Raw genomic sequence first — 1,153,433 nt, 5'->3', positions numbered from 1 at the left:
GCCCTTCATAGTCTTTTGTGCTACCTCTGCCCATCCCGCCTACCCAGCATGGTCACCTTGTTGCCTCTGCACCCTTCTCCTTGCCCTCAATTAACTGAGTCCGTGCCCCGACATCTACCGCCACACAGTATTCTAAGAAACAACCAGACTGCTAACATTCTAAACACAAAAATGAACAAAAACAAAAATGAGGACATATTGTCTGAGTTCTCAAATAGTGACAAATCACTTTTAAATAATTTGCTATGTTTTTTTTTTTTATCCAGTTGATCACATGATTATATGTTTCACTCAGGGGAGAGGATGTGGCGTTATGTCCAGAGCTGCAGACCTTGCAACTGGGGAACCAGGTTTGAATTTCGATGTCAGCTTGACATCCTGTGATTCTGGGCAAATCACTTAGGCCCTCATTACAACCCTAGCGGTCGGTGATAAAGCGGCGGTAATACAGCTAACAGGCCGGCGGTAACAAAAAGGGAATCATGACCACAGCAGAAACCGGTCAAACAGCTACTTGAACATACTGACCGCCATGGCGGTAGCAACAAGCACTGTGGCGGTTACCGCCAACAGCCAGGCGGAAGACAATGTACCGCCCACACTATTACAACAGGCCTATCCGCCACCTTTTCCGGGGCGGTACCAACAACATCAAAAGCACGGCGGAAACAGTACACAGAAGGCAAAGGACTCATGCCTGGAGACACAGGGAAGAACCACGCCGCCATGGAGCCCGAGCTGCAGGTGTTCCCCATGCTCGTCTATCTTCTTCTTTACTATGAACATCAACGCCTGCGAGGATGACCACGGTGAGTACAGCCGCCTAGCACACAAGGGAGGGAGGGAGGAAAAAGAGAGTGACACACACACGCTATACCCCCACCACCACACACCCAAACAGATGCAGTAAGAAAACATATTTACCCCCGTGCCCCTCAGGAATAATGCAAGAACAAAAGGAATTGATTAAAGTGAGTGTAATAAGATAAAATTCTAGAATTTTGCACTTCAAAGTCAAAACAGTATCTACATATATACAAATGGAGGGACACAGCCCAGTACACAATGTCAGTGGGTCACAAGGCCACATCACATAGGCCAAGGCCCCACTTGGCTCCTGCAACAACATGGAGAGAACACCTCAGGGGCATCAGGTCGAAAATACACAGGCACCTCAGGGGGACGGGGAACAGGGGGGCACCTCAGCCGGAAGATGATACAAAGCCACTGGTCCTGGAGGGGGCTACATGCCCATCACTCTGTACTGGGAAGTGCAAGGCCACAGTCTCTCAAGTGGGTGGTTTGCCCACTACTTGGTCCTGCGTTCTGTAGGGAGCCTTGTGCCCAGTGTGCTTCATCCTGGCAAGGAGGGGGTAAGTGGATAGTGTGCATCATCCGTGCACGGAGGGGGTGAGTGGATAGCTTCTTCCACTGGTTATGGAGGGGGGCCTTGTGCCCAGTGTGCTTCATCCTGGCAAGGAGGGGGTGAGTGGATAGCTTCTTCCACTGGTTCTAGAGGGGGCCTTGTGCCCAGAGTGCTTCATCCTGGCAAGGAGGGGGTGACTGGATGGCTTCTTCCATTGTTCTGGAGGGGGCTTTGTGCCCAGTGATGCTGATCTTGGGGAGTGCAAGGTCACAGTCTCTCACCTGGGTATCACACCCTCAGGATTTGCATCGTCCAGGACGCACTACATTCCATGGAGGCAGGACCACACACTGCCCACCGGCGGTGACAGCTTCTCAGTGGTGGCAGTAGCGGAGCTGTTGTCGGGCCGGGCAGTGGTGAGGTGAGGCTCCTGCCCATCACCTGCAGCCTCGGATGGCTGCCCACTGGGGCTGCTGCTGCCGGTGGCAGTGCTGGTGGCGGTGCTGTTATTGGGCCTGGCAGTGGTGGGGGGAGGCTCCTGCCCATCCCCTGCAGCCTCGGATGGCTGCCCATTGGGGCTGCTGGCGGTGCTGGCACTGGTGGGGGGAGGCTCCTGCCCTTCCCCTGCAGCCTCGGATGGCTGCCCACTGGGGCTGCTGCTGCCGGTGGCAGTGCTGGTGGTGGGTTTGTTGTCGGGAATGCCAGTGTTGGGGGGAGGGTCCAGCCCTTCCCCTGCAGCCTCAGACGGCTGAACCGCCATGTTTGGTGGTGGGGGCTCAGAATCAGTCCCAGAACCAGGCCTCCTGTCCTTCCTGCCTGCAGGGGCAGGCCCCTTGCCAGCTGGTGGTGCCTCCTTACCCTTCACTTTGGCAGCCGGTGGTGCCTCCTTGCCCTTGGTAGCTGGTGGTGCTTCCTTGCCCTTCTCTTGGCAGCCGGTGGTGCCTCCTTGCCCGTGCCCTTGGCAGCTGGTGGTGCCTCCTTGCCCTTCACCTTGGCAGCCAGTGGTGCCTCCTTGCCAGCTGGTGCAGGCACACTGTCCGTGCTGATGGCTGATGCCCTGGAGACTCTCCCACCTGCAGTAGCTGCCAACACTACTGTGGCCGTGGACTAGGTGGCTGAGGTGCTCGCCTGGGTTCTGACCTCCCTGGCCCAACGTGAACGCCGGGGGGAGGGGTAGGGAAGAGGTCAATGGCGGAGAGGAAAAGCTTCTTAGGGATACTGGGGCGAGAAGAGGGTGAAGGTCTGGGAGTGGAGGAAGATGGAGTGGTAGTAGGAGGTGTCAGTCTGCTGTGTTTGGATGCAGGAGCATGGGCTGGATGCTGTTGTGAGGTGGATGGCTGTTGGGTGTCTGGGTGCCTGCCTGCGTTTGGGTACTTTGGGAGGAGGGGGCACAGACACAGTGGGAGAGGACACAGGGGACGTGTGCATGGATGTGGGGGTGGTGACTGCCAGTGAGGGGTGTGTAGTGATAGGCATGCTGCTGATGGAGGTAGTGGATGAGGATGTAGTGCATGCAGGTGTAAGTGGAGACGCTACTGGGAGGGTGGTGGATGACGAGGAGGAGGGGGACACAGTGGAGGCAGTGGATGTTGGTATGTCTGCATCTGGATGGTGTTTGTGTGAATGCCTGTGGGATGATGTGTGGTGCTTGTGTTTGCCTGAGCCACTCTTGTATGTTGTCGTGGGTGCTCATCTGCCTGTGTGCTTGGGATAGGTTGGGCTGAGGGGAATGGTGCTGGGTAGAGGAAGTTGGAGGGTGGAGGCTAGAAACAGGGACAATGGCTGCCATCATTGAGGAGGCCATAGCCTGGATTGATCTCTGTTGAGCCGCCATGCCAGAGTGAATGCCCGCCAGGAATGCATTTGTTTGTTGCAAATGGGCTGCCAGCACCTGGATGGCATTCACTATGGTTGACTGGCCAACAGAGACGGATCGCAGGAGGTCAATAGCCTCCTCACTCAGGGCAGCAGAGCTAAGTGGGGCAGGGCCTGAGGTACCTGGGGCGAAGGAGATACCCACCCTCCTGGGTGAGCGGGCACGGGAAACTCACTGAGGGGCTGTTGGGAGGGCGGTGCTGGTACGGGGGTGGCGGCTGTACCTGTAGTTGGGATGGCCACACAGGTGCCTGCCACCACCAGGGAGCTTCCATCGGAGGAGGAATCACTCTCAGAACTGTCCCCTCCAGTCTCCGCTGTGTTGCTCCCCTCGCCTTCCATCCCACTGGTTCCCTCACCATCGGTGGATTCGGCTTCCTGGGCCATGTGGGATGCAGCTCCCTCCATTGCTGGTACCTCTGCTCCTCCAACAGATGATGCTAATGCACAGAAGGACAGGGTGACAAAACAAAAAGGGGGGGAGAGATGAAGGATACACTTGGTCAATGGCTGCACCAACACCACCGTTTGCGTACACAGCACCCTCACACAGGGAACAGGCCTACGCACTATGCAATGCTCTACCAGTCACAATGCTAGTCACCAGCTCAAGGACAGGAATACCTAACTCCAATAGCAGCATACCTCACACCAAAAGACCCTTGACCAGTAGTGGATGCCTACTAGCTTTGTAGGAGGTGGGGTCAATCAGGCCCTGCTCAACATGGGACCTACCCTGAAATGTCCAGCCTGGCCTAGGGGCTCCCACAGTCCCACATCCCCCACCGGAGACCACTCCACCACGTGCAAGTAGTATATTAGGAAACTGTACTCACCCCCTTGTGGCTGCTATGATGCCCTCAAGCGCCCATCCAGCTCCGGATAGGCCACCGCCAGTATGCAAACTTCAGGGGGGTCAGGGTTCGACTGGCACCCCTTCCTCGTTGGGAGGCCATCCCCAGCTGGGCCTTCGCCATCTTCCTTGCTCAGCATCTCAAGTCCTCCCACCGTTTGCACAGTGGGTGCTCCACCTGCCGTAAACCCCCAGGGCCCGCACGTCCTTGGCGATGGCACGCCGTATACTCTTTTTCTGATGGGCGCTGACCGGAGACAAAAAATAAAGAAAAAGGTATCAGTCATACAGTTCGGCCTGTTACACTCAAGGCCCACCATATCCCTCACATCCCCTTATGCACAGACATTGGCCACCATACATGCAGAACACTACACAGGACCCTTCCACCCCCCCCTTACACGAGGCGCTCACACACACCACTGCATGCATTCATTCCCATGCTTCATGCTCACAGTGTACTCACCTATTGGTCTGGAGGCCCATACAGCATCCACTAGTCTCTGCAACTCTGCAGTGGTGAAGGCAGGGGCCCTTTCCCTAGTGACTCGAGCCATGGTCGAGTCCAAACACAGGTCACAGCAGCACATGCAATGTAGGTCCTCTCCTGTTGAAGGTCAGAGAGCAAGTGAGAGAAGAGATAGAAAATGGCAGTCATGTCCGCAGCGGTGTGTACCGTCACCGCCGGCGTACATCACCATTAGCCACTGTAATCCATAGGGCCCAATACCAACCAATGAGGAGTTGCACAGCTGTACTCGCCCACCTCCCGCAGTGGCACACAACGTCAGCAGAATTACCTCATTTCCACTTGTCCCTCCATTCAGGACAGGAAGACACAATTTCGGGGGGGGGGGGCAGGCCATGGCACCTAACTGCGTCACAGTACACATAGGCACCATGTGGGCCTATCCAACAGCATACTGCTTCAGTCACAACATGCAATGCAGTGTACAGTTTGGAAATGTGAAATACTGACCAGCCGCTCCCAGTTTTGCCCCCTAGATTACAACAGCTGAAGATGAATAGGAGATGGAGACATGCCCCTGTGTCCAGACCCCTGGTGGACTTGGCAACAATGGAGAACAGGAACATTATCCTCACCTAAAGGCTTGACAGCGCCACAATCACGGAGCTGTGTGTCCAATTGGAGCCAGACCTGATATCTGCTATCCGTCACCCCACTGGGATCCCCCCCTTGTGCAAGTCCTATCTGTGCTCCATTTCTTGGCAACTGGTTCTTTCCAAGTGACAGTAGCCTTGGCAGCACGAATCTCACAGCCAATGTTCTTAATAGTGCTGACCAGAGTGTTGTCTGCCCTGATTCAACACATGTGCAGCTACATTGTTTTCCCCCAGGTTAAGGATTTGGCCACAGTGAAAGCTGACTTCTATGCGATAAGACATATCCCCAACATTATTGGGCTATTGATGGTACACATATTGCATTTGCCGCCCCCCCATCCCCATGGAGAAATGAACAGGTGTTCAGAAATCGAAAGAGCTTTAACTCGATGAATGTGCAGATAGTGTGCCTGGTGGACCAGTACATCTCCCATGTCAATGCTAAGTATCCTGGTACTGTTCATGATGCCTTTATCCTGAGGAATAGCAGCATCCTATATGTGATGGCTCAACTCCAGAGGCACCGTGTGTGGCTAATAGGTGAGCCCATGGCTTCCACCCAGTATATGTTGGTGTATGGGTATGGTGTGGGCCCTAAGGGTTAGTGTTTGGATAACAGGTATCCCTTGATATTTGCAGGTGACTCTGGTTACCCCAACCTCTCATGGCTACTGACCCCTGTGAGGAATCCCAGGACAAGGGCAGAGGAATGTTACAACGAGGCACATGGGCGAACAAGAAGAATAATCAAGAGGACATTCGGCCTCCTGAAGGCCAGGTTTCGGTGCCTCCATCTAACAGGTGGTTCCCTGTGCTACTCACCCAAGAAGGTCTGCCAGATCATCGTGGCATGCTGTATGTTGCATAACCTTGCCTTGAGACGCCAGGTGCCTTTTTTGCAGGAGGATGAAGCTGGAGATGGGCGTGTGGCAGCAGTGGACCCTGCGGACAGTGAAGAAGAGGAGGCAGAGGATGAGGATAAGGACAACAGAACAGCAATCATTCGACAGTACTTCCAGTGACACACAGGTAGGACACTGTAACTTCACCTTCCATTGACAGTTTTGTGTTGGACATTGTACATGGCAGGCTATTTTTCACACTACTATGGCCACTTACTGCACCCTTTGGCATCCCTATTTGCAGATATCTGTGCCCCACTCTGGCTCCTGGTGTGTTGATTGCAGCCAACTACAGGTCATACCTATGTATACATTACTGTATGGTTGAATTGCAATGTTTACAACTTGTTACACGAATACATACTTCAATAAATTGACAGAATCCATACTTGTAGTTTTACCAAGGGTGTTTATTTAGGTGCCAATACGTGGAAGGGGATGTGCAATGGGCTGGGTTGCTGATGGAGTAAAGTCCAGGGTAGAGTCTAGTCTATATGTTTCACAGGTGCATTGTCCAAGGGGGTGAAGGAAGTGGAGCAATGGCAGTTAAAGGTGGACAGGGTGACAAAGTGGGACACAAGGGTGACATTCAGGAGAGTCTTATTTCCTGGCGGGGTCTTGGCAATGTTCTCTGGCTTCTGCCTGGATTGTAGGGACCGCTTGCGGGGTGGTTCTCCTTCTGCAGGGGGAGGGATGTTGGTGGCCTATTGTTCCTGTGGCGGGGCCTCCTGTCCACTAGCGGCAGCGGAGGTGGAGGGCTGTTCATCGGTGTGGCTAGTGTCAAGGGCCCATTGGTGTACCACTGCCTCCCTCATTGTGTTAGCATTGTCTGCCAGCACCCCTGCAATAGTGACCAGGGTGGTGTGGTTGTCCCTCAGCTCCTCCCTGATCCCCAGGTACTGTCCTTCCTGCAGCCGCTGGGTCTCCTGCAACGTGGCAAGTATTTGGCCCATCATCTCCTGGGAATGGTGGTATGCTCCCAGGATGTTGGTGAGTACCTCGTGGAGAGTCAGTTCCCTGGGCCTGTCCTCCCCTGTCGAACAGCAGTCCTCCCAGCTTCCCTGTTGTCCTGTGCCTCTGTCCCCTGAACCGTGTGCCCACTGCCACTAACCCCAGGTCCCCGAGCGTCCTGTGTTTGTGGGGTGTCCTGGGGTCCCTGTAGTGGTGGACACACTGCTGATTGACATGTCCTGGGGACAGAGGGATGGGCCCGCTGGGTGGGTGCTGTGGTAGTATTTCCTGAGGGGGAGGCTCTGTGGTGGTATGGGACTGTGCCTGGGTAACCGACTGTCCGGAGGTCCCTGATGGGCCAGGTTGGTCATCCAGATCCAGGTGTCCAGAGCTGTCTCTCACTGTGGGCCTCTTCTGGGGGAGACTGGATGTTGCTGGCACCTCCTCTCCGGTGACGTTTGATGGGGGACATGTGGGGATGTAATAGCAGTGTTATAGTTTCTGCGCGTGATATCTTGTGCATGGGTGTGTTGCCCTGTATGGGTGTTAATGCCCTGGCAGCTTTGCCTTGTGTGCGTAGTGATTTGGTGGGGTAGGTGATGGTCTCTAGTGTGCATGCTATAGTGATAGTTGTACATGGAGGTCTGTGATGGGTGTCCGTGAATTGGTGTTGAATGCAGGGCTTGGTTTTGGGAGGGGTGGCTTGTGATGGTGGGGTGTGTGTGAGGTGGTGAATTGATAGGAGTGAGGGTAAGGTGGGGGTATGTGATGGCATGCAGGGAGGGGGGTGATAGTAAAGATTTGACTTAGCAGGGTCCAGTCCTCCTGCTACTCCTGCAAGACCCCCAGGATGCAGTATTGCCAAGACTTGCTCTTCCCAGGTTTTTAGTTGTGGGGGAGGAGGTAGGGGTCCACCGCCAGTCCTCTGTACGGTTATCTTGTGTCTTTCTACCACGGAACGCACCTTCCCCTGTAGGTAGTTCCACCTCTTCCTGATGTCGTCCCTTGTTCTGGGGTGCTGTCCCACAGCATTGACCCTGTCCATGATTCTCCGCCATAGCTCCATCTTCCTAGCGATGGATGTCTGCTGCACCTGTGATCAGAATAGCTGTGGCTCTACCCGGATGATTTCCTCCACCATGAGGCTTAGCTCCTGTTCTGAGAACCTGGGGTCTTTGTGGTGCCATGGGTGTAGTGTGAGTGGTGTGTGTGAGGGTGTGTGGGGTGATGTGCTGTAAGGTGTGTGGATGGAGTATGAGTGATGGTGTTATGTGGCACTGGTTCTGTGGGTGCTCTTGGTCTGTCTCTCTCAGGTGTCAATATTTTTTGGTTGTAAGGGGTTGTGGGTAGTGTGGGTGTGTGTTTTATAGTCTTGTGGGTGTGGTGTGTGTATGTGTGTCAGGTGTGTGTAGTTTGAATTGTCCAGTTTGGTGGTGGTATGTGTGTGTGTATTTTGAGCGCAGTGGTATGTACCACCAATGGTTTACTGTGGTTGAATGTCCACCACAGTGATTCATAATGCTGTGGGTGTAGTTCTCTTGGCGTAACAGTGTGGGTTTTGGTACCGCCAGTTTATCACTGTCCTTTGGGCTGGCGGACTTGTGTGTGTGTCTGTATAATGACGGATTGCTATGTGTGGGTCATAATATGGGTGGTGGTAATCCGCTGTGCCGGTGGTATGTTGGCGGCGGTTGGCATGGCGGTAAGCTGGACTTACCGCCAATATCATAATGAGGGCCTTAATCTTCCCATGCCTAAAACAAAAATGAATGTGTCCTTGTGTAATGTAACTTATGCTCATGTAAAGCATTCCAATACCTTTGGGTCAAGTTAGTGTTATATAAGACTGCAAGAAAAACAAAGAAATCAAGGCCCTCATTACGACCTCAGTCGGCCGGCAAGGTCTGACCGCCGGGCGGCCGCCAATGCAGCCGCACTCCCGCCGCGACCATCAGAAGATGCCCGCTGGGCCGGATGGCGGAAACCTGGTTTCCGCCCGGCGGCCCAGCGGGGATCTCGCCCGCAACCCAGGAGCCGGCTCCAAATGGAGCCGACGGTGTTGCGGCCGTGCGAGTGGTGCAGTTGCACCCGTCACGCTTTTCACTGTCTGCATAGCAGACATTGAAAAGCTGCATGGGGCCATGGCAGGGGGCCCGCGACTCCCCTTTCCTCCAGCCTTTTTATTGCGGTGCAAACCGCCATGAAAAGGCTGGCGAGAGGGGACTCGTAATCCCCTGGGCAGCGCTGCCCTGGAGGATTACTCCCGCGGGGACTAAAGTGGTGGAAAATTGCCGGTCCCGGCGGTGCGACCGCGGCATTTCCGCTGCGGTCGTAATAGCAGGGATTTCACCGCCAGCCTGCTGGTGGTGAAATCCGCCAAAACAACCCTGGAGGTCTTTGACCGCCAGGGTTGTAATGACCCCCCAAGTGTTTTGCACACCTGTGCTATTAGGCTATGTTTGGGCTACATTTGGATGATATTTGGGCTACATTTGGGCTCTTTTTTCTCTGGTGGCCATCTTGGGAGACTTAGTTGTTTTGAAGCTACCTAATTTCCTCATTTACTGCAGTATCCTCAGTAGAAAATGTTTTCTGTTTTTGACTTCGATTCCATCAAGATGGCGTTCAGATATGTCACACTTTTGGCATAAATTGTGAATGTTAGCACTCTAGTTGCTCATTAGAACATTGTAGTAAAGCCGCTGATGACCAGGAAGTTAACTGGCAGTCTGGTGCTGGTGTTCAAAGTGCATGTTTCAGTCTGCATGTCCAAATAGAAGAGGAATATCTTTGAGAACTCATTTAAAACATGTCCTAATTTTTCCTTCAACAGTGCTAACCATGATTTCTCTGACTTAATGACCCCCCCCCATTTAATACCTTTCTAAATGAAATGTTTTAAGTTTTACCAGTTTGATTCAGTCAAGATGGGCTTCAGGTGTGCCACACTTTTGTCACAAGTAAGACTGTTAGCACTCTAGTTGTTCTTTGGAACACTCTAGGAGGCTGCAGTAGAACACAAGGGAATCAATTGACAGACTCCTCCTCTTGGAAGTTAATGTTTTACCGAGAATGACATACTTCTTTCTCATATGGCCGAGAAGGATAGTGTGAATTTACAGAAAATGTGCTCTCATTTTAGGTTGTGGTGTACCTTCCACAACCTCTATGGAAAAATCATGAGAAAATAGTTTCTCTCAAACATGATTAATGAAATCCCAGCAGGGTAAAATCACGTTAGAAGACACCACAATTCCTAAAATAAGTATGGTACCATCAACAAATGATCTATATTGTAATTTAAATTTGCTATCATCCTTTAGGCTTTCTCCTTTTTGTGACCCTCAAAATCTGCTGTTCGCTACAATGCATTTCAATGGGGTGCTATCATGTATATTGGTCCCAAGATAGCTGCCAGCACTTCCTGGTTGAGGTGCTGACACCCAATCAGATCTCACCATGAGATCTGTGCTTATGCTCTGCCCAGATATACAAATGTGTCTTCCTTTATTATCTCAAAAACTACTGGATGGATTTACAACAGAGGAAACAAAATAGGTATTTTCTGGACCAAGAGCTACCTTTCTGCCAAATTTGGTGTAATACCGTCCAGCTGTTCAGGCTGTAGTTGTGTCTAAAATCTCTATGGGAAGTAGTATGGGAAACACAGTTTTTTGACCCCCCACCCTTTTCTTGGTCACCGATTGACCGATAACCCCGAAACTTTCCATGCACTCTAAAGACCCAAGAAGGCACTATTTTGGAAAATATTATGAAGATTCGTCAAACAGTGCCAAAGATATAGGCAAGTAAAAAAACGCTTTTCCTATTGAAACTAGGTCCTAGCTATAGCTACGTTTACTTACAGGGATGTTATAGTTAGGAAATGGAATAAAAAAAAAAAAAAACATAGAAATTCAGTTAAAAAAAAACAAAGGTTACAGGGGCGTTATAGTTAGGCTCTCATTTTAAACACAAAAAAACATATAAATTCACCAGTTATAGACAGAGTTACTGCAACTAACTATAACTAGTGTCCTAAGGTAACTATACCCTGTGCCCTCACCATGCATAGTTTTTTGCATCAAATATTTTACTACAAATATTACATTGATATTATCAGTTATGTTATCAAAGATGTCATGTGTGCCGTAATTTGTGGGCCAATTAGCAGTGCATTGCGAGGGTGCGAGTTTTAGTTAACCTAAGGCACGAGTGATAGTTAGTTGAGGTAACTCTAACCATAACTTGGTAACTTCTGTGGTTTTGTACTTTTAAAATGTGAGCCTAACTATAACGTCCCTGTAACCTTTGTTTTTTTTAAGTGACTTTCTATGTTTTTTTAAATTCTATTTACTAACTATAACGTCCCTGTAACCTTTGTTTTTTCAGTGAATTTCTATGTTTTTTTTAAATGTATAGTAATTTTCATTACTATACGTGAATCCAACCACTGCCAACAGGGCCAGGCTTGAGGCCAACCCCGTATAAGCACCCAGCTTTGCACAGCCTTACCCATATGCAGCAAAGGTTGCCTGCAAGACCTGGCCTGCAGCCAGACCCTGCGTCCAAACCCCGTAACCACCCAACACCATGCTGTGCATGGTCTTTTGAATGTGTGCAGTGGGAGTTGGCCACAGCCTCTCTGGGTTTGAGAATAGGTATCAGAGGGTGTCTCTGGGGATGAGAGTGGCTGTGAAAGTGTCTGGGTGTGAGAGTGCTTACATCAGTGTTTTAGTTGGTGCGTCACTGTGTACGGGGACCTGTGAGTGGCTGCATGAGGCTGTCAATGGGTCTGTGAGTGGGTGTATGAGATTCTGAGTGGGTGTGTGAGTGGACCACAGGGCCTCCCCCACATATCAAAACCATTTTTGCTCCAGAGCGGTGGTGGTCCCGGGGCAGCAGGGGCAGGCTCACAGCCCTGCATATTATTCATAAGCCCCGGGCAGGTGGAGGTCTCCGGGGCAGCATTATTCTAAAAATGCCCCCGGGATTTGGCCCACCCAGGGACTTTATAATAAAGTGCAGGAGACAGCGATTCGTTTTTATTTTTCATTTTACGGTGGATCCACTGCGACTCTGGCCATAAAATAATACAAAATTGCTTTTTAGTACTGGAGGTCTCTTTGGGACCCCAGCACCAGAGCTAAGGAGTCAGGATGTTCATACCCTGGCCCCTTTTGTATTTTTTATAATTTTTTTCTGAGACTCTGCTCAAGCCGAGTCCCAAGATGGCTGCCAAAACTTCCTGGTTTAAAGTGTTGGCAGGCAATCAGATCTCAGCACAAGATCGGGAGGGGTCGCTAATCCTTTGCATTCCTATATATGCAAATTTGGATTTCCTTAAATTTCTCAAAGACTACTGAGCGGATTTACACCAAATAAAAAAAATGGCTCTATCTGGACTAAGAGCTACCCTTCTGCCAAATTTGGTGTAATTCAGTCCAGTGGTTTTCACGATTGCTGTTAAATTCTTCGAATGGGAATTAACATTGGAAACTCTAAGGGGGTCATTCCAACCCTGGCGGTCGGTGTTAAAGCGGCGGCTAACCCGCCAACAGGCTGGCGGTAAAAAAAATGTAATTCCGACCCTGGCGGAAACCGCCAACAGAGACCGCCACTTTAACACACCGACTGCCACGGCGGGACAAACAAGCAGCGCGGCGGTCACCACCAACAGACAGGCGGGAGTCAATGTACCGCCCACCCTATCACAATCCACCAATCTGCCACCTTTTCCGGGGCGGTAGCCCCGCCGATAAAAACACGGCGGAAACAGCCATTTCGAACGGAAAACACTCACCTCCATACACCCCACGAGGAATCTGGACAGCATGGAACCCGAACTCCACATACCGCCAGCGATTGTATTCCTGCTCCTCTACCAGGAGCACGAACGCCGGCGCAGAAGACAACGGTGAGTACTGCACCTACGACACAGGGGAGGGGGGAGGAGAAAAGATTACGGGCACACACATACGCGACACACCCACCCTCACCCACTACAACACACAAATCAATGCATAGCAACAACTCAGAGTGACACCCCCAAACCCCCCGGAAGAATGCAAATACCAATATAAGGATTGTGAAATTTGAAATATATTGTACGGCTGAGTAAAAAAATATATCAAACATCTATAACTATATACAAATATAAAATGTCCTGTTCGAATTGTGTATCAGCCATTGTTCGTAGGCCACTGGGCCAAAACACATGGGCAAAGCCCACACAGGATACTTGACTCCAACGGAGAGAACACTGCAGGGGCATCAGATAGGAAAACTACAGGCACCTCAGGGGGAAGGGAAGGGGGGGCACCTCAGCCAGATGAGTCCACGACGCCAGATCCACGAGGGGCCTCCATGGCCACTGTTCAATCCTGGGGAGTGCAAAGCCACAGTCTCTCAAGTCTCTACAGTGGGTGGGTTGCCCACTGTGCCATCCTGGGGAGTGCAAAGCCACAGTCTCTCAAGTCTCTACAGTGGGTGGGTTGCCCACTGTGCCATCCTGGGGAGTGCAAAGCCACAGTCTCTCAAGTCTATACAGTGGGTGGGTTGCCCACTGTTTTATCCTGGGGAGTGCAAAGCCACAGTCTCTCAAGTCTCTACAGTGGGTGGGTTGCCCACTGTTTTATCCTGGGGAGTGCAAAGCCACAGTCTCTCAAGTCTCTACAGTGGGTGGGTTGCCCACTGTGCCATCCTGGGGAGTGCAAAGCCACAGTCTCTCAAGTCTATACAGTGGGTGGGTTGCCCACTGTTTTATCCTGGGGAGTGCAAAGCCACAGTCTCTCAAGTCTCTACAGTGGGTGGGTTGCCCTCAGCCATATCCTGGGGAGTGCAAAGCCACAGTCTCTCAAGTGGATTACAAACTCCACTGGTTCTGGAGGAGGCATGGTGCCCAGAGTGCTTCGTGCAGCCCTGCCCGACACAGATGCAGGGCTGCCCCTTCTGCCAATGGGCCAGCGGTGCTTGAGACAGTGGTGCCCAGCGGAGCGGTGCTTGAGATGAAGGGCCCAGCGGAGCGGTGCATGAGACGGCGGTGCCCAGCGGAGCGGTGCTTGAGACGGCGGTGCCCAGCGGAGCGGTGCTTTAGATGAAGGGCCCAGCGGAGCGGTGCTTGAGACGGCGGTGACCAGCGGAGCGGTGCTTGAGATGAAGGGCCCAGCAGAGTGGTGCATGAGACGGCGGTGCCCAGCGGAGCGGTGCTTGAGATGAAGGGCCCAGCGGAGCGGTGCTTGAGATGAAGGGCCCAGCGGAGCGGTGCTTGAGATGAAGGGCCCAGCAGAGCGGTTCTTGACCTGAAGGGCCCTGTTCAGCGGTTCTTGACTTGAAGGGCCCTGTTCAGCGGTTCTTGACTTGAAGGGCCCTGTTCAGCGGTTCTTGACTTGAAGGGCCCTGTTCAGCGGTTCTTGACTTAAAGGGCCCTGTTGAGCGGTTCTTGACTTAAAGGGCCCTGTTGAGCGGTTCTTGACTTGAAGGGCCCTGTTCAGCGGTGCTTGACTTGAAGGGCCCTGTTCAGCGGTTCTTGACTTGAAGGGCCCTGTTCAGCGGTTCTTGACTTGAAGGGCCCTGTTCAGCGGTGCTTGACTTGAAGGGCCCTGTTCAACGGTTCTTGACTTGAAGGGCCCTGTTCAGCGGTTCTTGAGACGGCGGTGCCCTGTTCAGCAGTGCTTGACTTGAAGGGCCCTGTTCAGCGGTGCTTGACTTGAAGGGCCCTGTTCAGCGGTTCTTGAGACGGCGGTGCCCTGTTCAGCGGTGCTTGACTTGAAGGGCCCTGTTCAGCGGTTCTTGACTTGAAGGGCCCTGTTCACCGGTTCTTGACTTGAAGGGCCCTGTTCAGCGGTGCTTGACTTGAAGGGCCCTGTTCAGCGGTTCTTGACTTAAAGGGCCCTGTTGAGCGGTTCTTGACTTAAAGGGCCCTGTTGAGCGGTTCTTGACTTGAAGGGCCCTGTTCAGCGGTGCTTGACTTGAAGGGCCCTGTTCAGCGGGTCTTGAGACGGCGGTGCCCTGTTCAGCGGTGCTTGACTTGAAGGGCCCTGTTCAGTGGTGCTTGACTTGAAGGGCCCTGTTCAGCGGTTCTTGAGACGGCGGTGCCCTGTTCAGCGGTGCTTGACTTGAAGGGCCCTGTTCAGCGGGTCTTGAGACGGCGGTGCCCTGTTCAGCGGTGCTTGACTTGAAGGGCCCTGTTCAGTGGTGCTTGACTTGAAGGGCCCTGTTCAGCGGTTCTTGAGACGGCGGTGCCCTGTTCAGCGGTGCTTGACTTGAAGGGCCCTGTTCAGCGGTTCTTGACTTGAAGGGCCCTGTTCAGCGGTTCTTGTCTTGAAGGGCCCTTTTCAGCGGTGCTTGACTTGAAGGGCCCTGTTCAGCGGTTCTTGACTTGAAGGGCCCTGTTCAGCGGTTCTTGACTTGAAGGGCCCTGTTCAGCGGTGCTTGACTTGAGGGGGCCTGTTCAGCGGTTCTTGACTTGAAGGGCCCTGTTCAGCGGTTCTTGACTTGAAGGGCCCTGTTCAGCGGTGCTTGACTTGAAGGGCCCTGTTCAACGGTTCTTGACTTGAAGGGCCCTGTTCAGCGGTTCTTGACTTGAAGGGCCCTGTTCAGCGGTTCTTGACTTGAAGGGCCCTGTTCAGCGGTTCTTGAGACGGCGGTGCCCTGTTCAGCGGTGCTTGACTTGAAGGGCCCTGTTCAGCGGTTCTTGACTTGAAGGGCCCTGTTCAGCGGTTCTTGACTTGAAGGGCCCTGTTCAGCGGTTCTTGAGACGGCGGTGCCCTGTTCAGCGGTGCTTGACTTGAAGGGCCCTGTTCAGCGGTGCTTGACTTGAAGGGCCCTGTTCAGCGGTTCTTGAGACGGCGGTGCCCTGTTCAGCGGTGCTTGACTTGAAGGGCACTGTTCAGCGGTTCTTGACTTGAAGGGCCCTGTTCAGCGGTTCTTGACTTGAAGGGCCCTGTTCAGCGGTGCTTGACTTGAAGAGCCCTGTTCAGCGGTTCTTGAGACGGCGGTGCCCTGTTCAGCGGTGCTTGACTTGAAGGGCCCTGTTCAGCGGTTCTTGAGACGGCGGTGCCCTGTTCAGCGGTGCTTGACTTGAAGGGCCCTGTTCAGCGTTTCTTGAGACGGCGGTGCCCTGTTCAGCGGTGCTTGACTTGAAGGGCCCTGTTCAGCGGTTCTTGACTTGAAAGGCCCTGTTCAGCGGTTCTTGACTTGAAGGGCCCTGTTCAGCGGTTCTTGACTTGAAGGGCCCTGTTCAGCTGTGCTTGACTTGAAGGGCCCTGTTCAGCGGTGCTTGACTTGAAGGGCCCTGTTCAGCGGTTCTTGACTTGAAGGGCCCTGTTCAGCGGTTCTTGACTTGAAGGGCCCTGTTCAGCGGTTCTTGAGATGAGTGTCCAGGTCAGCAGATCCGGCCATGGCATGGATTTCACTCGCCACCTGACATGTGGCTGCCGGGCCCTTCCTGCTCATCTGTCTTGTCGCTTGCTGGGCCCTCCTGTGCTGCCGTACCGGGCCTGTGGGTGTCCTCCTGCACACCTGGAATGGGGCTGGTGGGGCCCTCCTGGCCAGCTGGCCTGCTGCCGGACTTGTCGGGCGTGCTGCCCATCCCACCCTTCCCTGCTCGTCTGTGGCCCTTTCCTCCCTTTGGCGGTGTGCCAGGTGGCACCCCACTTCCTGATGGAGCCAGGGTAGGGATTTTGGAGCCTGCTGTCCTTGGACTCTCGCGCCGGGCACTGGCTTTCTTTGCTTTTTTTTCAGGGGGTGGGCTTGGCCGTGTCTGTGCTTCTAGCCGAACTAGCTGGCCTTGAAGGTGGGGGACTCCAATGTCCTTGGACTACTGTCCTTGTAGGTCTGGTTTTTGTAGTGGCTGAGGTGCTGATTGCAGTCTTATGAGATGGACGGGGTGGGTGAGTTGTTGGAAAGAGGTCAAGTTTGGAAAGGAAAAGCAATTTAGAAAGAGAGGGACGGGTTGGTGTAGTGGGTATGGGAGTAGAAGAAGAGGATGTGGTTGTAGGAGTGTGAAGTCTGGTGTCTTTGGGTGCAGGTGCAGGTGCTGGAGGCTGTCGTGAGGTGGATGGCTGTTGGGTGGGTGGCTGCCTGCGTTTGTGTGGTTTGGAAGAGGGGGTGAAAGACACACTGGGAGAGGACTCAGGGGACGTGTAAATGGTAGTGGGGGTGGTGACTGCACATGTGCAGAGTGTTCTGGTGGGTGTGCTGGTGATGGACGTAGTGGCTGATGATGTTGTGCATGCAAGTGTGAGTGGAGACGTCACAGGGAGGGAGAAGGGAGACAAGGAGGAGGGGGACACAGAGGAGGCAGTGGCTGTTGGTATGTCTGCATGTGGATGTTGTTTGGGTGAATGCTTGTGTGATGTGTGGTGCTTATGTCTGGATGAGCTTCCCTTGGGTGTTGAGGTGTGTGCAGGCTGGTCTGATGGTGTGTGTGGGATAGGCAGAGGAACAGGGGTCTGGGTCTGGGTGGAGGAAGTTGGAGGGGGGAGGCAGGAGACAGGGACAATGGCTGCCGTCAGTGCTGAGGCCAGAGCGTTGAACGATCGCTGATGGGCAGCCTGACCCGAATGAATGCCCTCCAGGTATGCATTACTCCGGTGCACCTCCCTTTCTACACCCTGGATGGCATTCAAAAGGGTAGACTGCCCAACAATGAGCGTCCTGAGGAGGTCAATGTCCTCCTCACTGAGGGCAGCAGGGGTGACTGGGGCAGGGTCTGAGGTGCCTGGGGCGAAGGAGATGCCCACCTTCCTGGGTGAGCGGGCACGGGACGAACGCTGAGGGGCTGCTGGGAGGGCGGCGCTGGTGCGCTGGGTGGCGGCTATACCTGTTGTAGCGGTGGGCACGGATGTTGCCGCCACCACAAGGGAGCTCCCTTCCGAGGACGAGTCTGTGTCGCTGGTGTCACCACATGTCCCCGCTGTGGAGCTCCCCTCGCCCTCCGTCCCACTGGTGTACTCTGAGTCCGTTGCATGGCCCTCCAGGGCCATGTGGGATGCAGCTCCCTCGTGCTCCGATGCCACTTCTCCTCTGCCTGATGATGCTAATGCACAAATGAACAGGAAGACCACAAAAAAGGGGGGGGGGAGAAATAAAGACATGTTGAGTGCATGCATTGGCAACACCGTTGGCGGAGAGGACAGACACAGAAGCCCCCTGCACTACGCCGCACACTTGGGGTACACTACTCAATCAGTGGGACATGGCCTACAAGCCTATGGATGACAACTCCACACATAGGTGACACAGGGCCATGATTAGCTGTACTAGGCAACCTACAGAGGTGGGGAGCGGGGGCACAGGGCCATGCCTTTCGGAGGGGCCTAGCCTACAGAAATCGCCCTGGCCTAGGGATACCCACAGCCCTCCTCCCCCACCCAGACACCTCCACTGCGCGCAAAGATAGCAGAATGTGCTTGTACTCACCCCCTTGTGTCTGCTGTGATGTCCTCACGTGCCCATCCAAATCGGGGTAGGCCACCGCCAGGATCCGGGACATCAGGGGGGTCAAAGTACGACTGGCACCCCTCCTACGTTGGGAGGCCATCCCCAGCTGAGCCTCCGCCGTCTTCCTGCTCCAGCGTCGGATGTCCTCCCACCTCTTGCGGCAGTGGGTGCCCCGTCTGTTGTGGACCCCCAGGGTCCAGACCTCCTTGGCGATGGCCCGCCAAATGTCGATTTTCTGATGGGCGCTGACCTATGTGACATGTACAGGGGGAGAAACAAATCATCACCTTGTGCATGCTCGATGTGAGTGGCCCCCATCCCCACCCTTGCCATGTGGCACATGCTCTCATCTGTCGTTTGATGCATGCCTCAATCGCTCCCCTCCCCACCATCTTTCATCCACCCCACTCCACACAGGCATTGGCCACAAAACATGGTCCCAGTGTACTTACCTGTTGGTCTGGAGGACCGTAGAGTAGCGCATACTGGGTGAGGACCCCATCCACGAGTTTCTCCAATTCTTCAGAAGTGAAGGCAGGGGCCCTTTCCCCAGTCGCAGCAGCCATTGTCTCTTCCAGACCGAGGTCACAGCAGCACTTGCAGTAAAGGTCCTCTCCTGTGGATGATCAGGTATCGAGTGATTAAGTAGATAGAAAATGACGGTTACGCCCGTGGCGGTGCGTACCGCGGCAGTGCGTACCGCGACCGCCGGCGCACATCGTCATTGGCTCCTGAAACCCATAGGGTTCTATGTTAACCAATGCGGCTTTGCGCCGCGGTCTTCGACCGCCTACCACCACGGTGTGCCACACCAGCGCATTGACCTCACATCCCAGTGTCGCACTTCACAGGTCAGGCAGCCGCCATTTCAAGGGCCCACATGGCTTAATTTCTACTGCGTCACACATACCTAGGCCTTGCATCCACACTCATACAAGCCATTCAATGCATTGAGAATCGTGTTCTGTGCAAGCTGTGGGAACGTACCTGTGGGTTGATTGACTCTGTGCTCGCTGTTTTCCTTTCTAGGCACCGTCCGCTGGGACATGCGAGGAGATGGAGGAATCTTCCTGTGTACAGACCGCTGGTGGACCTGTCGACAATGGAGGAACGACATGTCATACTGACATACAGGCTTGACCAAGCCACAATCCAGGAACTGTGTGCCCAGTTGGAGCCCGACCTGATGTCACCCATCCACCAACCCACAGGGATCCCCCTCTAGTGCAGGTGCTGTCAGTACTCCATTTCTTTGCAAGTGGGTCATTTCAAACAACAGTGGCCATAGCATCAGGGATGTCCCAGCCCATGTTTTCCAAGGTGTTGTCCAGAGTGTTGTCTGCCCTGCTGAAACACATGCGGAGCTACATAGTTTTCCCTGAGGTGGGGGATTTGCCTGCCGTGAAGGGTGATTTCTATGCCCTTGGACATATCCCCAACATCATAGGTGCCATTGATGGGACACATGTTGCTTTGGTCCCCCCCAGCAGGAGTGAACAGGTGTACAGGAACAGGAAGAGTTATTATTCCATGAATATCCAGGTGGTCTGTTTGGCAGACCAGTACATCTCCCATGTGAATCCCAAGTTCCCTGGCTCTGTGCATGACGCCTACATCCTGCGGAATAGCAGCATCCCTTACGTGATGGGTCAACTCCAGAGGCACCGGGTGTGGCTATTAGGGGACTCTGGTTACCCCAACCTTTCCTGGCTATTGACCCCAGTGAGGAATCCCAGGGCAGAGGAACGGTACAATGAGGCCCATGGGAGAACTAGGAGGGTGATCGAGCGAACCTTTGGCCTCCTGAAGGCCAGGTTCAGGTGCCTCCATATGACAGGTGGATCCCTAATGTACTCACCAAAGAAGGTGTGTCAGATCATTGTGGCCTGCTGTATGCTTCACAACCTGGCTTTGCGATGCCAGGTGCCTTTTCTGCAGGAGGATGGTCCAGATGGTGGTGTTGTAGCAGCTGTGGAGAGTGAAGAGGAGGAAGCCGAAGAGGACGACACAGAGAACAGGAACACAGTAATACAGCAGTATTTTCAGTGACCCACAGGTAAGAGTACAACCCGTCATTTTACATATACTTCAACACTCCTACCTCTCTACTGTCTGACTTTTTCCCCCAGTGTATGGTAACTGTGTTGTGACTTTCCCTTCCGTTTTCAGAGATCTGGGCCCCACTGCGTGACATCTGAATTGTTTCCCCATGGACTACAGCTGTGTGACAGCGGTTTGTTGGCATCACAATGCGATAGTACATTTTTGTTCGGTCATGTCTAATACATTTGTTAAAATCACAGCCAGACTCCAGATTGTTTATGTGCAATAAGTGTGTTTATTCAAGTGCTCTAAATTGGATGGGTGGTTGCAAATCGGTGAGGGGTGATGGTGGAGGATTGTCCATGGCAGAGTCCAGACTATCAGTATCACAGGTGCATTGTCCAAATGCCTGTGGAAAGTGGAGCAGGGGCAGTTTAAAGTTGGACAGGGTGACAATGTGGGACAGTGGGATGACAATCAGGGCGGTATCCTTTGCTGGCGGGGGTCTTGACATCTTACTCTGTCTTCTTCCTGGATCTCAGGGGCCGCTTGCTGGGTGGTTCTCCTTCTGCAGGGGGTGGGGTTCTGGTGGCCTGTTGATCTTGTGTTGGGGCCTCCTGTCCACTAGCGCCGGCGGAGGTGGTAGGCATTTCTTGGTCCATGCTAGTGTCAGGGGCCCTTTGTGGTGCCACAGTGTCCCGCAATGTGGTGACTACCTGATTCAGGGCCACTACGATGGTACCCATTGCGGAACATATGTTTCTTAGTTCCTCCCTGAACCCCATATACTGTTCCTCCTGCAGAAGTTGGATCTCCTGAAACCTGGCCAGGACCGTCGCCATCGTCTCCTGGGAGTGGTGGTAGGCTCCCATGATGGAGGAGAGGGCCTCGTGGAGAGTGGGTTCCCTGGGCCTGTCCCACCCCTGTCGCACAGCAGCCCTCCTAGTACCCCTGTTTCCCTGTGCCTCCATCCCCTGGACCGTGTGCCCACTGCCACTGCCCCCAGGTCCCTGTTGTTGTTGGGGTGGTGGGTTAGCCTGGGTTCCCTGTAGTGGTGGACACACAGCTGATTGACGTGTCCTGGGGACAGAGGTATGGGCCCGCTGGGTGGGTGCTGTGCTGGTGTTCCCAGAGGGGGGAAGGTCTGCTGTGGTCTGTGACTGCCTGAGGGGAACCGACTGTCCCGAGGCCCCTGATGGACCGGGCTGGTCATCTAGATCCAGGTCGACAGAGCTGCTGTCCTCACTGTGGGCCTCTTCTGGGGGTGGAGTGGACATTTGTGGACCCTCCTGCGCGGTGACGTTGCGTTCGGGTCCTGCAGGGGTACAAAAGTATGATTATTGCTTCTGTGTCTGCCATAGTGTGCAATGGGTGGGGGCCTGTGTACCCCAGGGCTGGCTTTCCTTTGTGGGGGCTGTTGTGACGGTGCTTTGGGGGGGTGTATGGGTATGTGCAGTGGGCATGCTTTTGTGATGGGTGTCCATGGTTTGTGGTCGGATGCAGTGCCAGGTTATGGGATGGGTGGGTTGTGATGGTGAGATATTTGCAAGGAGTAGGTGTGATGGGGTGGGGGTGAGGGTGGGGGTATGATTTGGAATGCAGTGGGGTGGGGGGGATATAGTAGTTAATGGTTATACTTACCAGAGTCCATTCCTCCATCTACTCCTGCGAGGCCCTCAGGATGCAGGATGTTCAAGACTTGCCCCTCCCATGCTATAAATTCTGAGGGAGGAGGTGGGGGTCTGCCGCCAGTCTTCTGCACCGCAATGTTGTGCCTGGATACCATGGAACGCACCTTCCCCCGTAGGTCGTTCCACCTCTTCCTGATGTCATCCCGATTTTTTGGGTGTTGTCCCACTGCGTTCACCCTGTCCACTATTCTTTGCCATAGCTCCATCTTCCTGGCAATGGTGGTGTGCTGCACCTGTGTCCCGAACAGCTGGGGCTCTACCCGTACAATTTCCTCCAAAATGACCCTGAGGTCATCATCTGAGAACCTGGGATGTCTTTGAGGTGCCATGGGGTGGTGTGTGTTTTGATGAGTGTGGTGATATGTAGTGGTGTGTGGTGTTTTGTGCGTGGGAGTTGTGTGGGTGATGGTGTTGTGTGCCTGTGGCTGCTAGTTTGTAGATGGTGGTGTCTCTCTCTGGCCTTCTGTCGCATTTGCAGTCGTAGGGGTTTGTGGGTGATGTGGGTGTGTGTTTTATATTGTATTGGGTGTGTGAGAGTGGTGTGTGTATGTGTATCAGGTGTGTGTATTTTGAATTGTCCAATGTGATAGTGTTTTGTACAGGTATGTGTATTTTGAGCGCGGCGGTGTGTACCGCCAATGAAATACCGCGGTTGAAAGACCGCCGCGTGGATTCGTGTGTCGTGATAGTGTTGGCGTATTTCTGTTGGCGTGACGGTGGAGGTTTGGTCATCGCCACTTTCTCGCTGGCCTTTGGTGTGGCGGACTTTTGTGGATGTCGGGATTTTGGCGGTTTGCCTGTTGTGGGTCAGAATAACCGTGGCGGTTTACCGCGACCGCGGCGGTGTTATGGCGGTCTTCTGTCTGGCGGTAAGCGCCTTTTACCGCCGTGGTTGGAATGACCCCCTAAATTTTACCCCCCCTTTATACATTAGTCCAACCACCTCCATGCACGACGTGTGGCCAGGCCCTGCAGCCATCCCCTATAACCACCCAGCACCTATAACCACCCAACCTCGCACTGCTCACAGTCTGTGAGTGGGTGTGCAAGAGTCTGAGTGGGTCTGTGGGTGTCTGAGTGAGTTTGTGAGTGTGTGCATTAGTGTGTGAAATAATTGTTTTAAAGTTTTTTCAAAAGGGTTCGTGTCCTCCGTGGCGTTACAAAGGGCGGGCACACTGAGCATTACAATGGAGTTGCAACTCTACACAAGGGAAAAAATAAGGTTTCACACATTTTAAATATCGCAAGGGGTTCCTCTGAGACCTCTGAAATGTCTTCCGGGATAAGGGTACTGCTACCCTGACCCCTTCTATAGTTTTTTAGCCTTTATTTCCATCCCCCAGAACCATGTCCCAGTTTATAAAATGGCAGCTGCAACTTTCTGCACCGGTTCCTGCCAGCCAGTCACAGCACTGCTCCTGGAACATGGGTTTTCGACGTTCCACCCAGGGGTTGCAAAGGATCCACGTCCCTATATATATACAATTTTGGATTTCATTTAATAACTAGAAAACTACTGACGGTATTTAAGCAGTAATACACAACTGCACCATGGAATTAATATTGTGATAGCATGTATGGGTGCATTATGGGAGTTGAAGTACTGACAAAGTCATGTAACAATGTATGGATTTAAAGCACCTCACCATAATTCAGCTGCTCTCCTGTGAACACGGCATTGTCGCTGAAACGCGTCAGGATTATGATCAAGCAGCCACTTTTCATGAAATAAATGTGTAGTGTTTAATCTGTCTTGGGGTTCAGTATTTTGTGCTTTTGTGGCTAAATATATATATGTATATTATAGTTTTAATAGGGATGGTCCTGATAACCATAATATAGTGACAGTCTGACTGTGCAGCATGTTTTATGAGATTTATTGATTTATATGCTATTATAATATCAACTGTTTTCTCCTACTAAGATGGCACCTATATTGTCAATGAACACTATATAATTTACTGGTCCTTCGTTTATGTTTGTTTATGTACATGTTTAGATAGATTCAAATAGGTTTGAATAACACAGCCACCCCGTGCGAGAACAAGGCTTAGTGCCGAAATGCGTTGCAGGGGCTGGATTCATTGAAATAAAGCAGTATTTTACACTCTCAGAGCACATGGATTTGTCTTCCTGGACTTTGGTGATATATATATATATATATATATATATATATATATATATATATATATATATATATATATATATATATATATATATATATATATTTTTTTTTTCACTGAAAAAAACAAAGGTTATAGGGAAGTTATAGTTAGGTTGGTGTTTGACTCACACAAAACCATAGAATTTCAGCAGTTATAGTTATACTTATTGTTATAATAATGTTGAGAAACTATAACTCATTGCTTAAAGACACTTTCCGGTACGATTTATAGTTTCCTCAGATAAGTATAACTTTAAGTATAGATATAAGTGCTGAATTTCTATGGTTTTGTATAGGTCAAATGTCAGCCTAACTATAATGTCCCTGTAACATTTGATTTTTTTCAGTGAATTACATTTTTTTTTTAACACACACGTAAATATGTGTGTCAGGTTGTGGCAAGCCATTCAGGGCCTTGCTTTTCCCCAGGATCTGAGGAGAATCCGAGGAGGATCCTCGAATCTGCAGATCGGCCAAAAAAGAGGGCAATTTTTTGCCCATCAGGGGGTCCCTAAGGGACCCCTCTGTGTCCTATGGGGTCAGTATACCTGTATCCTGACCCCTTTCATGTCTTTACACTGTTTTTTACCCACATCCCCAAGCAATGCAAGAAACAAAATGGTGGAGGCAACTTTTCTGTCAGGTTGTGGCCACCAATCACGGCCTTACTTTACATCTGAATCTGCAGAGGATCTGAGGAGGATCCAAGGAAGATCCCCTTCCCTATTTATACAAATTTGTTTTTCATTTAATAACTAGAAAACTACTGAATGGATTTACACCAAAGGTCTCTTTCTGGACCAAGAGCTACCCCTCTGCCAGATTTGATGTTATTCTGTCCAGTGGTTCCAGTGCTATCGCTGTTCAAAATCCCTATGGAAAAATGAATGGGGAAAATATGGTTTGGGACCCCTGCACCTTTTTTCAGCCCCCCCCCCCCCACTTGACTGATCACCCCAAAACTATCCAGACAGCAGCTGAAGTGACCACCATTGTTTTTTGACAAAACAGGGCTGATTGAAGAAGCCCCCTAACTTTTTGCCCCCATTTTTCACTTTTTGCTCATGTTTTCTTGACTCTGATGGTGCCCTGGGTACTGCTAACCAGTCCCAGGGCCTGTGCGCTGTATAAAATAAGTATGCAAATTAGGCTAATTATAATTGACTATGACAACCTACCTATAAGTCCCTAGTATATGGTAGGGCATGTAGGTTTGCGGACCCCAGAATAGGTAGTCCACCCATAGGTGCACTGCTGAGGTGCCCAGGGTAATTTTAAAGGCAGGCCTGCCTTGCTGGCTGCTTGTAAATTAAAGTTAAATGCAAATTCAACATTGGAATTAAAAGTACTTCCAAAGTCTTAAACTACCTTATTTTTACATATTTCACCCCTAAGGTGTGCCCTATGTGCCCCTAGGGCTGGGTGCCATGTAACTATAAGAAGGAGCCTTAAAATCATTTTATAAGCCCTGGTGAGGTAAAATAGCCAAATTCGGTTTTCCCTCAATGTAGTGAATTGCCTCCATTGGCTAAAATCAGGAGACTTTATTTTAATTAATGAAATCCCCTTAAGTGTCAGATACCTTGAGTTTGGTATCAAATGAATTGTTATAATAAATCCCATAACTTACAATTGTTGAATTTAATATAACTAGTTCAGGTAAAGAGTTTTAGAACTCTTCCTAACAGTTACCAGTTTCAGCTCTGTAGTGCCCTTCTCTGATTGGCCAGCCTCTGGCAGACCTGCCAGTCTGCCTTGAGGTGTGAAGTGGCCTCAGCTGAACACAAAGGATGTGCCTGGGGGAGGAGAACCACCTCAGCAGATGGGGAAACAGGAAGGGGTGAGGGCTGCCAAACTGGTTTTCAAAGGCAAGGAAGGCCTTTTGGAGCAACCCAGCACCTCCCTCACATCCTGCAACCCCAGACAATTAGGTGCCCTCTTTATTAGATTAGGAGAGGGGTGGGGGGTTTAGGATTTTTAGCCACACCAGTAGGTGGGCTCAGCCAAATGTAACCTCCAAAAAACAGTTTCAGCCATGATGGATTTTTGAAGAATGTCGCTCTCTAGGATTGATTTTTGCCACACTTCCCAGGAAGTGGTCATCACAGGGGGAAGGGCCTGCATCTGATTGGATCAATCAATCAATCATGGATTTGTAAAGCGCACTACTCACCCGGAAGGTCTGAAGGCGCTGGGGGAGGGTGGAGCTACTGGTCGAAAAGCCAGGTCTTAAGGTGTTTCCTGAAAGATAGAAGGTCATCGGTCAGGCGGAGGTGGAGTGGTAGGGAGTTCCAGGTCTTTGCGGCAAGGTAGGAGAATGATCTTCCTCCGGTGGTCGTGCGGCAGATGCGAGGAGCGTAGGCGAGGGCGTGGTTGGCGGAGCGAAGGTTGCAGGTGGGGGTGTGAAAGGTGAGTCTGTCGTTGAGGTAGGTCGGACCCGTGTTGTGGAGGGCCTTGTGTGCGTGGATGAGGATTTTGAAAGTGATCCTCTTCAATACTGGTAGCCAGTGTAGATCTCTGAGATGGGGTGAGATGGGGTCGCAGCGTGGAATGTCCAGAATGAGGCGTGCGGATGCGTTCTGGATTGGAGAACCAGGACTCCCTGTTTTTCACACAGGAGCAAGGATAAAAATGGCAGAGCTGCACCCACACCTCAGATCCCTACCAGATCCCTATAAGGAGGAACCTCAAAAGAAGAAGGACTGCCCTGCTGGACCCCTGACCTGCACCCGGACACTGCAGTCTGAAGGACTGCACCAGCTGCACACTTGGGCTTCAGCACAAGAAGGTCTTTGCCTGGCTTCAATTGGTTCAAGGAGGGACTCCCTATTTGCTACAGGTGAAAAACAGCTAACCAGAGTCCCCTGCATCAAATCCTGAAGAAACTGACCAGCTGACCACTGTCCAGTGGCTGTTTTGGAGTTTGAGCCAGGTGCATTCTGGAAGTTGTAGTCTGCACCCTCAAGGAGCAACTCAGAGCTTCTGGAACCCTGGGGTGAGCTGTGGACTCCAAAAGAACCTTAAAAGACCTTCTGGAAGAGGTTTGGAGAAGATTGGAGAACTTTTCGGAAAAAGCTCCATAAAGGGACCGACCTGCTACGGCAACTCTAGCCGGCTTGCCTCAACCGCGACCCGGCCTGACTTGCAGGTTTGTCCCACTGAAGGAAATCTCTGAAAAAGTGGCTAAGTCCGAACGTAGAAAGTTGACCAGGACCTCCCGAGCAGTGTATCAGAAGAGAGCTCTAGGGACGTCGGATCAAGATTCAGGTTCATCCCGGTCGAAGGATTTTCATCTCGAAAAATCGTTTAAGTCCAAACGTAGAAATCTTCACGAGGGCTCCAATGACGCTTATCCAAGGACGAGCTCCAGGGAGGTCGATTGGCCTGATGACTTTGTCCTGCTGAAGAAAATCATCAAGAAAATGACTAAGTCCGAAGGTAAACTTTTGACCGAGGTCACCTGCTTGCTGTAGCCGAGCAGGGCTCCATCATGGTCGACCTTAAACTTTGACTTTGCCCCAGTCAAGGTGCGACCAGATGACCAGCGTTTCTATTCACTAAAAAACACTAATTCTTAAAAATTCATATCTCCGGTTCCCCTTATCTGATTTTGTTAGTTCTGGTGTCATTTTAAAGATACAAATAAATCTAGTTTTATAAATTTGTTATAAATTTGTGTTGGATTTTTATTGTGTTTTGTGCTTTACTTATTTACTGTTTTGTGATTTGCACTGGGTTTAATTTATTGAGACTTAACTGGACCTAAGTGGAGGTTAGTGGCCTATTGCTAAGGGTAGGTACTTACCTTCCCTTACCAATAATCCACTTTCTAACAATAGGTATGGTGGCAAGCCCAGTGCCCCAGGGACCACCCCCTCCCTGGGACAAATCATTATAAATGAATTGGGGCAGGCCTGCATGCTGCACCCTCCAGCCTGGGGGAGTGCCACCTCACCAGGACTAAACATGCAATTAATGTGGGGGGCCCCTGCAACCCCTGCATTTATTTACAATAATTTTCCCTGGGAGGTGGCGGTGGACCTGAAATGTGAGCCTAACTATAACGCCCCTGTAGCCTTTGTTTTTTTGTGATTTTATATATAAATATAAATAAATTTAAGGACTACCACAATACTGACCTGGGAGTACTATAGTACCAAAAATAAATTAAAAAATAAATATATTAAAACATTTTAAATACACTCTAATACCCTATATTTTACAAAAACGGTGTACTACAGTATTTTGTTTCCATTTTTAACATGTTTAAATCTTCACTAAAATGTTTATGCTGAACTGTGGTAATACCTAAATATTACCCTGTTCAATTAAAAAAAAAAAAAAAAATGCACAGTTCTCCCTAAACTAAGCATAAAAATACATAGACAATTATAAATACATTTCACTGCGTACTAACACTTTTAAAAAGTGGTAATAGTTAGGGAACAACATTAAAACCTACTACGTACCTAGATCAAAGACTCTAACCAAGAATGCAGAGAAATACTGAATGAATACAAAATGTCCTGAATATGACATGGCTGCCTTTTGCCTTTGGTAAACACAGCCATTAACCAATCACATACTGCCTTATCATGCACATGTACTGCAGTATGCTGCCAACTTACTGCGGCACAATATATATCCAAGTATTTTCAATATTATAACTTTACACTTTTCATTAGATTTTTTTAGTTTAAATTTGTTGTACAGTTAGTTAAACCTTTACAAAACATTTCTCATTGAAATCAATTCAGCATAATACTTGTTAATATCATGAAGTGATTCACTGAAATAAATGGTAGAATATAAAATGGTTATTAATGTCACTTTTCACTATTCACACATACTACAAAATGTATCATTTACACCAAATGATTTAATTTTCTGCCACATTACATCTACATCTATACAGTATCTGTTAACACACTTTCACACTACATCTGTTTCAATTACCACACTCCACTGTACGGCACTATACTATATGCCACTCCACTCTACGCTATTACACTCTACGCCATTCTTCTTGACGTTGCTGCAGCAGGGGTTAATTTTTTTAGACCTAACTGGACCTAGTGAGGGTTAGTTGCCTATTGCTAAGTGCAGGTACTTACCTGCCCTTACTAATAATCCACTTTTCACCATTATTCCACTTATACGCCACCCCTCTGTACACCACTAGACTCTACACTATTCAACTGTATGCCACTTCACTCTAGAACACTCCACTCTATCCCCCTCCATAGTTTGTTATTACACTGTATTCCACTACAGTCTACCCTACTACACTCTACCCTGCTCCACTCTACAACACTCCATTCTACGGTATTCCATTCTACAACACTCCACTCTATGCACTACACAGTGCACCACTCCGCTGCACACCATTCTACTCTCCGATACTCCACTGTACGCCACTCCGCTCTACGCTATTCCTCTTTATGCCTCTCCACTGCTACATTCTACCCCACTCCAATGGGTGCTATTCTGCTGCACAAAGCCATAGGAATTCAGCCAGTACACTGTACCTTAGTAAACTCTTCAATACACCACTGCACCCCGCTCCAGTCTATGACACTCCGCTGTCGCCATTCTACTCAATGCTATTCCACTGTACGCCACTACACTCCAGTCTATACCACTGCACTGTACGCCACTCCACTGTATACTGTTTAACTGTATGCTGCTCAACTCTATGACACTCTGGTGTATGGCATTCCACTGTACACTACTTCTCTATATGCAAATACACTGTAGACTATTCTACTCCAGGCATCTCGACCGAATGACACTCCAGTCTATGCTATTCCACTCTGTGCAACTCCACTCTATGCCACTCCACTGTATGACACTCTAATATATGCTATTCCACTGTACGCCAATCCACTCTGCCAGTCCACTCTATGCCACTCCAATCTACATCACTTCACTGTACACCACTCCAGTATCCGCTACTCCACTCCACAGCAATCCACTGTATGCTATTATTCTCTACATCCCTCCATTGTATGCCACTCCACATCACTCCACTCTATGCCAATCTACTGTACTCCACCACTCTCTACCCTATTCCACTGTGCCACACTCCAGTCGAAGCCACTCTAGTGGGCGCTATTTCACTAGACAACACTCCACTGTACGTCACTACACTGTACGCCAGTGGCACCTAATGTTATTCCACTCTACACCACTCCACTGTATGCTACATCACTGTGTGCCACTCCACTCTACGCTATTCCACAGTACGCCCCTCCACAACACTCCCCTCTGTGCTTCACCACAGTATGCTATTACACTGTATGCCACTACAGTCTACCCTACTACACTCTACCCCATTCCACTTCACAACAGTCCACTCTACGGTATTTCACTGTACAACACTCCCCTCTAGGCCACTCCAGTGTACACTATTCCACCCTACTCTACTCCACTTTATGCTGTTCCACTGTACACCACTATACTGTACCTCGCACTCTCTGGCAGGCAACCTTCGAACACTCCATTGTACTCCTCTCCACTCTATGCCACTCCACTGTATTCCACTCTATGCCACTCCATTCTAACACACTCCACTGTATGACACTGCACTGTACACCACTACACTGTACACTAATCCACTCTACACTAATCCAATATATGCAACTCCACTGTTTGGCACTCCACTGTACGCCACTCTAATGCATGCTACTCTACTGTATGCCACTGCACACTATACCACTCTACTCTACCTCACTCTGTACCACTCCACTCTACCGCACTCTACTCTATGACACTTTAGTCTACACCCCTGCACTGTACGCTAGTTCCCTTGATGCTACTCCACTCTACACTATTCCACTGTACGCAACTCCACTCTCACCAGTACACTCTATGCTAATTTACTGAACCCCACTCTACGCCACTCCACTACACACTATTCCACTTTATGCCACTACACTCTACAGCACTTTACCGTACAGCACTCCACTATATTCTATTTCACTTTATGCCACTACACTCTACGCTGTTGTACTGTATGCCACTACACTGTACCTCACTCCACTGTAGACCACTCAGTTCTACTGCACTGAACTCTCTAATACTCCACTGTCTGCTATTACACTCTACCACACTACCCTTTATGCCACTCCACTCATTGCCATTCCACTGTACACTATTCTACTGTATTCTACTCCAATCTACAATTGCAAAGTTATTTTCTTATTGAAAATAAATAAATCATTGAAATTCAGTGAAAAAAACAAAGGTTAAATGTTATAGTCAGACCCTCCAGCTTTTCACGATTTTGCGAATCACAATTTTAGCGTAAAATTTGAGGAGGCACCTGATGGCCGCAATTTTTCACTTTTTTGCCTCGATGAAACATGTATACCATGTAAAATAATAGTATTTACAAGAACAGTTATGACATCACAAATCAAATCTTTAGTGAGAACACAGTGCATGGTAAAGTCGTGTGTTATAGTTAATGTAGTGTGGCTACCAAATTGAATACATTCTGTACGGAGGTGAGTGAGTTACAATAATTTGAAGGTGTTGCATAAATTATAAATTAAAGGTATAATTAAAAGTTTAGAAAATAACATTTTTGTGTACTTTAACTTTTGTAAGTGGCTAAAGAATAAAGTTATTTTCCTTAAAAGGTGGTGCATACATTTATAAATTTAAGGTATGGCTTAAACAGAAGAATTTCTAATCTTTATATGTTTAATTTGGCTGTATTAATGGTAAAAGACTTTAGACCTCATTTAGATCTTGACGGGAGTACCGTTGTCCCACCAAGCCGGCGGCCCAAGTACTCCGTCAACTAAGTTCTGACCACCATATTTATATCTGTGGCAGATGAATCTCCATCCGCGTTGACAGAGTATAGTCTACCGCTGTCCATGCGGCGGACTCCAATGTTGGCTAACACTAGTCTGTCAGGGTGGCAGGATTGCACCAAGCATATTTAGGTTTCACAGCCATTCTGGTATTGTTCTAATGGCGGATTCCTGATGGCAGGAGTCCCTCATGGTGTCCGCTCAACATTGTACAATAGCTGTGGCTATTGGATGGATGCTAGCAGCACACACCTGATATATATTGGCCAATTCTGAATACCTGCAGACCACACTATAATACACACTCCATTTCAGACCATGATCCTTCGCCATTCCACTGCTTAACACCATTTTGCTGCTGAATTTGCCACTCAGGAGTCAGGATGTTTTTTTTTTTTTCTCCAGCTGTTCATTTTCCACTTGTTTAATTGTAAAAGCTGTTTGTCAACTTATGGGCCACTACTTTGTTTATTTTTAGTTTCTCATTTTTGTAGGGAGGAGGAGGAATCCACAATTTGCAGAGGGAGGGTTGTCAGTTACGGTGGATGAAATCTTCAAAGCAGAGCAACAAATGTTTGGAGCCCAAGTACAAAATACCACCATATCTCAGAAAAGGCAAATGTGGGCCGGAACAGTTGACAGAGTGAATGCTGTAGCAAACAAACTGCGCATACAGGAGGAAATTAAGAAGCGGTAGAAAGACCTGCGGGGAAGAGTGTGATCCCTGCCCTCTGTGGGTCACCTGGAGGCCCAATAGGACTGGTGGTGGTTCTCCTATACCCCTCTTACAACTTTTCTGTAGGAGGAGAAAGTCTTGAAGATCTTACATCCTAAAAGCTTGACTGGAATGCCTGGTAGAGCGGAGACTGGTAAGTTACATTTATGAATGTATCACTAATCAGAAATGTAGTTTTGCTCTTAGGTTAGCTGTTGATAATGATTTAGATCCTCATTAAATATATAAATACAGTTTTAAAGTATGAGAATGTGTTATCAACTAATTAGTAGTATTATGGTTATATTTCTCTTTTTAACAGTCATTACTATGTGTTGCAATAATGTGTGTTGTTATCCATGGATCATCCCTTGCATTTGCCTAGTTCGTTGATTTGTTCCAATGTATTGTGATGTAATCAAGAAAACAGGTTCCAAATGCCATCTAATTCCACATGAAGGAATAGTGCACCTAAATGTCCTTTTCACCTATTTACATCATTCACATAGTTGTCTACATATTGTAAATGTGTGTACATTTTCACTGCAGATATTTTACTAGGTATGTTTAACTCACATTTTTACAAGTGTTGTTAACAGTGAATAGAAATGACTACAACTACCACCATGCCCTGTTTTTGTCTCTGAAAACAATATTACAATGTGATATTGGCCTTTCTCCCTTTTCATCCATACATGCACATATGTCAAAGTGTCATGCATTTGACCCTCACCATTTTATTCTATCAATGAAAATATAATTTTTTAAGTATATCTAGTATGTTGCCACCTTCTTGTAATTTGATTGAATTGGTGTAATCAGTTTTACAAATCATAGTATGTTGACTTACAAATGTCAATCATGTCATGTTGTATGTTGAATAGAAGTAGTCCTGGTAAACAATTTACTTTGCAATGTTCATATGATGACTAATGTCATTAATTCTCCTAAGTTGTATAATAGTCTTGTTTTTAGCTTGCTAGGCCTTGGAATGGTTTAGTTCTCAATTCTCCTCTCTACTTCGTTGGGTTGGATGTTTGGTACATGTATTGTACACTTTCTAAATAACCTTTTTTCTTTTCAGGACATCTCCTCACCAGTATGTCTGAAGTGTGCATGTGTGTAAATTAATCTGTATGTGCCATTCACAAAATGTCACAGAAAGGTCCAATCATTCCATTAATCATTTGCTAACGGTTAGGTTAGTAATCACTGCACGCCTCATGAAGAGACTCCAGACAATACCGAACTCATCAGCAAGACTCATACTCGACCTCCCCAGAAGGACCCATATCACACCACATCGTAAGAAACTACACTGGCTCCTGATTCAGAAGAGATGTCAGTTCAAGATGCTGACCCATGGCTAAAAGATCCTGCACAAAGAAGGACCAGCATACATCAACAAAAACCTGACCCTCCGCTAACTGACCAAACACCTTCAATCAGCTTCCCTCTCCCTTGCAGACACCCCACAGATCCATTGAGCCAACAGCGGAGGGTGCTCCTTCTCACACCTGGCAGCTCAGTCCTGCCTAGGACCACACCATCGCTACAGCAATTCAGAAGAGAATTAAAGACCTAGATGTTTGAATGATCAAACCCCCATGCAGAAGCAAAGAGCTTCAGCGCCTTGAGACACTCTTGGGTGATTTGCCACACTGTGTAATTGTCTGATTGATTGATTAGGTTGCTTCTTTGTAGCTAAAGACACGTGTTGTACAATCCAAACTTTTAATTTCTGATTGTTTGTAATCCATACTAGGTCCGACATCCAGAGTCAGTGGACCACTGTCTTCCTTCCACTGAGGACACTTTCACTCCAGACGAGGATCAGGCCTTCACTGAGGATTCCATTCCTGCTAGACCAGATAATGATGAGCTGCCTGGTCCATCTGGTCTGTCTGGGCAGACAGGTCCAGTGAGTCACACTAGGCCCACGACTACACGTCCTACCCCAGCTACAACTCCTCAGCCTCAGGATACCTCCAATTCATGTGTTTAAAGGAATATGACACTCATCTTGTGCCCCCGAACCTGGCTGCTTTTCAGCCAACACCACCAGCACCTCCAGTTCAGCCTTGAACCAGTGGGATAGAGCACACTGCCTCAAATGCACAGGGTAGGGGTTGTAGAAGGGAATATGTGAGCCAGAAAGGTAAGACAACTGGGTATACTGTCACCCCATAAGCAAAGTAAGGTTACTAGGTATTCTATCACCCAGACGACATTCGACAAAGTCTTGGGAGCCCTACATCAGTCCCAAGACATGATGGGCCAGGTCATAACAGAGCTCTGGAACATTAAGCAGGTGCAGAGGGAGCACAATGTAAAGATGCAGAATCTCAACTCAAATTTGTGCTTCCTGACTGGGGTGATATATGACAATTATCACCATATGTGTAGGGCTTTTCCTGTACCATCTTTCCCTGTCTGTGGTCCTTCAACCTTTGAACAAAATATATCAGTCTCAGCCACAGACAGGGAGGCCCTGCCACAACAGCAAACAGCTCCACCTTCCCCAGTCCCGGCATATGTGGATCCTCCCCTCTCACCCTGGAGGGGATGTTCAGCTGGACCACCAGAAGAGGATGGCAAGACCTCCACCACCACCACCAGCAAGAGTCGCAGAACCTAATTTCCTGCAGTGTGTAACCGCCATTCACTCTGTGGACTATTTTATGGACATGTGTACCATTGTTGAGGACAGTTGCATTTTGTACATTGGACTTCAAACAATTTAGCCTCTACAAAAATAGTTTCATCTGCCATGATTGACTGTTTTGTTTAGTTTTTTCATGTTTCCTTTATTTTTCAACATGTTAAAGCTTATTTTTATTTCTGTTTGATTAATGCATTAAAAGAACACAAAGTCAAAGACTGGTGTTGTATTTCTTGTGGTATTTCCTCTCTTAATTTCTCCCTCCCATCATTATGTAAAAAAGTTAAGAATCAATCATTTGAATTTTTTTTTACAACTATGCAATGTGTATCCCCTTTCCAAAAAAGGAAAAAAATATCAAACACAAATCTCAATGTATTGATTACATACTTCTGTAAGACATAAATTTTTGTAAAAAATCACAACCCAAATAGTCTGTGTCAGTTATATTTTTACTGTTCCAAACCTTTACACCATGAAAGAGCGAGATATAATCCAAATTAATAGATTCAGTAGGCAAACTGTTATTGATTCATGTCATCAGCTGGACCCAGACATCCTACTTCTCAACAGGAAACCCACAACAATAACACCAATAGTGAAAACCATGGGGTTACTACATTTTGCGGCCATGGGCTCATTTCAGTACACAGTGGCAGTATCTGGTGGAATGTCACAAACAACTTTAAGTGGTGTGCTACAAAAAGCTATTTCTACTATGATGAGACACATCAACAGCTTAGTACACTTAGGTGGTCATTCTGACCCTCGCGGTTTTGGACCGCCAGGGTCGAGAATGACGGAAGCACCGCCAATAGGCTGGCGGTGCTTCCAAAGCCATTCTGACTGCGGCGGTAAAGCCGCGGTCGTCCCGCCGGGGCCGGCGGTTTCCCGCCGTTTTTGCCCCGGCTGGGAGAATCCTCCAGGGCAGCGCTGCAAGCAGCCCTGCCCTGGGGATTCTGACCCCCGTACCACTAGCCTGTTTCTGGCGGTTTTCACCGCCAGGAAGAGGCTGGCGGTAAAGGGTGTCCTGGGGCCCCCTAACAGGGCCCCATGAAGCTTTTCACTGTCTGCCTAGCAGACAGTTAAAAGCGCGACGGGTGCAACTGCACCCGTCGCACCGCCGCAACACCGCCGGCTCCATTCGGAGCCGGCTCCTGTGTTGCGGCCCTCATTCCTGCTGGGCCGGCGGGCGCTAACATGGTTAGCGCCCGCCGGCCCAGCGGGAATGTTGGAATGGGGGCAGCGCTATTTTGGCCATGTGGCGGACAAATGGCGGTTCCCGCCTGACGAGGATTTTGTCAGTGTGAAGGGAGATTGGTATTTTTTGGGTCGACTAACGTGGTTAGAGCAAGTTAAGCAGCACATATTGCCTCTGTGGCAACACTGAACAGAAAACAGGTTTAATGCAATCTCAGTTACATTTATTCAATCACTGTGCACGTTGTCTTAGTACAAGATATGTACATCCAAAGTGTGTGTCTTCCTTAGGATCAACCGATGCTCCTTTTGTACTTTGCAACAGCAGCATATTACTGCAAATGTCACAACTTTGAAATGTCCAAATGAAGATGATGTGTTAAAGGAGCTTAAAAAAGAAAAACAAGATGAATATATTTAGTTAACGTAACAAAATAGACTCAAATGACAAGTTATGAGGGCATATTCAGTTAGAACAATCAGAGATAATCTGTGTCAGTGAACACATCAGTCAGTCTTTGCCCCGGAATTTCCTGAATTAACCATTCCTAAAAAATCTCCAACACTGACTGACATGCTCATTATGTCACAAGTTGTTTTGATATTTAATTTAGCATTATGTAAAGGTAAATTTACACTCGTGAGGAAGTTGTCAATAACATCTTGATGTATGTCAGTTCCTTCCTCTTCACCACTTTCATCTTAATTTGCCATTTCAGCATCCCCACCCAGTGGCTCTTCATGGTCTCCATCCTCTGCGATGTATGGGATGTTCCGTCACAGGGCTGTGTTGTGCATCATGCAGCAGGCCATGGTGATTTGGCACACCTTATCCGGTGAGTACAGGAGTGCTCCACCGGTCTTATCCAGGCAGCAAAATCTGGCCTTCCGTGTTTTTCCATGAGCCTCATTGAAGCAGACTCCCCCTGCTGTTGTTGGATTCCTCAGTGGTGCTTACAACCATGGTTGGTTAGGATAAGCTGAGTTTCCTATATGAAAGTAAAAAATATACTCAGCAAAAATATCTCAGCCCATTGTACATTTCTAAACTATAAATAAAGCAAATGATCCTATTCTCATATTCTGCTTATCAACAAACCAGGCCCTCTCAGGTCCAACTTGTAACATTAGCAGGGGTATGCTGCCGTTCAGGAATACAAAGGAATCATGTGTTGAAACTGGGAAATGGGCACACATGCTTGAGGTGTATACATCAGGTAAGCAGACAACTTGCATGTTCATTGAATGGAAGTTCTTCTGATTGCAGCAGACCTGTTACTGGTGTGTGGTGTGATGTGTCTCATCATTGAAGAAAGGACTTCCTGTAGCACACCACTGAAAGGTGGCTATGACTGTCTACCAGATACTGCCACAGTATACTGAAAGGATCCTGAAGCCATAAAATGTTGTACTGACCTACTTTTCACTGTATGTGTTATTGCTGTGGGATTCCTATTGTGAGGCAGAACTCTGCCTCCAACTGATGACATAAAACCAGAATAGTTTGCTTATTCAACCTGAATTGTTTTAATAATATCCCTTTCTTTTATGATGGCAAGGTCTGAACACTTGAGGCTGTCATCTTCTACCTCTCCCTGGGTTTATATGTCTGCAATGAAGAAAACTAAAATATCAATTAAAATGCGCAAACAATACTTTGATAATCAACACACATCTCATGTCTTTGTAAAATGTTATATGTTTTTGTGACGTATATGTACTAATTATTTCCTATTGATGTTGCAACTTAGAATGATCTTTCGTTTTACATCTGATTTTTTTTTTAAATGATGAGTAAATAATAGATTTGACATGTAATATTGACACATTATTTTTATATATTTTTTTCTAAAATTCTGTCAACGGAAGTATAAAATACACCTCATTACTGCTTATTTTACACACAGTAGCACATTACACTCTACTGATCCAAAATTATCAAAAACAGTGTTGTAAGTAGTTTACATTGGTAAACAAACTAGCCACCATTTTGCGTGGTGGTGATGTACTTAACATTTAAAAATACACTGGTTCACTTCCTAGAATGGCGGCTGCCAGACCTTGATGTCAGGACATTTGGCAAACCGATGGCCTTCGGTAGAAGTTGATTGTGTGGTAGGTGTAACACTCCGCAATGGACACACAGCCATAGGCTTACCTGTGTGACAGCAACACACGGAAGCCAATGGCTGTCTCCATCGAGGACTGCGTACATCGTGTACATGTACTTGCCTCCTAACACTGCAGCCAACAACACCTCCTTCACTTTTGCTGCTGTTATCGACCTCAAGGAGCCACGATGCCAGACGATGCAGGTGTCAGAGCCCCTAACTTCTCCACTGAGGCATTGGAATTGCTCACCACGGAGGTCCTGTCCCTGTATAGCCAGCTGTATGGGAATCCACAGCAACAGGTACATGTTTGAACAGAAAATGTATTTCTAAGTAACTTGTTTCTTTTTAATTCCCAGGGTAATTTGTCCCTTTTTAATTCCCAAGGTAATTTGTCCCTTTTAGTTCCTGAGTGAAGTGCGGTGATTGGAATGTAGTCAACTCAATAATTTGGCGGGGAACATAATGACGTATAACAATGTTTGAAATGTCTGTAAATTTAAAAGAAAAGTCATCTGTATGAATAAAGTGACTGTTCATTTCAGTTTACTCACAAATCAAGATTTCAATTTACAAACTGCATGCCCCTAATTCAAGTGGCCAGGAGGCACTGTACCTTAAGTATAAGTAAAAAAATTCAGCCATTTGTTGAAATGAGAGAAATCTAAAGTTCAATAAAAAAACTTACACTTTATGCACTGGTCTGGTTTTTTCACTTTAAATGTATCCCAATTTATGATAAATGAGTATTTGTTTTTATTTTATATTGGAAGAGTTTGCAAACTTAGAATTACAGTATTTAATTAATGATTTGTTAATACTTAATACCCCACCAGTCATTCATTCATCTGCGAAGGTACAAAGACTAGGATGAAACACAAAATGAAAATACATTCCTATGGTAATTAAATTCCTACTTTAAAGTATTACTCAATCGAAACTTTACTCTATGCCTTTCCAATGCATTGAGAATTTCTTATATGAACTAGTCTGCAGCATGTATACCCACTCTAGACCCTTCACTCTTAAACATTTAATGAGCCACTGCTCAAATATGGGTGTGGTCTTAGTTGACCAATTCTGAAGAATGATCAATCTCGCTACTAGCATCATAATATATATTTTTTTCCTATGGTCTGATTTGGCAGCAACCTTGGGTGATAAACCCATTAAGACCAAGAGCGCATCATTCGGAAGCTCTATTTTCATCATGAGCCTACATTACTCCTGTATGGAAGACCAGAAAGGTGCAAGTGTGAGGCACTGTCAAATCATGTGGGCCCAATTTGCCACAGTCTGAGTCTCACACCTGAAAGAGTAGGGCGACACCTGGGGGTTGACTGTAAGTAAAAGGGCAAGTGTTCTATAAATCAACCATTTGGCATAGAATCACATATGACGATAGTTTGCCCCTTTGAATACCGGATAATTGAACCTGTTGATCCTAGGACAGGTTTATTTATCTATCTGGAGCCCCTCCCTGAGGTGCTACCTCAGTCGCATTTCATTGAAGGCCTGAGACTCTCTACAGTTTTCTAATTTTGCCTTCCACTATTTCACAGATCTGGGGGTAGGAATCAGTATCACTTCTACTGCTAACTTAAAGCTTGATTTGACTGCAATAGAGTATATTTGCCTAAGGGCTTGTGAAATGTATATATAAGACCATTGCAATGATTCTTCAGCCCGAGTTATACCGAGTTCTATTTCAACCTACATTTTCCAATGATCAGTGATTAAAAAATCCACAGTAATGAAATATCCATTAAACTCCCACATGAGAACCATTTTTAAAAACATGTACCTTTGGGAGAGGTCCAGAAAATAAATAGTCTATCCTGGAGGCAGCATTAATAGCTGGAATGGCATAAAATTGAAAGAACTGCTCTTTTCTTCTCGACCACCATTGAAAAGACTAATAATGAATTTTTTTTAGGAGTTTTCCTTAGTCATAGGAAATCTGTAATCCTATACTCTTGGAAAATTAAGTTAAAAAAAAATTATCAATGTGCCACTCGGCACCCGTAGAGTCAAAAAAATCGATATGACGAATGACCAAAGCAGCCAAAATATTATTCACTTAAGTTTGGGAGTCCCAAACCACCCTGTGCTACTGGCTCATAAAGGATGTTTATTGCTAATCTGGGCACTTTATTAGCCTAAATAAAAGTAGTGAACATTCCCTCAATTTCTCTAAAAAATAAATTGCATCTGTAAAGTGCAAGGCAAAGCTTTGAATAAAAAGTTAAAAAGCGGCAAAATTGACATGTGTATTAAAACAACCATACTAATACAGATATGGGAAGAACCATCCATTTAGAAAGGAGCGTTTTACCTTCTAGACTACAGGAACATTATTTAATGTAAGCAGGTTGTCAGTATCCTAGTGATTGGATACTAGAGTCAGACTTTATAGCGATGGCTTGATAAATAATGCAAATAGAATGGGGTAAAGCAGACACCCCTGCCTTGAACCCCTATTTATCTTGCATGCACTGATATCAGTGGCATTTACTATCACCCGGACAGATACCCCCTGGTACATTTTTCGAACCACCTGAATAAATTCACATGGACAGCCAAATGTGTCTAAGATGCAAAAATGCCTTTTCAATGAGACCAAATTGAAAGCCTTCTTTCTTTTTGAACCATTTTTATTGAAATTATAGTACTGCAACACTTTACAAAATACAATGCAGGAGCATTAATCCTTGTGACGTGTAAATCCCATCATGTACAAAACAGGATGTGTGAGAAGAATTTCAGGAGTAAGCGGTTCATTTCTTATCCAACATAAACAGTATAAGAACAAGTGGACCAGCATGTGATAAGATTTTTACCTTTGTTGCAGAGTCCTAGTTACACAACCTCCTAGACTGAATCTCAGGCTAGCCCGATATCTTGTGCTAACCCCAATCTGTGGTGGTGTGTAGAGTGGGGTGACCTTCACTCCCATCATCAGGGACTCTAGGTGGCCTGACTGGTTGAAAGGAGGATCTTTAGGTATCATTCAGGGTGGCATTAGGTGTCGAGGGGTGAGTACAAAGTTCAAGAAGCAATGTTTCCCAGTCTGCAGCTGTGAGATATTTCTGAAATCCTCTGTTGTCTTCTCGTCTCAAGGCTACTGTTTCCGCTCTGCCCCACTTAAGTGACGCTGCTCATCAGTGGGCTGAACTAGGTAGCACTTGGGATTTCCAATGCATAGGTATAGGTCTATGGGCCACTAATAGGGCCAGATTGATAAATCTATTATTGGCCTTGATGACTGGCGAGCAGTGACCCCTCCGGCGAGCACAAGTCAGAGCGCCCTGTAACCCTTTCTAATTCATTGTTTATTTGGACTCGGTAACCTACTACTTCTGAACAGTCCCAGAACATATGTTTCATGCCAGCTCAAGGTTGCTCACATCATGGAAATGCTGACGAGGAGCCATACATGCGGAAAAAAATGTCCGTTGTGAGGAACGCTCTATGCAGAATGTTATACTGGATATATTGAAATTTTGCATTTCGCAATACTCGCCTGGGGTATTCTAGAACTGTCTCCCATTCCTTAATAGTGAATTCTTTACCCAGGTCCCTCTCCCATTCTCTATGAATTGCAGCTAAGGGGTCCTGTGCAGCATGTACAAACACTCGGGCCAGCCATGTAATCAATTTGTGCCCTTTACCCATCATAAGCAACAATTGCACTGGTTCTCTGTCAGTGATGCCCCATAGACGGAGCGCCTCCGCAAGCAGATGAGCATGTGCCAGGAAGTGTCCAGCAGGCAACCCAGATGCCTCTTGCAAATGCTCATATGTTAAGAATGTGCTCTCCTGAAACAGAGCACCCATTGTTTCCACGCCTACCTCTTCCCACGTGGTCAGCCCCGATTCTCCCAGCATCTCACGAAAGATAAATATTAACTGCAGTGGTAAGTCTGGTGAAAAAAGAAGTATATTTGGTATAAGTGTAAGGCTATGGCAAAAGCTTTCGAACGTGATCTTCAGTAAACTATTTGCCATTGTCGGAAGGCACACCTGAGGCATAAAGAGATGTTACATCTCTTCTTGCACCTGTGCAGGGGCGAGGGGACCATCCTCATCCATGTATTGCCCTGCCAACCAATATCTGGGCCATTGTAACTGTGCCACCATGTAATAATGTTCAGAATTCAGGGCCCCTAAGCCGCCTTTTATTATGGGAAGTTGTAGTTTTCAAAGTGCTAATTCGCGTCTGCCCTTGTTTCAAATTAAGGACCCTAATGTGGAATGCAAAGCATGGAAGGTAGATCGGGGTATATTGAGTGGTAGATTCTGAAAGAAATATAACAACTGGGCTAACATCACCATTTTTGCCAACAACACCCTACCCTGAATGGTAAGGGGCAGTGCGGTCCAAAACGCCATCTGAGGCCTCATTGCTGCCACTACTTTCATAAAATTACTCTCTAATATGTCTTGTTTGTTGTAGTAAATGTTAATGCCCAAGTATCTGAACATGTGGGATTCCCATTGGAGTCAGTGTCCCTCTATTTGAAAGTCCTCTGGAGGGCAGTACGGATGCAAATGAAATAGGAAAGACTTTGCCCAATGCACTCACAACCTAGATGCCATGTAGAATTCTCATAATAGGGTCAGGTTTGGGGCAAAGCCGTTACGGATTTCTCGGATATAAATCAGGACATCATACAATGAGACTGTATGAATTTCCCCAGTTAGTGGAATACCCCACCCATCTCCTAATTGGCATAGTTTCTGTACAAGGCAGTCCATAGCCAGTGTGAATAGTAGAGGGGACAGCTGGCAATCTTGTTGTTGTCCCTTGTTTAATCTGCAGCCCTAGATGGGGAGATGCATTGCCCTATTCGGACTCTTACCATAGAGTCTGTATATAACAGTCTATCAATGCTTGGATCCTCCCTGTGATCCCAAATTTTGTCAGAGTGGAGAAGAGGTATCCCTAATCTACAGTATCAAATGCCTTCTCCATGTCTAGGACCAGACATGCAGCAAAGGGTCAGTGTGGAGGGGCCTGTTCCAGCACTCTGTACATTCTGAATATTTAGCATAGTGGATCTCCCAGGGATGAACCCATTTTGGTCTCTATGTACCAGCCTCTCTATTAATCCCTGTATGCGGCCTACCAATATTTTGCTCATTATTTTGTTCTCAGATCCTAACATTGATAATGGGCGATAGGAAGCCAGGTCTTCTGGGTCTTTACCTGTTTTTGGAAGGGAGACCAATAACGATTACAGCATACTCCGTGGTAGGCGATCCTCATCCAGGGCTGTTGTGTATAGTTCAAGTAACCTAGAGGCAAGTTGTTGTTTGTATGTTTTGTAAAATTTGATAGGGAGCCTGGTGTTTTGTTGGTGGGTGCTCCCCGGATCGACCCTCTAATCTCCTGCAATGTAAAAGGAGTGTTGAGGTCCCGACTCTCCAATGGGGTTACGCTGGGGAGATCGACCTCCTCCAAGACTCTGCATATGTTGTCCTGCCTGGCAATTCGAGGAAGGTCATATAGTGTGTTATAATATGTTGTGAATGCCTCATGAATCTGTCTGTTAAAGTGAAAATGTTGTTGGAAAGGTGCGGATCCGCACTACGGGCATAGGGGGATATGCGCTATGAGGTGACCAGCTTTTTCACCTTCAGTATGCATTTTAGCTTGGTATGACCGAAAATCAACCCTGCATAGCTGTTTCACTAAGCGTGTGAGCTTGGCTAGTGCTGCATCTAAGTAGGTTTGTGCTACAGGGTCAGCTCTTGCTCTATTTTCCAGGGTTTTCAAGGATGCCTCTCTTTGTGTCAGGCTCCTGTGTATTGTCGCCCTCACTCCGACCACTGTGCCAATAAAATTGCAGCGTAACACTACTTTCATTGCTTCCCAATCTGTTAGTTTGAAACAGAATGTATCCCAGTTTTCTTCAAAGTAATGTGTTAGTGTGTCATTTGTCTCGTCCCAAAGTCCCTGATCTTCTAACAAGGTTGGTTGTAACCTCCATGTGGAAACCATCGGTCGGGCTGCTCCCCATCCCAATTGCAACTGCAGTGGACTGTCATCAGATATATTGCCCTTGTTGCTAGTAGCCAGGTAGCGGGGTCACTTAGGATTCTGTTTAATCTGACATGCAGGTCATGCACAGCCAAGTAGTATGAATAATCAATCCTATTTGGATACAGGAACCTCCAGCAGTCTAAGAGCAGCCAATGTTGAAGCCACTGGGAAAATAACGTAGCTGTTGACACAACTAGGGAACTTGGGAGTGGGGGGTGTGAGAGGTCCAATTGTGTAAGTATGCAATTAAAGTCACCCCCTAGTATCCAAGGGATGTGGGTCCTGCATGTTAAAACTGCTGAAAGTTTAGAGAAGAAGGCAGGCTGTACCATATTAGGGATGTGTATGCAACCTAATAGTACTGTCTTGCCATCCAGGAGACCCTCTACCAATACATATCTACTCTCCTGGTCAATGTCTGCTGGGATTAGGTGGAAGGGGACCCCCAGATGAATCCAGACTAAAGCTCCTTGTGCCAAGCCAGAATATGTGGTGCTATAGCACTGACCCCTCCACCACTTCTGTAAGCATACTTCCTCCCCTCCTGCCACACGCGTCTCCTGCAGAAAGGCTATTTGTACACCCCTTCTTCTTAAGTATTGTTGCACGGAGTGTCTCTTTCTTGTAGTGCCTATTCGTCGGACGTTCAACGTTATTAGTTTAAGATGTAAAACCCATGGGAAATCAAAAAGAAGAAGGGTCCTTATCACATCACATCTTTTAAACTGTTCGAATAACCTGCACTGCCAACCCAGGGCATCTCCAGAATGGGGAGTCACCAAAGCCAGTAAAATTGTAACCCATAGATGGGGTGCTCCCATGCTAGTCTCCATATGGATGGCTGCGCCTAGGAGTCCAACGGTGTGGGGGGGTGACGAGGCCCAACGAGGACGTGTAGCACTGCAACGGGTATGGGCTACAGCCAGTTTATGAACCATGGACCTAGGGACCCATGTTAGCAAAGTGACCATCGGTTCTTTGTGTGTATAGTGCCCCGCCTTGCTCCCGCCACACATTGTAATAATACAGTATAAGCACAATAGTCTCTACAGACTAAGGATCATAGGATCTCATCTGCCATTTGGGGTGTCACATTTGGCAGTAGTTGCAAAGTCATGCTAGCCTGTGATTTAATGGAGGCAGATTCTGCAGCATCATTATCTAGAGAAGCCTCTGGAGGTGATCGTCTATCCATTCACAGAGTGCCAGCAGCACTCAATGCCTGGGATTGTTCTATCTTGGCTTGCTCCAACTTTTGTTGTTTCCGGGATCAGGGCTCTCGGACGTGAGCCCGACACCTGTCTTTTGTTGTTTGAGTCATTACCTTCAACTTTGCTGGGAAGAGAAGTGAATAGCGGAGGCCTGCCTGTTGCAGTTTGCGTTTCACTCCAAGAAAGGAGGCTCTGCGATGCTGTACCGACAACGTTTAATCTGGGAAGAGGTACACTCTGATATTGTATTGGTGGAGTGGGATCGCCGTCCGAGCTGCCCGCAGTAGGGTTTCTTTGTCTCTATAGTTCAGTATGCATGCAACCACAGGTCTTGGGTGACCCCGGCGACGAACGCCGCGCAGGCACTATGTGGCCACATTTCACTAGAATATTTGCGGATAATTGGGCCGGTGCCACCTTTTGTGCTAGCCATTGTCCAGAAAAGGAAGTAGGGTCGGTACCTTTGGCACCTTCTGGAAATCCCAAGATGCAGAGGTTGTTCCAGCAGGATCTCCCTTCGGAGTCTTTGGCTCTAGTCTCTAGTTCCTGAACTTTGGCTGTTAGTTAGCACATTTGCTCTGCCAGTCCTATGACTACTGGGCTGAGTTCTGCGATGTGTTCCACGTAGGTGATTCTGCCTGCCAATTTCTGCTGGTCGGCTTGTAGGAGTCCAAGTCCTATGGCTACTGCATCCCCCTTTGTGCTTAGCCCCCAGTATTTGATCCAGCTTTGCCTTTGTGGTGGATGCCATCTCTGGCGCAGAGAGATGGAGATCCATCACTCCAGGGTTTGGACACCCGCACTCCCAGCCCTCTGTGGTGGGGGCTCCAGTCCTCCCCTGCAGCCCATTTTCGGTGTTGCAGTTGGTAGACAGTGCTTCTTCTTGACAGGCAGATCCTTAACCCCAACGACATACAGTGGCAGGGAGTTGCTGAGCTGTTTCCGTGCATTGTGTATCTCAAGCAACACTGTAGTAGGTTGAATCTGACACAGGGCCCTCTGCTTCCCACCATCAGGCCCGTCAGCAGAACCCTCACCATCTGTGGTGTGACCAGCTTTGGGGCCCCAGCAGGGTCAGCATGATGCACAGGCCTCCGACTCTACTGTGCTGGGGGAGCAGAGGAAGAGAGAAGTCACCCCTGTGAGGACACATCGCCGGGCAGCACTATAGATTATTTTTGCAGGACTGCAGAAGTGGCCTATTGGAGGTCATATTCTAGGCCTGCATCCCTATCCTTTTCACTATATTTCTTGATGTTATGACAGCATGCAGAAGCTTTAAAAGCATCCCAAACCATTTCAATAGGGGCAATATCACTGTTAATTTTAAAATAACTCTCAGTAGTCATCCTCAGCTCTTGAACCCAAGAATATTTTTCCTATTTGACCCGATTAAATGACCATCTGTAAGTGGAACAATGTCTTCCGATGCCCAGCACTGAGATGGCTACCAATGAAAGATCCGAGAAAACATTCGGAATATGCCGATAATCATTAATAGATAGATCTGATGTTTTTACAATCTAGCAGCAGACTTAAACCTCTCCGAGTTACATGTGGATATGCGTGAGAGTGGATTGGCCTGTCTCCATGGATCAATAAGATTCATCGCCCTCATATATTTAGAGATAGTTTTAGCTGTTCGAGGTTTATTTTGCCTACAGGTGTCAGAGGAAGAATCCAGCCCAGGGTTTTGCAAAAAATTAAAGTCTCCGCCAAGGGTTAATTTACCCAGAATTGTCATGAGCGATTGAAAAAGTTTGATCAACGTTGCTGGTTCATCAGCTTTAGGAGCGTAGATCATAGCTAATGCTATACAGGCCCTGTTAAATCGAACATTAACCCAGGCCCACCTACCATTCTTATCGGTAAAGGAGGTACTGATTTCACACCTACGATTCTTATGGATGTATATTGCTATGACCCTATGGGCTGCCCTAGTCATTGAGCTGCATTTGTAACCAGCCTATTTTCAAACATTTAAGGCTGCCATTTTGTACCTTCCTTAAAATTAATCTCTTGAATCATAACAATGTCAGGAGAGTAAGATTTAATCAAGTCTTCAATTGCTCTGGCTTTATGCTTATTTCTTAGGCCATTGCCATTAAATGAGACAACTTCCAGCTTAATTTCTTGTCTCCCCTTCATGCGCAACTAATTCTTTTGAAAGTCATCACTAGAGAAAAAGACACCCTGATATTCCAAATAAATGATAAATCGAATATAAAAGTGCCTATGTGTCTGAGAGTCAAAGTGCCAAGACTATAAAGTGACTAGGTTCATGTGCAAATACATTGCTATCCCTAAAGGATCAATGGTTATCAAATAAATACCAAGAAAAATCCATAAAATGCCATATTAGCTTAGTAGTGCCCTGCCTCACTCAGGGGGTTATATAGGGTTGTTGAACAAAAGTGACTTGTAAAAGAGATTGCAGCAGTAAAGTGCTTAAATAAATGTAATAAACTGACCTTCAATATGTTCCACAGTCATTGAGATCCTTTAGGAAAAAACTTTCCCAAGGCAAACCTTTTTTTAACTCTGCTGTGCCCCGCTCCAATTCCATACTCCATCGATACTTCCCCCCCTTCCCTTCCATCTGCTGGAACCCCCACCTGCGTGTCCCCAGCGATACCCCTCAGCTGCCATTGTGGCACCATAGAATTGTGCTTGTTCTCCATGCCTCCTGCCCTACCAAAATGCCCCTGCCCCCTGCACACCCTCACATTAATATAGGCTAAACAGAGTCTCCCGGAACTTGTCCCAGTTCTCTCAAGTATGTGTTCACCTTCTCCTGAGTTGCAAAGAAGTGGAAGCGGCCCTTATGTATTACTTTAAGCTTTGCCTGTTGCATGAGCACTGCCTGTGTTCCAACTTGTTGAAAGAGAGGGATCAGCACACAGAGTCAATAGTCATATAAGAGAATCATTTGATCAAAAACTCTTGGCTGATTTCAAACGTCTTATGTCGAATGGCGTTGCTCAGAATCGTCTCCTCGATTTGATAATCAGCAAAATTCACTAATAATGTACAGAGGAATTTTGTCTTCGCAGGGAAATAAGACTGTAGTTGGTGAGACGAAAAATAGTCAGATCCTGAATGTGTTCAGGGAGGACATATTTGCAGATTAGTTCATTCACATAATTCATGGCTCCTGTCTCACCTATTTGTCCTCCGGTATTCCGGTAATCCTCAGATTAGACCGATGAGAGTGATTTTCTAAATCTTCTTGCCAACTCTCTAAGATCAACAGCTGCTTTTCCATTTGTGTCACTACCCTTGATTTCTGGAGAAGTGAGTCCTCACAATTTGAGAGACGTTCCGTTTCATCTATTTTTCCAGTGCCTGTGATAACTTATCTTCCAGGCTAAATAAGTGTTCAACCATTAATTTAGTGGCTTCCTGCTGGGTTTTCTTGATCTCCTGAATCTCGCACAATATCTCCTGTAAAATGGGTTGCAGTAGCAACAAGGGCTCGGAATCAGATGGATCTACAATTCTCCAGATTTGAAACTCTCCTGGGTTATGCATAGCCATTAATGCTGACAAGGGGACAGGTGACTCGCTACATAAGGATTGTTCCTCCCAATGGAGTTGTTCTCTACTGATGCCCCAGAATCTACTGGCTGGGTCCAGTTGTCCCAGGCATTTTCTGAGCCTAGAGCATCCTCAGAGCTTACAGTGGTGTGTGTGTATGGCTGGAGAAGCGAGGAAAAACCTTCAGAGTCTTATCAATCTTACTAATCTTGACAGTCTTGGATACCGCCGTAGACTCAGGTCTTCTATCCTCTGGCCTATCACCCAACTGTAGTGGCCCCTACGTTGTACCCCTGCTGCACCCTGGAGAAGTACACTTTATCCTAGGCAAGACGGTGAGGGCAGAAGGAGATTTGAAAGGGACTTCCATGATGTTAGCCTTCAAATTGCCATGGCAGCACCGCTCTCCCTCTTTTGAAGTATCTTTTGGACTGCTCCTGGAAAGGTGAACATGTTTACACAGTGAGCTACCTTTTCTCAGGCGGGCCTTTCCTCAAAGTGAATTTTCAGACATCTTAAATATAGTTCATCTCACTGAGCGGAGCATTGATTTTAGTTAAAGAGCCCCATGCCACCCAGTGATTCAATAGTCCATATACTAGTGTCAGCTTGCTGTTTTTTTATTTTCTGGTGGCCGTAGGGTTGAACACCTGCCAGGATCTTGAACGTCAACAGTGCCAGAGCCCAACCACACTCCAAAGGCTTTCCAGGAGGGAGAAAAAAAGAGAGAAGAAAAAGGATGAACAATCAATATAGCACTAGATCACACTGTGGTTACCAATGCTGAGCGGTCGCTTATACAATCAAGTGTATAGAGTGGCCTGGGGAAGGCCAAATAAATTCCCTCACAGTCATTGTTGGGTTCCACTTCCCTGCAGGCCAGGCAAGACGCACTGCTGAATCTTGAAGCTGCTGCAGTAGGCAGCGGGCGTTCTCATCAGTGTCGGCCCTGCTGTGTTTCTTGTGCGGCGGCCACCATGTGAGGGAGGAGGCAGGGCAGGGTGGGGGGAGCCGTATGGGATGCACTACTTATTGCGTCTACACAGCATCTTCTGGTGAATGATTATCTTTATGTTTTACCCATGTTATGGTGCCTCATATGGAGAAAGGTATATCCTGTGCTGCACACAGGAACTCAATCACCCATAAATGTATGTCTCACTCCTCCACACACACTTGTTCATACATCACCAAACAACACGCTCTCACTGACACGTGGCATAATTCCCTTAGGCATTGTATGTGTTTCAAACCATGGTATGTGGCTTTTAAAACATTAGGAATTAAGTCAATGTAGCTCTGAGTGGGTGTGTGTGTTAATAATGTACAAATTGTTTAGCCTTTAGTAGCTTGCAATGATTTGTACTGCTTGGAATTAGCTGTCACTACAAGAAATGTTTCGGACCCCTGGCCTAGATGATGTTTGTGGCCTGGATGTGTAACATGAGGACACTGAAAGTGTTGTGGGCACTCAACAAGTCACTCACTACTTTTCCTTGGAAAAATAAAATGTTGATAAATAATCTGTGCTAATAATTTTTAGAAATGCTTGTGGGAGATGTTACAAAATTCAGTCACAGCCATACAGAAAAACAAACCTCAGAAATCAAATTTTTCTTTTTTTTAATTATCCATATAGGTCAATGCCCATCAGAAGAAGGCAATATGAAGGCCTTTGCCAAGAAGGTGTGGACCCTGGGAGCCTATAAGCGGCGCTAAACTTGGGAAGACCTATGATACCGGACCTGCGAGTCATCCGAAGTCCAGCTCGGGCAGTCCTCCCAATGTGAGAAGCATGTGCGCCGCACACTGACCCCCATAATGGCATACTTGCGGTGGCCCATCCATACACTAATGGGCAGATGAGAGCCCAAAAGCAGCATCAAGTGAGGTAAGTTATTTTTTGAGTTCTTATTGTTAGTTAACTATTTTTCTTACAGCAATGATTTGTGGTGTCAACATAAAAGGTGGCTCACATCCAACGAACAAGAGGATTTCTGGAAGGTGTAAGTTTTGCAAAAGGTGTATGATGATGTGTGTTGTGTATTGATTTGTGCTAAAGGTTGCCACTAGATTCATTCTCACAACCCAAGGACTGTTTTGAGCAGGCACATGCCTGCATAAGAAAAAATAGGTACCTGTTTTTTGTCCATGTTTTGAGGGACAATCCTACGCAGACGACACTCAGCTCATCCTCTCTCTCACAAAGGACCCCGCCACCGCTAAAACCAACCTCCACAAGGGACTTTAGCCATCGCCAACTGGATGGAGGCAAGCCGCCTCAAGCTGAACACGGAGACGACAGAGATCATCATCTTCGGCTCCAACAGAGCAGCATGGGACGACTCCTGGTGGCCTTCCACCCTGGGGTCTGCCCCAATACCCACGCATGCAACGTCGGCTTCATACTGGACTTTTCACTCTCTATGACCCAGCAAGTCAACGCCATCTCATCCTCCTGCTTTAACACCCTTTGCACGCTCCGCAAGACCTTCAGATGGATCCCCGTGGAAACCAGAAGAACGGTCATCCACGCCCTTGTCAGCAGCAGACTGGACTACAGCAACTCCCTCTACGTGGGAACAACGGCCAAGCTCCAGAAGAAACTCCAGTGCATCCAGAATGCCTCAGCACGTCTCATCCTCAACCTCCCTCGCCATGAACACATCTCAGCCCACCTCAGAAACCTCCACTGGCTCCCAGTCAACAAAAGGATCGTCTTCAAACTCCTGATCCACGCTCACAAAGCTCTCCACGACGCCGGACCTGCCTACCTCAATGAGCGGCTTAACTTCCACATCCCTACACACCAGCTCCGCTCCGCCAACCTCGCCCTTTCCACCGTCCCCCGCATCATGCGGACCACAATTGGAGGCAGATCGTTCTCCCACCTTGCTGCCAAAACCTGGAATTCCCTCCCCGTCAACCTACGTCTAACTCAGGACCTCCCGACCTTCAGGAAGTGCCTCAAGACCTGGCTCTTGGAGCAGTAGCACCCCCCCCCCCCAGTGCCTTGAGACCCTTCTTGTGAGTAGCGCACTTAACAAATTACTGATTGATAGATTGATTAAAAAGGCTATTGACCTCTTAATACAGCATCTCTGTAAGTCAGACAGCGAATGTGAATGTCATTCTGGGGCTTAGTTCCCAAATGCAAAAGATGGTTTCATTCCTGGATGCCATTCATAGTTCACTGTCTGGCATGCAGAGATCACTTGCAAAGACAGCTACTATACTGACCACAGCCCCTCAACCGGACCAACCTGGAGTTCCTAGTCCTGCCCCTTCTGCATCCCAAATCCCACCTTCCACCCCAATCCCAAGCACACTCACCTCCTTGCATGTACCCACTCCAAAAGATAAAAGGAGCACATCCACACATAAACACTAACACACCAAGGAACACAGGCATACACCCATCCAATAGACACACACTACTGACACTATACCAACAGGTACCACTACAACCTCCGCAACCACCACACTCACCATCACATCCACCACCACAAGTATGTGTACCACCACCACAGCCACAACTCACACCACCACAGACATATGCACCTCCACTACATCCACCTGTAGGAGGCTGGCCTGGCTTATAGTGGGTACCTTGTGGTACTTACACTTTGTGCCAGGTATAGTTATCCCTTATTAGTAGATTAGTAGTGTTCTAGCAGCTTAGGCTGATAGAGGTAGCTACAGCAGAGCAGCTTAGGCTGAACTAGGAGACATGCAAAGCTCCTACTATACCACTTATATCATAAAGCACTATATCATAAGAAAACACAATACTCAGAGTTACTAAAAAATAAAGGTACTTTATTTTAGTGACAATATGCCAAAAGTATCTCAGAGGATATACTCCCTTAGGAGGTAAGTAAAATACACAAAATATACACATAAACCAAAATCAGGTAAGTAAAACACTTAGAAAAGTAGTGCAAACACTGTAGAACACAATAGAATGCAATAGGAGAAAATAGGCCTAGGGGCAACACAAACCATATACTCCAAAAGTGGGATGCGAACCACGAATGGACCCCAGGCCTAGTGTAGTGTGTAGAGGGTCGCTGGGAGTGTAAGAAAACACTTCGGGTGTCCAAGATACCCCACCACAAGACCCTGAAAAGTAGGAGTAAAGTTACCCTACTACCCCAGAATGTCAGTACAGTCGAGATAGGGGATTCTGCAAAGACAACAACTGACTGCAAAGCACTGAAGATGGATTTCTAGACCTGAGGACCTGCAAGGGAAGGGGACGAAGTCCAAGAGTCACGCAAGTGTCCAGGGGTGGGCAGGAGCCCACTAAACCCCGGATGAAGGTGCAAAAGGGCCTCCTCCGGGTGGAAGAAGCTGAAGATTCTGCAACAACGGAAGGTGCCAGGACTTTCTCCTTTGGTCAGAAGATGTCCTACGGCGTGCTGGAGGATGCAGAGTTGCTTCCATGCAGAAAGACCACAAACAAGCCTTGCTAGCTGCAAGAGTCCCGGTTGAAGGTTTTGGGTGCTGCCAGGGTCCAGGAAGGACCAGGAGGTCGCCCCTTGGAGGAAGAGAGAGAGGGGGCACTCAGCAACAGAGAGAGCTCACACAGAAGCAGGCAGCACCTGCAGAAGTACCTGAACAGGCGTTCAAGAAATCTGAGCACAGCGGTTGTCTCAGCACAACAAAAGAAGGCCCCACGAAGTCGGAGGTCAACTCAGCGAGTTGGGCAATGCAGGACGGATTGATGGAGACTTGGGCTGTGCTGTGCATGAAGGAAGTCTTGTAAAAGTGCACAGAAGTACTAGCAGCTGCAGATCACACAGTACACAGGATTACTGTCTGGCGTGGGGAGGCAAGGACTTACCTCCACCAAATTTGGACAGAAGGATCACTGGACTGTCGGAATCACTTGGATCCAGCTCGTGTGTTACAGGGACCATGCTCGTCAAGATGAGAGGGGACCCAGAGGACCGGTGATGCAGAAGTTTGGTGCCTGCGGTAGCAGGGGGAAGATTCTGTCGACCCACGGGAGATTTCTTCTTGGCTTCCAGTGCAGGGTGAAGGCAGACAGCCCTCAGAGCATGCACCACCAGGAAACAGTCGAGAAAGCTGTCAGGATTAGGCGCTACAATGTTGCAGGTAGTCTTCCTGCTACTTTGTTGCAGCTTTGCAGGTGTCCTGGAGCAGTCAGCGGTTGATCCTTGGCAGAAGTCAAAGAGAGAAGTGCAGAGGAACTCTGGTGAGCTCTGTATTCGTTATCTGACGAGAAACCCACAGGAAAGACCCTAAGTATCCCTCAGAGAAGGATTGGCTACCTAACCAGGTAAGAGCCTATCAGGAAGGGTCTTTGACGTCACCTGCTGGCACTGGCCACTCAGAGGTCTCCATTGTGCCCTCACACCTCTGCATTCAAGATGGCAGAGGTCTGGGACACACTGGAGGAGCTCTGGGCACCATCTCTGGGGTGGTGATGGACAGGGGAGTGGTCACTCCCCTTTCCTTTGTCCAGTTTTGCACCAGAGCAGGGGCTGGGGGATCCCTGAAATGGTGTAGACTTGTTTATGCAAGGAGGGCACCACCTGTGCCCTTCAAAGCATTTCCAGAGGCCAGGACAGGCTACTCCTCTCAGGCCCTTAACACCTATTTCCAAAGGGAGAGGGTGTAACACCCTCTCTCAGAGGAAATCCTTTGTTCTGCCTTCCTGGGACTGGGTTGCCCAGGCCCCAGGGGGGCAGAAACCTGTCTGAGGGTTGGCAGCAGCAGTAGCTGCAGAGAAAACCCCAGAGAGCTAATTTGGCAGTACCCGGGGTCCATGCTGGAGCCCCGGGTATGCATGGGATTGGCACCCCAATACCAGATTTGGCTTGGGGGGACAATTCCATGATCTTAGACATGTTACATGACCATGTTCGGAGTTACCATTGTGAAGCTACACATAGGTATTTACCTATATGTAGTTTACACGTGTAAAGGTGTCCCCGCACTCACTAAGTCTGGGGAAATTGCCCTGAACAATGTGGGGGCACCTTGGTTAGTGCCAGGGTGCCCTCACACTTAGTAACTTTGCACCTAACCTTCACTAAGTGAGGGTTAGACATATAGGTGACTTATAAGTTACTTAAGTGCAGTGTAAAATGGCTGTGAAATAACGTGGACGTTATTTCACTCAGGCTACAGTGGCAGTCCTGTGTAAGAATTGTCTGAGCTCCCTATGGGTGGCAAAAGAAATGCTGCAGCCCATAGGGATCTCCTGGAACCCTAATACCCTGGGTACCTAGGTACCATATTCTAGGGAATTATAAGGGTGTTCCAGTGTGCCAATCAGAATTGGTCAAATTAGTCACTAGCCTGCAGGGACAATTTTAAAAGCAGAGAGAGCATAAACACTGAGGTTCTGGTTAGCAGAGCCTTAGTGATACTGTTAGGCACCACACAGGGGACACATACAGGGCATACATTATGAGCACTGGGGTCCTGGCTGACAGGATCCCAGTGACACAGGCAAAAACAAACATACATACAAGTAAAAAAATGGGGGTAACATGCCAGGCAAGATGGTACTTTCCTACACCACCACACCCTCAACCACAACACCCATTACACAGACACATGCACCACAACTACAACCAAACCACACCCACCAGTGCACCAACAAGCACCACAACCACAGCATCACACTCATCCAAACACACAGTCACACACACAAACCTACATGTAAAACAACACCCACCAGATGCACCCACCCACAATTATCTAAATCCAAAACACCTTTACCAGGACACTCATCCAAACACACACTGTCACACACGCAAAACAACATGCACCAGATGCACAAGCCCGCAATCACCTGAATCCAAAACACTTACAACAGCAGACTCATCCAAACAGACACACTCACAGAAAAGCACACACACACCCACACCCACCAGACGCTAACACACACACTCACCCGAACACCACACGTTCGGAGAACCATACACCCAAACATGCAATATGTACACCAGACCCACATGCATCTGCACAACAGACAGACACACACACAAAACCCTCTCCAGTTCCTTGTACCTCCCAAACCCCATGCTCCCCCACCCCTTCTGTCCTTTCTCCTCTACCTGCTTTTACTGCCTACCTCTCCCAGACCTAGAATAAACTGAAACCTACCCGTCTAAAATAAGATCTTTGAGGTGCCTGCTCTGCCCACTAGATGCCCCTTACTGAGGAGGTTGTACCTGGCACTGCAATTAGGAGACACGTTCTGGCCCTGAAACCCACACTTGCAATACAACACTCTATGGACATAAATATTATATTTTTTGTTTCATAATGAGAGATTTATCTCACTCTTTAAATACATTTTCATTTATTTTCAAAAAGTTTGTGTAATAATCTCAAGTGTTTCTGGCTCGTGAAATGGAAGCGCTTGACTTTTATTAGTCCGCGTTTCTGTCTCGCGAACCGATATGGGTGAAAACACCCTAGAGGAATGCGCGAGGTGAATGGATGGCAAGGAGGGAGATGTTCATGGAGGAGCTTCATCTGTTACAAGTTTTGTCAGGGTGGTTCACCAGGAGTTTCCAGGAACATTAGTGATGGGGACACAGACTGCATACTTACTCACAGAATTATGTTGAGACAAAATAGCTTTTTTTGTGTTGGTACTGTGTTTAAGAATTATAAGTTTAATTGATGACTGTATTGTGAAGTTCCAAAGACTAAAATAAGTTTATTCAAAAACAGAGTACAATTTACTATTCTCTGCAACCTTTCATTGGAAAAATAAAATGGCGTTTAAATTGGATAAACACTGGACCAGTTTTTATGGTGCGCGTTCTAGTTATTTAAAGGCTTATGAATGAGGCGGGGCCTCCTCCCTCTGTTCACCAAAATAGATTTAGCTCAGATGAATGTGTCCAGTGCTCTCATGTAGGAAAGTACCATCTTGCCTGGCATGTTACCCCCATATTTCACTGTATATATGTTGTTTTAGTGTATGTGGCACTGGGACCCTGCCAGCCAGGGCCCCAGTGCTCATCAGCGTGCCCTGTATGTGTTCCCTGTGTGATGACTAACTGTCTCACTGAGGCTCTGCTAACCAGAACCTCAGTGGTTATGCTCTCTCTGCTTTCCAAATTGTCACTAACAGGCTAGTGACCAATTTCACCAATTCACATTGGCATACTGGAACACCCTTATAATTCCCTAGTATATGGTACTGAGGTACCCAGGGTATTGGGGTTCCAGGAGATCCCTATGGGCTGCAGCATTTCTTTTGCCACCAATAGGGAGCTCTGACAAGTCTTACACAGGCCTGCCACTGCAGCCTGAATGAAATAACGTCCACGTTATTTCACAGCCATTTACCACTGCACTTAAGTAACTTATAAGTCACCTATATGTCTAACCTTTACCTGGTAAAGGTTGGGTGCTAAGTTACTTAGTGTGTGGGCACCCTGGCACTAGCCAAGGTGCCCCCACATCGTTCAGGGCAAATTCCCCGGACTTTGTGAGTGCGGGGACACCATTACACGCGTGCACTGGACATAGGTCACTACCTATGTACAGCGTCACAATGGTAACTCCGAACATGGCCATGTAACATGTCTAAGATCATGGAATTGTCACCCCAATGCCATTATGGCATTGGGGAGACAATTCCATGATCCCCCGAGTCTCTAGCACAGACCTCGGTACTGCCAAACTACCTTTCCCGGGGTTTCACTGCAGCTGCTGCTGCTGCCAACCCCTCAGACAGGTTTCTGCCCTCCTGGGGTCCAGCCAGGCCTGGCCCAGGAAGGCAGAACAAAGGACTTCCTCAGAGAGAGGGTGTAACACCCTCTCCCTTTGGAAAAAGGTGTCAGGGCTGTGGAGGAGTAGCCTCCCCCAGCCTCTGGAAATGCTTTGATGGGCACAGATGGTGCCCATCTCTTCATAAGCCAGTCTACACCGGTTCAGGGATCCCCCAGCCCTTCTCTGGCGTGAAACTGGACAAAGGAAAGGGGAGTGACCACTCCCCTGACCTGCACCTCCCAGGGGAGGTGCCCAGAGCTCCTCCAATGTGCTCCAGACCTCTGCCATCTTGGAAACAGAGGTGCTGCTGGCACACTGGACTGCTCTGAGTGGCCAGTGCCAGCAGGTGACGTCAGAGACTCCTCCTGATAGGCTCTTACCTGTGTTGCTAGCCTATCCTCCTTCCTAGGTAGCCAAACCTCCTTTTCTGGCTATTTAGGGTCTCTGCTTTGGGGAATTCTTTAGATAACAAATGCAAGAGCTCATCAGAGTTCCTCTGCATCTCTCTCTTCACCTTCTGCCAAAGGATCGACCGCTGACTGCTCAGGACGCCTGCAAAACCGCAACAAAGTAGCAAAGACGACTACTGCAACCTTGTATCACTGATCTTGCCGCCTTCTCAACTGTTTCCTGGTGGTGCATACACTGGGGGTAGCCTGCCTCCTCTCTGCACCAGGAGCTCTGAAGAAATCCCCCGTGGGTCGACGGAATCTTCCCCCTGCAACCGCAGGCAACAAAAGACTGCATCACCAGTCCTCTGGGTCCCCTCTCAGCCGGACGAGCGTGGTCCCTGGAACTCAGCAACTCTGTCCAAGTGACTCCCACAGTCCAGTGACTCTTCAGTCCAAGTTTGGTGGAGGTAAGTCCTTGCCTCACCACGCTATACTGCATTGCTGGGTACCGCGTGATTTGCAGCTGCTCCGGCTCCTTTGCACTCTTCAAGGATTTCCTTCGTGCACAGCCAAGCCTGGGTCCCCGACACTCTAACCTGCAGTGCACAACCTCCTGAGTTGTCCTCCGGCGTCGTGGGACTCCCTTTTGTGTCTTCGGGTGAGCTCCGGTTCACTAGTTCACTTCGTAGTGCCTGTTCCGGCACTTCTGCGGGTGCTGCCTGCTTCTGTGAGGGCTCCCTGACTTGCTGGGCGCCCCCTCTGTCTCCTCATCCAAGTGGCGACATCCTGGTCCCTCCTGGGCCACAGCAGCATCCAAAAACCCTAACCGCGACCCTTGCAGCTAGCAAGGCTTGCTTGCGATCTTTCTGCGTGGGAACACCTCTGCAAGCTTTTTCACGATGTGGGACATCCATCCTCCAAAGGGGAAGTTTCTAGCCCTCTTCGTTCTTGCAGAATCCACAGCTTCTACCATCCGGTGGCAGCTCCTTTGCACCCTCAGATGGCATTTCCTGGGCATCTGCCCACTCTTGACTTTGTTGCGACTCTTGGACTTGGTCCCCTTATTCCACAGGTACTCTTGTCCGGAAACCCACTTTAGTTGCATTGCTGGTGTTGGTCTTCCTTGCAGAATTCCCCTATCACGACTTCTGTGCTCTCTGGGGAATATAGGTGCACTTTACACCTACTTTTCAGGGTCTTGGGGTGGGCTATTTTTCTAACCCTCACTGTTTTCTTACAGTCCCAGCGACCCTCTACAAGTTCACATAGGTTTGGGGTCCATTCGTGGTTCGCATTCCACTTTTGGAGTATATGGTTTGTGTTGCCCCTATACCTATGTGCTCCTATTGCAATCTACTGTAACTTTACATTGCTTGCATTACTTCCTTTTGCTATTACTGCATATTTTTGGTATTGTGTACATATATCTTGTGTATATTTGGCATCCTCATACTGAGGGTACTCACTGAGATACTTTTGGCATATTCTCATAAAAATAAAGTACCTTTATTTTTAGTATATCTGTGTATTGTGTTTTCTTATGATATTGTGCATATGACTCCAGTGGTATAGTAGGAGCTTTGCATGTCTCCTAGTTCAGCCTAAGCTGCTCTGCTATAGCTACCTTCTATCAGCCTAAACTGCTAGAAACACCTCTTCTACACTAATAAGGGATAACTGGACCTGGTACAGAGTGTAAGTACCCCTTGGTACCCACTACAAGCCAGGCCAGCCTCTTACATTGGTCGTGCAGCGGTGGGATAAGTACTTGCAACTACTTCCCACTTTGTCATTGTGTACTTTTCATAAGAGAATAATATACAAAACAAGTTCAGTGTATGTACACCTAACCAAAAAGGTTTGCTTTTCTTCTCTTACTCTATTTGCTAAGTGCTGAAAAGTACTTCTAAACTTTCTAAAAGTTTCTAAAAAGTTGAAAAAGTTTTTTTCTGTTTCCTTAAAAAGTCCTGAAACTTTTTCTTACTTTTTTCTGTCCCTAAACTCTTTTCTATCATGTCTGACACAGGTCCTACTCTTGATCTGGTCAGCTCAGCTTATGACCACCTTAGCTGGAAAGGTTTGAGGAGTCTCTGCATTGATAGAGGTTTAGGGGTAGGGAAGAATCCTCTAGAGAATTGTTATCTAACACGCTTATTGAGAATGATAAGGCCTTAGCTGGCACATCCGTTGAGAAGTTAGGACATGGTTCACACTCTGACTCTGTGGCACCCCCAGTAAGAGTGTTAGATGGTAACCTTCCCAATCTGCCCCTTAGCAGACCACCTAGCATAGCTGGTACTAATGTGAGCTCTCATCACAGTAGGGATGTTATTCCTGCAGGCCAGGTTGTTAGAGTTCCGACTGTTAGGGACAGTTCACCCTCTGCTCATTCACATCATTCTTCTATGTCAACGCATGCCCAACCCACCCACCCTGATGACAGAATGTTAGAAAGGGAGCTCAATAGATTGAGAGTGGAAGAGTCCAGGCTGAAGCTTAAACAGCAATAGCTGGCTCTAGACAGGGAATCTTTAGACTTAGAAAAAGAAAGACAGGTTGGGGTTTGGACCCCATGGTGGCAGCAGCAGTATTCCAGATAGTAATCCTGTGAGAGAGCATGATTCTAGGAATCTGCATAAGATAGTTTCCCCTTACAAGGAGGGGGATGACATTAGCAAGTGGTTTGCTGCACTTGAGAGGGCCTGTGTTGTACAGGGGGTCCCTCAAAGGCAGTGGGCTGCTATCCTATGGCTATCTTTCAGTGGAAAGGGTAGGGATAGGCTCCTTACTGTGAAGGAAAGTGATGCCAATAATTTTACAGTTTTGAAGAATGCACTCTTGGATGGATTTGGCTTAACCACTGAACAATACAGGATTAAGTTCAGAGAAAACAGAAAAGAGTCCTCACAAGACTGGGTAGACTTTGTTGACTATTCAGTGAAGGCCTTGGAGGGGTGGTTACATGGCAGTAAAGTTTCTGACTATGAAAGCCTGTATAATCTGATCCTGAGAGAGCATATTCTGAATAACTGTGTGTCTGATTTGTTAACCTCTCCCAAGAATTGGGAAAGAAGGCAGACAAATGGGTCAGAACAAGAGTGAACAGAAAAGTTCATACAGGGGGTGACAAGGATGGCAAGAAGAAGGATGATAAGTCTTCAGACAAGGGTGGGGATAAATCTAAAAATGAGGCTTCATCAGGCCCACAAAAACACTCTTGTGGGGGTGGTGGGTCCAAATCCTCTTCTAATCAAGTAAAGAAACCATGGTGCTATTTATGTAAAGTAAAAGGCCATTGGACAACTGATGCCAGTTGCCCAAAGAAAAGCACCAAGCCTCCCACTACCACAACCCCTACTGCTACACCTAGTGCCCCTAGTAATAGCAGTGGTGGTGGGAGCAAACCTACTAACAGCCAAACCAAGGAAGTAGCTGGGCTCACTATTGGTAATTTAGGTGGGGTTGGTCTTGTTAGGGAGACCACAGAGGCTGTGCTAGTCTCTGAAGGTGCCATTGATTTGGCCACCTTGGTTGCTTGTCCCCTTAATATGGATAAGTACAAGCAACTTCCCCTAATAAATGGTGTTGAGGTTCAGGCCTACAGGGACACAGGTGCCAGTGTTACCATGGTAATAGAGAAACTGGTACACCCTGAACAACACCTACTTGGTCACTAGTACCAAGTGACAGACGCCCATAACAACACTCTTAGCCACCCCATGGCTGTTGTGAATCTCAACTGGGGGGGTTACTGGTCCAAAGAAAGTTGTGGTTGCCTCAGATTTACCTGTAGACTGTCTACTAGGGAATGATTTAGAGACATCAGTTTGGGCAGAAGTGGAGTTGGAGGCTCATGCAGCAATGCTGGGCATTCCTGGGCATATTTTTGCTTTAACCAGGGCTCAGGCCAAAAAGCAAAAAGGACAGGGTGACTTGGATCCTGGAACAATGGACCAAGTGCTCCCTAAAGCTAGGGTTAGTAAGGGTAAATCCCTACCCACTATCTCTCCCTCTACAGATGATTCTACTTCTGAGGAAGAAGAATTTCCCCCCTGTGCAGAACCTTCACTAGAGGAGCTGGAAGCAGACACTGCTGAGCTTTTGGGTGGAGTGGGGCCTGCCAGGGAGGAGCTGAGTGTGGCACAGCAGACCTGTCCCACACTAGAGGGTCTCAGACAGCAAGCTGTCAAACAGCAAAATGGGGATGTCAGTGACGACTCACATAGAGTTTACTGGGAGGACAACCTCTTGTATACAGAGGCAAGGGACCCAAAACCTGGAGCAGCCAGGAGATTTGTCATTCCCCTGCAATACAGAGAGTTCCTCCTAACTCTAGCCCACGACATTCCCTTGGCTGGACATCTAGGGCAAATTAAAACATGGGAAAGGCTTGTCCCCCCCTTTCATTGGCCTAGGATGTCAGAGGACACAAACGATTTTTGTAAGTCCTGTGTCACCTGCCAAGCCAGTGGCAAGACTGGTGGCACCCCAAAGGCTCCCCTTATTCCACTGCCTGTGGTTGGGGTTCCCTTTGAAAGGGTGGGGGTTGACATAGTTAGCCCCCTGGACCCTCCTACTGCTTCAGGCAATAGGTTTATCTTAGTGGTAGTGGACCATGCCACAAGATATCCTGAAGCAATTCCTCTTAGGACCACTACAGCACCTGCAGTGGCAAAGGCCCTCCTGGGAATCTTTTCCAGTGTTGGTTTCCCAAAAGAGGTGGTATCAGAGAGGGGTAGAAACTTTATGTCTGCATACTTGAAGGCCATGTGGAAGAAATGTGGTGTAACATACAAATTCACCACACCTTATCATCCACAAACAAATGGACTGGTAGAGAGGTTTGATAAAACTCTCAAAGGAATGATAACAGGACTCCCTGAAAAACTCAGGAGGAGATGGAGGTCCTGTTACCTTGCCTCCTTTTTGCTTACAGGGGGGTACCCCAGAAAGGAGTGGGCTTCAGCCCCTTTGAACTCCTATTTGGACACCCTGTAAGAGGTCCCCTAACACTTGTAAAGGAGGGTTGGGAACAATCTTTAAAAGCTCCTAAGCAAGACATAGTGGACTATGTACTCGGCCTAAGATCCAGAATGGCTGAGTACATGAAAAAGGCCAGTAAAAACCTTCAGGCCAGCCAAGAGCTCCAAAAGCAATGGCATGACCAGAAGGCTGTTCTGATTCAGTACCAACCAGGACAGAAGGTGTGGATCTTGGAGCCTGTGGCCCCAAGAGCACTCCGAGACAAATGGAGTGGACCCCACATCATTGTTGAAAAGAAGGGAGAATGGAGCATCCTAAGGGGACTCCTGGCAGTGCCTAAGTCAACCAAATAGGTTGACTTGGGCACTGCCAGGAGTCCCCTTAGGATGCTCCATGTCAATCGCCTAAAACCCTACTATGACAGGGCTGATCTCACCCTGCTCATGGCAACAGATGAAGGACAGGAAGAAGATAGTGACCCTCTCCCTGATCTCTTCTCTTCCACAGAACAAGATGCTCTAGTGGAAGGTGTAGTTTTGGCAGACTGTCTTACTGCTGAGCAGAAAGACCACTGCATAAATCTCCTGGGTCAGTTTTCTGAACTCTTTTCTACTGTGCCAGGCACCACTTCTTGGTGTGAGCACACTATAGATACTGGAGACAGCATGCCTGTCAAAAGTAAGATCTATAGGCAGCCTGACCATGTCAGAGACTGCATAAAAAAAGAGGTTCATAAAATGCTTGAACTGGGAGGGGTTGAACACTCTGAAAGCCCATGGGCCTCTCCTGTGGTGCTTGTACCTAAACCTCACTCAAAAGATGGGAACAGAGAGATGAGGTTTTGTGTAGATTACTGAGGTCTCAACCAGGTAACAAAAACTGATGCTCACCCTATACCCAGGGCAGATGAGCTCATAGATATACTGGCATCTGCCAAGTATCTAAGCACCTTTGATTTGACTGCAGGGTATTGGCAGATCAAGTTATCAGAGGATGCTAAAGCAAAAACTGAATTTTCGACTATTGGAGGGCACTACCAATTCACAGTAATGTCCTTTGGTTTGAAAAATGCACCTGCCACTTTTCAGAGGTTGGTGAATACAGTCCTGCAAGGGTTGGAGGCTTTTAGAGCAGCATATCTAGATGATATAGCTGTCTTTAGCTCCACCTGGGATGATCACCTGGTCCACCTGTGGAAAGTTGTGGAGGCCCTGCAAAAGGCAGGCCTCACTATCAAGGCTTCAAAGTGCGAGATAAAGCAGGGGAAAGTGGTTTATCTGGGACACCTTGTAGGTGGAGAACAGATTGCACCACTTCAGGGGAAAATCCAAACTATCATAGATTGGGTTCCCCCTACAACTCAGACCCAGGTGAGAGCCTTCTTAGGCCTCACTGGGTATTACAGGAGGTTCATAAAGAACTATGGCTCCATAGCAGCCCCTCTTAATGACCTCACTTCTAAGAAGATGCCTAAAAAGGTATTGTGGACAGCTAGCTGTCAGAAAGCTTTTGAGGAGCTGAAACAGGCCATGTGCACTGCACCTGTCCTAAAAAGCCCATGTTACTCCAAGAAATTCATTGTTCAAACTGATGCATCTGAATTAGGGGTAGGGGCAGTCTTATCACAACTCAATTCTGAGGGCCAGGATCAACCTGTTGCTTTTATCAGCAGGAGGTTGACCCCTAGAGAAAAGCGTTGGTCTGCCATAGAGAGGGAGGCCTTTGCTGTGGTCTGGGCACTGAAGAAGTTGAGGCCATACCTGTTTGGCACTCACTTCATTGTTCAGACAGACCACAAACCTCTACTTTGGCTAAAACAAATGAAAGGTGAAAACCCTAAATTGTTGAGGTGGTCCATATCCCTACAGGGAATGGACTATACAGTGGAACATAGACCTGGGAGTACCCACTCCAATGCAGATGGACTCTCCAGATATTTCCACTTAGACAATGAAGACTCATCAGGTCATGTCTAGTCTTATTGTCATTCGTTTGGGGGGGGGGGTTGTGTAGGAAAGTACCATCTTGCCTGGCATGTTACCCCCATATTTCACTGTATATATGTTGTTTTAGTGTATGTGTCACTGGGACACTGCCAGCCAGGGCCCCAGTGCTCATAAGTGTGCCCTGTATGTGTTCCCTGTGTGTTGACTCACTGTCTCACTGAGGCTCTGCTAACCAGAACCTCAGTGGTTATGCTCTCTCTGCTTTCCAAATTGTCACTAACAGGCTAGTGACCAATTTCACCAATTCACATTGGCATACTGGAACACCCTTATAATTCCCTAGTATATGGTACTGAGGTTCCCAGGGTATTGGGGTTCCAGGAGATCCCTATGGGCTGCAGCATTTCTTTTGCCACCCATAGGGAGCTCTGACAATTCTTACACAGGCCTGCCACTGCAGCCTGAGGGAAATAACGTCCACATTATTTCACAGCCATTTACCACTGCACTTAAGTAACTTATAAGTCACCTATATGGCTAACCTTTACCTGGTAAAGGTTGGGTGCTAAGTTACTTAGTGTGTGGGCACCCTGGCACTAGCCAAGGTGCCCCCACATCGTTCAGGGCAAATTCCCCGGACTTTGTGAGTGCGGGGACACCATTACACGCATGCACTGGACATAGGTCACTACCTATGTACAGCGTCACAATGGTAACTCCGAACATGGCCATGTAACATGTCTAAGATCATGGAATTGTCACGTTGGGGAGACAATTCCATGATCCCCCGAGTCTCTAGCACAGACCCGGGTACTGCCAAACTACCTTTCCCCGGGTTTCACTACAGCTGCTGCTGCTGCCAACCCCTCAGACAGGTTTCTGCCCTCCTGGTGTCCAGCCAGGCCTGGCCCAGGAAGGCAGAACAAAGGACTTCCTCAGAGAGAGGGTGTTACACCCTCTCCCTTTGGAAAAAGGTGTCAGGGCTGGGGAGGAGTAGCCTCCCCCAGCCTCTGGAAATGCTTTGATGGACACAGATGGTGCCCATCTCTGCATAAGCCAGTCTACACCAGTTCAGGGATCCCCCAGCCCTGCTCTGGCACGAAACTGGTCAAAGGAAAGGGGAGTGACCACTCCCCTGACCTGCACCTCCCAGGGGAGGTTCCCAGAGCTCCTCCAGTGTGCTCCAGACCTATGCCATCTTGGAAACAGAGGTGCTGCTGGCACACTGGACTGCTCTGAGTGGCCAGTGCCAGCAGGTGACGTCAGAGTCTCCTCCTAATAGGCTCTTACCTGTGTTGCTAGCCTATCCTCCTTCCTAGGTAGCCAAACCTCCTTTTCTGGCTATTTAGGGTCTCTGCTTTGGGGAATTATTTAGATAACGAATGCAAGAGCTCATCAGAGTTCCTCTGCATCTATCTCTTCACCTTCTGCCAAAAGATTGACCGCTGACTGCTCAGGACGCCTGCAAAACCGCAACAAAGTAGCAAAGACGACTACTGCAACCTTGTATCGCTGATCCTGCCGCCTTCTCGACTGTTTCCTGGTGGTGAATGCTCTGGGGGTAGCCTGCCTCCTCTCTGCACCAGGAGCTCTAAAGAAATCTCCAGTGGGTCGACGGAATCTTCCCCCTGCAACCGCAGGCAACAAAAGACTGCATCACCGGTCCTCTGGGTCCCCGCTCAGCACGAAGAGCGTGGTCCCTGGAACTCAGCAACTCTGTCCAAGTGACTCCCACAGTCCAGTGACTCTTCAGTCCAAGTTTGGTGGAGGTAAGTCCTTGCCTCCCCACTAGACTGCATTGCTGGGTACTGCATGATTTGCAGCTGCTCCGGCTCCTTTCCACTCTTCCAGGATTTCCTTCGTGCACATCCAAGCCTGGGTCCCCGACACTCTAACCTGCAGTGCACAACCTCCTGAGTTGTCCTCCGGCGTCGTGGGACTCCCTTTTGTGTCTTCGGGTGAGCTCTGGTTCACTCCTCTTCGTAGTGCCTGTTCCGGCACTTCTGCGGGTGCTGCCTGCTTCTGTGAGGGCTCCCTGACTTGCTGGGCGCCCCCTCTGTCTCCTCATCCAAGTGGCGACATCCTGGTCCCTCCTGGGCCACAGCAGCATCCAAAAACCCTAACTGCGACCCTTGCAGCTAGCAAGGCTTGTTTGCGGTCTTTCTGCGTGGGAACACCTCTGCCAGCTTCTTCACGACGTGGGACATCCATCCTCCAAAGGGGACGTTTCTAGCCCTCTTTGTTCTTGCAGAATCCACAGCTTCTACCATCCGGTGGCAGCTTCTTTGCACCCTCAGCTGGGATTTCGTGGGCATCTGCCCACTCTCGACTTTGTCGCGACTCTTGGACTTGGTCCCCTTGTTCCACAGGTAATCTCGTCCTTGTTCCTTGGTACCCACTACAAGCCAGGCCAGCCTCCTACATCTCACCTCTTTTTTTCCCTTTTTGGTGTGACGTTGATGCGATTATATGCATGGATTTGTCGAATGGGTGTTTTCTCACAACGTAAGTCCAAGGTACACACTCAGAGACAGGTCAGCTTCAGAACTTGAAATTTATTGTAGGTAAAAAAACACCCTGACAAAGCATTGCGTTTCTAGAACTAGATGATGCAGGTCCGTTTTCTGCTGCAAACAGTGATCAAGTTTTGAGTTCTGTTTCCAAGTTTATCAATGAGGGGTGGCCCAAGGAGAAATCACTGGAACCTTGTATTCAACCTTTCTACAAAATAAATGAGGAATTATTGTTGGAGTGTGGGTTAGTTATGAGAACTGACAAACTGATACCCCTGAAATCTTCAAACAACTAATCATAAAAAAAGCCCATGAGGGTCACTTACATTTGACATTCACTAAACGTAGAGTGAGATCCTCTTTCTGGTGGCCCCAGGTGGGTAGAGAAGTGGATGATGTGGTCAAGGGATGTGTTACATGCTCTACTAGCGATAAAGTCCATAAAACATGTGAACCGCCTTTATTTCTTATTGAACTCCCTAGGCACCCTGGGTAAAAGTTAGTATCGATTTGATAGTTCCTTTTCATACTCTACAATCAAATTCAGAATATGCTTTAGTTCTTTTGGATTATTAATCTAAATGGCCAGAAGTTAAATTCATTAATGAACCCAATTCAGAGGCAGTAGTGAAATTCATCAGAGAAATATGCATGAGGGAAGGGTTTCCTGAGTGTATCATTTCTGATAATGGGGTGCAATTAGTTTTTTCTAATGAGGTTGAACATGTCCTCAAGAGTAGTGGTATAAAGCACATAAAAAGTTATTTGTTTCACCCCCAAATGAATGGTCTTGTACAATGCTTTAACTGTGTAGTGGATGATTGTATAAAGTGGGCCATACAGAACAAAGTTGAGATTTACTCAGCTACTCACTCAATGTTGTGGTTCTATAGGACTACGCCCCAATTGACCACTCTGGTTTCTCCATTCAAATTATTATGTGGAAGGAAACCTGCCACTGAGTTTAGACCTGCAAAGATGTTCAAGTTGTTGAAACAAGAGGTGTGTGTTCAAAGCTTGGATCATTTTGTAAGAGAAAATGTAGCTAAAGCACAAACCTCACAAAACGTTACTATACTGAAAGGAGAAAGGTGTCTGAGATGTCTGTAAGTGCTGGTGATTTTGTGAAAATCAGGCTTGGGGGTTTCATCAGGAAAGGTGACTACGTTTTCTTCTCCTTTCTTGGTTAATAAAGTATGTGGAAATGCTGTCAGGGTAGAGGGTGGTCATTACTGGAATGGGTCTAAAGTTGTGAAGGTTCGCTCACCATCTAATGCAAGCTATTTATGTAGCAAATTGGGTAGTCTTAATGACTGTAAGAAAGATACTCAAAATTATGTTTACAAAGAATGAGATTTTGCCAGCGAGAGCATTGACGATTTCTCGATTGTATGCAGAAGTACTCGTGTAAGACGCAAACTTTACAGTTTTAGATGATTCTATTTTTTATTGTATTACATATTTTCTTTATTCAGTTGTAATCTGTTTCTCTAAAGCTTTATTTTGTTATTATGTTGTTTATGTTATTTGTTAGGTTTACTTTCATCATTTTTGTGTAAAATGATCTGTTAGTATTTAAACAGTGTTGAATATGAAGTTTATAGTTGATTTCAATGCTATTTCTTAAGTTGTGTTAATATATAGCATTACATAATTATTTGCTTATTTATTCTCTTCCTTTTGTTTTTGGAAGCAGAAAATCTATGTAATAATCTCAAATGTTTCTGGCTCGCAAAATCGGCGCACTTGACTTTTATTAGTCCGTGTGCCTGTCTCACAAACCTCTATGGGTGAATACATTCTAGAGTAATGCGTGAGGCGACTGGACGGCAAGGAGGGAGACGTTGTTCATGGAGGAGCTTAATCTGTTGCAAGTTTTGTCGGGGTGATTTTTTTACCTACAATAAATTTCAAGTTCTAAAGCTTACCTGCCTGTGAGTGTGTCACTTGGTCTTACAGTTTGTCCCAGAATTATTTTTAAATTGTTAGTAAATAATTTTTGACAATGTTAATAATGCAAATGTTTAAGTTTTTTTAACCTAATTACTTTTCTAATAGTGACAAATGTGTTTTATTTTTGACATATTTATATAGAGCATACATTAGTGCTGAACATTTGTGATGGACATGTTAACGTTTGTCCAAGCATTCAACATGATAATGGAAACTTACATCAAAATTAAACATGTTCATATTTTTGTAACTTGTGAATGCAGGTGTGTTTCTTTAAGTTTCTTAAACTACCACATTACACACATATGCATTGCCCATCATTGTACGATTGCTTGCAAATAATTTTTTAAACATGCACAAGTCCAGAGCTAATGTACACAGACCACTCCGATGGTAACAGATAAAACAGTCACCTACCTTCGGTTCTGACGACGATAGGGTTGGTTTGCATCATGGTCCAGTATCAGCAGCAATGGCAGGACTTGTGCGATCAGGTCCATGGCAGCAACGGAGGTGAAAATAGAGTAAAGGATATGTTTTTTGCTTTTATCCTTTCCAATCCTCCAACTCAGGTGTGGAGGTTTAGCTGCCACAGTTATGTCGGCGGGAAGACACATCTTGATTGGCATGGTGGTAAATCTGGCTGTGGTCCTGCCACAGCCACTTTTGCCTATGGCTCCGTTGACGTGGGTGGAAAATTATGGTGGTGACAGCAGCTTACCGAAGGACTTTCTTCTATTGGCCCGCCAGCATCTAAATAGAGCGTGCAGATGGATTATCCAACGGAAAACCGATGGTGGGACCGATTCAGACAAAATCTAAATCAGGTCCTTTGCCACTTTTAAACTCAGTGTGGTGGCACTGTGCTAATTCTATGTTTAAAAACTTTGCTAGCAAAACAGACATTTGAAGTGAGCAGATTTCGAGCGTTGCTGGTGCTGAAGGGTGCTCTGTGTAGGAGCTACTCTCACCTAAACTTGTGAACTTCCCTGCATAATTTATACAGCACTATAAGCCTGAAAGGGCATTGTTTTGGTGTGTGTGTGCTTTTTTGTATATTGCCCAGTGGCGGTCATCACTGGGTAGTTATAATTAGGTCAGCTGTTCCATAGGGAACGCGTTGTTGTGTTGCTAATAACTGTGGCACCTTTTGACAAATCCCCACGAAACTTTCCAAAAAGGTGCTACTTTTGCATGGCAAATTTTAGGGTGATTCATTAAGCAGGGCCCAAAATGAAAAATCCCCACGCATTTTCTATAGACTTCTTTATGAAGGGCTACAGCAAAAACACCAAACTTGGCAGGAAGCTAGATTTTGGTCCATAGATTATGCTTTTTGTGACTGTAACTCCGTTCAGTAGCTTTTGAGAAATTAAGTGTCAAAAACTATAGCTATCTGGAGGGTTGGGTCCATGAGCCTTGAGAGACTCTAGCAGGAGTGCCAATTTAAAAATAGAGCATTCTCATTGGCCCAGGGAATGTTTCCCATTTGCCATCTTGCACCCATGGGAGTCAGACTCTTGTGGGAGCAAATGCTCTGATTGGCTGCCAGCAACATAAGATATACGTTGCTGGCAGCAATTACAGGACTCAGGGAATTAGCCTCTGTCCTGAACATGTCATAGAAAACATGTGGGGTAGTTTGCCGCAGGGCCTGGCCAATCCCCTGCCATGCACAGAGAAAGGCCGTCCACGATGTGGGAGTTGCCTTTACATGTGGTAATGAAATGTTACTTTACATTAAAAATAACTCTAGAAATTCACTGGAAAAAAAAACCCTAAAGGTTAAAGTAACGGTTTAGTTAAGTGTGATAAAACAACTCTTATTTTGTTTTTTTAAAAACCTTGGAAATTCACTGAAAAAAAACAAAGGTTAAAGTAACGTTATAGTTAGATGAATATGTCAGTGACAACATTAACGTTTTGAATTTTAAAAAATGCAGAAAGTCTCCAGTTATAGTTAACTTAGCTAACTATAACTTGTGCCCCTGCCATACACTACTTATGACCATGTAATGAGTGATGTAATATGTGAAGTCATAAGCAGTGCATTGTGGGGGCGTAAGTTATAGTTAGCTCAGATAACTGCTGAATTTCTGTGGTTTTGTGTGTGTAAAATCTGAGCCTAACTATAACGTCCCCGTTATTTCTAAGTTTTTTAAAAGTCTATTTCCCAAATTAATGTCCCTGTAAGCTTTTTTTTTTTTCAGTGAATTTTGAAGGCTTTTTTAATTCTATTTCCTAATATAATGTCCCTGTAAGCTTTGTGTTTTTTGTAAATTTCACTGTTTTCTTTAATATAAATTGTACTACAGTATCACCCATATGTTCAATTTAATAATCTTCATTTTCAATGGGTTTATAAATACATTTTCACACAGTTATTTTAATTATACATTTCAAAAGTAACAATTAACAAATCAACATAAGGTAACCTGTGTAAACTTTCTATAAATACAATACAGCTAGTCTTTGTCTTTTTTGCATTCATTTTATGGAGCCACAGAGCTGCTGTGATACCGCCACAAATCTGTTGCAATTCCAGGAACAAACCCACAACTCAACTTCCTATTGGATACACTAAGGCCCTCATTATGACATTGGCTGTAAATCCCACTTACCGCCATGCTGACGGCCACCAACTTACCACTGCCGTGGCAGATATCCGTTCAGCATATTATGACACACACCAATCCATCTGTATTCAGCCACAGACACAAATCCGCCAGCCCAAAGGTCAGTGATAAACTGGCTGTATCAAAACCCACACTGTTACGCCAACAGAACTACGCCCACCACATTATGACCCACGAATCACCACAGAGGACATTCAACAGCGGTAAACCATTGGCGGTACATACCGCCGCGCTCACAATGGACACCCATATACAAAATAACTCCACATTGGACAATTCAAACTACACATACCTTACACCTATACACACACCACACCCACACACCCACGCCACTATAAAACACACACACATTACACACAACCCTTTACAAACAACAATTACTGCTAGGAGACTGACACCAAAACCACTGACACAACACGAGCCACACACTATTCATACCTATACACCTCTCACGCACTACACATCACACACCCCCACACGTCACCCAACTCACCCTCACCAACACACCTCACATAACACCCATGGCACCACAAAGACACCCCCGTTTCACAGAGTAGGAGCTAAGAGTCATGGTGGAGGAAATTATCAGGGTAGAGCCACAGCTGTTTGAAGCACAGGTGCAGCAGACATCTATAGCTAGGAAGATGGAGCTATGGCGGAGAATCGTGGACAGGGTCAACACCATGGGACAGCACCCAAGAACTAGGGATGACATCAGAAAGAGGTGGAACGAGCTACGGTGGAAGGTACGTTCCATAGCAGCAAGACACCAGCTTGCGATCCATAGGACTGGTGGTGGACCCCTACAACTCACAGCATGGGAGGAGCAAATCTTGGCAATACTGCATCCTGAGGGCCTGGCCGGAGTCGGAGGAGGACTGGACTCTGGTAAGTCAACTCTCTACTCCTATCACCCCCTACCTGCATGCCATCACATACCCTCACCCTTACTCCCATCACTCCACTACTTCCCATACACCCCACCATCACATCTCACTCATCCCAATGCCAAGCCCTGCATGCTGTACCAATGCATGGACTCCCGTCACAGCCCTGTGTGGACACTCATCACTAAAGCATGCACAGCATAGAGAACTAACAATCCCACCATACACTAATATACACAAGTGAAAGCTGACAGGGCAAATCCAACTAAAGAGGGGAAGCCACGGATAAACAATATGGCAGACACAGAAACCATAACACATCATTCACATCCCCACAGGTGCCCCAGCCAATGTCAGCGGACAGGAGGTGCCAGCAATATCCAGTCCCCCAACTGAAGAGGCCTACAGTGATGACAGCAACTCTGGTCTTCAGGATCTTGATGACCTACCTGGCCCATCAGGGACCACTGGACAGCCGGTCACCCAGGCCAAGTCACACACCACCACAGAGCCTCCCCCATCAGGGAACACCACCATAGCACCCACCCAGCATACCCATACCTCTGTCCCCAGTACATGTCAATCAGCAGTGTGTCCAACTCTACAGGGACCCAAGGGCACACCTCGCCCCCAAGACAGTCAGGGACCTGGGGTCAGTTGCAGTGGGCACACGGTTCAGGGGACAGAGGCACAGGCCAACAGGGACACTGGGAGGACTGCTGTGCACCAGGGGGAGGACAGGACCAGGGAATTGACTCGCCAGGAGGCTCTCGCAGAGATCCTGGAAGCCTATCAACATTCCCAGGACACGATGGGCTAGATCCTGGACAATGTGCAGGAGAACAGGCGGCTAGAGGAGGGACAGTACCAGGGGAATCAGGGAGGACTTACAGGCCATTAACAACACCCTGATTTCCCTAGCAGGGGTGCTGGTAGACATGGACAACATTATGAGGGAGGCAGTCTCACACCAGTGGGCCCCTGCCACTAGCCAGACATCTGAACAGCCTTCCACTTCCGCTGCTGCTAGTGGCCAGGAGGCCCCGCCACAGGACTCACAGGCCACCAGCACCCCTCCCCCTGCAGAAGGTGAACCACCTTGCTAACTTTCCCTGAGATGCAGACAGAAGCCAGAGACACTTGCCAAGACCCTCGCCAGGAAATGAGACTCTCCTGATTGTCATTCTTGTGTCCCACTCTGTCACCTTTTCCACCTTGAACTGCCATTGCTCACCTTCCTATGTCCCCATGGATAATGCACCTGTGCCTCAAACAGACTGGAATAATACCCTGGAATTTCCTCCATCGTCACCCCATCCTATTGCACTTGCCCCTGTGATTGTGGCTCTGTCCAATCTATAGGTGAGTATTATGTGCCTGTCCTCCAGTATTGCCAAGTCTACCAGGGGTCTATACACGGGGTTATGTCTCCATCTCCTATTCATCCGCAGCGGTAGGAATCTAAGGAACAAAAGAGTGAGGAGCCGGTCACAAACTGAACAATGGAACTAGAACAGAACTTTGCATCCTGTAAACATGAAATGGTCATTGTGATTTGTCCAGTGTGTGCTAATATCTCCTGTGATGCAGCATTATTCCAGGGCCTGCCCCCCCCCACTCTGAAATGCCGTCCGCCTGTCCTGTGTAGAAGGACAGGTGGAAGTGAGGTAATTCCGCTGACACTGTGCGCCATTGCGGGAGGTGGTGGTGAACAGCTGTGCAACTCCTCATTGGCTAACATTGGGCCCTATTGGTTACAGGGGCCAATGGTGATCTACGCCGGTGGTGACAGTATGCACAGCCACGGACGTGACTGCCATTTTCTATCTGATTCCTCACTTGTTACCTGACCTTCCATAGGAGAGGACCTACAATGCATGTAATGCTGTGACCTGTGTCTGGAACCTACCATGGCCCGTGTGACTGGGGAAAGGACCCCAGCCTTCACTTTGGAGGAGTGGAGAGACTGTTGGATGGGGTCCTTCCCCAGTACGGACAGCTGTATGGGCCTCCAGACCAACAGGTGAGTACACTGTGAGCACGATGCATGTGGCATGAATGCATGGAGTTTTGTTTGTGAAGGCCTTGTGTAAGGGGGGTGGGTGGGTGTCCGCTTGGCAGCATACAGGTTGTGTGTTGGGTCATTTGTGTGTAAATGGTGATGTGATGGTCTGGTGGGCCAAATGTGTAACAGGCAGGACTGTTTGTCTAAATCTATTGTCCTGTGTGTATTGCCTCTGCAGGTCAGCGCCCATCAAAGGAAGGGTATGTGGCGTGCTATCGCCAAAGAGATGCAGACCCTGGGGGTCTATGGCAGGCGGAGTACCCACTGTTGCAAATGGTGGGAGGACCTGAGAGGCTGGGCACGGAAGACGGCAGAGGTCCATCTGGGGATGGCCTCCCAACGAGGAAGGGGTTGCCCGTCAAACCCTGACCCCCCCGATGGCCCGCATACTGGCGATGGCCCGCATACTGGCGATGGACTATCCAGAGCTGGATGGGTGCTTGAGTGCATCACAGCAGCCTCAAGGGGGTGAGTACAGTGCCCATCATTAAAACTTACGCATGGTAGGGTGGTATCCGGGTGGGGGATGTGTGTCAGTGGGTGCCCTTAGGCCAGGCCTGACATTGCAGCATAGGTCCCCTGGTGGCTAGGGTTCAGAAGGGAACATTTTTCTACCTAGCTCATAGGCATCCACTACTGGTCAGGGCTGCGTGGGTCCCAGGTGTGTTACATTTGGCGGTATGTGCCCTTCCCCAAGCCTTGGTGGCTAACTATTTCTCTGGTAGTGCAATGCATATTGCGTAGGCCTGTTCCCTGTGCGGGAGTGTGTTGTGTACACCAATGGTGGTGTTGGTTCATCCATTGACCCAGTGTATCCTTTGTCTCTTAACCCCCTTTCTTGTTTTGTCATCCTGTCCTTATGTTCATTAGCATCATCTGGCGGAGGAGCAGAGGCACAGGCCATGGAGGGAACTGCATCCCACTGGACCCAGGAGGCAGAGCCCACTGAGGGTGAGGGCACCAGTGGGACGGAGGCCGAAGGGAGCACCATGCCGGAGACTGGAGGGGACAGTCACAGCCAAACACAAGCACCACACTTCATCCCACAGGCACTCACACAAACACCATCCAGTTGCAGACACACCAACATCCACTATTTCTACTGTCTCCCCCTCCTCCCCCTCCCTCCCAGCCACGTCTGCACTCACACCTGCATGCACTTCATCATCATCCACTACCAGCATCATCACCACACCAAGCAGAACACACACCTCACTGGCAGACACCTCCACAATAGCCATGCACACGTCCCTGTGTCCACTCCCACTGTGTCTGTCCCTCCTCCTAAGTTACACAAACGCAAGCACTCAGACACCCAACAGCCATCCAACTCCCAACAGCATACAGCCCATGCACCTGCACCCAAAAGCAGCAGACAGATGCCTCCAACAACCACTCCCTCATCCTCCACTCACATTCCTTCTCCCTCTTCCTGCCCTAATGTCCTGAAAAAACTATTCCTATCCACCATTGACCTCTTCCCTGCCCCTCCCCCGTCCTGCACGTATGGGCAGGGTATCATGAACCCAGGCAGGCACCTCAGCCCATAGGCCCAGTCCTAACCGCACCCCCTCGTGGTGGAAAGGGATCCAGGCCACATGTACTGAAGGGGAAGGAGCCTGCACCAACCAGCCTAAAGGGGAGGGAGACTGCCTCAGCTGGCAAGAAGGGCAAGGAGCCTGCACCTGCCACACGAAAGGCCAAGGAGTGTGCCCCAGCAGGCAAGAAGAGCAAAGAGCCTGCACCAGCAGGCAGGAAGAGCAAGGAGCGTACACCAGCAGGCAGGAAGCACAAGGAGCCTGCACCAGCAGGCAGGAAGAGCAAGGAGCCTGCACCAGCAGGCAGGACGGGCAAGGAGCCTGGACCAGGAACTGTGACAGAACCTCCACCACCAACCATGGTTGTGCAGCCATCCGAGGTTGCAGGGGATGGGCAGGAGCCCCCCACCCCACCAGCAGCACCACCACTGTGCAACCATCCGAGGTTGCAGGGAAAGGGCAGGAGCCTCCCCCCACCAGCAGCAGCACCACCACTGTGCAGCCGTCCGAGGTTGCAGGGAATGGGCAGGAGCCTCGCCCCAGCAGCAGCACCACCACTGTGCAGCTGTCCGAGGTTGCAGGAGATGGGCAGGAGCCTCCCCCCACCAGCGACACCACCACTGTGCAGCCGTCACCGCAGGCCATGGGCAGCTGTGCGGCCTGTCCGCTCCAGAACCAGTGGCTATGACACCCACCTGAAAGGCTATGGCCCATCACTCCCCAGGAGCAAGCACAGGGCACCTTGCCCCCTCCAGAACCAGTGGTCTTGTTACATCTCCCGGCTGAGGTGCCCCCCGTCACCCGTCCCCCTGAGGTGCCTGCCTATTAACAAACTGATGCCCCTATAGTGTTCCCTCCGTGTTGAGGCAGGTGACATGTGTGGCCTTGGACTTTGGCCTTTGGCCATGTGGCCCACGGAAATTGAGGACTGGGCTGTGTCCCTTTTTCTGTACAAATGTATATATCTTATTATTTCTACTGTGTTGATCTTATTACAAACACTTAGGCGAAATCGTTTTGTCCTTGCATTATTCAGCCATGTTACGGGGTAAAATAGTTTTTTTTTATCCTCATTTATCTTCCAAATCTCCCTCATGTAACCGATGGGGGGGGGGGAGGAGGGGCAGCGAAGGCTCTCACCCAACTGCTCACCACGCATCCCTGGCCTCGTCACCCCTGTCTGGGACAGACTTTCCACCCAAACTCTAGTGCGGAAAGTAGAGGGAAGGATATAATCATAGGATCATATCTTACCTATTTCTACCTCCCCGCTTCCCAACCATTGCTCCAGCGGATTCCAAAATCTGATCCTCTTACAAACTTTGTGACAGTCAAACTTATGATAGTAAATTAGAGAATTTTTCCATTCGACAAAAGTAGGGGGAACAGGGCAGATCCATTTCCTACTAATCTCCCTTCTTGCCACAAGCATCATATAAAACAACAGTTTAGCTCCATCTCTATTCATCTTCTGTGTCTCATATGAACAGCCAAACATCACTGTCAAAGGTCTTACCTTTGGGCTTGAGGGAATAATCTCATTAATTGCATCACCCACCTCTTGCCAAAACTTACGAAGTAAAGGACAGTCCATAAACATATGTAGATCGTCAGCTGATGCAAAACCACACTTCTTACACCTCACCAGATTATCTTGTTTCAGCCTGGACAGTTTTTTGGGAGTCCAGAAGGCTCTGTGGATAGAAAATAGATGATTTCTCCTTAATGCAGCAGGTTTAACAGTGTTATACAGAAGTGTAGTAGATACTTGCCAAAGGTCTTTAAGCTGCGGCTCTGGCAAGCACTCCCTCCAGATTTCTTCTGGGAGGTTAAATTCCCCATCCACAATATCCATCATCAGCCAATACCATCTTGCCACTTCTTTCTTCATCGGAATGTCCAGCTGCATCTGGTCCACCAGTCCATTAGTACTTCCCACTTCCTCTGTCACATTCCCAACCCAGGACTTCATCTGAAAGTATTCAAACTTAGACAGGCCTCCTCCCACCTCAATATTAAGGTTATCAAAGCCCCTAAGTTCACCATTATAACAAAGATGTTTCCATTGCAAAAAAAACTGCCTCTTTCATGGGGAATAGCCAGGGCATCTTTAGTCCACTCCGGGGAGCCAGGAGAGTCCCAAATCACCACATACTCACTGCAATATGACAACTTCGTGATCTTCCTCACCTCAAACCACAGTACTGCCCAATCATATAATATCTTAAATTGAATTTTTTTAAAAGAACTTCGGATCCCCGAACTTATACAAAAAACTTATCTGGACCTCCTGACCTTCCATCAGAGCAGTTAACACCTTCCCCAGCTCAGAACAGTGTAATGCATAAAAACTCTGCCTTACATTTTTTAACAGATATGCCCATGCATAGTACTGTGTATCAGGGGCCACCAGACCATCTTTTTCTTTCTTTCTCCTAAGCTTTTTCCATGATATACAAACACCTTTTGATGCCCAAATAAAACTGCTAATTTTCCCCTGCAATTTCTGTAAAGCAACCTTGTTAAACATTAATGGCAGTGCATTGAAAATAAAAGTTAATTTAGGGACAATCACCATTTTTACCACGTTAATCCGACCTATTATAGTTAGTGGAAGATTTAGCCATTTTCTCAGTAAAAGATCCACCTTCTTCATAACCCGAGCAAGATTTGTTTCCGCCATTTTACTTATATCATGTGTTACTGTGATCCCCAAATATTTAACCTCTTTTTTTGCATTCACTACATCGTCATTTAGTTCCATATTCCATGCCATAATTTCGGTCTTTTGATTGTTAACTGCTTAACCAGAAATCCCCCCAAAATCCTCCGTTAATTCTTGTAGAACTGGTTTAGCCTGGCTTAGGTTTGCTGTATAGATCATTAGATCATCCGCATATAGAGAGACCTTCCTAACCAGGTCTCCACACCGGAAAGGCGGTATTCTCTTATCTTCAAATAATCGAAGGGATAATGGGCACCGCTGTCTCGTCCCTCTTTCTATTTTTACCAGAGGGGTGAGAATACCATTAACCAAGATTCTTGCCCTTGGGTCCTGATAGATTTTTTTCAATATTCTAATAAATTGTTCTCCAATTTTATATGATTCACATACCGCCATCAAATAACTCCAATTAACCATGTCAAATCCTTTTGTTGCATCCACCATTACCACCGCCAGAGGCATATGCAATGAGGTAGCTAAACCAATTGACCCTACCAATCCCTGTGTCAATTCATGCATATGCCTCCCTTTCAGAAACCCTTTCTGATCTGTATGTATGAGTTTCCCCATTACCATCGCTAGTCTATCAGCCAGGAGTTTGGCAAAGATTTTATAATCACAATTTAACAGTGATATTGGGCGGTATGAATCACACTTCCTAGGGTCTTTACCGGGTTTTAGAATTAACTTAATAGTCGCCTCATTCCAAGAAGGAGGCAGATTCTTGTCCCCTCCATGATATTGTCACACAATTGCTTCAAAACTTTTAGAATGCTACTACAGAGAGCTCGATAAACCTCCATCGGTAACCCATCTGGTCCCGATGCCTTCCCCAGTTTACCTGGTGAAATGACCCTTTCTGCCTCACTCAGCTGAAACTGTTCATTAACTGCCCTTTTCTCCTCTTCATTCAGAGTTGGTAACTCTAATTCCCCAAGCCACTCCTTCAATATCTCCGAAGGCGGCTTCAAATCTTCAGAGGATAAGTCCTTAAAGAAACTGAAAAAGCCTTCCTCCACCTGACCAGCACCTTTACTAATCTGCCCGAGTCCACATCTCGAATTTCTGTCACCCGATTCCTGACCCTGTCTGATTTTATCTTCCAAGCCAACAATTTACTGCTGTTCTCACTGTACTTGAAATGCATCACCCTATTAGCTTCACATCTCAAACTAACCCTACGATCAAAGAGAGCTGCCAACTCCAGACTAGCTGTCTGATGTTGCTTATATAAGTTGTCCAATTCTTCACCCTGCTCCTTACTTAGCATTCCCTGCTCACACTGTCGTATTTGACTCTCCAGCCTACTTATTTCTTAATTATATAATTTCCTCCTATATGCAGCTATCCTAATCAGACATCCCCTCAGAAAGGCCTTAACTGTGTCCCAAACTATCACTAAGGGAGCTGAACCCAAATTTATCCTAAAGAATTCCTCTGAATCTGCCCGCAATTCCGCAACCACCTCATCTTCCAGAAGCAAAGTTCTGTGTAGAGTCCACCTTTTTTCCCTCCTTTTCGTTGGTAACCTAAGAACTAAACTAACCGCCGAGTGATCTGATAAATGGGCCCCAATATGTACTACTGACTCAACAAAGTCCCTCAAACCTGTATCCAACAGGAAATAGCCAATCCTGGACTGATGCGGATACTTCTTATTATTATAAGAGTAACCTCTCTCTGACCCCCTTTTATCCCTCCAAACATCATATAGCCCCCATTGGGACATCATTCCCCGAATCTGACCCTGCATTTTCTCGTTTACTTTGGACCTACTACCCGCTGATCTATCTAATTCGTAGTTCAGTACAACATTAAAATCACCTGCCCATATTACAGGATCTAAATATTGTAAGAGACAATCCGAGAGTTCCCTTAATGGGCCTAAATCATCTCTATTAGGACCATAATATCCTACAAAAGTAAAGACATATTCAAAAGCAGACAGCTTCCCCACCACCCACCTCCCTAAGTTATCTATGGGGCCTTCCAGAAAAGTAATACTGGCATGTTTCTTAATTAAAACAGCCACTCGTTTACTACCACTCAAGCAATTTGAGCTAGCTTTCTGCTGAACCCACCTGCATGCCTTAAAAACTTTAAAACATTCCTCTCCGGAAAGATGAGTCTCTTGTAAGATCAAGACATCAAAACAGGATATCCCTCAAATATTCCACCAACCTTTTCTGCCTACTCTTTACCTGAGACCATTTACGTTCCAAGACAGGAGTCTCAAGTTCTTAATCACCATTTTCCGACATCCAAACCACCTACCTTCTTCACCCCCCCAACCATCCCTCCCCTACACCCCAGGTCCTCCTGCCACAATGAGGATCTTTTTTTCCCCCTAATATGCTCCCCACCCAGTGCTCACCATCACTTCCCTTACTCCTGCTCCCCCCAAACTACTTACACCAAAGATAATCTTTTTTTCCCCCTTATTATACTCCCCACCCAGTGCTCCCCTCCACCTTTATCCTGCACCACGCCCAATCCCCCTCCTCCCCTGGGAACCCACCCAAACATTGACTTAACCAAGGTCAGAGGAGGGTCACCACTCCTAAGTTAGGGCGTTGCCCACAAAACCTCCTCACCGGGGGAACAATCCAATCTTAAGTTAAACCTGCCTCATTTCTATCCTCTTTCTCAGTTTTCATAATCAACTCAACCACCTCCTTTCAGTCCGTAAAATTATACATCTTGTTATTTACCATAACTTTCAGAGAAGCAGGAAATCTCAGCTGAGCTGTTGCCCCAAGTTTTTTCAAAATATCTATTCTTTTACCCAGCTCCCACTGTTTATTCAAAGTCACAGATGCAAGGTCCGACCTGATTTCAAAAAGGGATCCGTTTACCATCAACAACTTCTTTTTTAGGGCCAGGGCGAGAATATGTTCCTTCAAAGAGTATGTCTGAAAATAAACAAGGATTGTCCTTGGTCTGTCCCTATTGGGAGGCATTTTTGCCGGAACCCGGTGCACCCTTTGAATATCTTTAACAATGTCTTCCTCTGATATTTCCACATTCACCTCGTGCTTTATCAGTCGAGCCATAAAACCTTTTAAGTCACCTTCTTCCAGCCCTTCCGGGACCCTTAGAAACCTCAAGTTATTCCTCCTCAAATTATTTTCCAGGGATTCCATTTTAGCCATCACCCCTGTTTCCGCTTCTTTTAAATATCTTATCTGCTCCTTATTTTCTTCAACCGTCACTATTAACTCCCTCACCTCCCCCTTTAAAGCGGCAGTACGACCTGTTAAATCATCAATTTTCTTTCCTAAATCTTTCCAGAGACCCCTAATCTCCATCTGATTGGCATTAGAAGTCTCAAAGCCGCTCTTCAGTTCCACAGATAATGCTTTTAACATATTTGCAATTGATTTCCCCTGATCCTCTCCGACAGGTTGGGAAACCTGCACTGCATTCGCTTCTGCTTGCCTCTCTATGGAGCTCACAGGGAGAGAGTGCTGTAACACATTTCCCCCGTCCACCCGGAGGTCTAAACTGCTACCCTCTGAACTAGCGGCCACCTCTATTCTGTCCATTTTGTCCAGCTCTTGCATATTCGTACCCCCGGCTAACATTCTGGGAGAGCCAGGCAATAGTCAAAAATAAGTCGTAACTGAAGGGGTGACACGTGCTTTCCTGTAACTCAATCCACCAAAACTCTTCGCATCCAGTTTCTTTATAACAGAGCTATTATCTTGTCCCGCCTTACTTCTCACTGTAGAAGATTTTGGGGGGGAGGGGATCAGACTTTCAATTTCAACTCTTTTCTTACGTTTCTTAGCACTACAGAGGGAATACGCTACTTGACCAAGACTATTTTTATATGCCACCTTCCCCCCTTCTTTCCCGAACCCCACCTTCCCCTTTACCCTGTCCACCATAAGGTCTAAATAAGTTTCTAAAACACTTATACTAAAGATAACATAATCCTGAAGCCAAAAACCTTCCAATCTTGGTACTTTCCTACCAGACTCAAAAGACCCCAGGTCCTCGGCATGCTGGTAAATCCTGAAGTACCTGTTATTCCTTCCACCGGATTCTGCTCTTGTGCTGACTCTGCCTTGATTTCCTCAGAGGGAAACACGAGCCGTCACCTCCCTGACCTGGCTGAGCTTCGATGAAGCACTCCGCAACGGAGCAGCTCCGTGCTCCAAAGAACGCTGTATTCTCGCCAACTCCCTTGTCCGTCATACCGCCACTTGATCCCCAAAAAAAGAAATGGGGAAAACGGACCTCTTTCATCAACTTGTCAAGCCCCACGATCCCCCGGTAAGGCTTGTTACTATCTCCGCATATTCTTTCAGGAGCGGCGCCCTCCGCGACCGGCTCCTTAGTAAGCCGCCATGTTCCCAGCCACGCCCACGGGGTCAAATTGTTTTTGTAATGCATCTGGTTGTGTGTATGGTGTGTGTGTTGTGCATGTGTGTGTCACTCTCTTTTTCCTCCCCTTCTCCCTTGTGTGCTAGATGGCTGTACTCACCATCGTCGTCTTCGCCGGCGTTGGTGTTCGTGGTGGAGCAACATGTAGAATATCATAGGAAAAACATGCAGTTCTGGTTCCATGGCGGCATGGTTCTCCCCTGTGTCTCCAAAGGTGAGTCCTTTCACTTCTGAGCTCAGTTTCCGCCAGGCTTTTGATGTTGTTGGTACCGCCTCAGAAAAGGTGGCGGATTGTGTTGTTGTGATATGGTGGGCGGAACATTAACTTCCGCCTGGCTGTAGGCGGCTACCACGTTGGTGCCTGTTGTTTCCGCCGTGGCGGTCGGTATGGTACATTGGCTGTCTTTCGTAGATCTTTCCGCCATGGTCCTAAGTTGGCGGTAATTACCGCCAGCCTCGCCACTTTATCACCAACCACTAGGGTCGTAATGAGGGCCTAGTTTCCACATTGCAAAGCACACCCTGAATCAGTTATTGATGGGAAGAGAGAGGCAAGGTGGTCCATCATTATTAGCAGCTAGACCATCTGTGGGACCCTTACTGCCTGACCAGATGATTAGCATCCCCGCTGTTTCATCAAAACTGGAAGACATGGTCACTCATTGTAGCAAATGCCATATGCCAATTGCACCAAAAATGTCATCTGTCGCCCACTTTATGGATGATGTCAACAAGCATAATTGTAATTTTTTTTTTACCTCAGCATTCCATCTTCCATTCCTCTTTAAACACAAGTAGATATATGAAAAACAAATAAATAATACATTTAACTTTACATTACATACTATTAGTTTGCTTACTATAAGCGAGTAGCTACATAAGTGGTTATGTCAGTGTTAAAGACTGTGTAAGTGTCTGAGTTTATAATATGAATGGTGGTACATGTAGGTGACTGGGTGTGTGAGTAGTTGGGTGGGTGTGTGAGTAGTTGAGTGGATATGTGAGTGAGTGTATCAGTGCCTCTCTAGGTGTGTCATTGCAGGTGTAAATAGCTGTGTGGGTGTATGGCTGGGTGTGTTAGTGACTGTATTGGTGTCTAAATGGCTGTGTAAGTGCCTGAATGGCTTGGTAGCTGGCTCTGGGTGTGTAATAGTGTGTGCAAGTGGCTCTGTTAGTGGTGGCTACATAAGTGGTGTGTGAGTGGATATGTATGGCCCCAGTTGGTGTCTGACTGGGTGTGTGAGTGGCTGTATGGTTTTGTAAATAGGTATGTGAGTGGTTGTATGGGTGGGTAACTTGGTCTATAACTGGGTGTACAAGTGTATAAGTGTGTGTGTAAATGACTGAGTGTATGGGTACATAAATGGCTGTATAGGTGTGAGTGGGTATGACAGTGCCTGCATGGGTGTGTGAATGACTATGTAAGTGGATATATAGTTGATGATTGGGTATGTGAATGATTTTATGTTTTTTTTTTTAACTGATTCTATCGGTGACTGTGTGTATGACTAATGGGTACATCAGTGCTTTTGTATGAGTGCGTGTCTGTCTGAGTGTGTCAGTGGATGCAACTCACATACTATTAAATTACATGTGATAAGCAAGCAGCCATATCTAATTTCAAACACATTGATTCTTACTGGCTTAATAAAATAGCTATATTTTCCACATAGCAATTCCTCTTTCTCCTTTACTGTTCATTATATTTATACTTAACGTTCTCATCTAACCTCTCTTCTATTTTACCTTTTACTATAGTGTCTAGAAGCTACACATTTTCTTTCAGCTTATACACACTTATAGGTTTTTTTAAATGTATTTTTTATGGTACAACCTAGTTACCATACCTGTAACATCTCTTTGCTGTTATACAACTTTTATTTTACTATCTGTTAACATCTGTTTTCACTGCAAATCTCAAGTAAGAAGTATGGCAATCCTGCGCCCCTCAGTAGTAAAGTACCCATAATGGCGCCCCTTCACACTGTGCTCTCACTCTTAATGTTGCAGTTAGCAAATCACAGATTCACTTCCATCTTTTATTTTTGTTAACTAACTTTCTGATGGTCACTATTTTCTAACCCTTTCCATGTATCCTGTAAAGTAGCCCAATTTCCTATGTTTTTACAGATCCACAGTGGACTTAATGATGCCCCATCCCCCCAAGTGTGGTCTGTGGTAAATCCGTGGAGCCATGCAACAGACATTAGAAGCATTCAACAATCTGCTGTCAATACTTACATATTTTATTTTGTAAAATGTTGTCAATTACAAGACATACACTCCCTACTGAGAAATTTGTGTACACCAGTCTGCTTTTCAGTTTTACAATGCAGCTTATTTTGTTCCCTTCCTTCCACACTCTTTTAGCTCTGTTTCTATAGTAAACATATTTTGAATAGTCTCTGCCTACCAGTAGGTCAGACGTTTACAGGACTTTCTCTCAGCAGCATACTAGCTTAAAAACTACTGTAGCAGGTGTGGTTGACTGTTTGCAATTCCAAGCATATCCAAAACAATATAATTTATTTTTTATTTTTCCTAAGCCAATCACAAAGTTTGTTGCTTCTTTCCTTTCTGTCACTACCTAATTTTAGTTCCCATGACATTTCAACCATCCAATCAAATATGTTCTTTGATATTTTACTTGCCTTACTTCCCCAGAACTGCCTCATTTTGTTGCAGTTTTTTCCTTTGTGTTACTCCTGCTTGTTTCCCAAATGGTCAGAGTCTGGCTTGCTGGCCTTAGTTTTGTGTTTTGGGACTACGAGAATTCTAGAAAGAGTGGCTTTGACGGGCACTTAGGTTTACCTAATTTAGTCATTACTTGGATTTGCCAAATAGGGTTAAAGTGGGATCAACTGCTGCCTTTGGTTGAAAGCATTATGGATTGCCAACGTCCAGACTTCACCATTGTGCACTGTGGTGGCAATGACCTAGGCACAGTTACTGGGGTAAGACTGGAAATCCTAATGAAGGTTACCTTTGGTAAATTAATGTTGCTTTTCCCACACACTGCCTTGATATTCTCCAACATTTGCCAAGGACAGAAATGGCAGTGGTCAAATGAATTTTGTCCACAGTAGACAAATCCAGGAAACATGTCAATAAAGCTGTTTCTGCATTTTTCCAAGACCGCAACATAGGCTCTATACTGTAACAATTTATGTTTTGATATGGACAGAATATATTAAAAAGATGGAGTCCCTTTCACAGACAGCCAAAAGGGTGTTCCTCAACATTTAAAAGACTGCATCCTAGCTATGTGTAATTATCATCTACACACCAGAAATACAAAAGCTCTTTTTAGAGTCAGGCTTTCCCAAACACTGCTTCATTTTGTTTTCAAATCCTTTTTTCCTAATTTCTTAATCAGATCTGTGGATTTTCCTTGGATTCCAGGCCAAATAAGGGGGCTAAAAGTTATATTGCAGGCAGGTCCGCTGATCAGTTTCCAACTAAAAGCACATATTCAATACAAAGTAACAACACATTTATTACAAACATATCCTATTGCATTTTATGTAAATGTATCACTGCCTGTGTGTGGGTGTGTGAGTAGCTCTGTAAGTAACTGTGTGGGTGTGTGTAGCTGCCTAGTGCCTGTATGGGTGTGCACGTGGTGTTCTGGATCTGTGAGTGGTGTGTAAGTGGCTGTATAGGTGTGTGAGTGGCTCTATGGATCTATGACTGGATTTGTGAGTGGCTGCATGGATGTGTCAATGGTTGTGTTGTGGTTTTCTTGGTCTCTGACTAGGTTTGTGAGTGATTGGGTATGTAAGGGGGCATTTGAGTGTAAGTAAACACATTTATTTGCATAGTTAATTAAAAGTATTTCAATAAAATTACTCAGTACAATGAAATTCATCAGATACAGCAATAAAAATAATATTTCATAACATTTGTCCATTTCTGGTTGAAACTTCCATTAGCAACTACAGATAGGAGTTTGAGAATTATCGAGTAAATGGCCCAAATCACTGCACACACCAGTCTGATTGTCCGCCTGGAGCTTGATTGTGGAGGGGGGTAAGTGAAGGGTGACTACTATATATATACAAATGTGGTCTTTGACATAATCACAAAAACAGCTGACATTGTCTACCAATAAAAAGACATACTGTGCAATGTCTACTAATAAAAAAGACATACTGTGCTAAAAGCTTTATATAAAGTACTGTTGTGCCAATCTGCTGAAAGAGTTTTCATTTGTATGCCTTATATTCTATCCATCTCCTAGCTGCTGAGATATCAATTAGCAATCACAGTGCCAGGGTGCTGATGTGCCTTAAGGCCCTGCATATCACTCCGATAGCTGTAACAATAATGTTCCCTCTGAAGACCTCACCCTTACTCATTGGTTCTCACTACTTCTTGTTCGTTCTTCACCCGGGACTTTTTTCTCCACTATCCTTAGGAATTTTACCAGTGCATAATTTGGTCTTAGATCGATATAATAAAACATGAAACAACTGCCTCGCTGCAGAATCTTATCTTTTTCTTAACAAATTATTTGCTTAAGATGTTCTGGTGCTCTTTCAGGATGGCTTTACAAAGACACAGCACATGATATCCCCCGGTGTTTGTTCGTAGAGCTTGCAGAGTTCCCCACTATCTTTCTTCACCAAGACGAATGATATATTGACGGTATCTCCAATCTGTATTTTAAAAATTGCTCCTTGTTATAGTTCCTATAAGATGTCGCTAAACACCCCTGAGGAGATACTTTCATATATGTATTGAAGGTTAACCATTCGTGGCTCCTCCTTGCAAGTGACTGCTTGTCTTCCAGGAGAGACAATACTTTAATGTTTAGTTTTGTTTTTCTTTTCAATTTGCTGGGGCTCAAATTAGAGGCCCATATTGAGGAAAGGCCCAGGGAGATAAGTGACTTTTGTGAAAATTCTCTCAAATTTGAGTGATACCTCCCATGTTTTTCCAACCAAAGGTGGTGGCCCAAGGAGCCCTCCTTTGCAAGTATGAAGGTTTGTCAACAGTTAATAAAAGCCACCTTCCTGCCCGGAGATTATTTTACCAGGTCAAACTTCAGCCTGATTTGTGCTGGGGACATATGTGGTGGCAGATGGAAAATGGTTTTGAAGATTTTTATGACTTTGTTTTCTAATACTGTGCATTCCCGACCCCTCAGAGCCTCACTCCTATAAGACAGTATTGGGGGGATCTTAGCTTTTGCCACCTCCCGAATTGGACAAAGCAAGAAGCTGTTCATCTTCCTATGGAGCAGCGTGAGTCAAACTGCGAGAGCTTTGCCTTTCTTCTTAATTTTCTCAATTTGTGCAGCAAACCTTCTGCTAGAGTTGAATAAAGCCCCATTTATTTATATAGATTCACTGATTCCCAAATGCCATTTATAGTTGTTCAGTTTTTTCCCTTGGAATGTTAAAGTATGTTTTTTTTATATTCATGGTCAGCCCATTTTTTTTTTAAATATTCAAAGGTCGTGTCAACAAGACGTTGCAAACTCACTTTTGTCCTGCTGACCAGAACTAAGTTGCCTGCATGTTTGATAGTAAGATTCCTCCCGTTTTTGGTGCATGACTATTGATTTTATTTAGTAATGTTGGAAGATCAACAAGGAACATATTAAAAAGAGTTGGGCCAGAACATAGCCCTTTTGTTGGTATCATCTTGGACAGTCAGTAGCCATTCCCCAGTTTGACCCTGATCCACATATTTGAATTTACCATTTGTAGTGCCCTTAGAAGCCCCCTGGCACCTTCCAAGCTGCAGGTTTTGCCCATAGTTTGCTCCAGATTACCCTATTGAATGCATATTTGTAGTCAATAAAGCATAGATGAATAGTTGTTTATAAGACATTGCAAAATCACTCAGCAATGATAGGGCCATGATGTTGGTTATTGGCTCATTCTTTTTGGTGAAACCAGTCTGATTTTGTGGAATTATATGGTTTTCTTCAGCCCAGGTGTGTAATTCTTCCAGTGTGGTTCCAAAAAGTATTTTGCTTCATAGTCTATCAGGATCACGAGGCTGTAGTTCTCAGGTTTACCCTTGTTACCTCCTTTATATATAGGTGAAATCACTGAGCCATTCCATGAGGTGGGGACCTGGCTGTCCTCTAGGACAAAATTATAGAGTGGTTCTAGCTTCTGTGGTACTGAAAATTCTGGACCCGTGTTATAAACATCGTCGTATCACAACGATTTTGGTATCAGCAGACCGAGAATGATTAGAATAGTATGCACAAGCATTGTATTCATATTTGGGTGACGAAATCACCCGAATATCAGAGTTTCCGTCCTGAACCCTCGGGTTCCATTTAAACGACAGCCATTTTGTGATTGCCCTCACATAGGCCAATGACTAATGCCGAAAACGAGTCTGAAGGACACGTACATCTTTGCTGACTCCTCTGTGACCTGGGCAAGCTGACTCCACTGCCTGAAGCCAAACCTGTTCGGCCAGTTTCTTTCCCAGTGGCCGAATGAGATTAGTATCAAGGCACAACACATCATAAAACCTTTCATCACACACAAACCATGCCTAATCTTACACGCATCTGTCCCTGTTTCTTTCTTTATGACTTGCTTTACAAGGAGGAGGTGCCTGTTTATATTGGGGGTCCGTCGATATCTGATGAAAGTACTGAGCCTTGCCGGGTAATTGATTGAGGGCTGGACAAACTGAAATATGGGCTTGTTATCATAACCCTGCTATTTCTTTGTAGTGAAAATATGTGAATGGTCAACTGTAAAATAAGGAATGTTTGCCTAAAGCATAATATTTTGTATAAAAGAGAAGGTTAGCTTTGCAAGGGGAGCAGTCTCCTGAGAATATACACTGTGTTGTACTTCTAGGATACCTGTTACTGGCTGCAGCCAATAAACAAGATCTTTGACTTCACCAAGAAGACTCTGTGTTTCTGTAGTCTGAAACAGGAAGGACTCGAAGTCTTAGGGTGTGTTCCCTGGCACCACTGGGTTCTGAAAAACCCAGTACTACAGTTGGCGCCCAACGTGGGGCGATTTCAGCGGTACCAGTCCAAGCCAGAGGTTCGTGAGGAGCTTTGTGTGAAAATTCTGGAGGGAGGCCGCCACTTCATCAACCCCTGTATGTCGACGTGGTCCGAAAGTCTTTGCTGCGAGGTTCCCCGCTTCCCGACGGCTACGAAGGACTGCTGCCCTGACTATCGCCCTGTTTTGGACCCTTGATGGTTTGGTAGAGCGAAACGATAAACGAGTCTTCTGGTGACGTCATCGATACCTCAGTTAAGTATAAGTGGAGCGTCTCCCAGTCCTTAGTTTGGTTCTTAGTTTGGTATCCCCTTGGGATCTTTGATTTGGAACTTGCAAGTGCCAAAGCCGAGGGATTCGTGTATTCACGAGACTATCGTATTCGATAATCCTTTGAAGTTTGACGCTAGACTGGAGGGCGAAGATGCCTGGTCTTAGCAGACATGGAAATTTGTTTTGTCTTGGTTATAATAGGGATTCCCGATTGGAGGACTCGTGTCCGGTTCCTCCGATTGGAACTCCAACCTATGAACTATATGTGAAACATGGCATAGGCCCCCTCACATATAATGAAGTATGGATCCGATACACCAGGAAAGATGGTGTTTTAAAATGGCCCCAATATGGTAGTTTTGACACAGAGATTCTGGATAATCTGGAGGTTAAACTTTTTAAGAAGAAAGCCCGGCCAGCGATGTTTGACTCTTTCTGCCTATGGCGTAAGGAAGCCAAACAGAAGGAAATTAAATTAGCAAAGAGAAATAAGAGGGAAGAGGGTATCTCGATAATGCAAGCTGCCATGCAGTTTAAAGATGATGAAGAAGAACAGATGAATGAGCAGTTGCATAGGCAACGTAAAATGGTGACCGATAAATGTTATCTAGTTTTTCCTCTTCTTCAGCAAGATGCAGCAAAAGAACTTGAGAAAGATCCTTTAATGTCACACTTGTTGAGTTCGTCACCCCCTTATGCGCAGAATGCTACAGCACCCCCGCAACCTTTAGCTGTGCAACCTCCGGTTATTGTGCCTCAGGTTCTTCCACAGCCGCCAGCTCCTCTTCAGTTGGCTCCTACTACTATGGCGCAGCCCCTTCAAGGGCCGCCGACTTCGCTACCTGCTCCATCTGTACCTCCTACGACTTTATGTACTCCATCGACTGCCTCTTCTGGTGTTCTTCCTGATACTGCCTCTGCGTCTGCTTCTGTGTCTGCCTTGCCTCCCTCTGTTTTTCCTCCTGTTCTTTCATCAACTTCTCCTTCTGTCCGACAGAGAATGACAGATACTGTTGCCAGCCTTATATTTCCTCTCTTTGGGTCATCTGGTGTGACCCCAGATTCGGAGCATAAGCAGTCGCGTAGTCAACTGCCTAATTCTCGAGAGAGAGAAATGTTTGACCGTATGGCGCATAAATGGGTTGTTTACCCTTTAAGATACGATGTAGAGTCTGTTATGGATGTCTTCCGTCAATGGGAAGCACCGAAACAAAGATACGTTTTTGAGAAAATGTGTGCTTTCCTTTGTGAGGAATTGGAGGATAATGATTTGGAAACAAATACGCCTGATTTGTGCCGTGTACGGTTTGAGTTTGAAAAGGGCACGATTGTGGGTTCCGATGTTGAGAAAGCAGTTGCGACGTTGCTGTCGTTTAGGAATAAGGATCCTTCTCAGTCATTGTTCGAACATGACTCCTCTGTTAAAAAAAAGGTGCGACAGTACCCAATGAGAGAAGTCCCTCCGGTATGGAAGGACGCCGTTGCGGCTGATGTTGCTAATCAAATTGATGCTGTCCAAGCTAATTTTCAGCGTGTTTGGGTACATGTTCCGTGGAAGCAAGCTGAAGTTTTAGCCCTTAAGCAGACTTTGCCTGATCCCCGTAAAAACCCTGCAGGGTATTATAAGGAATTATCACAGACTGCAGACTCATGCATTATGAATTTAGCCGACATAGACATGTTATTTGGGAATGTTGTTCCACAGCCTTTGTGGGGATTGATTCGCCATACAGATCATGCGCAAGAGTTAGGTGACTCATGGGCTAATATTAGTGCTGCAAATGATAGACAAGTTGGTGGTGCCAAGCCTGAACCTTTGGTAGCAGAACTGCCTGCTAGGATCATTACTTACATGAAGACTTTAATGCCTGCGATGCGTGTGAATTGGGATAAATTGTCTGCGTGTAAGCAGAAGAAAGATGAAACAGTGTCTGATTTCTTCACCAGGTTTGAGGAAACGTTTATCGACCACAGTGGTCAAGGTATGAGTACAGAAGGTGGTCAGCGGTTGTTCGTCGACAAGTTTGTGCACAATTTGCTTGCCGAGCTGTGTAAGAAATTGAAGGATTCAGAGAGTTCTTGGGCCGTTTCCTCTTCAGCACAAATATTGGCTACTGCACAGTACTACGAAAATAGGGATAAAGATGAGAAGGATAGAGCAGACAAGAAAACTAAAGAATTAAAGACAAAGGTTCTTTTACAACAGGCGTATCCTCCACGTGGTGGTCAGAGTAACTATCAGCAACCTCAACAGTTCCAGAGAAACTCGCAAAGGTTCGAGTTTTCTCAACCACGTGTTCATGTAGGTCCCAATCAGTGTTCATATTGTAAAGAAGAGGGTCATTTCAAGTATAGTTGTCCTATTTTGTTACAGCGTACGAATGGTGCTTCTGGCACAAGAGGTCGAGGTGTTCAACAAGCTCCTAGAGGTAGAGGACGTGGAAGTTTCCCCCAGAACACACGTTCCTTTCCGTCTCAAAACTCAATGAATAGTTTTGACCAGCAACATAACGCGTCTGGTGGGACGGCTCAGTACTATGCTGACGACTACTATGCAGAAGATGAGAATCTGGAAGGTAATAATTGCTAGGACAGCCATAGACGAAGAGAGGGAGTTTTTTTAGTTCCAGTAGATCAGAATGGACCTTATGTTAAGGTAATTACATCAGGTGTGTCGGAGCCTTTTCTGTTGGATACTGGTTCTACAAAGAGTTCTATTATGCACTCAAAACTCCCTGGCGCACCTTTGTCTGGCGAGATGAATGTTTCAGTAGGTTTTTCTGGCGCCCCGGTTAGGAACCCGATTTCTAGTCCTATGTCCCTTTCTGTTGGACCTTGTGAATTGGAAGCACCCCTTATTCTGACGACAGGTTGTGGTGAAAACTTGTTAGGATTGGATTTGTTGAAAAGATTGTATGCAACATTATATTGTTCTCCTTCGGGAGTACAACTTACACTGGGTAGGAAAATGGTCTCTCCAATGTATTTGTCGAAGGATAAACTTCCAACCGAATTGTCGTTTCTTCCTGATACCATTTGGGCTACTGGTCCTAATGATGTGGGTCTGTTGGAAATACCGCCTTATGTTGTGACATTGAAAGCCAATGTTAAATTACCACGCATTCAACAATACAAGATCTCTAGTGAAGGTGAAAAGGCGTTGCTAGCGATCATTTATGATTTAATTGAAAAAGATGTAATTGAAGAGACAAGAGGCAACGTTTGTAATAGTCCTGTTCTGCCTCTTTTGAAACGTACTGACCCCTCTAAGCCACCTGTTTACAGGCTCGTGATTGATCTTAGAGAGGTAAATAAAATAGTTGTGCCACAGTTTCCAGTTGTTTCTAATATCACTGCCCTATTGACTATGATTCCAGCTTCCGCCACCTGGTTCTCGGTGATTGACTTAAAGAATGCTTTCTTCAGCATCCCGATTGCAGAGGAGAGCAGGGATATTTTTGGCTTCAGTTTAGGAGGCCGAAGTTTCCGCTTCAAACGCGCTCCACAAGGCTACTGTGAAAGTCCATCAATATATAGTCAGGCTTTAAAAACACAGCTTGATGCAATTGTTTTACCTGACGGCGCTACCCTTATTCAGTACGTCGATGATTTGCTCGTCGCTACAGATACTGAAGAGATTTGTAAAGAAGCCACCTTGTCGTTGTTGAGTCATTTATCTGATTTACATCACAAAGTGTCCCTTTCAAAACTGCAATATTGTCGACAAGAAGTGACCTACTTAGGTCATCTCTTATCGAAGGAGGGAAGGAAACTGACCTCAGGAAGAATTCAGGCAATTGCAAAATTGAGTGTGCCAAGGACACAGAGAGAAGTACGTGCTTTCTTGGGCATTACATCATACTGCAGACAATGGATACCGAATTTTTCTTTGCTGGCCAAACCTTTGGTAGCATTGACCTATAAAGATACACTGAACCCCGTTCCGTGGTCTGAAGATTGTCAGAAAAGTTTTTCCGAATTGCGTAATGCATTGTGTTCGGCTCCTGTGTTGGGTACCCCCGACTACAGTAAGCCCTTTACACTGTATGTCCATGAGAAAGAGGGTTGTGCATTGTCAGTGCTGACACAGTCTTTTGGAGACAAGCAGCGCCCATGCGCATATTTTTCGTCGACTTTTTGATCCGGTAGCTAAAGCATTGCCGAGTTGCTTGAGAGCCACAGCGTCAGCAGCTGTTTCTATTCGACAGTCTGCTGGGTTAGTGATGAATAATATGTTGATTGTGATGGTTCCACATGCAGTGGACACGTTGTTAAACAGGACCAAGACACAGCATTTAACTAGTGCTCGATTGTCAGGTTACGAGTTGACACTGTTAGCGAGTCATGTGCACATAAAGAGGTGCAATACGTTGAATCCAGCCACGTTATTGCCGATTTCAGTAGAGACAGATGATGTTGAACAACATGATTGTTTTCTTAGGACAGAAGAAGAAACAAAAGGGAGAGTAGATCTTAAAGATACTCCTCTTGTAAAGTGTGATGGTACCTTATGGGTGGATGGTTCATGCTTCAAGCTTCCGAATGGTGATACGACTGCAGCATATGCTGTCACAACTTTGCATACGATTGTTGAAGCTGCACGTATACCACATAATTCAGCTCAAGCAGCAGAGCTGATTGCACTTACGAGAGTGTGTGTGTTATCGAAAGGAATGAAAGTGACCATATATACCGACAGCCAGTATGCGTTTGGTGTGGCCCATAGTTTTGGACGATTGTGGAAAGAACGTGGGTTCCTGACTTCGCATGGAGCTAAAATTCAGCATGGTCAGTTGGTGAATGAGCTTCTTGAGTCACTGACCTTGCCATTACAAGTTGCGATTGTGAAATGCAGTGCAGACAAGAAGGTTACTGATGATGTCGGTCGTGGCAATGCATTTGCTGACGAAATCGCAAAAGAAACAGCAAAAAATGTGATGAATCGAATGTATGTTGCAGGCCCGCAAGATGGGTTGGTGACGTTGGAATGTGTGAAGATATGATAGAGGGTGTGAAGTCTCTTCAAGCTGAAGCTTCAGAGAAAGAGTTGAAGGTGTGGAAAGAAAGTACGGGTAAATTGGATGAAAATGGTTGTTGGGTTGACTTGTCAGAACATCAGCGATGGTTGTTACCCGATGCGTATGTGCTTGCAGTGGTGACAATGGCTCATGGAATGGCCCATATCAGTGTGAAAGGGATTTGTAAGTTGTTGGCTCCAGTATGGCAAAATGCTGGAATTCCTAAATGTGCAGAGAATGTGGTCAAGAATTGCATGGTGTGTCTGAAATACAATCCTGGTAGGGGAACCCCAACTCCAGCTGGTCATTTTGTGCCTCCAACGTATCCGTTCGAGGTTTTGCAGCTAGATTTCATACACATGGAAAGGTGCAACAATCTGAAATACGTACTCGTTGTTGTTTGTGCTTTTTCAAGATGGGTAGAAGCATATCCCTTAAAAGACAACACTGCCTTATCCACAGCTAAAGCCCTTGCCAAAGAATTCTTCCCTATGTTTGGAATGCCGAGAATGGTCTGGAGTGATAATGGGAGTGAATTTGTGGGTCGAGTGATGAAAAAAGTATGTGAGGGGCTAGGTATCCAGCAAAAATTCCACGCTGCAAATCACCCCCAATCAGCTGGACTAGTAGAGTGCTATAATGGCACGCTAAAACTGAAGTTGGCAAAGATACAAGCGAGCTCTGGTCTTAAATGGCCTGACGCTCTGCCTTTAGCACTCCTATCAACAAGAATGACTGTGCATTCGCGAGTGGGACTTAGTCCCTATGAAATTGTGTTCGGCCGCCCGGCCAACATATGGGGAGTGCCAAGACCAACAAAATTTAGTAAGATCGAACACCCTGTACGTACTGCTTGATTATTTGTATGAATTGACGGCTAAATTGCGTGTTCTACACCAACAGGTTCACAATACTCTGCCTCAGGTCTCTGAAGCTCCAGGACATCTTATCGATCTTGGATCATGGGTGCTGGTCAAGAACTTCCAGCAGACAAAGAATGACCGACCCCCACCTCGTCCTTCTCTCAACAAGATCAGCTGTTCGAGTGGAAGGGAAAAAGAACTGGATCCACGGCGTACACTGCAAGAGGGTCCCTTTTCTTCTACCGTATGACCGGTGGGTCCAGGAGGGGATCGCTGACTCTGAGACTGAGACTGTGCCTCGTTTTTTGCCATTTAGTGATGCACGTGTAAAAGGAACAATTTCTGAACGAGAAAGTGACAATAATTTGCAAGAAGCTGTGCCACCGTCAATTCGATTGAACACTACAGAGCCTGAACTCTTGTTCCAGAACCAGACAGTACCTGGAAAAAGCCGTTATAATTTGAGACCAAGAACTAAGGACAAAAAATGTTTTTCCCGTTCCTTTGCTATTTTTTTTTAAAGTGCGGCTCTCTCATCTGAGAAACTTTCTTATTTTTGTTTTTTTTCTTTTCGAACCGCCATCCGGGTTCAGCTGTAGGGTCGTGGTTGCCTAAGTCTTTGGAGTGCAGCTGAAGACGTTAGGTCGACAGTTCTGGTCGGTCTAAGGGAGTTGCCCTGGACTGACAGAAGCATTCCCTAGCATAGAACACCCTACCACCGCGAGCAGCAATTAGAGAGGATGGAGTTTTTCAAGAATGAGAGACCTGCCAGACAGATGGACTTTAAAGCCAGAATGTGTATAATAATGACAAAGAAACAATTTTTGATATTATGTATTTTCATGTTGCTTAGTGTAATGACGTTTTTAATAGGATATGTTTTATTCTCTTTTCAAGTGACATTTGCACCCATTACACAGCCCATACCTCCTTCTACTGTTTCCTCGCATTCTTTTCACCCTCTGCCTGAACACGAGTCTGCCAGAAGATTAGAATTTGTCAACAATTCATTCATTCAGCTTCTACACCAACACCAATTAGTAGTGAACACAACTAACTGTTGGGTGTGTGGTCTTATGCCTCATACTACTGATAAAGGTATCCCTTATCTGGTCCTGGCTTTCAGCCATAATGGTTCTGTATGGGCATATAGAACGGTGTTCATATACGCGTATGAAGCCAACCCCCTACGTTCTGTGAAAGATAATCCTAAGAATAGTGCTCTAGCTAAGGGTATAGTAGATATGATTAGGGAAGATATTTCCTATGAGACTATCCGAGAGATGAGACACTAGCATATATTGGATGGAACATAACAGGATATGGAGTTACTCTGAGTGGGAACCAGCAAGCAAAGAGATCCTCCCCGATTTGGATTGTACCCCATCAGGGTCACCTATGTCTGCAAGGTAATGGCAAGAATCCCAGAGCTCAGTTAGGGAAAAGTATCTGCACTGAAACATATGTTTTTGCATCTCAGACTTCTCCTTCGTTCTTAGCAGCTAAGGGTACCTATTTCATCTGCCATAATAGAGCCTATACATGGTTGCCCCCTGACTTCTCAGGCACATGTTTTGTTTCGTTCCTGTTACCTCCCACCTACACGGCCGCGGCAGATTACCATAAGACAAGGATAGTTAGAGGTGTCATAAGTAAAGAAGACACTGCAGGACAAGAATTTGGAGATTTCGTAAAGGGTATTCTGCCGTTTTGGGGTCCTATGGTTAACAGCAGGAACATAAGGCAATTGACAAAGGTGGTTGAATCCACGGTAGTTGAAACCGCCGGTGCCCTTGGTAATTTGACTGCTGAGCTCCAGTCGGATCGCCTAATGACTCTTCAGAACAGGGTCGCATTAGACGTCATACTTGCAGACCGAGGTGGGGTATGTAAAGTGATCCAATCAAGTTGCTGTGTTTTCATCCCAGATAACGCTCCGACAGTCTACCAGGCCATTTCCAAACTGCATAAGATCTCCGAATCTATTCACGTGGATAAAGGAGATTGGTCATTGATGGGGTGGTTCTGGGAGCTGATATCCGCCTGGGGATGGAAGACTCTGGTAGTCATTGGGATGATCTTAGCCATTCTTTTCCTGTCCTGTCTGTGTGTACAGTGTGCTCCTGCAATATGTGGCCTCTGTGCTACATCGTGTGTAAGGAAACCTGTATCAAGGGACGAGCTAGGTAATAGGATGATGCTACAGCAACATCTCAACGACTTTATGAATATAGACCTGGACTCAGATTAGCGTGAGTATAGGTTATTGCCTATGTAAGGGCAAAAGGAGGGTCTGTGGTACTGAAAATTCTGGACCTGTGTTATAAACATCGTCGTATCACAACGATTTTGGTATCAGCAGACCGAGAATGATTAGAATAGTATGCACAAGCATTGTATTCATATTCGGGTGACGAAATCACCTGAATATCAGAGTTTCCGTCCTGAACCCTCGGGTTCCATTTAAACGACAGCTATTTTGTGATTGCCCTCACATAGGCCAATGACTAATGCCGAAAACGAGTCTGAAGGACACGTACATCTTTGCTGACTCCTCTGTGACCTGGGCAAGCTGACTCCACTGCCTGAAGCCAAACCTGTTCGGCCAGTTTCTTTCCCAGTGGCCGAATGAGATTAGTATCAAGGCACAACACATCATAAAACCTTTCATCACACACAAACCATGCCTAATCTTACACGCATCTGTCCCTGTTTCTTTCTTTATGACTTGCTTTACAAGGAGGAGGTGCCTGTTTATATTGGGGGTCCGTCGATATCTGATGAAAGTACTGAGCCTTGCCGGGTAATTGATTGAGGGCTGGACAAACTGAAATATGGGCTTGTCATCATAACCCTGCTATTTCTTTGTAGTGAAAATATGTGAATGGTCAACTGTAAAATAAGGAATGTTTGCCTAAAGCATAATATTTTGTATAAAAGAGAAGGTTAGCTTTGCAAGGGGAGCAGTCTCCTGAGAATATACACCGTGTTGTACTTCTAGGATACCTGTTACTGGCTGCAGCCAATAAACAAGATCTTTGACTTCACCAAGAAGACTCTGTGTTTCTGTAGTCTGAAACAGGAAGGACTCGAAGTCTTAGGGTGTGTTCCCTGGCACCACTGGGTTCTGAAAAACCCAGTACTTCACTTCTTAGCCCAAAGAGATGGATTTTCCTTGAAGATTGCTGGTGTAATCCCATTTGGCCCTGGGGCCCTTTCTCTGCGCACTTTGAAGATGTGCTTTTCGATGTTTTATGCACAGATTAGTTTATTGGATGTGGTCTGGCTCTTAGGGCTATGAGGAGATGTAAATCTTGGTTCAGTAATTGCTGACTTTGTCGATGTAATTATATTTGTGCCTGCTGCACAATTTGACCATGAGTGTTGCTTCTCATCCCAGTATGGCCATTCACAATCTTTGTTCCCAACCCCCAGGCATGCGTGGGACACAGACTGTGAGTCTTGGAGCGATTTTTCTGCTGGTGTTTGTAAAATTGTCTGCAAGGGTTTAATTGAATGTGCTCCACCCATTGATTTAAAATGTGCAGCCAGAAAGTAGGCCTAGGTGTCTTTGAATATGATTTCGCCTTACTTAGATCATTCTATAGGACCAGATCACTCAGCGCCCTTTGCAAGGCCCTCCTTGTTATCTCCCTGATGCAGTGGTTTCTTTTCAGAGTACTAAGACCCATGAGCCCTTGATCTTTTCTTCCTATGCTTGGCACTGTTACGTAGAGACCAGCAAATTCAATTGTAAAGTGTTCCCAGCTCATTAGGGGATTCTCCAAAGTACTATCCGTATCACGAATTTCCTTAGCGCCTTGAATGAGGAGTGGCAGAGAGGCAGGCATGCATTTGATCATCTTATTACTGATTGTATTGGAAGTTATATCATGCTCAACTGCTGGATCGGGTGCTCCTAATGCGAACGATAGAACTTTCTCCTGTGGGTGGTGGTTACTATAAATATTTTCACCAAGGTCAAAGGAGATTACTGGCTGTTTTAGAGGTATACACATCTCATATACTCTATCAGGGAGGCTCCTGTTTTGGAGTGGTATGACATCCCTGGTGTTTTGTCGCTGGCAAAGTGACTATTCAGGACCTGAAGCCCAAGATGCTCTAAGTTCCCTAATAACAATTGGCCTTTCTTATCATTTTTATGCCTTGCTAAGCTCGCTTGAAGTTTTATGCCCCACTATTGCTCTTGGGCAATGAAGATTTCATTTGGTTGAGCAGCGCCAATCAGGCACATGTTGAAGTCACCTGTGACTAAGAGAGGCATATTGCCTCACTCACCTTGTAGCTTCATAAGCTTGTCCGTCAGGGCTGCTGAGAACTCCAGTCTAGCATTTCTACTAGGATGAATGTAGACATTTACTATTACCACTGTGACTGGGAAACCAGCAGATGTTTTTAGAGTCAGTTCCACAAACTGCAGCCCCTCTTCAACGCCTTCCAGTTCTTTACCCTTCATTTTAGCAGTTATTGAAAAGTAGATTGCAAGACCCCCTTTTCAATGTCTCTGTTTTATGGCTTTGGTTGCTGGAATAGAAAAGTTTGTGAAGCCCTCCAGTGGCACAGAGTCCAGCGCCCAGGTCTCCTGTATTGATATCACTTGAAAAGAATCTAAATACTGCATGGTCTGCAGATCATGCAATTTACTGCTGGGACTATTAACCCCTTAGTTGCTGGGCCTTCCATCCCCCCCACCCAGTGCTGAACTCTTTTTGGGCTATTTGGTGTAGTTTGCGCTTAGGCCCCCATAACTTTTGTTCACATAAAGTATCCACGCCAAATTTGTGACCTTTTTTCCAACATTCAGGTGATTGTAAAGGTACCCAGAGTTTGTGGGTTCCCCATGAGAAGACTAAGAAATTAGCCAAAACACAGCTAAAATGTGTTATTGTTTTTGGAAAAAGTACTGCAGGAGAAATCATCTGTTTTTGTCCCTGCAAATGGGTTTGTGGTGCTAAAATCACCATCTTTCCAGCTTTCAGGAACAGGTGCACTTGAATCAGAAAACCACAGTTTTGGCATTTTACTGGGACATACCCAATGTTTACTATTTTTCCAGTTAGTGACAGAAATGGGTATGAAACCAACGTTGGATCCCGAACAGCTAAACATTTCTGAAAAGTAGACAAAATTCTGAATTTATCAAGGGGTTGCTTGTTTAGATCCTTCAATATTTTCCTACAGAAAGTATCAGTTGAAATTAAAAAATATTGAAATTGAACTGAAAACAAATCAATTTCTGTCTACATTTTTTAAAAGCAATACACCATCATATCTGCTGGAGCCTTCTGGCTGTGGGGACGTATAGGTTTTGTAGGTTCATCAAGAATCCAAGGTACCTACAGTCAATATATGAGATGCACCTTGCAATGGGTTTTCATTGTATACAGCAATTCATTTGGTAAAATATAAAGAGCGAAAAATAGGTATCAAGAAAACCTATGTATTTCTGAAATGGTCACAAGATAAGGAGTTTAGAAGCAGGGGTTATTTGCACATCTCTGAATTCGGGGGTCCCCATACTAGCATGTGAATTGCAGGGCATTTCTCAAAATTACTTCTTTCTTACACACTGTTTTACATTTAGAAGGCAAAAATGTAGAGAAAGACAGTTAGCAATAACACTTGTTCTTCTATTCTGTGTTACCCCAAGTCTCCTGATAAGAAATAGTATCTTGTGTAGATAGGCCGAGTGACCCGGACAGGAAATGCTCTAAAACACAACATGGACATGTCACATTTTTTCATTGAAAACTGACGCGTTTTTTGCAAAGTGCCTAGCTGTGGATTTTGGGCTGTAGCTCAGCCGGAACCTAGGGAAACCTACCAAACCTGTACATTTTTGCAAAGTAGACACCTAAGGGGAATCCAGGATGACTTGTGGGGATCTCACTTGGTTCGGTCACCCAGAATCCTCTGCAAAGCTCAACATTGGGCTAAAAAAAACACTTTTCCTCCAATTTCAGTGCTGCAAAGTTCTGGAATGTGAGGGGAGCCGCAAACTTCCTTCCACCCAGCATTCCCCCAAGCCTCCCCTTAAAAATGGTACCTCACCTGTGTGGGTAGGCCTGGTGCCCGCAACAGGAAATGCCCCAAAACACAATGTGGACACAGCCCATTTTCACAATGAAAATGGATGCATTTTTTGCAAAGTGCCTAGCTGTGGATTTTGGCCTCTAGCTCAACCGGCACATAGGGAACCATACCAAAAGTGTAATTTTTTTGGAAAATAGATACCTAGGGAAATCCAGAATGGGCTCTCAGGGCTCCAGAACTTGTGGGGCTCTCACTGGGTTCTGTCACCCAGAATCCTTTGCAAACCACAAAACTGGACTAAAAACACTCTTCCTCACATTTTGGTGCTGCAAAGTTCTGGAATCTGAGGGGAGCCACAAACATCCTTCCATCCAGCATTCCCTCAAGCCTCCCGATAAAAATGGTAGCTCACTTGTGTGGTTAGGCCTAGTGCCTACGACAGGAAATGCCCCAAAACACTAAATAGACACATCACATTTTTCCAATGAAAGCGGATGTGTTTTTTGCAAAGTGCCTAGCTGTGGATTTTGCGCTGTAGCTTAGCCAGCACCTAGGGAAACCTACCAAACCTGTTCATTTTTTTAAAGTAGACACCTATTGGAATCCAGGATTGGGTGACTTGTGGGGCTCTCCTTGGGTTCTGTCACCTAGAATCCTTTGCTGACACGGGTCGGAGGGGCGCAGGACTCCAGCCCCCAGGAACCTTTGCGGCAGGAAGCCGCTGCTGCTCTCGCGCCTGGAGGCGCATAATTTCGGACTCGTCCCCCCATGCAGGACACGCTGACACGGGTCGGAGGGGCTCAGGACTCCACCCCCAGGAACCTTTGCGGCAGGAAGCCGCTGCTGCTCTAGCGGGACTCATCAGCTTTACTCACCTTGTCAGATCAAAAAGGAAGGCCAAATCACGCTCAGAACCCTGCCTTAAAGCCTCTGAGCCCTGCAACCACAGAATATCCTACAAACATGCCATATAAGCCGGGGGCAGACAAGCAGGAGGATCTCAAGGCTTTGGATCAGGCCTTACCTTCAGTGCCTTCAAGAGTCCAAACACCCCACCCGAGGATTCCTCTGGCATGTGCCCCATATATTTTAATTTTAGAGAATGTTCCTACATTAGGTAAACCGCACTCTGAGTCCCATACATCACTGTTAATTAGAGTCTTACATTGGGTTGGACAGTACTCGGGGTGGAGGGCAGACCTTTCCAGTGATATTCTAACTGTAAGGAGGGTCCCTTGGGTTGGTACATCGGTTAAGTCCTCACAAGGGGATTGTATAATCATAAACTTTAGGAACCCGTGGTTAGTTAATACTTTGTACCATCATTTTTTAACTCCAACGAAACCCAAAGGGGCTATCAGAGTACAACATCTAACAGAGTTTACTAGCACCTTTTCCCAGGCCTATCCACCCAGTCTAAATGATTTAGGTAAACACCACCTCAGTTACTCTCCTGTGTCTAAGTCTCACGATACCCCTCTGATGCTTTTTAATAGTTTTGAGCCTTTGAACTCTTTGGAGCAACTGGATTGACCACTAGTAACTGGATGCCCTTTAGAAGAAAACTTAAAGGCAAATATATTACACCCGCCCAATTCGCAGTCTAGCCGAGCGTCTAATATATCTGATGTGATAGCCCAGGGATTATTTCCTGGAATGTGGCAGGATTAAAATCTAAAATGGGGAATCCAGATTGGTTAAGAATAGTGACAGAAAACCCTTATATTTGCTGCCAAGAGACCTGGCTCACAGAGCCTCCTCATATTAATGGTTATACTACATATAGCGTTCCTGGAATTAAGTCCCCTGTGGGCAGGGCTAAGGGTGGCCTGGACACTTTTGTATCAGTAATGGCAAAGGGGGTGGTCATGCATGTCTTGGGCACATCTCCACACTATTTAGTCCTCTCCTTGAAACTAAATGAGTTATTTGACGTATTGTTGATCAATTATAATAACATCTTCGACTCCTCAGATACTTGCGTGATTGACAATCTTGAGATCATGATACATAAGGGAATGAACATGAGTAAGAATAATATGGGTTGGTGATTTAATTGCTCATCTTTGTGACCCAGAGTTTTTAGACTGTTGTGGGTTTCTTGATGAATACGATTGCCCTTTGCAGCATTTTAAAATTCCCCTTATGGAAATGCACTCAATCGTGTGATGGCGGCCAATTCTTTGCTCTTCCCAACACCAGGGGGTAGGGAAAAAAGAGTGACACACACACGCAACACCCCCACCCCACCCTCACCCATGACAACACACACACAAGTACATGTTGATACATTACATTAACAACCGCCAGCCCCCCCCGGAAGAATGCAAGGACAAAAGGAAATGAGTTGAATGTTTGTAATCTATTCAAAAACTGTAATCAAAAATATATACAGTGATATACATATATTTACACTAGAAACAAATATATACACCAAGAGTTCAAGTCCAAGGTATTCCACCATCATAGTCCGTGGACCATTGGGCCCAAAATGCATGGGCGAGGCCCACACTTAATACCCAATCAAAATGGAGAGAACACTGCTGGGGCATCAGATAGAAATACAACAGGCACCTTAGGGGGAAGGGAAGGGGGGGCACCTCAGCCGGATGAGTGCACGACGCCAGATCCACGAGGGGGCTCCATGCACATTGATGTATCCTGGGGAGTGCAAAGCCACAGTCTCTCAAGTCTTTTCAGTGGGTGGTTTGCCAACTGCTGCATCCTGGGGAGTGCAAAGCCACAGTCTCTAGAGTCTTTTCAGTGGGTGGTTTGCCCACTGCTGCATCCTGGGGAGTGCAAAGCCACAGTCTCTCAAGTGGATGTCTTTCTCCACTGGTTCTGGAGGGGGCTTTGTGCCCAGAGTGCTTCATCCTGCCAAGGACAGAGGTAGTGGATGTAAATCTCCACTGGTTCTTGAGGGGGCTTTGTGCCCAGGGTGCTTCATCCTGCCAAGGACAGAGATAGTGGATGTCTTTCTTTTCCGCATGGACTAGAGCTGTGTGTCATAGGTATGTTGACATTACATTGGATATAGCATTTTGCCACACTTATTGCTAATCCACATTTTTGAAAGCACAGACTGACTCCAGTTTGTTTAGTGATTTAAGGGTGTTTATTTAAGTGCTAAATAGTGGAGGGGGTTGTAAAATGGTCAGGGATGATGGTGGAGGAATGTCCATGGCAGAGTCCAGTGGTGCTTATGTTTACCTGAGCTTCCCTTGTGTGTTGACGTGTGTGCATGCTGGTCTGATGGTGTGCTTGGGATAGGCTGAAGTACAGGGATTTGGGTCTGGGTGGAGGAAGTTGGAGGGGGGAGGCTAGAGACAGGGACAATGGCTGCCTTCAGTGCTGAGGCCAGAGTCTGAAAAGCTTGTTGATGGGCTGCCTGACCAGAATGAATTCCCTCCAGATATGCATTGGTCTGTTGCAACTGTCTCTCTACACCCTGGATGGCATTCAAAATGGTAGACTGCCCAACAGTGAGGGACCTGAGGAGGTCAATGGCTTCCTCACTTAGGGCAGCAGGGCTGACTGGGGCAGGGCCTGAGGTGCCTGGGGCGAAGGAGATGTCCACCCTCCTGGGTGAGCGGCCATGGGGCAAACGCTGAGGGGCCGCTGGGAGGGCGGTTCTGGTAGGGGGGGTTGCGGCTGTACCTGTAGATGCAGGGGGCACAGAGGGGCCCGCCACCGCAAGGGAGCTTCCATCAGAGGAGGAGCTGGTCTCCGCTCCTGTCCCCGCCGTGGAGCTCCCCTCGACCTCCGTCCCACTGGTGGCTTCTGACTCTGTTGTGTCGCCCTCCCGGGCCATGTGGGATGCATCTCCCTCCTGCTCCGGGGCCACTGCTCCTCCGCCTGATGATGATAATGCACACAAGCACATGGAGACCACAAAAAGGGGGGGGGAGACAGAAGAAAGACATGTTGAGTGCATCCAATACCGCTACCGTTGGCGGACACTACAGACACAGAAGCCCCCTGCACTATGCCGTGCACTTGGAGTTCCCCAATAAATCACAGGGACATGGGTTACAAGGCTAGGCCCGATTGCTGCACAAATGGAAGTCAAAGGAGCCTGACTAGGTGTAGTTGCCTCTGTACACAGGTGGGGTGGGGTGCCACAGGGCCTGCCTTAAGAAGGGACCTTGCTTACTAAACTTGCCCTGGCCTAGGGGAACCCACAGCCCACCTCCCCCACCCAGACCCATACAATGCGCGCTGAATCAGCTGAATGAGAGTGTACTCACCCCCTTGTGGCTGCTGTGATGCCCTCAAGCGCCCATCCACCCCCAGATACGCCACCGCCAGGATCTGGAACATCAGGGGGGTCATGGTGCGACGGGCACCACTCCCAAGTTGGGAGGCCATCCCCAGCTGGGTGTCCGCCGTCTTCTTGCTCCAGCGGCGAATGTCCTCCCATCTTTTACGGCAGTGGGTGCTCCGTTGGTGGTGGACCCCCAGGGTCCGGACTTCTTTGGCGATGGCACTACAGGAATAGTACAGGGGAAAAGGAGAAGATATAACCGTCCGCACCGTCAGTCATTGGCCCGCATCCCTACCCTTGCCATGACGCACATGCACTCACTGTCGTTTCATGCACGCCTCATTCTCCCCCCCTATATTTCATCCACACCACTCCAAACAGCCATTGCCTATACAGCATGTTCACAGTGTACTCACCTGTTTGTCTGGAGGACCGTAGAGTAGCATGTACTGGGGGAGGACCCCATCCACTAGTTTCTCCAACTCCTCCATACTGAAGGCAGTGGCTCTTTCCCCAGACACACGAGCCATTGTCTCTTCCAGACTGAGGTCACAGCAGCACTTGCAGTGTAGGTCCTGTCCTGTCGAAGATCAGGTATCAAGTGATTGAACAGAGAGAAAATGGTGGTGACGTCCGCGGCGGTGCGTACCGTCACCGCCGGCTACATCGTCATTGGCTCCTGGGACCCATAGGGCCCAATGTTAACCAATGCAGGCTTGCGCCGCGGTCTTCGACCGCCTACCGCGACAGTGTACAATGCCAGCGCAGTTACCTCATATCCCCTTGTCCCACATTGCAGGTCAGGCAGCCGCCATTTCAGGGGGCCACATGGCATTATTTTTGACTGCGTCACACATATCTAGGCCTTGCTTAAACACTAATCCAGCCATGTGTCGATTTTCAAACATTTTCCGATTAAGTTGTGTTTACGTACCTCAGTGTTGGTTGACTCTCTGCTCGCTGTTCTCCTCCATAGAGCACGTCCCCTGGGCAGGTGAGGAGATGGCAGCATCCTCCGGTGTACAGACCGCTGGTGGACCCGTCGACAATGGAGGAGCGACATGTTATCATCACCTACAGACTTGATCGTACCACAATCCTGGAACTGTGTGCAAAGTTGGAGCCCGACCTGCTATCCGCCATCCCACAGGAATCCCCCCTCTAGTGCAGGTCCTGTCAGTACTCCATTTCCTAGCAAGTGGGTCTTTTCAAACAACAGTGTCCATAGCATCAGGGATGTCCCAGCCTATGTTCTCCAACGTGTTGTCCAGAGTATTGTCTGCCCTGCTGAAACACATGCGCAGCTACACCGTTTTCCCTCAGGTGGAGGATTTGCCCACAGTGAAAGGTGACTTCTATGCCCTGGGACATATCCCCAACATCATAGGTGCCATTGATGGGACACATGTGGCCTTGGTCCCCCCCCGCAGGAGTGAACAGGTGTACGAAACCGGAAGAGTTACCATTTGATGAATGTGCAGGTGGTGTGTTTGGCCGACCAGTACATCTCCCATGTGAACGCCAAGTTTCCTGGCTCAGTGCGTGACGCTTACATTCTGAGGAATAGCAGCATCCCTTATGTGATGGGGCAACTACAGAGGCACTGTGTGTGGCTAATAGGTGAGGACATGGAGCCTATACAGTGTGACTAGGTGTCTGGGGATGTCCCTAAGAGTTAGTGTGTGTCTAACAGTTGTCCCTCGACATTTGCAGGTGACTCTGGTTACCCCAACCTTTCCTGGCTACTGACCCCAGTGAGGAATCCCAGGACAAAGGCAGAGGAATGCTACAATGAGGCCCATGGGAGAACTAGGAGGGTTATAGAGAGGACCTTCGGCCTCCTGAAGGCCAGGTTCTGGTGCCTCCATACAGGTGGTTCCCTATTTTACTCACCAAAGAAGGTGTGCCAGATCATCGTGGCCTGCTGTATGCTTCACAACTTGGCTTTGCAACAACAGGTGCCTTTTCTGCAGGAGGATGGTCCAGACGGAGGTGTTGTGGCAGCTGTGGACAGTGAAGACGAGGAAGCAGAAGAAGAGGACATAGACAACAGGAACATGGTGATCCAGCAATATTTCCAGTGAGACACAAGTAAGAAGACAACACTGCCTGCTACATCTGATTTAATTCTTCTACCTCTCATCTGTCTGTCATTTTCACCCAGTGTGTGGACACTGAGTTGTCACTTTCCCTTTCGAATTCACAGATGTGTGTCCCACTGTGTGACCTTTGCTTTGTTTCCGCATGGACTAGAGCTGTGTGACCTAGGTATGTTGACATTACATTGGATATAGCATTTTGCCACACTTATTGCTAATCCACATTTTTGAAAGCACAGACTGACTCCAGTTTGTTTAGTGATTTAAGGGTGTTTATTTAAGTGCTAAATAGTGGAGAGGGTTGTAAAATGGTCAGGGGTGATGGTGGAGGAATGTCCATGGCAGAGTCCAGTCTATTAGTCTCACAGGTGCATTGTCCAAAGGGGCATAGGGAGTGGATCTGGGGAAGTTTGAGGATGGACAGGGTGACAAAGTGGGACAGACAGATGACATTCAGGGTGGTCTGATTTCTTGGCAGGGGTCTTGGCATTGTTCTCTGTCTTTGTCCTGGATCTCAGGGACCGCTTGCAGGGTGGTTCTCCATCTGCAGGGGGTGGGGTGCTGGTGTTGTGGTCCTGTGGCGGTGTCTCCTGTCCACTAGCGCCGGCGGAGGTGGTGGGCAGTTCATCGTCCAGGCTAGTGTCAGGGGCCCCTTGTTGTGCCACAGTGTCCCTCCTGGTGTTGACGAGTTCCTTCAGCACCCCTACAATGATGCCCATGGTGGAATTGATGGATCTGAGTTCCTCCCTGAACCCCAAATACTGTTCCTCCTGCAGCCGCTGGGTCTCCTGAAACTTGGCTAGTACCGTTGCCATCGTCTCCTGGGAATGGTGGTAGCCTCCCATGATGTTGGAGAGGGCCTCATGGAGAGTAGGTTCCCTGGGCCTGTCCTCCCCCTGTCGGACAGCAGCCCTCCCAGTTCCCCTGTTTCCCTGTGCTTCTGTCCCCTGAACTGTGTGCCCACTGCCCCCAAGTCCCTGGTGTTGTTGGGGTGGCGGGTTAGCCTGGGTTCCCTGTAGTGGTGGACACACTGCTGCTTGACGTGTCCTGGGGACAGAGGTATGGGCCCGCGGGGGTGCTGTGCTGGTGTTTCCAGAGGGGAGAAGCTCTGTAGTGGCTGTGCCAGTGTGTGGGGAACCGACTGTCCCGAGGTCCCAGATGCCGCGGGCTGGTCATCTAGATCCACTTGGACAGAGCTGCTGTCACCACTGTGGGCCTCCTCTGAGGGGGGGGGGTAGACATGTCTGGACCCTCCTGTCCGGTGACGTTGGGTAGGGGTCCTGCAGGGGTGTAAAGGCATGATTATTGCATCTGTGTGTGGCATGGTGTGCAATGGGTGGGTGACCCTGTACCCCAGTGCTTGCATTCTTGTGTGGGACCTTGCGTGATAATGGTTTAGGGGGGGGGTCTATGGGTATGTGCAGTGGACATGCTTTGGTGATGGGTGTCCATGCTTTGGTGTTACATGCAGGGCTTGGTGTTGGGATTTGTGGTTTGTGATAGTGGGGCATGTGTGAGGAGTTGGTGTGATGGGGTGAGGGCGAGGGTATGTGATAGCATGCAGGTAGGGTGGGGGATGAAGTAGTTAAAGGTTTGACTTACCAGAGTCCATTCCTCCAGCTACTCCTGCGAGGCCCTCAGGATGCAGTATAGCCAAGACCTGCTCCTGCCATGTTGCTAGTTCTGGGGGAGGAGGTGGGGGTCCGCCGCCAGTCCTGTGAACCGCAATCTGGTGTCTTGAGATCACGGAACGCACCTTCCCCCGTAGGTCGTTTCACCTCTTCCTGATGTCATCCTGTGTTCTCTGATGCTGTCCCACTGCGTTTACCCTGTCCACGATTCTTCGCCCTAGCTCCATCTTCCTAGCTATGGTGGTGTGCTGCACCTGTGATCCGAATAGCTGTGGCTCTACCCGGATGATTTCCTCCACCATGACCCTGAGCTCCTCCTCAGAAAACCTGGGGTGTCTTTGCTGTGCCATGGGGTGGTGTGGGTGATGTGTGGGGTGGTGTGTGTTGTGATGTGTGGGGTGATATTTAGAGGTTTGTTGTGTGAGGTGCGTGGATGTTGTGTGAGTGATGGTGTTGAGTGCCTGTGGATGCTATTGTTCTTTCTGGTGGTGTCTCTCTCTGGCCTTCTGTCACAATTGTTGTTGTAGGGGTTTGTGGGTGATGTGGGTGTGTGTTTTATATTGTATTGGGTGTGTGGGAGTGGTGTATGTATGTGTATCAGGTGTGTGTATTTGGAATTGTCCAATGTGGTAGTGTTTTGTAAATGTGTGTGTATTTTGAGCACGTCGGTGTGTACCACCAATGGAATACCACGGTTGAAAGACCGCTGCGTGGATTCGTGGGTCATGATAGTGTGGGCATATTCCTGTTGGCATGACGGTGGAGGTTTTGTTATCGCCAGTTTATCACTGACCTTTGGTGTGGCGGACTTGTGAGGGTGTCTAGATTTTGGCAGATTCCGAGCTGTGGGTCATAATAGCCGTGGCGGACATCCGCGGCGGTGTGTTGGCGGTCTTCTGCAAGGCGGTAGGCGGCTTTTACCACCAATGTTGTAATGACCCTCTTAATTTTGAATAAAGGGATAGAGGTCATGACTGCCTGGGTGAAGACATGCCCCCCTCATGAAATTGTCAAGGCTTTTTCATCCCTGACAAAGTACATGGCTGAAAAACTGCAACACTCTAGTACCAGCAAAGAAAGAGGACCTCAATGGTTTAATCATGCATGTACCTCTTCCCTCAAAAATTTAAAGAAAACAATCAATCTCTTCCCTCAAAACCGACATGCCATTAAAGTGGCAAGAAGGACATATAAGGATGCGCTTGCTGCTAGAAAGACTGAACTGAGGGAGATTGCCTGGGATGAGCTGATTGAAGCGAGCAAAAAAAGAGACACAATGGCTTTCTGGCAAGTGGCCAATTTCCCTTTATTAAATGATAAGGCTAAAGTGACTATAGACACTGTTATCCCAGCCCAACCCTGGGTGGACCATTTCTCAGAAACTTTTATTATAGAGAACCTTTGTTTCCCAGGATGACATGAACTGTTTTATGGCAATAAGAAATATTTCGATAAGTGAAGCTTTCTGCAACACAATAGATGTAGTTGATGTAAAACAGGCCATTCAATATTTCCCCTCTGATAAAGCTCCTGGCTCAGACAGAGTCCCAGCCGACCTAAATAAAGCACTTCCAGATTTTTGGGGACCACTGCTTACTAATGTCTTGAGATCTGTTATGATAGGCCTTTTAGTAGACACTTGGAGAGACGCGATTATTGTGCTGATTTTTAAGAAGGGGGACAGGGCAGACCCACTATGCTATCACCCAATCTCCCTCTTAGACAGCTCAGTTAAGATATTAGGCCGAAAGATCTTAAATGAGCTGGAAAACTGGGAAAAGGAGACTAATTGTCTGTCAAAGGTGCAGTATGGGTTTCGCCCAGGGCTGGGCACAGTGGAACAAACACTTAATCTGACTTTGATAGTCCAAAAATATACGAAGGCAAAAAAGGGCTGAGTACATTTAGCCTTTATGGACCTGTCCTGTGCATTTGACACAGTTGACTGAGTGAAACTGTGGACGGTTATGTTAAATATGGGGGTGGACAAAGATATAATTGTTCTACTTAGTAGACTCCTTGCTTGCACCTAGGCATGAGTCCGTTACTCCCAGCAGTGTGATTTAACGGATACATTTTCTTCACTAAAAGGGGTTAGACAGGGCTGTTGCTGGTCCCTTTTCTCCTCCTCTATATAAATGGTCTGGAAAAGTTTCTTTGTGTAATGGGGAAGGATTTGCCACTCTTTAATAACTCCCCAAATCCCAGTACTCCTGTACACGGATGATGCGGTACTTATTTCAAGGACAGCAAATGGTATCCAAATTTTATTAAATGCTTTTAATACATTTACGGAAAACCTCGGTCTTAAAATTAACAGAACAAAGTCATTTGTGATGAAGAGTGGCCCAAAACTAGCAAAAACTAAAAGAAATCATCTTGGAAGGGGTAGAAATACTTAAGGTTCCAAATTTTACCTATCTGGGGGTTCCCATTGATGTAGATTTTAACTGGAATTTGTTTGTAAATGCATGTGTAACACAATTTCAAAGAGCCATAGATGCTCTGTTTAGATTTTTGAAACAGCTGGGGCACAAACATCTTAAAGAGATGCTGACTGCCTTTATAAGTAAATGTCTCTCTATTGCGACATTTGGAGCAGGAGTCTGGGGCCATGCTGACTGTTCGAGTCTCCAGGTAGGTGAAAATAAGTTTTTAAGGAGGCTACTAGCAGTCCCACAATCAACCTCAGTAATGTTTTGTCATGAAGAAGTGGGCTTGAGGGGCATATCTGACTACATAAAGCTTCAACCTGTATTGTTATGGTTAAAAATTTGGCTAAACCCCGAAGCCCACTTGTGTAGAACGGTGATCCAGGACTGTCTTTCATTATCACGATCAATAGACATACCCTGGCTCAGATACGTTCATTTCATTTTTCTCTCTCTTGGGGTAGGGGAGTTTTTCCTCAAGCCGGACCTTTTGTTGAGACAGGACATCAAAAGGGTAAAGGAGATATACTGGCACCTAATTTATGATTCAAAACTAAATATAGCTATAGACAGAAATCAGGAGAGGATGCAGTTACAGCAACCACATCCAATGCTATATTTGGTTACTATTAGTTCTGAGCGGCACAGGTTTTTACTTACCAGGCTACGTTTGAATATACTACACTATTTAGTAGCATTCCCTACCCGTGGTACCTGGTTTAAGAATCTCCCGCCATGTTGCTCTGATGGAAAAACACCTCAAAGCACTTTGCACTTTGTTCTTTTTTTCTCCTTTTTATGCTGCTCCAAGAAAAAGGTTTTTACGTCCTATCTTTTTAGCCAAAGGCATTAGATCTAGCCATATTGCCTTCTCTTATTTACATAATCTGGGAGATGTAGAGACGATACAGGATGTGTTAAATTATATATATGCTGCTTTTGGCATTCAATTTTTTTTTTAATAATGTTATTTATTAAATGTCCGAGAAACTTGTAAGTATGTACATATTTGATGACTTTTATGGTTTACAGGGACTGAATAAAGTATTGGATGATGAAAATTTCAAAATTCGGCTAAAAAACACTGTTTCTTCAAATTTCGATGCTGCAAAGTTCTGGAATCTGAGGGGAGCCACAGACTTCCTTCCATCCAGCATTCCCCCACGTCTCCCAATACAAAATGGAAAATCACTTGTGTGGATAGGCCTAGTGCCCGCAAGAGGAAATGCTCAAAACGTACTGTGGCAATAATGATAACTGAGGTGAGTGTACTAATTAGTCCTGGGATCTGGAACCATTTCGCGAAACCTACCAAACTCAGACTTTTCCACAGAGGTGTGGCTTGTGTGAATTCCCCAAAGTTTTTTTAACCAGAATACTCTGCAAAGGTGAAACATTGAATAAACACAGTATTGCATTTACGTGAGGTAAACTACAGGAATATCCATTCCCCAACTAGTCCAAATGAAAACGCTACCCCACTGGTGTGCCTGGGCCTAGTGCCCGTGACAGGAATAAATCACACAAGTGTCATTGGTAGTCCTTGCATGAGGGCTACTGTTGACCCTGGAGTGATCCTTTCCTGACGCGGGCACTAGGCACAGCCACACAAGTGGGGTTGTGTTTTTATCAGGACAAGCGGGAAAACACTGGGTGGTAGGAACCTTGTCGATCCCTGCACATTGCTTTAGTTTACCTAACGAAAAAGCAAGGAGAAATAGTATTTTTAATCACCATTTCACCTTTGCAGGGTATTCTGGGTAAGAAAACTTTGTGGAATCCACACACACACCACACTTCTGTGGTCTTTCCTGAGTTTCTAGTTTCAGAAATGTCTGTGTTTGGGAGATTTACCTATATATCCACCGAGCCCAAGACCAAATACACAGGTGATTGTCTTACAAAACCTGGACGTTTTGTGGTAGGTAATTTTGATGTCTCCGCAATCCGTTTGGCCACTTCCCCGTCTTGATCACTTGCCCACCCACACAGGTGAGGCAGCGCTTTTCTCTGGAGACTTAGTCGAACGCTAGGTGGTAGAAAATTTGTGGATGCCTGCAGGTTCCCGGACTTTCCCTCACTGAAATGCAAAGCATTTGTGTTTTTTAAGCAAAGTATGTGATTTCTAAGGGAATCTGGGCGAAGGAAAACCGATGAGAGCCACGCAAGTTATGCACCCTTTGACTCCTGTGGTACTAGTATGTTAATGTTAGTATGTTAATCCACCACTCACACTTGTTGGTTTTAGCACCTCCAGAAATGATGGTTTCAAAGCATGAATACTTATCAAAGTATCTGAATATTGGAAACCGAGCCTTCATACAGTGAACCATGAAGCCACTTCAAGGCACGCTTTATGGTCCATTCACAAGCCATTTATGCACAACACTCAACACTTTCATACCACCAGCCATGGCCCCAATCCAACCAATCACTGCACTCACATCAACTTACCATTGCCAGACACGGGCCCATCACATTCATATACCACAGGATAGAATGGGTTTGACTACATTTTACCACCTGTCAAGTAACCACCTCCTTCTTCCTGAACATTACCGAAGGCATGCCTAAGGAACCTTAACTAATGGCTGCCATAACTGCCACATGAGGCTCAGAAAGACATGGTTTTCATGTGCCCTTGGCACACTCACTGTGCTAAATCTAACTCCTTCCAGTTTGTGAATGCAAGTTGGGGGTGTCTGAGTATGCCTTGGGAGGCCTATTCCTCAAACTGAGCGAGCATATCTAACATTGAAACTGGACTCATTCACCAACACTTCTATTTTTGCTTTGAAGGTGAAGCTACAAATTGAGTTTGCACACTTCCTACCAAGTTGAGATGTTGGTGAATATATCCCATAGGATACTAGCTCGACTTTTTACACTTACTCTGGTTCTCATTGGCAGTCATGGTGGTCCTTGTGTAGCATATATAAGTTCCCTAACAAGCACTTCAAAATCCAGTCACGCCTTTAACATTTTGCCACATAGGTGACAATGTGGATTATATCCTTTCCAGTAGTGTGTGCAGTGTGGGGACTGTAATGCACGTTAATCAAACAGAATACCTACCACGTTCTGACGGTGGATAATGGTATTGAGCAGGCCATACGGAAGTCCATGATTTCCTGAAGTAGATGAAGTAAAATTCTGTGGCTGCTTGCCTAAAGAAGCAGTGGCCCATGGGTGTTTGGTATTCATGTACAACCACTGAAAGGTTTACCCAAAGGAAGCTCCACCTCGGTCAATTTCCCAGAACTTTGCTTTAGTATGATACAACGTAAAGTAAGTAGGGACACAGAGGCCTTGCTGAGATGGGCAGTGGGGACAGTAATAATGATTCTCCTGCTGCTTTCCATGCTTCTAGCATACTTTTCAGCGACAACATGAACAATCCTTTTTGGGTGTTTTAGGAATGCAATCAGCAAAGTGTCGCTATGAAGTAGAGGTTGCTGCTTCTCTAACAGCAGTGAGGCTTTCAATTGCAGACAACTGGAAGTCAAGGAAAGTCATGAGTCTTCCTGTGGCTGTCCTACAATAAACAACATATGCATTGTATGTTGCCATCTGGATCAGGTGTGTACAGTAAACAGTTTCTTGTACCAAGTGCATGTTTATGACACACATTGTATAGTTGAAAAACCTTGTTGTTCTTGTCCACTCCGCCCATGAACTTATTGTAATCAAGTAAACAGGTGGGCTTGTGGACTTCGGCCATCTGACTCCGAACCATGATGGGGTAAGTGCTCTCATCATGAATTGTAGTGAGCACGTATACATCACGCCTATCTGAGAACTTGACTGCAAGCAGTTCATTGGAACGCAACGCAGTACTTTGGGATTTCTGGAGCTTCTTCCAAACAAGCTCCTGTGAGAATCCTTTGCGGTTACAACGAACTGCACCACAGGCTACAGTGCCAGCTTTGTAAAGCTCACTTTACCGATCTACTCCTGTATAGATATTGTCTACATAAAGGTTATAATCTTGGTGAAGGAGTGGCTGGACAAGCTCTCAAACAAACTTCCCTGTGACCCCCTAACATGGTAAGGCAACTTACAGGGTTTGGGGTGGAGTTCTTCCCTATATACACTCTCAAGCTGTACACAGAGCCAGAAGAGCTCTCACACAGCATGTACATCTTGATGCCATAGTGAGCTCTTTTGCTCGCAATGTACTGTCTGAATGGCAGCTGCCCTATGTACAGGATCTAGGACTCATCGACTACTATATTCTTTCCAGGAGTATAGATCTCTGGAAACCTGGCAGACATATGTTCCACGAAAGGGCAAATTTTGAACAACGTGTTATGGTCTGGATGGTCCCAGGGCAGCACAATTGTCATTGAAATCCACCATGCGCTGCAGTAGCAAAAAATGATCTCAGCTCATGTACAGTGCGAAGACGGGGGTTACCCAAACCGTGCGAGTCAACCAGTAGGAGTGCAAGGTGGGTTTCTACACTAACCCCATTTTGAGCGTAAGGCCCAAAAATATCTTCAACTCCGCCAGCGAAGTGGGAGTCCACTGATGTGCCCTAGAACGGGGCCCTACAGTGCCTCCATGCTCCCTCAGAAATTGTTCTGCACACAAATTTGTTTGCTGCACAATTTGCTGAAGGAAGGCAACATCCAAAAAGAGTTGGACGTAGTCGACTGGCAAAAAGTTGGCTGTATCGACTTTATATCCAGCATCACTAGCAAAAGGTGGAATTTGTAGCTGAATTAAATCAGGTGGCTGCCAGAAAAGCAGTCTCTCTTTTCTTGCCACCGCACGCACCTGCTGTTTGGGTTGGGCTAACCCGCTGTTGTCCCACTGCACAGACTGTGCTTGTGAAGGGACAGCATGACTGTTTTCATCGTCTCCCTCGGAATCACTAGAAGAGGTGTCGTTGGATGGGACTCCGCCGACCTAAAAATCACTCCAAGATTCTGCACCATTGTCCTCTCCCTCAGATGCTGTCTCAGTAGCTGCTGTGTCAGTCCCTGATCCTGCCTCAGAACAGTCCACCATAACCCGAGTTACGGCTTCAGCAGCAGTCTTTCAATGAGACGCCATCTCTGCTACTGGCTAAACTGTCCCTCTAAAGCACTAGCCTACGTAGAAGGCAGATAGGGTCACAGAATTTCTGGTGTGTGTGTGTGTGTGTGTGTGTGTGTGTGTGTGTCGTGTGCGACAGTAAATGTCAGTCACCTTACAATCGCTTCTTATCTCAATCAGCAGATTCTCTGAAGATACTGAAAAAAATGAAAATGACACACTATGACTTCATTGTGCCACATACCCATTGTCATAGCCTTTAGTACTGGTGGCGCCCAGTTCGACAATCATTTTTGGCGCTCTCGTCCCATGACTTCCTCCTTGTATTCTCTTGATACCACCCACCAAAAGTGCCCTTCATCTCTCCATAGCCCCTTCACACATACATTTCATTTGTTTTAAAGTGCAGGTAACGGCTGGCTTTACTAATCCACTTAACTACTCTTATATAACACAGATCTGGTATTTGCAGGAGCATTTAAACCTTCTGCACTACTTTGTGACATTAAGCTGCCACTAGACAAAAGTTTGACCTTTCTCTAGCTGGAACATAATCACAAGAATTTTCTGGACATTTTTATTGTTGCCTGAAAGCTATCTATGTATGCCTGGCAGATATACATCCATATATAAATTTGTATATATAACCGTAGGAAAGTACCATCTTGCCTGGCATGTCACCCCCATATTTCACTGTATATATGTTGTTTTAGTCGATGTGTCACTTGGACCCTGCCAGGCAGGGCCCCAGTGCTCATAAATGTGCCCTGTATGTGTTCCCTGTGTGATGACTAGCTGTCTCACTGAGGCTCTGCTAACCAGAACCTCAGTGGTTATGCTCTCACTGCTTTCCAAATTGTCACTAACAGGCTAGTGACCAATTTTCACATTGGCATACTGGAACACCCTTATAATTCCCTAGTATATGGTACTGAGGTACCCAGGGTATTGGGGTTCCAGGAGATCCCTATGGGTTGCAGCATTTCTTTTGCCACCCATAGGGAGATCTGACAATTCTTACACAGGCCTGCCAGTGCAGCCTGAGTGAAATAACGTTCACGTTATTTCACAGCCATTTACCACTGCACTTAAGTAACTTATAAGTCACCTATATGTCTAACCTTCACCTGGTGAAGGTTGGGTGCAAAGTTACTTAGTGTGTGGGCACCCTTGCACTAGCCAAGGTTCCCCCACATCGTTCAGGGCAAATTCCCCGGACTTTGTGAGTGCGGGACACCATTACACATGTGCACTATACATAGGTCACTACCTATGTATAGCGTCACAATGGTAACTCTGAACATGGCCATGTAACATGTCTAAGATCATGGTATTGTCAACCCAATGCCATTCTGCCATTGGGGAGACAATTCCATGATCCCCCGGGTCTCTAGCACAGAACCCGGGTACTGCCAAACTGCCTTTCCGGGGTCTCCACTGCAGCTGCTGCCAACCCCTCAGACAGGTTTCTGCCCTCCTGGAGTCCAGGCAGCCCTGGCCCAGGAAGGCAGAACAAAGGATTTCCTCTGAGAGAGGGTGTGACACCCTCTCCCTTTGGAAATAGGTGTGATGGCTGGTGAGGAGTAGTCTCCCCCAGCATCTGGAACTGCTTTGATGGGCACAGATGCTGCCCATCTCTGCATAAGCCAGTCTACACCGGTTCAGGGATCCCCCAGCCCTGCTCTGGCGCGAAACTGGACAAAGGAAAGGAAAGGGAAGTGACCACTCCCCTGACCTGCACCTCCCAGGGGATGTGCCCAGAGCTCCTCCAGTGTGCTCCAGACCTCTGCCATCTTGGAAACAGGAGTGTTGCTGGCACACTGGACTGCTTTTAGTGGCCAGTGCCAGCAGGTGACGTCAGAGACTCCTTCTGATAGGCTCTTACCTCTCTTAGTAGCCAATTCTCCTTCCTAGGTAGCCAAACCTCCTTTTCTGGCTATTTAGAGTCTCTGCTTTGGGGAATTCTTCAGATACCAAATGCAAGAGCTCACCAGAGTTCCTCTGCATCTCCCTCTTCACATTCTGCCTAAGGATCGACCGCTGACTGCTCAGGACGCCTGCAAAACCGCAACAAACTAGCAAAGACGACTACTGCAACCTTGTATCGCTTCATCCTGCCGGCTTTCTCGCCTGTTTCCTGGTGGTGCATGCTCTGGGGGTAGCCTGCCTCCTTCTTGCACCAGGAGCTCTGAAGAAATCTCCCGTGGGTCGATGGAATCTTCCCCCTGGAACCGCAGGCAACAAAAGACTGCATCACCGGTCCTCTGGGTCCCCTCTCAGCCGGACGAGCGTGGTCCCTGGAACTCAGCAACTCTGTCCAAGAGACTCCCACAGTCCAGTGACTCTTCAGTCCAAGTTTGGTGGAGGTAAGTCCTTGCCTCCCCACGCTAGACTGCATTGCTGGGTACCACGTGATTTGCAGCTGCTCCGGCTCCTGTGCACTCTTCCAGGATTTCCTTCGTGCACAGCCAAGCCTGGTTCCCCAACACTCTAACCTGCAGTGCACAACCTTCTGAGTTGTCCTCCGGCGTCGTGGGACTCCCTTTTGTGACTTCGGGTGGACTCTGGTTCACTCCTCTTCTAAGTACCTGATCCGGTACTTCTGCGGGTGCTGCCTGCTTCTGTGAGGGCTCCCTGACTTGCTGGGTGCCCCCTCTGACTCCTCATCCAAGTGGCGACATCCTGGTCCCTCCTGGGCCACAGCAGCATCCAAAAACCTTAACCGCAACCCTTGCAGCTAGCAAGGCTTGTTTGCGGTCTTTCTGCATGGGAACGCCTCTGCAAGCTTCTTCACGATGTGGGACATCCATCCTCCAAAGGGGAAGTTCCTAGTCCTCTTCGTTCTTGCAAAAACTAAGTTTCTTCCATCCGGTGGCAGCTTCCTTGCAGCCTCAGCTGGCATTTCCTGGGCTCCTGCCCACTCTCGACACTGTCGCGACTCTTGGACTTGGTACCCTTGTCTTACAGGTACTCAGGTCTGGAAATCCACTGTTGTTGCAGTGCTGGTGTTGGTTTTCCTTGCAGAATCCCCCTATCACGACTTCTGTGCTCTCTGCGGGTTGTAGGTGCACTTTACACCTACCATACAGGGTCTTGGGGTGGGCTATTTTTCTAACCCTCACTGTTTTCTTACAGTCCCAGCGACCCTCTACAAGCTCACATAGGTTGGGGGTCCATTCGTGGTTCGCATTCCACTTTTGGAGTATTATGGTTTGTGTTGCCACTATACCAATGTGCTCCTATTGCAATCTATTGTGACTTTACACTGCTTGCATTACTTCCTTTTGCTATTACTGCATATTTTTGGTATTGTGTACTTTTATCTTTGGCATCCTCATACTGAGGGTACTCACTGAGATACTTTTGGCATATTGTCATAAAAATAAAGTACCTTTATTTTTTGTATATCCGTGTATTGTGTTTTCTTATGATATTGTGCATATAACACCAGTGGTATAGTAGGAGCTTTGTATGTCTCCTAGTTCAGCCTAAGCTGCTCTGCTATAGCTACCTTCTATCAGCCTAAGCTGCTAGAAACACCTCTTCTACACTAATAAGGGATAACTGGACCTGGCACAAGGTGTAAGTACCTCTGGTACCCACTACAAGCCAGGCCAGCCTTCTACAATAACTCTCATAAAAATACTCCTCCCTTTTATATAGAGGTTGTGACTGGCAAAAATGTGCCCAGAAGGACGAAGAAAATAGCAAAGTTTTATTTTTTAAAGCAAACTGTCTTTTATTTTGCCAAGTCGTCTTTTCTCAGTTTCCACTCATGTTTTCTTTTGTTTTTGCTCATGGGCAGTGTTGTCAAAAGAGTACAATAACTTGTTTGAAATATGCAAGCCCTATTGCATTGTAAATGCTTCTTTTATATATGAGTGGTTACCCTTTGGGCCAATTGCTGCCCCCAGGAAAACAACACATTTATAAAACAAACTGATTTTTAAAACCCCTCCCTGGCACTGATCGTGGCCCGCACCAGGAAAGGTGTGGGGATGTTAGCCATTGGCCGACACACACACCAATGGGATTAATATTGCAAGAGCAGCTTCGTAATTAGCTGTCACCCTTGAGATTTTTATGTTCCCTTTGTCATCAGAACTTCCTGGTTGTTTTTAATGCTCCAGCTAACCAGCCCCATTCTGCTTCAGTGCTCTTTTGTTGAAGGGGTTTTAAGATTTTCTCTCATGCCAGTTTTTTGATCTTTCCTCAAGATTTGCTTAGGGTGTTCCTGAAGACCGAGTAAACGTTTCGCTCAATTTAACTCGGGTTCCTGGCTATTCAAGCGTTCAAGGGGGTAAGGATACCTGATAGACTTGGGGACAAATATCAAGATACCACAATTTTAGAAGCACCCTTTGTGCCAGTTCTTCTGAATCCCATGTAGCTCTGGTATATTCCCTGAGATTTGCTAGCCCAGGATTTAGGAACGAAATTGAGCTGACATCTTTTGATGTAGAGTTCCCCCGGGATGGAATAGGCAAATGAGCCTCAAAATGTTGCCTCTGTTTAAAATATCAAAGAGACATTTTGAAATGTAGTCTGAGTAGAAAAGTAAGCTTGCCCCCTCACTATTTTCTGTGGCCTGTCCCTCTTAAAGTGTGCTGACCTGGAGTGTTGCTGAATAAATACTTCCAGGTCAATGATGTTCCCAGCTTATCATTTGGACTGCATTATCATTTACACCCATGATTAATGCATAACCAGTTTTAGCCTCATTTATAACTTTGCAGGAACCCCGCTGTGACTCAATGCAAATTTTAGCCCTTGCTGGGTCATCATCATGTGCATTTAACAGCTGCTTTCCAGAAGACAGGGTAGCAAAGTAGCCACTGTTATACACTACATCATTCCCTAAGATGGCACCAATAGGTCTTGAATTTTGAGTTAAAACAGCTTCATCACTATCGGACAGGTTGCTTCCAGATCGATGAATTTTGTGTTTCCAGTTGCGGCCGGGGGCCATTTGAGTCTGCTGTCTTGTTCCTTAGTTGTTGTGCTGGGTACTCTCTCAGGCCTTGAACTGGCAATCTCCATAGCCAGAACTTTGTTGGATTCTTTTGGCAACTATTCTCTGGGTCTTGATTTGCTACAGCCTCTGCTGGTTTTTGGGCTGTCTACAAACATAAATGTTACTAATTTTGGGACTTTTGTCCTTCTTTCACTTTTGTCATCTTTGAGTTGTTTGTGAAGGTCTACATTGTTGCTCTGTCCATCTAGTATAGATGGCACGTTGTGCCTTATGCTGTCTTTTATTATGCTGTTGTCCTCTGCTGATCATAGAACTGGGAATAGATGACTTTGAGGGAAACTTCCTAGTGGTCTTGTCAAAGATGGGGTAAACTAATAGCCGGTTTGCTGTACAAGATTTTTTTATTATGTCCCTTTCTTCTCTTGGCTCTTTTGTTTCTTTCCTTTGGTTATTGTGTATTGGGCTCATATTCTATAATTGCATTTTCTACTGCAGGTACATAAGTTGTTAGAAGACCAAGGACTCTGTCCCACAGGGCGTCTTGACCTATGATGATATTAAGCATGGTGCTGCTGCTTGTGCCACTTCGGTGGCAATCGTTACTATCTCTGAAGCTCCTTGGTGCATGCCAACCCCCTCAGAGTTGGTGGTTCTCATTTCACGGTCAATCTGGCCACCTGGGGCTTTGAATTCCCTCAGAGCCAGATTTTCTATTAGCTCGCCAAGGAGCTGAGTCATTGTTCTTCTCATTAGAGCTCCTTGCACTCTTTTATGCCTGGGCACTTCCCAGAGGGCTTTCTTGCTCCTTTCACTCATTTTGCTGCCGGCATACTCAGTGGTGCCCACCTGTACCCAAACTCCTGCAATATTTAACAAGTCTGGCTTGTCTCACCTGCAGCGCTCAACCAGTCTGGCCTGTCTCAATCTCCTGGGGACAAGAATAAAAAATCAGCCTTGTACTCAATATTTACCTTAAAAGGCAAAAAGGTAGATGACTACCTTGAGCAACAAACAACCCTAAACAACATGTTCATATGATATCATATGTGTGAGTGGGTGGTCGGTGGTTGTATCAGTAGGTGAGCTAGTGGCTGATTCTGTCTTTGTATGGGTGTGTTAGTGGGTGTGTCAGTGGTCTTGCCATATGGGTATGGAAGAGCTGTGTGTGTCTGCGAGTGGGTGTGTAAATGGCTGTATGGGTGTGTGCATGGCTGTGTGAGTGGGTGTGTGAGTACCTGTGTGGGTCTTGGGTGGGTGTCCGAGTGTCTGTAAGGATCTGTAGTATGCAGTGTAAGATGCAGTAGTAGTTTTGTGGGTCTGTCAGTGGGTATGTAAGTGTGTGTGTGAGTGGGTGTGTTGGTGTGTGAGTGGCTGTGTGGGTCTGTGAATGAGTATGATGGTTTTGTGGGTCTATGAGCGGGTGTGTGTGTGAGAATGGGTGTATGAGTGGCTGTGTGGTAGTGATTTTGTGGGTCTGTGAGTGCAGCCCACCACCTGCCATGCAGCGTTGGGTTGGCTATCATGTGAGGGCTATGCTGTGGCAGTTGCATTAACATATGGTGAATAAATATTACTTTATGTTAAAAAAAACTAGAAATTCACTGAAAAAAAACAAAGGTTACAGGGACGTTATAGTTAGGAAATAGAATTTTTAAAAACATATAAATTCACAAAAAAAACAAAGGTTATAGGGAATTTATAGCTAGGTACAGATTTTACACACACAAAACCTTATAAATCCAGCAGGTATAGTTATACTTAGCTCAAGAAGCTCAAGAAACTATAACTTGTGCCCTATGGTAACAATAACTTGTGAGCTTGACATGCACTGCTAATTACCCCATATTTTACATTGGTCATGACGTCTTCCTTGACATCATTGATATTATCACTGCAACATTTGAAATAAAATTGTTGATGACAAAATTGTGCATGGCAGTCTCGCGATGTATAGTTATCATAGAGCACAAGTTATAGTTTCTTGAGGTAAGTAGAATTGCTGAATTTCTATTTTTTTGTGTGTGCAAAATATGAACCTAACTATAATATAACTATAACTGTAACCTTCGTTTTTTTAGTGAATATATTTTTATATATATGTTTATATATATTACCTTCTGGTGGTCGCCATTAGGTAGTTATAGTCAGGACCTATTTTCAATAGATTAAGGCCCTCATTATGACATTGGCGGTAAGTCCTGCTTACCGCCATTCTGACTTCCGCCAAAATACCGTGACCGCAACGGTATACCGCTACTCGTATTATGACCCACACATAGAAATCCACCACTTTACAGACACACACACAAGTCGGCCACACCAAAGGTCAGTGATAAACTGCCGGTACCAAAACCCACACCATTACGCCAACAGAAATACGCCCACAGCATTATGACACATGAATCACCCCGGAGGACATTCAACCGCGGTAAACCATTGGTGGTACATACCACCGCGCTCAAAATATACACACTCAAACAAAACACCACCACATTGGACAATTCAAACAACACACACCAAGCACCCATACACACACCAGGCACCCCATACACACACCACACCCACACCACTATAAAACACACACCCACATTACCCACAACCCTTTACCACAACTAACAATTTACAACAGAGAGAGACACGCCAGGAGCATCCACAGAACCAGAGCCACAGAACACCATCACCCATACACCATTCACACACCTCACAGCACACACCCCAACACATCACCCCCACACACCCTCATACACACCACACACACTAGACCCATGGCACCACAAAGACACCCCAGGTTCACAGAGGAGGAGCTAAGGGTCATGGTGGAGGAAATCATTCGGGTAGAGCCACAGCTATTCGGATCACAGGTACAGCAGACATCCATTGCAAGGAAGATGGAACTATGGCGGACAGTCGTGGACAGGGTCAACACCATAGGACAGCACCCAAGAACCAGGGATGACATCAGGAAGAGGTGGAACGACCTAAGGGGGAAGGTGGGTTACGTGGTTGCAAGATACCAGATAGCTGTACAGAGGACTGGCGGTGGACCCCCACCTCCTCCTCCACAACTAACATGGGAAGGAGCAAGTCTTGGCGATCATGCATCCTGAGGGCCTGGCAGGAGTAGCAGGAGGACTGGACTCTGGTAAGTCAAATCTTTACAACTTTATCCCCCCCACCTGCATGCCATCAGAAACCCCCACCCTCACCCCCACTCCCATCACTTCACCACCTCCCACATACCCCACCATCACAACCCACTCATCCCAATGCCAAGCCCTGCATGTAACACCAATGCATGGACACCCATCACAGACCTGCATGGACACACATCACTAAAGCATGCACACTAGAGCCAATCACCTAGCCAACCAACTCACACAAGCCAAAGCTGCCTTGGTAATAACAACCATAGAGGGAAACACACCCATGCACCATATGTCACACGCAGAAACAATAACACTGCATTTACATGCCCACAGGACCCCACTCAACGTCACCGGAGAGGAGGTGCCAGCAACATCCAGTCCACCCCCAGAAGAAGCCCACAGTGATGACAGCAGCTCTGCACGCCTGGATCAGGATGTCCAACTTGGCCCATCAGGGATACCTGGACAGTCGGTTACACAGCCACAGCCCCATACCACCACAGAGCCTCCCCCCTCAGGAAACACCAGCACAGCATCCACCCAGAGAGCCCATCCCTGTGTCCCTAGGACAATTCAATTAGCAGCGTGTCCACCAATACAGGGATCCCATGCAAACCCCACAAACATAGGACGATCAGGGACCTGGGGTGAGTGGCAATGAGCACACGGTTCAGGGAACAGAGGCACAGGACAACAGGGAAGCTGGGAGGACTGCTTTGCGACAGGGGGCGGACAGGCCAAGGGAATCGACTCTCCACTGGGCACTTGAGGGATCCTGGGAGCATACCACCATTCCCAGGAGACGATGGGCCAGATACTGCCCATGTTACAGGAGACCCAGCGGCTGCAGGAGGGACAGTACCTGGGGATCAGGGAGGACCTGAAGGATATCCACACCACCATGGTCACCATTGCAGGGGTGCTGGCAGACATGGCCAACACCATGAGGGAGGAAGTGGCACACCAACGAGTCCCTGACACTAGCCATACCGATGAACAGCCCTCCACCTTTGCCAACGCTAGTGGATAGGAGGCCCTGCCACAGGAACAATAGGCCACCAGCACCCCACCCCCTGCAGAAGGAGAACCACCATGCAAACAGTCCCTGCGATCCAGGCAGAAGACAGAGACTATTGCCAAGACCCCCGTCAGGAAATAAGACTCCCCTGAATGTCACCCTTCTGTTCCACACTGTCACCCTTGAACTGCCATTGCTCCACTTCCTATGCCCCCTTGGACAATGCACCTGTGATACCAATAAACTGTACTCCATCATGGACTCTCCTCCACCATCACCCAAGCCCATTGTACATCCCCATTTACTTCTCAGCACTGAAATAAACACACTTGGAATAAACAAGTATGGAGTATGTCAAATGATTTAAGGATGTAGTTGTTTAAAAATCTGTAGACATTGCAAATACACTGTACAGTGATGTAAACATAGTTATGACCTGTAATGTGCTGCAGTCATTATACCAGGAGCCACTGGAGGGCACAAATATCTGCAAATAGACATTTTAAAGGGTACAATAAGTGGGCTGTGTAGTGGGAACAGCAGCCAGGCAGAACAAATTCACTTTACAAAACAGCAGTGGAAGGTGAGATTACAGTGTCTTACCTGTTTGTCACTGGAAGTATTGTTGTGTTATAGTCATTCTGTTGTCCCTATCCTCTTCCTCTGCCTCCTCTTCATCACTGTCTACAGGCTCCACCGCTGCCAAACGACCATCTCCAGCCTCATCCTCCTGCAGAAAAGGCACCTGGCGTCTCAAGGCCAGGTTGTGCCACATGCAGCAGGCAATGATGATCTGGTAGACCTTCTTGGGTGAGTAGCAAAGGGATCCACCTATCAGATGGAGGCACCTGAACCTGGCCTTCAGAAGGCCAAAGGTTCACTCAATGATTCTCCATGTCCGCTCATGTGCCTAATTGTAATGTTCCTCTTCCCTTGTCCTGGCTTTCCTCACTGGGGTAAGTAGCCATGAGAGGTTGGGGTAACCAGAGTCACCTGCAAATACCGAGGGATACCATTAAGCCAGACACTTAGGGCCAACCACACACCCATATACAAACATACACTAGGTGGGGGACCATGGGCTTACCTATTAGCCACACCCGGTGCCTCTGGAGTTGAGCCATCACATATGGGATGCTGCTATCCCTCAGGACAAAGGCATCATGCACAGACCCAGGATACTTTGCATTGACATGGGAGATGTACTGGTCAGCCAGGCACACTATCTGCACATTCATAGATTGAAAGCTTTTTCGATTTCTGAATGCCTGTTCATTTCTCCGGGGGGGGGGGAGACAAAGGCAATATGTGTACCATCAATAGCACCAATGACATTGGGGATATGTCCCAGTGCATAGAAGTCAGCCTTCACTGTGGCCAAATCCTCCACCTGGGGGAAATCTATGGAGCTGCGCATGTGTTTCATCAGGGCAGACAACACTCTGGTCAGCACTTTTGAGAACATAGGCTGTGACATCCCTGCTGCCATGGCCACTGTCGCTTGGAAGGAGCCACTTGCCAATAAATGGAGCACTGATAGGACTTACACAAAAGGAGGTAGCCCAGTGGGGTGACGGATAGCTGAGATCAGGTCTAGCTCCAATTGGGCACACAGCTCTTGGATTGTGGCCCTCTCAAGTCTGTAGGTGAGGATAATGTGTCTGTCCTCTATTGTTGCCAGGTCCACCAGGGGTCTGTACACGGGGGATGTCTCCATCTCCTATTCATCCTCAGTGGTTGAACTCTAGGGTGAAAAACGGTAAGCAGATGGTCATATTAAAACATATCCTCAAAGTAAAATGCCTTGCGTGTTGTGACAGAAACTATATGTGAACGTGTAGTTCTGTTAATGTGCCTATGTCTGCTGTGACGCAGTTAGGTGCCATGGCCTGTTCACCCCTGAAATGGCGGCCGCCTGACCTGTGTGGAGGGACAAGTAGAAATTAGGTAATTCCGATGGCGTTGTGCGCCGTTGCGGGAGGCGGTCGAGAACCGCCGTGCAACTCGTCATTGGTTTTCATTGGATCCTATGGGTTCCAGTAGCCAATGGTGATGTGCGCCGGAGGTGACGGTACGCACCGCCGCGAACATGACCGCCATTTTCTATCTGTTCACTCACTTGCTACCTGACCTTCAACAGGAGAGGACCTACAATGCAAGTGCTGCTGTGACATGTGTCATGAAGTGACCATGGCTCGAGTGTCTGGGGAAAGGGCCCCTGCCTTCACTTCGGAGGACTTGGAGAGACTGGTGGATGGGGTTCTACCCCAGTACTGTTTACTTTATGGTCCTCCAGACCAACAGGTGAGTACACTGTGAGCACGATGCATGGGGTATGAATGCACGGAGTGCTGTGTGTGTAAGCCTCGTGTAAAGGGGGGTGGTTGAGGGGTCCTGGGCAGAGTGCTGCATGTCAGGTGGTCAATGTCACTGTGTAAGGGGATGGGAGGGATATGGTGGGCCATGAGTGTAACAGGCCGGACGGTATGACTAATACCTTTTTCTATGCATCTTGTTCTGCAGGTCAGCGCCCATCAGAAAATAGGTATTTGGCGTGCCATCGCCAAGGAGGTGCGGACCCTGGGGGTCTTTGACAGGCAGATTACCCACTGTCGTAAACGGTGGGAGGACCTGCGCCGCTGGGCAAGGAAGACCGCAGAGGCCTAGCTGGGGATGGCCTCCCAACAAGGAAGGGGTGCCTGTCATACCCTGACCCCCCTGATGTTCCGCATCCTGGCGGTGGCCTATCCGGAGTTGGATGGGCACTTGAAGGCATAACAGCAGCCACAAGGGGGTGAGTACAGTTTCAGATTCAGCAAATTGCGCATGTTGAGGTGTTACCTTGGTGGGGGATGTGAGTCTGTGGATGCCCCTAGGCCAGGACGAACATGGCAGGGTAGGTTCCATGATGGGCAGGGTCTGATGTACTCCAACCCCAAATATGCTAGTGGGCATCTCCTACTGGGCAGGGTCCTGTGTGTTTCAGGTGTGCTGCTATTGGCTTTAGGCATTGTTCTCCATGGCCTGGGGACTAGCATTGTAACTGGTAGTGCATGGCCTAGGGCATAGGGCTGTTCCCTGTGTGTTTTGTATGCCAACAGTGGTGTTGTTTATGGCATTGCCCAAGTGTATCCCCTGTCTCTCCCCCCCCCTTTTTGTTTTGGCATCCTGTCCTTGTGTTCATTAGCATCATCTGGCGGAGGAGCAGAGGCACAGGCAACCGAGGCAGCTGCATCCCACATGGTCCATGAGGCCGAATCCACTGACGGTGAGGGCACCAGTGGATAGTGGGTGAGGGGAGCACCACGGCGGAGACAGGAGGGGACAGTTCAGACAGCGACACTTCCTCCGATAGAAGCTCCCTGGCGGTGACAGACACCTCTGTAGCCACCCCAACTACAGGTACAGCCGCCACCCCTGTACCAGCACCGGCCTCCCAGCAGCCCCTCAGCATGTTTCCCGTGCCCTCTCACCCAGGAGGGGGGGCATCTCCTTCGCCCCAGGCACCTCAGGCCCTGCCCCAGTCAGTCCTGCTGCCCTCAGTGGGGCTATTGACCTCCTGCGATCCATCTCTGTTGGGCAGTCAACCATACTGAATGCCATCCAGGGGCTGGCAGGGCATTGGCAATAAACAAATGAATTCCTGGACGGCATTCACTCTGGTGTGGCGGCCCAACAGAGATCATTCCAGGCTCTGGTCAACTCCCTGAAGGCACCCATTGTCCCTGTCTCTAGCCTCCCCCCTCCAACTTCCTCTACCCAGTCCCATTCCCCTCAACCCCAGCCGATCCCAAGCACACCTTCAGACAGCATGTACCCAAATCAACACACAGAAGTGGCTCAGACAAACACAAGCACCACACTTCATCCCACAGGCACTCACACAAGCACCATCCAGATGCAGACACACCAACATCCACTGCCTCCACTGTGTCCCCCTCCTCCTCCTCGTCCGCCTCCCTCCCAGTTTCATCTCCACTCACACCTGCATGCACTACATCCACACCCACTGCCTCCATCACCATAACGCCTATCAGTACACACCCCTCACTGGCAGTCACCCCCCCACATCCATGCACATGTCCCCTCTGTCCTTTCCCACTGTGTCTGTGCCCAACGCAAGCACTCAGACACCCAACAGCCATCCACCTCATGACAGCATTCAGCCCATGCACCCAAACACAGCAGACAGACACCTCCTACCACCACTCCTGAAACTTCACCCTCATCCAGCCCTAGAGTCCCTAAAAAGCTTTTCCTCTCCACCCTTGACTTATTCCCTGCCCCTACCCCGTCCAGGGTGGTCAGGACCCAGGTGTCGAGACGGGACCATTCACCTGAAAAGCAGGATGTCTGCAGGGGCGATGGTATGCCCCGACTTCCTGGAATACCTCTCAGCACTTCCTGGTGGACACAGAAACCCTGGCAGGTGTCCCTAAAGGAAAGGGGGAGTGGGAGAGAAAGAGACAAAACACTTCCACGTCTTGCCGGTCCAGCCAGGCACTCTGTATCTTCACGGGGCAGGTCGTTGTTGACAGAGTGATAGTAGAGTTAGTGCACTCAACTTCCTTGAAACTGAATCTCTCTTCCTGATATGGGCACGGGAGAGGTAGAAGAACACCGGGATGCTCCAGCACTTTTCTTGGATAATAATAACTGTTGGCACAATTACTAACACTGTATTACCAAAAATCCAAACTGACTACCATAACAATAAGTACTGCGACACTAGGGCTGGCTTCACAGAGATTCACAGTTGCACACTACAATTAGAACTGTGGTTGCACTTATCATGCACAAGAAAGACAAACAAGGGCACTAATTATATCACGTATAACTTTCCTGCGTGCAAAGGGTTAAACTAAAAGGAACAAAAACAATCCAAGAAATACAAATGTCCACTCTGGGTTTAAACAGTTAGGGTGGCACAGTTTGGTTTGGTTTCACTGTGTGTGTGAAAAACCCTTTAAAAGCAAATTCCTCAAACCTGAAACACAGGCTTGAATGACACAATTTAAATCCAAGTGTTATGCTATTACAGAAAGAAAAGTCAGGTAAAGGCTCTTTTAAAATTGCACTGTCACTTTTTGTAGTACTTGAGCTTAAGCAGATATCCTGAAGCACATTTAGGCAAGTAACTACAAATATAATGTAGAATGTTCAGAAATGCATTTGTCTCTTCAAGATAAGCACTCTGCCAAAATACGAGGTCTGATATAAACCAGCTGTTCTAGGAAAGCGTGGCGCTCCAAGAAGAAACTCCCTGGAGGATACTAGTCACTTGGAGTGCTGGAGGAATGCCTGGTGTAGGAGGCTGGCCTGGCTTATAGTGGATACCTGATGGTACTTACACCTTGTGCCAGGTCCAGTTATCCCTTATTAGTAGATTTGTAGTGTTCTAGCATCTTAGGCTGATAGAGGTAGCTATTGCAGAGCAGCTTAGGCTGAACTAGGAGACATGCAAAGCTCCTACTCTACCATTTATATCATATAGCACTATATCATAAGAATCACAATACTCAGGGTTACTAAAAATAAAGGTACTTTATTTTAGTGACAATGTGCCAAAAATATCTCAGAGGATATACTCCCTTAGGAGGTAAGTAAAAATACACAAAATATACACACAAACCAAAATCAGGTAAATAAACAGTTAGAAAAGTAGTGCAAACACTGTGGAATACAATAGGCTGCAATAGGCCTAGGGGCAACACAAACCATATACTCTAAAAGTGGAATGCGAACCACGAATGGACCCTAGGCCTAGTGTAGTATGTAGAGGGTCACTGGGAGTGTAAGAAAACACTAAGGGTTTCCAAGATACCCCAGCCCAAGACACTGGAAAGTAGGAGTAAAGTACCCTACTACCCCAGAAACACACTAAAGTCGTGGCAGGAGATTCTGCAAAGGCAACAACTGACTGCAAAGCACTGAAGATGGATTCCTGGACCTAAGGATCTGGGAAGGAAGGGGACCAAGTCCATGAGTCACGCAAGTGTCCAGGGGGGCAGTAGCCCACTAAACCCCAGATGAAGGTGCAAAATGGCTGCCTCTGGGTGGAAGAAGCTGAAGATTCTGCAACAATGGAAGATGCCAGGAACTTCTCCTTTGCACAGAAGATGTCCCACGGCGTGCTGGAGGATGCTGAGTTGTATCCACGCACAAAGACCGCAAACAAGCCTTGCTAGCTGCAAGAGTCACGGTTGAAGAGAATGGGTGCTGCCCGAGCCCAGGAAGGACCAAGAGGTCACCCCGTGGAGGAGGAGACAGAGGGGGTGCTCAGCAGCACAGAGAGCCCACGCAGAAGAAGGCAGCACCCGTAGAAGCACTTGAACAGGCATTCAAGAAATCTAAGCACAGCGGTCATCTCAACACTACAAAGGAGGGTCCCACAAAGTCGGTGGTCAACTCAGCGAGTTGAGCAATGCAGGATGGAGTGCTGGGGACCTGGGCTATGCTGTGCACAAAGGATTCCTTGCAAAACTGCACAGAAGCCCTAGCAGCTGCAGTTCACACAGTACACAGGATTACTGTCTGGCGTAGGGAGGCAAGGACTTACCTCCACCAAATTTGGACAGAAGGACCTCTGGACTGTCGGGGTCACTTGGATCCAGCTCCTGTGTTCCAGGGACCACACTTATGAAAATGAAAGGGGACCCAGAGGACCGGTGATCCAGATGTTTGGTGCCTGCGTTAGCAGGGGGAAGATTCCATCGACCCACAGGAGATTTCTTCTTGGCTTCCAGTGCAGGGTGAAGGCAGACAGCCCCCAGAGAATGCACCACCAGGAAACAGTTGAGAAAGCGGGCAGGATTAGGCGCTACAATGTTGCTGGTAGTCGTCTTGCTATTTTGTTACGGTTTTGCAGGCGTCCTGGAGCAGTCAGCGTCGATCCTTGGCAGAAGTCGAAGAGGGAGATGCAGATGAACTCTGGTGAGCTCTTGCATTCATTATCTGAAGAGAAACCCACAGGAGAGACCCTAAATAGTCCTCAGAGGAGGATTGGCCACCTAACCAAGTAAGCACCTATCAGGAGGAGTCTCTGACGTCACCTGCTGGCACTGGCCACTCAGAGGCCTCCATTGTGCCCTCACACCTCTGCATTCAAGATGGCAGAGGTCTGGGACACACTGGAGGAGCTCTGGGCACCACCCCTGGGGTGGTGATGGACAGGGGAATGGTTACTCCCCTTTCCTTTGTCCAGTTTCGCACCAGAGCAGGGGCTGGGGGATCCCTGAACCGGTGTAGACTGGTGTATGGAAGGAGGGCACCATCTGTGCCCTTCAGAGCATTCCCAGAGGCCAGGAGAGGCTACTCCTCTCAGGCCCTTAACACCTATTTCCAAAGAGAGAGGGTGTAACACCCTCTCTCAGAGGAAATCCTTTATTCTGCCTTCCTGGGACTGGGCTGCCCAGACCCCAGGAGGGCAGAAGCCTGTCTGTGGGTTGGCAGCAGCGGTAGCTGCAGTGAAAACCCCAGAGAGCTAGTTTGGCAGTACCCGGGGTCCATGCTGGAGCCCCGGGGATGCATGGGATTGGCACCCCAATACCAGATTTGGCATGGGGGGACAATTCCATGATCTTAGGCATGTTACATGGCCATGTTGGGAGTTACCACTGTGAAGCTACATATAGGTATTGACCTATATGTAGTGCACACGTGTAATGGTGTCCCCGCACTGACAAAGTCTGGGGAATTTGCCCTGAACAATGTGGGGGCACCTTGGCTAGTGCCAGGGTGCCCACACACTAAGTAACTTGCCACCTAACCTTCACCAATTGAGGGTTAGACATATAGGTGACTTATAAGTTACTTATGTGCAGTGAAAAATGGCTGTGAAATAACATGGAAGTTATTTCACTCAGGCTGCTGTGGCAGTACTGTGTAAGAACTGTCTGAGCTCCCTATGGGTGGCAAAAGAAATGCTGCAGCCCATAGGGATCTCCTGGAACCCCAATACCCTGGGTACCTAGGTACCATATACTAGGGAATTATGAGGGAGTTCCAGTGTGCCAATAAGAATTGGTAAAATTAGTCACTAGCCTGCAGTGACAATTTTAAAATCAGAGAGAGCATAAACATTAAGGGCCTGGTTAGCAGAGCCCCAGTGATACAGTAAGGTACCACACAGGGAACACATATACACCACAAACTATGAGCATAGGGGTCCTGGCTAGCAGGATCCCAGTGACACAGGCAAAAACAAACTGACACACAAGTAAAAATGGGGGTTACATGCCAGGCAAGATGGTACTTTCCTACACCACCCCCCCCCCCAAAAAAAAAATTAGGGATCCCAGTGACACAAAGGCAAAAACAAACATATATACAGTGAAAATGGGGTAACATGCCAGGCACAATGGTACTTTCCTACACAACCCCCCCCCCCCAAACGAAGGACAATAAGACTAGCCTTGTCCAGATGAGTCTTCCTTGTCTAAGTGGAAATATCTGGAGAGTCCATCTGCATTGGAGTGGGTACTCCCAGGTCTATGTTCCACTGTATAGTCCATTCCCTGTAGGGATATGGACCACCTCAACAATTTAGGGTTTTCACATTTCATTTGTTTAAGCCATAATAGAGGTTTGTGGTCTGTCTGAACAATAAAGTGAGTACCAAATAGGCATGGTCTCAACTTTTTCAGTGCCCAGACCACAGCAAAGGTCTCCTTCTATATGGCAGACCAACGCTTTTCTCTAGGGGTGAACCTCCTGCTGATAAAAGCAACATGTTGATCCTGGCCCTCAGTGTTAAGCTGTGATAGCACTGCCCCAACCCCCAAGTCAGAAGCATCAGTCTGGACTATGAACGTTTTGGAGTAGCAAGGACTTTTTAGGACAGGTTCAGAGCACATGACCTGTTTGAGCTCATCAAAAGCTTTTTGAAAGCTAGCTGTCCATAATACCTTTTTAGGTATCTTCTTACTAGTGAGGTCATTAAGAGGAGCTGCAATGGAGCCATAATTATTGATGAACCTCCTATAGTACCCTGTGAGGCCTAGAAAGGCTCTCACCTGTGTTTGAGTTGTAGGTGGTGCCCATTCCATAATGGTCTGGATCTTCCCCTGCAGTGGTGCAATCTGTTCTCGACCTACCAGGTGGCCCAGATAACCCACTTTCCCCTGCCCTAGCTGGCACTTTGAAGCCGTGATAGTGAGGCCTGCCTTTGGCAGGGCCTCCAAAACTTTCCACAGGTGGACGAGGTGCTCGTAGCCGGTGGAGCTAAAGACAGCTATATCATCTAGATATGTTGTAGTAAAAGCTTCCAAACCTTGCAGGATTGTGTTCATCAGCCTTTAAAAAGTGGCAGGTGCATTCTTCAAGCCAAAGGGCATCACAGTGAACTGATAGTGTTCTCCAATGGTGGAAAATGCAGTTTTAGGTTTAGCATCTTCTGATAATTTAATCTGCCAATACCCTGCAGTTAAATCAAAAGTGCTTAGATACTTGGCAGAAGCCAGTGTATCTATTAGCTCATCTGCCCTGGGTATAGGGTGAGCATCTGTCTTGGTTTCTTGATTGAGACTTCTATAGTCAACACAAAACCTCATTTCTCTTTTACCATCCTTACTGTAAGGTTTTGGGACAAGCACCATGGGCTAGCCCATAGGCTTTCTGAAGCTCAATCACTCGTAAGTCAAACATCTTCTGCACCTCTTGTTTTATGCAATCCCTGACAAGTTCAGGTTGCCTATAAATCTTACTCTTGACAGGTAAACTGTCTCCAGTATTGATTGTGTGCTCACACCCGGCAGTCGTACCTGGAATCAGTGAGAAGAGGTCAGAAAATTATCCTGGGAGAATAATGCAGTTGTCCTTCTGCTCAGCAGTAAGGCAATCTGCTAGCAGTGCTCCCTCCCTTAAGCCATCATCTTCAGTGGTGGAGAAGAGATCAGGGAGAGGGTCCCTCATCAGTTGCCATGTGTAGGAGGCTGGCCTGGCTTATAGTGGTTACCTTGTGGTACTTACACCCTGTGCCAGGTCCAGTTATCCCTTATTAGTAGAATAGAGGTGTTTCTAGCAGCTTAGGCTGGTAGAAAGTATCTATGGCAAAGCAGCTTAGGCTGAACTAGGAGACATGCAAAGCTCCTACTATACCACTTATATCATATAGCACAATATCATAAGAAAACACAGAACTCAGAGTTACTAAAAATAAAGGTACTTTATTTTAGTGACAATATGCCAAAAATATCTCAGAGAATACCCTCACTTAGGAGGTAAGTAATATACACGAGTTATATGTACACAAACCCAAATCAGTAGGAAAAGTGGTGCAAACAATGTAGAATCACAATAGGATGCAATAGGTAGACATAGGTCTAGGGGCAACACAAACCATATACTCCAAAAGTGGAATGCGAATCACAAATGGACCCCAGACCTATGGGAGATAGTAGAGGGTCACTGGGACTGTAAGAAAACAGTAAGGGTGTCCAAAATACCCCACCCCAAGACCCTAGAAAGTAGTAGTAAAGTTACCCTACTACCCCAGAAAGACACAATAGTCATGATAAGGGATTCTGCAAGAACCACAAGCACCAGCAAAACACTGAAGACGGATTCCTGGACCTCAGGACCTGCAAAGCAAGGGGACCAAGTCCAAGAGTCACAGGTGGGGCAGGAGCCCAGAAAATCCCGGATGAAGGTGCAAAAGGGCTGCCTCCGGGTGGAAGAAGCCAAAGATTCTGCAACAACTAAAAGGGCTAGGAACTTCTCCTTTGGATTGAAAATGTCCCATGGCGTGCTGGATGTTGCAGAAGTGTTTCCACGCAGAACTCCCACAAGCAAGCCTTGCTAGCTGCAAGAGTCGCAGCAGAGGTTTTTGGGTGCTGCTGGGGACCAGGAAGGACCAGGATGTCGCCCCTTGGATGAGGAGACAGAGGGGACGCTCAGCAACTCAGAGAGCCCCCACAGAAGCAGGCATCACACGGAGAAGTACCGGAGCAGGCACTTAGAAGACCTGTGAACTAAGAGTCACAAAAGGAGGGTCTCATGACGTTGGAGTCCAACTCAGCGGGTTGAGCACTGCAGGATGGAGTGCTGGGGACCCAGGCTAGGCTGTGCACAAAGGAATCCTTGGAGAAGTGCACAGAAGCCGGAGCAGCTGCAAATCACACAGTACACAGGTTTGCTGTCTGGCGTGGGGAGGCAAGGACTTACCTCCTCCAAATTTGGACAGAAGGGCCACTGGAATGTGGGAGACACTTGGACCCAGCTCCTGTGTTCCAGGGACCACGCTCGTCAGGATGAGAGGGGACCCAGAGGACCGGTGATGTAGTCTTTTGGTGCCTGCGTTACCAGGGGGAAGATTCTGTTGACCCACAGGAGATTTCTTCTTGGCTTCCAGTGCAGGGTGAAGGCAGACAGCCCTCAGCATGCACCACCAGGAAACAGTCGAGAAAGCCAGCAGGATGAGGCGCTACAATGTTGCTGGTAGTCGTCTTGCTACTTTGTTGCGGTTTTGCAGGCGTCCTTGAGTAGTCAGCGGTCGATCCTTGGCAGAAGTCGAAGAGGGAAGTGCAAAGAGCTCTTGCATTCATTATCTGAGGAATAGGCCAGAGGAGAGACCCTAAATAGCCAAAAAAGGAGGTTTGGCTGCTAAGAAAGGAGGCTTGGCTACTGAAAGAGGTGAGCACTTAACAGGAGGGGTCTCTGACGTTACCTGATGGCACAGGCCACTCAGAGCTGTCCATTATGCCCCAAAACCTCTGAATCCAAGATGGCAGAGGTCTGGGACACACTGGAGGAGCTCTGGGCACCTCCCCTGGGAGGTACTGGTCAGGGGAGTGGTCACTCCCCTTTCCTTTGTCCGGTTTCGTGCCAGAGCAGCGTTGGGGGATCCCTGAACTGGTGTAGACTGGCTTATGCATAGATGGGCACCATCTGTGGCCATCAAAGCATTTCCAGAGGCTGGGGGAGGCTACTCCTCCCCAGCCCTTCACACCTATTTCCAAAGGGAGAGGGTGTAACACCCTTTCTCAGAGGAAATCCTTTGTTCTGCCTTCCTGGGACTGGGCTGCCCAGATCCCAGGGGGGCAGAAACCTGTCTGAGGGGTTGGCAGCAGCAGCTGCTGCAGTGGAAACCCGGGAAAGGCAGTTTGGCAGTACCCAGGTTCTGTGCTAGAGACCCGGGGATGCATGGAATTGTCCCCCCAATAACAGAATGGTATTGGGGTGACAATTCCATGATCCTAGACATGTTACATGGCCATGTTCGAAGTTACCATTGTGACGCTACATATAGGTAGTGACCTATATGTAGTACACTCGTGTAATGGTGTCCTCGCACTCACAAAGTCCGGGGAATTTGCCCTGAACAATGTGGGGGCACCTTGGCTATTGCCAGGGTGCCCACACACTAAGTAACTTGGCACCTAACCTTCACTAAGTGAGGGTTAGACATATAGGTGACTTATAAGTTACTTATGTGCAGTGAAAATGGCTGTGAAATAACGTGGGCGTTATTTCACTCAGGCTGCAGTGGCAGTCCTGTGTAAGAATTGTCTGAGCTCCCTATGGGTGGCAAAAGAAATGCTGCAGCCCATAGGGATCTCCTGGAACCCCAATACCCTGGGTACCAAGGTACCATCTACACGGGAATTATAAGGGTGTTCCAGTGTGCCAATGAGAATTGGTCAAATTAGTCACTAGCCTGCAGTGACAATTTTAAAGGCAGAGAGAGCATAAACACTGACGTTCTGGTTAGCAGAGCCTCAGTGATACAGTTAGGCACCACACAGGTAACACATATAGGACACAAACTTGTGAGCACTGGGGTCCTGGCTAGCAGGATCCCAGTGACACATATCAAACATACTGACAACATAGCGTTTTCACTATGAGCACTGGGCCCTGACTAGCAGGATCCCAGCGAGACAGTAAAAACACCCTGACATATACTCACAAACAGGCCAAAAGTGGGGGTAACAAGGCTATAAAAAGGCTACCTTCCTACACAACCCCCTCCCCCCCAAACAAAGGAAAATAAGGCTAACCTTGGCCAGTTGAGTCTTTATTGTCTAAGTGGTGATAAGTGGAGAGTAGCTCTGCAATAGATTAGTTACTCCCTTTATCATCCACTATATGGTTAATTCCCTGTGGGAATGTAAACCACCCTGTTTGAAGTTTTTTACCTAGCCAACAATGTGAAGTTATATTCTCAGAGTTCCTATTAGTAGGTTTAAGTTTAAGTGGGAATTGTCCACTGGGCCTATATCAAGTGATGAGGATGTCAGACAGTGATGCTGTCTCAATAAAGCCATAGCTGGGCAAAAACTTTGTCTATATGGCTGTAAGAGAGAACAGGGTTGCTGTTTCTCTTTAGTTGGAGCAGGGCAGGGATGCTGTCCTATGAGCTCCACAGTAGGGCAGGGCTGCTGTCCTAGGTGTTGTGAGGCAGTGCAGGGTTGCTGCACTAAGGTTTCTCTGGGAGGGTTGGAGGGATGCTCCATGTTAACTAAAATGGTGCCCTTTTTCTCACCAATATTAGTTATCCAACAGAGAGGTACTTCTACCTCAGGGAGTACAGCTGTGCCAGCTGATGGTTCCCTTGGTACAGGTGCCACCCCAGGAGAGGTTTCTCCCACCACAGGAATGGTATCCTGAATGGCAGGGTGGATAGGGGATACTTTGATGCCCTTTTCAGCTGTTGTTGGAGAAGGATCCTGAGTTTTCAGGCATTTTTCTCTCCTTTGCTTTTTTATTTCATCTGAAATGAGAGGAAGCAATTCCTCAGGGATACCCAGCATGGCTGCATGGGTATTAAACTCTACCTCAGCCCAACCTGAGGCCTCTAGGTCATTACCTAAGAGACAGCCTACAGGTAAGCTAGGTTATACTACCACCTGCTTAGGGCCAGTAACTCCACCCCAACTAAACTGAATTATAGCTAAGGGAAGAAACTTAGTGGAGTTATGGACATCAATAATCTTGTACTGTTGTCCAATGATGTGTTGTTCAGGAGACACTAGGTTTTCAGTCACCAAAGTGATACTGGCACCTGTGTCCCTGTAGGCCTGAGCCTCAACACAATTTATTGAAACTGTCTGCCTGTACTTATCCATTGTAAGGGGACAAGTAGCCAGTGTGGCAAGGCCAATGCCACTAGGTGTGACAGAAACTGTCTTGGGACTGACTACCCCAGTTTCTATGATGGACCCATAAGTGAACCCAACTACACCCTTATTTTGACTGTTGCCAGCAGTCCCACCACTATTACCACTACTGCTAGGGGCACTAGAGTTTGATGTATTAGTGGTGGTAGGCTCAGGGGGTTTACCTGGGTAGGACTTATCCTCTGGCTTTTATGGCCTTTATTTTTACACAAAGCACCAAGGCTTTTTAAGGTGTGTGGGTTGTGAAGAAGAGGAAGAAGATCCTCACCCCCTGAAGAGTGTTTAGGATTTGAAGAAGGATCCTTAGTTGTACCGTTATCCCCATGCTTATCCTGAGGTTTCTCACCATCTTTCTTCTTGCCATCCTTGTCACCTCTTGTATGAACTTTTCTGTTCACTCTTGTTCTGACCCATTTGTCTGCCTTATTTCCCAATTCTTGGGGAAAGGTCAGATCTGAGTCTACCAAGTACTGGTGCAACAAATCAGACACACAATTGTTAAGAATATGCTCTATCACGATCAGATTATGTAGGCTTCCATAGTCAGATACTTTACTGCCATGCAAACAACACCCAAGGCCTTCACTGCACAGTCAACAAAATCTGTCCAGTCTTGAGAGGACTCTTTTCTGGTGTCTCTGAACTTAATCCTGTATTGTTCAGTGGTTAAGCCAATCCATCCAAGAGCGCATCCTTCAAAACTTTGTAGTTATTGGCATCACTTTCATTGACAGTAAGAAGCCTATCCCTACCCTTTCCAGTAAAAGATAGCCACAAGATAGCAGCCCACTGCCTTTGATGGACCAACTGTACCATACAGGCCCTCTCAAGTGCAGCATACCACTTATTAATGTCATCCCCCTCCTTGTAAGGGGGGACTATCTTATGCAGATTCCTGGAATCTTGCTCTCTAACAGGATTGCTATCAGAAATACTGCTGCTGCCACCATGGGGAACTAACCTCAATCTCTGTCTTTCCCTCTCTATGTCTAGGGATTCCCTGTCTAAGGCCAGCTGCTGCTGTTTAAGTTTCAGTCTGGTCTCTTCCAACCTCAGTTTCTGAGTTCCCTTTCCATTAGGTTATCCTCAGGGTGGGAGGTTTGGGAATGTTTGGACACAGAGGAGATTTGGGAATTTGCAGAGAGAGACCTGTCCCTAACTGGCTGGACCCTAGTAACATGGCCCTTTGGAGTGAAAGATGCCCTACTGATGTGTGACCCTCTAACACTAGCTGTGTCACTAGGTGCCCTGCTAGGGGCAGGACTTTGTAAGAACCCTCCCCAGCTTCTTCAGGGAACTTCTCTGAGTCTGACTGGGAAGCTTTCCCTTTTTCTACCTTTTCCTGAGATGGGCCAGACTGGTTCTGGTCATCCTCTATGAGCAGGTTAAAGAGAAGCTCTTTTGTTCGATTCTTACCTATACTTAAACCTCTTTCCAGGCAGAGACCCCTCAAACTTTTATAGTTTCAATTCTCATATGTTGCATTAACAGTTTTGGGAGTGGGCTCTACTGAAGACATGATAGAAAAGGTTTAAGGATAGTGAGAGAAAAAGTTTTAGAACTTTAGTTAGCACAGAGAAAAAACTTGTTCAAACTTTTAGAAAACTTTTAGAAGTTTTCAAAACTTTTCAGAAACTTTGTTAAAAGTTTTAGAGTAGAAAAGTAAACTGTTTTGGTTAAGTGTACATATCTGGAACTACTTGGTATAAGATTTTCTTATGAAAAAGCACCAAATGACAAAGTGGTAAAGCAGTGACAAGTACTTATCCCACTGCTGCACCACCAATGTAGGAGGCTGGCCTGGCTTATAGTGGGTACCTTGTGATACTTACACCCTGTGCCAGGTCCAGTTATCCCTTATTAGTAGAATAGAGGTGTTTCTAGCAGCTTAGGCTGATAGAAGGTAGCTATGGCAAAGCAGCTTAGGCTGAACTAGAAGACATGCAAAGCTCCTACTATACCACTTATATCATATAGCACAATATCATAAGAAAACACAATACTCAGAGTTATTAAAAAATAAAGGTACTTTATTTTAGTGACAATATGCCAAAAGTATCTCAGAGAATACCCTCACTTAGGAGGTAAGTAATATATACGAGTTATATGTACACAAACCCAAATCAGTAGGAAAAGTAGTGCAAACAATGTAGAATCACAATAGGATGCAATAGGTAGACATAGGTCTAGGGGCAACACAAACCATATACTTCAAAAGTGGAATGCGAATCACGAATGGACCCCAGACCTATGGGAGATTGTAGAGGGTCGCTGGGACTGTAAGAAAACAGTAAGGGTGTCCAAAATATCCCACCCCAAGACCCTAGAAAGTAGGAGTAAAGTTACCCTACTACCCCAGAAAGACACAATAGTCGTGATAGGGGATTCTGCAAGAACCACAAGCATCAGCAAAGCACTGAAGACGGATTCCTGGGCCTGAGGACCTGCAAAGCAAGGGGACCAAGCCCAAGAGTCACAATAGTGTCCAGGGGGGCAGGAGCCCAGAAAACCCCAGGTGAAGGTGCAAAAGGGCTGCCTCCTGGTGGAAGAAGACAAAGATTCTGCAACAACGAAAAGGGCTAGGAACTTCTCCTTTGGATTAAAGATGTCCCATGGCGTGCTGGATGTTGCAGAAGTGTTTCCACGCAGAACTACAGCAAACAAGCCTTGCTAGCTGCAAAAGTCGCTGTAGAGGTTTTTGGGTGCTGCTGGGGACCAGGAAGGACAAGGATGTCGCCCGTTGGAGGAAGACATAGAGGGGGCGCTCAGCAACTCAGAGAGCCCCAGAAGAAGCAGGCAGCACCTGCAGAAGTACTGTAACAGGCACTTAGAAGATCTGTGAACTCAGAGTCTCAAAAGGAGGGTCCCACAACGTCAGAGTCCAACTCAGCGGGTTGAGCACTACAGGACAGAGTGCTGGGGACCCAGGCTAGGCTGTGCACAAAGGAATCCTTGGAGAAGTGGACAGAAGCCGGAGCAGCTGCAAATCACGCAGTACACAGGTTTGCTGTCTGGCGTGGGGAGGCAAGCACTTACCTCCACCAGTTTGGACAGAAGGGCCACTGGACTGTGGGAGACACTTGGACCCAGCTCCTGTGTTCCAGGGACCACGCTAGTCAGGATGAGAGGGGAGCCAGAGGACTGGCGATGCAGTCTTTTGGTGCCTGCGTTAGCAGGGGGAAGATTCCGTCGACCCACGGAAGATTTCTTCTTGGCTTCCAGTGCAGTGTGAAGGCAGACAGCCCTCAGAGCATGCACCACCAGGAAACAGTCGAGAAAGCTGGCAGGATGAGGCGCTACAATGTTGCTGGTAGTCGTCTTGCTACTTTGTTGCAGTTTTGCAGGCGTCCTGGAGCAGTCAGCGTTCGATCCTTGGTAGAAATCAAAGAGGGAATTGCAGAGGAACTCTGGTGAGCTCTTGCATTCGTTATCTGAGGAATAACCCAGAGGAGAGACCCTAAACAGCCAAAAAAGGAGGTTTGGCTACTAAGAAAGGAGGCTTGGCTACTGAAAGAGGTAAGCACCTATCAGGAGGGGTCTCTGACGTCACCTGCTGGCCATTGTGCCCCAACACCTCTGAATCCAAGATGGCAGAGGTCTCGGACACACTGGAGGAGCTCTGGGCACCTCCCCTGGGAGGTACTGGTCGGGGGAGTGGTCACTCCCCTTTTCTTTGTCCAGTTTTGCGCCAGAGCAGGGCTGGGGGATCCCTGAACTGGCGTAGACTGGCTTATGCAGAGATGGGCACCATCTGTGCCCATCAAAGCATTTCCAGAGGCTGGGGGAGGCTACTCCTCCTCAGACCTTCACACCTATTTCCAAAGGGAGAGGGTGTAACACCCTCTCTCAGAGGAAATCCTTTGTTCTGCCTTCCTGGGACTGCGCTGCCCAGACCCCAGGGGGGCAGAAACCTGTCTGAGAGGTTGGCAGCAGCTGCAGTGGAAACCCTGGTAAGGCAGTTTGGCAGGACCCGGGTTCTGTGCTAGAGACCCGGGGATGCATGGAATTGTCCCCCCAATACCAGAATGGTATTAGTGTGACAATTCCATGATCCTAGACATGTTTTTTTTTTATTTATTTTATTCAATTTCAGCTTTATTTCGGTAAAACAATACCATAAAAGCATGCCGACACAATTCATACATTTCTAAAAGAAAACAAAGGTAATTTGGTAAAAACAGTAAAACCAGACCCATCATAAGATTAAAAAAAATAAAATCCAGGACTCCCCCAAGGCCATACAGTACAGTTAGATAAAAAAAAAAGAGTAAGCAATTGATCGATTAAAACACTATAGAAATACACAGTACACATCACTTTACAAATCACCATAAGAATATTATAGAATAACCATGAATACAATCTATGTGCACAAAACAAATGGGATTGATATCTGACTGTTAATAGCAACGGCTGTGTACTGGCAAGAAAGTTCACTTGGTCTCTAGAACTATAAGTAAGCACAAATAATGACCATTGTGAAAATAGAATTTTGTGCTTCTTTTGTAAGACATTAGTCCCTAGCATACCAAAGTGCCTCTAAGAATCTTGGCAATGTGCCTACCACCATCACATGTGGTCTTGTTTTGCTAGTTTTTAAGAGCTGAGTGAGAATCCCTAATGCCCAACGATTTCTTTTTCCCATACATGCCTATATTCGGCTGAAAGCCATAAAAGGCAAACGATCAAGTATTACAAAAGACACATTATTCCAACAACAATTAATATTCATTTAGCTAATAAAAACCGACTGTCTGGATAAAAGCGAATATTAATCTTAAAAGCTATAAATAGGAATCAATTACAGTATTACATTTTTATAAAGCCCTTAGAATTTGCCTCCAGTGCCATCAGGCACTTATTTTGCTTTGGTAAGGGAGGACTATTTAAAATAAAATTAATAAATAACTGAATCCTAGAGCCTTAGGCCCACCTTGTCTCTAATAAATGAAATTGCTAGTAAAAACCGGCTTAAACCAAAAACAACATATGGTATCGTACTAGATCTCAAGAATCTTGCTGCTTCATTATAGTTCCTGATTCCAACGTTCCTGCAAATAGGTCGAAGCCATTTCCTCCTTGGTTTATCATAGGCATTGCAGTTTAAAAGGACATGGTCCGTCGTTTCAGGAGTCTCCATATTACACAGCCCACAAATCACCTCTTGTCTTCTCCCATTGAAGGGGCCCCATTTAGAAGTAAAAGCCTTAACCTGGAGAGTCCCATATCGAAGCTTCATAAATAAAACTTTTGCTCGTCTAGGTTGGATAGTATCTATCCATTCCTCAGCATACGGTAATGGTTTAATATCCAGGAAACTTAAAGTAAGTCTACCTAGATCCTTGCTGTAAAGAGGGCTGTTTAGGGTAAAGTCCCAAAATACTTGTTTTAGTTGATTCTTAGATTGTTTTGTTAGTGTATGTGGTTCTTCCCAGTAAAATTTCAGGCCAAGAGTGTAAAAGCATTGTCTTATATAATGGAGCCACGGGAGGGAAATTGCCTTGTCCAAGTCTATAATCTCAATTAGCGCTTGCCTATAATGGATTAATTCAGGGGTAGACCAGAGTCTACACCAGTAAAGCAAGGGCCTCAAGGCTGCCAATTTACCTATTTGTTTCATGTTAATATCATAGGTTAAAGGAATCAGTGGAGTAGATGGAGGGAGACCCAGTACCCCCCTCATAAAATTATTTTCCTGGGTAACCAATGGAGTTAGATTTATGAATCCCCAGAGTTCAGCACCATATAGGGCAGCAACCTGTGCTTTGCACCTATAAATCTCAAATACTGGTGAAACAATACTAGACCTTGAGCATTTGTAATTTTTGCCAATTGCCATGGAGCTATGCGCTAAGGAAATAGCAGCTTTGTTAACATGCGGTGCCCATGACAATTTGGCATCAAGGAGTATCCCTAGATAGTTGAAATTTGTTACTCGTTCCAATGCCTGCCCTCTAATCCGAATGTTTCTCTTGAGTGCTTTATGAGGGTTAACAGTCAGGTATTTGGTCTTGTTTGTATTAATTTCTAATCCCTTCAGGCTGCAATACTCGCTAAATTTATCTAATATAGTTTGCAAGCCCATGGGAGTTTGGGATAATAGGATGGTATCATCTGCAAAGAGGAGGGCGGGGACAGGATCACCGTTCAATCTTGGTGAGTCATGGTTGCTTTGTTTCAGATAATGAACCAGATCATTAATGTATAGTTAGAAGAGGGTTGGGGCAAGCACACAACCCTGTCTCACCCCCCTCTTAATAGGTATTGGGTCTGTCAACTCACCCTTTGGCCCCCACCGAACCTTTGCAAATGTATTTTCATGTAGTCTCTCTAGCTGGCTCAAGAGGTTCCCTGGCATACCCTGTTTCCCTAGTGCAGCCCATAAGGAGTCTCTTGGCACTAGATCAAAAGCTGCGCGCAGATCCACAAATGCGATATAGAGATGGCCTTTCGTTAGTCTAGTATATTTCCACATTATCGTCAATAGCCTAAAGGCCTGATCGACTGTGCTCGTCTGCTGTCTAAAGCCAGCTTGGTATATAGTCAGTATGCTGTTTCCATCTATCCAGCTGTTAATCCTATTCAGCAGCTGTCTAGCATATACTTTTTGCGTGACATCTAAGAGGCTAATTGGTCTATAGTTCCCTAGTTCATCCCTGGAACCTTCTTTGAAGACTGGGATTATTTCTGCCCCTTTCCATGTCTCGGGGACAAGACCTCCCCTTGCTATAGCGTTACTTAAAAGATTTAGATAAGGTGCCCAAATTTCTAAACTATGTTTGAACAGGTCCCCCGGGATCTTGTCCAAACCGGGGGCTTTCCCCAGCTTGATTGCTTCAATGGCGTTCACCGTCTCCTCCAGGCTAAATTGTAACTCGGGTAAGATGCCCTGAGTAGCTAAGGTTTTATGTCTTGAGGGATAGAAATCAAGGCTGGGGGGATCAGAATAAAGGTGTGTAAAATAGTTAACCCATGTATTGGGATCTATATGATGATCAGTAGAAATTATCCCCTCTTTGCTACCATGGGAAACTATTTTCCAGAAGATCCTAGCGTCACTGGTTTTTGCTGCTTCCAGGAGATCTTGCCATTTTTGATCCTCCCAGTTACTTTGGGCAGTTGCCAGTGTTTTCTTGTAACTGGCCCTTGCCTGTTGTATGGCCAATTGGTTCTTTTGCTTTAGAGCCTCTATCAGCTCTCTTTTCCTCTCCCTACATTTGATAGTGTACCATGGGCTGCTTGGGGTGATCTGCACCTTCTCCTTTTTGGGCTTGTACCGTGGCTGTTTGGTCAGGAAGGGTCTTAGTGCAATACTCATTGATTGGTGGATGGCCGAGATGGGGATATCAGTAAGTTCATTTTCAACATAAGGCTCTAGGAGATTAGAATATGTATGGTAAATATTTGTCATAGTCTCCAGATTGCCTATTATTGCAGGCCATTTTATATCCCGTCTGTTGTTACTGAGGAAGGGTTGTAACTCCACCTTATTATGTTCTACATATTCCAAATCCAAATCTAGGAGGTGGGCGCTAAGTTCAATTATTAACGGGAAGTGGTCGCTTTCCCTTCTTTTATCTATTTTAAAAGTCACTAATCTTCCCCATGTACTTATACTATGTAAAATATAATCTATTTTCGAGGTAGAGTTGCCTCTCTGAAAGGTATCCAAATTAAGGCCTCCTTCACCCACTCTACCATTACATGCCCTCAGTCCATGTTTTAATGTAAGGCCCATAAGTTGCAATGCAGCCACTGTGCCTGGAACAGTTTTTTCTATTGTTAAATAAGGAATTGCTCTGGCTCGATCTTCTTCTTCTGCTAAATGTTCAAATCCAGTTATGGGTTCATAATTACAATTAAGGTCACCCCCTATCATAATTGTCTCTCCTCCTGGGATCTTTTTAAGCAGGTCGTCTAATAGAGTTATTTCAGGCGACTCCAAGTTTGTCCTTCTAGGTCTTATGTATACATTGAACAAGTGGGATATTATCTTATTTTTTCCCCCCATTACCAACCATAAAATGTCATCTGACTCTGTGGCTTGCATACGTATCTCAACATTTAGTGAGATTTTCACCCAAACAGCCAGTCCCCCCGACGGTCTCCCTCTGGCAGCTGAAATTGCACTAATAAAGTAGGTTTTATATCCTAGCTTATACGGCGGGTCTTTAAGCCAAGTCTCTTGAAAGAGACAGACATGGTATTGATCAATATAGTCCTGCCATTCCGGGTCTGTAAGCTTATTTTTTAAGCCTGCTACATTCCAGGAGATCATAGTGATAGGACCCCTCCTGTTTGGGGTTGTAACATTAGAAGTAGGGCTCAAATATGCTGTCGAGTCTTTCCTACGGGGCAAAGACTCCACTACATTCCCTGCCCCTGTAACATGAGGATCAAACCCTATGTGGGGCTCACCTACTGTTGGGTCCCCAATTGGTCCCACTTGTGCCTGATCAATCTGGAGTAGTCAATCTACTCTTTCAAGATTGGAATCACAGTTTCTCTTTTGCAATCCCTCCATGTCATTATACTTAGGCCTCGGGACTAGGGGTTTGGTAATGAAAGGATCCGAACTGAACCTCATGGCATTGATCGTGGGGGCGGGGGTTCTCTGTTCCATGTCAATCAGGCCTCTGGATAAGCTTCCATCCTTAAATGTTAATGCAATAACATCATGTTGCCCCATCCCTCCTGAGATTCTTTCTGCCCTCTTAATATCTGAATGAATTATGGATAGACAGTGTCTTTTGGTCCTAATCCAGTGTGTAAGCTTATTCTTTAGGGAATCTTCGTCTTCACTACTATCTATGGCCAATTTTGGGACATTTAACAGATAAACGACATTGGTCCTAATGGGAAACCTATCCCCCACAGAATGTCAATTCCATGTAGTATAATGGTTACGGTCATGAGACACTTGGGGATGGGGGATCTGAGTAAGCTCCACATTCCCTTTTTGGGGCCCTTTTACCAAGCGGGATTCTCTTCGTGGATTCCCTATTTTTTGGCATAAATCACTAGCATTACTTCTAGGGTAGTTGCGTGGACCAGTATTTTCCCCGTTTACCCCTCTCGTATATCCCTGCGGTTGCTGTAAAATCTTGGCTATAGCTGGGGTAGGATTGGGGTTAGTATTCGAATTTTGAGAACGTGTGGATCTACCTTGTGGCTGAAATGATATAAGGGGGGGTCTCCTTTTCGCACTGAGCTTTGTGGGTACTCCTACCCCCCTCCTTTTCCACAATATCTGATAGGGTTCTTACTTCAAGTTTCAGGTCCTTAACTTCCTGTATTAATCCAGAGAGTAGGTCATAGAGGTCTGCTATAGTTCTTGTTTTATGTTTTGGAGGATTCACTGGTTCTAAGTTGCATGGAGAGATCCTCTCTCTAGGTAACTGTACAATTGGAATAGTTGGGTATGACTCATCCAGCAATTCCCCCTCTTGTGTATTCTGTACTTTATTACTATCAAGTTCTGCCAAGACTGCATATTTATTGAAACATACAACTTCACACTCCTGCATGTGGCCCTTCTTCCTAGTACTATCTATGGTGCATGGATGTCTGGATCGAGTTGTAGCATCCTTAGGGCTACCAGTCCTAATATCGGGTAATACCTCCCCCTCTTGCTGACTAATAGTCTCTATCACTTTATCTTCCTCTAGTTCAACTTTCTTCGTGTAGTAAGAGGTAATCTTTTTATCAGGTCCCTTCCGGACTGTGGCCCTACTACATAATAATGACTCTACCTCCTCAATAAGATCATCAATTTCGTCTATAGTGCAGTTCTCGCCCGCATTCCTGAGTTTTTTGGTAGATTTCTCTTTCCCCCTTGGGGGTTCTGATGCCTTACGTTTTCCCATGCTTTGAGCCACCTATATGATACTTCGGCTCTAATGGAACCAGAGGACAAATATGTATTTATGGACAAGAATAGAAGTAGGTCTAGTGGGGGTAAGCCTAAATGATAAATACTGACAATGAATATGACAAGTATTTAAGTAAAGATTTTACACTCAAAATTACAGGTAAACTTCTTGCAATAAATGACATGTTAAATGGCCATGTTCGGAGTTACCATTGTGATGCTACATATAGGTAGTGACCTATATGTAGTGCACACGTGTAATGGTGTCCCCGCACTCACAAAGTCCAGGAAATTTGCCCTGAACAATGTGGGGGCACCTTGGCTAATGCCAGGGTGCCCATACACTAAGTAACTTGGCACCTAACCGTCATTAAGTGAGGGTTAGACATATAGGTGTCTTATAAGTTACTTATGTGCAGTGGAAATGGCTGTGAAATAACGTGGACGTTATTTCACTCAGGCTGCAGTGGCAGTCCTGTCTAAGAACTGTCTGAGCTCCCTATGGGTGGCAAAAGAAATGCTGCAGCCCATAGGGATCTCCTGGAACCCCAATACCCTGGGTACCTAGGTACCATATACACGGGAATTATAAGGGTGTTCCAGTGTGCCAATGAGAATTGGTAAAATGAGTCACTAGCCTGCAGTGACAAATTTAAAGGCAGAGAGAGCATAAACACTGAGGTTCTGGTTAGCAGAGCCTCAGTGTTACAGTTAGGCACCACACAGGGAACACATATAGGCGGTCATTCTGACCCTGGCGGTCAAAGACCGCCAGGGCGGAGGACCGCGGGAGCACCGCCGACAGGCCGGCGGTGCTCCAATGGGGATTCCGACCGCGGCGGTAAAGCCGCGGTCGGACCGGCACCACTGGCGGGCTCCCGCCAGTGTACCGCCGCCCCATTGAATCCTCCAAGGCGGCGCAGCTTGCTGCGCCGCCGAGGGGATTCCGACCCCCCCTACCGCCATCCAGATCCCGGCGGTCCGACCGCCGGGATCCGGATGGCGGTAGGGGGGGTCGCGGGGCCCCTGGGGGCCCCTGCAGTGCCCATGCCACTGGCATGGGCATTGCAGGGGCCCCCGTAAGAGGGCCCCTAAATGTATTTCACTGTCTGCTGCGCAGACAGTGAAATACGCGACGGGTGCAACTGCACCCGTCGCACAGCTTCCACTCCGCCGGCTCGATTCCGAGCCGGCTTCATCGTGGAAGCCTCTTTCCCGCTGGGCTGGCGGGTGGCCTGAAGGCGACCGCCCGCCAGCCCAGCGGGAAAGTCAGAATTACCGCCGCGGTCTTTCGACCGCGGAACGGTAACCTGACGGCGGGACTTTGGCGGGCGGCCTCCGCCGCCCGCCAAGGTCAGAATGAGGGCCATAGTCTGCAAACTTATGAGCACTGGGGTCCTGGCTAGCAGGATCCCAGTGACACATATCAACAATACTGACAATATAGGGTTTTCTCTATGAGCATTGGGCCCTGACAAGCAGGATCCCAGTGAGACAGTAAAACACCCTGACATATACTCACAAACAGGCCAACAGTGGGGGTAACAAGCCTAGAAAGAGGCTACCTTCCTACACCTCTCTGCATAAGCCAGTCTACACCGGTTCAGGGATCCCCCAGCCCTGCTCTGGCGCGAAACTGGACAAAGGAAAGGGGGGTGACCACTCCCCTGACCTGCACCTCCCAGGGGAGGTGCCCAGAGCTCCTCCAGTGTGCTCCAGACCTCTGCCATCTTGGAAACAGAGGTGTTGCTGGCACACTGGACTGCTCTGAGTGGCGAGTGCCATCAGGTGACGACAGAGACTCCTTCTAATAGGCTCTTACCTGTGTTACTAGCCTATCCTCCTTCCTAGGTAGCCAAACCTCCTTTTCTGGCTATTTAGGGTCTCTGCTTTTGGGGAATTCTTGAGATACCGAATGCAAGAGCTCACCAGAGTTCCTCTGCATCTCTCTCTTCACCTTCTGCCAAAGGATTGACTGCTGACTGCTCAGGACGCCTGCAAAACCACAACAAAGTAGCAAAGACGACTACTGCAACCTTGTATCGCTTATTCTGCTGCCTTCTCGACTGTTTCCTGGTGGTGCATGCTCTGGGGGTAGCCTACCTCCTTTCTGCACCTGGAGCTCTGAAGAAATCTCCTGTGGGACGACGGAATCTTCCACCTGCAACCGCAGGCAACAAAAGACTGCATCACCGGTCCTCTGGGTCCCCTCTCAGCACGACAAGCGTGGTCCCTGGAACTCAGCAACTCTGTCCAAGTGACTCCCACAGTCCAGTGACTCTTCAGTCCAAGTTTGGTGGAGGTAAGTCCTTGCCTCCCCACGCTAGACTGCATTGCTGGGTACCGTGTGATTTGCAGCTGCTCCGGCTCCTGTGCACTCTTCCAGGATTTCCTTGGTGCACAGCCAAGCCTGGGTCCCCGACACTCTAACCTGCAGTGCACAACCTTCTGAGTTGTCCTCCGGCGTCGTGGGACTCCCTTTTGTGACTTCGGGTGGACTCCAGTTCACTCCTCTTCCAAGTGCCTGTTCCGGTACTTCTGCGGGTGCTGCCTGCTTCTGTGAGGGCTCCCTGACTTGCTGGTCGCCCCCTCTGTCTCTTCATCCAAGTGGCCACTTCCTGGTCCCTCCTGGGCCACAGCAGCATCCAAAAACCCTAACCGCGACCCTTGCAGCTAGCAAGGCTTGTTTGCGGTCTTTCTGCGTGGGAACACCTCTGCAAGCTTCTTCACGACGTGGGACATCCATCCTCCAAGGGAGAAGTTCCTAGTCCTCTTCGTTCTTGCAGAAACCAAAGCTTCTTCCATCCGGTGGCAGCTTCTTTGCACCCTCAGCTGGCATTTCCTGGGCATCTGTCCACTCTCAACATTGTCGCGACTCTTGGACTTGGTCCCCTTGTTTCACAGGTACTCAGGTCCGGAAATCCACTGTTGTTGCTTTGCTGGTGTTGGTCTTCCTTGCAGAAACCCCCTATCACAACTTCTGTGCTCTCTGGGGGTTATAGGTGTACTTTACACCTACTTTTCAGGATCTTGGGGTGGGCTATTTTTCTAACCCTCACTGTTTTCTTACAGTCCCAGCGACCCTCTACAAGCTCACATAGGTTTGGGGTCCATTCCTGGTTCGCATTCCACTTTTGGAGTATATGGTTTGTGTTGCCCCTATACCTATGTGCTCCTATTGCAATCTACTGTAACTTTACATTGCTTGCATTACTTCCTTTTGCTATTACTGCATATTTTTGGTATTGTGTACATATATCTTGTGTATATTTGGCATCCTCATACTCAGGGTACTCACTGAGATACTTTTGGCATATTGTCATAAAAATAAAGTACCTTTATTTTTAGTATATCTGTGTATTGTGTTTTCTTATGATATTGTGCATATGACACCAGTGGTATAGTAGGAGCTTTGCATGTCTCCTAGGTCAGCCTAAGCTGCTCTGCTATAGCTACCTTCTATCAGCCTAAGCTGCTAGAAACACCTCTTCTACACTAATAAGGGATAACTGGACCTGGTACAGAGTGTAAGTACCCCGTAGTACCCACTACAAGCCAGGCCAGCCTCCTACATTGGTTGTGCAGCAGTGGGATAAGTACTTGCAACTACTTACCATTTTGTCATTGTGTACTTTTGAGAATAATATACAAAACAAGTTCAGTGTATGTACACCTAACCAAAAGGTTTTGCTTTTCTTCTCTTACACTATCTGCTAAGTGCTGAAAAGTACTCCTAAACTTTCAAAAAGTTTCAAAAAGTTGAAACAGTTTTTTTTCTTGTTCCTTAAAAAGTCCTGAAACTTTTTCTATCCTTTATCTGTCTCTAAACCTTTTTCTATCATGTCTGGTGTAGGAACTCCTCTTAATTTGGTCAGTACAACTTATGACAATCTTCACTTTAAGAGCCTAAGGAGTCTCTGCATTGATAGAGGTTTAGTGGTAGGTAAGAACCCTTCTAGAGAGTTACTGTCTAATATGCTTATTGAGAATGATAAGGCCCAGGGTGGCACCTCATCTGAAAGGTTGATAGATAGCTCACATTCTGACTCAGGGGAGCCCCTTGAGAGAGTGTTACAGGGTTCCTGTCTTAATCTGCCCCTTAGCAGACCACCTAGCAATGCTGGTAGTAATAGAAGCTCCAATCAGAGTAGGGATGTTTTGTTCCTGGAGGCCAGGTTATTAGGGTGCCAACTGTTAGGGACAGTTCTCCCTCTGCTCATTCAAATCTTTCTTCTGTATCAAAACATTCCCAACCCACCCACCCTGATGACAAGATGTTAGAAAGGGAACTCAATAAGTTGAGAGTGGAAGAGACCAGGCTGAAGCTTAAACAGCAACAGCTGGCTCTAGACAGGGAATCCCTAGACTTAGAAAAAGAGAGACAGAGGTTGGGGTTTGGACCCCATGGTGGCAGCAGCAGTATTCCTGATAGCAATCCTGTGAAAGAGCATGATTCTAGGAATCTGCACAAGATAGTTCCCCCTTACAAGGAGGGGGATGACATTAACAAGTGGTTTGCTACACTTGACAGGGCCTGTATGGTACAGGGGGTTCCTCAAAGGCAGTGGGCTGCTATCCTATGGCTATCTTTCAGTGGAAAGGGTAGGGATAGTCTCCTTACTGTGAAGGAAAGTGATGCCAATAATTTTACAATTTTGAAGAATGCACTCTTGGATGGATTTGGCTTAACCACTGAACAATACAGGATTAAGTTCAGAGAAACCAGAAAAGAGTCCTCACAAGACTGGGTAGACTCTGTTGACTATTCAGTGAAGGCCTTGGAGGGGTGGTTACATGGCAGTAAAGTGTCTGACTATGAAAGCCTGTACAATCTAATCCTGAGAGAGCATATTCTGAATAACTGTGTGTCTGATTTGTTACACCAATATCTAGTGGACTCAGATCTGACCTCTCCCCAAGAATTGGGAAAGAAGGCAGACAAATGGGTCAGAAGAAGAGTGAACGGAAAAGTTCATATAGGGGGTGACAAGGATGGCAAGAAGAAGGATGGTAAGTCTTCAGACAAGGGTGGGGACAAATCTAAAAATGAGTCTTCATCAGGCCCACAAAAACACTCTGGTGGGGGTGGTGGGTCCAAATCTTCTTCTAATCAAGTAAAGAAACCATGGTGCTATTTATGTAAAGTAAAAGGCCATTGGACAACTGATGCCAGTTGTCCAAAGAAAAGCACCAAGCCTCCCACTACCACAACCCCTACTGCAACCTCTAGTGCCCCTAGTAATAGCAGTGGTGGTAGGAGCAAACCTACTAATAGCCAATCCAAGGGAGTAGCTGGGCTCACTTCTGGTAATTTAGTTGGGGTTGGTCTTGTTAGGGAGACCACAGAGGCTGTGCTAGTCTCTGAAGGTGGCATTGATTTGGCCACCTTGGTTGCTTGTCCCCTTAATATGGATAAGTACAAGCAACTTCCCCTAATCAATGGTGTTGAGGTTCAGGCCTACAGGGACACAGGTGCCAGTGTTACCATGGTAATAGAGAAACTGGTACACCCTGAACAAAACCTACTTGGTCACCAGTAGCAAGTGAGAGACGCTCACAACAACACTCTTAGCCACCCCATGGCTGTTGTGAATCTCAACTGGGGGGGTTACTGGTCCAAAGAAGGTTGTGGTTGCTTCAGATTTACCTGTAGACTGTCTACTAGGAAATGATTTAGAGACATCAGCTTGGGCAGAAGTGGAGTTGGAGGCTCATGCAGCAATGCTGGGCATTCCTGGGCATATTTTTGCTTTGACAAGGGCTCAGGCCAAAAAGCAAAAAGGACAGGTTGACTTGGATCCTGGAACAATGGACCAAGTGCTCCCTAAAGCTAGGGTTAGTAAGGGTAAATCCCTACCCACTATCCCTCCCTCTACAGATGATTCAACTTCTGAGGAAGAATAATTTCCCCCCTGTGCAGAACCTTCACCAGAGGAGCTGGCAGCAGACACTGCTGAGACTTTGGGTGGAGGGGGGCCTGCCAGGGAGGAGCTGAGTGTGGCACAGCAAACCTGTCCCACATTAGAAGGTCTAAGACAGCAAGCTGTCAAACAGCAAAATGGTGATGTCAGTGACTCACATAGAGTTTACTGGGAGGACAACCTCTTGTACACAGAGGCAAGGGACCCAAAACCTGGAGCAGCCAGGAGATTGGTCATTCCCCTGCAGTACAGAGAGCTCCTCCTAACTCTGGCACATGACATTCCTTTGGCTGGACATTTGGGTCAGATTAAAACATGGGAAAGGCTTGTCCCCCTGTTTCACTGGCCTAGGATGTCAGAGGACACAAAAGACTTTTGTAAGCCCTGTGTGACCTGCCAAACCAGTGGCAAGACTGGTGGCACTCCAAAGGCTCCCCTTATTCCACTGCCTGTGGTTGGGGTTCCCTTTGAAAGGGTAGGGGTTGACATAGTTGGCCCCCTTGACCCTCCTACTGCTTCAGGCAATAGGTTTATCTTGGTGGTAGTGGACCATGCCACAAGATATTCTGAAGCTATTCCTCTAAGGACCACTGCAGCTCCTGCAGTGGCAAAAGCCCTCCTGGGAATCTTTTCCAGGGTGGGTTTCCCAAAAGAGGTGGTATCAGACAGGGGTAGCAACATTATGTCTGCATACTTGAAGTCCATGTGGAAGGAATGTGGTGTAACATACAAATTCACCACACCTTATCATCCACAAACAAATGGACTGGTAGAGAGGTTTAATACAACTCTCAAAGGAATGATAATGGGACTCCCTGAAAAACTCAGGAGGAGGTGGGATGTCCTGTTACCTTTTTGCTTACAGGGAGGTACCCCAGAAAGGAGTGGGCTTCAGCCCCTTTGAACTCCTATTTGGACACCCTGTAAGAGGTCCCCTAACACTTGTGAAGGAGGGTTGGGAACAACCTTTAAAAGCTCCCAAGCAAGACATAGGGGGTTATTCTAACTTTGGAGGAGTGTTAATCCGTCCCAAAAGTGACGGTAAAGTGACGGATATACCACCAGCCGTATTACGAGTTCCATAGGATATAATGGACTCGTAATACGGCTGGTGGTAAATCCGTCACTTTTCCGTCACTTTTGGGACGGATTAACACCTCCTCCAAAGTTAGAATAACCCCCATAGTGTACTATGTACTCGGCCTAAGATCCAGAATGGCTGAGTACATGAAAAAGGCCAGTAAAAACCTTCAGGCCAGCCAAGAGCTCCAAAAGCAATGCCATGACCAGAAGGCTGTTCTGATTCAGTACCAACCAGGACAGAAGGTGTGGGTATTGGAGCCTGTGGCCCCAAGAGCACTTCAGGACAAATGGAGTGGACCCCATCTCATTGCTGAAAAGAAGGGAGAGGTCACCTATTTGGTTGCTCTGGGCACTGTCAGGAGTCCCCTTAGGTTGCTCCATGTCAATCGCCTAAAACCCTACTATGACAGGGCTGATCTCACCCTGCTCATGGCAACAGATGAAGGACAGGAAGAAGAGAGTGACCCTCTCACTAATCTCTTCTCTTCCACAGAACAGGATGCTCTAGTGGAAGGTGTAGTTTTGGCAGACTGTCTTACTACTGAGCAGAAAGACAACTGCATAAATCTCCTAGGTCAGTTTTCTGAACTCTTTTCTACTGTGCCAGGCACCACTTCTTGGTGTCAGCACACTATAGATACTGGAGACAGCATGCCTGTCAAAAGTAAGATCTATAGGCAGCCTGACCATGTCAGGGACTGCATAAAACAAGAAGTTCAGAAAATGCTTGAACTAGGAGTGGTTGAACATTCTGAAAGCCCATGGGCCTCTCTTGTGGTGCTTGTACCAAAGCCTCATTCAAAAGATGGGAAAAGAGAGATGAGTTTTTGTGTAGATTACACAGGTCTCAACCAGGTAACAAAAACTGATGCTCACCCTATACCCAGGGCAGATGAGCTCATAGATACACTGGCATCTGCCAAGTATCTAAGCACCTTTGATTTGACTGCAGGGTATTGGCAGATCAAGTTATCAGAGGATGCTAAAGCAAAAACTAAATTTTCAACTATTGGAGGGCACTACCAATTCACATTAATGTCCTTTGGTTTGAGAAATGCACCTGCCACTTTTCAGAGGTTGGTGAATACAGTCCTGCAAGGGTTGGAGGCTTTTAGTGCAGCATATCTGGACGATATAGCTTTCTTTAGCTCCACCTGGGATGATCACCTGGTCCACCTGTGGAAAGTTTTAGAGGCCCTGCAGAAGGCAGGCCTCTCTATCAAGGCTTCAAAGTGCCAGATAGGGCAAGGGAAAGTGGTTTATCTGGGACACCTGGTAGGTGGAGAACAGATTGCACCACTTCAGGGGAAAATCCAGACAATCATGGATTGGGTTCCCCCTACAACTCAGACCCAGGTGAGAGTCTTCTTAGGCCTCACTGGGTATTACAGAAGGTTCATTAAGAACGATGGCTCCATTGCAGCCCCACTTAATGATCTCACTTCCAAGAAGATGCCTAAAAAGTTATTGTGGACAGCTAGCTGTCAGAAAGCTTTTGAGGAGCTGAAACAGGCCATGTGCACTCCACCTGTCCTAAAAAGCCCATGTTACTCCAAGAAATTCATTGTTCAAACTGATGCATCTGAATTAGGGGTAGGGGCAGTCTTATCATAACTCAATTCTGAGGGCCAGGATCAACCTGTTGCTTTTATCAGCAGGAGGTTGACCCCTAGAGAAAAGCGTTGGTCTGCCATAGAGAGGGAGGCCTTTGCTGTGGTCTGGGCACTGAAGAAGTTGAGGCCATACCTGTTTGGCACTCACTTCATTGTTCAGACAGACCACAAACCTCTACTTTGGCTAAAACAAATGAAAGGTGAAAACCCTAAATTGTTGAGGTGGTCCATATCCCTACAGGGAATGGACTATACAGTGGAACATAGACCTGGGAGTACCCACTCCAATGCAGATGGACTCTCCAGATATTTCCACTTAGACAAAGAAGACTCATCAGGTCATGTCTAGTCTTATTGTCATTCGTTTGGGGGGGTGTGTGTAGGAAAGTACCATCTTGCCTGGCATGTTACCCCCATTTTTCACTGTATATATGTTGTTTTAGTGTATGTGTCACTGGGACCCTGCCAGCCAGGGCCCCAGTGCTCATAAGTATGCCCTGTATGTGTTCCCTGTGTGATGACTAACTGTCTCACTGAGACTCTGCTAACCAGAACCTCAGTGGTTATGCTCTCTCTGCTTTCTAAATTGTCACTAACAGGCTAGTGACCAATTTCACCCATTCACATTGGCATACTGGAACACCATTATAATTCCCCAGTATATGGTACTGAGGTACCCAGGGTATTGGGGCTCCAGGAGATCCCTATGGGCTGCAGCATTTCTTTTTCCACCCATAGGGAGCTCTGACAATTCTTACACAGGCCTGCCACTGCAGCCTGAGTGAAATAACGTCCACGTTATTTCACAGCCATTTACCACTGCACTTAAGTAACTTATAAGTCACCTATGTGTCTAACCTTCACCTGGTGAAGGTTGGGTGCTAAGTTACTTAGGGGGTCATTCTGACCTCGGCGGTAAAAGGCCCTTACCGCCGGTCAGAAGACCGCCATAACACCGCCGCGGCCGCGGTTAACCGCCACGGTCATTCTGACCCACAACGGCCAAACCTCCAAAATTCCGTCCTCCACTGCAGCCCGCCACATCAGCGGGCAGCGAGAAACTGGAGATGACCAAACCTCCACCGTCACGCCAACAGAAATAAGCCCATGCCATTACGACCCACGAATCCACACGGCGGTCATTCAAACGCGGTATTCCATTGGCGCTACACACCGCCGCGGTCAGAATACACACACAGCACCAAAACACAGCCACATTGGACAATTTGAAATACACACACCTGATACACATACACACACCACTCCCACACAATCAACCAACTATAAAACACACACCCACATCACCCACAAACCCCTGCGTCCATAATTACTGAGAGAAGGAGAGAGAGACACAGCAGACAATCCAAAGCAAGACACACTGAGGCACACTACACCATCACACACACCACATAGTAGCACAAAGCACCACTCACCAACATACTTATCATCACATACACCACCCCACACCTCACCCACACCACCCCATGGCACCCCAAAGGCACCCACGCTTTTTGGACCAAGAACTCCGGGTCATGGTGGAGGAAATCCTAAGAGTGGAACCCCAGCTCTTCGGCTCGCAGGTGCAGCACACCAGTATAGCTAGGAAGGCGGAGCTATGGCAGCGGATCGTGGACAGGGTCAACGCGGTGGGACAGCATCCCAGGAATAGGGAGGACATACGCAAAAGATGGAACGACCTACGGGGGAAGGTCCGATCGATGGTCTCCAGGCACAACATCGCGGTCCAGAAGACTGGCGGCGGACCCCCACCCACCCCTCCCGAATTCACATCGTGGGAGCAAGACGTCTTGAACATCCTGCATCCTCAGGGCCTCGCAGGAGTAGCCGGAGGAATGGACTCTGGTAAGTCCAATCTCAACTACTATATCCCCCCATCCCACCAGCATGCCAACCCACACCCCCACCCTCACCCCCAACCCCCCAGCACACATCCTCCCTGACAATGTCTCACCAGCCCAACCCACCCATCCCAACACCAACTCCTGCATGCCAACACAAATCATGGGCACCCATCACCTAAGCATGACCACTGCACTAACCCCCCCCCCCCACTAACTACCCTCACAACACCTCCCTCAAGGGAATGCCTGCACTGGGGGACAAGGGCACCCATAACACGCACGCTATTGCACACACAGAAACAATAACCAAACTCTCTTACCCCATGCAGGACCCGAACGACAACACACCAGCCAGGAGGGTCCAGAAGTGTCCATCCCACCACCGGAACAGGCCCACACTGAGGATAGCAGCTCTGTCGACAGTGAACCTGATGACCAGCCCGGACCATCGGGGACCTCTGGGCAGTCGGTTCCCCTCAGGCAGCCACAGGCCACACCAGACCCGACCCCCTCTGCCAACACCAGCACAGCTCCCACCCAGCGGGCCCATGCCTCTGGCTCTAGGACAGCTCAATCAGCGGTGTGTCTGCCACTACAGGGCACCCAGGCTAACCCAACACCCCAACACCAACAGGGACCTGGGGGCAGTGGTAGCGGGCACACCGTCCAGGGGACAGAGGCCGGGGGAAACCGGGCAGCTCGGAGGGCTGCTGTGCGACAGGGGGGGGAGGAGAGGCCCAGGGAACCCACTCTCCAAGAGGCCCTCACCACCCTCATGGGGGCATACCACCACTCCCAAGAAACGATGGCGACGGTACTGGCCAGGTTCACTGAGATCCAGGCACAGCAGGAGGAACGCTACATGGGGTTCAGGGAGGAGCTGAGAATCATCGGGACCGCAATGGGGACCATCGTCCTGGCCCTCCACAGGATAGAGGACGCGTTGCGGGACCATGGTGCACCACACAGGGCCCCTGTCACTAGCCCGGACCAGGAACAGCCTACCACCTCCGCCGGCGCTAGTGGACAGGAGGTCCCAACACCTCGACAGCCCCCCAGAACCCCACCTCCTGCTGAAGAACAACCACCCCGTAAGAGGAGCCTGAGACCAAAAAAAAAGACAGAGTAGGATGTCAAGACCCCCGCCAGCAGGACATACCCCCTCAAGTCTTCCCACTGTCCCACATTGCCACCCTGTCCAACCATGAACTGCCTATGCTCCATCCTTCCACAGGCAAAAGGACAATGCACCTGTGAGACTGAGAACTGGACTCTGCCATGGATATTCCTCCACCCCCACCCATCACCCTTAGAATCACATGTACCGATATCTAGCACTGTAAATAAATCACATTTTGCACACAAATCTGTTTTGAGTCATGCTGTATTATTAACAAATGTATTACATATTACTGTTCAATTTCTGTTCTGTCAATTAGTCATGACAACATACCAATGTCAATACGCTGTATTTCATGGGCGAACCAAGCAGAAGTCAGGTACTGAGTCAGACAGCACTGAGAAGGGAAGGGAAAGGCAAAAATTTATGAAAAACATCTGTGGGGAACTACAGAAAGTACAGATGCAGGAGGCTATAAGCAATTGTGAAATGGCGTGGGTGATTCTTACCTGTGTGTTACTGGAAATACTGTTGTATCACTCTGTCCCTATTGTCTGTGTCGTCCTCAGAGTCTTCCTCCTCTTCACTCTCCACAGGCTCCACGGCTTCTACAACACCACCATCTGGACCATCCTCCTGCAGGAAAGGCACCTGGCGTCGCAAAGCCAGGTTGTGGAGCATACAGCACGCCACGATGATATGGCACACCTTCTTTGGTGAGTACATTAGGGATCCACCTGTCATATGCAGGCACCTAAACCTGGCCTTCAGGAGCCCAAAGGTTCGCTCAATCACCCTCCTAGTACGCCCATGGGCCTCATTGTACCGTTCCTCTGCCCTGGTCCTGGGATTCCTCACTGGGGTCAATAGCCACGGCAGGTTGGGGTAACCAGAGTCACCTATTAGCCACACACGCTGTCTCTGTAGCTGTTCCATCACATAGGGAATGCTGCTATTTCGCATAACATACGCGTCATGCACTGACCCTGGGAACTTGGCATTTACATGGGAGATGTACTGGTCAGCCAAACAGACCACCTGGATATTCATTGAATGGTAATTCTTCCTGTTCCTGTACACCTGTTCATCGTCATTTGGGGGGACTAAAGCCACATGGGTCCCATCAATTGCACCAATGATGTTGGGGATGTGTCCAAGGGCATAGAAATCAGCTTTCACTGTAGGCAAATCACCCTCCTCTGGGAAAATGATGTAGCTCCGCATGAGTTTCATCAGGGCAGACAACACTCTGGATAAGATCTTGGAAAACATAGGCTGAGACATCCCAGATGACATGGCCACTGTTGTCTGGAATGAGCCAGTTGCAAAGAAATGGAGGACAGACAGAACCTGCACTAGAGGGGGAATTCCTGTGGGTTGGCGGATGGGGGACATCAGGGCTGGCTCCAGCTGGGCACACAGTTCATGGATGGAGGCACGGTCAAGTCGGTATCGTAGTATTATATGGCGTTCTTCCATTGTCGACAGGTCCACCAGCGGCCGGTACACGCGAGGATTCCTCCTTCTCATCGCTAGTCCCAGGGGACGGTGCCTAGGAAGGAGAATATGGAGTACAGAGTCAATCCACTCACAGGTACGTACAACACAGCTTGCACAGTACAGGTAAATGTATGGTTTGATATGTTTGTATGTGTGCCATTGCAAGGCCTAGGCCTTTGTGACGCATTAGAAATTAAGCCATGTGGGCCCTTGAAATGGCCGATGCCTGACCTGTGAAGTGGGACAATGGGATGTGAGGTCACTGCGCTGGCGGGGCGGTCGAAGACCGCTGTGCGAAGACGCATTGGTTAACATTGAAGCCTATGGGTTTCAGGAGCCAATGACGATGTGCGCCGGCGGTCGCGGGACGCACCGCCACGGTACGCACCGCCGCGGGCGTGACCGCCATTTTCTATCTGCTCAATCATTCGAGACCTGATCATCCACAGGAGAGGACCTATACTGCAAGTGCTGCTGTGAACTCGGTCTGGAAGTGACAATGGCTGCTGCTACTGGTGAAAGGGCCCCCGCCTTCAGTTCAGAAGAGTTGGAGAAGCTCGTGGACGGGGTCCTCCCCCCGTATGCGCGACTCTACGGTCCTCCAGACCAACAGGTGAGTACACTCAGTGCACATTGAATGGGTTATGCCTGTGTGGAGGGGGGGGGATGTAAGTTGGTGGGGTGTGGAGGGAATGGGGAGTGCAACGCACAACAGATGAGAGAATGGGAACCATGACAAGGTTGGGGAGGGGGGGGCATGTACTCCAAACATGCAGATATGTGACGGTTTCTCTTTCCCACCCTGTACATGTCAAACAGGTGAGCGCCCACCAGAAAATCGATATTTGGCGTGCCATCGCCGAGGAAGTCCGGAACTTGGGTGTCCACAACAGACGGGGCACCCACTGCCGCAAGAGGTGGGAGGACATCTGCCGCGGAACGAGGAAGACCGCAGAAACACTGCTGGGGATGGCCTCCCGACCTAGGAGGGGTGCCAGTCGCACCATGACCCCCCTGATGTCCCGGATCCTGGCGGTGGCCTACCCTAATTTGGATGGGCGCTTGAGGACAGCACAGCAGACACAAGGGGGTGAGTATCCGCACATTCTCCTATCTGTATGCGCATTGGAGGCGTCTGGGTGGGGAGGAGGGCTGTGGGTGACATTAGGCCCGGGCGCTCTCTGTAGTGTAGTCCGCTCCCTTAGGCATGGCCCTGTGCCCCCGCCCCCCACCTCTGTAGGGTGCCAAGTGCAGCTACCCATACTCCAGCATCACACATGTGCGCGTGTGTTGTCCCTAGACCTGTTTGCCTAGTCAGAAGTACTGAGTAGTGTACCCCAAGTTCGCGACTTAGTGCACGAGGCACCTGTGTCTGTCCTCTCCGCAAAGGGTATTGCTAAGGCATGCACTCAACTTTGTTTAATTTCTCCCCCCACCCTAAATCTTTGTCTTCTTGTGTTTTAGCATCATCAGGCAGAGGAGATTTGGCGTCGGAGCAGGAGGGAGCTGCAGGTCACCAGGCCCCGGTGGGCACTGACACAGACACCGAGGGCACCAGTGATCCGGAGGGCGAGGGGAGCACCACAACGGGGGCCGGTGGAGACACCAGCGACACGGACACGTCCTCGTTTGGGAGCTCCCTAGCGGGGGCGGCACCATCTGTGCCCCCCGCAACAACAGGTACAGCCGCCACCCAGCGCACCAGCACCGCCCTCCCAGCAGCCCCTCAGTCTTCGCTCCGTGGCCGCTCGGCCAGGAAGGCGCGCGTCTCCTTCGCCCCAGGCACCTCAGCCCCTGCCTCTGTTACCCCTGCTGCCCTCAGTGCGGAGCTCATTGACCTGGTGAGGACGGTCATTGTTGGGCAGACTACCCTTCTGAATGCCATCCAGGGGGTGGAAAGGGAGGTGCATCGGAGCAATGCCTACCTGGAGGGCATTCATTCGGGTCAGGAGCCCATCAACGAGCGTTCACTGCTCTGGCCTCAGCACTGACGGCAGCCATTGTCCCTGTCTCCAGTCTCCCTCTTCTATCTGCCTCCACCCTTTCTCTGTCTCCTGTACCTCAACCTATCCCATCCACACCATCAGACCAGCCTGCACACACCTCAACACCCAAGGCCAGCTCATCCAAACATAAGCACCACAGAAAACACAAGCATTCACCCAAGCAACACACAGATGCAGACATATCAACAGTCACTACCACCTCTGTGTCCACGTCCTCCTCGTCTCCCTCCTCCCTCCCTGTGACGTCTACACTCACACCTGCATGCACCCCAACATCAGCCAATTCTTCCACCACCAGCAAACCCTCCACTACAGTCCGCACACCTGCAGTCACCACCCCCACTGGCATTTACACGTCCCCTGTGTCCTCTCCCACTGTGTCTGTCACCCCCTCTTCCAAGACACATAAACGCAGGCAGACACCCAAACAACAGCCAACCACCTCACCACAGCCTACGTCCCAGTCACCTGCACCCAAGGACAGCACACCTGGCTCTCATACAACCACATCCTCTTCCTCCACTTCTCTCACCACTACTCCTACCCCTTACCTTGGTCCCAAGAAAAATTACCTCGCCACTTTTGACCTCTTTCCCTCCCCCGACCCACCCCCTCCAACTGGGAAAAGTCCCAAGGGCACCTCAGCCACCACCAGCCCAACTACTACAGTGCAAGTGGTGCATGGCATGTGGAGTCCACCCTTTGGCGGCAGTGACACTTCGGTGAGCAACAAGGGGACAGCCAGCCCCCCCCCAGGCAAGAGGACCCAGAAATTGAAGGGCCGCCGTGAGCGGACAGAGACGGCAGCCCCCAAGGAGGTGACTCCGGCCACTTCACCGGCTACAGCAGCCAGGGGAGGCAAGGGCCCGAGAGCCCCATCTAAGGAGCGGAAGGACAGCAGGGCGGAGAGGACAACCACCAGGAGCGCGGAGCAGGAGGGCCCCACAAGCCCCATCCCGGCTGCAAGGGACGACACCAAAGGGCACAGGACTCACTCCCCGAAGGGGCCTGACACAGCACGGTCGGAGGGCGACTGAGCAGGGTGTCCAGGCCAGGTATGACTCCCTTGACATACTGCAAGAGCACCGCTGAACAGGGCCCCGCCGTGAAGACAGGTACCGCTGAACAGGGCCCCGCCGTGCAGAAGAGCACCGCTGAACAGGGCCCCGCCGTGAAGACAGGTACTGCTGAACAGGGCCCCGCCGTGAAGACAGGTACCGCTGAACAGGGCCCGCCGTGCAGAAGAGCACCGCTGAACAGGGCCCCGCCGTGAAGACAGGTACCGCTGAACAGGGTCCGCCGTGAAGACAGGTACCGCTGAACAGGGCCCCGCTGTGAAGACAGGTACCGCTGAACAGGGCCCCTCCGTGCAGAAGAGCACCGCTGAACAGGGCCCCGCCGTGCAGAAGAGCACCGCTGAACAGGGCCCCGCCGTGAAGACAGGTACCGCTGAGCAGGGCCCCGCCGTGAAGACAGGTACCGCTGAACAGGGCCCCGCCGTGAAGACAGGTACTGCTGAACAGGGCCCCGCCGTGCAGAAGAGCACCGCTGAACAGGGCCCCGCCGTGAAGACAGGTACCGCTGAACAGGGCCCCGCCGTGAAGACAGGTACCGCTGAACAGGGCCCCGCCGTGCAGAAGAGCACCGCTGAACAGGGCCCCGCCGTGAAGACAGGTACCGCTGAACAGGGCCCCGCCGTGAAGACAGGTACCGCTGAACAGGGCCCCGCCGTGCAGAAGAGCACCGCTGAACAGGGCCCCGCCGTGCAGAAGAGCACCGCTGAACAGGGCCCCGCCGTGAAGACAGGTACCGCTGAACAGGGCCCCGCCATGAAGACAGGTACCGCTGAACAGGGCCCCGCCGTGCAGAAGAGCACCGCTGAACAGGGCCCCGCCGTGCAGAAGAGCACCGCTGAACAGGGCCCCGCCGTGAAGACAGGTACCGCTGAACAGGGCCCCGCCGTGAAGACAGGTACCGCTGAACAGGGCCCCGCCGTGCAGAAGAGCACCGCTGAACAGGGCTCCGCCGTGCAGAAGAGCACCGCTGAACAGGGCCCCGCCGTGAAGACAGGTACCGCTGAGCAGGGCCCAGCCGTGAAGACAGGTACCGCTGAACAGGGCCCCGCCGTGCAGAAGAGCACCGCTGAACAGGGCCCCGCCGTGCAGAAGAGCACCGCTGAACAGGGCCCCGCCGTGAAGACAGGTACCGCTGAACAGGGCCCCGCCGTGAAGACAGGTACCGCTGAACAGGGCCCCGCCGTGAAGACAGGTACCGCTGAACAGGGCCCCACCGTGAAGACAGGTACCGCTGAACAGGGCCCCGCCGTGCAGAAGAGCACCGCTGAACAGGGCCCCGCCGTGCAGAAGAGCACCGCTGAGCAGGGCCCCGCCGTGAAGACAGGTACCGCTGAACAGGGCCCCGCCGTCTCAAGCACCGCTCCGCTGGGCCCTTCCTGTCAAGCACCGCTCCGCTGGGCCCTTCCTGTCAAGCACCGCTCCGCTGGGCCCTTCCTGTCAAGCACCGCTCCGCTGGACCCTTCCTGTCAAGCACCGCTCCGCTGGACATCGCCATGTCATGCACCGCTGCGCTGGGTCCCGCCGTCTCAGGCACTGTTTATGGTTCACTGTGCCCACCATGCCTCCTCCTTGACCAGTGGACTCTGTAATCCACCTGAGAGACTGTGGCTTTGCACTCCCCAGGATGGCACAGTGGGCAACCCACCCACTGTAGAGACATTGAGAGACTGTGGCTTTGCACTCCCCAGGATGGTCCAGTGGGCAACCCACCCACTGCAGAGACTTGAGAGACTGTGGCTTTGCACTCCCCAGGATGGTACAGTGGGCAACCCACCCACTGTAGAGACATTGAGAGACTGTGGCTTTGCACTCCCCAGGATGGTCCAGTGGGCAACCCACCCACTGCAGAGACTTGAGAGACTGTGGCTTTGCACTCCCCAGGATGGTACAGTGGGCAACCCACCCACTGTAGAGACATTGAGAGACTGTGGCTTTGCACTCCCCAGGATGGTCCAGTGGGCAACCCACCCACTGCAGAGACTTGAGAGACTGTGGCTTTGCACTCCCCAGGATGGTACAGTGGGCATGGTGGCTCCTCGTGGATCTGGCGTCGTGGACTCATGTGGCTGTGGTGGCCCCCCCTTCCCTTCCCCCTGAGGTGCCTGTAGTTTTGACATCGGATGCCCCTGCAGTGTTCTCTCCAAAGGACTCAGGTCTTGTGTGTGGGCTTTGCCCTTGTTTCGCAGAACCTTGGCCCACGGACATGTTAGATTCGTAGGATGTGCAGGACTTGTTACTTCAGTGATACACTGATGTGTATATCTTTTTGGTTTTTGTAAATATTTTTCACGGTTGTTCAATTATTTCCAGGTGCTTTTTTTGTACATGAAAATTTATTCCAAATTTGGTTGTGTCATTGTATTTTTAAAGGGTGTTTGTGTGGTGTCACTGTGACTTCCTGCTCTGCATTGGTGTGTACATATTGGGGGGGTGGAGGGGTCGCATATGTGTATGCCCATAACCTTTCTTCCTCCCCCCTCCCGTGTGTCGTAGGTGCAGTACTCACCGTTGACGTCTGCGCCGGAGTTCGTACTCGTGGTAGATGAGCAGGTAGACGAGAGCAGGTATGATGTTCAATTCGGGTTCCATGCTGTCCGGATTCCGCGTGGAGTGTCTCGAGGTGAGCGTTTTCCATTGGAAATGTCTGTTTCCGCCGTGTTTTTATCGGCGGGGCTCCCGCCCCGGAAAAGGTGGCGGATTGGTGGGTCGTGATAGTGTGGGCGGTACATTGTCTGCCGCCTGGCTGTTGGCGGTGACCGCTGCGCTGTTTGTTTGTTCCGCCGTGGCGGTCGGAGTGTTAATGCGGCGGGCTGTGTTGGCGGTTCCCGCCAGGGTCAGAATTGCATTTTTTTGACCGCCGGCCTGTTGGCGGGTTGGCCGCCGCTTTATCACCGACCGCCAGGGTCAGAATGACCCCCTTAGTGTGTGGGCACCCTGGCACTAGCCAAGGTGCCCCCACATCGTTCAGGGCAAATACCCTGGACTTTGTGAGTGCCGGGACACCATTTCACGTGTGCACTATACATAGGTCACTTCCTATGTATAGCGTCACAATGGTAACTCCGAACATGGCCATGTAACATGTCTAAGATCATGGAATTGTCACCCCAATGCCATGGCATTGGGGAGACAATTCCATGATCCCCGAATCTTTAGCATAGACCCGGGTATTGCCAAACTGCCTTTCCAGCGGCTTCACTGCAGATGCTGCTGCTGCCAACCCCTCAGACAGGTTTCTGCCCTCATGGGGTCCAGCCAGGCCTGGCCCAGGAAGGCAGAACAAAGGACTTCCTCAGAGAGAGGGTGTTACACCCTCTCCCTCTGGAAAAAGGTGTCAGGGCTGGGGAGGAGTAGCCTCTGGAAATGCTTTGATGGGCACAGATGGTGCCCATCTCTGCATAAGCCAGTCTATACCGGTTTAGGGATCCCCCAGCCCTGCTCTGGCTCGAAACTGGACAAAGGAAAGGGGAGTGACCACTCCCCTGACCTGCACCTCCCGGGGGAGGTGCCCAGAGCTCCTCCAGTGTGCTCCAGACCTCTGCTATCTTGGAAACAGAGGTGTTGCTGGCACACTGGACTGCTCTGAGTGGCCAGTGCCATCAGGTGATGTAAGAGACTCCTTCTGATAGGCTCTTACCTGTGTTACTAGCCTATCCTCCTTCATAGGTAGCCAACCCTCCTTTTCTGGCTATTTAGGGTCTCTGCTTTGGGGAATTCTTGAGATACCGAATGCAAGAGCTCACCAGAGTTCCTCTGCATCCCTCTCTTCACCTTCTGCCAAAGGATCGACCGCTGACTGCTTAGGACGCCTGCAAAACCACAACAAAGTAGCAAAGACGACTACTGCAACCTTGTATCGCTTATCCTGCCGCCTTCTCTACTGTTTCCTGGTGGTGCATGCTCTGGGGGTAGCCTGCCTCCTCTCTGCACCAGGAGGTATGAAGAAATCTCCTGTGGGACGACGGAATCTTCCCCCTGCAACCGCAGGCAACAAAAGACTGCATCACCGGTCCTCTGGGTCCCCTCTCAGCACGACGAGCGTGGTCCCTGGAACTCAGCAACTCTGCCCAAGTGACTCCCACAGTCCAGTGACTCTTCAGTCCAAGTTTGGTGGAGGTAAGTCCTTCCCTCCCCACGCTAGACTGCATTGCTGGGTACCGCGTGATTTGCAGCAGCTCCGGCTCCTGTGCACACTTCCAGGATTTCCTTCGTGCACAGCCAAGCCTGGGTCCCCAACACTCTAACCTGCAGTGCACAACCTTCTGAGTTTTCCTCCGGCGTCGTGGGACTCCCTTTTGTGACTTCGGGTGGACTCCGGTTCACTCCTCTTCCAAGTGCCTGTTCCGGTACTTCTGCGGGTGCTGCCTGCTTCTGTAAGGGCTCCCTGACTTGCTGGGCGCCCCCTCTGTCTCCTCATCCAAGTGGCGACATCCTGGTCCCTCCTGGGACACAGCAGCATCCAAAAACCCTAACCGCGACCCTTGCAGCTAGCAAGGCTTGTTTGCGGTCTTTCTGCGTGGGAACACATCTGCAAGCTTCTTCACGACGTGGGACATCCATCCTCCAAAGGGGAAGTTCCTAGTCCTCTTCGTTCTTGCAGAAACCAAAGCTTCTTCCATCCAGTGGAAGCTTCTTTGCACCCTCAGCTGGCATTTCTTGGGCATCTGCCCACTCTCGACATTGTTGCGACTCTTGGACTTGGTCCCCTTGTTTCACAGGTACGCAGGTCCGGAAATCCACTGTTGTTGCTTTGCTGGTGTTGGTCTTCCTTGCAAACCCCCTATCACGACTTCTGTGCTCTCTGGGGGTTATAGGTGCACTTTACACCTACTTTTCAGGGTCTTGGGGTGGGCTATTTTTCTAACCCTCACTGTTTTCTTACAGTCCCAGCGACCCTCTACAAGCTCACATAGGTTTGGGGTCCATTCGAGGTTCGCATTCCACTTTTAGAGTATATGGTTTGTATTGCCCTTATACCTATGTGCTCCTATTGCAATCTACTGTAACTTTACATTGCTTGCATTACTTCCTTTTGCTATTACTGCATATTTTTGGTATTGTGTACATATATCTTGTGTATATTTGGCATCCTCATACTCAGGGTACTCACTGAGATACTTTTGGCATATTGTCATAAAAATAAAGTACCTTTATTTTTAGTATATCTGTGTATTGTGTTTTCTTATGATATTGTGCATATGGCACCAGTGATATAGTAGGAGCTTTGCATGTCTCCTACTTCAGCCTAAGCCGCTCTGCTATAGCTACCTTCTATCAGCCTAAGCTGCTAGAAACACCTTTTATACACTAATAAGGGATAACTGGACCTGGTACAGAGTGTAAGTACCCCTTGGTTCCCACTACAAGCCAGGCCAGCCTCCTACAGTATGCAAACATGCAGTTACTACCTCTGTCTGACACCACTTCCTTAGGGAAGCCCACTCTGGAAAAGTTTCCCAGGAGGGCCTTTGCCACTGCAAGAGCTGTAGTGCTCCTTAAGGGGATTGCTTCAGGATACCTAGTGGCATGGTCCACTACCACAAGGATGAATCTATTGCCTGAAGCTGTTGGAGGGTCCAGGGGCCAACTATGTCAACCCCTAACCTTTCAAAGGGCACCCCAACCACAGGAAGTGGAATTAAGGGGGCCTTTGGTGTGCCACCAGTCTTGCCACTGGCTTGGCAGGTCAGACAAGAGCAACAAACTCTTCAGTGTCCTCTGACATATGAGGCCAGTGAAACAATGGAACAAGCCTGTCCCAAGTTTTACTCTGGCCCAAATGCCCAGCCAAAGGAATGTCATGTGCCAAGGTAAGAAGAAACTCCCTGTACTGCAAAGGGATGACCAATCTCCTGGCAGCTCCAGGTTTAGGGTCCCTTGGCTCAGTATACAGGAGGTTGTCTTCCCAATACACCTTATGGTTATCACTGACATCCCCATTTTGCTGTTTGACAGCTTGCTGTCTCAAACCCTCTAGTGTGGGACAGGTCTGCTGTGCCACATTCAGCTCTTCCCTAGCAGGCCCCCCTGCACCCAAAAGCTCAGCAGTGTCTGCTGCCAGCTCATCTGGTTTAGGCTCTGCACAGAGAGAGGATTCCTCTTCCTCAAAAGGGGAATCTTCTGTAGAGGGAGGGATAGTGGGCAAGGATTTACCATTACTACCCCTAGCTTTTGGGGGCACTTGGTCCATTGTTCCAGGATCCAGGTTTCCCTGTCCTTTTTGCTTTTTGGCCTGAGCCCTGGTCAAAGCAAAAATATGCCCAGGAATGCCCAGCATTGCTGCATGAGCCTCCAACTCCACTGCTACCCAAGCCGATGTCTCCAAATCATTTCCTAGTAAGCAATCTACAGGTAATTCAGTGGCTACCACAACTTTCTTTGGACCAGTAACCCACCCCCCCAGTTGAGATTCACAACAGCCATGGGGTGGCTAAGTGTGTTATTGTGAGTATCAGTCACTTGGTACTGCTGACCAAGTAGGTGTTGATCAGGGTGAACCAGTTTCTCTATCACCATAGTTACACTGGCTCCTGTGTCCCTGTAGGCCTCAACCTCAACACCATTTATTAGGGGAAGTTGCTTGTACTTACCCATATTAACCCCTTCTGTGCCCAGGACGTAATGGTTACGTTCTGAGGCACAGTGCTGCTGTGCCCAGGACGTAACCATTACGTCCTGTGCAAAGAGCCCAGAGGGAGCGCTAGCGCTCCCTCTGTGGGGTTCCCCCCCTCCTCCCCAAATCAGGGATGGAAGGGGAAGCCCTTCCCGTCCCCACCCACCCCCAACCCCCCCCCCCCCCTGTGAAGTCAGCGCACTGATTAGTCACAGGGTCTCCCCATCGCGCTGGAAGCAGAGCTTCCAGCGCGATTGAAAGAGAAATGCTTTGCATTTCTCTTTCAATCCCATGGGGGAGGCCCTGAGAGGCTTCAAAGGGAAGGAAATGTATTTCCTTCCCTTTGAAGTCTCTCACAGGGTTTCAAACGCCGGATTGCTTGCAATCCGGCTTTTGAAACCCCACTAGACACCAGGGATTTTTTTTTTCTCTCTGAAACTGTCAAAAGGGAGCGACCCCTTGGGCAAGGGTCGCTCCCAGGGGGGGCATTTTTTTGGGAAGGCCTTTTCTGCCCCCCCTGGGGGCAGATCGGCCTATTATTAGGCCGATATGCCCCCAGGGGGGCAGAAACCACTAGGCACCAGGGATCATTTCTTTTTTTTTTCTTTTTGTTATGTTTTATTATTTTTTTAGGTGGGGAGCGACCCCTTAGGCAAGGGTCGCTCCCCTAGGGGGCAAATTATATTTAGGCCATTTCTGCCCCCCTTGGGGGCAGATTGGCCTATTTTGATGAGGCCAATCTGCCCCCCAGGGGGGCAGAAACCATTAGACACCAGGGATTTTTTTTTTTTGCGTGAATTTCACGCAAGGGGAGTGACCCCTTAGGCAAGGGTCGCTCCCTGGAGGGGGTGGAATTATTTTAGGCCATTTCTGCCCCCCTGGGGGATAGATCAGCCTATTTTGATTCGGCTGATCTGCCCCCAAGGGGGGCAGAAACCACTAGGCACCAGGGATTTTTAGTTTTTTTTGTTTTACATATGGGGAGGGACCCCTTTGGCAAGGGTCGCTCCCCTGGAGGGGCAAATTGTATTTAGGCCATTTCTGCCCGCTTTGGGGGCAGATCGCCGATTTTAGGTCAATCTGCCCCTAAGGGGGGCAGAAACCACTAGGCACCAGGGATCTTTTTTTTGCGCCGTCACGCAAGGGGAGCGACCTTGTAGGCAAGGGTCGCTCCCCGGGGGAGGGGGTTTGGGGTGGCAAAATTATTTTAGGCCATCTCTGCCCCCCCTGTGGGCAGATCGGCCTATTGGTATTAGGCCGATCTGCCACCAGGGGGGGTAGAAACCTCTAGGCGCCAGGGCAAATTTTGTTTTGGTGTTTTTTTTTTTTGTTTGTTTGGTTTTTTTTAGAGATGGGGAGCGACCCATCAGGCAAGGGTCGCTCCCCTGTGGGGCAAATTGTATTTAGACCATTTCTGCCCCCCTTGATTTTAGGTCAATCTGCCCCACTAGGCACCGGGGATTTGTTTTTTGGGGCCAATGTCACGCAGGGGGAGCGATCCCGTAGGCAAGGGTCGCTCAGGGGAGGGGGGGGCCGTTGCGGGTTGGGGGGGCTAATTTATTTTAGGCCATTTCTGTCCCCCCTGAGCCTATTATTAGGCCAATCTGCCCCTGGGGGGGCAGAAACCTCTAGGCGCCAGGGCACATTTTGTTTTTGTGTTTTTTTTTTGTTTGTTTGTTTTTTTAGAGATGCGGACCGACCCATCAGGCAAGGGTCGCTTCCCTGGGGGGCAAATTGTATTTAGACCATTTCTGCCCCCCTTGGGGGCAGATTGGTCGATTTTAGGTCAATCTGCCCCCAAGGGGGCAGAAACCACTAGGCACCGGGGATTTGTTTTTTGGCGCCAATGTCACGCAGGGGGACCGACCCCGTAGGCAAGGGTCGCTCCCGGGGCGGGGTGCGGGTTGGGGGGCAAATTTATTTTAGGCCATTTCTGCCCCCCCTGGGGCCAGATCGGCCTATTATTAGGCCGATCTGCCACCAGGGGGGGCAGAAACCTCTAGGCGCCAGGGCAAATTTTTTTTGTGTGTTTTTTTTTTTTTTGTTTGCTTTTTTAGAGATGCGGAGCGACCCATCAGACAAGGGTTGCTCCCCTGGGGGGGCAAACTGTATTTAGACCATTTCTGCCCCCCTTGGGGGCAGATTGGTCGATTTTAGGTCAATCTGCCCCACTAGGCACCGGGGATTTGTTTTTTGGCGCCAATGTCACGCAGGGGGAGCGACCCCGTAGGCAAGGTTCGGTCCTGGTGGGGGGGTGGGGGTTGGGGATGCAAATTTATTTTAGGCCATTTCTGCCCCCCCTGGGGGCAGATCGGCCTATTATTAGGCAGATCTGCCACCAGGGGGGGGGCAGAAACCTCTAGGCGCCAGGGCAAATTTTTCATGTGTGTTTTTTGTTTTTGTTTGTTTGTTTTTTTAGAGATGGGGAGCGACCCATCAGGCAAGGGTCGCTCCCCTGGGGGGCAAACTGTATTTAGACCATTTCTGCCCCCCTTGGGGGCAGATTGGTTGATTTTAGGTCAATCTGCCCCAAGGGGGAAGAAACCACTAGGCACCGGGGATTTGTTTTTTGGCGCCAATGTCACGCAGGGGGAGCGACCCCGTAGGCAAGGGTCGCTCCTGGGCAGGGGGGTTTGGGGGGGTCAAATTTATTTTAGGGCATTTTCCCCCCCCTGGGTGAGCTAGAGGCCAAAATCTACAGGTAGGCACTTTGCAAAAAACACCTCTGTTTTCTTTCAAAAATTTGGATGTGTCCACGTTGCGCTTTGGGGCGTTTCCTGTCGCGGGCGCTAGGCCTACCCACACAAGTGAGGTATCATTTTTATCGGGAGACGTGGGGGAACGCTGGGTGGAAGGAAATTTGTGGCTCCTCTCAGATTCCAGAACTTTCTGCCACAGAAATGTGAGGAACATGTGTTTTTTTAGCCAAATTTTGAGGTTTGCAAAGGATTCTGGGTAACAGAACCTGGTCCGAGCCACACAAGTCACCCCATCTTGGATTCCCCTAGGTCTCTAGTTTTCAGAAATGCACAGGTTTGGTAGGTTTCCCTAGGTGGCGGCTGAGCTACAGGCCAAAATCTACAGGTAGGCACTTAGCAAAAAACACCTCTGTTTTCCTTCAAAAATTTGGATGTGTCCACGTTGCGCTTTGGGGCGTTTCCTGTCGCAGGCGCTAGGCCTACCCACACAAGTGAGGTATCATTTTTATCGGGAGACGTGGGGGAACGCTGGGTGGAAGGAAATTTGTGGCTCCTCTCAGATTCCAGCACTTTCTGCCATAGAAATGTGAGGAACATGTGTTTTTTTAGCCAAATTTTGAGGTTTGCAAAGGATTCTGGGTAACAGAACCTGGTCCGAGCCACACAAGTCACCCCATCTTGGATTCTCCTAGGTCTCTAGTTTTCAGAAATGCACAGGTTTGGTAGGTTTCCCTAGGTGCCGGCTGAGCTACAGGCCAAAATCTACAGGTAGGCACTTTGCAAAAAACACCTCTGTTTTCTTTCAAAAATTTGGATGTGTTCACGTTGCGCTTTGGGGCGTTTCCTGTCGCGGGCCCTAGGCCTACCCACACAAGTGAGGTATCATTTTTATCGGGAGACTTGGGGGAACATAGAATAGCAAAACAAGTGTTATTGCCCCTTGTCTTTCTCTACATTTTTCCCTTCCAAATGTAAGACAGTGTGTAAAAAAGACGTCTATTTGAGAAATGCCCTGTAATTCACATGCTAGTATGGGCACCCCGGAATTCAGACATGTGCAAATAACCACTGCTTCTCAACACCTTATCTTGTGCCCATTTTGGAAATACAAAGGTTTTCTTGATAGCTATTTTTTACTCTTTATATTTCAGCAAATGAATTGCTGTATACCCGGCATCGAATGAAAACCCACTGCAGGGTGCAGGTCATTTATTGGCTCTGGGTACCTAGAGTTCTTGATGAACCTACAAGCCCTATATATCCCCGCAACCAGAAGAGTCCAGCAGACGTAACAGTATATTGCTTTCGAAAATCTGACATTGCAGGAAAAAGTTACAGAGTAAAACAAAGAGAAAAATTGATGTTTTTTTCACCTCAATTTCAATATTTTTCTTATTCAGTTGTTATTTTCTGTAGGAAACCCTTGTAGGATCTACACAAATTACCCCTTGCTGAATTCAGAATTCTGTCTACTTTTCAGAAATGTTGCGGTTTCTGGGATCCAGCATTGGTTTCATGCCCATTTCTGTCACTGACTGGAAGGAGGCTGAAAGCACAAAAAATCGTAAAAATGGGGTATGTCCCAGTAAAATCAAGTCTGCCTGTTCCTGAAAGCTGGAAAGATGGTGATTTTAGCACCGCAAACCCTTTGTTGATGCCCTTTTCAGGGAAAAAACCACAAGCCGCCTTCTGCAGCCCATTTTCCCATTTTTTTGAAAAAAACGAAATTTTCACTGTTTTTTGGCTAATTTCTTGGCCTCCTTCTGGGGAACCCACAAAGTCTGGGTACCTCTAGAATCCCTAGGATGTTGGAAAAAAAGGACGCAAATTTGGCGTGGGTAGCTTATGTGAACAAAAAGTTATGAGGGCCTAAGCGCGAACTGCTCCAAATAGCCAAAAAAAGGCTCGGCACAGGAGGGGGAAAAGGCCTGGCAGCGCAGGGGTTAAGGGGACAAGCAACTGAGGTGGCAAAGTCAATACCACCATCAGAGACTAAAACAGCCTCTGTGGTCTCCCTAACAAAACCAACCCCAACTACACTACCAATGGTGAGCCCAGCTACACCCTTAGATTGGCTATTTGTAGTAGACTTCCCACCACCACTGCTATTACTAGGGGCACTAGAGGTTGCAGTTGGGGTTGTGGTAGTGGGAGCCTTGGTGTATTTCTTTGGACAAGTGGAATCACTTGCCCAGTGGCCTTTTAGTTTACATAAATAACACCATGGCTTCTATTGATTGTGGGAAGAAGATTTGGACCCACCACCCCCAGAGGATTTTTGTGGGCCTGATGAAGACTCAGGATGTTTTTTTATCTTTGTCCCCACCCTTGTCAGAAGACTTACCATCCTTCTTCTTGCCATCCTTGTCACCCCCTTTATGAACTTTTTCTATTCACTCTTGTTCTGACCCATTTGTCTGCCTTCTTTGCCAATTCTTGGGGAGAGGTCAGAACTGAGTCTACCAAGTACTGGTGCAACAAATCAGACACTCAATTGTTCAAAATATGCTCTCTCAGGATTAGATTATACAGGCTTTCATAGTCAGTCACCTTACTGCCATGTAACCACCCCTCCAAGGCCTTCACTGAACAGTCTACAAAGTCTGTCCAGCCTTGAGAGGACTCTTTTCTGGTGTCTCTGAACTTAATCCTGTATTGTTCAGTGGTTAAGCCCAATCCATCCAAGAGTGCATCTTTCAAAACGTTGTAATTATTAGCATCACTTTCTCTGACAGTAAGGAGCCTATCCCTACCCTTACCTGTAGGAGGCTGGCATGGCTTATAGTGGGTACTTGGGGTACTTACACCTTGTGCCAGGTCCAGTTATCCCTTATTAGTATATTAGAGGTGTTCTAGCAGCTTAGGCTGATAGAGGTAGCTGTAGCAGAGCAGCTTAGGCTGAACTAGGAGACATGCAAAGCTCCTACTATACCACTTATATCACTGAGCACTATATCATAAGAAAACACAGTACTCAGCGTTACTAAAAATAAAGGTACTTTATTTTAGTGACAATATGCCAAAAGTATCTCAGAGGAAGAAGAATGGATGGTAAGTCTTCTGACATGGGTGGGGACACAAGTAAACATTCTGAGCCTTCATCAAGCCCACAAAAATCCTCTGGGGTGGTGGGTCCAAATCCTCCTCTAATAATCATCAGAAAAAGCCTTGGTGTTATTTGTGTAACGCCAAAGGCCATTGGGCAAGTGATTCCACTTGTACAAAGAAAAACACCAAACCTCCCACCACCACAACCCCTGCTGCAAATGCTAGTGCCCCTAGTAATAGCAGTGGTGGTGGGAAATCTACTACTAATAGCCAAACCAAGGGTGTAGCTGGGCTCACTATTGGCAATTTAGTTGGGGTTGGTCTTGTTAGGAAGACCACAGAGGCTGTTTTAGTCTCTGATGGTGACATTGATTTTGCCACCTTGGTTGCTTGTCCCCTTAATATGGGTAAGTACAAGCAACTTCCCCTAATCAATGGTGTTGAGGTTGAGGCCTACAGGGACACAAGAGCCAGTGTAACTATGGTGATAGAAAAACTGGTCCACCCTGATCAACACCTACTTGGTCAGCAGTACCAAGTGACAGACGCTCATAACAACACTCTTAGCCAACCCTTGGCTGTTGTGTATCTCAACTAGGGGGTGTTACTGGTCCAAAGAAAGTTGTGGTAGCCACTGATTTACCTGTAGACTGTCTACTAGGAAACAATTTGGAGACATCAGCTTGGGCAGAAGTGGAGTTGGAGGCTCATGCAGCAATGGTGGGCATTTCTGGGCATATTTTTGCTTTGACAAGGGCTCAGGCCAAGAAGCAAAAAGGACAGGGTAACTTGGATTCTGGAACAATGGACCAAGTGCTCCCTAAAGCTAGGGGTAGAAAGGGTAAATCCCTACCCATTATCCCTCTCTCTACAGATGCTTCCCCTTTTGAGGAAGAGGAATTTCCTCCCTGTGCAGAACCTACACCAGAGGAGCTGGCAGCAGACACTGCTGAGCTTTTGGGTGCAGGGGGGCCTGCCAGGGAAGAGCTGAGTGTGGCACAGCAAACCTGTCTGTCAGAGACACCAGATCCGCGGGGTCTGTGCACGTTCCCAACACTTCCACCACAAGACAGCTCCAATACTCTGATTAGATTTGTCACAGAGTCTAAGAGAGTCCAAGTGGGGAAAAGGGGATTAGGAAGGGAACAGCTGGGAAGAAGACCTGTAGGAGGCAAAAGGTTAAAACACACATCATCAAAATTACATCTCAAGAAATCAGTACTCGGCTATGACTCTAAGCATTGTCATTCTGAAAACATGAACAACCTAAGAATAGGCTTAAAATGACTAGGCTTCAAGATGACTGAATACCTGTAAAGGAATCAAGAGAGGTTAAATGAAACTTTCAAATTCAAGTCCTTCCTTTAGCATGAGTATCAGGAAACAATCTGAATAAGTTCTGAACCATCATATAATTCTTATTTTAAGAATACATGTCAGGAATACACAACAATTCATCTAGATCTCAGGCCTTTTTTTGTCCTCTCAAAATGTTGAAACACGAATTGCGCACATTGCTGAATTTTCACTTAGGTATTAAAACCCCATAGATGGATTGTGCACCATGAATAACACAACATAGATTCAAGGAATAAATCATGCGACTTGTCAACTCGAATACTTCCAAGTAAATGCCATAGAATGGTAGCGCACAATGAATAACATGAATTAAAGACGAGGAAAGAATTGCGCGTCTTGCCGATTTGAATGCCACCATTTAACTGTCAAGGAATGTTAGCGCACAATGAATAACATGAATTAAACACGAGGAAAGAATCGCGCGTCTTGCCGATACGAGTGCCACCATGAAACTGCCAAGGAACGGTAGCGTACAATGAATATCAAAGGTTAAATCACCAGTAAGCGAATCGCGCGACTTGCCGATTCGAAGGCCACCATGTAACTGCCAAGGAATGGTAGCGTACAATAAATATCCAAGGGTTAATTCACCAGGAAGTGAATTGCGCGTCTTGCCAATTTGAAGAACAGCATGCAAATGCCATGAAAAGTCCAAACGCACATTCACACGCGCAAGAGCAAATTGTTTATCATAAAGAACAATGCCCAAGAATTTGAGCGTCCTCGATAACGGGGTCGGGGGCCCAGCCCAACCTCCGTCTTACCGCGCTGAATAAGGATCACCAATATAGTATGAAGGGCAGAGGCCTGGAAGATCACAGTATGCCACCGGAACAGGAGCTCAGGAAGCTGCTGCTGCTGCTCTGCACAGGGACCTCTGAATAGTGAGCACATGGAGCTGGGCTGGCTCCCTTTTATAGAGTCTTGGCCCAGCCCACAATCACACCCAGGCATGCTGCAGGGAAAACCTCTAGAAGGCCCTGGATAGGCACCACACCCTGACACACTCTGAAAACCTGCAGCAATACATTGCAAATGAACAGTATTTATAAGCACCTTAAATATAAGTTTTCAGGATTGAACTCTGCAATGCAAAAGGTTAAACAACAACATATCAGCACAATGCATAAATTACGTTATCTTGAGAGTGCTGGGTTTTTGCATTCTAGTCACCCGTAGAGCGCGCACTGCCCTGGTGTTGACACTGTCCCACATTAGAGGGTCTCAGACAGCAAGCTGTCAAACAGCAAAATGGGGATGTCAGTGACAGTCACAGGGTGTACTGGGAAGACAACCTCTTGTACACAGAGTCAAGGGAGCCAAAACCTGCAGCTGCCAGGAGATTGTTCATTCCCCTGCAGTACAGAGAGTTTCTTCTCACCCTAGCACATGACATTCCTTTGGCTGGGCATTTGGACCAGATGAAAACTTGGGAAAGACGTGTCCCCTTGTTTCACTGGCCTCGTATGTCAGAGGACACAAAAGACTTTTGTAAATCTTGTGTGACCTGCCAAGCCAGTGGCAAAACTGGTGACACTCCAAAGGTCCCTCTAATTCCACTACCAGTGGTTGGGGTTTACATAGTTGCCCCCCTTGACCCTCCAACTGCTTCAGGCAATATATCTATCTTGGTGGTAGTGGACCATGCCACAAGATGTCCTGAAGCCATGCCTTTAAGGATCACTACAGCTCCTGCAGTGGCAAAGGCCCTCCTGGGAATCTTTTCCAGGGTGGGTTTTCCTAAAGAGGTGGTGTCAGACAGAGGTAGTAACTTCATGTCTGCATACCTAAAAGCAATGTGGAAGGAGTGTGGTGTTACCTACAAGTTTACCACCCCTTACCATCCACAAACAAATGGTCTGGTTGAGAGGTTTAATAAAACTCTCAAAGGTATGATAATGGGACTCCCTGAAAAACTCAGGAGGAGATGGGATGTCCTGTTACCTTGTCTCCTTTTTGGTTACAGGGAGGTACCCCAGAAAGGAGTAGGCTTCAGCCCCTTTGAACTCCTCTTTGGGCACCCTGTAAGAGGTCCACTTGCTCTTGTGAAGGAGGGTTGGGAACCACCTTTAAAAGCTCCTAAACAGGACATAGTGGACTATGCACTTTGCCTAAGATCCAGAATGGCTGAGTACATGAAAAAGGCCAGTAAAAACCTTCAGGCCAGCCAGGAGCTGCAAAAGCAATGGCATGACCAGAAGGCTGTCCTGACTCAGTACCAACCAGGGCAGAAAGTGTGGGTATTGAAGCCTGTGGCCCCAAGAGCACTCCAGGGCAAATGAAGTGGAGCCCATCTAATTGTTGAGAAGAAGGGTGAGGTTACCTATTTGGTAGACCTGGGCACTGTTAGGAGTCCTCTTAGGGTGATTCATGTCAACTGCCTAAAACCCTACTATGACAGGGCTGATCTCACCCTCCTCATGGCAACAGATGGGGGACAGGAAGAAGAGAGTGACCCTCTCCCTGATCTCTTTTCCACCACTGAAGCAGATGCCTTAGTGGAGGGAGTAGTTTTAGCAGATTGTCTGACTGCAGAACAGAAAGACAACTGCATCAATCTACTAAGCCAATTTTCAGACCTCTTTTCACTTGTACCAGGTACAACATCCTGGTGTGAACATACAATTGACACTGGAGACAGCCTGCCTGTCAACAGTAACATTTATAGGCAGCCGGACCATGTCAGAGACTGCATTAAACAAGAGGTGCAGAAAATGCTGGATTTAGGGGTGATTGAAACTTCTGAAAGCCCCTGGGCTAGCCCAGCTGTGCTTGTACCAAAAAACCTCACACCAAAGATAGAAAGAGGGAGATGAGGTTTTGTGTAGACTACAGAGGGCTCAATCAGGGAATCAAAACTGATGCTCACCCTATCCCCAGGGCAGATGAGCTCATTGATACACTGGCTTCTGCCAAGTATCTTAGCACTTTTGATCTAACTGCAGGGTATTGGCAGATTAGATTGGCAGAAGATGCTGAACCCAAGACTGCATTTTCTACCATTGGAGGGCACTACCAATTCACAGTAATGCCCTTTGGTTTGAAAAATGCACCTGACACTTTTCAGAAGTTGGTGAACACAGTCCTGCAACGGTTGGAGGCTTTCAGTGCAGCATATCTAGATGATATTGCTGTCTTTAGCTCAACCTGGGATGATCACCTGGTCCACCTATGAAAAGTTTTGGAGGCCCTGAAAAAGGCAGGCCTCACTATCAAGGCCTCAAAGTGCCAGATAGGGCAGAGGAAAGTGGTTTATCTGGGCCACCTGGTTGGTGGTTAACAGATTGCACCACTACTGGGGAAAATCAAAACTATCATGGATTGGGTTCCCCCTACAACTCAGACCCAGGTGATAGCCTTTTTAGGCATCACAGGGTACTATAGGAGATTCATCAACAATTATGGCTCCATAGCAGCCCTTCTTAATGATCTCACTAGCAAGAAAATGCCTAAGAAGGTATTATGGACAGCCAGCTTTCAGAAAGCTTTTGAGGAGCTCAAACAGGCCATGTGCTCTGCACCTGTCCTAAAAAGCCCATGTTACTCCAAGAAATTCATTGTTCAAACTGATGCATCTGAATTAGTGGTATGGGCAGTACTATCACAACTGAATTCTGAGGGCCAGGATCAACCAGTTGTTTTTATCAGCAGAAGGTTGACACCTAGAGAAAGGCGTTGGTCTGCCATAGAGAGGGAGGCCTTTGCTGTGGTCTGAGCACTGAAAAGGTTGAGACCATACCTGTTTGGTACTCACTTTATTGTCCAGACAGACCACAAACCTCTACTATGGCTAAAACAAATGAAAGGTGAAAACCCTAAATTGTTCAGGTGTTCCACATCTCTACAGGGAATGGACTATACAGTGGAACATAGACCTGGGAGTGCCCACTCCAATGCAGATGGACTCTCCAGATATTTCCACTTAGACAAGGAAGACTCATCTGGACAAGGCTAGTCTTAATGTCCTTCATTTGGGGGGGGGGTTGTACCATTGTGCCTGGCATGTTACCCCCATTTTCACTGTATATATGTTTGTTTTTGCCCTTGTGTCACTGGGATCCTGCTAGGCAGGACCCCAGTGCTCATAGTGTGTGCCCTGTATGTGTTCCCTGTGTGGTGCCTAACTGTATCACTGAGGCTCTGCTAACCAGAACCTCAGTGTTTATGCTCTCTCTGCTTTCTAAATTTGTCACTGCAGGCTAGTGACTAAATTTACCAATTCTCATTGGCACACTGGAACACCCTTATAATCCCCTTGTATATGGTACTTAGGTACTCAGGGTATTGGGGTTCCAGGAGATCCCTATGGGCTGCAGTATTTCTTTTCCCACCCATAGGGAGCTCAGGCAATTCTTACACAAGCCTGCCACTGTAGCCTGAGTGAAATAACGTCCACGTTATTTCACAGCCATTTTTCACTACACATAAGTAACATATAAGTCACCTATATGTCTAACCCTCACTTGGTGAAGGTTCGGTGTCAAGTTACTTAGTGGGTGGGCACCCTGGCACTAGCCACGGTGACCCCACATCGTTCAGGGCAAATTCCCCGGACTTTGTGAGTGCGGGGACACCATTACACGCGTGCACTATACATAGGCCACTACCTATGTATAGCGTCAGAATGGTAAATCCGAACATGGCCATGTAACACGTCTAACATCATGGAATTGTCACCCCAATACCATCCTGGTATTGGGGTGACAATTCTATGATCCCCCGGGTCTCTAGCACAGAACCCGGGTACTGCCAAACTGCCTTTCCGGGGTTTCCAATGAACCTCTGGAAATGCTTTGATGGGCACCGATGGTGTCCATCTCTGCATAAGCCGGTCTACACCGGTTCAGGGATCCCCCAGCCCTGCTCTGGTGCGAAACTGGACAAAGGAAAGGGGAGTGACCACTCCCCTGACCAGTACCTCCCAGAGGAGGTACCCAGAGCTCCTCCAGTGTGTCCCAGACCTCTGCTATCTGGGAAACATAGGTGTTGGGGGCACACTGGAGTGCCAGCAGGTGACGTCAGAGACCCCCTCTGATAGGCTCTTACCTCTCCTGGTAGCCAGTCCTCCTTTCTTGGTAGCCAAACCTCCTTTTCTGGCTATTTAGAGTGTCTCCTCTGGGGTATTCTTCAGATAACGAATGCAAGAGCTCACCAGAGTTCCTCTGCACTTCCCTCTTCGACTTCTGCCAAGGATCGACCGCTGACTGCTCCAGGACACCTGCAAAACCGCAACAAAGTAGCAAGACAACTACCAGCAACATTGTAGCGTCTAATCCTGTCGGCTTTCTTGATTGCTTCCTGGTGGTGCATGCTCTGAGGGCTGTCTGCCTTCACCCTGCACTGGAAATCCCGAAGAAATCTCCTGTGGGTTGACAGAGTCTTCCCCCTGCTGACGCAGGCACCAAACTTCTGCATCACCAGTCCTCTGGGTCCCCTCTCATCCCTGGAACACAGGGGTCCTTCAGTCCAAGTTTGGTGGAGGTAAGTCCTTGCTTTCCCACACCAGGCAGCAAACCTGTGTACTGCATGATTTGCAGCTGCTCCGGCTTCTGTGCACTTTTCCAGGACTTCCTTTGTGCACAGCCTAGCCTGTGTCCCCAGCACTCTGTCCTGCATTGCCCAACTCTCTGAGTTGGACTCCGACGTCGTGGGACCCTCCTTTGTGATTCTGAGTCGACCGATGTCCTCAGATCTTCCAAGTGCCTGCTCTGGTACTTCTGCGGGTGCTGCCTGCTTCTGTAGGGGCTCTCTGTGTTGCTGAGCGCCCCTTCTGTCTCCTCCTCCAAGGGCTGACATTCTGGCCCTTCCTGGTCCCCAGCAGCACCCAAAAACCTCTACTGCGACCCTTGCAGCTAGCAAGGCTTGTTTGCGGTATTTCTGCGTGGAAACACTTCTGCAACACCCAGCACGCCGTGGGACATCTTCCATCCAAAGGAGAAGTTCCTAGCCTTTTTCGTTGTTGCAGAATCTTTGGCTTCTTCCTCCCTGAGGCAGCCCTTTTGCACCTTCATCTGGGGTTTCCTGGGCTCCTGCCTCACTGGACACTATCGCGACTCTTGGACTTGGTCCTCTTACCTTGCAGGTCCTCAGGTCCAGGAATCCATCTTCAGTGCCTTGCTGGTGCTTGTGGTTCTTGCAGAATCCCCCTATCACGACTGTTGTGTCTTTCTGGGGTAGTAGGATAACTTTACTCCTACTTTTCAGGGTCTTGGGGTGGGGTATTTTGGACAACCTTACTGTTTTCTCACAGTCCAAGCAACCCTCTTCAAGCTCCCATAGGTCTGGGGTCCATTCGTGATTCGCATTCCACTTTTGGAGTATATGGTTTGTGTTGCCCCTAGACCTATGTTCACCTATTGCATCTTATTGTGATTCTACATTGTTTGCACTACTTTTCTTACTATTACTTACCTGTTTTGGGTTTGTGTACATATAACTTGTGTATAATACTTACCTTCTAACTGAGGGTACTCACTGAGATACTTTTGGCATATTGTCATACAAATAAAGTACCTTTATTTTTAGTAACTCTGAGTATTGTGTTTTCTTATGATATTGTGCTATATGATATAAGTGGTATAGTAGGAGCTTTGCATGTCTCCTAGTTCAGCCTAAGCTGCTTTGCCATAGCTACCTTCTATCAGCCTAAGCTGCTAGAAACACCTCTATTCTACTACTAAGGGATAACTGGACCTGGCACAGGGTGTAAGTATCACAAGTTACCCACTATAAGCCAGACCAGCCTCCTACACTCTCCACCATGGACCCCAAGTACTGGCAAACCAGCTCTCTGAGGCTTGCACTGCAGCTACAGCTGCTGCCACCTCACAGACAGGTTTCTGCCCTCCAGTGGTCTGAGCGGCTCATTCCCAGGAAGGCAAAACAAAGCATTTCCTTTGGGAGGAGGGTGTTATACCCTTTCCCTTTGGAAATAGGTGTTACTGGCTTGAGAGGGGTAGCCTCCCAGAGCCTCTGGAAATGCTTTGCATATGCCAGTCTACACCGGTTCAGGGACCCCCAGTCCCTGATCTGACGTGAAACTGGACAAATGAAAGGGGAGTGAACACTCTCCTGCCCCTTACCACCCCAGGGGTGGTGCTCAGAGCTCCTCCAATGTGTCCCTGGCGTTAGCCATCTTGTTATCCAAGGTGTGGGGACACTCTGGACATCTCTGAGTGGTCAGTGCCAGCAGGTGACGTCAGAGACCCCTCCTGATAGGGGCATATCTGGGTAGGTAGCCAATCCCCCTCGCAGGGCTATTTAGGGTCTCTCCTGTGGGTTCCTCTTCAGATTCAGTTTGCAAGATTCTCCAGGACTGCTCTGCATCCTCTGCTTCAGCTTCTGACCGTTAGATCAACCGCAGACTGCTCCAGGAACCGATGTAACTGCAACAAAGTATCCAGAACGACTCCTGTGACCTGCAACTTCAGCTCCAGCCAGCATTTGCAACAGTTTCCAAGGTGTGCATCTCTGAGGATTCCCTGTCTTCATCCTGCACCAGAAGAACCGAAGGAATCTCCTGTGGAGTGACGGAGTCACCTCCCTGCTCCTGCAGGCACCTTCCTAGACAATGACTGGTTCTCTGGGACTCCTCTCCTGACGACGAGCGTGCTCCCTGGAACACAGGTGGTGGACCCATCTGACCCAGACTGCCCTAAGGTCCAGCTGTCCACATTTGGAGGAGGTAAGAGTTTGCCTTCCTGGTCTGCGACAGTACCCCTGTACACCACGTCATCTCTAGCTCCTTGATCTTCTGTGCACCAAGAATCGGTCATGCACAGTGTAGCCCAGGTCCCCAGCACTCCATCCTGCGATGCACAACTCTGTGAGTTGTTGTCCAGCGGCGTGGGACCCTCTTTTGTTGTGCTGCATCAACTGCAATTTGCACCTTCTTTATCCCCGTGTCCTGGGACTTCCCTCCTGTGGGTGCTGCCTGGTCATCTGTGGGTCTTTCCAGTGGTGGGAGCCCCCTCTGACTCCTCAGTCTGAGCTGAGGCCCCGGGTCCCTTCTGGGTCCAGGCAGTGCCATTTTTATGCAAACCACGACCTTGCTTGAACCAAGGCTTGTTGGACGAATCCAGCGACACAAGCAGCCTGCATTCACCTTTACGACGTGGGACATCTCCTGCACCACGCTTGAACCCCCAGCCATCTTCTTTGGTGCTCTTCTGTCGACTTTTTCTAACTGGAGAATCCTCTTTTGCACTATCTTCTAGGTTGGCAGAGGCTCCTGTTCTTCCTGGAATCTTCTGCGACTTCTGGACTTCGTCTCCTCTCTTCACAGGTCTTCAGGACCAGGTATCCACCATTTGTTGCTTGCAGTCTTGCTTGGTTCTTGCAATAACTCTTACCATGACTTGTAGTGTATCCTGAGCAAACTTGCCGTACGTTCTCCTACTTTCCTGGGCTCTGCGGTGGGGTATTTTACTTACCTTTTGTGTTCTCTTCACTGCCATCGACCCTGTACACACTACACTTGCCTAGGGGGGAATTCATGATTCACATTCCACTTTTCTTAGTATATTGTTTGTTTTGCCCCTAGCCTATTGCATTCTATTGTATTTTCTACTGTTTGCACTAGTCTATGACTATTCACTTACCTGATTTTGGTTTCTAGTGTATATATTGTGTATAATACTTACCTCCAGAAGTAGTATTGCCTCTAAGATATTTTTGGCCTTGTGTCACTAAACTAAAGTGCCTTTATTTCTGGTAACACTGAGTATTGTCTTTTATATTAGTTATATATATATCTTTTAATAATATGCCTACAGTGTCACGACCCACGAATCAACGCGGCGGTCTTTCATCCGCGTTTAACCATTGGCAGTACACACTGCCACGCTCAAAATACACAAACATTTACAAAACAACTCCACATTGGACAATTCAAAATACACACATCTGACACACATACACACACCACACCCACACACTCACACCACTATTAAACACCCACCCACAATACCCACAACCCCTTACAACCAAAAAAGAGACCAAGCACAGAGAGACAAGCAAAAAGCAAACACCCAATCAGAGGCACAGAACTCCATCACTCATACACCACCCACACACATCACAGTATACATCACAACACATCACCCCACACATTACACTCACAGGACATCCATGGCACCTCTAAGACACCCCAGGTTTTCTGAGGAGGAGCTAAGGGTCATGGTGGAGGAATTCATCCGGGTAGAGCCACAGCTATTCTGATCACAGGTGCAGCAGACGTCCATTGCAAGGAAGATGGAGCTATGGCGGAGAATCGTCGACAGGGTCAACGCTGTGGGACAGCATCCAAGAACCAGGGATGACAACAGGAAGAGGTGGAACGACCTACGGGGGAAGGTGCGTTCCGTGGTTTCAAGACACTAGATTGCTGTACAGAGGACTGGCGGTGGATCCCCACCTCCTCCCCCACAACTTACAGCATGGGAGGAGCAAGTCTTGGCGATCATGCATCCTGAGGGCCTCGCAGGAGTAGCAGGAGGATTGGACTCTGGTAAGGCAAGTTTTTTTTACTACTTTATCCCCCCATCTGCATGCCATCACAAACCCCCATCCGTACCCTCACTCCCATCACTCCATCACCTCACATCTACCCCACCATCACAACCCACACATCCCAATACCAAGCCCTGCATGCAACCACAATGCATGGACACCCATCACCACAGCATGCCCAGTAGAGAGACTCACCCAGCCCACACAATCAGCAATCACACAAGGCCAATGCAACAGGGAAACCACAATTATATAAGGGAAACACACCCATTTGCACAAGATGGCACACACAGAAACAATAATAATGCATTTACATCCCAGCAGGACCCCTACCCAACGTCACCAGAGAGGAGGTGCCAGCTACATCCAGTCCCCCCACAGAAGAGGCCCACATTGATGACAGCAGCTCTGCATGCCTGGATCACAATGACCAACCTGGCCCATCAGGGACCTCTGGACAGTCGGTTACCCTGCCACAGTTCCAACCCACCACAGAGCCTCCCCCTCAGGAAACACCACCACAGCACCCACCCAGTTTGCCCATGCCACTGTCCCCAGGACACGTCAATCAGCAGTGTGTCCACCACTACAGGGAACACAGGCAACCCCACAAACCCAGGATGATCAGGGACCTCGGGTCAGTGGCAGTGGGCACACGGTTTAGGGGACAGAGGCACAGGACAACAGGGAAGCTTGGAGGACTGCTGTGCGACAGGAGGAGGACAGGCCAAGGGAACCGACCCTCAACGAGGCACTCTCAAACATCATGGGAGCCTACCACCATTCCCAGGAGACCATGGGCATGGTACTGGCCAAGTTGCAGGAGACCCAGTGTCTGCAGGACGGACTGTACCTGGGGATCAGAGAGGACCTTACAAAAATCTACACCATGCTGGTCACCATAGCAGGGGTGCTGGCTGACATGGGCAAGACCATGAGGGAGGCAGTGGCACAACAAAGGGCCCCTGACACTAGCCAAACCGATGAACAGCCTTCCACCTCCGCCGGCGCTAGTGGACAGGAGGCCCCACCACAGGACCAACAGGCCACCAGCACCCCACCCCCTGCAGAAGGAGAATCACCCCGCAAACGGTCCCTGCGATCCAGGCAGAAGACAGAGAACATTGCCAAGATCCCCGCCAGGAAATAGGATTCTCCTGATTGTCACCCTTCGGTCCCACTCTGTCACCTTGTCCACCTTGAACTGCCATTACTCCCCTTCCTATGCCACATTGGACAATGCACCTGTTATACCAAGAGACTGGACTCTACCATGGACCTTCCTCCACCATCACCCCAGCCCCTTGCACATACCCCCATACTATTTACCACAAAAAATAAACACCATTGAAATATATACCATACTGGAGTCAGTGTAATGATTCGAAAGATGTATTCTTACTACATACCCAAAGCATTGCAATGTCTATGTTCATTGAATTATACCAATGTATAGCTGTTGGTGGGCAGCAGTACACATAGCAGAAGCCAGAATGGGGTACACAGATCTGAAAAAAGGAAACCCAAACGGAACAGTCAGTGGCCATACACAGAGGGTAAAACTGTAAAACTTTGCACTTGTATAGCGCACTACTCACCCGTTAGGGTCTCAAGGCGCTGTACTAATACCGCTATGGAACCCCTCCTGGCTTTTCCTTGTGAGGTGCCCACTCCTGGGCACCCCCAGGGTGAAGCCAGGCATCCAAGCGCTGTTGGGGCCGTTGTGGAGATTAAGCAAGCTATTGCCCAGAGTTGCAGAGTGGGACTCATTAGTTAGATTAGGCACCGAGGCGAGAATTATCTGGTCCAAGGGAATTGAGCCCAAGACCTGCCGAAGTGGGACTTGAACCCTGGTCTTGAGCCAGATCTCTGCTTCAGGGTCTGCCGCTCTAACCATTGTGCCACACTTCTCCAGTAGGAGAGTGCCATGTACAATGTCCTAAAGTATACTGAAATGTGAAGAGGAGTTACAGTCTCTTACCTGTGTGTCACTGGAAGTACAGCTGTATAATGTTTGTTCTGTTGTTCACATCTTCTTCATCTGCCTCCTCTTTCTCACTGTCCACAGGCTCCACCACTGCCACAAGACCATCACCAGGCTCATCCTCCAGCAGGAAAGGCACCTGGTGTCTCAATGCCAGGTTGTGCAACATACAGCATGCCACGAAGATCTGGCACACCTTCTTGGGTGAGTAGTACAGGGATCCACCAGTCAGATGGAGGGACCGGAACCTGGCCTTCAGGAGGCCAAAGGTCCTCTCAATTTTTGTTTTTTCCGGAATCTTTTTATTACCTTTTCAATTATACCATAACAATTCAAGTCTATTGTAATAGTGGCGCAATAGATAATCACAGTTGCTGTACATTTCACTAATTCATGGGTCTTTCCAACAGTGGCTAATATATATGTACCAATTACAGAAAGGATGTTGAGTTAGTTACCCAAATTTGTGCATCACAATTTCCAATCAACAACATTTATCAATGCTTTAGTATAAGCATTTCGTATATAGAATAGATGAACCACTGGGTCTAAACACAGGATACCCACCATCGTATCGCTCTTCTGCCTTTCCGTTTGACTGTGAACACAACTGCATATTTGTATATCAATGCTAATCCTGGAATAATAATGAATAAAAACAATAACATTCTTAAACAATGGAGTGTCTTGCCTCTTTAATATATTCGATGATGGTATTACTATGCCTTTGTGTGTGCGGACTACCCTCGATAATGTGGAGGTACATCAATGTGTTTAATCCATGTGTTAAATCTAGGTACTCAGTGCCTTTTCTATTCCAATGTAATTATCTAGCATTAGGGTATAATAAGTGTCAAGCGTGTTGATGACCCGCTCATGGTATGCCCAGTGTCTAATGGTCACTGGACTATCCTAGATACTAGGCTATCTCCGCTGAGTCGGAATCAATATCTGGAGTTTGTAAAAGTGACAACATCTCTTCCCAGTCATCTGAGAGGGGGTACTTGCGCAGACCAAGTGCATCCTCCCGCCTCAGCGCTACTCCCTCAGTTCTCGCCCAGGTAAAAAATGATTGCTTCCAGGTCAGTATGTTTGGCGTCTCGGCAGCCTTCCATCTGCGGTTATCAGCCTTTTGGCTGTTATAAATCCCAGATCCAAGAATCTGGCAGTAGCCTTGTGGCGCGGACAGGATATTTGCAATGGGGACAGGCTGCGTCGCAGCAAAGGAAGTATCTATTAATGCGTGCTGGCGTAAGGTATGCCCTCTGAATAATGTATAATTGTATGAGTCGAAATCTGGAGTTGCGGGGAATAGTAGTGTGGCTGGACAGAACAGACCTCCACTGCAGGTCCGTGAAGGGCACTCCTGTGTCCCTCTCCCAGTCGGCACGCAGTGTACCATGGTCCTGCACCAGGTGAGTTTGGAGTGCTTCCGTAAACCACCTGATCAGATGTCTGCCCCGTCCCATAACCTGTATATATTGCATTAGCAGATGGGTTGGGGGAGAAGTCGTTAGGTCTCCCCACCTGCTTGATAAAGATCTCAGCGGTGAGTTATATAACAGAAACTGTCCCACCGGGAGAACCGCATCAGCGACCAGTGTGGTGGAGAACGGAATCAACTTGCTGTCACTGTATAGGTCACCCAGTGTGTGCAGATCCACAGGGTGCCACGCCCAGAGCTCAGCCCCAGATGTGGCCCAAGAGCCGTGAGGTGTGCCCAATAGTGCTACAGCCGGGGCGAACGGGACAGCTTCCCCGGTGAGCCGCAGGGATCTGCGGTAACAGCGGTGAGCCACTTTGAGGAGAAGTTCCTCCAGTGGCGCCGAGTGCGTGAGTGGGTGGAACAGATGCGCCAAGCACATAAGAGACCACAGCTCTGCGGTATTTGCTGTGTCGGAAAGATGAAGTCCCACCAACCATCTGGACACCCATTGGAGCTGGGAGGCCAAATAATAATGCTTTAGGCTGGGTGCTGAGAGACCGCCCTGTTCCAAAGGCAAATAGAGTTTCTTAAGCGCAACTCTGCAGCGCCCTTTATTCCAAATAAATTTGCGCAATTTGGGTTCCAGTTCCCTGAAGAAACTAACCGGAATGTAGTATGGGAGGTTAGAAAAGTAGTATAGTAATCATGGCAACACAATCATTTTCAAGAGAGCAATTCTACCTGCAACAGAGAGTGGCAACGTTTGCCAAAAAATCATCTGGCATCTAATGGATGCCACCGACTTACCAAGATTCCCGTCAAATAAATCCTCTTTTCGGTGATAGATGTGAATGCCTCAATATCTAAATTTGTGTGGCTGCCAGGGAACAGCAACACCAGAGATGTGTAACCGTGGGTTCAGAAGGTCAGGGTCAAAGGGGAAGAGGCATGGCTTAGCCCAATTGACCCGTAAACCGGAAAGCGCAGCAAACTGTTGTAGTATTGTCCCGACCGTTGAGGGGACCTGCGTAATATCCCTGAGATACAGCAGGAGGTCATCTGCATACAATGATATATGTGGTCATTCCAAACCCTGGCGGTCGGTGTTAAAGCGGCGGCCAACCCGCCAACAGGCAGGAGGTTAAAAAATTGGAATTCTGACCCTGGCGGGAACCGCCAACAGAGACCGCCACATTAACACTCCGACTGCCACGACGGGACAAACAAACAGCGCGGCGGTCACCGCCAACAGGCAGGTGGCAGACAATGTACCGCCCACCCTATCACAACTCACCAATCCGCCACCTTTTCCGGGGCGGGAGCCCCGCCGATAAAAACACGGCGGAAACAGACTACGAACGGGAAAACGCTCACCTCTACATACTCCACGAGGAATCTGGACAGCATGGAACCCAAATTAAATCCTACCAGCTATTGTCTACCTGCTCCTCTACCAGGAGCACGAACGCCGGCGCAGACGACAACGGTGAGTACTGCACCTACGACACAGGGGAGGGGGGAGGAGAAAAGGTTACGGGCACACACATACGCGACACACAACAAGTCAGAGTGACCCCCCCCCCCAAACCCCACGGAAGAATGCAAAGACAAAATAAAATGATCATTAAAATTGAAGTATATTATAGCATATTTGAAGTTAAGTGAAATATGAAATATATAAGTAAAATATATTACAACATGAACAATATATACATAGCTCAAAAGTCCGGCCCATATTGGCTATCATCCATTGTTCGTGGGCCAATGGGCCTAAACACATGGGCCAAGCCCACACATGAGACCCGATTCCATTGGAGAGAACACTGCAGGGGCATCAGATAGTCAAACTACAGGCACCTCAGGGGGAAGGGAAGGGGGGGCACCTCAGCCACATGAGTCCACAACGCCAGATCCACGAGGGGCCTCCATGGCCACTGTACCATCCTGGGGAGTGCAAAGTCACAGTCTCTCAAGTCTCTACAGTGGGTGGGTTGCCACTGGACCATCATGGGGAGTGCAAAGCCACAGTCTCACAAGTCTCTACAGTGGGTGGATTGCCCACTGAACCATCCTGGGGAGTGCAAAGCCACAGTCTCTCAAGTGGATTACAGACTCCACTGGTTCTGGAGGAGGCATGGTGCCCAGAGTGCCTCGTGAAGCCCTGCCCGACACAGATCCGGCCCTGCCAATGGGCCAGCGGTGCTTGAGATGAAGGGCCCAGCGGAGCAGTTCAGTGACGGCGGTGCCCAGCGGAGCGGTGCTTGACAGGTAGGGCCCAGTGGAGCAGTTCAGAGACGGCTGTGCCCAGCGGAGCGGTGCTTGAGATGAAGAGCACAGCGGAGCGGTGCTTGACAGGAAGGGCCCAGTGGAGCAGTTCAGAGACGGCGGTGCCCAGCGGAGCGGTGCTTGACAGGAAGGGCCCAGCGGAGCAGTTCAGAGACGGCGGTGCCCAGCGGAGCAGTGCTTGAGATGAAGAGCCCAGCGGAGCGGTGCTTGACAGGAAGGGCCCAGTGGAGCAGTTCAGAGACGGCGGTGCCCAGCGGAGCGGTGCTTGAGATGAAGAGCCCAGCGGAGCGGTGCTTGAGATGAAGGGCCCAGCGGAGCAGTTCAGAGACGGCGGTGCCCAGTGGAGCGGTGCTTGACAGGAAGGGCCCAGCGGAGCAGTTCAGAGACGGCGGTGCCCAGCGGAGCGGTGCTTGACAGGAAGGGCCCAGCGGAGCAGTTCAGAGACGGCGGTGCCCAGCGGAGCGGTGCTTGACAGGAAGGGCCCAGCGGAGCAGTTCAGAGACGGCGGTGCCCAGCGGAGCGGTGCTTGACAGGAAGGGCCCAGCGGAGCAGTACAGAGACGGCGGTGCCCAGCGGAGCGGTGCTTGACAGGAAGGGCCCAGCGGAGCGGTGCTTGAGATGAAGGGCAGCGGAGCGGTGCTTGAGATGAAGGGCCCAGCGGAGCGGTGCTTGAGATGAAGGGCCCAGCGGAGCAGTTCAGAGACGGCGGTGCCCAGCGGAGCGGTGCTTGACAGGAAGGGCCCAGCGGAGCGGTGCTTGACAGGAAGGGCCCAGCGGAGCGGTGCTTGACAGGAAGGGCCCAGCGGAGCGGTGCTTGAGATGAAGGGCCCAGCGGAGCGGTGCTTGTCACGGCGGGGCCCTGTTCAGCGGTGCTTGTCTTGAAGGACCCTGTTCAGCGGTGCTTGTCTTGAAGGGCCCAGTTCAGCGGTGCTTGTCACGGCGGGGCCCAGTTCAGCGGTGCTTGTCTTGAAGGGCCCTGTTCAGCGGTGCTTGTCACGGCGGGGCCCAGTTCAGCGCTGCTTGTCCTGAAGGGCCCAGTTCAGCGGTGCTTGGCACGGCGGGGCCCTGTTCAGCGGTGCTTGTCACGGCGGGCCCTGTTCAGCGGTGCTTGTCATGGCGGGGCCCTGTTCAGTGGTGCTTGTCACGGTGGGGCCCAGTTCAGCGGTGCTTGTCTTGAAGGGCCCTGTTCAGCGGTGCTTGTCACGGCGGGGCCCAGTTCAGCGGTGCGTGTCACGGCAGGGCCCAGTTCAGCGGTGCTTGTCACGGCGGGGCCCAGTTCAGCGGTGCTTGTCTTGAAGGGCCCTGTTCAGCGGTGCTTGTCACGGCGGGGCCCTGTTCAGCGGTGCTTGTCACAGTGGGGCCCAGTTCAGCGGTGCTTGTCTTGAAGGGCCCTGTTCAGCGGTGCTTGTCACGGCGGGGCCCTGTTCAGCGGTGCTTGTCACGGCGGGGCCCTGTTCAGTGGTGCTTGTCACGGCGGGGCCCTGTTCAGCGGTGCTTGTCACAGCGGGGCCCAGTTCAACGGTGCTTGTCATGGCGGGCCCAGTTCAGCGGTGCTTGTCTTTAAGGGCCCTGTTCAGCGGTGCTTGTCACGGCGGGGCCCAGTTCAGCGGTGCTTGTCTTGAAGGGCCCTGTTCAGCGGTGCTTGTCACGGCAGGGCCCTGTTCAGCGGTGCTTGTCACGGCGGGGCCCTGTTCAGCGGTGCTTGTCACTGCGGGGCCCTGTTCAGCGGTGCTTGTCACGGCGGGTCCCTGTTCAGCGGTGCTTGACGTGTTCCCAGGGAACCAGATCGGGCCAATATTTCCCGCTCAGTCGCCATCCGACCTTTCGCTTGCGGGGCCCTCCTGTGCTGGAGTCCTGGGCCCCTGGGTGTCCTCCTTCACACCCGAAATGGGGCTGGTGGGGCCCTCCTGGGCAGCTCGCCTGCTGCCGGACTTGTCCGCCCTGCTGCCCTTGCCCTCCTTCGCCGATTCTCTGGGGCCCTTGCCTCCCTTTGTGGATGTGGCAGGTGACGGTGCCAGGGTAGTGTCTTTGGGGGCTGCCGTCTCAGGCCTCTCGCGCCGTCCCTTCCCTTTTTTAGTTCTTTTCCCAGGGGGTGGGCTGGCTGTCCCCTTGCTGCTGATCGATGTTGCTGCCCTAGGAGCTGGTGGACTCCAATAGCCCTGGACTATGCTCCTTGTAGGTGCAGGGCTTGTGGTGGCTGAGGTGCTGTTTGGACTCTTACCAGATGGAGGGGGTGGGTCAGGTGATACAAAGAGGTTAATTTTGGAGAGGAAAAACATTTTAGGAGCAGTGGGAAGGGTAGGTGGAGTGGGTATGGGAGTGGAGGAAGAGGATGTGGTTGTAGGAGAGTTAAGTGTGCTGTCTTTGGGTGCAGGTGCTTGTGACGGAGGCTGTTGTGAGGTGGATGGCTGTTGGGTGGGTGGCTGCCTGCGTTTGTGTGGTTTGGAAGAGGGGGTGACAGACACAGTGGGAGAGGACACAGGGGACGTGTAAATGGCAGTGGGGGTGGTGACTGCACGTGTGCGGTGTGTTCTGGTGGGTGTGCTGGTGATGGACGTACTGGCTGATGGTGGTGTGCATGCAGGTGTGAGTGGAGATGTCACAGGGAGGGAGGAGGGAGACGAGGAGGAGGGGGACACAGAGGAGGCAGTGGCTTTTGGCATGTCTGCATGTGGATGTTGCTTGTGTGAATGCTTGTGGGATGTGTGGTGCTTATGTCTGGATTAGCTGCCCTTGGGTGTTGATGTGTGTGCAGGCTGGTCTGTAGGTGTGGCTGGGATAGGCAGAGGAACAGGGGAGTGGGACTGGGATGAGGAAATTGGAGGGGGGAGGCAGGAGATGGGGACAATGGCTGCCATCAGTGCTGAGGACAGAGCGTTGAACGATCGCTGATGGGCAGCCTGACCCGAATGAATGCCCTCCAGGTATGCATTGCTCCGGTGCACCTCCCTTTCTACACCCTGGATGGCATTCAAAAGGGTAGACTGCCCAACAATGAGCGTCTGGAGGAGGTCAATGATCTCCTCACTGAGGGCAGCAGGGGTAACTGGGGCAGGGCCTGAGGTGCCTGGGGCGAAGGAGATGCCCGCCTTCCTGGCTGAGCGGGCACGGGGCGAACGCTGAGGGGCTGCTTGGAGGGCGGAGCTGGTGCGCTGGGTGGCGGCTGTACCTGTTGTAGCGGTGGGCACGGATGTTGCCGCCACCACAAGGGAGCTCCCTTCCGAGGACGTGTCTGTGTCGCTGACGTCTCCATGGGTCCCCGTTGTGGAGCTCCCCTCACCCTCCGTCTCACTGGTGGACTCAGAGTCGGTTGCATGGCCCTCCGGGGCCATGTGAGATGCAGCTCCCTCGAGCTCCGATGCCACTTCAACTCCGCCTGATGATGCTAATGCACACATGAACAGGAAGACCAACAAAAGGGGGGGGGAGAAAGAAAGACATGTTGAGTGCATGCATTGGCGACACCGTTGGCGGAGAGGACAGACACAGAAGCCCCCTGCACTACGCCACGCACTCGGTGTACACTACTCAATTATTGTGACTTGGCCTACAAGTCTATGGACGACAAAAGCACACATAGGTGACCCAGGGCCATGGATAGCTGTACTTAGCACCCAACAGAGGTGGGGGGCGGGGGCACAGGGCCATGCCGTACGGAGGGGCCTAGCCTACAGAAAACGCCCTGGCCTAGAGATAGCCACAGCCCTCCTCCCCCACCCAGACACCTCCACTGTGCGCTAATATAGCAGAATTTGCTGGTACCCACCCCCTTGTGTCTGCTGTGATGTCCTCACGCGCCCATCCAAATCGGGGTAGGCCACCGCCAGGATCCGGGACATCAGGGGGGTCAACTGCCATGTGGCACCCCTCCTAGGTTGGGACGCCATCCCCAGCAGAGCCTCCGCGGTCTTTCTGCTCCCGCGGCGGATGTCCTCCCACCTCTTGCGGCAGTGGGTGCCCCGTCTGTTGTGGACCCCCAGGGCCCGGACGTCCTTGGCGATGGCACGACAAATGTCGATCTTCTGATGGGCGCTGACCTATGTGACATGTACAGGGTGGGAAAATAAATATCATCACTTTTCTGCATGGTCGATGTGAGTCGCCCCCCCTCCCCAACCTTGCCATATGGCACATGCTCTCATCTGTCGTGCGATGCATGCCTCATTCGCTCCCCTCCCCACCATCGTTCATTCACCCCACTCAACCCAGGCATTGGCCACAAAACATGGTCCAAGTGTACTTACCTGTTGGTCTGGAGGACCGTAGAGTAGCGTATACTGGGGGAAGACCCCATCCACGAGTGTCTCCAACTCTTCAGAAGTGAAGGCAGGGGCCCTTTCCCCAGTCGCAGCAGCCATTGTCTCTTCCAGACTGAGGTCACAGCAGCACTTGCAGTATAGGTCTCCTGTGGATGAACAGGTCTCGAGTGATTTAGCAGATAGAAAATGGCGGTCACGGCCGTGGCGGTGCGTACCGCGACCGCCGGCGCACTTCCTCATTGGCTCCTGAAACCCATAGGGTTCAATGTTAACCAATGCGGCTTAGCACCGCGGTCTTCGACCGCCTACCGCCACGGTGTGCCACGCCAGCGCATTGACCTCACATCCCATTGTCACACTTCACAGGTCAGGAAGCTGCCATTTCAAGGGCCCACATGGCTTAATTTCTACTGCGTCACACAGGCCTAGGCCTTGCTTTGCCACTCATACAAGCCATTCAATGTATAGAGAATCGTGTACTGTGCAAGCTGTGTGAACTTACCTGTGGGTTGCTTGACTCTGTGCTCCATGTTGTCCTTCCTAGGCACCGTCCGCTGGGACTTGCGAGGAGATGGAGGACTGTTCCCGTGTACAGACCGCTGGTGGACCTGTCGACAATGGAAGAACGACATGTCATACTCACATACAGACTTGACAGAGCCACTATTAATGAACTGTGTGCCCAGCTGGAGCCAGACCTGATATCACCCATCCGCCAACCCACAGGGATTCCCCCTCTAGTGCAGGTTCTGTCAGTACTCCACTTTTTGGCAAGTGGATCATTCCAAACAACAGTGGCCATTTCATCTGGGATGTCTCAGCCTATGTTTTCTAAGGTGTTTTCCAGAGTGTTGTCTGCCCTGATGAAATACATGCAGAGCTACATTGTTTTCCCTGAGGTGGGCGATTTGGCTACAGTGAAGGGTGATTTCTATGCCCTTGGACATATTCCCAACATCATTGGTGCCATTGATGGGACCCATGTGGCTTTGGTTCCCCCCAGAGGAAGTGAACAGGTGTACAGGAACAGAAAAAGTTATCATTCGATGAATGTCCAGGTGGTCTGTTTGGCAGACCAGTACATCTCCCATGTAAATACCAAGTACCCGGGGTCAGTGCATGACGCGTACATCATGCGAAATAGCAGCATCCCTTACGTGATGGAACTACTTCAGAGACACCGTGTGTGGCTAATAGGTGACTCTGGTTACCCCAACCTTTCCTGGCTATTGACCCCAGTAAGGAATCCCCGGACCAGGGCAGAGGAACGGTACAATGAGGCCCATGGGCGTACTAGGAGGGTGATCGAGCGGACCTTCGGCCTCTTGAAGGCCAGGTTTAGGTGCCTGCACATGACAGGTGGATCCCTAATGTACTCACCAAAGAAGGTGTGTCATATCATCGTGGCCTGCTGTATGCTTCACAACCTGGCTTTGCGACGCCAGGTGCCTTTCCTGCAGGAGGGTGGTCCAGATGGTGGTGTTGTGGCAGCGGTGGAACCTGTGGAGAGTGAAGAGGAGGAAGACGACGGGGACGACACAGACAACAGGGACAGAGTGATACTACAGTATTTTCAATAACACACAGGTAAAATTCAACACCGGCATTTTACAATTACTTATACTCTCCTGCCTCTCTACTGTCTGTCCTATTCCACCAGTGTATGTTAACTGAGTTGTGACTTTCCCTTCAAATTTCAGAGATGTGGCCCCCACTGCGTGACCTCTGCTTTGTTTCCCCATGGACTACAGCTGTGTGACAGTGGTATGTTCTCATCATTCTGTAACTGGACTTTTTGGCAGCATTATGTTTAATACATTTGTTCACAATACAGGTAGACTCCAGAAGTGTTTTTATTAAAGTGTTGAAAATCGGTGATGGGTGATGGTGGAGGAATCTCCATGGCAGAGTCCAGCTTTTCAGTCTCACAGGTGCATTGTCCATATGCCTGTGGAAGGATGGAGCAGGGGCAGTTTAAGGTTGGACAGGGTGACAATGTGGGACAGTGAGAAGACATCTGGGGGTATCCTTTGCTGGCAGAGGTTTTGACATCCTACTCTGTCTTCTTACGAGATCTCAGGCCCCGCTTGCTGGGTGGTTCTTCTTCTGCAGGAGGTGGGGTTCTGGTGGCCTGTTGTTGTGTGGGGGCCTCCTGGCCACTAGCGCCAGCGGAGGTGGTTGCCTGTTCTTGGTCCATGCTAGTGACAGGGGCCCTTTGTGGTGCCACATGGTCCCGCAATGTGGTGACAATCTGGTTGAGTGCCCCTACGATGGTGCCCATTGCGGAACTGATGGTTCGAAGTTCTTCCCTGAACCCCATGTACTGTTGCTCCTGCATGACCTGGATCTCTTGGAACCTGGCCAGTACCGTCGCCATCGTCTCCTGGGAGTGGTGGTATGCTCCCATGATGGAGGTGAGGGCCTCGTGGAGAGTGGGTTCCCTGGGCCTGTCCCCCCCCGTCGCACAGCAGCCCTCCCAGTTCCCCTATTTCCCTGGGCCTCCGTCCCCTGGACCGTGTGCCCACTACCACTGCCCCCAGGTCCCTGTTGTTGTTGGGGTGGTGGGTTAACCTGGGTGCCCTGTAGTGGTGGACACACCGCTGATTGACGTGTCCTGGAGACAGAGGCATGGGCCCGCTGGGTGGGAGCTGTGCTGGTGTTCCCAAAGGGGGTTGGGTCTGCTGTGGCCTGTGGCTGTGTGAGGGGAACCGACTGTCCCGAGGTGCCCAATGGTCTGGGCTGGTCATCTGGGTCCAGGGAGACAGAGCTGCTGTCATCACTGGTGGCCTCTTCTGGGGGTGGGATGGACATTTCTGGACCCTCCTGGGCGGTGTGGTGGCGTTCGGGTCCTGCAGGGGTATAGAGGTATGGTTATTGCTTCAGTGTGTGCCATATCGGTCAATGGGTGGGTTCCCGTGTACCCCAGGGCTGGCATTCCTGTGTGGGGGCTTTTGTGAGGGTGGCTTGTGGGGGAGATGTGTGTGTGCAGTGGGCATGCTTTGGTGATGGGTGTCCATGCTTTGTGGACGCATGCAGGGCTAGGTGTTGGGATGGGTGGGTTGTGATGGTGAGACATTTGCAGGGAGTAGGTGTGATGGGGGTGGGGGTGAGGGTGGGGGTATGATTTGGGATGCAGGTGGGGTGGGGGGGATGAAGTATTGAAGATTTGACTTACCAGGGTCCATTCCTCCGCCTACTCCTGCGAGGCCTTCAGGATGCAGGATGTGCAAGACTTCCTCCTCCCATGCTGTAAATTCTGGGGGAGTAGGTGGGGGTCCGCCGCCAGTCTTCTGCACCGCGATGTTGTGCCTTGATACCATGGAACGCACCTTCCCCCGTAGGTCGTTCCACCGCTTTCTGATGTCGTCCCTATTTCTGGAATGCTGTCCCACAGCGTTGACCCTGGCGACTATCCTTTGCCATAGCTCCATCTTCCTGGCAAAGCTGGTGTGCTGCACCTGTGTCCCGAAGAGCTGGGGCTCTACCCGAACTATTTCCTCCACCATGACCCGGAGTTCGGCGTCTGAGAACCCGGGGTGTCTTTGGGGTGCCATAGGTTGGTGTGGATGATGTGTGGGGTGGTGTATGTGTTGTAGAGTGTGGTGAGTGTGGTGATGTGTGGTGTTTTGTGCGTGAATATTGTGTGGGTAATGGTGTGGTTTGCCTCTGTGTGATGGTGTTATCTAAGCAGTGCTGTCTGTCTCTGGCTTTCTGTCGGTTTTTTTGGTCGTAGGGGTTTGTGGGTGTGTGTTTTATATTGTATTGGGTGTGTGGGAGTGTTGTTTGTATGTGTATCAGGTGTGTGTATTTCGAATTGTCCAATGTGGTTGTGTTTTGTAGAAGTGTGTGTATTTCGACCGCGGCGGTGTGTACCGCCAATGGAATACTGCGGTTGAAAGACCGCCGCGTGGATTCGTGGGTCGGAATGGCATGGGCGTATTTCTGTTGGCGTGACGGTGGAGGTTTGGTCATCGCCACTTTCCCGCTGGCCGTTGGTGTGGCAGACTTTTGTTGATGTCGGGTTTTTGGCGGTTTGCCAGTTGCGGGTCAGAACGACCATGGCGGTTTACCGCGGCGGTGTTATGGCGGTCTTCTGACCGGCGGTAAGTGCATTTTACCGCTGAGGTCAGAATGACCCCCATAGTGTGCAGGCCACTGCCCAGCGCAACACTCCAACAGGGGCCCCGGTCGCGTAGCACCGCACCCAGTGGCTCCATGGCAAGGGAGAACAGCAACGGAGAGAGGGGGCATCCTTGTCTTGTGCCCCTGCGCACCTCAACCGGTTCCGAGATACTCCCACCAGTCTTAACCCGGATTTTGGGGTTAGTGTATAGCAGTTTAACCATACGGAGGAAGCGAGGTCCCATGCCGAACTGCCACAAGATTTTAAAAAGATATGGCCATTCCAACGAATCAAAGGCCTTCTCCAGGTCGAGGACCAGACATCCTGCCAACGGCCAGTCCTGTTTCGAATAGCGCATGACACGGAACAGCCGTCTAATATTATAAGAAGTGTCACGTACAGGCACAATTCCATTCTGGTCAGTATGTACAAGGTCCGGCACCATGGGCGCCAAACGTGTCACCAGCGTCTTGGCCAATATTTTATAATCTGTGTTGAGCATTGCTAATGGTCGATAGGAGCCAAGCTCCAGTGCCTGCTTTGGAGAGTGACACCAACAGCGCCTCATCTTGTGATGTCGACAGGGATCTACTTTGCACAGATTCCTCATATAGGCAGAGGGGATGGGGTGCAAGAATAGAGGAGAAGGTCTTATAGAAATCAGCCGGAAGACCATCTGGGCCAGGGGTTCTACCTGTAGATAGTTTGTGTATACTAGCCTGGATTTCGGAGAGCTCCAAGAGTTCCTCCAGCGTATCCCGCTGAGCCTCTGTCAGATGGGGCAGTGCAATTGATGAGAGGAATTCTGTACAGGCCTGCCGATTCGGCGATGTAGTCGAGCTATAGAGGGCCCTGTAATATTCTGTGAACTCGGAGTGTATCTCTGAGGGTGTATGGAGCACAGCTCCAGACAGCAAGCGGATCTCTACCACTGGGCCATGATCCTGTATGGGTCTGGTCAACCAGGCTAAGAGTCTGCCCGACTTATCAGCAGAGGCATGAGCGGGTGCCAAATGTGCGGCATAATTTAAACAACGTAGCCACTCTAAAAGAGACAGATGTTCAGCCCGGGCTGATGACAGTTGTGCTATTCCCGTGAGGCTTTGGGTGATTTCGTGCTCGGGTCGCAGTAAGGTTCGCTCCAGCCGAGTGAGCTCATCTTCTATAGAGCGTTGCAGGTTCCACTGCGTTCCCAGGCAGTGGCCTCTAATAAAGACCTTAAAGGCATCCCACCCACCAGACCGGATGATGCAGTACCCCTGTTGTGTGCGAAGTATTCAGGAATTGCCCCATTTAATGATGCTTTAAATGCTGTATCCTCTAGAAGCTCAGGCCTGAGCCTCCAGACAGGACAGGTGGGGGAGAGGTATCCCAGCCTAGGTGTACAGCTGCAGGTTGTGATCTGAGTGAGTGCGGCCAAGATAATCAGTGTCCAATACTGCAGAGTATAGATTATGTGTGCACAATATTCTGTTGAGTCGCACATGCAGGGAGTGAGGGGCGGAATAGTATGAGTAGATTCTGTCAGTGGCATTACTGTGGCGCCATATGTCTAGCAGGTGCCAGTTTTGAATCCAAGTGTTTAGCGCACGCGGCAGTCACGGTGGGTGCCGTGGGCAGTGGGGGGAAGGATCGATCCAAATCGGGGTCCAGCACACTATTAAAGTCTCCCCCCAGGAGCCAGGGGTAGTCACTCCACCCTGACAGCTGACTGGAAAGGGAGCGGAGGAAGGAGGCCTGGGCCAGATTCGGGGCATACATGGAGCCCAATACCAGGGCCTGGCCCGCAAGTCGCCCCCGCACCAACGCATAGCGCCCCTGATCGTCAAGTATTTGATCTTCTCCTACAAAGGGGATACCCGACCTAATCCAAACCAGGGCACCCCTAGCGGACGTGGAGTGGCCTGTCGCATGTAACTGTCCCCTCCATAGTCGCTGCAAACGAGATACCTCTGGATGTGCCAAATGGGTTTCTTGTAGGAAGGCTATGTGTATTGAGTGTCTTTTAAGGTAGGAGTATAAGAATACCGTCGCTTTGGCGTATGTATGCTGCGCACATTCCATGTGAGAGCCGTATAGGTGTTCATGGTGGATTTTTGTAGAGATGGCAGCTATCTGGCTGTAGGGCCCATGAAGGGGGGGCCATATGTGAGGTAGTGGGGTTCCGACACTCCGTCAGGCTAATAAGGTGTAGGCTCCATTTCAACACTAACAAACAAAATACCATCACAGCAGAGGGACAACCGGTATCTGCCCAAACCAAATAACTCATAAGGTCAACAAAACGGTTATGAATAGTAAGTCTCCACTAGTAGGAGAGTGGGGTAGGCTGAATGACTTGAAAGCGGGCATGCAGTGGATTGGGTACCCCGGTATATGTGTATGATTGAGTGTGGGGCCAATGGAAGTTGGCGCCTGTGGACAGCGGAAGCATGAGGGTAGATGCCTTGTTGTGCCCCCAGACAATCCGTTGGCACATGACGCCTGTACAACACATTCAGTGCCTGCTAAAAGAGTATGGGACCATGAAATATCCATGTGTAATGGCGCTGGTAGGTCAAGATAAGTGCAGGAGGGTGCTAGAAAAGTTTGTCTGCTGTACGAGGGGTCACCTCCAGGTGCGTCGGCGAGCCCATCTCAGAGAAGTGATCTGGTGTAGCAAGTCCCTCACTATTGGGCTGTGAAATTTCAGTTTCTGCTTCTGAAGCGGTCCTGAGGGTGTTGATGGCCACTGCCGACTGCAAAGCACCGTGGCGCTCCTGGATAATTTGCTCCAAATCAGGAACGTGTTTTGCCCTCTCCGGGACCACGCCACGAGCCCTGTGGCCGCGTCTCGTGCGGGATCACTGACTCTGCGCCACTGGTGGATTCCCCTCCGGGTCTCGACCACTAATACGGACTGTAGACTCCAGCCATTCCCACGCCGATTCTGGCGTAGTGAAAAAGTAGGATTTGTTCTCGGCTATGATGCAGAGCTTGGCAAGAAATAATAGAGAATACTCAAGGTCCAAAGTCCGGAGCTTACGTTTTAAGGGCAAATAGGAGGCACGGTCTCTCTGCACAGCCAACGTGTAGTCAGGGACCAGCATGACCTGGGCGTTGTCCACTCGAGGCGGGGAGGACGACCTGACTGTCCGAAGAACAATGTCTCTGTCCGCGTAATGGAGCAAACGAAGTATGAAAGGACGGGGGCCGCTCCCCGGTGGTCGTGGTCTAGCAGGTATCCTATGTGCACGCTCCACTGAGAAGAAGGGTGTCAGGGAGCCCTCCGGTACCAGCCCCCAGAGCCAGGCCTCGGAGTAGGCGACTGCGTCACTGCCCTCCACACCTTCTGGAAGGCCAATGACCCGTATATTATTTCTTCGGGTGCGGCCTTCTGCATCCTCAACACGATGCTCCAGCTCGCTTATGCAGGCCAGTGCATCTCCGATTGTAGTCTACAGTCGAGTTGTCATGGGGGCCAGTTCGTCGATTCGCGCCTCCAGCATACCTGTCTTTTCCGCTAACTTGCGGTGATCCGCATGTAGCAAGGCGAGGTCACTGGCCACCTTGTCGATTTTGCCCTCCAGGGATGTGCGAGTCCGCTCCAGTGAGTCGCCTACGCGCCCCACCGCCGACAGCACGGCATCCAGTTTGTGGCTATCATGGGCTACGGCCTCCTGCATGTTTTTAGCACCAGTTCCAGAACGGAGGTGGCCAGCTCCCGCCATATCAGCAGTGTGTGGGGGGTATCAGCGATACTGTAGATTGTTACCCCGCTCACGGGCTAGGTCCCAAGAGGTTCTGACCAAAAAGATCCCTCCTCAAGCACACCACTCAGGTCAAGCGGATTCGGTAGCACTAGTAGCTCCAGTCTGCCTCACATCCGTACAGTGGGGCGAGCCTGTTTAGATGCATATCTGTCTCAGTCCAGTAAAATGGACAGAATGTCTCATCCTTCCCCTTGTATTATTTAAGGGGGTCGTGTTGTCCGCTCCCTGATCCACGAGACTATGGCAAGCGGCCTGATGGTCAGTGTTGAGTCCTCCTCAAGGGCCCCACACCAGGAGGGCACAGCGCTGTTTCGGCGATGGAGGTGCGGCCGGGCCCACTTGTGTGTACATCAAGGATATTGCCGCGCAGCCCAACCAGGTGAGTCAATGCCGTCTCTCCAGGCGCCTAGTCCCCAGGGCCACCAGAGGGGCTCCACAGTCGTGCGCACCGGCAGCCATGGAGTGCCCAGGGCCCACAGGGGCAGGCCCACTTCGCCCCACGGCGTCTGCGGTGCTGCGGCCCAGGTCCGCACCCCCACAGCTGCCTGGCTCCCAAGCACAGCAACGGGCACATGACTCACTATGTTGTGGGCCCCGCTCCACCCCAAGCGTCGTCCCGAGCGCTGTCACCGCCACAGGCCAAACGCGGTAGCCGCGCTCTCATCGGGCGTGGCTCGTCCTCCACGCTTCTCACGCCCGGGCTACCGCCAGCACCCGTGTGAGCTCCACCACGGTTTTCCGCTTCAGCCGTGGTGCCGCAGCACCGCAATCGGGGCCGCCGGCACCCCGGGGAGTTCAGCGCAGTGGAGCACCCGCCGCTGGATGTTCACTGGCCTCGCATAAGCGTTTTAATGTCGGATAAACCAGGGTTGCGACGCGGAGCACGATCAGCTCGCGTCCGCCATCTTGGACGGCTAGCCACACCCCCGCCGAAGGTCCTCTCATTAATCCTACTTGTTCGCCCATGTGCCTCATTGTAACGTTCCTCTGCCCTTGTCCTGGGATTCCTCACTGGGGTCAGTAGTCATGGCAGGTTGTGGTAACCAGAGTCACCTGTAAATATCGAGGGACAATTGTGAGACACACACTAACCCTGAGGGACAACCCCATACCCAGATACCTACATATACTGTGTGGGGACCTTGGGCTCACCTATTAGCCACACCCTGTGCCTCTGGAGTTGGCCCATAACATAAGGGATGCTGCTATTTCTCAAGATATAGGTGTCATGCAGAGAGGCAGGATATTTGGCATTCACATGGGAGATGTACTGGTCCGCCAAACACACCATTTGCACATTCATCGAATGATAGCTTTTTCTATTCCTGTAGACCTGTTCATTTCTGCGGGGGGGGGCACAAATGCCACATGTGTACCATCAATGGCACCAATGATGTTGGGGATATGTCCCAGGGCATAGAAGTCATATTTCACTGTGGCCAAATCCTCCACCTGGGAGAACACGAAATAGCTGCGCATGTGTTTTAGCAGAGCAGAGCAGAGAACGCTCTGGTCAACATCTTGGAGGACATTGGCTGAGACATCCCTGATGCCATGGCCACTGTAGTTTGAAAGGAGCCACTTGCCAGGAAATGGAGCACTGACAGGACCTGCACAAGAGGGGGGATTCCTGTGGGCTGGCGGAGAGCGGATATCAGGTCTGGCTCCAATTGGGCACACAGTTCTTGGACTGTGGCACGATCAAGTCTGTATGTGATTATAATGTGTCTGTCCTCCATTGTCGACAGGTCCACCAGGGGTCTGTACACCGGAGGATGCCGCCTTCTCATATGCTGCCTCACCAGTTGTAGCCTATGGAGGAGAACAGTGAGCAGAAGGTCATTTACCACATAGATAGCAAAACTGTGTTTGTATTAATGGCACAGAAGCAGTGTGTGTAATCGAAAGTCAGTATATGTGCCAATATGTGCTGTGACGCAGATAGGTGCCATGCTGTGTGCCCCCCTGAAATGGCATCTGCCTGACCTGTGGGGAGGGACAAAAGGAAATGAGGTAACTGCGCTGGTGTTGTGCAGCGTTGTGGTAGGCGGTCGAAGACCGCAGCGCAACTCTGCATTGGTTATCATGGGGCCCTATGGGTTCCAGGAGCCAATTGTGATGTACGCCGGTGGTGACGGTACGCACCGCCGCAGACGTCACCGCCATTTTCTACCTATTCACTCACTTGCTACCTTACCCTCAACAGGAGATGACCCACACTGCAAGTGCTGCTGTGACCTGAGTCTGGAAGCGACAATGGCTAGAGTGTCTGGGGAAAGGGGCCCTGCCTTCACTGCGGAGGAGTTGGAGAAAGGGGTGGATGGGGTCCTCCCCAGTACACGTTATACTATGGTCCTCCAGACAAACAGGTGAGTACACTGTGAGCATGATGTGTGGGCAATGCCTGTTTGGAGTGGTGTGGATGTAAGCCACATGTTGGGGGGTGCTAAGGCGTCCTGGCCTGAATGCTGCATGAGAGGTGGTCAGTGTATGTGCATCAGGGCATGGGTGGGAACTGGTGGGCAATGAGTATGAATGTCCAGATGGGTGAATAATTATATTTTCCGCTGTCTTTTCCCTCTAGGTCAGCGCTCTCCATAGGAAGGGTATTTGGCATGCCATAGCCAAGGAGGTCTGGACCCTGGGGGTATATATCAGACGGAGCACCCACTGCTGCAAGAGATGGGAGGACCTGAGCCGCTGGACCAAGAAGACGGCGGAGGCCCAGCAGGGGCTGGCCTCCCAACGTGGAATGGGTGCCCGTTACACCATGACCCCCCTGATGTTCCACATCCTGGCAGTGGCCTATCCGGAGTTGGATGGGCGCTTGAGGGCATTACAGCGGCCACAAGGGGTGAGTACAGTTTCAGAACGCTGACTTTGCGTGCTATTGGAACTAGCTGGGTGGGGGATGTGGGCTGTGGGTGCCCCTAGGCCAGGGCTATCATGCCATGGTAGGTCCCTTGTTTGCAGGCTCTGAAGCACCCCTACCCCAATGGTACAAGTGGCCAACTACTACTGTGCAGGGTCCAGTGGGTGTCAGGTGTGCAGGTGCTGGCCTTTAGGCATTGTACCCCATGGGCTGGTGACTACCTTAGTGAGTGGTTGGGCGTGGCCTAGTGCATAGGGCAGCTCAGTGTGTGTTGTGTACGCCAATGGTTGTGGTGTTGCTGGCATTGACCATGTGTATCCTCTGTCTATCCCCCCCCATTCTTGGCCGACTCTCCTATCACGTCTTTAGTGTGTTTCTGGGGAAGTAGCGTAACTTTACTCCTACTTTTCAGGGTCTTGGGGTGGGGTATCTTAGACACCCATAGTGTTTTCATACACTCCCAGCGACCATCTACACACTACACTAGGACTGGGGTCCCTAAGTGGTTCGCATTCCACTTTCGTAGTATATGGTTTGTGTTGCCCCTAGGCCTACTTACCTGATTTTGGTTTGTGTGTATATTTTGTGTATTTTACTTACCTCCTAAGGGAGTATATCCTCTGAGATACTTTTGGCACATTGTCACTAAAATAAAGTACCTTTATTTTTAGTAACTCTGAGTATTGTGTTTTCTTGTGATATAGTGCTATATGATATCAGTGGTATAGTAGGAGCTTTGCATGTCTCCTAGTTCAGCCTAAGCTGCTCTGCTATAGCTACCTCTGTCAGCCTAAGCTGCTAGGACACTACTAATCTACTAATATGGGATAACTGGACCTGGCACAAGGTGAAAGTACCATCAGGTACCCACTATAAGCTAGGCCAGCCTCCTACATCGGTGGTGCAACGGTGGGATAAGTACTTGTAACTGCTTTACCACTTTGTCATTGGTGCTTTTCATAAGAAATACATATACCAAATACTTCAGAATATACACAGTAACCTAAACAGTTTAACTTTCCTTCTCTAAAACTTTCTAAAACGTTTCTGAAAACTTTTAAAAGTTTTCTAAAGTTTGAAAAAGTTTTTTTCTGTTCTTTAAAAAGTTCCAAAAACGTTTTTCTCTCTCTGTCCTAAACCTTTTCTGTCCTGTCTGCAGTAGAGCCTACTCCCACAGGTGTCCAGGCAACATATGGGAATCTAAACTTTAAAAGTTTGAGGGATCTCTGCATTGAAAGAGGTTTAGCAATTGGTAAGAATCCTACAAAAGATCTTCTCCTTAGCCGTCTCGTAGAAAGTGACCAGAACCAGTCTGACCCATCCCAGGATCAGGAGGTAGAGGAGGGGGGTACCCAGCCAGACTCAGAGGAGTCCGCTGAGGATGCTGGAGAGGGTTCTTCCAAGGACCTGTCAGCTAACAGCCCATCTAGTGACACTGGTAGTGGGAGGGGGTCACACACTAGTAGGGCACCTTTCACTCCAGGTTACTATAGTCCAGCCAGTTAAGGACAGGTCTCTCTCTGTCAATTCCCACATTTCTTATGTGTCTCACAATTGCCAACCCTCCCACCCTGAGGATAACTTAATGGAAAGGGAACTCAGATAGCTGAGGTTCGAAGAGGCCAGGCTGAAGCTTAAACAGCAGCAGCTGGCCTTAGACAGGGAATCTCTGGATGTGGAAAGGGAAAGGCAGAGGTTGGGGTTAGTTCCCCATGGTGGCAGCAGCAGTGTTTTTCATAGCAATCCTGTTAGAGAGTAAGATTCCAGAAACCTGCATAAGATAGTCCCCCCTTACAAGGAGCGGGATGACATTAACAAGTGGTTTGCTGCACTTGAGAGGGCCTGTATGGTACAGTTGGTCGCTCAAAGGCAGTGGGCAGCTATCTTGTGGCTATCTTTCACTGGTAAGGGTAGGAATAGGCTCCTTATCGTCAGAGAAAGTGATGCTAATACCAACAAAGTTTTGAAGGATGCACTTTTGGATGGATTTGGCTTAACCACTGAACAATACAGGATTAAGTTCAGAGACACCAGAAAAGAGTTCTCTCAAGACTGGACAGACTTTGTAGACTGTTCAGTGAAGGTCCTGGAGGGTTGGTTACATGGCAGTAAGGTGACTGACTATGAAAGCCTGTATAATCTAATCCTGAGAGAGCATATTTTGAATAAGTGTGTCTGACTTATTGCACCAGTACTTGGCAGACTCAGATCTGACCTCTCCCCAAGAACTGGGAAAGAAAGCAAACAAATGGGTCAGAACAAGAGTGAGCAGAAAAGCTCATACAGGGGGTGACAAGGATGGCAAGAAGAAAGATGGTGAGAAATCTCAGGATAAGCATGGGGATAAAGGTAAAACCAAAGATCCTTCTTCACGTCCTAAACACTCTTCAGGTGGTGGGGAAAAAAAATCTTCTTCCTCTTCTTCCCAACCCGCACACACTAAAAAGCCTTGGTGCTATGTGTGTAAAAATAAAGGCCATTGGGCAGGGGATAAGTCCTGCCCAGGTACACCCCCTCAGCCTACCACCACTAAGACATCAAACCCTAGTGCCCCTAGCAGTTGTGGTAATAGTGGTGGGACTGCTGGCAACAGTCAAAGTAAGGGTGTAGTTGGGTTCACTTTTAGGTCCATCATTGAAACTGGGGTAGTCAGTCCCAAGACAATTTCTGTCACACCTGGTGGCATTGGCCTATATATTCTAATCCTGAGAGAGCATATTTTGAACAATTGTGTGTCTTATTTGTTGCACCAGTACTTGGTAGACTCAGGTCTGACCTCTCCCCAAGAATTTAGGAAAGAAGGCAGACAAATGGGTCAGAACAAGAGTGAACAGAAAAGTTCATACAGGGGGTGACAAGGATAGCAAGAAGTAGGATGGTAAGTCTTCTTACAAGGGTGGGGACAAAGATAAAAAACATTCTGTGTCTTCGTCAGGCCCACAAAAATCCTCTGGGGGTGGTGGGTCCAAATCCTCTTCTCACAATCAGAAAAAGCCATGGTGTTATTTATGTAAAGTAAAAGGCCATTGGGCAAGTGATGCCACTTGTCCAAAGAAAAACACTAAGGCTTCCACAACCGCAACTGCAAACTCTAGTGCCCCTAGTAATAGCAGTGGTGGTGGGAAGTCTACTATAAATAGCCAATCCAAGGGTGTAGCTGGGCTCACTATTGGCAGTGTAGTTGGGATTGTTTTTGTTAGGGAGACCACAGAGGCTGTTTTAGTCTCTGATGGTGGCATTGACTTTGCCAACTTGGTTGCTTGCCCCCTTAATATGGGTAAGAGCAAGCAACTACCCCTAATTAATGATGTTGAGGTTGAGGCCTACAGGGACACAGGAGCCAGTGTAACTATGGTTATAGAGAAACTGGTTCACCCTGATCAACACCTACTTGGTCAGCAGTACCAAGTTGTAGGAAGGTAGCCTCTTTCTAGCCTTGTTACCCCCACTTTTGGCCTGTTTATGAGTATATGTCACGGTGTTTTTACTGTCTCACTGGGGTCCTGCTAGCCAGGACCCAGTGCTCATAGTGGAAAGCCTATGTTGTCAGTGTGTTTGATATGTTTCACTGGGATCCTGCTAGCCAGGACCCCAGTGCTCATACGTTTGTGGCCTATATGTGTTCCCTGTGTGGTGCCTAACTGTATCACTGAGGCTCTGCTAAACAGAACCTCAGTGTTTATGCTCTCTCTGCTTTTAAAATTGTCACTGCAGGCTAGTGACTAATTTTACCAATTCTTATTGGCACACTGGAACTCCCTTATAATTCCCTAGTATATGGTACCTAGGTACCCAGGGCATTGGGGTTCCAGGAGATCCCTATGGGCTGCAGCATTTCTTTTGCCACCCATAGGGAGCTCAGACAATTCTCACACAGGACTGCCACTGCAGCCTGAGTGAAATAACGTCCACGTTATTTCACAGCCATTTTACACTGCACTTAAGTAACTTATAAGTCACCTATATGTCTAACCCTCACTTGGTGAAGGTTAGGTGCCAAGTTACTTAGTGTGAGGGCACCCTGGCACTAGCCAAGGTGTCCCCACATTGTTCAGGGCAATTTCCCCGGACTTTGTGAGTGCGGGGACACCATTACACGTGTGCACTACATAGAGGTCAATACCTATGTGTAGCGTCACCATGGTAACTCCGAACATGGCCATGTAACATGTCTAGGATCATGGAATTGTCACCGCAATCCATGCATCCCCCGGTCTTCAGCATAGAGCCCGGGTACTGCCAAACTAACTTTCCGGGGTTTTCACAACCGCTACCACTGCTGCCAACCCTCAGACAGGTTTCTGCCCCCACTGGGGCCTGGGCAGCCAAGTCCCAGGAAGGCAGAACAAAGGATTTCCTCTGAGAGAGGGTGTTACACCCTCTCCCTTTGGAAATAGGTGTGAAGTGCCTGGGAGGAGAAGCCTCTCCTGGCCTCTGGAAATCCTTTGAAGGGCACAGATGGTGCCCTCCTTGCATAAGCCAGTCTACACCGGTTCAGGGATCTCCCCCTGCTCTGGTGCGAAACTGGACAAAGGAAAGGGGAGTGACCACTCCCCAGCCCTACACCTCCCAGGGGAGGTGCCCAGAGCTCCTCCAGTGTGTCCCACACCTCTGCCATCTTGGATGCAGAGGTATGAGGGCACAATGGACAGCTCTGAGTGGCCAGTGCCAGCAGGTGACGTCAGAGACCCCTCCTGATAGGTGCTTACCTTTCTCTGTAGCCACTCCTCCTCTGTGGGCTATTTAGGGTCTCTCCTGTGGGCATTTCATCAGATAACAAATGCAAGAGCTCACCAGAGCTCCTCTGCACTTCCCTCTTCGACTTCTGCCAAAGATCGACCGCTGACTGCTCCAGGACGCCTGCATAACCGCAACAAAGTAGCAAGAAGACTACCAGCAACATTGTAGCGCCTCATCCTGCCGGCTTTTGCAACTGTTTTCTGGTGGTGCATGCTCTGAGGGCTGTCTGCCATCACCCTGCACTGGAAGCCAAGAAGAAATCTCCTGTGGGTCGACGGAATCTTCCCCCTGCTAACGCAGGCATCAAACTTCTGCATCACCGGTCCTCTGGCTCCCCTCTCATCCTGACGAACGTGGTCCCTGGAACACAGGAGCTGGGTCCAAGTGTCTTCCACAGTCCAGTGGCCCTTCTGTCCTATTTTGGTGGAGGTAAGTCCTTGCCTCCCCACGCTAGACAGTAATCCTGTGTACTGCGTGAACTGCAGCTGCTCGGGGTTCTGTGTACTTTTGCAAGACTTCCTTCATGAACACCCTAGCCCAGGTCCCCAGCACTCCGTCCTGCATTGCCCAACCCGCTGAGTTGGACTCCGACGTCGTGGGACCCTCTTTTGTGACTTTGAGTCGACTGCTGTCCTCAGATCTTCTAAGTGCCTGTTCAGGTACTTCTGCAGGTGCTGCCTGCTTCTGTGTGAGCTCTCTGTGTTGCTGAGTGCCCCCTCTGTCTCCTCCTCCAAGGGGTGACCTCCTGGTCCTTCCAGGGCCCTGGCAGCACCCAAAATCCTCAACCCCAACTCTTGCAGCTAGCAAGGCTTGTTTGCAGTCTTTCTGCGTGGAAACAACTCTGCATCCTCCAGCACACCGTAGGACATCTTCTGACCAAAGGAGAAGTTCCTGGCACCTTCCGTTGTTGCAGAATCATCAGCTTCTTCCACCCGGAGGCAGCCCTTTTGCACCTTCATCTGGGGTTTAGTGGGCTCCTGCCCCCCACTGGACACTTGCGTGACTCTTGGACTTGTTCCCCTTCCTTTGCCGGTCCTCAGGTCCAGGAATCCGTCTTCAGTGCTTTGCAGTCAGTTGTTATCTTTGCAGAATCCCCTAACTCAACTTCACTGTCTTTCTGGGGTAGTAGGGTAACTTTACTCCTACTTTTCAGGGTCTTGGGGTGGGGTATCTTGGACACCCTTAGGGGCATATTTATACTCTGTTTGCGCTGAATTTGCGTAGTTTTTTTCGACGCAAATTCGACGCAAAACTAACTCCATATTTATACTTTGCCGTTAGACGCGTCTAGCGCCAAAGTTCATGGAGTTAGCGCCATTTTTTTGCGTGAACACCTTCCTTGCGTTAATGATATGCAAGGTAGGCGTTCCCGTCTTAAAAAATGACTCCGATGCATATGCGTTGTATTTATACTCCCGGGCAAAAATGACGCCCGGGAGTGGGCGGGTCTAAAAAACCCGCATTAGTGCCAGATTTTAACGCCTGGGTCAGGGCAGGCGTTAAGGGACCTGTGGGCTCAGAATGAGCCCAGAGGTGCCCTCCCCTGCCCCCAGGGACACCCCCTGCCACCCTTGCCCACCCCAGGAGGACACCCAAGGATGGAGGGACCCACCCCAGGGACATTAAGGTAAGTTCAGGTAAGTATTTTTTTGTTTTTGTTTTTGTGGCATAGGGTGGCCTGATTTGCGCCCCCCTACATGCCACTATGCCCAATGGCCATCCCCAGGGGACATAAGTCCCCTGGGCATGGCCATTGGGCAAGGGGGCATGACTCCTGTCTTTGCTAAGACAGGAGTCATTTCAATGGGGGTTGGGCGTCGTAAAAAAATTGCGCAAAACGGGTTGAGGCGATTTTTTTGCCTCAGCCTGACTTGCACCATTTTTGGCCGCCCATACTCCATTTTCCCCCTACGCCGGCGCTGCCTGGTGTACGTCGTTTTTTTCCACGCACACCAGGCAGCGCCGGCGGCAAACGCCAGCTAACGTCATTGAATAAATACGGCGCCCGCATGGCGCTTCAGAATGGCGTTAGCCGGCGCTAATTTCTTTGACGCAAAACTGCGTTAGCGCAGTTTTGCGTCAAAAAGTATAAATATGGCCCTTAGTGTTTTCTTACACTCCCAGCAACCCTCTACACACTACACTAGACCTGTGGTCCATTCGTGGTTCGCATTCCACTTTTAGAGTATATGGTTTGTGTTGCCCCTAGGCCTATTTTCTCCAATTGCATTCTATTGTGTTCTACAGTGTTTGCACTACTTTTCTAAGTGTTTTACTTACCTGATTTTGGTTTGTGTGTATATTTTGTGTATATTACTTACCCCCTAAGGGAGTATGGCCCTCATTACAACATTGGCGGTAAAAGATGCTTACCGCCGTGCAGAAGACCGCCAACACACCGCTGCGGCCGAGGAATTCCGCCACAGCTATTATGACCCACATTTCGGAATCCGCCAAAATTCAGACACCCACACAAGTCCGCCACACCAAAGGTCAGTGATAAACTGGTGAAAACAAAACCTCCACAATCACGGCAACAGAAAAAGCCCACACTATCACGACACACAAATCCATGCGGCGGTCTTTCAACCGCGGTATTCCATTGGCGGTACACACCACTGCGCTCAAAATACACACACTTTAACAAAACACACACACTTTAACAAAACACAGCCACATTGGACAATTTGAAATACACACAACTGATACACATACACACACCACTCCCACACACCCATTACAATATAAAACACACACCCACATCACCCACAAACCCCTACTACCAAAAATTCCGAAAGAAGGCCAGAGAGAGACAGCACCAGCAAGAACAACTGCATCCACAGGCACACAACACCATCACCCACAGAACTTCCACGCACCTCACACAACACCCCACTACATATCAGCACACTTATCACCCCACACTCCACCCCACACATCACCTACACCACCCCATGGCACGGCAAAGACACCCCAGGTTCTCGGAGGAGGAGCTTAGGGTCATGGTGGAGGAAATCGTCTGGGTAGAGCCAGAGCTATTCGGATCACAGGTGCAGCACACCTCAATTGCAAGGAAGATGGAGCTATGGCGAAGAATAGTGGACAGGGTCAACGCAGTGGGGCAGCACCCAAGAAATCGGGAGGACATCAGGAAGAGGGGGAACGACGTACGGGGGAATGTGCGTTCCATGGTCTCGGTTCAGCGGACTGGCGGCGGACCCCCACCTCCTCACCCACAACTAACAACATGGGAGGAGCAGGTCTTGGCGATTCTGCATCCTGAGGGCCTCGCAGGAGTAGGTGGAGGAATGGACTCTGGTAAGACAAATCTTAACTATAACATCTACCACCCTACCTGCATGCCATCACATACCCCCACCCTCACGCCCAGCACCCCAACTCCTCACATATGTCCCAACATCACAAACCACCCATCCCAACACCAAGCCCTGCATGCAACATCAAAGCATGGACACCCATCACTAAAGCATGCCCACTGCACATACCCATAAACCATCATCACACAAGGTCCCACACGGGGGTACACGGTCACCCACCCATTGCACACCATGGCACACACAGATGTAATATCCATCCTTTTATACCCCTGCAGGACGCCTACCCAACGTCACCGGACAGGAGGGTCCACACATGACCAACAGAAGAGGGCCACAGTGATGACAGCAGCTCTGTCCAACTGGATCTAGATGACCAGCCCGGCCCATCGGGGACCTCGGGACAGTCGGTTCCCCTCACCCAGTCACAGGCCACCACAGACCTTCCCCCCTCTGGAAACAACAGCACCCACCCAGCGGTCCCATACCTCCGCCCCCAGGACACGTCAATCAGCTGTGTGTCCACCACTACAGGGAACCCAGCCTAACCCACCACCCCAACAACAACAGGGACCTGGGGGCAGTGACAGTGGGCACACGGTCCAGGGGACGGAGGCCCAGGAACACAGGGGAACTGGGAGGGCTGCTATGCGACAGGGGGCGGACAGTCCAAGGGAACCCACTCTCCACGAAGCCCTCTCCTCCATCATGGGAGCCTACCATCACTCCCAGGAGACAATGGCAATGGTACTGGCCAAGTTTCAGTAGACCCAGCGGCTGCAGGAGGAACAGTATATGGGCTTCAGGGAGGAACTCAGAACCATCAGCTCCACCCTGGGCACCATCGTAGGGGTGCTGAATGAACTTGTGAACACCAGGAGGGACACTGTGGTACTACAAGGGGCCCCTGACACTAGCATGGACGATGAAACTGCCCACCACCTCCCCCGGCGCTAGTGGACAGGACGCCCCGCCACAGGACACCACACCAGCACCCCACCCCTGCAGAGGGAGAACCACCCCACAAACAGTCCCTAAGATCCAGGAACAAGACAGAGCACAATGCCAAGACCCCCGCCAAGAAATGAGTCCACCCTGATTGTCATCCTACTGTCCCACTTTGTCACCCTGTCCATACTTAAACTGCCCCAGCTCCACTTCCTATGCCCATATGGGATATGCACCTGTCGGACTAATAGACTGGACTCTGCCATGGACATTCCTCCGCCATCATCCCTCACCATTTCACTACCCCCTCCAATATTGAGCACTTAAATAAACACACTTAAAGCACAAAACAATCTGGAGTCTGTCAGTGATTTCGAAATAGTGTAGTAACAATTACAGTGACAAAATGCTCTTTCAATTGTAATGTCAATATACCTATGTCACACAGCTCTAGTCCATGAGGAATCTAAGCAGATGTCACACAGTGGGACCCACATCTGTGAAATCGTAAGGGAAAGTGACAACTCAGTAGCCATACACTGGGTGAAAACAACAGACAGTAGAGAGGTAGTAGTGTTAAAGTACATGTAGTAGGCAGGTCTGTACTCTTACCTGTGTCTCACTGGAAATATTGCTGGATCACTGAGTCCCTGTTGTTCATGACTTCTTCCTCGTCTTCACTGTCCACAGGCTCCACAGCTGCCACAACACCGGCATCTGGACCATCCTCCTGCAGAAAAGGCACCTGTCGTCGCAAAGCCAAGCAGGCCACCATGATCTGGCACACCTTCTCGGTGAGTAGAACAGGGATCCACCTGTCATATGGAGGCACCGGAACCTGGCCTTCAGGAGGCCAAAGGTCCGCTCGATCACCCTCCTAGTTTGCCCAAGGGCCTCATTGTAGCGTTCCTCTGCCCTTGTCCTGGGATTCCTCACTGGGGTCAGTAGCCATGACAGGTTGGGGTGACCAGAGTCACCTGCAAATGGCGAGGGACAACTGTTAGACACACACTAACCTGGAGGGATATCCCCAGACCCAGACAACCATTCCCACTATCTTGCTTCCAGGTGCTCACCTAATAGCCACACACGGTGCCTCTGGAGTTGACCCATCACATAAGGGATGCTGCTATTCCGCCATAAGAAGTGGAGGTGTCTGGGTGGGGGAGGTGGGCTGTGGGTTTCCCTAGGCCAGGGCGAGTTCCGTAGACAAGGCCCCTCCGTAAGTTAGGCCATGTTGCACCCCACCCCACCTCTGTAGAGTGACAACTACACCTAGTCATGCCCCTGTGTCATCTATGTGTGCAGATGTCATCCACAGCCTTGTAGGCCATTTCCCAGGAATTGAACAGTGGAGCCCAAGAGCGTGGCGTAGTACAGGGGGCTTCTGTGTCTGTCGTGTCCGCCAACGGTAGCGGTGATGCATGCACTCAACATGTCTTTCTTCTGTCGCCCCCCCTTTTTGTGGTCTCCCTGTTCTTGTGTGCATTAGCGTCATCGGGCGGAGGAGCAGTGGCACCACAGCACCAGGGGGCTGCATCCCACATAGCCATGGACGGCCACACTATGGACTTGGACCTCACCAGTGGGACCGAGGGGAGCTCCACGGCGGGGACAGGAGCTGACACCAGTGACACGGACTCTTCCTCTGATGGGAGCTCCCTTGTGGTGGCGGCAACATCTGTGCCCCCCCCATCTACAGGTACAGCCGCCACCCTCCCTTCCAGCACCGCCCTCCCAGCAGCCCCTCAGCCTTCGCCCCGTGCCCGCTCACCCGGGAGGGTGGGCATCACATTCACCCCAGGCACCTCAGGCCCTGCCCCAGTCACCCCTACTGCCCTCAGTGAGGAGGCCATTGACCGCCTCAGGTCCCTCACTGTTGGGCAGTCTACCATTTTGAATGCCATCCAGGGTGTAGAAAGGCAGTTGCAACAAACAAATGCATTCCTGGAGGGCATTCATTCTGGTCAGGCGGCCCTTCAGCGAGCTTTTCAGACTCTGGCCTCAGCACTGATGGCAGCCATTCTCCCTGTGTCTAGCCTCCCCCCTCCAACTTCCTCCACCCGACCCAATCCCCTGTACCTCAGCCTATCCCAAGCACACCTACAGACCAGCATGCACACATGTCAACACACAAGGGAAGCTCAGGCAAACATAAGCACCACACATCCCACAGGCACTCATGCAAGCATCACACACATGCAGAAACACCAACATCCACTGCCTCCACTATGTCCCCCTCCTCCTCATCTCCATCGTCCCTCCCAGTCTCGTTTACACTCACACCTGCATGCACTACCTCTACAGCCACTACGTCCCTCTCCAGCACACCCACCACCACAGCCCGCTCACGTGCAGTCACCACCCCTACTACCATTCACACGTCCTCTGTGTCCTCTCCCAGTGTGTCTGTGACGCCCCCTCCCAAGATACATAAACGCAGGCACACACCCACCCAACAGCCATCCACCTCACGACAGCCTCCAGCCCATGCACCTTCACCCAAAGTCAGCAAACGTACACCTCTTACAACCACCACCTCTTCCTCCACTCCTAAACCCCCTCCAGCTACCCGTCCCAGTGTGTCCAAAAAACTTTTCCTGTCCAACCTGGACCTCTTTCCCACACCTCCCCCACCCTGTCCGTCTTCTAGGTCCCGATCTAGCACCTCAGCCACAGCATCTCTAGTCACCGGAATCTGGAGTGCACCGGCCACCAGGGCAGCCAGTGTGGCATGGAGCCACAGCACAGACAGTCCCCCACCTGTGAAGCATCAGACGTTGGCCAGTGCCCGGCGGGAGAGGGGGAAGACTCCAGCCACCAAACCTGCTCCAAGGGGTCCCGGTGGGAGTGTGGAGTCAGCTGTGACACCTTCCAAGGTGGGGAAGGGCCACAAGAAACCCGGCAAGTCTGGGAAGAGCAGCACGGCGGAGAAGACCGCCATCATCCCCGCTGCCCAGGAGCCCACCTCCAGCACAAGCCCAGGTGCCCAGGACAGGCCCGCCAGCACAAGCTCAGCTGCCCAGGACAGGTCCGCCAGCACAAGCCCACCTGCCAAGGAGGCCACCGCAAGCACAAGCCAAGGTGCCCAGGACAGGCCCGCCAGCACAAGCCCAGCTGCCCAGGACAGGTCCGCCAGCACAAGCCCACCTGCCATGAAGGACTGCCAGCAAAAGCCCCGCTGGGCCATGAAGGACCGCTAGCAAAAGCCCCGCTGGGCCATGAAGGACCGCTAGCAAAAGCCCCGCTGGGCCATGAAGACCGCCAGCAGCTGAGTCCCTGCAATGGAGACTGCCGCCTCAAGCACCGCTGAATAGGGCACCGCCATCTCAAGCACCGCTGCACAGGGCACCGCCGTCTCAAGCACCGCTGAACAGGGCACCGCCGTCTCAAGCACCGCTGAACAGGGCACCGCCATCTCAAACACAGCTGAACAGGGCACCGCCATCTCAAGCACCGCTGAACAGGGCAACGCTGTCTCAAGCACCGCTGCACAGGGCACCGCCATCTCAAGCACCGCTGAACAGGGCACCGCCATCTCAAACACCGCTGTACAGGGCACCGCCATCTCAAGCACCGCTGAACAGGGCACCGCCGAACAGGGCACTGGCGTCTCAAGCACCGCTGAACAGGGAACTGCCATCTCAAACACCCCTGAACAGGGCACCTCTGTCTCAAGCACCGCTGGCCCATGAGCGGCAAGGGCACTGACGCAACTGAGTCCGTCACGGGGTGAATGATGCACTCTGAGCACAAAGCCCCCTCCAGAACGAGTGGAGACTGTCATCCACTACCTCTGTCCTTAGCAGGATGAAGCACTCTGGGCACCATGCCCCCTCCAGAACCAGTGGAGAGATCCATCCACTACCTCTGTCCTTGGCAGGATGAAGCACTCTGGGCACCATGCCCCCTCCAGAACCAGTGGAGACTGTCATCCACTACCTCTGTCCTTAGCAGGATGAAGCACTCTGGCACCATGCCCCCTCCAGAACCAGTGGAGAGATCCATCCACCACCTCTGTCCTTGGCAGGATGAAGCACTCTGGGCACCATGCCCCCTCCAGAACCAGTGGAGAGATCCATCCACTACCTCTGTCCTTAGCAGGATGAAGCACTCTGGGCACCATGCCCCCTCCAGAATCAGTGGAGACTGTTATCGACTTGAGAGACTTTGGCTTTGCACTCCCCAGGATTGAACAGTGGGCAACCCACCCACTGTAGAGACTTGTGAGACTGTGGCTTTGCACTCCCCAGGATTGAACAGTGGGCAAACCACCCACTGTAGAGACTTGTGAGACTGTGGCTTTGCACTCCCCAGGATTGAACAGTGGGCAAACCACCCACTGTAGAGACTTCAGAGACTGTGGCTTTGCACTCCCCAGGATGGAACAGTGGTATGTGGCCCCCTCGTGGATTTGGCGTCGTGCACTCAAGCGGCTGAGGTGCCCCCCCTTTCCCTCCCCCTGAGGTGCCTGTTTAGTTGCTCTCTGATGCCCCTCCAGTGTTCTCTCCGTCATGGTCGGGGATCTTGTGTGGGCCTCGCCCATACCGTGTGGTCCCAGTGTTCCACGGACTTTCTTAGAGCACTACCTGGACTACTATGCTTGGTATATATTTTGTACATGGTGTATATATATATTTCTGCCTACTTGCTTTTAATATATTACAATGGTTACACTCATGTTCTATTGTCTTTGCATCCTTCCGGGAGGTTTGGGGGGTGTAACTGTGATGTATTGATATGCATTAGTGTGTGTGTTGTAGTGGGTGAGGGTGGGGGTGTTGCATGTGTATGTCCCTGTTTTTTCCCTCCCCCCTCCCCTGTGTCGTAGGTGCAGTACTCACTGGCTGGCGTTCGTGCTCCTGGTAGAGGAGCAGGAAGACTATTGCAGGTAGAATTTGGAGTTCTGGATCGATGGCGTCCTCGTTCCTCGTGGGGTGTGTAGAGGTGAGCGTTTTTCCTTCGGGATTCCTGTTTCCGCCGTGTTTTTATCCGCGTTGAATCCGCCCCGGAAAAGGTGGCGGATTGGCCTGTCATAATAGTGTGGGTGGTACATTGGCTCCCGCCTGTCTGTTGGTGGTGACCGCCGCGCTGTTTGTACCTCCGTGGCAGTCGGAGTGTTAAAGTGGCTGTCTTTGTTGGTGGTTTCCGCCACGGTCGTAATTGCAATTTTTTTACCGCCAGACTGTTGGCGGTCTTACCGTCGCTTTAACACCGACCGCCAGGGTTGTAATGACCACCTATATCCTCTGAGATACTTTTGGCACATTGTCACTAAAATAAAGTACCTTTATTTTTAGTAACTCTGAGTATTGTGTTTTCTTGTGATATAGTGCTATATGATATAAGTGGTATAGTAGGAGCTTTGCATGTCTCCTAATTCAGCCTAAGCTGCTCAGCTATAGCTACCTCTATCAGCCTAAGCTGCTAGAACACTACTAATCTACTAATAAGGGATAACTGGAACTGGCACAAGGTGTAAGTACCATCAGGTACCCACTATAAGCCAGGCCAGCCTCCTACAAGAATGCAATGGGAGAAAATAGGTCTAGGGGCAACACAAACCATAAACTAAGAAAGTAGAATGTGAATCACAAATTCCCCCCAGACAAGTGTAGTGTGTGCAGAATCGCTGGGAGAGAAAGAATACAGTAAAGGTAAGTAAATTACCCCATCCCAGAGCCCAGAAAAGCAGGAGTAAAGTACTGCAAGTTTCCTTAGGACACACTACACCTCATGATTGGAATTACTGCAAGAACCAACCAAGTCTGCAAACAACAAATGGTGGATTTCTGGACCTGAAGACCTGCAAAGGAAGGAGACCAAGTCCAGAAGTCGAAAGAAGTTCCAGGAGGGATGGGAGTCCCTGCCAACCGAGAAGAGGGTGCAAAAGAAGAGTCCCCGGTTGGACGAAGAGTGCAGAAATGCACTCTAGGAAGATGCCAGCGGGTTCCTGCATGATGCAAAGGATGTCCCACATCATGAAGTTAGATGCAGGTGAGTTTTGGCACTGGATTCCTCCAACAAGCCTTGGTTCAGGCAAAGTCACGTTTTGCGTCAAGTAGCAGCTATATGGACCCAGGAGGGACCTTGGGGCCTCAACTCTGTGTGAGGAGGAAGAGGGGGCTCTCAGCACTTCAGAGAGCCCTTAGAGCACCAGATAGCATTAATGGGAATCCCAGGAGATGGGGAAAACGGAGGTGCAAAATGCAGTTTGTGTAGCACTACAAAGGAAGGTCCCATGCCGCTGGAGATCAACTCAGCGAGTTGAGCATCGCAGGATAGCGTGCTGGGGACCTGGGTCAGCCTGTGCACAAAGGAATTTTGCAAATAGTGCACAGAGGCTGCAGGAGGTGAAGAAGACGTGGTGCACAGGGGGACTGTCGTTCTGGGGGAAGTCAAGGTCTTACCTCCTCCAAATTGGGACGGCTGGGTCACAGGACAGTCTGGGTCGATGGGGTCCACCCTCTGTGTTCCAAGGAGCATGCTTGTTGCCAGGAGAGGAGTCAAAGAGAACCAGTTGTTGATTTAGAAGGTGCCTGCTTCAGCAGGGGAGTGACTCCATCACCCCACGGGAGATTTCTTCGGTCCTTCTTGTACAAGGTGAAGACAGGGAGTCCTCAGAGCGTACACACCGTGGAAACTGTTGCAGTTGCTGGCTGGAGCTAAAGTTGCAGAGGAAAAGTATCCCTTGTGGATACTTTGTTGCTGTTACAGCGGTTCCTGGAGCAGGCTGCAGTTGATCCGAGGTCAGAGGATGAAGTAGTAGTTGCAGAGGATTCCTGCTGGAATCTTGCAAGTAGAATATGAAGAGAACCCACAGGAGAGACCCTAAATAGCCCTGAGAGGAGGATTGGCTACCTTATCAGGTATGGACCTATCAGGAGGGGTCTCTGACGTCACCTGTTGGCACTGGCCACTCAGAGCCCTCCAGAGTGCCCCCACCCCTTGTAAAGCAAGATGGCTGAAGTCTGGGACACACTGGAGGAGCTCTGGGCACCTCTCCTGGGAGGTACTGGTCAGGGGAGAGGTCACTCCCCTTTCCTTTGACCAGTTTCAAACCAGAGCAGGGGACAAGGGGTCCCTGAACCAGTGTAGACTTGCTTTTGCAAGGAGGGCACCATCTGTGCCCTTCAAAGCATTTCCAGAGTCTGGGGGAGGCTATCCCTCCCCAGCCTGTAACACCTATTTCCAAGGGGAGAGGGTGTAACACCCTGCTTCCAAAGGAAATGCTTTGTTCTGCCTTCGTGGGACTGAGCTGCTCAGACCCCAGGAGGGCATAACCCTGTCTGTGAGGTGGCAGCAGCTGTAGCTGCATTGCAAGCCTCAGAGAGCTGGTTTGGCAGTACCGGGGGTCCATGGTCGAGCCCCCAGGATGCATGGAATTGGCTTCCCAATCCCCAATTTTGAATGGGGGGGACAATTCCATGATCGTAGACACCTTACATGGCTATATTAGGGGTTACCATTGTGAAGCTACATATAGGTATTGTTCTATATGTAGTGCACACGTGTAATGGTGTCCCCGCACTCACAAAGTTCAGAGAAATGGCCCTGAACTATGTGGGGGCACCTTTGCTAGTGCAAGGATGCCCTCACACTTAGTGACTTTGCACCTAGCCTTCATTAAATGAAGGTTAGACATATAGGTGACTTATAAGTTACTTAATTTCAGTGAAAATGGCTGTGAAATAATGTGTGCACTATTTCACCCAGGCTGCAGTGGCAGTCCTGTGAAAGGTTTGTCTGAGCTCCTTATGGGTGGCAAAAGAAATGCTTCAGCCCATAAGGATCTCCTAGGTAGAATATACTAGGGATAAATAGGGGGGGAGGGCAATTGAAATTGGTAAATGAAGTCACTAGCCTAAAGTGACAAATGTAAAAGCAGAGAGAGCATAAGCACTGAGGTTATGATTAGCAGTGCCTCAGTGACACAGTTAAGCACTATACAGACACACACATTAGGCCATAACATATAAGTACTGGGGTCCTGACCAGCAGGATCCCAGTGAGACAGGCAAAAACATACTAACATACATGTAAAATTGGGGGTAACATGCCAGGAAAGATGGTACTTTCCTACACAACCCCGCCCCCCAAAACGAGGGACAATAAGGCTACCCTGCCCAGATGAGTCTTCATTGTCTAAGTGGAAATATCTGGAGAGTCCATCTGCATTGCAGTGGTTAGTCCCACGTCTGTGTTCCACTGTATAGTCCATTCCCTGTAGGGATATGGACCACCTCAACAACTTAGGGGTTTCACCTTTCATTTGTTTAAGCCATAATGGAGGTTTGTGGTCTGTTTGAACAATAAATTGAGTACCAGAGAAGTATGGTCTCTACTTTGTCAAGGCCCAGACCACAGCAAAGGCCATTCCATAGTGGTTTGGATCTTCCCCTGCAATAGTGCAATTTGTTCCCCACCTACGAGGTGGCCCAGATAACCCGCTTTCCCCTGCCCTATCTGGCACTTTGAGGCCTTGATAGCGAGGACAGCCTTCTGCAGGACCTCCAAAACTTTCCACAGGTGGACCAGGTGATCATCCCAGGTGGAGCTAAAGACAGCTATATCGTCTAGATATGCTGCACTAAAGGCTTCCAATCCTTGGAGGACTGTATTCATCAACCTCTGAAAAGTGGCAGGTGCATTTTTCAATCCAAAGGGCATAACTGTGAACTGATAATGCCCCCCAATGGTTGAAAATGCTGTCTGTGGTTTTGCATCTTCTGATAACTTAATCTGCCAAAACCCTGCAGTTAAATCAAAAGTGCTTAGATACTTGGCAGAAGCAAGTGTATCCATCAGCTCATCTGCCATGGGTATAGGGTGAGCATCAGTTTTTGTTACTTGATTGAGACCCCTCTAATCCACACAAAACCACATTTCCTTTTTTTCTTCTTTACTATGAGGTTTGGGGATAAGCACCACTGGGCTGGCCCAGGGGTTTCAGAGGGTTCAATCACTCAAAGGTCTAACATTTTCTGTACCTCTTGTTTGATACTGTCTCTGACATGGTCAGGCTGTCTATCAATTTTACTTTTGACAGATAAACTGTCTCCATTATCAATTGTGTGCTCACACCAGATAGTTGTGCCTAGAACTAGTGAGAAGAGATCAGAGAATTGTCCAAGGAGATTTATGCAGTTGTCCTTCTGCTCAACAGTAAGGAAATCTGCTAGTACAACTCCCTCCACTAAGCCATCAGCTTCAGTGGTGGAGAAGAAGTCAGGGAGAGGGTCACTGCCTAGCCTTGTTACCCCGACTTTTGGCCTGTTTGTGAGTATATGTCAGGGTGTTTTTACTGTCTCACTCGGATCCTGCTAGCCAGGACCCCAGTGCTCATAGTGAAAACCCTATTTGTCAATGTGTTTTATATGTCTCACTGGGATCCTGCTAGCCAGGACCCCAGTGCTCATAGTTTGTGGCCTGAATGTGTTCCCTGTGTGGTGCCTAACTGTATCACTGAGGCTCTGCTAACCAGAACCTCAGTGCTTATGCTCTCTTTGTCTGTAAAATTGTTACTGCAGGCTAGTGATCATTTTTACCAATTCTGATTGGCACACTGGAACACCCTTATAATTCCCTAGTATATGGTACCTAGGTACCCAGGGTATTGGGGTTCCAGGAGATCCCTATGGGCTGCAGCATTTCTTTTGCCACCATAGGGAGCTCAGACAAACCCTTGCACAGGCCTGCCATTGCAGCCTGCGTGAAATAACGCACACAATATTTCACAGCCATTTTCACTGCACTTAAGTAACTTATAAGTCACCTATATGTCTAAGGTTACTAAGTGTGAGGGCACCCTTGCACTAGCAAAGGTTCCCCCACATAGTTCAGAGCCATTTCCCAGGACTTTGTGAGTGCGGGGATGCCATAACATGCGTGCACTACATATAGGTCAATACCTATATGTAGCTTCACAATGGTATCTCCGAATATGGCCATGTAAAATTTCTAAGATCATGGAATTGTCCCCCCATACCAAATCTGGTATTGAGGTGCCAATCCCATGCATCCCCAGGGGTCCAGCATGGACCCCGGGAACTGCCAAACCAGCTCTCTGGGGTTTTCACCGCAGCTACCGTTGCTGCTAACCCACAGACAGGCTTCTGCCCTCCTGGGGTCTGGGCAGCCCAGTCCCAGGAAGGCAGAACAAAGGATTTCCTAAGAGAGAGGGTGTTACACCCTCTCCCTTTGGAAATAAGTGAAAAGGGTCTGAGAGGAGTAGCCTCTCCTGGCCTCTGGGAATGCTTAGAAGGGCACAGATGGTCCCCTCCTTGCATAAACCAGTCTACACCGGATCAGGGATCCCCCAGCCCCTGCTCTGGCATGAAACTGGACAAAGGAAAGGGGAGTGACCACTCCCATGTCCATCACCATCCCAGGGGTGATGCCCAGAGTTCATCCAGTGTGTCCCAGACCTCTGCCATCTTGAATGCAGAGGTGTGAGGGCACAATGGAGGCCTCTGAGTGGCCAGTGCCAGCAGGTGATGTCAGAGACCCCTCTTGATAGGTGCTTACCTGACTAGGTCCCCAATCCTCCTCTGAGGGCTATTTAGGTTCTCTCCTGTGGGTTTCTCGTCAGATAATGAATGCAAGAGCTCACCAGAGTTCCTCTGCATCTCCCTCTTTGACTTCTGCCAAGGATCGACCTCTTACTGCTCCAAGACGCCTGCAAAACCGCAACAAAGTAGCAAGAAGACTACCAGCAACATTGTAGCGCCTAATCCTGCCGGCTTACTCAACTGTTTCCTGGTGGTGCATGTTCTGAGGGCTGTCTGCCTTCACCCTGCACTGGAAGCCAAGAAGAAATCTCCCGTTGGTCGACGGAATCTTCCCCCTGCTAACGCAGGCACCAAACTTCTGCTTCACCAGTTCTCTGGGTCCCTCTCATCTTGATGAGTGTGGTCCCTGGAACACAGGAGCTGGATCCAAGTGACCCCGACAGTCCAGTGGTCTATCTGTCCAAATCTGGTGGAGGTAAGTCCTTGCCTCCCCACGCCAGACATTAATCCTGTGTACTGCATGAACTGCAGCTTCTAGGGCTTCTGTGCACTTTTGCAAGGAATCCTTCGTGCACAGCATAGCCCATGTCCCCAGCACTCCATCTTGCATTGCTCAACTCGCTGAGTTTACCACCAACTTCGTGGGACTCTCCTTTGTAGTTTTGAGACGACCGCCATGTTCAGTTTTCTTGAACCCCTGTTCAAGTGCTTCTGCGGGTGCTGCCTGCTTCTGCGTGGGCTCTCTGTAATGCTGAGCGCCACCTCTGTCTCCTCCTCCAAGTGGCGACCTCCTGGTCCTTCCTGGGCCCGGACAGCACCCATTTTCTTAAACCGCGACCTTTGCAGCTAGCAAGGCTTGTTTGCGGTCTCTCTGTGTTGGAAACAACTCTGCATCCTCCAGCATGCCATGGGACATCTTCTGTGCAAAGAAGAAGTTCCTGGCATCTTCCGTTGTTGCAGAATCTTCAGCTTCTTCCACCCGGAGGCAGCCATTTTGCACCTTCATCCAGGGTTTAGTGGGCTCCTGCCCCCCCCTGGACACTTTCGTGACTCTTGGACTTGGTCCCCTTCCTTTGCAGGTCCTCAGGTCCAGGAATCCGTCTTCAGTGCTTTGCAGTCTGTTGTGGTCTTTGCAGAATCTCCTATCACGACTTTAGTGTGTTTCTGGGGAAGTAGGGTAACCTTACTCCTACTTTTCAGGGTCTTGGGGTGGGGTATCTTGGGCACCCTTAGTATTTTCTTACACTCCTAGCGGCCCTCTACACACTACACTAGGCCTGGGGTTCCTAAGTGGTTTGCATTCCACTTCCTTAGTATATGGTTTGTGTTGCCCCTAGGCCTATTGCATCCTATTGTATTCTACAGTGTTTGCACTACTTTTCTAACTGTTTACTTACCTGATTTTGGTTTGTGTGTATATTTTGTGTATTTTACTTACCTCCTAAGGGATTATATCCTCTGAGATATTTTTGGCACATTGTCACTAAAATAAAGTACCTTTATTTTTAGTAACACTGAGTATTGTGATTATTATGATATAGTGCTATATGATATAAGTGGTATAGTAGGAGCTTTGCATGTCTCCTAGTTTGGCCTAAGCTGCTCTGCTGTAGCTACCTCTATCAGCCTATGCTGCTAGAACACTACTAATCTACTATTAAGGGATAACTGGACCTGGCACAAGGTGTAAGTAGCATCAGGTACCCACTATAAGACCAGGCCAGCCTCCTACATTGGTGGTGCAACAGTGGGATAAGTACTTGTAACTGCTTTACCACTTTGTCATCGGTGCTTTTCATAAGAAAAACATATACCAAATACTTAAAAATATACATAGTTAACCTAAACAGTTTAATTTTCTTTCTATAAACTTTCTTAAAAGTTTCTGAAAAGTTTTCAAAAGTTTAAAATGTTTTTCTCCAAACGTTTCTAAAAACATTTTTCTCTCTGTCCTAAACCCTTTCTAACAATCATGTCTGCAGTAGAACTTACTCCCACAGTTGCCCAGGCAACCTATGGTAGTTTAAACTTTAAACGTTTGAGGGGTCTCTGCATAGAAAAAGGTTTAAGGATTGGTAAGAATCCTACCAAAGATCTTCTCCTTAGCCTTCTCCTAGAAAGTGACCAGAACCAGTCTGGCCCATCCCAGGATCAGGAGGTAGAGGAGGGGGGTACCTGGCAAGAATCAGAGGAGTCCCCAGAGGATGCTGGGGAGGGTTCATCTAAAGGCATGCCAGCTGACAAGCCTCCTAGTGACACTGGTAGTGGTAGTGGGTCACCCACTAGTAGGGCACCTTTCACTCCAAAAGGCCAGGTTACTAGAGTCCAGCCAATTAGAGACAGGTCCACTTCTGGCAATTCCCACATCTCCTCTGTGTGTCAGAATTCCCAAGCCTCCCACCCTGAGGATAACACTATGGAAAGGGAACTCAGAAAGCTGAGGTTTGAAGAGGCCAGACTGAAGCTAAGACAGCAACAGTTGGCCTTAGACAGGGAATCTCTAGATGTAGAGAGGGAAAGGCAGAGGTTGGGTTTGGTTCCCCATGGTGGGAGCAGCAGTGTTTTTTATAGTAATCCTGTAAGAGAACAAGATTCCAGAAACCTGCATACGATAGTACCCCCTTACAAGGAGGGGGCTGACATTAACAAGTGGTGTGCTGCCCTTGAGAGGTCTTGTATGGTACAGTTGGTCCCTCAAAGGCAGTGGGCTGCAATCTTGTGGCTATCTTTCACTGGTAAGGGTAGGGATAGGATCCTTACTGTCAGAGAAAGTAATGCTAATAATTACAAAGTTTTGAAGGATGCACTCTTAGATGGATTTGGCTTAACCACTGAACAATACAGGATAAAGTTCAGAGATACCAGAAAAGAGTCCTCACAAGACTGGACAGACTTTGTAGACTGTTCAGTGAAGCCTTGAAGGGATGGTTACATGGCAGTAAGGTGACTGACTATGAAAGCCTGTATAATCTAATCCTGAGAGAGCATATTTTGAATAAGTGTGTCTGACTTATTGCACCAGTACTTGGCAGACTCAGATCTGACCTCTCCCCAAGAACTGGGAAAGAAAGCAAACAAATGGGTCAGAACAAGAGTGAGCAAAAAAGCTCATACAGTGGGTGACAAGGATGGCAAGAAGAAAGATGGTGAGAAATCTCAGGATAAGCATGGGGATAAAGGTAAAACCAAAGATCCTTCTTCACGTCCTAAACACTCTTCAGGTGGTGGGGAAAAAAAATCTTCTTCCTCTTCTTCACAACCCACACACACTAAAAAGCCTTGGTGCTATGTGTGTAAAAATAAAGGCCATTAGGCAGGGGATAAGTCCTGCCCAGGTACACCCCCTCAGCCTACCACCACTAATACATCAAACTCTAGTGCCCCTAGCAGTTGTGGTAATAGTGGTGGGACTGCTGGCAACAGTCAAAGTAAGGGTGTAGTTGGGTTCACTTTTAGGTCCATCATAGAAACTGGGGTAGTCAGTCCCAAGACAATTTCTGTCACACCTGGTGGCATTGGCCTTGCCACACTGGCTGCTTGTCCCCTTACAATGGATAAGTACAGGCAGTCATTTTCAATAAATGGTGTTGAGGCACAGGCCTACAGGAACAACTGGTGCAAATATTACTTTGGTGACTGAAAACTTAGTGTCTCCTGCACAACACCTCATTGGACAACGGTACAAGATTATTGATGCCCACAACGCCACTCAGTTCCTCCCCTTAGCTATACTTCAGTTTAGTTGGGGTGGAGTTACTGGCCCTAAGCAGGTGGTAGTATCACCTAGCATACCTGTAGACTTTATCTTAGGTAATGACCTAGAGACCTCAGGTTGGGCTGAGGTAGAGTTTAATACCCATGCATCCATGCTGGGTATCCCTGAGGAATTGCTTCCTCTCATTTCAGCTGAAATGAAAAAGCAAAGGAGAGAAAAGGCCTGAAATCTCAGGATCCTTCTCCAACAACAGGTAAAAAGGGCATCAAAGTATCCCCTACCCATCCTGCCATTAAGGATACCATTCCTGTGGTGGGAGAAACCTCTCCTGGGGTGGAACCTGTACCAAGGAAACCATCAGCTACCACAGCTGTACTCCCTGAGGTGAATGTACCTATCTGTGGGATGACTAATAATGGTGAGAAAACATGCACCATTTTAGTTAACATGGAACATCCCTCCAAACCTCCCAGAGAAACTCTAGTGCAGCAGCCCTGCACTTCCTCACAACACTTAGGACAGAAACCCTGCCCTACTGTGGAGCTTATAGGACAGCAGTCCTGCCCTGCTCCAACTCAAGAGAAACAACAACCCTGTTCTCTCTTACAGCCATATGGACAAACTTTTTACCGAGCTATGGCTTTATTGAGACAGCATCCCTGTCTGGCATTCTCATCACTTGATATAGACCCATTGGATCAATCCCACTTCTCTACATTAAAACATATTAATAGAAACTCTGAGAATAAAACTTCACATGGTTGGCTAACTAAACAACTCCAAACAGGGTGGTTCACATCCCCACAGGGATGTAACCATACAGTGGATGATAAAGGGAGTAACCAATCTATTGCAGAGCTACTCTCCACGTATTACCACTTAGACAATAAAGACTCAAATGGCCAAGGTTAGCCTTATTGTCCTTTGTATGGGGGGGGGGGGTTGTGTAGGAAAGTAGCCTCTTTTGAGCCTTGTTACCCCTACTTTTGGCCTGTTTGTGAGTATATGTCTGGGTGTTTTTACTGTCTCACTGGGATCCTGCAAGCCAGGACCCCAGTGCTCCTAGTGAAAACTGTATTTGTCAGTGTGTTTTATATGTCTCACTGGGATCCTGCTAGCCAGGACTCCAGTGCTCATAGTTTGTGGCCTGAATGTGTTCCCTGTGTGGTGCCTGTGTCATTGAGGCTCTGCTAACCAGAACTCAGTGCTTATGCTCTCTCTGTCTGTAAAATTGTCACTGCGGGCTAGTGACCATTTTTACCAATTCTGATTGGCACACTCAAACACCCTTATAATTCCCTAGTATATGGTACCTAGGTACCCAGGGTATTGGGTTTTCATGAGATCCCTATGGGTTGTAGCATTTCTTTTGCTACCCATAGGGAGCTCAGACCATTCTTACACAGGACTTCCATTGCAGCCTGAGTGACATAACGTACACGTTATTTCACACCCATTTTACACTGCACTTAAGTAACTTTTAAGTCACGTATATGTGTAACCTTCACTTGGTGAAGGTTAGTTGCAAAGTTACTAAGTGTGAGGGCACCCTGGCACTAGCCAAGGTACACCCACATAGTTCAGGGCAATTTTCCCAGACTTTGTGATTGCGGGGACACCATTACACGCATGCAATACATATAGGTGAATTCCTATATGTAGCTTCACAATGGTAACTCCGAATATGGCCATGTAACATGTCTTAGATCATGGAATTATCCCTCCATGCCAAATCTGGTATTGAGGTGTCAATTCCATGCATCCCGGGGCTCCAGCATGGACCCCAGGTACTGCCAAACTAGCTCTCTGGGGTTTTCACTGCAGCTACCGCTGCTGCCAACCGACACAGACAGGCTTCTGCCCTCATGGCCACAGATGAGGGGCAGGAGGAAGAGAGTGACTGTAGGAGGCTGGCCTGGCTTATAGTGGGAACCAATGGTACTTAGACCTTATGCCAGGTCCAGTTATCCCTTATTAGTAGAGTGCAGTAGTGTTCTAGCAGCTTAGGCTGATAGAGGTAGGCATAGCAGAGCAGCCAAGGCTGAACTAGGAGACATGCAAAGCTCATGCAATACCACTTATATTATATAGCACTATAGCATAAAAATCACAATACCCAAAGTTACTGAAAATAAGGGTACTTTATCTTAGTGACAATGTGCCAAAAATATCTCAGGGGATATACTCCCTTAGGAGGTAAGTAACATACACAAAATATACACAACTAACCAAATCAGGTAAACAAAACAGTCAGATAGTAGTGCAAACTCTGTAAAACACAGTAGGATGCAATAGACCTGGGGCAACACAAACCATATACTAAGAAGGTGGAATGCGAACCACGAATGGACTCCTAGGCAAGTGTATTGTGTAGAGGTTCACTGGGAGTGTAAGAAAACACTAAGGGTGTAAAGGAGACCCCACCCCAAGACCCTGGAAAGTAGGAATAAAGTACTGCTATTTCCCTAGAAACACACTAAAGTCGTGATAAAGGATTTTGCAAGGACCACAACAGACTGCAAAGCACTGAAGATGGAATCCTGGACCTATAGACCTGTAAAGGAACAGGACCAAGTCCAAGAGTCGCTAAAGTGTCCGGGGGGGGCAGTGTTAGGGTTTGTGCACCGCAAAGAGCATGTCCCCTCTCACTGCACTAGTGGGTTCTGTAATAGCTCACTTTTAAACTTACTATTGAAAGCCTTTCTTGTTATCTCACCTCCCCCCCCCCCCCAGGCTTCTGTGTATGTTGTTTAATGTGCTGTTTTGTTTACACATTGGGCCTTGCTTTTACCAAGGCTTCTTTAAAACACTCCTCCCTAGGCCATGTGTTAATTCAACTCATTTGCATAATAACTGAAACTCTGCACACCTTTCAAGAACATGTGCAGCATGTGAGGACCACACCCAGCTCTTCAAACCACACCCAGCTCTGCTCACCTTTCAAGAACATGTGCAGCATGTGAGGACCACACCCAGCCCTTCAAACCACACCCAGCTCTTCGAACCACACCCAGCCCTGTCTATAAAAGGCAGCCCCCGAGCCTCACCCAGTGCTTGTGCTCGTCTACCTCCCGCTTACCTGAGAACAGATCCCTCGGCGCTGGCACTCCTGCTCTCTACAGACTTTCATTGGCTTCAATGGGCGCAGCTGCTGGCTCTTCCTTCTGCCGGTTTCCGGTTCCTCCTTGCCTCAGCCTCTCTTCTACAAGCAACCTGCAAAAGAGAAAGAAGACAAGGTTAGACTGATCAGTATCTCTTGCCAGCAACAAGTAAGTGCAAAACGTTTTATTACCTGAAAGAACTTTGACAACAATTTCTGGATTCGTGTATAGACAATTTGAAACAAGATACCTTCCACGAACATTGTGATTCAAACTCTTTGTTACAAGAATACTTTGCGGAACTTTTAAGAACCATTAACAGCAAGGCAAACAGTAAATCAAGGACTTGCACAAATTACATGCTGTATTTTGATGTAAAAGTACAGTATTTGTTTTATAAAAGATTCTGGAAATATGGGAAAAGTGAGTCTGCTATTGGGAATTTAGGCTTTAGTTATATTAAGATGAATGTTTGATATTGGTAATTCTGATAACGGTATTTGTTTAATGTTTTAGAAGCTTTACAGTAATAGAAAGCACATTCCAGAGCAGTAACACATTCCAAACCTGGAAACTAGAGACCAGGATCCAAGAGGTACTTTTAGAAGAGAATTTCTAATAAATAAAGGGATAGTCAGGAACCCATTTAGGAATAGGTTGCATTTATCTGTTCTTTGTTTATGTTTCATTAGCACCAGTTTCTACAGAAGTCAGAAAGGGCCGCAGATTTGTGCAGCACTTCAACAGTGGAAACGCAAGAACGGTGTTGTCTCTCTATTTTTATTTTATCCACTTCCCCCCTTCCCTTGAGCTTCTGTTCTTAGTGCACTGTGTTTAAAAACTAGTGTGCTGGAACAAGCAGTTTCAGGGTGGGGTCGGATTGTCTTCAACCTCCATCAGAACTGAACAAGAACTCAGGTGAGCTGGGCTTTGACAGGCTGGAGCCCATTAAACCACGGATGAAGGTGCAAAATGGCTGCCTCCGGTTGGAAGAAGCTGCAGGTTCTGCAACAACGAAAGGAGTTAGGAAGTTCTCCTTCATTCAGAAGATGTCCGACGGCATGCTGGAGGATGCAGAGTTGTTTCCTTAGAAAATACCACAAACAAGCCTTGCTACCTGCAAGAGTTGCAGTTAGAGAAAAAAGGTGCTCCTCGGGCCCAGAAAGGACCAGGATGTCGCCACTTGGAAGAGGAGACAGAGGGTGCCATCAGCAATGTAGAAAGCCCTCGGACAGGAAGGAAGCACCCGCAGAAGTCCTTGAACACGGGTTCAAGAAGTCTGAACACGGTGGTCATCTCAACACTACAAAGAGAGGTCTCACGACACCTGAGATCAACTCAGGGAGCTGAGCATCGCAGGACAGAGTGCTGGGGACCTAGGCTTGGCTGTGCATGAAGGATTTCTTGGAAATGTGCACAGAAGCCCTTGTAGCTGCAGATTACGCAATGCACAGGATTACTGTCTGGGGAGGGAAGGCAAGGACTTACCTCCTCCAAATTTGGACAGTTGGACCCCTGGACAGTCTGGGTCACTTGGGTCCACCACCTGTGTTCCAGGGGCCACACTCATCAGGATGAGAGGGGCCCAGAGTACCGGTGACGCTGAAGTTTGGTTTCTGCTGGAGCAGGGGGAAGATTCCATCACCCCACAGGAGATTTCTTCATGTCTTCCAGTGCAGGGTGAAGGCAGACAGCCCCCAGAGCATGCACCACCAGTAAACAGTTGAGAAAGCTGGCAGGATTAGGTGCTACAATGGTGCTGGTAGTCTTCTGGCCACTTTGTTGCAGTTTTGCAGGCGTCCTGGAGCTGTCAGTGGTCGATCCTTGGCAGGAAAGAGAGAAAGAGAGAAGTGCAGAGGAACCCTGATGAATTCTTGCAAGCCGTAATCTGAGGAAAAGCACATGGAGAGACCTTAAATAGCCCCTAGAGGAGGATTGGCCACCTAGTCAGGTATGCACCTATCAGGAGAGGTCTCTGACGTCACCTGCTGGCACTGGCCACTCAGAGGCCTTCAGAGTGCCCCCACACCTCTGGAAACAAGATGGCAGAGGTCTGAGACACACTGGAGGAGCTCTGGGCACCACCCCTGGGGTGGCGATGGACAGGGGAGTGGTCACTCCCCTTTCCTTTGCCCAGTTTCATGCCAGAGCAGGGACTGGGGGTTCCCTAAACCGGTGTAGACTGGCTTATGCAAGGATGGCACCATCTGTGCTCTTCAAAGCATTTCCAGAGGATGGGAGAGGCTACCCCTCCCCAGCGTTTAACACATATTTCCACAGGGAGAGGGTATAACACCCTCTCTCAGAGGAAATTCTTTGTTCTGCCTTCCTGGGACTGGGCTGCCCAGACCCTCGGAGGGCAGAACCCTGTCTGTGGTGTGGCAGCAGCTGTAGTTGCTGAGAAAACCCCAGAGAGCTGGTTTGGCAGTACTAGGGGTCTATAGTGGAGGCCCCAGGATGCATGGAATTGGCTCCCCAATACCAAATTTGGAATGGGGGGATAATTCCATGATCTTGGACATGTTACATGGCCATATTCGGAGTTACCATTGTGAAGCTACATATAGGTATTGTCCTATATATAGTGCACGCGTGTAATGGTGTCCCCGCACTCACAAAGTCCAGGTAAATGGCCCTGAACTATGTGGGGACACCTTTGCTAGTGCAAGGGTACCCTCACACTTAGTAACTTTGCACCTAACCTTCAGCAAGTGAAGCTTAGAGATGTAGGTGACTTAAAAGTAACTTAAGTGCAGTGAAAATGGCTGTGAAATAACGTGTGCGTTATTTCACTCAGGCTGCAATGGCAGTCCTGTGTAAAGGTTTGTCTGAGCTCCCTATGGGTGGCAAAAGAAATGCTGCAGCCCATATGGATCTCCTGGAACCCCAATACCCTGGGTACCTAGGTACCATATACAAGGGTGTTATAAGCGTGTTCCAGTATGCCAATTGAAATTGAAAGCCTATAGTGACAAATTTAAAGGCAGAGAGAACATGAGCACTGAGGTTCTGATTAGCAGAGCCTCAGTGGCACAGTTGAGCACTACACAGGCATACACATTTAGGCCACAAACTATAAGCACTGGGGTCAGGCAGAAACATATTGGCATACATGTAAAACTGGGGGTAACATGCCAAGAAAGATGGTCCTTTCCTACAAGGGGTACTAGTGGTTGCAGCTGGGGTTTTGGTGGTGGGAGTTTTGGTGTTTCTTTTTGGACAAACGGCGTCACTTTCCCAAAGGCCTTTGGCTTTACACAAATAACACCAAGGTTTCTTATCTTTGTGAGAAGAGGATTTGGACCCACCACCCCCAGAGGAGTTTTGTGGGCCTGAGGAAGACTCTGATGATTTTTTATCTTTGCCTCCACCCTTGTCATGTGACTTACCATCCTTCCTCTTGCTGTCCTTGTCACCCCCTGTATGAACTTTTCTGTTCACCCTTGTTCTGGCCCATTTGTCTGCCTTCTTTCCCAATTGTTGGGGAGAGGTCAGATCTGAGTCCACAAGATAATTATGCAACAAGTCAGACACACAATTATTCAATATATGCTCTCTCAGAATTAAGTTATACAGGCTTTCATAGTCAGTCAATTTACTGCCATTTAACCAACCTTCTAGGGCCTTCACTAAACAGTCTACAAAGTCTGTCCAATCCTGTGATGACTCCTTTCTGGTCTCTCTGAACTTTATGCTGTATTGCTCAGTGGTTAAGCCCAGACCATCTAAGAGTGCACTTTTAAGAATTTGGTCATTATCTGCATCATTACCTCTAACAATAAGAAGTCTGTCTCTCCCCTTGCCAGAGAAGGATAGCCACAGGAAAGCAGCCCACTGAACATGGGGGACCCTCTGAACTTTACAGGCCCTCTCAAGTGCAGCAATCCACTTATATATGTCATCTCCATCCTTGTAAGGAGAGACAACTTTATGCAGATTCCTAGAGTCAAATGAAGGTTCACTAACATTTGAATTTCTGAAACAGCTGCTGCCACCATGGGGAACGAACCCCAAACCCTGCCTTTCCCTTTCCACAGCCAGGGATTCCGAGTCTAAGGCTAACTGTTGCTGCTGTAGCCTCAGTCTGGCCTCCTCTAACCTCAGCTTTCTGAGTTCCCTATCTAGGGACTGGTCCTCAGGGTTAGATGTGTGGGATGCCTCTGAAACAGAGGTAACATGGGAATATGCAGAGGCTGATCTATCCCTAACTGGAGCCACCCTAGTGACCTGGCCTCTAGGTGTGAAGGGAGCCCTTCCCACTCCCAGTTGTACTAAGGGGTTTGTTAACAGATAGATCAGTGGACCGTCCCCAGGATTGTCAGTTTGCTCCTCTGAGCCTTCCTGGTTGGAATTATCCTCTGCCCCTCCCCCAACACACACGTCTGATCTGGACCAGTGCTGAGTCCCTGGTCATCTTGGAGGAGAAGATTTAAGAGGAACTCCATTTCGGGGATCTTCTCAACTTCTTTCAATACAGAGACCCCTCAAACCTTTAAATTTAAGATTCTCATATGTTGTTTTCACAACTCTAGGGGTAGCTTCTACAGATGACATTGAAAGAGAAAAAATTTAGAAAAGTGAGTAAAAAGTAAGTAGAATAACAGAGCTAACTTTTTTAGAGAAAAGAAGAAAACTTTTCAGAACTTTGTAAGAACTTTTGCAAAGTTTGAAGAACTTCTTAGAAAGTTAGAAAATTACTTCTAGGTATCTAGTATGTATGCTCTAAGTATTGGAGCAAGCTTTTCTTGTGAAAAGCACCAGTAACAAAAGTGGTAAAGCAATTGTATGCACTTATCCATCTGCTGCCACCAATATAGGAGGCTGGTTGGTTTGTAGTGGGTCCCTTACACCTTACACCAGGTCCGGTTATCCCTTATTAGTGAAATGTAGTAGTGTTCTAGCAGCTTAGGCTGATAGAAGTAGCTATAGCAGAGCAGCTCAGGCTGAACTAGGAGACATGCAAAGCTCCTGCAATACCACTTATAGTCACACAGTACTTATACACAAGTAAAGACATACTCAGTGTTACCAAAAATAAGGTCGTTTATTTGGGTGACACAGTACCACAAATATCTTAGAGGCAATACTCCTTCTGGAGGTACATAGTATATACAATATATAGACTAGACACCAAAATAAGGCAAGTAATTAGACATAGGATAGTGCAAACAATAGGAAATGCTGTAGAATGCAATGGGAGAAAATAGGTCTAGGGGTAATATAAACCATATACTAAGGAAGTGGAATGGGAATCACAAATTCCCCCCTAGACAAATGTAGTGTGTGCAGAATCACTGGGAGAGTAAGAATACAGTAAAGCTAAGTAAATTACCCCACCCCAGAGCCCAGAAAAGCAGGATTAAAGTACTGCAAGTTTCCTTAGGACACACCGCACCTCGTGATTGTAATTACTGCAATAACCAACCAAGTCTGCAAACAACAAATGGTGTATTTCTGGACCTGATGACCTGCAAAGGAAATGAGAGGCGTCCAAGAGAACCGGTCGTCGACTTAGAAGGTGCCTGCGTCAGCAGGGGAGTGACTCTGTCACCCCACGGGAGATTTCTTCGGTCCTTCTGGTGCAGGGTGAAGACAGGGAGTCCTCAGAGCGTGCACACCGTGGAAACTGTTGCAGTTGCTGGCTGGAGCTGAAGTTGCAGAGGAAACATATCCCTTGTGGATACATTGTTGCTGTTACAGTGGTTCCTGGGGCAGGCTGCGGTTGATCCAAGGTCAGAGGATGAAGTAGTAGTTGCAGAGGACTCCTGCTGGAAACTTGCAAGTAGAATCTGAAGAGAAACCACAGGAGGGAACCTAAATAGCCCTGAGAGGGGGACTGTCTACTTCATCAGGTATGGACCTATCAGGAGGGGTCTCTGACGTCACCTGCTGGCACTGGCCACTCAGAGCCCTCCAGAGTGTCCCCACACTTTGCAAAGCAAGATGGCTGAAGTCTGGGACACACTGAAGGAGCTCTGGGCACCACCCCTGGGGTGGTGATGGCCAGTGGAGTGGTCATTCCCCTTTCCTTAGTCCAGTTTTCCGCCAGAGCAGAGGACAAGGGGTCCCTGAACCGGTGTAGACTGGCTTATGCAAGGAGGGCACCATCTGTGCCCTTCAAAGTATTTCCAGTGGCTGGGGGGAGGCTACCCCCCAAGCCTGTAACACCTATTTCCAAGGGGAGAGGGTGTAGCAACCTGCTCCCAATGGAAATGCTTTGTTCTGCCTTCCTGGGACTGAGCTGCACAGACCCCAGGAGGGCAGAACCCTGTCTGTGAGGTGGCAGCAGCTGTAGCTGCATTGCAAGCCTCAGAGAGCTGGTTTGGCAGTACTGGGGGTCCATGGTGGAGCCCCCAGGATGCATGGAATTGGCTCCCCAATAGCAGATTTGGAATGGGGGCATAGTTCCACGATCTTAGACACCTTACATGACCATATTCGGGGTTACCATTGTGAAGCTACATTTAGGTATTGACCTATATGTAGTGCATGCGTGGAATGGCGTCCCCGCAGTCACAAAGTTCTGGGAATTGGCCCTGAACAATGTGGGGTACCTTTGCTAGTGCAAGGGTGCCCTCACACTTAGTAACTTTGCACTCAGCCTTCATTAAATGAAGGTTTGACATATATGTGACTTATAAGTTACTTAAGTTCAGTGAAAATGGCTGTGAAAGAATGTGTGCACTATTTTACCCAGGCTGCAGTGGCAGTCCTGTGAAAGGGTTTGTCTGAGCTCCTTATGGGTGGCAAAAGAAATGCTGCAGCCCATAAGGAACGCCAATGCCCTAGGTACCATATACTAGGAACTTATAAGGGGTGTCCAGTGTGCCAATTGAAATTGGTAAATGAAGTCACTAGCCTATAGTGACAAATTTAAAAGCAGAGAGAGCATAAGCACTGAGGTTCTGATTAGCAGAGCCTCAGTGACACAGTTAAGCACTATACAGACACACACATTAGGCCATAACCTATGAGCACTGGGGTCCTGACAAGCAGGATCCCAGTGAGACAGGCAAAAAGATACTGACATACAGGCAAAAATGGGGATAATATGTCAAGAAAGATGGTACTTTCCTACAGGTGGCACAACCAGTGCTGCAGGCCCACTAGTAGCATTTGATTTACAGGCCATGGGCACCTCTAGTGCACTTGAATCGGAGCATACTAGGGAATCACATATGCCAATCATGAATAAACCAATCAACAATACACTTTACACAGAGACCATAAGCACTTTAGCACTCGCAAGCAGTGGTAAAGTGCCCAGTGTCCTAAAGCCAATAAAAACTGGTCCGAAAAAAAGGAGGAAGGAGGCAAAAAGATTGGGGATGACCCTGTAAAAAGCGCCAGGTCCTGCACCAGACTATTAGATTTGACATAGCACCAAGACGGCTGAATGCATTTACATGAAGGTTGGCAGGATTATACATTTTGGTGCAGCGATGATGCTTTTTGGGTACTGCGGTTCAGTAGAGTAAGTATTTTTTATGCTGTAACGCATTTAAACTTATTGATACCTGCCACTGTCGTGCTTTAGCTGAATTTCACAAACTTTTGTGAAACTATCACAGTACATGGCCATAAACATATTAAAACATATATAAAGAAATGCCCCTACCTATCACCACCTAACTAAAGTGGTAATAGGTAGGAATCTACCTGTATCTAAGACACTAACACTGAACACAGACAAGGTGTAGGAAAAACAATATGACTTGTTTTTTGTTCTCTAAAAATAACCATTACCCAATTATATACTGGTTTGTCATCACCATCTACCACGGTATATTGCAAAGGTATCACTGTATACCACGGCTCAAAATATAACTAAGGCCTAGCTGTATTATTAGATTGTGGTAACCTCGCGTCACTCATGGTGTCCCGCATGGGTAATGCAATACTTAAGTCAGATTTGCAAAGGAAAGCAAGGCCAAGATTCGTGGCTCTGTATTGATTGGTAAATCTGGAGAAATTCAGGGAAGCAAAGTTCACGGTACTCTGCACACCATAATCTACATTCCTGCTAAATTTCACATACATCCTTAGGCCTCGCCACTGTAGCCACTCTACTGTATGCTATTCCACTCTATGCCTGTCGACCCTGTCCCTCTCTACTCTGTGCCTCTACACTGTATGCCATTCCACTCTATACTATTACACTGTATGCAACAGCACTGTAGTCCACTCTAGTTTACAGTGCTCTGGTATATGCTGCTCCACTATAAGCTATTCCACTCTATGCCATTCTTGTTAGGGTTTGTGCACAGCAAAGAGCATGTCCCCTCTCACTGCACTAGTGGGTTCTGTAATAGCTCCCTTTTAAACTTACTATTGAAAGCCTTTCTTGTTATCTCACCTTCCCCCCCCCCTAGGCTTCTGTGTATATTGTTTAATGTGCTGTTTTGTTTACACATTGGGCCTTGCTTTTACCAAGGCTTCTTTAAAACACTCCTCTCTAGGCCATGTGTTAATTTAACTCATTTGCATAATAACTGAAACTCTGCACACCTTTCAAGAACATGTGCAGCATGTGAGGACCACACCCAGCTCTTCAAACCACACCCAGCTCTGCACACCTTTCAAGAACATGTGCAGCATGTGAGGACCACACCCAGCCCTGTCTATAAAAGGCAGCCCCCGAGCTTCACCCAGTGCTTGTGCTCGTCTACCTCCCACTTACCTGAGGACAGATCCCTCGGCGCTGGCACTCCTGCTCTCTACAGACTTTCATTGGCTTCAATGGGCGCAGCTGCTGGCTCTTCCTTCTTCCGGTTTCCGGTTCCTCCTTGCCTCAGCCTCTCTCCTACAAGCAACCTGCAAAAGAGAAAGAAGACAAGGTTAGACTGATCAGTATCTCTTGCCAGCAACAAGTAAGTGCAAAACTTTTATTACCTGAAAGAACTTTGACAACAATTTCTGGATTCGTGTATAGACAATTTGAAACAAGATACCTTCCACGAACATTGTGATTCAAACTCTTTGTTACAAGAATACTTTGCGGAACTTTGTGAAGCAAACATTTTTTTTTTATGAAACTTTTAAGAATCGAACCGTGGAAACCATTAACAACAAGGCAAACAGTAAATCAAGGACTTGCACAAATTACATGCTGTATTTTGACGTAAAAGTACAGTATTTGTTTTATAAAAGATTCTGGAAATATGGGAAAAGTGAGTCTGCTATTGGGAATTTAGGCATTAGTTATATTAAGATGAATGTTTGATATTGGTAATTCTGATAACGGTATTTGTTTAATGTTTTAGAAGCTTTAGAGTAATAGAAAGCACATCCCAGAGCAGTAACACATTCCAAACCTGGAAACTTGAGACCAGGATCCAAGAGGTACTTTTAGAAGAACATTTCTAATAAATAAAGGGATAGTCAGGAACCCAGTTAGGAATAGGTTGTACTTATCTGTTCTTTGTTTATGTTTCATTAGGCACCAGTTTCTACAGAAGTCAGAGAGGGCCGCAGATTTGTGCAGCACTTCAACAGTGGAAACGCAAGAACGGTGTTGTCTCTTTATTTTATTTTATCCACTTCCCCCCTTCCCTTGAGCTTCTGTTCTTAGTGCACTGTTTTAAAAACTAGTGTGCTGGAACAAGCAGTTTCAGGGTGGGGCCGGATTGTCTTCAACCTCCATCAGAACTGAACAAGGACTCAGGTGAGCTGGGCTTTGACAGAAGCACAAGCCTTAAAAAACAAAATATTTTAAAAAAAATTCAGTTCTTGTGGACGATGAATATCGGGGAAGAAATAGAGGGCATTGACGTCACGGATATGGCGCAGGCCCTAAATGAGGACTTGGCTCATAATGAATCAGTGTCTGGCATCTTGCAACATATGCAAGAGGAAATAGAGAGATTAAAGATGGAGAATACCTCTTTAAAACAGGATTTAAGCAGGTATAAATTTAGGGTATTTCAGTGGAACACAGCTTTTACGCCTTTGTTTAAAACCTCCTCAGAGACAGGGGCGCCATCAAAACATACAACTTTGCCTCCCCCAGTTGAGGTCACTGTTAATGTTCCTAATGCTGTGCCCTTAGCAGCACCTGAACGTTTTCATGGAGATAGTAACAAATTCCATGTTTTTATCAATCAATGTCAATTACACTTCGTTTGTAAGCCTCAACAGTTCCCTAATGATGCTACGAAAGTGGCATTCGTCTTGTCTTATTTGGGTGGCACAGCAGCCAATTGGTCAATTCCTTTCGTGGAGAGAGATGATCCAATCCTCCATAATTGGAATCAATTTAAACGTACCATGACCATCCTTTTTGCAAAACACACTTTCATGCAGGCAAGTGATAATGAGCTTTTACATCTTAAACAAGGTAACAAGGATTTATTGACCTATCTCACTAGTTTTAATCGTTTACTCACCGAGACATAGTGGCCAGAAGAAAAGCGTGTCTCCCTTTTCTATAAAGGTTTGAGAGACCAGTTAAAAGACGCGCTGGCTCATATCGTTGATTTGCCAGAAGACTATTCGGACTTTGTAGATTTAGTTGTGCAATTAGAACATAGACTAGGAGAAAGAAAGGGAGATAAATACAAACTGGAATCACGGTTAACTTTTATTAGACACGAGAAGAAAGACCCAGATAATAAACTCCCTGAACCTGAGCCTATGCAAATAGGGACACTCAGAGGTCCACTCACATCAGAGGAAAAAGAAAGAAGGAGAAAACTTCAATTATGTTTATATTGTGGAAGGGCAGGTCACTTTGCCAGAGAATGTCCAGTAAAGCCTAAAAATCCACGAAAGGGTGCTGTTTCCTCCACCTCCTCAACTGAATCGGGAAACGATTAAGCTCGACAAGGGGAGAGGTTACTTGTTCGAGAAAACATCTTAATCAAACCTCTAATGCTGCAGCCTTCATGGTACCGCACATACCTAGACATTTCATAATTCAGGTCGTTTTAATTGTTACTACCCAAGTGAGGCATTCTCTCCCTGTCCTACTGGACTCAGGCGCGACAGGAAATTTTGTGGATAATAAGTTAGCTGAAAACTTAGGACTTCCTATGTGCCTAAAGCCTTGTCCAGAAGCAGTATGTGCAGTGGATGGGTCAGAATTGACCTCTGGATTAATCACAAAACAAACAAGTCCACTTGTTATGGTTTGTCAGAACGGGCACACAGAGGTGATTAGCTTTGATCTGATAGATACTCCTAATTTTGGTTTGATTCTCGGGGTAGCCTGGTTAACAACTCATAACCCAAAAATTGATTGGGTGAATAGAACTGTTACTTTGGATTCCTCTTTCTGTAGAACCAATTGCTATCAAGAAGCAGGTACAGAACAGAGCACAGTATTACACTGTGCTAGTGTTACACAAGATGAACCAAGTCTCCCTCCTGAATATTCTGACTTTAAAGACGTCTTTGATCCAGTAAAAGCTAGTGTGCTGCCCCCACATAGGTCTTATGACTGTCGTATAGATCTTATCCCAGGGGCCCCTTTACCTAATAACAGAGTATATGCTTTGACTGACGAAGAAACCAAATACTTAAGAACCTACCTAGATGACCTACTACAGTCTGGGTTCATCCGTCATTCCACATCTCCGGTGTCATCTCCACTCTTTTTTATCCCGAAGCCGGATAAATCCCTGCGCGCGTGTATCGATTATAGAGGACTAAATAAGGCTACAATAAAGAATAAATATCCTCTTCCTCTAATACCTGTGTTGTTGGATCAATTAAGACATTCTACTGTATACACTAAACTAGATCTGCGGGGAGCTTACCACCTGGTCCGAGTAAAAGAGGGGGATGAGTGGAAGACAGCTTTCAAGACAAAGTTTGGTTTATTTGAGTACACAGTAATGCCCTTTGGGTTATGTAATGCCCCTGCAGCCTTTCAGTTCTTTATAAATGAGGTCCTACACGAATTCCTGGACGTTTGTGTCATAGTATACATAGACGACATCCTCATTTACTCTAAGAACTCAGAAGAACATACCCAACATGTTCGTGCAGCATTATCAAAGTTAAAAGAAAATCATCTTTTTGCTAAGTTAGAAAAGTGTACTTTTAATGTCAGCAAGGTGGACTTTTTAGGATACTGCCTGTCACCTCAAGGAATAACTATGGATGTAAAGAAAATCAGTGCTATTGCTGATTGGCCAGAACCATCCTCTGTAAAAGATATTCAGAAATTTCTGGGTTTCGCCAATTTTTATAGGAGGTTTATTGCACATTTTGCAGACATTGCGGCCCCAATAACTACCTTGTTGCGGAAAGGGCAACGATTTCTTTGGACTGATGAGGCGGCACACGCCTTTCAACTCCTAAAACAAAAGTTCACTTCAGCCCCAATTCTGAAACATCCTGATCCTGACTTGCCTTTTTTTGTTGAAGCGGATGCTTCACAAGTAGCTTTAGGAGGAGTTCTCTCTCAACGAGATGCAGTAGATGGCCAGTTACATCCTATAGCCTTCTATTCCAAAAAGTTATTACCAGCTGAACAAAATTACACTGTGGCTGAAAGGGAACTACTAGCTATCAAAGTAGCCTTTTCAGAATGGAGGCACCATTTAATGGGAGCCAAGTACCCAGTTACAATCTTTTCTGACCATAGGAACCTACAGTTTTTTGGATCACTTAAAGCACTAACACCACGTCAGATGCGCTGGTTAAATTTTTTGTGCACATTTGACTTTGTAATAACCTATAGACCAGGTGCACAACAAATTCAATCTGATGTGTTATCTAGATACGGACATACTTCAGACATGAAACAAGATAAAATAGGAGAACCCATTATTCCTCCCCAAAAGTTTTTGGCACCAGTACAACAGAAGGATTTCATTACAGATCTATATAATGCACACATGCAAATAGCACCTCAGGATTGGTTAAAGGATTCCCATAACACAATACAACGAGGTTTATTGTATCACGACAACATGCTGTTAGTGCCCACCTCTGAATTACAAACACAGGTGATAATTTGGCATCACGCCTCACCGTTGGCAGGTCATCCTGGTTGGGTAAAAACCCTGGAAAATGTGCAAAAACACTTTTGGTGGGACACTATAAGAAAGGACATTAAGCAATTTGTCACTACCTGTCCAATTTGTGCAAGACATAAATCTTCTCATAAGGCCCCTGACGGCTTGTTAATACCAATGCCAACACCCAAACAACCTTGGCACACTGTGAGCGTAGACTTTATTGTAGGTTTACCACCTGTAAAATCTTTCACAACAGTGTTGGTTATAGTGGATTTTTTATCTAAAATGGCACATTTTGTACCATTACGGAAATTACCCACGGCGGCAGAATTTGCCGATATTTTTATAAGGGAAATTGTGCGTTTACATGGTTTGCCAAGCAAAGTGGTGTCAGACCGAGGAAGCCAGTTCAACTCAAAATTTTGGAAAAAATTATGTAAAAAAATGAAAATAGATGTGGCATTATCCACTGCTTTCCACCCAGAGACAGATGGACAGACTGAACGACTGAACCAAACCTTACTTCAAACGCTACGTTGTTTATTGGCTGATTATTCTAGTGAATGGTTGGAAGCTCTCCCTGTAGCGGAGTTTGTTTATAATAATACTGAGCATTCAGCTCTACTTTGCTCACCATTCTATTTCTTGCAGGGGTATCATCCAAGAGCTATACCCATTTTGTTAGAAGATTCTCTGTTACCTACAGTAACGGATAGACTAACGAGGTTAGGTGACATACAAGACAAAGCCAGGAAAATGTATTAAAGTACAAGGAAAGCATGAAAAGACAAGCAGACAAACACAGATCTGAGGCCCCAATGTATAAAATCGGTGACAAGGTATGGCTCTCCACAAAGAACCTAAACATAGAGGGATCCCGAAAGCTGCAACCACGTTTCATTGGACCCTTTAGTATAACTGCCATAGTAAACCCGGTAACAGTAAAATTAGATTTACCAAAAGAATATCCAGTACATACTACATTCCATGTGTCCTTGCTTAAGCCGTACAATCCAAAAACCCGACCTGAACCACCACCTCCACCCATACCAATTAGTGGAAATCTAGAATATGAAGTGAAAAGCATAAAAGACTCAAAAAGAATTAGTGGACGTCTGTTTTATTTAGTAGAATGGAAAGGATATGATGAATCTGAGAATTCATGGGAACCAGCATCATATGTACATGCCCCACAGCTGATCAGACGGTTTTATTTAAAAAATCCAAGAAAACCCCGTCCTGTAGGAGGGCCTTTGAGGGGGGCAACTGTTAGGGTTTGTGCACAGCAAAGAGCATGTCCCCTCTCACTGCACTAGTGGGTTCTGTAATAGCTCCCTTTTAAACTTACTATTGAAAGCCTTTCTTGTTATCTCACCTTCCCCCCCCCCCCTAGGCTTCTGTGTATGTTGTTTAATGTGCTGTTTTGTTTACACATTGGGCCTTGCTTTTACCAAGGCTTCTTTAAAACACTCCTCTCTAGGCCATGTGTTAATTTAACTCATTTGCATAATATCTGAAACTCTGCACACCTTTCAAGAACATGTGCAGCATGTGAGGACCACACCCAGCTCTTCAAACCACACCCAGCTCTGCACACCTTTCAAGAACATGTGCAGCATGTGAGGACCACACCCAGCCCTGTCTATAAAAGGCAGCCCCCGAGCTTCACCCAGTGCTTGTGCTCGTCTACCTCCCGCTTACCTGAGGACAGATCCCTCGGTGCTGGCACTCCTGCTCTCTACAGACTTTCATTGGCTTCAATGGGCGCAGCTGCTGGCTCTTCCTTCTTCCGGTTTCCGGTTCCTCCTTGCCTCAGCCTCTCTCCTACAAGCAACCTGCAAAAGAGAAAGAAGACAAGGTTAGACTGATCAGTATCTCTTGCCAGCAACAAGTAAGTGCAAAACTTTTATTACCTGAAAGAACTTTGGCAACAATTTCTGGATTCGTGTATAGACAATTTGAAACAAGATACCTTCCACAAACATTGTGATTCAAACTCTTTGTTACAAGAATACTTTGCGGAACTTTGTGAAGCAAACATTTTTTTTTTATGAAACTTTTAAGAATCGAACCGTGGAAACCATTAACAACAAGGCAAACAGTAAATCAAGGACTTGCACAAATTACATGCTGTATTTTGACGTAAAAGTACAGTATTTGTTTTATAAAAGATTCTGGAAATATGGGAAAAGTGAGTCTGCTATTGGGAATTTAGGCTTTAGTTATATTAAGATGAATGTTTGATATTGGTAATTCTGATAACGGTATTTGTTTAATGTTTTAGAAGCTTTAGAGTAATAGAAAGCACATCCCAGAGCAGTAACACATTCCAAACCTGGAAACTAGAGACCAGGATCCAAGAGGTACTTTTAGAAGAAAATTTCTAATAAATAAAGGGATAGTCAGGAACCCAGTTAGGAATAGGTTGTACTTATCTGTTCTTTGTTTATGTTTCATTAGGCACCAGTTTCTACAGAAGTCAGAGAGGGCCGCAGATTTGTGCAGCACTTCAACAGTGGAAACGCAAGAACGGTGTTGTCTCTTTATTTTATTTTATCCACTTCCCCCCTTCCCTTGAGCTTCTGTTCTTAGTGCACTGTTTTAAAAACTAGTGTGCTGGAACAAGCAGTTTCAGGGTGGGGCCGGATTGTCTTCAACCTCCATCAGAACTGAACAAGGACTCAGGTGAGCTGGGCTTTGACAATTCTACTCTATGACACTCCACTGTACTCTATTCTACTGTGTGCCACTCCACTGTACGCTGTTTCATTGTATGCACCTCCGCTGTAATCTATTCCACTCTACGCCTCTCCAGTATAGGGCACTCGACTCTGTGACGCTTCATTCTACACTATTTGATTGGACCCAACTCCAATGTATGACAGTCCACTGCATGCTATTACATCTTGTGCCACTGTACGCCACTCTAGTCTACACCACTGCATTATATACCACTCAACTGTACACTACTCCACTATATGCCACTCACTGTACAACACACCATGTCACTCCACTCTATGCTATTACACTGTATGCAACTCCACTCTACACCTTTTAAGTGTACACCACTCCATGGTATGCCACTCTGCTATACGCTAGTCCAATATATGCTATTCCACTCTACCCAATTCCACTGTATGCCTCTCTACTGTATGATATTCCACTATACGCCACGGTATGCTACTCCACTCTATGCTTTTCCAATGTAAGCAACTGCACTCTACCCGCTTCATTCTGTGCTATTCATTTGGACTTCACTCCACTGTACACTACTCCACTATATGCTACTTCACTCTAGCGAAATCCACTGTACACTACTCCAGTCTACACCACTCCACTGTACGCCACTCCCCTCTACACTCTTCTATGCCATTACACTCTGTGCTATTCTACTCCATGCCACTCCTCTGGAATCCATTTTCTGCTATTCCACCGTATACCACTCCATTCTACGCTATTACTCAATCTTTGCCCCTCTACTATATGGTATTCCACTCTACCCCACTCCACTGTATGCTATGACACTCTACCCCACCCCAGAATACACCACTCCAGTCTAAACCAGTTCATTTTATGCCACTCCAATGTATGCTACTACCCTTTGGCTTGTAAATTGGCATGTCTTGAACATTGGCATGAAGTGTTTGAAATTGGCAAATTTGAAGCCCTGACCAGGATTGGCTACCATCAGGCCTGTAACACGAGAATTTGAATCAAGAAATTATAACCTAGAATTGGCTGTTATTATGTTGAATTTTATACAATCTAAACTACAACGCATAATTGTAGCATCAAAGCAGTAACTTTATTGTGCTGTTCAAATATCCTCTCATGTATGAGGCGGTTGTAAATTTGTATGTATACTATTTTGTGATTTTGTTGGTTCTGTGTTATTTGTTTATTTTTGCGTATTTACTGGTATGTTATTTATGTTTTCATATATGTATGTTTCATTTAGGTTAGGGGGTTGTATTATATTTTTTTGGTTGACTCTATGTTGATTATATTATGTGCGAACTGAATGTTTAATTAGCTACAATAAATATCTAAATTGAAATATATTGTATGTTGTATATTTGAATTTAAGATTTCCATTCACAATGGAGAGTAAACTACGTTATACTTATAGTAGTGCTACTACCCTATACACAATGGCACTTTATGCCACTCCACTGTATGCTACTTCACTCTACCTCGCTCCAGTGTACTCTCCTCCACTCTCTATAACGCCTCTCTACAAAACTCAACTACACTCTGTGCCACTCCACTAGCCTTTACTACACTCTACCCCTGTACATCCCACTGTCCAAATTTGCACTCGCCTCTATGCCCCATACACTGTATTGTATCACACTCTACTCCACTCAACGACAATTTCCAACACTGTATGACACAGTGCTCCACTCTACCACTCCAAATTATAAGAGTTGCATCAACTCTATGCTATTCCACTTGAATGTATGCCACCCCACTCTATGCTGATCCACTGTACCCTACTTCACTCTACGCCAATCAACTGTATACCACTCCACTCTATTGCACTACATGCCACTCCACTGTTCTACACTCCACTGCACAGTGTTCCAATGTAAGCTATTTCACTGTATGCTACTCCACTTTATGGTAATCCACTATATGCCACTACAGTGTACACTACTCCATTCTATGCCACTCTCCTCCACTCTATAGTACTCTACTTTATAGAAGTCTACCACACTTCATGGCACTCTATGACATTCTACCCCACACTATCCCTGTCCACTCCACTGTCCAACTCTGTTGTCCACTCTTTACCCATTTACTCCAATGTTTAACACTCTACTCCATTACATGACACTTTTATATATGACTCATCACTCCACTCTACTGTTTGAGATCCCACTCCACTTTGTAACAGTTTCCAATCGATGCTACACCAGTACACTCCACTCCATGTCACTCTACTCTATGACACACCAATGGACTCTATTGTACTTTATTCCACTCTACGTTACACCACTCCACTTGACACTACTCCACTGTATGAGACGCTACCTCACTCTATGCTACTATATAAAAATACATTCAATGCAGCTCCACTGTTTCCCACACTACTGTACTCTATGCAATGCCACTCTACAACACTCTACTACACTGTGTTCCACTCTACAACACTTTATTCCAGTCTGTACATTTTTACTCTCCTGTACCACACTGTACTATACAGTATGTCACTGTACAACTCTCTCCTTCACTCTACGATGCTCTAGTTCACTATAGAATACTGCACACAACTCTTTGTATGCCACTGCACCCCGCTTTACACCACTCGACTGCTCCATTGTACGTCACTCCACTCTATACCACTCACTGCTGTTGTACTAAATAACACTGTATGGCAATCCACACTCTACAACACTGTACTGTACACAGCTGCACTTTGCAAAAATCAACTAGACGGCATGCCACTCTACTTTACTGTAGTCTACATCACTTTCCAATACTGTACTCTACTATGTAACACAGTACTCCAATTTTTGACACTTTACTTGTAGTGCACTCCATGCTACTATAGTCTACAACACACCTCTCTACTCTACATCACTTCGATGTACTACACTCTAATACACTTTATCCCACTTTAAGCCACTGTACTATACTCCGCTCTATGCCTCTCCACTGTCCAACACTCTATTCCACTTTATGCAAGTCGGCTATACAAAACTGTATCACACTCTATGCCACTCAGTGACAGTTTTCTCCTCTCTGTACCCATCCTCTCGTTGCCATTGTACTACACTATATGACACTCAATGACATACCACCCAACTTCTCTCTACAATATGCTACTCCACTGTATGACATGGCCCTCCATTCTACAACATTCTCCTCCACCTTACTGTACTACACTTCACTTGGTTACACTCCACTTTGTGACACACTTCTTCACCCTACTTCACTCTAAAACACTCTGACAGTCTGCAACACACTACCCTACAGTTCAACACAACAGTCCACTGTAGAACTCACAGCTCCAGCCTATGATACTTGACTCCACTGAGACAATGCCACTACACTATATAACACTTTACTAGATTGTATGATACGCTACTACACTCTACTCTTCTCCAATCTAAAATACTCCAGTCTGTGAAAATAAATTTGACAACACTCTTGTCCACTGTACTGTGTGACACTCCACATAACTCTCTACGTGCAAAAGTGGACTGTATCACTTGAAACTCATTTTTTATTAAAATTGTTAAAAAAATAAAAATTAAATGAAAAAAACAAAGGTTACAGTTAGTAGTTAGGCAAACATAATTTTGCTACACAAATGCAGTTTAAACTACACAAACTTTAAAAATGAAATTCTAAAGTTACAATTATAACCTTAATTTACAATTTATCTACCTCCTTCAAGTTATTATAAGTAGAGGACCTCGTTACACACTCTTTTCAGCTAGCTAACCAGGCAACACTAAGCAAAATAAAGTGAGGCGAAAATGCTACAAAAAAAAAAAAAAAACAATAGTGTGCCACGAAAGTTCACTTTTTTTTTTTTTAAGTCCTCATTTTTATAACAAAAGACAGGAGGAGCCCGAAATGTGTCCTGACTCTGGTCAGACCCCTAACCAAAGAGTTGATACCAGAGATGTAACTAACCTCCATCAACCTAAGGAAAGAAAGTGTGAGGGGGAAAGAGTTGAAACAGACCCACACTCTCACCTCGTCTCTGTTGTGTCTTAAGGTTTAATCATTGGACTCTTACCATAATCAGATATCAGGGGCATATTTGTATTATGTATCCCCCAGTCTGAGAATAGAAGAATTAGTTCTGTTGAAGACTAGAAAAGATTCTCACATTCTCTGGCATTTGACTGAACCGTTACTGCAATTTAGGTCAGAGATTCTCTTAACCGACAGTAGCCAATCAGTATGAATAGTGGGAAATCTAGATATCCACTTAATACATATTTCCCGCTGAGCTATTAACACCAAGTAAAAGATGAGATGAGCCTGAGGTTTCTCCAGTTTATCATGTAAGCTCCTCCTAAATCCCTCATATAGTCCAAATACAATCATTGGTAGGCTTACCTCTATTCGTCTGTTTGTGATGGATTAAAGCATCTTACCCACTTTTTCCCAGAAGGTTTGAATTTCTGGGCACTGCCACCAAAAATGTATGTTGTTCCCATCTTCCAGATCGCACTTCAGGCAGCTACTCTTCCTTTGAAACCCAATTTTAGCTAACTTTCCAGGAGTCCAAAAGGCTGTGTATACAGTGAACAGGTGGTACCTCCTTAGGGAGGCAGATTTCACCACAGACCAAAGTATACTCATTGATACCTGCCAATGATGAGGGAGGGCAAGGGCCGGGAGGTCAGATTTCCACACCTGTACGGGTACACCTGCTTGTATTAATAACCAGTACCATCTTGAAACTTCTTTCTTTAATTTCTGAGTACCTATTATTGTGCTTTCCCAATCCGTGGTGAGCCCTATCTCAGGTTCTCCTTGTAGCCCGCTTTTAATTTGTAGGTATTTAAACCTACATAGCCTTACATTTGTCATGTCTGATAGGAACTCCCATGGGATCACAGAACCCCCCCATTACTACTTGTCCCCATCATAAGATTCCCACCTCTATTAATGAGATAGCTAGTGCGTCCTGTAGACATATCGGTGTTCCGGGCAAATCCCAGATTGGAGCCATCTCGCTATAGTACGGGATTCCTAATTTTCTTCTCACTAAAAACCATATCCTACAGGCAGTGTTGAAAACTTTTAATCTTACTTTTTTGTAGTACCTTGGATTGCCCAATTTATAGAGAAAGTATGTGCCCTGCTCCCGGAAGCCTTCGGTTAAGGCCCGCAATTGGGAAGATGTATATTCCTTAGAAAATAGCGGTCTGATGTTTTTCAGTTGAAATGCCCAATAATAGAGCTGAAAGTCTGGGAGTGCAATTCCTCCATCTAGCTTCTTTTTCTTCAATTTCTTCCAGGCTATTCTTGCATTTTTATATTACCAAATAAAGCTAATTACTTCCCCCTGCAGTTTCCATAGCCAGTCAGCTTTACAAAATAGGGGCAGAGCATTAAAGATAAAGGTGAATTTTGGCATTATCAACACTTTTATTAAATTTGTTCTACCTAGAATAGAGAGTTGTAGATGCGACCCTTGATGGAGAATTCTCTTTGTTTCCCCTCAAAAGATTTGGAAAGTTCACCTGGGCCATCTCTGCCAAATTCTTAACCACTTTTACCCCCTTAATATCGAATTTCATCTTTCTCTAAAATGTTGTCCTGTGGGCCGCTCCAGGTCATTAGCTCAGACTTGTCAGTATTGACTAAATAGCAATAGATTTTCCAAAAACCTGTTATAATTTCAAAAAGTGCTGGAAAGGAACTTTGAAAGTTCTGTGTATAAATCAGGAGATTGTCTGCATATAAGGCTTCCTTCAAAACCCAGCTTTGATACTGAAAGGCTACTATTCTCTGATCTAGTCTAATTCTCATAGCCAATGGTTCAACATATAAGTTGAAGAGGAGAGGAGAAAGTGGAAGTGGAAAGTTCCTTGTTCAATTTTAAAATGCTGTGAAAGATTACCATTAACAAGAATCCTGGCAGTGTTTTGTAAATTGCTTTAATTGCCTTAAGGAAGCTGTTTTGCTTCATTACTGCCTGCAGAAAAAGCCAGTTCACTCTATTGAATGCTTTTGCGGCATCAATTGTCAGTATGGCGAGAGGAGAGTTAGTAGTAGTAGCAATGTCAATTGCGGAAACCAAGTCATGGATCAAGTCCCCTAAATGCCAATCTCTCATAAAGCCTTTCTGATTGTAATGTACTAGGTCACCAATCACTTTATCCAGTCTCCTGGCAAGCACTTGTGCAAAGATGTTATAGTTGTTATTAAGCAATGAAATAGGTCTGGGCAACTCACATCTCCTAGCATCTTTCTGTGGCTTTATTATTAAGAGTTATAATAGCTTTATTCCATAAGAATCGGGACCAAGGAGGACTCTATAAATACAGAGTTCATCAAATGAGTTAGAACTGGTGCAAGTTCTTCTTTCAGAGCTTTATATAATTTGGCTGGTATTCCATCTGGGTCCGGAGCCTTCCCATTTTTTAGTCCGGCAATATTATTATCTACTTCCCCAATTTGAAACCGTTGATTGAGAATCTGATTCTTATCTTGTTTTAACCTAGAGAGAGTATCTGCCCTCAACCAATTTTTAATCTCCTCCTCCAAGGCCGATATATCTTCTCTGTATAATTCCGTGAAGAACTTAACAAAGACCCCTGCAATATCTCAGTCTTCTAGAGACATTCTACCCGATTCATCAATCATTATTTCTTTAATAGTATTCCTGGTGTTATCAGACCTGGTTTTCCAAGCTAGTAACCTCCCACAGCCAGCGCCATACTCAAAGTGCACTGGTTTACTAGCTTCCCATTTACTCCTTACTATTGAATCCAGGAATACCTCGAGTGAGTTCATAACTTCCTGGATTTGGTTCTGTAAGTCAGCTTGTATTGTCAGATCCTTAGAGACATCCATACGGGCCTGTAATTTACAAAGTTTACCCTCCAGAATCTCCACTGTGGCTTTAGTTCTTTTTGCCCTGTAACCTGCATAGCTGATCAATTTCCCCTGAATAAAGGCCTTATATGCTTCCCAAACTGTGCTTATCGATGTTGAACCTAGATTGATCTCTCAAAAGTCCTTTGAATCCCTTTTCAACAGTTGTATAATCTCTTCCTCACCTAGGAGAGATCTATCAAGTGTCCATCTGGTATGTGCACGAGGGCCAGTTAGTGCGAGCTCAAGTTGTATGGCTGAATGATCCAAAAGGTGGCTTGGCTGATGGGAGGCCCCCGCTAAGTTATTTTGAAGCCTTGCATCTATCAGAAAGAAATTGATTCTAGAAGCATGTGCATATTTTTTGTTCTGAAAAGTAATCTTCTTAATCTGACCCATTTTAGTTCGCCAGGGATCTATCAGGCCCACATTATTTATTATATTATATAGACAATTTCTCATCCTGATTGTACTAACAGTTGGTCTAGGGGTAGACCTATCTAGGGTAGGGTTTAGCAAAACATTAAAGTCCCCTACAACTATTATTAAGTTCTTAGCTCCTTCTGACAGCTGGTCATAAAGTTCCATAAGTAGGCCTGGATCAGCCATATTGGGGCCATAATAAGAGACCAGGGTATACTCAACCCCTTCTAATCTAATATTCAGCATCAACCACCTCCCCCCGGGGTCTGCCCTTACATCAGTCAAGTGACCTTGGACCGTGTTCTTTACAATAATTGCCACCCCTTTCACATTACAGGTTTGATTAGTGCAAGCAAACTGAGTAATCCATCTTTGCGTCTTGAGAATGTTCTCTCAATCCTCGTTTCTTAGATGTGTCTCTTGCAGGAGAATAATCTGATTGTCAGATAGTGTTAAAAATTCTAAAATTCTTCTCCTGCTACTTACTCTAAGTCCAGTTACCTTCCAGGTAAGAATTTTGAGTATAAGAGTGACCCCCGACCCTATCATCCTATTCCAATGTCAAGTTTTTGCTTCCTGTCCAACCAAAGAATTTTACTATGTGCCTCCCCTAAGCTACCCTTACCCCAACCCTCCCTGGGGAACCCTCCTTTTAACCATGTTGGGTAATCCATTCTGCCCAGAGCCCCCCTACTCCGAAGCCCGCTAACTCTTCCCTTTTATCTGTTCAATTGATACCACAACTTCTTTGGTATCCCTCATATTATGCATTTTATTTCTCCACATTACTCTCAGGGTAGCGGGGAATCTCAATTGTGGAGTAACACATAGAGGCTTAAGCTCCTGCTTATACTTCCCCAGTTCCCATCGTAGAGCTTGAGTTGTCCAGGACATGTCTGATCATATTGAAAAAGTCTAGCCCTAATGCTTGAAACCCCAGACTCTAAGAGCTTTTGTGAGGATCTGCTCCTTTACTCGGTATGAGGCAAAATTAACCAACACCTTCCTGGGTTTATCTCTATTAGGATTCCTCCTAAATGGGTCATGATGAACTCTTTGTATTTCCAGGTCCAGGTTGATGGATGTAACTACGAGGATATGTTCTTTAATTAAAGTTATGAAAAGTTCTTTGATTTTGTCACCTTCTACTCCCTCTGTGATATTCAAAAATCAAAGATTATTTCACCTGCAGTTATTCTCCAGGGATTCTAGTTTATCTCTCAAGTCTTTCTCGCTTCACTTTAAAGCTTAAACTTAGTCCCTTTTAGATTCCACCTCTGCCTGCAATACTCCAATAGAGGACTCCATGGGCCCTAGTCTCTCCGCCAGGTTAGTAATTTTTGCATCAAGACTGTCACAAACCCCCTGGATTTTAGCTTGATTAGACTCTGATGTTGCAAACTTGTCTCTCATCTCTTCAAATAATGACTGTACAATAATGTCAGTATGGGTTATGCTGCTCCGCACATTCTCCACCTCATGTGACAGTACAGGGACCCCCAGTTACGTGGGGTGCTACCTCCTGGGTAACAGAGCTTTATAATAGGTCCAGCGGCATTGAGATTGAGAGTGCTCCTGCCGAGGTAGACTCCATATTTGGTGTGGAGGTTGACATGTCCTGTTGGATTGAGGGTCTAATGTGATCTTGAGTAATTTGTACCTTGAAGAAGGATCTAAGCAAGGGGGTTATTTTCGCTCTCCTGGTAGTAAGTCTTGCTATATCCTCCGTTTCCTTGGAATTTTTTGTTGACGGTGCTTGCTTACTTTGAAGAGGGGCTCCTCCCTCGTGATGTAGTGGTTATAATAGTAAATTAGGCGGCTTACCTTTAGCAGTTTGCTTATTTCTTGCCTCAGTGCCAGATAGTAAATATTTTGCGGTAGGTGGTGTACCCAGATGGTCCCAACTGGGCTTGAATAAATGAAGTTCCTGGCCCTGTTGCCGTGTGTTGGCCCTGATGGTCGTCTGGGTGTCATACAGAAATATTCAGTTTGGGTGTCCTGGAGCATGTGAAAATGATCCTGACTTCCACTAATAGGAAGAGGCTCTACAGGCAGCTTCCCTCCCAGCCCTGGAATCTCAGTCTGGCACCTGCGCCTCTGCTCCGGCGGACGAGCCAGGCTGTCTGGAACCACTGAGACATCGAGCGTGGGTGGAGATTCAAGCCCCTCGGAGGAATCCCTCTCAATTGGGAATCCCATCCGACGCGGGTGGTTTCACACGGCCGGGAGGCCCCTTCGACCAAGCCAGCAAGGTAAGGGAGCGAGTAAGTGTCTTCGGAGGGCAGAGGCCCACGGCTGGCACACCTAGTTGGCCGCCTTGTTCCCCTCGAAAAGTTCACATATTTTGCTGTGAATTTTTTTTGTGTATGCTGCAGTATCCTGGAGGGGTGAGAATAGAGGTTAACACGATGCTGGGCCAGCAGGAGCACTTTAAATTTACATTAGTAGGGAAAAAAAACTCCATCAACAGCGCTCGATCAAACCCAAAAAAGGTATTTTAGGGTGCCTAACGCCAGTTCAGCAAGGTATTGGTATCTATTTATCAACGCTCCTAGGAAAATGAGCATCCTAATGCAAAGGGATTTTTTTTATACAGGCCCCACAAAGGCAGCCGATGTATAAGCTCTACCCTAAAGCAGGGAAAATATTGTGAAATTTCTTTCTGTCATTGGGACAATTAAGGAAGATCCGGGAGACACAGACATGTAAGTCCAGTTTGAAGAAAGGCAGCCAGACTAGTCGTGAAAACCTTTGACTGTGGACCTGACTGGAAATTGTTAAAAAAAAAAATCCAAGCCCTGGGGCACAGAACAGAACTATTGTTAAAAGATTTGGACATCTGTCTTTCAAAAGCTACTTTCTAAACAGGAGACCATTGACTGCCACACTTACCTGAAAGTGTCAGAAACCAAAACAAATGTAATGTTGCCATCTAGTGCTGGTTTTTGAGAGTCTCATTGCTGTGCTTATTTTTCCAAAACTTGATTTTGAATCTAAAAGCATTTCCATATGAATAATAGTGACGATTTGGATGATTTTGCTGCTTGTGCCGTCCTACAATGCAGGGTCCTACGGCAATGGCAGTGGTGCGGAGAAGGACTTGTTTTTTGTTCGACAGGTACGAAACAACCTTACTGGTAAAGATAAAAGATCCTTAGTAGATTGTGGCTATATGTTTGTTTGATTTCAAATGTTTAAGATTTTGTTGTAATCATGTTTAATTTAATTTGAAAACTTAATGATTTTTGTGAGGAATATGTAGCTCCAACTACTGTCTTATCAGTCCTGGCAGCAACGGTCATGAAGGCTCTGAGCTAGCAAAGGTACGTACGAAAACAAAGAAGACTGAGCAGGAAAGTCTAGGAAAAGCAAGACAAGGACCGACCACTCCATCAAAGAGGAGAAACACGTTTATGAAAATGGGGAGGGAGAAAACATTCATGCCATCTCTTCTTTTTTACTATCCAGAGCTGGAAGCAGTATTTGTAGCCACTTTGCCCCTCAGTGGAAGCCAAACTGAAGGACATAGAGAAAAGGCAAAGACAAACTATAGTGGGAATGCGCACTATAAAGTAACGATGCTATAGCCCTGCAAAGAAAGAAGACTGCTGTAAAAGAATAAAAGGAAGCTAGCCTTGGAAGAGATGATGGCAGGGTTGGTTCAAGAACAGAGCACGAGAGAGAGGAATGGAGCCTAATTAAAGGTCGACCACTTGACCCAGGAGAAATAGTTGGAAGTAAGAGGCCAGTTAGTGGAATATCAGTAGGGAAATTAAGACTACACTCTCAAACGATATTGTGCTTCGCTATACAACTTCCGATTGTATCAGTCACTTGGGCATGCCCTTTTTAGTAATAATTGAGGTAGGTGCTAAAACAGCATTTCAAGAGCACTAACCTCAAAAGTACAGATTAATAACCTCATTTAGGGGTTGGCAGATGTGGGATAACCACAAAAAAGCAACATTTGATCTGGCTGCTCGCTTTAGAGTGCATAAGTGTCGAGGTGCTACTCCAAATAGGGTGGTCGAGCATAGCAGCACGCAAGCGCTACTCTTCTCGACATGCTGTAATCTATTCTGAGAGCTTTAAGCACGTCCATCTAATGCCCATCACTTTCATTCGTTCCTGGGCCTGCTTTTCAGCATCCCCTGATGTCGCTGGTAAATGCTTTATGTTTGTCCTGCCTTGAGGCTGTTTTGTTACTGCCTTGGAGACTGACCCTGTTACATGGATTATTGTACGATCTGCCATGTACCTTGGTGTGGCACAATATTTTTTTCTTTTCCCTCGCGCTCTTGGTGGTATGTTGTTTCTTCCTTTTCCTTTGCTTTCGGACATCTCGTGTTTCTGTGCAATGTCTGCGAGGTCCTTGTTATTTTTTGTAGTTTTATGTAGGGTGAACTCAACACAAAGGTATTGGAGCGCTTTATTTTTTGTAGTGCTCCGGTACATTACACAAGAACACATTCATTTTTGGTAGGAAAGGGAGACTAAGGGGGTTATTACAACTTTGGAGGAGGTGTTAATCTGTCCCAAAAGTGACGGTAAAGTGATGGATATACCACCAGCCATATTACGAGTTCCATAGGATATAATGGACTCGTAATACGGCTGGTGGTATATCCGTCACTTTTGGGACGGATTAACACCTCCTCCAAAGTTGTAATAACTCCCTAAGTGATTTGTCCAGAATCAACATATTTGTGGTAGGAAAGGGAGATTAAGTGATTTGCCCAGAATCACAGAATGTTGAGCCGGCTCCAAGACTCAAACTGTGTTCTCCAGCTCCAAAGTCGGGAGCGCTGACCCTTACGCCACATCCTCTCCTCTAGCGTTCTTTGTCTGGTATGTGTTGGGGCAGTCTGGAAATAACTTGTTTTTTTCGTATAGCGCTTGCTAATACAGGAACTTCCATTTCATAGTGCTGCAAAGCAGATGCCATTCTTAAAAAAATCACTTTAATTCATTTGCATCAACCTTGCAGTTATGAAGAGGTGAAAAAGCTATGTCAGGATTGTTATCTGTAACATTCTCGTTCGGTCAAGACCGCTGGATTGGGTGCATTAACCAACTAACTTGAGTAGAGCTTAACACTAGGCGATGACACATGCTCTTGACAACCCCTAGAGGGTCACCAACCAAGCAGCTAGGTTAGTTCTAGGCAAGAAGATGTCGAAATGTGTTGTCTCCAAAATGGTGGAAATGCAGTTGTGTCTCCAGACCCAAGCACTTCACAGCCTCAAGCTTGATAATAAAAAGCATCTAGACTTTGGATGTAAATTGAGCCTCTTGAAATAGAGTTCAGTTAGTAGAGACAGCCATTTTCCTAACCCTGTAGCACAAATAAGATAAAACAAGGGTGCCATAGTGAGAGGATCAACGTATCATAGGGCACAAAAGTGGAGCAAACTCCATCACTTTCTCCTCTCAGAATTCACTGGTGTCATGGCTTTGTCAGTCCCCTCGCAGCTACTGCGACCTTGCAGATGCCACTTCCAGAATCTGTCTAAAACAGCACTTGAATAGCACTGGTTCCTGTTTAAAGAGGCCCCATTTCTAATACACCCCACAGTCGCTGTCACAGACGCAGATCACTTACCCATCACCCTCTGGACTCCTGTGTATAAATGTTAGAAATGGGGTCTCTAGTTGGCAGTCAGTTTACACCCTGTCCAAGTAGGGACCCTCACTGTAGTCAGGGTAAGGGAGATACACAGCTCAGATAACTCCTGCTCACCCCGTTGGTAGCTTGGCACAAGTAGTCAGGCTTATCTCAGGCAATGTGTAAAGTATTTGTACAAACACACACAGTTACACAGTGAAAACACCACAAAAGGACTCCACACCAGTTTAGAAAAATAGTCAATATTTATCTAAATCAAAAGACCAAAGTGACAAAATTTAACCTACGCAAGCAAACCTATGAAATTTTAAGTAAAATGAGTCTTAATCCATAGAAATCAATGGATACCTTGTTTTAGCACAAACTACCTGGTATGCGTAAAAAAACGCTGCCTGGGTGTGCATGCTTCGGAAAAGCAAGCAATGCGTTGATTCCTTACATGCAAGTGAGGCCATGTGTCGATTCTTTCTCCGCCGGGTAAGCAATGCATCCATTCTTTCTACACAGGGAAGGGATGTATCGATTTCTGGACAAGCTGCCTCGGTCTTTTCGGTGATGTTGAAGATTGTGACACCCAGGGTTGATGCGTGGAAAATTCCAATGCACTGTGCGAAGGGTCCGCGTTGAGAACAGGCACTGCATCGATTCTTCAGTCATAAGGCAGACGCTGCATTGAATTTTCAGCCACAGGACACACTCTTCGTTGATTTTCTAACACGCACACAGCGGTGCATGGATTTTCTTTCGCATGTTACCAGCTTCCACTTCTAAATGCCCAAGGACTGGTTTTGGCTCCACTTAGCAAGTCAGGACTCTCAACAGAAGAGCCCACGCACTGGCAGATGAAGTCTTTGATGTCCCTGAGACCTCAGAACAGGAGGCAAGCTCAGTCCAAGCCTTTGGAGAAACTTCACAAGCAGGTTTTCAGAGAGCAAATTCCAGTTGTTCCTCTCTTCAGGCAGAAGCAGCAGCAGCAAGCCAGCATACCAAAGCAACAGGCAGAGTGGCAGGTCTTCCTGAAGCATCAAGATCTTCTCCTTGGCAGAGGTTCCTCCTGATCCAGAAGTAATCTGAAAGTCTGGGGTTTTGGTTTCACTACTTATACTAATTTCTGCATTTGAAGTAGGAAAACCTCATAGGAAAGTCTTTGTAGTGCAGAAGACCCTGCCTCTTCCTTGTCCTGACCCTGATACACACTAGGAGGTTAGAAACTATTTGGCTGAGGGCGGGCACATCCCTTTCAAGTGCAGGTGTAGGCTCCTCCCTCTCACTCTAGCTCACAAAGACTCATCAGGATATGCAGGACACACCTCTGCTCCCTTTGTGTCACCATCTAGAATGAATTCACTAACAGCGCCAACTGTCTGTCTGACCCAGACGTATTTAGCAACCAGGCAGAGGCACAGAATGGTTAAGCAAGAATATGCCCACTTTCTAAAAGTGGCATTTTCAAACAGACAATCTAAAAACCAACTTTACCAAAAGATGTATTTTTAAATTGTCAGTTCAGAGACACCAAACTCCATTCCCCTATCCGATACCCAATGGAAACTGTACTTAAAAGATATTTAAAGGCAATCCCCATGTGAACCTGTGGGAGAGTTAGGCCTTGCAATAGTGAGAACCAAACTTGGCAGTATTTCACTATTAGGACATGTAGAACACAACAGTTCATTTCCTACCTTTTAAATACACTGCACCCTGCCTTGGGCCATCCTTAGGGGTGACATGCATGTAGTAAAAGGGAAGGTTTTGCCAGGTTGAATTGGCAATGCAAAACTGCACACACAGACACTGCAGTGGCAGGTCTGAGACATGTTTACAGGGCTACTCATGTGGGTGGCACAATCAGTGCTGAAGGACCACTAGCAGTATTTGATTTACAGACCCTAGACACTCATAGTGAACTCTACTAGGGACTTACCAGTAAATCAAATGTGCAAATCATAGAAAACCGATTACCAATATTTTTTGGACAGAGAGCACTTGCACTTTAGCATTGATAAGCAGTGGTAAAGTGCCCAGAGTATCAAAACTAGCAAAAACTAATTACAACACAGGGTCCAAAAACAGGGGGTCAGAAGCAAAAAGTACAGGGAAACCACGCCAAGAGCTACTAAGTCTAACACGTGTCCCCTCCAGCTGAAAGTGGGAGAACTACCCAACCCCTCGAGAGTTCTCATCACTAAGGCGGAAAAACCTGGAAAGACCATCAGTGTTGGCGTGATCTGTTCCAGGGTGTTGTTCCACCGTACCATTACCTGTAGGGAGATGGACCACCTCAGCAGTTTAGGATTCTCACTCCTCATCTGCATTAGCCATCTGAGGGGCCTTTTGTCTGTCTGAACCCGTAAGTTAGTCCTAAACAAGTAGGATCTTAGCTTCTTCAGAGCGCTCCACTTCTGTTCCCTGGGAAGTAACCTACCGATGAAGGCTACTGGTTGATCTAGGCCCTCTTCGTTCAGCTGTGAGAGCATAGCTCCCACACATGCTCTGAAGCATCACACGGGTGCTGTGCACATGGCCCCCTTCAGGGTGCCAAAAGCAGTTTGGCACACTTCTGTCCAGATCACCTGAGGTGGCTGCTTCTTGGAAGTCAGATCTGTCAAGGGAGCAACAATGGTGCCATACTCCTTGACAAATTTCCTGTAATATCCAGTGAGTCCTAAGAAGGCCTCACCTCAGTCTGAATCTTGGGAGGGGGTGTCCAGGCCAGAATGGTGTCAATTTCTGCCTATAGGGATGCCACCTGCCCGCTACCTACCTGGTGTCCTAAGTACACCACAGACCCCTGCCCTATTTGTCACTTACTGACCTTCATAATGAGGCCTGCACTCTTTAAGGCCTTCAACACTTCCTGGAGGTGGTTCAAGTTGTCCTCCCAGCTGGAGCTAAAGACAGCATTGTTGTCTAGGTAGGCAACACTGAAGTTCTCCAACCCAGCCAGGACCTGGTTGGCCAGCCTCTGGAATGTGGCAGAGGCGTTGTTCAACCCAAAGGGCATGACACAAAACTGACAGTGCCCCTCCGGTGTTGAGAACACAGACCTCTCTTTTGCCCCCTCAGTTAAGGAAACCTGCCAGTACCCAGACGTCAGATCAAACATACTGAGGAACTGTGCAGCTCCCAACTGGTCAATGAAGTCATCAGCACTGGGGATTGGGTGTGACAGAATTGAGCCTCGGTAGTCAACACAGAACCTAAGTTCAGCTGTGACACCAGGTGGAGCAGCTTTGGGGACCAAAGCCACAGGCGCTACACTGGCCACCCAAGTACTGCCCACTGGTGGGGGGCTGTGCCGCTTAGGACACTTGGGGCTCCCTCTGATGTTCCGTTCCTGACCACAGGCAAAGCACTTGATGGGCCTACCTTGCAGGCTTTCCTGAAGGGCCGTTGGAGTGCTCAATCACCCATAATTCCAGCATCTTATAGACCTCCTCCTTTATGCTGTCTCTCCCTGTGTCAGTCACCCTGTAAGACTTGTGCTTGACAGGCAGACTGTCCCCAGTGCCAATATTATGGGTGCACTAATGGGTGACCCCAGGGGTGAGTGAGAATAATGAGGCTAACTGACCCAATAACTGACGACAGTCCCTCTGCTGTTCTAGGGTCAGAATAGGGGAGAGGTTCACACCGGCCACTGACCCATCTTACTCTTTGACAGATAGGAGTTCAGGGAGAGGTTCACTCTCCTCTTCCACCCCATTATCTGTGACCAAGAGCATTGTCAACTCAGACCTCTTGAAGTGTGGTTTGAGGTGGTTCACATGTAACACTCTTAAAGGTTTTCTAGGAGTGTGCATGTCCACCAAGTAGGTGACACTACTTTTGCGCACCGTCACCTCAAATGGCCCAGACCAGCGGTCTTGGAGAGCACGGGGCTCTACTAGGGCCATCACCCACACTTTCTGGCCAGGCTGAAATTCAACCAGTGTGGTATTCTGGTCATAGTAGCATTTCATGTCTTCCTGGCTAGCTTCCAGATTCTCTTGGGTGAGTTTCCAGATAGCGTGCTGTCTGGTTCCTGATGCCAGCATTTGACTGAATACATCCTGGGGAGGCTTCTTGGGAGCATGCTCCCTGCCCTCCTTAACCGAACTGAGAGGTCCTGTCACATGGTGCCCCTACAGAAGCTCAACGGTGCTGAAGCCAACCTCCTTCTGTGGTACCTACCTGTAAGCAAACAACACACATGGTAACAAGATGTTACACTTACACCTCATGGGTTCAGAGAGCCTCATAATCATGCCCTTCAGGGTAAGGTTGAATCTCTCAACCAACCCATTGCTTTGTGAGTGGTAAGGCATGGTGAGCTTGTATGTTACACCACACGCCTTCCACTTGGCCTTTATGTACAGCGACATAGAATTGGTACTCTAGTCAGATTCCACCTCCTTGGGGAAGCCTACATGGGTAAAGATACCCATCAGTGCCCTAGCCCCTGTGGGCGCAGTCACTGCCCTCCAGGGGATAGCTTCTGGGTACCGGGTGGCATGGTCCACCAAAACCAGAATAAACCTGTTGCGCATGGCTGTCTTGGTATCCAAAGGCCCCACAATGTCAATGCCCACCCATCTGCTCTCAAGAGGAAAGGGATGAAGAGGAGCCTTGCACCTCTTCCCAGACTTGCCACTCACCTGGCAGGTCTGACAAGTCCTGCAGAATGCATCTGAGTTCTTCCTCATTTGAGGCCAATAAAAGTGGGTGACAAGCCTGGCAAATGTCTTGCCCTGTCCCAAATGACCTGCTGGTGGCAAAGCATGAGCCAGACCCAGTAGGAAGGCTCTGAAACACTGGGGTACCACCAGCACAAGGGCTACCCCAGGCTCAGCAACCTTAGGCTCACTATACAGGAGATCATTCTCCCATTAAACCAGGTGAGATCCACAAGTGTCACCAGCTGCCTGGGCCTCAGCCTGTTTCCTAAGTCCCTCAAGGGCGGGGCATGCTTTCTGCACTGCACAGAACTCTTTGCTGATGGGGCCTCCTTCCTGCTGCCAATAGGTTAGCTCAGGCAGGTCCCCCAGTTCAGCCACTTCTTCCCCTGTAGGTTCAGGGGTGTCCCCCTCAGGTTCCGCCTCCTCCCAGACCTTGGGAACCTCAGGAGGGGGTTCCTGTGCCCCTTCCTTTCCTGGTAGGCACCTGGGCCACTGTTTCAGGCTCCAGATCCTCCTGATTACCCTCTCTGGTGGCCATGGACTGTGTTGTCATGCACACCAACTTTGGCAATCCTAACATTTCCAAATGGGAACTGAGCTCCACCTCCTTCCAGGCAGTATGTTCTAGGGCATTCCATACCAGACAGTCAACAGGCATGGATGGACTCACAACCTGAGACCACCCCCCCCCCAAAGGGAACCTGAGCTACCAAGCATTGGCGCTCACTGTTTTACACTGCTACAACTTGGTAGACTACATTAGGGATTACCTGCTCTTGAGGCACCAGATGACAGTGTACTGTTGTTACGCTGGCTCCTGTGTATCTAAGTGCCTCCACCCGCCTCCCATTGATGGTCACCTACTGCCTGTACTTCTTTGTATTATCAGGCATGAGGATTCTCTAGCCCACCTCACCCTCACCCAGGACGACTAGGGTTAACTCAGCTGGCTCCCACCACTAACTGGGGCCAACTCCTCCCCAATCACTATACTGGCCACTCCAAGTGACTGCCCACTGGTGGGGGGCTGTGCCCGCTTAGGACACTTGGGATTCCCTCTGATGGTCCTTCTTGACCAACGCAAAGCATTTGATGGGTCCCTTCTCTGCAGGCTTTCCTGAAGGGAACCAACTCTTCTTCTTAACAGGGTGCCGGGAATCTTTATCCTGAGAGCTAGTTTAGTCCCCTTTAGAGAACTCCTTTTGTCCTTGTCCCACCTCCTTCGTTTGTTGGGTACCCTGCCCACCCTTGGCGCAGTCTCCCCCATACAAATTCCTGTGGACCCTGATACTCACCCAATGGTCCGCCTCCGTAGCAAGCTTCCTGGGTTCAGTAAATCTGTGTAGGAGGCTGGCCTGGTTTGTAGTGGGTACCTTGGGTACTTACACCCAAAACCAGGTCCAGTTATCCCTTATTAGTGAAGTAGTAGTATTCTAGCAGCTTAGACTGATAGAGGTAGCTAAAGCAGAGCAGCTTAGGCTGAACTAGGAGACATGCAAAGCTCATATACAAGTGAAGACAATAATCAGTGTTACCAAAAATAAAGGTATTTATTTGGGTGACACAGTACCAAAAATATCTTAGAGACAATACTCCTTCTGGAGGCAAGTATTATACACAATATACACACTAGACACCAAAATTAGACAAGTAAATAGTCATAGAACAATGCAAACAGTAGGAAATCTTATAGAATGCAATGGGAGAAAATAGGTCTAGGGGCAACACAAACCATATATTAAAAAAGTGGAATGTGAATCACAGATTCCCCCCTAGACAAGTGTAGTGTGTGCAGAATCGCTGGGAGAGTAAGAATACAGTAAAGGTAAGTAAATTACCCAACCCCAGAGCCCAGAAAAGCAGGAGTAAAGTACTGCAAGTTTCCTTAGGACACACTACACCTCGTTTTGGGGATTTTGCAGCAGCCAACCACGTCTGCAAAGAACAACTGCTGGATTATTGGACCTGAAGACCTGCAAAGAAAGGGGACCAAATCCAGAAGTCAAAAGAAGTTTCAGGAAGGACAGGAGCCCCTGCCAACCCAGAAGAGGGTGCAAAAGAAGTCCCTGGTTAGTTGAAGACTGCAGAAATGCACCCTAGGAAGATGCCAGCGGGTTCCTGCATGATGCAAAAGATGTCTCACAGCGTGTAAATCGTTGCAGATGAGATTTCGCGTTGGATGGTGCCAATAAGCCTTGGCTATGGCAAAAGTGCATTGTTCACCATAATTGCGCTGGATGGACCCAGGAGGGACCTGGGGGTCTTAACTCTGTGTGAGGAGGAAGAGGGGGCTTTCAGCACTTTAGAGAGGCCTCAGGATGCCAGCAGGCACCCCCAGAAGCCACAGGATCTAGGTTCAAATGAGGTGCAAAATACAGTTGATGCAGCACATCAAAAGAAGGTCTCACGCTGCTGGAGAACAACTGAGTGAGTTGAGCGTCACTGGGTGGCGTGCTGTGGACCTGGGCCAGGCTGTGCATGAAGGAATTTTGCGAAGAGTGCACAGAGGCCTCAGGAGGCGAAGAAGACACAAAACACAGGGGTACCGTCGTTCTCAGGAAAGGCAAGGTCTTACCTCCCCCAAATTGTGTCAGCAGGATCTCAGGACAGTCTATGCCGATGATGTCCACCCTCTATGCCCTTGGGAGCATGCTTGTTGCCAGGAGAGGAGTCCCAGGGTACTGGTCGTCGACTTGGAAGGTGCCTGCTTGGAGCAGGGAAGTGACTGCGTCACTTCACGGGAGATTTCTTCAGTCCTTCTGGTGCAGGATGAAGACAGGGAGTCCCCAAAGCATGCACACCGTGGAAACTGTTGCAGTTGCTGACTTGGAGCTGAGGTTGCTGATAAAAAAAAGTGTCTCTTGTGGACACTTTGTTGCAGTTACAGCATTTCTTGGAGCAGGCTGCGGTTGATCCAAGGTCAGAGGATGCTGAAGGTGTTGCAGAGGATTCCTGAAGGAAACTTGCAAGCAGAATCTGAAGAGAACCCACAGGAGAGACCCTAAATAGCCCTGAGAAGGGGATTGGCTACCTTATCAGGTATGGACCTATCAGGGTCTCTGACATCACCTACTGGCACTGGCCACTCAGAGCCCTCCAGAGTGCTCCCACACCTTGCAAAGCAAGATGGCTGACGTCTGAGACACACTCGAGGTGCTCTGGGCACCACCCCTGGGGTGGTGATGGACAGGGGAGTGGTCCCTCCCCTTTCGTTTGTCCAGTTTCCCGCCAGAGCAGGGGAGAAGGGGCCCCTGAACCAGTGTAAACAGGTTTATGCAAGGAGGACACCCTCTCTGCCCTTCAAAGTATTTCCAAAGGCTGGGGGAGGCTACCCCTTCCCAGCCTGTAACACCTATTTCCAAAGGGAGAGGGTGTAACACCCTGCTCTCAGAGGAAATGCTTTGTTCTGCCTTCCTGGGACTGGGCTGACCAGACCCCAGTAGGGAAGAACCCTGCCTGTGAGGTGGCAACAGCTGTAGCTGCTGTGCAAGCCTCAGAGAGCTGGTTTGGCAGTACTGGGGTCCATGGTGGAGCCCCCAGGATGCATGGAATTGGCACCCCAATACCAGATTTGGAATGGGGGACAATTCCATGATCTTAGACATGTTACATGGCCATATTTGGAGTTACCATTGTGAAGTTACATATAGGTGTTGACCTATATGTAGTGGACGCGTGTAACGGCGTCCCCGCACTCACAAAGTCCAGGGCAAAGGCATTGAACTATGTGGGGGCACCTTTGCTAGTGCAGGGGTGCCCTCACACTTAGTCACTTTGCACCTAACCTTTAGCAAGTGAAGGTTAGGCATATAGGTGACTTATAAGTTACTTAAGTGCGGTGGAAATGGCTGTGAAATACTGTGTGCACTATTTCACGCAGGCTGCAATGGACATTCCTGTGTAAGGGTTTGTCTGAGCTACCTATGGGTGGCAAAAGAAATGCTGCAGCCCATATGAATCTCCTGGAACCCCAATGCCCTGGGTACCTAGGTATCATATACTAGGGACTTATAAGGGGGGGTCCAGTGTGCCAATTGAAATTGGTAAGTGAAGTCACTGGCCTACGGTGACAAATTTAAAAGCAGAGAGAGCATAAGCACTGAGGTTCTGATTAGCAGAGCCTCAGTGACACAGTTAGGCACTACACAGGCATACACATTAGGCCACAAACTATGAGCACTAGGGTCCTGGCTAGCAGGATCCCAGTGAGACAGTCAAAACATACTGACATATAGGTTTTTATCTATGAGCACTGGGCTGCTGGCTAGCAGGATCCCAGTGACACAGTAAAAACACACTGACACACACTCACAAACAGGCCACAATTGGGGTAACCATGCTAGAAAGAGGTTACTTTTTCACAGAAGGTGCCTGCTTGGAGCAGGGGAGGGACTTTGTCACTCCACAGGAGATTTCTTCTGTCCTTCTGGTGCAGAATGAAGACAGGGAGTCCCCAGAGCATGTACACCGTCGAAACTGTTGCAGTTGCTGACTTGAAGCTGAGGTTGCTGAAGAAAAGTGTCTCTTGTAGACACTTTGTTGCAGTTACAGCGTTTCTTGGAGCAGGCTGCGGTTGTTCCGAGGTCAGAGGATGCTGAAGCTGTTGCAGAGGATTCCTGAAGGAAACTTGCAAGCAGTATCTGAAGAGAGCCCACAGGAGAGACCCTAAATAGCCCTGAGAGGGGGATTGGCTACCTTATCAGATATGGACCTATCAAGAGAGGTCTCTGGCATCACCTGCTGGCCACTCAGAGCCCTCCAGAGTGCCCCCACACCTTGCAAAGCAAGATGGCTGAAGTCTGGGACACACTGGAGGAGCTCTGGGCACCACCCCTTGGGTGGTGATGGACAGGGGAGTGGTCACTCCCCTTTCGTTTGTCCAGTTTCCCACCAGAGCAGGGGAGAAGGGGTCCCTGAACTGGTGTAGACTGGTGTATGCAAGGAGGGCACCATCTAAGCCCTTCAAAGCATTTCCAGAGGCTGGGGGAGGCTACCCCTCCAAGCCTGTAAAACATATTGCCAAGGGGAGAGGGTGTAACACCCTGCTCCCAAAGGAAATGCTTTGTTCTGCCTTCCTTGGACTGTGCTGCTCAGACCCCAGGAGGACAGAACCCTGTCTGTGAGGTGGCAGCAGCTGTAGCTGCATTGCAAGCCTCAGAGAGCTGGTTTGGCAATACTGGGGGTCCATGATGGAGCCCCCAGGATGCATGGAATTGGCTCCCCAATAGCAGTTTTGGAATGGGGGCACAATTCCATGATCTTTGACACCTTACAGGGCCATATTCGGGGTTACCATTGTGAAGTTGCATTTAGTTATTGACCTATATGTAGTGCACGCCTGTAATGGCGTCCCTAGACTCACCAAGTTCTGGGAAATGGCCCTGAACTGTATGGGGGCACCTTTGCTAGTGCAAGGGTGTCCTCACACTTAGTAACGTTGCACCTAACCTTCAGCAAGTGAAGGTTAGACATATATGTGACTTCTAAGTTACTTAAGTGCAGTGAAAATGGCTGTGAAATAGTGTGTGCACTATTTCACGCAGGCTGCATTGGCAGCCTTGTGTAAGGGTTTGTCTGAGCTTCCTATGGGTGGCAAAAGAAATGCTGCAGCTCATATGGATCTCCTGGAACCCCAATGCCCTGGGCACCTCGGTAAAATATACTAGAGACTTATATGTGGGGTCCAGTGTGCCAATTGAAATTGGTAAATGGAGTCACTGGCCTATAGTGACAAATTTAAAAGCAGAGAGAGCATAAGCATTGAGCTTCCGATTAGCAGAGCCTCAGTGACACAGTTAGGCAATACACAGGAATACACATTAGGCCACAAACTATGAGCACTAGGGTCCTGGCTAGCAGGATCCCAGTGAGACAGTCAAAACATACTGACATATAGGTTTTTATCTATGAGCACTGGGCTGCTGGCTAGCAGGACCCCAGTGACACAGTAAAAACACACTGACACACACTCACAAACAGGCCACAATTGGGGTAACCATGCTAGAACGAGGTTACTTTTTCACAGAAGGTGCCTGCTTGGAGCAGGGGAGTGACTTTGTCACTCCACAGGAGATTTCTTCTGTCCTTCTGGTGCAGAATGAAGACAGGGAGTCCCCAGAGCATGTACACAGTCGAAACTGTTGCAGTTGCTGACTTGAAGCTGAGGTTGCTGAAGAAAAGTGTCTCTTGTAGACACTTTGTTACAGTTACAGCGTTTCTTGGAGCAGGCTGCAGTTGATCCGAGGTCAGAGGATGCTGAAGCTGTTGCAGAGGATTCCTGAAGGAAACTTGCAAGCAGTATCTGAAGAGAGCCCACAGGAGAGACCCTAAATAGCCCTGAGAGGGGGATTGGCTACCTTATCAGATATGGACCTATCAAGAGAGGTCTCTGGCATCACCTGCTGGCCACTCAGAGCCCTCCAGAGTGCCCCCACACCTTGCAAAGCAAGATGGCTCAAGTCTGGGACACAATGGAGGAGCTCTGGGCACCACCCCTTGGGTGGTGATGGACAGGGGAGTGGTCACTCCCCTTTCGTTTGTCCAGTTTCCCACCAGAGCAGGGGAGAAGGGGTCCCTGAACTGGTGTAGACTGGTTTATGCAAGGAGGGCACCATCTAAGCCCTTCAAAGCATTTCCAGAGGCTGGGGGGGCTACCCCTCCAAGCCTGTAACACATATTTCCAAGGGGAGCGGGTGTAACACCCTGCTCCCAAAGGAAATGCTTTGTTCTGCCTTCCTTGGACTGTGCTGCTCAGACCCCAGGAGGACAGAACCCTGTCTGTGAGGTGGCAGCAGCTGTAGCTGCATTGCAAGCCTCAGAGAGCTGGTTTGGCAATACTGGGGGTCCATGATGGAGCCCCCAGGATGCATGGAATTGGCTCCCCAATAGCAGTTTTGGAATGGGGGCACAATTCCATGATCTTTGACACCTTACAGGGCCATATTCAGGGTTACCATTGTGAAGTTGCATTTAGTTATTGACCTATATGTAGTGCACGCCTGTAATGGCGTCCCCAGACTCACCAAGTTCTGGGAAATGGCCCTGAACTGTATGGGGGCACCTTTGCTAGTGCAAGGGTGTCCTCACACTTAGTAACGTTGCACCTAACCTTCAGCAAGTGAAGGTTAGACATATATGTGACTTCTAAGTTACTTAAGTGCAGTGAAAATGGCTGTGAAATAGTGTATGCACTATTTCACGCAGGCTGCATTGGCAGCCTTGTGTAAGGGTTTGTCTGAACTTCCTATGGGTGGCAAAAGAAATGCTGCAGCTCATATGGATCTCCTGGAACCCCAATGCCCTGGGCACCTTGGTAAAATATACTAGAGACTTATATGTGGGGTCCAGTGTGCCAATTGAAATTGGTAAATGGAGTCACTGGCCTATAGTGACAAATTTAAAAGCAGAGAGAGCATAAGCATTGAGCTTCCGATTAGCAGAGCCTCAGTGACACAGTTAGGCACTACACAGGAATACACATTAGGCCACAAACTATGAGCTTTGGGGCCCTGGCTAGCAGGGTCCCAGTGAGACAGGCAAAACACACTGACATATAGATTTTTAACTATGAGCACTGGGGTCCTGGCTAGCAGGATTCCAGTGACACAGTAAAAACACACTGACACACACTCACAAATAGGCCAAAGTGGGGGTAACCATGCTAAAAAAAGGCTACTTTCTCACAATCTGCTGTCAATCAAGTGCTGGCACAGTTCTGGAAAACACAGACTAGACCAGTGCTCCCATACAAACAAATTGTACAGCCCTTGGTAATCTGTTACTTCACTGCCCTTCACCCAACCATCCAGTGCTCCGCAAAATGAATCCACACATTCAAGCCATGTCTTGGAATTAGGTTTCCTACTCTCCCTGAACTTCTTCCTGTACATTTCTGGGGTCAGGCCACACCTAGTGATGAGGACACCCTTCATGTTAGACTGGGTGAGCTCACTAGCTGTCCCTAGTGCTAACAAGGTATCCCTCCCCTCTGCTCTGAAGTAATTCAACAGGTCTGCCCCCAATCCCTCTCAGGAATCCCATGCATGTGGAGAGCTGCCTCATATCCCTGAAACCACCTGTGGATTTCATCCTCCTTAGGGTACTCTTTCCCCCCACACTCTTGGGAAGGTGTACTCTTCTCTCAGATTGACCAAATAAACTTTGCCACCATCTGTACTGGACCTGCTCCTGCAATCCAGCTCCTTCAAGCTCAGCCCCTGGGCTAAATGCATTTTCTTTTTCTCCATAGCAATTCTCTGTTTTTCCATAGCAATTTTGTCTTTTTCCTCCTCCCTTCTCATCCTGACCAACTCCAGCTGAAGCTCCTTTTTGTGCTGCTGCTTGAGTTTCTTCATTTCCAGTTGATGCCTCCTGGTTTCCCATCTGTCCTCCAGTTCCTTTTGGGTCAGGCCTTTAGAAGAATCCATGCTGCTTACGCTGGAGGCCATCCATCCGGGCAGGACTTGGTTATCCAACAAAACATCATGGATGTTCCGCACCTCCAGATCCCCAGCATCATTCTCTCTCCTCATCAGCCTCCTTTGCTGCCAGTCAGGCCCTCAGCGGCTTTTGCAGCTCCTCCTTTTTAGTGAGGTTTTTAATAAACCATTTGACCTCTCTGCAGAACTTTTTGAGCTGAGGCACTGTATAGGTCTCCAACCTCTCATACTCAAAATCTACTTCTTAGCTTCAACTGATGGCTCACCACACTGAGACATGATTGTGAGTAAGGGTCAAAAAAGGCACAGAGTTTCAGAAAGCAAGGGAAATCCAAAAAGGAAAAAGCAAATATCAAAGAGAAAAAACAGTATGTGATTTGTTTAATGGTCTGCAATAAAATAGTAGTGTACACCAATCACTGTATGTCAAGTACAAGTTCTATCCTCACCACTGATCCCCAGTGTTAGAAATGGGGTCTCTAGTTGGCAATCAGTTTACACCCTGTCCAAGTAGGGGCCCTCACTCTAGTCAGGGTAAGGGAGATACAGAGCTCAGATAACCCCTACTTACCCCGTTGGTAGCTTGGCACAAGGCTTATCTCAGAGGCAATGTGTAAAATATTTGTACAATTGCACACAGTACCACAGTGAAAACACCACAAAAGGACTTCACACCAATTTAGAAAAATATCCAATATTTATCTAAACCAAATAAGACCAAAACGACAAAACTCCTACCTATGCAAGCAAAGATATGATTTTTCTTAAAGTAAAAAGAGTCTAAATCCATTAAAATCAATGGATGCATTGTTTTAGCACAAAGTACCTGGTATGTGTCAAAAATAAAGCTGCACAGGTGGACGTTTATCTGAAAAGCAAGCAATGCATCCAATCCTCACTTGGAAGTGAGGCCGTGCATCGATTCTTTCTCCACCGGGTAAGCGATGTGTCGATCCTTTCCACGCATGAAGGGATGCATCGATTTCCCGACAAGCAGCCTCAGGTCTGTGCAGTGATGTTGAAAATTTTGACGCCCATGGTCAATGCATGGAAAATTCTGACCTGCTGTGAGAAGGGTCCGCGTTGAGAACAGGAGCTGCATTGATTCTCCAGCTGCGAGGCAGGCGCTGCATCGAATTTTCAGCCTCGGGACAGGCGCTGCATTGATTTTTCTGGTGCACACACAGCGGTGCATGGATTTTCCCTCGCATGTTACCAACTTCCACTTCTAAAGGCCCAGGAACTGGATTTAGCACCACTTAGCAAGTGAGGACTGTCAGAAGAAGAACCCAGGCACTGGCAGATGAAGTCTTTGATATCCCTGAAACTTCAGAACAGAGGCAAGCTCAGTCCAAGCCCTTGGAGAAACTTCGTAAGCAGGTTTTAAAAAAGCAAAGTCCAGTTCTTTCTCTCTTCAGGCAGAAGGAGCAGGCCAACACAGCAAAGCAACAGTCAGAGTGGCAGGACCTTCTCAAGCATCAAGCTCTTCTCCTTGGCAGAGTTTCCTCTTGATCCAGAAGTTATCTGAAAGTCTGGGGTTTTGAGACAACGACTCATACTCATTTCTGCATTTCTTCAAAGGAAAGTCTTTGTAATGCACAAGACCCTGCCTCTTCCTTGCCCTGCCCCAGACACACACTAGGGGGTTGGCGACTGTATTGTGTGAGGGCAGGCACAGCTCTTTCAAGTGCAGGTGTCAACTCCTCCCTCCCACTCTTGCCCAGGAAAACTCATCAAGATAAGCAGGACAAACCTCAGCTCTCCTTGTGTCACTGCCTAGAGGGAATTCACAAACAGCCCAACTGTTAGTCTGACCCAGATGTATATTCAGCAACCAGGCAGAGGCACAGAATGGTTAAGCAAGAAAATGCCCACTTTCTCAAAGTGGCATTTTCAAAACAGACAATCTAAAAACCAACTTCACCAAAAGATGTGTTTTTAAATTGTGAGTTCAGAGACCCCACATATCTCTATCTGCTCCCAATTGGAAACTATATTTAAAAAATACTTAAAGGCAATCCCCATGTTAACCTATGTGTGAGATAGGCCTCGCAATAGTGAAAACTGAATTTGGCAGTATTTCACTATCAGGACATTTAAAACACAATAGTACGTGTCCTACCTTTTAAATACACTGCACCCTGCCCATAGGGCTGCCTTGGGCCTACCTTAGGGGTGACCTACATTTAGCAAAAGGGAAGGTTTGAGCGGCTGGGTCTAACAATAATGATCCATGCATCGTCTGTCACAGTCCAGTAATGTTTAACCTGCTCTCTTTTCCTCCAACTCCAGTCTAGTAAGTTCCCATTCATTATTTGATGTAAACTCTATGCATTATTTGAGATTGCCGTGGTTACCAAGTCCATGGAAAATCAATGTAAAGAAAATATCTTTCTTACCCTATCAAGTGGCCCTTTTCTCACTTCTGCTTCTCCGAGTGTTCATCTCAGTGCTTCACCATGCCTCCCTGTTTCTAAAGGAATATACCTCTGTTTATATGGGTACACACCCCGAGGACTACATCGCAAAGTCAATCCTAGACAGTAACAGTAAGGACTCCATGGGCAGCAGATGTTTTAAACAGGAGAACCGCTGTTTCACAAACTGTTGCTACCAGGACCACCCACTGCTTGTACTTATGTAGCTCAAATGTGTCGTTGTGACTGAAATCTTTTTTTGTATAAGACAACAAAGAAAGACTACAAATAGACACTATGATGAGTCCAGATTTAAGTGAAGGTAGCCTGAATATGGGCTAAGGTAGCCCACAGGCCTAATGTGTCCTCCGCAAAGATCTGTGTGGCAGCAAGGATTAAATGTTTGATTCCCAGAGGGGTTAGCTTGGCCTGTCATCATCCAGGGTGATACCACCTGAGCCTTTGAATGATATATCACACAATCACTGCATGGAAGAGGCCCGTCATCACTGAACTAACACACTGAGCCCAGACCACCACTATCCCAATTAGTGAGAACTTTCCAAACCCAGCAAGAGGATGCCACTGCTTCAGATGACACCACACAGAAGGCCAAAGTGTGCAAAAACAAATGGTGAGAAGATAATATGGCCCATATTTATACTTTTTGACGCTAAATAGCGCTAACGCAGTTTAGCGTCAAAAAATTTAGCGCCGTCTAACGCCATTCTGAAGCGCCATGCGGGCGCCGTATTTATGGAATGGCGTTAGCCGGCGCTAGCAGACCGGCGCTGCCTGGTGTGCGTGGAAAAAAACCACGTAGACCAGGCAGCGCCGGCGTAGGGGGAAAATGGCGTTAGGGCGTCTTAAAATGGGGCAAGTCAGGTTGAGGCAAAAAAATCGCCTCAACCCGATTTGCGCCATTTTTTTCGACGCCCAGACGCCATTTAAATGACTCCTGTCTTAGTAAAGACAGGAGTCATGCCCCCTTGCCCAATGGCCATGCCCAGGGGACCTATGTCCCCTGGGCATGGTCATTGGGCATAGTGGCATGTAGGGGGGCACAAATAAGCCCCCCCTATGCCACCAAAAAAAATTTAAAAAAATAAAAAATTATACTTACCTGAACTTACCTGAATGTCCCTGGGATGGGTCCCTCCATCATTGGGTGTCCTCCTGGGGTGGGCAAGGGTGGCAGGGGGGGTCCCTGGGGGCATGGGAGGGCACCTGTGGGCTCATTTTGAGCCCACAGGCCCCTTAACGCCTACCCTGACCCAGGCGTTAAAAAGTGGCGCAAATGCGGGGTTTTTTGACCCGACCACTCCCGGGCGTGATTTTTGCCCGGGAGTATAAATACGACGCATTTGCGTCGCCGTCATTTTTTTAGACGGGAACACCTTCCTTGCATCTCATTAACGCAAGGAAGGCGTTCACGCAAAAAAATGACGCTATTTGCCCATACTTTGGCGCTAGACGCGTCTAACGCCAAAGTATAAATATGGCGTTAGTTTTGCGCCGAATTTGCGTCGACGCTAATTCGGCGCAAACCGAGTATAAATACGGGCCTATATATGTTTTATGTGTGTCTGTCTCTTGTTCCTTTCCTTGTCCCTGAGTCATGTCTTGTCATGGTTTTGTGTGTGATGCCATGTGGTTCCTCCAGATTTTGTATTTCAGATGGAAACAGGAGAAGCTACTCAGGGAATGAGGTGATAAAATCACGCTGCTGATGGGCCAATGTCACATACATGACTGATCACCTACCTTCTGTACTGATTTACATGGCAATAAATGCTTCAACACATGCATTTGCCTGCCTCATGTGCTGTGCATCTGTGCCTTCTCTTCAGATCACCTATTATCAGGGCCACTGGAATTATGCAGCAAATGGTGGGCAAAATAATGTGTCAGAGGTGCCTAAATTATGTGACTGGAAAGTACAAAGTATACTGCTTAATGCTGCATATTCAGTGGCAACATTAGTTTGCTGTTTTGTCAATTAACACACATTAATACGGTCTGATCAAAGATTTCTCCTTATTAGTACAGTTTAACTCATGACCAAAAGAGTCAGCAACTAAAAGGTGATCAGATGACCTCTGCAGAAGATCTGCCTCTGCAGAAAGTGCCAAAGTCACAGAACTGCATCATTCCAGTGGCCCTTCCTCTTACTAACATGCACCAAGGAGAGACACTGTATGCTTAACGTAGGCTACATAAATGATCGTTATATAATTTTATTATTATTGTTATTGCATTAGTTGTGTGATAGGGTTATGAAGAGGAATGCATCTTTATGACTGCACTATGTATACATGATGCAGTCTAGGTTTCCAACACAGGAGTTAATATTTTCTCTAAAGTAATACATGATTCCTATTTATGACTTGTGAGGCTCTGAGAATGTACGGCTGGCGCAACATCTATTTATGCTTCACAGACTTGGACACATCAGCTCTTGGCATCACTACAGCATTGATCTGTTTCAGAGCAGCGGTTCACGGCATCTTCAATACATACAAATATTCCTGTCATGTGACTAGACAATTTCTGAACATCATCTTTGACTTTCACGAGAGGTCAGAGCTAAGTCACTGCCTGAGAGGGACATGACTGTCTTAGCTTATTCACATTGTGTTCTACGACTACACACCAGAAGTACACTAATGCTGTATGCTTTATGTTTGTTGCATTTGGGCTGAACAAGTTTCCCTTCAAACGCTATATGGTCTGACCAAGCTATGTGGTGGAAGGAAGGTGCCTTACGGAGTCACCTAGTGGTTAGGTGAAAATATTGCCAATTTACCTTAAAAACCTATTAGGGGACTGCACCATTGGCACAGTTCCATTTTGCTCGAGGAGCTGAAAATATCACCACTCCCAAGCCCAGCTGTTCCAACAGAAAGTCCATTGAATGGCTGGGCCAAATTAATTCTCACATGGTTTGTCCCAGCCTGTAATGGCACAGACAAGCTAAAAATTATGGAGCGGAATGTGCCTCACCGTGTCTCAGAATATTGTATTTCATTTTGCAATTCATAGAGAGCTGCTTGCCAGCTGGTAAAGGTCTGTGTGATTTCTCATTTATGGCTGTGCCACACAAACAAACTGTGTCAAAACCAGAAAGGGGACCGAGCATCAGCATGATATAATACAAGGCACCACCACTGCGGTATCCAGTGCCAGAACAGTGACATGGACAGTGGCCCCCCTTGACTGGATCAATGTCCACATCCTGGTCTGCAGGTATATTTTGAATGCAAATCTTTTCCCAGCACCTAATTGGACACCATGAGATTTACTTGTCAAATGATTTCCCAGGAAGCAGGAAGTTGGGCTTATGTGCCCCATAGCACTCATTGTCCGATTCACAGTCATTTGCATGTATAGGTTCAACTTACTTGTGTAAATCAATCAATCATTTGTAAAGCACGTTACTCACCCACTAGGGTCTCAAGGCACTGATGGGGGGGAAGGACTGCTAGTGCTCGAATAACCAGGTCTTCAGGCGTTTCCTGAATGTGAGGAGGTCCTGGGTCTGTCGTAGGTGGGTGGGGAGGGTGTTCTAGGTCTTGGCGGTGAGGTGGGAAAAGGATCTGCCGTCGGCTGTAGTTTGATGGATGCGAGGGACGGTGGCGAGGGTGAGTTTGGCGGAGCGGGATTGGTGGGTGGAAGTGTGGAAGGCGAGTCACTCGTTGAGGCAGGCAGGGCTCGCGTTGTGGAGAGCTTTGTGGGCGTGGATGAGGAGTTTGAAGGTGATCCTCTTGGTGACAGGAAGCCAGTGTAGGTCTCTGATGTGGCGTGCAGAGGCGTTCTGTATACGTTGTAGTTTCTTCTGGAGCTTGGCTGTGGTGCCCGCGTAGAACGCATTGCCGTAGTCCAGTCTGCTGCTGACGAGGGCGTGGGTGACCGTCCTTCTGGTTTCGGTGGGGATCCATCTGAAGATCTTGCAAACCATGCAGAGGGTGTTGAAGCAGGAAGATGAGACTGTTTTGACTTGCTGGGTCATGGTGAGGAATGAGTCTAGGATGAAACCTAGATTGCGCGCGTGGGTTTTGGTGGGGTTCCTAGAGTGGCTGGCCACCAGGAGTCATCCCATGCGGAGCGGTTAGAGAAGAGGATGAGGATCTCTGTCTTGTCTGAGTTAAGTTTGAGGCCCCTCTTCTCCATCCAGTTGGCGATGGCATGAAGTCCGTCGTGGATGTTGGTTTTGGCGGTGGTGGGGTCCTTGGTGAGTGAGAGGATCAGCTGGGTGTCGTCGGCGTAGGAGACGATGTTAAGGTTGTGGTATCAGACGATGTTGGCGAGCGGTGCCATGAGATGTTAAAAAGGGTTGGTCTGAGAGAACATCCTTGGGGAACACTGCAGATGGTCTTGGTGGCTTCCAACAGGAAGGGAGGGAGGCGGACTCTATGAGTTCTGCTGGAGATGAAGGATGTGATCCAGTCCAGGGCCTTGTGGTGGATCCAGGCGTCGGAGAGGCTAGTGCAGAGGGTGTGGTGACAGACGGTGTCAAAGGCAGCAGAGAGGCCCAGGAGGATGAGGGCTGCGGTTTCGCCTTTGTCGAGCATGGTCCTGATGTCGGTTGCGGCGAAGAGGGCTGTCTCGGTGCTGTGGTTCCTACTGAATCTGGATTGGGAGATGTCCAGCATGTTGTTGTCCTCCAGTAAGCGGGTCAGTTGGCCGATGACGATCTTCTCGATGACCTTTGCCGGGAAGGGAAGAAGGGAGATGGGCTTTTGGTTTCTTCAGCAGGGAGTTGACTTTGGCGTGCTTTCAGCTCTCCGGGTAGGTGGCGGTCTTGAAGGAGCTATTGATGATCATACGGAGTTGGGGGCGATGATGGGGCTCATTTTGTTGAAGACATGGTGGGGGAATGGGTCGGAGGGAGATCCGGAGTGGATGGTGCTCATGATTTTGGTGGTGTCCTCGTCGTTGATGTGGGTCCAGGAGAGCAAGAGGTTGGTGTGGCTGGGTGCATTGGGGTTAGTGGTGGTCGTGGTGGTAGTGGGAGGTGAGGAGTTGAAGCTGTTGTGAATTTCCGCGATCTTGCAATGGAAAAAGGTGGCGAGGGAGCCGCAGAGGTCTTGTGAAGGAGGGGGGTCAATGGAGCATGACCTGGGATTGGTGAATCCTTTGACGATGCTGAAGAGTTCTTTGCTGTTGTGGGCGTTGTTGTCGATGCGATCTTTGTAGAATGATCTTTTGGTGGTCCAGATGAGCTGGTGGTGCTTGAGGATGGCTGTCTTGAGAGCGGTGTGGTTGCTCTCTGTTGGTTCGTTGCACCACTTCTTCTCGATTTTCCGGCACTCACGATTGGAGGCCTGAAGGTCGGCAGTGAACCAGATGGCCTTGGTGCTCGTGCGGTTGTTGGAGGATTTCCTGAGTGGAGCGAGGGTGTTGGCGCAGTTGAGGGCGGTTGTGTTGGGGTCGGTGGTGCTGGGTGGCGGGGCCCAGGCAAGGGTGGAGATTAGTTGGTCTTCCGAGATCTTTTTCCAGCTGCGGCGGTGGATCTGTTGTGGGCGGTCGTGAGTGGCGAGTTGCTGGAAGGTGAAGTGGACGCAGCGGTGGTCGGTCCAGTGGAGTTCGGTGGTATGGCTGAAGGTGACGTGGCTGCTGGTGGAGAAGACGATGTCGAGCGTGTGACTGGCGGACTGGGTGGGCGTAATGACCAGTTGTTTGAGACTGAGGTTGGCGAGGTTGTCGATCAGGGCAGTGGAGTTGCTGTTGTTGGCGTTCTCGAGGTGAAAATTCAAGTCGCCGAGGAGAATGTAGTCTGTAGAGGCAAGGGCCTGGGTGCTGATTATGTCGGCGATGGAGTCGCTGAACTGAGATCAGGGGCCTGGGGGCCTGTAGACAAGGGTTCCTCTGAGGGTGGTATTGGCATTGATGTGGATATGGAAATGTAAATGTTTAGCAGCATCGAGGGTATCATCGGTGTTAGTTGAGATTCTGATGGTGTTCTTGTGGACTATGGCGACTTCTCCTCCCGGTCTATTGGTGCAGTCTCTGCGGGTGATCTTATAACCTTCATGGATGGCTATGGCGATGTCAGGTTCCGAGGAGGGAATCATCCAGGTTTCGGTGAGGAAAGCGACGTCTGGGGAAGAGGAGGTGAGTAGGTCCCAGAGTTCGTCGGCGTGCTTGTGGATGCAGCGGGAGTTGAGGAGGATGCAGCTGAGGAGGTTGTGTGTGGTTCTGTCGTGGTGCTTGGTGGCTTGGGGGCAGGTGAAGCTGCAGATCTGACAGGAGAAGGGTCCGTGGGTGTGCCTCGGGGTGGCTTGGACACAGGCGGTGGAGTGGCCTGGGTTGAGGGCGTGGAGTTCGTTGGCACTGTAGTAGCGTCTGGCGGCGTGCGGGGCACGTGGGCCAGGGGGTCTGGTGCTAGGTATGGATGGGCGCACGTGGGCTTGCATCCGGTGCGCCAGCGGCGCAGCCGCACCGCTGCCGCCATTAACAACTGGAGGTGGGAGCAGCTGGGAGGCGGGAGAGTGGAAGAATGGAGGCGCGAGGGGGGCAGGGTCGCAGCGGCGGGAAGAGAATGGCTTAGAAGAGCCGGAAAAACAGGCAGAAAGGGAGCACAAGGGAAAAAGGCTACCAAGGGATAAAAAAGAAGAAAAAAGCACAGAAAAAAACACAAAACAAAGGCAGATTCTAGGCAAACACACAATACTTACACAAACCACTAGACACCAGGGATGAGGCGCAGGTGGGTGCCTGCGGGTGGTGGAGGGCCTCGAACTCGCAGCAGCGAGGGCAGGGTAGAGGGCACGGGCACAGTCTGGTGGAGCTGCGCAGTGTGTAGAGCGAGCTCCGACCTTAAGAACAGGTCAGGGGTCACTGCGCACCGGGCAGCGGCCACCATTAAGAAGCGGAGTTGGGAGGTAGGAGCAACCGGGAGGTGGGAGTGTGGGAGAATGGGGGCGTGAGGGGGGCAGGGACGCGGCGGCGGGAAAGGAATGGCTTAGAAGAGCCGGAAAAATGGACGGAAAGCGAGCACAAGGGAAAAAGGCTACCAAGGGCTAAAAACAAAGAAAAAAGCACAGAAAAGGCACAAAACAAACACAGATACTAGACAAACACACAGTACTTATGCAAACCACTAGACACCAGGGATGAGGCGCAGACGGGTGCCTGCGGGTGGTGGAGGGCCTCAAACTCGCGGCAGCAGGGAGGGCGGGGTAGAGGGCATGGGCACAGTCTGGTGGACCTTCGCGATGTGTGGAGCAAGCTCCAACCTTAAGCACAGGTCAGGGGTCACTGTGCACTGCACAGCAGTTGCCATTTAGAAGGGGAGGTGGGAGGGAGGAGCAGCTGGGAGGCGGGAGCGTGGGCGAATTGGGGCACGAAGGAGGTGGGGCCGCTGGGACGCAGCAGCGGGAAGGGAACTGCTTAGAAGAGCCGGAAAAACGGGCGGAAAGGGAGCGCAAGGGAAAAAGGCTACCAAGGGCCACAAACAGAGAAAAAAGCACACAAAAGGCACAAAACAAAGACAGATACTAGACAAACACACAATACTTACACAAACCACTAGACACCAGGGATAAGGCGCAGGCGGGTGCCTGCGGTTGGTGGAGGGTCTCGAACTTGTGGTAGCAGCGAGGGTGGGGTAAAGGGCACGGGCACAGTCTGGTGGAGCTGCGCGGCGTGTAGAGTGAGCTCCGACCTTAAGGTCAGGGGTCACTCTGTGCACCGCGCAGCGGGCGCCATTAAGAAGGGGTGGTGGGAGGGAGGAGCAGCTGGGATGCAGGAGCGTGGGCGAATTGGGGCGCAAGGGGGGCGGGCCACATGGACGCAGCGGCGGGAAGGGAATGGCGAAGAAGAGCCGGAAAAACTGGCGAAAAGCGAGCGCAAGGGAAAAAGGCTACCAAGGGCTAAAAATGAAGAAAAAAGCACAGAACAGAAAAGGCACAGAACAAAGACAGATACTAGACAAACACACAATACTTATGCAAACCACTGGACACCGGGGATGAGGCGCAGGTGGGTGCCTGCAGGTGGTGGAGGGCTTCAAACTTGCGGCAGCAGGAAGGCTGGGGTAGAGGGCACGGGCACAGTCTGGTGGAGCTGCGCGCCGTTCAGAGCGAGCTCCGACCTTAAAAACAGGTCAGGGGTCACTCTGCGCACCGTGCAGCGCCCACCATTTAGAAGGGGAGGTGGGAGAGAGGAGCAGCTGGGAGGCGGGAGCGTGGGTGAATTGGGGCACGGTGGGGCAGGGCCACAGGGACACAGCGGAGGTAAGGGAACGGCTTAGAAGACCCAGAAAAACGGACGGAAAGCGAGCGCAAGGGAAAAAGGCTACCAAGGGCTAAAAACAAAGAAAAAAGCACACAAAAGGCACAAAACAAAGACAGATATTATACAAACACACAATACTTATGCAAACCACTAGACACCAGGGATGAGGCGCAGGCGGGTGCCTGCGGGTGGTGGAGGGCCTCGAGTTAGCGGCAGCAGTGAGGGTGGGGCAGAAGGCATGGGCACAGTCTGGTGGAGCTCTGTGGCGTGTAGAGTGAGCTCCGACCTTAAGAACAGGTCAGGGGTCACTGTGTGCACCACGCAGCGGCCGCCATTAAGAAGGTGAGGTGGGAGGGAGGTGCAGCTGGCAGCGGGAGCGTAGGCGAATGGGGGCACGCGGTGGGCGGGGCCGCATGGACGCTGTGGCAGGAAGGGAACGGAACGGCATAGAAGAGCCGGAAAAACGGATGGAAAGCAAGCGCAAGGGAAAAAGGCTACCAAGGGCTAAAAACGAAGAAAAAAGCACAGAAAAGGCACAAAACAAAGACCGATACTAGACAAACACACAATACTTACGTAAACCACTAGACACCAGGGATAAGGCGCAGACGGGTGCCTGCGGGTGGTGGAGGGCCTCAAACTCACGGCAGCAGCGAGGGCGGGGTAGAGCGCACGGGCACAATCTGGTGGAGCTGTGTGGCATGTAAAGCGAGTTCTGACCTTAAGAACAGGCCAGGGGTCACTCTGTGCACTGCGCAGCGGGCGCCATAAAGAAGGGGAGGTGGGAGTGAGGAGGTGCTGGGAGGCGGAAGCGTGGGCGAATGGGGGCGCGAGGGGTGCGGGGACGCAGCGGCGGAAAGGGAACGGGTTAGAAGAGCTGGAAAAATGGGAGGAAAGGGAGCACAAGGGAAAAAGGCTACCAAGGGCTAAAAACTAAGAAAAAAGAACAGAAAAGGCACAAAACAAAGACAGATACTAGACAAACACGCAATACTTACGCAAACCACTAGACACCGGGGATGAGGCGCAGGTGGGTGCCTGCGGGTGGTGGAGGGTCTCAAACTCACAGCAGCAGTGAGGCTGGGGTAGAGGGCACGGGCACAGTTTAGTGGAGTGGCGTGTAAAGCGAGCTCCGACCTTAAGAACAGGTCAGGGGTCACTCTGTGCACTGCGCAGCCGCTGCCATTAAGAAGGGGAGGTGGGAGGCGGGAGTGTGAGCGAGTGGGGGAGTGAGGGAGCGGGGCCGCAGGTACGCAGCAGCGGGAAGGGAACGGCTTAGAAGAGCTGGAAAAACGGGCAGAAAGGGAGCACAAGGAAAAAAAGGCAACCAAGGCCTAAAAATGAAGAAAAAAGCACAGAAAAGGCACAAAACAAAGACAGATATGAGACAACCACACAATACTAACGCAAACCAGTAGACTCTGGGGATGAGGTAAAGGTGGGTGCCTGCGGGTGGTGGAAGGCATTGAACTCGCGGCAGCAGCGAGGCCGGGGTAGAGGGCACGGGCACAGTCTGGTGGAGCTGCGTGGCGTGTAGAGCAAGCTCCGACCTTAAGAACAGGTCAGGGGTCACTGCGCACTGCTCAGCAGGCGCCATTAAGAAGGGGCGGTGGGAGGGAGGAGCAGCTGGGAGGCGGGAGCGTGGGCGAATGGGGGCGTGAGGGAGCAGGGCCGCAGGGACGCAGCGGCGGGAAGGGAATGGCTTAGAAGAGCTAGAAAAACAGGCGGGAAGCGAGCGCAAGGGAAAAAGACTACCAAGGGCTAAAAATGAAGAAAAAAGCACAGAAAAGGCACAAAACAAAGACAGATCCTAGACAAACACACAATACTTACGCAAACCACTAGACACCGGGAATGAGGCGCAGGTGGTGGAGGGCCTCGAATTCGCGACAGCAGCGAGGCCGGGGTAGAGGGCATGGGCGCAGTCTGGTGGAGCTGCGTGGCGTGTAGAGCGAGCTACAACCTTAAGAACAGGTCAGGGGTCAGCCTGTGCACCACGCAGCGGCCTCCATTAAGAAGGGGAGGTGGGAGGGAGGAGCAGCTGGGAGGCGGGAGAGTGGGCGAATGGGGGTGCGAGGGGGGCAGGGACGCAGCAGCGGGAAGGGAATGGCTTAGAAGAGCCGGAAAAACAGCCGGGAAGCGAGCGCAAGGGAAAAAGGCTACCAAGGGCTAAAAATGAAGAAAAAAGCACAGAAAAGGCACAAAACAAAGACAGATACTAGAGAAACACACAATACTTAGGCAAACCACTAGACACCAGTGATGAGGCGCAGGCGGGTGCCTACGGGTGGTAGAGGGCCTCGGATTTGCGGCAGCAGCGAGGCCGGGGTAGAGGGCATGGGCACAGTCTGGTGGAGCTATGCGGCGTGTAAAGAGAGCTCCGACCTTAAGAACAGGTCAGGGGTCACTGTGCACCACGCAGCGGGCACCATTAAGAAGGGGAAGTGGGAGGGAGGAGCAGCCGGGAGGCGGGAGCGTGGGCGAATGGGGGTGCGAGGGGGGCGGGGACGCAGCAGCGGGAAGGGAATGGCTTAGAAGAGGCGGAAAAACGGGTGGAAAGCGAGCACAAGGGAAAAAGGCTACCAAGGGCTAAAAAGCATAGAAAAGGCACAAAACAAAGACAGATACTAGACAAACACACAATAGTTACGCAAACCACTAGACACCAGGGATGAGGCGCAGGTGGGTGCCTGCGGGTGGTGGAGGGTCTCGAACTCGCAGCAGCAGTGAGGCTGGGGTAGAGGGCACGGGCACAGTTTAGTGGAGTGGCGTGTAAAGCGAGCTCCGACCTTAAGAACAGGTCAGGGGTCACTCTGTGCACTGCGCAGCCGCTGCCATTAAGAAGGGGAGGTGGGAGGCGGGAGTGTGAGCGAGTGGGGGCGTGAGGGAGCGGGGCCGCAGGTACGCAGCAGCGGGAAGGGAACGGCTTAGAAGAGCTGGAAAAACGGGCAGAAAGGGAGCACAAGGAAAAAAAGGCAACCAAGGGCTAAAAATGAAGAAAAAAGCACAGAAAAGACACAAAACAAAGACAGATATGAGACAACCACACAATACTAACGCAAACCAGTAGACACTGGGGATGAGGTAAAGGTGGGTGCCTGCGGGTGGTGGAAGGCATTGAACTCGCGGCAGCAGCGAGGCCGGGGTAGAGAGCACGGGCACAGTCTGGTGGAGCTGCGTGGCGTGTAGAGCAAGCTCCGACCTTAAGAACAGGTCAGGGGTCACTGCGCACTGCTCAGCAGGCACCATTAAGAAGGGGCGGTGGGAGGGAGGAGCAGCTGGGAGGCGGGAGCGTGGGCGAATGGGGGCGTGAGGGAGCAGGGCCGCAGGGACGCGGCGGCGGGAAGGGAATGGCTTAGAAGAGCTAGAAAAACAGGCGGGAAGCGAGCGCAAGGGAAAAAGACTACCAAGGGCTAAAAATGAAGAAAAAAGCACAGAAAAGGCACAAAACAAAGATAGATCCTAGACAAACACACAATACTTACGCAAACCACTAGACACCGGGAATGAGGCGCAGGTGGTGGAGGGCCTCGAATTCGCGACAGCAGCGAGGCCGGGGTAGAGGGCATGGGCGCAGTCTGGTGGAGCTGTGTGGCGTGTAGAGCGAGCTACAACCTTAAGAACAGATCAGGGGTCAGCCTGTGCACCACGCAGCGGCCTCCATTAAGAAGGGGAGGTGGGAGGGAGGAGCAGCTGGGAGGCGGGAGAGTGGGCGAATGGGGGCGCGAGGGGGGCAGGGACGCAGCAGCGGGAAGGGAATGGCTTAGAAGAGCCGGAAAAACGTCCGGGAAGCGAGCGCAAGGGAAAAAGGCTACCAAGGGCTAAAAATGAAGAAAAAAGCACAGAAAAGGCACAAAACAAAGACAGATACTAGAGAAACACACAATACTTAGGCAAACCACTAGACACCAGTGATGAGGCGCAGGCGGGTGCCTACGGGTGGTAGAGGGCCTCGGATTTGCGGCAGCAGCAAGGCCGGGGTAGAGGGCATGGGCACAGTCTGGTGGAGCTACGCGGCGTGTAAAGAGAGCTCCGACCTTAAGAACAGGTCAGGGGTCACTGTGCACCACGCAGCGGGCACCATTAAGAAGGGGAAGTGGGAGGGAGGAGCAGCCGGGAGGCGGGAGCGTGGGCGAATGAGGGTGCGAGGGGGGCGGGGACGCAGCAGCGGGAAGGGAATGGCTTAGAAGAGGCGGAAAAACGGGCGGAAAGCGAGCACAAGGGAAAAAGGCTACCAAGGGCTAAAAAGCATAGAAAAGGCACAAAACAAAGACAGATACTAGACAAACACACAATAGTTACGCAAACCACTAGACACCGGGGATGAGGCGCAGGTGGCTGCCTGCGGGTGGTGGAGGGTCTCGAACTCGCAGCAGCAGTGAGGCTGGGGTAGAGGGCACGGGCACAGTTTAGTGGAGTGGCGTGTAAAGCGAGCTCCGACCTTAAGAACAGGTCAGGGGTCACTCTGTGCACTGTGCAGCGGCTGCCTTTAAGAAGGGGAGGTGGGAGGCGGGAGTGTGAGCGAGTGGGGGCGTAAGGGAGCGGGCCGCAGGGACGCAACAGCAGGAAGGGAACAGCTTAGAAGAGCCGGAAAAACGGGCAGAAAGGGAGCACAAGGAAAAAAAGGCAACCAAGGGCTAAAAATGAAGAAAAAAGCACAGAAAAGACACAAAACAAAGACAGATATGAGACAACCACACAATACTAACGCAAACCAGTAGACACTGGGGATGAGGTAAAGGTGGGTGCCTGCGGGTGGTGGAAGGCATTGAACTCGCGGCAGCAGCGAGGCCGGGGTAGAGAGCACGGGCACAGTCTGGTGGAGCTGCGTGGCGTGTAGAGCAAGCTCCGACCTTAAGAACAGGTCAGGGGTCACTGCGCACTGCTCAGCAGGCACCATTAAGAAGGGGCGGTGGGAGGGAGGAGCAGCTGGGAGGCGGGAGCGTGGGCGAATGGGGGCGTGAGGGAGCAGGGCCGCAGGGACGCGGCGGCGGGAAGGGAATGGCTTAGAAGAGCTAGAAAAACAGGCGGGAAGCGAGCGCAAGGGAAAAAGACTACCAAGGGCTAAAAATGAAGAAAAAAGCACAGAAAAGGCACAAAACAAAGATAGATCCTAGACAAACACACAATACTTACGCAAACCACTAGACACCGGGAATGAGGCGCAGGTGGTGGAGGGCCTCGAATTCGCGACAGCAGCGAGGCCGGGGTAGAGGGCATGGGCGCAGTCTGGTGGAGCTGTGTGGCGTGTAGAGCGAGCTACAACCTTAAGAACAGATCAGGGGTCAGCCTGTGCACCACGCAGCGGCCTCCATTAAGAAGGGGAGGTGGGAGGGAGGAGCAGCTGGGAGGCGGGAGAGTGGGCGAATGGGGGCGCGAGGGGGGCAGGGACGCAGCAGCGGGAAGGGAATGGCTTAGAAGAGCCGGAAAAACGTCCGGGAAGCGAGCGCAAGGGAAAAAGGCTACCAAGGGCTAAAAATGAAGAAAAAAGCACAGAAAAGGCACAAAACAAAGACAGATACTAGAGAAACACACAATACTTAGGCAAACCACTAGACACCAGTGATGAGGCGCAGGCGGGTGCCTACGGGTGGTAGAGGGCCTCGGATTTGCGGCAGCAGCGAGGCCGGGGTAGAGGGCATGGGCACAGTCTGGTGGAGCTACGCGGCGTGTAAAGAGAGCTCCGACCTTAAGAACAGGTCAGGGGTCACTGTGCACCACGCAGCGGGCACCATTAAGAAGGGGAAGTGGGAGGGAGGAGCAGCCGGGAGGCGGGAGCGTGGGCGAATGGGGGTGCGAGGGGGGCGGGGACGCAGCAGCGGGAAGGGAATGGCTTAGAAGAGGCGGAAAAACGGGCGGAAAGCGAGCACAAGGGAAAAAGGCTACCAAGGGCTAAAAAGCATAGAAAAGGCACAAAACAAAGACAGATACTAAACAAACACACAATAGTTACGCAAACCACTAGACACCGGGGATGAGGCGCAGGTGGGTGCCTGCGGGTGGTGGAGGGTCTCGAACTCGCAGCAGCAGTGAGGCTGGGGTAGAGGGCACGGGCACAGTTTAGTGGAGTGGCGTGTAAAGCGAGCTCCGACCTTAAGAACAGGTCAGGGTTCACTCTGTGCACTGCGCAGCCGCTGCCATTAAGAAGGGGAGGTGGGAGGCGGGAGTGTGAGCGAGTGGGGGCGTGAGGGAGCGGGGCCGCAGGTACGCAGCAGCGGGAAGGGAACGGCTTAGAAGAGCTGGAAAAACGGGCAGAAAGGGAGCACAAGGAAAAAAAGGCAACCAAGGGCTAAAAATGAAGAAAAAAGCACAGAAAAGACACAAAACAAAGACAGATATGAGACAATCACACAATACTAACGCAAACCAGTAGACACTGGGGATGAGGTAAAGGTGGGTGCCTGCGGGTGGTGGAAGGCATTGAACTCGCGGCAGCAGCGAGGCCGGGGTAGAGGGCACGGGCACAGTCTGGTGGAGCTGCGTGGCGTGTAGAGCAAGCTCCGACCTTAAGAACAGGTCAGGGGTCACTGCGCACTGCTCAGCAGGCGCCATTAAGAAGGGGCGGTGGGAGGGAGGAGCAGCTGGGAGGCGGGAGCGTGGGCGAATGGGGGCGTGAGGGAGCAGGGCCGCAGGGACGCAGCGGCGGGAAGGGAATGGCTTAGAAGAGCTAGAAAAACAGGCGGGAAGCGAGCGCAAGGGAAAAAGACTACCAAGGGCTAAAAATGAAGAAAAAAGCACAGAAAAGGCACAAAACAAAGACAGATCCTAGACAAACACACAATACTTACGCAAACCACTAGACACCGGGAATGAGGCGCAGGTGGTGGAGGGCCTCGAATTCGCGACAGCAGCGAGGCCGGGGTAGAGGGCATGGACGCAGTCTGGTGGAGCTGTGTGGCGTGTAGAGCGAGCTACAACCTTAAGAACAGGTCAGGGGTCAGCCTGTGCACCACGCAGCGGCCTCCATTAAGAAGGGGAGGTGGGAGGGAGGAGCAGCTGGGAGGCGGGAGAGTGGGCGAATGGGGGCGCGAGGGTGGCAGGGACGCAGCAGCGGGTAGGGAATGGCTTAGAAGAGCCGGAAAAACGGCCGGGAAGCGAGCGCAAGGGAAAAAGGCTACCAAGGGCTAAAAATGAAGAAAAAAGCACAGAAAAGGCACAAAACAAAGACAGATACTAGAGAAACACACAATACTTAGGCAAACCACTAGACACCAGTGATGAGGCGCAGGCGGGTGCCTACGGGTGGTAGAGGGCCTCGGATTTGCGGCAGCAGCGAGGCCGGGGTAGAGGGCATGGGCACAGTCTGGTGGAGCTACGCGGCGTGTAAAGAGAGCTCCGACCTTAAGAACAGGTCAGGGGTCACTGTGCACCACGCAGCGGGCACCATTAAGAAGGGGAGGTGGGAGGGAGGAGCAGCCGGGAGGCGGGAGCGTGGGCGAATGGGGGTGCGAGGGGGGCGGGGACGCAGCAGCGGGAAGGGAATGGCTTAGAAGAGGCGGAAAAACGGGCGGAAAGCGAGCACAAGGGAAAAAGGCTACCAAGGGCTAAAAAGCATAGAAAAGGCACAAAACAAAGACAGATACTAGACAAACACACAATAGTTACGCAAACCACTAGACACCGGGGATGAGGCGCAGGTGGCTGCCTGCGGGTGGTGGAGGGTCTCGAACTCGCAGCAGCAGTGAGGCTGGGGTAGAGGGCACGGGCACAGTTTAGTGGAGTGGCGTGTAAAGCGAGCTCCGACCTTAAGAACAGGTCAGGGGTCACTCTGTGCACTGTGCAGCGGCTGCCTTTAAGAAGGGGAGGTGGGAGGCGGGAGTGTGAGCGAGTGGGGGCGTAAGGGAGCGGGCCGCAGGGACGCAACAGCAGGAAGGGAACAGCTTAGAAGAGCCGGAAAAACGGGCGGAAAGGGAGCACAAGGGAAAAAGGCAACCAAGGGCAAAAAATGAAGAAAAAAGCACAGAAAAGGCACAAAACAAAGACAGATATGAGACAACCACACAATACGCAAACCAGTAGACACTGGGGATGAGGTAAAGGCGGGTGCCTGCGGGTGGTGGAGGGCATTGAACTCGTGGCAGCAGCGAGGCCGGGGTAGAGGGCACGGGCACAGTCTGGTGGAGCTGCGTGGCGTGTAGAGCAAGCTCCGACCTTAAGAACAGGTCAGGGGTCACTGCGCACTGCTCAGTGGGCGCCATTAAGAAGGGGCGGTGAGAGGGAGGAGCAGCTGGGAGGCGGGAGCGTGGGCGAATGGGGGCGTGAGGGAGTGGGGCCGCAGAGACGCAGCGGCGGGAAGGGAATGGCTTAGAAGAGCTAGAAAAACAGGCGGAAAGCGAGCGCAAGGGAAAAAGACTACCAAGGGCTAAAAATGAAGAAAAAAGCACAGAAAAGGCACAAAACAAAGACAGATCCTAGACAAACACACAATACTTACGCAAACCACTAGACACCAGGGATGAGGCTCAGGCGATGGAGGGCCTCGAACTCGCGACAGCAGCGAGGCTGGGGTAGAGGGCATGGGCGCAGTCTGGTGGAGCTGCGTGGCATGTAGAGCGCGCTACAACCTTAAGAACGGGTCAGGGGTCAGCCTGTGGACTGCGCAGCGGCCTCCATTAAGAAGGGGAGGTGGGAGGGAGGAGCAGCTGGGAGGCGGGAGAGTGGGCGAATGGGGTTCGCGAGGGGGGCAGGGACGCAGCAGCGGGAAGGGAATGGCTTAGAAGAGCTGTAAAAATGGGCGGGAAGCGAGCGAAAGGGAAAAAGGCTACCAAGGGCTAAAAATGAAGAAAAAAGCACAGAAAAGGCACAAAACAAAGACAGATACTAGACAAACCCACAATACTTACGCAGACCATTAGACATCGGGGAAGCCATTCCCTTCCCGCCACTCCGTCCCCACCCCATTCGCCCATGATCTCGCCTGCTCCTCCCTCCCACCTCCCCTTCTTAATGGCGCCCGCTGTGCGGTGCACAAAGTGACCCTTGACCTGTTCTTAAGGTCAGAGCTCGCTCTACACGCTACGTAGCTCCACCAGACTGTGCCCATGCCCTCTACCCCGGCCTCCCTGCTACCGCGAGTTTGAGGCCCTCCACCACGCGCAGACAGCCACCTACGCCTCATCCCCGGTGTGTATTGGTTTGCATAAGTACTGTGTGTTTGTCTAGTATCTGTCTTTGTTTTGTGCCTTTTCTGTGCTTTTTTCCCTTGGTAGCCTTATTGCCTTACGCTCCCTTTCTGCCTGTTTTTCCGGCTCTTCTAAGCCATTCCCTTCCCGCCGCTGCGTCCCTGCCCGCCTCGCACCCCCATTCTCCCACTCTCTCGCCTCCCAGCTGCTCCTCCCTCCCACCTCACCTTCTTAATGGCGGCTGCTGCGCGATGAACAAACTGACCCCTGACCTGTTCTTAAGGTCAGAGCTCACTCTGCACGCCGTGCAGCTGCACCCGACTGTGCCCATGCCCTCTACCCGGACTCGCTGCTGCCGGGCGTTCGAGGTTCTCCACCACCAGCGAGGCCGGGGTAGAGGGCATGAGCACAGTCTGGTGGAGCTGTGCGGCGTGTAGAGCAAGCTCCGACCTTAAGAACAGGTCAGGGCTTGATTTACAAACGTAGAATATGAATTTGGGCTTATAACTCAATCTACACACACATAGAATATAACACCAGTATTATGTAACATTAGGTAGGAGTAAATCTGCTCTCATGGGTGTGGAATGTGCATTCCACGGTGGGGTTTCAATAGAGAGTTTGTGCACAGTGACAAATGTATGAATAGGTAACTACTCACAAACATTCTCAGCCTGGAAAAGTTTAGAGACTTACTGTTGTCACAGGCAGGAGTAAATCATTACTCAGAAACAGAATAAGGGGAAGCATCCTTAAAATTTGTGGAGGTATAGATGTGGCTTTTCCCCTGGGAAAAACATTTTCCGGGTGGAAAATGGGGGAAAAAGTTAGAAAAGATAAATGTCTTGGCAATATTTTTTTTTTATATAAAATTCTTCTTCATGAACACTTATGTATGTGTAGCTGCTTACGACTGTGAGTAGTTCCGAAAAGATGTGAATGTTAAAGCTCCCAGGATTACTTCTGGAATTCTTTGAGAATTCTAAAATCAGAATTGAAAATCTCCCCCTTAATGTAGGACACAGTGAAACAGTCATCTGCAGCTCAGGCTGCAAAGCATTGGCTGCTTCATAGCATTTTCAGTCTGGGTAACTTTTCACTTCATAATTCCTATGGGTCTAAAGTACTTTCTTTTCAACTATTTTGAACATTGGATTTTTCGCTTGCTGGAAATGGTTGCTTCAGGCCTCTGTCGTCATTCTCCTCAAGCAGAGAGGAGAGACATTGATGACCTCACAAGCTGATAGAGGGAGTGGCCCTTTTATAGAACACAAGGTGACACAGGAAGCAGTGCCCTGCACAGCAGCTTTTTTATTTCATTTTGATGTTGCTGTTCTTATGTTCTATATACATATTATAGGTATATGTTGAGGTTATTAGAACACTTTATTGCATGTCACTATAGAACACTCATTTTCATTGAAGGACTGGGAAGGCAGGATCCATGCCAGGCTTGCAGGTTAACCACTGTGTAAATAAATTCCATACAAATTATATTTACGTAATTTATCTTATGTGGGTATCAAAAAACTGACATGGTTCTGGACCTACATTGAATTCCCAAGAAAAGCATACATTTGAATCCTTTTCATAGCCCGAAAAAAAATGCCAATGAACCAGCCCTGTAAGAGCCTTACAGGCCACCACTTCTTTCGGCGAAAAAACACTCTGTGGTCCAAACCCAGGCTTCCTGCTCTTCTCTTAGTGGTCCAGATAATTCTAACTTCAAAACCATCCGCTAGTGCACAAATGTATGCACCCAAAAGGCATTGTCAAGGCCCAGGAGAAACAGGTACACTTATCTGTTCTACAAATTTCAGTCCTGAGTCTTGGGCTGTCATGAGACTCATTAACCCAAGGCAGTGCTTTAAATGAATACAGAGTACCAGCCCTTCTGTATTTCCATTTAATTTAAAACACTGACCCAAGGTCACAGATGTCGCACTTCTGGAACCTATCCTGTTGGCCCATCTACCACTGGAGCTCTGTTTCACCAATCTGCACACGTTTGAAGTCTCATGTTCAGATAAGTTGCCTCTTCTGTAATTCTCTTTGTTCAAAGTCAATGTTTTTAAAAGTTAGGCTGGTATTGCAAATGTAGAGGAATAGTTCCTTTAAAGGTTTAACACACAGAAATATATGGCTTCCCCCATTTCTTTGCTCCTAACTCTTTTGACCCCCTCATTCTTATTAAATGCCACAAAGGTGCCTCTTTGTGGCTTGTTTGGTGCTATAAAAGTGTGGGCAAACACACTAGAAACAGTTGAATCTCTAGCTTATCACAACCAGTCTGTAGGAATAAAGCAAAAACACTCCCAAGATGGCAGCGTTGTTGTGTCCTCTCTCCTGCAGTGACGGGCCTGGGAGGATTGCTGTGGCACCTGGAATACAACCACTACACTCCAAACCAAAAAAATAGGTAAAAGACATTGGGGGTCATTACAACATTGGCGGTAAAAGCTGCTTACCACCGTGCAGAAGACCGCCAATACACCGCAGCGGAATTCCGCCACAGCTATTATGACACACATCTCGGAATCCGCTGAAATTCAGTCACCCACACAAGTACGCCACACCAAAGGTCAGTGTTAAACTGGCGAAAACAAAACCTCCACCTCCACGCCAACAGAAACATGCCCATGCTATTACGACCCACGAATCCACGCAGCGGTCTTTCAACCGCGGTATTCCATTGGCGGTACACACCGACGTGCTCAAAATACACACACATCTCCAAAACACCGCCACATTGGACAATTCCAAATACACACACCTGATACACATACAAACAACACTCCCACACACCCAACACAATATAAAACACACACCCACATCACCCACAAACCCCTATGACCACAAAATAGAGACGAAGGCCAGAGAGAGAGCACAGAATAGACAATCCCATCCACATAGAGGCACACAACACCATCACCCACACAACATCCACAAACAAAACACCACACACCACTACACATCACTACACTCATCACCACATACACCACCTCACACATCACACACACCACCCCATGGAACGCCAAAGACACCCCCGCTTTTCTGAGGAGGAGCTCAGGGTCAAGGTGGAGGAAATCGTACGGGTAGAGCCACAGCTATTTGGCTCACAGGTGCAGCACACCTCCATAGCCAGGAAGATGGAGCTATGGCTCAGAATAGTCGACAGGGTCAATGCAGTGGGACAGCACCCAAGAAATCGGGAGGACATCAGGAAGAGGTGGAATGACATACGGGGAAGGTGCGTTCAGCGGTCTCCAGGCACAACATCGCAGTACAGCGGACTGGCGGCGGACCCCCACCTCCTCCCCTACAACTAACAACATGGGAGGAGCAAGTCTTGACCATCATGCATCCAGAGGGCCTCGGAGGAGTCGGTGGAGGAATGGACACTGGTAAGTCAAATCTTAACTATCAGATCCCCCACCCTACCTGCATGCTATCTCACACCCCCACCCTCACCCCCTCCCCTATCACTCCAACTCCTCACTAATGTACTAATAACACAAACCACCCATCCCAACACCAAGCCCTGCATGACACAGCTAAGCATGGTCACCCCTCACCAAAGCTTGCTCACTGCACATACCCAGAACAACCCCCTAACCATCATCACACAATCCCCCACACAGGAATGCTAGCACTGGGGTACACGGTCACCCACCCATTGCACACCATGACACACACACATGCAATAATCATGCTCTTATGCCCCTGCTGGATCACGAAGGACCGTCACCACACCGGAAGGTCCAGACATCTCCACTCCACCCACAGAAGAGGCCCACAGTGACAATAGCAGCTCTGCCCTACTGGAGCCTGATGACCAGCCCGGACCATCCTGGGCCTCGGGATAGTCGGTTCCAACACTGACCTTCTACCCTCTGGTAACACCAGCACAGCACCCACCCAGCGGGCCCAAACCTCCGTACCCAGGACAGGTCAATCAGCTGTGTGTCCACCACTACAGGGAACCCAGGATAACCCACCACCCCAACAACAACAGGGACCTGGGGGCAGTGGTAGTGGGCACACGGTCCAGGGGACGGAGGCACAGGAGCACAGGGGAACTGGGAGGGCTGCTGTGTGACAGGGGGCGGACAGGCCAAGGGAACCCACTCTCCACGAGGCCCTATCCTCCATCATGGGAGCATACCACCACTCCCAGGAGACGATGGCGACGGTCCTGGTCAAGTTTCAGGAGACCCAGCGCCTGCAGGAGGAACAGTATTTGGGCTTCAGGGAGGAGCTCAGGATCATCAGCTCTGCCTTGGGCACCATCGTAGGGGTGCTGAAGGACATACAGCAGACCTTGAGGGACACCGTGGCACTCCAAGGGGCCCCTGACACTAGCCAGGACGATGAACTGCCCACCACCTCTGCCGGCGCTAGTGGACAGGACGCCCCGTCACAGGACCACCACACCAGCACCCCAACCCCTTCAGACGGAGAACCACCACGCAAGCGGTCCCTGAGATCCAGGAACAGGACACAGCAAGATGGCAAGACCCCCGCCAGGAAATGAGACCACTCTGATTGTCCCCCCCATCCCACTTTGTTACCCTGTCCATACTTTAACTGCCTCAGCTCCACTTCCTATGCCCAGATGGGCAGTGCACCTGTGAGACTTATAGACTGGACTCTGCCATGGACATTCCTCCACCATCACCCATCAGTATTTTACAACCCCCCTCCATTTTTGAGCACTTAAATAAACACCCTTGAACCACAAAACATTCTGGAGTCAGTCTATGATTTTGTAAAATGTATTATCAATGACAGTGTCAAAATGTTTTTTTAGTTGTTAAGGCAACATACCAATGTCACACATCACAAGTCCTTGAAGGATGCATGTAGATGACACACATTGGTAACCACACCTGTGAAACCGTAATGGAAAGGAACAACTCAGTTACCAAATAATCCCATTAAATTACACACAGGATAGAGTAAGACGTGTGACAGTGAATGTAATGTTAAAAAATGAAAATGTTCTCACTTGTGTGTCACTGGAAATATTGCTGTATGACTGACTCCCTGTTGTCGTCTTCTTTCTCAGCTTCCTCCTCATCACTGTCCACAGGCTCCACAGCTGCCACAACACCGTCATCTGGACCATCCTCCTGCAGAAAAGGCACCTGGCATCACAAAGCAAGATTCGGAAGCATCGAGCAGGCGATGATGATCTGGCACACCTTCTTCAGTGAGTAGAATAGGGAACCACCTGTCATATGGAGGCACCTGAACCTGGACTTCAGGAGGCCGAAGGTGCGTTCGATCACCCTCCTAGTCCGCCCATGGGCCTCATTGTAGCGTTCCTCTGCCCTGGTCCTGGGATTCCTCACTGGGGTCAATAGCCAGGAAAGGTTGGGGTAACCAGAGTCCCCTAATAGCCACACACGGTGCCTCTGGAGTTGACCCATCATATCAGGGATGCTGCTATTCCGCAGGATGTAGGCGTCATGCACTGAGCCAGGGAACATAGCATTTACCTGGGAGATGTACTGGTCTGCCAAACATACCATCTGTACATTCATGGAATGATAACTCTTACGGTTCCTGTACACCTGTTCACTCCTGTGGGGGGGGACCACAGCTACATGGGTCCCATCAATAGCACCTATGACGTTGGGGATTTGTCCAAGGGCATAGAATTCACCTTTCACTCTAGCCAAATCTTCCACCTCAGTGAAAATTATGTATCTCCTAATGTGTTTCAGCAGGGCAGACAACACTCTGGACAGCACGTTGGAAAACATAGGCTGGGACATCCCTGATGCCATGGCCACTGTTGTCTGAAATGACCCACTTGCAAGGAAATGGAGCACTGACAGCACCTGCACGTCATGGGGGGTTTCCAGTGGGATGGCGGATTGGTGACATCAGGTCTGGCTCCAACTGGGTACATAGTTCCAGGATTGTGGCACGGTCAAACCTGTAGGTGACGATTAAATGTCGCTCCTCCTTTGTCAACAGGTCCACCAGCGGTCGGTACACCGGAGGATTCCGCCATCTTCTCAATTGTCCCAGCTGACGGCGCCTAGAAAGGACAACAGCGAGGATCGAGTCAACTTTTTTCCAGGTACGTACCCACAGTTACACAGAACACGACACCAAACACAAAACGCTTCCTGTATGTGTGTTGAGTGTAGGCCTAGCTATGTGTGACGCAGAAGTAAATGGAGCCATGTGGGCCCCTGAAATGGCGGCTGCCTGACCTCTAAACTGGGACAATGGGATTGTGGGGAAACTGCTTTGCCGTTGCACACCGTCGTGGTAGGTGGTCGTAGACCGCGGCGCAATGCTGCATTGGTTAATATTGGACCCTATGGGTCCCAGGAGCCAATGAGGAAGTGCGCCGGCGGTGATGATACGCCCCGCCGCGGACGTCACCGCCATTTTCTATCTGTTCAAACGCTAGATACCTGATCTTCGACAGGAGAGGATCTACACTGCAAGTGCTGCTGTGACCTTGGTCTGAAAGCGACGATGGCTGCTGCGTCTGGGGAAAGGGCCCCTGCCTTCACTGCTCAGGAGTTGGAGAAACTGGTAGACGTGGTCCTCCCCCAGTACACGCTACTCTACGGTCCTCCAGACCAACAGGTAAGTACACTGGGAGCACGTTGTATGGGCTAGGCCTGGGTGGAGAGGGCTAGTTGGAAGAGGGAAGGGGGCAGAGTTCAGGGAACATTAATGCATGTGAATGAATGTGCCACATGGCTAGGGTAGGGAGGGGGGCCACGTACATTGACGGTGCGGTTGTTAATGACTTCTCTTCTTCCCTTGTGCAAGTCATGTAGGTCAGCACCCACCAGAAGAAGGACATTTGGCGTGCCATCGCCAAGGACGTCCTGACCCTGGGGGTCCACCAGAGACGGGGCACCCACTGCTGGAAAAGATGGGAGGACATTCACCGCTGGAGCAAGAAGACGGCGGAGGCTCAGCTGGGGATGGCCTCCCAACGTGGGAGGGGTGCCCGTCGCCCCATGACCCCCCTGATGTTCAGGATCCTGGCGGTGGCCTACTCTGAGTTGGATGGGCGCTTGAGGGCATCACAGCAGACACAAGGGGGTGAGTACAACATCATTCAGCTGACTTTGCGTGCAGTGGAGGGGTCTGGGTGGGGCAGGAGGCCTGTGGGTGTACCTAGGCCAGGCAGAAATGGGTAGACTAGGCCCCTCCGTAATGCAGGCCATGTGGCACCCTTCCCCACCGCAGTAGAGTGCCAAGTACAGGTATAGATGCCCCTGTGGCATCCATGTGTGCAGATGTCCACCATAGCCATGTACGCCAGATCCCAGGAATTGCATCTGTAGAGGCCAGTAGCACGGCGTAGTGCAGGAGGCTGCTGTGTCTGTAGTGTCCGCCAACGGTCGCGGTATGCCATGCACTCAACCTGTCTTTCTTCTGTCCCCCCCCTTTTTTGTGCTCTCCTTGTTCTTTTGTGCATCAGAATCATCAGGCGGAGGTACAGTGGCACTGGAGCACGAGGGAGCTGCATCCCACATGGCCATGGAGGGCCACACCACGGACTCAGAATGCACCAGTGGGATGGAGGGCGAGGGGAGCTTCACGTCGGCCACCGGATCACCAACCAGTGACACAGACTTGTCCGCCGATGGGAGCTCCCTTGTGGTGGCGGCACCATCTGTACGCCCCACTTCTACAGGTACAGCCGCCACCTCCCCTACCAGCACCGCGCTCCCAGCAGCCCCTCAGCGTTCGCCCCGTGCCCGCTCACCCAGGAGGGTGGGCATCACCTTCGCCCCAGGCACCTCAGGCCCTGCCCCTGTCACCCCTGCTGCCCTCAGTGAGGAGGCCATTGACCTCCTCAGGTCACTCACTGTTGGGCAGTCTACCATTGTGAATGCCATCCAGGGTGTAGAAAGGGAGTTGCAACACGGTAATGCATTCCTGGAGGGCATTCATTCTGGTCAAGCTGTCCTACAGCGAACCCTGCAATCTCTGGCCTCAGCACTGATGGCAGCCATTGTCCCTGTGTCTAGCCTCCCCCCTCCAACCCCCTTCACCCAGACCCAATCCCCTGTACCCCAGCCTATTCCAAGGACACCATCAGACCAGCATGCACACACCTCAACACACAAAAGTAGCTCAGGCAAACACAGGCACCACACAACCCACAGGCACTAACGCAAGCATCACCCAAACAGTTAGGAGCGCACCTGCCTGACATCCCAGCAATTAATCTGCCCCATTGCATCATGGTAGATGTAGTATCTTCAAAAAACGAACTCCATTAATTTTTAAATATTTCACCTTTAAGTAGGTACAGCCTTTACTGTGCATCTCTGGACACATGTGTTTCTGGGTTAGTCCCTTCTTCAGCAGAGAACATATTTGCGGGGTGCTGGGAATGCTGCCATAAATCACCCGGTTTCAGTACCTCTTCCCTGGCCTGCTGGTGCCTGCTCCAGAGCTCGTCAGCCCAATAGCTCAAGGGAGCCTTTAAAGTCACAAACAGTTAGGAGCGCACCTGCCTGACATCCCAGCAATTAATCTGCCCCATTGCATCATGGTAGATGTAGTATCTTCAAAAAACGAACTCCATTAATTTTTAAATATTTCACCTTTAAGTAGGTACAGCCTTTACTGTGCAAGCATCACCCACATACAGACACAGCAACATCCACTGCCTCCACTGTGTCCCCCTCCTCGTCGTCTCCCTCCTCCCTCCCAGTCTCGTCTACACTCACGCCTGCATGCACTACATCTACAGGCACCAGGACTTGCACCACAACACCCAGCACGACACCTCGCTCACCTGCACTCACCACCTCCACTCCCATTTACACGACCCCTGTGTCCTCTCCCAGTGTGTCTGTGACGCCCCCTCCCAAAGTACACAAACGCGGGCACCCACACACCCAACATCCATCCACCTCACGACAGCCTCAAGTACCTGCACCTGCACCCAAAACACCTAAAGTGACACCTCCTACAACCACTTCCTCTTCCTCCACTCCCAGACCCCCTCCAACTACCCATCCCAGTGTTCGTCAGAAACTGTCCCTGTGTAAAGTTGGACTTTTTGCCCCCCCCTTCAATTCAACAGTCCCGTCGTAGCACCTCAGCCAAAAAGCCTCCAATACCAGTGGTGCCTGTTCAAGGTGTGTGGAGTGCACCGGCCACCAGGGCAGGCAGTGTGACCCGGAGCCAAGGCACTGGCAGCCCACCCCCTGTAAAGGCTCTGAAATTGGAAAGTGGCCGACGGGACCCTGTGAAGACTCCTGGAGGCAAAACAACTCACAGGGGATCCAGGGGGATTGCAGAGTCAGCTGTGACTCCTCCAAAGGTGGGGAAGGGCCAGAGGAAGTCTGCACAGCCTAGTGTGAGCAGCTCGGCGGAGAAGGGCGGCATCCTTCCCGGCGGTCGGGACGCCACCGCCAGCACCGTCGTCACTGGTCAGGAGACCACCACCGGAGTCATTGCCCAGGAGGGCCCAAGTATCGTCATTGGTCAGGAGACCACCGCCGGAGTCAGTGCCCAGGAGGGCCCAAGTATCGTCACTGGTCAGGAGACCACCGCCACCGCCGGAGTTAGTGCCCAGGAGGGCCCAAGTATCGTCACTGGTCAGGAGACCACCGCCGGAGTCAGTGCCCAGGAGGGCCGAAGTATCGTCACTGGTCAGGAGACCACCGCCGGAGTCAGTGCCCAGGAGGGCCGAAGTATCGTCACTGGTCAGGAGACCACCGCCGGAGTCAGTGCCCAGGAGGGCCCATGTATCGTCACTGGTCAGGAGACCACCGCCGGAGTCAGTGCCTAGGAGGGCCCAAGTATCGTCACTGGTCAGGAGACCACCGCCGGAGTCAGTGCCCAGGAGGGCCCCGGCTGCCACAGCCCCCCTGGGCAATGAGGGAACGTCATGCCACACACCAATGCCCAGTCCAGAGAACGTCATGCCACACACCAATGCCCAGTCCAGAACCGGCATGGTAAAGCACCGCTGAACAGTCCAGAACCGCCATGGCAAAGCACCGCTGAACAGTCCAGAGACCGCCATGGCAAAGCACCGCTGAACAGTCCAGAACCGCCATGGCAAAGCACCGCTGAACAGTCCAGAACCGCCATGGCAAGGCACCGCTGAACAGTCCAGAACCGCCATGGCAAAGCACCGCTGAACAGTCCAGAGACCGCCATGGCAAAGCACCACTGAAAAGTCCAGAACCGCCATGGCAAAGCACCGCTGAACAGTCCAGAGACCGCCATGGCAAAGCACCGCTGAACAGTCCAGAACCGTCATGGCAAAGCACCGCTGAACAGTCCAGAGACCGCCATGGCAAAGCACCGCTGAACAGTCCAGAACCGCCATGGCAAAGCACAGCTGAACCGTCCAGAACCACCATGGCAAAGCACCACTGAACAGTCCAGAGACCGCCATGGCAAAGCACCGCTGAACAGACCAGAACCGCCATGGCAAAGCCCCGCTGAACAGTCCAGAACCGCCATGGCAAAGCACCGCTGAACAGTCCAGAGACCACCATGGCAAAGCACAGCTGAACAGTCCAGAACCACCATGGCAAAGCACAGCTGAACAGTCCAGAACCGCCATGGCAAAGCACAGCTGAACAGTCCAGAACCACCATGGCAAAGCACCACTGAACAGTCCAGAGACGGCCATGGCAAAGCACTGCTGAACAGTCCAGAACCGCCATGGCAAAGCACCGCTGAACAGTCCAGAACCGCCATGGCAAAGCACCGCTGAACAGGGCATGCACCGGCGAAGAATGAAATGACCGCCACATCAAGCATCGTTATCCTATGTGCAGGTGGGACAGTGACGGTACAGGAACTCCCACGGGGAGACTAATGCAGTCTGGGCACCAGTCCCCCTCCAGAACCAGTGGAGGCTGTTATCTACTTTGGAAACTGTGGCTTTGCACTCCCCAGGATGGAATAGTGGGCAAGCCACCCACTTGTTAGACTTGAGAGACTGTGGCTTTGCACTCCCCAGGATGGTACAGTGGGCAACCCACCCACTGTAGAGACTTGAGAGACTGTGGCTTTGCACTCCCCAGGATGGAACAGTGGGCAAGCCACCCACTTGTTAGACTTGAGAGACTGTGGCTTTGCACTCCCCAGGATGGTACAGTGGGCAACCCACCCACTGTAGAGACTTGAGAGACTGTGGCTTTGCACTCCCCAGGATGGAACAGTGGGCAAGCCACCTACTTGTTAGACTTGAGAGACTGTGGCTTTGCACTCCCCAGGATGGTACAGTGGGCAACCCACCCACTGTAGAGACTTGAGAGACTGTGGCTTTGAACTCCCCAGGATGGAACAGTGGGCAAGCCACCCACTTGTTAGACTTGAGAGACTGTAGCTTTGCACTCCCCAGGATGGAACAGTGGGCAAGCCACCCACTTGTTAGACTTGAGAGACTGTGGCTTTGCACTCCCCAGGATGGTACAGTGGGCAACCCACCCACTGTAGAGACTTGAGAGATTGTGGCTTTGCACTCCCCAGGATGGTACAGTGGGCAAGCCACCCACTGTAGAGACTTGAGAGACTGTGGCTTTGCACTCCCCAGGATACATCAATGGGCATGGAGCCCCGTCGTGGATCTGGCTTTGCACTCCTCCGGCTGAGGTGCCCCCCCTTCCCTTCCCCTTCCCTTCCCCCTGAGGTGCCTGTAGTATTTCTATCTGATGCCCTGGCAGTGTTTTCTCCGTGTGTGGACAGGTATCTTTTGTGGGCCTCGCCCATTCATTTTTGGACTAGTGGTGCACGGACATTTATATGGGCATATCTGCACTACTTCTCGGAATGTATATACTTTTGTATGGTTTTCTAATATATCTGTATATTTTTGAGACATGTATATTGATACATTACAATGTTTGGACTGATTTCGTTTTGTCTTTGCATTCTTCCGGGGGTGTGGGGTGTGGGTTGTTACTTTGTTTTTTGTGAATGCATTGGTGTGTGTGTTGTAATATGCGAGGGTGGGGTGGGGGTGTTGCGTGTGTGTCCCCCTAACTTTTGCCTTCCCCCTCCCCTATGTCATAGGTGCAGTACTCACTGTTGTCGGCGCCGGCGCATGCGTTGCTCTTCGTAGATGAGTAGGAATACAAGGGCCGGTAGGATTTGGAGTTCCGGCTCCATGGAGTCCTCCTTCCTCGTGGGATGTGTTCAGGTGAGCGTTTTCCCATTGCAAAAGCTGTTTCCTCTGTGCTTTTCTCCACGGTGAATCCGCCCCGGAAAAGGTGGCGGATTGGCGGGTTGTGATACTATGGGCGGTACATTGTCTTCCGCCTGTCTGTTGGCGGTGACCGCCGCGCTGCTTGTCTGTACCGCCGTGGCGGGCGGTGTGTTAAAGTGGCTGTCTTTGTTGGCGGTTTCCGCCAGGGTCATAATTCCCTTTTTTTGTCCGCCGGCCTGTTTGCGGTATTACCGCACCTTTAACACCGTCCGCCAGGGTTGTAATGACCCCCATTGTCATTTACAAAACCAATAGCTCTAGCTCCCACAAATGTGAGACCATTGCATTGCAAATGCTTGTTTCTTCCTCACAGTCCCTAAAGAGTGTGGTGGGCTGGGTTAACATCATATTGATCATGCAGAATGGGAAGCAACCACACTTTTGCCTCTTACTCACAGTCCTTAGCTTACACAACCTTTATTTATAGGATTATTCAATTCCAAAGACTTAACGACATTGCATGAGAAGGCCATTCTTTGATTTATCAGACATGATTCGTGCACCTATCCTGGGGGAAGTAATGGGCTTGATTTTCCTTGTGCAGAAAACACACAAAAGTGTCAGATCAGTGGTGAATTGGAAAAAGAATCAGAACTGAGAAATCCGTCAGAACAGCAGCCATACCTGCCTGACCTCAGTCAAGGCACGCAACTGAGAAATTAAACCAGTGTCAGAAATTGTGTAAGAGAAAGTTCCTGACTGGAAATATGGAAGGTACCAGCAAAGCACTTGAAGGGACTACTGTTACCAGCATGCCTTGGGCCCCAGGAGGCGCCCTATGGCAACCATCTTCACCTGTCAGTGCTATAAAACGCTTCATCACGTCCTGCCGCATGGGAGGTACAAGCAAAGCACTTGAAGGGACTACTGTTACCAGCATCCATTGGGCCCCAGGAGACGGCCTCAGGCAACCATCTTAACCTATTTAGTGCACTTCATCGCGTCCCGCATGGCCACACCCAGGCAAAGCCCGGGCTAAGGGCAGGCCCGTCCTGCACCTGTCAACACTAGGAACAGGCAGGGCAGGACCACCCCCTTTGGCCCTATACTTCTCCCCCATCATGATAAATTAAGAACAAAGGACCATAGAGGCCAGGCGGTAAGGCTGTGTTTTCTGAAATCTGCATTGCGAACACAGAGGTGCATCTTTATTTACATGTGACAGTTAACAGGCCCAACTGTGGATGTTTAACCAGCTTGAGCGGTGCGAACAAAGGCAATTGTTGTTTATAAGATGAATATCGCACACTGGTTCAAGGTCCTCTAAACTGCATTTTTTTTTTTATTTGTCTTGTTTATGCTGTAAGGAAGATCCTCACTGCAGCACAGTTTTTTTAGGTTCTGGCCCCTGGCTGCACCACTCGCTATTTGTGAAGTCATATAATTCAGATGGGTAAATGTAAGATCAATAAGCAGATAACAACAGAGAAGGAGATGACCGCCTCAAAGTCTCAACTGGAGAAATCAAGCATCTTGTCCTTCTGGTCTTCAGCGGAAGGAGTTCTAGAGATTGAAATTACAACTGTTGGGTAAGAGCTGCCCACTGCGGAGGGGGGATGCGCCGGACAGGTTTAATGAGCTCCCCACGCTGAGGGATGCTCTTTCTAATAAGAGTATTTCTAACACATAGGTACAGTTACATTGTCTGGCCACTCCAGCTTGCCCAGTATCACTCAAAGCAATGAACAGTGGTTTTGAGCATGTGGCAGACTCCCTCCCACCATCTTGCAAATGTAGAAAGAGGGATGGTATATCTCTAAAAGGACAATGTGGTCCACCAACACAAACACAGGATTCTACCCTGAGAAAATAGGTAGAGGATTTTATTAACATCAAATTTCAAAATAGTATAGACATGTTGTACGCACAACTACACTAGAACATTTAATTAAGTGGCTGTTTCTCCCTTCAGAGAAGCATTGTGAGAACACTGAACAAGCTATTGTGGGACTTAGGAAGGGTTCTGTGCTGGTAGCTACCCCATTACCGCTGGGTTCAACAGGTGAAAGACTACAAGCAGAGGCGATTAGGAAGGATGTGACTTATATAGCTGAAACTGACCCTAAAGCTGACTGGAAACTTTCAAATGTAACAGCAAGTGAGAAATGGCAAGTGAAATATTGATTCATTAGGGGAACACGCTTGAGAAACAAGGAGAGGTAAATGCAGTTTTAGGTGCACTCTCACAACTGATTTTGCAAATTACTCAGAAATCATTACAATTGATTTAGTATTGTAAATTCAAAATGGGGAAATTTCACTTTCTCCAGCATACATTGATTGTCAAAGAATAGATGATTTTCCTGGACCCATTAAATGCTTATTTTGTGAGCATGCTCTTTCCCTCTCACCAACTGTTATCTTAATCCTTCTGCAGTGGTTGAATTTGGCCAAAAGTCCTGCGGCCTGCCATTCAGCCTACCATTATTGCCACTAAACTTTGCAATGTTTTTTTTATGCTGAGGAGAATTTTCTTTGAAATCAATGCACTGTAGGAGGCTGGCCTGGCTTACCTGTGCCAGGTCCAGTTATCCCTTATTAATTGAATAGAGGTGTTTCTAGAAGCTTAGGCTGATAGAAGGTAGCTATGGCAAAGCTTAGGCTGAACTAGGAGACATGCAAGGCTCCTACTATACCACTTATATCATATGCACAATATCATAGGAAACACAATACTCAGAGTTACTAAAAATAAAGGTAACACCCTCTCTCAGAGGAAATCCTTTGTTCTGCCTTCCTAGGACCGGGCTGCCCAGACCCCAGGGGGGCAGAAACCTGTCTGAGGGGTTAGCAGCAGCTGCAGTGGAAACCGCAGAAAGGCAGTTTGGCAGTACCCGGGTTCTGTGTTAGAGACCCGGGGATCATGGAATTGTCACCCTCCAATACCAGAATGGTATTGGGGTGACAATTCCATGATCTTAGACATGTTACAAGGCCATGTTCGGAGTTACTATTATGACGCTATACATAGGTAGTGACATATGTATAGTGCACACGTGTAATGGTGTCCCCGCACTCACAAAGCTCGGGGAATTTGCCCTGAACGATGTGGGGGCACCTTGGCTAGTGCCAGGGTGCCCACACACTAAGTAACTTGGCACCCAACCTTCACCAAGTGAGGGTTAGACATATAGGTGACTTATAAGTTACTTATGTGCAATGAAAAATGGCTGTGAAATAACGTGGACGTTATTTCACTCAGGCTGCAATGGCAGGCCTGTGTAAGAATTGTCTGAGCTCCCTTTGGGTGGCAAAAGAAATGCTGCAGCCCATACGGATCTCCTGGAACCCCAATACCCTGGGTACCTAAGTGCCATATACAAGGGAATTATATGGGTGTATCAGTGTGCCAATGAGAATTGGTAAATGTAGTCACTAGCCTGCAGTGACAAATTTAGAAAGTGGAGAGAGCATAAACACTGATGTTCTGGTTAGCAGAGCCTCAGTGATACAGTTAGGCACCACACAGGGACCACATATAGGCCACAAACTTATGAGCACTGGGGTCCTGGCTAGCAGGATCCCTGTGACACATAGCAAACACACTGACAACATAGGGTTTTCACTATGGGCACTGGGTCCTGGCTGGCAGGATCCCAGTGAGACAGTGAAAACACCCTGACATATACTCACAAACAGGCCAAAAGTGGGGGTAACAAGGCTAGAAAGAGGCTACCTTCCTTCATGCACTCAATTAGTGATCTACCTCAATGAAATTCTCATGAAGACTCAATACACGGCCGTACTTCAAGAGAACCTCAACCTTATGGTATATCTCTTGCAGAGGTTACACTTCCTAATGGTCTTCAATAAATCAGATTGTTCTCAGGCCCGGGTAATGGGATCCCTAGTGTTAATTTATGGCACACACTATTTCACAGCCATTTTCACTGCACCAGGTAACTTATAAATCACCTATATGTCTAACTTTCAGTTACTGATGGGTAGGTGCATAGTTACTGTGTGTGGGGGCACCCTTGCACTAGCAAAGGTGCCCCCACGTTGTCCAGGACCAATTTCCTGGACTTCGTGAGTGCGGGGACACCATTATAAGCGTGCACTACATATATCTCAATACATATATGTAGCTTCACAATGGTAACCCCCAATATGGCCATGTGAGGTGTCTAAGATTGATAAATTGTACCCCCAATCCAATTCTGGTATTGGGGCGACCAATTCCATGCACCCTGGGGGCTCCACCATGGACCCCCCAGGACTGCCAAACCAGCTCTCTGAGGTTTCCACTGCAGCCACAGCTGCTGCCACCTCACAGACAGGTTTCTGCCCTCATGGGGAATGAGCAGCTCAATCCCAGTAAGGCAGAACAATGCATTTCATTTAGGAGAGGGGTGTTACACCCTCTCCCATTGGAAATAGGTGTTACAGACATGGGAGGGGTATCCTCCCAGAGCCTCTGGAAATGCTTTGAAGGGCACAAACAATGCCCTCCTTGCATAATCCAGTCTATACCAGTTCAGTTGCTCTGGCGCGAAACTGGACAAAGGGAAGGGGAGTGACTACTCCCCTGTCCGTCACCACCCCAAGGGTAGTGCTCAGAGCTCCCCCAGAGTGTCCCTGGTGTTAGCCATCTTGGATTCCAAGATGTGGTGACCCTCTGGGAGCATCTGAGTGGCCAGTGCCAGCAGGTGACGTCAGAGACCCTTCCTGATAGGTGCATACCTGGGTAGGTAGCCAATCCCCCTCTCAGGGCTATTTAGGGTCTCTCCTCTGGGTGTTTCCTCAGATTCGGTTTGCAAGACTCCACCAGGACTCCTCTGCTTCTGACAGTCGGATCAACTGCAGACTGCTCCAGGAACACTGTAACTGAAACTAAGGCCCTCATTACAACCCTGGCCGTCAGAGTTAAAGCGGTGGTAATACCGCTGTCGCGTAGGCTCTCATTATCCTAATGAGACTACTGGATTTTTGGGCGGCAAGATCGTTCACAGTGTGGGGGATTAAGTCTGACCCACGGCGAAGGACCCTTGTCACCCCAAATCCTGGTTGAGCTCTGGCTAACTAGCAGTGCCTTATCTCTCCCAAAAGGAAGAGACAATTGGGCAGCCGACCGCATGACATCTTAGTGCTTCCCAGGGAAGTCGTGGTCACTCAGGTCACAACCAGTTCTCTCATACACAGTGTGGTCTCATACATAAATGACAAAGGCAGTTTGAGTTTTAAAGATTGGTTTAATAAAACGACTGCATTTTTTATACCAAGACGTGAGCCGCAATAACCAGAACTATAGAACACAGTAGGATTGAAATAGTAACGAGGAGAGTGAAACATGAGAATAATGCCATCATAGTGCAACTAGATTACGTTCTCTCTCTAAGTTATATTTTGAGCACAGCATGTTAAGCTCTAAGCCTGCCTTTCAGTTTCCCCCGGTAGGACATCGACCCTCATACCTGAGCAAAGGCCTGTGATCTGGATCAGCATCTGCAACAGGGCAGTCAGCATCTAGTTGTGGGTTCCTGGTCGGAATCTCCCTCTTACGTGTACCAGGACTGGGAAGTGTTTTTATAACTAACACGGCGGTGTTCTAAGAAATGTCCCTAAGTAAGAATGTGTACTTTCTATGAACCCTAAAGACTAAACTTCTACCATGTGTATCGGCAATGTACCAGACTGTATCCTTGACTGAAGCACCGAGCGAGCAAGAATGTATTGTTTGAGAACTTCAGTGCTGAAGTAAGCTAAACAGTGTGATAGAAGAAAGTAAAATAAGACAGTGCAACTGGTTATTGTAAAATAACAGTGCGAGGCTAAATAAAATGCATCTAGGGCAAAGTGCACAGAGGCCTAATACTTTAAGCAAACGCGCAGAAAGCTACATTAAAAATGGCTACACTACACCCTCCTCTTGTCGGAAGAAAGTGGTTTAAACCAAAACTAAAAATGCCCTAAGCTAAAAGATAATTAAAACTCTATAGAATTTCAACAAGTCAAGAGGACACCAAAGCACATTAACCCTCAATTTAAAAATAAGCATGCTGCTATGTGCCAAATTCATGTAACAGTGTCAATTTAGACCAGATCCAATTCAAACAGTGGTCATGGAAAGCAGGAGGCTCTCCACTTCGGCAGATGACAAAATCGGAAAATCCATGCCAAAGACTATCAAGGAGCAGGTGTGTTCCAAAGCCCCAGTGTCAACCAACGAGGCATCCGGTACAGAGCCTGTGAACGAGTTAATATCAACTTCCTCCAGGAAGGGTATCTCGTAATCAGCCTCACGAAGCAAACACAGCCACAGCGCGCATGTCTGGTAATGAGCCCCCATCGGGAACATTAACAGCTTGTCATCAACCACGGGGGGTTGCTGTGAGAGACAGATGTCCAGTGCATGTTCCAAATCGCACCAACGGCACCGAAACACGGGCTGCACACAATCCAAAACCGGTCTGAATGACCGAGACCAGTCACACTCCAAATGTCCCAGGAGTGTTGCTCCAAAGTGCTGCATCATGCGTTCATGACACAGTTGCGCTGATAGGAGCGCCCACATTCGTCCTTGTTGCGGCGGGACAGCCACTGCGGAAAAACAACAGCAACAGCAAAATGCCGGCTAATAAAGCCAAAGTTATCGGAAATCCCCCAAAAATGCTACTGAAAATTGAATGAATAGCCGAAGGTATTTAACCGAATATGGAAAAGAAGGTGTGAACGAAACCAACACTAATGGCTTTGAAAAAATGTGCTAATCCAGCTGTGCTGGACGCATTAAATATACGTCCCACGAGTTCACCAAAGTGGCTCAGAAAGTTGGTATTTAACAGGGACTGTATTTCCGCTGATGACCTTGCCACCTGAAGTGCGTAGGTCTCGCGTGCAGATGTAAGAGCCACATGCTTCTGAAACAATAAAGCCTTTAGTCTACTTAACTTGTCGAAATTCACCTTGGAAGTAGCAATGTGAGGCCAGATATCTGCTACCTCCCTTAATTTAGTGGGGGGAAACAACACACTCCCGCAGCAAGTAACGACCTTAGTGACTGAAACAACGTAAACTATTCCGGCCCGCATGCCACAACAGTCTTCACTATTGAGGAGGACGTAGCTGCCATTTGAAAGCACCTGGAATGTGCGTTTAATCAAGGGGACCGGAACACCCTTCAGATAGCAAACCAAGTTCGCAACCGAGGCATTACATGCCCCATGCAAGGACAGCTGCTTACAAATCATCGAATGGCTGACTGAAGTCTTGCATTCACTACCGCTAAGAAAGACCTCTTTCATGCCATTGAGACATTCGTACAAGAAGGGAAGCTCCCACACCTCATGGATATAACTATCTCCCAACTTCTCATATCTGCCTACCGGAACATGTTTCAAACAAGAAGTGAATTGTAACGTAGAAATAGGCAGATTAATAACCCCGCGTATTAACCACTCAGCAGAGGGGATTTCGGCCACGGTAAAAAGCAATCTTTCTAATTTTTTGATGTTGAGCAATGACATAAGTCGCCTCCTTCTTAACCATTATTTGTTGTTGTTGCGTTAAATTAAAGGAAAAAAATATCTCCCTGGCACTGATGTGCTGCCACGGAACGCGACCCACCTTCAATGTCTGAAGTGTCCAACCCAACTGCATAATAAACCGGGTCTGACTTTGTCCATGATATAAAGAAGACATATCAGATCGTATAATGTCGATAGCAGAAGAAACAATGTTGTTAATCGTATTTATTCGGTCGGACAAGGTGTGAATACCATTAACTGCAACAGCTAATGCCTTTTTCAAAATTTCCTGATCTATCCGCCTTAACCGGGCTGCAGCCTCCTGCTGGGAAAGTTTCCATATTTCATTGTATACTTCGTACAAGAAACGCTTCCTACGTGGTGTCTTCGGGCCTGACAAAAAATCTTGTAAGTCAGTGTTATTAGACAGGAGAGTGAGATGTGCATCTAGTGAGGATGATTTTAACCATTGTTGGCACAATTTTTCCACACTATATGTAGTAATTATTTCAGCATGTTCTAGTGATATATAGCGAGGGTCTGACCTACTCGTCCGGAAACCCCCCGAGGAGGTGACAAAACATTGATAACACCCGTTGGTGTCTATGGGCCACAATAACCACCCGCCCGGACGTGTCAATGAAGCGTTAAATGCACCATTCTGGACCCAGTCTGTAAGCTCACTAAAAGTGGCATTTATATATTTCTGCCAGTTATTTATTTATGCAGTGACAGGTATACTAGGCATGTTCAATTCTCTAATTGTAGCTAAGCCCAAACAGCTAGTCTGTTGTACTGTTTCATTTTAAAAAATCATTTGGACGGGAATGAGACATGCTCTAAAGAATGTTTCTCTACTCTTTGTCTGCCAATGATTTGTTCCCCAAACACTTTTCAAATCAACATTATTTGACCAATATTCATAACCTTCAATTGACAGTCGGGAAACAAAAGAATCTGAGTATATGAATTTCGTATTAGTCAACAACATTTGTTTATCTTTAGACAGAGTTAACCTAAAATAATATGACTTAGCATTCATTTGATGATGCCCAGAAAAATACGTAAATTTGTCAGAATAAGTTTTTGAACTCCCCTGCGGGGGAGTCGGGCAATGCTCCCATTGCATATAGTCAAATATCGTTTTTGGACTACTTGCTTTGTGTATAAAATGGTGCCCATAATAATTATAGCAAAACATGTCACCATAATTGTCTTTAAACTGGTAAACATCTTCATTTTCAAAAACAGTATAATATTGTAATTCAGTCATCATGGAATCAACTGTCTTCACATCCCAATCATCAGATGCAATGCCGGGTATTACTATATCATTCATAGATAACTTTAGGACATACGGAATTTGAATTATCTAAGTGGGAACGTATATATCAAACATTACTTTATCCCACACAATCCCATCCGGAATTGGCACTGCAGAAATGTTCACAAAGGACAAGTCTCTTCGAACCCTATGTGATGAAAAATGTGGCTTCAACACCTCCTCCACCTGTTCAACCGCTGATCTCTCAGGAAGAAAATGACCATGTATTAACTGAAAAAAGGTAATGACAAACCCTATCCAGAGAAAAAATGCTGACATAGTCATTAAGAGCCACAGATAGTTCCAAGGAAAAACAAAATACGTATCTTTAAGCCAACACATCAGCTTACGTGGACCTGACAGGTCAGTAGTTGAAGAGGCAAACGAGTCCGATAGACCATCGTTGTTGTTGGCAAAATACCCAGAGGCAGTTTGTGCAAAAGGTGTTGCCGTATTCAATGGAGGGGTTGGTGTTTCTCGTGGTGGTACACTATAGATAGCACCATCTGTCACGTCAGTAGTCATGGTGACTCGATCAAACGTTTCTAAGTCATTTGTTGTCAGTGGAACTAATGCAAGATCATCATCCACCCTCCCCAAGCTTGGAGAGGCAACAGTGTTGGTATAGATAACTTGAAGCGGAACATCTTCCCCAGTAGTGAGAGGGATTCGGGAACTACTGGACGTTCCTCTTGGTCTGCTGTGCAGAATCAGCCACATGTTGTAACTTGATATTGTCAATAGAAACAAAGCGATTTTCTTTGGTACCTGGCAACGGTGGTAAAATAACAGGTCTTGTTCCGTGTATCCCCAACACAGGGACTGGTGCTCGATAAGAAGGGACAAATTATTTTTTCACTGCAACCTTTTCATGCACAAGATCCCTAACTCTGGGAATCCAGCCGGTAGGTGTTACTGGCACATCCTTAATTCCTGTGGAGGTAGCACTTGTAGAAGAGTTATCTTCACAGAACTGTTGTAATTCCTGCAAAACAGTGACACGATCATTTATGTCAAAAGACGTTTCCGCCACCTCCACACCAGGACCATCAAGATCCGGAACAAACATTTGTGTTTCGAACAGGCACTCATATGAAATATGACCCCCCAGGGACATTCTAGGCAGGTTATTTAGTGCTCTCTGAACTCCATACAGGTGGGTTAGCCAACTATGACCCGTACCTAAGACTCTGGCCGTTAAGGATTGCTTTAAATCGCGGTTCAATCGCTCCACAACAGAATTTCCCTCTGGATGAAATGGAGACGAGTACTGGAGCTGGACCCCCAATGAAGCCATGGTGTCCCTGAATGCCCTTGAGGCAAAAGCAGGGCCCTGGTCCGAATGGAATGCCGCAACTGCATATGTACCGACAAAGACTCGCAAATCTTTAATAACAGTCGGAGCGTCAGCCGAGCGCTGTGGCCACACCCACACAAATCTGGAGCAAGAATCAACAGCGACTAGTATATATTTGTATGCACTATCTGGTGTTAGTGGACCGCAATGATCCAAGTACACACATTGTAATGGTCTGTTGGATATTAAGAGGGGTGTCTGTGGCGGGCACTTAGCTGTTGAAACTTTAATTTGTTGACAGATGTCACAACAAAGGACATACTGCTTAGCCTCTTTATAGAGACCAGGCCACCAATAACGGGCCTGTAATAGCGAAATTGTGGTAGCCACGCCAGTACGTGTAGATGCCACTCCCTCATGCGCTGCTTTGATCAATTGTGGTCTTACAACTTTATTGGGGATGTCACGTACGCCTACGCTAGGAATTTTAACCTCAGCGTTCAGCATACTTCCCATGAAGTATTGATATTTATTAGGAAATCCTTTAGGATAAGGCGTGCCATCGACCGTAGCTTTCATGGCAGCCAGAATCTCTGTGTCTGGTTTGGAACTCGAACGAGTCACTGCAGCCACAGTGGCAACCGCCACTGCCAACTTTGCGGCTTCATCAGCCAAAGTATTCCCAGCAACGTGAATTCCAACCCGCTAGTGTCCAAGTGTATGTACAACATGGACTTTAGGTAGCGTCTCCTTCAGGTCAGCTACCTTCCCCCACAGTAGTCTGTGTTTTATGGTGTTGCCTTTCGAATCTCTGAACCCATTCAAACGCCAGTAATGTAGATATTCATTAAAAGACTGGACACAATAATGCGAATCACAAACTATCAGTGTAAACTGCGTCGGGTGTGTACGTTCTAATGCCTTCAGCTCAGCCAACTGTGCTGTACAATCCCCTAAGGTCTGTGTATAAGTATGTTGGGGGCAGAATTTCTCCCCCTCCATATGGCCGCTCACTACCGCATATGCAGCCGAATATTGGTGTTTTGTTCCAACCGCCGGTTGCGCAGAGCCATCGGTGTACATGACTACTTGATATCGATCAATAGGCAACGTGGCAGCGGGAATTGGATATTCAACTTCATATTGCAGAAATTCTTGAGTTTGTAATTTCGGGTCAAAAATGTAATCTACATCAGTGGCTGTTAAAGACGTAGCCCATTGTATCCATCGCGGGTGGAGTGCTTTTGCGTTCGGAACGCTAGCTTTTGTAACTGCCTCGAGGGCCGGAATAGGGGAAACGACAATAATGCGTTTACCCTGGGCAAGAGGTCTTTCTTTAATAACAGCCATCTTCACAGCAGTGAGAGTTTTCTCTGTGGGTGCCAATCGTTGTTCAGCAGCCGAATACAAGTGAAACTTGTATCCAATCGGGACTGTCTCACCTTCATTAAATGTGACATACGTAAACCCAATGGCCCCAGCTATTACCCTGATGACCAAATGCATCTTATTGTCCTGTGTATGTAAATGTTTTGCGGCTATTAGATCTGCTTGTAACTCCTGAAGAGTATGTGTATGTTCAATTGTCCAGAATTTGCTTGAAAAATCTGGACGGATTAATTCATATAAAGGTTTTATGCGTGTAGCATAATCAGGAATGTATGTTCTGCCAAAATTTAGAAAGCCCAACAATGATTGGAGTTTCCTAATCGTATTAAGTGGTTGCAATTGTGCACATTTTTCCAAAAATTGTGGCGCTAGGCTCTTACCTTCATTCGACAGCTCGTATACCAGGAATATGACGCTGAGGAAGGCAATTTTAGATTTTTTGAAGTAAAATTTGTAGCCAATTTTGGCAAACCCTACAACAATGCGGGCTACTCGTCTTAAATGTTGTAGCAACTCATCATCCTTGAGATATATATCATCTACATATGACAATGCTTCATGGTCCAACTTGTGTAAAATTTCAGTCACACGAGCTGCAAACAGTCCTGGGCTGTTCTTATACCCCTGAGACAAACAACAGAATTTTTTCTGAGAGCCGAAAGCACTAAAGCTTGTCAAATCCCTGCTTTCGGGTGCTATATTCTGGCAGAAGAATGCATTCGAGATGTCTAAAGTCATTTTATATTTTTTCTGCACAATTTTGTTCATCAGTGCGGCGCTATGTGAATTTTGTATAGCATATGTACGTGTATGTCCGTTCAAATGTCTGTAGTCTAAGACTTTTCTATATGAATGGTCTGGTTTAGCTACAGGGAATAAGGTATTATTCATCGGTGAGAAACAGGGTTCAGTCACCCCCTGGTATTCCAGTTGTGTAAGTATTTCCCTCACCGGTGCCCCTGCTTCATGTTTTATAGGATACTGCGGTTGTGGCTGAGGTTCACCTTTATTCGGACTCACATGATATGGAGAATCCCTATCCCACCCTATGTGATTTCTATATAAGGCAGGTGCCTGTGATAGAGCCCATTTGATGCAATAGGACTCTGCGAGTTCCCCCGGAACAAGGGGCGAGAACAAAGGTTTAATAACCTCCTCCCCAACTGGGCAGGTGCGGACAAAATCAGGCGGCCAATCTTGTTCAGCCAGCAAAATGTCATATATCTTGACTACAGGATCCCAAAATATTGCGTGTATAGTGCATTCAATGTCTCCTTTCAATTGTAAAGTCACTGTATACACCCTATCGGGTTCAGAGACACGCATATCTGCTGCTTCAACTTATATGAAGTCATCAGTTGCTTTCACCTCCAGATGCTCTGGAAGATTCCGGCGAACTATTGTGACCTCTGCCGCGCTGTCTAGCAGTGCTAGTGCCCATGTCTTGTTCTTCAAAAGAACTCTTTTCCTGAGTGGAATGTCTAACTGAGACTGCAGCCACCTTTTTGTTTTTAAACTGTTGTTTTGATTGTATCGGTTTCTCTTCCTTCTTGACAGAAACCTCTGAAGAACGTTGTGATTCCTGTCTCGGTTTCACGTACTCTGTTCTCCGCTCTGACCGCCCACCTCTCTCATTTCTCTTTTCCGATGAGTCCTGAAAGGAACGAGATGGCGTGTATCAGTATATTGATATCTATCAGGCGTTTTTATATTATCCCTATTTCTGAGATTATACCTATTCTGCAGGGTCTCCGTACGTGGAGATTCTCCCCTTTCTTTTTTAGGTGTCTGTTGTTTTTTCTCCCAGCGCTTCTTATTACCCTCAGGTTGCTGTTTAGCATTTTCTTAACTTACTTTTCCCTGAAATTGAGGTTTTTGGGGTCTAGCCCGTAGGCTATCTCGACCGATACTGGAATATGTTTCCGCTATTATTTTTGGCAGTTCCCGCTCCTGATCTAGTTGAGGGACGTCACGAAGACGCATACGCACTGCAAGTGCAACTGCTTCTCCTTTAAGATTACTTAGGATTATTGAAGAAACCGTGGCAAAGTTGCCCATCAGTTGCATTCCTAAATCTAAGGCCGGGGCAGCCCCATATTCATCCTGAATTTGTTTAAGCACTTCCGGTAAGTTGGCCAATGTCGGTGTACTGTGTGCCGTTGTATAGAGCGCGACAAACACCGTGCCCCATGTATTACAATGTTCCACTGTGGGAACCACGCCAAATGGTAAACTCATAGTTAATATTCTATGTTTGTCCTGAGGTCCCTTATGGGGAAATACCACCTCCAGCGTATTTATTTTTTGTGCCAGCCAAAATGGAGTTTCCTCCCGTTTTGCTGGGACCTTACCCATAATAGAGTGTACAGTCACCAGGTTCATACCTGGTGTTCCTCATGTGGTTGTGCTGGAGCAGCACGCGCTGGGTTTGTATTTAGTGTCTGCATCACAAATTGTACTAAGCGTCTATATGTAGCCGTTAAGTCTGTATATAAACAACAAACTTCAGCCACCGGCATATTTGCAACCACAGGATGTGGTGTATTTGTGGCCAATAAAGGCCATGTTGGACCATCATTACTTAGTGGACCTAATCTTACTGGTAATATTGTATGGGGTAGGGCACCATCAAGCCAATTGTTATGTTCTTGATACGATAGAGGCATCTCTAGGTATGCGTACACCCTGTACTGGCCAGGCCCGTTCGCAACCGTATATGTGTGAAATGTATTAGTGTTCCCATCAACTGCAGGAAATGTGACCCAGGAGTAAAAAAGTTCTGTTCTATAGGCTGCGTGGTCGGCCACCTCAAACGTGACTGGAGCACCCTGGATCTTAAGACCATGTGCAAGCAAATGTGCTTGTCTCATATTAAGAGCTATTTGTGTTACCTGGGGATTCGACAATTAGAAAAACAGCGAGAGTTCAGAGAAGGCACACCAAGACGGGGTCTTTCCTTTTAAGGTTGAACAGCCATCCGTTGTAATTAGGGTTACCTATACCGCAGTGGTGGAAGTCCTCAGTGCCACGGACGTCTCTGTTAAAGGATCATTATATAATATGAGACCGAGAGAAACTGGTGGACCCGAAAATTAGAGCCAGACCAATCGTTGGTCATGTGACCATGTCGCGTAGGCTCTCATTATCCTAATGAGAGTACTGGATTTTTGGGCAGCAAGATCGTTCACAGTGTGGGGGGCTAAGTCTGACCCACGGCGAAGGGCCCTTGTCACCCCAAATCCAGGTTGAGCTCCGGGTAACCAGAAGTGCATTATCTCTCCCAAAAGGAAGAGACAATTGGGCAGCTGAGCGCATGACATCTTAGTGCTTCCCAGGGAATTCGTGGTCACTCAGGTCACAACCAGTTCTCTCATACACAGTGTGGTCTCATACATAAATGACAAAGGCAGTTTGAGTTTTAAAGATTGGTTTAATAAAATGACTGCATTTTTTATACCAAGGCGTGAGCTGCAATAACCAGAACTATACAACACAGTAGGATTGAAATAGTAACGAGAAGAGTGAAACATAAGAATAATGTTATCACTCTCTATAAGTTATATTTTGAGCACAGCATGTTAAGCTCTAAGCCTGCCTTTCAGGTTCCCCCAGGAGGACATTGACCCTCATACCTGAGCAAAGGCCTGTGATCTGGATCAGCATCTGCAACAGGGCAGTCAGCGTCTAGTTGTGGGTTCCTGGCCAGAATCTCCCTCATACGTGTACCAGGACTGGGAAGTGTTTTTATAACCAACACGCCGGTGTTCTAAGAAACGTCCCTACGTAAGAATGTGTACTTTCTACCAACCCTAAAGACTAAACTTCTACCACGTCTATCGGCAATGTACCAGACTGTATCCTTGACTGAAGCACCGAGCGAGCAAGAATGTATTGTTTGAGAACTTCAGTGCTGAAGTAAGCTAAACAGTGTGATAGAAGAAAATAAAACAAGACCGTGCAACTGGTTATTGTAAAATAACAGTGCGAGGCTAAATAAAATGCATCTAGGGCAAAGTGCACAGAGGCCTAATACTTTAAGCAAATGCGCAGAAAGCTACATTAAAAATGTCTACACTACACTGCCAACAGGCCGGCGGTAAAAAAATAGGATTTTGACCCTGGCGCTTACCGCCATCCAAGACTGCCACTTTAACACACCGACCGCCAGGGTGGTAATGGCTGCTGGGCTGGAGACTTTGGTCTCTAGCCCGGGGGCCATCACAGTCCCACCCTCGGGATTACGACCCAACCTACCGCCATGGTTTTTGTGCCAAACTTACCGCCACAAAAACTATAGCGGTAGGCACTATCAGTGCCAGGGAATCCCTTCCCTGGCACTGATAGGGGTCTCATCGGCCCCCCTCCTCCTCCCCAGAGCCCTCCCACACCCTACCCCTCCCTCTCCTGTCCCCCCGCACATATACACACCCACACGCGCACCCATATACACACATGCACACACGAATACCCACCACCACCCACGCATGCACACATACATACCCATACACCGCAACACACATCAACATACCTTGTCACACACATGCATTCACAACACACAACACTTGCAATCACTCATTCACGCATGCATCAAGTGCGACTCACACACGCATGAACGCATACCAAAACATACACCCCCCTCCACATACACACAACTCCCCCCACCCCCCCTCTCCGCTCAGAGAACCTGACTTACCTGCTTGCGGGGGGTCCTCAGGCTGGAAACGGTCCGCGGCGCTGCTGTCAGAAGCAGCGCCCGCCAGCAAAACACCTCCAGGCCGTATCATTGGTCATGATATGGTCGGGGATGTTTTGCTGGCGTGGCGGTGCCGCCTTACTGCCGTCCGCCGCCATGAACGTCAGCGGTGTTCCGCCAGCATTCTAGCATCCTAAGTATCCAAGAAGGCTACTGTGACCCTGCAACTTCAGCTCCAGCCAGCAGCTGCAACAGTTTACGGGTTGTGCACACTCTAAGGACCGCCTATCTTCATTCTGCACCAGAAAGACCGAAGGAATCTTCTGTGGAGTGACGTAGTCACTTCCCTGCTTCATCAGGCACCTCTCTACAATGACAAATGGTACTCTGGGACTCCACTCCTGTTGACGAGTGCGATCCCTGGAACACAGGTGGTGGACAAAAGTGATCCTGACTGTCCAAAGTTCCAGACATCCAAATTTGGTGGAGGTAAGGGCTTTCCTTCCCGTGCCAGACAAGTACCCCTGTGCACTGCGTGTTCTGCAATTCCTTGGGCTTCTGTGCACTTCTTCCAGAAATCCTTCATGCGCAGCGTAGCCCAGGTCCCCAGCACTCCATCCTGTGACGCTCAGCTCCCTGACTCGTTCTCCGGCGGTGTGGGATCCCTTTGTGTAGTGCTGTGACGACTGCATTCTGCAACTCCTTTGTCCCCGTGTTCTTGGACTCCTATTGGCACTGCCTAGTCTTCTGAGGGCTCTCTAAAGTGTTGAGAGCCTCCTCTGTCTCCTCAGTCTGAGTTGAGGCACCCAGGTCCCTCCTGGGCCCAGGTAGCGCCTTTTCCTGCCAGCTGCGATATTTGCTTGAGCCAAGGCTTGTTGGTGGAATCCAACGATGAAAACCCACCTGCATCCAATAACTCGACGTGGGACATCTCCTTCACCAAGCAGGAACCAGCAGCTGTCTTCTTTGGTGCATTTCTGCTCTTTTCTTCTAACCGGAGACTCCACTTTTACACCTTCATCTGGGTTAGCAGGGGCTCCTGTTCTTCCTGGACTCTTCATCGACTTCTGGACTTGGTCTTCTCTCTCCACAGGTCTTCAGGTCTAGGAATAAATCTTGCCTGGTTTTTGCATAATCATTTACCACAACTCCTAGTGTGTTCTGAGGAAACTTGCTATACTTTACTCCTGTTTTTCTGGGCTCTGGGGTGGGGTATTTTACTTACCTTTGGTGGTTTCTTATACTCCAGGCACCCCTCTACACACTACACTTGCCTAGGGGGGAAACCAACATTCGCATTCCACTATTTTAGTGTATGGTTTGTGGTGCCCATAGGCCTATTGCAACCTATTGTATTTTTCACTGCTCACACTATTTTATGACTGTTTACTTACCTGATTTTGGTTACTAGTGTATATATTGTGTATAATACTTACCTCCAGAGGGAGTATAGCCTCTAAGATATTTCTGGCCTTGTGTCACTAAAATAAAGTACCTTTATTTTTGGTAACACTGAGTATTGTCTTTTCTTGTGTATAAGTACTGTGTGACTATAGTGATATTGCAAAAGCTTTGCATGTCTCCTAGTTCAGCCTTGGCTGCTCTGCTACAGCTACCCCTAGACAGCCTAACCTGCTAGACACTGTCTACGTTTAACTAAGGTGGATCACTGGACCTGGAATAAGGTGTAAGTGCCTCTAGTACCCACTACAAACCAGGCCAGCTTCTCACAGCTTAGAGTTTTAGACATGTCATATAAAAAGTTGCTTTAAATTTTACAGTACTACTATGCTAATACATTCTTACACACATGTAAGTCTATTCCTTCCCCATCACCACTATCATCTTCAATTGGCATTTCAGCAGCGTCAACCGGTGGCTCATCATGGTTTTCTTCTTCTGCAATTTATGGGATGTTTTGTTGCAGGGCTGTGTTGTTTACACCTTATCGGGTGAGTAGAAGAGGGCTCCACCAGTAGTATCCAGGCATCTAAATCTGGCCATTAGGAGCCCAAAAGCCCACACCACTGACCCCTGTGTTCTTCCATGGGCGTCACTGAAGTAGACTTCCGCTGGTGTTCTTGGATTCCTCAGCATTGCTAACAACCATGATCAGTTAGGGGAAGCTGAGTCTCCCATTAAACCAACAAGCCAGGCCCTCTTAGGTCCAAGTTGTGACATTTGCAGGAGCATGCAGCTGTTCTGTAGTAGGGTTGGTCCTGGGAAACATGCACACAATCTAGTGATGTACAAATCTGGTAAGCACATAGCTTGCACACTGACTGAATGTTTTTTTTTGGTTGTGGTAGACTTGTTTGTTGTTGTGTGGTGGCAGCAGGACAATATGTGTGCCATGAATTGCTCCAATCCCATGTAGTAGGCAACCCAAAGCATAAAAATCTCCCTTTACTTTGGCAAAACCTTCATTTCTTTGAAACTGTATGAAGCTGTTTATGTGTCTTATCATTGAACATAACATAACGTGTATTTGTAAAGCGCATGTTCATCCAGAAGGTATCTTGCCGCTGAATAACAGATGCTTATTGTTACCCAAGTCAATGGTACTAATGTTATCGACCTCAGAAGGATGAAAGGAGGAGTGGACTCTCTGGGATTTGAACCTGCAACCATGAGGTAGCTACTCAATCGTCCACTAAGCCACCAGACTCTAAACTTCTTGTAGCACACCACTGAAAGTTAGTTGTGGCATTCCAACAAATACTGCAAAGTGTATTGGAATGATTGTGGCCACAAAATAGAGTACTGACATTATTTTAACTATTGCTGTTATTGACGTGGGCTTCCTATTGTGAGGCAGAAGATCTAGCTCCACCTGATGACATTAATAAATAATAGTTTGCCTACTTAATCATTTTTTTTATTATATCCTATTCTTCCATGGTGGCAAAGTCTGGAAATAGTCTCATGACTTGAGACCTTCATCTTCCCACTCTCCCTGAGTTCATATGTCTGCATTTGAAAGGGTAAACATGTTTTAATTTGAGCAAATCATTTGTTTCAACCCCACATTAATTTGTTTCAAAGATTTTTTTTCGACAGCATATTTTTACAGAAAATATATTGGTGATTATAATTTTTACATTCATATTTTGAGATGCCTATTAATTTTGTAAAACATTGTGTAAATAAGACATTTAAAAATAATTATTTACAAAATATATTTTTTTAATTATAATTCAGTCAAGGGAAGGGTAAAGAAACCCCACAAATATCACAATTTATCACAGCAGCACACAACATAATACATTTTGAAGGTAGAGCCGCAGTGCTTCATTTGGGAGACAGTTGGGGAAAGAAAGGTGATGCAGCATCTTTGAGGGGTGGAAACAACAGATAGCGGGGTCCTCTGAGGCAAATAAGCCAGATCTTATAAGTTTTTTATAAAGCCTTGAGGTGCTTTCTGCCGCAATAGAGTTTTGGGGTGAGTGAGACCTTTGACTAAGTCATACATGTGGGACCCCACAGCTGGATGCCCTGTCCAGGAGGTAAAATCTTCAGAGGTGGTCATTTTGTTCAGCAACATTTGGGAAGCCGCTCTGTATCTTTGACTTATATTTTTAAAGGATCTTCAACAAATGGGCCTGTGGTAGAGCGTAGCTCTTGAGGCTCTAGCAGTAAGTCTGAGGCATACAGAGCCAGCCTATTTTGTTCATCCAGACCTTGACGGTAATTGTGTCTGTTGAGTGGGTGCCTGCATAGAAGTGAGTGTGTTTGGGATTGGGGTGGGAGTTAGGATTTGGGTTGAGGAAGGGACCGCTGTTGGCACAGAAGGCTGGGCTGGTTGGGAGGCTGCGGTCAGTGAGGAGACTAATTTGGCAAGTGATCTCTGCATCCAGACATTGAACTGTGAATGGCATCCAGAAATGAAACCATTTGTTGCATTTGGCAACTAAGGTCCTGGATGCCCTTCACTACCCTATCCTACAGAGATGCTGTGTAAGAGGTCAGTAGTCTTCTCACTCAGCGCAGCTGGGGTGACTGGGGCAGGGGGTGAGGTACCTGAGGCGAAGGGAAGCAAGAAGGAGGGTGGAGATGGGTCTCTGGGTGGTAGACAAGGATGGTACAGTTCCTACAGGGTCCAGCACCATTAGTGACTAGTTGCTTGTGGATGCCTCAGAAGATGATGACGAGCTGGTGGCAGCCATTGCAGTCCCTTTACCCTCCAAGCCACTGTGTTCACTGTGTCAGATGTTTTACCACCTGAAACATAGGGACCAGCTGCTTCCCCATCTTCTTGGCCAATGTCCACTTTGCCTGCTCTTGAAAATGCTGTAAAGACATATACAATAGTTATATTGTATCTGTGTAAAATACTGATCATGAACTTTTTTCTCAAAACATTTTCAAAATTTACATATTTCACCTGCTTCAAGGCTTTTAAAATGTTGGTTTATTTTTATCATTATCTCATGCATGTAGGGAACATCTTCAGAAACCATTTGGTCACAGTTTGTAATTTCTCAATATTGCTCATATATTATTTGTATCATTTCTCTCAACCATTTCAGTTCTCTTTAGGAACTGTTTAACACCTCTGAATGGTTCTGATTTGTTTTTTTGAATAGTCAATGTATGTCACAAAAAATAATATAAAGCAAACATCCCTTTGTACATTGTGTAAACACGGCAAAAAGCTGATTTATTTCCATTTTGAAAAATATAAATATGAATCAATGAGTGTTAATATTTCCTGCAACGCTGTACCAATATTTGTATAAATTGAAAGCCTGTTTCTTTTGTTTGGGCATTTCACAATGGTAACACTTACTTTAAGTAACATATATTTTTCAAATTTTAAAATTACTGATATGGATCCAGTACTTAAGTTGCTTATTAATATATCACATACTGTGTATTTACTTATGCTATTGAAGAAAAGCAAAAATGACTTTTTTGTAAATTTCAAATTAGTTCTAGTAAACACATAGAGCTTCATACATTTCCAATCCACTTTAGTGAATAACTACAAACCTTTACAGTTAAATCCTAAATATCTTAAGTTAATTTTGGATTATTTTACCATTGTGAAGAAAATTATAAAAATATCTGCCTTTCATTTTAGGAAACATTGGTACAACATTACATTACATTTTAAATACACTGATTCAAAGTATGTTTTTTTAATTAAAATGCAATTCACAATATGGAACAGTTCAAATCTTGCACTGTTTGGTACTACTGGCCCTTACAAAAATGTCACAAAAGAATCTTACATGAATTTTAAGCAGACGTGTCTGCTCAAAACAGCCCATTGTAATTTTAACAAAATATATTGGTATCCTTTTTAACTAATAATTGCAAAAAAACAGACAATGAGACACCATCCGCAAAACTTACACCTTCAAGAACTCTCTGACCCAGATTCTCAAAGGTGTCATGGAACGCAGCGCAGCAGGCAAAAATGGTGTGCCGTGTTGTGTGAAAAACTGATTTGTAACTAAAACCCTTTATAACTTTTCACCATTTCTTTGTTATCTTTTAACAAACATGGTATTTTTAAAGCTTCAATATGTATGTTTAATTGGGAATAAACTAACTGCACCAGGTAGTCATATTTAACATTTTAATTTCTTATTTTACATATGTAACATTTCACGAAGGGGCGTCTCACATGGGCTTCCACTTTTGAAAACTGTCATATTTCATAACAAGACGGTTGTTCTTAGCGAGGTCCCTTGAATATAGATGTAATTTGTTTTTAAATGTAACACCCTCTGATATTTTAGTAATAAAATATATACAGCCCTCACCCCCATGTAATGGAGTATCCTGTACCTGTGTTTTGTTTTAGCAGCTTTTTATAGGTTTGTGCAGATGCGGTGCATGGGGAAAGCATCAGCACTGTCAAACACCGTAACAGCGTCCTTACCTTAAAATAGACCCGACCAATGAGTTCCATCCGTGTGGTGAGGATCTGTGTTAAACACAAGAGTGATAGGCTTTTGTATCCCAATTTCAGTGGGTAATGTATCAAATGAAAATACCTCAAAAAAGTATTTCTTGATGCATGGAGGGATCCGGGTTCTGGTTGCAGTACCCCCACTATTTGACTGGTATTTAGATGCAACCTTGACTGAAGTGCACTGGGTTCCTGCTAACCAGGTCCCCAGTGCCAGTGTTCCTTCCCTGAAACAAGACACTTGGGCCCTCATTCTGACCTTGGCGGTCTTTTCGCAAGACCGCTGAGTTACCGCCGCGGTGAAGACCGCCGACCGCGGCGGTGTGCCGCTGTGCGCATTCTGACCGCTGGGAGCGTTCCGCCGGAAAACCGCCAGCAGCCACACTGGCGGTCGGCGGGAAAGTGGAGACTGGTCAACCTCCACCGTCACGCCAGCAGAACACCGCCCACAGAATTACGACCCACATTTCCGTGTGGCGGTCTTCTGTTGGCGGTCTTCTGTTGGCGGTCACGTCCCTATGGCTCCCGTCGCCTCCCGGAGGACCAACGCACAAGGTAAGGTGTTGTGTGATGTGGGCGTGCATGGGGGTGTGCGTGTGAGAGTGTAGAGGGGGTGTGTGAGTGCGTGTATGCGGGCGGGGGGTGCTGCTGTGTCTATGGGTAATGTGTGCTGTTCGGCAGGTGCGCATGTCGGCATGTATGTGTGCGGGTATGTGTCCCCGTTGTGTATGTGTGTGTAGGGGGTGTGTATATGTGCATGTTGGGGGTGTGTGCATGTCGGGGTACATGTATGTGCATGTCGGGGTGGGGGTGGGGAGGGGGTTCGTACCACCTCTGGGGGGTGGCAGGGGGGTGGAGGGTGTGGGGGGAGGACTCGGGTGGGTAGTGGGGGGTGGGGGAGACCCCTATCAGTGCCAGGGAAGGAATTCCCTGGCCCCGATAGTGCTTACCGCCATGGTTCGCACGGCGGTTCCCGCCCGCAAGAAACCGCGGCGGTAGGCAGGGTCATAATACCCTTGGCGGTCTTGGGACGACCGCCGGGCCGGAGTGCGCAAACTCCAGCCCCGCGGTCATGACCGCCGTGGCGGTCGGAGTGGAGAAGTAGCGGTCGGTCGCGGCGGGGACCGCCGCGGTCAGAATGCCATTTTTAATACCGCCGGTCTGTTCGCGGTCCGACCGCCGTCTCTCCGCCGACCGCCAGGGTCAGAATGAGGGCCTTGGTCACTTGATCCCCAACTGACCAGGTCATGCAGCCCTCTTATAAGTCGCTAATAAATGGGACCCCTGGTACCCAGGGCAAGAGTACTGAAGAGGTCCCCTCAGATCTGTAGCACAACTTGTGCCACTTTGCAGACTGCCATTGCAGGCTGCGTGACAAGATGCTCCCAAAATTGGAAACACAACATGTGCCATGTCCCCTGAAACTCTGCTTGTAATATTTGTAAGCCACCTCTACAGCAGGCCTTCAGCCCTAAGGCAGGGTGCATTATATTACATGTGAGGGCATATATGCATGAGCAAATATGTCCCTACTATGTCTTTGTTGGTTTTTGCACATTGTTAGTGTGCAGGGAAGCCATTTTAAATACTTGTGCTGGACACTAGTCACTATAGGTTGCCGAGCTACATGATGGCTTCCCTGAACCAAGGGATGTGTGGTATCAAACATCTCATATTAATAAACCCTCGCTGATTCTAGTGATGGATTTATTAATACATGCACCCAGATGGCACCTTAGATGCACCCCCTGAAAAACCTACCAACTTCTGGTGAGCTCAGAGCGGGGAGAGCCTCAACTCTCGAGAGGTCAGAAACAAAAGCCTGTCCAGGCTGGGATGTTACCCACCCCTCCCCATGGGATGACGTGCATTTCAAGGCAAGAGCTTCAAAGAAACCCACCGCCTTTGGTATGCAGATCTGACCTTCCTCACAGGAAGATGCCAAACCCCCTGTCCCAGTGCCCATCTGGCACCTGGACAGGCAGGAAAATTAGCCATGCAGGAAACATGCCACACTCCCAAACTGGAAATACCCCTAGGGTGGCCATCCTAAAGTGGACATCACGTAGGAAATTCCACCATCTTGCGTGTGGTGGAATTTAGGAACTCTGTGTAGGATGATGTCCACTCTCCACAGGAAATGGTAATCTAGGGGATACAAAGAGTCCAAGCAATCCCCAGATTGGACAGGAAGCCTGGTTAACCCGAGAACCGAGGTGCATGACTGACTTGGTACTCATTCTGCCGGCCTACCTGCTGCACCCGACCATCGAGGAGCAATTGACCTGTCCTGCGGCTGCAGCCACCAAGAAACTGGGAGCGGTGCTAGTGCTTTGCCATTCACCAGGAGGAACTCGCTTGGAGCAGAGGAGCTGCTCCCCTGGATCCACAGGAATCCAAGAAAGCCCTGAGAGGACTGGGACCGTCAGAAACCCGATGCCCAACATCATCACTTCACCTGACCCGCCTAGTCCGTGCTGAAGTGGACCAACGGTGTCAGTGTGGTCCACAGGTCCTTCAGAAAAGAAGCCCACCCTATTCTGCCTAATGTGGATTTCCCAACAGCTTCTGCAGACTGTTTCTGCAGACCCCCTGCAACCACAAGTGACCAGGAGACCCGACACCCTAGGACACCTCAGCACCTGTATGCCCCAGTCCCAGGAAAAGAGAACCAAGGATGTCCCCACATCTCCCCACTTCGTGAGACCTGAGCCACTTGTTGGCTTGGTTTGACTGGACCTCCAGTCCATGCCTGCAGAGTGTTTCTGCCTGCCCCCTCTGCAACCGTGAGGAACTCTTGATCTGGAACCAACGCCAGAGGACACCCCTGCACCCACACCCTACTGCCCGAGGAGGAGTGGATAGACTGTGTCCCCACGTGGTTGAGGACCTCAAGGGTCTATCCCCCCTGTGGGTTCCCCTGGACTGTCCTTCTCGTCCATCCCTGCAGCAACTTTGTAACCAGACTGATCCCAATGGACTTGAATGGACACCCAATGCCTTAACACACCTCTGCACCCAGATGCACCAGAGCTCCCCAAGGTGATCTGTTGGACCTAGTCCCAAACTCACCTAAAGTCCAGGAGCTTAGTCGCATAAGTCATTGTACTCTATCTTGTTTCCTCCATAGGATTGCATGGCAGCTTCCTGAAAAATGCAGTGTCTACTTTTAAAAACTCTAAAAATTCATACCTCGAAAACTACTCACCTGGCTTCGGTGATGTTGGTGTCAATGTTTATATAAAAGTATGTGTTATTTTTAGAAATTGGTGTTGGATTTTTTTATTGAGTATGTGTCTCACTTACTGCATGAGTGTGTGCCTTCCATGCTTAGCACTATCTTCTGATATGCCCAACTGCTGGACCACACTCCTCAAAAGGACAGCTTTTGGGATGTCATTTGTGCCTCTGTGATAGCTTTCAGGATTGCTTAGACCCTTTGCACAGTGTACCTCATTTTGGTCCACTGTATAAAGAGCCAGCTCCTACAATGTATTTATATTTGCTTAAAAAATCACAAATCTGAAAAGTGTCCATTTCACAATAGTTGAAAGATTATCAAACTAAATCTGGCGGGAGTGGTTGATTTGAATGGTACTGTCAAACACGGAGAATGCAGCCATTTTCACACTTCAGCTTTAAATTTCCATTCTTGATGAGGTTGTAGTGGTTGCCATCTTCCATATCAGGGCTCAAACCAAATGCAAACAGCATGTACCCACGCCCATGACCTTCTCTTGACACAACTCCAGAGTCCTGTGGGTGTTTTCCTGTTATTGAAATCAATCCTAAATATTACCTAACAAAATTATTGTGTTCAAAGCTGGGTGTGTATGTTTTTGCAGGAATCACAGTGCCCTCGTGGAAGAGTGCTGTCATAGTTTTTGAAATTGAAAGGGTTTGCGATGCACAGACCGCAAAAGCTGTGCTATCAACAAACCCTTTGATAATGAGTTCCGATAGTTGTCCCAAAAAACATTTTCAACTATGTAGTTGACATTTGATAGCTGTAAAGTTCTGAGTGTGCTAATCTGACATCGGGTGACACTTTCACTCTCTTTACAAATAAGCTAGTGGCCAGTATAACAAGTTTCTACCAATCCACATCACCTCTCATGAGACAGAACAAGACTTTATTGTGAGTAAGTTTGATTTTAAGATCAATACCATTGATGGGCAGCTTATCTTGGAAAAAGAGATTGGAATGTAGAAGATGGAGAAGGTCAAAATTGTTTACTTTCGAATGTGAACCTAGCTCTCTTTACAAAACATTTTTTGGGCCCGTCCAGCTCCTTTTCTTCACAATTTGCATAAGTGTCCTTGCAGAAGAGTCCAGCTGATATATGGGTGTCCAGGGTGTCGCTGCTGTAACTGAGAACACTCTCAATGGAGGCTCTGGTGTACATGTTATCGCTTTGCAGAATGAGACAATCGCCAAGGGTAATGACTATTTCTTTAAATATGGTTGCTATGGGGTAAGCGATCATCACCCCTTTAGCATCAGGGTCTATGTTTGCACTGTTCACTTTTGTCATTTTACAGGCCAGATGTAGTAGAGTATTGTTGAGGTCCAGATACATGTCAGTAGACCATGACAGAAAAAACTCTATTGGAGTGAGCAGAGTTAAAGTGGCTAGAAGCGAGAGTTCCATGAAAAAAGCTACTTTCGATGCTGGTCTGTGTTGGCTTGAGAGAAAATAGGTCTCATTCAGATTTGGTGCATTCTCCGGAGGCACAATGCACGGAGAACATGGTTGTTATTGTTGAGTTTAAAAAATATATATTTACTTAGGCTGTTGTTTTCTTGTTCTTTGACAATCTCTTCCGGCTTGTGGACCTTCTTTTGTGAGAGACTTCTGAAGCACGTCTCCTTTTTTTATAGTGTTTATTCATTCGCTCTGCTCTCGCCAACATCACAGACCCTACCACATCCTGGGCAATGTTTGGAGCCGCTGGTTTAATGTGGGGTTTTGCAATTTCAAAACCACTTTAAAAAAAAAGACATAGCTTTTCTAAAGAAGCAACGAAAAAAATCTCCTGTCTCTGCCCCGTACATAATCGGGGTACCTTAAAAGAATGGGGTCTGCTATAACCGGCCTGTTGTCCATAATAGTCCCTGTGAAGAACAGGGTTGCCATATGTTTTCAAGAAAACCATGACAACTTCTTTAATATTTGCTGTCTCGTTGCGGCCATAAATGAAGCTTGACAATTACTTTCCCATATTTAAAGGACACTGGTTGAGATCGGTCATTGAATATCATGATGAAGATAATGTCAAAGTGTTTTTTAAAAATTGGTAAGTAGTTGGGCTGGATATATTGAATATTCACCAGCGTGCTGTTTTCACCCTTCACCCATACCCACCTTAAGAAGTGGGAATAACTATCTCCCACCCTCTGAGACTCTATAATATCGGCATATAGGAAGTGCATGTAGAACCCTCCTTTAATATCAGGACACATAGAGTCCGGTTTCACCATGCTTTTTATATGTTGTACAGTCCCTAAAACCCTGCTTAATTTACCTGTGCAGATACATTCTGCGTAGAGTCTGGGTGATCTAATAAATACCTTCCTTCTGACATTATATAAATATAACTGAATATTGGAATATGCTTCAATGCTGGCTAGGGATTTGTTGATGCCTTGACCAATGGAGCGACTGAGGGGTAATATCTAAGAGTAAACCCTGCATGGAGATGCATTAACTTGTGGTCATACGTTATAGTAAACTTGGCCTTTGCCCCTGTAAATGTATTCCTTGTTCTGGGGTATTGAATTCCATTTAGAGCTGCCTCCCAGTTACCTTTTAGGTCCACCGATTTTGATAGTTTCATGGTAAAATTTGATTGTCAGGTAACATGTCTTTCAAGGTATTAGAAGGTAAGATGATATAAAACGATTTAGTCTCCATATTTTGTTTCTTGTGCAGAGAGCTCTATACTCACGTGGTCTTAAGACAGGTAGCCAGCACCCAACTGTTAAATTTTTTGGTCCAACCCCAGCATTTGACTAAGGCTTGCTTCTTAGCCCTTCTACCTTTCCATTTCAGAACTTTTTCTACACTGTAGACCGGCTGCAGCACACATAGAAAGAGGAAAAAGCGGGGATAAATAAAGATATTTATCCCAGTTGCGCCAGTCTTATGACACTCCTGATGTGGTGTAGGGATCTGACGCATTCCCCGACTTGTAAATCTAGGAATGCACCAGATTCCCTCCAGTTCCATGGGTGTTGCATGGGAACACCCCAAGCAACACCTATGGAATGCCTCTCTCATGCAGTGTTATGCATGAAAGGGGTCCATATTTACAAGGCCATGAAGAGCCTCGCAAGGTGACTTTGTGTGGCCTTGCAAATACGGGCTGGCACACTGACCCCCCCGGAGTGTAAAATAAAGTTACACTCTGGTGGTGCAGTGTGCCGCTAGTGCCTCGTAAATGAGGCCCCTAATGTCCTCGAAGGATAGGGCTGGGGCTTCCTTTTAAAATCAATAATATTATGGATACAGGTGCATTTCTTATGCGGTTCTCTGCTTTCACTTGTGGACCTTCCAGTCTGTTTTGAACAGCATAAGCAGTAAAATTTAACAGAATTAACAGACAGCGCCGTACCCTTTACCCCTGCTCTTTTTGATGAGGCTTTCTGCAGTTCAAAAAAGCAAGAAAGACAAAATCAGTTAATGTTAAATAGGTCTGCAGACAGTACAAAAATGCAAAGTAAATATCTTTTACTCATTTCAGAGCACAATGCTTGTTCAAAAACACCTCCTAACTCTTGAAAGTTATTCAGATACATCAACGCATAACCACCTTCGGAGCTAACCCCCAGGTGTCGCACAATGACACTGTCAGAAGACAACCAGGAGCGAGACCCCATATCTTCATACGCTGGTGAGTTAGGATCTGTTATAGATCCTTCTGCTCTATCCATCTCAGCTTTGAGCAGATGCCTCATTATTGGAGGCCACACTGCTGTTGGATCCCTTTATAAGGGAAATCAGCTGCAGCAATTCATTGGAACTAAGATCTGCAAACTTCGGGCAAAACGCCTGGTTAAAACCTGTGATGTCATGACCTGTGTCTTTAGAACTGCTCTGCGGCAATACCTAGGCCAGCGGCATAGGTGACACGCTGCGTTAATATTAATCAGTGATGTTCACACCATTTGTATCAGTCGTCTTCTTGGCAATGTAGTTGTACCGCTTCATAATGGCCACAGGATCTCTTCCCAGGAGGAGCGCAGGGGTCTAGCGGCCTCTGCGTAGTTGGCTCCTTGTATTTCCTAAACAAAAAGGGTCCGTACTCCTCTACATGACAACCTAGCCACATGATGTTCAGGGGGTCGGTGTCGCAACATGCCCGAGCATGTTGCAGCCCCCCTGAGCAGGGGTGCAAAAAGCCCACCCATGTTTAGACACCAAAATAGGGCAGTAGCCTCTACATCACATCCTAATCACATGGTCTTCAGGCTTCGGGGGTCAGCTGACTATGGGGATATCACAACCAGGGTCACATGCTCATCTGGGTTAGGGTTAACTTGTGACATCACCGCCTTCACATGATCAGTCTTCTGACTAAGGGGATGTCACACACCAGCAGCCATGTAACCGGTCATCTGACTAAGGGGATGTCACACCTCATGTGGCCACCCCACAGGTCACGTGACTAAGGTGACTAAGGTGACCCACACCATCATGTGACCCGGTTGTGACATCACATCTGGGGCTGGCCCCCAGAGTCTCAGGAGTCCCAGCCTTGAAAGTGACATCACCTGGTTGAATACCACGACTTCCATATTTGCCAAAGGGAAGGACTGCAGGAATTTCCATCCACTCTTGAAATTAACCTGTTGGTAATAAGCTTTCTTAATTAGAACTAAACTGATTGTGGGATTTGAGCTGGTTCTCTATAGGTCTCTGAAAACCCCAACCCCTTCAGGGTGCGGTATATATATCTAAAACATTGAATACTTTCAGCGTGGTCCAAGGCTAAGCAATCCTTAAGGATAAATCTGGAAAATTCCAATTCAGATGTTAGCCAAATATTTATCCATAAAAGCAAGGGGGGCAAATGCACACAGTCCTCCAAATATTTTATACCAAGCTCAGAGTGGCAAAAAAAGTTGAGAATCCCTGAGCAACCATTAGGAGTCTGCGAAGAAAACCATTTTCTATAGTTTGTAGTCTGGTACAGTTCACATACCCCCCACACTCCAGCAGTGTATGTAACAATAGACAGGCATTTAGACTTAAAAAGGGTTATCAATTTTTTAACAGGTCTATGGCTCAATTTGCGTGCAAGGCGGAAACTTACTTCTGGTGCTCTATTAGTTTATTGCCTCCTTAGCACCATCAATGGATCCCAGTTTAGATGTGAATTAAAAAGGAGACCAAAATAGCAGATATTAGACACCTTCTCTGCTGTGTTTCCCTGGATATAGAAGTTCTTAGACTTAGGGGGTCATTCTGACCCTGGCGGCCGGTGACCGCCAGGGTCACCGACCACGGGAGCACCGCCAACAGGCTGGCGGTGCTCCCTTGAGCATTCTGACTGCGGCGGTTCAGCCGCAGTCAGAAACGGAAAGTCGGCGGTCTCCCGCCGACTTTCCGCTACTCGGGGGAATCCTCCATGGCGGCGGAGCGCGCTCCGCCGCCATGGGGATTCTGACACCCCCTACCGCCATCCTGTTCCTGGCGGGTCTCCCGCCAGGAACAGGATGGCGGTAGGGGGTGCCGCGGGGCCCCTGCAGTGCCCATGCCAATGGCATGGGCACTGCAGGGGCCCCCGTAAGAGGGCCCCACTTAGTATTTCAGTGTCTGCTTTGCAGACACTGAAATACGCGACGGGTGCACCCGTCGCACCTTCCCACTCCGCCGGCTCAATTCTGAGCCGGTGTCCTTGTGGGAAGGTTGATTTGCCCTGGGCTGGTGGGCGGCCTTTTGGCGGCCGCCCGCCAGCCCAGGGCAAATCCCAAAATACCCTCAGCGGTCTTGCGACCGCGGAGCGGTATTTTGGAAGGGGAACATTGGCGGGCGGCCAATGTTAGAATGACCCCCTTATCCTTTTTTGGCCCACATATTATGACGAAGAATTTACAATGATTTATTTACAGATCTAGGGAAGACATAAGATCAAGAAAGGCATTCAGGGCTTTCTGCAAACTACTTGATGTTCTTGCGGGAATAACAGTATCATCTGCATAAAGCAGCATAGGAATGGAAAGAGTGCCCACTCTCGAGAAACCCAGCTTCTCTTGCAATAAGTGGACTTCTAAATCATTTATAAATATAAGAAACAAAAAAGAGGCTAGAACATATCCCTCACGGACACCCTCAGTTGACACTATAAGGATGGTATACTCTCCCCTGGACCATATCGGATCTTAACCAAGGTGTCCCAATGCAGTCTCCAGAGGAGAGTGATCAAAGGTTCCTCCACCTTCATGTTTTCCATGACCCAGAGTCTGACACGGTTAACAGTGTCGAAAGCACATGACAAGTCCAGGAAGGTTAAAGCCCTTCATGGATTTGGTGTATTTTCTGATAATAAGGAATAAATTAGGACATTGCTCAACTGTGCCCAGTCCCTGTCGCTAGCCAAAGACCTCTAAGAGAATAATATTTGAGGTAGCCCACTCTTCAAGGCGAGCTGAAAGAACCCTCCCCAATATCTTCACCGTGGAGTTTATCAGGGAGATCGGACTATAAAATGCAGGATCAGCTCTATCTCCCTTTTTAAAAATCGGGACCATGGTGCATTCTTTCAAGGATGAAGGCAGTGGGCCAATAACGGTAGCTCTAAAACTGTTGGTAGGTAATGGAGCCCAGAGGTCTGAGTTTTCTTTAAACAGATCCGCTGGGACTCCATCTGGGCCTGCATTTACCGTGCCTGATAGCATCCTGGACTTCCTTAACTGAAATAGACTGGTTTAACTGAACAACCCTTTTCCTTTCTTGTTCCGTAATCCACTCCTCTTCTTGTGGGGCCATTGCTTTATTAAAAGGGTTAAAAACACAAGAACAATGTGTAACCATGACATTTCAGAAATTAAATAATCTATATTAGAGTGAGAGCCCTCTCTAAACGTCGGTCAATTAATAACTCGCAGCCAACAAGTCCTCCTATGCTTCATTTCTAAGCTGACAGCAATTGTGCCCTTTGAGGCCTTACAGGCAGCAACAATTGCTTCCCTATTTTGGGGTAGCCTTTAGGGCTGTTTTCAGTTGCCTTTTGAACAAGCAATATCAAACCACCTAGAGGTGGAAGAAATGGGTGCATGATATGGTGCTGTCAAAGCAAGGGAGCTAACAGAGCATAGGCTTTCAAAATCCTGGTCTAAACACTCCAGGGGAGCCTCATCAGTTAAGTATCTATTAACTAACTGATAGTTTCGGATTTTTTTTTTCCCTCAAACATTTTGTGGTCAGCTTGCTCCCATTTTATTCTACATCCTTTGTTACTATCAAAGATAATGGGGGAGGATGTTAGTTTGGAGTCAACTGGAGTATATTCCAAATCAAATTAGGCTGCTAGGGGATTATGATCGCTGGCGAAGTGTTGGATTACTTCAACTTCAGCTACTGACTGTAATCATTGATAATTAACCTAAAATCTATCGTACTGGGATTGGTTCCTCCTTTAAAGGTTGGGAGGTGTAGGGGGGTGCCTTTACAGAGTCAGTTAAAAAAAACTAACTCATTCGTGATTACAATATTATTCAGAACCTCTCCATATGGGGAATGTTTGAAGTGTGGTAACTCATCGCCCTCCTTATTTTCTGTGCCACATACCATTGAGTCATTAAATCGACATTTCCTACAATTAAAATCCCCTACCAATATGATACGGGGGTGGTCAACATTGCTTGCCTTTACAATCTCATGGCCCAGTATTTCTACCACCTTAGTGTTTTGATGGTCCAAAGAAATTATAGTAAAAATTCATAATTAACATATTCATGTTGCCCAACAACAGTTGAAACCAAGGGGAGGATCCAATACCTTTACTTTAACCTTGTTACATTTAACCGAAATTCCAACAGTCAGTCCCTCTATCGCTCTCCCCGAAACAGTGGGCAAAGCAGGGTTACTGTAAGAGAGGAAATCATTTACAATGAAATCCTGCTGTGACCGAGTTTCCTGCAAACACATCATGTCGAAGTTAGTAACAATCCCAACTTGTCCTCAATAATTTTGAACGAATACCAGCGATATGCCAGGATAATATGGAGAAATTGTGCCCGGAACCGACTTTATCAGGTTGGATGACCATCTTTAGAACTTGCTCTCCTGTGTCACCTACGTCAGCCACCCTTACACTAGGAGAAGTGGCGGCTATGTTTTTTGGTGAGGCGTTAAAATGACTGCTTATCTGTGGGTGTCAGTCATTCTCTTGAAGAGAATTTAGCACCGAGAAACGATTATTAAGTCTCAATGGACATGGATGTGTCAGGGCCATCAAATGGAGATGCTCCTCCAAATTCGCTATTTGCCTTGAATGTGGCCCCTGCACAAGCCTATACAAATAGCATAAAGGCAAAGTTCTAACACGGGAGGGGAAGTGCACCAGGTGGTTTAATAATGAAAGTCAATTCCTCACCACCCAAAGAGATCTGAAATTAATTACGACACAGCCCCCAACCAAATCTTTTGGAACATAACCTATTCCTGACACTCTTCTTACTGTTAATATGTCATATGAGAGATCATTCTCAACCAATTCATAGTTTTATGTTTTAAGCCCACCTCTGTTTCTTTTTTCCCTGTAACAATGGACTTAGAGGAAGTCGGGGTCTCTTTTGGAGAACCCAGTCCTAGAGCACATCCCTGTTTTTTTTTTTTTACTTTGCTGTTTTACATGGAATAAACTTGGCCCCCAGGGATTCGAGCACTTTACTTGAGTAGTAGTTGCATTACACAAAGTCAGTTTCATTTGGCACGAGGAGGTTAGGGTATGTGCCTTAAATCACATGATGTTGAGCCAAAGCCATAACTCGAACCTGATTCCCCAGTCCCAAAGTCTGCAACTCTAGCTGTAACACCACTTCCTCTCCTTCACTGTGTGAATTAAGAGTTAAAGGGTCAGCCAATACTTTGCTGCTAGATTGCGGGTGTTTAGAGGCCATACTTAGTCCAGAATTATGCCCTCATCCCTGCAACATTCTAGGGTAGCTATCACATGCTTTCAATGGGATGCTAAGATTTATCCTACAACTCAAATGACGTTTGCGGTGATGGCACAAACATCATATTATAAGGTAGGAGGCTACTCTGATTGCCCAACTGGTGGTCCTGGAAACCGACGCTCCATCTTTCCACCAGTGGGCCTTTAATAAGGAATCCAATCAATAAAGATTGGTTACATGAAGCACCTTTTACACAGGAACTAGAAATAGCATAAACATCGGTACTTAGACGCAAAAAGAGCAAGAAACAGAAGAGAAGAGGAAAAAAGAGAGAAGATTTCTACTAACCACTAACATCTTGGTAATGGGAGAGTGTACAACCAAACCATATTTCGGAAAGAACATGAGAAAGATCCACCTCTACAGTCTGCTATATCTAGAGCCAGGTATTCATTATATACTACTCCATTTCCTAGCTCCCACTAATGTCTGATGGAAAATGGTCTATATTCAACTCGCCTATAGCCATCTATCTTCTGGACATGACTAAGCTGATCAAACTAAGCACAATGTATTGCAACTATTCTTTTGGCCAGGAATATATGCAGAAACAGCACATTATTGTCAGCAATGTGCAGTCTACTGAAGAATTGTCTGGCTGTTGTTGGTCAGCTATCCTATGCGCTACATAGAAACATTTCTGGTACTAATAGGAATAAAAGCTAGCTGATGCTTTACTTTCCTATTTTTCCAGAGTATGCAGATTTCAAATGGAATATTAAGGAATCAAGAGAAAAAAATAATTTCATGCTTATTGACACAACCTTGTCAGCCATTACACATCAAACAAATTAAAACATTCTGACCTGGAGGTTTTCAACCAATATTCCAAATTGGGAACCTTCGAATATGTATTTAGTACCTCCAGACCCGGTATAAACAAGGAGCATATTTAGCGTTGATATCACGTGATAAGCTTTAAAGTCTGTTGAGTAACTGAGGGTTGCTATTGCACATGCATGATGCAATAAGGGACATTTTATGTAGGCATTGCAGAAATCCACATATACTTTATTTGCATTATGCCCAGAAAAGGGAAACTGTCTAATACATTAGTCTGTTACCAGAAGGCATTCTCCTTCAATATTAACAAAAATACGTTCTTCCAAATATATTCAATTCAAGTACATTAGTACAGTATGGGCATTTCACTCTATAATGGGATAAAGATAATATTTATAAATTGTTAGGTAGTATTTATACACACACACACATCTGCATACATACATATACATATGTATATGGCATCTGAATGCAATGCATGACAAAAAATTATATGGAATTCACTGGAAAAAAACACACATTCAAAGGTCAGTAATGGTTCGGTAAGCACAAAACCGGAAAAGTCCTTCACCTCACCAGTTAAGGCGTGTAAAGCATAATGTACACCATAACTCACGCCTGCCATATTTTGCCCTTTGTAGATAGCCTTTTTTTTTTACATTCCATTGGTTAATGGATATAATGAGCATTGTGGTGGGCACGAGTTATGATTGATGTGAACTGTGCATTGCACACCATAAATGGTGAATTTCATGGCTTTTTCTGTTTTGTGTTTTTGGAACCGTAGCTGATCCTTAAGTTAATTTTATCTTTTCAGTGAATTTCATGGGTTTATTGTAATGTAGCACATTCATCTTCCTTATACACACACACCCAGATCTGTATAGAACCTTCCTTCAGCCACTGCCCTTAACTTCGGCTGTGCACAGTGCAGCTTAGCTGCAGGGCTTATCTGGCCTTACACTGAGCTTATGTTTATAACTGCCAAATATTTCAATCAATCAATCAATCAATCAAGCTATTTGTAAAGCGTACTACGTACCCGTTAAGGTTTCAAGGCGCTGGGGGGGGGGTTGGTGCTGCTACTGGTCGAAGAGCCAAGTCTTAAGTAGTCTCCTGAAGGTGAGTAGGTCCTGGGTCTGTCGCAGGACGGTCGGGAGGGTGTTCCAGGTCTTGGCGGCGAGGTAGGAGAAGGATCTGCCACCGGAGGTCTTACGCTGAAAGCTGGGGACGATGGCTAGGGCGAGGTTGGCGGAGCGGAATTGGTGGGTGGGGGCGTAGAAGTTGAGTCTGTTGTTCAGGTAGGCTGGTCCGGCGTTGTAGAGTGCCTTGTGAGCGTGGGTGAGGAGTTTGAAGGTGATCCTCTTGCCCACGGGGAGCCAGTGGAAGTCTCTCAGGTGGTGGGAGATGTGGCAGCGGCGGGGTACGTCGAGGGCCAGTCGAGCGGAGGCGTTTTGGATGCGTTGGAGGCGTTGTATGTCTTTGTCTGGGATGCCTGTGTAGAGTGCGTTGCCGTAGTCTAGCCTGCTGCTGACGAGGGCCTGGGTCACCGTTCTTCTGGTTTCCGTCGGTATCCATTTGTAGATTCTGCGGAGCATGCGGAGGGTGTTGTAGCAGGAGGAGGAAACTGCGTTGACCTGCTTGGACATGGAGAGGGAGGAGTCGAGGATGAAACCCAGGTAGCGTGCGTGGTCGGCAGGTGTTGGTGGGGGACCCAGTGAGGTGGGCCACCAGGAGTCGTCCCAGGTGGAGGGGGTGCGTCCGAGGATGAGGACCTCCGTTTTGTCAGAGTTCAGCTTCAGGCGGCTGCTTCTCTTCCACTCGGCGATGGACTTCATTCCCTCGTGGAGGTTGGCTTTGGCGGTGCTCGGGTCTTTAGTGAGGGAGAGGATGAGCTGGGTGTCGTCGGCGTAGGAGAGAATGTTGAGGTTGTGCCGACGGGCCAGTTGTGCGAGGGGGGCCATGTAGATGTTGAACAGCGTCAGGCTCAGTGAGGAGCCTTGGGGGACGCCGCAGATGATGTTGGTGGCTTCGGAGCGGAAGGGTGGGAGGCGGACTCTCTGGGTTCTGCCGGAGAGAAATGAGGAGATCTAGTTGAGGGCTTTTTCATGTATTCCGGCTTAGTGGAGGCGTGTTTTCAGGGTGCGATGGCAGACCGTGTCAAAGGCAGCGGATAGGTCCAGGAGGATGAGGGCTGATGTTTCGCCGTTGTCCATTTGCTGCCTAATGTCGTCTGTGGTGGCGAGGAGGGCAGTCTCGGTGCTGTGGTTACGTCTGAAACCGGACTGGGAGGGGTCCAGGATGGAGTTGTCCTCGAGGTGGTGGGTAAGCTGAGCGTTTACGATCTTCTCGGTGACCTTCACTGGGAAGGGGAGCAGGGAGATCGGTCGGAAGTTTTTAAGGCCGTTGGGGTCTGCTTTGGGCTTCTTGAGGAGGGCGTGGATTTTGGCGTGATTCCAGCTTTCCGGGAATGTCGCGGTTTCGAAGGATAAGTTTATGACTTTTCTGAGTTGTGGGGCGATGGTAGAGTCGGCTTTGTTGTAAATGTGGTGGGGGCATGGGTCTGATGGAGATCCTGAGTGGATGGTATTCATGATCTTGCGTGTTTCTGTGTCGTCTACGTGTGTCCAGGCGATCAAGCGGTTGGAGCAGGTGGAGTTTTCAGGGGTGGGGTCCGACGTGGGTGTGGTGTTGAGGCTGTTGTGGATGTCAGCGATATTCTGATAGAAAAAGGTGGACAAGGCGTTGCAGAGTTCTTGGGATGGTGGGATGTCGTTGACGTTGGCGCTGGGGTTGGAGAGCTCTTTCACGATGCTGAAGAGCTCTTTGCTGTCGTGTGAGTTGGTGTTCAGGCGTTCTGTGAAGTGGGATCGTTTGGCGAGTCTGATTAGCTGGTGGTGCTTGCGGGTGGCATCCTTGTGGGCTGTGAGGCTGTCGGGTGTGTGTTCGAGGAACCATTTCTTCTTTAGTTTCTGGCAGACGCGTTTGGAGGTGAGGAGTTCGTCAGTAAACCAGGCGGCTTTTTTCCTTTCTTGGTTTTTGGTGGGTCTCTTGAGTGGTGCGAGGGTGTCGGCGCAGTCGTTGTTCCACCATTGTAGGTTGAGTGTGGCGGTGTCTAGGTCCAGCGGCGGCGAGGTGGTTGTTGGGTGTGGTGGTGCTCGACATGTTTCTTGAATGTAAAGTGGATGCAGTGGTTGTCGGTCCAGTAGAGTTCGGTGGTGTGGTTGAAGGTGACGTGGGTGCTTGCGGAGAAGATTGGGTCAAGCGTGTGGCCGGCGATGTGGGTGGGTGTGTTGACGAGTTGTCTGAGGCCGAGGTTGGAGAGGTTGTCAATCAGGGATGTGGTGTTGGCGTCATTGTTGTTCTCCAAGTGGAAATTAAGGTCTCCCAGGAGGATGTAGTCTGTAGAGGGGAGCGCGTGGGTGCTGGTGAGGTCGACAATGGAGTCACTGAAGGGTGCTCTTGGTCCTGGGGGTCTGTAGATGAGCGTTCCTCTGTGAGTGGTGTTGGGGTCAGTGTTGATTCGGAAGTGCAGGTGTTCGGCAGTCTTGAGGGTGTCGTCCGTCATGCAGATTCATCAAACAGTGCCAAGGTTATTAGTGAATTAAACCTTTATCACCCATATTTATCTTTGACCTTTCCTTGTCAGATCTGCTCAAACTTTGGTATAACCTGCAAAAAGCTAAACCTTACTAACATCTGCTACATTTTATATTGATCAAACATTACCAAATTTATCAGAAAATGAACACTTCTTTGACTCATCCTTGACCTTAATGAAATTGAAAAAAGAAAGAGGCGGTAAACATGCCAAGTCTCTGCCAAATATTGTGAAGATCCATCAAATTTAGCCAACTTTATTAGTAAATCAAAAGTATTTTGATGACGCCCCCCACCTTTTAATTCCGCCTTGTTTGGATCTGTATAAAACCTAATATACCTACATTGGGTGTAACTTTCTAGTAGAGTGGCACATTTGATGTAGAGTCATCAAAACAACACTAAAGTTATAAACAAATAAAAATGTTATTAATCCCACTTAACTTTGCCCTCCTTGAGTGATTGGCACAAACCTTGACATATCAACAGAAAAAAACAATCCGTCCAAGCTTCTGCCTATTTTTGTGCAGATTTGTTACACAGAGCCAATGTTAATCCAGTGGCCGAAGTAGATGGGATCAGAGCGGCACGACGTGGCCATATGTTTTTAATTTACGGAAAAACGTTCCTATACTTTTTATGAAAAAACAACGATCCCAGGACGGTATATTTCAATAGTGCAGATGCCTCAACTGAAGTTTTATTAAGGGAGTCTCCTGCGCTGTGAAACCGAGGAAGTGGCAGACAGCTTAACAATAAACAGGCCTTCTTCTTGCCAGGGTGCCTGTTTGCCTAAAAGAAATGCAAATGTGCACAACTGGTTAATCTGCAAATGTAAAGGCACAACTGGTTAATCTGCAAATGTAAAGGCGTCTTGGGAGCCCCCCTTCCCCCCCACCGGCCGTATAATGTTTTCCCCGCTGGTCCGCCCGCCGGCCCAGCGGGGAAAAGGGATGTAACATTGACAGCGGCTCCAAATGGAGCCACCGCCAATGTTGGTGTGCGGCAGGTGCAGCAACACCTGTCGCAGAGATCACTGCCCGTAAATAGGGCAGTGACCTGCGCAATGGGGCACTGCACGGGGGCCCGGAGCACCCCTTCTGCCAGCCTTTCTCTGGCGCGGGAACCCGCCAGGGAAAGGCTGGTGCAAAAAGGATAATTATCCGAGGGGCAGCGCTGCCCTGTCGGAAAATGATTCCCTCCACCGTGAGGCTGCCTGTCGGTGGAGGAGGGCCGCCATAGGCGGCCCTCTCTGTGTCCATAATATGGCGGTTCAGACCACCATGCCAGTGGTGGTCTTTGCCCCCACCACCGGCATGGCGGTCTGAACCGCTGGGATTCATAATGACCCCCTTATTCTTTTCCAGTGGTAGTGCAAGGAAGTTACCCGCTTAGCTGTGAAGTGGGTGCTTTTCAGGGCAGTTATTTAAAAGTAAATCATTATGTGTAGTCTAGGTATTACTAAAATCTATATTTGGAAGCACCATTTTATCTGAAACCTTTTTGCAGATTTGGTAGCAGTATATCTTATACTGTGCGCAATGCAAGTTTACCATAATGAGTTACATGTTTTCAGTGCTTTCTGTCACAGGTTGGGCCCTCATAAAACTAACAATACACAAGCCACTATTCTACACTGCACCAAGCAAGATTTTATTCTGTGGCTTTCTAGATACACACAGATCTCTGCAGTGCATTAACTAATAGAGGTTTCTTAATGTACAAGAGTGTGCTTGCCACTGATTAACTTAACTTTTTTAAATGTTGAGCTGTGAGTTATTTTATATGAAGCTACCTAAAGGTGAAAGACCAAAATCAAACTCCAGAATATTTTGTCTTTTTAAGTACACTTTTGACCCCACCCACACATTCAATTACCCTGCCGCATTGCATGCAGCATCACAGTTCCCATACTTTTTTTTAATGCACTTTGACCGCTGTGTTAATCATATACTTTTTTGCTCCCTTTTAACTGCTCCACACACCCATGATGGAAGTGTGGCGAGTACCTGCCCTCTATCCCACTAAACAGGGAGAGCATGCAAACCATGCAATGTGGGTGTTGGCACCCCATGGAGAGTCGGGTGCCAGGTCTGGCTTTGCAGCTGGGGTTTGCTGCTCACAGATGGCTGGACACAGGGCCTTGAGGCCAGGCACTGCCGTCAGCTCCACTGTGCATCCATGAAGTTTTAGATGCAGGACATTTTTGGATGTGGTATGATGAAAAACATTCACAGGAACAAAATCAAAGGTTCAAGTGATGTTAGTTTTATCTTTAGCTATAACACCTCAATTTAAGTTTAACAAAACCACAGAATTTCACTTAACAATTGCAAATTAAGTACATTTATGGTTAGGAATTAAAACTGAAACCTTCTGAAATTCCGTAATTATGCCTAGAAGCACAATGCATAACTCACACAACAGCCACGCAAACCATATATTTCATAATGAATGTAATACGTTTGACCTCAGACAATTTATACCAATAAATACCATTGTCTTAAAGCAAATGTACTTAAGCAACTACACATAATGAAGCAAATTAATGATTCTAAATGAAGTCATGTCAAAGCAGTGATGGAAATGTAAGATGAGTTACAATATTTGTAATTGCATCTGTTTTATTATGGATGAAGTCATGAAAATTGGATTTGCTGTGTGAGTTATGTCTCCAGATCACCAGACCCCCTTACATATTGGACCAAATTACACAGATATAGTTACTCATCATGTATCCCCTACCCTCTCTACATATATATATATATATATATATATATATATATATATATATATATATATATATATATATATATATCCTAGTGGCGGTCATCAATAAGTAGCTATAGTTAGACCTAGATTCCATAGAAAAAGCTTTTTTTGTCTTGCCTATATCTTTGGCGCCATTTGACGAACCTTCATGAAATTTTCCAAAAATAGTGTGCTGAGAATCTTGTTGGCATGGGATGTTTTGGGGTGATCCGTCAAGTGGAGGCTGAGATAAAGAGTCGGTCAAAAAAAGTGCGTTTCCCATTTCAATTACCACAGGGATTTTAGAAACGACTACAGCCCGAACTGCTGGACGAAATTACACCACATTTCGAAGAAAGGTAGCTCATTTGTTAATTGTCGTAAATCCGTTAGTTTTCGAAATATTAAAAGAAAAACAAATTTGTGTATCTGGTGGCGTGAACGCTTCATGAATACTCCTGATCTCGTGACAAGATCTAATTTGCTACCAACATTTTGAACCAGGAAGTGTTGGCAGCCAATTCGACACTCAACTTCAGCCAAGTCTAAAAAAAAAAAAAAAAAAAATGAAAGGGGGGCAGGGTACTGATACCCTACCTCTCTACTCTTGGTGCAGGGGTCCCCCCGGTGCCTCTCCAAGGCTTAAAAGTATTATGTTTTTAAATCACAGCAAAAATTACAGCAAATTCACAAATTTCACTGTGATAAAAAAAAAAAGAAAAACAGCAAACCCGGTCTCCTGCGCGTGCTATTTGTTTTGCCTCCGGATGGGGCATATACTGGGGGCTTAGCATAGCCATAGGAGTGGGGTTACAGGGCCCCCTTCTACACCTTATGAAACCCCCAGGCACTGCCACCTCCCCGGGGCAAAACATGATTCATTAATACAACGGGCCCATATGGCCCCCATGCAGCCCCAGGGCCCACCACCTCCTAATCATCTTAGATTAAAGTGGGGCGCCGCGCTGCCCTGCCCCCACTTCCCTGGGGACAGCCGCCTCCTCAGGCAAAACATGTTCTATGAATGCAGGGGGGCATACTGCCCCCCTTCCCACAGCCCCGGGGCCCGCCATCTCCCTGTAGATGAAATAAAATAAAGTAGGGGGTCCCTCATGGACCCCTGACCCAGTGACCTGCTTCCTCCCTGGACCTAATCATCTTAAATGAATTCAGAGGGGCTCACAAATACCACCCAGCCCCGGGGGCCGCCATCTCCTCAACCAAAACATGTTCTATTGATGCAGGGTTCCGTACTACCCCCCCTGCAGCCCAGGGACCGCCACCACCCTGGGGATGAAATAAATTAAAGTAGGGGGTCCATCATGGACCCCTGGCCCCTAGGACCTCCACCTTCCCAGGGCTAAGTATTATAATGGAGGAGGGCCACGCTGACCACCTAATGGAGCCATTTATGTCTTGGGTACCATAGCCCCCAGAGCCGCCTCCTGCTTCTCCTGTGGTGCCAACACTCGGGAGGTAGCTGTTTGTTTTTGCTTGGTAGGAGCTGACACCTCCCACCAAGCAAAAGCAGAGTTTTCATCTGTTTCCCTGCATGCAAAAATATGTGCAGGGAAACAGGTGAAAACATTGCTCCCGCAAGCAGGGTGCTACTTTTTAAAGCAGATCCCTGCTTGCAGGAGCCATGCTAGCTCCTGCAGGATGTGAGGAGCCGGCTAGGACCGTGGGGGCCTTCAGGATCCCCCTGTGGACCTGTCACTCTCTCTGTCTCTCCTCCATCCCATAATGGACAATGGTCTCTCCATACAATAACTTCAAAGTGTCACACTAGCAAGATGTTTATTTCAAACGTTATGGCTATGTTGCGAAAATACTAAAACATAGAGTCACTTCTGGCCCACTGGTAAAGCTATTGGGCTGTGTCTCAGTAGGTTGAAGGTTCAAATCCTGGTATCTAATGCAGTGTGTCCGTTAATTTACTAGTGTTTTGACTGTTTAAACATTTCTAGTGATGGAACATTTACACCTTTTGGCCATTAAAAATCTTTGGGTTGAATGTCATATGTATGTCTAGAAACTGCATAGCAAAGAGTCACCATTGGTCTAGAGGTTAAGGTGTTAGGCCCTCGCCCTGAAGGTTGAAGGTTCTAGTCTAGATAGTGGTTATAGGGCCTTGGCCACTGGGACTTGCCGCAGGCCTGGCCCTGCGCCCAACCTCCACTGTGCATGGCCGAAGGCCCTGCATGGCGTGGGGTTGGGTGGTTATTGGGGCTTGGCCAAAGGGCCTGGACGAATGCCAGGCCCTGCGGCTAATCCCCGTCGTGCATGGCCAAAGGCTGTGCGAAGTGGTGGTTGGATAAATGTATAGTAATTAAAATTAATTACGTAAAAAAAAAGCTTAGAAATTCACTGAAAACAAAACAAATGTTACGGAGACGCTATAGTTAGGTTCTCAGTTTACTCGCCCCAAACCATAGAAATTCAGCAGTTAGAGTTATTTCAAGTAACTATAACTCACACCGTAAGGTAACTATAACTCGCACCCTCACCATTCACCGCTAATTACCCCAGATATTACAGCACTCATGACAACTTATATAAAGCCATCATAAATATAAATGAAACATTAGCAGTCAAATTATTGAAGAAAAAACTGTGCATGATGGGTGCGACTAACTGTGGCACAGTTTGCCGAAGCTCATAATTTTTTTTAAATGAGTGCGTCAGTCAGTTCAGCTGTTGTCTGGAACGTTTCAGGGTAATTCATCATGTTGGAGCAGAGAAAAAGAGGGTGGGGGTCTCAAAATGCATTTTCCCCATGCAAATGCCCATAGGGATTTTGAACAAGACCACAGCCTGAGCCACTGAACGGAATTACACTAAATTTAGAGAAAGCTAGATCTTGGTCCAGAAGAAGCTGTTTTTGTAGACTGTGTAAATCTACTCAGTTGGAGTTATTAAAGAAAAAAGATGTATGTATGTATAGAGACTCGGATCTGCACACCATCAGCAATGCCGTGATTGGCTGGCTGCAACCTGAGAGAAAAGTTGGGGCCACCATTTTGTTTATCAGCACCCAGTACCAGGGGAAAAATAACATTGAAATCTGAAATAAGGGATCAAGATAGAGGTATCCTGATCCCATGGGACTGATGGAGGGATCTCTGAGGGACCCCTCATGGGCAGCTCTGTGTGTCACCCTGTATGAATGTGTGACAGATCCACAAATTCAGAGCCCAATTAAAAGAATACTCCACTCACACACCATTCACTCATTCATACACTCACTCACAGACCCAAAAAACAGTACTACACCCAGTCACAGACCCATATAGACACTCACACACCCACTCACATACCCACAGCGTAGGGCTGGCTGCAGCAGGGGGTTGTCTGCAGGGTTTGGCCACAGGCCAGGCCCTGTGCCAATGCCCTGCAATGCACTGCCAAAAGCCCTGTGCAGCGTGGGTTTGGTTGCATGCGAGGGCTTGGCCGCAGAGCCTAGTGGCAGTTGGATTACCGTGTGGGAAATAAAAATTACTTTAGGTTAAAAAAAAAAAACTAGAAATTCATTGAAAGAGCCAAAGGTTACAGTGACTTTATGGTTGGGAAATAGAATTAAGAAAACCATAAAAATTGACTAAAAATAAAAGGTTACAGGGACACTATATTTAGGTTCATATTTTACATTGACCAAACCATAAAAATTCAGCACTTATAGTTCTTCTTATGTCAAACTATAACATGTGCCCTCGCCATGCACTGCTAATTAACCATACACATTACGTCACTCATGATACCTTCTATGACATCATTGATAATATCACTGCGACATTTGCAATAAAATTATTGATGAGAAAACTGCATGGCAGGAGTGCGAATAAAAGTTACCTTAGGGCACAAGTTGGTATTTTTGAGATAACTATAACTTGTGAATTGCTATGTTTTTGTGTGTGTAAAATCTAAACCAAACTATAACATCCCTATAACCTCTGTTTTTAGTGAATATATATTATATATATTTACGTTTATATGTATAAGGCATGTATATATATATATATATATATGTACATATATATATATATATATATATATATATGTGTTTTTTTTTTACTGAAAAAAACAAAGGTTACAGGGACGTTATAGTTAGGTTCTGAATTTACTCATACAAATCCATATAAATTCAGCAGTAATAGTTCTTTCAAGTAACTATAACTCGCTCTCTAAGGTAACTTTAACTCGCGCCTTTGCCATGCACAGTTTTCTTATCAATAATGTTATTGCAAACATTGCAGTGATATCAAAGATGCCATACAAGATCTCATCAATGACTTAATATGTTGAGTAATTAGCTGTGCTTGGTGAAGGTGTGAGTTATAGTTACCTTAGTGCGCCACTCCACTCTATACCACTTCACTCTATGCCTCTACACTCTGTTCCATTGCACTCTGTTCAACTGCATTCTATGTCACTGCAATCTGTGCCATAGGCACTGCACCCTGCACCACTGTAGTCTACCCGGCTCTACTCTGTCACTGCACTCTAAACAAATGCATTCTATGCCATTCTTCACCACTGCACTCTATGACACTGTACTCTGCAACACTTCACTCTCCAACACTGAACTCTGCGCCACTCTACTCTACACCACTGCATTCTGCATCCCTCCACTATATGCCACTGCACTCTATGCCACTCCACTCTGCATCACCCTATGCCAATGCACTCTACACCACTACATTCTACAACATTCTACTCTGCAACATGGCACTCTATGCCACTGATCTCTATGCCACTCTACTCTGCCCTACTGTATTCTATGCTAATGCACTCTGTGACACTGCACTCTATGCCACTCTACTCTGCATCACTCCACTCCACAACACTGCTCTCTTCAGCACTCCTCTCTACACCACTGCACTGTATGTCACAGCACTCTATGGCACTATACTATGCACCACTCTATGCCACTCCACGCCACTGCACTTTACTCTACTCTGCACCACTGCACTCTATGCCACTGTACTCTATGCCACTCTACTCCACTCAACTCTGCCTGACTGTACCCTACTACGAAACACTCTAATCAATGCCAGTGCATTCTACAATGTTGCATTGCATGCTGCTAAATTCTATGCTGCTGCCCTGTAGGCCACTGCACTCGATACCACTATCCTCTGCAACACACCACGGCCAATGCGCTCTAAAGCAGTCCACTCTATGCCATTCCACTGTACACCATCATACGTGACTCCACTCTATGCTACTCCAGTGCACCATACTCTAGGCCACTCCACTCTACCTCATACTACACCAGTTGTACACCAGTGTAGCTGCTATTCAGCATAGCTAATAGTTAGTGGTGTAGAAGAGAATGGCATTGAGTATCGTAGAGTGGAATGGCAAAGAGCGGAGTAAAGTGTTGTATAGTGGAATGACAGAGAGTGGACTGCTGTTGTCGTAGTTGGACTCTTGCTCTAGGCAAGACTACTGGTTTAAGGATGACAGTAATTATGTTTGTAGGGGACTATGCCAAGCCTACAACACGTTGCAACTGTTGTCCCACACCTCCCGACTCACAAGCAGCACCTCACCAAAAACCTCAACAGTAAAAGGTGGTCTGTGGCAGCCTTTACGCATGAACTCAAGAGTGTGACATCTCAGGGAGTGTCGTGGTTAAACAGAGATTACCTCTTTCTCACATGAACAACATGTCTCAATGAAACACAGGCAATGAAGAAGATTAAATAAAGTTTCAATAGGTTTTATTTAGCAAAACTGCAATCTGCGAGAAGTTGAATGTGCTGCAATGATTAGGATAATGAACAGTGCAAGAAACAGAATGGTAAAGAGAAGAGACGTTAATACAAAGACCCCCACCATCTTGCAATATCATGAGAAGACATAAAGTATGGGATATGTCCTAACACCCTAATAATGTGAACCTAATCTCTAACCTAACGTGTTAAACCTAATCTGCCAATGCCATATCCATGAGAAGAGCCCCCCAACCCTTGTTACCTTCAAATGAGGTCTCTAGCTCAGACTCTGTGGGCACACAAAGACTGGGTCAGCATCAAGGCGACGTGCAGCATCAATAGCAGCGATGGAATCTGGTCGGAATCTCTCTGACTATCTGTGAGGAGTATTTATACAGATCTGCTTGGATCCCTGATGTATGTCTGTTCCCAAACAATAGATAACAAGACATATTTGGGCAGTAATTTATGTAAACAATTCCCTCGAAAGCGTGAAGAGGGAAAGATCCTAATGTGAACAACTACAGTTTGTTTATCTTTGCCGCTTTATATTGCCGCCTTAAAGCAGTGGCACTGATAATGCAAAGCTAAAACATGGGCCTAACTAAAAACAAGGCAGCCGTCTTAAAAGATTTAATTAAATAAATGTGCTAAAGCATGTGCAAGCAAAGTAGGGTAAAAGTCACTAGGTGACGGGGCACGAGTCTGCAAGCCAAAGGCTAAGCTAACTCCTGCATCCCATTAAAACAAACTATGATTCACTGCACCCTCCCCATTGCCGTAACAAGTATGACACCATAACTTGACGCCACCGAAGGTGAATGAATCCAAATGCTAAAAATGCTCTGGACTAAAAGCCAAAAGCATAAAAACTAGGTAAAAAATCACATTTAAAAACGTGTTAAAATCAATAGCTAAAAAACATACAAAGAGATTTAATGTCGATCATGACAAGCACAGCAGGCCAAAGTAAAAGTAATAAATGTAAACTTTGGATTTGGTATAATAAGCTAGTCATTAAATTTTCTAACAATAGTCATGATCTTTTAGAGCATCTTCGAAGCGATCGAATGGAAAGGATCTCAGAAAAGAGGCGACATCGTTAGATGTTAGATCGATCACAAGATAGGCAGACGGATCCACGGAGCAGTAGTGCATAGTAGTATCTTGTACAGGTCCACCTGCAGGAGTGGCATCTTCCATAGTGCCAAAAAGAGCCAGATCGTTTATCAAGGGTGGCTTATAAGTGGCCTCACGAATCAGCCTTAGTCTCAAGAGGCATGACTTTATATAAACCCTCATTAGGGACATCAGCAGTGCTTGGTCCCCAGGAAGCACTGGCGTAATAGCAAGTCACCGAAGAGGCACCATACGCAGCGAAAGACTGGTTGCACACTCCATAAGAGTGGTCGGAATGACAATGACCAATCACACTCCAATTCCTCCAACAAGGAAGCAGCGAAGACCTGACCCATATGTTCACGGCACAGTTGAGCTAATGGCAGCGGCTCCATTGCTTTTCGTAGCTGGAAAGACACAACCACTGCGAATCAGAAAAAATAGCAGTAGTATTCTGCCAATCAATGCCAAAATTATAGGAATGCCGCCAAACACACTTGAAAAGAGTGAATGGATGGCCGATGGGATGACTCCGAAGACAGTCTGGAAGATGGACACAAATCCAGACCCAACAGCCCTAAAAAAATGGACAATCCCAGTATTGCTCGAGGCATTGAAAATTCAGATACTAGTTCTCCAAAGTTCTTGGGGAAGTTGGTATTTAATAGGGATTGTATCTCGGCTGATGATTTTGCAATCTGGAGAGCATACTTCTTTGTAGCTGATGTCAGCGTGACTTGTTTTTGAAACAGTAGTGCCTTTAGTCTGCTCAGCTTATCGTAATTTACATTAACAGTATCAATGTGAGGCCACATTTCTGATACTTTTATCTCTCGTGTGGTGGGGATTAAAAGTTGTCTACAACACGTAACGAACTTAGAGACTGAAATTACATAGGCAATTCCTGGTTGCATACCGCAACAGCTTTGGTCGTTCAGCACCACATAACGTCCGTTCGAAAGTACATGAGATGCTGGTCGAATCAAAGGGGCGGGAACGACTAACAGTAGTCTCGCATTTGCTTCCGCTGAGAAAGACCTCTGTTTCGCCATTAAGACATTTGTATTCAAAGGGCAACTCCCACTCTTCTTTAATATAGCTATTGCCTAGTCGCCCGTACCTGCCCATAGCAAGATGTTTCAGGCATTTCGAGAAACAAAAAGTGGAAATGGGCAGATTAATGATGACATGTAGGAGCCATACTGTTAGAGGACTTTATGCAACTGTGAAAGGCAAGTGTATAAATTAAAGGCAGTGAACAATTTGCTACCGTTAATGTACTTCCATGGAATTCGGCCATTTTTCAAAGTCTGTAACGTCCAACCTAACTGCATGATGGAACGCATCTGACTTTGTCCATGTTTTAAAGAGGACATGTCTGTCTGAATAATATCAATCGCAGACAACACTATGAGGGTCATTCTGACCCTGGCGGCCGGTGGCCGCCAGGGCCACCGACCACGGGAGCACCGCCAACAGGCTGGCGGTGCTCCCGCCGACTTTCCGCTGCTCGTGTGAATCCTCCATGGCTGCGGAGCGCGCTCCGCAGCCATGAGGATTCCGACCCCCCCGGGAAAGCCGCCATGAACAGGTTGGCGGTAGGGGGGGTCGCGGGGCCCCCAATGCCCAATGCAAAGTATTTCAGTGTCTGCCTTGCAGACACTGAAATACGCGACGGGTGCCACTGCACCCGTCGCACCTTCCCACTCCGCCGGCTCGATTACGAGCCGGCATCCTCGTGGGAAGGTCGTTTTCCCCTGGGCTGGCGAGCGGTTTTTCAGCAACCGCCCGCCAGCCCAGGGGAAAACTTGTAATACCCGCCGCGGTCTTTTGACCGCGGCGCGGTATTTCGGAGGGGGGAATTCTGGCGGGCGGCCTCCGCCGCCCGCCAACATTGGAATGACCCCCTATGTTCGTTAGGGAATAAATCCTGTTGGACAGAGTGTTCATGCCATTATCAACAACAGCTAAAGCCTTTTCAAAGTTTTCCTTGTCTATTTGCCTTAAATTCTCAGCAGCTTCTAACTGAGAAAGCTTCCAGATCTCATTATACATAGCATAGATGAATCTTTTAGAGTGCGGCTTGCTAGGACCTAACAAAAAGTCCTGCAAGTCTACATCTTCAGAAAGGGTGTTAAGATGCTCTTTAACTGCGGCTAACAAATTAGACTTTACCCATTGTAGTCACAGCTTACCCACACTGTATGTTGTAATTATTCCCGTTTGTTGACCCGATACAAAGCGATGGTCTGGCCGGCTAATCTTGAAACCCCCTGAGGAATTCAAAAACGTGCCTGACATCCATTGGTGTCTATTGGACAAAATAACCACCTGCAGTGTTTGAAAAGTGAAGAGTTATAGGTCCAGCCGGAAACTTTGCTTCTGGCTCTTCCTCACTGACATTCAGGAAGAATTGCCAATCATTAAACTTTGCCGGTGTGGGGATACTGGGCGTGTTCATTTCTTTTATTTTTGCTAACCCCAGACAGGATATATGTTGAATAGTGTCATTTAAAAAATAATTTGCACCGGAATCAGACATGCTCTAAATAAAGCTTCCCTACCCTGTATTTGCCAATCTTGTGTTCCTCATACACTTTTTAAATCAGCAGTGTTCCTCCAGTATTCGTAACCTTCAACTGCAAGACTGGAAACAAAGGAGACTGAATAAATCAGTTTTGTATCAGTTAGCAAAATGTTCCTAATTTTGGAAGGAGGTAACTTGAAATAATTTGACTCTGGATCTTTTGTGTCACGCCCAGAAAAGTAAGTACATTTATCTAAATAACGTTTTGGGCTACTGTGGTGTAGAGCAGTGTTCCCACTGTGTGTAGTTAAGTATTGGTTTGTGTCTAGTGGCACGGTGCGGGTAGTAATGTCCCCAGTTATTGTAGCAGAACATTTCCCCATAATTCGTTGTACAGTATGTCTATATACATCATAACTTTCAAACACTGAATAGTCTTTCATTTCAGTTAACATAGAATCAACTGTCTGGACATCCCAATCATCAGATACAACACCAGGTGTAATTACATCAGTCATAGAAATTGTGAATACATATGGGATTTGAATGACCTCATTAGGCCCATATATATCAAATGGAACATTGTCCCATACAATCCCATCAGGAATTGGTACAGCTGAAATATTCACGAGGGACAAGTCTCTTCGGACCTTATGTGAGGAATGATATGGAGTTAAGATTTCATCCACAAGGTAAACCGGGGAGCGTTCAGGAAGATAATGATTTATGAGCAAAAAGAAAACAGTCACAAACCCATTCCATAAAAACAATGCAGAAAATGCTAAGCAGAACCATAAATAGTTCCATGTGTGAATAAAATAGTTATTTTTAAGCCAGAGGTACAGCTTACCTGTCTTTGAAACATTTTCAATTACTGGAGTGGATCAGTCTGAAGACAAGTCATCAATGTCGATGAAATAACCAGAGGCAGTCTCTGCATTACTGGTGGATGGATCCAGTTTGCGTGGTGGCTCATAGTAGATGGTGTCGTCAGTCTGTGTAGTGTTGGTGTAGAAAACAGCCAAATCTTGGACAAGTGCGTCGTTGACGTGCTAACTGGAATCAGCAAGAGCTCATTTTCCACCCTCACCACAGTTGAGGAGGTATTTGTAGCATCATTGGACATTGTTGTGTAGTCCAAAGTAGTGTTGATATTTCTACTTTGAAGAGGTATGTCCTGTTGGGTAGTGAAAGGGGACCAGGAACTACCCAAGGGACCTCTTGATCTACTGTGCAGGATCGGCCACATGGTGAACTTTGATGTCATCAATGGAAATTAATCTCTTTGCCTTGGAACCGGGCAGCGGTGGCAAGATGACAGTTCTGATACCTTGTACTCCCAGGACTGGGTCCGGTGCTCTGTAGGACGGACCAAATTCCTTTTTTACAGCCATCTTCTCACAAACCAGATCCCAGACTTTAGGAATCCAGCCAGTGGAAGTTGTTGGTAAATCCCTTATTCCTAAGGTGGCAGCACTGGCAGATGAGTTCCTGAAGCTCCAGTAAAACAGCGAGAGGTTCATTTATGTAAAAAGGTGTGTCTGCTGCCACCAAACCAGGGCCATAAAGATCTGGGACATATATAGGTATCCAAAAGAGAACCTCGTAGGGAGTGCATCCCCCCAAGAACCGTCTGAGCAGATTATCCAGTGCTCTCAGGACCCCATATAGGTGATGAAGCCAACTACGGCCAGAACCTAATACTCTATCTGTTAAGGACTGCTTTAGATCATGGTTCCACCTCTCCACAACCGAATTTCCCTCGGGATGGTATGGTGAGGAGTAATGGAATTCAACACCCATCGTCCCCATGGTGTCCCTGAATGCCTTAGAGGCAAATGCAGGGCCCTGGTCCGAATGGAATGCTGCAACCACATATGTACCAATAAAGATCAGCAAGTCTTTCATAACAGATTGAGCATCAGCCGACCACTGAGGCCATACCCACAGGAATCTAGAACAAGAACCTACAGCAACTAAGAAGTATTGGTATGCACCATCAGGGTGAAGTGGACCGCAATGGTAGAGGTACACACATTGTAGTGGCCTACTGGACACTAAGAGGGATGTCTGTGGTGGGCATTTGATTTTTGATCCCTTAATTTGCTGGCAAATGTCACAACAAAGGACGTACTCTTTTGCCTGTTTGTAAATACCTGGCCATCAGAAGCATTTCTGTAAGAGTGTTACTGTGGCCAAAACACCAGCATGAGCAGAAGCGACCCCCTCATGAGCTGCTTTTATTAGATCTAATCTCTTGTCTTGATTGGGGATCACTCGATCTCCAACCCCAGGAAGTTTTGCGTATGCAACATTCTGTGCACTGATGTGGTGAGAATATTTTGTAGGGTATGCTTTTGGAAGAGACCTGCCTTCAGCCGAAGCTTCATGGCAGTCAAAATTTCATTATCCAATCTCGTCTGGGAATGCGTCACTGCAGCCATAGAAGCCATAGCTACTGCAGATCTGGCTGCTTCATCAGCCAAAGTATTGCCGATAACGTGTACTCCTACATGTTTGTGGCCCAATATATGTACTACATGGACACAAGATAGCTTATCCTTAAGATCGGCCACCCTCCCCCACAGTGTTTTGTGTTTTATGGTGTTCCCTTTGGAATCTCTAAACCCATTCAGTTTCCAATGATTGAGGTAATAATTGTAGGACTGGATGCAGTAGTATGAGTCACAGACAATTAAAGTCAGCAATTCTGGCTCTGTGTGTTCTAGTGCTAAAATAAGGGCTTTGAATTCAGCCAGTTGAGCTGTGCAGTCCCCTAGGGTCTGCGTGTAGGTATTGTGAGGGTGGAAAACTCTATCCTTCATCACTCCACTCACAGTTAGGCAAGCGGCTGAATATTGATGTTTGGTACCCACAGCTGGTTGTGCTGAACCATCAGTGTAAATGACAGTATGGTATCTGTCAAGTGGCAATATATCTAGAGGAGCGGGGTACTCCTGTTCGTATTGGAGAAATTTTTGTGTCTTAAGTTTTGGATCAAAGATGTAGTCACCATTGGTGGCAGTCAGAGAGGATGCCCACTGACTCCAGCGTGGATGTAATGCTTTAGCATTAGGAACGCTTGCTTTGGTGACGACCTCTAAGGCTGACACCGGGGGTAGCGACAATCATGCGTTTCCCTTGGGAAAGTGGTCTCTCCTTAGTGACAGCCATCTGAACTGCAGCTAAAAAAAAATCTGTAAGTGCACAACGTTGTTTTGCATTGGAGTATAAATGTGATTTATATGCTATGGGCACTGTGTCGCCTTCGTTAGAGGTGACGATAGTGAACCCAGTGGAACTAGCAATTATTCTGATGACCAAATTTGTTTTGTTGTCACGTGTGTGCAAGTGTTTTGCTTCTAGCATGTCCTGTTGCAATTCCCTAAGGATTCGTGTGTGTTCAACTGTCCAGTGTCTGCTAGAAAAATCAGCGTGTATTAAGTCATAGAGTGGCTTGAAACGTTGTGCGTAGTCAGGAATATAAGTTCTGCCAAAGTTGAAGAAACCTAGTAAAGACTGTAGTTTCTTGAGAGTGTTAGGTGGTTGTAGTTGTGCACATTTCTCTAGAAAGTGTGGGGCCAGGCTCTTCCCCCGTTGGGTAGCTCGTATCCCAGGAAGGGTACGCTGAGAAAGGCTATTTTACTTTTCTTAAAGTTGAATTTGTAACCGAGGGCTGGCTGCCAATCCTAAAATGATCTGATTGACCGTGGTAAGATGAATGTCGAGGCTGTCATCTGTGAGGTAAATATCATCCACATAAGACAACACCTCGGGATCAATATCATGCAATATTGTGTTACTCGGGCTGAGAACCGCCCTTGGCTGTTCTTGTAGCCTTGGGGCAAACAGCAGAAGCGTTTCTGTGAGCCAAATGAGAATGCACTCAGGTCCCGACTTTCATGTGCTAAGTTCTGGCAAAAAAAAACTGTTGGAAATATCCAACGTTGTTTTTTATTTTTTAGGCACTGTATTGTTAATTAGTGCTGTTCTACGTGAATTTTGTATAGCGTATGTACGTGTATGACTGTTCAAGTGTCTGTAGTCTAAGACTGTTCTGTAGGAATGGTCGGGTTTTGCAACTGGGAATAATGGGTTATTCATTGCAGAGACACAGTGCACAATACTCTAGGCCACTCCACTCAACGGCATTCTACACCAGTTGTACACCAGTGTAGCTGCTATTCAGCATGGCTAAAAGTTAGTGCCGTTGAGGTGAATGGCATTGAGTGTCGTAGAGTGGAATGGCAAAGAGAGGAGTAAAGTGTTGTAGAGTGGAACGACAGAGCGTGCTGTGTATTGCATAGAATGGATTCACATAGTGGTGTACAGTGGAATGGCATAGAGTGGACTGCTGTAAAGTGCATTGGCATAGAGTGTTGAAGAGGATAGTGGCATAAAGTGTTCCTGAACATGGATCGGAGCCACGTTGCGATCCATGCCCAGGAAACCCCACTAGACACCAAGGATGTCATCTGGGGGCGTCTGCCACCTTGAAAATGGATAATGACTGGGGGGTCCACCCTTTAGAAAATGGGCCAACAACCTGGTCCAATAAAAAAAAAACAATATATGTGTTTACCCCTGGGGGGCAATCGCAAACCCCAGGGCTTAAACTAATTACATTAAAAATAAAAAATGAAATTGACAGGGAATCGCCCATGAGCACGGCTGGAGGACATTTTGTTTTTAAATATTTCTTTTATAGATGTGTGGTTTTCCTGGGGGCCACGATCGTCCCCCAAGGAAACCACACAGCTATTAAATTATATAAATTATATATATATATAGAGAGAGAGAGAAAGATTGAGAGGCTCCATAGAGGGTGAGGAATCTCATATATATATATATATATATATATATATATATATATATATATATATATATGTAGAGAGAGAGAGATCATTTTTGTCATTGCAAGTGTGGTTTTCCTGGGGGCTGCGATCGGCCCCCACAGAAGCCACACACACAAATAAAAGTGATCTCTTTATATATCTGGAGAGGGAGGCACTCTATTCCTATATATGTGTATAGGTTTTACATATACGTACATTTTACTGATGACGCTGGATGCAAAGTAGATGCAGCCAACTTTTTGCCAATTGACTACATCCATCTATTTTTGGATGTTGACTTCCTTCAGCAAATTGTGCAGCAAACAAATTTGCATCCTGAATAATTTCTTATGGAGCATGGAGGCACTCTAGGGCCCTGTTCTAGGGCAAGCCAGTGGACTCCCACTTCGCTGGTGGAGTTGAAGATAGTTTTGGGCCTTACGCTCAAACTGGGTTTAGTGCAGAAACCCATCTTGCAGTCCTGCTAGACGACTCGCATGGTTTGGGTAACCCCTATTGTCGCACAGGACCATGACAGGGAAGACCCAAATTGTATTGTGGAGATATCAAAATTAGCTATCACAAACAACCTGGTTTTGTAAGGGGGGCACCTGCGTTTTGGGTCCTTGGCTCTTTGGTCATATAGGAAAACCTACCAAACCCAGACATTTCTGAAAACTAGGGATAGTCCACAGAGGTGTGGCTGGTGTCGATTCCCCAAGGTTTTTGTACCCAGAATACCCTCCAAAGGTGAAACATTGAATAAAAACTCTATTTTTCCTTGCATTCCTGTCACACAAACTACAGGAATATGCAGGGATCCACAAAATTCCTACCACCCGGCATTTCTCTCTTGTCCTGATAAAAATGCTATCCCACTTGTGTGCCTGTGTCTGGTGCCTGTATAAGGAGTGGATCACCCCAGGGTCAACATTAGTAGCCCTCATGAAGGATAACCATTGACCGTTGGGTGATCCATTCCTGTCATGGGCAGAAAGCCCAGGCACACCAATGGGGTAGCGTTTTTATTGGGACAAGTTGGGGAACGCTGGGTGGTAAGCAGTTTGTGGATGCCTTTATATTCCTGTAGTTTACAGCACAGAAATTCAGGGGAAAATAGTGTTTTTATTCAATGGTTTACCTCTGCAGGGCACTCTGGGAAAAAAAATGTGGGAAATCCTCACAAAGGATACCTCCCTGGACTTCAGTTGATGTCTACTCTACAGAAATATCTGGGTTTGATAGGTTTCCCTAAATGGTTTCCAATTCCAGACCTAATTAGTACACTCACCTTAGTTATCATTATCCCCACATTACGTTTTGGGACCTTCCCTGTCATGGGTACTTGGCCTTCCCACAAAAGTGAGGTAACATTTTTATTGGGGGGACTTGGGGGAATGCTGGGTGGAAGGAAGTTTGTGGCTCCTCCCAGATTCCAGAACTTTGCCGCACCAAAATGTGAGGAAAAAGTGTTTTTTTAGTCCAATTTTGAGGTTTGCAAAGGAGTCTGGGTGAAAAAACCCAGTTTTCTGATTTAAGTCTGTCTGTTCCTGAAAGCTGGGATGATGATGTTTTTATCACCACAAACCTTTCGTTGATTCCATTTGTAGGGAAAAAACAGATGCTTTCTTCTGCAGCACTTTTTTCCCGTTTTTCCCCCCAAAACCCCAAATTCTAGCTGTATTTTGACAAATTTTTCAGTCTCCTCCAGGGAAAGCCACAAACTCTGGGTACCTTTAGAATCCTCAGGATGTTAGGAAAAAAAGGATGCAAATTTGGTGTGGATAGCTTTTGTGAAAAAAAGTTATGGTGCCTAACCTGAAGTACCCCAAACAGCCAAAAAAGGACTCAGCACTAGGGGGGTGGTGAGGGCCAGCAGCTAAGGGGTTAAAAGTATTTGTTTCCAAGACACTTCAGAAATAACAAAAAATGTGCTTCATTTGTGTTTCTAATTCTGATATATTCTTAAATATGTATAGTTTATTTATATTTAAATGTTGTCCCGTGCTAGGAAAAAAAACTCTTTCCTACCCCCACTATCCAGAATGATTGTCGCATAAATCTCTCACTTGGAAGTCAGAGAAAGAAAAGTAAACAATAGTCCTCGGAAGACAGTGCCTGATATTTGACCTCGGTCTTTGAAAAAACAGAAAATGTGACAATCTAAGAACAAGATTTACAGGTCTGTTTCCAGAAAGGGAGCACTTAGAAGGATATTGTAAATAAGGTTTGGTCAAGGGAAGGCATAAGCTGGACAGCCTTAAACAAATAAAGTGAGCAAATATGAAACAAGCAAATGCAAGTTACAAACCACAAAGCCAATGACATGCAACAGGGAGAATGTATTCCTAGGTCAGCTTTCAGAATGTCCCCAAGAGGTCTTTAGCAAACAATACAGCTACTGGTAGACAGCCACCTGAAAACTAAGGGACATATTCGTGAGGTTTGTAGCACAGGGCAGCAGAGTAAGTCACCTTGCTGAGTTCTCCTGTGTCACAGGGAAAGGCAGGAATTTGCCGTAGTTATCCACTACTGCGCATTTATTTCCTTTTCCCCTGAAATGGTGCCCTTTTGCAGCCTATTGCCAATGCAAACACCCTTGCATCAAAGTCTAAGGGTGCCTGCGTTGCATGCAGGACTGTGTTGTGCAGGAAGAGGCACCTTCCTACACAAAAACAATCCTGAGAGGCATTTTCCCTTTTTTTTTATATGTGCTGCAGAATGCAACACACATAGAAAGAGGAAAAAATGAGGAGAAATAAAGGCATTTCTCCTCATTACGCCTGTCTTGGGGAGGTGTATTTTTTAGTGCATTCCCAGGCTTACCAGGTTTGGCAAATCTCGAAAAGCGTCAAAAACCATGGAAGTTACACAGGAACATCCATGTAATGCCTCCCTTTGCGCAGAGCAATGTATTGCAGTGATTTGTGCTGCCTTGAATTACTCCATATTTTTGGAGTCATTCAAAGCCATGCAAAGTAGCTTTGCGTGGCTTCAAAAATATGACTTAGATGTTTGTGCCAAGCATGTACCAGGTTGCCTGGTGCAAGCATGGTGGAACCCCCTAGTCACTATCCCTCTAGAGGTTTCTGCCCTGCCAGCCACTCCAGTTTTACATCGTAGTGAGAAATGTCCACCTAGATTAGTTTTGTTACAGAACTTTGACAGAAAGCATTTAGAGTTGTTGGATTCTTCTAAATCTGCTCTGAAAGTTGGTTCAGAAATGATCACTCCCTTTACAAGGTTTAGTACAAACAATTGGATTTTAACACTGATGTTGTCACTAATTTTTCCCCTGAGCTTGGCACAGCAAGTGCCTTACATCTGTTTTCATCTCCTTGCTTAAATTTAACATTTATTTAATAGCCGGCCCCAAAAAAACATAAGGAATGAAATTTATAATTTTTCAGCAGCTCATCAGTTTTCTAAAGAGGATGAATCGGTATGCTTAAAATGTAGTTCATAAGATACAGGGTCAAAGCCAGAAGAATCTGTGCTTAATATATTATCCTTAAAGCAGATCAGGGTTACCCGGAAGAGCTAAGCCGAATTCGGAGGTGTGGTCAAGATTTTTACATTCCAAATTGGGTTTGGGTGACAACCAATCAGGGGAACCTTTAAATACCTTCGCCTCCTGATACTCTGCTCTAGTCTACAAATCTAGAGAAAGATATGGCAAGAATTGATTGGATAATATAGAAATGCTAATTTTTATAAACCATGTTGGGGAAAAGGGTGAAGAATTCTATGTCTTAGAAAGCACCATTAGGTTCCACCTTTGGAAATAAGCCAAACAAATCCCTGAGTATTCGAATTAATGTTAAAAAAAAGCTATAGTCACAACACCTAAATGATAATAGAAATGTTCTTCCTTCACCAAATCAGAAGGCCTCTCACCTGTCTAGATCATCCTGAGCAAATAATATTTGAATAAAAAAGAAACAATTAGTATCCAGAGGTCAGGGTAACAATGAGAACGATAGTAAAGTAGGGTACAGGATAGAGGCAAAGATTGATGAAGGCTCTGTTGGAGGGGGTTCAGACCTATTATTTTTAAGGCATCAGTGAAAGCTAAAACGTAAGCTGAATCGAACTAAGCTCCTTTAAGCCTTTCAAGTGACGGTGGCCCTAAAAGATATTATTTCTGGGATTTTAATTTTGGTGGGCTTTTGCTTATTAAATTAGCAAGGGTACGAGAGTTCTGTTTTACTCTAAACTGGTCACTTATGCAATTCAAGAAGCTAAGGCAGAGGTATACACATTGGTCATCAAGTCAATCGACCGTCCACTCAAGATTGGTAATGATAAATCTCATAATTTAGAGCAAACCTCTCCCTTTGTAACTCACGATTGCGGGCTGGTTTCCTCCCAAATTGGGTTGTATGCTTCTCTGTGAAATAAACGCTTTAAGAAGGAGAAGGGCCTGCGTGGATGTGTAGATTTACCTAGAAGAAAAATTATAGGATCATTACAAAATGATTTGTTTGAAAATATGCCCAATCTTACAACTTCTTCTCCTAGTCAATTGATTTAGTCCAGTGGCAGCCTATGGGGAAAAGGTCCTTTGCGTGATTGTTAGGTAGAGGGGCAGTCTGTAAACACAAGTGTCCTGATAAGGAAGAATCATGGTTTTAACCCCTTTGCTGCCAGGCCTTTTCCCCGTCAGGTGCCAGGCCCTTTTTTGGCTATTTGGGGCAGTGAAATGTTTTTTTTTTTTTTTTTAATGGAAAAAAAGGGCTGCAGAAGAAGGCTTTTGTTTTTTTCCCTGAAAATGGCATCAATAAAGGGTTTGCATTGCTACAATCACCAGCTTCCCAGCTTTTAGGAACAGGCAGAACTGAATCACAAAACCCACATTTTTCAACACAATTTTGGCATTTTACTGGCACATACCCCATTTTTACGATTTTTTGCGCTTTCAGCCTCCTTCCAGTCAGTGACAGAAATAGGTGTTAAACCAATGCTGGATCCCAGACACCTAAACATTTCTGAAAAGTAGAAAGTAGACAAAATTCGGAATTCAGCAATGGGTGATTTGCGTAGATCCTACAAGGGTTTCCTACAGGAAATAACAACTGAAATAAAAAACTATTGAAATTGAGGGGAAAAAATCAGCAATTTTAGTCTATGTTTTACTCTGTAACTTTTTCCTGCAATGTCAGATTTTTTATAGCAATATACCGTTATGTCTGCTGGACTCTTCTGGTTTTCAGGGATATATAGGCCTTGTAGGTTCATCAAGAACCCTAGGTACCCAGAGCCAATAAATGAGCTGCACCTTGCAGTGGGTTTTCATTCTATACCGGGTATACAGTAATTCATTTGCTGAAATATAAAGAGTGAAAAATAGGTATCAAGAAAACCTTTGTATTTTCAAAATGGGCACAAGATAAGGTGTTGGAAAGCAGTGGTTATTTGCACATCTCTGAATTCTGGGGTGCCCATACTAGCATGTGAATTACAGGGCATTTCTCAAATAGACATCTTTTTTACACACTGTCTTATATTTGGAAGGAAAAAATATAGAGAAAGAGAAGGGACAATAACACTTGTTTTGATATTCTATGTTCCCCAAGTCTCCCGATAAAAATGGTACCTCACTTGTGTGGGTAGGCCTAGTGCCACTGACAGGCAATGCCCCAAAACACAACATGGACACATCACATTTTCCCAAAGAAAACAGGTGTTTTTTGCAACGTGCCTACCTGTGGATTTTGGCCTCTAGCTCAGCCGGCACCTACGGAAACCTACCAAACCTGTGCATTTTTTTAAACTAGAGACCTAGGGGAATCCAATACAGGGTGACTTGTGGGGCTCTCATCAGGTTCTGTTACCAACAATCCTTTGCAAACCTCAAAATTTGGCAAAAATACACGTTTTCCTCACACTTTGGTGACAGAAAGTTCTGGAATCTGAGAGGAGTCACACATTTCCTTCCACCTAGTGTTCCCCCAAGTCTCCCGATAAAAATGGTACCTCACTTGTGTGGGTAGGCCTAGTGCCCGCGACAGGAAATGCCCCAAAACACAAAGTGGACAAATCACATTTTCTCAAAGAAAACAGAGGTGTTTTTTGCAAAGTGCCCACCTGTGGATTTTGGCCTCTAGCTCAGCCGGCACCTAGGGAACCCTACCAAACCTGAGCATTTTTAAAACTAGAGACCTAGGGGAATCCAAGATGGGGTGACTTGTGGGGCTCTCGCCAGGTTCTGTTACCCAGAACCCTTTGCAAACCTCAAAATGTGGCTAAAAAAACACTTTTTCCTCACTTTTCGGTGACAGAAAGTTCTGGAATCTGAGAGGAGCCACACATTTTCTTCTACCCAGCGTTCCCCCAAGTCTCCTGATAAAAATAGTACCTCACTTGTGTGGGTAGGCCTAGCGCCACCGACAGGCAGTGCCCCAAAACACAATGTGGACACATCACATTTTCCCAAAGAAAACCGGTGTTTTTGCAACGTGCCTACCTGTGGGTTTTGGCTTCTAGCTCAGCCGGCACCTAGGGAAACCTACCAAACCTGTGCATTTTTTAAAACTAGAGACCTAGGGGAATCCAAGACAGGGTGACCTGTGGGGCTCTCACCAGGTTCTGTTACCCAGAATCCTCTGCAAACCTCAACATTTGGCTAAAAAAACAAGTTTTCCTCACATTTCGGTGACAGAAAGTTCTGGAGTCTGAGAAGAGTCACAAATTTCCTTCCACCCAGTGTTCCCCCAAGTCTCCCGATACAAATGGTACCTCACTTGTGTGGGTAGACCTAGTGCCCACGACAGGAAATGCCCCAAAACACAAAGTGGACACATCACATTTTCTCAAAGAAAACAAAGGTGTTTTTGCAAAGTGCCTACCTGTGGATTTTGGCCTCTAGTTTAGCCGGCACCTTGGGAAACCTACCAAACTTGTGCATTTTTTAAAACTAGAGACCTGGAGGAATCCAAGATGGGGTGGCTCATGGGGCCCTCACCAGGTTCTGTTACCCAGAATCCTCTGCAAACTTCAAAATTAGGCTAAAAATCACTTTTTCCTCACATTTCGATGACAGAAAGTTCTGGAATCTGAGAGGAGTCACAAATTTCCTTCCACCCAGTGTTCCCCCAAGTCTCCTGATAAAAATGGTACCTCACTTGTGTGGGTAGGCCTAGTGCCCGTGACAGGAAATGCCCCAAAACACAAAGTGGACAAATCACATTTTCTCAGAGAAAACACAGGTGTTTTTTGCAAAGTGCCTACCTGTGGATTTTGGCCTCTAGCTCAGCCGGCACCTAGGGAAACCTACCAAACCTGAGCGTTCTTGAAAACTAGAGACCTAGGGGAATCCAAGATGGGTTGACTTGTGGGGCTCTCGCCAGGTTCTGTTACCCAGAATCCTTTGCAAACCTCAAAATATGGCTAAAAAAACACTTTTTCCTCACTTTTCGGTGACAGAAAGTTCTGGAATCTGAGAGGAGCCACAAATGTTCTTCCATCCAGCGTTTCCCCAAGTCTCCCGATACAAATGGTACCTCACTTGTGTGGGTAGGCCAAGTGCCCGCAACAGGAAATGCCCCAAAACACAAAGTGGACACATCACATTTTCTCAAAGAAAACAAAGGTGTTTTTGCAAAGTGCCTACCTGTGGATTTTGGCCTCTAGCTCAGCCGACACCTTGGGAAACCTACCAAACTTGTGCATTTTTTTAAACTAGAGACCTGGAGGAATCCAAGATGGGATGGCTCATGGGGCCCTCACCAGGTTCTGTTACCCAGAATCCTCTGCAAACTTCAAAATTAGGCTAAAAAATCACTTTTTCCTCACATTTCGATGACAGAAAGTTCTGGAATCTGAGAGGAGCCACAAATTTCCTTCTAACCAGCATTCCCCCAAGTCTCCTGATAAAAATGGTACCTCACTTGTGTAGGTAGGCCTAGTGCCCGCAACACGAAATGCCCCAAAACACAAAGTGGACACATCACATTTTCTCAAAGAAAGAGGTGTTTTTGCAAAGTGCCTACCTGTGGATTTTGGCCTCTAGCTCAGCCGGCACCTAGGGAAACCTACCAAACCTGTGCATTTTTTAAAACTAGAGACCTAGAGGAATCCAAGATGGGGTGACTTGTGGGGCTTTCAATAGGTTCTGTTACCCAGAATCCTTTACAAACCTCAAAATTAGGCTAAAAAAACCCTTTTTCCTTACATTTCGGTGACAGAAAGTTCTGGAATCTAAGAGGAGCCACAAATTTACTTCTACCCAGCATTCCCCCAAGTCTCCCGATACAAAATGGTACCTCACTTGTGTAGGTAGGCCTAGTGCCCGCAACAGGAAATGCCCCAAAACACAAGGTGGACACATCACATTTTCGCAAAGAAAACAGAGGTGTATTTGCAAAGTTCCTACCTGTGGATTTTGGCCTCTAGCTCAGCCCGCACCTAGGGAAACCTACCAAACCTGTGCATTTTTGAAAACTAGAGACCTATGGGAATCCAAGATGGGGTGACTTGTAGGGCTCTCGCCAGGTTCTGTTACCCAGAATCCATTGCAAACCTCAAAATTTGGCTAAACAAACTTTTTCTTCACATTTCGGTGACAGAAAGTTCTGGAATCTGAGAGGAGCCACAAATTTCCTTCTAACCAGCATTCCCCCAAGTCTCCCGATAAAAATGGTACCTCACTTGTGTAGGTAGGTCTAGTGCCCGCAACACGAAATGCCCCAAAACACAAAGTGGACACATCACATTTTCTCAAAGAAAGAGGTGTTTTTGCAAAGTGCCTACCTGTGGATTTTGGCCTCTAGCTCAGCTGGCACCTAGGGAAACCTACCAAACCTGTGCATTTTTTAAAACTAGAGACCTAGAGGAATCCAAGATGGGGTGACTTGTGGGGCTTTCAATAGGTTCTGTTACCCAGAATCCTTTACAAACCTCAAAATTAGGCTAAAAAAACACTTTTTCCTCACATTTCGGTGACAGAAAGTTCTGGAATCTAAGAGGAGCCACAAATTTACTTCTACCCAGCATTCCCCCAAGTCTCCCGATACAAAATGGTACCTCACTTGTGTAGGTAGGCCTAGTGCCCGCAACAGGAAATGCCCCAAAACACAAGGTGGACACATCACATTTTCGCAAAGAAAACAGAGATGTTTTTTGCAAAGTGCCTACCTGTGGATTTTGGCCTCTAGCTCAGCCGGCACATAGGGAAACCTACCAAACCTGTTCATTTTTTAAAACTAGAGACCTAGGGGAATCCAAGATGGGGTGACTTGTGAGGCTTTCGCCAGGTTCTGTTATCCAGAATCCTTTGCAAAATGATCAAATAGAAAACTACCTGTTTTTGCGGGGGCACCTACGTTTTTGGCCCTGGGCTCACCAGCCATCTAGGGAAACCTACCAAACCCAGAAATGTCTGAAAACTAGACACCCGAGGGAGCTAGCGCTCCCCCCATGGGCCCATAGCAGGATGAGCTGGTCTCGGCCCGGTGCCGAGGGCGAGACCAGCTCGTCCGGGGCACCCTAGGGGTTAAGACGTTGCGGAATTTAAAAGCCCTAGGTGAAAATCACCTTGCTATTTGCTCAGAAAACATGGCCACAGACAAGCTCCTCTATTGATGATTTTGCAACATGTGCAAATATTACTATATCAGAAAACATGGTTCACGACTCAGTTGGCCAGATGATTCTCAAATGGACCATTATTTGAATAATTATTGTAACTTGATTGTGATTTGCTCCACGTAAGATCTTATCAATAGTTGAAATTTCCCATAGTAGACAATTTTTATTTTACATTGTTATTGTCCTTTTAAAAAAATAAAAATAAAAGCATGTTTCATTTAACTTTGTACTAACGAACATTTACACTCCATTTCTGCAATCATTTTGATGTATTTTCACCCTGACAACATTTCTACTTTGCCTTAAGGGCTAGGTGGAACACTAGTCCATTCTTATGTCTTATTCCTAGTAGATCATCAAATTAAAAGTGGTATAATTTATGGAGCTTATCAGTAAAACAACCAAAAACAAACAATTTGTGCACCCATTCCAAAGTTTCATTACATAAAACATTGTTAGTTAAGACCACAATCAAACTGATGTCAAAAACATCTTTGTATACAATCCTACCAAGTTGTAGCCTGGGTTTAGATAAGTTACAGTTAAAAAGAATGAGTACAGAGGTCTTACACAAATGCAGTATTAGTTCATGCCCCTAAAATTTTAATTTTCAAAATCAATAAAGTTGGCCATACTTCCATCCAAAGACTAGTTAAGGTTTATTTGTGAAGGCCCCTGGATTCCTCAGCTCTCATAGCTGGTCCCTCAGGTATTACTCAATTCTCCACCTCTTGCTTCCACCTATTGTGTGATGGACCATCTATGGACATCCAATGCAAAATAATGCCTCCAAAGGCAATACATAAAGCTAGATACAAGAATATGCTACCAGCCTTCTTTGATTTTTATCTTGATATTAAGAAAGCAAGTAAATGTCCACTGTGTTCTGTAACATAGGTGTGACAGGTAGCCAGAAACAAGTAATCAGTGTACAGCTCCAGATCAAATGTGTAAAGTCAGCATCAACAAGAGCTCATCTAAAGGAACTCATAATTTTTGTTTGCTTCATAATGTTAAAATCTCATAGGGGGCCAAATAGGAGCATTCAGAGACCAGTGATGCATTACTCCCAAAGTACTGCAAAAACACAAAAGGAATGAATCACGTCGAAAGGAACCAGTCAAATTGGATAGGTCACTGACCCAGTTCTCTTGATTAAGATGAATTTCTGTTTTTAGGGTGAATATCCTCACCCACGCTTAGGTGGCCAATTTCATCACAGGATTTCATTTTGCACCACTTCCCAAAGATGGGTGGTGTAGGCTGCAACTCACCAGGGAGTAGCTGTTATTGTCTTTTATCTCAGTTAGGGACCTATGTGAGCTTCAGAATGTGGGTGTGTGGGCCAGAGTGTATTGTAGGAAGTTGCTGGTGGTGGAATACCTCAGATCTTTACTGTATGTCCCCAAGCTGCATATTAAAATATAAGGATGATGTGACTTCAACTCAGGAGTGATGAAAGGGTTGACATGTTTCTGTAAGTGTGGAAACCCTACAACGAGGTATATGGTATTCGTCAAGACCAAAATCTTTTCTATTTTCTACTCCTTAGGAAAAAGTCTGTGATTACTAAGAAAGAAAATTATTTGCAAATAAATCAAATGATATTACCAGTGTCCCACACTGAATGTTTATAAATATTCACCACTGTCATCTCCCGCAGTAGTTGGGTCTTCTGACTCATGTCACAATTCTAAGACAGATTACTAGTCTCCTCGCACCAAGCAGTTCTTTTCAGACAAACAATGGACTGGGAAGGCCCTGTTATTAATTCACTGTGTTGTATAATATTACTATATCCAACCATGATTTCTCTTCTAACATATTACCATTACATTTTAGGACCATCCCATTACTTGTATAATTGCGCTTTTGATCATAAATCAATGCAGATAAATGCATATTCTAAATATAAATTGTCCATAGCAGAAAAATAAAATAAACTACTAACCATATCTATTGGTTCTCTTCTTATTTGATTTTTGTCGTGCATATGATACTATTTTGCTGCCTGTGCAACAGATACTACTTTGCTGTCTGTGCCATTGTAGTTATTGTCTAAAAAATAATTGCACCTCTGTTTATTTGTATGGGATTCCCACCACAGTGACACAGTAGCACTTATGACATATATGTGACCTTGCAGAGATTCCCAATAAGAAATCCATTTGTAATGCACATATGTACGCCAATATATTTATGGTAAGTCCGAAATGTTGCAGATTTTCTTTTCATCCTCTTCAGATAAAGGAATGTGATGGGGAAGGGGAATTTGCCTCTCATCAATCCCTATTGTGCTTACTTCACTTACACTTGATTCATTTCATTATTGCCCAGTACGAACACAGCCATTCACTGTTTACGGCTAAACAATTGAAGCACATGAACTGGCTTCTGGCTGCAGTAATATTAGTGCAAGAGATGGTGGGGACGTGGCTTGGTCAAATCTCTAGCATCTTGCTCATATCATTTACACATCAGGCTATTTTATTCGCTGCTTTTGGGTGCCAAATTTTCATCATACAGTATTTCATTAACAATACAAAATTCCTTCAATTGCAGATGTACGTTGTCTAAGGTCGGAGTCACGCTGGATGGCAGTTCGACCACAATTATCTGTTATGATGTACTTTCCTGTGTATGCCTGTTAAGTTCGTCATTAACAAAGTAAACATCAACTTCTGTTAGCTTTCATAGCACTTTTTGAGAGGGTGCAGTCTGTTCAGCAAAGGAGCCTTTTTCAGGCCCCCCTATTGTTGTAGCCAAAGAGGTTGATTGATTGTTTAGATTATCTTTCTAGGACAGCTGGTGACACCACATGCACACAGTTGCCCTTATTTTAATCAAACAATTCCTGTAACAAAACGCTAGACAAATTGGCTTTGCCAATGTCTAATTTTGTATTTTTTAATACATTTTTATTGAAGTAAACACAGGCAAATATACGACTTAGGATATATTATACAGCACATTATATTCAACTTCATAACATAGCTAGGATCCCAGCACGTTCACAGCAAGTTGGTGACGACTTCCCAGACAAATCTCAAGGCAGCAGAAGACACAGATTCCCTTCAACACATAATTTAAATCCTTAGGATTCCGCAGTCAATTTGTCACATGATTGTTGTGGTTCTCTGGTGCCTGGATCTCCCTCTTTTGCAAGAAGGTAGCGGTGAAGTGGAACTCATATATGTGTAGGGCGGGAGGCGATGATAAGCAGTGTATCGTATATTTCAGGGTGCATATTACATATATTAAGATCTTTCGGCTAGTGTGTAGTTTGTGGCACTCCCTCTCCCCCAGCATCCTCGCCCTGCGTGTTCCCAGCAGTAGGGCCAGTGCGGTAAATTTTCTATATTGTTTGGTAATGTTTTTGACATATCCCAACAATGCTAGCTTTGGGGACAGTTCAGGCACTTCCTCAATCATTTCGCTGAATATTGGCAACAGCTCATCCCACAATCTGATGACACCTGGGCAGGTTTACGCTAAGTGTATAAAGCCTGCATCAGGGGTCTTACACTGTTTACTGGCAGAGTTTCCAGCTAAATACAGTTAGTTCATGTAATGTCTTGGGCGTGTAATACACACTGTTCAGAAATTTGTAATGGGAGAATCTATGGGGGTGATTCTAAGTCTGGCGGGCGGCGGAGGCCGCCCGCCAGACTTCCCCCTCCAAAATACCGCTCCGCGGTCAGAAGACCGCTGAGGGTATTTTGGGTTTTGCACTGGGCTGGCGGGCGACCGCCAAAAGGCCGCCCGCCAGCCCAGTGCAAAACTACCTTCCCACGAGGACGCCGGCTCCGAATGGAGCCGGCGGAGTGGGAAGGTGCGACGGGTGCAGTGGCACCCGTCGCGAATTTCACTGTCTGCAATGCAGACAGTGAAATTCTTTGTGGGGCCCTCTTACGGGGGCCCCTGCAGTGCCAATGCCATTGGCATGGGCACTGCAGGGGCCCCCAGGGGCCCCACGACAACCCATACCGCCATCCTGTTCCTGGCGGGCGAACCGCCAGGAACAGGATGGCGGTATGGGCTGTCAGAATCCCCATGGCGGCGCAGCGAGCTGCGCCGCCATGGAGGATTCAAATGGGCAGCGGAAAACCGGCGGGAGACCGCCGGTTTTCCACTTCTGACCGCAGTCAAACCGCTGCGGTCAGAATGCCCAGCGGGGCACCGCCAGTCTGTTGGCGGTGCCCCTGTCATTTTAGCCCTGGCGGTCTTGGATCGCCAGGGTTAGAATGACCCCCTATCTCTTTTGTTTTTAGAGAGTAATATTTCCATTGTTCGCTCAATATTGCTAAGCCCAATTCCTGTGCCCACCCCTCTTTAGCCTTATGCCAGTATGCCCCTCTGGCATCAGGTTATATATGTTCATGACCAGGTTAAGGGATGTGGCATTGTTAATGCCATAGGTTAATATATGTCACCACTGTGGTTCCACAGGGTATGTGGGGAATTTTCCTTTGATATTTCTACATAATCTAAGGTAAATGATGGTACCCAATGTGGAGTGTAAACCTCTGCTTTGATATTCCTGCAACAATATAAAACCTTACCCTCTATATCCACATGCCCTAGTTTGGATAGCTTCGACTTTAGAAATCGCTTTGCTCACAGGTTACCTATAACCGACGGTTGTCCAGTAGTGGAACAAGTGGCAAGTGCATTGTATCTATGCCACTTATTTGCACAAGTTTCAACTACACCCAGATAGTCCACTCCACTGTTTTTTATTTCCTTTTGCAGTCAAATTGTTTTCATAATTACTGTGGACAGCGAGGTTAGGGCTACCAGACCTTATTCAGGGAGCAGTATTGTGCCTGTCTCATATTATGAATCCAGTGGTGCGGATACCAAACTGGCAACCACCAAATAGTATTTTTAAAATTTGGCACCAGGTCATAAGCATATAAGGCCACTCCAGAATCATCCGTTGTATACTGGTTAACTTCCCAGCCTAAGCTAATGTCATCAGTGTGTTTGGTTGATCAAAGAATTTATGATGCAATGGGAGAAGAATGCTCTGAAATAGATAGAACAGTTCAGACAATACAATAATTTTTATAAAGGCAATTCGAGCCGACATGGATTTTGGCACCCTGTTCCACTTTTCTACCTTACTGGAGATGTTACTGGGGCACCTACCATATTTTCTCAAATGAGTACAGCAGTTTCCCAATGATACTGTATGGATACCCAAGTAACAGATTGAGTTCTCACACTCTGGATTGGATAACCCAGTGAGAGAGAGGCCCTGTATCACTAGTTAGAAGCATCATCAGTGACTTTGTCCAGTTAATAGTGAGACCCGAATTGCAACCAGGTGCTATAATTCCCTGATTACTGGGCTCGGGGAAGTTTCCAGGTCCTTCAGGAGAAGTAGGATGTCATCTGCATGTGCAAAGACTAGCATTGTGCAGGGGCCAAATTAATTTCCGTTTTAACTCTGGAATTCCCTAAGTAGACTGATCACGGGTTCCATCGCCAGAGGAAATAAGATTGGCGACAAAGGGCATCCTTGCCTTGTGCTAATTTTTATCACAATCAGTACAGACAATGTTATTGAGTCTGATTCTGGCTAATGGTGAGGTGGATAGACGCTTAATCCAATGCACCATATCATGCCCCACTGGCAGCCTCTAAAAAACTGTAAATAGGAAATGCCACTCTATAGAATCAAATGCCTTGGCTGCCTTCAAAAACACACCCACTGTACGAAGGCTGTGTTTTAGTTAATGCTTGACTGAGAAGAGTGTCCACAGATTATCCGCCTTAGATCTCCCTCGTATTAAACCATATTGGCCTGACACTATTAGGCCATGTAATAAGGTAAGTAGCCGAGAAGCTATTATTTTAGCAACTATTTTATTCGCAAAAATATTTTAATTTGATTATTTACTTATTTTATTTCGTTAAGTAATGAAAGTGGCGGGGGCCTGGCTGACCCAGCCAAGATGTCAGGCGCGTAAACGAACGGCTCTGACACGCCTTGCCACGAGATCCTGATAAACGGCTCTCCCCGGGATCCAGCAGGACAATCTGCGCAGACCGAGTTGAGCGGCGCCGCCAGGGAAGAAGGTGAGGAGCCGCAGTCTGCGGTGGGACCCGGGCTGTGCTGGAGGGACGCCCGGTGTCCTCTCCTGACACCGGCCTCGGTGGGACTGTTTCGCCCCCCCCTGAGGATGGGGGGGCGGCGGTTGGAGCTTTGACCCCGAGCGCGCAAGCAACAGGGCGGCGGCCGGGGAGTAGAGTCCTGGACGTGGGTACTCTGCTGGTGTCCAGAGCGGGACAAGAGATTCCCTGGCCCCCGGGAGGAGACGACGGAGACTGCGGGGGCCCGCAGGGACCGGGGGCACCCCATAGAATGAAGCGAAGGAGAAAAGATAGAAGAAGCGGAACCAGAACAATTTGTGGTGGAGAAAGTCCTGGATAGGCGCATTTCGCTGGAAGAGTTGAATATTACTTGAAGTGGAAAGGGTTTAGAGATGCTGACAACACTTGGGAGCCTGAAGAAATCCTGGATTATCCGGAATTAATAGAAGCTTTCTTGAACTCTCAAAAGGCCGGCAAAGAAAAGCCAGAGGCAGCTAAAACGAAGTCCCTGTCAGACAGTGAACCTGAAGACAGCAAACCCAAAAAGAAAAGAGATTCTATCGACAAGCTGAGGGGCCTTGCTCGTGCCCTAGATCCAGAAAGGGGGCCACCGCTGGGCCCTGCCTGCCTTCTGGAGGAGTGGATCTGCTGCGGCCGAGCGGTGGCTGCGGCCGGGGCCAGAGGGGGCAATGACCGCCTCTGTAGCGGATGAGAGGCGGGCAGACTCGCCCCGGGCACTGGCGAGATGTCCCAGGACATCGGCCCTCCCATATAGACTTGTGGCACACCGCAGCGACGCCGCGTTCGCGAAGCAGAGAAGGTATTGGCAGCTGACCCCCAAGAGACTTGAACTGGCGTGCCGAGGGGGCGGAGAGCGCGCCTGCTTGGTGGGCACCGGTGGGGAGAGTACCCATCGGACAAGGGAACGGTTGTTACAACATAAGCAGGACCTATCTGAGGGTGCCATGAACGTAGCAGCCGAGAATCAGAACCAACCTCAATAGAGGCCCCACTCCAACGGTGCACTTCAATTACAGAGTAGCGCACCGCAGATGCCATCCAGGACCTGGAACAAGGGCAACATGACGAGCTGCAGAACCCCAGCCGAACGCGGCGGGGAACATACCAGAGACCTCAATCATCCAACAGTGCAAGCCACACTTGATAAAATACTAGGTGCCATTGAAGATACCAAATCAACCCTGCAACGTGACATCAATCAGGTGGCAGTAGAGGTGGGCCTTCTGAGAGCGGACCACCAAAAGCTGACGGACAGAGTGCAAGTGGCAGAAACTACACTGACAGAACTTGCCCCGATACACGAGGGCCTGGCAGCCACAGTAATCAACCTAACCGACCGAGTCCTGCGCCTAGAGCGACGGGCGGAAGATGTGGAAGGGAGAAGCCACAAGAACAATGTGCGGGTAGTTGGCCTACCGGAAGGAGTGGAAGGAACAAACATGGTAGAGTTCCTAGAGGAGTGGCTGCGAATGGTGGTGGCACCAGAGAGCTTGACCCCATTTTTCTCCCTTGAGCGCGCGCACTGGGTGCCCTCGAGACCCCTGGAGCCGGGAAGACTGCCCCGGATAGTGGTGGCCAAACTACAGCACTCCAGTGTGCCAGAGAAGCCGGACCCTTCAGGGTAGCGAATGGGTAGGTGACGCTGTTCCCGGATTTCACACTGGAAGTACAAACTAGACGGGCTTCCTTCCTGACAGTGAAGAGGGCACTTAGGGAAGAAGTGATCCAGTACTCTCTCCTCTTCCCGGCCAAGCTGAGGGTGATTGTCAATGATCAAACTATGTTTTTCCAGAAACCCAAGGAGGCATGGGATTGGCTAGAGACACACGGAATAGAAGAAGGGTGCCGAGGCGGGAGCGACCAGACCGGACGGAACATCCGTGGGGGATAGAGGAGATAGCTGAACAGACGCCGCCCGTGGGGTGAACCGACCCGGGCCCAGAAAGATCTTGCTAAAAAAGCGCCTTTGGAGGCGGCAGCTTCCATAAGTAAGGAGGTGTCCTCACAGGATGGTAGTGGAGGAGAATCGGACCGGGCCTCTGTGTCCTCGATGGGGGGCTCGGGCTGCTCTGTTTCTGCTCCCAGGATGACCCCCCAAACGGCAGATGAACTTGGCTGAACAAATCCATAACCCGGACCTGAGGTGAGGAGCTTAGTACAAACAGCAGGCCCTGGCGGGCATGGAGTTACCACCCCCCTCAGGTGTCTCGGCCACTCAACTCAAGATGGCGATACCAACACCTAACTTGTTGACTAAGCTGCACTGTTGCACTCTTTTATGGGCTACCTACAGTTGGAGAGGCGCCCTGGGGACCGGGAGTTGGGAGTTACAGTTTCATGTTTTGGTGGTGATGTCGCAGACGAGGGTCACATATATGCAGGAAATGTGGGCCGGGGGCCAGGCTTGTGGTCTGGTCGGGTGGGGGGTACGTGGTCCGCTACAGACATATTACTATGACAGAATATAATATAATAACATGGAATATAAGGGGGATGGGGTCACCTGCCAAACGACATAGAGTGTTAGCCTACTTGAAAAGGTGGGGTATCCATGTGGCCCTGCTACAGGAAACGCACCTCGTCGCGAATGAGATTGAAAAATTAAGACGTAGATGGAGAGGGCAGGTATTTGCCACCAAATACTTGGCTTACGCCAGGGGAGTCCTTGTGTGGGTTAGAGCGGGAGTCCCCTTTGAAGCTACCTCGACGGATATAGACCACGAGGGCAGGTTTGTAATAGTGATGGGGAGGCTACATGGAGCCCCGATTGCCTTGACTAGTGTATATGCCCCTAACCAAGATCAGATTCCCTTCATGCAGCGCCTCTCGAGTCATCACCCGCCAACAAGGTGAGGAGTTACTGATTGGGGGGACTTTAACAGCATAATGGACATTGACCTTGATCGATCCACTCCCCCGTTGGCAGGCGCAGTAACACACAAAATAGCTAAAAACCTGAGGGACTGAATGAGGGCCTGGGAGCTGGTAGATGTCTGGCGCAACCAACACCCGGAGGAAAGGGACTACTCCTACTACTCCTGTCTACACCGGGTCCACACCAGGATAGATAGGATAGCTCTTCCTTAATAGCACGCGAAATGACACACTCAGAATATTTAGGGTGCACCTTGTCTGATCATAGCCCCCTCATACTCACATGGAGAGCGGTCAATGATAGACCCCCCCATACCAATGTGGAAACTGTCCCCGGCAGCGCTGCAAGACCAGGCGTACAGAGAAGCACTCCGCTCTTACCTGGCAAGCCATATTGCTATTAATAAGGGATCCGCGTCAGCTAGACATGTGGAATGGGAGGCACTTAACCCCTTCGCTGCCAGGCCTTTTCCCCCCTCCTGTGCCGAGCCTTTTTTTGGCTATTTGGGGCAGTTCGCGCTTAGGCCCTCATAACTTTTTGTCCACATATGCTAGCCGAGCCAAATTTGCGTCCTTTTTTTCCAACATCCTAGGGATTCTAGAGGTACCCAGACTTTGTGGGTTCCCCAGATGGAGGCCAAGAAATTAGCCAAAATACAGTGAAAATTTCTTTTTTTTCAAAAAAATGGGAAAAAGGGGCTGCAGAAGAAGGCTTGTGTTTTTTTCCCTGAAAAGGGCATCAACAAAGGGTTTGCGGTGCTAAAATCACCAGCTTCCCAGCTTTCAGGAACAGGCAGACTTGAATCAGAAAACCCAATTTTTCAACACAATTTTGGCATTTTACTGGGACATACCCCATTTTTATGATTTTTTGTGCTTTCAGCCTCCTTCCAGTCAGTGACAGAAATGGGCATGAAACCAACACTGGATCCCAGAAACCGCAACATTTCTGAAAAGTAGACAAAATTCTGAATTCAGCAAGGGGTAATTCGTGTAGATCCTACAAGGGTTTCCTACAGAAAATAACAACTGAAAAAGAAAAATATTGAAATTGAGGTGACAAAAACATAAACTGTTCTCTACGTTTTACTCTGTAACTTTTTCCTGCAATGTCAGATTTTCGAAAGCAATATACTGTTACGTCTGCTGGACTCTTCTGGTTGCGGGGATATATAGGGCTTGTAGGTTCATCAAGAACTCTAGGTACCCAGAGCCAACAAATGACCTGCACCCTGCAGTGGGTTTTCATTCTATACCGGGTATACAGCAATTCATTTGCTGAAATATAAAGAGTAAAAAATAGCTATCAAGAAAACCTTTGTATTTCCATAAATGGGCACAAGATAAGGTGTTGAGAAGCAGTGGTTATTTGCACATCTCTGAATTCCGGGGTGCCCATACTAGCATGTGAATTTCAGGGCATTTCTCAAATAGACGTCTTTTTTACACACTGTCTTACATTTGGAAGGGAAAAATGTAGAGAAAGACAAGGGGCAATAACAGTTGTTTTGCTATTCTATGTTCCCCCAAGTCTCCCGATAAAAATGATAACTCACTTGTGTGGGTAGACATAGCGCCTGCGACAGGATATGCCCCAAAACACAACGTGGACACATCACAGAAAACAGAGCTGGTTTTTGCAAAGTGCCTACCTGTAGATTTTGGCCTCTAGCTCAGCCGGCACCTAGGGAAACCTACCAAACCTGTGCATTTTTTAAAACTAGAGACCTAGAGGAATCCAAGATGGGGTGACTTGTGGGGCTCTCACCAGGTTCTGTTACCCAGAATCCTTTACAAACCTCAAAATTAGGCTAAAAAAACACTTTTTACTCACATTTCGGTGACAGAAAGTTCTGGAATCTGAGAGGAGCCACAAATTTCCTTCTACCCAGCATTCCCCCAAGTCTCCCGATAAAAATGGTACCTCACTTGTGTAGGTAGGCCTAGTGCCCGCAACAAGAAATGCCCCAAAACACAAGGTGGACACATCACATTTTCGCAAAGAAAACAGAGGTGTTTTTTGCAAAGTGCCTACCTGTGGATTTTGGCCTCTAGCTCAGACGGCACATAGGGAAACCCACCAAACCTGTTCATTTTTTAAAACTAGAGACCTAGGGGAATCCAAGATGGGGTGACTTGTGAGGCTTTTGCCAGGTTCTGTTACCCAGAATCCTTTGCAAAATGATCAAATATAAAACTACCTGTTTTTGCGGGGGCACCTACGTTTTTGGCCCTGGGCTCACCAGCCATCTAGGGAAACCTACCAAACCCAGAAATGTCTGAAAACTAGACACCTGAGGGAGCTAGCGCTCTCCCCATGGGCCCATAGCAGGACGAGCTGGTCTCGGCCCGGTGCCGAGGGCGAGACCAGCTCGTCCGGGGCACCCTAGGGGTTAAGACATTGCTGAATTTAAAAGCCCTAGGTGAAAATCACCTTGCTATTTGCTCAGAAAACATGGCCACAGACAAGCTCCTCTATTGATGATTTTGCAACATGTGCAAATATTACTATATCAGAAAACATGGTTCACGACTCAGTTGGCCAGATGATTCTCAAATGGACCATTATTTGAATAATTAATGTAACTTGATTGTGATTTGCTCCATGTAAGATCTTATCAATAGTTGACATTTCCCATAGTAGACAATTTTTATTTTCCATTGTTATTGTCCTTTTAAAAAAATAAAAGTAAAAGCATGTTTCATTTAACTTTGTACTAACGAACATTTACACTCCATTTCTGCAATCATTTTGATGTATTTTCACCCTGACAACATTTCTACTTTGCCTTAAGGGCTAGGTGGAACACTAGTCCATTCTTATGTCTTATTCCTAGTAGATCATCAAATTAAAAGTGGTATAATTTATGGAGCTTATCAGTAAAACAACCAAAAACGAAACATTTGTGCACCCATTCCAAAGTTTCATTACATAAAACATTGTTAGTTAAGACCACAATCAAACTGATGTCAAAAACATCTTTGTATACAATCCTACCAAGTTGTAGCCTGGGTTTAGATAAGTCACATCATGAGACACAGTAAAAAGAATGAGTACAGAGGTCTTACACAAATGCAGTATTAGTTCATGCCCCTAAAATTCTAATTTTCGAAATCAATAAAGTTGGCCATACTTCCATCCAAAGACTAGTTAAGGTTTATTTGTGAAGGCCCCTGGATTCCTCAGCTCTCATAGCTGGTCCCTCAGGTATTACTCAATTCTCCACCTCTTTCTTCCACCTATTGTGTGATGGACCAACTATGGACATCCAATGCAAAATAATCCCTCCGCAGGCAATACATAGATACAAGAATATGCTACCAGCCTTCTTTGATTTTTATCTTGATACTAACAAAGCAAGTAAATGTCCACTGTGTTCTGTAACATAGGTGTGACAGGTAGCCAGAAACAAGTAATCAGAGTACAGCTCCAGATCAAATGTGTAAAGTCAGCATCAACAAGAGCTCATCTAAAGGAACTCATAATTTTAGTTTGCTTCATAATGTTAAAATCTCATAGGGGGCCAAATAGGAGCATTCAGAGACCAGTGGTGCATTACTCCCAAAGTACTGCAAAAACACAAAAGGAATGAATCACGTCGAAAGGAACCAGTCAAATTGGATAGGTCACTGACCCAGTTCTCTTGATTAAGATGAATTTCTGTTTTTAGGGTGAATATCCTCACCCACGCTTAGGTGGCCAATTTCATCATAGGATTTCTCTTTGCACCACTTCCCAAAGATGGGTGGTGTAGGCTGCAACTCACCAGGGAGTAGCTGTTATGGTCTTTTATCTCAGGTAGGGACCTATGTGAGCTTCAGAATGTGGGTGTGTGGGCCAGAGTGTATTGTAGGAAGTTGCTGTTGGTGGAATACCTGAGATCTTTACTGTATGTCCCCAAGGTGCATATTAAAATATAAGGATGATGTGACTTCAACTCAGGAGTGATGAAAGGGTTGACATGTTTCTGTAAGTGTGGAAACCCTACAACGTGGTATATGGTATCCGTCAAGACCAAAATCTTTTCTATTTTCTACTCTTTAGGAAAAAGTCTGTGACTACTAAGAAAGAAAATTATTTGCAAAACAATCAAATGATATTACCAGTGTCCCACACTGAGGGGGTCATTCTGACCCTGGCGGTAAAAGGCATTTACCGCCGGTCAGAAGACCGCCATAACACCGCCGCGGCCGCGGTAACCCGCCAGGGTCATTCTGACCCACAACTGCCAAACCGCCAAAAACCCGACCTCCACTGAAGGCCGCCACATCAGCGATAAACTGGAGATGACCAAACCTCCACCGTCACGCCAACAGAAATACGCCCATGCCATTACGACCCACGAATCCACGCGGCGGTCTTTCAACCGCGGTATCCCATTGGCGGTACACACCGCTGCACTCAAAATACACACACATCTACAAAACACTGCCCCATTGGACAATTACAAATACACACACCTGATACACATACAAACACCACTCCCACACAATCAATACGATATAAAACACACACCCACATCACCCACAAACCCCCACAAATCGAAATTCAGAGACAAGGCGCAATACACAGAGAGAGAGCACAGGGAACGCAAACCACAACACACACAGGAACCCAACATCATCCCCCACACTACATCTACGCACAAAACACCACACACCACTACACTCATCACCACAAACACCACCCCACACCTCATCCACACCACCCCATGGCACCCCAAAGACACCCCAGGTTCTCGGACCAAGAACTCAGGGTCATGGTGGAGGAAATAATTAGGGTAGAGACCCAGCTCTTCGGCACACAGGTGCAGCACACCACAATAGCCAGGAAGGCGGAGCTATGGCAAAGGATCGTCGACAGGGTCAACGCTGTGGGACAGCATCCCAGAAATCGGGAAGACATCCGAAAGCGCTGGAACGACCTACGGGGGAAGGTGCGGACGATGGTGTCAAGACACAACAGCGCTGTGCAGAAGACTGGCGGCGGACCCCCACCCACTCCACCCGAATTCACAGCATGGGAGCAAGAGGTCTTGAACATCCTGCATCCTGAGGGCCTCGCTGGAGTAGGCGGAGGAATGGACTCTGGTAAGTCTAATCTCAACTACTTCACCCACCCCAACCACCAGCATGCCAACCCACACCCCCACCCTCACCCCCAACCCCCCAGCACATATCCTCCCTGCTAATGTCTCACCAGCACAACCCACCCAAACCAACACCAACCCCTGAATGCCAACACAAACTATGGACACCCATCACCTAAGCATGAACACTGCACATACCCATCCCCCCCCAAACCACCCTCACAACTCCTCCCACGAGGGAATGCCAGCACTGGGGGACAAGGGCACCCACAAATCGCACGCCATGGCACACACAGAAGCAATAACCATACTCTTTTACCCCTGCAGGGCCCGAACGCCAACACACCGGCCCGGAGGGTCCAGAAATGTCCATCCCACCCCCAGAACAGGCCCCCAGTGATGACGACCTAGAACCTGATGACCAGCCCGGACCATCGGGGACCTCTAGACAGTCGGTTCCCCTCAGGCAGCCACAGGCCACAGCAGACCTACCCCCCTCTGGAAACCCCAGCACAGCACCCACCCAGCGGGCCCATGCCTCTGTCTCCAGGACAGGTCAAGCAGCGGTGTGTCTACCACTACAGGGCACCCAGGGCAACCCACCACCCCAACAACAACAGGGACCTGGGGGCAGTGGTAGTGGGCACACCGTCCAGGGGACAGAGGCCCAGGACCAAAGGGGAACTGGGAGGGCTGATGTGCGACAGAGGGAGGACAGGCCTAGGGAACCCACTGTCCAAGAGGCCCTCACCACCATCATGGGAGCGTACCACCACTCCCAAGAGACGATGGCGACGGTCCTGGCCAGGTTCTAGGAGATCCAGGCCATGCAGGTGGGCCAGTACATGGGGTTCCGGGAAGAACTGCGCAGCATCAGTTCCGCAATGGGTACAATTGTGGTGGCACTCAACCAGATTGTCACCACATTGCGGGACCATGTGTCCCCCCAAAGGGCCACTGCCACTAGCATGGAGGAAGAACAGCCCACCACCTCCGCCGGCGCTAGTGGTCAGGAGGCCCTGACTCAACACTGCAGTATCACTCTGTCCCTGTTGTCTGTGTCATCCTCTTCGTCTTCCTCCTCTTCACTCTCCGCAGGCTCCACAGCGGCCACAACACCACCATCTGGACCATCCTCCTGCAGGAAAGGCACCTGGCGTCGCAAAGCCAGGTTGTGAAGCATGCAGCAGGCCACGATGATATGACACACCTTCTTTGGTGAATACATTAGGTATCCACCTGTCATATGCAGGCACCTAAACCTGGCCTTCAGGAGGCCGAAGGTCCGCTCGATCACCCTCCTAGTACGCCCATGGGCCTCATTGTACCGTTCCTCTGCCCTTGTCCTGGGATTCCTCACTGGGGTCAATAGCCAAGGCAGGTTGGGGTAACCAGAGTCACCAATTAGCCACACACGCTGTCTCTGTAGCTGTTCCATCACATAAGGGATGCTGCTATTTCGCATGACGTACGCGTCATGCACTGACCCTGGGAACTTGGCATTTAAATGGGAGATGTACTGGTCAGCCAAACAGAACACCTGGACATTCATCGAATGATAACTTTTTCGGTTCCTGTACACCTGTTCATTGTCTTTTGGGGACCAAAGCCACATGGGTACCATCAATGGCACCAATGATATTGGGAATGTGTCCAAGGGCATAGAAATCACCCTTCACTGTAGGCAAGTCACCCACCTCAGGGAAAATGATGTAGCTCCGCATGTATTTCATCAGGGCAGACAACACTCTGGACAATACCCTTGAAAACATAGGCTGAGACATCCCAGATGAAATGGCCACTGTATTTGGAAATGATCCACTAGCCAAAAAATGGAGTACTGACAGCACCTGCACTAGAGGCGGAATCCCTGTGGGTTGGCGGATGGGTGACATCAGGTCTGGCTCCAGCTGGGCACACAGTTCCTGTATAGTGGCACTGTTGAGTCTGTAGGTGAGTATGACATGTCGTTCTTCCATTGTCGACAGGTCCACCAGCGGTCTGTACACGGGAACATTCCTCCGTCTCCTCGCAAGTCCCAGCGGATGGTGCCTAGGAAGGACAACATGGAGCACAGAGTCAATCAACCCACAGGTAAGTTCCCACAGCCTGCACAGTACACGAATCTCTCTGGATTGAATGGCTTGTATGAGGGTCGATGCAAGGCCTAGCCATGTGTGACGCAGTAGGAATTAAGCCATGTGGGCCCTTGAAATGGCGGCTGCCTGACCTGTGAAGTGTGACAATGTGAAGTGAGGTCATTGTGCTGGCGTGGCACGCCGTGGCGGTAGGCGGTCGAAGACCGCGGCGCAAAGCAGCATTGGTTAACATTGAACCCTATGGGTTTCAGGGGCCAATGACGATGTGCGCCGGCGGTCGCGGTACACACCGCCGCGGGCGTGACCGCCATTTTCTCTCTGTTTAATCACACGAGACCTGAGCATCCACAGGAGAGGACCTATACTGCAAGTGCTGCTGTGACCTCGGTCTGGAAGTGACAATGGCTGCTGCGACTGGGGAAAGGGCCCCCGCCTTCAGTTCCGAAGAGTTGGAGAAGCTCGTGGACGGGGTCCTCCCCCAGTATGCGCTACTCTACGGTCCTCCAGACCAACAGGTGAGTACACGGGGGCCAATGCATAGTGGGCAATGCCTGTGATGAGTGGGGTGGATGTACGATGGAGGGGAGGGGAGCAAATTACGAATGCATGGCACGACAGATGAGAGCATGTGCCACATGGCAAGTTTGGGGAGGGGGGGCCACTCACATCGAGCATGCAGAAAAGTGATGATGTTTCTTTTCCCCCCCTGTACATGTCACATAGGTCAGCGCCCATCAGAAGATCGATATTTGGCATGCCATCGCCAAGGACGTCCGGGCCCTGGGGGTCCACAACAGACGGGGCACCCACTGCCGCAAGAGGTGGGAGGACATCCGCCGCGGGAGCAGGAAGACCGCCGAGGCTCTGCTGGGGATGGCCTCCCAACCTAGGAGGGGTGCCAGTCGTACCTTGATCCCCCTGTAGTCCCGGATCCTGGCAGTGGCCTACCCCGATTTAGATGGGCGCTTGAGGACATCACAGCAGACACACGGGGGTGAGTACCAGCACATTCAGCTATATTTGCGCGCAGTGGAGGTGCCTGGGTGGGGGAGGAGGGCTGTGGGTATCCCTAGGCCAGGGCGATTTCTGTAGGCTAGGCCCCTCCGTGAGGTATGGTGCTGTGCCCCCCCCCCCCACCTCTGTAGGGTGCCTAGTAACGCTATTCATGGACCTGTGTATTCTGTGTGGGCAGTTGTCGCCCATAGGCTTGTAGGGCATGTCCCAGTGAATGAGTAGTGTACCACAAGTGCGCAGCGTAGTGCAGGGGGCTTCTGTGTCTGTCCTCTCCGCCAACGGTGTCCCCAATGCATGCACTCAACTTGTCTTTATTTCTCCACCCCCCCCCCATTTTCTTTGTTTTTCTGTGAATGTGTGCATTAGCATCATCAGGCGGAGGAGAAGTGGCATCAGCGCAAGAGGGAGCTGCATCTCACATGGCCCCAGAGGGCCATGCAACGGACTCCGACATGACCAGTGAGACGGAGGGCGAGGGGGGCTCCACCACGGGGACCCCTGCAGACGTCAGTGACACCGACACGTCCTCGGATGGGAGCTCCCTTGCGGTGGCGGCAACATCCGTGCCCACCGATGCTACAGGTACAGCCGCCACCCAGCGCACCAGCTCCGCCCTCCCAGCAGCCCCTCGGCCTTCGGCCCGTGCCCGCACGGCCAGGAAGGCGGCCATCTCCTTCGCCCCAGGCACCTCAGGCCCTGCCCCAGTCACCCCTGCTGCCCTCAGTGAGGAGGTCATTGACCTCCTGAGGACCATCATTGTTGGGCAGTCTACCCTTTTGAATGCCATCCAGGGTGTGGAGAGGGAGGTGCATCAAAGCAATGCATACCTGGAGGGCCTTCATTCGGGTCAGGCTGCCCAGCAGCGATCGTTCAACGCTCTGGCCTCAGCACTGACGGCAGCGATTGTCCCTGTCTCCAGCCTCCCTCTTCTAACTCCCTCCACCCAGTCCCAATCCCCTGTTCCTCTGCCTATCCCATCCACACCTACAGACCAGCCTGCACACACCTCAACACCCAAGGGAAGCTCATCCAGACATAAGCACCACAGAACACACAAGCATTCACACAAGCAACATACAGATGCAAACATGCCAACAGCCACTACCTCCTCTGTGTCCCCCACCTCCTCGTCTCCCTCCTCCCTCCCTGTGACGTCTACACTCACGCCTGCATGCACCCCACCATCAGCCAGTACACCCATCACCAGCACACCCTCCAGACCAGTCCGCACACGTGCAGTCACCACCCCCACTGCCATGTACACGTCCCCTGTGTCCTCTCCCAGTGTGTCTGTCACCCCCGCTTCCAAACCACACAAACGCAGGCAGGCACCCAACCAACATCCACCTCACGTCAGCCTCCAGCCCAAGCACCTGCACCCAAAGACACCAGACTTGACTCTCCTACAACCACATCCTCTTCCTCCACTCCCATACCCACTCCAGCTACCCTTCCCATTGCTCCTAAAAGACTATTCCTCTCTAAACTGGACCTCTTTTCCTCACCTGACCCACCCCCTCCATCTCGTAAGAGTTCCAAAAACACCTCAGCCACCACCAGCCCAGCAACTCCCAAGAATGTCGTGCCTGGTTTTTGGAGTCCGCCCTTTCCTTGGGCAGGGACATCGGCCAGCAGCAAAGGCACAGCCAGCCCCACCCCTGGGAAGAGGAGCAAAAAACTGAAGGGCAAGCGCGACAGGCCTGATACGCCTGCCCCCAAGGAGGGTAGCCTTGCACCGTCACCTGCCACATCGGGTAAGGGAGCCAAGGGCCACGGAGAGTCTGCCAAGGAGGGCAAGGGCAGCAAAGCGCAAAAGGCAGGGAGCAGCCGACCTGGCCATGAGGGGCCCACCAGCCCCATTCCGGGGGTATTGGAGGAGACCCAGGGCCCCAGGACTCCATCACAGGAGGGCCCCGCAACTGAAAGGTCCGATGCTGACTGAGCGGGAAGTATTGGCCAGGTGTGGTTCACTCGAAACACAAGACAGGCACCGCTGAACAGGGCCCCGACGTGAGGAGCACCGCTGAACAGGGCCCACCGTGAGAAGCACCGCTGAACAGGGGCCCGCCGTGAGAAGCACCGCTGAACAGGGCCCCGCCGTGAGAAGCACCGCTGAACAGGGCCCCGCCGTGAGGAGCACCGCTGAACAGGGCCTGCCGTGAGAAGCACCACTGAACAGGGGCCCGCCGTGAGAAGCACCGCTGAACAGGGCCCTGCCGTGAGAAGCACCGCTGAACAGGGCCCGCCAGGACAGGCACCGCTGAACAGGGCCCCGCCGTGAGAAGCACCGCTGAACAGGGCCCCGCCGTGAGAAGCACGGCTGAACGGGCCCCGCCGTGAGGAGCACCGCTGAACAGGGCCCGCCGTGAGAAGCACCGCTGAACAGGGCCCCGCCAAGACAGGCACCGCTGAACAGGGCCCCGCCGTGAGAAGCACCGCTGAACAGGGCCCCGCCAAGACAGGCACCGCTGAACAGGGCCCTCCTGTCAGGCACCGCTCCGCTGGGCCCTCATCTCAAGCACCGCTCCGCTGGGCCCTCCTGTCAAGCACCGCTCCGCTGGGCCCTCATCTCAAGCACCGTTCCGCTGGGCCCTCCTGTCAAGCACCGCTCCGCTGGGCCCTCCTGTCAAGCACCGCTCCGCTGGGCCCTCATCTCAAGCACCGCTCCGCTGGGCCCTCATCTCAAGCACCGCTCCGCTGGGCCCTCATCTCAACCACCGCTCTGCTGGGCCCTCCTGTCAAGCACCGCTCCGCTGGGCCCTCATCTCAAGCACCGCTCCGCTGGGCCCTCCTGTCAAGCACCGCTCCGCTGGGCCCTCATCTCAAGCACCGCTCCGCTGGCCCTCCTGTCAAGCACCGCTCCGCTGGGCCCTCATCTCAAGCACCGCTCTGCTGGGCCCTCCTGTCAAGCACCGCTCCGCTGGGCCCTCATCTCAAGCACCGCTCTGCTGGGCCCTCCTGTCAAGCACCGCTGGCCCATTGGCAGGCCCGGTTCTGTGTCGGGCAGGGCTTTACGAGGCACTCTGCCCACCATGCCTCCTCCATGACCAGTGGACTCTGTAATCCACCTGATGGACTGTGGCTTTGCACCCCCCAAGATGGCACAGTGGGCAATCCACCCACTGTAGAGACTTGAGAGACTGTGGCTTTGCACTCCCCAGGATGGCACAGTGGGCAATCCACCCACTGTAGAGACTTGAGAGACTGTGGCTTTGCACTCCCCAGGATGGCACAGTGGGCATGGAGGCCCTTCGTGGATCTGGCGTTGTGGACTCATGTGGCTGAGGTGCCCCCCCTTCCCTTCCCCCTGAGGTGCCTGTATTTTATTTTTGTGATGCCCCAGCAGTGTTCTCTCCAATGGACTCGATCTCGTGTGTGGGCTTTGCCCATGTGTTGCTGCACATTGGCCCACAGACATTTGAACTTTGCAAAACTGTGCCGGACTTTTGCTACTTGTATATATATAGTTCTAGATGTATAATAATTCTTTATATATTGCTAAGTTCGCTATACTTAATTATTGCTATAATATAGTTCGATTTTTACAATCATTGCCTTTTGTCTTTGCATTTTTGTTTTGGGGGCTTGGGGGTGTCACTCTGACTTTTTAATCTGCATTGGTGTGTAGGTATTTCGGTGGGGGTGGGGGTGGGTGTGTGGCATATGTGTGTGCCCGTAACCTTTCCTCCTCCCCCCTCCCCTGTGTCGTAGGTGCAGTTCTCACCGTTGTCGTCTGCGGCGACGTTCGTGATCCTGGAAGAAGAGCAGGAAGGCAATGGCTGGGAAGATGTGGAGTTCCGGTTCCATGCTGTCCCGATTCCGCGTGGAGTGTGTCGAGGTGAGCGTTTTCCATTGGAAATGTCTGTTTCCGCCGTGTTTTTATCGGCGGGGCTCCCGCCCCGGAAAAGGTGGTGGATTGGTGAGTCGTGATAGGGTGGGCGGTACATTGTCTGCCGCCTGGCTGTTGGCGGTGACCGCCGCGCTGTTTGTTTGTGCCGCCGTGGCGGTCGGAGTGTTAAAGCGGCGGCCTGTGTTGGCGGTTCCCGCCAGGGTCAGAATTCAATTTTTTGGACCGCCAGCCTGTTGGCGGGTTGGCCGCCGCTTTAACACTGACCGCCAGGGTCAGAATGACCCCCTGAATGTTTATAAATATTCACCACTGTCATCTCCCGCAGTAGTTGGGTCTTCTGACTCATGTCACAATTCTAAAACAGATTACTAGTCTCCTCGCACCAAGCAGTTCTTTTCAGACAAACAATGGACTGGGAAGGCACTGTTATTAATTCACTGTGTTGTGTAATATTACTATATCCAACCATGATTTCTCTTCTAACATATTACCATTACATTTTAGGACCATCCCATTACTTGTATAATTGCACTTTTGATCATAAATCAATGCAGATAAATGCATATTCTAAATATATATTTCTCCATAGCAGAAAAATAAAATAAACTACTAACCATATCTATTGGTTCTCTTCTTATTTGATTTTTGTCGTGCATATGATACTATTTTGCTGCCTGTGCAACAGATACTACTTTGCTGTCTGTGCCATTGTAGTTATTGTCTAAAAAATAATTGCACCTCTGTTTATTTGCATGGGATTCCCACCACAGTGACACAGTAGCACTTATGACATATATGTGACCTTGCAGAGATTCCCAATAAGAAATCCATTTGTAATGCACATATGTACGCCAATACATTTATGGTAAGTCCGAAATGTTGCGGATTTTCTTTTCATCCTCTTCAGATAAAGGAATGTGATGGGGAAGGGGAATTTGCCTCTCATCAATCCCTATTGTGCTTGCTTCACTTACACTTGATTCATTTCATTATTGCCCAGTACAAACACAGCCATTCACTGTTTACGGCTAAAAAATTGAAGCACATGAACTGGCTTCTGGCTGCAGTAATATTAGTACAAGAGATGGTGGGGACGTGGCTTGGTCAAATCTCTAGCATCTTGCTCATATCATTTACACATCAGGCTATTTTATTCGCTGCTTTTGGGTGCCACATTTTCATCATACAGTATTTCATTAACAATACAAAATTCCTTCAATTGCAGATGTACGTTGTCTACGGTCGGGGTCACGCTGGATGGCAGTTCGACCACAATTATCTGTTATGATGTACTTTCCTGTGTATGCCTGTTAAGTTTGTCATTAACAAAGTAAACATCAACTTCTGTTAGCTTTCATGGCACTTTTTGAGAGGGTGCAGTCTGTTCAGCAAAGGAGCCTTTTTCAGAGCCCCCCTATTGTTGTAGCCAAAGAGGTTGATTGATTATTTAGATTATCTTTCTAGGACAGCTGGTGACACCACATGCACACAGTTGCCCTTATTTTAATCAAACAATTCCTGTATCAAAACGCTAGACAAATTGGCTTTGCCAATGTCTAATTTTGTATTTTTTAATAACTTTTTATTGAAGTAAACACAGGCAAATATACGACTTAGGATATATTATACAGCACATTATATTCAACTTCATAACATAGCTAGGATCCCAGCACGTTCACGGCAAGTTGGTGACGACTTCCCAGACAAATCTCAAGGCAGCAGAAGACACAGATTCCCTTCAACACATAATTTCAATCCTTATGATTCCGCAGTCAATTTATCACATGATTGTTGTGGTTCTCTGGTGCCTGGATCTCCCTCTTTTGCAAGAAGGTAGCGGTGAAGTGGAACTCATATATGTGTAGGGCGGGAGGCGATGATAAGCAGTGTATCGTATATATCAGGGTGCATATTACATATATTAAGATCTTTCGGCTAGTGTGTAGTTTGTGGCACTCCCTCTCCCCCAGCATCCTCGCCCTGCGTGTTCCCAGGTGTAGGGCCAGTGCGGTAAATTTTCTATATTGTTTGGTAATGTTTTTGACATATCCCAACAATGCTAGCTTTGGGGACAGTTCAGGCACTTCCTCAATCATTTCGCTGAATATTGGCAACAGCTCATCCCACAATCTGATGACACTTGGGCAGTTTTACGCTAAGTGTATAAAGTCTGCATCAGGGGTCTTACACTGTTTACTGGCAGAGTTTCCAGCTAAATACCGTTAGTTCATGTAATGTCTTGGGCGTGTAATACACACTGTTCAGAAATTTGTAATGGGAGAATCTATGTATTTTGTTTTTAGACAGTAATATTTCCATTGTTCGCTCAATATTGCTAAGCCCAATTCCTGTGCCCACCCCTCTTTAGCCTTATGCCAGTATGCCCCTCTGGCATCGGGTTATATATGTTCATGACTAGGTTACGGGATGTGGCATTGTTAATGCCATAGGTTAATATATGTCACCACTGTGGTTCCACAGGGTATGTGGGGAATTTTCCTTTAATATTTCCACATAATCTAAGGTAAATGATGGTACCCAATGTGGAGTGTAAACCTCTGCTTTGATATTCCTGCAACAATATAAAACCTTACCCCCTATATCCACATGCCCTAGTTTGGATAGCTTCGACTTTAGAAATCGCTTTGCTCACAGGTTACCTATAACCGACGGTTGTCCAGTAGTGGAACAAGTGGCAAGTGCATTGTATCTATGCCACTTATTTGCACAAGTTTCAACTACACCCAGATAGTCCACTCCACTGTTTTTTATTTCCTTTTGCAGTCAAATTGTTTTTATAATTATTGTGGACAGCGAGGTTAGGGCTACCAGACCTTTTTCAGGGAGCAGTATTGTGCCTGTCTCATATTATGAATCCAGTGGTGCGTGGGGGCGTGGCCTAGGACCAATGGAGCTGCACGCGTAGTGCGGCGCTCTCGGACCACAATCCAGGCCCGAAGCTTAAATCCTGCCATAATAACGGCTGGAGGTCTTAAAAGTTGAAGAGAAGTGATCAGAGAATATACAGCACAAGTAGAGACCGAGGCGATACATTTGGGGGCAGAGTTTACCAAGAAAACTCCCCCCGACAACTATGCAGCTGCCGTGACCTAAAATGGCGGCCGCGACAGAGCAGTGAATCCACTGCAGCCGCAGTCCGCGGCTGAGAAGCTACGAAGGTCCAGTGGAGGTGAGGTCCCCCACATCATTCGTTGGAGGGTACGAGGGGCTCAGACACCTTCACCACAAACGGCGAGAGCAACAGTATGAAGCGGAACATCAGCGAAAGCGGCATAGCATGGGGCCTCTGGGCCACAGTCCAGGCCGAAGTTTAAAACCTGCCATAGTGACGACCGGAGGTCTTGGGGATTGAAGAGAAGCGATCTGAGAATATACAGCACAAGTAGGAGCTGCGGCGCCCCACCCTGGAGCAGAGATCACCCGGAAAGCTCCCCCCGGAAACTTTGCGGCTTCCGCAACCCAAAATGGCAGCCGCAACAGAACAGAGAGCTCGCTGCGGCCGCGGCCCTCGGTTGTGAGGACACGAGGGTCTCGTGGAGGTGGGGACCCTCACGCCATCCATCGAGGAATACAAGGGGCTCAGACACCTTCACCACTAACGGCGAGAACAACATTACGAAGCGGAGCATCAGCGAATGTGAGTAAGGTGGCGCCCTCAAGCCACAATCCAGGCCCGAAGCTTAAATCCTGCCATAATAACGACCGGAGGTCTTAAAAATTGTAGAGAAGCGATCGGAGAATATACAGCACAAGTAGGAACCGCAGCGCTCCACTTTGGGGCAGAGATCGCCCCCCCCAAAAAAACTCCCCCCATTGAAGAGCGCAAAGGACTCAATCACTTTTGCCACTAACGACGAGAGCAACAGTACGGAACATCAGCGAATATAGTGTAGGGCAGCACCCTCGGGCCACAATCCAGGCCCAAAGCTTAGATACTGCCATAATAATAACCTAGGATCTCAAAAAGTGAAGAGAAGCGTCTGAAACCTGTTACAATGGTAAAACCAAAAAAGCAAGACAAATCACCAGCGGGGGACTCCCCGCACACTGAGAATCCACCCCCAACGCCCACCAGAGAATCGTAAACGGGGCACGAACAACAAGAAACAACTCTGGACACTGTGCTACTGGCTATTAAAGATTCCCGGGAAGCGCGTGAGCGTAAAATTGATAACCTCACCACAGATCTTTCCCTTTTGCGAGACGACCACCGTAAATTAAAAGAAACGGTGGGTTTGCACGAGACCACGTTGACAGGAGTATTAGCGGGGCACAAAGGCTCATCCTCAGAAATCAAAGACCTGACCACCCGGCTGAAAACATTGGAGGCAAGGGCAGAGGATGCAGAAAACCGAGCCCGACGGAACAACATCAGATTGGTGGGGGTTCCGGAGGGGGCGGAGGCCTCTGCAGCTAATATAGAAGTATTCCTGGAACAGTGGCTCAGAGACACGATAGCGTCAGAGGGCTTCTCACCATTCTTTGCGGTGGAACGTGCCCACAGGATCCCTGGCGGACCACCCCTGCCAGGAGTCAGGCCACGGCCAATAATCGCTAGATTACTCCACCACAAAGATAGAGACTACGTACTGTCACAATCCCGCCAACTAGGTGAGATTCAATTGGATGTCCAAAAGGTTATGTTATTCCCAGACTTTACGAGAGAAACACAGGCGCAAAGGGCATCCTACATCGCAGTAAAACGAACCATGCGAGAGCATGGTATAAAATATGCCATGCTCTTTCCGGCAAAACTCAGAGTGGAATACGATAACAGAACCCACTTTTTTCTCACACCTTAGCTGGCGATGGAATGGCTTGAATCGCTGAACATCCACTACAGAGCAACCCGCGACCGGACATTCCGAAACCCCGGGAAGAAACGTAGCAGATCCCGGAAAAAGACCACAGAAGCGGCTCCATCGAAACGTCAATCACAACAGGAGATGCGTGATGTGGTGGAAACAGCAGCAGCATTAAGCGGGGGAGACTTCCACACACGCCGGACCCCAGATGCTACATCAGATGTTGACTCAAACTGCGAACAGTCCTCCATATCCTCCCAGGACACTCTTGTCGGCTTGCCTTTGATCACTCCAGGAACGGCAGACGAGATTATCTGACCTCGCTAAAAGAACAAGTTGGCAAGTGAGCGGACAATTGTGGGGGAATCTCAATCTGCTTAGGGACATTGATAAGACCCAACCGTAAATATAGAGCTATAGGAACCTAGATGTCATTTCTTAACCAGCACATTACATATAATCGGGCCTGGGGGTGAGTCCGGGACGCTGCCTCTTGGTCTCTGGCACGCCTCCCTCCAATAGCTTGATAATTAGGATTACAATAGTTGTAATGGTTTGGACGGGGAGAGTTGTAGGTACCGGTCCTGGGGAGAGGGAGTTACAAAGGGGGTTTGATTTTGGTTGTGTTGTCTTCAGGGTTTATCAGGCACATCTATCTCACAGCCCAAACGGTTCACACCTTAGATTACGAGACTCAATAGGTTTGTCCAGTAGTAGTAATAGAGCGGTGTTAGCGGACCGCCTCTACACCCCTCCCTAAACTATGACCACAGAATACAAGATAATCATATGGAATGTCAGGGGCCTAAATAACATGTCCAAGAGGTACAAAGTTCACAGCTTTCTTAAACGAAGGGGAGTGCACATAGCTATCTTACAAGAAACTCACTTGTTGGAGCAGGAGATCAAGGCCTTGAAAAAGCGCTGGAGGGGACAAATATTCGCCACTAACCACTCAGCATTTGCGAGGGGAGTGTTGATATGGATCAGACCAGGCGTTCCATTACAGGTTCTTCATACCTTGATCGACACTGAGGGGAGATACGTAGTAATATCTGGTAGATTGGACGGGAGAGAGATAACCATTGCGTGACTATACACCCCAAATCACGAACAGGGAAAATTCCTAGACAGATTATCACTGACCATGAACACACTTCTCACTAGCACTACATTAATAGGAGGAGACTTTAATTGTGTAGTGGATACCACAATGGATAGATCGCACCCACCATTGTCACAATCCGTAACTCATAAAACAGCACTGCACTTCCAGCAGTGGCAAAAACACTGGCAATTAACGGATTGTTGGCGGAAACTTAATCCCCCCAATAGAGAATACTCTTTTTATTCAGCAGTTCACGACCTGCATGTACGACTGGACACCGTTCTGGCATCTCCAGAGGTGCAATCTGTGGTGGCGAAGGCCGAGTATCTTGGCCGCACCATCTCAGATCATAATCCCTTATTGATCTCTTTGGCCGGGTGCGGCGAAAGACCTTTGATTCCCACTTGGCGCCTGAGAGCAGAGTCACTTGAAGACAAAGCTTTTAGAACCCAACTGGGCACGCAGATTACGGAATTCTTCGAGAACAATGCTGGAACTGCCTCATCCAGATCTGTCGAATGGGAATCCTTTAAAACAGTGATCAGGGGATATTGTATTAGCACTACTGTGGGAGTACGGAAAGTGCTAGAGACAGAACTAACCGATCTTGAGAACTCCCTTAGGGAACTCGAACGTAAGCACCCATCACAACCCGACCTCTCAACACAACTAGAAGAGACAAGGACTAGAATAATAGAAACTAACACTAGATTGTCATGTTTCGATTACAAACAATTCTTGCAGAAGCAACATACAGAGGGCGACAGAGCAGGCGCCCTACTGGCATGGCTGGACAAACCGCCCCAACTTCAAACCATAGTGGTGGAATTGGAGACCACCCCGGGTATAAAAGTATATGGACAGAAGGAGATCAATACCACCTTTCTTATATATCACTCAGAGCTGTATGCGCCTCCCTCCGAAATACTCAGCGACGCTCAATTACAAGATCTGGGGAACCTCAACCTCCCAGCATTGAAAGGGGAAGATAGAATAGCCCTGGCGACTCCCATATCACTTACAGGAATAAAGGCTGCAATCCAGAGTATGGCAAGGGACAAGGTACCGGGAGCAGATGGTCTCCCTCTGGAGTTCTACCTTACATATCAGGACTCATTAACCTCCCAGCTCAGCATCTTATATGCAGAGGCATGGAATAACAACAGCTTACCTCCTTCCACTACAGAGGCAATAATGATTCCCCTTCTGAAACCTACCAAACCCCCCACAGAAGTTCGATCATACCGCCCACTATCAATGTTGAACTTAGATTATAAAATACTAAGCAGGGTACTAGCTAATAGACTTCTACCATATATGTCCTCATTAATCCATCAGGACCAATCGGGATTCATCCCAAAGAGAAGCACTGCCCAAAATATCCGTCGATTGATCTCACTCCTTCATGCCCTACCCCCTGACGCAAATAGAGCAGTAATCATCTCAATAGATGTCAAGAAGGCTTTTGATAGCCTACGATGGGACTACCTAGAACGAGTGATGCTGCAGCTAGGACTAGGAGAAGGATTTGTCAAATGGACGAGGCTTCTCTACACAAACCCCACAGCGAGAGTACGCACTGGCCGTACAATATCCCCTTCCTTTGCCATAGGTAGGGGCACAAGACAGGGATGCCAGCTTTCACCTTTGCTTTTTGCATTGGCAGTTGAACCTCTCGCCCAATCAGCTAGGTCACAGAGGTTCTACGAAGGCATTACAATCAATGCTTGGACGCATCATATTGCTCTCTATGTGGATGACATGTTACTCTTCCTCCGGAACGCAGAGACCGATCTACCAGGAGCAATGACAATGTTAGACAACTTTGGAGCCGCATCTGGACTCCGGATAAAGTGGGGGAAGTCGTCCATTTTTCCAGCTGCTAGGGGTATCGAAGAACCAATGGACAATCGGGGACTTCCGTGGTCCCCGTCCACATTCAAATATTTAGGGGTCAATATCTATCACTCCACTGAGGATTTACTAGAAGGGAACATTCAGAGCACAATTAGGAGTATCAAAAACAGCATGATATTCTGGCAGACACTCCCGCTAGCGGTTACTGGGAGAGTTGCACTGATTAAGATGATAGTGTTACCTAGAATGTTATATTATTTTGCAACCATCCCACTCATTATACCGAGGGTGGTATTTAAAACAATTTCGTCCTTGATTACAGGATTTATATGGGGAACAAACAGACAAAGGATAGCATTGCGCTCCCTCCAGAGAACAACAGCAGAGGGTGGTTTGGCTGTTCCTGACTTTTAATTATACTATTGGGCAAGCCAACTCCAATGGCTGGCGCGATTCATCAGAGCACCCCCAGTGGGGGAAGCACTGAGAACCCCTCTCCACTGCCCCAGTGATAGAATTCTGGGCATTCTACTAAACCCCAAGAAACAGAATAAAACACTTCCGATAGAATGGGAAGCATCACGTCACTGCTGGGAACAATATCTAAAACGAACACACACCAGAACACCGTACTCGCCAGAGGCCCCCCTGATCTGTATAGGAACCGTCACAGGTAATCATGTAATAAGGGGTATCACCCAATTCATGGCACTTCAGATCGACACCATAGGGGCTCTATATAATAACGGGAAACTGTGCACTTATGCAGAACTGCAGGAAAGGTTCCAGATACCACCAGGGCTGTTCCTAACCTTTAACGCAATTGCTAGGACTCTTCGTAGACAATGGGGTACAGGACTAGAAGAGCCCCCAGACCAAATATGCACTATAGGAGACCAAGGGAAGTTGATTTCAAGGATATATACATCTCTACTAACCAGCATATGTCTTCCCTTAAATAAACTTAAGACCAAATGGCAGGGGGAACTGGATCTTACAATAGATGACACACAGTGGACCAGAATAACCACACACATATATACAGTTTCCAGAAATGGCAGGTTTAAATTAATAAACATATATGTTTATCACAGAGCTTACTTAACCCCCTATATGATATCAAAGATTTATGCTGTAGAAAATGCCAGCTGCCCCCGATGTGCAGAACTAGCAGCAGGGTTGCTGCACATTGTCTGGAGTTGCCCACTAATCGGGGACTACTGGATGGGGATATTTGAAGCACTCTCCACTTGCACGGGCAGAAAATTATCCTGGTCAGCCATGGTGGCGGTTTTGGGAGATTTCCCTCGCCCCAGCAAGCATAAAATCGCAAACAGATTCATAGACCTGGCTTTGATACTTGCAAGGAGAGAAATAACTTCACACTGGAAAGATCCGAAGGGACCGCAGATAAATCGTTGGAGAAATGCATTAATCAAGTGGGCGGAAACTGAAGGGACAGTATTACTAAGGGAAACACTCAGGGGCCTAGGAACTAGAGACAATGCTCAGCACTGGAACATGATACTGGAGAATTTTAGAACACCTGACACTTCTAACTCTGATGCGGAGGCAGATTTATCAGAAACAGATCATGTATAATTGTTCAAGACATTCCTGTTGAAGATCGTACAAGAGACCAAATAAGTGATTCATTTGTGAACCGAACAAATACCTCTGTATAATTGATGGGAAGTGTGAAAGGGGAGAGGGAGGAGGAGGGGGAGTTACAAAAAGATGGGAAGTTATTTTGTTTTTGTATGCGTTCATGCAATTATAAAGCAATAAAAGAGATCTTAAAAAAAAAAAAATGAATCCAGTGGTGCGGATACCAAACAGGCAACCACCAAATAGTATTTTTAAAATTTGGCACCAGGTCATAAGCATATAAGGCCACTCCAGAATCATCCGTTGTATACTGGTTAACTTCCCAGCCTAAGCTAATGTCATCAGTGTGTTTGGTTGATCAAAGAATTTATGATGCAATGGGAGAAGAATGCTCTGAAATAGATAGAACAGTTCAGACAATACAATCATTTTTATAAAGGCAATTCGAGCAGACATGGATTTTGGCACCCTGTTCCACTTTTCTACCTTACTGGAGATGTTACTGGGGCACCTACCATATTTTCTCAAATGTGTACAACAGTTTCCCAATGATACTGTATGGATACCCAAGTAACAGATTGAGTTCTCACACTCTGGATTGGATAACCCAGTGAGAGAGAGGCCCTGTATCACTAGTTAGTCGCATCATCAGTGACTTTGTCCAGTTAATAGTGAGACCCGAATTGCAACCAGGTGCTATAATACCCTGATTACTGGGCTCGGGGAAGTTTCCAGGTCCTTCAGGAGAAGTAGGATGTCATCTGCATGTGCAAAGACTAGCATTGTGCAGGGGCCAAATTAATTTCCGTTTTAACTCTGGAATTCCCTAAGTAGACTGATCACGGGTTCCATCGCCAGAGGAAATAAGATTGGCGACAAAGGGCATCCTTGCCTTGTGCTAATTTTTATCACAATCAGTACAGACAATGTTATTGAGTCTGATTCTGGCTAATGGTGAGGTGGATAGACGCTTAATCCAATGCACCATATTATGCCCCATTGGCAGCCTCTAAAAAACTGTAAATAGGAAATGCCACTCTATAGAATCAAATGCCTTGGCTGCCTTCAAAAACACACCCACTGTACGAAGGCTGTGTTTTAGTTAATGCTTGACTGAGAAGAGTGTCCACAGATTATCCGCCTTAGATCTCCCTCGTATTAAACCATATTGGCCTGACACTATTAGGCCATGTAATAAGGTAAGTAGCCGAGAAGCTATTATTTTAGCAACTATTTTATTCGCAAAAATATTTTAATTTTATTATTTACTTACTTTATTTCATTAAGTAATGAAAGTGGCGGGGGCTTGGCTGACCCAGCCAAGATGTCAGGCTCATAAACGAACGGCTCCGACACGCCTTGCCACGAGATCCTGATAAACGTCTCTCCCCGGGATCCAGCAGGACGATCTGCGCAGACCGTGAAAGCCTGACCTGGCGCGAGGTGGCGGAGCCAGAATTTGTCCCCCAGGACCCTCCTGTGCGACGGGGGAGGAGCGGCCTCGGCACGCGCTGGAGCTCGGCCCTGAAGCGGTGGGCTCGAGTTGAGCGGCGCCGCCGGGGAAGAAGGTGAGGAGCCGCAGTCTGCGGTGGGACCCGGGCTGCGCTGGAGGGACGCCCGGTGTCCTCTCCTGACACCGGCCTCAGTGGGACTGCTTCGCCCCCCCTGAGGATGGGGGGGGCGGCGGTTGGAGCTTTAACCCCGAGCGTGCAAGCAACAGGGCGGCGGCCGGGGAGCAGAGTCCGGGACGTGGGTACTCTGCTGGTGTCCAGAGCGGGACAAGAGATTTCCTGGCCCCCAGGAGGAGATGACGGAGACTGCGGGGGCCCCACAGGGACCGGGGGCACCCCATAGAATGAAGCGAAGGAGAAAAGGTAGAAGAAGCGGAACCAGAAGAATTTGTGGTGGAGAAAGTCCTGGATAGGCGCATTTCGCTGGAAAAGTTGAATATTACTTGAAGTGGAAAGGGTTTACAGATGCTGACAACACTTGGGAGCCTGAAGAAATCCTGGATTATCCGGAATTAATAGAAGCTTTCTTGAACTCTCAAAAGGCCTGCAAAGAAAAGCCAGAGGCAGCTAAAAGGAAGTCCCTGTCAGACAGTGAACCTGAAGACAGCAAACCCAAAAAGAAAAGAGATTCTATCGACAAGCTGAGGGGCCTTGCTCGTGCCCTAGATCCAGAAAGGGGGCCACCGCTGGGCCCTGTCTGCCTTCTGGAGGAGTGCATCTGCTGCGGCCGAGCGGTGGCTGCGGCCGGGGCCAGAGGGGGCAACGACCGCCTCTGTAGCGGATGAGAGGCGGGCAGACTCGCGCCGGGCACTGGCGAGACGTCCCAGGACATCGGCCCTCCCACATAGACTTGTGGCACACCGCAGCGACGCCGCGGTCGCGAAGCGGAGAAGGTATTAGCAGCTGACCCCCAGGAGAATTGAACTGGCGTGCCGAGGGGGCAGAGAGCGCGCCTGCTTGGTGGGCACCGGTGGGGAGAGTACCCATCGGACAAGGGAACGGTTGTTACAACATAAGCAGGACCTATCGGAGGGTGCCATGAACATAGCAGCCGAGAATCAGAACCAACCTCAATAGAGGCCCCACTCCAATGGTGCACTTCAATTACAGAGTAGCGCACCGCAGATGCCTTCCAGGACCTGGAACAAGGGCAACATGACGAGCCGCAGAACCCCAGCCGAACGCGGCGGGGAACATACCGGAGACCTCAATCATCCAACAGTGGAAGCCACACTTGATAAAATACTAGGTGCCATTGAAGATACCAAAGCAACCCTGCAACGTGACATCAATCAGGTGGCAGTAGAGGTGGGCATTCTGAAAGCGGACCACCAAAAGCTGACGGACAGAGTGCAAGTGGCAGAAACTACACTGACAGAACTTGCCCCGATACACAAGGACCTGGCAGCCACAGTAATCAACCTAACCGACCGAGTCCTGCGCCTAGAGCGACAGGCGGAAGCTGTGGAAGGGAGAAGCCACAAGAACAATGTGCCCCCTGGAGCTGGGAAGACCGCCCCGGATAGTGGTGGCCAAACTACTGCACTCCAGTGTGCCAGAGAAGCCGGACCCTTCAGGGTAGCGAATGGGTACGTGACGCTGTTCCCGGATTTCACACTGGAAGTACAAACTAGACAGGCTTCCTTCCTGACAGTGAAGAGGGCACTTAGGGAAGAAGTGATCCAGTACTCTCTCCTCTTCCCGGCCAAGCTGAGGGTGATTGTCAATGATCAAACTATGTTTTTCCAGAAACCCAAGGAGGCATGGGATTGGCTAGAGACACACGGAATAGAAGAAGGGTGCCGAGGCGGGAGCGACCAGACCGGACGGAACATCCGTGGGGGATAGAGGAGACAGCTGAACAGACGCCGCCCGCGGGGTGAACCGACCCGGGCCCAGAAAGATCTTGCTAAAAAAGCGCCTTTGAAGGCGGCAGCTTCCACAAGTAAGGAGGTGTCCTCACAGGATGGTAGTGGAGGAGAATCGGACCGGGCCTCTGTGTCCTCGATGGGGGGCTCGGGCTGCTCTGTTTCTGCTCCCAGGGTGACCCCCCAAACGGCAGATGAACTTGGCTGAACAAATCTATAACCCGGACCTGAGGTGAGGAGCTTAGTACAAACAGCAGGCCCTGGCGGGCACGGAGTTACCACCCCCCACAGGTGTCTCGGCCACTCAACTCAAGATGGCGAGACCCACACCTAACTTGTTGACTAAGTTGCACTGTTGCACTCTTTTATGGGCTACCTACAGTTGGAGAGGCGCCCTGGGGACCGGGAGTTGGGAGTTACAGTTTCATGTTTTGGTGGTGATGTCGCAGACGAGGGTCACATATATACAGGAAATGCGGGCCGGGGGCCAGGCTCGTTGTCTGGTCGGGTGGGGGGTACGTGGTCCGCTACAGACATATTACTATGACAGAATATAATATAATAACATGGAATATAAGGGGGATGGGGTCACCCGCCAAACGACATAGAGTGTTAGCCTACTTGAAAAGGCGGGGTATCCATGTGGCCCTGCTACAGGAAACGCACCGCGTCGCGAATGAGATTGAAAAATTAAGACGTAGATGGAGAGGGCAGGTATTTGCCACCTAATACTTGGCTTACGCCAGGGGCGTCCTTGTGTGGGTTAGAGATGTAGTCCCCTTTGAAGCTACCTCGACGGATATAGACCACGAGGGCAGGTTTGTAATAGTGAAGGGGAGGCTACATGGAGCCCCGATTGCCTTGACTAGTGTATATGCCCCTAACCAAGATCAGATTCCCTTCATGCAGCGCCTCTCGAGTCATCACCCGCCAACAAGGTGAGGAGTTACTGATTGGGGGGACTTTAACAGCATAATGGACATTGACCTTGATCGATCCACTCCCCCGTTGGCAGGCGCAGTAACACACAAAATAGCTAAAAACCTGAGGGACTGGATGAGGGCCTGGGAGCTGGTAGATGTCTGGCGCAACCAACACCCGGAGGAAAGGGACTACTCCTACTACTCCTGTCTACACCGGGTCCACACCAGGATAGATAGGATAGCTCTTTCTTAATAGCACGCAAAATGACACACTCAGAATATTTAGGGTGCACCTTCTCTGATCATAGCCCCCTCATACTCACATGGAGAGCGGTCAATGATAGACCCCCCCATACCAATGTGGAGACTGTCCCCGGCAGCGCTGCAAGACCAGGCGTACAGAGAAGCACTCCGCTCTTACCTGGCAAGCCATATTGCTATTAATAAGGGATCCGCGTCAGCTAGACATGTGGAATGGGAGGCACTTAACCCCTTCGCTGCCAGGCCTTTTCCCCCTCCTGTGTCGAGCCTTTTTTTGGCTATTTGGGGCAGTTCGCGCTTAGGCCCTCATAACTTTTTGTCCACATACGCTAGCCAAGCCAAATTTGCGTCCCTTTTTTCCAACATCCTAGGGATTCTAGAGCTACCCAGACTTTGTGGGTTCCCCAGAAGGAGGCCAAGAAATTAGCCAAAATACAGTGAAAATTTCGTTTTTTTCAAAAAAATGGGAAAAAGGGCCTGCAGAAGAAGGCTTGTGGTTTTTTCCCTGAAAAGGGCATCAACAAAGGGTTTGCAGTGCTAAAATCACCAGCTTCCCAGCTTTCAGGAACAGGCAGACTTGAATCAGAAAACCCAATTTTTCAACACAATTTTGGCATTTTACTGGGACATACCCCATTTTTACGATTTTTTGTGCTTTCAGCCTCCTTCCATTCAGTGACAGAAATGGGCATGAAACCAACGCTGGATCCGAGAAACCGCAACATTTCTGAAAAGTAGACAAAATTCTGAATTCAGCAAGGGGTAATTTGTGTAGATCCTACAAGGGTTTCCTACAGAAAATAACAACTGAAAAATAAAAATATTGAAATTGAGGCAAAAAAACATAAATTGTTCTCTATGTTTTACTCTGTAACTTTTTCCTGCAATGTCAGATGTTCGAAAGCAATATACTGTTTCGTCTGCTGGACTCTTGTGGTTGCGGGGATATATAGGGCTTGTAGGTTCATCAAGAACTCTAGGTACCCAGAGCCAATAAATGACCTGCACCCTGCAGTGGGTTTTCATTCTATACCAGCTATACAGCAATTCATTTGCTGAAATATAAAGAGTAAAAAATAGCTATCAAGAAAACCTTTGTATTTCCAAAATGGGCACAAGATAAGGTGTTGAGAAGCAGTGGTTATTTGCACATCTCTGAATTCCGGGGTGCCCATACTAGCATGTGAATTACAGGGCATTTCTCAAATAGACATCATTTTTACACACTGTCTTACATTTGGAAGGGAAAAATGTAGAGAAAGACAAAGGGCAATAACATTTGTTTTGCTATTCTATGTTCCCCCAAGTCTCCCGATAAAAATGATACCTCACTTGTGTGGGTAGACCTAGCGCCCGCGACAAGATATGCCCCAAAACACAACGTGGACACATTACAGAAAACAGAGCTGTATTTTGCAAAGTGCCTACCTGTAGATTTTGGCCTCTAGCTCAGCCGGCACCTAGGGAAACCTACCAAACCTGTGCATTTTTTAAAACTAGAGACCTAGAGGAATCCAAGATGGGGTGACTTGTGGGGCTCTCACCAGGTTCTGTTACCCAGAATCCTTTACAAACCTCAAAATTAGGCTAAAAAAACACTTTTTCCTCACATTTCGGTGACAGAAAGTTCTGGCATCTGAGAGGAGCCACAAATTTCCTTCTACCCAGCATTCCCCCAAGTCTCCCGATAAAAATGGTACCTCACTTGTGTAGGTAGGCCTAGTGCCTGCAACAGGAAATGCCCCAAAACACAAGGTGGACACATCACATTTTCGCAAAGAAAACAGAGGTGTTTTTTGCAAAGTGCCTACCTGTGGATTTTGGCCTCTAGCTCAGATGGCACATAGGGAAACCTACCAAACCTGTTCATTTTTTAAAACTAGAGACCTAGGGGAATCCAAGATGGGGTGACTTGTGAGGCTTTCGCCAGGTTCTGTTACCCAGAATCCTTGGCAAAATGATCAAATAGAAAACTACCTGTTTTTGCGGGGGCACCTACGTTTTTGGCCCTGGGCTCACCAGCCATCTAGGGAAACCTACCAAACCCAGAAATGTCTGAAAACTAGACACCCGAGGGAGCTAGCGCTCCCCCCATGGGCCCATAGCAGGATGAGCTGGTCTCGGCCCGGTGCCGAGGGCGAGACCAACTCGTCCAGGGCACCCTAGGGGTTAAGACGTTGCTGAATTTAAAAGCCCTAGGTGAAAATCACCTTGCTATTTGCTCAGAAAACATGGCCACAGACAAGCTCCTCTATTGATGATTTTGCAACATGTGCAAATATTACTATATCAGAAAACATGGTTCACGACTCAGTTGGCCAGATGATTCTCAAATGGACCATTATTTGAATAATTAATGTAACTTGATTGTGATTTGCTCCACGTAAGATCTTATCAATAGTTGACATTTCCCATAGTAGACAATTTGTATTTTACATTGTTATTGTCCTTTAAAAAAAATAAAAATAAAAGCATGTTTTATTTAACTTTGTACTAACAAACATTTACACTCCATTTCTGCATTCATTTTGATGTATTTTCACCCTGACAACATTTCTACTTTGCCTTAAGGGCTAGGTGGAACACTAGTCCATTCTTATGTCTTATTCCTAGTAGATCATCAAATTAAAAGTGGTATAATTTATGGAGCTTATCAGTAAAACAACCAAAAACGAACAATTTGTGCACCCATTCCAAAGTTTCATTACATAAAACATTGTTAGTTAAGACCACAATCAAACTGATGGCAAAAACATCTTTGCATACAATCCTACCAAGTTGTAGCCTGGGTTTAGATAAGTCACATCATGAGACACAGTAAAAAGAATGAGTACAGAGGTCTTACACAAATGCAGTATTAGTTCATGCCCCTAAAATTCTAATTTTCGAAATCAATAAAGTTGGCCATACTTCCATCCAAAGACTAGTTAAGGTTTATTTGTGAAGGTCCCTGGATTCCTCAGCTCTCATAGCTGGTCCCTCAGGTATTACTCAGTTCTCCACCTCTTTCTTCCACCTATTGTGTGATGGACCATCTATGGACATCCAATGCAAAATAATGCCTCTGCAGGCAATACATAAAGCAAGATACAAGAATATGCTACCAGCCTTCTTTGATTTTTATCTTGATACTAACAAAGCAAGTAAATGTCCACTGTGTTCTGTAACGTAGGTGTGACAGGTAGCCAGAAACAAGTAATCAGTGTACAACTCCAGATCAAATGTGTAAAGTCAGCATCAACAAGAGCTCATCTAAAGGAACTCATAATTTTTGTTTGCTTCATAATGTTAAAATCTCATAGGGGGCCAAATAGGAGCATTCAGAGACCAGTGATGCATTATTCTCAAAGTACTGCAAAAACACAAAAGGAATGAATCACGTCAAAAGGAACCAGTCAAATTGGATAGGTCACTGACCCAGTTCTCTTGATTAAGATGAATTTCTGTTTTTAGGGTGAATATCCTCACCCACGCTTAGGTGGCCAATTTCATCACAGGATTTCTCTTTGCACCACTTCCCAAAGATGGGTGGTGTAGGCTGCAACTCACCAGGGAGTAGCTGGTATGGTCTTTTATCTCAGTTAGGGACCTATGTGAGCTTCAGAATGTGGGTGTGTGGGACAGAGTGTATTGTAGGAAGTTGCTGTTGGTGGAATACCTCAGATCTTTACTGTATGTCCCAAAGGTGCATATTAAAATATAAGGATGATGTGACTTCAACTCAGGAGTGATGAAAGGGTTGACATGTTTCTGTAAGTGTGGAAACCCTACAACGAGGTATATGGTATTCGTCAAGACCAAAATCTTTTCTATTTTCTACTCAATAGGAAAAAGTCTGTGACTACTAAGAAAGAAAATTATTTGCAAAAAAAATCAAATGATATTACCAGTGTCCCACACTGAATGTTTATAAATATTCACCACTGTCATCTCCCGCAGTAGTTGGGTCTTCTGACTCATGTCACAAATCTAAGACAGATTACTAGTCTCCTCGCACCAAGCAGTTCTTTCCAGACAAACAATGGACTGGGAAGGCCCTGTTATTAATTCACTGTGTTGTATAATATTACTATATCCAACCATGATTTCTCTTCTAACATATTACCATTACATTTTAGGACCATCCCATTACTTGTATAATTGCGCTTTTGATCATAAATCAATGCAGATAAATGCATATTCTAAATATAAATTGTCCATAGCAGAAAAATAAAATAAACTACTAACCATATCTATTGGTTCTCTTCTTATTTGATTTTTGTCGTGCATATGATACTATTTTGCTGCCTGTGCAACAGATACTACTTTGCTGTCTGTGCCATTGTAGTTATTGTCTAAAAAATTATTGCACCTCTGTTTCTTTGCATGGGATTCCCACCACAGTGACACAGTAGCAATTATGACATATATGTGACCTTGCAGAGATTCCCAATAAGAAATCCATTTGTAATGCACATATGTACGCCAATATATTTATGGTAAGTCCGAAATGTTGCGGATTTTATTTTCATCCTCTTCAGATAAAGGAATGTGATGGGGAAGGGGAATTTGCCTCTCATCAATCCCTATTGTGCTTGCTTCACTTACACTTGATTCATTTCATTATTGCCCAGTACGAACACAGCCATTCACTGTTTACGGCTAAAAAATTGAAGCACATGAACTGGCTTCTGGCTGCAGTAATATTAGTACAAGAGATGGTGGGGACGTGGCTTGGTCAAATCTCTAGCATCTTGCTCATATCATTTACACATCAGGCTATTTTATTCACTGCTTTTGGGTGCCAAATTTTCATCATACAGTATTTCATTAACAATACAAAATTCCTTCAATTGCAGATGTACGTTGTCTACGGTCGGGGTCACGCTGGATGGCAGTTCGACCACAATTATCTGTTATGATGTATTTTCCTGTGTATGCCTGTTAAGTTCGTCATTAACAAAGTAAACATCAACTTCCGTTAGCTTTCATAGCACTTTTTGAGAGGGTGCAGTCTGTTCAGCAAAGGAGCCTTTTTCAGAGCCCCCCTATTGTTGTAGCCAAAGAGGTTGATTGATTATTTAGATTATCTTTCTAGGACAGCTGGTGACACCACATGCACACAGTTGCCCTTATTTTAATCAAACAATTCCTGTAACAAAACGCTAGACAAATTGGCTTTGCCAACGTCTAATTTTGTATTTTTTAATAAATGTTTATTGAAGTAAACACAGGCAAATATACGACTTAGGATATATTATACAGCACATTATATTCAACTTCATAACATAGCTAGGATCCCAGCACGTTCATAGCAAGTTGGTGACGACTTCCCAGACAAATCTCAAGGCAGCAGAAGACACAGATTCCCTTCAACACATAATTTCAATCCTTAGGATTCCGCAGTCAATTTGTCACATGATTGTTGTGGTTCTCTGGTGCCTGGATCTCCCTCTTTTTCAAGAAGGTAGCGGTGAAGTGGAACTCATATATGTGTAGGGCGGGAGGCGATGATAAGCAGTGTATCGTATATTTCAGGGTGCATATTACATATATTAAGATCTTTCGGCTAGTGTGTAGTTTGTGGCACTCCCTCTCCCCCAGCATCCTCGCCCTGCGTGTTCCCAGCAGTAGGGCCAGTGCGGTAAATTTTCTATATTGTTTGGTAATGTTTTTGACATATCCCAACTTTGGGGACAGTTCAGGCACTTCCTCAATCATTTCGCTGAATATTGCCAACAGCTCATCCCACAATCTGATGACACCTGGGCAGTTTTACGCTAAGTGTATAAAGCCTGCATCGGGGGTCTTACACTGTTTACTGGCAGAGTTTCCACCTAAATACAGTTAGTTCATTTAATGTCTTGGGCGTGTAATACACACTGTTCAGAAATTTGTAATGGGAGAATCTATGTCTTTTGTTTTTAGACAGTAATATTTCCATTGTTCGCTCAATATTGCTAAGCCCAATTCCTGTGCCCACCCCTCTTTAGCCTTATGCCAGTATGCCCCTCTGGCATCAGGTTATATATGTTCATGGACTAGGTTAAGGGATGTGGCATTGTTAATGCCATAGGTTAATATATGTCACCACTGTGGTTCCACAGGGTATGTGGGGAATTTTCCTTTGATATTTCTATATAATCTAAGGTAAATGATGGTACCCAATGTGGAGTGTAAACCTCTGCTTTGATATTCCTGCAACAATATAAAACCTTACCCTCTATATCCGCATGCCCTAGTTTGGATAGCTTCGACTTTAGAAATCGCTTTGCTCACAGGTTACCTATAACCGAGGGTTGTCCAGTAGTGGAACAAGTGGCAAGTGCATTGTATCTATGCCACTTATTTGCACAAGTTTCAACTACACCCAGATAGTCCACTCCACTGTTTTTTATTTCCTTTTGCAGTCAAATTGTTTTTATAATTATTGTGGACAGCGAGGTTAGGGCTACCAGACCTTTTTCAGGGAGCAGTATTGTGTCTGTCTCATATTATGAATCCAGTGGTGCGGATACCAAACTGGCAACCACCAAATAGTATTTTTAAAATTTGGCACCAGGTCATAAGCATATAAGGCCACTCCAGAATCATCCGTTGTATACTGGTTAACTTCCCAGCCTAAGCTAATGTCATCAGTGTGTTTGGTTGATCAAAGAATTTATGATGCAATGGGAGAAGAATGCTCTGAAATAGATAGAACAGTTCAGACAATACAATCATTTTTATAAAGGCAATTCGAGCCGACATGGATTTTGGCACTCTGTTCCACTTTTCTACCTTACTGGAGATGTTACTGGGGCACCTACCATATTTTCTCAAATGAGTACAGCAGTTTCCCAATGATACTGTATGGATACCCAAGTAACAGATTGAGTTCTCACACTCTGGATTGGATAACCCAGTGAGAGAAAGGCCCTGTATCACTAGTTAGAAGCATCATCAGTGACTTTGTCCAGTTAATAGTGAGACCCGAATTGCAACCAGGTGCTATAATTCCCTGATTACTGGGCTCGGGGAAGTTTCCAGGTCCTTCAGGAGAAGTAGGATGTCATCTGCATGTGCAAAGACTAGCATTGTGCAGGGGCCAAATGAATTTCTGTTTTAATTCTGGAATTCCCTAAGTAGACTGATCACGGGTTCCATCGCCAGAGGAAATAAGATTGGCGACAAAGGGCATCCTTGCCTTGTGCTAATTTTTATCACAATTAGTACAGACAATGTTATTGAGTCTGATTCTGGCTAATGGTGAGGTGGATAGACGCTTAATCCAATGCACCATATCATGCCCCACTGGCAGCCTCTAAAAAACTGTAAATAGGAAATGCCACTCTATAGAATCAAATGCTTTGGCTGCCTTCAAAAACACACCCACTGTACGAAGGCTGTGTTTTAGTTAATGCTTGACTGAGAATAGTGTCCACAGATTATCCGCCTTAGATCTCCCTCGTATTAAACCATATTGGCCTGACACTATTAGGCCATGTAATAAGGTAAGTAGCCGAGAAGCTATTATTTTAGCAACTATTTTATTCGCAAAAATATTTTAATTTTATTATTTACTTATTTTATTTCGTTAAGTAATGAAAGTGGCGGTACTTGGCTGACCCAGCCAAGATGTCAGGCGCGTAAACGAACGGCTCCAACACGCCTTGCCACGAGATCCTGATAAACGGCTCTTCCCGGGATCCAGCAGGACAATCTGCGCCTGACCTGGCGTGAGGTGGCGGAGCCGGAATTTGTCCCCCAGGACCCTCCTGTGCGACGGGGGAGGGGCGTCCTTGGCACGCGCTGGAGCTCGGCCCTGAAGCGGTGGGCTCGAGTTGAGCGGCGCCGCCGGGGAAGAAGGTGAGGAGCCGCAGTCTGCGGTGGGACCTGGGCTGCGCTGGAGGGACGCCCGGTGTCCTCTCCTGACACCGGCCTCGGTGGGACTGCTTCGCCCCCCCTGAGGATGGGGGGGCAGCGGTTGGAGCTTTGACCCCGAACGCACAAGCAACAGGGCGGCAGAGTCCTGGACGTGGGTACTCTGCTGGTGTCCAGAGCGGGACAAGAGATTTCCTGGCCCCCGGGAGGAGACTACGGTTCTGCGGGGGCCCCGCGGGGACCGGGGGCACCCCATAGAATGAAGCGAAGGAGAAAAGGTAGAAGAAGCGGAACCAGAAGAATTTGTGGTGGAGAAAGTCCTGGATAGGCGCATTTCGCTGGAAAAGTTGAATATTACTTGAAGTGGAAAGGGTTTAGAGATGCTGACAACACTTGGGAGCCTGAAGAAATCCTGGATTATCCGGAATTAATAGAAGCTTTCTTGAACTCTCAAAAGGCCGGCAAAGAAAAGCCAGAGGCAGCTAAAAGGAAGTCCCTGTCAGACAGTGAACCTGAAGACAGCAAACCCAAAAAGAAAAGAGATTCTATCGACAAGCTGAGGGGCCTTGCTCGTGCCCTAGATCCAGAAAGGGGGCCACCGCTGGGCCCTGCCTGCCTTCTGGAGGAGTGGATCTGCTGCGGCCGAGCAGTGGCTGCGGCCGGGGCCAGAGGGGGCAACGACGGCCTCTGTAGCGGATGAGAGGCGGGCAGACTCACCCCGGGCACTGGCGAGACGTCCCAGGACATCGGCCCTCCCACATAGACTTGTGGCACGGTCGCGAAGCGGAGAAGGTATTGGCAGCTGACCCCCAAGAGACTTGAACTGGCGTGCCGAGGGGGCGGAGAGCGCACCTGCTTGGTGGGCACCGGTGGGGAGAGTACCCATCGGACAGGAGAACGGTTGTTACAACATAAGCAGGACCTATCGGAGGGTGCCATGAACGTAGCAGCCGAGAATCAGAACTAACCTCAATAGAGGCCCCACTCCAATGGTGCACTTCAATTACAGAGTAGCGCACGCAGATGCCATCCAGGACCTGGAACAAGGGCAACATGACGAGCCGCAGAACCCCAGCCGAACGCGGCGGGGAACATACCGGAGACCTCCATCATCCAACAGTGCAAGCCACACTTGATAAAATACTAGGGGGGTCATTCTGTCCACGGAAGCACCGCCAACAGGCTGGCGGTGCTTCCTGGCCAATTCTGACCGCAGCGGTAAAGCCGCGGTCAGAAATGGGAAACCGCCAGTTTCCCGCCGGTTTTCCCCTGGCCAAAGGAATCCTCCATGGCGGCGCTGCAAGCAGCGCCGCCATGGGGATTCCGACCCCCTTCCCGCCAGCCTGTTCCTGGCGGTTTACACCGCCAGGAAGAGGTTGGCGGGAACGGGTGTCGTGGGGCCCCTAGGGGCCCCTGCACTGCCCATGCCACTGCCATGGGCAGTGCAGGGGCCCCCTAACAGGGCCCCAGCAAGATTTTCAGTGTCTGCTTGGCAGACACTGAAAATCGCGACGGGTGCCACTACACCAGTCGCACCTCAGAAAATTCGCTGGCTCCATTCGGAGCCAGCTTCATCTTTGCTGGGGCTTTCCCGCTGGGCGATCTTTTGCAGATCGCACGCCGGCCCAGCGGGAAAGTCAGAATGCCCCCCGCGGTCATCTGACCGCGGGGCGGTGTTTGGGCGGTTTCCGCCCACCGGGGTCGGAATGACCCCCTAGATGCCATTGAAGATACCAAAGCAACCCTGCAACGTGACATCAATCAGGTGGCAGTAGAGGTGGGCCTTCTGAGAGCGGATCACCAAAAGCTGACGGACAGAGTGCAAGTGGCAGAAACTACACTGACAGAACTTGCCCCGATACACGAGGACCTGGCAGCCACAGTAATCAACCTAACCGACCGAGTGCTGCGCCTAGAGCGACGGGCGGAAGATGTGGAAGGGAGAAGCCACAAGAACAACGTGCAGGTAGTTGGCCTACCGGAAGGAGTGGAAGGAACAAACATGGTAGAGTTCCTAGAGGAGTGGCTGCGAATGGTGGTGGCACCAGAGAGCTTGACCCCATTTTTCTCCCTTGAGCGCGCGCACTGGGTGCCCTTGAGACCCCTGGAGCCGGGAAGACCGCCCCGGATAGTGGTGGCCAAACTACTGCACTCCAGTGTGCCAGAGAAGCCGGACTGTTCAGGGTAGCGAATGGGTAGGTGACGCTGTTCCCGGATTTCACACTGGAAGTACAAACTAGACGGGCTTCCTTCCTGACAGTGAAGAGGGCACTTAGGGAAGAAGTGATCCAGTACTCTCTCCTCTTCCCAGCCAAGCTGAGGGTGATTGTCAATGATCAAACTATGTTTTTCCAGAAACCCAAGGAGGCATGGGATTGGCTAGAGACACACGGAATAGAAGAAGGGTGCCGAGGCGGGAGCGACCAGACCGGACGGAACATCCATGGGGGATAGAGGAGACAGCTGAACAGACGCCGCCCGCGGGGTGAACTGACCCGGGCCCAGAAAGATCTTGCTAAAAAAGCGCCTTTGGAGGCGGCAGCTTCCATAAGTAAGGAGGTGTCCTCACAGGATGGTAGTGGAGGAGAATCGGACCGGGCCTCTGTGTCCTCGATGGAGGGCTCGGGCTGCTCTGTTTCTGCTCCCAGGGTGACCCCCCAAACGGCAGATGAACTTGGCTGAACAAATCCATAACCCGGACCTGAGGTGAGGAGCTTAGTACAAACAGCAGGCCCTGGCGGGCACGGAGTTACCACCCCCCACAGGTGTCTCGGCCACTCAACTCAAGATGGCGAGACCCACACCTAACTTGTTGACTAAGTTGCACTGTTGCACTCTTTTATGGGCTACCTACAGTTGGAGAGGCGCCCTGGGGACCGGGAGTTGGGAGTTACAGTTTCATGTTTTGGTGGTGATGTCGCAGACGAGGGTCACATATATACAGGAAATGCGGGCCGGGGGCCAGGCTCGTGGTCTGGTCGGGTGGGGCGTACGTGGTCCGCTACAGACATATTACTATGACAGAATATAATATAATAACATGGAATATAAGGCGGATGGGGTCACCCGCCAAACGACATAGAGTGTTAGCCTACTTGAAAAGGCGGGGTATCCATGTGGCCCTGCTACAGGAAACGCACCTCGTCGCGAATGAGATTGAAAAATTAAGACGTAGATGGAGAGGGCAGGTATTTGCCACCAAATACTTGGCTTACGCCAGGGGAGTCCTTGTGTGGGTTAGAGCTGGAGTCCCCTTTGAAGCTACCTCGACGGATATAGACCACGAGGGCAGGTTTGTAATAGTGAAAGGGAGGCTACATGGAGCCCCGATTGCCTTGACTAGTGTATATGCCCCTAACCAAGATCAGATTCCCTTCATGCAGCGCCTCTCGAGTCATCACCCGCCAACAAGGTGAGGAGTTACTGATTGGGGGGACTTTAACAGCATAATGGACATTGACCTTGATCGATCCACTCCCCCGTTGGCAGGCGCAGTAACACACAAAATAGCTAAAAACCTGAGGGACTGGATGAGGGCCTGGGAGCTGGTAGATGTCTGGCACATCCAACACCCAGAGGAAAGGGACTACTCCTACTACTCCTGTCTACACCGGGTCCACACCAGGATAGATAGGATAGCTCTTCCTTAATAGCACGCGAAATGACACAGAATATTTAGGGTGCACCTTCTCTGATCATAGCCCCCTCATACTCACATGGAGAGCGGTCAATGATAGACCCCCCCCCATACCAATGTGGAGACTGTCCCCGGCAGCGCTGCAAGACCAGGCGTACAGAGAAGCACTCCGCTCTTACCTGGCAAGCCATATTGCTATTAATAAGGGATCCGCGTTATCTAGACATGTGGAATGGGAGGCACTTAACTCCTTCGCTGCCAGGCCTTTTCCCCCTCCTGTGCCGAGCCTTTTTTTGGCTATTTGGGGCAGTTCGCGCTTAGGCCCTCATAACTTTTTGTCCACATACGCTAGCCAAGCCATATTTGCGTCCTTTTTTCCCAACATCCTAGGGATTCTAGAGGTACCCAGATTTTGTGGGTTCCCCAGAAGAAGGCCAAGAAATTAGCCAAAATACAGTGAACATTTTGTTTTTTTCAAAACAATGGGAAAAAGGGGCTGCAGAAGAAGGCTTGTGGTTTTTTCCCTGAAAAGGGCTCAACAAAGGGTTTGCGGTGCTAAAATCACCAGCTTCCCAGATTTCAGGAACAGGCAGACTTGAATCAGAAAACCCAATTTTTCAACACAATTTTGGCATTTTACTGGGACATACCCCATTTTTACGATTTTTTGTGCTTTCAGCCTCCTTCCAGTCAGTGACAGAAATGGGCATGAAACCAACACTGGATCCCAGAAACCGCAACATTTCTGAAAAGTAGACAAAATTCTGAATTCAGCAAGGGGTAATTCGTGTAGATCCTACAAGGGTTTCCTACAGAAAATAACAACTGAAAAATAAAAATATTGAAATTGAGGTGACAAAAACATAAACTGTTCTCTACGTTTTACTCTGTAACTTTTTCCTGCAATGTCAGCTTTTCGAAAGCAATATACTGTTACGTCTGCTGGACTCTTCTGGTTGCGGGGATATATAGGGCTTGTAGGTTCATCAAGAACTCTAGGTACCCAGAGCCAATAAATGACCTGCACCCTGCAGGGGGTTTTCATTCTATACCGGATATACAGCAATTCATTTGCTGAAATATAAAGAGTAAAAAATAGCTATCAAGAAAACCTTTGTATTTCCAAAATGGGCACAAGATAAGGTGTTGAGAAGCAGTGGTTATTTGCACATCTCTGAATTCCGGGGTGCCCATACTAGCATGTGAATTACAGGGCATTTCTCAAATAGACTTCTTTTTTACACACTGTCTTACATTTGGAAGGGAAAAATGTAGAGAAAGACAAGGGGCAATAACATTTGTTTTGCTATTCTATGTTCCCCCAAGTCTCCCGATAAAAATGATACCTCACTTGTGTGGGTAGACCTAGCGCCCGCGACAGGATATGCCCCAAAACACAACGTGGACACATCCCATTTTTTTAAAGAAAACAGAGCTGTTTTTTGCAAAGTGCCTACCTGTAGATTTTGGCCTCTAGCTCAGCCGGCACCTAGGGAAACCTACCAAACCTGTGCATTTTTGATAACTAGAGACCTAGGGGAATCCAAGATGGGGTGACTTGTGGGGCTCTGACCAGGTTCTGTTACCCTGAATCCTTTGCAAACCTCAAAATTTGGCAAAAAAAACACATTTTCCTCACATTTCGGTGACAGAAAGAGCCACAAATTTCCTTCCACCCAGCGTTCCCCCAAGTCTCCCGATAACAATGGTACCTCACTTGTGTGGGTAGGCCTAGCGGCCGCGTCAGGAGACGCCCCAAAACACAACGTGGACACATCCCATTTTTTGAAAGAAAACAGAGCTGTTTTTTGCAAAGTGCCTACCTGTAGATTTTGGCCTCTAGCTCAGCCGGCACCTAGGGAAACCTACCAAACCTGTGCATTTTTTTAAACTAGAGACCTAGGGGAATCCAAGATGGGGTGACTTGTGGGACTCTGACCAGGTTCTGTTACCCAGAATCCTTTGCAAACCTCAAAATTTGGCTAAAAAAACATATTTTCCTCACATTTCGGTGACAGAAAGTTCTGGAATCTGAGAGGCGCCACAAATTTCCTTCCACCCAGCGTTCCCCCAAGTCTCCCGATAACAATGGTACCTCACTTTTGTGGGTAGGCCTAGCGCCCGCAACAGGACATGCCCCAAAACACAACGTGGACACATCACAGAAAACAGAGCGTTTTTTTGCAAAGTGCCTCCTGTAGATTTTGGCCTCTAGCTCAGCCGGCACCTAGGGAAACCTTCCAAACCTGTGCATTTTTGAAAACTAGAGACCTAGGGGAATCCAAGATGGGGTGACTTGTGGGGCTCTGACCAGGTTCTGTTACCCAGAATCCTTTGCAAACCTCAAAATTTGGCTAAAAAAACATATTTTCCTCACATTTCGGTGACGGAAAGTTCTGGAATCTGAGAGGCGCCACAAATTTCCTTCCACCCAGCGTTCCCCCAAGTCTCCGATAACAATGGTACCTCACTTTTGTGGGTAGGCCTAGCGCCCGCAACAGGATATGCCCCAAAACACAACGTGGACACATCACAGAAAACAGAGCGTTTTTTTGCAAAGTGCCTACCTGTAGATTTTGGCCTCTAGCTCAGCCGGCACCTAGGGAAACCTACCAAACCTGTGCATTTTAGAAAACTAGAGACCTAAGGGAATCCAAGATGGGGTGACTTGTGGGGCTCTGACTAGGTTCTGTTACCCTGAATCCTTTGCAAACCTCAAAATTTGGCAAAAAAAACACATTTTCCTCACATTTCGGTGACAGAAAGTTCTGGAATCTGAGAGGAGCCACAAATTTCCTTCCACCCAGCGTTCCCCCAAGTCTCTTGATAAAAATGATACCTCACTTGTGTGGGTAGGCCTAGCGGCCGCGACAGGACACGCCCCAAAACACAACGTGGACACATCCCATTTTTTGAAAGAAAACAGAGCTGTTTTTTGCAAAGTGCCTACCTGTAGATTTTGGCCTCTAGCTCAGCCGGCACCTAGGGAAACCTACCAAACCTGTGCATTTTTTTAAACTAGAGACCTAGGGGAATCCAAGATGGGGTGACTTGTGGGACTCTGACCAGGTTCTGTTACCCAGAATCCTTTGCAAACCTCAAAATCTGGCTAAAAAAACACATGTTCCTCAAATTTCGGTGACAGAAAGTTCTGGAATCTGAGAGAAGCCACAAATTTCCTTCCACCCAGCGTACCCCCAAGTCTCCCGATAAAAATGATACCTCACTTGTGGGGGTAGGCCTAGCGGCCGCGTCAGGAGACGCCCCAAAACACAACGTGGACACATCCCATTTTTTGAAAGAAAACAGAGCTGTTTTTTGCAAAGTTCCTACCTGTAGATTTTGGCCTCTAGCTCAGCCGGCACCTAGGGAAACCTTCCAAACCTGTGCATTTTTTAAAACTAGAGACCTAGGGGAATCCAAGATGGGGTGACTTGTGGGGCTCTGACCAGGTTCTGTTACCCAGAATCCTTTGCAAACCTCAAAATTTGGCTAAAAAAACATATTTTCCTCACATTTTGGTGACAGAAAGTTCTGGAATCTGAGAGGAGGCACAAATTTCCTTCCACCCAGCGTTCCCCCAAGTCTCCCGATAATAATGGTACCTCACTTGTGTGGGTAGGCCTAGCGCCCGCAACAGGATATGCCCCAAAACACAACGTGGACACATCACAGAAAACAGAGCTGTTTTTTGCAAAGTGCCTACCTGTAGATTTTGGCCTCTAGCTCAGCCGGCACCTAGGGAAACCTACCAAACCTGTGCATTTTTTAGAACTAGAGACCTAGGGGAATCCAAGATGGGGTGACTTGTGGGGCTCTGACCAGGTTCTGTTACCCAGAATCCTTTGCAAACCTCACAATTTGGCAAAAAAAACACATTTTCCTCACATTTCGGTGACAGAAAGTTCTGGAATCTGAGAGGAGCCACAAATTTCCTTCCACCCAGCGTTCCCCCAAGTCACTCGATAAAAATGATACCTCACTTCTGTGGGTAGGCCTAGCGGCCGCGACAGGACACGCCCCGAAACACAACGTGGACACATCCCATTTTTTGAAAGAAAACAGAGCTGTTTTTTGCAAAGTGCCTACCTGTAGATTTTGGCCTATAGCTCAGCCGTCACCTAGGGAAACCTACCAAACCTGTGCATTTTTTAAAACTAGAGACCCAGGGGAATCCAAGATGGGGTGACTTGTGGGGCTCTGACCAGGTTCTGTTACCCAGAATCCTTTGCAAACCTCAAAATTTGGCTAAAAAAACATATTTTCCTCACATTACGGTGACAGAAAGTTCTGGAATCTGAGAGGAGCCACAAATTTCCTTCCACCCAGCATTCCCCCAAGTCTCCCGATAACAATGGTACCTCACTTGTGTGGGTAGGCCTAGCGCCCGCAACAGGATATGCCCCAAAACACAACATGGCACATCACAGAAAACAGAGCTGTTTTTTGCAAAGTGCCTACCTGTAGATTTTGGCCTCTAGCTCAGCCGGCACCTAGGGAAACCTACCAAGCCTGTGCATTGTTGAAAACTAGACCCCTAGGGGAATCCAAGATGGGGTGACTTGTGGGGCTCTGACCAGGTTCTGTTACCCAGAATCCTTTGCAAACCTCAAAATTTTGCAAAAAAAACACATTTTCATCACATTTCGGTCACAGAAAGTTCAGGAATCTGAGAGGAGCCACAAATTTCCTTCCACCCAGCGTTCCCCCAAGTCTCTCAATAAAAATGATACCTCGCTTGTGTGGTTAGGCCTAGCGGCCGCGACAGGACACGCCCCAAAACACAACGTGGACACATCCCATTTTTTTAAAGAAAACAGAGCTGTTTTTTGCAAAGTGCCTACCTGTAGATTTTGGCCTCTAGCTCAGCCGGCACCTAGGGAAACCTACCAAACCTGTGCATTTTTTAAAACTAGAGACCTAGGGGAATCCAAGATGGGGTGACTTGTGGGACTCTGACCAGGTTCTGTTACCCAGAATCCTTTGCAAACCTCAAAATCTGGCTAAAAAAACACATGTTCCTCAAATTTCGGTGACAGAAAGTTCTGGAATCTGAGAGAAGCCACAAATTTCCTTCCACCCAGCGTTCCCCCAAGTCTCCCGATAAAAATGATACCTCACTTGTGTGGGTAGGCCTAGCGGCCGCGTCAGGACGCGCCCCGAAACACAACGTGGACACATCCCATTTTTTGAAAGAAAACAGAGCTGTTTTTTGCAAAGTGCCTACCTGTAGATTTTGGCCTCTAGCTCAGCCGTCACCTAGGGAAACCTACCAAACCTGTGCATTTTTTTAAACTAGAGACCCAGGGGAATCCAAGATGGGGTGACTTGTGGGGCTCTGACCAGGTTCTGTTACCCAGAATCCTTTGCAAACCTCAAAATTTGGCTAAAAAAACATATTTTCCTCACATTTCGATGACAGAAAGTTCTGGAATCTGAGAGGCGCCACAAATTTCCTTCCACCCAGCGTTCCACCAAGTCTCCCGATAACAATGGTACCTCACTTGTGTGGGTAGGCCTAGCGCCCGCAACAGGATATGCCCCAAAACACAACGTGGACACATCACAGAAAACAGAGCTGTTTTTTGCAAAGTGCCTACCTGTAGATTTTGGCCTCTAGCTCAGCCGGCACCTGGGGAAACCTACCAAACCTGTGCATTTTTGAAAACTAGAGACCTAGGGGAATCAAAGATGGGGTGACTTGTGGGGCTCTGACTAGGTTCTGTTACCCTGAATCCTTTGCAAACCTCAAAATGTGGCAAAAAAAACACATTTTCACCACATTTCGGTGACAGAAAGTTCTGGAATCTGAGAGAAGCCACAAATTTCCTTCCACCCAGCGTTCCCCCAAGTCTCTCGATAAAAATGATACCTCACTTGTGTGGGTAGGCCTAGCGGCCGCGACAGGACACGCCCCAAAACACAACGTGGACACATCCCATTTTTTTAAAGAAAACAGAGCTGTTTTTTGCAAAGTGCCTACCTGTAGATTTTGGCCTCTAGCTCAGCCGGCACTTAGGGAAACCTACCAAACCTGTGCATTTTTTAAAACTAGAGACCTAGGGGAATCCAAGATGGGGTGACTTGTGGGACTCTGACCAGGTTCTGTTACCCAGAATCCTTTGCAAACCTCAAAATCTGGCTAAAAGAACACATGTTCCTCAAATTTCGGTGACAGAAAGTTCTGGAATCTGAGAGAAGCCACAAATTTCCTTCCACCCAGCGTACCCCCAAGTCTCCCGATAAAAATGATACCTCACTTGTGGGGGTAGGCCTAGCGGCCACGACAGGACACGCCCCAAAAGACAACGTGGACACATCCCATTTTTTGAAAGAAAACAGAGCTGTTTTTTGCAAGTGCCTACCTGTAGATTTTGGCCTCTAGCTCAGCCGGCAGCTAGGGAAACCTACCAAACCTGTGCATTTTTTTAAACTAGAGACAGACCTAGGGGTATCCAAAATGGGGTGACTTGTGGGGCTCTGACCAGGTTCTGTTACCCAGAATCCTTTGCAAACCTCAAAATTTGGCTAAAAAAACATATTTTCCTCACATTTCGGTGACAGAAAGTTCTGGAATCTGAGAGGAGCCGCAAATTTCTTTCCACCCAGCGTTCCCCCAAGTCTCCCGATAACAATGGTACCTCACTTTTATGGGTAGGCCTAGCGGCCGCGACAGAACACGCCCCAAAACACAACGTGGACACATCCCATTTTTTGAAAGAAAACAGAGCTGATTTTTGCAAAGTGCCAACTGTAGATTTTGGCCTCTAGCTCAGCCGGCACCTAGGGAAACCTACCAAACCTGTGCATTTTTTTAAACTAGAGACCTAGGGGAATCCAAGATGGGGTGACTTGTGGGACTCTGACCAGGTTCTGTTACCCAGAATCCTTTGCAAACCTCAAAATCTGGCTAAAAAAACACATGTTCCTCAAATTTCGGTGACAGAAAGTTCTGGAATCTGAGAGAAGTCACAAATTTCCTTCCACCCAGCGTACCCCCAAGTCTCCCGATAAAAATGATACCTCACTTGTGGGGGTATGCCTAGCGGCCGCGTCAGGAGACGCCCCAAAACACAACGTGGACACATCCCATTTTTTGAAAGAAAACAGAGCTGTTTTTTGCAAAGTGCCTACCTGTAGATTTTGGCCTCTAGCTCAGCCGGCACCTAGGGAAACCTACCAAACCTGTGCATTTTTTAAAACTAGAGACCTAGGGGAATCCAAGATGGGGTGACTTGTGGGGCTCTGACCAGGTTCTGTTACCCAGAATCCTTTGCAAACCTCAAAATGTGGCTAAAAAAACATATTTTCCTCACATTTTGGTGACAGAAAGTTCTGGAATCTGAGAGGAGGCACAAATTTCCTTCCACCCAGCGTTCCCCCAAGTCTCCCGATAACAATGGTACCTCACTTGTGTGGGTAGGCCTAGCGCCCGCAACAGGATATGCCCCAAAACACAACGTGGACACATCACAGAAAACAGAGCTGTTTTTTGCAAAGTGCCTACCTGTAGATTTTGGCCTCTAGCTCAGCCGGCACCTAGGGAAATCTACCAAACCTGTGCATTTTTTAAAACTAGAGACCTAGGGGAATCCAAGATGGGGTGACTTGTGGGACTCTGACCCGGTTCTGTTACCCAGAATCCTTTGCAAACCTCAAAATCTGGCTAAAAAAACACATGTTCCTCAAATTTCGGTGACAGAAAGTTCTGGAATCTGAGAGGAGCCACAAATTTCCTTCCACCCAGCGTTCCCCCAAGTCTCCCGATAAAAATGATACCTCACTTGTGTGGGTAGGCCTAGCGGCCGCGTCAGGACGCGCCCCGAAACACAACGTGGACACATCCCATTTTTTGAAAGAAAACAGAGCTGTTTTTTGCAAAGTGCCTACCTGTAGATTTTGGCCTCTAGCTCAGCCGGCACCTAGGGAAACCTACCAAACCTGTGCATTTTTTTAAACTAGAGACCCAGGGGAATCCAAGATGGGGTGACTTGTGGGGCTCTGACCAGGTTCTGTTACCCAGAATCCTTTGCAAACCTCAAAATTTGGCTAAAAAAACATATTTTCCTCACATTTCGATGACAGAAAGTTCTGGAATCTGAGAGGCGCCACAAATTTCCTTCCACCCAGCGTTCCACCAAGTCTCCCGATAACAATGGTACCTCACTTGTGTGGGTAGGCCTAGCGCCCGCAACAGGATATGCCCCAAAACACAACGTGGACACATCACAGAAAACAGAGCTGTTTTTTGCAAAGTGCCTACCTGTAGATTTTGGCCTCTAGCTCAGCCGGCACCTGGGGAAACCTACCAAACCTGTGCATTTTTGAAAACTAGAGACCTAGGGGAATCAAAGATGGGGTGACTTGTGGGGCTCTGACTAGGTTCTGTTACCCTGAATCCTTTGCAAACCTCAAAATGTGGCAAAAAAAACACATTTTCACCACATTTCGGTGACAGAAAGTTCTGGAATCTGAGAGAAGCCACAAATTTCCTTCCACCCAGCGTTCCCCCAAGTCTCTCGATAAAAATGATACCTCACTTGTGTGGGTAGGCCTAGCGGCCGCGACAGGACACGCCCCAAAACACAACGTGGACACATCCCATTTTTTTAAAGAAAACAGAGCTGTTTTTTGCAAAGTGCCTACCTGTAGATTTTGGCCTCTAGCTCAGCCGGCACTTAGGGAAACCTACCAAACCTGTGCATTTTTTAAAACTAGAGACCTAGGGGAATCCAAGATGGGGTGACTTGTGGGACTCTGACCAGGTTCTGTTACCCAGAATCCTTTGCAAACCTCAAAATCTGGCTAAAAGAACACATGTTCCTCAAATTTCGGTGACAGAAAGTTCTGGAATCTGAGAGAAGCCACAAATTTCCTTCCACCCAGCGTACCCCCAAGTCTCCCGATAAAAATGATACCTCACTTGTGGGGGTAGGCCTAGCGGCCATGACAGGACACGCCCCAAAAGACAACGTGGACACATCCCATTTTTTGAAAGAAAACAGAGCTGTTTTTTGCAAGTGCCTACCTGTAGATTTTGGCCTCTAGCTCAGCCGGCAGCTAGGGAAACCTACCAAACCTGTGCATTTTTTTAAACTAGAGACAGACCTAGGGGTATCCAAAATGGGGTGACTTGTGGGGCTCTGACCAGGTTCTGTTACCCAGAATCCTTTGCAAACCTCAAAATTTGGCTAAAAAAACATATTTTCCTCACATTTCGGTGACAGAAAGTTCTGGAATCTGAGAGGAGCCGCAAATTTCTTTCCACCCAGCGTTCCCCCAAGTCTCCCGATAACAATGGTACCTCACTTTTATGGGTAGGCCTAGCGGCCGCGACAGAACACGCCCCAAAACACAACGTGGACACATCCCATTTTTTGAAAGAAAACAGAGCTGATTTTTGCAAAGTGCCAACTGTAGATTTTGGCCTCTAGCTCAGCCGGCACCTAGGGAAACCTACCAAACCTGTGCATTTTTTTAAACTAGAGACCTAGGGGAATCCAAGATGGGGTGACTTGTGGGACTCTGACCAGGTTCTGTTACCCAGAATCCTTTGCAAACCTCAAAATCTGGCTAAAAAAACACATGTTCCTCAAATTTCGGTGACAGAAAGTTCTGGAATCTGAGAGAAGTCACAAATTTCCTTCCACCCAGCGTACCCCCAAGTCTCCCGATAAAAATGATACCTCACTTGTGGGGGTATGCCTAGCGGCCGCGTCAGGAGACGCCCCAAAACACAACGTGGACACATCCCATTTTTTGAAAGAAAACAGAGCTGTTTTTTGCAAAGTGCCTACCTGTAGATTTTGGCCTCTAGCTCAGCCGGCACCTAGGGAAACCTACCAAACCTGTGCATTTTTTAAAACTAGAGACCTAGGGGAATCCAAGATGGGGTGACTTGTGGGGCTCTGACCAGGTTCTGTTACCCAGAATCCTTTGCAAACCTCAAAATGTGGCTAAAAAAACATATTTTCCTCACATTTTGGTGACAGAAAGTTCTGGAATCTGAGAGGAGGCACAAATTTCCTTCCACCCAGCGTTCCCCCAAGTCTCCCGATAACAATGGTACCTCACTTGTGTGGGTAGGCCTAGCGCCCGCAACAGGATATGCCCCAAAACACAACGTGGACACATCACAGAAAACAGAGCTGTTTTTTGCAAAGTGCCTACCTGTAGATTTTGGCCTCTAGCTCAGCCGGCACCTAGGGAAATCTACCAAACCTGTGCATTTTTTAAAACTAGAGACCTAGGGGAATCCAAGATGGGGTGACTTGTGGGACTCTGACCCGGTTCTGTTACCCAGAATCCTTTGCAAACCTCAAAATCTGGCTAAAAAAACACATGTTCCTCAAATTTCGGTGACAGAAAGTTCTGGAATCTGAGAGGAGCCACAAATTTCCTTCCACCCAGCGTTCCCCCAAGTCACTCGATAAAAATGAAACCTCACTTGTGTGGGTAGGCCTAGCGGCCGCGACAGGACATGCCCCAAAACACAACGTGGACACATCCCATTTTTTGAAAGAAAACAGAGCTGTTTTTTGCAAAGTGCCTACCTGTAGATTTTGGCCTCTAGCTCAGCCGTCACCTAGGGAAACCTACCAAACCTGTGCATTTTTTAAAACTAGAGACCTAGGGGAATCCAAGATGGGGTGACTTGTGGGGCTCTGACCAGGTTCTGTTACCCAGAATCCTTTGCAAACCTCAAAATTTGGCTAAAAAAACATATTTTCCTCACATTTCGGTGACAGAAAGTTCTGGAATCTGAGAGGAGCCACAAATTTCCTTCCACCCAGCGTTCCCCCAAGTCTCTCGATAAAAATGATACCTCACTTGTGTGGGTAGGCCTATCGCCCGCAACAGGATATGCCCCAAAACACAACGTGGACACATCACAGAAAACAGAGCTGTTTTTTGCAAAGTGCCTACCTGTAGATTTTGGCCTCTAGCTCAGCCGGCACCTAGGGAAACCTACCAAACCTGTGCATTTTAGAAAACTAGAGACCTAAGGGAATCCAAGATGGGGTGACTTGTGGGGCTCTGACTAGGTTCTGTTACCCTGAATCCTTTGCAAACCTCAACATTTGGCAAAAAAACCCACATTTCCCTCACATTTCGGTGACAGAAAGTTCTGGAATCTGAGAGGAGCCACAAATTTCCTTCCACCCAGCGTTCCCCCAAGTCTCTCGATAAAAATGATACCTCACTTGTGTGGGTAGGCCTAGCGGCCGCGACAGGACACGCCCCAAAACACAACGTGGACACATCCCATTTTTTGAAAGAAAACAGAGCTGATTTTTGCAAAGTGCCAACTGTAGATTTTGGCCTCTAGCTCAGCCGGCACCTAGGGAAATCTACCAAACCTGTGCATTTTTTAAAACTAGAGACCTAGGGGAATCCAAGATGGGGTGACTTGTGGGACTCTGACCAGGTTCTGTTACCCAGAATCCTTTGCAAACCTCAAAATCTGGCTAAAAAAACACATGTTCCTCAAATTTCGGTGACAGAAAGTTCTGGAATCTGAGAGAAGCCACAAATTTCCTTCCACCCAGCGTACCCCCAAGTCTCCCGACACAAATGATACCTCACTTGTGGGGGTAGGCCTAGCGGCCCCATCAGGTGACGCCCCAAAACACAACGTGGACACATCCCATTTTTGGAAAGAAAACAGAGCTGTTTTTTGCAAAGTGCCTACCTGTAGATTTTGGCCTCTAGCTCAGCCGGCACCTAGGGAAACCTACCAAACCTGTGCATTTTTTAAAACTAGAGACCTAGGGGAATCCAAGATGGGGTGACTTGTGGGGCTCTGACCAGGTTCTGTTACCCAGAATCCTTTGCAAACCTCAAAATTTGGCTAAAAAAACACATTTTCCTCACATTTCGGTGACAGAAAGTTCTGGAATCTGAGAGGAGCCACAAATTTCCTTCCACCCAGCGTTCCCCCAAGTCACTCGATAAAAATGATACCTCACTTGTGTGGGTAGGCCTAGCGGCCGCGACAGGACACGCCCCAAAACACAACGTGGACACATCCCATTTTTTTAAAGAAAACAGAGCTGTTTTTTGCAAAGTGCCTACCTGTAGATTTTGGCCTCTAGCTCAGCCGTCACCTAGGGAAACCTACCAAACCTGTGCATTTTTTAAAACTAGAGACCTAGGGGAATCCAAGATGGGGTGACTTGTGGGGCTCTGACCAGGTTCTGTTACCCAGAATCCTTTGCAAACCTCAAAATTTGGCTAAAAAAACATATTTTCCTCACATTTCGGTGACAGAAAGTTCTGGAATCTGAGAGGAGCCACAAATTTCCTTCCACCCAGCGTTCCCCCAAGTCTCCCGATAACAATGGTACCTCACTTGTGTGGGTAGGCCTAGCGGCCGCAACAGGATATCCCCAAAACACAACGTGGACACATCACAGAAAACAGAGCTGTTTTTTGCAAAGTGCCTACCTGTAGATTTTGGCCTCTAGCTCAGCCGGCACCTAGGGAAACCTACCAAACCTGTGCATTTTTTAAAACTAGAGACCTAGGGGAATCCAAGATGGGGTGACTTGTGGGGCTCTGACCAGGTTCTGTTACCCAGAATCCTTTGCAAACCTCAAAATTTGGCTAAAAAAACACATTTTCCTCACATTTCGGTGACAGAAAGTTCTGGAATCTGAGAGGAGCCACAAATTTCCTTCCACCCAGCGTTCCCCCAAGTCACTCGATAAAAATGATACCTCACTTGTGTGGGTAGGCCTAGCGGCCGCGACAGGACACGCCCCAAAACACAACGTGGACACATCCCATTTTTTTAAAGAAAACAGAGCTGTTTTTTGCAAAGTGCCTACCTGTAGATTTTGGCCTCTAGCTCAGCCGTCACCTAGGGAAACCTACCAAACCTGTGCATTGTTGAAAACTAGAGACCTAGGGGAATCCAAGATGGGGTGACTTGTGGGGCTCTGACCAGGTTCTGTTACCCAGAATCCTTTGCAAACCTCAAAATTTGGCAAAAAAACCACATTTTCATCACATTTCGGTGACAGAAAGTTCAGGAATCTGAGAGGAGCCACAAATTTCCTTCCACCCAGCGTTCCCCCAAGTCTCTCGATAAAAATGATACCTCGCTTGTGTGGGTAGGCCTAGCGGCGGCGACAGGACACGCCCCAAAACACATCGTGGACACATCCCATTTTTTTAAAGAAAACAGAGCTGTTTTTTGCAAAGTGCCTACCTGTAGATTTTGGCCTCTAGCTCAGCCGGCACCTAGGGAAATCTACCAAACCTGTGCATTTTTTAAAACTAGAGACCTAGGGGAATCCAAGATGGGGTGACTTGTGGGACTCTGACCAGGTTCTGTTACCCAGAATCCTTTGCAAACCTCAAAATCTGGCTAAAAAAACACATGTTCCTCAAATTTCGGTGACAGAAAGTTCTGGAATCTGAGAGAAGCCACAAATTTCCTTCCACCCAGCGTTCCCCCAAGTCTCCCGATAAAAATGATACCTCATTTGTGTGGGTAGGCCTAGCGGCCGCGTCAGGAGGCACCCCAAAACACAACGTGGACACATCCCATTTTTTGAAAGAAAACAGAGCTGTTTTTTGCAAAGTGCCTACCTGTAGATTTTGGCCTCTAGCTCAGCCGGCACCTATGGAAACCTACCAAACCTGTGCATTTTTGAAAACTAGAGACCTAGGGGAATCCAAGATGGGGTGACTTGTGGGGCTCTGACCAGGTTCTGTTACCCAGAATCCTTTGCAAACCTCACAATTTGGCTAAAAAAACATATTTTCCTCACATTTCGGTGACAGAAAGTTCTGGAATCTGAGAGGCGCCACAAATTTCCTTCCACCCAGCGTTCCCCCAAGTCTCCCGATAACAATGGCACCTCACTTGTGTGGGTAGGCCTAGCGCCCGCAACAGGATATGCCCCAAAACACAACGTGGACACATCACAGAAAACAGAGCTGTTTTTTGCAAAGTGCCTACCTGTAGATTTTGGCCTCTAGCTCAGCCGGCACCTATGGAAACCTACCAAACCTGTGCATTTTTGAAAACTAGAGACCCAGGGGAATCCAAGATGGGGTGACTTGTGGGGCTCTGACCAGGTTCTGTTACCCAGAATCCTTTGCAAACCTCAAAATGTGGCAAAAAAAACACATTTTCCTCACATTTCGGTGACAGAAAGTTCTGGAATCTGAGAGGAGCCACAAATTTCCTTCCACCCAGCGTTCCCCCAAGTCTCTCGATAAAAATGATACCTCACTTGTGTGGGTAGGCCTAGCGGCCGCGACAGGACACGCCCCAAAACACAACGTGGACACATCCCATTTTTTGAAAGAAAACAGAGCTGTTTTTTGCAAAGTGCCTACCTGTAGATTTTGGCCTCTAGCTCAGCCGGCACTTAGGGAAACCTACCAAACCTGTGCATTTTTTAAAACTAGAGACCTAGGGGAATCCAAGATGGGGTGACTTGTGGGACTCTGACCAGGTTCTGTTACCCAGAATCCTTTGCAAACCTCAAAATCTGGCTAAAAAAACACATGTTCCTCAAATTTCGGTGACAGAAAGTTCTGGAATCTGAGAGAAGCCACAAATTTCCTTCCACCCAGCATACCCCCAAGTCTCCCGATAAAAATGATACCTCACTTGTGGGGGTAGGCCTAGCGGCCGCGTCAGGAGACGCCCCAAAACACAACGTGGACACATCCCATTTTTTGAAAGAAAACAGAGCTGTTTTTTGCAAAGTGCCTACCTGTAGATTTTGGCCTCTAGCTCAGCCGGCACCTAGGGAAACCTACCAAACCTGTGTATTTTTGAAAACTAGAGACCTAGGGGAATCCAAGATGGAATGACTTGTGGGGCGCTGACCAGGTTCCATTACCCAGAATCCTTTGCAAACCTCAAGTTTTGGCTAAAAAAACATATTTTCTCACATTTCGGTGACAGAAAGTTCTGGAATCTGAGAGAAGCCACAAATTTCCTTCCACCCAGCATACCCCCAAGTCTCCCGATAAAAATGATACCTCACTTGTGGGGGTAGGCCTAGCGGCCGCGTCAGGAGACGCCCCAAAACACAACGTGGACACATCCCATTTTTTGAAAGAAAACAGAGCTGTTTTTTGCAAAGTGCCTACCTGTAGATTTTGGCCTCTAGCTCAGCCGGCACCTAGGGAAACCTACCAAACCTGTGTATTTTTGAAAACTAGAGACCTAGGGGAATCCAAGATGGGATGACTTGTGGGGCGCTGACCAGGTTCCATTACCCAGAATCCTTTGCAAACCTCAAGTTTTGGCTAAAAAAACATATTTTCTCACATTTCGGTGACAGAAAGTTCTGGAATCTGAGAGGAGCCACAAATTTCCTTCCACCTAGCTTTCCCCCAAGTCTCCCGATAAAAATGATACCTCACTTGTGTGGGTAGGTCTAGCGCCCGCGACAGGAAATGGCCCAAAACACAACGTGGACACATCAAATTTTTTCATAGAAAACAGTGCCTACCTGTCGATTTTGGCCTCTAGCTCAGCCGGCCCCAGGGGGGGCAGAAATGGCCTAAAATAAATTTGTCCCCCGCCCCCCCCGGGTCGCTCCCCTTGCCTACAAGGTTGCTCCCCTTGCGTGACGGCGCAAAAAAAAAGATCCCTGGTGCCTAGTGGTTTCTGCCCCCCTTGGGGGCAGATTGACCTACAATCGGCCAATCTGCCCCCAAGGGGGGCAGAAATGGTCTAAATACAATTTGCCCCCCAGGGGAGCGACCCTTGCCTGATGGGTCGCTCCCCATCTCTAAAAAAAAAAAACAAACAACAAAAAAACACAAAAAAACTATTTGCCCTGGCGCCTAGAGGTTTCTGCCCCCCCTGGGGGCAGAACGGCCTAATACCAATAGGCCGATCTGCCCCCGGGGGGGCAGAAATGGCCTAAAATAAATTTGTCCCCCACCCTCCCCGGGGAGCGACCCTTGCCTACAAGGTCGCTCCCCTTGCGTGACGGCGCAAAAAAAAGATCCCTGGTGCCTAGTGGTTTCTGCCCCCATTCGGGGCAGATTGACCTACAATCGGCCAATCTGCCCCCAAGGGGGGCAGAAATGGTCTAAATACAATTTGCCCCCCAGGGGAGCGACCCTTGCCTGATGGGTCGCTCCCCATCTCTAAACAAACAAACAAAAAAAAAACCACAAAAAAACTATTTGCCCTGGCGCCTAGAGGTTTATGCCCCCCCTGGGGCAGATCGGCCTAATACCAATAGGCTGATCCGCCCCCATGGGGGCAGAATTGGCCTAAAATAAATTTGCCCCCCACCCCTCCCGGGGAGCGACCCTTGCCTACAAGGTCACTCCCCTTGCGTGACGGCGCAATAAAAAGATCCCTGGTGCCTAGTGGTTTCTTCCCCCCCTTGGGGGCAGATTTATCCTACAATGGGCCAATCTGCCAAGGGGGGCAGAAATGGTCTAAATACAATTTGCCCCCCAGGGGAGCGACCCTTGCCTGATGGGTCGCTCCCCATCTCTAAAAAAACAAACAAACAAAAAAAAAACACAAAAAAACTATTTGCCCTGGCGCCTAGAGGTTTCTGCCCCCCCTGGGGGTAGATCGGCCTAATACCAATAGGCCGATCTGCCCCCCGGGGGGGCAGAAATGGCCTAAAATAAATTTGTCCCCCCACCCCTCCCGGGGAGCTACCCTTGCCTACAAGGTCGCTCCCCTTGCGTGACGGCGCAAAAAAAAGATCCCTGGTGCCTAGTGGTTTCTGCCCCCCTTGGGGGCAGATTGACCTACAATCGGCCAATCTGCCCCCAAGGGAGGCAGAAATGGTCTAAATACAATTTGTCCCCCAGGGGAGCGACCCTTGCCTAATGGGTCACTCCCCATCTCTAAAAAAACATTAAAAAAACACAAAAAACTATTTGCCCTGGCGCCTAGAGGTTTCTGCCCCCCCGGGGGCAGATCGGCCTAATACCAATAGGCCAATCTGCCCCCAGGGGGGGCAGAAATGGCCTAAAATAACTTTGACCCCCCCCCCCCCGGGAGCGACCCGTGCCTACAAGGTCGCTCCCCTTGCGTGACGGCACAAAAAAAAGATCCCTGGTGCCTAGTGGTTTCTGCCCCCCTTGGGGGCAGATTGACCTAAAATTGGCCGATCTGCCCCAAAAGCGGGCAGAAATCGCCTAAATACAATTTGCCCCTCCAGGGGAGCGACCCTTGTCCAAGGGGTCGCTTCCCATCTGTAAAACAAAAAAAAATAAAAAAATCCCTGGTGCCTAGTGGTTTCTGCCCCCCTTGGGGGCAGATCAGCCTAATTAAAATAGGCTGATCTACCCCCCAGGGGGGCAGAAATGGCCTACAATAATTCCCACCCCTCGGGAGCGACCCTTGCCTAAGGGGTCGCTCCCCTTGCGTGAAATTCACGCAAAAAAAAAAAAACTCCCTGGTGTCTAATGGTTTCTGGGCTGATTGGCCTCATCAAAATAGGCCAATCTGCCCCCAAGGGGGGAAGAAATGGCCTAAATATAATTTGCACCCTAGGGGAGCGACCCATGCCTAAGGGGTCGCTCCCCACCTAAAAAAAAAAGAAAACATAACAAAAAAAACAGAAAAACAAAAATGATCCCTGGAGCCTCGAGGTTTCTGCCCCCCCCGGGGGAAGATCGGCCTAATAATAGGCCGACCTGCCCCGAGGGGGGCAGAAAAGTCCTTCCCAAAAAAATGCCCCCCCTGGGAGCGACCCTTGCCCAAGGGGTCGCTCCCTTTTGTCAGTTTCAGTTAAAAAAAAAATCCCTGGTGTCTAGTGGGGTTTCAAAAGCCGGATTGCAAGCAATCCGGGTTTTGAAACCCTGGGAGAGACTTCAAAGGGAAGGAAATACTTTTCCTTCCCTTTGAAGCCCCTCCGGGCCTCCCCCATGGGATTGAAAGGGAAATCTTTGCATTTGCTTCCAGCGCGATGGGGGAGACCCTGTGACTAATCAGCGCACGCTCGCACGCTGACGTCACTGGGGGGGTCGGGGGTGGAAGGGGAAGGGCTTCCCCTTCCATCCCTGACTTGAGGGGGTGGGGGGGAACCCCACAGAGGGAGCGCTAGTGCTCCCTCTGGGCTCTGTGACCAGGACGTAATGGTTACGTCCTGGGCACAGCAGCACTGTGCCTCAGGACGTAACCATTACGTCCTGGGCACAGAACAGGTTAAGGTGGCGACCAGGGGTTATTGCCTGGGGCGGACAGTCGGAATCAGACGCACATTGGAGCGGGAATTGAATAAGTTAGAGAAGATCATACATGAAGGAGAAGGAGGGGGGAGCAGAGAGGCGATTTAACACGACAGGTACAAGGAAGCAAAGAAGACCCACTCACAGGTCGAGGAGCAGTTGAGATGCCACAGTATGCAGAGACACTTGACCTCAGTGCAGGCGGAGGTGGGCAGATCGGACAAGATGTTAGCCTGGCTGGTGAGACCGAGGGGGGGGACACCTATCATAAGAGTGCAGGATATGAAGGGGGAGAGCAGAAACACACCGGGGGCCATAAATGATGCCTTTAAAGAGTATTACACTTTCCTCTACAGGAGCCAAGAAGCACCCGAGACAGAGTCATTGGATGCTTATCTGCACCCACTACCCCTGAATGGACTGGAGCATGAGGAGAGGGACAGGCTGGGGGGACGAGTGACTTTGGAGGAGGTACAGGAAGCCATTGCACAGTTATCGTTGGGGAAGAGCTCGGGTACAGACGGGCTCCAGATGGACTTCTATAAGAGGGCCTTGCTGGCACCCCAGTTGGTGGAAATGTACACGGAGGCGTTCCAGCGAGGCTGCCTGCCGGACTCAATGAGGGAGGCCGTGGTGGTCCCTCTCCTCAAGTCGGACTCGGGTGATGTGTCTGTGTCCGACTTCCGCCTATTATCAGTGTTGAACAGTGACTTCAAAATTCTTTGTAAGCTTATGGCCAACCGACTGCTCCTACAAATATCCAATCTGATCCACGAGGATCAAAATGGGTTTGTACATGCACTCAATACATCGCTAAATCTTAGACGCCTTTTTGCCATCTCGCACATGCTGCATGTAGAGAGGCACCCTACAGGGATGCTCCTCGCAATTGACTTCGAGAAGGCATTTGACTCGGTCAGACAGGACTATGTGAGGAATGTTATGCGTCGGATGGGACTGGTAGAAGGATGGGTGAGATGTGTGGACCTGCTATACTAAGCTCCACTGGCAAGAGTAAGGACGGGCAGGATGGTGTCGGAAACTTATCCTATATACAGGGGCACCAGGCAGGGGTGGCCATTATCCCCATTGTTATCTGCTCTAGCCATTGAGCATCTGGCGATCCGACTACGGACGGAGGGCAGGGGCAGGGGAGTGGAATTGGGATAAGATGAACATACTAACTCACTCTACGCCGATGACATCCTGATCTACCTAAGGGAGGGTGACTCAGGGCTACCATGGGCACCTGGTAATCTGGACCACTTTGGAGGCCTGTCCGGCCTGCGCCTTAATAGGGGCAAGACCTTAGTATTTCCCTTGACAGCAGGAAGTCCGTGCCCCCATCCTGCCCGGAGGACATGGTATGGGCACCACACACCTTCAAATATTTGGGCATACAGGTGTTCCATGACCTCAGAGACCTACGTGAAGGTAAGATAGGGAGGGCACTCCGTTCGCTCCGGGCATCTGTGGGATTCTGGCGATCTCTTAAACTGTCCATTATGGCCAGAGTATCATTATCCAAGATGATTATGCTGCCACGCCTCCTTTATTACTTAACCAACTTACCGGTGTTACTCCCCCTGCCATGGTTTAGGGAGCTGAACAGCCTTCTCAGGGACCTTATTTGGGATGGTGGTCGCAGACGCACCGCGCTCATGATCATGTGTAGACTAGTGCAGAGGGATTGGGAGTCCTGGATTTTTTACTTTATTATCTGGCATGTTAGCTACAGTGGATTTCCAGATGGTGGTCTGGGGAGGGTTGCCTAGACAGGTACACAAAAAACGGCACGATTGATACAGAGTGGATCATAGCACAAATGATAGGTCAACGAGCGGAAGTGCAGGAAGGGAGTGTCATGACAAAGGTAGCCCTATCGTGCTGGAAGAGATGCTTGCGACGCGTGGGAGTGGGATGCCCTTACTCTGCAGCACTAGCTTTATCAGTGATAACACAGGGCACCAAGGAGGGCGCATTGCTGGGTTCGGGGCTGTGATTTTGGGCCAAAGCTGGGGTAGAGAATATAGGGGAACTTTTCCAAGATGGGGTACTGAGGTCCTTCACAGAAATGACTGATCAAAAGGGAATACCAGCGGGGCAATTTGTACTACATCAACACCTGTTACATCACATAAAGGGACACTGGGGCACGGTTAATGCGAAACCTACTACACACCGGGTCTTGCACCACCTGCTAACCTCCGGAGTCAACCGTCACCTGGTGTCTGGGCTGTATAAGGCCCAAATTGACGACAAACTTGACCCAATGCAGACACTGCGGGAGAGATGGGAAAAGACACTAGGCAGAGACATGTCGGAAGCAGAGTGGAGGAGGGTCCTAGCATACCTGCGGGTGGTCTCACGAAATACACGACTTCGATACATACAGTATAACTACACCCACAGAACATACCTCACCCCGCACCGGCTGAACCTTATATACGGGGGTGAACTCAGGGGGTGCCCCAGATGCGGCGAAGTGGATGCGGAGCTGGACCACATGATGTGGCACTGCCACAAACTCCTGCGGAACTGGAGAACAGCACTAAATGATCTGGAGTGCCTTTTGGGCGCCACTCTGGGACTGACCCCTTCTGTGTGCCTGCTGGGCTTGTACCCGGGACCGTCACTTGATAGGATAGGCAATCGATTCCTAGACCTGGCCTTTGTGTTATTTAGGAGATGGATCACATTATGCTGGAAATCGCCAAGGGCCCCCCCCATAGAGGACTGGAGACGGGACCTATCAAAGTGGGCAAGGGCTGAACTGCAGGTACTATGATGCGAGGAGGCTCGGGGAGTACGCCAAATGCCCCTGGCCCCGAGCTGGGAAGAGGCACTGACCAAGTGGGAGAGTAGGGCCTGGGAAGCAGGAACATCGACGGGATGGTCCGGGGCAAACATGGAACAGGAGGAGAGAGAAACCAGAATAGGAGAGACACACTGAACCTTAATGCTAAGGGTGACGCCCCGGACTACCCCTCCACAAGCGGGCTATGAGTTAAAGAGACAGAAGAGAAGGTGGGCAGACCTGGAGAACACCAGCGGATATAGATACCGTAAGGGGCAATAGGCGAAGGGAGTACCCCAGTACCCCCTGGTGACGCTGCCATCCAATAGGGAAATCACAGAGGCAGCCACTGGACCCGGTGCTCTGCTTGGAGGAGACTCTTAGCCCGCACTCTTACAACAAGTGGTCACCACTCACCCCCTCTGCGACACACCACCATGTACATAGTTGCCTTAGTTTTAGGCGTAGGATTGGTACAGGATCCCGAGAACGATAGCAAGATGCACGACACAGGAACATACGCAACCAATACGCAAATCGCGCACAGAACCAAGACTATACAGAGACTGAGCATCAGATCTGAGTGGAAACCCAGCAAACGATATGTCAGAGAATAACATTGGAAACTGTTGCAGCTTGTATAATCGCGTAAATAAATGTATGTTTATACAATGAACAGAATTGACTATGTACACCAATAAAATGTTAATAAAAACAATTTTAAAAAAAAGTAATGAAAGTGGCCTGTATGAATCGCAAGAGTGTTGGGGCTTGCTGGGTTTTAATATGTAATGACCCCTGCCTTTCTCAAGGAGGGCAGCAGCTGTCCAAGGGACAGGACCTCTTTCTTCGTACACAAGAAGCAGGAAGGGAGGCAGTTTATTTGTGGATTATTTATAAAACTCAAATGTGAGTCCATCACTCCTGGGGCCTTGGCATTCATCAGGATTTCAATGGGATTATGGACGAGCACAATAATTCACGCTCTTCTCTCCACTCATGCCAGTGTGACCCTTTCCAAGTTATTATTTATTTCACCAATATTGGGGGAACCCCTTCATGTCATACAGCTCTGAGCGGTATTGAGAGAACACATATCCTCGAGGTGGTGTTGCATGGTGCCATCTGCAGCACAAATGTTCACTATATCTGGAACTGCCAATGGTGGTCCGATGAATTTAGCCAGGGTATGGTGAAGTCTCTCATCATATACTCTAGCAGATGCCTATTTGCCCAGAAACTTGATTTGCCTGCCGACCTTCTCCATGTACTCTTGTAACTTTGAGTGTATCCTTGATGCTGTGTGAGTGACCTTCTATGGATTTGTGTGTGTTCTAAAATTGGCATAGCTCAAAAGCCTAGCCTATCTAGTCCTATACCAAAGGGCCTTAAGATACCGTGACGGATGGGAATGCATTCTCCTCCAAAGACTACTTTCAAAGCTTCCCAGAGGGAGGCATGTGTTCCAATTCTGCCCTCATTTGTTTCACAACAGTGATTAAAAGCAAGCCTAATTTTTTCTTTGAATACATTCTGTAGCAGCATAGTGGACTGTAGCCTCCATAGTTTTCCTTTGTGGGCTAAGCAGGGCATGTGTAATGTTAAAATTACCAGGGAGTGATCTGACCTTGTTTTGGGCATGTGGACCACTTCTTTCATCAGTACGCAGTATCTATATTTCTGAGCTGGAAGCCAATCCTGGAAGCAGAACCATGCACAGAAGAATAGTGTGCCTAGGTCTTAGCTGTGCTGAGTATGGTTCACCAAATGTCTATTATCTCATATCTTTTCAAAATAGGATGTAGCGTCTCCATGGCCCTGCACCTGAAATTGGAACTATTTAGTGATGCGTGCAATGTAAGGTTGTTATCCCTGTCTCAAATAATTATGCTTTGGCCAAGAGCCACACATCTCACCACAATAGTGGCTAGGAAGTCTGAGTCATCATAATTTGGTCCATATGTATTCACCAATGTGACATGGATCTGCTGCAATATCCCAGCTATTATCAGGAACCGACCTTCAAAATCTGCCACTGTTTCAATATGGGTATAAAGGACCCCCTTTTTAGGGTTGAGCGCAAGCGCTCTGGCCCCTGTTGTAATCTGTCTGTGGGCTTTTAACCACCCTCATGTCACGCCCATCAGTTTTGTTGGTTCATGGGTTTCCTTTTAAAATTTGCTTGACTTCATTTGTGAAAGGCATGCATACTTCATGCCTTTTCCGGTGTTTAGCCCTCCTCAACAGCACCGGTAAACTACTGAAAACATACGAGGCTCCATGTTTTCTACATGGCTTCTGGACTACTTTTTGAATTTTTTCCTACGCAGCGCGATCTCACTGGACAGTAGTCGAGCGCTTTGCATGACATCGACCCTGTTACATAGATAACTGCATAACTACTGATACGTTTAACTGCGAGCGAATTTCTGTTTCCTTTTGTGTGCTCCTTCATGCTCATGGTGTGGCGCTTTAAATCGTCTTGCTTATGTAGAAATCTATTACTTTTTATTTTCAATTTATGTGGCAAGAAAAATCCAGTTAGGACTTTACAACGCTAATAGCTCTAAGTCGAACAAATGCGAAAATCATTGCATTGCAAATGCTTGTTTAACAATATAACCACCCCAGAGTATGAGGATTATGGCACATAATAACTATATGTGCTCCATTTTCAAGCAACTTTTGCCATGCACTTTGGGAGCAGGTGGATCTCAAGAAACAAGAGATATCTTCATTGTTCTGGTTAGCAAAGGCTATCATTTGACAAGTTTTCTTAGGGTATTTAATCCCTGAACTTACTATGTCATCAAGCTCAGGGTCTGAGTTCTATCAGCGTCACCTCTAAAATCAGGAACCTTAGCCATCTAGGGTGAGTAGGAACTCATTATTCCCCCATAATGTCTGCAACATTATCACGCATATTCACTCAAAGAGTGTATCTGCTGTCAACAAGTAGAATATTTCCCACCTCACACACTGAACACAAAAATTTCTGTGGAATCGCTCCAAAACCAGCTTTGCCGAGCCAATTACTCCCCAACTATAAACAAATCCACAGTTAGACAATTCTACTAGAGAGCGACCGAACATAGCAATATTGTTTACACTGCCCCAACTGCTTATTAATTGCAGTTGACCCTTCTGCCAGGGTAATTCATATCAGGGTCATGCATGACTCAGCTATGGCACCATCCCATGAATCACTAGTAAACTTCCTGTTTGTTGTAATGTCTATTTTGTACCACAGTGCCAGCATTGAGCACTGGCTGGGTGCTCCCAGGCAGACTGGGAGCCTGTGCAGGCTTTCTCAAGCCCGATAACACAGTGCCGGGCTGAAGAGAGCACACTGCACATATGTGCTTGGCCGGCCCGAGACGGCCGGCCAAACACACATACGCTCTGAGGGGAGTGCACAGTGCACTCCCCTGGGTGCCCGTCACCCCATGGCCCGCCCCTTTCACAACGAAAGGATAATTATCCCTTTGTTGTGAAAGCTTTGCAGCTTCTGCTGCTGGCCAGGGAGGGGGGTACTCTCCGCCATTCCAGAGGAGCCGCCATTGTCCACAGGACCATCATACTCAAGATCTATGGTTACTGCTCATGTACTTCATCTTTGGGACATATAATACGATCAAAGTCCTGTCACTGCTCTTATCTTCACTTCTCCTTCCTGCTTAGGCCGTTATAACCGGCGGTTGTTCCAACAGACTATAAGCACCCTGCTGCAGTCCTAGGTCTACAGGGCCGCAGCCATAGGCTTCGCTTCCTTGGGTTCTCAGCGGCTCACAGTGGTGTGTCGGTCGAGTTCAATTCACCAACAGCCGATACTTCAGATGTACCGTACCACCCGAGAGTGCAACATTAAGTAATTGCTTACGTCATAGGAACGTTTTCCCAGTGATTTTAGATTGACTGAGGGAGCTCTGTCAAAATGCGGCCATCTTGTCTTGTGCACTTTGGTGCCACCACCAATGGCGAATTTGATGGCGCAAAAAACAGGGCCAAGTCGAAGTGTGTATGTGTATGTATGAGTAAGTTCCTTTATGTCTGTGCTTGTGCACATTTGGTTCCTGTGTGTAGTGTGCAACACTGACCCTGGTTTCAGGGGCAGAATTAGGTTGAGGAAAAATGTGGTCGGGGTAGCAGTGACTGTAAACATTTCATATATGTTGCCTTCAAATAAATGTATTAAAACGAGTAAGCACTTTTTTTTTTTATTCATGGTAATATCCATGAATTATTTACATACATGTCCACCATTTATTGAATGGCTTTTTTTCCCCTTCCATCCTTACTGAGATGTAATTCCTCCCAAAGAAATATAAAACATGTCTTCGACCGAATGAGGCCGGGCCGGGCCCTGTTTCCTTACCCCTCACACCAGATTCTGGAGCCTGATTTGGGCTAAAGCCATAGTTTGTCTGCTAGAAGGAGCATCTTGCTGTCAAGAGACCGGGCACAACCTCAGTCTCCAGGTTATAACTTCCTGTTGTTTTTTATTTCTATTTTCGGATAATGGGGAAAAGAAAGGCTGTTGACCCACCGGCTCCATTGGAAGGTATAAAAAAACAGAAAAAGCGACCTAGGAAATCAACTATTAAGGCTGCTCAAGGGGAACCAAAATCACTTGATGAGATCGATCTACTTTTCGAGGAGGTGGAGGCTATACTTAATAGTGAACTATGTACCCACGCCCTCTTGCCCCCGAAGAAGCCTCCACTCCAACCTAAAAAGATCCAGGAGTTTTTCACTAAGAATTGAAAAATTCGATCAGCAATTTCTGGGGGCTCAACAGATTGCGTAGGGAAGTCATCTACTGCTAACGCCACTGTTCCCTCACTCCAACAGGGTATCGTGGCTCGTAGCACTATCTCCAATCCTTCACAATCTCAGGGGATTCTGCAAGTGGAGGAAATAGAACGTATACCCCTACCATTGAGTCCTGAGATAAGGTTGGCCCCTAATATTCCATGTAAAAATCGTTTTGAGCTTCTCTCCGAGGAAAATGATCTGATTGAGGCCCACGACCCCTATACAGCTGTTATAGCTACTGAAGCTGCTGCCACCTCCCCTCCTATTACTATTGATATGTGTTCTGAGTTGTCTGCCAGCGTAGCTAAATTGCCCTTAATTCTCCAGAGAGTAGACGAAATCAAGGAATTAGTATTGCAGATAACTAAACTGATTCAGGGGAATATGGCTCATCAATTGGGATGCAAATGTCAGAAGTCAGAGACAGAAGGGGTAGGTGGAACTTTGGTAGTAGATTCTGCTACATCTAATGCTAATACATGTGAGGGGCCAACTTATCATGCCCAGAGATCAGGAGCCAATAGGAGGGCCACAGAAGGTAACATATCTTCACGCATCAACCATCCTAAAAATAAATACACTGGGGGCAACAGTACTTCCCTCGGTGGAGATAAGATAAGGAATGGGGAAGAACATATCAGTAGCTTCTTTCCCCTTTCGAATTGTCATTCCACTACGAGGCAAAATCCTTCTACCAATATATCAAAAAATAGGGATAGCCCATTTCTAGCTAATAGAAAGTTACTTGCATACCCTCTAACTAAGGACCCAGCTTGCACTTTCTCTTCCCGAAGAATGAATAGCGCTCTAGATGCGTCCCCAAATAGTATCGGTCCTAGACACAGAGCCAACACTCTTTTCCTAACCAATGTCCCAAAGCTGCCACCCAGGTCTGTTGAGGGCCACGAGTCTAGACTTAATAAGGTTATTCACTGGCTGCGCAGTTGGCAGGGATGCCTTTCAGTTATACGTTCAGACATTCTAAAAACTGAAAGATGGTGCCCCTCTGGGTCAAATCTTGATGTAATTATGATTGTGTTTTTGGATACATTTTTGGCTGACCAACTTATTGACTCTGTTGCACGCAAGGGACAGCACAAGGAGCTAAAAGGAGGAGGCATTAGGCTAGTCTCTAATCTAATTGACTCAAAACAGGCTGATGTGTCTGGCCCCATAGCCAATGTTAATGAGAGAGGCTCTAGGGAGGAAGGCGTATCTTTGCATCATGGTTCTGTATGACTATCTTCCACCCAGGAAGCCGTCAATCAGGATACTTTAGTGGCATCCATAATGGACAATTCAGAGAAGATCCTTGTTAATGAGCCGAATTATAAGGATGCTCTACCCTCCAAACATGGGACTGTAACGGGAAGTAATGGGTTATCCATCATGACTTGGAATCTTACTGGCCTTGCTAGGAAACTGGATGATGTGGACTGGGTTGCCTACATAGAGTCACAAGATGTGTGTCTTTTCCAAGAAACCTGGGTTGAGGACCAATCAAGTATGGATGGGTTTCTCTCTTTTAAAATCCCTGCACAGCCATCAGAGAAAGCAACTGGTCGAGCGAAAGGGGGACTTTTAATTCTTCTAAATTCAAAGCTCCAATGTGACTATAAGGTTTTAGAATTTGATTGTCCCGATTTGATGGGCTTACAAATGTATTTTCATCAAAATGTTAACATAACTCTTATCAATGTTTATGCCCGTTCCGTTGCACGTGGTACAGAATCACATATTTTAACTCTACTTTCTGATTTTTTAGACACGATACAAACTAATTCCTATTTAATTATTGCAGGGGATGTAAATTGCACCTTTGAACCCTCAGCATTTCTTAGTGACTTAACTGTGGAAGAGGACGAATTATGGGGGATTGCACAATTGGATGGTGATAATTATCCTCCACGCTCTCGTGTCGCAGCACAGCTCGCTACTTTATGCTTAAAGTTTGGCCTAAGGGCCTGCAATGGCCGTACTCCTTCTGATTTAAATCTTGCACCGACATTTCTACGAGGTTCTGTGGCCAGTGTAATTGATTATTTTTTGGTGGATGTGCGTCTTTGGCCACTGCTGCTTGACATGAGGGTAGATTCAAGATGCAAGAGTGATCACTCCCCACTGTTGCTTACCCTCTCCGGGAATACCTTTGGTAGAACCTCGAATACACAACCATTAATGGTCCCTCCCCCTATTTTAAATAATGCTAATACGAAGGTGAGGTGGCCCAAAGTCATGTCAAACCCCTATCTGCTATGTAAGGTTTATCAAGTGTTCTTAGATAATCTGTCAGCTTACAAAGACCTCGAGCCGGAAGCTATCCCACTTCTTGATATCCACGAAGATATGATGGTCAAACTTCAAAGTGTTTTTTACAAAAAGGCAGCCTTGGTAAGCCGGCAACACAGGGGTTCATCTAACAGTAGATGGTTTAATGATGCATGTATGAGGGCTAAGACCGAGCTAAGAAAAGCCATAAAGGCTGGGTCCACGGGGGCGATCAAACAAGCAAGATGTATGTATAAAAAGACAATTTTACAATCCATGAAAACCTGGGAAGATGTTATTTGGCAGGATTTGTTAGATGCTACAAAAGCAAACAACAATACGCTCTTCTGGGAACTGCTGACGAAGCACGAGAGAGGGGGTAGGTCTATTCTAAGGAACCACATTCAACCCAGAACTTGGGTGGAGCACTTCTCTCTCTTGTATGAAGGAACTATCTCCACTGGGGCTGTTGACTGTGATAAAGTGGGATTAGACCCTCTAATTTTACAAAATGCTAACCTTGCCACTTCTCCACCTGATGGGAATCCATATAACCCTGAGAGTTATATTTGTTTCTCCCTCGAAGAAACTGCAGAGGCTATCAACTCTTTAAAGTCAGGTAAAGCCCCAGGTCCTGATAAAATTCCAGGCGACCTTTATAAATCAGAGCCATCTATATGGACCTGGTATATCAATCTACTGTCAAATAAAATCACAAAAGGAGGACAGATCCCTGAGACGTGGAAGGGTGCAGAAATTATCCCAATTTACAAAAAGGGTAATGTAAATCTTCCACTCAATTACAGACCGGTCAGTTTAATCGACAATTTACAAAAAATCTTTGCTAAACAGTTGCTAGTTAGACTGTCGAACTGGGTGTCGGAGCAGCAGATCCTTTCACCGCTCCAGGCAGGGTTCCGCTCTAGAGTTAGCACGGTTGACCAGGCTTTCAGGTTGACCGTGCTACACTGGAAATATGTAGTCTTGGCAAAGCAAACTCTATACGTCATTTTTGTTGACCTACGTTCTGCCTTTGATTTGGTCCCAAGAGATAAGCTTTGGGGAGTGTTATACAAAATAGGGGCACCACCAGATATTATCCATCTAGTAATACGCATGCACGAAGGCACTTACGCGCAAGTAAGATGGGGTAAACAAGGTGAATTGACTAATAAATTTCCCATTAAAAGAGGTGTCCGTCAGGGATGTGTGCTTGCACCACTTCTGTTTTCTTTATTCATCAACGAGGTGGTCCAAGAACTAATGACATGCCAGAACGATGCTCCCACACTAGTCAATCAGAAAATTCCAATTCTCCTTTTTGCGGTTGACTCTCTATTGATTTCAAAAACCCCTATGGGGTTGCAAATTCTTGTGGACAGATTTAAATCATTCTGCTGGAATTTTGGTTTAGAGCTGAACTTGAAGAAAACGAAATTGATGGTGCTTCGCTCTGGCCCTCGTAAGAAATGCACTATTAGGTTAGATGGAGCCATTTTGGACCAGGTTAGCTCCATTGATTACTTGGGTGTGAGACTTACAGATACACTCCTTTGGGAGGAACAAGTTGGCAAGAGTGCTGGGCTTTTGCAACATCGGGCAGCATCCATATTGCGCCTCTATAGGAATACGATCGCTAAAGTTGTGTCTCCAGCAGTAAAGATTTATGTGGCTAAGGCACAGGGTGCTGCTGTCTACGGCGCAGAGATTTGGGGCATGGCAGATAATAATAGGATAACCAAAACTGAGAATAGCTTTGCACGTGCTTTATGTGCTTACCCTACTAGTACCCCATTAACCCCCCTATTTTTAGACCTAGGGTTTAAACGAATAGCTGATTTAATTATCTTACGGCCTCTAGTATATTGGGTGAGGCTTTGGGTAGTTCCAGAACTGGCCATATATAAGTTTTCTCTATTAGAATTGTTAAAAAGCCCTAACTCTACGTCAATCCCATGGATCAAACACATATCCGGCTGGATTTGCACGCTGGGATTGAGGAACTTTTGGGAGAATCCCCAGCAACTTGTGAAGTCCCATGTTAAAGTATTGAAGGGAGCTTACTGGTCCCACATACGTAATAATTACATTTCTCAAAAATCGAATGGTCATTTAACTAATTTGTTTATTGACTTTAAATGGTACCCAGAGTTCGATCTATATCTAGATATAATACCTGACTTACTAGGCAAAAGCTTGTATGTCAGATTTCGATTTGGAACATTACCTTTGAAGGCCTTGACGAGCAGATGGGGACCTAAGTTAAGCTCTGATATTTGTCCTGCATGTGGCACTTCTTCTGAAACAATAGAACATTTTATGTTTTTCTGACCCGCTTACTCAACCCCAAGGTTTAAATGGATTCACAAAATCTGTCGGGAACTGAATTTAAGGAAATGTTTTTTAGCTTTGAGGATTTTAAAAAGCCACAATTCAAATGTGACAATTTATGCAGTAAGTAAGTTCTTAGTAATGGCATGGCGCATACGTATTTTTTATTTACAATGATTTGAAATTGTTACTAGTCGGGCAAACATGGATTTTATTTTCTTCTTTTAAATTTTCCTATGATATTATGATGTTTATTTATATTTATATCGTACTGTATTGTATGCTTTGATAGTCTGTCGGCCGAATAAAGCTTATGTGTGGATAAAACATGTATTTCTCCAGATTATCATGCTTCAGCAAATATGGACTTCAGTCACTCTAGTTCCTGAAGAAGTTTTCCTTCCTTATGCGGTACAAAATTATTTCTAAAGTGTTCTTGACAACCGTGTATGGTATTAGTTCGCTACTGAGCCCATCGATAAATACATAAAAAGGTTAATAAGGACTTTGATTACAAGAAGAGTAAAGCAATATTCTGGGGTGGATACTGTTCTCATAAATATCAGCCTCATGTCAGGCTATTACCGGCCACAAAACGTGGTTAGTAAAATCACAGCAAGAGCAGATTAGCTTCAGCCCCTTCCGACCCTCTCCTACAAAGAAGAACATGTGATGTTCCCTCTTTCCAGCCCACTTTTTCCCCGTCCTCTGCCATTATCTCGAACTCACAGCAGGTGATAAATGGGAGCATTAACCACCCCTCCCCTTGAAATGGGAATTCCATGAAGAATTCTGCCCAGAAGCACAGATTGCAAGTTTTTCCTCATTGCATGATAATTAACCTGTACTTGCATGGTACTAGTGGAGTGTTTACCATATGGTGCCAATGTTTTAAACTATTTTTTTTGTAGACCCGAAGGTACTGGAGAGCTTTACCTGAACACCGGTTATACAAGGACACATTGGTTCTTGGGTGGGCACGGGGAGATTAGGCGATTCGCCCAGAATTCCAGGATTTTGAGCCGACGCCTAGACTAGAACCTGTTTCCCCAGTTCCAAATTCGGCAGCTTTGGCCATTACGATTTTACACATTGTAAGTACTATGCAACTTGTAATCCGGGCGTGCAGGGGAATGGCCGTGCCTAGCAAGATTAATTTTAACTTTTTGCATCGTATTTTCTTTTGACAGCCTTGAATGCATGTTCAGCCATTTGGTATGCCTTTGAAGTTGCAAGGTGTTTGGCTGGAAAAAAGTAGTCGAAGAAGAGTGTGTAAAAGAGTGAGAGTCTTTGAGCAGATGGTAGAATAGGCCAGGTCAGGAGTATGGATAGTCCTGGAAAGTAGGCTTGACTTTATTATGTTTCAAAGGAATGTTCAACACAACTAAAGAGCACTAAGGGCCAGATGTACAAAGCGTTTTGCATGGCGCAAACTGCGAAATTCTCAGTTTGCGCCATGCAAAACGCGCATCGCGCTGCACATTCCCATTTTGCGAGTCGGTACTGACTCGCAAAATGGGAATGCGACTCGCAAATAGGAAGGGTCGCAAAGCAATTCACAGTTAGGACCCATGTGAAGTGGGTGCTAACTCATGCGCAAAAGGGAAGGGGTCCCAATGGGACCCATTCCCCTTTGTGAATGGCGCCAAAAATATTTTTTCAGAGCAGGCAGTGGTCCAATGGACTACTGCCTACTCTGAAAAAATGAAACCAAATGGTTTCATTTTCCCGAGTGTATTGCAACTTGTTTTCCTTTAAGGAAAACGGGCTGCAATACAAAAAAAAAAAAAACTGCTTTATTAAATATTAAAAAAGCAGTCACAGACATGGTGGTCTGCTGTCTCCAGGAGGCCACCATCCCTGTGAGTGCAGGGAATCGCAAGGGGGTCGCAAATTGCGACCCACCTCATTAATGTTATTGATGATATTCCTTGGTGGACCCTTTCTCCCTAGTTCCCATGACTTGCTCTTTCAGGATTAAGTTGGTCCTGTTATCACACGTACGTCCTTTCTCCAGTGTGGAGGTTTAAAACTTGAGTCCATTCTGACCTTTTATTTTGACTCTTCACAGAATTTTGTAAAAATCTTTTTCAGCATTAGACCCCCTTTTTCATGTTATGCTGCATGATGACTAATACTTGTACAGAGATTACTAAACAACGCTCGTTACACATATTAGGATCACTAGGGGCACTGACTTCTATTTACTTTTGACTATCTGGCCCCTGTTCCAAGATGGCCGCCGTTGTTTAAAGGCGATTTGCCTGTTGCTAGTCCTTTCTCGGTGTCTGCCTCCTAGACACTAGTGTTCCGCGTACAGGGCTAATTGCCCGATTTAGTTTCTCTTTAAATGCATCCCGAGCGCGCGTTGCCTTTGTTGTCAGGCACGCGACCTCGGGTAGGCACACAGCGGACCACCGGATGAGTGAAAGTAAGTGCACACTCAATGTGTTTCTTTTCCCCAACATTTATAGGCCAGGCAAAAGGCGAGTTTTATTGTTTGATGGATCTTTTTTAATCAAAGGCTGTGACCAGACGATGAGCGACCATGTTACTGGTAATTCTAAACCAACGCATATTACACTGCAACATCAGCTACTGTTGGTGTTCTCCAGCAATATTTTCTAACTCATTGTTTTTGTTATATATGAATATTGGTCACAATTTCACAAGACCAGGAGTATGTGTGGTCACTTCAGTGTATTTTAGCTACAACTTTGTGGACCTATGTATACTGGGGAGACCCCTTGCCTTAACATTTTTTCTTACTATTAAAGTTCTTTGACAATACTCACAGACGCACTATTTTTCATTCATGGCAATATTTTATATCCATTAAGTCAATGTGATGGCTTTTTGAAAACATTACCCAAATATGACGCTGATGTTTCAGAATTGTATGACTATTTATTCTACTACAATTTTTCCATATGTAGTGTACTCACCTTGGGTATGAGGTTTTACGCGTCCCTTTGATGCCCTGTTTCTACATGGGATGGTAAGCCTTTTTTATGTTATATTCTATGCACCTGATTATTTCTTTGGGGTTAGATGCCGATCACACTCACCGTGTATTACTCCTCTCTTTATGAAGACACCAATGAATGTCAGATTGTTGTACTTTTCTTTATTTCTGTTTTTGTCTCTTATGCATGGCGACCTACAACTTGACTGACTGTGACGACTGGTCCACAGACTGTAAGTGACCTCCCAGCATTTACTGTCTTGTTTTTTATGGAGAAGTTACAATTTACGGTCCTGATGAAGCGCCAATGGATCAATCTCTGACCGTGTAGGCGCGAAACATGTCGACCCAGTGTTAGGAGTGAACACTTTTTCCTCCTTTCCTTTTTTTAGGAGTATAGGCAACATTATTTCCCTTAATACTCCTACTTTTCTTTTTAATCTTGGCCTGACCCTTACTTTAAAACATTAAATTGAGGCATTAGGTGTTCAGAGCCAATTTTATACCCCTCACTCTCCTTTTCTCCTCTGTCAGCACGTTCTGCAGACTCAACTTGATCTGCTAAACAACTTTTCGGTTGAAGTGCCACCACCCTTTGTATGGTGGCCCGTCAGACGTTGCAGTGCCGGTCTGACGAGGAGTCAGCCCGATGATTATGCCTAGCATCCTACTGTGATGCTTGAGGGCACTCCTACAATACCTTTTTTCAGTCTACCTTTCGTCCTCATTGACAATTTACTCTGGAACAGTGTACTCATTTCTATTATAGGGTCTTTGCGACCCCCTTGCGATTCGCAGATGGTGTCAGGGACACCATTCTGCATATGGTTTTGCGAGTCGCAAAACCATTTCTACCTACACCTGGCCCCTAAGAGTCATGTTGAGAGTTTGCTAGGCCAGGATGCATCCAACCACTAGGAAACTGCTTTGTAATACTGGCTAGCACTAAAGAATATTATTATGATAAATAAATGAACGATTCTCGGCCACTACTCCACTAAAGACTGCTCACCATTACCAAGCAAAACAAAATTAAACATTCTAAGCAGAGTTCTTTGCAGTGGGCCCAGATGCCTCTGGAAGCCCCAGATGACTGCAAAGGGCCGGTCCAGCAGGGTGAGGGAGGGGTCCTGGCTAATCAGTTTGGGCACTTATGTCGGTGCCCTCTGGGAGTCTTCTGGTATTTCAGAGAAGCTCAGACAGACATTCTTTACTTGCAAAAAGCACCATCCCTGCACGATTAATGACTGTGTTTTCATATATTTTATGTTCTTTAGGGCTGAAATCAAACGTATCAATAATATGTTGCTATGATGTTCCTTTGTCGGAGATGAGTCCTAGATGAGACATTGCTCTTCATGTGTTCCCTCCACAGGCAAGATTTATTTAGCTCGGACATGGATAAGTAAAGTTCTTTTTTTTTTAAACAAAAACCATATTAACAAAACACATCAAAGTTGCAGGTCTATCTAGACCAGATGTGCAGAGGTCACAAGGAGGCCGCAACACCTTCAATGGCTGCCTCATCCACACGTAAAATATTAATACCACAATTCTTCCCCAGCCCCCTTGGTGGTCACAGTTGTGGTGTTTCCACATATTCTGCATCCCTTGAAACATGCATGCTCTGGGGTAGGCTGAAGCAAGCAGTGAGCTCTGTGTGTCTTAAACTTCCCGGCATGGCTTGCTTCTTCCCTCGCCTCAAGTTGTGACTGCAACCAAAACATTCTGCCTTTAATCTGGTCCACTCGTTTCCTACAGACTGGAGGCGTTGAACGGGGGGCAATGTATTGAAAGCAGAAGGGAGCAAACAATGAGGAGAACTTCCAAGAAGGACTGCACTGCCAGGGCCGCCCACATCCACCACTGGCATCACCTACTCTCAGCAAGGGGCACTGATTATTTGATTGGTATCTTCAACCAACATACACTATTTATGCAGCACTCATAAAAACCTGTGTAGGTGACGTTTGCATTTAATGAAATGAGTGTCTTAAAATCAATGTGTAAAATACTTTCATACCCTTGAGAGTGAATGGTATCAGACCAAAGTGCAGGAAAATAGCATAAACGTGAATCCCTTCATAACAATGTGTAGGATATTTCCATTGCCATGAAAAGGAATGCCCAGAGTCCAATATGTAGTACTGTAACAAGGGTGTGATGGGCTGTAATTGGCTGTGGCAGCTCTCTCATTCACCGTTGTCCTGGTACAGTTGCACCCGCTGCACTCTTGATAGTCCCACCCATAAAACAGCAAACAGTCATATCTATGGAAGGTAGTGTCCTAAGACCAGTGAGTACACCCTTTATGTTATGTTAAAAGCATGACCAATCCAGGCAGGCAGAAAATGAATTCAATTGAATTGGTGAACAATAAGAACCGAAAACAGTGTCCTTTAACTACTCTTATAAGCTTCACTAGGCAACTGAAATGGAGTTTGGAACACTTATCAAGACACACACATAAAACATTCCAACTCCTAAAAGGACTGACCAACATGAAGCCCATAAGACACGTCCCGCCCTTACACTACAAAATAAAACTCCTTCAGAGTTCACCTTATAAAAAAATGACAATTGAACACATAACATGAACAGAGAAACCCAAGATAAAAAAAAAATGCTCTAAGCAGCACACACTCACTAAAATACCTGGAAGGTGGGTAAGTCTCTCATGTCTACCAACCTTGACAGCAGGTGACTCAACAAACCGTGGGCTAAACTCATCAAATTGTTCATGGCAGGTAAGAAGGTAAGACAAGGTGTGTTGACAAACCTATTGTCTTTCTCAGGAGCTGCTGCACCATCTTTTGCACTGCCCCATTCACAGCCCAATCCAAAGCCCAGTCAGCTAAACCCACCTTGGAGTTGAAAGAACAAGAGAAACTCAAACCCTGCCTTGGGGTTTGATGGAACAGCATTCTCTGCCTCACTCCCAACTTTCACCTTAACAGCACTCCTCTTGCTCCACCATTTACCATTCTCCACCAAAATGGCATGTCTAAGATTTGAACATTATTTGTGCTTGAATAAAACTTTAAAGAACATCTTCTGAGGTTGCAAGACTTCTTAATGCTTACCACATCCCCACTTGAAAATTGCTCTCTTTAACCTTGTTATGTTGCAAACTGTATCCCCACCCTGACCTATGGGTTTGACATCAGTACTTTGCTGCCATTTGCACCAATTTCTTTAGACCCCACTGTGGTGTCACATTGTTCATTATTAACAAATATGATTTTCTGTATGTTTTTCCATGCCTTAGTAAAAGGACACACACTTGAGGCGGCCAAATGAGTTTTGAACCCACACCTGTAGTAAGTTCCCTGCACACTAGTGCCAGTATTTTCAAACTTCTTGCCTGAGCCTGGGTTAAACTTTGGTTTTGATATAATGACATTGACAGTTTCTAATTCTTGCATATTTGAATTTCCCTAGTTCGTGGATGACATCATAGACCTTTGATTTCCTCTCACTATTTTCATCTCATTTAAAGTGGGATTCCTGTAACAATGTGGTGTCTCCTGTGTTCTTGCATCAAAACGGTTGTCTGCAATCTGAGTGCTTAAGTTATTACCCTGTGTTCCGTCAAGTGCACAATTGGAAGCAAGGATTCCTAAATATGCTAGAAATTCATCAGTTGCCCTATGTTGAAGTTGCAGGCGTGTAAACAATCTGTACCTCTCCAGTGTTATACTTGTATCACCCTTGAAATGCTTTTTCCAATCTGTTCACTGCTTCTTCAAACTCATCCCAGGCAACTTGTGCTGGGGCAACTAGCAAGAGTAAATGATCAAAAAGTATTTGACAAATATAGCTAGATGATAGCCCATTATCTCAAAATGATATTCCAGATCACTTTTCTGAACAACATGACCATGTATAACACTGGTAACTGAAGAAATGCTGATGGAAAATGAAGGAGAAGACCTCCAACCAGGTGTCCAATAGCAACACTGAAGTTGCTCTAGGAGGATTGCCCAATACTATGCTTTCTCCTGCCACGTAGGCTCTCGTTATTCTAATGAGACTACTGGATTTTGAGCGGCAGAATCACCTGCGGTGTGGGAGACTGAGTCTGACCCACTACAGGTGACACTTGTCACTCCAGTCCGGGTTTTGCTCCGGCTAACTAGCAGTGCCTCATCTCCACCCAAGAGCGGGATGATTGGGCATCTGAGCGCATGACATAATTGATTTCTCAGGAAACAGTGGTCACTCAGGTCTCATCCGTTTCTCTCAGTTACATTTGTCTCACATATAAAATGACAGTATATGTTTCAATAATGCTTTAATGAAGCGACTGTATCTTAGATAGCAAAGCATGGGCTGCAATAACCAGGACAATACAGCATGAAAAGATTAAAATGGTGACAAGGAGAGTAAAGCATAGAAATAACGCTGCCATGTTGTCATTAGAATCAATAGACGTATTCCTACCTAGGATATACTAGAGCACAGCCCTTCAGGATTCCCTGGGATTACATCATCCCTCATACCTGAGCAAAGGCCTGAGGTCTGCATAGGCAGTTGTAGAGAAGCATTCAGCAATCAGCATACAGTTGTGGGTTTCTGGCTGGAATCTTCCTCTAACGTGTAAGGGACAGGGAAGTGTTTTATAATAAAACAGCTGATGTTCTGAGAAAATGTCCCTACGTAAGGATGTGTGTTTTCCATGAATGTCAGAGACAAAACTTTATACATCTGCAACCTATCTTACTGCAGCCTTGGAAGAAGCACAGAGTGAGCAAGAATGTATTGTTTGAGAACAGTGTGCTGGCCTAGGCAAAAAACAGCTAGATAGAGAGAAAATAAAACAAGACCATAAAAGTGGCAACTGTAACAATAATAAAATGAAGCCGAATAAAATATATCTAGGTTAAAGTGCACAGCGGCAGGCCTAGTATGTTAAGATAATGTGTCTGAAGCTATAACTAAAATGGCTACACAACACCCTCCCCTTGTCGGTTGAGGGTGGTTCAAACCTAAATAAATATAAAAAGCCACTAAAACTCAACCTAAGATATACATGTAAAAATGTCAATAATGACAAGTTAAAAGGACACATGAGAATATAAAAAAGAACAATTTAATATGTTAACATGTGGCATAAAAAGGGAATGAATTTCAAGAGTCAGAGTTATTTTTAGAGTTTCCAATCTGTTCCGGGACAATGGAGGACAGGAAATCTTCCACTTCGGCAGGTGTTAAAGTTGGAAAGGCATCGCTGAGAAGGACCAAGGACCATTCGGGTTCCATAGCCTGAGCCTCTGCCAAGGCAGCATTCCGTGGTGGGCCCAATAATGAGTTAAGAGCCGCATCCTCCGGGAAGGGCAACTCAAAAGTAGCTTCCCTTAGCAAACACACCCTCAACGCGCATGTCTGGTAATGAGCCGTCAGCGAGAACATCAGCAGATCAGTACCAATGAAAGCAAGCGCTGCGTAAAAAGACAAACTTCCAGTGCATGTTCGAAAAGACACCAGAGGCACGATGGTAGCACTTTCATTCCTCCTTGTTGTGACGTGACAGCCATTGCGCATAAAAAATAGCAACAGCAAAACGTCAATAATTATAGCCAAAATTATTGGAAATCCCCTGAAAATGCTGGAGAAAATTGAGTGGACGGCTGATGGTATTAAACCGAATATGGAGGAGAAGGTGTGAATGAAACCGGAACCAATAGCCTTAAAAAAGTTTGCGATTCCAGTTGTACTGGACGCATTAAATATCCGTCCTACGAATTCACCAAAGTGTCTCGGAAAGTTTGTACTTAAAAGGGACTGTATCTCTGCTGACGACCTAGCCACCTGAAGTGCGTAGGTCTCACGTGCAGATGTAAGGACCTGTCAACACCAGGACAGTGCGCGCTCTACGGGCGACTAGAATGCAAAAACACAACACTCTCAAGATAATGTAATTTATACATTGTACTGATATGTTATTGTTTAACCTTTTGCATTGCGAATTCAATCCAGAAGTTTCATTCTTAAGGTGCTTATAAATACTGTTCATTTGCAATGTATTGCTGCAGGCTTTCAGAGTGAGTCAGGGTGTGGTCCCTTTCCAGGGCCTTCTATTAGCTTTTCCCTGCAGCATGCCTGGGTGTGGTTGTGGGCTGGGCCAAGACTCTATAAAAGGGAGCCAGGCCAGCTCCACATGCTCACTATTCAGAGGTCCAGGTGCAGAGCAGCAGCCACTTCCTGAGCTCCTGTTCCGGTGGCCTACCTTGACCTTCCAGGCCTCTGCACTTCATATCACAGTGGTGATCCTTAGTCAGGGCGGTAAGACGGAGGTTGGGCTGGGCCCCCGACCCCATAATCGAAGACGCTTGAATTCTTGGGCCTAATTCTTCATGTTAAAACAATTTGCTCTTGTGTGTGTAATTGTGCGTTTTGGACTTTTCATGGCATTTGCATGCTCGCATTCGAATCAGCAAGACGTGCGATTCTTTCCTTGTGATTAATTCTTGATATTCATTGTGCGCTACCCTTCCTGGACAGTTACATGGTGGCCATTGAATCGGCAAGACGCGCAATTCGTTTCCTAGTGGTTTAACCCTTGATGTTCATAGTGCGCTACCATTTTTTGGCAGTTTCATGGTGGCATTCGAATCGGCAACACGCGCAATTCTTTACTTATGTGTAATTCTTGATATTCATTGTACGCTACCATTTCCTTGGCAGTTTCATGGTGGCATTCGAATCGGCAACATGCGCGATTCTTTCCTTGTGTGTAATTCTTGATATTCATTGTACGCTACCATTTCCTTGGCAGTTTCATGGTGGCATTCGAATCAGCAACATGCACGATTCCTACAGGTCCCCTTCCCAGCTGTTCCTTTCCTAATCCCCTTTTCCACACTTGGACTCTCTTAGACTCTGTGACAAATCTAATCATTGGAGCTGTCTTGTGGTGGAAGTGTTGGGGACGTGCACAGACCCCGAGGATCTGGTGACTCTGACAGGACCACATGCTTCTGAAACAATAAAGCCTTGAGTCTGCTCAACTTGTCAAAATTCACATTAGAAGTAGCAATTTGAGGCCAAATGTTTGCCACCTCTTTTATTTTAGTAGGAGGAAACAGTACATTCCTGCAGCATGTAACAATCCTACAGACCAAAACAACATAAACTATTCCAGCTTGCATCCCACAACAGTCTTCACCATTGACGAGAACATAGCTGCTGTTTGAACGCATCTGGAATGTAGGTCTAATTAAGGGGACTGGAACACCTTTCAGATAACAAGCTAAATTTGCTGCAGACGCGTTTCACACCCCATGCAAGGACAGCTGTTTACAAACCATCGAATGGTTGACTGAAATCTCGCATTCACTACCTCTAAGAAAGACTTCTTTCATGCCACTGAGGCATTTGTACGAGAAGGGTAGCTCCCACACCTCATGGATGTAACTATCTCCCAGCCTTTCATATCTGCCTACCGGAATGTATTTTAAACAGGAGGTGAATTGAAGTGTAGAAATAGGTAGATTAATGACCCGTGCATTAGCCACTCCGCAGGTGGTATTTCAGCCACAGTAAAAGGCAAATTTTCTAATTTCTAGATGTTTAGCATGACATAAGTCACTTCTTCCTTAGCCATTAGTAGTTGTTGTCGTGTTAAATTAAAGGAAGAAAACATTTCCCTTGCGCTGACATGTTGCCAGGGAACGCGACCCGCCTTCAGTGTTTGAAGTGTCCAACCAAACTGCATAATGGACCTTAGCTGACTCTGTCCGTGGTGTAAGGAAGACATATCTGTTTGTATAATGTCTATAGCAGAAGAGACAATGGGCCAGATGTAGCAAAGGTTTGCGAGTCGCAAATGGCCCGAATCGCTATTTGCGACCCCGCAAAATCAGAAATGGGATGCAAAAACCCCATTTCCGACTTGCAAAAAGCGATGCGAGCCGTTAGCGACTCGCAAAATGTGCGACCCCATTTTGCGACCCGCAAATAGCAAGTCGCAATTTGCGAGTCACAAACCATATGCAATTGCAAGTCGCAAATTGCGACTAGTCGCAAAAAGCCCATTTTGCACTTGCAATTTACCACTAACTCAGAGCAGGTGGTAACCATAACCAAAGTATGAAAGGAGACCCAGAAGGCATATGGGTTACTCAAGATGGCGGAGATATACCTGATAGCAGTGAGGAGGGGAGTCCACGCAGCCCAGCAGAGGAGGAGGAGGGGCCACAGACAGGAGAAGATATATAGAACAAGGCAGACTCTTTTTCAGCAAACTGAGGAAGAGATATACGATAAATACCGCCTTAGCAGCGCAGCCATACTAGAATTAATTGATTTACTAAAACCACAGCTAGAACACCAGACTCTGCGCGGCTGCGCCATCCCTACGCATGTGCAAGTGCTATGCTCACTGCACTTCTTGGCCTTAGGGAGCTATCAGGGGGTCATTGCTGTGGCAGGTGGGGTATCTCAAAGTGCAGTGTCAAGGTTCCTCAGGGCATTCCTAGATGCCATACTCACACACAGCTCTCACTTCATATACCTACCCAGGAATGAGGCAGAAATCAACAGCACCAAGCTGGACTTTTACCGGATTGCCAACTTTCCCCATGTCATAGGATGTGTAGATGGGACACATATTCAAATATGCCCCCCTGCAAACCTGGAACATCTTTTCTGCAACAGAAAGTGTACCCACTCACTCAATATTCAGGTTGTTTGTGACGCCCATTATGTCATCACTGACATTGTAGCTAAGTTTCCAGGCAGTACCCATGACTCCTACATTTTTAGGCACAGTGGGATACACCAATGCCTGGAACGTGGGGAGTTTGGAGACGGATACCTCATAGGTAGAGCTGCATACACCTCGTAGACATACAGACAGGTCACTGTGCACACCAACCAGGACAGTGTAATGTTTTTGCCCAACAGGTGACAGTGCATATGCTCTACGGCCATGGATTATGACTCCGTTCTTAACACCCAGCAATGAATGTGAGAGGCGATACAACAATGCACATAAGAGGACCAGGAACCTTATCGAACGCACCTTTGGATTACTGAAAGCAAGATTCAGATGCCTCCACCGCAGTGGAGGTGCCCTCCAGTATACCCCCATTACAGCATTCAAAATTGTTGTCGCATGCGCCATCCTGCACAATATAGCAACCCGACGTGGGCTACCTCTCACCCCTGCATTCCCAGATCCTGAAGATGAAGAGCAAGAGCAACCACATCGCCATCATGGGGATCGGAGTATAGCTAATCAAGGCAGACTGAGACGGGAACACATCGCAAACCAATACTTTGGAAGGTACGTGTCAACTCCAACCATACTCACCTATTGACCAAAAACTCCATTTGTTAAGTGGAACAAAAAAACTATTTAATTTGTGCAGAAATACAACTATTTACAAATGATAACTGTTCATGGTCATCTAAATGCAAACCATGCATGGGGCACATTGATGTCATGTGCCACATCATCAAGGACAGGGTTATGTCTATGTTCTACGGCGGCCCCTGCCAGCCTGGCTGGTCCCTGGTGGTTCTGCAGTGCTCTGCCTGGCACTCCCACTCCGGAGCACCCTAGTGTCACTGGCAAAGACACTGCTCACTGTTGAGCCCTCCTCGCTGTCCTGGGGTGTGTCCCCTGTGCCCCTGGACAGATGCCGTGCCTCCATTAAGTCAATCACGTGTGTGATACGGCCCAGGCCCCTAGCCACATCTCCAGCAAAATGGCCCATTTCGACCTGGAGGCCAACTGTCCTTCTCGACAGGCCAGTGGTGTTCACAGCCAGTCTGCCGATTGATGTGGCCATCCTATCAAGCCTCTGTAGGAGCTGACGGTCCCTGCGCCGCCCACCCTCGCCCTGTGCCAGTAGTCCTGCCACCAGATCCCTCATGGACAGGGCTAGGTCCCCAGTGTTTGTGGCAATAACGTCAATTCTGGAATTTAGATGCTGCATGCTGGCCTCATTGTTTCGGACAAAACGGTGCAGCACACCACTAATCCGCCCTAATATATTGTTTTGCAGGCGCTGACCACGCAGCAGCTGTGCCTCACTGTTGGTTGTAGGTTGACGGCCGGACGCAGCCTGCAGCCCTGATCTCCTGTACCTGCGTCGCCTGCCCAGCAGTGGCTGCACTGTGTGCTCAACTGTGCCACTCCTGCCTGTTGCTGGCGCAGCCTCCTGGAACACAGTTGCAGCAGGTGTGGACATAACAGGGATGGTGTTGGTCGTGCAGGTGGGAGTGGTGGCGGCTCCTGTGCTGTCCTCATGGGGCTGGCTGCTGTGGGTTGTGGTGGTGTCTTGTGGGAGACCTGTGGGACATGGGGAACAGACTGTCAGTGTCTACTATCTGTTGCACACTTCCTAATAAACATTTGCCTATGAACTGCCTACTTGACTACATTTCCCATAATGCATCATTCTGGTGTTTGCAACCCTGAAATGGAGCTATCTTGGTTGAGCATACCCCTGTGTACATGGTGGGTGGGGGTATGGCATTGATAGGGGTACAGGCATATCACATGGTACTCACCGTTTGATGTAGTGGGCTCAGAGGTGTCCAGATCTCCAAATCCTGACACTGCCTGCTGCTCCAGGGTCTCCTCCACCCTTTCTTCCAGGGATGTGGGTGGTGGTACTGATGATGGTCCCCCTCCTGTGCCTCTCATCTCCTGGAGCCTTTCAGCCTCCCTCTCCTTGGTCCGGGAGCGGAGGTCATACCACTGTTTTTTAATCTCTTCCACACTCCTGTGGCTCACCCCCAGGGAGTTGATTTTTTCCTGGATTTCCTGCCAGAGTTGTCTTTTGGTGGTTTCTGGCACATTGAGGGTTGACTTTCCAAATAGTTCATCATAGTGCTGACAGCATTCGTCTGTCAGCACCTCCAGCTCCTTCTCTGAGAATTTTAGTTTCCTTTTTCTAGGAGTTTCTTCCATTGCAGCTGCTGTTCCTCCTGTGTGCAGTTCAGCAGTTTAAAATGGGTGTGGTCCTCCCTCCTCCCAGGTGTATTAGTTAACTTCCTGGCTGTGATGTCATCATCATGTGCCGGGAAGTGTTTCCAGAGTGTTCTGGAGTGGTTTCTGGAGTGTTCTGCAGCACCTGCAATCAATTTACATGGTACTCGCAATTTGCGACACCCACTCGCAAATTGCGCGTTCGTTTTTTTGCGCGGTCGCAAAAAGCGACCTCGCAAACAGCGGACTCGCTCTCTGTGTTGCGACTCCGGGTGCGAGTCGCTATTTCTACACTGACATTGTACCTGCATTTCCATTAGCGACACGCAATTTGCGAGTCTCACTTACTCGCAAATTGCGAGTCGCTAATTTTTGCGTACCTACATCTGGCCCAATGTTATTTAAGGTCTATATCCGGTCGGACAGGGTATTACTCCCACTATCCACAACTGCTAATGCCTTTTTTAGATTTTCATGGTCTATTTGCCTTAACCGGGCAGCTGCTTCTTGTTGGGAAAGCTTCCAAATTTCATTATATACTTCATATAAGAAACACTTTCTGCAGTGTTTTCTGGGGCCTAACAGGAAGTCCTGGAAATTGGTACTATTGGACCGGAGAATGAGGTGTTCTCTAACCGCATCTAGTGAGGAAGTTCTTAACCATTGCTGGCATAGTTTCCCTACACTGTATGTTGTAACTATACCTGCATGTTTGGATGATATATGGCGAGGGTCCAGCCTATTAGTTCTAAAACCTCAGAGGAGTTGATAAAACGTTGGTGACACCCATTGGTATCTACTGGCCACAATAACCATCCACCAGGACGTGTCAGTGAAACATTAAATGTACCATTCTGGACCAATTCCTCGAGCTGATCTTCAGTTGCATTTGTATATTTTTGCCATTTAATAAAATCTTGCAGGGGCAGGTATACTGGGCTTGTTTAATTCTTTTATCTTTGCTAAGCCTAGACAACTTGTTTGTTGTACTGTTTTATTTAAAAATATAATTTGTACAGCTATCAAGCATGCTCTGAAGCTTCCTACCCCCTTATTTGCCAATGTCTAGTCCCCCACACAGTCGACTTCAGCCAATGTTCATAGCCTTCTATAGTTAACCGGGAAACAAAGTAATCCGAATATATAACTTTCGTATTTGTCAATAATATGTGGATGTTTTCAGTAGGTGGCAATTTAAAATAATACGACTCAGCATTTTTACCATCATGCCCAAAAAAATATGTAAACTTTTCAGAATACGTTTTGGGACTCCCTTGTGGTGGAGTCAGACTATGTTCCCATTGTGTAAAATTAAAAACAGTTTGGAGGCTGCTTGCTCTGCGTATGAAATGGTGCCCATAATAATTATAGCAAAACATATCACCATAATTTTCTTTAGATTGATAAACATCTTCGTTTTCAAATACAGTATGATACTGACATTCATTCATCATAGAATCAACTGTTTTCACATCCCAATCATCAGAAACAATGCCTGGTATTATTATATCATTCATGGAGAGTTTGAACACATATGGTATGTGAATGACCTCCGTAGGGCCGTATATATCAAAAGTTACTTTATCCAAACAATCCCATCAGGAATTGGTATTGCGCAAAATGTTCACAAAAGACAAGTCTCTTCGGACTTTGTGTGATGAAAAATGTGGTTTTTAGAACCTCATCCACCAGTTCAACTGTTGATTTTTCAGGACGAAAATGACCATATATTAACAAAAAGAAAGCGATGACAAAACTAATCCTAAGTAGGAAAGCTAGTACAGTCAAGGAAAGCCACAGATAGTTCTATGGAAAAATAAAGTATGTTATTTCAAACCAGTTCATTAGCTTACATGTTCTTGACGGTTCAGGTGTTGAAGAGGCGAATGAGTCTGAGAAGTCATCATTGATGTCAGCAAAATATCCAGAAGCAGTTTGTGCAAAAACTGGAGCTGTGTTAGTTGGTGGAGTTGGTGTTTCTTGCGGTGGCACTGAATCAATAGCACCATCCGTTTGTGTTGAAGCTGTATCGAATCGATCAACTATTTCTGTATTATTTGATGTTAGTGGAACCAATGCAAGATCATTTTCCACCCTCCCCAAGCTCGGAAAGGTGTCAGTGTTGCTACTCACAACTTGTAGAGGAACATCCTGAACAGTAGTGAGGGGGATTCAGGAACTACTGGTTGTTCCTCTTGGTCTGCTGTGCAGGATCGGCCACATGGTGTAGTTTGACATTGTCGATGGAGACAAAACGATTTTCTTTGGCAACTGCCAACGGTGGTAGAATTACAGTTCTGGTACCGTCTATTCCCAAGACTGGGACTGGTGCTTGATAAGAAGGACCAAATTCCTTTTTCACAGCAACCTTTTCACGTACTAGATCCCCGACTCTAGGAATCCAGCTGGTAGGCGTTACAGGTACATCCTTGATTGCTGTGGAGGCAGCACTGATAGAAGAATTGTCGTCATGGAACTGCTGTAAATCCTGTAAGACAGTGACACGTTCATTTATGTCAAAGGGTGTTTCTGCCGCCTCCACACCAGGACCATTAAGATCTGGAACATACATTTGAGTTCCAAAAAGGCACTCATATGAAGTACCCCCCAGGGACCTTCTAGGCAGATTGTTAAGTGCTCTCTGAACTCCATACAGGTGATTAAGCCAACTACGACCCGTACCTAAGACTCTGGCTGTTAAGGATTGCTTTAAATCACAGTTTAATCGCTCCACAACACTATTTCCCTCGGGATGAAATGGAGATGAGTACTGGAGTTGGACCCCCAACGAAGCAATGGCCCTTGAAGCAAAAGCAAGGCCGTGGTCCGAGTGGAAAGCCGCAACTGCATATGTACCGATAAAGACTTGCAGATCTTTAATAACAGTCCGAGCGTCAGCCGAGCGTTGTGGCCACAGCCATAGAAATCTGGAGTAAGAGTCAACAGCAACCAGAATATACTTGTATGCATTGTCCGGTGTTAGGGGATCGCAATGGTCCAAGTGCACACATTGTAAATGTTTATTTGAAATCAAGTCGGGTGTCTGCGGCGGGCGTTGGGACTGGAAACTTTGATTCGTTGGCAGATGTCACAACAAAGGACATACTGCTTGGTCTCCTTGTAGAGGCCTGGCCACCAATAGCGGGCTTGTAAGATTGATATTGTAGCCGTCATACCAGCATGGGCAGATGCTACCCCTTCATGCGCTGCTTTAATAAATTGTGGTCTTATATCTTTGTTGGGAATATCTCGCACCCTATGCTTGGTATCTTATCTTCAGCGTTCAGGCAACCTCCCATTCGGTAGGAATATTTGTCAGGATATGCTTTTGGATATGGCGTACCATCAGACGTAGCTTTCACGGCAGCCCATATGTCTGCATCCGGTTTCATACTTAAATGAGTTACTGCAGCAACAGCAGCCACAGCTACTGCTGACTTTGTGGCTTCATCAGCCAATGTATTCCCAGCAACGTGTATTCCAACACGCTGGTGTCCAAGTGTGTGTATAACATGGACATTTGGTAGCGTTTCTTTCAGATCTGCTACTTTACCCCACAGAAGTCTGTGTTTAATGGTGTTGCCTTTAGAATCTCTGAACCCATTCTGGCGCCAGTAATGCAGGTATTCATTGAAGGACTGGACACAATAGTACAAATCACAAACAATCAGTGTATGCTGTGCAGGATCCATATGTTCCAGTGCATCACCAGAGCTTTGAGCTCTGCTAATTGTGCTGTGCAATCCCCTAGGGCTTGCGTAAATGTATGGAGTGAACAGAACTTATTGTCCTCCATATAGCCGCTTACGATTGCGCAAGCAGCAGACTATTGATGCTTTGTACCTATTGCAGGTTGTGCTGAGCCATCGGTGTACATGACTCTGTTATATTGTTCGACTGGCAATGTGTTTGCTGGAATTGGGTATTCCAGCTCGTATTGAAAAAATTCTTGAGTTTGTAACTTTGGGTCAAAGATGTAGTCTACATCAGTGGCTGTCAAAGATGTGGCCCATTGTATCCAACATGGATGTAATGCTTTAGCGATTGGGACGCTTGCTTTTGTGACAGCCTCTAGGGCTGGAATTGGAGAAACAACAATAATGCGTTTGCCCTGGGCTAGAGATCTTTCTTTAATGACAGCCACCTGAACAGCAGTGAGAATTTTCTTAGTGGGAGCAAAGAGTTGTTCTGCTACTGAGTACAAATGTGATTTGTAAGCTATCAGGGCGGTCTCACCCTCATTAAAGGTTACATAAGTGAAACCAATGGCCCCAGCAATTACTCTGATGACCAAGAGTGTTTTGTTGTCCCTCGTGTGTCGGTGTTGTGCTGCAGGCATGTCTGTCTGCAGTTCCCTAAGTATTCGTGTGTGTTCGACTGTCCAAAATTTATTTGAAAAGTCAGGACGTATTAAGTCATATAAATGTGTGAAGCATAATCTGGAATGTAAGTTCTGCCAAAATTTAGAAAACCCAATAGAGACTGGAGTTTTTTTATCGTGTTCAGAGGTTGTAGTTGTGCGCATTTTTCTAAGAATTGTGGCGCTAGGCTCTTTCCTTTACCTGATAGCTCATATCCCAGAAACAGGACGCTAAGGAAGGCTATTTTTGTTTTTTTTAAATTGAATTTGCAGCCAAATTCAGCAAATCCTACAACAATGCAGGCTACCCGTCTTAAATATTGTAGCAATTCATCATCCGTAAAATAGATATCATCTACATAGGACAACGCTTCGGGGTCAATGTCGTGCAAAATTGCAGTCACACGAGCTGCGAACAGTCCTGGGCTGTTCTTGTTCCCCTGAGGTAAATGATTTTTTCTGGAAGCCTAGTGCACTGAAACTTGTTAAGTCTCTACTCTCAGGTGCTATATTTTGGTAGAAAAAAAACATTGGAAATATCCAGTGTTGTTTTGTATTTCTCATGCACTATATTGTTCATCAGTGCTGTAAAACTTTGTATAGCATATCTGCGTGTATGACTGTTTAAGTGTCTGTAGTCTGACTATTCTTTATGAATGGTCCGGTTTGGCTACTGGAAATAAAGGATTATTCATTGGTAGACACAGGGTTCAATTACGCCCTGGTACTCTATTTGTGTGAGTATTTCTCTCACAGGTGCTTTTGCTTCATTGGGTACTGAGGTTGGCGTTGAGGTTCATTTTTAATGGGAATTACATGGTAGGGGGATTCTTTACCCCATCCTACATGATTGCAATATAATGCGGGCGCCTGTGCCAATGCCCAATCGATGGCGTAGGATTCACCAAGTTCCTCCGGAACAAGGGGCGAGAAAGAACGTTTAATAACATCTTCCCCTTATGGGCAGGTATGGACAAATTCAGGTTGCCAATCTTGTTCGGCCAACAAAACATCATATATATTTATCACGCGATCCCAAAAGGTGGCGTCTATTTTGTGTTCAATGTCTCCTTCTAAGTGTAGCGTTACTTTATACACCCTATCAGGTGTGGAGACACGCATGTCCGCAGTTTCTACTTGTAGAAAGTCATCAGTTGCTTTCACCTCCAGATGCTCTAGAAGACTCCAGCGAACTATTGTGACCTCTGCCGCGCTGTCTAGCAGCGCTAGTGCCCGCGTCTTGTTCTTGAAGAGGACCCTCTTCTTGAGCAGCATGCCGAACTGCAACTGCTGCCACTTTTTTCTTTTTAAATTGGGGTTTTTGTTGAGGAGGTTTCTCTCCCTTTTTAACAGAAACCTCTGTTGAGCGTTGTGATTCATGTCTCGGTTTCACATACTCTGATGAGTCCTGAAAGGAACGAGATTGGCGTGTATCAGTATACTGCTATCTATCAGGCGTTTTTATATTATCTCTATTTCGGAGATTATGGGGGTCATTCCAACCTCGGCGGTAAAAGGCGCTTACCGCCGTGCAGAAGACCGCCATAACACCACCGCGGCTGCGGTAAACCGCCACGGTCATTCTGACCCACAACAGGCAAACCGCCAAAATACTGACATCCACAAAAGTCCGCCACACCAAAGGGCAGCGAGAAACTGGCGATGACCAAACCTCCACCGTCATGCCAACAGAAATACGCCCACACTATCACGACACACGAATCCACGCGGCTGTCTTTCAACCGGGGTATTCCATTGGCGGTACACACCGCCGCGCTCAAAATACACTCTTACAAAACACAGCCACATTGGACAATTCGAAATACACACACCTGATACACATACAAACAATACTCCCACACACCCAACACAATATAAAACACACACCCACATCACCCACAAACCCCTACTCCTAGAGATTCGTGAACACGCACAGAGATAAGAGACCCGAGCACACAGACGCGCAATTCACTGTCACCCAGCAATACTACCACGCACTTCAAAATACACACCAATACACATCACCACACTTAGCACCACACAATCCACCCCACACATCACCCCAACCACCCCATGGCACCGCAAAGACACCCCAGATTTTCTGACGCTGAACTCAGGGTCATGGTGGAGGAAATTGTACGGGTAGAGCCACAGCTCTTCGGGACACAGGTGCAGCACACCACCATTGCCAGGAAGATGAACCTATGGAGCAGAATAGTGGACAGGGTCAACGCTGTGGGACAGCACCCAAGAAATCGGGACGACATCAGGAAGCGGTGGAACGACCTACGGGGGAAGGTGCATTCCATGGTATCCAGGCACAACATCGCGGTGCAGCAGACTGGCAGCGGACCCCCACCTCCTCCCCCAGAATTTACAACATGGGAGGAGCAGGTCTTGGCGATCCTGCATCCTGAGGGCCTCGCAGGAGTAGGCGGAGGAATGGACTCTGGTAAGTCATATCTTAACTACTTCATCCCCCCAACCCCACCAGCATGCCAACTCATACCCCCACCCTCACCCCCACCCCCACCCCCATCACACCTACTCCTTGCAAATGTCTCACCCTCACAACCCACCCATCCCAACACTAAGCCCTGCATGCGACCACAAAGCATGGACACCCATCACCTAAGCATGCCCACTGCACATACCCATTCCCCCCCCCCAAACCACCGTCACAAAAGCCCCCACACAGGAATGCAAGCACAGGGGTACACGGGCACCCACCCATTGCACGCTACGGCACACACAGAAGCAATAATCATACTTTTATACCCCTGCAGGACCCGAACGCCACGTCACCGCGCAGGAGGGTCCACAGATGTCCACTCCACCCCCAGAAGAGGCCCACAGTGATGACAGCAGCTCTGTCTCCCTGGATCTAGATGACCAGCCCGGCCCATCGGGGACCTCTGGAAAGTCGGTTCCCCTCAGACAGCCACAGGCCACAGCAGACCTTCCCCCCTCTGGGAACACCAGCACAGCACCCACCCAGCGGGCCCATATCTCTGTCCCCAGGACACGTCAATCAGCGGTGTGTCCACCACTACAGGGCACCCAGGTTAACCCACCACCCCAACAACAACAGGGACCTGGGGGCAGTGGTAGTGGGCACACGGGCCAGGGGACAGAGGCACAGGGAAACAGGGGAACTGGGAGGGCTGCTGTGCGACAGGGGGGGGGACAGGCCCAGGGAACCCACCCTCCACGAGGCCCTCTCCTCCATCATGGGAGGATACCACCACTCCCAGGAGACGATGGCGACGGTCCTGGCCAGGTTTCAGGAGATCCAGCTTCTGCAGGAGCAACAGTATATGGGGTTCAGGGAAGAACTAAGAAACATCAGTACCGCCATGGGCACCATCGTAGTGGCTCTGAATCAGGTAGTCACCACATTGCGGGACACTGTTGCACCACAAAGGGCCCCTGACACTAGCATGGACCAAGAACTGCCTACCACCTCCGCCGGCGCTAGTGGCCTTGTTGGACACAAGACCAACAGGCCACCAGAACCCCACCCCCTGCAGAAGGAGAACCACCCCGCAAGCGGGCCCTGAGATCCAGGAAGAAGACAGAGTAAGATGCCAAGACCCCCGCCAGCAAAGGATACCTCCCTGATTGTCATCCCACTGTCCCACATTGACACCCTGTCCAACCTTACACTGCCCCTGCTCCACTTTCCACAGGCCCCTGGACAATGCACCTGTGATACTGATAGTCTGGACTCTGCCATGGACAATCCTCCACCATCACACCTCAACGATTTGCAACCAACCACCAATTTAGAGCACTGTAATAAACACACTTATTGCATAAAACAATCTGGAGTCTGGCTGTGATTATGTACAAATGTATTAGACATTACCGTGCCAAATGGCATATTCACATTGTGAAGCCAACATACCAATGTCACACAGCTGTAGTCCATGGGGAAATAAAGCAGATGTCACGCAGTGGGGCCCACATCTCTGAAATCGGAAGGGAAAGTCACAACTCAGTTACCATACACTGGGGGAAAAGGACAGACAGTAGAGAGGTAATAGGGGTTAAGTATATGTAATATGCCGGTGTGGATTCTTACCTGTGTGTCATTGAAAATACTGCTGTATTACAGTGTTCCTGTTCTCTATGTCGTCCTCTTCGCCTTCCTCCTCTTCACTCTCCACAGGCTCCACAGCTGCTACAACACTACCATCTGGACCATCCTCCTGCAGAAAAGGCACCTGGCGTCGCAAAGCCAGGTTGTGAAGCATACAGCAGGCCACGATGATCTGGCACACCTTCTTTGGTGAGTACATTAGGGATCCACCAGTCATATGGAGGCATCTAAACCTGGCCTTCAGGAGGCCGAAGGTCCGCTCGATCCCCCTCCTAGTTCTCCCATGGGCCTCATTGTACCGTTCCTCTGCCCTTGTCCTGGGATTCCTCACTGGGGTCAGTAGCCATGACAGGTTGGGGTAACCAGAGTCTCCTAATAGCCACACACGGTGCCTCTGGAGTTGACCCATCACGTAAGGGATGCTGCTATTCAGCATGATGTACGCATCATGCACTGACCCAGGGAACTTGGCATTAACATGGGAGATGTACTGGTCAGCCAAACACACCATCTGGACATTCATGGAATGATAACTCTTCCTGTTCCTGTACACCTGTTCACTCCTGCTGGGGGGGAGCAAAGCAACATGTGTCCCATCAATGGCGCCAATGATGTTGGGTATATGTCCAAGGGCATAAAAATCACCCTTCACTGTAGCCAAATCCCCCACCTCAGGGAAGACGATGTAGCTCCGCATGTGTTTGAGCAGGGCAGACAACACTCTGGACAACACCTTGGAAAACATGGGCTGGGACATCCCTGATGATATGGCCACTGTTGTTTGAAATGACCCACTTGCTAGGAAATGGAGTACTGACAGCACCTGCACTAGAGGGGGGATCCCTGTGGGTTGGCGGATTGGTGACATCAGGTCTGGCTCCAGCTGGGCACACAGTTCCTGTATAGTGGCTCGGTCAAGCCTGTATGTCAGTATGACATGTCTTTCCTCCATTGTCGACAGGTCCACCAGCGGTCTGTACGCGGGAAGATTCCTCCATCTCCTCGCATGTCCCAGCGGACGGTGCCTATGAAGGACAACAGCGAGCACAGAGTCAATCAACCCACATGTACGTAACCACAGCTTGCACATAACACGATTCCCAATGCATTGAATGGCTTGTATGAGTGTCGATGCAAGGCCTAGGTATGTGTGACGCAGTAGAAAATGAGGCATGTGGGCAAGTGCTGCTGTGACCACGGTCTGGAAGAGACAATGGCTCATGCGACTGGGGAAAGGGCCCCTGCCTTCACTGCTCAGGAGTTGGAGAAACTCGTGGATGGGGTCTTCCCCCAGTATGCGCTACTCTACGGTCCTCCAGTCCAACAGGTAAGTACACTGGGACCATGCTTTGTGGCCAATGCCTGTGTTGAGTCGGGTGGATGAAAGATGGTGGTGAGGGAAGCGATTGAGGCATGCATCAAACGACAGATGAGAGCATGTGCCACATGGCAAGGGTGGGGATGGGGGGGCCACTCACATCGAGCATGCAGAAGGTGATTATTATTCTTCTCTCCCTGTACATGTCACATAGGTCAGCGCCCACCAGAAAATCGGTATTTGGCGTGCCATCGCCAAGGACGTCCGGGCCCTGGGGGTCCACCAGAGATGGGGCACCCACTGCAGGAAGAGATGGGAGGACATCCAACGCTGGAGCAGGAAGACGGCGGAGGCTCAGCTGGGGATGGCCTCCCAACGTGGGAGGTGTGCCAGTGGTACATTGACCCCCCTGATGTCCAGGATCCTGGCAGTGGCCTACCCCGATTTGGATGGGCGCGTGAGGACATCACAGCAGACACAAGGGGGGTGAGTACACTCAAATCCTGGTGACTTTGCGCGCAGTGGAGGTGTCTGGGTGGGGGAGGAGGGCTGTGGTTATCCCTAGGCCAGGGCGATATCTGTAGGCTAGGCCCCTCCGTAAGGCATGGCCCTGTGCCCCGCCCCCCACCTCTGTAGGGTGCCAAGTACAGCTATTCATTGCCCTGTGTCATGTATGTGAGCAGAGGTCGCCCATAGGCTTGTAGGCCATGTCCCACGGATTGCATAGTCGACCCCAAGTGCGCGGCGTAGTGCAGGGGGCTTCTGTGTCTGTCCTGTCCGCCAACGGTGTCGCCAATGCATGCACTCAACATTTCTTTATTTTTCCCCACCCCCCTTTTTTGTTGTCTTCCTGTTCATTTGTGCATTAGCATCATCAGGCGGAGGAGAAGTGGCATCGGAGCACGAGGGAGCTGCATCTCACATGGCCATGGCGGGCCATGCAACTGACTCGGATTTCACCAGTGAGACGGAGGGCGAGGGGAGCTCCACAGCGGGGACTCGTGCAGATGTCAGTGACAGCGACTCATCCTCTGAAGGGAGCTCCCTTGTGGTGGCGGCAACATCCGTGCCCCCCGCTACAACAGGTACAGCCGCCACCCAGCGCACCAGCACCGCCCTCCCAGCAGCCCCTCAGCGTTTGCCCCGTGCCCGCTCACCCAGGAAGGTGGGCATCTCCTTCGCCCCAGGCACCTCAGGCCCTGCCCCTGTCACCCCTGCTGCCCTCAGTGAGGAGGTCATTGACCTCCTGAGGACGCTCATTGTTGGGCAGTCTACCCTTTTGAATGCCATCCAGGGTGTAGAAAGGGAGGTGCACCAGAGTAATGCATACCTGGAGGGCATTCATTCGGGTCAGGCTGCCCATCAGCGATCGTTCAACACTCTGGCCTCAGCACTGATGGCAGCAATTGTCCCTGTCTCTAGCCTACCCCCTCCAACTTCCTCCACCCATACCCAATCCCCTGTACCTCTGCCTATCCCAGACACACCATCAGACCAGCCTGCACACCCCAAGGGAAGCTCATCCAGACATAAGCACCACACATCACACAAGCATTCACACAAGCAACATCCACATGCAGACATACCAACACCCACTGCCTCCACTGTGTCCCCCTCCTCCTTGTCTCCCTCCTCCCTCCCTGTCACGTCTCCACTCACACCTGCATGCACAACATCTTCAGCCACTACGTCCATCACCAGCACACCCACCAGAACCCCCCGCACACGTGCAGTCACCACCCCCACTACCATTCACATGTCCCCTGTGTCCTCTCCCAGTGTGTCTGTCACCCCCTCTTCCAAGCTACACAAACGCAGACAGCCATCCACCTCACAACAGCCTCCAGCCCAAGCACCTGCACCCAAAGACACCAGACTTCAAACTACTACAACCACAACCTCCTCCTCCACTCCCATACCTACTACACCTACCCGTCCCTCTCTTCCTAAACTTATTTTCCTTTCCAAACTTGACCTCTTCCCAACAACTCCCCCACCCCGTCCATTTAAAAAGACTCCAGTCAGCACCTTAGCCACCACAACAGCGGGCCCTGTGAAGACAGTCTGCCATCGACTGTGGAGTCCCCCACCCTCAAGGGCAGCCAGCTCAGTAGGGAGCCAAGGCACGGGCAGCCCACCGCCGCAAAAACATGCCAAAATTGTCAGTGCCCGGCGCGAGAGGCCTAAAACACCTGGGACCAAAATCCCTACCATGGCTCTGGCAGGGAGTGTGGTGCCACCTGGCACACTGCCAAAGGAGGGGAAGGGCCACAGGCGACCAGGGAAGGCTGGAAAGGGCAGCACGCCCTACAAGACCGCCAGCAGTCCAGCTGTGCAGGAGGGCCCCGCATGCCCCATCCCAGGTGGGCAGGAGGACACCAACAGGCCCGGTACTGCAGCCCAGGAGGGCCCCACCAGGCCCATCCCAGGTGGGCAGGAAGGCGCAGCCAGCCACAGGTGGCGAATGACCTCCACGCCATGGGTTGATCCGCTGAACTGGGCACTCATTCGAAGCACCGCTGAACTGGGCCCTTCATCTCAAGCACCGCTCCGCTGGGCACCGCCGTCTCAAGCACCGCTGAACTGGGCCCTTCATCTCAAGCACTGCTCCGCTGGGCACCGCCTCTCAAGCACCGCTGAACTGGGCCCTTTATCTCAAGCACTGCTCCGCTGGGCCCTTCATCTCAAGGACCGCTCCGCTGGGCACCGCCGTCTCAAGCACCGCTCCGCTGGGCCCTTCATCTCAAGCACTGCTCCACTGGGCCCTTCATCTCAAGCACTGCTCCGCTGGGCCCTTCATCTCAAGCACTGCTCCGCTGGGCACCACCGTCTCAAGCACCGCTGAACTGGGCCCTTCATCTCAAGCACTGCTCCGCTGGGCACCGCCGTCTCAAGCACCGCTGAACTGGGCCCTTCATCTCAAGCACTGCTCCGCTGGGCCCTTCATCTCAAGCACCGCTCCGCTGGGCACCGCCGTCTCAAGCACCGCTCCGCTGGGCCCTTCATCTCAAGCACTGCTCCGCTGGGCCCTTCACCTCAAGCACCGCTCCGCTGGGCACCGCCGTCTCAAGCACCGCTGCGCTGGGCCCTTCATCTCAAGCACCGCTCCGCTGGGCACCGCCTTCTCAAGCACCGCTGAACAGGGCACCGTAGTCTCAAGCACCGCTGAACAGGGCCCTTTATCTCAAGCACTGCTCCGCTGGGCCCTTCATCTCAAGGACCGCTCCGCTGGGCACCGCCGTCTCAAGGACCGCTCCGCTGGGCCCTTCATCTCAAGCACTGCTCCACTGGGCCCTTCATCTCAAGCACTGCTCCGCTGGGCCCTTCATCTCAAGCACTGCTCCGCTGGGCACCACCGTCTCAAGCACCGCTGAACTGGGCCCTTCATCTCAAGCACTGCTCCGCTGGGCACCGCCGTCTCAAGCACCGCTGAACTGGGCCCTTCATCTCAAGCACTGCTCTGCTGGGCCCTTCATCTCAAGCACCGCTCCGCTGGGCACCGCCGTCTCAAGCACCGCTCCGCTGGGCCCTTCATCTCAAGCACTGCTACGCTGGGCCCTTCATCTCAAGCACCGCTCCGCTGGGCACCGCCGTCTCAAGCACCGCTGCGCTGGGCCCTTCGTCTCAAGCACCGCTCCGCTGGGCACCGCCGTCTCAAGCACCGCTGAACTGGGCCCCTCATCTCAAGCACCGCTGGCCCATTGGCGGAAGGGGCAGGCCCGCATCTGTGTCGGGCAGGGCTGCACGAAGCACTCTGGGCACTAGTCCCCCTCCAGTACCAGTGGAGACTGATATTGACTTGAGAGACTGTGGCTTTGCACTCCCCAGGATGGCACAGTGGGCAATCCACCCACTGTAGAGACTTGAGAGACTGTGGCTTTGCACTCCCCAGGATGGCACAGTGGACAACCCACCCACTGTAGAGACTTGAGAGACTGTGGCTTTGCACTCCCCAGGATAAAGCAGTGGGCAAGCCACCCACTGTAGAGACTTGAGAGACTGAGGCTTTGCACTCCCCAGGATGGCACAGTGGGCAAGCCACCCACTGTAGAGACTGTGGCTTTGCACTCCCCAGGATAAAGCAGTGGGCAAGCCACCCACTGTCTGGACTTGAGAGACTGTGGCTTTGCACTCCCCAGGATGGAACAGTGGCCATGGAGGCCCCTCGTGGATCTGGCGTCGTGGACTCATCTGGCTGAGGTGCCCCCCCTTCCCTTCCCCCTGAGGTGCCTGTAGTTTTCCTATCTGATGCCCCTGCAGTGTTCTCTCCGTTGGAGTCAGGTATCCTGTGTGGGCTTTACCCATGTGAATTTGGCCCAGTGGCCCACGAACAATGCCTGATACACATATCGGACAGGACTATTTATGTATATAAAGTTTTAGATGTGTGATATATTTTATACTCAGTCATACAATATATTCCAAAGTTTATAATCATTTCCTTTTTTCTTTGCATTCTTCCGGGGGGTTTGGGGGGTAACTGTGATGTGTTGCTATGCATTGATGTGTGTGTTGTAGTGGGTGAGGGTGAGGGTGGGTGTGTCGAATATGTGTGTCCCCGTAATTTTTTCCCTCCCCCCTCCCCTGTGTCGTAGGTGCAGTACTCACCGTTGTCTTCTGCGCCGGCGTTCGTGCTCCTGTTAGAGGAGCAGGAAGACAATGGCTGGTAGGATGTGGAGTTCGGGTTCCATGCTGTCCAGATTCCTCGTGGGGTGTATGGAGGTGAGCGTTTTACGTTTGAAATGGCTGTTTCCGCCGTGTTTTTATCGGCGGGGCTACCGCCCCGGAAAAGGTGGCAGATTGGTGGGTTGTGATAGGGTGGGCGGTACATTGTCTCCCGCCTGTCTGTTGGCGGTGACCGCCGCACTGTTTGTTTGTCCCGCCGTGGCAGGCGGTGTGTTGAAGTGGCGGTCTCTGTTGGCGGTTTCCGCCAGGGTCGGAATTGCATTTTGTTTTCTGCCAGCCTGTTAGCGGTTTTGCCGCCGCTTTAACACTGACCGCAAGTGTTGGAATGACCACCTATATCTATTCTGTGGGGCCTCTGTACGCGGAGAGTCTCCTCTTTCTTTTTTAGGTGTTTGTTGTTTTTTATTCCAGCGTTTCTTGTTACCCTCAGGAGCTTGCTTGGAAGAATCTTTATTAGATTTGCCCTGAAATTGTGGTTTAGTTGGTCTGGCTCCTAGACTATCTCAACCAATGCTAGAATAGGTCTCCACAATAATCTTCGGTAGCTCACGTTCTTGATCCTGTTGAGGAACATCCTGGAGTCGCATGCTCACCGCTAGTGCAACCGCTTCCCCTTTAAGGTTACTTAATATGATTAAGGATACTGTGGCAAAATTGCCCATTAATTGCATCCCCAAAATCTAGGGCCAGGGCAGCTCCGTATTCATCTTGAATTAGTTTCAACACTTCCGGTAAATTGGCAAGTGTCGGTGTACTGTGTGCAGTAGTGTAGATTGTGGCAAAGACCGTGCCCCATGTATTACAGTTATTTACTGTGGGGACCATCCCAAAAGGCAAGCACATTGTTAGAATTCTATGTTTATCCTGAGGTCCCGTGTGTGGAAATACTGCTTCCAGTGCGTTTATTTTTCGAGCTAACCAAACTGGAATTTCTTCTCATTTGGCGGTACTTTACCCATAAACGAATGTACAGTTGCATGATTAATACCTGGTGTTACTGCATGTGGTTGCGCTGGAGCAGCACGTGCTGGGTTTGTATTCAATGTTTGCATTACAAACTGTACTAATCGTCTATATATTGCCGTCAACTCAGTATGTAAGTGATGGACTTCAGCTACTGCTAAGTTCGCTACTGCAGGGTGAGGTGTATAAGTGGCCAATAAAGGCCAGGTAGGGCCATCATTACTTAGAGGACCTAACCTAACTAGTAATATTGTCTGGGGTAGGGTGCCATCAAGCCAATTATTATGTTCTTGATAAGATAACGGTATTTCTAAATATGCATATGCTCTATATTGCCCAGGTACGTTTGCAAGTGTATAGTGATGAAATGTGTTTGTGTTCCCATCAACTGCTGGAAATGTGACCCAAGAGTAAAAAAGTTATATTCTATAAGCTGCATGTGTGTCCACCACAAATGTGACTGGACCCCCCTGGGCTGTTAGGCAATTTGCCAATAAATATGCTGTCAGGGGTTGTCGCATATTGACTACAATTGCTACCTGTTGTGGATTCGCCATAGTAGATGCTAAATGTGTTCAGAGAAGGCACGCCAAATGGGGATTTTCCTTTTAGAGTTCAAGCTTGAACAACCTCCAGCATCAGATAGGTTTTCCCTACTTAGCTAAGGAGGACATCCTCAATGCAACTGACGTCTCTGTATATAGTACTGAGGTGTCTTTGTAAATAGTGAGACCGAGATACTCAGGAGGACCCGAAAATTAGAGCCTGACCAAATGTTGGTGGCATCATATGGTGTAGGATCTCATTATTATAATGAGACTACTGGATTTCGAGCGGCAGAATCGCCTGCAGTGTGGGAGACTGAGTCTGACCCACTACAGGTGACACCTGTCACTCCAATCCGGATTTTGCTCCGGCTAACTAGCAGTGCCTCATCTCCACCCAAGAGCGGGATGATTGGGCAGCTGAGCGCATTACATAATTGATTTCTCAGGGAAACCGTGGTCACTGAGGTCTCATCCGTTTCTCTCAGTTTCATTAGTCTCGCATACACAATGACAAACAGAGGCAGTATATGTTACAATAATGCTTTAATGAAGCGACTGTATCTTAAATATCAAAGCATGGGCTGCAATAACCAGGACGATACAGCACGACAAGATTAAAATGGTGACAAGGAGAGTAAAGCACAGAAATAACGCTACCATGTTGTCATTAGAATCAATAGACTAATTCCTACCTAGGCTATACTAGAGCACAGCTTGTTAAACTCTAATTCTGCCCTTCAGGTTCCCCTGGGAAGACATCATCCTTCATACCTGAGCAAAGGCCTGATGTCTGCATAGGCAGTTGTAGCGAAGCATTCAGCAATCAGCATACAGTCGTGGTTTTCTGGCTGGAATCTCCCTCTAACGTGTAAGGGACAGGGAAGTGTTTTTATAATAAAGCAGCTGTGTTCTGAGAAAATTTCACTACGTAAGGATCTGTTTTTTCTATGAATGTATAAGCACAGATTGAGCAAGAATGTCTTGTGTGAGAACAGCGTGCTGGCCTAGGCAAAAACTGCTAGAATGAGAAAAAATAAAACAAGACCGTAAAAGTGGCTACTGTAAAAATAATAAAATGAAGCCGGATAAAATATATCTAGGTTAAAGTGCACAGCGGCAGGCCTAGTATGTTAAAATAACGTGTATGAAGATATAACTAAAATGGTTACACAACACTCCTGTCCTTGCACAGCCTCAGGGTGTTGCCCAATCACCACGAAGAATCCGTTTTAACCAGCCAATGATAAGCCTACTTTGTTTATTCCAAATCCTACCCCCATGGAGCTAAGGGACCGGACACAGTGTGACTTGACACAGCAACACTCACAGCTTTGTCTGGGCTAGACCAAAAGAAGCATGTAAAAGGCACTGTCATGCATCAACTTCCTTTGATTGCTCAGAGGGGCATAACTGTAAGAGAATGGAGCAGGGAGAAAGGGACAGACAAATATCAGCTCTCACTACACGCATTGTCAGGAGAGTGCAGTCTGGCTTGCAGTTACACAAGCAGGTGAGAAGAGCCCACCATAGAAGGTTCAGTCAATCTTTCAGCCAGAAAGTGCACTATATTCAAAGCAGTCTCACCCTTAAAGGCAAATTGGCTTCAAGGAAACCCCATGCAATAAAAAGTGGCTCAGCTCAACCAGAATTAAAGAAAGGTGGAATTGAAGAAAGGTTGAATGATTAACAGTACAGAGACAGTGTCAAGTAAGTGCAGTTCTTCAGGTTCGTTGCAATCGTTGCCAAAATTATCAAGGCAAATCCAAGCAGATGGATTCAGTTGTATTGATGAATGATAATAAGAGCAGCATACAGTTTCCCTTTATCAACTGCTCTAAGCTTCAGTAGGCAACAGAAATGGATCTTGGAACACTCACCAAGAGACACAAATAGAACATTCCCACTCTTAAAGGGACTAAACACTATGTAGTCCATAACACTTATACCTATAGATAATAATGTCCTGAAACAAAATTATATCTGTCTCTCGTTAAAAATTGAAAGCAGTAGCCTCCTGGCAGGGTCACAGCCAGCAAAAACCACTGAGCCAAATGGATTCCTTTGTGAGTTCTATAAGGCCTTCATGCCCAAGCTCTCGGAACATATGTTGGAGGTGATCCAAACTGTGGTCAATGCCACTACCTTGTCTCTCTATTGGCGCCATGCAGAGATTGTGGTGTTCCCTAACCCCGGCAATCCGCTTGATGAGCATTATTCTTACCGTCCTATTTCCCTTTTAAATCTGGTAATAAAGAGCTTTGCAAAACCCTTGGCTAACAGGCTGCTGCGTGTCATCCCAGACTTGGCCCATCCCAACCACAATGGATTCATGTCTGGTCGAGTAACCCGAGACAATATTAGATGTCTGTACAACACCCTAGCCCTGGCTGACAGGTTGAAGGGGCCCATAGCAGTCTTGTGACCGAAATCAACAAGGCCTTCAACTCCGTCAACTGGGTCTATCTGTTTGCACTACTTCGTCACTTGGTGAATCTATGCTTAAACATTTCCCAATCCTCTGTTCCCCTGTGGGCAGTTACCCACAAGACCTTGGCTGCGCATCGGGATTACAAATCGCCACAGGTGGCCTTAAGAATCAGGGGATATATGTATCACCCCATTCATCTTAGGCATGTGCCCACAATCTAGTTCCCATTCTAGTGCGCCTTAAAAAAGAAATACACGTCTGATTGATTCTACCTCTTTCCTTATTGGGTAGGTCTACCATCTTCAAAATGGTATTGTTACCCAGGCTATCATACCAATTGCAGAATTATCTATATGCAGTCCCTCAACAGTGGTTTAGATCTATCAGTTCTATTCTTATCAGCTTTCTCTGGGCTAGTGGCGTCCTTTGCTCCACCCTGGAGAAATGCATTCAAACCACATACTGTGGGGGCATAGCTTTCTGCAGATATTGAGTCCTAATAAATGGCGTCTCATCTGTTGTTCAGGAATGACTGGTGGTTTGGCCTGCAAGAGGACTCAGCATATGCTTCTGAGCAATGGGGCGACACCCCAATTCTCACATATTTATGCAGCAGGGGAGGGCGAAGGTCTCCCACCAGTGATTTATGCAGTATTTACCCAATGGTGGCACTCCCTCGGGCAGATGGGGTGGTGGGGAAGGCTAACACAGTGGACACCTCTCTGGTATGGTCGTTGGCTACCACAGGTGGCTATATTCGAATGCTTTTGAAAGTGGGATCTGATAGGCATCTCTACACTGGGAGACGTCATGAGTCAAATGGTCCTCAATTCATTTCAGACCCTACAAACAGACTACCAACTTTGCCGTAGTCAGTTCCACTGATATTTACAACTCCTCCACACACTATCACATATATTGCAGGTTTGCCAGACCTTCTTGAATTTAACCCTTTTCAGGGCAAACTCCTTCTGGGTGATCTGGGTGACTGTATGTTAGAAATGGGGTCTCTAGTTGGCAGTGTGTTTATACCCTGTCCAAGTAGGGACCCTCACGCTAGTCAGGAAAAGGGAGATACCCAGATCAGAAAACCCCTGCTCACCCCCTTGGTAGCTTGGCACGAGCAATCAGGCTTATCTCAGAAGCATGTGTAAAGCATAAGCACATAACACACAGTAATGCAGTGAAGACCCTACAAATGGACACCACACCAGTTTTACAAAAATAGCCAATATTTATCTATGTAAAACAAGACCATAACGAGAAAAATCAAACATACAGTAATAAAGATAATAATTTTGCAAAAATTAACTTAAAAATACAGATCCTTGAAGTCAAAAGCTCTGTCTGGGGCTATCACGGCGTTGTGAATAACAAATCCAACAGTTCAGGCTGGCTGCGGTGTTGCGGGCCAGCTACGGTGTCGGGAAGACTCCCAAACAGTACCTTGGAAATGTAGGCCATCGTGATCCTCTCAATGAGATCTGGAGTGCAGTGTCTCTGGCGTCACAGATGTCAGTTTCCGGAGGTCGGTGGAGGGGTCGTGGGCCCTTGAAGTCAAACATGTTGCAAATCGAACTGAGGGGTGGCTGTTATCTTTATTGTACAGTTAATAAACACCATTACAAAAATGTGCCATTTGTTACCAAATATAAAATCACAGTCTTACCATATCAAATGCATAAATATTACAACTCTTAAGGGAAGATACAGTTTAAAAGGCGGATTTTACCTGTGACCTCAGTCTTTATTGGTACCTTTGTGGTGATTAATTCATATTTCATTGTGTAGTATTGTCCTGCTCTTGGCCCCATAATTCTGTTCGCACATTTCCTAAAACATTCTTCTCTGCCCTCTTTAAAAATGTCACCATACTGGAGTTCAAGATTGGGCGCCTGGTTTAAGGCATGCTATTACTGGTTGTCTGCATGTCCTTATACCATGTTGATTTAAAAGCGATTTTAACAAGCTTTTTCTTTCTTGCACTAAGGCTGGGCACAGACATAGGAGGTGTATCAAATTCCTTTTCCCATTATTGCATAATCTACAACTCTTGTTTGAGCTACCCTTCCCCCTTGTGTAATCTTTGTTATCACCTGGTAACTTCCCTAATCGAAAATGCTAAAATTAAGTTTTTAGGGCAGGAGACCAGCCTACTTCAAAATAGAGCTGATGTCAGAGGAACTTGTAATCATTTAAAACTCCCCATGCATGTGATCTTTTCGATAATGTTTTTTTATCTTTCACTAAGGATAGCATCTTCATTTTACTCTTTACTATTCTTTTAAAACATGCTACAGATAGCTTACTTACCCAACTTTCATGCAACCCTAATTCCTTTATTGCTACATCCAAATAGAGGTGCAGGATGCTCACTATTTCTTTGAAGTTCTTGCCACAAAACGTGGCACAGGTCATTCCTCTTGTTTGTTTTTGTTTTAATTCTGTACCAGGTTTTTGTGTAGACCCTGTAGCCGGGCGATCCCGGCTACACGCGAGCCGAATGACGTATCGGCCGAGGCCGATACGTCATTTCCGCGTCTTCCCGTTGCCGGGGAGACGCGGTCGGAGAACGGCTGGCGGGACGGCGTTGCCCGGGAAACGACGTCAGTTTCCCAGGCTGGAATGCCGAATAAGGGAGACGTGCTGGGCAGCAGGGAGGAGGGAGGAGAGGAGAGGACCACGGAGACAGCGAGAGACGGGAGGAACGAGGAGGGACAAAAGACCAGGAGAAAAACTGATGAGGAGCTGGAGGAGAGAGGGAGAGAAACAGAGCCCCAGAGCCTGGAACCAGGAGACCAGCAGGAGGAACACTACCAATCCAGCCACGACCCTGGAGGGTCGTGGCTAAACAAGGTATGGCCCATTTGGACTAAAAGAAGGGAAATTGGAGGGAAAGGGACTGGGGAGGGGTCATAGAGGAGGGTTGGAGAGGGAGGTAGAGGGAAGGGCACTATAAATAGCTCACCAGTGTCACTTATTCCTACACTATAAGAATAGTTTTGGTCACACTATTTCCCTAAACCACTCCTCACCAGCACCAACCCCCTCCTTTCGTGTGTACCACCTCCCAGTCCAGAGATAAGAGAAAAGGAAGTGTCCCAAGTAAAAATCCATACTTACCTTAGCGTTTTCCCTTCTATTTTCGGCATCCACCCGGACTCCGACGAGTGAGCGAGGCAGATTGGACATCTGTAAAACAAGAAGCAAGAACATATAAATCACGAACCTGGGAAAAGATACGGAAGAAGAACAAAGCGACTAAGAAAGACTATAACACTTGTGGTTGGGTTGCATATATCCTACCTTCCGCCTACCTAAAACAAAATAATAAACCACTTACCCCTAACTAAACAACGCTTCAGTGGTCTTTATACTGTTCGACCTGCGACAGTGGTGTCAGAAGTGGGATCTAGACCTGTGTGGCCTCCCCGCAGCACTCGAACAGTATAACAATGAGTGACCAACCCTCGTTGGAGCATATGATAAAGCAATTGGCCGAGGGCCAACGTCATCTCCAGCTGGTGTGGGAGGCTCACCAGCGAGAAGCCAAAGAAGACAGGGAAGCGTTGCAGTCCGCTTTGAAAAGTCAGGCGACCATCCTTGCGAATAATCAACTGGTCCATGAGACGGCTATGAAAAAATTGACTGAGACTATTGCTAGTAGTAAAGTACACCCCAATGATCCAAGTTCTGTGTTACAGAAATATCAAGACGGAGAAGACCCCGAAGCCTTTTTTACTAATTTTGAGAGACTGGCATCATCCGCTCAATGGCCTGAGGATAGATGGGGTCAGTACGTCGCCCCCTTACTTACAGGGCTATTACAAGCAGCATATCAAGCAGCAAACCCGGGGGGAACCACACCATATCAAGAGATAAAGACTAGTATCTTAGAACGCGTAGGACATGACACGGAATACTACAGGGTAAAATTTAGAAAAATCAAATGGGGACCGAATGAAGACCCCCAAACCTTTTATTATCGGGTAAAGGATTTGGCCTTAAAATGGCTGGGTTCTTCCGGAAATAGTAGGGAGGAAGTGATCCAAACCATTGTCCTTGAACAATATCTAGAGTCCTTGCCTACCACCACTAAGCACTGGATCCGTCAGCATCCAAAAGTGACTACTGAGATGGCAATTGATTTAGCATGTGCTTATCATCGCTCCACTGATATGAGAAATATGTCCCCCGACCCAGCCGAAAACCAGGAACTTCCACTCCTAAAATTACGCCACGGACCCTTGCAGAGGAACCAGTACCTCACAGATTTCCTAACCCTCCCCTACCGGTAGCAGGACCCCAATGTTACAACTGTGGGGAATGGGGCCACATTGCCCGAATGTGCCCCAGAAAACAGGATAGTAGTGAGCCAATGGAAATCGGAGTTACTAGGCGACGGGTACTATGTACCGGAAAAGGTAACCAGAAGTTTAAACAGCCTCTGAGAGTCAATGGAAAAACAATATGGGCCCTTATTGACTCAGGGTGTAGCCAGTCAGTGGTGAGAAAAGACATAATTCCCATCGTTGATAAAGGAACCGAACAATGGGTGAATATATGTTGCATACACGGAGATAAGGAACAATACCCTTAATGTAACGTCACAGTGGAATGGGGAAACCACCGGGATGTCTTACCGATGGGTCTAATGTCCAATCTGATTGAAGAGTGTATCATTGGAACTGATTATGAACATTTCCAAGAAATACTAGATTATGTCCGACAACCTAAACTGACCCAGGATTGGTGGAGGGACGCTCCTTTTGCTGATAGCAGTATAGAAAGCCCCACAATCAGGAGAAAGTTATCCCGTAGAGAGAAACGAATTGAGAAATCGAATTACTTGGGAAAAGAAAGTTCAGGATCGAACACCAGCATTATTGCAGAAACCCATGAAGTCCCTGTTAGTTTTCCCCAACAACAAAGAATAGATCCTTCTCTCGCCCATGCCTGGAAGTCGGCCAAAGAAGAAGAAACCGAAGAGGTGGGTCCCTATTTCCTCATTAAGAAAAACCTCTTATATTGGATAACCACTACTGGTACCGGAGAACATAAACAACAATTAGTGCTACCCGATCATTATAGGAATCAGGTCCTCACGATGGCCCATTGTCAACCCGGGGGAGGTCATTATGGGAGAGAAAAAACAGAAGAATATCTTCTGAGACGGTTCTATTGGCCGGGAGTGTTTGCTCACATACGTAAATATTGTTCCCAGTGTCCCAGATGCCAACTTACTGAACCCGGCAGACCTAAGAAAGCACTGTTGATGCCCCTACCCATAATAGACGTCCCCTTCAGTAGGATAGGAATGGACCTGATTGGACCTGTAGTACCATCCACAAAGGGACACACATATATCCTAGTCATGGTTGACTATGCCACTCGATACCCCGAGGCCGTTCCGTTTAAAAGTATGACAACTAAGACAGTGGCCCAGGCAATGATAAATCTTTTTTCCCGAGTTGGGTTCCCGCATGAAATACTTACCGACCAGGGGACTCCTTTTATGTCCACTCTTATGAAGCAAATATGTAAGACCTTGGGTATTTCTCAAATCCGTACCTCGGTATATCATCCACAGACGGATGGACTAGTGGAACGATATAACCGAACAATAAAAACCTTACTGAAAAAATTGATGGAAGAGTCAGGGAGAGACTGGGATCAAAAATTACCCTTAGTATTATACGCCATCCGAACACATGAACAGTCCTCTACAGGCAATAGCCCATTTGAGCTGGTGTTCGGCAGACAGCCGAGATCTCTTCTTGACATGGCCATCGAAACTTGGGAGGAAGAGGCAGAAGAAGGGGGGAGGCCCCTTCTAGAATATGCTCACAATTTAAGATCACAGTTACAAGGTCTTTGGGACTCAGTCAAAGTAAATATGGAACAAGCTCAAAGCGATCAAAAACAATATTATGACCGAGGGAGCAAATTACGGGTCTTACAACCAGGAGATCAGGTTTTGATAATGCGTCCAACCTCAGAGCAAAAACTAATCGCCAAATGGCAGGGCCCCTATAAGATAATAAGAGCGGTATCTCCGGTTACCTACCTGGTTGAACTATCGCACACTCCCCAAAAATCACAGATTTATCACATAAATCTCCTAAAAAAATGGGAAGAACCAGACCCTTCAAACACTGCCAGCGTATTGGCAGGATTCCTCTGTCCCAATAATAAGTCAAGTATTGAGTTCTGTCCCACCGAACACAGTAACGGGGAAGATCTACCCACGATAAATGAAACCTTAACAAAAGCCGAAAAAGAACAGGTATACAGCTTACTAGACCACTTCCGAGATTTTTTTTCAACATTGCCAGGCAAAACCACCTTGATAACCCATAAAATAAGAACCATACCAGGGAAAATTGTGCGGTTACGGCCGTATCGTATACCTGAGGCAAGAAAGCAGATTATGGAGGCTGAAATACAGAAAATGTTAGAACAAGGGGTGATTGAACCGTCCACTAGTCCCTGGTGCTCCCCGGTTGTTTTGGTACCAAAACCCGATGGCACTGTTAGATTCTGTATTGATTTCAGGAAGCTTAATGAAAACTCCATGTTTGACACATATCCTATACCCAGAGTTGATGACGTTTTAGAGAAATTAGGAAAAGCCAAATATATGACTACCTTAGATTTGACAAAAGGGTATTGGCAGATTCCCTTGGCCACTGAAGATAAAGAGAAAACAGCGTTTGCCACCCAGTCTGGTCTTTATCAGTTCACGGTGCTTCCCTTTGGTCTCCATGGAGCACCAGCTACATTCCAGAGGTTAATGGATAAACTTTTAAATCCCTTCCAGTCTTTTTCAGCAGCCTACCTAGACGATGTAGTGATTTTTAGTGAAACCTGGAATGATCATTTAAAGCATTTATACCAGATTTTCCACACACTTATCACCGCTGGATTAACTGCCAATCCTAAAAAGTGCATCATAGGAACACCCGACATATCATACTTGGGCTACAAAATTAGTCAAGGGCATCTAAAACCTCAAACAAAAAAAGTAGAGGCCATACTTAATGCACCTAAACCGACAACAAAGAAAGAGTTACGATCTTTTCTAGGGTTAGTAGGCTACTATAGAAGATTCATACCGGAGTATTCTACACTAGCCGCCCCTCTCACGGACCTTCTGTCTAAGTCACATCCTAATAAGCTAGCACCCTTTTCGGATCAACAGAACTCCAGTTTTGAACAACTAAAATCCTTCCTAACCAAAGATCTGATTCTCCAATGCCTGGATTTTTCAAAACCTTTCCATCTCTATACTGATGCCTCAGATGTGGGTTTAGGGGGAGTATTGGCCCAACCCGATGGGGACGGTAGGGATCATCCGGTAGTATACGTCAGTAGGAAATTGTTTCCCCGGGAACAACACTATCCGACTATTGAAAAAGAATGTCTGGCCATCAAATGGGCCGTGGATACATTACAATATTATCTTCTAGGACGTCCCTTTATACTATTTACCGATCATGCTCCCCTCACGTGGTTATCTGCCCATAAGGATACCAATTCCCGGATTTTAAGATGGTTCCTTGAACTGCAACCATTTTCCTTTCAGGTCCGTCACATCCCAGGTCACCAACAGGCCCCAGCTGACTATTTATCTCGTTATCCTGATACTGCTACGGTCCTCGAGCAGGACCTTTCATGGGGAGAGGTATGTAGCCGGGCGATCCCGGCTACACGCGAACCGAATGACGTATCGGTCGAGGCCGATACGTCATTTCCGCGTCTTCCCGTTGCCGGGGAGACGCGGTCGGAGAACGGCTGGCGGGACGGCGTTGCCTGGGAAACGACGTCAGTTTCCCGGGCTGGAATGCCGAATAAGGGAGACGCGCTGGGCAGCAAGGAGGAGGGAGGAGAGGAGAGGACCACGGAGACAGCGAGAGACGGGAGGAACGAGGAGGGACAAAAGACCAGGAGAAAAACTGATGAGGAGCTGGAGGAGAGAGGGAGAGAAACAGAGCCCCAGAGCCTGGAACCAGGAGACCAGCAGGAGGAACACTACCAATCCAGCCACGACCCTGGAGGGTCGTGGCTAAACAAGGTACGGTCCATTTGGACTAAAAGAAGGGAAATTAGAGGGAAAGGGACTGGGGAGGGGTCATAGAGGAGGGTTGGAGAGGGAGGTAGAGGGAAGGGCACTATAAATAGCTCACCAGTGTCACTTATTCCTACACTATAAGAATAGTTTTGGTCACACTATTTCCCTAAACCACTCCTCACCAGCACCAACCCCCTCCTTTCGTGTGTACCACCTCCCAGTCCAGAGATAAGAGAAAAGGAAGTGTCCCAAGTAAAAATCCATACTTACCTTAGCGTTTTCCCATCTATTTTCGGCATCCACCCGGACTCCGACGAGTGAGCGAGGCAGATTGGACATCTGTAAAACAAGAAGCAAGAACATATAAATCACGAACCTGGGAAAAGATACGGAAGAAGAACAAAGCGACTAAGAAAGACTATAACACTTGTGGTTGGGTTGCATATATCCTACCTTCCGCCTACCTAAAACAAAATAATAAACCACTTACCCCTAACTAAACAACGCTTCAGTGGTCTTTATACTGTTCGACCTGCGACAGACCCCTTTTCTAGCTATTGTCTGGTTTATTAGCCCGAACTCCAAGCGTATTTGTACAGGCGATGCGTTTGGCAGTAAGCCAAATATCTGTCTATATGTTCTTATTATACTTGTGTTTAGACATTGTCACAACCAAACAGTGCAACACTGCCATAGGTTAAGCTGTGTGCCAATTTGGCTGATCTCACACTTAATAATGGTAAAATGCTTAGGGGTGATTGACAAAGTCAGGAGTGCTGGCGTGGATGGCATTGGGGCTGCGATGTGAAGTGGGATGATGCAACTTGTGGTGCCCACAGGTCACAGAGCAGGCATCGGCTCTGTGATGGCGTGCTGAGGTGTAGGTGTAGGAGGCTGACCTGGTTTGTAGTGGGTACCTTGGGTACTTACACCTTACACCAGGTCCAGCTATCCCTTATTAGTGAAATGTAGTAGTGTTCTAGCAACTTAGGCTGATAGAGGTAGCTATAGTAGAGCAGCTTAGGCTGAACCAGGAGACATGCAAAGCTCCTGCAATACCACTTATAGTTACACAGTACTTATACACAAGTGAAGACAGTACTCGGTGTTACCAAAAATAAAGGTAGTTTATTTGGCTGACTCATGGCCAAAAATATCTTAGAGGCAATACTCCTTCTGGAGGTAAGTATTATACACAATATATAGACTAGACACCAAAATAAGGTAAGTATTTAGACATAGGATAGTGCAAACAATAGGAAATGCTATAGAATGCAATGGGAGAAAATAGGTCTCGGGGTAACAAAAACTACATACTAAGAAAGTGGAATGCAAATCACAAATTCCCCCTTAGACAAGTGTAGTGTGTAGAGAATCGCTGGGAGAGTAAGAATATAGTTGTAGATGGGTCTCCTCGACCGCGTCTTCTACCTCCCAGAGCTGGCACCGCTCACACGGCTCGCTCAATTCATGGCAGGCCTGTGGAAGGGTTTGTCTAAGCTCCTTATGGGTGGCAAAAGAAAGGCTTCAGCCCATAAGGATCTCCTGGAACCCCAATGCCCTGGGTACCTGGGTACCATATGCTAGGGACTTATAAGGGGGGTCCAGTGTGTTGAAATTGGTAAATGAAGTCACTAGCCTACAGTGACAAATTTAAAAGCAGAGAGAGCAGAAGCACTGAGGTTCTGTTTAGCAGAGCCTCAGTGACACAGTTAAGCGCTAAACAAGACACACACATTAGGCCATAAACTATGAGGACTGGGATCCTGACCAGCAGGATCCCAGTGAGACAGGCAAAAACATATTGACATACAGGTAAAAATGGGGGTAACATGCCAAGAAAGTTGGTACTTTTCTACACTCTCCTCTGGGTGTTTCCTCAGATTTGGTATGCAAGATTCCTCCAGGACTCAACTTCAGCTTCTGAACTTGGGATCAACTGCAGACTGCTCTAGGAACCTCTGTAACTGCAACAAAGTATCCAGGATGACTCCTGTGACCTTCAACTTCAGCTTCTGCCAGCAATTGCAACAGTTTCCAAGGTGTGCATGCTCTGTAGACTGCCTGTCTTCACCCTGCACCAGAAGAACCGAAGGAATCTCCTGTGGAGTGACAGAGTCACTTCCCTGCTTCAGCAGGCACCTCTCTGTGACGACGACCGGTACTCTGGGACTCCTCTCCTGTCGATGAGCGTGAACCCTGGAACACAGATGGTGGACCAAAGTGACCCAGACTGTCCAAAGGTCCAGCTGTCCAAATTTGGTGGAGGTAAGAGCTTGCCTTCCCATGCTGCAACAGTAGCCCTGTGCACCGCGTCTTCTGCAGCTCCTTGGGCTTCTGTACACTTCGTCCAAAAGTTCTTCATGCACAGTGTAGCTCAGGTCCACAGCACACCATCCTGTGACGCACAGCTCCCTGAGTTGTTCTTCGGAAGCATGGGATCCTCCAGTGTAGTGCTGTTATGACTGCACTTTGCATCTCCTTTGTCCCCATGTTATGGGACTCCCGTGGGCTCTGCCTGGTTGTCTGAGGGCTCTCCGAAGTGCTGAGAGCCCCCTCTGTCTCCTCAGTATGAGTTGAGACCCCCAGGTCTCTCCTGGGCCCGGGCAGCTCCTCTTGGACGCAAACCGCGTACTTGCTTGAACCAAGGCTTGTTGGCAGAATCTAGTGACGTAAACGGTCTGCATCCAACAACTCGAAGTGGGACATCTCTTGCACCAATTAGGAACCCACAGTTATCTTCTTTGATGGATTTCTGTACTTTTCTTACAACCAAAGAATCCACTTTTGCACCTTCTTCCAGGTTGGCAGGCGCTCCTGTTCTTCCTGGACTCTTCGTCGACTTTTGGACTTGGTCTCCTCTCTCCACAGGTCTTCAGGTCCAGGAATCCATTGTTTGTTGCTTGCAGTCTTGCTTGGTTCTTGCACAATTCTTCATCCTAACTTGTAGTGTGTTCTGAGGAAACTTGCTGTACTTTACTCCTGCTTTCCTGGGCTATGGGGTGGGGTACTTTACTTACCTTTAGTGTTTTCCTACACTCGCAGTGCCCCTCTACACACTACAGTTGCCTGGGGGAGGAATTTGACATTCAAATTCCACTATTTAGTATATGGTTTGTGTTGCCCCTAGGCCCATTGCAATCTATTGTATTTTCTACTGTTTGCACTATTCTATGACTGTTTACTTCCCTGATTTTGGTTACTAGTTTATATATTGTGTATAATTCTTTCCTCCAGAAGGAGTATTGCCTCTAAGATATTTTGTGACTTGTGTCACTAAAATAAAGTGCCTTTATTTTTGGTAAGACTAAACATTGTCTTTTATTGTGTATAAGTACTGTGTAACTATAGTGGCATTGCAGGAGCTTTGCATGTCTCCTAGTTCAGCCTTGACTGCTCTGCTACAGCTACCTCTAGACAGACTAAACTGCTAGAACACTGCCTACATTTCACTAGTAAGGGATAACTGGATGTGGTATAAGATAAGTACTCACTACAAACCAGTCCAGCCTCCTACATTGGTGGTGCAACGGTGGGATTAGTCCTTGCAATTGCTTTACCACTTTGTTACTGGTGGTTTTCACAAGAAAGGTGTACTCCAATACTTAGAGCTGTACAATTATACCCAGCAGTCATTCTTTCACTTCCAAAAAGTTCTTTAAAACTTCTTAAAAGTTTTACAAAGTTCTGAAAAGTGTTTCTGTTCCTCTAAAAAGTTAGGTGAAATAGGTTCCTTACTTCTTACTCTTCTCTCTAACATTTTCTATCACTATGTATTCTATAGAGGCTACCCCCAGGATTGTTAAGACCACTTTTGGAAATCTTAGTTTCAAAAGTCTGAGGGGTCTCTGCCTAGAAAAAAGCTCAGGGATTGGCAAGAACCCTAACAAGGATTTCCTCTTGAATATCCTCTTACAAGATGACCAGATGCTTCCTAATGGTTGGGTACAACCAGAAGAGAAGGTAGAGGGAGATTCTACCCAAGTAGATTCAGGAGAGGGTCCTGAAGATCCAGAGGAGGGTCTTTCCACAGATCTTTCCCTTAAAAAAACTCTTAGTGTAGCTGGCAGTGTGAATAGGTCACACACAGGTAGGGCACCCTTCACACCTAGTGGCCAGGCTACGAGTAACACAAGTTAGGGAAAGGTCAACCTCTGCTCATTCGCATGTCACTTCTGTGTCAGAAGTGTCCCACACATCCAACCCTGAGGCCCAGTCCCTAGATAGTGAACTCAGAAAGCTGAGGTTGGAGGGGACCAGACTGAGGCTACAGCAGCAACAATTGGCCTTAGATAGGGAATCCCTAGCTGTGGAAAGGGAAAGACAGGGGCTGGGGTTAGTTCCCCATGGTGGCAGCAGCAGCAGTAGTTTCAGCAGTTACAGTGTTAGAGAAAACACATTTGATTCTAGAAACCTGCACAAGATTGTCCCCCCTTAGAAGGAGGGGGATGACATTCACAAGTGGTTTGCTGCACTTGAGAGGGCCTTTAAAGTTCAGAGGGTCCCTCAGGTACAGTGGACTGCCATTCTGTGGTTGTATTTCTCCGGCAAGAGGAGAGGTAGGTGGTCATTCCAATGCTGGCGGTCGGTGTTAAACCTGCGGCTAAACTGCCAACAGGCTGGCGGTAAAAAAAATGGAATTCCGACCCTGGCGGAAACCGCCAACAGAGAGCGCCACTTCAACACACCGCCTGCCACGGCGGGACAAACAAACAGCGCGGCGGTCACCGCCAACAGACAGGCGAGAGTCAATGTACCGCCCACCCCATCACAACCTACCAATCCGCCACCTTTTCCGGGGCGGTAGCCCCGACGATAAAAACATGGCGGAAACAGCCATTTCGAATGGAAAACACTCACCTCCATACACCCCACGAGGAATCTGGACAGCATGGAACCTGAACTCCACATCCTACCAGCGATTGTCTACCTGCTCCTCTACCAGGAGCACGAATGCCGGCGCAGAAGACAACAGTGAGTACTGCACCTACGACACAGGGGAGGGGGGAGGGAAAAAAATACGTGGACACACATACGCGACACACCCACCCCCACCCTCACCCACTACAACACACACATCAATGCATAGCAACACATCACAGTTACCCCCCCCAAACCCCCTGGCAGAATGCAAAGACAAAAGGAAATGATTCTAAACATTGGAATATATTGTATCCCTGGCTTAAAAATATATCACACATCTAAAACCTTTATATACATACATTTTAAAGTCCGATCATTGTAGCAGGCATTGTCCGCGGACCACTGGGCCCAAATCACATGGGCAAAGCCCGCACAGGATACCTGACTCCAACGGAGAGAACACTGCAGGGGCATCAGATAGCAAAACTACAGGCACCTCAGGGGGAAGGGAAGGGGGGGCACCTCAGCCAGATGAGTCCACGACGCCAGATCCACGATGGGCCTCCATGGCCACTGTTCCATCCTGGGGAGTGCAAAGCCACAGTCTCTCAAGTCTCTACAGTGGGTGGGTTGCCCACTGTTCAATCCTGGGGAGTGCAAAGCCACAGTCTCTCAAGTATCTACAGTGGGTGGGTTGCCCACTGTTACATCCTGGGGAGTGCAAAGCCACAGTCTCTCAAGTCTCTGCAGTGGGTGGGTTGCCCACTGTTACATCCTGGGGAGTGCAAAGCCACAGTCTCTCAAGTCTCTACAGTGGGTGGCTTGCCCACTGTACCATCTTGGGGAGTGCAAAGCCACAGTCTCACAAGTGGATAACAGTCTCCACTGGTTCTGGAGGGGGACTGGTGCCCAGGGTGCTTCGTGCAGCCCTGCCCGACACATAGGCGGGCCTGCCCCTTCCACCAATGGGCCAGCAGTGCTTGAGACGGCGGTGCACAGTGCAGCAGTGCTTGAGATGAAGGGCCCTGTTCAGCGGTGCTTGAGATGAAGGGCCCTGTTCAGCGGTGCTTGAGACGGCGGTGCACAGTGCAGCGGTGCTTGAGACGCCGGTGCCCTGTTCAGCGATGCTTGAGACGGCGGTGCCCTGTTCAGCGATGCTTGAGACGGCGGTGCCCTGTTCAGCGGTGCTTGAGACGGCGGTGCCCTGTTCAGCGGTGCTTGAGACGGCGGTGCACAGTGCAGCGGTGCTTGAGATGAAGGGCCCTGTTCAGCGGTGCTTGAGACAACGGTGCCCTGTTCAGCGGGGCTTGAGACGGCGGTGCCCTGTTCAGCGGTGCTTGAGACGGCGGTGCACAGTGCAGCGGTGCTTGAGATGAAGGGCCCTGTTCAGCGGTGCTTGAGACGGCGGTGCCCTGTTCAGAGTGCTTGAGACGGCGGTGCCCTGTACAGCGGTGCTTGAGATGGTGGTGCCCTGTTCAGCGGTGCTTGAGACGGCGGTGCACAGTGCAGCGGTGCTTGAGATGAAGGGCCCTGTTCAGCGGTGCTTGAGACGGCGGTGCCCTGTTCAGCGGTGCTTGAGACGGCGGTGCACAGTGCAGCGGTGCTTGAGATGAAGGGCCCTGTTCAGCGGTGCTTGAGATGAAGGGCCCTGTTCAGCGGGGCTTCAGACGGCGGTGCCCTGTTCAGCGGTGCTTGAGATGGCGGTGCACAGTGCAGCGGTGCTTGAGATGAAGGGCCCTGTTCAGCGGTGCTTGAGACGGCGGTGCCCTGTTCAGCGGTGCTTGAGACTGCGGTGCCCTGTTCCGCGGTGCTTGAGACGGCGGTGCACAGTGCAGCGGTGCTTGAGATGAAGGGCCCTGTTCAGCGGTGCTTGAGATGGCGGTGCCCTGTTCAGCGGTGCATCGGATGAGTGTCCAGCTCAGCGGATCCGGCCATGGCATGGAGGTCATTCGCCACCTGACCTGTGGCTGGCGGTGCCTTCCTGCCCATCTGTCGTGTGGCTGGCGGGGCCCTCCTAGGCTGTAGTACCGGGCTTGTGGGTGTCCTCCTGCCCACCTGGGATGGGGCAGGCGGGGCCCTCCTGGCCAGCTGGGCTGCTGGCGGACTTGTCGGGCGTGCTGCCCTTCCCAGCCTTCCCTGTTCGCCTGTGGCCCTTCCCCACCTTTGGCGGTGTGCCAGGTGGCACCACACTTCCTGCCGGAGCCATGGTCGGGATTTTGGTCCCTGGTGTCTTCGGCCTCTCGCGCCGGCCACTGAGTATCTTCGGATGTTTTACCGGGGGTGGGCTGGCCGTGCCTTGGCTCCTTCCTGAACTGGCTGCCCTTGAGGGTGGGGGACTCCACAGTCCATGGCACACTGTCATTCCAGGTCCCGCTTTTGTGGTGGCTGAGGTGCTGACTGGAGTCCTATGAGATGGACGGGGTGGGGGAGTTGTAGGAAAGAGGTCAAGTTTGGAAAGGAAAACCAATTTAGGAACAGAGGGACGGGTAGGTGTAGTGGGTATGGGAGTGGACGAAGAGGTTGTGGTTGTAGGAGTCTTCAGTCTGGTGTCTTTGGGTGCAGGTGCTTGGGCTGGATGCTGTTGTGAGGTGGATGGCTGTTGGGTGGGTGGCTGCCTGCGTTTGTGTAGCTTGGAAGAGGGGGTCTGTAGTGCTTTCCTCTTAGCTAGTTTCTAAGCACTAACATAACACACCAGAAATGCACTTCTGAGGTCAAAGAAGACTTTTATTGTTGTTAATTCTTCCCCAACCACAATTTTTATGTATGACGAATTAGTAGCTTTCAAGCCTGCGTTAATCAAACAAAGTATATCAGTTTGCAATATACACAGCAGGTTATATTTATAAGATATTGAATGCAAAGCAAAACAAATACTTCACCGTGTGGGAAACTATTTACAGCTTCATCTTTCTAAGGTCTGCAAGCTGATGACCCCTTGTCAGCCGCGAGAAAGAGATTCATCTACCCACACAGGATTGCTGGCAGCTGGCGCCAAGCTTCAGCACGAGGTCCGGCAGATTCAAATCTGACCCTCTGTAGCCTGTTACATTCGTTACAAAGGTGTGCCCCCTCCTCTCAGACCTGGGAAATTGAGCAAGCCTTTTGGAGACTGGCCAGGTCTCCAAGACTACCCCTGTTCCCAAGCTCAAGCGAAGAAAAACAACACCCATGTACTCTCTCTTATCATGTCTAGTCTACTGTGAGAAAAACATCTTGGTTCTCTGGTGCAAAAACACAGCTTGGAAAAATACAGCTTGGATTCTCAACTGCAATGTCTAACTCCACATTAAAGGCAATGGGCAGCTAACCTAAGTATCAAATGCAATGTCTAGTGTCATATCAAAGCCAATGAGCATCTAAGCTGAATACAAAATGCAATGTCTTATATCATGTCAAAGCCCATAGGCAGCTAAGCTGAATACAAAATGCAATGTATAATATCATGTCAAAGCCAATAGGCAGCTGAGCTGAATATAAAATGCAATGTATAATATCATGTCAAAGCCAATAGGCAGCGGAGCTGAATACAAAATGCAATATATAATATCATGTCAAAGCCCATAGGCAGTTAAGCTGAATACAAAATGCAATATATAATATCATGTCAAAGCCCATAGGCAGAATATCTAATAGCATGTCAAAGTCAATAGGCAGCTAAATTGAATACATCATGTCAAAGCCAATAGGAATGCAATGTCAAAGCCAATAGGCGGCTAGACTGGATACAGCATGTCAAAGCCAATAGGCAGAATACAGAATGTAATGACTAATGCAATGTCAAAGCCCATAGGCGGCTAAACTGAACAAAACATACCATGTGCTACTGGTGAACATTGAGCAACTAATATGCGCAGTGGTGAAACACAAAGTCATTGGTCAAAACAAAATTTAACAAATGGCAGTACAGGGTCACAGACACACTGGGAGAGGACACAGGGGATGTGTAATTGGTAGTGGGGGTGGTGACTGCACGTGTGCTGGGGGTTCTGGTGGGTGTGCTGGTGATGGACATAGTGGCTGAAGATGTTGTGCATGCAGGTGTGAGTGGAGACGTGACAGGGAGGGAGGAGGGAGACGAGGAGGAGGGGGACACAGTGGAGGCAGTGGGTGTTGGTATGTCTGTATGTGGATGTTGCTTATGTGAATGCTTGTGTGATGTTTGGTGCTTATGTCTGGATGAGCTTCCCTTGGGTGTTAAGGTGTGTGCAGGCTTGTCTGATGGTGTGTCTGGGATAGGCAGAGGTACAGGTGATAGGGTATGGGTGGAGGAAGTTGGAGGGGGGAGGCTAGAGACAGGGACAATTGCTGCCATCAGTGCTGAGGCCAGAGTGTTGAACGATCGCTGATGGGCAGCCTGACCCGAATGAATGCCCTCCAGGTATGCATTACTCTGGTGCACCTCCCTTTCTACACCCTGGATGGCATTCAAATGGGTAGACTGCCCAACAATGAGCGTCCTCAGGAGGTCAATGACATCCTCACTGAGGGCAGCAGGGGTGACAGGGGCAGGGCCTGAAGTGCCTGGGGCGAAGGAGATGCCCACCTTCCTGGGTGAGCGGGCACGGGGCAAACGCTGAGGGGCTGCTGGGAGGGCAGTGCTGGTGCGCTGGGTGGCGGCTGTACCTGTTGTTGCGGGGGGCATGGATGTTGCCGCCACCACAAGGGAGCTCCCTTCAGAGGATGAGTCCATGTCACTAATGTCTGCACGAGTCCCCGCTGTGGAGCTCCCCTCGCCTTCCGTCCCACTGGTGTACTCGGAATCCGTTGCATGGCCCTCCATGGCCATGTGGTATGCAGCTCCCTCGTGCTCCGATGCCACTTCTCCTCCGCCTGATGATGCTAATGCACACATGAACAGGAAGACCACAAAAAAGGGGGGGGGGAATAATAAAGACATGTTGAGTGCATGCATTGGCGACACAGTTGGCGGAGAGGACTGACACAGAAGCCCCCTGCACTACGCCGCACACTTGGGGTCCACTACTCAATCCGTGTGACATGGCCTACAATCCTATGGACGACAACTGCACACATAGATGACACAGGGCCATGGATAACTGTACTTGGCACCCTACAGAGGTGGGGGGCGGGGGCACAGGGCCATGCCTTATGGAGGGGCCTAGCCTACAGAAATCACCCTGGCCTAGGGATACCCACAGCCCTCCTCCCCCACCCAGACACCTCCACTGCGCGCAAAGTCAGCAGAATGAGGTTGTACTCACCCCCTTGTGTCTGCTGTGATGTCCTCACGCGCCCATCCAAATCGGGGTAGGCCACCGCCAGGATCCGGAACATCAGGGGGGTCAAAGTACGACTGGCACCTCACCCACGTTGGGAGGCCAACCCCAGCTGAGCCTCCGCCGTCTTCCTGCTCCAGCGTCGGATGTCCTCCCATCTCTTCCGGCAGTGGGTGCCCTGTCTGTGGTGGACCCCCAGGGCCCGGACGTCCTTGGCGATGGCACGCCAAATGGCTATCTTCTGGTGGGCACTGACCTATGTGAAATGTACAGGGGGAGAAAAAGAGTCATCACCTTCTGCACCCTCAATGTGAGTGGCCCCCCATCCCTAACCTTGCCATGTGGCACATCCTGTCATCCGTCGTCTGATGCATGCCTCATTCGCTCCCCTCCCCACCATCTTTCATCCACCGACTCAACACAGGCATTGCCCACAAAGAATGGTCCCAGTGTACTTACCTGTTGGTCTGGAGGACCGTAGAGTAGCGCATACTGGGGGAGGACCCCATCCACGAGTTTCTCCAATTCCTGAGCAGTGAAGTCAGGGGCCCTTTCCCCAGTCGCATGAGCCATTGTCTCTTCCAGACCGAGGTCACAGCAGCACTTGCAGTGTAGGTCCTCTCATGTCGAAGATCAGGTATCGAGTGATTAAGCCGATAGAAAATGGTGGTCACGCCCGCGGCGGTGCGTACCGCAGCGGTGCATACCGCAGCGGTGCGTACCGCAGCGGTGCGTAACGCGACCGCCAGCGCACATCGTCATTGGCTCCTGAGACCCATAGGGTTCAATGTTAACCAATGCTGCTTTACGCCGCGGTCTTCGACTGCCTACCGCCACGGTGTGCCACGCCAGCGCATTGACCTCACATCCCATTGTCACACTTCACAGGTCAGGCAGCCGCCATTTCAAGGGCCCACATGGCTTACTTTTAACTGCGTCACACATACCTAGGCCTTGCATCAACACTCCTACAAACCATTCAATGCATTGGGAATTGTGTTTGGTGCAAACTGTGGTAACGTACCTGTGGGCTGATTGACTCTGTGCTCGCTGTTGTCCTACATAGGCACCGTCCGCTGGGACATGCGAGGAGATGGAGGAATCTTCCCGTGTACAGACCGCTGGTAGACCTGTCGACAATGGAGGAAAGACATATCATACTGACATACAGGCTTGACTGAGCCACTATTAAGGAACTGTGTGCCCAGCTGGAGCCAGACCTGATGCCACCCATCCACCAACCCACAGGGATCCCACCTCTAGTGCAGGTGCTGTCAGTACTCCATTTCTTTGCAAGTGGGTCATTTCAAACAACAGTGGCCATATCATCAGGGATGTCCCAGCCTATGTTTTCCAAGGTGTTGTCCAGAGTGTTGTCTGCCCTTCTGAAATACATGCGGAGCTACATTGTTTTCCCTGAGGTGGAGGATTTGCCTACAGTGAAGGGTGATTTCTATGCCCTTGGACATATCCCCAACATCATAGGTGCCATTGATGGGACCCATGTGGCTTTAGTACCCCCCAGCAGGAGTGAAGAAGTGTACAGAAACAGAAAGAGTTATCATTCTATGAATGTACAGATGGTGTGTTGGCAGACCAGTACATCTCCCATGTTAATGCCAAGTTCCCTGGCTCTGTGCATGACACGTACATCATGCGGAATAGCAGCATCCCTTACGTGATGGGTCAACTCCAGAGGCACCGTGTGTGGCTAATAGGTGACTCTGGTTACCCCAACCTGTCCTGGCTACTGACCCCAGTGAGGAATCCCCGGACAAGGGCAGAGGAACGGTACAATGAGGCCCATGGGAGAACTAGGAGGGTGATTGAGCGGACCTTCGGCCTTCTGAAGGCCAGGTTCCGCTGCCTCCATATGACAGGTGGATCCCTATTGTACTCACCAAAGAAGGTGTGTCAGATCATCGTGGCCTGCTGTTTGCTTCACAACCTGGCTTTGCGACGCCAGGTGCCTTTTCTGCAGGAGGATGGTCCAGATGGTGGTGTTGTAGCAGCTGTGGAGCCTGTGGAGAGTGAAGAAGAGGAAGCCGAATAGGACGACATAGACAACAGGAACACAGTAATACAGCAGTATTTTCAATGACACACAGGTAAGAGTCCAACCCGTCATATTACATATACTTAACCCCTACTACCTCTCTACTGTCTGACCTTTTCCCCCAGTGTATGGTAACTGAGTTGTGACTTTCCCTTCCAATTTCAGAGATGTGGCCCCCAGTGTGTGACATCTGCTTTGTTTCCCCATGGACTACAGCTGTGTGACAGTGGTATGTTGGCATCACAATGTAAATATGCATTTTCGGATGGTAATGTCTAATACATTAGTACAAAATCACAGCCAGAATCCTGATTGTTTTGTGCAATAACTGTGTTTATTTCAGTGCTCTATATTGGTGGGTGATTGCAAATCGGTGAGGGGTGATGATGGAGGATTGTCCATGGCAGAGTCCGGACTATTAGTCTCACAGGTGCAATGCCCAAATGCCTGTGGAAAGTGGAGCATGGGCAGTATAAGAATGGACAGGGTGTCAATGTGGGACAGTGGGATGACAATCAGGGAGGTATCCTTTCCTGGCGGGGGTCTTGGCATCTTACTCTGTCTTCTTCCTGGATCTCAGGGCCCGCTTTTGGGGTGGTTCTCCTTCTGCAGGGGGTGGGGTGCTGGTGGCCTGTTGGTCCTGTGGCGGGGCCTCCTGTCCACTAGCGCCGGCGGAGGTGGTAGACAGTTCTTGGTCCATGCTAGTGTCAGGGGCCCTTTGTCCTGCCACATTGTCCCGCAATGTGGTGACTACCTGATTCAGAGCCCCTACAATGGTGGCCAGGGTGGAACTGATGTTTCGTAGTTCCTCCCTGAACCCCAAATACTGTTCCTCCTGCATGCGCTGGGTCTCCTGAAACCTGGCCAGGACCGTTGCCATCGTCTCCTGGGAGTAGTGGTAGGCTCCCATGATGGAGGAGAGGGCATCGTGGAGAGTGGGTTCCCTGGGCCTGTCCCCCCCCTGTCGCACAGCAGCCCTCCCAGTTCCCCTGTTTCCCTGGGCCTCTGTCCCCTGGACCGTGTGCCCACTACCACTGCCCCCAGGTCCCTGTTGTTGTTGGGGTGGTGGGTTAACCTGGGTGCCCTGTAGTGGTGGACACACCGCTGATTGACGTGTCCTGGGGACTGAGGTATGGGCCCGCTGGGTGGGTGTTGTGCTGGTGTTCCCAGAGGGGGGAAGGTCTGCTATGGGCTGTGGCTGTCTGTGGGGAACCGACTGTCCCAAGGTCCCCGATGGGCCGGGCTGGTCATCTAGATCCAGGTCGACAGAGGTGCTGTCCTCACTGTGGGCCTCTTCTGGGGGTGGAGTGGACATTTGTGGACCCTCCTGCGCGGTGACGTGGCGTTCGGGTTCTGCAGGGGTATAAAAGTATGGTTATTGCATTTGTGTGTGCCATAGCGTGTAATGGGTGGGTGCCCTTGTACCCCAGTGCTGGCATTCCAGTGTGGGGGCTTTTGTGACGGTGATTTGGTGGGGGATGGGTATGTGCAGTGGGCATGCTTTGGTGATGGGTGTCCATGCTTTGTGGTCGCATGCAGGGCTTGGTGTTGGGATGGGTGGGCTGTGATGTGGAGACATTTGCAAGGAGCAGGATGTGATGGGGGTGAGGGTGAGGGTGGGGGTATGAGTTGGCATGCTGGTGGGGTGGGGGGGATGAAGTAGTGAAGATGAGACTTACCAGAGTCCATTCCTCCAGATACTCCTGCGAGGCCCTCAGGATGCAGGATCACCAAGACTTGCTCCTCCCATGTTGTAAATTCTGGGGGAGGAGGTGGGGGTCCGCCGCCAGTCCGCTGCACCGCGATGTTGTGCCTGGATACCATTGAACGCACCTTCCCCCGTAGGTCGTTCCACCGCTTCCTGATGTCGTCCCTATTTCTTGGGTGCTGTCCCACAGCGTTGACCCTATCGACTATTCTGCTCCATAGCTCCATCTTCCTGGCAATGGTGGTGTGCTGCACCTGTGTCCCGAAGAGCTGTGGCTCTACCCGTACAAGTTCCTCCACCATGACCCTGAGTTCATCCACGGAGAACGTGGGGTGTCTTTGCGGTGCCATGGGGTGGTGTGGGTGATGTGTGGGGTGGATTGTGTGGTGATGTGTATTGGTGTGTTGTGTGAAGTGCGTGGAAATATTGCTGGGTGAAAGTTAAATGCGCGTCTGGGTGCTCAGTTCTCTTTTTCTCAGTGCGTGGTCCCGATTCTGTAGAAGTGGGTGTTTGTGGGTGATGTGGGTATGTGTTTTATATTGTGTTGGGTGTGTGGGAGTGGTGTGTGTATGTGTATCAGGTGTGTGTATTTGTAATTGTCCAATGTGGATGTGTTTTGTAAATGTGTGTGTATTTTGAGCGCGGCGGTGTGTACCGCCAATGGAATACCGCGCTTTTAAGACCGTCGCGTGGATTCGTGTGTCGTGATAGTGTGGGCGTATTTCTGTTGGCGTGACGGTGGAGGTTTGGTCATCGCCAGTTTCTCGCTGGCCTTTGGTGTGGCGGACTTTTGTGGATGTCTGTATTTTGGCGGTTTGCCTGTTGTGGGTCAGAATGACCGTGGCGGTTTACCGCGGCCGCGGCGGTATATTGGCGGTCTTCTGACAGCGGTAAGCGGCTTTTACCGCCAAGGTTGGAATGACCCCCGTAGACTCCTTACTGTTAGGGAAGATGACTCAGACAATTATCATGTTCTGAAGACTGCACTCCTGGATGGATTTGGCTTAACCACTGAACAATATAGGATTAAGTTCAGAGAAACCAGAAAAGAGTCTTCACAAGATTGGATAGACTTTGTGGACTGTTCAGTAAAGACCTTGGAAGGCTCTTTGCAAGACAGCAAGATGCCTCATTATGAAAGCTTATACAATCTAATCTTGAGAGAGCATATTCTTAACAATTGTGTGTCCGAAGTTTTACACCAGTATCTTGTGGACTCAGATCTGACCTCTCCCCAAGAATTGGGAAAGAAGGCAGACAAATGGGTCAGAACAAAGGTGAGCAGAAAAGCTCATACAGGGGGTGACAAAGAAAAGAAGAACGATTGTGAAAAGTCTCAGGATAAGCATAGGGATAACATTAAACACAAAGGGCCTGATTCCGAGTGAGGCGGGCGGCGGTCACCGCCCGCCTCGCGGGAACCGCCATAGGCCATTCAGGCTATCCCGCTGGGCTGGCGGGCGACCGCCAGAAGGCCGCCCGCCAGCCCAGCGGGAAACCCCTCCCCACGAGGAAGCCGGCTCTGAATGGAGCCGGCGGAGTGGGTATGTGCGACGGGTGCAGTTTGCACCGTCGCGTATTTCAGTGTCTGCATTGCAGACACTGAAATACACAGTGGGGCCCTCTTACGGGGGCCCCTGCAGTGCCCATGCCATTGGCATGGGCACTGCAGGGGCCCCCAGGGGCCCCGCGGCACCCCCTACCGCCATCCTGTTCCTGGCGGGAGACCCGCCAGGAACAGGATGGCGGTAGGGGGTGTCAGAATCCCCATGGCGGCGGAGCGCGGATTCTCCCGAGCAGCGAAAAGTCGGCGGGAGACCGCCGACTTTCCGTTTCTGACCGCGGCTGAACCGCCGCGGTCAGAATGCTCGACAGAGCACCGCCAGCCTGTTGGCGGTGCTCCCGTGGTCGGTGACCCTGGCGGTCACCGACCGCCAGGGTCAGAATGACCCCCAAAGATCCTTCTTCAGGTCCACAACACTCCTCTGGGGGTGGGGATAAATCATCTTCCTCTTCCTCTCACTCTACACAAAACAAAAAGCCCTGGTGCTATGTGTGCAGAGGCAAAGGCTAGAGGCCAGGGGATAAGTCCTACCCAGGGAAAGCCCCTGAGCCTACCACCACTAATACATCAAACTCTAATGCCCCTAGCAGTAGTGGTAATAGTGGGGGGACTACTGGCAATAGTAAAAAAAAAAGGTGTAGTTGGGTTCACTTTTGGGTCCATCATAGAAACTGGGGTAGAAACTCCCAAGACAGTTTCTGTCACACCAGGTGGCATTGGCCTTGCCACCTTGGCTGCTTGTCCCCTTAACACGGACAAGTACAAGCAGTCAATTCTAATAAATTGTGTTCAGGCCCAGGCCTACAGGGACACAGGTGCCAGTATCACTTTGGTGACTGAAAATTTGGTGTTGCCTGCACAACACCTCCTTGGACAGAAGTACCAGGTTACTTAGGTCAATAACTTCACTCAGTCTCTCCCCTTAGCTGTAGTGCAACTTATTTGGGGTGGAGTTACTGACCCAAAGCAGGTGGTGGTATCACCTAGCTTACCTGTAGATTGTCTCTTAGGTAATGACCTAGATGCCTCAGGTTGGGCTGAGGTAGAGTTTAGGACCCATGCATCTATGCTGGGTATCCCCAATGAATTGCTTCCCCTCATTTGAGGTGAAGTGACAAAGCAAAGAAGAGAAAAAGGCCTGAAATATCAGGATCCCTCTCCACCAACAGGTAAAAAGGGTATCAAAGTATTCTTTCTCCACCATACCACTAAGGATACCATTCCTGTGGCGGGAGAAACCTCTCCTGGGGTGGTACCTGGAGCAAGGGAGCCCACAGCTACCACTGCTGAACTCTCAGAGGTAAACATACCTCTTTGTGGAACCACTAAATCAGATGTGGAAAATTGCACTGTTTTAGTAAATTTGGACCAACCCTCCAGCCATCCCAGAGAAACTTTAGTGCAGCAACCCTGCACTTCCTCTGAACACATAGGACAGCAGCCCTTTCCTAGTGTGGAGCTCATAGGACAGCAGCCCTGCCCTGCTCCAACCCAGGAAAAACAGCAACCCTGTTCTCTCTTTCAGCCACATGGACAAACCTTTTGCCCAAGTATGGCCTTACTTAGACAGCATACCTGTCTAGCATTCTCATCCTTAGGACAGCAGCCCTGTGTTGACATAGGCTCAGTGGAACAATCCCACTGCCCCACTTTAAAACCTACAAATAGAGACTGAGAATATACACTTGCACTGTTTCCTAGGTAAAAATCACCAAACAGGGTGGTTTACATCCCAATAAGGAAGTAACCATACAGTGGATGATAAAGGGAGTAACCACTGTATTGCAGATCTACTCTCCACTTATCACCACTTAGACAATAAAGTCTCAGCTGACCAAGGTTAGCATTATTGTCCTTCGTTTGGGGTGGGATGTGAGAAAGTAGCCTCTTTCTAGCATGGTTCCCCCCTTTTTTGGCCTGTTTGTCACTGTTTGTCAATGTGTTTTTACTGTTTCACTGGGATCTTGCTAGCCAGGACCCCAGTGCTTATAGTTTGAGACTTATTTGTCAGTGTGTTTTTACTGTCTCACTGAGATCCTGCTAGCCAGGACCCCAGTGCTCATAGTTTGTGGCCTATGTGTGTTGTCAGTATGCTTGACTGTGTCACAGGAGTTCTGCTAACCAGAACTCCAGTGCTCATGCTATCTCTCTTTACCAAATTTGTCACTATAGTTTAGTGACTCAATATTTCAATTCTGATTGGCACTCTGGACCCCCCTTATAAGTCCCTAGTATATGGTACCTAGGTACCCAGGGCATTGGGGTTCCAGGAGATCCTTATGGGCTGCAGCATTCCTTTTGCCACCCATAAGGAGCTCATACAAACCTTTCTTCAGGACTGCCACTGCAGCCTTGTAGGAGGCTGGCCTGGCTTATAGTGAGTACCTGATGGTACTTGCACCTTGTGCCAGGTCCAGTTATCCCTTATTAGTAGATTAGTAGTGTTCTAGCAGCTTAGGCTGATAGAGGTAGCTATAGCAGAGCAGCTTAGGCTGAACTAGGAGACATGCAAAGCTCCTACTAAACCACTTATATCATATAGCATTATATCATAAGAATCACAATACTCAGAGTTACTAAAAATAAAGGTACTTTAATTTAGTGACAATGTGCCAAACATACCTCAGAGGATATACTCCCTTAGGAGGTAAGTAAAATACACAAAATATACACACAAACCAAAATCAGGTAAGTAAACAGTCAGAAAAGTAGTGCAAACACTGTAGAATACAATAGGAATGCAATAGGCCTAGGGGCAACACAAACCATATACTAAGAAAGTAGAATGCGAACCACTTAGGGACCCCGGGCCTAGTGTAGTGTGTAGAGGGTCACTGGGAGTGTAGGAAAACACCAAGAGTGTCCAAGATACCCCACCCCAAGACCCTGAAAAGTAGGAGTAAAGTGACCCTACTTCCCCAGAAACACACTAAAGTCGTGATATGAGATCTGCAAGGACAACAACCTAGCTGGAGGAGCTATGGGCACCACCCCTGGGGTGGCGATGGACAGGGGAGTGGTCACTCCCCTTTCCTTTGTGCAGTTTCGCGCCAGAGTAGGGGCTGGCGGATCCCTTAACCGGCGAAGATTGGGCTTATGCAAGGAGGGCACCATCTGTGCCCTTCAAAACATTTCCAGAGGCTGGGGGAGGCTACTTCTCCCCAGCCCTTAACACCCATTTCCAAAGGGAGAGGGTGTAACACCCTCACTCCGAGGAAATCCTTTGTTCTGCTTTCCTGGGACTGGGCTACCCAGATACCAGGAGGGCAGAATCCTGTCTGTGGGCTGGCAGCAACGGTAGCTGCAGTGAAAACCCCAGAGAGCTAGTTTGGCAGTACCCGGGGTCCATGCTGGAGCCCCGGGGATGCATGGGATTGGCACCCCAATACCAGATTTGGCATGGGGGACAATTCCATGATCTTAGACATGTTACATGGCCACATTCGGAGTTACCATTGTGAAGCTACATATATGTATTGACCTATATGTAGTGCACACGTGTAATGGTGTCCCGCACTCACAAAGTCTGGGGAAATTGCCCTGAACTATGTGGGGGAACCTTGGCTAGTGCCAGGGTGCCCTCACACTTAGTACCTTGGCACCTAACCTTCACTAAGTGAGGGTTATACATATAGTTGACTTATAAGTTACTTAAGTGCAGTGTAAAATGGCTGTGAATTAACGTGAATGTTATTTCACTCAGGCTGCAATGGCAGTCCTGTGTAAGAATTGTCTGAGCTCCCTATGGGTGGCAAAATAAATGCTACAGTCAATAGGGATCTCCTGGAACCCCAATACCCAGGGTACCTAGGTACCATATACTAGGGAATTATAAGGGTGTTCCAGGGTGCCAATTAGAATTGTTAAAAATGGTCATTAGCCTGCAGTGACAATTGTAAAGGCAGAGAGAGCATAAGCACTGAGGTTCTGATTAGCAGAGCCTCAGTGACACAGTTAGGCACCACACAGGGAACACACATTCAGGTCACAACCTATGAGCACTGGGGCCCTGGCTAGCAGGGTCCCAGTGAGACATATAAAACACACTGACAAATAGGGTTTTCACTATGAGCCCTGGGGTCCTGGTTAGCAGGATCCCAGTGAGACAGTAAAAACACACTGACATATACTCACAAACAGGCCAACAGTGGGGGTAACAATGCTAGATGGAGGCTACCTTCCTACAAGCCTGAGTAAAATAGTGCAGACACTATTTCACCGCCATTTTTCACTGCACTAGGTAACTTATACGACAGCTATATGTCTAACCTTCATTTACTGAAGGCTAGGTGCAAAGTTACTGTCTGTGAGGGCACCCTTGCACTAGCAAAGGTGCCCCCACGTTGTCCAGGGCCAAAGGCCTGGATTTCGTAAGTGCAGGGACACCATTATAAGCGTGCACTACATATATGTCAATACATATTTGCATCTTCACAATGGTAACTCCGAATATGGCCATGTAAAGTGTCTGAAATCATGGAATAGACCTCCCAATCCAAATGTGGTCTTTGGGGACCGATATCATGCACCCTGAGGGATGCACCATGGACCCCTTGTACTGCCAAACCAGCTCTCTGAGGTTTCCACTGCAGCCCCAGCTGCTGCCACCTCACAGACAGGTTTCTGCCCTCCTGGAGACTGAGCAGCTCAATCCCAGGAAGGCAGAACAATGCATTTCCTTTAGGAGAGGGGTGTTACAACCTCTCCCATTGAAAATAAATGTTACAGGCATGGGAGGGGTATCCTCCCAGAGCCTCTGGAAATGCTTTGAAGGGCACAAATGGTGACCTCCTTGCTTAATCCAGTCTACACCGGTTCAGGGACCTCCAGTCCCTGCTCTGGCACAAAACTGGATAAAGGAAAGGGGAGTGACTACTCCCCTGTCCATCACCACCCCAGGGGTGGTGCCCAGAGCTCCTTCAGAGTGTCCCTGGTGTTAGCCATCTTGGATTCCAAGGTGTGGGGACCCCCTGGAGACCTCTGAGTGGCCAGTGCCAGCAGGTGATGTCAAAGACCTCTCCTGATAGGTGCATACTTGGGTAGGTAGCCACTTCCCCTCTCAGGGCTAATTAGGGTCTCTCCTCTGGGTGTTTCCTCAGATTCGGTTTGCCAGATTCCTCCAGGATTCCTCTGCATCCTCTGCTTCAGCTTCTGACCGTCGGATCAACCGCAGGCTGCTCCAGGAACCACTGTAACTGCAACAAAGTGTCCAGGAAAACTCCTGTGACCTGCAACTTCAACTCCCGCCAGCAATTGTGACAGTTTCCACGGTGTGCTCGCTCTGAGGACTGGCTGTCTTCACCATGCACCAGAAGAACCGAAGTAATCTCCCGTGGGGTGACGGAGTCACTTCCCTTCTTCAGCAGGCACCTCTCTTTGACGACGACCGGTACTCTGGGACTCCTCTCCTGTTGACGAGCGTGATCCCTGGAACACAGGTGGTGGACTGAAGTGATCCAGACTGTCCAAAGGTCCATCTGTCCAAATTTAGTGGAGGTAAGAGCTTGCCTCCTTGTGCTGAGACAGTACCCCTCTTCACCGCGTCTTCAACAGCTCCTTGGGCTTCTGTGCACTTCTTCCAAAAGTTCTTCATACACAGCGTAGCTCAGGTCCACAGCACTCTATCCTGTGATGCACAGCTCCCGAGTTGTTCTCCGGCAGCATGGGATCCTCCAATGTAGTGCTGCGATGACCACGCTTTGCAGCTCCTTTGTCTCCATGTTCTGGGACTCCCATCGGCGCTGCCTGGTGGTCTGAGGGCTCTCCGAAGTGCTGAGAGCCCCCTCTGTCTCCTCAGTATGAGTTGAGACCCCCAGGTCCCTCTTGGGCTCTGGCAGCTCCTCTTTGACGCAAACCATGTACTTGCTGGAACCAAGGCTTCTTGGCAGAATCCAGCAACTTAAACAGCTTGCATCCAACAACTCGAAGTTGGACATCCCTTGAACCAAGCAGGAACCCACAGCCATCTTCTGTGGTGCATTTCTGCACTTTTCTTCTAACCGTAGAATCCACTTTTGCACATTCTTCAAGGTTGGCAGGCTCTCCTGTTCTTCCTGGAGGCTTCTTTGACTTCTGGACTTGGTCTCCTCTCTACACAGGTCTTCAGGTCCAGGAATCCATTGTTTGTGGTTGCAGTCTAGCTCGGTTCTTGCATAATTCTCCATCAGAACTTGTTGTGTATTCTGAGGAATCTTGCTGTACTTTACTCCTGCTTTCCTGGGCTTTGGGGTGGGGTACTTTACTTACCTTTGGTGTTTTCCTACACTCCCAGCGCCCCTCTACACACTACACTTGCCTAGGGGGGAATTCAACATTCGCATTCGACTATTTTAGTATATGGTTTGTGTTGCCCCTAGGCCCATTGAAATCTATTGTATTTTCTACTGTTTGCACTATTCTATGACTGTTTACTTACCTGATTTTGGTTTTTATTGTATATATTGTGTATAATAATTACCTCCAGAAGGAGTATTGCCTCTAAGATATTTTTGGACTTGTGGCACTAAAATAAAGTACCCTTATTTTTGTAACACTGATTATGGCCTTTTATTGTGTATAAGTACTGTGGAACTATAGTGGTACTGCAGGAGCTTTGCATGTCTCCTAGTTCAGCATTGGCTGCTCTGCTACAGCTACTCCTAGACACCCTAAGCTGCTAGAACACCGCCTGCATTTCACTAATAAGTGATAACTGGACATGGCATGAGATGTAAGTACCTTAGGTACCCACTACAAACCAGGCCATCCTCCTACAACGTAACAATAGCGTCAACAAAATGACGCTTTTGCCTCTAACAAGCGCTATGGTGCACCGTATTGTAAATACGGCGCTACTGTGGTGGCGTTAGGGGACGCAAGGGAGCCGCAAGAAAAGTGCCACATCACTAGTGATGCACCACTTTCTTGTAAATATGGCTCTGATTGTCTCCGATATTGTTATGCCCAGGGAGGATTGAACTTGGCCATCTGGCAGCTCCTATTAGTATGGTCCAAGTGGCTAAGATATCCTTAGGGGCAGACAGAACAGGTGTCACACTGCAACACAAACAGACGTTGGTAGTGATACTGGTGTGTAACAGAATCACAATGCTGAATTAGTTCCAACACTCTGCCCTACAGGAGCCAAGTGCTTCTGGGACTAATGCTCCCCTAGGTTGTGTTGTCAGGGTTCCCCTGGGTTTGTCCCAAGAGGCTCAAGCTAGCCATCGAACTGAATAGATACATCAAAGAATTCAAATGGATCCTCAAAACTGGTTCCTTTGCCTAATAATAAAGTGTCCTCTGGTTGTCTATATCTTCCTCCTGAAGTGTACCCCATAAACATTGATTCTCACTGGTGTGCCGCCTCTAGCAGTAGATGCTATTGAGGATTGCCATAGTTTGATGGATAAGACAGCACTCTGGTGTATGAGGAACGTTGACGGCCACTTACCAGTTATTAACAACCTAATCATGGCCCGTAGTGTCAGCTGGGTAGGTCCTACAGTTACATTTATTGAGGGGGACTGTGTATTTTTTAATTTCAATGATCCTGAGTGTGTCCATTCCCTGCTCTCATATTTGAACTATTTCAACCTAGGCCCTAATAATATTAAAGGCAGGCCTGTTGGGTTTTTCTACCCTCCCCTCACACTGGTTTTTAGGAGCATAGGAACAAAGGGTAGATCCTATAGACCTAATAGGCATTTACAAACCCCAGCATCCCTAGCCTCACATGTCCACCCAAATCATTTTGAGGCCCTTTCTGACCTGCCAGAGGTTGATTGACGCCCAAAGCCTTCATTGTCCCCGAGAATCACAGCTTCTGCCACTATATTAGAGATTTTACCTGATCACTCTGTCATCCCTGCAATATCCTCCAAGACAACCTCAGAGTTAAATCCAATCTTAAATGATGTAGCTGGTGACCATTGTTTGCAGTTTTTATCATGGAACATCGCCGGGATCCTGGATAAAATAACGACTGGAGCCATTTTTTAGGTCAATTCAATATTATATGTTGCCAGAAAACTTGGGCTGTCAATCCAGTGACATTAAACGGATATCCATCTTATTGCTCAAAGGCAACCAACGCCCTCACTAGCAGGCTGAGGGAAAGGAGGTCTGGCTATCTTTGTATCTTGTGCAATTTGGAGCCTAAAGATTAAGGTTGTTTCATCACTCCCCAATTTATGAATTCTAAATCTACAAAAGCCTATGGTGCTAAACATGATTTTGTGTAAATTTTACTACAATTATTTTGGCTCAGAAGCTCCTGAGGTTGTTGAGACACTAGAAAAGACTCTCTCAGCTTTTGTTAATAGTCAGGAGGGTGCCCTTTTCGCCATCTTGTGGGCAGTTGATTTTAATATTACGAAATGCCGGTATAGCTGCAAGCACATTTGTGGTTTTATCGACGCATATGGGGAGGCTAGTGGCCATTTTACCCATTCTGCCTATGGCAAGGCTAGAAATAAGCTAATTGTCCTATAATCTGACGGATGCATCAGAGTTACATGGTAAGTGTGTTGTAATGCCGGCTACTTTTATTGGTGGGGGAAAGGTAGTACAACACATTTTGTGCTCTTATCCCCCAATTTAACATGTAGCCTGGCCCAGATTGTGGTCTATCCTCTACCATTTAATGCCCATTATCCTATCCACATATGCCTGGCCATAAACCAATGTCCTGTTATGGCACAGGTAGCGATCCCTCCTTTCAAGCATACTGCAACTAAAGGGGTTCACCTTAAATGGAACAGCATTAATTCAGAACAGTTCTTTGATAAATTGATTAGCCCGATGGTTCCTGATTTCTTATGTTGTCTGTCATTAGACAGGCCTCCTGAAGTCATTTTGGAGAGCTTCAATAAAATTAGAAAGGCTGGGACACGCAATTTAATTGTAGATAGACCAATGAGAGGGTGTCAAGGAAAATCCTGGTTCAGTCATTAGTGCACAGCCACACTGAAAGAGCTGAAAAGGGCAACTTCCACAATTCCTCGTAATCCATTTTATATGAGGAAATCCAGAGGGGCATATAGGCAAACCTTGGTAAAAAGGAAAAACAAAGTTAGAATTAAGGCTTGGAGGGATCTAGAAATGGCGGTCGATCTAAATTACAAGAAACTCTTTTGGAAGACCATGAATCAGCCCTTTTTCTCCAATGATTTGTCAACTGGTATTGAGTGTCACATTAGTGAACAAGATTGAGTTGACCATTTTACCTTTATCTTTAATTCTGAGGATGTGCCAGTAAATTGTGGGGAAGGTTCTGGGCCTCTTAGCATTGAGGTGAATGAGGACTGGCTAAATGATCTAATTAAGTATGAATTAGTAGTTAGGGCAATCCATTTTGCAGCAGGTGGTAAAGCCTCTGGCCCAGATGGGGTACTGATTGATCTTTATAAATCCAGCATAGGCTTTTGGGCCCTATTGTTGACTAATGCATTGAGGGCAGCAGTCAGGAAGAAGTTAATAGATTCCTGGAGTGAGGCTGTTATCGTCCCAATCTTTAAAACAGGTAACCAGAATGCCCCCTCCTGTTATCATTCAATCTCTTTATTGAACTCGACAGTAAAAATTCTGGGCTGGGTAATACTCAACAAGCTAGAGCTGATTCAACCTCTTTTTTCCCCTTTGCAATATGGATTTCGACCACACTTGGAGACAGTGGACGAGCTCTTAATCTGACCCTCATATGGGGAAAGTACGTCAAAGCCATATATATGGAATTTATGGACCACTCTAGTGCCTTTGACTTAGTGGATTAAGACATACTTTGGGACTTAATGGGTCAAACAGGGATTGATCAGTCACTGCTAGTTTCTGTGCAGTGTCTATACACTGATACATGAATGAAGGTCTGCTTCACAGTCTCTGGGGAATGTTCAAAACCCATTTCGGTCTCAGAGGTGTGAGGCAATGCTGTATTCTAGCTCCTTTTTGTTTTCATTGTATATTAATTTTTAGGCACTTTTTACAATTATATAGTAAAGATGTCCCCCGTGTTGGTGTGCAAGCTGTCCCAGTGTGTCTATAGCCGTTCTTTTGAAACTAACTGCAAACGGCTTGCAAAACCTTTTAAATGATTTAATGATTTTATGACAAAATTAAAATTGAATGTAAATCATTCAAAATTATTTGAATTGACTAGTGGGTCCAGGAATGTTAGATCTAAGGGCCAGATGTAGGAAGCATTTTGCGAAAATCGCAGTTTGCGCCATGCAAAATGCGCATCACGATGCTCATTCACATTTTGCGAGTCGGTACAGACTCGCAAAATGTGAATGCTACTCTCAAATAGGAAGGGGTGTCCCCTTCCTATTTGCGACTCGCACCGCAATGCTAAATTGCTTTGTGACAGCTAACGCGGACGCAAAGCAATTCGCAGTTACCACCAGTGTCACACTGGTTGTAACCCATTCGCAAAAGGGAAGGGGTCCCCATGGGATCACTTCCCCTTTGTGAATGTTGCCCAAAACGTTTTTTCAGTGCAGGCAGTGGTCCAATGGACCACTGCCTACTCTGAAAAAACGAAACCAAATGGTTTCGTTATTTTTTTTGTATTGCAACTCGTTTTCCTTTAAGGAAAACGGGCTGCAATACAAAAAAAAACCTGCTTTATTTAAAAAGCAGTCACAGACATGGAGGTCTGCTGTCTCCAGCAGGCCACCATCCCTGTGAGTGCAGGTAATAACTATGGGGTCGCAAAATGCAACCCACCTCAATAATATTAATGAGGTGGGTCTTTGCGACCCTATAGCGATTTGCAGACTGTGTCTGAGACACCGTTCTGCATCTGAATTTGCGATTCGGAAATTGCTACATCTGGCCCTAAATGTTTTAATATTGGGGGTACAATCACTTAGAAAGTCCGACGTTTCAATTACTTAGATATCCTGTTTGATGCCTCTGGCTCTTGGGAGAGACTTATTGCCCAAAGAGCCTTAAAATTGGGGGCAGCATACAATCTGATATTTAGATTTACCAACAGGCTAGATCGCAAACCCATTGGGGAAATGATTTTTCTATACAATAGCAAATTTGCTCAATGGGAGTGTATGGAGCAGGGTATGGGGTTGTGAAGCCCCGGGGAAATTACAGACCGTAGAAAATACGCTTCTTTGTCGTCTTTTAACCGCACCACCTAGTACGGCTAAATTCAACTCGAACTAGGGATGGGAATCCTGGAGGATTACACAAGCATGGCTGCTTTGCTACTGTGGGCCAAGATCTGGAGTACCCCAAGGCAGGTTTTTCTTGTGAAGTTTTACCGGACTGCCTAAACTTAGATAACAGGTATGCAATCCCATGGCCGGCCTACGTGAAGCATAATTTTTATACCATTGGTATGTGTTCTCCTTTTGACACCCCAGAGGAGATAAGTCCCCGGGCGAAGGATAGGGTAATCTAATGCTTTCTAGCCCACAGAGAGGAAAGGCGTATTGAAGGTCCCTTAATATAGACTTCGTTTTATGCTATATGCAGGTTTGTAATACTCACTGGATTATTATCTCTCATGTATTTCTAACACCCAGTACAGATTTTATTTTACAAGGTTAAAGCTTAATATAATCCATTATTTGGTTGCCTTTCCCGTAGCTGGATTGAGAGTGATTTCTTCCTTGTGCTGTCTTTGTGATAATGTGTCATTCAAATCAACTGCCCATTTTATGCTTTTCTGCAAATTGTATTCTACGCTAAGGGAAAGTATTCTCCGGTCAATTTTAACACTTTATTATAACTTTATTTATAACTTTATTAGTTATAAGGATGGTTTTATTTACTTACACACGCCGCCTACTCCAGAAATGTGTTTTTCCATTGTGAATTTTATTAGGGTTTCAATTCGAATACGGAAATTTTATGGTTTCTAATTGAATTTTAGAAAACTCAGTTTCAATATTAGATGAAGTTTTAAAATGTATTTTGTTTTATTATTTTATTGTATTGTCTATACTTTGATGGTCATTATTTAGACTGAATAAAGATTATGAATGGAATGAACTATTTTCAGTTATAGGGCCAACAGGTATCAATCAGCTGAACTTCTAGGAATACCACAGGATAGGTCACCCTCTATTTTTCGCATTATTCCATATAGGGGCTACAGTGTGAAGATATCCACTCACTTTCAGCTGCCTGTATTTATTATATTGTGATTCTGATGTTCTATATAAAATATGGTTGTATATGGAATTAGCAGTTCTGTCTGAATTATATATATATTCTGGATCATCTTCATATTTTTGTTCAATTTGATACCAAGTATGTTTAAGATAATAGAGAATGTGTAACTTAATTGAGAAAGTACTTGTGCCTTATAACATATTACCATTTCTGAAACTTTAAGCCCCGGTGAAGTGAGATTAGCATACATTTTTCATATTTCAAATCTTCATTTTGTGTTACTCCATATAAATGATTTAATGCAAGTATCTATTTTGAGCAGACAAGATTTGAAAAGTAGAAATGGAATCATGATACAAATGTAGTTGAATCTGGATGCTATCATCATGTTCAATATTTATACTTTTCCCAACATGGACAGTTCTAATTTTGACCATGGTTGAAAGAGTAATTTAGTTTTTTTTCTAGGTGATTATTAGTATGTATCTATAATCATATTTTCCATATATCTGTTGACCTTAATTTCCAAATGCTCACAAATTTTTGCATGCCTAGTGTATGAAAGTAGCCTCTTTCTAGCATGGTTACCCCCATTTTCAGCCTGTTTGTCAGTGTGTTTTTATTTTCTCACTGGGACCCTCCTAGCCAGGACCCCAGTGCTCATAGTTCATGGCCTACATGTCAGTATGTTTTACTGTTTTAGCAGTATGCTTGACTGTGTCACTGGACTCCTGCTAACCAGAACTCCAGTGCTTATGCTCTCTCTGATTCCAAATTTGTACTTACATACTGGTAACCCAGTACTCCACTCTAAATTGCCATACTGGACCCCCTTATAAAACCCTAGGATATGGTACCTAGGTACCCAGGGCATTGGGGTTCCAGGAGATCCTTATGGGCTGCAGCATTTCTTTTGCCACCCATAAGGAGCTCATACAAACACTTCTTCATGAGTGCCATTGCAGCCTGAGTGAAATAGTGCAAGCACTATTTTACAGCCATTTTCACTGCACCAGGTAACTTATAAGTCACCTATATGTCTAACCTTCAGTTCCTGAAGGCTAGGTGCAAAGTTGCTTTGTGTGAGGGCACCCCTGCACTAGCAGAGGTGCCCCCATGTTGTCCAGGACCAATTTCCCGGACTTCGTGAGTGCGGAGACGCCATTATAAGTGTGCACTACACATAGGTTAATACATATATGTAGCTTCACAATGGTAAATCCGAATATGTCCATGTGAGGTGTCTCAGATTGACAGATTGTACCCCCAATCTGATTCTGGTATTGGGGGGCCAATTCTATGCACCCTAGGGGCTCCACAATGGACCCCCAGTACTGCCATACCAGTCTTCTGAGATTTTCACTGCAGCCACAGCTGCTGCCACCTCACAGACAGGCTTCTGCCCTCCTGAGCTTGTGCAGCTCAATTTCAGGAAGATGGAATAAAGCATTTGCTTTAGGAGAGGAGTGTTACACCCTCTCCTTTTGGAATTAGGTGTTACAGGCATGGGAGGGGTTTCCTCCCAGAGCCTCTGGAAGTGGTTTGAAGGGCACTTATGGTGCTCTCCTTGCCTAATCCAGTGTACACCGGTTCAGGGACACCCAGTCCCTACTCTGGCATGAAACTGGACAAAGGAAAGGGGAGTGACCACTCTCCTGTCCATCACCACCCCAGGGGTGGTGCCCGGCGCTCCTCCAGAGTGTCCCTGGGTTCTGCCATCTTGGTTTCAGGATGTTCAGGGAACTCTGGGAGCATCTGAGTGGCCACTGTCAGCAGGTGACATCTGAGACCCCTCCTGATAGGGCCATACCTGGTTAAGTGACCAATCCCCCTGTGAGGGCTATTTAGGGTCTCTCCTGTGGGTGTTTCCTCAGCTTCGGTTATCAAGACTCCACCATCAATCCTCTGCATCCTTTACTTCATCTTCTACCATCGGATCAACAGCAGAACTGCTCCAGGAACTTTACATCGGCAACAAAGTATCCAAGAAGGCTACTGCAACTCTGTAACTTCAGCTCCTGCAAGCAACTGCAACAGTTTCCAGGTTGTGCACACTCTGAGGACTGCCTGTCTTCATCCTGCATCAGATGAACCAAAGAAATCTCCCGTGGAGTGACGGAGTCACTTCCCCGTTTCAGTAGGCTCCTCTCTGCAGCAACGACCGGTACACTGGGTCCCCTCTCCCGATGACAAGCCTGGATCCTGGAACACAGGTGGTGGTCCAGCTGTCCAAATTTGGTTGAGGTAAGAACTTGCCTCCCCTTGCCAGACAGTACCCCTGTGCACCAAGTGTTTTGCAGCTCCTAGGGCTTCTGTGCACTTCTCCAAGCAATCCTTTGTGCAAAGCATAGTCCAGATCCCCAGTACTCTATTCTTGGATGCACTGCTCCGTGAGTTGTTTCCCGGCAGCGTGAGATCCCCATTGTGTAGTGCTGCAACAACTGCCATTTGCAACTCCTTTGTCCCCATGCTGTGGTACTCCTGTGCATGCTGTCTGGTCTTCTGGGGGCTCTCTGGGTTGCTGATAGCCCCCTCTGTCTCCCCATCCCGGGTAGAGTCACCCTGGTCCTTCCTGGGCCCGGGCAGCACCATTTTGTGCGAAACATGAGTTTTGCGTTTACCAAGGCTTGTTGGTGGAATCCTGTGACGCAAACCAGACTTCATTCATCCATCCTGCACCGACTAGGAACCCGTATCTGTCTTCTTTAGTGCAATACTGACTTTGTCTTCTCACCGGTGGTTCCTCTTTTGCACCTTCATCCAGGTTAGCATGGGCTCCTGTTCTCCTTGGACTCTTCATTGTTTCTTGGCGTCGGTCCTCTTCTTCCACAGGTCTTCAGGCCCAGGAATCCATCATTGGTGTCTTGCAGTCTCTTCTGGTTCTTGCACTGTCTTCTACCACGACGTCTAGTGTGTTTTAGGAAACTTGCTGTGTTTTACTCCTGCTTTCCTGGGCTCTGTGGTATTTTACTTACCTTTTGTGTTTTCTTACACTTCAAGCGCCCCTCTACACACTACACTTGCCTAGGTGGGGAACCGACTTTCACATTCCACTATTTTAGTATATGGTTTGTGTTCCCCCTAGGCCCATTGCAACCTATTGTGATTTTCACTATTTGCTCTATTTTTTGACTGTTTACTTGCCTGTTTTTGGTTACTAGTGTATATATTGTGTGATTTACTTACCTCCTGAGAGAGTATAGTCTCCAAAGTATTTTTCGCCTTGTGTCACTAAAATAAAGTACCTTTAAGTCTGACTAGGAGTCATGCACCATTTGAGGCAGTACTTTTTTAGCCTTTCTGTTAGCATAGTTGCTACAATTTTCATATCTGACTTTTCTGAAGAAATTTGGCAGTGACTTCCACCACGTAAAGGTCATGTTTGAGGCATCAAGGGTATAGCAGCTTTAATGACTTTTGGTCCCAGTTTGTGTGATATTCCTGCTTCCTCAAACATTTTTGTACTAGAGTAGTTATCTACCTCATACAGTTTGACAGGAAACTATCTTCATCTTCTGATTTCACACTATTCAAAGGCTCCACTGCTTACCTTATTTAATCTTCTGAACTCTGGCTCACACATATTGCGCTTGCATCCTCTGATGTTTTGGTACCTCAATTGTTGAGTAATTCCTCTATCTCTTTTATGTTTTTTCAGTCCGAGTCCTATAATGATTAAAATAAAAACAACATAAATATTTTTATAATATTTGAAGACTGATGAGTAATTCTCTTTGTGTACTGTGTATAGGACATATGGTGCATTGCACTCGTTTTATTCAAGTGTGCAGCAAGAAATCATCCAGATTTTTCACCCTGCTCTTAATGCTTAAGTTTTAGTTTAGCATATTCCTCTTGTAAATACATTTTTAATGACTCCAGTTCATAGAGCAAATCCTCTGCTGATGGTAACATATCCTTTCACTTTGACATTGCAATCTCTTCCAACTCCTTTTTTAACTAAAATGCTTAATTCTTTAGTGCCCCATCCATCACTCAATGGCCCTGCTCCCAAAAAAGCTTTTCTTGCCTCCCTTCATGTTTGACGTCAGGTTGCAGATTTTTTTTGTACTCTGTATGTTTGTAGTGTTCTAATTATTCCCTCTACATCGATACACATATTGAAAAACATTTAATCAGATCAAATTTTATTTGTGCCGGAGAGCAATGAGAAATACTGCGTAGAATGGGACAGTCTACCATTTTCAATAACACTTATAATGTAGCTATGAAATACACTGTCCTACTACAGTGGCCATAAATGCATGATACAAATATGTAGTCTCTTGACATAGTATTTAAAAGTCACTATAGCTCCCCTAGAGAGTCGCCTTCCATAAGATCTTTGAAAACTGCCCTATCATTGTCACTCATTTTTTTTTATCTGGCTTTAAAGGCAGAATCAATTTTCTAAATACCATTCATCTCTAATCGATATAGGAGCATATTATGCTGGTTTAATGAATTTATATGAAATATGGAGTAGAAAATAAGTACCAAACAGTATGAAAAATGGTTATTAAAATATTTTTGACAAGTAAAATATTGCTCCCCAGTTTGCATTGATGTTGTGACACTATAATGCATTAGAAACAATTGTTATTTACTTAGAGAGTTGTACAATCTTCTGGCCTTCCCTGACCCCAAATGGTATGTATGTATATACAAATAACCTACAATTACACATTAGTTATGGGCTGCAATCATTAGACTAATAACTTATGTTTAACTTCCGAACATCATGGTAGTAAACCAAGCAACTATTTACAAACCTCTTTGTAAGATAATGCATCAGTAGTGTATTCTTTAACCCGTTTGGTAGTGGTGTCTGCCACTGGCCGACGCCTGCACTACCTCCCTGGTGCGGGTCACGACCAGTGGCTGACACCAGGGAGGGGGTTAAAAAATCCTCTGGTGTGTTGACCTGTTTTTTTTGTTTTTTTTTAAAACCCCCTGGGAAACACGTAAGAGCTTCTGTGTCTCTCCCTGGATCCTCACCCTCCCCTTTGTGACATCAGCGTGCCGCAAGATCTATATATTTATACATGTATATACATATAGATTTATGCATAGATGTATATCTATATATAAATATATATATTTATATATATAGATATATCTATCTACCTCTCTCTCTCTCTCTCTCTCTATATATATATATATATATATATATATATATATATATATATATATATATAGAGAGAGAGAGAGAGAGAGGCACTTTTGTCAATGTGTGTGTAGTTTCCCTGGGGGCTGCGACCGGCCTCCAGGAAAACCACACCCATGTATAAAGGTGATCTCTTTACACACACACATATATATATATATATATATATATATATATATATATATTCGCCACCAGTTCTCTTGCAGTTGCAGTTTGTGTCTTCAAAGCAATGCACATACTTCAACTGACGCGTTTCAACTGTAGCTTTTAGGCACCAATAAAAACGTCAAGTAACTCTTGTGATTATGTTTCTGCTACAAAAGGATCTGACTTTTGTCTAGTGTCAGTTTTGATCCCATAAAGTAGCACAGAAGTTTTATCTGTATTTAATGCAAATAGCTGAGTGGAATAGTAAAGCCAGCCATTACCTGCGTTATAATACAAATTAAATGTATGTGCGGGGGGCTATGGAGAGATGATGGGCACTTTTGCTTGGTGGTAGTGAGGGAATCCGAGGAGGAGGTCATGGGAGTGGGAGCACCAATAATGATTGTTGAACTGTGCGCCAGAGGCGCTAAAGACTGTGATGATTAGTATGTGACAAGGTGAAGTAATAGTGTGTCTTTTTTGTTCTTTTTTAGTGTCTTGAGAGAATATGCTGATTGAGGGAAGAATCGAAAGTAAGGTGACTGACCTTTACTGTTGCACACACACACACACGCACACCACACCAGCAATTTTGTGACTGTCTACATAGGCTAGTGTTTTAGAGTGAGAGTTTAGCCAGTAGCAGAGATGGCGTCTCAATAGATGACTTCTGCTCAAGCCCTAACTCGGGTTATAGAGGACAGCTCTGACGTAGGATCAGAGACTGAGACAGCAGATACTGAGACAGCATCTGAGGGATAGGACAATGGCTCAGACTCTGGGAGTAATTTTTCTGACAGCTCCCTCTTCCAGTGATTCTGAGGGAGGTGATAAGGACAGTCCTGCTGTCCCTCCGCAATCACAGTCTGTGCAGCGGGACAATAGCAGGTTAGTCCAACCCAGAGAGCAGGTGCATGTGGCAGCAAGCACAGAGAGAGTGCTCTCTTGGGAGCTCCCCAATTTAGTTCAGCAGGGACCTGCGTTTTTGGTCCCGGGTTCGGCAGCCATATATGGAACCTACCAAACCCAGACATTTCTGTAAACTAGACACCCAGGGGAGTCCACAGAGGTGTGACTTGTGTGGATTCCCCAAAGTTGTCTTACCCATAATACCCTGCAAAGGTGAAATGTTGAATAAAAACCCTATTTTTTCTTGCATTTCTGTCACACAAACTACAGGAATATGCTTGGATCCATAAAATTCCTACCACCCAGTGTTTCCCCACCTGTCCTGATAAAAACGCTACCCCACTTGAGTGCTTGTACCTGCGTCAAGAATGGATCAATCCAGGATCAACATTTGCCCTCATGTAAGGACTCACATTGACCGTTGTGTGATCCATTCCTGACACAGGCACTAGGCCTACCCACATAAGTAAGGTACCATTTTTATGGGGAGACCTGGGGGAATGCTGGGTAGAAGGAAATTTGTTGTGTTGAAGTCTGAGGGAAAAGTGTTTTTTTTTTTACAAATTGTGAGGTTTGCAAAGGATTCTGGGTAACAGAACCCCACAAGTCACCCCATTCTGAATTCCCCTAGGTATCTAGTTTCCAAAAATATATAGGTTTTCTAGGTTTTCTTAGGTGCCAGCTGAGCTAGAGGCCAAAATCCACAGCTAGGCACTTTGCAAAAAAAAGTCAGTTTTCTTTCGGAAAATGTGATGTGTCCATGTTGTGTTTTGGGTCATTTCTTGTCGCGGGCACTAGGCCTACCCACACAAGTGAGGTACCATTTTTATCGGGAGACTTAGGGGAATGCTGAGTGGAAGGATGTTTGTGGACCCTCTCAGATACCAGAACTTTGCATCACCGAAATCTGATGGAAAAGTGTTTTTTTATTTTAATTTTGAGGTTTGCAAAGGATTCTGGGTAACAGAACCTAGTGAGAGCCCCACAAGTCACCCCATCCTGGATTTCCCTAGGTGTCTAGTTTTTAAAAATGCACAGGTTTGGTAGGTTTCTCTAAGTGCCGACTGAGCTAGAGGCCAAAATCCACAGAAAGGCACTTTCCCAAAAACACGTCATATTTCAGTGTAAAAATGTGATGTGTCCATGTTGTGTTTCCTGTAGCGGGCATTAGACCTACCTACCAGCAAGTGAGATACCATTTTTATCCGGAGACTTGGGGGAACACAGAACCAGAAGAGTCTGGCAGACGTAACAGTATATTGCTTTAAGGAATCTGCCATAGCTGGAAAAAGTTATAGAAGAAAATGTGGACTGTGTACGGCTCCACTTTTCTTAAATATGCCCCTTGGTTTTCAAGTTCTTTGTTTTTATGATGAAGGTTCAAAATTGCCTGCCCCAAATGGGAGAGTATTGCTCTTTTAAGGCATCCACAAGATATTCAGTTCTTTCAAGCCTTTTTTGAAAAAAATAGCTATATGTGTTCTTACTGGTTTAATTTATTTTGCTAATCTGCAGTTTTGCCGTTAAAAGAGCTATTTAGGATTTATATGACAGCTAAGTCTTTCATTAATATAGCAATTGTAATTGTTGTCTTACAGACAGATTGTTGGTTCTCATCTGTTTACCTTTCGACTACAGCTTCAGAAAATAGTTTCCTTATATCTTTGGAGAAATTCATCAGACATCAGTAGAAGCTTCTTGGTGGCTGGAACATAGCTACACTTGAAATGCCATGGTCCATTTTCAAGTCTGCCCCAAATCTTTTGTTAGAATCTGATGAAAGTTTGTCAGGGCGTGGAGCTCACTGTGGCCAATTCTCGACTTGAAGCATATGGTCTCAGAACGATTCTTCTATGCACATCAGCTGTTTAGAACTACCAGCTGGCTCCTTTGTTATTTAAACTTCCACAAATACCCACGCTCGTTGTTTAGACCTTCTTTGCACAGACAATTAAGTGCATCAACTTTTGGAGCACTCGTTTAAAGGTCCTGGCAGAACTAGCTAAACAATTTGAGGAATACTGTTTTATTCATTATTTTTAGGCCTGTCAAATCTGTATTGTGGTTTCCTCTGTCTTTTTGGCTTGTGACCCCTTGTTGTTGATATTGTGCTTAATTTCGTTTTTGCTGACCAGTGCTAAAGTGCAAGTGCTCTCTTTCTAAATGGTATTGGTGATTTGTTTATCTATGATTGGCTTATTTGATTTATTAGTAAGTCCCTAGTATCATGGTATCATGCACTATGTGTACCCAGGGCCTGTGCTCTTAGTGGGCCTGCAGCACTGATTGTGCCATCCAAATCAGTAGCCCTGTAAACATGTCTCAGACCTGTAACTGCAGTGTCTGTGTGTGCATTTGCAACTGCCAGGTCGACCTGGCAAATCCACTCACTTGCCACGCCCAAACCTTCCCTCTTACTACATGTAGGTCACTCCTAAGGTAGGCCCAAGGCAACCTCATGAGCGAAGTGCAGTTTACTTAAAAGGTATGACATGTACTGGTGCGTTTTATGTCCCAATAGTAAAATACTGCTAAATTTGATTTTCACTATTGCCTGTCCTATCTTTCCCATAGGTTAACATGGGGATTGTCTTGAAATATATTTTATGTGTAATTTCCTATTGGGAGCAGATAGAGATAAGGAGTTTAGAGGAGGCTTTAGAGGCAGAATCAATTTTCTAAATACCATTCATCTCTAATCGATATAGGAGCATACTATGCTGGTTTAATGAATTTATATGAAATATGGAGTAGAAAATAAGTACCAAACAGTATGAAAAATGGTTATTAAAATATTTTTGACAAGTAAAATATTGCTCCCCAGTTTGCATTGATGTTGTGACACTATAATGCATTAGAAACAATTGTTATTTACTCAGAGAGTTGTACCCTCTTCTGTTCTTCCCTGACCCCAAATGGTATGTATGTATATACAAATAACCTACAATTACACATTAGTTATGGGCTGCAATCATTAGACTAATAACTTATGTTTAACTTCCGAAAATCATGGTAGTAAACCAAGCAACTATTTACAAACCTCTTTATAAGATAATGCATCAGTAGTGTATTCTTTAACCCGTTTGGTAGTGGCGTCTGCCACTGGCCGACGCCTGCACTACCTCCCTGGTGTGGGTCACGACCAGTGGCTGACACCAGGGATGGGGTTAAAAAATCCTCTGGTGTGTTGACCTGTTTTTTTGGGGTTTCTTTAAAACCCCCTGGGAAACACGGAAGAGCTTCTGTGTCTCTCCCTGGATCCCCACCCTCCCCTTTGTGACATCAGCGTGCCGCAAGATCTATATATTTATACATGTATATACATATAGATTTATGCATAGATATATCTATATATAAATATATATATTTATATATATAGATATATCTATCTACCTCTCTCTCTCTCTCTCTCTATATATATATATATATATATATATATATATATATATATATAGAGAGAGAGAGAAATGCACTTTTGTCAATGTGTGTGTAGTTTCCCTGGGGGCTGCGATCAGCCTCCAGGAAAACCACACCCATGTATAAAGGTGATCTCTTTACACACACACATATATATATATATATATATATATATATATATATATATATTCGCCACCAGTTCTCTTGCAGTTGTAGCTTGTGTCTTCAAAGCAATGCACATACTTCAACTGACGCGTTTCAACTGTAGCTTTTAAGCACCAATAAAAACGTCAAGTAACTCTTGTGATTATGTTTCTGCTACAAAAGGATCTGACTTTTGTCTAGTGTCAGTTTTGATCCCATTGGGTAGCACAGAAGTTTTATCTGTATTTAATGTAAATAGCTGAGTGGAGCAGTAAAGCCAGCCATTACCTGCGTTATAATACAAATTAAATGTATGTGCGGGGGGCTATGGAGAGATGGTGGGCACTTTCGCTTGGTGGTAGTGAGGGAATCCGAGGAGGAGGTCATGGGAGTGGGAGCACCAATAATGATTGTTGAACTGTGCGCCAGAGGCGCTAAAGACTGTGATGATTAGTATGTGACAAGGTGAAGTAATAGTGTGTCTTTTTTGTTTTTTTTTAGTGTCTTGAGAGAATATGCTGATTGAGGGAAGAATCGAAAGTAAGGTGACTGACCTTTACTGTTGCACACACACACACGCACACCACACCAGCAATTTTGTGACTGTCTACATAGGCTAGTGTTTTAGAGCGAGAGTTTAGCCAGTAGCAGAGATGGCGTCTCATTAGATGACTTCTGCTCAAGCCCTTACTCGGGTTATAGAGGACAGCTCTGACGTAGGATCAGAGACTGAGACAGCAGATACTGAGACAGCATCTGAGGGATAGGACAATGGCTCAGACTCTGGGAGTGATTTTTCTGACAGCTCCCTCTTCCAGTGATTCTGAGGGAGGTGATAAGGACAGTCCTGCTGTCCCTCCGCAAGCACAGTCTGTGCAGCGGGACAATAGCAGGTTAGTCCAACCCAGAGAGCAGGTGCATGTGGCAGCAAGCACAGAGAGAGTGCTCTCTTGGGAGCTCCCCAATTTAGTTCAGCAGGGACCTGCGTTTTTGGTCCCGGGTTCTGCAGCCATATATGAAACCTTCCAAACCCAAACATTTCTGTAAACTAGACACCCAGGGGAGTCCACAGAGGTGTGACTTGTGTGGATTCCCCAAAGTTGTCTTACCCATAATACCCTGCAAAGGTGAAATGTTGAATAAAAAGCCTATTTTTTCTTGCATTTCTGTCACACACACTACAGGAATATGCTTGGATCCATAAAATTCCTACCATCCAGTGTTTCCCCACCTGTCCTGATAAAAACGCTACCCCACTTGAGTGCTTGTACCTGCGTCAGGAATGGATCACCCCAGGATCAACATTTGCCCTCATTTAAGGACTCACATTGACCGTTGTATGATCCATTCCTGACACAGGCGCTAGGCCTACCCACATAAGTAAGGTACAATTTTTATGGGGAGACCTGGGGGAATGCTGGGTAGAAGGAAATTTGTAGCGCTGAAGTCTGAGGGAAAAGTGTTTTTTTTTACAAATTGTGAGGTTTGCAAAGGATTCTGGGTAACAGAACCCCACAAGTCACCCCATTCTGAATTCCCCTAGGTATCTAGTTTCCAAAAATATATAGGTTTTCTAGGTTTTCTTAGGTGCCAGCTGAGCTAGAGGCCAAAATCCACAGCTAGGCACTTTGCAAAAAAACGTCAGTTTTCTTTTGGAAAATGTGATGTGTCCATGTTGTGTTTTGGGTCATTTCTTGTCGCGGGCACTAGGCCTACCCACACAAGTGAGGTACCATTTTTATCGGGAGAAATAGGGGAATGCTGAGTGGAAGGAAGTTTGTGGCCCCTCTCAGATTCCAGAACTTTGCATCACCGAACTCTGATGGAAAAGTGTTTTTTTTTTTAAATGTTGAGGTTTGCAAAGGATTCTGGGTAACAGAACCTAGTGAGAGCCCCACAAGTCACCCCATCCTGGATTTCCCTAGGTGTCTAGTTTAAAACAATGCACAGGTTTGGTAGGTTTCTCTAAGTGCCGACTGAGCTAGAGGCCAAAATCCACAGCAAGGCACTTTCCCAAAAACATGTCATATTTCAGTGTAAAAATGTGATGTGTCCATGTTGCGTTTCCTGTAGCGGGCATTAGACCTACCTACGCAAGTGAGGTACCATTTTTATCCGGAGACTTGGGGGAACACAGAACCAGAATAGTCTGGCAGACGTAACAGTATATTGCTTTAAGAAATCTGCCATAGCTGGAAAAAGTTATAGAAGAAAATGTGAACTGGGTACGGCTCCACTTTTCTTAAATATGCCCCTTGGTTTTCAAGTTCTTCGTTTTTATGATGAAGGTTCAAAATTGCCTGCCCCAAATGGGAGAGTATTGCTCTTTTAAGGCATCCACAAGGTATTCAGTTCTTTCAAGCCTTTTTTGAAAAAAATAGCTATATGTGTTCTTACTGTTTAATTTATTTTGCTAATCTGCAGTTTTGCCGTTAAAAGAGCTAATGAGGATTTATATAACAGCTAAGTCTTTCATTAATATAGCAATTGTAATTGTTGTCTTATAGACAGATTGTTGGTTCTCATCTGTTTACCTTTCAACTACAGCTTCAGAAAATAGTTTCCTTATATCTTTGGAGAAATTCATCAGACAATAGTAGAAGCTTCTTGGTGGCTGGAACATAGCTACACTTGAAATGCCATGGTCCATTTTCAAGTCTGCCCCAAATCTTTTGTTAGAATCTGATGGAAGTTTGTCAGGGCGTGGAGCTCACTGTGGCCAATTCTCGACTTGAAGCATATGGTCTCAGAACGATTCTTCTTTGCACATCAGCTGTTTAGAACTACCAGCTGGCTCCTTTGTTATTTAAACTTCCACAAATACCCACACTCGTTGTTTAGATCTTCTTTGCACAGACAATTAAGTGCATCAACTTTTGGAGCACTCGTTTAAAGGTCCTGGCAGAACTAGCTAAACAATTTGAGGAGTAATGTTTTATTCATTATTTTTAGGCCTGTCAAATCTGTATTGTGGTTTCCTCTGTCTTTTTGGCTTGTGACCCCTTGTTGTTGATATTGTGCTTAATTTAGTTTTTGCTGACCAGTGCTAAAGTGCAAGTGCTCTCTTTCTAAATGGTATTGGTGATTTGTTTATCTATGATTGGCTTATTTGATTTATTAGTAAGTCCCTAGTATCATGGTACCATGCACTATGTGTACCCAGGGCCTGTGCTCTTAGTGGGCCTGCAGCACTGATTGTGCCATCCAAATCAGTAGCCCTGTAAACATGTCTCAGACCTGTAACTGCAGTGTCTGTGTGTGCATTTGCAACTGCCAGGTCGACCTGGCAAATCCACTCACTTGCCACGCCCAAACCTTCCCTCTTACTACATGTAGGTCACTCCTAAGGTAGGCCCAAGGCAACCTCATGAGCGAAGTGCAGTTTACTTAAAAGGTATGACATGTACTGGTGCGTTTTATGTCCCAATAGTAAAATACTGCTAAATTTGATTTTCACTATTGCCTGTCCTATCTTTCCCATAGGTTAACATGGGGATTGTCTTGAAATATATTTTATGTGTAATTTCCTATTGGGAGCAGATAGAGATAAGGAGTTTAGAGGAGGCTTTAGAGGCAGAATCAATTTTCTAAATACCATTCATCTCTAATCGATATAGGAGCATACTATGCTGGTTTAATGAATTTATATGAAATATGGAGTAGAAAATAAGTACCAAACAGTATGAAAAATGGTTATTAAAATATTTTTGACAAGTAAAATATTGCTCCCCAGTTTGCATTGATGTTGTGACACTATAATGCATTAGAAACAATTGTTATTTACTCAGAGAGTTGTACCCTCTTCTGTTCTTCCCTGACCCCAAATGGTATGTATGTATATACAAATAACCTACAATTACACATTAGTTATGGGCTGCAATCATTAGACTAATAACTTATGTTTAACTTCCGAAAATCATGGTAGTAAACCAAGCAACTATTTACAAACCTCTTTATAAGATAATGCATCAGTAGTGTATTCTTTAACCCGTTTGGTAGTGGCGTCTGCCACTGGCCGACGCCTGCACTACCTCCCTGGTGTGGGTCACGACCAGTGGCTGACACCAGGGATGGGGTTAAAAAATCCTCTGGTGTGTTGACCTGTTTTTTTGGGTTTTTTTTAAAACCCCCTGGGAAACACGGAAGAGCTTCTGTGTCTCTCCCTGGATCCCCACCCTCCCCTTTGTGACATCAGCGTGCCGCAAGATCTATATATTTATACATGTATATACATATAGATTTATGCATAGATATATCTATATATAAATATATATATTTATATATATAGATATATCTATCTACCTCTCTCTCTCTCTCTCTCTATATATATATATATATATATATATATATATATATATAGAGAGAGAGAGGCACTTTTGTCAATGTGTGTGTAGTTTCCCTGGGGGCTGCGATCAGCCTCCAGGAAAACCACACCCATGTATAAAGGTGATCTCTTTACACACACACATATATATATATATATATATATATATATATATATATATATATATATATATATATTCGCCACCAGTTCTCTTGCAGTTGTAGCTTGTGTCTTCAAAGCAATGCACATACTTCAACTGACGCGTTTCAACTGTAGCTTTTAAGCACCAATAAAAACGTCAAGTAACTCTTGTGATTATGTTTCTGCTACAAAAGGATCTGACTTTTGTCTAGTGTCAGTTTTGATCCCATTGGGTAGCACAGAAGTTTTATCTGTATTTAATGTAAATAGCTGAGTGGAGCAGTAAAGCCAGCCATTACCTGCGTTATAATACAAATTAAATGTATGTGCGGGGGGCTATGGAGAGATGGTGGGCACTTTCGCTTGGTGGTAGTGAGGGAATCCGAGGAGGAGGTCATGGGAGTGGGAGCACCAATAATGATTGTTGAACTGTGCGCCAGAGGCGCTAAAGACTGTGATGATTAGTATGTGACAAGGTGAAGTAATAGTGTGTCTTTTTTGTTTTTTTTTAGTGTCTTGAGAGAATATGCTGATTGAGGGAAGAATCGAAAGTAAGGTGACTGACCTTTACTGTTGCACACACACACACCACACCAGCAATTTTGTGACTGTCTACATAGGCTAGTGTTTTAGAGCGAGAGTTTAGCCAGTAGCAGAGATGGCGTCTCATTAGATGACTTCTGCTCAAGCCCTTACTCGGGTTATAGAGGACAGCTCTGACGTAGGATCAGAGACTGAGACAGCAGATACTGAGACAGCATCTGAGGGATAGGACAATGGCTCAGACTCTGGGAGTGATTTTTCTGACAGCTCCCTCTTCCAGTGATTCTGAGGGAGGTGATAAGGACAGTCCTGCTGTCCCTCCGCAAGCACAGTCTGTGCAGCGGGACAATAGCAGGTTAGTCCAACCCAGAGAGCAGGTGCATGTGGCAGCAAGCACAGAGAGAGTGCTCTCTTGGGAGCTCCCCAATTTAGTTCAGCAGGGACCTGCGTTTTTGGTCCCGGGTTCTGCAGCCATATATGAAACCTTCCAAACCCAAACATTTCTGTAAACTAGACACCCAGGGGAGTCCACAGAGGTGTGACTTGTGTGGATTCCCCAAAGTTGTCTTACCCATAATACCCTGCAAAGGTGAAATGTTGAATAAAAAGCCTATTTTTTCTTGCATTTCTGTCACACACACTACAGGAATATGCTTGGATCCATAAAATTCCTACCATCCAGTGTTTCCCCACCTGTCCTGATAAAAACGCTACCCCACTTGAGTGCTTGTACCTGCGTCAGGAATGGATCACCCCAGGATCAACATTTGCCCTCATTTAAGGACTCACATTGACCGTTGTATGATCCATTCCTGACACAGGCGCTAGGCCTACCCACATAAGTAAGGTACAATTTTTATGGGGAGACCTGGGGGAATGCTGGGTAGAAGGAAATTTGTAGCGCTGAAGTCTGAGGGAAAAGTGTTTTTTTTTACAAATTGTGAGGTTTGCAAAGGATTCTGGGTAACAGAACCCCACAAGTCACCCCATTCTGAATTCCCCTAGGTATCTAGTTTCCAAAAATATATAGGTTTTCTAGGTTTTCTTAGGTGCCAGCTGAGCTAGAGGCCAAAATCCACAGCTAGGCACTTTGCAAAAAAACGTCAGTTTTCTTTTGGAAAATGTGATGTGTCCATGTTGTGTTTTGGGTCATTTCTTGTCGCGGGCACTAGGCCTACCCACACAAGTGAGGTACCATTTTTATCGGGAGAAATAGGGGAATGCTGAGTGGAAGGAAGTTTGTGGCCCCTCTCAGATTCCAGAACTTTGCATCACCGAACTCTGATGGAAAAGTGTTTTTTTTTTTAAATGTTGAGGTTTGCAAAGGATTCTGGGTAACAGAACCTAGTGAGAGCCCCACAAGTCACCCCATCCTGGATTTCCCTAGGTGTCTAGTTTAAAACAATGCACAGGTTTGGTAGGTTTCTCTAAGTGCCGACTGAGCTAGAGGCCAAAATCCACAGCAAGGCACTTTCCCAAAAACATGTCATATTTCAGTGTAAAAATGTGATGTGTCCATGTTGCGTTTCCTGTAGCGGGCATTAGACCTACCTACGCAAGTGAGGTACCATTTTTATCCGGAGACTTGGGGGAACACAGAACCAGAATAGTCTGGCAGACGTAACAGTATATTGCTTTAAGAAATCTGCCATAGCTGGAAAAAGTTATAGAAGAAAATGTGAACTGGGTACGGCTCCACTTTTCTTAAATATGCCCCTTGGTTTTCAAGTTCTTCGTTTTTATGATGAAGGTTCAAAATTGCCTGCCCCAAATGGGAGAGTATTGCTCTTTTAAGGCATCCACAAGGTATTCAGTTCTTTCAAGCCTTTTTTGAAAAAAATAGCTATATGTGTTCTTACTGTTTAATTTATTTTGCTAATCTGCAGTTTTGCCGTTAAAAGAGCTAATGAGGATTTATATAACAGCTAAGTCTTTCATTAATATAGCAATTGTAATTGTTGTCTTATAGACAGATTGTTGGTTCTCATCTGTTTACCTTTCAACTACAGCTTCAGAAAATAGTTTCCTTATATCTTTGGAGAAATTCATCAGACAATAGTAGAAGCTTCTTGGTGGCTGGAACATAGCTACACTTGAAATGCCATGGTCCATTTTCAAGTCTGCCCCAAATCTTTTGTTAGAATCTGATGGAAGTTTGTCAGGGCGTGGAGCTCACTGTGGCCAATTCTCGACTTGAAGCATATGGTCTCAGAACGATTCTTCTATGCACATCAGCTGTTTAGAACTACCAGCTGGCTCCTTTGTTATTTAAACTTCCACAAATACCCACACTCGTTGTTTAGACCTTCTTTGCACAGACAATTAAGTGCATCAACTTTTGGAGCACTCGTTTAAAGGTCCTGGCAGAACTAGCTAAACAATTTGAGGAGTAATGTTTTATTCATTATTTTTAGGCCTGTCAAATCTGTATTGTGGTTTCCTCTGTCTTTTTGGCTTGTGACCCCTTGTTGTTGATATTGTGCTTAATTTAGTTTTTGCTGACCAGTGCTAAAGTGCAAGTGCTCTCTTTCTAAATGGTATTGGTGATTTGTTTATCTATGATTGGCTTATTTGATTTATTAGTAAGTCCCTAGTATCATGGTACCATGCACTATGTGTACCCAGGGCCTGTGCTCTTAGTGGGCCTGCAGCACTGATTGTGCCATCCAAATCAGTAGCCCTGTAAACATGTCTCAGACCTGTAACTGCAGTGTCTGTGTGTGCATTTGCAACTGCCAGGTCGACCTGGCAAATCCACTCACTTGCCACGCCCAAACCTTCCCTCTTACTACATGTAGGTCACTCCTAAGGTAGGCCCAAGGCAACCTCATGGGCGAGGTGCAGTTTACTTAAAAGGTAGGACATGTACTGGTGCGTTTTGTGTCCCGATAGTAAAATACTGCTAAATTCGATTTTCACTATTGCCTGTCCTATCTTTCCCATAGGTTAACATGGGAATTGTCTTGAAATATATTTTATGTGTAATTTCCTATTGGGAGCAGATAGAGATGAGGAGTTTGAGGTCTATGAACTCACAATTTTACAAAAATACATCTTTTGGTGAAGTTGGTTTTTAAATTGCAAGTGTGAAAATGCCACTTTTAGAATGTGGACCATTTTTGCTTGCCTTACATATCTTGATGAGTCTTCCCTGGCCAGAGTCATGGGAGGAGCTGACACTTGAACATGAATATGACTGTGCTTGTCCTCACACAAAGCAGTCTCCAACCTCCTTGAAAGTGTCTGGGGCCATGGCAGGAAAGGCAGGGTCTTTTGCTCTATGAAGACTTTTCTTTGAAGTTTTCCTACTTAAAAGGCAGACATGAGTATAAGTATTGGACCTCTAACCCCACAAATTTAGAACACTTCTGGACTGAGGACATTCTGCCAGGAGGAAGAGCTGGATGCTGCAGAAAGGACTGCCACTTTACCTGTTGTTTTGTTATGCTGGCCTGCTGCTTTCTGCGTCTGTCCTGGGAGTGAAAGGACTGGACTTTGCTTTCTACGTCCTGCTTTCCAAAGTTGTCCAAGGGCTTGAACTAAGCTTGCCTCCTGTTAAGAAGTCTGAGGGAAATCAAAGACTTCATCTGCCAGGGCCTGCTCTTCTGCTGAGAGTCCTGTCTTGTCAAGTGGTGCCAACTCCAGTCCCTGGGCCCTTGGAAGTGTAAGCTGGTGACCTGAAGAAGAAAATCCCTGCACTGACGTGGCACAGCAAAAAAACCAACTCAGTGCCTGTCCCCGGCTGAAGAATCGACGCAGCACCTGTTTCACCATAAACACAGGGTATCTAGATTTTCCCACGCATCATCCCCAGGGTGTCAATTTCTCATTGCCCCCAAGCCACAGTCAGGAACCAAGGCTGCGTGTACAGAAATCAACACATCACCTTTCCTGCGAGGAAAGAATTGACACCTCACATCCCCTGCCAGTAAGGAACCGACGCATCGCTGTCCTACGTGGAAAGAATCAACACATCACGTCCCCTCTACCATAAGGAACCAACACAATACCTCCCCAGTGGCCCGCATCATCTTTGTACTTGATGCATGTCAGGTACTTAGTGCTAAAAAGATACAATCTTTGATTCCTATGGATTAAGACTCATTCCAACTTTTCAAAAGTGACATCTTTACTGGTGTATATCGGAGTCCTTTTGTAGTGTTTTTACTGTGTTACTGTGCATGTGAGTACAAATACTTTACACGTTGCCTCTGAGATGAGCCTGACTGCTCATGCCAAGCTACCAGGCGGTGAGCATGGGCTATCTTAGCTGTGTGGCTCCTTTGCCCTGATTAGAGTGAGGGTTCTTACTTTGACAGGGTGCAAACCACTGCCAGTTAGAGACCCCATGTCTAACAATTATGTTTGAGTCACAGCAGAGTACATATATAGAAATCTCAGTTCAGTGGCTGTTTGGTACTGCCGTCACCTAAGAGACTCCAGTGATTCACATTTTCCCAGATCCATCTGTCAAACTCTACAAAATATTTGGGGTTCTTTTTCAATACACCTGCTTGCTTCCAAGGTCAACAATTAACTCAATCCATTTTACAGATGGAGACTTGATCCAGCAGCTCTATGAACCAATGCATGCTATCACCACTTGAACCAGAACCTTCCCTGTGCTTTCCCTCTCTTCATAATCTTGTCTTTCTAAAGTCAAGAGACGATTGGGTCAACTAGTATTAGTGAGTCCTCTCTGGCCAGCACAGGTATGGTACCTGGATCATCCTCAAATATCTCTAGACATACTAATTCTTCTAGCTCTCTTTGATCAGCTTCCAGTCAAAAACAGTGGATCTCTTCACTACCTTGTGCTGTGAGGCATTTTAAGATTAGTAGCCAGGAAGATTTCAGGCCATTCTGGTCTGTCCCATATTTTCTGTATACTCTATTAAATTCGTTGACGGTTCCTGGCGCCCCAGAACCCAAAAAGTATACAAGTTAACCTGGGAGTCTTGGTACTGCTGGTGGTTGGAGTCACACTACAGTTCCAAGTCTCATGTCTCTATCCTGGAAAATTTCTTGAATTTCCTGGCATCCTCAGGTAGTCTTATAGAATGGTGACTACTCATATATTGGATATGTGGCTATCCTCTATTTTTATTAGGCAAGGGTGAAATTTTAATTATGCTGCAGAAATGAGAGTACTTTTTGTAATTTTACCTGACTCTTTTGGCATGAAAATAGCCAAAGTTACACAATTACACTTGTTTGCATACTTCTGAGAAACTTTACACAAAAACCCTACCACATGAGCACGGGAACAATGTACTAGCTAGTGTGAGCAGCTGCTGAGTGCTGCTGTTCATGTTCATTTGTATTTTGAGCTTTTTGTTGACAGAAAATAAATCATTGGGTCCATTTTGGATGTGAGGGTACATTTTGTGCTGAGAATTTAGATCTGAATGCTGGGTTACGCTCAGAATAATCTCAGGTAATATTGCTGTAATTTTGCATAATTATGCTACCACAAATTACACAAGGTATGCCCACCCCTAATTTTGAATGCCAAAAAAAGGTTGGTGAACATTCTTTTATTAGTTGCCTTTTAAAAGATTGTTACAAAGCTTCTGTGGAAATCTATGCCGGTCTTGGTTATCCAAAGCTTTGCGTAGTAAAGTGTCTGAAGGAAGATAAAAATAGTACATTAACTCTCATCATATCCACCTCCCAGCTCCTTATTTCATTAAAAAAAACTCATGTTCCTGTTTCATCTGCATTCTTTCCAGATGGGTCAAGTGAAACATGCCAAATGCAGGGATTCTTGTGTCCATTTTTGATATAAAATCCAAGTTATAATGATGGAACGTCCTAATTTTACTAAAGATGCAGAGCCAATTATTATCCCACCAATATTTTAATGTTTTATTTTACTTTTATTGCATTAATGCCACCCTCTGTGTATTTTTTCTAATTGTTATGCTACAGTCCAGCAATCATCTTGAGTATTCTTCACAAGATGGAGATAGACCGGGCGGCCTTTGTGCTTTGCCTCATTTGTTTGTTTTTAGTTTTTTTTAGGTTTTGCCTTCACATCGCTTGTGCTCAGCTTGTGAAGTCTTCTGTATTTAAAAAAAAAATCTTAAAAGGGACTTACAACCCGCCATTTGTTTGTATGCTTGTCACTCTGTTTTCCTTGCTTGCGTTTTGTTGCAGCCTGCTATTTCCAGTTGTTCCTCATGTGTTTTCCTTATAAGTGGAGCTTGGCCCAAGTACTTCTTTTAACTTTTCATCCTCTTTTCTCAACCTACTGTTTTCTTTGTGAGGAAGCGTGTTTGGCAGCAGCATGGGACTTATGCTGCTGTGCTTCTTAATGAGTTTTTTTCTAGTTTTCAGCAACCCCCTCCTGGCAAATATTCTCTTTATCCCACCCCTCCTTTATTTCTTACTTTGCTCCCTCCTGTTGTGTGCACACACACAGAGTTCTGTCATCTGATTCTCTATAAAATCTCTCTCTCTGTTTGCAGTCTCCACATTGTTTCCTTCTCTGCTCTGCCTCTTTACATTCTCTTAGTCTAATGTTATGCTTGGTCTGGTGGCTTAGTGGACTATGCCATCCATGTTAGGAACCTGTGTTTGACCTCATGGTCACAGGTTCAAGGCCCTGTGGTTCCACTCAGCCTTTCATCCAAAATTCTGAGGTCGGTTAAATGAGTACCATTGATTTGGGTAACCATAAAGATCTGTTATTCAGTGCCTAGATACCCAAGGGTTATGTGTGCTTTACAAATATACATGTTATGTTTCATTTTTACAAGTAACACTCAATAGGAGTGAGTGTCATTACGTCCTCGTTCCTCCCACCATCTCTGTTATTTCTTCCAGTGTCCTTTCTGCTTCGCTGTTGATTACCCACTCCTTGCCATCCCCTACTGCTTGGTATTTGATTGTCTGTGCAGCTTTTGGAGGGGGTGCATTTTAAATCTAATTAAATGTCCTTTGCCGCTTCAGCTTCTGAATAGTGTTATTTGTTTATGTAAATGGTGTAGGAAAGTACCATTTTGCCTGGCATGTTACCCCCATATTTCACTGAATATATGTTGTTTTAGTCTATGTGTCACTGGGAACCTGCCAGACAGGGCCCCAGTGCTCATAAGTATGTGCCATGTATGTGTTCCCTGTGTGATGCCTAACTGTCTCACTGAGGCTCTGCTAACCAGAACCTCAGTGGTTATGCTCTCTCTGCTTTCCAAATTTGTCACTAACAGGCTAGTGACTAAATTTACCAATTCACATTGGCATACTGGTACACCCATATAATTCCCTGGTATATGGTACTGAGGTACCCAGGGTATTGGGGTCCAGGAGATCCCTATGGGCTGCAGCATTTCTTTTGCCACCCATAGGGAGCTCTGACAATTCTTACACAGGCCTGCCAGTGCAGCGTGAGTGAAATAACGTCCACGTTATTTCACAGCCATTTACCACTGCACTTAAGTAACTTCTAAGTCACCTATATGTCTAACCTTCACCTGGTAAAGGTTGGGTGCAAAGTTACTTAGTGTGTGGGCACCCTGGCACTAGCCAAGGTGCCCCCACATTGTTCAGGGCAAATTCCCCAGACTTTGTGAGTGCGGGACACCATTACACGCGTGCACTGTACATAGGTCACTACCTATGTACAGCGTCACAATGGTAACTCCGAACATGGCCATGTAACATGTCTAAGATCATGGAATTGTCACCCCAATGCCATTCTGGCATTGGGGGGACAATTCCATGCTCCTCCGGGTCTCTAGCACAGAACCCGGGTACTGCCAAACTGCCTTTCCGGGGTCTCCACTGCAGCTGCTGCCAACCCCTCAGACAGGTTTCTGCCCTCCTGGGTCCAGGCAGCCCTGGCCCAGGAAGGCAGAACAAAGGACTTCCTCTGAGAGAGGGTGTAACACCCTCTCCCTTTGTAAATAGGTGTGAAGGCTGGGGAGGAGTAGCCTCCCCCAGCCTCTGGAAATGCTTTGATGGGCACAGATGGTGCCCATCTCTGCATAAGCCAGTCTACACCGGTTCAGGGATCCCCCAGCCCTGCTCTGGCGCGAAACTGGACAAAGGAAAGGGGAGTGACCACTCCCCTGACCTGCACCTCCCACTGGAGGTGCCCAGAGCTCCTCCAGTGTGTCCCAGACCTCTGCCATCTTGGAAACAGAGGTGTCTGTGGCACACTGGACTGCTCTGAGTGGCCAGTGCCATCAGGTGATGTCAGAGGCTCCTTCTGATAGGCTCTTACCTCTCTTGGTAGCCAATCCTCCTTCCTAGGTAGCCAAACCTCCTTTTCTGGCTATTTAGGGTCTCTGCTTTGGGAATCTCCCTAGATAACAAATGCAAGAGCTCATCAGAGTTCCTCTGCATCTCCCTCTTCACCTTCTACCAAAGGATTGATGACTGACTGCTCAGGACGCCTGCAAAACCGCAACAAAGTAGCAAGACGACTACTAGCAACCTTGTATCGCTTCGTCCTGCCGGCTTTCTCGACTGTTTCCAGGTGGTGCACGCTCTGGGGGTAGCCTACCTCCTCTCTGCACTAGGAGCTCTGAAGAAATCTCCTGTGGGTTGACGGAATCTTCCCCCTGCAACCGCAGGCACCAAAAGACTGCATCACTGGTCCTCTGGGTCCCCTCTCAGCACGACGAGCATGGTCCCTGGAACTCAGCAACTCTGTCCAAGTGACTCCCACAGTCCAGTGACTCTTCAGTCCAAGTTTGGTGGAGGTAAGTCCTTGCCTTCCCACGCTAGACTGCATTGCTGGGTACCGCGTGATTTGCAGCTGCTCCGGCTCCTGTGCACTCTTCCAGGATTTCCTTCATGCACAGCCAAGCCTGGGTCCCCGACACTCTATCCTGCAGTGCACAACCTTCTGAGTTGTCCTCTGGCGTCGTGGGACTCCCATTTCTGACTTCGGGTGGACTCTGGTTCACTTTTCTTCCAAGTGCCTGTTCAGGTACTTCTGCGGGTGCTGCCTGCTTCTGTGAGGGCTCCCTGAGTTGAGGGGCACCCCCTCTGTCTCCTCCTCCAAGTGGCGACATCCTGGTCCCTCCTGGGCCACAGCAGCACCCAAAAACCTCTACCATGACCCTTGAAGATAGCAAGGCTTGTTTGCAGTCTTTCTGCGTGGGAACACCTCTGCAAGCTTCTACGCGACGTATGACATCCATCCTCCAAAGGAGAAGTTCCTAGCTCTCTTCTTTCTTGCAGAACTCCTAGCTTCTTCCAACAGGTGGCAGCTTCCTTGCACCCTCAGCTGGCATTTCCTGGGCTCCTGCCCACTCTCGACACTGTCGTGACTATTGGACTTGGTCCCCTTGTCTTACAGGTACTCAGGTCTATAAATCCACTGTTGTTGCATTGCTGGTGTTTGTTCTTCCTGCAGAATCCCCGTATCACGACTTCTGTGCTCTCTGGGGGTAGTAGGTGTACTTGACACCTACCTTTCAGGGATCTTAGGGTGGGCTATTTTTCTAACCCTCACTGTTTTCTTACAGTCCCAGCGACCCTCTACAAGCTCACATAGGTTTGGGGTCCATTCGTGGTTCACATTCCACTTTTGGAGTACATGGTTTGTGTTGCCCCTATACCTATGTGCTCCTATTGCAATCTACTGTCATTTTACACTGCTTGCATTACTTTTCTTGCTATTACCTGCATAATTTTGGTTTGTGTACATATATTTTGTGTATATAACTTATCCTCATACTGAGGGTACTCACTGAGATACTTTTGGCATATTGTCATAAAAATAAAGTACCTTTATTTTTAGTACTTCTGTGTATTGTGTTTTCTTATGATATTGTGCATATGACACCAGTGGTATAGTAGGAGCTTTACATGTCTCCTAGTTCAGCCTAAGCTGCTTTGCCATAGATACCTTCTATCAGCCTTAGCTGCTAGAAACACCTCTTCTACACTAATAAGGGATAACTGGACCTGGCACAAGGTGTAAGTACCTCTGGTACCCACTACAAGCCAGGCCAGCCTCCTACATTGGTTGTGCAGCGGTGGGATAAGTACTTGGAACTACTTACCACTTTGTCATTGTGTACTTTTCATAAGAGAATAATATACAAAACAGTTCAGTGTATGCACATTTAACCAAAAGATTTGCTTTTCTCCTCTTAAACTTTTTACAAAGTTCTGAAAAGAATTCTAAAAGTTTCTAAAAAGTTAGAAAACATCTGGAAATGCTTTGATGGGCAAAGATGGTGCCCATCTCTGCATAAGCCAGTCTACACCGGTTCAGGGATCCCCCAGCCCTGCTCTGGCGCGAAACTGGACAAAGGAAAGGGGAGTGACCACTCCCCTGACCTGCACCTCCCAGGGGAGGTGCCCAGAGCTCCTCCAGTGTGTCCCAGACCTCTGCCATCTTGGAAACAGAGGTGTCTGTGGCACACTGGACTGCTCTGAGTGGCCAGTGCCTCAGGTGATGTCAGAGGCTCCTTCTGATAGGCTCTTACCTCTCTTGGTAGCCAATCCTCCTTCCTAGGTAGCCAAACCTCCTTTTCTGGCTATTTAGGGTCTCTGCTTTGGGAATCTCCCTAGATAACAAATGCAAGAGCTCATCAGAGTTCCTCTGCATCTCCCTCTTCACCTTCTACAAAAGGATCGACGACTGACTGCTCAGGACGCCTGCAAAACCGCAACAAAGTAGCAAGACGACTACTAGCAACCTTGTATTGCTTCGTCCTGTCGGCTTTCTCAACTGTTTCCAGGTGGTGCACGCTCTGGGGGTAGCCTACCTCCTCTCTGCACTAGGAGCTCTGAAGAAATCTCCTGTGGGTTGACGGAATCTTCCCCCTGCAACCGCAGGCACCAAAAGACTGCATCACTGGTCCTCTGGGTCCCCTCTCAGCATGACGAGCATGGTCCCTGGAACTCAGCAACTCTGTCCAAGTGACTCGCACTGTCCAGTGACTCTTCAGTCCAAGTTTGGTGGAGGTAAGTCCTTGCCTTCCCACGCTAGACTGCATTGCTGGGTACCGCGTGATTTGCAGCTGCTCCGGCTCCTGTGCACTCTTCCAGGATTTCCTTCGTGCACAGCCAAGCCTGGGTCCCCGACACTCTATCCTGCAGTGCACAACCTTCTGAGTTGTCCTCTGGCGTCGTGGGACTCCCATTTCTGACTTCGGGTGGACTCCGGTTCACTTTTCTTCCAAGTGCCTGTTCAGGTACTTCTGCGGGTGCTGCCTGCTTCTGTGAGGGCTCCCTGAGTTGAGGGGCACCCCCTCTGTCTCCTCCTCCAAGTGGCGACATCCTGGTCCCTCCTGGGCCACAGCAGCACCCAAAAACCTCTACCGTGACCCTTGCAGATAGCAAGGCTTGTTTGCAGTCTTTCTGCGTGGGAACACCTCTGCAAGCTTCTACGCGACGTATGACATCCATCCTCCAAAGGAGAAGTTCCTAGCTCTCTTCTTTCTTGTAGAACTCCAAGCTTCTTCCAACAGGTGGCAGCTTCCTTGCACCCTCAGCTGGCATTTCCTGGGCTCCTGCCCACTCTCGACACTGTCGTGACTATTGGACTTGGTCCCCTTGTCTTACAGGTACTCAGGTCTATAAATCCACTGTTGTTGCATTGCTGGTGTTTGTTCTTCCTGCAGAATCCCCGTATCACGACTTCTGTGCTCTCTGGGGGTAGTAGGTGTACTTGACACCTACCTTTCAGGGATCTTGGGGTGGGCTATTTTTCTAACCCTCACTGTTTTCTTACAGTCCCAGCGACCCTCTACAAGCTCACATAGGTTTGGGGTCCATTCGTGGTTCACATTCCACTTTTGGAGTATATGGTTTGTGTGGCCCCTATACCTATGTGCTCCTATTGCAATCTACTGTCATTTTACACTGCTTGCATTACTTTTCTTGCTATTACCTGCATAATTTTGGTTTGTGTACATATATTTTGTGTATATAACTTATCCTCATACTGAGGGTACTCACTGAGATACTTTTGGCATATTGTCATAAAAATAAAGTACCTTTATTTTTAGTACTTCTGTGTATTGTGTTTTCTTATGATATTGTGCATATGACACCAGTGGTATAGTAGGAGCTTTACATGTCTCCTAGTTCAGCCTAAGCTGCTTTGCCATAGATACCTTCTATCAGCCTTAGCTGCTAGAAACACCTCTTCTACACTAATAAGGGATAACTGGACCTGGCACAAGGTGTAAGTACCTCTGGTACCCACTACAAGCCAGGCCAGCCTCCTACATTGGTTGTGCAGCGGTGGATAAGTACTTGGAACTACTTACCACTTTGTCATTGTGTACTTTTCATAAGAGAATAATATACAAAACAGTTCAGTGTATGCACATTTAACCAAAAGATTTGCTTTTCTCCTCTTAAACTTTTTACAAAGTTCTGAAAAGAATTCTAAAAGTTTCTAAAAAGTTAGAAAACGTCTGGAAATGCTTTGATGGGCAAAGATGGTGCCCATCTCTGCATAAGCCAGTCTACACCGGTTCAGGGATCCCCCAGCCCTGCTCTGGTGCGAAACTGGACAAAGGAAAGGGGAGTGACCACTCCCCTGACCTGCACCTCCCAGGGGAGGTGCCCAGAGCTCCTCCAGTGTGTCCCAGACCTCTGCCATCTTGGAAACAGAGGTGTCTGTGGCACACTGGACTGCTCTGAGTGGCCAGTGCCTCAGGTGACGTCAGAGGCTCCTTCTGATAGGCTCTTACCTCTCTTGGTAGCCAATCCTCCTTCCTAGGTAGCCAAACCTCCTTTTCTGGCTATTTAGGGTCTCTGCTTTGGGAATCTCCCTAGATAACAAATGCAAGAGCTCATCAGAGTTCCTCTGCATCTCCCTCTTCACCTTCTACAAAAGGATCGACGACTGACTGCTCAGGACGCCTGCAAAACCGCAACAAAGTAGCAAGACGACTACTAGCAACCTTGTATCGCTTCGTCCTGTCGGCTTTCTCAACTGTTTCCAGGTGGTGCACGCTCTGGGGGTAGCCTACCTCCTCTCTGCACTAGGAGCTCTGAAGAAATCTCCTGTGGGTTGACGGAATCTTCCCCCTGCAACCGCAGGCACCAAAAGACTGCATCACCGGTCCTCTGGGTCCCCTCTCAGCACGACGAGCATGGTCCCTTGAAATCAGCAACTCTGTCCAAGTGACTCCCACAGTCCAGTGACTCTTCAGTCCAAGTTTGGTGGAGGTAAGTCCTTGCCTTCCCGCACTAGACTGCATTGCTGGGTACCGCGTGATTTGCAGCTGCTCCGGCTCCTGTGCACTCTTCCAGGATTTCCTTTGTGCACAGCCAAGCCTGGGTCCCCGACACTCTATCCTGCAGTGCACAACCTTCTGAGTTGTCCTCTGGCGTCGTGGGACTCCCATTTGTGACTTCGGGTGGACTCCGGTTCACTTTTCTTCCAAGTGCCTGTTCAGGTACTTCTGCGGGTGCTGCCTGCTTCTGTGAGGGCTCCCTGAGTTGACGGGCACCCCCTCTGTCTCCTCCTCCAAGTGGCGACATCCTGGTCCTTCCTGGGCCACAGCAGCACCCAAAAACCTCTACAGTGACCCTTGCAGATAGCAAGGCTTGTTTGCAGTCTTTCTGCAAGCTTCTACGCGACGTATGACATCCATCCTCCAAAGGAAAAGTTCCTAGCTCTCTTCTTTCTTGCAGAACTCCAAGCTTCTTGCAACAGCTGTCAGCTTCCTTGCACCCTCAGCTGGCATTTCCTGGGCTCCTGCCCACTCTCTACACTGTCATGACTATTGGACTTGGTCCCCTTGTCTTACAGGTACTCAGGTCTGTAAATCCACTGTTGTTGCATTGCTGGTGTTTGTTCTTCCTGCAGAATCCCCCTATCACGACTTCTGTGCTCTCTGGGGGTAGTAGGTGTACTTGACACCTACCTTTCAGGGATCTTGGGGTGGGCTATTTTTCTAACCCTCACTGTTTTCTTACAGTCCCAGCGACCCTCTACAAGCTCACATAGGTTTGGGGTCCATTCGTGGTTCACATTCCACTTTTGGAGTATATGGTTTGTGTTGCCCCTATACCTATGTGCTCCTATTGCAATCTACTGTAATTTTACACTGCTTGCATTACTTTTCTTGCTATTACCTGCATAATTTTGGTTTGTGTACATATATTTTGTGTATATAACTTATCCTCATACTGAGGGTACTCACTGAGATACTTTTGGCATATTGTCATAAAAATAAAGTACCTTTATTTTTAGTACTTCTGTGTATTGTGTTTTCTTATGATATTGTGCATATGACACCAGTGGTATAGTAGGAGCTTTACATGTCTCCTAGTTCAGCCTAAGCTGCTTTGCCATAGATACCTTCTATCAGCCTTAGCTGCTAGAAACACCTCTTCTACACTAATAAGGGATAACTGGACCTGGCACAAGGTGTAAGTACCTCTGGTACCCACTACAAGCCAGGCCAGCCTCCAACATTGGTTGTGCAGCGGTGGGATAAGTACTTGGAACTACTTCCCACTTTGTCATTGTGTACTTTTCATAAGAGAATAATATACAAAACAGTTCAGTGTATGCACATTTAACCAAAAGATTTGCTTTTCTCCTCTTAAACTTTTTACAAAGTTCTGAAAAGAATTCTAAAAGTTTCTAAAAAGTTAGAAAACGTTTTTTCTCTGTTCTTTAAAAAGTTCTTAAACTTTTTCTTCCTTCTCACTCTCTCTAAACCTTTTCCTGTCATGTCTGTAGAAGACTCTACTCTTAAAATGGTCAATACTACTTATGACAATTTAAATTACAAGAGCCTAAGGAGTCTCTCTTAGATAGAGGTTTAGTGATAGGAAATAACCCTACAAAAGAGTTTCTATTTAACATGCTTATTGTGAATGATGAGTCCCAAGCAGGCACTTTAAATGAGAGGTTAATAGAAGGTTCCCATTCTGACTCAGGGGATCTCCTTGAGGGAGGTGGGGAGGGTTCTGTAGCAGATCTGCCTCCTAGCAGGACACCTAGTAATGTTGGTAGTGATGGAGGTTCCCATCATAGTAGGGGAGTCTTTATTCCTGGAGGCCAAGTTGTTAGGGTTCAGTCAGTTAGGGACAGATCCCCCTCTGTTGTTTCCAATTCATCTTCTGTGTCCAAGCATTCCCAACCCACCCACCCTGAAGACAACATGTTAGAAAGGGAACTAAAAAGGTTGAGGGTTGAAGAGACCATACTGAAGCTTAAACAGCAACAGCTGGCCTTAGATAGGGAATCCCTAGACCTGGAGAAGGAGAGACAGAGATTGGGGTTTGGACCCCATGGTGGCAGCAGCAGTAATTCCTGATAGTAATCCTGTTAGAGAGCATGATTGCAGTAATCTGCACAAGATAGTCCCCCCTTACAAAGAGGGGGATGACATCAACAAGTGGTTTGCTGCACTTGAGAGGGCCTGTATGGTACAGGGGGTCCCTCAATGGCAGTGGGCTGCTATATTGTGGCTATCTTTCAATGGAAAGGGTAGGGATAGGCTCCTTACTGTTAGAGAAAGTGATGCTAACAATTTTTCAGTTTTGAAGGATGCACTCTTGGATGGATTTGGCTTAACCACTGAACAATACAGGATTAAGTTCAGAGACACCAGAAAAGAGTCCTCACAAGACTGGATAGACTTTGTTGACTGTTCAGTGAAGGTCTTGGAGGGGTGGTTACATGGCAGTAAAGTTTCTGACTATGAAAGCCTGTATAATCTTATTCTGAGGGAGCATATTCTGAATAACTGTGTTTCTGACTTGTTACACCAATATCTAGTGGAGTCAGATCTGACCTCTCCCCAAGAATTGGGAAAGAAGGCAGACAAATGGGTCAGAACAAGAGTGAACAGAAAGGTTCATATAGGGGGTGACAATGATGGCAAGAAGAAGGATGGTAAGTCTTCTGACAAGGTTGGGGACAAAAGTAAAACTGAGTCTTCATCAGGCCCACAAAAATCCTCTGGTGGGGGTGGTGGGTCCAAATCCTCTTCCAATAATCAACCTAAAAAGTCTTGGTGTTATTTGTGTAAAGGCAAAGGCCATTGGACAACTGATGCCAGTTATCCAAAGAAAAACACCAAACCTCCCACTACCACAACCCCTACTGCAAATTCTAGTGCCCCTAGTAATAGCAGTGGTGGTGGGAGCAAACCTACTAATAGCCAATCCAAGGGAGTAGCTGGGCTCACTTTTGGTAATTTAGTTGGGGTTGGTCTTGTTAGGGAGACCACAGAGGCTGTGTTAGTCTCTGAAGGTGCCATTGGTTTGGCCACCTCGGCTGCTTGTCCCCTTAATATGGATAAGTACAAGCAACTTCCCCTAATAAATGGTGTTGAGGTTCAGGCCTACAGGGACACAGGTGCCAGTGTTACCATGGTAATAGAGAAACTGGTGCACCCTGAACAACACCTACTTGGTCAGCAGTACCAAGTGACAGACGCTCATAACAACACTCTTAGCCACCCCATGGCTGTTGTGAATCTCAACTGGGGGGGGTAACTGGTCCAAAGAAAGTTGTGGTTGCTTCAGATTTACCTGTAGATTGTCTACTAGGAAATGATTTAGAGACATCAGCTTGGGCAGAAGTGGAGTTGGAGGCTCATGCAGCAATGCTGGGCATTCCTGGGCATAGTTTTGCTTTAACAAGGGCTCAGGCCAAAAAGCAAAAAGGACAGGGTAACTTGGATCCTGGAACAATGGACCAAGTGCTCCCTAAAGCTAGGGGTAGCAAGGGTAAATCCCTACCCACTATCCCTCCCTCTACAGATGATTCTCCTTCTGAGGAAGAAGAATTTCCTCCCTGTGCAGAACCTTCACCAGATGAGCTGGCAGAAGACACTGCTGAGCTTTTGGGTGGAGGGGGGCCTGCCAGGGAAGAGCTGAGTGTGGCACAGCAAACCTGTCCCACATCAGAGGGTCTCAGACAGCAAGCTGTCAAGCAGCAAAATGGGGATGTCAGTGACTCACATTGGGGTCATTCCAACCCTGGCGGTCGGTGTTAAAGCGGCGGCCAACCCGCCAACAGGCAGGCGGTAATAAAAATGGAATTCTGACCCTGGCGGGAACCGCCAGCACAGGCCGCCACTTTAACACTCCGACCGCCACGGCGGGACAAACAAACAGCGCGGCGGTCACCGCCAACAGACAGGCGGCAGACAATGTACCGCCCACACTATCATGACCCACCAATCCGCCACCTTTTCCGGGGCGGGCGCCCTGCCAATAAAAACACTGCGGAAACAGACTACGAACCCCCCCCAAATCCCTACTCACCAATGCAGAGCAACAAGTCAGAGTGACACCCCCCAAACCCCCCGGAATAATGCAAAGACAAAATAAAATGATAATTAAAATTGAAGTATATTAAAGCATATTTGAACTTAAGTGAAATATGAAATTTATCAAATAAATATATTACAACATGAACAATATATACATAGTCCAAAGGTCCGGCACATATTGGCTACATTCCATTGTTCGTGGGCCAATGAGCATAAACACATGGGCAAAGCCCACACACGAGACCCGATTCCATTGGAGAGAATACTGCTGGGGCATCAGATAATAAAACCACAGGCACCTCAAGGGGGAAGGGAAGGGGGGGCACCTCAGCTACATGAGTACACGACGCCAGATCCACGAGGGGCCTCAATGCCCACTGTACCATCCTGGGGAGTGGAAAGCCACAGTATCTCAAGTCTCTACAGTGGGTGGATTGCCCACTGTACCATCCTGGGGAGTGCAAAGCCACAGTTTTCCAAGTCTCTACAGTGGGTGGATTGCCCACTGTACCATCCGGGGGAGTGCAAAGCCACAGTCCATCAGATGGATTACAGACTCCACTGGTTATGGAGGAGGCATGTTGGCCAGAGTGCTTCGTGAAGCCCTGCCCGACACAGATCCGGCCCTGCCAATGGGCCAGCGGTGCTTGAGATGAAGGGCCCAGCGGAGCAGTTCAGAGACGGCGGTGCCCAGCGGAGCGGTGCTTGACAGGAAGGGCCCAGCGGAGCAGTTCAGAGACGGCGGTGCCCAGCGGAGCGGTGCTTGACAGGAAGGGCCCAGCGGAGCGGTGCTTCTCACGGCGGGGCCCTGTTCAGCGGTGCTTGTCTTGGTGGGGCCCTGTTCAGCGGTGCTTCTCACGGCGGGGCCCTGTTCAGCGGTGCTTCTCACGGCGGGGCCCTGTTCAGCGGTGCTTGTCTTGGCGGGGCCCTGTTCAGCGGTGCTTCTCACGGCGGGGCCATGTTCAGCGGTGCTTGTCTTGGCGGGGCCCTGTTCAGCGGTGCTTGTCTTGGCGGGGCCCTGTTCAGTGGTGCTTCTCACGGCGGGGCCCTGTTCAGCGGTGCTTCTCACGGCGGGGCCCTGTTCAGCGGTGCTTGTCTTGGCGGGGCCCTGTTCAGCGGTGCTTCTCACGGCGGGCCCTGTTCAGCGGTGCTTGTCTTGGCGGGGCCCTGTTCAGTGGTGCTTCTCACGGCGGGGCCCTGTTCAGCGGTGCTTGTCTTGGCGGGGCCCTGTTCAGCGGTGCTTGTCTTGGCGGAGCCCTGTTCAGCAGTGCTTCTCACGGCGGGGCCCTGTTCAGCGGTGCTTGTCTTGTGTTCCTAGGGAACCAGATCTGGCCAATAATTCCCGCTCAGTCGCCATCCGACCTTTCGCTTGCGGGGCCCTCCTGTGCTGGAGTCCTGGGCCCGTGGGTGTCCTCCGTCACACCCCAAATGGGGCTGGTGGGGCCCTCCTGGGCAGCTCGCCTGCTGCCGGACTTGTCCGCCCTGCTGCCCTTGCCCTCCTTGGCAGAAACTCTGGGGCCCATGCCTCCCTTTGTGGATGGGCCAGGTGACGGTGCAAGGGTGGTGTCCTTGGGGGCAGCCGTCTCAGGCCTGTCGCGCCGGCCCTTCCCTTTTTTGGTTCTTTTCCCAGGGTGTGGCCTGGCTGTACCCCTTCCTGCTGGCCGATGTTCCTGCCCTAGGAGCTGGTGGACTCCAATAGCCCTGAACGATGGTCCTAGTAGGTGCAGGGCTTGTGGTGGCTGAGGTGCTGATTGGAGTCTTATGAGATGGAGGGGGTGGGTCAGTTGTTGGAAAGAGGTCAAGGTTGGAAAGGAAAATCAATTTAGAAAGACAGGGATGGATAGTTGTAGTGGGTATGGGAGTGGAGGAAGAGGATGTGGTTGTAGGAGAGGGAAGTGTGGTGTCTTTGGGTGCAGGTGCTTGTGCTGGAGGCTGTCGTGAGGTGGATGGCTGTTGGGTGGGTGACTGCCTGCGTGTGTGTGGTTTGGAAGAGGGGGTGACAGACACACTGGGAGAGGACACAGGGGACGTGTAAATGGCAGTGGGGGTGGTGACTGCACGTGTGCGGACTGTTCTGGTGGGTGTGGTGGTGATGGACGTACTGGCTGATGGTGGTGTGCATGCAGGTCTGAGTGGAGACGTCACAGGGAGGGAGGAGGGAGACGAGGAGGAGGGGGACACAGAGGAGGCAGTGGCTGTTGGCATGTCTGCATGTGGATGTTGCTTGGGTGAATGCTTGTGTGATCTGTGGTGCTTATGTCTGGATGAGCTGCCCTTGGGTGTTGAGGTGTGTGCAGGCTGGTCTGTAGGTGTGTCTGGGATAGGCAGAGGAACAGGGGAGTGGGACTGGGTTGAGGAAGTTGGAGGGGGGAGGCTAGACACAGGGACAATTGCTGCCTTCAGTGCTGAGGCCAGAGCGTTGAACAATCGCTGATGGGCAGCCTGACCCGAATGAATGCCCTCCAGGTATGCATTGCTCCGATGCACCTCCCTTTCTACCCCCTGGATGGCATTCAAAAGGGTAGACTGCCCAACAATGAGCGTCTGGAGGAGGTCAATGATCTCCGCACTGAGGGCAGCAGGGGTAACTGGGGCAGGACCTGAGGTGCCAGGGGCGAAGGAGATGCCCGGCTTCCTAGCCGAGCGGGCACGGGGCGAAAGCTGAGGGGCTGCTGGGAGGGCGGAGCTGGTGCGCTGGGTGGCGGCTGTACCTGTTGTTGCGGTGGGCACGGATGTTGCTGCCACCACAAGGGAGCTCCATTCCGAGGACGTGTCGGTGTCGCTGACGTCTCCACGGGTCCCCGTTGTGGAGCTCCCCTCGCCCTCCGTCTCACTGGTGTACTCGGAGTCGGTTGCATGGCCCTCCGGGGCCATGTGAGATGCAGCTCCCTCGTGCGCCGATGCCACTTCTCCTCCGCCTGATGATGCTAATGCACACATGAACAGGAAAACCAAAAAAAGGGGGGGAGAAGAAAGAAAGACATGTTGAGTGCATGCATTGGCGGCACTGTTGGCGGAGAGGACAGACACAGAAGCCCCCTGCACTACGCTGCACACTCAGGGTACACTACTCAGTTATTGTGACTTGGCCTACAAGTCTATGGACGACAAATGCACACATAGGTGAGCCCGGACCATGGATAGCTGTACTTAGCACCCTACAGAGGTGGGGGGCGGGGGCACAGGGCCATGCCTAACGGAGGGGCCTAGCCTACAGAAACCGCCCTGGCCTAGAGATAGCCACAGCCCTCCTCCCCCACCCAGACACCTCCACTGTGCGCTAATATAGCAGAATGTGCTGATACTCACCCCCTTGTGTCTGCTGTGATGTCCTCACGCGCCCATCCAAATCGGGGTAGGCCACCGCCAGGATCCGGGACATCAGGGGGGTCAATTGCCGTGTGGCACCCCTCCTAGGTTGGGAGGCCATCCCCAGCAGAGCCTCGGCGGTCTTTCTGCTCCCGCGGCGGATGTCGTCCCACCTCTTGCGGCAGTGGGTGCCCCGTCTGTTGTGGACCCCCAGGGCCCAGACGTCCTTGGCGATGGCACGCCAAATGTCGATCTTCTGATGGGCACTGACCTATGTGACATGTACAGGGCGGAAAAAGAAATATCATCACTTTTCTGCATGGTCGATGTGAGTGGCTCCCCCTCCCCAACCTTGCCATGTGGCACATGCTCTCATCTGTCGTGCGTTGCACTCCTCATTCGCTCCCCTCCCCACCATCTTACATCCACCCCACTCAACACAGGCATAGCCCATACTACGTGCTCCCTGTGTACTTACCTGTTGGTCTGGAGGACCGTAGAGTAGCACATACTGGGGGAGGACGACATCAACAAGTTTCTCCAGTTCCTCAGATGTGAAGGCAGGGGCCCTTTCCCCAGTCGCAGCACCCATTGTATCTTCCAGACCGAGGTCACAGCAGCACTTGCAGTATAGGTCCTCTCCTGTGGATGATCAGGTCTCGAGTGATTGAGCAGTTAGAAAATGGCGCGGCGGTGCGTACTGCGACCGCCGGCGCACATCGTCATTGGCTCCTGAGACCCATAGGGTTCAATGTTAACCAATGCTGCTTTGTGCTGCGGTCTTCGACCGCCTACCGCCACGGTGTGCCACACCAGCGCATTGACTTCACATCCCATTGTCACACTTCACAGGTCAGACAGCCGCCATTTCAAGGGCCCACATGGCTTAATTTCTACTGCGTCACACAGGCCTAGGCCTTGCATTGCCACTCATACAAGCCATTCAATGCATAGCGAATCGTGTACTGTGCAAGTTGTGGTTACGTACCTGTGGGTTGCTTGACTCTGTGCTCCATGTTGTCCTTCCTAGGCACCGTCCGCTGGGACTTGCGAGGAGATGGAGGAATCCTCCCGTGTACAGACCGCTGGTGGACCTGTCGACAATGGAAGAAAGACATGTCATACTGACATACAGACTTGACCGAGCCACTATACAGGAACTGTGTGCCCAGCTGGAGCCAGACCTGATGTCCCCCATTCGCCAACCCACAGGGATTCCCCCTCTGGTGCAGGTTCTGTCAGTACTCCATTTTTTGGCAAGTGGATCATTCCAAACAACAGTGGCCATATTATCAGGGATGTCTCAGCCTATGTTTTCTAAGGTTTTGTCCAGAGTGTTGTCTGCCCTGATGAAATACATGCGGAGCTACATTGTTTTCCCTGAGGTGGGCGATTTGGCTACAGTGAAGGGTGATTTCTATGCCCTTGGACATATCCCCAACATCATTGGTGCCATTGATGGGACCCCTGTGGCTTTGGTTCCCCCCAGTGGAAGTGAGCAGGTGTACAGGAACAGAAAAAGTTATCATTCGATGAATGTCCAGGTGGTCTGTTTGGCTGACCAGTACATCTCCCATGTAAATGCCAAGTTCCCTGGGTCAGTGCATGACGCGTACATCATGCGAAATAGCAGCATCCCTTATGTGATGGAACAGCTACAGAGACACCGTGTGTGGCTAATAGGTGACTCTGGTTACCCCAACCTGTCGTGGCTACTTACCCCAGTGAGGAATCCCAGGACAAGGGCAGAGGAACGCTACAATGAGGCCCATGGGTGAACTAGGAGGATTATAGAAAGAACCTTCGGCCTCCTGAAGGCCAGGTTTAGGTGCCTGCATATGACAGGTGGATCCCTAATGTACTCACCAAAGAAGGTGTGCCATATCATCGTGGCCTGCTGTATGCTTCACAACCTGGCTTTGCGACGCCAGGTGCCTTTCCTGCAGGAGGATGGTCCAGATGGTGGTGTTGTAGCAGCTGTGGAGGCTGTGGAGAGTGAAGAGGAGGAAGACGATGGGGACGACACAGACAACAGGGACACAGTGATACAAGAGTATTTTCAGGAGCACACAGGTACGAATCAACCACGCCATTTTACATTTACTTAAAGTCTCCTGCCTCTCTACTGTCTGAGTTCCCCCCCAGTTCCTGTTAACTGAGTTGTGACTTTCCCTTCCGTTTTCAGAGTTGTGGGCCCAACTGCGTGACCTCTGCTTTGTTTGCCCATGGACTACAGCTGTGTGACAGTGGTATGTTGTCATCACAATGTAACTGAACATTTTTGCACCGTTATGTCTAATACATTTGTTCAAAATACAAGCAGACTCCAGATTTTTTAAGTGCAATAAGTGATTTAATTAAAGTGCTACATTTAGGAACATGATTGTAAAACGGTGATGGGTGATGGTGGAGTAATGTCCATGGCAGAGTCCAGTTCTCAGTCTCACAGGTGCATTGTCCATATGCCTGTGGAAGGATGGAGCAGGGGCAGTTCAAGGTTGGACAGGGTGACAATGTGGGACAGTGGGATGACATCAGGGGGTATCGTTTGCTGGCGGGGGTCTTGGCATCCTACTCTGTCTTCTTGTGAGATCTCAGGTTCCGCTTGCGGGGTGGTTCTTCTTCTGCAGGAGGTGGGGTTCTGGTGGCCTGTCGTTGTGTGGGGGCCTTCTGTCCAATAGCGCCGGCGGAGGTGGTAGGCTGTTCCTGGTCCAGGCTAGTGACAGGGGCCCTTTGTGGTGCCACATGGTCCCGCAATGTGGTGACTATCTGGTTAAGGGCCACAACGATGGTCCCCATTGCGGAACTAATGTTCCTCAGTTCCTCTCTGAACCCCATGTACTGTTCCTCCTGCAGTACCTGGATCTCCTGGAACCTGGCCAGTACCATAGCCATCGTCTCCTGTGAGTGGTGGTATGCTCCCATGATGGAGGAGAGGGCCTCTGGGAGAGTCGGTTCCCTGGGCAGCCCTCCCAGTACCCCTGTTTCCCTGGGCCTCTGTCCCCTGGACGGTGTGCCCACTACCACTGCCCCCAGGTCCCTGTTGTTGTTGGGGTGGTGGGTCAACCTGGGTGCCCTGTAGTGGTGGACACACCGCTGATTGACGTGTCCTGGAGACAGAGGCATGGGCCCGTTGGGTGGGAGCTGTGCTGGTGTTCCCAGAGTGGGTTAGGTCAGGTGAAGCCTGTGGCTGTCTGTGGGGAACCGACTGTCCCGAGGTCCCCGATGGGCCGGGCTGGTCATCTGGGTCCAGGGAGACAGAGCTGCTGTCATCACTGGGGGCCTCTTCTGGGGGTGGGATGGACATCTCTGGACCCTCCGTGGCGGTGTGGTGGCGTTCGGGTCTTGCAGGGGTATAAGAGTTTGGTTATTGCTTCTGTGTGTGGCATTTCGTGTAATAGGTGGGTGGCCGTGTACCCCAGTGCTGGAATTCCCTTGTGGGGGCTTTTGTGACGGTGGCTTGTGGGGGTGATGGGTGTGTGCAGTGGGCATGCTTTGGTGATGGGTGATAATGCTTTAGGGACGCATGCAGGGCTAGGTTTTGGGATGGGTGGGATGTGATGGTGAGCCATTTGCAAGGAGTTGGTGTGATGGGGGTGGGGGTATGATTTGGCATGCAGGTGGGGTGGGGGGAATGAAGAGATTTGCCTTACCAGAGTCCATTCCTCCGCCTACTCCTGCGAGGCCCTCAGGATGCAGGATGTGCAAGACTTCCTCCTCCCATGCTGTGAATTCTGGGGGAGTAGGTGGGTGTCCGCCGCCAGTCCGCTGTACCGCGATGTTGTGCCTTGATACCATGGAAGGCACCTTCCCCCGTAGGTCGTTCCACCGCTTCCTGATGTCGTTCCGATTGCGTGGATGCTGTCCCACAGCGTTGACCCTGTCCACTATTCTTTGCCATAGCTCCATCTTCCTGGCAATGGTGGTGTGCTGCACCTGTGCCCCGAAGAGCTGGGGCTCTACACGAACTATTTCCTCCACCATGACCCTGAGTTTGCGTCAGAGAACCTGGGGTGTCTTTGGGGTGCCATGGGGTGGTGTGGATGAGGTGAGGGGTGGTGTATGTGTTGTAGAGTGTGGTGAGTGTGGTGGTGTATGGTGTTTTGTGCGTGGAAATTGTGTGGGTGATGTTGTGATTTGCCTCTGTGTGATGGTCTACTCTATGCTGTGCTCTCTCTCTCTGTCCTTCAGTCGCAATTGTGGTCGTAAGGGTTTGTGGGTGATGTGGGTGTGTGTTTTATATTTAATTGGGTGTGTGGGAGTGGTGTGTGTATGTGTCTCAGGTGTGTATATTTTGATTTGTCCAATGTGGTAGTGTTTTGTAAAGGTGTGTGTATTTTGAGCGCCGCGGTGTGTATCGCCAATGGAATACCGCCGTTGAAAGACCGCTGCGGGGATTTGTGGGTCAGAATGGTATGGGCGTATTTCTGTTGGCGTGACGGTGGAGGTTTGGTCATCGCCAGTTTCCCGCTGACCTTTGGTGTGGCGGACTTTTGTTGGTGTCGGGTTTTTGGCGGTTTGCCAGTTGCGGGTCAGAATGACCGTGGCGGTTTACCGCGACCGCGGCAGTGTTATGGCGGTCTTCTGACCGGCGGTAAGCGCCTTTTACCGCCGAGGTCAGAATGACCCCCATAGAGTTTACTGGGAGGACAACCTCTTGTACACCGAGGCAAGGGACCCAAAACCTGGAGCAGCCAGGAGATTGGTCATTCCCCTGCAGTACAGAGAGTTCCTCCTAACTCTTGCACATGACATTCCTTTGGCTGGGCATTTGGGCCAGATCAAAACATGGGAAATGCTTGTCCCCCTGTTTCACTGGCCTAGGAGGTCAGAGGACACTAAAGATTTGTGTAAGTCTTGTGTGTCCTGCCAAGCCAGTGGCAAGACCGGTGGCACACCAAAGGCTCCCTTATTCCATTACCTGTGGTTGGGGTCCCCTTTGAAAGGGTAGGGGTTGACATAGTTGGCCCCCTTGACCCTTCTACTACTTCAGGCAATAGGTTTATCTTGGTGTTGTGGACCATGCCACAAGATATCCTGAAGCAACTCCTCTAACCACCACTTCAGGTCCTGCAGTGGCAAAGGCCCTCCTGGGAATCTTTCCCAGGGTGGGTTTCCCTAAAGAGGTTGTATCAGACAGGGGTAGCAACTTTATGTCTGCATACTTGAAAGCTATGTGGAAGGAATGTGGTGTAACCTACAAATTCACCACTCCTTATCATCCACAGACTAATGGACTGGTAGAGAGGTTTAATAAAACTCTCAAAGGTATGATAATGGGACTCCCTTAAAAACTCAGGAGGAGATGGGATGTCCCGTTACCTTGCCTCCTTTTTGCTTACAGGGAGGTACCCCAGAAAGGAGTGGGCTTCAGCCCCTTTGAACTCCTCTTTGGACACCCTGTAAGAGGTCCACTAACACTCGTGAAGGAGGGTTGGGAACAACCTTTAAAAGCTCCCAAACAGGACATAGTGGACTATGTACTTGGCCTAAGATCCAGAATGGCTGAGTACATGAAAAAGGCCAGTAAAAACCTTCAGGCCAGCCAAAAGCTCCAGAAGCAATGGCATGACCAGAAGGCCGTTCTGATCCAGTACCAACCAGGACAGAAGGTGTGGGCATTGGAGCCTGTGGCCCCAAGAGCACTCCAGGACACATGGAGTGGACCCCATCTAATTGTTGAGAAAAAGGGTGAGGTTACCTATCTGGTAGATCAGGGCACTGCCAGAAGTCCCCTTAGGGTGATTCATGTCAACCGCCTAAAATCCTACTATGACAGGGCTGATCTCACCTTGCTCATGGCAACAGATGAGGGACAGGAAGAAGAGAGTGACCCTCTCCCTGATCTCTTTTCCACCACTGAAAATGATGCTTTAGTGGAGGGAGTAGTTTTGGCAGATTGTCTGACTGCAGAACAGAAAGACAACTGCATAAATCTCCTTGGACAATTTTCTGAATTCTTTTCAACTGTGCCAGGCACCACATCTTGGTGTGAGCACACAATTGATACTGGAGACAGCTTGCCTGTCAAAAGTAAAATCTATAGGCAGCCTGACCATGTCAGGGACTGCATAAAACAAGAGGTTCAGAAAATGCTCGATCTAGGAGTGGTTGAACCTTCTGAAAGCCCATGGGCGAGTCCTGTGGTGCTTGTACCAAAGCCTCACTCAAAAGATGGAAAAAGGGAGATGAGGTTTTGTGTAGACTACAGAGGTCTCAATCAGGTAACAAAAACTGATGCTCACCCTATACCCAGGGCAGATGAGCTCATAGATACACTGGCATCTTCCATGTATCTAAGCACCTTTGATTTGGCTGCAGGGTATTGGCAGATCAAATTGTCTGAGGATGCTAAACCTAAAACTGCATTTTCAACTATAGGAGGGCACTACCAATTTACAGTGATGCCCTTTGGTTTGAAGAATGCACCTGCCACTTTTCAGAGGTTGGTGAACACAGTCCTGCAAGGGTTGGAGGCTTTTAGTGCAGCATATCTAGATGATATAGCTGTCTTTAGCTCCACCTGGGATGAGCACCTGGTCCACCTTTGGAAAGTTTTGGAGGCCCTGCAAAAGGCAGGCCTCACTATCAAGGCCTCAAAGTGCCAGATAGGGCAGGGAAAGGTGGTTTATCTGGGACACCTGGTAGGTGGAGAACAGATTGCACCACTGCAGGGGAAAATCCAGACAATCATGGATTGGGTTCCCCCTACAACACAGACCCAAGTGAGAGCCTTCTTAGGCCTCACTGGGTATTACAGGAGATTCATTAAAAACTATGGCTCCATAGCGGCCCCTCTTAATGATCTCACTAGTAAAAAGATGCCTAAAAAGGTATTGTGGACAGCTAGCCGTCAGAAAGCTTTTGAGGAGCTCAAACAGGCCATGTGCTCTGCACCTGTCCTAAAAAGCCCATGTTACTCCAAGAAATTCTTTGTTCAAACTGATGCATCTGAATCAGGGGTAGGGGCATTCTCATCACAACTGAATTCTGAGGGCCAGGATCAACCAGTTGCTTTTATCAGCAGAAGGTTGACCCCTAGAGAAAAGCATTGGTCTGCCATAGAGAGGGAGGCCTTTGCTGTGGTCTGGGCACTGAAGAAGTTGAGGCCATACCTGTTTGGCACTCGCTTTATTGTTCAGACAGACCACAAACCTCTACTTTGGCTAAAACAAATGAAAGGTGAAAACCCTAAATTGTTGAGGTGGTCCATATCTCTAAAGGGAATGGACTTTACAGTGGAACATAGACCTGGGAGTACCCACTCTAATGAAGATGGACTCTCCAGATATTTCCACTTAGACAAATGAAGACTCATCAGGTCATGGCTAGTCCTATTGTCCTTCGTTTGGGGGGTGGGGTGTAGGAACGTACCATCTTGCCTGGCATGTTACCTCCATATTTCACTGTATATATGTTGTTTTAGTCTATGTGTCACTGGGACCCTGCCAGGCAGGGCCCCAGTTCTCATAAGTATGTGCCCTGTATGTGTTCCCTGTGTGATGCCTAACTGTCTCACTGAGGCTCTGCTAACCAGAACCTCAGTGGTTATGCTCTCTCTGCTTTCCAAATTTGTCACCAACAGGCTAGTGACTAAATTTATCAATTCACATTGGCATACTGGAACACCCATATAATTCCCTAGTATATGGTACTGAGGTACCCAGGGTATTGGGGTTCCAGGAGGTCCCTATGGGCTGCAGCATTTCTTTTGCCACCCATAGGCAGCTCTGACAATTCTTACACAGGCCTGCCAGTGCAGCGTGAGTGAAATAATGTCCACGTTATTTCACAGCCATTTACCACTGCACTTAAGTAACTTATAAGTCACCTATATGTCTAACCTTCACCTGGTGAAGGTTGGGTGCAATGTTACTTAGTGTGTGGGCACCCTGGCACTAGCCAAGGTGCCCCCACATTGTTCAGGGCAAATTCCCCAGACTTTGTGAGTGCGGGACACCATTACACGCGTGCACTGTACATAGGTCACTACCTATGTACAGCGTCACAATGGTAACTCCGAACATGGCCCAGTAACGTGTCTAAGATCATGGAATTGTCACCCCAATGCCATTCTGGCATTGGGGGGCAATTCCATGATCCCCCGGGCCTCTAGCACAGAGCCCGGGTACTGCCAAACTGCCTTTCCGGGGTCTCCATTGCAGCTGCTGCTGCTGCCAACCCCTCAGACAGGTTTCTGCCCTCCTGGGTCCAGGCAGCCCTGGCCCAGGAAGGCAGAACAAAGGACTTCCTCTGAGAGAGGGTGTAACACCCTCTCCCTTTGTAAATAGGTGTGAAGGCTGGGGAGGAGTAGCCTCCCCCAGCCTCTGGAAATGCTTTGATGGGCAAAGATGGTGCCCATCTCTGCATAAGCCAGTCTACACCGGTTCAGGGATCCCCCAGACCTGCTCTGGCGCGAAACTGGACAAAGGAAAGGGGAATGACCACTCCCCTGACCTGCACCTCCCAGGGGAGGTGCCCAGAGCTCCTCCAGTGTGTCCCAGACCTCTGCCATCTTGGAAACAGAGGTGTCTGTGGCACACTGGACTGCTCTGAGTGGCCAGTGCCATCAGGTGACGTCAGAGGCTCCTTCTGATAGGCTCTTACCTCTCTTGGTAGCCAATCCTCCTTCCTAGGTAGCCAAACCTCCTTTTCTGGCTATTTAGGGTCTCTGCTTTGGGAATCTCCCTAGATAACAAATGCAAGAGCTCATCAGAGTTCCTCTGCATCTCCCTCTTCACCTTCTACCAAAGGATCGACGACTGACTGCTCAGGACGCCTGCAAAACCGCAACAAAGTAGCAAGACGACTACTAGCAACCTTGTATCGCTTCGTCCTGCCGGCTTTCTCGACTGTTTCCAGGTGGTGCACGCTCTGGGGGTAGCCTACCTCCTCTCTGCACTAGGAGCTCTGAAGAAATCTCCTGTGGGTCGACGGAATCTTCCCCCTGCAACTGCAGGCACCAAATGACTGCATCACCGGTCCTCTGGGTCCCCTCTCAGCACGACGAGCATGGTCCTTGGAACTCAGCAACTCTGTCCAAGTGACTCCCACAGTCCAGTGACTCTTCAGTCCAAGTTTGGTGGAGGTAAGTCCTTGCCTTCCCACGCTAGACTGCATTGCTGGGTACCGCATGATTTGCAGCTGCTCCGGCTCCTGTGCACTCTTCCAGGATTTCCTTCGTGCACAGCCAAGCCTGGGTCCCCGACACTCTATCCTGCAGTGCACAACCTTCTGAGTTGTCCTCTGGCGTCGTGGGACTCCCATTTGTGACTTCAAGTGGACTCCGGTTCACTTTTCTTCCAAGTGCCTGTTCAGGTACTTCTGCTGGTGCTGCCTGCTTCTGTGAGGGCTCCCTGAGCTGCTGGGCACCCCCTCTGTCTCCTCCTCCAAGTGGCGACATCCTGGTCCCTCCTGGGCCACAGCAGCACCCAAAAACCTCTACTGTGACCCTTGCAGATAGAAAGGCTTGTTTGCAGTCTTTCTGCATGGGAACACCTCTGCAAGCTTCTACGCGACGTATGACATCCATCCTCCAAAGGAAAAGTTCCTAGCTCTCTTCTTTCTTGCAGAACTCCAAGCTTCTTCCAACAGGTGGCAGCTTCCTTGCACCCTCAGCTGCCATTTCCTGGGCTCCTGCCCACTCTCGACACTGTCGTGACTATTGGACTTGGTCCCCTTGTCTTACAGGTACTCAGGTCTGTAAATCCACTGTTGTTGCATTGCTGGTGTTTGTTCTTCCTGCAGAATCCCCGTATCACGACTTCTGTGCTCTCTGGGGGTAGTAGGTGTACTTGACACCTACCTTTCAGGGATCTTGGGGTGGGCTATTTTTCTAACCCTCACTGTTTTCTTACAGTCCCAGCGACCCTCTACAAGCTCTCATAGGTTTGGGGTCCATTCGTGGTTCACATTCCACTTTTGGAGTATATGGTTTGTGTTGCCCCTATACCTATGTGCTCCTATTGCAATCTACTGTCATTTTACACTGCTTGCATTACTTTTCTTGCTATTACCTGCATAGTTTTGGTTTGTGTACATATATTTTGTGTATATAACTTATCCTCATACTGAGGGTACTCACTGAGATACTTTTGGCATATTGTCATAAAAATAAAGTACCTTTATTTTTAGTACTTCTGTGTATTGTGTTTTCTTATGATATTGTGCATATGACACCAGTGGTATAGTAGGAGCTTTACATGTCTCCTAGTTCAGCCTAAGCTGCTTTGCCATAGCTACCTTCTATCAGCCTTAGCTGCTAGAAACACCTCTTCTACACTAATAAGGGATAACTGGACCTGGCACAAGGTGTAAGTACCTCTGGTACCCACTACAAGCCAGGCCAGCCTCCTACATTGGTTGTGCAGCGGTGGGATAAGTACTTGGAACTACTTACCACTTTGTCATTGTGTACTTTTCATAAGAGAATAATATAAAAAACAGTTCAGTGTAGGCACATTTAACCAAAAGATTTGCTTTTCTCCTCTTAAACTTTTTACAAAGTTCTGAAAAGAATTCTAAAAGTTTCTAAAAAGTTAGAAAACGTTTTTTCTCTGTTCTTTAAAAAGTTCTTAAACTTTTTCTTCCTTCTCACTCTCTCTAAACCTTTTCCTGTCATGTCTGTAGAAGACTCTACTCTTAAAATGGTCAATACTACTTATGACAATTCAAATTACAAGAGCCTAAGGAGTGTCTGCTTAGATAGAGGTTTAGTGATAGGAAATAACCCTACAAAAGAGTTTCTATTTAACATGCTTATTGTGAATGATGAGTCCCAAGCAGGCACTTTAAATGAGAGGTTAATAGAAGGTTCCCATTCTGACTCAGGGGATCTCCTTGAGGGAAATGGGGAGGGATCTGTATCATATCTGCCTCCTAGCAGGACACCTAGTAATGTTGGTAGTAATGGAGGTTCCCATCATAGTAGGGGAGTCTTTATTCCTGGAGGCCAAGTTGTTAGGGTTCAGTCAGTTAGGGACAGATCCCCCTCTGTTGTTTCAAATTTATCTTCTGTGTCCAAGCATTCCCAACCCACCCACCCTGAAGACAACATGTTAAAAAGGGAACTCAAAAGGTTGAGGGTTGAAGAGACCGTACTGAAGCTTAAACAGCAACAGCTGGCCTTAGATAGGGAATCCCTAGACCTGGAGAAGGAGAGACAGAGATTGGGGTTTGGACCCCATGGTGGCAGCAGCAGTGATTCCTGATAGTAATCCTGTTAGAGAGCATGATTCCAGGAATCTGCACAAGATAGTCCCCCTTACAAAGAGGGGGATGACATCAACAAGTGGTTTGCTGCACTTGAGAGGGCCTGTATGGTACAAGGGGTCCCTCAATGGCAGTGGGCTGCTATATTGTGGCTATCTTTCAATGGAAAGGGTAGGGATAGGCTCCTTACTGTTAGAGAAAGTGATGCTAACAATTTTTCAGTTTTGAAGGATGCACTCTTGGATGGATTTGGCTTAACCACTGAACAATACAGGATTAAGTTCAGAGACACCAGAAAAGAGTCCTCACAAGACTGGATAGACTTTGTTGACTGTTCAGTGAAGGTCTTGGAGGGGTGGGTACATGGCAGTAAAGTTTCTGACTATGAAAGCCTGTATAATCTTATTCTGAGGGAGCATATTCTGAATAACTGTGTTTCTGACTTGTTACACCAATATCTAGTGGAGTCAGATCTGACCTCTCCCCAAGAATTGGGAAAGAAGGCAGACAAATGGGTCAGAACAAGAGTGAACAGAAAAGTTCATACAGGGGGTGACAAGGATGGCAAGAAGAAGGATGGTAAGTCTTCTGACAAGGTTAGGGACAAAAGTAAAACAGAGTCTTCATCGGGCCCACAAAAATCCTCTGGTGGGGTGGTAGGTCCAAATCCTCTTCCAATAATCAACCTAAAAAGTCTTGGTGTTATTTGTGTAAAGGCAAAGGCCATTGGGCAACTGATGCCAGTTATCCAAAGAAAAACACCAAACCTCCCACTACCACAACCCCTACTGCAAATTCTAGTGCCCCTAGTAATAGCAGTGGTGGTGGGAGCAAACCTACTAATAGCCAATCCAAGGGAGTAGCTGGGCTCACTTTTGGTAATTTAGTTGGGGTTGGTCTTGTTATGGAGACCACAGAGGCTGTGTTAGTCTCTGAAGGTGCCATTGGTTTGGCCACCTTGGTTGCTTGTCCCCTTAATATGGATAAGTACAAGCAACTTCCCCTAATAAATGGTGTTGAGGTTCAGGCCTACAGGGACACAGGTGCCAGTGTTACCATGGTAATAGAGAAACTGGTGCACCCTGAACAACACCTACTTGGTCAGCAGTACCAAGTGAAAGACGCTCATAACAACACTCTTAGCCACCCCATGGCTGTTGTGAATCTCAACTGGGGGGGGTTACTGGTCCGAAGAAAGTTGTGGTTGCTTTAGATTTACCTGTAGACTGTCTACTAGGAAATGATTTAGAGACATCAGCTTGGGCAGAAGTGGAGTTGGAGGCTCATGCAGCAATGCTGGGCATTCCTAGGCATAGTTTTGCTTTAACAAGGGCTCAGGCCAAAAAGCAAAAAGGACAGGGTAACTTGGATCCTGGAACAATGGACCAAGTGCTCCCTAAAGCTAGGGGTAGCAAGGGTAAATCCCTACCCACTATCCCTCCCTCTACAGATGATTCTCCTTCTGAGGAAGAAGAATTTCCTCCCTGTGCAGAACCTTCACCAGATGAGCTGGCAGCAGACACTGCTGAGCTTTTGGGTGGAGGGGGGCCTGCCAGGGAAGAGCTGAGTGTGGCACAGCAAACCTGTCCCACATCAGAGGGTCTCAGACAGCAAGGTGTCAAGCAGCAAAATGGGGATGTCAGTGACTCACATAGAGTTTACTGGGAGGACAACCTCTTGTACACCGAGGCAAGGGACCCAAAACCTGGAGCAGCCAGGAGATTGGTCATTCCCCTGCAGTACAGAGAGTTCCTCCTAACTCTTGCACATGACATTCCTTTTGCTTGGCATTTGGGCCAGATCAAAACATGGGAAAGGCTCGTCCCCCTGTTTCACAGGCCTAGGAGGTCAGAGGACACTAAAGATTTGTGTAAGTCTTGTGTGTCCTGCCAAGCCAGTGGCAAGACTGGTGGCACACCAAAGGCTCCCCTTATTCCATTACCTGTGGTTGGGGTCCCCTTTGAAAGGGTAGGGGTTGACATAGTTGGCCCCCTTGACCCTCCTACTGCTTCAGGCAATAGATTTATCTTGGTGGTTGTGGACCATGCCACAAAATATCCTGAAGCAATTCCTCTAAGCACCACTACAGGTCCTGCAGTGGCAAAGGCCCTCCTGGGAATCATTCCCAGGGTGGGTTTCCCTAAAGAGGTTGTATCAGACAGGGTAGCAACTTTATGTCTGCATACCTGAAAGCTATGTGGAAGGAATGTGGTGTAACCTACAAATTCACCACTCCTTATCATCCACAGACTAATGGACTGGTAGAGAGGTTTAATAAAACTCCCAAAGGTATGATAATGGCACTCCCTTAAAAACTTAGGAGGTGATGGGATGTCCTGTTACCTTGCCTCCTTTTTGCTTACAGGGAGGTACCCCAGAAAGGAGTAGGCTTCAGCCCCTTTGAACTCCTCTTTGGACACCCTGTAAGAGGTCCACTAACACTTGTGAAGGAGGGTTGGGAACAACCTTTAAAAGCTCCCAAACAGGACATTGTGGACTATGTACTTGGCCTAAGATCCAGAATGGCTGAGTACATGAAAAAGGCCAGTAAAAACCTTCAGGCCAGCCAAAAGCTCCAGAAGCAATGGCATGACCAGAAGGCCGTTCTGATCCAGTACCAACCAGGACAGAAGGTGTGGGTATTGGAGCCTGTGGCCCCAAGAGCACTCCAGGACACATGGAGTGAACCCCATCAAATTGTTGAGAAAAAGGGTGAGGTTACCTATATGGTAGACCTGGGCACTGCCAGAAGTCCCCTTAGGGTGATTCACGTCAACCGCCTAAAATCCTACTATGACAGGGCTGATCTCACCCTGCTCATGGCAACAGATGAGGGACAGGAAGAAGAGAGTGACCCTCTCCCTGATCTCTTTTCCACCACTGAAATTGATGCTTTAGTGGAGGGAGTAGTTTTGGCAGATTGTCTGACTGCAGAACAGAAAGACAACTGCATAAATCTCCTTGGACAATTTTCTGAACTCTTTTCAACTGTGCCAGACACCACATCTTGGTGTGAGCACACAATTGATACTGGAGACAGCTTGCCTGTCAAAAGTAAAATCTATAGGCAGCCTGACCATGTCAGGGACTGCATAAAACAAGAGGTTCAGAAAATGCTTGATCTAGGAGTGGTTGAACCTTCTGAAAGCCCATGGGCGAGTCCTGTGGTGCTTGTACCAAAGCCTCACTCAAAAGATGGAAAAAGGGAGATGAGGTTTTGTGTAGAGTACAGAGGTCTCAATCAGGTAACAAAAACTGATGCTCACCCTATACCCAGGGCAGATGAGCTCATAGATACACTGGCATTTTCCATGTATCTAAGCACCTTTGATTTGGCTGCAGGGTATTGGCAGATCAAATTGTCTGAGGATGCTAAACCTAAAACTGCATTTTCAACTATAGGAGGGCACTACCAATTTACAGTGATGCCCTTTGGTTTGAAGAATGCACCTGCCACTTTTCAGAGGTTGGTGAACACAGTCCTGCAAGGGTTGGAGGCTTTTAGTGCAGCATATCTAGATGATATAGCTGTCTTTAGCTCCACCTGGGATGAGCACCTGGTCCACCTTTGGAAAATTTTGGAGGCCCTGCAAAAGGCAGGCCTCACTATCAAGGCCTCAAAGTGCCAGATAGGGCAGGGAAAGGTGGTTTATCTGGGACACCTGGTAGGTGGAGAACAGATTGCACCACTGCAGGGGAAAATCCAGACAATCATGGATTGGGTTCCCCCTACAACACAGACCCAAGTGAGAGCCTTCTTAGGCCTCACTGGGTATTATAGGAGATTCATTAAAAACTATGGCTCCATAGCAGCCCCTCTTAATGATCTCACTAGTAAAAAGATGACTAAAAAGGTATTGTGGACAGCTAGCCGTCAGAAAGCTTTTGAGGAGCTCAAACAGGCCATGTGCTCTGCACCTGTCCTAAAAAGCCTATGTTACTCCAAGAAATTATTTGTTCAAACTGATGCATCTGAATTAGGGGTAGGGGCAGTCTCATCACAACTGAATTCTGAGGGCCAGGATCAACCAGTTGCTTTTATCAGCAGAAGGTTGACCCCTAGAGAAAAGCGTTAGTCCGCCATAGAGAGGGAGGCCTATGCTGTGGTCTGGGCACTGAAGAAGTTGAGGCCATACCTGTTTGGCACTCGCTTTATTGTTCAGACAGACCACAAACCTCTACTTTGGCTAAAACAAATGAAAGGTGAAAACCCTAAATTGTTGAGGTTGTCCATATCTCTACAGGGAATGGACTATACAGTGGAACATAGACCTGGGAGTACCCACTCCAATGCAAATGGACTCTCCAGATATTTCCACTTAGACAAATGAAGACTCATCAGGTCATGGCTAGTCTTATTGTCCTTCGTTTGGGGGGTGGGGGGGTGTAGGAACGTACCATCTTGCCTGGCATGTTACCCCCATATTTCACTGTATATATGTTGTTTTAGTCTATGTGTCACTGGGACCCTGCCAGACAGGGCCCCAGTGCTCATAAGTATGTGCCCTGTATTTGTTCCCTGTGTGATGCCTAACTGTCTCACTGAGGCTCTGCTAACCAGAACCTCAGTGGTTATGCTCTCTCTGCTTTCCAAATTTGTCACTAACAGGCTAGTGACTAAATTTATCAATTCACATTGGCATACTGGAACATCCATATAATTCCCTAGTATATGGTACTGAGGTACCCAGGGTATTGGGGTTCCAGGAGATCCCTATGGGCTGCAGCATTTCTTTTGCCACCCATAGGGAGCTCTGACAATTCTTACACAGGCCTGCCAGTGCAGCCTGAGTGAAATAACGTCCACGTTATTTCACAGCCATTTACCACTGCACTTAAGTAACTTATAAGTCACCTATATGTCTAACCTTCACCTGGTGAAGGTTGGGTGCAAAGTTACTTAGTGTGTGGGCACCATGGCACTAGCCAAGGTGCCCCCACATTGTTCAGGGCAAATTCCCCAGACTTTGTGAGTGCGGGGACACCATTACACACGTGCACTGTACATAGGTCACTACCTATGTACAGCGTCACAATGGTAACTCCGAACATGGCCATGTAACGTGTCTAAGATCATGGAATTGTTACCCCAATGCCATTCTGGCATTGGGGGGCAATTCCATGATCCCCCGGGTCTCTAACACAGAACCCGGGTACCGCCAAACTACCTTTCCGGGGTCTCCACTGCAGCTGCTGCCAACCCCTCAGACAGGTTTCTGCCCTCCTGCGGTCCAGGCAGCCCTGGCCCAGGAAGGCAGAACAAAGGACTTCCTCTGAGAGAGGGTGTAACACCCTCTCCCTTTGGAAATAGGTGTGAAGGCTGGGGAGGAGTAGCCTCTCCCAGCCTCTGGAAATGCTTTAATGGGCACAGATGGTGCCCATCTCTGTATAAGCCAGTCCAAACTGGTTCAGGGATCCCCCAGCCCTGCTCTGGCGTGAAACTGGACAAAGGAAAGGGGAGTGACCACTCCCCTGACCTGCACCTCCCAGGGGAGGTGCCCAGAGCTCCTCCAGTGTGTCCCAGACCTCTGCCATCTTGGAAACAGAGGTGTCTGTGGCACACTGGACTGCTCTGAGTGGCCAGTGCCAAACAAGAAGAAGGGGTTGTATTTACCCTGGACAGGGTAGGGTTATAGGGTTCCCCCTGTTTCTTTATATATTCTGAGTGGCCAGTGCCATCAGGTGACGTCAGAGGCTCCTTCTGATAGGCTCTTACCCCTCTTGGTAGCCAATCCTCCTTCCTAGGTAGCCAAACCTCCTTTTCTGGCTATTTAGGGTCTCTGCTTTGGGGATCTCACTAGATAACGAATGCAAGAGCTCATCAGAGTTCCTCTGCATCTCCCTCTTCACCTTCTACCAAAGGATCGACTGCTGACTGCTCAGGAAGCCTGGAAAACTGCAACAAAGTAGCAAGACGACTACTAGCAACATTGTATCACTTCATCCTGCCGGCTTTCTCAACTGTTTCCAGGTGGTGCATGCTCTGGGGGTAGCCTGCCTCCTCTCTGCACTAGGAGCTCTGAAGAAATCTCCTGTGGGTCGACGGAATCTTCCCCCTGCAAACGCAGGCACTAAAAGACTGCATCACCAGTCCTCTGGGTCCCCTCTCAGCACGACGAGCATGGTCCCTGGAACTCAGCAACTCTGTCCAAGTGACTCCCACAGTCCGGTGACTCTTCAGTCCAAGTTTGGTGGAGGTAAGTCCTTGCCTCCCCATGCTAGACTGCATTGCTGGGTACTGCGTGATTTGCAGCTGCTCCGGCTCCTGTGCACTCTTCCAGGATTTCCTTTGTGCACAGCCAAGCCTGGGTCCCGACACTCTATCCTGCAGTGCACAACCTTCTGAGTTGTCCTCTGGCGTCGTGGGACTCCCTTTTGTGACTTCGGGTGGACTCCGGTTCACTTTTCTTCCAAGTGCCTGTTCAGGTACTTCTGCGGGTGCTGCCTGCTTCTGTGAGGGCTCCCTGAGTTGCTGGGCCCCTCTGTCTCCTCCTCGAAGTGGTGACATCCTGGTCCTGCCTGGTCCCTCCTGGGCCACAGCCGCACCCAAAAACCTCTACCGCGACCCTTGCAGCTAGCAAGGCTTGTTTGCGGTCTTTCTGCATGGGAACACCTCTGCAAGCTTCCTCGCGACGTGGGACATCCATCCTCCAAAGGAGAAATCCCTAGCTCTCTTGTTTCTTGCAGTACTCCAAGCTTCTTCCAACAGGTGGCAGCTTCCTTGCTCCCTCAACTGGCATTTCCTGGGCTCCTGCCCACTCTCGACACTGTCGCGACTATTGGACTTGGTCCCCTTGTCTTACAGGTTCTTAGGTCCGGAAATCCACTGTTGTTGCATTGCTGGTGTTTGTTCTTCCTGCAGAATCCCCCTATCACGACTTCTGTGCTCTCTGGGGGTAGTAGGTGTACTTTACACCTACCTTTCAGGGTCTTGGGGTGGGCTATTTTTCTAACCCTCACTGTTTTCTTACAGTCCCAGTGACCCTCTACAAGCTCACATAGGTTTGGGGTCCATTCGTGGTTCGAATTCCACTTTTGGAGTATATGGTTTGTGTTGTCCCTATACCTATGTGCTCCTATTGCAATCTACTGTAATTTTACACTGCTTGCATTACTTTTCTTGCTATTACCTGCATAATTTTGGTTTGTGTACATATATCTTTTGTATATAACTTATCCTCATACTGAGGGTACTCACTGAGATACTTTTGGCATATTGTCATAAAAATAAAGTACCTTTATTTTTAGTACTTCTGTGTATTGTGTTTTCTTATGATATTGTGCATATGACACCAGTGGTATAGTAGGAGCTTTAAATGTCTCCTAGTTCAGCCTAAGCTGCTTTGCCATAGCTACCTTCTATCAGCCTTAGCTTCTAGAAACACCTCTTCTACACTAATAGGGGAGAACTGGACCTGGCACAAGGTGTAAGTACCTCTGGTACCCACTACAAGCCAGGCCAGCCTCCTACAAATGGCACTTCAAAACCTGATATTTCTGTAGGGGAGCTAAATATTTAACACGTTCTACTTCTAACCCCATCACTACACCTTCCTCATGTCTTGTTTGCCTCGCACAGCTCCCACCCACTCCTGTGTCCTGGTGGCCCAAGCGAGCAGGCTCTTCCTCAGCCTTCATACGGCACTGCACACTGCCACCCTGCTGTCAGAGTGGGGCATCATTAGCAACTGGGAGCACTTACGGGCCAAGCTGTCATGTTTGCTACCTGCCTTCCATCAACAGTTATGATCTGAGACTGTTCCAGGATTGCTGTGCTGGTGGCTTCTCAAGGCGAATATATATTTTTGCCAAATTACTATCACCAAAGGCCATTTCTAGACTTCACATTCACCAGGACTGCCAGCTTAGACAACCTGGTTCTCCACACTCTCCTCACTCACCTTCCTTACACACAAGCTACTATTTTGGGTGGCCTGCAGATGGAGTTATGTCTTGGTAAGTTCTGGCAGTGCCCCCTCATCACTGTCTACATATGTGACCCTTCATTATATTCATTAAATGGATATAATATATTCAAGATTGGTACCGTGTGCGGTCTTGTATTGTTCTAATTATGCATCCTGCCATCCAGATTTCAACCTATATGCACCCCCATAGCTGTCTAGTTAATTCATATAGTCCATCTCCAAGTGTAGACTGCTTTATAAGGAACATTCTTTTTGCAGCATGAACATTTCAAACATGAGGTACTGATGCTAGGGCCATCGACATGCCCAAAGTGTCCCTTGCTGCTCCTCTAACCACGATGGATCAAATACTTAAATAAATCTGAGATGTTCACTGAGCCAATTTACAGGACAAGAAACTGTTTTTGTCAAACTCACAAATCACAGGGAATTTTCTCATTTGCTATTTTGAGACTGACTGTCCATACACACAGATATCTCATAAAGCCAGAAGTGACAATTCTAAACACTTCCACTTCATTTTAGGTGAGGTGACTTTAATGTGCACCTATCATTATGTGACAAGCTGTGATCACTGCAGTCTGACTGCTGAAGCCATAGTGCCTTTCATGTCAGATCAGATCCTAGGCAACAGCCTCTTTATTTGTAATGGACAGGAAATAAATCTTTCAAGGTAGGTTTCAAGGTCACTGCATTATCATTTCCACTCAAAAAGTGTTTTGCAAGTCTTTCTGAGACAATATAGGTGGCATTCATGAGAAATACAGGAGTCAACTTCACACATCTTAATGTATTATAATAAAAGTGTTTATTAATCAACTGGAAACCCCAATGAGACAATACTGTGACTTCAAACACTATTGAAAGCAGTGCATTGTTTCACTTTCGAGACAGCTTGTGGAATTTTTTAGATAATGTGTATTGTACCATATTAGCATACAATATATAGCTGTCACACTGCAGGTAATTCAATTTCTACCAGAGAGTGAAAGGTTAGGGATGGTGATTTGGATGATAAAGAGTCTATGTAAGATAACTCTTTGCACTGGGAACCGTATAATATCGTCTTTCAGAGATTAGATTTTGTGGAAGAGGAGCACTGTAGAAGGAAACATCCCAGGCTCTCTTGTCGTGAGTTATGTCAGTTCCAAAAACATAGGAAATATGCCTTTCGACTCTATCAAATTGTGACTACTTTGAGTCTATGGTTTAATCTGTGATGTGCCAACATCTTTGGAAGCAATGCATTTTTATACATGAAAAAAACACAATTCTAAATAATAGGACTTATGCCAAATTGGTCACTAGCAGTGCGTTTTAAGATTCTTTAGGTTCTGCCTAAACAGTTTGTGCTGTGCTTGTGAAATCTCTTGTAACGAAAAACAAATCTTAATAGGAGGTTCGAGCCCGCCCATTACCTACCTTTACTTACCAGTGGTTGACTCTCACGTCACTCTCATTTCCTTTCTTCCTGTGGTTCAGCGCATCCTCCTGCCTCCAGCTTCCTGCGCGGCTTCACTTCTTCATTCTTGCTGTGAAGCTTGGACCAAGTTCTGCTTCCGGGCAGCCATTATCCTTCAACTGGCCATACACTAGTAACATACTCGTTTTTTTTACTTTCCATCATTCACATTCTGTTTGTTGCTTGCCTGTCTCTACCACTACCCTGCTCCCGTCACTGCATGGCCCATCCCCACCTCATCGCTAGTCATAGCTTGTTTTATATTGCGCAAAAATGACTGGAAGGACTTTGAGTACATTACATAGGTGCTAGTTACATTATACAAGGACACATTGATTTTTACAGGCACAGGGAGATTAAGGGTCTGAGTTACATTTCAGAGCAAGGATTACTCTGTCACAACATATATATCTCATATAGTTCGGTGGACGGGATTTCCTCACCGTTATGATGGCCCGTTTTCACCCGTCATCACCCGGAAGAGGCTGGGCGATCCTCTGTAGAAAACAGCAAGTAAGGAGGGATTATGGGGGTCATTCTGACCCTGGCGGCCGGTGACCGCCAGGGTCACTGACCACGGGAGCACCGCCAACAGGCTGGCGGTGCTCCCGAGGGCATTCTGACTGCGGCGGTTCAGCCGCGGTCAGAAAGGGTAAACCGGCGGTCTCCCGCCGGCTTACCGCTGCCCCAATGAATCCTCCATGGCGGCAGAGAGCGCTCCGCCGCCATGGGGATTCAGACACCCCCTACCGCCATCCTGTTCATGGCGGGAAACCCGCCATGAACAGGATGGCGGTAGGGGGTGCCGCGGGGCCCCCATAAGAGGGCCCCGCAAAGTATTTCAGTGTCTGCTTTGCAGACACTGAAATACGCGACGGGTGCAACTGCACCCGTCGCACCCCTGCAACTACGCCGGCTCAATTCTGAGCCGGCGTCCTCGTTGCAGGGGCATTTCTGCTGGGCCGGCGGGCGCTCTTTTGGAGAGCGCCCGCCGGCCCAGCGGAAATGTCTGAATGGCCGCCGCGGTCTTTTGACCGCGGTGCGGTCATTCGGCGGCGGAACCTTGGCGGACGGCCTCCGCCGTCCGCCAAGGTCTGAATCAGGCCCTATATATTCTGTTCATTTAGCGACATGAAATGGGGAAACGAAAAGCTACTGATAATTTTGCTCCACAGAGTAGTGTTAAGAAAGTAAAAACCAGGTCAAGTAATCAAGCGGGTACTCGAACTACTGCAGACTTGAACGCTCTTAATGCTATCGACCAATTATTTGAAGTGGTCGAGGCTATATTACAAAGTAACTCTCATTCGTCTTGCACTGGTAGTGGAGTGTCCATGAAAGAGAAAATACCAGCTATGTTTACTAAGAGTAAGAGCAAGAGGACACATGTTAATTGTACCCATGTTGAGACTGCTAAGGCTAAGGAGCCTCATGACCCTGGGGGGACCCGCTTATAGTCCTTTGATACTTTCTGGGGGAGAACCAGGAACTTCTATATGCCAGAAGGATGTTATATCCTCAGGCGCTGAAACTTTCCGCTTCCCAATAAGTCTTGTGGTTAAGGTGGTTCCTAACATTTTGTGTGTAAATCGATTTGAGCCTCTGGCAGAGGTCGAGGATTTGTCCATAAGTACAACATATCCTGTGCCAGGAGTTGTTGTGGATGTCAATACTTCAAATTCTAATCCTCCTGTTCTTGTTTCTGAGGGTTTGCATTCACTAAGTAAATCATTAGATCTAGCTCCCGTCCTTCAGAAAATAGATGAAATAAAATCTATGATGCTACTGTTAATGGGACTTATGAAAGAGAACATATTGCAGAATAATAGTTGTAGATGTCAACAACCATGTCAGGAGAAAAGGGGTTGTGGGCGTACTGTTCCGTCAAGGTCAGCACCGGGAATTGACAACTTTTCCCAGGTGATAGCTGTGCCCTCGCCCTTAGACATTCCAACTACACCTAGCATTGGGGATAAAAACCAGATAGCACATGTAAGTGGTGAACGGAAGCATGATGATCAAGGCTCCAATACCAGGCACCACCGGGTATCTCCTGTTCATACAGCCATGCGTTACAAACGAAGGGTTTAGGAGAGAGGCTATACAGTTACTTCCTCAAAGGAAGGTCAATTCTTCTATTTCTCTGTAACCAAATTCCTGCAGTATCAGAGGTCAGGTTTGGAATATAATGGCCGTACAATATATATGATCGATGTACCTCAGCTACTGCCAGGTGTTTTTGAGGATGAAGAGTCTTTGACCAACAAAGCCATTCATTGGTTACGAACCCGACGCAATTGTCTTTCAGTTATACGCTCTGACATTTCCATGGTGGAAAGGCACTGCGTTGTGGGCTCAAACTATGACTATATTTCTGTCTGTCTATCCAACAGGGCCTTGGTGGAGGAACTAATAGACTTTGAAGCACGTACACATTATTTAAAGCCCTTGAGAGGGATTGGTATCAGTCTTGTTATTCAGCCCCCTGACTCTAGCTCCAAGAAGAACTCCATTTCTACTCTTGTTTGTCAATCACAATTAGATCTGAAATCTCCTTTCTTACCCATAGTTACCGGATGACTAAATAACACCCAAGAAGTGCCTCTGGGAACACCTCACGGGATTACACATTCTTAGGGAAATGTCATCCCTTTTGTAGGTTCTGAGACGACCACTAAGCTATTATTAATGTCATGGAACTTAGCGGGATTGGGTCCCACTTGACCACTTACATCAATAGTCAGGATGTTTGTTTATTTCAAGAAGCTTAAGCTGAGGAACAGATTTATATCCAAGGGCTTACCTCGTATAGCACTCCCGCCCAATCACCAGTGAAGGGCTTAGGTCGTGCTAAAGGAGGATTACTGTTGTTATTAAATAAGAAGTTATATTGTGATCACTCGCTACTAAAATAGATTCAGTGGATTTAATGGGAGTCCAACTCACATTCCATCAGGACTTAAAAATTACTCTAATTAATGTTTATGCCCGCTCAGTATCTCGGGGCCCAGAGTCCCAGACACTAAGGGCCTGATTACAAATTTGGAGGAAGGTGTTAATCCATCTCAAATGTGACGGATATACCACCAGCCGTATTACGAGTCCATTATATCCTATGGAACTCGTAATACGGCTGGTGGTATATCCGTCACATTTGGGATGGATTAACACCTCCTCCAAAGTTGTAATCAGGCCCTAAATGTACTGTTTGAATTTTTGGATACCTTACACCCATCAACCTTGGTAGTATTAGGAGGTGATTTGAATTGTACATTCGAACCATCAATTCTGAACAGAGGGGTAACTGATGAAGAAGATGAACTGTGGGGAATCCCGCAACTACCGAAAACTAGTTTATGTATCCGCTCTCGTGTGGCCTCTCAGTTGGCCACTCAATGCCTAAAATATAGATTTAGGGCCTGTAATGGACGCACGTACTCAGACTTGGATATGGCGCCGACTTTTAAGACAGGTACTTCCTCTAGCATCATTGACTATTTTTTATTGGATGTTAGATTGTGGCCTATGTTAAAAGACATGAAGGTGGAACCTCGTTGTGAGAGCAACCACAATCCCTTACTCCTTACCCTGAGTGGAGATGAATTTAGGAGATCTGCACATGTTCAATCTACAATAGTCCCTACTCCATTGTTGAGTAACAATTATAGTAGAGTTTGTTGGCCGAAGGTAATGTCTAATCCCTGCTTATTATCTGGGATTTACAAAGCTTTTAATGACGAGATAGTGGAATACGAAACTATGAAGTAAGCAGTATCCCTATGCTTAACATCCATGAGTCATTGTTGATCAGGTTGCAGAGTATCTTTTATAAAAATATCTCGCCTAAATCCTTAAATTTAAATATGATAGTTACTAATGCATGGTTCAACAAGGACTGTATAAAGGCTAAGCTGGCGCTAAAAAGAGCAATCATGGATGGTTAACTGGGGGAAGTTCGATCTACAAGATGCACATATAAAAAAGTAATAATGCAGGCGAAAAAGTTATGGGAAGACGCTGCTTGGCAGGACCTGCTCGCTGCAGCTGAAAAAAAAAACAACAGGTAATTTTGGGAATTAGTATCAAAAAGACAGAGAGGGAATAGGTGCAGCTATAGGAACCATATACAACATGAGACCTGGGTGACTCACATCTCCCAACTTTATGCTGCACCCCCTGATACTCCAAATAGCAGTGTGTTTGACTTAGCTCTTGTACCCTCAGCTACTTCTAGTGATAGTCTTCATCGATCTGGCCAGGATACCCAAATACTTGCAGACAGTATTATCTTTTCCCTGGAGGAGACTTTAAATGCGATTACATTTCTAAAATCAGGCAAGGCTCCAGGACCCGATAAGATTCCTGGAGATTTATATAAATCGGAACCGATGATATGGTCCTGGTACATAGATCTGCTTTTAATTAAATCGCTGCAGGGGGTGCAATTGCGGGTACCTGGAAAGGCGCAGAAATCATTCCAATATACAAAAAAAGGAATACCAGTCTGCCTGCTAACTATAGACCTATCAGTCTAATTGATAATTTGCAAAACATTTTTTCTAAACAAATTTTGGATAGACTGATGAAATGGATACATGATAATCAGGTTCTTTCTCCTTTGCAGGTGGGTTTCCGCCCGAAAATCAGTACAATAGACTAGGTATTTAGATTGGTGCTTCTGTATTGGAAGTATGTAGCCCTCGCCAAGCAACCTCTATATGTTGTTTTTGTGGATTTACGATTTGATCTGGTCCCGAGGAAGAAGCTATGGGAAGTACTACTCAGGTTAAAAATCCCATACAATATAGTTGATCTTCTGAGGCGGCTACAGGAGAACACTTATGCACAGCTGAGGTGGGGAGACCAAGGAGAGTTGACAGATAAAATCCCTACTCACAGGAGTGTACGCCAGGGCTGTGTCATGGCCCCATTATTGTTCACTCTCTTTATCAATGAGGTAGTTCCTATATTGCTTTCTTGCCAAAATGATGCTCCCACACTGAATTCCCAAAAGATACCCATTTTACTCTTCGCTGACGATTCTCTCTGTATTTCTAAGACTCCGATGGGACTCCAAATTCTTGTCGATCATTTCAAATTTTCTGTCTGGATTATGGTTTGGAGTTGAATGTTGATAAAACCAGGTTAATGATGTTTGACCCAGGACACCGCAGCAGATGCACCATTGGCCTGGATGGGTCTATATTGACCAGGATTAATTCTATTGATTATTTAGGTGTGAGGATTTCAAGTAAAATTGCTTTGGGAGGAACAGATTGGGAAGAGTGTGGGGTGTCTTCAGAATACAGCAGCTGCCATCCTGCGCGTTTATAAAAGTTCTGTGTTTAAAGCCGTCTCTCCTGCTATTAAAATCTATTTGGCCAAGGCACAGGGAGTGGCTGCCTATGGTGCTGAAATATGGGGATTCTCTGATTGTAAAAAATTATCTGTAGGAGAAAATAATTTTGCCAGGGCCCTAATTGCTTGTCCGAGGAGTACCCCGCTAATACCATTGTTTCTGGATCTGGGGTTCAAACCTGTAATGGATTTGATTATCCTAAGACCGTTACTATATTGGGTGAGAATTAGGACGGTCCCTGAACTTGTTATATACAGAGATTTTCTTTGTGATCTTTTGAAGAGACCCAATGTGATTTCCATTCCATGTGTCAAACGTGTTTAATTGGTTTTGCATTTTGGGACTGTCAAGTTTTTGGTAAAATCCCCAGGGTCTGGAAAAATCACACAGTTCCGTTTTGAAAACATCTGATTGGTCCTATGTAAGAACTGAGTTAATCCGTAGTAATTCCAATGGTCGTTTGACCATCTCATTCATGGACATTAAGTATATTCCTCACTTTCAACCATATCTGGATCTTATATCAGATTTGCTGGGGAAGGGGTTGTACACACGTTTCCGTTTTGGGAATCTACCGTTGCTATCTCTGACAAGCAAATGGGGGTCTGCTCCCTTGTTAGATCTGTGCCCTGCATGTCATGGTAGCCCAGAAACCGAGGAGCATTTTTTGTTCTTCTGTCCCGCTTATTCTACTCCACGATTAAAATGGATTCATACTATTTGTCGTACTTTGGGTGTGACTCATTACTGGACAGCAATGAGGATTTTAAGGAGTGACACATCCAAACCCTTGATTGTCGCAGTTAGCAAGTTTCTTGTGGCTGCCTGGCTCATACGAAGTAGTTTCTTAAACAGCAGTTCTTTATGAACTATTTTTATGTGTACAGTATTTTAGAAAATGTCTATGTATATGATTTTATTTTTAGACGTTTATAATGTTATATTTTCTATTTTAATCTTGTTCTTAAATTATTTTTGAATGTATTAGTTGATGCTTTGATGGTCATGCAACTGAATAAAGCTTGTGATGATGATGATGGAGTAGCCCCTCCGCCTAAATCCAAATCAAACCCTAAGTAATTTGCCCAGAATCACAAGATGTTGAGCAGGCGTTGAGACTCAAACCTGGCTCCCCAGCTTCAAAGTCAGCAGTTGTGGCCGTAACGCCACAGGCTTTCCATGCTCTGATCTTCATTACAACCCTGGCGGCCAGTGCTAAAGTGGCCGTAATAATGCCAACAGGCTGGCGGTAACTACTGCCAAATTATGGCCCTGGCGGAAAGATCTCCAAAAGACAGCTAATGTACCACACGACTGCTAGGGTGGAAACAACAGCCACCATGGCGGTAGCTGCCTACAGCCAGACGGAAGTCAAAGTTCCCCCCACCATATTATGACCAGACATTCTGCCATTTTCCGGGGCGGTACCAACAACATCAAGAGCCTGGCAGAAACTGAGGTCAGAAGGGGAAGGACTCACCATTGGAGATACAGAGAACAACCACGCCGCCATGGAACCCAAACTGCATGTCTTCCCGATGATCTTCTACGTTCTGCTCCACCATGAACATCAATGCCGGAGAAGACAACAACGGTGAGTACAGCCGCTAGAAACACAAAAGGGAGGGGGGAGGAAAAAGAGAGTGACACACACACTCACAACACACACCCTCCCACATACACCATACACACAACCAGATGCATTATAAAAAACAATTTGACCCCGTCATTTGGCTGAATAATGTAAGGAAAAAACAATCTCACAAAAGTAAATGTAATGAGATCAACACAGGATGAAATATAAGTTAGGCAAGATAATAGATATATACATATGTAGAGAAAAAAGGGACACTGCCCAGTCCACAATGTTCATAGGCCACAAGGCCACAGGCCAAACTCCAAGGCCACACATGTCACCTGCTTCAACACGGAGAGAATACTGCAGGGGCATCAGTTGGTAAAAAGGTAGGCACCTCAGGGGGACTGGGGTGCACCTCAGCTGGGATATGTTATAAGACCACTGGTTCTGGAGGGGGCACATGCCCTGTGCGCTTGGTCCTGGGGAGTGATGGGCATGTGCGTGTCTTCCTCACTGGTTCTGGAGGGGGCAACATGCCCTGTGCTCTTGGTCCTGGGGAGTGATGGCCATGTGGGTGTCGTCCCCACTGGTTCTGGAGTGGACAGGCCGCACGGCAGCACATGGAGGCAGGGTTACATACCGTCCACCAGTAGTGACGGCTGCACAGTGGTGGTGCCGCTGGTGGGAGGAGGCTCCTACCCATCCTGTGCAACCTCGGACGGCTGCACAGTGGTGAGGGGAGGCTCCTGCCCATCCCCTGCAACCTCGGACGGCTGCACAGTGGTGGTGCTGCTGCTGGCGGGGAGAGGCTCCTGGCCATCCCCTGTAACCTCTGACAGCTGCACAACCATGGTTGGTGGTGGGGGATCCATCACAGTTCCTGCCTCAGGCCCCTTGGCCTTCCTGCCTGCTGGTGCAGGCCCCTTGGCCTTCCTGGCAGTTGGGACAGGCTCCTTTCCCTTCTTGCCTGCTGGGGCAGGCTCCTTGGTCTTTCTGGCAGCTGTGGCAGGCTCTTTCCCTTGAGGCTGCCTGGTGCAGGCTCCTTCACCTTCAGGATATGTGACCTGGATCCTTTTACACAATGAGTGGGTATGGTGACGACTGGGCCCATGGACTGTGTGGCTGAGGTGCTTGGCTGGGTTCTTCCAAATCTGCCCATATGTGCAGCAAGGGGGGGGAGGTAGGGAAGAGGTCAATGGTGGATAGGAACAGTTTTTTAGGGACAGGAAGAGGGAGAAGGAATGGGAATGGTTGTTGGAGGTGCCTGTTTCTTTTGGGTGCAGGTGCATGGGCTGTATGCTGTTGTGAGGTGGATGGTTGTTGGGTGTCTGAGTGCTTGCGTTGTGTACTTTAGAAGGGGGGACAGCCACAGTGGGAGAGGACACAGGGGACGAGTGCATGGCTGTTGTGGAGGTGTCTGCCAGTGAGGTGTGTGTTCTACTTGGTGTGGTGATGCAGGTAGTGGATGATGATGTTGTGCATGCAGGTGTGTGTGTGTGGACGTAACTGGGAGGGAGGTGGCGAAAGAGGAGGGGGAGGCAGTGGAAATAGTGGATGATGGTGTGTCTGCAACTGGATGGTGTTTCTGTGAGTGTCTGTGGGATGAAGAGTGGTGCTTGTGTTTGCCTGTGACACTCTTGGCTGTTGTCTTGTGTGCATGCTCATCTGCCTGTGTGCTTGGGATGGGTTGGGGGTTGAGGAGAATGGCACTGGGCAGTGGAAGTTGGAGGGGGGAGGGTAGGAACAGGGACAATGGCTGCCTTCAGAGAAGAGGCCAGAGCCTGAATTGATCCCTGTTGGGCCGCCAATCCAGTGTGCATGCCCTCCAGAAATGCATTAGATTGTTGCATCTGGGCTGCCAACCTCTGGATGGATCTCTGGAGGTCAATAGCCTCCTCACTCAGGGCAGCAGGGCTAACCGGGGCAGGGCTTGAGGTGCCTGGGACAAAGGAGATGCCCACCCTCCTGGGTGAGCAGGCACAGGCAACTCAATGAGGGGCTGATGGGAGGGCGGTGCTGGTACGGGGGTGGCGGATGTACTTGTTGCTGGGGTGGCCACAGAAGTGTCCGCCACCACCAAGGAGCTTCCATCGGAGGAGGTATCTGTGTCAGAACTGTCCCCTCCAGTCTCTGCCGTGGTGCTCCCCTCGCCCTCCATCCCAATGGTGCCCTCAGCGTCGGTGGACTCTGCCTCCTGGGTCCTGTGGGATGCAGCTCCCTCCATCGCCAGTGCCTCTGCTCCTCCGCCAGATGATACTAATGCACATAAAGACAGGATGACAAAACAAAAAGGGGGGAGAAAGAGACAAAGGATACACTTGGTCAATGGCTACACCAACACCACCGTTGGCGTACACAGCACCCTCACACACAGGGAACAGGCCTACGCAATATGCCATAGCACTACCAGAGAAACAGTTAGCAGCCAAGGCATGGGGAGGGGCACACACCGCCAAATGCTGCACCCCTGGGACCCACGCAGCCCTGACCAGTAGTGAATGCCTTCGAGCTAGGTAGCAAGATTTTCCCTTCTGAACCCTAGCCACCAAGGACCTACGCAGCAATGTCAGGCCTGGCCTAGGGGCACCCACTAACATTAATTCCCCACCCGGATACCGCCCTACCATGTGTTAGTTGTAATGATGGGCACTGTTCTCACCCCCTTGTGGCTGCTGTGATGCCCTCAAGTGCCCATATAGCTCTGGATAGGCCACCACCAGTATGCGGGCCATCAGGGGGGTCAGGGTTGGACGGGTACACCTTCCTCGTTGGGAGGCCATCTCCGGCTGGGCCTCCACCGTCTTCCGTGCCCAGCATCTCAGGTCCTTCCACTGTTTCCGACAGTGGGTGCTCCTCCTGCATAGACCCCCAGGGTCCGCACCTCCTTGGCGATGGCACGCCATATACCCTTCTTCTGATGGGCGCTGACCTGAAGAGGAAATACACACAGGAAAACATCTTACACATATGGCACACCATACCCGTTTCCATCACCATGGCCCAGCACACAACCCATTCGTCACCCACAGGACATCCACCCACCCCCCTTACACAAGGCCTTCACACACACCACCCCATGGATTCATGCCACATGCAACGTGCCCACAGTGTACTCACCTGTTTGTCTGGAGGCCCATACAGCAGTCTGTACTGGAGTAGGACCACATCCACCAGTCTCTCCAACTCCTCTGAAGTGAAGGTTGGGGCCCTTCACCCGGTCACACGGGCCACGGTAGGTTCCAGACACAGGTCACAGCAGCACATGCAGTGTAGGTCCCCTCCTGTGGAAGGTCAGGTAGCACGTGAGGAATCAGTTAGAAAATGGCGGTAACGTGTGCAGTCATGCATACCATCACAATCGGCGTAGATCACCATTGGCCACTGTACCCCATAGGGCCCAATTATAATCAATGAGGAGTTGCACAGCGGCTCCTGACCGCCTCCCACAACGGCGCACAACGTCAGCGGAATTACCTCACTTCCACCTGTCCCTCCACACAGGACAGGTGGACGCCATTTAAGGTATGGGGGCAGGCCCTGGAAAATTTGGTAATCACTGGTGATATTAGGACATACTGGACAAATCACACTGACCCATTACAAGTTAACAGGAAGCAAAGTTATATTGTAGCTCCATTGTTCAGTTTGTGACCGGCTCTTCACTCTTTTGTCCCTTAGATTCCTCCCGCTGCGGATGAATAGAAGATGGAGACATACCCCTGTGTACAGACCTCTGGTGGACTTGGCAGCACTGTAGGACAAGCACATTATCCTCACCTATAGACTTGATCGGACCACAATCACACAGCTGTGTGCCCAATTGGAGCCTGACCTGATATCTACTATCCGTAACCCCACTGGGACCCCCCCCCTCTTGTTTAAGTTCTATCTGTGCTCCATTTCCTGGCAACTGGTTCTTCCCAAGTGACAGTGGGCTTGGCAGCAGGAATGTCAAAGCCAATGTTCTCAGCACATGTGCAGCTACATTGTTTTCCCCCAGGTTGAAGATTTGGCCACAGTGAAGGCCGAGTTCTATGCGATGGGACATATCCCCAACATAATTGGGGCGATTGATGGAACACATATTGCATTTGTCCCCCCCGCCAGAATGAACAGGTTTTCAGAAATCGAAAGAGCTTCCACTCTATGAAAGAACAGATGGTGTGCTTGGAGGACCAGTACATCTCCCACGTCAATGTTAAGTATCCTGGGTCAGTGCATGATGCCTTTGTCCTGAGGAATAGCAGCATCCCAAATGTGATGGCCCAACTACAAAGGCACAGGGTGTGGCTAATAGGGGAGCCCTGGTTCCCACCCAGTATATGTTGGTGTATGGGTATGGTGTGGGCCATATGGGATAGAGTGTGGCTAAATGTTGTCCCTCAATATTTGCAGGTGACTCTGGTTACCCCAACCTCTCATGGCTGCTGACCCATGTGAGGAATGCCAGGACAAGGGCAGAAGAACGTTATAATGAGGTCCATTGGCATACCAGAAGGATAATTGAAAGGATCTTTGGCCTCCCGAAGGCCAGGTTCCGGTGCCTCCATCTGACAGGTGGATCCCTGTGCTACTCACCCAAGAAGGTCTGCCAGATAGTAGTGGCATGCTGCATGTTGCATAACCTGGCCCTCAGACGCCATGCCCCATTCCTGCAGGAGGAGGAGGCTGGAGATGCCCGTGTGCCAGCAGTAGACCCTGTGGACAGTGAGGATGAGGAGTCAGAGTTTGAGGATGAGGACAACAGAACATCTGTGATCAGACAATACTTCCAATGACACACAGGTAGGACAGTGTTACTTCATATTTCAATGACATTTGTTTGAATTTCTGTGGCACTGTCATGCTGCTATGCCCACTTACTATTCCCTCTGGCAATTCATTTTGCAGATGTTGGTGACCTCACATATACTCTTGGTGTGATCACTATAGACAGCTACAGGTCAGTAATCTATGCCGTACAGTTGATTTACAATGTTTGTACCTGCTTCAGTGAATACATAATTGATATACATGACATATTTCAAACTTATTTTTTTCCAAGGGTGTTTATGGAAGTGTTAAAATATATTGGGGGCAAGTCAAATGGGATGAGGTGATGATGGAGGAAAGTCCAGGGTATTGTTCCAGTCAAGTTTGTAGCACAGGTGCATTGCCCAAAGGGACATAGGAAGGGGAGCAATGGCAGTTCAAGGTGGACAGGGTGACTGAGTGGGACACAAGGGTGACAATCAGGAGAGTCTAATTTCCTGGCGGGGGTCTTGGCAAGTGTCTCTGCTTCTGTCTGGATCACAGGGAACATTTGCGGGGTGGTTCTCCTTCTGCAGGGGGAGAGGTGCTGGTGGCCTGCGAGTCCTGTGGCGGGGCCTCCTGGCCACTAGCTGTAGCGGAGGTGGAAGGCTGTTCAGACATCTGGCTAGTGGCAGGCGCCCGCTTTTGTGTGACTGCCTCCCTCATAATTATTGGCCATGTCTGCCAGCACCCCTGCTATGGAGATCAGTGTGTTGTTGATGGCCTGCAAGTCCTCCCTGATTCCCGGGTACTGTCCCTCCTGCAGCTGCTTGTTTTCCTGCACATTGTCCAGGATCTGGCCCATGTTGTCCTGGGAATGTTGATATGCTCCCAGGATCTCTGCAAGTGCCTCCTGGAGAGTCTGTTCATGGGCCTTTCCTCCCCCTGGCGCACAGCACTCCTCCCAGTTTCCCTGTTGGCCTTTGCCTCTGTTCCCTGAATCGTGTGCCCACTGCCACTGACCCCAGGTCCCTGGTTGTCTTGGGTATGTGGTGTGGCCTGGGGTCCCTGTAGAGGTGGACACACTGCTGATTGACGTGTCCTGGGGGCAGAGGTCTGGGTACGCTGGGTGGGTGCTGTGGTGGTGTTTCCTGATGGAGGAGGCTCTGTGGTGGTGTGTGACTGGGCTTGGGTAGTAGTCTAGTAGTCCCTGATGGGCCAGGTAGGTAATCCAGATCCTGAAGACCAGAGTTGCTGTCACAACTGTGGTCCTTTTCTGTTGGGGGACTGGATATTGCTGGCACCTCCTCTCCGCTGACATTGGCTGGGGTACCTATGGGATGTAAATGATGTGTTATGGTTTCTGCGTCTGACATATTGTACATCCATGGCTTGCCCTCTTTGGTTGTATTTGCCCTGGTAGCTTTTACTTGTGTACATTGGTGTATAGTGAGATGATTAATTCTCTATAGTGTGCATGCTTTAGTGATGAGTGCCCATGCAGGGCTGTGAGTGGTGTCCATGCATTGGTAGAGCATGCAGGGCTTGGCATTGGGATGAGTGAGATGTGATGGTGCAGTGTGTGCGAAGTGGTGGAGTGATGGGAGAGAGGATGAAGGTGGGGGTATGTGATGGCATGCAGGTAGGGGGGTGATAGTAGTAGAGAGTTGACTTACCAGAGTCCAGTCCTCCTCGTACTCTGGCCAGGCCTTCAGGATGCAGGATTGCCAATACTTGCTCCACCCATGCTGTTAGTTGTGGGGGAGGAGGTGGGGGTCCAGCGAGGTGGTGTCTTGCTGCAATGGAACATACCTTCTCCCGTAGGTTGTTCCACCTCTTCCTGATGTGATCCCTAGTTCCTGGGTGCTGTCCCACGGCGTTGACCCTGTCCACGATTCTCTGCCGTAGCTCCATCTTCCTAGCTATCGATATCTGCTGCACATGTGCTCCAAATAACTGTGGCTCTACCCTGATAATTTCCTCCACCATGACCCTTAGCTCCTCCTCTGTGAAACGGGGGTGTCTTTGTGGTGCCATTGGTGTTGTGTGAGGTGTGTAGGTGAGGGTGTGTTGGGTAATGTGTTGGGGTGTGTGATGTGGGGTGCGTGAGTGGTGTATAGGTGAATAGTGTGTGGCTCTAGTTGTGTCTGTGGTCTTGATGTCTCTCTGCTGGCAATGGTGTGGAATGGTAATGGGTTGTGGGTGATGTGGGTGTGTGTTTTATAGTGGTGTGGGTGTGGTGTGTGCATGGGTGTTGCTTGAATTGTCCAATGTGGTGTTGTTTTGTTTGTGTGTGTTAATTTTGAGCGCAGCTGTATGTACCGCCAATGGTTTACTGCCGTTGAATGTCCGCCGTGGTGATTTGTGGGTTATATTGTGGTGAGTGTAGTTCTGTTGGTGTAATGGTGTGGGTTTTGAAACCACCAGTTTATCACTGATCTTTGGTGTGGCGGTTTGAGTGCGTGGTTGTATACTGACGGATTGGTGTGTGTGTGTCATAATATGGTGAACGGATTTCCGCGGCGGCGGTGGTAAGTTGGTGGCAGTCAGCGTGGCGGTAAGTGGGATTTAACGCCATTGTCATCATGAGGGCATCAGTGTTCCATTTAGCCACACTTTGACATGCTAGTAACTGCAATGGGCATTTTTTTCACGAATATAAACTGCATATTAGGTAAAAATAATCAATTTTAACTTGTTTGTACGTACATAGCTTGAAGTAAAAAAAGCGCTATGACCGGGTCTGGCCATGTCATATTGCCTTTTTTTTCTTGAAGGTATGTAGTACAGCAACTTTTGCACCATTGTGCAACATTAAAAGAAACATTTGCAAAGCCAATAGGTTTCACCTACGTGAATTATCTTGACTGTGTAAAATTTTTTTAATGTATTGCAGAGCAGTTGAGCTGCTGTGCAATATAACTTAATGTGAAAAATAAAAAGCTCCATGACAATAGACTAAACCTCATAACGCGACTGTTTCTTCAATAGACAAAACTTATTGGCTTTGCCACTTCTTGTTCGTCATAATGCGACTGTTTCTTCAGAATGTGAAATAGTGTCCCGCATCAAGAAAGAGAGGGGGCTGACTTTAATTAGACTATTTATGGACTAAATTGCACACCTAGGAATCATGTTGTGTAGTCTTATCCCATGCTTCATACATATTTTTGTTTAAAATTTATTAGGGATATCTGTTCAATGTCCTTTTTTTACAGTTACTGCTCTTGATTAATGCTGTCCATAAAGCAAGAAATTAAGAAATAGTCATGAAGCCATTGATCCATTTTGATTTTGTCAATTAAGAAAAATTAAATCTAAAGGGATTTATTTTAAATTGCCTTCTTATCTCATATATCGTCCTTAAAGTTCGTAAAACACTGCGCAGTGTTTGGCGTTTCCCATCTAATTATTGATTCCCAAGTTTTGTGTTAACTCAAATAAATGAAAAGTTGTTGAAATGAAGCACCCAGAGTGGCACACAGTGGCTGCCAGGTTGCAAACATGAACAGGTCTCCTTTCAACAGCTGACTGTTGTACTTTGTCTTAAACAAGTACCGAAGAGGTGATCATTTTGCTCAGTTGCATTAATGTCCCCAGTTGAAATATTGGGGGAATAAATTTTTTCCTGCAGCATGAAACAGATCCCTATATATCTAGAACACAGAGTAAATCCAAAGCTGAAGACATATTTTAAAACCTAAATGGGAAATGCAAAATGAGAGCTACAAGGAGGGTGCATGTAGTTTTGTTATCTTCTTAATGACTGTCAGAATCCCTTTCAGAGGGACACAGGTATGCAGGGGTTACGGGGTTCAACCGTGGTGGTTGAGGTTTTTAATCTTAATGTCCCAGGACCTGCTACTATTGATCCTGAGCAAGTGGGCCAAGTATCCCTTCTGCACTTGACTCTCAACTGTAGCTATGGGCAAGCAGTCCGAGGCTCCCTCAGGGGTTAATGTGAATACAGATCAGTGAACATGGCTCATAACTCAAAAAGTACACAGCAGTGTTAATAAATCAAAGTCCAGTCAAATACTTTTTTCATAAATGTTTTTATTTTTTAAAGTAAGCAACACAAGGTGGTGCCCATGCGCACCCATAACGTCACAAATTCGAAGTGAGTTAACCACAGTGTCATTACAGTGATATACAGAGCATAAGACAACTATCGATCATTTAGAAACATACAGATTTGCTCATCATCCCCACAATTTTACATGGCATTAGGTGGTGTTTGATATTGATAGAGATCTTTGTTCCCTCCCTGTTGACCCCAATGCATAGTATTTTAGCCAGCTGCCTGACACCTTTCCTGCTCCTATAGAAAGCTTTCTCTGAATCCATACACATGTCTATCCCAAACCTCTAGTCTTGTAATGTAGGGGTCTTCTGTGCCACCCACAGCTTGGCCACATCTTTCTTGACCACTCCAAAGCCCAGACCGCTAAATAGGAGCGTGGCATGTGGGGCATCTACATCATTGGGAATACCGAAGAGAACATATTGCGGCAAGTAGGAGGGTGACCTCTAGAATGGCGTTTAGTTCTTGTGTGATCACAGCCTAATTTGATTGAATAGGTGGGCAGCCCCACAGCATGTGCAGAAAGGTCCTGCTGACTCCATTACACTGCACGCATGCAGGGGAGGCCACCCAACCCATACCATGTAGTCTGTGTCAGTCATGGTAGACCTTATGTAGGACCTTGAACTGTATCAACCTCAATCAAGGCTTTATTGACACTTCTCTCAAATGCATCAATGGTGCCTCCCAATCTATGTCCCCCATCTCTCCTATGTCTTTCTCCCACCTCTCTTGCAGCTTATGTAATGTATCAAATATATTATTGTTCAGCATCTTGTATGTATGGGAAATTGCCCCCTTTCCCAGTTCTTCCATGAGTATACATCCTTCTAGGGGAGCATATTCTGATATCTCCGTCTCCCCTAGCCTCTCTGTCAACCAAGTGTGTCACAATTGAGCATATTTCAAGAATTGATAAGGGTTTCGTTGGTATTACTGCTGGAGGGAGGCGAAGGGCATGAGGACTGTGTTTTCCAGCAGGTCTCCCACTTTAGAAATTCCAATGGTGTCTCATGCCTCTAACCCCTGCAGTTTCCCCAATTAGCTTAGCCACACTTCCACCTACAGGGGTGTTTCCCTAGTAATGTAAATGCCCAACTGATACATTTAGTGGCCCGTCCCCATGCTACTAATGCCACTTGAGCTGTGCGTAGCAAATGCTGGGTCTCTTTACCACCATAGAGAGTGAAGGTGTGATTGTGCCTGAAGCTTTCCCTTTCCAGACTAAAGGTCAAGTAGTCTTGGAGGGCAAAGTCCCACTTATTTATATTTATCAAATGCGCCACCCAGTTGTTAACCTCAATGACCAGGAGAGCAATCCCTCTGATATAGGGATTACGTTGTAGTGTCCTAAGGGCTAATCTGGGGTGCCCTTTGTTCCAGATCAGGGACCTCAGCTCCTCACGTCTTGCGAGATATGATGTTCTGCTTTCCCTCTTATCTCATAACTGAGCTTACAGAACCTCTCTGGAATGCACTTCTGAGTTTAAAGAAGACATTTATTGTTATTAATTCACCACGAGGTTCCTGAGATACAAAATTAGTAGATTGGAAGCACACGTTCAAAAGTAGTCGCAGCAATGAAAGCAAAATATATCAAAGTACTTCTCAGTTGCAATGTACACAGCAACTATAGGTGATTATATTATAGCATAACTTCAAAGCAAAGCATAAAAGTAAAAATTAATCACCGTAGGGCCTATAGCTCAGCTTCATCATTCTGGGGTCTGGAAGTTGATGACTCTGGTCAACTGCGAGAAAGAGATTTCCTACTCAAACGGGAGACAGGCAACCGACGTCTAGCTCCTGTCTGAAGTCAAAGCAGATTCAACCTACCCCGCTGTAGCCCAGAGTCATCCTTAAAAGCAAACTCAGTGTGAGAACTGAAGAACCCTGGAGAGTGGCCAATTCTCCTGAGCCCCCGAGCTCTCAGACTGGATTGCGAGGTAAACACAAAATCTACGTGCTCTTATCAGCTAAGGTCTGGTGTGAAGAAAACAGCTTAGTCCATCTTGTGGAAAAACACAGCGTGGAAAAACACAGCTCATCTGCAATGTCTCAACTGCAATGTCTAACCCCACGTTAAAGCCAATAGGCAGCTAACCTAAATATCAAATGTAATGTCTAATGTCATGTCAAAGCCAATAGGCAGCTAAACCAAACAAAACATATAGGCCCTCATTACAACCCTGGCGGACAGTGTTAAAGCGGCGGTAAGACCACCAACAGGCCGGCGGTAAAAAATTTGCAATTACGACTGTGGCGGAAACCGCCAACAAAGACAGCCACTTTAACACTCAGACCGCCACGGTGATACAAACAAACAGCTTGGCGGTCACCGCCAACAGACAGGCGGAAGACAATGTGCCGCCCACACTATTAAGACAGGCGGAAGACAATGTGCCGCCCACACTATTATGACAGGCCAATCCGCCACCTTTTCCGGGGCGGATTCACCGCGGATAAAAACACAGCGGAAACAGGAATTTTGAAGGGAAAACGCTCACCTCTACACACTCCACGAGGAACGAGGACGCCATGGACCCGGAACTCCAAATTCTACCTGCGATAGTCTTCCTGCTCCTGTACCAGGAGCACGAACGCCAGCGGCGAAGACCACGGTGAGTACTGCACCTACGACACAGGGGAGGGGGAGGCAAAATACAGGTACACACACATGCAACACCCCCACCCTCACCCACCACAACACACACACTAATACATATCTATATATTATAGTTACACCCCCCAAACCCACCGGTAGAATGCAAAGACCATAGGAAATGATTGTAACCATTGTAATCTATTAAAATACAGTACTATAAAATATATATACACTATAAACAAATTTATACACCAATAATACAAGTCCAGGTATTGCACCATTTATAGTCCATGGACCACTGGGCCCAAAATGCATGTGCGAGGCCCACACTCGATACCAGATCAAAACAGAGAGAACACTGCAGGGGCATCAGATAGAAATACAACAGGCACCTCAGAGGGAAGGGAAGGGGGGGCACCTCAGCCGGATGAGTGCACGATGCCAGATCCACGAGGGGGCTCAATGCCCACTGTTCAATCCTGGGGAGTGCAAAGCCACAGTCTCTCAACTCTCGCAAGTGGGTGGTTTGCCCAACTGTTCAATCCTGGGGAGTGCAAAGCCACAGTCTCTCAAGTCTCTACAGTGGGTGGTTTGCCCACTGTTCAATCCTGGGGAGTGCAAAGCCACAGTCTCTCAAGTCTCTACAGTGGGTGGTTTTCCCACTGTTCAATCCTGGAGAGTGCAAAGCCACAGTCTCTCAAGTCTCTCCAGTGGGTGGTTTTCCCACTGTTCAATCCTGGGGAGTGCAAAGCCACAGTCTCTCAAGTTGATAACAGTCTCCACTGGTTCTGGAGGGGGACTGGTGCCCAGAGTGCTTCATCCTGTGAAGGACAGAGGTAGTGAATGGATATCTCCACTGGTTCTGGAGGGGGACTGGTGCCCAGAGTGCTTCATCCTGTGAAGGACAGAGGTAGTGGATGGATCTCTCCACTGGTTCTGGAGAGGGACTGGTGCCCAGAGTGCATCACTCACCCCTTGACGGTCCCAGTTGCGTCAGTGCCCCTGCCGCTCATGGGCTAGCGGTGCTTGAGACGGCGGTGCCCTGTTCAGTGGTGCTTGATTTGGCGGTGCCCTGTTCAGCGGTGCTTGAGTTGGCGGTGCCCTGTTCAGCGGTGCTTGATTTGATTTGGCGGTGCCCTGTTCAGCGGTACTTGATTTGATTTAGCGGTGCCCTGTTCAGCGGTGCTTGATTTGGAGGTGCCCTGTTCAGCGGGGCTTGATTTGGCGGTGCCCTATTCAGCGGTGCTTGATTTGACGGTGCCCTGTTCAGCGGTGCTTGAGTTGGCGGTGCCCTGTTCAGTGGTGCTTGATTTGGCGGTGCCCTGTTCAGCAGTGCTTGATTTGGCGGTGCCCTGTTCAGCGGTGCTTGAGTTGGCCATCCTTCATGGCCCACGGGTCTTGTGCTGGCGGTCCTTCATGGCCCAGCGGGGCTTGTGCTGGTGGTCCTTCATGGCCCAGCGGGGCTTGTGCTGGCGGTCCTTCATGGCCCAGCGGGGCTTGTGCTGGCGGTCCTTCATGGCCCAGCGGGTCTTGTGCTGGCGGTGGCCTCCTGGGCAGCTGGGCTGGCGCTGGCGGGTCCCTCCTGGGCAGCTGAAATGGGGCTGGCGGTGGCCTCCTGGGCAGCGGGGATGATGGCAGTCTTCTCCGCCGTGCTGCTCTTCCAGGCTTGCCGGGTTTCTTGTGGCCCTTCCCTACCTAGGGAGGTGTCACAGCTGAGTCCACACTCCCACCGGGACCCCTGGGAGTGGCTTTGGTGGCTGGAGTATTCCCCCTCTCCCGCCGGGCACTGGCCAACTTCTCATGCTTCACGGGGGGACTGGCTGTGCTGTGGCTCCGTGCCACACTGGCTGTCCTGGTGGCTGGTGCACTCCACATACCTGTGACTACAGGCATCACTGGTCCCGGATATGTTGTGGCTGAGGAGCTAGTTCGGGACCTATGAGATGGACGGGGTGGGGGAGGTGTGGGAAAAAGGTCAAGGCTGGACAGGAAAAGGTTTTGGGACACACTGGGACGGGTAGCTGGAGGAGGTTTGGGAGTGGAGGAAGAGGTGGTGGTAGTAGGAGGGGTACGTTTGGTGACTTTGGGTGCAGGTGCATGCGCTGGAGGCTGTCGTGAGGTGGATGGCTGTTGGGTGGGTGTGTGTCTGCGTTTGTGTATCTTGGGAGGGGGCGTCACAGACACACTGGGAGAGGACACGGGACGTGTGAATGGTAGTGGGGGTGGTGACTGCACGTGAGCGGGGTGTGCTGGTGAGGGACGTAGTGGCTGTAGAGGTAGTGCATGCAGGTGTGTGTGTAGATGAGACTGGGAGGGAGGAGGGAGACGACGACGAGGGGGACACAGTGGAGGCAGTGGATGTTGGTGTGTCTGCATGTGTCTGATGCTTGCGTGAGTGCCTGTGGGATGTGTGGTGCTTATGTTTGCCTGAGCTTCCCTTGTGTGGTGAGGTGTGTGCAGGCTGGTCTGATGGTGTGCTTGGGATAGGCAGAGGTACAGAGGATTGGGTCTGGGTGGAGGAAGTTGGAGGGGGGAAGCTAGACACAGGGACAATGGCTGCCATCAGTGCTGAGGCCAGAGTTTGAAAGGCTCGGTGAAGGGCCGCCTGACCAGAATGAATGCCCTCCAGGAATGCATTAATTTGTTACAACTGCCTTTCTACACCCTGGATGGCATTCAAAATGGTAGACTGTCCAACAGTAAGGGACCTGAGGAGGTCAATGGCCTCCTCACTGAGGGCAGCAGGGGTGACTGGGGCAGGGCCTGAGGTGCCAGGGGCGAAGGTGATGCCCACCCTCCTGGGTGAGCGGGCACGGGGCGAAGGCTGAGGGGCTGCTGGGAGGGCGGTGCTGGTAGGGGGGGTGGCGACTGTACCTGTAGATGCGGGGGGCACAGATGTTGCCACCACCACAAGGGAGCTCCCATCAGAGGACAAGTCTGTGTCGCTGGTCTCAGCTCCTGTCCCTGCTGTGGAGCTCCCCTCGCCCTCCGTCCCACTGGTGAATTCAGAGTCCGTAGTGTGGCCCTCCATGGCCATGTGGGATGCAGCTCCCTCGTGCTCCGGTGCCACTGCTCCTCCGCCTGATGATGCTAATGCACACAAGAACAGGGAGACCACAAAAAAGGGGGGGGGGACAGAATAAAGACATGTTGAGTGCATGGATTACCGCTACCGTTGGCGGACAAGACAGACACAGAAGCCCCCTGCACTACGCCGCGCTCTTGGGCTCTACAGTGCAATTCCTGGGAAATGGCCTACAAGGCTACGGATGACATCTGCACACATAGATGACACAGGGGCATGAATAGTTGTACTTGGCACTCTACAGAGGTGGGGTGGGGGGCCACATGGCCATGCCTTACGGAGAGGCCTAGCCTACGGAACTCGCCCTGGCCTAGGGAAACCCACAGCCCTCCTCCCCCACCCAGACAACTCCACTGCGCGCAACGTCAGCTGAATGAGAGTGTACTCACCCCCTTGTGTCTGCTGTGATGCCCTCAAGCGCCCATCCAACTCCGGGTAGGCCACCGCCAGGATCCTGAACATCAGGGGGGTCATGGTTCGACGGGCACCCCTCCCACGTTGGGAGGCCATCCCCAGCTGAGCCTCCGCCATCTTCTTGCTCCAGCGGCGAATGTTCTCCCATCTTTTCCGGCAGTGGGTGCTCCGTCCGTGGTAGACCCCCAGGGTCCGGACGTCCTTGGCGATGGCACGCCAAATATCTTTCTTCTGGTGGGCACTGACCTACATGAAATGTACAGGAGAAGAAGAGAAGTCATTACCAACTGCACCGTCAAAGTGAGTGGCCCCCATCCCTACCCTTGCCATGTGGCACATGCACCCACCGTCTTTCATGCATGCAGAACTCTGCCCCCTTCCTTCTTACATCCAGCCCTCTCCACACAGGCATAGCCCATACAACATGCTCCCTGTGTACTTACCTGTTTGTCTGGAGGACCGTAGAGTAGCGTGTACTGGGGAGGACCCCATCAACGAGCTTCTCCAACTCCTCCGATGTGAAGGCAGGAGCCCTTTCCCCAGACGCATGAGCCATTGTCTCTTCCAGACTGAGGTCACAGCAGCACTTGCAGTGTAGGTCCTCTCCTGTCGAAGATCAGGTATTGAGTGATTCAACAGATAGAAAATGGCGGTAACGTCCGCGGCGGTGCGTACCATCACTGCCGGCGTACATCGTCATTGGCTCCTGGGACCCATAGGGTCCAATGTTAACCAATGCAGCATTGCGCCGCGGTCTCCGACCGCCTACCGCGACGGTGTACAACGCCAGAGCAGTTACCTCACATCCCATTGTCCCACTTTGGAGGTCAGGCAGCTGCCATTTCAGGGGCCCGCATGGCCTAATTTCCAACTGCGTCACACATACCTAGGCCTAGTCTCAACACACATACAGGCCACCTTTTGTGTATGATTGGTGTTCTGTGTAAACTGTGGGTACGTACCTCTGAGTTGTTTGACTCTGTGGTCGCTGTTGTCCTTCATAGGCACCGTCCGCTGGGACATGTGAGGAGATGGCGGCATCCTCTGGTGCACCGACCGCTGGTGGACCTGTCGACAATGGAGGAAAGACATTTGATAATCACCTACAGGTTTGACCGTGCCACAATCCAGGAACTGTGTTCCCAGTTGGAGCCAAACCTGATGTCACCAATCCGCCATCCCACAGGAATCCCACCTCAAGTGCAGGTGCTATCAGTGCTCCATTTCCTTGCAAGTGGGTCATTTCAAACAACTGTGGCCATGGCATGAGGGATGTCCCAGCCTACGTTTTCCAACGTATTGTCCAGAGTGTTGTCTGCCCTGCTGAAACACATGCAGAGCTACATCATTTTCCCTCAGGTGGAGGATTTGCCTACAGTGAAAGGTGATTTCTATGTCCTTAGACATATCCCAAACATCATAGGTGCCATTGATGGGACCCATGTGGCTTTGGTCCCCCCCACAGGAGTGAACAGGTGTACAGAAACCGGAAGAGTTATCATTCCATGAATGTACAGATGGTATGTTTGGCCGACCAATACATCTCCCATGTGAATGCCATGTTCCCTGGCTCAGTGCATGACGCCTACATCCTGTGGAATAGCAGCATCCCTTATGTGATGGGTCAACTCCAGAGGCACCGTGTGTGGCTATTAGGTGAGCCCCTGGAAGTAAGACAGTGGGAATGGTTGTCTGGGGTTATCCCTACAGGTTAGTGTGTGTCTAACAGTTGTCCCTCGCCATTTGCAGGTGACTCTGGGTACACCTACCTGTCATGGCTACTGACCCCAGTGAGGAATCCCAGGAACTGGGCAGAGGAACACTACAATGAGGCCCCTGGGCGAACTAGGAGGGTGATCAAGCGGACCTTCAGCCTCCTGAAAGCAAGGTTCAGGTGCCTCCACATGACAGGTGGATCCCTATTCTACTCACCAAAGAAGGTGTGCCAGATCATCGTGGCCTGCTGTATGCTTCACAACTTGGCTTTGCAACGACTGGTGCCTTTTCTGCAGGAGGATGGTCCAGATGGCGGTGTTGTGGCAGCTGTGGAGCCTGTGGACAGTGATGAGGATGAAGCAGAGGAAGAAGACATGCAGAACAGAGACTCAGTGATCCAGCAATATTTCCAGTGAAACACAGGTGAGAATACATTCCTGCCTACTACATGTACTTTTACACTACTACCTCTCTACTGTCTGTCGTTTTCACCCAGTGTATGGTCACTGAGTTGTCACTTTCCCTTACGGTTTCACAGATGTGGGTCCCAACGTGTGTCATCTGCTTAGATTCCTCATGGACTAGAGCTGTGTGACATAGGTATGTTGACATTACTATTTCAAGAACATTTGGTCACTGTAATTGCAAATACACTATTTCGAAATCACAGACAGACTCCAGATCATTTTGTGCTTTAGGTGTGTTTATTTAAATGCAAAATATTGGAGGGGGAAGTTAAATGGTGAGGGGTGATGGCGGAGGAGTGTCCATGGCAGAGTCCAGTCTATTAGTCTCACAGGTGCATTGCCCATATGGGCATAGGAAGTGGAGCTGGGGCAGTTTAATTATGGACAGGGTGACTAAGTGGGACAGTGGGATGACAATCAGGGTGGTCTAATTTCTTGGCGGGGGTCTTGGCATTGTGCTCTGTCTTGTTCGTGGATCGCAGGGACCGTTTGCGGGGTGGATCTCCCTCTGTAGGGGGTGGGGGGCTGGTGTGGTGGTCCTGTGGCGGGGCGTCCTGTCCACTAGCGCCGGCGGAGGTGGTGGGCAGTTCATCGTCCATGCTAGTGTCAGGGGCCCCTTGGAGTGCCACAGTGTCCCTCCTGGTGTTAAGTAGTTCCTTCAGCACCCCTACAATGGTGCCCAGGGTGGAGCTGATGGTTCTGAGTTCCTCCAAGAAGCCCATATACTGTTCCTCCTGCATGCGCCGGGTCTCCTGAAACTTAGCCAGTACCGTTGCCATCGTCTCCTGGGAGTGGTGGTATGCTCCCATGATGGAGGAGAGGGCCTCGTGGAGAGTGGGTTCCCTTGGCCTGTCCACCCCCTGTCGCATGGCAGCCCTCCCAGTTCCCCTGTGTTCCTGGGCCTTCGTCCCCTGGACCGTGTGCCCACTGCCTCCAGGTCCCTGTTGTTGTTGGGGTGGTGGGTTATCCTGGGTTCCCTGTAGTGGTGGACACACAGCTGATTGACGTGTCCTGGGGACGGAGGTATGGGCCCACTGGGTGGGTGCTGTGCTGGTGTTTCCAGAGGGGGGAAGGTCTGTGGTGGCCTGTGCCTGTGTGAGGGGAACTGACTGTCCGAGGCCCCGGATGGTCCGGGCTGGTCATCTAGATCCAGTTGGACAGAGGTGCTGTCATCACTGTGGGCCTCTTCTGTGGTTGGAGTGGACATGTCTGGACCCTCCTGTCTGGTGACGTTGGGTAGGGGTCCTGCAGGGGTGGAAAGGCATGATTATTGCACCTGTGTGTGGCATGGTGTGCAATGGGTGGGTGGCCGTGTACCCAAGTGCTGGCATTCCTGTGTGGGAGCTTGTGTGATGATGGTTTAGGGGGGTGTATGGCTATGTGCAGTGTGCATGCTTTGGTGATGGGTGTCCATGCTTTGTTGTTGCATGCAGGGCTTGGTGTTGGGATGTGTGGTTTGTGATATTGGTACATTTGTGAGGAGTTGGAGTGATAGGGGTGGGGGCGAGGGTGGGGGTATGTGATAGCATGCAGGTAGGGTGGGGGATGTAATAGTTAAGATTTGACTTACCAGAGTCCAATCCTCCCCTACTCCTGCGAGGCCCTCAGGATGCAGAATCGCCAAGACCTGCTCCTCCTATGTTGTTAGTTGTGGGTGAGGAGGTGGGGTTCCGCCGCCAGTCTGCTGAACTGCAAGGTGGTGTCTTGAGACCATGGAACGCACCTTCCCTCGTAGGTCGTTCCACCTCTTCCTGATGCCCTCCCGATTTCTTGGGTGTTGTCCCACTGCGTTGACCCTGTCCACTATTCTTCACCATAGCTCCATCTTCCTTGCAATTGAGGTGTGCTGCACCTGTGCTCCAAATAGCTGTGGCTCGACCCGGACGATTTCCTCCACCATGACCCAGAGCTCCTCCTCCGAGAACCTGGGGTGTCTTTGCCGTGCCATGGGGGGGTGTAGGTGATGTGTTTGGTGGTGTGTGTGGTGATAAGTGTGGTGATATGTAGTGGTGTGTTGTGTGAGGTGCGTGGAAGTTGTGTGGGTGATGGTGTTATGTGCCTGTGGATGCTGTTGTACTTGCTGGTGTTGTCTCTCTCTGTGCTTCATTCTCAATTTTTGTCACAGGGGTCTGTGGGTGATGTGGGTGTGTGTTTTATATTGGATTGGGTGTGTGGGAGTGGTGTGTGCATGTGTATCAGGTGTGTGTATTTTGAATTGTCCAATGTGGCTGTGTTTTGTAAGAGTGTGTGTATTTTGAGCGCAGCGGTGTGTACCGCCAATGGAATACCGTGGTTGAAAGACCGCCGCGTGGATTCGTGTGTCATAATAGTGTGGGCGTGTCTCTGTTGGCGTGACGGTGGAGGTTTTGTTTTCGCCAGTTTATCACTGACCTTTGGTGTGGCGGACTTGTGTGGGTGTCTGAATTTTGGCGGGTTCCGAGATGTGGGTCATAATAGCTGTGGCGGAATTCCGCAGCCACGGCGGTATTTTGGCAGTCTTCTGTACAGTGGTAAGCGGCTTTTACCGCCAATGTTGTAATGACCGCCATAATGTGCTACTGGTGAACATTGAGCAACTAATATGCGCAGTGGTGAAACACAAAGTCATTGGTCAAACACAATTAATAGCATAACATTCCACCCTATGACCAATTAATTTTTGTTTCATACCTCTTATTTCAAACAAAAAACTAAAAAAAACATTATAAGCAAATCAGATTTGAATGATAAAAGCAATCACTGTAAAGCAATGCAAGTGGATTGACATATTGATCTCATAACCTTTCACATCAGATACATCTACACAGAAAAGACTGAAACTTATATACTCTGACTGGGATAATAACTGATTGAACAGTGTCTCTAAAACAGCAATTTGATATAGCATGAGTTCTACTCATGTAAAGGTACACGGTCCACCTGAGTGAAAGTCAGAGTTCCATACGAAAAAACACAGACAGTTTACTGTTAAGGTTGCTTAGTTCCAGTGGAAGAACGTAATCAAACAAGTTGAACTTGAACTGAAGGCGCCATTTGCGCAAATGGATCCATGGGGTCTGTACTTTAATCAATCAGGTTCAGGTTGAGGGTTCGGTCCCTTCCCCGAACCCACACCCGAAGGGAGACCACACAGCACACTCATGGTCAGTGGCGAAATGTGGTAGGATCTGCAAAAGAAAAAAGTATGACTTTTCTTGCAAATAACATTTGTCATCTGAAATGTGCCCTTCCTCTTCCTTTCCTTGTTCTATAATCAGCAGGACGTTTTTGGGCCCCTTTGTTATGATTTCTGCAGGTTCTGGAGGGTCATTTGGGGCTTCAACCCACACCTCAGCACTGAGGTTTTTAACTTCTGCACCACAGCTTCCCTTTCCTTGCACTGTCAGAAGGGCTGGGGCAGACTCCTTCTTTACCAAACCTCCATTTACTGCACTTTTGACAAGTTGGGCCATTCTGTCTCCAATTTGTATGAATGAATCAGATTATTTTCCAGTTATCAGCATAATTTTGATTTCTCCTTGGTAATCTGCAGCAATCACCCACCCTAAAACCTGATCAATTTGCCATATCTGTCCTGGTAACTTTCCTCTCTCCAATTGATCTTTGATTGTTTGTGGGACAGATTTCTGTTGTGCAAGCTGACAAATAGGCACAATCACAGTTTTTATCAAATCTAGGGGAATGTGCATCTCTCTCATCTCTGCTCACCTGTAAGTGGCTTTTTCTCCCAGATGTCCACATTTCTGGTGCACCCACTTAGCCATCCCCACTAAGTCAGAATTCTGGGTGGACCCTTCAGACTCTGAATGTTTCTCTATAACATCTGCAAGGGAATTGAACCAGTTATGTACAAGCCAGGTGGAAAACCAAACGGCTAAACCATTGGCAGTGAACCAAGAATCAGTGTAAAAATGACACATCTCAAGCAGATCTTGCTTTAAAGTCTGACACACATTGTACAACGCTGTTCCTTCTCCTGTGCTAGAAAACAACTTTTCAGTCAATGAATCATTAGTCAAACAAACATGCTTTTTATCCTCAGGGGACACAAATTCAAATGGTGCACTCAATTTCACTGGTGACTCTTTTACCTGTGGTACTCCCTGCATCCTCTCCACATCCTGAAAGGGGGCTTGTGACACCTGTTCATGTAGGGACTCTAGCCCTGTCTTCCATGTACCAGATCCAGTGTATGATACTAGCTTTCTGTACCTGTCCTAAACTGTGAGATTTAGGTAAATTCATCACCCACTGCATGCTTGATATTTCAGTTTCCATACTCCAAAGTTCCAGGGGCACTCTTGTCCTCCCCTGTTCCTTATTTACATGTAAATCAGTGTTTTCCTCTTGCACTGCGCAGAAACCTAAAGTCTGAATTATTTCATTTGCCAAATTAAAAGCGCGCAGCTGCTTATATTTTTTCCTAGATACTTTATACCAAAGTGTTAAGATTTCACTCAGATGAGGGCTATACTGTTTCCAAAAATCAAACAAGCTAATGAAACTCGGTGTAGTGCAAACAGTAAGAAACTCTCAAATCTTTTGTTTTACTTGTGCCAGTAACTGCACGTTTTGCGACTGTACTTCTGCCATGTAATTAATTTTTCTTTGCAGAAGCGGTCTGTAAATAACATTCTGAGCTCTGTTCTCAGTTTATCAGTTAAGGAATGCGGGGTGTTTTGCTCTATGCTCTGCTCACACAGAGGCTCAGACTGGCTCACAGCTGTCTTAACCCCCTCATTACTGGAATGGGAAAAGCCAGATTCTTCTAAAACAGCAGTTTTATAGATTTCAGCATTATCTTGCATTAATGTGTTCTGGCTAATTTACTCACGTAAGTTCGTATTTTCATGTTCTAACTGCCTACATCTCTCCTGCATTTTTCTGTAAGCAGATAAAAGTATCCAAACCCTTCTGTCAAAAACAAAAGGAACATAGGCGGTCACTCCGACCCTGGCGGTCATGGACTGCCAGGGCCGGGGACCGCGGGAGCACCGCCAACAGGCTGGCGGTGCTCCCAAGGGCATTCTGACCGCGGCGGTACAGCCGCGGTCAGAAACGGAAAACCGGCGGTGTACCGCCGGTTTTCCGCTGCCCTGGGGAATCCTCCATGGCGGCGCAGATGGGGATTCCGACTCCCATACCGCCAGGCTTTGGCCGCCAGGAACAGGATGGCGGTATGGGGTGTCGTGGGGCCCCTGGGGGCCCCTGCAGTGCCCATGCCAATGGCATGGGCACTGCAGGGGCCCCCGTAACAGGGCCCCACTGAGAATTTCAGTGTCTGCATAGCAGACACTGAAATTTGCGACGGGTGCAACTGCACCCGTCGCACCCTTTCCACTCCGCCGGCTCCATTCGGAGCCGGCATCCTCGTGGAAAGGGGTTTCCCGCTGGGCGGGCGGGCGGCCTTCTGGCGGTCGCCCGCCCAGCGGGAAACACAGAATAACCGCGGCGGTCTTCTGACCGTGCAGCGGTATTCTGGCGGCCCCCGCCGGCACCGCAGTTACCGCGGCCGGCGGGAGTCAGAATGACCCCCATAATTTCTTTCAAAAGGCACATTTTCTAAATATGCTTTATCACAGCACTCATCCAGCACCATAAGGCAGTTTAACTTCACATGCATTTTCAAACATGGTCCGTGCTTCTTTAATTCTCTAAACAACAAAAAACAATTACACTTTTAAATAGTGCACTTCGAAACTCCCATTTCCGACTCGGAAAACTGACGACTAAGCCAAAATGTTCTGCTTGCCCTCTTGAGCTTACAGAACCTCTCTGGAATGCACTTCTGAGTTTAAAGAAGACATGTACTGTTATTAATTCTCCACCACGAGGTTCCTGAGAGACGAAATTAGTAGATTTTAAGCACACGTTCAAAAGTAGTCGCAGCAATGAAAGCAAAATATATCAAAGTACTTCTCAGTTGCAATGTACACAGCAAATATAGGTGATTATATTATAGCTTAACTTCAAAGCAAAGCATAAAAGTCCAAATTCATCACCGTAGGGCCTATAGCTCAGCTTCATCTTTCTGGGGTCTGCAAGTTGATGACTCCAGGTGAACTGCGAGAAAGAGATTTTCTACCCAAACGTGAGACAGGCAACCGACGTCTAGCTCCTGCCTGAAGTCAAAGCAGATTCAATCTACCCCGCTGTAGCCCAGAGTCTTCCTTAAAAGCAAACTCAGTGTGAGAACCGAAGAACCCTGGAGAGTGGCCAATTCTCCCAAGCCCCCGAGCTCTCAGACTGGATTGCGAGGTAAACACAAAATCTACATGCTCTTATCAGCTAAGGTCTGGTGTGAAGAAAACAGCTTGGTCCATCTTGTGGAACAACACAGCTTGGAAAAACACAGCTCGTCTGCAATGTCTCAACTGCAATGTCTAACCCCACGTTAAAGCCAATAGGCAGCTAACCTAAATATCAAATGTAATGTCTAATGTCATGTCAAAGCCAATAGGCATCTAAACTGAACAAAACATATAGGGGGTTATTACAACTTTGGAGGAGGTGTTAATCTGTCCCAAAAGTGACGGTAAAGTGACGGATATACCACCAGCCGTATTACGAGTCCATTGTATCCTATGGAACTCGTAATACGGCTGGTGGTATATCCGTCACTTTACCGTCACTTTTGGGACGGATTAACACCTCCTCCAAAGTTGTAATAACCCCCATAATGTGCTACTGGTGAACATTGAGCAACTAATATGTGCTGTGGTGAAACACAAAGGGGGTCATTCTGACCCTGGCGGTCATGGACCGCCAGGGCCAACGACAGGGGAAGCACCGCCAACAGGCTGGCGGTGCTTCCATGGGCATTCTGACGGCGGCGGTACAGCCGCGGTCAGAAACGGGAAACCAGCAGTGTCCCGCCGGTTTCCTGCTGCCCCAGGGAATCCTCCACGGCGGCGCTGCAAGCAGCGCCGCCATGGGGATTCCGACCCTCTTCCCGCCAGCCTGGTTCTGGCGGTTTTCACTGCCAGAACCTGGCTGGCGGGAACGGGTGTCGTGGGGCCCCTGGGGGCCCCTGCAGTGCCCATGCCATTGGCCCACATAGATTTTCAGTGTCTGCGCGGCACCTGCACCCGTCGCACCCCTTCCACTCCATTCGGAGCCGGCATCCTTGTGGAAGGGGGTTTCCCGCTGGGCTGGCGGGCGGCCTTCTGGCGGTCGCCCGCCAGCCCAGCGGGAAACTCAGAATGACCGCCGCGGTGACCGCGGTGCGGTCATTCGGCGGCTCCCGCCGGGCGTGCGGTTACCGCCGCCGGCGGGAGTCAGAATGAACCCCAAAGTCATTGGTCAAACACAATTAATAGCATCACATATGGTAATACACCTTCTGGAGAATGTGGAGAAGCTTGGGCAGCGTGATCATTTTGAAGATGGTCGCCCACCCCAAGAGTGAGGGATAGCCCACAGCATCTCTTGGCATCCTCCTGGAGGTTCTGTACCATTCTCCACAGGTTTCTGTTCAGACAAAGCTCTCTTTTGGGTGTCATAAATATTCCCAAGTTTTTGAAACCCTCTGGTACCATTACTAGTTTTTGCAGGTGCATGATCAGGTCCGCCAGCCAGTGGGGTTGGTATAACAGACTTTTTCCAGTTTATCTTGTAGTTTGAATGTTCGCCGTATTCCTCAAATATACGGAAGGCAGCAGAGATCGTTGTTGCAGACTTGGCAATATTAAGAAGAATATTATCCACATAAAGCAAGATTTTCTCCTCCTCCTTGCTCAAATATATATATTTTTTATAATAAAAAGAATGTTATTTCTAACTCTACGCATTCAAAGCCATGTTATGACATATATAAACAAAAACCTATTTCCCCTTGAGTTCGAGGCTCTAGTGTTTCACTAGTAAAACCCTCACCCTCCTGCTCTTAATAATTTGGTAGGGGTTTTCTGCATTCACTTTTAGCTGTATCTAGAGAATATTTATTAGTAGGCCTTACTCATGAGTCCACTCTGACTTTTCATAACATAATCAAAAGTGTCTTGGCACCATAGCTCCCTCAGCAGTGGGCTAGCCCGATAGGGCCAGTACCAGTCTTACCCACTCCCTCAGCGAGGAGACTTGTATTGTCCCAGTGAGAGCCCAGCCCGCAGGCACTCACTTTGCACTGATCCTATGCAGACAGTCGGCTGCATCCGTCTCTCTCCTGAGCATACCAAGCAGACTCCAGCAGCGATCAGAGGTGCTCTGGTGCTCCTCCTGCACGGTAAGACATGTACTTCTCAAATGAAGGGGTAGGGAATAGATTCCTGTGCTCCAGGCTGGGATCCCATGATGCAGCAATGCACAATTGGCATCTTCTTCAGTTTCAAGGGGAGTACAGCTCTGGCTCAATAATCGTGGCTTCTTTGTGACCCACAAGATACAGCTCAGATTTCTCAGGAGACCGACCAGTCCTCACAATCACTTAGGTTTTGGCAGCCACACCTGACACATGAGGTTGCCGTACCTCTATCGGCTAAGGCACCGGCCACTCACTACATGGTAGTCTGTACCATGGTGGCCCCTCCTGGTATGCATACGGGGTCACTGCTAGGCTCCGCACAGAATCCAGCAATAATGTTCACAGCTGCCCCTCCTGGCAAGTGGGGTAGGCACCACAGGTGCCTCACAGTTTCACTTGTCCCACATGGCACTCCGCTCTCAACTATCTTCAAAGCAGTCTCCTGCTGGCATATGAGTGTCACAGACTAAAATAAGCATATCAGAAACAACCCAATTGGTGCACCAGCCATCTCCCCACATCTTGCACCGGGAACCCACATGACTGGTCTTCCCACTGGACCTCGCTCCCTCCAATTCTATCCTCTTCCTCACAGGGCACAATGGTCTTGGCAAGCAAACAGGCACTGGTGCTCCAGAGAAAGTGGTCCTGGTTTCACTGGGTGAAGTCTCCTCACCAAGCAGGGAGACTAGCAGGCCTTGGCCCCAGTCCTGGTCACAGGCAAAAATCTTGCAGAGCTTGCTTGGTAGATCAGAATGTTGGGGTCTCAACCTCCCCTATATGTGACCCATTTACAGACACTAAATATGATTTAGGGTCTGGGTCTTTTAAGTATTGTGTTGGGGTTCTGCTTCTTTTGAAATGTACACTTTTTTCCTCTCATCTTCCTCTTGAAAGTCTGTTTGTTACAGCAGGGGAGACTCCAAAGCTGATAGTCCCACAACACAGGCCATGGGAGTGACTGGGTGTTCACACCAGGATGTCAGCCACAGTAAAATGTGCATCAAAAGGTTAGTCCCGGGCTCCCAGTGCTACTCTTTAGGATCCCATTATCAGTCCCATGTCCTTAATGAGATGTGTCCAGGCTCCTTCCTTGTGATCCTTCACTGAATCAAAAAGCACACTTTGAGGCGTGCAGGGGGAGTCTCTCTCTCCCTTCTCCATTGTGTCCCACACAGCTAACAGGAATGCAGAAATACACAAACTTGTCTGGGGGGACTCCCCTATTCCTCGTGTCTTCACCAGGCAGGCCAGGGCTTCTAAAAAACGAACTCAGGGTCCTCCATGTAATGTACCATTGCAGGCACACTTGCACTCAGTGTATAGCCATAGCACATACACTTATCTAGGACTGTTACTTCCATGTGTTATGTCATCAGAGACTCATATATGTTCAGTCCATGCATTAATTCTGTGCTCATTGCTCATTACTGTAGCTTTTTTGTATTGCACCATGGTGTACTACTTGCAAATGCATGCACTGCCAGCACACACATTCACCATGTACACCCTGTTTACCTTTCATGTATTGTACTTCTCGCAAGCACACCTACCCCCAGCACATTCTTGCACTATGCATGCACTGCATAGCACTGCATCTCTCATGTAATAAATCCCTAGCCGGTATACACCCAGTACATGCACTCACATGCATGTTCTGCACAGCACTCCCTTATGTCTATACTGTACCCTTCCCAAGCACACATACATCCAGTGCAGTCACCACTCTTGCGCTGCATAGCACTCTGTATCTAACATATGTAGGGCAAGGGTGAGTGAAGCACACAGTGGTGGAACTTTAACATGGAGAGTGAGCCTGAAGGCCTCACTCTAGTAACACAAGTTAAAAATAATCCATTCACTCATACCGATCACTACACAGTATGCTGCCATAACTGTGCCTATGGTACTTAACTCTTGGTGAAGGCAGTACCCTCAGACCACTTTAGGCACCCCTCCCAGACCAACAAGACTGTAATCTGTGAGAGAGGCCTATGTCATGGCACACACACATGATCCCTGTTTGCCTATGGTAATAAAAATCAGCATTAGGAATCTAGACACCAGTAGATGTGGGCACTCAGAGCAGGGGTTTATTTCCATTAGTAATGCAGAGGACTTTTCTGTCCCAAAAGATGAACCTCCCAGAACTCTTACTCTGGAGTAGTTGGGTGGTCAGATAGGTAAAACAAGCGGGAAAGCCCATCAACATTCCAGTGCCTCAATCCAGCTCTGCACTCCACCACAATGTCTAACCCTTGCAAAAAAATAGACTATCTCAACAACTTTGGATTCTCTCCCTTCATAGCCACCAACCATTTCAGTGGCCTATGATCTGTTTGCACCACAAACTTTGGCCTATAGTTATGGGCTTTTGGTGCAGGGCAGCACAGCAATTCACCTTGCTGCACTGCCCTGCGTCAAAAGGAAAGGGCAGGAATTCTCTATATCTTTGGCATACAGTGCATACCTGTTCTTTCCCCTTGCGCTCGCACCATTTAGGCAGTCTAGCACCAACACAGGCAACCATGCACCATGGTGCAAGGGTGTCTGTGCTGCTTCTAGGATTGTGTTTGTGCAGGAAGAGGCACCTTCCTGCACAAAAACAATCCTGGAAGGTTTTTTCCTCTTTTTATGTGTGCTGCAGAATGCAGAACACATAGAAAGAGGACAAACGGGGAGAAATAAAGATATATCTCCTTGTTGCATCTAACCTGGGGAGATGTACGGTTTTGGAACATCCCCAGTTTTACAAGGGCTTGTAAATCTGAGGATGCATCAAAATCCATGGGTGTTGCGCAGGAACACCCACCGCAGTATCAATGGAACGCCTTCCTAACGCAGGGTAGGGCAAAACATAGATTTGCGCTGCCTTGCCTTATTCCATATCTATGAGGCCATTCAAAGCCACACAAAGTAGTTTTGTCTAGCCTTACTAATATGGGGTACAGGATGTTCTCTACCTTGGTCATCCAGTTGGATGAACATTGCACCAACTCCTTTGACAGAGGCGTCCGTCTCTACAATGAAAGGCTGACTGTAGTCAGATGCTTTCACTACTGGCACAGTGCATAGTGCCTGCTTCAGTTCCTCCAACGCTTTCTGATACTCTTCAGTCTATATCACTTTCCTGTGCGGCTTTCTAGAGGTTAAAGTAGTCAATGGGGCAACTATACTTTCGTAGTTAGCCACAAAGTTCCTGTAATAACTGGTGAATCCTAAAAATGCCCTTACTTTAGTCTGGGTAGTAGGCACTTCCCACTCCATCATAGACCGAAATATAGCACCCAATGGCAGATCTTCCTATCCCCACTTAATACATAAGGAGACTACAGAGGATGGCCCCACTTAACAGTTAATTCCCTTGATGATCAGTTTTGCCTCCTGTATCCTGGCCAGTGCCTGTTCAAGGTGCTTCAAGTGGCCGTTCCATGAATTGCTGAACAGTGCAGTATTATCCAAGTAGAACTCTTCCAGCCCCGTGAGAATATGGTTCACCAGGCGCTAAAAAGTGGAAGGAGCATTCTTCAACCAAAAGGGCATCTCAGTAAACTTATACAGTCCCTCTGGCTCAGTGAATGCAGTCGTCAATATCCATTGGTGAGATCTAAAGTGCTCAAGTTCTTTGCAGCACCTAGCCAACCCACCAGCTCAGGCCCTGTTGGCATTGGAGGGGCATTGGTTTTGGTAACCACGTTGAGGGATGTGTGGTCCACACAGATCTACAGGTCAGTAAACCCTTGCTAATGTACTAGAACCACAGGACGTGACCAAAGACTACAAAATCTCTCAATGATCTCCAGCTCCAATGTTTTAGCATCATCCTTCTTTATCCATCCCTGAACCATCAGACATTCTTTACAGTCTGCCCTTCACTTCCAAACTGTCACATATGTCATGCATACAGACCGGAGTCAGAGAGAAGAGGTTGGCAAACCAACTCAACACCTCTCTACACTCTCTCTGTTGCTCATGCTTTAACTCAGGGGCTAACTGAACCCCTTCCACCGTGACATCCTTCATGTTATTATGCAGTAAGTCAGGAAGATGATCATTGTCTTCCTCAGCTTCCCCTGCCTTAGCCATGTATTCACTGTGTAGTCTCTCCAGAGTTAATACTTCAGCTTGTTCTCATGGAATACCCTCTTGGGTTCCCTTGAGGCACCTGTGTCAACCAAGTAGTTTACCTCAGGCATCTACAGAACTTCTTTGTATGACCGATATTGTTAGAAACACAGTTAGACCTGTCAGCTTTAGGGTGGTCTTCCCCCAAACCTTTTGCCTTTGCACGCCAATTTTGTAGAAATCCATTTTTGTTAGCCATAGGACTCTGTGCACTTTAACACCACTACCCAGTGAAAATTGCCTTACACCTGATTAGCATATATAATTTACTTTTATCTCCCTTGTAAAGGGGTATACCATATACACAGGGGCTGTAAATTAAGCTCAACCAGTGGGCCTGGAGCATATATTATGCCATCCACTTACCTTAAAAAATGTCCGAGGCCTCCCATTGCAGCCTGAATGCATTGTTTAACTACTAATTCGACCTGGCAATATAACCCATTTGCAAAGCTTTAAACTCCCCTTTTTGCATATTCGTCACCTCTAGGGTAGGCCCTAGGTAGCCCGCAGGGAAGGGTACATTGTAATTTAAAGGCTGGGCATGCACTTTTTAGTTTTAAATGTACTGGTAGTGAAAAATAGCTAGATTAATTTCTCATAACTTTGAAGGATCCTTTCCCATAGTATATCATTGGGTTGGCTTATTACATTTAATATGTGCTAACATTTGATTGGGAACAGGTCAACATTTCATTTTTGTTGCCTGAGAAGTTGTAATTAAAAATTATCTTTAATGGTAAAATTGGATTTTGAGTTAAGATTTTGAAAATGCCATTTCTAGAATGTTAGCATTTTCCTGCCTAACTGTTTGGTGCCTTCAGCCAGCCTGTCCTAGGCCACAGCCTGTCCTAGGTCACATGACTGGGTGTAGTTGGCTGTTGGTCTTTATTTATTCATTCTAGACAGCCACCAAATTGAGGAATTAGGTGTGCCTGGATGGGCCATAAACTGACAGGATGAATTCAGTGTTGAGCCAGGCACAGCCCCACTTGCAACCTAACAGGTTGTGCTCTGCCTTCATAAAAAGGACTTTCCACTTCTGCATTGTTCATGCAGCCAGCTTGGAGCTATAGAAAAACTCTTGGAGGACTGCCTGCTGCTGTTGCCTGGTATGTACCCCACAAGACTGCCCCTCTGCACTTGGAAGGACTGCTTCGGTGCCTGGAGACTGCCTTGATCCCTCAGAGGCCTGCCCTGCTGCTTGGGCCTTGTTTCATCACTTGACCTGAGACTACCACTGAGCCTCAGGGACAGAAAAGGCTCCAGCCTGAGTTTGTCCCAACCCCCAAGTGGTGCCAGTCCTGGACCCATGGTGGTTCTGCTGACGTTGCCCAGAAAACTAAAATCCAAAATTTGGGATTTGTTTCCTAAATCTGCTCTGAAAATGGAGAGAAGACTAGGACCAACCTGCTCGTCTATCTGCCCAAGGCACATCATCGGTCAGCCTGACTTCGCAACAGCTCCCACTACATTCTTCTCTGCAACAGCAAATCCTGTTAAGTGGTGTTTTGCCAAGGGGGTATCCGGCCTCATGGAAGTCTTGCAGGCCACACCCTCCAGCCTTGTCCTTTTGAAGATTTTTGACTTCCAAAAAAAGAGACTAAACCCAAGCCAAGAAATCCTCAATGCTAATTCATCCAGTGGCTTCCCGACTGTGACACTCCCTTCGGAGACATCTTCTGCAGCCTTCACCCTTTACCTTCTCAGAACACTTTCCTCCAAAGTTCTTTCTGAGTCCAAAGGTAAGCATAGACCAAACCCAATCCACATTTTGTATCCAATTCATGCTTCATCGCGGTCAGACAATTTTATTTTTTACTTTGACCCAGTCTCCTGCAACTAGATTTCCAGGGTTGGAGTTTTGATCCTTTAGGTGCTATTTTCTAACTTATAACTACAAAAAATAATAACGCCTGTTCTGCTGATTGGATTTTTGTCATTTGAAGTTATTAAAATGTACTTTATTTTTCGACATTGATTTAGGTTTTTTCTTGTGTTGTGTTTTCACGTTTGCTGCATAAATATATATACACTTCCTCTAAGTTAAGCTTGACTGCTTTTGTGACAAGCTACTAGAGGGTTAAGCACAGGTTAATTTATTGACTTTTGTGGTTCACCCTGAGAGGGATTGCAAAGCCCTTAGACAAATGAGCTTTAGCACCAACATCTCCTGACCTTCCTGATACCCAGTCAACCTACCTACTGGGTCCTTCTATTCCTTTATCAAAGCTTAGTTAGCCTTAAGGTTTTTCTGTGCCCTTTCTCATGTAATGCACCATCTGTTTCCTTGGGCCAATCACATAGTCCACCATATCCTTCTACGGAAACTCAGAGACCACCTTTCTCTAACTAAAGTGAGTGAACCCTGCACCAGGTGTCCTTAAAAAAGCTCAAAGGGATTGAAGCCTACTCCCTACTACTGACTTTCCTAGTAAGCAAATAAGAGGCATGGCAGGAAAAACCCCACTGGTTTATGGGTGATATGCTGTGGAGAAGTAGTGTCACACCAGCTTGCTCCCACATCTCTCCCCTGTAAGAAAAGATGAATGTCAGAAATTATCACCCTTGGAAATCTGACCCCAGAAACGATCCCTAGGTGAGCTGTTGTTACCACCTTCCCAGTTGTGCTCTTCAGAGGCACAGCTTCATGGTACCTGGTGGCATGATCCACCACAACCAAGATATACTTGTTACCTGACTGTGAGGGGGGGATAAAATGGATCAACCATGTCTATTCCCACCTGTTCAAATGGAACATCTACAACTGGTAGTGCCACTAAAGGTGCTCTTGGTTCTTCCTCCTATCTTACCACTCATCTGCCAAGTGGGACACATTCTAAAAACCTCTGTGTTTATACACATCCCTGTGGCACAGAGGGCCCAACCTAACCTGGATTTTTCTAATCTCTAAGTGCTCTGCTAAGGGCACTTCATGGGCCACTGACACCAAAAGGTTCATGTGCACTAATGGAACCACTGGCTTCTTGTTAGTTCCTGGCCCAGGACCTACCAGTTCACACCAACCTCCCAGCCAACATAGTGTTTCCTGACCACTCCTTTGCTGAACTGTTTGTGGGCTTCTTTTTAAGGTCCCACAAGTGTAGGGCACTCCTGCTGTGATTTGCGAAAACATTCCCGAGTAGGCCTCCCAGCAGCTATCAAAGACTGCAGCTCTGGAAGCAACCCAGTCTGCAGTAACCAGTCTTCTGCAGGAGCCTCATCTTCCCCTCCCCCTGGAGCAGAAGTGATGACCTTCATGGCAATTGCTTTCCCAGTGTCTGCCCTTTCCTGCAAACTACCTTGTCTTGGTCCCTGCAAATCTGGGATAATCCCACTTTCACTCTGGGACTGATGTGCAGCTTGTGGCCTGGTTAACACAGTTGACATTGTCCAAGCGATAAAGTCTTCTGATCCCAGCACCAATCCAGGGGCAATCAATGAATTGCCCTAGTGACATCCAGCTCCTTGTTTTCCTTTACCCTGATATTAATCATGGTGCCTTGCCATTGAGCTCAATTTCATCCCTGGCAAGTTCACACACCATGACTTCTCGGCTGGCTACCAATCCTGAATCCCTGATCCCAGGGTGTATCTCCTCAGGCTTAGGGTACTTCCTCTCAACCATAGTACAGAACGCTCCATTATCACTCAGGGGAGGCACTTTTCTCCCATTGATAGTAACTTCCTGCACACATCCCATTGTGTTAGATGAATGTGCTTCAAAGCATTTGGGCCCCTTTCCCAGATGCCCATAGATACTAGGTTAAGCACAACTGGTCCCTCCTGGGTACCTTCACCCACATATAACATGCTTGCTATCCTGGGTATCGCTTGGTCAATTTCTTTCTCTTAATAATTTCTTTTAAAATGTCCCACCATGTGGCACCTAAAGCAAGTCACCACCGTGGACATGGAATGGCTTCCTTGCCTTCCCTTCGCTTGATGCGCCTCCCCATATATACCATTACCATTCCAATGTTTCCTGGGTCCTACTCAAGTCCCATGGCTGTTCAAGGAAGCAATAGTAACATTGTCAGCAGCATCTTCCTGTGAGTCTCAAGTCACGAAGACGAGCATCTCTTGAGAGTGATTTCAGCATCTCTTGAGCTTACGGAGATGGACGGAGGCAGACGCTGCAGACGTTGGACGTTGGACGTCAGCTGTGCCGGGTGGTTCACGGTCGCGGAGAGAGGAGTGCAGGACGCGATCTGACAGGAGAGGCGCGGGTGCAGGGACGGTTGTGGCGTTTCCAACCAGCCCTTCGGCCGGCGTGCTGTGCAGATCCCGGCCTGTCCTTGCTTGTAGGGTACTTCTGTCCCCCTACCCCCTCTACTGCCTGAAGCTACATCAGTAGCACCAGCCCAGCAGTAGCCCTGCGGTAGGTGTGCCTCCGCTTTCCGCCTTCCGCCTCCCAGTGTAGTGCCGGGCCCGTGGGATTTGGAGAGACCATTGGAGAGACCCCCCCCCAAAAAAAAAAAAAAAAACGGATTGTTTTTTAGTCCAGTGGCCTGTGCAGTGGGGGGAGGGTCCTCCTACATAGGGCCAGTGGGCGTTTAAAGGACCATAAGGAGTGAGGCAAGCCCGATCCTTGACTATACGCCCGGTAACAAGGTATTAAGCCCTGGGTTTGGGGAGTGTTTCCTCCTGCTGCTTCTTGATTCTTGCTGTTTCCTATGTGGGGGGGCCCAGTCCCCCAGGGCCCCCTGTACTACGCACCCCTTGCATTCTTACTCCCTGCCTGTTGATCGGAGCCCCCATATCTCTATACCTCTATACCTCTCTCAGCGCCTAATCTCTCCCCCTGTTGTGAGGGGGGTGAGAAGGTGTATCTCCGCCGAAGGATGGAGATAGAGCTAAGGAGTCAAGGAGTCAAGGGCGTCCTGGGGTATCGTTAGAAAGGATATATATCAACTGAACAAGAGTACTGCTCCCCCACAAGCGTTCAGAGTGGAAGCACAGTCTTAGACTGCAGAACTGGACTAGACTCGTGCTCTCGAGCAGAGGCCAAGGCAGCTTGTGTTCAAGGAGAAGCCGCCAGTCTCCTACTTATTCACCTTCTGTCTTATCCTTCTACTTTTTTGCTCCACTACTGCACTGCTCCTGTGATCAACGTTCCTTACAACCTCACGAGCTGCTGAATTTGTTGTAAGGGAGTAAAGTGGAATTTCGTGGAATACTGTGGAATACAGTGGCGAATTTTGGATCATTGCGGATCATTGTGAAAATTTAGTTATTTTTATTTATTATATTCTGGGCATAGAGTACAGTATTTAGTGCATAGTGTTCAGAATGCCAGTGAGTAAATCCCGAGCACGTGGCGCAAAGAAGGGGCCGAAGTTAGGTTTTAAAACAAAAAAAACATTGGGGGAACACCAGCATTCGGGGACACCGTATGGAAACTGTGAAGGAGACTTTTGAGATGGGGGAGGAAACATACCACAGTTGCTGGACCAGGAAGACCATTCTAGAGACAATGGGGACAGTGGAGAAAAACCCTCCGGGACCCCTCTGGGGGTATCAATCAGAGAGTTTGTTGGGAAGTACTTTAAAAAAACACACCACATGTCACAATCGTCCGAGGGTAATATCATGTTGGATTCTAATCAGAGTGAAATAGGGTGTATGAGAAATGATTTTCAAGCTTCAGACCTATCGCAGATAGGGGGCCTGTTCCTAGGGGAGGAGTTCGAAGAGGTAGATGGGCATAAGGCCTCACTGGAGCCCAGGCAGTCCTTGTCCCCATGCCCCCGCCATGTGTTATGGATAGTATAAGATTAGAAGAGGGACCTCCATCCTGCACCTGCACCAGCACCAGCATTGGTTTTGAGAGAATGGATGAGAAGGAGGAGAACTTAAGAGGTGGGGGGGGAAGCCTGTCGGAGAGGGGAGTAAACTGGATGTAATTTTGCCGTTCTCGCCCCTGGGTAGGCAGTCTGTATCTGCGTTAGTTACCGCCGCCGTACCCGCATAGTCATTATTAGATGTAATGTTCCTAATGCAAAAGACCCTGCAAGCAATATTAGAGGTACTGACGGCAAATAATAGTCTGGGGAAATCCCATAAAAGTCAATTACAAGGGATTACAGAAGAGTTGAAATGTATTAATGGTAGTATGCCTCCTTTAGTACGACCCATTTTGGAGAAGAGGGATCAAGAAACAGAAACAGATACCCTTGATATCCCCGAACAAAATAACGAAGAAAGAGAAATAGCTATAGCTCAGATTTTACAGGCATTAAATGACCCTCCAGTATATGTTTCCAAACATCCAATGTTAGTGATAAAGAGGAATCGGAGATGGAGGAGAAAGGGTAATAGTTTATATAGGCTACCCTACCAATTGAAATATAGGAAGCAAAGCAAGCGAGGTAATGTTGAGTGTAAAACAGTAGGAAGGAAGAAGGGGAAGTTAGGGCAGGTTGTTCAGGACAACCTCTCAAGGCCAGGTAGGGGAGCCATATCCCCAAAGCAAGGGGTCACGTTACAAATGGTGCCTATTATATCCAAAGAAGTTAACTGGTGAGGGGAAAGAAAGAAGGGTAGACGAGGAGTGGAAGTGGATATGGAAATAGTAGAAGAATCAAGAGAGCAAAGTAGTGGATCGGGGGGAGAGAACATTATTAAGAGATTAGAAAGAAGGAGGGGGAGCTGAGAAGTAGCTAACTCAACCTGCCCAGCGAAAAGCAGGGCTCTTTTTTCATCTATAGGCATTGAGAATAAGAAAGAGAGAGAGAAAGAGCAGGAAAGTTTTGGTGGGAGTAAAGGAAGGTGGATATATTTGGCGCCGTAAAGGGGAGAAACTGGGAGGAAACGCCTAACAAAGTTAAAACCATTAAATCGTTCCCGTCTCCTAGAAGTTATGGCCTCGTGTCCAAGCCTATGTGAGATCGAGTCAGATGATATAAAACAAATAGGATTTATATTAAGTCCGGAGGAGGAAGAAGTGACTAAAGCACTCTTTTACTCTGACTACGTTAGGCGATTGGAATTACAAGCAGAGGCGGAGCTGATGAAAGAAGGTATAAGAGTAGTGCAGGGAAACGTGATAAAGGACGTGATATACAATAGGCGTGCCCTTAGGTGCCATGCAGGTATGCTCCCAAATCAAGTCAAATGTAATCTGTCATATAATAAAAATTGCAGTAGGCGTGTGGATGGAAACAATGGTAGTTTAAGTGTGACTGTAGCCTCAGAATGTAATGACCCACAAAGGAGGAATTGTTTTGAACCCTTTGTAAATCCCCGTGGTAAGTATAGTAGGGGTGAGTTGAGTGATGTGGATTAGGAATTAAGCCCCGCGCACAGCCATTTGGTTTTATCTTGGAAAATGGGAGGTTATAACAAACATTTAAAACAAAAGCGGTTTAAAGGAGAGCTTGAAGAGTACGATGTAATGTGTTTCCCAGAAACCTGGCTGTGCAATGATCCGGAACCAGTGGATGGTTTCATGGGGCTGTCTAGGGTAGCTACCCAGCAAGGGTCAGGACAAGCATCAGGGGGACTAATAACCCTAGCCTCTACCAGAATAGCAGATAAGTTAATAGAAATAGAAACAAAATGTCATTGGCTATTGGCAGGCCAGGTAGATCTCTACAGTGTAATAGGTGGCGCTAAACAGTATCCGATTCTTAACGTTTATATACAACTGGGGAATGTGTTTGATTATAATACACAGCGAGGACTGTTCGAGGAAGATCTGGAACTATTATGTACTGGTAACGCTGACTGTCTGATTTTATTGTTGGAAGATTTTAATCATAAACTCAATCCTAATGGCAGTGACAATTTATATAAGGAGCTATTGGCAGCAGCACAAATCCCTAGAAGTATCTTTCCAAACGTAGAATGCTCCGCTCGTGATTTGTCCTTAGCAAGAACATTAGGATCTTTGGGCATGTTTTGCCTAAATGGGCGTATGGAGAACGATTGTCCAGCCAAAAAGACCTTTCGAACAGGTAATCAGGAATGCCCTATTGATTATGATTTTGTAAACACCTGGTTCTTTGGAGAAGTGCAAAATTTTGAGGTTGGGCATATAGAGGGCAATGATCATTGGCGGCTCCAAATAACAATACGCTCAGCTGATAAAATTCAAAAAGAAAGAGAAAAGGCACTGATAGCGTTGGTTGAGTATCCCCGTAGGGCAACAACCCGCCTAACAGATAGCAGTTTAGAAGCACTTAATAATTTGCTTGTAAACTATCCTAACCTTAATATGGAAGAAGACCCAAATGACATATTCAAAAGTTATAATAAGGGTATTGTGTTAATAGTCAATTGCCTTAAAAGCAAATTAAAAATATCTCAAGAGGAAGAGAGAACCATATATGATAAATAATAGTAAAGTATGGTTTAATCAGGAATGTAGGTGTAGAAAGCAAATGATGCGAAGATTACTTAGGGATTATAAGAAAAGACCCTCTGTTGTCAAAGAAGAGAAGCTTCGACAAGCAAAACAGGATTATAAGATGCTGATAAGACAGAGGAAACGAGAATACATTAATAAAAACTGGGACGTAATGATGGAGGTGATAAAAACACGGAATATTAGGGGTTTTTGGCAGTTGGTAAGAGAGGGGAAAAGGGTAAGAGCACTGCAGTGCTTGGTCGGAGAAGAAGATTGGTATAAATATCTGTCATCTGTATATAAAGGTACCGAGGATGAAGAGGGCTATGGTATTGCTAGGAAGCTTGGTGAGAAGATAAGATTAACATTTGTCCCACAGAAAATAAAAGGTACAATTGCAGCCTTGAAATTAACTAAAGCAGCAGGCCCAGACAACCTCCTAGCAATAATAATAAAAAAGAATATTGATTGGTGGACTAAATTCTTCTATGTTACGTTTTGTAAAATTCTTGATTATGGCCGTTTTCCAGAGAGTTGGAAGGGTGCCATGATAAGGCCGATTTACAAAAAGCAGGATCCAACTCAACCAAAAAACTATCGGCTGATAAGTTTATTAGACGTAGGGGAAAAGGTTTTCACAAAGTTATTGCTGGGGTTAATCAAAGAATGGGCAGATGACAAAAATTTGATACCAACAGAGCAAGGTGGTTTCAAGGAGGGGCATTCGACAACTGACCACTGCTTTAGTCTGTGGGCATTAGCAAAAAAATCTGTTGAATTGCGAGGAAGCCTATTTTGCTGTTTTGTCCATTTTCGTGCCGCATTTGATTTGGTAGACAGGAAATCGCTATGGGATATGTTGAACCAGCTAGGAATTGATTTGGATATACTACTTCTTCTCCAGGGCCTGCATTCACAAAACTGGGCCCAAGTAATTTTGGATATGAGTGGATCACTTTCAAAAAGGATCCCTATAATGAATGGTCTCCGTCAAGGTTGTGTGTTAGCCCCAATTTTATTCTCATTATTTTTGTCAGATTTGCCAGGGTTGTTACAGAAGGTTAATGGGCTAAGCCCAAAAATGGATGGTGTGCATGTTTCCTGCCTACGATACGCCGATGATTTAGTGATAATGGATATGACAGAGTTAGGGCTCCAAAGGAAGCTAGAGATGTTTTATACCTATGGTCAAAGGAAAACATTGATAATAAATATGGAGAAAACTAAATAAGGTCTATAGGGAAAGAGAAAAGTCTATTTAATTACACTCTGGGGGGGAATAGAGAAGGTAAAAGAGTATAAATATTTGGGCATATGGTTTGATTCACACTTAAGATGGAAAGTACATACTGAAACTTTAAAAAATAAAGCCTTATCCTCAGTCTGGGGATTAAAACAATTCAATAGCAAATATGGAGGTCCTTCTCTTCAGCCGGTTATCTCTGCTTTTAATGCTATGGTTCGCCCCCAATTTCAATATGGGGTGGAAGTTTTAACTTTCTCAGGGAAGCTAAATTGGGAAACAGAAGAAAGCATTTGCGTAAAGCTCATGCTTTCATTGCCCCCCTCGAGTATGTTACAAGCTATAAGAGCTGAATGTCAAATGACGGCGTGGACTTATTTGGGCCTACGAGCCGCACTGAGGTTTTGGTTAAGCATAACAGATGAAGGGTTCTGTAAAATCGCGAGATTGTGTAAGAAAGAAATTATAATAAGTGAGTTACATTGGGCATCGCAAGTGAGAGGATGGTTAAAAAAGATCTGTGTCCTCCTAGGTTTACCGGATAATCAATGGTGTGGTGCGCAAATCTTGAAGTATAATTTAAGAATAATAGTGAAGGAAAGAGCAAGAGAATCAGACCTGAAGTATTTAGAAAGCAAAATATCAACCCAGGCTATGATAGCTGGATGGAGGAATCTGGAAAACTTCCTGTATATAGAGGCTCTTCCTAATTCAAGATTAGGAAATTTTGGGGGTCATTACAACATTGGCAGTAAAAGGCGCTTACCGCCGTGCAGAAGACCGCCAACAGACCGCTGCCGCTGCGGAATTTCGACACAGCTATTATGACACACATCACGGAACCCGCCGAAATTCAGACACCCACACAATACCGCCACACCAAAGATCAGCAATAAACATGCAGAAACAATTCCTCCACCTCCACGCCAACAGAAACACGCCCATGCCATTACGACCCACGAATCCACGCGGCGGTCTTTCAACCGCGGTATTCCATTGGCGGTACACACCGCCACGCTCAAAATACACACACATCTCCAAAACACCGCCACATTGGACAATTCCAAATACACACACCTGATACACATACAAACACCACTCCCAATACAATATAAAACACACACCCACATCACACACAAACCCCTATGACCACAATTCACGGGCGAAGGCCAGAGAGAGACAGCACAGAATAGAGAACCCCATCACACAGAGGCACACTACACCATCACCCACACAACACCCACGCACAAAACACCACATACCACTACACTCACCACACTCATCAACACATACACCACTCAACACCTCACACACACCACCCCATGTCACGCCAAAGACACCCCCGCTTCTCCGAGGAGGAGCTCAGGGTCATGGTGGAGGAAATCGTCCGGGTAGAGCCACAGATATTCGGATCACAGGTACAGCACACATCCATAGCCAGGAAGATGGAGCTATGGCAAAGAATAGTCGACAGGGTCAACGCTGTGGGACAGCACCCAAGAAATAGGGAGGACATCAGGAAGAGGTGGAACGACCTACGGGGGAAGGTGCGTTCAACGGTATCCAGGCACCACATCGCAGTACAGCGGACTGGCGGCGGACCCCCACATCCTCCCCCACAACTAACAACATGGGAGGAGCAAGTCTTGTCCATCTTGCATCCTGAGGGCCTCGCAGGAGTCTGTGGAGAAACGGACACTGGTAAGTCAAATCTTAACTATCATATCCCCCACCCTACCTGCATGCTATCACACACCCCCACCCTCACACCCTCCCCTATCACCCCAAATCCTCACTAATCTACCCATGACACCAACCACCCATCCCAAACCCAAGACCTGCATGACATAACTAAGCATGGATACCCATCACTAAAGCATGCCCACTGCACAGACCCACAACACCCCCCAACCATCATCACACAAGCTCCCACACAGGAATGCCTGCACTGGTGTACACGCACACCCAACCATTGCACACCATGAAACACACACATGCAATAATCATGTACTCATACCCCCGCAGGAACCCGAAGGAACGTCACCACACCAGAGGGTCCAGACAACACCACTCCACCCCCATAAGAGGCCCACAGTGACGACAGCAGCTCTGCCCTACTGGATCCTGATGACCAGGCCGGACCATCGTGGGCCTCAGGACAGTCGGTTCCCCTTGCCCAGCCACAGCCCAACACCGAAATTCCACCCTCTGGGAACACCAGCACAGCACCCACCCAGCGGGCCCAAACCTCCCTACCCAGGACAAGTCAATCAGTGGTGTGTCCACCACTACAGGGCACCCAGGCTAACCCAACACCCCAACAACAACAGGGACCTGGGGGCAGTGGTAGTGGTAGTGGGCACACGGTCCAGGGGACGGAGGCACAGGAACACAGAGGAACTGGGAGGGCTGCTGTGCGACAGAGGGAGGACAGGCCAAGGGAACCTACCCTCCACAAGGCCCTCTCCTCTATTATTGGAGCATACCACCACTCCCAGGAGACGATGGCAACGGTACTGGGCAAGTTGCAGGAGACCCTGCGTCTGCAGGAGGAGCAGTATTTGGGGTTCAGGGAGGAGCTCAGGACCATCGGCTCCGCCCTGGACACCATTGTAGGGGTGCTGACGGACATTCAAAAGACCTTGAGGGACACCGTGGCACTCCAAGGGGCCCCTGACACTAGCCAGAACGATGAAATGCCCACCACCTCCGCCGGCGCTAGTGGACAGGATGCCCCGCCACAGGACCAACACACCAGCATCCCACCCCCTGCAGACGGACAACCACCACGAAAGCGGTCCCTGAGATCCAGGAACAGGACAGAGCAAGATGGCAAGACCCCCGCCAGGAAATAAGACCACCCTGATTGTCCCCCCACTGTCCCACTTTGTTACCCTGTCCAAATCGGAACTGCCCCAGCTCCACTTCCAATGGCCAGATGTGCAATGTACCTGTGAGACTAATAGACTGGACTCTGCCATGGACATTCTTCCACCATAACCCATCCCCATTTCACAACCCCCCCTTCATTGTTATGCACTTAAATAAACACCCTGGAAACACTAATAAAACTGAAGTCAGTCAATGATTTTGAACTTTGTATTGTCAATTACAGTGTAAAAAATGGTTACCCATTGGAAGGCCAACATACCAATGTCACACATCACAAGCCTTTCAAGGGTGCAAGCTGTTGACACGTAGGTTACCACATTAGTGAAACTGAAATGGAATGGGACAACTCAGTTAACAAATAATGAGTGAAATGTAGGTACAGGATAGAGGTAGACGTGTGAAAGTTAATATTATGTTAAACTTGAAAATGTACTCACCTGTGTCTCACTGAAAATATTGCTGTATGACTGACTCCCTGTTGTCGTTTTCTTCTTCATCAGCTTCATCCTCATCCCTGTCCACAGGCTCCACAGGCTCCACCGCTGCTACAACACCGTCATCTGGATCATCCTCCTGCAGAAAAGGCACCTGGCGTCGCAATGCCAAATTATGGAGCATCGAGCAGGCGATGATGATGTCGCACACCTTCTTCGGTGAGTAGAATAGGGACCCACCTGTGATATGGAGGCACCTGAACCTGGCCTTCAGGAGGCCGAAGGTGCGTTCGATCACCCTCCTAGTGCGCCCATGGGCATCATCGTACCGTTCCTCTGCCCTGGTCCTGGGATTCCTCACTGGGGTCAATAGCCAGGACAGGTTGGGGTAACCAGAGTCCCCCAATGGCCATACACGGTGCCTCTGGAGTTCACCCATCATATCAGGGATGCTGCTATTCCGCAGGATGTAGGCGTCATGCACTGAGCCAGGGAACATAGCATTTACCTGCGAGATGTACTGGTCTGCCAAACAGACCATCTGGACATTCATCGAATGATAACTCTTCCTGTTCCTGTACACCTGTTCACTCCTGTGGGGGGGGACCAGAGCTACATGGGTCCCATCAATGGCACCTATGACGTTGGGGATATGTCCAAGGGCATAGAAGTCACCTTTCACTGTAGGCAAATCCTCCACCTGAGGGAAAACGATGTATCTCCTTACGTGTTTCAGCAGGGCAGACAACACTCTGGACAACACGTTGGAAAACATAGGCTGGGACATCCCTGATGCCATGGCCACAGTTGTCTGAAAAGACCCACTTGCAAGGAAATGGAGCACTGACAGCACCTGCACGTCAGGGGGGATTCCAGTCAGATGGCGGATCAGTGACATCAGGTCTGGCTCCAACTGGGTACATAGTTCCTGGATTGTGGCACTGTCGAAACGGTAGGTCACGATCAAATGTCTCTCCTCCATTGTCATCAGGTCCACCAGCGGTCGGTACACCGGCGGATTCCGCCATCTTCCAATATGTCCCAACTGACGGTGCCTAAGAAGGACAACAGCGAAGAAACTGTCAGCATTCCTCCAGGTATGTACCCACAGTCACACACAAGACTACAACAGACAATTAACCCATCCGGGAAATGTTTTGAGTGTAGGCCTCGGTATGTGTAACGCAGTAGTAAATGAAGCCATGTGGGCCCCTTAAATGGCGGCTGCCTAACCTCTAAACTGGGACAATGGAATTGTGGGGTAACTGCGCTGGCGTTGGACACCATCGCGGTAGGCGGTCGTAGAGTGCGGCGCAATGCTGCATTGGTTAACATTGGACCCTATGGGTCCCAGGAGCCAATGAACAGGTGCGCCGGCGGCGATGATGCGCCCCGCCGCGGATGTCACCACCATTTTCTATCTCTTCAATCACTAGATACCTGACCTTTGACAGGAGAGGACCTACACTGCTAGTGCTGCTGTGACCTCGGTCTGGAAGCGACGATGGCTGCTGCGTCTGGGGAAAGGGCCCCTGCTTTCACTGCACCGGAGTTGGAGAAACTTGTGGATGGGGTCCTCCCCCAGTACACGCTACTCTACGGTCCTCCAGACAAACAGGTTAGTACACAGGGAGCACGTTGTATGGGCTATGCCTGGGTGGAGAGGGCTGGGTGGAAGAGGGAAGGGGGCAGAGTACTTAGAACAGTTATGCATGAGTATGAATGGGCCACATGGCCAGAGTTGGGAGGGGGCCACTCACATTGACGGTGCAGTAGGTAATGACTGTTCCTCTTTCCTTGTGCATGTCATGTAGGTCAGCGCCCACCAAAAGAGGGACATTTGGCGTGCCATCGCCAAGGAAGTCTGGACCCTGGGGGCCCACCTGAGACGGAGCACCCACTGCCGTAAGAGATGGGAGGAAATTTGCCGCTGCAGCAAGAAGACGGCGGAGGCTCAGCTGGGGATGGCCTCCCAACGTTGGAGGGGTGCCCGTCGCACCATGACCCCCTGATGTTCCAGATCCTGGCGGTGGCCTACCCGGAGTTGGATGGGCGCTTAAGGACATCACAGCAGACACAAGGGGGTGAGTACAACCTCATTCTGTGGACTTTGCGTGCAGTGGAGGTGTCTGGGTGGGGGAGGTGGGCTGTGGGTGTCCCTAGGCCAGGGCGAGTTAGGTAGGCAAGGCCCCTCCGTAATGTAGGCCATGTGGGACTCTACCCCAGCTCAGAACAGAGGCAAGTTGATGTATAGTTGCCCCTTCGCCATCCATGTGCGCAGATTTCTACCATTGGCATGTAGGCCATATCCCAGAAATTGCATGTGCAGAGGGCAGGAGCACGGCGTAATGCATGGGGCTGCTGCATCTGTCTTGTCCGCCAATGGTAGCGGTATGCCATGCACTAAAACTCTCTTTCTTCTGTCTCCCCCCCCTTTTTCTGCTCTCCCTGTCGTTTTGTACATCAGCATCATCAGGCGGAGGTACAGTGGCACAGGAGCACGAGGGAGCTGCATCCCACATGGCCATGGAGGGCCACACCACAGACTCTGAATGCACCAGTGGGACGGAGGGCGAGGGGAGCTTCACGTCGGCCACAGGAACACCAACCAGCGACACAGACTCGTCTGCCGATGTGAGCTCCCCTGTGGTGGCGGCACCATCTGTGCGCCCCACTTCTACAGGTACAGCCGCCACCTCCCCTACCAGCACCGCCCTCCCAGCAGCCCCTTAGTGTTCGCCCTGTGCCCGCTCACCCAGGAGGGTGGGCATCACCTTCGCCCCAGGCACCTCAGGCCCTGCCCCTGTCACCCTTGCTGCCCTCAGTGAGGAGGCCATTGACCTCCTCAGGTCACTCACTGTTGGGCAGTCTACCATTGTGAATGCCATCCAGGGTGTAGAACGAGAGTTGAAACACGGTAATGATTTCCTGGAAGGCATTCATTCTGGTCAGGCTGTCCTTCAGCGAACCCTGCAATCTCTGGCCTCAGCACTGATGGCAGCCATTGTCCCTGTGTCCAGCCTCCCCCCTCCGACTTCCTCCACCCAGACCCAATCCCCTGTACCCCAGCCCATCCCAAGCACACCTACAGACCAGCAGGCACACACCTCAACACCCAAAAGTAGCTCAAGCAAACATAGGCACCACACACACCACAGGCACTCACACAAGCATCACACCCATACAGACACAGCAACATCCACTGTCTCCACTGTGTCCCCCTCCTCCTCTTCTCCCTCCTCCCTCTCAGTGTCGTCTACACACACACCTGCATGCACCACATCTACAGGCACTAGGACTCGCACCAGGACACCCAGCACCACAAGCCGCTCACCTGCACTCACCACCTCCACTGCCATTTACACGTCCCCTGTGTCCTCTCCCAGTGTGTCTGTGACGCCCCCTCCCAAAGTACCCAAACGCCGGCAATCACTCACCCAACATCCATCCACCTCACGGCAGCCTCCAGTACCTGCACCTGCACCCAAAACAGCTAAAGTGACACCTCCTACAACCACCTCCTCTACCTCCACTCCCAGACCCCCTCCAGCTACCCATCCCAGTGTCCGTCAGAAACTGTCCCTCTGTCAAATTTACCTGTTTGCCCCCACCCCCCCTCCAGTTCATCAGTCCCGTCGTAGCACCTCAGCCAAAAAGCCTCCAGTGCCAGTGGTGCGTGTTCCAGGTTTTTGGAGTGCACCATCCACCAGGGCAGGCAGTAGGACCCGGAGCCAAGGCACTGGCAGCCCACCCCCTGTAAAGGCTCCAAAATTGGAGAGTGGACGACGGGACCGTGTCAAGACTGCTGGTGGGACAACAAGTGAAATGGAATCGAAGGCGATTGGTGAGTCAGCTGTAACTCCAAAGAAGGTGGGGAAGGTCCTAAGGAAGTCTGCCCAGCCGGTTGTGAGTGTCACGGTGGAGAAGGGCGCCATCATTTCCGGCGGTCCAGACACAACCGCCAGCACCGTCGTTACTGGTCAGGAGACCACCGCCGGAGTCAGTGCCCAGGAGGGCCCAAGTCTCGTTACTGGTCAGGAGACCACCGCCGGAGTCAGTGCCCTGGATGGCACAAGTATCGTTACTGGTCAGGAGACCACCGCCGGAGTCAGTGCCCAGGAGGGCCCAAGTCTCGTTACTGGTCAGGAGACCACCGCCGGAGTCAGTGCCCAGGAGGGCCCAAGTATCGTTACTGGTCAGGAGACCACCGCCGGAGTCAGTGCCCAGGAGGGCCCAAGTATCGTTACTGGTCAGGAGACCACCGCCGGAGTCAGTGCCCAGGAGGGCCCAAGTATCGTTACTGGTAAGGAGACCACCGCCGGAGTCAGTGCCCAGGAGGGCCCAAGTATCGTTACTGGTCAGGAGACCACCGCCGGAGTCAGTGCCCAGGAGGGCCCAAGTCCCGTTACTGGTCAGGAGACCACCGCCGGAGTCAGTGCCCAGGAGGGCCCAAGTATCGTTACTGGTCAGGAGACCACCACCGGAGTCAGTGCCCAGGAGGGCACAAGTATCGTTACTGGTCAGGAGACCCCCGCCGGAATCTGTGCCCAGGAGGGACCAGGATCCCACAGCCCCGCTGGACGATGATGGAACGTCAAGCCACACACCAATGTCCAGTGTGGAGTTCGTCATGCCACACACCAATGTCCAGTGTGGAGTTCGTTATGCCACACACCAATGTCCAGTGTGGATTTCGTCATGCCACACACCAGTGTCCAGTGTGGAGTTCGTCATGCCACACACCAATGTCCAGTGTGGAGTTCGTCATGCCACACACCAATGTCCAGTGTGGAGTTCGTCATGCCACACACCAATGTCCGTATCCGAACCGTCATGTCAAAGCACCGCTGAACAAGGCCAAGACCGCCATGTCAAAGCACCGCTGAACAAGGCCAAGACCGCCATGTCAAAGCACCGCTGAACAGGGCAAAGACCGCCATGGTGAAGACCGCTGAACCAGGCAAAGACTGCCATGGCTAAGCACCGCTGAACAAGGCCAAGACCGCCATGTCAAAGCACCGCTGAACAGGGCAAAGACTGCCATGTCAGAGCACCCCTGAACAGGGCAAAGACTGCCATGGTGAAGACCGCTGAACAGGGCAAAGACCGCCATGGTGAAGACCGCTGAACCGGGCAAAGACTGCCATGGCTAAGCACCGCTGAACAAGGCCAAGACCGCCATGTCAAAGCACCGCTGAACAGGGCAAAGACTGCCATGGTGAAGACCGCTGAACAGGGCAAAGACCGCCATGGTGAAGACCGCTGAACCGGGCAAAGACTGCCATGGCTAAGCACCGCTGAACAAGGCCAAGACTGCCATGCCAAAGCACCGCTGAACAGGGCAAAGACTGCCATGTCAGAGCACCGCTGATCAGGGCAAAGACTGCCATGTCAGAGCACCGCTGAACAGGGCAAAGACTGCCATGGTGAAGACCGCTGAAGCGGGCAAAGACCGCCATGGTGAAGACCGCTGAACCGGGCAAAGACTGCCATGGCTAAGCACCGCTGAACAAGGCCAAGACCGCAATGGTGAAGACCGCTGAACAGGGCAAACACAGTGTGGGTATGAATGTACCGCCACATCAGGCATCCTTATCCCATGTGCAGCTGGGACAGTGACAGGACATGAACTTTCACGGGGAGACTCATTCAGTATAGGCACCAGTCCCACCCAGTACCAGTTGAGAACTGCATCTACTTGCGATAATGTGGCTTTGCACTCCCCACAATGTAACAGTGGGCAAACCACCCACTGTAGAGACTTGAGAGACTGTGGCTTTACACTCCCCAGGATGGCACAGTGGGCAACCCACCCACTGTAGAGACTTGAGAGACTGTGGCTTTGCACTCCCCAGGATGGCACAGTGGGCAACCCACCCACTGTAGAGACTTGAGAGACTGTGGCTTTGCACTCCCCAGGATGGCACAGCGGGCAAACCACCCACTGTAGAGACTTGAGAGACTGTGGCTTTACACTCCCCAGGATGGCACAGTGGGCAACCCACCCACTGTAGAGACTTGAGAGACTGTGGCTTTGCACTCCCCAGGATACATCAATGGGCATGGAGCCCCGTCGTGGATCTGGCTTCGCATTCATGTGGCTGAGGTGCCCCCCCTTCCCTTCCCCCTGAGGTGCCTGTAGTGTTTCTATCTGATGCCCCGGCAGTGTTCTCTCAGATTGTGGTAAGGTATCTATTGTGGGCCTCGCCCATGCATTTTTGGACTGTTTGTGCACGGACATTGTTGTGTACATATCTGCACTACTTCTTGTACTGTATATTGTATATAATTATGACAGATTTCGATATATAATTCAGTATATTTTTATATGACATGTATATTGGCACATTACAATGTTTGCCCGCAATTCGCTTTGTCTTTGCATTTTTCCGGGGGCATTGTGGGTTGTTCATGTGATATTTTTGACTGCATTGGTGTGTATGTTGTGATATGCGAGGGCGGGGTTTGGGGTGTTTAGTTGGTGTCCCCCTAACTTTTGCCTCCCCCTCCCCCGTGTCGTAGATGCAGTACTAACCGGTATGTTCTGCGCCTACGTCGCTGTTGTTCGTAGAGGAGCAGAAAGACAAGGGCAGGTAGGATTTGGAGTTCCAGCTCCATGGAGTCGTCGTTCCTCGTGGAGTGTGTTCAGGTGAGCGTTTTCCCATAGCAAAAGCTGTTTCCGCCGTGTTTTTATCCACGGTGAATCCGCCCCAGAAAAGGTGGCGGATTGTTAGGTTATGATACTGTGGGCGGCACATTGTCTCCCGCCTGACTGTTGGCGCTGACCGCCACGCTGTTTGTCTGTACAGCCGTGGCGGGCGAAGTGTTAAAGTGGCTGTCTTTGTTGGCGGTTTCCGCCAGGGTCGTAATTCCCTTTTTTTGTCCGCCGGCCTGTTTGCGGTATTCCCGCAGCTTTACCACCGTCCGCCAGGGTTGTAATGACCCCCTTAGAGTTACAGTTCCGAATTGGGCTGAACCCTGGATCCCAAAGCAAAAGCATTTCTTAAGGATAGCCAGGGTCTGTGTACATGTGGCTTACAACAGAAATATACTATGCAACATTTACTTGTGGATTGTCAATGGTTTTTAGGAGTGCGCAAAAAGTTTTTAAAACCGATTTTTCAGGAATATAATATCACCAATCGGGACCAAGCGCTTAGGCTACTTATTGATATGAGATTTTTAAATGTAACTTGTGCACTGGGCCTATTTTTAGATGACTTAAGAAGGGAAATACTCAGATTTATAGGGGTTGATAGAAGGTAGGGTATAATGTGGAATGTAGAGTTTTAAATGTTATAATTGATTACTATTATATTAGTTGATGATTTTAGGAAATTTTCTACGCTAGGAGAAGGTAAGAAATAATATGGAATTTTTTTTTTTTTAAAAAGGCACTTTATGATAAAGTAAGGATGGAGCTCTTTTAGAGCTGTATAGGGGTTACATTGGCTGGCATGTTGTACTTTATGATCCTATAAGAACTTGAATTATGGAGGAAGTAAAGGAAAAGAAGAGCTTGTTTAACCTAAAATGAAATTGGTTGATGGTATTCTATATAACCTCGCTACGTATAACAAGGCAAAAAAATAAAATGTTGAGTATTCCACAATGGGAAACTGCACTTAGGAGATCGCAAGGACCAGAGTCTAATTAGAACTGTATGTGGGATAATTTAAGTTGGCACGCTGCACTTTTAGGAACTGTAAGAACTTGATTTTTAATCAAATTAATTATGTAATTAGAGTTGGTTAATAAGAATTAGAAAGATTTAAGAACTCTGGGGGTTATTCCAACTTTGGAGGAAGTGGTAATCCGTCCCAAAAGTGACGGTAAAGTGACGGATATACCACCAGCCGTATTACGAGTCCATTATATCCTATGGAACTCGTAATACGGCTGGTGGTAAATCCGTCACATTTGGGACGGATTACCACCTCCTCCAAAGTTGGAATAACCCCCTCTGTATGTTAATGTAATAAGTAATTGTAAATTTTATTGTTTTTATACTTTTAAGGCTTATGCCAAATAAAAGGAATTTTTGACTGACTGACCATGAGAATTATCCTACTCGTTACCCTCTGGTCTGTGGAGAGTTTTTCTCCCATTTTGCCTTAGGAATGTGCTGCTCTAGCCCTGTGTACACCTGTTAGCCAACCACTTATCAACTAACACTGCAAGTTTTGTTTGGTCCCTCTCTGTCAAATCAGATAGGCATTGCCTGAGTGGGATAGAGCACTCCTCCTTGAGTCGCTCTGTCACCATCTACGTGAAACGTCTTGGCCTCCATCCCTCTAACCAACTCATTCCAGTCACACAATACTCCACGAATCAAATTCGGTACACCATCCGCTCTCTTGCAGTCAAGGAATCTCTGTAGGTATTGAGCTGACTTCTGCCCAAACCACCTAATGAGAGCTTCATTAGACTCTCATAGACCATATCGTCTTTCACAGGCATTCTCCCAATGACAATACCACAAAATAAAATAATGAACGGAGTGTTGAAATCTTTCAGACACTCACCCCCAGTCACAGATCTTGGTTTATTCCATTGTTATTTTGCTCACCACGTCACCCCAGTTTGGACCCAGCCATACGGAAATCAGTCTTGACCCTGCTTCCCATGGGCACAATCCAGCCTGAACTGCCAAGCCAGGTCCTTCCTGGACCAGAAACAAGCATCCTGGGACCTGTTTCAGGGTATCACCCCTCATCAGCCAGGCTAGCTAGATTTTCTCCCAATGATGCCTCTTCTTTCCAATGGCATGCATCCCATTAAGGCAGTTGCCTTAGACACCCTACAAGCAACCTCAAAACTCACAGACCATTCCAAGTATCATGACTGTCACCATACATATGGACAAGATATTTTGGAACTTTGGCCAAAACCTTGCCTGAACTAGACTTAGGTGGTCAAAAGACTGCGGCGGCCATTCCAACTTTCCCGCTGGGCTGGCGGGCGCCCTCCAAAAGAGCGCCCGCCGGCCCAGCGGGAAAGCCCCTGCAACAATGAAGCCAGCTCCGAATGGAGCCGGCGGAGTTGCAGGGTTGCGACGGGTGCAGTGGCACCTGTCGCGATTTTCACTGTCTGCTAAGCAGACAGTGAAAATCTTTGTGGGGCCCTGTTAGGGGGCCCCTGCACTGCACTGCCCACCCGTTCCCGCCAGCCTGGTTCTGGCGGTGAAAACCGCCAGAAACAGGCTGGCGGGAAGGGAGTCGGAATCCCCATGGAGGATTCCCTGGGCCAGGGGAAAACCTGCGGGAAACCGCTGGTTCCCCTTTTCTGACCGCGGCTTTACCGCTGCGGTCAGAATAGCCCAGGAAGCACCGCCAGCCTGTTGGCGGTGCTTCCGCTGCCCTCCGCCCTGGCGGTCAGAGACCGCCAGGGTTGGAATGAGGGCCTTAGAGTTATTTTTCCCAGGTGGATTTGCCATTGCTGCTGTCCTAAGATAGGCTTTCTCTGGGGCTATTTTCCCATTCCAGCTCTCTTTCCTTTTCCTTCTGTTTCTCATAGAATATTCTTTGTTTCTCTTTCTCTGTTTCTCCTCCCTTTCTTGCTGTTTCTCCTGTCTCTCCCCTTTCACCCAATGTTTCAAACCAGTAACTAATGAAATTAGAACAGACCTCTCTGCCCTTTCTCCTGGCAATTCTCTACCCTTTGTCCCTACATAAATTCTTTATCTAATGTATGGACATGGTTTTGATATCAATTGCCAACCTGTGTTCCCCCTTGTCTTGTGCATGTTTCCTCTGTCCACAGAAGTGAAAAACAGAACTTATTTCACTACTGGCACACATTGGAAATGGACAATGCCACCTCTGTTTGCAGGCTCCTAAATGTTAGGTAACCCACTGCTTGCCTCCAATTGTCAGAACACCTTTCAGAGGGCCACAGGGCACGCAGGGGTTACTGGGCCCAACCATGTGGGTTGAGGTAGGGGCTCATGCCTTTTATCCCTATTGTCCTGGGGCCCCACTATGGATCCTGAGCAACTGTGCCAAGTACTCCTTATGCACTTAACTCTGAGTTGTAGCTGTAGTCGAACAGTCCAAAGCTTTCTTGGGAGGAAGTGTGAATACAGATCAGTAAAAATGACTCATAACTCAAAGAGCATATTGCAGTGTTAATAAGTAAATATCCAGTCAATTAAAAAGGAATATTTTATTTCTAACTCTACTCATTCAAAGCCATGTTACAAAACATACAAACAATTGCACAGTTCCCCCTAAGGTCAAAACTCTGGTGTTTCCCTAGGAAATTCCTCACCCACCCGCTCTTTGTAATGTGGTTGGGGTTATTCCCCATTCATTGAGGGCTGCATCCAGGGAATGCTCACTAGTTGGCCTTAACTCAAAGATCCACTCCTTCTCTCCGTAAAATAGTCTCACTGCTTTGGTCATGTTTGAAGAGTCAGCTGCACGCAGCACTTGACTGAGCATACATGCCTAGCTCCAGCAGCAATCAGAGGTGCTCTGGTGCTCCTTCTGCATGGTAAATCTTGCTCCGGCCACATGGTGGAATGGATTCCTGTGCTCCAGCTGGGGTCCTGGTGATGCAGCAATGTACATACAGCATCTTCCTCAGTTTCATGGATAGCAGCTCTGGCTCAATCCTCGTTGCTTCATGGTGACCCACAGGTCATGGCTCAGATTTCTCAGGCAACTGCCTGATCCTCGCAACTACTTAGGTATCAGCAGCCCCTCCAGGAATATGGGGTTGCCATAACTCTACCATCCAAGGTGCTGTCACCTCATCACACAGTAGTCCAAACCACAGTGGCCCCTCCGGGATTATGGGGTCTCCACTAGGCTCAGCGCATGCATCAGCCCTTCTGATCCAGCAAAAACGTTCACAGCGGCCGCTCCAAGCGTATGCGGTCACCGCCACAGGTGCCACATGGCCTCACTTGTCCTACATGGCATTCGGCTCATTGCTATCTTCACAGTTGCCCCCACCTGGCATACAGGGTCACTGAATGGAGCCTGCACACAAGCGGATCACCGACTGGAATCTGTGCAATGCAGCCATGCAATCAGTGCAGCAGCCATCTCCTCACACCTCGCACCCCGAATCCACTCGACTGGGCTCCCCACTGGACCTTACTCTCTTCAAAGCTGTCCTCTTCCTCACAGGACACACTAGTCTTGGTAAGCAGACAGGTGCTGATGCTTCACACTCCAGAACAGGTGGCCTTGGATTCCCTGGTTGATGTCCCCTTACCCAGCAGAGAGACTAGCAGGCCTTGCCCCCAGTCATGGTCACAGGCAGAAGTCTTGCTGAGCTTTCCCTCCTCACTCAGCCCATCTGGCTTCTTAGCAGATGACAAATTTTGGGGTCTCAACATCCCCTTCTAATAGTTCATTTCAAGCTACCAAATGTGAGTTAGACACTGCGTGTCTGAGGTTTTATGCTGGGGTTCTGCTTCTTTTGAAGTACCAGCTCCTCTGCTCCCTCTTCCTCTTGAAATTTATTCTGTCACTCTGAATTGGATAGTCTTAAAACACAGGCCATGGGAGTGACTAGAGCTTACACCTGGATGTCAGCTGCAATGATAGGTGCATTTAAAGGTTAATCCCAGCCTCCAAGCGGTACTTTTTATGATTCCCTTATCAGCCCATCTCTTTTCTGAAATGTGTCCAGGCCCCTTCCTTGTGAACTGCCACAGAGTCAAGGACCACCCTTGGAAATGCATGGGGGAATCCACACACTGACGGAGTCAAAAGAATCTCTCGAATGCACTTCTCAGTCTAAAGAAAACATTTATTATATCACTTTGCAATGAAAGAAGGTCAGTATAACCGAAAGTGTACCTCCAAAATGTGCAACGATAAAGTGAGAACATGTACAAAGAATCGCAAAATCCATAAACAGCAAATATATACATGCAAAGATACAAATACCTATATTGATATATATATTCATTCACAATGTAAAGCAAATAATTAGTAAAAATTCATCAACGTAGGGCCTTTCTGGTGAATCATCTTTCTTCTGCCAGCAAGTCGTTGACCCTAGGTTGACTGCAACGAGAAAAGAGAGATCTACCCTCACAGGAAATATATCAGGTATTCGACTTCTCAATCTGACAGGTCTCTGAATCCCCCACTGTTGACCTGGGTTTCTTATATACCTTAAACAAGCCAGAAAGGAGATTTCTAGAAAACCCCTTCCGCTCCATGAAAAGTATTAAAAAATGCTGGCTACTTTAGGTCAGTTTTGAAAGAAACATGTTGGAACTGGCCAGTTTCCCAAAGTGTTTCTCCCAAAACTAAACCGTTTCCTGTTGTACCATAAACATCATTCTAGTAGAGCCTTATCTTGCTGACTGACTCCTCCACGTTATGACCTAGCCCTTTGGTGAGAAAGAACACTCAGACACGTGGAATAGAAAACACGTTGCATAACATGTTTTGTACAGAAAAATACTTGTACCTTTAGTGTGGCAGTGAAGCTAAGGCTAAGCTGAATACAAAATGGAGTATGTAACTTGTGACAGCAAATGTGACGGTGGACAACTAAGCCAAGTGCAAAGTGGTGTGACACAAAGGCCCTCATTCCTACTCTGGCGGGCGGCGGTCATTCCCAGACTTCCGACCAGGGCCATTCCGACCTTCGCGCTGGGCCGGCGGGCGCTAACATTGTTAGTGCCCGCCGGCACAGCGGGAAGGCAGCCTGCAACACTGAAGCCGGCTCCGAATGGAACCGGCGGTGTTGCAGGTGTGCGACGGGTGCAGTTGCACCCGTCGCGCTTTTCACTGTCTGCTAAGCAGACAGTGAAAAGCATGCTGGGGCCCTGTTAGGGGGCCCCTGCACTGCCCATGCCAGTGGCATGGGCAGTGCAGGGGCCCCTAGGGGCCCCAGGACACCCGTTCCCGCCATCCTCTTCCTGGCGGTGAAAACCGCCAGACACAGGCTGGCGGGAAGGGGGTCGGAATCCCCATGGCCATGGAGGATTAGCCCAGCCGGGGGAAATCCGGCGGGAACCGCCGGACCCGGTTTTCCGACAGCGGCTTTACCGCCGCGGTCGGAATGGGCTTTGAAGCACCGCCAACCTGTTGGCGGTGCTTCAGTCATCCGCGACCCTGGCGGTAATAGACCGCCAGGGTCAGAATGACCCCCAAAGTCAGTGGTCAAAACACAAATATCACTACAGGGGGAATTCCTTTACTCTTCATGTCTTAACCAGGCAGGCCTGGGATTCCCAAAATAGAACTCAGGGACCTCCATATAATGTACAATTACAGGCACAGTTCCAGTCAGTGTATTGCTGTAGCCAATTTACCTATTCAGTGCTGTTACCGCCATGCATCATGCAATCACAGACACATATACACTCAGCCCACACATTCATTCTGTGTGCACTGCTCAGTACTGTAGCTTTTCTGTATTGTCACAAAATAAAATGATGGACGGAGGTTGAAACTTTTCAAACACACCCCCGAATCACAGATCTGGGTTTAATCCATTGTTATTTTGCTTGTCACATCACCCCAGTTTGGACCCAGCTATATGCAAATCAGTCTTGACCCTGCTCCCAATGGGAACAGCCCAGCCCGAATTCTAAGCCAGGTCCTCCCTGGACAGGATTCAAGCACCCTGGGACCGGTTTCAGGGTCTCACCCTACATCAGCCAGGCTAGCTTGAATCCAGTGGCACATGATAATGAGAAACATTGTGACACAAATGTTGCATTTCCTTGCCGTAAAGTTTACACAGGTTTGCCACTTAATAAGGCCATCCTTTGCTGCATTAGTCCAATGGCCTTGGCACCATGGTGCAAGGGGTGCCTGCATTGTTGCAAAGCTGCGCAGGTGGAGAAGACAGAAATGTGGTCTATCTTGTAGAAACTGTACATTTCTGCCTATTCCCGGTGGTGCAGGGTGGCACAGCAAGACATTTAGGGGGTCATTCTGACCTCGGCGGTAAAAGGCTCTTACCGCCGGTCAGAAGTCCGCCATTCTACTGCCGCGGCCGTGGTAAACCGCCACGGGCATTCTGACCCACAACTGCCAAACCGCCAAAAACCCGACATCCACGGAAGGCCGCCTCATCAGCGGTCAGCGATAAACTGGAGATGGCCAAACCTCCACCGTCACGCCAACACAAACACGCCCATGCCATTACGACCCACGAATCCACGCGGCGGTCTTTCATCCGCGGTATTCCATTGGCGGTACACACCGCCACGGTCAAAATACACACACCTTCACAAAACACAGCCACATTGGACAATTCCAAATACACACACCTGATACACATACATACACCACTCCCACACATCCAATCAACTATAAAACACACACCCACATCACCCACAAACCCCCACTACTAGAATTTCGGAGAGAAGGCGAGAGAGAGAGAGAGAGAGAGAGAGAGAGAGAGCACAGCTATCGACAAACCCAGCACACACAGGAACACAACATCATCACCCACACTACATCCACGCACAAAACACCACACACCACCACACACACCACACTCATCACCACAAACACCACCCCACACCACCCCATGGCACCCCAAAGACACCCCAGGTTCTCGGACCAAGAACTCAGGGTCATGGTGGAGGAAATAATAAGAGTAGAGCCCCAGCTATTCGGCACACAGGTGCAGCACACCACAATAGGTAGGAAGGCGGATCTATGGCAAAGGATCGTCGACAGGGTCAACGCTGTGGGACAGCATCCCAGAAACCAGGAAGACATCCGAAAGCGCTGGAACGACCTACGGGGGAAGGTGCGGTCGATTGTGTCAAGACACAACATCGCTGTGCAGCGGACCCCCACCCACTCCACCCGAATTCACAGCATGGGAGCAAGAGGTCTTGAACATCCTGCATCCTGAGAGCCTCGCTGGAGTAGGCGGAGGAATGGACTCTGGTAAGTCTAATCTCAACTACCTTACCCCCCCCAAACACCAGCATGCCAAACCACACCCCTGCCCTCACCCCCAACCCCCCAGCACACATCCTCCCTGCCAATGTCTCACCAGCACAACCCACCCAACACAACACCAATCCCTGAATGCCAACACAAACCATGGACACCACTCACCTAAGCATGACCACTGCACATTCCCATCCCCCCTCATAAACCACCCTCACAACTCCTCCCACAAGGGAATGCCAGCACTGGGGGACAAGGGCACCCACAAATCGCACGCCATGGCACACACAGAAGCAATAACCATACTCTTTTACCCCTGCAGGGCCCGAACGCCAACACACCGGCCAGGAGGGTCCAGATTTGTCCATCCCGCCCCCAGAACAGGCCCCCAGTGATGACAGCAGCTCTGTCGACCTAGAACCTGATGACCAGCCCGGACCATCGGGGACCTCTGGACAGTCGGTTCCCCACACACATACACTGGCCACAGCAGACCCAACCCCCTCTGGGAATACCAGCACAGCTCCCACCCAGCGGGCCCATGCCTCTGTCTCGCGGACGCGTCAATCAGCGGTGTGTCCGCCACTACAGGGCACCCAGGCTGACCCACCACCCCAACAACAGCAGGGACCTGGGGGCAGTGGTAGTGGGCACACCGTCCAGGGGACAGAGGCCCGGGGAAACAGGGCAACTGGGAGGGCTGCTGTGCGAGAGGGGGTGGACCGGCCCAGGGAACCCACTCTCCAAGAGGCCCTCACCACCATCATGGGAGCATACCACCACTCCCAGGAGACGATGGCGACGGTACTGGCCAGGTTCCAGGAGATCCAGGCACAGCAGGAGGAACGGTACATGGGGTTCAGAGACGAACTCAGGACCATCGGTACCGCAATGGGGACCATCGTCCTGGCCTCAACCAGATAGTCACCACATTGCGGGACCATGTGGCACCCCAAAGGGCCCCTGTCACCAGCCCGGACGACGAACAGCCTACCACCTCCGCCGGCGCTAGTGGACAGGAGGCCCCCACACCACGACAGGCCACCAGAACCCCACCTCCTGCTGAAGATCAACCACCCCGCAAGCGGAACCTGAGATCACACAAGAAGACAGAGTAGGATGCCAAGACCCCCGCCAGCATAAGATACCCCCTGATGTCATCCCACTGTCCCACGTTGTCACCCTGTCCAACCTTGAACTGCCCCTGCTCCATCCTTCCACAGGCATATGGACAATGCACCTGTGCGACTGAGAACTGGACTCTGCCATGGACATTACTCCACCCCCACCCATCACCGTTTTACTATCATGGACCTATACGCAGCACTTTAAATAAATCACCAATTGCACTTCAAATGTCAGGAGTCTGCTTGTATTCTTTACAAATGTATTACACATAACGGTGCAATAATGTTCATTTACATTGTGATGACAACATACCAGAGTCAATAAGCATTAGTCCATGGGCAAACAAAGCAGAGGTCACGCTGTGGGTCATACAGCTCTGAAAAGGGAAGGGAAAGTCAAAAATCAGTGAAAAGGAACTGGGGGGAAACACAGAAAGTAGAGATGCAGGAGGCCAGAAGTAAATGTAAAATGGCGTGGGTGATTCTTACCTGTGTGCTACTGAAAATACTGTTGTATAACTGTGTCCCTGTTGTCCGTGTCGTCCCCGTCGTCTTCCTCCTCTTCACTCTCCACAGGCTGCACAGCTGCTACAAAACCACCATCTGTACCATCCTCCTGCAGGAAAGGCACCTGGCGTCGCAAAGCCAGGTTGTGAAGCATACAGCAGGCCACGATGATCTGGCACACCTTCTTTGGTGAGTACATTAGGGATCCACCAGTCATATGGAGGCACCTAAACCTGGCCTTCAGGATCCCGAAGGTCCGTTCTATAATCCTCCTAGTTCGGCCATGTGCCTCATCGTAGCGTTCCTCTGCCCTGGTCCGGGGATTCCTCACTGGGGTCAATAGCCAAGGCAGGTTGGGGTAACCAGAGTCACCTATTAGCCACACACGGTGTCTCTGTAGCTGTTCCATCACATAAGGGATGCTGCTATTTCGCATGACATACGCGTCATGCACTGACCCCGGGATCTTTGCATTTAGATGGGAGATGTACTGGTCAGCCAAACAGACCACCTGGACATTCATCGAATGGTAATTCTTTCTATTTCTGTACACCTGCTCATCGTCTTTTGGGGGTACTAAAGCCACATGGGTCCCATCAATGGCACCAATGATGTTGGGGATATGTCCAAGGGCATAGAAATCACCCTTCACAGTGGCCAAATCACCCTCCTCAGGGAAAACAATGTATCTCCGCATGTATTTCATCAGGGCAGACAACACTCTGGACAAAACCTTAGAAAACATAGGCTGAGACATCCCTGATGACATGGCCACTGTTGTCTGAAAAGACCCACTTGCCAAAAAATGGAGTACTGACAGAACCTGCACCAGAGGGGGAATCCCTGTGGGTTGGCGGATGGGGGACATCAGGTCTGGCTCCAGCTGGGCACATAGTTCATGTATAGTGGCTCGGTCAAGTCGGTATCGAAGTATAATATGTCGTTCTTCCATTGTCGACAGGTCCACCAGCGGTCGGTACACGGGAGGATTCACCCTTCTCCTCGCAAGTCCCAGCGGACGGTGCCTAGGAAGGACAACATGGAGCACAGAGTCAAGCAACCCACAGGTTCGTTCACACAGCTTGCACAGTAAACGAATCGCTATGCATTGAAAGGCTTGTATGAGTGGCAATGCAAGGCCTAGGCCTGTGTGACGCAGTAGAAATTAAGATATGGGGGCCCTTCAAATGGCGGCTGCCTGACCTGTGAAGTGTGACAGTGGGATGTGAGGTCACTGCGCTGGCGTGGCACACCGTGGCGGTAGGCGGTCGAAGACCGCGGCGCAAAGCAGCATTGGTTAACATTGAACCCTATGGGTCTCAGGAGCCAATGACGATGTGTGCCGGCGGTCGCGGTACGCACCACCGCGGTACGCACCGCCGCGGGCGTGACCGCCATTTTCTATCTGATTAATCACTCGAGACCTGATCATCCACAGGAGAGGACCTATACTGCAAGTGCTGCTGTGACCTCGGTCTAGAAGATACCATGGCTGCTGCGACTGGGGAAAGGGCCCCTGCCTTCACTTCAGAAGAGTTGGAGAAACTTGTGGATGGGGTCCTGCCCCAGTATGCGCTACTCTACGGTCCTCCAGACCAACAGGTAAGTACACTGGGTGCACGTTGAATGGGCTATGCCTGGGGTGTGTATGGTGGATGTAAGATGGTGGGGTGGGGAGCGAATGAGGAGTGCAAGGCACGACAGATGAGAGCATGTGCCACATGGCAGGGTTGGGGAGGGGGGGGCCAACAAATCTAACATGCAGAAAATGTTGAAATTTTCTTTCCCACCCTGTACATGTCAAATAGGTCAGCGCCCATCAGAAAGTCGACATTTGGCGTGCCATCGCCAAGGAAGTCCGGGACCTGGGGGTCCACAACAGACGGGGCACCCACTGCCGAAAGAGGTGGGAGGACATCCGCCGCAGGACCAGGAAGACCGCCGAGTCACTGCTGGGGATGGCCTCCCAACGTAGGAGGGGTGCCAGTCGTACCTTGACCCCCCTGATGTCCAGGATCCTGGCAGTGGCCTACCCCGATTTGGATGGGCGCGTGAGGACATCACAGCAAACACAAGGGGGTGAGTACCTGCACATTCTGCTATCTTTACACGCAGTGGAGGCGTCTGGGTGGGGGAGGAGGGCTGTGGGTGACATTAGGCCAGGGCGCTTTCTGTAGTGTAGTCCCCTCCTTTAGGCATGGCCCTGTGCCCCCGCCCCCCACCTCTGTAGGGTGCCAAGTACAGCAATCCATGGTCCAGCATCACCCATGGGCGCATTTGTTGTCCATAGACCTGTTGGCCTGGTCACAAGTACTGAGTAGTGTACCCCGATTGCGCGGCGTAGTGCATGAGGCACCTGTGTCTGTCCTCTCCGCCAACAGTGTTGGGAATGCATGCACTCAACCTGTTTTTATTTCTCCCCCCACCCTTTTTCTTTATCTTCTTGTGCATGTGTGCATTAGCATCATCAGGCAGAGGAGAATTGGCATCGGAGGACGAGGGAGCTGCAAGTCACAAGGCCCCGGTGGGCCGTGGTACAGACACCGAGGTCACCAGTGATACGGAGGGCGAGGGGAGCACCACAACGGGGACCCGTAGTGACACCAGCGACACTGACACGTCCTCGGAAGGGAGCTCCCTAGCGGTGGCGGCAACATCCGGGCCCCCCGCCTCTACAGGTACAGCCGCCACCCAGCGCACCAGCTCCGCCCTCCCAGCAGCCCCTCATCCTTCGCTCCGTGCTCGCTCGCCCAAGAAGGCGGGCATCTCCTTCGCCCCAGGCACCTCACCCCTGTTACCCCTGCTGCCCTCAGTGAGGAGGTCATTGACCTCCTACAGACCATCATTGTTGGGCAGTCTACCCTTTTGAATGCCATCCAGGGGGTAGAGAGGGAGGTGCATCGGAGCAATGCATACCTGGAGAGCATTCATTCGGGTCAGGCTGCCCATCAACGATCGTTCACTGCTCTGGCCTCAGCACTGACGGCAGCCATTGTCCCTGTTTCCAGCCTCCCTCTTCTGACTGCCTCCACCCTGTCTCTGTCTCCTGTTCCTCAGCCTATCCCATCCACACCATCAGACCAGCCTGCACACACCTCAACACCCAAGGGCAGCTCATCCAGACATAAGCACCACAGATCACACAAGCATTCACCCAAGCAACACCCAGATGCAGACATGCCAACAGTCACTACCACCCCTGTGTCCCCCTCCTCCTAGTCTCCCTCCTCCCTCCCTGTGACGTCTCCACTCACACCTGCATGCACACCACCATCAGCCAGTACTTCCATCACCAGCACACCCTCCAGTACAGTCCGCACACGTGCAGTCACCACCCCCACTGCCATTTACACGTCCCCTGTGTCCTCTCCCACTGTGTCTGTCACCCCCTCTTCCAAGACACACAAACGCAGGCAGCCACCCACCCAACAGCCATCCACCTCACGACAGCCTCCGGCACAAGCACCTGCACCCAAAGACAGCACACCTGACTCTCCTACAACCACATCCTCTTCCTCCACTCCCATACCCACTACACCTACCCTTTACATTGGTCCTAAAAAACTTTACCTCTCCAAACTTAACCTCTTTGCCCCACCTGACCCACCCCCTCCATCTGCTAAGAGTCCCAAAAGCACCTCAGCCACCACCAGCCCTGCTTCAAGTGTCAGCATTGTGCACGGGTTTTGGAGTCCACCCTTTCCCAGCACAGATACATCGGCCAGCAGCAAGGGGACAGCCAGCCCCCCCCCCTGGAAAGAGAACCCGTAAACAGAAGGGCCGCCGCGAGAAGGCTGACACGGCTGCCCCCAAGGAGCAAAGTCCTGGCCCGTCACCTGCCACAACATCCAGGGGAGGCAAGGGCCAGAGAGCCTCATCGAAGGAGGGCAAGGGCAGCAGGGCGGAGAAGACAGCCAGCAGGGGCGAGGACCAGGAGGGCCCCACAAGCCCCATCCCGGGTGTGAGGGAGGACACCCACGGGCCCAGGACTCCGTCAGCGAAGGGTCCAGCAACTGCACGGTCGGAGGGCGACTAAGCAGGGAGTCCTGGCCAGGTCTGGCTCCCTTGATTGACTGGACAAGGACCGCTGAAGAGGGCCCCGCCGTGAAGAAAGGCACTGCTGAGGAGGGCCCCGCCGTGAAGAAAGGCACCGCTGAAGAGGGCCCCGCCGTGAAGAAAGGCACCACTGAAGAGGGCCCCGCCGTGAAGACAGGCACTGCTGAACAGGGCCCCGCCGTGAAGAAAGGCACCGCTGAAGAGGGCCCGCCGTGAAGACAGGCACCGCTGAAGAAGGCCCCGCCGTGAAGAAAGGCACCGCTGAACAGAGCCCCGCCGTGAAGAAAGGCACCGCTGAAGAGGGCCCCGCCGTGAAGAAAGGCACCGCTGAAGAGGGCCCGCTGTGAAGACAGGCACCGCTGAACAGGGCCCCGCCGTGAAGAAAGGCACCGCTGAAGAGGGCCCGCCGTGAAGACAGGCACCGCTGAAGAGGGCCCCGCCGTGAAGAAAGGCACCGCTGAACAGGGCCCCGCCGTGAAGAAAGGCACCGCTGAAGAGGGCCCCGCCGTGAAGAAAGGCACCGCTGAAGAGGGCCCCGCCGTGAAGACAGGCACCGCTGAAGAGGGCCCGCTGTGAAGAAAGGCACCGCTGAACAGGGCCCCGCCGTGAAGAAAGGCACCGCTGAAGAGGGCCCCGCCGTGAAGACAGGCACCGCTGACGAGGGCCCCGCCGTGAAGAAAGGCACTGCTGAACAGGGCCCCGCCGTGAAGAAAGGCACCGCTGAAGAGGGCCCCACCGTGAAGAAAGGCACCGCTGAACAGGGCCCCGCAGTGAAGACAGGCACCGCTGAAGAGGGCCTCGCCGTCTCAAGCACCGCTCCGCTGGGCCCTTCCTGTCAAGCACCGCTCCGCTGGGCCCTTCCTGTCAAGCACCGCTCCGCTGGGCCCTTCCTGTCAAGCACCGCTCCGCTGGGCCTCGCCGTCTCAAGCACCGCTCCGCTGGGCCCTTCCTGTCAAGCACCGCTCTGCTGGGCCCTTCCTGTCAAGCACCGCTCTGCTGGGCCCTTCCTGTCAAGCACCGCTCCGCTGGGCCTCGCCGTCTCAAGCACCGCTCCGCTGGGCCCTTCCTGTCAAGCACCGCTCCGCTGGGCCCTTCCTGTCAAGCACCGCTCCGCTGGGCCTCGCCGTCTCAAGCACCGCTCCGCTGGGCCCTTCCTGTCAAGCACCGCTCCGCTGGGCCTCGCCGTCTCAAGCACCGCTCCGCTGGGCCCTTCCTGTCAAGCACTGCTCCGCTGGGCCCTTCCTGTCAAGCACCGCTCCGCTGGGCCCATCCTGTCAAGCACCGCTCCACTGGGCCTCGCCGTCTCAAGCACCGCTCCGCTGGGCCCTTCCTGTCAAGCACCGCTCCGCTGGGCCTCGCCGTCTCAAGCACCGCTCCGCTGGGCCCTTCCTGTCAAGCACCGCTCCGCTGGGCCTCGCCGTCTCAAGCACCGCTCCGCTGGGCCCTTCCTGTCAAGCACAGCTCCGCTGGGCCCTTCCTGTCAAGCACCGCTCCGCTGGGCCCTTCCTGTCAAGCACCGCTCCGCTGGGCCTCGCCGTCTCAAGCACCGCTCCGCTGGGCCCTTCCTGTCAAGCACCGCTGGCCCATTGACAGTGCCGGTTCTGTGTCGAGCTAGTGTTCACGCTGCACTCGGGGCACCCTGCCTCCTCCATTACCTGTGGAGTCTGTCATCCACCTGATGGCCTGTGTCTCTGCACTCCCCAGGATGGCTGAGTGGGCAGACCACCCACTTTTGAGACTTGTGAGACTGTGGCTTTGCACTCCCCAGGATGGCACAGTGGGCATGGTGGACCCTTCGTGGATCTGGCGTCGTGGACTCATGTGGCTGAGGTGCCCCCCCTTCCCTTCCCCCTGAGGTGCCTGTAGTTTTGTCATCTGATGCCCCAGCAGTGTTCTCTCCAACGGACTCAGGTCTCCTGTGTGGGCTTTGCCCATGTGTTTATACACTTTGGCCCACGGACAGTGGAAATTTAAGTGACTGTGCAGGACTTTTTGCCTATGTTTATCGGTTTCGCGAGGTTCTTACTTGATTTTTTTAAGATCATATTGCTATTGTACCATGACTTCAATGACCCTCTTTTATACATAAATTTTGATTCTCACTTTAATTATGTGTTTGGATTATTCCGGGGAGTTTGGGTGGTGTCACTGTGACTTGGTGCTCTGCATTAGTGTGTAGATAGTTGGGGGGGGGCCGCATATGTGTGTGCACGTAAGCTTTCATCCTCCCCCCTCCCCTGTGTCGTAGGTGCAGTACTCACCGTTGTCGTCTGCGCCGGCGTTCGTACTCGGGGTAGATGAGCAGGTAGACAAGAGCTGGTAGGATGTTTAATTCGGGTTCCATGCTGTTCTCCGTCCTCGTGGAGTGTGTATAGGTGAGCGTTTTCCCGTTCGTAGTCGGTTTCTGCCGTATTTTTATCGGCGGGGCTCCCGCCCCGGAAAAGGTGGCGGATTGGTGAGTTGTGATAGTGTGGGCGGTACATTGTCTGCCGCCTGTCTGTTGGCGGTGACCGCCGCGCTGTTTGTTTGTGCCGCCGTGGCGGTCGGAGTGTTAAAGCGGCGGCCTGGGTTGGCGGTTCCCGCCAGGGTCAGAATTCCATTTTTTGGACCGCCAGCCTGTTGGCGGGTTGGCCGCCGCTTTAACACTGACCGCCAGGGTTGGAATGACCCCCTTACTGTGCTGCCCTGTGTCACTGGCCTTGTAAATGAGGCCCAAGGCTTACTATTCTGTAGGCGTAGAAGTGTACTCTTCACAAACTGTTTTTAAATATAAATAAAGAAAACTGTAGCCTCATTTTGATAACAAAAGTGGTTGAGTTTTTTTTAACAACTACGTGTTAGTACCAGTCTCTAGATAAATGTAATTGTTCTGTGTTTCTTCAGGACTGGCTTTAGTCAAAACCTTTTAATTTTACAAAAAATGTGTGTAATATACTTGCTTAATGGGACTTTCAGCGAACTCTCTTCATCCATTGATTCATCGTTCTTGTATCATTCAGCTTTCACTTCCTCCCACTACAGGACAGAGCATAGGGCACTGGGTCAGCCTACTTCACCCACTGGCTGGTTGCATTTTAAATGACTGCATTGTGTCAAACGCCTGAAGCCAATGCTAGCATATTAGCTTTGCCAATGCTTGTTTTAAGTTTTGGCAGTACTTTTTTGCAGAAGAGCTTCCTTCACAAGTGTTGGACTGTTGGGCTTACTTTATGTAGGAAAACGTAGTGCTTGAGTTAGAGTTATGATAACCTCGTTAAGAACTGATTCTCTGTTTCTCTTTAAAAGGGGCGCCTCTAACCATACAGAGCAAAACAACCGGAAGTGGGAGATGTCACAGACGTTCAAGCGGCTTAGACTTCATACTCTTCTATCAGATATTCAAGCTCTGCGGTGCAGCTGCAGAATGATGCGGATGGTGCACATCTGTAGGTGCTGAGTAGATCTTTCGTTTTTCTGGTAAACAGAGGTCTACCAGACACCTGTGTTAGAGGGTTAGGCACTGACTGGTATTTGATTGGGTAAAGGAAGCTTCATGAGTTGCCGTTTACTCTGTAGAGTCTCGAGTGTCGCAGTATGGAGAAAACAAAACGAAATCACCGGCGAGGAAAGGATCAAATATATTTGACTCTTCCAGATCCAATCTAAAGGAAATATTATTTTTCATCCTAGCTCTCTCACACGAGAGAGATACCACACACATAAATTAATTTAGTTTTGATTTGTGACGAGTGAAAGTAAAGTCCATTTTCGGCAGCTGCATCAATGTTAACGTTCAATCTATCCGAAGACAGAGACGCAGATATAAGACAGAGGGGGTATTACAACTTTGGAGGAGGTGTTAATCCTCCCAAAAGTGACTGTAAAGTGACGGATATACCACCAGCCGTATTACGAGTCCATTATATCCTATGGAACTCGTAATACGGCTGGTGGTATATCCGTCACTTTACCGTCACTTTTGGGGCGGATTAACACCTCCTCCAAAGTTGTAATAACCCCCAGAGTGTTTTTTAAGGCGTGCAGTGTTCAGGTCAAATTTCATTTGCATCGCATTTGTTTTCTTAATGAGTGTCTTAATATAATGCAGTATAATGCAAAGTCTAAAATTTGAATCACTGTCATTTTGGTTCTATAGGGGGTCATTCTGACCCTGGCGGTCCGAGACCGCCAGGGCCATAATGACTGAAAGCACTTCCAACAGGCTGGCGGTGCTTTCTTCCCTATTCTGACCGCGGCGGTAAAGCCGTGGTCGCACCGCCGGGGCCGGCGGTTTTCCGCTGTTTCTGCCCCGGCGGTGATAATCCGCCAGGGCAGTGCTGCAAGCAGCGCTGCCCTGGGGATTATGACCCCCTTACCGCCAGCCTGTTTCTGGCGGTTTTCACCGCCAGGAAGAGGCTGGCGGTAAGGGGTGTCGTGGGGCCCCTGGGGGCCCCTGCACTGCCCATGCCACTGGCATGGGCAGTGCAGCGGCCCCCTAACAGGGCCCCGGCCAGCTTTTCACTGTCTGCATAGCAGACAGTAAAAAGCGCGACGGGTGCAACTGCACCCGTCGCACGGCCGCAACACCGCCGGCTCCATTCGGAGCCGGCTCCTGTGTTGCGGACTCATTCCCGCTGGGCCGGCGGGCGCAAACTTGGTTTGCGCACGCCGGCCCAGTGGGAATGTCGGAATGGGGGCCGCGTGAGTGCGGCCGCATTGGCGGCTGCATGGCGGTTTCCGCCTGGCGGGCGGCGGTAGCCACCCGCCAAGGTCGGAATGACCCCCATACTGTCTTATTTTACTGTATTGTGCTTTTATCTAGGGTAATGCAAGCCAGTGGCATACTGTAGTTATCATTTTGCTACATGTATTCTCGTTTGCATCAAGTTCGGAGTGTAAGTAATTTTGCATTGATTTACTTTGATCAATTTGGTATATTGTGCTCAATATGGGGGTCATTTTGACCTCAGCGGTCTTTTTGAAAGACCGCCGTGCGGAAGACCGCCAGTGGTGGCGGTTTTCCGCTCGGCCTATTATGACCGTTGGCAGCTCTCCGTCCTTTTTCGGACGGAGAGCCGCCAACAGCCATACTGAAGGGAGGCGGGGAAGTGGAGGTTGCTCCACCTCCACCGCCACGCCAACAGAACACCGCCCAGCGAACCACGTCCTGTGATTTGCCGTGGTGGTGTTCTGTTGGCGGTGTGGTGTCGGCGGAGCTGCCCCCATGGCTCCCGTCCCGTCCCGTCCCGGAGGATCGTCGGACCAGGTAAGTCGATCGTGAGTGAGGGGAGGGGGGTGGGGGGGTGTTGGGTGTTGGGTGTTGTGTGCGTGCATGGGGGTGTGCGTGTGTGTATGTGAAGGGGGAGTGTGAGTGCGTGTATGCTTGCGGGGGTGTTGTGTGTATGGGAATGAGTGCGTGTATGTCTGTGGGTATGTCAGTATGGATGTGTGCGTGAATGTTTGAACGTGGGCGTGCATGTCTGCCTGTGTGTGTGTATGTAGGCATGTATGTTGGCGTGTGTGCGTGTGAGTGTGTAGGTGGTGCCTGCGTGCGTGTCATGTGGGAATGGGTGATGTGATGTTGGGGGTCGGGGTGGGGAGGGGGACCCTGCCACCTTTGGGGGGTGGCAGGGGTGGTGGGGGGGTAGGGGAGGGAGTCGGGATGGGGGTGGGGGGTGGGGAGACCCCTATCAGTGCCAGGGAAAGAATTCCCTGGCACTGATGGTGCTTACCGCCATGCATTTCACGGCGGTTCAAACCACAGGAAATCCACGGCGGTAACCCTGGTCTCCAGCCCGGCGGGTGGAATGGAGAACCGACGGATGACCATGGCGGTAACCGCCATGGTCATAATTCCATGAAGGGAGACAGCCAGCCTGTTGGCGGTCTTACCGCCGGTTCTCCGCCTTCCGCCAGGGTCCTAATGACCCCCTATATATTTACAGTACGACTGAACAGTACTCGGATATCCGTTTTTGCATTTACCGTGTAATTTAAATTGCTTTGTAATCTGCAAACTTCTGGTTCATTCTTTATTCTAAAGTGCACATTGGGATAAATTAGGAATTGCCCCTTGCTATAGTGCAGTGACTGATAACGATACGTATGTGTTAACTGCCCCCAAGTATAAAATTGGGCATAGATCTTTACAAGTGATGAACCTGAATTAGTCAGTGCAAGTTCATGGAAAGGCTTCTCAATTTACTTTTTCAACCTTTTTGTTACTTTCCTAAGAATCTCCCAACATGCATTAAAAACATGCTGCAGAACAAACCCTTTGATCTTTGCATGATGCAACATGTCTTTATTCTGAATTTGGTAGGGCAGCATTTCATGGAAATTTCTGCTGTCTTATGTCAACTATACAAAATGTTGTCTGCTGATTGTGACTTACCTCAGTGGGGGACTTTTTAAACCGTCCTCTAAACCCATGCAGTCAGATAAGTATGTATTATGTTTTGTCAATGTGATAGTGCCAAAGTCCCCAGGCATCATGTAAAACATTGTTTTTTGTTCTAAGTAACTATATCCTAGGGTTAGTGGGTTACCTGTGTCTGAGACATATGTCTTCTGTAACTCAGTGTCAGTGTAATGAGTGTGGGATGTTTTCTTTCTACATTAATGTCACTGTAGTTCCTCTAGACGTATTGGCATGTTCTCTGCGTGTAAAGTATGTGTCACTTCAATCACTGTGGGCCTGATTCACAAAGGTAAACTTACACTTTGTGGTAAGTTTACTACTTTTTAGTACTCAAAAAGGTGAGTAGTGTCTTCACAACCGTGGAGTGTCCGCAATAGTGGCAGTAATACATTAAGCAACAACACCCATTCGATAGGTAAACAAGAGTTTTCTTTGTAGCATTTGTAACTATGGAACCCACTCAAAGTTAGTTTTTTTTGCCTTATAGTGAACTGTTCTCTAATGTTTTTCGTTTTGTCTCTCACATTACAATTCCAAGAATTCTTTGTAAAGTAAAAACAACGTTCCTTGCTCATCATGTGTGATATTTGCTATTGTTGTAGCTGGCACTTGCTATAGCAATAAGTAATAGCTCATAGATGTTCCCTTGATTTTATTTCCATCATTATTGTGCGGTCTACTACGTAGAGATATTAATTTATGAAATACACATATTTTGTTGTCACTGTTTTTACTTATCCGTTTTATTTGTCCACATACAGCCAAAGAGAATCCTTCCACTGGGGCAGAATTCCATGCACCTGCAGGAGGCTGACGTCAAAGGCCAGTTCGACAGCAACCACCAGCAAGAACTGGTAAGTTAAGAAGAAGTGTTTTCATGTTGTACCAACATTTCATGTAGTAGAAATGTATTGGCATGTCCATTACTTGTTTTTCAACACAACAGTTGCTGGTATATGTGTGTTTGACATGTTAAATGTTGTATTTAATTAGAAATGCCCTCATATTCCTATAGGGCCTGAGATGTTATCCCAGACCCCATTTCAGGCAAGAGTGTCTTCTGCTCTTCACAATGATATCTATCACACCTAGTCAAGCACCACATAGGAGGCGGATGGTAGGCACTGGTAAATTCACTTACTTATTACTTCACAAATGGCAAATCTCCTATTGCAGTATATGACAAGTTAGCAGTATGTGTTTTGTCAAACATCCCTGTTGTGACCAAGGTTGTTTTACACGGTTATGGTTTAAAAGATTTGAAGCAAATTCATAACAAGCTCTTCAATGTGAGTGCATGACACAAATTTTCAATTATACATTTTAAATCTGTTTTTAAAGTAATTCATATTGTGTTTTCTAAACAGGAGTAGATCTAAGTTTTCAGAGTGCCTTCGATTAACATTTCCACTTAGTTTAACTTATTTGCTCCAATATGTATGTGTCAGCTTTATTATAGCAGCTATCAGGACCACGTTTGTCATCATGAGCACTGAAAATACCACATCTCTGGTATCTTGAGACCTACTGGCAGCACCAATTAGACCCTTTACCATCTGCCTGTCAGGTAAGTTTGGTAATTTTTGTATGTGATTAAAAATAGCATACAGAATACCTAACTCTTGTAGAAATTAGTCTTACAGTCTATATAAAGGTTTCTATTCATGTTATGGTGGTGTGTCATTTCCACTAATACTTAGTGTAATGTATCTGCTTTAATTTTCATGTTGACTGATTAATAATTCTGAAAAATTATGAGGGATAACCTTTATTTTTAAGCTGCTGTACCAGGGAACTCCTCATCCATTCTAAACTCAAGGAGCCAGGTTCAGCAGCTGACCTCATGCGGGACATCCAAACAACACAGATATGTGGCTGGAGTTGGTGAATTTGAGTTTGTGATTCATATGTTTGTTTATTACATCCCTGCTAATCTCTGAACTTTCATACATTGGTTTTTACGAGTCTCATATCACATGTAACTTAAAATACAGCTGAATATGTCTTCAGTTAATCTGTAGTGTTGTTACACTTAAACTAGTATCTGATGTATTTCATCTGTTGCAATCTTCTTCTTTCAGGGACTGGGGACAATGAGTTGTTCAATGTGCCAAACCATCTGCAAGCAGAGGGCATCAGGGAATCCGAGGAGACAATCCTATCCACCTCCAAGCAGCAATGTCTGCGACTTGTAGGATGAGGGGGAAAAAGAGGAGCAGGTGCTGGTCAAGGAGGAGACATGGATGAAGAGGAGGGATTTGTTGGCACAATGCCTAAAAGAATGAAGACCACTTCACGTCTGACCAGCACTGCTCCTCAGCCAGTTCCCAGCATTTAGCCAACCAGCCACAGAGCCCATCAATCTGTACACAACCATCACCTCCTCATGGCCCTAATGTCCTAGGTCAATTTGTAGATTCTCCTGCATTCTTCTCCCATGAAGGTGCATCTTAGGCCTATTCTCAGACATCTGAAGGATAGACCACCCCTGGTGAGGTACATGTATCCACTATGCACAAATCTACTCCCCACAACCTCCCATGTGCCGCCCCTCTCCGTCATTGTTGACCTGCTGGTCATATCAGAGGCCACCCCATGCAGAGTGGCGTGGCATGCGCTCATGTTGTCCAATCGGAGGGAGAATCTTTCCAATAGTAGATTAATGTGCGGCAGGATATTCATGCCGAAGGGCTACTCTGTCATTTCAGACTCACTTCAAGGACTCAGATGTTCGATGGGCAGACTTGTGCCTGTGATAATGTTGTGAAATATTGCCAAGGCATGACGAGGATGCACCAATATCAAATCAAACTCTATAAGCAAAAGAGTGCAAGTTGCCATGCCTTGTCCCTGAAGATGATGGAAGGAATGATGAACATTTTCCAAAGTCTGTCTTCACAGTCAACACATGAAGAGGAAAAATCAAGTTACTTATCTGTACACTGTAGTTATCCAGTATAATATCTTTGGTGGATTCACATGCTTGACTCTTCGCAGCTTAAGACATAAGGCATAGGCATAGCTCTCTTAATTGCAATAAGTTGTGTAGGGCTGCTTGACCAACTGCCTCATCTTGGTTGGTAGTGGCATCTAGACAGTAGTGTCTAGTGAAGGTGTGCCTGTTTGGCCCTATAGAGGTTGCCACACTTCCTGAGGAAGGAGGACATACTTTAACTGTGAGCAGTCTTCTTGCTTTTTTGTAGCAGAAAGCTATGGCTGCTGATACCCATCTGGTTATGCTACATTTTGACAAGGCCTGACCCTTTCTTGGAGGTGTGAAGGCAACTAGAGGTTGATCTAATTTTCTAAATGTTTCAGTCCTTTTGATATATAATTTCAAACACCTTTTAACACCCAGAGAATGAAGTGCTCTTTCTGCTTCGTTTGATGGATTCTGAAAGTTACCTTTAAGAAAAAGATTTTATTAAGTTGAAAATCCTTTGGTACCTTAGGGATGAAAAGAAGATTAGTCCTCAAAATAACCCTGTCCTTTTTGAATTGCAAATATGGCCTTTATATTGTAAACACCTGTATTTCGCTAATTCTCCTAGACAATGAAAGGGCTACTGGAAGAACAGTTTTCATGAAAGATAGTTCATGTCTGTCTTGTGTATAAGTTCAAACGGCTGGCACATTAACTGTGCTAGAACTTGGTTTAGCTGCCATGTAATTGGTGTTTTTTTATCAGAGGATAATCTCAGAAGAGCTCTTTTAAAATTCTTTTATGAGCCTGTCTGACCATAAAGACTTTTGATTCCAAGTTCTCCTGAATCTCGGTATTACTGTAAGAAGAACTCTGATTGAACTATCCAGTAGGGTGGGGTGAGCTAAGCTGAGTAGGTATAGTAATAGCTGTGCTGATGTTGAGGACAAAGGATGACAATTATTTGAAGAACACCACGTGCAGAATCTTAACCATTTTGCCTTATATGATCCATTTGTAGATTCGGCTTTTGCAAGTATGTCTCTGCACTGTAGTGATATACTCAGTTAGTGGAACTCATTGGTTTCAGAAGCCAGGCAGCTAAATTGAGTGATTCTGGATTCGTATTAATTACCTGGCCATTTTTCATTGAAAGCATTCCTAGGACTGGTTTGAGTGGAATGTGCTGCTGTTCCAACTTTAGGATAAGTCCTGTGTACCAATATTGTCTTGGCCATGCTTGACCTACTAGAATATTTCAACATGGTTCCCTTTTCAACTTGTTGAGAAACCAAGGTATCAGAGGCAGTGGTTGAAAGGCAAATGTGAATATTCCTGTCCACAAAAGCTTAAAGGTACACCACCAAGAACCCTTGTGTAGAAACCTCATTGCATAGTATTGGCATTTCCGATTGTGTGGAGTAGCAAATAGTCTAAGGTCAGTTTTCCCCATTTGTTGCATATTTTTTTAAATTGTGTTTGTGACTTCTCCCATTCGTGGTATTCTTTTAAAGATCTACTTAAATTGTCCGCCCATTAGTTACCCCTCCCTTGCACATACTCTACCTTCAGGGAATTGTTGGGGTGTAAACACCAATTGCAAATGTTTTGTGTTTCCTTGGATAGTAGTTATTATCTACTTGTTTAAGTAAAACTTTGTGGTTGTGTTGTCCGTTCAAACCAACACTACTGATCCTTTTATCCTTTGAAAAAACACATGGAGTCACAAGGCCACTGTCTCAGTTCCAGGAAGTTTGTATGCCTCTTCTTTTCCTGGCTCGACTGTTTGCCACTTAACTCCAGGTTTTGGATATGTGCTTACCAGCCCTCTGTAGAACTGTTGTCACCTTGTAGTTTGGTCACTGGTGAGAAATATCAACCCCATAGAGGTGTTTTTTTTTCATCCAACAATTTATTGCTGTTACCATTTCTGGTGTTATCTTGCTGACATCGACAAAAGATCCAACTTCTCTTTTCGAATGTCTATTTGTTCCTGAAGTTGTCTCATGAATAGAAAATAGTTGGGGATCAATGGAATGTAAGACAAAATCATTCCCAGGAATGAGTTGTTCTTTCTGACTGAAATGACTTTTGTATTTGGGAGGGTAAAAGCTAATGCTATCATCCTGAAGACTCTTGTGTCCAGAATTGCCTCCAGGAATGTACTTTGTTTGCTTGAAGTAAGGTAGGAATTTTCCTTGTTTAATTTAAGACCAAAGTTCTCAAACGTTTGAAGACAATTTTTCACTAAGCAAACCCGGCTCGGATCAAAGTTCCTTTTTTCAACCAGTCGTCCAAATATGGGAATATGTGATGCCCTCTTTTTCTCAGATATGCCACTACTGTCACCATACATCTGGTAGGAATTCTCAGGCAGACTTTATTCCGAAAGGGAGGACTTTAAATTTGTAGTGATATTCAGCCACCCCCAATCTGAGATACCTTCTGTGTTTGACATGGATAGGGACATGGAAATAGACATCTTGTAGATCAAATGATGCATATGATTCTATGGATTTATTAATTGCAGATTATCCTGAGGTGTAACTATCCGTAATGATTGCTTTTTGAGGTATTTGTTTGGCTGTATCAGATCTAATACTTATCTATACTTCCCATTCTTTTTTATTAAGTAGAAAGAAGTTGAAGAGTAAAACTGTTTTTCTATGCAGCTGTGTTTTTTTTATTACTCCCTTGAGTATAAGTGAGTTAATTTCCTCTTTTAATAGACAATATATAGATGTACCCTCCTGAGATGTGGATTCAGAGGAGGTTTTTGGGTACATTTAAGGGTATGACCCTGTCTTATAACTTCTAACACCCATTAATCCAAAAAAATGGAACTCCAATTGTCGTAAAATCTGTAAAGAGTGTATCTTACTGTCAGGGCCACTGCCCATAAAGAGGCAACCGGAGTTAGAGTGTTGCCACTGTCTCCTGGAGGGCTCATGACCCCATCCTGTGCATGCTGATTTTCATCTGTTAGGATGTCTGTGGTAAGCTGCAGCTGGTGGTATTCTATATTGCTGTGTAAGTTTCTGTCAATATCTCTATTCGGCCTAACTGTAAGGTTGATACCTGTTGGATTGAAAACGTCCTTTTAATCTGCATTGACTACTGTCTCTGGCATCATAAAATGCCTGAAACCTGCATTGTTATATTACCCCTAAGAATCTTGCAGTCTCTGTATTAGCTTCAATTGATTGGAGTGCATCATCTATTCATTTGCCAAAAAGATCTTCCCCATAATCAGACATATCCAGTATCTTTGACTGCACCTCTGGGCAATAAGAATTTGTCTTTAGCACACATTGTCGTCTTAAGTCTTTTGCTCCAGGCATTTGTTTGAACCCAGTCAAAGCTACATCCATTGCTGTGTCAATCATTTCAGAGGATGTACGTTCTGCCTCCTGAAGAATGGACTTTGCTTCCTGCTTTTTATTTTCAGGCAGTTAGTTGATAAACAGTTTTAGGTCTGACTACATTTGGCAATCACATCGGCCAAGTATTGCTAATGCCTTGGACGCTCTTATGGTCATAGCAGACATAGCTGAAAAATGCTTCTGGATGTTGTTGATCCACCTACCTTCCTTATGAGGAGGAGCTGAGCATGGTGTGATAGGATTTTTAGACCTTCATTGTGCTGCCTGCTTCACTACTGAATCTGGCTTTAGGTGCCCTATTAAGGAAGTTGAAGAGTTGTCAGGGACCTTATGGGAAACTGGTTGCTGGAGGCATTGGAGGGGCTGATATTTATGTGACATAATCATCCCATCCACTCCTCATATTTTTAGCCTGATCCTGAGATATTTCACCTTCCTCTGGTTCATCATCATCGCATTCACCTTGATCCACATAATCATCATGAATGGTAATTTAATCCAACTGTCTTGGTTGAGGAACAACTCTTTGCTGTGTAGCAGGGATTTTGTTCTTGGATAAATAGCCTAGGAGAACATGATGGATAACCAGCAGAGGATGCTAATGATTTGTGCTGTTGTTGTGGCAGAGTTTCCCTTTCTGCGAACCCTTTATAGAAATCATCAAGAATTAGGTGGAGGTCTGAGAATGGAGTGATAGCAATCTGCATAATTGGTTCTTGAAACAACAGCTCCTCATATACTTCTTCATAAGGATAATTCTCATGGAACTCCTTATAATATATTACTTTAGCTTGGTGTCTGTATCTTGGAGAGAAATCCCCAGTCAAGCAGGATGTTTCTTCTTGTTCACATTGCTTATCTGCCACCTGGCATTTTACCTGCAATTGTGATGGGCTACTTACAGCCCCAAAGGGTCCACCATCCTTATACTTGTCCATACCATCCATTTCGAAAAGCCAGACACGTGGTAAAGATGAACCTTACTTGGTGAGATTTGATCTGGTCTGATTTGATCATCAGAAATAGCCATTGACGAGCTTGTCGTTGATGCTATTGAAGGGTCAAGCAAAACTTTAAATGCCATCAGAGCAACCATTGACTAAACTGTTGACAGAATGGTCATCGACGATGGCATTGCAGCAGTGTACTCAGTGGTGACAACACTCAAACAGCCTTCACTGATTTTGCTGATTGAACATTCTTGTTGATGAAGACGTTGTCAATACATGTCTTGATAACAGGGAGACGGTAGACTTTGGTGGTAGTTGTTGTAGTCAAAAACACTGTAGCTATCAATGTGATCATTGATGTTCTCGTTAAACGTTTTGTCATTGATGCATGAGTTCTGTGAGGAGGATCTGAGGTGATCTTTTTAATAGCAGAAGCTAAGACAGATTCAAAAGAAGTAGAGGGTTCTTATCCTGTTCTCTTTGATTTAGATGAGCCCTGAGGAGTTGGATGCCTGTCTTGGGCTGGTCCAGTCTCTTGTCAGCCGTTCGTTTTTCTTTTTCTTTTGATATTTTCTTTGGTGGCTTCTCACCTAATGTTTTTCAGCTTTTTTCCTCTAAAGAGTCCACAAAAAGGGATTGCGAGTCGCTATTAGGAAGGGCTGTCTCCAGCAGGCCACCATCCCTGTGAGGGCAGCCATTCCAAGGGAGTCGCAAATTGCGACCTACATACTGAAAATTCATGAGGTAGGGCATTTGCGACCCCCTTGCGAATTGAAAACAGTGCCATTGACACTGTTCAACATAAGGTTTTACAACTTGCAAATTGCGAGTCACTCTGACTCGCATTTTGCAAGTTGGAAAACACTTCCTTCGTACATGTAGCCCTTTGTCTAAAGACATTTCTCCAGTATGTGCAGTCCTTAGTCTTATGATCAGGATATAAGCAATAAAGACACCTCAGCTTACCACAAGACTTGCAGGGTCTATATAAGCCCTTCTTGGATTCCTTTCACATGATGGGTTTCAGTCAAAATAAGGTTCAAACAAAGTTAAATCTTCTGTTCTGTAGCAGTAGAGTTCAAATGCAAGTCAACTGATATCACAGTAGCAGTATCTCCAACAGTACTGAGCAGAGCTCATGGAGACTCCCTTACACATGACATGCGTTTAGAAACATGAGGTGTGGTGACTACGGAGGGAAAGATTCAGAAACTGCTCTCCGATGGGCTGAGGTTTGGTTCTGCCTAAAACAATGTGAATTTCTATACAACCTCACTTGTTTAGGCTTTACTGTATAATGCTTTGCACTACTTATTATAATTATCATTGGACTCCCACAGTGGCACTAGGTAAGATTCCGTCATGGAAGTCTATCACAGATTTGTGCATGCAAATCTATGACAGATTCAATACTGGGGAATCTACACAACCACCTGCATCCCCACCTGCATCTACATCTGTATAGGCCCCTAATCTACCTGCACAGGCAGCTGCCAAACATCAACATATACCAACCAGAATTTACACTCACTCAAAAGGATCTTCACCACCACAATTGTGAAGTCATAACAGATATGACCTGTAAATATTGAGAATATGTTTTTATCCTCAACATTATATATAAATACAAATAGGTGCACTAATCACAACTTCTACCCTGAGTTGGCTTGGATTTTTTAAAATTATTTCTCTGGTACTAGGACATATCGTTCAATATCACATATATACTAGTGACACTATTTGAGTTACAAGCCATCATACTGAAAGCATATGCTAAATCCCAACACAATTACACATAACTATAATGAATGCCTCAAACATTATGCTGACTAAATGGGAAAAAGGTTTTGTGAAAAAAATTATACATTTTTGGTATTTTGCAAAAATAAATTTAATATCAACATAAACAAAAACCAACATTGCCTGATGGAATGGGAGAAACAGAGTTAAGACTTCAGAAAGAACATCCAATGAATCTTGGAGGTGGTTGGCCAACATAAAAATAACACACTCATAAGTGTCAGGGGAAGAAGTCTATATACAAACTAAACGGTCCAAAGTCAAAACATTATCCAAACATAGGAGTTCACAGTAAGCTAGGTTAAATTTGTTCCCCAACCCACATGTAGTTTTGAATAGGCCTGGGTGGAACTCAGGGAGTTCAGCTACGTGGAAGTTTTCGGAGTTGAGCCAAAAGTTCAGCAAGCTTCTGCAGAATTCTGCCAGCGGGCGGAACTGCTTAACAATTCTGTTTGCACTATGTTTTTGATGTTTAGGAGTGTGATGCATGTTTTCATGCTGAAAACAGCACATGAACAGCACCACACGGTTCACATGTATGCAGTCATTTTGTTTTCTTCTGTTTCTGTCCATGGTCTTGTGCCTAACTTTAATTATCCATAATCTTTTCAATCCCATCCCTATCTAATTCATCCACCCCACATTTTACCATATTGTATCAGTGTGTGTCTTTGTGTTTGTGAATTTTATGTTTTTGTCATTTATTGTGTTTTTCGTAACTTTTGCATTTCCCTTTACTTCTGTATTATTTCTTTCATCCTTCGTTCCATCTCCTATTTCTTCCCCTTCTTTTCCACCCAGGGACATGGCAGAGAAGGGAGGCAGAGGGAGTAGCAGCACCAGTTGCTGTAAACTGCCCACCTTATGGTCATCAGTGCTGCCAAGGGGTGCAGCCCTGCACCATTTTTTCCTCGGTGCAGGTGCGGGTACTTATGTTTTTTTGTGCAGTGCAACCACCGGTCCATGCTGCCATCAGGCGGCAAGCCTGGGAGTGGTTACGCCCTGCAGGAGGGTTGCCTGCTGTGGGGGAAGAAGTGCCAGTGTGCGTCAGTGCACCCAGAAGCAGTTGATGCAATGTTGGGCAGACATACTGGACCCCAAGCAGGACCTGCTCAGCCTGCTGGATGTCAAGGAGTCAGGGCTCAGTGAGTATTTAACTAATTATTCGTTGTGTGTGTTCCACAAGGGTAAATTCTTTTCAAATAGCAGTGCTGACTCTCAGAAGTAAGTTAAGTTTATGTTACAACAAATATAGTTTGAGCTAGTCAGGTGCTCGGAGCTACCTAATTGTACTCGTTGGTGCTCGTATGGGCTGATTAGTTAAGAAGCCATGCAGACTGAGTCTCGCTGTCCTGTAACTGAGATAGTGGTAGCAGTAGTAAGTAATATCAGTGAGATAGTGTTCTCTGCTCTGTGCCTTTCCCTATGTAGCATATGCAGTCCCAATCGCAATCTCCCAGTGATGTGTAGTATGCATCTATGCACTGAAAAAGGAGAATGAGTTGATCCATCAAAGGTGGCTGGGAAGCAAAGATCATTTGTTGCAATGTATTAGTAGTTCCAAATGGAGCTTATGTTTAGGAAACTTGTAATAGGGCTTAGGTTTTGGAAATTAATAGATCAACTAGAGACTAGCACTGTAGGGGATTTGAATTAAAAAGGTACAATGTTACTACCGTTGCCTTCGACTGACAAAATATTTGTGTGGGAGATTAACTGTACCACTGTTTTTTTATTCTTCTTATTTCTTAAATCAGCACCCAAGGGCAAGTTCATAGGCAGGTTAGGGAGTCAAAGGTGCCACCACCAGTGCTGCAGTTGGCGGAACGGTAAGTCCTTCTGTTATATTATTATTTCCCTAAGACTAAGAGCACAGATTTTAGGACAGGTACTCTACTGTGAAGATTGCACGCCTAAAGCAGCTATTCTACACATGTTGGCTGGGAAGGCTTTCTCTTTCTTGCTCATGCTCAAACAGTAAAACAAGACAGTGGCCATGATCATGGTGGACCCTCCAAATGCTCTGTTGTAAGTACAGTAGTGCACAGTAGTGTACCAGACCAGCAGTTCCAATGACAGTGCAGTATGACTGGAAAGTAGTATGAGAATGGTCCCATTGCATTTGCCAGCCAAAACCCCATTATATGTCCTTGATTGACGAATTATTCCACCCCTTCAATGTGCGTCAGTGACTTAGCTCTGCCCCACCATTACAAAACGTTTGCGGTTGACTTGGCTTGACTACCTGGCTTTTTTAACATAGCTTACCAACAAAATTATGAAAGTGAATGATAGCAGAAGATAGAACTGTAGCTATCTATTGCAGTTGTATTTTGTTGAGTTATTTCTTTAAAAATAACAAGGGAGGCGTATCTAGCATCTAAAATGTGTAATGTGTTTTCCAGCAGTACTAACCACCAGTGCTGGGGTCAGCAGCAGCACCAGTGCGCCAAACACTGCAGCAGCCGAGGGGGAGAAATGGTACATGAGTGAAGGGTTGTGTGCGTGGGTGAAAAGATGCATATATGGGTGACAGGAGATGCATGGGTAGATGAAAGGATGGATGCAAGGGTATATGGCTGAAAGGATGCCTTGGTGGGTAAATGGTGGATGAGTAAAAGGATGCTTGATGGGTTAAAGGATGGACGGATGGTAACGATGCATGGGTGAATGGATGGACGGGTAAAAGGATGGTTGAAAGGATGGGTAGATGAGTTTGTGGATGGATGGGTGGATCTATGGGTAGATGGATGGATTGGAATGGTGAAAGACTGGATGAGAGAATTTAAAACCTAAATGGTGGGTATCAGAGGGTGAATAAAACAGTTAAAGGATCAATGGATGATTGCATGGATGAAGAAATAATGGAACTCTTCTGGAGAGGGATTAGTTCACATACTTTGCTTGGCTATCAAAACTTTGGTTCAAATTGGGGGTATTTTAGTTTCTGTCTACTCCCTTACCTCACTGTGGGGGTCATTCCGACCCTGGCGGTCAAAGACTGCCAGGGCCGCGAATGGAGGAAGCACCGCCAACAGGCTGGCGGTGCTTCCCTGCCCATTCTGACCGCGGCGGTAAAGCCGCGGTCAGAAAAACGGGTCCGGCGGTTTCCCGCCAGATTTCCCCCGGCTGGGCAAATCCGCCAGGGCAGAGCTGCAAGCAGCGCTGCCCAGGGGATTCTGACCCCCTTCCCGCCAGCCTGTTTCTGGCGGTTTACACCGCCAGGAAGAGGCTGGCGGGAACGGGTGTCCTGGGGCCCCCTAACAGGGCCCCAGCCTGCTTTTCACTGTCTGCCTAGCAGACAGTGAAAAGCACGACGGGTGCAACTGCACCCGTCGCACACCTGCAACACCGCCGGCTCCATTCGGAGCTGGCTTCAATGTTGCAGGCCCCCTTCCCGCTGGGCCGGCGGGAGCTAACATTGTTAGCGCCCGCTGGCCCAGCGGGAAGGTCGGAATGCCGCCAGCGGTCATTTGACCGCGGAGTGGTCAAATGGCGGTTCCCGCCAGGCGGGCGGCGACCGCCGCCCGCCGGGGTCAGAATGACCCCCTCTATTTGTTAAGCAATGAAGATATGTATACTCCCACACATCTTTATTTATTACCTCCCTGTCCATGGCATTTAGTCACCCATGCTACGACGTAACTGCAGCATGGCTCAATTCTGCAGCACAATAGTGTTGTCTGTGAAACGTGCATCTGCTTCAATTAATGCAGCATTTACAAAGGATTCAATGCATTGCAAACTGAAAACAAGGTGTGCTTTCCTTCCCTCCTGGTGCCCACTCAGTCACCTCTTATTACTTCAGTCCTTTTTTCTTTCCCAAGTTCTGTCCCAGCCACCCAAAAAAAAAAAAACCTTTTTTGGCATGGGCCACATTTTTTCTGGATAAGTGATTTATATTTCATGGCTTCCATAACGGATTCATGCCTGTTCAAATTTTACCCTTGTGCCATTCATCAACTACAGTGAGGGATGTGTGGGTAAAAAAATGGCCCTGTGAATCATAATTAGCCACTTCTAATTCCAATGGCCCTAGGGCACCAGCAATATACTACTACTGTGGCACTCTATTTTTAAACAATTGTTTGTGCAGAGCACTGTTTACAATTTTTCTTTTTCTTTTTTCATTCTTGTTATAGCTAGTCCTGGTAGAATCCTACATGCCAGGAGATAGCAGCTCGGCTGTGGTGGCAGAGGCTGGAGGCCATCTGTGTGGAGTATCATCGGCTGGTGGCTGTGCAGGAGAAGGAGGATGAGGCAGGTGACATGACCGTGGGTCCCAGCTCTTCTAGCCAGCCGGCAGTGCCCCTAGCGGCAACAACATTGTTGTCAGTGCCACTGCCAGCTGGCAGCAGCCCATCCACGTCAGACCACTGCTGAGCCCCTCATGCTCAGGCCATATAGTCCAGCTCTGCGTCATACAATACCTCAAGCACCTGGACTGCAGCGTGGCACAAATTGAGGCAAATCTCTACAATCTCTGGACCCACATGGAGAACGCCCTCTTTTAACCCTTTTTAAAAAATGTATTTGGGTGGGAGAGACACTTGCTGGGGGTAGAGAGGGTGGGAAAGGGAGATGAGACCAGTTTTTTTTTACTTTGGGCTTTTTTTTGGTTTTAGCTGGAAATTGGTTGTTTGGGGATGGGGTGAATTGTTTAGGGAGAAGGGTGGGCCTGTTGTGGGTAGAAAGGGTGGATTTTATAATTGTAAAAACAAAAGGGGAATATTTTTTTCACTTTTTTTATACCTCAAATCTTTATTTTGGTGTTTAGTTTGCACTGCTGTCTTTTAGCGTAGCCTGTTTTTTAAAATCTCCTTACAAAAGTGTATGCAAGTTAGTTATACCCTTGTTCTACTATGCTCTGTAGCTATATCGACTACTGTGGGGTGAATAGATGAAGCCAGGGCTGCTACCTCTACGTCATCTATTCCAAGGTGCCATCTTAAGGTGGTGGTAGTAGCAGCAAGCTAGTGCGCTAACATGGAAGACATCACAAGTGAAGCTTCACTCCTACCTAGGTGAACTCCAACTGTAGGATTAATCAAAGGGTTATCTATCACAGGCAACTGGATTGAAAGAAAACACAGAGTTTGTGGGTTTTATTATTTATATCATAACTTTAGAAAGACTGAGACCAGACTACCACAATGACACACAACAAAGAAGAACTGATATAATAACGAAAACTAGCAATATCAACTTCTTCTGAGCAATGGGGAGCAAGTATTTAATGAAAACTAAACTTATGAAATCCTCGAGTCAGGAGAAGTAGGCTCAGAATCAGGAGTGGAATGGACAAGGTTAAGCAACACAAGGCCTGAATGATGATGTTGACGAATGATGCGTGGGTGAGTAAATTGGGCCAGTATGGGCTGTTGCTCAGGTAATAGAAAATCCTGCAGTGAGTTGGTGTTGCTTTAACCACATCTGCCCCATGAAGTGTGTGATCTATTTATGGTGTAAAATTAAGTCACTCCTCAATAAATCACACAGCCTGGGGGAAGAGGGTTAGGGGTTTGATGAATGGATCAGAAAGGGGCTTTGAGGAAAAGTGCGACAAAGACAAACATTACAGAAAACAATGACAGTGTTCATCAGGGAGCTGAGGATCACACCATTGTCAATCTGTTGTGGAAGGAAATGGAGGAATGAGTATGACACAGTTCAGTTAAATGTACAGCACAGTTCTTTAGCCTTAGAGAGACCCAAGATAGTATATATCTAAATGTTCTGTCTTCTAGGTTTGAAAAATGGAAATTATGGAGGAGTGAAGTTAATTTACCCAGTTCTCAAAATGATGATTGTCAAAAGTAAAATGATACTATACAGCGGTTCATCTGCATTCTTCTCGGAATTTTGTCTCTCTTGGGTGCTTGGATGAACCTATCCATGTTGAGCTTTTGCCCTTTGTTCTTGCAGGAAAGGAGAAGGCCTGCAGATTGAAAAACAGAAACATTGTTATAGAGTCAAGGAGAAGTACAGGAGAAAGGTAAGCTTTATAACAAGTCAGGAGTCTACCAAGAAGACTTAGAAGTGGAGCAAGACTATGAGAGGAGTTTCACTTTTGAGGCAGCAATTTAGCAACATTTCCCAAATCAGTGCACCTTTCTCCAGTCCACAGAGCTGAGTGTACTAGGCCTCAGAGTCATCATCATGGTTTCCCTTTAAAGTTGATAACTTCTGTCATCTAGCTTTTGAGGTAGTCCCAGCCTGAGTCCTTCCATCCTTCTCCTGACTCCGAGTAACTCCGTCCCACTCCCAACCCGACTGAGATAGACATGTAGTGCACTGTAATAAATAGAGAAACAGAATTGGAGTATTTTGTGTAGATTTTTATTTGCAAACTAAAGTTATTGGTCTGGTCTCTCAAGAACCGGAAAAAAGGAGTGGAGTCTGCAGGTAAATTTTGCTAACTTTGAAAGGCCAATCACATTCAGGAAAAATGATCACCCATCAGGCCCCAAACACTGCAAATCATCAAAATGAAGTTTACAAATTAGTTGGACATCATTCCTTACTGTCTGTAACCACATACAGCATCAATCATCACTCACAATAACTCAATAATAAATAGCATCACTCATTGGTGCAATAGTTAGTAGTTACCTCTTCCAATTTAAGCACAGTGGTAGGTACAAAATTGTATGCCCTCTTTGATGCAAGCAACACATTGGAATTTAACATTGGCACTGGCAGTCTTGTAAATCAGTGATCTTCTGGGACAGCCCTGCTAGGTTATGCATAGGCTATGGATTGCGAGGAAGGAAGGCAGGCATTGTCTCCCATGTCCTGACGGGAATGTAGAGGCTTCTTCACTGCACACTGGTTTAACTCCAATCTGGTCATTCATGTGACAGAAATGGTGGGGCAGCATAAATTAGACACAAACATAGTGCTCCACTAGCTAGATCTTTTGTTTGGGGGTGGGGCAAAGAAATAAGTTTGACGATAATTAAAAAGTACTATGGTGGCATATCCAGTCAGGGAAGTGGAGTTCGTCCTCAAACTCAGGTGGTTCGCCCAGAAGTTGGTCTGTTAACACACTTAGGCCCTCATTCCGACCCTGGCGGTCATAGACCGCCAGGGTGGCGAATGTCGGAAGCACCGCCAACAGGCTGGCGGTGCTTCATACGTCATTCCGACTGCGGCGGTACAGCCGCGGTCGCCCAGCCGGGTCCGGCGGTTTCCCACCGGATTTCCCCCGGCTGGGAGAATCCTCCAGGGCAGCGCTGCAAGCAGCGCTGCCCAGGGGATTCTGACCCCCTTCCCGCCAGCCTGTTTCTGGTGGTTTACACCGCCAGGAAGAGGCTGGCGGGAACGGGTGTCCTGGGGCCCCTGGGGGCCCCTGCACTGTCCATGCCACTGGCATGGGCAGTGCAGGGGCCCCCTAACAGGGCCCCAGCCTGCTTTTCACTGTCTGCCTAGCAGACAGTGAAAAGCGCGACGGGTGCAACTGCACCCGTCGCACACCTGCAACACCGCCGGCTCCATTCGGAGCCGGCTTCAGTGTTGCAGGCCCCCTTCCCGCCGGCCCAGCGGAATGACCCCCTTAATTCTGACCAATCATCCTCGTCCTGTGCTGTTTCAGGAACAGTGTAATCGTGTGATATGAAATGTTGGTTCATTTTGGTCATGGTCATTCTCTCCATGTTTTGAGGTGAATGACTGGTCCTTCTCACTGTGACAGCTGCGCCAGCTACACTGAAAAAATGCTCAGTGGACACTCTGGCTACAGGGCAAGCAAAATACTTTACTGCCAGCCTGCTGAGAACTGGCCATTGGTGCATCTTTACATATCAATACACCAATGGGTTTTGATCCACATAGATATTTTTGGGCCATCCTGATACTCCTGAAACGTCCTCTCAATGGTCATTGGTGCTGCCACTTGCTCAACTTATTTTGCCTCTGCACTGGACTTAAGACCTACCACTTGAAACCAAGTCAATGCAGAGGTTGGGGCCAATTCTTCTGTTTCTGTAGGTTTGGATTTTGCTAGTGTTCATGTTGCTGGTTGTTTGCTGCAGTGAGAGAAGACTTTCCTCTCTGGAAGCTGACAGCGGTACCCAAGAACGCCTGTCCGGGAGTGGGACTCTAGTAATTTCCGGCCATTCTTCTTCTAGGTCCCTAGCTTGCTCAACAATCCACCTCTTGTATTTTGAAACAACCCCTTCAGAAAGAGGGCTAAAAGTGGGTAGAATTTGTTTGTTCAGTGGATCAAGTAGTGTGGCTCTATAAACAATGTGATGTCATTTTGCAGCCTTGCATTACAAGCCCAGCGAAGCATTACATTCTCAACCAAGGCATGCTCTGTTGGGTTTTTGTTCACACCTCCAACTGCAAACCTTTCAGTCCTGTAGCCGATGCAGCAACTGGATAGCTTGGCCCATCGTACTGTCCTCCTAGCTAACTTTCCATGTGAAAACCCCAAAAGGTAATAGCATCTGTGTCAAACATTTGACTAGGCCCCATTTATCCAGGTCCATGGTCATAGCTTTTCCAGCTGCATCCCCTCCTCTTTGAAGGCCAAACTCATTGATCTGCCTGTACTGCTCAAACAGACATTGCAACATGTAATAGGTCAAGTTCCATTGTGTTAGCTCCTCCTGTATGAGAGCTTAAACTGGTACTCTATTAGCATGGTGAATAATCCACAACTGATTCCGGGCTTTAAAAGAATGGCTGAAATGAGTGCAGATTCTTCTGCAGGTGGTCAGTATGTTGCTAACTACGTCTTCTTTTTTTAGAATCTCCTTCACAATCAGGGTGATGCAATGCGCCAAACACAGGACCCTAAAATAGCCACCGTCTGCCATGGCCTTTACTATATTACCGCCACTGTCTGTGGCAACAAATTCAGTTCTGAGACCTCTATGTCACAGCCATTCAGACACCATACTGGAAAATTTGTCCAAGTTGTATGTGATTTCTCCATGGCAAACATGGCTACTATTGCATGCTGCTGAATGCTCTTAAAATATTTTTCAGGGCTAAGACCTACAGATAGCTGTTGCCTTACCCCCACATAAGAGATTCAGGGGGTCATTCCAACCCTGGCGGTCGGTTTTAAAGCTGCGGCCACACCGCAAACAGGCTGGCGTGAAAAAAAATGGAATTCCGACCCTGGCGGAAACCGCCAACAGCGACCGCCACAACAACACACCGCCCACCACGGCGGCACAAAGAAACAGCGCGGCGGTCACCGCCAACAGACAGGCGGGAGACAATGTACCGCCCACTGTATCACAACCTACCAATCCGCCACCTTTTCCGGGGCGGTAGCCCCGCCGATAAAAACACGGCGGAAACAGCCATTTCGAAGGGAAAACGCTCACCTCCATACAGCCCACGAGGAATCAGGACAGCATGGAACCTGAACTCCACATACTCCCAGCAATAGTGTTCCTACTCCGCTACCAGGAGCACGAACGCCGGCGGAGAAGACAATGGTGAGTACTGCACCTACGACACAGGGGAGGCGGGAGGGGAAATTATTACGGGTACACACATACGCGACACACCCACCCTCACCCTCACCCACTACAACACACACATCAATGCATAGCAACACATCAGAGTGACACCCCCCAAACCCCCCGGAAGAATGCAAATACAAAAGGAAATGATTCTAAACATTGGAATATATTGTATTACTGCCAAAAATATAAATATACACATCAAAACTCATATATACATAAATGTACAATTCCGAGCATTGTAGCAGGCATTGTTCGTGGAGCACTGGGCCCAAATCACATGGGCAAAGCCCACACAGGATACCTGACTCCAACAGAGAGAACACTGCAGGGGCATCAGATAGTAAAACTACAGGCACCTCAGGGGGAAGGGAAGGGGGGTCACCTCAGCCAGATGAGTGCACAACGCCAGATCCACGAGGGGCCTCCATGGCCACTGTTCAATCCTGGGGAGTGCAAAGCCACAGTCTCTCAAGTCCAGACAGTGGGTGGGCTGCCCACTGTTACATCCTGGGGAGTGCAAAGCCACAGTCTCACAAGTCCAGACAGTGGGTGGGCTGCCCACTGTTACATCCTGGGGAGTGCAAAGCCACAGTCTCTCAAGTGGATAACAGTCTCCACTGGTTCTGGAGAGGGCCTGGTGCCCAGAGTGCCTTGTGCAGCCCTGCCCGACACAGATGCGGGCCAGCCCCTGCCCCTCATGACCCAGCGGTGCTTGAGATGAAGGGCCCAGTTCAGCGTTGCTTGAGATGAAGGGCCCAGTTCAGCGGTACTTGAGACGGCGGTGCCCAGTGCAGCGGTGCTTGAGATGAAGGGCCCAGTTCAGCGGTGCTTGAGATGAAGGGCCCAGTACAGAGGTACTTGAGACGGCGGTGCCCAGTTCAGCGGTGCTTGAGACGGCGGTGCCCAGTGCAGCGGTGCTTGAGATGAAGGGCCCAGTTCAGCGGTGCTTGAGATGAAAGGCCCAGTTCAGCGGTACTTGAGATGAAGGGCCCAGTTCAGCGGTACTTGAGACGGCGGTGCCCAGTTCAGCGGTGCTTCAGACGGCTGGCCCAGTTCAGCGGTGCTTGAGATGAAGGGCCCAGTTCAGCAGTGCTTCAGACGGCGGTGCCCAGTTCAGCGGTGCTTGAGACGGCGGTGCCCAGTGCAGCGGTGTTTGAGATGAAGGGCCCAGTTCAGCGGTGCTTGAGACGGCGGTGCCCAGTGCAGCGGTACTTGAGACGGCGGTGCCCAGTTCAGCGGTGCTTCAGACGGCGGTGCCCAGTTCAGCGGTGCTTGAGATGAAGGGCCCAGTTCAGCGGTACTTGAGATGAAGGGCCCAGTTCAGCGGTACTTGAGACGGCGGTGCCCAGTTCAGCGGTGCTTGAGACGGCGGTGCCCAGTGCAGCGGTGCTTGAGATGAAGGGCCCAGTTCAGTGGTGCTTGAGATGAAGGGCCCAGTTCAGCGGTACTTGAGATGAAGGGCCCAGTTCAGCGGTGCTTGAGACGGCGGTGCCCAGTTCAGCGGTGCTTCAGACGTCTGGCCCAGTTCAGCGGTGCTTGAGATGAAGGGCCCAGTTCAGCAGTGCTTGAGATGAAGGGCCCAGTTCAGCGGTGCTTGAGATGAAGGGCCCAGTTCAGCAGTACTTGAGACGGCGGTGCCCAGTTCAGCGGTACTTGAGACGGCGGTGCCCAGTGCAGCGGTACTTGAGACGGCGGTGCCCAGTTCAGCGGTGCTTCAGACGGCGGTGCCCAGTTCAGCGGTGCTTGAGATGAGGGGCCCAGTTCAGCGGTACTTGAGATGAAGGGCCCAGTTCAGCGGTACTTGAGACGGCGGTGCCCAGTTCAGCGGTGCTTGAGACGGCGGTGCTCAGTGCAGCGGTGCTTGAGATGAAGGGCCCAGTTCAGCGGATCCGGCCATGGCGGGGAGATCATTTGCCACCTGTCCTGTGGCTGGCGGGGCCCTCCTGCCCATCTGTCCTGTGGCTGGCGGGGCCCTCCTGGGCTGCAGTGCCGGGCCTGTTGGTGGCCTCCTGCCCACCCGGGATGGGGCTGGCGGGGCCCTCCTGGCCAGCTGGGCTGATGGCGGTGTTGTCGGGCGTGCTGCCCTTCCCAGCCTTCCCTGATCGCCTGTGGCCCTTCCCCACCTTGGGCGGTGTGCCAGCTGTCTCCACACTTCCTGCCGGAGCCATGGTAGGGGTTTTAGTCCCTGGTGTTTTCACCCTCTCGCGCTGGCCACTGCCTATCTTGGGATGTTTCTCCGGGGGTGGGCTGCCCGTGCCTTGGCTTCGTACCGAACTGGATAACCTGGAGGGTGGGGCACTCCACAGTCCATGGCAGACTGTGATGACAGGGGCCGGTTTTGTCGTGGCTGAGGTGCTGACTGTAGTCCTATGACATGGACGGGGTGGGGGAGTTGGTGGAAAGAGGTTGAGTTTGGTCAGGAAAAGCTTTTTAGGAGCAGTGGGACGGGTCGGTGTAGTGGGTATGGGAGTGGAGGAAGAGGTTGTGGTTGTAGGAGTTTTTAGTCTGGTGTCTTTGGGTGCAGGTGCTTGGGCTGGAGGCTGTCGTGAGGTGGATGGCTGTTGGGTGGGTGGCTGCCTGCGTTTGTGTATCTTGGGAGAGGGGCTCACAGACACATTGGGAGAGGACACAGGGGACGTGTAAATGGTAGTGGGGGTGGTGACTGCACGTGTGCGGGGGGTTCTGGTGTGTGTGCTGGTGATGGACGTAGTGGCTGAAGATGTTGTGCATGCAGGTGTGAGTGGAGACGTGACAGGGAGGGAGGAGGGAGACAAGGAGGAGGGGGACACAGTGGAGGCAGTGGGTGTTGGTATGTCTGTATGTGGATGTTGCTTGTGTGAATGCCTGTGTGATGTGTGGTGCTTATGTCTGGCTGAGCTTCCCTTGGGTGTTGAGGTGTGTGCAGGCTGGTCTGATGGTGTGTCTGGGATAGGCAGAGGTACAGGTGATAGGGTATGGGTGGAGGAAGTTGGAGGGGGGAGGCTAGAGACAGGGACAATGGCTGCCATCAGTGCTGAAGCCAGAGTCTGGAACGATCGCTGAAGGGCAGCCTGACCAGAATGAATGCCCTCCAGGTATGCATTACTCTGGTGCACCTCTTTTTCGACACCCTGGATGGCATTCAAAATGGTGGACTGCCCAACAGTGAGCGTCCTCAGGAGGTCAATGACCTCCTCACTGAGGGCAGCAGGGGTGACTGGGGCAGGGCCTGAGGTGCCTGGGGTGAAGGAGATGCCCACCTTCCTGGGTGAGCGGGCACGGGGCAAACGCTGAGGGGCTGCTGGGAGGGCGGTGCTGGTGCGGTGGGTGGCGGCTGTACCTGTTGTTGCGGGGGGCACAGATGTTGCCGCCACCACAAGGGAGCTCCCTTCAGAGGACGAGTCTGTGTCACTGATATCTGCCCGAGTCCCTGCTGTGGAGCTCCCCTCGCCCTCTGTCCCACTGGTGAATTCGGAGTCCGTTGCATGGCCCTCCACGGCCATGTGGGATGCAGCTCCCTCGTGCTCCGATGCCACTTCTCCTCCGCCTGATGTTGCTAATGCACACATGAACAGGAAGACCACAAAAAAGAGGGGGGGGGAGAAAATAAAGACATGTTGAGTGCATGCATTGGCGACACCGTTGGCGGACAGGACAGACACAGAAGCCCCCTGCACTACGCCGCGCACTTGGGGTCGACTACTCAATCCGTGGGACATGGCCTACAAGCCTATGGACGACATCTGCACACATAGATGACACAGGGCCATGAATAGCAGTACTTGGCACCCTACAGAGGTGGGGGGCGGGGGCACAGGGCCATGCCTTACGGAGGGGCCTAGCCTACAGAAATCGCCCTGGCCTAGGGATACCCACAGCCCTCCTCCCCCACCCAGACACCTCCACTGCGCGCAAAGTCACCAGGATGAGAGTGTACTCACCCCCTTGTGTCTGCTGTGATGTCCTCACGCGCCCATCCAAATCGGGGTAGGCCACCGCCAGGATCCGGGACATCAGGGGGGTCAAAGTCCGACTGGCACCCCTCCCACGTTGGGAGGCCATCCCCAGCTGAGCCTCCGCCGTCTTCCTGCTCCAGCGGCGGATGTCCTCCCATCTCTTCCGGCAGTGTGTGCCCCGTCTGTGGTGGACCCCCAGGGTCCGGACTTCCTTGGCGATGGCACGCCAAATATCGATCTTCTGGTGGGCGCTGACCTATGTGAAATGTACAGGGGGAGAAAAATAGTCATCACCTTCTGCATGCTCAATGTGAGTGGACCCCCATCCCTACCCTTGCCATGTGGCACATGCTCTCACCGTCGTTTGATGCATGCCTCAATCGCTCCCCTCCCCACCATCTTTCATCCACCCCACTCAACAAAGGCATTGCCCACAAAGCATGGTCCCAGTGTACTTTCCTGTTGGTCTGGAGGACCGTAGAGTAGCGCGTACTGGGGGAGGACCCCATCCACAAGTTTCTCCAATTCCTGAGCAGTGAAGGCAGGGGCCCTTTCCCCAGTTGCATGACCCATTGTCTCTTCCAGACCAATGTCACAGCAGCACTTGCAGTGTAGGTCCTCTCCTGTCGAAGATCAGGTATCGAGTGATTAAGCAGATAGAAAATGGCGGTCACGCCCGCGGCGGTGCGTACCACGACCGCCGGCGCACATCGTCATTGGCTCCTGAGACCCATAGGGTTCAATGTTAACCAATGCTGCTTAGTGCTGCGGTCTTCGACCGCTTACCGCCACGGTGTGCCACGCCAGCGCATTTACTTCACATCCCATTGTCGCACTTCACAGGTCAGGCAGCCGCCATTTCAGGGGCCCACATGGCTTACTTTCTACTGCGTCACACATACCTAGGCCTTGCATCAACACTCATACAAACCATTCAATGGATTGAGAATCGTGTTATGTGCAAGCTGTGGTTACGTACCTGTGGGTTGATTGACTCTGTGTTCGCTGTTGTCCTTCATAGGCACCGTCCGCTGGGACATGCGAGGAGATGGCAGAATCTTCCTGTGTACAGACCGCTGGTGGACCTGTCGACAATGGAGGAAAGACATGTCATACTGACATACAGGCTTGACCGAGCCACTATTCGTGAACTGTGTGCCCAGCTGGAGCCAGACCTGATGTCACCAATCCGCCAACCCACAGGGATCCCCCCTCTAGTGCAGGTGCTGTCAGTGCTCCATTTCTTTGCAAGTGGGTCATTTCAAACAACAGTGGCCATATCATCAGGGATGTCCCAGCCTATGTTTACCAAGGTGTTGTCCAGAGTGTTGTCTGCCCTGCTGAAACACATGCGCAGCTACATCGTTTTCCCTGAGGTGGGGGATTTGCCTACAGTGAAGGGTGATTTCTATGCCCTTGGACATATCCCCAACATCATAGGTGCCATTGATGGGACCCATGTGGCTTTGGTTCCCCCCCACAGGAGTGAACAGGTGTACAGAAACAGGAAGAGTTATTATTCGATGAATGTACAGATGGTGTGTTTGGCAGACCAGTACATCTCCCATGTTAATGCCAAGTTCCCTGGGTCAGTGCATGGCGCGTACATCATGCGGAATAGCAGCATCCCTTATGTGATGGGTCAACTCCAGAGGCAACGTGTGTGGCTAATTGGTGACTCTGGTTATCCCAACCTGTCATGGCTACTGACCCCAGTGAGGAATCCCAGGACAAGGGCAGAGGAACGCTACAATGAGGCCCAGGGCGAACTAGGAGGGTGATCGAGCGGACCTTCGGCCTCCTGAAGGCCAGGTTCCGCTGCCTCCATATGACAGGTGGATCCCTATTGTACTCACCAAAGAAGGTGTGCAAGATCATCGTGGCCTGCTGTATGCTTCACAACCTGGCTTTGCGACGACAGGTGCCTTTTCTGCAGGAGGATGGTCCAGATGGTGGTGTTGTAGCAGCTGTGGAGCCTGTGGAGAGTGAAGACGAGGACGCCAAAGAAGACGACATAGACAACAGGAACACAGTAATACAGCAGTATTTTCAATGACACACAGGTAAGAATCCACACCGGCATATTACATATACTTAAACACTACTACCTCTCTACTGTCTGTCCTTTTCCCCCAGTGTATGGTAACTGAGTTGTGACTTTCCCTTCCGATTTCAGAGATGTGGGCCCCACTGCGTGACATCTGCTTTGTTTCCCCATGGACTACAGCTGTGTGACAGTGGTATGTTGGCATCACAATGTAAATAACCATTTTGGCACGGTAATGTCTAATACATTTGTACAAAATCACAGCCAGACTCCTGATTGTTTTGTGCAATAACTGTGTTTATTACAGTGCTCTATATTGGTGGGTGGTTGCAAATCGGTGAGGGGTGATGGTGGAGGATTGTCCATGGCAGAGTCCAGACTATTTGTATCACAGGTGCATTGTCCAAATGCCTGTGGAAAGTGGAGCAGGGGCAGTTTAAGGATGGACAGGGTGACAATGTGGGACAGTGGGATGACAATCAGGGAGGTATCCTTTCCTGGCGGGGGTCTTGGCATCTTACTCTGTCTTCTTCCTGGATCTCAGGGCCCACTTGCGGGGTGGTTCTCCTTCTGCAGGGGGTGGGGTGCTGGTGGCCTGTTGGTCCTGTGGCGGGGCCTCCTGTCCACTAGCGCCGGCAGAGGTGGTAGGCAGTTCTTGGTCCATGCTAGTGTCAGGGGCCCTTTCTGGTGCCACAGTGCCCCGCAATGTGGTGGCTACCTGATTCAGAGCCCCTACAATGGTGCCCCGGGCGGAACTGATGGTTCGTAGTTCCTCCCTGAACCCCAAATACTGTTCCTCCTGCAGGAGCTGGATCTCCTGAAACCTGGCCAGGACCGTCGCCATCGTCTCCTGGGAATGATGGTATGCTCCCATGATGGAGGAGAGGGCCTCGTGGAGAGTGGGTTCCCTGGGCCTGTCCCCCCCCTGTCGCACAGCAGCCCTCCCAGTTCCCCTGTTTCCCTGGGCCTCTGTCCCCTGGCCCGTGTGCACACTACCACTGCCCCCAGGTCCCTGATGTTGTTGGGGTGGTGGGTTAACCTGGGTGCCCTGTAGTGGTGGACACACCGCTGATTGACGTGTCCTGGGGACAGAGGGATGGGCCCGCTGGTTGGGTGCTGTGCTGGTGTTCCCAGAGGGGGGAAGGTCTGCTGTGGCCTGTGGCTGTCTGAGGGGAACCGACTGTCCCGAGGTCCCCGATGGGCCGGGCTGGTCATCTAGATCCAGGTCAACAGAGGTGCTGTCATTACTGTGGGCCTCTTCTGGGGGTGGAGTGGACATTTGTGAACCCTCCTGCGCGGTGACGTGGCGTTTGGGTCCTGCAGGTGTATAAATGGATGGTTATTGCATCTGTGTGTGCCATAGCGTGCAATGGGTGGGTGCCCGTGTACCCCAGTGCTGGCATTCCTGTGTGGGGGCTTTTGTGACAGTGGTTTGGGGGGGGATGGGTATGTGCAGTGGGCCTGCTTTGGTGATGGGTGTCCATGCTTTGTGGTCGCATGCAGGGCTTGGGGTTGGGATGGGTGGGTTGTGATGGTGAGACATTTGCAAGGAGTAGGTGTGATGGGGGTGAGGGTGAGGGTGGGGGTATGAGTTGGCATGCTGGTGGGGTGGGGGGGATGAAGTAGTGAAGATGAGACTTACCAGAGTCCATTCCTCCAGATACTCCTGCGAGGCCCTCAGGATGCAGGATCGCCAAGACCTGCTCCTCCCATGTTGTAAATTCTGGGGGAGGAGGTGGGGATCCGCCGCCAGTCCGCTGCACCGCCATGTTGTGCCTGGATACCATTGAACGCACGTATGTCGTAGGTCGTTCCACCACTTCCTGATGTCGTCCCTATTTCTTGGGTGCTGTCCCACCGCGTTGACCCTGTCGACTATTCTGCTCCATAGCTCCATCTTCCTGGCAATGGTGGTGTGCTGCACCTGTGTCCCGAAGAGCTGTGGCTCTACCCGTACAATTTCCTCCACCATGACCCTGAGTTCATCCTCAGAAAACCTGGGGTGTCTTTGCGGTGCCATGGTGTGGATGATGTGTGGGGTGGATTGTGTGGTGCTAAGTGTGGTGATGTGTATTGGTGTGTTGTGTGAAGTGCGTGGTAATATTGCTAGGTGAATGTAATATGTGCGTCTGGGTGCTCGGTTCTCTATTTCTCTGTGTGTGGTCCAGATTCTCTAGGAGTGGAGATTTGTGGGTGATGTGGGTGTGTGTTTTATATTTAATTGGGTGTGTGGGAGTGGTGTGTGTATTTGTATCAGGTGTGTGTGTTTCGAATTGTCCAATGTGGCTGTGTTTTGTAAGTGTGCGTGTATTTGAGCGCGGCGGTGTGTACCGCCAATAGAATATCGCGGTTGAAAGACCGCCACGTGGATTCGTGTGTCGTGATAATGTGGGCATATTTCTGTTGGCGTGACGGTGGAGGTTTGGTCATTGCCAGTTTCTCGCTGGCCTTTGGTGTGGCGGACTTTTGTGGATGTCTGTATTTTGGCGGTTTGCCTGTTGTGGGTCAGAATGACCGTGGTGGTTTACCGTGGCCACGGCGGTATGTTGGCAGTCTTCTGACAGCGGTAAGTGGCTTTTACCGCCACGGTTGGAATGACCCCCTCAGTGTGCAGTGATGCACATGTAATCAGTCACCTGACAACTGTTCCACATGTCTGTCATCAGGAGGATACCGTGAACAGCACTTTGCTGCAAAGCTTGTGCAATCAACTGCAGCACATCATGCTGGAGTGCTGGAACAGCAACTCTGGCAAAATAAGTCTGACTTGGAACTTTCCATTTCGAGCAGCTGTCCACCACAAATTCAAAAAATCCTACTCCTTCCACAAAAGAAAAACGGAGGAGGTCCAGTGCTAACATTTTAGCCAGCTTCCCATTGTACAAATGTGCCATTGGGTGGTTAGGGTCATAGGGCCCCTCCTCCCTAACCATGCCCGTTAATAGTAGCTTAGATCTTCTTCTTTTCTTTGGCAACTGACGGCAACAACGTCTGAGAAGTAGGAGGTGGCAGATTCAGTGTGCCCCTTGGGGCAATCACCATATGCCATGGTGTCTTCATCTGACTCTGAATCTTGTGCCATTTTGAGGTCACAGAGGTGGGTGATGCTGGCACACTGCAGGGGACAGGACTCCTTTGTGTGAAGATGTCACTCTCTTCTTCCTTATGACCTCCCATATGATTGGACTTGAATCTCATGTTTCCAAGCTCTCCTTACCTTCACTACGACCACGTTCAGCAATTTCTTTTTAGGTGCTATTCCCTCCGGATTGAATGATGTTTTTCATATGGGTCATTTGGCCTCCAGTTCCACAGTGTGAACCTGAATTACCTCGATGAACACTTGCGTGGCAAATGGCGCATATTACAATGCTCTCCTCCGACTTGCGCAAAAAGTCCTAAACTGGGGAGTACTTTCTTAGTGAGCCAGTGCCGATACCTGAAGAAGAACTGGAGGTAGGTGGGCCTGTCGCTGATTACCCCTCTGCAGTGTATACCTCTACTGAGGTAGGGGTAGGTGCAGGTCTCAGCTGGCGGTGGCACCTGTGCTACATCCCCCGGCGCAGGTTGAATAAGAGGAGTAAGGTTGGATTCTGTGCCAGCTTCCATAACAATGACTGGCTCATTGTCGTCACTCTCCTCATCATCCCCTTCCATATTTCTAAGACTTTCAGGAACTTTTGTTTTCCATTGCCTCTCCTGGCATCTCATAGACTCTGTCAGGGTCCAATTCATGTCCAGATCATCATCATACATCAGTAAGAGTGCTTGGAGAAGATGGTGACGTAGTAGTCTTCCTTTTTCTTGCTGGAGATCTGGTAGCCAATGATTCTAAAATATGAATTTCTGGCTTTGCAGGAAGCTCAACCTCCTGTTCTGCTCCAACTTCAGGAAGGCCTACTATTGCTGGCTGCGGCTACTGTACACTTTGCTCTGTTTCCTGAAATTATTGGGTACGACTTTGAGAAAGGGACACATCCAATTTCAATGTCACTGCTTATTGCAGTGGCTGCCTCACTGACAGGCATGGGTTTGAGCTTAGGTTGGGGTCGTACTGTTGATGCGGGAGTGCTGCTCCCAAGTTTTTCCCTCGAGGCTGGTGCAGCAGGCACACATCTCTGAAAAAGGTTGCAGTCGGCAGGCCAGTGGTACAAACCTGCTTCTTCTCACTGGCCACTTTCTTGGCAGCACCTTCTTTGGGGCCGTCTTACAGGTGACAGTTGGCAGGGGCACAAAGCTGCATAAGCGGAAGAGATTGGAGGACTGATTTCACATGTTTTTTGTACAGGCCTTTTGTGTGGCAGTACTGTGCGTGATGTCTCTTCTCTTGTGCACCTAAAAGCAAACAAGCAAGAAAAATGTTTAGTGAAATATGGATTTGTTGCAGTTTGAATTAGTACAGACACACAGTACAGACAAAGGCAATATAATTTAGTGTCTTTTTTGGTTACTTTGGTAAAAATTAGCAACATTTTAAAGTCAAACCACACTATATAATTTAATTTCCAATCAGGATAATAACACAACATACAGATTTAGCTCTTTGCTTTATGTGCATCTATTCTAAAGGAGACACCTATGGCAGTCAGAAAGATGCACGGGTAATTGGAATAATCCTTAACAAAAATGAAGGCTATTGTGTGCCTATAGCAGGTAAAGTGGTCCGAGGGAAATGGAATACTCATTAAAAAAAAATGAATGATGCTGATATGCCTGCAGGGCACCTTCTCTATGGTTGGCAGGGTGTCCAGGAGGAAACATAATTATACCCATGTCCACTGGCATTATGCGATTGTCCATCATTTCCGCACAGAATCTACAGTTTTTAACAAAAAAAATTGTTTGTAGTTCAAATGATTCAAAAGTTACTAAAAATGCAGCTGCCTGCATTGCCAACCAGTGGAATGCCCTTTACAAAGTTTGACCAGTTACATTTTTGTTGCTTATTGCTATATTTGGGTGTTAAACTGATACTAATGAGGAGCAACCAATACCCAGACAGTTTAACAAGTTTAAAAATGAGAAAATAATGAAATTATACTATCACAAAATGTGCCCCATTACACTGCATAAGTATCTTTTCGTGACGAATAATTTACTCAACCCTTCCATTTAATTTAGCCCTTTCCTGCCGCATAATTGTAGGGGCCCTGATTATACCTAAAAAAATGACTGCTGTTGTGCATCTGTGTGTCTATGGTTGACGGATTGAGGCAAAATGAAAAAAGGGAAGAATAGAAAAAACAAATATTAAAATAAAAAATTTAAATAAAAAATATATTTTTTTGAGAAACTTAAAATAAAAAATGAAAATAAAAACTTAAGATAAAATAAATTAAAATTAAAAATTAAAACTTAAGAATAAAAAAAGGAAAGAAAAAAGAAAATAAATTAAAATAAAAAAACAATAAAAATTGCTGATGTTTGTACTCAAGCATGAGAAACCTATGGGGAGGCAAGGAGGTGCAAAAGAAAAATGCAAAATAATGCATGTAATATGAAGCATTGTTCATCATAATCATATTCTTAATATACATATACTACAATGATCCTCAAACACAAACTGACATCACATCCCTGCAAGCCTATGGCAAAAGCACACTGGCTGGCTGCACAAAATGGTAGCCAGCCACATGGCCAAACCACAACAGTGACCAAGGAGGCATGGGGAACAAATAACACATGCAAGCCAAAGGCAAAAGCACACTGACTGGCTGCACAAAATAGCCACATGGTCAAACAACAACAGCAAGCAAAGATGCACAGGGAACAAAGAAAAAATTCCGGCCTATGGACACAGTCTACACAAAATGGCCCATGGCCACATGATCAGGAGAACAAAGAGAAACGGTGGCCTATGGCAAACACACACACACTGAACAGACAAAGTAGGCATGGAAACACTGAAAAAATCACTACCATTACTTCAGCAATGCCAATCATGAAATTTAACTGAGCTAAAAAAAATTACAATACACATCCTACTATGGCATCCACTATTACCCGACATATACACTTTTTGCAGGAAAAAAACATGAAATACAAACATTAACCAACATTTTTAATTTAATCCTATGCCATCCCTGCACTAACTGATGTTTTAATTAAAACAACACATATCACAGAAACAGTTTGTTCATGCACTGATGACTAGTACTGGGCCTACTGGCTGGTTGACCCCTTGGCAGACTAGGCCACTTAGTAAAAAGAATGAATAATGCACATGCGAGAAAAGGTACTGAACTGTGCACATTTTTCCTTTACAAAAGTTGAAAACATAACTGCAAAAAAATAGCTAGGACTCTACAGAAACTCCAGGACACCCATCAGGATGAAATTTAAAATTCAGATAAAAGTACAAATAAATACTGGTAGAATAATGGGGCCCTATCAAACAAACTGCACCTTTATACAACAGTTCTTGCACCTGTGGAACGAAACTGATGCATTGCTGAACTAGGGTAAAAAAAATTATGCACTCCAACAATGTGTGGAAGGCTCCCATGTTAAAAAGACCTGCATCAGTTTAACACCTGCTCTGAGAAGGTATTTTTGAGGCAGTGAAGTCGCAGAATGATCCAGTGAAATGTAATAAATTTCACTGCACCAGTTCTGCATGATTTTTAGCGTGGGAACCTCCACCCTGCATACATTATACCTGGCACAGGTATAATGTGGCGCAGGGCTTTACAAACTGGCGCAATGATCCAATTATGCCAGTTTGTAAACGTGGCATAGTGAAGGGGACTGCTTGCACCACTGCAGTGTCAAAACAAGGAGCAAGGGCCTTGTATATCAGCCCCAAAGTCCTTAAATCCAAAGGTATATACCCAGCAGACAAAGGGAGTGATCCTTCCACCCCGCAATCTAAGTGAAAAGTGACCAGAAGATGGACAAAGCACTAGGAGGAGCTTGCTGGACAGGTAAAGGATAGGAGTCTCTGGGGCACATCCTTCCTTTTGTAAAAAAAGGCTTCTCACTCAAAAAAACAACTGGAACGGTCCTCTGCAGTAGAAAATCAACTCGAAAAGTATTTTCGAGTACATTTAGCTGCTTCTCAAGTAGAGAACGTGCCTTAGGTGCACCTGCGCTCACTAGCTGCCTGAGAATATCATGGCGCTGGGGATATAGCGCCAAAAACAATTCACAGCTCGCTGACAGTGAAAGAAATTCTGGCTCATGCCGGATGGTGGAATTTTGGGAAATCCGCATTGCTCTGCATAATGTGGAGTGCCCAATGTCTGCAAAATCTGCAAGCGGAGGTATATTCTCGACACGGGACTAGTTTAGAAACAGGGTCCAGGCTTGAGGTACAAAGTCACTGGCCATCCTCACTCTCGGTTTTCACAATAATGTGCAAAACCTCCTCCAATGTGGACACACTTTGGCTGGCTGGTGCATGACCAGACACCCCATGGAATGAAACAATACAGGGAGGGGTAGCAGGGGAAGCAGTGAGGACAGACAATTTGGGAGACTGTACAAAAGTAAGTTGGGTGTAGTTGGGAGCCTACGGAGATAGGATAGTTGCAGTGAAGTTGGTATTAGCAGCAGTCAAAGCTAAATATGCCCAGACTGTGTATCTTGGAGTATCCAGACCTCTTTTTTCAAGTTCCAGATTTCCTGAGCTGTCACTGTCTTAGCATCTTCGATTGTTGGCATAACCCCTGGAATGCAGCAACAAGATCAGACATAGATGGAGGGGATTGGGGTTCACAACAGATGTCTACCTCAACGTGGTCTTCTAGGTGGGAGTAGTAGTGGCAGGAGGTGCTGCTGGAGCCCGCAATGGAATGATGGCCACAGGATTTAGGGAGGGGCTGAGGGAAGGCCCAGATGGTGTTTGTGCATGCTCTGGGGACATAATTTCCATTAGTTCTTCTTCCTCCCCGTTTGCTGGCGGTGTCCCTTTCCCTATCACCACCCCTCCCATGCCTCTGAGCCTCTTAAGTCTCCACCTGGAATCTTTTCACAGATGAGCAAATGATGTAGTAATTCTCCATGCAGAAGCACTACCCCTGTTTGTGGTGTGTACTTCCTCCTCACTTGAGGTGTCAAGTGGACATGCCCACCTGTAAGCCAAGGATCTTCTGCCCTGCTCCCTGGTGTTGCTGCGGTGGTTCTTGGCTAGCCTAGTCCACTGAAAAGTGCAAACAAACATATATATATGTGATTTTTAAAAAATGACAAAATTCCAATTGCTGACATTATAGCACCTTGACCTAACTAATGGCTATCCTCTACAGTAAAAAATAATAGCTGTGAATTAGCTGGATTGTAAATCACTAATTCACAAGCTATATATTTGTCACACATGTTAAGTATTTTCAAGCTAATCCAAAAAAGCCTTTTGTTGTAAAAATATTTTACTCAAGGAAATATTGCAAATTGTGTGTGCTTACTTAGGGCCTCATTATGACCCTGGCGGGCGGCGGAGGCCGCCCGCCAGGATCCCGACCTCCATTATACCGCTCCGCGGTCTGAAGACCGCGGAGGGTATTATGAGTTTTTCCCTGGGCTGGCGGGCGGTCTCCAAAAGACCGCCCGCCAGCCCAGGGAAAAACTCCCTTCCCACGAGGATGCCGGCTCGTAATCGAGCCGGCGGAGTGGGAAGGTGCGACGGGTGCAGTGGCACCCGTCGCGTATTTCAGTGTCTGCAAGGCAGACACTGAAATACTTTGCGGGGCCCTCTTACGGGGGCCCCGCGACCCCCCCTACCGCCATCCTGTTCATGGCGGCTTTCCCTCCATGAACAGGATGGCGGTAGGGGGGGTCAGAATCCCCTCGGCGGCGCAGCGAGCTGCGCCGCCTTGGAGGATTCTAAGGTCAGTGGAAAACCGGCGGGAGACCGCCGGTTTTCCCGTTCTGACCGCGGCCAAAGCGCCGCGGTCAGAATGACCAAGGGAGCACCGCCGGCCTGTCGGCGGTGCTCCCGCCCCCGTTGGCCCTGGCGGTAGAGAACCGCCAGGGTCAGAATGAGGGCCATAGTCCTTACTTAGCACTGCTATATATAATATGAGCAATAGGTTATGTGACATTATTCAGAAAATGTGTTCATGCAGCACTACACTTTGGATATGTATGCCTAATACTAAGTGCGGTAAAGCTACAAAGCATCAGCCTATACTGTATTTCAAACTAATCATAAAGAGTAGCAAAAAAACCAAAAAGCATACTTGTCACAACATAGTAACCACACAAACTATCATACTAACAATAAACAGTGTCAAGACAAAACTCAGCATTGCATTCAACTTTTATAAGGTTTTTTGGTCACTAATAATGCCATCCCAGTTTTTTTTTCTTTCAGAAATGCACTTGTAATACAATTCTACCCCTATGTGAAATTAGAACTAGATGTCCCAGAAATCTGCAGATGGAGCGGAATCTCTGTGCATACAGTGGAGTCTCCGTGATGGGGGTGGAGTGCTACATGCAAGAGGGAAATGTGGTACATGGATATAGTTATTGATAAATGTGATTACGTTTTCTTTAAAAAAAAATATATAATATCATGTTTTGACGCTAAATAGGAGGATTTGTAAAACTAAATAACCCAAAACATTTAAATAATGTTTTGTATGAATATATTGACCCCATTGAGAATTTTGTGGATGGGATACTCTATCATAAAGGAGACAAATATCCTGTTCCCTCATATTATAAGTGGTATGGAATATAATGCACTTGTATTGTTGTGGCATGGGATCGTTCCCATTTGTGATGGAGTATCCCATCTGCCAAACTCTAAATCAGGCCCTAAGTGTTATGTATGGAAATAAATTGTTCTAGAACGTGATTTATGCACACATTTACTAGTTTTTTGAGTTGTCCTTGCATTGGCAATGCAAGGCAATGTAAAGGCTTAACTGCTAGTTACAATGCCACAGAAGGTGTGATTTACACAGCCTTGTATACCTCTGTGAAAATAAAATAAACAAACCCAGTGCATACCACTGCCCTACATCACCTTGCATCACGTAGCCCTTCCATAAGTGGGCCAAGGGCAATCCCATGAATCTACCCATGGAATTTGACACACTCCCGGATTCACAAATATATGTCAATCAGGGTTGTAGACAAAATGGTAACATTCCCTAACCCAGGCATAAGGAAGAGGCATTTATTTATTTATTCCCATTAGTTATTATCCATTTAGCATCATGCGTAAAATCCAAAATTTCATCTACGATATTATTTGGTGTAGAAAAGACTCCCTTTCTGATCAAACACAATCCTGACTGTAACATAGGAACACGTGCTACATGGTGCAAAGGTGTCTACGTTGGTGCTACACTGCCACAAGAGCAGCATTACAAGGACATAGTAGTAGTGATACCTATCTTGTGCACTTCTGTGCCATTCATTTCATGCCACTCTGCACAGCAAGTTAACTTGATGCTTTCCGTCCCTATCATATATACCCCTTGGAGTTTGGCAGGGAGGGTACTTTGTCACAACTTCGTCATACTACCCTGCCCACAAAACTGAAGGTCATGCCACTTCAAGTTTACTCATCCAGAGGCTCACTATCTCAGTGCCAGAGACTATCCATCCCCCTCACTCACATAAAGCTCAAATGGTTTAAACCATTAAGTTCTGTCTGAGGTTTTGCCATTTATCAGCCCCACAATTTGTAGTGAGTGGACAAATGTGAAGTGTTCAAGTGTTGTCACTCCCATGTTTCATCTGCTTGTAAGAGCCAGTGATAATGGGAAAATAAGCCACACTGCATGGTACCTGAATCCCATGGGGAATATATAATTGCTTTTTTTGTAATCTACTAATTCCAAGCTAGCACTTTCTCATTAGAATGAAAAACATAAAATGTTGTTATAAATCTTTAAGGCTCCATCATGTTCACAAAACCATCCCTCACTTTCTCATTGCATGGACATGAACCATCATAGCAACTGTTGAAGGCTGTTGCTAACAATACTAGAAATGCCCATTGGGCCAGGAGACATCTCAAAATTAGAAGAATGGTTACTCCCCCAAGGCAATGGAGTTCTTAATTATATAGCCATAATAGATTAAAACCATGTTTCACAAAATATTTTTCAGGGGCTATCTTTTAACTCTTGAGTACAAAATTTAATTACATACATTAGGAAAGGTTTACAGAGTTTTCTCAGGATGGAATTTATCTACAGAGTGTTAAATGTCCACCAGACATCATTGGCAACAGACTGTCAAACCACATAAAGGCTGTAACCCAATTAGCAGCTCCAGAGAAAAAAATGACCAGCTGATCACCCACCTACATACCCTAACCTCTGTTTGGGTCAGCACCCCGGTTGCCTGGGTTGTGACATTGTTGAGGATTCAGAGGTATGCAGAAGTCTTGACGCATTGCAATGGGTGCAGGACACAACAGGCTACTTTTGAGGTAAATACAACAACATACTCCCTGAATGGTCAAGTCATCTGAATCACGACTTAAGGAGACCAAAAGTGAGGTCTTTGATGGCTTGTGTACAAATGGATGCCCTATTGAAACTCCGCTGAGATGCTGTTATAGGACATCTGTACAGTATAACAGAGGGGGAAAGGGTGCATAATCTACATCACCTAAAGGGGAAAATAATACAACATTTTAAATAGCCCTCTCTCATATTTAGAGTAGATTATGTATGCGGGCTACATGCAGTGTTCTACATGCAGTGTCATGTATGTTGCTTTAGTATTATGCATTTAGGGCCATATTTATACTTTTCGACGCACAACTGCGCCAACGCAGTTGTGCGTCAAAAAATCTAACGCCGGCTAACCCCATTCTGAAGCGCCATGCGGGCGCCGTATTTATTCAATGAGGTTAGCCGGCGTTAGCCGGCGGAGCTGCCTGGTGTGCGTGAAAAAAAATGACGTACACCAGGCAGCGCCGGCGTAGGGGAATATGGAGCTTGGGCGCCAAAAAATGGGGCAAGTCAGGCTGAGGCAAAATTTTCGCCTCAACCCGATTTGCGCCATTTTTTTAAACTCCCAACCCCCATTGAAATGACTCCTGTCTTAGCAAAGACAGGAGTCATGCCCCCTTACCCAATGGCCATGCCCAGGGGACTTCTGTCCCCTGGGCATGGTCATTGGGTATAGTGGCATGTAGGGGGGCACAAATCAGGCCCCCCTATGACACAAAAAAACAAAAACAAATTACTTACCTGAACTTACCCTATGTTCCCTGGGATGGTTCCCTCCATCCTTAGGCGTCCTCCTGGGGTGGGCAAGGGTGACAGGGGGGGTCCCTGGGGGCATGGGAGGGCACCTCTGGGCTCCTTCCGAGCCCACAGGTCCCTTAACGCCTGTCCTGACCAGGCGCTAAAAAATGACGCAAAAGCGGCTGGACGTCATTTTTTTTGACCCGCCCACTCCCGGGCGTGATTTTTGCCTGGGAGTGTAAATACGGCGCACATGCCTCGGAGTCAATTTTTTAGACGGGAACGCCTACCTTGCATATCATTAACGCAAAGTAGGTGTCCACGCTAAAAAGTGACGCAAACTCCATGGACTTTGGCGCTAGACGCGTCTAACGCCAGAGTATAAATATGGAGTTAGTTTTGCGTTGAATTTGCGTATAAAAAAAAACGACGCAAATCTGCCGCAAACGGAGTATAAATATGCCCCTTAGTACAGCTGTGAAAAGTCACCAACAAGTAGGAAAATCTGACCTGTATGTCGAATGAGTAGTTACCAAGAAGCCACTTGTTACCAAACTCTCCAGCTACAAAGCAATATGCAAGAGGTGATCTAGGGAAAAAGAAGCTGTCTTGTGGACTACCTAGAAATATATCGAACACATTAGTGAAGCAGCCACTGGCATCACACACAGTCTGTATTTTGCCAGCATAGTCTGTTGCAGAAAATGGTTGCAGTGGTAGCTCAAGTGCCACATGAGTGCAATCAATCCGACCTACAACACGAAGAAAATAGAAAATGACAAAAAAATCCCTAGCTATCCATTGCCTTCCTGCCAGAGTATGTGGCATGCCTATGTAGAGATGTACTCTTCTATTGATGCATCTTAAGACCAGATGCAAGCATTAAGACTGGCCTGGCTGTGAGATACCAACAATGTCACTGGACTGTATCTGAAAAGATCCAGCATCAAGAAAATGTAGAGCAACTAATATTTTCATATAGGCTGGGATAGCCTGGGAGTGGCATGTTTCAGAATCAAGATACTGCTTCCACCCAGAAACAATGTCCAAGATGACATGAGGCTAAATTCACAGTTTGCGCCATGCAAAACGTGCAACGTGATGCTCATTCCCATTTTGCGAGTCGGTAACTTGGCGATGCAGAATTGCTTTGTGACCGCGAACGCGGTCGCAAAGTAATTCGCAGTTTGCACCCATGGGAAGTGGGTGCTAACCCATTTGCAAAAAATGAAACCAAATGGTTTCATTTTCTCAAGTGTATTGCAACTCGTTTTCCTTTAAGGAAAACGGGCTGCAATACAAAAAAAAAAAACTGCTTTATTAACAAAGCAGTCACCTACATGGTGGTCTGCTGTCTCCAGCAGGCCACCATCCCTGTGAGTGCAGGGAATCGCAAGGGGGTCGCAAATTGTGACCCACCTCATTAATATTAATGAGGTGGGTCTTTGCGACCCCCTTGTGGTTCGCAGATAGTGTCAGGGACACCGTTCTGCATATGGGTTTGCGACTCGCAATTTGCGAGTCGCAAACCCATTTCTTACTACATCTGGCCCCTGGTGAGAAATAGAATGTGGAAATCACTCCTTGGCTGGACATTCCAAATATGTTAATTCTTTGCCTAAAAATCCTCTTTGCTCTTTTCCTCCTCAGGTAATTAATTTGCAGAATAATGGGTAAACCCACAAACACATTCAGTGATGTGGAAAAAGCTCTGAAAGTGATTGTTTCTGCTTGCTTCTGGTGGAGCATTGGGTGGTCTTCCATAAATCCTTAGGCGATGGGTCTTTTTTTTGTTAAAAGAATTGACATAAGGATTTAGCTCTCAGCCAAATCAACATTAGTCTACAGTGTAAACAATTTGGTCACACAATAAAGACCCAAATTGAAAATAAAGTTAAGGATTTTATTGCAAGTTAATAGTGAGATTGATATAAACAAATCTAAATCACAAAAACGTGCTCTAGAGCTACAGAATAACAACCGGATAACCAAACTTCCTGAAGTAGTTTAGGCAAATTAGCATAAGGCAAACTAGAAGTTCAGTTACCACAGTACAGAATATTATCCATAATATTTGATGCTCAGACAAAAGTCCTCAGTCTTCTTTCCTATACATGGGTAAAATCTAAGGCCATCTATCAATATTAGTCTATAAAATGGTGAGAAAAACTCTCAAAAAGTCAGAAACTTACTGTGAAAAGAAAAAATATTTGCACAAGCATATAGGGAAGAATGTGTCAGCCTTTCAGAAGTTCGGTCAAGAATCTTCTAGAGGAGGTTACGTGTTAGCCTAAGCCACACTCAACAAAGCATGGGGAAAAGGAAACAGTCAGAGGTCTATACCTTTCAAAGTCTTAAGGATAATGTATGAAATAAAGAACATTACCTAATAGTGTTAGACTTGGCATCCTTGGCGTGGTCTCCCCTAACTTTTTGCCTCCACATTCCAGGTTGTTGATGTGTGCTGGACTCCGTAACCAGTGCTAAAGTGCTCCTATGTAGAAGGTATGTGTAATTGGCTTATCCATGATTGGCATATTTGATTTATTAGTAAGTCCCTAGTAAAGTGCACTAGAGGTGCCCAGGGCCTGTAAATCAAATGCTACTGCCGGGTCTGCTACGCTGGTTGTGTCACCCATTAAAGCAGCCCTATTAACATGGCTCAGACCTGCCACTGCAGTGTCTGTGTGTGCAGTTTTAAACTGTCAATTCGACTTGGCAAGTGTACCCACGTGCCAGGCCTAAATCTTCCCTTTTCATACATATGAGGTATCCCTCAGGTAGGCTCTAGGTGGGCCCATGGGCAGGGTGAAGGGTATGTTAAAGGTGGGACATGTACTGATGTTTGTTACATGACCTAACAGTGAATTACTTCTAAATTCAGTCTTCACTGTTGCAAGGCCTATCTGTCTCATAGGTTAACATGGGGGCTGCCTTTAAATATTATTAAAGCGCCGATTCCTTTTGAGAGCAGATAGTAATGGGGCGTTTGGGGTCTCTGAACTCACAATTTAAAAATACATCTTTTAGTAAAGTTGGTGTTTAGATTGTTAGTTTGAAAATGCAATTTTTAGCAAGTAGGTATTTTCTTGCTTGTACCATTCTGTGACTCTGCCTGTTTGTGGATTCACTGTCTGGGTCAGTTTGACAGTTGCTGTTTGTGAATCCCCTCTAAACAGTGAGACAAAGGGAGATAGGGTGTAGCTTTCATATCCTGATGAGCCATCTGTGCTAGAGTGGAGGGAGGAGTGGTCACTTACACCTGAATGGGCTGTGCCTGCCATCTCACAGTGCAGTCTCCAACTGCCTGTTGTGTTTGTGGCCTGGCCTGGGAAAGGCAGGATCTTGTGAACAACAGAGACTTTCTTTTGAAGTAGGCCTACTTCAAAGGCAGAAAGAGGTATAAGTAGTGGACTCAAACCCTTGAAAATTAGATCACTTCTGGAACCAAGAGGAACCTCTGCCAAGGAGAAAAGCTGAAGAGCTGAGGAGGTCTGCTGCCCCTGCCTGTGATTTATTGGGCTATCCTGTAGTTGCTGATTCTGCCTTTGAAAGGGGACAAAGACTGGTCTTTGTGGTATATTCCTGCTTGTGTGGAATCTCCAAGGGCTTGATCTGAGCTTGCCTCCTGTTTTGAAGTTTCAGTGCCATCAATGACTTTCTCTGCTAACATCTTGCCCTGCCAAGTGGTGTCCTATCCAGTCCCTGGGCCCTTGAAAGGTGAAGTTGACAGGCAAGAGCTGTAAATCCACGCACAGAATTCTGTGCAGATAAATTTTCGATGCACCATATTCAACGCAGGGCTCAAAGTCAAACCGACTCTGAGTGGATCTGAGGTGCCCCGTCCATAAATTGACTAATCGCTCTCTTGCGAGGGAGAAAAACGAAGCATCGCAGACCCGACCGGAGAAGAAACAACACATGGCCTCCCTTGCGAGGATGGAATCAACGCATCGCTGCCTTTTCTGATGCACGCTCGCCCGTGCTGCTTTATTTTTTACGCTAACCAGGTACTTTGTGCAAAATCAATGTTTCCATTGTTTTCTATGGATTAAGACTCTTATTCTTATGAAAATTCATATTTTAACTTGTCTATGTTGGATTTGTGCTGTTTTGGTCTTGTTTCATTTAGATAAATATTGCCTATTTTTCTGAACGGGTGTAGTGTCCATTTTGTAGTGTTTTCACTGTATCAAGGTGTGTGTTGGTACAAATACTTTACACATTGCTTCTGAGTTAAGCCTGCCTGCTCATACCAAGCTACCAAGTGGGTGAGTGGGGGTTAACCAGGTGTGTTTCTCCTTTGCCCTGACTAGAGTAAGGATCCTTGTTTGGACAAGGGTAACCTGACTGCCAACCAAAGACCCCATTTCTAACAAATACCATACATATATATTATGTAACACCCATCCTCATGCCATCAGGAGCTCGATTGTCTTCTCCAGTCTCAAACTGTAAGCTTGCCACATTCACAGCTTATCTCAAATCAGTCCTGAGGACAACGTTGTCCTTAGCCCTCTGGAAATCGTCTATAACAAATTGGAATGGGGGACTATCAGCTTACACTCGGTCTCTCCATGTTCTTCCATGAAGGTCTCTATTTTCCAAGCCTTCTGTTACTAACACAATAGTACATTTATTTCACCTGCAAAGAAAAGACACGCAAGCAGAAATGGAAAAAAGCTTGTCACATTGAAATAAATACAGACCCACTCTTGTCAATTTAGAGTGTTATTCACTAAAACACATTTAATTCATGTTAATTTTGTTCATGTTTAACTTCAAATAAAGTAATTGTATGTTACATGATCTCAAATAGACTTCCTTTTACCATTAGAACAAAATCAATGTGTCTTTGAATGCATGAACATAAATTCAACTGAGAACTACATTATTGCATTGAACTGTAAAGCATTAGTGCACACGGCTACTGATTTCCTCTTTTTTCTAAGGTAAATACACTTTATTACTGTCAGGGTCATTTCTAATTCACTTCAAATTGTTACATTTAATTTAATAAGGTTAAGGCACACAATGTACATGACTCCTTAATTCTACAGTGAACGTACTTCATTACCAAATTTGAGAGCAACAATTTACATTAATAGCGTTGGAACACACATATGAAATATTTTGTGTACATATAGGTTGAAGTTGTGACGTCAGGGGTGGAGCAAAGTTTATGCTGCACCCATCCCCCTCTGATGGTGAATCAAGCTATCAAATTAGATTGTAATCTCTTATCACATAAATCATACAAAACCACAGAGGTTGGTCCAGAAAGGATCGTCTGGATTGCTCCAGATGCTTCATGTCACAATATTGACTTCTTCTACCTTCAAGTTCTGTGTCTGCACTACTCTTCCTCATTCCCTTCTTCATCTGTATTATATTGTATCTCTTGTAGAGTCCAAATACAATTAATCGACAAGGAGCAGCTATCAACAGAGGTCCACTCCCAAGATTTCCAAACCATCTGCCCATAGCAGAGATTCCATTTCCTTCTGCTTTCTGCACACCTGCTGCTTCTAGCTCCTTCACATCTGTCTTCAAGTTGGTAATGTTCTTAATATAGTTTGTCAAGTCCTTACTTCTATCCGGGATATAAGTACATCATTGCTGAAATTTTAACATCTGACAGAGTGTGCAGTCCTTTGTGAGGAAAACCTTTATTTTGCAAAATCATTGACTTAATCGCTACTATCTCAGTATCTATAACTAAAAATGCTCTAGCAGTATTTGTAGACAGCTTATCAGCTACAGTGAAAATCTTTCTAATCTTGTGAGAATTCAGTTTCACTCCTACAGTTGGAACAATTGCACAAAATATGACTCCGGCAATTTCACTAGCAATGGCACCCCTTTTTGTTCTTGCATGCTCTCTCCCTGTGGGGTTATCAAGATTTCTGACATGGTAAATCTTTGGAAAAACTAGTCCCATATAACATGTTCATACCATCTCCTGGGCAACCTATCATAGCCATTTTCCCACAAACATAATATGCTCCAGAAAGAACAGTCTCTTCACCATCTAAATCTAATCCCTCATTTTCTCTAAGTTCAAAGGTGTGTACACATTCACTCCTCCCTACACAATGTGGGTCTATTTTGGATTTCCTAGTGTATACACCTAATCTCCCAATATGTTGCCGATCTAATGCTAAAGCCACTATGGGGGTCATTCCAACCCTGGCGGTCGGTGATCAAGCGGCGGCCAACCCGCCAACAGGCAGGCGGTCCAAAAAATGGAATTCTGACCCTGGCGGGAACCGCCAGCACAGCCCGCCACTTTAACACTCCGACCGCCACGGCGGGACAGACAAACAGCGCGGCGGTCACCGCCAACAGGCAGGCGGCAGACAATGTACCGCCCACCCTATCACAACTCACCAATCCGCCACCTTTTCCGCGGCGGGAGCCCCGCCGATAAAAACACGGCGTAAACAGACTACGAACGGGAAAACGCTCACCTCTACACACTCCACGAGGAAGGAGGACAGCATGGAACCCGAATTAAACATCCTACCAGCTATTGTCTACCTGCTCATCTACCACGAGTACGAACGCCGGCGCAGACGACAACGGTGAGTACTGCGCCTACAACACAGGGGAGGGAGGAGGAGGAAAGCTTACGGGCATACGCCATACACCCACCCCCCCACCCCAAATACCTACACCCCAATGCAGAGCAACAAGTCAGAGTGACACCCCCCAAACCCACCGGAATAATGCAAAGACACAATTAAAATGATCTATAAAATATATGTATAAATAGCTCCATTGAAGTCATGGGAAATATGCAATATGAAAGATACAAAATAGGGAATGAACATAGTTGAAAATATATACATAGGCAATAAGTCCTGCCCATTCTGTCAAAGTTCCATAGTCCGTGGGCCAATGTGCACAAACACATGGGCAAAGCCCACACACGAGACCAGATACCATTGGAGAGAACACTGCTGGGGCATCAGATGATAAAACTACAGGCACCTCAGGGGGAAGGGAACGGGGGGCACCTCAGCCACATGAGTCCACGATGCCAGATCCACGAGGGGCCTCCATGCCCACTGTCCCATCCTGGGGAGTGCAAAGACACAGTCACACAAGTCTCTACAGTGGGTGGCTTGCCCACTGTGCCATCCTGGGGAGAGCAAAGGTACAGTCCATCAGATGGATTACCGACTCCACTGTTAATGGAGGAGGCATGGTGCCCAGAGTGCTTCGTGAAGCCCTGCTCGACACAGAACCGGCACTGTCAATGGGCCATCGGTGCTTGAGACGGCGGTGCCCAGCGGAGCGGTGCTTGAGATGAAGGGCCCAGCGGAGCGGGCCTTGACAGGAAGGGCCCAGCGGAGCGGTGCTTGAGACGGCGGTGCCCAGCGGAGCGGTGCTTGACAGGAAGGGCCTAGCGGAGCGGTGCTTGACAGGAAGGGCCCAGCGGAGCGGTGTTTGAGATGAAGGGCCCAGCGGAGCGGTGCTTGACAGGAAGGGCCCAGCGGAGCGGGCCTTGACAGGAAGGGCCCAGCGGAGCGGTGCTTGAGACGGCGGTGCACAGCGGAGCGGTGCTTGACAGGAAGGGCCCAGCGGAGCGGTGCTTGAGATGAAGGGCCCAGCGGAGCGGTGCTTGAGATGAAGGGCCCAGCGGAGCGGTGCTTGACAGGAAGGGCCCAGCGGAGCGGTGCTTGAGATGAAGGGCCCAGCGGAGCGGTGCTTGAGATGAAGGGCCCAGCGGAGCGGTGCTTGAGATGAAGGGCCCAGCGGAGCGGTGCTTGACAGGAAGGGCCCAGCGGAGCGGTGCTTGAGATGAAGGGCCCAGCGGAGCGGTGCTTGAGACGGCGGTGCCCAGCGGAGCGGTGCTTGACAGGAAGGGCCCAGCGGAGCGGTGCTTGAGATGAAGGGCCCAGCGGAGCGGTGCTTGACAGGAAGGGCCCAGCGGAGCGGTGCTTGAGATGAAGGGCCCAGCGGAGCGGTGCTTGTCACAGCGGTGCCCAGCGGAGCGGTGCTTGAGATGAAGGGTCCAGCGGAGCGGTGCTTGAGACGGCGGTGCTCAGCGGAGCGGTGCTTGACAGGAAGGGCCCAGCGGAGCGGTGCCTGACAGGAAGGGCCCAGCGGAGCGGTGCTTGACAGGAAGGGCCCAGCGGAGCGGTGCTTGTCACGGCGGGCCCCTGTTCAGCGGTGCTTCTCACGGCGGGGTCCTGTTCAGCGGTTCTTCTCACGGCGGGCCCCTGTTCAGCAGTGCTTCTCACGGCGGGGTCCTGTTCAGCGGTTCTTGTCTCGGCGGGCCCCTGTTCAGCGGTTCTTCTCACGGCGGGGTCCTGTTCAGCGGTTCTTCTCACGGCGGGCCCCTGTTCAGCGGTTCTTGTCACGGCGGGCCCCTGTTCAGAGGTTCTTGTCACGGCGGGCCCCTGTCCAGCGGTGCTTCTCACGGCGGGGTCCTGTTCAGCGGTTCTTGTCACAGCGGGGTCCTGTTCAGCGGTTCTTCTCACGGCGGGCCCCTGTTCAGCGGTGCTTGTCACGGCGGGCCCCTGTTCAGCGCTGCTTGTCACGGCGGGCCCCTGTTCAGCGGTGCTTCTCACGGCAGGGTCCTGTTCAGCGGTGCTTGTCCTGTGTTTCTAGGGAGCCAGACCTGGCCAAGACTTCCCGCTCAGTCGCCATCCGACCTTGCGGTCGCGGGGCCCTCCTGTGATGGAGTCCTGGGCCCGTGGCTGTCGTCCGTCACAACCGGAATGGGGCTGGTGGGGCCCTCCTGGGCAGCTCGCCTGCTGCCTGACTTCTCCGCCCTGCTGCCCTTGCCCTCCTTCGCTGAAGCTCTGTGGCCCTTGCCTCCCTTTGATGATGTGGCAGGTGACGGGGCAAGGCTACTGTCCTTGGTGGCAGCCGTCTCAGGCTTGTCGCGCCGGCCCTTAGTTTTTTTTGTCCTCTTCCCAGGGAGTGGGCTGGCTGTCCCCTTGCTGCTGGCCGATGTTCCTGCCCTAGGAGCTGGTGGACTCCAATAGCCCTGCACTATGGTCATAGTAGATGCAGGGCTGGTGGTGGCTGAGGTGCTTTTTTTACTCTTACCAGATGGAGGGGGTGGGTCAGTGATTGGAACGAGCTCAAGGTTGGAAAGGAACCGCACTTGGGAAGGACAGGGACGGGTAGGTGTAGTGGGTATGGGAGTGGAGGAAGAGGATGTGGTTGTAGGAGAGTCAAGTGTGCTGTCTTTGGGTGCAGGTGTTTGTGACGGAGGCTGTCGTGAGGTGGATGGCTGTTGGGTGGGTGGCTGCCTGCGTTTGTGTGTTTTGGAAGAGGGGGTGACAGACACACTGGGAGAGGACACAGGGGACGTGTAAATGGCAGTGGGGGTGGTGACTGCACGTGTGCGGACTGTAATGGAGGGTGTGCTGGTGATGGAAGTACTGGCTGATGATGGTGTGCATGCAGGTGTGAGTGGAGACGTCACAGGGAGGGAGGAGGGAGATGAGGAGGTGGGGGACACAGAGGTGGTAGTGACTGTTGGCATGTCTGCATCTGGATGTTGCTTGGGTGACTGCTTGTGGGATCTGTGGTCCTTATGTCTGGATGAGCTGCCCTTGGGTGTAGAGGTGTGTGCAGGCTGGTCTAATGGTGTGGATGGGATAGGCAGAGGAACAGGAGACTGGGACTGGGTGGAGGGAGTCAGAATAGGGAGGCTTGAGACAGGGACAATGGCTGCCGTCAGTGCTGAGGCCAGAGCGTTGAACGATCGCTGATGGGCAGCCTGACCCGAATGAATGCCCTCCAGGTATGCATTGCTCCGATGCACCTCCCTCTCTACACCCTGGATGGCATTCAAAAGGGTAGACTGCCCAACAATGAGCGTCCGCAGGAGGTCAATGACCTCCTCAATGAGGGCAGCAGGGGTAACTGGGGCAGGGCCTGAGGTGCCTGGGGCGAAGGAGATGCCCGGCTTCCTGGCCGAGCGGGCACGGGGCGAAGGCTGAGGGGCTGCTGGGAGGGCGGGGCTGGTGCGCTGGGTGGTGGCTGTACCTGTTGTGGCGGTGGGCACGGATGTTGCCGCCACCGCAAGGGAGCTCCCTTCCGAGGACGTGTCGGTGTCGCTGACGTCTCCACCGGTCCCCGTTGTGGAGCTCCACTCGCCCTCCGTCTCACTGGTGTACTCGGAGTCTGTTGCATGGCCCTCCGGGGCCATGTGAGATGCAGCTCCCTCGTGCGCCAATGCCACTTCTCCTCCGCCTGATGATGCTATTGCACACATGAACAGGAAGACAAAGAAAATGGGTGGGGGGAAGAAATGAAGACAGGTTGAGTGCATGCATTGCCAACACCGTTGTCGGAGAGGACAGACACAGAAGCACCCTGCACTAGGCCGCGCAATCGGGGTACACTACTCAGTTATTGTGACTAGGCCTACAGGTCTATGGACGACAAATGCACACATAGATGACACAGGGCCATGAATAGCTGTACTTGGCACCCTACAGAGGTGGGGGGCGGAGGCACAGGGCCATGCCTAACGGAGGGGCCTAGCCTACAGAATGCGCCCTGGCCTAGAGATAGCCACAGCCCTCCTCCCCCACCCAGACACCTTAACTGCGCGCAAAGATAGCGGAATGTGCTGATACTCACCCCCTTGTGTCTGCTGTGATGTCCTCACGCGCCCATCCAAATCGGGGTAGGCCACCGCCAGGATCCGGGACATCAGGGGGGTCAATTGGCGGCTGGCACCCCTCTTACATTGGGAGGCCATCCCCAGCAGAGACTCAGCGGTCTTTCTGGTCCCGCGGCGGATGTCCTCCCACCTCTTTCGGCAGTGGGTGCCCCGTCTGTTGTGGACCCCCAGGGCCCGGACGTCCTTGGCGATGGCACGCCAAATGTCGATCTTCTGATGGGCGCTGACCTATGTGACATGTACAGGGTGGTAAAGGAAATCTCATTACTTTTCTGCCTGGTCAATGTGAGTGGCCCCCCCCTCCCCAACCTTGCAATGTGGCACATGCTCTCATCTTTCGTGCGTTGCACTCCTCATTCGCTCCCCTCCCCACCATCTTACATACACCCCACTCAACACAGGCATAGCCCATTCAACGTGCACCCTGTGTACTAACCTGTTGGTCTGGAGGACCGTAGAGTAGCGCATACTGGGGGAGGACCCCATCAACAAGTTTCTCCAATTCTTCAGAAGTGAAGGCAGGGGCCCTTTCCCCAGTCGCAGCAGCCATTGTATCTCCCAGACCGAGGTCACAGCAGCACTTGCAGTATAGGTCCTCTCCTGTGGATGATCAGGTCTCGAGTGATTAATCAGATAGAAAATGGCGGTCACGCCCGCGGCGGTGCGTACCGCGGCGGTGCGTACCGCGGTGGTGCGTACCGCGGTGGTGCGTACCGCGACCGCCGGCGCACATCGTCATTGGCTCCTGAGACCCATAGGGTTCAATGTTAACCAATGCTGCTTTGCGCCGCGGTCTTCGACCGCCTACCGCCACGGTGTGCCACGCCAGCGCAGTGACCTCACATCCCACTGTCACACTTCACAGGTCAGGCAGCCGCCATTTGAAGGGCCCCCATATCTTAATTTATACTTCGTCACACAGGCCTAGGCCTTGCATTGCCACTCATACAAGCCTTTCAATGCATAGCGATTCGTGTACTGTGCAAGCTGTGTGAACGAACCTGTGGGTTGCTTGACTCTGTGCTCCATGTTGTCCTTCCTAGGCACCGTCCGCTGGGACTTGCGAGGAGAAGGGTGAATCCTCCCGTGTACCGACCGCTGGTGGACCTGTCGACAATGGAAGAACGACATATCATACTTACATACAGGCTTGACAGTGCAACTATACATGAATTATGTGCCCAGCTGGAGCCAGTCCTGATGTCCCCCATCCGCCAACCCACAGGGATTCCCCCTCTGGTGCAGGTTCTGTCAGTACTCCATTTTTTGGCAAGTGGGTCTTTTCAGACAACAGTGGCCATATCATCTGGGATGTCTCAGCCTATGTTTTCTAAGGTTTTGTCCAGAGTGTTGTCTGCCCTGATGAAATACATGCGGAGCTACATTATTTTCCCTGAGGTGGGCGATTTGGCTACAGTGAAGGGTGATTTCTATGCCCTTGGACATATCCCCAACATCATTGGTGCCATTGATGGGACCCATGTGGCTTTGGTTCCCTCCAAAGAAAGTGAGCAGGTGTACAGAAACAGAAAAAGTTATCATTCGATGAATGTCCAGGTGGTCTGCTTGGCTGACCAGTACATCTCCCATGTAAATGCCAAGTTCCCTGGGTCAGTGCATGACGCGTATGTCATGCGAAATAGCAGCATCCCTTATGTGATGGAACAGCTACAGAGACACAGTGTGTGGCTAATTGGTGACTCTGGTTACCCCAACCTGTTGTGGCTACTGACCCCAGTGAGGAATCACCGGACCAGGGCTGAGGAACGGTACAATGAGGCCCATGGGCGAACTAGGAGGATCATAGAAAGGACCTTCGGGGTCCTGAAGGCCAGGTTTAGGGGCCTGCATATGACAGGGGGATCCCTTATGTACTCACCAAAGAAGGTGTGCCAGATCATCGTGGCCTGCTGTATGCTTCACAATCTTGCTTTGCGACGCCAGGTACCTTTTCTGCAGGAGGATGCTCCAGATGGTGGTGTTGTAGCAGCTGTGGAGCCTGGGGAGAGTGAAGAGGAGGAAGACAACGGGGACGACACGGACAACAGGGATACAGTCATACAACAATATTTTCAGTAGCACACAGGTAAGAATCACCCACGCCATTTTACATTTACTTAAGGCCTCATGCGTCTCCACTGTCTGTGTTTCCCCCCAGTTCCTGTTAACTGATTTGTGACTTTCCCTTCCCTTTTCAGAGCTGTATGACCCACTGCGTGGCTTCTGCTTTGTTTGCCCATGGACTAAAGCTTATTGAAATTGGTATGTTGTCATCACAAAGTAACTGGACATTATTGCACCGTTATGTGTAATACATTTGTTAAGAATACAAGCAGACTCCTGTTATTTTATGTGCAATAAGTGATTTATTTTAAGTGCTACATATAGGTACATGATTGTAAAACGGTGATGGGTGGGGGTGGAGTAATGTCCATGGCAGAGTCCAGTTCTCAGTCGCACAGGTGCATTGTCCATATGCCTGTGGAAGGATGGAGCAGGGGCAGTTAAAGGTTGGACAGGGTGACAATGTGGGACAGTGGGATGACATCAGGGGGTATCTTAGGCTGGCGGGGGTCTTGCAATCCTACTCTGTCTTCTTGTGAGATCTCAGGTTCCGCTTGCGGGGTGGTTCTTCTTCTGCAGGAGGTGGGGTTCTGGTGGCCTGTTGTTGTGTGGGGGCCTCCTGTCCACTAGCGCCGGCGGAGGTGGTAGGCTGTTCCTGGCCTGGGCTAGTGACAGGGGCCCTTTGGGGTGCCACATGGTCCCGCAATGTGGTGACTATCTGGTTAAGGGCCACGACGATGGTCCCCATTGCGGAACCGATGTTCCTCAGTTCCTCTCTGAACCCCATGTACCGTTCCTCCTGCAGTGCCTGGATCTCCTGGAACCTGGCCAGTACCGTCGCCATCGTCTCCTGGGAGTGGTGGTAAGCTCCCATGATGGAGGAGAGGGCCTCTTGGAGAGTCGGTTCCCTGGGCCTGTCCCCCCCCTGTCGCACAGCAGCCCTCCCAGTTCCCCTGTGTTCCTGGGCCTCTGTCCCCTGGACGGTGTGCCCACTACCACTGCCCCCAGGTCCCTGTTGTTGTTGGGGTGGTGGGTCAACCTGGGTGCCCTGTAGTGGTGGACACACCGCTGATCGACGTGTCCTGGAGACAGAGGCATGGGCCCGCTGGGTGGGAGCTGTGCTGGTGTTCCCAGAGGGGGTTGGGTCTGGTGTATCCTGTGGCTGTCTGTGGGGAACCGACTGTCCAGAGGTCCCCGATGGGCCGGGCTGGTCATCTGGGTCCAGGGAGACAGAGCTGCTGTCATCGCTGGGGGCCTCTTCTGGGGGTGGGATGGACATCTCTGTACCCTCCGTGGCGGTGTGGTGGCGTTCGGGTCCTGCAGGGGTATAAAGGTATGGTTATTGCTTCTGTGTGTGGCATTTCGTGTGATGGGTGGGTGTCCGTGTACCCAAGTGCAGGCATTCCCTTGTGGGGGCTTTTGTGAGGGTGGCTTGTGGGGGTGATGTGTGTGTGCAGTGGGCATGCTTTGGTGATGGGTGTCCATGCTTTGTGGTCGCATGCAGGGCTTGGTGTTGGGATGGGGGAGTTGTGATGGTGAGCCATTTGCAAGGAGTTGGTGTGATGGGGGTGGGGGTGAGAGTGGGGGTATGATTTGGCATGCAGGTGGGGTGGGGGTGGGAAGCAGTAGTGGAGATTTGACCTACCAGAGTCCATTCCTCCGCCTACTCCTGTGAGGCCCTCAGGATGCAGGATGTGCAAGACTTCCTCCTCCCATGCTGTGAATTCTGGGGGAGTAGGTGGGGGTCCGCCGCCAGTCTTCTGCACCGCAATGTTGTGCCTTGATACCATGGAACGCACCTTCCCCCGTAGGTCGTTCCAGCGCTTCCTTATGTCATCCCGATTGCGTGGATGCTGTCCCACCGCGTTGACCCTGTCCACTATCCATTGCCATAGCTCCATCTTCCTGGCAATTGTGGTGTGCTTCACCTGTGCCCCAAAGAGCTGGGGCTCTACACGGACTATTTCCTCCACCATGACCCTGAGTTCTGCGTCAGTGAACCTGGGGTGTCTTTGGGGTGCCATGGGGTGGTGTGGATGAAGTGTGGGGTGACGTTTATGGTGATGAGTGTGGTGCGTGTGGTGGTGTGTGGTGTTTGGTGCGTGGATTCTGTGTGGGTGATGGTGTAGTGTGCCTCTGTGTTGTGGGATTGTCAATTCTGTGCTCTCTCTCTAGCCTTCATCAAAAATTTCGGGTCGTAGGGGTTTGTGGGTGATGTGGGTGTGTATTTTATATTGTGTTGGGTGTGTGGGAGTGGTGTTAGTATGTGTATCAGGTGTGTGTGTTTCAAACTGACAAATGTGGCTGAGTTTTCTATGTGTGTGTGTATTTTGACCGCGGCGGTGTGTACCGCCAATGTAATACCGCGATTGAAAGACCGCTGCGGGGATTTGTGGGTCGGAATGGAATGGGCGTATTTCTGTTGGCGTGACGGTGGAGGTTTGGTCATCGCCATTTTTTCGCTGACCTTTGGTGTGGCGGACTTTTGTGGATGTCGGGTTTTTGGCGGTTTGCCAGTTGCGGGTCAGAATGACCGTGGCGGTTTACCGCGGCCGCGGCGGTGTTCTGGCGGTTTTCTGACCGGCGGTAAGCGCCTTTTACCGCCGAGGTCAGAATGACCCCCTATATCTCCTGCTACCTTATGTTGAAGCTCCTCAGCCCAAAGTGGTCAATATGTGTGATTTGCATCTCTAGCCATTATATTTATTTTTCTATCCTCTACTGTGATTTGCATCTCTAGCCATTATATTTCTTTTTCTATCCTCTACTGAATCTATGAATTTCTTTTCCACATCTGTCAATATGCAGGTTAGTTTGTGTCTGTGTGCATAAGCTATATCTAATGTCATAGTAGGCTTAAAGTAATGGGCACCTATTTTTAATGATTAATAACAGGTTGCCAATTCAAATGTTTCAACAAAGGAATTTCTGAAAAGACATAGATCTTGGCAGAATCGGTCCCACCGTTGTTTTTTCGTCAGATAATCCGTCTGCTGACTGGGAGGTCTGCCCACTCTATTTAGATGCTGGCAGGCCCATTGACGAAAGTCCATCAGTGAACTGCCATAATTTTAGACCTGCGTCTGCGGCACCATAGGCAAAAGCGACGGGATCACAGCTGAGTTTATTGCCAGGCCAATCAAGCTGTGCCTTCCTGATGACCTGTGGTGGCTAAACCTCCACATCTGAGTTGGCGGAATCAATGGCATATAAGGTTGAACCTTACCTTTCTTCTACTTTTCACTTTCCTTGCCGCCATGAACCCGACTGTAATGTCCTATCTTTGCTGCTGCTATTGGACCACGATTAAAATCAACCCTGATGTCCCCGGAACTGTAGGTAAGTGACTGTTTTGCTTGTTACAATCCGAATTGTCTGTGAACATTAGCACTTGACTCTTGCATTTAAAAAAAATACTTTCAAGCAATAGTAAAATAATGTCCAATGCATATGTGTGTAATGTGGTAGTGTAAGACTTTTAAAGAAACACACCTCCATATTTTATTTACATTTACCAATTTGGTCAAAAGTGCCTTCATGATAAAGCCTACACAAAAAGTCACAATAAGCCCTAATTCAAAATGTATTCATACATGTGTGTTCAATCATTTTCCTTAAGCTACCAAATCAGATACACATATATACTAAACATAATTGTAACTACATAAATCTAATAAAATGTGTATTTACACAAAATGTACATTTAGGCCCTCATTTAGAGTCTAGGACCGCCAGACTTGTGGTGGCTGTCTGGCTGCGCTGCCCTGGGGATTACGACTCCTGTGTCTGCCAGCTTTTGCATGGTGGTTCCACCCCCACTTGGCATGGGCAGTGCAGGGGCCCCCATAGGCAGCCCTGTCGCACTTTTCACTGCCTGAATTACAGGCAGTGAAAAGCGCAGCGGGTGCTGTTGCACCCGACACACTGCAACATTGCCGCCGGCATCAATATTGTGGGTAGTTTCCCGCTGGGCCAATGGGCGGAAATTATGTTTCTGCCTGCAGGCCCAGTGGGAAACTCATTATAGGGCCAGCGGGCAGACAACCAAATTGGCGGTTTTCTGACCTAATGGTCTCCGCCGCCCGCCAAACTCAAGTGAGGCTCTCAATGTCACCTCTAAACTTAAAAAATGTCATATATGTATTAATGTCACATTTCCCTTGTTTAGTGCATTCTTTGTTAATCATTAGATTTTATTTATCTCAAGTATTGTTTTATGTGAAATGCATATGTGTTTATTATTAACACATCATTGTGAGATAAACACACCTGCATTCACAAGTTACAAAAATATGAACATGTTTAATTTTGGTGTAAGTGCCTCTATGCAGGAACCACGGCCAAGCTCCAGAAAAGACTGCAATGCATACAGAACTCCTCTGCACGCCTCATCCTGGACATCCCCCACCACAGCCACATCACAGCCCACCTGAGAGACCTGCGCTGGCTCCCCGTCAACAAGAGAATCACGTTCAAGCTCCTCACCCTGTGGTTCTAAAAATTCTGGACCCATGTAATTTACTTTGCCACAACAGTACGATTTTAGTTTCAAAAGACCGATAATGATTAGTACACTAAGCATGAGCATTTTCGCTCAATTCCAGCAGCGTTTTCACCTCGAAATCGCCATTTTCGTCGAGCACTCGTGGCTCCCATTTTTAAAAAAGTTGCCCTCACATAGGCTTATAATACAGTCGGATTTGATTCCAAGGACACGTACACCTTGATTGACTTTTCTCTGACCTGGGCAAGCTGGAACCATTGCCTCAGGCCAAACCTGTTTGGTCAGTCCCTCTCCCAGTGGCCGAATCAGATAGCATCAAGGCACACCATGCCATAAAACCCTTATTATCGCTCACACACCCTGCCTAATCTTACTCCCACCTGCACCTGCTCTTTTCTTCTTCTTACTTTACGAGGGGGAGGTGCCCGTTTTTATTGGGGGTCCACACTTATCTGATGTAAATACTAGGCCTTGCCGGGTAATTTATTATGGGTTGGATGACATGAAATATGAGGTTTCATCATGACACTGTTTTTTCCTTTGTAGTGAAAACATGTGAATGACCAACCAAAATGTCAAGAATGTTTGCCTGAAGCTTAAAAAACGGTATATAAGGAAACCTGATTTTGCATTGACACACAGGGGGTCATTCTGACTCCCGGCGGTCTTCAGGCCGGCGGTGCCCCGCAGGGCATTCTGACCGCGGCGGTTCGGCCGCGGTCAGAAGAGGCAAACCGGCAGTCTCCCGCCGGTTTACCGCTGCCCTTAGAATCCCCCATGGCGGCGCAGCTTGCTGCGCCGCCATGGGGGATTCTGACACCCCCTACCGCCATCCTGTTCCTGGCGGTTCGCCCGCCAGGAACAGGATGGCGGTAGGGGGTGCCGTGGGGCCCCTGGGGGCCCCTGCCGTGCCCATGCCAATGGCATGGGCACGGCAGGGGCCCCCGTAAGAGGGCCCCGAAAAGTATTTCAGTGTCTTCTAAGCAGACACTGAAATACGCGACGGGTGCAACTGCACCCGTCGCACCCCTGCAACTACGCCGGCTCAATTCTGAGCCGGCGTCCTCGTTGCAGGGGCATTTCCTCTGGGCCGGCGGGCGCTCTTTTGGAGAGCGCCCGCCGGCCCAGAGGAAATGTCTGAATGGCCGCCGCGGTCTTTTGACCGCGGTGCGGCCATTCAGCGGCGGTACCCTGGCGGACGGCCTCCGCCGTCCGCCAGGGTCAGAATGAGGCCCACAGTCTCCTGAGAACATACAAGTCGTGCTGTTGTACTTCTAGGACGCTTGTCAATTGGTTGAAGCCAATAAATTCGATCTTTTACTTCACCTAGAAGACTCTGAGTTTCTGTAGTCTGAATCAGGAAAGTACCCGAGGTCTTTGGGTGTACCCTGGCACCGCTGGGTTACCGGATCAGTACCGGTTCTGAAAAACCCAGTACCTCAGTTGGCGCCCAACGTGGGGCGATACCAGCGGTACCGGTCCAAGCCTGAGGTTCGTGAGGAGCTTCGTGTGAAAATTCTGGAGGAAGGCCGCCACTTCATCGACCCCTGCATGTCGACGTGGTCCGAAAGTCTTTGCTGCGAGGTTCCCCGCTTCCCGACGGCTACGAAGGACTGCTGCCCTGGCTATCGCCCTGATTTGGACCCTTGATTTTTGGTAGAGCGAAACGATAAGACGAGTCTTCTGGTGACGTCATTGATATTTTCAGTTAAGTATAAGTGGAGCGTCTCCCAGTCCTTAGTTGGACACTTGGTTTGGTCCTTAGTTGGACACTTGGTTTGGTCCTTAGTTGGACACTTGGTTTGGTCCTTAAGTTGGACATTTGGTTTGGTATCCCTTCGGGATCACTTTGATTTGGAACTTGCAAGTACCAAAGCCGAAGGACTCGTGTATTCACGAGACTATCGTAAACGATAATCCTTTGAAGTTTGAAGCTAGACTAGTGAGCGAAGATGCCTGGTCTTAGCAGACTTGGAAATTTGTTTTGTCTTGGTTGTAAAAGGGACTCCCGGTTGGAGGACTCATGTCCGGAACTCCAACTTATGAACTATCTGTGAAGCACGGAGTAGGCCCCATCACATATAATGAAGTATGGATCCGTTACACCAGAAAAGATGGTGTTTTAAAATGGCCCCAAAATGGTAGCTTTGACACAGAAATCTTAGATAACCTCGAAGTTAGACTTTTTAAGAAGAAAGCCCGGCCGGCAATGTTTGATTCTTTCCGCTTATGGCGTAAAGAAGCCAAGCAAAAGGAAATTAAATTAGCTAAGAAAAATAAGAGAGAAAAAAGTATTTCGATTATGCAAGCTGCTATACAGTTTAAAGATAACGAAGCAGAACAGTTGAATGAGCAGTTGCATAGGCGACACAAAATGACAGTAGATAAACGCTATCCAGTTTTGTCGCCTCTTCAGCAAGATGCAGCAAAAGACTCTGAAAAAGATCCCCTAATGTCGCCTTTGCTAAGTTCGCCACCACCCTATGCGCAGAATGCAACGGCACCTCCGTAACCTCTAGTTGCACAACCAGTGGTTGCATTGCCTCCTGCTCCTCCCCAGCACCCACCAGCTATTCTTCAGTTGGTTCCTATTCCTCCGGTGCAGCCTTCTCAAGGGCCACCGGCTTTGACATCTGCTCTGCCTTTACTTCCTACAACTTTGACTACTATAGCGACTACCACTCCTGGTATTGTTTCTGACACTGCTTCTGTCTCTGCCTTGTCTCATTCTGTTTTTCCTCCTGTTCATTTGTCAACCTCTCCCTCTATCCGTCAGAGAATGACAAACACTGTGACTAGTCTTTTATCCCCTCTCTTTGGGTCATTAGCTACGACCCCAGTTACAGAGCGTAAGCAATTGCGTAGCCAATTGCCTGATGGTATGGATAAAGAGACACTGAATTATTTGGCGCATAAATGGGTTACTGAACCAGCGAGATATGAACTAGAGTCTGTTATGGATGTCTTCCATCAGTGGGAAGAACCGAAACAGAGATAAGTTTTTGAGAAAATGTGTACTTTTCTTTCTGAGGATTTAGAGGAAAATGGTTTGGAGCCCAATCCGCCTAAGTTGTGTCGTGTACGGTTTGATTTTTCGACAGGTTTGATTGTGGGTTCAGATGTCGAGAAAGCAGTTGCGACGTTATTGTCGTTTAGGACTGAAGGTGTTTCCAGGTTATTGTTTAAATATGATTCTTCTGCTAAAAAGAAAGGGAAACAGTACCCCATGAGAGAAGTTCCCCCACAGTGGAGGGAAGGGGACCCAAATGCTAATCCACCTGTCCTGCCTGACTTCCAGCGTGTATGGGTACACGTTCCATGGAAGCGAGCTGAAGTTTTAGCCCTTAAGCAGACATTGCCTGATCCCCGTAAGAATCCTACAGGGTATTACAAGGAATTGTCACAGACTGCGGGGTCTTGCATTATGAATTTAGCGGACATAGACATGTTGTTTGGGAATGTTGTTCCACAGCCTTTATGGGGAAAGATTCGCCATGCAGACCATGCTCTAGAATTAGGTGACACATGGGCTAATGTTGCTGCTGCAGATGCCCGACAAATTGGTGGTGCTAAACCTGAGCCTTTAGTGACAGAACTTCCTGGTAGAATTATTGATTACATGAAAACTATAATGCCTGCGATGCATGTAAACTGGGATAAATTGTCTGTATGTAAGCAAAAGAAAGAAGAAACGGTATCAGATTTCTTCACCAGGTTTGAAGAAACGTTTGTGCACCACAGTGGTCAAGATATGAGCACGGAAGGTGGTCAACGTTTGTTCGTCGATAAATTTGTGCATAATCTGCTTCCTGAGTTGTGTAAAAAGTTAAAAGATTCAGAAAGTTCTTGGGCAGTTTCCTCTTCAGCGCAGATATTGGCTACTGCACAATACTACGAAAATAGAGATAAAGATGAGAGAGATAGAGTAGAGAAGAAAACAAAAGATTTGAAAACGAAGGTTCTGTTACAACAAGCGTACCCGCCACATGGTGGTCAGAATAGTGGTGCACAGAACAACTATCAGAATAACTATCATCCCCAACCGTTTCAGAGAAACTCGCAAAGAGCCGAGTATGCTCAACCACGTATCCCAGTAGGTCCCAATCAGTGTTCATATTGCAAGGAAGAGGGTCATTTCAAGTATAGTTGCCCTGCTTTGCTACAGCGCGCAAATGGTACTTCCGGTTTAAGAGGTCGAGGTGTTCCACAAGCACCTAGAGGAAGAGGACGTGGATATGTTCCCCAGAACGCACGCCCATTCCTCCCTCAAAACTCAATGAACAGATTTGATCAACAGGTTAATGCATCCGGTAGGACGGCTCAGTACTATACTGATGATTACTATACAGAGGGTGAGCATTTGGACAGTAATGATTGCTAGGACAGCCATAGACAAAGAGAGGGAGTTGTTTCAGTTCCGGTAGATCAGAGTGGGCCTTATGTTAAGGTGATTGCATCAGGTGTGTCAGAACCTTTTCTGTTGGATACTGGTGCTACCAAGAGTTCTTTTATGCACTCAAAACTCCCTGGCGCACCTTTGTCTGGCGAAACAAATGTATCAGTAGGTTTTTCCGGCGCCCCAGTTAGAAATCCGATTTCTAACCCTATATCTCTTTCTGTTGGACCTTGTAAATTTGAAACACCCCTTATTTTGACGACAGGTTGTGGCGAGAACTTGTTAGGACTAGATCTGTTAAAGAGATTGTATGCGACATTGTATTGCTCTCCTTCTGGAGTGCAACTCACATTGGGTAAGAAAGTGGTTTCACCAATGTATTTGTCAAAGGACAGATTTCCACCAGAATTTTCGTCCCTTCCTAATACTCTTTGGGCTACTGGACCTAATGATGTAGGTCTTTTGGAAATTCAGCCATATGTGGTAACATTAAAAGCCAATGTTAAAATGCCACGTATTCCCCAATACAAGATCTCTAGTGAGGGGGAAAAAGCGTTGTTGGCAATTATTCGTGATCTGATTGAGAAGGATGTAATTGAAGAGACAAGAGGCAACGTTTGCAATAGTCCTGTTTTGCCTGTCTTGAAGCATACTGACCCTACTCAGCCACCTGTTTATAGGTTTGTAATTGATCTTAGAGAGGTGAACAAAATAGTTGTGCCACAGTTTCCAGTCGTCCCCGATATCACTGCATTGTTGACAATGATTCCAGCTTCAGCCACTTGGTTTTCAGTAATAGACCTGAAGAATGCTTTCTTCAGCATCCCTATTGCAGAAGAGAGCAGGGACATTTTTGGCTTCAATTTGGGAGGACGAAGCTTCAGATTTAAGAGAGCTCCTCAAGGCTATTGTGAAAGTCCATCTATCTATAGTCAGGCTTTGAAAACACAACTTGACACTCTTATGTTACCTGATGGCGCCACTCTCATTCAATATGTCGATGATTTGCTAGTTGCCGCAGATACTAAGGAGATCTGCAAAGAAGCAACATTGTCATTATTGCGTCATTTGTCTGCATTACACCACAAAGTGTCCCTTTCAAAGTTACAGTATTGTCAAAAAGAAGTGACCTATTTAGGTCATCTCTTTTCGAAGGAGGGAAGGCAACTGACCCCAGAGAGAATCAGAGCTGTTGCAGCAATGAGTGTGCCAAGAACACAAAGGGAAGTGCGTGCTTTCTTGGGTATTACATCATATTGCAGACAATGGATACCTAATTTTTCGTTAATAGCCAAACCCTTGGTGGCATTAACTTGTAAAGATATACCGAATCCCGTCCCATGGTCTGAAGATTGTCAGAAAAGTTTTGTCGAATTACGTGATGCATTATGTTCAGCTCCTGTGTTGGGTACCCCCAACTACAGCAAGCCTTTTACATTGTATGTCCATGAGAAAGAAGGTTGTGCGTTAGCAGTTTTGACACAACAGTTTGGAGACAGGGAGCGTCCATGCGCCTATTTCTCTTCAACCTTAGACCCAGTAGCTAAGGCACTACAGAGCTGCTTAAGAGCGGCAGCGGCAGCTGCTGTTTCTATCCGACAATCTGCTGGTTTAGTGATGAATAACACATTAGTCGTAATGGTTCCACATGCAGTGGACACGTTGTTAAACAGAACCAAGACACAGCATTTAACTAGTGCTCGATTGTCAGGTTACGAGTTGACATTGTTAGCAAGCCATGTACATATAAAAAGATGCACTACACTTAACCCAGCTACGTTATTGCCAATTGTGACGGAGTTAGATACTTCTGAACAACATGATTGTCTCCGTAGAACAGAAGAGGAAACGAAAGGGAGAATAGACCTTCTGGACACTCCCATTGCAAAGAGTGATGGTACTTTGTGGGTGGATGGTTCATGCTTTAAGCTCCCGAATGGTGACACGACTGCGGCGTATGCTGTGACAACTTTGGGTACGATTGTTGAAGCTGCACGTATCCCACACAATTCAGCCCAAGCAGCTGAGTTAATAGCCCTAACAAGAGCATGTACAGTATCAGAAGGAATGAAAGTGACTATCTATACCGATAGCCAATATGCGTTTGGTGTGGCCCATAATTTTGGGCGTTTGTGGAAGGAACGTGGGTTCCTGACCTCGCATGGAACTAAAATACAGCATGGTCAGTTGGTAAATGAGCTCCTTGATTCACTTACTTTACCGTTGCAAGTTGCGATTGTGAAGTGTAGCGCACATAAAAAGGTGACTGATGATGTTGGTCGTGGGAATGCATTTGCTGATGAGGTCGCAAAAGAAACGGCAAGGAATGTGATGAGCCGAATGTATGTCGCGGGCCCTGCAAGATGGATTGGTGATGTTGGAATGTGTGAAGACACGATAGAAAGCGTGAAATCGATTCAAGCTGAAGCCACAGAGAGAGAATTGAGTGTGTGGAGAGAAAGTACGGGTAAATTGGATGCGAATGGTTGTTGGGTCGAGTTGTCAGAACATCAAAGATGGTTGCTACCCGATGCGTATGTGCTTGCAGTAGTTACAATGGCTCATGGAATGGCTCACATCAGAGTGAAAGGAATTTGTAAGTTGTTGGCCCCAGTATGGCAAAATGCAGGAATTCCCAAGTGCGCAGAAAATGTGGTTAGAAATTGCATGGTATGCCTGAAACACAACCCTGGTAGAGGAACCCCAACTCCAGCTGGTCATTTTGCACCTCCTACGTATCCGTTTGAGGTTTTGCAGCTAGATTTCATCCACATGGAGAGGTGCAAGAACTTAAAATATGTACTCGTTGTTGTTTGTGCCTTTTCAAGATGGGTGGAAGCCTATCCCCTAAAAGACAATACTGCGCTATCCACAGCCAAAGCCCTTGTGAAAGAGTTCTTCCCTAGATTCGGAATGCCGAGAATGATCTGGAGTGACAATGGAAGTGAATTTGTGGGTCAAGTGATGAAGAAAGTATGCGAAGGGCTAGGCATCAACCAAAAGTTTCATGCTGCAAATCACCCCCAATCAGCTGGATTAGTGGAGTGCTATAACGGCACTCTAAAGCTAAAATTGGCCAAGATACAAGCGAGCTCTGGTCTCAAATGGCCTGACGCTCTACCCTTAGCACTCCTATCAACCAGAATGACTGCGCATTCACGAGTGAAACTTAGTCCTTACGAAATAGTCTTTGGCCGCCCGGCCAATATATGGGGAGTGCCTAGGCCCAAGAAGTTCAGCGAGATAGAGCATCCTGTCTTGCTTGACTATTTGTATGAATTGACGGCTAAATTGCGTGTCTTACATCAACAGGTCCACGACACCTTGCCTCCGGTCTCTGAATCTCCAGGTCATCCTATTGAGCCTGGATCCTGGGTTTTAATAAAGAACTTTCAGCGAACCAAAAACGAGCAGCCCAGGTGGACCGGACCGCACCTCGTTCTTCTCTCCACAAGATCGGCTGTTCGAGTAGAAGGGAAGAAACACTGGATCCATGGGACCCATTGCAAAAGGGTACCCCTACCTCTGCCATATGACCGGTGGGTCCAGGAAGGTGTCGCCGACTCAGAGACTGAAACCGTGCCACGTTTTCTGCCTTTCAGCGATGCACGAATAAAAGGAACACTCACTGAGAAAGAAAGTGATGACATTTTACAATCAGCAGTATCACCGTCAGTTCGATTGGACACTACAGAACCTGAACTCCTTTTTCAGGACCACACGATACCTGGGACTAACTGTTATGATCTACGACCAAGAATAAAGGACAAATAAAATAGTTTACTTTTCTTCTCTTTAGCAAAATTCTCCAATATGGAAAATTATTTTTGAATGACTTTTTGCTTTTTGTATTTTTCGAACCTCCATCCGGGTTCAGCTGTAGGATCGTGGCTGAAAAGACTTAGGGGGGTAGCCTGTGGACACAAGGTCTACAGGTCTGGTTTGTTCTAGGGCGGCCTGGAACATTCAGAACACTCCTAAGTGAAGTAAACCAACCGCCACGAGCGGCAACGGTTAGAGGATGGAATCTTTCCAAAATGGAGAACATGTTGAAAGACTGAGTTTCAAGAAGAGAATATGTGGAACGATAACCAGGAAACGGTTTTTGCTGCTGTGCATTTTTATATTATTTAGTATACTTATGTTTTTTATAGGATATATTTTATTCTGTTTTAACGTGATATTGGCACCCACTACCTCGTCTGCACCTCCTCCTTCCACTGTTTCCCCACATTCTTTTCAACTCCTCCCTAAACATGAATCTGCTAGGAGACTAGAATTCATTAATAACTCCTTCATCCAGCTTTTGCACCAACACCAACTAGTGATAAATACAACTAACTGTTGGGTGTGTGGCCTTATGCCTCACACAGCAGATAAAGGTATCCCTTATCTGATCCTGCCTTTTAGCCACAATGGTTCCGTGTGGGCATTCAGAACGATATTCATCTATGCACACTACCCCCTACGTTTTGCGGAAGACAACCCTAAGAAAAATGCTTTAGTTAAAGGTATCATAGACATGATGAAGGACAATATCTCTTACTAGACTATCCCCAGAGATGAGACAATGGCATATATAGGATGGAACATGACCGGATATGAAGCCACAATGAGTGAGAAACAGCAAGCTAAGATATCTTCCCTGATTTGGGTTGTACCCCATCAGGGTCACCTGTGTCTGCAAGGTACTGGCAAGAATCCCAGAGCTCAGCTAGGGGAAAGCGTCTGCACTGAGACATATGTCTTCGCATCTCAGACCTCCCCTCCGCTCTTGGCAGCTAAGGGTACCTATTTCATCTGCCATGATAGAGCCTTTACATGGTTGCCCCCTGACTTTTCGGGCACATGCTTCGTTTCGTTCCTGTTGCCCCCTACCTACACAGCAGCGGCAGATTACCACAAGACAAGGATAGTTAGAGGCGTCTTCAGTGAAGAAGACACTGCAGGACAAGAATTTGGGGACTTCGTAAAGGGTTTTCTGCCGTTCTGGGGACAAATAAGTAACAGCAGGAGTATAAGGCAATTGATAAGAGTGGTTGAATCCACCGTGGCTGAAACCGCTGGTGCCCTTGGTAACTTGACTGCTGAGCTCCAGTCGGATCGTCTTATGACCCTTCAGAACAGGGTCGCATTAGATGTCATACTTGCAGACCGGGGTGGAGTATGTACATTGATCCAGTCGAGTTGCTGTGTTTTTGTCCCAGATAACGCTCCAACAGTATACCAGGCCATCTCCAAACTGCATAGAATTTCCGAATCTATTCATTTAGATAAAGGAGATTGGTCATTAATGGGATGGCTCTGGGAACTGATATTAGCATGGGGATGGAAGATTCTGATGGTCATTGGGATGATCTTGGCCATTCTTTTTCTGTTCTGTCTATGCGTGCAGTGTGCTCCTGCGATATGTGGCCTCTGTGTTACATCATGCATAAGGAAACCTGCACCAAGAGACGAGCTAAATACTAGGATGATGTTACAGCAACATCTCAACGACTTTAGAAACATAGACCTGGACTCAGATTAGCATGAGAATAGGTTTATTGCCTATGTAAGGGCAAAAGGAGGGTTTGTGGTTCTAAAAATTCTGGACCCATGTAATTTACTTTGCCACAACAGTACGATTTTAGTATCAAAAGACCGATAATGACTAGTACACTAAGCATGAGCATTTTCGCTCAATTCCAGCAGCGTTTTCACCTCGAAATCGCCATTTTCGTCCTGCACTCGTGGCTCCCATTTTTAAAAAAGTTGCCCTCACATAGGCTTATAATACAGTCGGATTTGATTCCAAGGACACGTACACCTTGATTGACTTTTCTCTGACCTGGGCAAGCTGGAACCATTGCCTCTGGCCAAACCTGTTTGGTCAGTCCCTCTCCCAGTGGCCGAATCAGATAGCATCAAGGCACACCATGCCATAAAACCCTTATTATCGCTCACACACCCTGCCTAATCTTACTCCCACCTGCACCTGCTGTTTTCTTCTTCTTACTTTACGAGGGGGAGGTGCCCGTTTTTATTGGGGGTCCACACTTATCTGATGTAAATACTAGGCCTTGCCGGGTAATTTATTATGGGTTGGATGACATGAAATATGAGGTTTCATCATGACACTGTTTTTTCCTTTGTAGTGAAAACATGTGAATGACCAACCAAAATGTCAAGAATGTTTGCCTGAAGCTTAAAAAACTGTATATAAGGAAACCTGATTTTGCATTGACACACAGTCTCCTGAGAACATACAAGTCGTGCTGTTGTACTTCTAGGACGCTTGTCAATTGGTTGCAGCCAATAAATTCGATCTTTTACTTCACCTAGAAGACTCTGAGTTTCTGTAGTCTGAATCAGGAAAGTACCCGAGGTCTTTGGGTGTACCCTGGCACCGCTGGGTTACCGGATCAGTACCGGTTCTGAAAAACCCAGTACCTCAACCCACGCTCACAAAGCACCTCACAACTCTGGACCAGAATACCTCAACAGACGTCTCTCCTTCTATACCCCGACCCGCCGGCTTTGCTCCACTGACCTGGTCCTCGCCACTGTTCGTCTCATCCACAGAATGACCGCCGGTGGCAGATTGCTCTCCGACCTTGCCGCCAAGATGTGGAAAACTCTTCCTATCCACCTGTGACAGACACAGGACCTACTACCCTTCAGGAGACACCTCAAGACCTGGCTGTTGGAGCAGTAGCAGCCCCCGTGCCTTGAGATCCTCATGGGGGAGTAATGCACTTTACAAATGCTATGATTGAGTATTATGAGGAATGGTTGCACCAAAATTAATATGGCTGTTACAAATGTTCATTACTAATGTATGCACTATTCAAATATGTCTATAATAATACCTGTTTTTGTCACTTTCATAAATGAAATTAAGTACATGTTACTCACATTTGCATTAATAACATTTTCAGAAATCAATTACTATTAATTAAAATATTAAGGTCAGGAAAGACCTTGTGACAATAAATGAGAATGTATCCAACAAAAGAGATACTTCTCTCACAATCAATGTAGTAAAAAAAAAAAAAATGTGTGCTTCACAATTTGGATTTCTGGCCCAGAACTTGCCTCCTAATGACAGTGCCAGGGACATCCTCCTCTGTAAACGGCATCTAGATGGCAGAGCAGGCACTTCAATGATCTTTCTTGGGAGGGGTGGGTTTGAGTTTCATAGGGGTCAGGAACAGGTAAGCAGTAAAAGTGGGTGTAGGAGAAGGTATTGAAGAGTGGTTAGGGTTTGGGAGGTAGAGGGAGCTGGAGTGGTTGCTTTATGTGTGTCTGTCAGTTTTGCAGGTGTATGTGGGTCTGGTGTATGTGGTGTATATTTGGGTATGTGTTTCTTGGAAGGTGTGTGGTGTCCGGGTGAGTGTGTGTGTTGGAAAATGGGTTATTGGTAAGGGCAAGTAGGTACCTACACCTAGCAATAGGCCACTAACCTCCACTTTGGTCCAGTTAGATCTCAGTAAATTAAACCCAGCTCAACCCTTGGTAGCTTGGCAACGAGCGACAAGGCTTTACTTAGGAGACAGAGTGTAAAGCATTCAAATATCACCAAACAGTAATTAAATAAAATACAGGAAACAGTTTAAAAATCCAAAACCAATTTATAAAAATAGCTTATATTTTTATCTTTAACATGAAACAAAAACAAATAAAATCAGATAAGGGGAACCGGAAATATGAATTTTTAAAGAATTCTTGTTTTTTTTAGCACCTAGAAACAAAAAGCGTCAATCGGGTCATCTGGTTGCACCGGGGCAAAGTCAAAGTTTAAGGCCAACCGCGATGAAGCCCGGTTCGGCTACAGCCCGCGGGAGGCCTCGGTCAAAAGTTTACCTTCGCACTTAGTCGTTTTTCTGAAGATTTTCTTCAGCGGGACGAACCTGCCAGTCCAATCCGACCTTCTGGATCTCTTCTCCGGATACGCATCGCGGGAGCCCTCGTGGAGATTTTTACCTTCGGACTTAGTCGTTTTTTTGAGGTGAAAATCCTTTTTACCGGGGTAAACCTGGATCTTGAGCCGACGTCCTTGGAGCCCTCCTCGGATATGCTGGCTGGGAGGTCCCGGTCAACTTTGTACGTCCTGACTTAGGGCCAGATGTAGGAAGCATTTTGCATGGTGTGAACTGCGAAATTCGCAGTTTGCGCCATGCAAAATGCTCATCGCGATGCACATTCACATTTAGCAAATCGGAACCGACTCGCAAAATGTGACTCGCAACGAAGGGGCGTCCCCTTCCTATTTGCAACTCACACTGCAATGCTAAATTGCTTTGTGACCGCGAACGCGGTCGCAAAGCAATTTGCAGTTACCACCAGTGTCACACTGGTGGTAACCCATTCGCGAAAGGGGAGGGGTCCCCATGGGACCCCTTCCCCTTTGTGAATGTTGCCCAAAATTTTTTTCAGAGCAGGCAGTGGTCCAATGGACCACTGCCTACTCTGAAAAAACGAAACCAAATGGTTTTGTTATTTTTTTTGTATTGCAACTCGTTTTCCTTTAAGGAAAACGGGCTGCAATACAAAAAAAAAACAGCTTCATTTAAAAAGCAGTCACAGACATGGAGGTCTGCTGTCTTCAGCAGGCCATCATCCCTGTGAGTGCAGGGACTCGCTATGGGGTCGCAAAATGCGACCCCATAGCGAATCGCAGATGGTGTCTGAGACACCGTTCTGCATCCGCATTTGCGGAAATTGCTACATCTGGCCCTTAGTCTCTTTTTTGGAGATTTTCTTCACCGGGAAGAACCCGCAAATCAGGCTGGGTCATGGTTGAGGCAAGCCGGCTAGAGTTGCCACAGCGGGACGGTCCCTCTATGGAGCTTTTTTTCAAAAGTTCTCCAAACTTCTCCAAACTTCTGGATCATCTCCCAGATGTTCCTTTAAGGTTCTTTTGGGGTCCACAGCTCACCCCAGGGTTCCAGAAGCTCTGAGATGATCCTTGGGGGTGTGGACTACAACTCCCAGAATGCACCTGACGCAAACTCCTTTTTGGACACTGGACAGTGGTCAGCTGGTTGATGTCTTCAGGAGTTGGTGCAGGGGACTCTGGTTAGCAATTTTTCACCTGTAGCAAACAGGGAGTCCCTCCTTGCACCAGTTGAAGCCAGGCAAAGTCCTTCTTGTGGTGAAGCCCAAGTGTGCAGCTGGTGCAGTCCTTCAGAGTGTAGGTTCCAGGTGCAGGCCAGGGGTCCAGCAGGGCAGTCCTTCTTCTCCTTTGGTTCTTCCTTGTTGGAATCTGATGGGGATCTGAGGTGTGGGTGCAGGTCTGCCAGTTTTATCCTTGCTCCTGGGTGAAAAATAGGGGGGTCCTGATTCTCCAATCAGGTGCAAGGTCCTTCGCCCTGTGATGACCACTTACTGGGAAGTGGCAAAAATCAATCCCAGGAGGCAACATTCCTCAAAAATCCATCATGGCTGAAAATGATTTTTGGAGGTTACATCTGGCTGAGCCCACCCACTGGTGTGGCTAAAAATCATAAACACACCACTCTCCTGCCCTCTCCTAATCTAATCAAGGGGGCACCTAGTAGTCTGGGGTTGCAGGATGTAGGGGTGTTGCTGGGTTGCTCCAAATGTCCTTCTCTGCCTTTGAAGACCAGTTTGGCAGCTCTCCCCCTTCCTGCCTCACCATCTGCTGAGAGGAGTTCTCCTCCCACAAGCACATCTCTTTGTGTGAAGCCAGGCCACTTCACACCTCATCAAGGCAGCCTGGCCAGGCTGCCAGAGGCTGGCCAATCAGAGCACAGCAGCAAAAACAATGGAGGGCTGAAATTGGCAACTTTTCAGGTAAAGTTTAAAATTCTTTACCTGAACAAGTTATATTAAATCCAACAACTGGAAGTTGTGGGATTCATTATAACAATTAATTTGATACCAGACTCTTTGTATCTGTCACTTAAGGGGACTATTAAAATTAAAATAAAGTTTCCCCATTCTAGCCTATGAAGGCCATTCACTACAATGAGGGAAAAACAAATGTGGCTGTTTTTACCTCACCAGGGCTTATAAAACTACTTTTATATGGTCCCTGCTTATAGTTACATGGCACCCAGCCCTAGGGGCACATAGGGCACACTTTAGGGTGACATATGTAAAAATAAGATAATTTAAGACTTTGGAACTACGTTTAATTCCAAAGTCGAATTTGCATATAAGTTTAATTTAAAAGCAGCCAGCAAGGCAGGCCTGCCTTTAAAATGAAACTGGGCACCTCAGCAGTGCACCTATGGGTGCACTACCTATGCTGTGGTCCCTAAACCTACATGCCCTACCATATACTAGGGACTTATACATAGGTTAACTTAGCCAATTATAATTAGCCTAATTTGCATATCCACTTTACACAGAGCACTGGCCCTGGGACTGGTAAGCAATACCCAGGGCACAGCCAAGAGTCAGTAACCACCAGTACCTGTCCAAAAAGTGTGGGGGTGACCAGGGCAAAAAGGAGGACTTTCCTACACTGCCTCCCCCCGAGATGAAAGGTGATGGGTACTAACCTACACCCTGTTAGTCCTCATCAGCTAAGTGGAAAAACCTGGAAAGGCCATCTGCATTGGCATGGGCAGTCCCAGGTCTGTGCTCCACTGTGAAGTCAATCCCCTGTATGGAAATGGACCACCTTAACAGTTTTGGGTTCTCCCCCCTCATTTGCATCAACCATCTGAGAGGTCTGTGGTCAGTTTGTACACGGAAGTGAGTGCTAAACAGGTATGGCCTCAACTTCTTCAGGGACCAGACCACAGCAAAGGCCTCCCTTTCAATGGCACTCCATCTTTTCTCTCTGGGGAGTAGTCGCCTGCTGATGAAGGCAACTGGTTGATCTTGGCCTTCTTCATTAACTTGTGCTAACACTGCCCCAATCCCTTCCTCTGAAGCATCTGTTTGCACTATAAACTCCTTGCTATAATCAAGAGCCAGTAACACTGGTGCTGAACACATAGCCTGTTTTAGGGTGTCAAAAGCTTTCTGACACTCTGGGGTCCAAATGACCTTCTTAGGCTGTTTCTTGGAGGTAAGCTCAGTCATAGGGGCCACTATGGTCCCATAATTCTGAACAAACCTCCTGTAGTACCCAGTCAGGCCAAGAAAGGCCCTGACCTGAGTCTGGGTTTTAGGAGCCTCCCAATCCAGGATAGTCTGGATCTTGGGCTGGAGAGGTTGTACATGGCCTCCACCAAGAAGATGGCCCAGGTACACAACTGAACTTTGCCCTATCTGGCACTTGCTTGCCTTGATAGTCAGGCCTGCTTGAAGCACTTCCTTCAGGTGGACCAGGTAGTCCTCCCAGGTGGAACTAAATACAGTTATATCATCCAGATGAGCTGCACTGAAAGATTCCAACCCAGACAGGACTCTATTCACCAACCGTTGGAAGGTGGCAGGAGCATTTTTCAGGCCACAGGGCATTGGCTTGAACTGAAAGTGGTCCTCTGGAGTGGAAAATGCTGACCTCTCCTTAGCTCCTGGACGTAAGGCAATCTGCCAGTATCCTGAGGTCAGATCAAATGTGCTCAGGAATTTGGCAGCCCCCAACCTATCAATGAGATCATCAGCTCTAGGTATGGGGTGAGCAACAGTCCTAGTGACTGCATTTAGACCTCTGTGATCCACACAGAATCTCAATTCCTTCTTCCCACCTTGGGGATTAGGTTTGGGTACCAGTACCACTGGTCTGGATCAAGGACTGTCAGAGGGCTCAATTACCTTGAGCTCCAACATTTTAGCTACTTCAGCTTTGTTGTTGGCCTTGACCTGGTCAGACAGCCTGTACAGCTTGTTTTTGACAGGTAAGCTGTCACCAGTGTCAATGTCATGGACACACCAATTGGTGAGTCCAGGGGTCAGGGAGACCAGACTAGCAAATTGCTCCAAAACTTGTCTGTAGTCCTTTTGTTGCTGGTCTGTCAACTTGGGAGAGAGTACCACTCCCTCCACTGACCCATCTTGTTCATTTGAGGACAGGAGGTCTGGCAGAGGTTCACTCTCCTCCTCCTTCCCTTCATCAGTGACCATCAGCATGGTCATGTCTGCCCTGCCCTGGTGGGGTTTCAACCTGTTCACGTGGAGGGTCCTATGAGGATTCCTGGGGTGCCAAGGTCCACCAAGTAGGTGACCTCACCCTTTTTCTCCACCATTGGATAGGGCCCAGTCCATTTGGACTGACGTGCCCTGGGAGCCATGGGCTCCTAAACCCACACCAGCTGTCCTGGGTGATACTCAGGCATGGTAGCCTTCTGATCATGCCAGAGCTTCATAAGCTCTTGGCTGGCCTCCAGGTTTCTGCTTGCCTTCTTCGTGTACTCAGCCATGCGTGACCGCAGGCCCAGCACATAATCTAGCACATTCTCCTTGGACTCTTTGAGAGGCTTCTCCCAAGACTCTCTCACCAAGCACAATGGGCCTCTTACAGGGTGCCCAAACAGTAACTCAAAGGGTCTGAATCCAACCCCCTTCTGTGGCACCTCTCTGTAGGCAAACAGCAGGCATGGGAGGAGAACATCCCATCTCCTCCTGAGTTTGTCAGACAAACCCATGATCATGACCTTCAAGGTCTTATTAAATCTTTCCACCAGACCATTGGTCTGTGGATGATAGGGGTGGTGAACTTATAAATAACACCACACTCATCCCACATGGCTTTCAGATCGGCAGACATAAAATGTGTGCCCCTATCTGAGACCACCTCCTTTGGAAATCCTACTCTGGTGAACACACCAAGTAGGGCCCTATCCACTGTGGGAGCAGTGACTGTCCGGAGGGGTATTGCCTCAGGGTACCTGGTGGCATGGTTCACAACCACCAAAATGTACCTGTTACCTGAGGCAGTTGGTGGGTCTAGGGGACCAACAATGTCAATCCCCACCCTCTCAAAGGGAGTCCCAACCACTGGCAGTGGTATCGAGGGAGCCTTTGGCTTGCCCCCTGCCTTGCCACTGGCTTGTCAGGTAACACAAGAGCTGCAAAACTCCTTGACTTTTTCTGACATTTGGGGCCAATAAAAGTGGTTGACCAGCCTGTTCCAGGTCTTGGTCTGTCCCAAATGTCCAGCTAAGGGAATATCATGGCTTAAAGTAAGGAAGAATTCTCTATACTTCTGGGAGACCACTACTCTCCTGGTTGCCCCTGGTTTGGGGTCCCTTGCCTCGGTGTAGAGAACTCCATCCTCCCAGTAAACCTTGTGGGTCCCACTGGTATCCCCTTGTTCTTGCCTGGCAGCAGTCTGCCTTAGGCCCTCAAGAGTGGGACACTCTCTTTGTCCCTGGCACAACTCTTCTCTGGTGGGCCCACCTGCCCCTTGCAGTTCTGCCAAGGCAGAGCTTGCAGGGGAAGTGGCCCTCCCTCAGAGGTCAGATCCTCCCCCTCAGGTTTGGATGCCTCCTGATTCTCTGTACTTGTAGGGGCTGGCAAGCCAGACCCAGTGCCCTTTCTCTTCTTCTTGGAGGCTTGGTCCATTGTTCCAGGGTCCAAATGTCCAGCACTTCCCTGTTGTGCTGCCTGTGACCTGGTCACAGCACACACCCATTCAAGGAGGTCCAGCATCTGTGCATGGACCCTTCTCTCGACCTCTGACAGTTCAGATGCATCCAGATCATTTCCCAGCAGACACTCTACTGGGAGGGCCGGAGCTACAGCTACCTTCTTAGGGCCAGTCACACCTCCCCATTCCAGGCTCACCATGGCCATGGGATGGAGTTGGGTTCTGCTATCTGCATATGTTACTTGGTGGGAGACAACAGGTAAGACCTGTCCTGGAGAAACCAGCTTCTCTGTGACCATTGTCACACTGGCTCCTGTATCTCTCTGAGCTTCCACCTCAATCCCATTGACTTTAGGCCTCTGCCTATACCTCTCCATGCTGGTAGGTAAGGTGGCCATAGTTGCAATGTCCACCTCACCCACGCATACTAAGGTGATCTCTGTGTACCCTGATCCCAGCCCTGGGCCAACTTCCACCCCCAACCCTACACTAGCAATCCCCTGGGATTGCCCACCAGTAGGGGGCTTCTTGGAGCAGATAGCATCTCCCCTTTTGTGTCCAGGTTGATCACACTCAAAACACTTGCCGGCCTTAGCAAGCTCCTGAAACTTTCCTGCTTTAACAGGATCATAATGTTTCCCCTGATACCCTTTCCCCTTAGAAGTGGAATGGCTCGGGGCTCCCCCACCCTGAGAAGTTTTTGGAGACTCTTGTGAGAACTCCTTGGGCTTTTTGTCATCTTTCCCTTGGTTCTTACCCTGATAAGAACCATGTCCTCCCTTTTTCTGATCACCCCCTGGGGGGTTCTGGTTAACCCTAGTTCTTAACCAGCCATCTGCTGCCTCCCCCAGCTCTCTGGGGTTGGTCAACTCAGAGTCAACAAGATACTGGCAGAGCTTCTCTTGGACACAATTGGTTAGAAGGTGCTCCCTCATAATCAAATTCTACAGCTCCTCAAAGGTACTTACCTTGTTGCCCTGTATCCAGCCCTCTAGTGCTTTAACTGAGATGTCCACAAAGTCCACCCAGGACTGGGTGCTTGTCTTTTGGGTGTCCCTAAACTTGAGCCTATACTGCTCTGGGGTCAGACCAAACCTTTTAGTCAAGCATCTCTTAATACTGGGTATGAATCTGCCTCCTCCCCTCTCAAGGTTAGGAGCCTATCCCTCCCAGAGTTGGGGACCAACTCCCAAAGAAGTGAACCCCAGTACTGAGGCTTGTCTCTCCTCATCTGGAGGGCCCTCTCAAAGGCCTCCAGCCACTTGTCTATGTCATTCCCCTCTACATAGGCAGGAACCACCCCCTTGGGTAATCTGGGGCAAAACCCTCCATCCATGGACACCTCAGCTTCTCTGTCGCTGCCACCATCTCTTTTCTCTTCCCTTGCCCACTTTTTCTTTTCTAGGGCCAGCTTTTCTGCCTCCAAAGCTATAACTGCTAGCTGGGCCTCCAGCTCTCTTTCCCTGAGAGACAGGTTGTCTCCTCCTGAAGGGACCCCCTTCCCCAACTAGCTTTGGGTATGACCCTAGTAACTGTGTGCAGTGAGTCACTTACGCTCAGATGGCCTCCCTCCCCTGAGTGATTGGAGCTAGCATCCTCCCCTGCTTCTCCCTCCTCTGGAGCTTCCTCTGAGTCTACCTCTTGGTCCTCAGCCCATGCTGTCAGGGATTTGATCAGGACATGCTTCCTGAGGTCAGTGGTTGCAGGCAACCCTCTTTCAGTACACAACCCCCTAAGCTGGACTATTGTCAGTGTGGGTAGGCTAGCCAGATCAAGCTCCATGGTTCCCTAGTTTTGTGTCAACAAAAACTTTTTCCAAAAATTGGAAACAAGAATTTAGAAAAATCACAAAAATTCAATAATTGAAATTAATCCAAATTAAAAATTAAAAACATTTTTTGCACTAGGACAATTTAAAGGATTTTTAATTTGTTTTACTTAAAACTGTAATGTGATACTGAACACAAGTACAGGATCCCACCACTGCGCACCAAAAATGTTGGAAAATGGGTTATTGGTAAGGGCAGGTAGGTACTAACCTCCAATTAGGTCCAGTTAGGTCTCAGTAAATTAAACCCAGCTCAACCCTTGGTAGCTTGGCAACGAGCGACAAGGCTTAACTTAGGAGACAGAGGCGCGGTTACCGCCATTTGGCCGCTCCGCGGTCAAAAGACCGCGGTGGCCATTCTGGCTTTCCCGCTGGGCCGGCGGGCGCCCGCCAAAGGAGCGCCCGCCGGCCCAGCGGGAAAGGCCCTGCAACACAGAGGCCGGCTCCGAATGGAGCCGGCGGTGTTGCAGGGGTGCGACGGGTGCAGTGGCACCCGTCGCGATTTTCACTGTCTGCAGACAAAGCAGACAGTGAAAATCTGTATGGGGCCCTGTTAGGGGGCCCCTGCACTGCCCATGCCAGTGGCATGGGCAGTGCAGGGGCCCCCAGGGGCCCCACAACACCCGTTCCCGCCATTCTGGTTCTGGCGGTGAAAACCGCCAGAAACAGGCTGGCGGGAAGGGGGTCGGAATCCCCATGGCGGCGCTGCAAGCAGCGCTGCCATGGAGGATTCCCTGGGCCAGGGGAAAACCGGCGGGAAACCGTCAGTTCCCCTTTTCTGACCGCAGCTTTACCGCCGCGGTCAGAATAGCCCTGGAAGCACCGCCAGCCTGTTGGCGGTGCTTCCGCTGCCCTCCGCCCTGGTAGTCAGAGACCGCCAGGGTTGGAATGAGGGCCAGAGTGTAAAGCATTCAAATATCACCAAACAGTAATTAAATAAAACACAGGAAACAGTTTAAAAATCCAAAACAAATTTATGAAAATAGTTTATATTTTTATCTTTAACCCATTCGTCGCCAAGGACATAATGGTTACGTCCATGGCTGCGCCCGTGTAGCGCCATGGACGTAACCATTACGTCCTGGGACCGGCCCTCGGGGGAAGCGCTTGCGCTCCCCCCGAGGGCCGCCCTCCCACCCTCCAGGCCAGGGCTGAAAGGGGAATCCCTTCCCCTTCCACCCCACCTTCCCCACCCCCCCCATGATGTCAGCGTGCGATCGCGCGCTGACATAATGAAAGGGTGAAAGACACGCTGGAAGCCATTTGCTTCCAGCGCGTCTAAGAAGAAAGTGGGTTTTCACCTCCGGGCGGGGGGGGATGCCTCTTTGAGCATTCCTGCTGCCCGATCGCATCCAGGGATTTGTGTATGTGTGTGTTTGTTTTTAGTGTGGGGGCGCAACCCCTTGGCCAAGGGTCGCTCCCCTTATGGGGGCAATGCATTTTTCGTCGTTTCTGCCCCCCTTGGGGGCAGATTGGCCTAATTTGTAGGCCGATCTGCCCCCAAGGGGGGCAGAAAGCCACTAGACACCAGGGATTTTATTGTTGATTTTTTTTGTGTTGGGGGGTGGCCCCTTGGGCAAGGGTCACCCCCAGGGACACAAATGCATTATTGGGCTGTTCTGCACCCCTTGGGGGCAGATAGGCCAATTATTTTTAGGCCTTTCTGCCCCCAAGGGGGGCAGAATCCCCATAGTACCAGGGATAATGTATGTGTGTGTGCTTTGTGTGGGGGGTGGCCCCTTGGGCAAGGGTCGCTCCCCTTGGGGGGACAATGTATTTATCGCTGTTTCTGCCCCCCTTGGGGGCAGATTGGCCTTATTTTTAGGCCCGTCTGCCCCCAAGGGGGGCAGAAAGCCACTAGACACCAGGGATTTTTATTTTATTTTTTGTGTTGGGGGCGGCCCCTTGGGCAAGGATCGCACCCATGGGCACAAATGCATTATTGGGCAGTTCTGCACCCCTTGGGGGCAGATAGGCAAATTATTTTTAGGCCTTAGCACCAGGGATAATGTATGTGTGTGTACTTTGTGTGGGGGGTGGCCCCTTGGGCAAGGGTCGCCCCCCAAAGGAGGCAATGTAATCTGGGCGATTTCTGCTATTTTTTGTAGGCCCTTCTGTCCCTCGGGGGGGGCAGAAACCATGAAGATACCAGGGATTTATTTTTCTTTCTTTTGTTTTTTTTTGTGTTGGGGGGTGCCCCCTTGGGCAAGGGTCGCCCACAAGGGCCAAAAAGCACTATTGGGCAATATATTCTATGGCATTTCTGCCCCCCTTGGGGGCAGATTGGCCTATTTTTTTAGGCCCATCTTTCCCCAAGCAGAGAACACTAGACACGAGGGAAAAAATTTCTCTTTTTAGTGGGATATCATTGGTGATTGCTGTGGCTATGCAGAGTAGTTGCTGGTGAGTCAAGCTTTTTCAGGAAAGTGAGCCATATAGTCTTTGAGTTTATAACTCTTAGTGATAAAGATACACTTTGTTACTTGTCTTACACAGTGCTGGTTGTTGGTGGTGTATTTGTCCAGTTAATTTTTGTAGGAAGGATCATGGCTAGCCATAGGATGAACGCTCAGCAGGTTGTTAGTGTGCTTTTTGAGTAATCTTCTGACCATGATTATGAGACTGACTGCATCTGAGGCAGAGGAGGAAGTGCAAGATTCTGGAAGTGAATTCACTTCAGTGCTGATGAAGGGCCTGTTTTAGAGGAGGACACTGATGTGCCGATGGTACAGCCAGCGGCTGAAATGCTTCCCATTGGAAGACCTGACACGTGGGTTGCACCAAACATGGAGCAGCCACAGTTGCCTGCGTTTACTGGTTTTCCAGGGTGTCGAGTTAATATGAAAAACCTTTTGCCCGTCAACTTTTTTTAGTTTTTTATGGACAATATATTTTTAGAAGAGATTGTTGAGCAGACTAATTTGTATGCAGAGCAGTTTTTGAGGGACAACGCTGCCAGACTTAGGCCACCCTCTAGAGCTAGCCGGTGGATTCCCACAAATCTGGAAGAGTTGAAAAACTTCTTGGGTTTAACTTTTTTGATGGGGCTGATAAGGAAGCCATCGCTGTCTTCATATTGGTCTACTAGTCCCTTGATGGCAACTGCTATATTTCCTGCCATCATGAGTCGTAACCGGTATGAGCTTCTTCTTCTGATGTTGCATTTTGTAGCTAATGCTTTAGCCTTGCCACGAGATCACCCTGATTCTGACCGTCTTTTTAAGATTAGACCTGTCCTTGATCATTTGGTCGATCGGTTTTCAGAGATCTATGTTCTATGCAAAGAAATATCTGTAGATGAGTATTTGGTCCTGTTCAAGGGTCGTTTGGTTTTTAGGCAGTACATTCCTAGCAAGAGGGCACGGTATGGAATTAAATTGTATATGCTGTCTGAAAGTAGTACAGGATATGTTTATAATTTCCGGGTCTACACTGGTAGGGATTCCAATATTGACCCCCCTGGTTGTCCACCCACTTTTGGAGTTAGTGAGAAAATCGTGTAGGAACTTGGTAGACGACTGTTTAACAAAGGTCACCATTTATATGTAGAACTTCTACACTAGAGTTCAGTTGTTCAAGGAGTTGTTCAGAGTGGACACTGTTGCTTGTGGCACAATCTGCTCTAATCGGAAAGGCTATTCAAGAGAGCTTGTCTGTAAAAAACTTGAGAAGGGACAGTGCAGTGCCTTGCGGAATGATGAGCTGCTAGCTCTGAAATTTGTAGACAAGAGGGATGTATACATGCGAAGTACCATCCATGATGCGAGTACTTCACCGTTGCCAGGTCAGGTTGCCGAAGTGCGCAAACCTGTGTGCATCTTAGACTATAATAAGCACATGGGTGGTGTTGATAGAGTAGATCAGAGGTTGGAACCTTACACTGCTGCTCGTAAGTCTTATGTTTGGTATAAGAAATTAGCGGTTCACTTGTTCCACTTGGCAACTTTTAATGCTTTTGTTGTGTTCAAGGATAGTTCTCCAGGGTCAAGGATGACATTTGTGAAATTTCAGGAGTCTATCATAGCTAGCCTTGTTGTGCTGGAACAGGCAAGAGTTCCTAGAGAAGCAGTGGTGGAGGATGTGGCTAGATTGAAAGATCGTCACTTTGCTGAGCACATTCCTCCCACGGCCAAAAAAAACTTTCCTGCTAAGAGATGTAGAGTCTGTGCATGAAGAGGTATCAGGAAGGAGACTAGGATGTACTGACCTGATTGTCCTTCAAAGCCTGGGCTGTGTGTGGGTGGCTGTTCAGGAGCTACCCACACACAGAAGAATTATTGGGAAATTCCGTGAGCCTAAACTGCTGTTTTATATTTTTATATGTTCAGTTTCACGGTTGGCATTAGTCATGTATTCAGTTAGAGCTTTTGTGTTTGTAGTTTTGTACTTATTTATGATTAGTGGTTTCTTTGTTGTTTAAAAACAAAAAAAGGGATGGTATGTGTGGGGTGGCACTTGGCTGGCGGTGTACGTGGGGTGGCGCTTGGTTGGTGGTGTGCGTGGGGTTGCGCTTGGCTGGCGGTGTGTGTGGGGTGGCACTTGGCTGGCGGTGTGCGTGGGGTGGCGCTTGGCTGGTGGTGTGCGTGGGGTGGCGCTTGGCTGGCGGTGTGTGTGGGGTGGCGCTTGGCTGGCGGAGTGCTTGGGGTGACGCCAGTCCACACACATCAGTTGGTGTGATTTCTGTATCAGGCATGTGGGCGTATGAAAGTGATGGGCCCTTGAGTGGCGCTGTCTGTCGATGCGAGTGTTGTAATGTGCTGGGCCTGTGGCTGGCGGCGTGAATGGTCTTGTGCATGTCATGTATGAAAGTTGTGTGAATGGACTGTAAAGCGGTTGGTGCCTTGCTGTGGCTTTACAGCTCACGAGCTGTGAGTCATTGGTTCAGTTTTTTGGCCTTTCAGTTATTAACAGTGCATTTCACTTTTGTGAAATCTCTTGTTAATAAAATTTGATCTGCTGAACCATCACAGGGGGACGCGGGTTGCGCTATTGGTTTGACTCTCCTCACCTGGGGGCTGACATCGGAGCACCAGAGCTCAAGGGCAGGAGCCCTTTAAATTCTTCCTTTGCGCTCCCGCTCGCGGGGACGCAGGTTGCGCTAGTGGTTTGACTCTCCTCACCTGGGGGCTGACATCGGAGCACCAGAGCTCAAGGGCAGGAGCCCTTTAAATTCTTCCTTTGCGCTCCCGCTCGCGGGGACGCGGGTTGCGCTATTGGTTTGACTCTCCTCACCTGGGGGCTGACATCGGAGCACCAGAGCTCAAGGGCAGGAGCCCTTTAAATTCTTCCTTTGCGCTCCCGCTCGCGGGGACGCGGGTTGCGCTATTGGTTTGACTCTCCTCACCTGGGGGCTGACATCGGAGCACCAGAGCTCAAGGGCAGGAGCCCTTTAAATTCTTCCTTTGCGCTCCCGCTCGCGGGGACGCGGGTTGCGCTATTGGTTTGACTCTCCTCACCTGGGGGCTGACATCGGAGCACCAGAGCTCAAGGGCAGGAGCCCTTTAAATTCTTCCTTTGCGCTCCCGCTCGCGGGGACGCGGGTTGCGCTATTGGTTTGACTCTCCTCACCTGGGGGCTGACATCGGAGCACCAGAGCTCAAGGGCAGGAGCCCTTTAAATTCTTCCTTTGCGCTCCCGCTCGCGGGGACGCGGGTTGCGCTATTGGTTTGACTCTCCTCACCTGGGGGCTGACATCGGAGCGCCAGAGCTCAAGGGCAGGAGCCCTTTAAATTCTTCCTTTGCGCTCCCGCTCGCGGGGACGCGGGTTGCGCTATTGGTTTGACTCTCCTCACCTGGGGGCTGACATCGGAGCGCCAGAGCTCAAGGGCAGGAGCCCTTTAAATTCTTCCTTTGCGCTCCCGCTCGCGGGGACGCGGGTTGCGCTATTGGTTTGACTCTCCTCACCTGGGGGCTGACATCGGAGCGCCAGAGCTCAAGGGCAGGAGCCCTTTAAATTCTTCCTTTGCGCTCCCGCTCGCGGGGACGCGGGTTGCGCTATTGGTTTGACTCTCCTCACCTGGGGGCTGACATCGGAGCGCCAGAGCTCAAGGGCAGGAGCCCTTTAAATTCTTCCTTTGCGCTCCCGCTCGCGGGGACGCGGGTTGCGCTATTGGTTTGACTCTCCTCACCTGGGGGCTGACATCGGAGCGCCAGAGCTCAAGGGCAGGAGCCCTTTAAATTCTTCCTTTGCGCTCCCGCTCGCGGGGACGCGGGTTGCGCTATTGGTTTGACTCTCCTCACCTGGGGGCTGACATCGGAGCACCAGAGCTCAAGGGCAGGAGCCCTTTAAATTCTTCCTTTGCGCTCCCGCTCGCGGGGACGCGGGTTGCGCTATTGGTTTGACTCTCCTCACCTGGGGGCTGACATCGGAGCACCAGAGCTCAAGGGCAGGAGCCCTTTAAATTCTTCCTTTGCGCTCCCGCTCGCGGGGACGCGGGTTGCGCTATTGGTTTGACTCTCCTCACCTGGGGGCTGACATCGGAGCACCAGAGCTCAAGGGCAGGAGCCCTTTAAATTCTTCCTTTGCGCTCCCGCTCGCGGGACGCGCGCGGGCGTGCCCGGGCGAAGCCCGGGCCAAGGGCGGGCCCGTCCGTGCCCGTCAGAGGCCGAAGGAGGCCGGGCTGGGCCATCTCTCTTGGTCCTAAGGCACGGCAATTGTCCCTCCTGCATAGGGAAGTACTCCAATCTCTCCTCTACATTGTGACATAGTACCATTCGCCAATGGGGAAGCGTAAGGCCAAAGACAGCCCGACTTTAGGCTCTGGCAAATCCAAAATACTCAAAATCAATAAGACTATGTTACCCCACACTAGCCATGTTGCCAAGGAAATAGATGATTTAATAGAAGAGGTAGAACAGATTCTAAACAACAAGGAGAAGCCTAGTCGAAAGGGCTCAAAATCTGGCACGCTTATTCCATTTCTAACATCTAGTTCACATACTGTTGTTAACTCTCATTCTGTCGCCTCATCTCACCAACCACTCCAACAGTCGTTGCCTTGTCAAGATCCTATTGCCCTCCCTACACCCTATTCTGATGTAGATGCTCTTAGAGCTTGCACACCTCACCCTTCAATTTTATGCTCTAATCGTTTTTCTCCGCTGGCATCCATTGATTCGGACAATCAGCAACCAGCCGTCTCAGCTCTGCCATGTATAGTGAGTCCTCCTCTACAAAATGATTTGTTCACATTGGTGTGTAGCCTTAAGACTGAAGTTAGCGAGTTGAGAGCAATATTGCTTGAAATCACCACCCTTCTTAAAAGCAAATATCCTTCCCCTACTAGCGAGCCTAACTCAAACCTTTTGCCTACCAAGCATCCACCTGAAAAAGGCGTTTTTCCAAACGGGCCTCTTCTGCCACTAGCTTGTGCTGCAGGTCCTATAGACGATCAGTGTCCTGCAAAACAGCTTACGTCCTCTTTTGGAAGAACTACCCCTCTCCTTCCTAATGTTCCCTTCAAATGGGATACTACCAAAGCTTTATACCACAATCATAAATTAATTAGCAACAACTACATATACATGTGCAATGTTCCACCTTTGCCTCCAAACGTGAGAGAAGACAAAGCCTCACTAACAAACAAGGTCTTGCACTGGGTGAGACATACCAGGGGTTGTGGCTCAATCATCCATGATGACATTGTATCTGTCGAGCGATCTAATGGTTCCCCTGGTCTCTCTGGTCCTGGTGACTTTATAACACTGAGGGCCTAATTCAGAGTCTGACGGGCGGCGGAGGCCGCCCGCCAGACTTCCCCCCTCCGAAATACCGCTCCGCGGTCGAAAGACCGCGGAGGGTATTCCGAGTTTTCCCCTGGGCTGGCGGGCGGTCTTCGCAAGACCGCCCGCCAGCCCAGGGGAAAACTCCCTTCCCACGATGACGCCGGCTCGTAATAGAGCCGGCGAAGTGGGAAGGTGCGACGGGTGCAGTTGCACCCGTCGCGTATTTCAGTGTCTGCTTTGCAGACACTGAAATACTTTTAGGGGCCCTCTTACGGGGGCCCCTGCCGTGCCCATGCCATAGGCATGGGCACGGCAGGGGCCCCCAGGGGCCCCGTGACTCCCCCTCACGCCATCCGGTTCCCGGCGGGAGAACCGCCAGGAACTGGATGGCGGGAGGGGGAGTCGGAATCCTCCATGGCTGCGGAGCGCGCTCCGCAGCCATGGAGGATTCCTACGAGCGGCGGAAAGTCAGCGGGAGACCGCTGGCTTTCCGCGTCTGACCGCGGCTAAACCGCCGCGGTCAGAATGCTCGTAGGAGCACCGCCAGCCTGTTGGCGGTGCTCCCGTGGTCGGTGGCCCTGGCGGCCACCGACCGCCAGGGTCGGAATGACCCGCTTAGTCTTAAAAGCCCACATTTGGCAGCAGGCCTCATGAAAATGGAAGCACGGTCTATACGCAGGAAGTCCTCAGCAATTACTCTTTCAGCTAGCTGTCCTATTGCTAGCTATATGCGTGTGAATCCTTCCACTAGATCAGCCAATTTGGCCCGAACCATTTTACAACTACTCAAGACATAAGACCAACAGGCCATCAGGTCCAGAGAGATCCACTCCCTGATTTGGCCCCTAAGTTCTGTCTTGGCCCTGCTTCAAGGGCCCAACTAACCCATGATCCTGGGGCTACCTCGGATATTGACTGACTATGTTTCACCAACCTTTGCACAGCCACAGCAGCCATGAACTTTCCATCTAATTCACCTTGCCCAGCCTCTCTTCTTTTATCGGACTCACAACCTGGAACTATTAATAATACCACAAGTTTATTTAAGGCGAACCCCGTTGCCAGTTACGTCCAAGTTGATACTACCACGAACTTAAACATTTCTTGTGTCCAGCACACAGCAAAACTTTTATCCTGGAATGTGGCTGGCATTAACAGCAAACTTATTGACACTGAGTGGGGGGCACTCGTTGGAAATTTTAACGTCTGCATGTTCCAGGAAACATGGGCAACGCATTGTACATACAAACAAGGGTATAGTTCCTTTTTCAAGCCTGCTAAGCCATCTTTAGCTGGCAGGGCGGCAGGGGGTTTAATCACATGGGTAAAATCTATAGAGGGGAGTGGTACAAAGGAGATATATGTGGATTCCCATGATATTTTGGCCGTTGCTATCTACCCAGCCTCAGGCACTCCTGTCCTTTGTCTAAATATTTATAGCAGACCGGGACCCTCAAATCACCGATCTCCCATTGTCGAGCTACTGAATATCTTAATCTCAGACCTTCGCCTCAAATATCATATCATAATAGCTGGTGACTTTAACGTTCTACTTGAACTTAATACAGATCACATAGAGGTCATGCAGTCTGAAGATAGTGTATGGAATATCCCTCCTCCTGTGACTTTTCATTCTACCCAGCAAAATTCACATAAACCAAGCGTTAGGGCCTCACAGATAGTGGACCTCATGATATCCCATGGCCTTCGTTTGGGTAATGGCCGCTTTCCAGCGGACATTCCGGCCAGACCAACCTTCTTCAGGGGCTCATATAGTAACAAATTGGATTATATCCTCTTTGACTTAAGACTATGGCACCATATTCTAGACTTAGAGGTGGGTCTTCCCTATACTAGTGATCATGCTCCCCTCCAGATCACATACAAGAGTTCTCTCCTAGTAGGGGTCGCACTTCCCCCTGTCTCCTCTACTGCTATGGAGCTGTCCAGTAATAGGCGTACAGTCAGGTGGGACTCCTTTGTGCAATCAAACAAGCTTCAAGGAAAATTGCGTGCCCTAACCTCTTCTCACCAGTTATTTGATACCAACCTTATTCTGGCTCCATTAGAAATATTGCCTCTTCATTTGGACCTTTTTTCTACTTTGAAAGAGCTGTTTACTAAACGTCCAAGGCCACTGACTATTTCCTGTATTCGACCACATACTAAATGGTTCAACAAGAGGTGTAGGGAGGCCAAAAATACTTTGGCCATCGCGCTAAAGACCAAGGACAGATCAGGCATCATCATTGCTAGACGTCATTATGCTTCTACTTGCAACAAAAGTAAATTCGAGTACGAAGAGGGGCTATGGAGCAATTTACTTGAGGCAGCTACCGTCCATGATTCAAAACGGTTCTGGCTCCTAGTTTCCTGTGGTGATCAGAACCGCGCATCTCACCTGGAGTCTTATATCTCTCCTGACATCTGGCTCTCCTACTTTAAGGAATTGTATGGACCATTGTTGGCAAGTCATATTTCTGACATAATTTCGGAGGAGCCAACAACTTTTGACGAGTCTATGTCTTTCTTGCCCCCTTTTACACTGAACGAAACTGTGTCGGCCATTGCAGCTCAGAAAGCAGCAAAAGCCCCTGGGATGGACGGGATCCCCTCTGATATGTTTAAAGTGGACCAGAACACCTGGGGCCCATATATTAACAGACTTTCTAATGCCATCTTGACTAGCAGAATTTATCCTGACTCATGGAAAGAGGCGATTATAGTGCCCATCCATAAGAAAGGAGAGAGGAACAACCCGGGTAATTATAGACCCATCAGCCTCCTCGACAACCTTCAAAAAAAATTCTGTTATCAGTTGTTGAGCAGGCTGAACAAGTGGCTAGTTGAAAATCAAATCTTAAATCATCTACAAGCGGGCTTCAGAGAAAAAATTAGCACATTAGATCAGATATTTCGTTTTACTTCTATTAAATGGAAAGTTGTCGATGTTGACTTAGGCCACCTATATGTAGCATTTGTAGATCTAAAATCGGCCTTTGATCTAGTACCCCGCCACAAACTGTGGGAAGTTCTGTCTAAAATAGGAGTCCCGTGCTCTATTTTAAATATTATCAGGGATCTTTACACTGGCAACTATGGTAGAATTAGATGGGGCCCACAAGGTGAATTAACAGAAAAATTCCTTACTGCCCGAGGTGTAAGACAAGGTTGTGTTCTTGCCCCTACCTTATTCCTTCTCTTCATAAACGCATGCATCCCTTATCTTATGGAGTGCTCTAACGACTCGCCTAAAATAGGAGGGCAGAAGATCCCCTGCCTTCTTTTTGCCGATGACACCCTGCTGGTTTCTCAAACAGCCACAGGCCTTTCAACCCTGCTTTCAAGATTCATTGACTATTGCAATGATTATGGGCTCGAAATCAACCGATTAAAAACCAAGTGCATGGTGTTTGGCGATAGGAAAGGCAGAATGAGACGACCTATCTATTTAGAGGGTGCTGCGCTGGAAAGAGTCAGCGATTTTGATTATTTAGGCCTGAAACTAGAAGACTCGCACAAGTGGCAGCGCCACATCCAGAAGGCAACTTTACGATTGCAACAGCGAGCGAGTGGCATTGCAAGATTTGCAGCTAGATCTCCTAGCTTTGCCATGACGCCCGCAGTAGAAATTTATAAACTACAAGCAAGAGGGGGAGCAATCTATGGAGCTGAACTGTGGGGCCACTGTTGCCTGGATGATTTGATAAAAGTGGAGAACTCTTTCTTAAGGTCATTGCTAAGAGTTCCTTCCAGTACCCCACTGCTCCCAATACGCATGGACCTAAATCTCCCTTCTATCAGCCAGATCGTTGCACTCAAGCCCCTGTTGTACTGGATTCGCTTATGGTCATCAGATTCTCTTGTCCATTATAGATGTGCGCTAGCTAACTTGATGGCCACCAACACTAGCTCCAAAATCAAGTGGTGTGCATATGTAGAAAGGACCCTCTCGCTTCTTGGTTTGGGGTCCTATTGGAAGGAACCATTATCTATCCCTAAGAACGCAACCCAGACACTAAAGGATGCTTTCTGGCTCCACGTTCAACTTTCCCAATTGTCCGCTGTCTCGTCATCATCCATGACGGGAAACTTTTTATATTTTAAATGCCATTATGAATTTGCACAATATATGGATATAGTATCTTCTCCGTTTGCTCGTTCATTATACATTAGATTCAGGGTGGGCTCTCTTCCTTTGCGTTCCCTCACTTATAAATGGTCCAATTCTAGTTGTTCTTCTAAGATGTGTCCGATGGGCTGTGCCAGAGAAGAATCAGTAACTCATATTCTCTTCCAATGCCCCGCATACTCCAAACAAAGAGCCCGTTGGATTATTCCTCTGTGCAGAAGTAAGGGTTTTAAAAACTGCTTGCTAGCTTTGAGAATTTTTAAATCTGATTCATCGGTTTTAGTGGTTTGTTGTTTGTCAAAATATTTAGATTCAATCTGGCGTATCAGACTGAACACGCTTAAAAAAGCAGAGGGAAATTCAACAATGAATGTGGTAAACAACAATTGATGGATTTATCATTGTATGCACATATCACTTTTATTGGTTCAGACGCATTCCCTACCTGCTGTTTTTATTTTTGTTTTGTTCTTAGATATTTTTTAAATAGAAATGTCCTTTTTATCTGATATGGTTTGCCAGGCTTGTATTTTATTCTTTTACTTATAATGTGTTTTTACATAACTATAAGGTGCGATTTTCCATGAGGGAACTGCTCATGTGTAAATATTTCTCTTTTCTTTTTTCTCTCCTTTTCAATCTTTTATGACTTAAATTGTTTATCATGTAGTTTGCTGTTCCTTTTTTGTGTGATGTGCTTTTATGGTATTTATATTTACCGAAATAAAGCTAAATGAATGAATGAATGAACCATCACTCACCCTCGTGCCAAATCCAACCAGTATGTGTGGTTAAAAATGACAAAACCTGCTCCGCTGTAATCAGGCGTCGCAGCACACTTGTGACACGCTAGGTGTCTCAGGTGGGACCCAGATGATGAAGCATGCCACCAACTTGATTGGTGGGTGAGGGGTCTTTTTCACATAACCTAAGTGCGTTTCTTTTCACAATTTTAGTGTTTGGCACATCACAGACTTATGTGGACACATCAAAATGAAATATTACAAAACTACCTGTGTTTGGGGGGGAGGGGGCACCTATGTTTTTGGTCCTGGGTGCAGCCTTCATCTAGGGAAACCTACCAAACCCAGACATTTTTTAAAACTAGACACCCCAAGGAATCCAGGGAGGTGTGGCTTGTGTGGATCCCCCAACATTTCTTACCCAGACTCCTCTGCAAACCTCAAAATTTGCTTAAAAAGCATATTTTCCTGACTTTTCTTTGTACGATCACCGCTCCAGCACAAAATTCCTACTCCCCAGCGTTCCCCTCAGTCTCCCAAGTAAAATGATACCTCATTGTGTGGGTCCCCAAAGCAGAGTCAGCCTAAAGATGTATAAAAGAAGAATATGTGCTTATCAACTTGCTGTGCTATCCCCTCAATCTCTACAAGTTTTGGGCCTTTTTCTGTTGCAGGCACCTGGCCCACCCACACAAGTGAGGTATCATTTTTATCGGAAGACTTGGGGAAACGCTGGGTGGAAGGAAATTTGTGGCTCCTCTCAGTTTCCAGAACTTTCTGTCACCGGAATGTGAGGAAAAAGTGTTTTTTTAGCCACATTTTGAGGTTTACAAAGGATTCTGGGTAACAGAACCTGGTGAAAGCCCCACAAGTCACCCCATCTTGGATTCCCCTAGGTCTCTAGTTTTAAAAAATGCACAGGTTTGGTAGGTTTCCCTAGGTGCCGGCTGAGCAAGAGGCCAAAATCTACAGCTAGTCACTTTGTAAAAAACAGCTCTGTTTTCTTTCTGAAAATGTGATGTGTCCACGTTGTGTTTTGGGGCATATCCTGTCGCGGGCGCTAGGCCTACCCATGCAAGTGAGGTTCCATTTTTATGGGGAGACTTGGGGAAACACAGAATATCAAAACAAGTGTTATTGTCCCTTGTCTTTCTCTACATTTTTTCCTTCCAAATGTAAGACAGTGTGTAAAAAAGACTTCTATTTGAGAAATACCCTGTAATTCACATGCTGGTATGGGGACCCCAGAATTCAGAGATGTGCAAATAAACACTGCTTCTCAACACCTTATCTTGTGGCCTTTTTAGAAATACAAAGGTTTTCTTGATACCTATTTTTTACTTTTTATATTTCAGCAAATGAATTGCTGTATACCCGGTATAGAATGAAAACCCATTGCAAGGTGCAGCTCATTTATTGGCTCTGGGTACCTAGGGTTCTTGATGAACCTACAAGCCCTATATATCCCCGCAACCAGAAGAGCCCAGCTGACGTAACGGTATATTGCTTTAAAAAATCTGACATCGCAGGAAAAAGTTACAGAGTAAAACGTGGAGAAAAATGGCTCTTTTTTTCACCTCAATTTCAATATTTGTTTTATTTCAGCTGTTGTTTCCGGTAGGAAACCCTTGTAGGATCTACACAAATGACCCCTTGCTGAATTCAGAATTTAGTCTACTTTTCGGAACTGTTTAGCTTTCTGGGATCCAGAATTGGTTTCACAACCATTTCTGTCACTAACTGGAAGGAGGCTGAAAGCGCAAAAAATAGTAAAAATGGGGTATGTGCCAGTAAAATGCCAAAATTGTGTTGAAAAATTGGGTTTTCTGATTCAAGTCTGCCTGTTCCCGAAAGCTGGGAAGATGGTGATTTTAGCACCGCAAACCCTTTGTTGATGCCATTTTCAGGGGAAAAACCACAAGCCTTCTTCTGCAGCTCTTTTTTCCCATTTGTTTGAAAAAAAGAAATTTTCACTGTATTTTGGCTAATTTCTTGGTTTCCTTCAGGGGAACCCACAAAGTCTGGGTACCTCTTGGATCCCTAGGATGTTGGAAAAAAAGGACGCAAATGTGGCGTGGGTAGCTTATGTGGACAAAAAGTTATGATGGCCTAAGCGCGAACTGCCCCAAATAGCCCAAAAAAAGCTTGGCACCTGAGGGGGAAAAGGCCTGGCAGCGAAGGGGTTAAAATGACACACAAAACAAATAAAATCGTATAAGGGGAACTGGAGATCTGAATTTTTAAAGAATTATTGTTTTCTAGCGCCTAGAAACAAAAAGCGCCAATCTGGTCGCACCTCGACCGGGGCAAAGTCAAAGTTTAAAGCCGACCGCGATGGAGCCCGGCTTGGCTACAGCCCGCGGAAGGCCTTGGTCAAAAGTTTATCTTCGGACTTAGTTGTTTTTCTGAAGATTTTCTTCAGCGGGACGAACCTGCAAGTCAGGCCTGGTCGTGGTTGAGGCAAGCCGGCTAGAGTTGCCGCGGCGGGTCGGTCCCTCTATGGAGCTTTTTTCCAAAAGTTCTCCAAACTTCTCCAAACGTCTGGATCTTCTTCCAGATGTTCCTTTAAGATTCTTTTGGGGTTCACAGCTCACCCCAAGGTTCCAGAGCTCTGAGATGATCCTTGGGGGTGTGGACTACAATTCTCAGAATGCACCTGGCGCAAACTCCTTTTTGGCCACTGGACAGTGGTCAGTTGGTTGATTTCTTCAGGAGTTGGTGCAGGGGAGTCTGGGTAGCCATTTTTCATCTGTAGCAAACAGGGAGTCCCTCCTTGAACCAGTTGAAGCCAGGCAAAGTCCTTCTTGTGGTGAAGCCCAAGTGTGCAGCTGGTGCAGTCCTTCAGAGTGCAGGGTCCAGGTGCAGGCCAGGGGTCCAGCAGGGCAGTCCTTCTTCTGTGGTTCTTCCTTGTTGGAATCTGATGGGGATCTGGTAGTGAACTGAGTTATGGGTGCAGGTCTGACAGTTTTAACACTGCTCCTGGATGAAAAACAGGGGGGTCCTGGTTCTCCAATCAGGTGCAGGGTCCTTCCCCCTGTGATGACCACTTCCTGGGAAGTGTGGCAAAAATCAATCCCAGGGAGCAACATTCCTCAAAAATCCATCATGGCTGAAAGTGATTTTTGGAGGTTACATCTGGCTGAGCCCACCCACTGGTGTGGCTAAAAATCCCAAACACACCCCTCTCCTGCCCTCTCCTAATCAAATCAAGGGGGCACCTAATTGTCTGGGTTTGCAGGATGTGGGTGTTTTGCTGGGTTGCTCCAAATGTCCTTCTCTGCCTTTGAAGATCAGTTTGGCAGCCCTCCCCCTTCCTGTCTCAACCTCTGCTGAGGGGAGATCTCCTCCCACAGACACATCTCTTTGTGTGAAGTCAGGACACTTTACACCTCATCAAAGCAGCCTGGCCAGGCTGGCAGAGGCCAGCCAATCAGAGCACAGCAGCAAAAACAATGCAGGGCTGAATTTGGCAACTTTTTAGGTAAAGTTTAAAACTCTTTACCTGAACAAGTTATATTAAATCCAACAACTGGACATTGTGGGAGTTATTATAACAATTAATTTGATACCAAACTCTTGGTATCTGTTACTTAAGGGGACTTTAAAAATTAAAATAAAGTCTCCCCATTCTAGCCTATGGAGGCCATTCACTACAATGAGGGAAAATGAATTTGGCTGTTTTACCTCACCAGGGCTTATAAAACTATTTTTATAAGGTCCCTGCTTATAGTTACATGGCACCCAGCCGTAGGGGCACATAGGGCACACCTTAGGGGTGACATATGTAAAAATAAGGTAGTTTAAGACTTTGGAACTACTTTTAATTCCAAAGTCGAATTTGCATATAACTTTAATTTAAAAGCAGCCAGCAAGGCAGGCCTGCCTTTAAAATGACACTGGACACCTCAGCAGTGCCCATATGGGTACACTACCTATGCTGGGGTCTCTAAACCTACATGCCCTCCCATATATTAGGGACTTATAGGTAGGTTGACTTAGCCAATTATAATTAGCCTAATTTGCATACTGATTTTACAGAGAGCACAGGCCCTGGGACTGGTTAGCAGTACCCAGGGCACCATCAGAATCCTGAAAACACCAGAAAAAGTGTAAAAATTGGAGCAAAAAGTTAGGGGGCCTCTGCAGTCAGCCCTGTTCTCTCACAGTTCTCAACTACCCATCAAGGTCAGGATAGGCCACCCAGGGGTCAGGGTGCGCGCAGGTGCTTCCCACATTGGAAGGACTAGCTGAGCTGGACTTCAGATGACTTTTGACTCAAGCATTGCAAGTCCCCCCTCCTCTTGCAGCAATGGATGCTGAGCTGCTAGTAGACCTTCAGTGTCGGCACCTTCTTGGCGATGGCCTTCCATCTCACATTTTCCTGATGGGCATTGACCTGTATGGATACAAAAAAGAAAGAAAAAGTGTTTTGTCAGGGTGAGATGCTGTTTATTTTATACTTCTGTTAAAGGATTTTTGAGAAAAAATAGAAAAATGTGTAAATAATACACTGAAAATGTATTATCTACACATTATTTAAAACAAATATCCAACAAATGTTATTCTAAGTTACAACATCACTAAAAAATGATGTGTACATATATGACACAAAAACATGGAATTTTACAAAGACATGAGATGTATTGATTATCAAAGGATTGTTTGCCCATTTAAAGCGAAATTCCTCTTTTTTCTTAAATGCAGACATATGAACCCAGAGAGACGTAGAAGGAGACAGCTTCAAGTATTTAGACCATTCCAGACCTTTCCACTATGGAGGAAAGGGATATTATCAAAGATTCAGATTAAATAGGCAAACTATTATTGATTTATGCATAATTTATCATTATCTGGAACCAGATCTTCTGCCTCACAACAGGAATCTCACATCAATACCACTAATAATGAAAATCATGGCAGTACTCCATTTTGTGGCCCTTAAATACACAGTGACAGCATCAGGAGGCATGTCACAACCAACTTTCAGTGATGTTCTAGAAGAAGTCCTTTCTTCAATGATGAGATGCATCAACAGCTTCATTCAGTTTCTACAAAATGAGGATTTTGTACATGTGAAAAGATATTTCTTTGCTTTGGGTGGTATATCACGTAGTTGGAGCAACAAATGCCACACATATTGCCTTAGTGCCACCAAACGCCAGGTCTACTGCAAAAGGAAGAACTTCAGTTCAATCAATGTGCAAGGTACCTGCCTAGCTAATTTATACATCTCAGGAGTGTGTGCCCATTTGCCAGGGTCAACATATGATTCCTTTGTACTACAGAATAGCAGCATACCCCTACAAATGTCACAACTTGGACCTGAGAGGGCATGTATTGTTGGTAAGTACAATCTGTCAAAATGATTATTTGCTTAATTTCTAGTTTATGAGTCTACAATGGGATTAGATATTTTTGCTCAATATATTTTTCATTCATAAAGGCGACCCAGCTTATCCTAACTGACCATGGCTGTCAGCACCAATGAGGAATCCAACAACACCAGGGGAAGTCTACTTCAATGAGGCCCATGGAAGAACACGGAGGGCAGTGGAGTGAGGTTTGGGCTCCTAAGGGCCAGATATCGCTGTCTGGATAAAACTGGTGAGCTCTCCTATACTCACCCACTGAGGTATGCAAAATCACCATGGCCTGCTGCATGTTGCACAACATAGCCCTGCGACAGAACATCCCATACATTACAGAGGATGGAGACCATGATGAGCCAACCGGTGAGGATGCTGAAATGTCAAATGAAGATGATAGTGGTGAAGAAGAAGAAATTGACATACGTCAAGATGTCACTGACAACTTCTTCACGAGTGTAAGATATCTTTACCTAACATTACAATCAATGTCCAAAGAACTTGTAATAAAAACAGCATATCAGTCTGTGCAGAACATGTTTTTAGGAATAGTAGTTTAGGAAATTCCTGGGCAAAAATGTTTGTTTGTGAAATTTCTGAGACATTGACTTCTGTATTCATTCACATTGTTTATCTTTGATTGTTCTAAGTAAATGTGTCCTCCTCAATATTTGTAATTTATCTATTTTGTCATGTAAATTAATTCATTTTTCCTGTTATTCTGTTTGAGGATTCTTCACCATGTCATCTTCATTTGGACATTTCAAAGTTGCGACATTTGCTGTTATATGCTGCTGTTGCAAAGTACAAAGGGAACATTGGTTGATCCTATGAAAAACACACATATTTTGGATGTACAAATCTTGTACCAAGACACCTTGCACAGTGATTGAATGGAAGTTTATGAGATTACATCAGACTTGTTTCCTGTTGAATGTTGCCACCAAGGCAATATGTGCTGCTTAACATGCTCTGGCCACATGTGTAAGTCAACCCATAGCATACTCATCTCACTTCACCTTTGAAAAAACCTCATTTTTGTGTTAATCGTGTGAAGCAGTTGATGTGCCTCATCAATGAAGAAAGAAGGTTTTGTAGAACACCACTTAAGGTTGGTTGTGACATGCTACCAGATACTGCCACAATGATCCTGTGGTCACAACATTGTGTACTGTCATGATTTTGACTACTAGTGTTTTTGATGTGGGATTCCTATTGTGAGGAAGGGGGTTTGGCTCATCTGGTGACATGAATCACTAATATTGCACATTGAATATGTTTTATATGATTATATCTCATTCTTCCATGGTTTCAATGTAGGAGGCTGGCCTGGCTTATAGTGGGCACCTAGTGGTACTTACACCTTGTGCCAGGACCAGTTATCCCTTATTAGTAGATTAGAGGTGTTCTAGCAGCTTAGGCTGATAGAGGTAACTATAGCAGAGCAGCTTAGGCTGAACTAGGAGACACGCAAAGCTCCTACTATACCACTTATATCATATAGCACTATATCAGAAGAAAACACAATACTTAGAGTTACTAAAAATAAAGGTACTTTATTTTAGTGACAAAGGGGGTCATTACGACCTCGTCGGTCTTTTGAAAAGACCGCCGAGGCCACGGGAGACAGAATACCGCCATTGCCGGCGGTATTCCTGTCTCCCTATTATGAGATTTCTGCTGGGCCAGCGGACGGTAACAGTGTTACCGTCCGCTGGCCCAGCGGAAATGTCACATCAACATTGCAGCCGGCTCGTGATAGAGCTGGCGGCAATGCTGATGTGCAGCGGGTGCAGTAGCACCCGTCGCGCATTTCACTGCCCGAAATTCGGGTAGTGAAATGCGCGACGGGGCTATGCCTGGGGGCCCCTGCACTGCCCATGCCAAGTGCATGGGCAGTGCAGGGGTCCCCAGGGGCACCCCAAGTCCCCTTACCGCCGGCCTTTCAATGGCGGTGTGTACCGCCATGGACAGGCCGGCGGTCGGGGACTCATAATCCCCAGGGCAGCGGTGCTTGCACAGCTGCCCTGGGGATTATGACTGCCAGGCGGAATCCTGGCGACAAAATGGTTGTCCCGCCGGTATGGCCGTGGCAATTCCGCCACGGTCATAATTGCTGGCGGAACACCACCAGCCTGTTGGCGGTGTTACCGCCGGCACCAGGGTCGTAATGACCCCCAATATGCCAAAAGTATCTCAGAGGATATACTCCCTTAGGAGGTAAGTAATATACACAAATTATATGCACACAAACCAAAATCAGGTAAGTAACAGTTAGAAAAGTAGTGCAAACAATGTAAAATCACAACAAAATGCAATAGGGAGAAATAGGCCTAGGGGCAACACAAACTATATACTCCAAAAGTGGAATGCGAACCACGAATGGACCCCAAGCCTAGTGTAGTGTGTAGAGGGTCACTGGGAGTGTAAGAAAACACTAAGGTTGTCCAAGATACCCCAACCCAAGACCCTGAAAATTAGGTATTAAGGGCCAGATGTAGGAAGGTCCGAACTTGCGATTTGGAAATTGCGAATCGCAAATTCGGATGCAGAACGGTGTATCAGACACCGTCTGCGACTCGCTATGGGGTCGCAAAGACCCACCTCATCAATATTATTGAGGTGGGTTGCATTTTGCGACCCCATAGCGAGTCCCTGCACTCACAGGGATGGTGGCCTGCTGAAGTCAGCAGACCTCCATGTCTGTGACTGCTTTTACAATATTTTTCATTTTGCAGCCTGTTTTCCTTAAAGGAAAACAAGTTGCAAAATGAAAAAAACTACGAAACCATTTGGTTTCGTTTTTTCAGTGTAGGCATGCTCTCAAAAAATCTTTATGCCCACATTCACAAAGGGGAAGGGGTCCCATGGGGACCCCTTCCCTTTTGCGAATGAGTTACCACCAGTGTGACACTGGTGGTAACTGCGAGTTGCTTTGCGACCGCTTCGCGGTCACAAAGCAATTCTAAATTGCGATGCGAGTCGCAAATAGGAAGGGAACACCCCTTCCTATTTGCGAGTCACATTCACAAATTGCGAGTCGGTACCGAGGGCTGCCTCCGAGTGGAAGAAGCCAAAGATTCTGCAACGACGGAAGGTGCCAGGAATTTCTCCTTTGGTCAGAAGATGTCCCATGGCGTGCTGGAGGATGCAGAGTTGTTTCCACGCAGAAAGACGGCAAACAAGCCTTGCTAGCTGCAAGAGTCACGGTTGAGGATTTTGGGTGTTGCCAGGGCCCAGGAAGGACCAGGAGGTCTCCCCTTGGAGGAGAAGACAGAGGGGGCGCTCAGCAACACAGAGAGCCCATGCAGAAGAAGGCAGCACCCGCAGAAGTACCTGAACAGGCACTTAGAAGATCTGAGGACAGCGGTCGACTCAGAGTCACAAAAGAGGGTCCTACGACGTCGGAGTCCAACTCAACGGGTTGGGCAATGCAGGTCAGAGTGCTGGGGACCTGGGCTAGGCTGTGCACGAAGGAAGTCTTGCATAAGTGCACAGAAGCCCAAGCAGCTGCAGTTCACGCAGTACACAGGATTACTGTCTGGTGTGGGGAGACAAGGACTTATCTCTACCAAATTTGGACAGAAGGGCCACTGGACTGTCGACGACACTTGGACCCAGCTCCTGTATTCAAGGGACCACGCTCGTCAGGATGAGAGGGGACCCAGAGGAGTTACCATTGTGACACTACATATAGGTAGTGACCTTTATGTAGTGCACACATGTAATGATGTCTCCGCACTCACAAAGTCCTGGGAATTTGCCCTGAACAATGTGGGGGCACCTTGGCTAGTGCCAGGGTGCCCACACACCAAGTACCTTTGCACCTAACCTTCACCAGGTGAGGGTTAGACATATAGGTGACTTATAAGTTACTTAAGTGCAGTGTAAAATGGCTGTGAAATAACTTGGACGTTATTTCACTCAGGCTGCAGTGGCAGTCCTGTGTAAGAACTGTCTGAGCTCCTTATGGGTGGCAAAAAAAATGCTGCAGCCCATAGGGATCGCCTGGAACCCCAATACCCTGGGTACCTAGGTACCATATACAAGGGAATGATAAGGGTGTTCCAGTGTGCCAATGAGAATTGGTTATATTAGTCACTAGCCTGCAGTGACAATTTAAAAGCAGAGAGAGCATAAACACTGAGGTTCTGGTTAGCAGAACCTCAGTGATACAGTTAGGTACCACACTGGGAACACATACAGGGCATACTTTATGAGCACTGGGGTCCTGACTAGCAGGATCCCAGTGACACATAGGCAAAAACAAACATACATATAGTAAAAATGGGGGTAACATGCCAGGCAAGATGGTACTTTACTACAGTCAAGGTCTTGAACTGAAAAGAAAATGAGAAAACTATTTTTGCATGGGTTCTAATTTTTTTTTTCATTTGACAACTATTCTTACTTATTAATGTATGAAATTCATACATTAAGATTTATGGTGTTTGTTAGAAATTACTTTTTTGAACTGGCTAATAATGTTTTGACTATTTACATTTTAAAAAGTAATGATTGAAGAAAGAAAAAAAAAGTGAAAACCACAAGACATACAACATCATTCTTTGACTTTGTGTTTTTAGAATTTATTTTACAAGTACAGATAAACTGATGCAGGATGAAAACCAAATAACATGGAAAACCAAAAAAAGAGTCAATCATGGTGAACTAAACCACAAGACAAAGGGGGTGATTCTGATTCTGGCGGGCCGCGGAGGCCGCCCGCCAGAATTCCGCCCCCAAAATACCACGCCGCGGTCAAAAGACCGCGGCGGGTATTTCAAGTTTTCCCCTGGGCTGGCGGGCGGCCGCCAAAAGGCCGCCCGCCAGCCCAGGGGAAAACGACCTTCCCACGAGGATGCCGGCTCGTAATCGAGCCGGCGAAGTGGGAAGGTGCGACGGGTGCATTTGCACCCGTCGCGTATTTCACTGTCTGCCAAGCAGACAGTGAAATACTTGTAGGGGCCCTCTTACGGGGGCCCCTGCAGTGCCCATGCCAGTGGCATGGGCACTGCAGGGGCCCCCAGGGGCCCCGCGACCCCCCCTACCGCCATCCGGATCCCGGCGGGCGGACCGCCGGGAACTGGATGGCGGTAGGGGGGGTCGGAATCCCCTCGGCGGCGCAGCTAGCTGCGCCGCCTTGGAGGATTCAACAGGGCAGCGGTACACTGGCGGGAGACCGCCAGTGTTGCCGGTCTGACCGCGGCTTTACCGCCGCGGTCAGAATGCCCTGCGGGGCACCGCCGGCCTGTCGGCGGTGCTCCTGCCGACCCTGGCCCCGGCGGTCTAAGACCGCCGGGGTCAGAATCACCCCCAAAATTGTTTGAAGTCCAATGTACAAAATATAACTAGCATCTAAAAGGTAAATGTGTCCAGCATCTAGTCCAGAGATTAAATGGTAGTCACACACTGGAGGAAATTTGGTTCTTCGTCTCTTGCTAGTGGTGGTGAAGGTCTTGTCATCCTTTCCTTGTGGTCTAGTCAAATATCTTTATTTGGTCTGATTTAGACCATAAAAGTGCATCATAAAACAGCATTACAATTGACACTCATTAAGAATAGTAAAACTTCAGTTATAAAATGTAGATTTCCTTTAAAATACTAAAAGGGCAATACAGACAGGATTGTGCAAAATAGCATACCGTAAAATATTTCACCTTTTCTCTCAAGCCAATTATACAGATATCAAAGTGGAGGATCAATATATACCAGATAACTTAAAAAAGATTCCCATTTTTTAACACCCTCAGCTTTAGGTAAAATGTGTCCTGTAAATTACATTGTGCATTTAATTGGACAATAATACAACATATATGACATGACGCAGCACCTTCTTTGTAATATAATTCATTTGCCTAAAAAAAGACACCCCTAACATTAAACTTTACATACTGTCTTCTTGCACGCAAGTCCTATATAAGTCCTGCTAAGGCGTTGTAGGAAAGTACCATCTTGCCTGGCATGTTACCCCCATTTTTCACTGTATATATGTTGTTTTAGTTGTATGTGTCACTGGGACCCTGGTAACCCAGGGCCCCAGTGCTCATAAGTGTGCCTGAATGTGTTACCTGTGTAGTGACTAACTGTCTCACTGAGGCTCTGCTAATCAGAACCTCAGTGGTTATGCTCTCTCATTTCTTTCCAAATTGTCACTAACAGGCTAGTGACCACTTTTACCAATTTACATTGGCTTACTGGAACACCCTTATAATTCCCTAGTATATGGTACTGAGGTACCCAGGGTATTGGGGTTCCAGGAGATCCCTATGGGCTGCAGCATTTCTTTTGCCACCCATAGGGAGCTCTGACAATTCTTACACAGGCCTGCCACTGCAGCCTGAGTGAAATAACGTCCACGTTATTTCACAGCCATTTTACACTGCACTTAAGTAACTTATAAGTCACCTATATGTCTAACCTTCACCTGGTAAAGGTTAGGTGCAAAGTTACTTAGTGTGAGGGCACCCTGGCACTAGCCAAGGTGCCCCCACATTGTTCAGAGCCAATTCCCTGAACTTTGTGAGTGCGGGGACACCATTACACGCGTGCACTACATATAGGTCACTACCTATATGTAGCTTCACAATGGTAACTCCGAATATGGCCATGTAACATGTCTATGATCATGGAATTGCCCCCTCTATGCCATCCTGGCATAGTTGGCACAATCCCATGATCCCAGTGGTCTGTAGCACAGACCCTGGTACTGCCAAACTGCCCTTCCTGGGGTTTCACTGCAGCTGCTGCTGCTGCCAACCCCTCAGACAGGCATCTGCCCTCCTGGGGTCCAGCCAGGCCTGGCCCAGGATGGCAGAACAAAGAACTTCCTCTGAGAGAGGGTGGGACACCCTCTCCCTTTGGAAAATGGTGTGAAGGCAGGGGATGAGTAGCCTCCCCCAGCCTCTGGAAATGCTTTCTTGGGCACAGATGTGCCCAATTCTGCATAAGCCAGTCTACACCGGTTCAGGGGACCCCTTAGCCCTGCTCTGGCGCGAAACTGGACAAAGGAAAGGGGAGTGACCACTCCCCTGACCTGCACCTCCCCTGGGAGGTGTCAAGAGCTCCTCCAGTGTGCTCCAGACCTCTGCCATCTTGGAAACAGAGGTGCTGCTGGCACACTGGACTGCTCTGAGTGGCCAGTGCCACCAGGTGACGTCAGAGACTCCTGCTGATAGGCTCCTTCAGGTGTTAGTAGCCTATCCTCTCTCCTAGGTAGCCAAACCCTCTTTTCTGGCTATTTAGGGTCTCTGTCTCTGGGGAAACTTTAGATAACGAATGCAAGAGCTCATCCGAGTTCCTCTGCATCTCTCTCTTCACCTTCTGCCAAGGAATCGACTGCTGACCGCGCTGGAAGCCTGCAAACCTGCAACATAGTAGCAAAGACGACTACTGCAACTCTGTAACGCTGATCCTGCCGCCTTCTCGACTGTTTTCCTGCTTGTGCATGCTGTGGGGGTAGTCTGCCTCCTCTCTGCACCAGAAGCTCCGAAGAAATCTCCCGTGGGTCGACGGAATCTTCCCCCTGCAACCGCAGGCACCAAAAAGCTGCATTACCGGTCCCTTGGGTCTCCTCTCAGCACAACGAGCGAGGTCCCTCGAATCCAGCAACTCTGTCCAAGTAGCCCCCACAGTCCAGTGACTCTTCAGTCCAAGTTTGGTGGAGGTAAGTCCTTGCCTCACCTCGCTAGACTGCATTGCTGGGAACCGTGACTTTTGCAGCTACTCCGGCCCCTGTGCACTTCCGGCAGAAATCCTTTGTGCACAGCCAAGCCTGGGTCCACGGCACTCTAACCTGCATTGCACGACGTTCTAAGTTGGTCTCCGGCGACGTGGGACTTCTTTGTGCAACTTCGGGTGAGCACCGTTTCACGCATCCTCGTAGTGCCTGTTTCTGGCACTTCTCCGGGTGCTACCTGCTGCTGAGAGGGCTCTTTGTCTTGCTCGGCGTCCCCTCTCTCTCCTGGTCCAATTTGCGACCTCCTGGTCCCTCCAGGGCCACAGCAGCGTCCAAAAACGCTAACCGCACGATTTGCAGCTAGCAAGGCTTGTTGGCGTTCTTTCGGCAGGAAAACACTTCTGCACAATTCTCCGCGGCGAGAGGGATCCGTCCACCAAAGGGGAAGTCTCTAGCCCTTTTCGTTCCTGCAGAAACCTCAGCTTCCTCTGTCCAGTAGAAGCTTCTTTGCACCCGCAGCTGGCATTTCCTGGGCATCTGCCCATCTCCGACTTGCTTGTGACTTTTGGACTTGGTCCCCTTGTTCCACAGGTACCCTAGATTGGAAATCCACAGTTGTTGCATTGTTGGTTTGTGTCTTTCCTGCATTATTCCTCTAACACGACTTCTTTGCCCTTAGGGGAACTTTAGTGCACTTTGCACTCACTTTTCAGGGTCTTGGGGAGGGTTATTTTTCTAACTCTCACTATTTTCTAATAGTCCCAGCGACCCTCTACAAGGTCACATAGGTTTGGGGTCCATTCGTGGTTCGCATTCCACTTTTGGAGTATATGGTTTGTGTTGCCCCTATCCCTATGTTTCCCCATTGCATCCTATTGTAACTATACATTGTTTGCACTGTTTTCTAAGACTATACTGCATATTTTTGCTATTGTGTATATATATCTTGTGTATATTTCCTATCCTCTCACTGAGGGTACACTCTAAGATACTTTGGCATATTGTCATAAAAATAAAGTACCTTTATTTTTAGTATAACTGTGTATTGTGTTTTCTTATGATATTGTGCATATGACACTAAGTGGTACTGTAGTAGCTTCACACGTCTCCTAGTTCAGCCTAAGCTGCTCTGCTAAGCTACCATTATCTATCAGCCTAAGCTGCTAGACACCCTATACACTAATAAGGGATAACTGGGCCTGGTGCAAGGTGCAAGTACCCCTTGGTACTCACTACAAGCCAGTCCAGCCTCCTACAGGCGTCTCTTGTTGCAACTGGAAAACGGCCTAGCGCACATGTCACATTCAAAGATCTCATATCTGTTAATAATGTCATCGCTTGGTCCCGAATATTAATATTATATTCCTTAAATATTGGTTTAAAAAAAGTTTTACACACTTCTAACAGCCATAAGCAATCCACAAAACTATATTGGGCGCTACCCTTTTGTTGTAGGCCTCATGTACATAAACCCTGGTCATCTCTAAATACATTTTTTACTTTGGGGTCCATATAACCAAGATTTAACCAAATTCTAAGTTTTAGCACTGCATCTCTTAATTTCCGATTGGGTAGTGCCTCTATATAAGCAAAATTTTGGACCTTCCTCCACCCCTCCTCCATATGCTAGGTGGAAATTTTCTTTTCCAAGTACTCTGAATCTAATTCTCTTGCACTGTTATTTGTCATATTGCGCAGCACCGCCCTTGGAATTGGTTCCCCACTCCATTAGTTAACACTAAAACATAGAAGGGTTCAAGCTTGCTTGTCTTTATTTCTATTTTTCACAGTTTTGCAATCTTGGGAATTCCCTCATATGTCAGATTCAGCCAGAATTTCAACATAGCTTGCAGTCTTTGATAACTCCATGCCGTCATTTGGCACTCTGCCCTTATGGCTTGTATCATACTTGAGGGTGGTAAAGATAGCAAACGTTTTACACATTTGCTTTGTTCTGTTTCCCAATTTAGCTTCCCAGAAAATGCTAAAACTTCTGCTCCATATTGGAATTGGGGGTATACCATTGCATTAAAAGCCGAAATTACTGGTTTAAGGGCCAGTTCACCGTATTTTCTTCTAAACTGTTTTAATCCCATACTGATGTTAGGGCTCTTGCTTTAAGAGCTTCTATGTGATCATTCCATCTTAAATTTGAATAAAACCACATACTTAAATATTTGTATTTTTCAACCTTTTCAACCTTTTTCTCCTCCCAGGAGCCAGGAGATCTCTCTCTTCTTTTTCCCTAATACAATTACTTTTGTTTTTTCCATTTTTATTATACGTGTTTTCCTATGGCGATAGGACTCCAAGGCATCTAGTTTTCTTTGTAACCCCATCTCTGTCATATCGACTATCACCAGGTCATCTGCGTATAGAAGGCAAGGAATGTGAACTCCATCCATTTTTGGGCTCAATATCCTTTAACAAACCTGGTAGATCGGACAGAAAAATAGCAATAAGTAATGGGGCCTTGGAGTAAACCATTCTTTATCAATATCTTATTTGAGAATGAACCATTAGTATCTAATATTACTTGGGCACAATTTTGTGTATACAGACCCTGGAGCAGGAAGAGCAGATTTTAGTCAAATCCCAGCTGCTTTAGCATATTCCATAACAAATTTCGATCCACTAGGTCAAATGCAGCACGGAAATCAACAAAACAGCAGAATATACACCCACGCATTTCAACTGACTTTTTTGCTAATGACCAGAGACTAAAGCAATGGTCGATTGTTGAGTGCCCTTCTTTGAAACTGCTCTGCTCAACCAGAATCAGGTTGTTTAACTCTGCCCAGGATTTTATTTGATCCAGCAACATCTTTGAGAAGACTTTTTTGCCAACATCCAATAAACTAATTAGGCGATAATTTTTTGATTGAGTTTGGTCATCTATTTTATATATCTGCCTAATTATAGCACCCTTCCAATTCTCGGGAGAACGACCTGAGTCAAGGATTTTTTGATCGGTAGCTTAGAAGAGATTAGTCCACCAATCTACATTATTTTTTATTATCGTCGCTGGGAGGTTATCTGGGCATGCTGCTTTAGTTAGTTTAGGCCCTGCTATTGTTTCTTTTATCTTTTGCAGAGAGAAAAAGCTGACCTTACACTCCTACCCGCCTTTATTTTTCTGCATTCTCCCTCCATATCCTTGCCTCCGTATATATTGCCTATGTCTTTGCTCCAGTTGTCTTCACCGACCAAACTCCGCATATTTCCTATAGCTTTCCCTCCTTCACCAACTGCCAAAACCCCCTTATATTTTGTGTGCTTCTAACTTCTACCATTGCCTCCCAATTCCTGTTTACATACTTCAGTTTCCGCAGCCTCAAGATTGTTTTATATCCTTGCTTTTTTAAGCAGAGCTTCTGTTCTACATCTAAGGTGCATTTTTTCTTGAATTCCCTTTCTAATCTCCGCAACTTCAGCTTTTTGCTCCTTCATTCTTGACTGTACCAAGGCCCATATTTATACTTTTTTAGCGCAGCATTTGCGTTAATTTGTGACTTAAAAGCAGCGCAAAGTTACAAAATACAAATGTATTTTGTAAGTTTGCGCCACTTTTGCGTCAAAAAGTGGCACAAATGCGGCGCAAAAAAAGTATAAATATGGGCCCAAATGTTTTTATTTGACTTATGTGCTTCTCCAGGGCCGTTTTAAATTTTACTTTAAAGCAGCCTACTATTAACTCTATTGCTCTATCATATCCCCTGAAAATATTGTTGAGGTCATCCTCTATCGTTAGATCTCTATAGTTTAATAAAAACTCATTAAGAGTTTTTAGGCTACTTTCAGTAATACCAGTCGTTATCCTATGTGGGCACTTGCTTTTTATTTGGGCATTAATTTCTGACCCAACTGTTAACTGTAGGGGCCAATGATCCCTGCCCTCTAACTGCACAATCCTGAAATCTTGCACCTCTCTAAAGTGGCAGATGTTTATAAAGTCATAATCAATGGGGCATTGTGATTGCCTATTCAAAAGGTTTGCTTTGCCGGGCGATCTGCCTTCAGGCGACCATTGATGCAAAAGAAACCTAAAGATCTTAAAGTTCTTACTAGGGACTTATCTTGTGATCCAGATGACTGTCCCCTCCTGAGGGGCTGGGGGAGGGTTCCACAGTTGCAGGGACTCAGGTGGTTGCAATTGTTTCTGCTTGTGGTAAATGTCGAACAGCACCCCAGCAAGAGAGCTTCCATTTGAGTTGAGTCTGCATATCTACATTGTGCTCCCTCTGCAACAACTTAATCTCCCAGAGCTCTGTAAGGACCAGGCCCATCATGCCTTGGGACTGGTGTAGTGATCCCAAGACTTGCTTGACTTGCTCAATAGTGGTCTGTGTGAGAGTGAACCCACACCTCACCTTGCTAGCTCACAAATGCCCTCCCACTTACCCTACCTCCACTACCCTGTGCCTTTGAGCTTGGAATGATGTGCCTTTGAACACAGGAAGTCGAGGTGTCAATTTGCTGAGGTGCTGTGACAGCTGGGGGTGGGGTGGTATAGGTGTTGGAAGAGTGAGACTAACTGAAGCTGTCTGGCCAGATGGACCAGGCTGTTCCATATAATTTGGAGTTGCAGGAGTGGAGTCCTCATTGAAGGCTTGATCCTGGTCTAGAGTAGAGGTATTCTCAGTGGTAGGCGGTTGTCCACATAGTCTGGGTGTAAGACCTAACATGAATTACAAGAAAACAAATTGTAGATTACTGGATTATGCATCAAATGTGTTTTGAGCTACAAATGAAGCAAACTAAAATTAATAAATTGTTATTTATAGTATGTTTAGACTTTTCAGTGTTTATGGTTCTACCCATACGTTATAAATTACACACAAGCAAACTTAAAAAAAAGCATGTGAAGAGATATCCTGAAAAAAAAAGTATTACTTAGCGAGTGTACATAAATGATGCCACTTATTCAAGCCAACTCACTATAGAGGGTAAATGAGAATTTAACCATTCCAAGGCTTGGCAGGCTAAAATTCAGGCTATTATACAATTTAGTAGGATTAGTGGCATTGGTCATCATATGAACTTTGCTAAGTAAAGTTAATTTTGTCACTAATTATTGTTAGAAATGGGCAGTCATTTTCCACTCTGTCAAAGCAGTGACCCTAACTCTAATCAAGATAAGGGAGTTACACTCCTAAGACAACACCTGCTCACCCCCTTTGTAGCTTGGCACAAGCAATCAGGCTTACCAGGCTCCAACGTACACAACCAAAATTATGAATTTTTAAAGTAAAAACAGTCTTAATCCATAGAAATCAATTGATGGTTTGTTTTTACACAAAGTTCCTGGTTTGTGTAAAAAATAAAGCTGCATGGGCGAGTGTGCATCGCAAAAGTCAGCGATGCGTCAATTCCTTACTCACAAGTGAGGCTGAGCGTTATTTCTTCTCCGGTCAGGTAGGCGATGCGTCGTTTTTCTCTCCCACAGAAGAGCGATGCGTCGATTTCCAGACAGGCAACCTCAGATTCACGTAGGTTCACTGTGATTTTGATGCCCAGCGACAATGCATGCAAAATTCTGGCGCACGGGGTGAAGAGCTGCGCTGCATGGGTGATGCATCTATTTTGGCAGCCGCACACAGGTGTTGCATTGACTTCCCAGCTGCGATGCAGGTGGAACGTCATTTTTTCAGCTGCAAAGCAGGTGCTGTGTTGATTTTTCCCCTGCACGACTCCTGTGTGGAAATTTGAGACTTGGTTTCACTACCTTCTCCTTTCAAGGGACCAGGCCCTGGATTAGGGACCACTTGGCAGGGTAGGAGTCTCAGCAAGAGATTCCAGGTGTTGGCAGAGGAAGTCTTTGATGGCCCTGAGTCTTCAGAACAGGGGGAAGCTCAGTCCAAGCCCTTGGAGACACTTCACAAGCAAGAAAACACAGCAAAGTCCAGTCTTTGTCCTCTCTCAGGCAGAAGCAGCAACTGCAGGCCAAGCCAGCAAAGCACACTCACAGGCACAGGGGAAGTACTCCACCTCCAGCTCTTCTGCTCTTCTCCTTGGCAGAGGTTCCTCTTGATCCAGAAGTAATCTAAAAGTCTGGGATTTTGGGTCCACTACTTATACTCACTTTTGCCTTTGAAGTAGGCAAACTTTAAAGGAAATTATCTGTTGTTCACAAGATCCTTCCTTGCCCAGGCCCGACCCCAGACACACAACAGGGAGTTGGAGACTGCATTATGTGAGAACAGGCACAGCCCTTTCAGGTATAGGTGTCGCTCCTCCCTCCCCACTCTAGCCCTGGATACTCATCAGGATATGCAGGCTACACCCCATCTCCCTTTGTGTCAGTGTCTAGAGGGAATTCACAAACAGCCCAACTGTAAGTCTGACCCAGACATGGACTCCACAAGCAGACAGCAGCACAGATGGGTTAAGCAAGAAAATGCACACTTCTAAAAGTGGCATTTTCAAACTGAGAATCTAAAAATCAACTTAACCAAAAGATGTATTTTTAAATTGTGAGTTTAGAGACCACAAACTCCACATCTCTACCAGCTCCCAATGGGAAACTGCACTTAAAAAACATTTAAAGGCAGTCCCACTGTTAACCTAGACCTAGAGAGATAGACCTTGCAATAGTGAAAACTGAATTTGGCAAGTATTTCACTATCGGGACAAGTAAAACACACCAGTACATGTCCTACCTTTGAAACATACTGCACCCTGACCATGGGGCTACCTATGGCCTAGCCATGGGGCTACCTACGTTTATCCTGGGGCTCGCTTAGGGGTGACTTACATGTAGTAAAAGGGAAGGTTTGGGCCTGGGGAGTTGGTACACTTGCCAAGTCGAATTAACAGTGCAAACCTGCACACACACACTGCAGTGGCAGGTCTGAAACACATTTACAGGGCTACTCAGGTGGGTGGTCAGTGCTGCAAGCCTACTGGTAACATTTGATTAACAGGCCCTGGGTACGTCTAGTGCACATTACTAGGGACTTACTGGTAAATCAGATCATTGCAAGGCCTGTGTGTGCAGTTTCACTGCCACTTTGACTTGGCATTTAAAAGTACTTGCCAAGCCTAAAATTCCCCTTTTTCTACATATAAGTCACCCCTAATGTGTGCCCTAGGTAACCCCTAGAGCAGGGTGCTGTGTGGGTAAAAGGCAGGACATGTACCTGTGTAGTTTATATGTCCTGGTTGTGTAAAACTCCTAAATTAGTTTTTACACTATTGTGAGGCCTGCTCCCTTCATAGGCTAACATTGGGGCTACCCTCATACATTATTGAAGTGGTAGCTGCTGATCTGAAAGGAGTAGGAAGGTCATATTTAGTATGGCCAGAATGGTAATACAAAATCCTGCTGACTGGTGAAGTTGGATTTAATATTACTATTCTAGAAATGCCACTTTTAGAAAGTGAGCATTCCTCTGCACTTAAATCTTTCTGTGCCTTTCAATCCACGTCTGGCTAGGTTTAGTTGAAAGCTCCTTGTGCATTCACTCAGACACACCCCAAACACAGGGTACTCAGCCTCACTTGCATACATCTGCATTTTGAATGGGTCTTCCTGGGCTGGGAGGGTGGCGGGCCTGCCCTCACACAAAGGACTGCCACACCCCCTACTGGGACCCTGGCAGACAGGATTGAACTGAAAGGGGACCTGGTGCATTTCTTAGCTACTCTTTGAAGTCTCCCCCACTTCAAAGGCACATTTTAGTATAAAACAGGGCCTCTGCCCTACCACCTCAGACACTTGCTGGAGAAGAAACCTGAACCAGAACCTGCATCCTGCCAAGAAGAACTGCCTGGCTGCTCAAAGGACTCACCTCTCTGCTTTCTACAAAGGACTGCTGCCTTGCTGTTGGCCTGCTGCCTTGGTGAACTCTTGTCTGGCTGCAAAAGTGCTCTCCAAGGGTTTGGATAGAGCTTGCCTCCTGTTCCCTGAAGTCTCAGGACCAAAAGGACTTCTCTTTATCATTTGGACTCCTCGTGCGCCGAAAAATTTGACGCACAGCTTGCTCCGCGGTGAGAAATTCACCGCAAGCCGATCCAGAAAGACGCCGCTCGACGCGACGCCTGCGGTGCGACCGGAACTTCGACGCACGGCCTCACACGGACAACGCCGCCCGCCTTCCAGAGAGGAAATCAACGCGAAGCCTGCCGTGAGAAAGAAAATTCCACGCACAGCCTCCCAGAATGACACGCAGCCGGATAACTAGCCGAGGAATCCACGCACAGACCCTGGGACATCTGGTAATCCCGCGATCCATAGAAGGAGACGGTCCGCGTGCCGGAAGTCGACGCACGTCTTCCCCGAGTGAAAAATAACGACGCAAGTCCGTGTGTGAAGGGGCAAAACCGACGCACACACCATTTTCCTTCCCGTAGAACGACGCACGTCTCCCCGTGTGAAAAATAACGACGCAAGTCCGTGTGTGAAGGGCCGTTACCGACGCACACACCATTTTTCCACGCATCTCCTCTTCTGCGGCCCACTGCGGAGATTTTCCACTCCAAACTAGGTACTTTGTGCTTGAAAGAGACTTTGTTTACTTTTTAAAGACTTAAGACACTTTGGCCCTCATTCTGACCCTGGCGGTTTGTAACCGCCAGGGCAGAGGGCAGAGGAAGCACCGCCAACAGGCTGGCGGTGCTTCCGGGGCAATTCTGACCGCGGCGGTAAAGCCGCGGTCAGAAAAGGGGAACCGGCGGTTTTCCGCCGGTTTTCCCCTGCCCCAGGGAATCCTCCATGGCGGCGCTGCATGCAGCGCCGCCATGGGGATTCCGACCCCCTTCCCGCCAGCCTGTTCATGGCGGTTTACACCGCCAGGAAGAGGCTGGCGGGAACGGGTGTCGTGGGGCCCCCTAACAGGGCCCCATTAAGATTTTCAGTGTCTGCAAAGCAGACACTGAAAATCGCGACGGGTGCCATTGCACCCGTCGCACCCCAGCAAATCCGCCGGCTCCATTCGGAGCCGGCTTCATCTTTGCTGGGGCTTTCCCGCTGGGCCGGCGGGCGATCTGCTTGAGATCGCCTGCCGGCCCAGCGGGAAAGTTGTGACCACCGCCGCAGTCATTTGACCGCGGTGCGGTGTTTGGGCGGTTTCCGCCCGGCGGGCAGTGCCCGCCGCCCGCCGGGGTAGGAATGACCCCCTTTATATCACTTTTCAGTGATATCTCTACAATTTCATATTGCATCTTTTATCGTTTTGACCTGCAAATATCCAGATAAATATTATATATTTTTCTAAACACTGTGTGGTGTATTTTTGTGTTGCTCTATTTTGTTATTGTATGATTTATTGCACAAATACTTTACACATTGCCTTCTAAGTTAAGCCTGACTGCTCAGTGCCAAGCTACCAGAGGGTGGGCACAGGATAATTTGGATTGTGTGTGACTTACCCTGACTAGAGTGAGGGTTCTTGCTTGGACAGAGGGTAACCTGACTGCCAACCAAAAACCCAATTTCTAACATTGGTGATCAGCGGTGAGGATAGGACTTGTATTTGTGCAGTGACATACAGTAGCTAAGTATTTCACTACCTACCCACAGTTGAGGGTCAACTTGATTTTTCATCTTTTTGCTTTTGGTTCTCTGATGTCCTCCTGGATATATTATTGATATTTTGGACTTTGGATTTTGGTTTTGCCTGTGATACCTTGTCAGATTGGGAATGAGTACCAACCGTGTGTCATTCTTTGTGCCTACTGAATCCCTCACTAAGGCTGACCTAAGGAGGCTTTGCAGAAAATGGGGACTTCCTATGTCAAGGAGATCCACTAAGATGGAACTGCTAGATATCTACATAGCCTGGGGGGGAGAAAGATGGGCAGAGGAAGAGGCAGCAAAAAAACAAATGACTGAGGACTCCTCAGATGAGGAGGAGGACTGCTCAGATGAGGAGGAGGACTACTCATATGAGGAAAGAGAACCAGTGAGAGATGAATGGCTCCTAGAGGCAGAACGGTGGAGAGAGGAGCCAGATGACTTTATTGAAAGGGTTGAGGCAGCAAGAGCCTTAGCCCTATAAAAAGAAAGGATTGCAGCTCAGGAGCTGAGCTGTGAAGAGCTGAAACTGGAAGCCGGAAGGGCTGAGTCCAGTTCAGATGGTGACAGCAAAAATCTTTCCTCCAGTACTGCTGAAGAAGGGCACAAGCCCAGAGATGTGGTGCTCAACTTGAAGAAGGGAGTTGACACACCCCAGGCGGTTCAAGAGTATGAGGTAGTTTCCGTTATGCACAGGGTCCCTGAGAAGGATTGGGGAACTGGCACAGGAAGTCATATTCCTACTGGGGGGAGGGACACTTTACTGGCTCTAGAAGGGAGTGACAGGGAAAAGGGTTCCACCCTGGTGGACGTCCTGGATATAGAGTGTGGAGACCTCCCAGAAGAGTATGGGTTGAGTGTCAGGGACAGTCAGGTACTGTCTCACCAGTCTCAGGACGGTGAAGTAGAGTGCTTTTTCAAGGCTGAGTCACTGGATGGTTGGGTGAAGGGTACTGTGGTTAATACTTGTGAAGGGCAGAGTGATGTAATTACTGGAGAGCATATGTCTGGTCCTTATTTTCCAGAGCTATGCCAACACCAGGTGGAGTTTGAGTTCTCTGACCCCAGGGAGCTTACAATGGAGGCAGACTTCTGGGTGAGTACCAGAGAGTCTGAAGAGGCATTTTGGGGTGCTCCTGAAGCGAGTGGTCTAGGTGTTTCCCAACCAAGTGAGGTGGGAGAGGATTGTAGTGTCCCAGGTAGGTCCCAGGTCCTAGAAGGTTCCATGAGGGAACGCCAGAAGGGAAGCCTAGCCTGTACTTTAGGGCCACCTGTTGAGGGAGGCCCGCAGTGTCAGAAGAACTTGGTGGGGGGGGGTGACTGTAGCCAGCATCCTACCAGTTCTGGTGTCTGGCAGTACCACTCCTAGTGAGGGGGTGCAGAAGTCCAGACAGAGGGTTGAGAGGGGGTAGCGGACCCCAGTGGAGGCCCTGGAAAGTCAGGGGTCAGCTCTGAGAGCAGAGCACCCCAGGAATGACCCAGGTGAAACCGTTTCTGGTTTGGGGAGATCCAGACTCTGCCATATGGGCAGAGGTCAGGAGACCTGCGCCAGCCAGACTCTTGTGTAGCCCTTGGGGACGGTGTGTCTCTTGTGGGGGGTGAGCGTGCCCCCAAGGAAGTCCTGGCGTGCCAGGGAATTGTTCAACCTCAGGGTGGTGACTCTGGGTTGGATGACCAGGTTCAGGGGTTAAACTCTGGCCTGTTGGGGGGGTCAGTGTGCCCCCCAAGAAGTCCTGGTGTGCCAGGCAATTGTTCAACCTCAGGGTGGTGACTCTGGGTTGGATGACCAGGTTCAGGGGTTAAACTCTGACCTGGTGGGGGGTAGGTGTGCCCCCCAGAAAGTCCTGGTTTGCCAGGCAGTGATCCAGTCTGAGGGTACAGACCCTGGACTGGAAGACCAAGTTCAGGGTGTGCCCCTGGACCTGGACGGAGGGGCTACTGATAACAGTGCCCCTACCATGTTGTCTTCTGAGGAGGCCACTCCTAGTTGGAGGGTGCTAGACCCCAGAAGGGAGGTCAGGGGGAGGGAAGCCTCACCCCAGGCCCTAGTCCAACCTGAAGGTACAGACCCCAGGTTGGAGGGCCAGTTGCAGGTTAACAGCCCTGCATTAGTGGAAGGGAGAGTGGTTAAAGGGTGAGTCGCACCTGGGTTACCGCCCCCACTCTCCACAGCCACAGTGGTTGGAGAGCTTTGAGAGGCCTGGGGCCTGGCTCTCATCCCTGACAGCTGTCAGTAACCACTGTGGCTTGCTGTCCAGGTGGACAGAGTTATCCCTGGGCAGGGGACAAGAGTCACACCCTGGGGGTAGAGTGGGCAACACCACTGTGTTGGTCCTGGTGGTACTATCCTGCTCCTGGGATACATCTGTGAGCAAAGTAAGGTTAGGTGCTGCACAGATGGTATCCGCAGGTAAGGGGAAAGGTTCCCCATGGGTTGGCTTAGTGGGCCCTGAGAGTATGGACAGAGGGATCCAATTGGAGTCAGGAAGGCATAGAACTGGAGCATGCCCCTGCTGTTGTGGGCCTGGGTCCTTGTTCTATCGCCCCAAACAGGGAAGTACATCAGGATAGTGATTGTTCTCCCCTGGCTTTAGGCTGGTGGGGGCTCATGTTGGACCTGGCTTTTTGACAGGGTCGTCCCCAAACGTTTTGCCTCCTTCCTCCTATTTTTTCTGACCTGCTGTTGTTGGCTTTTGATCTCTGGGCGCTTTACCACTATTAACCAGTGCTAAAGTGCATATGTTCTCTGTGTAAATTGTACTGTTGATTGGTTATCCATGATTGGCTATTTGATTTACTTGTAAGACCCTAGTAGAGTGCACTATATGTGCCTATGGCCTGTAGATTACATGCTACTAGTGGGCCACCCACTTAAGTAGCCCCTTAACCTTGTCTCAGGCCTGCCATTGCAAGGCCTGTGTGTGCAGTTTCACTGCCACTTTGACTTGGCATTTAAAAGTACTTGCCAAACCTAAAACTCCCCTTTTTCTACACATAAGTCACCCCTAATGTGTGCCCTAGGTAACCCCTAGAGCAGGGTGTTGTGTGGATAAAAGGCTGGACATGTACCTGTGTAGTTTATATGTCCTGGTAGTGTAAAACTCCTAAATTTGTTTTTACACTACTGTGAGGCCTGCTCCCTTCATAGGCTAACATTGGGGCTACCCTCACACATTATTGAAGTGGTAGCTGCTGATCTGAAAGGAGTAGGAAGATCATATTTAGTATGGCCAGAATGGTAATACAAAATCCTGCTGACTAGTGAAGTTGGATTTAATATTACTATTCTAGAAATGCCACTTTTAGAAAGTGAGCATTCCTCTGCACTTAAATCTTTCTGTGCCTTTCAATCCACGTCTGGCTAGGTTTAGTTGACAGCTCCTTGTGCATTCACTCAGACACACGCCAAACACAGGGTACTCAGCCTCACTTGCATACATCTGCATTTTGAATGGGTCTTCCTGGGCTGGGAGGGTGGAGGGCCTGCCCTCACACAAAGAACTGCCACACCCCCTACTGGGACCCTGGCAGACAGGATTGAACTGAAAGGGGACCTGGTGCATTTCTTAGCCACTCTTTGAAGTCTCCCCCACTTCAAAGGCACATTTTAATATAAAATAGGGCCTCTGCCCTACCACCTCAGACACTTGTTGGAGAAGAAACCTGAACCATAACCTGCATCCTGCCAAGAAGAACTGCCTGGCTGCTCAAAGGACTCACCTGTCTGCTTTATACAAAGGACTGCTGCCTTGCTGTTGGTCTGCTGCCTTGCTGAACTCTTGTCTGGCTGCAAAGGTGCTCTCCAAGGGCTTGGATAGAGCTTGCCTCCTGTTCCCTGAAGTCTCAGGACCAAAAAGACTTCTCTTTTTCATTTGGACTCCTCGTGCGCTGAAAAATTCGACGCACAGCTTGTTCCGCTGTGAGAAATTCACTGCACGCCGATCCAGAAATACGCTGTTCGACGTGACGCCTGCGGTGCGACCGGAACTTCGACGCACGGCCTCGCATTGACAACACCACCCGACTTCTAGAGAGGAAATCGACGCGACACCTGCCGTGAGAAAGAAAATTCCACGCACAGCCTCCCGGAACGAAGCGCAGCCGGATAACAAGCCGAGGAATCCACACACAGACCCTGCGACATCTGGTAATCCCACGATCCACAGAAGGAGACTGTCCGCGTGCCGGAAAACGACGCACGTCTTCCCCGAGTGAAAAATAATGCCACAAGTCCGTGTGTGAAGGGGCATAACCGACGCACACACCATTTTTCCACGCATCTCCTCTTCTGCGTCCCTTTGCGGAGATTTTCCACTCCAAACCAGGTACTTTGTGCTTGAAAGAAACTTTGTTTACTTTTTAAAGACTTAAGACACTTTATATCACTTTTCAGTGATATCTCTACAATTTCATATTGCATATTTTATGGTTTTGACCTGCAAATATCCAGATAAATAATATATATTTTTCTAAACACTGTGTGGTGTATTTTTGTGGTGCTATATTGTGTTATTGTATGATTTATTGCACAAATACTTTACACATTGCCTTCTAAGTTAAGCCTGACTGCTCAGTGCCAAGCTACTAGAGGGTGGGCACAGGATAATTTGGATTTTGTGTGACTTACCCTGACTAGAGTGAGGGTTCTTGCTTGTACAGAGGGTAACCTGACTGCCAACCAAAAACCCAATTTCTAACAGAGATAAACCAATCATCAATACAATTTAGACAGAAAGCATATGCACTTTAGCACTGGTTAGCAGAGGTATAGTGCCAGGAGTCCTAAAGCCAACAAAAACTGGCCGGAAAAAATAGGAGGAAGGAGGCAGAAAGTTTGAGGATGACCTGCAAAAAGGGCCAGGTCCAACACCAATATTGTGTAAACAACATAACATGATATAAAGGGGCATATTTACAAGCCCCTTGCGCCTCCTTGCATCGCCCTAACATAATGTTTTGGTGCTAAGGAGGTGTTAAGGAGGCCCCCACTGTGCGCCATATTTACAAAAGACTTACAAGCACCATACCTCTATGGTATAATGGATGGGGGTTTGAACCTGTTATCTTAAATACAACAAAATACATTCAAACAAACAAGCAAATACAAAAAATTATAAATGAAGAACAACACACATATTGACTGCGCATATTGCTCAGTAGTAAAAGGAGTAGCACCATAATGCTAATAATTTGATGACGACAATAGATTTGTGATTTTTAAAATTGGGTCTATATGTGTTACAAAGGTGGAAAACAAACACACTATGGAGCAAATTTAAGAGCCCCTAGCGCCTCCTTGCGCCACACAGGTAGCTCAATGAAATCTAACTACATCCTGCTGAATGGACTTCCTGATCTCCCTATGTGGCTCAGTGTTACAGCAATTCCTTTGCCTACATTAAACTGCTGGCATGCAACACATCTGTGAAACAAAGCTTCAGCCATCAATCTGAACCTAGGATTGATCCATGTTAGTGAAACAATCTCACCACTGCATCCCTTTCCACATGAGCTGAGCCGTGGTAATGCCTCGCCATAGGGGGCAACAGGCTGTCTGGCAACACGGGTCTTCCATCACTTGAAATCCAAATATCATTCTCATCTCTTTTGAAACATCCTGCTCTAATCCACCCTTGCTGTTCCGACACTTCTTCCTCTAGTCTCTTACATTTCTCCTAGGTATATGCTGCAGCTAATAAGAGGTTGTAATTGGTCTCATCTGTTCCCTTATTTTGATATTCACCATTGAAAAAACAAGTTTAAGGCACAATGGCCCTCATTACAACCCTGACGGTCGGTGATAAAATGGCAGTAATACCGCTAACTGAGCTCAAAAGGGAAAGGACTCACCTTTGGAGACACAGGGAACAACCACAACGCCATGGATCCCGAGCTGCAAATCTTCCCTATGATATTTTACGTCCTGCTCCACCACGAACACCAACAACCGCGAAGATGACCACGGTGAGTACAGCCGCCTAGCACACAGGGGAGGGGGGAGGAAAAAGAGAGTGACACACACACGAACCACCCCCCATCCCCACACCATACACACAATCAGATGCAGTAACAAAACATAATTACCCCGTACCCCTCAGGAATAATGCAAGGACAACACGAATAGATGAAAGTGAGTGTAATAATATAAATACAGTAAAAAGTACAAACATTCAATCTAAAAGTATATACATATGTACAGTTCAAGGGACACTGCCCAGTCCTCAATGTGCTTGGGCCACAGGGCCACATGACAAAGTCCAAGGCCACACTTGTCTCCTGCACCAACACGGAGAGAACACTGCAGTTGTAAAATAGGCAGGCACCTCGGGGGGACTGGGAACGGAGGGCACCTCAGCCAGCAGATGGTACAATACTACTGGTCCTGGAGGGGGCAACATGCCCTGTGCTTGGTCCTGGGGAGTGCAAGACCACAGTCTCTCAAGTGGGTATCTTGCCCACATGCTCTGGAGGGGGCAACATGCTGAGGTCCTGATGCTTCTGATCCTGCTGAGGATGGGGTGACTGGGTGTCATACCCACTGGTTCTGGAGGGGGCTTCGTGCCCTGGTTTCTTGATCCTGGGGAGTGCAGGGTCACAGTCTCTCAGATGGGTGTCATACCCACAGGATTTGCAGGGGGCACGCTGCACAACAGCCCATGGAGGCAGGTCTACAGACCGTCCGCTGGCAGTGACGGCTGCTCAGTGGTGGTAGATGTGCTGCTGCTTGTGGTGTTGGAGGAGGCTCCTACCCATCCACTGCAGCCTCGGACAGCTGCCCACTGCTGCTGGTGGTGGTGCTGCTGCTGTTGGTGGTGGTTGTGGGGGGAAGCTCCTGCCCATCCCCTGCAGCCCCAGACGGCTGCCCCCTGCTTGTGGTGGTGGTGGTGGTGCTGCTGCTGCTGGTGGTTGTGGGGGGAAGCCCCTGCCCATCCCCTGCAGCCTCGGACAGCTGCACAACCATGGTTGTTACTGGGAGCTCCGATTGAGTCACAGCACCAGGCCCCTTGTCCTTCCTGCCTGCTGATGCAGGCCCCTTGCCCTTCCTGGCAGCAGCTGGCGATGGCTCCTTGCTCTTCTTGGCAGCACTTGGGGTAGGCTCCTTGCCCTTCCTGGCAGCAGCAGGGGATGGCACCTTGCCCTTCAGGGCAGCAGCTGGGGAGGGCTCCTTACCCTTCTGGGCAGCACTTGTGGCAGGCACCCTTTCCTTGATGCTGCCTGATGCCCTAGATTCCTTACCACAACGAGTGGGTGTGAACACTGGTGGGCCTGTGGACTGGGTGGCTGAGGTGCTTGCCTGGGTTTTAGCGACCCTGGCCAGACGTGACGGACAGGGGGAGGGTTAGGGAAGGGGTCAATTGTGGAGAGGAAAGCTGTTTAGGGACATTGGGGCGGGAAGAGGGAGAAGGTTTGGGAATGGAGGAAGAGGGAGTGGTTGTGGGAGATGTCTGCTGTGTTTGGGTACAGGTGCATGGGATGGATGCTACTGTGAGGTGGACGGCTGTTGGGTGTCTGAGTGCTTGCGTTTGTGTACCCTGGGGGGGGGACAGACGCAGTGGGTGGGGACACAGGGGACGTGTGCCTGGCTGTTGTGGTGGTGTCTGCCAGTGAGGTGTGTATTCTGATAGGTGTGCTGGTGATGGCGGTAGTGGATGAGGATGCAGTGCATGCAGGTGTGAGTGTAGATGCAACTGGGAGGGAGGTGGAGGAGGGGGCCACAGTGGAGGCAGTGGATGTTGGTATTTCTGCATCTGTATGGTGTTTGTGTTAGTGCCTGTGGGATGATGTGTGGTGCTTGTGTTTGCATGTGCCACTCTTGTCTGTTGTCTTGTGTGCATGCTCATCTGCCTGTGTGCTTGGGATTGGTTGGGGTTGAGGGGAATGGGATTGGGAAGAGGAAGTTGGAGGGTGGAAACAGGGACAATGGCTGCCATCAGAGAGGAGGCCAGAGCCTGGATTGATCTCTGTTGGGCCACCAAGCCAGTGTGAATGTCCTCCAGAAATGCATTTGTCTGTTGCATTTGGGCTGCCGGCTCCTGGAAGGCATTCACAATGATGGACTCCCCAACAGAAATGGATTGCAGGAAATCAATAGCCTCCTCACTCAGGACAGCAGGTCTCACAGGGCAGGGCCTGAGGTGCCTGGGGCGAAGGAGATGCCCACCCTCCTGGGTGAGCGGGCATGGGCAACTCGCTTAAGGGCTGCTGGGAGGACAGTGCTGGTATGGGGTGGTGTCTGTACCTGTAGCTGGGTTAGTCACAGAGGTGTCTGCCACCACCAGGGAGCTGCCATTGGAGGAGGTATCTGTGTGTGTGAACTGTCCCATCCAGTCTCCGCCATGGTGCTCCCCTCACAATCTGTCCCACTGGTGCCATCAGCGTCAGTGGACTCTGCCTCCTGGGTCCTGTGAGATGCAGCTCCCTCCATCACTGGTGCCGCTGCTCCTCCACCAGATGATGCTAATGCACACAAGGGCAGGATGGAAAAATAAAAATGGAGGGAAAAACAAAGGATACCCTGGGTCAGTGGCTGCACCAACACTACCGTTGGCGTACATACCACCCTTACACACAGGGAACAGGCCTACGCACTGTACAGTTCACTACCAGTAACAATGCTAGCCACCAGGGCATGGGGAGGGACACATACTGCCAACTGCAGCATACCTGGGACCCACACAGTGCTGCCCAGTAGTAGATCCCTACAAGCTAGGTAGGAGGAATATCACTTCAGAACCCTGCCCAACATGGGACCTACTCTGCAATGTCAGGCCTGGCCTAGGGGCACCCTACCATGCGTAATTTGTAATGATAGGCACTGTACTCACCACCTTGTGGCTGCTGTGATGCCCTCAAGCGCCCATCCAGCTCCGGATAGGCCACCGCCAGAATGCGGGCCATTAGGAGGATCAGGGTTCTACAGGCTCCCCTTCCTCATTGGGAGGCCATCCCCAGATGGGCCTCTGCGGTCTTCGAAGCCTAGTGTCTCAGGCCCTCCCACCGTTTCCGACGATGGGTGCTCCACCTGCCACAGACCCCCAGGGTCCGCACGTCCTTGGTGATGGCACGCCATATACCCTTCTTTTGATGGGCGCTGACCTGCAGAGAAATAGACACAGGGAACGGTATTAGTCAGACCGTCCTGCCTGTTACACTTATGGCCCACCATACCCCTTCACATTGCCATTTGCACACACAGGTCCCAGCACACAAGCTGCATGCTACCCAGGGGACATCCGCCAACCCCCCCATACGAGGCCTTCTCACACACCACTCCATGCACTCATGCCCTATGCATCGTGCTCACAGTGTACTCACCTGTTGTTCTGGAGGCCCATACAGCAGTCCGTACTGGGGTAGGGCCCCATCCACCAGGCAGGGGCCCTTTCTGCAGTCACACACGCCATGGTAGGTTCCAGACACAGGTCACAGCAGCACATGCAGTGTAGGTCCTGTCCTGTTGAAGGTCAGGTAGCAAGTGAGACAACAGCTAGAAAATGGCGGTGACGTCAGCAGCTGTGCATACTGTCACCGCCGGCGTACTTCACCATTGGCCACTGTACCCCATAGGGGGCTAATATTATCCAATGAGGTGTTGCATGGTGGTTCCCGACCGCCTCCTGCAACGGCGCCCAACATCAGCAGAATTACCTCACTTCCACCTGTCCCTCCACACAGGACATGCGGACGCCATTTCAGGGGGGGGTGGGCAGGCCCTGGATTATAACTGTGTCACAGTTCACAATTGGACATACAGGACAAATGCCACTTATAGATTTTAAATTAACATTGTGCATTGTATTGTTGTGGCTACAATGTTCAGTTTGTGACCGGCTCCTCACTTTTTTGCTCCATAGATTGCTACCGCTGTGGATGAATAGGAGATGGAGACATGCCCCCGTGTACAGACCCCTGGTGGTCTTGGCAACAATGGAGGACAGGCACATTATCCATTACCCACAGACTTGACAGGGCCACAATCACTGAGCTGTGTGCCCAACTGGAGCCTGACCTGATATCTGCTATCCGTCACCCCACTGGGATCCCCCCTCTTGTGCAAGTTCTATCAGTGCTCCGTTTCCTGGCAACTGGTTCTTGGCTTGGCAGCAGGAATGTCACAGCCAATGTTCTCAATAGTGCTGAATAGAGTGTTGTCTTCCCTGATTAAACACATGTGCAGCTACATTGTATTCCCCCAGGTGGAGGATTTGGCCACAGTGAAGGCTGACCTCTTTGCAATGGGACATATCCCCAACATAATTGGGACAATTGATGGAACACATATTGCATTGCCCCCCGCCCCTGCAAAATGAACAGGTATTCAGAAATCGAAAGAGTTTTCATTCCATGAATGTCCAGATGGTGTCCCTGGCGGACCAGTACATCTCCCATGTCGATGCTAGGTATCCTGGGTCTGTGCATGATGCCTTTATCCTGAGAAATAGCAGCATCCCAAATGTGATGGCCCAACTACAGAGGCACAGGATGTGGCTAATAGGTGAGCCTTGTTCACACCCAGTGGATGTTGGTGTATGGGGATGGTATCGGCCATATGTGTTAGTGTGTGGCTAAATATTGTCCCTCCATATTTGCAGGTGACTCAGGTTACCCCAACCTATCATGGCTACTGACCCCTGTGAGAAATCCCAGAACAAGGGCAGAAGAACGCTACAATGAGGCACATGGGCGTACAAGAAGGATAATAGAACATACCTTTGTCCTCCTGAAGGCGAGGTTTCTATGCCTCCATCTAACAGGTGATCCCTGTGCTACGCACCCAAGAAGGTCTGCCGAGTAATCGTGGTATGCTTTATGTTGCACAACCTTGCCTTGAGACGCAATGTGCCTTTTCTGCAGGAGAAGGTGGCTGGAGATGGCAGTGTGGCAGCAGTGGACCCTGTGGACAGTGAGGATGAGGAGGCAGAGGATGAAGATGAGGATAACAGAACTGCAGTGATCAAACAATACTACCAATGACACACAGGTAGGACAGTGTTACTTCATCTTTCATTGACATTTTATTGTTTGTCTTTGTCATGGAATGCTGTTATTTCCCACTTCTATGCCCACTCACTGTACCCTTTGGTAACTCTTTTTGCAGATGTTGGTGCCCCACTATCACTTCTAGTGTGATCACTGCAGCCAACTACAGGCCTTTCCAATGTGAACATTATTGTACATTTGAAATGTAATGTTTGAACCTGGTTAAACGAATACATACTTAAATCATTTGACATACTCCATACTTGTATTTTTTCAAAGGGTGTTTATTTAAGTGCTAAGAAGTAGAGTGGCAAGTGCTTTGGGCTGGGGTGATGATGGAGGAAAGTCCAGGGTATAGTTCCAGTCTATTGGCAGCACAGGTGCATTGTCCAAAGGAACATAGGAAGGGGAGCAATGGCAGTTCAAGGTACACAGGGTGACTGAGTGGGACACAAGCGTGACAATCTGGAGAGTCTAATTTCCTAGCGGGCGTCTTGACAATAGTCTCTGGCTTCTGCCTGTTGGTCTTGTGGTGGGGCCTCCTGTCCACTAGCGGCAGCGGAGGTTGAAGGCAGTTCAGATGTCTGGCTAGTGGTATGGGCCCGCTGTTGTGAGGCTGCCTCCCTCATAATGTTAGCCATGTCTGTCAGCATCCCTGCAATGGAGAGCAGGATGTTGTTAATGGCCTGCAAGTCCTCCCTTATCCCCTGGTACTGTCCCTCCTGCAGCTGCCTGTTCTCCTGCACGTTGGCCAGGATCTGGCCCAGCGTATCCTGGGAATATTGGTATGCTCCCAGGATCTCGGTGAGTGCCTCCTGGAGAGTCGGTTCCCTGGGCCTGTCCTCCCCTGGCAGACAGCACTCCTCCCAGTTTCCCTGTTGTCCTGTGCCTCTGTCTCCTGAACCGTGTGCCCACTGCCACTGACCCTAGGTCACTGATTGTCTTGGGGGTGAGGTGTGCCCGGGGGTCCCTGTAGTGGTGGACACACTGCTGATTGACGTGTCCAGGGGACAGAGATATGGGTATGCTGGGTAGGTGCTGTGGTGGTGTTTCCTGATGGGGGAGGCTCTGTGGTGGTGTGTGACTGTAGCTGGGTAACCGTCTGTCCAGAGGTCCCTGATGGGCTGGGTTGGTCATCCAGATCCGGGCGACAAGAGTCGCTGTCATCACTGTGGGCCTCTTCTGTGGGAGGACTGGATAGTGCTGGCACCTTTTCTCCATTGACATTGGCTTTGGTACCTGTGGGGATGTAAATGCAGTGCTATTGTTTCTGTGTGTGACATATTGTGCATCGGTGGGATACCCTCTTTGATTGTATTCGCCCTGGCAGCTTTCACTTGTGTGAGTTGGTATATGGTGGGATAGCTGATTCTCTCTAGTGTGCATGCATTAGTGATAGGTGTCCATGCAGGGCTGTGAGTGGTGTCCATGCATTGGTGGTGCATGCAGGGCTTGGCATTGGGATGAGTGATTTTTGATTGTATGGTGTGTGGGAGGTGGTGGAGTGATGGGAGTGACGGTGAGGGTATGTGATGGCATGAATGTAGGGAGTTGACTTACCAGAGTCCAGTCCTCCTCCTACTTCTGTCAGGCCCTCAGGATGCATGATTGCCAAGACTTGCTCCTCCCATGTTGTTAGTTTTGGGGTAGGAGGTGCCGGTCCACCGCCAGTCCTCTGTACAGCGAGTCTTGCTGCAATGGAACGTACCTTCCCCCATAGGTCGTTCCACCTCTTCCTGATGTCGTCCCTGGTTCTTGGGTGCTGTCCCATGGCGTTGACCCTGTCCAAGATCCTCCGCCATAGCTCCATCTTCCTAGCAATAGATATCTACTGCACCTGTGTTCCAAATAGCTGTGGCTCTACCTGGATGATTTCCTCCACCATGACCCTTAGCTCCTCCTGTAAGAATCGGGGGTGTCTCTGTGGTGCCATGGGTGTTATGTGAGTAGTATGGGTGAGGATGTGCAGGGTGATGTGTTGGGGTGTGTGATGTATGGTGATTGGGTGGTGCATAGCTGATGGTGGTGTGTGGCTCTGGTTTTGTCTGTGGTCATGGTGTCTGTCTCATGCCAATGGTTTGTAGTCGTAAAGGGTAGTGGGTACTATGGGTGTGTGTTTTATAGTGGTGTGGGTGTGTGGGTGAGGTGTGTGTATGGATATCGGGTGTGTGTAGTTTGAATTGTCCAATGTGGTGTTTTGCTTGAGTGTGTGTATTTTGAGCATGCGGTGTGTACCGCCAATGGTTTACCGCCGTTGAATGTCCGCCGTAGTGATTCATGTGTCATATTGTGGTGGGCAGTGTTCTGTTGGCATAACTGTGTGGGTTTTGATACCACCAGTTTATCACTGACCTTTGGTGTGGCGGATTTGTGTCTGTGGCTGAATACTGACGGATTGGTGTGTGTGTGTGTAATAATATGGTGAGTGGATGTCCGCCCCGCGGCGGTATGTTGGCGCGAGTCAGCGTGGCGGTAAGCGAGATTTTCCGCCAATATCTGGTGTCCTCATTAGCATACCTGTTTCCTACTGTTACATGATCTTCTCCATTGAAGTGTGCAGAACACTTCACAACCACAAGTTGGGCAGATAATTGTAATGCCTTTAACAAATTATGCACTCTTTCCCCATTCTGGATTGGAGACCTAGAAGAGGTCATAAACCCCCGCTGTCACCATAACTTTCCAAAGTTCCATCGATGCAGGTTCCACATGCACTAACAATAGGCAAATGTTCCCAGATCTAACTTGAATCAGGTCCTAATGTGAATGGAAATGCCTCTATGAATCAGGGCATGTCCCAACAGTACCCTATGATACTAACAGATGAATATTACAGTTCTGATCTGTCACAGTGAAGGTGCCTGAGAAGGGAGAAGGATTGCATACTTGGTGCATCCTTAGAGGTATACCAGAGTAGTATTTTCATGGATGGTAAGGTGAATGGCCACCTGTGTCATTCTTGATCAACACTAGTGCTACCCGCTCTACTGTGAGAACAACAGAGATTTCTAAACTACCTCTCTTGGGAAAAAGAATCCAAGTTGTAGGAGTTGCAAACAAACAATTGACTAGTCCTGTCACAGTAGCTGTACCTATTAAAATAGAGTCTTTTGAGGAGAATCACTGATTTGTAGTGTGCGATACGATCCCCATGAGTTTGCTTGGATGTGACGTCTTGTGTAAACTTAACTGTTCCATCTATTGAACCCAAAAATGCACAGAATTTCAGACTCATGATGAGGATGTCACATGCGAAATTGTGAATCAAATCCAGCTGTCAGACAGCTGGATTTGATTCGATCCCCATGAGTCTGCTTGGATGTGCTGTCTTGTGTAAACTTAACTGTTCCATCTATTGCACCCCAAAAAGCACAGAATTTCAGACTCATGATGAGGATGTCACATGCGAAATTGTGAATCAAATCCAGCTGTCAGATTGTACCTCATGATAACAAGCGATGATGTACCTTCGGACCTGAGAGGGTCAGTACTACCTTAAGCCTGGGATTTTTTGGGAAAGACACAGGTCTCATCAAAGGTGTTGAACCTGTTCGAATAACTGTGAAACCAAATGCGAAATATTTGAGAATCCAACAATGTAATCTGACCTCTGAACCCATTGCTGTGATTACTCCTGTGATTCAATCAATGACTCAGGAAGGGATTCTTAAGGAAATTATAGGGAGTCCATGTAACTCACCAATTATGGGCCTGAAGAAGCCTAATGGCAAGTATTGCATTGTGCAGGCCCTGAGAAAGATCAATGCTATTGTAGTTCCTTGCAGATCCATGGTACAGAATCCAGCTGTGATTTTGCTTCAAATTTCATATGAGGCAAGTGGTGTTCACTGTGATTGACCTTTACCAAGCATTCTTTTCCAAACTGTTGCATGAGGATAGTCAGTTCCTCTTTGCATTTCGGTGTGATAGTTGTGTTTTGGTATAGTGCCAAGTTCCACAAGGGTATACCGAGAGTCCCTCCATTTTCAACCACATCCTTAGAAAGAATCTTGGGCATGTAAAATTAGCATTCTCTGTCTCTGTATTTGCTGTGACTAAACAGGATCATTACCATGGGTCTGTACAAATCCAACATTCTGTACCTGGTTCTCATTCACCATATTATTAGGATTAAAACGGCATTCCCATTTCTAGTAGCCCATTCCGCCACAAACATGACAAGGATTAGCATTTTTTAAAGTAGCCACATCAGTCCCTGTACTTAGATATTTTAAGACACCATGACCTCCATTCTATTGTTATAATCCTTTACCTCCTTGCATCCTCTGATCTACCTGCTGATACATTCCTTGCGTAGCACCAATATTCCCACTAAACAGTGAATTCTGACTCTGCTGTGCAATTTTCATCTGCACCAACATCTACTTTTCCTTTCATTTCTTCTGTTTCATCTCCAATTCATCACTGCAATATTTTGCAGATCTCATAATTTCATCAATTGACTTGCTCTGCCAACAAATCAAATGCTGCTGAATCATTGGGCTAACTTTAGTTTCAAGCCATGCACAAATATGAACACAAATGCCCTTATTATGACCATGGAGGTCTCCAGACCCCCCAGGACCACGATGGTGGTCTGACTACTGCCAAAGCGTTAGTCTGACCGATTTGGCGGCAGTCAGATCATCACATTATGACCGTAGCGGTTCGGCCATGTTTGGACGGCCAGCACCACCAGTTTCCCTCCACTGAAGGCATGCAGCGCCGCCCTGGGGATTAAGAACCTCCTTCTCTGCCAGCTTTTACAGGGTGGTTTAATCTGGTGGAGATGAGGTGCAGGGGGCCCCATGGGGGCCCGTCAAAGCGCAACGGGTGTTGTTGCACCCTACGCACCGCAACATTGCCACCAACTCAATTATGAGCCGGTGTCAATGGTGTGGGCTGTTTCCCGCTGGGCCAGTGGGCCATCTGCTGACCCAGCAGGAAAGTCGTAATAGGGGCTGCGGGAAGGTCACTGCACTGGTGGTCAAAATGAGGGCCCAAATGTCCCATGTCTTTAGCCTCCGTGCCACCATACTATTTGAATGCCTGTAGCAATCTCTCATACTAAGAGCGTATCGACTCCTTAGACTCTTGTGTCATTCTCTCAATCATAATCCAAACAAAGTCTTCAGGAAACACGTTTGATTTAAAAAAACATAGTCACCTGATAATGCTTTCTTTTGTCTCTGAATGTCTCATTGCTTCTTTTTCAGGCCATTCCACTGATTTTTTTCATTCAACGCATAGATCACTTGGAATGACAATCCCAAACAAGGTATTAAAATCTACCCATAAGACCTTTGATTTTTTTCATAAATTGATCAACCTGTCTGTCCCACTCCACTGGGTTTTCCCTCAACTTTGGGAAATCATTTGTGAATGGTGCAAGATCCCTCCTACTCCAGAGCACATGAACATAGCCTCTACCAGGAACTTCCCTCAGTGGGAGCATGTGGATATGTTCCTCCTCTTCTGCTACAACCGGAGGCAGATCTAATCTTACTTTCTTTGGTTGCTTGTTCTTTAACCATCTTGCTTCCCATCTATCTATTTCACTCCATCTTCTAATGTAACCACTTAATTTTCTGACCTGTAATTTCACTCCTGGCAGTCTCATGTTAGAGAGGTCTTGATCATTAAAGTTTAAGCAATAGCTTTTCTGTAATGCCTTGGATTTATTCAAATCAACTTCAAATTTCCAAGCTGATTCAGGCAATCTTTCATGAACTTGTCCTGAACATCTTGTGATGTCTTTACATATGAACAAGAGCTCATCTTCTTGGTAAGTATCTAATTGAAACATGTCAAGAATTGAAAGTATAATTTAATTTCATTCCAATTTCAATTTAACCGCATCTATTACATTCTATCTCTCTGGGGTTTTTATTGTCTCCCCACTTGATCCCAAACGTTCATCCTCATTTGGAATGTCCATATCCTTGAGCCAACCATCTAATTCCTGGGTACTAAGATCTGGTTGCTCTGATGGGGTATTAATGATTACCTCTCCTTGAGAAGTACTCAGATTTACATCATCTGGTGTCTTTACAATGGACATTGCAGAGTTTGGTGAATTGAAAGGTATTCCCATCCTAGGAGTACTGAAGCTGGTGTTTGGAACAGTATTTGGTTTGGGTATGAAAAAAGGTGGCTATGCCTGAGGAACCCTTGCAGTCGGGGAAAATCCTGTTTGTCTCATTGTTGGATCGGTACTTGTGATGCATGTGCTATTCTTTGGTATTGGGACCGATGGAATTGTTCTCATTGTCAAACTCCCAAAAGTATTTCCTGACACCCCCCTTTCTTTTGGAACTGTCAGTGTATGTGTAGTATCCCCTGCCTTTCCCGGTCTGTACAAGGGGACCACAGGACCAATTGTGACAGGAACAGTCAGTGCATGTGGAGTAGCTAAGGTAGTTGGACTCTGAGGACCCATCATTCATAAACCCTTCCATGTTTGTTTGGAATTTATATCTATTGGTGCTATAGGTACATCAGAATTTTCATTCCCAATTGCATTTCTTGTACCTCTTAGCTAGGTCATAGTGTATAGAGGTGGACAATTCAACAATAGCTCATTTAGGAAATGTTCATCTGGCTCACCATCACTGTTCCCACTTCTATCTTCAATGTCTCCTATTTCTTCTTTCTTTTTATTTTATTTTCTTTTTGTTTAGTCCCCCCCACCAATCATCAAGGCAGGATATAATAAAGTTCTCTCAAACACATCTGTCCTTTAAGTCTCTTGTAGTTCATCCCATCTAGCATCTGCAAAAGTACATATTGCTTTCTTGACTTTTCCCTCCTTATGCTTCTGATGAGCTATATGTTCCCAACCATTAAGTGCTTCATATTGCGTGGGTCTAGGAGGCAGTTTCATGTCGTACAGCATCCTTGTCAAATGTTAAGTGATTCTCAAATTATGTCTTCCACAGCATGAAAATACCAGTGCACCCCTTCTTCTCAGAGCTCTTATGACATTGTTCAAGTAAAATACATGTATGAAGACCTACATTTATTGCCTTAAAATGACCTGGCATTCCTTCAAGAGGCACCTCTTCTTCTTCTCTAAGAGGTATGGTGACACCTCCCTTAATCAAACTTTGCAATGCTTTTAAGAATTTCATTTTTCAAACAAATTGCAGTTTTCACAATGACCTTTCTGTTTATAACTAGGAAATGATTCTTCACGCACAATCCTCTGTTCTGCATCCACACCCAATGCCAGAGTATCTCCACACTAACTGGCCAATACCACTCTATGATGTCAACCTCACTCCTTGGAGTGGCTCATCCTCCTTTACAATTTTCCTCAAACTCTTTTGCTCTCAACTATTTACGTGCACAACAGATGCAGGCAATTTCCACAACTAAGTTTTTCTGCTCCTCTGAAGGGTTCAAGGTATTCAATCTCTTAAGAAATGATTTGCAGTAACACTTTCCAACCTACTCTCACACACACTCGAATGAAGACTTGACTAGCAGGGTCTCACTCGGATTGACACAGTTCCTCCCTGTGCACTGAGATTCACTATACCAACCTTACCTCACAATCACATAAAGGGAAAGTCCCTATCCAATAGTACAGTTGACGGTGTCCCACGACTAGTACCACAACACAGCAGACAAGGACAACACAGTGTAATCTACACTTTTCTCATGTATACTGGGATTTTAGACCATGATGGACCTGAAAACCACTTCAACTTCTCGGCATTAAGCACCACATTCACACAACAACCTAAAATGTCTCTGCAATTGTGAGAAGGTAGCCTCTTTCTAGCCTTGTTACCCCCACTTTTGGCCTGTTTGTGAGTGTATGTCAGGGTGTTTGTCACTGTTTTCACTGTCTCACTGGGATCCTGATAGCCAGGCCCCAGTGCTCATAGTGAAAACACTATGTTTTCAGTATGGTTGTTATGTGTCACTGGGATCCTGCTGGTCAGGACCCCAGTGCTCATAGGTTTGTGGCCTATATGTATGTGTCACTGGGACCCTGTCACACAGGGCCCCAGTGCTCATAGGTGTGCATGTACATGTTCCCTGTGTGGTGCCTAACTGTCTCACTGAGGCTCTGCTAACCAGAACCTCAGTGGTTATGCTCTCTCATTACTTTCAAATTGTCACTAACAGGCTAGTGACCAATTTTACCAATTTACATTGGCTTACTGGAACACCCTTATAATTCCCTAGTATATGGTACTGAGGTACCCAGGGTATTGGGGTTCCAGGAGATCCCTATGGGCTGCAGCATTTCTTTTGCCACGCATAGGGAGCTCTGACAATTCTTACACAGGCCTGCCACTGCAGCCTGAGTGAAATAACGTCCACGTTATTTCACAGCCATTTTACACTGCACTTAAGTAACTTATAAGTCACCTATATGTCTAACCTTTACCTGGTAAAGGTTAGGTGCAAAGTTACTTAGTGTGAGGGCACCCTGGCACTAGCCAAGGTGCCCCCACATTGTTCAGAGCCAATTCACTGAACTTTGTGAGTGCGGGGACACCATTACACGCGTGCACTACATATAGGTCACTACCTATATGTAGCTTCACCATGGTAACTCCGAATATGGCCATGTAACATGTCTATGATCATGGAATTGCCCCCTCTATGCCATCCTCGCATTGTTGGTACAATTCCATGATCCCAGTGGTCTGTAGCACAGACCCTGGTACTGCCAAACTGCCCTTCCTGGGGTTTCACTGCAGCTGCTGCTGCTGCCAACCCCTCAGACAGGCAGCTGCCCTCCTGGGGTCCAGCCAGGCCTGGCCCAGGATGGCAGAACAAAGAACTTCCTCTGAGAGAGGGTGTGACACCCTCTCCCTTTGGAAAATGGTGTGAAGGCAGGGGAGGAGTAGCCTCCCCCAGCCTCTGGAAATGCTTTGTTGGGCACAGATGTGCCCAATTCTGCATAAGCCAGTCTACACCGGTTCAGGGACCCCTTAGCCCCTGCTCTGGCGCGAAACTGGACAAAGGAAAGGGGAGTGACCACTCCCCTGACCTGCACCTCCCCTGGGAGGTGTCCAGAGCTCCTCCAGTGTGCTCCAGACCTCTGCCATCTTGGAAACAGAGGTGCTGCTGGCACACTGGACTGCTCTGAGTGGCCAGTGCCACCAGGTGACGTCAGAGACTCCTGCTGATAGGCTCCTTCAGGTGTTAGTAGCCTATCCTCTCTCCTAGGTAGCCAAACCCTCTTTTCTGGCTATTTAGGGTCTCTGTCTCTGGGGAAACTTCAGATAACGAATGCATGAGCTCAGCCGAGTTCCTCTGCATCTCCCTCTTCACCTTCTGATAAGGAATCGACCGCTGACCGCGCTGGAAGCCTGCAAACCTGCAACATAGTAGCAAAGACGACTACTGCAACTCTGTAACGCTGATCCGGCCGCCTTCTCGACTGTTTTCCTGCTTGTGCATGCTGTGGGGGTAGTCTGCCTCCTCTCTGCACCAGAAGCTCCGAAGAAATCTCCCGTGGGTCGACGGAATCTTCCCCCTGCAACCGCAGGCACCAAAAAGCTGCATTACCGGTCCCTTGGGTCTCCTCTCAGCACGACGAGCGAGGTCCCTCGAATCCAGCGACACCGTCCAAGTGACCCAAACAGTCCAGTGACTCTTCAGCCCAAGTTTGGTGGAGGTAAGTCCTTGCCTCACCTCGCTGGGCTGCATTGCTGGGAACCGCGACTTTGCAAGCTACTCCGGCCCCTGTGCACTTCCGGCGGAAATCCTTCGTGCACAGCCAAGCCTGGGTCCACGGCACTCTAACCTGCATTGCACGACTTTCTAAGTTGGTCTCCGGCGACGTGGGACTCCTTTGTGCAACTTCGGCGAGCACCGTTTCACGCATCCTCGTAGTGGCTGTTTCTGGCACTTTTCCGGGTGCTATCTGCTTCAGTGAGGGCTCTTTGTCTTGCTCGACGTCCCCTCTCTCTGCAGGTCCAATTTGCGACCTCCTGGTCCCTCCTGGGCCCCAGCAGCGTCCAAAAACGCCAAACGCACGATTTGCGTGTAGCAAGGCTTGTTGGCGTCCATCCGGCGGGAAAACACTTCTGCACGACTCTCCAAGGCGTGGGAGATCCATCCTCCAAAGGGAAAGTCTCTAGCCCTTGTCGTTCCTGCAGTATTCACAGCTCTTCAGCCTAGTAAGAGCTTCTTTGCACCAACCGCTGGCATTTCTTGGGCATCTGCCCACCTCCGAGCTGCTTGTGACTTTTGGACTTGGTCCCCTTGTTCCACAGGTACCCTCAGTCAGGAATCCATCGTTGTTGCATTGCTGATTTGTGTTTTCCTTGCATTTTCCCTCTAACACGACTATTTTGTCCTTAGGGGAACTTTAGTGCACTTTGCACTCACTTTTCAGGGTCTTGGGGAGGGTTATTTTGCTAACTCTCACTATTTTCTAATAGTCCCAGCGACCCTCTACCAGGTCACATAGGTTTGGGGTCCATTCGTGGTTCGCATTCCACTTTTGGAGTATATGGTTTGTGTTGCCCCTATCCCTATGTTTCCCCATTGCATCCTATTGTAACTATACATTGTTTGCACTGTTTTCTAAGACTATACTGCATATTTTTACTATTGTGTATATATATCTTGTGTATATTTCCTATCCTCTCACTGAGGGTACACTCTAAGATACTTTGGCATATTGTCATAAAAATAAAGTACCTTTATTTTTAGTATAACTGTGTATTGTGTTTTCTTATGATATTGTGCATATGACACTAAGTGGTACTGTAGTAGCTTCACACGTCTCCTAGTTCAGCCTGAGCTGCTTTGCTAAGCTACCATTATCTATCAGCCTAAGCTGCTAGACACCCTATACACTAATAAGGGATAACTGGGCCTGGTGCAAGGTGCAAGTACCCCTTGGTACTCACTACAAGCCAGTCCAGCCTCCTACATTGGTGGCAGCGGTGGGATAAGTGCTTTGAGACTACTTACCACTCTTGTCATTGTACTTTTCATAAGAGAAAAATATACAAAACAAGGTCAGTGTATATACACATAGCCAAAAAGTTTTGCATTTCCTCTTTTCACTCTTTTCTAAGTGCTGAAAAGTACTTCTAAACTTTCAAAAAGTTCTTAAAAGTTTAAAAAGTTTTTTCTGTCTTTCCAAAAAGTTCTGAAAACTTTTTTCTCTTTGTCTATCACTTTAACTCTCTCTAAAAATGTCTGGCACAGGCCAAAAAGTTGAACTGTCCAAACTTGCATATGATCACCTTAGCTGGAAAGGAGCAAGGAGTCTCTGCATAGAGAGAGGTTTGAGTGTAGGGAAGAATCCTTCCTTAGAACTGTTAATTAATATGCTTAGAGTAAAGGATAAGGCCATAAGTGCCCAATCTGTAGAAAAAGTAGCTAATGGTTCTCAATCTGATCCAGGGACTCCCCCAGGAAAAGGTTCAGGAAAGAAACTTCTCAGCCTGCCCATTACTAGACAGTCTAGCATAGTTGGTACAGAGGTTGAATCACATCATACTGATGATGTGCTCTCACATTATGCTGGTAGCCAAGCTGTTAGGGTGCCCCTTGTAAGGGACAGGTCTCCTTCTGTTCATTCCCATCATACCTCTGTATCTAGAAATGTCCCTCCCACCCACCCTGATGACAGATTGTTAGAAAGGGAGCTCAATAGATTGAGAGTGGAGCAAACCAGACTGAAGCTCAAGAAGCAACAGCTGGATTTGGATAGACAGTCTTTAGAAATAGAGAGGGAAAGACAGAAGATGGGTTTAGATACCCATGGTGGCAGCAGCAGTATTCCCCATAGTCATCCTGCAAAAGAGCATGATTCCAGGAATCTGCACAAGATAGTTCCCCCTTATAAGGAGGGGGATGACATTAACAAGTGGTTTGCTGCACTTGAGAGGGCCTGTGCTGTACAGGATGTCCCTCAAAAGCAGTGGGCTGCTATCCTATGGCTATCATTTACTGGAAAAGGTAGGGATAGGCTCCTTACTGTAAAAGAAAATGATGCTAACAATTTCCAAGTTCTTAAGAATGCACTCCTGGATGGTTATGGCTTAACCACTGAACAGTACAGGATAAAGTTCAGAGATACCAAAAAGGAGTCTTCACAAGACTGGGTTGATTTCATTGACCAGGCAGTGAAGGCCTTGGAGGGGTGGTTACATGGCAGTAAAGTTACTGATTATGACAGCCTGTATAACTTGATCCTGAGAGAGCATATTCTTAATAATTGTGTGTCTGATTTGTTGCACCAGTACCTGGTAGACTCTGATCTGACCTCTCCCCAAGAATTGGGAAAGAAGGCAGACAAATGGGTCAGAACAAGGGTGAACAGAAAAGTTCATACAGGGGGTGACAAAGATGGCAATAAGAAGAAAGATGGTGAAAAATCTCAAGATAAGCATGGGGATAAGGGTAAAACCAAAGATCCCACTTCAAATCTTAAACACTCTTCAGAGGGTGGGGATAAAACAAATTCTTCCTCTTCTTCCCAACCTGCACACATTAAAAAGCCTTGGTGCTTTGTGTGTAAAAATAGAGGCTACAGGCCAGGGGATAAGTCCTGTCCAGGTAAACCCCCTGAGCCTACCACCACTAATACATCAAGCTCTAGTGCCCCTAGCAGTAGTGGTACTAGTGGTGGGACTGCTGGCAACAGTCAAGCAAAGGGTGTAGTTGGGTTCACTTATGGGTCCATAGTGGAAACTGATGTAATCAGTCCCAAGACAGTTTCTGTCACACCTAGTGGCATTGGCCTTGCCACACTGGCTGCTTGTCCCCTTACAATGGATAAGTACAGGCAGACAGTTTCAATAAATGGTGTTGAGGCCTTGGCCTACAGGGACACAGGTGCCAGTTTCACTTTGGTGACTGACAACCTAGTGCACCCTGATCAACACATCATTGGACAACAGTATAAGATTATTGATGTCCATAACTCCACTAAGTTTCTTCCCTTAGCTATAATTCAGTTTAGTTGGGGTGGAGTTACTGGCCCTAAGCAGGTGGTGGTATCACCTAGCTTACCTGTAGACTGTCTCTTAGGTAATGACCTAGAGGCCTCAGGTTGGGCTGATGTAGAGTTTTATGCCCATGCAGCCATGCTGGGCATCCCTGAGGAATTGTTCCCTCTCATTTCAAGTGAAATGAAAAAGCAAAGGAGAGAAGGCCTGAAAATTCAGGATCCCTCTCCATCAACAGGTAAAAAGGGTATCACAGTATCCCCTAACCACCCTACCATTCAGGATACTATTCCTGTGGTAGGAGAAACCTCTCCTGGGGTGGCACCTGTTCCAAGGGAATCATCAGCTGGCAAAGCTGGACTCCCTGAGGTGGAAGTACCTCTCTGTGGGATAACTAACATTGGTGAGAAAAACAGCACCATTTTAGTTAACATGGAGCATCCCTCCAACCCTCCCAGAGAAACTTTAGTGCAGAAACCCTGCACTACCTCACAACACTTAGGACAGCATCCCTGCCCTAGTGTGGAGCTCATAGGACAGCATCCCTGCCCTGCTCCAACTCAAGAGAAACAGCATCCCTGTTCTCTCTTCCAGCCAGATGGACAAAGTTTTTGCCCAGCTATGGCTTTTCTGAGACAGCATCCCTGTCTGGCATTTCCATCACTACAAATAGGTTCAGTGGACAATTCCCACTGCTCTAAACTAAAACTTACTGATAGAAACTCTGAAAATACATCTTCACATTGTTGCTTAGCTAAAAAACTTCAAACAGGGTGGTTTACATCCCCACAGGGAAGTAACCATATAGTGGATGATAAAGGGAGTAACCAGTCTATTGCAGAGCTACTCTCTACTTATCACCACTTAGACAATAAAGTCTCAACTGGCCAAGGTTAGCCTTATTGTCCTTCGTTTGGGGGGGGGGGTTGTGTGAGAAGGTAGCCTCTTTCTAGCCTTGTTACCCCCACTTTTGGCCTGTTTGTGAGTGTATGTCAGGGTGTTTGTCACTGTTTTCACTGTCTCACTGGGATCCTGATAGCCAGGCCCCAGTGCTCATAGTGAAAACACTATGTTTTCAGTATGGTTGTTATGTGTCACTGGGATCCTGCTGGTCAGGACCCCAGTGCTCATAGGTTTGTGGCCTATATGTATGTGTCACTGGGACCCTGTCACACAGGGCCCCAGTGCTCATAGGTGTGCATGTACATGTTCCCTGTGTGGTGCCTAACTGTCTCACTGAGGCTCTGCTAACCAGAACCTCAGTGGTTATGCTCTCTCATTACTTTCAAATTGTCACTAACAGGCTAGTGACCAATTTTACCAATTTACATTGGCTTACTGGAACACCCTTATAATTCCCTAGTATATGGTACTGAGGTACCCAGGGTATTGGGGTTCCAGGAGATCCCTATGGGCTGCAGCATTTCTTTTGCCACCCATAGGGAGCTCTGACAATTCTTACACAGGCCTGCCACTGCAGCCTGAGTGAAATAACGTCCACGTTATTTCACAGCCATTTTACACTGCACTTAAGTAACTTATAAGTCACCTATATGTCTAACCTTTACCTGGTAAAGGTTAGGTGCAAAGTTACTTAGTGTGAGGGCACCCTGGCACTAGCCAAGGTGCCCCCACATTGTTCAGAGCCAATTCACTGAACTTTGTGAGTGCGGGGACACCATTACACGCGTGCACTACATATAGGTCACTACCTATATGTAGCTTCACCATGGTAACTCCGAATATGGCCATGTAACATGTCTATGATCATGGAATTGCCCCCTCTATGCCATCCTCGCATTGTTGGTACAATTCCATGATCCCAGTGGTCTGTAGCACAGACCCTGGTACTGCCAAACTGCCCTTCCTGTGGTATCACTGCAGCTGCTGCTGCTGCCAACCCCTCAGACAGGCAGCTGCCCTCCTGGGGTCCAGCCAGGCCTGGCCCAGGATGGCAGAACAAAGAACTTCCTCTGAGAGAGGGTGTGACACCCTCTCCCATTGGAAAATGGTGTGAAGGCAGGGGAGGAGAAGCCTCCCCCAGCCTCTGGAAATGCTTTGTTGGGCACAGATGTGCCCAATTCTGCATAAGCCAGTCTACACCGGTTCAGGGACCCCTTAGCCCCTGCTCTGGCGCGAAACTGGACAAAGGAAAGGGGAGTGACCACTCCCCTGACCTGCACCTCCCCTGGGAGGTGTCCAGAGCTCCTCCAGTGTGCTCCAGACCTCTGCCATCTTGGAAACAGAGGTGCTGCTGGCACACTGGACTGCTCTGAGTGGCCAGTGCCACCAGGTGACGTCAGAGACTCCTGCTGATAGGCTCCTTCAGGTGTTAGTAGCCTATCCTCTCTCCTAGGTAGCCAAACCCTCTTTTCTGGCTATTTAGGGTCTCTGTCTCTGGGGAAACTTCAGATAACGAATGCATGAGCTCAGCCGAGTTCCTCTGCATCTCCCTCTTCACCTTCTGATAAGGAATCGACCGCTGACCGCGCTGAAAGCCTGCAAACCTGCAACATAGTAGCAAAGACGACTACTGCAACTCTGTAACGCTGATCCGGCCGCCTTCTCGACTGTTTTCCTGCTTGTGCATGCTGTGGGGGTAGTCTGCCTCCTCTCTGCACCAGAAGCTCCGAAGAAATCTCCCGTGGGTCGACGGAATCTTCCCCCTGCAACCGCAGGCACCAAAAAGCTGCATTACCGGTCCCTTGGGTCTCCTCTCAGCACGACGAGCGAGGTCCCTCGAATCCAGCGACACCGTCCAAGTGACCCCCACAGTCCAGTGACTCTTCAGCCCAAGTTTGGTGGAGGTAAGTCCTTGCCTCACCTCGCTGGGCTGCATTGCTGGGAACCGCGACTTTGCAAGCTACTCCGGCCCCTGTGCACTTCCGGCGGAAATCCTTCATGCACAGCCAAGCCTGGGTCCACGGCACTCTAACCTGCATTGCACGACTTTCTAAGTTGGTCTCCGGCGACGTGGGACTCCTTTGTGCAACTTCGGCGAGCACTGTTTCACGCATCCTCGTAGTGCCTGTTTCTGGCACTTCTCCGGGTGCTACCTGCTTCAGTGAGGGCTCTTTGTCTTGCTCGACGTCCCCTCTCTCTGCAGGTCCAATTTGCGACCTCCTGGTCCCTCCTGGGCCCCAGCAGCGTCCAAAAACACCAAACGCACGATTTGCATGTAGCAAGGCTTGTTGGCATCCATCCGGCGGGAAAACACTTCTGCACGACTCTCCAAGGCGTGGGGGATCCATCCTCCAAAGGGGAAGTCTCTAGCCCTTGTCGTTCCTGCAGTATTCACAGCTCTTCAGCCTAGTAAGAGCTTCTTTGCACCAACCGCTGGCATTTCTTGGGCATCTGCCCACCTCCGAGCTGCTTGTGACTTTTGGACTTGGTCCCCTTGTTCCACAGGTACCCTCAGTCAGGAATCCATCGTTGTTGCATTGCTGATTTGTGTTTTCCTTGCATTTTCCCTCTAACACGACTATTTTGTCCTTAGGGGAACTTTAGTGCACTTTGCACTCACTATTCAGGGTCTTGGGGAGGGTTATTTTGCTAACTCTCACTATTTTCTAATAGTCCCAGCGACCCTCTACCAGGTCACATAGGTTTGGGGTCCATTCGTGGTTCGCATTCCACTTTTGGAGTATATGGTTTGTGTTGCCCCTATCCCTATGTTTCCCCATTGCATCCTATTGTAACTATACATTGTTTGCACTGTTTTCTAAGACTATACTGCATATTTTTACTATTGTGTATATATATCTTGTGTATATTTCCTATCCTCTCACTGAGGGTACACTCTAAGATACTTTGACATATTGTCATAAAAATAAAGTACCTTTATTTTTAGTATAACTGTGTATTGTGTTTTCTTATGATATTGTGCATATGACACTAAGTGGTACTGTAGTAGCTTCACACGTCTCCTAGTTCAGCCTGAGCTGCTTTGCTAAGCTACCATTATCTATCAGCCTAAGCTGCTAGACACCCTATACACTAATAAGGGATAACTGGGCCTGGTGCAAGGTGCAAGTACCCCTTGGTACTCACTACAAGCCAGTCCAGCCTCCTACAGCAATACACTGCACAATCACTGCAAAACACTGCAAGCTAAGCATAAGCAATCGCGACAAACAACCTATAAATACTCACACTTCTACCATTATAACTAGTTCCCAAACCACTGGAACACCATTAATCCTTTGAACGAACCATGGGCTTAGAATTTTTGGCTGGGTTTGGCCAATTTCCTAATGGGACACCCTAACTCTGTCACTTTTTTGAAAGAGAACCATCCTCTGCTACCATACTGATGGCGCGTTGGGCCGTCTTCCATAAATACTTAGGCAATGGGTGTTTTTTCATTGAAAGGAATGATGTAAGGAGTTAGCTCTCAACCAAACCACCATTAGTCTACATTGCAACCAATGTGGTCACACAATAAAGACCTAAATAAAAAATAAAGTTAAGGATTTTATTACAGGTTAACGGGCAGGTTGATATAAACAAATCTCAAAAACATGCAGTAGAGATATGGAATAACAACAGGATATCCAAACCTCCTGAAGAATATAAAGGGAAATTAGCAAAAGGCAACCCAGAAATCCAGTTACAGCAATACAGAATATTAGCAATAAAATGTGATGCTGAGAGAAAGGTCTTCCGTTTTCTCTCCTATACATGGGTAAAATTGAAGGCCATCTACGTAAATTAGTCTATAAAATGGTGAGGAAAAAAGTTGGGAAATTATAACAAAAATGAAAAATATATGCACAAGCATATAGGGAAGAAGGTGTCAGCCTTTCAGAAGCTCAGTCAGGTGTCTTCTAGAGAAAGTTGTGTTACCCTTAGCCACACTCAACAAAGCTTAGGGACGAGGAAAGAGCCAGAGATCTGTACCTCTCAACGTCCAAAGAGAAAGTGTCTGAAATCAATCTGTAGGAACACTAGTTAATACCATACAAATCTATTAAGTAACACCCATCATCATACCTTCAGGAGCTCCATTGTCTTATCCAGTCTCACGTTGTAAACTTGCAACATTTACAGATTTCCTCAAACCAGTCCCGAGATCAACATTGTCCTTGGTCCTCTAGACATTGCTCATAACAAATTGGAATGGGGGACTGTAGCTCACACTCCGTCTCTCCTTATTCTTCCATCAATGTCTCTTTCCCTAGCTCTCTATTACCAAACACTATAGTACATTTATTTCTAAACTAACAATTCATGAGAATGCACCTGCAAACAAAAGACACACAAGCAGAGATGGAAACAGTTTCCCACGTTGAAAGAAATACAGATCTACTCATGTCAATTTAGAGAATTATTCACTAGTACACATTCAATTCGTGTTAATTGTGTTCACATTTAACTTCAAATAAAGTAATTGTCAGTTACATGATCTCAAATAGCCTTCATGTTACAGTTAGAACAAAGGCGACACTTCTTTGAATTTAAAACATAAATGCGAGTGAGAACTACATTCTTGCATTGAACTGCAAAGCATTACATAAAAAGTTTAGTGTACATATAGGGTGAAGTTGTGACGTCAGGGGTGGAGCCAAATTGTACGGTTCATCACTTCTATTTTATGTTTTAGCCTGGCTGTGATTGGCTGTTGGGGTAATTACATCGTGGTGGAGATGGGTGTGAGGATAGTGAAAACAATCTCATTTATCTACCAGATATGAAGAGAGTGTTTGAAACACTGTTTAGATGTGTGAGTTTGGAACTGTGGTTTTGACTTATGACTAACATTCACATTTGAATAGATTGTAAGAGAAAATACAGGAAAGGTAAGTCATTATAGTGGATTTTGTAACCAAATAGCAATATTTTTGTTCAAACATGTAGCATACCATAATTATATTATTTGAAATGTATTTTTTAAAATCTTTCTACACTGTTTTTGGGGTGGGTAGTGGATGTCTCAAAAACCCTTTCAGTCCCCTACAAATATAACTCCTTACAGCACTCTATCCCCCTCTAATTGTATCCGCAGTTGTTGGCTTTTGTCTCCTGAGTTCCTTGTGTCCCTCACCCATTGAGAACCCCAACGTATAGTTAGTTACCTGTGGCCATGCTCTGCAGTTTTCTAAGTGAACTGCACACATATACATATATGAGCGATGGAGTGTTGTAACTATGCAAATTATTTGTGATTAGCATTTTGTACTACTTTTGTAGTACGACAAAATGTACTACATAATGCAGTGCCAGATTCAGGGTCTATGTGCAGTCTTACACCTCCATCTGCCCAATCATTTTTCTTTGTGGAGTGCTCTGCCCCGAGTGTGGTGCCTCACCCGAGTGCAAAGATTCTGCAGTCATAAAGGTACTACTTTTAAGTGCCTCTGTGAACACCAAAAAGTAGTAAATTACTGCAAAGTGTAAGTTTAGTTTTGTGAGGCAGGCACTCTGCCGGTGTAGCTTGTGAGACCTATTTCCACTGTCAGTGCAACTCCTATTTCAGTGTGGTGTGTCCACAGTACCATTCTTCAGAAGGCTACTGTTACAGGCATCTCTTGATCCCTACGCCACATTTACACACAGTGTCTAGCTATGAAGATAGAATTATAGAAGGCTACAGGTTGTATATGCTTTCATTTGCATAAGAGTGCTGGACTGGTAGGTGGGCAGCAACATTAAGGTTCAAGCAAGAAGTCCTATCAAGGAGTTTGAAGAACTGATTTTATCAATTGAAAATCTCAGGTTAGCCTGGCGTAAGCTATCAGTGTTCCAGGCCTGTCACTAAACTCCTAGGACATCTGCTGTAATGAGGCTCCATCTACCAGGTTCAAGCAGGGCTGTTGGCTTCATTGGAGGACCTTTAAGAATGAATAGGAGGATGCAGGGTACAGATCCTAGCCTGTTAAGGGACAAGAACCACTGATTTTCACGCTCATGCTTGTACTTGCACAATAATCCTAAATCACTGGATCAAATCACAGAAATGCTGTCAGGGTAGACTTGCACTTAGGGCTAGCTCAGTGGTGTTTCAATCCCTCAGTGGTTCAAAAATGCTTTTCAGTCCAGTTGTAAGAGCAGGTCTGATGACCGAAAGTTAGGTTGGCAGACACAAAGGCACCAGTCCAGCTTTGCAATTTATTTATCTGTGTGTTTTTTAAATCGGTAATAATTTGGTTAACACTCACTTCATTTAACTAGTCCTTTAGGGCCCTTTATACAAGTGCAGGGCCAAACTTCCTATCCCTGTGCAAATACGTGTTTGCACAAGGATTGGAATTACGAGTTGTGTGATAAATATCACACCTTCGAAGTTATTCCCTTATGAATTCCGGCAGATCAAACCTGCTGCTATGTATCGGGAAATAATGCCTGGAATTGAGCATTACAGGCAGAATTTAGTGCATTAAGCCCCAAAATCCACACATTATTCCCGAAAAAATTGTAATCAGGAGATATTCATTGCACCTTGTAAATTCTGACTCTGTGGAGTCGGATTTTATAAGGTGCATTAAATATTACACCATTTACGAGCTTGATCATAATGAGGGCCCGAGTGCACCAAGAATACCTAGAAGTGCAGGCAGAGAGGAGTGTTGGAGAAGATGGGCAGCTATGGATCCAGTTACAGGCATTGCCTAATCTTGGTCTTTTCACCTTCTGGGCAAGGCTGTGTCTCAGTATCTTTACTTATAAAAACTGACTGTACTTAAAACAAGCAAACTGCCACTATTAAGCATCATGCAAATGTTGAGTGTAATCTTTCTTTTTACAGGCAGAAAAAACATGACTCTCCTGCACAGGCCCTGCTCTATTTATCCTCTAGTGAGCTCTGGTTAGTGTCAGAGCGCCGGCAGTGAGAGTTATCTCCCCCACTTTACCCATGAGCCTTCTGCCTGTTGTGACAGATAAAGTGGAAAGTTTGACTCAGTGCTCAGTTTGTAAAGATATAAGTGCCAGGACCCTCATCAGAAAGCCATTTCTGTTTGCATCTCCCATTGCCACTTCCAGCACTGCCAATTACAGTAACAACATGACTACTATGCATCACACTCCTGCAATTGTGACAATTCAAACAATCCCACGCCTCCAAAGCTCTAAAAATGGCTTTAGTAGCAGGTATTAGTCATTTTTAATGTATTTTGAAATTTAAAAAAACTGTTGTGGTGCTGAACTCTAAATTAGACAAACAGTGCCAACATGTGACAGACTTATAAGTGCCAGTGTTGACAATTAAGTCCCGATACCGAGCTCCGGAAACCACCAGCTCAAATTAAGAACTGGTTGACTCTGGGCTTCCACCATACTGTCAAAGGAAACCCACAAAAATCTGCATGGTAAACCCACTCTACATTAATATTAAACTTAAAGTTTATATGCAAAATACACTCAAAATGTCCAATTGTAAAGGGAAGGACATACACCTTGAAAAACAAGGTGTAACAGGGAGTACTCCTACATATCAGAGTACTCTGGTCTCATGTCCTGGTCCATCTTGGGACTTGTAAAAGAGAAAAAGTGCAAGACAAGGGATTTAGTGGAAGGACAATCAGGAAGGGGATAGGGGTATAAAACAAAAAAACTGTCGTCTTCCACTAAACTCCTACAAAGAAAAAGTCAACCCAGATTAGAAGAACAGCACTAGCAGCTGTAATGGGGAGCTGAGCAGGGATGAAAATGCCCAACAGCCTGCGTCTATACCACATGAAAGGAAGAAACAAAGCTGTTCTAGAATGAGGCTTACCCCACCAGGCTTGATGTTTAAGCATTGTTGGAAAGTGGATTATTGGTAAGGGCAGGTAAGTACTTACGCCAAGTACTAGGCCACTAACCTCCACTGAGGTCCAGTTAGGTCTCAATAAATTAAACCCAGCTCAACCCTTGGTAGCTTGGCAACGAGCGACAAGGCTTAATTTAGGAGTCAAGTGGGTAAAGCATTTAAAAATCACAAAACAGTAAATAAGTAAAATATAAAAAACAATAAAAATCCAACACCAATTTATAAAAATAGATTATACATTTATCTTTAAAACAATACCAAAACGACAAAAAGCCAATGTAGGGAACCAGAAATATGAATTTTTAAAGATGAAAAGTAATTCTAGTGCTTGGAAGCAAATAGCACTAAAAAGATTAAGAAGGTCACACTGGACATGGACAAAGTCCAGAGTTCAGGCCACCCAATATGTAACACTGTTACACTTACTTTCAGAAGTGGCTCTTGATACAGAGGCCCTGGTTTGCCTCTTGGGGTCTGAGACTACACCTCTCACAATAAACCTCTTCAACTTATGGAGCTGTTTACAACAGTTGCTCCAAATGTCTCCAACCTTCTGGATCTTCTTCCAGAGTTACCTTTTGGGTCCTTGAAGTGTCCACAACTTGTTCCAAGATTCCAGAAGCTCTGAATTGCTCCTTGGGCGTTGGGACTACAATTCCCAGAATGCACCTGGTCAGAATCCTCAAAAGGACACTGGTCACCTGGGCTCTTCTTGCAGGACTAGATGCAGGGGACTCTGGGCTGCTCCTTTGTAGCTGTAGCTTATAGGGAGTTCACTCCTGAAGTTGCAGAAGCAAGGCAAAGTCTTTTCCTTATTGAAGCCCAAAGTGTGTAGCTGGTGCAGTCCTTGTGAGGGCAGTGTCCAGGTGCAGGCCAGGGTTCCAGCAGGGCAGTCCTTCTTCTCCAGAATCTTCTTCCAGCAGGGATCTGAGGTGTGGGTGCAGCTCTGCCATATTTATCCTTGCTCCTGGATTGAAAAGCAGTGGGGAGCAACTGTCCATTCACAGGCAGGCTCCTTCCCCCTTTGATGACCACTTACTGGGAAGTGTGGCAAAAATTAATCCCAGGGAGCAACATTCTTAAAAAATCCAATATGGCTGAAACTGATTTTTGGAGGTTAGAACTGGCTGAGCCCACCCACTGGTGTGGCTAAAAATCCTAAACACACCCCTCTCCTAATCTAATCAAGAGGGCACCTGATTGTCTGGGGTTGCAGGAAATGGGGGAGGTCCTGAGCATCTCCAAATGTCCTTCCCTGCCTTTGAAGACCAGTTTGGCTAATCCCCACACATCCTGTTTTACCACCTTTTTAGGCAGATCTCATCCCCCAGGCACATCCTTTCTGTTCACCCCAGGCCACGTCAAACCTCCTCAAGGCAGCCTGGCCAGGCTGCAGAGGCTGGCTATTCAGAAAATGGCACTACAGAGCCAAAGTTGGCAACTATCAGGTAGAGTTTTAAAACTCGTTTCCTGAACTAGTTATATTAAATCCAACAATGGCAAGTTGTGGGATTTATTATAACAATTAATTTGATACCAAACTCAAGGTATCTGTCTCTTATGGGGACTTTGTAAATTAAAATAAAGTCTCCCCATTTTAGCCTGTGGAGGCCATTCACTACAGTGAGGGAAAACTAATTTAGCTATTTTAGCTCACCAGGGCTTATAAAACAATTTTTATAATGCCCTTGCTTATAGTTACCTGCCACCCAACCCTAGGGGCACTTGGGACACTTAGGGGTGACTTCTATGTAAAAATAAGGTTGTTTAAGGCTTTGGAAGTTCTTTTAATTCCAAAGTCGAATTTGCATATAACTTTAATTTAAAAGCAGCCAGCAAGGCAGGCCTGCCTTTAAAATGACCCTGGGCACCTCAGCAGTGCACCTATAGGCGCACCTCCTACATGCCCGGTTGACATGGTCAATTATAATTAGCCTAATTTGCATACTTATTTTACACAGGGCACAAGTCCTGTGACTGGTTTGCAGTACCCAGGGCACCATCAGAGTCAGGAAAACACCAGCAAAAAGTGAAAAATAGGAGCAAAAGGTTAGAGGGCCTCTGCAATCAGTCCTATTTTCTCACAGGCACCACCTTGATCCAGGGGGACTGAAGTGTCCTTAGGTGGGTCTAACAAACACAGAAAGGGGACCAGGCAGGTTACGCCTTGGGAAGGGCAATTGAGAAGAACTCAGAGCACCTGGTGGAGGGTAAAAGGCTCAATAAATGGGAAAGTGAACGGACACTGGGGAAATCTACAGTACATGCTTTGAGAAGGCAAAGCAAGAAGCTTGTAACTGCTTAGCGGCTATCACTTACAGACAGGAACCATTTAAACTGGTAAAAGTCATGTGCTAAGTTAAGATTTGCAGGAAAAAGGCATTGAAAATACATTGTTCAACTGAGGTATAAATAATATATGTAAATATTTTTGAGAAAATACAAAGGGGAATAGATACAATAAAGTGTATAACCCCATTCTACCACTTACCAGGTGGGACCGAGAGCCTATTGAATTGGCTACAAGAAAGAGTAAAGTTTATTTCCTTGAAGAAGGAGTACCAAGCAAACAGTATTACCCTAAAGACAGCAATCCTAAAGACTGTGATGGCCCTTACATCTTTTTGTTCTTTGAACTATGCTTGAAGATTAACAGTTGGCAACAGTAATAGATCTTTCTTTCAATACATCAAATAAGTCAGACTGTCTGTACATGGAAGAACCCACCACACAGGGCTAATAGAGTGCCAGGTTAGCTTTTTACACTTCAAGGAATTGTGTGTTGTTGGTGGCAGACAGGTAACCTCCGGAACACACTACCAAAAGCATAAGGAACCTCCATAACCACCTCAAATTCAGGAGGCCTGTAAATACCTGTCTCATCACAAAAAGATGACTCACATATCCACAGGTTACCTGAGAGGTGGACACATTGTCATCATTCCACTTTCCTCTACTGCAGTCAGGATATAGAAGCTGCTATAAGTTGCCATGATCCAAGACCTCAGAACCTCTTGCAAGAAATCAATCTATTATGGGCTACAACCCGTACTCCACCAACCAATCATTGTATTAGTATATCTACTTACCTACGGGAAATCAGTAAGCATGGACAAAATTTTATCAATATGTTGCATCTTTATCGAAACTCTTCCCACAAAACAAATCTAGAAGCCCACACCAATTCAACCTTGAACTACAAATAAATTGGTCTGCTATTCACAGTCAGAAAAATATGCAAAATGCACACGTACCTCTTGCACCTCTTTACATGACTCTTTAGGTGCAGCAATAAGTCCACATCATCACATTTGTAAAATTCTCAACCTCACGCACACCACCAAACGTTGTACCTAATAGTTCTCTCTATTAACCAAAATTTACGAACCAAGCAGAACAAGAGTAGTTTCCTACTTTTCCAAACAGAAGAACTTTGCAGCCTCATCAAAGTATTAGGCTTTATACAGTTTCTAGACTACAACAGAATACTTTCAGAAATTGAGTCCAAAAAGATGATCAAACTACTTTCAACAATTGTGGACCATGAATAAACAATGGATATCCATGGTTTGTCAATGAGCATAAATGATAAAACCAGGGTTTAAGTGTGTTTTAGTCTTTTAGTGCTATGCAAAATCCATCTCTAGTTCCTCCCAACTGGATTCAATGTATTGGGATTAACCCTCTGACCCTTGGAGGTACAGTATGTTGCAACTGCTTACACAGTGGTCAGCATAAAGAACAACAGACTGAGGGATTTAAGAAACTAAGGGCCATATGTACAAACACATTTTTCTATAGACATAGAATGGGTAAAAACCTTTCATACATCTGGCCCTAAATTATGTTTGCCTGAAGAAACTGGAAGAATCACTTATATCTTTGTGCTTGTACTGAATTATCATTTCTCATTCCAATATACAAGAGAACACCACTCTTATGTGAGCACAATCTAGCACTGTTGCTGATACAAGTGGGTCCTTCCTGTCCACTTTTCTATCATAAATCATAATGATAATTGCTATGTTTGTGAAAACATATTTTCGCCAAATAGCTCCAAAGAAGAAAATACTATGGGCCTCATTTACAAGCCCTTTGCACCTCCGCTGTGTCATTTGTTTGACACAGCGGTGGTGCTAGCAGTATATTACACTACTCCATATTTACAAAATGATGCATTGGACCCATTGAGTCAGTTTGCAAAGTCTTGCCTCACATTATACCTGAGCCAGGTGTAATGAATACAGGGTATGCATTCGCAAGGAAAAGCCACACAGAACTTACGCAGTGAAATTTACACCATTTCACTGCTTCATTCTGCAACTTCAATGCGTCAAAATTTTACTGCCTGCTCAGAGAAAATTGACGCAGGGCTTTTTCCTGTGGGAGATTCTTCGCATTGCTGGAGTTGCGTCAGTTTATCGCAGCTCTTCCAGCAATGTGTGAGTTTAGCACCAACAGATGCATATGTGAAAACATGCGCCATGGAGCTCTGTATTGTAAGTTCGGTGCATCCATAGCATTGTTAGAGGATGTGCGGGAAGCGCAAGAAATCTGAGGCATCGCTTCTTATTAATGAGGCCCTAGATATATTCAGCGTATTAGAACACTTTGTCATAAAAGTCCATTTACTGGTTAAATTGTTCTGAGTTTAAAATATATAGTGAACCAAACAAGCCAAAATAATTGTCATTCACATTTACACATCGTATCTTTTTGTTCAAGACATGTTTTACTGTCTGGTTTATAACAGCAAAAGATGAAACATACTTCCCATTAAAGTGTGTGCTTTTGCACCCTATTCTGTAGGCAGTGGTAAAGCTTTTAATGGGAGAGGCAAACAACAGGAAACAAGTAAGTGAAAGTAGTCCCTGACTGATGACAGTATCACACTTTCCATGCCACATGATGTATGTCAAAGAAAATTAACTGAAACTATATGGCCAAAACCGAGGTACTCATCTTTCATCAAGATCTTTATTGTGTCCTCAATGGAGGAACAATGAATTATTCCTTTTTTGTATTCCTGCTAAATCAACAAAATACCAGTGGATCACTTTTGCTCAAGATCTTTGTTTCACTGAACAGGTTATTTGTTTTTTATCTTCAGCTTCTCATATCAGTTTCAGCACATATGACAGGCATATATTGGTTCCATATGGCCAAGCAGTGCATCTTTAAGGCACTCTGGGGGTCATTCTAACCCTGGCGGTCCAAGACAGCCAGGGCTAAAATGACGGGGGCACCGCCAACAGGCTGGCGGTGCCCCGCTGGGCATTCTGACCGCGGCGGTTCGGCCGCGGTCAGAAGTGGAAAACCGGCGGTCTCCCGCCGGTTTTCCGCTGCCCAAATGAATCCTCCATGGATGGAGGATTCTGACACCCCATACCGCCATCCTGTTCCTGGCGGTTCTCCCGCCAGGAACAGGATGGCGGTATGGGGTGTCGCGGGCCCCTGGGGGCCCCTGCAGTTCCCATGCCAATGGCATGGGCACTGCAGGGGCCCCCATAAGAGGGCCCCAAAAAGAATTTCAGTGTCTGCTTTGCAGACACTGAAATTCGCGACGGGTGCAACTGCACCCGTCGCACCTTCCCACCCCGCCGGCTCAATTCTGAGCCGGCGTCCTCGTGGGAAGGTAGTTTTACACTGGGCTGGCGGGCGGCCTTTTGGCGGTCGCCCGCCAGCCCAGTGTAAAACACAGAATAGCCGCAGCGGTCTTCCGACCGCGGTGTGGTATTCCGGAGGGGGGAAGTCTGGCGGACGGCCTCCGCCACCCACCAGACTTAGAATCACTCCCTCTGTTTTGATCAACAGGTGTGCTATGAAAAAGGCCTTGTGTTCATAAAGGAGCATGCAGGTTCTTATGCTCATTCTTGTATCTTTCACTCCAGCTCTGCCAATTTTTAAGTATTACTTTTGTTAAAATATCTCATATAGCAGAATCTGCCTTCTCAAATCTGGTTGCCAAGCAAAGAAACCCACTTCACCCCATCTGTGGGGGAACCTATTTCTTGAAGGAATAGCTTCACTTTCTGGAGTGGAAAGTGCTGATGTCACGCCATTGCCAAGACCTATGGTCAGGTAATATCATGGAAGACGCCAGCTGCCAATCCTCTGCCTCCCAAGATTAAAATGTATGGGTACTTCACATGCTGAAAAAGTACTGTAATTCAAACTCAGTGGAAATATGGAAGAAAGGGTAGGAAATAATGAAATACTCCAACACACTAGAAACAATACTACAATTTAGCAAAAAACTACAACTAGCGTAGATATTAATCGATATTTTTGAATTATGCAGATAAATATAGTACCTTATGACAACTGAGACAATCTTATTCTCACAGCTGTATGTGACATGGAGTCTTGACCCACACTGTAAGCCAGATAAGACTCAAGACAGTTCTGTAGAAGAGATGATGATGTGCAGGAAAAATAAAACAAAAAGCATGGCATAGGTAGCATCAATTGGTTGACAAAGAGGGAGGAACCCGAAGGTAAGTGGCATAATATCAAGGATTACTCTCAAGAGGAAGGACAGTGATGGATTGAGTGAATGCCCATTGGAATGGACCTGAATTTACATTCCATCTCAGACATAGCTGCACTAAGGCCATTGCAGTACTGGATTAGGATTTGGTCTACCGATACCTTAGCCCCATATAGAACATGGCTGAGAACGTTGTTAGTTGCCCCATCAATTGAAAAAATCACGTGGTGCAGTTACGTCACAAATACTTTTATTAAACCCGGGTTGGGCCTTTATTTGTCAGATCCTTCTCCTCTCCCAAAGGATGCTACGCAGATCCTGAAGAATGCATATTGGTTAAGTTTGCAAGTAGTAGAGCTAGCACCGGTTCCTTCCGCCAGTATGATGGATAGTTTTTTATCAGCTAAGTTTCATTATGAATTGGAGCACTATCTGGATATGATCATAACACTCTCAGCACATGCACTTTATATCAGATTCAGAAATGGATCTTTACTGTTACGTGTTCTCACTTCCAGATGGAACCAATCTGATAGTCAAATAGACTCTTGCCCGATGGGTTGTAAAAGCAAAGAGTGCATTGCCCATGTTCTATTCCACTGTCTTGCGTATTCCAAACAGAGGGCTCGCTGAATTAGTCCACTTTGCAAATCCTTGGGTCTCAGGGATTGGCACTCCGCCCTTAGGATCTGCAAAACGAGCCCTCACAGGACTGTGGCATGTGCATTGGCAAAGTTCTTAGAGGCAATTTAGCACATTATAGCCAAATCCTTGAGAACTAATGTATAATTCTTATTCTGTAAGTTCATAACTGTGCTTTGACCAAAGATCTGTTTCTAAAAGGGAGAATGTAGTCATTAGTAATGTTTGTCACACATTGATTTTTGGAAAGTGAGGCATAACATCGATGGCAAGTCATTTGCTGCTTCTTATGAGGGATTGCTCCCACTACTTGGTTTTAATATTGACTCCTTGTGGTTTTGTATATATTATATTTTTACCTCTATTTTAGATTTTGTGTACAATGTATATTATGAACTTAGATGAGCCATTTTATCATGTAGAGCATGGGTACTCGCAAACATTTTCCCAGGGGCCATAAAGTTTGGTCTGTGATGTGCCTGAGGGCCGCATCAATGCCAACGGAATGGTGGTCGGGCAAGAGGGTTGGGAGGACTGGCGGTTAAGTTTTGGTAGGCGAAGCAAATGATATACATTTAGTGGCTGAATTGAGCAATATGAAACTTGAAAACCTGGGATTAATCTTGGCTTCCCCACTTTTGCAAATTGTGTGATCCTAGGCAATTGCTTAACACTAGGTTCAGGGTCTGCATTGTACAAATCTGTTCCTGTGTTTGATTTAATAAACTATAATGCTGTTTATCTATAATAGTAACCCAGATCACTCCGAAAGTGCACATAACATCTGACTCGCTTGTTTAAATCACTATAGGCGTATTTGTCAGGGTAGAGGTGAAAATTTATGTTTCTAAATTCTTGTTTGAAAAGTATCACATTAAATGAATACTTCTCATTGTACTGATACAATAAATTATACTTAGGTGAAATGGACTGTATGTAAACTTAATACACTTTTTGAATTTTTAAGTGACTTATCTTTTTACACTTTTGCTGCAAGACATCTTTAAAAATGAACTTGCTTCTAAAGTGAAGCTCAGGGCTCCCTGGTTACTTCCTTTCCTTAACACCAGTTGACCTTGACATAAACAATTGTCTATTTACGATCGAGTGAACAGCAACCCTGTACTCCTGTAGTCCAGGGGGCCGCATATAAAGGTCAAGGGGGCTGCATGCGGCCCCCGGGCCGTACTTTGAGTATCCATGAGAGGATCCGATTGTTTTCCTTTGAAGTTTTTTTACTTAATAATACTGCTTGTGTAAGATGTGCTTTTATGGTATTTTGTACCACTATAAAGCTGAATTGAGTGAATGCAATAAACCCATCAAGAGGTACAGTTGCCAAGCGACTTGCTACTGTGAGTTTTTGTTCCTTTATACTTGGGCTGCAACTTCTCACCACAGGTTAGGTGACAGGCATGTTCTAAGATTGGGAGGTACCCATGTAAATGAACTGTGTCAGTTGGAAAGGTAGGATGATACTCAGTAAAACACCTTGCCATCGGATCCCAGTCAAGACCTTTTTTTTAAAAAACGTTTTTCTTAAGTAGAAGAGTCATTGCACATAAATACATTGGATTACTCAGTTATACATACCAAAACTGCTAGTAGAAATTCATCTACAATACAATAGGAAAGTACACATAGCTGAAGCTGGACAAAATAAGGAAACCCTTCCCTAAATCAATTCATTCCGTACAAATTCATACTAATGTCATAATCAAGGGATACTGCAGCAAAGGCAGTATAATACCATAACTAATGAGTTTTATTGGGTAAGTATTTCAAGATCTCAAAAAATGTTTGTGAAGAACCAATTATAGCAGCATATCAGCTCTTGAATAGTTTAACCAATTGTAGCTTGCTGAACCACAAAGTAAGTGACAGTACAGCCTGAGTTTTCCTATTTTGTAATATTAATTACCTAGCTACCAACAGGGCGATAAATGCAAATTGTTGCTGCCTTACAGGTATATTTAAACTCTGTGGTACTAATCCAAATAGGGCCCCACAGGAATCTGGATCTAAGTTGACCTGCAACTTCTGTTTTAAAAACCCGAAAATCTCATTCCAAAAGTATTGAAGATGGGAACAAGCAAAACACATATGAAGCTAGTCACTTTTTGGATTTGAACATAGCTGAAACCACAGGATGCATATTAAGAACATGCTTCAGCACATAACAAAGCATCACTTTACTAAAGAAGGCAATTTTTCTAAAACTTGCCGCACAAATTGCTCTGCTGCTGATCATGTTGTAGAAGCCCCAACTTCTGAGATCTATTTGTTCGCTGGTTACAGTAGTGATGGTGCTTAATAATTGTGGTATAGCTTCCTCTGACAGTTTCAAATGAAGCAGGTGATATGAATTGCATTAACCCTTGAGATGGGAAGTGAAGAATGCCTTACTAATATCTTGTGCGGTTCGAGACAAGTCCTGCATGGTCTCATGGTATCACAGATCCTTCTTTGACAAAATTTGCCAACAAAGGGCACCCAACCTCTTCCCATGTCCGAATTATGGATTTATCTAATGGTAAACCTATCTGAGAGGAATATTTTAGCTGTAAGGATAAATGGATCCAAGATGCCTTGTATCTGAAACTCAAATTGTGAGGAGTCTTATACCTGGTAGGCGTCGGAAGCCTGGGTATTTTTAGAAACGTTGCAAGTACTAGCTGCACCAAACATTTTACTGAGATAGATACAGCTGGAGTAATCTCCGGAGTTGGAGTTTAGCCAATTAAGCAGAGCAGCTTGACAATACATTAGATACTTGGTAATGCCAGTCAACCATCTTCTAGGTCTAATTGTAGTACTTGTGCAAGGTTTCTTTCCCTGCCATGTGAAACATCTCAAATGCGACAAAACTCATCCAAATAGGATTGTGGAACCTTAATTAGGACATCAATGAACACAAAGATAAACAAGGGGAGTAGGGCCATTTTGACTAATGCAACAAGACAGACAATGGTTGATGCTAGAGACTGCCACTGGTTTAATAATCTGCAAACTTTGCTCATGATGGATTTAAAATTCACTCGGAATAACGTGGAAGGACTAGAAGTAACATAAATCCCCAAATATCTACAGGGAGTGCAGAATTATTAGGCAAGTAGTATTTTTGAGGATTAATTTTATTATTGAACAACAACCATGTTCTCAATGAACCCAAAAAACTCATTAATATCAAAGCTGAATATTTTTGGAAGTAGTTTTTAGTTTGTTTTTAGTTTTAGCTATGGTAGGGGGATATCTGTGTGTGCAGGTGACTATTACTGTGCATAATTATTAGGCAACTTAAAAAAAAAAAATATATACCCATTTCAATTATTTATTATTACCAGTGAAACCAATATAACATCTCAACATTCACAAATATACATTTCTGACATTCAAAAACAAATCAGTGACCAATATAGCCACCTTTCTTTGCAAGGACACTCAAAAGCCTGCCATCCATGGATTCTGTCAGTGTTTTGATCTGTTCACCATCAACATTGCGTGCAGCAGCAACCACAGCCTCCCAGACATTGTTCAGAGAGGTGTACTGTTTTCCCTCCTTGTAAATCTCACATTTGATGATGGACCACAGGTTCTCAATGGGGTTCAGATCAGGTGAACAAGGAGGCCATGTCATTAGATTTCCTTCTTTTATAACCTTTCTTGCCAGCCACGCTGTGGAGTACTTGGACGCGTGTGATGGAGCATTGTCCTGCATGAAAATCATGTTTTTCTTGAAGGATGCAGACTTCTTCCTGTACCACTGCTTGAAGAAGGTGTCTTCCAGGAACTGGCAGTAGGACTGGGAGTTGAGCTTGACTCCATCCTCAACCCGAAAATGCCCCACAAGCTCATCTTTGATGATACCAGCCCAAACCAGTACTCCACCTCCACCTTGCTGGCGTCTGAGTCGGACTGGAGCTCTCTGCCCTTTACCAATCCAGCCACGGGCCCATCCATCTGGCCCATCAAGACTCACTCTCATTTCATCAGTCCATAAAACCTTAGAAAAATCAGTCTTGAGATATTTCTTGGCCCAGTCTTGACGTTTCAGCTTGTGTGTCTTGTTCAGTGGTGGTCGTCTTTCAGCCTTTCTTACCTTGGCCATGTCTCTGAGTATTGCACACCTTGTGCTTTTGGGCACTCCAGTGATGTTGCAGCTCTGAAATATGGCCAAACTGGTGGCAAGTGGCATCGTGGCAGCTGCACGCTTGACTTTTCTCAGTTCATGGGCAGTTATTTTGCGCCTTGGTTTTTCCACACGCTTCTTGCGACCCTGTTGACTATTTTGAATGAAACGCTTGATTGTTCGATGATCACGCTTCAGAAGCTTTGCAATTTTAAGAGTGCTGCATCCCTCTGCAAGATATCTCACTATTTTTGACTTTTCTGAGCCTGTCAAGTCCTTCTTTTGACCCATTTTGCCAAAGGAAAGGAAGTTGCCTAATAATTATGCACACCTGATATAGGGTGTTGATGTCATTAGACCACACCCCTTCTCATTACAGAGATGCACATCACCTAATATGCTTAATTGGTAGTAGGCTTTCGAGCCTATACAGCTTGGAGTAAGACAACATGCATAAAGAGGATGATGTGGTCAAAAAACTCATTTGCCTAATAATTCTGCACTCCCTGTAATTGGGCGGCCATGTGCAAACTGAGCCCACATTTCAACCGGAAGAACAGAAGAAGATGAATTGAAAAATAAAGCTTCATCTTTAGAGTGATGAATCTTATAGCCACCAGTGTGGGTAAATTACTCAATTTTGGCAAAAGCATTAGAATTGTTACCTTCCTCTGAGCCCAAATATAAAATCATATCATCGGTGAACAATTTCAGTTTCGCCACATTCTCAATTGGGGGCCAAATCATGGCGTTTTGTCTCAGCGCACAAGCTAAAGGCTTGGTAAAGAAAAAAGCACTGGGACGAAGAACACCCCTGTCTTGTGCGTTGCCTAACATTAACATGGCCCACTGATGTATAATTGATAACAATTTTCGCCTCAACTGCATTGTAGAGACAGTGCAGGAGACTGACAAAATGCAACGGGAACCCACACCTGGACAAAACTATGAATAAAATGTCCCATTGCACCAGGTCAAATGCTTTCTCAACATTTAACATAGTGATAGCGGCCTTATTTTGATTCACTGAAAAAGTCAATAGTCTGAATCAAATAGTTTGTATTAGTTGATATTAATCTTAACCAGGAGCCTGGATTTTCTGGGCATTCCCTTTTTCAAAAAGCTAGTGATCACTGCCTCGGTGAACCTCTTGCGGGGAACCTTACCTTCTTACAGCTCATTATAGATGATAACCAATATGCTACGTAATTGTTGGCTAAATAATGTATAAACCTCTGCTGGTACACTATTGCACCCAGATGTTTTAGCGCTCGGGAATGCTTTATTGACTGATTTGACCTCTACTCCAATTATAGGAAGAATGTGCCTCTGATAAAACTGCCATCGTAATGTATTGCAGACAATTGTTGACACTTTCTGGTGCCAGTGCATTTGCTATTTGCTACTGAATCAAGCTTTATTAAGCTGATCTCTAGCTTCATGTGTATTAGATATGACAGCTGCAGTGTCTAAGACACGCTGCTAGAATGCAGCTTTAGCCTTGCATGTCTTCAGAAGCTATTCTTTGTAAGAGATTACTTCCCCCGAATAAAGGCCCTATACAGGCAACATACAGAAAAAGAAGAAGCGGTTCCCAAGTTCATTTCCAAAAAGTCCCCCAATGCATTGTGAATATAGTCAACCCAAGTAAGGTCAGTTAAAGGCCATCTTGTGCTATAAACAGCTCAATTATAGTTGCTGAGTGATCAGAAAAGGCTGACGCTAAAATCTCTGCCATATCTGCACGTAAAGAATGAGATATCAGAAAATAACCTATACAAATAACCTATACAGAAGGCCGACCTGATCTGTTTAGAAAAACAACTATGAACTAAAGATTCAAATAAGCTAGATCACGTCTCATTCTGTCCAAAAAGAGACCAGATTTGGGCTTATTTTGCTGTTTTTTGACACAAGAGCGATCCAATCTCACATTCTGAATGACATAAAATTCCGCCAACCTCCTACAAGTTGTGGCCAGGTCATAAGCAGCTTCAAGGGCAAAGGTGTTATCTTCTATGGCACCGTAGCAGCTAACCAATTTGAGAATTTGATGCTGAATACAAAGATGGACCCAAATCCACCTGGCCTCCTCATCTCGAGGCACCTGAAGCACTTGCCACTGCAGCTTCTTTAAAATGAGTACTATTACCCCTCTAACTGCGGCACTCGCTGATGCAAAAAATGTGTGCAAGATGTATTCAGGTAAGCTAAGCTTAGGTGATGAGGTTTTTAAATAGACCTCATGAAGCTTAGGTGATGAGGTTTTCAAATAGGCCTCATGAAGAAGGATAACACTAGCATTAAACGCTCTAAGTCATGCCAATATAGACCAAAATGTAGGGCCTGATTACGACCTTGGCGGAGGGGATTAATCTGTCCTAAAAGTGACGGATATCCCGCCCGCTGTATTACAAGTTCCATTATGTCCTATGGAACTTGTAATACGGTGGACGGGATATCCGTCACATTTGGAATGGAGTAATCCCCTCCGCCAAGGTCGTAATCAGGCCTTTAGTCTTGTTATTGATACCATTAAAGTTACAAGAAACTATTTTAACAATTTTAGCAACCATACTCACTTCCTACTCTTTATCTTTTTTACTATGCCACCCTTGAATGTGGCTCTCTAATACCACAATCAAGTTGTATGGACAGGGCACCCTACCTTGCAGATTTCTAACTAGCATACCCCAAAAATACCTCAACATGCTCTCACTACTTCTTTTTACTATTTTGCTCAAATGCCACCTTTCCCACTCCTCAAAAAGCGCCCCTAGGGTGATCTGGGTATCCGCCGTTATGGTCCCTGATAAACCAGCCATCACCCCTTCCCCGAGAAACCCACCGAACCATATCTGCTTGTGACTTCTGCCCTAAGATAGATGCGTTGGCAGAGCACCCAGAGCTGCTTACACAGGCAGTAAGGTGTTCATTGCCGGGCCTGCTGGTGACAACTCTAACCGTATGGCTGGTCACCTTATTCTGATACCCGATAAGAGATGACTTCATCTTACTTTTTCTAAAAAATCTCTAAAGATTTCTCAAGAGTTCCCAAGACCTTAAAAATGCAAATTGAATGATTCCCAAGACCTTAAAAACACAAATGGACGGGATTCAATGACGCAACCTGAGCTTCTCTAGACATAGAGAATAAGGCATACCTCCTCTTCCTAAGTGCTGCTAAGTAGAACTACGCCGGTCATTCCTATTTAGTGGCTGCCACTGCTAATAATTTATAATACGCAACTTTTGCACTCACTTCAAAAAAGAACATATTCAAATCAAAGTGGTATCGACCATTGTGGGTGACCGTAAGTTTAAACTGTTGAATCACTCCTTCCTGAGCTACAGCTTGCATAAATGAGTCATTCATGGACTTAAACTTCTTGCGCCGATAAGCACTGGATAATGACATATAAGAACAGATATGAAATTTGAAGTTATTCTTAGTTTGAAAAGACTTGGTATACAACGCTTTATTAAAGATTTGCTCTTTGATGCAATAATATCCAAGTTCACAAGGATCATTCTTGGGTATTTGGAATTACAAGAAAGGTAGCCAGGGACCCATTGGGCATGCATGATGGTGAGATCCTGAATTGAAGCTGAGGAGTCAAGATAGCATATGATGTCACCAACGCTGCCGTAAGCTCACTGACATCCTGGCCTTTCTTCAGGCCTTTTGGTATACCCACAAAGCGGAGATTAGATCTACAGGCTCCATCTTCCATCTCTTCAAGTTTATACTTAAGACCATCAATATCTTCCCTGGACTGTACCATTGTGGTGTCAAGCTGATTAAAATTGTCCTCTAGATCTGAAATTCTCTGTTCCGCTTAGGCCAAACGAGCATTACACTGAATCGGAGTCTGGTTTAGTTGTAACAGGCTAAATTAGAGAATAAGGGAGCACACAGGAGCCTGAAGCTGCCTGAGAATCACAAACTACACCCATAATAAGTGGGTTGCTTCCGCAACCACCAGCAGAGCTAATGCTCAAAGGAGTGGTGCCTATGAACTACTCTCAAGGAGCTCAGTCTCCACCTTCTGACTTTAAATACTAAACACTGTCAGTAGAATCCTAGATTTTAATAATAGCCCCCAGTTTCAAGCTAGGGTCAATCGAAATTAGAGGCTGAAGTGAAATGGCAGTAATATTAGGAGCATACAGCGCATAGCGAGCACCAAGTGGTGCATGATTATGATTACTGACATGCATTTTCAGTGGCATTTGTAGTTGTGTCAACCCACCTTACAGCGGAGGATATAGCAGTGAAGCAGTGATGCGTAAGTGTAGGTGACCACCACTCCAGGCTGAAACACTGCAGAATTGCGACAGCCGGCTTCTAGGTTTCAGTGCTGGCTTGGAGGCTCCAAACATGGGGCAAAACTCAAAAGTTGGAGAGGGTCCAATTTTGCTAGTCTCCTGTGTAAATGCCTTGATTATAAAATGGGGGACTTAGCCAGAGGACAAGGACCCAAACGTCCTCTAAAGAAGAGAATGCAAAGTCAAAAAGAGGTAAAGTCCCACTCAAGAGTTCTTGAAAATATCAAATTCGAAGTTTATTGCAATACTTATTCCAACATTTTGCTTCCAAACATTCCAAGAAAGTCACTTCATTTCCTTATGCGAAAGCATTTCCTTTTTACAAAAGCAGCATCCAATCAAATAGCGCAAGAAGAGAGAAGGAAAAAGCCAAGCCAACACGTGTTTCGCCCTCTCTGGCATTATAAGCCGGGGCTTTTTCAAGGCTGAAACACCGTGTAGGAGTGGATTACGCGACTCCCTCACCATCCTCAGATCCCTCTCAAAATGTTGGAATAAGTATTGCAATAAACTTCGAATTTGATATTTTCAAGAACTCTTGAGTGGGACTTTAACTCTTTTTGACTTTGCATTCGAGGCTCCAAACATGTTTCCCTCAGCCTGTAATCACTGAGGTGATGCTCAGGATTCATGCAAGCCACATTCCATGTTGCCGCCAGCCGTAAATGCTGCACCTGGAAGTGCTCAGCTATTGAGCATGATGAGAGCTCTTACAAGGTTTTCAAGACCTTATGATGCTAATAGTGATGGTTTTATTATCGGTTAGAAGGCAGCTGGGACATTGTCTAAAATGTATAATGTAGCTGTTTCCATCCTGCAGCATTATTTGAAGCCTGATTGATAGTAATGCAAAATATGGTTGGCAATGATATGATCTTGGAGTTGTGCACTGACTGCATTTTAAATGATCTTGCTGATGAAGTGTATGTGAGTGAGGGGCTGGGTGTTGGCAAGACACCAGGGCATATTGTGGGTTTCTTCAGGAGTGGGAGGACCTGGCTGGTCTTGAGAACCTCTTTTTATGTTATGTGTATTTGTCTAGTGCACAACTCATTCAGGTGCATTTTCTGGCACTGAAGCATTTGGGGCTAAGTGAAAAGCCAGGTCTTAAGTTTCTTGCAGAATTCAAGAACTGAGGAGGAGGCTCTGATGCACAGGGACAGGTTAATCCAGGTATAGGATTGAGGTAGGAGAAATCACAACCAGTAAATCTGGTTCTGCGTATGTGTTGTGGAGGGTGTGCATTCAGAAGTCCGGCTCAGCAAAGGTGTCTGGTAGGTCTGTGAAAGCTTAGGCAGTTCTTGAGTTACATGGGGCCAATGTTGTGTACGGTTTTGTATGTGTGTGTGTAAGGAGTTTGAAGAGTACTCCTTTGTGGCTTGGCAACAAGTGGAGTTCTTTGAGGTACAGTGTGATGTGAATGTGGGCTGGGAGGTTAAGGGTAAGCCTGGCCACAGAGTTATCTACATTCTGCATTCTTATGGTCAGTTGAGCGTTGATCACAGCATAGAGGGCCACATGTAGCAAATTTCAGATTGCAAATTCTAATGTAGGATGGTGTCCCTGACACTATCTGCGATTCGCAAGGGGGTTGCAAATGCCCACTTCATGAATAATCATAAGGTGGGTCGCAATTTGCGACCCCCTTGCGAATGGCGGCCCTCACAGGGATGGTGGCCTGCTGCGGACAGCAGACCACCATGTCTGTGACTGCTTTTCAATAAAGCAGGTTTTTTTTTGTAATGCAGCCCGTTTTCCTGAAAGGAAAATGAGATGCATTACAAAAACAAAAAATGAAATGTTTTCGTTTCGTTTTTTCAGAGCAGGCAGTGGTCCCTGCCTGCTCTGAAAAAATGTTTCACAGTGCCATTCACAACGGGGAAGGGGTCCCATGGGGACCCCTTCCCTTTTGCGAATTGGTTACCACCCATTTGAAATGGGTGCAAAATGCGATTGGTTTGCGACCGCGTTTGCGGTCACAAAACAATCCTACATTGCACTGCGAGTCGCAGTTAGGAAGGGAACACCCCTTCCTAATTGCGAGTCGCAGACCCGTTTTGTGATTCGGGAACCAGGTTACTGAATCGCAAAATGGGGTTTGTGCATCGCGATGTGCTTTTTGCACATAGCAAACAGCGAAATTCACTGTTTGCGACGTGCAAAAAGCTACCTACATGTGGCCCAGAGTGCTTTGCTGTAGTCCAGCTTGATGGTGATGAGATCTTGAGTGACAGTTCTCTGTTGGAGGGGAGCAATTTGAAGATCTTCTTGAGCACTTGAGGGTACGGTAGTTGGCAATGAAGACTGCATTCACTTGGCCAGGAGGGGTGTTACTTCGAGTTCTGAAGGCTATGAGGTTGAGTCCCAGAGTGAGGTGTCTTAGCTGAAGATTACTACTCTGTCTTGTCTGTGTTGAACTTGAGGCAGTTGGTTTTCATCCATCTGGCTACTTCAGTCACAGAGGTGAAGAAACTGGTCTGGGCATTTGGCGTCTTATCGGAGAGGGAGAGCATGAGCTAAGTGTCATCAACATAGGATATGATGATGATTCAATAGGTGTGCATGATGCTGGTGAGTGGGGTCATGTGGGAGGCACTGATGATCATCAGTAATGGTGAGAGGGATTTACAGAGCAGCTTCAGATGAAGGATGACCATAAGACCGCCTCATGATAGGACTTGACTTTGAGAGAGCTGTAGGTGTTGGTGAGGTCTGTGAGAGACACTGGCACTGATGGTCAAGTTACATTGACCATCGATGTAGTGGAGTCAATGTAGGTGTCCAGTGATGTACCAGCATATGATGAAGTAATATACAACTGAGATGAAGCATCCAAAGTTCTGTGGTACTAAATTGGCTTTTTATTGGTCAGAACAACTACAAGGCAATTTTTTTATGCCACGATGTAACCAAGGAACTAGAATGAGCCCTCATAAAATTACAAAAATCCCATGTGACAGTGACTGCAGAAAAGCTTAAAGATACTTATTCAACTGAATAGCATAGGAAAAAAAGCATTTACCTGTGTCTAGTTGGCTTAATTTACATTGCACATTTGAATCAAGCACATAATGTTGTAGGAAACTGGGTTATTAAATACAGGAGAGAAGTGCCATTCTTCATGTGAGCTGCGTAACGATCTGCAAGCAGTCCACTCCTTAAAAGGTTAACTAATTTCTATGACAAATCTCTTTCTCATGCTTGGCATTTTGGCTCAGGCAGCAACACTTTCCTCACAGAAAAACAGGTGTTATGTATGCAACAACTATTTTAAAATATATTACCATTAAGAAATGTAAGAACTTGAAACATTCATACCACGTTAGCTAAGATAATAAGCACTTAATAGATACAGTGTCATAGAAAGTAAAGGTAATTCATTGTAAGGATCCATAGTTATGGAAAACATGAATTGTAGTGCTTATTGGTATAAATAAACCTTGAAAAAAATCAAAATGATTTGTCTTTTACGAATGGGCACTAAAAGGTAGCAGTGTATTAGGTTTAATCTCTGAAGGGATGCACTAAGCCCCCTTTTGTTGAAATATTTGCAAAAATTGAGGTGAACCCAATAACCCTTAGACCTGGGTAGATAAACATAAAGAACAATATCTTGTCACAAAATGGGGGAAGTGTATGCCTTGACTTCCACGGCAAAATTAATTACTCAAGCAAAGGAACCACATGTATTCAATTCAGTATCCTTATGTTTATTCATATTTTATTTCTTTATTCTATATTTCTTCATTCTTTAGATACAATTCCACATGTTGAAATTGTAAGAGTCTTTCTCAACTCAAACCATTCACTTCCGTCTTGTCCACTGGATTTCTCTGCAGCAGCAGTTTCCATTGTCCATAGGAGCTTCTCCACTGCCTACGCACAAAGAAAAAGGTTCAGACAAGTAAGCGCAAGAATTGTCTGTTTCCATAATCTTTTCACTCTCTAGCACCAGGAAACAAGTTCCGCCTGGGCAAGCCGGCTTCACTTGCAAGGCTTGGACCTCCGTATTCTTGTGGGTTAGCAAGAGGCTAGTGCCAACAGCTGTTGGAGCAGCTTTTTGATTCCAGGGATTCAAATCAGAGTTGAAGAAGACTCTCACCTCTGCTAACTGCTAGGAAGTAAGAATTTCTTCAAAGCAATAAGTAGGAACTCTTCTTTTCTTTGGTTGCAGTCAATTTCTTGAACGGGTTAAGCAGAGCATTTCAAAGAGTGAAACCTGGGAGCTATTGGTGATAACCTCTATGTCAACTGGAGTAAAAGTTGCTGGCTTTTCCTCCCCGATAGTGCGAGGAAATATGACATAGTTCCTGTTCTAGGGATAGACTTTCAGGTAAAATTTAACCCATGGTCCTTTAGCCAAAATAAATCCAAAATAGAGGGTTACTTAGTACCCAGCTCTCCCCTTCTTCAAAGCTCCATCCTCAGCTAACATGGTTACGATAGCTTTTGATCTATGAAAATCATCACCCCAAAGCTCTCGTCTGCTCCAGTAAGCACACAGATTTTATCACTGGAAGATCAGATGTACCATTATGTTTTCGGTTCCTTATGCCCAACTTTGTAAATGATTTTATATCCAAATTTCTGATAACAAACTGCAAATAACTTTAGAAATACTTTAAAAAATCGAATGCAACCGTGCTAAAATAGGCATTCATTTAATCATAACCACCATATACCATTTTGGAAATGTTTAAAGTGGTAGGTTTATCCAAACTTTTTCTAATTTACCAAAATCCCCGTTTTCCAAAGCTTCACTCACTTTACACAGCTCAACATCCTCTTCCAATGCTTCTTTCCATTCTCACTCACTTATATCTCCACTAGTAATTTCACACACGCTACTAGAAATGTCACAACCAGAGTCCTCTAAACCCATCATACATTCCTGCTCTTCTTCTGGCATATTGACATTTACCAATCTCGACAGACAATCTGCACTAACATTCAATGCTCCTGGTAAGTATTCTACTTTGAACTTGAACTCTTGTAACCCAATAATCTACCTCCTTATTCTAGCAGAGATGCAATTTAAACCCTTGTTGCCAAACACTTCAACAAGTAGTTTCTGATCTGATAATACCACGAAATCTATGCCCAAAACAAAATGTTTAAATTTTTTAAGAGCCCAAAAAATGGCCAAGGACTCTCTTTCAATCACCGAGTAATTTTTCTCAGCTCATCTTAAAGATTTAGATGCACAAGAGTCATCACTTTCTTTCCCTTTTCTTCTTGCATTAAGACTGCCCCAAGACTCTCCCACCCTTGCATCAGTAACAATAAATGTTTGTCTGCCAGGTTTAAAAGCCTGTAAAGAAGGTGCACCTTTCAGCTCTTCTTTTATTTTCACAAACTCCTCCTCACACTCAGAACTCCATTTAAACTCTGTTCCTTTTTTCAATAGTTCCCTCTTTAACATACTTTCCTGCTAAGTTTTTAAGGTACCGTCCATAATATTTAACCATATCCAAAAATGAACTCACTTCTTCTTTTGTTTGTGGAGAGACTAAATTTCTAATTGTCATAACCAGATCACGTTTAGGTTTCACACCCTCTCCTGAAATCAAATTACCTAAATATTCAACTTCAGTCAAACCAAAACAAAATTTCTTCCTCTTTAACGTAAGACCTGCTCGATTTAAACACCCCAACATTTCTCTCACACGCTTATTATGTTCCGCCATAGTGTCAGCCAAAATCAATACGTCATCCTGATAACATTTCACACCTGTCAAATCTTTTAACACTCTATTCATAATGCGCTGAAATACTGCAGCTGCAGAAACTAGTCCAAATGCCATCCCCCTGAACTTATATGCACCAAAAAGTGTAATGAAAGCCGTCAACTCTTGCGAACTTTCTTCCAATTCCACCTGGTGATATGCCGATACTAAATCCAAAGTGGAGAAATACTTTGCTCCACCTAACATTGACAACATTTCCTCGATATTTTGAAGAGAAAACTTGCCCACAACCATTTCTTTGTTTAAAGTTCTAAGGTCCACACACAATCTTATATTACCATCACTGTTCTTTGCCACCACTATGGGTACCAGCCATTCCGTTGCTTCAACCTCTCCTATTACACCCAGTTTTTCCAACCTCTTAAGCTCTGTCAACACTGGCTCCTGTAAAGCCAAAGGAATTCTCCTCACATTTGCTACCACAGGAATGGCATCTTTCTTCAACCTTATCTTATGTTTGTAACTCTTGAGACATCCTAAATCTTCTGAGAAAACATCTGGAAATTCACGTGCAAACACTCTCTCATAATTATCCACTTCCTGCACCTGAACTTGCAGTTGAGCATTAGGATTTAGTATCACCCCCAACAGTCTTTGATGTGCCTAACTCTGTTGGATAGATAAATCTTCCCTACAAGATGTCTTCCTTGCAGCTCAAGATCACCCTCAAAGTACCCTAACATCTTTATGGGTTGACCACCATAACTTCCAGGACACACATCCATCTTCTTTAACCTTTTATCCTTCACTGATAATGTATCAAAACTCTGTTTAGAAATAATAGTCAACTGTGAACATGAATCAGAATGCATCAACATGCTTACTCCATCTACCATAACCACTTCACTGGGATGCTCACTGCAATTTACTTGTGCCTCAACTTGAAAAACTATTTCCTGTGAAACCTCCTTAACCTCCCTTATAGAATTACTATTGAAGTTCTCCTTTTTCTTATTACAACATTTATAAAAATGACCTTTCTTTCCACAGCTATTGCAAAACACATTCAACGCTGGACAATTACTTGCATTCGCCTTATGACCACTCCTGCCACATCTGAAACATTCCCCTTTAAACTTCTGCATCTCCTCCTACTTCTTCAAATCACTAACCTCCTTGCTTCTCACTTCACACACTATCTTATCAACCTTCATACCCTCAATCGGTGTAGCTTTCTTTACTTCACTCAACTCATTCACACACTTCAACATGTGTTCCACCCTTTTCGCCACCATAATGACTTCCTCCAACGGTAGTTCATCCTTCAACCATAACTCCTCCCTAATTTTGTCACTGCTGCATTTCAACACAAATTGGTCTCTAATTCTCTCATCCATCAAAGCACCCAAACTTACATGAAGCTGCCAGTTTCCTTAACCGCTTCTATGCCTTGGAAGAGATGATCTCGTCCAAGGCTACAGTTCCCCTGTGCCTTGGACGAGATCATCTCGTCCAAGGCACAGGGGAACTTGGGGGAGCGCTAGCGCGCCCCCCGTGCACCCCCCTCCCCCCCAAGGCGGGGATGGAAGGGGAACACCTTCCCCTTCCACCCCCGCCCCCCCGAGCCCCACCTGTGACGTCAGCACGCAAGCACGCGCTGATTTGTCACAGGCTGGAAGCTCTGCTTCCAGCGCGATTGAAAGAGAAATGCAATAGCATTTCTCTTTCAATCACTGGGGGAGGCCCAGAGGGGCTTCAAAGGGAAGGAAAAGTATTTCCTTCCCTTTGAAGTCTCTCCGAGGGTTTCAAAAGCCGGATTGCTTGCAATCCGGCTTTTGAAACCCCACTAGACACCAGGGATTTTTTTTTTTTAACTGAAATTCACATAAGGGAGCGACCCCTTGGGCAAGGGTCGCTCCCATGGGGGGCATTTTTTCGGGAAGGCCTTTTCTGCCCCCCCTGGGGGCAGATCGTCCTATTATTAAGCCGATCTGCCCCCAGGGGGGGCAGAAACCTCTAGGCACCAGGGACCATTTTTTTATTTTTTTATGTTTTATTTTATTTTTTTAGGTGGGGAGCGACCCCTTAGGCAAGGGTCGCTCCCCTTGGGAGAAAATTATATTTAGGCCATTTCGGCCCCCCTTGGGGGCAGATTGGCCTATATTGATGAGGCCAATCTGCCCCCAAGGGGGGCAGAAACCACTAGACACCAGGGAGTTTTTTCTTTGCGTGAATTTCACGCAAGGGGAGCGACCCCTTAGGCAAGGGTCGCTCCCTGGGGGGGCAAATTTATTTTAGGCCATTTCTGCCCCCCCTGGGGGCAGATCGGCCTATTAATAGGCCGATCTGCCCCCAGGAGGGGCAGAAACCTCTAGGCGGCAGGGGAAATTTTTTGGGTGTTTTTTTTTGTTTGTTTGTTTTGCCCTGGGGGGCAAATTGTATTTAGGCCATTTCTGCCCCCCTTGGGGGCAGATTGGCCGATTTTAGGTCAATCTGCCCCCAAGGGGGCAGAAACGACTAGGCACCTGGGATTTGTTTTTTGGCGCCAATGTCACGCAGGGGGAGCGACCCCGTAGGCAAGGGTCGCTCCCGGGGAGGGGGGTGGGTGTTAGGGGGGCAAATTTATTTCAGGCCATTTCTGAACCTCTAGGCGCCAGGGCAATTTTGTTTTAAAAGTTTTTTTTTTTGTTTGTCAGTTTTTTTAGAGATGGGGAGAGACCCATCAGGCAAGGGTCGCTCCCCTGGTGGGCAAATTGTATTTAGGCCATTTCTGCCCCCCTTGGGGGCAGATTGGCCGATTTTAGGTCAATCTGCCCCCAAGGGGGCAGAAACCGCTAGGCACCGGGGATTTGTTTTTTGGCGCCAATGTCACGCAGGGGGAGCGATCCCGTAGGCAAGGGTCGCTCCCGTGGAGGGGGGTGGGTGTTAGGGGGGCAAATTTATTTCAGGCCATTTCTGCCCCCCCTGGGGGCAGAAACCTCTAGGAGCCAGGGGATTTTTTGTTGTTGTTTTTTTTGTTTTTTTAGAGATGGGGAGCGACCCATCAGGCAAGGGTCGCTCCCCTGGGGGACAAATTGTATTAAGGCCATTTCTGCCCCCCTTGGGGGCAGATTGGCCTATTTTAGGTCAATCTGCCCCCAAGGAGGCAGAAACCGCTAGGCACCGGGGATTTGTTTTTTGGTGCCAATGTCACGCAGGGGGAGAGACCCCGTAGGCAAGGGTCGCTCCCGGGGGTGGGGGGGTGTTGGGGGGGCAAATTTATTTTAGGGCATTTCTGCCCCCCCCCCCCTCCCCCCGGGCCAACCGAGCTACAGGGCAAACTCCACAGGTAGGCACCTTGCAAAAAACACCTCTGTTTTCTGTGAAAAAATATGTTGGGTCCACGTTGTGTTTTGGGCCATTTCCTTTCGTGGGCGCTAGGCCTACCCACAGAAGTGAGGTACCATTTTTATCGAGAGACAGGTAGGCACTGCTTTTTATAAAAAAATGTGATGTGTGTACGTTGTGTTTTGGGCCCTTTGCTTTCGTGGGCGCTAGTCCTACCCACACAAGTGAGGTATCATTTTTATCGGGAGACTTGGGGGAACGCTGGGTGGAAGGAAATTTGTGGCTCCTCTCAGATTCCAGAACTTTCTGCCACAGAAATGTGAGGAACATGTGTTTTTTTAGCCAAATTTTGAGGTTTGCAAAGGATTCTGGGTAACAGAACCTGGTCCGAGCCCCGCAAGTCACCCCATCTTGGATTCCTCTAGGTCTCTAGTTTTCAGAAATGCACAGGTTTGGTAGGTTTCCCTAGGTGCCGGCTGAGCTAGAGGCCAAAATCTACAGGTAGGCACTTCGCAAAAAACACCTCTGTTTTCTTTCAAAAAATTGGATGTGTCCACGTTGCGCTTTGGGGCGTTTCCTGTCGCGGGCGCTAGGCCTACCCACACAAGTGAGGTATAATTTTTATCGGGAGACTTGGGGGAACGCTGGGTGGAAGGAAATTTGTGGCTCCTCTCAGATTCCAGAACTTTCTGCCACAGAAATGTGAGGAACATGTGTTTTTTTAGCCAAATATTGAGGTTTGCAAAGGATTCTGGGTAACAGAACCTGTTCCGAGCCCCCCAAGTTACCCCATCTTGGATTCCCCTAGGTCTCTAGTTTTCAGAAATGCACAGGGTTGGTAGGTTTCCCTAGGTGCCGGCTGAGCTAGAGGCCAAAATCTACAGGTAGGCACTTCGCGAAAAACACCTCTGTTTTCTTTCAAAAATTTGGATGTGTCCACGTTGCGCTTTGGGGCGTTTCCTGTCGCGGGCGCTAGGCCTACCCACACAAGTGAGGTATCATTTTTATCAGGAGACTTGGGGAAACGCTGGGTGGAAGGACATTTGTGGCTCCTCTCAGATTCCAGAACTTTCTGCCACAGAAATGTGAGGAACATGTGTTTTTTAAGACAAATTTTGAGGTTTGCAAAGGATTCTGGGTAACAGAACCTGGTCCGAGCCCCGCAAGTCACCCCATCTTGGATTCCCCTAGGTCTCTAGTTTTCAGAAATGCACAGGTTTGGCAGGTTTCCCTAGGTGCCGGCTGAGCTAGAGGCCAAAATCTACAGGTAGGCACTTCGCAAAAAACACCTCTGTTTTCTTCCCAAAATTTGGATGTGTCCACGTTGCACTTTGGGGCGTTTCCTGTCGCGGGCGCTAGGCCTACCCACACAAGTGAGGTATCATATTTATCGGGAGACTTGGGGGAACGCTGGGTGGAAGGAAATTTGTGGCTCCTCTCAGATTCCAGAACTTTCTGCCACAGAAATGTGAGGAACATGTGTTTTTTTAGCCAAATTTTGAGGTTTGCAAAGGATTCTGGGTAACAGAACCTGGTCCGAGCCCCGCAAGTCACCCATCTTGGATTCCCCTAGGTCTCTAGTTTTCAGAAATGCACAGGTTTGGTAGGTTTCCCTAGGTGCCGGCTGAGCTAGAGGCCAAAATCTACAGGTAGGCACTTCGCGAAAAACACCTCTGTTTTCTTTCAAAAATTTGGATGTGTCCACGTTGCGCTTTGGGGCGTTTCGTGTCGCAGGCGCTAGGCCTACCCACACAAGTGAGGTATCATTTTTATCAGGAGACTTGGGGAAACGCTGGGTGGAAGGAAATTTGTGGCTCCTCTCAGATTCCAGAACTTTCTGCCACAGAAATGTGAGGAACATGTGTTTTTTAAGCCAAATTTTGAGGTTTGCAAAGGATTCTGGGTAACAGAACCTGGTCCGAGCCCCGCAAGTCACCCCATCTTGGATTCCCCTAGGTCTCTAGTTTTCAGAAATGCACAGGTTTGGCAAGTTTCCCTAGGTGCCGACTGAGCTAGAGGCCAAAATCTACAGGTAGGCACTTCGCAAAAAACACCTCTGTTTTCTTCCCAAAATTTGGATGTGTCCACGTTGCACTTTGGGGCGTTTCCTGTCGCGGGCGCTAGGCCTACCCACACAAGTGAGGTATCATATTTATCGGGAGACTTGGGGGAACGCTGGGTGGAAGGAAATTTGTGGCTCCTCTCAGATTCCAGAACTTTCTGCCACAGAAATGTGAGGAACATGTGTTTTTTTAGCCAAATTTTGAGGTTTGCAAAGGATTCTGGGTAACAGAACCTGGTCCGAGCCCCGCAAGTCACCCATCTTGGATTCCCCTAGGTCTCTAGTTTTCAGAAATGCACAGGTTTGGTAGGTTTCCCTAGGTGCCGGCTGAGCTAGAGGCCAAAATCTACAGGTAGGCACTTCGCAAAAAACACCTCTGTTTTCTTCCAAAAATTTGGATGTGTCCACGTTGCGCTTTGGGGCGTTTCCTGTCGCGGGCGCTAGGCCTACCCACACAAGTGAGGTATCATTTTTATCAGGAGACTTGGGGAAACGCTGGGTGGAAGGAAATTTGTGGCTCCTCTCAGATTCCAGAACTTTCTGCCACAGAAATGTGAGGAACATGTGTTTTTTAAGACAAATTTTGAGGTTTGCAAAGGATTCTGGGTAACAGAACCTGGTCCGAGCCCCGCAAGTCACCCCATCTTGGATTCCCCTAGGTCTCTAGTTTTCAGAAATGCACAGGTTTGGCAGGTTTCCCTAGGTGCCGGCTGAGCTAGAGGCCAAAATCTACAGGTAGGCACTTCGCAAAAAACACCTCTGTTTTCTTCCCAAAATTTGGATGTGTCCACGTTGCACTTTGGGGCGTTTCCTGTCGCGGGCGCTAGGCCTACCCACACAAGTGAGGTATCATATTTATCGGGAGACTTGGGGGAACGCTGGGTGGAAGGAAATTTGTGGCTCCTCTCAGATTCCAGAACTTTCTGCCACAGAAATGTGAGGAACATGTGTTTTTTTAGCCAAATTTTGAGGTTTGCAAAGGATTCTGGGTAACAGAACCTGGTCCGAGCCCCACAAGTCACCCATCTTGGATTCCCCTAGGTCTCTAGTTTTCAGAAATGCACAGGTTTGGTAGGTTTCCCTAGGTGCCGGCTGAGCTAGAGGCCAAAATCTACAGGTAGGCACTTCGCGAAAAACACCTCTGTTTTCTTTCAAAAATTTGGATGTGTCCACGTTGCGCTTTGGGGCGTTTCCTGTCGCGGGCGCTAGGCCTACCCACACAAGTGAGGTATCATTTTTATCAGGAGACTTGGGGAAACGCTGGGTGGAAGGAAATTTGTGGCTCCTCTCAGATTCCAGAACTTTCTGCCACAGAAATGTGAGGAACATGTGTTTTTTAAGCCAAATTTTGAGGTTTGCAAAGGATTCTGGGTAACAGAACCTGGTCCGAGCCCCGCAAGTCACCCCATCTTGGATTCCCCTAGGTCTCTAGTTTTCAGAAATGCACAGGTTTGGCAGGTTTCCCTGTGTGCCGATTGAGCTAGAGGCCAAAATCTACAGGTAGGCACTTCGCAAAAAACACCTCTGTTTTCTTCCCAAAATTTGGATGTGTCCACGTTGCACTTTGGGGCGTTTCCTGTCGCGGGCGCTAGGCCTACCCACACAAGTGAGGTATCATATTTATCGGGAGACTTGGGGGAACGCTGGGTGGAAGGAAATTTGTGGCTCCTCTCAGATTCCAGAACTTTCTGCCACAGAAATGTGAGGAACATGTAATTTTTTAGCCAAATTTTGAGGTTTGCAAAGGATTCTGGGTAACAGAACCTGGTCCGAGCCCCGCAAGTCACCCATCTTGGATTCCCCTAGGTCTCTAGTTTTCAGAAATGCACAGGTTTGGTAGGTTTCCCTAGGTGCCGGCTGAGCTAGAGGCCAAAATCTACAGGTAGGCACTTCGCAAAAAACACCTCTGTTTTCTTCCAAAAATTTGGATGTGTCCACGTTGCGCTTTGGGGCGTTTCCTGTCGCGGGCGCTAGGCCTACCCACACAAGTGAGGTATCATTTTTATCAGGAGACTTGGGGAAACGCTGGGTGGAAGGAAATTTGTGGCTCTTCTCAGATTCCAGAACTTTCTGCCACAGAAATGTGAGGAACATGTGTTTTTTAAGACAAATTTTGAGGTTTGCAAAGGATTCTGGGTAACAGAACCTGGTCCGAGCCCCGCAAGTCACCCCATCTTGGATTCCCCTAGGTCTCTAGTTTTCAGAAATGCACCGGTTTGGCAGGTTTCCCTAGGTGCCGGCTGAGCTAGAGGCCAAAATCTACAGGTAGGCACTTCGCAAAAAACACCTCTGTTTTCTTCCCAAAATTTGGATGTGTCCACGTTGCACTTTGGGGCGTTTCCTGTCGCGGGCGCTAGGCCTACCCACACAAGTGAGGTATCATATTTATCGGGAGACTTGGGGGAACGCTGGGTGGAAGGAAATTTGTGGCTCCTCTCAGATTCCAGAACTTTCTGCCACAGAAATGTGAGGAACATGTGTTTTTTTAGCCAAATTTTGAGGTTTGCAAAGGATTCTGGGTAACAGAACCTGGTCCGAGCCCCGCAAGTCACCCATCTTGGATTCCCCTAGGTCTCTAGTTTTCAGAAATGCACAGGTTTGGTAGGTTTCCCTAGGTGCCGGCTGAGCTAGAGGCCAAAATCTACAGGTAGGCACTTCGCAAAAAACACCTCTGTTTTCTTCCAAAAATTTGGATGTGTCCACGTTGCGCTTTGGGGCGTTTCCTGTCGCGGGCGCTAGGCCTACCCACACAAGTGAGGTATCATTTTTATCGGGAGACTTGGGGGAACGCTGGGTGGAAGGAAATTTGTGGCTCCTCTCAAATTCCAGAACTTTCTGCCACAGAAATGTGAGGAACATGTGTTTTTTTAGCCAAATGTTGAGGTTTGCAAAGGATTCTGGGTAACAGAACCTGGTCCGAGCCCCGCAAGTCACCCATCTTGGATTCCCCTAGGTCTCTAGTTTTCAGAAATGCACAGGTTTGGTAGGTTTCCCTAGGTGCCGGCTGAGCTAGAGGCCAAAATCTACAGGTAGGCACTTCGCAAAAAACACCTCTGTTTTCTTCCAAAAATGTGGATGTGTCCACGTTGCGCTTTGGGGCGTTTCCTGTCACGGGCGCTAGGCCTACCCACACAAGTGAGGTATCATTTTTATCGGGAGACTTGGAGGAACGCTGGGTGGAAGGAAATTTGTGGCTCCTCTCAGATTCCCGAACTTTCTGCCAAAGAAATTTGAGGAACTTGTGTTTTTTTAGCCAAATATTGAGGTTTGCAAAGGATTCTGGGTAACAGAACCTGGTCCAAGCCCTGCAAGTCACCCCTCCTTGGATTCCCCTAGGTCTCTAGTTTTCAGAAATCTGCAGGTTTGGTAGGTTTCCCTAGGTGCCGGCTGAGGTAGAGGCCAAAATCTATAGGTAGGCACTTCGCAAAAAACACCTCTGTTTTCTTCCAAAAATTTGGATGTGTCCACGTTGCGCTTTGGGGCGTTTCCTGTCGCGGGCGCTAGGCCTACCCACACAAGTGAGGTATCATTTTTATCAGGAGACTTGGGGAAACGCTGGGTGGAAGGAAATTTGTGGCTCCTCTCAGATTCCAGAACTTTCTGCCACAGAAATGTGAGGAACATGTGTTTTTTAAGCCAAATTTTGAGGTTTGCAAAGGATTCTGGGTAACAGAACCTGGTCCGAGCCCCGCAAGTCACCCCATCTTGGATTCCCCTAGGTCTCTAGTTTTCAGAAATGCACAGGTTTGGCAGGTTTCCCTAGGTGCCGGCTGAGCTAGAGGCCAAAATCTACAGGTAGGCACTTCGCAAAAAACACCTCTGTTTTCTTCCCAAAATTTGGATGTGTCCACGTTGCACTTTGGGGCGTTTCCTGTCGCGGGCGCTAGGCCTACCCACACAAGTGAGGTATCATATTTATCGGGAGACTTGGGGGAACGCTGGGTGGAAGGAAATTTGTGGCTCCTCTCAGATTCCAGAACTTTCTGCCACAGAAATGTGAGGAACATGTGTTTTTTTAGCCAAATTTTGAGGTTTGCAAAGGATTCTGGGTAACAGAACCTGGTCCGAGCCCCGCAAGTCACCCATCTTGGATTCCCCTAGGTCTCTAGTTTTCAGAAATGCACAGGTTTGGTAGGTTTCCCTAGGTGCCGGCTGAGCTAGAGGCCAAAATCTACAGGTAGGCACTTCGCGAAAAACACCTCTGTTTTCTTTCAAAAATTTGGATGTGTCCACGTTGCGCTTTGGGGCGTTTCCTGTCGCGGGCGCTAGGCCTACCCACACAAGTGAGGTATCATTTTTATCAGGAGACTTGGGGAAACGCTGGGTGGAAGGAAATTTGTGGCTCCTCTCAGATTCCAGAACTTTCTGCCACAGAAATGTGAGGAACATGTGTTTTTTAAGCCAAATTTTGAGGTTTGCAAAGGATTCTGGGTAACAGAACCTGGTCCGAGCCCCGCAAGTAACCCCATCTTGGATTCCCCTAGGTCTCTAGTTTTCAGAAATGCACAGGTTTGGCAGGTTTCCCTAGGTGCCGGCTGAGCTAGAGGCCAAAATCTACAGGTAGGCAGTTCGCAAAAAACACCTCTGTTTTCTTCCCAAAATTTGGATGTGTCCACGTTGCACTTTGGGGCGTTTCCTGTCGCGGGCGCTAGGCCTACCCACACAAGTGAGGTATCATATTTATCGGGAGACTTGGGGGAACGCTGGGTGGAAGGAAATTTGTGGCTCCTCTCAGATTCCAGAACTTTCTGCCACAGAAATGTGAGGAACATGTGTTTTTTTAGCCAAATTTTGAGGTTTGCAAAGGATTCTGGGTAACAGAACCTGGTCCGAGCCCCGCAAGTCACCCATCTTGGATTCCCCTAGGTCTCTAGTTTTCAGAAATGCACAGGTTTGGTAGGTTTCCCTAGGTGCCGGCTGAGCTAGAGGCCAAAATCTACAGGTAGGCACTTCGCAAAAAACACCTCTGTTTTCTTCCAAAAATTTGGATGTGTCCACGTTGCGCTTTGGGGCGTTTCCTGTCGCGGGCGCTAGGCCTACCCACACAAGTGAGGTATCATTTTTATCAGGAGACTTGGGGAAACGCTGGGTGGAAGGAAATTTGTGGCTCCTCTCAGATTCCAGAACTTTCTGCCACAGAAATGTGAGGAACATGTGTTTTTTAAGCCAAATTTTGAGGTTTGCAAAGGATTCTGGGTAACAGAACCTGGTCCGAGCCCCGCAAGTCACCCCATCTTGGATTCCCCTAGGTCTCTAGTTTTCAGAAATGCACAGGTTTGGCAAGTTTCCCTAGGTGCCGACTGAGCTAGAGGCCAAAATCTACAGGTAGGCACTTCGCAAAAAACACCTCTGTTTTCTTCCCAAAATTTGGATGTGTCCACGTTGCACTTTGGGGCGTTTCCTGTCGCGGGCGCTAGGCCTACCCACACAAGTGAGGTATCATATTTATCGGGAGACTTGGGGGAACGCTGGGTGGAAGGAAATTTGTGGCTCCTCTCAGATTCCAGAACTTTCTGCCACAGAAATGTGAGGAACATGTGTTTTTTTAGCCAAATTTTGAGGTTTGCAAAGGATTCTGGGTAACAGAACCTGGTCCGAGCCCCGCAAGTCACCCATCTTGGATTCCCCTAGGTCTCTAGTTTTCAGAAATGCACAGGTTTGGTAGGTTTCCCTAGGTGCCGGCTGAGCTAGAGGCCAAAATCTACAGGTAGGCACTTCGCAAAAAACACCTCTGTTTTCTTCCAAAAATTTGGATGTGTCCACGTTGCGCTTTGGGGCGTTTCCTGTCGCGGGCGCTAGGCCTACCCACACAAGTGAGGTATCATTTTTATCAGGAGACTTGGGGAAACGCTGGGTGGAAGGAAATTTGTGGCTCCTCTCAGATTCCAGAACTTTCTGCCACAGAAATGTGAGGAACATGTGTTTTTTAAGACAAATTTTGAGGTTTGCAAAGGATTCTGGGTAACAGAACCTGGTCCGAGCCCCGCAAGTCACCCCATCTTGGATTCCCCTAGGTCTCTAGTTTTCAGAAATGCACAGGTTTGGCAGGTTTCCCTAGGTGCCGGCTGAGCTAGAGGCCAAAATCTACAGGTAGGCACTTCGCAAAAAACACCTCTGTTTTCTTCCCAAAATTTGGATGTGTCCACGTTGCACTTTGGGGCGTTTCCTGTCGCGGGCGCTAGGCCTACCCACACAAGTGAGGTATCATATTTATCGGGAGACTTGGGGGAACGCTGGGTGGAAGGAAATTTGTGGCTCCTCTCAGATTCCAGAACTTTCTGCCACAGAAATGTGAGGAACATGTGTTTTTTTAGCCAAATTTTGAGGTTTGCAAAGGATTCTGGGTAACAGAACCTGGTCCGAGCCCCGCAAGTCACCCATCTTGGATTCCCCTAGGTCTCTAGTTTTCAGAAATGCACAGGTTTGGTAGGTTTCCCTAGGTGCCGGCTGAGCTAGAGGCCAAAATCTACAGGTAGGCACTTCGCGAAAAACACCTCTGTTTTCTTTCAAAAATTTGGATGTGTCCACGTTGCGCTTTGGGGCGTTTCCTGTCGCGGGCGCTAGGCCTACCCACACAAGTGAGGTATCATTTTTATCAGGAGACTTGGGGAAACGCTGGGTGGAAGGAAATTTGTGGCTCCTCTCAGATTCCAGAACTTTCTGCCACAGAAATGTGAGGAACATGTGTTTTTTAAGCCAAATTTTGAGGTTTGCAAAGGATTCTGGGTAACAGAACCTGGTCCGAGCCCCGCAAGTCACCCCATCTTGGATTCCCCTAGGTCTCTAGTTTTCAGAAATGCACAGGTTTGGCAGGTTTCCCTGTGTGCCGATTGAGCTAGAGGCCAAAATCTACAGGTAGGCACTTCGCAAAAAACACCTCTGTTTTCTTCCCAAAATTTGGATGTGTCCACGTTGCACTTTGGGGCGTTTCCTGTCGCGGGCGCTAGGCCTACCCACACAAGTGAGGTATCATATTTATCGGGAGACTTGGGGGAACGCTGGGTGGAAGGAAATTTGTGGCTCCTCTCAGATTCCAGAACTTTCTGCCACAGAAATGTGAGGAACATGTGTTTTTTTAGCCAAATTTTGAGGTTTGCAAAGGATTCTGGGTAACAGAACCTGGTCCGAGCCCCGCAAGTCACCCATCTTGGATTCCCCTAGGTCTCTAGTTTTCAGAAATGCACAGGTTTGGTAGGTTTCCCTAGGTGCCGGCTGAGCTAGAGGCCAAAATCTACAGGTAGGCACTTCGCAAAAAACACCTCTGTTTTCTTCCAAAAATTTGGATGTGTCCACGTTGCGCTTTGGGGCGTTTCCTGTCGCGGGCGCTAGGCCTACCCACACAAGTGAGGTATCATTTTTATCAGGAGACTTGGGGAAACGCTGGGTGGAAGGAAATTTGTGGCTCTTCTCAGATTCCAGAACTTTCTGCCACAGAAATGTGAGGAACATGTGTTTTTTAAGACAAATTTTGAGGTTTGCAAAGGATTCTGGGTAACAGAACCTGGTCCGAGCCCCGCAAGTCACCCCATCTTGGATTCCCCTAGGTCTCTAGTTTTCAGAAATGCACCGGTTTGGCAGGTTTCCCTAGGTGCCGGCTGAGCTAGAGGCCAAAATCTACAGGTAGGCACTTCGCAAAAAACACCTCTGTTTTCTTCCCAAAATTTGGATGTGTCCACGTTGCACTTTGGGGCGTTTCCTGTCGCGGGCGCTAGGCCTACCCACACAAGTGAGGTATCATATTTATCGGGAGACTTGGGGGAACGCTGGGTGGAAGGAAATTTGTGGCTCCTCTCAGATTCTAGAACTTTCTGCCACAGAAATGTGAGGAACATGTGTTTTTTTAGCCAAATTTTGAGGTTTGCAAAGGATTCTGGGTAACAGAACCTGGTCCGAGCCCCGCAAGTCACCCATCTTGGATTCCCCTAGGTCTCTAGTTTTCAGAAATGCACAGGTTTGGTAGGTTTCCCTAGGTGCCGGCTGAGCTAGAGGCCAAAATCTACAGGTAGGCACTTCGCAAAAAACACCTCTGTTTTCTTCCAAAAATTTGGATGTGTCCACGTTGCGCTTTGGGGCGTTTCCTGTCGTGGGCGCTAGGCCTACCCACACAAGTGAGGTATCATTTTTATCGGGAGACTTGGGGGAACGCTGGGTGGAAGGAAATTTGTGGCTCCTCTCAAATTCCAGAACTTTCTGCCACAGAAATGTGAGGAACATGTGTTTTTTTAGCCAAATGTTGAGGTTTGCAAAGGATTCTGGGTAACAGAACCTGGTCCGAGCCCCGCAAGTCACCCATCTTGGATTCCCCTAGGTCTCTAGTTTTCAGAAATGCACAGGTTTGGTAGGTTTCCCTAGGTGCCGGCTGAGCTAGAGGCCAAAATCTACAGGTAGGCACTTCGCAAAAAACACCTCTGTTTTCTTCCCAAAATTTGGATGTGTCCACGTTGCACTTTGGGGCGTTTCCTGTCGCGGGCGCTAGGCCTACCCACACAAGTGAGGTATCATATTTATCGGGAGACTTGGGGGAACGCTGGGTGGAAGGAAATTTGTGGCTCCTCTCAGATTCCAGAACTTTCTGCCACAGAAATGTGAGGAACATGTGTTTTTTTAGCCAAATTTTGAGGTTTGCAAAGGATTCTGGGTAACAGAACCTGGTCCGAGCCCCGCAAGTCACCCATCTTGGATTCCCCTAGGTCTCTAGTTTTCAGAAATGCACAGGTTTGGTAGGTTTCCCTAGGTGCCGGCTGAGCTAGAGGCCAAAATCTACAGGTAGGCACTTCGCGAAAAACACCTCTGTTTTCTTTCAAAAATTTGGATGTGTCCACGTTGCGCTTTGGGGCGTTTCCTGTCGCGGGCGCTAGGCCTACCCACACAAGTGAGGTATCATTTTTATCAGGAGACTTGGGGAAACGCTGGGTGGAAGGAAATTTGTGGCTCCTCTCAGATTCCAGAACTTTCTGCCACAGAAATGTGAGGAACATGTGTTTTTTAAGCCAAATTTTGAGGTTTGCAAAGGATTCTGGGTAACAGAACCTGGTCCGAGCCCCGCAAGTCACCCCATCTTGGATTCCCCTAGGTCTCTAGTTTTCAGAAATGCACAGGTTTGGCAGGTTTCCCTGTGTGCCGATTGAGCTAGAGGCCAAAATCTACAGGTAGGCACTTCGCAAAAAACACCTCTGTTTTCTTCCCAAAATTTGGATGTGTCCACGTTGCACTTTGGGGCGTTTCCTGTCGCGGGCGCTAGGCCTACCCACACAAGTGAGGTATCATATTTATCGGGAGACTTGGGGGAACGCTGGGTGGAAGGAAATTTGTGGCTCCTCTCAGATTCCAGAACTTTCTGCCACAGAAATGTGAGGAACATGTGTTTTTTTAGCCAAATTTTGAGGTTTGCAAAGGATTCTGGGTAACAGAACCTGGTCCGAGCCCCGCAAGTCACCCATCTTGGATTCCCCTAGGTCTCTAGTTTTCAGAAATGCACAGGTTTGGTAGGTTTCCCTAGGTGCCGGCTGAGCTAGAGGCCAAAATCTACAGGTAGGCACTTCGCAAAAAACACCTCTGTTTTCTTCCAAAAATTTGGATGTGTCCACGTTGCGCTTTGGGGCGTTTCCTGTCGCGGGCGCTAGGCCTACCCACACAAGTGAGGTATCATTTTTATCAGGAGACTTGGGGAAACGCTGGGTGGAAGGAAATTTGTGGCTCTTCTCAGATTCCAGAACTTTCTGCCACAGAAATGTGAGGAACATGTGTTTTTTAAGACAAATTTTGAGGTTTGCAAAGGATTCTGGGTAACAGAACCTGGTCCGAGCCCCGCAAGTCACCCCATCTTGGATTCCCCTAGGTCTCTAGTTTTCAGAAATGCACCGGTTTGGCAGGTTTCCCTAGGTGCCGGCTGAGCTAGAGGCCAAAATCTACAGGTAGGCACTTCGCAAAAAACACCTCTGTTTTCTTCCCAAAATTTGGATGTGTCCACGTTGCACTTTGGGGCGTTTCCTGTCGCGGGCGCTAGGCCTACCCACACAAGTGAGGTATCATATTTATCGGGAGACTTGGGGGAACGCTGGGTGGAAGGAAATTTGTGGCTCCTCTCAGATTCCAGAACTTTCTGCCACAGAAATGTGAGGAACATGTGTTTTTTTAGCCAAATTTTGAGGTTTGCAAAGGATTCTGGGTAACAGAACCTGGTCCGAGCCCCGCAAGTCACCCATCTTGGATTCCCCTAGGTCTCTAGTTTTCAGAAATGCACAGGTTTGGTAGGTTTCCCTAGGTGCCGGCTGAGCTAGAGGCCAAAATCTACAGGTAGGCACTTCGCAAAAAACACCTCTGTTTTCTTCCAAAAATTTGGATGTGTCCACGTTGCGCTTTGGGGCGTTTCCTGTCGCGGGCGCTAGGCCTACCCACACAAGTGAGGTATCATTTTTATCGGGAGACTTGGGGGAACGCTGGGTGGAAGGAAATTTGTGGCTCCTCTCAAATTCCAGAACTTTCTGCCACAGAAATGTGAGGAACATGTGTTTTTTTAGCCAAATGTTGAGGTTTGCAAAGGATTCTGGGTAACAGAACCTGGTCCGAGCCCCGCAAGTCACCCATCTTGGATTCCCCTAGGTCTCTAGTTTTCAGAAATGCACAGGTTTGGTAGGTTTCCCTAGGTGCCGGCTGAGCTAGAGGCCAAAATCTACAGGTAGGCACTTCGCAAAAAACACCTCTGTTTTCTTCCAAAAATTTGGATGTGTCCACGTTGCGCTTTGGGGTGTTTCCTGTCGCGGGCGCTAGGCCTACCCACACAAGTGAGGTATCATTTTTATCGGGAGACTTGGGGGAACGCTGGGTGGAAGGAAATTTGTGGCTCCTCTCAGATTCCAGAACTTTCTGCCACAGAAATGTGAGGAACATGTGTTTTTTTAGCCAAATTTTGAGGTTTGCAAAGGATTCTGGGTAACAGAACCTGGTCCGAGCCCCGCAAGTCACCCCATCTTGGATTCCCCGAGGTCTCTAGTTTTCAGAAATGCACAGGTTTGGTAGGTTTCCCTAGGTGCCGGCTGAGCTAGAGGCCAAAATCTACAGGTAGGCACTTCGCAAAAAACACCTCTGTTTTCTTCCAAAAATGTGGATGTGTCCACGTTGCGCTTTGGGGCGTTTCCTGTCACGGGCGCTAGGCCTACCCACACAAGTGAGGTATCATTTTTATCGGGAGACTTGGAGGAACGCTGGGTGGAAGGAAATTTGTGGCTCCTCTCAGATTCCCGAACTTTCTGCCAAAGAAATTTGAGGAACTTGTGTTTTTTTAGCCAAATATTGAGGTTTGCAAAGGATTCTGGGTAACAGAACCTGGTCCAAGCCCTGCAAGTCACCCCTCCTTGGATTCCCCTAGGTCTCTAGTTTTCAGAAATCTGCAGGTTTGGTAGGTTTCCCTAGGTGCCGGCTGAGGTAGAGGCCAAAATCTATAGGTAGGCACTTCGCAAAAAACACCTCTGTTTTCTTCCAAAAATTTGGATGTGTCCACGTTGCGCTTTGGGGCGTTTCCTGTCGCGGGCGCTAGGCCTACCCACACAAGTGAGGTATCATTTTTATCAGGAGACTTGGGGAAACGCTGGGTGGAAGGAAATTTGTGGCTCCTCTCAGATTCCAGAACTTTCTGCCACAGAAATGTGAGGAACATGTGTTTTTTAAGCCAAATTTTGAGGTTTGCAAAGGATTCTGGGTAACAGAACCTGGTCCGAGCCCCGCAAGTCACCCCATCTTGGATTCCCCTAGGTCTCTAGTTTTCAGAAATGCACAGGTTTGGCAGGTTTCCCTAGGTGCCGGCTGAGCTAGAGGCCAAAATCTACAGGTAGGCACTTCGCAAAAAACACCTCTGTTTTCTTCCCAAAATTTGGATGTGTCCACGTTGCACTTTGGGGCGTTTCCTGTCGCGGGCGCTAGGCCTACCCACACAAGTGAGGTATCATATTTATCGGGAGACTTGGGGGAACGCTGGGTGGAAGGAAATTTGTGGCTCCTCTCAGATTCCAGAACTTTCTGCCACAGAAATGTGAGGAACATGTGTTTTTTTAGCCAAATTTTGAGGTTTGCAAAGGATTCTGGGTAACAGAACCTGGTCCGAGCCCCGCAAGTCACCCATCTTGGATTCCCCTAGGTCTCTAGTTTTCAGAAATGCACAGGTTTGGTAGGTTTCCCTAGGTGCCGGCTGAGCTAGAGGCCAAAATCTACAGGTAGGCACTTCGCGAAAAACACCTCTGTTTTCTTTCAAAAATTTGGATGTGTCCACGTTGCGCTTTGGGGCGTTTCCTGTCGCGGGCGCTAGGCCTACCCACACAAGTGAGGTATCATTTTTATCAGGAGACTTGGGGAAACGCTGGGTGGAAGGAAATTTGTGGCTCCTCTCAGATTCCAGAACTTTCTGCCACAGAAATGTGAGGAACATGTGTTTTTTAAGCCAAATTTTGAGGTTTGCAAAGGATTCTGGGTAACAGAACCTGGTCCGAGCCCCGCAAGTAACCCCATCTTGGATTCCCCTAGGTCTCTAGTTTTCAGAAATGCACAGGTTTGGCAGGTTTCCCTAGGTGCCGGCTGAGCTAGAGGCCAAAATCTACAGGTAGGCAGTTCGCAAAAAACACCTCTGTTTTCTTCCCAAAATTTGGATGTGTCCACGTTGCACTTTGGGGCGTTTCCTGTCGCGGGCGCTAGGCCTACCCACACAAGTGAGGTATCATATTTATCGGGAGACTTGGGGGAACGCTGGGTGGAAGGAAATTTGTGGCTCCTCTCAGATTCCAGAACTTTCTGCCACAGAAATGTGAGGAACATGTGTTTTTTTAGCCAAATTTTGAGGTTTGCAAAGGATTCTGGGTAACAGAACCTGGTCCGAGCCCCGCAAGTCACCCATCTTGGATTCCCCTAGGTCTCTAGTTTTCAGAAATGCACAGGTTTGGTAGGTTTCCCTAGGTGCCGGCTGAGCTAGAGGCCAAAATCTACAGGTAGGCACTTCGCAAAAAACACCTCTGTTTTCTTCCAAAAATTTGGATGTGTCCACGTTGCGCTTTGGGGCGTTTCCTGTCGCGGGCGCTAGGCCTACCCACACAAGTGAGGTATCATTTTTATCAGGAGACTTGGGGAAACGCTGGGTGGAAGGAAATTTGTGGCTCCTCTCAGATTCCAGAACTTTCTGCCACAGAAATGTGAGGAACATGTGTTTTTTAAGCCAAATTTTGAGGTTTGCAAAGGATTCTGGGTAACAGAACCTGGTCCGAGCCCCGCAAGTCACCCCATCTTGGATTCCCCTAGGTCTCTAGTTTTCAGAAATGCACAGGTTTGGCAGGTTTCCCTAGGTGCCGGCTGAGCTAGAGGCCAAAATCTACAGGTAGGCACTTCGCAAAAAACACCTCTGTTTTCTTCCCAAAATTTGGATGTGTCCACGTTGCACTTTGGGGCGTTTCCTGTCGCGGGCGCTAGGCCTACCCACACAAGTGAGGTATCATATTTATCGGGAGACTTGGGGGAACGCTGGGTGGAAGGAAATTTGTGGCTCCTCTCAGATTCCAGAACTTTCTGCCACAGAAATGTGAGGAACATGTGTTTTTTTAGCCAAATTTTGAGGTTTGCAAAGGATTCTGGGTAACAGAACCTGGTCCGAGCCCCGCAAGTCACCCATCTTGGATTCCCCTAGGTCTCTAGTTTTCAGAAATGCACAGGTTTGGTAGGTTTCCCTAGGTGCCGGCTGAGCTAGAGGCCAAAATCTACAGGTAGGCACTTCGCGAAAAACACCTCTGTTTTCTTTCAAAAATTTGGATGTGTCCACGTTGCGCTTTGGGGCGTTTCCTGTCGCGGGCGCTAGGCCTACCCACACAAGTGAGGTATCATTTTTATCAGGAGACTTGGGGAAACGCTGGGTGGAAGGAAATTTGTGGCTCCTCTCAGATTCCAGAACTTTCTGCCACAGAAATGTGAGGAACATGTGTTTTTTAAGACAAATTTTGAGGTTTGCAAAGGATTCTGGGTAACAGAACCTGGTCCGAGCCCCGCAAGTCACCCCATCTTGGATTCCCCTAGGTCTCTAGTTTTCAGAAATGCACAGGTTTGGCAGGTTTCCCTAGGTGCCGGCTGAGCTAGAGGCCAAAATCTACAGGTAGGCACTTCGCAAAAAACACCTCTGTTTTCTTCCCAAAATTTGGATGTGTCCACGTTGCGCTTTGGGGCGTTTCCTGTCGCGGGCGCTAGGCCTACCCACACAAGTGAGGTATCATTTTTATCAGGAGACTTGGGGAAACGCTGGGTGGAAGGAAATTTGTGGCTCCTCTCAGATTCCAGAACTTTCTGCCACAGAAATGTGAGGAACATGTGTTTTTTAAGCCAAATTTTGAGGTTTGCAAAGGATTCTGGGTAACAGAACCTGGTCCGAGCCCCGCAAGTAACCCCATCTTGGATTCCCCTAGGTCTCTAGTTTTCAGAAATGCACAGGTTTGGCAGGTTTCCCTAGGTGCCGGCTGAGCTAGAGGCCAAAATCTACAGGTAGGCAGTTCGCAAAAAACACCTCTGTTTTCTTCCCAAAATTTGGATGTGTCCACGTTGCACTTTGGGGCGTTTCCTGTCGCGGGCGCTAGGCCTACCCACACAAGTGAGGTATCATATTTATCGGGAGACTTGGGGGAACGCTGGGTGGAAGGAAATTTGTGGCTCCTCTCAGATTCCAGAACTTTCTGCCACAGAAATGTGAGGAACATGTGTTTTTTTAGCCAAATTTTGAGGTTTGCAAAGGATTCTGGGTAACAGAACCTGGTCCGAGCCCCGCAAGTCACCCATCTTGGATTCCCCTAGGTCTCTAGTTTTCAGAAATGCACAGGTTTGGTAGGTTTCCCTAGGTGCCGGCTGAGCTAGAGGCCAAAATCTACAGGTAGGCACTTCGCAAAAAACACCTCTGTTTTCTTCCAAAAATTTGGATGTGTCCACGTTGCGCTTTGGGGCGTTTCCTGTCGCGGGCGCTAGGCCTACCCACACAAGTGAGGTATCATATTTATCGGGAGACTTGGGGGAACGCTGGGTGGAAGGAAATTTGTGGCTCCTCTCAGATTCCAGAACTTTCTGCCACAGAAATGTGAGGAACATGTGTTTTTTTAGCCAAATTTTGAGGTTTGCAAAGGATTCTGGGTAACAGAACCTGGTCCGAGCCCCGCAAGTCACCCATCTTGGATTCCCCTAGGTCTCTAGTTTTCAGAAATGCACAGGTTTGGTAGGTTTCCCTAGGTGCCGGCTGAGCTAGAGGCCAAAATCTACAGGTAGGCACTTCGCAAAAAACACCTCTGTTTTCTTCCAAAAATTTGGATGTGTCCACGTTGCGCTTTGGGGCGTTTCCTGTCGCGGGCGCTAGGCCTACCCACACAAGTGAGGTATCATTTTTATCAGGAGACTTGGGGAAACGCTGGGTGGAAGGAAATTTGTGGCTCCTCTCAGATTCCAGAACTTTCTGCCACAGAAATGTGAGGAACATGTGTTTTTTAAGCCAAATTTTGAGGTTTGCAAAGGATTCTGGGTAACAGAACCTGGTCCGAGCCCCGCAAGTCACCCCATCTTGGATTCCCCTAGGTCTCTAGTTTTCAGAAATGCACAGGTTTGGCAGGTTTCCCTAGGTGCCGGCTGAGCTAGAGGCCAAAATCTACAGGTAGGCACTTCGCAAAAAACACCTCTGTTTTCTTCCCAAAATTTGGATGTGTCCACGTTGCACTTTGGGGCGTTTCCTGTCGCGGGCGCTAGGCCTACCCACACAAGTGAGGTATCATATTTATCGGGAGACTTGGGGGAACGCTGGGTGGAAGGAAATTTGTGGCTCCTCTCAGATTCCAGAACTTTCTGCCACAGAAATGTGAGGAACATGTGTTTTTTTAGCCAAATTTTGAGGTTTGCAAAGGATTCTGGGTAACAGAACCTGGTCCGAGCCCCGCAAGTCACCCATCTTGGATTCCCCTAGGTCTCTAGTTTTCAGAAATGCACAGGTTTGGTAGGTTTCCCTAGGTGCCGGCTGAGCTAGAGGCCAAAATCTACAGGTAGGCACTTCGCAAAAAACACCTCTGTTTTCTTCCAAAAATTTGGATGTGTCCACGTTGCGCTTTGGGGCGTTTCCTGTCGCGGGCTCTAGGCCTACCCACACAAGTGAGGTATCATTTTTATCGGGAGACTTGGGGGAACGCTGGGTGGAAGGAAATTTGTGGCTCCTCTCAAATTCCAGAACTTTATGCCACAGAAATGTGAGGAACATGTGTTTTTTTAGCCAAATGTTGAGGTTTGCAAAGGATTCTGGGTAACAGAACCTGGTCCGAGCCCCGCAAGTCACCCATCTTGGATTCCCCTAGGTCTCTAGTTTTCAGAAATGCACAGGTTTGGTAGGTTTCCCTAGGTGCCGGCTGAGCTAGAGGCCAAAATCTACAGGTAGGCACTTCGCAAAAAACACCTCTGTTTTCTTCCAAAAATTTGGATGTGTCCACGTTGCGCTTTGGGGTGTTTCCTGTCGCGGGCGCTAGGCCTACCCACACAAGTGAGGTATCATTTTTATCGGGAGACTTGGGGGAACGCTGGGTGGAAGGAAATTTGTGGCTCCTCTCAGATTCCAGAACTTTCTGCCACAGAAATGTGAGGAACATGTGTTTTTTTAGCCAAATTTTGAGGTTTGCAAAGGATTCTGGGTAACAGAACCTGGTCCGAGCCCCGCAAGTCACCCCATCTTGGATTCCCCGAGGTCTCTAGTTTTCAGAAATGCACAGGTTTGGTAGGTTTCCCTAGGTGCCGGCTGAGCTAGAGGCCAAAATCTACAGGTAGGCACTTCGCAAAAAACACCTCTGTTTTCTTCCAAAAATGTGGATGTGTCCACGTTGCGCTTTGGGGCGTTTCCTGTCGCGGGCGCTAGGCCTACCCACACAAGTGAGGTATCATTTTTATTGGGAGACTTGGGGTAACGCTGGGTGGAAGGAAATTTGTGGCTCCTCTCAGATTCCACAACTTTCTACCACAGAAATGTGAGGAACATGTGTTTTTTTAGCCAAATTTTGAGGTTTGCAAAGGATTCTGGGTAACAGAACCTGGTCCGAGCCCCGCAAGTCACACCATCTTGGAATCCCCTAGGTCTCTAGTTTTCAGAAATGCACAGGTTTGGTAGGTTTCCCTAGGTGCCGGCTGAGCTAGAGGCCAAAATCTACAGGTAGGCACTTCGCAAAAAACACCTCTGTTTTCTTCCAAAAATTTGGATGTGTCCACGTTGCACTTTGGGGCGTTTCCTGTCACGGGCGCTAGGCCTACCCACACAAGTGAGGTATCATTTTTATCGGGAGACTTGGGGGAACGCTGGGTGGAAGGAAATTTGTGGCTCCTCTCAGATTCCCGAACTTTCTGCCAAAGAAATTTGAGGAACTTGTGTTTTTTTAGCCAAATATTGAGGTTTGCAAAGGATTCTGGGTAACAGAACCTGGTCCAAGCCCCGCAAGTCACCCCTCCTTGGATTCCCCTAGGTCTCTAGTTTTCAGAAATCCGCAGGTTTGGTAGGTTTCCCTAGGTGCCGGCTGAGGTAGAGGCCAAAATCTACAGGTAGGCACTTCACAAAAAACACCTCTGTTTTCTTTCAAAAATTTGGATGTGTCCACGTTGCGCTTTGGGGCGTTTCCTGTCGCGGGCGCTAGGCCTACCCACACAAGTGAGGTATCATTTTTATCGGGAGACTTGGGGGAACATAGATTAGCAAAACAAGTGTTATTGACATCTATTTGAGAAATGCCCTGTAATTCACATGCTAGTATGGTCACCCCGGAATTCAGAGATGTGCAAATAACCACTGCTCCTCAACACCTTATCTTGTGCCCTTTTTGGAAATACAAAGGTTTTCTTGATAGCAATTTTTTACTCTTTATATTTCAGCAAATGAATTGCTGTATACCCGGTATAGAATGAAAACTCACTGCAGGGTGCAGCTCATTTATTGGCTCTGGGTTCCTTGGGTTCTTGATGAACCTACAAGCCCTATATATCCCCGCAACCAAAGGAGTCCAGCAGACGTAACGGTATATTGCTTTCGATAATCTGACATTGCAGAGAAAAGTTACAGAGTAAAACGTAGAGAAACATTTATGTTTTTTTCACCTCAATTTAAATATGTTTCTTTTTCAGTTGTTATTTTCTGTTGGAAACCCTTGTAGGATCTACACAAATGACCCCTTGCTGAATTCAGAATTTTGTCTACTTTTCAGAAATGTTTAGGTGTCTGGGATCCAGCATTGGTTTCATGCCCATTTCTGTCACTGACTGGAAGGAGGCTGAAAATACAAAAAATTGCAAAAATGGGGTATGTCCCAGTAAAATGCCAAAATTGTGTTGAAAAATTGGGTTTTCTGATTCAAGTCTGCCTGTTCCTGAAAGCTGGGAAGCTGCTGAGTTTAGCACCGCAAACCCTTTGTTGATGCCATTTTCAGGGGAAAAACCACAAGCCTTCTTCTGCAGCCACTTTTTCAATTTTTTTTAAAAAAAACGAAATTTTCCCTGTATATTGGCCAATTTCTTGGCCTCCTCTTCAGGGGAACCCACAAAGTCTGGGTACCTCTAGAATCCCTAGGATGTTGGAAAAAAAGGATGCAAATTTGGCTTGGTTAGCTTATGTGGACAAAAAGTTATGAGGGCCTAAGCGTGAACTGCCCCAAATAGGCAAAAAAAGGCCTGGCACAGGAGGGGGGAAAGCCCTGGCAGCGAAGGGGTTAAACTAGTTATATACTCTTCCACAGATTCATCCATCCCTTGTTCTCTTTTACCAAAATAATACCTCTCCATGATCGTACTAACTCTGGGTAAATAATGTTTGTCTAATTTCATCACACATATCTCATATTCATTTAAATTTCTAATTTCTTCATTACCCAAATCTGGTAAGTTCTCCAGAACCTCCTGCCCTTCACCACCCAGACAATACAGTAGCAAAGCATGTTTCCTTTCTGCACTTAAAGTTGGACCACGCACCCTGGCATAATGAACAAACATTGTTTTCCATTTTGTCCATGGATATATTGGTTCTCCATGACCACTCAGAAAAAATGGTGGAGGTGTTACATTTTGCACGATCACTTAATTTCTTACGCAGTTGCTCCTAAACTGTAAATGTACTATGTTATCCTACCAAAAGACATCAGTACATCACAAGTTTATATAGTATATATGTTTCTCACACACAAATTCAACAGAATTCAAAGGTGTGCCTGTCACTGTACACTACAGTCACAATCCGTTTCCTGTTCTCTGAGGTGTGCCTATCACTGTATTCTTGAACTCCACATTGACAGGCAATACAGGTGTGCCTATCACCGTGTTAGAATCTGTACTTCATACACATTACTGAAATGTATTACTTGATAATTGTCTGACACTGTCAAACACTGCTGGTAAAAGTTGCCACTTAAGTTTGAAAGAGCGCACACAAAAAAAACTCCTCCAAAACATGTGAAATCCTAAACTCGCCCTTCCAACCGAAAGCGCTGCCACAACAACACAGTGAACCACGAAAATGAAATAAACAGAGTCAGCGCTCCGCCTCTTTCGAGCTGCCAATCCTCGTAGCAGTCCTGCCGTAATGTATCTCCGCCTCCAATCGCTGTTTGACCCCGTCTGCAGCAGCTGTGTCGACACCAGACTTCAACACACTCCTCCACACCTCTTAGGGAAATCCCCATTCCAGGAAGTGCTCTGGAGGCAAGGAACGTGATGCAGAAAACAAAACCAGCCTGCCATCGCTGGTCTCCTACCCATCACCATCAGTAGCGATACCAGGCATACTCACAACGATGTTGAGGCGAGAGATCCCGAACTCGTCGCCAATTGTGAAAAGGTAGGTAACATCAGTAGAAACGTAGATAATTATGTGTCAAACTCAACTGAAGTTTATTATCTAATACGCCTCAGCCATCGTACGCTTTTCCTACCGCAACCGTTGTTCCCCTGAATCTCGCGTCTCATCACTATGGTTACCGATGAGATCGCGGTCAACATTCTATCAAGAAAACACCGCATTTATCCAGCTACATAGCTCACACACATATGTTGAAGAAATTGAAGGAATGATATTCTAACTACTGTTATCAAGTACTTTTATCTTAATGATGCAGTAATAAGCAAAAAGCAAAATAGATGCTATGCTTGGTCTGCACTTAACGGTTAGGCAGGCCAGCCTTTTTTCTTCAGTTGCTTTTCCAACATTATTAAGTTGCTTTTCACCCTTGGATTCAGCTTAAACAAGCTACGAGTGAATCAGCCCTTATTTACATAGAAAAAAATCTGGATCTTATTTAGGGTTTGGCTGAGTGGAAGCCCTACCAAAAATTGGCATGGTTCCCATGTCCACAAACCTGCTGTTCCCATGCCTCATTTACAATGGCCAAATAAAACTTGAGGGGGTCCCCCTGCAAAGTACCTGGAGCTGGTCCCCCCCTACCTGGACCAAGTCAGAGGCCTCCAGGAGCTCGCCCCTCCCCCTGCAATGCAGGAGTTGCAGGGGCCTTTGTTACACCACTGCTCATTTAGAGTAGGAGTCTCAGCAAGCTCTGCCAGCAGTCAATCAATGGCAGTGACCTATATGCCTTGAGGCCACGGTCACCTTTAAGGCATTGGGAGGTCCGCCCTATTTAGGGCACAACTTCGATGCATATTTGCCTTGCACGTCACAGCAATCATTTTACCCATTCTCATAAACAAACCCTTTTTGTGGTTTTCTTCTCAGAATTGACTAAAAATGCCGAGCATGCTATTGTGACTTGTACAGTGTGGTGAAATGCGCTAGCACTTGGCCCTGGATGGCTCTCCCAACCATAATCACACTGCTGACCATGCTAGAGGAGTGGTTATCTCTAAATGATTAGTAGCTCTTCCTGCTTTGGCTTTAGCACTGTGTGGTCAACAAACGTCACGAAAACTATCAGTAAAGCTTCCATTAACATATAAATCACACTCATGCTACCCTAGCAATCATCCTGTCAGTCCTGACCCCTGCTCCTGCCACTGCTCAGGCTCCGTCTGAGCTCTCCTGCTTGCTGCCTCCTGTCTGGTGTCCTGTTTTGTTGTATCGCTGTTCCGGTTGTCCTATCTCCTGTATTGCTTGTCCTGGTATTGTTATTGTATTGCTTGCCTTGTATCGCATATCCCTGTATTGTGCTCGTATTGTTTGTCCCTCGTGTTTGGTTCTGTTTGTCTTGTTATTGTTTGCCTGGAAGTGCCCCTTGGCATCCGCCATCTTTTTCCTGCCATTTTTCAACTCCCACACCCTTCTCCCACCTGCCTCCCACTACGCCTCGCCCTCCCCAGGACCTACTCAATGGCAGTCTCTGCTTGATTGCGCAGCAGGTGCGCCAAAGGCAAGCCCACCTGTACCCATCCGCACCTGGACCGCACCCAGTACCACAACCATTGGATCTGCAGCCTGATGCGGGTACACCTCAGACAAGATCTAAAACCTCATACCGAAGACCTAGCACACCAACTGCAGCATCACCTCGCCTCAGTCCATGAAAGTCCCCTCCTCCTGCCACAACTGCTGCTTCTCCTGCGATGTAGGAACCATCACAGCCCCCACACAGCAGACTCCCACCCACAAACCACAACTCCACTGCTCTCTACTCAACATCTGATCCCTCAGCAAGCATGCCATAAAAATATGGGACACCATCACCACCCTTGCTCCTGACATAATGTTCATCATAGAAACCTAGCTCACTCCACGTCTGCACCATACATCGCCTCTGTGACCTCCGTTCCCCCTCCGGATACAAGATAATCGACTGCAAATGTCCCAACAGACACGGCGGAGGCATTGCCATGTTCCACAAGCACTCCCTCCATTGCACCGCCTTGGATGATGACACAACACCGATAATGGAACACCTCAACTTCCAGATCAAACCTGACGCCAATGCCACCATCAGAGGAACCCTCCCCGTCAGACCCGTGGGACCCGTCTCAACTTCTGCAACCCCATTCTGGACTTCCTTGCCCACCTGGCAATCGACTCCTACATCTTCCCGACGGATCTCAACTCCCACTTAGAAGACCCAAATGATGTCAATTTGACCTCACTTCTCAAAAACACAAGCATCATTGGCCTCCCTCAGCTAGTCACTGCCCCCGACCACAGTGCAGGACAAACACTAGACTCCATCTGTTTCACAAGCGACAGAGCCAAATTTTCCCACACCACGAGGTAACATGCACTGATCAAACATCGTACACTTCACCATCGATCGACTGAACGGCGCCTCAATGGGACCTGCCACCCCCACCGCAAATCGGGCAAAGTCACAGAACCTCCCTGGATTGCTACCCTCAACAACACCAGATCCAGCTCTGCAGACACCCTCAAACTCTGCATCCAAAACCTCTCTAACTGGCTGTCATCTGCCGCTGACACCGTTCCCCCACTGAAGAACAACTTCAGCAGCAAAGCCACCAAGCAAGCCACATAGTTCACCCCTGAACTTCGGACCCTCAAACGCCACTGCAGGAACTAGAGAGACACTGCCACTCCAACAAGACCCCCGTCAACCTCGACTCCTTCAGGTGCGCCCCCTCAACGGATACCACCACAGACTCAGGGAGATCATGAAAGAAGCACTCACCACCCGCATTGAGGCAAGCACCAGCCACACCAGAGAATTCTTCAGCATTGTCAGAGAATTCTCCTGCCCTCCCGCCACTGAGAACACGATCCACATCTCCCAAGCCTCCTGCCACAAGCTATTGGACTACTTCCACCACAAGATCTCCAACATCTATAGTAACTTTGATCCTAAATCCACCCACCTCAAACTCCCCTGCACACTAACCCCCCAGATCACAAAAAGTAAGTAGCTCTCTACCGAAGACACCATCGCCATCATGACCTCCATCCACTCTGGGTCCCCTGCAGACCCCTGCCCGCACCACTTCTACAACCTAGGAAAATAAGCAATCAGAGCATCCCTCACAGAAATCTTTAACACCTTCATCGCCACAGCCACCATCCCGGACGCCTGAGAACACGCCCAGGTCAAGCCCCTTCTGCAGAAACCCTCAGCTGACCCAAACAAGCTCAAAAACTATTGCCCCTATCTCGCTCCTCCCATTCCTCACCAAAGTCCTGGAAAAGACCATCAACCGCCACCTCACGGACTACCTCAAACACAACAACTTGCCCGACCCATCCCAATCCGGCTTCAAGCCAAACAATAGCACAGAGACTGCCCTGATCGCTGCAACCGACAACATCAGACTTCTCCTCGATCGCGAGGGAATAGTGGCCCTCATCCTCATCCTACCTGCAGCTTTTGATACTATTCCCTACCACACTCTCATCACCTGAGTCCACAGCATAGGCATCCAAGACAACAAGCTCAACTGGATCTCCTCCTTCCTCTCCGGCCAAACAGAGAGGATCCTCAACCCACCTTTCGTCTCCGCCCCAAAGACATCATCTGTGGTACTCTCCAAGGCTGCTCCCTCACTCCCACCCTCTTCAACGCCTACATGATTCCTCTAGCTCACGTTGCATGCACCCACAGACTCATCATCATCTCCTGTGCCGACACACCCAGCTAGTCCTCTTCCTCACAAACGATGGCACCACCACATAAACCAACTTCCAAAACACCATGACCGACATCGCCACCTGGATGAGGATCAACTGCCTCAAGCTAAACTCAGACAAAACAGAGATCCTCATCTTTGGAAACAAGCCATCGCCCTGGGACAACTCGTGGTGGCCTGGTGCCCTCGATCCCTCAACCACGCCCTCCAGCCACACATGGAACCTCGGGACCATCCTGGACACCCAACTGACCATGAAGAAACAGATTAATGCTGTCTCCTCTGCCTGCTTCCACATCCTCCACATACTCTGCAAGATTTTCTGACGGATACCCATCTCCACAAGGAAAACAGTTACCCAGGCCCTCATCTCCAGCTGCCTCAACTACACAACGCACTCTATGCTGGGACCATGAAGCAGCTCTTAAACCGTCACCAGACCATCCAGAACATCGCAGCAAGTCTCATTCTTGACCTCCCCAGAAGAATCAGTATCATTCCCCACCTCTGTGCCCTCCACTGTCTCCCTGTACAGCAAAGATGCCTCATCAAACTCCTCAAATACACCTACAAGGACCTACACAACGCCGGACCCGCCTATATCAACAACCGCCTCATTCCACCGATCAACCAGAGAACTCTGCTCAGCCACCGTCACCCAAGCCCATGTCCCCTGCATCCACCATGAATGCTTCAGAGGTTGCTCCTCCTTCCACCTCGCTGTCATATCCTGGAACAACCTCCCTGTCCACCTGCGCACATCCCCTTTTCTGAAGGACTTCAGAAAGCAGCTCAAGGCCTGGCTCTTTGACCATCACCGCCAACCGGGTGAAACCCATAGCATCACACCAGCACCTGGAGACCCCCCCCGGATTACAAGCTTGCACTCTACAGAACCCCCCGATTGATGCTAACCTGTGGTTTAATAAACACCACTTCATCTGTGTAATATGTATTATATTTAACCAGCTCTTAGATGCCAATGGCTATATCTTCTAGCAGTCACTGGAGTATGTTTTTCAGACAACAGTTTTACAACGACGCTAACAAACTATATTTTGCAATTGCTCACAAGTTTGGGGCAGAGTTGCCTTTTTCTAGCCCACTTTCTTTCAAATGCACAGAAACTCTTTTACCCCACCAACAATTTTATGAGCAGTTGGCAGAAAGATATACAAATATAGATGGCACACTGTTCAGCATTGATCATAGTACTTTGCTGCTTTCCTAACCAAGGCAGTTTTTTTGTATCAGAAATTGAAGATCTGCGTACGCAACTTTAATATCTATGAAATAAAATTCTGTTTTGGGAGGATGTATTATTTATGTAGGAATTAGAAGACACAGTAGCAAAAGACTTTATTTATTTATTTTAATTCATTCGGTCTAGAAATCTGGACCATTGAGAATAACAGAGACAACAATCTTACATATTAAATAATCTATGTTAAAAATTTGGAGTAACAATATGAAAACCAATAGTAATCAGAACAATATAGCAATAAAATCACAGGACTAGGCTTTTGATCATAGATAAAAAATACAATAGATAAAGATAAAACAAGGCTAAAAATGGGAAAAGAATTAAGAAAAGGTAAAGGCTAGGATATAAAACTTTTATCTAACATGCCAATGTGTGCAGCTATTTTCCCATAAGACCCGGCACTCTTCAATTCAAAAAGACAAATAGAGTTCCCGTTCAGATGTAAAATACTTTGTCAAGAAGCCTATTAGATTTCTGCTGCAAAAATGACTCTAAAAGCTTGTACAATCTCTATTAGTCATATAGAGGGCAGCAAGTTCCTAGTGAAAATTCCTACTGACACTACATAGAATATAACAGTTGAGACTCCTTCTGTGGACTATTTTCAGGATAGCTCAAATGCCCTTTGATACAATAAACCTGCGACGGATGAGCCAGGCCTCCGATAGATATTTGGTAACTGTAGTAGCTACCACGGAGGATGTATCCTATGTGCAAATTCTGATGGCGTTTGCTCTATCCTGCAATGATACATTTTTGCAGAGGGGAATGATCAACCTCCCTCTGGCACTCTTATACAAAGGGCAGAAGAATAGTATATGCTCTGTTGTTTCTTTACAGCATTGGCAAGAGATACATCTATCAGTTGAGGCGATGTTAGATGGCCAGTGGGCCGTAAAACCATTAATAGGCAATGTACCATATCTTAGCTGGAGATATAGAACACGGGCATACGGAGGCATAGGAAGGTTCAAGAAGTTCTCAGCCCAGGGCTCGTGCTTAAGTTGGAGAAATTCCATTGTTAGCCTGCCCGTCCCCTTTTGGTGCAGGGAGTCTTCATTAACTTTCTCCCAATATCTTCTTTTAACAAGTTTCCTTGCATTATTGGGGATTAGATCCGGATATTTCCAGTAGTGGGGAAGACCTAATTTATCCCAGGCAAATTTCATCTCCTTCAACCAAGGAATTTTCTCCAGTGCCTGGGGGACGGCTATGAGCTCTCTTATAGCCAGCCTATATGGTTCGAGTTCAACAGATTTCCATAAACGAATCCAATAGGAAAGAGGTCTTAGGGCCGCTATGGTTTTAATGCTATTTAAACCTAGGTCGAGCCTTAGAGGGGTCATTGGTGTGCCCATACCTAACCGGGACACCTGTCTAAGGAAATAATTTTCTTTAGTTTGCAGAATGTCCAGGTTTTTGTGAGATCCCCAAAGTTCCGCTCCATATAGGGCCGCCGCTCGGATTTGGACATTGTAAATCTCCGCAAGTATGTTCAAGGGGGGGCTCGGAGCCTTTCTAGATCTACGGACAAGGGCCCCACCTCTTTGGCTTATAATAAGAGCCCCTTTGTCAATGGCTGCCTTCCATTTGCCTGTAGTCGATAGTCTGATACCCAAATAGTCGAGCTCTTCTACTTTCTCCAACGGAATCGAGTTCATTTCTATTCTAACGTGCGGTCGTTTCTTTGAAGTACTATATATCATAAGTTTTGTTTTCTTAATGTTTACGTCCAGACCATAATCACTACAATAGACACAGAATTGATTAATCAAGTTTTGGATTCCCATTGGCGATTTCGATAGCAAAATTGTATCATCTGCATATAGCAGACACAGGATTTTTTTCCCAACCAGTTTAGGTGAATCATTTGTGCAATTCTCTAAGTAGTGGATGCAATTATTAATATATAGCAGAAAAAGAGTGGGTGCCAGGACACATCCCTGTCTTTTTTAATAGCTACGGGGTCAGTCAACTCACCCCCCTGACCACATCTAATTTGAGCGAAGGTATTTTCATGCAGTTGGGCAATGAGTTTCAGAAGACCTGTTGGCACTCCCATGCTTGATAGTGTTGACCACAGCAAGTTCCTGGGGATCAAATCAAATGCGGCTCTGAGATCTATAAAGACCACATAGAGATTACCCCTCCCCAGGTCAACATTCTTCCATTTTATTGACAGGAATCTTAGGGCTTGGTCAACTGTACTCACTTCAGGTCTAAATCCCGCTTGTAGGTCAGAGAGAGCTTCAGACTCCATAATCCATTCGTCAAGATGGAGCAGGAGATGTTTTGCATATATTTTTTGGGAGTTATCAAGAAGACAAATCGGACGATAGTTGGCGGGGGTGTTGGGATTTCCTTTTTTAAAAATGGGTACTATTTCAGCCTCTTTCCAAGTAGGTGGAGCGGAAGCCCCCGCTGCAATTGCATTGTAGATAAGATTGAGATATGGTGCCCATATGTCGGATCTTGACTTGTATAAATCACCAGGAATCTTATCTGGGCCAGGGGCCTTTCCCCATTTCAATGAATCTATTGCTGCTCTGGTTTCGGTTAGAGAGAATACAATCGGGGTGGTTTCTTGGGTTATTGAGGCATCAGGGGCCCACAGAGATGCTTCAGATTCGTATAGTTGCCCAAAGTGCTCTACCCATGTTGCTGAGAGAATTGAGGAGCCAGGTGCGGCAGCTATTAGTTTCCAAAACCTGGATGTGTTGTTGGATTTAGCAGTCTCCAGAATGGTAACCCATCTGGCCTCTTCCCAGATGCGTGCCTTGGAACATTCCTTCTTGTAATCCTTCCTGGCTATTCTTAACAACTCAGCATGGCCTTCTTTTATAGCTTTCAGGAGAGATAGTTGTGCTTCCCTGCAAGAGTTGTTAAACCAGGGAGCGCAGTGCTTTTTATTTGGGTTGTTGAAAATCTTTTTTGTAAAAAGGTGCTTTAAAGATTGAAACAATTCAATGTGGGCTGCTAAGAGTCTGTCACCCTCCCCGTCCTCGTTAAGCCAAATCATACACTCCATTAGGTTGGCAAGCAGATTGTAAATAGATGCCAGGTGTTTAGGGGAAGAAATAACAGATTCCCATTTTAGGTTGCGTCTCTTATTTGTTAGGGCCAGCTGAGGAGCATGGGTCTTAGAGTAGGGCACTTTAAACGAAGGGAAGAGTCCTCTAGTCGATAAAATCAGCGGGTCATGATCACTCTCAATCTGCTCTTGAACCCTCATATCGAACATGTGGCTCCATAGTCGGATGTCAAGAAGTATATAATCAATATGACTACTGTGCCCTCCGTGCCTAAAGGTAGCTTGCAAATTTGCATCCGAGCGCGAGCGACCGCTACAGGCTCGGAGGCCATGAGCTAGTGTGATGTCAGCCAGTAAGCGCGCAGATTTTTTCAGTCTTGGTCTTTTGTTGGAGAGTAACTAACCCAATAGGCATCCTCTTCTTTACATATCCCTTGGACTAAGGGATTGGGTTCGAATGTAACATTAAAGTCCCCTCCAATCAAGACAAAGAAGGAGGAATTGTTTTTAAGAAAACTATCCAGAATGGACAGAACATCAGAATCAGGGTGGGAGCTCACATTCCTATTATAGATATTAATTAATAGTAAAGGTCTCTCTTCAAAAATTGTTATTAATAAGACTTGCAAATCAGGGCAACCCATATCTATTTCTTCTATCTTACACCTAAGAGAACCATTTAACCACGCAAGCAGCCCTCCCGATGGTCTCCCAGAAGATGACTTGCGTGCTGGAACCCAATAGCTTTTGAAGCCTAGTCTATATTTGGGTTCCAATGCCCACGTTTCTTGAAAAAGGCAAATCAGGTGATCATCGATAAAGTTGCCCCATCCTGGGCTTTGAAGTTTACTTTCCAACCCTGCTATATTCCAGCTGAGTACCTTATCGAGATCCTCTGTTTTTGTAGACCTTACTTCATTCTGGGGATATTTCCTAGAGGGGGGGGGTACTGATAGGAACCATGCTATTTCCCTCAGGTATATTGGGACCAGTAGCTTTCTCACTCTGTGCCTTGTTCACCTCGCTGGATGTTGCCCCAGCTATATTTGTATTTGGTAAATTAACCATGCGGGTTGACCCCAGAGTACAAGGAACGATTAACAGGCTTGGAGTACATTCCTCGCATGCTTGGCACATGGTGCTTGTGGGTGATCCCTGATTAACAAAATCTGCCAGGGTCAAAGGGACAACAGAGTTAGAGATGCTGAGGACAGTAAGATGAATGTCCTCATCTTCACAATTACTCGGAGCCACTTCCGAAAGGTCATCTCCTAGTCAGTCTGTCTCAGAAAGAGATGACGAAGGGCATCTAGGGCCGAGTGCAGGGATAGACTGTGTATGGATAGCGGGGGGAACCCCATATAGCGGCGGCGATTGTCTACTCCAAGATGGCATAGAGGGAGGATAAAACACTTGTAACCTACAGAGAGAAGCTTTACCAATTATAGGGTAAGGTCTATTAGCATTTAAAAAAAGCCGTTGGACAAGGTCAGGAGAATTGAAGTTAATAATAATGCAGTCCCCTGAACCGATCTTCGCTAGGGAGCCCACCCACCCTACCCTTCTTACCATCAATATTGAGGGTATCATGGGAAAAGCAAACCCTGCATTCGCGTGCAACCAATGGATGACCTTGTTTTTAAGTTCGGTGAAAGATTCAGTGAAATGAGGTTTGAGTTCAGGTACATTCGATATGATGAGAACAAATGGGCATGATTCTGGTGGTAAATGAAGCACTTTTGGATCTAACAGACCACTGGTCTTGCCCCTCTTCTGTGGTACTAGTGGAGGGTGCTCCCAAATGGGGTTACCTTCTCCCAGATTGATTACTGGGTTATTCCATGAGGCGGTTCCTTTTGGGAGGGGAGCTGGGACCATATGAGGCTTGTTCATTGAGATACTAGCTGCTTTGACGGAGCTGGGCCAATCTTGGTTTGAAGAGGAAAGGGGAATCTTGGGTATTTGGCCGGTGGGTCTGTTGGCGATAATAAGGTCATGATTGGGGGGGGATGGGATTGAGTTTCTACGAGTGGAGCAGTTATTGGTAGCTGGTTATTGATAAGACTTTCCAATTTGTCCTCAATTGTTTGAAGGCGGGTTAAAATAGGAAGGAATAGTTTTGATAGCTCATCTCTTATAAGATCCCTGGTATACTCATTTGCCTGACGGTCATTGGTGTTATGTGAGGGGATTAAAATCGCATCCTTATTGGAAGGCTGAGCCAAGTTAGAGGGACTCAAAGTCCTGGATCGTTTATTTTTAATAGTGGGTTCCCTTCGTTTCCTTTTTCCTTTGGTATTAGAATCTACTGAGGTAAAGGGGCCTTCATTTGGGGGACTCCGAGCCAACAGAATTGGCGCAGCACGGGTGGTGATTACGTTTGAAGTTTCATCCTGAAACTCCTGGGAGATTTTAGAGGGAGAGGGGAGAGGGGAAGTCAATACAGACTGTAATTCTGTTCGCAGCGGGGGCTGTGGGGCAGAGCTATCATGAACTAGGCTTTTAATTAAAGAAGGGGGGACAGCTAAGCGTCGCTGCACTAAATCTATTTCTTTTTCAAGTTCCCCAACAGCCTTTTGCAGAAATCCATCTAGGGTTTTGTTAGAATGCTGCTTTCCTTCCAACCCCCCCCCCCACGTCGTCGACCCATTTTCCTTAGGACCAGGGGCCTCTAGTGAGCCCCCGGCTTATAGGGATGTTTAGGCCTTTGGAACTCTGCCACTGAAAATACAGGAAAAAAAGGGAGAAAAAATACAACGCGATTTATGGGCGTCTCAGACCCTACTAATCGCAAGACCCAGAAACAAGTCCAAAATCAAAAACCCGAAATATATAGCCCGGCCCAACCACTTTTCGAACGCTGGCGGGCGCAGGACGGGTAGTGAGTTTTAGGCTCCTATCCTTAAAAGAAGAAAGGAGCCGCCTCCTTGCGCCCTCCAGGAAGCGAGATTCAATAGGCAGTTATATGGTGCACTATAATAAATTCACTAAGTACACTAAAAACCTATGGGTATCCGGCTTGGGTTGATGGTTTTCCACGTGCTTGTTGGGACCTGAGGCTCTGTGGAAAGGCTGCCCACGCACCGAGCAAGGGAACTTGGATTCTCCTTCAGACAGCCTTAAACAAGTTAGCTGCCAGGACCAAACGTCTTAGAGTGGATGTCAGGGGGGTGGCCCTGCCCTGCCTCTTCCTGGCAATGACGGGCAAGGACGGGCCCGCCCTTGGCCCGGGCTTTGCCCGGGCGCCGCTCGCACGCGTCCCGCGACGGCAGGAGCGCAAGTCTAATTTAAAGGGCTCCTGCCCCTTGATCACCTTCCCGGCAACAACAGCGCTTCCCGCGACGGCGGGAGCGCGAGTCTAATTTAAAGGGCTACTGCCCCTTGATCACCTTCCCGGCAACAACAGCGCTTCCTAGCAAAAGACTTCCTATTTCTACTTGACAACCTATGATTTCTACAACCTTGGAATACAATTTACCGTAATCAAATTTGTCTACTACCCCTGTGTCATGGGCATAAAAGACACTATTAAAATTCTCAACTTCTATGACACTATGCGTTTTGGGATGACATTGCCAGCCTGCCACAACTAGATGTTGGAAGGACATGCAGCCAGAGGCTTTTTAGTTCACTTTCTCTCCATTCCATCCCATATCTCAGTGAATATCACTAAAAACCAAGCTATCACATCACTTCTCAGTTCTGCCATAACCGTAATAAGATACTTGTCTGAAACCCATAAAAACAGGAAAGTAAGCATGAACATTATAATCCTACATGCATAGTATAATCCAAACCTCACAGAACTAAAACAAGAAGCGTGGCTGTTGCAATGGCAGTGATGAAAAGGTCTGATGAGAGACATGCAAGCTTGGAAAATTCACTATACTCTTCACAATAAAGATATCTGGAAAAATTAAAAAACTTCAAAACAATGAGTGAATAATACTAATTTGAAGGAGGAGATGTGACCTAATGATCATACCTGCTGACTTTGGTAGTGGGGATTCAGGTTCAAGTCCAGGGCTTGTTCAACATCCTGTGATTCTGAGCAAATCACTCAATCTCCCCATGCCGTAAAAAAGGATTTTATGTAATATAATCTGGGGCTAGTGTGAAGAACTCCAGTGCTCTTGCATCGGATTTGTGCTATATAAAACTAATAATAAAAAAATGTTTTTTTTAAAGGTCTGTGAAAATCTTGAACTACTTAGCTAGGAGTTAAACTCAGCAGCAGACCTCTTAGAATGGTCTAGCATCCTACTTCTCTCAGTAATACAGGGTATCCACAGCATATATTCTGCACCAATTCATCCCACATGATCCCTTTTAATCAAGTGTCAGTGAACAGGTGACCAGACACGTATCTAACACATAGACTACCAGGCTCCAACAAAGATGCATGACCTGCTAAGTTACTGGAATAAAATATTGGAACTATGGCAGAGGATATCTCCTGCACCATCAGTGCATCCATGAGAGTGGGATTATCCAGATGCTCTTTAACAAGCTGATAGCCCACCCTTCTATGGAAACCCTTCTAAACACCTAAATGCGGACTGTTCCACTTTGACATACATTCAGTCCATTTTGAATATAGCATTCGTTAGCAAGAGTTTGGAAACATAAGTATTTTAGCTGCAACAGAACTACAGGGAATCAAACAACCTCCTTATCAACGACTAATCAGGCCTCCATCCCTTGAGAGGGACAACAAAAACTATGTATGCATCAAAGAAAGGCATTTAATATAAGAAATCAAAGGGAGTCTTTAGCACTGCTCCAATTTGAACCCTCAGTGGCCTTTAGCACTGTGCACCAATATACTGAATCAGGAAATTGGTTAACCTATTTTCTAAATAAGCGAATGAGTAGATCCAATTAGAGCACTTCTTGAGAGTCAAACACTTCAGGCTTTGGAGTAACACAAAACTAAGCCCTGTCTACTCTCCTTTTTAGGTTGAGTGTGCAAGCGCTTTGACCTGTTGTAAGTATTTTGGGCATTTAACCATGCTCATCTCACGCCCATCACTTTAATTCGTTCCTGGCCTTGCCTTTCGAAAATCACTTGATGTCATTGGTAAATGCTTTACGTTTTTTCCGCCAGGAGGGTGTTTTTGTCACGCCTTGCAGACTGCCCGTGTTACATGAATTATTGCATGAATGCCAATATACTTCAGGGTCGGTGAACTATTTTTTTCTTTTGTCTCTCACCTTCGTGCTGCATCGCGGCCATGGTGCTCACATTGCAAACAGGCACAACAGCACAAACTCGATCAGTGGTATTGGAGCGCTGGTCACATTGTTCACAGTTACCTAAATCAGAGCAATTTCTTGTGGCTCTCCCCTTAAAACACTTGAAATTGGTAAATGCCTTACGTAAAAAAGAAATCCTCAAAGCGAAAGCAGCTCTTCCAGCATAACGGGAGAGCCGATACTACAATATCCACTGCACCCACGAAACTCACCCCATAATGCTTTGCAGTGCATTATTTTTACAAAACATTTTTGCTTGTAACAGCCTGTGGTGGTTCTAGGACAATGAGACCACCACCAAAATGTATAGCCCGAAAGACTCTTTCTGTCTAGGTCATCTCTGGGTCCCCACACTAGGACCCTAAAATAATAACCCCTCCCACCATTTAGTGTCTTTGTGAGTGCTTTTGTGGCTGGAACTTTTGTTTTACAGTTGGGAATAGTTTGTGTTTTAAGGTCCTTGTTTGTGATATTATTGTGTTAGATCTGCTAGTTCTGAAAATGCATAATGCACTATGCCCTTACTTAGGGTTAAATGTATTATTACAGTGCATAAGTTATCGCTATTATCTTTTTGTGTGGTTATGCCTTTTAGGGGATAACTATATAGTTACATGACCATGTTTCTTAACAGTGCTGTTTTCATTGTGGTGTTCTCTAGGGGTTGTTATAAGTATTACAGTCATAACAGCATTCTAAAATATTTGTGGCATGAAAACCTTCCCCATAATGCTTTACAGGACATCACTTTTACAAAACATTTTTGTTCATAATTCAGTCCTAGGACCACAGGACCACCTTCAAAACACTGACCACAACATGCTCTTTCTGTCTACATCATCTCTGGGCCCCCACACTATGTCAGTGGGGACACTAAAAAAAATTACCCTTCCACCATTCATTATCTTTTTAAGCTCTTTCATGGCTGGAACTTTTGTTTTATAGCTGGGTGAAGTTATGCTTTATGTCGTTGTTTACAATAGTATTGTAATAGACCTGCTAGTGTTGAAAATGAGCAATGTACTATGTTCTCTAGGGGCTATATACATTATTACACTGCGTTATCTTACCATTTTTCATGTGGTTATGCTCTCTAAGGGGTGATTGTATGGTTACATGACCATGTGTCTTCCAAATGCTGTTTTTATTGTGGTATTTTCTAGGGGCTATTCTGAGCATTGCAGTCAACATGCTATAATATTCATGTCATGAAAAGTTGTCCCATAATGCTTTGCAGGGCATTACTTTTACAAAACATTTTTACTCATACCTCAGACAGTGGCGGTCCTAGGGCAATGGGACCACCTTCAAAAGCTCTTCCTGTCTACATCATCTCTGTGTCCCCACACTAGGTTAGTGGGGACCCCAAAATAATAACCTTTTCCACCATTCAATGTTTTTCAAGCTTGCTCATGGCTAGAACTTTTGTTTTACATGTGGGAAAAGTTTTGTTTTAAAGGCCTTGTTTGTAATGTCATTGTAGTAGGCCTACTAGCCCTAAAAACGCTCGCTAGAGGCTAAGTATATGGTTACACTACATTATCTTCTCCTGTTTTTTCATGGAATTATGCCCTTTAAGGGCTGGCAATATGGTTATACAACCACGTTTCTTACAAGTGATAATTTTGTTATGATGCCCTTCAGGGGCTGTTTTGAGCAGTACAGTCTAATGCCAAAAGTTTATTTCTGATAAAGGTTTATATGATAATTGTATACGTTTTGATAATCTCTTCTTATTACAATTATGACCATGATTCCGGCCAGTTTAACATCATTATTACACTATGACTGTTTGAACACTCTTGATATGTTTGGGTGACCCTTCTAGTTTATATCTCCTCTGTGGCTGTCTTGTGTCTTTTTTTAGGGAACTGTGTTAGCCAGCCAGAAACGATGATGGTGGGGTGGTGAAAGTGGTATTTTATTGGAATTAGCATGGCAGGTTTAAATTAGGATGCTAAATGGCAACATTTTATTTTTTTGCTGCAGAGGAAGAAGGTAAATGGAAGAGCTTTGGTTATATGCAGGGCCACCAGAATAGTATGGCAGAAAAGATGAAATTATGAGGCAGGTATGACCAATTTATGCAGCAAGAAAAGTCCAGTTATGAATTTACAATTCCAATAGCTCTAACTCAAGCAAATGTGAGACCTATTGCATTGCAAATGCTTGTTTAACCTGTGTCATTCCCTCTTGGGAGGTGTACTATGACATATATGCTGACAACATCAGGTTCCTGGTTAACCCTGACAACAACTGTCATCTGGTAAAATAAATTGGAATGCCCTAAATAGCAAGACAACACATCATTATCCCACTGTGATGTTTACTGGGACTATCTGCTAGATGAACTACCTACTATTCTGTAGGTAGCATGGAATATGGGGGGTCTTTTCCAACTCTCATATTTCTTTTACCCTATAGATACAAACCACTATGAACTCCTGCTGAAAAACCTAGTAAAACAAAAGGTGGTAATGTCCAGATTATAACACTGTATGGCAGCATATGTACATATTCCAACAAATATATTCATAAACTTCAAGTGACACAAAACTGAATCTTTCACATCATATATGGGCTAATTAAAATAATCATCTATTTACCTCAAGCTGTCCCTATTAGTCTGACTAGTCAAGTTCCCCCGGTTCCGCAGTAAGTGCTGTGCCTGATTTGGAAAGCAATCAACTGGAAAATCAAAAACTAGTAGTCAAACTGGGGCAGTTTTGGCTCCATTTCATTAAAAATGGCAGGAGTGAAATTCTGGAATAATCTTCCCAAAGACCAGAGACTGGACAACAACCAGATTTTAGAAATAAACCCAACCCTCTTTAAACTGCAAGCATGACTGTCATGATGACTTCAGGCCCCCCTTCTTTTAAGCCTCTCTATGGATCCCCGTCATCCTATCCATCCAAGCCAAAGTTACTCTGTTCAAAGTGCGCATCTTGTTGACTACCTTCTTTAATTTGTAATTATATCAATCAATCAATCAAGGATTTATAGAGCGCACTAATCACCTGTTAGGGTCTTAAGGTGCTGTGGGGGGAGCTACTGGTCGTGGAGCCATGTCTTGAGGCGTTTCCTGAATGTCAAGAGGTCTTGGTTCTGGCGAAGGTGGAGCGGTAGGGAGTTCCAGGTCTTGGCAGCTAGGTGAGAGAAGGGGCGGCTAGGTGAGAGAAGGTGTTTTACTTATGAACGCTATACTGTACACCCATATTATTGTTTCAGTCTTTTGCTGTTCCTAGAATCTGGCATTTACTGAGCTGACCCAGCACGTTATAGCAACTGATCTATGGAACCTGAAAGTGAATGCGATTTGCAAAAACATACGTGCATAATATAACCTAAAAAAGTGTACTGTAACAAAGCATTACATAAATTAGCACTACAAATTTTAAGTTAATGCTGGAGCACGAACTCTGTAAAGACTGGCTGTTCATTGAAGTATTGAGCTCTTCATTTGGTTGATTTCATTGGGGTTGTCGAATTTGTGAGATTGGCTGTTTCACCACGTGTGCATTACTATCCATTGCTTCAACCATGTTGGATATCAGACACAGGGACTGGCAGGAATTAGGGGTTATTACATTTACAGTTACGTGTACACCGCTGTGGAAAATATGGAAACTCTAATCTATGGTAGCTGGCAGAGTTTTCATATTTTCCTACAACTACATGATGCCTAGCTAAAACACTTTGGGGCATACCTTAGAGCCCCCCCCCCCGCACCATTCAAACGCAACATTAGCGTAATTTTTACAAAGTGGCACAATGCATGCATTGCAGCCCTTTGCACTACATTGTGCCAGTGACAGGCATAATTTATGCAAAGGGGGCGTTCCCCCATTAGAAGGGCCAAAAAAAAGGTGCAAGGAAATCTAGATTTCCTTGCGCCATTTTTTTCAGCACTTTTAACGCCTGCTCAGAAAAGGTCTTAAAAGGAGTAATCCATTGGCTACAACAGGCTTCTGGGTGCTTTGCAGGATTAGCATCAAATGTTTTATGTTAATCCTGCAAAGTGCCAGACTAGTGTAAAAAATTCTGATTCTAGTCCCCTAACTACCACCATGGGGCACCGTATTTTACATATGGTGCACACATGGTCACATTAGGGGAGCTCTAAGGGGCGCAAGAAAAGTGGAGCTGCACTGCAGTGTCACTTTTCTTAAATATGTCCATTCCAGTCCTCCTCCCTGAAGTCTATGGCACGATGCCACAGAGGATAGTGGGATCACAGCACTCTAAAGGGTGCAATTTGGTATGGAGGGTGGGTAGGTAGATGCTTCAAGGTCTTGCTCGGCCAAGATACACTGCGGCTGGCCAGTACACATGTGGCTGCCATGGACCCTGCTGTTGACTTCTTCTGGCTGGGATGGATGTTGAGAACGTTTCTTGTGCTGGCCTGCTGGGAATCTCCGTGCATTGGGACACAAAGTTTAGAACAGAGGTCTGGATTGAAAGCCGGCAAGCTGCTTTAGAACCACCAATGCCCTATGTGTGCACAGTGGGCAGCTATCAGTAGCATGCCCCAGCACCATAATTCCACTTCCCACCATTGCACTCCAGCCACCACTATGGACCCCTTTATCTGCACTACACAAGAGCTTAACACTGCACTGCAGCCGTCACAACTACACCACTCCATCAACTGCCACATCACAGTATGACACTATCACCCTACACTACTGAAAACAAAGCTACTACAATACCCTTTCCAGCACCACATTTTCCCTTGAATACATTACTACCACTGAGCACTACACTACCAACTCTGACACTATAATAACTCCACTTGCAGCACTTTAAGCCCACAAAGCACTGCTTTACAACCTTTCACCTCCACATTACGATGCAGTAGGGAACCGATCTTCTCCATTATAGCCCTTAACCCCTTAGTTGCTGGGCCTCCCCGCACACCCAGTGTTTAGCTTTTTCTTTTACTATTTGGGGTAGATTGCGCTTAAGTCCTCATAACTTTTTGTCCACATAAGCTATCCACGCCAAATGTGCTTCCTTTTTTCCCACATTCTGGGGATTGTCAAGGTACCCAAAATACAATTAAAATGTGTTTTTGTTTTTTTGAAAAATGGGAAAAAAGTGCTGCAGAAGAACGCATCTGTTTGTTTCCCTGCAAATGGTTTGCGGTGCTAAAATCACCATGTTCCCAGCTTTCAGGAACAGGCAGACTTTAATCAGAAAACTAAATTCTTCAACACAATCTTAGCATTTTAGTAGGACATACCCCATTTTTGCTATTTTTTGTGTTTTCAGCATCCTTCCAGTTAGTGACAGAAATGGGTGTGAAACCAATGTTGGATCCCAGACAGCTAAACATTTCTGAAAAATAGACACAATTCTGAATTTAGCAGAGGGTCATTTGTGTAGACCCTACAAAATGTTACTACAGAAAGTAACAGTTTAAGTTAAAAAATATTGAAATTTAGCTGAAAAAACAGCCCTTTCTGTCTACATTCTCTTCCATAACTTTTTTTTAAAGCAATATACCATTATGTCTGCTGGATCCTTCTGGTTGCGAGGATATATAGGTTTTGTAGTTTCATTGAGAACACAAGGTACCCAGAGCCACTAAATGAGCTGCACCTTGCAAAGGGTTTTCATTGTTTACCGGATATACAGCAGTTCATTTGGTAAAATATAAAGAGTGAAAAATAGGTATCAAGGAAACCTATGTATTTCTGAAATGGGCACAGGAAAATGAGTGTAGAAGCAGTGGTTATTTGCACATCTCTGAATTTCGGGGTTCCCATACTACCATGTGATTTGCAGGGCATTTCTCAAAATTACTTTTTTTTTTTTTTTGTGTTGTATTTTTTTATTGCATTTAACAGTATACAACATGTCAACCATTACAATATGACGTAGTACAACCCTTTATAGTGAAAAAGGCAGATAGTCCACATGAGTTATATTACAGAACAACAGTTGGTGGGTAACATGGTCTAGCGCGGGCACATGGGTGTTGCCAAAGGCACATCTGTAGATGCTTGGCATATACATCTGTGGTTGAGGAACATAACATTTTTTTTTAGCGGGGAGGGAAAAAAAAAAGAGAGGAAAAAAGATAGAGGGAGAACAGAAGGGGCCAGCAATGAGGGATAGTAAACACTAGCAATAATGATGATAGCAAAAAAAAAAAGTGCTTGTAATAATAGTAATAATCATGATGACATCGGTAGCAATCGCCGGCAAACAACAAATCAGGGAACTAATCTATACTAAGAGGAGGGGGAGGGTGGGAGATCATAGGGAAGCGGGATGGGAAGTGGAGGGAGGGGGGTGGGGATGGGTGAAGAACACAAGTCATTCAGGTGTCTGTTTTCATAAAAGAAAAGAGGGGGGAGGGAGATGGGATAGTGGAGATCAACTGTTGGATTAGGACAATTTTCCAGAGTTTGCCTGCCATTTATGTATCTAACGTCTCTATTTATCATCTTCTCCCTGGCTTATGATTGAAGTAAATAGGTAGGCTTGTGTCTATCTTGGGCGGTATCCTTCCCAGAGTAGTAAGAGCTATCCAGGACTGCATAAGTGGTAATAATATAAACTGCTCCATAATTGTCAGATAATGTAATAGCAGAGGTTGCAGTGGCAAGGGTGGTAGGAGAGCGGTGTGTCCAAGTCCATAGTGTTAGGCAAGGGGAGGAGAGAAGGGGGGAGGAGGAGGAGGATAAGAGACGATAAAGAGGAGAAAAAGCGGGGAGGAGAGAGAGAAGAGAAGATAAAGAGGAGAAGAGAAAAGAAAGAAAAAGGAAAGAAAGGGAGAGAGAAAAGAAGAAGAAAGAAGAAAGAGAGAGAGATGAAGAAGAAGAAGAAAAAGAAGGGAGGGTTGGGAAAACAGAAGGGGAGGGGAACCTGGTGTCGGAGGAGGGACAACAAAGAGTAAATAAATAGACAGGAGGGGGGATTGAGGGGGTGACTTAAGAGATGGGGTGTGAGAACCAGTCGGCCAAGTGCATTGGTCCCAGGTCTAGGAAAACGAAGGAGAAAGGGAGGAATGGGATGATAGGAAATGGGAGGATAGGATGGGGGATGTGGGAGGGAAAAAGTAAATAGGTAGGCTTGCGTCTATCTTGGGCGGTATCCTTCCCAGAGTAGTAAGAGCTAACCGGGACTGCATAAGTGGTAATAATATAAACTGCTCCATAATTGTCAGATAATGTAATAGCAGAGGTTGCGGTGGCAAGGGTGGTAGGAGAGCGGTGTGTCCAAGTCCATAGTGTTAGGCAAGGGGAGGAGAGAAGGGGGGAGGGGGAGGAGGATAAGAGACGATAAAGAGGAGAAAAAGCGGGGAGGAGAGAGAGAAGAGAAGATAAAGAGGAGAAGAGAAAAGAAAGAAAAAGGAAAGAAAGGGAGAGAGAAAAGAAGAAGAAAGAAGAAAGACAGAGAGATGAAGAAGAAGAAGAAGAAAAAGAAGGGAGGGTTGGGAAAACAGAAGGGGAGGGGAACCTGGTGTCGGAGGGAGGAGGGGGGAGGAGGGACAGCAAAGAGAAAATAAATAGACAGGAGGGGGATTGAGGGGGTGACTTAAGAGATGGGGTGTGAGAACCAGTCGGCCAAGTGCATTGGTCCCAGGTCTAGGGAAACGAAGGAGAAGGGAAGGAATGGGATGATAGGAAATGGGAGGGAAAAGGAGGGAGGGGAAGAAGGTAAGGGTAGTGGGGGGAAGAAAAAGAGAGCCGAGGACACTTGCGAGGGGCCGGCTGGTGAGCAGCAGTAGTGACTGTGACATCGGTTAGACATCAGGGAGGTAGGGAGCCCATACTTGAGCAAAGATGGCAGCCTGATCCTGAAGGTTGTAAATGACCCTCTCATGCGTGGCCATGGTGAACATAGCCATCGTCCATTCTTCGGGCGTGGGTGACGTTGCAGATCTCCAGTGTCGCAGGATACATATTTTTGCAGCTGCCAGGGCTGTGTGTAGGAGTCTTTTTTGCAGTCGTGGTAAGGCCGGGAGAGAGGTCATGTTGTGTAGCATTAGCAGCAAAAGAGGCAAGGGGGTTGGGAGTAGCATGGAATCCTCCAGTGCATGTTCTACCACCTTCCATAAAGGCTGCACCGATGGGCAGCTGCTGAGCACATGGAGTAGATCACAGCGTGTTTCCGTGCAGCGTCAGCACGACGCACGTGGGAGGAGGCTGGCCCTATGTAGCTTCATCGGGTTCCAGTACCAATCATGTAGTATTTTGAAGAGGCAAAACTTTAGGCAAGCCTCGCGAGACCCTGTGTCCAACGCTTTCACTGTGTCTGCCTCAGTAGTCAGCTGGAGGCAGTCATGCCATTGCAGCCGTAGCTAATCCAGGACAGGATAGGTGGCTGACAAGGACTTCGTACAGTCCAGCCATAACGCCCTTGTGTTTTCCCCACGTCTTCAGATAGGCTATTATGGGTGAGGGTTGCAGTCCCCAATGAATAATGTCAGGATTTTGGCGCATATAGTGTTGGAGTTGCAGATATTTCCACTTCTGTGTAGGGTGGAGATGGAATTCCTCTATCAGTCGAGGAAAGGGCTTGAGCCTGTTGGTTTCCAATACCTGGTCTAGGTTAGTTATACCGGCGTCTCTCCATTTCGGCCAATTCATGGCTGCACCCCCCCACACGTATGTTATTGTTATGCCATAGGGGAGCCTGAGCGTGGAGGAAGGGGTGAACCCCTAAAAGACGATGGGCCCTCTTCCATGCTACACCGGTCGCCTTCAGGATCGGATTCGGATCATCGGAGGGGACAGTGGTCCTAAGACACAGTCCATTAAGGCCTCCCCTATGGGAGAGAAACTCCTTCTCCACTGACACCCATTGTGGTGATTCTGCAGGGCTATGCAGTGTGGCAGCCAATGGTGATAGATGGAGGGCTAGAGCGTAATGTTCCACCAAAAGGAGTCCCATTCCGCCGCATGACCTACGTGCTATGAGCTTGGCCGCTGTTAGGCTGAGGCGCGTGGTTCCCCACACAAAGGCCCTAATTGCTGTATCCACCGACCTCAACGTGGATAGAGGTATCTGAAGAGGGAGGAGTCCCATGACAGACGTGAAACGCAGGACTGTGACCATGCGCACCGCCTGCAGCCTACCCAACATTGAGAGGCCAAGCTGTGCCCATTTGTCAAAGTCAAGTTTTATAGGGGCAATGAGAGGGTCTAGATTATCCCCAGTCATGCTTTCTAGGCAGCGGCTGACAAGGATCCCCAAGTATTTGAGGCGCTTCGGGGTACAGTGGAAGGGGAAGCCCAGGATCGCTGATTTTGTCGTCTCCAGCAACAGAGGCAGGACTTTGCTCTTATCCCAGTTCACCCGATATCCCGAGAGGGGGGCAAAGTCATCTATAATTGCCATAAGGTCAGGCAGTGAGCGACCCAAATCGGTTAAGGTAAGCAGGATGTCATCAGCATACAGGTATATCTTAGAGGTAGCGCCGCCCGGCAGCTGGATGCCTGTTATCCCAGAAGACACGCGGATCGCAGCCGCCAGCAGCTCTAGTGCCAATAGAAACAAAAGGGGAGAGAGCGGGCAGCCCTGCCTCGTTCCTCTGCAAAATAGGGAAAGGGTCTGAAAGGAAGCCTCCCCAGTTGACCCTTGCGGTGGGTTGATCGTATAACAGACGCACTTTGGAAATAAAATGGTTGCCCAGACCAAATTTTGTTAATGTTGAGAAAAGGTATGGCCATTCTATTCGTTCAAATGCTTTTTCGGTGTCGAGGGACAGTGCTAGAGCAGCCTCAGGTGTATTCCGGACCCCCCAGAGGGCATGGCATAATGTTCGAAGATGATTTTGTGAGCTGCGGCCTGGCACAAAGCCGACCTGTGACTGATGTATAAGGGACGGTATTACCCTACGTAGTCGGGCCGCTAAGATGCTGGCCAGTATTTTAATATCCGCGTTCAAGAGAGATGTTGGCCGATAGCTGCTGCAGAGCAAGGGGTCCCGACCCGGTTTTGGTATGACAGCAATGACGGCGGAGTTGGATATCGCGTCCAACGAACTGGTCTGACAGGCTTCGTCCAGCGCCTCGTGTAGAAAATCAAGCGTCTCTTCCCCTGCCCATTTATAGAATTCCGCGGGGAATCCGTCTTCACCTGGCGACCTGTGGTATGGGAGACCGGAGACAACCTGTAGAATTTCTTGGCGGGTGATGTCCCCCCCAGCACTTCCCGGCCTTCATCAGATAGGGAGGGTAAGGTGATAGTACTAAGAAAAGCCTCTATTTGAGCGGGAGAGGACTTTGAGTCCGAGGTATAGAGGCGACGATAGAAGGTTGCAAATTCGTCCACTATGTCCTGCGGGTGCGTGAGGGTCTCTCCCGACTGAGCTCTGATAGCCGGTATAGCTAGGGACGACGCTCTTTGGCGAAGTTGTGCAGCCAGGCGACGGCCAGCCTTCTCCCCTTGTTCATAGTGGCTGTCCTGTAAGCGTTGCAGCGCGTATTCAGCCTGGGAGGTAAAGAGTTTGTTCAAAGCCATGCGGGCTCTCTCCAAGTCCCTGCAGGTGGGAAGGGAGTGGTGGGTTGTGTAGGGCTGCTTCAGGCGTGTTATGTCAGTCTCTAGGGCCGTTTGTCATTCCACCCTATCCTTATTCGCCAGTGCGGCATCAAGCATCATCTGTCCCCGTATTGTTGCTTTCGCCGCAGCCCAGATCATCCCTTTGGATGTCACTGACCCAAGGTTGTCCCGGATATATGTGGATGTATGTGCCTGTAGTTGAGCCTTCCCCTGGGGGGTTCGGTAACATTGGGCAGCGAATCGCCATGGTTTGCGGCCTGGGGACACCATGCCCAGCTGAAGGGCTAACAAGATCGGGGAATGGTCTGACAAGCCCCCGCTCAGTGTACGAGAATCTCGCATTTGTGCTACGAGGTTGTGCGAGATAAGGAAGTAGTCCAGTCGGGATTGGGTGCCGTGGACTGGGGATAAGAAAGTGTACTCCCTATCACTCGGGTGCATCAGTCTCCCTGGTTCCACCAGGATGTTATCCTGCATTACATCGGACTGTAAGGCTCTGTCTCCGTTATTGATGGCGTCTAAAGGCCCTGTCCTGTCTAATACGGCGTCTCGGGTTAGATTCCAGTCCCCGCCAATAATGTACTGTGCAGCTCCAATCTCTGTCAGAAGATGATTAATACGTAGAAAAAATGGTCTTTTGGGTCCTGTTGGGGCATAGACGGTTCCCACACATAACGAGGCGCCTCCCAACTTCAATTTGGCAAATACATATCTTCCTTCCGGATCAGCCCATGATTTGGTAACTGTGAAGGGTAGGTTTTTTCGCAGCAATATCGCAGTCCCACATTTCCGTGGCACTGCGTTCTGATCATCCGGCGGGAGTACTATAGCTGGATAGCACGGTCCCTACCCAGTCCCTCCGTTGCTTATCAGATTCGAGTCTAGTCAAGTGGGTTTCCTGAAGAAGGGCTATGTCCACTCGTTTGCTATTAAGGTATGAGAGTATTTTCTTCCGTTTGATGAAGTGGGTAAGACCGTTGACGTTCCAGGAAATAACCCATAACGGGGCAGGCGGGGCATGCGCACGTCCAGCCATGGAGGAAAACTATTAGAGGCGGCGGAGCGAGAGATATAAAGAGGTGGAGTAGGAGGGCAAGGAAAGGGGTGGGGAAGGTGCGGGATGCTGCTGAATTTAGGGCTAGGTGGCTTGCAAATGGGGAGGTGGGGTGTGGAGGGGGGGATGGGAGGAGAGGTAGGCAGAATGAAGATAGACACCGGGGGTGGGGAGGAGGCAGAACGGACGGGAGTAGGAGATAAGAATGTAGACAGAAAATAGAAAATAGAAGGGGAGATAAAATTAAGGGAGAAGGACGGAGGGGGGAGGAATAGGAGGTTGGAGCTAACTGAGGCCCCAGGGAACCTAAACTTTAATCTGCTGGTCTATACCCGGACTATACTAATCCCAGCGCGGGGCAAGGCTGGCCGGGCCACGGCCAAGTACGGGGGCGCAGTGCGGGGCCTCCATTATCCCTTGAGACCAATTTTCCATAATCCCGGTGTCGGGTTCCCCCCCCCCGGTAGGGGCATATCATGAGAAGGTATATTTTGGCGTGATGTCCTCTAAAAAGGGGGGGGTGAGGGGGTGGGGTAAAGCAATGCAGCATCACACCGCCGAGGGATAGTTCCACCCAGGGTGGGGAGGGGGCAGAATAGAAATGACTAAATCTAAACTTAAACTTCAGCTTAAAGGGAGGAGAAGGTGTAGAGAGCAGCACAGGGTCTACAAATCGGAAACATAACAATGAAAAATAATCAACTCGCACTGCACTCTTCACTATGTTAACAGCTATGTCAATAAAGCCATTACAGGGCTATAAAACTTAAGGAGTATGAGTTATCCTACATTACATCAAACCCATTGGAGTATGAACAATCTTCATATTTCTATGCAGCTTGACCCCCCCCTTGATGAATGTACAAGAAGACTTTGCCTATCAAAAATAGCGAAAGTATAATATAAAAAAAGAAGGAAAAACATCGAACATTATGTAGGAACGAAAATAAAAGCTGTACTCAGCCACTCAACGGGTCAGTGGAGGGTCCGCTGTTTCCAGACTAAGGAGGGGCCACGATCACAATGTTCTCATTTTCAACCATCCCAGAGGATAAGTCAGGTTCAAGTAGACTCCGCTAGGGGTTTTAAGGGGGAGCAGGATTTGTCTCTGTCTGCCACTTGCTTATGGAGCGCCACTGCGTGTAGTACCTGTCCCCTGTCATCGTGGCTGTGAAGGAGTCTCTCCAGGTCCCGTCCCCTGGGGCAGGGGAGAGGAGGTTGATGGGCAGACCCTGACCCTCCTGGGTCAAGGTCTTGAGATGAAAAGTTCTGGACTGTAGCCATTGCGTCTCGGTGTGGAGTCGAGGTGGAAGAGTCTATAAGAGACAGACCATCCAAGAAAGAGCGCAAGTCTTCCGGATCGTAGAAGTCTTTGGATGTGCCGTTTTTTGTTACCCACATTCTCGCCGGCTCAAACAGGCCATATTTCCCCTTCAGCTGGCAGAGTCGCGGACGGAGGGCCAGGAATGCCCTGCGCCGGTCACTGGTTTCCTTGGAGAAATCTGCTGACATTTGAATCGTGTGTGCATCTAGTTGGAAGGGACCTTGAGTGCGTGCTCTCTGTATTAGTTGACGGGCCTGTGTATGGCGAAGGAGACAGGCTATGATCGGTCGGGGGCGAGTGTCCATGCCGGTTTTCCGGGGGCCCAGTCTATGGGCTCTTTGGAACTCCAGGGGTGGGTCAAAGGTAATGCCAGTCAGTCTAGGTAGCGTGTCTCGCAGAAATCTGTGGAGGTCTTCACCCTCCATGTTTTCAGGAAATCCTACAAAACGGACGTTGTCTCTTTGACTCCTGTCTTCCAAGTCTGTCAACTTGCTACGAAGGAAGAGGAGTTCCTGATCTCTGTACTGGAAAGAAGAGGCGTGGGCTTCCACTTTTGACATTAGTTGTTCCAGTCCCAGGACGCGTGTCTGAAAGCTTGCAATTTCCGTATGGATGGTTTTCGTTTCCGCCGCCATTGAGACCATTGCGCCATCCATCCCCTCCAGTATACGGCCTACCGCCGAGATTTCCTGAAGGATACAGTCCATTGTGGGCTCCTGGGCTGGGTCTGCCATCTCTTGGTGCGCGGCAGAGGTCTGTGTTGCCGTCGGTTTAGGGACCCCCTTTGCCTGGAGAAAGGCCTCAGAGAAGAGTAACTGCTGCGCCGGCTTACCCGTGTCCTTGTGAGATGACCATGCGCCTGGCATCTCCGGCCTTCGTAGTAGGGCTTGACAGCAACAATGTAGGGGGAGGTGTCTGGTGCGATGGCAAAGAGGGGGGATGGCGGCTGGTCACAAACTGCAGGCTTCACGTGCCGGAGCCAGGATACTCTGGTAGGTAAGGGAGGGGTACCGGATCCCCTTTTTTTTGTTGTGGTGTGGGCCGTTCTCCGTAGGTCTCCGCAATAGGTGTAGCGCTGGCACTATCGTCACATTGAAGCACTGTTAGTCCACCAGACCATGTTCATTGTGACGGGGTGGGGTTGAGATGCAGCTACCAACCCAGTGAGGATGTCAGTCAGATCGTGGTGGTAGGCGATAACTTGCTCGTGCTGATAGTTCCTCCAGGATGCTCCTTCACCTCAGGGCGCACAGTGTGGGGGTGGGGCAGACAGGCTATGTCCAGTAGATGCAGCAGTGTGCCCAGCGGTTAGGTATGGGAAGTAAGAGGTAGTCGGACCTACCCCACCTCACTCCATCGCTGCGTTCCTCTGATTCACTGGGTCGTTCGCTCGCTGTCTCCCCTCTCCCTCATCCAGGTGCGTGGGAAGGTGGGGGGGCAGGTATACGCGAGCGCAGTAAGAAGGCCCCCAGTGAGAGGGAAAGGCAAAGTCTCTTCTCCCCCTTCTCTTTCACTTTTTGTTGGTGGGTTGTTCCTTCGTTTTTTTTGTTGTTTTTCCTTCTTTTCTTTCTCTCTGTGTTTATTTTTCTTTTTTCCAGGGCCCCCAACTCCTCACAAGGCTCCCCCTGGTTCTCTGTGCCCCCCTCTGGGGTGTCATCGTCTTGGCAAGTCCCAGAGGCTGGCCCCAGCATCCAGGAGGAAATTGCTCCGGGGCTCCAGCCTCGTGGAGCTCTCCACCCCGCCTCATGCAGAACGGTGCGCTGGCGAGGGGCGGGATCCGCAAAGGGCCCAGGAAGATGATAGGCTCAGGGGAGCCCCACTGCCTATCTTGGCGGCATCGGGCCCCGATGCGACTGGAGGTCGCGGCTCCGAGGCCCCTCTCGGACCGCCTCGCCGCGATGCAGTTTCCTTCGGAGCTCCTGCTCCGTGACGCTCTTGGGAGGCGGCTCCCCCCACGCGGCACCCTCCGATCAGCTATGGGCCCCGGGGGGGATGTACGCACCCCGCAGCGCATCCGTCCACGACACGGCCCAGCCGTCCTGCGGAGCGCTCGTGTGAGGCGACCATCTCTATACGTGACCAGACCACGCCCCCCATGACTTTTTTCTTAAACACTATTTTACATTTGGAAGGCAAAAATGTAGAGAAAGACAATTGGCAATAGCACTTGCTCTTCTGTTCCTCAAGTCTCCCAATAAAAATGGTACCTCATTTATGTGGATAGAGCTAGTGCCTGCAACAGGAAACGCCCCATAACGCAACATGGACACATCACATTTTTCCATTGAAAACTGACATGTTTTTTGCAAAGTGCCTAGCTGTGGATTTCGGCCTCTAGCACAGCCGGCACCTAGGGAAACCTACGAAGTCTGTACATTTTTTAAAATTAGACATCCGGGGTAATCTAGGAAGGGGTGAATTATGGGGCTCTCACTGGGTTCTGTCACCCAGAATCCTTTGCAAACCTCAAAATCTGGAAAAAACACTTTTTCCTCACATTTTGGTGCTGCAAAGTTCTGGAATCCGAGGGGAGCCACAAACCTCCTTCCACCCGGCATTCTCACAAGTTCCTTATAAAAATGGTACCTCACTTGTGTGGGAGACCTAGTGCCTGTGACAAGAAATGTCCCAAAACACAACGTGGACACATCACATTTTTCCAATGAAAACGGATGTGTTTTTTGCAAAGTGACTATCTGTGGATTTTGGCCTCTAGCTCAACTGGCACCTGGGGAAACCTCGCAAACCTGTACATTTTTGGAAAGTAGACACCTAGAGGAATCCAGAATGGGGTGACTTGTGGGGCTCTCACTGGGTTTTGTCGCCCAGAATCCTTTGCATACCTCAAAATTGGGCTAAAAAAACACTCTTTCATCATATTTCAGTGCTGAAAAGTTCTGGAATCAGAGAGGGGCCACAAACTTCCTTCCACCCAACATTACCCCAAGTCTACGGATAAAAATGGTACCTCACTTGTGTGGGTAGGCATAGTGCTCCTATGTGAAACCTACCAGTCCTGAATATTTTTTAAAATTAGACATCTAGCAGAATCCAGGATGGGGTGACTTGTGGGGCTCTCACTGGGTTCTGTCTCCCAGAAACCTTTGCAAACCTGAAAATTAGACTAAAAGCACTTTTTCCTCACATTTCAGTGCTGCGAAGTTCTGGGATCGGAGGGGAGCCACAAACTTCCTTCCACCCAGCATTCCACCAAGTCTCCCAAGAAAAATGGTACCTCACTTCAGTGAGTAAGCCTAGTGCCCACCTCAGGAAATGCCCCAAAACACAATGTGGACACATCATATTTTTCCAATGAAAACGGATGTGTTTTTTTGCAAAGTGCCTAACTCTGGATTTTGGCCTCTAGCTCAGCTGGCACCTAGGGAAACCTATCAACCTGTACATTTTTGAAAATTAGATATCTAGGAGAAGAAAGTATAGGGTGACTTGTGGGGCTCTCACTGGGTTCTGTCACCCAGATTCCTTTGCAAACCTTAAAATGTGGCTAAAAAAAACCTTTTTCCTGATTTCGGTGCTTCAAAGTTCTGAAATCTGAGGGGAGCCACAAACTTCATTCCATCCAGCATTTCCCCAAGTCTCCTGATACAAAGGGTACCTCACTTGTGTGGATAGACCTAGTGCCCATGACAGGAAATGCCACAAAGTGGGCACATCACAGTTTTCCAATGAAAACAGATGTGTTTATTGCAAAGTGCCTAGTTGTGGATTTTGGCCTCTAGCTCAGCCGGCACCTAGGGAAACCTAGCAAACCTGTACAGTTTTGGAAAGGAGACACCTAGGGGAATCCAGAATAGGATGGCTTTAGGGGCTCTCACTGGGTTCTGTTACCCAAAATCCTTTGCAAACCTCAAAAGTGGGCTAAAAGCACTTTTTCCTCAAATTTAGATGCTGCAAAATTCTAGAATCTGAAGGAAGCCACAAACGTCCTTCCACCCAGCATTTCCCCACATCTCCCATTAAAAATGGTACCTCACTTGTGTGGGTAGGCCTAGTGCCCGTGACAGGATGACAGGAAATGCCCCAAAACACAAAGTGGAAACATCACAGTTTTCCAACGAAAACAGATGTGTTTTTTGCAAAGTGCCTAGCTGTGAATTTTGGACTCAAGCTCAGCCGACACCTAGGGAAACCTACCAAACCTGTACATTTTGGGAATTTAGATACCTAGTGGAATCCAAGATGGGGTACCTTGTGGGGCTCTGACTGGGTTCTGTCACCCAGAATCCTTTGCAAACTTTAAAATGGAGCTAATAAAAATTTTTCCTCACATTTCGGTGCTGCAAAGTTCTGGAATCTGAGGGGAGCCATAAACGTCATTCCACCCAGCATTCCCCCATGTCTCCTGATAAAAATGTACTTCACTTGTGTGGGTAGGCCTAGTGTTTGGAACAGAAAATGCCCGAAAACACAAAGTGGACACATCACATTTTTCCAATGAAAATGGATGCGTTTTTTTTAAGTGCCAAGCTGTGGGTTTTGGCCACTAGCTCAGAGGGCACCTAGGGAAACCTACCAAACCTTGTACATTTTTGTAAAGTAGACACCTAGGGGATTCCAGAATAGGATGAAATGTGGAGCTCTCCCTCGGTTCAGTCACCCAGAATCCTTTGCAAACCTCAAGTTTGGGCTAAAAAACACCTTTTCCTCACATTTCGATGCTCCAAAGTTCTAGAATCTGAGGGGAACCACAATATTTCTTCCACCCAGCATTCCCCCAAGGCTGCCGATAAAAATGGTATCTCACTTGTGTGGGTAGGCCTAGTACCCGCAGCAGGAAATCCCCAAAACGTATTGTGGCAATAATGATACCTGAGGTGAGTGTACTAATTAGTCCTGGGATCTGAGACCATTTAGGGAACCCTACCAAACCCAGACATTTCTAAAACATAGACACCCAGGGAAGTCCACAGAGGTGTGGCCTGTGTGAAATCCCCAAAGTTTTTTTACCCAGAATACCCTACAAATGTGAAACGTTGAATAAAAACAGTATTTTTCCTTGCATTTACGTGAAGTAAACTACAGGAATATGCATGGATCCACAACTTCCCCAACTTGTCCTGATAAAAACGTTACCCCACTGGTGTGCCTGGGCCTAGTGCCCATGACAGAAATGGATCACATAAGGGTCAATGGTAGTCCTTGCATGAGGGTTACTGTTGACCCTGGAGTGCTCCATTCCTGACGCGGGCACTAGGCACAGAAGTGGGGTTGTGTTTTTATCAGGACAAGTGGGGAAACACTGAGTGGTAGGAATTTTGTGGATCCCTCCACATTTCTGTAGTTCAAGTGACAAAAAAGCAAGGAAAAATAATGTTTTAATCAAAGTTTCACCTTTGAAGGGTATTCTAGATAAGAAAACTCTGTGGAATCCACACATGCCACACTTACGCGGACTGCCCTTGATGTCTAGTTTTCAGAAATGCCTGGATATGGTAGGTTTCCCTATATGGCAGTCGAGCCCAGGACCAGATACACAGATGACTGTCTTACAAAACCAGGCTGTTTTGTGGTAGGTAATTTTGATGTCTCCACATTCTGTTTTGGGCACTTCCCTGTTGTGGTCACTTGCCAACCAAAACAAGTGAGGCAACGTTTTGTTCTGGAGACTTAGTGGAACGCTGGGTGGTAGAAAATATGTGGCTGCCTGCAGATTCCAGAACTTTCCCTCACTGAAATGCAAGGCAAATGTGTTTTTAGGCAAAGTTTGGTGTTTCAAGGGGTTTCTGGGCGAAGGAAAACTGGTGAGAGCCACGTAAGTCCTGTCCACTTGGAGTCCCCCGGTACTAGTATGTTAAAATTAAACCACCACTCATACTAGTTGGTTTTAGAACCTCCAGAAATTATGGTTTCAAAACATGAATACTTATCAAAGTATACTGAAACCAAACCTTCTGAAGGTGAGCCATAAAGCCACTTTAAGGCACCAACTGCTTTATGGTCCATTCACACGCCATTCACGCACAACACAAAACACTTTCATACGGCCAGCCACGGGCCCAATCCAACCAGTGGTCGCACTCACATCAACTTACCGCTGCCAGATAACAGCCTATCACATTCATATACCACAGGAGAGAATATGTTTGACTAAATTTCACCAACTGTCAAGTAATGGCCTCCTTCTTCCTGAACATTACAGAAGGAACCTTTACTAATGACTCCCATGACAGCCACCTAAAGCTCAGGAAGACATGTTTTTCATGCGCCTTTAGCGCACTCACTGTGCTAAATACAACTCCTTCCAGTTTGTGGATGGAAGTTGGGGGTGTCCAAGTATGCCTTGGGAGGCCTGTTCCTCGAACTGAGGGAGCATATCTACCTTTGAAACTAAGGCAGACATGCTGGGGAATTTTAGAAAAGTTCCCTAAGAGAACGTCATAAACTATGAAGAAGGGTATTGTTTGGAACACAGGGTAGTCTGTGAGAGTGTAGCATATGTCCAAGCTACCATTATGTGAAGTGCTGTGACTGTAATGCAATTATCATACATCAGATTGAACATCTACTAAGTTCTGATGGAGGATCAACATGGCAAGCAGGTCAAACACTGACCCATACATGTCATTGTCTTTCAGTGTCAGAGTAGCACCAATGGGTTTGAATCCATAGGTGTAGATGATGTGCATCTGTACTACCTTTAATATTTGCCTTTTACCTGTGCAATATCACTGTGAAAGCACACCTACCATAAGCTTTTCTTACTTGCTCATGTCTCTGTCCTCATCAGAGTCTTGACTAATCCTGGTAATTGCCAAGTGATTCTATACTAATGCCTTCTGCCATTAGCTACTTGACGCTCAAGAAAACATCTTTTATGAGCCATGAGCACACTTACTGTGCTAAATCCAACTCCTTCCAGTTTGTGGATGCAAGTTGGGGGTGTCCGAGTATGCCTTGGGAGGCCTATTCCTCAAATTGAGCTGCCATATCTACCATTAAAACTAAGGCAGACATGATGGTGAATACATCCTAAGGTCTCTAAATTAAAAAGTCAAACAAAAACCTGTGGGACTTATTCACCAACACTTCTACTTTTGCTTCGAAAGGTAAGCTACAAATTGAGTTTCCACACTTTCAAACAAGTAGAAATGTTGGTGAATATGTCCCATAGGACATTTGTTTGACTTATTACACTTACTCTGGTTCTCGTTGGCAATCATGGTGGTCCTTGTGTGGCATACATAGGTTCCCTAACAAGCACTTCAAAATTCAGTTATGTCTTTAACACTTTGCCACCCAGGGTACTCCGTGACAATGTGGCATGTGTTCTGTCCACTAGTATGTGCAGTGTGGGAACTATAATGCACGTTAATCAAACAGAACACCTACCAAGTTCTGACGGTGGATAAAGGTGTTGAGCAAGCCATAAGTAAGTTCATGATTTCCTGAAGTAGATATGGTACAATTATGTTACTACATGCCTAACAAAGCAGTGGCCCATGGGCGTTCGGTATCCATGCACAGCCACTGAAAGGTTTACCCAACGGCAGCTCCACCTGAGTCGATTTACCAGAACTTTGCTTTAGTATGATACAAAGTAAAGCAAGTAGGGACACAGAGGCCAGGCTGAGATGGGCACTGGGGACAGTAATACTGACTGTCCTGCCGTTTTCCATGCTTCAAACACACTTTACTGCTAGGGTATGGAGGATCCTTTTCGGGTGTTTTGGGAATGCGATCAGCAAAGTGTTGCTCCTGCAGCCTTGCCCCATCCTCCAGAACATATGAAGTGGAGGCTGCTGCTTCTGTAACAGCAGTGAGGCTTTCAATTGCAGACAACTGGAAGTCAAGGAAAGTCATGAGGCTTCCTGTGGTTGTCTGACAATAAACAACATACGCATTGAATTTTGCCATCTGGATCAGGTGGGTAAAAAGTTTCTTGTACCAAGTGCGAGTTTTATTACACGCATGGTATGGTTGAAGAACCTGGTCGTTCTTGTCCACTCCGCTCCTGTACTTATTGTAATCAAGTATACAGGTGGACTTGAGGACTTCGGTCATCTGACCCCAAACCGTGATGGGGGAAGTGCTCTCATCATGAATTGTAGTGAGCATGTATACCTCACGCCTATCCGAGAACTTGAGTTCGAGCAGTTCGTTGGAATGCAACGCAATACTCTGGGATTTCCAGAGCTTCATGCAAACAAGCTCCTGCGGCAATCCTTTGCAGTTACAACAAACTGTACCACAGGTCACAGTGCCAGCTTTGCAGAGCTAACTGAACAGCTCTACTCCTGTATAGAAATTGTCCACATAAAAGTTATAACCTTTGTGAAGGAGTGGCTGGACAAGTTCCCCTACAATGTTCCCTGTGACCCCTAACTTGGGAGGGCAACCCACAGGGTTTAGGGTGGACTCCTTCCCTGTATACACCCTCAAGCTGTACAGATAGCCAGAAGAGCTCTCACACAGCATGTACAGCTTGATGCCATAGTGAGCTTTTTTGCTCACATTGTACTGTCTGAACAGCAGCAGCCCTTTCTGCAGGATCAAGGACTCATTGACTACTATATTCTTTCCAGGAGTATAGCTCTCTGGAAACCTGGCAGACAAATGTTCCACAACGGTCCGAATTTTGAACAACCTGTCAAGGTCTGGGTGGTCCTACGGCAATGCAGCAGAATTGTCATTGTCATTGAAATACAGCATGAGCTGCAATAGCAAAAATTGATCTCTGCTCATGTGCCGTGCGAAGATGGGGGTTACCCAAACCGTGCAAGCTGTCTAGTAGGACTGCAAGGTGAGTTTCTGCACTCACCCAATTTTGAGCGTAAGGCCCAAAAGTATCTTCAAGTCCACCAGCATTGTGGGTGCTCACTGGTGTGCCCTAGGATGGGGCCCTGGTGTCGCGCCGCACCGCGCGGCGCGAGCCGAGCGTTCGGCACAAGCCGCGCGTTCGGCTCGGGCCGCGCTTCGCGTCTCTAAGACGCGGCGCGCCCCGAGCCTTTCTTGCACCCTGCGAGGCCCCAGGACTTACTTGGGGCCTCGCGCTGCTCTCTCCCTCCGTCTTGTTGGGGTCTCCTGACCCCTCTTACCTGTTTGGGGCTCCTTTTTCTTCTTTTTCTGTCTTTCTTCCTTTTTGGGTCTGTTTTCTTCCTCTGTCCTTTATGTCTTTTCCCCTTCCCAGGTTACCTCTGTCTTCCCAGCATTCCTCCTTCCCTATTCTCTATGGTTTCTGCTCCAGTCTATTCTATCTACTTTTCCCTATTCAAGATGGTGTCCTTTTTCTTCCTGTGGGTCACTTCCTGTTGTATGGTATTTAAGGGTGGTGTTTCTTTTCCTCTTTGCGCTGCAACACTCTCTGTTTCAGTTAGTGTCCTCGCTCCTGATTTTCCTAGCCTTTGGCTCTGGATTTCGCCATTTCTGTGTTACGTCAGTTCCTTTGATTCCTGTTCCTCTGTTCTTGTTCCAGGAATCCCCTGCGAATCTTCTGGGAGGTTTTTTTCCTCTTCTTCTGAAGGGGTTTTTTCCCTCTGGCGCTACTTTCTCACGGTCACGGTCTGTCCTTGGCGTTTCCTCGCCTACAGCACCGTGGCTACCAGAAAGAGTCGCCCCTTTTTGGGCCAAAGTCGAACTCTCAAGATCCACGCCTCAAGATCTGCAAACTCCAGGCGCAAGCAGCACGTGAGTCGTGACAGATTGCAGCGCCTAACCATCCCGACGTCTTCTAACACCATGGAAGACACTGTGGTAGCTGCTGCAGATCCGGATCAAGCTCTGCTAACTACAATTCAGCAACAAGCTCAAGAATTACAGCAACTACGCAGTGAGAATGCTGCGACAGGCTTTGGCTTTCCGCAGTGGTGATGTCCCGACGCTCTCCGCCTCTACCCATCTTTTTTCGGGTGAACCAACCAAGCTGCGAGAGTTCCTTGACTCCTTGACAGTGTACTTCGCCTTCCGACCCACCCAATTCTCCCATGACAGAACAAAGGTGGGTTATCTCATCAGTACCTTATCTGGTCCTGCCTTGGCCTGGGCAACCCCGATGGTATCATCTAACGATCCGGTATTGTCGGATTATTCCGCCTTTGTGAACCGCTTCAAGCTGATGTTTAGTCGTCCGGGATTGGAGGCTTCAGCAGAAGAGGCCTTATGCGATATTCATCAAGGTTCACAAGATGTCCTTCAATACATTACACGCTTTCGTCAACTAGCGGCAGAGACCACCTGGGTGGAACGTACTTTGGTGACTTTGTTTCGTAGAGGACTCAAAGAAGAAATCAAAGACGAACTCGTACATTCCACCAGAGTGGAAGATCTTCGTGGCCTGATGGATCAAGCCCTCTCCATCGAGTATCGCCTTCAGGAACGGAGAGCAGAGAAGAGAAAGAGCAGAGGGTCTTTTCAACCAAGCACCTCACGAGTTTTTCTGCATCGTTCTGAGGAACCTCGCCCTCCTGTCAGAGACACCGAAGGAGAACCCATGCAGGTGGATACAACTCGAGGCCCTCTCTCCGCTAGCGAACGAGAAGATAGACGAAAGAAGGGTTTGTGTTTATACTGCGGTTCTGCCGGCCACATACTGCGTACCTGTCCAGTACGTCCATCAAGGCCATCGGGAAACGCCGCTTCCCGTCCTCTGTAAGAAGGGAGGGGACGGGATTAGCAGCTATACCTTCCATCAGTTCTTTCAACGACAATACCACATCCTTGTTCATTTTACCAGTAATGTTACTATTACCTGATGGCCGTCAAGAGAAGACTATGGCACTACTAGATTGTGGAGCTAGTGGTATTTATATGGATAAGAAGTGGGCAACCACTCAACAAGTTCCTATACAACCTAAGGAGATTCCAGAACAAGTACACACGGTGGATGGATCTTTGATATCATCGGGTCCAGTAGATACAACTACCCTGATGCTGAATCTACAGATCAGTAACCATCAGGAACACATCTCCTTTGATCTTATAACTTCCCCCAACCATACCATCATTCTTGGAATCCCGTGGTTCATCAGACATAATCCATATGTGAACTGGGCTACCCGGACGGTTTCCTTGTCTTCACAGTTCTGTCACGAGCACTGTTTTGCTTCAGACAAGTATTGGTCGCCTAAGAGGTCAATAATCACGGAGGGTACCACCGGTTCGACCATAAATACAGTCCAAGGAGTTCCTGAACACTATTTGGATTTTCAAGATGTCTTCCAAAAACCTTCCAAACCTGTGTTACCTCCACATCGAGATTACGATTGTGCTATTCCCTTGGAACCTGGCACTATCGTTCCTTTTGGCAGGATGTATTCCCTCACGGAAACTGAAAAGGAAGTACTAAAGGAGTATTTGGATGAAAATATTCAAAGTGGTCTTATTGTTCCATCGTCTTCTCCGGCCGGGGCTCCTCTCTTTTTCGTACCCAAGAAGACAAAGGACCTTCGCCCTTGCCTGGATTTTCGAGGCCTGAATAAAATAACTATTAAAGATCGTTATCCTTTGCCTCTCATAAGGGGCATTTTAGAGGCAGTCAGAGGGGCCCAACGGTTTACCAAACTAGATCTACGAGGAGCCTATCACCTCTTACGCATTAAAGAAGGAGATGAGTGGAAAACGGCCTTTAGGACTCCATTTGGTCACTTTGAATACAGGGTAATGCCTTTCGGTCTTACTAATGCCCCGGCAATCTTTCAGAGATTTATGGACTCAGTATTCTCGGATCTCCTGAATCAGACAGTTGTAATCTACCTTGATGATATTCTTATTTATTCCAGAAATCCCGAACTCCATTCTTCCCATGTTAAACAAGTCCTTCAACGACTCCGGGCACATCAACTATTTTGCAAACCCGAAAAGTGTGAGTTTGACCAGACGGAAGTCAAATATCTAGTATATCATTTAAGTACCACCGGAGTAGCCATGGATCAAGAAAAGGTACAAGCTATCCTAGATTGGCCTTCTCCATCTTCTATTAAAGAAACACAATGCTTTCTAGGATTGGCGAACTTCTATCGACAATTCATCGCAGACTTTGCAAAACAAACTAGCCATATAACTCACACTTTAAAGAAGGAAAATCTTATTAAAGGGTTTGTCTGGACTAAAGCTGCTGAAACAGCTTTTCAGGATTTAAAGAAGGCATTTACACAAGCTCCCATCTTAAGACATCCAGATACCAACAAACGATTTATTGTCGTCACCGATGCTTCTGAAAAAGCCATTGGTGCCGTCCTACTCCAACAACAAGAGGATGATGGTCTTGAACATCCTGTTTTCTATTTGTCTCATATACTCTCTATTGCAGAACAACATTACTCAGTATTGGAAAGAGAATTGTTGGCTCTGAAAACAGCTTGTATTGAATGGAGGCAGTTTCTGATGGGTTCCAAGGAACCTTTTGAAGTGAGAACAGACCATCGAAACTTACAATGTTTACGAAATTTCGTATGCCAAAATAGTCGTCAAGCTCGTTGGGCCTTCTTCTTCAGCCAGTATGATTTCTACATTACATATATTCCTGGCTCCCAAAACATTCTGGCTGATGCTCTATCGCGTCGTTATCCAGATTGTACTCCTGTCCCAGCTCAACCCCTACTGGAACCTAGTAAGATCATTGGGGTAGCCCAGTCTTTTCTGGAGGAGGTACAACTGGAGTACCCCAATCTATCTGATGATGAAGTAGAGAACTTAAGGCCTCTTTTACATAAGAGACAAGGATACTATTATTATCACGATCTGTTATTCATCCCCACTAACAGAGTGAGAGAAAAGGCATTACAAATGTGTCATGATTCACCGGTTGCTGGTCATAGAGGCATCAAGGCCACACAAGAACTGTTATCACGATTTTTCTGGTGGCCTACTTGGAAACAGGATATTGAAACATACGTTCAGGCTTGTCCCACATGCGCTCAAGTCAAGATTCCCCGAACCAGACCTGCGGGATTACTCCAGCCCTTGCCGGTTCCGCCAACTCCATGGCACACCATCTCTACCGATTTCATGTGTTCGTTACCACTCTCAGCAGGAAACCGGGTAATCATGGTCACTGTGGACTCTTTTACTAAGATGGCTCACTTCACTGCCTTGAAAAAGCTACCTACATCCCAAGAATTAAGCCAGATATTCATCGAACATATCTTCCGTCTTCATGGACTTCCTCATACTCTTATATCTGATAGAGGACCTCAGTACATTTCCCGGTTTTGGAGGTATTTTTGTAAGACACTAAACATCGATAGAGGTCTGTCATCGGGCTTCCATCCTCAGACCAATGGACAGACCGAGCGTCTGAACCAAGGCTTAGAACAATACCTTCGTTGTTTTTGCAACTCAACTCAAAGCAACTGGAACACTTATCTCCCTATCGCTGAATTCTCTTGTAATAACTCAGTCCATAGTGCCTCCAAGACCACTCCTTTTTTCTGTTCTTATGGTTTTCATCCTACCTCTTTTCCTACTTCTTCTCTGTCTCCCACTCCCTTGCCCGCTATTACTCATTTTTCCAAACGTCTTCTACAAATCCATAGACTGATTCGTTCTAATCTCTTACACACCAAGAGATATATGAAGAAAGTAGCAGACAAGAAACGTAGGGCCACTCCGGACTACCATCCACAGGATAAAGTTTGGCTTTCTTCTAAATTCTTACCCTCACGTCTTTTTCAGAACAAATTCACACCTCGCTATTACGGGCCTTTCCGTATTCTCCAGTTGCTTAATCCTGTCACTGTCCGTCTTCACTTGCCTCACACATGGAAGATTCATCCAGTCTTCCATGTCTCCCAACTCAAACCTTATGTACCAGATCCGTATTCCCGTCAGTTTTCCTGTCCTCCTCCTGTCTTAGTGGATGATGTTCCTGAATATGAGGTTCAGGAGATTTGTGACTCTCGTCTTTTTCACACCCATCTGCAGTATCTGATTCATTGGAAGGGTTATCCTCTCAGTGAGTGTTCTTGGGAAGATGCATCTTCTGTTCATGCTCCTCTTCTGACTCAGCGCTTTCACCGTTTATTTCCTTTCAAACCAGGGCCTTCGGGAGGGGGGCCTACTGTCGCGCCGCACCGCGCGGCGCGAGCCGAGCGTTCGGCACAAGCCGCGCGTTCGGCTCGGGCCGCGCTTCGCGTCTCTAAGACGCGGCGCGCCCCGAGCCTTTCTTGCACCCTGCGAGGCCCCAGGACTTACTTGGGGCCTCGCGCTGCTCTCTCCCTCCGTCTTGTTGGGGTCTCCTGACCCCTCTTACCTGTTTGGGGCTCCTTTTTCTTCTTTTTCTGTCTTTCTTCCTTTTTGGGTCTGTTTTCTTCCTCTGTCCTTTATGTCTTTTCCCCTTCCCAGGTTACCTCTGTCTTCCCAGCATTCCTCCTTCCCTATTCTCTATGGTTTCTGCTCCAGTCTATTCTATCTACTTTTCCCTATTCAAGATGGTGTCCTTTTTCTTCCTGTGGGTCACTTCCTGTTGTATGGTATTTAAGGGTGGTGTTTCTTTTCCTCTTTGCGCTGCAACACTCTCTGTTTCAGTTAGTGTCCTCGCTCCTGATTTTCCTAGCCTTTGGCTCTGGATTTCGCCATTTCTGTGTTACGTCAGTTCCTTTGATTCCTGTTCCTCTGTTCTTGTTCCAGGAATCCCCTGCGAATCTTCTGGGAGGTTTTTTCCTCTTCTTCTGAAGGGGTTTTTTCCCTCTGGCGCTACTTTCTCACGGTCACGGTCTGTCCTTGGCGTTTCCTCGCCTACAGCACCGTGGCTACCAGAAAGAGTCGCCCCTTTTTGGGCCAAAGTCGAACTCTCAAGATCCACGCCTCAAGATCTGCAAACTCCAGGCGCAAGCAGCACGTGAGTCGTGACACCTGGAGTGCCTCCATGCTCCCTCAGAAACTGTTCTGTACCCAAATTTGTTTGCTGCACAATTTGCTGAAGGAAGTCAACATCCAAAAAGAGATGGACATAGTCGACTGGCAAAAAGTTGGCTGTATCCACTTTACATCCAGTGTCCCCAGTGAAATATGGAATTTGGGGCTGAACTAAATGGGGGGGCTGCCAAGAGAGCACTCCCTCTGCGCTTGATGCCGCACACACCTGCTCTCTGAGTTGGGCTAACCCACTGTTGTTCCGCTGCACAGACTGTTTTTGCAAAGGAACAGCATGACTGTCCTCATCGTCTCCCTCAGAATCACTGGAAGAGGTTTCGTCGGATGGGATTCCGCTGACTGAAAAATCACTCCCAGATTCTGCATCATTGTCCTCACCCTCAGATGTCTCAGTATCTGCTGTCTCAGTCTCTGATCCTGCCTCAGAGCTGTCCACCATAACCAGAGTTACGGCTTTAGCAGCAGTCATCCAACGAAACACCATCTCTGCTACTGGCTAAACTGTCCCTCTAAAGCACTAGCCTACGTAGAAGACAGATAGGGTCACACAATTGCTTGTGGGTGTGTGTGTGTGATGTGTGCAACAATAAATGTCAGTCACCTTACCATCGCTCCTTCTCTGAATCAGCAGATTCTCTAACAACACTGAAAAAAACAAAAAAGACACACTATTACTTCACCTACCACATTCCCATCATCACAGCCTTAAGTTCTGGTTGCACCCAGTGCAATAATCATTTTTGGTGCTCCCCCTCCCATGACCTCCTCCTCGAATTCTCTCACTACCACCCAGCAAAAGTGCCCCTTATCTCTCCAAAGCCCCACTCACACTTACTGTCATGACTTATGTGCTGCTTTAACCTGGAGTCCGCAGAAAGAGTGGCGTGGATCTTGTTTTTGAATGCTCGGCCTTGGCCCAGGTAGGGGCGACTCTTTCTGGTAGCCACGGTGCTGCAGGCAATGGGTACACCAAGAGCAGGCCGTGTCCCTCAGAAGTAGTGCCAGAGGGAAAAAAAACCTGACAAGGGGAAAAAACCTCCAAAAGATAGGTTCCTGCAACAGGAACAAAATGAACAGGTAACAACAGGAGCAAAATACAGGAAAATACACTGGAACCAACGAGAACCAGCACAGGAAGACAAGGAAGTAGGAGTGAAGACACCATCCAAACAGAAAGTGTAGCAGCGCAAGGAGAGAAAGAATCACAGCCCTTAAATACCAACAAACAGGAAGCGACCAACAGGAAGTACAAGGACACCATCTTAGATAAGGAAAAAACACATAGAACAGAATGGATTAGGAGCCATAGAGAGTAGGGAACAAGGAATGCTGGGAAGAGAAGGGTAATATGGGAAAGGGAGAAAAAACGTAAAGGAAGGCACAACCAGATGTCCAGAAAAAGAAGAAAAGAAAAGGTGAGTGGAGGGTTCAGACCTGCCTGTGAGCGCGGTGCACTAAAGAAAAACGAGGCCCCATGCCCAATCTGGGGCCTCTGAAGGTGCAGAGCAAGCTGGGGACGCGGCGCGCCTTGGGACCACGTGCCGCTGCCTGAGCCAAATGTTCGGCTTGTGCCACGCACCGCGCGCGACAGTAGGTCCCCCCCGAAGGTCCACGTTTGTGCAGAAACAAGAGGTGAAAATGTCGAATCAGAAGAGGTGCGTGAACAGATGATGCATCTTCCCAAGAGCATTCACTGAGAGGGTAACCCTTCCAATGAATCAGATACTGAAAACATTTGTGAAAGATACGATAGTCACAAATCTCATGTACCTCATATTCAGGTACATCATCCACTAACACAGGAGGAGGACAAGGAAACTGACGAGAGTAAGTATCAGGTACATAGGGTTTGAGCTGGGAAACATGAAAGACCGGATGAATCCTCCAGGTACGAGGCAAGTGAAGACAGACAGTGACAGGATTAATCAGCTGAAGGATACGGAAAGGACCGTAGTAACGAGGTGTGAACTTATTCTGAGAAAGGCGTAAAGGCAAAAATGTAGACAAAAGCCAGACTTTATCTTGAAGGTGATATTCTGGAGCATCCCTATGTTTCTTGTCTGCTATTCTCTTCATGTATCTCTTGGTGTTCAACAAGTTAGATCGAATCAATCTATGGATTCGTAAAAGTCGTCTCGAAAATGAAGTGACAGCAGAAAGAGAAGAGGTAGACTGAGGAGTAGTAGGAAAATAGGTAGGATGATAGCCATAAGAACAGAAAAAAGGAGTGACCTTGGAGGCACTATGGACAGTGTTATTGTAAGAGAATGCAGCGATAGGAAGGTACAGGCGTTTTCTTCTTTTGAATCCGAATCTGTTGAATTTGATGTTGTATTATATTCTGCATATATTTACAGGCCGTTTTTGGTTTTTTCATTCACTGGCTGCTGTGTTTTCTTCACTTTTATCAGCATTGGGTGGTGTGTATGTTTTTCTTCGTTTTTAAACATACACTAGCAAATGCAACTTTTTTTTAACTAAATAACCCTTTTTACTCTGTTTTGACCTTTTGTATATTCTGAACTTGGGAGCCACGGGGGCTATTTTTAAGTCAATTTGTTATTTGATTGGCACTTTTCACTCTGGGGCCTAATTTTGCGGAGGCACCTGGCGTTTTTTTTCTGTCTTGACTGGTAGACATTACCCGGCCATTCTGCGGCAGTCATCTTGGTTGCCGCACTAGTTGTTGGAGGTTGTGGAGCTTGGTTGGCCCGCCCACATGAAATACTTAAACATGGGCGGCAGCCGGCCGTGCAGCGAACACACGCAGTGGGTGCACCGCTGGCGCGCCAAAGGCAAGCCCATCCGCGCCTGTCCGCGCCCGTCCGTGCCCATCCGCGCCCTGAGCCCAGGGATGCTGCCCTTTTTTCCATCAATAGGTTGAGCTATTCTTCTGCTCAATTGCATGCCCTTAGAGGCAATCTGCCATGTCCTGTTGAGACAAACATCCATCATCCCTTCATCTGCTTTTCTTGTCCTAATTGCTCCTGGACCCCTCCTACTGCCCCTCCGACTAATTCTCCTCCCCAACAGTTGGGCAACATGTTGCTGCTCAACTGCTGCTCCTAATCAGCACATGCTTTACATATTTATACACTTTTGGAAGAATCAGCGCCTGATGCCTTGTTCCTGACAGAAACCTGGCTCAATGAGGATTCTTCAGTTGATATCTGTAAGTCCCTGCCCCCCTCTTATTCTATAACCCATATAGACAGACCTCAGAATAGAGGTGGTGGTATAGCAATTATTCACAAAAGGACCATTAAGTGTCTGACACTGACACTTAGGATTTCAGACTGCGAAGGTATGACCTTCTCTCTATATCTATCAGCCACTTTTACCTTTTCGGGAATTCTTCTCTATCGCCCACCTGCCCCTTGTGCCTCCTTCTTAGAAGCACTACCTGAGGCTGTGGCTAGCTTTATAGGTAAGACCCCGAATTTAACTGTCCTCGGGGACTTTAATATCCATCTTGATAATCCAGACTGCCCTTCGGTAAAATCCCTGTTGGCCTTCTTTAATGCGTTAGATATGACCCAATCTGTCATGGGCCCTACTCATGTGAGAGGCCACACCCTAGATCTGTTATTCAGCAATATCCCGGATCTTATCATCTCATCATCGCTGCCTTTATCAAGGGCGGATCATTCCCTTCTTTCATTTAATTTTCCCTATGACATCCCCAGAGACCCTCAGCCCAGGTTAACCACACCGGGGCGTACCTGGTCAAAGTTGATACCTAATCTTTGGCACACTGCACTTTGTGCTTCTACCGTGTATTACGACGATCCCCCCCTTGAACACTCCGGAACGGTTCGACAGCTGGATTTCTACCACTTTGGATCTAGTATTGCCCACCAAACCAAGAATAAAAAAAACCTACCATAAATCTAAGCCATGGAATTCGTCCTCATTATTAGAACTTAGAACAAACTGTAAAAAATTAGAAAGGACTTGGAGAACGGACTACAGCCTTTTAGCCAAAGAAAATGATAAGCAAGCCATCAGAATCTATCATCAAAACATCAAGGCAGCTCAAACTAGCTATTATAGCGGGAGAATAGAGAACTCCTCCAATTCCCAGAAGGAAATATTTCAGATTTTCAAAGAGCTCACTGTTATCCCTATGCCGGCCTCTCCAATAGAAGCTTCAGTTACATATAGTCTCTCTCTAGCTGCTCATTTCCAGAACAAGGTTATGAAGATTTATACTGGCTTCTCGTTGGCCCCTCCTCAGAAGTCATCTGATAAGCTGGTATTGAACTCCCTACCGGCTGGGCCCTCATTAACTATGTTTTTACCGCTCACAGATGTGCAAACTCTTAAATTACTTACTACTATTAAATCTGGTTCCCCTTTGGATCCTGCTCCTCCAGCTATTTTGGCAAAAGCCGCAGACATTATTATTTCTGCTTTGACTAGAATACTTAATAACTCCCGCACCTCGGGCTTTTTCCCTCAATCTCTTAAACACGCCATCGTAAAACCCCTTCTTAAAAAGCCTAAACTTGACCCCTCTGTCCTGGATAACTACAGACCCATTGCTCTTCTCCCCATTCTAGCTAAGATACTGGAGAAACATGTAAATTTGCAACTGATGAGCTATCTTGAGAGTAATACGCTTCTTCACCCCACTCAAATGGGTTTTAGAGCACAACACAGCACTGAGTCTGCGCTCCTAACGGTGACTGAGTCGGCCCATCAATAATTAGACCAGGGAGGACATGCAGCCACCATTCTCCTTGATCTTAGTGCAGCCTTTGATACGATTGACCACTCTCTTCTCTGCGACAGACTCTCCATGGCAGGCGTGGGAAGCCTAGCGCTTTCCTGGCTTTCTTCCTTTTTCACAGGAAGAATCTTCCAAGTCCTGGATGTTCTTTTCTTTCGGATATCGTTCCCCTAACCTGTGGAGTCCCTCAGGGCTCCTCTTTAAGTCCAACTCTCTTTAATATCTATCTATCTATCCTCCTTGGCTAAAGTAGTTACTCCTTATAATCTTTTATTGGTCACCTACGCTGATGATACTCAATTAGTGGTTTCCCTTTCTAGTACTGGGAACTCTCCCTCTGTCAACCTAGCTGGCTGTATGAGGGATATTGACGACTGGATGATTCAATCCAAACTCAAATTTAATGATGGCAAATCTGAAGTGCTCATTTTAGGCAATGGCTCTCCTGCTTCCCCTTTAACATGTTACTCAGAGGCCTTTACCAGTCTGCCTCCTCCTAAAGGACAGGTAAAAAGCCTAGGTTTTATACTAGACTCACGTCTCACGATGGAACCACAAACTAAGAAAATTTCCTCGGTCTGCTTTGGTTTTGTTAGATCTCTCAGGAAGATTCTCAATCTTCTTCCCGTCTCATCCAGAAGAATCCTGGTCCAGGCACTGGTCCTTTCCTGCCTGGATTATGGGAATTCTCTTTATCTTAGTTCCCCTGAATATGTAGTAAGGAAGCTGAAGATTGTACAGAACACAGCAGCTAGGCTCCTTATGAACTGTCCCAGACATCTATCTTCCAAGCCGGCTCTTGCAGCACTCCATTGGCTGCCGATTAAACAGCGCATACATTTTAAATCCATGAGTATCACCCATAGAGCCCTGCACAACAAATGTCCATCTTTCCTCAGAAAACGTATTTCCATTTACGCTCCTTCGAGACATCTGAGATCATCCTTTACCCGGCAGATTCATATACCCTGCGTCAATAGATCTTGGGGAGGAAACTCCTTTATCATCAAGGCTGCCCATCTCTGGAATGCCCTACCTCTTGAGCTCCGCCATGAACCTTCTGAATCTCTTTTTAGGAAGAGGTTGAAAACCATTCTCTTCAGTCGCTAGCCGGTCCTTCCTGCTCTCTTCAAGAACTTTCCTGCACCTTCAGTGCTGGGATGCCCTAGGGTAGCTATGCGCTTTATAAATGTATAAAACTAAACTAAACTAAGTGTTCCAGTTGCTCTGGGTAGAATTACAAAAGCAACGAAGGTACTGCTCCAATCCTTGGTTGAGACGCTCAGTCTGTCCATTGGTTTGAGGATGGAAACCCGATGATAGTGCTATATTGATATTCAGTGTCCTACAAAAAAAATTCCAAAACCGGGAGATGTATTGAGGTCCCCTGTCAGATACAATGCTGTGTGGAAGTCCATGGAGACGGAAAATATGATGGATAAATATCTGACTTAGTTCTTGGGAAGTAGGTAATTTTTTCAGGGCAGTGAAGTGAGCCATCTGAGTAAAGGAATCTATGGTGACCATGATAACCCGGTTTCCTGCTGATGGAGAGAGTGAACACATGAAATTAGTAGAAATGGTGTGCCAGGGAGCCGGTGGAACAGGTAATGGTTGTAGTAATCCTGCAGGTCTGGTACGGGGAATCTTTACTTGAGCACATATGGGACAAGCCTGAACGTATCTTTCGACATCCGATTTCCAGGTAGGCCACCAGAAAGATCGCGAGAGTAGTTCTTGTGTGGCCTTGATGCCTCTATGACCAGCAACCGGCGAATCATGGCACATTTGTAGTGCCTTTTCTCTTACTCCATTAGTAGGGAGGAACAACAGGTTCTTATAATAATAATACCCTTGCAGTTTACATATTAGGGGGTTTAGTTTCTTTAATTCTTGATCTGACAGGTTGGAATATTCCAGTTGTACCTCATCCAGGAAAGACTGAGCTACTCCGATGATCTTACTAGGCTCAAGTAGATACTGTGATGGGGTAGGAGTACAATCTGGATAACGGCGAGACAGAGCATCAGCCAGAATGTTTTGGGATCCAGGAATATAGGTGACATAAAAGTCATACTGACTGAAGAAAAAGGCCCAACGAGCCTGACAACTGTTCTGGCATAGAAAATTACGTAAACATTGTAGGTTACGATGGTCTGTTCTCACCTCAAAGGGCTCTTTGGAACCCATAAGAAACTGTCTCCACTCTAGGCAGGCTGTTTTCAGAGCTAATAACTCCCTTTCTAGTACTGAGTAATGTTGTTCCGACGCAGAGAGTACATGGGACAAATAGAAAACAGGATGTTCAAGACCGTCATCTTCCTGTTGTTGGAGTAAGGCAGCTCTGATGGCTCTTTCGGAAGCATCAGTAACAACAATAAATTGTTTGTTGGTATCTGGGTGTCTCAATATCGGTGCTTGAGTGAAGGCCTTTTTTAGACTCTGAAAAGCTATTTTAGCCGCCTTAGTCCAGACAAAGCCTTTTTTTAAATTCTCTTTTTTTAATGTTTGAGTTATGTGGCTGGTTTGTTCTGCAAAGTCTAAGATAAACTGCCGATAAAAATTAGCAATCCTACAAAAAACATTGCATTTCCTTAACAGAGGAAGTAGAAGGCCAGTCTAGGATGGCTTGTACCTTTTCCTGGTCCATAGCTATTCCAGTGGGACTAAGGTGATATCCCAAATATTTGACTTCGGTCTTGTCAAACTCACACTTTTCTGGTTTACAGGACAGCTGATGTTCCCGGAGTCATTGGAGGACTTGTTTCACGTGAGAGGAATGAAGTTCAGGACATCTAGAATAAATAAGGATATCCTCTAAGTAGATGACGACCGTATGGTTCAAGAGATCAGAGAACACAGAGTCCATAAATCTTTGAAAAATGGAGGGGGCGTTAGTGAGACCAAAAGGCATAACTCTGTACTCATAATGACCAAATGGGGTCCGGAAAGCAGTCTTACACTCGTCTCCTTCTGTAATACGCAAAAGGTGGTAGGCTCCACGAAGATCCAGTTTGGTAAATCGTTGAGCCCCTCTCACTGCCTCTAAGATATCCTTGATGAGGGGCAAAGGATAACAGTCTTTTATAGTTATTTTATTTAGACCTCAAAAATCCAGTCAGGGACCAAGATCCTTCGTCTTCTTAGGTACAAAAAAGAGGGGAGCCCCTGCCGGAGAGGACGATAGTACAATAAGACCGCTGTGTACGTTTTCTTCCAGATACTCCTTTAGAACTTTCCTTTCAGGTTCTATGAGTGAATACATCCTCCCAAAGGGAACAATAGTTCCAGGTTCCAAAGGAATAGCACAATCGTAATCTCAATGTGGGGGTAACACAGGTCTGGATGGTTTTTGGAACACATCTTGAAATTCTAGATAGTGATCAGGGACTCCTTGGACTGTATTGATGGAACATCCGGTAGTAATTTCAGTAGGCATCAACCTCTTGGGTGACCAATATGTGTCTGAAGCAAAACAGTTCTCGTGACAAAACTGTGAGGACAAGGAAATAGTCCGGGTTTCCCAATTTACATAAGGGTTATGTCTTATGAACCACGGAATTCCTAAAATGATAGTATGATTGGGAGATGATATGAGATCAAATGAGATGAGCTCTTGGTGGTTTCCAAATTGTAAACTTAGTGTCAGGGTGGTAGTATCAACTGGACCAGAGGATATTAAGGAGCCATCCACTGTGTGCACTTGTTCTGGGATTTCCTTGGGTCGTGTTGGTACTTGTTGAGTCGTGGCCCAAGTTTTATCCATATATATGCCACTAGCGCCACCATCAAGTAAAGGCATCGTCTTTTCTTGACGGCCGTCCGGTAACTGTAACGTCACAGGTAACATAAACAAAGTTGTGGCATTGTCCTTGAATGAACTGATGGAAGGTATAGCAGATGATCCCGTCCCCTCCCTTCTTACAGAGGACGGGAAGTGGCGTTTCCCAATGGCCTTTGAGGACGAACAGGGCAGGTACGAAGCATGTGGCCGGCAGCACCACAATACAGGCACAATTCTTTCTTACGTCTGTTTTCCCGCTCGCTAATGGAAAGTGGGCCTCAAGTAGTATCCACCTGCATAGGTTCACCTTCTGTGTCTCTGGCGGGAGGACGAGGTTCCTCGGGACGATGCATAAAGACACGTGAGGTGCTTGGCTGGGAAGATCCTTTACTCTTTCTCTTCTCCATACTTCGTTCTTGGAGACGGTATTCGATGGAAAGAGCTTGATCCATCAGACCACGAGGATCTTCAACTCAGGTGGAGTGTACTAACTCATCTTTAATCTCTTCTTTAAGTCCTCTACGGAATAAAGTCACCAGAGTTCGTTCCACCCAGGTGGTCTCAGCCGCTAGTTGTCGAAAGCGAGTAATATATTGGAGGACATCTTGTGAGCCTTGTTGGATGTCACATAAGGCTTCTTCCGAAGAGGCCTCCAATCCTGGACGATTAATCATCTGTTTGAACCGATTCACGAAGGCGGAATAGTCCGACAATACTGGGTCATTGGATGATACCATCGGGGTTGCCCAGGCCAAGGCAGGACCGGATAACGCACTGATAAGATATCCCACCTTTGTCTTGTCGTGGGAGAATTGGGTAGGTTGGAAGGTGAAATACACAGTTAATGCATCGAGGAACTCTCGCAGTTTAGTTGTTTCACCGGAGAAACGAGGAGTAGAGTTGGAGAGGGCCGGAACATCTGCACTGCGGAAAGCCAAAGCCTGTCGTAAAGCAGCATTCTCATTGCGTAATTGTTGCAGTTCCTGAGCCTGTTGCTGAATAGTTGCCAGAAGAGATTGATCAGGATCTGCCGCAGCCGCCACTGTATCATCCATGGTGTTGGCCGAGTATTGGGGGCTCCAATCTGTCACGACTTACGTGCTGCTTTAACCTGGAGTCCGCAGAACGAGTGCCGTGGATCTTGTTCTTGAATGTTCAGCCTCGGCCCAGGTAGGGGCGACTCTTTCTGGTAGCCACGGTGCTGCAGGCAATGGGTACGCTAGGAGCAGGCCGTGTCCCTCAGAAGTAGTGCCAGAGGGAAAAAACCTTGAAAAGGGGGAAAAAAACCTCCAAAAGATAGGTTCCTGCAACAGGAACAAAATGAACAGGTAACAACAGGAGCAAAATACAGGAAAATGCACTGGAACCACCGAGAACCAACACAGGAAGACAAGGCAGAAGGAGTGAAGACACCATCCAAACAGAAAGTGTTGGAGCGCAAGGAGAGAAAGAATCACAGCCCTTAAATACCAACAAACAGGAAGCGACCAACAGGAAGTACAAGGACACCATCTTAGATAGGGAAAAAACACATAGAACAGAATGGACTAGGAGCCATAGAGAGTAGGGAACAAGGAATGCTTGGAAGAGAAGGGTAATATGGGAAAGGGAGAAAAAACATAAAGGAAGGCACAACCATATGTCCAGAAAAAGAAGGAAAAGAAAAGAACAGGTGAGTTGGGGGTTCAGACCTGCCTGTGAATGCGGTGCACTAAAGAAAAACGAAGCCCCATGCCCAATCTGTGGCCTCTGAAGGTGCAGAGCGAGCTGGGGACGCGGCGCGCCTTGGGTCCGCGTGCCGCGGCCCGAGCCGAATGTTCGGCTCGTGCCGCATGCAGCGGCACGACACTTACATTTCATTTTTTTTAAAGCGCAGGCAAAGTCTGGCTTGAATAAGCCACTCAGCTAAATACATATCTATCCGTTGCAGCAGGCATTTAAACCATCTGCGCTACTTTATGGCATCAAAACTGCCACTAGAAAAAAGTCAGATCTCTTTCTATATAGCGAGAATCTATCTCTAGAAAAAAAAGAAAAAAAAAATATATATATATGTATATCACTTGTTTTATATTTATGTGTGGTTTCCCTGGTGTAGGAGGCTGGACTGGCTTGTAGTGAGTACCTAGGGGTACTTGCACCTTGCACCAGGCCCCGTTATCCCTTATTAGTGTATAGGGTGTCTAGCAGCTTAGGCTGATAGATAATGGTAGCTTAGCAGAGCAGCTTAGGCTGAACTAGGAGACGTGTGAAGCTACTACAGTACCACTTAGTGTCATATGCACAATATCATAAGAAAACACAATACACAGTTATACTAAAAATAAAGGTACTTTATTTTTATGACAATATGCCAAAGTATCTTAGAGTGTACCCTCAGTGAGAGGATATGAAATATACACAAGATATATATACACAATAGCAAAAATATGCAGTATAGTCTTAGAAAACAGTGCAAACAATGTATAGTTACAATAGGATGCAATGGGGACACATAGGGATAGGGGCAACACAAACCATATACTCCAAAAGTGGAATGCGAACCACAAATGGACCCCAAACCTATGTGACCTTGTAGAGGGTCGCTGGGACTATTAGAAAATAGTGAGAGTTAGAAAAATAACCCTCCCAAGACCCTGAAAAGTGAGTGCAAAGTGCACTAAAGTTCCCCTAAGGACAAAGAAGTCGTGTTAGAGGAATAATGCAGGAAAGACACAAACCAACAATGCAACAACGCTGGATTTCCAATCTGGAGTACCTGTGGAACAAGGGGACCAAGTCCAAAAGTCACAAGCAAGTCGGAGATGGGCAGATGCCCAGGAAATGCCAGCTGCGGGTGCAAAGAAGCTTCTACTGGACAAAAGAAGCTATGGTTTCTGCAGGAACGCAAAGGGCTAGAGACTTCCCCTTTGGAGGACGGATCCCACTCGCCTTGTAGAGTCGTGCAGAAGTGTTTTCCCGCCAAAAGAACGCCAACAAACCTTGCTAGCTGCAAATCGTGCGGTTAGCATTTTTGGATGCTGCTGTGGCCCAGGAGGGACCAGGAGGTCGCAAATTGGACCAGGAGGTTGAGGGAACATCGAGCAAGACAAGGAGCCCTCTTAGCAGCAGGTAGCACCCGGAGAAGTGCCAGAAACAGGCACTACGAGGATGCGTGAAACGGTGCTCACCCGAAGTTGCACAAAGAAGTCCCACGTCGCCGGAGAACAACTTAGGAGGTCGTGCAATGCAGGTTAGAGTGCCGTGGACCCAGGCTGGTCTGTGCACAAAGGATTTCTGCCGGAAGTGCACGGAGGCCGGAGTAGCTGCAAAAGTCGCGGTTCCCAGCAATGCAGTCTAGCGAGGTGAGGCAAGGATTTACCTCCACCAAACTTGGACTGAAGAGTCACTGGACTGTGGGAGCCACTTGGACAGAGTTGCTGGATTCGAGGGACCTCGCTTGTCGTGCTGAGAGGAGGCCCAAGGGACCGTAATGCAGCTTTTTGGTGCCTGCGGTTGCAGGGGGAAGATTCCGTCGACCCACGGGAGATTTCTTCGGAGCTTCTAGTGCTGAGAGGAGGCAGACAACCCCCACAGCATGCACCACCAGGAAAACAGTCGAGAAGGCGGCACGATCAGCGTTACAGAGTTGCAGTAGTCGTCTTTGCTACTTTGTTTCAGTGTTGCAGGCTTCCAGCGCGGTCAGCAGTCGATTCCTTGGCAGAAGGTGAAGAGAGAGATGCAGAGGAACTAGGATGAGCTCTTGCATTCGTTATCTAAAGTTTCCCCAGAGACAGAGACCCTAAATAGCCAGAAAAGAGGGTTTGGCTACCTAGGAGAGAGGATAGGCTACTAACACCTGAAGGAGCCTATCAGAAGGAGTCACTGACGTCACCTGGTGGCACTGGCCACTCAGAGCAGTCCAGTGTGCCAGCAGCACCTCTGTTTCCAAGATGGCAGAGGTCTGGAGCACACTGGAGGAGCTCTGGACACCTCCCAGGGGAGGTGCAGGTCAGGGGAGTGGTCACTCCCCTTTCCTTTGTCCAGTTTCGCGCCAGAGCAGGGCTAAGGGGTCCCCTGAACCGGTGTAGACTGGCTTATGCAGAATTGGTCACATCTGTGCCCAAGAAAGCATTTCCAGAGGCTGGGGGAGGCTACTCCTCCCCTGCCTTCACACCATTTTCCAAAGGGAGAGGGTGTAACACCCTCTCTCAGAGGAAGTCCTTTGTTCTGCCATCCTGGGCCAGGCCTGGCTGGACCCCAGGAGGGCAGATGCCTGTCTGAGGGGTTGGCAGCAGCAGCAGCAGCAGCTGCAGTGAAACCCCAGGAAAGGCAGTTTGGCAGTACCAGGGTCTGTGCTACAGACCACTGGGATCATGGGATTGTGCCAACTATGCCATGATGGCATAGAGGGGGCAATTCCATGATTATAGACATGTTACATGGCCATATTCGGAGTTACCATTGTGAAGCTACATATAGGTAGTGACCTATATGTAGTGCACGCGTGTAATGGTGTCCCCGCACTCACAAAGTCTGGGGAATTGGCCCTGAACAATGTGGGGGCACCTTGGCTAGTGCCAGGGTGCCCTCACACTAAGTAACTTTGCACCTAACATTTACCAGGTAAAGGTTAGACATATAGGTGACTTATAAGTTACTTAAGTGCAGTGTAAAATGGCTGTGAAATAACGTGGACGTTATTTCACTCAGGCTGCAGTGGCAGGCCTGTGTAAGAATTGTCAGAGCTCCCTATGGGTGGCAAAAGAAATGCTGCAGCCCATAGGGATCTCCTGGAACCCCAATACCCTGGGTACCTCAGTACCATATACTAGGGAATTATAAGGGTGTTCCAGTAAGCCAATGTAAATTGGTAAAATTGGTCACTAGCCTGTTAGTGACAATTTGAAAGAAATGAGAGAGCATAACCACTGAGGTTCTGGTTAGCAGAGCCTCAGTGAGACAGTTAGGCACCACACAGGGAACACATACATATAGGCCACAAACTTATGAGCACTGGGGTCCTGACTAGCAGGGTCCCAGTGACACATAACAAACATACTGAAAACATAGGGTTTTCACTATGAGCACTGGGCCCTGGCTAGCAAGATCCCAGTGAGACAGTGAAAACACCCTGACATACACTCACAAACAGGCCAAAAGTAGGGGTAACAAGGCTAGAAAGAGGCTACTTTCTCACACCTGGCTCCTGGAAAACAACACATGTAAAATACCTCAACATTTTCATTGTCTTTTTTTTTTAAATATCCATGGGGGGGGGGGAAACATTCTTTTTTTAATAAAATTATGGCCTCCCTGGCTTCTGTAGAGGCCATTCTGGGAGATCCAGGACCAGAGAAAATTTACTTCCAATCCCTTCCCAAAACTGGCCGAGGGCCGGGAAAGCCCATGCCATGTGAAAGAAATCAGCTTTCAGTAAGGAGCATCATGCATATTGAGCTTGAGAAGCTTTGCCTGTTCAGTGAGGTCGTCGGAGGTCAAATAAGTGAGGTGTACTTAACTGAGTTGGATCATGAAGAGTTGATGGGGATGGCCAGTTCTCTAGGAGCCAGGCATGCCTCTCGCCAGTCATCTTAGTCAAGGTACCTTACCCACCTCTCTCACGTCCAGCCCAGATCTGTAAAGTGGTCTGGGGCATTAATGATGAGAAAGCGGTATGTTCTAGAGATAGCACCCTTACCCAGATCCCCCATTAGGATCTCAGCTTCAAGAGGAATAAATTCAGTGATAGGTGTTCCAGTGGGCAGGCGCTCTGACAAGGGAATTGAGCAGCTGCAGATAGTGATAAAATTAGTTACGGGAGAGCCAATATTGTTCCTGCATCTCCTTACCAGACATCCTCCAGATGGGTGATCCTTATTTTGTCCCACTGGGCAAAGCCCTGTAGGCTTGCTGTGTGGTTCAGCCAAGTTCCCCGCATAAAGGGGTAATTGTAGTAATTTTATGACCCTATCTGACAAAGCGGTGTCACCCTCCAGCAGAGGAGGATCACTCGCGAACAATCAGGGAGTGACTGGGGGATGCGGATCCCATAATGCAGGCCCAGAAGACCACTGAGGCTTAAGAGTTTGGAGGGCAGATTTATTGAAAAGTGGCACAACGTGGTGCTGCGCCAAAATTGACAGCGCTGCATCACTTTAGAAACGCAGGGATGAGGCGTATTTAACTGAATATGACGCACCCCTGCGATTTCCCCTGTACGGACGCAAAATTTAGCTGCCAATGCAGGCATTCTTGCACCATTGTGCAAGGATGTCTGGGTTGAGGGGTGTGATTGTTCATGTGTGGGAAGGTGTCCCTTCCTGCACATAAACAATCAATAATGGTGCTTTGGCACTTCTGTGTGTGCTGCAGAATGCAGCACACACAGAAGTGCCAAAGCATCATGTTCAAATGATTGTTTATGTGCAGGAAGGGACACCTTCCCGAACATAAACAATAGTTTCTGGCATTTTCCTCCTTCTATGCGTGCGGCAGAAAGCAGCACGCATAGAAAAAGCAAATAACGAGGAGGAAAAAAAGTATTCCTCCTCGTTGCCCCCTGCTAACGCCAACCCTGGGAGTGACGTTAGATTTTGGTGCTGCCTCAGGTTTACAACATTTCATAAATCTGAGGCAGCGTCAAGATACAATGGGTGTTGCTGTGGCACGCCCACAGCAGCACCCATTGCACGCCCCTTCCACGCACAATACTACGTGGGAAGGGGCCATATTTACAAGGTGGCGTTAAGCCACAAAAAGTGGCTTAACGCCACCTTGTAAATACGGCGCAGTGCTTAGCGCCACAGGAGCATCACAAAAAGAGACGGTCCTGTGGCGCTAGGGGTCTATAAATACAGCCCTTAGTTCTGCCCAATAGGCAGGGATGTCCCACCTCTATTAAGCCAGTCATTTATCGTCACGATTTGGGCAGCCAGATAGTTGCCGTAGAGGTCTGCCATCCACCCATTCATAGGGAGAGTGTCTGTGGTTAACAAAGACCACTAAATGGCAGCCCCCTGTCCAAAGAAAAGTGGTAATCAGTGCTTGGAACCATTGTCTAGAAATCTGATGGGAAAGTTTGCAAAGACATATAAGAGACTCAGGAGCTAGGTCATTTGGAACAATGGTATGCACCCCAGGAGATTTAAGGGCAGTCAGTCCCTGTGCTGCAAGTCCCTATTCAACCCCGTCATGAGAGGCTATAAATTAAGGCTCTATGCCAGCATTGGGAGATAAGAAATGTGAATCCTGAGGTGTTTAGAGGAAAGACGTTGCAGTGGGATCCTGAGACACCAAGAGTTTCTGCCTGTATTGCACAGAACCAATAGAGATTTGGTTCCATTGATTTGTCCGAAGGCTTACTCATGAAAGCAGAGGATCTGACTATAGTGGGTCTCCGAGGAACAGTAAGAGGTCATCCATGTATAAAGCTATACGCTCTTCTGGTCCTCCTCCCCAGGACCACCCCCATACCCGAACGTCGCAACTGATGAGATTTGCTTGGGTCTCAATCGCTAATGTGAATAGGAGTGGGGAAAGGGGGCAACCTTGGTGGGTGCATCTGTGGATTGGAAAGGGAGGGAAGAGGACATCATTAGCTCGAACCTGGATGATGAGTCTGGCATAAAGAAGGCCTACAAGCTTACGACTAAAGGGCCCAAAGCCTGCCTTCTGTAGCACCGCATCCAAGAAGTTCCACACAACAGTAGCAAAAGCCTTCTCAAAGTCAATTAGGAACAAAGCTGTGGGGCCTTTGTTTCATTGTGCCTGGGATGAGGCTAGTTGGACTCTGCTGATACAGTGACGGGTACTCCTGTGGGGTATAAAGCCACAATCATCTGGATGGATCAAATGAGGGAGGGCTTGACTCAGTTGGATAACCAAGACCTTTGTTTATACTTTGATATTGGTGTTGATAAGAGAAATGGGCCTGTATGAGAGGTATTGGTTAGAGGGTTGGCCTGCTTTAGGTATCACAACAATGGTGGCAGTGTCTAAAACTGAGGGAAATGGCCCACAGTCTGCCGCTGCTGCGTGCAGAGTCAGGAGATGGGGAAGTAGCAGTGACTGAAAGCATTGAAGGAACTCAACCAGGAAATCATCTCGGCCCGGTGTTTTACTTGAGCCAGATCTGATAAGGCTGCGTCAATCTCCTCAGCCGTGATCGGTTGGCCAAGGTCATGAGCCAAGGATGAGGGATTGAAGGCAATGGAATCTCCACCAGTATCGGTGCCTTAGGTTTCAGCACGGAGTTGGGCGTCGCTGCATATAGCATGGCGTAATAGTCTGCAAAAACCTGCACCACCTCTATTTGCGGTAACAGCCTACTGCATCTCAGATGGACAGTACAATTCTAAATGCCGTATCTTCGGTTGTCAGACTGTAGAGGAGTTTGTCAGATTTATCTCTGTGCTCGCACACACAGTGAGTCAACACCCTCCAGCACTGTCTAGCCTCCTCTAAGGAGATTTATTTCATTTGGGATCTTGCCACTGCCAGTTGGCGGGCCAAGTCGGTAGGTGGCCGGTGGCATGTTCTTCGCTTGAAGGAAAGTATCTGGGCCTCCAGGTTGGTCACCTGTGCCAACCTCTGTGTTTGTTTTTACCCTAAATGTAGCTTTTAATCATACCTCAAAGGGCAAGTTTACTATAAGCCAATAGAGTGCCAGCAGAGGCCTTTGTATCAGAGTTTAGTGCAAAAAAGGACCTAATCTCTTCCTCTATGAAGTCAGCACAGTCCTGACACACAAAGTACCAGGTGTTAAGAAACCACCTTGGTCTCAAAAGCCCCTGGAGAGGTCCTGTCTCATGACGAGGGGAGTGTGGTCCGGAATGCTACGTGGGAGAATTTGTACACACGTCAGGTAAAGGACGTCAGAGGCCAGAAGCCAAAATTCATCAATACATGACAGCATTTTATGAGCTGCAGATGCCTGGGTATACGCATGCATGGTGGGGTGCCAGGTCCTCCATGAATTGCTAAGACCCAGTGACGCTACCCAGAGAGAGAGCTGGAAGAAATGGCCACAACAGCCCCGCCGCGTAGAGTCAGACCAACATCGTACACTCACATTCAGTCATTCACGCACGCATTCAACGTGACTCACACTCGCATGCACGCATACAAAAACACACACAAACAACACCCTCACACACGCACACACCACCCCCACCCCCCTCTCCTGTCTTACTTGTTAGCAGTGGGTCCTCCGGCAGGAGAGGGGGCACGGCGCTGCTGTCAGCAGCAGCGTCCGCCAGCAAAACACCGCCAGGCCATATCATTGCTCATGATACAGTCAGCAGTGTTTTGCTGGCGTGGCGCTGCTGCTGACAGCAGCGCCACCTTACTGCCACCCACCGCCATGACCATCGACGGTATTCCACCAGCCTTCTGGTGGAATTCCGTCGAGGGCCATAATGCGGGTGGGCGGCTGGTAGCCACGGCAACAGTATGTTGGCCGCCGTGGCGGTAGGCAGCAGTTACTGCCAAAGTCATTATGAGGGCCTTTGTCTTTTACTGCAGAGATCCTGGTTTTAGCCTCTGTTACTCAAGGAACATCTACTTGAACTTCATTGACTTTTCTGGATCACACCTAGAGCTGCCTGCGCCAAGGGGGGCATATCCCAAGAGAGGTGTGTCTCTGTCACTCCACACATACCAGCTCTTGGCCTGGTATATTGGCTTATTTTGGTTTGGGTTTGTGTTGGGGACGTCCCAGATAGGATCACCAGAGGTCAATGTCTGTAGTCTAATGGGCCACTTGCCCACCAGGCAGCACAAACAACCACTACCACCAGTAGGTTACCCAGAGTCAGGCCTGTGCTCACCAGTAAGCAACTCCTGACACACCTGGAGCAGAACCAGCTACTCAACGCCTCCCAATCTGGCTTTGGCCGCAATCACAGCACCAAAACTGCCCTGATCGCAGCCACGGACAACATCCGAACCCTCCTCGACAAAGGAGAAACAGCAGCTTTGATCCTCCTCGACCTCTCGGGAACCTTCAACACTGTGTCCCACCACCTGCTGATTAAAAGACTCGACCACATCAGCCTCCAAGGGGATGTGCTCAGATTGATCACGTCCTTCCTCACCGGAAGAACCCAGAGGATCCACCTCCAACCTTTGAGCTCTGCAGTCAAGGGATTACACCTAGAGCTGCCTGCGTCAAGGGGGGCATATCCCGAGAGAGGTGTGTCTCTGTCACTCCACACATACCAGCTCTTGGCCTGGTATATTGGCTTATTTTGGTTTGTGTCGGGGATGTCCCAGATAGGATCACCAGAGGTCAATGTCTGTAGTCTAGTGGGCCACTTGCCCACCAGGCAGCACGAACAACCACTACCACCAGTAGGTTACCCAGAGTCAGGCCTGTGCTCACCAGTAAGCAAGTAAGCAACTCCTGACACACCTGGAGCAGAACCAGCTACTCGACGCCTCCCAATCTGGCTTTGGCCGCAATCACAGCACCAAAACTGCACTGATCGCAGCCACGGACAACATCCAAACCCTCCTCGACAAAGGAGAAATAGCAGCTTTGATCCTCCTCGACCTCTCGGGAACCTTCAACACCGTGTCCCACCACCTGCTGATTAAAAGACTCGACCACATCAGCCTCCAAGGGGATGTGCTCAGATTGATCACGTCCTTCCTCACCGGAAGAACCCAGAGGATCCATCTCCAACCTTTGACCTCTGCAGTCAAGGAGATCACCTGCAGTGCCCCACGGGGCTCACCCCCCAACCCCATGCTCGAAAACGCATAAATGACCCCGCTGCCCAACATCGTCAGATCCCACGGTCTCAACATAATTTCCTATGCAGACGACACCCAACTCATCTTTTCTCTCACCGTCGACGCCTCCACCACCAGAACCAACTTCCACAGATGCATGACAAGCGTCACTGACTGGATGAAGAACAACTGCCTGCAGCTGAACACAGACAAGACAGAAGTACTGAACTTTGGCAATAGCAGCAACTCATGGAATGACTCCTGGTGGCCATGAGACTTAGGACACGCACCCACTCCCTCAGACCATGCCAGAAACCTCGGAATCACCATGAAATCACAGATAAATGCCATCTCCTCCACCTGCTTCCTCACTTTGCCAATCCTACATAAGATCTCCAAGTGACTACCCCTATACACGAGATGCACTGTGACACAGGCCTCTACGTAGGAATCACTGCATGCCTCTCACAGAGACTTCAGACCATACAGAACGCCACAGCCAGACTCATCCTCATCAGTAGGCATATAACCAACTCGCATAAGAGTTACATCTCAGTCCCGTCCCTCAGCACGGTAGGTGAAAAGGCCCCAGCGGCTCACACATCAGGGAAGGAGGGTCAGATTTTGAAGCCCCAGAGTCGGTGAGGCAGGTCTGTGGTCGTGTTGTAGGTCACTGCAGCACAGGCCCAGCTCCGGTGGTGTCCTCGCTGTGGGATCTGGAACGTGGGTTATCTGTTCCCCCGCTGCAGCTGAGAGTCAGCTCAGAAACAACCTATGGCGTCTCTCTCCATCACGTAAATCCCCGGGGAGTCAATGTCTGAAGCTATCGGGCAAGATGGCAGCAGATACTTGTGAGGGCATCAGGAGCCGACCCAATGCATTACCGCAATCTTAGCTGCTGAAGTCACACTCCTCCATATAAGGTTTACAAAACAGCATGGACCCTATTTATGAGTTACCCTCTCAAGTAAAAATCTGTGGGTTCAGTAGTTATGACAAAGCTTGAACTCATAACATGAGCTTAATTAAGAAAGTACTTCTCAAATGAATTTATTCCGGTCACCTGCAAATATGTGACATGCCACACCTCGTAAATAACAATACGTTTTAGAGTGGTACTTACTGGATGCAGTATTTCTACATGATTCTGAGTTTCATATGCTTAATGCTAGATAATGTAGTAATAATGCATGCTTTTCTGGTAAATCAAGGCCTTGGGGTGTGTTATGGACTGGGCCAGCGCTAACACTTAAAGGAGTCAACTCAAACCCATACTTATTAAATTTACTCATATGTGATCTAGTTCTGCGTTGAATGCTAACTTCGAATCAACAGACAAGCAAACAATGGGTAAAAATCGGGGTGGGCAACATCGTATGATTTTCCAAATCATCATATGTGTAAAAATAGGAAAAATGACCCTTGTTACGTAATTTACTCTTGGGTATTCATCTGCATAAAGTCAATCCTGCTCAAGGGCATGGTGTGAGGACAAAAGCCACATACAATACTGCTCGTTAGCATTCAAGGCTTGGTGTACCACTAAAGACATTACCTTCTCATCGCTACTTGTTGCAGTCCTCATGAATGAGACTTGCCTCTGTTTGCCAGAGCTCGCTTATGGCCAGTACACATGAGTATTGGCACAAGCAAATTTGAAAAAGGAAAAGGGTCAAAATTGTAAGCAATATAGTTTATCAAACACGTATTATAGTTAATCCTGTCATTTCTGCAAGGGAAATCTAAGATTGTGCTCCTGTGGGCTGCATAACAGACAGAAATATGAAGTTATTTTAAACATGGCTCCAGTATTGTTAAAAAATGAAGCAATGCGTGTTTCCTGCATATACCACAGACGCCTTGAATTTTAATGTGTGCAGAGCTACATTATTCTGTTAATCTACAACTATAATGCTCCCCACAGGAATTCATCATTAAGGGGGTCATTTCGACCTCGGCGGTCTTTTGACAAGACCGCCGAGGGACCGCTGTGCTGAAGACCGCCAGTGGTGGCGGTTTTCCGCTCGGCGTATTATGACTGCTGGCAGCCCTCCGTCCTTTTCTGGGTGGAGAGCCGCCAGCAGCCATACTGGCGGGCGGCGGGGAAGTGGAGGTTGCTCCACCTCCACCGCCACGTCAACAGAACACTGCCCACCGAATCACGTTCTGTGATTCGGCATGGCGGTGTTCTGTTGACGGTGTGGTGGTGGCGGGGCAGCCCCCATGGATCCCGTCCCCTCCAGGAAGATCAACGGACAAGGTAAGTTGATCGTTCATTAGGGGAGGGGGTGGTGGGGTGTTGTGTAATGTGTGGGTGCATGGGGGTGTGTGTGTGAGTATGTAGAGGGGGTGTGTGAGTGTGTGTGTGCATGCAGGGGTGTAGTGTGAACGGAAATGTGTGCGTGTCTGTCTGTATGTATGTCTGTATGGATGGGTGCGTGTATGTCTGAATGAGGCTGTGCGTGTATGACTGTGTGTGTGTCTGTTGGCATGTTTGTTCGTGTGTGTGCGGGAATGTGTGTTGGTGGTGCCTGCATGCATGTCGGGTGTGTGTCTGTGTTGTGATGTCGGGGTAGGGGTGGGGAGGGGGTTCCAGCCACCTTTGGGAGATGGCAGGGGGGTGGGGGGTGTCGGGGACAGACTTGGGGGAGGGAGTGGGGGGTGGCGGAGACCCCTATCAGTGCCAGGGAAAGAATTCCCTGGCACTGATAGTGCTTACCGCCATGGATTTCATGGCGGTTCCAAACCCCATGAAATGCATAGCGGTAAGCCGGGTCATGATACTGCCGGCGGTCTTGTGACGGCCGCCGGGCTGGAGACCCAAGTCTCCAGCCCAGCAGTCATCTCTGCCATGGCGGTCTGATCGGAGATGTGGCGGATGACCATGGCGGTAACCGCCATGGTCATAATTCAAATTTTTTTACCGCCAGCCTGTTGGCGGTAAAACCGCCACTTCTCCGTCCACCACCAGGGTCGATGACCCCCTAAATTCCTTTTTATTGGTACCCATAATTAGACTTGCTTCATTTTTCACTACTCATTAAGCCCTCTCTGTCCCCCAGATACTTCCTGCTGGCTGTTTGTATCAGAGTTCTGTTAGACGGCCTAGTTTGGTAAAAATGCAAATGTGTTTTTTTTTGTGGTAGACTTGCTTTCTGCTTCCCCAGCAGCATGGGACCCGTCGTGCTCTTCGCTCACGTCCTTGGCTGGGACAGAGCGCAAAAAAGCAACGGTCCATGTGGCAGTGTGCGAACCGCATAGGTCGGTTTCCAACCCCAGGGGGCTAGCATCAGCGAGGGTGTTCAGAGAGTTCCGCACCCAAATAAATGTATTTTCTGAAGAATAGTTCACTACAATTGCTTTCCGTCGGGTATGGTGAGGTGTCTCGGATTTCCCCTGGCATTTATGCACACACACACACACACACACACTCTGACAAAAACACACACTCTCTCATCTCTGTTTTGAAAGCCCTAAAAAGTGTTATTTAAAAAAATATTGTGTTTCTCTCATTTAGTACTCCTACCAATTTGCATACCTCTCCCTTTCCACTAAGTCTTACGCCCCTATCATGCAGCCTGCTTGTCATATGATGTATTTTGACATTATGTGCAGTGTGATTGTCAGGAAATTTGAAGCACACACCCCTTTAATCTTACCAAGCAATGCCCCTGTCCACCCCAAGGTGTCATGCTATGCTAGAACTCATCTAGGGTCATGCAAGTCGGTCAATGCACTGTGGGGGCCAATAATTAATTAAGACTAGTGCAGTAGCACTATAATTGAATAATTAGAAACACTCAGCTGGCTTAATGGTTAAGCTTTGGGTCTGGCTTAATGGTTAAGCTCTGGGTCTCCTGTTGGTTTAAGGGTCGGGTCATGGTGCCTCATTGGTCAAGTGTCTGCTCAAAGGTCTGGTTAACTACAAAAAGTTTGAAGTATATAGTAAAAGATGCGTTCCTCCCTTTAAATAAAAGGGAGTATGGCTTAGAATTTTGAGGGGCACTATGAGCAGCATGGTGACTCTTTGAAAGAAAAAAAAGGTAAAGAAAAGAAGTCCTGCAGGAGGCTCCGATTTATAGTGAGGGGTGCTAACGAGTTACTATATATACGAAGACATTTTGCATTTCTGTTAGACCTGACAGCCTTAGGGTAGTCATCCCCAACCTTTTGCCTGCTGAGCTGCGTTGATCCTGCAACACAGGTGGTAGTCGGAAGTGGCCCAGACGGTCCTCTCTACCAGCTGTCTAACTTTGGTGGAGGTAAGTCCTTGCCTTCCCATGCAGGACAGTACCCCTGTGCACTGTGTCCTTTGCAGCTGCCAAGGTTTGTTGGGACTTCTTCCAAGAGGACTTCAGACTTTGTGTAGCTCCTGCCCCCAGCACTCCTTCCTCTGACGCACAGCTTCCTGATTGATTCTCCTGCGGCGTGGGACTTCCTTCCGTAGTGCTGCGTGGGCTCCATTTGCACCCTCTGTGTCCCCGTCCTGTGGGACCCCTGTGTGTGCTGCATGTGCTTCTGTGGGCTCTCTGCGATGCTGAGGGTCCCCTCTGACTCCCCCTCCTGGGTTGAGTCCTCCTGGGCCCTGCTTGTCCCTGGCAGCGCCACTTTCTGCCAACCACGAGTTTTGCCTGTGCCAAGGCTTATTGGTGGACTCTGAACACGCACACCCGACTGCAATCTTTCTTCCGGCATGGGACATCACCTGCATCCTCCAGGAACTCGACTCTGACTCCAGGGCTGCAGCGCTGATTTTTCTTCTGCACCGCCGACCAACCCCTGCAATCTTCAGCCTGGTCGGTAGGGACTCCTGCCACCACTGGACCCTGCTTTGTCTTCTCAACTTGGTCCCCTCTTTGCACAGGTCTTACTCTTCAGGAATCCACCATTGGTTTCTTGCAGTCATCTCTGGGTTTTGCAATTCTCTTCTTTTCTTCTAAGTGGGTGTTCTGGGGAAATTCTAGTAATTTAGTTCTGCTCTCTTGGTTGCTGGGGGGTTTTGTGGTACCCCAGCAACCCTCTACACACTCCACTTAACTGGGTGAGGATGACACTCTTGCATTCAATTTTTTTAGTATATGGATTGTGCTCCCCCTAGGTCCACTATTCTCTATTGTGTTTTACACTATTTGTACTGTTTTCTAACTATTCTTATGCCTATTTCTGAAGTGTGTATTTAACTTGTGTACCACTTACCTCCTAAGGGAGTATTGCCTCTATAATAATTTTGTGTTGTGTTACCATAATAAAGTACCTTTATTTTTGTAACACTGAGTGTATGCCTTCATGTGTGTGTGTACGGTGTGACTACAGTGGTATTGCATGAGCTTTGCATGTCTCCTAGGTAAGCCTTAGCTGCTCATTTACAGCTAGCTCTAGAGAGCCTGGCTTCTAAACACTGCCCTACATTTCACCAATAGGGGATACCTGGATCTGGTATAAGGTGTAAGTACCTTAGGTACCCACCACACACCAGGGCAGCTTCCTACAGAAAGGGGTAACCAGGTCATATTTAGGCCCTCATTACAACCCTGGCGGTCTGTGGAGAAATGGCGGTAATACTTCCAACAGGCCAGCGGAAAAAATGGCATTACAAGCATGGTGGTGACCGCCATGCTAAACCGGCATTTCTCCACTCCGACCACCAGGGTGGTAACGACCGCTGGGCTGGAGACTTCGGTCTCCAGACCAGCGGCTGTCACTACACCACCGGCGGTATCACGACCCTGCATACCGCCATGGATTTTGTGGGGTTTTGTATCACCACGAAATCCATGGCGGTGGGCACTATTAGTGCCAGGAAATTCCTTCTCTGGCACTGATAGGGGTCTCCGACACCTCCTGGCCCCAAGTCATCCCCCCACACCCCTGACCCCCCTACCGCCCCCAAAGGTGGTAGTACCCCTCCCCACCCCCCCACATCGACACCCCCCTTCACGTACACAGACACCACCACCACACATACCTGCACACATACTAACAAACATTCCAAGAGACACACACAGTCATACACGCACACATGCATACAGTCATACACGCACACATACTCACAGACAAACATACAGACAGACACGCACATATTTCCAAACACACAACACCCCTGCATGCATACACACACTCACACACCCATGCATGCACACAACACACAACACCCTCACTCCCCTCCCCTAACGGACCATCACCTTACCTTGTCCGGTGATCCTCCGGGAGGGGACGGGATCCATGGAAGCTGCTCTGCCGCCAGCACCCCGTCACCAGAACACCGCCACACCGAATCATGGGACGTAATTCGGTGGACGGTGTGCTGATGACGTGTCGGTGGAGCAGCCTCCACTTCCCTGCCGACCGCCAGTATGGCTGCTAGTGGCTCTCCGTTCAAGAAAGGACGGAGGGCTGCCAGCAGTCATTATACGCTGCACGGAAAACCACCTGCACTGGCGGTCTTCAGCGTGGCGGTACCTCAGCGGTCTTTCAAAAAGAGTGCCGAGGACAAAATGAGGGCCTTGGTATGGGCAGAATGGTAATAGAAAGTCCTGCTTATTGGTGAGAATGAATTTTATATTATTATTTTAGAAATGACACTTTTAGAAAGTGATCGTTTTCCTGCACTTAAAATCCGTCTGTGCCTTACAGCATGTCTCCAGTCAACGTCTGGGCTGGTTGATAAGTTCCTTGTGCATTTTACTCAGACAACCACAAACACAGGACACTCAGTCACACCTGCCCTCATCTGCATACTGAATGCATCTTCCTGGGCTGGAAGGGTGGAGGGCCTGACATGTACATTCCAAAGGCTAGTGGCCTGCCCTCACACAATGGATTACCAAACCCCCTACTGGGACCCTGGCAGACAGTACTGTACTGAAAGGGGAAACGATGCACAGCCTGCCTTGCCACGGTGAAATCGCGGCACAGCCTAACCGGAATGATGCAGCCCGACTTCCCGAGTGGAAATTCAACGAAGCGCCTGCCTTGCACCGGAAAATTCAATCTACCGCCCTACCGGATCCATGCACAGCCGAACCAGAATGATGCAGCTGATTCCCCGAGTAGAAAATCGACGCGCACCTGCCGTGTGACAGAAAATTCGATGTATCGCACTCCCGGATCGACTCAACGCCTGTGACTTCTTCCAACGCACCCAGTATTTCCCCGCATTGTCCCTGAGTGTCAAAAAGATCCCAGCTTCGCAGTGAGGGACTAAGACTACGCACTGAAAAATTACGCAAGCCCCTTGCAGTGTGGAAAGAAAGAATGCAACGTCTGTGCCACATCTGAAAATCCGCAGCACACCTTATTTTTCCACACATCTCCTCCTCTGCGGTTTCCGTGCATGTCATTTTTGATGCAAACCAAGTACTTTGTGTAATCAAGAGACAACTGTTGATTTCTAAGATTTAAGACTCTTTTTAAACTTGCAAAAGTGATATTTCAACCTGTGCTTATTGAATCTTTATTGTTTTGACCTTATTTTATTCAGATAAATATCAACTATTTTTCTAAACCAGTATGGTGTATTCTTGTGGTGTTTTTTTACTGTGTTACTGTATGATTTATTGTACAAATACTTTACACATTGCCTTCTAAGTTAAGCCTGACTGCTCAATGCCAAGCTACCAGAGGGTGGGCACAGGATAATTTGGATTGTGTGTGACTTACCCTGACTAGGATTGTGGTCCCTACTTGGATAAGGGTGTATACCTCTGCCAAATAGAGACCCCATTTCTAACAATTTCCTAACAGTGCAATTCACAATTTCAGGCTGTTAGGAAAAGCAGATGCCATTTCAGTAGGTAATGAAGGCATTTTCAGTGGTGCAATTTGTGATTTCCTTCATGTAGAAATTGCATTTTGGGAATTCCTAAATAGGAAATCGCAAATTGGGATTTATAAATAGCGAATCACTAATACTAAATGCAAAGAATTTCCTAATTGCCATTAGTTGCAAAATGGCCATTTAAGAAATGTAATTACCATCAGGTGGTAACCAGGTGCAAACTACAAAAAGTCACCCAAAATGCACCTGACTCTTCAGAATGGCGGTTTTGTATGTCTTGGCGAGGAGGATGAAGACTTTGACCTGTAGGCAGAGAAGATGGATAAGACAGGAGAGGAAATATAGGGTGAAGGTCATCCTGTTTGAACAGACTGAGGAGGAAATATATGAGAACAACAGACTAAGTAGTGAGATGATTCTGGACTTAATTGTTGAGTCACAACCTCAGCTACAGTCAGAAGCAATGCAATCCCACCACATGTGCAGGCATTGTGTTGTCGATACCTTTTAGCTTCTGGCAGTTACCAGGGAATCATAGCAGGGAGAGTGTCACAAAGTGCTTTTTCTAGGTTTTTCCACAGGTTTCTGGGCATCATGGTTAGCAAAGTGATCCAATATATTTATTTTCCAAATACTGACCAATATTTACAACAGCCAAAATTAATGTTTTACTGGGTTGCACAGTTTCTCAATGTAATTGGTTGTGTTGATAGCACACATATTACCATATGCCCCTCTCTGTGCATCATAACTGACGATGTAGCCAGATTCCCAGGCAACACACATGACTCTTTCATGTTCCACCACAGTGGAATTAATGTCTTTCTCAGGGTGATTTTGGCAATGGCTTATTACTTGGTAAAAGAACTGAAAACTCAGTTCATACATTGTCCAATAGTATGTTTGTAAAATTAATTAATAGTTTATCCTTTTCATACTATTTAAAGAGACAGTGCATATGACTTGCACCCTAGGATACTGACACCGTACTTGCATCCAAGAACCGGAAGTGAAAGGCAGTACAAAAGGGCACATAAGGCGACACGATTAATAATTAAACATACATTTGGAATACTCAAGTCCCAATTCAGATGTCTCCACAAAACTGGTTAAGCACTAATCCACAGATCAGAGACCTGTTGTAAAATCATTGCCACAGGTACCATTCTCCACAACATAGCCATGAGGAAGGGCCTGCTCAACATCAATTTAGAGCCAGGATCAAACTCAGATGATGAACTACCACCACTACAGATTCAGCAGGACGGGACACATGCAGCAGGGGGTCGAGCTCGATGCACAGACATTACTAGCAACTATTTTTCAGGCAAGAATGATGACCACATCTAATAAATAGACAACACACATGATGGTAATGTTTAGTGTCTGACTGAAAGTTAACCTTTTTTTCAGGTTGTAACAATGTAATTCTTCATCTTCCTTATAGAATGTTTATTAAACAAAGCACCAAAGTTTGAAAAAAACAAACATAACAAAGTAGTTCCATACATTTGAGTGTCTACAAAAGTCACTTTTCATGGCCTTTAGTGTTGGTCGCGTTTTCAGCAGTATATGGTTTTGGAGTTGGGAGTCATATCTGTTCCAGATGTGTGTTGGTGTGTTTGCCTGGTACAGCATCCATCTGGCACAGATATGGCACTGAGGCTAGAGCACTCTTTACTTTCAGGTGGCGGCAAAATGGTGGGGACGGATAGGTTATGTGTTTGTATGTTTTCCAGAGCTGTGATCACTTTGACCAGCCTGCATGCAACATCTTGGAAGCAATGCCCATGTCATTTTGGATATTGACAGTTCTCCTGGCAAGAGTGGCTGTGGCTAAGGTCAACTGAATAATAGATTTAGTGAAAGCATCATAATCTGCCATCTGCTGCATGTGCCTGCATCTTTGCAGACATTGCTCATTCTCCTTTGCAGCAATCCAAAGGTCCTGTCTTTTCTGCAATTGCATGATTGACCTTGTTATGCTCTGCAGGTGCCTATTAACAGCTATTATCTGTTTGGCTTTCAGGTGCTGTACTGTGATGATGGATTTCTCCAGGCCACCAAACAATGGAGAACTGCCTACCATGTCATCTGAGACATTATCGTTGGGGACTGTTGGTTGTTGGACTCCACATTGTCTGTGTGCCCTGTGCACGAATGAAGTTGCATTCCTGCTTTATGAAAACTCTTCATCACCTTCCTCAAACTCTGGTAATGGCGACACGTTTGCTCACACAGTCGTTGGAGTAGGAGTAATGGGCGTAGGAGCAGCAATTGTCAATTGCCTTGCCAGTTTCAATAGTTTCTGACACTACCTGGGTGTCTTCTGGGGAACCATATATAGATAGTTATTGTAAATAAATGGTCTAATATGATTTTGGACTTGAAGTGGCACTTTGAAATTGGTCTGTAATTAGACTAATTGGCTGGGTCCAAATTTAGCTCCTTGCCTACGCTTAATAGTTGGTGTTTATGGATATTCAGTTGCTCTTTGACTGTCTACAAGAAGGAAATACCCACACATGTCCATTGGAAAATGGAGCTTATTGTTCAAGTTCTACCGGACCCTGTTTATGACTCCTTATGGGCAGCATCAGCAACATCAGGGGTTTCAATACCAGGTACAAGGCTATTGTGACAGATGAAAAAGGCACAAAGATCTTTGATTCATTAACTTTCATTTCTAGGTGACAAGTTGTTTGATTCACCACTCATTGAGATGCATTTTTTACGTGATGGTATTGTGTTAGGTTTATCCCCTTTAACACCCTCAGCCCAGTGGACAGCAATTAGAGGTTGCAGAAGCCACCTAGTAATATTGCTAAGATTATCCCTTTGGTTTTAAAATTTTGAAGAGTTTTAGGTTAAAAAGACCAGTAACCCATTCATCTCCAGCTACATGGGATTTATTAATGGTTCTTAAGGGTTTACAGGAAAAGCCATTTGCACCATTAGTGTCTGAGGACATGGTTGGGTCTCAGTGAAGTGACTTTTTTATTGGTGATAACAAATGGCAAACTACAGGGGGAGCTTGGTGCATTGGTTATTAGTTGCTATACTTGCAGCTTGAAATTCTTTTAAGATACAACACTGTTGAGACCTGATCCTAAGTTCAGACTTATGATCCAGAAGTAGATTTACTTCAATGATCCTGTCACTTGTAGCTGATGGGGTAGATTCATTGCTCATGAGTCTTTTGACAACAAGAGAGCTTTGGTGGTCTATTTGGATAGAAACAGATTTGTTCCTCTAATTCCTTATTTGTAGGCTTTGGAGCAGCAAATATAGGTAAGAAAGCGGTAGTGCAACGTTGAATAGATGGGTAAGGCCAATTCTCATGTGTATGTTACACTGAGATGTGTGATCCCAGAAGGTTTGCAAGGAACATCATCTACGGCACTATCTGCATTGTGTTCAGTGTCAGTGGGTGTGTCAATACAGGACATATGTAGATGTATGAAAATTTAACTTTCTGCAGGGTCAGTCTGGATGTCTTTTTGGCAATTTGTCTGGATATGGAACTCTGTACACTTTACCCATTCTAACCAGTGCTAAAGTGACTGTGCTCCACCTCCATGAGATGAAAATTGGGATACCCCTAATTGGTACAATTCACGTACCCTAGTATATAGTGCAGAGTTTCCCAGGGGTATGTACGATAAATATCACTATTGGACTGCAGCACCCATTGTGCCACCCACTGCAGTGACAGTTCAAACACCATTACAGGCATACTATTTGCAGCCTGGCAGTGAGTTTTTAAACTGCAATTTTGTCCTGTCAAAATAACCCCTTTTGACTGGCCTAAACTTTCCTTTTAAATATTCATAAGTCACCCCTAAATAGGCTGTATTGCCCATAAGACCAGGGTGCATGGTATAAAAAGCAGGATATGTAAATGTTTAATGTTAAACATGTCCTTAGAGTGAAAATGCTGCAAAGGCTATTTTCACTGGAGCATGGTTGGCGTTTCTAGAAGAAACTCTTGAGATACAATATTAAACTTAATTATGTCATCTCTGGGTAGCAAGCCCCCCACAAATTTCATTCCTGGGATTTTTGAAATATTTAACTGAAAGCTATTTCACTGGTGAAGTTCATTATTTGCTAAAATACTTTGGAAAAGTACTTTTAGAAAGTCACCTTTTCCCAACTTAAAACCTCTGCACATCCATTTGTGTGAGCTGCAATTGTCACCTGGCCCAACCTTGAAGAGGTTGAAAATGTCTTCCCAAGCAGGGTTAAGTGGTGTGTGTGGTGGAAGTGGGTGTGGGGAGGTGTTTCTGTTCCACTGGAAGGATGGCCATTTGTGGTGTGCCCAAGAACTTTATTAACTTCAAAGAGGCCTACTCTGTAATATGCAAATGTTAGCAGACACTTAGATGGGATTCTTCTTTTGCCCCAGTGAGGTGTCACCAATTCCAGTGAGACAGAAGCTGGCCCCAGAACATGCTTAGGCCTATAGTTATTCTTTTTGTGCGCCACATTTGTGTAGTTTTGTGACGCAAAAGCGGCACAAACTTACAAAACACAATTATATTTTGTACGTTTGCGCCGCTTTTGTGTCAAAAAATGATGCAAATGCGGTGCTAAAAAAGCATAAATATGGGCCTTAGTGTGACCACAAGTGAGGGGCTGTTCATTTCCCTGGCCACACCTTTGGCGAGGGCACCATAACTCTGCACAAGGGAAGAAACTTGCTGCCATCTTGGTATGAGGTGGAGAGGAGTCTTGTTGGGTTTATTTCAGTAGGGCACACAAGAAATGCTAAAAATGTGGCTAGGGTTACCTATGGAAACTTTTAGGTAGTTGTCAGGAATTTCCCCCAACCACCAGCTGGCATCCCCAAAACCCTCCTTAGAATAGAACAGAAGAGGACTGGCCCTGCTGTCTGTGACCTGAGAGGACCCAAGCACACTGGACCTGCTCTCTCTCTTGTACCAAAGACAAAGACGTGTAATCCAAGGGTCATAAGACTGACCTATTGTTCAAACTACAGGGAAACAACAAGCTACAAGTGGTCCTTTTCACAACTGCAAGCTGACCATTTTCACCTGATGCTTACATCTAGTACAGTGAGTCTTGAATCCAAGTGCTGTCCCACCAAAAGGTCTCATACAGATGGCTTGTGTCAAAGTGCATGCCTCGTAAAACATCCTGAAACCTGTGACTTAGAAATGTTTTGGCTCCAAAGACCTGCAGAGGATTGGGCCAACCTGCCAAGCCGATCTGACAAAAGTGTGTTGTCACTGGGTGAAACATTCAGCTTGCACCTGCTGTGAGCTTCTCTTCAACAGCAAATATGATTCAGCAGGACATTGTGAAGAAGGTATCCAGACTCATGAATCCTCTTCGGCTAGAGCTTGAAGCTTTTCCCTTCTGGAAGAAGCTGACTTCCAAAAGTGTGTCTAAGTCCAAAGATAGAAATCTTCGCTGGGAAAAGGTGCCAAAAATAGTTGGGCAGCGAGAAGCCTACTCTGGGTGCAAAAATTCACATTTCTCTTGCTAAAGGGGACCTTATGCATCAGGTATCTGATGGCCTGGATCCCTCTTTGACCACAGCTTGCTGTCTCGCCCACTGAGGATTTTTGACTTCTATTTCAGAGATTAAGGGCCAGATTTACCAAAATGTCATGCAATCCAGCAACACAACTTGCTGTGCTGCGTTCTGTGAAAGGGAGAGTGCAGGAAGGCACGATGGTGGTCATTACAACCCTGGCGGACGGTGTTAAAGGTGCAGTAATACCGCAAACAGGCCAGCGGACAAAAAAATGGAATTACGACCCTGGCGGAAACCGCCAACAAAGACAGCCACTTTAACACACTGCCCGCCACGGCGGTACAGACAAGCAGCGCAGTGTTTACCGCCAACAGACAGGCAGAAGGCAATTTACCGCCCAAACTATTACAACCTGCCAATCCGCCACCTTTTCCGGGGCGGATTCACTGTGGATAAAAACACGGCGGAAACAGTTTCTACAATGGGAAAACGCTCACCTGAACACATCCCACGAGGAACGAGGACACCATGGAGCCGGAATTACAAATACTCCCTGCCCTTGTCTTTCTGCTCCTTTATGACCAACAGCTACGTAGGCGCAGAAGATACCGGTGAGTACTGCATCTACGACACAGGGGAGGGGGGAGGCATAAGTCAGGGGGACACCCACCAAACACCCCCACCCCCACCCTCGCATTATACAGCATACACACCAATGCAGTCACAAAAATCACATTAACAACCCACAATCCCCCCGGAAGAATGCAAAGACAATGCGAAATTCTGGCAAACATTGTAATGTGCCAATATACATGTCATACAAAAATATACAGATATATATCTCTAAATCACTCTTATTTACACATACAATCCGAGAAGTAGTGCAGATATGTACATAACAATGTCCATGCACTAACAGTCCAAAAATGCATGAGCGAGGCCCACTATAGATACCTGACCAAAATCGGAGAGAACACTGCCGGGGCATCAGATAGAAGCACTACAGGCACCTCAGTGGGAAGGGAAGGGGGGGCACCTCAGCCACATGAATGCAAAGCCAGATTCACGACGGGGCTCCATGCCCATTGATGTATCCTGGGGAGTGCAAAGCCACAGTCTCTCAAGTCTCTACAGTGGGTGGTTTGCCCACTGTGCCATCCTGGGGAGTGCAAAGCCACAGTCTCTCAAGTCTCTACAGTGGGTGGCTTACCCACTGTGCCATTATGGGGAGTGCAAAACCACAGTCTCTCAAGTCTCTACAGTGAGTGGCTTGCCCACTGTGCCATCCTGGGGAGTGCAAAGCCACAGTCTCTCAAGTCTCTACAGTGGGTGGCTTGCCCACTGTGCCATCCTGGGGAGTGCAAAGCCACAGTCTCTCAAGTCTCTACAGTGGGTGGCTTGCCCACTGTGCCATCCTTGGGAGTGCAAAGCCACAGTCTCTCAAGTCTCTACAGTGGGTGGATTGCCCACTATGCCATCCTGGGGAGTGCAAAGCCACAGTCCCTCAAGTAGATGCAGGTCTCCACTGGTTCTGGAGGGGGACTGGTGCCCAGACTGGATGAGTCTCCCTGTGAAAGTTCCTGTCATGTGACTGTCCCAGCTGCACATGGGATAAGGATGCCTGATGTGGCGGTCCATTTATTCCTACACGGGGCATGCCCTGTTCAGCGGTGCTTTGACATGGCGGTTCTGGACTGTTCAGCGGTGCTTTGACATGGCGGTCTTTGCCATGTTCAGCAGTGCTTTGCCATGGCGGTCTTTGCCCTGTTCAGCGGTGCTTTGCCATGGCGGTCTTTGCCCTGTTAAGCGGTGCTTTGACATGGCGGTCTTTGCCCTGTTCAGCGGTGCTTTGACATGGCGGTTCTGGACTGTTCAGCGGTGCTTTGACATGGTGGTCTTTGCCCTGTTCAGCTGTGCTTTGACATGGCGGTCTTTGCCCTGTTCAGCGGTGCTTTGACATGGCGGTTCTGGACTGTTCATCAGTGCTTTGACATGGCGGTCTTTGCCCTGTTCAGCGGTGCTTTGCCATGGCGGTCTTTGCCCTGTTCAGCGGTGCTTTGACATGGCGGTTCTGGACTGTTACGCGGTGCTTTGCCATGGCAGTCTTTGCCCTGTTCAGCTGTGCTTTGATATGGCGGTCTTTGCCCTGTTCAGCGGTGCTTTGACATGGCGGTTCTGGACTGTTCAGCGGTGCTTTGACATGGCGGTCTTTGCCCTGTTCAGCTGTGCTTTGACATGGCGGTCTTTGCCCTGTTCAGCGGTGCTTTGACATGGCGGTTCTGGACTGTTCAGCAGTGCTTTGACATGGCAGTCTTTGCCCTGTTCAGCGGTGCTTTGCCATGGCGGTCTTTGCCCTGTTCAGCGGTGCTTTGACATGGCGGTCTTTGCCCTGTTCAGCGGTGCTTTGACATGGCGGTTTTTGCCCTGTTCAGCTGTGCTTTGACATGGCGATCTTTGCCCTGTTCAGCGGTGCTTTGACATGGCGGTTCTGGACTGTTCAGCGGTGCTTTGACATGGCGGTCTTTGCCCTGTTCAGCGGTGCTTTGCCATGGCGGTCTTTGCCCTGTTCAGCGGTGCTTTGACATGGCGGTCTTTGCCCTGTTCAGCGGTGCTTTGACATGGCGGTTCTGGACTGTTCAGCAGTGCTTTGACATGGCAGTCTTTGCCCTGTTCAGCGGTGCTTTGACATGGCGGTCTTTGCCCTGTTCAGCGGTGCTTTGACATGGCGGTCTTTGCCCTGTTCAGCGGTGCTTTGCCATGGCGGTCTTTGCCCTGTTCAGCGGTGCTTTGCCATGGTGGTCTTTGCCCTGTTCAGCGGTGCTTTGACATGGCGGTCTTTGCCCTGTTCAGCGGTGCTTTGACATGGGGGTTCTGGACTGTTCAGCGGTGCTTTGACATGGCGGTCTTTGCCCTGTTCAGCTGTGCTTTGACATGGCGGTCTTTGCCCTGTTCAGCGGTGCTTTGACATGGCGGTTCTGGACTGTTTAGCGGTGCTTTGACATGGCGGTTCTGATACGGACATTGGTGTGTGGCATGACGATCTCTACACTGGACATTGGTGTGTGGCATGACGATCTCTACACTGGACATTGGTGTGTGGCATGACGATCTCTACACTGGGCATTGGTGTGTGGCATGACGATCTCTACCCTGGGCATTGGTGTGTGGCATGACGTTCCATCATTGCCCAGCGGGGCTGTGGCATCCTGGCCCCTCCTGGGCTGTGACTCCGGCGGTGGTCTCCTGACCAGTGACAATACTTGTGCCCTCCTGGGCTGTGACTCCGGCGGTGGTTTCTGGACCAGTGACGATACTTTGGCCCTTCTGGGCTGTGACTCCGGCGGTGGTTTTCGGACCAGTGACGATACTTGTGCCCTCCTGGGCTGTGACTCTGGCGGTGGTTTCTGGACCAGTGACGATACTTGTGCCCTCCTGGGCTGTGACTCCGGCGGTGGTTTCTGGATCAGTGAAGATACTTGGGCCCTCCTGGGCTGTGACTCCGGCGGTGGTTTCTGGACCAGTGATGATACTTGTGCCCTCCTTGGCTGTGACTCTGGCGGTGGTTTCTGGACCAGTGACGATACTTGGGCCCTCCTGGGCTGTGACTCCGGCGGTGGTTTCTGGACCAGTGACGATACTTCTGCCCTCCTGGGCTGTGACTCCGGCAGTGGTTTCTGGACCAGTAACGATACTTGGGCCCTCCTGGGCTGTGACTCCGGCGGTGGTCTCCTGACCAGTGACGATACTTGTGCCCTCCTGGGCTGTGACTCCGGCGGTGGTCTCCTGACCAGTGACGATACTTGGACCCTCCTGGGCTGTGACTCTGGCGGGGGTTTCTGGCCCAGTGACGACGGTTGTGTCTGGACCGCCGGAAATGATGGCGCACTTCTCCGCCGTGACACTCACAATAGGCTGGGCAGACTTCCTCTGGACCTTCCCCACCCTTTTTGAAGTTACAGCTGACTCACCAATCGCCTTCGATCCCATGCCACTTGTTGTCCCACCAGGAGTCTTAACACGGTCCCGTCGTCCACTCTCCAATTTCAGAGCCTTTACAGGGGGTGGGCTGCCAGTGCCTTGGCTCCGGTTCCTACTGCCTGCCCTGGTGGACGGTGCACTCCAAAAACCTGGAACAAGCACCACTGGTACTGGAGGCTTTTTGGCTGAGGCGCTATGATGGGACTGATGAATTGGAGGGGGGGGTGGGGGCAAAAAGGTCAATTTGACATAGGGACAGTTTCTGACGGACACTGGGATGGGTAGCTGGAGGGGGTCTGGGAGTGGAGGAAGAGGAGGTGGTTGTAGGAGGTGTCACTTTAGGTGTTTTGGGTGCAGGTACTGGAGGCTGTCGTGAGGTGGATGGATGTTGGGTGAGTGATTGCCGGTGTTTGTGTACTTTGGGAGGGGGCGTCACAGACACACTGGGAGAGGACACAGGGGATGTGTAAATGGCAGTGGAGGTGGTGAGTGCAGGTGAGCGGCTTGTGGTGCTGGGTGTCCTGGTGTGAGTCCTAGTGACTGTAGATGTGGTGCATGCAGGTGTGTGTGTAGACGAGACTGGGAGGGAGGAGGGAGAAGAGGAGGAGGGGGACACAGTGCAGACAGTGGATGTTGCTGTGTCTGTATGTGGCTGAGGCTTGCGTGAGTGCCTGTGGTGTGTGTGGTGCCTATGTTTGCTTGAGCTACTTGTGTGTGTTGACTTGTGTGCATGCTGGTCTGTAGGTGTGCTTGGGATGGGCTGGGGTACAGGGGATTGGGTCTGGGTGGAGGAAGTTGGAGGGGGGAGGCAGGACACAGGGACAATGGCTGCCATCAGTTCTACACCCTGGATGGCATTCATAATGGTAGTCTGAGGGCAGCAGGGGTGACTGGGACAGGGCCTGAGGTGCCTGGGGCGAAGGTGATGCCCACCCTCCTGGGTGAGCGGGCACGGGGCGAACGCTGAGGGGCTGCTTGGAGGGCGGTGCTGGTAGGGGAGGTGGCGGCTGTACCTGTAGAAGTGGGGCGCACAGATGGTGCCGCCACCACAGGGGAGCTCCCATCGGCGGACGAGTCCGTGTCGCTGGTTGGTGATCCGGTGGCCGACTTGAAGCTCCCCTCGCCCTCCGTCCCACTGGTGCGTTCAGAGTCTGTGGTGTGGCCCTCCATGGCCATGTGGGATGCAGCTCCCTCGTGCTCCGGTGCCACTGTACCTCCGCCTGATGATGCTGATGTACAAAAGGACAGGGAGAGCAGGAAATGGGGGGGAGACAAAACAAAGAGAGTTTTAGTGCATGGCATACCGCTACCGTTGGCTGACAAGACAGACGCAGCAGCCCCATGCATTACGCCGTGCTCTTGACCTCTGCACATGCAATTTCTGGTATATGCCCTACATGGCAATGGTGGAAATCTGCGCACATTGTGGTACTGAAAATTCTGGACCCGTGTTATAAACATCGTCGTATCACAGAATGATTAGAATAGTATGCACAAGCATTGTATTCATATTCGGGTAACGAAATCACCCGAATATCAGAGTTTCCGTCCTGAACCCTCGTGTTCCATTTAAACGACAGCCATTTTGTGATTGCCCTCACATAGGCCAATGACTAATGCGAAAACGAGTCTGAAGGACACGTACATCTTTGCTGACTCCTCTGTGACCTGGGCAAGCTGACTCCACTGCCTGAAGCCAAACCTGTTAGGCCAGTTTCTTTCCCAGTGGCCGAATGAGATTAGTATCAAGGCACAACACATCATAAAACCTTTCATCACACACAAACCATGCCTAATCTTACACACACCTGTCCCTGTTTCTTTCTTTATGACTTGCTTTACAAGGAGGAGGTGCCTGTTTATATTGGGGGTCCGTTGATATCTGATGAAAGTACTGAGCCTTGCCGGGTAATTGATTGAGGGCTGGACAAACTGAAATATGGGCTTGTCATCATAACCCTGCTATTTCTTTGTAGTGAAAATATGTGAATGGTCAACTGTAAAATAAGGAATGTTTGCCTAAAGCATACTATTTTGTATAAAAGAGAAGGTTAGCTTTGCAAAGAAAGCAGTCTCCTGAGAATATACACTGTGTTGTACTTCTAGGATACCTGTTACTGGCTGCAGCCAATAAACAAGATCTTTGCCTTCACCAAGAAGACTCTGTGTTTCTGTAGTCTGAAACAGGAAGGACTCGAAGTCTTAGGGTGTGTTCCCTGGCACCACTGGGTTCTGAAAAACCCAGTACTTCAGTTGGCGCCCAACGTGGGGCGATTTCAGCTGTACCAGTCCAAGCCAGAGGTTTGTGAGGAGCTTCGTGTGAAAATTCTGGCGGGAGGCCGCCACTTCATCGACCCCTGTATGTCGACGTGGTCCGAAAGTCTTTGCTGCGAGGTTCCCCGCTTCCCGATGGCTACGAAGGACTGCTGCCCTGACTATCGCCCTGTTTTGGACCCTTGATGATTTGGTAGAGCGAAACGATAAATGAGTCTTCTGGTGACGTCATCGATACCTCAGTTAAGTATAAGTGGAGCGTCTCCCAGTCCTTAGTTTGGTTCTTAGTTTGGTATCCCCTTGGGATCTTTGATTTGGAACTTGCAAGTACCAAAGCTGAGGGATTCGTGTATTCACGAGACTATCGTATTCGATAATCCTTTGAAGTTTGAAGCTAGACTAGAGAGCGAAGATACCTGGTCTTAGCAGACATGAAAATTTGTTTTGTCTTGGTTATAATAGGGATTCCCGATTGGAGGACTCGTGTCCGGTTCCTCCGATTGGAACTCCAACCTATGAACTATATGTGAAACATGGCATAGGCCCCCTCACATATAATGAAGTATGGATCCGATACACCAGGAAAGATGGAGTTTTAAAATGGCCCCAATATGGTAGTTTTGACACAGAGATTCTGGATAATCTGGAGGTTAAACTTTTTAAGAAGAAAGCCCGGCCGGCGATGTTTGACTCTTTCCGCCTATGGCGTAAGGAAGCCAAACAGAAGGAAATTAAATTAGCAAAGAGAAATAAGAGGGAAGAGGGTATCTCGATAATGCAAGCTGCCATGCAGTTTAAAGATGATGAAGAAGAACAGATGAATGAGCAGTTGCACAGGCAACGTAAAATGGTGACCGATAAATGTTATCCAGTTTTTCCGCTTCTTCAGCAAGATGCAGCAAAAGAACTTGAGAAAGATCCTTTAATGTCACACTTGTTGAGTTTGCCACCCCCTTATGCGCAGAATGCTACAGCACCCCCGCAACCTTTAGCTGTGCAACCTCCGGTTATTGTGCCTCAGGTTCTTACACAGCCGCCAACTCCTCTTCAGTTGGCTCCTACTACTATGGCGCAGCCCCTTCAAGGGCCGCCGACTTCGCTACCTGCTCCATCTGTACCTCCTACGACTTTATGTACTACATCGACTGCCTCTTCTGGTGTTCTTCCTGATACTGCCTCTGCGTCTGCTTCTGCGTCTGCCTTGCCTCCCTCTGTTTTTCCTCCTGTTCTTTCATCAACTTCTCCTTCTGTCCGACAGAGAGTGACAGATACTGTTGCCAGCCTTATATTTCCTCTCTTTGGGTCGTCTGGTGTGACCCCAGATTCGGAGCGTAAGCAGTCGCGTAGTCAACTGCCTAATTCTCAAGAGAGAGAAATGTTTGACCGTATGGCGCGTAAATGGGTTGTTTACCCTTTAAGATACGATGTAGAGCCTGTTATGGATGTATTCCGTCAATGGGAAGCACCGAAACAAAGATACGTTTTTGAGAAAATGTGTGCTTTCCTTTGTGAGGAATTGGAGGATAATGATTTGGAAACAAATCCGCCTGATTTGTGCCGTGTACGGTTTGAGTTTGAAAAAGGCACGATTGTGGGTCCCGAAGTTGAGAAAGCAGTTGCGATGTTGTTGTCCTTTAGGAATAAGGATCCTTCTCAGTCATTGTTCAAACATGACTCCTCTGTTAAAAAAAAGGTGCAACAGTACCCAATGAGAGAAGTCCCTCCGGTATGGAAGGACGCCGTTGCGGCTGATGTTGCTAATCAAATTGATGCTGTCCCAGCTCATTTTCAGCGTGTTTGGGTACATGTTCTGTGGAAGCGAGCTGAAGTTTTAGCCCTTAAGCAGACTTTGCCTGATCCCCGTAAAAACCCTGCAGGGTATTATAAGGAATTATCACAGACTGCAGACTCATGCATTATGAATTTAGCCGACATAGACATGTTATTTGGGAATGTTGTTCCACAGCCTTTGTGGGGATTGATTCGCCATACAGATCATGCACAAGAGTTAGGTGACTCATGGGCTAATATTAGTGCTGCAAATGATAGAAAAGTTGGTGGTGCCAAGCCTGAGCCTTTGGTAGCAGAACTGCCTGCTAGGATCATTACTTACATGAAGACTTTAATGCCTGCGATGCGTGTGAATTGGGATAAATTGTCTGCGTGTAAGCAGAAGAAAGATGAAACAGTGTCTGATTTCTTCACCAGGTTTGAGGAAACGTTTATCGACCACAGTGGTCAAGATATGAGTACAGAAGGTGGTCAACGGTTGTTCGTCGACAAGTTTGTGCACAATTTGCTTGCCGAGCTGTGTAAGAAATTGAAGGATTCAGAGAGTTCTTGGGCCGTTTCCTCTTCAGCACATATATTGGCTACTACACAGTACTACGAAAATAGGGATAAAGATGAGAAGGATAGAGGAGACAAGAAAACAAAAGAATTAAAGACGAAGGTTCTTTTACAACAGGCGTATCCGCCACGTGGTGGTCAGAGTAACAATCAGCAACCTCAACAGTTCCAGAGAAAATCGCAAAGGTTCGAGTTTTCTCAACCACGTGTTCCTGTAGGTCCCAATCAGTGTTCATATTGTAAAGAAGAGGGTCATTTCAAGTATAGTTGTCCTATTTTGTTACAGCGTACGAATGGTGCTTCTGGCGCAAGAGGTCGAGGTGTTCAACAAGCCCCTAGAGGTAGAGGACGTGGAAGTTTCCCCCAGAAAACGCGTTCCTTTCCGTCTCAAAACTCAATGAATAGTTTTGACCAGCAACATAACGCGTCTGGTAGGACGGCTCAGTACTATGCTGACGACTACTATGCAGAAGATGAGAACTTGGAAGGTAATAATTGCTAGGACAGCCATAGACGAAGAGAGGGAGTTTTTTTAGTCCCAGTGGATCAGAATGGACCCTATGTTAAGGTGATTACATCAGGTGTGTCGGAGCCTTTTCTGTTGGATACTGGTGCTACAAAGAGTTCTATTATGCACTCAAAACTCCCTGGCGCACCTTTGTCTGGCGAGATGAATGTTTCAGTACGTTTTTCTGGCGCCCCGGTTAGGAACCCGATTTCTTGTCCTATGTCCCTTTCTGTTGGACCTTGTGAATTGGAAGCACCCCTTATTCTGACAACAGGTTGTGGTGAAAACTTGTTAGGATTGGATTTGTTGAAAAGATTGTATGCAACATTATATTGTTCTCCTTCGGGAGTACAACTTACACTGGGTAGGAAAATGGTCTCTCCAATGTATTTGTCGAAGGATAAACTTCCGACCGAATTGTCGTTTCTTCCTGATACCATTTGGGCTACTGGTCCTAATGATGTGGGTTTTTTGGAAATACCGCCTTATGTTGTGACATTGAAAGCCAATGTTAAATTACCACGCATTCAACAATACAAGATCTCTAGTGAAGGTGAAAAGGCGTTGCTAGCGATCATTTATGATTTAATTGAAAAAGATGTAATTGAAGAGACAAGAGGCAACGTTTGTAATAGTCCTGTTCTGCCTGTTTTGAAACGTACTGACCCCTCTAAGCCACCTGTTTACAGGCTCGTGATTGATTTTAGAGAGGTAAATAAAATAGTTGTGCCACAGTTTCCAGTCGTTCCTAATATCACTGCCCTATTGACTATGATTCCAGCTTCCGCCACCTGGTTCTCGGTGATTGACTTAAAGAATGCTTTCTTCAGCATCCCGATTGCCGAGGAGAGCAGGGATATTTTTGGCTTCAGTTTAGGAGGCCGAAGTTTCCGCTTCAAACGCGCTCCACAAGGCTACTGTGAAAGTCCATCAATATATAGTCAGGCTTTAAAAACACAGCTTGATGCAATTGTTTTACCTGACGGCGCTACCCTTATTCAGTACGTCGATGATTTGCTAGTCGCTAAAGATACTGAAGAGATTTGTAAAGAAGCCACCTTGTCGTTGTTGCGTCATTTATCTGATTTACATCACAAGGTGTCCCTTTCAAAACTGCAATATTGTCAACAAGAAGTGACCTACTTAGGTAATCTCTTATCGAAGGAGGGAAGGAAACTGACCTCAGAAAGAATTCAGACAATTGCAAAATTGTGTGTGCCAAGGACACAGAGAGAAGTACGTGCTTTCTTGGGCATTACATCATACTGCAGACAATGGATACCGAATTTTTCTTTACTGGCCAAACCTTTGGTAGCATTGACCTATAAAGATACACCAAACCCCGTTCCGTGGTCTGAAGATTGTCAGAAACGTTTTTCCGAATTGCGTAATGCATTGTGTTCGGCTCCTGTGTTGGGTACCCCCGACTACAGTAAACCCTTTACACTGTATGTCCATGAGAAAGAGGGTTGTGCATTGTCAGTGCTGACACAGTCTTTTGGAGACAAGCAGCGCCCATGCGCATATTTTTTGTCAACTTTGGATCCAGTAGCTAAAGCATTGCTGAGTTGCTTGAGAGCCACAGCGGCAGCAGCTGTTTCTATTCGACAGTCTGCTGGGTTAGTGATGAATAATATGTTGATTGTGATGGTTCCACATGCAGTGGGCACGTTGTTAAACAGGACCAAGACACAGCATTTAACTAGTGCTCGATTGTCAGGTTACGAGTTGACACTGTTAGCGAGTCATGTGCACATAAAGAGGTGCAATACGTTGAATCCAGCCACGTTATTGCCGATTTCAGTAGAGACAGATGATGTTGAACAACATGATTGTTTTCTTAGGACAGAAGAAGAAACGAAAGGGAGAGTAGATCTTAAAGATACTCCTCTTGTAAAGTGTGATGGTACCTTATGGGTGGATGGTTCATGCTTCAAGCTTCCGAATGGTGATACGACTGCAGCATATGCTGTCACAACTTTGCATACGATTGTTGAAGCTGCACGTATACCACATAATTCAGCTCAAGCAGCAGAGCTGATTGCACTTACGAGAGCGTCTGTGTTATCGAAAGGAATGAAAGTGACCATATATACCGACAGCCAGTATGTGTTTGGTGTGGCCCATAGTTTTGGACGATTGTGGAAAGAACGTGGGTTCCTGACTTCGCATGGAGCTAAAATTCAGCATGGTCAGTTGGTGAATGAGCTTCTTGAGTCACTGACCTTGCCATTACAAGTTGCGATTGTGAAATGCAGTGCACACAAGAAGGTTACTGATGATGTCGGTCGTGGCAATGCATTTGCTGACGAAATCGCAAAAGAAACAGCAAAAGATGTGATGAATCGAATGTATGTTGCAGGCCCCGCAAGATGGGTTGGTGACGTTGGAATATGTGAAGATACGATAGAGGGTGTGAAGTCTCTTCAAGCTGAAGCTTCAGAGAAAGAGTTGAGTGTGTGGAAAGAAAGTACGGGTAAATTGGATGAAAATGGTTGTTGGGTTGACTTGTCAGAACATCAGCGATGGTTGTTACCTGATGCGTATGTACTTGCAGTGGTGACAATGGCTCATGGAATGGCCCATATCAGTGTGAAAGGGATTTGTAAGTTGTTGGCTCCAGTATGGCAAAATGCTGGAATTCCTAAATGTGCAGAGAATGTGGTCAAGAATTGCATGGTGTGTCTGAAATACAATCCTGGTAGGGGAACCCCTACTCCAGCTGGTCATTTTGCACCTCCAACGTATCCGTTCGAGGTTTTGCAGCTAGATTTCATCCACATGGAAAGGTGCAACAATCTGAAATACGTACTCGTTGTTGTTTGTGCTTTTTCAAGATGGGTAGAAGCATATCCCTTAAAAGACAACACTGCCTTATCCACAGCTAAAGCCCTTGCCAAAGAATTCTTCCCTAGGTTTGGAATGCCGAGAATGGTCTGGAGTGATAATGGGAGTGAATTTGTGGGTCGAGTGATGAAAAAAGTATGTGAGGGGCTAGGTATCCAGCAAAAATTCCACGCTGCAATTCACCCCCAATCAGCTGGACTAGTAGAGTGCTATAATGGCACGCTAAAACTGAAGTTGGCAAAGATACAAGCGAGCTCTGGTCTTAAATGGCCTGACGTCCTGCCTTTAGCACTCCTATCAACAAGAATGACTGTGCATTCGCGAGTGAGACTTAGTCCCTATGAAATTGTGTTCGGCCGCCCGGCCAACATATGGGGAGTGCCAAGACCAACAAAATTCAGTGAGATCGAACACCCTGTACTGCTTGATTATTTGCATGAATTGACGGCTAAATTGCATGTTCTACACCAACAGGTTCACAATACTCTGCCTCAGGTCTCTGAAGCTCCAGGACATCTTATCGATCCTGGATCATGGGTGCTGCTCAAGAACTTCCAGCGGACAAAGAATGACCAGCCCCGTTGGACCGGCCCCTATCTCGTCCTTCTCTCAACAAGATCAGCTGTTCGAGTGGAAGGGAAAAAGAACTGGATCCACGGCGTACACTGCAAGAGGGTCCCTTTTACTCTACCGTACGACCGGTGGGTCCAGGAGGGGATCGCTGACTCTGAGACTGAGACTGTGCCTCGTTTTTTGCCATTTAGCGATGCACGTGTAAAAGGAACAATTTCTGAACGAGAAAGTGACAATAATTTGCAAGAAGCTGTGCCACCGTCAATTCGATTGAACACTACAGAGCTTGAACTCTTGTTCCAGAACCAGACAGAACCTGTAAAAAGCCATTATAATTTGAGACCAAGAACTAAGGACAAATAATTTTTTTCCCGTTCCCTTGCTATTTTTTTAAAGTGCGGCTCTCTCATCTGAGAAACTTTCTTATTTCTGTTTTTTTCTTTTCGAACCACCATCCGGGTTCAGCTGTAGGGTCGTGGTTGCCCAAGTCTTTGGAGTGCAGCTGAAGACGTTAGGTCGACAGTTCTGGTCGGTCTAAGGGAGTTGCCCTGGACTCACAGAAGCATTCCCTAGCATAGAACACCCTACCACCACGAGCAGCAATTAGAGAGGATGGAGTTTTTCAAGAATGAGAGACCTGCCAGACAGATGGACTTTAAAGCCAGAATGGGTATAATAATGACAAAGAAACGATTTTTGATATTATGTATTTTCATGTTGCTTATTGTAATGACGTTTTTAATAGGATATGTTTTATTCTCTTTTCAAGTGACATTTGCACCCATTACACAGCCCATACCTCCTTCTACTGTTTCCTCGCATTCTTTTCACCCCCTGCCTGAACACGAGTCTGCCAGAAGATTCGAATTTGTCAACAATTCATTCATTCAGCTTCTACACCAACACCAATTAGTAGTGAACACAACTAACTGTTGGGTGTTTGGTCTTATGCCTCATACTACTGATAAAGGTATCCCTTATCTGGTCCTGCCTTTCAGCCATAATGGTTCTGTATGGGCCTATAGAACGGTGTTCATATACGCGTATGAAGCCAACCCCCTACGTTCTGTGAAAGATAATCCTAAGAATAGTGCTCTAGCTAAGGGTATAGTAGATATGATTAGGGAAGATATTTCCTATGAGACTATCCCGAGAGATGAGACACTAGCATATATTGGATGGAACATAACAGGATATTGAGTTACTCTGAGTGGGAACCAGCGAGCAAGGAGATCCTCCCCGATTTGGATTGTACCCCATCAGGGTCACCTATGTCTGCAAGGTAATGGCAAGAATCCCAGAGCTCAGTTAGGGAAAAGTATCTGCACTGAAACATGTGTTTTTGCGTCTCAGACTTCTCCTTCGTTCTTAGCAGCTAAGGGTACCTATTTCATCTGCCATAATAGAGCCTATACATAATTGTCCCCTGACTTCTCAGGCACATGTTTTGTTTCGTTCCTGTTACCTCCCACCTACACGACCGCGGCAGATTACCATAAGACAAGGATAGTTAGAGGTGTCATAAGTAAAGAAGACACTACAGGACAAGAATTTGGAGATTTCGTAAAGGGTATTCTGCCGTTTTGGGGTCCTATGGTTAACAGCAGGAACATAAGGCAATTGACAAAGGTGGTTGAATCAACGGTAGTTGAAACCGCCGGTGCCCTTGGTAATTTGACTGCTGAGCTCCAGTCGGATCGCCTTATGACTCTTCAGAACAGGGTCGCATTAGACGTCATACTTGCAGACCGAGGTGGGGTATGTAAAGTGATCCAATCAAGTTGCTGTGTTTTCATCCCAGATAACGCTCCGACAGTCTACCAGGCCATTTCCAAACTGCATAAGATCTGCGAATCTATTCACGTGGATAAAGGAGATTGGTCATTGATGGGGTGGTTCTGGGAGCTGATATCCCCCTGGGGATGGAAGACTCTGGTAATCATTGGGATGATCTTAGCCATTCTTTTCCTGTCCTGTCTGTGTGTACAGTGTGCTCCTGCAATATGTGGCCTCTGTGCTACATCATGTGTAAGGAAACCTGTATCAAGGGACGAGCTAAGTAATAGGATGATGCTACAGCAACATCTCAACGACTTTATGAATATAGACCTGGACTCAGATTAGCGTGAGTATAGGTTATTGCCTATGTAAGGGCAAAAGGAGGGTCTGTGGTACTGAAAATTCTGGACCCGTGTTATAAACATCGTCGTATCACAACGATTTTGGTATCAGCAGACCGAGAATGATTAGAATAGTATGCACAAGCATTGTATTCATATTCGGGTAACGAAATCACCCGAATATCAGAGTTTCCTTCCTGAACCCTCGTGTTCCATTGAACGACAGCCATTTTGTGATTGCCCTCACATAGGCCAATGACTAATGCCGAAAACGAGTCTGAAGGACACGTACATCTTTGCTGATTCCTCTGTGACCTGGGCAAGCTGACTCCACTGCTGGAAGCCAAACCTGTTCGGCCAGTTTCTTTCCCAGTGGCCGAATGAGATTAGTATCAAGGCACAACACATCATAAAACCTTTCATCACACACAAACCATGCCTAATCTTACACACACCTGTCCCTGTTTCTTTCTTTATGACTTGCTTTACAAGGAGGAGGTGCCTGTTTATATTGGGGGTCCGTTGATATCTGATGAAAGTACTGAGCCTTGCTGGGTAATTGATTGAGGGCTGGACAAACTGAAATATGGGCTTGTCATCATAGCCCTGCTATTTCTTTGTAGTGAAAATATGTGAATGGTCAACTGTAAAATAAGGAATGTTTGCCTAAAGCATAATATTTTGTATAAAAGAGAAGGTTAGCTTTGCAAAGAAAGCAGTCTCCTGAGAATATACACCGTGTTGTACTTCTAGGATACCTGTTACTGGCTGCAGCCAATAAACAAGATCTTTGATTTCACCAAGAAGACTCTGGGCCATATTTATACTTTTTGACGCAAAACAGCGCTAACGCAGTTTTGCGTCAAAAAAATTAGCGCCGGCTAACGCCATTCTGAAGCGCCATGCGGGCGCCGTATTTAATCAATGACGTTAGCCGGCGTTAGCCGCCGGCGCTGGCTGGTGTGCGTGGAAAAAAACGACGTACACCAGGCAGCGCCGGCGTAGGGGGATATGGGGCTTGGGCGTCAAAAAATGGGGCAAGTCAGGTTGAGGCAAATTTTTCGCCTCAACCCGATTTGCGCCATTTTTTTAGACTCCCAACCCCCATAGAAATGACTCCTGTCTTAGCAAAGACAGGAGTCATGCCCCCTTGCCCAATGGCCATGCCCAGGGGACGTCTGTCCCCTGAGCATGGTCATTGGGCATAGTGACATGTAGGGGGGCACAAATCAGGCCCCCGTATGCCACAAAAAAAAAAAAAAAAAAAAAAAAACATACCTGAACTTACCTTAATGTCCCTGGGATGGGTCCCTCCAGCCTTGGGTGTCCTCCTGGGGTGGGCAAGGGTGACAGGGGGTGTCCCTGGGGGCATGGGAGGGCACCTCTGGGCTCCTTCCGAGCCCACAGGTCCCTTAACGCCTGCCTTTTGCAGGCGCTAAAAAACGGCGCAAAAGCGGCCGTACGTCATTTTTTTTGACCCGCCCACTCCCGGGCGTGAATTTTGCCCGGGAATGTAAATACGGCGCACATGCCTCGGAGTCAATTTTTTAGACGTGAACGCCTACCTTGCATATCATTAACGCAAAGTAGGTGTCCACGCTAAAAAATGACGCAAACTCCATGGACTTTGGCGCTAGACGCGTCTAACGCCAGAGTATAAATAGGGAGTTCGTTTTGCGTCGGAATTGCGTAAAAAAAAACGACGCAATTCCGGTGCAAACGGAGTATAAATATGCCCCTCTGTGTTTCTGTAGTCTGAAACAGGAAGGACTCGAAGTCTTAGGGTGTGTTCCCTGGCACCACTGGGTTCTGAAAAACCCAGTACTTCAACATGGATGCCACAGGGGCAACTATACCTCAACTTGGCACTCTGCTGAGGTGGGGATGAGTGCCACATGGCCTACATTACGGAGGGGCCTTGCCTACCTAACTCGCCCTGGCCTAGGGACACCCACAGCCCACCACCCCCACCCAGACCCCTCCAATGCACGCAAAGTCCACAGAATGAGGTTGTCCTCACCCCCTTGTGTCTGCTGTGATGTCCTCAAGCGCCCATCCAACTCCGGGTAGGCCACCGCCAGGATCCGGAACATCAGGGGGATCATGGTGCGATGGGCACCCCTCCCACGTTGGGAGGCCATCCCCAGCTGAGCCTGCGCCGTCTTCTTGCTGCAGCGGCGAATGTCCTCCCATATCTTCCGGCAGTGGGTGCCCCGTCTCTGGTGGGCCCCCAGGGTCCGGACCTCCTTCGCAATGGCACGCCAAATGACCCTCTTCTGGTGGGCGCTGACCTACATGACATGCACAAGGGAAGAGGAACAGTCATTACCAACTGCGCCGTCAATGTGAGTGGCCCCCTCCCTACTCTGACCATGTGGCCCATTCATTCCCATGCATTAATATTCTATGAACTCTGGCCCCTTCCCTCTTCCACCCAGCCCTCTCCACCCAGGCCTAGCCCATACAACGTGCTCCCTGTGTACTAAACTTTTGGTCTGGAGGACCGTAGAGTAGCATGTACTGGGGGAGGACCCCATCCACAAGTTTCTCCAACTCCTGTGCAGTGAAGGCAGGGGCCCTTTCCCCAGACGCAGCAGCCATCGTCGCTTCCAGACCGAGGTCACAGCAGCACTAGCAGTGTAGGTCCTCTCCTGTCGAAGGTCAGGTATCTAGTGATTGAACAGATAGAAAATGGAGGTGACGTCCGCGGCAGTGACGTCCGCGGAGGGGCGCATCATTACCACCGGCGCACCTGTTCATTGGCTCCTGGGACCCATAGGGTCCAATGTTAACCAATGCAGCAGTGCGCCGCGGTCTACGACCGCCTACCGCGACGGTGAGCAAACGCCAGCGCAGTTACCCCACAATCTCATTGTCCCAGTTTAGAGGTCAGGCAGCCGCCATTTCAGGGGCCTACATGGCTTCATTTACTACTGCGTCACACATAGCTACGCCTATACTCAACACACATACAGGAAGGGTTTTGTATCTGGTGTAGTCTTGTGTGTAACTGTGGGTACATACCTGGAGGAATAGTGACTGGTTCTTCGCTGTTGTCCTTCTTAGGCACCGTCAGCTGGGACATATGAGAAGATGTCAGAATCTGGTGTACCAACCGCTGGTGGACCTATTGACAATGGAAGAAAGACATGTCATCGTCACCTACAGGTTTGACCGTGCCACAATCCAGGAACTATGTACCCAGTTGGAGCCAGACCTGATGTCACCAATCCGCCATCCGACTGGAATCCCCCCTGATGTGCAGGTGCTGTCAGTGCTCCATTTTCTTGCAAGTGGGTCTTTTCAGACAACTGTGGCCATGGCATCAGGGATGTCCCAGCCTATGTTTTCCAACGTCTTGTCCAGAGTGTTGGCTGCCCTGCTGAAACACGTAATGAGATACATCATATTCCCTCAGGTGGAGGATTTGCCTACAGTGAAAGGTGACTTCTATGCCCTTGGACATATCCCCAACGTCATAGGTGCCATTGATGGGACCCATGTAGCTCTGGTCCCCCCCCCCACAGGAGTGAACAGGTGTACAGGAACAGGAAGAGGTATCATTCCATGACTGTCCAGATGGTCTGTTTGGCACACCAGTACATCTCGCAGGTAAATGCAATGTTCCCTGGCTCTGTGCATGACGCCTACATCCTGCGGAATAGTAGCATCCCTGATATGATGGGTCAACTCCAGAGGCACCGTGTATGGCTTTTGGGGGACCCCGGTTACCCCAACCTTTCCTGGCTATTGACCCCAGTGAGGAATCCCAGGACCAGGGCAGGGGAACGGTACAATGAGGCCCATGGGCGGACTAGGAGGGTAATCAAACGCACCTTCGACCTTCTTAAGGCCAGGTTCAGGTGCCTCCATATGACAGGTGGATCCCTATTCTACTCACCGAAGAAGGTGTGTGACATCATCGTCGCCTGCTCCATGCTCCATAATTTGGCATTGCAATGCCAGGTGCCTTTTCTGCAGGAGGATGGTCCAGATGACAGTGATGAGAATGAAGCTGAGAAAGAAGAAAACGACAACAGGGATTCAGTCATACAGCAATATTTCCAGTGACACACAGGTGAGAACATTTTCTGGTTTAACATTACATTAACTTTCACACGTCTACCTCTATCCTGTACCTACATTTCACTCACTATTTGTTAATTGAGTTGTACCATTCCATTTCAGTTTCACAAGTGTGGTAACCTACGTGTCAACTGCTTGCATCCTTGAAGGGCTTGTGATGTGTGACATTGGTACGTTGGCCTTACAATGGGTAACCCATTATGACACTGTAATTGATAATACAAAGTTCCAAATCATAGACTGACTCCAGATTATTTTGTGTTTCAAGGGTGTTTATTTAAGTGCTCAAAAAATGAAGGGGGGTTGTAAACTGGTGATGGGGGATGGTGGAGGAATGTCCATGGCAGAGTCCAGTCTATTAGTCTCACAGGTGCACTGGCCATCTGGGCATTGGAAGTGGAGCTGGGGCAGTTCAAGTATGGACAGGGTGACAAAGTGGGACAGTGGGAGGACAATCAAGGTGGTCTCATTTCCTGGTGGGGTCTTGCCATCTTGCTTTGAGAGATGTTCCTGGATCTCAGAGACCGCTTGCGTGGTGGTTGTCCGTCTCCAGGGGGTGGGGTGCTGGTGTGTTGGTCCTGTGGCGGGGCGTCCTGTCCACTAGCGCCGGCGGAGGTGGTGGGCAGTTCATCGTCGTGGCTAGTGTCAGGGGCCCCTTGGAGTGCCACGGTGTCCCTCAAGGTTTTTGAATGTCCATCAGCACCCCTACGATGGTGCCCAGGGCGGAGCCGATGGTCCTGAGCTCCTCCCTGAACCCCAAATACTGCTCCTCCTGCAGACGCAGGGTCTCCTGCAACTTGTCCAGTACCGTTGCCATCGTCTCCTGGGAGTGGTGGTATGCTCCCATGATGGAGGATAGGGCCTCGTGGAGAGTGGGTTCCCTTGGCCTGTCCTCCCTCTGTCGCGCAGCAGCCCTCCCAGTTCCCCTATGTTCCTGGGCCTCCGTCCCCTGGACCGTGTGCCCATTACCACTGCCCCCAGGTCCCTGTTGTTGTTAGGGTGGTGGGTTACCCTGGGTGACCTGTAGTAGTGGACACACCGCTGATTGACCTGTCCTGGGTAGGGAGGTTTGGGCCCACTGGGTGGGTGCTGTGCTGGTGTTACCAGAGGGTGGAAGCTCGGTGTTGGGCTGTGGCTGGGCAAGGGGAACCGACTGTCCTGAGGCCCACGATGGTCCGGGCTGGTCATCAAGATCCAGTGGGGCAGAGCTGCTGTCGTCACTGTGGGCCTCTTCTGGGGGTGGAATGGTGTTGTCTGGACCCTCTGGTGTGGTGACGTTCCTTCGGGTTCCTGCAGGGGTATAAGAACATGATTATTGCATGTGTGTGTTTCATGGTGTGCAATGGGTGGGTGTGCGTGAACCTCAGTGAAGGCATTCCTGTGTGGGGGCTTGTGTGATGATGGTTGGGGGGTGTTCTGGGTATGTGCACTGAGCATGCTTTGGTGAGGGGTGAGCATGCTTAGTTGTGTCATGCAGGGCTTGGTGTTGGGATGGGTGGTTGGTGTCATGGGTAGATTAGTGAGGATTTGGGGTGATAGGGGAGGGTGTGAGGGTGGGGGTGTGTGATAGCATGCAGGTAGGGTGGGGGATGTGATAGTTAAGATTTGACTTACCAGTATCCCATCCTCCACCGACTCCTCCGAGGCCCTCAGGATGCATAATCGTCAAGACTTGCTCCTCCCATGTTGTTAGTTGTGGGGGAGGAGGTGGGGGTCCGCCGCCAGTCCGCTGTACCGCGATGTTGTGCCTGGAGACCGTGGAACGCACCTTCCCCGTAGGTCGTTCCACCTCTTCCTGATGTCCTCCCTATTTCTTGGGTGCTGTCCCACGGCGTTCACCCTGTCCACTAGTCTTCGCCATAGCTCCATCTTCCTGGCTATTGAGGTGTGCTGCACCTGTGAGCCAAATAGCTGTGGCTCTACCCGTAGGATTTCCTCCACCATGACCCTGAGCTCCTCCTCGGAGAAGGGGGGGTGTCTTTGGCGTGACATGGGGTGGTGTGTGTGATGTGTGGGGTGGTGTATGTGTTGATGAGTGTAGTGGTATGTAGTGTTTTGTGCGTGGATGTTGTGTGGGTGATGGTGTTGTGTGCCTCTGTGTGATGGGGTTGTCAGTAGCTGTGCTCTATCTCTTGCCTTCTCTCAGAATTTTTGGTTGTAGGGGTTTGTGGGTGATGTGGGTGTGTATGTTATATTGTGTTGGGTGTGTGGGAGTGGTGTGTGTATGTGTCTCAGGTGTGTGTATTTGGAATTGTCCAATGTGGCGGTGTTTTGTGGAAGTGTGTGTATTTTGAGCGCGGCGGTGTGTACCGCCAATGGAATACCGCGGTTGAAAGACCGCCGTGTGGATTCGTGGGTCGTAATAGCATGGGCGTGTTTCTGTTGGCGTGGAGGTGGAGGATTTGTTTCCGCATGTTTATCGCTGACCTTTGGTGTGGCGGTGTTGTGTGGGTGTCTGAATTTCGGTGGATTCCGAGATGTGTGTCATAATAGCTGTGGCGGTCTACTGCGGCCGCGGCGGTGTATTGGCGGTCTTCTGCACGGCGGTAAGCGCCTTATACCGCCAATGTTGTAATGACCCCCTATATCTACTAAGATATGATGCATTCCTGCTCTCTCCCTGTGCTGGCGCACTGAGTGTTGCCTAGCACCAAAGCAGGTACCCTTGCACCATGGTGCAATGGTATCTGCACTACTTTCAAGATTGTTTTTGTGCACGAAGGTCTCCCTCGTGCACAAACAATCCTTTGAAGCAGTTTCCTTTTTCTATATGTGCTGCAGAATGCTGCACATGTAGAACGAGGAAATAATGAGGAGAAATAAAGATATTTCTCCTCATTACGCCTCTGTTGGGAAGGCATATAATTTTGACACAATCCCAGGTTTGCCAACCTTAGTAAATCTGGATTTGCGTCAAAATCCATTACTGGATACATGGCAATACCCATGCTCCACCCATGGAACACATTCTCAATGCAAAGTGATGCAAGGTAGCGATCTGTACTGTCCTGAGTTACTCTGGATTTACTAAGCCATGCAGAGCCACACAAGGTGGCTTTGTGCAGTTTAATAAATCCCACTAAAAAGCTTGCCTTGCCTTGCCTCACCGCAAACTCTTTGTAAATCTGGGCTTGAGTCCGAACCAGTTTGACTCAGTGAAACTTGGTTTCTGTATCTGACCAGTGCTCTGATCTGACTTAACTTGCACCTAGGTACCGGTCAAGCACAACCAGATGACGTCAGTTGGTGATTAATGCTTCTTGGCACTATTTTTGTATTTAAATTTTAAAAGTTCATAACTCCAGTTTCTATTATTGGATTTTTGCAGTTTTATGTCATTTTATTTACTAAAATGTACTCTGTTTTTCTAAATTAGTTTGGATTTTTTCTTGTATTACGTTTTGACTTTATTACTGTTTTGGTACAGCATAAATACTATACACATTGGGCCAGATTTACAAGAAACTGGCACAGTGCGGTGCAGCACCAAAATTAGCAGCACCACGCCAATTTTGAAACACAGGGATGTGCACCCCTGAGTTTCCCCCTGCGCAGGTGCTAAATTAAGCAGCCTACACCAACAGGCATCCTTGCACCATAGTGCAAGGGTGCCTGTGTTGAGGGGTGTGATTGTTTATATGCAGGAAGGTGTCCCTTTCTGCACATAAACAATCATCCATGGCATTTTGCTTCTTCTATGTGTGCTGCAGAAAAACAGAAACATGAGGAGGAATAAAACTATTCCTCCTTATTGTGTCATGCTAACACCACCCCTGGGGTATCGTTAGACTTTGGAGCTGCCTCAGATTTACGAATTCTTGTTAATCTGGGGCAACGTCAAAAGCAATGGATGTTACGGGTGAGTGCCCACTGCACATCCATTGCACGCTCCTCTGATACAGAAAGCTGCGTCAGAGGGGGCCCATATTTACAAGGGGCAGAAAGCCACAAAAAGTAGTGTTACACCTCCTTGTAAATATGGAGAAGTGGTAAGCGTCACCGGAGTGTCACAAAAAGTGTAGCTCCAGTGGCGCTAGGACCTTGTAAATCTGGACCATTGCCTCTGAGTTAAGCCAGTCTGCTCTGTGCCATAGCTACCAGAGGGTTAAGCTCAGATTCATTCAGTCACTTTAGTGGTTCACCCTGACAAGGGTTGTGGTTATTACTTGAGGTGGGTACTCACTCCCCTCAACTCATTTCTTACAATAGGGCAGCCACTTGGTCCACTCTTAATACTTTTGTGGCACATTATGGGTTGGAGCTGAATTTTTCTACCAGGATATTGAGAGCTACAATTAAGTAATTGTGGTAAATACTGTAATTGAGTAGCTCAGGTTTTTTTTGTTTAATAAAGTATTTGTGAACGTTTATTCGTACATAAGAGGCTTGTTTATAATATCATTCATGAGGGTTGGGACGAGAAGGGATGATAATGAAGTAACACATTTATTACTTACTAGTAATGTTTATGACTCCGAATCAGCTGCTCCCCATCCATATACAGTCCCCAACACCCAGTTCGAAGCTTGGCGCAGATAAAACTGCCATGCTAAGGGAGGAAGTGCATGAGGCAGTAAGGGGTTTATGGGTAGTAAAAAGAGAAGAAAAATTAACTATGGGTTTTGGACATGCGAGAAAGTTGGCAGGGAAGGCTGATCCCTATTCACGAGGACTGTCATGAGAAGGTCCTGATTCGGAGTAAGGAACATTACTGGTAGGCAATGGATTTATTTTACATCACATGAGAATGTCGGTGTTTGAATATGCATGGCTGAATACATCAGTGATGTCTGACATGCTACATATAGGACACTGCACATTCTATTTCCGTTAGTGCAACACAGCTGAATTTTGGGCAGCATTTTACTATTAGAATCTTAATAAATCTGGTACAACGTCTGTCACAAACAAACAGGAGTGGAAAATAGAGTTTCCCTCCTACGGACAGAGCGTATAGGTTTCCATCAAATGTAGGCATAGTAAAGAAAGCACTGGATTTTCTTCACAAGCCTAACGTAGACTATAGGCAGCTGCATTAATGACTTCCATCTTACGTACAGAATAGGTAAAACACTGTTGTCAGCTGTATATATTAGCCTCCTTTCGGCACATAGAGTTTGACTGACAAAAAACATACAACTATATCCAAAGCTGTTCACAACTGCTTCAACAAAGTTTTATATTTTTGGGGCATTTACAAAACTTTCCCAGGGTCAGTGGCAGACGTGATCTTTGAAAGTGGTGGGGCTTGATATAGTCCAGGAATTCATCCCAGTTTTTTCCAAATTTGCCTCACTCAGTCACTCCCTCTCACATATACTCTCTCATTCCCCTCACTCACTCTAACTCACATTGTCTCACTTGCTCATTCTCACTCCCACTCACTACCACTCACTGTTACTCACACGGAAATGTACTCATATGCACTGGTTCTCATTCTCACTTGCTACCAAACTTGCTGGCTCCGGGCTGCAGCACAACTGCACTTGCTGCACCATTGATAGCTACACCCGACTCACTTCCATTCCCTCTAACAAACTCCAATCAATCACTTGTTGTAACACACACTCATAGTCCTTCACTCACTTCCTCATACTCACTTTCACTTTTTCATATGCACTCAAAACTCCGATTCTCACTCACTTTCATTCCCATTGACACTTTTGAACACACTCACACACATACTTTCACTCAATCCCATTCACTCTCAATCACAAACACATACACACATGCATAGAGAAATATTTATTTTAATTACATTGTTTACTTAGCTGGCAACTCGGAGGCTCCATGGCAGCAGCAGAGTATGAACCTGTTTTTGGCCATTGGAACCAGCAAGCTATGATTCCCAACGAAGAGCCAGATGGGACAGCAAGGGCCGAACTGAGAAGAGGAAGACCTGTCCTAATATCTCTCGAAGTTTATTGGTAGGACTCGAATCACAGTCCTATAAGAAGCTTGGATAGTGCTGGTAATCTTGACCCTACTGCTCTGTGTGACTATTCATTGGCTTCTGGGATGCGTGATGTACGCCCTAGCAGCCCCATTTTAGGACATATACTGTGCTGCCTGAGGCATGTGCAGTATGCTTCCTAAATTAAATGGATTGTGCATGTGTGAGGAGAACATTATTGAACTACACCCTTCAGACACGTGAGATCCCGACATCAAGCTACAGAGTGTTTTATTTTGAATATGTGGAAGACTGCACCAGTCGCAGTATCCAGGCATAATCCTTGAAAGGTTTTGTGGTTTGCTTTTTTGGCACAGGTATTTGCAAAATGTGGAGTTGTCACAGGAGTTGCAGACTTTCAAATGCCAGCACCTTTGTGCAACGGCACATTTTTCCCCAATGGAAAATATTTTCCTGTGGGGAAACTCCTTTAACTATACCTAACAGACGTTTGGGAGTTTATCATTTCCCTTCACACGCCATAAAGGGTTCTGCTCCATCCTGTAGCCCATGCAATTCCTGCAGCACAGGTGGTTTGGGTGGAGCCATCAGGGAGCCCCAACCACATGTCTATAAGTAGCTAGCTGTGACATGTGGGAGACTTAAGGGCTCCTCACCACATGCTGAAAGATGTGCATAATCTGTGTGTTACACCACTGCAAACAAGGGGGCACATTTACTATTATTTCAAGGAATGCAGGGAAGCACAGGAAATTACTGTGCTGTGTTGCATGATAGAAAGGTAGTAGAAATGCTGTTTACAAAGATATAGAGCACTAGAGGAAGTAACAAGGAGAAATAAACCTTCTCCTCATTATACCTCTGTCCAGCAGGGGCACCATTTTGGCGCAAACCCAGGTTTATCCAATTCAGATTTCATTGGTGGATGTATGGGAATGCCCAGGTGCCACCCACGTAGCACCTACCCAGTGCAAAATAACGCAAGGCAGTGTTATAAGGGGTCAACTTTACAAGGCCCTTGCCCCTCCTTGCGCCACATTGGCGTAATTTTTTACGTTAATGTGGTGTTAGGTAGCAATTTACAAAGTAAAATTTTTTGTAACCTCTTGTGCCTCATTATGCCTGCGCTAGACATAATGTATGGAAGGGTGGCATTCCCGCGCAGAGGCTGCAAAAATGGCGCAGTGAAATCTACAAGATTTCACCAAGTAATTTTTGCCGTCATTTTTCATTCCTGCCCATTGCAGGTGTTATAATGAGGGGCCCATAATAACCGATAGGCCTCCCTAATGCTTTGCTAGACTAGCTCCATAATTAATAGTGCTAATCCAGCAAAGCACCACAGTAGCGTCATAGATTCTGACTCTATTGTGCTAACGTGCACCATGGTGCGCTGTAATGTAAATACAGCACTACCATGGTGACGTAAGGGGGACTAAGGGTGATGCAAGAAAAGTGGCACATCAGGACTGATGCGCCACTTTATTGTAGATCTGGCCCAAGGAGCTTTGTGTTACTTTGTATTTACTAGACCATGCAAATCTACACAAAGTGGCTTTGCATGCCTTTGTAAATGTCAAAAATGATTTGAGTTGGGCAGCGCCTCAAAAGTGATGCAACCTTCCTGCAAAATCATAGTAAGTAGGGGACAAGGTGTATGCTAGTCCTTTAGTGTGACCTCAGGAGTCAGAAATGTTCATTTGTTGCAGTATTGCTTCAAGGATGACTTTCAATTAGTTTTGACTAACAATATTAAAAACAAAAATGTTTCGAAAGTGCACTTTGAGCTCAGCTTCAGCAGGTGCACCGTCCCCGTTTTGTGGGTGCATTTCCTGCTCGTGTGGTGTCGGCCGGGGTGTTCGCCTTTTACCACAAGTCCATGCACTGCCTGCACCCCTATTTTGCTGTACAGAGAACGAAGTCATGTTTAAGCCTGCCATGTATTTCTCACTCGCTTGAGCCTGCACACCTGCGCTATATCAGATGGTAAACCCACAGCCCTAAACCTGGGCTTCCTCCACACTTCCCTCCTCTTGAATATGTGTGATTCTTATCATCTTTTCTGAAAATTAGATGAACTACATTAAGAGAGCACAGTGGTCTGTGTAACTCATGTCACGAGGAGTGAGAGACAGACATGGGCCCAAATTTAAGAAAAGGGGCGCAGCATTATATGCAGCACCACTTTTCTTGAGCCCATCAGCGCCTCCCTAATGCCACCATGTGTGCGCTGTATTAAATATATGGTGCACCATGGCACACATTAGGGACAAGAGCATCAACATTTTTGATGCTACTGTACTACATTGCAGGATTAGCGCCAAGAATGTTGCCGCTAATCCTGCAAGGTACATAGGGGCCCATTATAAATAATGATGTGCCCCTTTTTAAAACCTACCCTGTGCAGGCAATAAAAATAGGCGCTAAAAATGGTACAGTGGAATCTCATAGATTCCACTGCGCCATTTTTGCGGTCCCCCTAACAGGGGAACGCCACCTTGCATACACTATGCTTGGCGCAGGCATAATGTGGTGCAAGGGGTTACACATTGGTGCAATGCATGCATTGCACTACTTTGTAAATTGGGTGCAGCACATTTGGCCTTGATGAGCCACATTATCATCATACAAATGACGCTAATGTAGCTCAAGGAGGTGCTAGGCCCTCTTTAATTTGGGCTTTAAGATTTTAGACAAATTCATTTTTGTACCACATATTTTGTTTGCATGCATGGGCCTGGCTTTCGCCCAGCTGGTGCGGGATGCTACAGGCTTAATGCCAGCAATAAGTATGGTCGCCTGCCTCTCGATTAGGCAGTAACAGAGAGCCATAATTGGGATACAGTGAGCCCCTCACTTGTCTGGGACTCGGTGGCACTGCACCTGGTGGGTGGTGGGGGATTTTTAAACAGTATCAGGATGTGGCACATTAAAATGTTCTGCTTCCGTACATATACATCTTACAAATAAAGCCTGATATATACAAAAAAAATCCCTTAACATGTAGTATAAAAAGACACTCCATAAGCTCAGGCATTTGGTCCCAAAGAAACCGACCCTCATTCCACTGAGTAAATATCCTGCTATAACCACATTCCATTGCACAAATTGGGGTAACATGCCAAAAAGAGGGTTCTTTCCTACACAATTCCCACCCCCACAAACGAGGGACAATAAGGCTAACCTTGCTGAGATGAATCTTCATTGTGTAGGTGGAAATATCTGGAGAGTCCATCTGCATTGTAGAGATTACTCCCAGGTCTATGTTCCACTGTAAAGTCCATCCCCTGTAGGGAAATGAACCACCACAACAATTGAGAGTTTTCATCTTCCATTTGTTTTAACCATAAGAGAGGTTTGTGGTCTGTCTGAATTCTGAAGTGAGTCCCACAGAGGTGTGGTCTCAACTTCTTCAAGGCCCAGACCACAGCAAAGGCCTCCGTCTCTATGGCTGACCAAAGCTTTGCCCTAGGGGTCAACCTTCTACTGATAAAAGCAACAGGTTGATCCTGGCCCTCTGAATTCAGTTGTGATAGCATAGCCCCAACCCCTACCTCTGAAGCATCGGTTTGGACAATACATTTCTTTGAGTAGTTTGGGCTTTTTAGGACAGGTGCAGTACACATAGCCTGCTTTAGCTCATCAAAAGCTTTCTGGCAGCTATCTGTCCACAGTATCTTTTTAGGCATCTTCTTTGAGGTGAGGTCATTAAGGGGGGCAACAAATGAGCCATAGTTCTTAATGAACCTCCTGTAATACCCAGTGAGACCAAGAAAGACTCTGACCTGGGTCTGTGTTGTCGGGGAGCCCAGTCTAAAATAGTCAGGATCCTCCCCTGTAGTGGTTCAATCTGTTCTCCACCTACCAGGTGTCCCAGATAAACCACCTTCCCCTGCCCTATCTGGCACTTTGAAGCCTTGATAGTCAGGCCTGCATTTTGCAGGGTCTCCAAAATTTCCACAGGTGGACCAGATGGTCATCCCAGGTGGAGCTGAAGACAGCAATATCATCTAGATATGTTGCACTAAAAGCTTCCAGACTTTAGAGGACTGTGTTTACCAACCTCTGAAACGTGGGAGGTGCATTCTTCAAACCAAAGGGCATAACAGTAAACTGATAATGCCCTCCAATGGTAGAGAAAGCTGTTTTGAGTTTAGCCTCTTCTGAGAGTTTGATCTGCCAATACCCTGCAGTCAAATCAAAAGTGCTGACATACTTGGCAGAAGCCAGTGTATCAATATGCTCATCGGCCCTGGGTATAGAGTGAGCATCAGTCTTAGTGACTGTGTTGAGCCCTCTGTAATCTACACAGACCCTCATTTCTTTTTTCCATTTTGAAGATGAGGCTTGGGTACAAGCACCACTGGGCTGGCCCAGGGGCTATCAGAGTGCTCAATCACTCCCAAGTCAAGCATCTTCTGAACTTCTGATTTAATACAGTCTCCGACATGGTCAGGATTTCTATAAATCTTACATTTGACAGGTAAACTGTCTCCAGTATCTATGGTGTGTTCACACCAGGTGGCCTGACCAGGTGTCAGAGGAAAGAGTTCAGAAAATTGCCCCAGGAGGTTCCTGCAGTCCTCCATCTGCTCTTCAGAGAGACAGTCTGCAAGAATAACTCCTTCCACTGATCCATCAGCTGCATTGTTGGAGAAGAGTTCAGGGAGAGGGTCACTCTCATCTCGCTGTCCCTCATCAGTGGCCATCAGTAGGGTTAAATCAGCCCTATCATAGTAGGGTTTCAGGTGGTTCACATGAAGTGCTCTAAGAGGACTTCTAGGAGTGCCTAGGTCCACTAGATAAGTGACCTCACCCTTCTTTTCCACTATTAGGTGTGGACCACTCATTTGTCCTGGAGTGCTCTGGATGCCACAGACTCCAGTACCCACACCTTTTATCCTGATTGGTACACAGTCAGGACAGCCTTCTGGTCATGCCATTGTTTCTGTAACTCCTGGATTGCCTTAAGGTTTTTAGTGGTCTTTTTCATGTACTCAGCCATTCTAGGTCTTAAGCCAAGTACATAGTCCACTATATCCTGTTTAGGGGGTTTCAAGCATTGCTCCCACCCCACTTTTACAAGAGCTAATGGACCCCTAACAGGGTGTCTAACAACTGACCAAACAGGAGGGTGACCAAAAAGGAGTTCAAATGGGCTGTAGCCCACTCCCTTCTAGGATACCCACATGTAGGCAAAAAGGAGGCACGGTAACAGGACATCACATCTCCTTCTGAGCTTTTCAGAGAGTCCCATAATCATGCCTTTGAGAGGTTTATTAAATCATTCAACCAACCCATTTGTCTGGGGATGATAACGTGTGGTGAACTTGTAGGTTACACCACACACTTTCCACATTGCTTTAAGGTATGTAGACATGACGTTGCTACCTCTGTCTGACACCACCTCTCTGGAAAGCCCATCCTGGAAAATATTCCCAGGAGGGCCTTTGCCAGTGCAGGAGCTGTAGCGTTCCTCAGAGGTATTGCTTCTGGATATCTAGTGGCATGGTCCACCACCATCTAGATAAACCTATTGCCAGAAGCAGTAGGAGAGTCTAGGGGGCCAATTGTCAACCCCTACCCTTTCAAAGGGCACCCCAACCACTGGCAGTGGGACTAATAGGGCCTTTGGGGTGCCACCAGTCTTACCACTGGCCTGGCAAGTGACACAAGGGCGACAAAACTCTTTTGTGTTTTCTGACATGTGAGACCAGTGAAAGTGAGGTACCAGTCAGTCCCAGGTCTTGCTTTGCCTCAGATGTCCAGCAAGGGGAATGGCATGTGCCAGGTCAAAAGAAATGACCAGCCTACTGGTAGCACCAGGTTTTGGGTTCCTCGCCTCCATGTATAGGAGATTATTTTCCAAGGACACTTTGTGAGTGTCACTGGCATCCCCTGCTTCCTGTTTGACAGCTCACTGTCTTTTACCCTCAAGTGTGGGACAGGTTTGCTGAGCCACACTTAACTCCTCCCTGGAAGGCCCCCCTGCACCCAAAAGCTCAGCTGTGTCAGCCTGAAGCTCCTCCGGTGTAGGTTCTGCACAGGGAGTAGACTCCTCCTCTTCAAAAGGGAAATCTTCAGTGGAGGGAGGGATAGTGGATACTTTTTTACCCTTTCTACCCTTAGTTTTGGGAAGCTCTTGGTCCATTGTTCCAGGATCCAAGATCCCCTGTCCTCTTTGCTTTTTGGCCTGAGCCTTTGTCTAAGCAAAGGTATGCCCAGGAATGCCCAGCATTGCTGCATGAGCGTCCAACTCCACCTAAGCCCAAACTGAAGTATCCAAGTCATTGCCTAGTAGACACTCTACAGGTAGGTCTGTGGATACCACAACTGTCTTTGAACCAGTAATCCCCCCCCCCAGTTGAGATCAACAACAGCCATGGGGTGGCTAACAGTGATATTATGCGCGTCAGTCACTTGGTACTGATGACCAAGTAGGTGTTGCTCAGCGTCCTGTGTCCCTGTAGACCTCAACCTGAACACCATTTTTTAGGGGTTGTTGCTTGTACGTATCCATATTAAAGGGGACAAGCAAAAAGGGTGGCAAGGTCAATGCCACCATCAGAGACTAAAACAGCCTCAGTGGTTTCCTTAACTAAATCAACCCCAGCTACATTACCCAGCGTGAGCCCTGCTACACCCCTGGACTGGCTATTTGTAGTGTTGTTTTTCCTACCACCACTGCTAAAACTAGGGGCACTAGTGGAAGCAGTGGGAGTTGTGGTGGTGGGAGCTTTGGTGTATTTCTTTGGACAAGTACTGTTACTTGCCCAATGGCCTTTGTTTTTATACATATAACACCCAAGTGTTTTATTCTGTTGGTTAGAAGAGGATTTATACCCACCCCCAAAGGATTTTTGTGGGCATGATGAAGATTCCTTCTTTTTATCTGTGTCCCCACCTTTGTCATGTCTTTGTCACCCCTTGTATGAGGTTTCCTTCTCACCCTTGTTCTGACCCATTTTTCTGCCTTCTTTCCTAATTCTTGGGGAGAGGTCAGATCTGAGTCTACCAAGTAATGGTGTAACAAATCAGACACACAGTTATTCAAAATATGCTCTCTCAAAATTAGATTATATAGACCCTCATAGTCAGATACTTTGCTGCCATGTAACCAACCTTCTAAATGCTTCACAGAACAGTCCACAAAGTCTATCCAATCTTGTGAATACTCTTTTCTGGTTTCTCTGAACTTAATTCTGTATTGTTCAGTGGTTAAGCCAAATCCATCTAATAGTGCAGGTTGAAGAATACTGTAGTTGTCTGAGTCTTCTTCTCTGACAGTGAGAAGTCTATCCCTCCCCTTGTCAGAAAAGGAGAACCACAAAATATCAGCCCACTGCCTTTGATGGACCCTCTGAACTTTGAATGCCCTCTCAAGTGCAGCAAACCGCCTGTAAATGTCGCCCCCCCCTTATATGGGGTAACAATTTTATGCAAGTTTCTAGAGTTAATGGTGTCCTCTCTAACTCCATAAATCCTAAAACTGTTGCTGCCACCATGGGGAACTAACCCCAACCCCTGCCTTTCTCTGCTGCAGCCTCAGCCTGGCCTCCTCCAGTCTCACTTTCCTGAGCTCCGTATCTATGGAGTCATCACCTGGAGTTGAACCATGGGATTCCTCAGAAACTAAGGTGATATGGGAATGGACAGAGGTAGATCTTTCCCTAACTTTGCTAACTCTAGTAAGCTGACCTCTAGGTGTGAAGGGAGCCCTCCCAGAGAAACTACCCCTCCCACTGCCAGCTGCACTAGAAGGTGTGCTAGAGGGAAGATCTTTAGAAGAGCCCTCCCCTGAATCTATAGGATGATTCCCTGACTCTAGGGGTGTAGAATCGTCGTCCTCATCCTGGCTATCAGTATGTTCCTGGTCATCCTGAATAAGGAGGCTCAGAAGAAAATTGTTTTTAGGGTTCTTCCTTACATCTAGGCTTCTTTCTGAGCAAAGCCCCTTCAGTTCTTTTAAGGTCATGCCCTCATCGGCAGTACCTGTGACCTCAGAGCTAGGCCTAGCAGTAGACATGATGTAGTGGGAGTGTTAGTGCAGTGTAAGGAGAAACCTACCGTACCTAACTTCTAGTCTCTTTGAAAGGAAAGCAAGAGACTAAACCCCTGTAACTAGGTATATGTGTATAGCTCTAGGTACAGAGTACTCTTTCCTGTGGAAAGCACCGGTGACAGAGTGATAAGGCAATTGTAAGTACTTATCCCACCTCTGCACCACCAATGTAGGAGGCTGGTCTGGTTTGTAGTGGGTACCTAAGGTACGAACACCTTACACCTGGTCCAGTTATTCCTTATTAGTGAATGTAGTCATTATTTAGAAGCCAGGCTCTCTGGGGGTAGTGTGGATGAGCAGCCAAAGCCTAACTAGGAGACATGCAAAGCTCATGCAATACCAGTGTAGTCACACAGTACTCACACACATGAAAGAAAATGCTAATTGTTACAAAAATAAAGGTACTTTATTTTGGTGGCACAAATGCCAAAAATACCATAGTTACTATACTTGCTTAGGAGGTAAGTAATACAGAAATTATATACACTAGTATGCAGAAATAGCTGTAAAACAGTTAGAAAACAGTGCAATTAGTGAAAATCACAATAGTTAGAAATGGGCCTGGGGGACACAAACCATATACTAAGAAAGTGGAATGCGAAAGTTGGTTTCCCACCTTCGAAGATCAACAGTCAGTACTGCACCCAAGAAGATGGATGCAGGTTCCTGGTTGGTGCAGATGATGTCCCACTCCGGATGGATGATTGCAGTCTGGTTTGCGTTGCTGGATTACGGCAACAAGCCATGGCACACGCAAATCTTGCTGTTGGTGAAAAAAGGTGGAGCCCGGGACCAGGAGGAACCTGGTGGCCTCTACCAAAGAGGAGGAGACAGAGGGGGCCCTCAGCAACTCAGAGAGCCCCCAGAAGACCAGTCAGCGTGCACAGGAATCCCTTAGCACGGAGACATAGAAGGTGCAAAAAGAGGCCCACGCAGCACTACACAAAGGGATCCCAGGCCGCCGGAGAACCACTCAGAAAGCTGTGCGCCGCAGAATAGAGGGCTGGGGGCCGGAGCTGCACAGTGCACAAATATCTTCATGGAAGGATGCCAACAAGCCTTGGCAACTGCAAAACACGTGATGCATGGGGGTACTGTTTTACATGGAGAGGCCAGCCCTTACCTCCACCAAAGTTGGATAGCTGGATGTCAGGACCGTCGGTACCACTTTAGTTCACCAACCATGTTGCTGAATTCACACACTTCTTCAGGAGAGGAGACCCAGGCCACCGGTCATTGCTGCAAAGGGTTGCCTGCTGAAGCAGGGAAGTGACTCCTTCACTTCAAGGGAGATTCCTTTGTGGTGCATGCTGGAGAATGGCAGTCCTCAGAGGATGCACGACCTGGAAACAGTTGCAGTTGCTGGCAGGAGTTGAAGATACAATGTTGCAATCATCTTTGCTACTTTGTTGCAGTTGTAGAATTCCTGGAGGGTCCAGATGCAGTTTCTTCTGTAAGAAGGTGAAGTAAAGGATGCAGAGGATTCCTGCTGGAGTCTTCCAATCCGAATCTGAAGAACCACCCAAGAGAGAGACCCTAAATAGCCCTGAAAGGGGGATTGTTCAGCTACACAGATAACACCTATCAGGGGAGGGCTCTGACATCACCTGCATGGCACTGGCCACTCAGATGCTCCCAGAGTTCCCTACCACCTTGGAATCCAAGATGGAAAACCCGGGGACCCTCTGGAGGAGCTCAGAGAACCACCCCTAGGGTGGTGATGGACAGGGGAGTGGCCACTTCCCTTCCCTTGTCCAGTTTCGTGCCAGAGCAGGGATTGGGGGTCCTTGAACTGTTGTAGACTGGATTATGCAAGGAGGGCACCACCTGTGCCCTTCAAAGCATTTCCAGAGGCTTTGGGAGGCTACCCCTCCCATGCCTGTAACACCTATTTCCAAGGGGAGAGGGTGTAACATCCCTCTACCAAAGGAAATCCTTTGTTCTGCCTTCCTGGGCTTGAGCTGCTCAAGCAACAGGAGTGCAGAAACTTGTCTGTGAGGTGGCAGCAGCTGGGGCTGCCTGGAAAACCTCAGAAGGCTCTTATGGCAGTACTGGGGATCCTCTAAAGAGCCCCCAGAGTGCATGGAATCATACAACCAATGCTTGCAAAAGCCTTGGGGTATGATTCCAACATGTTTGATACCAAACATGGCCGTATTCTGAGTTACCATTGCAAAGCTGTACATAGATAGTGATCTATGTGCAGTGCATGTGTAAAATGGCATCCCCACACTCACGAAGTCTGGGAAAATGGTCCTGGAGGTCGTGGGGGCACCCCTGCTAGTGCAGGGGTGCCCTCACACACAGGTACTCTGCACCCAGCCTTCAGGGCTGGAAGGCCTGCCATATAGGTGACTTATAAGTGACCTGGTGCAGTGTAAATGGCAGTGAAAGGGTGCATGCACCTTTTCACACATGGTGCAAAGGCAGTCCTGTAGAAGCCTTTGCATTGGCTCCCTGTGGGTGGCCAAAGAAATGCTGCAGCCCTTAGGGATCCCCTGGAACTCCAATGCCCTGAGTACCTAGGTACCATATTCTAGGTACTTTTAAGGGGGAACCAGTATGCCAATTTTGGGTGAAATACTGTATGTATGCAGTGACAAAATTTAGAAGAGAGACAGCATAATCACTGGGGTCCTGGTTAGCAGGATCCCAGTGAACACAGTCAAGCACACTGACATCAGGCAGAAATTGGGGGTAACATGTCAAAAAGAGGGTACTTTCCTACAGAATTAGCATAAGACAAACCATTAACTCGGTTACAGAAAACAGCAAATCAATGACAATATTTGGTACTCAGAAAATAATCGCTGATCATTTCTCTTACATGAGTGCAAGTTAAAAGCATCTAAATAACTTATACCATGGGACAATAGGGAATCCTCTAAAAGTCTAAGTTATTGCAAAAGCAAAAATCTTTTTAGATAAAGGCATAAGGATGAAAAATGAACATGAAGGGGAAAGTGACGAGGAAGTTGTCAGCATTTCAGAAGCTCTGTCAAGAATCTTCTTAAAGACAGTTAAGTGTTCGCCTAAATCACACTCAGCAAAGTATGTGGGACAAGGGGAAAGTCAGAGGTCTGTACTTCTCAAAGCCCAGAGAAAATCTGACCTTTAATCAATCAGTAAAAACCCTAGTTAACACCAAAAGTTCCAAACAGTTAACACCTCCAATTCACGCTATCAGGTGTTCCATTGTATTTTCCTGTCCCACTGTGCAACTTGTTACCCTAGCTTTCTCTCTCAGAGCAGTGCTGAAAACGTTGCTGTCCTTGGTCCTCTAGACATCATTTACAATATGCAATAATAAGGGATAGTCATCTCACACTTTGTTTCTTTGCTTTCTCTTTCCAAGATCTTTCTCTCAAACTCTTGATTAGTTAAATAACTCATCTATCCCCAAACTAACTACTTGTGTGAATGTAACTTCAATAAAATTACACGTTAGCAGAAAATGAAAAATAGTTCTCATGTTAAAGAATTCAGACCTAATTATGTCAACATTAAAACATCATTTCACTAATGCACATTTAATTTCGTCACGCTGTGCACATATTAACTTATACAATCATATCAATCTCAATTACATTTCTCAAATTATGCTTCATGTTATATTTAACAATTGTTAATACATGAATGTAAATGTGGGTGAGAACTACGTTTGCAACATTAAACTTCAAACATTAATGCATACCTTACATAAATTGTTATTGCTTCTAATGCAAATACATTCAAATAATCCATTCAAGGATTACATTTCACCTAGGAAGGTTAAGGCACATGGAATACAACTTTCCTAATACTACAATGAATGCACTTCATTGTGAATGTTAAGTGCATCACTTTACATAAGTCAATTGTTAAACACGTTATATTGTCACGTTATGAATACATATAAATCATGATTGTGATGTGAGGGGTTACAGCAAAATCTATCTATGCTGCTCCAGCCCCCCCCTCTGATGGTAAATCAAGCCATCACATCAAACTGTAATCTCTTATCGGAGAGACAAATCAAAACCTCCAAGGTTTATCCAGAAAAGCTCTTCTGGAGTGCTCAATATGCTTCAGCTCATCATAATATATGCTTAGTCTAGTTTCAGGTTCTATGTCTTCTCTACTCCTTTTCACTCCTTCATCTGCAGTCTCATGTATCCCTTGTACAGTCCTAATATAGCTAATCCACAAAGAGCAATTGTCAACAAAGTTCTCAAGATATTCTAATCATTCCACTTAGTAGATTTCCTAACCATTTGCCAACAGCTAAAAATCGACTCCCTATAGCTTCCCATGAACCTGTTACTTCTAACTCCTTTAAGTCTCCTTTCAAATCAATAATGTTTTTAACGCATTTCTTCAATTCCTTGCTATTATCGGGGATGTGTGTACAACATTTTTTAACATACAACAGACTCTGCATCCTTCACAAGATGACGTCTAAAGCAACTCTGTTTTGCAAAACTAGTGATCTTATGGCAATCATCTCAGTATTCACAATCAATAAAGTATCTGGTGTACTTGTGGGCAACTTATTTACAATAGTAGACAACTTTCTTATCTTGATGCCATTCAAAATCACTCCCACAGATGGAATCAATGCATCATAAATGTCTCCTAAATGTGGACCACTGGCACCTCTATTAGTTCTGGCCTTTGTTTCCCATAAAGGGTCATTTAAATGTTCCACACGATAAATCTTTGGACAAACTATGCCTAAATAATATGTACCATACCATCCTTTAGGCAACCTAAAATAACCATGATCTCTACTAATGAAATATACTACAGGTATAGCAGGATCACTCCCTGACAACATAAAGGTCTAACTACTTTTAATTTCAAATGTGCTGTCACATTCACTCTTTCCCATGAATCTTGGGCCAGTTGTTGAACCCATCCTAAATATACATAATTTCCCTTTATGTTTCCAATCTAGTTTTAAGGTAGCTTTACTCCCTGTAGTCGAATGTTCTATTTCTTCATGCTCCAAATTATGTTCCACTATACCCTTTGCTGCTTTTTTTTTAAATTCCTCTTCTTCTGTCTTCCACTAAATTCAGGAAATCCTTCTCAACTCTTGTTGAGGCAAATTTTAAGTTGTTTCTGTGAGCATAAACTGTATCCCGCGAGATAGTATTTTTGGAGAATCCTTCAACTGTCTCAATGTTCTTTGCATTGGGATTTTTGTTCAAATGTTTTACTAAGACTATGGGACTGATTTAGAATTCGGCAGTCGGGTTACTCCTTCACAACTGGCGCGGATATCCTGTCTGCTGAAATCTAAATACCATTGAATATAATGGGATTTAGATTTCGGCAGATGGTACATCCGTCCCTGTTGTGATAGAGCAACCCATCTAACGAGTTCTAAATCAGGCCCTAAATCATAAATTGAATAATAACATTGAAAGTGTTCTTGTTCATTTAGAAGGCTCATCAACAAGCTACAAGTCACACCATAAGTCAAAGGAATATGGTGATACATTATTGCCTCTGCAGCTGATGCAGGTCATTTCGTACACATGTAGCAATTCTTTGCATCCACAGTGTCAATAGACTCATAAAACAATTTACAATACACGTTTGATAAACGATCTCCTCTAAAAGGGTCTACATGTAATTCGTTCTCATTCAATGAATGCCTTTTATCATCAATAGGTCGTGAGCTCTATGCTAGAATCTGTAGGTAAGCTCAACCCTAAAAGCAAAGCAACCACTACTATAATTGCCACAATACTCCTGCAATCATAAATCTACATCTACCATTTTTGTCTATAGGTTCTATGGTTTCTCTCTATTCAGACTGTTTCGTAAAATGCAGCAGCAGCAACAGACTTGTAGTCTTTCGATTGAGCAAAACAACAGCAAGCCATTGTCTTTACAGCAAAGTTCAAATGTTAATTGCATTCTTCGTTAGTCTTTCTTAACCTTACTCCATGTTCTTCGAAACATTACGATTAATTCTGCAGACTCGGAACTTGGTATTCTTCTTTCTTCTGTTCAAGTCTACTAAATGTCTCTAATAAATGAGCAGTTCAAATTCACTAATAATCACATCCAGGATATAGGCCCTCATTATGACATTGGCGGTCAGCTGACCGCCACGCCGGCGATAATACCTTCGCCAGGCCTGCGGTGAAGACCGCCAAATTCTGACCATGGCGGCGATCCCTCTCATAGACAGCTAATGTACCACCAGAACCGTCAGTGCAGTCCATCCACTGACCACGGCGATAGACCTCTTCAGGCACCCAGAAGACAACAACCCGCACACCATATTATGACATAGCAGACAGCCAAGATTTTCGGGGCGGGATCACTGCCACCAAAAGCCTCACCTTCAGGGACATAGAGGAGTTTGCGGCCGTCATGGAACCAGAACTGGAAGTCATCCCGATGCTGTACCATGCAATGGCAGTCCAGGTGCACCAAAGTCGACGAAAACGACGATGGTGAGTACAGCCAGTGCTTAATTTGTAAATAAAGAGGTGCTGGTACCCAAAGTCCTCCTCTTAAACACGCGGCTGCTGCAATTAAATGTGCAAGCACGGAATACTGAGGTAGCGAAATCCCGAAGCCATCTCAGGCCTCTTCAATCCTTTTAAAGCCACTCCCTGCCCCTTCAGCTCACTCTTGCAGCTTTCTTCTTTCTTCCTTTGTGATGCTTTTTCGTTTTCCCCTTCCTTTGTCTTTCCCATATGTGTCTTTTGCTCGCACCAAATGCTTGAGGCAAAAGAGGAAGCCCCGGCCCTCAAAAATAAGCGCCGGTGCTCAGCACCGGAAACAACAAGCACAAATTAAGCACTAAGTACAGCCGCCTAGCACAAAAGGAGGGGAGGGGAGAGTGACACACACGAAACATAAAAAGAGAGTACTGGGAGTGTTGCTATCCCACACCACCTCGCAAGAGAAATCTATATAGCCACTAAGGGTGTGGGGTAGTTGGGGTTGAGGGTGGAGTTGGACCAGTGTTCCCTCAATTGGCGGTATCGATTAGGTCGCGTTTCTGTAAGAGAGGGGGAAAGCATGTGTGGAGAGTGTCTCAGGAGCGACAGGCTGTGTTGTGATAAGAGGGGAGGAGGGAAGTTCCCTTACGGACTAGGTGGTCTCACACACATAATAGTGTCTTGCTTCATCATTTGACCACCTAGTCCCACCCAAGTAAGATGGTACTACTTGGGCGGACTCAACCTCTTAGTTAAAAGAACAAGAGGGAGTGCTGAAATTAAACTGGCTGGATAAATTACAGGGATCCAGATAAGGTAGAAATAAAATTACCATACATGTCACCAATTGCTCTCAGTTAAACTTTAATGGGGGTGCATGTTGGTAAGTTTAAGAACGGGGAAGGAGGCTCACTAAAGGATAATGGGGGTCATTCTGACCCTGGCGGTCACCGACCGCCAGAGCCAACGACCGCGGAAGCACCGCCAACAGGCTGGCGGTGCTTCCTGGCCAATTCTGACCGCGGCGGTAAAGCCACGGTCAGAAAAGGGGAACCGGCGGTTTCCCGCCGGTTTTCCCCTGGCCAAAGGAATCCTCGATGGCGGCGCTGCAAGCAGCGCCGCCATGGGGATTCCGACCCCCTTCCCGCCAGCCTGTTCCTGGTGGTTTACACCGCCAGGAAGACGCTGGAGGGAACGGGTGTCGTGGGGCCCCTGCACTGCCCATGCCACTGGCATGGGCAGTGCAGGGGCCCCCTAACAGGGCCCCATAAAGATTTTCAGTGTCTGCTTGGCAGACACTGAAAATCGCGACGGGTGCCACTGCACCCGTCGCACCGCATCAAATCCGCCGGCTCCATTCGGAGCCGGCTTCATCTTTGCTAGGTCTTTCCCGCTGGGCGGGAGGGCGGCCTTTTGGCTTATTTTTATTTTTATTATTATTATGATTATATTTTCCTTCCCCCGCCCCCTTTTTTTTTGTTGCCTCCTTCCCCTTTTTTTCCACCCTTTCCTTCTGCTTTTTTTCCCTTTTTCCCCCCTTTTTTCTCCTTTCCCCAACCCCAACCCTCCCCCACTTCCACCACCTTTCCCCTCTTTCCTTCCTTTTTTGGTTCCCACGGGATCCCCACTGGAACCTCTGTGCAGGCCGCACATTTCGCAGTGTGCTGTTCAACCAGCGCTGCACCGCGTCCTCTTTCCTGGACGCGGCTCCTATGAGCCACGGGACTCTGTTTCCCAGAGTCCTGCGGGCCCAGTATTGCGCGCCGCGTCCCTCGCGGCGCGTCATCAATATACGCCTGGTCGCGTCCTAGACACTGAACACAATCGGAGCGCCGGCCTTCCAAGCAAGCCTCACACTCCAGCCTTATTACACCGGATCTTCCGGTTCCGCAACTAAGACGTATACCGCACGCCGGTGCCAGCCTTATTACACCGGAACTTCCGGTTTTGCAATTAAAACGTACATCGAACGCCGGTGCCTGCCAGCCCAGCATTCATTGGTTCTGTCTCCACCCACATTACCATAAATACCGGGCCAACCCTCCACTCTACACCAGAGCGGTCTGGCACCGGCGTGTAGGTACTCTCCACGGTAATCCCTTTGGAGTGGTAAGTTTGATCTTGTATTTCCCTGCCATTTGGGTCTTACATTTACCCTTGTCCAGAGGCAACTCCTCTGGTTACCAGCCCATCTTCCCCTTTCTTCTCCTTTTTTTCTACTCTCTTTTTTCTACTCTTATTTTTCTACTCTTTCTTGTTATCTCACCTCTATCTTTACATCCACCAATCTTCTCCCTTCCCTACCTAGACCTTTCCATCCCTGGGATCTTGCCCCTCTTTTTTTCCCCTTTTCCCCTTCCTTTTCCCCCTCCCCCGCCCTTAATCTCCTATTCTTCCCCACCCTCAAGAGTGTGACTACAAGGGAATACCCCACCCCTGGCTCTATCCAGACCAGAGGCCATTCGCCCCTAATTCCGGGATAAGTCAACATTGCATGTGTGTTTGAGTGTTTTTCACCTTTTATCATATATCGTCACTTCATTTTTGCTGTGTTGTGTGCAGTGGTGTGCCACCCCTCACCCTTTATAATCTGTAGTTTATCTATTATACATTAAAGACCTACCATACCATGAACTACCTGTTCAGGTAGGCTTTTTAGAATTCACTTTTGAGCACTTCACTTATTATTAGTGCTCCGGGATCCTAGACCCTGACGAATGCCCCTGACTTACCAGCACTTCGAGAGGGCAGTAACATGTTGGTCATACGTATTCCTTTTTAAGACTCTAAGAGACATTATCCTCTAGTGAGCCTCCTTCCCCGTTCTTAACCTTACCAACATGCACCCCCATTAAAGTTTAACTGATAGCAATTGGTGACATGTATGGTAATTTTATTTCCACCTTATCTGGATCCCTGTAATTTATCCAGCTAGTTTAATTTCAGCACTACCTCTTGTTCTTTTAACTAAGAGGTTGAGTCCGCCCATGTAGTACCATCTTACTTGGGTGGGGCTAGGTGGTAAAATGATGAAGCAAGACACTATCATGTGTGTGAGACCACCTAGTCCGTAAGGGAACTTCCCCCCTCCCCTCTTATCACAACACAGCCTGTCGCTCCTGAGACCCTCTTCACACATGCTTTCCCCCTCTCTTACAGAAACGCGACCTAATCGATACCGCCAATTGAGGGAACACTGGTCCAACTCCACCCTCAACCCCAACTACCCCACACGCTTAGTGGCTATATAGATTTCTCTTCGGAGGTGGTGTGGGATAGCAACACTCCCAGTACTCTCTTTTTGTGTTTCGTGATTTAGTGCAGCGGCCAGCTGTGAGAGTCTATATTATATATACATTTTTTACCCGAACCGTCTACCCTGTGACAATCTTGCAGGAGTACTATAAGCCTTTCTTACCCTACCCTACCATGGCAGAAAAGCTAGCTTTTAGCGAGTGTAGGAAAGTACCATCTTGCCTGGCATGTCACCCCCATTTTTCACTGTATATATGTTGTTTTAGTTGTATGTGTCACTGGGACCCTGCCAGCCAGGGCCCCAGTGCTCATAAGTGTGCCCTGAATGTGTTACCTGTGTTATGACTAACTGTCTCACTGAGGCTCTGCTATCCAGAACCTCAGTGGTTATGCTCTCTCATTTCTTTCCAAATTGTCACTAACAGGCTAGTGACCAATTTCACCAATTTACATTGGCATACTGGAACACCCTTATAATTCCCTAGTATATGGTACTGAGGTACCCAGGGTACTGGGGTTCCAGGAGATCCCTATGGGCTGCAGCATTTATTTTGCCACCCATAGGGAGCTCTGACAATTCTTACACAGGCCTGCCACTGCAGCCTGAGTGAAATAACGTCCACGTTATTTCACAGCCATTTACCACTGCACTTAAGTAACTTATAAGTCACCTATATGTCTAACCTTTACCTGGTAAAGGTTAGGTGCAAAGTTACTTAGTGTGTGGGCACCCTGGCACTAGCCAAGGTGCCCCCACATTGTTCAGGGCAAATTCCCCGGACTTTGTGAGTGCGGGGACACCATTACACGCGTGCACTACACATAGGTCAATACCTATGTGTAGCTTCACAATGGTAACTCCGAATATGGCCATGTAACATGTCTATGAACATGGAATTGCCCCCTCTATGCCATCTTGGCATTGTTGGCACAATCCCATGATCCCACGGGTTTGTAGCACAGACCCGGGTACTGCCAAACTGCCTTTTCAGGGGTTTCACTGCAGCTGCTGCTGCTGCCAACCCCTCAGACAGGTTTCTGCCCTCCTGGGGTCCAGCCAGGCTTGGCCCAGGATGGCAGAACAAAGGACTTCCTCAGAGAGAGGGTGTTACACCCTCTCCCTTTGGAAAAAGGTGTTAAGGCAGGGGAGGAGTAGCCTCCCCCAGCCTCTGGAAATGCTTTCATGGGCACAGATGGTGCCCATTTCTGCATAAGCCAGTCTACACCGGTTCAGGGACCCCTCAGCCCTGCTCTGGCGCGAAACTGGACAAAGGAAAGGGGAGTGACCACTCCCCTGACCTGCACCTCCCCTGGGAGGTGCCCAGAGCTCCTCCAGTGTGCTCCAGACCTCTGCCATCTTGGAAACAGAGGTGCTGCTGGCACACTGGACTGCTCTGAGTGGCCAGGGCCAGCAGGTGACGTCAGAGACTCCTTCTGATAGGCTCCTTCAGGTGTTTCTAGCCTATCTTCTCTCCTAAGTAGCCAAACCCTCTTTTCTGGCTATTTAGGGTCTCTGCTTTGGGGATTTCCTTAGATAACGAATGCAAGAGCTCATCCGAGTTCCTCTGCATCTCTCTCTTCACCTTCTGCCAAGGAATCGACTGCTGACTGCGCTGGAAGCCTGCAAAACTGCAACAAAGTAGCGAAGACGACTACTGCAACTCTGTAACGCTGATCCTGCCGCCTTCTCAACTGTTTTCCTGGTGATGCATGCTGTGGGGGTAGTCTGCCTCCTCTCTGCACTAGAAGCTCTGAAGAAATCTCCTGTGGATCGACGGAATTGTCCCCCTGCAACCGCAGGCACCAAAGAACTGCATCACCGGTCCTCTGGGTCTCCTCTCAGCATGACGAGCGAGGTCCCTTGAATCTAGCAACTCTGTCCAAGTGACTCCCCCAGTCCAGTGACTCTTCAGTCCAAGTTTGGTGGAGGTAAGTCCTTGCCTCCCCACGCCAGACTGCATTGCGGGGAACTGCGTCTTTTGCAGCTACTCCGGCTCCTGTGCACTTTCCGAGGGAATCCTTTGTGCACAGCCAAGCCTGGGTCCAAAGCACTCTAACCTGCATTGCACGACCTCCTGAGTTGTCCTCCGGCGGCGTGGGACTCCTTTGTGCAACTTCGGGTGAGCACTGTTTCACTCCACTTCGTAGTGCCTGTTTCGGCACTTCTGCGGGTGCTGCCTGCTTCTGAGAGGACTCCTTGTCTTGCTGGGCACACCTTCTGTCACCTGACGCAATTGGCAACATCCTGGTCCCTCCTGGGCCACAGCAGCATCCAAAGACCCTAACTGCATGACTTGCAGCTAGCAAGGCTTTTTTACGGTCTTTCTTCAGGAAAACACTTCTGCACGACTCTCCACGGCGTGGGACATCCATCCTCCAAAGGGGAAGTTTCTAGCCCTTGTCGTTCTTGCAGAATCCTCAGCTTCTACTGTCCAGTAGCAGCTTCTTTGCACCCACAGCTGGCATTTCCTGGGCATCTGCCCACTCTCGACTTGATCGTGACTTTTGGACTTGGTCCCCTTGTTCCACAGGTACCCTCGTCTGGAAATCCATTGTTGTTGCATTTCTGGTTTTGGTCTTTCCTGCAGAATTCCCCTATCACGACTTCTGTGCTCTTTGGGGAACTTTAGTGCACCTTGCACTCACTTTTCAGGGTCTTGGGGTGGGCTATTTTTCTAACCCTCACTGTTTTCTTACAGTCCCAGCGACCCTCTACAAGGTCACATAGGTTTGGGGTCCATTCGTGGTTCGCATTCCACTTTTGGAGTATATGGTTTGTGTTGCCCCTATCCCTATGTGTCCCCATTGCATCCTATTGTAACTATACATTGCTTGCACTGTTTTCTAATACTATACTGCATATTTTTGGTATTGTGTACATATATCTTGTGTATATTTGCTATCCTCATACTGAGGGTACTCACTGAGATACTTTGGCATATTGTCATAAAAATAAAGTACCTTTATTTTTTGTATATCTGTGTATTGTGTTTTCTTATGATATTGTGCATATGACACTAGTGGTACTGTAGGAGCTTCAGTCGTCTCCTAGTTCAGCCTAAGCTGCTCTGCTAAGCTACCATTATCTATCAGCCTAAGCTGCTAGACACCCTATACACTACTAAGGGATACCTGGGCCTGGTGCAAGGTGTAAGTACCCCTTGGTACTCACTACAAGCCAGTCCAGCCTCCTACATTGGTTGTGCAGCGGTGGGATAAGTACTTTGCAACTACTTACCACTTTTGTCATTGTATTTTTCATAAGAGAAAAATATACAAAACAAGTTCAGTGTATGTACACCTAACCAAAAGTTTTTTTTTTCTCCTTTCACTTCTTTTCTAAGTGCTGAAAAGTACCTCTAAACTTTCTAAAAAGTTCTTTAAAAGTTTTAAAAGTTTTTTTTCTGTCTTTCAAAAAGTTCTGAAAAACTTTTTCTCACTTTTTCTATCACTTAAACACTTTCTAAAATGTCTGGCACAGGCCAAACTGTTGATCTGTCCAAACTTGCTTATGATCACCTTAGCTGGAAAGGAGCAAGGAGTCTCTGCATAGAAAGAGGTTTAAGTGTAGGGAAGAATCCCTCTAGGGAACTGTTAGTTAATATGCTTGTTGAACAGGATAAAGCCAGAGGTGCCACTTCTGTTGAGAAATTAGCTGATGGTTCCCAATCTGACCCTGGGGCACCCCTAGCAAAAGATTTAGAAAGGAAACTTCCTAGCCTGCCCATTATCAGACAACCTAGCATAGCTGGTACTGATGTGGAGTCACACCATACTGATAGTGTTGTCTCACATCACAGTAAGAGTGTTCCTTCTCATCATAGTAGAAGTGATGTTTCTGTTACCCAAGCTGTTAGGGTGCCATCTGTTAGGGACAGGTCTCCTTCTGTTCATTCTCACCATACTTCTGTTTCAAGGCATGTCCCACCCACCCACCCTGATGACAGAGTGTTAGAAAGGGAGCTCAATAGATTGAGAGTGGAACAAACCAGACTGAAGCTCAAAAAGCAACAGCTGGATTTGGATAGGCAGTCCTTAGAAGTGGAATGAGAAAGACAGAAATTGGGTTTAGAAACCCGTGGTGGCAGCAGCAGTATTCCCCATAGTCATCCTGCAAAAGAGCATGATTCTAGGAATCTGCACAAGATAGTTCCCCCTTATAAGGAGGGGGATGACATTAACAAGTGGTTTGCTGCACTTGAGAGTGCCTGTGTTGTACAGGATGTCCCTCAAAGGCAGTGGGCTGCTATCCTATGGCTATCATTTAGTGGAAAGGGTAGGGATAGGCTCCTTACTGTGAAAGAAAGTGAAGCCAATGATTTCAAAGTTCTTAAGAATGCACTCCTAGATGGTTATGGCTTAACCACTGAACAGTACAGGATGAAGTTCAGAGAAACCAAAAAGGAGTCTTCACAAGACTGGGTAGACTTTGTTGACCATTCAGTGAAGGCCTTGGATGGGTGGTTACATGGCAGTAAAGTTACTGATTATGAAAGCCTGTATAACTTAATCCTGAGAGAGCATATTCTTAATAACTGTGTGTCTGATTTGTTGCACCAGTTCCTGGTATTCTTACAAAGAATTGGGAAAGAAGGCAGACAAATGGGTCAGAACAAGGGTGAACAGAAAAGTTCATACAGGGGGTGACAAACATGTCAAGAAGAAGGATGGTAAGTCTTCTGACAAGGGTGGGGACAAATCTAAAAACGAGTCTTCATCAGGCCCACAAAAACACTCTGGTGGGGGTGGTGGACCCAAATCCTCTTCAAATCAAAACAAAGAAAAGAAACCATGGTGCTATTTATGTAAAATAAAAGGCCATTGGACAACAGATCCCAGTTGTCCAAAGAAAAGCACCAAGGCTCCTACCACTACAACCCCTGCTGCTACACCTAGTGCCCCTAGTAATAGCAGTGGTGGTAGGAGCAAACCTACTAATAGCCAATCCAAGGGAGTAGCTGGGCTCACTTTTGGTAACTTAGTTGGGGTTGGTCTTGTTAGGGAGACCACAGAGGCTGTGTTAGTCTCTGGGGGGGCTATTGATTTAGCCACCTAAGTTGCTTGTCCCCTTAACATGGATAAGTACAAGCAACTACCCCTAATAAATGGTGTTGAGGTTCAGGCCTACAGGGACACAGGTGCCAGTGTTACAATGGTAACAGAGAAACTGGTCCACCCTGAACAACACCTACTTGGTCACCAGTACCAAGTAACCGATGATCACAACAACACACTTAGCCACCCCATGGCTCTTGTACATCTCAACTGGGGGAGGGGGGGTTGCTGGTCCAAAGAAAGTTGTGGTTGCCTCAGATTTACCTGTAGACTGTCTACTAGGGAATGATTTAGAGACATCAGCTTGGTCAGATGTGGAGTTGGAGGCCCATGCAGCAATGCTGGGCATTCCAGGGCATATTTTTGCTTTAACCAGGGCTCAGGCCAAAAAGCAAAAAGGACAGGGTGACTTGGATCCTGGAAGAATGGACCAAATGCTCCTTAAAGCTAGGGCTAGTAGAAGTAAAGCACTACCTACTATCCCTCCCTCTACAGTGGATTCTACTTTTGAGGAAGAAGAATTTCCACCCTGTGCAGAACCTACACCAGAGGAGCTGGAAGCAGACACTGCTGAGCTTTTGGGTGAAGGGGGGCCTGCCAGGAAGGAGCTGAGTGTGGCACAGCATACCTGTCCCACACTAGAGGGTCTAAGGCAGCAAGCTGTCAAACAAGCAAATGGGGATGTCAGTGACTCTCACAGAGTTTACTGGGAGGACAACCTCTTGTACACTGAAGCAAGGGATCCAAAACCTGGAACTGCCAGGAGATTGGTGATTCCTCAGGAGTACAGAAAGTTCCTCCTAACTCTAGCCCACGACATTCCCTTAGCTGGACATTTGGGGCAAATGAAAACTTGGGACAGGCTTGTCCCCTTGTTTCATTGGCCTAGAATGTCAGAGGACACAAAGGAATTTTGTAAGTCCTGTGAAACCTGTCAAGCCAGTGGCAAGACAGGTGGCACTCCAAAGGCACCCCTTATCCCACTACCTGTGGTTGGGGTTCCCTTTGAAAGGGTACGGTTTGACATAGTTGGCCCCCTTGACCCTCCTACTGCTTCAGGCAATAGGTTTATCTTGGTGGTAGTGGACCATGCCACCAGATATCCTGAAGCAATTCCTCTAAGGACCACTACAGCTCCTGCAGTGGCAAAGGCCCTCCTGGGAATCTTTTCCAGGGTGGGTTTCCCAAAAGAGGTGGTATCAGACAGAGGAAGCAATTTCATGTCTGCTTACTTAAAGGCCATGTGGAAGGAGTGTGGTGTTACATACAAGTTCACCACACCCTATCATCCACAAACAAATGGACTGGTGGAGAGATTTAACAAAACTCTCAAAGGCATGATTATGGGACTCCCTGAAAAACTCCGCAGGAGATGGGATATCCTGTTACCTTGCCTCCTTTTTGCTTACAGGGAGGTACCCCAAAAAGGAGTGGGCTTCAGCCCCTTTGAACTCCTATTTGGACACCCTGTAAGAGGTCCTCTAACACTTGTTAAGGAGGGTTGGGTACAACCTTTAAAAGCTCCAAAGCAAGACATAGTGGACTATGTACTTGGCCTCAGATCAAGGATGGCTGAGTACATGAAAAAGGCCAGTAAAAACCTTCAGGCCAGCCAAGAGCTCCAAAAGCAATGGCATGACCAGAAGGCTGTTTTGGTTCAGTACCAACCAGGGCAGAAATTGTGGGTCTTGGAGCCTGTGGCCCCAAGAGCACTCCAAGATAAATGGAGTGGACCCCACATAATTGTTGAAAAGAAGGGTGAAGTCACCTACTTAGTTGACTTAGGCACTGCCAGGAGTCCCCTTAGGGTGCTCCATGTCAATCGCCTTAAACCCTACTATGACAGGGCTGATCTCACCCTGCTCATGGCAACTGATGAGGGACAGGAAGAAGAGAGTGACCCTCTCCCTGGTCTCTTCTCTTCCACAGAACAAGATGCTCTAGTGGAAGGTGTAGTTTTGACAGATTGTCTTACTGCTGAGTAGAAAGACCACTTCATAAATCTCCTAGGTCAGTTTTCTGAACTCTTCTCTACTGTGCCAGGTACCACTTCTTGGTGTGAGCACACTATAGATACTGGAGACAGCTTGCCTGTCAAAAGTAAGATCTATAGGCAGCCTGACCATGTGAGAGACTGCATAAAGCAAGAGGTGCAGAAAATGCTTGAACTGGGAGTGGTTGAGCACTCTGAAAGTCCATGGGCCTCTCCTGTGGTACTTGTACCAAAACCTCATTCCAAGGATGGAAAGAAGGAAATGCGGTTTTGTGTAGACTATAGAGGTCTCAACCAGGTAACCAAAACTGAGGCTTACCCTATACCCAGGGCAGATGAGCTAATAGATACACTGGCATCTGCCAAGTATCTAAGCACTTTTGATTTGACTGCAGGCTATTGGCAGATAAAATTATCAGAAGATGCAAAAGCAAAAACTGCATTTTCAACCATTGTAGGACATTACCTATTTACAGTAATGCCTTTTTGGATTGAAAAATGCACCTGCCACTTTTCAGAGGTTGGTGAACACAGTCCTGCAAGGGCTGGAAGCTTTTAGTGCAGCATATCTAGATGATATAGCTGTCTTTAGCTCCAGCTGGGATGATCACCTGGTCCACCTACGGAAAGTTTTGGAGGCCCTGCAAATGGCAGGACTCACTATCAAGGCTTCAAAGTGCCAGATAGGGCAGGGGAAAGTGGTTTATCTGGGACACCTGGTAGGTGGAGAACAGATTGCACCACTTCAGGGGAAAATCCAGACTATTATAGTTTGGGTTCCCCCTACAACTCAAACCCAGGTGAGAGCCTTCTTAGGCCTCACTGGGTATTACAGGAGGTTCATAAAGAACTATGGCTCCATTGCAGCCCCTCTTAATGACCTCACCTCTAAGAAAATGCCTAAAAAGGTATTATGGACAGCAAACTGTCAGAAAGCTTTTGAGGAGCTGAAGCAGGCCATGTGCTCTGCACCTGTCCTGAAAAGCCCCTGTTACTCCAAAAAATTCATTGTCCAAACTGATGCATCTGAATTCGGGGTAGGGGCAGTCTTATCACAACTTAATTCTGAGGGCCAGGATCAACCTGTTGCTTTTATCAGCAGGAGGTTGACCCCTAGAGAAAAGCGTTGGTCTGCCATAGAGAGGGAGGGCTTTGCTGTGGTCTGGGCACTGAAGAAATTGAGGCCATACTTGTTTGGCACTCACTTCACTGTTCAGACAGACCACAAACCTCTACTTTGGCTAAAACAAATGACAGGTGAAAATCCTAAATTGTTGAGGTGGTCCATATCACTACAGGGAATGGACTATACAGTGGAACATAGACCTGGGAGTATCCACTCCAATGCAGATGGACTCTCCAGATATTTCCACTTAGACAATGAAGACCCATCAAGTAATGACTAGTCTTATTGTCCTTCGTTTGGGGGGGGGGGGGTTGTGTAGGAAAATACCATCTTGCCTGGCATGTTACCCCCATTTTTCACTGTATATATGTTGTTTTAGTTGTATGTGTCACTGGGACCCTGCCAGCCAGGGCCCCAGTGCTCATAAGTGTGCCCTGAATGTGTTACCTGTGTTATGACTAACTGTCTCACTGAGGCTCTGCTATCCAGAACCTTAGTGGTTATGCTCTCTCATTTCTTTCCAAATTGTCACTAACAGGCTAGTGACCAATTTCACCAATTTACATTGGCATACTGGAACACCCTTATAATTCCCTAGTACATGGTACTGAGGTACCCAGGGTATTGGGGTTCCAGGAGATCCCTATGGGCTGCAGCATTTCTTTTGCCACCCATAGGGAGCTCTGACAATTCTTACACAGGCCTGCCACTGCAGCCTGAGTGAAATAACGTCCACGTTATTTCACAGCCATTTACCACTGCAATTAAGTAACTTATAAGTCACCTATATGTCTAACCTTTACCGGGTAAAGGTTAGGTGCAAAGTTACTTAGTGTGTGGGCACCCTGGCACTAGCCAAGGTGCCCCCACATTGTTCAGGGCAAATTCCCTGGACTTTGTGAGTGCGGGGACACCATTACACGCGTGCACTACACATAGGTCAATACCTATGTGTAGCTTCACAATGGTAACTCCGAATATGGCCATGTAACATGTCTATGATCATGGAATTGCCCCCTCTATGCCATCCTGGCATTGTTGGCACAATCCCATGATCCCACGGGTCTGTAGCACAGACCCGGGTACTGCCAAACTGCCTTTTCAGGGGTTTCACTGCAGCTGCTGCTGCTGCCAACCCCTCAGACAGGTTTCTGCCCTCCTGGGGTCCAGCCAGGCTTGGCCCAGGATGGCAGAACAAAGGACTTCCTCAGAGAGAGGGTGTTACACCCTCTCCCTTTGGAAAAAGGTGTTAAGGCAGGGGAGAAGTAGCCTCCCCCAGCCTCTGGAAATGCTTTCATGGGCACAGATGGTGCCCATTTCTGCATAAGCCAGTCTACACCGGTTCAGGGACCCCTCAGCCCTGCTCTGGCGCGAAACTGGACAAAGGAAAGGGGAGTGACCACTCCCCTGACCTGCACCTCCCCTGGGAGGTGCCCAGAGCTCCTCCAGTGTGCTCCAGACCTCTGCCATCTTGGAAACAGAGGTGCTGCTGGCACACTGGACTGCTCTGAGTGACCAGGGCCAGCAGGTGACGTCAGAGACTCCTTCTGATAGGCTCCTTCAGGTGTTGCTAGCCTATCTTCTCTCCTAAGTAGCCAAACCCTCTTTTCTGGCTATTTAGGGTCTCTGCTTTGGGGATTTCCTTAGATAACGAATGCAAGAGCTCATCCGAGTTCCTCTGCATCTCTCTCTTCACCTTCTGCCAAGGAATCGACTGCTGACCGCGCTGGAAGTCTGCAAAACTGCAACAAAGTAGCGAAGACGACTACTGCAACTCTGTAACGCTGATCCTGCCGCCTTCTCGACTGTTTTCCTGGTGGTGCATGCTGTGGGGGTAGTCTGCCTCCTCTCTGCACTAGAAGCTCCAAAGAAATCTCCTGTGGGTCGACGGAATCGTCCCCCTGCAACCGCAGGCACCAAGGAACTGCATCACCGGTCCTCTGGGTCTCCTCTCAGCACGACGAGCGAGGTCCCTTGAATCCAGAAACTCTGTCCAAGTGACTCCCCCAGTCCAGTGACTCTTCAGTCCAAGTTTGGTGTAGGTAAGTCCTTGCCTCCCCACGCCAGACTGCATTGCTGGGAACCTCGTCTTTTGCAGCTACTCCTGTGCACTTTCCGAGGGAATCCTTTGTGCACAGCCAAGCCTGGGTCCACAGCACTCTAACCTGCATTGCACGACCTCCTGAGTTGTCCTCTGGCGGCGAGGACTCCTTTGTGCAACTTCGGGTGAGCACCATTTCACTCCACTTTGTAGTGCCTATTCCGGCACTTCTGCGGGTGCTGGCTGCTTCTGAGAGGGCTCCTTGTCTTGCTGGGTGCCCCCTCTATCCCCTGACGCAATTGGCGACATCCTGGTCCCTCTTGGGCCACAGCAGCATCCAAAGACCCTAACCACACGACTTGCAGCTAGCAAGGCTTGTTTACAGTCTTTCTTCAGGAAAACACTTCTGCACGACTCTCCACGGCGTGGGACATCCATCCTCCAAAGGGGAAGTTTCTAGCCCTTGTCGTTCTTGCAGAATCCTCAGCTTCTACTGTCCAGTAGCAGCTTCTTTGCACCCACAGCTGGCATTTCCTGGGCATCTGCCCACTCTCGACTTGATCGTGACTTTTGGACTTGGTCCCCTTGTTCCACAGGTACCCTCGTCTGGAAATCCATTGTTGTTGCATTTCTGGTTTTGGTCTTTCCTGCAGAATTCCCCTACCACGACTTCTGTGCTCTTTGGGGAACTTTAGTGCACCTTGCACTCACTTTTCAGGGTCTTGGGGTGGGCTATTTTTCTAACCCTCACTGTTTTCTTACAGTCCCAGCGACCCTCTACAAGGTCACATAGGTTTGGGGTCCATTTGTGGTTCGCATTCCACTTTTGGAGTATATGGTTTGTGTTGCCCCTATCCCTATGTGTCCCCATTGCATCCTATTGTAACTATACATTGTTTGCACTGTTTTCTAATACTATACTGCATATTTTTGGTATTGTGTACATATATCTTGTGTATATTTGCTATCCTCATACTGAGGGTACTCACTGAGATACTTTGGCATATTGTCATAAAAATAAAGTACCTTTATTTTTTGTATATCTGTGTATTGTGTTTTCTTATGATATTGTGCATATGACACTAGTGGTACTGTAGGAGCTTCACTCGTCTCCTAGTTCAGCCTAAGCTGCTCTGCTAAGCTACCATTATCTATCAGCCTAAGCTGCTAGACACCCTATACACTAATAAGGGATACCTGGGCCTGGTGCAAGGTGTAAGTACCCCTTGGTACTCACTACAAGCCAGTCCAGCCTCCTACAGCGAGGAAGAGCTCCAGGCCATCCTCGCAGCACCCTCACTTTTAGGAGATTATTCTTTCTCTAAGACAATAGCCCTATTAGGAGATTGGGACACACTGATTGAACTAAAAAGGACTCAAGTAAAAACAATATTACACAGGCCATCCTAACAGAGTATCTGAGAAAAAACGCAGCACCCAATGGACTGATTGTAACCACTGAGCCACGTATCTTCCTAGAAGACAAAGAATTTAGGAAGGATTGCTCACTGATAGCCTGGAAGTGCACACGAGATTGGTTGATCTTAATCATCAAAACTGCCTCCAGACTCTCAGATACCCTGATTATACAAATAAAAGCGGCTGAAAGCAACTTAAAAACTGGACTCACAACCGCTGCATTTAAAAAGAAACAAGAGGAAACAAACAAAACAATCAGTGAATTTAAAGATTACTTAACTCAACGCAAAATTGCAAAATTCCAAAAAGACCTGGATAGGTTCTCTCTAGAAAAAGTACACCCTTACTCAAAGGAAGAATTTGCAGCCCAACCCTCTCTACCCTCTGACACATCTTCCGGGGGTTACTCCAGTTCCGATTCTGCAATGGTCCGACACAATCCTCATGTACAAGGTGCGGCAGGAGGGGGAACCCACAGAATAATTGGCCTACCCCATACACAGGCCCTCCGCCCCATTTGCTTAATATGCCACCCTGGACCTGGCCCTCTCCTTATGGGCCACCCAACCAATTCCAAGCCCCGCTGTACCCCCAACCACCGACGACTTGGACCTACCCAAATGTTCATTTTTTGGGGAGAGGCCCCGGACGTGGAAGGGCAAGGAAAAAGGGAGTAAGCTGGAACTTAAAGGAGGGACCAACAGACGACGAGAACCCCAGCACAAGCAGAGCATAAATAAGGGATCAACCGCTGTTGTAAACCTGAGCACAAAAGTACTGAATGAAAGTGAGCTTCAAGCATTAGAGAAAGGCTTGGGCTTCGTTCCCACTCCCAAACTTGCATTTTCAAACTAAGGATTGAACTGGCTGAGTTCTTCCGCAAGATCAGACTAAGAACTTTCTTCCTCCAGAACCCCAACCCCAACCCAACGCTGGATAAGAAAAGAACACAGGGCTGCGTCCAAAATCGAAGTTCACTCCAACCTCCTACCTAATGCCACCTGAAGTTCTGGCTTTCGAAAAATCAGTAAGCAGGAAAATCGATGACCTACAGAATGAGCAAAGGGAGGTCTTACATAATATCAGCACCCAAGAACTAATAGCCCTCAACAACTTAAGTAATAATGACCCCTCTATCACTATTAAACCAGCTGACAAAGGCGGAGCAATAGTGATAATGCTGACGACTATGTACAATGCGGAATGCCTAAGCCTATTAGACAACAACCATCACTATAGTAGACTGTCTAAGGACCTCACAGCAGATGTCAAGGAGGAAATCACCTTTCTGGTTAGCAAAGCTATTAACAATGGTTGGATTACAAAGCATGAGGCTACCTTCCTCATCCAAACCGACCGAAAAATACCATACTTCCACATTCTACCTAAGATCCACAAAAATAAACATCCACCCCCAGGGAGACCAATAGTATCTGGGATTGGCTCCATTCTGAAACCACTGTCTCAATTTTGCGACTGGTTCCTCCAACCATTTGTAAAACAGATTCCCACTTATCTAAAAGACACCACAGATGTGCTTGCTCTACTAAGCACTCCTGAATGCAACAAGGAAGAGGAACAACTGATGACAAGGAGGCAACTTTAGAAGTGATCAGCAATTTACTGAACAATAGTGACTGGAACTATATTACTCCACCAGAATTTATCTTAGATCTAGCCCATTTGGCCGTGACCAGAAATTTATTTGAATTCGACAATAACTTCTTCCTACAGATCCAGGGTACCTCAATGGGGAGTACTTTCGCACCTAGTCTGGCATGCCTATATGTGGACCATTTCGAAAAAGAAATGGTACTCACAGAAGATAACGCTTATGTCAATAACATCAAGTTATGGAAAAGATATATTGATGATGTCTTGATTATTTGGAAAGGCACAATGGAAGAAGCAACTACCTTTGTCACATGGTTAAATGCCCTAAATCCCTTTCTAAGATTCACAGCTACCCTGGGAGACCCGGCAGTCTCTTTTCTTGATCTTTTAATAACTGAAAGGAATGGCTCCCTCGTAACAGAGGTGTATTACAAACCCACTGACAGAAATACCCTTCTTCAGTTCCAAAGTTTCCACCCACGCTCCCTCAGAGAGAACCTACCAGTGGGCCAGTTCCTCCGCCTTCGGCGGAACTGTACCGAAATAACGGACTACAAAAGACATGCACAGCAACTCACAAACAAACTCCAAGCAAGAGGGTACCTGGATCACCTCTTGAGAAGATCCGATAAACCTGCCCGTGTCAGCCCAAGGGAAACGCTACTTCAACCCACCACCAGAACCAACAAGGGAGACACACTAATCTGTGTGACCACTTTTAACCCAGCATCTAATACGATCAAAAAAATAATAAGCGAGGACTGGAAAATACTTACCTCTGGGTGTCTTCCTTTTCACTTACCTATGAATGCCTACAGAAAGGCCAAGAGCATCCGGGATATGATCATACAAACTCGTCCGCGGGCGGCTCCCGCTGGGAACAGACAAAGAACCCTGTGGGATCTCCCACCCCCAAAAGGACACTTCCCATGTGGCAACTGTAGTGTATGTGCATTCACCAAAAAAAACCTTACAGTGGATCTGGGCCTGCAAACACCATGGGAACTAAGACAGTTGACAAATTGCAATAGCAAGAATGTTGTCTATATGATCACTTGCCCCTGTGGTTTAAAATATATTGGGATGACAACAAGAAGAGTGGGTACACGCATCTGTGAACACAGAAGCACCATTCGCTGCAAAAGAGATGGCACGAGACTCACAGAGCACTACGTCACCAACAATCACCATCCCGACCACATGCAATGGGTGGTATTAGACCAACTAAAAACTACAGTGACTAATGTTAAACATAAACTCTTACTATACGAACAGAGATGGGTATGGAGACTGCGGACTGACACCATTGGACTAAATGACAATATCCAGTGGTCAGCCTTAGGCTAATGGCTTTACCTTAAAAAGAATATATCCATATCGAGATATACCATGCACAGACTTAACCACTGTCCAGCAGATTAACATCTTGTTCGCTGACAAAATCCTTCCCTTGTCCCCCGGACTTTTGCGCAAACGACCTCTTTCTGTCCTCGGTTTTGAAACGACAAAACCCTCCTTGCTATGACAACTACCTATTGTCATCTCCTTTTTCTCCTTTTTTGCCTGTTTACCGCCTTTCTTTTCCTCCTCTCCTCTATTTTCTCCTTTTCTATTCTTCACTTGGTCTTCTCTCTCTCTGCTCTCTTCCCCCGTCTTTTCTTTCCTGCCCTCGTGTCGTCTCTCCTTTTGCTCTTTGTCTCCCCCTTTTATTCCCCTGTTCCCTCTCTTTTCCTCTCCTTCCTTCTGTCTGCACATTTCTATTTGATTTTCTCTCCCTTTTTTTTTTTTTTTTACACTTCGCTGCAATCCCCCCTTCCCCTCCTCCAGCCCTCACCTTATCTTTTTCTTATTCTAATTTTTCTTTTTCTTATTATTATGATTATATTTCCCTTCCCCGCCCCCCTTTTTTTTTTTTTGCCTCCTTCCCCTTTTTTTCACCCTTTCCTTCTGCTTTTTTTCCCTTTTTCCCTTCTTTTTCCCCCCTTTTTCTCCTTTCCCGAACCCCAACCCCCCCCACTTCCACCACCTTTCCCCCCTTTCCTTCCTTTTTTGGTTCCCACGGGATCCCTACTGGGAACCTCTGTGCACGCAGTGTATTTCGCGGTGCGCTGTTCAACCAGCGCTGCACTGCGTCCTCTTTCCTGGACGCAGCTCCTATGAGCCACGGGACTGTGTTTCCCAGAGTCCCGCGGGCCCAGTGTTTTGCGCGCTGCGTCCCTCCCAGCACGTCATCAATATGCGCCCGGTCGCGTCCTAGACACTGGACACGATCGGAGCGCCGGCCTTCCAAGCAAGCCTCACACTCCAGCCTTATTACACCGGATCTTCCGGTTCCGCAATTAAGACGTATACCGCACGCCGGTGCCAGCCTTATTACACCGGAACTTCCGGTTTTGCAATTAAGACGTACATCGAACGCCGCTGCCTGCCAGCCCAGCATTCATTGGTTCTGCCTCCACCCACATTACCATAAATACCGGGCCAACCCTCCACTCGACACCAGAGCGGTCTGGCACCGGCGTGTAGGTACTTTCCACGGTAATCCCTTTGGAGTGGTAATTTTGATCTTGTATTTCCCTGCCATTTGGGTCTTACATTTACCCTGGTCCAGAGGCAACTCCTCTGGTTACCAGCCCATCTTCCCCTTTCTTCTCCTTTTTTTCTACTCTCTTTTTTCTACTCTTATTTTTCTACTCTTTCTTGTTATCTCACCTCTATCTTTACATCCACCAATCTTCTCCCTTCCCTACCTAGACCTTTCCATCCCAGGCATCTTGCCCTTCTTTTTTTCCCCTTTTCCCCTTCCTTTCCCCCCTCCCCGCCCTTAATCTCCTCTTCTTCCCCACCCTCAAGAGTGTGACTACAAGGGAATACCCCACCCCCGGCTGTATCCAGACCAGAGGCCATTCGCTCCTAATTCCGGGGTAAGTCAACATTGCATGTGTGTTTGAGTGTTTTTCACCTTTTATCATATATCGTCACTTCATTTTTGTTGTGTTGTGTGCAGTGGTGTGCCACCCCTCACCCTTTATAATCTGTAGTTTATCTATTATACATTACAGACCTACCATACTATGAACCACCTGTTCAGGTAGGCTTTTTAGAATTCACTTTTGAGCACTTCACTTATTATTAGTGCTCCGGGATCCTAGACCCTGACGAATGCCCCTGACTTACCAGCACTTCGAGAGGGCAGAAACATTTTGGTCATACGTATTCCTTTTTAAGACTCTAAGAGACATTATCCTCTAGTGAGCCTCCTTCCCCGTTCTTAACCTTACCAACATGCACCCCCATTAAAGTTTAACTGATAGCAATTGGTGACATGTATGGTAATTTTATTTCCACCTTATCTGGATCCCTGTAATTTATCCAGCCAGTTTAATTTCAGCACTCCCTCTTGTTCTTTTAACTAAGAGGTTGAGTCCGCCCAAGTAGTACCATCTTACTTGGGTGGGGCTAGGTGGTCAAATGATGAAGCAAGACACTATTATGTGTGTGAGTGCACCTAGTCCGTAAGGGAACTTCCCCCCTCCCCTCTTATCACAACACAGCCTGTCGCTCCTGAGACACTCTCCACACATTCTTTCCCCCTCTCTTACAGAAACGCGACCTAATAGATACCGCCAATTGAGGGAACACTGGTCCAACTCCACCCTCAAACCCAACTACCCCACACCCTTAGTGGCTATATAGATTTCTCTTGGGAGGTGGTGTGGGATAGCAACACTCCCAGTACTCTCTTTTTGTGTTTCGTGATTTAGTGCAGCGGCCAGCTGTGAGAGTCTATATTATGTATATTTTTTACCCGAACCGTCTACCCTGTGACAATCTTGCAGGAGTACTATAAGCCTTTCTTACCCTACCCTACCATGGCAGAAGAGCTAGCTTTTAGCGAGGAAGAGCTCCAGGCCATCCTCGCAGCACCCTCACTTTCAGGAGATTCTTCTTTCTCTAAGACAATAGCCCTATTAGGAGATTGGGACACACTGATTGAACTAAAAAGGACTCAAGTAAAAACAATATTACACAGGCCATCCTAACAGAGTACCTGAGAAAAAACGCAGCACCCAATGGACTGATTGTAACCACTGAGCCACGTATCTTCCTAGAAGACAAAGAATTTAGGAAGGATTGGTCACTGATAGCCTGGAAGTGCACACAAGATTGGTTGATCTTAATCATCAAAACTGCCTCCAGACTCTCAGATACCCTGAGGATACAAATAAAAGCGGCTGAAAGCAACTTAAAAACTGGACTCACAACCGCTGCTGTTAAAAAGAAACTAGAGGACACAAACAAAACAATCAGTGAATTTAAAGATTACTTAATGCAAAATTGCGAAATTCCCAAAAGACCAGGATAAGTGCTCTCTAGAAAAAGTACACCCTTACTCAAAGGAAGACTTTGCAGCCCAACCCTCTCTACCCTCTGACACATCTTCCGGGGGTTACTCCATTTCCGATTCTGCAATGGTCGGACACAATCCTCACGTCCAAGGCGCGGCAGGAGGGGGAACCCACGGAATAATTGGCCTGCCCCATACACAGGCCCTCCGCACTCTTTGCTTAATATGCCACCCTGGACCTGGCCCTCTCCTTATGGGCCACCCAACCAATTCCAAGCCCCGCTGTACCCCCAACCACCGACGACCTGGACCTACCCAAATGTTCCTTTTTTTGGGAGAGGCTCCGGACGTGGAAGGGGAAGGAAAAAGGGAGTAAGTTGGAACTTAAAGGAGGGACCAATAGACGACGAGACCCCCAGCACCAGCAGAGCATAAATAAGGGATCAACCGCTGTTGTAAACCTGAGCACAAAAGTACTGAATGGAAGTGAGCTTCAAGCATTAGAGAAAGGCTTGGGCTTCATTCCCACTCCCAAACTTGCATTTTCAAACTAAGGATTGAACTGGCCGAGTTCTTCCGCAAGATCAGACTAAGAACTTTCTTCCTCCAGAACCCCGAACCTAACGCTGGACAAGAAAAGAACACAGGGCTGCGTCCAAAATCGAAGTTCACTCCAACCTCCCACCTAATGCCACCCGAAGTTCTGGCTTTCGAAAAATCAGTAAGCAGGAAAATCGATGACCTACAGAATGAGCAAAGGGAGGTCTTCCATAATATCAGCACCCAAGAACTAATAGCCCTCAACAATTTAAGTAATAATGACCCCTCTATCACTATTAAACCAGCTGACAAAGGCAGGGCAATAGTGATAATGACAACGACTATGTACAATGCGGAATGCCTACGCCTATTAGACAACAACCATCACTATAGTAGACTGTCTAAGGACCCCACAGCAGATGTCAAGGAGGAAATCACCTTTCTGGTTAGCAAAACTATTAACAATGGTTGGATTACAAAGCATGAGGCTACCTTCCTCATCCAAACTGACCCAAAAACACCATTCTTCTACATTCTACCTAAGATCCACAAAAATAAACATCCACCCCCAGGGAGACCAATAGTATCTGGGATTGGCTCCATTCTGGAACCACTGTCTCAATTTTGCAACTGGTTCCTCCAACCATTTGTAAAACAGATTCCCACTTATCTAAAAGACACTACAGATGTGCTTGCACTACTAAGCACTCTTGAATTCAACAAGGAAGAGGAACAACTGATGACCCTGGATGTGGAGTCATTGTATACCAATATCCCACAGGAGGCAACTTTAGAAGTGATCAGCAATTTAGTGAACAATAGTGACTGGAACTATATTACTCCACCAGAATTTATCTTAGATCAAGCCTATTTGGCCCTGACCATAAATGTATTTAAATTCGACAATAACTTCTTCCTACAGATCCAGGGTACCTCAATGGGGAGTACTTTCGCACCTAGTCTGGCATGCCTATATGTGGACCATTTAAAAAAAGAAATGGTACTCACAGAAGATAACGCTTATGTCAATAACATCAAGTTATGGAAAAGATATATTGATGATATCTTGATTATTTGGGAAGGCACAAGGGAAGAAGCAACTACCTTTGTCACATGGTTAAATGCCCTAAACCCCTTTCTCTGATTCACAGCTACCCTGGGAGACCCGGCAGTCTCTTTTCTTGATCTTTTAATAACTGAAAGGAATGGCTCCCTCGTAACAGAGGTGTATTACAAACCCACTGACAGAAATTCCCTTCTTCAGTTCCAAAGTTTCCACCCACGCTCCCTCAGAGAGAACCTACCAGTGGGCCAGTTGCTCCGCCTTCGGCGGAACTGTACCGAAATAACGGACTACAAAAGACATGCACAGCAACTCACGAACAAACTCTGAGCAAGAGGGTACCCGGATCACCTCTTGAGGAGAGCCGATAAACGTGCCCGCGTCAACCCAAGGGAAACGCTACTTCAACCCACCACCAGAACCAACAAGGGAGACACACTAATCTGTGTGACCACTTTTAACCCAGCATCCAATAGGATCAAAAAAATAATAAGCGAGGACTGGAAAATTCTTACCTCTGGGGGTCTTCCTTTTCAGTTACCTATGAATGCCTACAGAAAGGCCAAGAGCATCCGGGATATGATCATACATACTCGTCCGCGGGCGGCTCCCGCTGGGAACAGACAAAGAACCCTGTGGGATCTCCCACCCCCAAAAGGACACTTCCCATGTGGCAACTGTAGTGTATGTGCATTCACCAAAAAAAAACTTACAGTGGATCTGGGCCTGCAAACACCATGGGAACTAAGACAGTTGACAAATTGCAATAGCAAGAATGTCGTCTATATGATCACTTGCCCCTGTGGTTTAAAATATATTGGGATGACAACAAGAAGAGTGGGTACACGCATCTGTGAACACAGAAGCACCACTCGCTGCAAAAGAGATGCCACAAGACTCACAGAGCAATACGTCACCAACAATCACCATTCCGACCACATGCAATGGGTGGTATTGGACCAACTAAAAACTACAGTGACTAATGTTAAACATAAACTCTTACTATACGAACAGAGATGGGTATGGAGACTGCGGACCAACACCATTGGACTAAATGACAATATCCAGTGGTCAGCCTTAGGCTATTGGCTTTACCTTAAAAAGAATATATCCATATCGAGATATACCATGCACAGACTTAACCACTGTCCAGCAGATTACCATCTTGTTCGCTGACAAAATCCTTCCCGTGTCCCCCGGACTGTTGCGCAAACGACCTCTTTCTGTGCTCGGTTTTGAAACGACAAAACCCTCCTTGCTATGAAAACTACCTATTGTCATCTCCTTTTTCTCCTTTTTTGCCTGTTTCCCGCCTTTCTTTTCCTCCTCTCCTCTATTTTCTCCTTTTCTATTCTTCTCTTGGTCTTCTCTCTCTCTGCTCTCTTCCCCCCGTCTTTTCTTCCCTGCCCTCGTGTCGTCTCTCCTTTTGCTCTTTGTCCCCCCCTTTTATTCCCCTGTTCCCTCTCTTTCCCTCTCCTTCCTTCTGTCTGCACATTTCTATTTGATTTTCTCTCCCTTTTTTTTTTTTTTTACACTTCGCTGCAATCCCCCCTTCCCCTCCTCCAGCGCTCACCTTATCTTTATTCTTATTCTTATTTTTATTTTTATCATTATTATGATTTTTTATTTTCCTTCCCGCCCCCTTTTTTTTTTTTGCCTCCTTCCCCTTTTTTTCACCCTTTCCTTCTGCTTTTTTTCCCTTTTTCCCTTCTTTTCCCCCTCTTTTTCTCCTTTCCCCAACCCCCCTACTTCCACCACCTTCCCCCCTTTCCTTCCTTTTTTGGTTCCCACAGGATCCCCACTGGGAACCTCTGTGCACGCCTTGCATTTCGCCGTGTGCTGTTCAACCAGCGCTGCACTGCGTCCTCTTTCCTGGACGCGGCTCCTATGAGCCACGGGACTCTGTTTCCCAGAGTCCTGCGGGCCCAGTGTTGCGCGTCGCGTCCCTCGCTGCGCGTCATCAATATGCGCCCGGTCGCGTCCTAGACACTGGACACGATCGGAGCGCCGGCCTTCCAAGCAAGCCTCACACTCCAGCCTTATTACACCTGATCTTCCGGTTCCGCAATTAAGATGTATACCGCACGCCGGTGCCAGCCTTATTACACCGGAACTTCCGGTTTTGCAATTAAGACGTACATCGAACGCCGGTGCCTGCCAGCCCAGCATTCATTGGTTCTGCCTCCACCCACATTACCATAAATACCGGGCCAACCCTCCACTCGACACCAGAGCGGTCTGGCACTGGCGTGTAGGTACTCTCCAAGGTAATCCCTTTGGAGTGGTAATTTTGATCTTGTATTTCCCTGCCATTTGGGTCTTACATTTACCCTTGTCCAGAGGCAACTCCTCTGGTTACCAGCCCATCTTCCCCTTTCTTCTCCTTTTTTTCTACTCTCTTTTTTCTACTCTTATTTTTCTACTCTTTCTTGTTATCTCACCTCTATCTTTACATCCACCAATCTTCTCCCTTCCCTACCTAGACCTTTCCATCCCAGGCATCTTGCCCCTCTTTTATTCCCCTCTTCCCCTTCCTTTCCCCCCTCCCCCGCCCTTAATCTCCTCTTCTTCCCCACCCTCAAGAGTGTGACTACAAGGGAATACTCCACCCCCGGCTCTATCCAGACCAGAGGCCATTCGCCCCTAATTCCGGGGTAAGTCAACATTGCATGTGTGTTTGATTGTTTTTCACCTTTTATCATATATCGTCACTTCATTTTTGCTGTGTTGTGTGCAGTGGTGTGCCACCACTCACCCTTTATAATCTGTAGTTTATCTATTATACATTACAGACCTACCATACCATGAACCACCTGTTCAGGTAGGCTTTTTAGGATTCACTTTTGAGCACTTCACTTATTATTAGTGCTCTGGGATCCTAGACCCTGACGAATGCCCCTGACCTACCAGCACTTCGAGAGGGCAGAAACATGTTGGTCATACGTATTCCTTTTTAAGACTCTAAGAGACATTATCCTCTAGTGAGCCTCCTTCCCCGTTCTTAACCTTACCAACATGCACCCCCATTAAAGTTTAACTGATAGCAATTGGTGACATGTATGGTAATTTTATTTCCACCTTATCTGGATCCCTGTAATTTATCCAGCCAGTTTAATTTCTGCACTCCCTCTTGTTCTTTCAACTAAGAGGTTGAGTCCGCCAAAGTAGTACCATCTTACTTGGGTGGGGCTAGGTGGTCAAATGATGAAGCAAGACACTATTATGTGTGTGAGGCCACCTAGTCCAAAGGGACCTTCCCCCCTCCCCTCTTATCACAACACAGCCTGTCGCTCCTGAAACACTCTCCACAGAGACTTTCCCCCTCTCTAACAGAAACGCGACCTAATCGATACCGCTAATTGAGGGAACACTGGTCCAACTCCACCCTCAACCCCAACTACCCCACACCCTTAGTGGCTATAAAGATTTCTCTTGGGAGGTGGTGTGGGATAGCAAGACTCCCAGTACTCTCTTTTTGTGTTTCGTGATTTAGTGCAGCGGCCAGCTGTGAGAGTCTATATTATATATATATTTTTACCCAAACCGTCTACCCTGTGACAATCTTGCAGGAGTACTATAAGCCTTTCTTACCCTTCCCTACCATGGCAGAAGGGCTAGCTTTTAGCGAGGAAGAGCTCCAGGCCATCCTCGCAGCACCCTCACTTTTAGGAGATTCTTCTTTCTCTAAGACAATAGCCCTATTAGGAGATTGGGACACACTGATTGAACTAAAAAGGACTCAAGTAAAAACAATATTACACGGGCCGTCCTAACAGAGTACCTGAGAAATAATGCAGCACCCAATGGACTGATTGTAACCACTCAGCCACGTATCTTCCTAGAAGACAAAGAATTTAGGAAGGATTGGTCACTGATAGCCTGGAAGTGCACACGAGATTGGGTGATCTTAATCATCAAAACTGCCTGCAGACTCTAAGATACCCTGATGATACAAATAAAAGCAGCTGAAAGCAACTTAAAAACTGGACTCACAACCGCTGCATTTAAAAAGAAACTAGAGGAAACAAACAAAACAATCAGTGAATTTAAAGATTGCTTAACTCAATGCAAAATTGTGAAATTCCAAAAAGACCTGGATAGGTTCTCTCTAGAAAAAGTACACCCTTACTCAAAGGAAGACTTTGCAGCCCAACCCTCTCTACCCTCTGACACATCTTCCGGGGGTTACTCCAGTTCCGATTCCAACAATGGTCGGACACAATCCTCACATCCAAGGCGCGGCAGGAGGGGGAACCCACAGAATAATTGGCCTGCCCCATACACAGGCCCTCCACCCCCTTTGCTTAATATGCCACCCTGGACCTGGCCCTCTCCTTATGGGCCACCCAACCAATTCCAAGCCCCGCTGTACCACCGACGACCTGGACCTACCCAAATGTTCCTTTTTTTGGGAGAGGCCCCGGACGTGGAAGGGGAAGGAAAAAGGGAGTAAGTTGGAACTTAAAGGAGGGACCAACAGACGACGAGACCCCCAGCACAAGCAGAGCATAAATAAGGGATCAACCGCTGTTGTAAACCTGAGCACAAAAGTACTGAATGAAAGTGAGCTTCAAGCATTAGAGAAAGGCTTGGGCTTCGTTCCCACTCCCAAACTTGACATTTTCAAACTAAGGATTGAACTGGCCGAGTTCTTCCGCAAGATCAGACTAAGAACTTTCTTCCTCCAGAACCCCGAACCCAACGCTGGACAAGAAAAGAACACAGGGCTGTGTCCAAAATCTAAGTTCACTCCAACCTCCCACCTAATGCCGCCCGAAGTTCTAGCTTTCGAAAAATCAGTAAGCAGCAAAATCGATGACCTACAGAATGAGCAAAGGGAGGTCTTCCACAATATCAGCACCCAAGAACTAATAGCCCTCAACAATTTAAGTAATGACCCCTCTATCACTATTAAACCAGCTGACAAAGGCGGGGCAATAGTGATAATGCCGACGACAATGTATAATGCGGAATGCCTACGCCTATTAGACAACAACCATCACTATAGTAGACTGTCTAAGGACCCCACAGCAGATGTCAAGGAGGAAATCACCTTTCTGGTTAGCAAAGGTATTAACAATGGCTGGATTACAAAGCATGAGGCTACCTTCCTCATCCAAACCGACCCAAAAACACCATACTTCTACATTCTACCTAAGATCCACAAAAATAACCATCCACCCCCACGGAGACCAATAGTATCTGGGATTGGCTCCATTCTGGAACCACTGTCTCAATTTTGCAACTGGTTCCTCCAACCATTTGTAAAACGGATTCCCACTTATCTAAAAGACACCACAGATGTGCTTGCACTACTAAGCACTCTTGAATTCAACAAGGAAGAGGAACAACTGATGACCCTGGATGTGGAGTCATTGTATACCAATATCCCACAGGAGGCAACTTTAGAAGTGATCAGCGATTTACTGAACAATAGTGACTGGAACTATATTACTCCACCAGAATTTATCTTAGATCTAGCCCATTTGGCCCTGACCAGATATTTCTTTGAATTCGACAATAACTTCTTCCTACAGATCCAGGGTACCTCAATGGGGAGTACTTTCGCACCTAGTCTGGCATGCCTATATGTGGACCATTTCGAAAAAGAAATGGTACTCACAGAAGATAACCCTTATGTCAATAACATCAAGTTATGGAAAAGATATATTGATGATATCTTGATTATTTGGAAAGGCACAAGGGAAGAAGCAACTACCTTTGTCACATGGTTAAATGCCCTAAACCCCTTTCTAAGATTCACAGCTTCCATGGGAGACTCGGCAATCTCTTTTCTTGATCTTTTAATAACTGAAAGGAATGTCTCCCTCGTAACAGAGGTGTATTACAAACCCACTGACAGAAATACCCTTCTTCAGTTCCAAAGTTTCCACCCACGCTCCCTCAGAGAGAACCTACCAGTGGGCCAGTTCCTCTGCCTTCGGCGGAACTGTACCGAAATAACGGACTACAAAAGACATGCACAGCAACTCACGAACAAACTCCGAGCAAGAGGGTACCCGGATCACCTCTTGAGGAGAGCCGATAAACGTACCCGCGTCAGCCCAAGGGAAATAATACTTCAACCCACCACCAGAACCAACAAGGGAGACACACTAATCTGTGTGACCACTTTTAACCCAGCATCCAATACGATCAAAAAAATAATAAGCGAGGACTAGAAAATACTTACCTCTGGGTGTCTTCCTTTTCACTTACCTATGAATGCCTACAGAAAGGCCAAGAGCATCCGGGATATGATCATACAAACTCGTCCGCGGGCAGCTCCCGCTGGGAACAGACAAAGAACCCTGTGGGATCTCCCACCCCCAAAAGGACACTTCCCATGTGGCAACTGTAGTGTATGTGCATTCACCCAAAAAAACCTTACAGTGGATCTGGGCCTACAAACACCATGGGAACTAAGACAGTTGACAAATTGCAATAGCAAGAATGTTGTCTATATGATCACTTGCCCCTGTGGTTTAAAATATATTGGGATGACAACAAGAAGAGTGGGTACACGCATCTGTGAACACAGAAGCACCATTCGCTGCAAAAGAGATGGCACGAGACTCACAGAGCACTACGTCACCAACAATCACCATCCCGACCACATGCAATGGGTGGTATTAGACCAACTAAAAACTACAGTGACTAATGTTAAACATAAACTCTTACTATACGAACAGAGATGGGTATGGAGACTGCGGACTGACACCATTGGACTAAATGACAATATCCAGTGGTCAGCCTTAGGCTAATGGCTTTACCTTAAAAAGAATATAACCATATCGAGATATACCATGCACAGACTTAACCACTGTCCAGCAGATTACCATCTTGTTCGCTGACAAAATCCTTCCCGTGTCCCCCGGACTGTTGCGCAAACAACCTCTTTCTGTCCTCGGTTTTGAAACGACAAAACCCTCCTTGCTATAAGAACTACCTATTGTCATCTCCTTTTTCTCCTTTTTTGCCTTTTTCCCGCCTTTCTTTTCCTCCTCTCCTCTATTTTCTCCTTTTCTATTCTTCTCTTGCTCTTCTCTCTCTCTGCTCTTTTCCCCCGTCTTTTCTTTTCTGCCCTCGTGTCGTCTCTCCTTTTGCTCTTTGTTCCCCCCTTTTTTCCCCTGTTCCCTCTCTTTCCCTCTCCTTCCTTCTGTCTGCACATTTCTATTTGATTTTCTCTCCCTTTTTTTTTTTTTTACACTTCGCTGCAATCCCCCTTCCCCTCCTCCAGCCCTCACCTTATCTTTATTCTTATTCTTATTTTTATTTTTATTATTATTATGATTATATTTTCCTTCCCCGCCCCTTTTTTTTTTTTTTTTACTCCTTCCCCTTTTTTTCCACCCTTTCCTTCTGCTTTTTTTCCCTTTTTCCCTTCTCCCCCCCCTTTTTCTCCTTTCCCCAACCCCAACCCCCCCTTCCACCACCTTTCCCCCCTTTCCTTCCTTTTTTGGTTCCCATGGGATCCCCACTGGGAACCTCTGTGCACGCCGTGCATTTCACGGCGCGTTGTTCAACCAGCGCTGCACAGCGTCCTCTTTCCTGGACGCGGCTCCTATGAGCCATGGGACTCTGTTTCCCAGAGTCCCGCGGGCCCAGTGTTACGCGCCGCGTCCCTCACGGCGCGTCATCAATATGCGCCCGGGCGCGTCCTAGACACTGGACACGATCGGAGCGCCGGCCTTCCAAGCAAGCCTCACACTCCAGCCTTATTACACCGGATCTTTCGGTTCCGCAATTAAGACGTATACCGTACGCCGGTGCCAGCCTTATTACACCGGAACTTCCGGTTTTGCAATTAAGACGTACATCGAACGCCGGTGCCTGCCAGCCCAGCATTCATTGGTTCTGCCTTCACCCACATTACCATAAATACCGGGCCAACCCTCCACTCGACACCAGAGCGGTCTGGCACCGGCGTGTAGGTACTCTCCACGGTAATCCCTTTGGAGTGGTAAGTTTGATCTTGTATTTCCCTGCCATTTGGGTCTTACATTTACCCTGGTGCAGAGGCAACTCCTCTGGTTACCAGCCCATCTTCCCCTTTCTTCTCCTTTTTTTCTACTCTCTTTTTTCTACTCTTATTTTTCTACTCTTTCTTGTTATCTCACCTCTATCTTTACATCCACCAATCTTCTCCCTTCCCTACCTAGACCTTTCCATCCCAGGCATCTTGCCCTTCTTTTTTTCCCCTTTTCCCCTTCCTTTCACCCCTCCCCTGCCCTTAATCTCCTCTTCTTCCCCACCCTCAAGAGTGTGACTACAAGGGAATACCCCACCCCCAGCTCTATCCAGACCAGAGGCCATTCGCCCCTAAGTCCGGGGTAAGTCAACATTGCATGTGTGTTTGAGTGTTTTTCACCTTTTATCATATATCGTCACTTCATTTTTGCTGTGTTGTGTGCAGTGGTGTGCCACCCCTCACTCTTTATAATCTGTAGTTTATCTATTATACATTACAGACCTACCATACCATGAACCACCTGTTCAGGTAGGCTTTTTAGAATTCAATTTTGAGCACTTCACTTATTATTAGTGCTCCGGGATCCTAGACCCTGACCAATGCCCCTGACCTACCAGCACTTCGAGAGGGCAGAAACATGTTGGTCATACGTATTCCTTTTTAAGACTCTAAGAGGCATTATCCTCTAGTGAGCCTCCTTCCCCGTTCTTAACCTTACCAACATGCACCCCCTTTAAAGTTTAACTGATAGCAATTGGTGACATGTATGGTAATTTTATTTCCACCTTATCTGGATCCCTGTAATTTATCCAGACAGTTTAATTTCAGCACTCCCTCTTGTTCTTTTAACTAAGAGGTTGAGTCCGCCCAAGTAGTACCATCTTACTTGGGTGGGGCTAGGTGGTCAAATGATGAAGCAAGACACTATTATGTGTGTGAGACCACCTAGTCCGTAAGGGAACTTCACCCCTCCCCTCTTATCACAACACAGCCTGTCGCTCCTGAGACACTCTCCACACATGCTTTCCCCCCACTCTTACAGAAACGCGACCTAATCGATACCGCCAATTGAGGGAACACTGGTCCAACTCCACCCTCAACCCCAACTACCCCACACCCTTAGTGGCTATAGAGAGTGATACAAACACACACGCACAACACACACCACACACAAATAGCACACACCCAAAACCATCTGCAGAGAAATCCCACACCAACATAATCCAGAAGAAAAGAAAGCCAGGAAACATACCTTTGGTCTAACCACTATAATACGTTGGGTATAAGAATATCAAATTTAAATATTTACAGATAGCGCCATGGGCCAGTCCAAGTGAAGTACAATGCCACAGGGCAACGTCCAAGGCCCAACTTAACTCCTGACAGCCGAGTCACTCCACTGGGCAGGGGCATCATGGAGATGGTAGGCAGGCACCTCTGGGGATGGGGGGCTTTGGGGGTTTCTTCTTGGGAGTGGGGTCCTTGGGCTTGGGTTTGGGGGGGGGCGGGTCCTTGCCCTTCTGTTTTGGGGGCAGAGGAGTGGTCTTGGGTGGGTGGGATGGAGTGCCCCTCTTTTTCACCTTAGTGGCAGGAGTACTCTTAGGGGGAGGAACAGGAGTCGACTTGGAGCTGGAGGTACTGGGCTGGGACTTTTCTCTTACAGGCAGGTGGGGGAAGGAAGAGGTCAAGGCAGGAAAGGAAAAGCTTCTTAGGGCCAATTGGGCGGGGTATGGGAAGAGGAATGGGCGTGGTGGTAGAGGGAGTGGTTGTAGGGAGTGGTTGTAGGAGCAGGAGGTGTGCTGGACTTGGGTGCATGGACAGCGTGTATGTGTGAGGTGGATGGCTATTGGGTGTCTGATTGGGAGCTTTTACGTGTCTTTGGAAGGTGTGAGGCAGACAGGGTGGGGGAGGACAAACAGGATGTGTGTATGAATGTTGTGGTGTCTGCAAGTCAGGTGGGTGTGCTGCATGAGGTGGTGGAGGTGGTGATGGTGGTGCATGTCTGTGTGTCTGCTGTTGTGGTGACTGGGCAAGGCTGTGCAGGTGGCAGGATCTGGGACTGATGATGCAGTGCATGCAGGTGTGAGTGCTGATGTGACTGTGAGGGAGGAGGAGGAGTAGGGGGAGACAGCGTAGGCAGTGGCTTTTGTAGTATGTGCATCTGGGTATTGGGTGTGTGTGTGGAGTGACGTGTGGTGCCTGTGTTTGGGGAGAGGGCTATGGGACTGGGAACAGACTAGTTGGAGGGGGACAGAAGAAACAGGGACACTGGTTGCCGTCAGAGACAAGGCCAGAACCTGAAACAATCTCTGTAGGACATTCAATCCACCGTGAATGCCCTCCAGGAAAGCATTGCATTGCTGCGTCTGGGATGCATGCCCCTGGATGGCATTCACTATGGTTGACTACCCTACAGAGATGGATCTCAAGAGATCAATATCCTCCTCACTGAGGTCAGCAGGGATGTCTGGGGCAGGACCTGAGGTGCCTGGAGTGAAGGAGATGCCCACACTCCTGGATGAGCGGGCCTGGGCAACTGGGTGGGGGAGCAGCTGGGAGGATGGTGCTGGTACGGGGTGGTGGAAGATGAAGTAGCTGGGGTGGTCCCAGAGGGGTTCGCCATCACCAGGGAGCTCCCATCGGAGGAGGAATCTGAGTCTGTAGTGGTTGCTCCAGTCTCCCCTGTGGTGTTTCCCTCGCCCTCCAACCCACTGGTCCCCTCGGTGTCTGTGATCTCCACCTCCTGGGTGCCGTGGGCTGCAGCTCCCCAACTCGGCACTGCCCCTGCTCTTTCACTAGATGAAACTAATGCACACATGGACATGATGACAAAAGGAGAGAGGGGGAGAGAGAAAGGTAGCACAGGGTCAGTTACAGCACCAACTGCACATATGGCATACACATCACTCACTGGGACTTACATTGTGCATTATGGACCACAGTGGCAAATCATTGCCTAGGTACAACAGCAGTAAGGAACCCAAACACTACCAACTGCACACCTACTGGGACTAACTAAGCCCTGTGTACCATGTTATGCTAGATACTTGGCAATTCCAGAAATTCATACCACCCTACATAGCTAAGCAGGACCACTGAGGAATAGCCAAACTGGCATATTGGGGAATCTACTGACAAGAACCTTGCTCTCAAACCCCATAGCAGGCAACAAAGACATAATACAACACAGTCTGTACTCACCCCCTTGTGGCTGCTGCGCTGTCCTCAAGTGCCCATCCAACTCAGGATTGGCCACCGTCTGTATGTGGGCCATAAGGGGGGGGTCAGACTCCGACGGGCACCCCTCCCTCGTTGGGAGGCCGTCTCCAGCTGGGCCTCCGCGTCTTCCGGGCCCAGCTTCTCAGGTCCTCCCACCGTTTCCTGCAGTGGGTACTCGGCCAGCTATGGACCCACGGGGTCTGCAAGTCCTTGGCGATGGCACGCCACAACCCTTTCTTTTGATGGACGCTGACCTGCAGAGGAAACACAGACAGAAGGACACCATGAACTATACAATCCAGTCTGTCACACAAATGGCTCACATACTGCATTGGCCCCTCATCAAGTACACACATGACCTGCACCTCTGCATACACATTGCATGCAGCCAAACCCCACCCCAAATGACACACTGCCAGCACATATATACATCTACATGCAGCTATGCCGCATCCAGCATACCCATTATGTACTCACCTGTTGGTCTGGAGGCCCATAACACGGCCCATATAGGGGTAGGACCCCATCCACAAGCTTCTCCAACTCCTCGGATGTGAAGGCTTGGGCCTTTTCCCTTGCAGCACGGGCCATCGCAGGTTCCAGACACAGGTCACAGCAGCACACGCAGTGGAGATGTAGTACTGTGGAAAGTCAGGAATCAAGTGAAGTGTTAGAAAGAAAATGGCGGTCAAGTCCACGGCGACGACCACCGTCACTGCCCGCTTTGATCATCATTGATTCCTGTACTCCATAGAGCCCCATGTTAGCCAATGAGGGTTTGCACAACGCTGCCGACCGCCTTCCGCCATGACGCCTAACGCCGGCGGAGTGAGGTCACTTCCACCTGTCCCTGCATACAGGACAAGCAGTTGCCATTTCCTACTGCTAGTACTAATGTTGGGAAGATATATGTGCGTCATTGGTATTGACTGTTCACACCTAGACATATTCCAGTCTCCTACATACCTACATGCTCTGTGTACTATGATGTTGTGTGTCCGTAGGTCCTGTAGTCACACCCATTTCACTTTTGGCTCACTTAGATACCAACCACTGCGGAGGATGTGACTGAGGAGGCAAGCACCCATGTACAGACCCCTTGTGAACTTGGCTACGCTGGTGGACCGGCACATCATACTAACCTATCATCTGGACAGGGCCACCATTGCTGAGCTGTGTTCACAATTGGACCCTGATCTAATGCCTGCTATCCGTAGCACTACAGCTATTCCCCCTGTAGTACAGGTAGTGTCAGTGATCCACTTCCTGGCTAGTGGTTCTTTCCAGGTGACTGTGGGCTTGTCTGCAGGAATGTCACAGTCAGTGTTTTCTATCGTGCTTGGAAGGTTTTTGGCTGCATTGCTCAAAAACATGAGCAGCTATATTGCATTCCCATAGAGTGAAGATCTGCCCACTGTGAATGCTGGATTCTACGCCGTGGGACAGGCCATTGATGGGACCAATATTGCCTTGGCCCCTCCCAGGGCAAATGAGCAGGTATACAGGAATAGGAAGAGTTTCCACTCAATTACTGTCCAGATGGTGTGCCTTGCAGATCAGTACATCTCCCACGTCACTGCCAAGTATCCTGGATCTGTGCATGATGCCTATGTCTTGAGGAATGGCAGCGTCCCACAGGTGATGGCACGACTACAGATATACAGAGTGTGGCTCATCGGTGAGCCTGAGTCTTCAGACAATGTATGTCAGTGTATGGCAATTGGTGATGTACAACATGCCAATTTAAATGGGTAATGTGTGTCCCTCACTAATTCCAGGTGACTCCTGTTACCCAAACCTGCCCTGGCTGTTGATCCCTGTAAGAAACACAAGAACAGGGGCTGGAAATCTGTACAATGAGGAACATGGCTGTACCAGGAGTGTTGTAGAACGCACATTTTGCTTACTGAAAGACAGGTTCAGGTGCCTCCATTTGACAGGTGCGTCGCTATGCTATGCCCCTCGGAAGGTGTGCCAGATTGTGGTGGCATGCTGCATGCTGCACAATTTGGCCCTCAGAAGCCATGTGCCCTACATGAAGGAGGAGGGGTGAGAATGCACTTATAGCAGCAGTGTATAATGAGGACAGTGAGGAGGAGGAGGAGGAGGATGTGGACAACAGGATACATATCAATAGCAGTACTTCCAATGACATACAGGTGAGACTGTAGAGCTAGTAGATTCTCCATTTATGAGGAGTGCTTTGTGCCAGCTGTGTTGAGCCAGTCACTGGATTACCCTTTCAATTGACTGTCACTTATGCCTTCCCGTTTTGCAGATGTTGGTGTGGTAACAACAGTGTACTGTTGTGATAGCTACAGACTGCTTAAAAACATCTGTTTGATGGGACAACATTTTACAGGACATTTGCACAGTATGATATAGTCCATTACATTCCACATTTCTGTCTGATAAAGCACAATTACACCAGTTGTGTTCAAGGGTGTTTATTGAATTAACAATATTGAAGGGACAGTGCAATACAGTGGGGTGATGGTTGAGGTAAACCTCAGTGTAGTGGTCCATTTGGTCAGGAGCACAGGTACAATGTCCATGGGGCCATAGGATTAGGAGCAATGGAAGTCCAAAGTGAACAAGGTAACTCAGTGGTACACAAGGGAGACATTCTGTAGGGGCTAATTTCCTGGCAGTGGTCTTGGTCTTGGCAACAGTCTCAGTCTCCTGTGCACTAGCTGCAGCAGATGTTGATGGCTGGTGAGTGGAGTGGCTAGTGGTAGTGGGCATCTGGTGTACTCTGTTCTCCTGCATGGTGTTGCCATGTCACCCAGCACCCCTATAATGGAGGCTAAGTTGGCATTTAGGCCCTGCAACTGCTCCATGACCTCCTGGTGGTGTACCCCTGCAGCCGCTGGTTCTCCTGCATGATGGTGATGACCTGGCCAATCCTGTCCTGGATCCTTGGGCCTGGCTCCCCCGGCACACAGCTGACCTGCCACTGTCCCTGGCCCCCTGTGCTTGCGTCCCCTGAAGGATGTGCCCACTCCCACTTACACCAGGACCTTCTTCAGCTTGCCTTTGGGGTGTTGACTTGGGTCCCTGTACAAGAGGGTTCACTATTGATTGACGTGTCCTGGGGACAGGAGATTGGGGACGTTGGGTGGATGCTGTGGTGTTTGAGTCAGGGGGGCCTGTAGTGGACTGACTGTGGGATGTTGAAGCCAACTGACCTGTGGTCCCAGATGGGCCAGAGAGTTCATCCAACTCAGGATATCCAGAGTTACTGTCATCACTGGGGGCATCTTCTGGTGGGGGACTGGGTTGCCGTGGCACCTGCTCGCCACTGACACCTGTGGGAATGTAAGTGATTTGTTAGGGTCATTGTCTGTCACATTTTCTGCATTTCTACCTTTCCCTATGAGTTTGGTGTTGTCCTCCCACCTTTGGTAGTGTATGGTGTTGGATTGTGGGATTGGTAGTACTACATGCTGTCCATGCATTGCTGGTGGGTGTGCATGCAGTGCAGGGAGGCGTGTGCCTGCAGTGGGTAGGTCATGCAGGGGTACATATCTACCTGTGGTCATTGGGGTGGTGCACTGGATTGGGGTAGAGAGGGGTGAAGAGAGTCAGGGTGAGTGGGTGACATGCCATGCAGGGATCGGTGGTGTTAGGTAACTCATGGTGACTTACCCCTGTCCAGCCCTCCAGTGACTCCAGTGAGGCCATCAGGATGCAGGATTGCCATTACTTGCTCCTCCCATGCGGTCAGCTGTGGGGAAGAAGGGGGCGGTCTACCGCTATTACTCATGATGGCGACCTGGTGCCTTAATGCAATAGAATGCACCTTCCCCGGTAGGTTGTTCCACCTCTTTCTGATGTCGTCCCTTGTGCGTGGATATTGTCCCACAGAGTTCACCCTGTCCACGATCCTCCGCCATAGCTCCATCTTCCTGGCAATGGAGATCTGCTGGACCTGTGCACCAAACAGCTGTGGCTCTACCCTGACGATTTCCTCTACCACCACCCACAACTCCTCATCTGTGAAACAGGGGTGCTTTTGTGGGGACATGCCTATTGTGTGTTGTGCAGAGGGTGTTCAGTGCATGGTGGGGTATGTGGTGAGTGATGCCTGATGGATGTATAGATGGATTTGGTGTGTGTGTGCAGTTCTATAAAGGATTGGCCTGGCAAGGTGTGGCAGTCTTTTCCTGTTTGCAAGGGATTGTGGGTTGTGTGGGGGGGGGTTTATAGTTCTATTGGTGGGTGTGTAGGGTGTGTGTTAATGTGTCAGGTGTGGGGTATTTGAACTGGCCAATGTTGGCTTGTTGTGGTCATGGGTGCCCGGTTCGGCCGTGGTGGTGTACACCGCCAATGGTTGACCGCAGTTGAATGTCCGCTGTGGTGATTCGTGGGCTTTGGAGGGATTTGGAGGGCGGTGTTTTGCTTGTGTAGTGGTGTTGGTGTTGGGTCCGACAGTTTTTCACCTTAGTTGGGTCTGATGGACTTGTGGTTGTGTCAGATTTCTGTCTGTTTTATGTTTGTGCGTCATAATCTGGTGGGCGGATAACCATCTCCGTGGCGGTCTGTTGGCGGCTGTCACCACAGCGGTCTTAGCAAAAGACCGCCAGTGTCATAATGACCACTATAATGTCTTAGCCTATATAGTAGCAATGCAATTTCAAACCTCAGTACTGCCACAAATTTCAGTTCACGGAGGCTTAGCTGGATTCGAATTGGATTTGAATTATTATAACAAAAGATCCCAAATTCTCTCTCCCAGCGATTGACAGCAAGATATGTCCATTCAGACGAGGCGTACCTCCAACAGGGTACCCTTGCTCTCTTTGATCTTGGGACTACTGGCCCTTCACCATCACTGTTATCTTGGCCAAACTCCTCAGTCTTTTCTGGAATAGCTTGTGGTACTCATACTTCAGGCACGGTCTGCTGTGTTGCCCACTGGTCTTCAGGCACAACTGGTTTTGCTATGACACTAGGTACTTCATCAGTATCTGAGTTTTGCACAGTCAACATCTCTGGATGCAACCCTTCTGCACCGACTTCACCTCTTGACTCACTCAGACCCCACTCAGACCAAACATGTGCTATCCCAGTCACTTGCTCATCCCCAACAGGTTGACTAACCCACTCCCTTTGTCTCACTGTAACCGGCCCTTCAGGGACGGGTGCTGTTGTATCATCAAGAGAACAAGGGACTCTAAGAGCGTGTGCTGCATTTACCCAGATGGGGAGCCATCCACACTTCACAGCAGTTGTAGTGACCAATATCACCTGGAACAGACCCTTCCACTGTGGCTCCAAACATGTCTTGTGCACATGCTTCTTCACCATAACCCAGTCACTGGGGCTGCGATCATGGCAAGCATATTTGCAGGCACTTCCCAAGATGATTTGATGGGGGACAGTCATCTTCTCCTATCTGGAGTACTGCAAAGACTCATCAACACAAGAGGCAATACATCAGGCCATTTCAACTAAGTGGAAGAACGTACTTTAGCCAGTCTGGATTTCAGCATTCCATTTATCTGTTTAGCGAGACCTGAAGCCTCAGGTCGGCAGCTGCAATGCAGTCTGCTCCACTTGCAATGCAGCACACAGTAATTGCACTACCTCATTATTAAAATGAGTTCCTCGGTTTGACTCCAGAGAAGTCGGGAACCGAAACATGGAATGAGCTATCTGAGCCACAACTTTGTCACTGTGAGACTGTCATTTCTCCTAGTCAGGAAGGCTTCGGCCCAACAAGAGAAAATGCAAACAATAACCAAGATGTATATCTCAGTCCATTGCACGCAGGTAACTCAATGAAATCTAACTGCAGCCTGTCAAAAGGTCCTCCTGAACTCCCTGTGTGACTCAGTGTTACTGCAGTTTGTTTGCATACTTTCATCTGTTGACATATAACACACCTGTGACACAATGCTTCTACCGTCAGTCTAAACCTAGGGCTAAACCAAGCCTTTTGAAACAACCTCACCATTACGTCATGTCCTACATGAGCTGGACCATGGTAATGTCTCACCATAGGTGTGAACAAGCTATCTGGCAACACGGGTCTTCCATCAGTTGGAACGCAAATATCATCTTCACCTCTTTTAACACATCCTGCTCTAATCCAACCCTGCTGGTCAGCTTCTGGCCCTTCTCCCTGTAACCGCTTAACTTCCTCCCATGTATCTGCTGCAATTAATAAGTTGTTGTAATTTGTCTCATCTGTTCCTTCATTTTGATATTCACCATTGAAAGCACAAGCATTTATGGCACAATATCTGGCAACTTTGTCTGCATAATTATTTCCCACAACCACATAAGCAGTTCCCTTGCGGTGTGCTGAGCACTTCACAACTGCAATTTGGGCAGGCAGCTATAATGCCTTTACCAGATTATATACTCTCTCCATGTTCTTCATGGGAGAGGCAGAGGAGGTTATAAAATCCCTGTGAGACCATAACTGTCCAAAGTCGTGAACAACACCAAAGTCATACTGACTATTGGGGAAAATGGTTTCCATCAGCATGCTCTTGTACGGGTGATTAATTCAGCCACTTGTGCCGAAAATACTGTTTGAAGCCAGGAAGCTTCGACCACAACTGAGCCAGTAAAAACTGTGTAGACAGCTCCCAGGTTTCCTTCATGGTTTCTTAAACAGGAACCATTAACAAACATTACCTAAGCTGATTCAGAAAGTGGCACATCTTATATGTGAGGTTTGGCTTGGGGCACAGTTCAGTGGCATCTAGACAGTCATGCTCAACTTCATCTTCAACATTTGCATCATTTACAGGTACAGGTAACAGATTTGCAGTACTCAATGTTGTACACCTTTAATCAGGAATGTTTGGTGTAGCTAGAATGACCTGCACATACTGTGTCAATCTACTGCTTGTGAGGTGCTGGGCATTGGTGCAAGTTAACAGAATCTCTTCAGAGGGGGTAAGAAAAATATTCAAAGGATGACCCATAACAATGCTCTCACACTGCCCTATGCTGACACCGGTGCTAGCACCAGTTTTGGGACAGCCGGGCAACGGTGAAGCGACTGGATCAAGTGTTGCTGAAAATTAGCCAACAGATTTGTGAGTGTTTCCATGTAACTGTGCTAGCATTGAAGGTTCAGCCCACCCTCTCTCTGCAATACAAAGTAAAACATTTGCTATAATCAAGCATTCTCAGTGTCGGGGCACAACAGAGACTTTCTCTCAGCTCTGAGGAGGCTTGCATGCAAATGTCATCCAGTGGCACCAGATCAGACACATCTTTGTATGTCAGCCTCTTTAAAGGCTTGGCCAGTAGCGAAAGGTTGTGAGTCCACTGACGACAGTAGCCCACCATTCCCAGGAACATCCTGACTTCTTTCTGAGTTTGTTGGTGGATTCATTTTCAGAATTTCTGAGATTCTTTTCTATGACACCTTCCTTGCACCTTTCCCAATGTGATGCCCAAGGTATAGGACTTTTTTCTTTTAGTACAGCAATTTGGTGTGGGATACTTTATGTCCATTCTCAGCTAAGTGGTTCAACAGGGAAACTGTCTCATCTGTAAGCTGTGCGTGTGTTTAACCCCACCACTAGGTTGACAATATACTGGATCAAGACTGAATGATAAATCACCTCTAGGGTCTCCAGATTCTTTTTCAGAATCTGATTAAAGATGGATGTGCTCTCAGTATACCCTTGTGGGACTCAGCACCATGTTAAAACACAACTGCCAAACTGAAATGCAAAAAGAAATGAGCTTTTCTAATGCAACGGTACAGAGAAAAATACTTGGCAAAGGTCGATCACAGTGAACCATTCAGCCTCACATGGAATCTGAAACAAAATCACAGCAGGATTTGGTACCACAGGACAACAAGGAACTACAATCTCATTGATATTTGTCAGGTCCTGGACAATGCAGTACTTTCCGCTGAAATTCCGCAGTCTTATGATAGGAGAGTTACATGGACTTCCCACAATTTCCTTGAGTACTCCTTGCTCAGCCATGAAGTTGATCACTGGAGTAATCCCAGAAATTGTCTTGGGTGTCGAATTGTATTGTGGGATTCTCAGATACTCCTCATTTGGCTTCACAGTTATCTGTACAGGCTCAACACCTTTGATGAGACCTATGTATTTTCCTGAAAAGTCCCATGCTTCAGGTATCACTGTGTCTCTCAGGTCTGTAGGAAAATGATCACTTGTCAGCATGGGGTATAGGCTGACATCTGGAGTTGCATTCACAATTTTAAATGAAACCTCCTCATCATGAGACTGTAATTCTATGCCTCTTGGAGTTCAATAGGTAGAGCAAATTAGCTTGCACAAGAGGTCACATCCAAACAGACTCATGGGACTCGAATTACACACCACAAATTGGTCATTCTTTTCATAATGACCCTATTTATACAGGCACACCATCTGTGATGGGACTAGTCCATTGTTTATTTACAACTCCTACAACTTGGATTGTTTTTCCCATGAAGAGTTGTTTAGGAACCGCTGATGTTCTCACAGAGAAGTGTCAACTAAAAATGGCACGAGGTGGCCAGTCACCGTACCATCCAAAAATGGACCACTCTGGTGTACCTCTAAGGATGCACTAAGTACGCAATCCTCCTCCCCTCTCATTCACCGTCATTTGGATTGTTCAGAATTATAATCCTCATTTGTTGGGATTGGCATTTGCATTTGGGATCTGATTCAAGTTAGATCTAGGAACATTTGCCTTTTGTTAGGGCATCAGGCTTGTGGACCCTGCATTGATTGACCTTAGGACACATTAACATTTTACATTCACTATCTCTGTATATGATGTGACACATGTCATGGATTAGTCCTTTTCAAAGTTACCACATCTACTTCTGTACCCAGGTCTTTGGGTACACCTCATCCTCTACTCAGTGGTTGAAATCCATTACCTCCTTGCATCATTGAAACTCCCTGCTGAAAGACTCCCTGCATAGCACCGATATTCCCTACAAATTGTAGAGTTGTGTAGCTTTCATCTGCACCATCAACTTTTCCTTCAATAACTTCTTCTGTTTCATCTCCATTTCATCACTGCAATATTTTGCATATGTCAGAATTTTACCAATCGGCTTACTCTACCAACATATCAAATGCTGCTGAATCATAAGTATTAACTTCATGTTTCAATCCCTGCACAATTCTGAATACAAAGGGCCACATTTAAAAGGCCCTAGCACCTCTTAGTTCCACACTAGCGTAATTTTTTTATGCTAATGTGGCGTTAAGGAGGCCATTCTCCTTCGCCATATTTACAAAGTGGTTCAATGCTAGCCTTGTGCCACTTTGTAACCCCTTGCACCACGTTATTTCTGCGCAGTGAAATCTACAAGATTTCACTGCACCATTTTTCTGTCATTTTTAACCCCTGCTGATGGGAGGTGCTAAAGTGACGGGCCCATAGTAGCCTATGGGCCTCCCTGGTGCTTTGCTGCACTAGCACCGTCATGTATGGCGCTAATCCAGCAAAGTGCCACAATAGCATCATAAATCATGACGTTATTGTGGAAACAAGTGCCGTGGTGTGCCATATTGTAAATACAGTGCAACCAAAGTGTCGCTAGGCAGGGCAAGGGCGGCGCAAGAAAAGTGGCGCATTAGGACCGATGCAACACTTTCTTGTAGATCTGACCCTAAATGTCCTGTCTTTCACCTCAATAGTCTCTGTACTACTATACTGTTTAAACGTCTGCAGCAATCTCTCATAGTAGGAATGTATCACCTCTTTAGTCTCTTGGGCCGTTCTGTCAATCTTAACCCAATCAATGTCTTTAGGGGATGCTTTTAGTTTCAAGAATGAAATCACCTTATGATACTTCTTCATTACTTTTGGGGATGCAGCTTTAGTCACTGGATGCCCCATGGATTCTTTGTCAGGCCATTCAACAAGCACTTTGCATTTAACCCATAAATCATTTGGAACAACAATACCAAACAAGGTGTTCAAATTCATCCAGAAAACTTTTGAAAGCTTTGTAAATTGTTCCCTCTGTCCCATTCTCCGATGCATTTGTTTAAACATTGAACTCCTTAGAAAAGTCAGGGGGCTTTAACACAGGGGCTTTGCACATGGCTTGTTTTAGTGAGTCAAAGGCTTTCTGACAGGCCTCCATCCAGATCAACCTTCTTGGAAGTCAGCTCAGTCAAGGGGGCAGCAATGGTGTCATGCCCCTTGACATGCCTCCCTAAGTAACCAGTGAGGCCCAGGAAGGTCTTCACTTCTGTTTGTGTTTCTATTTTGGCCTGGAAGGGTAGCACTTATTCCCGTCCAACAGGTGTCCTGAGTACACCAGAGACCCCTGCCTTTTCTTACACTTTTACTGGCCTTGATAGTCAGGCATGCCTGCTGCAGGGCCTGTAGCACTTCATGCAGGTGAAATAGATGGTTCTTCCAAGAGCTGTTAAATACAGTTATATCTTCTAATTAAGCAGCACTGAATGCCCCCATCCCAGCCAGGGCTTGGTTCACCAGCCTCTGGAATGTGGTAGGGGCATTCTTGAGTCCAGAAGCCATCACTGTATATTGGAAGTGGCCCTCCAGTGTAGAGAAGGCTGCCCTCTCTTTAGCCTTCTTGACCGGGGCCATCTGCCAGTACCCTGAAGTCAGATCAAAGGTACTTAGGAACTTGGCAGCTCCTAACTGATCAATGAGCTCATCAGCTTGGGAAATGGGGTGTGCATCAGTCTTGGTGACTGAATTGAGTCCCTTGTAGTCAACACAGAACCCGAGTTCTGGGGTGGGGCCTGGTGGGGCCACCATTGACACCAGCACCACAATGACTACTAGAGGGCTCAGTGACACCCATTTCCAGCAGTCTAGTGACTTATGCTTTGATGCTGGCCCTCATTTTATCAGACAGCCTCTACATTTTGTTTTGTGACAGGCAAGCTGGCCCCAGTATCTATATCATGGGTACACAAGTGTGTAAGCACAGGAGTGAGGGAAAATAGGGAGGACAACTGTCTCAGCAACTGGCAACAGTCCCTCTGCTGTTATGGGGTCAGGGTAGTAGAAAGGTTCACACCCTCCACTGACCCATCCTTTTCTTTGGATGAGAGTAGATCAGAGAGAGATCCACTTTTGTCCTCCTCGTCCCCATCATCTGTCACCATCAGCATAATGACTTCAGACCTCTCATAATGGGGTTTAAGGTGCTTTAGATGAAGCACCCTTGGGGGGGTTCTGGGGGTCTTGAGGTCCACCAGGTTGGTGAACTCCCCCTTCCTCTTCACCACCTCATATGGATCAGTCCAGCGATCCTGGAGAGTCCTTGGCTCCACTTGCCCCATCACCTACACCTTTTGTCCAATTAAAATTTCACAGGGGTAGCCGTATGATCCTACCATTGTTTCATAACCTTCTGGCTAGCTTCCAAGTTCTTTGAAGCTTTCTTCCAGGACTTGGCCATCTTGTCCCGGAGGGTTAACATGTAGCTGTAGCAACACAAAAGGATGATGGACGGAGTGCTGAACAATGCAAACAGTCACCTTGTTTCCTGTCCAGGTAGGAGCTGGCCTAGCAGTTTGGGCTGGATTGTTCCCATGGGAACAGGGTCAAGACTGATTTGCATATGGCTGGGTCCAAACTGGGGTGACGTGGCAAGCAAAATAACGATGGATTAAACCCAGATCTGTGACTGGGGGTGAGTGTTTGAAAAGTTTCAATACTCCGTCCATCATTTTATTTTGTTTTGTGATGTTGCTTTGTGCGCCCTAAGTGGCAGGGGTATGCCCAGACGTGAGTCCCTTGCTCGCTGCACCACTGGATTCAAGCTAGCCTGGCTGTATCCTGAAACCGGTTCCAGGATGCTTGTTTCCTGTCCAGGGAGGACCTGGCCTAGCAGTTTGGGCTGGACTGTTTCCATGGAGAACAGGGTCAAGACTGATTTGCATATGGCTAGGTCCAAACTGGGGTAACATGGCGAGCAAAATAACAATGGATTAAACCCAGATCTGTGACTGGGGGTGAGTGTTTGAAAAGTTTCAACACTCCATCCATCATTTTATTTTGTGATGCTGTAAACATGTAGCTGACCATAGCCTGGGGGAGTTTCTTGGGAGCTTGATCCCAATCTTCTTTGACCAGACTGAGAGGTCCCCTGACAAGATGAAAATACAGAAATTGAAATGGACTAAAGGCCACTCCCTTCTGTGGCACCTCCCTGTAAGAGGACATCCGACTTCCACCTCATGGGCTCAGGTAGGCTTGAAATCAGGAATTTAACAGTCTTGTTGAAACTCTTAACATGTACATTTGTTCATGGATGGTAGGGTGTGGAGAACGTATAAGTAACCCCACATTCCTTCCACATGAGCTTCATGTAGGAACACATAAAGTTGGTGCCCCTGTCTGACACCACTTCCTTGGGGAAACCCACTTTGGTGAAAAACCCTGTTAAAGCCCTGGCCATTACAGGTGCATTAATGATCTTCAGAGGAATTGCCTCAGTGTAGTTAGTGGCATGGTCCACCAAGGCTAGGATAAACCTATTGCCTAAAGCTGTCTTGGGGCCCACAGGTCCTATAATATTAATTAATCGATTAAAGGGTGTGCCAACAAGAGACATGGGAGTTAGGGGAGCTTTCAGCTTCTTCCCAGTCTTCCCACTAGCCTGGCAGGTAAGACAGGTCCTTCAGAATGTATCTGAGGCTGTCCTCATCTGGGTCCAATAGGAGTGGGAGACATGCCTGGCAAAGGCCTTGCCCTGCTCCAGATTTCTAATCTCACGAGCCAGCCCCAGTAGGAAGGCCCTGTAGCACTGGGGAACTACCAACACATGTGCTGCCCCTTGCTAAGGAACCTTAGGCTGGCTATAAAGGAGGTAATTCTCCCAGTATATTAGATGAGGCGTCACCAACTACCTGGGCTTTCTTCAGCTTGCTGTCCCAGGCCTTCTAGGATTGGGCACTCCTTCTAAGCCTTCGCAAAACTCCTCCCTGGTGGGTCCCTTTCAACTTGCCATCCAGAAAATTCTGACAGGGTGCCAAGGGAGGTAATGCACTCCCCAGTAGGCTCTGGGGAGGCCTCCTCTGGCACCCCATTGACCTGGGTTGGGGGACACTCAGGAGCTAGCTTGTCATGCCCCTCACCCTTCCCTTTCCTGGCAGCTGTCTGGGCCATTCGTCCAGGCTAAAGACCTTCTTGACTCCTTTCCTGGGCAGCCATGGACCTGGTAGTTGCACAGACCCACTCGGGCACCCCTAACATTGCCGAGTGTGACCTGAGCTCCACTTCATTCCAGGCAGTGTGCTCCAAGTCATTCCCCAAAAGACAGTCCTCGGACATAGGAGGCTACTGAAGACCTGATACCAACCCCACTCAAAGGGAACAAGAGCCATGGGGTCAAAGTGACTGAAAAACATGTGAATGACCACCTGATGGATTGTAACCAAGCAAAGGGGTAGCTACATGAGACACAATCAGGTTTTCACCCTCAGTTCTGCACAGAATCTGCCCTGCTGTTAGCATCTGTATCTTAGAGACGGATAGTGGACGGGGGAAAACTGCAGCTCTGATTATGTTAGAATTAAGCGCAGCTTTTGACACTATCTCCCATAATACACTGCTGGAACGGTTGTGGAAGAACGGAGTGGGGGAGCTGGCCCTGAAGTTGTGAACTTCCTGCCTCCAGAATCATACCTTTCAGGTGGTTTAACATCTGTTCTCTTCTGAGGCGGTGTCACTGCAGCAGGGGGTGCCACAAGGCTCAGCACTGAGCCCTACTCTGTTCATTGTTTACATGCGCCTCCTTGCTGACATCATTGAGCGTCGACACTCAGTTTATCATAGCTCTCTCCCAAGATGGAGGAGTATCTGCCTCTATTATTAAATCTTGCCTGGCTGACCTTGTAGAATGGATGTCCCAGAGCTGCCTCAGACTTATTGGGAGTAAAACTGAGGTACTGCTAGTTGGGAAACAGCCTTCAATCTGGTTCTCCGCTTAGTGGCCTGAGGCTTTAGGGCCCTTACCAGTATCCCAGTCGATAGTGAAACATTTTGGTGTCTGGTTCAATGTCAGTCTACCTGTTGAAAACCAGATCTCCTGTTTGGCAGAGAAGTGCTTTGACATCCTAAAGTTGTTAAGCAAAATTTCTCCCAGAGAAGTCCAGGAAATTGGTAATCCAGGCCTTAGTGATCTCAAGGTTGGACTATTGTAATGTGTTGTATCTTGGGGTATCACAAGTTAGACTGGCTAAACTCCAGAGAGTGCAAAATGCGGCAGCATGCCTTTTATTAATAACCCCAGATGAGCGCCTACTGCGTCTGCGCTTAACAGGTTACACTGGCTTCCAATTAGTAAGAGAGTTCCCCTTAAAGGCTTGGTTCTTTTGGCACAGAATCCTAAATGGGAAAGGCCCCCACTACCTTCACAACCTGGTAAAAAGCTGTGTTCTGAACAGAGACCTCAGATCTGCTGGAGTTTCCCAAGTAGTCATCACAAGAACAACAAGAGTGCGTATGAGGGGAAGCTCTTTTAGCTTCCAGGACTCTAAACTCTGGAACTCCCTGCCCACTGACCTAAGATTGGAAAGCTCTGAAGTAGTTTTTTGTAAGTAACTTAAGACATGGATTTTTAGGTGGCTGTAAGTAATTGTTTCTTGCTTAGGGTTGGGGAGGTTGCTGTGCCCTTCTTTGCGCTGGGGCTCTCTGTTTGGAATAACCATGTGCTCTACAAATCACGTCATTATTATTATCATTATTATTATTATGGGGTAGTGGCTCTCCTGGTGGCCTACTACTACAACCTGGTGAAATGTATTGGTATCACCTGCTCTGAGGACACCAGATGACACCTGACAATAGTCATATTGGTTCCCCTGTCCCTCAGAGCCTCCACCTTCTGCCCATTAATGGTGACCCACTGCCTATACTTTGAAGTATTGGAAGGCCTGTGGGTTTGGAGCACCAGCTCTGCAACACCCAGGGACACTAGGGCACCTCACAAGTCTCCCTCATGCTAACTGGGATCATCTCCTCCCCAAGCACAGCACTGGCTATCCCTTGTGACTACCTACCACTGGGCAGAGGTGCCCTCTTAGAGCACTTGGCAGCTCCCTTGACATGCCCATGCTCACAGCACTCATAACACTTGGGGACAAACTTTACAGTTTACTTATGTATGATGCCTTTCTTCAAGTGACCAGATTGGGCTTGTGAACCTTTCACATGTGAACTGATTTGGAGGCCTTGAGAGAACTCGTTGATTTTTTTAATTTTTTTTTTATCTCCCCCTCTTTCTTCTGTTGGGAACCCTGTACATCCCTTTGGAGTCCTCTCCAGAAACATTCTTAGACACTCTGGTGCTGACCCAGAGGTCTGCCTCCTCAGCAAGCTTAAGAGGATCAATAAGCTTGCTATCCACTAGTTGTTGGGCAGTTCTGGAAAACAAGTATTGAGCATGTGCTCCCTCAGCATTAGGTTATACAGCCCATTAAAATCATCCACTGGGCTGCCCCTCACCCAGCCTTTCAGGGCCTTGCTGGCATAATCTAGGAAATCCACCAGGTCTGATTTGGGAGCTTGTAGTTGTCCCTGAACCCCTGACAGCACTTCTCAGGGGTCAAGGATTGCCTTCATGGGTATGTACCTTGTCTGGTCCTCAGCCTCTAGTGTTAAGAGTTTGCCCTCCCACTGTGGGCATGTATTACCACAGGCTACCCCCCCCAGTACTCCTCTGGGACCTTACGTACCCTGAGTGCAACTTCATAAGCAGCAAATCACTTGTCTACATCATCTCCCACCACATAGTTAGACACCAACCCCAGGGGTATGTGGACCCTCAACTCACCAGCAAACACTTTTGGTATGCTGCCGCCATTGCTGTTGGGTCCTGGAGTTTGCTTTGCTTTTAGCTCTAGCTCCCTCATGTGTTTCTAATAATCCAGCAATAGTCTTTTCTCAGACAAAGCCCTCTCAGCCTTCTCCTTTACTAAGGCCCTCTCCACCTCAACCTACTTGGCTTTTCATTCCATCTTTAGTTTGGCCAGCTCCAGCCTGAGTTTCCTTTCCTCCCTCCTGTTCTCTAACTCCTCTGGTGTCAGGCCCCTGTTAGACACACTGCTCCCGGACAGGAGGAAACTTTCAATCCTCGGAGTAGGTTGCCCACCATCAGGCTACATTCCAATACCATCCTGTAAGTCCTGGTCCAATACCTCTTCATTATCCAGCTCCTCCTCCTCATTGTCTGTGGGGGCCTGATGGACCTCTGCCCATGCCTTTAATGCCTTTTGGAGCTCTGCCTCTTAGTGCTAATCTTGGCAGATAACCTCTTTTACTGATAAAACTTCCTGTGCTGGGATACTGTATAGCTGTTCAGGTTGGCCAGCTAAAACTCCACCTTTGCAGGTAAAAACACAGCTGCAACGGCCAGGTGGAGGGAGGATAAATTTTGAAAACTCAAAAAGGCCAATTAAGGAGAATTTACTCAAACTGATGTTATGTGTGGAATGGTAGTAAACACCAATTACTGTAAGGCAATGCACAAACACAAGTCCTATCCTCACCGCTAATCACCAACATTAGAAATTGGGTTTCTTGTTGGCACAGTAATGCAGACTGTCCAAGCAGGAACCACAATCCTAGTCAGGGTAAGTCATAAATACACCATAAATTAGCCTGTGCTAACCCCCTGGTAGCTTGGCACAGAGCAGTCAGGCTGCACTTAAGAGGCAACGTGTCAAGTATTCGTGCAAGACTTTCAACAGTAAAATAGTGAATCCACCACACAAAAAGACACCACAGCTAGTTAGAAAGATAGAGTGTAATTGTATGAGTAAAACAAGACCTAAATGACAAAAATCCAATAAGTAGAGCTGAAGTTATGAATTTTTAAAGATTAAATTGCAATATAGGACCTAAAATCCAAATGTTCTGGCTGGGCATGATGGAGCACAGGTCAGATACAATCCCTGATTAGTCCTACTGAAGTTTTACCTTCTCAAGAATTGAGCCAAGAGTCCGGTTCACGGGGAACTAGTTTGTCTGGAGCAAGGAGAGCTTTGTTCGTGGTGGTCTGCAGGACGCAAAGGGCTGCTGGGTGTCACTGGCGGATGGACTATCACAAGCAGCACCTCTTGGGGGTTAGGAGCTTGTTGGAGACAGGTCCAGGAGTTGCGGGGAGCCTGTTATGTCCCTGAGGCTCAGATCAGGGGGCCAGCATACTAGCCCTTTGAGTCACTTTGGGGTCCTGTGTTCAAGATGGAGGGTTGCAGGTCCAGTTCTCCTTCCCCAGGCAGGAGGGGAGCATGCAGCAGTTCAGCTAAGCAAGCAGGAGTCCAGCAGAATAGCAGCTCAGCAGAGTGGCAGTCCATGCAGGAGCACAACAGTCCTTCTTCCTGGCAGAATGTCAGCAGATGTAGAAGTGCACTAAGTTGGTGGTATTTGAGGTCCAGTATTTATACTTTTGTTCCTTGGCTCTGGAAGGTGAGAGAAGCTTCTAGACAGTGGCATTGAAGTGCAGGGATTCCCGTTCCTCCCCTGCCCTGGCTGGAGTGACAATACAGGGTTGTTATGTCTATTGTGTGTGGACCGGGCACAGTTCATTCAGGCGTAAGTGTGAGGCAGTGGCTAACTCCTCCCTTCCATCCTACCTAGGATGACCCATCAGGATGTTGATAGACCATCAGTCAAATGTAATCTCGCTTTGTGTGTGGATGTCTAAAAGGAATGCACAATTCAAACTGCCACCCTACCCCGGAAGTGTATTGGAGACAAGCTGCAAGCACACAGGGCTAAGAGTAGGAAAATGCCAACCTTCTAAAAATGGCATGTTCAAAGTTGTAATAATAAATCTGACTTTATCGTTAAAGATGAGTTATCCATACAATTCCATAGGTACAGAACGTGATAGGTCTACTCCTTCCCCATCAGGAATAGCAGCTCATTATATGCAATAAGGAATCCCCAATGGTATCCTATGGGAGTGGCAGGCCTCACAGTAGTGAAAAACGAATTTGAAAGTTTTTCACTACCGGGCCATGTAAAACTTAAAAGGAAATTAAATATGCCTATTGTGAGTAGGCCAATATTACCATGTTTGAAGGAGTGCACACATGCTCTTTAGCACTTGTTAGCAGTGGCAAAGTGCTCAGAGTCCTAAGGCCACAAAAATAGGTCCAGCAAAAATGGAGGAGGAGAGGCAAAAAAAGTCTGGGCGAAGGCCACATTAAAGCGAACTGATTTAACACCCGCCACATCTTTTGGGAAATGTTTTCAATTAATTATTGTTTCAGTTTGTGAAGGTATATCCTCCTATGTTGAAAGAATGGGCTACAATGCAACTCTTCAGTATGGGCCCCACCTACTGCCTTTTATTTTTAGTCCCATGTCATCCCACCCTGTACCCCTCTCTAAAGGAATGATGATGCTTTGGGTCCATATTCTTATTTTTCCTCTTCTGTTGGACTTTTCTTGGGTGCTTCTATGATAAAGGGGAGTTAAAGTCAACCCCTCAAATCAATTAGTGTAACCTATTTGGTCACATATTAAATCTTGGAGGTGGGGAATAAAGTTCCAAAGTTTATTACAAATTAAGGGCCAAACTGATATAAATAAATCTAAAAAACATGCTATATCAGTAAATAAATCACCAAAGGTAAAGTAAAGCATTGAATAAAGCATAAGGCATACAAACCTTTTAGGTGAGGCAATACAAAAGATGAGAAACATAATCTGATGATTTGTGTATAAATTGTGGTCCTCTTATTCATTGGAAAATCTAACCTAAACTAAAGGAAATTTTTTAATAAATCTCAGGGAATATAGGAAAGTGTTGTCATAACAGAAACCTCAGTAGAAGTTCTGATAGAGAAGTGTTGCATAGCATAAAGCCACACAAAGGAATGAAGAGTAGAGAGGCTTATATCACTCCGAGTCTCAAGGGGATCTGCCCTCGTCTAACTAGGTGAATACTGATTAAAGCTACAGAACCTTCGAGAAATCCACATCATCGATAAAAGTAGCTTTCCATCTTCACAGTTGAAATTGGCAACTTCCTCATCCAATGAATTGAACATCAGTACGACCTTGTGTTTTCTTCTCAGTTCATTAGCGCTCCTTGTCTTTCCTCCCGTACCCCACTATCTTCAACACACAATATGCTCTTCATTAACTTTAGACTTGCATGGACGTAGCTGCAAAGAAAGACTATTGCAACGTGAACAAAACTCCATGTTGAAAGTTAAACACAAGAAACCAAATATTTCAGGCCTTTGGTTATGCTAACTTAATAAGACATTCAATGCACATTTGAAATACATGAATATAAGTGCATCTTGCTATTATAAATGAAAAGAAGAATTACAAATGATGTATGCAGTTACATCGTGATGCCATAATCAGAACACATGGACATAAATGTGCATAAGTACTACAATTCATCATGTTAAATTCAAACATTAGAACACACATATATATGAACTTCTAGTGGTCTACAGTGAATGCACCTTCAATAATACAACTTAGATGTTCCACTTTACATTACTAACTATACATGTTATATATTTGTGGATTATATTATGATGTATCTTCTGTAACACATGATGGTGCAACCAGTCCCCCTCTGATAATGAAGTAATCACAATCATGATGAAATATTTTAATAAGACTGGCTAAAACCTTGCAATTTTCATCAGTGTCTGTCTAGACTTCTCCAGACTCTTCATGTCATCATAAAATGCACACTGATTCTCTCAGATCCATATCCGCTCTTTCTTTTCATTGCCTGTTTAGCTTTCATCCTCTGATAAATTCTAAAACCCACAACTACAACTATTGCACAAATGGCAAAACTCAACTACGGCTGCACGACCAAACCCACAATTCCATTTCCAAAGTTTCCAAACCATCTGTCTACAGCAGCAGACCCATTTCCAATAGCTTCCCATGCACCCATCGCATCCAACCCTTCTAAATAGCTTTTCAAGCAAGTAATGTTAAAAATATATTTCTCTAAATCCTTACTTTTGTCTGGGATGTGAGTACAGCATTGCTGAACTTTTAGCATCCGGCAGACTCCGCCCTCCTTTGCAAGAAGAAGGTCTACCACTAGTCTGTTCTACAAAACCATAGATCTTATCGCTACCAGCTCGGTATTTACAACCAATAAGGAATTTGCTGCATTAATTCCTAGTTTATCCACTATCATAGACAGTGTTCTAATTTTGAAATCATTCAGAGTCAGGCCTACAGATGGAATCAGTGCACCAAAAATATCATTAAAATGCTCCATATGATTCTTTGGGAATACTACACCTAAATACCATGTACCATGCCATCTCTTGGGCAATTTGAAATATGCATTCTTTTCACACATAAGGTATACTCCAGGAATCAAGGGATCTTTTCCATCCAAAAAGAATTATCCCTTTCCTCTAGCCCCAAAGGGGTGTTCACATTCACTCTTCCCTATAAATAATGGATCCAAATAACTTTGGTCCATTTGTATGCACAGCTTTCCCCTATGCTGCCAATCTAAAGCTAATGGTGGTTGGTTTCCTTTCACATGATGCTCAATTTCTTCTCTATTCCACCTGTGCTGTCTCTTAAGATCCTTATCTGTTTCAGACTTAGACTCCAGATGTCAAGGCACACACTTTCACCAATCTGGATTTCAGTATCCCAATAACCTGTTCGGCAAGACCTAAAGCCCCAGGTATATACCTGCAATGTAGTATCTGTACCACTTGCAATGCTGAATACATCAATCTCAGGACAAGGCTTGGGCGGAGCGCCCGGAGTTCTGCTTCACAGAATTCTTCTGAGTGGGCTAAAAAATCTGCAAGCTTCTGTGGAATTCCACCAGTGGGCAGAACTGCTCGACGTGCCCGTTCGTGCTACAATTTGAACATATAGGAGCGCAATGCATGTTCTTGTGCTGAAAACTGAGCACAAATGGCACCACGTGGTTCGCATGTGTGCGGCCATTTTGTTTTCTTTTGTGTCTGTGCATGATGCTAGGCCTAAGTCCTCTCAATCTTACCCCTATCTTATCTATCCACCCTTTATTTTCCTTTATTGTACAGTGTGTATCTTTCTGTTTGTGTATTTTATGTTTTTGTCATTTTTTGTGTTTTTCATGACTTTTTTGCTTTTCCCTCCTTTATTTTTTCTTTCTTCCTTCCTCCCTCCCCTCTCCTATTTCTTTCCCTTTTTTCCACCAAGCGCCATGGCAGAGGGAGTGGTCGCACCAGTGCGGCTGCTAGCCGCACACCCTGCAGTCATCTGCGCCACCAAGGAGTGCATCCCGCCTAATTTTTTCCAAGGCAGAGATGGCAGAACTCCTCTCACCTCCACTCCCCCCACTTCCCCTCAAAGCTGGCAGCAGGCCTTGGAGCAGTTACACCTGGCAGGAGTGATGACTGCTGTCAGGGAGGGTGCAACAGTGTGTACATCAGCACATTGGGTCCAGCTCACCCAGCAGCAGTTATTGTACCTTTGGGTGGACATACTGAACCACGAGCAGGACCTGCTGGGCATCGAAGTGTTGTGACTCGGTGAGTAATTAATTAATTATTTGTTGTGTGTGTTAAGTTAAGTATATGTTGCAATAAATATAGTTTGAGCTAGCCAGCTGCTCAGCACTACCTAATTTAGCTTGTTGGCACTCAGCTGATTATTTAAGAAGCCATTCAAACTGAGATTCCTGTGTCCTGTCTCTAAGATAGTGGTAGTAGTAGTGAGTAATATTAGTGAATTAGCATTATCTTCTCTGTGCCTTTCTTTATGTAGCTTATGCAGTCCCATTTGCAATCTTCCAGTGATGTGTAATATGCATTTAAGCAGTGAAAAAAAAGACTGGGTTGGCCCATCGAAGGTGGTTGAGCAGCAAAGATCATTTGTTGCAATGCTATCGTAGTTCCAAATGTAGTTTAGGTTTATGAAATTTGGAATAGGGCTTAGGTTTTGGAAAAATAATAGGTCATCTCGATGCTAGTACTATAGACGATCTGATTTAGAAAAGTACAATATGACTTTGTTGCCTTTGCCTGCCAAAATATTTTTGGGGAGATTAACTGCACCACTCATCTAGTTTTTTCATCCTCTTTATTTCTTACCTCAGCACCCAAGGGCAAGAAGTGGACAAGTTCTGAGACGGGTCGGGGAGACAAGGGTGCCACCACCAGTGCAGCTGTTCTATTATTATTATTTCCCTATTTTTTACCTCTCCTCATTTGGAATATTTTTTTTTTTATTGTGCATGCTTCCTTTTTTCCCACTTTCATTCTATCTAAGCTTTGTTAAATTCTTTTTATTCCTGCATTGTCCTGTTTTTTTTCTATTTTGCATGTTTCTATAGCTGACTGTCTCCTGTCTGTACTTGTATGTAGCTTTCTTCTGCTTTCAGTAAGCTTAGCTTTCCCTTCTCCCCTTATATAGCTTGTGGACTGGTACTGTAAGACTAAGAGGACAGATTTTAGAACAGGTATTCAACAGTGAAGATTGTATGCCCAAGTCAGCTTTTCTTCGCATGTTTGTTGAGAAGGCATTCTTTTTCCTGCTCATGCTCCAACAGTTAAACAAGAGAGTGGCTATGGCCAGGGTGGACCACCAATGTTGTGTTGCATGTATTATTCATTTATACAGTAGTATACCATACCAGCAGTTTCTATGCCACTGCAACATTGCTGAAAGGTAGTATGAGAATGGTATCATTGCATTTGCCAACCAAGGCCTCACTATATGTCCTTGATTGACCAATTATTCCAACCCTTCATTGCGCTTCAGTGCCTTTGTTCTGCCCCTCCATTAGGATTGTTTGTGGTTGACTTGACAAGACTACCTGCCAAAATTCCTAAAGTGAATGATAGAACTGTAGTAACCTAGTGTGGTTATATTTTGTTGAACTAGTTCTTAAAAAGTAACAAGGGGAGGCGTATCTGGTAAAATGTGTAATTTCTTTTTAACCGCACTGACCACAAGTGCCGTGGGCAATGGCAGCACCAGTGCACCAGACACAGCAGAGGTCTGAGGGAGAGAAGCGGTGGCTGCAGGGACGGGCATTGGTAAGTCATATTGCTTGCTTATTGACAATTACAAATATACTAAATTTGTTTGTGAACCCCCGGCTTTAGCAGATACATTGGGGGTTGAGTTCTTAATGGCTTCTTCTATCTGCAGCTAGGTGGACAAAAGATCATAATGCAAGTTACAAATGATGGGTTGATAGAAAATGGAAAGGATGGACAGTTAAAAGAAAGGATGGGCGAAATGGTATATGAGTGAGAAAATGTGTGGGTAGGTGAAAGAATGAGTAGGTGGGTGATAGGAATGCATAGGTGGAATAAAGGAGGGACAAAAGGGTATATAGGTGAAATGATGCTTGGGCGAGTGAACGATAGATGGGTAAAAGGATGCCCTGGTGTGTTAAAGGATGGCTGAATGGTAACAGTGAGTGGGTAAATGAACGGATGAAAGGAGAGTTGAAAGGGGGGATAGGTACGTTTATGAATGGATGGGTGAGTATATGGATGGATAGATTGTAATGGTGAAAGACTTGATGTAAAAATGTAAAGCTTAAATGGTGGGTATCAAAGGGTGAATAGAACAGTGAAAGGATGAATGGATGAATGCGTGGATGAAGACATAAAGGAGCTCTTCTGGAGAGAGACATGTTCACCTACTTTGCTTGGTTATCAAAGCTTTGGTTCAAAGTGGGGGATATTTTAATTTATGTCTACTCCCACTCATCATCATTCATGACTTCCCTGCCCATGGCATTTAGTTACCCATGCTATGATGTAACTACAGCAGATTTCAATTCGGCAGTACAATAGTGTTGTCTGGGGGATGTCCATGTGCTTTAGCTAATGAGGCATTTACAAAGTTTTCAATGCATTGCAAACCAAAAAAACAAGATTTTTTTTCCCCTCATAGTGCTCACTCAGTCACCTCCTGTAGGAATGTAGCATCTTTCTGACATAGTTACCTCCACTTTTTGCCTGGTTTCAGTGTGTTTTGACTGTAGTACACTGGGATCCTGCTAACCAGGACCCCAGTGTCAGTGTTTTCTCCCCTAAATTTGGTTGGTAAGTAACTCTTATACCCGACAATTCACATACTGGTGTACCCCTGTGGGTCCCTAGCATATGGTACTTAGGCACCCAGGGCATTGGTACACCAGGGGTCTCCCATGGGTTGCAGCATGATGTATTATGCCACCCATGGGAGCCCATTCAAACTGTGTCTACAGGCCTGTCGTTGCAGCCTGTGTAAAATGGAGCATGCACCTTTCACCCCCTGTATAAGGGTTACCTCATATCGTGGTCACTGTACTTTGACGCTGTAGGTCACCCCTAAGTTAGGCCCTTGAGCCCAAGGGCACGGTGCCTGGTTCTAAATGTGAGGGTACCCTTGCATGAGCAGAGGTACCCCTACTAACCCGAGACTCATTTTCTGAGCTATGTAAATGAGGGGAAGCCAGTTTAAGGTATGTAATGGACACTGGTCAACACAAGACATCCAACTACATAATGGCTTCACTGAACCTAGTGAGGTCTGGTATTAAACATGTTGGAATCATGCACCTACTCCAATGCCAGTGTTAGTTGCATGATACCATGTACTTTGGGGGTTCCTTAGAGAAGCCCAAATGACTGCCTGTGCAGCCTTGCAGGTGATGGCCGTCTACATATCGCCGCGGAGGTGAACATACGTTCGCCAAATTATGACACACATACACCAATCCTACACCATACTGCCACATACACAAATCGGCCAGCCCAAAGGTCAGTGCTAAAGTGGCAGTACCAACACCCATACTGTTACGCCAACAAAACAACGCCCACCACATCATGACCCATGAATCACCACAGCGGACATTCAATGGCGGTAAACCATTGGCGGTACACACAGGCGCGCTCAGAATGGACACCCAAATACTTAACTACACAGCATTGGCCAATACCAGAAACACACACCTGGAAGAGGTGGAACGACCTACGGGGGAAGGTAGGGTACGTTCCGTGGCAGCAAGGCACCAGCTCGCCATCCAGAGATCTGGCAGTGGACCCCCACCCCCTCCCCCACAGCTCACAGCATGGGAGGAGCAAGTTTTGGCAATACTGCATTTTGAGGTACTCACTTGAGTAGCTGGAGGACTGGACACTGGTAAGTCAACATTTACTATTTTTCACCCCCATGCTTGCATCTCATCTCACCCCCTCACCCTCACTCCCATCACTCCACTCCATCCCACACACTGCACCTAAACATCTGACTAAACCCAATGCCTAGCCCTGCATGCTATACCAATGCATGGACAGCCCTCCCAGCCGTGCATGGACACCCATGACAAAAACATGCACAGCATAGGGGAACTAACACTCCCACAATACATCACCATACACAAACAAAGGTGGCAGGGCAACAGCAACGATAGAGGGGAAGCTAGGGATGTACAATATGTGACAGACATGAACCATAATACATCACTTACATCCCCACAGGTGCCCCAGCCAATGTCTGCGGAGAGGAGGTGCCACGACAAACCAGTCTCCCAACAGAAATGCCACCAGTGATGACAGTAACTCTAGACTTCTGGATCTGGATGAACTACCTTGCCCATCAGGGACCACTGGTCAGTCGGTCACCCCAGCCCACTCCCAGTCAACCACAAAGCATCCCTCATCAGTATCCAACACCACAGCACCCACCCAACATCCCCACACCTCTGTCCCCAGGACACATCAATCAGCAGTGTCCCCACTTGTACAGGGACCCCAGTCCACACCTTGCCCCCAAGACAATAAGGGACCTGGTCCCAGTGGCAGTGGGCACACCGTTCAGGGGACACAGGCACAGGGCAACAGAGACACTGGGAGGACCGCTGTGCGCCAGGGGTAGGACAGTCCCCAGGAACAGACTCTCCAGGAAGCACTCACCAAGATCCAGGGGGCCTACCAACAGTCCCAGGACACAATGCGCCATAACCTTACAAACATGCAGGAGAACAAGCAGCTGCAGGAGGAACACCATCAGGAGATCAGGGAGGACTTGTGGGCTCTCAACACCACCATGTTCTCCATAGGAGGGGTACTGGCACACATAGCCAACATCATGAGGAAATCAACAGCACGCCAGCGGGCCCCTACCACTAGCCAGTCTATTGACCAGCCCTCCGTTTCCGCTGCAGCTAGTGGGCAGCAGGCCCACCACAGGACCCACAGGCCACCAGCACCCCTCTCCCTGCAGAAAGTGAACCACCCCGCAAACGTTCCCTTCGACCCAGACAGAAGCCAGAGACACTTGCAAAGACCAAGACCAGTGCCAGGAAATGAGACTCTTCTGATTGTCCCCCTTGTGTCCCACCCTGTCACTTTGTCAACTCTGAACTGCCTTTGCCCCCCCCTCCTATGGCCCCTTGGACACTGGAACCGTGCTACAAACAGACTGGAACAATACCCTGGACTTTCCTCTACCATCACCCCATTCCATTGCACTTTTCCGTCAATTATTTGCACTACAATAAACACGCTTGAACACAACTTGAATTACACTGTTTTATGTGTTGAAAATGTGCATTTATGGGAGCAGTCACATCTAGTGCAAATGATCTGAACAGTGTGATAGCATACAAATAATGACCTGTAACTGTCTGTAGTACACATCAGGACACTGCTGTCATATCACCAACATCTGTAAAATGACAAGCCAAAGGTGACAGTAAGTTGAGACGCAAAGGAAGTGAATGCCTACCTGCTACAGCCACACAGATAAATCAATAGTCAGAGTAGTGGTCCGTTCCACTGTCTCACCTGTGCGTCATTGGAAGTATTGACGTATAACTGATGTTCTGTTGTCCACTTCCTCATACTCTGCCTCCTCATCCTCACTGTCCTCAGGGTCCACTGCTGCCACAGGGTCATCTCCAGTCTCCTTCTCCTGTAGAAAAGGCACATGTTGTCTGAGGGCCAGGTTGTGCAATATGCAGCATAACACTACTATCTGGCAGACCTTCTGGAGTGAGTAGCCCAGGGATCTACCTGTCAGATGCAGGCATCTGAACCTGGCCTTCAGGAGGCCGAAGGTCCTTCTGATTATTCTCCTGGTTCACCTATGTGTATCATAATAACGGTTCTCAGCCCCTGGTATTCCTCACAGGGGTCAGGAGCCACGATAGGTTTGGGTAGCCAGAGTCACTTGCAAGTATTGAGGGACAAACATTAGCCTTACACAATACTATGGGGATAACACCTGAAGGCTTACACTGACATACAGTGGGTGGGGACTCTGGCTCATCTATTAGCCACACCCTGTGCCACTGTAGTTGGGCCATCACATTTGAGATGCTGCTATTCCTCAGAATGAGGTGTCATGCACTAACCCAGGATACGTGGCAGTAACGTGGGAGATGTACTTGTCCTCAAGGCACACCATTTGCACATTGAGTGTGTGGAAACTCTTCAGATTGCTGAACACCTGTTCATTCTGTTAGGGGTGGGGGAGAAACGCAATATGTGTACTGTCAATCGCCCCAATAATATTGGATATATGTCCCATCGCATAGAATCCTGCCTTTACAGTGGCCAAATCTTTCACCTGGGGGAAAGCAATGTAGCTGCACATGTGTTTCACTAAGGCAGACAATACCCTTGCCAACACGACTGGGAACATTCCTGCTGCGAAGCCCAGTGTCACTTGGAAAGAACCAGTTGCCAGGAAACGGAGCACTGATTGGACCTTCACAAGAGGGGGGACCCCAGTGGGATGACAGGTAGCTGATATGAGGTCAGGATCCAATTGGGAACACAGCTCTGTGATTGTGGCCCTGTCCAGTCTATAAGTGAGTATTATGTACCTGTCCTCTAGCCAAGTCCACAAGGGGTCTGTACATGGGGATTTGTCTCCTCCTCCTATTCATCCGCAGTGGTAGGTATCTAAGGGACACAAGAGTGAGTAGGCTGTCACAATTTGAACAATGGAACCACCACCTCAGTGTGCATACAGCATTAATGTGATGGGACAGTGGGTTTGGCAATGTATGTACAATTTTCTGCTATGATGCAGTTAAGTAAGACCTGAATGTAGTCTACCACCATGAAATGGTGACCGCCTGTCCTGTATCTAGGGACAGGTAGAAGCAAGGTAACTCCGCAGATGTTGGGCGTTGTGGCGGAAGGCGGTATTGCACTGCCGTGCGATTCCTCATTGGCTAATATGGGGCTCTATGGAGTACATTGGCCAATGGGGATCAGCGGTGGCAGTGACGGTGTATACCTCCGTAGACCTAACCGCCATTTTTTGTCTATAACCTCACTTGATTCCTGACTTTCCACAGGACAACACCTACACTGCGTGTGCTGCTGTGACTTGTGTCTGGAACCTACCATGGCCCTTGTTACCGGGAAAAGGGCCCCTGCCATCACTTCGATGGAGTTGGATCACTTGGTGGATGGTGTCCTACCCCAGTATGGACAGCTGTATGGGCCTCCAGACCAACAGGTGAGTACACCTTGGGCACAATGCATCTGGGAATGTTGCATGGAGCTGTGTATGCAGGCATCGTGTAATTTGTGGGAGGGATGTCTGGTGGAAGTGTACATGGTGTGCGCCGGGCAATGTGTATGCCAATGGAATTGGAAATGGGATTTGTGGGCCATATGTGTGACAGGCTGGATTGTATGTCTAATGCTGTCCTCCTGTCTGTAGTACCTCTGCAGGTCAGCGCCCATCAAAAGAAGGGATTGTGGCGTGCCATCACCAAGGACATGCGGACCCTGGGAGTCTACAGCAGGCAGAGCACCCACTGCAGGAAACGGTGGGAGGACCAGAGACACTGGGCACGGAAGACTGCAGAGGCCCAGCTGGGTATGTCCTCCCAACGAAGAAGGGGTGCCCGTCGGAACCTGACCACCCTGATGGCCTGCATACTGGCGTTGTCCTACCGAGAGCTGAATGGGCGCTTGAGGACATCACAGCAGCCACAAGGGGGTGAGTACAGTGGGCATTACTACAACAATTGGTAGGTGGCATGGGATCCGGGTGGTGGGTGTGAGTTAGTGGGTGCCCCTTAATGCCAGGACAGACATTGCAACCTGATCCAGCTCAAGGATAATGGGTGTATCGCAAATGCAGATAACCTAGCTCGGTTGCATTCCATGTCAGTCAGGGCTTTGTCGGTCCCAGGAGAGGTGCAGTTGGCGGTGTTTGGCCCTCATCCAAAGGCATCCACTCTGCCACTGCTTGCCAGGTTCAATCAGGGCATCGCGCTGGCAATGGATTCATTAGCGCCGGCGAGGATCTCTGCTCCACGCACTAGGAAAAAACCCAGTCAACCATGGTTTTCTCTGGATCTCAAAATCTTACAGAGGCAATACCGTCGGAAGGAGCGTCGCTGGAAACTGAATCCTAGGGAAAATGAGAGAGCTGATCTAAAATCTGCCCTAAACACTTACAAAGAAGCTTGTCTGATAGCCAAATCGGACTATTTTACACTGAAAATCAGGGAGGCAGCGAACTCTTCCAGAGAGCTTTTTAGGACCATTAATGCTCTTACTACTCCCTTAGGCACATCTAAAATAGAGAACTCCCAAGATTTCTGCAACAAAATAGCCAAATTCTTTGAAAGTAAAATTCTTAACATCTATTCCAACTTCATCTCAGACAAGGATCAGGTGAACTCTTCTCCCTGGACAGCTTTGCCTTTGCCCCCTCTGATGGCACCCAATGGGGCTCCAGATAAGCCTTATTCACTTTCCAGGTTTAAAATGCCATCTCAAGAGGTCATTTGCAAGCGGCTTCTGGAATGCAAATCAGGTTCTCCACTGGACCCCTGCCCTCCCGTCATCCTTCAATTAGCACCGAAGTTGGTGGCACTTATGCTTGCCCCCATCTTTCAGGAGGTCCTCATGACTGGTCTGTACCCTAAGGCTTGGAAAGAAACCATTATTATTCCCCTAAAAAAGAAAGAAACGGGTAAACCTGATGATCTGACTAACCTACGCCCAATAGCCCTGCTCCCTTATGCGGCCAAAATCCTGGAAAAATACATTAATAAAGAACTGGTCGATTTCCTGCTATCCTCAGGGGGCCTAGACAGCTCGCAACATGACTTTCGGAAATCCCATAGCACTGAATCAGCTCTCATTGCATCATCCGATACCATACGCAGGTTGGTTGATGAGGGGCAGGGGGTCTTTCTGGTTCTACTGGACCTGTCGGCTGCATTTGACACTATCGTCCAACACATCCTGTTAGAACGCTTACATCAGGCAGGCATTAAAGATCAAGCTCTCAAGCTGATTGAGTCCTTTCTATCAGACAGATGGGCCACAGTCAGCAGTGGTGATTTTAGATCCTCTGCCTACCTCCTGCCTTGCGGGGTCCCTCAGGGCTCATCTCTCAGCCCGACGCTATTCAATGTGTACGTGGCACCACTGGCAGAGCTTATCGCTCTTTCGGTTTTATCCCAACTTCCTATGCAGACGACACTCAGATTATCATCCCTATTAACAAAGACATGGAGGAAGTGGCGACCCGCTTGAATGCCTGCATGATAGCTGTGAATAGCTGGATGAAGGCCAATTGGCTAAAACTGAACTGCGAAAAAACTGAGATCCTGTCCTTTGGGGTTAAGAGGGAATACTGGTCTTCCATTTGGTGGCCCAATGAGTGTGGCACTCTCCTCGTGCCAGGGTCTACCTCCAGGAAGTTAGGGTTGCTATTCGACGATCAATTATCCTTTAAACCCTAGGTTAATCAGATAATCAAAACCTGCATGTGGACTATGAAGAAATTAAAAAAAGTTTTTCCTTTTATTCCACAATCCTGTAAAATTACTGCTACTCTAGCTCTGGTCATTTCCAGATTGGATTACGGGAATGCGGTACTGCTTAAACTGGATAAAGTATCGCTAAATAGGCTGCAGGTGATGCAGAACACAGCGGCTAGGCTTCTACTGAAACTCCCCCGCGCGGCCTCTGCCAATAAGTGCCTGAAAAACCTACACTGGCTCCCGGTGGCCCAACGGATCTCCTTCAAGGCCCTCTGCATTACTCACAAGGCCGTCCATGGGATTGGGCCTAAGGTTCTGACCACTAAGCTGCAATGGTACAGACCTAAAAGGCTGCTACGATCTGCCACTGCCTATCGAATTCAAATTCCCCGTACCAAGAAGGCGAAGTGGGGCGACAGAGCTTTCACTATCGCAGCTGCTAAAGTCTGGAACTCACTTCCACTGGAATTAAGGCAAGAACACAACTATCTGACATTTAGAAGACTGGTAATGACCTGGCTCTTCCCGCGATAAGATCCAGAGCCTCCCTTCTAGTGGACATAGCCTCTCTCAGTTAGCGCTTCAATGGCCTTGGGCCGGAACGCGCTTTATAAATACTCAATACATACATACATACATACATACACCTTGCTGTGACATATAGCCAATTCAATGCCATTGCAATGCATAGTGCTCATGCCTGATCCCTGTGTGTGACATTGTTGTGAATGCCAACTGTGGTCTTGGTGCTGTAATTGACCCAGTGCTCCTTTTCTCTCCCTCCCTACCCTTTCGCCTTCTGTCATCCTGTTCATGTGTGCATTAGCATCATCTGGCGGAGGAGCAGGGGCACCGGTGACAGAGGGAGCTGCATCCCACAGGTCCCAGGAGGCAGAGTCCACCGACGCCGAGGGAACCAGTGGGAAGGAGGACAAGGGGAGCACCACGGCGGAGACAGGCGGTGACAACACAGACTCTGATTCCTCCTCTGATGGAAGCTCCCTGGTGGTGGCAAACACCTCTGACCTCCCCAGCTGCAGGTACAGCTGTCACTCCCGTACCAGCACCGCCCTCCCAGTAGCCCCTCAGCAGGTTGCCCATGCCCGCTCACCCAGGAGGGTGGGCATCTCCTTCGCCCGAGGCACCTCAGGCCCTGCCCCAGTGAGCCCTGAGTGGGGAGGCTATTGCCCTCCTGAGATCCATCTCTGTAGGGCAGTCAACCATTGTGAATGCCATCCAGGGTCTGGCATCCCAGATGCAGCAATGAAGTGCATTCTGGAGGGCATCCACAGTGCATTGGCGGCCCAACAGAGATCGAGTCAGGCTCTGGCCTCCTCTCTGATGGCAGCCATTGTTCCTTGTCCTACCGTCCCCCCTCCCACTACCACTTCCCAGTCCCACTTTTCTCGGCCCCAACCCTCCCATGCACACATACAGACGAGCATGCACACAAGACAACACACAGGACTGGCACAGTCAAACCCAGGCACTGCACTTCTGTCCTCACACAAAAAACAGACAGTTGAACACAAATCCACATTTACTGCCTCCACTGTCTCCCCCTCCTCCTCCACCTCCCTCACAGTCACGTCTACACTCACAACTGCATTCACTGCTTCAACAGCCATCACCAGCATCACCACACCAAGCAGCACACACAGCTCACTAGCAGACACCTCCACAACATCCATCCACGCGTCCCCTGTGTCCTCTCCCACCCTGTCCGTCCCCCCCAATGGACACAAATGCAGGCACTCAGACACCCAATAGCCATCCACCGCACATCAGCACACTGCCCATGCACCTGCACACAAGTCCAGCAGACGTACTCCTCTAACAACCACTCCCTGAAACTCCACTCCCTCATTCGCCCCACTGTCCCTAAGAAGCTTTTCCTTGCCCAACTTGACCTCTTCCCTCCCCTGTCCTGACCCATAAGAGCAGGGTCCCAGTGACCCAGCCCAGCACCTCAGCCAAACCCTCCATGGGGACAGTGGAGGCACCTCCTAGTTGTGGAGGCAAGACAGTGAAAAATCCAACACCAGCAAGGAAAGGTAAGGATCCCACTCCACCAGCCAGGAAAGTGAAGGATTCCACTCCACCAGCCAGGAAAGTAAAGGATCCCACTCCACCGGCCACGAAAGGGAAGGATCCCACTCCACCAGCCAAGGGGGGTAACTCCCACTCAACCACCAATGACAGAATAGGTTCCCACTCAATCACCAATGACAGTCATGGCTCCCACTCAACCACCAATGAAAGGCAATAAGCCCTCACCTCCAGCTGAGACACAGCAGTCCTCACCTCCAGCAGAAGCTGCCCAGGGGACACCTCCCCCTGGAGAGACACAGCAGCCCTCACCTCCAGCAGAGGCTGCCCAGGAGACACCTCCCCCAGCAGAGACACAGCAACCCTCACCTCCAGCAGAGGCTGATTAGGAGACACCTCCCCCAGCAGAGACACAGCAGCCCTCACCACCAGCAGAGGGCATGTAGGCCACCCTCCAGGGACTGTTGTACTAGGACCCCCCTCCAGAAGCAGTGGGCAAGTTCCCCACCTCAGAGACTGTTACCTTGCACTCCTCAGCAATTTGAAATGGGCATGGAGCTCCCTCCAGAACCAGTGGGCAAGTTCCCCACCTCACTCCCTGGCAATTTGAAATGGGTATCGAGCCCCATCCAGAACCAGTGGGCATGTTCCCAACTTCAGCTGAGGTGCCCCCCACCCCTCCCCCCTGAGGTGCCTTTCCACTTCCGAGATGTTGCCCCTGCACAGTTTTGTGCGGAGTTAATCAGGATCAAGTTGGGGCTTGGACTGTGCCTTGTGGCCATGTGGGCCTTATATACTTTGGACTGGGCATTGACCATTTCTGGACAGTTGTTCATATATCTTTGTTCTCCAGTTGGTTCATATGGTGGCTGTTGCAATGTAATTACAATCTCAGTACTGCCAACCTGTAGTCCTTGTATTATTATGCCATGTGTCCTGTGCCATTGGTTTTCCTCTGCAGCTGGTTGTGCATATTGTGTGTGTGTGTGTGTCTTGTGTGTGTTGTGCGTGTGTGTGTCACTCTCCTTTTCCTCCCTACCTCCCTCGTGTGCTAGACGGCTGTACTGAACATCGTCGTCTTCATCAGCGTTGGTGTTCCAGGTGGAGCATGGCGTAGAAGAGCCTCAGGAAGACTTAAAGTTCCAGTTCCGTGGCGGCATTGATCTTCTCTGTGTCTCTGTTGGTGAGTCTTTGGTCTTCTGTGATGTGTTTCTGCGAGGCTTTTGATGGTGTTGGTACCGCCCTGGAAATTGTGGCAGTTTGATGTATCATAATATGTTGGGTAGTACCTTGTCTTCCACCTGGCTGTTGATGACTACTGCTGTGGTGCGTGGTGTAAATGACCTGGTGGTTGGTGTGGTACATTGGTTGTCTATGGGAGTTATCACCGTCATGATCTTAATTTGACGGTATTTACTGCCACTTTAACAGTCACTGCCAATGTCATAATGACCACCTTAGTGTAGAGAAGAGGTGTTACCACCTTTTCCTTAGACATGGTGTCTCTGTGCTATGGTCGAGGTGCTCCTGAGTGCTACCCAACTGCTTTGAAGGGCACATTTGGTGCCCCCGGCTCCCGTTCTGGTGTGAAAACACAGAAAGGACAGGGGAGTGAACACCCCCCTGTCCAGCTCCTCCCCTAGGGAGGTGCTCAGAGCTCTGCCAGGTGGCCACTTGATTCTACCATCTTGGAAATAAGATGAGAAGAGGTCCCCCCTGGGATTATCTGACTGGTGAGTCCAGCAGGGTAATATCCCTACCCCCCGATAAGTGGGTCACTGCAGAAGTAGTCAACCCCCTCCATGGGTTTCTTAAGAGAGCCCCTGAGGATGAGACCCTAGATTTGTCTGCAAGATTCGTCTTCAAGTTGCTTATGTGACCTGGAGACCGGATTCTGCTGCTGGACTTCTCCAGGAACCAAGACAAGAGTGCAGCTGGTAGGAGGGCTCCTACTGCAACTTTTTCCCGGGTATTGCAAGAACTCTGCAACTTCCATGGCGGTGCATCCCCATGAGCCACAAGGCCTCCACTAAGGCCAGCCAGCCAGAATCTCCCTTTGAGTGAAGGAGTCACTCCCCTGCATCCACATGCACCTCAACTTCGACGATCCATTTGTGAATCCTGCTGTCCCACAGACTCTTCAAAGCTCTGCAGCACAGGTGGTGGGTCTGTAGCTTTCCAGAGGTCTGTCCTGTCTTCATTGCATCTGGGAAGATTGTGGTCCCTCATTGGAGTTGCTTGGATGGAACCCCTGTGCACAGCGTCTGGTTGTGGTTGTCAAGGCTTGTTTGCTCTTCAGTCTGAAGACCTCCTAGCTACAAGAAGCCCCAGCCTCAAGTATCACACATCTTCAAGACCAATGTCCTCCCTGCAACTCCTGCAATGTGGGCATCCATCTTACTGGTGCTGCTGAGGCTTCCTTCTGACTCCCTGTGCGTGCTGCCAGTGGGTCCCCCTGGGGACTCCATGATTTATGCTGGCTCTCCTTCTTTCTGGAGGCTGGCCCTGACTTACATGCGAAGGCTGAGTCCCCTGGACCTTGATGGTCCCCCTCATCCAACTCTGCTTGCATCTCTTCTCATGCATTTGCCAAGGTTTATTAGTGGTCCTGCTGGCCACTGACCACGCTGCAATTCAATGACCGGTGTGAGACAGCTTGTGGACAACTCCTGGCATCCTTCTGCATCACCTGGACATAGCAGCTGCATCTCCACGACAAGTGTCCAACAGGAAAGCATCTGCAAGAAGGATGGGCATTTGCCCTCCTGCACCCCCTGGGCATTTCCGGTCTGGACTCTGTCTTCTCTTTCCACAGGTCCTCCTCATCCAGAATCCACACCTGGGTTCCACCGATCTGGTCTACAGGTCACAACAGCAGCCGGACAGCTGAGGTCCCCATTGACTTCAAGAGGAGGTTCCAACATGACTCCACTTCTCTGGGTATCCGTGGGTGGGGGCACTCTTAAAACGTCCTTGTACCCATGGGTTTCCTCAGGGTCCTCTGGGAAGGGTCCTTAACCACAAAAACTCTAACAGCAAATTCCATATGTTACACTATGGACATCTGACCCGGGGCTACACATGGGATCCTGGGGAATCCTTGCTACTTACCTCTGGTGTTCTAGTACTTGCCCAGCCCCTAAGATGCTTGGGTGTCAGTCTTTGTTAGTTGTGACTTTCTCATCCCATTTTTTTGGTATATGGTTTGCCACCCCCTCGCCCCATATATGTATAAATGTCTATGTTATTTTATGCTTTTACCTACAGGTTTTGAAGTATATTTTTGTGTGTTCATACCTCCGGTTAGGTGATATACCACAGTTAGTATTTAATGCCTGTGTTGCAATACATCATATATTATTTTTCTAACACAGGTGATGTTCTTTCTTGTGTGTAAATCATTGGCTGACTCTCCTATAAGCCTTAGCTGCTCTCCACTGCTAGCCTTTGGGAGCGTTGGCTATTAGGAACCACTCACACTATCACTAAGGGTTGCCTGGACTCAGTACAGGGTGCATCACCTCTAGGTGTACACCATATACTGAGCCAGCCTCGTACACCTCCTAGTTCTTCAGTCTATTATTCTTTCCTAAGTTCTATCCCAGCTCCCCCCTAAAAAAAAGGAAAAATCCCTTATTGGCATTTGCCACATTTTTCTGGATAAGGGTTTTATATTTCATGGTCCGATAACAGACAACTGTGGGGGAAAAAAATGGCCCTGTGACTCATAATCAGCCACATCAAATTCCAATGGCCCTAGGGCCACTCTATTTTGTTTTATAAAATCACCTTATTGAGTTTCCAGATAAAGGAAAAATGCAAACAAACAAACAATAATAAAATGCAGCAGGAATAGACCAGCATGGTAATTAGCAGTCTCAGATGTAGGGCAAGTACAGCACACATGTGGTATGTTAATGGTAGGACACAATTCCACAAGTCCACAAGCTATTCACACACATTATCTGAATCATCCCTTTCATTCCCACCCCCGCTATGGGCCTTTTAAAAAGACCACACTTTCTCCCGTTTCTTCGGGCATTCTCTGCTCAGGTAGATTGTCTTCTCGGTAAGCATACAACAATTCACATCATGTTTCCAGTCCTGTAAGTTCAGCGGATCCACTGCTCCCATTTCTGGGTTATATTTCTCTTAGCAACTCCAAGGCCAAGGGACAGCCACAGTTTACTATATTGAGGTAGTGGGTCATCGCCCCAAACATTGAGTAGGCAACACTTGACTGTGTTCAAGATAATGTATCCCGTCACTGTTTGCATTGTGTCCCTAATGGATGATCGGTAAGGCTTTATTTGTGGACAACTGCAGACCACATGGAGGAATGTCCTTTCCTCCCCCACAACCCGGTAAGCAGGCCGCCATTGAGCATCTACCTATGACATGTAAAGTTGTGCAGGAGAAGTAGGAGTGGTGTAATAGGCTTAACTGGATCAGTCTGAAACCGGACTTGATTGTGATTTCTCTGGGTGCACAAGGGCCTCCTCCAATTTACCCTCGTCAAATTTTTGCACTTCCTCCTCCCATTTGGCTTTAAGGGTTTGCATAGTGTCAGGGGAGTTATGTATCAGCTTTTTATATTTCAAGGAGATGGCTTTCTTGCATAGTGGTTATGATAGGACACTGTCCTCTAATGGAGAAGATTCCTCAATAGTCGTATTTTTTGGTATATGTGAGGCGAGAGCATGTTTGAGCTTGGTACATTTATAACTTTGTGTAGGCACTAGCTGGTATTCGTTTGTCAACCCCAGTGGTGCATCTCCCTGCCATACGTCTCCCAGCTTGGTGATACCGATCAATTTCCATTTCTCAAAGTCCTGTACTCTGTCTACCTCTGATAGTAGGTCATGAACCATAGAAGGTTGATTTCTGTTAGACATCCCTTCCAGCCCAGAAAGGCAGTGGCCTCCCGCCATATTTGGATGACTGTTCTGATGTGCACAGTGAGAGTGCAAGCTAGTTTGGCCCTACAGAGTGCCCCCTTATAGCCCTCTCTGCCCCCACATGAGTCCGTCCAGCCGTATTGCTGGTTTATCCAAGGGTGCAAAGGCACAATCATTGACCACTGTTAACTGCATGACCCAGTAGTATTTATGGACATTGATAGACCAATTTCCCTATCGGGCACTCCCCTGCTTAGTTTCTAGAGGGTGTTGCAGGATTGGTTTTTGACCCAGAGTAAAAGCCAGAGGGCAGCCTCAGTTTTGAGGAAGAAGTCTTTGGACACCAGGTAGGGGGGTGTTTTGTGGTACATATATCATGCGTGGCAGGGTCATAATTTTGAACATCACTGGTCATTCCAGGAGGTAGAGCCCTCTAATTCTGTATGTCTGCCTCAACGCGCTCCAGAGTGGGCCTGAAGTTGTTCTTGTAAAAACAAGTGTGGGACTTTTGTGACATAAATACTAAGGTATTTAAATCCCTCGCCCACCAGGGGCATAGATATCTCACCCTGCAGGATCAATTTAGGCCCCTTGACTAGGTGCATAAGTGACTTCTGCCAATTCTTCATGTAGTCTTAAACGGTGCCAAAGATATTGGGGATTTTATTAGACTAGGGATAGTAAATGTGGGGTGTGTTACATAGAATAGAATATTGTCCGCATATAGGGATATGTGCTCCTCCATTGTCTCCCCCATTTGAACCCCTGTACCAGTTGATCACTCCGGATCCATATCGCCAGAGGCGCCAAAGCTAGGGCAAATATCAGTGGGGTGAGTGTGCATCCCTGTTGCATCCCTCGATAGAGTTCAAAGGTGTGCAGCGTCACCCCATTCGCCCTTACTCTTGCCTATGGTCTCTGATATAAAAGACAGACCCATCCCAGGAAGGCAGGGCTGACCCTGAAGCGCTCCAAGACAGCAGGCATATTGTTCCATTCAAGGGTGTCAAAGGCCATTGGAGACATCAATTGGCAGGACCATGACAGATATTCTATTGTCTTGTGCACCGGCCATTACCACAAAGAGTTGTCTAAGATTGAGTCTGGTGCCTCTGTTGGGCATAAAGCCTGATTGATCCAGGTGACTCAGGATGGTCATGACCTGCCTGAGCCTTGTTGATAGTAGTTTAGCAAATACTTTAGCTTTAACATTTAGGAGGGATATAGATATATATATAAACCACATTAGTCCAAGGGGTTATTATCTTTGTGGTTCACTTTGATTGTGGCCTGTCATTAATCCTGGTGAAGCTTTCCTGTGGCTTTAGCTTCAATCCATATGTTTGGTAGGTAGGGCATCATCATGATTGCCAAGCCCTTAGATAGTTCAATAGGAATGTCGTTGGGTCCCATAGCTTTCCCAGTGGTAAGGGAACTTATGGCCTGCACAATTTCATTGAGGGTGAAGTTACTATCTAGCATATGTCTATGTTCTGCCCTTAGCGTTAGAGTTTCAGTGTCCCAGGGGAACTTATGGATCTCATGTAATTGGGCAGTGCCCCTAGCTTTATAGAGCGCTGAATAGTAAGTTGCAAATTCCCACGCTATATCCTCCGCCCTAGTTGTGACCTCCCTGCTTTCAGTTGTGAGATTAAGTACCCACAAATAAGCCTGGTCCCTCTTTTCTAGCCATGCTAGGATCTTGATAGCTTTGTTCATTGACCGTCCTCTGTGTCAGGATCCTCAGCCAGGTCCCTGTACTTCTTTTCTTTCAATTTGAGGGCATGCATACCTGTCCCAGTTCCCTCCCCATGCAGAGTTTGTTCTAGCACTGCAATTTTGCCTTCTAAACAGTCCACCTCTGCTCTCGCCTCTTTCTTCTTCCCAATCATCAGAGCTTAGGCCTGGCCCCGCAGCACAGTTTTATACGCTTCCCAGATACTAATGGGCGATCTCACAGACCAAACATTATCTGTGAAATAGTTGTCTGTTGCCTGCCTTAGTTCCGTCATAATCTTATTATCTCTCATTTACCACAGGTTGATTGATTTCGGGCCCGAAGTCAGTTGGGAATCCCCCCTTAATTCTAACCATGCCTGCGAGTAATCAGATATGCCCATGCTAAATATTTTACCAAGGCTATTCTGGAGACATTTGCATGGTGCATAAAGATATGGTCTACCTGTGAGGTGCTATTATGCATTCCTAATAGGGATGTATACTGTCGTTCCTATGTGTGCCGGAGCTGTCATGTGTCAATGAAGCCTAAAGCCTCCACGAATGTTGCTATTGTGGATGTCGTCCCAGTACATGGGATTTGGGTGAGTCTATCTTCAACTTTGGACATAACAGCATTATAATCACCCCCCAAGACTAGCATACCCTCTGGGATCTGCAATATGGGCACCCTAAGTGTGAGGAAGGTGAGCTGGTGATACCGTGGTGGGATGTACTTAGCATATGTTGATGATGATGCCATCCCATGACTGGGCCACAAATTTTCATTGTGTGTCTCTTTCTGTTGCAAGGGGCATGAAGGGTGCTGCATTTTTAATAAGAATACCTATCCCCCTTGAATCAGAGGTATAACCCTCATGGCCTATCATGGTGTATCCACTGCAGGATATCGCTTGGCATGTTTTACCTAATAAGTGGGTCTCCTGCAAGAGAATGATGTCTCTTTACAAATTGTATAACTATGCCTCATTTCAACTTGTGACCCAGACCATTCAATGACATTACTCTTATAGTGTGTGGAGTGTTCTCATGTGTCGGTGTGTCTGGAATCATGCATCAGAGTATCATCATCACATGTGCGGATCGAGTCTGTCCCACACTTACCATGGATCAAAAGATTGCTTGCTGTGTAAACCTGTAGATCGTCCTCAAAATCATAAACTCCTCTCCCTTCCACCCTGCACGGTGGGCTTTGAACTGCCCACCACCCCCGAAATAGTACAGCGCCTGCCACTCCCTAAAACATGATATAGAAACTACTCACTGGGGTGAGGTTGGCACAGCCTGCTCAGATTCCTGTACATGCCACCCATGGTAAGGATAGTGGTAATCAGTAGGCCCCCACCTTTAATCTGTACAACATATAACATAAAGCAGTGCCCTTGTGTTGAGCAACATGGGGCCCCCGCCAAATAGTACTTGTAGTAAGTTCTTACATCCCTGTGAGTAGCGTTCATAGTTTCATCTGTTGCAACAAAGCTCCTCTCTGTCTTCCGCTGCAGGTTTCTGTTCACTGTGCTGAGGTTTGTGATCTCCTCGTTGGTCAGTTCCTCCTTGTCTCACCCTTCTGTGTTTCTGGTTTGCAGGGTGCCATCCCTTCAACCAAATCATCCCATGCTTCACCTAGGGTGAGGAAGTGGCAGGTCTTGCCCTTTTCAGTGACACAAATTTTGGTGGGGAAGAGCATCATGTACTTTGAATCCCTAGCATGGATTTCCTTCTTTACCTTCACAAAAATGAGCCTCTATTGTTGCTTTGTAGAGTGATGTCTGGGTAGAGATTGATGGTAGCATTTTTATACTGCAGAGCTGGTGCTTGTAAGGCTGCCTGTAAGATAACGTCCCGGTCCCTATAACTGAGAATGTGGGCAATAATTTTTCTTTGGGGGGGGCTCCCAGTTTGGGGAGAGGGACTGGCATTCTGTGGGCCCGCTCCACTTAAAAGAAATTAGCGAGACCCTGAGGTTTAAGCATGTCTAGAATTAAATGTTCCACAAAGAGATCAGTGCTAGGGCCCTCTGCTTTCTCCAGGACTCTGACCAGGTGTATGTTGTTTCTGTGTGAACACCCTTCCATGTCCAAACTTAGCTTGCTCCAGATGGTTGTCCTTTTGCAAGCAATCAACTTGTTGGTGGAGGGTAGAGGTGGAGTCTGTCAGGCCCGACACTGTGACTTTAGTGTCTTTTACTCTGCCAGCGATCCTGTTCATATCAGCCTGCAGCAGCACCATTTCCACAGGAAAGGAGTCTGTTTTATGGTCCAGCGTAGTTTTGACCCCCTGCATTACCACCATTATTTCTGTAAGAGTTGGTTGTGAGGTTGCTGTTACCGTGTCTGATGCAGTCTCTATAGCTGCCACCAGTGAGTCATGCAGGGATGTATTGGGACAGTGTATTTGTCCATTATGTTAATTTGGTGGAGTTTTTCCCCTCTAGCTCCCCCACCATGGTGAATGTCGTGCTTGCCGTAAGGCCACCAGGGTCCAGCAGAATTGGGTTAGTCACTGCCTCCCTCCTCAGCCTATCAGTTGTACGCCTTAAGTTGGGATCAACATGCTGCAGGGGAAGGAGTATCTCTGCAGTCTCCTCACCAGTATGTATAGGCTTATGGAAGTCCCTGGGTGGTCATGTCAGGATGGCAGTGTTAAATCGGTGGGGAAGGAGCAGACAAAATGCCCAGGTCAACAGTGGGTGTGCCTCCCCTTTATAGAACTTAGGGCTGTCAGCAGTGGGCACCTCTCTTCAGTCCATGGGCCTCGTGGGCCCTGGTGGCAGAAACCGTTTCCGGTATATGCGTTGGATCTCACCTAGTATGCTCTTGACTTTTTTGGCTGTGGGCACTGCGGGTGGATTTCACAGCAGTAGCCACAACAATCCCTGCATCACTGGGTATGTTGCTCTATCCCCAGTATCAGACGCACTGCACTGCTGTCTTTTGGATGAGTACTGGGCCCCAGAATAGGCTGACACTCCCCACGTCACCTCCCCCAAGACTCTCGGCATGAAAGCCTCTCTATGTGTATATGCCCCCACTCACCGACCATTCTTCCCGCAGGGAAGGGGGAGGAAAAGGCCCCAGCGATGCACTGTAGGGCACCTGCTGCATCTCTCATGTGGCCTCCATAATCTGCAACATCTCCAACCATGTGCGGCTGTATAATTAGGCATCCTGCTGCTCTTCAGCACAATCCCAGTAGGTATAAAGGGACCGGGACCTGCCAATCCTGGTCCAGGGGCCCCCACCAGTGATTAAGTGAAGGTTGCGAGCCCTCGGAGGCTTGCGCAGCTCCTATAGGCACCAGTTGCTCCCAGAGCACACAGCCCCACAAGGCACTGCAGAGAGGGGAGGCCTTGAGGGTCCCCCCAGCATAGATTTTCTTTGGGACACGACGCCAAGTGTTCAGTTGCTTTTGCCTCTGCAGCTCTGTGACATTTGGGGTGGGGGGCCCAGGTGGATTTTGGCTGGATTGTATAGGCATGCCTGCTGGGCCCGTGGAGCTTACTTAGAGAGCATTTTTCATGTTGGGCCAAAAGCCACACTCCCATGCCACTCTATTTTTAAACAATTGTTTGCACAGAACACTGTTTATAATTTATCTTTTTTTTCTTCTTTCTTGCTATAGCTATTCCTGATGAACATCCTACATGCCACGAGATAGCAGCTGGGCTGTGGCGACAGAGGCTGGAAGCCATCCATATGGAGTACTAACCGATGGTGGCCCTGCAGGAGGAGCAAGACGAGGCAGTTGCCATGACCACCAGTCCTAGCTCCACCTTCAGCCTCCCAACAGCAAGAACATCATCATCAGCGCCACCACCTGTTGGACAGCAGCCCGTCCACATCAGACCACTGCTGCCCCCTCATGCTTGTAGTGAATCCTAGTTTGTTTTAATGGGATACAGGAGTCAGCTTAACCTTTGGCTTGCAGACTTGTGCTACCATCACCTAGTGACTTTTACCCTACTTAGCTTGCTCTGTTTAATTGATTTTATTTAATTAAATCTTTTAAGATGGCTGCTTTGTTTTTAGTTAGGCCCATGTTTTAGTTTGCGTTATAAGTGCCACTGCGTTAAGGCGTCAATATCAAGCAACAAAGATTAACAAACTGTCGCTGTTCACATTAGGTACTTTCCCTCTTCACTCTTTCGAGGGAATTGTTTATATAAATTACCATCCCAAGCATGTCTTGTTATCTATTGTTTGGGAACAGACCTACGTCAAGGGTCCAAGCAGATCTGTATAAATACTCCTCACTTAAACAGATAGTCAGAGGGATTCCGACCAGATGCCATTGTTGCTATTGATGCTGCACGTCGCCTTGACACTGACCCAGTGTTCGTGTCCCTAAGAGGTCTGAGCTAGAGTCCTCATTCCAAGGTAACAAGGGTTGGGGGGCTCTTCTTATGGACATGGCATTGGCAGATTAGGTTTAACACACCTAGCTCTCTTTTAGGTTAGAGATTAGCTCCATATTATTAGGGTATTGTGACATATCCCATACTTTACGTCTTCTCATGATATTGCAAGATGGTAGGGTTTTTTGTATTAATGACTCTTGTCTTTACCATTCTGTTTCTTACACTGTTCATTATCCTAATCATTGCAGCCCATGCAACTTATCGCAGATTGCAGTTTTGCTAAATAAAACCTATTGAAACTTTACTGCATTTTCTTCATTGCCTGTGTTTGATTGAGACATGTTGTTCATGTGAGAAAAGGGTAATCTCTGTTTAACCACAACACTCCCTGAGATGTCACACTCTTGAGTCCATGCGTAAAGGCTGCCACAAATCACCTTTTACTGTTTGGGTTTCTGGTGAGGTGCTGCTTGTGAGCCGGGAGGGTTGGGACGACAGTCGTAACTTGTTGTAGGCTTGGCATAGTCCCCTACAAACATAAGTACTGTCATCCTTTAACCAGCAGTCTTGCATAGAGCAAGAGTCCAACTATGACATGGCGCCACCAACAATGGTGTTTAGGCACTAATTTACAGAGTCCCTGATTATCCTCGTCTCACAAACTTCAGGTACCCTAAGTACCATTATACGGAGACATCCGTGGTTTTGGGGAAGATCCTCCTTAGCTGAACAGGGAGCACCTAAATAGAATGTAGGTTGTTCGAGGTCAAACTCTTAAAAGGACTTTGCTCCCCATTTGGTGTTCCATTTTTCGTACCCATTTCACAATATGGCTAACGCCATAGAAATTCCTGAGAATGCTAGACAAGCACTAACTCTACACCTAGTAGTGCATGGCTTAAGAGAAGAGGGTGGGGATGTCACATTCATAGTGGAAGCTAGTAAAGCTTACCAAACAGAAACATTTCATTCCTGGGTACACTTTCCTAAGGAAGACAACGCTACATTCACATTCCACACATATAGAATTGCAAACGTACCAATACGATACCAAGCATACCAGTATCATGAAATACCGCTCACTTATCAGGAGCACCAGAACTGGTTTGAAGGCGCCCTACCACATGTAATACGACCTGTGAGAATAGGTCCCTTAGGTAATGAAGGACCGACGTGGCCTATGCTTGCCACATACACACCTCACCCAGGTATACAAAACATGCAGGCAGCAAACCTGCAAAATTTATATATTGAACTAGTAACACTTTACAGACGACTTGTTCAGTTCATAATACAAACTTTGAACACTACACCAGCGCGTCCAGCACCACCAGGACCTTCTGGATATCATTTGGCCACTGCGATTAATCCACAAACTGTACATACTATCATGGGTAAGGTATTCACAGAACGGGAGAAAATACCGTTCTGGATAGCCCAGAAAACAAATCAACCAGAAGTTGTGTTTCCCCATACGGGACCACAGGAGAAAAATAGAATTCTCACAATGTGCTTGCCCTTCGGTATGTTTTCCTCAGTGGATGACTGCGCCACATGGGGTACAGTCTTTGCTGCAATTTATACTACCACACATGGTACCCTGACACTTGTCAATTTACCTGAAGTGTTAAAACAAATACAGAATGAGCACAGGGCTGCACCAGCCTTAGATTTGGGGATGAAATGAATGCATAATTTTTACGCAGTCTCCTCAATCATACTCAGTAACATCAAAGGGGAAGTGGTAGCACTAGCTATACGCCAGCGTCTCTGAGAGATTCCCCATTTGGACCGGGAGAAAGAGCTACCAAAAATGATTTCTGACGCCTATACTAGTATAGGACGGGATAGTTTGGGAGCCAAGCTGAGGAAGCTTGAACTACAAAGTACCACCCGTAAGGAAGGTACTAAACAAGCACAGGAGGGTTCTTAGAAACACTGGGACAAGCAAAAACAATTTAAAGGTAGACAAAATCATAGAGCAGATTCTCCAAGTATGGAGAACTACGATAGGAGATATACTCTAGAAATAGAGAAATTTAAAAGCTCTTGACAGACATACTGATTCACGGATAAATGTAGCGAGAGAGGGGGCCGTCCTGATCGACGTCTTGAATACGTGAAACAGAAGAAAGATTCACCACGGTCTTCAGACAAAAAAGAAGATAAGACCCCACAACAAAAGCCACAGTTTAAAAAGAAAAAGGTGGCAGCACTGTCAATTACAAATGCCAGTACACTTGAGAACATTGCTGAAAAACAAGACGTGGGCAGTGACACTGTTAGACAGCGCAGCAGAGGTCACGATATGTTGACATAGTCTGAAAGATCATCTGGATGCGACAGCAACTAGCGATTTCATTGCAGTTGAGACTGTGGACGGGCGCGTTCTCCCACCCGACAGGGTTTATGATTTAAATATCCAAATTGAGGGAGACGTGGAGCGCACCATTGTGTGATATTTTGGGATGAACTTAGTTGTGAAATCCTGTGACCAAAAGGGACTGGCCACCCGAGCATGTCCGTAAGCTCCCACATGGGGAAGATGTCATTATGCCTTCTTTCTATGATCTTGTTCCGGAGGTAGTAAACAAGCCTACGCTGTCGACTGGGCTTTAGCGCAGACACCTGCACTATACCGCAATCATGTAGGTTGGGACAGGGACTCTCCTTGTCATGTAATTCCACTCAGGTCTTCACCCCAGCCTCAGACACAATATCTTGCTAAACACAAGGCTAGAGCTCCAGTGAGGGAGATCCTAACTCAGCTTGAGTATCAGGGAGCAATTGAGCCCTGTGCCTCTGCAATGAATAACCCGTTATTCCCTGTTGCAAAACCAGACCATTCCTACAGAATAATCTTAGATTACAGACCCTTAAACAGTCATGCACATACATATGCTATACAAAAGTCACATAGCACAGCACTAATTAACAATATAGTGCGCAAAAAATACAAAACAACGTTGGATATTTCCAACGGGTTCTTCTGCCAGAATTTAGCACACGAAAGTCGGGACGTGAGTACACTCTCATTTGGCTCACAGAAATGCTTCTGCCGTTTGCCCCGAGGCTACAAGAACATCCCAGGGCTGTTCTCAGCCCGAGTAACATCAATATTGCATGATATTGATCCCGAGGCGTTGTCTTATGTGGATGATATATATCTCACAGATGATGGCCTCGACATTCATCTTATCAGGGTCGATGGGATCAATTTAGGATTCACAGCCCTCGGTTACAAATTCAACTTTAAGAAAAGTAAAATAGCCTTTCTCAGCGTACTGTTCCTGGGATACGAGCTATCAAAAAAGAGGAAGAGTCTGGCCCGCACTTTCTAGAGAAATGTGCTGAACTACACCCACCTAACACTCTCAAGAAACTGCAGTCTTTACTAGGTTTCTTCAACTTTAGCAGAACGTACATTCCTGACTACTGTGCAATGTATCAAGCCACTCTACAACTTAATACGCCCTGATTTTTCTGGCAGACACTAGACAGTTGAACACACACGCATCCTTAGGGAATTGCAACAGGACATGCTAGAAGCAAAACACTTGCACACAACAAAACAAATGTGGTCATCAGAATATTTGCTGGTGCCATTGGGTTCACTTATCTCACCTTTAACGAAGGCAACACAGTGCTGATGGCGTATAAATCACATTTATACTCCAATGCAGAATAACGTTTTGCACCCACAGAAAAAATTCTAACTGCAGTTCAGATGGCTGTCATTAAGGAGAGGCCACTTGCCCAAGGGAAATGCATGATTATCGTTACCCCAGTGCCAGCCTAAGAGGCCGTCACCAAAGCAAACGTTCCTAATGCTAAAGCATTGCATCCATGCTGGATTCAGTGGGCAACCTCCCTGACTGCCACAGATGTGATCACATCTTTGATCCAAAACTTCGGACACAAGAATTTCTTCAATACAAACAGGAGTACCCCGCTCCTCTAGATATTTTGCCACTTGACAGATACCATACTGTCATTTACACTGATGGTTCAGCACAACCAGCTGTAGGTACCAAACATCAATATTCCACCGCTTGCGCAGCCCTGAATCGAGTGATGAAGGATGGAGTTTTCCACCCTCAAAATACCTACACGCAGACCCTAGGAGACTGCACAGCTCAGCTGGCTGAACTCAAAGCCCTTATTCTAGCGCTAGCACATACAGAGCCAGGATTACTTACTTTAATTGTCTGTGACTCATACTACTGTGTCCAGTCCTACAATGATTACCTCAATCATTGGAAGCTGAACCGGTTTAGAGACTCCAAAGGGAACACCATAAAACCCAAAACGTTGTGGGGTGCGGCGGCTCATCTCAAGGATAAGCTACCTTGTGTCCATGTAATACATACATTGGGCCATCAACGTGTAGGAGTACACGTTATTGGCAACACTTTGGCTGATGAGGCAGCCAAATATGCAGTAGGTATGGCTTTTGTGGCTGCAGTGACTCTAGTGAAAGCTTCGGCTCAAGGCAAGTCCCTTCCAAAAGCATACCCATCAAAATACTCTTACCACATCAGTGCACAGAATGTTGCCTACACAACAATTCCTGGGGTTGGAGATCAAGCGATCCCCAACGAAGAACAGAGATTACATCTAATAAAAGCAGCACACAAGGGTGTCGCTTCTGCTCATGTTGGTATTTCAGCCACAGTAACACTCTTACAGAAACACTTCTGGTGGCCAGGTCTATACAAACAGACAAAAAACTACGTCCTTTGTTGTGACATTTGCCAGCAAATTAAGAGCCACTACAATGTGTGTACCTCAACCATTGTGGTCTACTCCAACCTGATAGGGCATACAAATACATCTTAATCGCTGTCGATTCTTGTTCTAGATTCCTGTGGGTATGGCCTCAGCGGTCGGCTGACACTCGAACTGTTAAAAATGCCTGCTGATCTTTATCTGTACATATACAGTTGCAGCATTCCATTTGGACCAGGGCCCTGCATTTGCCTCTAAGGCCTTCAGGGACACCATGGGGATAATCAGTGTTGAACTCCATTACTCCTCAGCATACCATCCCAAGCGAAATTTGGTCATAGAGAGGCAGAACCGTTACCTAAAGCAGTCCTTAACAGCTAGAGTATTAGGTTCTGGCCATAGTTGGCTTCATCACCTATATGTGGTTCAAAGAGAACTGAATAATCTGCCAAAATGGTCCTTGGGGGGACGCACTCCCTATGAGGTTCTCTTTGGGATACCTATGTATGTCCCAGATCTTGATGGCCCTGGTTTGGTGGCAGCAGACACACCTTTTGACATAAATGAACGTCTCACTGTTTTACAGGATCTTCAGCAATTTTGTGATGCTGTCACCTTAGGAATAAGGGATTTACCAACAACTTCCACTGGCTGGATTCCTAAAGTCGGGGATCTGGTTTGTGAAGAGATCGCTGTGAAGAAGGAATTCAGTCCATCCTACAAAGCACCGGTCCCAGCCCTGGGAATACGAGGTATCAGAACTGTCATCCTACCACCGTTGCCTAGTTCCAAAGGAAAAAGATTAATTTCCATAGACGACATCAAACTTCACCATGTAGCTGATCCTGAACAGTAGACCCAGAGGTCCCTTGGGTAGTTCCTGGCCCCCTCTCACTACCCTATCCGCCACCTTTTCCGGGGCGGTACCAATGACATCAAAAGCACGGTGGAAACAGTGCACAGAAGGGAAATGACTCACCCCTGGAGACTTAAGGAAGAACCACGTCGCCATGGAGCCCGAGTTGCAGGTGTTCCCCATGCTCGTCTATCTCCTTCTTCACCATGAATACCAATGCCGGCGAAGATGACCTATGTGAGTACTGCCACCTAGCACACATGGGAGGGGGAGGAAAAAGAGAGTGACACACACACACGCAACACACAACACCCCCACCCCCAGCACCATACACACAAACAGATGCAGTAACATTACATATCTACCCCGTACCCCTCAGGAATAATGCAAGGACAAAAGGAATTCATTAAAGTGAGTGTAATAAGATAAAATACTATAAATACGTCCTTCAAAATCAAAACAGTATATACATATATACAAATGGAAGAACACTACCCAGTCCACAATGTCTGTGGGCCACAGGGCCACATCATATAGACCAAGGCCCCACTTGACTCCTGCCACAACACAGAGAGAACACTGCAGGGGCATCAGGTTGAAAATACACAGGCACCTCAGGAGGAAGATGGAACAACACCACTGGTCCTGGAGGGGGCTACTTGCCCTGTGCGATGTCCTGGGGAGTGCAAAGCCACAGTCTCTCAAGCGGGTGGTCTGCCCACTGCTTGGTCCTGGGGAGTGCAAGGCCACAGTCTCTCAAATGGGTGGTCTGCCCACTCCTTGGTCCCGAGGAGTGCAATGCCACAGTCTCTCAAGTGGGTGGTCTGCCCACTGCTTGGTCTTGGGGAGTGCAAGGCCACAGTCTCTCAAGTGGATGGCTTCTCCACTGGTTCTGGAGGGTGCTTTGTGCCCAGTCTCCTTCATCCTGGCAATGAGGGGGTGAGTGGATGCCTTCTTCCACTGGTTCTGGAGGGGGCTTTGTGCCCAGTGTGCTTCATCCTGGCAAGGCGGGGGTGAGTGGATGCCTTCCTCCACTGGTTCTGGAGGGGGCCTTGTGTCCAGTGTGCTTCATCCTGGCAAGGAGCAGGTGAGTGGATGCCTTCTTCCATTGGTTCTAGAGGGGGCCTTGTGCCCAGTGTGCTTCACCCTGGCAAGGAGAGGTGAGTGGATTCCTTCTTCCACTGGTTCTGGAGGGGGCTTTGTGCCCTGTGATGCAGCACATGGGGAGTGCAAGGTCACAGTTTCTTAACTGGGTGTCACACCCACAGGATTTGCATGGGCCAGAACGCACTACAGACCATGGAGGCAGGTGGTGATGGCTGCTCAGTGGTGGAAGTGGCAGGGCTGGTGTCGGGATGCCCGTGGTGGGGGTAGTCTCCAGCCCGTCCCCTACAGCCTTGGACGGCTGCCCACTGGGGCTGTGCTGCAGGCACTGCTGCAGGCAGTGATGCTGGTGGCGGTGCTGGTGTTGGGAATGCCCGTGGTGGGAGGAGGTTTCACCCTGTCCCCTGCAGCCTCGGACGGCTGTCCACTGGGGCTGATGGCACTGCTGCAGGCAGTGATGCTAGTGGCGGTGCTGGTGTCGGGAATGCCTGTGGTGGGGGGAGGCTCCAGCCCGTCCCCTGCAGCCTCGGACGGCTGAACCACCATAGTTGGTGGTGGGGGCTCTGATTCAGTCCCTGCACCAGGCCTCCTGACCTTCCTGCCTGCAAGGGCAGGCCCCTTGCCCTCCCCAGCTTGTGGTGCCTCCTTGTCCTTCACAGTTTGTGGTGCCTCCTTGCCCTTTCCCTTCACAGCCTATGGTGCCTTCTTGCCCTTGTCCTTCACAGCTGGTGGTGCCTCCTTGCCCTTGCCCTTCACAGCTGGTGGTGCCTCCTTGTCCTTCCCTTTGGCAGCTGGTGCAGGTACACTGTCAGTGGTTATGGCTGGTTCCCTGGAGCCTCTCCCACCTGCAGTAGCTGCCGACACTACTGTGGCCGTGGACTGGGTGGCTGAGGTGCTAGCCTGGGTTCTGACCACACTGGCCCAACGTGAAGGATGGGGGGAGGGGGAGGGAAGAGGACAATGGTAGAGTGGAAAAGCTTCTTAGGGACACTAGGGTGGGAAGAGGGTGAAGGTCTGGGAGTGGAGGAAGAGGGAGTGGTTGTAGGAGGTGTCAGTCTGCTGTGTTTGGGTGCAGGTGCATGGGCTGGATGCTGTTGTGAGGTGGATGGCTGTTGGGTGTCTGAGTGCTTGGGTTTGTATACTTTTGGAGGAGGGGGCACAGGCACAGTGGGAGAAGACACAGGGGACGTATGCATGTATGTGGGGGTTGTGACTGTCAGTGAGGGATGTGTAGTGATAGGCGTGATGGTGATGGAGGTAGTGGATGAGGATGTTGTGCATGCAGGTGTGAGTGGAGACGCTACTGGGAGGGTGGTGGACGAGGAGGAGTAGGGGGACACAGTGGAGGCAGTGGATGTTGGTGTTTCTGATTCTGGGTGGTGTTTGTGTGAGTGCCTGTGGGATGATGTGTGGTGCTTGTGTTTGCCTGAGCCACTCCTGTGTGTTGTCTTGGGTGCATGCTGGTCTGAATGTGTGTTTGGGCTAGGTTGGAGTTGAGGGGAATGGGACTGGGTAGAGGAAGTTGGAAGTGGGAGGCTAGCGACAGGGACAAAGGCTGCCATCAGGGAGGCGGCCAGAGCCAGGATTGATCTCTGTTAAGCCGTCATGCCTGAGTGAATGCCCTCCAGGAATGCATTTGTTTGTTGCAAATGGCCTGCCAGCCCCTGGATGGCATTCACTGTGGTTGATTGCCCAACCGAGATGGATTGCAGGAGGTCAATAGCAGCCTCACTCAGGGCTAACTGGGACAGGGCCTGAGGTGCCTGGGGCGAAGGAGATGTCCACCCTCCTGGGTGAGAGGGCATGGGAAACTCACTGAGGGGCTGCTGGGAGGGCGGTGCTGGTACAGGTGTGGCGGCTTTACCTGTAGTTGGGGTGGGCACAGAGGTGTCCACCACCAGCAGGGAGCTTTCATCGGAGGAGGTATCACTGTCAGAACTGTCCCCTCCTGTCTCTGCCGTGGTGCTCCCCTTGCCCTCCGTTCTACTGGTGCCCTCACAATCAGTGGATTCTGCCTCCTGGGCCATGTGGGATGCAGCTCCCTCCATCGCCGGTGCCTCGGCTCCTCCGCCAGATGATGCTAATGCACACAAGGACAGGGTGACAAAACAAAAAGGGGGGGAAGAGACAAAGGATACACTTGGTCAATGGCTGCCCCAACACCACTGTTAGGGTACACAGCACACTCACACAGGGAACAGGCCTATGCAAAATGCAATCCACTACAAGTCACAATGCTAGTCACCAGCCCTATGACAGGCATACCTAAGGCCAATAGTAGCATACCTGAGACCCACAGACCCCTGCCCACTAGCGACCTACTAGCTTGGTTGGAGGACTTTCACATCAGAACCCTGCCCAACATGGGACCTACCATGCAATGTCCTGCCTGGCCTAGGGGCACTCACAAGCCCACATCCCCCACCCGGAGACCACCCCACTGCACGCAATTTGCAGGTTTGGAAACTGTACTCACCCCCTTGTGGCTGCTGTGATGGCCTCAAGTCCCCATCCAGCTCTGGATAGGCCACCACCAGTATGCAGAACATCATGGGGGTCAGGGTTCAATGGGCACCCCTTCCTCATTGGGAGGCCATCCCCAGCTGGGCCTCCGCCGTCTTCTGCGCCCAGTGTCTTAGGTCCTCCCACCGTTTCCAACAGTGGGTGCTCTGCCTGCCGTAGACCTCCAGGGTCCACACGTCCTTGGCGATGGGACGCCAGATACCCTTTTTCTGATGGGCGCTAACCTGCAGAAAAATAAACATAGAAAAAGGTATCAGCCATACCGTCCGGCCTCTTACACTCATGGCCCACCATATCCCTCACATCCCCTTACGCTCAGACATTGCCCACCATACATGCAGCAATACAGCACGCTGCCCAGGACCCTACCACCCCGAGGGCTGTGCTGGTACAGGGGTGGCGGCTGTAACTGTAGCTGGGGTGGTCACAGAGGTGTCCGCCACCACCAGGGAGCTTCCATAAGAGGAGGTATGTGTGTCAGAACTGTCCCCTCCAGTCTCCGCCGTGGTGCTTCCCTCGCCCTCCGTCCCACTGCTGCCCTCACCGTCTGTGGACTCTGCCTCCTGGGTCCTGTGGGATGCAGCTCCCTCCGTCGCTGGTGCCTCTGCTCCTCCGCCAGATGATGCTAATGCACATAAGGACAGGGTGACAAAACAATAAGGAGGGAGAAGAGACAAAGGATACACTTGGATAATGGCTGCACCAACACCACGCTTGGTGTACACAGCACCCTCACACACAGGGAACAGGCCTACACACTATGCATTGCACTACCAGTAATACTGCTAGCCACCAAGGCATGAGGAGGGACACACACCGGCAAATGCAGCACACCTGGGACCCACGAAGCCCTGACCAGTAGTGGATGCCTATGAGCTAGGTAGCAGGATTGTCCCTTCAGAACGCTAGCCACCACGGGACCTACGCTGCAATGTCAGGTGTGGCCTAGGGGCACCCACTGACCCACATCCACCACCCAGATACCACTGTACCATGCGTAAGTAGTAATGATGGGCACTGTACTCACCCCCTTGTGGCTGCTGTGATGCCCTCAAGCACCCATCCAGCTCTGGATAGGCCACCGCCAGTATGTGGGCCATCAGGGGGGTCAGGGTTCGACGGGTACCCCTTCCTTGTTGGGAGGCCATCCCTAGCTGGGCCTCCACCGTCTTCTGTGCCCAGCGTCTCAGGTCCTCCCACCGTTTGCGCCAGTGGGTGCTCCGCCTGCCGTAGACCTCCAGGGTCCACACGTCCTTGGCGATGGGATGCCAGATACCCTTTTTCTGATGGGCGCTGACCTGCAGAGGAAATACACACAGGAAAATAGTATTAGTCAAACAGTCCTTCCTGTTACACTTATGGCCCACCATACCCCTTCACATCACCATTTACACACACATTGCCCAGCACACAACCAATACGCCGCCCAGAGAACATACACCCACCCCCCTTACTTGAGGCCTTCACACACAACTCCATGCATTCATGCCACATGCACTGTGCCCACAGTGTACTCACCTGTTGGACTGGAGGTCCATACAGCAGTCAATACTGGGGTAGGCCCCATGCACCAGTCTCTCCAACTCCACGGAAGTGAAGGCTGGGGCCCTTTCCTCAGTCAGACGGACCAAGATAGGTTCCAGACACTGGTCACAGCAGCACATGCAGTGTAGGTCCTCTCCTGTTAAAGATCAGGTAGCAAGTGAGGGATGAGATAGAAAATGGCGGTCACGTCCGTAGCGGTGCATACCGTCACCGCCGGCGTAGATCACCATTGGCCACTGTAATCCATAGGGCCCAATGTTAACCAATGAGTAGTTGCACGGCGGTTTCCAACCGCCTCCCGCAACAGTGCACAACGTCAACGGAACTACCTCACTTCCACCTGTCCCTCCACACAGGACAGGCGGACCCCATTTCAGTGGGGGGCAGGCCCTGGATATTTGCTGCGTCACTGGTGAAAATTGGAAATACTGGACAATTCACACTTACCTGTTACAAGTTAACAGCATTCAAAGTTCTGTTGTAGCCCCATTGTTCAGTTTGTGACCAGCTCCTCACTCTTTTGCCCCATAGTTTGCTACCACTGCGGATGGATAGGAGATGGAGACATACCCCCGTGTACAGACTCCTGGTGGACTTAGCAACAATGGAGGACAGACACATCATCCTCACCTATAGACTTGACAGGGCCACAATCACAGAGCTGTGTGCCCAATTGGAGCCTGACCTGAAATCTGCTATCCGTCACCTCACTGGGATACCCCCTCTTGTGCAAGTTCTATCTGTGCTCCATTTCCTGGCAACTAGTTCTTTCCAAGTGACAGTGGGCTTGGCAGCAAGAATGTCACAGCCAGTGTTCTCAATAGTGCTGACCAGAGTGTTATCTGCCCTGATTAAACACATGTACAGCTACATTGTATTCCCCAGGTTGAAGATTTGGCCACAGTGAAGGCCGAGTTCTATGCAATGGGACATATCCCCAACATAATTAGGATGATTGATGGAACACATATTGCATTCCCCCCCGTCAAAATGAACAGGTGTTCAGAAATCATAAGAGTTTTCACTCTATGAATGTACAGATGGTGTGCTTGGCGGACCAGTACATCTCCCACGTCAATGCTAAGGGGCATATTTATACTCCGTTTGCGCCGGATTTGCATCGGTTTTGTTTACGCAAATTCGATGCAAAACTAACTCCATATTTATACTCTGGCGTTAGATGCGTCTAGCACCAAAGTCCATGGAGTTTGCGTCACTTTTTAGCGTGGACACCTACTTTGCGTTAATGATATGCAAGGTAGGCGTTCCCGTCTAAAAAATTGACTCCGAGGCATGTGCGCCGTATTTACACTCCCGGGCAAAAATCACGCCCGGGAGTGGGCGGGTCAAAAAAAATGACGTCCAGCCGCTTTTGCGTTGTTTTTTAGTGCCTGGTCAGGGCAGGCGTTAAGGGACCTGTGGGCTCGGAAGGAGCCCAGAGGTGCCCTCCCATGCCCCCAGGGACCCCCCCTGCCACCCTTGCCCACCCCAGGAGGACACCCATGGATGGAGGGACCCATCCCAGGGAACATAAGGTAAGTTCAGGTAAGTTTTTTTTTTTTGTGGCATAGGGGGGCCTGATTTGTGCCCCCCTACATGCCACTATGCCCAATGACCATGCCCAGGGGACAGAAGTCCCCTGGGCCTGGCCATTGGGCAAGGGGGCATGACTCCTGTCTTTGCTAAGACAGGAGTCATTTCAATGGGGGTTGGGAGTCGAAAAAAATGGCGCAAATCGGGTTGAGGCGATAATTTTGCCCCAGCCTGACTTGCCCCATTTTTTGGCGCCCAAGCTCCATATTCCCCTACGCCGGCGCTGCCTGGTGTACGTCATTTTTTTTGACGCACACCAGGCAGCGCCGCCGGCTAACGCCGGCTAACGTCATTGAATAAATACAGCGCCCGCATGGCGCTTCAGAATGGCGTTAGCCGGCGTTAACTTTTTTGACGCACAACTGCGTTGGCGCAGTTGTGCGTCGAAAAGTATAAATATGGCCCTAAGTATCCAGGGTCGGTGCATGATGGCTTTGTCCTGAGGAATAGCAGCATCCCAAATGTGATGGCCCAACTACAGAGGCACAGGGTGTGGCTAATAGGTGAGCTCTTGCCCCCACCCAGTATATGTTGATGTATGGATATGGTGTGGGCCATATGGGTTAGCGTGTGACTAAATGTTGTTCCCCAATATTGTAGGTGGCTCTGGTTACCCCAACCTATCATGGCTGCTGACCCCTGTGAGGAATGATCGGACAAGGGCAGAAGAATGTTATAATGAGGCAGATGGGCGAACCAGAAGGATAATAGAAAGGACTTTTGGCCTCCTGAAGGCCAGGTTCAGGTGCCTCCATCTAACAGGTGGATCCCTGTGCTACTCACCCAAGAAGGGCTGCCAGATAAAAGTGGCATACTGCATGTTGCACAACCTTGCCCTGAGACTCCCTGTGCCTTTTCTGCAGGAGGAGGAAGCTGGAGATGCCTGTGTGGCAGCAGTGAACCCTGTGGACAGTGCGGATGAGGAGGCAGAGGATAAGGACAACAGAACATCAGTCATCAGACAATACTTCCAATGACACACAAGTAAGACAGTGTTACTTCACATTTCAATTACATTTTTTGAAACTACTGTGGCACAAGCATGCTGTTATTTCCCACTTTTTATGCCCACATCCAGTACCCTTTGGAAATTAATTTCACAGATGTTGGTGACCTCACATATGCTCCTGGTGTGATCATTGCAGCCAGCCACAGGTCATTAACCTATGCTCAATGTTTGTACCTGTTTAAATGAATACATACTTGAAAAATTTGACATACTCCATACTTTTTTTCAAGGGTGTTTATTGAAGTGCTAAAATATTGAGGGGCAAGTGCAGTGCGATGGGGTGATGATGGAGGAAAGTCCCGGGAATTGTTCCAGTCTCTTTGTAGCACAGGTGCATTGTTTAAGAGGACATAGAAAGTGGAGCAATGGCAGTTTAAGGTGGATATGGTGACAGGGTGGGACACAAGGGTGACAATCAAGAGAGTCTCATTTCCTGGCGGGGGTCTTGGCAAGTGTCTCTGACTTCTGTCTAGATCGCAGGGAATGTTTGCGGGCTGGTTCACCTTCTGCAGGGAGGGGGGTGCTGGTGTCCTGTTGGTCCTGTGGCGGGGCCTCCTGGCCACTAGCGGCAGTGGAGGTGGAAGGCTGTTCAGATGTCTGGCTAGTGGCAGGGGCCTGCTGTTGTGTGACTGCCTCCCTCATATTGTTGGTCGTATCTGCCAGCACCCTTGCTATGGAGACCAGGGTGGTATTAAGGGCCTGCAAGTCCTCCCTGATCCCCGGTACTGTCCCTCCTGCAGCCGCCTGTTCTCCTGCACATTGTCCAGGATCTGGCCCATCGTGTCCTGGGAATGTTGAAATGCTCCCAGAATCTCTGAAAGTGCCTCCTGGAGAGTCGGTTCCCTGGGCCTGTCCTCCCCCCTGGCACACAGCAGTGCTCCCAGTGTCCCTGGTAGCCTGTGCCTCTGTCCCCTGAACCTTGTGCCCACTGCCACTGACCCCAGGTCCCTGATTGTCTTGTGTGCGAGGTGTGCTTTGGGGTCCCTGTAGATGTGGACACACTGCTGATTGATGTGTCCTGGGGACAGAGGTCTGGGTACACTGGGTGGGTGCTGTGGTGGTGTTTCCTGATGGGGGAGGCTCTGTGGTGGTGTATGATTGGGCCTGGGTAACCGGCTGTCCAGAGGTCCCTGATGGGCCAGATAAGTCATCCAGATCCTAAAGACCAGAGTTGCTGTCATCACTGTGGGCCTTTTCAGTTGGGTGACTGGATAGTGCTGGCACCTCCTCTCCGATGACATTGGCTGGGGTACCTGTGGGGATGTAAATGATTCGTTATTGTTTCTGTGTCTGACATATTGTGCATCCATGGCTTGCCCTCTTTGGTTGTATTTGCCCTGGCAGCTTTCACTTGTGTAAGATGGTATATGGTGGGATAGCTGATTCTCTCTAGCGTGCATGCTGTAGTGATAGGTGTCCATGCAGGGCTGTGAGTGGTGTTAATGCATTGGTATGGCATGTAGGGCTTGGCATTGGGATTAGTGAGATGTGATGGTGGGGTGTGTGTGATGTGGTGGAGTGATGGGAGTGAGGTGAGGGGTGGGGGTATGTGATGGCATGCAGGTAGGTGGGTGATAGTAGTAGAGAGTTGACTTACCAGAGTCCAGTCCTCCTCCTACTCCGGCCAGGCCCTCAGGATGCATGATTGCCAAGACTTGCTCCTCCCAGGCTGTTAGTTGTGGGGGAGGAGGTGTGGGTCCACCTCCAGTCCTCTGTACAGCAAGTTGGTGTCTTGCTGCAATGGAACGTACCTTCCACCATGGGTCGTTCCACCTCTTCCTGATGTCATCCCTAGCTCTTGGGTGCTGTCCCATGGCGTTGACCCTGTCCATGATTCTCCGCCATAGCTCCATGTTCCTAGCTATAGATATCTGCTGCACCTATGCTCCAAATAGCTGAAGCTCTACCCTGATGATTTCCTCCACCATGACCCTTAGCTCCTCCTCTGTGAATTGGGGGTGTCTTTGTGGTGCCATGGGTGTTGTGTGAGGTGTGTAGGTGAGGGAATATAGGGTAATGTGTTTGGGTGTGTGACATGGGGTGTGTAGGTGGTGTATAGGTGTAAGTGGTGTGTGGCTCTGGTTTTGTCTGTGGTCTTGGTATCTGTCTTGTGTCAATGGTTTGTACTCGTAAAGGGTTGTGGGTGTGTGAGTTATAGTGGTGTGGGTGTGTGGCTGTGCTGTGTGTATGGGTGTCAGGTGTGTGGTATTTAAATTGACCAATGTAATATTGTTTTGTATGTGGGTGTCCATTGTGAACGCAGGAGTATGTACCACCAATGGTTTACTGCTGTTGAATGTCTGCCGTGGTGATTCGTGGGTCAACTGTGATGGGCATTGTTCTGTTGGCATAACGGTGTGGGTTTTGATACCGCCACTTTATCACTGACTGTTGGTGTGGCGGAATTGTGTATGTGGCTGAATACTGACGGATTGGTGTATGTGTGTCATAATATGGTGAACGGATATCCGCTGTGGCGACGGTGAGTTGGTGGCAGTCAGCGTGGTGGTAAGTGGGATTTACCGCCAATGTCATAATGAGGGCCTATGTCTATTTGTATGTTTTTAGCTGCTGATTTTTAACATGTTTTTAAGTGTGATTTTTTTATCTAGTTTTTATGGTTTTGGCTTTTAGTCCAGAACATTTTTAGCATTTGGATTCATTCACCGGTGGCGTCACAACAGTTGGCGTCATATTTGTTATGGCAATGAGGAGGGTGTAGTGAATCCTAGTTTGTTTTAATGGGATACAAGAGTTAGCTTAGCCTTTGGCTTGCAGACTCATGCCCCCGTCACTTTTACTCTATTTAGCTTGCTTGTTTTTAGTTAGGCCCATGTTTTAGTTTGCGTTATCAGTACCACCGTGCTAAGGCGTCAATATCAAATGACAAAGATAAACAAACTGTAGGTGTTCACATTAGGTACTTTCCCTCTTCACGCTTTCGAAGGAATTTTTTACATAAATTACCATCCCAAGCATGTCTTGTTATCTATTGTTTGGGAACAGACCTACGTCAGGGGTCCAAGCAGATCTGTATAAATACTCCTCAATTGAACAGTTAGTCAGAGGGATTCCGACCAGATGCCATTGCTGCTATCGATGCTGCACGTCGCCTTGACGCTGACCCAGTGTTCGTGTCCTTACGGAGTCTGAGCTAGAGACCTCATTTCAAGGTAATGTAGGTTGGGGGGCTCTTCTAATGGACATGGCAATGGCAGATTAGGTTTAACACGCCTAGCTCTCTTTTAGGTTAGAGATTAGGTTCACATTATTAGGGTATTAGTACATATCCCATACTTTGTCTCCTCATGAAATTGCAAGATGGTGGGGGTCTTTATATTAATGACTCTTGTCTTTACCATTCTGTTTCTTGCACTGTTCATTATCCTAATCATTGCAGCCCATGCAACTTATCGAAGATTGCAGTTTTGCTAAATAAAACATATTGGAACTTTACTGCCTCTTCTTCATTGCCTGTGTTTGATTGAGACATCTTGTTAATGTGAGAAAGGAGTAATCTCTGTTTAATCACGACACTCCCTGAGATGTCACACTCTTGAGTCAATGCGTAAAGGCTGACACAAATCAACTTTTACTGTTCGGGTTTTTGGTGAGGTGCTGCTTGTGAGCCGGGAGGGTTGGGACGACAGTTGCGACTGTCGTAGTTGCCTACAAATATAAGTACTGTCATCCTTAAACCAGCAGTCTTGCCTAGAGCAAGAGTCCAACTACGACATGCTCAGACCACATATTCCAGCACTGGGTAATACAATACCTCGGGTGACAGCAGGGTGGCACAGATTGAGGCAACCCTCAATGATTTCCAAACCTGCATGGAAAATGTCCTTTTTTGACCCTTTTTTAACTTTGTTTTGGTGGAAGGGACACTTGTTGTGGGTGGAGAGGTTGGAAAAGTGAGTTCTGACCGGGTTTTTTCACTGTGACCAGGTTTTTTCACTTTAGACTTTTTCTTTGGACTTTGGTTGGTCGGGGAGGTGTTCATTTGTTTGGAGACAGGTGTGAGCCTGTTGTCAGTGGAAAGGGTGGGTTTTATTGCAAAGAATAAAAGTGGAATCAATTGTTTTACTTTATTTATGCCTCAAATATTTACTTAGTTTTTTTAGTTTGCACTGCTGTCCTTTAGCGTACCCTGTTTTTTAAAAATCTGCTTTAAAATGTATGTCAGTTAGTTTTATCCTTGTTCTACTACTCTCTGTAATTATATTGACTACTATTGGTTGATTGCCATTGCCTATATTACCTATAAAAACCTAAACACACAAACATCTTCAGTAGACTTTAATTACTAATGAAACAATTTTACTTTACTCCATAGTTCTCTTCCCTGAATAGGAGAAGAAGGGACGGCTGATACCTCTCAGTCTTCTGTCAAGGTGAATGTTGATAAATGATGCGTGGGTGTGTAAATGGGGCTGCCATGGGCCATTGCTCAGGTAATAGAAAATCCTGCAGTGAGTTGCTGTTACTTTCTCCACATCCACCCCACCAAGTGGGTAATCCATTTATGGTGTAAAATTAATTAGGTTAATTAAGGATTAGGGCTTTGGTGAAGGCCTCAGAGTCATCATCATCATGGTTTCCCTTTGAAGTAACTAACTTCCTTCTTGTAGCTTTTGAGGTAGTCCCACCCTGAGTCCTTCCATCCTTCTTCTCCTTCTCCTGATTACTCCGTCCCAGTCCCAAACCCAGCAAGGTAGCCCTGTGTAGTGCACTGCTGTTAAAGAACAAATTGAAAAACTGAATTGGAGAATTTTGTGTAGATTTGTGTTTGTTAATATAATAATAAACACAAGCTTTATTCGGTCATAAACCAGCAAAGCAAATAACCATAGTACTCCATATAATTACAACGTTAGATTGAAAAATTTAAATAGAAACAATTAAAATCATCATACAGTACTGACAGTAAAAATTAATTAAGTCTCCAAGTCCTTGCCCTAAAACATACATATTTTGGCATCATTGATCAATCAAGTTTGTAAGAAAAAAAAACAAAAAACATATTACTGATGTTTTAAAAGGCGAGTACGTGTATGCCATGCAGCCACAAGGAACTTGCTAACTGCATGGACCAGAAACAGTGGAAGTGTTGCTCTTTAAAATCCTAAGGGCAATAACATATTGTCTGATGCCCAAGTTCTTGCAAATTGGATGAATCCACTTGCGTCGTGGAAAAGCATAAGCTGTGCAAAAAAAAACCAAAAGGGTTCAACTGATTCAGGGGCATCGTTACAGCCTGGGCATAGGTTAGATTCTGACGGTGCCCTCCAACTACTAGTAAAATACATTAGCGTCAAACACCCGTAGAGAAAACTGGCATACAGGCTCTTTCCCATGGAGTCAGGGATAAGATCTAAAAAGGATTTATACTGGGGGTACCATTTGAAATCAAGAAATTGATTGGTCAACCGCCCATGGGATGTGCCAAGGCGATAGTTATTCTTAACGTAAGACCAATAGACTAATTTCAAAGATTGTTTCTAGATCCTGAGGATTCTCCGTATAGCTCCCGAGACCCAAAATGCAGAGCCAGTTTGACACATGGCTAAACCATGGGATAGAGGATGCATTAGGTCTTTTTAAAAGTTCAAGACGTGAGTCCCTGTAAATAGTGAGCTCAGGGGTGGTCCAGATCCTTACCCAAAACAGTAACGGTCTTAGGGCTAACGTATCTGAGATACGATTAAAAAGTGCTCTGGCAACGCAATTTTCACTCACAGACAGGTTATGGGTTTTGCAAAATCCCCGCACCTCAGCGCCATATTCAGCAGCATTTTGTGCTTTTGCCAAATAGATCTTCATAGCCGGAGAGACGGCTTTCAAGGCAGTACTTGTTTGTAACCTCAAAATGGCACCTGATCTATGTTGGAGGAGAGACATGCTTTTACTGATCTGATCTTCCCGATGTAATTTATTGGAAATCCTCACGCCCAAATAATCTATCGAGCTGACTTTGTCCAAAGGAGCCCCAGCTACAGTGATAGTACATCTCGTGGCTGGCCCTGGACTAAGCACCATCAGTTTGGTTTTGCTGACATTCAGTTCCAACCCACGATCTGCACAAAGTGCTGTAAACTTATTAACGAGGGTCTGGAGCCCCACTGGAGTCTTAGAGATGAGGAGGGAGTCATCCGCAAAGAGCAGTATAGGGATATTTTGAGCATTTAGGGAAGGAGCTTCGTTCTGACAAAGAGACATAGCTTGAACCATCTTGTTTATATATAGAGCAAATAATGTTGGTGCCAGGACGCAACCTTGGCGAACCCCCCGCAGGATGGCGATATAGTCTGTTAATTCTCCCTGGTTGCCTCATCTCACCTGACCATATGTGCCCTCGTGTAGCCGCTGTAAAAGATGGATTATGTTCCCTGGAGTACCTATTTTGTGTAGAACACCCCACAATGTCCTTCTAGGGACCAAATCAAAAGCAGACCGAAGGGGGGACATCACATGATTGGCATCGGCCCAATCCAACAGTGTATCCAAAAGCTGTTTAGCAAACATTTTTGGAGATTATCGATAAGGCTGATGGGTCTATAGTTAGTAGGAGAACTCACTTCACCCTTTTTATAAATGGGTATTATTTCGGCCCCTTTCCAAGCACTGGGTATTGGGCCCCCAACTGCTATTGCATTAGATATCATATTGATATAACTGGACCAGATTAATGGCTCAGACTTATAAAAATCCCCCGGTACCTTATCTGGACCTGGGGCTTTAGATGGTTTTAGGGAATCAATTGCAGCAGTAGTTTCCCCCAGAGTAAAGACAATGTGGTCATCGTAGTTACGGGCATCCACTCCTGGGTCACCTGGCAGTGAATGCATTTTAGCCAGCTGCTGAGGGGAGGAGTCGTAGGTGGGAATGTCGCAAGGCGGAGCATAGAGATTAGAAAAGTGGTCCACACAACTCTCTGGTTGAATATGAGTACGAATATCGCTCCTACCCTCATTATGTCTAATAAAAAGTAACTTCCAGAAGGTCACATAATCATTACGTCTAGTTGCATCAAGCAGGTTCTGCCAGATTGAGTCTTCCCAACTTTTCTTTGCCTGTGCTATAGCCCTATTATAGGCCAGTCTGGCTGTTCCAATCACACCCTGTGAACGAGACACAATAGCTGACTTTAATGCTGATTTATCCGTAGAGCAATCCTTAATAAACCACTCCTTTGTTTTATATGTGACAGCAGTTTGCTTGGTGGTAATCTTCCTATAGAAAATATTATGTAGTTCAGGTATCAGAATCTCATGGATGCTGAGGATTGGGATATTCCTGACCTCATGCTCTTCGTAGTTAGCCATAGTGTCAACAAACAATTTATAAATCTCCTTGAGCAAATACGGACTAGACATCACTTTTGGCCAGCTAACACATTTATAATTATTAGCCACAAGTGGCTCTGGGACCATAGTATAGTGGGTGTTCTGAGATCTCCTAAATTCAACACTGTGTAAGGTAAGGTGCAAAGGATTATGATCACTGTCATGGCAAAAGTCAGCCCTCATGTTTTCCAACATCGGCCAAATCCTAACACCCACGAGAAGATAGTCAATAACACTAGTAGACTGGCCACGCTTAAAGGTGGGAGCGGTGCTTGGATCAGAGCGCGTATGACCGTTACAAGCCCTGAGCCCTTGCTTAAAACACAGAGATGTCAACTGAAGGGCGGCATAAGAGCGAATACGCAATCGTTCGCTTGTCAATTGTGGGATGCCTCAATATTTATCCTCTTCTGCCATCATATTGCTGCTTATAGGAGAAGGTTCAAATGTACAATTCATATTCCCTGCAACCCCTTAATTAATAGAATAGTGCAAAGTATCCCTGAATTCAATTAGGTGGGCCAAAGTAAGGGACTCTATTCGCCGCGACACTGACCTAGTGTAAACATTGATTACTATTACCTTAAAACCTCGATTAAGTTCAAGCTGGACACCTAATATATCAGGGGAATCTATTTTTAGTGCTGAGTGATCTCACTGCAGTTCCTTATTTATCAATATCAATACACCCCCCTTGGTCCGACCAGTGCCCCCATCTGCAGGTTGGGCCACCACATTGTAGGATAAAAAACCATCCAGGAAGACTGGGCCCTCGGCCAAAGTCTCCTGGAATATGCATATATCCTGCTTGTTTATGTAGGTGACCCACTCGGGATCCACCAATTTACTGCCTAGCCCAGCCAAATTCCAGGACATAATGGATAGTTCAGTACTATTTTCCAAGACTCTAGACCCGTATCACTGAACTTCCCTACAATTGAGGGACCCATCTAACACCCTACACCCGCTCGCAGAAACCAATACTGGGATTGTTGTATAGGAATCAGTGAATAGTCAGTCAACATCTGTTAGTGTATGAGGGTTGTTTGCTGCCAAGGCCGGGCATGATTTTGGCTAAGATCACACTTCCCACCTGCTAGTCCCCTACATATTGTGGGTAGACTAATGGCGGGCGGGGAGATTTTAAGTCTAATACCAACCCCACTAGGATTCCTAAGGTAACAGGTACGCAGTTCGAAATCAGTAAGGTTATCCACTAACAGCTTATTCACAAGACAAATAGAAATAAAATCGAGGTTTGATCCTTGCTGGCTTTGTCTTCTTACCTCTAAAATATCAACAGAAAGGCAGTTACGCTGAACTCTCAACCAATAGATGATCTTTTTTATCACAGAATCCTGTGTTTCCAGAGACCCTAGTGGCAACTTTGGTACCTCAACCATGTAGATGGTGCCTCCTATTCTCCCCATACCTTCGGCCTGTTTCCTAGATGTTAGCCATCTTGTTTCAAACTGTTGTAAGACACAATCTAGTGGCCTAATTTAGTGTTTTGTAGAAGTGGCTTCTCCAGCTGGCACCAGGGTACCAGCCGCCCCAAGGGCCCCTTACACACTCAACAAGTTGTACTTCGTCAGGGCTGTCTGACTCGGCATGGTTCCTACCCTAAACATCAAAACGGCCCTTACGCCTGCAGGCCTTAAAAGCGGCCTGTGTTCCTTCAGTATGAGGAACAGATGAATTAATAGGAGGGAGAATAATGGCAGACAGTAAGTGTTGATTGGCTGTTTGTAACCTAAGTTCAGACACAGCAGTGCCAATGGACGTTCCCCCTGAGTCAGGCAAGGTCCCACCCATACTTAGCCGCGAACACCTGAACCCACAAATCTGGCCAGATTCCCCCGTTAATTTATTCAACAGCATCAGCACCAGGCTCTTAACTTCATCCAGTTTCTAGTGAACAGATGCCAGATCAAAATTGCTACATGGCGTTGACGGCCTTCCCATGCCCGAGGATGTGTTAGCCAAGCCATTGTCATCAGCACATACTCCAGTGCGTGCATGAGAAGCAATGTCACAAGGCCCCCTATTCTCCGCCAGAGGCCCATACCGATTGGAACACAAAGTGTTCGGGATCACCAGGACCTCAGGACTTAAGGGAGGGAGGAAACCCTTTTCTCCCACAGCAGGGCCACCTATGGCACGCAGCGATGCGACCAAGCCACTGCACTGGGTGATATTTGGCACATGGGATAAATCTAATCTTGTGGGTTGAAACGCTACCTTTTGGTCAGGCTCCCTTGAGATTTTGGGAAACTGCGGCCTTTTCTTAAACATATCAGGGATTTTTTTGGCAAGGCTACCCCAATTAGTAAGTGATAAGTTTGAATTACTTCTCAAAATGGCCCCCACTTCTTCGATTAGAATATCAATATCCTCTAGGGTGTTACTTTCCATGTTGCTCAAAGAGCCGGTTTTATTATTTGGGCCTTTTTTCAAAACATTTTTAAACTACTGATATGTGCAGGGGCATCCACAGCTTCACGTTTCCCCATTCCCTTATTGACGTTTAGGGAGTAGCGTGGATCGGGTTCTTTAAAGCCAATATCTGGAGCATGAACTTACTTCTCAACAGCTGAATGGAGACGACCAGCACAGCCTCTGCCGGACGATGACGGACGAAGACGGGCCCGTCTTGGCCCAGTGTTCGCCCGGGCAAGCGCCCAGGTGCGTCCTGCGCTGCGGGGACCGGTGGAGCTTAATGTGGCACGAGGCACAGGGGCAGTGGCTGGAAGCAGGACAGTCTTGGGGATGAAGTCCCATTCCCAGGCAGCAGCGTGGCCCAGAGAGGTTTCCTGCAGCGGTGCATCCCGCGCTGCCGGGACCGATGGCGCTTTATGTAGCGCGAGTCACAGGGAGCAGTGGCTGGAAGCAGGGAAGTCTGGGGGGCGAATTCCCACCCCAGGCATCAGCGTGGCCCAGAGAGGTTTCCTGCAGCGGCGTGTCCCGTGGTGCGGGGACCGATGTCGATTTATGTAGCGCGAGGATCAAGGGGTAGTGGCTGGAAGCAGGGCAGTCTGGGGGATGAAATCCCACCCCAGGTAGCAGCTTGGCCCAGAGAGGTGTCCTGCAGCGGCGTGTCCCGTGCTGCGGGGACCGATGGCACTTTATGTAGCGCGAGGCACAGGGGGCAGTGGCTGGAAGCAGGGCAGTCTGTGGGACGAAGTCCCACCCCAGGCAGCAGCCTGGCCCCAGAGATGTTTCCTACAGCAGCATGTCCCGCAGTGCGAGGACCGATGATGCTTTATATAGCGCGAGGCACAGGAGGTAGTGGCTGGAAGCAGGGCAGTCTGGGTGACGAAATCCCACCCCAGGCAGCAGCACGGCCCCACAGAGGTTTCCTGCAGTGGCACATCCCCGCATGTTTGTAAACTAAGCTGACTGGTCTTGTCTCTGAAGAACCAGAAAAAAGGAATAGAGCCTGCAGGTAAATTTTGCTACGTTTGAAAGGCCAATTACTTTCAGGAAAAATGATCACCCATTAGGCCCCAAACATTGCAAATCATCGAAATCGAGTTTACAAAGTAGTTTGACACCCTCCCTCACTGTTTGCCAGCACATACATCATCAATCATTACTCACAATCACTCAGTAATATATATCATCTCTCGGTGCATTAGTTAGTAGCTACCACTTCCAATCCAAGCACAGTGGTAGGTACAACATTGTATCTCTTCTTTGATGCAAGCAACACATTGGCATTTGGTATTGGCACTGGCAGTCTTTTACATCAATGATCTGCTAGGTGATGCAAAAAAAGGATAGACAATGGCATGCGGGGAGGCAGGCATTGTTTCCAATACCCTGAAGGGAATATGGAGATGTTTTGGCCATACATGTGACTAAAAATGGTGGGACAGAATAAATTAGACATAAACATAGTATTCCACTAGCTATATCTTTTTTTGGGGGGGCAAAGAAAGAAGTTCAATGATGAATAATTAAAAAGTACGATGATGCATACTCAGTCAGGGAAGTAGAGTTCATCCTCAAACTCAAGTGGTTCACCCAGCTCCTCCTCCTCCTGTGCTGTTTTAACAATGCTGTAATCATGTGTTATAAAATGTTGGTTTATTTTGATCATGGTCAATCTCTCCTAATTTTGAGGCGAGAGACTGGTTCTTCTCACTTTGACAACTGCACCAGCGAAACTGGACACAGGCACAGCAGACACACTGGCTACAGGACAAACCAGATATTTTATTGCCAGCCTGCTGAGCAATGGCCTTTAGTGCATCTTCGCATACCAATACACCAATGAGTTTTGATCACCATAGACCTCTTTTGGGTCATCCAGGTACTCCTGGAACATCCTCTGAATGGTCATTGGTGCTGGCACTTGCTTGACTTCTTTTGCATTTGCCTCTGCACTAAACTTAAGACCTGCCATTTGAAACCATGTCAGTGCAGAGGTTGGGAACAATTTTTCTGTTCCTGTAGTCGTGGCTCAACAATCCACCTCTTGTATTTGGAAACATCCCCTTCAGCAAAATAAATAAAAGTGGGCAGAATGTTTTTGTACCGTGGTTCAAGTAGTGTGGCACAGTTGTATTTTTGGACAACATGATGTCATTTTGCAGCCTTGCATTATAAGCAAAGCAAATGATTAAGTTCTCAATCAAGGCATGCGCTTATGGGTTTTCGTTCACACCTGTGACTGCAAACCTTTCAGAAATCTTTAGCTGATGCAACAATTGAATAGCTCGGCCCATCGTACTGTTCTTCTTGCTAACTTCTCCTGTGAAAACCTCAAAAGGGAGTATCATCTGCGTCAAGCATTAGATCAGGCCCCATTTGCCCGCATCCATGGCCATAGTTTTCCCCATTGCATCACCTCCTCTTTGAATGACATAGTCAATGATCTGTCTGTACTACTGAAACAGATGTTGCAACATGTAATAGGTCAAGTTCCAATGTGTTGGCACCTCCTATTTTTGGGCTTTAACTGGTACTCTATTAGCAAGCTCAATTATACCATCTGCTTCCGGGCTTTAAAAGAAGAGCTGATATTAATGCTGATTCTTCTGCAGGAGGTCAGTATGTTGCTGTCTATGTCTTCTTTTTGAGAAACTCCTGCCTAACCAGGTTGATGCAAAGCGCTAAACACAGAACTCTGAAATAGCCATTGTCTTCCATGGCCTTGACTATATTACTGCCATTGTCTGTGGCAACAAATCCAATAATTCTGAGACCTCTGGGTTGCAGCCATTCAGACACCTTGCTGTTAAATTTGTCCAAGATATTTGCAGCTGTACGTGATTTCTCCATGGCGAACAAGGCGTGTCGCTAAACACTCTTGAAACTTTGTTCAGGGCTAATATCTGTAGATAACTGTTGCCTTACCCTGGCAAAAGAGATCAGTGTACAGTGATGCACATGTAGTCAGTCCCCTGACAACTGGCCCACATGTCTTTAGTCAGGTGGATAGTGTGAAGAGCACTTTGCTGAAAAGCTTGTCCAACCAACTGCAGCACATCGTGATGGAGCGCTGGAACAGCAACTCCGGCAAAATAGGTCTGACTTGGAAACTTCCATTTCCTACACCTTCCACAAAAAAAGGGAGGTGGGCCAATGCTAACATTTTAACTAGCTTCCCATTGTACAATTGCGCTGCTGAGTGGTTGTGGTTGTAGGGCTTCTTCTGACAAACATGTCCATAATAGTAGCCATTGATCTTCTTTTCTAGGGCCACTGATGCAGGCAACTTCTGAGAAGTACACTCAATGCGTGTCTTGGGGCAATCACTGTATGCTGTGGTGTCTCCATCTGACTCTGAGTCTTGTGCCATGCTGAGGTCACAGATGCTGGTGATGCTGGCGTACTGCTGGGTACAATGCTGCTTTGTGTATAGATGTCACCCTCTTCTTCACACATGACCTCCCAAAGTGATTGGACTTGGAGTTGATGTTTCCTGGCTCTCCTCACTTTCACCATGACCACGTACAGGAAGGTGCTCCTCTCACTGTATAGCATGATGTTTTTATATAAGTCATCTGGCCTCCAGTACCATAGTGTGAACCAAGCTTACCTCGACGAACACTCATGTGGCAAATGGAGCATACTGCAATGTTATCCTCCTGCTTGCTAAGCGTAAAAAGTCCCCAACTGGGAAAGAGTACGTTCTTAGTGGGCCAGTGCCAATGCCTGCAAAAGAACTGGAGGTAGGTGGGTGTATTGTCGATTGTCTTTATGCAGTTCCTACTTCTATTGAGGTAGGGGTTGCTGCAGGTCTCAGCTGGGGCTTTACAAATATGGGAGCTGGTGGTGGTACTTGTGCCACATCCCTCGGAGCACATTGAATAGGAGGAGCAATGTCAGACTCTCCTGTGCTGGCTTCTATAACAATGACTGGCTTGTTGTCATCATCCTCCTCATCAACCCTTTCCTTAATTCTAAAGCTTTCAGGAACCTTTCTTTTCCCTTGCCTCTCCTGGTATTTCATGAAATCTGCTGGGGTCAAATGTTCAGATCATCATCATCATCATTAGAAGAAGATGGTGGAGCAGTGCCCTTCCTTTTTGTTGCTAGAGATCTGATAGCCAATGATTCTAAAAGAAGAGGTTCTTACTCGGGAGGAAGCTCAACCTCCAGTTCTGCTCAAACTTTAGGAAGATCTACTATTGCTGGCTGAGGCTGCTGTTCACTTTGCTTTGTTTCCTGAAACAACTGGATACTACTTTGTGAAAGGGAAAAATCCAATTCAATGTCACTACTCCTCAGCGTCACCATGGCTGCAGTGGCTGCCTCACTGACTCCCATGGGCTCGGGCTTAGGTTGTGGTGGTGCTGTTGATGCTGGAGTGCTGCTCCCAAGTTCCTCCGTGGATGCGGGTGCAGCAGGCACACGTTGTAGGAAAGTACCATCTTGCCTGGCATGTTACCCCCATATTTCACTGTATATATGTTGTTTTAGTGTATGTGTCACTGGGACCCTGCCAGCCTGTGCCCTGTATGTGTTCCCTGTGTGATGACTAACTGTCTCACTGAGGCTCTGCAAACCAGAACCTCAGTGGTTATGCTCTCTCTGCTTTCTAAATTGTCACTAACAGGCTAGTGACCAATTTCACCAATTCATATTGGTATACTGGAACACCCTTATAATTCCCTAGTATATGGTACTGAGGTACCCAGGGTATTGGGGTTCCAGGAGATCCCTATGGGCTGCAGCATTTCTTTTGCCACCCATAGGGAGCTCTGACAATTCTTACACAGGCCTGCCACTGCAGCCTGAGTGAAATAACGTCCACGTTATTTCACAGCCATTTACCACTGCACTTAAGTAACTTATAAGTCACCTATATGTCTAACCTTTACCTGGTAAAGGTTGGGTGCTAAGTTACTTAGGGCCAGATGTAGCAAGTCGGCAATTTGCGACTTGCAAATTGCGAGTCCCTGCGACTCGCAATTTGCAAGTCGCAAATTGCTAAGCAGTACGGTGTCTCAGACACCGACTGCGACTCGCAATGGGGTCGCAATGACCCACCTCATGAATATTCATGAGGTGGGTCGCAAATTGCGGCCCCATTGCGAGTATAGGCACTCGCAAACATGAAGGCCTGCTGTCGTCAGCAGACCTCCATGTTTGCGACCTGCTTTTCAATAAAGCAGTTTTTTTTTTTTTGAAGTGTAGCCTGTTTTCCTAACAGGAAAACGAGCTGCACTTCAAAAAAACCGAAACCTTTAGTTTCGGTTTTTTTTTCAGGGCAGGGAGTGGTCCCTTGCAGTGGATGGTAACTGCGAGTCCATTTGCGACCGCGTACGCGGTCGCAAATGGAATTGCATCCCACTGCGAGTCGCAAATAGGAAGGGAACACCCCTTCCTATTTGCGAGTCGGAAATGCATTTTGCGAGTCGGAGCCGACTCGCAAAATGCATTTCTGAATGGCAAAGTGGCTTTTGCGCCTCGCAAACGGCGATTTTCGCCGTTTGCGAGGCGCAAACACTTTGCTACATCTGGCCCTTAGTGTGTGGGCACCCTGGCACTAGCCAAGGTGCCCCCACATCGTTCAGGGCAAATTCCCCGGACTTTGTGAGTGCAGGCACACCATTACACGCGTGCACTGTACATAGGTCACTACCTATGTACAGCGTCACAATGGTAACTCCGAACATGGCCATGTAACATGTCTAAGATCATGGAATTGTCACCCCAATGCTATTCTGGCATTAGGGAGACAATTCTATGATCCCCCGAGTCTCTAGCACAGACCCGGGTACTGCCAAACTACCTTTCCCGGGGTTTCACTGCAGCTGCTGCTGCTGCCAACCCCTCAGACAGGTTTCTGCCCTCCTGGGGTTTAGCCAGGCCTGGCCCAGGAAGGCAGAACAAAGGACTTTCTCAGAGAGAAGGTGTTACACCCTCTCCCTTTGGAAAAAGGTGTCAGGGCTGGGGAGGAGTAGCCTCCCCCAGCCTCTGGAAATGCTTTGATGGGCACAGATGGTGCCCATCTCTACATAAGCCAGTCTACACCGGTTCAGGGATCCCCCAGCCCTGCTCTAGCGTGAAACTGGACAAAGGAAAGGGGAGTGACCACTCCCCTGACCTGCACCTCCCAGGGGAGGTGCCCAGAGCTCCTCCAGTGTGCTCCAGACCTCTACCATCTTGGAAACAGAGGTGCTCCTGGCACACTGGACTGCTCTGAGTGGCCAGTGCCAGCAGGTGACGTCAGAGACTCCTTCTGATAGGCTCTTACCTGTGTTGCTAGCCTATCCTCCTTCCTAGGTAGCCAAACCTCCTTTTCTGGCTATTTAGGGTCTCTGCTTTGGGGAATTCTTTAGATAACGAATGCAAGAGCTCATCAGAGTTCCTCTGCATCTCTCTCTTCACCTTCTGCCAAAGGATCGACCGCTGACTGCTCAGGACGCCTGCAAAACCGCAAGAAAGTAGCAAAGACGACTACTACAACCTTGTATCTCTGATCCTGCCGCCTTCTCGACTGTTTTCTGATGGTGCATGCTCTGGGGGTAGCCTTCCTCCTCTCTGCACTAGGAGCTCTGAAGAAATCTCCAGTGGGATGACGGAATCCTCCCCCTGCAACCGCAGGCAACAAAAGACTGCATCACCGGTCCTCTGGGTCCCCTCTCAGCCCGATGAGCATGGTCCCTGGAACTCAGCTACTCTGTCCAAGTGACTCCCACAATCCAGTGACTCTTCAGTCCAAGTTTGGTGGAGGTAAGTCCTTGCCTCCCCACGCTAGACTGCATTGCTGGGTGCAGCGTGATTTGCAGCTGCTCTAGCTCCTGTGCACTCTTCCAGGATTTCCTTCGTGCGCAGCCAAGCCTGGGTCCCCGACACTCTAACCTGCAGTGCACAACCTCCTGAATTGTCCTCCGGCGTCGTGGGACTCCCTTTTGTGTCTTCGGGTGAGCTCCGGTTCACTCCTCTTTGTAGTGCCACTTCTGGCACTTCTGCGGGTGCTGCCTGCTTCTGTGAGGGCTCCCTGACTTGCTGGGTGCCCCCTCTGTCTCCTCATCCAAGTGGCGACATCCTGGTCCCTCCTGGGCCACAGCAGCATCCAAAACCCCTAACGCGACCCTTGCAGCTAGCAAGGCTTGTTTGCGGTCTTTCTGCGTGGCAACACCTCTGCAAGCTTCTTCACTACGTGGGACATCCATCCTCCAAAGGGGAAGTTTCTAGCCCTCTTCGTTCTTGCAGAATCCACAGCTTCTACCATCCAGTGGCAGCTCCTTTGCACCCTCAGCTGGCATTTCCTGGGCATCTGCCCAATCTCGACATTGTCGCAACTCTTGGACTTGGTCCCCTTGATCCACAGGTACTCTCGTCCGGAAATCCACTTTGGTTGCATTGCTGGTGTTGTTATTCCTTGCAGAATTCCCCTTTCACGACTTCTGTGCTCTCTGGGGAATACTGTATAGGTGCACTTTACACCTACTTTTCAGGGTCTTGGGGTGGGCTATTTTTCTAACCCTCAGCTGCTTTGCTATAGCTACCTTCTATCAACCTAAGCTGCTAGAAACACCTCTTCTACACTAATAAGGGATAACTGGACCTGGTACAGAGTGTAAGTACCCATTGGTACCCACTACAAGCCAGGCCAGCCTCCTACACACATCTCCTGAGAAAGTTTGTGGTCTTCATGCCAGTGATAGAAAGCTCCTTTTTCTCACTGGCCACTTTCCTGGCAGCACCTTTCTTTGGGGACATCTTGAAGTTGTCAGTGGCACTACGCTGCACAAGCAGAAGAGATTGAAGGACTGACGTCACATGTTTGTTGTACAGGCCTTCTGTTTGGCAGTACTATGGATAATGTCTCTTCTTCACTTGTGCATCTGAAAGCAAACAAGCAAGAAAGACATTTAGTGAAACATGATGTTGTTGCAGATTAAATTAGTACAGACAAAGGCCATATATTTTAGTGTAGTTCATTACTTAATACAGATATAGCTCTTTGCTTTATGTGCATCTATTCTAAAGGAGACACCTGTGGCAGTCAGAGAGGTGCATGAGTAAATCGAATGCTCCTTAAAAAATGAAGGTTACTTGGGAGGCAAAGTGGTCCAGGTGGAAATGGAATAATCATTTAAAAAATTAATGATGCTGATGTGCCTACAGTGCACCTACTCTACGATGGCAGGGAAGCAGGGTGTCCAGGAGGAAGTGAATTATACCAAAAAAAATGAATACTGTTGTGGGGCTGTGCACTTATGGTGGATAGATTGAGGCAAAATAAAAAATAAAATAAAATAAAACAATGAGAAAGAAGGCATAGAGAACAAAGAACAAGTGCAAGAATATGGCACAAAGCACATTGGCTGGCTACACAAAATTCACACCCGCCACATGGTCAAACAACAAGAACAAGCAAGAAGACATGGAGAACAAAGAACAGATTCAGGTCTATGGACACAGACTACACAAAATGGGCCCTAGCCACATGGCCAAGAGAACCAAGACAAATGGTGGCGGATGGCATACACACTTTCACACACATACAGGCCAGACAAAGGAGGCATGGTAAATACTGAAGGAAACACTACCATTATTTAGCAATGCCAAACACAAAATTTAACTGAGATATAAAATTTGTACAACAACACACATTCTACTATGGCATCAGATAATACCCCTCATATATATTTTTTTCAGAAAAAAACATGAAATATAAACAATAATCAACATTTTTAATTTAATCCAATGCCATTCCTGCCTAAATTATGTTTTAATGAAAACAACATAGACTAGCACTAGGTCTACTGGCTGGAGGGTCCCTTGGAAGACTAGGCCACATAGTAAAATAAATAAATATTGCAAATGTAAAAACCATGGAGAAAAGGTACTGTGCAACATTTTTTCTTTACAAAAGGTGAAAAATGAAATGCAAAAAATAACTAGGTTCCTACTGAAACTCCAGGCCACCCATCACAATGGAATTTGAAAATCAAGTAAAAGTACAAAGAAATACTGATGCATGACCTATCAAACAAACAACACCCTCATGCAATAGTTTTTTAACTTACTTGTGTGATATCATAAAAACAAGGGGCCGAATTATGATCTTGGTAGATGGGGTTACTCCTTAACAAACATGACGAATATCCCATTTGGTGTGTTACAATTCCATTATATCTAATGGAGATTGTAATACTGCCAAGATCATAATCAGGTCCTAAGTCCCTAAATCCATAGGTATATATCCAGCAGACAAAGAGAGTGATCCCTTCCACCTTGAAATCGAAGTGAAAAGTGACCAGGAGATGGCAAAGCACTGGGAAAAACCTGTTGGAGAGGAACTGGAAGTTGGAGTCTCTCCGGCACTTCATTCCTGTAGAAAAAAAAAAAAAAGAAGTGACTTATTGCACTAAAAAACAACTTGAACGGTTGGTTGGTGTAGAAAATCCACTCAAAAACGTATTTTCAAGTAGATTTAGCTTCTCCTTGAGTAGAGAACCTCCTTGAGGTGCACCCGCAATCGCTTGCGCTTGTGAGCGTCACTATAAAGACACCTTCGCAACCGGAAGCTGCCCAAGAGGGCGCAAAATCTCACACAAACCTGCTAGTACCTGAGAATATCGTAGAGCTCTCAGGGGAACACCAAAAGCAACCCTGGCATGCGCTAATGGTGAAAATATTTCTGCCACACTCTGGATGGTGGAATTACGGGAACTCTGCGTTACTCAACGTAACGCAGAATGCCCAAATTCCACAAATTTTGCGAGCAGAGCGGAATTTACTGCCCGGGCCTGCTCAGTGCCACATTTTTAAAATTAGTCCCTTAATCTGATTATAGAGAGGTCGGGAAGCCAAACCTAGGAATGAGTTCTCCTAACAACAATTTTGCTACTTTGAGACTGTAATTTCTTCTGGTCACGTAAGCTTCAACCCAAAGTGTGAAGATGCACACAACCACCAGGACAAATCTCAGCCCGTTACACACAGGCATCTCGGTGAATTCAAGCTGCATCCTTTTAAAGGAACCACATGATCCTCCTATATGACTTAGTGTTACTGTGACGCCGCGAGGACCTGCGGCGTCCCACTTGCAGACTGCGGTCAGATCGTCGGTCCGTGTCCTGGACGGTCGTTTCTGCTACGGGCCGCGTTTGGAGCCGCATTTCGGGCCGCCTCCTATTTTCCGGTCCACAGCACGGCCAGTACATCTTTCTTTGGGCGCTGCTTCATTCTGCGCCCGCTTTTTGCCCTTATAATCGCTCTCACCTATTTTTTCTGTCTTCTTTCTTTTTTCTTGTTTTCTCTTTCTTTGTGGTTTCCCTCTTAGCCATCTTTTCTTCTTCCCAGGAGTCTGTGTTTCCTTCCCTGCATGCTTTGCTTCCCTTTAAACCATGGCTATTTTTCCATTCACTCTAATGTGGCTTTTCCCAATTCAAGATGGTGTCTTCGGAACTTCCTGCTTGTCACTTCCTATTTGCCAGTATATAAGCAGAGTTGGTCTTCTGTTCCTTGCGTTGCAAACACTTCCATTCTGGTGGTGCTCCTCGCTCCTGTATCCGGTGATTTTTTGGACTTCTGTTTTTTCTTGTCTGCAGTTTTTTGCTGTTCCAGTTCATATTATGCTTATCTTTTTTTCTTGCCTCTTTTTCAGGAGTTCCTTGCTTCTGAGGTTTTTCCCAGGATTGGGTTTTTTCCTCTGGGACTCCTGTGGTTCTAAAAATTCTGGACCCATGTAATCTACTTTGCACAACAGTACGATTTTAGTATCAAAAGACCGATAATGACTAGTACACTAAGCATGAGCATTTTCGCTCAATTCCAGCAGCGTTTTCACCTCGAAATCGCCATTTTCGTCCTGCACTCGTGGCTCCCATTTTTAAAAGTTGCCCTCACATAGGCTTATAATACAGTCGGATTTGATTCCAAGGACACGTACGCCTTGATTGACTTTTCTCTGACCTGGGCAAGCTGGAACCATTGCCTCAGGCCGAACCTGTTTGGTCAGTCTCTCCCCAGTGGCCGAATCAGATAGCATCAAGGCACACCATGCCATAAAACCCTTATTATCGCTCACACATCCTGCCTAATCTTACTCCCACCTGCACCTGCTCTTTTCTTCTTCTTACTTTACGAGGGGGAGGTGCCCGTTTTTATTGGGGGTCCACACTTATCTGATGTGAAATTCTAGGCCTTGCCGGGTAATTTATTATGGGTTGGATGACATGAAATATGAGGTTTCATCATGACACTGTTTTTTCCTTTGTAGTGAAAACATGTGAATGGCCAACCAAAATGTCAAGAATGTTTGCCTGAAGCTTAAAAAACTGTATATAAGGAAACCTGATTTTGCATTGACACACAGTCTCCTGAGAACATACAAGTCGTGCTGTTGTACTTCTAGGACGCTTGTCAATTGGTTGCAGCCAATAAATTCGATCTTTTACTTCACCTAGAAGACTCTGAGTTTCTGTAGTCTGAATCAGGAAAGTACCCGAGGGCTTTGGGTGTACCCTGGCACCGCTGGGTTACCGGATCAGTACCGGTTCTGAAAAACCCAGTACCTCACTCCTTCTGGGGGTCACTTTCTGCCTGGTGTTACTCTATCAGGAGCACTGTGGCTACTGGAAAGGGTCGTCCTTACCTTGGTCAGTCCAGAATCAGCAAGAGACCAGGTGGTGCTTCGAGATTGACAGATAACCACGGTAAGAAGCCTTCAGATTGTGAAAGATTTTGCGTTGCTCTGGAACCATGGACGTCCCACCTGATGATGTTGTGGAAACTGCACAGTCAATGCTTCATACTCTACAAAAACAGACACAGAAATTACAACAACTGTGTACCGAGAACACAGCTCTGAGACAAGCATTGGTGGCACGGTCCAGTGATGGACCTGCCATTTCTGTCTCCACGCCTCGTTATTCTGGAGATCCAAACAAGCTAAAGAAATTTCTGTACTCCTTAACGGCATACTTTGCGTTTCGACCTTCTCAGTTTACCCAGGATAAAACCAAGGTTGGTTATCTGATAAGCTCCATGTCTGGTGCAGCCCTAGCTTGGGCAACCCCTTTGGTAGCTGCCAATGATCAGATAATATCAAATTATTCAGACTTTCTGCAAGCCTTTAAACAGATGTTCGAACAACCTGTAGTGGAAGCTGCTGCAGAAGAGGCGTTACGTGAGATACAACAAGGGAATCAGGATGTTCTGACTTACATAACCCGATTTAAACAACTAACGGCTGAAACCACATGGGCTGAACGCACCTTTGTGACACTTTTTCGCTGAGGGTTACCAGACAAAATAAAGGATGAACTGGTGCATTATACTCCAGTAGTGAAGGCACTGATGGACCTGGCCCTTAATACTGAGTACAGTTTACGGGAATGTATATTAGAGAAACAAAGATCCAGGGTCCAGTCTCCGACAGTGGTTATTCGCCCGTCTACACGTAGTCCTGAAGAAAATCTATCAGAATACTCGGCTTCTACGGAGGAAGAACCCATGCAAACAGACGTTGCCAGTGGCCGTTATCAGAAGCAGAATGAGAGAACTGACGACGCAAAGGCTTATGTCTTTATTGTGGCAATGCAGGTCATTTAATTTGAATGTGTCCTATCCATCCCAGCAGACCGTCGGTAAACGCCAACTCCTGCCCCCGTGAGAAGGAAGAGGACTGGAGGTATTGAAATCCCTTCAATCTTCTACTCCAGAGAAGACAACCCCGCTCTTTTTATCATCTCAGTGATTCTTCATTGCCCAAACCAGGAAGAACAAGCCTTTGCGTTATTGGATTGTGGAGCCAGTGGTATGTTTTTAGATGAGAAATGTCCTAAAGAAAGAGGAATACCTCATGTTCCTTAAGAAATCCCAGAACACGTCCAAACAGTAGATGGCGCACTCTCAGTTCTGGACCAGTGGTTGATACCACGCCCAACGTCTGCCTGCAATTTAGAAGACATAAGGAACATGTGGCCTTCGACCTGATATCCTCCCCTAACCATACTATGATTTGGGGTATTCCTTGGCTGGCAAGACACAATCCATATGTAAACTGTGAGACACAGACTATATCACTTTCCTCTCACTTTTGTCAGTTGCATTGTTATTCTACTGACTCCTATTGGTCACCAAAAGGGTCCATGTTTTCCTCCAATGAAGCAAGCAGTATTATTAATGTGATTCAAGGAGTACCCAAATGCTATCAGGGGTACTCTGACGTATTCCAGAAACCTCAAAGACCCATTTTGCCCCCTCATAGGGACTATGACTGCTCTATTCCTTTGATACCTGGGTAAGCAGTCTCATTTGGAAGAATGTATTCCTTATCAGAACAGGAAAAGAAGGTACTTGCGGACTGAGGTCAGATCGGCAGTCTGTGTCCTGGACGACGTTTCTGCCACAGGCCCCATTTTGAGACATGTTTTGGGCCCCTGCCTATTTTTCTGTCCACAGTGCGACCGGTACATCTTTCTTTGGGTGCTGCTTCACACTACACGCGCTTTTTGCCCTTATAATCAATCTTACCTATTTCTTTGGTCTTTTTTCTTTTATCGTGTTTTCTATTTCTTTGTGGTTTCCCTCTTAGCCATCTTTTCTTCTTCCCAGGAGTCTGTATTTCCTTCCCTGCATATTTCCTTCCCTTTACATCATGGCTATTTTTCCATTCACTCTAATGTGGCTTTTCCCAATTCAAGATGGTGTCTTCGGAACTTCCTGCATGTCACTTCCTGTTTGCCAGTATATAAGCACAGTTGGTCTTCTGTTCCTTGCATTGCAAACACTTCCATTCTGGTGGTGCTCCTTGCTCTGTATCCGGTGATTTTTTGGACTTCTAGTTTTTCTTGTCTGCAGTTTTTGCTGTTACGCTTCTCCTGTTTTCTTGCCGCTTTTTCAGGAGTCTGTGTCCTGGATGACCGTTTCTGCCACAGGCCCCATTTTGAGACATGTTTTGGGCCCCTGCCTATTTTTCTGTCCACAGTGCGACCGGTACATCTTTCTTTGGGTGCTGCTTCACACTACGCCCGCTTTTTGCCCTTATAATCTCTCTTACCTATTTTTTTGGTCTTTTTTCTCTTTTTAGTGTTTTCTATTTCTTTGTGGTTTCCCTCTTAGCCATCTTTTCTTCTTCCCAGGAGTCTGTATTTCCTTCCCTGCATGTTTTCCTTCCCTTTACACCATGGCTATTTTTCCCTTCACTCTAATGTGGCTTTTCCCAATTCAAGATGGTGTCGTCGGAACTTCCTGCATGTCACTTCCTGTTTGCCAGTATATAAGCACAGTTGGTCTTCTGTTCCTTGCGTTGCAAACACTTCCATTCTGGTGGTGCTCCTTGCTTCTGTATCCGGTGATTTTTTGGACTTCTGTTTTTTCTTGTCTGCAGTTTTTGCTGTTACGCTTCTCCTGTTTTCTTGCCGCTTTTTCAGGAGTTCCTTGATTCTGATGTTTTTACCAGGATTGGTTTTTTTGCTCTGGGACTCCTTCTGGAGGACACGGTCTGCCTAGTGTTACTCTCTCAGCATCACTGTGGCTACTGGAAAGGGTTGCCCTTAGCTTGGTCAGTCCAGATTCAGCAAGAGACCAGGTCGTGCCTCAAGATTGACAGATAACCGCGGGAAGAAGCATTCAGATCGTGACAGTTATTGCAGTTCTCTTTTCAGCATTGTTCTGCTGGCATTCAGCACATCTCTGACACAATGCTTCAGACATCAATCTGAATTTGGGATTAAACCATGTTTGCCTAAACAATTGTACCATGGCATCTCTACTGACATGAGCTGGATGATGGAAATGCCTTGCCATTAGAGGCAACAAACTATTTGGCAACACATGTCTTCCATCCATTAAAACACATATGTCGTCCTCTCTCTTGACACAACCTGATCTGACCCAACCCTGCTATTCGCTGTTCTTCTTCTGACACCTCTTACTGAACCCTCTTTACCTCTTCCCGTGTATCTGCTGTTGTTAACAAAAGGTTGTAACTGGTCTCATCCATTAACTCCTTTGTGTACTCTTGTTACACTCAGAAAAAGGTCCTTTCAATCCACCACAGTGAAGGCTGCCAGAAATCAGCATCATAAACAAGTGGCAGTCATGAAGATAATGGCCCTCATTACAACCCTGGCGGTCGGTGTTAAAGTGGCGGAAATACCGCCAACAGGCGGGTGGGAAAAAAATGGGATCACGACCATGGCGGAAACCGCCAACACAGACAGCCACTTTAATACTCCGACTGCCATGGCGGTAGCAACAAACACAGCGGCGGTAACCGCCAACAGAGAGGCGGAAGACAATATACCGCCCACACTATTACAAGGCACCAATCCGCCAGTTTTTCCGGGGCAGTACCAACGCCATCAAAAGCACGGCTGAAACAGTAAACCACTCACCTTTCGACACCCAAGGAAGAACTAGGATGGCATGGAGCCCGAATTGCAGATAATACGCATGTTGGTGTATCTACTAATACACCACGAAGTGGAAAGAAGGCGGCAGTAGCAACGATGACGGTGAGTACTGCACCTAGCACACAGGGGAGGGGAGGAGGGAAAAGAGAGTGACACACACACATATCCAACAATATCACAGATACACCCCGTCACCCCCTGGAAGAACGCAAGGATAAAACAAAATGAGTTTAACTACTGTTATATTAGAACAATCAGATAGATCAATCAGTATACACAAATATTTACATCAAGCACACAAGTCTGTACACTGTCCCATGAAATGTCCGTGGACCAGTGGTCCCAAAAAGCATGGGCGAAGCCCACACATGACACCTGCCTCAAAACGGAGAGAACACTGCAGGGGCATCAGGTCGAGAAAAAAAACTGGCATCTCAGGGGGAAGGGGAGGGGGGCCCCTCAGCCGGATGATGGTACGCGTCACTGCTCCTCGAGGGGGCTTCATGCCCACTGCTTGGTCCTGGGGAGTGCAAAGCCACAGTCTCTCAAGTTTCTCAAGTGGTTGGGTTGCCCACTGCTTGGTCCTGGGGAGTGCAAAGTCACAGTCTCTCAAGTGAGTGGTTTGCCCACTGCTTGGTCCTGGGGAGTGCAAAGCCACAGTCTCTCAAGTGGGTGCTTTTCCCACTGCCTGGTCCTGGGGAGTGCAAACTCACAGTCTCTCAAGTTTCTCAAGTGGGTGGATTGCCCACTGCTTGGTCCTGGGGAGTGCAAAGCCACAGTCTCTCAAGTGTCTCAAGTGGGTGGGTTGCCCACTGGTTGGTCCTGGGGACTGCAAAGCCACAGTCTCTCAAGTTTCTCAAGTGGGTGGTTTGCCCTCTGCTTGGTCCTGGGGAGTGCAAAGCCACAGTCACTCAAGTTTCTCAAGTAGGTGGTTTGCCCACATGCTCTGGAGGGGGCTTTGTGCCCAGAGTGCTTCATCCTGCCAAACATTGGTGGAGTGGATGCATTTCTCCACTGGTTCTGGAGGGGGCTTTGTGCCCAGTGTGCTTCATCCTGCCAAGGATTCGGGGAGTGGATGCATTTCTCCACTGGTTCTGGAGGGGGCTTTGTGCCCAGTGTGCATCATCCTGCCATGGATTGGGTGAGGCGGATGCATTTCTCCACTGGTTCTGGAGGGGGCTTAGTGCCCAGTGATGCTGCACCGGGGGTGTGGCAGTTGACATCCTCTCACCTGGGTATCATAGCCACGTGATGTACCTGGAACAGGTAGCATGATACTCCATGGAGGCAGAGCCACACTCCATCCTGCAGCGACGTAGGCTGCCAATTGCTGGTTCGTGTCAGTGCTGGAGGTTGTGTCTCAAGTGACGTGTCCAGGGCCCAGGACGTCACCTGCAGACTTGGACGGCTGCCCACTGGGGATGGTGCTGACGTCCGACAGAGTGGTATTGGCTGTGCACGTGGCGATGCTGATGGTGGTGCAGGTGGCGGTGGCTACGGCGGAGATGCTGCCAGTGCTGGTCGTGGTGCAAGTGTCTGTTGTGGTCGATGGAGCCACCATACCGTCCCCAGAAGCCTCGGATGGCTGATCCTTGGGGAGGATGCTGCAGCCTGACGTTGTGGCAGCGGCAGTGCAGGTGGCAGTCGGAGCGGCGGTGGTGACTGTGGTGCAGGTGGCTGCCATCCCTGATGATATGGTGGTCACTAGCCCCTCACCAGGAGACATCGTGCCCTGAGGTGACGTGCCCTTTGGCTTGTGGCCCTTCCCCATCTTGGCAGTCGCTGCAGGGACTGTGGCACTGTCCTCTCGGACACACTTGGAGAGGACACAGGGGACGTGTGAATGGTAGTGGGATGGTGATTGCACGTGAGCGGTGTGTAGTGATGGGCCTGCTGGTGATAGAGGCAGTGGCTGATGATGTAATGCATGCAGGTGTGAGTGGAGACGAGACAGGGAGGGAGGTGGAGGAGGGGGACACAGTGGGGGAAGTGGATGTTGGTATGTGCGCATGGGTATGGTGCTTGTGTGAGTGCCTGTGGGATGTGTGGTGCTTATGTTTTCCTGAGCCACTTTTGTGTGTTGATGTGTGTGCATGCTGGTCTGATGGTGTGCTTGGTATAGGGTGAGGTAAAGGGGATTGGGTCTGGGTAGTGGAAGTTGGAGGGGGGAGGCTTGACACAGGGACAATGGCTGCCATCAGTGCTGAGGCCAGAGCCTGAGATGCTCTCTGTTGGGCCACCATGCTAGAATGAATGCCCTCCAGGTCTGCATTTGTTTGCTGCAAATGCCTCTCGACACCCTGGATGTCATTCAGAATGGTTGACTGCCCAACAGTGAGGGATCTCAGGAGGTCAGTAGCCTCCTCACTGAGGGAAGCAGGGCTGACTGGGGCAGGGCCTGAAGTGCCTGGGGCGAAGAGATGCCCACCCTCCTGGGTGAGCAGGCACGGGAAACTCGCTGCCTCCCCCAGCCTCTGGAACTGCTTTGATGGGCACAGATGGTGCCCATCTCTGCATAAGCCAGTCTACACCGGTTCAGGGATCCCCCAGCCCTGCTCTGGCGCGAAACTGGACAAAGGAAAGGGGAGTGACCACTCCCCTGACCTGCACCTCCCAGGGGAGGTGCCCAGAGCTCCTCCAGTGTGCTCCAGACCTCTGCCATCTTGGAAACAGAGGTGTTGCTGGCACACTGGACTGCTCTGAGTGGCCAGAGCCATCAGGTGACGTCAGAGAATCCTTCTGATAGGCTCTTACCTGTGTTACTAGCCTATCCTCCTTCCTAGGTAGCCTTTTCTGGCTATTTAGGGTCTCTGCTTTGGGGAATTCTTTAGATAACGAATGCAAGTGCTCATCCGAGTTCCTCTGCATCTCTCTCTTCACCTTCTGCAAAAGGATCGACCACTGACTGCTCAGGAAGCCTGCAAAACTGCAACAAAGTAGCAAAGACGACTACTGCAACCTTGTATCGCTTCTCCTGTCGCCTTCTCGACTGTTTCCTGGTGGTGCATGCTCTGGGGGTAGCCTACCTCCTCTCTGCACCAGGAGCTCTGAAGAAATCTCCTGTGGGCCGACGGAATCCTCCCCCTGCAAACGCAGGCAACGAAAAGGCTGCATCACCGGTCCCCTGGGTCCCCTCTCAGCACAACGAGCGTGGTCCCTGGAACTCAGCAACTCTGTCCAAGTGACTCCCACAGTCCAGTGACTCTTCAGTCCACGTTTGGTGGAGGTAAGTCCTTGCCTCCCCACGCTAGACTGCATTGCTGGGTACCACGTGATTTGCAGCTGCTTCGGCTCCTGTGCACTCTTCCAGGATTTCCTTCATGCACAGCCAAGTCTGGGACTCTGACACTCTAACCTGCAGTGCACAACCTTCTGAGTTGTCCTCCGGCGTCGTGGGACTCGCTTTTGTGACTTCGCGTGGACTCCGGTTCACTCCTCTTCTAAGTGCCTGCTCCGGTACTTCTGCGGGTGCTGCCTGCTTCTGTGAGGGCTCCCTGACTTGCGGGGTGCCCCCTCTGTCTCCTCATCCAAGTGGCAGCATCCTGGTCCCTCCTGGGCCACAGCAGCACCCAAAAACCCTAACTGCGACCCTTGCAGCTAGCAAGGCTTGTTTGCGGTCTTTCTGCGTGGGAACACCTCTGCAAGCTTCTTCACGACGTGGGACATCCAACCTCCAAAGGGGAAGTTTCTAGCCATCTTTGTTCTTGCAGAATCCACAGCTTCTACCATCCAGTGGCAGCTTCTTTGCACCCTCAGCTGGCAATTCCTGGGCAGCTGCCCACTCTCGACATTGTCGTGACTCTTGGACTTGGTCCCCTTGTTCCACAGGTACTCAGGTCCGGAAATCCACTTTGGTTGCTTTGCTGGTGTTGGTCTTCCTTGCAGAAACCCCCTATCACGACTTCTGTGCTCTCTGGGGGTTATAGGTGCACTTTACACCTACTTTTCAGGGTCTTGGGGTGGGCTATTTTTCTAACCCTCACTGTTTTCTTACAGTCCCAGCGACCCTCTACAAGATCACATAGGTTTGGGGTCCATTCGTGGTTCGCATTCCACTTTTGGAGTATATGGTTTGTGTTGCCCCTATACCTATGTGCTCCTATTGCAATCTACTGTAACTTTACATTGCTTGCATTACTTCCTTTTGCTATTACTGCATATTTTTGGTATTGTGTACATATATCTTGTGTATATTTGGCATCCTCATACTGAGGGTACTCACTGAGATACTTTTGGCATATTGTCATAAAAATAAAGTACCTTTATTTTTAGTATATCTGTGTATTGTGTTTTCTTATGATATTGTGCATATGACATCAGTGGTAAAGTAGGAGCTTTGCATGTCTCCTAGTTCAGCCTAAGCTACTCTGCTATAGCTACCTTCTATCAGCCTAAGCTGCTAGAAACACCTCTTCTACACTAATAAGGGATAACTGGACCTGGTACAGAGTGTAAGTACCCCTTGGTACCCACTACAAGTCAGGCCAGCCTCCTACAGTACTCACCTGTTTGTCTGGAGGACCGTAGAGTAGCGTGTACTGGGGGAGGGCCCCATCCACCAGTTTGTCCAACTACTCTGCAGTGAAGGCAGGAGCCCTTTCCCCAGACACTCGAGCCATTGTCGCTCCAGACTGAGGTCACAGCAGCACTTGCAGTGTAGGTCCTCTCCTTTTGAAGGTCAGGTATCAAGTGAGTGAACAGATAGAAAATGGCGGTCACGTCCGCGGCGGTAAATACCGTCACCGACAGCGTACATCACCATTGGCTCCTGGAACCCATAGGGCCCAATGAGAACCAATGCTGAATTACGCGGCGATCTTCGACCGCCTACCGCGACGCAGCACAATGCCAGCTCAGTTACCTCATTTTCCCTTGTCCCTCCTCACAAGTCTGGCAGCCGCCATTTCAGGGGGGCACATGTCATGGCACCTAACTGCATCACAGCACAGTTTGGCACATATACGGACTAACTACGCCACACACGGATTTACTCACATTACTGCAGACACACTTGTGCAACCTATGTGGTACATGACCCTCTGCTCACCGTTCTCCTCCATAGGCCACAACCGCTGGGGCAGATGATGAGATGGCGGCATCCTCCGGTGTACAGACCCCTGGTGGACCTGTCGACAATGGAGCACAGACACATCATAATCACCTACAGACTTGATCGTGCCTCAACCCAAGACCTGTGTGCCCAATTGGAGCCAGACCTGATGTCATCTATCCGCCATCCCACAGGAATCCCCCCTCTAGTGCAAGTCCTGTCACTTCTCCATTTCCTGGCAAGTGGCTCCTTTTAAACAACAGTGGCCATGGCCTCAGGGATGTCTCAGCCAATGTTTTCTAACGTGTTGACCAGAGTGTTGTCTGCCCTGCTGAAACACATGCGCAGATACATCGTGTTTCCCCAGGTAGAGGATTTGCCTACAGTGAAGGCTGACTTTTATGCCCTGGGACATATCCCCAACATCATTGGTGCAATTAATGGTACACATGTGGCATTTGTCCCCCCCGCAGAAATGAACAAGTGTACAGAAATAGAAAAAGCTACCATTCGATGAATGTGCAGATCGTGTGTTTGGCGACCAGTACATCTCTCATATGAATGCCAAGTATCCTGGCTCTGTGCATGACACCTACATTTTGAGGAATAGCAGTATCTCTTATGTAATGGGCCAACTCCAGAGGCCCCGGGTGTGGCTAATAGGTGAGGCCAAGGACCCACACAGTATGAGTAGGTGTCTGGGTATGGGGTAGTCCCTAACGGTTAGTGTGTGTCTAACAGTTATCCCTCAACATCTGCAGGTGACTCTGGTTACCCCAACCTTTCATGGCTACTGACCCCAGTGAGGAATGCCAGGACAAGGGCAGAGGACCGCTACAATGAGGCACATGGGCGAACTAGGCATATTATTGAGAGGACATACGGCCTCCTGAAGGCCAGATTCCGGTGCCTTCATCTAACAGGTGGCTCCCTATACTACTCACCGAAGGAGGTGTGCCAGATAATCGTGGCATGCTGCATGTTGCACAACCTGGCATTGCGACGCCAGGTGCCTTTTCTGCAGGAGGATGAGCATGGTGATGGTCTTGTGGCAACGGTGGAGCCTGTGGACAGTGAGGAAGAGGAGGCAGAGGAAGAAGATATTGACAACCAAATGAACATCATCATGCAGTACTTCCAGTGACACACAGGTAAGAGACTGTAACTCCTCCTCACATTTATGAATACTGTAGGACATTGTATAAGTCAGCCACTTAACCTCTGTCTATGGACACTGACAGTTCACTTTGGATTTCCATTTTTCAGATCTGGGTACCCCATTCTGCCTTCTGCTATATGTACTGCTGCCCAACAACTGTCATACATTGGTATGAGCAAATTAATATTTACACTGCTATTTGCTACTAATGTTGTCATCATACATTTGAGAAAAATCAGACTGACTCCAGATTGGTTTGTGCTTGAATGGTATTTAGGGGCTAATGAGTATTGGCGTATGTGCAAGGGGCTGGAGTGATGGTGGAGGAAGGTCCATAGTAGAGTCCAGTCTCTTGGTATCACAAGTGCATTGTCCAATGGGGCATAGGAAGGGGAGTAATGGCAGTTCATTTTGGACAGGATGACATAGTGGGGCAGAAGGGTGACAATCAGTAGAGTCTTATTTCCTGGCGGGGGTCTTGGCAATGTTCTCTGTCTTCTGCCTGGATTGCAGGGACCGTTTGCGGGGTGGTTCTCCTTCTGCAGGGGGTGGGGTGCTGGTGGCCTGTTGGTCCTGTGTCGGGGCCTCCTGTCCACTAGCGCCGGCGGAGGTGGAGGGCTGTTCCTCGATTTGGCTAGTGTCAGGGGCCCTTTGTTGTTCCACTGCCTCCCTCATGGTCTTGCCTATGTCAGCCAGCACCGCTGCTATGGTGACCAGGATGGTATATATGTTGGTGAGGTCCTCCCTGATCCTCATGTATTGTCCCTCCTGCAGCTGCTGAGTCTCCTGAAACTTGTCCAGTACTGTGCCCATGGTCTCCTGGGAATGGTGGTATGCTCCCATGATGTTGGAGAGTGCCTCGTGGAGGGTCGGTTCCCTGGGCCTGTCCTCCCCCTGTCGCACAGCAGTCCTCCCAGCTTCCCTGTTGTCCTGTGCCTCTGTGCCCTGAACCGTGTGACCGCTGCTACTGACCCCAGGTCCCTGATCGTCCTGGGTTAGTGGGGTTGCCTGGGGTCCCTGTAGGGGTGGACACACTGCTGATTGACGTGTCCTGGGGACAGTGGCATGGGCCAGCTGGGTGGGTGCTGTGGTGGTGTTTCCTGAGGGGGGAGGATCTGTGGTGGCTTGGGACTGTGGCAGGGGAACCGACTGTCCAAAGGGCCATGTATAACAGTATATGGGTTTCAGGGAGGAACTCAGAACCATCCCCTCCACCCTGGGCAACATCGTAGGGGTGCTGAAGGAAGTACTCAACACTAGGAGGGACCCTGTGGCACTACAAGGGACCCCTGACACTAGCATGGACGATGAACTTCCTACCACCTCCGCCGGGGCTAGTGGACAGGGCGCCCTGCCACAGGACAACCACACCAGCACCCCACCCCCTGCAGACGGAGAACCACCCCGCAAACGGTCCCTGAGATCCAGGAACAAGACAGAGAACGATGCCAAGACCTCCGCCAAGAAATGAGACCACCCTGATTGTCATCCTACTGTCCCACTTTGTCACCCTGTCCATAATTAAACTGCCCCAGCTCCACTTCCTATGCCCATATGGGCAATGCACCTGTGAGACTAATAGACTGGACTCTGCCATGGACACTCCTCCGCCATCACCCCTCACCATTTAACTTCCCCCTCCAATATTTTGCATTTAAATAAACACACCTAAAGCACAAAATGATCTGGAGTCTGTCTGCGATTTTGAAATAGATTATTTGCAATTACAATGACAAAATGTTTTTGAAATAGTAATGTCAACATACCTATGTCACACAGCTCTAGTCCATGAGGAATTTAAGAAGATGTCACACAGTGGGACCCACATCTGTGAAACCGTAAGGGAAAGTGACAAATCAGTGACCATACACTGGGTGAAAACGACAGACAGGAGAGAGGTAGTAGTGTAAAAGTACATGTAGTAGGCAGGATTGTATTCTTACCTGTGATTCACTGGAAATATTGCTGGATCACTGAGTCCCTGTTCTGCATGTCTTCTTCCTCTGCTTCATCCTCATCACTGTCCACAGGCTCCACAGCTGCCACAACACCGCCATCTGGACCATCCTCCTGCAGAAAAGGCACCTGTCGTCGCAAAGCCAAGTTGTGAAGCATACAGCAGGCCATGATGATCTGGCACACCTTCTTTGGTGAGTGTCATGTGGAGGCACCTGAACCTGGCCTTTAGGAGGCCGAAGGTCCACTCGATCACCCTCCTAGTTCGCCCATGGGTCTCATTGTAGCGTTCCTCTGCCCTGGTCCTGGGATTCCTCACTGGGGTCAGTAGCCATGACAGGTTGGGGTAACCAGAGTCACCTGCAAATGGCAAGGGACAACTGTTAGACACACACTAACCAGTAGGGACATACCCAGACAACTATTCCCACTGTCTTGCTTCCAGGTGCTCACCTAATAGCCACACACGGTGCCTCTGGAGTTGACCCATCACATAAGGGATGCTGCTATTCCGCAGGATGTAGGCGTCATGCACTGAGCCAGGGAACATGGCATTCACATGGGAGATGTACTGGTCTGCCAAACATACCATCTGTACATTCATAGAATGATAACTCTTCTGGTTTCTGTACACCTGTTCACTCCTGTGGGGGGGACAAAGCCACATGGGTCCCATCAATGGCACCTATGATGTTGGGGATATGTCCCAGGGCATAGAAATCACCTTTCACTGTAGGCAAATCCTCCACCTGAGGATGTAGCTCTGCATGTGTTTCAGTAGGGCAGACACCACTCTGGACAATACGTTGGAAAACATAGGCTGGGACATCCCTGATGCCATGGACACAGTTGTTTGAAAAGACCCACTTGCAAGGAAATGGAGCACTGACAGCACCTGCACTTGAGGGGGGATTCCTGTGGGATGGCGGATTGCTGACATCAGGTCTGGCTGGATTGTGGCATGGTCAAACCTGTAGGTGATTATCAAATGTCGCTCCTCCATTGGTGACAGGCCCACCAACGGTCGGTACACCGGAGGATGCCGCTATCTCCTCACATGTCCCAGCGGACGGTGCCTATGCAGGACAACAGCGAGCACAGAGTCAAACAACTCAGAAGTACGTACCCACAGTTAACACAGAACACCAATCATACACAAAAGGTGGCCTGTATGTGTGTTGAGACTAGGCCTAGGTATGTGTGACGCAGTTGAAAATGAGGCAATGTGGGCCCTGAAATGGCGGCTGTCTGACCTCTAAAGTGGGACAATGGGATGTGAGGTAACTGCGCTGGTACACCTTTGCGGTAGGCGGTCGGAGACCACGGCGCAATGCTGCATTGGTTAACATTGGACCCTATGGGTCCCAGGAGCCAATGATGATGTATGCCGGCGGTGATGGTACTCACCGCCGCGGACGTGACCGCCGCGGACGTGACCGCCATTTTCTATCCGTTCAATCACTCGATACCTGATCTTCGACAGGAGAGGACCTACACTGCAAGTGCTGCTGTGACCTTGGTCTGGAAGAGACAATGGCTCGTGCGTCTGGGGAAAGTGCCCCTGCCTTCACATCAGAGGAGTTGGAGAAACTAGTGGATTGGGTCCTCCCCCAGTACACGCTACTCTACGGTCCTCCTGTGTCATCTATGTGTGCAGATGTCGTCCATAGGCTTGTAGGCCATTTCCCAGTAATTGAACAGTTGAGCCCAAGAGCGCGGCGTAGTGCAGGGGGCTTCTTGTCCGCCAACGGGAAGTAGTAATCCATGCACTCAACATGTCTTTCTTCTGTCGCCCCCCCCCCTTTTTGTGTTCTCCCTGTTCTTGTGTGCATTAGCATCATCAGGTGGAGGAGCAGTGGCACTTGAGCACAAGGGAGCTGCATCCCACATGGTTCTGGAGGGCGAGACTACGGACTCGGAATCCACCAGTGGGATGGAGGGTGAGCGGAGCTTCACGGCAGGGACAGGAGCTGACACCAGCGACACGGACACGTCCTCTGATGGGAGCCCCCTTGTGGTGGCGGCACCATCTGTGCCCCCCGCATCTACAGGTACAGCCACCACCCCCCCTACAAGCACCGCCCTCCCAGCAGCCCCTTAGCCTTCGCCCCGTGCCCGCTCACCCAGGACGGTGGGCATCACCTATGCCCCAGGCACCTCAGCCCCTGTCACCCCTGCTGCCCTCAGTGAGGAGGCCATTGACCTCCTCAGGTCCCTCACTGTTGGGCAGTCTACCATTTTGAATGCCATCCAGGGTGTAGAAAGGCAGTTGCAACAAACTAATGCATTTCTGGAGGGCATTCATTCTGGTCAGGCGGCCCTTCACCGAGCTTTCAAACTCTGGCCTCAGCACTGATGGCAGCCATTGTCCCCGTCTCTAGCCTCCCCCCTCCAACTTCCTCCACCCAGACCCAATCCCCTGTACCTCAGCCTATCCCAAGCACACCATCAAACCAGACTGCACACACCTCACCACACAAGGGAAGCTCAGGCAAACATAAGCACCACACATCCCACTGGCACTCACTCAAGCAACACACACATGCAGACACACCAACATCCACTGCCTCCACTGTGTCCCCTCGTCGTCGTCTCCCTCCTCCCTCCCAGTCTCGTCTACACTCACACCTGCATGCACTACCTCTGCAGCCACTACATCACTCACCAGCACACCCACCAGCACACCCCGCTCACATGAAGTCACCACCCCCACTACCATTCACACGTCCCCTGTGTCCTCTCCCAGTGTGTCTGTGACGCCCCCTCCCAAAGTACACAAACGCAGCCACACACCCACCCAACAGCCATCCACCTCACGACAGCCTCCAGCGCATGTACCTGCACCCAAAGTCACCAAACGTACACCTCCTACTACCACCACCTCTTCCTCCACTCCCAAACCCCCTCCAGCTACCCGTCCCAGTGTGTCCAAGAAACTTTTCCTGTCCACCCTTGACCTCTTTCCCACACCTCCCCCACCCCGTCCATCTCATAGGTCCCGAAGTAGCACCTCAGCCACAACATCTCGGGGACCAATGGCGCCTGTAGTCACCGGTATGTGGAGTGCACCGGCAACCAGGACAGCCAGTGTGGCACGGAGCCACAGCACAGCCAGTCCCCCACCTGTGAAGCATCAGAAGTTAACCGGTGCCCGGCGGGAGAGGGGGAAGACTCCAGCCACCAAAGCCGCTCCCAGGGGTCCCGGTGGGAGTGTGGAGTCAGCTGTGACACCTCCCAAGGTGGGGAAGGGCCACAAGAAAACCGGCAAGTCTGGGAGGAGCTGCACGGCAGAGAAGACCGCCATCATCCCCGCTGTCCAGGAGGCCACCGCCAGCCCCAGCCCAGCTGCCCAGGAGGCCTCTGCCAGCCCCAGCCCAGCTGCCCAGGAGGCCACTGCCAGCCCCAGCCCAGCTGCCCAGGAGGCCACCGCCAGCCCCAGCCCAGCTGCCCAGGAGGCCACTGCCAGCCCCAGCCCAGCTGCCCAGGAGGCCACTGCCAGCCCTAGCCCAGCTGCCCAGGAGTGCACCACCAGCCCCAGCCCAGCTGCCCAGGAGGGCACCGCCAGCCCAGCCCAGCCCAGCTGCCAAGGAGGGAACCACCAGCCCCAGCCCAGCTGCCCAGGAGGCCACCGCCAGCCCCAGCCCAGCTGATCCGTGAAGGACCGCCAACTCAAGCACCGCTGGGCCATGAAGGACCGCCAACTCAAGCACCGCTGAACTGGGCACTGCCAGCACAAGCACCGCTGGGCCATGAAGGACCGGCAGCAGATGCACCGCTGGGCCATGATGGACCGCCAACTCAAGCACCGCTGAACAGGACACCACCAGCACAAGCACCGCTGAAGAGGGCACCGCCAGCACAAGCATCGCTGAACAGGGCACTGCCAGCACAAGCACCGCTGGGCCATGAAGGACCGCCAACTCAAGCACCGCTGGGCCATGAAGGACCGCCAACTCAAGCACCGCTGAACAGGACACCGCCAGCACAAGCACCGCTGAACAGGGCACCGCCAGCACAAACACCGCTAGCCCATGAGTGGCAGGGTCACTGACGCAACTGGGTCCGTCACGGGGTGAGTGATGCACTCTGGGCACCACTCCCCCTCCAGAACCAGTGGAGAGATCCATCCACTACCTCTGTCCTTCATAGGATGAAGCACTCTGGGCACCAGTCCCCCTCCAGAACCAGTGGAGAGATCCATCCACTACCTCTGTCCTTCACAGGATGAAGCACTCTGGGCACCAGTACCCCTCCAGAACCAGTGGAGACTGTTATCTACTTGAGAGACTGTGGCTTTGCACTCCCCAGGATTGAACAGTGGGCAACCCACCCACTGTAGAGACTTGAGAGACTGTGGCTTTGCACTCCCCAGGATTGAACAGTGGGCAAACCACCCACTGTAGAGACTTGAGAGACTGTGGCTTTGCACTCCCCAGGATAAAGCAGTAGGCAAACCACCCACTGTAGAGACTTGAGAGACTGTGGCTTTGCACTCCCCAGGATTGAACAGTGGGCATTGAGCCCCCTCGTGGATCTGGCGTCGTACACTCATCCGGCTGAGGTGCCCACCTTCCCTTCCCCCTGAGGTGCCTGTTGTATTTCTATCTGATGTCCCTGTAGTTTTCTCTCTGTTTTGATCGGGTATCGAGTGTGGGCCTTGCCCATGCATTTTGGGCCCAGTGGTCCACGGACTATAAATGGTGCAATACCTGGACTTGTATTATTGGTGTATATATTTGTTTATGGTGTATATATATTTTGAAGTACTGGATTTTAATAGATTACAATTGTTACAATAATTTCCTTTTGTCTTTGCATTCTTCCGGGGGGCTTGGGAGGTGTAACTGTAATGTATTAACATGTATTAGAGTGTGTGATGTAGTGGGTGGGGGTGTTGCGTGTGTGTGTCCCTGCTTTTTGCCTCCCCCCTCCCCTGTGTCATAGGTGCAGTACTCACCGTGGTCTTCGCCGCCGGCGTTCGTGCTCCTGGTAGAGGTGCAGGAAGACTATCGCAGGTAGAATTTGGAGTTCCGGTTCCATGGTGTCCTCGTTCCTCGTGGGGTATGTAGAGGTGGGTGTTTTTCCTTCGGGATTCCTGTTTCCGCTGTGTTTTTATCTGCGGTGAATCCACCCCTGAAAAGGTGGCGGATTGGCCTGTCATAATAGTGTGCGCGGTACATTGTCTCCCGCCTTTCTGTTGGCGGTGACTGCTGCGCTGTTTGTTTGTACCGCCGTGGCGGTCGGAGTGTTAAAGTGGCTGTCTTTGTTGCCGGTTTCCGCCACGGTCGTGATTGCAATTTTTTTACAGCCGGCCTGTTGGAGGTCTTACCGCCGCTTTAACACCGTCCGCCAGGGTTGTAATAACCACCTTTGTTGTGCTATATCTGCGGCGGTATTATGCTTGACTTAGTGCCTCAGTTAGTACGTTTACTGATTAGAGGTTTCGGCTCTCAGGGATGCAGCCTCTGACATTTCTGTGAAGAACCGTAACTTTGTTTATTTTCATTTTTATTCTATGTGCTGTGCTATTAAGTGTGCAGACTGTTTCCCTTATTGAAGGAGAATGCTGGGGCTTTGATGAGAGTGTAATTATTACCAGCAGGCTATTAAGATCACATTAACTATCTACGACATTGGATTAATTTTCACTTTTTTTCACCAAAAGACACTCACATGGATGAAATGCTCAATGCTGACATTTCAGTGTCAAAATATTCTGGGGGTCATTCTGACCCCGGCGGGCGGCGGGAACCGCCAGAAGACCGTACCGCGGTCAAAAGACCGCGGCGGTCATTCTGGGTTTCCCACTGGGCTGGCGGGCGACCGCCAAAAGGCCGCCCGCCAGCCCAGTGGGAAACAGCCCTCCATGAGGATGCTGGCTCCGAATGGAGCCGGCGGAGTGGAGGATGTGCGACGGGTGCAGTGGCACCCGTCGCGTATTTCAGTGTCTGCAATGCAGACACTGAAATACAAAGTGGGGCCCTCTTACGGGGGCCCCTGCAGTGCCCATGCCATTGGCATGGGCACTGCAGGGGCCCCCAGGGGCCCCACGACACCCCTCACCGCCATCCTGTTCCTGGCGGGCGGAACCACCAGGAACAGGATGGCGGTGAGGGGGTCGGAATCCCCCATGGCGGCGCAGCAAGCTGCGCCGCCATGGTGGATTCCCAGGGCAGCGGAAAACCGGCGGGAGACCGCCGGTTTTCCTGTTCTGACCGCGGCCGAACCGCCGCGGTCATAATGCCCAAGGGAGCACCGCCAGCCTGTTGGCGGTGCTCCCGCGGTCCCCGGCCCTGGCGGTATTTACCGCCAGGGTCGGAATGACCCCCTCTGTGTGCTAAGATGTTAAACAAAGCAGCAGTTTGGAGTGAAACATGATTTATAATGCTATGATAAGAATAAGCCAGTGAGCAATTGAGAACATTTATTTGTCTCTCTTATTTCTTTTGCCAGTGAACATGGGTTTCCAGAGTGTTGATTCTTCTCCTGTGAAACTATTCTTTTCAGTCTTCTAGGTGGGCATTGCCTGACACAAGGGTTTCATTGTATACTATATGTGCACCATTTATTAGTTAACCATTACATGAAACTCTCATCCCATTTCAGCACACACAGCAAGGTATTCTTTGAAACATAATAGGACAGGAACAGTTACATGTGATGATTCACTGGTTCAAGTCTGATATTTTCTTGTACAGGTAAAAACAGGTGAAGGAACATTGTTGTATATGAACTAAATATACATGAGAAGGTGATCCTAGGAATTATGATGGTGTTCATTCCATTATCGGTCTCCTTCCTTGCTGTCCTCTTCCCTTCTGTCCCTTGATCACCCCAAAATTCTGTGCAATCATAGCAAACAGAACTGGGGCTGTTGAGAATTGAACCTTGTTGAGCAATGAACTGATCCTCAGGAATTAGTCTGTCCAGGCTGACAATTCTCCATTAAAGGTACGGATATTATGAGTACAGTAACCTCATCAGCATACCTGTTGCCCAAAGTCACATGATGGTCTCAACTACGTTGTGCAGGGCACTTGAGTATTGTAACTTGTGCAGGCATCTGTCATAAACCCTCTCTGGGACCATAACTGTCCGAAATCATGCACAACACTAAAGACGTACTGACTATCAATGAAAAGCATCACCTTCAGCTGGTCTGAGACACAGAAGGCTCTACTAGAAGCAATCAATTCAGCCACTTGTGCAGAAAGTATTCCTGGAACCCAGGAAGCTTCAACACCTCCTGAAATTGTGCAGACTGCATAGGCAGCTCTCAAAATTCCTTTACTGTCTCGTAATTACTAGCCATCTACATACATAGCACATATAGCACAAAATCAGGCTCAGGTAGTGGCTCATCTCATATATCTGGTCTTGGCTTGTTGCATACTTCAGTGACATCAAGACAGTCATGCTTCACTTCACCGTCATCGTTTTCATTGTCAGGTACAGGCAACAGAGTAGCAGGATTTAGAACATCACAGAGCTTGACAATCACATTTTCAGCCACAAAAGTATGGTTTGTTCATACGTAATGAGGTGACAGCTTTTCAAATGCTGGGTTCTATTCCTTGTCAACAACAGTTCAACAGAGTGAGGTACATAAACGGTTGGTGGGTGCTTTAAAGCCTGGAAGCGCAGGAACTAGTGGATCAAGAGTAGCATGGAAGTAAGCCACAGGACTTCTGGCATTTCTGTGTAACTGTGTAAGCACTGAGACCAGAGCCCTCCCTCTCACTGCAGAAAAGTGCAAATGACTTATTGTAATCAGGCATTCCCAGTGACTTTCTCTAAGCTCTAGGAAGGCAATCAACCAGTCCTTATCCCTGGGTATCCGATTAGACACATCCTTGTGTGTCACCATCTGTTAAGACTATGAGGGTCATTCTGACCCTGGCGGGCGGCAGAAGACCGCGGATGCCATTCTGGCTTTCCCGCTGGGCCGACGGGCGACCGCCAAAAGAGCACCCGCCGGCCCAGCGGGAAAGGCCCTGCAACAAGGAAGCCGGCTCCGAATGGAGCCGGCGGAGTTGCTGGGGTGCGACGGGTGCAGTTGCACCCGTCGCGATTTTCACTGTCTGCTAAGCAGACAGTGAAACTCTTTATGGGGCCCTTTCAGGGGGCCCCTGCACTGCCCATGCCAGGGGCCCCACGACACCCGTTCCCGCCATCCTGTTTACCGCCAGGAACAGGATGGTGGGAAGGGGGTCGGAATCTCCATGGCGGCGCTGCTTGCAGCGCCGCAATGGAGATTCAGCCCATGCAGGGGAAATCCGTCGGGAAACCGCCGGATCCCCTTTTCTGACCGCGGCTTTACCGCCGCGGTCAGAATGGGCTGGGAAGCACCGCCAGCGTGTTGGCGGTGCTTCCGTGGTCCCCGGCCCTGGCGGTCTTGGTCCCCCTTGGTCTTTAGGGAAAAGGTAGACATTCACTGGCGACAATAGTCCACCATTCCCAAAAACATCATGACTTCTCTCTGGGTAGTTGGCAGGTTACATCATGATACCATAATCAGAATATATGGATTAAACGTGCACATGTACTACTAGTCATCATGTTAAAATCAAACATTAGAACATAGATATATATTAACTTCTAGTCTTCTATAGTGAATGCAACTTCAATAATATGTATTAAATGCTCTGCTCCATTTTACAATAGCAACATTAGGCTACACAATACATATTTATTGATTACATTGTTATGTCACTTCTGTAATGCATGATGGCGCTACCAAAATTATGTGTTACCAGGAAACAAGGAGCCAAGACAAGCATCACTGCATAGGGTGCACTACTGATAGCTACACTGCCTATGCCACAGTTTAGGTACTAGACAACAATTACTGATCTCTTTAATGACAGAAGTGCCCTGGGCATGGCCATTGGGCAAGGGGGCATGACTCCTGTCTTTGCTAAGACAGGAGTCATGTCAATGGAGGGTTAGAGTAAAAAAAAATGGCGCAAATCGGGTTGAGGCAGATTTTTTGCCTCAGACCGACTTGCCCCATTCTTTGACGCCCAAGCTCCATTTTTCCCTACGCCGGCACTGCCTGGTGTGGGTCATTTTTTTTGACGCACACCAGTCAGCTCCACCGGCTAACGTCATTCCATAAATAAGGCGCCCGCATGGCTCTTTGGAATGGCGTTAGCCGGCATTACATTTTTTGATGCACAACTGCGTTGGCGCAGTTGTGCGCCAAAAAGTATAAATACAGCCCTTTATGCTTTAGGCAACTTTATTCAAGTCTGAGTGGCCTCGCCTCCACCCTCATACTTGATGTGCACTTCGCTTTATAAAAATGGTATTTAATCGACATTGTTTGCTGCAGATGCTGTACTTGCAACAGGCAAAGCAACACTCCTCCGCCCTAAAGAAGGAACCGTTGCTGACTGCAGCCTTGTTTCGTTGGCCACAGCTGTGATGGGCTGAACAAGCAATGCTGAGTGGCTCTTGCCCAGCCAAAACAAAAGCCTGCATACGAAAGGCACCAGCGGGATGTGGGGGTGAGAAGAGAGAGAGCGGGACAAACTTAATACTAACTAAAGCGCTGCATCAAGTTCAAAATAAGAAATATATTTCATATCCTCCAATGCAGTCATTACAGTAGATAATATAATTTATAGGACAAAAACAGGGCAAACTTTTTAAAGATTCTTCTAAAAGTGGTTGACATGACATTTGCCTCACTCGAAATAGACCAGAATGTTTTAGAAAATGTAAACCGAAATCATGATGAATATGTCAGAAGGTTGGAAAAACAGAACTTGAATGTTATAGGTAAATGTGAGTTCTGGCACTCTTGAACCTTCGTATATGTTTTCAAAGGAGGCATTTCTATCAGAAAAGGTTCCTTACAACCCAGACCACCACATGCCAATAATAGAAAATTTACTATTGGACTTACATATTTTGTGCTGAAAAAGACAATGCTCATTCTGTGCATTCATTCCAGTTTCTTTGTGGTACATGATCGACATATATGTGATCATTAGAGGGGGCAAATGCTTGCTGGTATTAATAGATATTGGCCCTCATTATGACTTCGGCGGTCTACGAAATCCCACCAGCCACAAGACCGCCAGTGATGGAGGTCTTCAGACCGCCATATTATGACTGCTGTTGGCTCTCCACCATAAATTGGGCAGAGAGCCTCCAGCAGCCATTCTGGCGGTTGGTGGTGCAGTGGAGGTTGATCTGCTGGCACCGCCACGTCAACACAACACTGCCATGCCTATTACGACTTACTAATAGGTGTGGCGGTGTTGTGTTGGAGGGCGGCTAGAGGCGGAGCAAGCGCCATGGACCTCATTCCCTCCCGGACGACCACCGTGATCACCAGGGAAGGTGATCGACCGACAGGAGAGAGGGAGGGGGGATGTTGAGTGTTCTGTTTTGTGAATGGGGGGGGGGGGTGTTTGTGTGAATTAAGGGGTGTAGGGGATGTTGTGTATGTTTGTGTGCATATGTATGCAAGTGTAAGTGTGCGTGTATGTGGGGAGTTGGGGGGTGTCCTGGCCGTGTGTACCTGTGTGTGTGAATAAGTGTGCGTATATGTGTGGGTGTATGGATGTATGTGTGATGTGTGCCTGCTTGGATGTACGGGGTGGGGGGGTTGAGAATGGGGATCGGGGGAGGGGTGTCACTGCTTGGGGGGGCCTTCTGATGGGGTCGGGGGCAGTGGGAGGGTCCTACATGGAGGGTGGGTTGGAGAGTCCTGCAGTGGCAACAGGAATGAGCATTCCTGTTGCCAGTATTGTTACTGCTAGGGATTCCATGGCGGGGCTGCCGCCACGGAATCCCAGGCAGTAAGGATGCTCAGAATACCGCAGGTGGTGTTAGGTGTACTGCTGGGTCGTAGGTGGTCAACCTTCGGCCAGGCGGTCCTGCCCTCCTGGCGGTACAGGTGGTGAACTGTCTGCAATACAGCCAGTTTACTTCCATTGTCGTAATTTGGTGGTCCTGCACCACCACGCTGTTGGCGGTCTGGCCGCCATCGCCCGCGTGGTGGAGCAGAACCGCCAGGGTCATAATGACCCCCATTATGTTTTCCAAAACAGCTTAAGAGGGATAGGACCGATATTTAGAGTAGTATCTCTACACAAGAGGCATGCAGAAGTTAGAAAGGAAGGAGAGCTGCATTTAACAAACAAGCATTGGCAAATCCAATAGGTCCTCTCTATACAAGAGCTATTGGCTTTGGCAATGTGTTTTAGCCATGTTGTGCACCAGTGTGGCTGCTGTTCGGCATGGCTAAACGTTAGTAGCATGGAGAGTCATAGAGTGGAGTGAGGGAGTAGAGTGCCATTGTTCTGCTATCCTGCTCTTATTTCATAACTGAGCTTACAGAACTTCTCTGGAATGCACTTCTGAGTTTAAAGAAGACATTTATTGTTATTATTATTTCTCCACGAGGTTCCTGAGAGACGAAATTAGTAGATTGGAAGCACACATTCAAAAGTAGTCTCAGCAATGAAAGCAAAATATATCAAAGTACTTCTCAGTTGCAATGTACACAGCAAATACATGTGATTATATTATAGCATAACTTCAAAGCAAAGCATAAAAGTCAAAATTCATCACCGTAGGGCCTATAGCTCAGCTTCATCTTTCTGTGGTCTGCAAGTTGATGACTCCGGTCCCCAAACGGGAGACTGGCAACTGACGTCTCCGTTCCTGTCTGAAGTCAAAGCAGATTCAATCTAACTCACTCTGCCGTTGTCTAGAGCCATTGTTCCAAAAGCGTGCCCCCTCCTCTCAGGCTCAGGAAAACTATGCAAGCCTTTGGAGACTGGCCAGATCTCCTAGACTTCTCTTCTTCCCAAGTCTGAGCAGAAAGGAAAACACCAAGGGGGTCATTCTGACCCTGGCGGCCGGTGGCCGCCAGGGCCACCGACCACGGGAGCACCGCCAACAGGCTGGCGGTGCTCCCACGAGCATTCTGACCGCGGCGGTTCAGCCGCGGTCAGAAGCGGCAAGTCGGCGGGCTCCCGCCGACTTACCGCTGCTCGGGGGAATCCTTCATGGCGGCAGAGCGCGCTCCGCCGCCATGAGGATTCTGACAGCCCCTACCGCCATCCTGTTCATGGAGGGAAACCCGCCATGAACAGGATGGCGGTAGGGGGTGCCGCGGGGCCCCTGGGGGCCCCTGCCGTGCCCATGCCAATGGCATGGGCACGGCAGGGGCCCCCGTAAGAGGGCCCCGCAAAGTATTTCAGTATCTGCCTTGCAGACACTGAAATACGCGACGGGTGCAACTGCACCCGTCGCACCCCTGCAACTCCGCCGGCTCAATTCTGAGCCGGCGTCCTCGTTGCAGGGGCATTTCCTCTGGGCCGGCGGGCGCTCTTTCGGAGAGCGCCCGCCGGCCCAGAGGAAATGTTTAAATGGCCGCCGCGGTCTTTTGACCGCGGTGCGGTCATTTCACGGCGGTACCTTGGCGGATGGCCTCCGCCGTCCGCCAAGGTTAAAATCACCCCCCAAATGTACTCTCTCTTATCAGCTATAGTCTGGTGTGAAGAACACAGCTTGGTCTATCTTGTGGAAAAACACAGCTTGGAAAAATACAGCTCATCTGCAATGTCTCAACTGCAATGTCTAACCCCACATTAAAGCCAATAGGCAGCTAACCTAAATATCAGATGTAATGTCTAATGCAATGTTAAAGCCAATAGGCAGCTGACCTGAATACAGAATGTAATGGATAATGCCATGTCAAAGCCAATAGGCAGCTACATTGATCAAAACATATAGGGGGTCATTTTGACCTTGGCGGTCTTTTGCCAAGACCACTGAGGGACCGCCGTGCGGAAGACCGCCAGTGGTGGCGGTTTGCCGCTCGGCGTATTATGGGCCTGATTCTAACTTTGGAGGACGGTGTTAAACCGTCCCAAAAGTGGCGGATATACCACCTACCGTATTACGAGTTCCATAGCTCTCCGTCCTTTTTCGGACGGAGAGGCGCCAACAGCCATACAAGCAGGCGGCGGGGAAGTGGAGGTAGCTCCACCGCCACTGCCACGTCAACAGAACACCGCCCACAGAATCACGTCCTGTGATTCGGCATGGCGGTGTTCTTTTGATGGTGTGGTGTCGGCGGAGCAGCCCCCATGGATCCCGTCCCCTCCCGGAGGATCGACGGACCAGGTAAGTCGATCGTCGGTTAGGGGAGGGGGGTGGGGGGGTGTTGTGTGGGTGCATGGGGGTGTGCATGTGTGTATGTAGTGGGGGTGTGTGAGTGCGTGTATGCTTGTGGTGGTGTTGTGAGGTTGGGAATGAGTGCGTGTATGACTGTAGGGATGTCTATATGGTTGTGTGCGTGTATGTTTGAATGTGGGGGTGCGTGTATGACTGTGTGTGTGGATGTTGGCATGTATGTCGGTGTGTGTGCGTGTATGTGTGTTGGTGGTGCCTGCGTGCGTGTCGTGTGTGTATGAGTGATGTGATGTTGGGGATCAGGGTGGGGAGGGGGTCCTGCCACCTTTGGGGGGTGGCAGGGGTGGTGGGGGGTGTAGGGGAGGGGGTGGGGGTGTAGGGGAGGGGGTGGGGGTGGTGGTTGGGGTGGGAGGGACCCCTATCAATGCCAGGGAAGGAATTCCCTGGCACTGATAGTGCTTACCGCCATGGATTTCATGGCGGTTCCAAACCGCATGAAATCCATGGCGGTCAGCCGGGTCAAAATACCGCCAGCGGTATAGTGACGACCGCTGGGCTGGAGACCCCGGTCTCTAGCCCAGCGGTCTTTTACGCCCTGGTGGGCGGAACGCAGAAGCGGCGGATGACCATGGCGGTAACCGCCATGGTCATAATCGCAAAAAAAAGACCGCCAGCCTGTTGGCGGTCTTACCGCCGCTTCTCCGCCTTCTGCCAGGGTCGTAATGACCCCCATAACATGCTACTGGTGAACATTGAGCAACTAATATGCGCCTTGGTGAAACACAAAGTCATTGGTCAAACACAATTAATATCATCACATTCCACCCTATGACCAATGAATTTCTGTTTACATACCTCTTATTTTAAACAAAAACAAAAACATCAACACAAAAAAACCCTATAAGCAAATCGGATTTGAATGATAAATGCAATCACTGTAAAGCAATGAAACTGGATTAACATATTGATCTCCTAACCTTTCAAATCAGATACATCTACACAGAAAAGACTGAAACTTATATACTCTGATTGAACAATGTCTCTAAAATAGCAATTTGATGTAGCATGAGTTCTACTCATGTAAAGGTACACGGTCCACCTGAAAGGTTTGCTGGAATGTAAGTGAAAGTCAGAGTTCCATACGAAAAATACAGACAGTTAACTGTTAAGGTTGCTTAATTCCAGTGGAAGAATGTAATTGAACAAGTTGAACTTGAACTGAAGGCGCCATTTGCGCAAAATGTATCAATGGGGTCTGTACTTTAATCAATCAGGTTCAGGTTGGGGGTTCGGTCCCTCCCCTGACCCCACACGCACACACCCGAAGGGAGACCACACAGCACACTCATGGTCAGTGGCGAAACGTGGTAGGATCTGCAAAAGAAAAAAGTATGACTTTTCTTGCAAATAACATTTGTCATCTGAAATGTGCCCTTCCTGCTTTCCCTGTTTTATAATCAGCAGGACATTTTTAGGGCCCTTTGTTATGATTTCTGCAGGTTCTGGAGTGTCATTTGGGGATTCAACCCACACCCCAGCACTGAGGTTTTTATCTGCTGCACCACAGCTTCCCTTTCCTTGCACTGTCAGAAGGGCTGGAGCAGACTCCTTCTTTACCAAACCTCCACTCACTGCATTTTTGACAAGTTGGGCCATTCTGTCTCCAATTTGAATGAATGAATCAGATTCTTTTCTAGTTATCAGCATAATTTTTATTTTTCCTTGGTAATCTGCAGCAATCACTCCCCCTAAAACCTGATCAATTTGCCATATCTGTCCTGGTAGCTTTCCTCTCTCCAACTGATCTTTGACTGTTTGTGGGACAGATTGCTCTTGTGCGTGCTGCAAAGTTTTTATCAAATCTAGGGGAATGTGCATCCCTCTCATCTCTTCCCACCTGTAAGTGGCTTTTTCTCCCAGATGTCCACATTTCTGATGCACCCACTTAGCCATCCCCACTAAGTCAGAATTCTGGGTGGACACTTCAGACTCTGAATTTTTCTCTTTAACATCTGCAAGGGAATTGAACCAGTTAGGTACAAGCCATGTGGAAAACCAAACGGCTAAACCATTGGTGTTGAACCAAGAATCAGTGTAAAAAATGACACATCTCAAGCAGCTCTTGCTTTAAAGTCTGACACACATTGTACAATGCTGTTCCTTCTCCTGTGCTAGAAAACAACTTTTCAGTCAATGAATCATTAGTCAAACAAACATGATTTCTATCCTCAGGGGACACAAATTCAAATGGTGCACTTAATTTCATTGGTGACTCTTTTACCTGTGGTACTCCCTGCACCCTCTCCACATCCTGAAAAGGGGCTTGTGACACCTGTTCATGTAGGGCTGCAGTGACTCTAGCCCTGTCTTGCATGTACCAGATCCAGTGTATGATACTACCCTCCTGTGCCTGTCCTAAACTGTGAGAATTAGGTGAACTCATCACCCACTAATAACAAGTCAAAAGCTTACTCCAAAGTTCCAGGGGCACTCTTGTCTTCCCCTGTTCCTGATTTACATGTAAATCAGTGTTTCCCTCTTGCACTGCGCAGAAACCCAAAGTCGGAATTATTTCATTTGCCAAATCAGAAGCACGCAGCTGCTCATGTTTTTTCCTAGTTACTTTATACCAAGGTCTTAAGATTTCACTCAGATGAGGGCTATACTGTTTCCAAAAATCAAACAAGCTCATGAAACTCGGTGGCTCTTGCTTAGTGCAAATAGTAAGAAACTCTAAAATCTTTTGTTTTACTTGTGCCAGTAACTGCACATTTTGCGACAGTACTTCTGCCATGTCCGAATTAATTTTTCTTTGCAGAAGCGGTCTGTAGATAACATTCTGAGCTCTGTTCTCAGTGTTATCTGTTGAGGAATTCTGTTCAACTGCCAAAAACTGCAGGGTGTTTTGCTCTATGCTCTGCTCACACGGAGGCTCAGACTGGCCCACAGCTGTTTTAACCCCCTCATTACTGCAATGGGAAAAGCCAGATTCTTCTAAAACAGCAGTTTCATAGATTTCAGCATTATCTTGCATTAATGTGTTCTGGCTAATTTGCTCACGTAAATTCTTATTTTCTTGTCCTAACTGCCTACATCTCTCCTGCATTTTTCTATAAGCAGATAAAAGTATCCAAACCCTTCTGTCAAAAACAAAAGGAACATCATTTCTTTCAAAAGGCACATTTTCTAAATATGCTTTATCACAGCACTCATCCCAAGACTCACACAGTCCTGATAAACAAAAAAAACATGTTTCTCACGGCACCACAAGGCAGTTTAACTTCACATGCATTTTCAAACATGGTCTGCCGTTCTTCTGTAATTCTCTAAACAACAAAAAACAATTACACGTTTAAATCGTGCACTTCGAAATCTCCAATTCAGACTCTGAAAACTGACGACTGCGCCAAAATGTTCTGCTTTCTTGCTCTTATCTCTTTACCGAGCTTACAGAACCTCTCTGGAATGTACTTCTGAGTTTAAAGAAGACATTTATTGTTATTATTATTTCTCCACGAGGTTCCTGAGAGACAAAATTAGTAGATTGGAAGCACACGTTCAAAAGTAGTTGCAGCAATGAAAGCAAAATATATCAAAATACTTCTCAGTTGCAATGTACACAGCAAATACATGTGATTATATTATAGCATAAATTCAAAGCAAAGCATAAAAGTCTAAATTCATCACGGTAGGGCCTATAGCTCAGCTTCATCTTTCTGGGGTCTGCAAGTTGATGACTTCGGTCAACTGCGAGAAAGAGATTTTCTACCCAAACAGGAGACAGGCAACTGACGTCTCCGTTCCTGTATGAAGTCAAAGCAGATTCAATCTAACTCACTTTGCCGTTGTCCAGAGCCATCATTCCAAAAGCGGGCCCCCTCCTCTCAGATATGGGAAAATTACGCAAGCCTTTGGAGACTGGCCAGATCTCCCAGACTTCTCCTCTTCCCAAGGCTGAGTAGAAAGGAAAACACCAAATGTACTCTCTCTTATCAGCTATAGTCTGGTGTGAAGAACACAGCTTGGTCTATCTTGTGGAAAAACACAGCTTGGAAAAACACAGCTCGTCTGCAATGTATCAACTGCAATGTTTAACCCCACGTTAAAGCCAATAGGCAGCTAACCTAAATATCAAATGTACTGTCTAATGCCATGTTAAAGCCAATAGGCAGCTGACCTGAATACAGAATGTAATGGCTAATGCCATGTCAAAGCCAATAGGCAGCTACACTGAACAAAACATGTAATGTGCTACTGGTGAACATTGTGCAACTAATATGCGCAGTGATGAAACACAAAGTCATTGGTCAAACACAATTAATAGCATCACATTCCACCCTGTGACCAATGAATTTTTGTTTACATATCTCTTATTTTAAACAAAAACAAAAGCATCATCACAAAACAATTTATAAGCAAATCGGATTTGAATGATAAATGCAATCACTGTAAAGCAATGAAACTGGATTAACATATTGATCTCCTAACCTTTCAAATCAGATACATCTACACAGAAAAGACTGAAACTTATATACTCTGATTGAACAGTGTCTCTAAAATAGCAATTTGATGTAGCATGAGTTCTACTCATGTAAAGGTACACGGTCCACCTGAAAGGTTTGCTGGAATGTAAGTGTGAGAAACTAGGGCTGATTGCAGAGGCCCCATAACTTTTTGCCCCCATTTTCCACTTTATGCTGGTGTTTTCCTGACTCTGATGGTGCCCTGGGTACTGCTAACCAGTCCCAGGGCCTGTGCTCTGTGTAAAATGGATATGCAAATTAGGCTAATTATAATTGGCTAAGTTAACCTACCTATAAGTCCCTAGTATATGGTAGGGCATGTAGGTTTAGGGACCACAGCATAGGTGGTGCACACCTAGGTGCATTGCTGAGGTGCCCAGTGTCATTTTAAAAGCAAGCCTGCCTTGCTGGCTGCTTTTAAATTAAAGTTATATGCAAATTCGACTTTGGAATTAAAGGTACTTCCAAAGTCTTAAACTACCTTATTTTTACATATAAGTCACCCCTAAGGTGTGCCCTATGTGCCCCTAGGGCTGGGTGCCATGTAACTATAAGCAGGGAATTTATAAAAATAGATTTATAAGCCCTGGTGAGGTAAAAACAGCCAAATTCGTTTTTCCCTCATTGAAGTAAATGGCCTTCATAGGCTAGAATGGGCAGACTCTATTTTAAATTTTAAAGTCTCCTTAAATGTTACATACCAAGAATTTGGTATCAAATTGATTGTTGTAATAAATCCCACAACTTCCAGTTGTTGGATTTAATATAACTAGTGCAGGTAAAAAGTTTAGACTTTACCTAAAAAGTTGCCAATTTCAGCTCTGCATTGTTTTTGCTGCTGTGCTCTGATTGGCCAGCCTGCAGCAGCTTCTGCCACGCTACCTTGATGAGGTGTGAAGTGGCCAGACTTCACACAAAGGAATGTGCTTGGGGAGAGAATCTCCCCTCAGCAGATGGTGAGGCAGGAAGGGGGAGGGCTGCCAAACTGGTCTTCAAAGGCAGAGAAGGACATTTGGAGCACCCAGCAACACCCCCACATCCTGCAACCCCAGACAATTAGGTGCCCCCTTGATTAGATTAGGAGAGGGCAGGAGAGGGGTGTGTTTATGATTTTTAGCCACACCAGTGGGTGGGCTCAGCCAGATGTAACCTCCAAAAATCAGATTCATCCATGTTGGATTTTTAGAGACTGTTGCCTTCTGGGATGGATTTTTGCCTCACTTCCCAGGAAGTGGTCATCACAGGGGGACGACCCTGTCCCTGATTGGAGAACCAGGGCCCCCCTGCTTTTCACCCAGGAGCAAGGATAAAACTGGCAGACCTGCACCCACGCCTCAGATCCCCTCCAGAATTCAACAAGAAAGGAACTAAAGAAGAAGAAGGACTGCCCTGCTGGACCCCGGGCCTGCACCTGGACCCTGCACTCAGAAAGACTGCACCAGCTGCACACTTGGGCTTCACCACAAGAAGGACTTTGCCTGGCTTCAACTGGTTCAAGGAGGGACTCCCTGTTTGCTACAGGTGAAAAATTGCTAAACCAGAGTCCCCTGCACCAACTCCTGAAGAAAGCGACCAGCTGACCACTGTCCAGTGGCCAAAAAGGAGTTTGCGCCAGGTGCATTCTGGGAGTTGAAGTCCGCACCCCCCAAGGACCATCACAGAACTTCTGGACCCTTGGGGTGAGCTGTGGACCCCAAAAGAACCTTAAAAGAACATCTGGGTGAAGCCCCAGAAGTTTGGAAAAGATTGGAGAATTTTTGAAAAAAAGCTCCATAAAGTGACCGACCCGACGCGGAAATTCTAGCCGGCTTGCCTCAACCGCGACCCGGCCTGACTTCGTGGTTCGTCCCGGTAAAGAAAAACATCCAAAAAAGAGACTAAGTCCGAACGTAAAAAGTTGACCGGGACCTCCCAGCCATCGTATCCGAGAAGGGCTCCATGGACGTCGGATCAAGATCCAGGTTTACCCCGGTCGAAGGATTTTCATCTCGAAAAAACGACTAAGTCCGAAGGTAAAAATCACCACCGAGGAAACCGACTTCGCGTATCCGGACAAGGGCTCCAGGAGGTCGGATTCAACTGGCAGGTTCGTCCCGGGGAAGAAAAACATCAAAAAAGAGACTAAGTCAGAAGGTAACTTTTTAACCGAGGCCTCCCGCGACTTGTAGCCGAGCAGGGCTCCATCGCGGTCGGCCTGAAAGTTTGACTTTGCCCCGGTCCTGGTGCAACCAGATGACCCGATTGGCGCTTTTTGTTTCTAAGCGCTAGAAAATAATAATACTTTAAAAATTCATATCTCCGGTTCCCCTGAACCGATTGTAATCGTTTTTGTGTCATTTTAAAGATAAAAATATAAGATATTTTTATAAATTGGTTTTGGATTTTTAAACTGTTTCCTGTGTTTTATTTAATTACTGTTTTGTGATATTTGAATGCTTTACACTTTGTCTCCTAAGTTAAGCCTTGACGCTCGATGCCAAGCTACCAAGGGTAGAGCTGGGATTAATTTACTAAGACCTAACTGTACCTATGTGGAGGTTAGTGGCTTGTTGCTAGGTGTTGGTACCTACCTGCCCTACCAATAACCCATTTTCCAACAGTAAGCGAAAATCAGAGTTCCCTACGAAAAAACACAGTTCACTGTTAAGGTTGCTTAGTTCCAGTGGAAGAATGTAATCAAACAAGTTGAACTTGAACTGAAGGCGCCATTTGCGCAAAATGGATCCATGGGGTCTGTACTTTAATCAATCAGGTTCAGGTTGGGGGTTCGGTCCCTCCCCTGACCCCACACGCACACACCCGAAGGGAGACCACACAGCACACTCATGGTCAGTGGCGAAACGTGGTAGGATCTGCAAAAGAAAAAAGTATGACTTTTCTTGCAAATAACATTTGTCATCTGAAATGTGCCCTTCCTCCTTTCCCTGTTTTATAATCAGCAGGACATTTTTTGGGCCCTTTGTTATGATTTCTGCAGGTTCTGGAGTGTCATTTGGGGATTCAACCCACACCCCAGCACTGAGGTTTTTATCTGCTGCACCACAGCTTCCCTTTCCTTGCACTGTCAGAAGGGCTGGAGCAGACTCCTTCTTTACCAAACCTCCATTCACTGCATTTTTGACAAGTTGGGCCATTCTGTCTCCAATTTGTATGAATGAATCAGATTAATTTCTAGTTATCAGCATCATTTTTATTTCTCCTTGGTAATCTGCAGCAATCACTCCCCCTAAAACCTGATCAATTTGCCATATCTGTCCTGGTAACTTTCCTCTCTCCAACTGATCTTTGACTGTTTGTGGGACAGATTGCTCTTGCGCGTGCTGCACAGTTTTTATCAAATCTAGGGGAATGTGCATCCCTCTCATCTCTGCCCATCTGTAAGTGGCTTTTTTCCCCAGATGTCCACATTTCTGGTGCACCCACTTAGCCATCCCCACTGAGTCAGAATTCTGGGTGGACACTTCAGACTCTGAATTTTTCTCTTTAACATCTGTAAGGGAATTGAACCAGTTAGGTACAAGCCATGTGGAAAACCAAACGGCTAAACCATTGGCAGTAAACCAAGAATCAGTGTAAAAATGACACATCTCAAGCAGCTCTTGCTTTAAAGTCTGACACACATTGTACAATGCTGTTTGTTCTCCTGTGCTAGAAAACAACTTTTCAGTCAATGAATCATTAGTCAAACAAACATGATTTCTATCCTCAGGGGACACAAATTCAAATGGTGCACTTAATTTCATTGGTGACTCTTTTACCTGTGGTACTCCCTGCACCCTCTCCACATCCTGAAAAAGGGCTTGTGACACCTGTTCATGTAGGGCTGCAGTGACTCTATCCCTGTCTTGCATGTACCAGATCCAGTGTATGATACTACCCTCAGTTGCCTGTCCTAAACTGTGAGAATTAGGTGAACTCATCACCCACTAATAACAAGTCAAAAGCTTACTCCAAAGTTCCAGGGGCACTCTTGTCTTCCCCTGTTCCTGATTTACAAGTAAATCAGTGTTTCCCTCTTGCACTGCGCAGAAACCTAAAGTCTGAATTATTTCATTTGCCAAATCAGAAGCACGCAGCTGCTCATGTTTTTTCCTAGTTACTTTATACCAAGGTCCTAAGATTTCTCTCAAATGAGGGCTATGCTGTTTCCAAAAATCAAACAAGCTCATGAAACTCGGTGTCTCTTGCTTAGTGCAAATAGTAAGAAACTCTAAAATCTTTTGTTTTACTTGTGCCAGTAACTGCACATTTTGCGACAGTACTTCTGCCATGTCCGAATTAATTTTTCTTTGCAGAAGCGGTCTGTAAATAACATTCTGAGCTCTGTTCTCAGTATTATCTGTTAAGGAATACTGTTCAACTGCCAAAAACTGCAGGGTGTTTTGCTCTAATATCTCTGCTCACACGGAGGCTCAGACTGGCCCACAGCTGTTTTAACCCCCTCATTACTGCAATGGGAAAAGCCAGATTCTTCTAAAACAGCAGTTTTATAGATTTCAGCATTATCTTGCATTAATGTGTTCTGGCTAATTTGCTCACGTAAATTCTTATTTTCATGTTCTAACTGCCTACATCTCTCCTGCATTTTTCTATAAGCAGATAAAAGTATCCAAACCCTTCTGTCAAAAACAAAAGGAACATCATTTCTTTCAAAAGGCACATTTTCTAAATATGCTTTATCACAGCACTCATCCCAAGACTCACACAGTCCTGACAAACAAGAAAACATGTTTCTCACGGCACCACAAGGCAGTTTAACTTCACATGCATTTTAAAACATGGTCTGCCGTTCTTCTGTAATTCTCTAAACAACAAAAAAGAATTACACTTTTAAATCGTGCACTTCGAAATCTCCAATTCGGACTCTGAAAACTGACGACTGCGCCAAAGTGTTCTGCTTTCCTGCTCTTATCTCATAACCGATCTTATAGAACCTCTCTGGAATGCACTTCTGAATTTAAAGAAGATATTTATTGTTATTATTATTTCTCCACGAGGTTCCTGAGAGACAAAATTAGTAGATTGGAAGCACACGTTCAAAAGTAGTTGCAGCAATGAAATCAAAATATATCAACATACTTCTCAGTTGAAATGTACACAGCAAATGCATCTGATTGTATTATAGTATAACTTCAAAGCAAAGAATAAAAGTCCAAATTCATCAACCTAGGGCCTATAGGTCAGCTTCATCTTTCTGGGGTCTGCAAGTTGGTGACTCCGGTCAACTGCGAGAAAGAGATTTTCTACCCAAACGGGAGACAGGCAACTGACGTCTCCGTTCCTGTCTGAAGTCCAAGCAGATTCAATCTAAGTCACTCTGCCGTTGTTCAGAGCCATTGTTCCAAAAGCGTGCCCCCTCCTCTCAGACTCGGGAAAACTACGCAAGCCTTTGGAGACTGGCCAGATCTCCTGAACTTCTCCTCTTCCCAAGGCTGAGCAGAAAGGAAAACACCAAATGTACTCTCTCTTATCAGCTATAGTCTGGTGTGAAGAACACAGCTTGGTCTATCTTGTGGAAAAACACAGCTTGGAAAAACACAGCTCATCTGCAATGTCTCAACTGCAATGTCTAACCCCACGTTAAAGCCAATAGGCAGCTAACCTAAATATCAAATGTAATGTCTAATGCCATGTTAAAGCCAAAAGGCAGCTGACCTGAATAAATCATATAATGTGCTACTGGTGAACATTGAGCAACTAATATGCGCAGAGGTGAAACACAAAGTCATTGGTCAAACACAATTAATAGCATCAGAGCCATAGAATGCATTTATTGGAGTGTTGTAGAGTGGAATAGAGGGAGTGGAGTATCGTAAAGCTCAGTAGAGGGGAGTAGAGTTCAGTGGTTCAGTGGCAGAGTTTGTAGAGTACAGTGTCATGGAGTGGTGTAGAGTAGGGTGGAATAGAGTGAGATGGGTTGGAGCGGACAGAGGTAGTGGTGTTGTGTAGCCATTTTAGTTATAGCTCCATGCATGTTATTTTAATACACTAGGCCGCTGTTCACCTTGACCTAGATATATTTTATTCAGCTTTGCATTGTTATTTTTACAGTAAACAGTTTTACGGTCTTGTTTTAATTTTTTCTATCTAACTGTTTTGCTTAGCCCAGCACTATGTTCTCAAACAACACATTCTTGATCACTTTGTGCTTTAGTCAAGGCTACAGTTTGGTACATTTCCGGTGAACGTGGTAGACTTCGACATTCGTAGGAAATACACATCCTTATGTAGGAAAATTTTCTTAGAACATTAGCTGTGTTATTATAAAATACTTCCTAGTCCCATTACACGTTAAGAAGGAGATTCCAGGCAGGGAACCACAACTCTATGCTGAAGGCTTCGCTGCAGATGCTAACGCAGACTACAGGCCTTTGCTCAGGTATGAGGGTTGATGTCCTCCCGGTGGAACCTGGAAGGCAGGATTAGAGCTTAACATGTCGTGCTCAAATTATGATTCAGATAGAAAATAGTCCATCGACTTTAGTGGCAATATGATAGCATTATTCTTATGCTTCCCTCTCATCATCACCATTTTAATATTGTTATGTTGTGTCGTTCTGGTTATTGCAGCTCACGCTTTGCTATCTAAAATGCAGTTGTCTTATTAAACCAGTCTTTAAAACTTATACTGCTTTCATTGTCATTTATATATGAGGCCGAATTGTGAATGAGAGAACCGGGTGCAACCTGAGTGACCACGACTTCCCTGAGAAGTACTATATGTCATTCCCTCGGCTGCCCAATCATCTCTACCTTTCGGGAGAGATGAGGCACTGCTAGTTAACCGGAGCAAAACATGGATTTGGAGCGACAGGTGTCACCCACCGTGGGTCAGACTCAGTCTCACACACCGTGGACGATCTTGCTGCTCAAAATCCAGTAGTCTCATTAGAATAATGAGAGCCTACGCGACAGTGGGGTGGACTGGGGTAGAGTGGGGCAGATTGAGTAGAGTGGATTGGATTGGAATGAGAGGGTTAGATTGGAGTGGGGTGGACTGAAATGGGGTGGGAAGGATTAGATTGGGGCAGTGTGGATTGGAGCAGGGTTGGTTTGTATTAATTGGGGTGGTAGATTGGAGTGCTAGAACTGGGGTGAGGTTGATTGGAGTGTGGTGTGGTGGATTGGATTGGAGTTGGGTGGTCTGGATTGTGGTGAATTGGAGTTGGGTGGAGCTATGTGGAGTGGGGTAGATTTGATTCTGTTGGAGTGGATCGAATTGGATAGGGGTGGATTGTAGTGGATTGGACTTGAATGCACTTGATTAGACTGGAGAGAGGGATTGGAGTGGGGTGGGCTGGATTGGGATGCAGTGGATTGGGTGGATTAGAGTGGATTGGGGGACTGTATTGGATTGGACTGGGGTGGATTGGTCTGTGGTAGGGTGGCTTGGATTACAGTGGGGTGGATTGGATAGGAGTGGGGTGGATTGGAGTGGGGTGGGGTGGAATGGAGTGGGTTGGATTGACCTCGGTTGGGGTGGATTGGATTGGGTGGGGTGAACTGGATTGGAGTATAGAGGAGTGGACCTGAGTGGAGTGGGGTGGATTGGAGTGCGGTAGATTGGAGTGCGGTGAATTTGAGTGGGGTGGTTTGGATTAGAGTGGGGTGGGATGGGGTGGACTAAATTGGGGTGAGGTGGATTATGATTGGTGTGGGGTAGACTGGAGTGGGGTCATTTGGATGGATAAGATTGGAGTGGGGTGTACCGAACTGGGGTAGGTGGATTGGATTGGGTGGGGTGGATTGGATTGGATTGAGGTGGATTGAATTGGGGTGGATTAGATTAGGGCTGGATGGACTGAAGTGGGGTGAACTGGATTTGGATGGAGTGGTATGGAGTTGGAGGGGATTAGATTGTATTGGAGTTAATTGGATTGGATTGCGGTGGATTGTGGTGGTTTGGTTTGGAGTGAAGTGGGATGGATTGATTGGAGTAGGGTGGATTGGAGTGGGGTAGAATGGAGTAGGTAGACTGCAGTAACTGGATTGGTTTGGAATGGGGTGGACTGAAATCGGATGGGATAAATTTCATTAGGGTGGGATGGAATGGAATGCGTGGATTGGATGGATTGGATTGGGGTGGGTGGACTGACATGGGGTGGATTTGATTGGTGTGGGGTGGACTGGAGTGTGGTACACTGGATGGATTGCGTTGGAATGGGGTAGGGTGGGGTAGACTGAACTGGGGTGGGGGGATTGGATAGGTGGGTGGATTGGATTGGGGTTGGGTCAATTTGAGTGGGGTAGATTGCACTGAGGTGGAGTGGACTAGATTTGCGTGGGTGGATTGGATTGACTGGGATCGATTGGAGTGGATTGTAGTTGAGTGGGGTGGATTGAAGTGGGATAGATTGAATTGGACTGTTGTGGATTGGAGTGGGTGAATTGGTGTGGGGTGGATTACATTATGGTGCAGTGGATTAGAATGGAGTGTGGTGGATTGGGTGGAGTGGTGTGGGTGGATTAGTTGAGGTGGAGTGTATTTGAGTGGATTCAATTGGAGTGGAGTGCACTAGATTGAAAAGGATTGGATTGGATTGGAATGGGGTGGCCTGGATTGAAGTGGAGTAGGGTAGATTGTGGTGGTGTGTGCATTGGAGTGGGATGGATTTGATTGTGATGGGTTAGATTGGACTGGCTGGGGTTGAGTTGAGTGGGGAGGATTGGACTGGAGTGAGATGGATTGGCATGGAGTGGAGCACATTAAGGTGGATTGGATTGGAGTAGGGTGGGCTGGGTGGAATAGACTGGAGTGGGGTGCAAAGGATTAAGTGGGTAGATTGGAGTAGGGCGGATTGGACTGGAATGGATTGTGGTGGTATGGAGTGGGGTGGAATCAATTGGAGTGGAGTGAATTTGATTGGGGTGGGGTGGGGGAACTAGAGTGGGGATTGGATGTATTGGATTGGAGTAGGATGGATTGAAGTGGGGTGTGGTGTATTGGACTGAGGTGGATTGGATTGGTATTGGGTGAATTGGAATAGAGTGGGGGGGATTGGAGTGGGCTGGATTGGTGTGGAATTGGGGGAGATTAGATTGTACTAGAGAAGATTGGAGTGGGGTGGATTGGAGTGTGTGGATTGGTTTGAAGTGGAGTGTGCTGAAAGGCGGAATGGATTTGATTGAGGAGGGGTAGACTGAGGTTGGGTGGCCTGGGTGAATTGGATTGGAGTGGGATGGATTAATTTGTGGTGGACTGGATTGAGGTTGAGTGGATTGGAATTGGGTAGACTGCATTGAGGTGGGGTGAACTGGAGTGTAGTGGATTGGATTGAGGGTGATGGATTAGATGGGGTGGATCAGATTAGTTTGGAATGGAGTAGGGTGGATTGGATTTTATTGGAGTGGGGTGGTATGGATTAGAGTGAGTGTATTGGAGTGGGTTGGACTGAAGTACAGTAGATTGGAGTAGGGGGATTGGATTGGATTGGAGTGTAGCGGATTGGACTGAAGGGGGGTGCATTAGGGTGAACTGCATTGGAAGTGGGTGGAATGGATTTGAGTAAGTGGATTAAAGCAGAATAGCTTGGATTGGAGGGGGTCAATTGTATTGGATTGGACTGTGGTGGATTGGAGTGTGGTGAATTGGAATGTAGTGGGTAGATTGCATTTCAGAGTCTGTTGGGTTGATTGGAATGGGGTGGGGTGGGTTTGAATGGGTGGAATGGATTTGAGTTTTGTGGATTGTACTGGAGTGCGGTGGACTGGAGTGGGGTCGTTTGGACTGGACTGAGTGGCTTGGACTGGAGTGGGGTATATTGGATTGGGATGTAGTGGGGTGGACTGGATTGGAGATTGGTGTATTGGAGTGGGGTGTATTGGTGTGGGGTGGATTGGAGATGGGTGAATTGATCTGGGGTGGATGGAATAAATAGGTGTGGTGGATTTGATTGGAGTAGAGTAGATTGGATTGAAGTAGACTGGATTGGAGTGGCATGGACTGTGGTGGACTGGAGTGGAGTGGGTTGGATTGGAGTAGGGTAGATGCAAGTGGGGTGGATTGGAGCTTGGTAGATTTGATTGGAGTTGGGTGGACTGAAATGGGGTGGGGTGGGTTCGACTGGGGTGGGGTGGACTGGAGGTGGATTGTATTGGGGTGGTGGGTTGGATTGGGGTGGATTAGACTGGGGCTGGGTGGATTGGAGTGGGGTGAATTGGAGTATGGTGGAGTGGTGTAGAGTTGAGAGGATTACATTGTATTGGAGTGGAGTGGATAGTGGTGGATCGGATTGGACTGGAGTGAAGTGGGTAGACTGCATTGAATCCGGGTGGACTGGAATAGTGTGAGGTGGATTCATTTGAGGTGGGGTGGATTAGATGGACTGGATTGGATTGAACTTCAGTGAGGTTGACTGCATTGGGGTGAATTAGACTGAAGTTGGGCAACTGAAGTGGGGTGGAGTGGTGTGGTTCAGACTGCACTGGAGTGATTTAGATTGTATTGGAGTGGGGTGGATTGAATTGAAGTGGAGTGGGGTAGATTGGAGTAGAGAAGTTTGGAATGGGGTGGATTGTGTTGGAATGGGTAGACTGAAATGTGGTGGGTGTATGAAAGTACCATCTTGCCTGGCATGTTACCCCCATATTTCACTGTATATATGTTGTTTTAGTCTATGTGTCACTGGGACCCTGCCAGGCAGGGCAACAGTGCTCATAAGTATGTGCCCTCAGTGGTTATGCTCTATCTGCTTTCCAAATTTGTCACTGACAGGCTAGTGACTAAATTTACCAATTCACATTGGCATACTGGTACACCCATATAATTCCCTAGTTTCTGGTACTGAGGTACCCAGGGTTTTGGGGTTCCAGGAGATCCCTATGGGCTGCAGCATTTCTTTTGCCACCCATAGGGAGCTCTGACAATTCTTACACAGGCCTGCCAGTGCAGCCTGAGTGAAATAACGTCCACTTTATTTCACAGCCATTTACCACTGCACTTAAGTAACTTATAAGTCACCTATATGTCTAACCTTCACCTGGTGAAGGTTGGGTGCAAAGTTACTTAGTGTGTGGGCACCCTGGCACTAGCCAAGATGCCCCCACATCGTTCAGGGCAAATTCCCCGGACTTAGTGAGTGCGCGGACACCATTAAACGCGTGCACTGTTCATAGGTCACTACCTATGTACAGTGTCACAATGGTAGCTCCGAACATGGCCATGTAACATGTCTAAGATCATGGAATTGTCACCCCAATGCCATTCTGGCATTGGGGGTGACAATTCCATGATCCTCTGGGTCTCTAGCACAGAACCCGGGTACTGCCAAACTGCCTTTCCGGGGTCTCCACTGAAGCTGCTGCTGCTGCCAACCCCTCAGACAGGTTTCTGCCCTTCTGGGGTCCAGGCAGCCCTGGCCCAGGAAGGCAGAACAAAGGACTTCCTCTGAGAGAGGGTGTAACACCCTCTAACCTTTGGAAATAGGTGTGAGGGCTGGGGAGGAGTAGCCTCCCCCAGACTCTGGAAATGCTTTGATGGGCACAGATGGTGCCCATCTCTGCATAAGCCAGTCTACACCGGTTCAGGGATCCCCCAGCCCTGCTCTGGCACGAAACTGGACAAAGGAAAGGGGAGTGACCACTCCCCTGACCTGCACCTTCCAGGGGAGGTGCCCAGAGCTCCTCCAGTGTGTCCCAGACCTCTGCCATCTTGGAAACAGAGGTGTTTGTGGCACACTGGACTGCTCTGAGTGGCCAGTGCCAGCAGGTGACGTCAGAGGCTCCTTCTGATAGGCTCTTGCCTCTCTTGGCAGCCAATCCTCCTTCCTAGGTAGCCAAACCTCCTTTTCTGGCTATTTAGGGTCTCTGCTTTTGGGATCTCACCAGCTAACAAATACAAGAGCTCATCATAGTTCTTCTGCATCTCCCTCTTCACCTTCTGACAAAGGATCGACCGCTGACTGCTCAGGATGCCTGCAAAAACGCAACAAAGTAGCAAGACGACTACTGGCAACCTTGTATCACTTCATCCTGCCGGCTTTCTCGACTGTTTCCAGGTGGTGCATGCTCTGGGGGTAGTCTGCCTCCTCTCTGCACCAGGAGCTCTGAAGAAATCTCCAGTGGGTCGACGGAATCTTCCCCCTGCAACCACAGGCACCAAAAGACTGCATCACTGGTCCTCTGGGTCCCCTCTCAGCACAACGAGCGTGGTCCCTGGAACTCAGCAACTCTGTCCAAGTGACTCCCACAGTCCAGTGACTCTTCAGTCCAAGTTTGGTGGAGGTAAGTCCTTGCCTCCCCACGCTAGACTGCATTGCTGGGTACCGCGTGATTTGCAGCTGCTCCGGCTCCTGTGCACTCATCCAGGATTTCCTTTGTGCACAGCCAAGCCTGGGTCCCTGACACTCTAACCTGCAGTGCACAACCTTGTGAGCTGTCCTCCGGTGTCATGGGACTCACTTTTGTGACTTCGCATGGACTCTGTTTCACTCTTCTTCCAGGTGCCTGTTCAGGTATGTCTGCGGGTGCTGCCTGCTTCTGTGAGGGCTCCCTGAGTTGCTGAGCGCATCCTCTGTCTCCTCCTCCAAGTGGCGACATCCTGGTCCCTTCTGGGCCACAGCAGCACCCAAAAACCTTTACTGCAATCCTTGCAGCTGGCAAGGCTTGTTTGTGGTCTTTCTGCATGGGAATACCTCTGCAAGCTTCATCGTGACGTGGGACATCCATCCTCCAAAGGAGAAGTTCCTAGCTCTCTTCTTTCTTGCAGAACTCCAAGCTTCTTCCAACCGGTGGTAGCTTCCTTGCACCCTCAGCTGGCATTACCTGGGCTCCTGCCCACTCTCGACACTGTCACGACTATTGGACTTAGTCCCCTTGTCTTACAGGTACTCAAGTCCAGAAATCCACTGTTGTTGCATTGCTGGTGTTTGTTCTTCCTGCAGAATCCCTCTATCACGACTTCTGTGCTCTCTGGGGGTAGTAGGTGCACTTTACACCTACCTTTCAGGGTCTTGCGGTGGGCTATTTTTCTAACCCTCACTGTTTTTTTACAGTCCCAGCGACCCTCTACAAGCTCACATAGGTTTGGGGTCCATTCGTGGTTCGCATTCCACTTTTGGAGTATATGGTTTGTGTTGCCCCTATACCTATGTGCTCCTATTGCAATCTATTGTAACTTTACACTGCTTGCATTACTTTTCTTGCTATTACCTGCATAATTTTGGTTTGTGTGCATATATCTGGTGTATATATCTTATCCTCATACTGAGGGTAGTCACTGAGATACTTTTGGCATATTGTTATACAAATAAAGGGCCGTATTTATACTTTTTGGCGCACAACTGTGCCAACGCAGTTGTGCGTCAAAAAATTTAACGCCGGCTAACGCCATTCCAAAGCGCCATGCGGGCGCCTTATTTATGGAATGACGTTAGCCGGCGGAGCTGACTGGTGTGCGTAAAATAAAATGACCCACACCAGGCAGCGCCGGCGTAGGGGAAAATGGAGCTTGGGCGTCAAAGAATGGGGCAAGTCGGTCTGAGGCAAAAAATCGGCCTCAACCCGATTAGCGCCATTTTTTTTGACTCCCACCCTCCATTGACATGACTCCTGTCTTAGCAAAGACAGGAGTCATGCCCCCTTGCCCAATGGCCATGCCCAGGGGACTTCTGTCCCCTGGGCATGGTCATTGGGCATAGTGGCATGTAGGGGGGGCACAAATCAGGCCCCCCTATGCCACGAAAAAAAAAAATACTTACCTGAACCTACCTTAAGTTCCCTGGGATGGGTCCCTCCATCCTTGGGCGTCCTCCTGGGGTGGGCAAGGGTGGCAGGGGGTGTCCCTGGGGGCATGGGAGGGCACCTCTGGGCTCCTTCCGAGCCCACAGGTCCCTTAACGCCTGCCCTGACCAGGCGTTAAAAAATGACGCAAAAGCGGCTGGACATCATTTTTTTTGACCCGCCCACTTCCGGGCGTCATTTTTGCCCGGGAGTATAAATACGGCGCACATGCCTCGGAGTCATTTTTTAGAAGGGAACGCCTACCTTGCATATCATTAACGCAAGGAAGGTGTCCACGCGAAAAAATGACGCAAACTCCAAGATCTTTGGCGCTAGACGGGTCTAACGCCAAAGTATAAATATAGAGTTAGTTTTGCATCGGATTTGCGTTAAAAAAAACGACGCAAATCCAGCGCAAAGTACCTTTATTTTTAGTACTTCTGTGTATTGTGTTTTCTTATGATATTGTGCATATGACACCAGTGGTATAATAGGAGCTTTACATGTCTCCTAGTTCAGCCTAAGCAGCTTTGCCATAGCTACCTTCTATCAGCTTAAGCTGCTAGAGACACCTCTTCTACACTAATAAGGGATAACTTCACCTGGCACAAGGTGTAAGTACCTCTGGTACCCACTACAAGCCAGGCCAGCCTCCTACAGTGGGGTGGACTGGAGTCAGGTGGATTGGATAGGAGTGGAGTGGAAAGGTTTGGGGTGGGGTGGATTGGGTTGAGTGGAGGGAAGTGTGGTGGATTGCAGTGGGGTAGAGTTGTGTGGGCTGAGGTGGATTATATTATATTGGAGTGGGATTGTATTGGGTGGATGGGAATGGGGTGGGGTGAATTGGAATGGGATGGATAAGCCTGGAGTTGGGGGTATTCGATTGTATTGGAACGGACTAAATTGGAGTGGGGTGTATTGCCTTGAGATGGGGTAGACTGGATTGGGGTGAACTGGTGTGGAGTTGGGGGTATTAGATTGTGGTGGATTGGATTGGAGTGGGGTGTGTTGGATTGGAGTGGGGTGATTTGGATTGGAGTGGGGTTGGGTGGATTGGAGTAGGGTGGATTGGTGTGACTGGATTGGATTAGAGTTGGGTGGACTGAAATGGGGTGGGTTTGGTTGGGGTGGGCAGGAGTGAGGTGGTTTTGATGGATTGAATTAGTGTTGGGTGGATTAACCTGGGGTGGATTAGACTGAATTGGATTGGGGTGAATTGGACTGGGTTACGTGGAGTAGAGAGGGGTTGATTGCCTCAAGGTGGGGTCGACTGGATTGGAGTGGGGTGGTTTGGAGTGAGTGGTGTGGGTTGGGTGGGTGGATTGGTTTAGATTGGGTTGTATTGAGTGGAGTGAGGTGGTCTGGATTGGAGTGGGGTGCATTGGAGAAGGTTGGCTTGGACTGGACTGGAGTGGGGTGCATTAAGGTGGATGGGTTTGAAATGGGATGGACTGGAGTGAGTGGAATGGCCTGGAATAGATTTAAGTGTGTGGATGGAAGTAGAGTGGCTTGGATTTAACTGGGAAGATTGTATGAGTTTGGACTGTGGTGGATTGGAGTGGTGTGGATTGGACTGCAGTGGGGTGGATTTGCATTAGGGTGGGTTAGATTGGAATAGATTGGGTTGAATTTGAATGAGGTGGGATGGATTGCAGTTGGTGAATTTGGAGTAGGGTGAATTAGTTGGTGTGAGGTGGATTATATTGGAATGGATTGGATTGGAGTGGGATGGATTACATTGGGGTAGAGTGGATTGTATTAAATAGGAGTGGGGTGAATTGAAGTAGGGTGGAATGGTGAGGAGTGGAGTGGGTTAGACTGTATTGAAGTGGGGTGAATTGTGACTGATTGGACTTGGATGGGAAGGATTTGAGTGGAGTGGATTGGCATGGGGTAGATTGGAGGACATTGGATTGGAGTGGGATGAATTGGAAAGGGATAGATTGGAGAGGGGTATATTGAGTGGGTGGATTAGACTGGAGTGGGGTGGGATGAAATGTGTTGGGGTGGATTTGATTGGGAACTTGTGGACTGGAGTCGGGGAATTTGATGGATTGGATTGGAGTGGGGGTTGATTTGATTGGATTGGGGTGGGCTGGATTTGAAAGCGGTGGGTTGGATTGGAGTGGGTGAATTGGAGTGTGGGGTGGATTGTATTGGGATGGATTGGTTAGGTGTGGAGTGGGTTAGATTGTATTGGAGTGGATTGGATTTGAGTGGAGTGGATTGTGGTGGACTGGACTACAATGGGGAAGATTTGAGTGGAGTGGGGTGGATTGGCATGGGGTAGATTGGAGGAGGGTGGATTGGATTGGGGTGGATTGGATAGGAGTGGAGTGGGATGAATTGCCGTGGGGTGGTTTGGAGTGGGGTAGCTTGGAGTAGGGTATATTGGAGTGGGCAGATTAGACTGCAGTGGGGTGACCTGAAATGTGGTGGTTTGGGTTCGATAGGGAATGGTGGTCTGGAGTGGGTGGATTGGATTGCAGTGGGGATGGATTGGATTGAACTGGAGTGGACTGGATTGGGGTGGGTGGATTGGATTGGGTGGAATGGAGTGGGGTGAATTGGAATCGGGTGGAGTGGTGTGGTGTGGAGCGAGGTGGATTATATTGAATTGGAGTGGATTAGATTGGGGTCGGATGGAGTATAATGGACGAGTTGAGTGGGGTGGATTGTATTGAAGTGGAGTGGGGTGAATTACAGTGGGGAGGCTGGAGTGGGGTAGATTGGATTGGAACGAGGTGGACTGAAATGGGGTGGGATGGGTTCGCTTGGGGTGGGGTGGACAGAGGGGTGCATTGGATGGGTTAAATTGGAGTGGGGTGGATTAGTTTTGACAAGGTAGATTGGATTAGAGTGGGGTGGAATAAAGAGTGGGATTGGATCGGGTGGATTGGAATAAGTGGTTTGGAGTGGGGTGCACTGTATTGAGGTGAGTAGACTGCAATAGAGTGGGGTGGATTGGTTTGAGTGGGCTGGTTTTGATGGGGTGGAGTGGATTAGAGTGGGGTGGATGATTGGAGTGTGGTGGATTGGAGTGGTGAGGATTGGAGTGGGGTGGACTGGGTTGAGGGGGATGTATTAAGGTGGGTTGTATTGGAATGGGGAGGACTGCATTGGGATGGGTGGACCAGATTGGAGTTGGGTCGAATGGATTTCAGTGGATGAATTGGAGTAGGGTGGATTGGACTTGGTGGGTTGAATCGTACTGGATTGGAGTGTGGCGTATTGGAGAGGGGTGGTCTGGAGTGAATTGGATCAGAGTGGGGTGGGTTTGATTGAGTGGGTGGATTGGAGTGGGATTAAATATACTGGTTTCGGGTAGACTGGATTTGAGTGAGGTGGATTGGAGTGGGATGGTGTGGATTGGGGTGGTGTGGGGTGGATTGGAGTGGTGTGGGATCAATTGGAGTGGGGCGGATTAGGGTAGAGTGGGGTGGATTGAATTAGATAGGAAAAGGGCTGGATTGGATTGGAGCAAAATGGAGGGGGTGGATTGTTCTAGATTGAAGTGGGGTGGATTCGATTTTTGTGGGGAGGATTGGATTGATTGGAGTGGATTGGTGTGGGGTGAAGTGGGTTGGATTGGGCGGATTGGAGAGGGGAAGATAGGATTGGGGTGAATTAATGTGGGGTGGATTGGACTGTGGCCGGTTGAGAGAATTAGAATGGATAGGATTGGGTTGAGTGGTTTGAACTGGAGTGGTTTGGTATGGAGTGGGATGGATTGTGGGATGAATTGGAGTGGGATGGATTGGTGTGGTGTGGTTTGGGGTGAATTGGATTGAGTGAGGTGGATTGAATTGGGGTTGATTGGTATGGGGTGAGATGGGGTGGTTTGAAGTGGGGTGGATTGAATTAAAGTGGATTGGATTAGGGTGTACTCCGTGATTATATGTTAAAGCATAATGTTAAAGCATAATTGAGGAAATTACACATAAAAAAGAAACAATGTCACTTTGCAGTACTAAGAACAATATAATCTTCATCTTTTGAGAACAGCTAGAGTCTATAAACAGATTATATAGGATTATATGTTAAAGCATAATGTTCGCACTTCGAGAGAAATGGACATTCACTTATTAAGTTGAATCACTCAGTGCTTGGTCTCTTCTCCAAAGATTTAAAGAAAGGAACAGAAATTATGCTAGACCTGCACTGACCAGTTATGAGCCTGAAAAGAACAATGCCATGCAAGCGAATAAATGGTTAGAAACAGGCGGGCTCCAACCCCTTTTTTTAACAACTGTGTCTCGCAAGTGAGACGCATGCGCTAGCACATGCTGTCACAGGCTCGACCCTAGTAAAGGATGGAAGTAAGTAAAAGTTTTATTAAAGGTCGATTTTTCACGTGGGATTTTAAGGAATATAGCAGGTGGAATTATTTTTGCATGCAATTTGTGGGTGTAAACCTGTTGAAAGAAACAGCTTTAAATTCTGCTCCTAAGGAATGTAGCTTAAAATCTTACTTGAGATGACACAGATGCTTCTCACAGTGAAAAATGACTGTGAAAGAAGTCCTCTTTACAAGTGACTGAAAGTAGTGCGACAAAAAAGCACATTTGTTACTTGCAATTATAGCTTGAGAACACTCCAGAAAGACTCCTTTTATACCAACTACAGCATTATATTTAATACTATAAAGTATTGTTACAGTTTATGCAAATCAAATGCACCATACATAAACTATACATATAACATACAACATATGTTATGTATACACCCACTAACTTAATATAGCAAGGCAATTGATAAACACATTGCAGCAATCATTAGTATATTCAGTGCATGTTTGTGACCTATTCAGTACCTGGGCCCATATTTATGGGCTTTTGTCGCAGGGCAGGGTATAAAGTGACCTTCCCTGGGGAGGTGTATGGTTTTGGCGCATCCCCAGGTTTACAAGATTGTGTAAATCTTAGAATGTGACAAAAATCATGGGTGCTGTGAGGAAACACCCACTGCAATACCAATGGAACACCTCTCTCATGCAGAGTAAGGCAAAGCAGCAACTTGTGCTGGCTTGCCTTATTTATATCTATGAGGCCATTCAAAGCCACACAAAGTGGCTTGGCGTGGTCTCATTGATATCATTTCAACGTTTGCGCCACCATTACGTCACAAAAAACGACACAGTGGTGGCTGAAAGGACTCAAAAATATGCCCCCTGGTTCGGAAGGTGTTGTCCCCTGCGCCCACCTGAAAAACACACCCACAGAACAGACACCATGTCAAGAAGAACGGATATGTCTGAGGTCCCCTTCACCTTCCAGCATCCACCCTGCCTCGTAGTAGAGCACATCTGTCCACTCACTTGTCACTCCTTATCCCCTCATCGGTATATCGGCAGCCTTGCGCCTGCCCTATTTTGCTAGCCATGCCAGATTATAATTATGTAACTGAGGCCTACATTCAGGTACACATTAATCAACAGAACTCCTAGTCAGATTGACAAACCTGTGATTACTTGGCCTGTGGCCCAGAATGGGCAATGCATGCAGCTCCATCTCTGATGCCCAACCACACTTTCCCCAGCCAGTGAAGTCAGCACTTTATCCAAGACAGCGCTGAGGGGAAAGGAGTAATTGAGACTGGAAAGAAGACTCATTAAATCTTCTAGGGGTGACCTATTCCTTCACACTGATTCACTATAGCATTTCTTCACACCAACACCTTTTTTTCTGCATCTTTCTTATTTCGTTTACGGATTGTTCATACTGTAAGTTATAGACACTACAATAAGTAATCATTCTGTTCTGTTCACTTACATCACATAACGCTGTCTGCGAAAAACCTCAGAACATTACACATACCTTTTCTTCTGTTATGTCTTCTATATACTTAATCACTAACGAACAAGGGGCCACATGTAGCAAAGGTTTTTACCCATTCTGTGTCTATGGGAAATGTGTTCGTACATATGGCGCAAGATTCCCAAAATATCTCTAGTTCTTTGTTGAAATCTTGCGCCAAGTTTTTTGGGCTTTCACGTTCAATGTTCCTGACGTGATTCAACCTTAAAAAATCTGAGTGTGCACAACAGAATGCAGCAGTGCTTTTAGTGTTTGGCACTCTCTTAATCAAAACTCGTGACAATTTTGGTCTCCTTAATCTTGGCACTTAATGTAACATTAGTTCCATAGTTCTTGCACGTTCCTTTAAAATATATTAATGGTTAGGGCCTGATTTAAGAGGTCCTACAGCCACTTTAGCGCTGCTATAGTGTCATTTTTTTATGCGAAGACGGCGCTAAAGTAGCTGTTTATACATGCCATATTTACAAAGTGGTGCACTGCATGCATTGCGCCACTTTGTAAACCCTTGCGCCACATTATGCTAGCGCCAGGCATAATGTATGCAAGGGGGGCATTCCCCTGTTAGGAGGGCCGATAAAATCTAAGAGATTTCCTTGCCCCGTTTTTTAGGCACTTTTAACGCATGCTCAGAGAAGGCGTTTTAAGGGGGCATGCCATTGACTACAATGGGCCCCTGTATACTCTGCAGGAGTAGCACCAACATTTTTTTGTTACTTCTTCTACACAAAATTTCATTCTGTGCTGCTGCTCAAGGCTGTACATAATAGTTTACTTAGTATTGCCAACACAAGAGTTCAGAGCCAACCTCCAAACTTAGACATGTTAGCTAGTCAGGCCCGTTCTCACAACACAATGGCCCTCATTATGACATTGGCGGTAAATGCTGCTTACCGCCACGCTGAGGGCCGCCAACTTACAGCCGCACTGGCGAATACCTGTTCACCATATTATGACACACACACACCAGTCCGACAGAATACAGCCACATACACAAATCTGCCAGACCAAAGGTCAGTGATAAAGTGGCGGTCCCAAAACCCACGCCGTTATGCCAACAGAACAACACCCATCACATTATGGGGGTCATTACAACCTTGGCGGACGGTGTTAAAGGTGCGGTAATACCGCAAACAGGCTGGCGGACAAAAAAAGGGAATTATGACCCTGGCGGAAACCGCCAACAAAGACAGCCACTTTAACACACCGCCCGCCACGGCGGTACAGACAAGCAGCGCAGCGGTTACCGCCAACAGACAGACAGGAGACAATGTACCGCCCACACTATTACAACCCGCCAATCTGCCACCTTTTCCGGGGTAGTTTCACCGTGGATAAAAACACGGCGGAAACAGCTTTTGCTATGGGAAAACGCTCACCTGAACACAACCCACGAGGAACGAGGACACCATGGACCCCGAACTCCAAATACTCCCTGCGCTTGTTTTTCTGCTCCTTTACGACCAACAGGTACGTAGGCGTAGGCGCAGAAGATACCGGTGAGTATAGCACCTACGACAGGGGGAGGCAAAAGTTAGGGGGACACCCACCAAACACCCCCACTTCCACCCTCGCATATCACAACATACACACCAATGCAGTCACAAAAATAACAGTAACAACCCACAATCCCGCCGGAAGAATGAAAACACAAAGCCAAATTCGGGCAAACATTGTAATGTGCCAATATACATGTCATAAAAAAATATACAGATATATACATTTCAAAATCACTCTTATTTACACATACAATCCGAGAAGTAGTGCAGATATGTACACAACAATGTCCTTGCACCAACAGTCCAAAAATGCATGAGCGAGACCCACAATAGATACCTGACCAAAATCGGAGAGAACACTGCCGGGGCATCAGATAGAAATAAAACAGGCACCTCAGGGGGAAGGGAAGGGGGGGCACCTCAGCCAGATGAATGCGAAGCCAGATCCACGACGGGGCTCCATGCCCATTGAATTATCCTGGGGAGTGCAAAGCCACAGTCTCTCAAGTCTCTACAGTGGGTGGGTTGCCCCCTGTGCCATCCTGGGGAGTGCAAAGTCACAGTCTCTCAAGTCTATACAGTGGGTGGGTTGCCCACTGTGCCATCCTGGGGAGTGCAAAGCCACAGTCTCTCAAGTCTCTACAGTGGGTGGGTTGCCCACTGTGCCATCCTGGGGAGTGCAAAGTCACAGTCTCTCAAGTCTATACAGTGGGTGGGTTGCCCACTGTGCCATCCTGGGGAGTGCAAAGCCACAGTCTCTCAAGTCTCTACAGTGGGTGGGTTGCCCACTGTGCCATCCTGGGGAGTGCAGCCACAGTGTCTCAAGTAGATGCAGGTCTCCACTGGTTCTGGAGGGGGACTGGTGCCCAGACTGGATGAGTCTCCACGTGAAAGTACCTGTCCTGTCACTGTCCCAGCTGCACATGGGATAAGGATGCCTGATGTGGCGGTCCATTCATTCCTACACGGTGCATGCCCTTTTCAGCGGTGCTTTGCCATGGTGGTCTTTGCCCTGTTCAGCGGTGCTTTGACATGGCGGTTCTAGACTGTTCAGAGGTGCTTTGCCATGGCAGTCTTTGCCCTGTTCAGCGGTGCTTTGCCATGGCGGTCTTTGCCCTGTTCAGTGGTGCTTTGCCATGGCGGTCTTTACCCTGTTCAGCGGTGCTTTGCCATGGCGGTTCAGGACAGTTCAGCGGTGCTTTGCCATGGCGGTTCTGGACTGTTCAGCGGTGCTTTGCCATGGCGGTCTTTGCCCTGTTCAGCGGTGCTTTGCCGTGGCGGTCTGTGCCCTGTTCAGCGGTGCTTTGCCATGGCGGTCTTTGCCCTGTTCAGCGGTGCTTTGACATGGCGGTCTTTGCCCTGTTCAGCGGTGCTTTGCCATGGCGGTTCAGGACAGTTCAGCGGTGCTTTGCCATGGCGGTTCTGGACTGTTCAGCGGTGCTTTGCCATGGTGGTCTTTGCCCTGTTCAGGGGTGCTTTGCCATGGCGGTCTTTGCCCTGTTCAGCGGTGCTTTGCCATGGCGGTCTTTGCCCTGTTCAGCGGTGCTTTGACATGGCGGTTCAGGACAGTTCAGCGGTGCTTTGCCATGGCGGTCTTTGCCCTGTTCAGCGGTGCTTTGCCATGGCGGTTCAGGACAGTTCAGCGGTGCTTTGCCATGGCGGTTCTGGACTGTTCAGCGGTGCTTTGCAATGGCGGTCTTTGCCCTGTTCAGCGGTGCTTTGACATGGCGGTTCTGGACTGTTCAGCGGTGCTTTGCCATGGCGGTTCAGGACAGTTCAGCTGTGCTTTGCCATGGCGGTTCTGGACTGTTCAGCGGTGCTTTGACATGGCGGTTCTGATACGGACATTGGTGTGTGGCATGACGATCTCTACACTGGAAATTGGTGTGTGGCATGATGATCTCTACACTGGACATTGGTGTGTGGCATGACGATCTCCACACTGGACATTGGTGTGTGGCATGACAATCTCTACACTGGACATTGGTGTGTGGAATGACTATCTCCACACTGGACATTGGTGTGTGGCATGACAATCTCTACACTGGACATTGGTGTGTGGCATGACGATCTCTACACTGGACATTGGTGTGTGGCATGACGATCTCCACACTGGACATTGCTGTGTGGCATGACGATCTCTACACTGGACATTGGTGTGTGGCATGACCTTCCATCATTGCCCAGCGGGGCTGTGGCATCCTGGCACCTCCTGGGCTGTGACTCCGGTGGTGGTTTCTGGACCAGTAACAATACTTGTGCCATCCTGGGCTGTGACTTCGGCGGTGGTTTCTGGACCAGTAATGATACTTGTGCCCTCCTGGGCTGTGACTTCTGCTGTGGTTTCTGGACCAGTAACGATACTTGTGCCCTCCTGGGCTGTGGCTCCGGTGGTGGTTTCTGGACCAGTAACAATACTTGTGCCCTCCTGGGCTGTGACTCCGGCGGTGGTTTCTGGATCAGTAACGATACTTGTGCCCTCCTGGTGTGTGACTCCGGCGGTGGTTTCTGGACCAGTAACGATACTTGTGCCCTCCTGGGCTGTGACTTCGGCAACGATACTTGTGCCCTCCTGGGCTGTGACTCCGGCAGTGGTTTCTGGACCAGTAACGATACTTGTGCCCTCCTTGGCTGTGACTCCGGACGTGGTCTCATGACCAGTAACGATACTTGTGCCCTCCTGGGCTGTGACTTCTGCTGTGGTTTCTGGACCAGTAACGATACTTGTGCCCTCCTGGGCTGTGGCTCCGGTGGTGGTTTCTGGACCAGTAACAATACTTGTGCCCTCCTGGGCTGTGGCTCCGGCGGTGGTTTCTGGATCAGTAACGATACTTGTGCCCTCCTGGTGTGTGACTCCGGCGGTGGTTTCTGGACCAGTAACGATACTTGTGCCCTCCTGGGCTGTGACTTCGGCAACGATACTTGTGCCCTCCTGGGCTGTGACTCCGGCAGTGGTTTCTGGACCAGTAACGATACTTGTGCCCTCCTAGGCTGTGACTCCGGACGTGGTCTCATGACCAGTAACGATACTTGTGCCCTCCTGGGCTGTGACTCCGGCGGTGGTCTCCTGACCAGTGACGACGGTGCTGGCGGTTGTGTCTGGACCGCCGGAAATGATGGCGCACTTCTCCGCCGTGACACTCACAACAGGCTGGGCAGACTTCCTCTGGACCTTCCCCACCTTTGTTGGAGTTACAGCTGACTCACCAATCCCCTTCGATCCCATGTCACTTGTTGTCCCACCAGGGGTCTTAAGACGGGCCCGTCGTCCACTCTCCATTTTCAGAGCCTTTACAGGGGGTGGGATTCCAGTGCCTTGGCTCCGGGTCCTTCTGCCTGCCCTGGTGGACGGTGCACTCCAAAAACCTGGAACACGCGCCACTGGTACTGGAGGCTTTTTGGCTGAGGCGCTACGACGGGACTGATGAATTGGAGGGGGGGTGGGAGCAAAAAGGTCAATTTGACAGAGGGACAGTTTCTGACGAACACTGTGATGGATAGCTGGAGGGGGTCTGGGAGTGGAGGAAGAGGAGGTGGTTGTAGGAGGTGTCACTTTAGCTGTTTTGGGTACAGGTGCAGGTACTGGAGGCTGTTGCGAGGTGGATGGATGTTGGGTGAGTGATTGCCGGCGTTTGTGTACTTTGGGAGAGGGCGTCACAGACACACTGGGAGACGACACAGGGGACGTGTAAATGGGAGTGGAGGTGGTGAGTGCAGGTGAGCGGCTTGTGGTGCTGGGTGTCCTGGTGCGAGTCCTAGTGCCTGTAGATGTGGTGCATGCAGATGTGTGTGTAGACGAGACTGGGAGGGAGGAGGGAGAAGAGGAGGAGGGAACACAGAGGAGACAGTGGATGTTGCTGTGTCTGTATGTGGGTGAGGCTTGCGTGAGTGCCTGTGGTGTGTGTGGTGCTTATGTTTGCTTAAGCTACTTGTGTGTGTTGACTTGTGTGCATGCTGGTCTGTAGGTGTACTTGGGATGGGCTGGGGTACAGGAGATTGGGTCTGGGTGGAGGAAGTTGTAGGGGGGAGGCTAGACACAGGGACAATGGCTGCCATCAGTGCTGAGGCCAGAGATTGCAGGGTTCGCTGAAGGACAGCCTGACCAGAATGAATGCCCTCCAGGAATGCATTACTGTGTTGCAACTCTCGTTCTACACACTGGATGGCATTCACAATGGTAGACTGCCCAACAGTGGGTGACCTGAGGAGGTCAATGGCCTCCTCACTGAGGGCAGCTGGGGTGACTGGGGCAGGGCCTGAGGTGCCTGGGGCGAAGGTGATGCCCACCCTCCTGGGTGAGCGGGCACAGGGCAAACGCTGAGGTGCTGCTGGGAGGGCGGTGCTGGTAGGGGGGGTGGCGGCTGTACCTGTAGAAGTGGGGCACACAGGTGGTGCCGCCACCACAGGGGAGCTCCCATCGGCGGTCGAGTCCGTGTCGCTGGTTGGTGATCCGGTGGCCGACGTGAAGCTCCCCTCGCCCTCCGTCCCACTGGTGCATTCAGAGTCTGTGGTGTGGCCCTCCATGGCCATGTGGGATGCAGCTCCCTCGTGCTCCGGTGCCACTGTACCTCCGCCTGATGATGCTGATGGTCAAAAGGACAGGGAGAGCAGGAAAAGGCGGGGAGAGAGAGTTTTAGTGCATGGCATACTGCTACCGTTGGCGGACAAGACAGACGCAGCAGCCCCCTGCATTACGCTGTGCTCATGACCTCTGCACATGCAATTTCTGGGATATGGCCTACATGGCAATGGTGGAAATCTGCACACATGGATGCCACAGGGGCAACTATACCTCAACTTGCCACTCTGCTGAGGTGGGGTTGAGTGCCACATAGCCTACATTACGGAGGGGCCTTGCCTACCTAACTCTCCCTGGCCTAGGGACACCCATAGTCCACCTCCCCCACCCAGACCCCTCCACTGCACGCAAAGTCCGCAGAATGAGGTTGTACTCACCCCCTTGTGTCTGCTGTGATGTCCTCAAGCGCCCATCCAACTCCGGGTAGGCCATCCGGAACATCAGGGGGGTCATGGTGCGACGGGCACCCCTCCCACGTTGAGAGGCCATCCCCAGCTGAGCCTCCGCCGTCTTCTTGCTGCAGCGGCGAATGTCCTCCCATCTCTTACGGCAGTGGGTGCCCTGTCTCTGGTGGGCCCCCAGGGTCCGGACCTCCTTGGCGATGGCATGCCAAATGTCCCTCTTCTGGTGGGCGCTGACCTACATGACATGCACAAGGAAAGAGGAACAGTCATTACCAACTGCACCGTCAATGTGAGTGGCCCCCTCCCTACTCTTCCCATGTGGCCCATTCATTCCCATGCATAACTGATCTATGTACTCTGCCCCCTTCCCTCTTCCACCCAGCCCTCTCCACCCAGGGCTAGCCCATACAACGTGCTCCCTGTGTACTAACCTGTTGGTCTGGAGGACCGTAGAGTAGCGTGTACTGGGGGAGGACCCCATCCACAAGTTTCTCCAACTCCTGTGCAGTGAAGGCAGGGGCCCTTTCCCCAGACGCAGCAGCCATCGTCGCTTCCAGACCGTGGTCACAGCTGCACTAGCAGTGTAGGTCCTCTCCTGTCGAAGGTCAGGTATCTAGTGATTGAACAGATAGAAAATGGCAGTGACGTCCGCGGCGGTGACGTTCGCGGCGGTGCGCATCATCACCGCCAGCGCACATGTTCATTGGCTCCTGGGACCCATAGGGTCCAATGTTAACCAATGCAGCATTGCGCCGCGGTCTATGACCGCCTACCGCGACGGTGTGCAACGCCAGCGCAGTTACCCCACAATCCCATTGTCCCAGTTTAGAGGTCAGGCAGCCGCAATTTCAGGGGCCCACATGGCTTCATTTACTACTGCGTCACACATAGCTAGGCCTATACTCAACACACATACAGGAAGGGGTTTTGTCTGGTGTAGTCTTGTGTGTAACTGTGGGTACATACCTGGAGGAATAGTGACTGGTTCTTCGCTGTTGTCCTTCTTAGGCACCGTCAGCTGGGACATATGAGAAGATGGCGGAATCCTCCGGTGTACCGACCGCTGGTGGACCTGTTGACAATGGAAGAAAGACATATCATCGTCACCTAGCGGTTTGACCGTGCCACTATCCAGGAACTATGTACCCAGTTGGAGCCAGACCTGATGTCACCGATCCGCCATCCGACTGGAATCCCCCCTGACGTGCAGGTGCTGTCAGTGCTCCATTTCCTTGCAAGTGGGTCTTTTCAGACAACAGTGGCCATGGCATCAGGGATGTCCCAGCCTATGTTTTCCAACGTGTTGTCCAGAGTGTTGTCTGCCCTGCTGAAACACGTAAGGAGATACATCATTTTCCCTGAGGTGGAGGATTTGCCTACAGTTAAAGGTGACTTCTATGCCCTTGGACATATCCCGAACGTCATAGGTGCTATTGATGGGACCCATGTAGCTCTGGTCCCCCCCGCAGGAGTGAACAGGTGTACAGGAACAGGAAGAATTATCATTCGATGAATGTGCAGATGGTCTGTTTGGCAGACCAGTACATCTCGCAGGTAAATGCTATGTTCCCTGGCTCTGTGCATGACGCCTACATCCTGCGGAATAGCAGCATCCCTGATATGATGGGTCAACTCCAGAGCTACTGTGTATGGCTATTGGGGGACTCTGTTTACCCCAACCTGTCATGGCTATTCACCCCAGTGAGGAATCCCAGGACCAGGGCAGAGGAACAGTACAATGATGCCCATGGGTGGACTAGGAGGGTTATCGAACGCACCTTCGGCCTTCTTGAGGCCAGGTTCAGGTGCCTCCCTATGACAGGTGGATCCCTATTCTACTCACCGAAGAAGGTGTGCGACATCATCATCGCCTGCTCAATGCTCCATAATTTAGCATTGCGACGCCAGGTGCCTTTTCTGCAGGAGGAGGATCCAGATGACGGTGGTGTGGCAGCTGTGGAGCCTGTGGAGCGAGTGGACAGTGATGAGGATGAAGCTGAGGATGAAGAAAACGACAACAGGGAGTCAGTCATACAGCAATATTTACAGTGACACACAGGTGAGAACATTTTCTGGTTTAACATTACATTAACTTTCACACGTCTACCTCTATCCTGTACCTCCATTTCACTCACTATTTGTTAATTGAGTTGTAACCTTCCATTTCAGTTTCACAGGTGTGGTTACCTACGTGTCAACTGCTTGGATCCTTGAAGGGCTTGTTATGTGTGACATTGGTATGTTAGCCTTACAATGGGTAACCCATTATGACACTGTAATTTATAATACAAAGTTCCAAATCATAGACTGACTCCATATTTTTTTGGCTTTCGAGGGTGTTTATTTAAGTGCTACAAAATTCAAGGAAGGTTGTAAAATGGGGATGGGTAACGGTGGAGGAATGTCCATGGCAGAGTCCAGTCTATTAGTCTCACAGGTGCATTGCCCATATGGGCATAGGAAGTGGAGCTGGGGCAGTTCCAATCTGGACAGGGTAACAAAGTGGGACGGTGGGGGGACAATCAGGGTGGTCTTATTTCCTGGCGGTGGTCTTGCCATCTTGCTCTGTCCTGTTCCTGGATCTCAGGGCCCGCTTGCGTGGTGGTTGTCCGTCTTTCCGTGGATGGGGTGCTGGTGTGTTGGTCCTGTGGCGGGGCGTCCTGTCCACTAGCGCCGGCGGAGGTGGTGGGCAGTTCGTCGTCCTGGCTAGTGTCAGGGGCCCCTTGGAGTGCCACGGTGTCCCTCAAGTTTTTTTGAATGTCCGTCAGCACCCCTACGATGGTGCCCAGGGCGGAGCTGATGGCCCTGAGCTCCTCCCTGAACCCCAAATACAGTTCGTCCTGCAGACGCAGGGTCTCCTGCAACTTGTCCAGGACCGTCGCCATCGTCTCCTGGGAGTGGTGGTATGCTCCCATGATGGAGGATAGGGCCTCGTGGAGAGTGGGTTCCCTTGGCCTGTCCGCCCCTTGTCGCACAGCAGCCCTCCCAGTTCCCCTATGTTCCTGTGCCTCCGTCCCCTGGACCGTGTGCCCACTACCACTGCCCCCAGGTCCATGTTGTTGTTGGGGTGGTGGGTTACCCTGGGTGCCCTGTAGTGGTGGACACACCGCTGATTGACCTGTCCTTGGTAGGGAGGTTTGGGCCTGCTGGGTGGGTGCTGTGCTGGTGTTACCAGAAGGTGGCAGCTCGGTGTTGGGCTGTGGCTGGGCAAGGGGTACCGACTGTCCCGAGGCCCACGATGGTCCGGGCTGGTCATCAGGATACAGTAGGGCAGAGCTGCTGTCGTCACTGTGGGGCTCTTCTGGGGGTGGGGTGGTGTTGTCTGGACCCTCTGGTGTGGTGACGTTCCTTCGGGTTCCTGCAGGGTTATAAGTACATGATTATTGCATGTGTGTGTTTAATGGTGTGCAATGGGTGGGTGTCTGTGTACCCCAGTGCAGGCATTCCTGTGTGGGGGCTTGTGTGGTGATGGTTGGGGGGGTGTTCTGGGTATGTGTAGTGGCACTGCTTTAGTGCTGGGTGTCCATGCTTAGTTGTGTCATGCAGGGATTGGTGTTGGGATGGGTGGTTGGTGTCATGGGTAGATTAGTGAGGATTTGGGGTGATAGGGGAGGGTGTGAGGGTGGGGGTGTGTGATAGCGTGCAGGTAGGGTGGGGGATGTGATAGTTAAGCTTTGACTTACCAGTGTCCCAGCCTCCACCGACTCCTCCGAGGCCCTCAGAATGCAAGATGGTCAAGACTTGCTCCTCCCATGTTGTTAGTTGTAGGGGAGGAGGTAGGGGTCCGCCGCCAGTCCGCTGCACTGCGATGTTGTGCCTGGAGACCGTGGAACGCACCTTCCCCCGTAGGTCGTTCCACCTCTTCCTGATGTCCTCCCTATTTCTTGGGTGCTGTCCCACGGCGTTCACCCTGTCGACTTTTCTGCGCCATAGGTCCATCTTCCTGGCTATTGATGTGTGCTGTACCTGTGAGCCAAATAGCTGTGGCTCTACCCGTACGATTTCCTCCACCATGACCCTGAGCTCCTCCTCGGAGAAGCGGGAGTATCTTTGGCGTGCCATGGGGTGGTGTGTGTGATGTGTGGGGTGGTGTATGTGGTGATGAGTGTGGTGAGTGTAGTGGTGTGTGGTGTTTTGTGCGTGGATGTAGTGTGGGTGATGGTGTTGTGTGCCTCTGTGTGATGGGGTTGTCAATAGCTGTGCTGTGTCTCTGGCCTTCTCTCAGAAATTCTGGTTGTAGGGGTTTGTGGGTGATGTGGGTGTGTGTTTTATATTGTTTTGGGTGTGTGGGAGTGTTGTTTGTATGTGTATCAGGTGTGTGTATTTCAAAATGTCCAATGTGGCGGTGTTTTGTAGATGTGTGTGTATTTTGAGCGCGGCGGTGTGTACCGCCAATGGAATACCGCGGTTGAAAGACCGCCGCGTGGATTCGTGGGTCGTAATAGCATGGGCGTGTTTCTGTTGGCGTGGAGGTGGAGGATGTGTTTACGCCGGTTTATCGCTGACCTTTGGTGTGGCGGACTTGTGTGGGTGTCTGAATTTCGGCGGATTCCGTGATGTGTGTCATAATAGCTGTGGCGGTCTGCCGCGGCGGTGTATTGGCAGTCTTCTGCACGGCGGGAAGCGCCTTATACCGCCAATGTTGTAATGACCGCCTATGTCCCATGAATCGCTACGGCAGACATTTAACGGCAGTAAACCATTGGCGGTACATACCGCAGCGCTCAGAATAGACACCCACATGCAAAACAACACCACATTGGCTAATACCAAATACACACACCTGACACTCATACACACACCACACCCACATACCCACACCACTATAAAACACACACCCACATTACCAACATCCCTTTACCAACAACTATTGCCACCACAAGGCTGAAAAGAAGAGCACAGAGACAACTAGACACACACACCACTGACACCCATACACCCCTCACGCACAACACATCACACACACCACAACATTACCCAACAGACCCTCACCAACACACATCACACAACACCCATGGCATCACAAAGGCACCCCCATTTCACTGAGGAGGAGTTAAGGGACATGGTGGAGGAAATCGTCAGGGTAGAGCCACAGCTCTTTGGAGCATAGGTGCAGAAGATATCAATAGCAAGGAAGATGGAGCTATGGCAGAGAATCGTGGACAGGCTCAATGCCATAGGACAGCACCCAATAACAAGGGACAACATCAGAAAGAGGTAGAATGACCTACGGGGAAGGTACGTTCCATTGTAGCAAGGCACCAGCTCGCCATACAGATGACTGGTGGTGGACCCCCACCTCCTCCCACACAACTCACAGCATGGGAGGAGCAGGTACTGGCAATACTGCATCCTGAGGGACTCGCCAGAGTAGGCGGATGACTGGACACTGGTAAGTCAACTTTAAACAATTATCACCCCCCATACTTGCATGCCATCACACACCCTTACCCTCACTCCCATCACTCCACCACATTCCACACACTCTACCATCACATCTCACTAATCCCAATGCCAAGCCCTGCATGCTGTACCAATGCATGGACACCCCTCCCAGCCCTGCATGGACACTCATCACTAACGCATGCACAGGATAGGGAAACTAACAATCCCACAACACACCAACATGAACAAGCAAAAGCTGGCAGAGTAACACCAACCATAGAGGAGAAGTTACAGAAATACAAATGTCAGACACCTGAAGCATAATACATCATCTACCTCCTCACAGGTATCCCAGCCAATGTCACTAGAGAGGAGGTGCCACCACTATCCAGTCACCCACAGTGATGACAGCAACACTGGACTTCTGGATCTGGACGATCTACCTGGCCCATCAGGGACCACTGGACAGTCGGTCACCCAAGCCCACTCATAGACCACCACAGAGCCTCCCCATCAGGAACCAACACCACAGCACCCACCCAGTGTACCCACACCTCTGTCCCCAGGACACGTCAATCAGCAGTGCGCCCACCTGTACAGGGACCCCAGGCCACACCTCGCACACAAGACAATCAGGGACCTGGGGTCAGTGGCAGTGGGCAGACTGTTCAGGGGACAGAGGAACAGGCCAACAGGGACACTGGGAGGACTGATGTGCGCCAGGGGGAGGACAGGAGCAGGGAACCGACACTCCAGGAGGCACTCTCAGAGATCTTGGGAGCCTACCAACATTCTCAGGACACGATGGGCCAGATCCTAGACAACGTGCAGGAGAACAGGCAGCTGCAGGAGGGGCAGTATCAGGGGATCAGGGAGGACTTGCAGGCCATTAACAACACCCTGATCTCCATTGCAGGGGTGCTGGCAGACATGGCAGACATCATGAGGGAGGTAACAGCACACCAGCGGGCCCCTGCCACTAGCCAGTCATCTGAACCGCCCTCCTCTTCCGCTGCCTCTAGTGATTAGGAGGCCCGCTACAGGACCAACAGGCCACCAGCACCCCTCGCACTGCAGAAGGTGAACCACCCCGCAAACGATCCCTGCGAACCAGACAGAAGCCAGAGACACTTGACAAGACCACCGCCAGAAAATGAGACTCTCCTGATTGTCCCCCTTGTATACCACACTATCACCAAGTCCACTTTGAACTGCCATAGCTCCCCTTCCTATGTCCCCATGGACAATGCACCTGTGCTACAAACAGACTGGAACAACACCCTTGACTTTCCCTCATCATCACCCCATTCCATTGCACTTTCCCCTCTATATTTTAGCAAACAATAAACACCCTTGGATAAAAATCGACTACTAGTATTTCATGTATTGCAAATTTGTATTGTTTGAAACAGCTACAACCATTGCAAATGAACTGTAAATAGCATGAGCATTGAATTAATGACCTGTATCTGGCTTTTGTGATCACATCAGGAGAATGTTGTCATATCACCAACATCTGTAAAATGAATATCCATAGGTAACAGTAAGTAGGGGATAGAAGTGGGTAATGCCAGCATGCCAATGCCACACAGAATACACCAATAGTCATAGAAATGTGAAGTTGCACTGTCTCACCTGTGTGTCATTGGGAGTACTGACGCATCACCAATTTTCTGTTGTCCACATCCTCATCCTCTGCCTCCTCATCCTCACTGTCCTCAGAGTCCACTGCTGCCACAGGGACATCTCTAGTCTCCTCCTCCTGCAGAAAAGGTACATGGCGTCTGAGGGCCAGGTTGTGCAACATGCAGCATGTCACTATTATCTGGCAGACCTTCTTGGGTGAGTAGCACAGGGATCCACCTGTCAGATGGAGGCATGTGAACCTGGCCTTCAGGAGGTCAGAGGTCCTTTCAATGATCCTTCTGGTTCACCCATGTGCCTCATTATAACATTCTTCTGCCCTTGTCCTGGCATTCCTCCCAGGGGTCAGCAGCCATGATAGGTTTGGGTAACCAGAGTCACCTGCAAATATTGAGGGACAACATTTAGCCACACACTATCCTATATGGCCAACAGCATAGGAATACATCAACATATACTGGGTGGGAACCAGGACTCACCTATTAGCCACACCCTGTGCCTCTGCAGTTGGGACATCACATTTGGGATGCTGCTATTCCTTAGGACAAAGGCATCATGTACCGATCCAGGATACTTAGCATTGACATGGGAGATATACTGGTCCGCTAGGCACACCATCTGCACATTCATGGAGTGGAAACCCCTCCGATGTCTGTACATTTTGCCGGGGGGTACAAATGCAATATGTGGTCCGTCAATCGCCCCAATTATATTCACGGTGGCCAAATCCTCCATCTGGGGGAAAGCAATGTAGCTGCACATGTGTTTTATCAGGGCAGACAAGACTCTTGCCAGTACGACTGAGAACATTAGCTGTGACATTCCTGCTGCCAAGCCCACTGTCACTTGGAAAGAACCAGTTGCCAGGAAATGGAGCACTGATAGAACCTGCACAAGAGGGGGGATCCCAGTGGGATGACGGATAGCTGAGATCAGGTCAGGTTCCAACTGGGCAACCAGCTCTGTGACTGTGGCCCTGTCCAGTCTATAGGTGAGTATAATGTGCCTGTCCTCCAGTGTAGCCAAGTCCACCAGGGGTCTGTACACAGAGGTATTTCTCCATCTCCTATTCATCAGCAGCGGTAGTTATCTAAGGGACACAAGAGTGAGCTGGGTGTCACAATTTGAACAACTATACCACAACAGCGGTCCACATCGTGCAAACATGTTTTGGGACAGTGTGATTTATAATGTATGTGCCTACTTATCCTGTGACGCAGCCATTATCGATAGGCCTGTTCACACCCCTCCAGAAATGGTGACTGCCTGTCCTGTGTGGAGGGACAGGTGGAAGTGAGGTAATGCCGCCGATGTTGTGCGCTGTGGCGGTAGGTGGTTGTGAACCGCCGTGCAATTCCTCTTTGATTTATATTGGGCCCTATGGGGTACATTGGCCAATGGGGATTGACGCCGGCAGTGACGGTATGCACCGCCGCGGATGTGACCGCCATTTTCTATCTCAATCCTCACTTGTTTCCTGACCTTCCATAGGAGAGGACCTACACTGCATGTGCTGCTGTGACCTGTGTCTGGAACCTACCATGGCCCCTGGGACTAGGGAAAGGGCCCCAGCCTTCACTTCTGAAGATCTGGAGCGACTAGTGGATGGGCCTCCAAACCAACAGGTGAGTGCACTCTGGGCATGATGCATGTGGCATGAATGCATGGAGTTATGTGTGAAGGCATTGTATAAGGGGGTGGGTGGATGTCCTCTTGGTGATGTAATTGTTGTGCACTGGGCTATGTGTGTGCCAACGGTGATGGGATCGGTTATGGTGGGCCATTTGTGTGACAGGCTGGACTGTTAGTTTAATTATGTTCTCCTGTCTGTATTGCCTCTGCAGGTTAGCACCCATCAAAAGAAGGGAATATGGCATGCCAAGGAGATGCAGACCCTGGGGATCTATGGCAGGCAGAGCCCACACTGTCCGAAATGGTGGAAGGACCTGAGACGCTGGGCACGGAAGACCGCAGAGGCCCAGCTGGGGATGGCCTCCCAACGAGGAAGGGGTACCCATCGGACCTGCCCCCGATGGCCTGCATACTGGCAGTAGCCTACCCTGAGTTGGATGGGCACTTGAGGGCATCACAGCAGCCACAAGGGGGTGAGTGCAGTGGCTATCATTACAACCTACGGCTGGTGGGGTGGTATGCAGGTGGTGGTTGTGTGTCCTTGGGTGCCCCTAGGTCAGGCCAGTCATAGCAGTGTAGGTCCTCTGGTGGCTAAGGGCATGAATGGAAAATACTGCTTACCTAGCTTGTTAGCATTAACTTCTGGGCAGGGCTGCGTGGGTCCCAGGTGTGCTGCAGTTGGCGGTGTGTGCCCCTACTCATTCTTTACTGACTAGCCTTTTGACTGGTAGTGCAATGCATAGTGCTTAGGCCTGTTCCATGTGTGTGAGGGTGGTGTGTACACCAACGGTGGTGTTGTTGCAGTCATTGACCCAGTGTATCCTTTGTCTCTCTCCCCCCCTTTCTTTTCTTTTGTCATCCTGTCCGTATGTGCTTTAGCATCATCTGGCGGAGAAGCAGAGGCACCGGCGACAGAGGGAGCTGCATCCCACAGGACCCTGGAGGCAGAGTCTACCAATGCCGAGGGAACCAGTGGGACGGAGGGCGAAGGGAGCACCACGGTGGAGACTGGAGGGTACAACACAGATTCTGATACCTCCTCTGTTGGGAGCTCCCTGGTGGTGGCAGACACCTCTGTGACCACTTCAGCTGCAGGTACAGCCGCCACCCGCTCACCCAGGAGGGTGGGCATCTCCTTCACCCCAGGCACCTCAAGACCAACCCTAGTGAGCTCAGTTGCCCTGAGTGAGGGGGCTATTGACCTCCTGAGCTCCATCTCTGTAGGGCAATCAACCATCTCTTTAGAGCAATGGTTGATTGCCATCCAGCGGCTTGCAGCCCAGATGCAGCAATGCAATGCATTCTTGGAGGGCATTCATAGTGGATTGGCGGCCCAACAGAGATTGATTCAGGCTCCGGCCTCCTCTCTGATGGCAGCCATTGTCCCTGTTTCTACCGTCCTCCCTCCAGCTTTCACTTCCCAGTCCCATTTTCCTCAACTCCAACACATCCTAAGCACACAGACAGATGAGCATGTACACAAGACAGTACCCAAGAGTGGCACAGGCAAACACAGGCACCACACTTCATCCCACAAGCACTCACACATACACCATTCAGTTGCAGACACAACAACATCCACTGTCTCCACTGTCTCCCACTCCTTCTCCTCCGCCTCGTACCCAGTTATGTTGACACTCACACCTGCATGCACTACACTAATATCCACTACCAGCATCATCACCACACCAAGCAGAACACACACCTCACTGGCAGACACCTCCACAACATCCATGCACCCATCCCCTGTGTTCTCTCCCACTGTGTCTTCCACCCATCCTAAAGGACACAAACGCAAGCACTCAGACACCTAACAGCCCATGCACCTGCACCCAAATCCAGCAGACATATACCTCCGACGACCACTCCCTCATCCTCCACTCCCATTACTCCTCCCTCCTTCCACCCCAACATCCCTAAAAAGCTTTTCCTTGCCCAACTTGACCTCTTCCCTCCCACCTGTCCTGCACGTATGGGCAGGGTAGCATGGACACAGCTCAGCACCTCTGCCAAACAGTCCACAGGCACAGTAGTAGCACCACCTACTTGTAGTGGTAGGGATACCAGAACAACAATACTGAAGGGGAAGGATGCAGCACAACCTGGGATGAAAGGGAAGAGTCTGGCACCAGCTAGGAAGAAGGGAAAGGAGCGTGCACCAGCTGGGAAGAAGGGGAAGGAGCTTGCACCAGCTGGAAAGAAGGGGAAGGAGCCTGCACCACCCGGCAGAGGGGGTAAGAGCCCAACCACCCCTGCCAGGAAGGGTGAGGGATCCCCAACCCATTACCAGGAGGAGAAGAGGCACTCTACGCCAGTGGAAGTTGTCAGGCAAACACCCTCACCACCATCAGCTGTCACAGGGCCCCCACTGCCAGCCGTGGATTTGCTGCCATCACAGAGTGCAGGTGCTGCCCAGGAGCCTACACCAACCACCACCAGCATGCAGCCATCACAGAGTGCATGGGCTGTCCAGGAGCCTCCTCCAACCACCACCAGCATGCAGCCATCACAGAGTGCAGGGGCTGTCCCGGAGCCTCCCACAACCACCACCAGCATGCAGCCATCACCGCCGGTGGACGCCATGTAGTCCACCCTCCATGGGCTACTGTGCGGGCTGCCCCCTCCAGAACCAGTGGGCAAGACACCCACTCCAGAGACTGTGGCCTTGCACACCCCAGGACAAAACACAGGGCATGTTGTCCCCTCCAGAACCAGTGGGCAAGACACCCACTTGAGGGGCTGTGGCCTTGCACTCCCAGGACAAAGCACAGGGCATATTGCCCACTCCAGAACCAGTGGGAAAGACCCCCACTCCAGAGACTGTGGCCTTGCACTCCCCAGGACAAAACACAGGGCATGATGTCCCCTCTAGCACCAGTAGGCAAGACACCTGCTCCAGAGACTGTGGCCTTGGACTCCCCAGGACAAAGCACAGGGCATGTTGCCCCCTCCAGAACCAGTGGGAAAGACACCCACTTGAGAGACTGTGGCCTTGCACTCCCCAGGCAAAACACAGGGTATGTTACCCCCTCCAGAACCAGTGGGCAAGACACCCACTCCAGAGCCTGTGGCCTTGCACTCCCCAGGACAAAGCACAGGGCATGTTGCTCCCTCCAGAACCAGTGGGAAATATACCCACTTGAGAGACTTTGGCCTTGCACTCCCCAGGACAAAGCACAGGGCATGTTGCCCCCTCCAGAACCAGTGGGCTTGTTCCCACATCCGGTTGAGGTGTTTGACAACTGATGCCCCTTGAAGTATTCTATCCGGATTGGTGCAGGATTCATGTTGGGCCTTGGACTTTGCCCTGTAGCCATGTGGGCCCTTTGAACTATGGACTGTGCAGTTTCCCTTTTTTATACAAATGCACATATCTGTTTAATGGCCAAATCGGATTATTAATTTTGATGCTGAACTGATTACACTCACTTTTGTTAATTCCTGTTGTCCTTGCATTATTCTGCAGATTTTCAGAGTCATATTTTTTTTGTAATGCAGCCAGTTGTTTGTATGGCTTGTGTGTGTCAGGTGTGTGTTGTGCGTGTGTGTCACTCTCGTTTTCCTCCCACCCTCCCTTGTGTGCTAGGCGGCTGTACTCACAGTCGCCATCTTCGCCGGCGTTGGTGTTCCAGGTGGAGCATAAAGTAGAAGATCATCGGGAAAACTTGCTATTCTCACTGTGGTGACTGTTGTTTCCACTCTGGCGGTCGGTGTGGTACATTGGCTGTCTATCGGAGAGATCTCCACCATGGTCATAATTTGGCGGTAGTTGCCGCCAGCCTGTATTACCCCCACTTTATCACTCACCGCTAGGGTCGCAATGAGGGCTAATGTGTTTTTTTAATAAAAACACCACAACAGGCCGAAACATGTTAGATGGACATTCCAGCCAAACATCCCATGCTGTGTGCCACTTCATCGCAGCTTTTTTAATCTTGGTCCTGTCTCCAGCCAACCAGGAAGACTGCCAGCAGACTGACAGGCAGACCCCTGTTTTCAGGTATGAGCGGGGGCTCTTTCAATAGACTGCTGTGGGCAGAAGGGCTATCACTGCTATGCTCACGTTAAATGCTAGAAGTGTAGGTAGGAATTCTAAGACATATGATTATGTCAGGATGCTGGGACTGTTCATCTGTTTTATTCTAACAGTCATAATCATAACCATGTTATGCTTCATTTTCCTAACAATTGCAGCTCAGGCCTTTTATCAAGGAATGCAGCTCTTTTGATAAATTAATTATAACTTATCCTGCATTTCTTGTTAGTCTTCGCATGTGTGAGATGTGTGGAAATGAGAGAAAAGGGTAAGATCTGTTCCACCATGACTTTCCTGAGGAGTCAGAGTGGCATGCATCAGGCTGCCACATATCACCTTTACTCTCTAGGTTGGGTGAGGAGGGGCTAGCTAGCTGGAAAGGTTAGGCTGACAGCTTCCAATTAGTGTGGGACTGACTCATTGTCCCACATGCGGTGGTGCTGATGCCCAAAATCAAGTCCTACCACATGGCGCCACCAACATTGGTCAAGCACTAACTTAGCAGATCTCCCAAGTATCTCTGTCTCCCACACGCTAAAGGCACTCTAATAACCAAATACGGAGACGTCAGTGGTGTTAGGGAAATATCATTCTCAGCTAAATATGTAGTACCTGTTAGAAATGGGGTCTTTGTTTGGTAGTCAGGTTACCCCCTGTCTAAGCAAGGACCCTCACTCTAGTCAAGGCAAAAGAGAAACACACCTGGTTAACCCCCACTCAGGTAGCTTGGCACGAGCAGGCAGGCTTAACTCAGAAGCAATGTGTAATGTATTTGTACCAACACACACAGTCATACAGTGAAAACACAACAAAATGGACACCACACCAGTTTAGAAAAGTAGGTGATATTTATCTAAATCAAACAAGACCAAAACAATAAAAATCCAACATACACAAGTCAAGATATGAATTTTCAAAAGAATAAGAGTCTTACTCCATAGGAAACAATGGAACCTTTGATTTTACACAATGTACCTGGTTTGCCTAAAAAAATAAAGCCGCACGGGTGAGTGTGCATTGGAAAAGTCAGCGATGCGTCAGTTCCTTACTTGCAAGTGAGGCTGTGGGTCGTTTCTTCTCCTTTCGGGTCGGCGATGCACCATTTTTCTCCCTTGCAAGAGAGTGATGCACTGATTTCAAGATGGGGCACCTCGGATCCGTTCAGGGTCGGTGTCAGGAGATTACCCATTAAATCAAACTTCCACAGGAGCAGATGCCTTTTACCCAACTCCCTCCAACAGATGCGTGCTCAGAGTTTACTGATTATCTGAACCTTGCATCCACCAGGGGGAAAGGGGAATGGAAATAGAAAAAGAGAGACCGACTCCAGATCCATTTGCAGCCTGTGTTTCCCACTTGAAGATAGGATATTCAGTGTGTGCTTCTGTAACCTGCACCTGTCTTCGTATTGGGATTTCTTTAAAGGAAGGACCTGCAGTCGGGTGATAAGAGCATAGGTATGTACATTGCTACTGCGCATTCAACTGTTCAGCCATTCACATTCACCCAAGTCTATTGTTCTCCTAACCTGGATCTTTAGAGAGTCTAGCCTCTTTCTAAGAGAACAATGTTAACTTAATATCTTCTTTTCTCCAGGAGTCAGAGGTATCCAAGGTTCTCTGGTGAACAGTTCAAAGGTTCACAAATATACAATCTACTCGTTCTCAAAGTTCAGTTTTCTCAATCACAGTCTCTAGGAATTAGTCTGAGCACTCAGGTTTGTCTCTAAGATTGGCAATTCTGCAAGGCGAAGAGTTTTTGAATATATATGTACATATATATTGGCAAGTCTGGAAATCATACAAAAGGATTCCTTACTGCAATTGCTTGAAGTTCTGTTAAGACAAAACAAATTCTCCTCAGAAACCCGATAACCAGTTGTTGGAAGAAGGAAGAAATTCAGCTTCTCCAGAGGGGAAAAAGTAGCTGGTGTGCACTCCGTAACAATATAAAGAATTAATTACTCAAAACTGGAAGAATTCTCTATGAAACGAAGAGCCTTAGGAACACTGTTCATTCTCCTCAGGATGGCAGTTGAAGTGCACAGCTCCCAGAGAGAAACAGCTGGAGGGAAGCTTGAGCACGAGACTAAGGTAGAAACACCAGAGCGCTGACCTCACAAAGATTTTCAGCCACCATCTTGAGTGGCAGTTAAACCTGAAGAAGCTAGTTCTAAGAACAGCCTCCGCAAGAGCCACCTGGAGTGAGGACGCCGCTGCAACCAATGTGGGTACATACATGGAAAAGGGGAATAGTTTTTGCTGAGGGAAGAACTTAACAACCCTGGCAATAGTTTTCCTGACAGTCGGGTTGACTTTGACGCCCAGGGACGATGCATGAGAAATCCTGTTGCATGGTGCTATAAAACCGCACTGTGTGGGGTTTGCGTCGTAATCAGCAGCCGCAAGTGGGTGTTCCATGTTGTTTCTCCAGCCATAATGCGTCAATCTCCCAGCCGCATTGCATCGAAAATTTCCCCGCACGGCTTTCTGTGTGTGGATTTCAGCTCTTGTTCTGCCAACTTCATCTTTTAAGGGCCCAGGGACTGGATAGGATACCACTTGGCAGGGCAGGAGTCTCAGCAGAGAGTCCAGGTGCTGACAGAGATAGTCGTTGATGGCCCTGAGACTTCAAAACAGGAGGCAAGCTCAATTCAATCCCTTGGAGATTCTTCTCAAGCAGGAATGCACAACAAAGTCCAGTCTTTGTCCCCTTTCACAGGCAGAAGCGGCAACTACAGGATAGCCCAACAAAGCACTGTCTCAGGCAGGGGCAACACTTCTCAGCTTTTCAGCTCTTCTCCTTGGTAGAGGTTCCTCTTGAATCCAACAGTGAATTTGAAGAAATTTAAAGTCTGGGGTTTTGGGTCCACTACTTATACCTCTTTCTGCCTTTGAAGTAGGTAAACTTCAAAGGAAAGTCTCCGTTGTTCACAGGATCCTGCCTTGCCCAGGAGAGTCCCCATAAACACTTAGGGGGTTAGAGACTGTATTGTAAGAGGGCAGGCACAGCCCATTCAGGTGTAAGTGACCACTCCACCCTCCACTCTAGCACAGATGGTTCATCAGGATATGCAGGCTACACCCCAGCACCCTTTGTCTCACTGTCTAGAAGGGATTCACAAACAGCCCAACTGTTAAACTGACCCAGACAGGGAATCCACAAACAGGCAGAGTCACCGATTGGTTAAAGTAAGAAAATGCCTACTTTCTAAAAGTGGCATTTTCAAACTAACAATCTAGTAACCAACTTCACTAGCAGATGTATTTTTGAATTGTGAGTTCAGAAACCCCAAACTCCACATTTCCATCTGCTCCCAAAGGGAATCTTCACTTTAACGTTATTTAAAGGCAGCTCCCATGTTAACCTATGAGAGAGATAGGCCTTGCAACAGTGAAAAATTAACTTAACAGTATTTCACTGTTAGGACATGTAAAACACATCAGTACATGTTCCACTTTAACATACACTGCACCCTGCCCATGGGGCTACTTAGGGCCTACCTTAGGGGTGCCTTACATGTTTAAAAGGGAAGGTTTAGGGCTGGCAAGTGGATATACTTGCCAGGTCGAATTGGCAGTGCAAAACTGCACACACAGACACTGCAGTAGTATGTCTGAAACATGTTTAGAGGGCTACTCATGTGGGTGACACAACCAGTGCTGCAGGTCCATTAGTAGCATTTGATTTACAGGCTTTGGGCACCACTAGTGCACTTTACTAGGGACTTACTAGTAAATCAAATATGCCAATCATGGAAAGCCAATTACACATACATTTTACACAGGAGCACTTGCACTTTAGCACTGACCAGCAGTAGTAAGTGCCCAGAGTACCAAAAACAGCAAAACAGAGTCCAACACACAGTCAAATTCAAATTCAAATTCAAATCAATCTTTATTCGGATTTTACTCTATAAAAGATAAACAATCTCTTTAAAAAAATATAATAATGTGTAATAAAATACTTCCAGAAAAAAAAACATTATTATTAAAATATCAAGTTAGGTGATTATTCATTCTCGTGGCAGAGGTTTTCTAAATACAACAACTTTTTTCTTTGTTCAATGGCATATAGGTTAAATGTTGCTACTACATCACATTTCTCGTTAGTATCCAATTTATTTACATAAATAATTAAAAGCTTCTTTACAATAAAATAGTTTGTTAGTAACAAATAGAGGTTTTAAAAAATATTTCCTAATATCATGATAAAATTTACAAGATATAATAAAGTGCATTGTAGATTGTGCAAATCGTCCCGCGCAGGGGCACTTCGGTAGGTTTTTACTCCAGACCCTCACCTTTGGGAAAGCTACCAAAAAGTGCAACGTTCTAAAACGCATTCGGGTCAGATAAAATTTATCCTGTATATTAGCAACTGTCAATAAGTAGTTTGGCATTACCTCGTTAGTTTCAGTCATATAAAGTGCAACTGTTGATTTCCTGCATTCTCTGTTTTCTCTGTCATTATCCCTCCATGCCATTAATTGATTTTTAAATTCTTTCTTGCTGAATTGGAGGATAATACCTGGATTGTCCAGATTTGGAAGTAGATTGATACCTTTCAACAAATCTCTTAAATGCATGAACCAAGGGATTCTATCCCAATATTCCAATGTAAGGCAATCTTTAATAATCTTTTGGGTAAATTGCGTTCCTTCTTTAGAGCAGATGCCATGCCAGGCCAACAACGCATTGGTATATATTCGATCTTCCACGTAAGGGCAACCCAGTTCCTTATTTGTCTCTCTCCCCCCCTTTCTTTTCTTTTGTCATCCTGTCCGTATGTGCTTTAGCATCATCTGGCGGAGAAGCAGAGGCACCGGCGACAGAGGGAGCTGCATCCCACAGGACCCTGGAGGCAGAGTCTACCAATGCCGAGGGAACCAGTGGGACGGAGGGCGAAGGGAGCACCACGGTGGAGACTGGAGGGTACAACACAGATTCTGATACCTCCTCTGTTGGGAGCTCCCTGGTGGTGGCAGACACCTCTGTGACCACTTCAGCTGCAGGTACAGCCGCCACCCGCTCACCCAGGAGGGTGGGCATCTCCTTCACCCCAGGCACCTCAAGACCAACCCTAGTGAGCTCAGTTGCCCTGAGTGAGGAGGCTATTGACCTCCTGAGCTCCATCTCTGTAGGGCAATCAACCATCTCTTTAGAGCAATGGTTGATTGCCATCCAGCGGCTTGCAGCCCAGATGCAGCAATGCAATGCATTCTTGGAGGGCATTCATAGTGGATTGGCGGCCCAACAGAGATTGATTCAGGCTCCGGCCTCCTCTCTGATGGCAGCCATTGTCCCTGTTTCTACCGTCTTCCCTCCAGCTTTCACTTCCCAGTCCCATTTTCCTCAACTCCAACACATCCTAAGCACACAGACAGATGAGCATGTACACAAGACAGTACCCAAGAGTGGCACAGGCAAACACAGGCACCACACTTCATCCCACAAGCACTCACACATACACCATTCAGTTGCAGACACAACAACATCCACTGTCTCCACTGTCTCCCACTCCTTCTCCTCCGCCTCGTACCCAGTTATGTTGACACTCACACCTGCATGAACTACACTAATATCCACTACCAGCATCATCACCACACCAAGCAGAACACACACCTCACTGGCAGACACCTCCACAACATCCATGCACCCATCCCCTGTGTTCTCTCCCACTGTGTCTTCCACCCATCCTAAAGGACACAAACGCAAGCACTCAGACACCTAACAGCCCATGCACCTGCACCCAAATCCAGCAGACATATACCTCGGACGACCACTCCCTCATCCTCCACTCCCATTACTCCTCCCTCCTTCCACCCCAACATCCCTAAAAAGCTTTTCCTTGCCCAACTTGACCTCTTCCCTCCCACCTGTCCTGCACGTATGGGCAGGGTAGCATGGACACAGCTCAGCACCTCTGCCAAACAGTCCACAGGCACAGTAGTAGCACCACCTACTTGTAGTGGTAGGGATACCAGAACAACAATACTGAAGGGGGAAGGATGCAGCACAACCTGGGATGAAAGGGAAGAGTCTGGCACCAGCTAGGAAGAAGGGAAAGGAGCGTGCACCAGCTGGGAAGAAGGGGAAGGAGCTTGCACCAGCTGGAAAGAAGGGGAAGGAGCCTGCACCACCCGGCAGAGGGGGTAAGAGCCCATCCACCCCTGCCAGGAAGGGTGAGGGATCCCCAACCCATGACCAGGAGGAGAAGAGGCACTCTACGCCAGTGGAAGTTGTCAGGCAAACACCCTCACCACCATCAGCTGTCACAGGGCCCCCACTGCCAGCCGTGGATTTGCTGCCATCACAGAGTGCAGGTGCTGCCCAGGAGCCTACACCAACCACCACCAGCATGCAGCCATCACAGAGTGCATGGGCTGTCCAAGAGCCTCCTCCAACCACCACCAGCATGCAGCCATCACAGAGTGCAGGGGCTGTCCCGGAGCCTCCCACAACCACCACCAGCATGCAGCCATCACCGCCGGTGGACGCCATGTAGTCCACCCTCCAGGGGCTACTGTGCGGGCTGCCCCCTCCAGAACCAGTGGGCAAGACACCACCTCCAGAGACTGTGGCCTTGCACACCCCAGGACAAAACACAGGGCATGTTGTCCCCTCCAGAACCAGTGGGCAAGACACCCACTTGAGGGGCTGTGGCCTTGCACTCCCCAGGACAAAGCACAGGGCATATTGCCCACTCCAGAACCAGTGGGAAAGACCCCCACTCCAGAGACTGTGGCCTTGCACTCCCCAGGACAAAACACAGGGCATGATGTCCCCTCTAGCACCAGTAGGCAAGACACCTGCTCCAGAGACTGTGGCCTTGGACTCCCCAGGACAAAGCACAGGGCATGTTGCCCCCTCCAGAACCAGTGGGAAAGACACCCAGTTGAGAGACTGTGGCCTTGCACTCCCCAGGCAAAACACAGGGTATGTTACCCCCTCCAGAACCAGTGGGCAAGACACCCACTCCAGAGCCTGTGGCCTTGCACTCCCCAGGACAAAGCACAGGGCATGTTGCTCCCTCCAGAACCAGTGGGAAATATACCCACTTGAGAGACTTTGGCCTTGCACTCCCCAGGACAAAGCACAGGGCATGTTGCCCCCTCCAGAACCAGTGGGCTTGTTCCCACATCCGGTTGAGGTGTTTGACAACTGATGCCCCTTGAAGTATTCTATCCGGATTGGTGCAGGATTCATGTTGGGCCTTGGACTTTGCCCTGTAGCCATGTGGGCCCTTTGAACTATGGACTGTGCAGTTTCCCTTTTTTATACAAATGCACATATCTGTTTAATGGCCAAATCGGATTATTAATTTTGATGCTGAACTGATTACAATCACTTTTGTTAATTCCTGTTGTCCTTGCATTATTCTGCAGATTTTCAGAGTCATATTTTTTTTGTAATGCAGCCAGTTGTTTGTATGGCTTGTGTGTGTCAGGTGTGTGTTGTGCGTGTGTGTCACTCTCGTTTTCCTCCCACCCTCCCTTGTGTGCTAGGCGGCTGTACTCACAGTCGCCATCTTCGCCGGCGTTGGTGTTCCAGGTGGAGCATAAAGTAGAAGATCATCGGGAAAACTTGCTATTCTCACTGTGGTGACTGTTGTTTCCACTCTGGCGGTCGGTGTGGTACATTGGCTGTCTATCGGAGAGATCTCCACCATGGTCATAATTTGGCGGTAGTTGCCGCCAGCCTGTATTACCCCCACTTTATCACTCACCGCTAGGGTCGCAATGAGGGCTAATGTGTTTTTTTAATAAAAACACCACAACAGGCCGAAACATGTTAGATGGACATTCCAGCCAAACATCCCATGCTGTGTGCCACTTCATCGCAGCTTTTTTAATCTTGGTCCTGTCTCCAGCCAACCAGGAAGACTGCCAGCAGACTGACAGGCAGACCCCTGTTTTCAGGTATGGGCGGGGGCTCTTTCAATAGACTGCTGTGGGCAGAAGGGCTATCACTGCTATGCTCACGTTAAATGCTAGAAGTGTAGGTAGGAATTCTAAGACATATGATTATGTCAGGATGCTGGGACTGTTCATCTGTTTTATTCTAACAGTCATAATCATAACCATGTTATGCTTCATTTTCCTAACAATTGCAGCTCAGGCCTTTTATCAAGGAATGCAGCTCTTTTGATAAATTAATTATAACTTATCCTGCATTTCTTGTTAGTCTTCGCATGTGTGAGATGTGTGGAAATGAGAGAAAAGGGTAAGATCTGTTCCACCATGACTTTCCTGAGGAGTCAGAGTGGCATGCATCAGGCTGCCACATATCACCTTTACTCTCTAGGTGGGTGAGGTGGGGCTAGCTAGCTGGAAAGGTTAGGCTGACAGCTTCCAATTAGTGTGGGATTGACTCATTGTCCCACATGCGGTGGTGCTGATGCCCAAATTCAAGTCCTACCACATGGCGCCACCAACATTGGTCAAGCACTAACTTAGCAGATCTCCCAAGTATCTCTGTCTCCCACACGCTAAAGGCACTCTAATAACCAAATACGGAGACGTCAGTGGTGTTAGGGAAATATCATTCTCAGCTAAATATGTAGTACCTGTTAGAAATGGGGTCTTTGTTTGGTAGTCAGGTTACCCCCTGTCTAAGCAAGGACCCTCACTCTAGTCAAGGCAAAAGAGAAACACACCTGGTTAACCCCCACTCAGGTAGCTTGGCACGAGCAGGCAGGCTTAACTCAGAAGCAATGTGTAATGTATTTGTACCAACACACACAGTCATACAGTGAAAACACAACAAAATGGACACCACACCAGTTTAGAAAAGTAGGTGATATTTATCTAAATCAAACAAGACCAAAACAATAAAAATCCAACATACACAAGTCAAGATATGAATTTTCAAAAGAATAAGAGTCTTACTCCATAGGAAACAATGGAACCTTTGATTTTACACAATGTACCTGGTTTGCCTAAAAAAATAAAGCCGCACGGGTGAGTGTGCATTGGAAAAGTCAGCGATGCGTCAGTTCCTTACTTGCAAGTGAGGCTGTGGGTCATTTCTTCTCCTTTCGGGTCGGCGATGCACCATTTTTCTCCCTTGCAAGAGAGTGATGCACTGATTTCAAGATGGGGCACCTCGGATCCGTTCAGGGTCGGTGTCAGGAGATTACCCATTAAATCAAACTTCCACAGGAGCAGATGCCTTTTACCCAACTCCCTCCAACAGATGCGTGCTCAGAGTTTACTGATTATCTGAACCTTGCATCCACCAGGGGGCAAGGGGAATGGAAATAGAAAAAGAGAGACCGACTCCAGATCCATTTGCAGCCTGTGTTTCCCACTTGAAGATAGGATATTCAGTGTGTGCTTCTGTAACCTGCACCTGTCTTCGTATTGGGATTTCTTTAAAGGAAGGACCTGCAGTCGGGTGATAAGAGCATAGGTATGTACATTGCTACTGCGCATTCAACTGTTCAGCCATTCACATTCACCCAAGTCTATTGTTCTCCTAACCTGGATCTTTAGAGAGTCTAGCCTCTTTCTAAGAGAACAATGTTAACTTAATATCTTCTTTTCTCCAGGAGTCAGAGGTATCCAAGGTTCTCTGGTGAACAGTTCAAAGGTTCACAAATATACAATCTACTCGTTCTCAAAGTTCAGTTTTCTCAATCACAGTCTCTAGGAATTAGTCTGAGCACTCAGGTTTGTCTCTAAGATTGGCAATTCTGCAAGGCGAAGAGTTTTTGAATATATATGTACATATATATTGGCAAGTCTGGAAATCATACAAAAGGATTCCTTACTGCAATTGCTTGAAGTTCTGTTAAGACAAAACAAATTCTCCTCAGAAAGCCGATAACCAGTTGTTGGAAGAAGGAAGAAATTCAGCTTCTCCAGAGGGGAAAAAGTAGCTGGTGTGCACTCCGTAACAATATAAAGAATTAATTACTCAAAACTGGAAGAATTCTCTATGAAACGAAGAGCCTTAGGAACACTGCTCATTCTCCTCAGGATGGCAGTTGAAGTGCACAGCTCCCAGAGAGAAACAGCTGGAGGGAAGCTTGAGCACGAGACTAAGGTAGAAACACCAGAGCGCTGACCTCACAAAGATTTTCAGCCACCATCTTGAGTGGCAGTTAAACCTGAAGAAGCTAGTTCTAAGAACAGCCTCCGCAAGAGCCACCTGGAGTGAGGACGCCGCTGCAACCAATGTGGGTACATACATGGAAAAGGGGAATAGTTTTTGCTGAGGGAAGAACTTAACAACCCTGGCAATAGTTTTCCTGACAGTCGGGTTGACTTTGACGCCCAGGGACGATGCATGAGAAATCCTGTTGCATGGTGCTATAAAACCGCACTGTGTGGGGTTTGCGTCGTAATCAGCAGCCGCAAGTGGGTGTTGCATGTTGTTTCTCCAGCCATAATGCGTCAATCTCCCAGCCGCATTGCATCGAAAATTTCCCCGCACGGCTTTCTGTGTGTGGATTTCAGCTCTTGTTCTGCCAACTTCATCTTTTAAGGGCCCAGGGACTGGATAGGATACCACTTGGCAGGGCAGGAGTCTCAGCAGAGAGTCCAGGTGCTGACAGAGATAGTCGTTGATGGCCCTGAGACTTCAAAACAGGAGGCAAGCTCAATTCAATCCCTTGGAGATTCTTCTCAAGCAGGAATGCACAACAAAGTCCAGTCTTTGTCCCCTTTCACAGGCAGAAGCGGCAACTACAGGATAGCCCAACAAAGCACTGTCTCAGGCAGGGGCAACACTTCTCAGCTTTTCAGCTCTTCTCCTTGGTAGAGGTTCCTCTTGAATCCAACAGTGAATTTGAAGAAATTTAAAGTCTGGGGTTTTGGGTCCACTACTTATACCTCTTTCTGCCTTTGAAGTAGGTAAACTTCAAAGGAAAGTCTCCGTTGTTCACAGGATCCTGCCTTGCCCAGGAGAGTCCCCATAAACACTTAGGGGGTTAGAGACTGTATTGTAAGAGGGCAGGCACAGCCCATTCAGGTGTAAGTGACCACTCCACCCTCCACTCTAGCACAGATGGTTCATCAGGATATGCAGGCTACACCCCAGCACCCTTTGTCTCACTGTCTAGAAGGGATTCACAAACAGCCCAACTGTTAAACTGACCCAGACAGGGAATCCACAAACAGGCAGAGTCACCGATTGGTTAAAGTAAGAAAATGCCTACTTTCTAAAAGTGGCATTTTCAAACTAACAATCTAGTAACCAACTTCACTAGCAGATGTATTTTTGAATTGTGAGTTCAGAAACCCCAAACTCCACATTTCCATCTGCTCCCAAAGGGAATCTTCACTTTAACGTTATTTAAAGGCAGCTCCCATGTTAACCTATGAGAGAGATAGGCCTTGCAACAGTGAAAAATTAACTTAACAGTATTTCACAGTTAGGACATGTAAAACACATCAGTACATGTTCCACTTTAACATACACTGCACCCTGCCCATGGGGCTACTTAGGGCCTACCTTAGGGGTGCCTTACATGTTTAAAAGGGAAGGTTTAGGGCTGGCAAGTGGATATACTTGCCAGGTCGAATTGGCAGTGCAAAACTGCACACACAGACACTGCAGTAGTATGTCTGAAACATGTTTAGAGGGCTACTCATGTGGGTGACACAACCAGTGCTGCAGGTCCATTAGTAGCATTTGATTTACAGGCTTTGGGCACCACTAGTGCACTTTACTGGGGACTTACTAGTAAATCAAATATGCCAATCATGGAAAGCCAATTACACATACATTTTACACAGGAGCACTTGCACTTTAGCACTGACCAGCAGTAGTAAGTGCCCAGAGTACCAAAAACAGCAAAACAGAGTCCAACACACAGTCAAATTCAAATTCAAATTCAAATCAATCTTTATTCGGATTTTACTCTATAAAAGATAAACAATCTCTTTAAAAAAATATAATAATGTGTAATAAAATACTTCCAGAAAAAAAAACATTATTATTAAAATATCAAGTTAGGTGATTATTCATTCTCGTGGCAGAGGTTTTCTAAATACAACAACTTTTTTCTTTGTTCAATGGCATATAGGTTAAATGTTGCTACTACATCACATTTCTCGTTAGTATCCAATTTATTTACATAAATAATTAAAAGCTTCTTTACAATAAAATAGTTTGTTAGTAACAAATAGAGGTTTTAAAAAATATTTCCTAATATCATGATAAAATTTACAAGATATAATAAAGTGCATTGTAGATTGTGCAAATCGTCCCGCGCAGGGGCACTTCGGTAGGTTTTTACTCCAGACCCTCACCTTTGGGAAAGCTACCAAAAAGTGCAACGTTCTAAAACGCATTCGGGTCAGATAAAATTTATCCTGTATATTAGCAACTGTCAATAAGTAGTTTGGCATTACCTCGTTAGTTTCAGTCATATAAAGTGCAACTGTTGATTTCCTGCATTCTCTGTTTTCTCTGTCATTATCCCTCCATGCCATTAATTGATTTTTAAATTCTTTCTTGCTGAATTGGAGGATAATACCTGGATTGTCCAGATTTGGAAGTAGATTGATACCTTTCAACAAATCTCTTAAATGCATGAACCAAGGGATTCTATCCCAATATTCCAATGTAAGGCAATCTTTAATAATCTTTTGGGTAAATTGCGTTCCTTCTTTAGAGCAGATGCCAGGCCAACAATGCATTGGTATATATTCGATCTTCCACGTAAGGGCAACCCAGTTCCTTATGTACCATAAATGTAGAAGTGGTATTTGAGACTGCAAGTAGTCTACTGAGAAATGTATTCTCTAGCACTTGTAATGAGTGGATCTCGGGCATCAGACCCCAAAGGGCAGAACCATACGTAATGCTGCTAATTGATTTACTTTTGTAAATCTGCAACATTTACTTGAGGGGTTTGTTACCAATTTTTTTAGAAAATCTAAAAACAGCCTCAGTTGACCTAATATACTTCATCTTGATAATTTCTAGATGTTGTTTCCAATGACCCATATTAGAAAACTGTATACCCAAATATGTAAATCCATTCACCTCTTCAAATTTATGGCCCTTAATAAAATGCGTTTTCTTTCTGGCCTTTCCCTGTCCGCAAGTCATTACAACAGTTTTGCTCATATTCAACAGCATATCTCTTTCTTCCATGAATTCCGCAAAGCCCTCGATTAACCGCTGCAACCCATTTGCAGTTCGTGACAGCAGTACTGCGTCATCTGCATATAAGAGGACTAGGATAGAGCATTCTCCTATTTTAGGGGTATCAATTCCTACATTTTTTAGCTGGGCATCTACTCCATTTATATAAAGAGAAAATAAAAGGGGCACCAGAACACAACCCTGACGTATTCCTCTCCCTATCCTAAAACCTGGGGTACACTCGCCATTTCTCCCATATCTCACCCTCGCTGTTAAATGGTTATATAGTTGCGCCAAGAAGCTTATTATATCTGAGGGCGCACCCAGGTCTATTAGGACTTTCCACAGCTTTGCATGGTTCACCAAGTCAAAAGTGCTGCTAAGATCTGCGAAACAAAGGAACACATGACCCTTCCTTGCTACTGTATATTTACTTATTATTAAATTAAGATTTAAACATTGTTCAAAAGTACCAACCCAAGGTCTAAATCCCAATTGAGCCTCTGAGAGTATATGATTGTTGTTTACCCATAGCTATACTCTTTCTAGGAGTACTCTTCCCAGCAATTTAACAGAGGTATCTAAAAGTGAAATTGGTCGATAACATTTGGGGTCACCTCTATCTCCCTTTTTGTAAATAGGGACAATTATACTTTCGGTCCATGATGTTAAAATATATCACTTTGTCGCACTCATAAAAACTTGGGTCAAAATAGGGCACCATAGGTCGACGTATGTCAAATATGCATCTATTGGCACCCCATCAGGGCCTGGTGCCTTCCCTTTCAAACATCTTCCTATGGCAGATTTCACTTCCCCTAAACTAACTGGTGTCAAGAAAGGTGGCTTGATCTCAATTATCCCAGTATTCGAAGAGCGAATGATCAGATTATCTGGGTTAAAAATTGAGCCAAAATGAGGAAGCCATTCCAATGACGGAACGTGTACTGTTATTTCAAGAGCATCACTATTTTTTAGGAATGGTTGGTTAATAGTTTTCCAGAATAGAGTACTGTCTCTTAGTATTGTTGCTTGCTCAAGATTAGCCCATGCCCTAGCTCTCAATTGTGCCTTCCTGGTCATAAGTGCATGTTTGTAGCTCGCACATTTAATAGTTACTTCTTCCCTATTTCTTGGCCGAGTCTGCAGGGCCTGTTTTAATTCCTGGCTTGCTAATGAACAATTATTATCAAACCACCCCAATTTTCCTCTCTCTTTATTCCCCAGTGTTCTCACTAAGCTTCCTGCAATGGCGTTTCTAAGCTGGTTAAAAGATCCTAAAATCTCGTTTGGACTTTGATTATATTCTGTACATGTGAAAATTTCTTGACGGTGTTGTGTCACAACTTTTTTCATCACATCTATTTCATTTACCCCAGTCCATTTGATTACAATTCCATTTTCCCTTCTTATTCCTATATTTGTTGCTAATCGTTCACCTATATTAAAGGGTTTAGCTAATTTCATAGTAAGTAACAAGGGGTAATGATCACTGTAGGTGGTTGGCTCAATCTTCAGAGATTCAACCATATCTATGTTACTCTTAGAAATTAATATATGGTCGATTAATGAGAAATGTCCTCTTCCTATAAACGTTGGAAGCTTCATTACGTTAAGCCCATCTTGTTCTGTCAATTCTAAATCATATCTAGATAATATTTCATTCAGTACAGTTCCGTAATTATTGTGCAAAAAGTGCGATTGGGCGCTTCCCCCATCGTCAATAAATCCACATGTCTTTCCTATGGTTTTCTGGCATGTCCCAATATTAAAATCTCCAGCCCATATAATTGTATAACTAGAAGTTATATCATTTACAAAGATCTGTAAATCATCCTGGAGGGTCAATGCCACTACTCTATTGGTGCCATCAAATTTATTATTGTAATAATTTATTAATACAATTCCTAAAATCCCATCTATCTGAAAATATAAAAACTGATAGTAAGGGGAATCAAGGGAGGATTTCACCAATGTATACGGTACCAATGTTGATATCAGTATTGCTAATCCTCCCTTTGCCCTACCATTGGCTGAGGCAGAAGCTGGTGTGGAGAATATGGTATAACCTTCAATAGAAAAGGATCCCGTATGCCATGTCTCTTGTAGACAGATTATAAGTGATGAGTTTATTATAGTCTGCCATTCCTTCTCAACCATTTTCGTTTTTATTCCAGCTACATTCCACGACATGAGTATAATTGAGTCTCTTGCTCGGGACTTCCCGTCTGACTCAACATCACCATTACGGCTTAAAGATTTTAGTTTACGCATTACAGTGATAGGTTGTAATTTGTCAGATAGCAAAATCTCTTTTCTACTCATGTCCTCCTGTTGTCAGTCCAAATCCTCCATGTTACTCAGGGGGGTGAATCGATTGGAACATTCTAGTTTGTTATGCCTGACCAAATTACTGGGTATATTCCTTGTAGCCCCTATGTCTCTTGTACCTGAGATATTCATCATTCTATAAAAATATCCTAATGGGACAGCCATAATCTCCCTTCTCAGGTTTTTACCAGTTCGATGTCTTATATCCAAGTCCACTAGTAATTGACCCACAAAGCGAGGATTACAGAAATTGACCACAATGCAGTCTCCCTCTTCTTCCTCCAAATGACCCACCCAATCAACCCTCCTTGCATATAAAATTTCACAAAACAGTTTATCTGGTATACATATATTCTCTGACATCCAATGTACTACTTTGTTACGTAAATCTGGCCAGGTCTCAACAGTATTTGGTCCCAATTTGGGAACATTTTTAAGAATAATTGTGTATGGAGTAGCATCTGGCGGTAGTTGTAGCACCTCTTTCACAGGTCTATTTCTACTCAAAGACTGGCACCTATGATTTCTATCCAATTGCTCCCTTTGATTATTCATAGGTACCCTCGACTGAGGGATTTCTTCCTGTATGGGGTACCGGTGTTCCTTGCTTCTTTTATTAGAGTCTGCTTTCCCTGTCATTGCACTGTTCCTTATATCTACGGCCGCTTGACTCTCATTTAATATAGTGTCACTACCAAGGGACAAAACTTCAGCTTTAGTCATTGAATTAACACTTACTTCTATCTTAGTTATGCGTTCATTTATCTCCTTGAGTTCTAACAATACTTTTGATTCTATATGGTCTAGCTTACCATGCAATTTCTTGAAAAGGGTTTCCATACGTTTTTGTAAGGGACCATCGTTATCTGATAATGTTGCTACTGTATGACCCCCATGCATTTCAGTAGTTATTTTGCTACCCTTAGGGAATTGTGGGGGTGGTAACATAAACTTAGGTTTAGTGATCTGGCTACTTCTTTTTTTCTTGGGTGGTGGAGAAATGTGGTCGTCTATACTGTTTGATGGATCAATTACTTCTATTGTATCTGTAGGTAGTAAAGGGCCTAGGAAAAATCTAGGATCCACCCCAGTGTTTTTTTCATTTGGAGATTTTAATTCAGAAATTAAACCTACAGCCTCCGTGCTCACTTCGGTGATGGCCTCCTGTAGCTTCAGCGTTAATAATTTCTTCATTAATTTTCCCCATTGCATCTGTAAGATAATTAGTAATCGTATTAGTGCTTCTCTGGGTTTTTGTGTTGATACTGTTCCCTATTTGATTTTGCTTTCTTTTCCCTATGTATGTGGGGTTACTATATTAGACACTCTTTAATAGTCACGGCAAAATATATGCAAATCTCTAGACCAGATATTGACAAGGAATGCTCTGCCCAGCCTCCTCTGGGCTTTAGGGGGCGCCCGGCAGCGGCGCGGGGGAGTTATAAAAAAAAGGTTCCTGCCCCGCTCACGGAACCGACACCAGCTGTAGCTCAGAGTCCTTAAGCGTCTCCTTGTGGCCCTGTAGCACACTGGATCATAAAGTCCACAGGGGGGACAACCTGGTCGAGAGCGTGTCCTTACCCTATGTAGGTGACCAGAGCTGTAAATGCAGGAAAAAAAATGTCAGGGGGGTGGCCCAGCCCAGCCTCTGCCAGGCGCTGATGGGCGCAATATGGGCCCGCCCTTGGCCCGGGCTTTGCCCGGGCGCTGCCCTCGCGCGTCCCGTGTAGTGGGAGCGCAAGCTGAGTTTTAAAGGGCTCCTGCCCTTGGTTGCTGCTGCCGCCCCTCCTCCAGACAAACACGCTTCCCGGGAAGTGGGAGCGCGAGGCTTCAGTTTTAAAGGGCTCTTGCCCTTGGTTGCTGCTGCCGCCCCTCCTCCAAACAAACGCGCTTCCCACACAGTCAAAACAGGGGAAGCAGAGGCAAAGAAGACAGGGTATACCATGCCAGGGCTGACAGGTCTAACAGTACCTATCTTATGCTGTAGATTGTTCAAGCTTGAACTTTAAAAGGATTACCCAAATTGGCGTTTCTTTCTCTGAATCTTACCATTCTAAAATTTAGCAGACCCTCAACAGGTTGCAATTCAAGTAAATATGAGACAACCTCTCACACAACATCTATTAACTAATGTTCTCACCGGAGAGGCTGGAGATGTTGAGTTTGTGGTGGAGGCACATGAGGCATAGAGAACAAAAATGTTCTATTCTTGGCTCACGTTTCCATCA

The sequence above is a fragment of the Pleurodeles waltl genome, chromosome 4_2 (assembly GCF_031143425.1).
Source record: "Pleurodeles waltl isolate 20211129_DDA chromosome 4_2, aPleWal1.hap1.20221129, whole genome shotgun sequence".
Classification (NCBI taxonomy): domain Eukaryota; kingdom Metazoa; phylum Chordata; class Amphibia; order Caudata; family Salamandridae; genus Pleurodeles; species Pleurodeles waltl.
This window is presented reverse-complemented; position numbering follows the sequence as displayed.